The sequence below is a fragment of the Nycticebus coucang genome, chromosome 4 (assembly GCF_027406575.1).
Source record: "Nycticebus coucang isolate mNycCou1 chromosome 4, mNycCou1.pri, whole genome shotgun sequence".
In the NCBI taxonomy this organism is placed as follows: domain Eukaryota; kingdom Metazoa; phylum Chordata; class Mammalia; order Primates; family Lorisidae; genus Nycticebus; species Nycticebus coucang.
In genome coordinates, this window is record NC_069783.1 from 143,860,351 (window position 1) to 144,957,953 (window position 1,097,603).

General features: G+C 44.3%; 7 protein-coding genes and 1 pseudogene across 27 annotated transcripts; 6 read left to right on the plus strand and 2 right to left on the minus strand.

The window, feature by feature from the left end:
- The first annotated feature begins 20,206 nt into the window (after positions 1-20,206).
- SGSM1 (small G protein signaling modulator 1) lies at positions 20,207-102,466 on the plus strand. Its single transcript, XM_053589265.1, is given in 26 exon segments — positions 20,207-21,276; positions 21,384-21,427; positions 42,423-42,498; positions 45,732-45,894; positions 49,997-50,073; positions 50,076-50,142; positions 52,913-52,980; positions 53,246-53,391; positions 53,508-53,639; positions 56,377-56,501; positions 59,705-59,772; positions 60,917-61,080; positions 61,415-61,547; positions 68,423-68,561; positions 71,164-71,228; positions 73,752-73,897; positions 77,291-77,419; positions 80,587-80,769; positions 82,008-82,076; positions 83,405-83,992; positions 86,692-86,816; positions 88,168-88,250; positions 92,105-92,214; positions 94,898-94,994; positions 96,544-96,711; positions 99,917-102,466. Coding segments are annotated over 26 exon segments (3,591 nt in total). The 5' UTR covers positions 20,207-20,939; the 3' UTR covers positions 100,006-102,466.
- Positions 102,467-108,307: 5,841 nt separating this feature from the next.
- Positions 108,308-113,775, minus strand: LHFPL7 (LHFPL tetraspan subfamily member 7). Of its 2 annotated transcripts, XM_053589297.1 has the most exons (4): positions 111,955-113,775; positions 111,525-111,641; positions 110,516-110,654; positions 108,308-108,573 (listed from the first exon to the last, which is right to left on the minus strand). In XM_053589297.1, the coding sequence occupies exons 1-4, from the start codon at positions 111,979-111,981 to the stop codon at positions 108,308-108,310; spliced, it is 549 nt and encodes a 182-aa protein (XP_053445272.1). In that variant the 5' UTR covers positions 111,982-113,775. The 2 variants fall into 2 exon arrangements, with proteins under 2 accessions (XP_053445272.1, XP_053445271.1); XM_053589296.1 differs by lacking the exon at positions 111,955-113,775 and having other exon boundaries at positions 111,525-111,725.
- Positions 113,776-121,785: 8,010 nt separating this feature from the next.
- Positions 121,786-338,222, plus strand: KIAA1671 (KIAA1671 ortholog). 6 transcript variants are annotated; one of them, XM_053589237.1, is made up of 14 exons: positions 129,649-129,787; positions 130,475-130,586; positions 169,943-170,077; positions 172,301-173,938; positions 175,791-175,878; positions 185,071-187,842; positions 195,214-195,348; positions 309,044-309,162; positions 311,399-311,648; positions 324,444-324,618; positions 326,379-326,503; positions 329,118-329,260; positions 332,356-332,438; positions 333,803-338,222. In XM_053589237.1, exons 4-13 carry the CDS (start codon positions 172,356-172,358, stop codon positions 332,432-332,434), a joined length of 5,469 nt encoding a protein of 1,822 aa, XP_053445212.1. In that variant the 5' UTR covers positions 129,649-129,787; positions 130,475-130,586; positions 169,943-170,077; positions 172,301-172,355; the 3' UTR covers positions 332,435-332,438; positions 333,803-338,222. The 6 variants fall into 6 exon arrangements, with proteins under 6 accessions (XP_053445211.1, XP_053445213.1, XP_053445215.1 ...); XM_053589236.1 differs by lacking the exons at positions 129,649-129,787; positions 130,475-130,586 and adding an exon at positions 121,786-121,879; XM_053589238.1 differs by lacking the exons at positions 129,649-129,787; positions 130,475-130,586 and adding an exon at positions 121,786-121,879 and having other exon boundaries at positions 172,304-173,938.
- Positions 338,223-341,881: 3,659 nt separating this feature from the next.
- CRYBB3 (crystallin beta B3) lies at positions 341,882-347,334 on the plus strand. The gene is made up of 5 exons (XM_053588556.1): positions 341,882-341,956; positions 343,401-343,519; positions 344,665-344,797; positions 345,698-345,840; positions 347,022-347,334. The coding sequence occupies exons 1-5, from the start codon at positions 341,882-341,884 to the stop codon at positions 347,185-347,187; spliced, it is 636 nt and encodes a 211-aa protein (XP_053444531.1). The 3' UTR covers positions 347,188-347,334.
- Positions 347,335-359,210: 11,876 nt separating this feature from the next.
- Positions 359,211-368,374, plus strand: CRYBB2 (crystallin beta B2). The gene is made up of 5 exons (XM_053588950.1): positions 359,211-359,290; positions 362,175-362,293; positions 365,103-365,235; positions 366,384-366,526; positions 368,115-368,374. Exons 1-5 carry the CDS (start codon positions 359,237-359,239, stop codon positions 368,281-368,283), a joined length of 618 nt encoding a protein of 205 aa, XP_053444925.1. The 5' UTR covers positions 359,211-359,236; the 3' UTR covers positions 368,284-368,374.
- An 87,951-nt stretch (positions 368,375-456,325) lies between these two features.
- LOC128584676 (PHD finger-like domain-containing protein 5A) lies at positions 456,326-456,851 on the minus strand (annotated as a pseudogene).
- A 16,421-nt stretch (positions 456,852-473,272) lies between these two features.
- On the plus strand, positions 473,273-653,853 carry GRK3 (G protein-coupled receptor kinase 3). 12 transcript variants are annotated; one of them, XR_008379552.1, is made up of 22 exons: positions 473,299-473,569; positions 507,378-507,454; positions 569,593-569,666; positions 590,970-591,071; positions 592,811-592,885; positions 596,424-596,485; positions 600,875-600,926; positions 602,616-602,707; positions 605,622-605,721; positions 612,876-612,954; positions 614,612-614,742; positions 616,982-617,076; positions 621,491-621,598; positions 629,944-630,010; positions 630,546-630,646; positions 635,504-635,570; positions 636,861-636,956; positions 640,283-640,445; positions 643,607-643,743; positions 644,902-645,018; positions 646,097-646,210; positions 647,519-647,537. XR_008379552.1 is itself a non-coding variant. In XM_053588388.1 (21 exons), the coding sequence occupies exons 1-21, from the start codon at positions 473,457-473,459 to the stop codon at positions 647,678-647,680; spliced, it is 2,067 nt and encodes a 688-aa protein (XP_053444363.1). In that variant the 5' UTR covers positions 473,273-473,456; the 3' UTR covers positions 647,681-653,853. The 12 variants fall into 12 exon arrangements, 9 of the variants coding, with proteins under 9 accessions (XP_053444363.1, XP_053444365.1, XP_053444364.1 ...); XR_008379553.1 differs by having other exon boundaries at positions 644,906-645,018; XR_008379551.1 differs by lacking the exon at positions 644,902-645,018 and adding an exon at positions 652,795-653,853 and having other exon boundaries at positions 473,302-473,569; positions 647,519-649,233.
- Positions 653,854-656,989: 3,136 nt separating this feature from the next.
- On the plus strand, positions 656,990-958,185 carry MYO18B (myosin XVIIIB). 4 transcript variants are annotated; one of them, XM_053588976.1, is made up of 44 exons: positions 656,990-657,141; positions 669,880-669,985; positions 671,706-671,866; positions 678,305-679,591; positions 680,164-680,230; positions 680,973-681,085; positions 682,418-682,594; positions 686,941-687,139; positions 689,041-689,183; positions 690,031-690,131; positions 693,378-693,441; positions 703,334-703,478; positions 725,243-725,416; positions 727,854-727,944; positions 730,127-730,319; positions 733,462-733,542; positions 735,574-735,721; positions 739,762-739,921; positions 741,813-741,996; positions 742,788-743,010; positions 756,424-756,533; positions 773,421-773,486; positions 779,384-779,512; positions 780,632-780,775; positions 781,558-781,647; positions 816,615-816,734; positions 816,955-817,063; positions 821,636-821,760; positions 825,074-825,228; positions 829,476-829,599; positions 830,352-830,552; positions 835,222-835,332; positions 837,979-838,083; positions 844,210-844,362; positions 864,751-864,864; positions 867,356-867,472; positions 869,755-869,838; positions 870,795-870,932; positions 873,654-873,839; positions 907,653-907,780; positions 917,931-917,975; positions 919,692-919,829; positions 954,738-955,989; positions 957,978-958,185. In XM_053588976.1, exons 2-43 carry the CDS (start codon positions 669,949-669,951, stop codon positions 955,975-955,977), a joined length of 7,680 nt encoding a protein of 2,559 aa, XP_053444951.1. In that variant the 5' UTR covers positions 656,990-657,141; positions 669,880-669,948; the 3' UTR covers positions 955,978-955,989; positions 957,978-958,185. The 4 variants fall into 4 exon arrangements, with proteins under 4 accessions (XP_053444951.1, XP_053444952.1, XP_053444953.1 ...); XM_053588977.1 differs by having other exon boundaries at positions 821,639-821,760; XM_053588978.1 differs by lacking the exon at positions 816,615-816,734.
- Positions 958,186-1,097,603: the final 139,418 nt, after the last annotated feature.

Sequence of the window (1,097,603 nt, forward strand, 5' to 3'; positions counted from 1 at the left end):
CCTCCCTGTACCTCCCACCAAGCCTTGCACAAAGGTCCCCCCAGTGACATTACGGGGCCCTCTTAAACAGACGTGGAGAGTTTCTGGAAGTCTCTCCATGAAATGATTTTCAGGATTCCAGGTCCATAATGATGTTGCCCACTGTGATTATGGACCATACCACAGATTTAGTCCCAATAAAACGAGAGGTGTACATCGTGGGAGACCTGGGAAATGGCAGGAATCACTAATTGTCTCATGTGTGTGTTTTTTCCCAAGGGGCTTTTTTGACTTTCTGCATAGGAGATGCTCATCGCAGAGTGAAAGCCAGGTAAATTTGAGGAAGATTCAGTGCTGTGGCCAGAGAAAACAGGAGAAATGCAGAATTAATACCTGCCTTTCTCTTTTCTAGGAGGGCTTTTTCTGGTTAAGGAGTCCACTTTGGCTGAGGGATATGTACAGACCTCTCAATGCCACACGCAAGAAAAACATGGCCCAGAAGCTTCACGACAAGGAGTCTTCTGATGAGGAAGAGATTTACAAGAAGGATGCAGGGTAAATGACTGGGAACAATTTAAAATCTCATCTACAGTGGCTGGGCATGGTGGCTCACGCCTGTAATCCTAGCCCTCTGGGAAGTTGAGGCAGGACGATTGCTTGAGCTCAGAGTTCAAAGCCATCCGGAGCTCTACTAAAAATAGAAAAATTAACCGAGTGTTGTGGCACGTGCCTGTAGTCCAAGCTACTTGGGAGGCTGAGGCAGAAGAATCATTTGGACCCCTTAGTTTGAGGTTACTATGAGCTGCTCACAACATCTAGCCAGGCCAGACTCCATCTCAACAAAAAATCTTATCTAAAATGAGGGGATAATGAGAAGTTTAATTGCTCCTTTTTTTAATTTATTTTTATTAAACCATAGCTGTGTACATTAGTATGATCGTGGGGCACCATACACTTGGTTCATAGATCGTTTGACACATTTTCATCACATTAGTTAACATAGCTTTTGTAGCATTTTCTTAGTTATTTTGCTAAGACCTTTACATTCCACATTTACTAGGATTCACATATACCCTTGTAAGATGCACCACAGCTGTAATCCCATTAATCCCCCTCCTTCCCCGTCCCTCCCCCCCTCCCCTTTCACATGAAAGCTATAACCCAGTTAATTGCTCCTTTTAAGAGTAAAAGCCTTGCCATTGTCTTCCTATTCCAGGGAGCCCATATCAACAGCAACACCTGTGGATTCGGCTGCTGAAGGTGGTGAGGAAAGTGAGACCGCGCCAGAGGGGGAGGACTAAGAGTGATCCAGCGTGCCTAAGGCTGCCTGCAAACTGTATTTTCTAATGTTGGCATCTCCGCATTGCTTGTAAGATACTTATTTTTCACACACAAAAAATGTATACAATCTATTGTCAATTCCAGCCAGCTGGTAAGAAACTTAAACGTTAATAGTTAAATATTTATACACGCAAAACAAGGGCCAGAGAAAAGAAAAGCGGGACTGAAGCCAGAGACTGTCAAGCTGGCCAACACCTCCACAAGTGGCATTTTGGGCAGAGGACGCACGGGGGCTCCCCCACCTCATTTCCCAGTCTAGTCAGTCTCCGGGAAGCTGAAAATACATCATCCTGGAGAGAGGGAGCCCATTTTTAAATCAAATACAGTTGTTCTGGGGCTCTCTCCCCTGGTCCATTAAGAACCAGTCGTTTACAACATACTTGACCTCTTGCCCTGAGGGGACCTTCCACCTGCTGCCACCTCTCAGAGGGTGGGTGGGGTTGCCAGAAATGTTTGGATCACTAAGCCGACCTGAACTGTTGCGTCAAGTCCTGTCTTTTCTCCCAGGCTCCCAAATTCATGCGTGAATGTGTGTCCTTTACCCTTTAAAGCTGGTGGAAAATTCAAAAAAATTTTTTTGTTGGTTTTTTCTTTTTAGAAATCTCAACCCTTGGATAGCTACTGGGAAGGTGCTGGAAGGGTAAGGTACAGAAGAATGTGTGAGAGCAGTAATTTCCCAAGACTGCCCTCCTTGAGTGTTTATGTGTTGTTGGGGCTGTTACTCCATTCACATGTTCTGTCCTAGCGTCTCCTGACCCCTCTGCACGCCCAGCATCACCCTGCGCCAAATCTACCCACTTTCTGCCTCACCCAAGGCAGATCATGGCTGCATTGTTCCAAGTAATAACAGAGTGCCATTTTGCAGAAGATGCAAGGGTTCTTCTACTCCATCTTTAAAAAGTCATTAATAAATCACTTCATAATAAGTTGGTGAGACTTAAACACATTAGTGAGTAAAAGAAAATCTGAATGAACAAGAATTGGCAGTGTACTTAACTGACCACAAATGAATGTTGGCAGTGCAATCGTAAGAGATGAAGAGCAGTGTGTACCACAGGACAACACACCAACCCCTGGAGAAGTCACACCGCTGAGGAGCAGCCCAGTGTGTGTGCTGGAGAGGGCTTTGGGCAAATTGAACACCCCTCAGCTCCCCACCTGGCCAATCCGTTCACCAACGCTGGACAAGAGAGACATCTGTTCTCTCTCACTCTTTTTCTATTTTTAGTAGAGATGGAGTCTCACTCTTGCTCAGGCTGGTATTGAACTCCTGAGCTCAAGCAGTCAACCAGCCTTGGCCTCCCAGAGTGCTAGAATTATAGGCATGAGCCACCACACCTGGCCGTACTTGTTCTCTTGATGCTTGCCCTAGTGACCTCCAAAAGTTCCTTACCAAGAATGAAAAACAAGTGTCTTTCTCTGTGTGTTGACTTTGGTGAGCCATCAAACACTTACTGAAGGCCAGGCATGGTGGCTCACACCTATAATTCCAATCCTTTGAGAGGTCAAGGTTGGAGGATGGCTTGAGGCCAAGAATTCACAGTGAGACCCTGTCTCTACAAAATATTTTTAAAATTATAGGCTGCGCACCTGCAGTCCTTGTACTCTGGGAGGGTGAGGTAGGAGAGTGTCTTGAGCTCGGGAGTTCAAGACCAGCCTGAGAAAGAGACCCTTTAGTAGAGACCCTGCTAAAACATAGAAAAAACTAGCCAGGCATTGTGTAGGGTGCCTGTAGTCCCAGCCACTTGGGAGGCTGAGGCAAGACGATCCCCTGAGCCCAAGAGTTTGAGGTTGCTGTGAGCTATGATCACACCACTGCACTCCAGCCTGGGTGATAAGAGTGAGACCCTATCTCAACAACAAAAAAAAGTTTACTAAGTTTAAAGCACAAGACTAAATAGTAATAATTACAGGAAGCAGAAGGAGCAGCAACCGTTTATGATTTGCTTACTTGGTGGCAAGCCCTGGGTTAGGCATTTTACAGCCTTAGGTCATTTAGCCCAACAATCCATGGGACCATCAACATTGATAGATAAAAAATGGCTCCAAGAAAGTAGGTAACCTGCCCACGTGCCCAAGGCCACACATCCAAAACTACCCATTAGGATTTTAACCCAAGCCTCTTAACCATTACTCTTCTGTGCTGTAGGGTCTAGGGCAGGCATCCTCAAACTTTTTAAACAGGGGGCCAATTCACTTTCCCTCAGACGGTTGGAGGGACAGACTATAGTTTAAACAAAAAAAAAAAAAAAACTGAACAAATTCCTATGCACACTGCACATATCTTATTTTGAAGTACAAAAAGAAAACGGGGACAAATACAATCACACCGCTTCTTGTGGCCCGCGGGCTGCAGTTTGAGGACGCCTGGTCTAGAGAGATAGAGAAGTAGAACCCGTGCTTGCCAGTGAAGAGTCAACAATGACAATAATACTGGGGGTGATGGCTGCTACGGTTTATTAGGCACCAGCTTGGGCCAGCATAATACGAAGCTCTTTAGTTACACTGTTAAGTCACAAGGACCAAAACGCCACATGCCAGCTCAAACTCTGCAAGGGGGTGTGGTGTTATGAGTGTTGGACATAAACAGGAAGCTAACAGTAAACCAAGACTAGAGATCTTGTACTGCTGGGCCTCCCAGACTCTGGGCCAGGATTCCAGGCAAATCCAGGTTCCTATTTTGTCATAATTACGTTATTTCCAATTTGGTACACAAAGTGAGACTTATGTAAAACACCATCTCAACTTTGTACAATACTTGTTAATCTCAAATGCTACCGTACTGTACTTCTATTTTTTGTTTTAGAGATAGAGTCTCATTTTGTCACCCTTGGTAGAGTACCATGGCATCACAGCTCACAGCATACTCCAGGTCTTGGGCTTACGCGATTCTCTTGCCTCAGCCTCCTGAGTAGCTGGGACTATAGGCACCCGCCACAATGCCCGGCTATTTTTTTGTTGCAGTTTGGCTGGGGCCGGGTTCAAACTCACCACCCTCGGTATATGGGGCTGGCGCACCCCCTACTGTACTTCTAAATTAAAACTCCCCAAAGTGAGATTCTACTTTGCCCAGCTCTTCAGTGAGACCTGAGAGAGAGAGGGGGACACAAGGTCAACAGCTACTAAATGAATGAAAATCCTCACTGATTCCTATGAAAGCTGTCAGAGAAATGAGAAATTTTATAACAGATGAATAAATGAGGCAATATATGATTAGAGCAAAAATAATACTGAAAAGAAATGTAGCGGTTCGGAAGAAAGAAGGTTACATGGCCTAGGGAAAATCCTTGAAGAAAATGGAATTTTGCTGGAGGATCCGTCTTTAGGTAGTTCACTCACTCACACACTGGTGAGTTCTCGGAGGCTTCAGTTCCTCCCCCAACGGGCCTGTGCACACGCTATTTGATTGAAGGTTCTCATGACTTGATGGTGGGCCTCCTCCAGAGTGAGTGGTCTAAGAGACAGAGACAGAGCCAGGCAGAAGTTAACCTTTTCATGACCTAGCCTCAGAAGACCTCTGCCACATAACATGAATAGAGGTCAGTCACTAAATGCAGCCCACATTCAAGGGGAGGGAATTTAGACTTCACCTTTCGGAGAAAGAAGAATCAAAGAACTTGTGGACTATATTAAAACTACTTGCATATACAAAAAAAGCAAAAAAAAAAAAAGAATGGAAGAGAAAGTATCCAATGTACTGAGCCCTACTATGAAACTAATTTATGGCTTTCACATGAAAGCTATAACCCAGTTATAACCTAAGAATGGGGGAAAGGGAGGGGAGGGAGGGGGGAGGTGGGTGGAGGGAGGACGACTGGTGGGATTACACCTGCGGTGCATCTTACAAGGGTATATGTGAAATTTAGTAAAGGTAGAATGAAATTGTCTTAAAACAATAACTAAGAAAATGCCAGGAAGGCTATGTTAACCAGTGTGATGAAAATGTGTCAAACAGTCTATAAAACCAGTATATGGTGCCCCATGATCGCAATAATGTACACAACTATGATTTAATAAAAAAAAAATAGAGTAGATGGATGTGGCTGTTTGACAAGCATGGAGGAAGCTTCTTCTGCCCCACCCTCCTTCATGGACCAAGGAAGGAAGAGAAGAGCAGCGAGAACAAGTCTTTGGCTCTCCAGGTAAAGGTATATGAAAGCAATAAGAAATAATCACTCTCCAAAGATGAAATAGTAAAATACATGCTACATAGGATTAAAGAATGGAGTCCATCTGTCACTGGGCTTTAGCCCATTTTGCAGCCTACCAAGTCCCACCACCCTCCTGACACCCACCCAGCCTCTGTCACCCTCCACACACCCACATGTGCTACTGCTGCATTTATCACGATGGAAGTAGGAGTCATGAGTGTTCTTGAGTTAGGATCAGGGTTGATAGTGTAAATGTTCCACTTATTAGGAGGATGGATTGTAGGATGACGGCCAGGGTTACTTCATATGAGATAGTTTGTGCTACTGCTCGTCGTGCTCCAATTAGTGTGTATTTTTTGAGTTTGATGCTCATCCCGATCACAGGTTTGAGTATACAGCTAGGCTGGATGTGGCTAGGATAAATAGTACCCCCAGGTTAATGTTGATCGGGGGTATGGGATTGGTAGTGGGGTTCATATGATAAGGGCAATGGATAAAGCTAGGGTTGGGGCAATTACATATAGTAGGGTTGAGGATGTTAGGGGTTGTAGGGGTTCTTTGATAAATAGTTTTATTGCGTCGGCAGATGGTTGGAGGAGGCCGTTTGGGGCAACAACGTTGGGTCCTTTACGAAGTTGTATGTAGCCCAAGATATTTCATGCAGGGTGTTGTCTTTTTAATTGTGGATATTATACTGGGATTGATCCATGTCTCTACTGTTTATGCATTCATACCTTCTTGCTATAAATAAAAGTTACTGTTTCCCTGTAACTTAGAAAATTACATAATCTGATATCCTAATGTTAGTTTAATTCATAACTTCCCAAACAAATTAAGTTTATCTTACAGAAATAAATAGAAAACTATTTAAAAATTGATCTGGGGTCAGGCACACTGGCTCACACCTATAATCCTAGCACTTTGGGAGGCTGAGGTGGGTGGACTGTTTGAGCTTGTGAGTTTGAGAACTGACTGAGCAAGAGCAAGAACCCTCTTTACTAAAAATAGAAAAACTAACTAGCTAGCCATGGTGGTAGAAGCCTATAGTCCAAGCTACTCTGGAAGCTGAGGCAAGAGGATCACTTGAGTCCGAAAGTTGAAGTTGCTATAAGCTATGACACCACAGCACTCTACCCAAGGTGATACAATGAGACTCCGTCTCCAAAAAATTATTGTTATTATTATTATAAAATAAAAATCTGGGAGCTTAAAACATATTAACAGTAAAAGAAATATAAGCCTGAGACCAAAAGAGTATGAATATGATTTTAGTTAATATTTATAATATAATTTAATTTCTTATTTATTTATGCTTGTGATTTATAAAGTGCTCCATAATTGTCTGTGGTTACTTTGAAGAAAATGTGTACTAAGTGGAAAAGGTCATAAACATGAATAAAAAGTAATTTCCAATAATAGTTTTTGGTGTTCTTGGTTTAACTGGCCCATTGTGGGCTATGCTAGAGAAATAAGATGCTTGGAGAGATGTTGTTCAATGTGAAGACGTGGGTCCATTACTAAGGTGACAAAAGGTCATATTTGTGATGCCCATATCCAGCAAAATCCCTACTCTGTGTAACCAGGGATTCACCCACAGTGCAGGTGGAGGCACAGTGCTGGCTGAATTCCCTTTATCGACCTCAGTGTCCAGAATCCAAGTTCTAAAGCCAGTTGGATCTGTCCTCACTGGGAAGCAGATTCTTTGCAAACTCCCAGATCCGCATCCTCATAATGGCTGACAGAGTGAACCTAGGGGAGCCCAGGACACAAATTCGGAAGCTGAATTTCTCAGCGTAGCCTTTCAGATCCTCTTTGATAAACCCATAGTGGTCACTCCAAAGGTCATCAGAAATGATGAGGACCTCATTAGCTTTGTCAACATCCAAGGTCCTATCTGCTGTGGAAGAAAAATGAGTGGCTCAGCAAACGGGCAGACTGAAGATGAACTCTTCATTTTGCAAAGGCTCCAGCATCTCATTCATGTCCACTTCATTAATTCTTTCGTCCTAAATCAGAAATCTTCCTAGTGAATCTTTCCTGAACTCCTGACTAGGGCCATTATCCTACCAGAAAGATTTTGTACATTTGTCTCCTTTATAGCAAGGCTTTCTGTTTATAGCAAATGACATTATCTAAAGTTTTTTTTTTTTTTTTTCTGTAACATGTAAGATCCATAGGTCAGGTACTATGGACATTGTTTGCTTTCCAATTTAATATATATGATGGCTCAGATATACATCCTATCAAAATATAAACATTCCATACGTACTTTGAAGAAAACTAAATTTTCTTTATTGCAGAATAATATAGAAATTTAACACTTGTTTCCTTGCATTTCCATCTCATCCTGCTGGCTAGACAATTGCACGCAAAGCTTCCTTTTACTAGTGTGATAACAAAATGAAGAGTTCTGAGATGAGCTGGGCTACCATTGCACAAGTCCAGATAGACGAAGAGATTCCCTTGGGCATGAGTTGAGATATCTTTGGATTTTGGCAGCACTGAGATCCAGAACTTACACGTAGTACTGTTTAGAGTTGAGGGGAACTTGGGAACCAGTGACTTTTTGGGTTGCCAACATTTCCAGTAATTCTTAGTTATTGGGATTACAGCACAGAGCTGCTTGTTCTGATGAGGCCAAGTGGATGGATGCAATGGTAACCACAGAAACAAACCCTTTGGACCAAGTACCAATTATTTCCCCAGGATTCCTTTTCAATTAGCACCTTGGAAGGTTCTGAGTCTGTCCTGGCCCATACAAGCCTTGCAAAGGACCAAAAATGTTTGGGACATGTTTTGGGACCCCAAATGAAAGTGTGCTCACTTAGAAAGTATAGTATTTTGTTTTCCTCATGACTGATTCTTTGTACTACCACATAAGCTAAAGTATATCTCATCATAAGCAAACCCAGCACAGCCACCATTGATTCCATGAGGCATCCTATAGTAGACACTGGGAAAAGACGGAGCAGGAGGACTTGGCACATTCATCGGAGTCTGGATCCAGGACTCTGGCAGGTGGGGCCTGTCTCCCTACATTTAGCACAATGGTGATACAGTTGCATTCAAGCAATTCACTGTGTACCTTTTGAAAATCAGGTCATAAGTATGGGGTAGAGTTCAGTTGTGACATTGAATCAGGCACTTATATACTTTAGAGCCTGGCACACGATAGGGTGTTCAGGGCCAGAATCTACAACCAACCTCAGTCTACAGGATCAACAGTCATGCACTTTTACCAGCCTTTGCTTGATTCTCAGGATGGACTCTGGGTTAAAATCCACCCAGGCGCCTTTACATGTTCAGGGCCCTGCAGCCAGAGAGAACCCCAGATGCAGCTGGTGTAGGTCTTGCTACCCAGCAGGTATTCAGGAAGCAGCTACAGCAGCACCACCTGGGTACCTGGGTCAGAAACCCAGATGCTCAGGCCAGCCCAGTGCTGTGGAATCAGAATCTTCATTTTCAAAAGAGCCAGGGTCATCTAACAAACACCAGGCCTGGAAAGCCATAGGGCAGTGCTCCCATTACAGAGACATGATGCCACCACAAGTGTAATTTTAGTTCCTAGTAGCCATATTATCAAACATAAAGAGAAACCAATGAACTAATTTTAATGTTTTATTTGACCCAATGCATTAAAAATGTTATCATTTTCCTACCTGGCTATAGCCACATTTGAAGTGCTAAATAGCCACAGTGGCTATCATTTTGGACAGCACAGATATAGGGCAGGGCCTAAATATTATAGTTCCTTCCAAATATCCAGGTGGTTCTAATCTATACTCAGGGCAGAGAACTAGTGTTGCTTGGAGAGTGTTAGGTGCCAGGAATCAGCTAACTCCTATATTTAATGGAGAGCCTTTTGTACTTTGCGTTTTCTGGGGACTTCATGGGGAGGGCTGGGTAGGACAGAGCCTCACTTTGAACTTCAGCATCCTTGGCTTCAAGGAAGTGAAGTCCCCCTGAGACTATTCTGCACCTGATCATTGACATGAAGTATCTAGTCCTGCCTACGGCTCTGGAGTAGAGGGCCTGATGGCCCTACGTGCACACACTGTGCCTGGCACTGACTTGGCCTCAGTCAGCACTTGCCACATCAATTACTCCAGTCTTGAAACCTCACTCTTTTACATTTACCTCTCATACGAAGTTGAGATATAAAAAAAGAAATGATTGGCCTCATTTCCATGAGAGTCTTCTCTGTCCTCCAGCTGCTTCTGAAGGTAGCTCAGCTGTGGAGATCCACCTGCCAGGGGCTTTTACACAGACGGTCCCTCCTACCGTATTATCACCTTACCTCTCTAATTCAATCACAGCCTCATTGAAATCTGCCATAAATGAGTTTTTGCTGAAGAGGCATAGAAGTACTATGTGCAAAATAGAGCAAATTATCCCGAAGCTGTTGTATTTTTATTAACATACACAGACACCCCTTCTTCTAGATTAGCTCTTGAATATCATGTCTGTATATGACAGTGGTTCTCAAGCTTCCTGATGCCTCCTTATGCCACAACCCTTTAATACAGTTCCTCATGTTGTGCTGAACCCCCAACCATAAAATTATTTTCATTGCTACTTCATAACTGTAATTTTGCTACTGCTATGAATCATAATGTAAAGATCTGATATGCAGGATGTATTTTCACTGTTACAAAGGGGTTGTTGCGACCCACAGGTTGAATTGCTGGTATATGAGAAGATTTGAAATTTGGAAATTAACTTTTAAAACAAAATGTTTGGTCTCCTTATTACTGTTTATGCAATGAGTGGAGTTGGTTTCAAATACTTTTTGCTCACAAAGTAAAACCACCTCATATTTTGATTTGGGCAACTGAGGAAACCTAATTTGTCCTTTTTAAAAATCACCTTCACTAGACCACAGTGACACCTTCAAATGGGCTTTTTCTCCATGATTGTGAAGATCCACGTTTTAGAAGTTTGGCAATAAACAAAAACAAAAAATGAAAAAAATTTTAAACCCACACTGTTCCAAGATAATCATTTGGTCCTTCAAGGTCCTGGGTTTTGTTTCTGTTTCTCTCTTTGTTATTTGCTGTAACCCTATCAAAAATAAAAAGTATTTTCATAATCTATTTCCTTATATCACAATTTATATAAAACGATTTTTTTAACCTTCAAAAAAGTCTCCTCATGGTTTCATTTTTTTAGAGGCAGAGCATAACTCCACTACCAGGCTGGCGTGCACTGACTAAATCATAGCCAACTGCGGTCCCAAACTCCTAGGCCCAAGTGATTCTCCTGCCTCAGCTTCCTGAGTACCTGGTACTACAGGCACTCACCACTGTGACCAACTAATTTCTTTACACTTTTTATAGAGCTGGGACCTTGCTTGATGTCCAGCCTACTCTCAAATCTTGCCCTCAACCATTCCTGGCCAATTTTTCTTATTTTTGTAGAGACAGGGTCTTGATTTTGCTCCAGCTGTTCTTGAACTCCTGACCTTAAGCAATCCTCCCACCTAGTCTCCCAGAGTGCTAGAACCATCAAGAACTAAAAAGAAGACTTTCCCAAACCACAGCTTAGTGCAGCTCGTCTGCACTAACAGGGATACCTCTTAATCCACGGAGTGCACTGTTTTCACATGTGACCCTGCTCAGCTGTTTCTTCCTCTCTTCTTTTTTCTCTTGTGGCATCCTCACTGCTGTGCTCTGACAGACCTGGTGGCTGTTGAGACAGCATGCCAGTTGCTAGTTAAAAGAAAACAGGACTTGAGGAGGGAAAAGAGATGGCAGTCAAGTAACAGCTTCTGTGCAGCCGGGCACAGTGAGAGTGGCGAGAGAAGACTCCAGGCATCTCTGGCTGGTGAGTTTTGCCCAGAGGCTTCCTTCTGGTGACACAGGAAGCCAGTGAGAGACTTCTGGACCCAATGAGGAGGACAGAAGCAGTGGAAAATCTGGCAAGTGGTAGGTGCGTTTGTTCAATCAGAGGCTGCCTACAGCTGCACCCATAGCAACAGCGAGACTGCACGCAGGAAAAGCCTTACCTGTGGGCTGTTTGGGTTTTGTTGGACTTGGGCACTCAATTAAACTGCCTTGGCAGATCTTGGGCCATGTGTGAAGACGACTTTGGGCCTTGTCTGGGGCCCAGGTCTGAGACACTGAGCCGGAAGGAAGCTAATATTGTTCAGCTTTGGACTGCCTGCACAGCTGCTGTGGGAGAGCTGCCCCTGTGTGTTGCAGCGCGGAGATCAGCCAGGAGAACTTGGGCGAGCAATCTAGTGACTGAGCTGTCCAAAGGAGGGCACTGAGACACTGGGGAAGTGTGGAGTTCCAAGTGTGGCAGATTAATAGCCTTGGCTCTCAGGGCATAGTGGGAGTCTGGACGTGGTGCACTGGATAAGCAGGCAGCCACACTGGGAGAGATCCCAGGGATAAGTGCTTTCCCTGGAAAGCTTCTGCTTGGCCAAGGTTCATAGTTTGGAGTGTCTTTTAAGTGGGCTGAGGACATTTTTGGGCTCCCAAGCCTGCAGGGTCTGAGAGGTCAGCAGAGACCTCCAGTCTCCATCTTGTACAGCTGTATCAACATTGTGATTAACATCTTATAACTCAGAAGATCGCCTGTTGCCCGGACAATATTCAGTAAGATATATATAGTATTTGGTTATTTGGGTTTTTTTTGGGGGGGGGGTTGGGGTTTTTCTTTTTTTGTTTGTTTGTTTGTTTTCTTAATTCCAACATTTTTCCCTGGTGTTTTTCTTGTTTTTTTTTTTTTTTAATATATATTCTTTCTTTTTTTTTCACTATCCTAGTTTAAATACAATCTTCCATTTTTGCCTTCTTTAACAATTAGAATTTCATTTTTGCCAGTGTTTCTGCCCCTATTATTTGTTGTTGGTTTTTTTTCCTCCAATGTTACCCCATTAGGGTTCTTACTTGTTTGTTTTGGTTTTATTTACAGTATTTTTGGCTTTTCACTTTACCAGGTGGAGGTGGGGTACTGTTTTTGATCCGGCTGGCAAAGAGCTGTTGACCTCAAGGGAATCACCCAACCCAGCACCCCCAGAGGTTGGGGTCTTCAAGGTTGTGTCATAGTACACTACTATACAACTATATTACTCCTGTTTCTTTCTTTCAGTGCTTTCTTTTATTTCTTTTTGTCAATATTTCCTTTTACTCACCACTTCTTCTTTCTCTTTTTTCTTTCTTAAATCTTTTTTCCCTTCTTACTCTTCAATTTTCTCATGCTTCTAGTCCCCTACCAAAAGAACCTATTAAAACTTTAACGAGTGGAGTTTATCTAACAAAGGACGAGAAAGATCTCTATAAATAGAACTATGAAACTCTAAGAAAAGAAATAGCTGAAAATGTTAACAAATGGAAAAACCATGCTCACGGCTGGGAAGAATCGGCATTGTAAAAATGTTCATACTACCCAAAGCAATATACAATTTTAATGCAATCCCTATTAAAGCTCCACTGTCGTACTTTAAAGATCTTGAAAAAATAATACTTCGTTTTATATGGAATCAGGAAAAACCTCGAATAGCCAAGATATTACTCAGAAATAAAAACAAAGCAGGCAGAGTCACGCTACCAGACTTCAGACTATACTATAAATCAATACTGATCAAAACAGTATGGTACTGGCACAAAAACGGACAGATAGATGTATGGAACAGAACAGAGAACCAAGAGATGAACCCAGCTACTTACCATTATTTGATCTTTGGCAAGCCAATTAAAACATTCAGTGGGGAAAAGACTCCCTATTTAACAAATGGTGCTGGGTGTACTGGCTAGTGACCTGTAGAAGACTGAAATTGGACCCACACCTTTCACCATTAACTAAAATAGACTCTCACTGGATTAAAGATTTAAACTTAAGACATGAAGCTATAAAAATACTAGAAGAAATTTTAGGGAAAACTCTTGAAGAAATCGGTCTGGGCAAGTATTTTATGAGGAGGACCCCCTGGGCAATTGAAGCAGCTTCAAAAATACAGTACTGGGACCTGATCAAACTAAAAAGCTTCTGCACAGCCAAGAACACAGTAACTAGAGCAAGCAGACAGCCCTGAGAATGAGAGAAGATATTTGCAGGTTATGTCTCTGACAAAGGTTTAATAACCAGAATCCACAGAGAACTCAAATGTATTAACAAGAAAAGAACAAGTGATTCCATTTCAGGCTGGGCAAGGGACTTTAAGAGAAACTTCTCTAAAGAAGACAGGCGCACAGCCTACAGACATATGAAAAAATGCTCATCATCCTTAATCAGAGAAATGCAAATCAAAACTACTTTGAGTTATCATCGAACTCCAGTAAGATTAGCCCGTATCACAAAATCCCAAGACCAGAGATGTTGGTGTGGATGTGGAGAAAAGGGAATACTTCTACACTGCTGATGGGAATGCAAATTAATACATTCCTTTTGGAAAGATCTTTGGAAAACACTTAGGGATCTAAAAATAGACCTGCCATTCAATCCTACAATTCCTCTACTAGGGATATACCCAGAAGACCAAAAGTCACAATACAACAAAGACATCTGTACCAGAATGTTTATTGCAGCCCAATTCATAATTACTAAGTCATGGAAGAAGCCCAAGTGCCCATCGACCCACGAATGGACTAGCAAATTGTGGTACATGTCTACCATGGAATACTATGCAGCCTTAAAGAAAGATGGAGACTTTACCTCTTTCATGTTTACATGGATGGAGCTGGAACATAATCTTCTTAGCAAAGTATCTCAAGAATGGAAGAAAGTATCCAATGTACTCAGCCCTACTATGAAGCTAAATTATAGCTTTCACATGAAGACTATAACCCAACTATAGCACAAGACTATGGGGAATGGGCCAAGGAAGGGGAAGGGAGGGGGGAGGTTTTGGTGGAGGGAGGGTAATGGCGGGGCACATCTATGGTGCATCTTAGAATGGGTACAGGCGATTGCACTAATGTACACAGCTATGATTTAAGAATAAAAAAAAAGGAAAAAAAAGAATTTTTTTGTTCTTAATTTTTAGATTTGGAGATTTTATTGTCGTGAAAACATTTCATTCACCACCGTGCTGGATAACAGGCATGTCCATCAAAGGGAACTACCAGCCTTCTTCCTGAAATTCTCCTAGAGCCTTCCACCTTCATTCCTCAGCTCCAGGGCTTCCACAACCTCAGAGCCATAACCCAGGTGTTGCCACAGCTCAGTAACCTATGAAATGACATTCACATAATTAACCCCCCACTGCAGTTCTTTTCTTCATGTGTTCACATGGCATCTCCATCCCATCCCATAAAAAGCTCTTTTCTCTGTCTCCACTGCTATTCAACATAGTAATGGAAGTCTTAGCCGTCACAATCAGGCAAAAGATGGTGATCAAGGGCGTCCAAATAGGGTCAGAGGAGATCAAATTCTCACTCTTCGTGGATATGATCCTATACCTCGAAAATCCCAGGGACGCAATTACAAAACTCTTAGAAGTGATTAAGGAATACAGCAGCATCTCAGGATACAAAATCAATACTTACAAATCAGTAGCTTTTATATATGCCAACAATAGTCAAGCTGAAAATATAGTCAAGGACACTATTCCTTTTACAGTAATGCCAAAGAAGATGAAATATCTGGGAATTTACCTAACAAAGGAGGTGAAAGATCTCTACAAAGATCACTACGAAACTCTGAGAAAAGAAATAGCTGACGATGTTAACAAATGGAAAAACATACCAGGCTCATGGCTGGGAAGAATCAACATTGTTAAAATGTCCACACCACCCAAAGCAATCTACAGATTTAATGCAATACCTATTAAAGCACCATTGTCATACTTTAAAGAGCTTGAAAAAATAGTGCTACATTTTATATGGTATCAGAAAAAACCTTGAATAGCAAATACATTACTCAGAAATAAAAACAAATCAGGAGGTATCACATTACCAGACCTCAGGCTGTACTGTAAATCTATAGTGTAGAGGAATGGACACCATGCTTGCAAAGGACAGTTACTTACTCTTATCACATTAAAAGGAAACTCTGAGAACAGGACAGTCTCCTGGCAAGCCTAGAGACATTTTGTGACTCGGGGGCAATCCCCCAAGTAACTCAGTGTTCCAGAATGAGATAAGATGGGTCACTCACTAGTAAGCCTGTGTTAAACATTGATGCTTAGTAGTTCTTCATGAGGGTTGTGGGGAAAGATCACGTGAGGAGAGCATGTGGCAATCCTTAGCACGCAGCCCTCATGTGTAATCACCTTAACTCTCCACGTCTGTTGCATATAACCTTAATAAATAGCATTGCAGAGGGGGCTCTGGGCTACCCTGCATTTAAGGTTAGCCCGCCTCCCACAAACTTGTACTTCTAATCAGTGTCATGCCTGGTTCCTTCCTGCGGTGGCAGAGACCAGGGCCTTAGGGATTGCAACACTATAGTGAAAAAAACAGCATGGTACTGGCACAAAAACAGAGAGGTACATTTATGGAACAGAATAGAGAACCAAGAGATGAACCCAGCTACTTATCATCATTTGATCTTTGACAACCCTAATCAAAATATTCAGTGGGGGAAAAGACTCCCTATTTAACAAATGGTGCTGGATGAACTGGCGGGCAACCTGTAGAAGACTGAAACTGGACCCCCACTTTTCACCATTAACAAAAATTGATTCTTACTGGACATAAGATTTAAACTTAAGACATGAAACTATAAAAATACTAGAAGAGAGTGCAGGGAAAACACTTGAAGAAATCAGCCTAGGAGAATATTTTATGAGGAGGACCCCCTGGGCAATCGAAGCAACACCAAAAATACATTACTGGGATCTAATCAAACTAAAAAGCTTTTGCACAGCCAAGAGCACAGTAAGTAAAGCAAACAGACAACCTTCGTAACGGGAAAAGATTTTTGCAGGTTATGCTTCCGAAAAAGGTCTGATAACTAGAATCCAGAGAACTCAAACTAATCAATAAGCAAAGAACAAATGGGGAAGGATGGGCGGAGGGAGGGTGATTGGTGGGATTACACCTACGGTGCATCTTACAAGGGTACATGTGAAACTTAGAAAATGTAGAATATAAATGTCTTAACACAATAACTAAGAAAATGCCAGGAAGGCTATGTTAACCAGTGTGAGAAAATATGTCAAATGGTATATAAAACCAGTGTATGGTGCCCCATGATCGCATTAATGTACACAGCTATGAATTAATTAAAAAAAAAGAAATGAGGAGTTTATATCCATATTTGTGGTGTCTGAACCCCAAACTTGCCAATAAAATACTTAGCTGCATCACCATTTACTCTAAACTTACCTGTTATGGTTTTAAGCCTGGTACCAACTCACAAAATTATATCCCATGGAAAAATTAAGAGTTTTCTCCAATCACAAAATTGTACAGGATAGCAAAAACTGAATACCCCAAATACACAATAACAGAGGAAGACAGTACAAACTGTGAGGCTTCCATACTGAAGAAATTCTTTTGAAGATATGAAAAGGAATGCTATAGATCTATATTTATTGATAGAAACATTCTTTTTTTAAGGGAAAAATTTTCCATGAATTTTCATATTCATGGAAACAGATGTATATATTACATAGAAAAATTATATCAGTAGGAAGATTTCAACTGCAAGTAAGAGAAAGTTCTAATTCAATGACTTTACAATGAGGAAATGTCTTTTCCAAAATAACACGTAATCCACAGGTGAGATTCTCTGGATCTACTTCTCGTGATTCTCCTAGCTCTACACACCTCCCTGTGTTTGCCCATGATCTCAGGCTGTCTGATGATGGCAGCACATATAGTGCCAAAGCCCAGAAGACACACTGTGTGCTCTGTGTCTCTCTAATAGGAGAGGCATCACTCCATGAAGGCAGCTACATACTTGTGCTGTGTGTCATTGGTTAGAACTGTGTCATATGCTCATGTCTAAAGCAATCACTGACAATAGAAACAGGAACACCAGGACTGGGTTAGACCAATCAGGATCTACCCAGGATGTGCTCCTCCAAGGCACATGGCCAAGGGGAGGAGGGGAGATATCTGGGCAAATTCAGTCTTCTCATGAGGAAGAGAAGGGGAATGGATATTGAAGTGACAACTGTATTAGTTATGGTTCTCCAGGGAAACACAGCCAATAACATGTATATGTGTGCATATATAGACACACCTATGCACGTGTATACATGCATATATATATATATAAAGAGAAGCATTATAAGGAATTTGCTCCTACAATTATGCAGGCTGAGCAGTCCCAAGATTTGCAGAAAGCTGAAGACCCAAGAGGACTAATGCAGACCTGCAATCCAAGAGCCAAGGTTTTTAATTCAAGTCAAAATGTAGGAAAAGATCAATTTCCTAGCACAAGCAATCAAGGAAGAGTAGTTCCCTCTCATTCAGCCTTTTTCGTTCTATTCAAGTCTTCAGTTAATGAGGCCCTTTCAAATCATAGAGGGCAGTTGGCTGTACTCAGTCAATACACTCAAATGTTAATCTCACCCAGAAACACCATCATAGACACACCCAGAGTAATATCTGACCAAGTGTCTGGGCACCCTGTGGTCCAGTCAAGTCGACACATCCAATTAACCACCACAGCAACAAAGAGCATCTATTGCATAGGGCATACAAAACAACGTGTATAGCAAGTTGGTTAAGAGTGCCTTGGCCTAAATCTACCCTCTATTACTTACTGTCTAACTACATGTCTCTGGTTAAGATAATTTTTTGAGCCTCCACTATAAAATTCAGACAAAGGGAGGAACCTGTATCACTGGGTTGACCTGTAAATTAAGTGAGATTGTATGTGAAAAGTTCATATTTATATGTCAGACACATTAAATACGCAACAAACTGTAGATGTTATTAACATGAATCATAATATTACGCATTGTGTCAGTTATCAATGGATTGCCTCTGAGCTCCAAATTCATTCTTCAGCGTTTGCTTCTCCTAACATACAGGAATTTTTTATTTATTTATGCCGAGCTCGATGCTGAGCTTCCTCAGTAGAGGACGCTAAAGGAACACCGCAGGAGGAAGAGGCTTCTCTTACCAGCAGCAGCACCATCGGTCAGCGGCGAGGTATGAGGTGTAGCCTGGGTAGCCTGGGTCAGCTGATAGCCATTTTCAGACTCTGGAAAAAAGCCTTTGAGACCTGAGTAAGTTTACCTGCTCTGGCCCCATGGAGGGTCCAACTCTTCCTACATTGTTCTTAGGTGAGGGTGCCCCTAGTGGTGAATGTTCCAACTGCAGCAGGGGCCGAGCTCCAGATTCAGAAGTTGGGCAATCTCTGGTTTCAGCCAGGCCCATCTTCCTGTGGCTATTGAGCCAAACGCTGTCAAGTCCTTTATTTTGGAGGGAAAGCCCCAGGTTTTCAAGGAAAGACCAGCACAGATCAATTTCCTAGGCTTGGTGCTTGGCAGAGAAACGAAAAGCAAGGATTTTGAAAATCTGTTCCCTTGGGTGAGGCTTAGGCACCCTACCTTTTTATAGAGACAGAGTTTCACTTTATCGAGCTCGGTAGAGTGCCGTGGCGTCACACAGCTTACAGCAACCTCCAACTCCTGGGCTCAGGCGATTCTCCTGCCTCAGCCTCCCGAGTAGCTGGGACTACAGGCGCCCGCCACAACGCCCGGCTATTTTTTTGTTGCAGTTTGGCCGGGGCCGGGTTTGAACCCGCCACCCTCGGTACATGGGGCCGGCGCTCTGCTCACTGAGCCACAGGGGCGGCCTGGCACCCTACCTTTTTAAAGTACTCCTGTTAATTTAAGGATACAGCCAAGGAGGAGAACCACTGGATGAATCGCTTTGGCTCTGCGCTCAGAATTTCTCTGGCCCAGAACTCAGATGCTTTCTTTATCCGGTTGTAGGGATAGGCTGGGAAGGGGATCAATAAGGTCATGGAAGCAAGGCTCAAAGCCTGTACAGTGCTGGACACATAGGAGGTCCTCAATATATGACTTTTTATGCCAAGGAATAATTTCCTATTCTCCAGTCTCCTGGATGGCTCACTACACCCTCACTGGAGATAGTGAGGAGGTGGGATTGTAACTGAGACTCCCCTCCCCTAGCCAAAAGGCAGGTGTGTGTCTCAAGTCAGGCCAATTGAATGCTCCTTCCCTGGAACAGGAACCTTCAACAGATGGAGTTCCTTTCACCTGAATGGTGGCACCATAATTACACTGTCTTTGCCAGGTGAATACTCCCCAAACTTCCCCTGTCTGGCATTCTAAAGCTGCTTCGGTTTCATTTCCCAGTTCTCCATGTTCCCATGGATTCTAGAAACACACATATTTCCAGTCTATTACATTTTGCCAAAGTTGGCTTCCGTGGCTTATGGCCAAAAACTCCTGCCACTGACCAATGTAATAAAGAGGACCCTGGATCCACTGCTGCAGGGAGAGGGCCTGCTCTGAGCTGTCCCAAGGTCCTTCTGAAGGGAAGACTGAATACTGGGGAGGGCGATAAAAGGCATTGCAAATCCCTATAGGAAACTTGGCGGCCTCACAGGATCTTGGTCCACCACCTGTCTGGCCCACCTCCCCCTTACTCCTGCCACTCCATCCACCGACCTCCTTACTATTTGTCACCCTCAGTGGGCACATCCGCACCTCAGGGCCTTTGCACTTGCTGTTCCCTTGGTGTGAACTGCTCTTCCTCCAGAAATCCCCACCATGTCTTCTTTTTCCACTTTGTTCAAATGTCATCTGCTCAGTTGGGCCTCGTTCAACCACTGTATTTCAGAACACACACTCCACCTATCTGGGTCCTTACTGTCTCCTTTGCCTGATTTTCTCCAGAACCTTCCAACATACTACATCATTTAATTATTTATTTTGCTGTCTGCCTCCTAAGCTCCAGGAGGGCAGGGATTTTGGTCTGTCTTGCTCACTTAGAAATTTCCCACACAGTTACCTGGCACATAGTAGATGCTCAATGAGTATTTGTTGACCTGAGTTGCATTCTGGGTAGACACGGTCAGGGACCTGTGGGGTAGGGGTTGCTCTTGGTGAAATAAGTGTATGTCTTACAGAGCCGACTGCCTGCCCAGCCCTGGAGATCTTGACTGACAGGTGCCAATATTAGGGGCTGACTCCTGGGAGGACCCACTCCCCCAGTAACCCTGCACATGGGATAGGGAGGCACTTTAAGTCCTGGCTTCTTCTGAGATAAAGAGCCAGTATATCTTGATACTACACTTGATCTTAGCCAAAAGGCCAAGAAGTGACAGCCAGTACACCTTGAAAGACTTTGAATGACAACAACAACAATAATAACAATAGCAGTGACAGCTACCATTTATGGTTGCTGGTCATTTTCCCTTGGGTCTGTGTTAAGTGCTTTGCAGTGAATATCTCACTTAATTTCAGATCATTCTGAGACCCATGTTATACCATATTGTACCCATTTTAAAAATGGCGAAAACTGAGGCTCAGAGACTGTTAACGACGACAGCCCCACCGTCTCCCATCATTTCCTCCAGTCCAGTGCATAGCAGATGGTCAGTAAACAAGACGCATTTTTTGTAAGAGGGTGGGAAACGGGGCGTCGGATAAGGAGAGTGGGGGGCCCCCTCTGGAAACTCAGGCACTGGATGTGCAGCACCGACCCTACCACCGGCGACCTCGGCTGCTCGGCTGTGCCGCGGCTTTCCGGAGGGGTGGGGCGAGCGCAGCCAGTCCTGACGTCGGGCGCCCTGCGGCCGTCACTCGGCGCTCGGCCCCGCCCCGCGGCCGCCGCCGCAGCAGCAGCCACAGCGCCCAGGCCAGAGCTACGGCCGCCGCCGCCGCCGCCGCCGCCCGGGACTCGGAACACCGCGCGGAGCCATGGCTTCGGTCCCCGCGGGTAGGGGGGCGCGGGGCGTGCGGGCGGCGGGAGGGCGGCCCCGGGCCCCAGCTCCCACCCCTGGGCTGATCCGCCGCTTCTCCGTCTGGTCCCTCAGAGGCGGAGACCCGGCAGAGGCTGCTGCGCACCGTCAAGAAGGAGGTAGGTGACGGGGTGGGGGGCGCTGTGGGGGGCGCTCGGTGCGATCCCCCAGGGAAGGGACAGCCGCAGCCACGCGGGGAGAAGAGTCTCTGTGGAAGGGTGGCGCCTGGCGGCGGGGCCGGCCCCCTCAGGAGTGGGGTTCACCTCTGTAGGCACTTACCTCCCGCAAGGCTGGGGATATGGCGAATGAGTTGGGGGGTCCTAAGTATGGAAGGACTCTGGATGTCTGGAAGCTGTTTGTGGGGGTGCACGCGGCACGAGGGTCCTCCAAACGTAGGGGGCATGCCTGGGTGTGTTTGATAGGACCCCTCTCCTGTGTAGGAGCAGGTGGGTGGTCTCAGGAGATCTGGGTGAGAGGAGCTGGGCGGGGGAGCAGGGCGCGTTGGGGGAGGGGCGCTCACGTAGCTACAGGCCAAAAGGGGACCAGACTTCAGGAAAACAGAGCGTTTCGATTTGGGAAATTAAACCCTCCCTTCCCCTACCCCAGTTCTCAGTCCTTGGAGCCACCTCCAGGAGCCAGGGGACTGTTCCCTTGGCAGTCAGGGTCCCCTCACCTTCCTTTCCCCACCCCGCACATAGGAGGGTGAAAATCAGACAGGCTTCCACTGCCCCTCTGCCCCTCCACTCTGTCTCCCTGGTGCCAGTTGGAAGCCCAGTCTGGTTTCTAGGGCTAGTAAACATTGACACCCCCCACCCCCACCCCACCCCCACCCAGAGAGAGTTTACAGTGGTAGGGCCCCTGCTAGGCATTTGGATGCTTGGATTGCGTGTGTACATGCATGCATAAGCCTGCGTGGTTGAGGACATGTGGCTGTATGTGTATGTGACAATGTTTGTGCATTTGTCTGGAGATACCTGGTGTATCTCTATCCCTCTGTGTGTATATCTGTGTGTATGTCTGGTTTTGTGAGTATGGGTCTCTGTGTGTGTAATTTGTGTGATGTATGAGTCGTGAATGAGTGCGGCTGTGATCGTGTGCATATGTGTCTTGAGGGGGTGTGAAACGTGTGATGCATGAGTCTGTGTGAATGACTAAGGCTGTGACTGTGTGTGTTTTGCCCTCCCTGTGTCAGCTTGGGACCCCTTTGCTGCCGCGTCTATGCCCTGAGTTCAAGGCTGCATGGTTGCAGACCTGGTGGGTAGGCCTGGTCCCTGTGCCTGGCTCTGTGTGTGTGTGTGTGTGTGTGTGTACTGTGAATGTCAGCTGTAGTGACAGTGCCCAGCACAACTGAGGAGCCCCTCCCTGCGCAGTATCAGACAACCACCAAGGGCAGCCTCAGGAGGCCAGGACCTGTTGCTGTCCCTTGCTCCTCCTTGGGAAGTGGGTGTGTGTATGTGTGTGGCCTGTCCTATTTTGCTTAAAGATTAGCTCCATGGCTGACTGCACATTCTAGTGTTTTCAAATAAGGAGATACATAAGGTCCCTCAGAAAGGCCCAGAAATTTTCAGCTCCTTAAAGACCCTTGTAAAGACCCCAAAATAGCTCTGTGTAGGCCCCATTCCCAACAAAACCCACAAATCCACAACATTCTCATGGTGATTTTAAGAGAGGAGTGTACGTGGACCCACAGAAAACCTTAGGCTAAAAACCAGCTGTCTTTTTGTTCAGACCAAGATGTAGTATTTGCTCCCCAGATGTTTTTGCCTAGGGTAAATTGTTTTGAAGGAAATGGTTGGTTTAGTTTCTGAGGGGCCTGCAGTCAAAAGAGAGTTTCAGCCAGTCTTCTAGGGAGGGCTCAGGCTGAGGTCCTGCTTCCAGCTGCCTCAGTGCCCCACACAAGTCCTTTGCTCTGTCTAGGACTCAGTCTCCCCATCTTCAGAAAGATTCATTTGTCCTGATGTCCTTTGAGGTACAGTCCATGTCAGTCTATAGTCCAGTTTGGGTTCTGGGTAGACTCAGAAAAGGGGATTGATTTCACAAGAGCATGCAGCTAAGAATGGGCAGAGTCTGGCCTTACCCCTCAAGTCTGTCTGACAAGCTCTTACCCTCCCATACCACAGGTGTGCCCACCCATAGCTACACAGTGCCTCACCTTAGGATGTGTGGGTGGTATAATTTCCATTGTGTGGATGAGAATACTGTGGCCCAGAGACAATGAGTCATATTCCAGGGACACTGAACCAGTGCTGCAGAAAGAGGTCCAGTCTTCAGTCTTTGAGCCCCCCATTCAACATAATGACTATTCCATGTCCCCAAAGCAGCCCTCCCATGTCCTTTCCTTCCTTTACATACCTCTTCGGTGGACATCTCCCCCAGTATCAGAGGATGAGTCTCCAGTCAAATGGAAGGGAAAGTTCTTTGCTAGAAATCTGAGAGTCAAGTTATGTCTTCTCTCTCCCCACCCTCCCTGGGTTCAGAGGAGCCACATCTCTGCATGTCACAGCCTTGCACAGAGCCACTTCTCATCCTTTCTAGAAGGGGTGCCTTAGCCATCAGCTTCTTTAGATAAGGAGAGCAGCTCTGCGAGTTTGACTGGAGCTACTGCAGCCACCAAGGGTCCAGCAGAGTTTGTATGGCTGGAAACTCTGCCCAGTGCTGATCTGGGAGACCAGGAGGACCCAGCACCCAGAAGGCAGGTGAGGAAGGACCTTTGGACTCACCCAGAGTTGGATGGAAATCCCAGAAGTGTTTATTTACTGAGAGTTGTACATCAGGCACTGGGCTAGGTTCTGTGGATACAGCAGTGAATAAGATAGGCCCTATCCTTGTCCACTTGGGGCTGACATTGCCATGGGGGGGTGGGGGAGATACCAACAGATGTTAAATCCCAGTTACAAGGAGAATGACATGTTGAGCACAGAGATCTGAAGGGAGGTACCAGGTGCCACAAGAACACGAAACAGAGAGTACTGACCATGAGCAGGGGCCCAGGACAGGATGTTTCAGAAGGCATCTGGAAGATGAGTAGGTGAAGGTATGATGGGATGGGGGGCGCCCAGGGAGAGGGATCTGGGTATGCAAAGGCTCTGTGGCCAGACAACACTGAATTTGAAGGAATTCAAGTGACTGGAGCAGAGAGGAAGGAGAAGGGTGAGGTTGCTGAGGAGGCAGAGCACAGGGTCGTGCTTTAAAAGCAAAAGAAAAGTAATGGGGGTGGTGCCTGTAGCTCAGTAGGTGGGGCACCGGCCACATACAGCGAGGCTGGTGGGTTGGAGCCCAGCCCGGACCTGCTGAAACACCAATGACAACTGTAACAAAAAAAATAGCTGGCTGTTGTGGCAGGCGCCTATAGTCCCAGGTACTTGGGAGGCTGAGGCAAGAGAATCACTTAAGCCCAAGAGTTTGAGGTTACTGTGAGCTGGAATGCCATGGCATTCTACCAAGGGCGACATAGTGAGGCTCTGTCTCCAAAAAAAAAAGAAAAAAAAGAAAGAAAGAAAGGGAATGGGGAGGGCACAGGGAACGGAATGGGGGGGGGAGCTGATGTTGACTGCATGTTCATTGCACAAGCATAGACAAGATCCGTCTTCACCTTCCACAGTGTGCGGGTTTTAGTCTATTCATAACAGGGATGAAAATTGTTCAGACGATAGGATAAACCCTGTGACAACACCCACCGTGTTAGCATGAGCTTCTGCAGGGCAGGCATGTTATTTTTCATCTTGTCTCTCCCTCCCCAGTGCCACCAAGGGAGAGCTGGAGACAGGGTGTCCTCAGCATGGTCTCTTCCTGTCAGATCCACCTGGCTCTTTTCTGGCTCCTTCCTGGCTTGTTCTGCCCTCCCACAGCCACCCCTTAATTTTGTTTTGGTTCCTGGAGTGAGAGAAGAGACTGGCTTCCTGTTCCCATGACAACTGCCATTAAAGGAGCTGGTCATGTGATGCCAGTTGATAAGGGAAGCAAAGTGACTAACTGCTTTGTTTTCCTGCCTCCAGGTTGCTGGGCCTAGGAGGCCAGTTAATTGTAGGGGAGGAGGTAGGGGCTTGTGGGCAGCAGAGGGGACCCCGGGAGGGAGGCAGGGAGATGAGGTAGTTGCTGGGGGAAGCTGCTGCATTTAGCTCTGCACACTGGAGTTCATGGAAGGGTGTTGATTCTGAGTCCTTCAGCGCAGCTGCCTGAGAAGAGTTAAGTTCGGGAAACAGAGCTTCTCAGCCTCTGGGTTGGAGACAGTGGGTTTCAAGAGAAAGGCGAGACGTGCCGGGAAGGTTGAAGAAAGATGAGGGAAGCAGTCTATGTTACTATGGAGACCCCCATGGTTTTACTGTAACTCAGTGGTTCTTAATGAGAACGAGGACAGTTTTGTCTCCCAGTCGTAGGTTGGCAAGGTAACATATAGGTTAGCCCATTAAATCAGACTTTCAGATAAACGATGAGTAAGTTTTTAGTTTAAGTGTGTGTTGCTAAATTGGTCAATCCTGCTCCAGAGGACAGAAAACGTCTGGAAAGTTTTTGGTTGTCACAGTTGGGGGGGCGCTGCCGGCACGTAGTGGGAAGAGGCCCATGATGCTCCTTACGTTCTTGGAATGCACAAGACATCGCGCACTGCACCCTGAGAATGCGTCTGTTTCTTCTAAAATGAGCTGAGGCCATAGGACAGAAATTGAACTAGGTAATAGCATTCCTAATTCTGTCTGTTATGAATGATTAACTCTGTGCCAGGCACTGTGCACAGTGCTTCCTAAGCACTGTCTCCTCCACTCCTCACCATCAGCCCAAGAGGGCAGTCATCATCCCCTTTCCTGGACAGATGAGGAACTGGAGGTGCAGAGAGGTCACATGGCTCACTTTAAGGTCACACAGTTAGTCCACCAGAAGCCAGGATTCCACCTTCACCCTGCTGGCATCTGAGGGTAGCCTCATGCCTCTGGCTTACAGAGGGTACGGCAGTAGGGAGAATATGAACTTCAAACAAGCCCCTGGAAACACAGCTTGGGGTAAAGTCTGTGTAGGGGGAGGAGATGAGACAGGAAATGTCCATTTGTCCCAGTTTGTGCAGGGCTCTGTGTGTCAGGCTGCAGCATTTGGACTTGCCTCAGCAGATAGTGGGGGGCTATAGAGGATTTATGAGCAAGGGAGGGTTTGGGTTAGAGCTGTGCCGAAGAAATAGAGACACCAGGTAATGAGGCAAGAGAGGAAGTTTCTGTCTTGTTCTTTGCTGACCTTTCAATTCTTGGATTGGAAATCACAGGACCCTCTACTCCCACACTCCCCTCTGTGCCACCATGTGGAGTAAAGGCTCCAAAAATGCATGTGCCTGTAATCGCTACTATTTGAGGAATTGAAGGAGAAGGGTCACCTGAGCCCAGGAGTTTGAGGCTGCAGTGCACCATGATTGGACCTGTGACCAGTCACTGCATTCTAGCCTGGGCAACATGGCAAGACCATGTCTGGGGGAAAAAAAGAAAGAAAAACGCATGAGGTTGAATGAGTGCACGAGTGCCAGGTGCCTTTTGGGGGGCTCTCTAATGCTTGCAGGATGGACTCAGATCAGCTTGTGTCACATCTGTGAGCTTAAGAGGGCGGAAATTCTGTTAATGAATAATGCAGCCATATTCACATGATGTGCTTTGATGTATTTTCAGGTCTCTGGCAACCTGGCTTCTGGGAGCTTTTGGTAGCGATGGGTGTCTGTAGCAGGCGTGGGCGCCCTGGTTCGATGTGGCGAGGGTAGCTGGAGGGACTCTAGCTCTCTTGCTTGATCTCTTGTACTGTCTGGCTGAGTCTCCCCCAGTGACCTCATGAGGTGTCCCAGGAGCTGGTGGTAGCATTTGTTGCTGGTTGGGGTAGGAAAGTGCATTTTTGTTACCCCAGGTGCCCACAGTTGCTGACTGCAGAACCCAGGGTGGGAAGTGAGGAGACCTGAGTCCTGATTATGATTCTTCCCCTAACAATCTGTGTGGCTTCCGAAGCAGGTTCATCCTCCTAGCCTCATTTTTCTACTTTCTAAGTGGATGAGGTCAGACAGCTCCAGAATTCTAAGAATGTCAACTCATCTAATTTGGCCAGCATCACTTTCTGAGAGCCAAGTCTTCCACATTTTGTCTCCTGTGAATTTGCCAATTCAGTATTTAAACCTTATTAGAACTCTGTAGCTGATAAGGCTTTATGGGAACCTTCAGTCCATTCGGGGAAAGCCAGGGCTTAACTAAAGACTTCCAAATAGGATAAATTTAATAAAAAACAAACAACAACAACAACAAAAAAAACCCCAGCATATACTGAACCTTTCGTATAAGTGACCTTATTTATATTCACACCCTGTGAAGTGAGGAAAGCCCCTTCTCAAGGAAGTCAAGGCACAGAGATGACAAGTAACTTGTCCAATAGTCCAGCCTGGGAGGCTGGCTCCAGATTCCTGTTCTTTATGACTCTGGTGCTAAAGCCAATATCACACACATGGTGATGAGCTCTGCTTAAGGTCATGGAGTGGGGAAGACGTTCCAGGTTTGGAACCAGGTGGCCCTGCATTTGAATTGTGGCCCTGCCACTTAGTAGCTGGGTGAACCTCTATGACGTGAGTCTACTCACGTGTCACACACAGAGGGCATTCATGCAGCAGTGCTGCTGGGCTGGCACTGTCAGGCAGTCAGCAGCATTTATGGAAGGGTCAGGCACAGGGCTTGGCTCACCTGTAGGGGGCAAGATGGACTCAGTCACAGAAGAACACTTTGCTGCCCTTTCCAGTCACATCTGAACTTGGCAGATGCTCTCAGCATGAGATATTCCTCTCCCTGAATGAGCCCTGGGCTGAGGGGTGCTACAGCCCCCAGAGTAGAACTGCGGAATGAATGGGAAGAGGTGTTTCTTGAGGTCCAAAGGGACAAGCTCTTGTGTGGCAGTCAGTGAGCTGAGTCTTGGCTGGCTGTATTGCCATCCTGGGGTGGGCAGCCGAGTTTTCCTTCTGGGTCTGGTTGCTCATAAGCTCAATAGAGATAATCTCTGAGCCTAGGAGATCAGAGTCCCTAGTGAGTCTCCTGTCCCTGCTGCTTAATTGCTATGCTCCCCAGGCGAGGGGGCTAAGAGTGCTAAACTCAGATGTGAGAGGTGGGCATGTATTTTTTTCTTTTTTATAGAGACAGAGTCTCACGGTACCGCCCTCGGGTAGAGTGCCGTGGCGTCACACGGCTCACAGCAACCTCTAACTCTTGGGCTTACGCGATTCTCTTGCCTCAGCCTCCCGAGCAGCTGGGACTACAGGTGCCCACCACAACACCCGGCTATTTTTCTGTTGCAGTTTGGCCGGGGCTGGGTCCGAACCTGCCACCTCCGGCATATGGGGCCAGCGCCCTACTCACTGAGCCACAGGCGCCGCCCTGTATTTTTTTCTTTTAGTGATATATATTACGAGAAGGGATGGGAGATGATTGCACAACTTGGCAGGAACTCAGATGGTAGGTGTTTATCAGGAGCACGACAGTTCCTTTTTCAGGAATGTCCCATTTAAAAATCAGATAACTGGGGCAGTGCCTGTGGCTCAAAGGGGTAGGGCGCCAGCCCCATATGCCGGAGGTGGCGGGTTCAAACCCAGCCCCGGCCAAAAACTGCAAAAAATAAAAATAAATAAAATAAATAAAAATCAGATAGCTGGCCAGTTGTGGTTGCTTATACCTGTAATCCTAGCACTCTGTGAGGCCAGGATGGGAGGACTGTTTGAGGCCAGGAGTTTGAGACCAACATGAACAACATAGAGAGGGTCTCTCTCTCTATTGACAGGGGTCCTCAAACTTTTTAAACAGGAGGTCAGTTCACTGTCCCTCAGACCGTTGGAGGGCCGGTCTATAGTTTAAAAACAAAAACTGAACAAATCCTATGCACACTGCCCATATCTTATTTTGAAGTAAAAAAACGAAATGGGAACAAATACAATCACACTGTCGCATGTGGCCTGCGGGCCATAGTTTGAGGACCCCTGCTAGAAAAATTAAGTCGGGTGTGCTGGTATGTGCCTGTAGTCCCAGCTACTTGAAAGGCTGAGGCAGGAGGATCACTTGAGCCCAGGTGTTGGAGGTTGCAGTGAACTGTGATGACATCACTGCTCCCATGCTTAGGCAATAGAGTGAGATCCTATCTCAAAAAAAAAAAAAAAAAAGTAATAAAATAAAAATCAGATAACTGAAGCCCCAAGAGTTAAGAAACTGGTGATACTTGGGACATTCAATTAATTACTGTATTATTATTGTTTAGTAAATTATGCTTAATTAGTAAATTAAAATTATAACAACTGCCATTTACCAAACATTGCTGTAAGTGCTTTGCTTTATCTCATTTTATCTACAAATCATTCTTTAGGAGAGCCAGCACAAGTAGCAACTTCTCTTTAATACCAAGGAAATTAAAGCTCAGACAGGTTAAGAAACTGAATCAAGGTCACACAGCTGAGAAGCAGTAGAGCAAGGCGTTTTCATCAACTCCATGCCATGTCAAGTTAGATAAACCCTAATTAAACTAGCCAGGGTGATGGGGCAGTGCCTGTGTCACATGCTTCTTTTGCACCAATCACAGTGGGGCAGATGGCCCTGATTGGACAAGCCTGCAGGGATGAGGGTGGACTCAGCCTTCTGAGAGTAAGGAAAGGGCACCAGTGGAGAGTCAAGGTGAAATGACCAGACAGGGAGATTGAAACCAGGCAGACAAACCACAAATGTCCACATCAGAGGAGTAAGGCGCCAGCATTTGGAGCTCAGCCTCTGACAGTGGAGTCGTCCCCTCCTGGGCTCTGCTTGTGTCCCTCATGCTGTGTGCCAGGTGTCTGCTGGATCAAGGACTTCTCTTCTAGGGATAAGCAAACCCTGAAATTGTACAAGTACTTTGTGCTTCCCATGTGGAGAGAAGATTAAGCTTTCATCAGTACCTGAAAAGGGTTCCACAACACAGATACCCAAACAGGGTTCAGGATCACCCTGTGTCTTCCTCAGTACATAACAAAGTACTAAGACTGGGAGGCTTTTGTGTAAACAACAGAAATATATTTCTCATAGTTCTGGTGGCTAAAGTCTGAGATCAGGGTGCCAAAGCATAATCAGATTGTCTTCCAGTTGCCAGGGTGCTGACTTCTCATCATATCCTCACATGGTGGAAAGGGAGTAAGAGAGGTCATTGGGTGCCTTGTATAAGGGCAATCATTCCATTCAAGAGGGCTCGGCCCTCATGACTTAATTACTGCCCAAAGGCCCACCTCCTAATACCATCACTTTGGAGGTTAGAATTTCAACACATGACTCTTGGGAGAGACACAAACATTCACTCTCTAACACCCTGCAAGATGATGTGATACAAAAATGAATACATTGTACTTTCTGTCCTTGATATGCTCAGAAACGAACTAGTGCCTCCTAATTTCTAACCCAGTGAGCTTTTAACAAAAATGGTAACACCTGATAATAATTAGCATTTCTTGGGCACCTACTACATTCCAGACCCACTCTGTCTAATATGTTAGCTACTAGTCACAAGAGATTATTTACATTTCAATTAAATGGGATTCAAAATGCAATTTCTCATTTTAAAATTGGAACTAAATGATCAACACTCAGGCATTAAAATTAAATTCCGTGGAAATTCAGTGGAAATCAAGCAGGTGGGAGGAGGAGTGGAGGTAAATTCACACCTAACAGGTGTAGTGCTTACTAGCTGCAGGATGGACACACTTATAACTTAAACTGTACAGAAGTAATGCATATAACCAAAACTTTATACTCCCATAATATTCTGAAATAAAAACATAATTAAAATAAAATAAAATAAAAATACAATTCAATTCAATTTCTCCATCACATTAGCCACATTTCAATTGTTTTGTAGCTATAAGTGGCTAGTGACACTATGTGGGACAGGACAGGTACAGAAAATTCCAGAAAGTTCTGCCATGTCCTAGACATTATGTTATGTGCTTTATATGCATTAATTTATTTCATGTCAGAAAAAAGTAACACCTTGGTAGAGGAAGTCATACATATTGTCCCGATTTATAGATAATTACCATAAATTAAGCACATCGGGATGTAGTGACTTGCCCAAGGCCACACAGCTGGCAAGAGGTGGAGACAGAATTTGAACAGTATTTGAAGTTACCTTTAGACAATATTGGGCTGCTTTGCCTTCTAAGGTCAGGGGAAAGTGGATTATTCCCTTTTCTTGTTTACCAGTGTGTTTTAAGCAACCTCCTGGGAATTTCGTTTCTTATTTTTCCACAGCTGCCCAGACGCCTCCTTCCATCCCACGTTTGGGCAGTCTTCCAGAGGGTCTGTGTGCATCCTCCTCTCCTGTGAGGCCTGTGGGTCTGTGAAGATGGGGCATGTTGCCATGGGAGTCCAGCTCCACACGGTGGACAGAGCACCCAGGAGAGAGCTGGCTGGTCTCCAGGGTGTGGGCTGGGGATATGCAACATGCTGGTTGATTTCTCTGGGAATAGGAAGAGGCGGGGTGGGGAGGTGCGTTCTTCCCAGCTGCACCCTCTCCAGTGGGCGTTTGCCTGGGCATTTTAGCCTGAAGCACTTTCATGCCCAGATGCCCCCAGGTGAATGCTCCAAAATCACACATTGAGGGGACCTTCTCATCAGGGGATGTCTGAGGAACGTTGGGTAGTGAGGGGAGGCCTGTTTGTAGAACACTGCTCCTTCTGGGTGGTGGCAGGTTGACTGGTCCTCAGACTGTCAGGGAACAATGCATGGCACCTCTTTATAGCATGCCAGTAAACCATTAACAGGAGCCAGGCTAGCAGCAGCTGAGTTAGAGGCATTTGCTTTTCCTAGAAACCCCAGAACCTTTTACGGTAGGTTAAGTGGGGAGGAACTGGAAGAAGGATTTCCTAACACTCTAAAGATCCACTGGCCACCACTTTATAATTTTCCCTCCCTTTCTCCTCCCCACTCATGCCCATCACAGGGGCTGTAGAACACCCTCCTGGGCGCTGCTTTCATTATCTGTGCCATGTGGAAGTGATGAGAAGAATAGAAGGGTATTGGCAAGAGGGTGGGACATGTCTGTCCTGGAGCTACAGGTGAGGAGTCCAAAAAAGGGAGCTTTGATCTTCCCACCAGCATTTGCTGGGCTCCTGGCCTTTGGTGGATGCTGAGAGGGCAGCAGTGAGTACGGGTGAGATCTCCACCTGCTTGGAGCTGACCCTCTAGCAGTCCCTAATCTTTTTGGCACCAGGGACTGGTTTCATGGAAGACAGTTTTTCCATAGACCAGGAGCAGGGGCATTGATTCTCGTAAAGAGTGTGCACAACCTAGATCCCTCCCATGTGCAGTTTACAGTAGGATTCCTGCTCCTGTGAGAATCTAATGCCACTGCTGTTGTGACAGGAGATGGAGCTCAGGTAGTGTGTGGCTATGCAAGTGATGGGGAGCGGCTATCAATACAGATGAAGCTTCACTTGCTTACTCACCTGTTGCTCACCTGCTGTGCAGCCTGGTTCCTAACAGGCAACAGACTGGTACCAGTCTGCAGCCCAGGCTTTAAGGACCACAGATACAGAGCAAAAGGGAGGTGGTGATGGGCGGCTCCTGTGGCTCAAAGGAGGAGGGCTCTGGCCCCATATGCTGGAGGTGGCGGGTTCAAACCCAGCCCCAGCTAAAACTGCAAAAGAAAAACCAAAAGGGAAGTGGTGAACAAGCAAACAGATGAAGAAGTATGATTAATACAGAAATGGATGAGAGCACAGCACTGGCGGCGGCAGGGAGAGGCTAGGGAAGGCAGCAGTTTATCTGGGCAGTCAGGGTGGGCCTCTCTGAGGTGGTGGCACTTGAGATGAAAAGGAGCAGCTGTGCAGAGAGAGCTGGGCATAGTAAGAACAAGGGAACTGAGGAAAAGAGGAGCATGAGACATTGGAGGAAAGGCAGGGAGCTGGGAACGAGGAAGAAAGACATGGAAGACAGATCAGAGACAAATGGGGCCCCTGTGACTTGCTGTTCCCTGATTGTCCCCCCGGTGGAGGTAGGGAGGAAGGTTTCGAGATAACACCACCAGACACCTTGTGAAGACGCCATAGTCCATTGCAGGTCACTGTGGGCCGAGGGTATGGAGAAGGAGGTGTTTAGTCTGTTTGCTGGAAGGTCGGGATCCCTGCCAACATCCTCCTTTATTTCTTGTTTTGGTGGACTTCACTTTTTATGCTAGGTTTAGGTTTACAGCAAAATGGAGCAGAACGTGCAGAGATTTCCCATCTATCCTTTGCCCCTGCACACACACAGCCTTCCCCCACCATCAGCATCCCCCACGAGACTGGTACTTTTGCCACAGTTGACAGTCTACATTGACACATCATTATCACCCCAAGTCCACAGGTTATATTAGGGTCCACGCTTGGTGTTGTGCATTCTGCGGGCTTGGACCTATATATAATGACATGGGTCCACAGTTGCATTGTCTCACCAAGTGTTTTCATGTCCTAAAACTCCTGTGCTCCACCTATTCATCCCTCCTCCCTCCCTCCACCTCCTCTCCTGGCAACCAATGATCTTTTTTCCTTTTCCAGTCTTTTTGCCTTTCCACCATTATAGGTGGAATCATATGGTGATCAGCTTTTTTTAGATTGGCTTTTTTTCACAAGAAGTAGGCATTTAAGGTTGGATATTTCTTTTTGTTAGCACAATTCTCCTTTGGGAACAGACAGGCATAGGTGCCAGGAGATGCCTGGGATGCAGGGGGAGGTGAACTGTGAAAAATGGTGGCTAAGGTCAGAGGTCCGGGAGCAGGTGTGTTGGCCAACCTGCTGCTAGGGTCCCCAGTGCAAACTGGGGCTGTGGAGCAGGAGATCTTGCTTCAAATCCTGGCCACCTTACAAATCTGATGGCTTTTGCCTCTCTCGGGTCTGCTCCCTCAGTGGGAAAAATGGGGATCATAAGAGCAACACCTGTGTGCTTGCGAATCTTTGGGCCTGTGTGTAAAGCACCTGCTGTATGCCAGGCTTAGTGCAGGGCAGATAATCCTGGGTTTTAGTCTCACCCTGCTGTTCCCAAGCCTTGTGCTCTTGGACAAGTCATTTCACCTGACAGAGACTCGGTGTCCTCATCTGTAAAACAGAAGGGCTAACGCTACCCACCTCACTGAATTACTATGACGATTAGGTGAGATCAAGCCCCTAAGCACAGGGCCACACATAGTGCATACTTTTTAAATGAATGTTGGCTGTTATTATTTAAAGCAAATGTCTAAAGCACTCACTGTGGGGTAGCTATTGTGTTAAGTGTTTTAAGTATATTATTTTATACCTGTGAGGCAGATAACTAATATCACCCATTTCACTGACGAGAGGGAAAGCTGAGACTCAGAGAAGGGACATGATTTGCCCAAGGTCATGCATGCAAGAGCTGGCTGGGAATTCTGGAAGTCTGATCCCAGACCCTAATGCTCATGGACCTGCAGCAGGTGTTACTATAGGGATGTGAAAGAGGGGGAATCATGTCAACTAGGGGTGGGAGGCTCAGGAGGGAATCGGAAGAGGGGCATGTCACCTGGTCCTAGGGGACTGGGAGATTTTTCTAGGGCTGGAGATAGACAGGAATGCAGGGAACAGCACAAGCAAGGGCCAGGAGGTGGGAATCACGTGGACATAGAAGGACCGACATGTGGGACCAGAGCTCAGGGTTCTGGGAGGAACCAGGAGTCAGCAGGAAAGGAAGATTGGGTCACACCATGGAAACAGTCACAGCTTGCATGGTGGCACCACCCCTTCCTACCATCCCTCCCCCCACCCCAAGTCTGTTGTGCTTTGGAGCTTCCCAAAATACTGTTCCCCCCTCCCAACTCTTACTTCACCCATAATAAATTAAAGCATTTAAAGCTTTGGGGCACTTTAGAGCTTTTCCCTGTCCCATTGCCCTTATATCTGGCCTGTCCCTTGGGCTCCAGGTGGCTACGCAGGGTAAGAGGTAGGGGGGACTTTCCCCTCTGCTTTAGAGTCAGAGAAACTGAGACTCAGAGTTCATTTCTACTCCTTCTTCAGATTTTGAGCCATCACCTCCTTGAGGAGGCCCTCCCTGACCTTTCTCCTTACCCCATCAGGTCTAGTTTCTTTCTTATTTGTTCTCACAGAACCCAGTTCTATGCTGCAAAGAATGGGTCTCATGTCGGAATTATTTACCCGTTGGTGTGATTCACTTTATGTCTTGCTGTCTCACTGGACTGTAACCTCCATGAAGACAGAGACTGTGTCTGCTTTGCTCCCCTGTGCCTGACACCAGGAGTGCACAGGCACTCCTGTGAATGGACAGCAGTTTTGGTGACAACATTCTGGGAAGGAAGTGTTCACAGAATATTGGAAGGACACTTGTCCAAGCTTGGGGGAGGGGCAGTTCAGGAAAGCTTCCAGGAGGAGGTAACGCTTTGGCTGAAGCTTGAAGCCTGAAGCCTGAGTTGCAGTAAGCCAGCTGGAGCACGCAATGGAGGGGCATCTGGTAGACACCCCACATGAGCAAAGGCACAGAGGTGAGCACACGGGGCCACCTTTGGGGACTTGGGTCTGAAGGTCAGCGGTCCAGGTAAGGCTGGAGACATAGGGTTCCTAAGGTGAGTGCATCTTGTCCTGAGAGTCCCAAGTACCTGCAAGGGAGGCAGAGCGACACAGGCTGCCTTCCACTCACCTCCTTAATCCAGTGGTTGTCAAGGGGCCTTTGAGTCACCCTTCTCTTCTCCCTGCCTTCCCCACATGCTGAGAGTTATTTTTAAAGCTACCCCGCAGAGCCCTCCAGCATTTTGACTTAACCATTCTCTCCACTACCTGTTGCTTACATACGTTAAGAGTCAGGGTCCCTGGGGACTCACTACACCTCTGTCACCCTCCCTGCCAAGAGGCGACCACCTGAGTGGGGCCCCAGGTAGCAACTGGAGCCACTCTGAGTCACAACTGAGGTGGTGGGCCTCGGAGGAGCAGGGGACAGCTTGGGTGATTTTTATTTAGGCCTACTGTTTGCCACCCAGGCACTGCACTGGGTGGTTTAAACCAGGGTTCCCTGTGTGTCTTTATGTCCACCTTGAGCCAAGAATGTGTTTTGGTTTTGTTTTTACATTTTTAAAGAGTTGTAAAAACAAAAGACTTGGAAATAGCTGTGCCAAGTTTCACAAGTAGACATTTAGCAAATAAAAAATACCTTGCCAGATTTAGCGAATAAAAATTCAGGATACTTCATGACATGTGCACTTCAGAGAAATAAGCAGTAACCCACTCAATACTCCATGAGATACTCAGGACGTACTTATACTAAAAAATTATTTCTTGTTTATCTGAAATTTAGATTCAACAAGGGATCCTCGAATATTATCAGGCAGTCCTACCCCACGCCCTGAAATACTTGCTGTTTGATGCTCTTACAGTGGAAGGTGGCGGACCCCAGTCTTAAACAATTATCTGTGTGACCAGGAGACACAGGGTCTCAGAGTACCGGAAGGGATGGGAGGTTCTGAACCCGGGTTCTCAGGGTACCGAGCATGGTAAGCAGTAGCTGATGGTATTTGTGTTATTGATACACAGTGATCACCAACACATGTTGAGCACCTCTTGTGTGCCCAGACGCTGTCCTAGGGGCTCAGGGTCTTCATGGGAGGGATGGATGCTAAGCAGATAAGCCCACAGATGAGTGGAGGTCAAGCTGTGATAAATTCTAAGGAAAGTACAAAGCAAGTGCAGATGGCAGGCAGAGATTCTATTTTAGACAAGGCGATCAGGAAGCCCCTCCGATGGTGAGACTAAGCCACCCCCACTTTCCCAACAAAGGGGTTGGAGACATGGCTACCTGGCAGCTACAACTTCCCCAGCACTCACGTTGTGCCTGCCCGTTCTAGCTCTGTGTATGTTTTGCTCATGGGATCCCCAAGCAGCAGCCTTGTGGGATAATGTGGGTGCTGTCCCCACTCACAGATGAGGAAACTGAGGCAGGAGGTTACCTATTGAATGGCATGGAGTCTGGCCTAGGCGTAGTGGCTCTTCCAGGTTCACATCCTCACTTCACTGTAGTGCCCCCATTAAGGTGGCCCCAGCTGCGTGCTAGAGCCTGTGTGAGTCGCTCTGCCTATATTTTCCATAATCCTTATGACAGCCCCCCCCCCACACACACACACATACACACACAAACACAGGGGCACATAGGTCCTGTCCCAGGCTGGGAGGAGTAAACCCAGCACAGTGTGGGAGGCAGGGAGAGCCAGGGGTTAATTTGGAACTTGGTGGCGTCCAAGATGGGCAACAGGAGGGTACCTGGGTGTGGGGAGGTGGCAGGTTAGAGGAAGAGAAAGTCAGGGCAGGCTTCAGAACCTCCCGTCCCTTCCGGTTTCCCAGATTGGCCTATCTTTCCTTGCCTGGAACTGGCACCCACCAGCCCTGACACCTTCCTGAGATTAATCCTCCTTTTATGCTGTTTAAATATTTGCAAGTGGAGAGAGAGAGAGAGAAGGAAGGGCGGGGCTGGTTTCTGAATGGCTGCAGAGTGAGGCTAGGGGAGGTGAAGCAGGTGCTCTGTGGAAGGGCAGGACTAGGCCACAGCCCCAGGGGCCAGCTAGGCCCTGATTGGTGACTGTCAGTGGGTGGGAAGCTCAGGGAAGGTGGACCCGAGCTCCTCAGCAGTGGCCCTGCACCTGAGTTCAGGAGCACCTGCTGTAGGTCTGGCAGTGAGATGGATAGTCAGTGTCCTCTGAAGAGTCACTGTCATTTGCACAATCTATGCCGTGTGCCAGGTCCTGTCTCCAGGATTTTGAGTAAACCTTACATACACATGGTGTTGGAAACCTGTCCAACATCATGCAGCTAGTGAGTAGCCAGGGATTCGAGCCTGGGTAGATGACTCTGCATTCTGGACTCTTAGCCTCTCTCAATGGCTTCCTGACAGCCTGTCCTTAGTGCAAATACACTGGTTCCAAAAGGAGTGAGCTCCCCATCCTCGGAGGAATGCAAGCAGATGTTGAAGGATGTTGAAGAATAGATTCTGCAAAGGAATAAAAGCTTCTTGACCCTTGAGGGCCCCCTCTTCTAAAAGAGGGTGTGGTTGGCAGAGTCTTGTCCTGGCATCGCAGATCTCCTGACTCTCAGTTCAGTGTTTCTTTTGATCCCAAGGTTGGGAAAGCCAAGGAGTTCCTTCCACTGGCTTCCCAACACCTTGGGTTCTCAGATTACCCAGTGCTGGGCCGGGCTGGGAGCATCACTGTAGGTCAGACTGTCAGACAGGTCTAGTTTCAGATCCCAGCTGTTCCCTTTCATGAGTGTGTGACCCTGGGGAAAGTGCATAAATTCTCTGAGTCTCAGTTTAAACATCTTTTTTTTTTTTCCCCCTGTGAGCCTAAGCCTCACTCTTGTGACCCTGGGTAAAGTGCCATGGTGTCATCATAGCTCACAAAAACCTTTGACTCTTGAGTTTGAACGATTCTCCTGCTTCAACCTCCTGAGTAGCTGGGACTACAGGCACCCGCCATGATGCCAGGCTAATTTTTCTATTTTTAATAGAGATGTGGTCTTGCTCTTGCTTAGGCTGGTCTTGACTTCTGAGCTCAAGCAATCCACCTGCCTCGGCTCCCAGAGTGCTAGGACTACAGGTGTGAGCCACCACACCCGGCCAATTTAAACATCTTTAAGATGTGGATCATAATGCTCTCATGAGGATTAAATAAGGTATTCTTTACAGAGAGCACATGGAAGCAACTTGGTAAACATCCTCTATTACTTCAAGCTGGGGGATGACAAAAGCTTTGGGTTTGAAGTGGCCTCCAGCTTCTGCTATAAGCCAAGGTATTTGTTAGAACCAGGACCCTGGTTGTGACTCCCAGCCACCTCTTCATGACCCTAGACAAGTCATAACTATGTATACACATACATACATACATATATATCTATCTTTGTGCTTCTGTTTACCCATCTGTGAAATAGAATCATCTGGGAACTCACCTCATCAGGGTTGTCATGCTCACACACAGTTCCTGCAACATGGTGCTCAAAAAGTGAGTAGTGCGCTTCTCCTCCGTTCCAGCCCTGCCTCCCTTTCACACCTCACATCACATTTAATCTTTACCACAACCCAAAGGTACATGGTTTCACTTTAGAGAAGCACAGACAGAGATGCCAGCAAGGGCATGGATTGGTTGAGCTGGGATGTGAATGCAGGTCTGTGTGGCTCTGACGTAGCCACAACCACTGCCTCTGTGCTTCCCAAACCAGGTGTGATTCCTGGGCCAAAGCTTAGAAAATCACACAGGGTTTGAATGAGCCAGGATGCCACATGGCTCCACTCCCCCGCCCCCACATCACCACAGAGGCCCTGGGGTCTGTCAGCCTCCAAGTGGAGGGATTTGGGCCCTTCCTTCCAGGCCTGCCTGGCCCTCTTCCCCGGCTTACAGGTCTGGTCTGTCCCTCGGGCTGGCAAGGGTGGGCAGCATCCTCTTCCTTCCTGCTTCCAGACAGTGTCCTCTTTTGCAGAGCTTTCAGAGGGAATCTTCCACCCCCTGTTGCTAATCACCAGGCTTTTTAATTTCCTCTCCTGGTCTCAGGCTGTCAGGCTGTTATTAATTTCTGGGGCGACATCCCAGCTGGTAGCTGGGAGCCAGCAGCGGTGGGAAGGGGTCCTCTCTTGCTAGAGCCCTCCTGCAGGCTGAGGACTATTATACCCACCCTTGGTATTGCATCCCCATCTCCACATCCACCCCCACCCGATCCATTGCCAAGGTAAGAGGTTTGCAGCTCCTGCCTGCAGCCAACCTCTTGGCTGTGTCCTTGGGAGAAGCGCTTAACCTCTCTTAGTTTCAAGATCCACAGCTATAAACAGCCAGCCTTCTCTGCTCTGCGGAATTTGGACTTGTATACAATCAGAGTGCCAATAGGAAACAGATGGTTCCTCCAAACTGACTACATTAAGGCGAATTTAAGAAAAGGGTAGTTGACTAAGGGGAGAGGGAAGAATGCTGGGAGCTCCCAGGGAAGGATGGAGCACCCCAGGGATATCATCAGGGGATCCAGGAACCTTTGCCTCCTCTGGGCCTGAAAGGGGTGGGAGGGAGAGGTTAGGGAAAGGAGGCTGGGTGTGGGAGGCTCCCAGACAAGAGCTGGGGCTGCTAAGTCCCTTATTTCCTCAGGGACCCTTGAGTCACTCTTGTTCCATGTCCTGCCCCCTCCCCCTTCCCATGCACCCTCCACTTCCCTTCAACCTGCCTGTAACCCTTTCCCCCTGCTCACCACCAGGCAAAACTCCTTCTTTCTTGTATCCCCATCAGACTGCCCTTGGTGAGCGTGTTTTCCCTGCAAGGTTAACTTTGTTGCTTCTTCACTTGATTTTACATGAATAAACATGCCTGATGCACAGGGAACTGCAGTGCACAGACCAGATGTGACCGGATCCAGGCCCAGGAAGCAGGAGTGTCTTCGTTATCATTAGGAAAATGCTGATTATTGAGCACACACCAGGCACTGTGGCTGTTTTATCTGTATTGCTTCCTTTTAAATCTTTCCATAAAAAGTGGACATTCACTTAATAGTTATTGAGCACCTGCTTTGTGCTATGCACTCTGCTGGGTCTTCAGAATGGAGTACCAAGTGGCATATACAAAATTCCTGGTCTCATAGCCCACTAAATGGGAGAGTCAGAGAATAAAGTAAGTAAGCAAAACAGAGAAAGTGGTAGAGGCAGGAAGGAATTTGGAGAGAAATAAAGCTGAAAGGGGACATGTTGAGTATTGGGTGGGGGAGGTGTGCACTCTTAAAATGATGAGGGAAGTTGGCATTTGGTAGTGTTAACATTTTAGTAATATTAAGTCTTCTAATCCATGAAGATGGAATGCTTTTCCATTTTTTGTGTGCTTTTAAAAATTTCTTTCAGCAATGTTTTATAGTATTCAGTGTACAAGTCTTCTTTTAGCTTCTTTGCTTAAGTTTATTCCTAGGTATTTTATTCTTTTTGATACTATTATGAAATGGATTTAAAAGAAAATTTCCTTTTGGATTATTTCTTATTAGTGTATAGAAACACAACTTATTTGAGGGTGTTCATTTTGTATCCTGCAACTCTTCTGAGTTTGCTTATCGGTTCTATCAGTTTTTCCATAGAAGGTTTAATTTTCTACATAAAATTCATGTGAATGTTGAACAGAGATCATTTTACTTCTTCCTTTCAGACTTACATGCCTTCTATTCTTTTACTTGGCTAATTGCTATGGCTAGGACTCCAGTATGATGTTAAACAGAAGAGGTGAAAACAGGCCTCTTTGTCTTATTCCAGAACTTAAAGGGAAAAGCTTTCAGTCTTTCACCACTGAGTCTGATTTTAGATGTGGACTTTCCATATATGGCCTTTATCATGTTGAGGTAGTTTCCTTCTAGTCCAGGGACCGGTTTCATGGAAGACAATATTTCTACAGACCAGGGTGGGTGGGGGATGGTTTTGAGATGATTCAAGTGCACTACATTTATTGTGCACTTTATTTCTATTATTATTACATCATAATAAATTATATATATGAAATAATTATACAATTCACCATAATGCAGAATCAGTGGAGCCCTGAACTTGTTTTCCTGCATTTAGACAGTCTCAACACAACCAGCACCACCACCTCACCCCGCCTCAGATCATCAGGCACTAGATTTTCATAAGGATGTGCAGCCCAGATCCCTCGTGTGCAGTTCGCTGTGGTGTTTGCACTCCCAATAGAATCTAATGCTGCTGATGATCCGAGAGGAGGAGGAGCTCAGGGGGGTGATGCCAGTGATGGGGAGCGGCTGTAAACACAGATGAAGCTCCACTCAGTTGCCCACTACCACCTCCTGCTGTGTGGCCCAGTTCCTCACGGACCACAGACTGGTACCTGTACTGGTCCTTTGCCAAGGGGTTGGGGACCACACCTCTAAAGGAAGTGTAATAGGGGTCAGATTGCAGACGGGGCTGCCTTGGATAGTGTATCAGGGAAGGAGATATTTTGTGTGATGCCTGAGAGAGGCAGTAGCCAGCTGTGCAAAGAGCCTGAACAAATAATTAAGTAAAATGGTGGAAAGGCTAACAGGAAGTGATCCAGCCCTTGCAGGGGGTCTGTACCCTGATCACACTGGGTCTTTCCCCATCACCCTCTGCCTCTGCCTTCCAGGTGAAGCAGATCATGGAGGAAGCTGTCACACGCAAATTTGTCCATGAAGACAGCAGCCACATCATCTCCTTCTGTGGTGAGTCTGTGGCCCTCCCGTGGCCTGGAACTGTGGCTTCTTTCTCTGAGGGCTGCCTTGGGGAAGTAGCATCTTTGAGCCATGGTTCTCACGTCATTTTTTGCTTAGTGACTCTGAAGTTATTTTTGAATTCCAAAGAGACTCCATTGGAGAATTTTGAAATACAGAAAAGTCTAGGGGGGGTAGGGGGGCAGCAATTAAAAATGACTTCTGCCTCCCCTGAAAAGGTTGTTGTGGTTAAGGCTAGAGGGATTGATTAACTTCCCTTCCCTGAGGGCCCAGTTCACACTGACTCTTGCCCCAAGAAACAAGTGGCTTTGCATCTGAGGAGGGGACTCCCTGTGCTTTCCTCTCTCTGCTCCTGGCTATTGCTAGGTAAAGGGACAGGGTGGATGGAGACTTTTTGAACAATGGAATTAAGAGCCCTTGGCATACCTGCAGGATCACGCCCAGCTGTCCCAGCAAAGGAGGCAGGCCTGGGGCGCAAAGTGTGTCTCAGACTTGTCTCCTTGGGCCACTGAGCCCACACATTTCCAGAAATAACCCAACTGCCGGGTTCTTACTTGACAATGGCTAGAGACATGTTTTGCATGTCAGTGAAGTCAAGATTTAGCTCATAATCACTGTGTACATGTCAGTGGGAGTGTTTGTCTTTCTCCCTGAAAACTTTTCTATTTAATAATTAGAGTGAAGGACGTGCTCTAATTCCCCTCCTGCGAGCTTGGTTCTATGGAGAGGCCTGAGATAGGACACTTGGCCAGCCTGCCAACTGTCATCCAGATAGCTGGGGCACCACCCCATAGGGTCCCCAACATGCTGAGAACACTCTATGACCTGAGAGGACACTGATCTCAATTCACTACCTTTTCAGCCAGACAGACGTGGGTTTGTATCCCATCTTTGCCATTTCTTTGTTGGCTGACCTTGGGCAAGATGATATTTTTAAGTGTGACATGTTTATATATATGTGTGTGTCTATATGTTTATACACACATACACATATGCATGCATATATATGTCTATGCATTTATATTCTCAGTTTTCTGTTTTCTCTGGGGCATTTTTATTTGCAGATAAAATCATATGCATATCCATGTCAGGACTTGGTAACATACCTACCAATTAAAGACTTAAAGGAGTAGACAATTATTTTTTTAATTATAATAAATCTCCAACTTTGTGCAAAGTTTTTGGGTGGGAGACATTTGATAGCACCAAACGAGGCCTAATGAATCTCCTTCGGTTTCCCTTTATTCATTGTTCATTGTGAGCCGTTATCAGAGACAATGTCTACAGAGCCTGAACCAACAATGAACATATTTCAGTATACACAAATGAAAAGTACTGAGATTACAAATTAAAATTAAGTGATTTAAGAAATCCTCACCTGGAATATTTTAAATCCATGGGCACATTAGGCAATATTTAGACATTTATTCAAAACCAAGTAATTACCGGCTCGTAGCACAGTGGTTACGGCACCAGCCATATACACCAAGGGTGGCGTGTTCGAACCTGGCCCGGGCCAGCTAAACAACTGCAACAAAAAAAATAGCCAGGCATTGTGGCGGGTGCCTGTAGTCCCAGCTGCGTGAGAGGATGAGGCAACAGAATCGCTAAAGCCCAAGAATTTGAGGGTTCTGTGAGCTGTGACACCAGGGCACTCTACGGAGGGTGACATAGTGAGACTCTGTCTCAAAAAAAACCCCAAAAAAACAAGTAATTGCTCACTCAGAAATAAAGACAAATGATGAAACCAAAACTCTCGGTATTGCTCTGACCCTGGAGAGTGCTGGTTTACTCTGTAGAGCTCTTTACTTCATGGGTTTTGTCACAAGAATTAGGGAAGGTAAATTTTAACAGTTATCTGACACCTAGCAGGTGCCCAGCAAGGAGTAGCTGTTATTATATACATGTGCTCTTTCAATAAACATTGATTGTGCACCTGTTGTATCCCAGTGTGAGCTCCTAATCTGCTGTGTAAGACAAGAGGTAAGAGGATGAAGAGAGCTGCTGAAATTACCAGGAGAAAGACAAGCACATCAAATGGCCGTTTTCCCAGAAGAGATGACTGAGGCCCAGAGAGGGCAAGTGATTTGTCCGAGGTCACACAGCACGTTAGTGGTAGGACCCTGGCTACAACCCAGGTATCCTGCTTTGGGTTCACTCTTGAGGTGAACTTGGCAGGGCCTCCAGGGGAAGATAGAAGTGAGAAGATTACTATTAAATCCTCCTTTCAGAGATCCTTGTGGAGGCATCGTTGTTATGCATACCATAGACTGAGACCTGGCTTTGAAGCCTGGCTTACTGACTGGGTGGCCCTGAGCAATTCATTTTACCTCTTTGAGCCTCAGTGTCCACATCTGAAAAATGAGATTAGTTTTCCTTTTCTTCCTCAGCCATGGAAGAGATTGAATGAGATTCATAAATGTTGTTACTGTAATCACAATATAAATGATGATGATGATGATGTGATTCCTTATTACAGATAAAGCTCAAAAGTCATATAGTCCATACTTCCCCTCTCTTTGGTGAGAATAAAGGCTAACATTCTTAAAGCACTCACTCTGGGCCACATACTTTCCATGCAGTGTCCCTCCCACCCCCATCCTAAGAGCAGTCTTGTGAGGTTAATGTTCATACTATCCCCGTGTTACAGATGAGGAAGAGACTCAGAGAAGAGAAGGTCACTGCCTGCAGTCACACAGTTGGGCAGAGGCAGAGATGGGCTGACCTCGGGCCATGACTGTGGGTACACCACAAAGCTCTCCGGCCCACTTTTTTTTTTTTTTTTTTCTGTAGAGACAGAGTTTCACTTTATTGCCCTCGGTAGAGTGCCGTGGTGTATCACACAGCTCACAGCAACCTCCAAGCTTTTGGGCTTATGCGATTCTTCTGCCTCAGCCTCCCGAGCAGCTGGGACTACAGGCGCCCGCCACAACGCCCGGCTATATTTTTGTTGCAGTTTGGCCGGGGCTGGGTTTGAACCCACCACCCTCGGTATATGGGGCCGGCGCCCTGCTCACTGAGCCACAGGCGCCACCCTCTCCGGCCCACTTTTAAGGATACAGAAGGCAGGGTGGAATATACCTTTTTCCTTATGAACACTGTCCTGAATTTTGTGATTCTGGGGATCCTGGCTCTCCAAGTGGTCTCTGTCTGATGCTCCAGGCCCTGCTGGGCATCAGGGAGCATGGGCAGGGTGGGGCCTGCTGACCACCATGTCCTTGCAGCGGCTGTGGAGGCCTGCGTCCTGCATGGGCTTCGGCGGCGGGCGGCTGGCTTCCTGCGCAGCAACAAGATCGCGGCTCTCTTCATGAAAGTGGGCAAGAGCTTCCCACCAGCTGAGGAGCTGAGCCACAAGGTCCAGGACCTGGAGCAGCTTATCGAGAACACGTGAGTGTGGGGTGTGTGCTACAGACTGGGCAGCTCCCCAGAAGATAGTCAAGATCCTCTTCCCCTACCCTCAGTACTTCCTGCCCTCTCCTTGCTGCCCCTCAAACCTGCCAGACTGTTTCCCAACTTTAGGCCTTTGTATGTGCTGCACCCCCCCCCCACCTGCCCGAGGTTTTCCATGGCTGATTCCTGGTCATCATCCAAATATTCCCCTGTCTCAGTAAATTCCAATCCTCATCCTCACTCCATCTTCTCTCCCTATTTTCTTCCCAATTGTCATGCCATCTGTAATTAGCAATTCATTCGTTTGTTTCCTGTTTACTTGATCATCTGCTTACTCACTTAACTTTGAACTCTGTAAGAACAGGGAACTACATCTGTGTTTCTCCATTATGTCCCCAGCGTCTGGAATAGTGTCTGGCACCTGGTAAATGGCCGACAACAATTGTTGAGTGAGTAAGTGCCTACGAGGAGCTGATCCCTGTTCTAAATGCAAGAGGACCAGAGTGTGATGCAATCAGTATGATCCTTGCCTATATGTGCAAGGGCAGGGGCCGGGGCCTCTGGTCAAAACTCATATTGCTAGGTATATTGTCATACATTTGAATACACTGATTTGAAATGTAAAAAACCTTTGAGCCAGGTGCAGTGACTCATGCCTATAAATGCCAGCACTTTAGAAGGCCAAGGCAGGAGGATCTCTTGAGGCCAGGAGCTGGAAATCAGCCTGGACAACATAGTGAGACCCTGTCTCTACAAAAATGAAAATATGAGCTGGGCATGGTGGTGAGCACCTATAGTCCTAGCTACTCAGGAGGCTGAGGCACAAGAATGGCTTGAACCTAGGAGTTCAAGGCTATAGTGAGCTATGATCTGAGCCACTGCACTCTAGCCTAGGCAGCAAAGCGAGACTCTGTCTCAAATCCTACCCTCAGAAACAAAAACCGAAATTTGTATTGAAGCAACCGTCAAAAGGCAGAGGTGGCTTCCCTTACTTCTCAGAGTGACTGGTTGTATGTGTTTGGAGGAGGCTCACAGCCTGAGTGTGTGTATGTGAGCACCTTCCACAGAGCCACCCCCTGGAGTCCTGACTGCACAGCCAAAAGCCCAGCCTGGAGCCCTGTCAGGGCTGACAAAGAGGTTTCAAGTCCTGTTGGTGCTGGTGGCTGCCCAAAGGTCTCTGCTATGAAAGATTCTGAAGCTGTGATTGGGTGTCTTTGGGAAAAGTACAGTGAATGAATCAATTGGTCATGTTTGTCATGGGCTGATTGGCCATATTTGTCACAGGCAAGGGCAGGGCAAAAGACGGGCATGCCGCGCCATCTCTGCTGTGGGCATTCACTCCCCTCCATCGGATTAAACAGGCCTCTCCTTGCCTTTCAGGCCCTGCCTGCCCAGGGCCTCTGGCCAGAACTGGACGATGGGCAGAGCTCAGGGCTTGGCTCTGCCAGCTCCCATTTGGAAGGACTTCTCAGCCACCTGGTCTCCTGGTGCCTTCCAGTCCATCTGCTAAATTCCCAGGCATTTGCAGATAACTTTTTAAAGGGATGGATTTCCATAGGTCTTCCAAGATATTGGGAGTGACTTCCTAATGGAGGAATTAGAGATGACTGTAGCAAGTAGTACAGGAAACCATTAATTCATTTATGCCATCACTCACTTATGATCGTATTTGCTGAACCTATATGCCAGTCACTGTGCTAGACCCTGGAGATAGAGACATGAAAAGGGCCCAGGCTTGCCATATGGTAGACTTGAGGCAAGGTGTAGCTTCTAGATTCTTGGGAACGAGGCAGAGTGAAGACCTGACTACTTGGAAGTACTGCAACCCAGGGATCCTGGGGGCCCACACGCTGTGGGAGTTGGTATTGGGAGGTGGATAGGTTGACTTCTCGGTGGGGCACCTTGCCTCAATCCTGGGATATCCAGGGGAGCAGCTCAGAGACGGACAATCCCTGGGGGTTCTTCAAAAACTGAAGATGAAAAGAACCCAGAGGCACCCGACAGGCTGAACCAGGCCTCTGCCTTTGAGAGTGAACAGATGAGAGGGATTACACTCTTTGAATATGTAGTTAGGTTAGGAAACCTGGCTTACTTCCCCTGCAGGAATAGAACTAGATCCTGCCTTCCCCTTTATTTAAACACACCATGAGCTGTTAACTACCCTATCTTTTGCATATGCACCTTTGTTGGAAATCGGTAAAATCCTTCTGAAGAAGCCAGAGAGAGGCTGCATTATCTCAGTCTCATTACTTGGCCTGAGTTAATGTGTGCCTTCTCCAGGTACTTTCTCACTTTGTTTTAAATTTGTGTATCTTAAGTATAGTTTTCCCTGAGGGCATTCAAACCAGGTGGGAGTTCACTTTGGAAAAAACCCCTGACAGTGCGGCCCTACTCCAGATTCCAACAGTATTTATTGAGACTCAAAGAAGTGTAAGAGAAAAAGTTATAAGGAAAACGTTACAATAAACGTTACCCTGTGCAGCAGGATCCAAGATATGCAGAGGTGACTGTTTTCCTGGGTTGATGTATCTAATATAGGAAATTCGTGCTTTGACACCTACTGCTTGTTAGTCTGACAGGTATCTGCCTTAGCTATTTCTGCCTAGCTAAGTGATTAATTAGTTGTGGATATGCTTGCAACTGTTGCTGCTAACACACATGCCCTATTCTGCTATGCGTGTGATTACTACCTTTGTTGCGGTTCACATGCCCTACTCCATCTGACCCGGACATTCTGTTCCCTTTGCATATCTTGAGATGTCTTCCTTACATATGTCCCACACATATCATTTAGGACTCACGATACCTTTTCAATTACACTCACATAGCAAGCATTAACCATAGTAAATACTGCAATGATTATATTCTGTAATTTCTTTATAGTAAAGAAATTACTGCAAGAAAATTCTGCAATTTTCTTGATAATAGAGAAAGATACAGCATGAATCTAAAGGAGATTCATACAAGGAACAACTGAATTTTGTTCTCCCACAGTAGACTCTTAGTAAGTGTTTTATTTGAAAATAAAGTGAATTGACTACCTTGTACCTTTAGGATCACAATATGGAGGGGAAGATAGAAAAGTGAGCAGGAAGTTAGGCTTCAGAGGCTGAAGGAGCAGCTGAGAGGGCTTCCCGTAGGAGGCGATACCCTTGCTGAGACTCAAAGAGTGAGAAGGAATGAGCCTGGGAGTGAGGTGGGGAGGAAAACCAGGAAGAAGCAGCATCCGTGAAGGGGCTTCCCATGAGAGCCTGGAGCCTCAGGAGTCTGCAGATATCTCTGGCTGGCTGGATCATGGAGTGAAAGGAGGTGGTAGTAAGGAGAGGCCTGGAGAGGTGAACGAGGGCGAGGTCCTGGGGTGCCCTGCAAGTCATGTTAAAGAGCTTGCTTCTCAAGGGCATGGGGAGCCACTGAAGGATCCATAGTGCAAGTCTGTTTTTGGCCCAGCACTCTTTTGCAGGAGAGGGAAGGAGAGAGAGATCAGTATGAGAATCTGCCTTGCCCATTAACAGTGTATGAAAGTGTCTTTTTAACCACATCTGCACACTCTCTAGGTATTATTATTTTTCCAGCTTTTAAAACATTTTCAGAATACTATAAGGCAGTAGTTCTCAACCTGTGGGTCGCGACCCCTTTGTTCCATTTGTAACTACACGGCAATTAGGAAGATTGAGAACCACTGCTACAAGGGTATATATGTTGTATGGATTACTTTTGTATGGCCTGAGTCAGGATTTTGAGTGTGCCCACCACCCAGATAGTGTTCACTGTACCCATTAGGTATGATTTCACCCATTCCCTCCTCAAAAACCACAGTGAGATATCACTTAACCTCAGTGAGAATGGCTTTTATCAAAAAGTCCCAAAACAATAGATGCTGGTGTGGATGCAGAGAGAAAGAAACACTGTTGGTTGGGACTGCAGATTAGTCCAAGTCTCGACCCATCATACTTGAGGAGCAGTATGACCTCTTGTTGTTTAATTGCCATCCCTTCATTTCCTACAGAGACTGAACAGTCATTTTCCCATTTGTATGGGATTTGTCCTGTGGATTTCTTCTTTTGTGAATATCTATTCTCCTCCTCTATTGGTCGTGAAGGAGAAACCAGATCCAGGGCCTCCAGGAGAATGTGCGGAAGCTGCCGAAGCTGCACAACCTGTCCCCACTCGCCATCAAGCAATCCGCACCGCATTGTTTGAGAAGGTCCTGGACAAAATTGTGCATTACCTTGTGGAAAACAGCAGGTGAGGAAGTCTGCAGCCTGCATGTGTTCTGCCTCCACCTGCTGGCTTGTATAGGAATTGCACCCCCCTTGCGCAAAGCTGCTTTCTTTTCTCCCTTGACCACGCCCTTCAGTTTGAAAGTGTCTCCTGGATGTTTGACCATGAATTAGGCTAGCTTAGAACCTTGGGAAGATTCAGGATTTAGGGCGGGGCATAAGGATCTTGGGTTTCTTCCGCTGGATAACTGTGTGCCCAGGGAGAATCACTTATCCTCTCTCTTCCCCTGTTGTCTCTTTTGGTGAATGGGATAGGGATTGTAGCAACTCCAGAGAAGAAATGAGAAGGTAATTTGGCAAATACACAGCATTTTGAAAATGCATAGGGACCCTTTTTACATTTTCTCCCTTAGCTCGAATTAATCTGATGTGAGGGTTTATAGTATGAATCCCCTTAGGCAAACATTCATGCATGCATTCAGTCATCCAATAAATATTTAAAGAGCATCTGCTGCGTTCGAGGCAGCAACCGAAATGTCAGGGATGCAATGGTGTTGCCTGATACATTGCAGAGCTTGTATGTTATCTCAAGAGCAGTGGGGAGCCACTGAAGAATCTATAATCTAAGACTCCCCTTAGCCAGCCTGCCTCTCCAGCCTCCAAGAGAGTGGGCAGCAGAAGAGGGAGAGATCTGAGAACTTCCCCATCTTTCAGCATATAAAAGTGCTAGTTTAACCATGTCTTCATACCCAGTGGGTATTATTCTTATCTTTTCATTCTTTGCCTCTTTGTGAGAGAAATATGTGTGAAAGTACAGAGCAAAGTCCTCGCAAAACTCACATTCCAACATGGAACACCAGCAAATATGAACTAATCGTGGTGATAGGATGTGAGGAGTGTTCCAAACTGGGTGTGCTGGTGTTTCATCTTTTCTGTGTGGTCAGGAAAAGCATTCTGGATTGTGCAACAATTAAGCTATTACATATGCATTAGCCAGGTGAAGGGGGCATGGAAAAGAGTGTTTCTGGTGGAGGGAACAGCAGGTATGAAGGCCTAGAGGCAGAAGCAAAACTGAAAAAAATCTAAGGTCTGGGTCTGCAGTTCAGTTCTCCACTTGTAGGAAATGGTAACATGCCTCTGCTCCCTGTCCTGTGAAGGGTCTGGGGCCTCTTTAGTTACTGCCTTTGCCATGTGACCTCTTGATTTCCTGTTAAGTCAGTCAAAGACGTAATAATTAATTTGAGCAGCAGTGTCAACCTGCTATTTTTTTCATTTTAAACTTTTTAATTTTAGATTTACACAGAAGTTGCAATATTAGTACAGAGAGTACTAATTGCCCAACCCCAGTGATAACATCTCACATAACCATAATACAATGATCAAAACCAGGAAATTGACATTGCCACAATACTATTAATGAATCAGAAACTTTATTTGTATTTTGCCACTTTTTACATGAACTCATTGAAAAAATATATTTCTATGAAGTTTTGATACATACACATATATAGTTTCATGTAACCAACACCACAATCACGTTTCAGAATCTTTCCAAAGAAACTTATTACCCTAAGGAAACTTTGTGGGGCTACTTTTTACAGTGCCGGCTTGGTTCTGACTCCAGCTGCTGTCATTTGAGGCAGCATTTCCAAGGTTTACAATCATAGCACTTGATGATTTTTGTCATGGAAACTGGGTGGTGCTGCAGTGGAAAGTGTCTTGATGTATTATCTTGAAATTTGACCCCCAAATGTATAACCTTGTTATTGAGCAAGTCTAGAGCATCTCCATTCTGGGTCGTCTAGTATCCTAGGTGATAGAAGATTTCTTTGGAGTAAGATTACAATAATGTTGCCACTGTTCAGTGAGAATTTCCTGATGTCAGGTTCTGTACTGTTGCTGTATTGGCAAGTCACCATTTAGTCCTTCCAACAACCCAGGTAAGTTCTGTCATTCTTTGCATTTGAAGATACTGAAGCTCAGAGAGAGGATATGCTTGCTCAGGGACACAACAGCCAGGCAGGGAATGGCAGATCGGAGCTCCTTCCCAGATTCTGTGTCCTTTACTTCTTGTTATATGATGGCAAGAGCTGAGCCAGCTAGCTGTGGCCCAGGCAGCATCTTCCATTCGGCAAGTTACTACGTTCTCTAAGATCCTTTGGGAGTTTGGAATGAAGTCCTCTTCAACCCAGAAATCCTATAAATTCTGTTTGTTTCTAGACTGTATGAGTTTTCAACGAATTCACACCTACTCAAACAAACAAAGGAATTCGCACAATAACTCAAACAAATCAAAAAACATTCATCATGGATGTTGTAGGGATGGCATCACGTATTATTTTGCAGAGCCAGATCCAGGGAGCATTTGGGGGCACCTCAGGCCAGCATTATCAACATTAGTCATCAGGGCAGGAAAGCCTATTAACATAGCCTTTCAGTGCACCCTGCAGCTGAACAACATTTTATTGCCTCAGTAATAGAAGGACCGACATCATCTGCGTCTCAAATGGAAGATATGTGGAAGCAGATAGAATCGGGCAGGCTTCAGCTGCCTTCTAATTATTACTTCTGTTACCCTCATAAAGGCTCTGTTGTAACCATGTATTAAGGAGGTGCATACTGAGCACCATGCTAAATGCCCAATGAGATAAATAATTATTATCCCCATTTTACAGATGGGGCAGGTGAGGCTTTCAGTAGAAATGGGATGACAGGTGGAGATTGAACCCAGCCTTACACTGAGTGTCCTCTGCTGGTCCCCATCCAAACCTGCATGTCCTTTCCTTTCTTGCTAGTAAATACTACGAGAAGGAAGCTCTCTTGATGGACCCTGTGGATGGCCCCATCCTTGCATCTTTACTGGGTAAGTGGTCTGGTGCTTGGAGCTGCATCCAGACTTCTGCTCTTGAGTCTCCAGAGCACTTTCTCAGGACCTTTTTCATCCCCATCCAGCTTCACCCTTTCAAACCTAGCAATTTACTGTCTCTTGCTCCCAGAGCCTTGTTCTTTGCAGGACCCTGGGGCATCCTAGCTGGCTGGAGGACAGGGCAGTGAGATGGGATGATGGGAGACAGGAGGATGGGCTTCCCGGGGTGTGGATGTATTCCCAGCCCCCGTGTGCTTCACAGTGGGGCCCTGTGCCCTCGAGTACACCAAGATGAAGACTTCAGATCACTTCTGGACCGATCCCTCAGCCGATGAGCTAGTCCAGAGGCACCGCATACACAGCTCGCGCCTGCGGCAGGACTCACCCACCAAGAGGCCAGCCCTCTGTGTGAGTGGGGTGGACAGTGGGGTGTTGGGAAGGGTTTGACATGGGGGCAGGGAACAGGGGAGGGATCCTGAAGGTTGCTCCAGGCCTCATCCCTCTACCTTCCCTCATATTACCAGATCCAGAAGAGGCACTCAAGTGACAGCATGGATGACCGGCCATCCCTCTCTGCCCGCGACTATGTGGAGTCTCTACACCAGAACTCCCGTGCCACCCTGCTCTATGGCAAGAACAACGTTCTGGTTCAGCCGGTGAGGGTTCATCTTAGGTTCAGATTTTGTGCTGAGGGTCTGGCTCCAGATTATAGAGGAGAAGTTCCCTCTGGGTCCAGGTTGCTCATCCATTCGTTCAACCACCTGTTCATCTGTCCACCTATTCATCCATCCATCCACCCATTCATCCATCCATCCACCCATTCATTCACCTACCAATCTATCCAATCTCCCATTCATCCACCTACCCACCCACCCATCCATTCATCTACTCACCCACCCACCAATCCATCTATCCATTCATCTACTCACCATCCATTCATCCATCTATATTTATATCCATCCATCCATCCCTTCATTCATCTGTTTGTCCATTTATTTTCCAGTCTGTCTGCCTGCCCCATGCCCACCTAGCCTTCTCTTCATCTATCCACTCTTGTTCTCACTTTCTCATTCAGCAAATGTTCATTTGGACCTGTTAGGTGCTAGATGCATGGGATTTCCAGATCATCATCCTTATAACTAATATTTATTGAGTTGGGCACTGTGTGAAGTGCTTGTAACTATACTAAGTCATTTAAACTTCATAGCAACCCTTTGAGGTAGGCACTATTATTATAACTGGCAATACTGAGGCCCCTACAGGTGAAGTAAGGGGCAGAGTTATGAGTTGAATTCAGGCCAGCTGGTGCCAGAGTGTGCCACTGCTCAGTCACCTTTGATGCCCCTGCACCTGGCTGAGCTGCACAGATGGATGGTGAACTAGGCACACGCAGCCCCTGTCCTCATATAGTGTCTCCTCTGACTATCCCCTCCCCAGGGCCATTTGATCACAGGGTCAGCATAGTATTTGGGCTCCATTGGGAGGAAGCAGAGGGAGTACTATCAGCCACTCCAGGTCTGTGGTCACAGTTTCAGTCATTAGGGGACCCTGAGCAAGCCACTTCCTCCTCTTCAGCCACGATATTTGCATCACAATAGGTACAAGATTCTGTTTTCTTAATCTAAGAAGCCATGTATTTAAGCTTATGGCATTATGGTGTAATGCCATATACACCATTTTTTAACATAACCATTGAGAAATTTAAAAATGCTATTTAGAGCATACTTGGAAATTTTAGCTCATGCTTTTTGAAAGCGATCTTTGAGATTTATTTGATATAGTTTTTTTAGTCATACATCACTTTCATAAGTAGACATAAGGGAAAATATCATTGAAATACATTTGTTAAGATATCCCTAAAACTTCTTCCAGTTCAGAGTTCCACCTTCTGTAACACTTTTTGGCTAAGTTATTGATAGCCTTTTTGACTAAGAGTTATTTTTCCATATAGTGTTTTTCTGTTCCATCAAGAGAAGGGATCAACAAACTATAGCCCATGAGCCAAATGTAGCCCTCCACCTGTTTTTACAAATAAAGTTTTGTTGGAACACAGCTATGACCATTAGTTTATGTATTGTCTATGACTGCTTCCAGGCTGTGACGACAGAGTTGCGTGGCTGCAACTGAGTCTGTATGGCTCACAAAGCTAAAAATATCCCTTCTCTGGTGTAAAGAGCTCCTGATCCAAGAGCACAGGAAGTGCAGCATTTCTTACAAGAGTGTCTGCTCTTATTTTCAGGGTGGTTCTTAAGTCCTGTAAAGCACTGGTTGTTGCTTTGCAAGAAAATGTAGAATCGTGGGCCTCCCTGCAGGGATGAAGAATAATGTGCCTGCTTTGCCAGTATTACATTAGCACTCTGCTGCTCTGTTCCCAGCCTTCCTATTCACGATAGGTTTTCAACTCAAAGCTGAATCACTGTCTAGTGTTTCTGACGACATATAAAATAGCCCCTATACTCTGCTTGCGAAATGGCCGCCACGCGCAAAACTTAACTGAAGTGACGCCAATGCATCAACAGCTATGGTAGAGTTTGTGCAAGATCGGGAGGTGACAACTATGTCACAGTTGTGAGATGCCACTTATCATAAGACTCATCACCATTTCAGGGACATTAAAATGTGAAAAAGCAAGCTGTGCCCCTTTGGACCAATGAAACACTGCCGTAGTACTCCCTCGTGGTGTCATAAACATGTGGGATTAAGTTGATGCATGTGAAGACTGGGCCATGCTTTTTACAGCCCTGGTGCTCAGACAATGTCACTTGTCTGTCTCTGCATGTCGTTAAGGTGACTTTGGTGGAGGGGCTCCCTCCTCTCCATGGGGGAGAGATGGTAACATTGCCTTCCCCTGCACACCCACTTGGGCTAACACAAAGCAGGGCAGAAATCCTCTAGGCAAACTCTGGAAAGGCTGAGGGTTGCATTGGTCAGCTGGGAGTGTAGGGGCACATTGGGAAGAAGGTTTCTGAGTAGGGTCTGCAGGACTGACCATAGAGCTTGGCTGCTGTCTCTTTCTCCCCTTAGACTGACCAAGCTAAATGCCTTCTGTTTTGACAAGGGTGATGTTAAAAGGGACACAACCCCCTTCCTGGTCCTAAAGGAACTTTGAGGAAGGTCCCGTCAACTTCAAGAGGGAAACACAAACATGAAAGTGTTGAGGGGTGGCGGCATTCACAGCTGGATGCTAGAACCTAGCCTGCAAGGTTGGCTGCAGGTGGCTCTGCTCAGCGTGGCCACTGGAAGGAGGCTCAGGGTCCTCCAAGTGGCCATAGCCTGGAGGCAATAACCTGACCTCTTGGTTCTGGTTATGTGTTCTTGAGCTAAATTGGCCTAGGCTGACATCCGCTGTGACTCCATCACTGTGGCCCAGCCTGAGTCCTCCTCTCTCTGCAGAGGGACGATATGGAGTCTGTGCCAGGGTACCTGTCCCTGCACCAGACAGCTGACGTCATGACCTTGAAGTGGACGCCCAACCAGCTGATGAATGGATCCGTGGGGGACCTGGACTATGAGAAGAGGTAGAACTCTGGGCCCACCACGTGTCCCCTGGGTCCCTCCACTCCCTCTTGGCACACAAGAGCTGTCCTATAGGACCAGGGAGGCTTGTGCAACACCTCTGCTGGCTACTTTAGCTGGTTATGGCCACGGGGCTCACCCTCTCTGCAGCTGGGACCCAAAATGTTCAGGAAGCTACAGAAACCAACAGGAAGACTCTTAGGACTTGGGGGTTAGTCAGTGCCCTGGGACAGATACCACTCAGGGAGCGCAATCTTGACAAAGATCTCAGAACCCTGTGAATGACAAAATACTCTCCAGTCTCAGCCACCACTGCTCATCACTCAGTAAAACAGGGAGGCGAGAGATGGTAGTGAGTGGCTGCCTCTCCTGCAGGATCTTGTGATTTTTATGACATTGCAAAGGCTTTGGGGGTCACATTGAAAGAACGCCAGGAAAGGAACTTCCCTGCTCCAGTGCCCATGTTCCAGCACAGTCAGGGAGATCAGAGGAAGCCATAGAACCTGTCTACATAGTACAATGTGTGGGATTTTGGCTACTGCAGGTGCTAATCCCTTTTTTCTTTTATATTTTCTTGCTTGTTACAAACCTTTTAGTGATGAATTTCATTTATTGATTGATTGAGATGGACCTTAGTCTGTCACCCTGGCTAGAGTACAGTGGTGTTATCACAGCCCACTGCAACCTTAAACTCCTGGACTCAAGCGATCTTCCTGCCTCAGCCTCCCTAGAAGCTGGGACTACATGTGATGAATTTTTAATATAAAATCAGACAGAACTCAGGGTCCCATCACCTGGCTCTAATGGCCATTAACCCACACCCTTCTTTCTCCCCATACATTATTCTGAGCAACATGCCAACCTTACATCATTTCATCTATAACTATTTTAATGTCAGATAAGGACTTTTTTCAGGAAATATAACCAGAATGTTATCATTGTGTTCTCTTAAACAGTCAGGTCTCAGAGTGATTAATAGTGTTCTCTAAGCTAACAGGTCACGTCCTGTTCACAGGTCACCATCTGTCCTCAGAGATGGTTGGTAGGTAGTACAGTTGGTCCTAGGCTGAGGCTAATAATAAATTGGCTCCAGCCAGACTCAGGAGTGTACAATCAAGAGGCCGTCTTAGAGGAGCAGGGCAGGGGTCAAGGAGATGCCATTGGCCTGGAAGCTTATCTCAGCCTCTTTATCTTCGCCCTGCTATCAGGCCTTCCCTGATTTTCTTGCAAAGTTTGGATCACACTAGCCTAACCTCCTTTGTAGTGTTTGTTTGAAAATTCTGGTCACATAATGAGTCTGTGCTTACTCTTGTATCTATTGTCTCACTTCAAGCCCTGTATTCTTGAAGGCAGCGTCCTGACATGCTCATATCTCATGCCCAACACCTGTCACAGATTGGAGCACATAGCAGGTGCTCAGATCGTCCTTGTGAAATGAAGCAGAGAAGTCAGGGGGCCTGGGTTCACACCCCAAATATTTACTGAGCGTCTGCTCTGTGCTAGGCACTGTGCTTGGTACAAGGGAGATAGCCATTGAATAAAGGGACAGTCTTTACCTTCCCAGAGATCACATTATGTGGGGAAGTGTGTTATGGGACCAAGTCCCTGCTCCACCCTCACTTTGCTGACCAAAGTCCCCCTCCTCCTGGGGTATGTTGCTTCCCCACTCTGGGCCTCCAGTTTCCCTTTCTGTCAAAGGAGGGAGGAGGACAAAATGGTCTCCCCAGAACTCAAGGGACTTGAGCCCCAGAGGATCTGCAGGGGCTCCTCTCACACTGAAGTATCTTCCTCCCAACATCAAAGCTTTCAACAGCCCGAGGACCCTGTTTGTTGCTTGGACTTAAGCCCAGGGCTGTGTGGGAAACTTTTGATGCTAACCTCTTAAGAAAGGCATTGGATTCATTGATACCCAGGCCCCCTACTCACCAGCTCAGGTCATCCAGACTGTCTGTTTCTGTACCTTTTTCTCTGTCTGTAAACAAGAACATAGTAAGTGTTTCAATATTGAGTTCTAGCTGATTCTGACCTTACAAGGTCACAGCCTTCAGGCTGGGGACATCCCCAGCCCTGAGCCCTGAACCCCCATCTTTCCTTGTTCTTTTTACCCAGGTTTTGCTGGAAGAGAAGCAGCCAGGGGAGTGGTGTGTAGGGAAGGAGTTTGTCCAGGGGCTCCAGCATCCCTTGCGGGATCAAGGAACAATGAAAAAAAAAGGAAGTGTCCCTTATCTGAGATTGTACAACGTCACAGCCCACAACTGCCACCGCTTGTCAGGGCCCAGGACTGGCCAGGTCTGGGGCCTGCTTATCTAGGTTCCTGAAGGGGACCTCTGAGCTACCTTGCTCAGGAACAATTACCCTTAGGTGCCTGAGGGCTATTTACCTTAGCAGAAGGGAGAGACAGAGATCATCTTTGAGGGTGAAGTAGTCTTAGAAGAATAGAACTCAGTCTTTAGCAGAGCTTAGTGATCTTCAGCAGAGAGACACCGAGTTGGTGTTCTGCAGGCAGGAGGAGACACAGTGAGAGTAAGCGGGTCCATGATAGAATGCGCATGCTCTGAACTGCCTTCTCCAGCCTAATACAAGGCTGATCTCGTGCCTCTCAACACCACAGGTGTAGACACCACCAATTCACTAATGTTGTCATCTTGTGGCTCATGTGAATTGAAAAATCCATGGGCAGTGGCTTCAGGCTTGCCTGGATCTAAGGGTTTAGGTGGTGGGGACCTTCTCTTTTCCCATCTTTTGGCTCTTCCTCTCTGTTGGCGTCATTTTCAGACTATGGTACCTTTCACCTGTGAAAAGACTCTGTCCTTGCCACAACTTCCCCTGGGAAGAGGACAGAGGGGAGCATATCTTTCCCAGTCATTCTAAAACAATTCTGAGAGTTGAGACTCCTGGGCAATGCCTGGGTCACAGAGTCATCCTTGCACTGAGCACTGTGGCCAAGCCTGGGTGCAGTGGAGTCCTGGAGTCCTACAGGGGAGAATGGGTGGGGTCGGCCTCACCTTAGCTACCTGGGCTAGGAATAGGGGAGCGTACTTCCCTTGGAAAATTAAGGTGCTGGGACCAGAAAAAGGGGAGATAGGATCTGGGAAGGCTGAAGACACAGATGTTGGGCCTGGGCAGGTTCTGGTGAGAAGGGTGGAGGATCCCATGGGTGAGGTGGGAAGACATCCTGTGAGCCTGACCCTCCCTTCCCTTTTAGCGTCTACTAGGACTATGCCATGACTATCTGCTCAGAGGAGATTGTCTACCTGCACTGCCACCAGCAAGGTAGGGGCTGTAGGGACAGCAGGGAGGGCTGGGCATTCCTCTTGGTTTCCCTTCCTATCTCCACCTGTGGGCATTCCCTATTCCCTGTGCAACCTCAAACAAGTGACTTCACCTCTCTGAGCCTCAGTTTCTCTGTCTGTAAAATGGGGATTATAACAGTACCTTCTCAGGGGTTGTTGTGAAGATCAATTGATGGGTGTTAAAGGGCTGAGCATCACACCTGTGATGTTAGCTGCTGACACTTGAACTGTGCCAAGCACAGTTCTAAGTATTCACATGGCTTTTATTTGTCACAATGACCCAGTGATGGGGTGACATCATTCCCACTTTAGAAGTGAGGAAGCAGCTTGGCACAAAGGCACCCAGCCTATAAGCTTCAGAGCCAGAACTTGAGCCCTGGTCTTTGTGACTCCAAAGTTAGTTCTCTGAAGATCCGGGACCAAAAACTGTAGCACTCCTTTAAAGCTGGAAAAAGATGCAGTCAGAACAAGCAGAGGCCATCCTGCTTTAGAAAGCAAGTGCTCTGTGCCTCACCAAAGCACACAACACAGTGGGTTAAGCCTTTTTAATGAGGCAGACCTGGGGTCTGATCCAGGCTCTGCCACTGATAAGCTGTGTGACCTTTGGGAATTTGCTTAGCCTCTCTGAGATTTGGTTTCCTCATGTGTAAAATAGGCAATAATAGATATGCCTCTTAAGAATATTGGGAGTATTACAATAAGACAATGCCTTTAACAGGATGTGCTGATATAAAGTAAGTGCTAAATATATGCTATCCAGAGTCAATTACTGCTCCAAGGAGTAAGGCTGAAGGCCTGCCTACAAAAAGCTGTCATGTAGATTTCTAGAGGAGTGTAGAGTGTTTGGGGACATCTTATTCTTATGGTGGTTAACTTTAGGGAGGTCAGCCACGTTCTTCTTGACTTTGTCCCATAGTCACACCATCAGGGATGGGTGATAGATGGGATGAGAGGGACCACTCAGAACGGCAGGGTAAAATCTGCCCAAGCCTTCCCTGGAGCCTCAGAGCAGGGCCCTGGGTCCTGCTTGTTTCCCCAAGTGGAATGTGTTTATAGGGAGGGTCCCATCACCATGCCTCATAGTGACCTCCCACTGGGTCTTCTCTGGCTGATTGTGGTGGCAGTCGACAGTGGTGGGACCGTGGTGCTGGTCAGCCAGGATGGGATCCAGAGGCCACCTTTCTGCTTCCCCAAGGGCGGGCACCTCCTGCAGTTCCTCTCATGCCTGGAGAACGGGCTGCTTCCACACGGGCAGCTGGACCCGCTGCTGTGGTCCCAGCGGGGGAAGGTGAGTGATTGTGGGGGCTCAGAGGGCTGGGGTGGGGCTGTCATGAGGATTGGTCACTCTTTCCTGTGGGTCCTCAGTGTGGCTTCGTGGGTTCATGCACTCACCACTGATACCCTGGGGAATGCAGATTGTAGGTCCCTGTTGCCCAGTGGTGCATATTGGAAGTGTCAGAGCCTTGTCAGCACCTCCCAAGAGTGGCCCTCTGAGATCGACGGGAGTATAAATACCCCAACTCCCTCACCCCTTAGGAGGGCAAACTCTGAAATGCACGTGGTCCACAGTCCCCTAGAGGTTGTGTGTCCCAAGGGCCTTGCACTGGTACATGTTCTTTCAGGGCAAAGTGTTCCCTAAGCTGCGCAAGCGAAGCCCTCAAGGTTCTGCTGAGTCCACGTCTTCAGACAAGGAAGATGACGAGGCCACAGATTACGTGTTCCGGATCATCTATCCTGGCATGCAGTCTGAATTCGGTACGCTGCCCTGTCCCTAGGGCCCTGGGATCCACCTGCTGACTGATCCTGAAAACGACTAGATGAGAGGTCTAGATTCTGGGCCCGCAGGGGCACCTGCACTCAGGAAGTCAGTATCTTGGCAGCCTTGGTTCCTCCCCAAATAAGGACAAGTAACCACTGTCTACTTGGCTAATGAACAATGCCACAAGGTGGGAGGTGGCATGGGGGAGTGGCAATGGCAGGGCTCTGGAATCCTGGCTGAGCTTGGGCAAGTCACTTTGCCCCCATGTGCCTCAGTTTCCCCACCTGTAAAATGGGCACATTCACAGCACATATTTCATAAGGTTGTCCTGAGGATTAAATGAGGTAAAGTATTGGGCACACAGTGAATGCTCAAATATCAGCTGCTTAATTACAGAGTTTTTGTGGTTGCAAATACATATTTTACTTCAACATATCATGGTAAGGATTCAGTGAGATAATGGGATCTGCACACAGTGGGCCCTCAATAAGTGCCAGTTAGAACAGCGGAGGGCAAGCGAAGCCCCAGGCACTAGCACACGAGATAATCTATGTCAGTGTGTGTGGTGATCGTCGTGATGTAGGTGTGTAGCTAATGGAAACTTACTATTATATTAAGATCATCATTCTCATGGGGCAGCTGTGAGTATTCAATGAATTAATATTTGAAAAGTACTGGAAAGGAGGCTGGCATTTATCAAGCACCGTATGGATGTGTGTTAAAGAAATCAGGTTTTCTGTTAACCTCATTTTATTTAACCCTCAGCAGCCTGTTATTCTCCTTCCATGGATAATAGCTCTGAGCCTCCCTTTGCTTAAGTGGCCAGGTGCTGGGCAGTGAGAGGCTCTCTTGAGAGCAGATTGTCCCCCCAGCAAGGTTGGTATCCCTTAAGTACCAAAAAGACTGTCCTGAAATTTTCCTTACCGTGTCCGTTCCTGCCTGAAGCACTCCTACCCTCGTCACAGAACCAAAGCTGTTCTGGCCCCAACGCTGAAATGGCTCCATTTGGTTCTAGGTTAGTTTAATGTACATGTGATTAGGTTACACTCTTTGCATTTGTCAGGTAAAGTCCAAGTTATGTTTGCAACTTTCACCCAGGAAGTGTGCCATTTACCCCTACATTGTACAAAGTAAAGTATCACAAGAATGGAAAATCAAGCATCCCATGTACTCAGTCTAAGCTCCATTTGTGATGGTGACGTCTCCCTGGGTGCAGAGCTGGCTTTAGTTCTGTTTCCCAACAACCTGGGCTTCCCACTCCCATGAAGACTGACATTAATTCCTACGTCCCACTTGAGAACTGCTTAATCAGAGAGTGCCACATCCCTTTGTGGCTGCCTTCCCAGGAACCTTCTTTGCACAGGTTCTCATCCACCGAGTAATTTGTAGGCTCCTGCTGGGAGCCAGGCTGGGTGCTGGATGTTTTATTTATTTGAGGAAATATCCACATTTTCCTCTTGTAGCTTGATGGAGGGCAATGGAACAGATGCTGGCTGTGCCCACCCACACCTTGGCACTTCCCATTCTGTGTGTGCTGTTCAGTTGCCAGCTCCCTGCCTCAGTGTCTCTTTGTCTGAGGGTTCTGTTTGGCTACCAGGGTCCCTTCTGCTCTGGAGTGGGGCATACTGTAAGTGTCAGGGATTCAGTGCCACCCAGGAGTGGCCCTCTGAGACTGATGGAAGTAAAATACCTCAGCTCCCTCGCCCCTAGGGAGAGCAAACTCTGAAATGCATGTCGCCCACAGTCCTCTAGAGGTTCCTCCAGGAGATTAAGCACAGTTGTCCCTAGGGTAACTTACTCTCTGCCTTTCCTTCTCTGTCTCACTTCTCCTGTCCTCACCAATGCTTCCTGGGAACACCTCCCAAATTGACTATTTGCACTTGAGTCTTTGTCTGTCTTGGAGGAAATGACAACTAAATCAGTGTATTTATTTATTTATTTAGAGACAGGGTCTTGCTCTGTTGCCCAGGCTGGAGTGCAGTGTTGCGATCATAGCTCTCTGCAGCCTTGAACTCCTGATCTCAAGCAGTCCTCCCACCTTGGCCTCCCAAAGTGCTGGGATCACAGACATGAGCCACCTGGCCCAGCCTGATCAGTTTGTTTAAAACATGGCTTCTCAGTCTTAGCGCTGCTGACATGTTAGTTGGAATAATTTTTTGTTTTAGGGTCCTTTGTATTGTAGGATGTTGAGCAGCATCTCTGGCCTGAGCCACTAGATTCCAAATAGCAAATCCACCTCCCTCAAAATTGTGACAGCCAGAAACGACTCTAGACATTGCCTAGGGTCTGCTGTGAGCAGGTGACAGAATTACACCTGTTTGACAACCAGTGGTTTAGAGAAAAGAACACATCACTGTTCAGCTCTGACACTGCAGTTTGGTCAAGTGACTCTTCCTTTTCAGGTCTCCTTTCCTTGTCTATACAATGGGAATAACAACACTCCCCACTAGGATTGTATTCTGGGGAGTCAGGGTGATCATTCACAAAATACCAGTCACCTGGTCTTGGGCCTGATACTTGGTAGATGCTCAGTGAGCGATGGTAAGTGTCATGTCTTGAGCACTGCTGTGTGTGTGGCAGGCCCACATCTGTACTCTGTTCATGCCTCAATCCACTTCATCCCTGCCAGAATCCTCCCAGGCAGTTACCACTGTCTTCACCATCTCCTTTTCAGCAGAGGAGGAAATTGAGGCACAGAAAAGTTAAGCAACTGGTCCAGGGTCACACAGCTAATTCTTAGAACAGCTGGGACTTGAACACAGGTGATTTGGCTCCAGAACCTGTCTCTAATCACCATTCCATGCATGCTGCTTTCATTGGCAGGGGAGAAGGCATTGTGGTTTTACCATGTTCATCCTCAAGAGCAGATTCGGTGCAACCCCGTTGTTGGTTGATTTCTCAGGGCCTGAGCCACACAGGGTTATCAATAACAACTATTTTAGCCAGGTACAGTGGCTCAAGCCTATAATCTTAGCATTCTGGGAGGGTAAGGAGCATGAATCACTTGATCTCAGGAGTTTGAAACCAACCTGAGCAAGAGGGAGACCCTGTCTTTACTGAAAATAGAAAATGAGCAGGGTGTTGTGGTGGGCACCAGTAGTCCGAGCTACGTGGGAGGCTGAGGCAAGAGGATGACTTGAGCCCAAGAATCTGAGGTTGCTGTGAGTTACAATGATGCCATGGCCCTCTACTCAGGGAAACAGAGTGGGACTTTGTCTCAAACCAAACAAACAAAAAATATCTCGTGACTTTCCTCTGCGAGAATTAGGATGTCCTTTCTGGAGTAGTACCTAAATCAGAAGTCAAAAAAGCCTTTCCCGTGGGAACAAATTTGGCCCATTTGCCTGTTTTTGTAAATAAAGTTGTATTGGAACACAGCCGCATCCATTTGTTTACATATGATCTGTGGCTATTTTCCTGCCACAGCAGCAGAGGTGAATAATTGTGATGGAGATGATATGGCCCACAAAACCAAAAGGCCAGGCAGTTAGTTATAGAATGACTTTCACGGGAAAACATTTGCAGATGCCTGCTGTAAGCAAAGAAAGAGTTCTACCTTGTAAGAGGGAAGATTTGGCTATGGATGGTCTAACCGCCTTTCAGTGTCTTATCACCCCTGTCTCCACTCGATTCTTTGCCTCCGTGTGCACTGAAGACAGTTCTAAAACAGATAAGGGCATTTTCAGATTACTCTGTTGTTCAGAATGTGTCTGTGTTGTTCGGTATGGCAACCACAAGCTACATGTGGCCACCAAGCAAGTGAAATGCAACTGCTGGTACAAATCAGATGTCCTGGAAGTGCAAAGTACATCCCAGATTTTAAGGACTCTATCTGAAAGGAAAAAAGAATATAAAATATCTCATTACTAATTTTATATTGATGATATGTGAAAAAGACAACATTTTGGATATATTGAACAGAATGTATTGTTGGAGTTGATTTCACCTGTTTCTTTTTACCTTTTTTAATGTGGATACTAGAAAGATTTTTAACTTGGTTGCTATTGCAGAGTGCTGGTCTAGTGCAGGGTTTCTGAGCCTCAGCACTGTGGGTATTTGGTGCTGAATAATTCTGTGGGGGGGTTGGGAGGGAGGTTAGTCTTGTGCATTGAAGAGCCCAGATTCAGCCACTAGATGCCAGTAGCATCTAGTTAATCCCCAAGTTGTGACAACCAAAAATATCTCCAGATGTTGCCAAAATTGCCCCGATTGTGAACGGATGGTGTAGGGAGAAGGGCCTATGGGAAAACATTTGAGGTTTTCCTCACATAATGAGATGAGCAGGATGTCAGAGCCAAGTCCTGTGGGGTGGAATCTTGGCTCCACCACTTGTTAGCCGGGTGGTCTTGGGTGTGTTGCTTAAATTCTTTGTGCCTCTGATTCCTAATCTCTACTGTTGGATGATGATAGTACCCACACTCAGTAAGTAACATCTGTTTTCAGTGGAAAATGAAGAGGGACTTTAGTCAAAATGACCAGATATGCTGGTTACTACCTGGTGGGGCTTGGGTGGTTAAGTTACGTCATCATTCTGAGCCTCAGTTTCTTCTTCTATAGAATGGGGGAATGCATTCTGTAAAGGCATCCCTTGCAGGGTCACTAATGATAAGGCCAGCTGCCTAGCCCAGCACCCAGCACCCAGTAGGCATTTTATTCAGCATTCTTTCTTCTGCAGATCACAGATAATATATGTGGGAGCTGTGTAGACCAGGGTAGGGGAAGGGTTGGAGCCTCTGGGAATTGGATTTTCCAGCTGTCACGGTTTCCTGCCCACCTCAGACCTCCCATCTCACTAGTTCTTTTTGTTTTGTATCTCAAGTTGCCCCCAACCTCTTGGGCAGCACCTCCCCTGTCTCCGTGGGCCCTGCCTGGACGATGGTTCCTGTAGGCCGGTCAATGCTGGTGATGGCCAGGGGGAGTCGGTGGGCACGAGCCAGATGGGATGCCACCTTCCCTACACTGGGCCTGAAGGAGCAGCCCCCCAGTAATGTTCAGGCTCGCCTCTTTTCTGGGCTGGGTGCCAGCCACCTTTGCCATGTTGTCATTTGAGTGTTGGTCCTGCAGGATTCAAAGTGATGCCCTCTCACTGTTCAGCCTCCACCCTGCAGAAGGCAGCTTGGTGTATTGTGGGCTCAGTAGCAAAGGGATATTTTAGTGATGTCTGCATGTGTGTGAGGGCTGGGGTGCAGATACGGTTGCCACATCTGAGCTGAACTGATAAATACTTCCCCAAGATTGGCTAAGAACTAGGGATATTTTTCTCAAACATTTGACAGGGGCTCACTGGTCTTTCTTGGTTAGCTCGTGGGTGAATATGCATGGAGAAGAATAGTGTAAGGAGCTATGTTTGGTGGCCACAAGAATGACATTCTGTAGGCAGCTTCGTATTCTGTCTGTCCAGGGGAGCTGACCCCGGTCAGCTGCTGAGCTCTCTGATGATGACCAGAGAGGCCAGATCCACAAGTCCCCCACCCCTGGGAGTCCAAAGGAAGAGGAAGGGCATTACCAATTGTCCTTGCAATGCATGATATATGGGAAAATGTGCACCTCTCTTAATTTCTTAGAACAAGGATTAGAAAATTAAGACTCTGGGCCCAATCTAGCCTTATTTTCTGTATAGCCCATGAGCTAAGAATGACTTTTAAATTTGTAAATGATCAAATAAAATCAAAAGAAGATTATTTTTTGACATGTGAAAATGACATGAAATTCACATTTCCGTATTTATGTATAAAGTTTTATTGGCACATACCCATGCTTATTTATTTATATTTGTTCATGGCTACTTTGGCACTATAAGAGTAGCATTGAGTAGCACTGATCTCTATCAGTGGCTTACAAACCCTAAAATGTTTACTACCTGGCCTTTTACAGAAAAAGTTTACTGAGCCCTGCCCTGAGAAAATAAAACTTTTGCACCTGTCTAGAAGTGCCAAAAGGCCAGGCAATTGACTATAGAATTTGTAATGCATGTGTCCCCAGTTACATGTATAATGCACGTTTGTCATGTAGTTTTGCAGATACTGAAGTTTTCATGAATCAGAGAAAGAAAAATAAAATAAGAGAAAGTATAAGTGCTGTATCTTTGGAGCAGGTGGTCAGAAATCACCGGCATCCAAGAGTTAGGCAATCAGGGTCTCTCCAACATGACTGCTGTATCAAAATTGTTTTAAAAATAACAATTTGAGGGCTCTGTCTCCAGTAGGTCTTAGTTTGGGAGACCAGGTATAGGATGGGCTTATGACTCTTTAACAAGCACCCAATGTGATTCCAGGGGGTTGCCAATCTATTTGAGACCTGCTTGGTGCAGCAGCTCTGTGGCTCAGGACCACGGACAGTGTGGGTGCCCTCTTCCTTGTTCAGAGGGGACGCTATTGTTCTCTTGCCCTTGGGTCCCCTGCCTTGTCTTTTGAGTCCAGCCCCCTTCAATCCCACTACTAGAAGCTCCCATGAAGTCTGTATCTGGGGCTTCCAGAACATTAGCCTCCCCCAGCAGCACCCAGTAGGCTCCCCTTCCTTCCTGCACCGTCCTATGAGCATGACTAAATGACAACGTGGCAAGGCTTGGCCGCCATTCTCGGATTGGGCCTATTTTCTTGGTTCATCTCTGTCTTTCTTTCTTTGCCTGTCGTCCTCTCTGCCACATCTGCTGGGCCGTCAGGTTTTGGTGATGGCTTTCATTGGATCAGGCAGGCTGAAGGGTCAGGGTTAAATGATGATTGGGGTTGTTGTTTCCTGTTGTCACGTTCGGGGATCTTTCTCTCTGCCTGTGCTAGCCTGGGGATAAACTGCTTGCTTTGGAGAGAGCTTTCTGTGATCTACACGGGCTTAACCGGGGCTTTTCTTCTGCCTTTTCTTCTGTCCACCACAGTGCCCCAGGATCTGATGGAAGTCTCAGTAAGCAACCTCCCATCCCTGTGGCAACCCAGTCCCCGGAAATCCTCTTGTTCATCCTGTTCACAGAGTGGCTCAGCTGATGGCAGCTTAACCAATGGTTGCAACCATGAAAGGTATGAGGGCCTCAAGCCGTAAATGGAGGGGGCTGAAGGATTTCCAACACTAGAGGATGCCTTTTCTTCTCCTGCACTAAATTCGGAGGAGACATAGGCTATGGAATCTTCCAGATCTGGGTTCAATGCTAAGTTTGTGAAGTCCTAGCTATTGGAGTTGACTTATGTGTATCAGGATAAACAAGGTTACGCTGCAGTAACAAACAATCCCAAAATCCTGGTGTATTTTTACAACAAAGCTTTATATATCAGGCCTGCTCTGTGTCTATAATGGGTCAGCTAGGGGTTCTGCTTTCTCCACACTAAAAGGCAAACTACCACCCTGAATACTGCCAATCACAGTAACAGAAGGAGCCATAGCTCTGGTGGACCTGAACCAACAATAAATGATCCACTCAAAAGCAGCACATGCTATTTCTGCTCACAACCCATTTGTCCCATGCACGAGGGGCCAGGAAGCACAGCCCTACCATGTGCCTAGAAGCCAGAAGAATACCAGAAATATTACTTGGTGCCAACCACATTCATCTCAGATTTCATCTCCACAAAATGGATATTCTTTTTTTTTTTTTTTTGTAGAGACAGAGTCTCACTGTACCGCTCTCGGGTAGAGTGTTGTAGCATCACAGCTCACAGCAACCTCCAACTCTTGGGCTTACGCGATTCTCCTGACTCAGCCTCCCGAGCAGCTGGGACTACAGGCGCCCGCCACAACGCCCGGCTATTTTTTTTTTTGTTAGTTTGGCCGGGGCCGGGTTTGAACCCGCCACCCTCGGCATATGGGGCCGGCGCCCTGCTCACTGAGCCACAGGCGCCGCCCAAAATGGATATTCTAATGCTCACTTTACATGGCTACTGTAAGGACCAAATCACATAATGGTTTAAAGCAGCCAGCATGTGGTGCCTGGCACAGAGTAATAGTCAATAAGTGGCACTTACTGCTTTATTGTATACAGTTAAATCTCAAACTCAACTCTATTTGTTTGCCCATAGAGTTTTTGTCTCTTTGGAGCTATTCAGCCAATTCCTGGCTGGCCTGGCCTGGGAGAATGGAATCCTTTTGTCCTTGCTGGTTTCTGTCCCCATGGTGATCCAGTCTTCATGTAAGGGGTGGGAGCTGGCATCACATTTTTGAAGTTATGTAACCCCTGGCTCCACAGTGTGTGTTCAGTGAACCAGCATTATCACCTGGGAAGATTCTCATTCTCCCTTCCCAAACTTGTTAGATCGGAATCTGTATTTAACATGATCCCAAGAGCATGTACATGCTTTGTTTGAGAAGTGATGATAGAACCACAGATTCCTAAACTTTACCAGAGGAGATCAAAACATACCAGTTCCTGGGCAACATGATTGAGTAGGTCTGTGTGGAGCCCAGGAATCTACATTTTGATGAAACCCCAAGTAAATCTTGGGATCGTGATCCATGGACCAGTGAGAAATGCTGCTGTAACCCTTTGCCCCTGTTATGGCATCTGCTTACACACTTGGAGTGACGGGGAGCTCACTGTCTTGTGGAGAGCCAAGTTCCCTGTGGGACAGTTGCCAGTGTGATCCCGTCTTATGTAACCTGAGCAAGTCTGAGCCTCAGACCTGAGGCTGAGGACACAAAGTGAGACACTTTAATGTTTAATGCCTCCATGTGTATAATGACTTCAGCTACTCTTCCCCCACAGGTCTCCCTAGGTTTTTCTGGGTGTCCTCAGATATTATTCCATTCTGTCCTCTGTAAGAATACACAGTGTCCTTCCAAAAATCTTTGTTTTCTTCAACAATGGTGGAGTCTTGCTCCTCTCTCCTCTTTCAGCCAAAAAAAAGCCTCCCCCCGCCAAGATTCTCATGCAAGGAGAAGGTTGGAGGCATCACCTACTTTGCAAACAGCCAGACTCTGAATCCCAGTTTGGCTCACTTTGGTTCACCTGGGTCACTCTAGAAGTCAGAACTCTTTCTGCAAGTGACAGCAATCCACTTCAAACTGGTTGAAGTAAAGAAGAAAATTGCTTGATGTAACTGAGAAGTTGAGAGGCACAGTGTCTTCAGGCATGGCTGGATCCAGGTGCTCCCATAGGACTCTCTCTCTCTGTTTTTCTCTTAGCTTTGCTTGCCTCTGTGATGGTTCCATTGTCAGGTAGGCCCTTCCCAGGCAGTGGCAAAGATGGCTCCCAGCAGACACTGCCCTATATCCCACTTGCTTGGAGACTCAGACAAAAAAAAAAAAAAAAAGAGGGAGAGAGAAAGTGTGTCTGTTTGCTATAGTAGTTCCAATAAAAGTCCCAGGGCTGATTCCCATTGCCCTGGATTGGATCACATAATCATCTCTGATCCAATCACTATGATCCCAACCTGGGTTCTGTACCAGGTAGAGTCATCTCCATCTGAAGCATAAGGACAGAGTTATGGCGGGGTTGATTCCTAAAAGGAAAATTGGGGCACTGATAGAAGAAGGGGCATTGATGCTATATGGGTAGAAATAATATTATGGCAGGTCTTCCTCCACTCCCTCTGTCTGGATTTAACCTACGCTCTTGAGTTCTGCTTCTCGCCAGAAAACTGGGCTATGTTTGGATCTATTCAAAGCATCTTTCTCTCTCTCCATCTGCAGGGCTCCCCTGAAACTTCTCTGTGACAACATGAAGTACCAGATCCTTTCCAGAGCCTTCTATGGATGTACATATAGGCCTTCATTGCCAGTGTGGTCTATGAGGAGCAGTTATGGAGTGCCTATTGTATGCCAGCAATATCAGAGGAAATCAGCTCTGGAGTTTGAACCTCTGCTCCTTTATTCCATAGATGTCTGATTTCCATGAAGTTGTGTTAACCTCTCTCTGAGCCTCAGTGTTCTCATCTACAGATTGGAGATAAATTGTGTCCCTGGATCCCAAGAGAGAGCAGCGAACAGAGGAGTACCTGGGGAACAGAAACTTGGTTTAATAACCTTTCCATCCCCAGGGCCCACGTTGGAGGGTTTGTTTTCAGGATTGAATGAGAAGCATGTGTCATATAAAGTTCCAAACACCTAATATTGCATGTCGTGGGTGCTCAATAAATTTCAGCTCCCTTCTCCTGTGGGGAGAGGCAGAAGAGTAAGGTAGTCTGATCTCTTCCTAAAACTTTAAAAATTAATTTCATAATACTGCTATTCTGATGATTCTCATTTAACAAGATGAGGAAACTAAGGCACAGAGCAGCATAGTGAAACAGCAGAGCTGAGGATTCAAACCCTGGCCTGCTTGACTCCAAAGGCTTTGTTGTTTTTTTCTCTGCTATATTGATTCTTATCAGGTTTTATTTACCCCAGCTTCACAGCCTCCATGGGGGAGATAAAATGTGTATATTTTCAGGAATTCTAGAAAAGTCTTAATACAATTTGCATGGGCCTATGAAATAGCAGTGCAGGTCACATGCCCAGGTGCCTAAAAAGGCAGGTAGATCGTGAGCTCCTCTAGGATGGGGTTTTGCCTATTATTTTGCTACTCATCCCGGTGCATGGCTGGGCATGGAACAGGTACTGGGCAGGTATTTCTGTACCCAATTTGAAGATCTTCCTGGAGGAAGGGGTAGAGGTTGAGATCACTCTGGAATGGATGTCATTGGACAATCTGGCTCATCCCTGACAGTGGTTGAGAGTCCAGGTTATGGAGCCCAGTGTCCTGGTTTCAAATCCCAACTCCACACTTTGCAGCAAAGTGACTTGTGCAAGGGACATAACCAGTCTGTGCCTCAGCTGGAGATAATAATGGTCCCTGCTTCATAGGTTTGAGGCAAAGACTGGGGACAGCTCCCTGGCATGTCATGCATGCTCTGTAAATATTATCAAGAAGTTTTTCAAGATGAGTCCTCAGTTTCCAGAAGGTTCAGAATTCTCTCTGGAAATTGGAGAAGAAAGGGACAGAAAGAGGCAGAAGGAAGGGGCATGATCAGAGCTAACAGCATTGGCTGGCATTGGCTCAGTCCTTCCTCTGTACTAGGCACTTTGCCCAGCACCCTCCAGGTGATCAGAGTGGGACAGATAAGCCGTGTCACATTGTCAGGTACCTCCTTAAGGGGGCAGGGCCATCTCTGAAAGCAAACTAAGTGCCCTCAGCATCTCCCCAGTTACTTTCTTGCTGGGCCCTTTCTTATCCACCTGCAATTTGAGTGGGAATCTTTTTGAATTGTTTTATAGCTTGTAATTGTATGCATTTTGGGGGTACTTGTGTTATTTTTATAGGTATGCAATGTGTATTGATCAAGTCTAGGTAATTGTTATATCCCTTAGCTCAAACATTTATCTTTTCTTTGTGTTGGGACATTACAATTCTTCTCTTCTGAGCTCTTTTGAAAAATACAGTACATTTTTGTTAACTATAATTTCTCTACTGTACTATCGAATTTGAGAACTTATTTCTTCTATCTAACTGTATTTTTATACCCATGAACAAACTTGTCTTCCCAGCCTCTGGCAACCACCACTGTACTCTCTCCTTCTACAACGAGCAGCTCCCACATATGAGTGAAAACATGAAATATTTGTCTTTTTGTGCCTGGCTTCTTGCCAGTTCCATCCATGTTGCTGCAAATGATGGATTCCACTCCTTTTTAATGGCTGGATAGTATTCCATTGTACCATATGTACCACATTCTCTTTATCCATTCATCGGTTGGTGGACACTTTGCTTGATTCTCTGTGTTGGTTGTTGTGAATAGTACTGTGATGTACATGGGAGTGCAGATATTTCTTTGAGCCATTGATTTCCTTTCTTTGAGATGTATACCCATCCAAATGCAATTTGGATGGGATTCAACCATATCTCACATTCTCTTTCTTTGTGTGGACTGAAAGCAGACAGAGCCATAGCGAACCTGCGGAGTCACAGACCCCCTTCCTTCCTGCCCTTCTCTGACTCCAGCCTATTAATTAAAGTTTTTGGCTTCCAGCAGGGGAGAGTGGAACCACCTGGACAGAGACTAAGAAAGGAGATCAGACTTCCCAAGGGTAACAGAGCTAATGAACAGTCAAGTCAGCAAGTGACAGTCCCCCTGTGGGCCTCACCTTCCTTGTCTGGAAAAGGGGAGAGGAGATGATGAGAATTCACTGAATTATGGGAGTTCAGTAAGAAGGGGACTAAGACAGACCCTGGAGACTTCATGAGACAAGGTGAGGTGGTATCAGATGGTGGATGATGACACTTTCCTTCCCTCCCCTGACAGGGCTTGCCTACTGCAGACACTTGTCCACCATGAGGACCCACTTGTCAGCCCTGGTCAATCACATGATCGTGTCTCCAGACTTGCCCTGTGATGCTGGACAGGGACTGACGGCCGGGATCTGGGAGCAGTACCTTCAGGACAGCACAGTAAGGCTTAACTGAGGTTGACCTGTAATGGTGCCGAGGCTGCAGGGAAGGTCATCTTGTCACCTTGTTACCTAAGAAAAAATCCCACCTGCTTGTGGGGGCTCAAGTTGCCTTGCTTGGATTCTGCATAGACAAACTCAACCTCCCTTCCTCTTGCTGAGAGTTCTAAGACCCACAGCTCACTTCTGCCCTCTAGGATGGAGATAGAGGGAATAGAAAACATATTAATGGGATTACACCTGCGGTGCATCTTACAAGGGTATATGTGAATCCTAGTAAACATGGAATGTAAAGGTCTCAGCAAAATAACTAAGAAAATGCTATGAAAGCTATGTGAACTAGCGTGATGAAAATGTGTCAAACGATCTATGAACCAAGTGTATGGTGCCCCATGATCATATTGATGTACACAGCTATGATTTAATAAAAATTAAAAAAAAGGAAAAAAAAAAAAGAAAACATATGCTCACCTGGGAGTAGAGAATGAATTGGCCACTAAACATTTATTATTAAGCATCAGCTGTATGCTCAGTCCTGTACAAAATGCTGAGACATGACCCCAGCTCGGAGGAATTTACAGCCTAGTCCAAACTACCTAAGAGTAGCTAAGTTAGAGGGAGGCAGCTAGACCAAGAAAACCCTTCCACCACTCTTCTAAAGTCTTTGTTCCATCTCTGTCTTGGGCCCAGATAGTTCACCTGGAATTCTTTCTAAGTTTTTTTTATTAGAATACAAATATTTCTGGAAGAGAAATGTTTATGTTTAAAAAAAGTTTCATAGGCAAATAGGCAAATGAAGTTAAACAGTTCTCTGTATTTTGCAGGACTTCTCAGAGCCTTGGCTGTGCAATATACTTGCCCCTCTTAAGAAATTGGGGCATGGGAGAGAGGATATGGAATATTCCCTTGAATGTATTTAGCCACTGAAACCTTTATTAGAAAAGTGCCTTCTATGCCTAGCAGGAAGGTAGAACCCACTTTGAGAAGCACTAGTTTATCTCTGCCAAGAACAAAATTTAGAAGGACGTCCCTGTTTCCTCCACACTGAATCAATCTAGTGGCCCAATTTCTGTGCACCTTCCCACCCAGGGACTGAGGAGGGCTGAGCTGGTGAGCACCTGGGCCAGGCTGGCTTCCACACCTTGAAGGAAGGTGCTATTCTGTACATTACTTCTAAGATGCCACTGGATTCGGTGGTAAAGACAAATCAGATTCCAAATCTGGGCAAACAGAAAGATTATTTTTCTTTTTGCCAGAAAGAGTTGGGTTTTTTAAAAATTATAGGAGTAATACCTACTTATTGTAACAATTCCAAGCATGAAGAATGCAGGTGTACAAAATTAAAATGAAATTTTAAATGCTGTCTTTCTCCTTCATCCCTCTAGTTTGGATCATTCAAATGAATGATGCTTTGATCCTCAGTTTGGTGTAGACACTTCTGAATATTTCCTATGTTTATCCATAGGAATATCTCTATATATCTTTATTTCTATACATCTATATCTATAGATGCAAATCTACATAAAATACCTATATCTGTATATGTTTTATCTATATTTATATCTATAGTACATATCTTCGTCTTTGTCTTTATCTTTGTATCTTTATAGATTTATGTGTAGATACAATACATATAGAAATATAATATCTACATATAATATGTAATAGATACAAAGCCATATCTTCATTATGTCTATATTGCCTATTTTTTTAAGTGAGGGACATTTATACTTTAAGTGACAAATTTACATTTATATCGAGGACATCCCTCAGATCTCTAGGTGAAATATTGAATGTTAGAACCTTAGCATTTCACATGTGGATGCCCCATAATTTATTCAAATTCTCCCTAAATTATTTCAAACTATGTTGCAGTTGACATCTTTATAAGCACATACCTTTCTGTACTAGTGCTTTTATTACAAGAGAGGATTCCTAGAAGTAAAAGTGCTTGATGTACATTTAAAATTTAAATAATTTAAATAGATACACCCAGTCATATTCTCCAAAGGTCATAATGTTCCTATCCCACAGCAGTCTCTGAGTGTGCATATTTCCCAAGGAATTTAAAAGATTTATAGATTTCTGGGCTTAGCTCCAGTTTTGTTGATTTAGCATCTCTGGGAGTAGAGCCCAAGAATATATATATATATATTTGATGATCTTTCCCATTGGGGAAGCACCAGTCTAAGGACGAATTGGTTGAAACAATAGTCAAAAATGAATATTTGTTCATTTAAAAATAAATATTTGTTCATCTAACACCTTTCCCAGCCTTTGGCCGTGTTTTCACCCTTGTTAGTTGCATTGCTGTATGAGTGTAGCCTGAGCCCCAGTAACAAACAGTCCCCACTGTTTCATTTGCCTGACACCATAAAGTTTTATTTCTTGCTCACTCAGCAGTTCTGGAGATGGGCGTTCCTGGCAAGTAGGCATCCCCCTTCCTCTGAGAGGTTCAGGGTCCTAGGGTCTTGTGGTCCCATGGTCTTCCAGGGCTTCATGATCGTCTGCCTCCAGCTGGCAGAAAGGGAGAATAGAGGAGCATACCCCATTGGCCATGTACCTGTCACATGGCCAAACCTAACTGCAAAGGAGGCTGGGAAATGGAGTCCAGATGTGGGCTTCAGAGTACACCTAAGATTAATGTTAAGATGTGAAATAGGTGGAATGTGAAACAAAGAGGTCAGAGGAAAGCAGGGTCTCTGGAGCCTTTCAGAGCAGCCTTCTAGCACCGTCAGGACTAGAACCTGCCAGTCCCTCAGCTTCACTAACTGTAGCTGCAAAGCCTTTGCCTGAAAATGAATTAAAAAAAAAAAAAAAGGCAAGCAGGTAAGCTATTAAAGTCATCTTACTTTTGCACAAAATGTATTAGCATATGAGGCAGCAGCTGGAAATGTTCATTTTGGATTAATTTGCTTTGGAGATGTTTTCTTAAAGCTGAGCCAAAATTAATAACTCCAAGGTATTTCCACATTAACACAGTATGGAAAATTGACGGGAGATTGGAAAGATTACTTCATTATATACAGCCCTTTCTTTTTCTTTTTATAAAAATGGGTTCATAGTAGACATGTTCTGCCCCTTGTTTTTTTTCCCCCCTCAGTGATACACATTGAGCATCTTTTTATGTAGGTCCTGATAGATGTGCCCCCCTCTTTAAATCCCTGTGTGGCGTACCCATGTGGTGTGCATGTTTGTGTTTATGGGCAGTTGAAGAATTGCTGGGGCGTGGCTTTTTCATATGACGCTGTGATGAATATCTAGTTACGCATGGCTTTGTGTGCTCACATCAGGATATTTGGAGGATGGGTCCGAGGAGCAGGGCTGCTAGGCCACGGAGTCCATTTCCTGATCTTTAGACGACCACAGTCTGCTTCCGCCCTGCCCTCCGCAGAGTTACGAACCGCAGGAGCTGCTGCCTCTCATTTACTACGGAGGCATCCAGCCGGAGATCCGCAAGGCCGTGTGGCCCTTCCTCCTGGGCCACTACCAGTTCGGGATGACAGAAACAGAAAGAAAGGAGGTTGGTGACCCGTGGGTGCTAGGATCTTTAGCAACAAAAGGAACCAGATACTCTGAGGCTAGGGGAACTCTCTCCTCATGTTGGACCAAGATGGATCTGGGAGATGTTGGGGAGACAGGAACCCCAACGGCAGTGCTAATAGGTAGACAACACAGGCTACATATGTAAAACAGAATTTTTTTGAGCTAGGTCTCACTCAGTCACTTGGGCTAGCATGCTGTGGTATCATCATAGCTCACTGCAATTTCAAACTTCCTGGCTCAAATGATCCTTCACCCTCACCCTCCCAAAGTGTTAGGATTACAGGAGTGAGCCACCACACCCAGCCTGCCTGTAATTTTTCAAATAAACATTTTATTTTGCTATAACTATCAATCCACATACAGTTGTAAGAAATAATGTCAAGAAATAACATGCATCCTTTACCCAACTTCTTCCAATGGTAACATCCTGCAAAATTGTCATGTAATACAATATCACAACCAGGGTATTGACACTGCTACAATATACTAATCTTATTTAGATTTCCCCAGTTTTACCGATACTTGTGTGTGTGTGTGTTTTGTTCTCTGCCATCTTCTCACATGTGGACATTTGTGTCCATCACCAGAGGCAACATACAGACTATCTGTAATACCAAAGGGACCCTGAGATGTTGTACTTTTATAGTTACACCCACCTCCTTCCAGCGCCTGTCCCTAATTCCTGGAAACCACTAACAATATGTTCTCCATTTCTATAACTTTGTCATTTTAAGAGTGTTGTATAAATAGAATCATTTGGTATGTAACTTATTGGGACTGATTCCTCTTTGTGGCTGCACAGTATTCTATGAGGTGGATGTTCTACAGTTTAACTACACACCTTTTGGTGCATATAGCTAGATTGTTTCTAGTTTTTTGGCTATTACAAATAAAGCTGCAAAGAACATTCACGTACCATTCATGCCAATACCATGTGTGTATGTTGGATGAGTACAAGTTACCATAGCTCTGGTAACAAATGAGCAAGAATCCAATTGCTGAGTCATATGGTAGTTGCATGTTTGGTTTTATAAGAAACTGGGAAACTTGCAGCTGCTGTACCATTTCATGTTACAATATATGAATGATATATATGAATGATTATATATATGAATGAATGATTCCCACTTGTATCTTCACCCGGGATTGATGTTGCCCCTCTTTTGTATTTTAGCCACTCTGACGGTATATAAATGATATTTCATTATGGTTCTCAATTTGCATTTCTCAAATGGCTAATGAGGTTGGACATCTTTGCATGCGCTTATTTACCATTGTATATCTTCTCTGGTGAAATGGCTGCTCATGCCTTTTGCCAGTTTTCTAATTGGATTGCTGAGAGTTCTTTCTATATTCAGGTAATAGTCCTTTGTCAAATACATGGTTTGCAAATATTTCCTCCCAGTCTTAGTTTGTCATCTTTTTAATAGAGTCATTTTTAGTTTAGTTTTTTTTTTGAGACAGTCTCACTCTGTTGCCCAAGCTAGAGTGCCCTGGTATCAGCCTAGCTCACAGCAACCTCAAACTCCTGGGTTCAGTTGATCCTCCTGCCTCAGCCTCCCTAGTAGCTGGGACTACAGGCATCTGCCATGATGTCTGGCTAATTTTTCTACTTTTTGTAGAGACAGGGGGTCTCACTCTTGCTCAGGCTGGTCTCGAACTCCTGAGGTCAAATGATCTTCCTGCCTTGGCGTCCTAGAGTGCTGGCATTATAGGTGTGAGCCACTGTGCCAGGCCCTAGAGTTTTTTATAAAACAAATTTTTAAATCTTTGATGAACTTCAGTTTAGCAAGTTTTTCTTTTATGGATTGTGCTTTTTTGTGCTTTTGATACAGATCTAGATTCTGAAGATCTCCTACAGTTTCTCCTAGAAGTTTTGTATTTACATTAAATATAGAACATTTTGAGTTCATTTTTCGCTTGTGAATATCTGGTTGCTCTATCACCATCTGTCGAAAAAATATCTTTTCTCCACTGAATTGCTTCTGCATCTTTGTCCAAAATTGTTTGGGCGGATTTGTGTGTCTATTCCTGGGTTTTCTATTCTGTTCCATTAATCCATGTGTCTGTCCTGTAAATACCATGCTATCTTGATTATTGTAGCACATTTATAATTTTAAATGTTTTAGTGGTTATATTTAAGAAGTAAAAAAGAAACAGATGCAATTAATATTTTCAAAAAGTTTATTTTGAAATATAGATGATCCCTTACTCATGATGGTTCAACATAATGAATTTTTGACTTTACAATGAGCTTATTGGGCTCTGGCACACCAAAAATGCATTTTTGACTTCCAGTGTTTTTGGTTTGTGATAGTTTTATCTGGTCTTAACACCACTGTAAGTTAATGAGCATCTGTAATTACAGGTTCACAAGAAGTTGCAAAATAATACAGAAGTCCTATGTACTCATCATCTGGCTTATCAAATCAGATGAATCAGTGAATGAATGTTTGAGTGAGAAATGAAGGAAGGAAAGTAGTACAAAAGGAAAGAAGTAGTCTTTTCCTTTTGGTGTTCCCAGGGCCTGTACACTGTGTGGCACATAGTAGGGGCTCAACAATGGTTGTGTGCATGAAGAGAGAGGCCAGGCATAGTGGCTCACACCTGTAATCCCAGCACTTTGGGAGGCTGAGGCAGGAAGATCACTGGAGGCTAAGAGAAGACCACCCTGAGCGAGAGTGTGACCCTATCTCTTAAAAAATAGAAAAATTAGCTGGGAAGAATGGCACAGCTTTATAGTCCCAGCTGCTAGGGAGGCTGAGGCAGACAGATTGTTTGAGCCCGTGACTTTGAAGTTGCAGTAAGTTGTAATCACTATGATGACATCACTGCATTTTAGCCCAGGCAACAGAGAGAGACCTTATTTCAAAAAACAAACAAGAAAAAAAAAAAATGGAGAGAGAAAAGGAAGAAAGAAGAGTGGGAGGGAGGAAGGGGAAAAAATGAAAGAAAGATGTAGCTTGTTCCCTTTCCTGTGCCTTCAGGGCCTTGCCAGTGCTAGATGTGACATCGTAGGTACTCGGCGAATATCTAATTGCTAATTGCATGAATGTTGGATGGTTCAGAGCCACTCTCTTCAGGTGAGGCTGACTCTCTCCAGGGGCCTCAGCATTTCAAGTGACCTTGCATCTGCCCTGGCAGGTGGATGAGCAGATTCGTGCCTGCTATGCACAGACCATGGCCGAGTGGCTGGGCTGCGAAGCAATCGTGCGACAGAGGGAGCGGGAGTCACATGCTGCAGCTCTGGCCAAATGCTCCTCGGGAGCCAGCCTAGACAGCCACCTGCACCGAATGATGCACAGAGACTCCACCATCAGCAATGAGGTGACAGCAGTGGCTTCAGGGAACAAGAGGGGTGGTGAAGGCCAAGACTTGCTTTATTAGGCTGAGTGTCTGGGGTTTTGGGACAGTACCAGTCATGGCTTTATTTTTGAGGTTGGGGGGGGTGAATGACTCTGCAATTAGACCTGGGTTCTAACTCCACCCTTACCTAGTTCTGGGGTCTCCTGCAAGCACCTTTTCTTCTGGGCCTCAGTTTCTGCATCTGTAAAGTGGGAATAATCAGGTGTACAGAGGAGGTTTGTGTATAGCTCAAACAAGACAAGGTATATAAAGTCCCTAGCACAATGTCTGGCTTTAATTGATTTAACAAATGCTTATTGAGTACCTACTACGTGCTAGTTACTGTCAGAAATGTCCTAGAATGTCAAGAATGTTCCAGTAACCTCCCAGAACCTCCAGTTAAACAGCCTCAAGCAGGAGCTCAGAAAAAAAAGGTTAATTCTGTTCACCAGTTATCTCTATCAGTTATCAATTGCCATGATACTGCTGTATAACAAACAACCACCAAAAGTCAGTGACTTCCAAAAATCAACATTTATTTTTGCTCACCAGTCTGTGAGACCAGGTGAGAGGTTCTGCTCTGAGCTGGGCTGGGTGGGGCTCACTCTGGCATCAGCTGTCTGTGTCTGGTTAACTAAAAGGTTTGTTGATCTCAGTTGGGCATTCTCGTTTGTCTGTGATGACACAGCCGTGTGCACCAGGGGCCTCATCGTCCCTCCAGCAAGGAGCAGATGCTGAAGAGATAAGCCAGAAATGCACAAGCACATTTTAAGCCTCTACTGAGTTAAGTTTGCTAATCCCGATGACTGAAGCAAGCCACATGGCCAGGCATAGCATCAGAATAGGCAAGAACTGCCAAATTCAAGGGCAGAAGGCACGTATGCAGGCAGCAGGTAAATAAAAATGAGCCATAAATACAACCAGTTACTCTGAACTAAAATATCTGGCAGACGTCTCAAGTAGAGAGCGGTTGATGGTGGGTGCTCCAGTTGTGGAAGTGGGAGGTGGAGGCCTAGAGGCCAAAGCAGTCTCTGAGGAAGCTCTGGGAAGCAGGGAGTGGTTCCCTCTTTGCATTTTATAGCTAAGAAGCTGAGCCCCTGAGGGGGTGAGCCAGTCAGGATAGAGAGGAAATCAGGCTTCTTGGCTCACAGACCAGCAGACACTCCTGCTGCGGGCCAGGATGCAGCCTCACCCTCTCTCCCTCCTATTCCTTCTCTCAGTCCTCCCAGAGCTGCAGCTCGGGCCACCAGAACATCCGCCTGCACAGTGACTCCAGCAGCAGCACACAGGTGACCGCTCAGAGGCCCCAACCCTTCCACCGGCCTCACCCTGCCAGCCCATGCCCCTCCCTTCCACCCCAGGTGATGGGGATTGGATGTCCATCATTTGCAGTTCATTTTCTGGGTTATTTAAGCTTTTTATACTAGCTTTAAAAGTCAAGTTTTTTCCAAGTAACATATGAATCTAGTCCCCCTGTAAAAAACTAAAACATTGCAGAGAAAGTCAAAGTTTACTTTGATCATCTTTAATCCCTGGTTGCCCACCATTGAAATAACATCACCATCATCATTTTGCTGAATATCCTTTCAAGACCTTCTGTATGCCTTTACATAACAGAAAGCTGTAAATAATATAGCAATGTTATAGCAAATATAGCAGTGTTTGGTAGTCTTTAAAAAAAATTCTACATAAATGCCATCAATGTGTTCAAGAACTTTCCATTTCATTTGATGAAAAGAGATAGCTCGATCTCCCTCGATATCAAAGAAGAAAAGAAACGTGTAGTATGTCACCTTTCTTGTAAAAAGAGGAAATATTAATATAGGTATATTTTTGCATCTGCTTTCAAAAACAGCAGAAAGATAAACCAGAATTAAATCAAAATGGTTACCAAGAGGGGGAGGGGACAGGGAAAGAAGCTACATTTCCCTGAATATGCTTTTTCTTTTTTCTAATTTTGACTTTGAATTTAAATGGAGTTAGGCAAATTTTTTTACTTATCTTAAACCAATTAAATCCAAAATAAGTTTTTAAAAGCACAGAAATATACAAAACTAACCATAAATCAAGTTGGTGAGATAAGAGAAAAGAAATATTTCAGGTGACTTTGGAATACAGTTTTTGGCTGTCTAACCTTGATGGGATATGACCTGAGGACATAAAGAAACACAAATAAATCTTTAAAATGTATCCTGGATATTTCTTCATATTGTCTCATATATATCCAACTATATTTTAAAATTGATCCATAATTATCAACCATATGGCTATAAAAGACTCTTTTTTTTAAAAATTGATCCTTTTTCTTTTTCCTTTTAAAGAATGATGTGCACGTGGTAGAGGTCTGTCTGATGAAAAAACATGTTCCTCCCCCATTTCAATGCCCTAGGTCCCCTTCTGGCTTATTCTATGCACACACAAGCATGGAGGTCACGTTTTTATTTATCACAAGCAGGAATCTGTATTCTGCCTTGTTCTACCTCTCTTTTTACTTGGTTGTCTGGTATTCCACTGTGTGCGTGTGGCATGTTTGGACCGATCCCTGTTGTTGGGTACTCAGGTTGCTGCTGTGAGCAGGGCATCCTAGTCCATCTGTCTCTGTGCACCTTGTCCTCAGGTGTTTGAGTCTGTTGATGAGGTGGAGCAGGTGGAAACTGAAGGCAGGTTGGAAGGGAAACAGCCCAAGATCCCGAATGGGAACCTGGTGAATGGCACTTGTTCCCCAGACTCTGGGCATCCCTCCTCCCATAACTTCTCCTCGGGCCTCTCGGAGCACTTGGAGCCCAGTCTGAGCATAGAAGACAGTGTCCTGGATGCCCAGCGGAATATCCCCCCAGTGCTGCAACCCAGGGACAGCAGCATGGATGACAGGCAGAGCAGTGAGGCCACCACTTCCCAAGGCGAGGCTCGTGAGGAGCTGGCTGTGCAGGACAGCCTGGAGAGTGACCTCCTTGCCAACGAGAGCATGGATGAGTTCATGTCCATCACTGGCAGCATGGACGTGGCCCTGCCTGAAAAGGATGATACTGGGATGGAGAGCTGGCGGGGCAGCGAGGCAGAGAAACATAGCCAGATGGACAGTGAGGACAACCTCTCAGAGGAGCCTGAGATGGAAAGCCTCTTCCCTGCGCTGGCTTCTCTGGTTGTGACCACTTCTGCCAACAATGAGGTGTCCCCTGTGTCGTCCAGTGGTGTCACCTACTCTGTAAGTCACCAGGACTCTCCACTCAATTATCTTAGCTCCAGCTGTAGGATGGAGGGGATGTACCACAAACCCTTTATCCAGAACAACCCAGTAGTGAGCCCTCTGGGTTGTTGCATTTTGCCCATCACAGAGGATTCACTACAGAAACACATTTGGGAGGGAGGATAATATTTAAAGAACACAGGTTTTGCAGTAAATAATCCTGGGTTCAAATCTCAGCTTTGGCAAGTCACTTGATTCCTTCTGAGCCTCCGTTTCCCTATTCCTTCCTAAGTTGCTTTCAAAATTAACAAGTTAAAGTCCCATGTACGTGGGACATCGTAAGCACTTGATCACCGGCAACCTTGATGATGAGCTTTGTGATTTAGACTCAGGTCCAGTTTCTTTTGAATATTCAAATTTGCTTCCTTGCCAGAAAGTCCAAGCCAAGGGACGTCAGCTGAAAGGAGGTTTTTTACTGACTTTGCTATGTATTTATCATCAATTCACTCCCCCAATCTTCCAGTTTTCTAAAAATCTCTTCTCAAGTATTTGGATATGTCAGGTTTATTTATTTGGTACATCCAAAGAATTCCCGAGGCTTTCAGGCCTTGCCCTGTCCCCATGCCTGAGCTGTAGTTGTCATCCACCCTCATCTCACGTCCCCTTTGCTTTGCTTCTCTTCTATTTTCCGTCTCATATTTACCTCTTTCTTGGTTCTCTCCCTTGTTGAGGGGCACATGCCCCAGTGGCATCCACATCCTTAGCGTTTCATTCCTTCTTACATCATAGGCCTCTCGTTCTGGGATACCCGTCTTTTTGTACGAAGTGCATGCACTCTTTAGCATGTCCTGTTGCAGAGTATCTCTCCATTTTGAACAGTATTCATCTCACCTTATTCTTGCAAGGTGTTTTCACGGAATATGCAGCTCTAGATTGTAGTTGTTTTCTCTCAGTATTTTGAAGGTATTGTTCCACTGTCTTGTAGATTCCGTTGTTGCTGTGGATAAATCAGTTGTTTACTTGTCATTCCTTTAAAAAATCTTGAAAGATCTAATTTTCATTTTTTTTAAAGATAATCTCCTCTCTTTCTGGCTGCCTTTAGGGTTTTTTTTTTTTTTTGGCCGGGGCTGGGTTTGAACCCACCACCTCCGGCCTGTGGGGCTGGTGCCTTACTCCTTTGAGCCACAGGCGCTGCCCACCTTTAGGGTTCTTTTTTTGGGTGTGTGACATTGTGTGCCTAGGTATGGATTTCTTTTTTGTAGTGGTTTGTTGGGTTTTATGTATCTGCAAATTGGTGTCTTTAGACAGTTCTGGAAAATTCTCATCTATTATTTACTCAGCTGTTGCTACTTCCCCATTTTCTCCCTCCAGCTGTAGCTCTGGTTAAACGTTTGTTACATCTTCTCACACTGTCCTCTATGGATACCACTTCTCTTTCATTTTATCATTTCCTTGACGTTCTGTGCTGAATTCTGGATATTTTCTTCAGATCTCTTTTCAATTCACTAATTCTCTCTTCAGAGTGTCTAATTTTCTGTCACCTTTCTCTAATTAGCATTTAATAAGCCTTTTTAAAGTTTTATTTGGCTTTTCTGCAGTTGTGCTTTAAAACAATCTACTTATTTTTATAATCTATTCCTCTTGTTTTTAACCTCTTTTATTTCTTTAAATACAGCAAACATATTTATGTATTTTGCTTTAAATACAGCAAAAACTAAGCAGGAGTCTCATTCTGCTGTCTGGTATTTATGCTGTTATTTATGATGCCTTTCTTTCTCTGGGGGTGTTTTCTGATTTTTGAGTACAAGTTCGTATTTCTTGGAGTTCTGTCTGTTGCCCTATTTAAAGCCTAGGTGTGAAGCAGATGCCTCAATAGAGGGTTTTCTTCCTGGTACCAGAAGAATACAAGTGTGAGATGACTTTGAACTAAATTCTCTGATCTTTCATACCATCCAGGTTGTGGAAATGTGGGTTATAAACCTGCATGAGTTGTAAACCTGACTTGTGGCTCTTAATCATCTAGGGAGATTATTTATACTTAATTTATACATATGTTCAGGGCATCAAGGCATTGTTTTGAGACCCCGAGACATTAGTATTAATAGTTTTTCTAGTCATCCCTTACTGAAGGTGTGATTCTTTGGGGTTCTACCTTTCTTCAGGAAGGTCTTTTATTAGACTCCGCACTTCAGAAGGTTTGGGGAACACAAAGTAATTAAATCTAAGCTTAAATTTTCCAATTTGGCATCTTCCCTCAGGGAGTAAGCCAATTTTGGTGTTATCTCACCTTTCTGGATTAGGTTTTGGTCCTTAAATGTTGCCATTTCCTTGTCATACCATTGAACAATTTCAAAATTAAGCCCAGAGTGCATTCGTCCATTCTCCTTATCCAGTTTCTAGCAGAGAGCAATGCATTCCCTGTAGTTGCGACTCTTTGAGAAAGAATTTTATCCTATAGAATAAAAGACACTTGCCCTCAAAACAAACTATTCATGTGATGGATACACTGAAAGCCCAGACTTCTCACCATACAATTCATCCATGTAACAAAAGCCATTTGTACCCCCTAAATTTATTGGAATAAAAAAAAATAAAAACAAATGAAATCAAACACCCAAGCGGTCCAGGAGAGGATTAGGAGGAGGGGAGATGCTCTTTGTCTCCTAGTGAGGAGTTGGGTGTAATTTTTCATTTCTTCCCCTCTTAGGGCCTTATAGCCAGAGCTGCTGGACCTATATACAGTGAATCTGCATCGCATCGAGAAGGATGTGCAGAGGTGTGACCGCAACTACTGGTACTTCACCCCTGCCAACTTGGAGAAGCTGTGCAACATCATGTGCAGGTGGTGGGGGTGAGGGGAAGGACCCGGGAAGGGAGAGGGTTTGGACAAGATCAGGGCTTTTGCAGGCCCAGGGAGAATTTATTTCGGTCTCTGAAGCTGACTTCATTCCCACCTGGAATCTAATTTCAACCCACACTGACAAATAATAATAATAACAACAACACCGAGCATTTATTAAGCACCTACTGTATACCACTGTTCTGAGCCTTTTTTGATCATTGCTTAATCAGTCCTCAACTAACCCTCAACCTATCCCTTTTTATAAGTGGGGATGTGGAGGCTCAGAGAGGAACTACATTACTCAGAGCACTCTGGGCTGTGGGTAGCTCACAGCCACATCGCTCTATCTCTACAATCTGCCTTCTTTTTCTTTTTTTCTTTAAGTCAAGATCTAGGGCTTAAGTACTATTCATTAAAAAATAACTACTGGCATTTATTAAAATACGGACGTTGGCCTCTTTGCATATTTGCCCTGTCAATGGAGGCTCATTGGCTTTCTATGGCAAACATATCCTGCTTTGTCAACTTTCTTACTCTGTAAACTTATCTTTCTCTTCCTCAATAAACTTTGTATCACTCTTGCCTAAAAAAAAAAAATACAAAAGTAACTCCTGCTTATTAAAAAATTCAAGTAAGTTAAGGAGATTAGAGCCTTATAAGATATAAAGAGAAACTTCTCCTCATCTTCACTAGTCAATGCCACTCGCCCAGAATTAATGACTACAGACAATTTAGTAGTAACTAATTGATTGTATGGCTACAAAATGGGATGATGATGGTAACTGTTTCGTGTGATTATTTTCAAAAGTAAATGGTGCAATGCGTGCATAGTGGGCTGAGTATACAGAAAATGCTCAGTAAATATAAATTATTGTTATATTAATAAAGGGTAGACCAAGATTCCAGATAGAGGAAACTGCTAGGGCAAAGGCACCGAGGTATAAATGTGGTTTATTTGTGCAAGGGGAAGTGTGGCTGGAGGGGAAGAGAAACTAAGAAGTAATATGTAAGCTGTAAACATGAATTGAGAACAGGTTATAAATGCTTTATACCCCCAGTAAAGGAGTTTGTACATCATCCCATCAGACAGTGGGGACCTTGTGAAGGTTTTTGAACATACAGAAGCCTCCTGGAGCTGGACTTCAGGAAGGTCATTCTGATGGCTGCTCATAGGATGCTTGAAGAGAGTAGGACGGGTAGTCAGGATGCTGAGGGAGTGGTCCAAGTGAAGGGTGGGAGACCAAACACGGGAGGAGGGGCCTGCAGAGGCAGGTCGTGCAGGGGTGAGGGGCAGAGGGGCCTGCAGAGGCGGGTTGTGCATGCCATCACTGGCCCCTCACATCTCTCATAGCTACGTCTGGCAGCACATTGAGATAGACTATGTCCAGGGCATGTGTGACCTTCTGGCTCCCCTGCTGGTCATTCTGGATGATGGTGAGTGTGTCTTCCCTGCCCCAGGACTGGGGGGTACAGTTTCCTTCCCACCACAGGGCAGGGAGGTTAAACTCACTTTGTGACTCCATGGAATGGGTCAGGACAGGTGCTCAGAAGACCTGTCTGGAGAACACATCAAGATTCAATTCTAGTGAAGTAAAATTCCTTGTGTCCCTTGATGCCCAATACTTAACACACATCCAGGCCTTTGCTAGCCACTGATTGTATGTACGTGAATATGAATTTAAAAAAAAAAAAGCCAGTAAGGCCCAGATGGCTTTACTGGGTAGTTCTACCAAACATTCAAAGAATTACCACCAATTATGTAGAAGCTCATTTTAAAAAATACAGAAGGAAGGAACACTTCCCAACTCATGTTGAGGCCAGTCCTCATATGAGTACTGGGTACCACTGGTACCCTGACACCCAGTACCAGACAAAGACATTATAAGATAACTACATACCAATATTATTTAAGAATATAAATGCAAAAATCCTCATCAAAGTATCAACGGACTTATTCCAACAAGATACAAAATGGACTGTAAACAAAAACAAAGTGTGGTTTATTCCAGGAATGCAAGAGAGATTCGACATACAAAACTAAATCATTGTAATTCACACATTAACAGATTAAAAGGCAAAGAACACACAAGTATCTCAATTGACATAGAAAAACATAACAACATCCAGTACCTTTTTATGATTAAAAAAAAAACTCAACAGGGCCGGGCACAATGACTCACGCCTGTAATCCAGCTCGCTGGGAGGCCAAGAGGAGTGGATTTCCTGAGTTCACAGGTTCAAGACCAGCCTGAGCCAGTGCGAGACCTCGTCTCTAAAAAAAAAAAAAAAGAAAAGAAAAATAGCTGGGCATGTGGTGAGCACCTGTAGTCCCAGCTCCTAGGGAGGCTAAGGCATGAGAATTGCTTGAGCCCAAGAGTTTGAGGTTGCTGTGAGCTGTGACACTAAGGCACTCGACCCAGGGCAACAAAGTGGCGACCCTCCCCCACCACCACCAAAAAAAAACAAAAAACAAACACTCAACAAATTAGGAATGGAAGGGAACTTACTCACCTTACTCAACATGATAAAGAGCACCTCAGAAAACCCACAAATAGCATCATATTAAATAAGGAAAGATTTGAGCACGTTCCCCTTGAGGTCAGGAACAAGACGGGATATCTAATTTGCCACTACAAGTTTTACAGGGCAATTAAGGAAGAAAAAGAAATCTAAGCCATCCAGATTGGAAAAGAAGTTAAATCTCTATTCATGTATGACACGATTTTGAATATAGAAAATGCTAAGGAATAAAAGAAAAGATAGAACTCATAAGTTTAGCAAGGTTGCAGGATACAATACACGGTCAATAAATAAAAGCCTATTGTACTTCTATATGCCTGAACAATCCCAGAATGAAATTAGGGAAACAATTCCATTTGCAGTAGCAGCTAAAAGAAAAAATATTTATGAATAAATTTAACAGAACTGTAGTGTTTGTACATCGAAAACTACAAGACATTGATAAAAGAAAATTTTAGAAACCTAAATAAATGGAAAGACACCTCATATTCATGGACTTGAAGACTTAGTATTGTTAAGGTAGCAATGCTTTCCAAATTGATCTGTAGATTCAGTACAATCTCTATCAAAAATTTGCTGCCTTTTTTGCAAAAATTGACAAGCTACCCCTAAAATTGATACAGAAATACAACTCAATGAGGAAAAAATAGTCTTTTCAACATACGGTACTGAAACAACTGGATATCTTTATGCAAAAGATTGAAGTTGAACCCTTACCTCACACCATGGACAAAAAACTAATTCAAAATGGATCATAGATCTAAATACAAGAACTAAAATTGTAAAACTCTTAGAAGAAAACACAGAGAAATTCTTTGTGACATTGGTTTCTTAGATGTGACATCAAAAGCATAAATGACGAAAGAATAGGCAAATTGGACTTCATCAAAATTGAAAAATTTTGTATTCCATAGGAAACCATCAAGAAAACAAAGAGAATCTAAAGAATGGAAAAAAACATTGCAGGTCAAATATGTGATGATAAGGGACTTCTATCCAAAATATACGAAGAACTCTTATAATTCAATAATAAAAAAGATAATTTAAAATGGATAAAGGATTTTAATATACATTTCTCAATAGAATCAAAGATATAGAAAAAGTCCAACAAGCACATTAAAGCTAGTCAACATCATTAATCAGTAGGAATATGCAAATCAAGTTGAACTGTGTCTTGGCATCATTGTCAAAATCAATTCACCATCAGCGAAAGGGCTTATTTCTGGACTGTGATTTCTGTTCCACTGATAGATAGTCATTTGTATGACTCCATTTATATGGAATGTCCAGAAAAGGCAAAGCCAGAGACAGAAGGTAGACTAGTGCTACAAGCCTCTCCAGGGACTGGGTGGAAAGGGAAATGGGGAGTGGCTGCTTCGTGGGTACAGGGTTTCCTTGTGGAGTGAAGAAATGTTCTGGAACTAGATAGTGGTGAATTCACACAACATTGTGAATGTATTAAAACTACTAAGACTATTCAAAAATGGGAGTACAACCCCACTCTTCAGCCACAGGCTGCACATGGTGATTTCCTTCAAAAAGTCCAGTATGGTGGGAATGGTGGGACGTATGGGTGAGGGAGAAACATTAAAGCTCTAAAACCTGACAAACACTATCTCAGCCAGGTGAACAAGGTCAACATCAATCTTAAATTGCATTGATAGTATATGCCTTTGATGTGATATAATTAAAATGGCACTTTACCTCCATGGTCTGCTGTCCAATAACCCATAACCTTTCTTATTGTGAGAGAAACATTAGGCAAATTCCATTACTCATGGTGGAAGATCCTACAGAAATACCTGATTGGTACTCCCACAAGCTGTCAAGGTCATCAAAAACAAGAAAAGCCTAAAAAACTGCCACAGCCAAGAGGAGGCATATGTGCCATCTTGGGTGGGATCTTGGAACAGAAAAAGCACATTCAGTAAAAACTAAGGAAATCTGAATATATACTTTAGTTAATAAGGGCATCAACATTGGTTTATTAAGTGTAACAAAGGTGTAGTGCTAATATTAAGATGTTAATAATAGAGGAAACTGATTTGAAGTATGTGAGAACTCTACTATCGTCTCAATTATTTATAGATTTAAACTATTCTAAAAAATGACTTTGAAAAAATAAATGACATCCTACTTTGAGAACCCTTCAGACTAGTGTAGCTTTCTCCAAAGTTATCAATTGCTAAGAGAAAATAAAATACCATTTTCAAAAAGTTTTTGAAGCACTGAGTTAAACAAAACAAATTGCAGGACTTGTCAGCACCTTTACTTACTAGATACATGTAGTGATTCCTGACGCAGCAGATATTCTAAGCATTTCACAAAGTTATCTGGCCTTTTCTTTGCTTATCATCTATAAAAGTTCTTCCAGTATTGACAATTGCTGTGCAAGTACAATGGTTCCCATACTTGAGAATTTCAGGAACCAATAGAATGGCAAAAGAGGGGGGGGGAAAGTTTGGGACCAACAAAACATTATCAGTTTTTCATTGTAGCAAATAAGGATCTTCTTAACAAGAGCATCTGCTGTTAGCCATCATTTCCTAAAAGAAGATGTTTCAAAACCTGCAAGGTGAGAAATATGTAATGAATTTAAGATTAGAAAGCATCCCTTGAAATGGAATACTCTTGGTTCTGCATTGTCCATAAGTTATGTATTTGGCTGTGGACTTTGAACCAGCTCTGGGCCTTAGACCATCACTTTGGGAACCCCTGTCCCCTGGGCAATGATACAGCTGATTGTTTGTCCTGTGCTGCTTCCTCAGAAGCCCTCGCCTTCAGCTGCTTCACAGAGCTCATGAAGAGGATGAACCAGAACTTCCCCCATGGAGGCGCCATGGACACGCACTTTGAAAACATGAGGTCACTGATCCAGGTATGAGCCAGTCTCTAGCCCTGTTTGGACTTTTTGGAGAAACAGTAAGTGTATCTTAGTGGCTTAAGAGTGAGCAATTTGGAGCCAACTCAATAGGTTTGAGTCCTATTTCGGCTACTCACTAGCTGTCCAGCCTCATAGGCTTTTATCTCCCTGAGCCTCAGCGTTCTCATCTGTAAAAGTGGCTTATTTTCTTATTTATGTGATTCCCAGTAAATTTTTACACTTACAAGGGAAATGAAACAAACTAATGCATTTATAGATCTTAGCCCAATGTCTGGCAATGCCTCTCAGAGTCTAGTCCATGAGCAGCATTATCAGCCTCACCTCAGAACTTTTAGAAATGCAAATTACTAGGCAAGGTCTCCCACTGAATTAGAATTTCTGAGAGTTGGGCCAAGGAATCCATGCCATTTGAGGCTCCATAGGTGATTTTGATGCAAGCTCAAGTTTGAGAAGTGCTATAATAAATGCTAGCTCTTTAGCATCTATAGTGTATCTGCTCCCAGATGAATTGAGACATTCACCCCTGTGAGCGGAAGGAATGGAAATGTATTAACCCAAGTAAATAATAGGGACCCGTAATGATCTACGAACAAGCAGTGGAGCTACATCCTTAATCACATTAGCTCTGAAAGATTCCTTGGTAGAGTTAAAAAAAAAGTTACTAAATCCTTTTGACCTGAGAAAAGTAGAAAGAGTAATATAATGAATACCCACGTTTCCACCTGCACCTGCCCAAGAAATAGAACGTTAACTACAGATTTATTTCTCAGCCTTCATGTAGGCATTCCCCTACTTTTGTCATCCTATGGGTAAGCACTTTCTAGAATGTGACATTTATCACTAAAATGCATTATTTAAAATTCTTTAAAGCATACACATATAATCCTAAATAACATCTAATACTACATATTGTTTCTCAAGTTCCTCTACTTACATGAATAGTTGTAAATGGTATAAATTCTTCTGCAGCTTGTTTTTATACTCAGTAACAGGTTTGCGATGCTCACTCCCAACAGTGCAATTAATTCCTGGAAGTACAGTCATGCACTTCAAGAGTGTAACACTTTATATCACATTTTATTTGAATCCACTATCCTGTTGGTGATCATTTAGGTTGTTTTCATTTTGTTTTGTTTTGTTTTTGCTTTGGGGAATTTTGGGGTTTTGTTTTTGGTCAGTGCTATACTGAAATACTTGTGTGCATTTCTCTGTGAATACATGCAAGAGTGTTGCAAGAGGGCAGGTCCCTGGAGTGGAACTGCTGGTCAGAGAGAGCGTGCGCATCTTCAGCAGACACAGCTTGCTAGCCTCCAAAGTGACTGCACCAGTTTCTGTGCTCAAGAGCAGTGTTGGAAGGGTTTTTTGACACAATCCATCATCACTTGATATTGTCACACATCTTAATTTTCACCAGTATCTTGGGTGTGATTAGAACATCCTGTTGGGATTTTATTTTCGTTTTTCTTGATTAACAGTAGAACTGAATATCTTTTCTTTTTTCTTTTTTTTTGTTTATTTGGACTACTATTCTGATGAATTACCTGTTCTATTATATATTTTGCCATTTTATACAGCTATTTTTTCCATAATTAGAATCTTAACTCCACATATTTCCCCCTTATTTTTGTGCATACTATTTTGAACCTGCTGTTTTTATCTTTTCACTTAACAGCATATCTGTTAGCTGGAGACATTCTTCCACCACCTTTTTTAAAATAATAATTCTTTTGCAATATAAGTCAGATATCATACGATTCATCCTTGTAAAGTGTACAATTTGGTGGTATTTAGTATATTCATAGAGTTATGCACACATCACCAATTTCAGAACATCTTCATTACCCACCAAGGAAGCTCTTTACCCATGAGCAGTCACTCCCCGCTTCCTCTGTCTCCTCAAACCCTGGAAGCCACTGTCTACTTTCTGTCTTTATACAGATTTAGCTTTTCTAAACATTTCATGTAAATGGAACCATACAATATATGGCCTTTTGTGACTGGCTTCTTTCACTTAGTGTAATGTTTTCAAGGTTCATCCACATTGTTCCATATATTAGAATTTTTTTCCTTTTTATTACCAGGTCATATTGAATTAAATCATACGAATATACCACTTCTTGTGTATCCATTCATCTGTCGATGGACATTCAAATTGCTTCCGTTTTTGGCTGTTACAAATGATGCTGCTACCCACATTTATTCATGTACAAATTTTATGTGAATCTATGTTTTTATTTCTCTTGGGGTTATACCTAGGAGTTGAGTGACATGGAAATTTCATGTTCAACTTTCTGAGGAGCTGCCAGACTGCTTTCCACAGCAGGTGCACCATTTTGCATTCCCAGGAGCAGGGCATGAGGTTCCAGTTTCTCTGAATCCTTGCCAACACCTGTTACTGTCTATCATTTTGATTTTAACCATGCTTATGAGTATGAAGTGGGTATGTTGTTGTGGTTTTGATTTGTATTTCCTTAATGACTGATGATGTTAAGCATCTTTGGTGTGCTTGTTAGCCATTTATAAATCTTTTTTGGAGAAATGTCTGCTCAGATCTTTTGCCCATGTTTTTAACACCACTGGTATATGTTGTGCAGATGTGCCACTATTATTCAACCGTCCCCTCTGCTCCAACTTTTTTTCTCAGGAGGCTGATGCTGACCTTTCCTTCTTCCAACAGATCCTGGACTCAGAGCTATTTGAGCTGATGCATCAGAATGGGGACTACACTCACTTTTACTTCTGCTATCGCTGGTTCCTGCTGGATTTTAAGCGAGGTACACTGGAGATTTTATTTCTAGACTATTTATAGCAGAACTGAACGGGAAAAGACATAGTAGAGGTGTGCCTGAAGGGTGCTGGGGCAAAGGCAGCAGAGGAAAGTGGCACACGTGTGTGGAGCTCTGACAATCTATTCACTCTGCCGTAGGTGCTGTTAAGATCCCAATTTGACCGTGAATGGGTTAACAAACTGTGGTATATGTATACCATGGAATACTATTTAGCCATAAAAGAAGATGGGGACTTTACAGCTTTTGTATTAACCTGGATGGAATGGAAATACATTCTTCTTAGTAAAGTATAACAAGAATGGAGGAGCAAGAATCCAGTGTAATCAAATACTGATATGAAGACAGTGGATGAACTAATACATGCCCACACATGAGAAAACCTCAATTCAAGCTGGGGGAGAAAGGAAGGGAAGGGGAAGAAGGGAGGGGGAGGGAGACCAGTGAGCTCCCACCCAGTGGGCACAATGTAAGGCGTATGACACAACTCCTGGGGGCAGGACACAACTATAACAGGGACCTTACCTAACAACGCAAACACTGTAACCTAATCGTTTATACCTTCATATTAATCTGAAATTAAAAAAAAAAATCCAAATTTGACCAATGAGGAAAGTGCTGTTGAGAAGAATGACATTCAGAGCTAGGACTGGGAGAGCCAGGATCTGAATACACCTTTGTCTACTCCCAAAGCCTCTTCCCTTCCTTTCTGTAATGATGCTTATCAGGGACCGGGACTTGTAAAGCCCACCGGGCAGGGGTTATTCTGTACACATTTCAAACATGACTTGGAAGTGATGCATATAACATAGCACGCTGTTGCCATTGTGCAAACGTAGGGGAAGGTAATAATAATAACATCTAATATATATGAAGGGGTTTATTAGTTGATGGACACTGTGCTTAGCCATTTATATGTATTACCTCTTTGGTTCTCTTCTACTATCAGCTTCACTCACCTTCCAGGTGAGGAAAGAAAGAGGGAAATAGAGAAGTAACTAGCCCGAGGTCCCCTGGCTAGCGAGTACTGGAGGAAGGATTCACAGGAGTTTACTGGACATGGGAAGCCTTGCTTTTAACCCCTGCTGTGTTCTGTCTCTTTACTAGAATCAGAGGCAGCACCAGCTCTGCCTATGTGCTTGGGAGACAAGCTTTAGAGACACTTCCATAGGTGCTAATGGAGATGGAGATGTGGGTTAGGGGTGAACTCTGGTCAAAGGGCAGGGCAGGGACAGGTCTGTGTAAATCAAACCTGGACGTGCCAAGTTCCTCTGCTCACAGAGTATCAGAGCTGGAAGGAACTTAGAACCCACCTGCTTTACATAACCCACTCTACAGATGGGTAAATCTGAGGCTTCTGTCAAATGACAGAGTCCAGGTCTCTTGGACCTGGCCTGGGCTCTATCCATTGCACCAGCACAGAAGCACAAATCAGAGCTGGCCTGGGATTTTCCCAGAATGATTTTCACAAGGGAGGGCAGCACCATGGGCCCTGTTGCTGACTCTCTCCCCATGCATGTGTGTTGTGTTTCCATAGAACTCGTTTATGATGATTTCTTCTCTGTCTGGGAGACTGTCTGGGCAGCCAAACATGTCTCATCCACCCACTATGTCCTTTTCATCGCACTGGCTCTGGTGGAAGTCTACTGAGACATCATTTTGGAAAACAACATGGATTTCACAGATATCATCAAATTCTTCAATGGTACCTGCATGACTAGGTTGTCTTGTGGTGGGTGCAGGCTTCTGTATGGCCCCATTCATGAGGGTTGGACAGTTGCTGAAATTGATTCATGGTGAAGGGGATGATAAGGGTTCTTCTCACTTCTTATTGACTATTTGACTATTCTCAAGAGGATAAGTTGATATTTTGTAATGCTGAAAATGTTTTTCTCAGGCATCTGGTAGAGGGATCAATAAGCTCAGGGACAAAGCCTGGCCCTGCCACTAACCATCTGTGCCAATGGACAATACATTTTCATTCTCTCTAAACACACACTTCCTCATCTGTGAAATGGGGTAGCAGCGTCTGCTTCAGAGGGTTGATACGTATAGGAAAAGCATGAGAAAGGGACAGCCTTTGAAACCAGACAAATGTGGATTCTGATCCCAGCTCTGCCATTCAGGAGCTGTGTGACCCTGTCCAAATGACTTTACATCTCTGGGCCCCTTCAGAGATAAAATGTTGCTAACACCGCTTCCCTCCCAGGGATGCCCAAAGGATTAAATGAGACAACATGGGTAAGTTGCACCACGTGGCTCACAGGAGGGGCCCCATAAGTGAAAGCTATTGCTACTGTTGTCTCTATTTTAAATATATTTTTAAGGGTGGTGCCTGTGGCTCAGTGGGGAGGGCGCCGGCCCCACATGCTGAGGGTGGCGGGTTCAAGCCCAGCCCCGGCCAAACTGCAACCAAAAAATAGCCAGGTGTTGTGGCGGGCGCCTGTAGTCCCAGCTGCTTGGGAGGCTGAGGCAAGAGAATCGCATAAGCCCAAGAGTTAGAGGTTGCTGTGAGCCGTGCAACGCCACGGCAATCTACCCGAGGGCGGTACAGTGAGACTCTGTCTCTACAAAAAAAAAAAAAAAAAAAAAAAAAACCTTCCATTAAATACATTTTTAAAAAATGAAAAAGGTTATAGAAAAACCAAAAGAAGAAAAAGGCCACCTGTGATGTCACTTTTTTTTTTTGACACAGAGTCTCTGTGTTGCCCTGGATAGAGTGCTGTGGCATCATAGCTCACAGCAACCTCATACTCCTGGGCTTGAGCAATCCTCTTACCTTAGCCTCCCAGTAGCCACAATGCCTGGCTAGTTTTTCTATTTTAGGAGGATCTCACTCTTGCTACGGCTGATCTGAAACTCCTCTGAGTTCAAGCAATCCACCTGCCTAAGCCTCCCACAATGCTAAGATTGTAGGCGTGAGCCACCACGCTTTTGATGGCACTTTTGATGCGTTATGAGGGTTCTTACTTTAAGTAAACTTTTTGTTCTGAAATAATTTTGGATTTTCCTAATCTACTAAAATTTTAGATTTAGAACTGTTTTAGATTTAAAATAGTACAGAGAGTTAATGATACCCTTTGCCTAGCCTTGCCGACTGTTAGCATTTTACACAATCCTGGAATATTTGTCAATATTAAGAAATTACTATTGGCACATTACTATTCACTAAACTACAGGTTTTATTTCGACTTCACCTGATTTTTTACTAAGGACCTTTTTCTACTCTAGGATCCATTCCCAGAAACCACAGTCATGTATATTTTTATGTTTTTACCATCACAGAATCCAAATGTATGTAGCTTATTTTTTTACTATTATTACAATTTTTTTACTATTTCAAAAATTGTCTTCCATATAATAATTTTCTTTTGAGACAGAGTCCATACGATAACTTTTTAAGACTATAGAATATACTTCTCGTAACTGTCCCATAGCTTACTGAACCATCTCTTATCATTAGCATCTGGGTTGTTTTCAGTTTGAAGGTGTAATTGAGCACCCAAGGCCATTCATATATTAGTGTAGAGCAGTGTTTTTCAACCCTTTTTTATCTCACAGCACACTTGAACCTATACTTAAACTTCCACAGCATACTTAAATTATGTTGATCCAAACAAAGAATTAGAAAAGGACATGCTTACTATGCTTTGAACTTCTTTCAAAAGTAATTTAATTAGGGCAGCACCTGTGGCTCAAAGGAGTAGGGCGCCGGCCCCAAATACGGAAGGTGGTGGGTTGAAACAGCCCCAGCCAAAAAAAAAAAAAAGAATTTAATTAATGATCTTTAAAAATGTTTGCGGCACACCTAAGATCCTCTCATGGCATGCTAGTGTTCTGCGGCACACCGGTTGAAAATCACTAGTGTAGAGGTTCCCAAACTTGCTCAATTCCTGGCATCCCTAGTGTGTCTATAAAATGTTTACAGCACCTCAGGTCAAAGGTTGCATTTAGTAAACAGTTAGGTCCAAACCTCTTAATAAGTATTTATATGTCCTAACAACTTAATGGCATTTGAAAACAGAAATACATTGAAGGAAAATACCACTTTTATTCTTATATAAGTACGATTACTTACTAATGGGGTGTGCGCACGTTTTAGGTTTGTATAACTTCTCAAGCCTCGGTAGCCGATTGAACACTACCACCTTCGTTTTCTGCTCCATGTTGATTTTCACGTAGTGCTTGCTTTTTATCATAGTGACCACTGAAAATCTAGCTTGCAAAAATGCAAAGGAATTGATAGGAATGTCATGCCCTTTGTGAACTCACTCCAGCTAGCAGTTGATGTGGTGCTCAATAAAGGCGAGTGTTTCTGTGTTCCCCTCAAAACTTACATATTCCACAGTGCCCCTGTGAGTTCACTGTAGCACTCTAAACTATCTCAGCACCCACAATCTTAGTTGTTCTGTTTTGGGCTTTTTCCCCCCTCTACAAAATAGTTTCTTTAAGATTAATGTTTAAATTTAGAATTTCTCTGGTTTACAGGTCTGCATTTTGTGTGACTCTTGATAAAATTATTATTATTATTATTGTTATTTTGCTTTTTCATCCTTCTCTCTCCTCCTTTCTCCTTTACTCTCATTATTACCTCCTCTTTTTTTGTATCTTTATGCATCTGCTGTGTGCCTGGCATTGCTTTCACAAGTTCCGTTTGTAGTAGAGGGGAGGAATGATGTCATGTTTTTTTAAGCACGTTTTGTGAACCAACCTCATTTGATCCCCACAGTGACCTTGAGATGTAGCTGCTCTTCTGACAATCCCCATTTTACAGATGAGGAAAGTGGGATCTGGAGGTACAGGCCTCCTCCAAAGTCTCTGCTTCCAGATACCCTCCCCAGGGGCTAGAAATGTATCCCCAGGCTGCACACAGAAGGAGGCTCATGATATTTCGCCTTCTCCTCTTTCAGAAATGGCCGAGCGACACAACACCAAGCAAGTCCTGAAGCTGGCCCAGGACCTGGTGTACAAAGTGCAGACCCTGATTGAGAACAAGTGAGGGGCACCTCGCCCGGGCAGTGCCAGCGAGCCACCCCCTGCCCGTCCCCTGCCCTCTTTTCTTCCCTGCCAGAGGCTATCCCTGAAGCCAGGGCCTGGCGTCTGTTCAAGTGCACTGAGTTCTGTGCAAGAGAAACTAACCTGACTTTGGCTGCTGGGCGGATGGGGTCGCGGGGTATCCCTTCAGTTCAGCCTTAAACTTTCCGGGGTTTGACCAAAGATTGCCTGGAAACGTCTGGCATTTCTCCCTTGTGGGAGCTGGGGGTTGTTGGTGCCGTTCCTGGTCTCCAAAAGGATGTCCTTTTCTTCTTTCTCCATCTTTCCGAGCTGTCTTGTCAGATGAGACTTTGGGAGGGAATTTTTGCTTTGAAATTGGTGTAGAAGAAGTCTATGGGACTCTCTGCACTCTGAAAGGGCCCTTGGGAGATGTTCCAGAACATGGCCACAGACTGGCTCTGAGCAGGGTCTCTCCCCATCAGTATTACTGACATTTGGGGCAGGTGATTATTTTGAGAGGGATTGTCCTGTGTATTGTAGGATGTTGAGCAACACCTCTGACCTCTACCTATAAGATGCCAGTTGCACCATTCCCTATCCCTACCCTGGTTGTGACAAAAAAAAAAAAAAAATGTCTCCAGACATTGCCAGATGTCCCCTGCAGGGCACAGTTGCCCCTATTTGAGAACCACTGGCTTAGAGGAAGGCTACAAATGTACCTCCCTCCCCACTGTCTTTGGGTCCTGCCCAAAGAGGTCAGGGCAGAATCCACATCCTGCTACCTTTGTCCAAGGGAGGACCTTGCCTCTTCTTCCACATACTGAGTCTCGGAAAGGCATGTGTTTGGTGAAAGCCTCTTGATCAAGGAGGCTGGCTTTTCTCTAAGCTTACTCAGGACCTAGAAGGAAAAGGAAGGCAGAGGTCAGCCAGCGTAGAGTGTGGTATGTGTTTTCCTTAGGAAACACCTGCTGATGAACCGGGGCCAGGGAACAGCTAAATCTGGGAACGGCCACCTCCACATCTTCACACAGAGTCACCAATCCACAGACTGCACATGAACTAGTTTACTCTTTCTGCCTTCCTCTCCCTTTAGTAGAGCAGTCTTGACAATTGCTCTGTTCTGAGAATGGACCCAGAATAGGAGGAAATGGTGGACACCGGGGGAAAGGGTCTTTCCCAATAGACCCTCTAGGGTGCTGAAAGAATGTCAGGTAGGACTTTGGAGCGGGGACGAGATAGGAAATGCAGTCTCCTGAGGTGTTTGCAGAGGGGCAGTCCTCCACCCAGAGCAAACCAGGATGGAAGGCATCCCTGCCCTGTGTGCTTGTCAAGCTATCTCTCTGCTGCAGCAACTGCAGCTTCGTCTGAACCCCCAGCCTCTGCCCTGAGAGGTGCAGGTGGGCAGAGGCCATGTGGGGCCTTGCTCGAAGAGAACTCCCTCCCCGGGAGACTTGAAGCTACAGTAATCTCACCAGTCCCACCTCTCGTTCCACCTCAGCAAAGCGAAAGGGACATAGTCAATGTTCTTGCTACTGTTACAGTTACATCTGCCCCCCCGGCCCCCCAGCTTCCCCAGATAGGAAGAAAGGTGCAAAAGGCCCCTCGGGATGAAAGTCCTATTTTGCCACTCAGCAGTTCTCTACAGAGGATGTTATTTTAGCAAGACCCAAGTCTCAGACCTTCTGATTCTTTATTTTTTTAACAGACTAGTCTTAAAGTACAGCACAAGATGTCTTCTCTGCCTTCTGTGGTGTCTGGAGAGCATCTGTGATTGTGATTTGGAATAATTCATATATATTTTGTTTATCGTGCTTATTCAGATTTTTGTACATGGTGTGTCTGTGTCCTGGAATTGGATGCGTGGGAATTGTTCTGTGTATGGAGTGCCCTCTTTTTTCCCAATGTGCCCCATATATCTTGTAAATGTTTGCTGAAAAGTTGTGTCTATATAGAGAGAAATATATATAAACAGAGAAATAATGTCAATCTGCTTTTTTTGTTGTGGTTGTTGTTTCATTATTAGGGGTTTTTCTTAATTTTTTTTTTAATTGGGAAGAAAGAAATGTTTGCTTCTGAAGACTGTGTTCCTTCTCTTCCACCTTAGTGACCCCAGATGGGGGTCAGCTTCTCATGACGGTTGTCTGGCCTTTCCCCAGAAAGGTGAATCACTCCACATCCCTTGTATCAGTCAGTTGTTACCACAGTGATGCTGCATAACAAACCACCCAAAACACAGTGGTTTAAAATAGCCATTTATTTACCTCATGATTCTATGGGTCAAAAGTCTGGGCTAGGTTCAGTTAGGAGGTTCTTCTGGTCTCAGACAGACTCCTTCATGCATCTGTGGTCAGCTGATGGACAGATAGGCATCTCCATTTCTGATGGCTGTTGGCTGGGCCAGTGGAAGAAACGAGATCATGTGACTGTCATCCTCCTGCAGGGTAGCTTTGGCCTGTTTGCATGGCTTTGATGACAAATGGCATGAAAGGAAGCAGAAGCAGGCACTGCCTCTTACCAGCCCAGCCTCACTGGCATAAAGTCATGACTGCCACATTCTGTTGGTCAGAGCAAGTCACATAACTGAGCCTACAATTAGAGGTGGAAAAAAAGATTCCACTTCCTAATAGGGGGCTTTGAAACATTACATTGAAAAGGAGCATGGATACAAGCAGGGAAATAATTGAGGCCACTTTTGTAAACTGTCTTCCACATCCCCCAAGGTCTAGTGCACCACGGGGGTCCCCAGTCAGTCAGTCATGTGACATGGGAGCATACCCGTAAGTAGCCTCTCTGCATCCTGACTGCTGAGCTAGCTGACCTTTCACCTCTTTCACCCCACAGACCACACACCCGTCTGCTAGGCATCTCTGGTTCTGACTCATGGCTGCCATTCAGAACCACAATCATCAGGCAATAGGGACCTGTGTATGGATCTTCACCTCCAGAAGTTTCTAAATATGGCCTGCCTGATGGAAATGTCTGGTTTTCAACTACAAAATTAAAGCTTGATTTAATCTAATGAGCACCCATCAAAACTTCAGGTTGTATATAGAGAAAGTTAGATTTCCAAATTATGCCTACAAAGTAGCAGAGATGTACAGATGACATCAGGTACCTGGATGTGCCCCATCACTGCTTTCTTGGAAGATTCCCAGCAGAGCTGAGTGTGAAGCCACTCACAGAAGCAGCCCAGTGGGATTTGCCTTTGTCCTTTATCCAGCCCATTTGGGGGCTCTCTTAGTTGGAAGGTTTGCTTCTTCCTGAGGGAAGTTTCTCAGAAGAAAGACGGGTCCTGGTGTTCCGACTGTGCTTTGAGGTCCCCAGTCTCATTTCTCTGACTTCATCCTTAACTCGGTCCATGTGGCCCTCCTTCTGGAGGATTCCACTATGGCTTACAGCCACCTGGTACTGCCAGACCCGGGGAACGTCAGAGCACCTGTTGTGTGTGCACAAATGGCTGGTTACATGCACTGTTGGCCTCTGGTTATTGACAATGTATTTTATAGGGAAAAATCCCAGGAGAACATTTTTGCTTTTTGTCCAGACTTTCCTAAGCACGTGCATCTGAAGTAGACGTGAGAAGATACATCTTGACTCACGAGGCATACTGTCCTGACCTAGTGGGGATCGAGCGGTCTCGGTCCTGTGCCCGGGTGCCGTCTGCGTCGTGGCCGCCACTGCCTCCCTCTTCCTGCTCTTCCTTCTCCCCCTGCTTCTGCTTCTCCTTGTAGCAAAGAGCACTTGAATAGAGTCTTGTGCCCACATTTTCTACCTGAATTGTGCTGATTTTCTTTTCTTTTTTGTTTTTTTGAGATAGTCTCATTATGTTACCCTCGGTAGAGTGCCGTGGCATCACAGCTCACAGCAACCTCCAACTCCTGGGCTTAAGCGATTCTCTTGCCTCAGCCTCCCAAGTAGCTGGGACTACAGGCGCCCGCCACAATGCCCAGCTAATTTTTGTTGCAGTTGTCATTGTTGATTAGCTGGCCCAGGGCCGGGTTTGAACCCACCAGCCTTGTTGTATGTGGCTGGCGCCGTAACCACTGTACTACAGGCACCAAGCCAATTGTGCTGATTTTCATTTGGAAAAGACAGCAGGGGGAAGGCCCTTCTAAGCCATCTACTTTCTTTTCGCCTAGACTAGAGCTTTCCCTTTGGCTTACAGGGGGGTCATGGGGCAGTTGAGAAGCACTTTCCTACAAAGAGTTTGGGGGGCCCTCACCTTCCATTGCAGAATGGGTGGAAACCATGGTAAGCCATATTCTTTCATCGCCTTTCTTCCCTTCTCTCCTTCTCTCCCAGGAGTCCAGGGGGAGGGGAGGTGAGGGTGTAGTCAGGAACAGTGGTGGGAAGCAATTTAGTTTGGGTTGGTTTTTATGTTTTTGGTTGTTAAGAGACAAGAGTCTTACTTTGTCACTCAGGCTGGAGTGCAGTGATACTCACTGTAACCTCAAACTCCTGGGCTTAAGCCATCCTCCTGCCTCTGCCTCCCACATTGCTGGGACTACAGGTGCAACTGCCCCTGGCTAGTTTTTATTATTTTTTTATAGAGATGGAATCTCACTATCTTGCCCAGGCTGGACTCAAATTCTTGGCCTCAAGCGATCCTCCCCTGTCAGCTTGGAAAAGTGCTGGGACTATAGGTGTCTAGAAGGAGATTTTCTTCTCTTCTTATCAGATACTCTTTTGAGTTTGACAGACATTAGACCCATTAATCAAGGAGGCTTTCTTCTTGGAGGACTTAAAGGAGAATTAAAATAAAAATGACTTTCTCACTGCACTGACTAAAATGTTGTTTATCCTTGTCCACATGTTTGGTGAGCCATGATTTGGGATTCCAGATCTGCTATCGATGGCTGTGTGGCCTTAGTTTTCACGTCCATGAAATGGGGATAACGACGCCTCCCTTGGTTCTGGATTTACTTCTAAGCCCCTCTTCTGGGGAACCCTGGTCCCTCGGCAACACTGGGGACAGAGTTGGAAACCCATTTCCCCACAGTTCCCATCTCAGGTTTTCTGGTGAGTCTTTGTCTTTTTTTTTTTTTTTTTAAGAGACAGAGTCTCACTCTGTGGCCCTCGGTAAAGTGTCCTGGCATCACAGCTCACAGCGACTTCCAACTCTTGGGCTTAGGCAATTGTCTTGCCTCAGCCTCCCTAGCTGGGATGACAGGTGCCCACTACAACACCCGGCTATTTTTTGGTTGCAGTTTGGTCAGGGCTGGGTTTGAACCCGCCACCCTTGGTATATGGGGCCGGCTCCCTACTCACTGAGGCACTGGTGCCACCCATTCTGGTGAATCTGTGAAACTTAAGAGAACATGAGTCTTTGAAACTACAGAGAACTCAGAAGGGGGTGAGCGCTGAGCCCTGTAAGGCTAGTCTTGAAGAAACACTGGAGTTAGGTGTGGTTAGGCCATCAATTCTTGGCAAGAGGAGCATCCATGCTGAGTCTGCAGTTTGCATCTGATTCTGCTGAGTCAGGAAAGGGCCCCCAGGTCTCCTTTTTTCGTTACTTTCAAGCCACTGGGTACATTAACAGCTTGCTCCCAGGACAGATACAGACTGTAGAGCAGTGATTTTCCACTAGTGTGCCACGGCCCGCTGGTGTGCTATGAAAGCTTCTTAGATGTGCCTCAAAAATTTTTAAAGATCATTAAATTATTTTTGAAAGGAGTTCAAAGCACAATAAGTATGTTCTCTTTTTTTACTCTTTTTTTGGATCAACATAATTTAAGTGTGCCATGGAAGTTTAACTAAGGGTTCAAGTGTGCTGTAAGATAAAAAAAAAAAAAGGTTGAAAAACACTGCCCCAGAGGAACACAATTTGAGGTTCTTTAAAGTGCCAACTTGATAATCCATTTCTGACTGTCAGCCTAGCAGAATTCCAGTAACAGGAGCGTACGGTTCTGGACACTTTCCATTACATTAGGATGTGGTATTAGAAGCCTCCACTATCTTCCTGGCATTTTTTTTTTTTTTTCAGATTTGTGAGCACGATGATTTCTAGACTTTGTAGGTACAGGGCTCCTTTCAAACAACAGGTGTCCCTTGTTTTAATGAAAAGAAGATAATAGAGAAATGTCTCTATTGCAGTTTGGTCAGGGCTGGGTTTGAACCCATCTAATACCAAATAAAGATGGAGTCTTTCTGTAAATGATTTTGCTTTATGGGGTAGAGAATCACTCCTTTTGGCATTGCTGAAACAGTTCAAATGGAAAATTAAGGAACACAGGGGCCATTACAGGAGAGGAAGCAGCACATACCAAATGCCAACAGGTGACCATACCCTTAGTTTGGGCTGCTACTTGGTGGCTTCCACTTGCTGTTCTTTGTTCTGGAAACTTCCTAGGGCTCAAGGAACAGTCCCTCATGAGACTGATTTGCACTGAGGTGCTTCTAATGATATTCCAAATAAACTGCTGCATTTGTAATCCATTTGAACGCTGTGTGGTGGCTTCCTGGCTATTCTATTACTTTACCAAAAAAATTTTTTTAAACTCTGTTTTTGCTTATTATTCTTTCTGAAAGATAAATACAAGGTGAATTCTCTGTTATTTGTATGTCTTCAGAGTAATAGAATCACTCCTGGGGCAGCAGGTGTTTATGGATATTCTTGGGTGAGCATTTGAAGCCAAAAAGAATTTGATGAAGGTGAGCTGGTTGTGTGGGGCAGAGCGAGCAAATCCAGGTGTTATTTTGCTGGGTGCACATCCCAGCTCTTCCACTGATCTGCTGTGCAGCCTAGGGCAAGTGACTTTACCTCTGAGCCTCAATTTTCACTTCTGTGAAATAGGGACAATAAAGCCTCCCTTAAAGAGAGAGCTGGCCACTGACTGCTTCTGTCTGCTTAGCATCCTTCCTCAATTCTGGTACCAGCAACCACCTTCCCCCACCCTTTAGGAAACTCTACCTACTCCACTATAATTATGGGCCTTCTAGTGAGACTGCCAGCATGCCTCTCCCAGTCAGTGTCAGTGATGGGCACATGCCCAGTGCTGGCCAATCAGACTCCTCCTTAGATGAGTATGTACCAGAAGAGGAAAAGGAAGTTGACTCTTTCTTCTGGGGCAATTAAGCTAGGGGGAGGTCAGCCTGGAGCTGCCTATGACCCTGTCTCCTGCAAGGAAGAGTTCAGGAATGGCTGGATCCAGGTATTCAAATGCAGTCCTTAGAGGTCCATCTCATGGTTCTGCTCTCCTCCATGCCGGCATGCAGGCTTCTAATCAATCATTCTGACCGGACTGAATGTCCCGGAGGGTTCATTTGTCCACCTTAAAGACCCTGTGGCTAGAGAATAACCCCCAGGGAAGACTGGGACTTCTAAAGGAGGGCAGTGGGTCAGGACAGGCAAAACTAACAGGTGGACGGCAGCATCCTTGGCAGAGGAAGCAGCACGTGCAAAGATACGGAGGTGTCAGAGGCCTCCCAAAGCTCAGTGCATTGTGGCTGAAGGGAGTGGCACAGGGGTTGGGTGGTGACAAGAAAGAGGCTGAAGAGAGTAGCTGGAACTGGGCTGTAAAGAGCTTCATGTGCCCCAACTAAAAGTTTCCACATCATTGTGATTATTTGCCCTTAACTTCCTCAATCCCCCATCCCAACACTGACACAAAGTCTTGTACTTATAGACACTTACTAATTGATGGGGAAATGAATAATTTTCAAATTCTCCAAGAAAAGGGGGGCATTATAAAAAGGAAAGGAAGATAAAGAGAAAGTGTACATCCCCATTAAAAGATTTAATAATTAGCCTGACATGATGACACACGCCTTCAGTCCCAGCTGAATCCTTATTGAGGAGGCTGAGGCAGGAGGATCACTTGAACCCAGGAGTTTGAGGTTGCAGTGAGCTGTGATGATGCCACTGGACTCTAGCCCAGGGCAACAGAGCAAGACTCTGTCTAAAAGAAAGTAAAATAATAAAATAAAATATTTAGTATTTAAGTGACAACCACATACTCAGAATTGGCCTAGACACTTTTTATAAATACATTTAACTCCCACCACAACCCTGTGAGGTAGAGATTATAATAATAGTAGCTAACATTTATTGAGTGTTGTGTGCCAGACATGGTGCGAAGTGCTTTACTTATATAAAGAAACTGGAGTTAATTCTCAGAGCAACCTCATGAGGTAGGCATTATTTCAACTTTCATTTTATAGAAGGGAAAACTAGGGTCCAGAGAGGTGAAGGGTCTTGCCTGAGGTCACACCACAAGGAAGCAGTAGAGCTTGGATTTGAGACTAGCTATGTGACCATTTCATACAACTCTAGATCTAGCACTCTTTTTGCTTCTCCTGGGAGATTTTTATTTGTTCATTTCTGGCATAAGGATGATTCTCTCTGTGTTGCTGGAGAAGATGGTCATCCCCTGGATGCTGGTCATGGTCACACGAGGCCAGCTGATCACAGGCAGGAGGCTGGCCAGGACTGCATTGAAAATGGCAATCACATAGCCCCAGCCTGGTTGGCACCTTCCACCATGGTACACAGAGGAGCCTTCACAGACTGCTTTGGCGAATGGGGAAGCCAGGCTGATTGGGAAAACCAGCAGGCCCGCAATGGTGGCAGTGGCTGAAAATGACAGGAAGGAAAGCTACTGTGTTGTCTATCAAAGGGCACCGGGCTAACCTTCCATCCCAGGATTCACTCATCCACCCACTAGCAACCCCTCTACCACCTCCCCATCCATTCATTCACTTATTTAGGGGCTCATCGCTCCTTCAATCCACTCACTCACTCAGCTACCCTTCTACCCTCCTGCCTATCCACTCATCTATTCATTCAACCATAATCTTACCCACTTCTCCCCATTCCTCCATCCCACCTATCCGGTCATTAATCCATCTGCCTACTTAGCCACTTGACCCACACTTAATCTTCCATGTATCCAGTGATTTTCTAATCTACCCATCTTCCCTATCTACCCACCATCCATGTGCTAAAATATCCATCTATCCATCCATCAGTTCATCCATTCATTCTTCAAAATTGTAGCAGTGCTGTAGTGGGCATTAATGATACTAATGAAGTGAACCAGACACCTCCGTGCCTCAAGGCACTCCTGGTGGTACAGAAGAGTCGGATGCCCCACAGCCTCCCCGGGTGTCTCCAGCCACACTGGCCCACTTTCAGTTCCCTGTGTATGTCTTGCCCTCTTGTCTCCCTGCCTTTGCCCCTGATCTTCCCATTACCTGAAATGCCCTTGTCCTCTGGTTAACTTCTACCCATCCTTCCACACTCAGGTCAAGAGATACCTCCTTGAGGAAGCGTGCCTCAACATGCTGCATGCACTGAGTCAGATGCCTCCTGGAGTTTTTCTTACCACCCTGCGCTCATCCACGTTGTTCCAAATATCCAGTGAGTTGTAACCACCTAATCCTCCCAAGCCCTGCCAACTAGACACTAGAGCCTAGAGCAAGGACCGTATCTCTACCCATTGACTCAGCAAATTCCAGTGACCTGGAATTACTGGATATCTAAGATGTGTGGAGCACTGTGCTAGGCCCTGGTGATAAGAAGGCACATAGACATGTCCTTACTCTCACGGAGCTGACATTTAGTGGAAAAGAGTGGACAAAATTCAAGTAGGTAGATAAGATATTTCAGGTAAGTAAGATGTGCTGCAAAAATAGATAAAGCAAGGTAAGAGGATGGAGATTATAAGGAGAGGGAAGCTCCCTTCACTAGAGGTCACGGAAGCCCCCCGTGGAGGCAGTGATATCTGACCAGTGCCCTTAATGAAGTGGGGTGTGAGATATGAGAAGATCTGGAGAAAGAGAACTCCAGGCAGAGGAAGCAAAAATGGGGCGTGTGAACAACAGAGCAAACCAGGACGGCTGGAACACACTGAGCCTGGCAGAGTAGGGGAGATGCGGATGGAGAGGGAATGGGGGCAGGATCATGTGAGCCATCTAGGCCAGGTAAAAGAGTTTAGATTTTATTCTCAGGGTGATGGGAAGCCACTGGAGGGTGGATAAGTTGAGCTGACTAGCATGATCTGATTTCAGTTTCCAGCGTGTGGCAGACTCCAGGGGGAAAGGGTGGCAGCAGGGAGCCCCGTGTGGAGTATTGCTATAATCCAGGTGAGAGAATTAATTGAATGAGGGTTGCAATCAAGACTTAGGCCACCGCATCCGAAAGCTATGTGTGAGTTAGAGAAAAGCACCTGAGGCTCACAGTTTAGTAAGTACAGCATGGCCAAGACTTGAGCATCTCCTGAGCTCTTGGATGTGCATCTTTGTGTAGTGCACAACATGCCTGCCCAACCATGGTGGCCCAAGGGGGACAGATTATTAGGACTGAGTTGGGTAAGGGCATGAATGGGTGGCATTAGGGATGCCATCTCTTCTTTCCCTCAATTTCTGGCTTGTTACAGGACCAAGATAGTTGACAATCCTCGGATTTATCTCTGAGGTCTGACCCAGAAGTCCAGACTCTGTTCATAGGCTCATTCATTCATTCACTCATTCATTCCATATGTCTACAGCACTTAAATATGTGCCAGTGTATTTACCTGCCACTGCCTGCACCCCTGGCATGGGGCCACTGACCCTGCTTGGGCACAGCCCTTTGGGGGCCAGGGCCCAGGACAGGAGGAGAATTGCATTGAAGACCAATAGCAGCCAGCCTCTGAGAAGCATCACAGCTGAGACCTGCCAGAGAGAAATAAGAGGAAGGGTTTTGGCTGGGACCAGTGGATGCTGCTGCTGCTTCTTAAATGACCAGCATCTGAGTCCTCACAATGTCCCCATGAGGTCTATTCTATTATTATAACCATTTTACATATAAACAGAAGTCCATGAAATTGTCATCATTTGCCTAAGGACACACAGCAAGTTAAATGGTAGAGCCAGAATTAAGATCCAGACTGATTGGCTACCACACTATAACTTTAGTAAGTACCTGCTACATGTCAGGATCACCAGGAAAGGCACCTGGTGGGTGTTGTTATACCACCTTTGCAATGATCAGTTTTGAAGGCTATACATTCTTCCTTAGAGGTACCAAACTAGGAGTCCTTACCCATTTTCCCCATTGTTGCTCTTGGTAACATGCATCACAACAGGGACTTAGCTTTCATTTCTAAACCTAACAGTGCTTAGAGCGGTGGCGAGGTAGGTGTGCACAGGTTGTACACTGCGCAACTCTAGGAGATACCTTTGGGGTTATCATAGATTTGCATACTGATTATAGCTATTTCCCAGCAGATGGCAGTATAGTGTCCTGAAGAAGGGGTGATATTTCCTATGCACAGAGGTGCTGTATGGGCAGGTGACTGCCTTGGGAATGCAGGTGGAGCCCAGAACTTGGCATTTTTGCAAAGATCTACAGGTGTTTCTTAAAGGCTGTCAGGTTTGAGAACCTGTCTCAGTTCAAAGGAGAGACTAAGGGTGAGTTCACAGACACTGGGACACCCAGGTAGCAAGGAAAGGCCCTTCACATCCCATTCACTGAGCTTCCCTCCTATGATGGGTTGGACTGTGCCCCCAGAGGACTCAGGAATCAGTGAACCCAGGTCTCACCTTCCAAGCAAAGTCAGAAATATCCTTGAGGGACCTGAAGGTCACACAGCTCTGGTTCCAGCTGTCACCTTGAGGCGAAGAGCAGTAGGTGAGGACACCAAAGGAGAAGGTGTGTGTCTGGAACCACGCAGGGGAGATGAGGCTGAGGGCTGAGATGCAGGTAAGGGACAGCCCCAGAGCTGCCCACACGCTGCTCACCATTAGGGAGTATTGTTGACCTAGGTTTCAACCAGCAAGATTAGTAATAGAGACCACCAGGGCAAGAGGTGAAACAGGGACTGGCAGATCCCCATGACCCCAGCCAGGAATCTGCTGCTAGGGACAGACCCTAGGACATTAGCCCCCCCTTGAGCCTGTAGTTGGGTGGGGGAGACACTTTGCCCTAACAATTTCTGGAAGTAGAATAGAATAAATGTTAGCACTTACAGACCTTTGAACAGATCTCCACCTTCTGCATGGTAAATCATCATCACTGGTCCAACAAGGCACCTCTCATGTTTCATTCATTCATTCATTCATTCATTCATTCTGCCCATCAAGCCTTCTCTACCCAAAAGGGCTGCTTCTACTGGGGTTGGGGGGAGCATGCCTTTTTAAAATTCACACATAATGCTGTTTCTAGCAGCCACCCTGTCCAACAGCTAATGCCTCTTAATCAATAAGACTTTTTTTTATTTTTGAGATGGAGTCTAACTCTGTTGTCCTGGGTAGAGTGCTGTGGCATCACAGCTCACAGCAACCTGAAACTCTTGGGCTTGACCAACCCTCTTGCCTCAGCCTCCCTAGGAACTGGGACCACAGGCATGTGCCACTACACCTAGCTAGTTTTGTTTTTTTTTCCTATTTTTAGTAGAGATGAGGTTTTGATCTTACTCAGGTTGGTCTCCAACTCCTAAACTCAAGCCATCCATCTGCTTTGGCCTCCCAGAGTGCTAGGATTACAGGTGTGAGCTACCACACACGGCCCAGTACCACTGTTAATTCTTTTATGTGCGTTTGGGGGTATTTTTGCAAAATTGGTGTTGTATAATACATGTGCACTTCTCACGTATGTAAATGGTATGACTTCATGTTTTACCTTTGGTTTCTACTTCTGGCATTAAGCATAATGTTTTTAGGGTTTGTGTTGTCATGAGTATACCTATTCCACCCGTCCTGGTCCGGGTTCCTACAGGCAGAGCCCAAGGGCAACCTTAGGGGTTAGGATTTCATCACATAAATTTTGGGGAGGATATAAATATTCAGTCCACCAATGACATGTCTGAGCTTAGAAGGCAGTTTGATAACAGCAAGCCTGTCATTGATGGCTGGAAGGGAGGCCTGGAGGGGTAAGCCTGCCCAAAGACTCCCGGAGTCAAAAGCAGCTACCTGCCAACTATGCCAAGAGCATCTACTCAGACTTCCCAGACCACTGGGTTATATACCTTGGGTTTCACTTTATCAATCTAAGCCTGGCAGCACTTTAAATGTGGCAAGAATTCTTGGTTTGGAGGCCAACCAGCCCTGTACTATTTATTTACCAGCTGTGGGACCTGGTACAAGTTCCCCATTGCCCTGGGCCTCAGTTTCTCCATATGTACAAGAAGATTATAAATCTCTGGGGGCAGAGAGTATTGGGTTGAATCACCAAGCAGAGAGATGTGGTGGAAAGAGGCAGAGAGGCCCAAATAGTCCCCTTCCCAGCTGTGTGAACTAAGAAAATGGGAATACTCACCATTTACCACTCTCTGGAAAATGGGAGTGGGAGTTGTTGTGAAAGTTCTGGGGAATAAAATGCAAGTGTGTTGCAGGGAGAGGGGCAGAGATAAGCCTGAGAAGGTAGGTCAGGGTCAAGTTGCATGGGCTTTTTACTCCGGGATTAGAAAAACATCCTGGCTGCTTGCCAGCAAGTGAGATGTGCTCCCTTGAGTGAGAGAGGATGGTTTTCGTTGTTGTTTTTTCCCCTTCTATACTCAAATCAGCCTCTCCTTTGGGCTGGTAGCATCCCGAGGGGTGTAATTCCAGCCAGGAAGCTGGGGATAGCTGAATACACGTAGGCTGGTGGTTTTGCCTCTCTCAGGCTACACCAGTGGCCCTCTAGGTTTTTCTGACCTTGAAAGGAGTTTTGTTCTTTAGATAATGCTCAATGTCACCTGGGAAAATCATGCCAACAGTCCAGGTGCCCAGAAACCTAAATGAGGCATAATAACCTGAAACCACATCCGGCCAAGCTCCAATTAGCTGGAATCCACCTAAGGGAAGCTTGAAAGGAACTAAATCTTTTCTCCTCCTGCTCAGTACTTAACTTTTAGTAGCAGTCAGCAATTCCTGAGCATTCACAGGCCCCATTCTAAGCACTTTCAGTGCCTCTTGCATGTAATCCTCATGGCCACCTGATGAGTGCAGATTCTGTTATTCTCATTCCCATTTTACAGATGATAAAACTGAGGCTCAGGAAGTAAGTGGTGGAGCTGGCACTCAGGGAATCAGGCTCCAACTCTGGGCCCTAAGCCCAAAGTGGTATTAAAGTTTAATTTAAAAGCCAAATACCAATAAAAAAATAATAAAATAAAAGCCAAATACCCCAGTGGGTTCCCAGGGCTTTCCAAGGTTACGACATGGTCAGCTCTCCCACCCGCTGTGTCCAGGGGGCCTGGATGATTCCAGAAGAGTCATATTCAGCTACAGGCAGAATCTTAGGAGGAGAACTGTGACTCAGTTTAGAAGTGGCTGCTATACGGACTTGGGCTTCCATGTTCTCAGTTTTTAAAAGACCAGATTGATCATTCATTTCTTCTACTTTGACGTGCCCAGCCCGGTGTGACTCCTTAACCCTTCACCCCTGGGAATACAGTGATGACCAGAACGTAGTCCCTGACTTCAAGGAGTTTAGAGTTTTGTGGGCAAGACAGACAAACAGGATATAACAATATGTCCATCCATCCATCTATCCAACAAATGCTTACTGAGTATCTACTGTGTTCCAGGCACTGGTTTAGGTGCTAGGGATTTGGCAGTGAGGAAAACAAAGTACCTCCTCCTGGAACTTCCCTTCTAGCAAAGGACAGAGTCGGCAAGGAGATAAACAAGTCAGAATATTATATGCTGCATGTTAATGGTGCTCTAGAGAAAAATGAAGCACGGAGGCGGAGAGTGAGTGATTGGGAAGTGGTCATGGAAAACCACAGAAAAGGTGAACTTTGAGCAGGGACCTGAGGGCGGGGTGTCAGGGAGGGAGGAATATTTCAGGCCGAAGATGGAGCAGGTACAAAGGCCCTGGTGCTTGGCATGGCAGAGGCTGGAAAAGGTGAGGACTGAGAGAGCGGGGGGCCTTGCAGGCTTTGGCTTTTCATTTCTGAGTGAGATGGAGAGTCTGTAGACAGTCGTGGGCAGGGGTATGACGAGACCTGCCCTAAGTTTTAGAGAGAGCACTCTGCATCAAGCACAGTGGCTCATGCCTACAACTCCAGCACTTTGAGACGCCATGGTGAGAGGATCACTTGAGACCAGGAGTTGAGAGAGCCTGGACAGCATACACAAAATAAAATCCCCCATCGCTAATCAAAATACCATTTTAAAAGTTAGCCAGGCATGGTGGTGCACACCTGTAGTCGCACCTACTCAGGAGACTAGAGGATCGCTTGAGCCCAGGAGTTTGAGGCTGCAGTGAGCTATGATAACACCACTCCAGCCTGGGTGACAGAACAAGACGGGCTCCTGGGTGGGGAACAGGTCGAAGGGAAGGCTGGAGAGAAGCATTCAGAAAGCTCCTTGTCAAGTCAGGTGAGCCACAAGGGTGGATCAGAGTAGGGTGCAGGAAAGGCAGGCAAGGGAAAGGGGGTCCGATTCTGAATCTATTGTGAAGGACAAAGGTCAAGTGACGTACTGACGGGGTGGCTCCGGGCAGGAGGGAAAGCAGGGAGGCAAGCGCGCCTCTAGGGTCTGACCTGGGCACAGGGGACCGCGGAGCCACCATTACGCCAGCTGGGGCACCTGCAGGAGGAACGGGTTCACCAGGGGAGGGGGCGACTCTGAGTGTGACATTGTATGAGTCTAGCTTGAGTTGTGTACTTTTGCTGCCTTTTGATCAGCAGGTACATCCAGGTATATGCCTGTCGTATGCAGGTATGTGTGTGTCTGTATGTATGGACAGATGTAGACAGGCACAGCTCCAGACCACAGGAAAGCCCGGGTGATGCTGGGGCAGGCATGGAGAAAGGGCACTTGATCCAATCTGGGGGGTCCAGGTGTTGTCCAGGCTGAGACCCACAGACGGCCAAGCTGGGCCTGGGGAGGACATTGACTTGCACCTCTCGTGTAAGCCTCCCTTACACAGCCAGTCCAATTCTGGTTCTCTTCCAGCCTTTGTCACAAGTTGGCTGTGTCTCCTTGGAACAAATTCTATGATGGCTCCGAGCCTCAGTTTCCCCATGTACAAAACTAAATCTATGTCCTAGACCCGTGGGACTTAACCTTTTGGAGGTGGTGCTTTCCTTTGAAAATACGATTTAAAACTATGTTTGCTTTCCCTATGCAGATTAGAACGCACAGTGCACACATACACACACACTATTGTAATTTCAGAGCTCATGGACCGCCCCCCCAGCCCATTATGGACCTTGAACTATCCCCTGGAGCTGTTCCAGTTTCCTCTCCTCCCCCATCCTGATCGCAGATCACTCTCCCCTCCAGACTCCCCGCACTTCAGGTCAGGACCCTCCAATGTGGACACTCCTGCTCAGGGTCCGGCCTTAGACCCAAGTCTGTGACCTCATAAAAGGTTATTTTCCCTTTGGAGGAAACATTCAGGTTGCAGAACAAAGCCGGGCGTGTGTGATAAGCTGTTCTGAGGGTGTGTGCCTGTGTCCTTTCCAGTTCCTTAAATCCAGCCTTTCACTCTGGGTGGGCAAAGAAGGAAAAGCCAGCCCCAAATGGGGACGGGGTGAGGATACTGTGTTTTCCGGCAGGAGAAGTCACACAAAGGGATTAACTGAGCTACAATTAAGCACCAGCTGGAGAAAACTTTGCCACCGTCTCCGCTACCTTTCGCCCTGGTAATTCTAGTCCAGGGAACTGCGTGCATGTATCTTTGCATTTCTTTTGTTTGTTTCTTTTTTTGAGACAGAGTCTCACTATGTTGCCCTAGGTAGAGTGCTGTAGCGTCACAGCTCACAGCAACCTCCAACTCTTGGGCTTAAGCGACTCTCCCAAGTAGCTGGGATATAGGCGCCCAGCACAACACCCGGCTATTTTTTGGTTGTAGTTGTTATTGTTGTTTGGCAGGCCCAGGCTGGGTTCGAACCCGCCAGCTCTGGTGTATGTGGCTGGCGCCCTAGCCACTGAGCCTCAGGCGCTGAGTCTACCTTTGCGTTTCTTGAAGCTTCTCCTGCTATGGAACTCCCAGAGTCAGACACTGTATCTTAAACGTCTTTATTCCCAGCATCCATCCAGCATAATACTTGGCACAGACCAGGTGCTTGTCTTGTCTTTTACTGCAAGAGATGAAGTGCAGCTCAAACTGGCTCAAGGAGAAATGAAAAAATTATTGGCTCACATAACTGAACATTCTCTGATATGACTGGATTCAGGCACAGCAGGATCCAGGTAAATAAGCAATATCTTCAGGATCTCTCTCTCTGCTCTGTGTTTTGCTTGGTTGGCTTTATTCTTAGGCAGATCCTTTCTAACTGTGTTGGCCATCAGTGGCTCCAGGCTGACATTCCCAGACTCAGCAACCCTAGAGAAAAGAAAACTCTTCTTTGCAGTTACAGCAAGTGCTGTGATTAACTCTGTCAGATGTGGATCACATGCTCAGCCATGGACCAATCATGCGTCCAAGAAAATGGGATGTTCTGATTGGCCTGACCTACGTCCTGGGTCATAGCATTGGGGCTTGAGGTTTGGGAATTCCGGTAGCATAGGAATGCCATGAGGCTCACCTCCCTAAACCACATGGACTGAGTTTGGGGGATGGGGTCATTCCCAGGAAGAAAACTGAGGTGCTGTTAGCAGAGGAGGGGGAATGGATGCGGGGCTGGTGAGAACAATGTTCAGGAAATGGTGATATGACTTGAGCTGGTGCTGTCAGAAGCAGGAGGCTCCAGCAAGTTACATGCAGAAAACTTGAGTGAAGCCTCAGACACAGGCTCAAGTCCCAGCTCTTCCACCTACATTCGGTGTGCCCTGGTTGGGGGCATCTCTGCCTCTCTGGGCCTCTGTTTCTCCACCTGTAAAATGAGGGCATCTGGAGTGATGACTCTCAGGGTTTCCTCCCACTCATTCCATCATTCATTTATTAATTTTTCCTCCCACTCATTCCATCATTCATTTATTTTTTTCTCTTTTCAATTGCTATTTGTTGTTGAAGGGATTTGGATTCAGCCTAAACCACACCTCAGTTTTGAGGTTTACTAGCTGTGTCAGGCTTTACTGGTGCACCACTCAGCTGTGCCCAGCTGTGGCCTTCCTGGCCTCCCAGCAGCACTGGACACAATCCAGCCTCCCCTCCCTTCCCCTTGCAGGCATTCTGGGTCAGTTGCTGCAGCCACATGGCCAGGTAGGCCTGAAGTGAGGTGGCCTGCATCATGGCTCAGGCTCCCAACACCCCCGGGTGTCAACCAAGCTGACCTGCCTGGACTCTTTGAAGGAGAGAACTTTGGAACCTCCTCTTCCAGGCTCAGGTGAAGCTGTGCATGGAACTGGCTATCCCTGTGGCTTCCTGGAGGTGAAGGCAACACAACCCAGCTGTGAGAAGCAGCTGGGCCCAACCATGACTAATGGTGAACAAGTGGTGAGAGGTATCAGCCCATGACACTTTTCATCTCTGCAATAGTCTGTTTTCCCTTCATTTCTGCAGTGGTCTGTTTCACATGGCTTATCCAGAGACACCATGAATGGAGGAACTCCAGCAGTGTTTTGTGGAGACACTGTGGCCAGCCCACTAAGGCATGTCTTGTATTTCTCTTTCTTTCTCTCCCTTTACCCTTGCTGGGCTGGGATTACATCTCCAATAAAGCATTAGCACATATTGCCTTAGGCTCTGTTTTCCAGGGATCAGCCTGAGATACTAGCTGTGTGACCTTGAGCAACTTTCTTAACCTCTCTGAGTTTCTGATCCTTCATCTATAAAAGGGAGATAATAGTGCCGCATCTTTCACAGGTGTGGTATTTAACAAGACAGCACAGGCTAAGTACTTTCATTAGTATCATTACTGAATCAGGCACTAGGTCCTATCATGTGAAAACACTTTTTCAACATTGACTGCCGTGAATATTGTCAACTGGGTTTCAGGTACTATGCTAGTCTCTTCTCTCAAGGACCTAGAAAGTGAGAGAGAAGTAATTGTGAAATTATACTCAGTCTAATCAGAGTTTAATGGAGGAGGGGGTGCACAAGACTAAGAGGCTGTGACACCTAATCAGTCTTGGTAGTTAGGGATGGTTTTTCAGAGGAAGAATCTAAGGTCTGAGGGACATGTAGTTGTTAACCAGATGGTGGACAGTCAGAGGGCAAAGTATTCTTAGCAGAGGGCATGGCATGGGCAAAGGATTTGTGTTGAGGGACAACATTTCAAATATACTGGCTCTCCCTCTCATGAACCAGGTAAATTACAGGAAAAACAAAATGGATAAATATGCACCAACAAAAATGCATAAACGGGCAGCACCTGTGGCTCAAAGGAGTAGGGCGCCAGCCCCACATGCCGGAGGTGGTGGGTTCAAACCCATCCCTGGCCAAAAACTGCAAAAAAAAAGAAAAGAAAAAAGAAAAGAAATGCATGAACGTGGTCTCTGCCAAGGAGTGTGTGGGTTGTGGAGCTGTACAATTCAATACAGTAGCTATGGCAGCATGTGACTATTTAAATTAATTAAAATTAAACAAAATTTAAGATTTAGTCCCTCAGTTCTACTGACCTCATTTCCAGTGCTCCATTGTCATTTGTGGGCAATGTTGGACTGTGCAGACATAGAACACCTCTATCACTGCAGAAAATTCTATTGAGCAGAGCTGCCAAAGATTCTGAGAACAGGCAGTCTAATCAGGACAGATTTCCTGGAGAAGGGGACAGAAGGGCATAGAAAAGAGGTTTGGGAAGGTCTCTGGGTGGTGGCATTGCCTTCTGTCCTCAGGAAGAGAAAATCCAGAGCTGACAGGAGGGGCGGGGGTAGTGGCTGTAGAAACAGTGTACAACCTGACACCTCTTTGATCAGGGTACAATCACTGAGAGGGAGCACACAGGAATGCAGGGGGAACCCGCTAAGGCCAAGCTGAACTAGGAAGAACCACCCTTTCTGGGGCCAGGAGGACGCTGGGAGTTGCAGTTTGGCACTTCTGGACACACACACCCACCCAAAGCTGGAGAGGGATGGAAAAGCTGAAACACTGGACTGGGCTGGAGGACATCTTTTTGGGCAGGTGGTCAAGGCTGGGGACACATCTGGGTTTGGGGGCCTTGCAAGGGTGAGGAATGGGCCTAAGGGAGAGGTAGCAGGATGACTAATTCCCTTCAGTGTTTATGTTCTGAGATAGAAAGTGCCATGACAGAAAACTCAGTTGTCTGAGAAACATGGAATATTTAGTTAAGCAGAACCTTCAGCCCACTTATTCTTGTTCATGGGAATTTTCCCACCAGAGATAAGACGTTCTCTAGCAGGTGTGTCCAACCTTGTCTTTTCTCTATTACACATTGGAACTTCTTCTCTGGCCATACAGTATATACACAAGCACTAGGGAGAGCTGATTAGCAAAAGAAAAAGGTCCGGCATACTTTGCAATACCACAGACAAGCAAAAAAAGTCCTCACGAGATCAGTGTGCAGCTCAGGGGCCACAGGTTGGACACCCCTGCTCTAAGGTTAGGGAGGAGAAGGAGCAGCAGGTTATTCATGCACCCAGCATCTATTCATCCATCACCTACTGTGTGTGGAGCTCTGCTCTAGGCACTGGAAACCAGGGGAGTGAATAAGAGACAAAAGTCTCTCCTTGAGAAGTTCTAGAGAGAAGAGCAGACAATAAATGATTTATCTTTGCTCATGTAACTAACATACATGTACCATATAAAAGCACCACTTAAGGTGGATTTGAGGGATTTTAATTTTCAATTCGTTCCTGACCTCACAGACTTCTCTTGGAAGTGGGAGTCACAGGTAAAACCACTGGGTTTGGTCCTATCAATTATTATGCTCGAGATATCCAGATGATAAAGGAGACCGTCCTAAAACATAAAAGACTTGATGGAGCCTCTGCCTCACCATCCCCACCATTTCTGGATTTCATCACTATGGGAGAGTCTGCTAGGGAGCCTCAGGCTGTTGATAAAATGGGGGTGGAGATCCCAACTTCAAAAAGGTTGTGGTGGAAAAGGATGTGCAACGGGAGCCGCCCTTGTGCCACACACACACACACACACAACATACCTCAACAACTTAAGAGAAAGATGAGGCAAAAGGGCTCCTGTCAATTCTGAAGCCACACAATGTGAAGTTTTTTTCTCTCTCTTTAGTGAAATCTAGCCAACTTACAATAAAGGCACATATGATTTTAGGGCCTCTGGTTATTCATGCTTTGCACATCTTCCTTAGGAGGACATGTCACAAATGCAATTCCATTTACTCATGCAATTGTTTTTTTCAATATTTGTAAGCTTCACAAAGCCTGGATCTTGCCAGCAGCTTCACCGCTATGTCTCCAGCACCCGATGTACAGTAAGTGCTTAATAAAGATCTGTTGAATGAAATTTGTAAAGGATATCAGAACAGGCATTTTCTGTTCCAGGGGTGACCTATGATTCTGTCAACTCGTCCGCAAGTCTCTATAGCCATGACCCCACAACCCTTACCCTAGCACAACAGCAGGAGGCTTCGCACACAGTAGGCGCCTGTGCTTGCCGCGAGGGGGCGCCAACGCCTCGCGCAGACCTTGCCGCTCCCGGGCAGGCGCCCGCAGCCCCGGCGATTCGCTGGATCAGACTTTACCAAGCGCTGGGCTGCATTAGGCTTTGGGGGCGCAGACCTAGATGGTGCCTGCGGATACTCCGGGGACCGTAAGTGACGTTCCTAGTCGGACACACCAGGGTCGGGATTCGAGGGGCGAGAGAGCTTCCGGCTGGTGTGTCCCGGGAAGACTGCCGACCTCTGACCCGCCGGACAGTCCCCAGGCCCAGGCGCCAGGCAGTGGCTCGGGTCCTATGGGCAGTGCTCCACCCCGAACCCCTCCGCGCAGGCGCCGCCGCCGCAGTTCCCATGGCGACGGGGGCGCGTCCCTGCCCCAGGCCCCGCCCCCAGCAAGCTAGGCTGCGCGGGGCCGCGGGCGGCGCGGGCAGGTGCCGCGGGCTGCGGGCAGGTGGCGGCGCGGCGCGGGCCGGAGAAGGCTGCAGGGTAGGTTGCGCAGCGGTCGCGGGGGGTGGGGGCTGGCCAGTTGCCCCCAGTCCTGACCCACCAGGAGTCAGGGGAGGCAGCCGAGGGCGAAGGCTGCCAAGTTTCTGCTCGGCCGCGGCCCCGAGAGAAAAGTTGGCAAAGTTGGCCAGGGAAGAGGCGGGGACCCGGCGGATCTCTCTGGGCTCTGGATCTGCTGGGAGGGAGGTTGGAAGTCGGAGAATCTGTTTCTCGAGACTTGGGAATGGATCCCGCGGGAAGATCCCGCACAGGGCATCCAATGGATCCCGCGCCATCTGGCTGGCGACTAGAGAGTCGATCCAAGAAGGGGATCAGGCGGCGGCGGCCTGGGGTCCCCCTGGATCCCCAGCCAGGAGTGAGGGCGTAGAGTGATTCCGGGCGGGGAGCGAGAGGATCCCCGTCTCTCCTACGCCGGTCTGATCCTTGAGAGTGGATTCCAAAAGCAGATCTGGTGGCCGGGAGCTGAGGGATCGCTGGGGATCTGGAATACCCAGCTTGGCGCTGCTAGGATCTAGACATCCGTGCGGGTTGAAGGCCCCGGAGGTGGACAGTGGGGCGTTAGTGCGACGAGCGAGACTGAGCCCCGGGAGAAGGGAGCACAGGGACAACCGGGGGCATGAGAAGGGCAGCGATTGGAGCCCACGACGCCTGGGCTGTGGCCGCGTCCTCGGGATCAGGCCTGCGCTCCGCTGCGCTGGTCTTCTGTGGGCAGAGGCGCCCGGCTGGGATTCAGGCAGTGGCCTGCGTGCAGGCAGGCCGGCGTGGTCCCCGCCTGGGTGGCAGCGCCGCCCGGGGACACGGGTGGGCCCCTGGGAAGGGAAGCTGCCCATTGACCCCCACCCCAGCCTGACCTTTTCACACCCTACTGGCACACAGTCGTCTGGGAGCAGGGGCACCGCGCCCTGAAACCCTGCTCTCTGTCCTGGAGCCGGCTTGCCTGTGACCTCCGCAGGCCGACTAGGTGGCCAGGGCTTCCTGCCGGTCAGGCCTGAACTTTCTCTAGCCCGGAGCAGCCATTACCTTTTGCAAGGAAAAGGCTGTACCTGTTGCATGAAGAAAAAGCTTTTTCTTTGCAGCTTCTTCGTGACCTTGGGAAAGCACTTAACCTATCTGAGACCAGATTTCCTCCCTGGGCAAAATGGGCTTAGGGAAGGGGGAGGTTCACAATTCCTCTTCTAGGGGGCTGGTGGATGGATCCCTATGATTCTATAGTAAGGGTTCTATAAATATTAGTGCCTCTCTTGTTCTAGCCCTTCCTTTTCATGTCCCATCCTCTGGGGTTGCTCTCCAGTAAGCCAGTGAAGGCTCCAGAAACCCAGCTTGCTATCTTTTTAAACTGCAGGATTAGAGAAGTATTTAACTTGACCTTTCTTTCAAATGGGTTAATTGCCCCTCTGATTCCCCCCTTGCAGAGAGAATCTCTGAGATTTGGCTAATCAGTAACCAGGACATTTGGACAAGCCTTCTCCCCTGGCCTGGCTTTCTTGCTACTAATCCATCAAGGCTCTTGGACAAACATGCCTTCATCCCTAGACATTGGCGCCTCCTTCCTTCCCCTTGCCAGGGAAGATTCCCCAGGGAGTCATGCAGACATAAGCTGGGATCTTGGTTTTGGGGAGGGGGGAATCCTTTTTAAAGGATTTGCATGCTTGACAGGGGTGCCATTACCTGAGTGAACTGCAGAGTTGCAGTACAGTGTCTCGGTATATGTTTCATCTGCAAGCATGTCAGTCAGAGTTATATTGAGTATCTACTATGTGAGAAACACTGTAGAAATGCTGTGGGCCAGGGCAGTCCAGGATCTGTCCTCCTGAGTTACCTTTTGGCCGAGGAGCAATCGATTAGATTGCCCCTGCAATCTAGTATTGATTCTTGATGTTGGGGATGTAGCCCTCATCCCAGATTCTGAGACTGAAACCCTCCCATTCCCACCCATGGGAGTCCTAGGGCCTGGCTTTTGTTCAAGATTGACCTTGGCAGGAGAATGGTGGAGCCAGCTGTCGGGCTTGAACATTTCTCCTCTCTCAGTAATGCTAGAATACATCTTGATCGACACAGAAAAAGAGCCTCAGAGGGATATTTTGTATGTGCATTCATTCATTCATCCATTTATAAAATATGTCAACATGCTATCAAAGAGGCTAGCAGTTGCACCTTTAAGGGGCAGAGACTTTGTGAAAATAGGCAATTGTCTAGAAGGAGAGAACCAGGAAAATGAGAGTTGATATGAACCATGAAATGATATAGTGAACAGAGAGTTTAGTTTCTTGGACAGTGGGGAGAAGTTTGGAACAGCTTGTACAGTGCCAGGAGGCAGGAGGGTGAGGAGGGTGCGTGCAGGGTTGGCACATGTTGGCCGGGGCCTAGCCGACCAGGCTTAGTGGTTTGTACTTTATTCTAGTGTAGGAGGGCACGGTGGAAGGTTCTCTGCAGGTGAGGGGTGGGGTTGGATTTTTTTTTTTTTTGGCAAGCTTGCCCTGGCTGGTGCAAGGGGGATGTTTTGGGAAGGCCCGTGCTGGGAGACTGGGGCCCAGTAAAGAGGTTACTAGAAAAATCCAGGGAAGAGACTATGGTGGACTGGACTTAGAGGCAGGACAATGGCTGACAACTTTGATATTGCTCAGTGAGGTATTTAGAGAGCCATGCAGTCTGAAGACCCTTTCTTCAAGGTGTAATAGTCTATCTTGAGAAGCAGACCCCTTAGGGGTGGTGGCCTAAATTTTGCAAGTATCAATACTTAATTCAATTAGCAAACCTGCCTGAGCACCAATTATCTGGGAAGGCAGTGGGGTTCATTATACTCATTTCAGAGATGGAGGGCTCAGTGGTGTAGTGAGGTCTTTTTTTTTTTTTTTTTTTTTTTGTAGAGACAGAGTCTCACTGTACGGCCCTCGGGTAGAGTGCCGTGGTGTCACACAGCTCACAGCAACCTCTAACTCTTGGGCTTACGCGATTCTCTTGCCTCAGCCTTCTGAGCAGCTGGGACTACAGGTGCCCGCCACAACACCCGGCTATTTTTTTGTTGCAGTTTGGCTGGGGCTGGGTTTGAACCCGCCACCCTTGGCATATGGGGCCGGCGCCCTACTCACTGAGCCACAGGCGCCGCCGAGTAGTGAGGTCTTTAGTAATCTCCAGTGGCAAAGCAGGGATTTGAACTCACATCTCATTTGCAACTTGCAGATGTTTGGAGTCAGTGTGATTGAGTAGTGGAGAAGAAACAGAGGATGGTGGGTTCAATTGGGGTGCAGAATGGGTAAACCCAAGGACACTTCCAGGAGGACGAGGCAAGGCTAGAAAGGAGGGAGCCAGCCATGGAGATGAGGGGACAGACCCTGGCCCTGCCCCTTCTTGGCTGTAGCCTTGGGCATGGTACTTGTATTGAGACTCTACTTCCTTATAGGAAGCCTTGTATAAAGGGCTCATGATAGGATATTCCCCTCTGTCAAACTGTGGTTATGAGTTTAATGAAGCAGTGAATGGAGAATGCCAGGCAGTGTCCCCATGGGTCTATACACGCACAGTAAATGGTGGGTATGATTATGATCATTATAGCTTGTTGGCAGGATGTGTTCTAGGCAGATGGTGCCTCACTCAACCTGGTGTGTGTGTGTGTGATAACCAAAGGTTGAGCTGAGTCTTAAAGGATGAGTAGGAGTCCAGGGGATGGAGGTGGGTGGGATTCTAGGCAAAAGGATCATGCAGGCAAAGGCATCGATCTATGCCATAATGTAGAGTGTGTTGAATGAATAAAAGTTAGACCATCATCAGTAACAAAAATTCTCTTTACAACCCTGCTGCTCCCTGAAGTCCCAAACCCAACAGCTTTGGCAGGTTTGGGAGAGAGGAGGGCAGGAGCATCCTTGCCTAGGAGTTCAAACCCCTTCCTCCACTCACTCATCCAGATTATAGGACGGTGAAACAGATAAACCACTTCCTTCTTGGAACCTCAGTTTCTTCCTCTGTAAACTGGGAGGATTAGGGAAAATGCAAGTAAAATAAAATGCACAGCACATCAGAGCAGCTGGTGTGATACGTGGATCTGAATTAAGCTCTTTTTCTTTTTTATTCTTCACAACAAATGCAGGCAGTACCTATTTTTGAGACCCTTAATTTTACAGTTTATAAAACTGGGGCTTCAAGTGGTTATGTGATTTGTTGCCTGGTCATGCATCTGGGAAAAGGAAGAGCTAGGATTCGATCCTAAAGCTGTCTACCTCAAAGCCATGCCCTTCCCACCTCCAAGGCCCCCAACACAAGGAGTGGTACTTTGCCCACTCCCACTACTCCAGGCTGTCATTTAAAAGAAAGCTTCCAGGCTCGGTGCCTATAGCACAGTGGTTACTGTGCCAGCCACATACACTGAGGGTGGCAGGTTCGAACTCGGCCCCGGCCAACTAATAACTGCAACAAAAAAAATAGCCGGGTGTTGTGGCGGGCGCCTGTAGTCCCAGCTGCTTGGAGGCTGAGGCAAGAGAATTGCTTAAGCCCAAGAGTTGGAGGTTGCTGTGAGCTGTGACACTCTGGCACTCTACCCAGGGTGATATTAGTGAGACTCTATCTCAAAAAAAAAAGTAAAGTAAAAGAAAGCTCCCAAACTGAATCAAGGGACACACACATACACACATAATTCTTTCTTCCCCTTCAGTGTCATGTATAAAAACTGGTGAAAAATTCAAAAGATCCCTTACGAATTCTCTGGTCAGTTGTACAGGGTGATGGGAAGAGGTAAGACAAAGTGAGACAGGTATGCAAATAGTTATGAACTTGATTTCTGAGTAGTTAGCACTGGTACATTTAATTGCTCAGTTAAGCAACCTTCGAAATGCAGCCTTGTCTCTGTTAGGAATAGAAAAAATACTTCCAAAGCATGATCTTTGGGTGTTTACCTCACTGAGTCAGAAATGATAAACACACATCGAAATGTATTTTATATTATGAAAACAATGGGTAACACACCAAACGCTTCCAAGATGGCAAAATGATGTTCTATGAAGTGAAAAGTGAGTCAGATGGCCAAGTACTGCCTCCCAGTCCTATTTCTCAGAGAGTCAGCACGTCCTTTGGACTGTACGGAAACTTTGCACACACATGTGCTCTGTTGACTTCTAAGACCCTGTCATACGCTGCTAATTATCAAAGTTGTTTTTATACATGTATTCATTTTGTTTTTATTGTTGTTTGGGATTCATTGAGGGTACAAAGAATTAGGTTACACTGATTGCATTTGTTAGATAAAGTCCCTCTTATAAATGTGTCCCACCCACAATGTGTATTTACTTTGGATCCAGAGGGAAGGAGGTGAATCCTGGCTCTGCTGCTTATTGACTGTGTGACCTTGGAGAAGTAACTTAACTTCTGTGAGCCCATTTCCGTGTCAGTAAATGGGAATAATAACAGAAGCTTCCTCTAAGGGTGGCTGTGAGGAGTAAGTGAGGAAGGTTTGGCAGATGATAGCTACTCAATATGTGTTGGTTGTGGTTATTGTCATCCTTATTATTACTAGTGGAGGTCATCGTGGGGTTGTTAGTATTATTGCCTCCTTTCCTCTCGACTTTTAGCGCCAAGCAGGAAGAAACTCTATTTGAGTTTACTGCTGTTCCTACTGATCCTACATGATACCGCCAGGCCCAAAGTTGGTGTTCCTTAAATAGTTGTGGCATCACCGAATGGATCCATACTGTGGCCAGTAGAGTGGAGAGCAGAGCAAGGCCAAGGGGCGGCTGCCGGAGGGACAGTTATGGGTACGAATCCCAGCTCTGCACCTTATGGGCCACGTGACCTTTGACTGTTCTCATCCTGTCTCTTAGCCTCAGTTTGCCCATTCATAAAATGGACATAGGGTGCTTGTGCCCTTTAGCAAAAAAGACTATGACGTTTGATAATAACCAAGTGGTGGCTGTGAGGATCGGAACAAAGAGGGTCCAGACTGGGACGGAGTGAGGAACTCTACAACTCTTTCCCTTAGGAATATTGCAGGGACTCTGGAGCCAGTAAACTCAGATTCTAATCCCAGTTCTACCACTTACCAGCTGTGTAGCCTTGGGCAAGGCAGTTAACCTCTCTGGGCCTCAGTGTCCTCATCTGTAAAATGGGAGTAATGCCTGCCTCATGAAGTTGACGTGCATTAAGTGTGTTAACTCCTAATCCCTACTAATGAATTAACATAAGCGTTACCTATACACACATGAGGCCTGACAATTAATTTCATGAACTCATTCTAGAAAAGGTGCTACATACCTCATTGCTAAGTATCACTATAGTCACCTTTGAACAGGCCACCCTACAAAATTTGGAACTCTTTTTCTGGAATGGCCATAAAAGCTGTTATCATACGAGGTCTGAAAATTAAGTTCGTGAACCTGCCACCATTTGCTTATGTTGACAGCAGTGTACAAACAGCTCAATAGGATTTCATAACCTTGGTATATTAGTGTTTCACACCTGTGTTCTTGTCAATTTGTTGGGCGTATGTTGCTGAGTGGCGTTCGTTATTGTTGTTGTATATTTTTATGTCCCATCCAGCAACATGTCTTGATGGTCATTCCAGAAAAAGAGTTCCAAAATTGCTCTGAAGGGTGGGCTAGGTGCTGGCATTAGTGCATAGCTTCCCAAGAGGAGTTCTGTGAAAGTGATCACAGTGATACTCAGCTATGAGGTATGCAGCACTTTTTCTAGGATGAATTTGCAATGTAGATGTCAGACCTTCTATGATTACTAATATTCTTATTAGTCTGAGAGAGGTTGCTTTCCTTCCTGGGAGCCATGAGGGCCTTGGGGAAGGAGATAACATGGAAATGCTTTTAGGGCCCATCCTTTTGAGCCACTATGCTTTCTCTCTTCTGCTGTAACTGGAGGGGCTGCCTGTTCGTGGGTCACCACTTATGTGACTGTCTCTCTCCAGAGCTGGCCTGTCAGGACGGATCATGTGGCTTTACCAACCACTCAGCCCTCTGAATCCCAAAGTAGCCCTTTGGGAGCATCATGGGAAGGTCTGCATTTGAGGACTCTTCCCACTGCCCCATTGTGGAAACACTCAGTAGACTGCTGAGAGTTCATGGTCACCCTAAGCGAGGTGCAGTGTCAGAGGTCACTCACTCACTCCATTTTATAAAAATGTGTCGCAGATCCGTCATGTCCAAGTGCATGGAAAACGAGATCCTGCTGGTACCAGGGGTGGAGCTTCTGAAGGAAGCTGGGTAGAGAGTTGGGGTCTGGGGTGGCTCAGGTATGGGCTTCCTGTGTGATACTGGGTGGCTTGCTTCATCCCTCTGAGCATTTCCTGACTGTGCAATGAATCTCAGACAGACCAACGAGTCCTTGGAGGGGAGCAGCAACAGCCCCTGACCTGAGCGTGCTAGGTAGAGTCTGCCCTGGCCTCTTTAAAAGTTTAGGGAAGATGACTGAGTCTGCCTCTTCTTTTATGCGGGAACCCAGCTTTTGGGAACAATAATGTTATTTGTAGTAAAACAGAAACAATATGAAGTGAGTATTCATGCTGTTCAGGCACTGTGCTTGCTACTTTGCCATAGTGTTGTTTTTGATTCCTATGTCTCCATTTTATAGATGAGGAAACTGAGACTCAGAAAGGAAGACACTTGCCCAGGGCCATCCTGCCGGAAGTGGGCAGTGTATGTACACAACCCAACTCCAGCCCCCATGCCTCGAGTCTCTTTCCTGAGCCCCTCTGATGGGGCAGCAGGTTGAGCAGAGCTGGGAAGTGCTAGTGTTACATCCTGTATCACCACCTCACTGCTGTGTGGCTTTGCGTGGGTGACTTCACTTCCCTGAGCCTTCATTCATTTATAGAAAGAAGATGCTACGATTTTCCCTGTGGCGTCATGCGGGATTGAAAGGCTCTCTGAGCCTTTTTAACTAAGCCTCTTGCATATAGTAGGTGCTTTAAAAAATGGGAGCTCTCCCCCATAAAAAGATCAGTGTAGGTTTTTTTTTAATTTTTTTACTTTATTTTATACTTATATTTATAAATATTTATATTTATTTTATTTTCTCAATACACTGCCCAGCCTGGTCCCAAACTCCTGACCTCAAGTGATCCTCCCATCTCGGCTTCCCAAACTGCTGAGATTACAGGTGTGAGCCACCTTGGCTGGCCCAGGGCTTTTTAAAAAATGTTTGTAAATTATCCCAAGGAATTCTTTTATAAAAGATAATATAAATCTCCCTTTTTTGTGGTAGTAGCAGAAATCGTAAAAGTAACAGTAATAAAAAAAGATGATTAACATTTATCAACTGCTGCTTATGTTCCAGTTTCCCTCATGTAGATTTTGGGCATTATTTTATCGAATCCTTGTAACAATCTACAAACAAAGGTGCTAGTGTTTTTCCCATTTTACAGATGAGGAAAGTGAGGCTCTGGGAGGCAAAGCACCTTGCTCAGAGTTACGAGCCAGTGGCAGGCAGAGAGGACTAGGGCCTTTGTATGTGAGAATCTCATCAGCAGTGCCCTTCCTGTTAAAGAAACAGCTGTATTTTCAAAGCCTCCAGGTCAGGGCTGTGGTTTCCAGCTGACTCCATGTTGATATTTCTTTTTCTTTTTTGTTTGTTTTGCTTTTTCAGTGATGAAAAGTCCTTTCTGGGGAGTCCTGTTTGTATGCAGTTATAGCAAGGCACACCAAGGGAAGGAAGCTTGGGGTGTGGAGGGCCTCCCCGCAGAAGCGGTGGCCAGTGGGTGCGTTGGGTACACTGCGGTCACTTTTAGCTCATGCTGCCTGACCTGTCCTGACATGAAGCCTGGGCCTTGGCAAGCACTGCCCACTTAGCTCAGCCTTGCCCAGTTGGCTACAGCTGAGCAGGGCTAGGGAATGACTCAGTTGGGGAACTCCCAGGGCCCTTTGACCTGGGAAGCTGCCCAAGTTTATTTCTGTCTTTCATTGTAGGCCCCAGCGCTGGAAGACTCCTGTCTTTGTTTCTAGAATCTATATGCTAGGGACTGTGCTTGGCAAGTGAAGGGGTTCTAGACCATGGAAGAGAATACCAAGTGTATTAAAATGAATTCTAGGCCAGAAGCCAGGCCTCTTGAGTTCTGTGCTGGCTTCTCTGCTGTGTGTCCTTGGGTAAGCACCTTACTCTCTGAGCCTTTTTTACAAAGGGAGAGGGAGCTGGATAAGCACACTCCAGAGCCTCTTATCTCTGATACACCTTCAGGGAAGGTTGAAAACCAGCCTTTTGAAAGGCAGGACCCAGAAAAAATGCAATTTGCTGCAGCCCTACTGGGTAGGGAGGTATCATGTTGTGGGTCTTCTTGTCAAATCCTTGGAATGATTCAGGCTGTTGATATTGTTAACCCCTTTACCGTTGAGGAAACTAAGGCTCAGAGAGGTAAAGCCCTCCCCAGTGTCACCAGTGTGGGATAAGAGTGGCAGAGTCTGGATTTGAACTCAGGTCTGTCCCTGCGAAGCCCTGGCCCAGTCAGCAATACTTTCTCTGCTTTTGGAAGTTCCAGCGCAGTGTGTCCTTTCCTCTCTTTGACAGTTGATTATTTTCATTTTTATTATTTATTAAGCACCTACTGTAGGTCCTGGGCTATGCCCTGGGCCTCAGAGTTGGGCCACAGAGGAGAGCTGAGGAGGCACAGAGCTGTGGGCCCTGGGCTATGACAGTCTCTGTGATCTGGGCCCTGGTCCCACCTTTGCTCAGTCTTGACACAAAACCATTTCCCTCGACGTGCTTAGGACTTGGCAGAGATAGGGAGTTTTGGTGGCAGGCAGAGCACCTTCTTCTTGGAGAGGTGAGATGTGCCTGGTTACTGTCAGATTTGACTCCAGAAAGGCGGTGATAATGCTTCCAAGGCCCTTCTTCTCTAGATGTCTTAATCACAGCCCCTCTGTCTTCCTTTAATTCACTTTAAGGGATGGGGGGAGAGGGAGGCAGCAAATTCATGGAGGCATTTTTGGAATGCCCAGAATGCTGGCTAGCAGAGCAGGTGTGAGCCATCTTCCCTGGCTCTGGTTGGGGTCAACTGGGCATCCACAGGGACTCTCTGCGTGCTCCCAGTTCCTGTCCCAAGCCCTGGATTGCTCCCGGGATGGTGGCTCTTCTGCGGACTGCACCCACAGCCTGCGGTGGTAGATGCCACATTGGTTCAGAGCCATGTAGCCCTGGGTCACATCCTGGCTTCGTTTTCTTCTCAGCCCTGGGCGTAGCTTCCTCTGTCTGCCTCTGTGTCCACACCTTTGGAATGGGGGTGCTGTCTTTCAGCCTGGCCAGGAGTTCTCAGCAGGGTCATCCTGTGAATGTTGAGACAAACGGAGAATCGAGTCATCGTCCCTGCGGTTCTGTTTGGGTGGTGGGTAGTGAAGTTAGGTAAAGCCCCCACTGTGTTCCTGATCTCTCTGGAGTACTGAGGAGTTCCCAGACCTTTACCCTTTACATTATCTTATTCCCTGGTGACCCTTCTACCTTACTTGGCGTCACCTCCACACCTAGTTAAATGAACCTATGACTCTCGTTTCATTTTTTAAATTGATCATTTTTATACTTGTTTTGTTCTTATAATGCAGCAATACATTTTTATTGTTGGATATTTAGAAAGACAGTCATCCCCTTGGTGTCTTTGGAAAATTGGTTCCATGACCCCCCAACAGGTACCAAAATACCTGGATGTTTAATTCACTTATATAAAATGATGCAGAATTTGCATAAAGCCTACCCACATCCTCCTGAATACTTTAAATCGTCTCTCTGTGTTACTTGTATCACCTAATGCAATGGAAATGCTCTGTAAATAGTTGTTATACTGTATCATTTAGGGAATAATAAGAAGAAAAAAGTCTGTATATGTTTTTTACAGATGGAAACATCCATTAAAAAAAAATTTTCCATCCATAGTTGAATCCACGAATGAGAACCCTCAGATATGAAGGACTGCCTGTATAGATAAAGAAAAAAAAAAGACATAACTCTCTCATAATCTCTAAGTCTAAAGATAAGTGGTGCTAATATTTTAGGCAGTAAGTTTTAAACTTGTTAACCACACTCTGCATAAATAAAATTTGATTGAAATGTCAGCTTTGTATCTTGAGGCATAAAATGTGGGCTTTATTCGCAGGTGGTTTGGATTCAAGTTCTGTCTCTGCAACCTCTTGGGCTGTGTGACCCTGGGCAGGTTGCTTGCCCTCTCTGAGCTTCTCTTCTGTAAAATGAGGCTGCTGTGAGGATTAAATGAGTTAATACCTATACAGTGCTTAGAAGGGTGCCTGACACATGGCACATGTATGCTGTCATTTTATGTGTATGCATAGTTTTGTTTCTTATTTTGAGAAGATGCACCCCTTCTCCAAATGCTATAGCTACTGCTGGTGGTTGCAGAAATTAGGATAGGGGAGACCCCCCTGGACTACTTCCTCTAGGCTGCTCAGAACGGAGGTTGGGCCAGGTGGTTTGGCTTCTACAAAGTGCTTTGAGCACACTCACAAGCTAGTCCCAATTGTTATCACTGGGATGCTTCCTGTCCCTGCGAGGCCTGGGTGTTGTCCGAGGCAAAGCTGCTGGATGGTTCCGGTGGAATGGAGGTGGCCCCTGTAAGATGAGCTCACTGAGAACCCTTCCGCCTCATCCCAGCTGCAACACTGGCTTCCGGAGAACGAGGTCACCAACACCGGGGGTGAGGGGTGGAGGGTGGTAGAAAGACAGGGTCAGCTGACCAGCTCCAAGAAAGTCTGAAAATTAGGAAGTCACTTAGGCACCCATGGAGACCCAGAAGGGCAGAGAGAGAGGAAAGGGTTTGGGGGGCCATAGAGCAGGGCAGATGGTGGAGCCTGGGTTTTAGAAGTGTGTTTGGGATTGGGGACATCCAGAGGGATGTGACCTTGGGCAAGTAAATTACACAACCTGGCCCCTCCTCAGTTTCCTTCTCTGTAAAATGGGGCTAATAGTAGTTACTCCCTAATTGGGTGGTTGTGCCCCTTCATATAAAGGCTCTTGACGTAACCAGACGCACACAGTTGGTGCTTTCTCTTCCTCTTCCTCATCCTGCGCAGTGACACTGATTGAGCCAGATCCTGCCCTGAGCACTTGCTGGGCACTGCTTCTTGAATCTCCGTAATAAATTGTAGTTGCTGGTATTAATACTGCTGTCTAGCTGTCTAACTCCACATTGCTTGGGAGTGTTTTTAACCATGGCCACACAGCTTTGAGTGTGTGATAAAGTACTCAGCACTTGGGAAGTGGCAGTCAGAGTGGGTAAGGCTGTTTAGAAGCAGCCCCCTTGCCGACCCCGCCTCTGTAGACCGGAATATCTGTCACACTGGGTCTTCTGCTGGGGTTGATCTCGAGATGTTTCCTTGTCTGTGACACCTCAGTGTCTGCCAGGTTGTCCCCCATTAGTGGGTTTTGGAAGGTCCCTCAGGCCTTCTTCTCCTCTTTTGGCTATTCTGAGGGATAGCTACTGAATCTGGGGTCCTCCAGTGTGAAGGTTGTACTCATAACATGGTACATCGCCAATGCCTCTCTCAAACTTAGGAGTGATCCATCTGTCTATTGTAGAATGTGGTACTGAATTTGGACCAGAAACTATTTTGGGGGGAAATGCATTATGGAGGAAGGAGTTTGGCTTGGAGGGAGAGAGTTGGTACCTGAGTTTCCTCTGTGCTACTGGCTTGGGCTGTGGCTTCAGTGTCTCCGTGAATAGGCTGACATCTTCATGTGCCACCACTGCCAGAGGGGAGTCTTAACAAGCATAAACCTTGGGGATTTCATGTTCTAGGATGTGTCTATTGTGAAGAGGTGGGCGTGGTGTGGATGGCTGGAAAAGGCCAGGGTCCCAGTTGGCAAATTGGTGTCCCTTCTACCTGGGCAGGGCTTTGAAGTTCAAGGTCATGCTATATACTTTGTGGTGTTTATTACAAAAATGATACAGGATTGGGGCAGCGCCTGTGGCTCAAAGGAGTAGGGCACTGGCCCCATATGCCAGAGGTGGCAGGTTCAAGCCCAGCCCTGGCCAAAAACTGCAAAAAAAAAAAAAAGATACAGGATCATTGTAGGACATGAGCAAAGATAGATAGGCAGGTAGGTAGACAGATGTACAAACATCATCATAATGTTATCTCCCAGACAGGCATTACAGTGGTTAGCAAATAATGATTGTAAACATTGTTACTGTTTATCAGACATTTGCTAAATGTTTTATGTTTTATCTTGTTTTGCCTGCTCAGAAAACAGTGCTCATGGGAGATGAATTCAAGACCCTTTACTCATTAAACACACGGCCAGAATCACCCCTTCGTATATCTACTATCTACTTTCTATCTATTCTTCTATCCATCCTCTACCTACTCACCACTTTCCCGCTCACCCATCCATCTACCCACACATCCACTTATCCATCCAGCTATCCATCCACCCATCCATCCATCCATCCATCCATCCACCCATCCATCCATCCATCCATCCATCCATCCATCCATCCATCCACCCATCCATCCATCCATCCCATCCATCCATCCATCCACCCATCCATCCATCCATCCATCCACCCATCCATCCATCCATCCCATCCATCCATCCACCCATCCATCCATCCATCCCATCCAACAATATCTGTTTCTGTGCCAGGCACCAAGGATGCAGCAAGGTTCAGTGCCTTCACAGACCTGACATTCTAATGGGGAGAAGCAGGCCCATTAATAAAACATGGAACTTTGGAAAATGATTAAGAGCAATGACAGTGAAAATAAAAGAAGGTGGTGTGAGAAAGGTGTCTGTTTTAGATTGGGTGCTTAGGGAAGGGTTCTGGGAGGAAGCGACCTTGCTTCTGAGCCCCAAAGGAGACAGAGGAGCCATCTGAAGAACCTGGAAGAAAGTGTTCTAGGTAGCAGGGCAGCTGGCAAGTGCAAAGGCCCTGAGGTAGGAGCAAGCTAGGGTGAGGCAAAGTGTGCTGGAGGTTCAAGGAGACTGTATTGGGCCTCACGGACCAGTGTAGGACCATTTGGGATTTATTTTCTTGAAGCGGTGCATCAGGATAGGACCTGTTGTGGGTTTTAAAAAGATCTTCCTGGCTGCTAGGTAGGGAATAGACTTGCGGTCAGGGGTAGGAGTCGAAGCCTGGAGGGCACCAAGGAGGCTATGCTTATGGAGGTGGAGAGGGTGGTGGCTCTGTGTGAGTATAGCCCTCCATATTCCCCAAACCTTTTCTCTCAGTGCAGACACAAAGTGTACTCTTGTGAGCATTTATTTTTCTAATGTCTGTCCCCTCTATGGGACTATGAAGCTTCAGATGGGGAGGGACTTTGTTCTGTTCAGTGCTGTGTCCTAGTACAGTGCCTGGCACATAGTAGGGGCATTGAATAAATATTTGTCTAATGAATGACTAATGAATTCCTAAGAAATCTGTATGAAAATCATCATGAGGTTGAATATTAGTGATGGCCAAATAATAATAGTAGCTCACCTTTTTGCTGTGGTCCTTCCAGCATACCCAGCCTGACTTGCCCCAGGGCCTTTGCACTTGCTGGCCCTGCTACCTAGAATACTTTCTCCCAGCCCTTTGGTTCCTTTGCCTCCTTCAGGGCTCAGCACCAAGGTCACTTCCTCCCAGAGCCCTTTCCTAAGCTCCCAATCTCAAACAGTCATGTCTTTCACATCACCTTTTGTTTTCACCTCCATGGCTCTGTGCTGTGCTAGACCCCAGGCTGCCCCCGCCTCCCTTTCTCCACCTGTGCCTTCTTTGCCGGGAGTTTTCCCAGCTTTGGGAGGCCCTGTCACCGGGCAGGCCCTCAGCAATCCCTGGCCGATTTTCAGGTTGTGTTCCCTTTCAGGAAAAGATTTATCAGCTGGACTTGGGTCTGGGTGGGGCAGGTTTGGGTGAGGCCTCTGGGCTGCGTGGGAGGTAGGGCTTCTGTGTAGCTGAGGACTGAAGTTTTTTGAACTGGCCTCGTGATCTAATATGGGCCTGAGGAGCTCAGGTGACAGGTAGCAGTGCTGCCGTTTATTAGCCCCCTTGTATGTGCCAGGCACCCACATAGTTCTCATAGTTACTCCATGGCGTCGGAACCATTCTTGTTCACAGTTTTTGGAAGAGGAAACTGAGGTGGAGAGAGTTAAGTCACTGGCTCCTAGCCGTTCAGCTAGGGGATGGTGGAACTGAGGTTTGACCCCATAGAAAACTAAAGTGTGACTTCAGTGTTTCCCAAACTCCAGTCATTCTTGTATCACTTTGGAATGTTGTTGTATTTGGGTACTACCTGGACTGTTTTTCAGTGAAGGTTTTTCTTAAACTTGTCTCTTTTTCAGTATCATCTTTATTGAGATACAATTCTCATATCATTCAGTTCACCTGTGCAAAGTGCACACTTCAGTGGTTTTAGTGCATTCATAGATATGTGCAACTATCACCACGATCAATTTTAGCACACTTTCGTTACCTCCGAAAAGAAACCCCTTGCCCTTTGGCAGTGCCCTCCCCCCCGTTCTCCAGTTTCCCCAGCCCTCGGCAAGTACTAATCTGCTTTCTCTATGGATTTGCTTGTTTTGAGCATTTCATATAAATGGAATCATACAATGTGCAACTGTTCACTTAGCAGAATGTTTTCCAGGTCAGGTTCAGCCATGTTGTTGTAATTATCAGTGTTTCATTCCTTCCTTTCTATGACTGAATAATATTCCATTATATAGATATGCCATATTTTATTTCCTTTTCTTTTGTTTATTTATTTGTTTATGTGTATATATGTATTTATTTATTTTTGAGACAGGGTCTCATTCTGTCGCTAGAGTACTGTGGCAACTCACAGCAACCTCAAACTCCTGGGGTTGGGTGCAAGTGATCCTCCTGCCTCAGCCTTCCAAGAAGCTGGGACTACAGCTGTTCACCAAAACGCTTAGTTATTTTTTTCTATTTTTAGTAGAGATGGGGGTCTTGCTTTTGCTCAGGCTGGTCTTGAACTCCTGAGCTCAAGCAATCCTTCAGCCTTGGTTTTCCAGAGTGCTAGGATTACAGATGTGAGCCACCGCATCCTGCCTTTTTGTTGATTTTTTTGAGACAGAGTCTTGCTCTGTTTCTTGGCTTAGAGTGCAGCGACATCATCACAGCACATTGCAGCTTCCAATTCCTGGGCTCAAGCAATCCTTCCACCTCAGCCTCCTGAGTAGCTGGGACAACAGGTGCATGCTACCACGCCTGGCTAATTTTTCTATTTTTTGTAGAGAGGGGGCCTCACTATGTTGCCCAGGCTGGCCTCGAACTTCTGGCCTCAAATGATCCTCCCACCTCAGCCTCCCAAAGTGCTAGAATTACATGTGTGAGCCACTATGCCCAGCTCTGGTTCCTTTTTTAAGCCTTAAAAACATTTAAAAAGATGGAGTTCAGTGGGGTAGTTATGTTTGATCAAATACACATGGAAAATACTTTGCCTAAAATCGAGGATATTTGTGAGCATGTCACAGTGGTGCATGCCCCACTTTGGTGTCTTTGGGACCTTGTCTTACTTACACATTGTCATGGGCCACCCACAGGTGAGCTGTTCTGGCATGTGGTTGTTATATTTGGGAGTATGTGCTGTAAGACATTGTACATCTTTGTCCATGAATGAGGAAAACAGGTGCTTCTGCTGGAAGACAGGAGGGGTTTAAATTCCTCCTTGACTCCCCTTGCTGCTTCTTCAAAGCAGTGGTTCTGCTGCTGTTGGGTTCAGTTTTGACCCCTGTTGATTGCATTCACATGTGTGTTGCACCAAGGCACGTATTGGATCGAAACATATGAAACTGTGATTTTTATAGATCAAGAATGGTAGAATATTGTAATTTCATACAGTATCAACCTCAGTATGACTTAAGTAGCGCAGTCTTGATTGCTTTTTCCGAATGAGAAAACTGAGCTGCAGAGAAGGAATTGACCAAGGAAACCCAGCCAGGCAGGTGCAGAGTTGGTATCTACATTCTCTGCTTATGTCATTTTGATTCCCTGGCCCCCCTGTTGAACTTGTCAGTGTTGCTGCTGACTCACCAGCAGGGGATGGGAGCTTTGGTTGATTTGTCCAGCAGCAGGAATGGGCTTCCCTGGACCTTCCGCACTCTGTTGCACTAGCGTGGGCCTTCCTTATGCCGTGCTGTGCCTATGGGAAGCAGAGGGCATTGGTGAGGCAGCTGGTTGGTGGCTGAACAAGTTCATGGGTCTCTGGTCTCTAGGGCCTTGGACAACCTGGACCTCCTCCTCCCCACCCTGAGCCAGGGACTCCAGACTTTTGGTCGTGCTGCAGCTGGGAACACCAAAAGGGCACATCCCCCAGAGAGGACTGTGCCACACTCGGCAATTCCCTGTTTGTGGAGCAAGACAGCAGCGTCCCCAGGGACGGGCATTGGATCCCAGCCCTAACGAGGCTGTCTAGATTTTTGTGCCTTTCTTTTGGAAGCTTTCCCTTTTTGGAGAGGGAACAAAAGGCTTGGGGAGGATAAGTATTTTGCTCAAGGTCATTAGCCAGGTGGAAGCTGTGTGGGGATAAGATGTCAGGATTCCTGCTGCCTAATTCCTCTTTCTTTCCACCTGACCCCTCCTCTCTACCTTCTCTGGACCCTGCCTGCACTTCTCACACCCCTCAGCTCCTATTGCTGAGAGATCTTCCACGTTGTCCTCTCTCTAGCAGGTGTGAGTTGCTCGGGGGTGCTGAGGCCCAAGAACTGTCTGTGTGGAGCTTGGACCCCCACTGGCCACCTGCTAGACTCCAGCACTCCCAACTGTGACATGAAAGTGCTCTCAGTGCCCAGCGCCCCAGCAGGTGGAAGACCGGGTTGGGCCCTTTCCCTGCTTGCTCCCCACTTGCTGGGGCCTATCCTGTGCTCAGCCCATGGGGCAGCCACCTCTGGCTGGGCCTGAGACTGCTGCTCTTTGTAGGAAGCGTGTTGCCAGGCCCAGGTGCCTGTGGTATGAGATGCAAAAGTAGAGACTCTGGCTTCCTGGGGACCTGCCAGTTGTGGGTGGGGGAAGGCAGGTTGGGACCAGAGCCTGTTGTGTCCCAGCCCAGTGACAATGACCTTAGCTCCAAAATAAGACAGACCCGAGTTCCAGTTTTGCCCTGGACAAGTCAGGTCACCTCATACTTCACTTTTCTCATCTGCAAATTGAATGTGACAGTGATGCCTGCTTCAGAGGACTTTCTGAGGATCAGACATGTCGTGGCTGCTCGATAAATGCAATGTTATCAGAGGCGAGGGTGGAACAGAGAAGATAGGGGCCTGCCTTCACCACTTGCTGCTTGTGCTACTCTGCTAAACTTGGGCAAGTTTCGTTCTCAGCTTCCGTCTCCCTGTCTGTGCAGTGGGAATGATGGTAGAACCGCCTCATTGGGCTGTTGCAAGAATTGACTGAGCTGCTTCCTGTCTTGTGCTTCGCCCAAGAGGGCATGTCATTGGCAGCTGTTGTGACTGTTAATGTAATAATGCTGCTACTAATGTTTTCATAGTACATAGGTCACTACACACGTTTTGAGACAGACTGTGTTCTGCCTGTGTTGGTCTGTAAGGAAAAAAAGAGAGAGAAAAAAAAAGAGACATGATGAAAATGTGTCAAACGGTCTATGAAACTAGTGTATGGTTTATGAGCATATTAATGTACACAGCTATGATTCAATAAAAAAAAAAGAGACGGACTGTGACATAGTCCATTATTTCACTTCTAAGAAACAGTCTACTCTACAGCTTCCTTCCTGATTGATCCGTGCAAGTTTCAACTTGATCAGCCTCTCGGTGTTGTAGGGAGGGCATCCTTTGTTTCCGTTCATACAGATTTTACATTTCTTGATTTTTATGTGTCTCAAAACTTTCATAATGACCCACGTATCAGTATCAGACAACTCCATCTGTGTTTGTTGGTTGACCTGGCAATGTGGGAGTTGTGTTTCTTTGAAAAAGGGACACCTGATAGCAATGGAAGCAGGAGATGGATGATGTGACCCTTAAGGGTCCTTCTTGTCTTTGGAATCTGGATAAAATGTTGGGTCCAAGGCCAGGACCATGTCCTGTTGTCTGTCCTCAAGCTCCTAGAAACACAGGGCTTGTAGCCTTTGTGAGCTTTATGGGTGATAGAAGGGGGGTTCTCTACCCAGCTTCCTCCTGGGGAGGAGAAGAAAAGCCTGAATATGCCTGAGACCCCCTAGCTCTGGTCACCTAGGGTGTCTGCCTCCCCAGCCCATCCCTGGGGTTCCATAGGGGCCCAGGGATCTGGTATGCTGACTGGTTGGGGCCATGGACTGGCTCCCCTACTTAGATTCACAGAGTGGTGGGCTGAGGGGCAGGATTTGTTGAAGCCCAGAGAGGGCAAGGCTGGGCCTGCATCACCCTGCAAGTTGAGGACGGAGGACTCTTACCTTGGGTTCTGGGCAGGACATTTTATTTATTGCTGAATCGGTCTCTGTCCTCATGGAATTTAATTTCTCAATTCATCCACATGCAACACCATCATTTTTATTCCTTACTCATGAGTGGATCCTGGTCCTAAGCAAACCGAACCACAGGGCCAAAAGTCCCCAGGGACTCACATGATGTACTTGATGGGTATCTTCCAAAACCTCAGAACTTTATCTAGCAGGGTCGGTATAGAGCAGAGACTGATAATGGCCACCACCGCCTTAATCACAGCAGCTAATATACTCAGCCATCTCCTCCTCCCAGTAGCCCATGAAGCAGCTCTTTTCATTTTATACCCATTCTGCAGATGAGGAAACTAGGGTGCAGAGAAGCACAGAAGCATAGCTGCTGAGCTAGTATGTTGTAGAACTGCAGTTTGAACCCAGTCAGCCTGTACTCTGTTGTCTATTTAAAACAATTTAGTTTTTAATTGTGGTGAAATGCACATATGATTTACCATCCTAACCATTTTTAAATGTACTGAAACTCTTAAAACTACTGACACTATGATTTAATAATAAATAAACACAAAAAACAAAAACTACTGACAACTCGCTCTTTTCCCCTTCCCCCAGCCCCCATCGCTCACTCTACTTTCTGTCTCTGTGAATTCAACTACTCATGTAAGTGGGATCATACAGTATCTGTCCTTTCGTGATAGCCTCCCTTTACTTAGCTTAATGTCCTCAGGGTTCATCTATGTTGTAGCATGTGTCAGAATTTCCTTCCTTTTTAATGCTGAATAATATTTCATTGTATGTGTATATCTCAATTTATTCCTTCATCCTTCTGTGGACACTTGGACTGTTTCCACGTTTTAGGTATTAATGAATAAGGGTCTGTTCAAGTCCTTGCTTTCAGGGTTTTTTTTTTTTCTTTCTGGTTTTATAAGCAGAGGTGGAATTGCTGGATCATATGGTAATTCTGTTTTTAAGTTTTTGAGAAACGACCATACTGTTTTCCACAGTGACTATACCATTTTGCATTTTTAGCAACAGTGCACAAGGGTTCTGATTTCTTCTTTTTTTTAATTTTTTTTTTTAAACAGTCTCACTCTGTTGCCTGGGCTAGAGTGCCATGGCATCAGCCTGGCTCACAGCAACCTCAAACTTCTGGGTCTAAGCAGTCTTCCTGCCTCAGCCAACCAAGTAGTTGGGACTATAGGCGCCCTACTATTGTTTTTTATTAGAGATGTCTTGCTTTGCACGGTCTAGTCTTAAACCCCTGAGCTCAGGCAATTCACCCGCCTTGGCCTACCAGAGTGCTAATATTACAGGAGCTACTATACCTGGCTTAAGGGTTCCAATTTCTCTTTCTCTATATCCTTGCCAACACTTGTTATTTTCTGCCTTTTTTTTTTTTTTGAGGCGAGTCTCACTCCGTCACCCTGGGTAGAGTGTTGTGGCCTCATCATCATAGCTCACAGCAACCTCAAACTCTTTGGGCTCGAGGGATCCTCATGTCTCAGCCTCCCAAGTAGCTGGACACCCACCACAATGCCCGCTAATTTTTCTGTCTTTTGTAGAGATGGAGTCTTAGTCTTGCTCACTCTGGTCTCAAATACCTGACCTCAAGTAATTCACCTATTTCAGCCTCCCAAGAGTGCTAGGATCACAGGCATAAGCCACCGCGCCATCTGTTTTCTGGTTTTGTGACAGTAACCATCCTTCTGGGCTTGGCTGGCACCTGATTTTTGTAGGAGAATCTTCAGGATCTCTATTCCTTGGGACTCTGCATCTACATGAAGTGAGTTGCCAGGCAATGGGCTGTTTGTTCCTGACAGAATGTCTGTCACATTACGATGTGTTTTCCCGAACCACTTTGGCTTCCCCCACTGGACTGTGAAATTTCTGCAGATGTACCCTGGTGCCTCAGAGAGCCTGGGTTAGAAGTTGAGGAAATCCTAAAGCACCCATCTTTCACTGCTGGAGGCATGCTTGGGTGTGTGTCTTTCGGGGGAGAAATGCTTAAGGCCTGGATTTCATTTTTCAAGGATGCCCTGTGGGCACCGTGGACCCCGTTCCCCACTTATTAAGGAAAAGAAGCCCCTGAATACCTGTCGCTGATTCTTAGCACTGGCTATGCAAAAGAAACTACCCTGTGGGCTTTATAAAAACTCCTCTGCTGGGGGCAGTGCCTGTGGCTCAAGGAGTAGGGCACTGGCCCCATATACCAGGGGTGGCGGGTTCAAACCCGGCCCCAGCCACCCCCCCTAAAAAAGAATAACTCCTCACTGGGTGCTGAGACTACCATCTGGGAACTCAGACTCAGTTGGTCTGGGGTGGGACCTGAGCATCTGTATTGAAAAAGAAAACTCCCCAGGTGATTTGTAGGGGTATGTGGCCTGGGAGGCTCAGTTATATAATGTATTCCTGGACTCTGGCTAAGTCAGTTGAGGAGGTTCACATGGGTGTGTATACGTCGTCATTAGTGTAAGTGAGTGAACAACAGAATGAACTGGCGGAGAGTTCCTCAAGCTCTGTCATTCACATCTTTGTGGTTTTTGCCACATCTGTGTCCTTGCTGTGTTATTATTCACTCCATTATTAAGTCACCCCATCTAGATGTACTCAGTTCTACATATCATTACTACAGATTGAAAAAAACCACCAATGCTAGCTATAAATACTTTAAAAATGCAAACAGAGGAAATAAAACTGTCTTAAAATTCCCACTAAATAAATGCTACTTTCCCTGCGGGGTTTTCGCCACTAGCAGTGGTTCTCAACCTTCCTAATGCCTCAACCCTTTAATACAGTTCCTCATGTTGTGGTGACCCCCAACCATAAAATTATTTTTGTTGCTACTTCATATATGCAAAAATACGTGTTTTTCAAAAATATATGTTTTCCAAAGGTCTTAGGTGACCCCCGTGAAAGGGTCATGCGGCCCCCAAAGGTGTGGTGACCCACAGGTTGAGAACCGCTGCACTAGAGGTTTCTTTTTTCTTAGTTAGGAAATGTGATTAGGGCCCGGGGCGCTCACGCCTGTAGTCCCAGCACTCTGGGAGGCAGGAGGATCAGCTCAGGACTTTGAGACCAGCTTGAGAAAGAATGAAACTCCACCCTATCTCTACTAAAAATAAAAAAACTAGCCAGACATTATAGCAGGTATCTATAGTCTCAGTTACTTGGGAGGCTGAGGCAAGAGGATTGCTTGAGCCCAGGAGTCTGAGGTTGTCGTGAGCTAGGCTGACACCACGGCACTCTAGCCTGGGCAACAAAGTGAGACTCTGTCTCAAAAATAGAAAGTGTGATTGGTTTACAGTGATCACTAGCCTGGTAATGGGTATACCAAAAGCCCTGACTTAAGCATTATACAGGGATCCATGAACAGAAACATTTGTACCCTCTTAATTAATATTTTGAAATTAAAAAAAAAGTGTGATTAGCAAGTATTGCAGAAGTGCTAAAGACAAGCTGGCACCTAATGGAGACAGTTCCAGACAGTTCTGCTGTCTGGAACTGCTTTGCTTCCATGGGTCAGGGCTATTTAATGTCCAGCCCTTGGACTATGCCTCCCACACTCATAAACGCAGAGTTAGGGAATGAGGGTGCACCTGGCAGGAGCTGGTGGGTAGGGGAGAGTGAGCCTGAGTAGGTGAGGCCCAGTTTTTTAGGTGGCCATTGCTGGTCACTGGCATCTGCCCTACGCATGTTGAGGTGGCCTGAATCCAGGCCATTTCTTACCCTCTAGCAGCCCAAGAACTCCAGGAGGACTAAAGTTCAGTGATCTGCAGGGTCACTGAACTGGGATGGGCCCTGCCAGGGTCAGGTTCTTGGCTGAGCAGAGAGCCCCGAGGGCAGGGGCCTGGGAGTCAGGGGTCAGAAGGGAGAGTGTCTCCTGTAGTGCCCAAGTTGTTGCAGGGTGGGCATCAGTGACCTGGATCCTGGGTCATTCATGGGAAGGGTTCTCGTGTAACCCAGCCTGCTCCCACCTGGTGTGTGACCTTGGATGAGTCCTTTGGCCTCTCTGAGCTTCCTTTGGTGCATCTGTAGAATAAAATCTTTTGGAAAGTACTTGCCGGACACCTGCAGTGGGCCGGATTCCCAGCAGCTAGATCCTTCTCTGTTGGAGGTTATGGGCTGGAGGGAGAGACAGACATTGCAAGGGGGGAGCAAAAGATTTGGAAGCTTTGAAGAAAGTCTGAGGGGTGTCCTCCTGCTGAGGGGTCGGCTCAGGCTTTTCTGAGTGTACCTTAACCAATTACCGCAGTCTGAGTGGTTTCTAACAACAGAAGTTTGTTCTCCTGCAGTCTGGAGGCTGGAGTGTCCACAGACTTGCACCCCCACAAAGATGCCAAGGAGATGCCTTCTTCTTGCTCCCAGTGGCTTCGGACAGCCTGCGGTGTTTCTTGGCTTCTGGCTGCATCTTTTCCTTTTCTGCTTTTGCAGTTTTTGCAGTTTTTGGCCAGGGCTGGTTTTGAACCTGCCACCTCTGGTATATGGGGCAGGCGCCCTACTCCTGTGAGCCACAGGCGCCACCTGTCTTTTCCTTTTCTTATAAGGACAACAGTCATTGGATTGGGGGCCACTCTGATGCAGTGTGAAGTCATTAAGACCTAACTAATTATATGTGAAAAGCCTCTATTTCTAAATAAAGTCACATTTGAGATTCTGGGTGGACATGAGTTTTGGGGAGACACTCCTCAACCCACTATGCTGAGATCTAAAGGACGAGTGTGCAGTGGGGGTTGGGGCTGGAGTTGGTCTAGGCAGGCAGGGGACAGCACCTGGGAAGGCTTTCTGGCAGGAGTGTGACACAGAGGTCTGTGTGGCTGGGGCAGATTGAGCCAAAGGGCTGGTGGGGGCTGGGAGGTCTTGAGGTCCTGGCCTGTAGAGCCTTGGAGAGGGATTTGAATTTAATTCTAAATACCTGGAAGTGCGGGGAGGAGGCTTAAGCAGGGGCATGATGTGATTAGACTTCTTTTTGGGAAAAGGTCATTCTAATTGGGAAAAATGACCATCACTAAGGGAGCATGCCTTCATTCCCTCCAGTGTTTTAGTCCTCAGACCCCTTGTAGGTAGGTAGGGCAGTCCTGTTATCTATTGAGGAAATGGAGGCCCAGAGAGGGTAAGCAGTTTTCCCAGGATCACACTGTATATGGCTCAATGAGGATGAAGGGAGCTCAAGGTCCGAGGCAACTTTTCTACCCCATGATTCAAAGATTCCTGCTCAAAGGCAGCTGGGATTCCAGGGTCCATGGGAAATGCCCCAGGGCAGGGTGCATTGATTTTATCCTGTTCCTGACTGCTGTGTTATCTGCCCAATCAAGAGATGGTTAAGCTCCTGCAAAAGGGATAAAATAGCTTCAGCAACTTTGTGAGTGTGGAATTAATTCCCTTACATCTGTGAGTATCTGTGACTCTCCCCATTTCGAACAAAGTTCAGAGGAGAAAAAGCAGGTAAATAGAAGTAAGCGCTGACCTGTGTCATTTTGAAGGGTTGTGATAAAATCTTTAGCACTGGGCCCAGAGGAAATGGCAGAATAATTGCAAACTGTTCCAGACATTTGAGCTGCTGTCTCTCTGACTTTCTGAATGTATATGCATGTGGGAACAATCTTTCTTCTTATTGGGAAGTAAAAATACATCTCTGTTCAGAAAAACACATTCCAAAGGATGACTATATCATCTTCCCTCGCGCTGGGATTTAGATGCCCTCTGGGAGGCACTGAGGATGCTAACGCCTCCCGCTAAGGGATGGGTTCCTTCTCCGGACCTGAAATTTCCTGCAGAGTGAAAGGTCTTCATTTCCTGCTCACTTTTGTATTTCTTCGGTCCCCTCTTTTTCTCAGTACCTTTTGACAGGGGGAGGGGAAGCGGGAGAGGGAGAGTGAGAGAGAATTGCCCAGTAGAAGCCTCTCCTTCTGGAATATTCCCTTTCCACTGAGGGTTTTCCTCCAGCTGTATTTTGGTTGTGGGGTGGTCCTTCAGGAGAATGCTGAGGCAGTAACTGCCAGTGACCTCCCCTGGCTCCAGCTGCTGGGAGGGACTCTTCACCCAGCAGTGTAAGGAGATGCTCTGTGTGTGCGTGTTATAGGGTAGGTGGGAGCAGGAGGCAGAACGTGTGGAGGACGAGAGTTAAAACTGCTCCTGGATCTGAGCCCTGGTTTCCTTCCTCTCCTGGTAAAAGGTCCTGTCTCACATGAATCATATCCGCTTTAGAGTACTGGGCCCATGGAATGTCAAGGCTGGGCTGGTGCTGCTGGAAAGATGCCCACAGCCTCGGGGTATGAGACTCTTGTTTGCAACTCTGTGGAAGGACTTTGGGCCACCCTAGGGTGACCCTGGTGTCATCTTCCCTTTAAAGCCTATACAGTTATCCCTCAGGACGCCCCTATGGATACCAAAAATTTGAGGACACTCAGGTCCCTGATGTAAAATGTGCATGTGACTTACACACATCATCCTGTATACTTTCAATCACTTCTGGATTACTTACAGTACCTAACATGGTATAAGTATTATGTAAACAGTTGTTCTGCTGTACTGTTTAGGGGAGAATGACAAGGAAGGAAGTCTGTACATGTTTAGTACAGATGCATCCAACCATTTTTTTTCTGAATATTTTCAGTCTGCAATTGGTTGACTCCATGGACACAGATTCCACAGATACAGAGAGCTCAACCTACCTTCCTTCCTTCCTTCCTCCCTCCCTCCCTCCCTCCCTCCTTCCCTCCTTCCCTCCTTGGCCTGGGTAAGGCACAATCCCATTGGGAGTGGGGCCTAGTGTTCATCATCCACCAATTGTCACCTGTTGTGGATCTAGCCCTATTCAGGCACCAGGGACCATTCATAGAAATGAAGGACAAGGCTCTTCACCCTCTGGAACTCACAGCCTAAAGCAGGGGTCAGCCAGTTTCTCACATAAAGGACCAGATAGTAAATGCTTTTGGCTTTGTGGACTGTAAGAGCTCTGTTATATCTGCTCACCTCTGCCATGTACTGCCGAGCAGCCATGGACAGTACATAACTGAGCAGGTGTAGCTGCAGTTTGACCCCAATCACATCTTATTTATGGACACCTAAATTTGATTTTTATGTGATTTTTCATGTCATGAAATATTTTTTTTATTTTTTTTGATGATTTAGGAACATAAAAACTATCCCCAGCTGTTGAAAACAGGAGGAGGGCCAGATTTGGCCTATACTTTGCCAAACCTTGTTCTGGACAGATAGTAATGTCAGTGAAGCTATAAAGATCATTTTAATGAGTGAAAAGGGTTGTGCAGAGAATCTGGTGGGGCAGTGAGACAGGGCTGTTCCAGCTGGGTGGTCAGAGAAGGCCTCCTTGAAGAAATGACCTTGAAACTGAGAACTGCCGGTGGAGGAGGAGGCGGCCCCACTTTCTGGGCAGTGAGAACAGCAGAGGCACAGCCCTGAGGTAGGGATGAGCTGCAGGGGTGGGGAGGCGGTGACAGTGCACCCAGGAATGGGGAGAGTGTGGCTGTAGTGTCGTGACTGAGGAGGAAAGAGATGACTGCACTCATCACTGTGGATCTTAATGAAGGCTTCATCTCTCTAACGGGAGGAAGAGGGGATACATGAGAAGTGGGGGTGACGAACGGTGTTGGCCAGCCCATCCATGTCCTTTTCTCAGCCTCAGGCCTATGGCCATTGGACTTCTCTGTGGACATCCTCACCGGCTGGGTTCGGGCTGCCCCAGAGCGGCCCCTGAGGCAGTGACTCCAGTGCAGGTAGTTTGCTCTTGAGGGGGTCTCATGAAAGATCACTTGGGGAGTGGGGCAGGGGAAGCCGTAGCTGAGTGTGGTCATGAGCAGGTTACCTCAGTGGGCAGCTGGGGCACAGCCGCACTGGGATGTCTAGGGACTGTGTAGGACATACCCTTCAGAGCTGTCTCCTCAAGGCTGAGGAAGATGGGGTATTTGTACATCATCAGCCATCGGTCCCTGGTGGGGTCCTGGTCCTGAGGTGCTAGCTCCAGGCCTCTGTGGCCTTTACTCCCAGAGCAGGGGGAAGCCCTCAGGAAGAGACTGTGGGGCACTTGAAAACCGCTGGAGTGTGCAGGATTATGGATGGGGCACAGCACAGTGCCTGCACTGGGGCTTTGTGTGTGCTTGAAGACAGAGCTCAAATGTGCCTCCTGTAGGACACCTTCCCCACTTCCCTCCAGATTTTACATGGAAACCTCCATCGTGGCACTTTAGGGATTAATTTTGTGACTCCTCCGTGGTCTGAGCTGGCATCTGCGAGGCCAGGATCAAGTCTTGTTCACTTTTTTGAATCTACAGGGCTTGGCATGGAGCAGGTATTTGGGGTAAGTGCTTAGTGACAGTAAGTTAAAGGCAATAAGATGGGACCCCTGCCCTTGAGTGCTCACAGTGCTGGGAGAAGATGGACAAGTGACAGGTGGCTCTGGCTCAAGGATGAGTGCAGGGGAGGCTGTGGCAAGGTGGCTGTGCATGGGACCCCTCCACCTGTGCCAGATACCCGACAGCTGATCTTACAGACTTCTGCAAGGTTGGGTGCATCATTTCTGCTTTGCCAGTGGGGAAACTGAGGCACAGGAAGGGGAGTGACTATCTGAAGCGGAACCTGCATCTGAGCCTGGCCCTTACCCTCCACAGTTTATTCCCCAATGGGTGCCCAAAATGTGCTTGCAGGCGGGTACCTGCTGATAGCCTTCATGGCCTTCTGTCCTACGTAGAGGCAGGTCCACGCTCCGTTTTCAGAGCCTTGACTTGACACTGCTCTGCTGCCCAGTCATCTGGCCTCCTCCCTTATCACGGTTCCTTTCCTCACCCTGCCTCCCCAGCCTTCCTTCTGGAATGTTCTCTCCCTGGCTGTTTGCATAGTAGGTGCCTTCTTTTCCTTTGGATCTCAGCTCATGTGTTACCCCCTCAGAGAGGCCTCCCATCCCCTAACCTAGAGTTGCTGCCCTCACCCCTGCCTTTTATCCTGTAACCCTGGCTCTATTGCTCTCTATCCCTGGCTGACTCTGAAACTTTTCCATTCTGTTGTTTACCTGTAAGCTCTACCTTCCGATGCAGACGCCTCATCACTTTGCTTCATCACTGTGTTCCCGGTGCTCATAGGAGCACCCAGCACATAGTAGGTGATTCATTAACACATATTTGTTGAGGGAATGATCCTGGTGAGGATGATCAGGTTCAAGTACGGCCCTTGCTGTGCCTCCCAGGCTTAGAACTCAGTCACGTTTCTGGTGTGACAAGGGGACTTGGCTGCATGATCTTTAAGATGGAAGATTCTGGACTTCTAAGCCTCAGGAATTCAGGGCTCTGGGGGGATGTGCTGGCCTAAGACAGGAGTGTGGGAGGAAGGCTGACCCTGAGCCTTCAGGAAAGGGAGGGTCCCTGGGTGGGGAAGAAACTATTTGGGATGAGTTCCCAAAGCTTAGCAAGCATTCAAAAGGCCCCCTCCCCATCACTCCCTGAGAAAACCTGGGCTATTGTCTTAGCAGCAGGGTTGGTGCCGGGAGGGTGCTTGGGGTGAATGTCCACTTGGCGAGGACTTCTGCCAAAGGGGCTCTTGTTTATTTGAGATTCAAACAAATAAAAGGCTGTCCTCTTTAACGGTAACTCTGGAAACCTTGATGGGGTTTTGGGATCACGGTGGAAGATGGCAGGGAACTTTTCTGGCTCTTTATTAAACACTGAAAACATTTTTTTTTTTGATAGAACATTACGAACACCAAAGAGCAGGAAGAAGAAAAGTCACTGAGAAACCCATCGTCATTGGGCAGGCAGGCGCTGTGAGATTTTGGCAGAGGGATTTTTGTATTTCGGAGGGAGGATCCTTTTTTCATGCAGAGTAATTACACTAACTACTTTCTGTTGTTTCTTGTTTTTGTAAAACCTCACTTGTCTCCAGCTGTGCAGCTTCCTTTATTTCACTTAACCTCGTGCCATTAGCTGGTTTGTGCATGTCATTTCATTGGTGTTTGTAAATTGCGTTTGGGACAACTGCATAAAATTGCTGGAAAATAGAATATCACGCTCTGTTTGACTAATCTCCAATCCTGGGAGATCAGATATTTTTTCACAGTTCTCAGTCTCTCTCTCCAGCCTCATGCGCCTGTTCTCCAGCCCAGCTTTTGCTCCAGGGGTGCTGTGTGGATTACACACACACACACACACACACACACACACACACACACACACACAGAGGAGCCCCAGTGTGCATACAATCAGCCGCTCAGGCCTGCAGCCATACACCTGCCTCCCACCCCCACCCATGCTCTGTCCCTCACCATCCCACGGCCATCATACTCCCTCGGTCCCTTCATAGCCCCCAGGACACAGCTTCAGGCCCACAGGCAGAACTGGCTGGAGAATGTGTGCTGTCACCATTCCCTGTCAGATATGTACTTAACCCTGGGCATCTCCCACATATGCCTTGGTACCCCCGAATATATACACATACCTCACACCCACCTGACCACCAGTGAACATGCTGTTTGGGCACACATACACTGTGTGTACACTTGTGTGTCTCCCCACAGCCCACATCAGCAGCAGCCCTGGGTTGTGGTGTCAAGTTAGGGCTGCAGAACCACTACCTCCAGCTTGGCCTGGCCCTGGTGGCAACAGGCAGCCTCTGGAGCGTCAACACAAGTGACACAGCAGGTGCTGGCTCACGCCCTGGCCTTGCTTTTCCTTGAAGGGTAGAGTGATGGTGGCTCTGTGGTTCTCCAGCATGGTGGCTGGGCAACATTAAGAGTGCCCTGCTCTCCTCGTGTATTTGATGGGGCCCTGAGCTTGGTGGCTGAGCCAAATACTGAGCTAGCCCTTCTCACCCAGCCTTCTCACCCAGGGGACACTGAGGCTTAGGCCACACAGCCACAGTCACAAGCCAGGACCAAAGGCCTCCCCTTGACCACACCACGACACCAGTGGCCCCAGGCTGGCTAAGGCAGTTCTTGTCACTCAGGCCTCCTCTGGGGACCTATCCTTTATTTTTAGGGCTGTCCCCTCTGTTCCTTCCTGCTAGTCCAGTAGAGTGGTTCAGAGTGGTTCAGACAAAATTCCATTTTGTCTGGAATTTGACAAAATGAGTGACCTTGGGCAAGGCAGTTCAGTTAATCTCTTTAAGCCTCAGTTTCCTCCTTTCTGAAGTGGGAAAAATAATAAACCTGTAGTCACCGGGTAAGGTGTCAAGGAGGCACTCTCTGTCCAGAGTTTATTTTAGAACTGAGGACGTGCATAGTCATCCTGGAGTGAGGGCTTCTTACTTCCTCTGGTGTGGGGAGTCGGGGACTAGGGTTTGCCCTCTCCCCTCTTGTTTTTCTCCTCCTGTCCTCTCCTTGGGGTGGTCACATCAGTAATTTTGGGATTAGGCCTGCCCTTCCCTGCCCCCCACAGAATAGGTAGGTCATGATTCATGCCTGCACCGGCGGACACTGCCCTTGGCATAACTGGCCCCACCTGAAGTCTGAGAGATTGTCTCTGGGGCTTAGAGATGGTGCCTTAGGAGTGTGGGGGCAAAGGTTAGAGTTTGGACCCTGCAGGAGCTGCGTGGCTTCTAAAGGGCTGGATTCTTTAAGGATGCCCAGGCAGCCTCAAAGGTCTCTGCCAGGAGACAGGAGTCTTCACTTGGAGTGTTCATGTTTGGCTAGTAGGTGCTGGGCTTTTATTGGGGGACAAGGTCTAGATTGAGGAAATAGACCTACTGTGTGCCTGTAGAATTCTGTTTGTTCTTACTGACTTCTGAAAGCCCTGGATATCTTCCTCTGCTAGGACCGCTGCCAGCCCTGTCTTGTTTACAACTATACCTCCATTTCCTAGTACAGCGCCTGGCACACAGTAGGAAATGGGTAATTGTTTTATCAATCAATAAACAACACCAAGCTCTTTTTCATGTACTTTCTTAGTCAATCTCTCAGCTACTGTTGTATGTAGATAGAATTATTAACCCATTTGACCAGCAGAGAAACTGAGGTTTGGGAAGTTAAGAAACTCTCCCAAGCTTTCAGAGGTAGGATTTGAATTTGAGCCTATGCACTATGAACTGCTACCCAAAACTCTCTCTCCAACTGAGATGCTCACTTGCCAGGTGCTGGTCTTCAGGCAGCCATCTCCGCCTTTCCTTCTACCTGCCTTGAAGCCAGCATTTCTTATGTGGATGCGCAGGACAGAGGATGCTGACATGTGAGATGCCCTCCCCCAGGAGTGGGAGACTCAGCAAGGCTCCTGGCAGGCAGGCGGTAACTCCACCCTCTCCCACTCAGGAAAGCAGATCAGAGTGCTGGGGAGTCAGGGTGAGGGAGGTGATTCTTGGAGAGCCCCAAACGCACTCTCATGGTGACTTTAGTCCTACATATCTCCCATTGCCCCCTCTCCAGACTCAAGATGGTGCTTTTCTCCACAACAGCTGCAGGAACAAAAATTTCTATTTTCCATGCCCCAAACTCTTTTCTGACTCTAGACTTCATAGTTTTCCCTTGGCCAGCTCCTTCCAGCTGAAATGTCACCTCCTCCAGGAAGCCTTCCTTGATTACTTTGGGGCCCAACTATGATTCACATCACAGACTCTGTTTCCTTTACTTCCCTTGTCACATGCTGTCATCTTTGTTTTGGCATTTTGACTTATTCATTGCTTTCTTTTCTACTCCTGTACCCCTGACTCTAAACTCCACGTAAACAAAGACACTGCCACATGAGTTCATCAGTATCTTCCCTATCACCAAACAGGAGGTGTGACCCACAACAGGTCCATAAATCTCTTGTATAAGTCACTAACAAAGCAACTGTTGATAATTAGCAAGTGCAAGTGTTAGAACCTCACATCGTGTTGATAGTCGGTGGTTTGCTGACACATTCCAAAAGAGAGTGTATCTCACTGTTGTGTCACACCTTAGAGAAGAACTAGTATTCTGAGCCGGTCCATCCCTTGTGAGTCAGTGATTCTAGGAACTAGGGGTATCATAGGTTGGGCTCCCCTAGAAGCAGAGCCTGAGTCAAGGGTGCCAGGGTTGGGTTTAGCTGGGTGGCAATGCACCACTAGGGTGCGCTAATGAGCGGGTTGCCTTTACTTACCTGTGCTGGGCCCTTGGGAGACTGCAGAACACACCTCTAAATTGTCCTGTCTGTGTGCTAGGTAGCCCCAGGACATTTATCTCCCAATGGCAGAAGTTGTCCACCATTGCCAAGAGGATTTGGGTGGACTCCAACAGCATTTGTTAGGGCACAGCCTGCTCTGCCCAGGTACCACCTCCTGGTGTTTGGGTGGCTCCACAGGGTGCTGTGGCTTGGGTGAACCAGAGCATGAACTCAGAGGCTGTGACAAGTGGTTTTTCTGTTCCTACTTCCGCCTGAGAGTTCCGAGGCTGTTTGCAGAAAGGTGGCTCTTTGGGTACAAGAGGATCTGTGTGCTCAGAGAGGTCATTTTTGGGGGTTCACCACTTTTTGAGGATGAGTTTTGTCATAATCAGGGCTCTTGTATACCAACAGTACACACTCTCCAGGCCTCCTTGTTTCCTGGTGTGCTTTGGGACTGGGGGAGGGTGACGACAAAGCCCTCCTCCTGCTTCCGCGCTACTTTCCTGCACATGCGCAGAAGCCGAACAGCGCAGGGGAACGGGCTCCTGCCCCATTCCAGTCTCTCTAAATAAGAAACAATAATACGATTAATGGGGACAATAATTGATGCACGTGGTGATCACTGGCATTATGCTATGCACTTCACATATATGATCTCATTTAACCCCCCCAGAAGTGTGTGACGTACCTGCTGTTGGTTCCATTTTATAGATGAAGAAGCCGGGGCTCAGAGAGGTGGAGTGAGCTGCCCAAGGTCGCCTGTGTGGAGGTGGAGATGGCTGACTCCGAAAGTCCCCTCTGTGAACGGTCATATGGAGGGACACAGACAAGGCCAAGAGACCAGGGGCTCCTGGCTGCCAGTCCTGTGTGTCATCCCCTGACCACAGCATTTTCTGGGCTCTTAACTAATGATTATGCTGGGCAAAAGTAGGGTCTGGGGGAACTGAGGGCGGGTGGAGTTAATCTGAAGTTAGGAGATTGTATAGTGTTTCTCCAGTAAGGTCAGGGGAGGGGCTCGAAATGACTCCTCAGGGGACTGACCCCTGTCTGTGCAGGTGGCTCTTCTTAGCGCTAATGATTGGGCAGCATGTCTCAGTGGATGGCTCTCTCTGGACTCAGGGGACATCACAGAGCTTAATTGCTGGCTGCTGAAAAACACAGTTTGGATCCTTCTGTTTATTTTACAGAGATAAAAGTAAAGGGTGTCGGGAGCCAGAGAATAGACCCTCCCAGCACTCCTACACACTCCTGATGGGTTCTGTCTTCCCCTGCGGTGGGTTCCTGGAATGTTCTGAGTGGGTCATTGGAATTATAATTCATTTTAGGTTTATGTGAGGTCAGACAATTAAGTTTACAAACTCATACTAGAAAAAAAGTGCTGTATACCTCATTGCTAATACATCTACTGTCACCCTCAAAGTACTCCCCTTGGCTATCTGGTGATTATAGTGATACTCAGCAATAAGGGCTGAGGATGAGTTTGTAAACTTAATTATCAGACTTTGTACTATAGCAGCTCTGACGGCCATTCCAGAAAAAGAGCCCCCAAATTGCTTTGAAGGATGGCCCAGGAGGTGGTATCAGTGCATAGCTTCCCACAGGGAGTACCTCAAACGTGACTTTAGTGACATCCAGCAGTGAGATATATAGCACTTCTTGTAGGTTGAGTTCATAACTTAATTATCTGACCTCATATTTGGGAGGTAGTGTATTAGAGTTCAGGAGCCTGGTTGAGAGCCTTGAGTTCTGTCTAAGTTTGGGCTCCCCAGAAGAGGACCTTGAGATAGGGTTTCTGTGGAAATGATTGATTAGGAGTATGACCCATGGGTCCCAGAGAGAGGGGCCCGGGGTGTGGTAGGGGAGGGGAAAAGCCGGGCTTAGCCTCAACCTGGATCCCATGGAGAACCCTGGAATCACAGAGTAAGTCCTGCTTTGAGGCAAGGGTAAGTAGCCCTTTGGGTCCCAGGTAAGCTATGAGATGCCTTGGTTTGGGCGTGGCGGGGGGGTTATCCAGGAGAGCCCATCCTGTTGGAGGATAACTGTCTTGGAAAAGGATGTCACCTAGAACTCTTAGACAACTCTCATAGCAGCAGGAGGTGGGTACCATAGTCTGCAAGGGGACCTGGGGAGGGGCAGATCCAACAATGGCTCCTGTCGGTTTTAATGTTGATTCATCCCTAATTGGCTGTGTGACCTTAGGAAAGCCACTTACCCTCTCTGAGCCCAGAATTTCACCTTCTGTACAATAAAGGTCTTCATAGAGCCACTGTTGGCCCCATCCCATTCTTATCCTCCATCCAGTGACTTTTTTCTCATTCAAACATTCATTTGCTTCAGCAAATGTTTATTGTGTACCTTCCTAGGCTCAGAGGATAAAACAGGTAACACAACTGAAAGGATCTCTGCTCTCAGGGATCAAGGCCAGGTCAGCAGGCATGAAACAGGAGGCAGTGTCACAAAGAAGCAGAGAGCCCTGGAAACCAAAGCCTACCTGGGATGTGTGCAGGGGCCTGGGAGGCTTCCTGGAGGAAGAGGCATTTGATTAGGGACTCTGTGCACATGGGGGTTGTGGGGGGGGGGCTGATGTCACTCTAGGGAAAAGAGAAGGTGACTGGCCATTTTCTGCAGGTCTCTTTCCCAACTCTAAAATTCTTCCAAATCTGGACTCCCTCCACATTCATATGTATTCTTCTGATACTTTCCCTAAGTATCCATATATTCAAACTTATACACTTATCCAGGTGAATAAAAGAAAATAGGATGTAAAACAAGAAATAGGATCTTTTTTTTTTTTTAATTTTGAGATGGAGTCTCACTCTGTCACCCTAGACAGAGGCTGTGGCATCGTAGCTAACAGCAACCTCAAACTCTTGGGCTCAAGTGATCTTGCCTCAGCCTCTCAAATAGTTGAGACTACAGGCACCTGCTACAATGCCTGGTTAATTTTTCTATTTTTAATAGAGACAGAGGTTTACTCTTGCTCAGGCTGATCTGGAAATCCTGAGCTCAAGTGATCCTTCCACCTTGGCCTCCCAGAGTCCTCGATTATAAGCGTGACCCATTGGGCCAGGCCAAGAGATGGCACCTTATGTCCATATCGTACCTAAACATTTAAAAATGTTACTTTTACCTATTTATTGGACTAGATTATACATTCACAAGATGTAAGATGGAAAGTTACCAAAGTGTAGACAGTAAAAAGTCTCCCTCCCTTTCCTGTTCCTCCATCTATCAGTTTCCCCTGTCCTTGAGGGAATGAATTTAAAACTTATTTTTAATTATATACTTTTTTCCTCCCTCAAACTCTTTGTAACTGCTTTTAGCTAATGTGTAAAAGATTTGATTGTACTCGATTATAATTCATCTATCAATCAGTGAATCCCAGGACAATTCCTTGTAGGTGGCAAAGGTTACCTTCGAAATTGAACTGTCTCTCCAGCAAGTTATATTCCAGCCCTATAGATAGAGATTTTTTGGTGCCTGTGTACCAATTAAAAGGATGATGGATTTGGGGGTTGAGGGGGCAGAGGTGATTGTGTGAACCTGTGGCACTCCTCAGTCTAAACCGCAAGTGTAATGAGTCACTTCATTCCTTGGAGCTACCACCAAGCGGAACCTGTCATTAAACCAAGGCCCTTACTTTATAAGCCTCATGGGGGTGCCCCCTGCATTTAAAGCACAGGGACAAAGAGGTCAGAATAAACTGTTTTCAGTGCTGCCAGAGGTTACACATAGCTTCTTAGGATGAGTAATTAGTGGTTAAATGAAATCGAGTTGGGCCTGGGTTCGGAATACTCTGTCCTGTGGCTCACGTTCTTCCTGTGTTGAGAAGTCGAGAATGATGTTAGAGGATGGAGGCTTTGAGTGCCAGCTCTTCATTTTCCCACCCACAGCACTTCTTCTCTCTGAGCTTCAGTTTCCACATCCGCATAATGGGACTATACAGTGCTTCCCAGTAGAACTTTGTGAGCTGTCCAGTAAGCTTTCTAGCCTCGTGTATCTAGTGAGCACCGACAATGAAGCTTGGGCAACTAAGACACTGCACTCAAAAATTTATATAATTTTAATTAGCTGGCATTTTAATATTAGTAGCTCTGTGGAAAGTATAGTACCAGGACCCACCTCACAGAATTTGATTCTGTTAAATGACTAAATGGAGAATTAGGCCTCTGGTGGGCCCTCAAGGGTGGGGCAACACAGGCTAAGAACCTTACAGGGGTCTGCGCTTTGGGGTATTCAGGAAGCCATGTGGCTCAATGCTGCTGCCTCCTTTAGGAAGCCTTCCTCTTCTCTCCAAAACTTTATGGTTCTGGAGGTCAGAACATCCTCCACATTCTTTTTGAGGCTCTAGGGCAGGGATTTTCAACTGGTGTGCCATGAAAAAAAAAAATTTTTTTTTAATCAAATTAATTTAAGTGTATCATGGAAGTTTAACTATAGATTCAAGTGTGCCATGAGATAAAAAACGTTCTACCCATTTCCTTTCCTTTTCCAGTGTGTGGGGGCTGCCACATTCTTCTGCTTGAGATCAGATTCATCTGATCTCTTGTTTCTGTCATACATTTTCTCTTTGTGACCCTGAGCCTCCTGCCTTTCTCTTATAACAGCCCTTGAAGTGACATCGGGGCTGGGTAATCTAGGATAATCTTCCCGTTTCATGAGACTTAATTTAATCACCTCTGCAAAGCCCCTTTTGCTATATAAGGTAATATATTCACAGGTTTTGGGATTAGGACCTGGACCTCTGGGGGCATTTTTCTGTCGACTACTAGTTCTTTTTCCCCTGAGTCTCAGTCATGAGGATATTTTGACCCCAAATTTGCCAGAATACCTGCCCTGAGCTCAGTGGGTCTCATGCCACTCTGATGTTAGAAAGTCTGCAACTTACCCCGTGGTTGACCACTGTTAACCATGGTGCCTTTCTAAACCTTGGTTTATCTACCCATAAAATGGGCTGAAGAGTACTGTCAACCCCAGGAGGGGCATTGAAGTTATGAACACACTTCATGCACGTAGTGCCCTTGGCACATTGCCCAGTACTTGGGTAGCTTATACAGCAACTGGTGACGCTTTGAGGATGAACATTGTGGGATCCAGAGCGGTGCCACCTGAATTCAAATCCTGGCTCCAGCCCTACATGGGCCAGTTACTAAACCTCCCTGGTTGTCTTCATCCATCAAAGGGACCTAATTATGAGACTCACCTCAGAGGGTGGGTTAGATGGGGAAGTTCACTTCATGTGCTGTCATGACAAACATTGGTGCTCAGTTAGTGTTGGTGATGTGAGGATGGTACTTACTCACACCAGGCATTCCGAGGGCCCAGCACTTACAGATAGAAGGACAAAGCAATCCAATAAACTGGGAACAGTTCACTGAGTTCCTTCTCTGGCAAGGCAGGTTGTTTCTTTAGCTGCGTGAAGGCCCAAGTTCTGTGCCAAGAGTGGGCCTATTGTCATGCCCCGAGGCTGGCAGTGCCAGGCCCTGACAGGTTTATAGGGGGCTGGGGAGCCCTGCATGTCACAGGGGGAGGAGGAGCCATCTGGTCGCCTGAAGGGTGTGGGAAGCACAGTTCTCCTCCTTGAAAAACCAGGAGAAGACTTGTAAGCCATTTACTCTGGGGTTATTGGCATGGAGAGCAAAGAAATGGGAAGGATGGGTGGGGTGGGGTGGATGCCGTGCGGAGACGGACCTGGGGCTGTTCACATCGCTGGTTCGTGGGTTCCGTCTCAGCCACCCTCGGAGCCTTTTCTTACACCCTGGCGAAGGAGGATACTCTTGGTGTTGACATTTCTTGGTATTCCCTTCCCTTCTTTTTAATTAAGACCTGTGAGGTGACAGGGTGGCATGGATCAAAAGCCAGACTTGTAAACAATATCCACTTAACCCTGTTGCCGTTCCTTCCCCTCTCTCTAGCTGTGAAACTGGGGTGCATAAAGGTAGACTCCTCTGAGTAACCATTTCTCCTGATTTTTTTTCATTAGAGGGCTAGTCCTTTTCTTCTTAAAAATTCAGACAATCCTCTTGCCTGCTGTAAAATCCCACCAATGCACAAATACCACTTGGAGTCTTTATATTCCGTTACTCACACATTCATTTATCATGTGTTCACAGAAACCTACTATGTGCCAAGTCTGCTGGCAGATGTTTTCCACGTACTTTCTCCTTTAATCCTCACACACCTCTGAGTAGGTGTAGCTTTGAGAGATGACTTGGCTCCTCAGAGGCACCACACGGCCGCCATGTTCACTCAGAAGACATGGTATCCACTTAATCAATTTGTGAAAAACTCCGTGTCTTTTAGGAAGTATGGCTTAAACAAGTATGTTTTTATTATTTTTATTTTTTTATTTGAGACAGAGTCTCACTGTGTCGCCCTAGGTAAAGTGCCATGGCATCACAGCTCACAGCAACCTCAAACTCTTGGGCTTAAATGATTCTCTTGTCTCAGTCTCCCAAGTAGCTGGAACTACAGGTGCCTGCCACAGCGCCCGGCTATTTTTCTGTTGCAGCTGTCATTGTTGCTTAGCTGGCCGGGGCCAGGATCAAACCCGCCAGCCTTGGTGTATGTGGCTGGCGCTGTGCTATGGGCACTGAGCTGATTATTTTTTCTATTAAAAAACACAGAGGGTAGCAGTTCATAGTTCATGTTGTCAAGGCCTTTTTCATGTCACAATCCCCAAAGTGTTGGTTTGTGGTCTCTTGGTCCCAAGGTGGTTGCCATGGCCCCAGACATCACATCCTCATTTCAGGAAGAAGGGGAGGCAGCACAATAAACCACATTTGCTCCTATTTGTAAAGCAAAAGCCTCCCTAGATATCTTCCCCATTTCCTCTGATGTTCTTATAGACAGTATTTATGCTCAGAACTGGGTCACATGGCTACTTCTAGCTGCAAAGGAAGCTGAGAAAAGTAAGTCTCTGACTTGTTAGAAAGGAAGGAAGCTGCCTGCATCTTTATTGTTGATTCTGATACCATGTTCTTCCCTCTTCACTGGTAATTTCCCTGTTCAAATTACACAACAAAAAAAGCATGAACTTTTAACATGTCCTCTTAAGCCCTGTGCCATTATTTTATCTTTAAATGTTTCCCTTTCTCAAAAGTTAAATCAATTTATTTAAAAAGGAACCTTTAAAAATATCTCTATTGTAAACAGAAAACCATATCCCTTGCGTTAAATAGAAAATAACAATAGACTCAACGCCATGGCTAGGTGGTTAGGACGCCGGCCGCATACACCAGGGCTGGTGGGTCTGAACATGGCCTGGGCCAGCTAAACAACAATGACAACTGCAACAAAAAATAGCTGGGCTTGTGTGAGGCCACGGCACTCTACCGAGGGCCATAAAGTGAGACTCTGTCTCTACAAAAAAATAAATAAATAAATAAATAAATAAATAAAAATAGCTGGGCGTTGTGGCGGGCACCTGTAGTCCCAGCTACTTGGGAGGCTGAGGCAAGAGAATTCCTTAAGCCCAAGAGTTTAAGGTTGCTGTGAGCTGTTGACACCACGGCACTCTACCAAGGGCAACATAGTGAGACTCTGTCTCAAAAAGAATAAAATGAAAAGAAAATAAGAATAAGAAACTAAATACAATGAAAATAAAGTGATATTTTAAATCTACTGTTACTGCAGTCTCAGATTGATGCTGTTTTCTCTGTGCTAAATTGGGAGATTAGCAGATAGTGGAGAGCTAAGTATTTTATAGTGTCACCAAGCGGTAACTGTCTCAGGGACTTCCGAAGGCTCCCATGAGAAAAGAAAGGAAACAGCTTTCACACAGTGTCATTCAAGGCATTTTACTGCAGTGCCTGGATATCAGAGCGTCCTGTTACCTAAAACCATCTTGTGTCCCAGGTGGGTGGCATCCTCTCTCTCAGGAGCTCAGCATATTCTGTTCTGCCTTACCTGTGCCAGACATCTGGTAGGTTATGGGAGGGGGATCTCAGACTGAAGGTGTCTGTGCCATGGGTGGGGTATGGTGGTGGATGTAAATCTTGCAAGGGAGAGAGCATCCGGCTTATCTCTGCTCTGACACAAGGCATTTTGATCAGGTTAATTGCCCAGGAAGGTTGGAAGTCACTTTGGCATGTGAAATCAGCCTGGGACTTTTAGAAGAGGTCTCATTTAAACTTCTCTAAAAAGATGGGTAAGATTCAGGCAAATAGAAATTGTGCTGTGGGTAAAGGGGTCTCCATGGAGGAGGAGAAGGGTGAAAAGAACATTCAATTCGAGCATCTGAGAGTATAGGTCAAGGCCTGAAGTATAGACTTGTTTAGTTTTTTTTTTGGGTGGGGGGGCTTTGAATACCTTGCCCAAGGCAAGGGGCAATGGGAGCTATTGATGATTTTATAGTTAAAGAGTGACATGATCAGAGAGTGACATGATCAGACATAGTCCTTGGGGTAGCATAAGCTAATTCCTTCAGAAATCTACTTGTACTAGGAACTATTATTATTATTTTTCTGAAATGTAATACGTACTTCTCAGGCTCCCTAAGGAGAGAGCATGTTGTGCTCACATTTTTCTGAGTCCAGCATTGTGCTGCTGCATTTTATGCTGAACTGAGCCTTGGGGGCTGAGTTTCCTCTGCTCTCTTGGAACATTAGTTCCAGGGCTGGTCTTCCTTCCTGTTCTCTCTTCCAACGCCAGGCCGGACACAGCCTCTAGGCTGGTCCCAGACTCGCTTCTTTCCCTGAGTTGTTCTAATTGTCCTTGGAAACCTTCTGGTTATGTTTGTAATGATCATTCTATAAAGTGGAGCCAGTAAAACTCTTAAGTGAGGGCAGGGCCTGGTTTATTGTTCATTGGACATTTTTATTGGGTATGCCCCAGGGGAAAGGTTGAAAACCCTGAGCTCTGAAGCTTTGAATTGAGTCAGCATGGGAAGTCTTTCCCTAAGATGTGATTCTGCTTCTGTTCAAAATTCTAGAATAGGTTCATATCCTTTGAACCAGATAGCCTACTTCTAGGCAAAATTTATGTTGGGAAAATAAATTGCATGTGGGTATTCATTGCAGTATTGGTTTTAATGTTCAACATTTGGAAAGTTGGACCATTAAAGATTTGGTAGTGAGGGATGGGTTTTCTAATAATGAGATATTCATATAATGGACTACCATAAAAGTGTTAGAAACTGGGCGGCGCCTGTGGCTCAGTCGGTAAGGCGCCGGCCCCATATACCGAGGGTGGCGGGTTCAAACTCGGCCCCGGCTGAACTGCAACCAAAAAAAAATAGCCGGGCGTTGTGCCTCAGCTACTCGGAAGGCTGAGGCAAGAGAATCGCTTAAGCCCAGGAGTTGGAGGTTGCTGTGAGCTGTGTGATGCCATGGCACTCTACCAAGGGCCATAAAGTGAAACTCTGTCTCTACAAAAAAAAAAAAAGTGTTAGAAACCGCTGTACAGTGTGTATGGCTATTGATGTGAAAGATGTTCATGGCATGGTTGGAAATTAAACAGTGACAAAAATAAGTTTATACATAGCATACATGATCTGATTTCATTTAAATTCTGATCCTTAGTTTCTATTTTAATTGGAAATGCCTAGGTTGCTAGACATCAGAATGCTAATAGTGGTTGTTGGCTGTAGGTGGTAGGATTTAGGATTATTAAAACTACTCTTCTCTGTATTTTTGAACTTTCTGTATTTATCATGTAGGACATATAAAAGAGGTCAAATCATAGGGTAGATCTTAGCCAGAATATTGTAAGAGCTTTGAGTATTTGAAAGAGGAGGATGTCCCAATCTTGGGGGAGTCCAGTCTCCCAGAAGACAAACTTGGGCAGTCGAGAGCAGGGATCAGCAAACTTACTCTTTAAAGAAATGTGGTAAATATTTTAGGCTTTCTGGGCCTTATGGCCTTACTATTCAACTCTTGTCACTAAGAGAAAGTGCTAGATAAAGGCTCTTGAAAAAGTCATAGATAATACATAAATAAATGGGCATGGCTGTTTCCAATAAAACTTTATTTATAAAACCAGGCAATGGGCCTGGGTGTGGCTCACACCTGTAATCCTAGCACTCTGTGAGGCTGATGCAGGTGGATTGCCTGAGCTCAGGAGTTGGAGACTAACCTGAGCAAGAGCGAGACCCTGTCTCTAAAAGTAGCCGGGTGTTGTAGCGGGCACCTGTAGTTGCAGCTACTCAGAAGGCTGAGCCCATGAGTTTGAGATTGCTGTGAACTATGATGCCATGGCTCTCTATCCAGGGTGACAGAGTAAGACACTGTCTCCAAAAACAAATAAATGAATGAATGAATGAATAAATAAATAAATAAATAAATAAATAAATAAAACAACGACAACAACAACAAAACAAGCAATGGTTTAGGGTTGCTTGTGGACTTCACTTTGCCAATTTCTGATCTAGAGAAAAATAAGAAAACGGAGCTTGTTAATGGTTTGAGTGAGTGGTCAGCTAGTCCCAAAATAGCACAAATTGTAGGAAGGAACAGGCCAATGAAATTGAAAAGGCAGATGTTTAAACAGAGGGCTAAAGATAAGTTGTATCATTCTTTCTCCACATCAGCAATCTCACCTGGGCAAGGGGTGTTGGATGAGACAGTTTGGATTATGCTTTGGAGGGTATAAAAGGCAAACCAGCATATTAGAGGTTCTGAAAAGTCATGCTAGAAACACCCTTGCTTGCCATTGTTGATCTCAGCATTTATCAAACTCTTTGAATACACCACAAAATGTTTTCGTGGTTGTGGGTGTGTCCTACTCACATCTGATAGTGCAGGGAAAGTTTCAGGAACGCTGTCACCCTGGGCTCCAAAGTTGGCAGTGTCAGATGTAGTGAACTCTAAGGATGAAATTGATACACCGAAGTCAAGATGATGCTAATTAAGGCAATTCTTACAAATATAGTACACACTCCATAGGAAACTTTGCTCTCACTGATACCCCTGTCATCAGGGGAGTAAGAATTTTATTCAGCCCTTTAAAAGTCCTTTATTGAGCACCGATTGTTTTTAAGAAATCATGGGACCAGGTGATTTACAATGTGCCTCTTAGAATCCAGAAATTCGGTCTCCATGAGGGAAGCGTCAGCTGCACAGAAGTGGAAAATGCAGAACCAATGAGCCTTGGGGTTGAGCTAAGTCAGAATCACACTCTTTAAAATGATGGGGGATTTAGCAACCTCTTGTTTCTGGAGCCCAGAGTAAGGGAGGGACTCGCCCAAGCTGTCACTGCCCATTAGTAGAGATGCTGAGACACAAACTAGGGTGATGGACATAGATTCCATTTTTATGAAATATCCAGAAATGGCAAATCCATAGAGAATGAAAGAAGATTAGTGGATGCCAGAGGCCAGGGGAGAGGGGAATGGGAGTGACTGCTTAATGGGTATGGGATTTCCTTGGGGGTGACGAAATGTTTTGGAATTAGATAGCGGTGGAGGTTGCACAATCTTGTGAATTTACTAGATGTCACTGAGCAACATTGAAATGGTTGAAATAGTGAATAGTATGTTATGTGATTTCCACCATAATTATGAAAAAGGTAGGTGATAGAATAATTTATTGTGTGAACCTGGACACCTTAGAGAATGAAGAGACGGTCTCAGGTAAACGAGAATGTGTAATCACCCTGACTAAAAACCACCCTGCTCTGACTTGCAGGCAAATGATTTTTCCTCGTGGGTGCTGACAGGCTGCAACTTTTGTACAGGTTGCAACTTTTGTGGCATTTCAAATGCTTATGAGTCCTGGGTTATTTCAAGCAGGGGTTCTGACCAGGGGTGTATTCTTGCTGCAATTGGGTACGTAACACTGTGAGGGACATCTTTGTTCAAATAGCTTTTCTTTTGTACTATTTCCATAGGATAAATTTTTTTTTGTTTTTGTTTTTGTTTTTGTTTTTTTGCAGTTTCTGGCCGGGGCTGGGTTTGAACCGCCACCTCCGGCCCCATCCGGCGCCCTACCCCTTTGAGCCACAGGCGCCGCCCTCCATAGGATAAGTTTTCAGAAGTGAGATTACTGAGTTAAAAGTAAATGTGGGGTTTTTTTGGTGGGGGGAGTGAGGATATAGGGAGGAAACACTTGATTTGGAATCAGAAGACCTCTCCCCCTTACTGGCTTTGGGACTGGGATCTGGCTGTTTCTGGGCTGTGGGGCAGTGGTAATAATTCCAGCAGCACAGATGTATTGCAAGGATTAGTGAGAGAAGGCAGAAGAGACACGACATCACTTAGTATGGTGCCTGGCTCTCCTTGCGGGTCTCCAAAGATGTTAGTGGAAAGTGAATATTGCAGTTGTTTTTATAACTCAACATTGTCCCTGGGAGCAGATGAGCAAACCCATTTTCCATACCTGCCCCTGCACTGGGTATTATCATTTTCTTTTCCCAGGGATGTTTTCCCTTCAGGTGCTTTTTTTGCATATTCATAATGCCCGTTATGGTGTCAGACTCTGGGGATACAGCTGTGGGGCCTTCTTGTGTCAGGAGGACACAGAGATAATCACCACCCTTACCCTGGTGCTGGGCAAGGAGGAAGCGCAGGGAGCACAGAGGAGGCACCTGAACCAGCCCTGGGGCAGGGAAGGCTTCCTGGAGGAGGTGGCCTTGTGGTGGTGAGAATTGAGACATGAATAAAGATTAGCCAGGCCCTGAGGAAATGGCAGGGCGGAGGTGTGAAGCTGAGGAAGAGCATGATGGGTGTGAGGTTTATGGTGCTGAAGTGTGTGAGTGTGTGTGAGAGACAGACAGATGGGTGGTTCAATCATCTGGAGAGATAAAGAGGCTCTGGGACCCACCAGTTCTTAGAGAAGGAGTTTGATCTTTACCCCTCAGGGTAAAGGAGGGCAGTGGGGAAGAGCCATCCTGGTGCTTGCAAGTTCCAAAATCACTCTGGCTCCTGCTCATCTTCCCGCCTCAGCCTCCCGAGTAGCTGGGACTAGCGGCAGCTGCCACAACACCCTGCTGGTTTTTCTATCTTTACTAGAGATGGGGTCTCACTCTTGCTCTGGCTGGTCTTGACTCCTGAGCTCAGGCGATCCACCTGACTCTGACTTTAACTGCTCCTTCTCAGTGAGTCCTTCCCTGGTCACCCAATCAGTCTCCATTCTGTTCTTTATTGTCACTTATCTAACCTTCTAAATGTTTCACTTATTCACTTGTTTATTTCCTTTTCTCAGTCTTCTTGAATCTCTCTACGGAGAACAGAGATTTCTGTATGTTTTGTTCACTTCTGTGTCTTCAGTACCTGGCACACAGTAGGTACTCAGTATTTGTGTACTGGAGGAAGAAAGGGGAGAAGGGACTACGGCTACAGCCACAGGGACAGGGATGAGAGGGTGCTTGTGCACCAAATGACACTTGGCATTTTGATTGGGTCCTTTCCATCGGGGCCTGTGGGTGGGTAGGTTGCATTTGTCCCGCAGCCCTGCTCCTTGGGGAGGACGTGAGCATGCACTTTGCCAATCTGTCCATTCTTGGCACTTCGCACAGTGCACCGCACAAGATGGGTTTGCACTGTTGTGGGGCCAAGGTTATGTTCCGGAAGATGCTGGAAGGTGTCAGGACCAGCCCACGCCCCTCACCAGATGGTGGCATTCCAAGGAGGCTGCAGCCAGAGACAGCTGAGTGAATGGCTGAGTGAATGGCTGGTGAGCTCTCAGATTGGATTGAAGGGTGTCATTATGGAAGAGCCTCAGCAGCTGTTAAAATGAATCAACGCCTCGGAAACTGGGAGAAAAGCTGCCAAACGGTCTGGTTTTGAATGGAAGTGCCTTCTGTCTTGTGGATCTCTCAGATTCCCCAGGAGACCGCAAGCTTCATGGCTGCACCCCCAGCACCAAGCGTAGAGCCTGGTGTTTTGGATGGAGGCAGGAAGTGTTTGCAGAAGGAGGGTCAGAAGGATGGAAGAATGAAAGCTTGCGATGACTCCTCTGTAATCCCAGCACCTGTTGCTCTGAGTGACTCCCTTTTCAGGCAAATGATGTATGTATTTTTTTTTTTTTTTGTCTTCATGAAAATGGCAGGAAATGGGAATTTTGAACTTTGCAAATCATTCCTGGGAGATCAAGCTTGTGTTGGCAGGCTCAGCAGATGAAAATAAATATTCATTGCTATACCCATTGCTTGTGATTGTACTGATGTCCTCTCTTTCCTGGTCCAACACAGCCTCCACCTCCCAGATAAATGCCTTGTTCGCTGTCTGTCCCACATGCTGATGTCCATAATGAGACACACGTATGTGTGTGTGTGTGTGTGTACACGTATCCATAGGTAGATATCCACACACGCACACATATGTATACACGCGTACATATCAGAGATCGCTTGGACTCTGTTTCCCTTCTTTCCTGGCAGCGCTCATCAGATACACTATTTAGAAAATTGAGCCAGTCCACCTAAGGAATAAATAGCAGCTGCCCTCTGCTGAGTGGGCTTCCAATATGTTTTGGAAGAGACTATCATCTATTAAGTCAAGCATGACATATGGAATACACGTAAAGTTTTAAAGCCTGTAGTTACATTTATTTCCTTGTATCGTAGCACAGGTTATGAAAACCTGAGAATCATGGGTTTCTAGGGTTGGGAGGACTTTAAATTATTATTCAACCATCAGCTGTGGTGGTTAAAAAACTTCTTTTGCGTTCCTTTGTTCATCGACCTATTAATTGATTCATATTTATAAATCAGGCATTTGCTAGTCATGCAAAATGGCAACTCTAGAGGTAGACAAGATATACAGCAGGTTGCAAGGCAGTGCTCTATTTAAGAGGGATATGCACCAGGATTTCCTTTCCTTATTTTCTCTTGTCCTTCCCCCGTTCCTTCCATGCAGAATAGCCACTCAAGTGGGTTCAAGGATCCTAAAAGGGAAGTGACATTTGTGGGCCATTGATCCTGATTCAGCAATGGTTGCCCTTGGTGACTCTTCCCAGGAGAAGCCACACAGAAAAGCTTTCCTTCCCCTTGTGGGCAGGCAGCTCCCAAGACCGTGAGGTCAGTGTGGTCACAGCAGGTGTCTGAGTGTGGCCTATCCTAGGGTGGTGCTCCGCCGTGTGGTCCACTGGGCCTGGTGGGGGTCCCTTGGTGGGCCTCGGTGGGTTGAGCTTCCACCTGAGCAGTTTCCCACTCTTTGGTTCTGTCATTCGTTAACCATAGCCAGAGTAACTCATCTTATATTCCAGATTGCACAGAGTCATTTGCTGTGAGACTCTGGGCACTGAGACTTACTCAGCGTCTAAGAAGAGTGAGAAGTGGGGTCAGAATATTTCACCATTTGTTTGTTTATTCACTCAACATTTATTTATCCACTTGATGCTTTTGTATTTGGTGCTATTATAAACCATGATATGTATTCCCCAGTGTTTCGTAATTGCTTGTGTGTGTGTTGCTTGTAGAAGACTGTGAGTTCCCTGGGTGTGGGGGCTATATCTCACTGTTTCTCGCCCATCTTTGTGTATGTGGTAGGTGCTCCATAAACGTTTCCCAGAGAAAGGGGGAAGTTTTTAGTGAGCATCTACTGTGGACTCAGCACTATTTATGCACATAGATATATATAAGGCTACATAATTAAAAAGCTGCAAGGAACGTAAGTTTTATTAGCTGTTGGAGATGCTAGCGGATGCAGGTGGAGCTTGAGTGCTTTTGTGCCGTCTGTTCGTATATGACTGGAATTCTGGAGCCAAGGCTGTCCTCCTGTGTCTCCCTAGACCTGCTGGAACCAGCCTGCCTCTCCCTGCCGGCTCTGCCATGGGAGCGTGCTGACAGCCCCATCCACGATGAGATGTGAGACTGCTGGCTTTACCCAGCAATCACGCCCCCCTACCCGGGGCCTACTGGCTCAGGTAAGTGGCTGCTTGAGCTGAGCTCAGGAGCTGGAGTGTCCAGGGGTTGGGAGGGTACCTGTGGGTGCTCCCAGGAAATTTTGTCTCTGTCCTTTGAATCCTGTCATTGTCCTGTGTCTCATGGATGGGCTACATATGTGTCCCAGAGCAGGATTTCAAGAGGTCACAGGGGCCAGCTCTAGAGGTGAATAGCTCTGATTCCGGATGGGATTTTGGAGGCTTAGAACTCTGCCTGGGGTCTTTGCTGATGGAAATTCTCCAGTTCTCGGATGCCCATATCTGTTCCTTTATTCTGCCTCTAACTGAGTCTAGACAGTGTTCTGCGGCTTGGGAAGATGGAATCTGTTAGCACTATTGAGCATGTAAGGGAGGGAGAATATCAAAATCTGTCTGCTCTCTTTCCTGGAGGCTGCTGAGTGAGTCAGAGCCGGGGGAGCATTGTGGGGCCTCTAGGAGGGGAAGCGGGAGGCTTGCACTTAACTAAAATACCTTCCCCTCTTGTAGTTCCTCCAGATCAGTGGTGCTCAACCTTCCTAATGACATGGCCCTTTAATACAGTTCCCGTGGGTTGCGACCCACAGGTTGAGAACCACTGCTCTACATGGTGGCTAGTTGGCAGCAGTTTTACAGGGAGGGAAAACAGTGAAGTGAAGAGGACCTGGGGGTCAAGAATAGGGACTTGTCCAGCACCTTGCAAGACAGGAATGAAAAATAACCTTTAAACAGGTAGAGCTGTGTGGGTCATGGAGCTGAGGTCAGGTTTCAGCTGTGTGACAGTAAGCAGGCCTGGTGACCTCTCTGGGCCTTTTCCCACACCTCCCTAAGGGAGACGACACTGCTACCTTTTGGGTTGTATGAAGATTAATGGAGAGGAAGGGGTCTTGTTTTGAGAGAACAGATCTCATGGCTAGATGAAAAGCGGCTAAAGCCCTGAGTCGCTGCAAAATAGGTGTGATCATTGTACCCATCTGATAAAGTTGTAAGGAGAAGATTTATAAAATACCCAAAGCACCTGGCTCAGCTCGAGGTCTCACTCATGCTAAGCCATGTTGGTTGTCACTTTTCTTATTAAAAATATGAAGGCTGGATGTGGTGTCTGTAATTATATCTCAGTGCTTTTGAGAGGCTGAGGTAGGAGGATCGCTTCAGCCCGGGAGTTCAAGACCTCCTGTCTGTGAGTGACATAGTGAGAACTTGTCTCTACAAAAAATGAAAAAAAAAAAAAAAAGCTTGGTGTGGTGGTATGAACCTGTAATTCCAGCTTCTTGGGAGGCTAAGGCAGGAGGATCTCTTGAGCCCAGGAGTTTGAGGCTGCAGTGAGCCATGATGATTCCACTGCACTCCAACCTGGGTGATAGAGCAAGACTCTGTCTCTAAAAGTAAATAAAGAAGTAAAGTTTAAAACAACAATATGAAGGCAGCCAGCATAAAATAAGTGTTCCACAGAAAGGAACCTAGAGGCAAACAAGTAACAACAGCAAATTTAGTGAGAAAAATGAGATGACTTTTTTTATTTTTTCATGGCATCTGCAAGGGTCGGGGAAAAAAGACACTAAGAGACTGTCTGGTGGGGCTTAGGCATGCGCTCTACAGCCACTCTCCCTCCTTGTGACTCCAGGGCTGGCTGCTTTGGGTAGCTGTGGGAGCTGCCATGGTCACTTCTGTGCTCTGTGCTTTTTGCTTGGCATAGGGATGCCTGATGTGGGTAGACTCTGCTGCAGGGCCGTCACTAGGGTGGCAGCAGTGAGGGACTGTGAGGATGCTCCCACTGGACCTTATGCCAGGAGCATGTGTGGTCTGGGTTCGAACCCTGATTCCCCCTCTTGCTTCCCGAGCAACTGCAGGCCAGTTACTTCACGTGTGTGAGCTGGTTTCCTTATCTGTATGGCAGAGACAATCACTTGTTATCATAAGAACTGGCCTCAAGATTGGCTAAGTTGGGAAAGTCCTCTAGCCAGTGTTGGTGCCTCTTCCACACCCTTTGAGCTAGAACAAACTTCAGAGACAGCCGTTTACTCCACTCCCCTCGCCCCAAGCTCAGAGAGGTGGATAGACAGGCCCAAGCCTGCCCGGTGAAGTCAGTGGAGGGCTGTGGTCCAAATCTAGGGCTCAGGTCTCTCTGCCCTATTTGCCTAAAACAGTCTGCTCCCACCCAGAGCTGTTTTTTGACGTTTTTCTCCCTCCTCCTCGTCCTTCCTTCCTCTCTCTCTCTTTCTTTTTTAGCAGTTGCTTTTCTACTCCTGATGTCCTTAATCCCCATGGATCCTCAACCATAACCATGGTCGCGCGGGTCGAGGTCGGCTCCATAGCGTCCCTGACTGCAGTGCCAGGCCTCGGTGACATTGGCAAAGAGGAAACCCTGAAGCGGACTTACTTCTGCCAGCCTGGTGATACCTCTGGGGCTCCCTCAGCCCGGATCTTGGAAGGAAAGAGCCTGCTGAGGAGCCCAGCTCGCTTACTCCCCTTGCCGAGGCTCTCCCCTAAGCCCTTCTGCAAGGAGCAGGCTCCTGCAGATGGGAAACCCCCTGTGTCGTCTTTGCTGCACAGTCTGCCCAACCTGTGTCCTTCTGGTGGGCTCTCTGAGGAGGTGGCAGCAGAGGACCTGGATAAGAGGATGCCCGGTTTGGTGGGGCAGGAGGCTGATGATGGGGAGAGACCAAGGAGAAGCTCATCTCTGTTCACCAAGGCTGTGTTCCTGCGGCCCAGCCCCAATGCTATGATTCTCTTTGAAACCACCAAAACTGGCCCCACTCTGGGGAAGATGGTCAGTGAGGAGATGCAGGAGGCCAAGGCAGGCATGTCTCAGGAGCCCCCTTCAGGCACCACGCTTGAGGTGGCTGCCAAGCCCCCTGTGCCCACCCGAAAGCCCCCGGGGACCCTTCCCCGACCAGCCTCCCTGCCGCAGGACATGAGGCCAGCTGCAGCCCAAGAGGCGGTAGGCCAAGACCAGGCTGTCTCAAAGGCCAGTGGTGTGGAGGACACGGCGGGCCCTGCTCCGGAGCCCAGACCTCGCCTAAAGAGAAGGCCCGTGTCAGACATTTTTATAGAAGCCCTTCAGCCTCAGAAGCCAGGCCCTGGCGGTGCAGCCACTGTGGGGAAAACACCACCCATCCCTCCTGAGAAGACGTGGGTGAGGAAGCCCCGGCCTTTGTCCATGGACCTCACAGCCCCGTTTGAGAGCAAAGAGGCCTTGCTGAGGAAGACGGCCGATGAAGCGAGTGGAGCCACAGTGGGCTCAAGCGCTGACCGCTGGGGCCCAGAGAGGTCCAAACCAGAGCCCAAGGTGGACAAGGAGTGTTTGGCCAAGGCAGAGCCCCCTCTTCATGGCATGAATTCAGAATTCCTGGAGGTGGCCAGAAAAATGCATGAACAGCAGGAGAAAGTGCCTTTGAAGCATGACACGGGTAGCCTCAGGGCCCCAGGGGCCTCAGCCAGGGTTGTCCTGAGAGATGACCTGAGTCCTTCGGAAGAGCAAGTCAAGCTGGCCCGCGAGCATGAGAAAGCACCTGAGTCCCCTTCGCCCAGGCCAGGAAGAGACTCAGAACTTGCTGAGGTCAAGGTCAGACCAGTTGACAGAGGAGTCCCAGCCCCTGCAGGGGGCAAGTGGGCCTCCAGGGGGAGCATGAAGAAGTGTATCAGCCTGCTTGGGGAGGACAGCGCTGTGCCCATGTCCTTGGCAGCGGGGCCTGGACCCCCGTTGGCCACCCCTGATTCCCCATTGGCAATGGCAGAGCCCAAGAAAGTGGGTGTGAGTGTCCAGGAGCGGGTCAGAGGCTGGGCTGCTGAGAGCTCCGAGGTGAAGCCCGAGATGAGGAGGAGGACATTCCAGGCTCGGCCGCTGTCCGCAGATTTGACCAAAGTGTAAGTGAGCACTCCCATGCATCTCCCTCAGCCCAGGTTGCTGTAAGCCGGCCGCCAGAGACCCCAATGGGAGAGTGAACTGGGCTCTGAGCCCCCTCTAGGTGTGGCCAGCATTGGGGGGGCTACAGCTTGGGGTTTTCTTGGCCTTTCTCAGCTCTGCACGCAGCCTGTGAGTGAAGCCAGATATGTGTCCATTTCACAGATGTAGGTCAGGAAGCTAAAGTACTGCAAGGAAGTTGAAGCCAGATGTCATTCTAGCTTTCCCTGTCTCCATAGCTAAGCCTTCCTTCCCTGAAGTCTGAGACCACCTACCACAAGGCCTAGGCCTTTGTGAGTGGCCCAAAGTATAAAATCAGAGGGGTCGAGATAATTTGGGCAGGTCACTTCCCCTCACTGAGCCTCAGTGTCTTCATCTCACAAATGGAAATAATACTAAGACCTTCCTTAAAGGACGGAGGTACAAACTTAGAGATAATTCTGGAAATCACTCCACCCACAGGAAGTCCCTAGCATATTGCGGCTCCAAACAATGTCGATCCAGTTGGTTAACAATGGTTTTCTAAGCTTGGCCCACCTCTGTTTTTCCACAAGTGGCCACAACAAGGAGATGCCACCAGGCATGATCAACTGGCTCGTTAATCACATGCAGCCACCAACATGCTTTGTCTGGGGAGGAGTTTGCAGGGCCAGGATCTCTGGGCAGATTACCCTCCTGGCTCTGGGAACTAGGGCAGCCATTCTGGCCATAGTTAGACCGGTGGCTCTCAGCACATTAGAATCACCTGGAAAAAATATCTGTGGCTGGGTCCTACCCCTAAAGAATCTAATTTAGTTAGTCTGGGGAGGGGCTGGTATTTAGAAGTGTTTAAAAGCTTACAAGCAGGTCTCTTGTGCAGCCAGGCATGAGAACCCCTGAGTTAAGGTAGCAGATAAGGGGACACAGGTGCCAAGGACCTCACTCACGTGCTTTCTCTCGCTGTGTCATCATAGTGCCTGGGAGGGGCTGTGTGATTATCCCCCTCTGACAGATGGCGGAAAACTGAGTCTCTGAGTTTAGCAACAACACATGACAGCCTCACAGCTCCCGAGAGGCAGACCCTGGGTTTTCTGAGCATGGGTCAAGTTTTAAGTGGCTCGGTTTTTCTCCCCTCCTTTTTCTTCAAAGCCCCCCAGCCCTCAATTGAATATGTGCTATGTACTCATGCATTTATATCAGAGAACTCATCAGGCTAGAAAGAGTCTAGCCCTCCTCTCCCTTCCCCTTTATAGGTGGGAAAACTGAGGCCCTGAGAAGGATAATCACTCAGCCCCTGGTGACCCAGACAGGCAGGCAGACATGGGCCCCACATGTTTCCTGATGGTCCACTGCAGATGGGTTGCTAACAACAACTATTAATTATCCATTCTGGGGCATCTTCACTCTTCCCCGAACGCCCTCATGTTGCTATTAGGGCCGTGGGTAGCCTCTTATCTGCCCTATAAAAGAGATGGGGAGGTGTTAATTATCCCCATTTTATAGATGAAGAAACAGAGGCTCAGGTGAGGTCACAAGCCTGACCAAGTGCCATAGAGAAGAGGCAAGGTAGAGCTGGGACCAGCACCCTGTGTCTTCACCCCAGCCTGGGGCTCCATCCACTCCCATGATGCTGTGTTTAAGGTAGGCTCTGGCCACTGGGTTCTTCCCCTTTTGGCAGCTGGAAGGAAAGAAAATGTCCTTTTCAAAGAAAATCATCCCGTGTGTCTGTGACACTGTCAAGGCTAACGTCACCCTTGAGCTCCTGTGCTGGTGTGTGTGGGCTGTGGGGAATCACAGCTTCTGGCTCCATACAAATAACTCGGATCTCTGTACCAGGTTTTCAAGTTCAGATTCAAGCAAGGAAGTCAGATATGAGAAGTGTGCTGAGCTGAGTGGCGAGCTTTCTAAGAAGCTGAGAGAAAAGGTAAGGCGTGTCTGTGTTGGGCACATCTTGTTTTCCAGCAGGCAGTTGAACTTACTGGAAAAAAGAGCTTCCGTGATTAGCTAGACCTGGGAAGGAATCAGACGCCTGTCATGCACAATAAAAAAAATTTTTTTTTCTAAGTTGGGACTTTTCAAGTCTTTTCTGGCGTGATGGGTTCTGATTTTCTACTCCCAGGTATTAAATACCATATATAAATGTAATTGTCAGATATTTTAGTTTTTCTTTTCAAAGAGGCAGAAGGGCATGGCTTTCTTTTATATAAAAGTGCCTGCTTTCCTGTCTTAATTAAGACACCTAAATTTAGGTTTAAAATGTTAATAGGAACTCTCTCAAAATCCCCTTATTATGGTTTTTACTCCTGAAAAGACTTGCCACCTAACCATAGAAGAAAGAGGTACATTTCCAGCAATTAAATTGCTAAAAAAGTATTTTTTATGTCATCTGTTTAAGAAGAGGAAGCTTGTAAAATAACTGCTAGGTATAACTGGTTTGTGGTTGATGCTTTGTGCAGTCTTAAGCTTTTTAACAAAGACTTCTTGAGATGCAGTTGACATATAGTAAAAGCACATAATATAAAGCATGCAAATTGATGAGTTCACAAGTGTGTAGACCTGGGAAACCACCGTCCCAGCTGAGATAATGAACATTCCCATCACGTCCCCTCAGGCCACGTTGAAGTTGTCCGTCCTGTACCCTCCTCTGCAGGCCACCACAGATCTGCTTTCTCCGCCACTATAGATTAGTTTGCATTTCTGGACTTGAATATAGATGCAACCAGGCCTCTTTTGTTTCTTCACTCAGAGTAATTGATTTGACATTGGTGGTTTAATCTTTTTAGTTGCTGACTAGTTCTCCACTGTGTGGGCAGACTGCAGTTTGTTCCTCCCTTCACCCTTTAATGATCGGTGGGATTGTTTCCAATTTGGGGTCATTACAAATAAACCTACCGTGAACATTTGTGGACAGTCTTCGTAGGGACTTGTCTTTTCATTTCTCTAGGAGTAGTATTGTTTTATGTTTTAAGGGACTTCTACAGAATTTTAAAAATAGCTCCAATGCTTGGTTCTAAGCCCTGCAGGCCTATTTCAGTGAATCCCCAGCAAGATGGGCTGGCTTTGTGTGGTGATCCCATCACTGGTGGAAAAGGCTTTGTCCTGCAAATTTTATCCTTGCACCTCTTGAATCACTTCTTTGAAATGGTTAGGAGAGGATTCAATTTAAGTAAAACTCCTCATATTTCCATTAAACTACTGTGGTGACAACAACAGCAAGAGCAAAAAGGGTTACAGGAAGCAAGAGTTTTGGCAGATGGGTTGAGACTAGTTTATTATTTTCTCTGTAATTTTGTGTGTTTGAAAACTTTCAAGAAAGGAAAAGTTAATAAATAAACTCTTAGTTTACATATAATGAGATTTCATCCCTGTAAGGTGACTTTGTATATGTGTGTGTTCATTGTGGTAAAATATACATAAAATATACCATTTTAAATATTTTTAAGGAGTAAACTAAAAAAATGTAAAACAGCCTAGGTTTTTCTAATATAAAATATATATGTGTACACTTATTATACAGGGTGGACATAAAATTCATGTGCAATTTATGTTAAACTATTTTAAATTTTACATGAACTTTATGTCCACCCTGTATATAAAACTAATATAAACCAAAGAGTAAGGAAGACTTTTTTTAAGGATTATAACTAATTGATAATAGTTATTATCCAAAAAGTGGACTGGTATGTGAATGAGGGAACAAAAATAATTTGAGCTTTATCTGTATTGTTTAGATTCCTTTATGATGAGAGATTCATATATTACTTATGTAAAATTTACATAATAAAATTTAAGCAAAATTCTTCAATAGCATTTCAACATCTAGAGTAAGGGTTACCAAACCATGGCCCTGCCTGCATGATCACCATGTTAAAGGGTACAATTACGTGGCATTGGTACATTCTCAATGTTTTGCAACCATCACTACTAACTAGTTCCAGAATTTATTTATTTATTAGAGACAGAATCTCACTTTGTCATCCTCAGTAGAGTGCTGTGGCATCACAGCTCACAGCAACCTCCAGCTCTTGGGCTTAGGCAATTCTCTTGCCTCAGCCTCCCAAGTAGCTGGGACTACAGGTGCCCACCATAATTCCTGGCTATTTTTTTGTTGCAGTTGGCCAGGGCCGGGTTTGAACCCACCCCCTCGGTATACGGGGCTTACGCCCTACTCACTGAGCCACAGGTGCTGCCCTAATTCCAGAATTTTTTATCACCCCAAACAGAAACCCTGTATCTAGTCCCCTATTTTTGGCTCTTGGAAAATCACTAATTTACTTTCTTTCTTTCCTTTTTTTTTAATTGTTGGGGATTCATTGAGGGTACAAGAAACCAGGTTATACTGATTACATTTGTTAGGTAAAGTCCCTCTTACAATTGTGTCTTGCTCCCAAAAGTTTCCTTACACACCAAGACCACACCTCCCTCCCTCCTTCCCTCTCTCTGCTCTCTCCTTCCCCCACTCTCACTGTGTCATTAATTGTCCTCGTATCAAAATTGAGTACATAGGATTCATGCTTCTCCATTCTTGTGATGCTTTACTAAGAATAATGTGTTCCAATTCCATCCATGTTAATACAAGGGCTGTAAAGTCTCCATTTCTTTTATTTATTTATTTATTTGTAGTCTTTTGGTCTGGGCCAGGTTTGAACCCACCACCTCCAGTATATGGGGCTGGTGCCCTACTCCTTGAGCTACAGGCGCCCTCCCCACCCCCACCCCCCAAGTCTTCATTTTTTTTTAATGGCTGAATAGTATTCCATGATGTACATATACCATAGCTTATTGATCCATTCTTGGGTTGGTGGGCATTTAGGCTGTTTCCACATTTTGGCGATTGTAAATTGAGCTGCAATAAACCATCTAGTGCAAGTGTCCTTATGATAAAAGGATGTTTTTCCTTCTGGGTAGATGCCCAGTAATGGGATTGCAGGATCAAATGGGAGGTCTAGCTTGAGTTCTTTGAGGGTTCTCTATACTTTTTTTCCAAAAAGGTTGTATTAGTTTGTAGTCCCACCAGCAGTGTAAAAGTGTTCTCTTCTCTCCACATCCATGCCAGCATCTGTGATTTTGAGATTTTGTGATGTGGGCCATTCTCGCTGGGGTTAGATGGTATCTCAGGGTGATTTTGATTTGTGTTTCTCTAATAATTAGCGATGATGAGCATGCATTTTTTCGTACGTGTGTTAGCTATTCGTCTGTCTTCTTTAGAGAAGTTTCTATTCATGTCTCTTGCCCATTGGTATATGGGATTGTTGGCTTTTTTCATGTGGATTAATTTGAGTTCTCTGTACATCCTAGTTATCAAGCTTTTGTCTGATTCAAAATATGCAAATATCCTTTCCCATTGTGGAGGTTGTCTGTTTGCTTTGGTTGTTGTCTCTTTAGCTGTACAGAAGCTTTTCACTTTAATCAAGTCCCATTTGTTTTGTTGTTGTTGTTGTATTTGCCATGGAAGTCTTCTTCATAAAGTCTTTCCCCAGGATGATATCTTCAAATGTTTTTCCTATGCTTTCTTTCAGGATGTTTATTGTTTCATGCCTTAAATTTAAATCCTTTATCCATCTTGAATCAATTTTTGTGAGGGGAGAAAGGTGCGGATCCAGTTTCACTCTTTTACATGTGGATATCCAGTTCTCCCAGCACTATTTATTGAATAGGGATTCTTTCCCCCAGTATATGTTCTTGTTTGGTTTATGGAAGATTAGGTGGTTGTAAGATGTTAGTTTCATTTCCTGGTTTTCTGTTCGATTCCAAATGTCTGTGTCTCTATTTTTGTGCCAGTACCATGCTGTCTTGACCATCATGTCTTTGTAGTACATCCTAAAATCCAGTATGCTGATGCCCCTGGCTTTGTTTATATCACTAAGAACTGCCTTAGCTATATGGGTTTTTTTTCGGGTTTCATACAAAATTCAGAATCATTTTTTCTAAGTCTTGAAAGTAGCATGTTGGTATTTTAATAGGGATGGCATTGAATTGGTAGATTGCTTTGGGAAGTACAGACATTTTAACAATGCTGATTCTTCCTAGCCATGAGCATGGTATGTTCTTCCATTTGTTAATATCCTCTGCTATTTCCTTTCTTAGGGTTTCACAATTGTCTTTATAGAGGTTCTTCACCTCTTTTCTTAGGTACATTCATAGGTATTTCATTTTATTTGAAGCTATGGTGAAGAGAGTTGTGTCCTCAATTAGCCTCTGTCCTTAATTAGACTGTTATTGGTGTATACAAAGACTACTGACTTGTGGACATTGATTTTATATCCTGAAACATTACTGTATTTTTTGATGACTTCTAGGAGTCTTGTGGTTGAGTCTTTGGGGTTCTCTAAGTATAAGATCATGTTGTCAGCAAAGAGGGAGAGTTTAACCTCCTCTGCTCCCATTTGGATTCCCTTTATTTCCTTGTCTTTCCTAATTGTATTGGCTAGAACTTCCAGCACTATGTTGAATAGTAAAGGTGACAGAGGACAACCTTGTCTGGTTCCAGTTCTAAGAGGAAAAGCTTTCAGTTTTACTCCATTCAGTAAAATATTAGCTGTGGGTTTGTCATAGATAGCTTTGATCAGTTTAAGAAATGTGCCACCTATGCCTATACTCTTCAGTGTGCCAATTAGAAAAGGATGCTGGATTTTTATCGAATGCTTTTTCTGCATCTATTGAGAGGATCCTATGGTCTTTGTTTTTGCTTCTGTTAATATGGTGAATAACGTTTATGGACTTGCGTATGTTAAACCAGCCTTGCATCCCTGGGATGAAACCTACTTGATCATGATATATGACTTTTTTGATGATAATCAAAATAGACGATAATCTATTGGCTAGGATTTTGTTGAGAATTTTTGCATCTATATTCATTAGTGAAATTGGTCTGAAGTTCTCCTTTTTAGTTGGTTCTTTTCCTGGATTTGGTATCAGGGTGATGTTTGCTTCATAGAACGTGTTGGGGAAGATTCCTTTCTCCTCAGTTTTTTTGAATAATTTCTGCAGTGCAGGAGTAAGCTCTTCTTTGAAGGTTTGATAGAATTGTGGTGTGAAGCCATCTGGACCAGGGCATTTTTTTGTTGGAAGATTTTTTTTATTGTTTCTTTGATCTCAGTGCTTGAAATTGGTCTATTCAGGAGCTCTATTTCTTCCTGGCTAAGTTTAGGGAGAGGGTGTGATTCCAAATATTGATCCATTTCCTTCACATTGTCAAATTTCTGGGTATAGCGTTTCTGGTAGTAGTCAGAGATGATCTCTTGTATCTCTGTGGTATCAGTTGTTATTTCCTGTTTATCACTTCTGATTGAGGTTACTAGAGATTTTACTTTTCTATTTCTACTTAGTCTGGACAAAGTTTTATCTATTTTATTTATTTTTTCAAAAAACCAACTCCTTGTTTCATTAATTTTCTGAATGATTCTTTTGTTTTCAATTTCATTGATCTCTAATTATTTTTGGATATTTCTTTTCTTATGCTGGGTTTAGGCTTAGATTGTTCTTCTTTTTCCAATTCCAAAGGATGGCTTGTGAGTTTGTTCATGCGTTCTCTTAATGTTTTTCTAATGTAGGCATCTAAAGCGATGAATTTTCCTCTCAAAACTGCTTTTGCAGTATCCCACAGGTTTTGGTAGCTTGTGTCTTCATTGTTGTTATGCTCAAGGAAGTTAATGATTTCCTCTTTTATTTCTTCCTGCACCCATCTGTTATTCAACAGAAGGTTGTTTAATTTCCATGCCTTTGTGTGGGGTTGAAGGTTTTTGTTGGAGTTGAGTTCCACCGTTAGTGCCTTGTGGTCTGAGAAGATAGAAGGTAAAGTTTTCATTCTTTTGATTCTGTTGAAGTTTTTTTTGTGTGTGTGTCCTAGGATATGATCAATTTTGGAGACTGTTCCATGGGGTAATAGGAAGAATGTATATTCTTTATCTTTGGGATGGAGTGTTCTTTATACGTCTATCAAGCACATTTGTTTTAGGGTCTCATTTAAGTCCCTTCTATCTTTGTTTAATTTCTGTTTGGAGCATTTGTCCAGCTCTCTAATAAGAGGAGTGTTAAAGTCTCTATTATTATAGTGTTATAGGATATCATATTGCTCAGACTCAGTAAGGTCTGTTTTAAGAATCTGGAAGCATTTAAGTTGGGTGCATAAATATTTAGAATTGAAACATCTTCTTGTTGTATTTTTCCCTTGACCAATATAAAGTGACCTTCTTTGTATTTTTTTGACTTTAGTTGCTTTAAATCCACATGTATCTGAAAAGAAGATTGCAACCCCTCTTTTCTGCTGAGTTCGATTTGCCTGAAAAATTGTCTTCCAACCCTTGACTCAGAGTTTTAATTTGTCTTTTGAAGCCAGGTGTGTTTCCTGCAGACAGCAAATGGATGGCTTGTATTTTTTAATCCAGTCAGACAGTCTGTGCCTCATCAGTGGGGAATTCAAGCCATTAACATTTACTGAGATAATTGATACGTGTGGTAGTGTTCTATTCATCTTATTTTGTGAGAGTCCATTGCTTAGTTTTATCTTTGCATCATTGTGGAAGTTAAGTTCTGTCCTTTAATTTCTTAGTCCTTACTTTGTTGCTGATCCATTGTGATGGTCCCTGTGTAGAACAGGTTGAAGTATTTCCTGTAGAGCTGGTCTTGTTGTGGTAAATTTCCTCTATGTTTGTATATCAGTAAATGATTTGATTTATCTGTCAATTTTAAAGCTTAACTTAGCAGGATATAGAATTCTGGGCTGGAAAGTGTTCTGTTTAAGTAGATTAAAGGTAGATGACCATTGTTTTCTTTCTAGAAAAGTTTTATTAGAGAAGTCTGCAGTCACTCTGATGGATTTGCCCGTGTAGGTCAACTGGCGCTTACTCCTGGCAGCTTGCAGAATCTTTTCTTTTGTCTTGACTTTGGACAGGTTCATCACAATGTGTCTTGGAGAAGCTCGGTTAGAGTTGAGGCGACCTGGGGTCCGATATCCCTCTGAAAGGAGTGTGTCAGAATCTTTGGTGATATTTGAGAAATTTTCATTTATAATCTTTAGAATGGCTTCCATTCCCCTGGGGCATTCTTCTTCCCCTTCTGGGATACCTATAACTCATATGTTTGAATGCTTCATAAAGTCCCATAATTCTGTCAGTGAACGTTCTGCTTTCTCTCTCTTCTTTTTTTGCCTCTTTAACTATCTGAGTCATCTCAAGAACTTTGTCCTCTACCTCTGAAATTCTTTCTTCTGTGTGATCGAATCTGTTGCTGATACTTTCCATTGCATCTTTAAGTTCCCTAATTGACTGCTTCAGTTCCTTCAGCTCTGCTATATCCTTTTTATATTCTTCATATTGTTCATCTCTTATTTGATTCTATTTTTGATTTCCTTTTGGTTATTTTCCACTTTATCAGCAGTTTCCTTCATTGTTTTAATCATGTGTATTCTAAATTCCCTTTCTGTCATTTCTAACATTTCTTTATAGGTGGAATCCTCTGCAGTAGCTACCTCTGGTCTGTTGGGGGGGTTGGTCTGGACTGGTTTTTCATGTTACCAGGATTTTTCTCCTGATTCTTCCTCATGAATGTTTCCTTTTATCTGTTTCCTTGCTCTACTTTTCCTTTCACTTCCTCTTGCTCTTTAAATTACCATGTCTGTGGCCTAGGGTTTCAATGAGTCAGCTGCCGGCAGGATTAGACCGAAAGAACACACGCAACCACTTGCCAATTCTCCACTGCTTTTGTCCTCTTCATGGGGTCCAGAAGTCCCTCACTGACTTCCTGTGTCCCCAAAGGGATGTTTCTGGGCAGAACCCACCAGCGAGATATGCCTGGAGTCTTCTCTCCCCGGTCTCACTGTGCCCAGTTGCAAGGAAGCTGTTACTCGCCACCATCTTGTTCCCCCTCGCCCTGGCCCCCACTAATTTACTGTCCATTACTTTGGGTTCACCCATCCTAGATCTTCCATACAGATAGAGCTGTGCAACATGTAGCCTTTCATGACTGGGTTCTTTAACTTAGCTCAAGGTTCTCAAATTTCATCCATGTTACAGCACGAATCAATACATCATTCCTTTTGATGGCTGAATTGTATTCCATGGCATGGCTGTGTATCATATTATTTATCTGTGCATCCATCATTGGACATTTGGGTTATCTATACCCATTGATGATTGTGAATAATACTGTTATGTACAAGTTGTTGTTTGAACCTTGTTTTTAGTCCTTTTAAGTGTATACCTTGCAGTTGAATTGGTGCGTGTTATGTTTAACTTGTTGAAGCAGATTTATTACCAAGAGGAAAAAAATATTTTTTAAGTTACTAAGTAATATCTTCATATCATAAAAATCAAATAGAATTGAAGTATGTGAGATTCAAGGAAAACAGTCCTATCTTTATTCCATCCTTCCAGCCTCACATCCCAATTCCCCTTGCTTGCAGTTTGATTTGTGCCTTTTCTTTAGACTGTGTATGCATGTACATACTTACATATACAGTTTTTAAAAATGGTGTTATATTATCATATACTGTTTGTAGTCTGCTTTCTTCTGCCCAAGAGGAAACTATTTTGTAAGTGTCCTTAGATGTTCTGACATTAGGATTCACCTCCTCCTATGGATACAAATGCCTGTGCAATAGTCCATTGTTTGGATATATCAAAATTTATTCAGTCAGTGCCTTTTTGATGGGCCGTCAGGTTGTTGCTGTGTTCTTTTGCTTTCACAAACAATACTGCCAGAACTTTCTTTTGTTTACATAGACCCGTGCACATAGGCAAATAAAGAGTTCTGAGAGGAACTTGGCTGGATAAAAGGAAATGAGTATTTTAAAATCATGATAGGTATTCCATACTGCCCCAAAGTCTTGCCAATTTGTGTTCTTTCCAACAGTATCTGAGTGTCCATAGCCCCATGTCCTCACCCACACTGGATGTGTTCACTCTAAAATTTTATGGTATGTCATTGTTTTAATTATATAAGCACCCATGTCTATCTTCATTTTTCTTTTTTTTTTGGCCGGGGCTGAGTTTGAACCCGCCACCTCCAGCATATGGGGCCGGCATCCTACCCCTTTGAGCCACAGGTGCCACCCACTATCTTCATTTTTCAATCTTTTACTGTTGAGTTGTTTCTTTTTCTTTTTTCTGTTTTCTAGCCAAAGGACAGGCCTGGTCTGGTTGAAACATCTGCTCCAAGAAGCCCCTGGAAGCCGGTGACACTCCAGGAAAAGTCTAGGCAGATGGAGCAGAAAGACAGTTCTAACCAAGTCCCTGACAACGGCTGGGGTGAGAGCACAGCAGGAACTCCTGACGTCACTCCAGAAGATGAGGGAAGCTTCCAGACCGTGTGGGCCACAGTGTTTGAGCATCATGTGGAGAAACATACTGTGTCTAACCCCACGAGAAGCTTTCTCTTAGCCATGCCCCCCAATAATGTGCCCGATACACGTGTCCAAGAACCCAGGCCCAGGCCAGAGAAAGGCTCTTGGCTAGGGAAGGACCCACTGGAAACAACAAACCTCAAGAAAGACAACCCCAGGAGCCTTGACAATCCTAAGACAGAGAAATCGGGACATAATGCTCTTTTGAATGGAGAGGGTGAGTCAAGAAGGTATCACACATCTCTCCAGGAAAAATACCCTTTGGGTGAAAAACACAACAAGAGCCCTTTCATAAAACACTCAGAAAATTCTTCCGCATCCCAGAGGATTGAGCCCAAGTATGACATTATGCACACAGTGGGGGGCCGCGCTCACAGCGAGGCCATCTCAACAGCACCAGAGAAGAAAGCGGTGACCCTCCGGAGCAGCAAGTCTCAGTCCTCACTGAAGGGGAGGCACCTGTCCCAGGAAGTCACCCTGGCTGATCTGGAGTCTGGTCCAGAGAGTCAGGTGGGGTCTGTCCAAAGGGTCAGTTTGATTTGGGAAACTCGAGGGATGCATGAGTCTAGTGGGCCAAAGCTTGATTTTCGAGAGTCAAAGGATGTGATTGGGGGCAATTGCCTGTCGCCCAGATGGACAGGTAGGGTGGTAGGGAGCTGGCATGAAGTGGTCAGTGAAGAGCCCCATTCTCCTGGGACCACCTCCATGAGCACTGTCAAGGCTCCTGTCTGGGAGACCCAGCATGAAGGGCCCGAAGGGACTGGACACATGCCAGGAGTAGAAGCAAGGGGTCCTCCCCAGGAGTGCTCCCTGGGTCCTCCTTCCAAGGCTAAGGTTGAGCCCTTTGAATTCCAAGCACAAGCACATCCATATGTGTCTCCTGTGCAGAAAGGGACCCTTACTGCACCTGCCAGTGAGGGTGACCAAAGGCTGGTCCAGATACCAGAGCCTGAAGTCAAAATGAGGAAAGCTGGTTTGATTGACCAGAGAATGGACAGATGGAGACGACGGACTCTACCCCATGATGTGAAATTTGATGCATTTGGTTTCCTCACCCCAAAGAACTTGTCGAAGGTGGAGGAGAGACAGACTGATTATTTGACTCACACACCTGGTGCCTTAAAAAAACCTCAGCTATCCCCCAATAGGGTGGAGACCCAGGAGGTGAACCCAGGTGCTTTACAGGACCAGACTGTCTCAGTGGTAAAGCAAGAGTCACCTGTGGAACCCAAGGCAACATTTTTTGCAGTAACCTATCAGATTCCTGATATTCAAAAGGCAAAGGGTGTTGTTATATCAGGGCTTGACAACTTGCTGGAACATTCTAGAAAAATCACTCCACCTTCCTCTCCTCATTCTTTCACATCAACTTTGGTTTCTCTTAACCATGAAGAGCCACTGGAGGCAGTGGGCAGTAAAAACTGGACTAAGGGAAGAGTGCATGAAAATGTAAGTGTTTTAAAAATTCTGAAGCCGACAGAGCGCCCATCATCTGTTGGGGACAAGATTCTGGAAACTTCTAGGGAAAAAGTCATCAACGTGGATGCTTTATGGCGTCATCCAGGATCTGAAGATGGCTCTGGTTTTCAGAACAATTGGAAGGATACCGGAAGCAGGATGTCCCCTAGCAACACTGCTCCGAAAACTACCCCGACTTTGAAGAATCGTCCAAAGGATCTCGTTAGAAGGAGGACAGAGGTGATCAGTGAGACATTCCCAGGCAAGATCAAAGATGGCTACAGATTGAGTGTGCTGGACATTGACGCGCTGATGGCTGAGTACCAGGAGCTGTCTAACAAAGTCCCTGGCGAGGCTCAGGAGTGGAAGGAGAGCCGGACTTTGGTGCCCAGCAGCTCCCCTTGGGAAAGGCCAGGTGGGGTGGGACAGAGGAGGAGGAGCGTGAAGGACACCTCCGAAGCAGAGGGTCTCCGGAAACAAGCTGCTCCAGAAACAAAGCACAGCTCTCCCAGTTCAGGCAGGCAGCCGGCAGAGACCCTAGGGGCAGCCACGAACACCAAAGCCAGCTCTCCTTTGTGGGCTCTGCCACAGGGGACTCCTTCTGAGAGGTATCCAGGGGTCTCTTCTGTCTCTGAAGGCTCCAGGAAAAAAGGCTTAGGAATTACAGAGGAAGACAACAATGCCTTTGCCAGTAAACATCACAATGCAAAGTGTCCAAACGACCCAGCTGAGTTGAAGAAGCCCTTTGGTCGGGAGGATCTGGGAGGGAGGGTCAGAGTGTCACCCAAATCACCCCCTGCTGACTGGAAGAAAGGGAGCCTGAGGAAATCCGCTGAGTGGGGAGAGGAAGACATTGTGGCCCAGTGGGGAGACCACCCACGTGACTGTGGCAGGTCGCCCATGGATGTCAAGAGGGCCTATTCAGAGAAGGGGCCCCCTGCCATGATTCGAGATGGTCTGTCCATCATGCATGAAGCCAGAGAGAGGAGGAGAGAGCAGCCCAAAGAGAGACACAGCCTCCCGGGGGAGAGTTCAAAAGCCAAACTGGGGCCCTCCTGTTGGGAGTCAGGGATTCCAGATGGTCACAAGGTGAGTGAGAAGGCTCTTTGAATTTTGTCAAACATTGAGTAAACATCTAGGCCAGGGGTCTCAAGCTCAGATCTTATATGGGCCACATGGGTACATGTGTGAGTGGGGTCAGTGGGTCGGAGACTCCAGGGAGTTGTGGGGTTGTAGCCAATGGAGAGCTCATGCCCTTGGTGAAGGGGGCAACTGTCTGTTGGTTCCCCCTGGCTCTTGACACCTGAGAACAATGGCCCTGAGTTGGGAGCCTCGTTTATTATAAAATCTTAAAATCTAGACTTTTATGTGTAATATGCAGGCCGAAGAAGATGTCTGCTGCTGCATACACCCCTGGGGGGCACCAGTTTCACACCTCTGGCCTAGAGTGATGCTAATGATAGGTGTCAGTGACAGCTTTATTGAGCTCCTTCTGTATACCATTCTGCTGTGTAGTGTTCATTATTGTGTCCCCAGCATCCAGCTTCATCGTTGACATCTTGGGAACATTCAAGAAATATTTGTTGAGTGAGTGAATAGGTGGTCTTAGATGAGCCTCAGAAGAGGGCTCATAATAGTTTAGTTCCCACAGAAGCAGATCCTTGTAGGTAGTTTTTTTAAAGGGTGATTCCAGGAAGAACTAGCAGGGCAGTCGAGCAGGGAGGCAGGTGATATAGGACCCCTGGGAGGCAGCATTGAATGTCTGTGGAGTTGTCCTATCCAAGGAGCAAGGGATCTGGAGTATGCATTTCCCGGTTCCTTCTGTCCTTGCTTGATGCTGGTTCTGGGGTTATTCACATTCAAACTCTTCCATCCTGGCTGGCACCATGTTAAATGGTTGAAAGAAAATCCTCGTACAGTAGGATACCTTTGGCACTGGTGTGTATTTGAGACTGACAATGTCTGTGGCAGATACAGTCATCTTCCTGAGCAGATCGATAAAAGTGGAGGCTCAAAGAAGTTAGGTGACTTGTCACAGGACACACAGCAACAAGTGGCAAAGCTAATATTTGAACCCCGATCTGGTCTAACTCCCAAGAGGTAGTGGACCATTTTATAGTAGTCCACTCTAGTAGAAACCACAAAGGAAGGAATCTTTTGATCTCTTGGGAGATGGGACACTGTGAGCCAGGTCAGGGAATGACAGGATTCAGAGTGAGGCACTAGAGAAGGGGCCCAGGAAGGTGTCTTGGGGGAGAAGCTGGCTTGGGCGCAGCCTCGAGGGATGCATGTGAATTTGGATGGGATAAGGGGAGTCGAAGGCTTTCAGAGCAGGGGCACAGGATGCACAAAGCCTTGGAGATGGGAAGAAACATGGCATGTTCTGGAGGTCAAGTGCAAACTATCTTAGTGCACCCCACCCCACCCCATGTGGTGTGGCATCCGCAAATCAGGGCCCAAATGCCGCCTCTGCCCCTTGCAGACTGAATGACTAAACGCAAGCCCTTCTACCTCCCTTGGCCCGAGTTTCCCCACCTGTCAAAGAGAGCAGAGGTCCAGTCTGGAAAACGGATGCTTTGGAAATAAACAATAGGATGTTGTTGGTCAAGATCATGAAATGAGGGTTCACCTAGAGTTAAAAGCAGGTAAGTGGTAGAGTTGGGCTTTGAAACTGTGTCTGTAGCGAGCACAGTTCAGACTGAGAAACCAGGCTCTGTAACAAGCACGTTCAGATCCCTGCAGACTTGGTATCTGAATCTCTACTCTACCACTTGCCCACAGTGTGTGAAGCAGTCCCTGGGCTTCTGTGAGCCTCGAAGCAGTGAAGAAATACCAAGCACAGGCCTCCTGGGTGACCAGGGGAGTTTTCACCTGTCCCCACCTCCAGCCTGTTATTGTGTGAACTGGGCTGAGGGAGGAGGCTGCATCTTTTTGCCAGCACCTTGGTTAGGGCCGGCTGGCAGTGGGGGAGTCAGGGTGCTGTGGAGAGGGCTGCCAGGGCTTGGCTCTGTCCTCCTGCTTGTCCTTGGATGCCTGCCTGAAGCACACAGGCCCCAGGAGTGCTGGTTGCCAGGGGATCTGTTTTCTCACCAAGGGATTGGAAAGACTTGGACCAGCTTCCCATTTCTCTCTTCTCTCCTGCCCAAAGATCTTTGGGTTTTGAGCCTAAAAAAGAAAATCGGAACTCTATCAAAACCACCAATACAGAAGTACAAAATGTTGATTATTAAAAATTCAAATCTTATAGGGGTATAGAAAATAAAGGGTGAGTGTTCTCCCACTTCCAGCCTCTCTTACTCTTTTTGATGTCCTTTGAGCCTTTCTTATTTTCAGTAGTTGCTTATCAAGCATATGTATTTATAATGGCCATATTTTTCTATGGCAAAAATAGTGAATGCTTATCTAATATTTAAAGTATGATAGAAGCTTATAGTTTAGGAAGCAGATCTCCTCCAAAGGATGATTATGGTGCACAGCTTGGGGAATACTCTGGTGGGCCCATTAATGGTACTTAACTATAGGTGATTTTGCCCCTGGGGCACATTTGGCAGTGTCTGGAGACATTTTTTTCGTCACACCATGGGTACAGGTTGCTGCCAGCATCTTGGGGGAGAAGCCAAGGATGCTTCTCCATATCCTATAATACCCTAACCACTACAAATGATTCAGTACCAAATGTCCAAAGTTGAGCAGTTGTCCGAGGTAGGGGCCTGGCTTTGTTAGTTTGGAAAGCTTCCTAGGAGAAGCTTCCTGTTTTCAGAGGATCTCTGCTGAAACCAAAGATTTTCTACCTGTTTTCATAAGATGGATCTTAGAAAGTTTTTAGATTTTTGCCTGCTTTATGGATGTAGCATAAGTTAACCCTCCCCTGTGGGTGCTGTTTTTGAACTTTTGCTATTATAAACCAGGTACATGCATCCACTTGCTCACCTGCACGTGCATCTGTGCGTTCAGAATGGTGATTGCCTATCTAAGGGTGAACGTGGCTGTGATTTTTGTGGGATCATAGTGTTGTGCCCTGCAGTGGGGCTGTACCATTCACATCCTCACCAGCAGTGTGCTCCAGGGCGCTTTGCCCTCAACCTTCCCCCTTGCATCAGATGTCTGGATGTTACGTGTCCCTCCCCCACTGCCCCATCACCTCTCAGTGTGGGCAGGTTTACTCACTCCTGTTCTGAGTGAGGAAGCATCTTGTTAGTTGTATGAGGCTATTTGCATTTTTCCTGTAACTCACATGCTTATGTTCCGCCTGTTTCCTTTTAGAACCTTGGTCCTTTTCTCATTGATTTTTTAGAATTCATTATTAGGACATGAACCCTTTGCAGATGTATGATTTGATTTCTCCCTGGAAACAGCCCTGGACTGTGGATCAGGCAGACCTGGAATTAAACCCTTCCAGTGTGATTCTGGGCGTCTCAACAGATCTCTCTTGAGTCTCAGCTTCTGCATCTGTGGGAGGGGCTCCTGCCTGCTTCACAGACTTGTTGGAGACTTATCACAAGACAATTGTGTGCTCAAGCCCCTGACCCATGGGCTTGTGCGATAAAGAAATCAGAGGGAAGCACTTTGGGGTTAACCTCCACCCCTCTGTTTATTTAATGCATTTAATATGTATACTGAACCTGTGCCAGGCCTTGTTCTGGGTGCTGGGGCTGCCAGGAAATGACCTAGCCATGGTCCAGCCCACCAATATCTCAGGCTTTGTGGCAGCTACTAGTCACCTGTGCTTATTTAAATTTAAATTAGTTAAAATTAAAGATGATTAAAAATTCAGTTCTTCAGTCACCCTGGCCATATTCAAGCACTCTGAAAACACATGTGACTCATGTGGACTGTGGAATATGCAGACACAGAATAGCTCCACTGATTGCAGAACTTTCTAGTGGATGTCACTGGTCTGGTAGGTGGACAGGGAGGCCTCCAGCCAGTTAGTAGGTGAGATTGTTCATGAAGAGAGCGGTGGGTCCTGGGCAAAGAAGGGGTCTCATGGGGAGGGACTAGAAAGGTGTCTTTTGAATGACAGATAGGAACCAGCCAGGCTGAGATCTGCAGGGAGGTGTCAGGAGCAAGTGAAGATGTCCCAGTATAGGGATTAGCTTGTTCCCCTGGATGCTCAAGGGCCCCCGGGATACAGGTTGCAGCCCCTGCTGAGACTGAGAGATGGGGAGGGACCGAGCATGAGGACAGGCTGAGGGCACTAGGGACTCCCCATAGGGCTCTGACCACCACAGCCATTACCTGTGTCCCAGAGAATGACCCCCTGTTGGCTGTCTTCTGAGTGTGAACTGAGGGGTGAGAGTGGAGGCAGGGAGGCCAGCACAGAGGTTGCCATCATCTTCAACAAGGTGACAGGGTTTGCACCAAGATGGTGACCTAACAGGTGGAGAGAAATGGAGGACTGGTAGCATTTTATTTTTCGTATCAGCTTTATTAAGTTATAATTCATTTCCCATGTAAATCACCCATTTAAAGTATACATTTCAGTGGCTTTTAGTATATTCAGGGATTTGTGCAACCATCTGCTCTCTCAGTATTAGACCACCTTTATCACCCCTTGGAAACCCCTACCCATTCATTAGGCTGTCACTCCGCATCCACCCTTATCCTCCTCTCCTGGGTACCCATTCATTTTTCTTTTTCTATCTCTGTGGATTTACCTATTTTGCACATTTCACATAAATGGAATCATATACTACGTGGGCCTTTGTGGCTGGCCCCTTTCCTATAATGCTATATCATGTTTTCAAGGTTCATCCATGCAGAAGCAAGGATCAGAACGTCATTCCTTTTCATGGCTGAATTCTACCCCATCATCTGGGTGGAACACATTTCACCTGTCCATTCTTCTGTTGGTGGACATTTGGGTTGTTCCCGCTTTTGACTATTGTGAATAATGCTGCTGTGAACATCGATGTACAAATTTGGGGGTGATGTATGTTTTCGTTTCTTTGTATGTACACCTAGAAGTGGAATTGCTGGGTCATATGGTACCTCTAGGTTTCACTTCTGAGGGACTGCCAGGTGGTCTTCCAAAGCAGCCACACTATTGTACATCCCTGCCAGTAGTGCCTGGGTTTCCAGCTGCTCTGCACCCTGACCAGCAGGTGTCCTCGTCCTGTGTTTTTTATTATAGCCATCCTGGTGGCCTCGGTGTGAAGTCGTATCTTATCCTGGTTTTGATTTACATGTCCCTGATGGTTACTGATGTTGAATGAATGTCTTTTCACATGCCTATTGACTATTTGCATGTCTTTATTTGAATAATTTCTATTCAGATCTTTTGTTCATTTTTAACTGGGTCCTTTGTCTTTATTATTGCAGTTATCATCATTCTTTATATATTCTGGATGCAAGTGCCACATCAGACATAATTTGCAGAAATTTTCTCCTGTTGAGGATTGTCCTTTCTTTTTTTTTTTGAGACAGAGTCTCACTTTGTTGCCTTTGGTAGAGTGCTGTGGTGTCATGGTTCACAACAACCTCAAACTCTTAGACTCAAGTGATCCTCTTGCCTCAGCCTCCCAAGTAGCTGGAACTACTGTCGACAGCCACAGTGCCTGGCTATTTTTAGAAACGGGGTTTTGCTCTTGCTCAGGCTGGTCTTGAATTCCTGAGCTCAGGCCTCTCAGAGTGCTGGGATGTGAGCCACTGCACCCGGCCTCTGAGAGTTGTCTTTTCACTTTCTTGTATAGGTACCCTTCAAGGTGTAAGATTTTAGTTTTGAAGTTAATTTTATCTATTTTTCTTTTATTGCTTATGTCTTTGGTGTCATACCTAAGAAACCATTGCATAATCTGAGATCATTAAGATTTATGCCTATATTTTCTTATACGAATTTTCTAGTTTTAACTATTATATTTAGATCTTTGATCCATTTGGAGTTTATTTTGGTGTTGGGTGCGAGGTTTTCAGCCTTTTTCTTTTTTAAGACAGAGTCTTGTTCTGTTGCCTGGGCTAGAGTATAATGGTGCCATCATAGCTCACAGCAACCTTGAATTCCTGGGCTCACGTGATCCTTCCGCCTCAGCCTCCTTAGTAGCTGGGACTACAGGTGCATGCCACGATGCCTGGCTAATATTTTTGTATTTTTTGTAGACATAGGGTCTCATTCTTCCTCGGGGTGGTCTTGAACTCCTGAGGACTGCTTGAACTCAAGCCGTCCTCCTGCCTTGTCCTCCCAAAGTGCTAGGATTACAGGCCTGAGCCACTACACCCTGCCTTGTAGCATGTTTTGAAGGGAGAATCTCAGCTTTGCTGATGGGTGGAGAGACTGGGGAGAATGGAAGGTGACCCTGGGGGCTTGGCCTACCCAGCTGGGGGATGGACAAGTCATGAGAGGAGCAATTTTGGAGAAGGAGAACCAAAAAGCCTGCTTTGTGCACTTGGATCTAAAATGAGTGTGAGCCACTGAGTGGAGATGTAGAGTGAGCAGTGGGCCCTGGAGTCTCACTCCCCTTGGAGTCTTAACACTGAGAGTCTGAAAGGGGGGGTCAAAGTGATGTAGGTAGAATTTATTAAAAGCCTGTGAAGAGAGATCCCAGCAGGACTGACGTAGCTGCAGAAGAAAAGGCTTTCTGGCTGGCCTGGGACATTTGGGAGGCTGATAAGGAACAGCCAGGAGCGTAGGAGAACTTTAAGTCCCCAGAGGGTCTTAATAGGTTAAGTATCCAGACAGAGGCCGTGAGGGAAGGGATCAAGAATGCAGCCTCGATCTTCCTCATGCTGTGTGTTTTTAACCAGAGGCTCCCCCACTCTGGGCCTCCCTTTCCTTGTCTGTGCAGGGAGAGCGTGAGGCCATATGTACTTGCCTGTGAATATTTCCCCAATATGTAGCTGAGTTAAAAAAAAAAAAATCAAGATTCCGACTAGATGTATGAGGGGTACCATCCTGTTCCTCAATGCTTTCTCTGTATATCTGTATATGTGCACTTGTGTGTTTGGATGAATGGAAAGACGATTAAAGTAAGGTTAAAGGAGCATTACCACCGCAGAGTGAGGCTGACTCGCGTTTACGAAGGGCACCCCACATTCCAGAGGTGGAGGGGTCTGGGTGAGCCGAGCCAGAGCCCCAGGACTCGCTCACGTCTGTCCCCTGGTGGCTGTACTGTGTCACTCACTGTCTGTGACTCTTCTTACCTGGTCTCCCACCAACCCTAGAAGCTGGGTACTTATTATTGTTCCTTTCTCAGATGATTGAAGCTCAGAGAAGTTAAAGCTGTCACCTGAGGTCACACAGTTATTAGTAGCAGAGGCTGGGCCACTTGAACCCAGAGCTGCTGCCCCTACATGTCTCCTCCAATCATTAAGGTTGGGGGTTCTCTGGCAGTTTAATTTTCTTCTTTGCCCTTTTGGTACACAAGGGGTTTTCTCAGTGTGATGTAATTTTTCTTTCAGTGAGAAAGCCCTGGTGTGAGTGAGAAAGCCCCTGGTGAAGTTCTTTTCTTGTGTCCTATGTCCCAGTTGCTGCCTCGGGACCTGGAGAAGGAGAATGTGATCCAGGACAGTGAGCACCCGCCCTGGCACATGAGCCCTGCGGCCTTGGGTCCCCGAAGAAGCCACAGCTTCTCTAAGGACAAGAGGAGTGGGCCCTTTGTGGTGAGTGATGCCAAATGGCTGGAGAAGAACTGGAACACGCTGCTGGTTGTTGGGCACCGCTATGAATGTAGCCGCGGGGAGAGTTGGGCCAAGGGGATGAGGGGCTCGAGGGCCGGCAGGTAATTCTCCAAGAGTCTGGCGTTGCCTGATTAGCTGTGCTGTGGTTCTTCAATGTGGAGGGTGTTTGATGGCTCTGCTGAAGAAGCCTCTGTCCTCCTGTTTCTAGCCCAACAGGGAGAGGTATCCCCAGCTGCCCAGCATGGAGTGGTTACCAGGACATACGCTGGCATCTGAACCCCTGGTTTGGAATTCTCGCACTGCGTGTCCTGTCATCCTCTTTCAGGCATTTACTTCATTTCTCCATACTTTAGTTTCTTCATCTAGAAAACAAGATTTTTTTTTTTCCTTTTAAAGAGTAAGAGTCTTGCTCTCTTGTCTAGACTGGAGTGCAGTGGTGTCATCATAGTTCACTGCAACCTCTAGCTCCTGGGCTCAAGTGATGCTCCTACCTCAGTCTCCTAAAACACTGGGATTACAGGCATGAACCACTGTGTGCGGCTAACTAAAAATAATATTTTTAAAAAAGATAAATGCTATACAGCTCAGGCTGTCTTAAACTTCTGGCCTCAAGAGATCCTTCTGCCTCAGCCTCCCAAAAGGAGCCACCCCACCCAAACAGCACCTTGATTGCTATTTCTCTAGCTCTGTCATGAGGACAGAGTGAGATTGTGTATAGGGTCCACCACATAGTAGTGTGCTCAGTAACCGACAGTTGTAGAGGTAAATAGGAGGCAGTAGAAAGATAATTCTAGAGCCAGACTGCCTGGGTTCAAGTCCTAGATCTTCACACATTCATGTGTGACCTTGGCCGGCCTCTGATCTCAGCTTCCTCATCTGTAAAATGGAGATGATGACAGGATCTACTTCACAGGGCTGATGTGGAGCTCAGATGAGAGAATGCGTGATCCGGGGCACCATTACCGTAATTATTGTTTGTGTTATTGGTGTTATACTGTTTTTGTTTTTGAGTCTCTATCTGGCCGTCGCTTAGCTCTATCTCCCTGGAGTGCACTTCCTCCCTTGTAGCCTGTTTCCTTGCTTGTAAAGGAGGTGGGTACAAGCAGGGTCCTCTGGGAACCTCAGTGCACCCGGGTGAGTTCTGGGGCCTCACTACCTCCGATGATGTTCTTTTTTTCCTGGACTTTAATCTCATGCTACTTGGAGATCTGGTGAGTTTGTACTTGCTCATGAAGTCCTTTCTGGCCCCAGGTCACAAGTGGGGACATCTAAGACAGGTGGCTGGCTTCTAAGGAGGTGATGTCCCTTCTGTTCATGAGGGCCTCTTTGATTACTCAGTAGCGTGCATCTCAGGGAGACCTGGGCCTAAAGAGACCCTATGTGTTGGAGCCGTGGGATCCATGGCCGTGGATGAGAAACTTTGCTTTCCTTATCCTCACTTTCCTTCTCTTTAAAGTGGGGGTTGAGAAGATGGCCTTGGCGGGGTTTGTGCTAGGATTGATGTAGAATGGCCACAACAGAGCTTGACCATGGAGGTAGGGTGACAGGGCAGGGAGGAACTCAGACCTTAGACCTAAGTGAGATGTCTGCTGTGCAGTCCGAGAAGTTTTCTCAAGGGTCTGTTTCCAGCCACAGACTCACACGCAGATTTGAAACCTGTCTGGTCTTTTTGCTAAAGTTTCCCTTCCACTGATTTCTTTCTTTTTTTCCATTCCCTCTCAGGTGGCACCAACTCAGCTTATCTGATTGTCCTTGAACTTTTGTGTGTGTATGTGTGTGTGTAGACAAAGGTGATGGGGAAGAAAGCATTTAAAACCTGTCTTTTTAGAGTGTCTGCTTGCTGGCATCCTCCCTGGCTGCCCAGCTCCTCCTCTTTCTCTTGTCATTAAGGAGCCTTTGTCCTTGCAGTCCTGGGTGGCTTGTCATGGCTTTCTCCTGGCCTCTGAGGCCCCAGCCCTACTGCTGCCTGCTTGGTTTCCTCTCCCTGACCCCAAGACCCTGAGGTGGGTGGGTGCAGGGACACGGCAGGAACCTGATAAGCCTGGTGCCTCAGACCTCATCTCCCTGCTGTTAGGACTCATGCCTGCATTTCTGGGGGTGACCACAAGGAGGACGTGGTATGCAGATGTCTTCCTAGGGCAGTGGTTCTCAACCTTCCTAATGCTGCGACCCTTTAATACAGTTCCTCATTTTGTGGTGACCCCCAACCATAAAATTATTTTTGTACACCTGTATTTGTATGGGGTGTATGTGATGGTTTTAGGCGACGCCTGTGAAAGGGTTGTTCCATCCCCAAAGTGGTTGCGACCCACAGGTTGAGAACCGCTGTAGTGGCTGCAAGAGCCCAACAGGGAGAGACCTTAGCTCTGCATTCTGGAGGCCGAAAGAAGTGAGTTCAATTTCCAGCTGTGCCACCATGTGACCTTGGGCACATGACTTGATGGATCTCACTGAGCCAAGATGGATCTCAGTTTTTTCCTCTGTGAGATGATGATGGTCCTATCTGACTTAAAGAGTATTTTCATGGGCAGCAAATGAGATCAACCAGCATCTAGTAAATTCTTGATTAATGCTCAAGCCGTGGTGGTAGCTTTTTCTTCTTTTTCCCCTTCCCATTTCTCCTTTCCTTCCTCTTCCTCCTCCCTTCTTTCCCTCCTTCTCTCCCCTCACTTTTTTCTCACTTATTCAATTCCGTCTTTATCAATGGTGAAACTGAGGCCCAGGGAGAGAAGCTGGCATAGCCAGGGTGACCCACCAGTTGAAGGCTGGCTGTCCCTGCTTTTTTGGAAGGCCATCAGGCTTGGTTCCTGCACCTCATGAAGGGATTGAGGGAATTCACTGAGAAATGTCTGCCCGGCTCACACCTGTAGACTCACACCTGTAATCTTAGTACTCTGGGAGGTTGAGGTGGGAAGATCACTTGAGCCTAGGAGTGCAAGGCTGCCATGAGCTATGGTTGTGCCACTGCACTCTTTCCTAAGTGAAAGTTAGACCCTATCTCAAAAAAAAAAAAAAAAAGTTATCTCCTATTATTCCCATCATTGCTTTGATTAGAGGCTTTATGCTGTTGGTTTCCAATTTAGGTTCAGGTTTATCTTTATTTTTTGAGTATCTTAGGTCTTCTCAGTCCCCACTTCAGCCCCATATCAGAAAGCATAATTCCATTTTGCAGAAGAGGAAAGTGAGAAACAAGGGAGCCACTTCAGCCACTTGCCCAAGGCCACACAGCTGACAACTGGGGGAGTTGGAATGGAACTCCGGCCAATCTCGCTCTCAGCCTTGGGCCTGGGCCCTTCTGCCTTGGGATTGCATTTTTTTTGCCTTGCTTCCATCCCCCACCAGTCCCTCTCTCCCCCTGGGCTTGCAGCACTCAGCACATTAGCTGCAAAAAGAAACAGGACACCCTGAGCCCTGGGACTCCTTCAGGCCTTGGGGGGTTAGGAATGTGATATTTGTTCAGCCTGGAGTTGGCACCAGATGGTCTACTGCTGCTACCCTCCAAAAAGTGCCTGGGATCAACAGGGCAGATGCGTAGCTGATTTGCATAGCCTCATCCATACCTGCCACTCCTCAGAGGTCTTAAGCAAGTGACTGTGCCACTCAGGGCCTTGCTTTTCCTCCTCTGTAAAGTGGAGAATAATAGGAATGGCAATGCCTAACGCAATGCTTACATATGGTACAGGTACTGTTATTATTCCCACTTTACAGGTGGGGAAACTGAGACTCAGACCCAGTAAGTACCTCTACCAAGATCTGGAGTCCATACTCTTAACATCTGCTTAACTTGCCACTGCCCTCCACGTAGCCTGGTGGGAGGTGGAGCTGAAATGATATAATGACGATGCTTATAAACAATTTAGAACACAGTGCCTGGCACAGGATAATGGTTTAATAAATACTAGCTGTTAGTATTGTACTATTAATTATTATTTGCTGTCAAGTTTTTTCTTCCCTACATTCTCCTGCAGAGTTGATGGGAAAGTGTACCCACTCTTAAAAGTCTGTCTGTAGTTGAGGGAACTGAGGCCCAGAGAGGGGAAGTGTCTTGTCCAAGGTCCTGTGACAGCCGGGGTCGGGATTGGAGTTCAGTGTTTCTAATTCCTTGGACAGTGCTCACTCCTCTTTCCCCTCCCTTGTTCCTTTCTGGGTTCCCTCAGGACCTCAAGTCCACATGGCAAACCCAAGCCCCGTGCCTGACCTCCTCCTCCTGTCTGTCTAGTCAAGTGAGCCTTGGTTTGAACTCTCACAGGGATCTTGAAAGGCCTTGACTGACTCATGGACTGTGATCCTGGGTTGTAGTTCATACCAGAGGCCCCTCTTATGACTGCAAAGATATAGATTTACCAGCTGTGAGGGTTCCCTGTGATGGGGCAGGTAGGCAGGAAACCTCCTCTAGGTTGAGAATTTCTCTCAACCTTCCACACCTGCCAACTGGCATTTGCCAGCTTATGTAGCCATGAGTCCTTTGCAGGCCTGCTGTACACCTGGTCCTGCATGAGGCATTCAGGACAGAGGTACCAGTATGGAGGAGGTCATGCTCAGGGACAGCAAGTAGGCCAGTTCGGCTTTCGACAAATATTCATATATGTATGACTAAGGCAGATAATTAAGAAGGCAGATCAATAATTGGAATGGTCTCTAACAACTGTTGTATATTGAGCACTCACTATGTACCAGGCACCATGTCACATGCTTTTCCTGCTTTTTCTCATTTAATTTGTTCAAAATCTTCCCTTTTGGGGGAGAGCTAAGCAGAGAGGGACACTTGTGAGTCTTGAAGGCTGAGCAGGCTGAGCTGTGGTCTGGGGAGAAATGTGGTCTGCTCTGGTAGAGGGAACAGCATGGGCAAAGGTTTAGAGGCATGAAACTGTGCTCTATACAATGGACAGAATCTACAGTCTTTATTTATTTATTTATTTATGTTCGAGACAGAGTCTCAAGCTGTCGCCCTGGGTAGAGTGCTGTGGCGTCACAGCTTACAGTAACCTCAAACTCTTGGGCTTAGTGATTCTCTTGCCTCAGCCTCCCAAGTAGCTAGGACTACAGGCACCTGCCTACAACAGGCTAGTTTTTGGTTGTAGTTGTCACTGTTGTTTGGCAGGCCTGGGCTGGATTTGAACTTGCCAGCTCTGGTGTGTGGCTGGTGCCCTAGCTGCTGAGCTACAGGCGCCGAGGCAGAATCTGTAGTCTTTTAAACTTTGATGTGAAGTTCCTAGATACCTCCAGTGTGTGGTTGAATGTTGACCTTAGATTTTTCCTCACCCCTTGCTTTCAAGGCTGGTTCCATGTTGTCATCATACCACCATCTTTGTACTCAGGATCTGCCAGGGAAATCTTGTTCAAAGATTTGAAAACATTTAGACCTGATGACTTTATTACAATGACTGGAAAATGGCAAAAAGGGAACATTTGGATTCTGATGACAATAGTAATTCTTGTGAGTGTAATCAACTCAAGAGAGAAGGGTTGTGAAGTGGCCCCTGCGGGACATGACCCTGATGCTAGTTGGAGATACCTCTTGAATTTTGGGGGTTGACTAGGGGTTCAAATGGAAAGGAAAAGATCAAAATGAAACACCATATAAGAACTGCTAAAAATAACTCGTCAAAGATTGTGATTAAAAAACAAACTGTGGGCTCGGCACCTGTGGCTCAAGCAGCTAAGGCGCCAGCCACATACACCTGCACTGGCGGGTTTGAATCCAGCCTGGGTCCGCCAAACAACAATGACAGCTGCAATCAAAAAATAGCCAGGCGTTGTGGCAGGCACCTGTAGTCCCAGCTACTTGGGAAGCGGAGTCAGGAGAATCGCTTCAGCCCAGGAGTTGGAGGTTGCTGTGAGCTGTGATGCCATGGCACTCTACCCAGGGCGACAGCTTGAGGTTCTGTCTCAAAACAAAACAAAACAAAACTGTGAATAAAGATGTTATTGTTTTCTGTCTGCCCAGGATGTGCACTCTCCACCCACATTTGATGTTGGGCCTGTGTTTCTGTTGTGTTGAGTTGACTGTGTGTCAGGAATGTGGCTTGCTGGCTTAACTGAAGGGCTGGTTTGCTTTACAAGACAAGATGTGCAGAGGTGGGCAGCTGCTGGCTTGATGTGCATCTTTGAGGTTCTTGGGGCATTCTTTCATGTTTCCAGCCTCATAGCCCCAAGATGGCTGCTACTTCCCCACATCAGGTCCACTTTTAGGCAGGAAGAAGTGGGACACCAGAAGGCCCATTTCAGCCGAGCCTGCCCTTTAACTTAAGAATGCAAGAACTTTCGAGCACCCTTCAGGATTCTTGCAGGTACATTTGGTGGGCAAGAACTGGGTCACATGGCTTCTCCTGGCAGCAAGAGAGTCTGGGAAAGTTAATATTCAGGGCTTCCAGTTTCTGTCATGGAAATTGGCCAAGTGGGAAATGGCCACTGGTCAGTCATCAAATAGCATTTTTTATTACACAGTATGAAAGAAAATGGGGATTGTCAGGTCCTTGACAAGGGAGGCCCAAACCTGGATATTGGGCCAAGAGAGAAAATTTGCCAAGCACGAGTATGCTGGGACTTGAGGTATATTCTGGGCACTGAGCTCATGGAATGGAAGACATAGTTTCTGCTCTTCAAGGTCCTCCAGTCTGTTGGGAAGCAGGGGTCAGAGAAGTAAGCGAGGCTGAAGTAGAAGGGATAGGCAGGGTGGGCACAGGCCCCAGGCTCCAGAGTGACCCTCTCTGCCTGGGTGAGTCAGGACAACATACCGGGTATAGCAGCCTGAGTGTGGAGCTCAGAGGTGAGAGGCAGGCAAGGGCCCTGGCTGTTAGAAGGCCCAGGAGACCCTTGAGATAGGGCTAATTCCATTTGTTAATTGCTTTTTGTCTTTCATTACTCCATAGGAAGGGCTGGAGAATTGAGTAATTAATATCCCAACTGATTAAAGTTTATTTTCTAGATTAAAACCAGTCAGACCAGAAATATATTTTGTCACCCAGGTCTTAAACACAAATGACCAGCTGTGCCTGATATTTTTGTATAAGGGGTATTTTGTATTCATCAATTTATACAGTTATCCCTCCACTCACCCACCCATCTATCCATGCACTCATCCATCCATCCACCCCCCCCATCATCCATCCATCATCCACCTGTCTATCCATCATCCACCTGTCTATCCATCCATCAAACCAACTACCTATCCATCCATCCACCCACCTATACATCCATCTTCCACCCAGTTATTAATTCATACAAAGCTCTAAGATAAAGGTGAATAAGTTACATTTCTGTCCTCAAATTGCTCACATTCATAGACTTTAAATAATTAATATATAACCCAGGATCATAAATACTGTGCTAGTCATTCACTAGTCATGCCCTAGTCAAGCATCCCGCAGACATTCATTGAGCACCTACTATGTGCCGTGTGCTGCTCTTGGCCCTTCAGGTATAGCTCCTTGCCCTGCTGGAGTTCATATTCTCATGTAGGAAGAAGACAGAAGGCAAGGAGATAGACTCAAAAAAGAAATTTTAGATGTTACCACATGCTGTAAAGAAAGTAAAATGGGGTCTTGAGAATCAAGGGTGACTGGGGAGAGGGTAATTTGGGCTGCTTGATATTAAGTGGTCATGGAGGGCTTCTCAGAGGAGGTGACATTCAAGTTAAGTCCTGAGAAGGACTCAGCCTTGTAGAAGAATCTGAGGGAGAGCATCAGGCAGAAGGGACAGCAAGTGCAAAGGTCCTAGGACTTGTTTTGTTTAGTGATAATAATGGTGGTGATGATGATGATGGAGGTAATGATGTCATTGGGGCTGAAGTGGAGAGGGTGACTCTTTGGTCAGAATAAGGGGCTTTGTGTTATGTCCACAGGAGGTGCTGACGAGCCAGGAGAAGTATCCCAGGTGAGGTTTGGGGTGCCCCCTGGTGGGCATTGTGGAGAGGCCGTTGTAGAGGGTGAGCCAGCTGGAAGAGTGGAGACCAGTTAGGATGTGTTGCAGCAATCTGGGCAAGACCATTGGAAAAAAAAAAATTATTTTGGGGGTTATGTTAAAGATAAATAAGATAAATAACATAAGATTTAACACTATAACAACTTTAAGCATACAAGTCAATGTCATTAAGTACAAGTCTCAGTATTGCTCAGCCGTAACCACTACCCACTTCCAGAACATTTTCATCATCTCAAACAGAATCTGTACCCAGTGAACCCTAAGTCCGCTTTCCCCATCCCCTCCCACAAGCCCCTGATAACTTCTGTTTCTACTTCTGTTTCTCTTCAATTTGCCTGTTGTAGATATTTCCTATAAATGGAATCGTACAATATTTGTCCTTTGGGTCTGGCTTATTTGACTTAGCATAATGTTTTCAAGGTTCATCCATGTTGTACCTGTATCAGGGTTTCCTTCCTTTTTGAGACTGAATAATATTCCATCGTATATGTTTACCATGCGTGCCACATTTTATTCATCCATTCATTTGTTAATAGACACTTGAGTTATTTCTACCTTTTACATACTATGAACAATGGTGCTGTGAATAATGGTGTATAAATACTTGTCAGAGTCCCTGTTTTCAGTTCTTTTGGGTCTATTCCTAGGATTGAAATTGCTGCATGATACAGTAGTTCTATGTTTAATTGTTTGAGGAACCACCAACCTGTTTTCCACAATGGCTGTACCATTTTACTTTCTCACCTGTAATGCATTTGGGTTTAATTTCTCCCCATTCTTGCCAATATTTGTTACTTTCTGGGTTTTTTTTTGTTTGTTTTTCATAATAGCCATTCTAATGAGTGTGATGTAAATGACTCATTGTGGTTTTTATTTTCATGTCCCTAATTACTAATGATATTAAGAATCTTTTCGTGTGCTTCATGATCAGTTGTATGTCTTCTTTGGAGAAATATCTGTTCAAGTCCTTTGCCCATTTTTGAATCAGGATTTTTCTTTGTTGTTGAGTTGAAGGAATATTTTGTATATACACACAATACAGTATAGTCTCTGGATAGTAATCCGTATCAGATATATTATTTGCAAATGTTTTCTCTCATTCTGTCAGTTATCTTTTCACTTGCTTGATAATGTTCTTTGATGCGTGAAAGTTTTTAATTTTGATAAAGTCCAGTTTATCTACCTATTTTTTCTTTTGCTGCCTAGAAAGTGATTTTTTTTTTTTTTTTTTGAGACAGACTCACTCTGTTGCCTAGGTTAGAGTGTCGTGGCATCAGCTTAGCTCACAGCAACCTCAAACTCCTGAGGTCAAGTAATCCTGCTGTCTGAGCCTCCTAAGTAGTTCATACTATAGGCCTACGTTACCATGCCCAGCTAGTTTTTCTATTTTTTAGTAGAGACAGGGTGTCACTTTTGCTCAGGCTGGTCTCAAACTCCTGAGCTCAAGTGATCCTCCTGACTCAGCCTCATAGAGTGCTAAGATTACAGGCATGAGCCACCACCCTCAGCCTTAGTGATTTTTTAAAATTGAAGTGTAATATGCATGTAGAAAGAGCTTGTGTGCTAAGCCAAATGGTCCTGGGTTGAATCCCAGCTGTGCTACTCACCAGCTTTGTGATTGTGATAGGATGACATCTCTGTGCCTCAGTTTCCATATCTGTAAAACAGACATGATAATAGTTGAGCCTAATTGTTAGAAAACCAGTGAGCTTAGATGAGTTAATGCACATAAGACACTTTGATCTGTGCCTGACACCTCACAGGTGCTTTCTAAGCGTTTGCTGTTATTGTGTGGCTTTGTATAGATACGAGTTTCTATGCGGCAGACACTGTGCTGAGTACTGTATGAACACTGTCCCATTATTCCCTTCATGGTTCCGGCGTTGCAGATGAAGAAATGAATGTGCAGAACTCTTTTGAGACCCAGCCAGCCCCATTTCCTGACACTTTTTCGTAAGTGACCTTGCTATGTCCTGAGGTGGCAAGAAGATGCTCAGTTGTGAGATTCTGAGTCTAAGGCTCACAGAGGGGAGGTGACTGGCTCTAGGACACACAGTGAAGAAACGGGGAGGCCTGGACTGAATCCTGGCCTGTGGTCTTGCCACTGGGGAGGGGAAAGGATGTCTCTTGGGGGCGGGATCTTCAGGTGGAAGAAGGATGCTAGATTTGCTTCCAACAACCTCTTGGGCTCTGTGGGCTCCCAGTGACCAAGGCTACTAGGGGGTTCCCCCAGTCGGGATCCTGACCTGCCAGCAGGACTCTCATGGAATGAATGAATGACCGGGACACTTGCTCAACTCGCAGAGCGTCCCTGGTGGGGCTGGGCGGGCATCCTGGCGCGTGACTGCAGGCACTGGAGGCTCCTCTTCCCTGTCCACCGCCGCCCTTTCATCCCACAAGGGAGTGCAGCCATTTCACAGGTAAGGACAAGAAGGGTGACCGCACATGCCCAGCATGGGCTGCAGCACAACCTTTCCATAAATCTGATCAGACACTGCAGATGGCTCATCCAGGGAAGGGATGCCATGAGGTCATTACATATCAGTTCCCTATAAGTCTGCCTGGAAACTTCCTGGATGGATTGTAGACAAGAGGTGGAGAAAAGGCGGTGGGGGTGGTGTGTTCTGCTAAAAAATAATTCAGGAAACTCCACTTACTCCATGTCATTCTTGACATTCACAGAGCTCTTTTAAAAGACTTTGAGCAGGCTTGACACCTGTGGCTCAAGCAGCTAAGGCACCAGCCACATAGACCTGAGCTGGAAGGTTCTCATCCAGCCTGGGCTGCCAAAACAACAATGATGGCTGCAACAAAAAAAAAAAAAAAGCAATAACCAGGCATTGTGGCAGGCGCCTGTAGTCCCAGCTACTTGGGAGGCGGAGACAGGAGAATTACTTGAGCCCAGGAGTTGGAGGTTGCTGTGAGCTGTGATGCCACAGCACTCTACCCAGGGCTACAGCTTGAGGCTCTGTCTCAAAAAGACTTTGAGCAGTTCCAGGAAAAAAAACGCTTAGTTCAGTTTAACTCTGAGCTTCCCAGATTAGGAAACTTTACATATTTCCTTCTTTCCGATGTATAATTTACAAACAGTAAAGTGCATAGATCCAATCCTAACTGTATGGCTGGGTGTATTTTTGCATATGTACATACCTACATAACCACTCCAGTTTACAGAGCATTTCCAGGCCTCCGACAAAGTTCCTTCAAGTCCCCTCTTAGTTACCTGCAGGCCCCACGGGTGACCCGTATTCAAACTCCTCTTGCCATGTTTTTGATTTGCCTGTTCTAATTATCGTAAAATGGGATCCTCTTGTGTCTGGCAGCCTGACATTTGTGAGATCCATCCATGTTGGTGCATATAGCAATAATTTGTACTTTTTTGTTGCTGCTTATGTTCTGCTCTATGAAGATGCTGCAACCCACAGTTGTTTATTTGTTTTGCTGTTGCTGGACATTTGAGTTTGGGCCTATTCCAGACAGTGATGCTCTTCCCTTCCCTTCCCTTCCCTTTTAATGACCATTAGTACTTAGACCTGTCGTGTGTGTAATCAAGGGTGGGATTGCTGGGTAGCAGGGCTTGGATATGTTTCTTGTTAGTAGATTTTGCCAGATACAGCTCCACAGTGGTTGTACCTATGCGCACTCCATTACCAGTGTACGAGGGTTCCCGTTGCTCCCTACCCTTGCTAACACTTGGGTCAGATGAAACTTAGTTGGGGTGCATGGTCTTCCATCCTTTTTCCCTTATCAACTGATGGCAGCATTTTGTGTTAAACGTGAGTTTAGCACTTCAGGATGTGGTGGAAGATCCAGGTTCCAGACCCAGCTCCATCAGTTGGAGCCTAGGTTTCTTCTTCTGGAAATGAGAAGAATCCTCACCATCTTTATGGTTGTGGCCAGCTCACATGGTCAGAATAGGAGGGGAGGGAAGATAGTTGGTCAGCTATAAAGTACTTTCTGAGTGAGTGGTTCTGGGGGAGTAGACTGAGAGAGGTGTTGGGTTGGCATGGGGTGACTCACTGGGGTGGTGGGCATGTTCCCTGGCCTGGGTCAGCTGGGCCTGGAGGATTAACACATTGGAGGCCAGAAGAAGAGGAGATGGTGAGGGGCTGGGCCAGTGAGGAAAAGGTGGGTCACTGTAGGCACAAAGAAAGGAAACTGGGAATGACCATGGCTTGGTAGGGAAAATGGAGAGGGCTCATTTGTGGGCTTGGACCTCCCATGGCTGGGAATCCAACAGCTGCACTGCCATTGGCTGCTTCCTCCAGACCACAGGAAACCTAGGGGCTAAACAAACAAACAGACTGAACTGATGGCTCCACCCAACACCTACTTAGTGAGGGCAGGACATAGGTTGTATCTCAAGTGCCAACTCCACTTGAATCATAATGCCTAAGTGGTTTTTTTTTTTTTTTTTAGAGACAGTCTCACTTTACCACCTTCGGTAGAGTGCCGTGATGTCACAGGACTCACAGCAACCTCTAACTCTTGGGCTTCCACGATTCTCCTGCCTCAGCCTCCCGAGTGGTACAGTGTGTTGAGAAGGACTCTGAGACAACATTCAGGTCCAGAGAAAGATGCTGCTATAATTGACGAATGTCTTTTAAGAGCATGGGCCAGGGAGGGTGGAGATATGAGTGTCAAATATTTGCTAACCCTGGCGTAGAAGCCATGAGCTGCCAAACATCCCCTACACACACACACACACACACACACACACACACACACACACACACACACACACACACACACAAGAAGATGGTTTGGAAGACCTTCCATATTACTCTTCAAATCTCAGAAATAGTCTAAGAGCCCAGAATTTATTATCTATATGTTTCAACCAACCAAAGCCTTTTTATCTATTTCTAAATCTCTTCCTGGCTATTTATAACTCTCTTCCTGGCTTCTTGAGGCAGGTTTTTTTTTTTTTCCCCCCTCTACAGTAGTGGTTTGCAGACTTGGCCACATATTAGGATCACTAGGAGAGCTTTTCAAAACCTTAATGCCTAGATCACATTCTATAAATTGGTATGTTTAGAGGCAGGGCTTGGGTATTGATATTTTTTAAATAGACATTAATTTTAGGTACAGTTTTGGATTTACAGAAAAATCGAGACGATAACACAGAGGGCTCTCGTATGCCCACACCCAGTTTCCCATCATCTTGCCTGACTGTGACATGTTTGTTACCACCAATGAACCAGTAGCAATACATTCTTATCAGTTAAAGTTTATAGTTCATTCACATTTCTGTAGTTTAACATAATGTCCATTTTCTATGGTAAGATACCATCTAGCCTATAGTCTCAGACTTTCCTTGTTTTGTTTTTTAATTTAATTTAATTTAATTAATTAATTTATTTATTTTGTAGAGACAGAGTCTCACTTTATCACCCTGGGTAGAGTGCCGTGGCGTCACACAGCTCACAGCAACCTCCAACTCCTGGGCTTAGGCAATTCTCTTGCCTCAGCCTCCCCAGTAGCTGGGACTACAGGCGCTGGCCACAGCACCTGGCTATTTTTTTGTTGTTACAGTTTGGCCGGGGCCGGGTTTGAACCCGCCACCCTCTGTGTATGGGGCCAGCGCCCAACCCACTGAGCCATAGGCACCGACTTTGCTTGTTTTTGATGAACGTGCCAGTCATGCAGACCCTGGCCAGGTGTTCTGCAGGGTCCCCATCCAGTGGGATTTTTCCTGGCTCCACTATTTTTTAGAGATCCCTGGGTGATGCGACACAGTTTGGACCAGTGCTCTGGGGCTTTCATTAGTGTGGGGTGGCGGTGTTTATATAAAACAAGTTATTGGCCCAAAGGGAGGAAGAGAAGTAAAGAAGTAATTCCTAGGGTCCAGTTATCCGTTGTAGTGTAGCGGAGTGCCTCAGTCATGGTGGATTCTGCAGGTCAAGACAGCATGCAGGCCCCCCTGGGGACAGCTCATCTCTGCTGGGAGCTCTGAACAGCTGGGGCTCAAATCATCTGGTGCTTGGGCTGGGCTCCTCTGGGACTGTCAGCTTAAATGTCACCCCACGTGGGGCTTTTCCCTCAACAGCATGTCAGTAGAAGAGCCTGGCCTCTTTCATTGCCTCCCAGCACACCATGGCTTTGGGCGTTATCTTCCCCTATCAGAGCTGAGGCTCTGTTTGCATATTTCTTGTCTGGTACCCCCCCATCCCACCCCCTGCCAAATGAGAACTGCTGGATTGTAGGGCTCTTGACTCTTGCTTACTCAGTGTTGTCAGTACAGAGTTGATGCTCAAAAAATATTTGTTGAATGAGGATGGGTGAGTCAGCAGCTGAGTAGGGGAGGCAGACACGTGCACAACTAGCTAACCTGAGGGAGGAGGGAGTGGTGAGCTCTTCTTTGGCTTGGTTCAGAAAGGCTGGAGGTGCAGTGTAGGCTGGGTCTTGATGTGTGAGTAGTGGCTAGACAGGTGGAGAAGCTGGAAGGGTAGCCCAGGAAGAGGGGATGTTGCAGCAGGGACAGCCTGTCCTTGCCACAGAGTTCCTGGGAGGGGACCCCATGGTCTCACTGAGCAGAGAGAAAATAGAGAATTTAGGACAGAATTCCCAGGACAAGGTCCAACTCTAAACTGTTTCAGAAATCCTCTGATCTGGTGGTTCCTAAGCACTAGGCCTCCCTCAGAGGCACCCTGGTCACTTCAGGGTCTCTGAGTCCAGATTTGTAGGCACTTAGCCTTAAGATTCTGCATCTGGAGCTACACCCCGAAGCCAGGACAGGAAGGGATGAATGTAGTGATGAATGTAGTGGAAAGAGAGAGGTGCCGCTGCCTCCCAGCCCATCCTTGCCCAAAGTGGTTGGCTGGATCATCCAACTTCTCAGGCAAAACTGATGATCTTGACTTTTATGTGAAATCTCACCATATGACCAGGGCACACCCAGCTGCCTTCTGTTAACATACATCAGAACCTTGTTTCACAAGCATTATCTCATGGAATCTTGGTCTATGGAATGCTGAGGCTTGGAGAAGTGAAGGCATGTGGCCTGGGCCCAGGATAGTGGGCTGGTGCCCCATGTGGGGCTCAATCCAGAGCTGTTTCTCCATTCCCTCCCCCACCCAACCTGCCTTCCAGAGTAGACAAGGCACCAGTTACTGTGCGCAGTGTTTGAAATGACCACAAGAGGGCAGGATGGAGGCCACTTTTAGACCCTTCTACATTAGGACCTTCACTCTAAACCTCAAAAAATATCCAAGTTTCGCGTGACCATTTAGATTTCCTTTTTCCTTTTTCCTTTTTCTGCAACTCACTAATTTTGGTACGTGTGTCTCTCTGTTCTGTTCCCCATCTGGTCAATTTCTATTTTATGAGCCTGACATCAGCTGCCCTGCTGAGCTTGGGGTAGTCCTCTCCAGCCTCCACAGTCCTGGCCGCCCCATTTATCTTTACTGATGATGTTTCTCTTCTGCAAAAATCCTTTTTTTAGAACAAAAATTTGCTTTTGTTTCATTTCTAAAAGGAATGTGGGATACATATGTAATGGGGGTATGGTACCCATGAGAGGCTTATGTATATAAAAACAGCATTTCTGACTTTAGCAGATGTATTTCTAGAGATGCTGAATCTTGTACTTGAACTCAGGGTCTCTTAGGAAGAGGAGTGCTTTGTCACATTTCAAGCCTCAGCACCATGTCACCTCCTCCAGGAAGCTCTCCTGGGTTGCAAGGTCCCATGCCCTGCAGGCTCCAATGCTTTAACTTATCACCAAGTACTTGGTAGATGATGAGCTCCCTGAGGGCAAGATTCCTGCCCCACTCACTCATGTCCCTAACTCTCCACACCTTCAGGCTTTCGTTGATTGAGCACTTGCCATCTGTTAGGTGATTTTCTGGATATCCTCTCACCTCTCCCCTCCCTACAGCCCTTTAGGGGGGAAATTAATCTTCACTATTGTTATTATCAGCCTCATTTTACGTCTGAAGAAACCAAGGCACAGACAGGAGAAGGAGGTCATCCAGGATGGCCTCATTTGGCAGGGACAGAGTTGGGATTTGATCCTAGTCCTATCTGAGTGTGAATCCATGCTTCTGACAGCTTCTCCCCCTAGCTCCTTGGAAGGGCTCGATCAAGGGCAGCCAACTGAGTGGGGAGGGGACTCTCCAGCCAGGTTGTACCCATGCCCTGTGGGGCCTTCTCTGTCCTCAGTCTTTTCCACAACTGGCCTCTCCTCCTCCTCCATTTTTTCCTCTTCTTCCTTCTTTGTCTTCCTCCTTCAGTAGCTTACGGAGATATGATTTACATACTATGAAATTCACTTGCTTTAAGTGTACAATTTAATAACATTTATACATTTACAAGTTGTCCAACTCTCAGTGTTTTATTCCAGAACATTGTCATCACCCCAGACAGAAACTCTGTGCCTGTTAACAGTCCCTCCCCATCCTCCCTGCCCCAGCCCCTGGCAGTGCTAATCTGGTTTCTGTCTCTCCAGACGTGCCTTTCCTGGACATTTCTGTCACTGTGTTTGTGGCTTCTGGCTTCTTCCACCGAGTGTGGCATTACTTGGCATGTCCGCGTGGTGGCGTGCATCAGCACTTCCGTGTTGAGCCCTGGGCTGGCTCCTTCTTGTTGCTGGGTCCCCTCTAGAACCTGACCCCACCCGACCCATCTGCCCCCCCACATTGGGGAGACAGCGGTTGGGGCTTGGAGGGTAGTTACCAGGTCAGGCTAGGGACTGAGAGGAGGAAAAGTGTGCCTTTTTTTTTTTTTTTTTTGTTCTTATTGTATGTATTAATTGATTTCAAAGGTTCTGCAGTTGTAATACCCCTGCGGGCCCCTGTGGGTGGGCTCTGCCCTGGGATAGGCTGGGAGATGTCTTGTCTGAGGCAGATAACCCTGCTTAGTGATGGGCTGGCCCACAGCTTGGGCTCCTTTTGTTGCCCTGCCAGCCAGGGTTGCTGAATTTGATATGCCACAAGGTGTTATACCACAGCTAAGGTCTTCTGAGCCCTTCCTGTGTCCTGGGCTCTGAGCACTGTACATGTACTACCTTATTCATGCCTCCTAGTGACCTATGGGGCAGGCGCTGTCATTGTCCTTATTTTATGCAGAGAATCTAGGGCACAGAGAGGTTAAATAACCAGCCCAATATCACACAATCTGACTGCATCCAGATCCTTCCCTGTACCCAGGACTGGCTTTATGAGACATGTCATCCCCTCCCTGGGTCTCAGTTTCCTACCTGGATAGCCTTTTATTCTGTCATGCTCTGACCGTTCAGGGGATCATCACCTGCTTAAAGACAGGGGCACGTGTTTGCCATCTGTGGGCCTCCTTTGGTGGCAACACAGGGCAGTGCATACAGTAGGTCTGCCCTGGGTGTGTTATTGATGCCAAGATCCAAGGATGATTTCCCTGTGAGCCAGACTGCTGCTGAGAGAACTGGGAATTCTCTGCTTTTCAGGGAACAATTACAGAGCACCTACTTAGTACTAGGCTGGGGCTAGGCCCTGCAACCCTGGCCCTGCCCGTGGGGAGCCCTCAAGCCTGTGAAGAAGCCAGGCTCCCAGTGCCCAAAGGTGGGAGGGGCTCAGTGACTCCTTCCTGCTGTTCGTAATTGGGCTTAAAGGGTGGTTGTTTCCACAGGGAGAAAGGGCACTCCTGGCAGGTGGCTGCATCTTCATGTGTGGTTGAGGAATGGTTAGGCCAGAGCAGAAGGTGGCCCTGTGACAAAGGGCATTGAAGGCCAAGCCAAGAAGCAAAGCTGCTGGCTGCTGATGCACCTAGATGGTTGGTCGGGGAGCTGCATGGGCCCTGCCAGCTTTCTCAGCGTCAGCTTCTCCCACAGGGCCTGGCACACAGTAGGTCCATAGGGAGGATGTGAGGAATGGGTGCCGGTTACCAGGGCTCCTGCACATTCATAATTTCAGATGCTTGTGCTGAGGGCAGCGTGAAGAATGTGGCGGGGCCAGTCCCCAGGCAGCCCAGGCAGCCCCTGCCCTTTTCCCCACACAGGAATGCAGGACTGTGTGCTGCAAGTCTCCTGGTGCTTAAGTACTGGTAACTCAGTCAAATAAAACAAAACATTGCCTCTACCTTCTCCTTCTCTCTACGTCCTAGAAACAACACTGCAACAGAACTGTGCCCAGGGGCTGCAGTTTTTTTTTTTTTTTTTTAGCCTCTGTTTTCCTTTGTGAATTGCTTTCCTTCTTGACTGTGGTTTTAACAACCTCACCATCCTGGATTGTTTTTTCTTTTGTTTTTTTGTTTTCATTGAGGGAGTTCTTTGCTAAAAGCTAAGCACTCTCAATAAATAAATTTACATGAGTCTTTATACATATTGTTTTTGGAATGAAGAAACAAGTGACATCATTAAGAATTGTCTGAGTTGAAAGGCCGAAATATGAGGGCCTACCATGACCAGACTGAGCCAGGCTGGCAGTAAGGTGCTCAGGGAGCTGGCTGGCGAGGAGGGGTTAAAGAGGAACAGCAGGGTGAGGGATTATCCCAGAAGGTCTGGCTGGGAATTGCTGGCAGGCAGGAGAGTTAGATCCCAAGCTGGAGACCCCCACTTGGGCAAGAGCCAGCCAGGTGAAGGGAGGCTGTGTTTGTTTTTTAGGGATGCCACAGCAGATTACCACACGCCATCTGGCTTAAAACTGACTCTCTTCTACTTCTGGAGGCCAGCAGTCTGAAACGCAGGTGGCAGCAGGGCTATGCTCCCTTAGACGGCTGGAGGGGGGTGGGGTAGTGGTGGCTCTGATACTGGAGTTTCAGGTTCTTCGTCTCAGTGATTTGAAAAATAAATCCGCGGACCACAGAACAGTGGTTAAGTCAGAATTTATTTACAGAAAAGAATACAAAAACACTAAAGCTCCTGGCAGGGAGAGAAAACCCAAGTCCAGGGAGAAAAGCTCTCTCTGTCTGTCTTTCCTGTCCCTCTCTGTCTTGAGTATATATAGGTGCATGGATGAGGCCAGGAAAGGAATGGACACAGTCCTTTCCGCTGGGGCAAGGTGAATGAATGTATTAATGAATGGACACAGTCCCTTCACGGAATTGAGGCCTAGGAAACTTACATGAAATTGACTTAGGCATAGGAAATGGGGGTTCCCTATTCAGTCATAAGTGCAAGGGGAAGGAGACACCGGTGCCCGTGTCTCCCCAGCATTTGTTGGGCCCCTGTGGCTATTGGAGCCTCCGGTGGAGGTGGGAGGCCCCCACTTGCCTACCCTCCAGCACGCTGGTTCCTCCGCCGGCTGCCACGGCACCAAGACGGCCAAGGCGGAGGCGGCAGGTCCTCCAGCTCAGCTGGGCTGAGCTGGCTGGGGCACCACGGAGCCACCTGTCCTGTATCAGCTCTGGGCAGGGAGGCTCTCAAGGAGGACGGCCTCGGGAGGTGCCTCTCTGCCTCTTGCAGCCTCTGCCTCTGTCTGCACGTGGTCTTCTCTGTGTTTTCATCTTCTCTATCTCACAAGGACTCTTGTCACTGGGTTTAAGGTGTGTCTGAGTGTCTTAGTACAGCTGTACTGCTGTAACAAAATAGCCAAGACTAAGTAATTTATTTCTCACAGTTCTGGTGACTGAAAGGTCCTAGGTCAAGGTTTCTGATGAAGGCCTGCTCACTTATACATGGTGTTGTTAAGGTGTCCCCATGTGACAGAGGCAAGGGGACAGGGTGGGGTTAGGGAGCAGGGAATTTACTCCTTCCAGCACTTTCGTGAGAGTGCTAATCCCATCAATGAAGGTGGAGCCTTCATAGCCTAATCCTAAAGGTCCCACCTCTTAATACCATCACCGTGCGGCGTGGGGGGGAAGGGAGGGTGCATTTTAACCTTTGTGTTTTGGAGGGACATGTCCATTCAAACCATACCACTGGGCAATCCAGAATGATCTCATCTCAAGATGCTTAACTTAGTTATATCTTAGTTATATCTGCAAAGACTTTTCTAGATATAGGTACATTTACAGGTTCCGGGTGGACTTATGTTTTGGGGGTTATCACTTAACCCATCCTGACTGCTTCCGACTGAGGAACAACTTGGGCAAAGGCCCCAGGGGTTCCTGCTCGCAGGGTGGGGGAAGTATGCGAGGTGGTGAGGCTGGGAGGAGGATGGAGTATGGATTTCCTCCACAGAGCAGTGGGGGACCAGGAAAAGTGTCTGTGATTTGTGTGTGTGGGTGGCCTTGGTCACATTTGTGCTTGCAGTGGCCCTGGCCATGGAGAAGGTTCTCCCAGGGAGGGAAGTGAGGACACTGCTCTGTGCAGCCTGGCCCCCCTCCAACGCTCCGGCCCAGGCATGCTCCCCCAGCTGCTCTGTGAGCCTGACCATCTCTGGCTGGGAGCCTGGGGTCTGGGAGTGGGCATCTTTGGTTCCTATCTACCCTCACTGCCTCTGTGGGCGTGGCTCTGTTTCCACTTTGCGGGTCTGACTTCAGTATGTTTCTTTTTATCCTTAGCCACTCTGCCCTGTCACGGCCATCTCCCTTTGCTTTCTCCAAGTTCCTCAGGGTCTGTCCCTTTTCTGCCTGTGCTCCTTCCCACCTGACCTCGTCTCCCCCGCACTCATCATCCTCGCCTCCCTCTCCACCTGGCTGGTTTCTCTTTTTCTGGATTCTCCCATGTTTCCTCCATCCTCCTTCCCTTAGCGCAGCCTCCTCCTTCTCCCCATCCCACTCTGGGTTTCTCTGGCACCTTCTCCACCCCTCCCAGCCCCCTTCTCTCTGGGCCCTTCTCCTCCTGAGGCCCGTGGGAGACTATATAATCTGACCCCAGCAGTCTCCACAGGACCTTGGGAAGGCTCCAGTCAGCACCTGGGTGTTTGTCTCAGGCTCTTCTGCTGTGGACAGTCATTCAGGTGGCAGTCACAGGACAGCATTTCCTGCTGTTGTGTTAGCCCCCTAGTTAGCAGGGCCCACCTCTCAGACCACACCATCATCTGCCTTATGGTATAGCCGGGCAGCAGGACTCACCCCTCCAGCCGTGCTGTTTGCCAGCTAGAGGACCCAGGCATTTAGCTTTCTGACTGTACTGCCATTCAAGGGGCAGGGCCGGTCTTCTGACTGAATTGCCTGTCCTTGGCTTTCCATTGCTAGAACCAGCCCTCAGCTGACTGTCTGGCTGTGAGTGTCTGAGATCCAGAGCCTGCTGAGCATTGGGTGCTGAAAATTGGGGAAACCACAGGCCAGCTTCAGGAGAAGCTTTGCACTTGACCTCTGGTTTCCTTGGCGGCTGCACCCAGCTGACCCCCTGCCCTTGTTCAAGTGGTTTTCCTGTTAGCTGCTGTGTCTGATGTTGGGTTGTGGGGCCCATGTACAAGCACGCAGCCCAGATGGGCCTTGGGTGTCTTGTGGGGAGAGGGCAGAGCTTCTGGCTGGGGCCTGTGTGTGCTCTCCCTCCCTGCCTCACTTCGCCCCTCTCAGCTCCTTGCAGAAGCCCAGTGGACCTGCCTCAGCAGCCACCACTGAGTGCCCTAATTCCAGTCTGAGTTACAATCTAGCTCGTGAGAGCTGGTGTTGAGTAGGGGCCCCCAGGATTAGAGTTACCACTTCCCTGTTCAGTAGCTGGTCCCCTCAGGCAATTCTTTGTGTCCCTCTGAGCTTCAGTTTTCTCCTCGGACATTTCAACCATGAGAACTTAACTAGATGTTTTGGTATTCTACCACGTCAAATCCCCCAAATTCTGAAACATAGGGACAGTCTATCCCATTTTATAGAAGGGGTGACTGAGGTGCAGGAAGGTGGGGCAGGTTGCCAAAGTCATGCTCTTTTGAAGGAAACATCCAAGAGACGTTCCCTCAGGCTGGTCCTATGTGTGCTACAATTTGCATTTTTAATCTCTTAAAACCCTTTATCTCTTATAACCAAAGCTCTCCTAACCCCAATGGGAGCAGCAACTGGTGACTCTGGGAGCTGGTCCCTCGCTGAGCAGGTCGTCCACGAATATGGGGGGGGTCTTTTCCCAGCCTTGGCGTGGTTATTGACTTGGCACATGACCTGGGCTAAATTGCTTACTTTCTCTGGGTCTCAGTTTCCCTTGTGTAAAATAGAGATAACCAAGCCCACTTTCCATGGGGCTGCAGAAGCCAGCCGAGGTCCAAAGGGACTATACTCAGGTCAGAGGGGCCTGTGTGAACTGATGCTGTCCTGAGTTGATTTATTTCCTTCCTGATGGGGAGTGGGGGATCCCCCCCCCTCGGCATGTGGTTTGGGGGAGGAGGAACCACACAACATTCACTCACACGTGTGACACACTTGTATCCACTCATAGTCACACACATGCATAAGACACAGACAAAACACTTATACACACCAATTCACACACACTTGCACACACGTACAAACACCTAGAAGCACACGCATTCACCTTTCTCACACACACACTCACGTACTCAGTTCTTGAACTTCATATTGGTTTCGATCTTCTTGCCCAGGGCTCTCAGGGGAAGTGGGGGTCTAGGCAACTGGCTTCAGGAGGATATTCCCCTGGACCAGCCAGACAAGCCACTATGGGATGGTCTAGGTGAGTTCATGGGACCTGAGCCGCACTTCTCCTCCCCAAAGGCAGCTGTGGCCATTAGCAGGCTGTCTGCCTGGTCCCCTGGCCAAGAGCCAGCCTCTGAATGATTCATGCTGCCTTGAACTTGACTCCGGCATGACAAGCTGAGTGGGAAGAGCCTCCCCCTCCAGAGGAAAACTGGAAGTGTCTACAGTGCTCACAGCATAACCCGTGGGCACCAGAAATGGAGTATTACTACTGCCCCAGCTTGTGGAAGCTCTTGCAGTACCTCTGGGTGAGCGCAGACTCTTCTCCTGCTTCTTGCCAACTTTGCATTTTTGCTCTGTCTGGTTAGCAGTGTCTCTTGTTTCTTTGAGAAATGGTGGTGGTTACAAGGGGAGGGAGTGTTGGGGAAAGGAGGAAAGCATGTTGTTTGGGAGCTAGGAAGAGCTCAGAGTCCTGAATAGGACTGCGTGTCAGTGGTCCCAGAGAGCACTCAGAAGTCCCGAGGAAAACAACTATGTTAGTAAGTTTTTTGGAAAGTGACATTTCGGAAAGTGATTTAAAGGACTATTCTTTATTCTGTAATTATATCCCTCTTGCCTTTGTGTGTGTGACCTTGTAAAAATGCCTCTCATTACTTTTATGAAAGTAATAGATTTTGTTTTCCTTTTTACTGAACTTACTCAGCAAAAGTAAAACTCAGAACTCCCACATCGCGTTCATTTTCATTCCTCTATATAGAAGAGAAAAAAGTCAAAACTTTTTTCTGGTGAAATGCCATGGTCAGGAGCCTGTGTGTTGGAAGTGCTTTGCAGGACATGAAGTGCTTTTCAAATCTTGTTTTGACTCTTGAGACTGATGTGCTGTGTGTCCCTGAGCAAGTTGCTTCCCCTCTCTGAGGTCCCATTTCCTCAATTGTGAAACTAAGGGGTGGGCATAGGTGATTGTGGGTTATGTGATAGTCCTCAGGGCTCTGTGAAACAAAAGGGGCTTATCAAGGAATTGTCATGGTCTGGCTGGTCTCAGAATTATCCAGAATGTTTGCCACTGGGTTGAGAATGCCCATCAGGGGAAAGTCTTGGGAGATAGAATTTTTCCCCTTGCTGAATGTTTGCAAATACTTCAGATGCCTTCTCACCCAAGGAATTTTCCAGAGCTCCTAAAAATACAACTTTAGGAAACAATGTCTTTCAGCGCCTCTCCCGTGGTGTCTTCCCTCCCTTCTGAGATCCCCCCACCACACCCAAGGGCAATTGAAAGAAAAGAGACTTTCTTAGTTCATATCCTTTGATTATTGGCATTTGTTCATTCTCATATAGTAAATTTAAGGCTACATTCATTGATTTGGGGGAGGGTATTGCAGAAATAATATATATATAGGGTAGAAAACTTTGAAATTCAGGAGAGCAGAAAGATGACAAGTCTCCCATAATCATTTGTATCTCTGAATTCTGGGTCCACAGGGTCCCGATGATCCTGATGTACTTGGCTGTATGTCAGAGTCTGGGCTCAGGGCTGGGGTTGCAGAGATTACTCAGACACAGTCCACCTCCCTATGAACTTAAAGGTGGGTATGGGCGCAAACTGACACCCATGGTCTTCTGTTTCATACAAAACACACCAGCAGTAGTTTGGAGGTAGGGTCAGGTACTCAGAATACAGGGTGAGCAAGATAAATATGGTTCCCTGACCAGTGGAACTTACAGTCTAAAGGAGACAAGGACTTTATCCAAGGGCCTGGAACAGAGACTACATGTGTTTTATGCCAGGGATGGTGCATAGTGCTCCAGGGGAAATGGTGTTGAGGGGGTGCGGGGTCCAGGAGAGCCTCCCTAAGGAAGCTGGGCACTGGAGGATACATAGAGGGAAGGTTATGCTAGGCAGAGGGAACAGCATGTGCAAAGGGCTGGGTGGGTGTGGAAAAGAAGGAGAGTACCTGGCAGGGTCTAGGAATGGGGATAAGCCCCTCCTGGCTGGTGGGAGGGGGAAGGGGTGAGGATGTTCTCAGCCTTGAGCTGCAGGAACTTTGTAGAGGAGACAGAACCACAGCTAATTGCCTGCCTTTGCTGGAGAACTGAGGAGCCAAGTGGGCTTGCTGCTGGCTTTGCAAATTACCCACAATTGCTCTGTCCTTCCAAGTCACAGAAGACAGCCTGGTACACGTGTAACAAGACTGGGGTCTTGGGTTAGGCTTTGTGCCTATGATGTTCAGCTGGAAAGCTTCCTTAACTCAATTGTGATGAAGCTGTGTGGCCTTGGGCTGATCACTTCAGCTTCCTTAACTCAGCTTCTTGCAGATGAGGACACAGCACCTTCCTCATTTACTTGTTGGGACGATTCCTATGAAATCTCTAGCTTGTTTGTGAAACCTGAAGGCTGCTCAGAGAATGTTAGCTTCTCCTGTTTCCCAGGAAGCCACTGTCAGATTCAGAGTGACCGACTAACTACTAGCTGTTGCACAGAGAGAGTCAAGGTGAGGGTGTCTGGCTCTCCTCATGGCCTCTGTGCTGGGTACTGCCATCTCTTCACTACGTTCTTCCTTGACCAGTCTGTCTAGAACATTGCCCCCCAACCTGCAACATTCCTCATCCCGTTACACTAATAAACTTTAAAAATGGCAGGTTCAAACCCAGCCCCAGCTGAACTGCAACCAAAAAATAGCCGGGCGTTGCGGCGGGCGCCTGTAGTCCCAGCTGCTCGGGAGGCTGAGGCAAGAGAATCGCGTAAGCCCAAGAGTTAGAGGTTGCTGTGAGCCGTGTGACGCCACGGCACTCTACCCAAGGGCAGTACAGTGAGACTCTGTCTCTACAAAAAAAAAATGCTGTACATATATAAAGTATACGACTTGATGTGTTGATATGCACATATGTAGTGAAATTGTGCTACAGTTGAGCAAAGTAATGTAGCTATGTCCTCACATAGTTAGATGGTAGGGAGCACCTGGAATCCACTCTGTTGGCAAGTTTCTAGTTTATGGTACTATAAACTATACTCGACGTATCGTATCTCTGAACATATTCATTCTTATTTTTTATTTATTTATTTATTTATTTTTTTTGTAGAGACAGAGTCTCACTTTATGGCCCTCGGTAGAGTGCCGTGGCCTCACACAGCTCACAGCAACCTCCAACTCCTGGGCTTAAGCGATTCTCTTGCCTCAGCCTCCCGAGTAGCTGGGACTACAGGCACCCGCCACAACGCCCGGCTATTTTTTTTGTTGTTGCAGTTTGGCTGGGGCTGGGTTTGAACCCACCACCCTTGGTATATGGGGCCCGTGCCCTGCTCACTGAGCCACAGGTGCGGCCCATATTCATTCTTTATAACTGCAACTTTGTACCACTTGAGCAGCATCTTTCACCCCCCACCCCACCACTCCCCTGCCACCTGCTTGTCTCTGGTAGCTGCTGTTCTACTCTCTATTTCTATGTATTTGACTTTTTTAGATTCCAGATACTAAGTGAAATCATACAGTATTTGTCTTTCTGTGCCTGTCTGGCTTATGTCACTTAGCATAATGTCCCTCAAGGTTGACTCACATTGTTGCAAATGACAGGACCTTCTGCTTTTCCAAGGCTGACTATTGCTCCACTGTGTGTAGACAGGCCACAATTTCCTTATGCATTCATCTGTTGCTGGACACTTAGATTGTTCCCATAACCCGGCTGTTGTGAACAATATAGCTGCGAACACGAGTGTAGATGAGTCTATGGAGTGCTGATTTCATGTCCTCTGCTTATGTGCCCAGAAAGAAATGGCCAGGTCTACTTTCAATTTTTTGAGAAACTTTTGTACTGTTTTCCATAATGACTTATTTTTAGAATACTTTTAGGTTTAGAGAAAAATTGCAGAGATAGTAGAAGGAATTTCTGTATATCTTTCACCCAGTTCCCCTAATGTCAGCATCTTCCCACTGAATAATGATGGTTCATTCAACCAAAGTAAGAAATTAAGTGGGGGGTCAGGGATGCTTCGCAGTGTGCTCTGGTGCACACAGTACAACCCTGCCTCAACACCACCAAGAATGATCTCAGCCAAAACGTCCCTCTCGCCAAGGCTGAGAAACCCTGTTTTATTCAGCTTCCACCAGTTTTGTTCACTAAGGTCCTCTTTCTGTTCCAGGATCCCACACTGCATTTCACCCCTTGAAGTTTCATGCACTATCAGGCTTCTACCTGCCCCCGAGCAAGTGAAAGAGTGTTGACTGTGCATGTTTTTTATGCTCACTGATGGCACAAACATCTGCCAGGCCATTTAGAAATGTCTTGTAAATGTGATGCTTCATATTCCCACATGTCCTCAGCTTTGGTTTTCTAGCTGACTCCCTGTGGTCAGACATTTCGGTGTCTTCCCAGGTGTTTACCACATGCACAGGCATTCGCAGCCTTCCATCTTTAGTCATTCAGGTCCTGTCCTACATACGTCAGCTTCTCAGAAGTGAGGCCAACTGTGGGCTGCAGCAGGTTGGCTGTGAAGTTGTCATTTGTTGATCGGATGTTGGTAGCTTCCTCTTGGTGGCCTGAGACCTTTTGGTAGCTGTGTTTCTGTTCTGTGGAGGGAGAAACCACCCTCACTGTTGAGCCCTGTGGTGGCCCAGCATCAGCTGGGAAATGGGGGAGGGAGATTAAGTTTCTACTTCAAATCATTAGTAACTATAGCTGGTGGCCGCCTCTGCCATGGCTGTTCTAAGTTACTTAATCGTCTTTGTTGCTGAGATAACCTGGCCAGATGGGCCCAAGGCCTGTGGCCTTGCTGGGGCATTGCATCAAGCTGGTTGCTTGGTGACGTCAATTCCAGCAGTAATAATAATAGTTCATAATAAGGGTAGTCACCATCACCACCTCTGTTCCTACTGAGCATTCTCAAAGTCCTAGGCCTATAGGAAGTGCTTTTCATGGTGTCTCATAATATCCTAACCAGAACCCCTGTGGGTAGATCTCATTATTATCCCCATTTTGCTGTTAGGGAAATCGAGGCCTGGAGAGTTTAGGCAACTCATCCAAGGTCCCCAACTAGGAAGTACTTCAGCCTGTATTTCGACCCAGATCTGCCTCTATATCATTTTAACTACTTCATAGAGTCTGATCTTTTGGTTTCAACAGGGAAACTAAGGCCCAGGAATTGAGATGATTTGCCAGCCTGTAGGGAAGTTTCTTATGCATGTCAGTCTTTGCAAGGGAATGGGTTACAGAACGATGTTGCACTGGGCCAAGCAGAGCTCTGCAGAGAGACAGCCCTGACCTGGGACCCTGCTCTGCTTCTCACTGGCTATGTGGCTTTAGCAAGTCATATCTTGCTCTGGGCCTCAGTTTCTCTATCAGTAAGTGGAGGAAGTCAGCCTCACCTTGCAGGACTGTGCTGAAAATTAGCTAAGACAAAGGGCATTTGTATCTTTGGCAAAGGACTGCACTTAGGGTGGGCGCGCAGCATTGTGTTTCTTTTGGGGGCATCGGGGAAGGCTGTGATATAAAGCCCTACTTCCTGCCCTTTGCTTTCCCCAGCTGCCTTTCTAGCCCTCCTTAAGGCCAGTGAGGCTGGCTCTGGACAGGCTTCTGCTATTTTGTGTCACCCATAGCAAAGGGGATGGTTTAAGTGTAATGGGAACTGCTGGGGTGTCACAGATCATCTGGTGGCTTTGAAGCAACAGTGGCCTGTGGGGTGTGAGACCTGGCAGGGGTTTCTGACAGCCTGTTCAGGGAGGTGCCAGGCAGCATGGAGGCCCACACGAAGAACCGTCTTCCTGTGCTGTTGGTGCAGGCGCCCCACCTTACAGACCCCCCCACGTAGTTTCTGTGGTGCTGGCTCAGTTTCCCCAGAATGACGGCCCAAACCACTTTGTTTTTCATTGTGGCTGCTGAGCTTCATGTCCCCACATTTGACTCCAGGATCAGCTGTTTTGATGGAAAAAATGTCTAAATGAGGTTAGTTTGGCTGTTTTCTCCCCAGGCTTTTTTGCTATTTGTTTACTTAGCTATATCCCTTGCTCAGCCTATAATCACCTCTAGTAATAATAATTGTCATGAAACAATCTGTATTCTCTTTCACTCTAAGTACTTCCTCATGTGGCATCTCAATTAGTTTTCACAACAGCCCGGAGAGGTAGATGTGATTTTTACTTTAACAGATTAAAAAAAGGAAGAAACTGGGACTCTGGAAAGCCAACTACCCAAAACAGCCAGTCAGGGCCAGAGCTGGGATTTGAACTTGGGAAGTCTGACTCCAAAGCTAATTTGATGGCACCCCATAGCTTGCATTAGTCAGGAAAGTTGCTTATGACTGAACCCCCAGCCTCTGGCCCAGTTCCTGGCACACAGTAGGAACTCAGTAGATGTGAGCTGATAGCCCACCCAGCTGACCCGTTTATCAGAAGGGGATAAATGGCCTATCGAGGGTGTTCTGTCCGTGCCCCTAAATAGTAGCCATTGCCCTTGTTGTTATTTGTAAGAATAGCTCCCAAGTCTCAGATCTTGGCAGCTCCAGTTTGTGCTAAGGGTCTTGTTTGGCTTTGGCTTAGCAACGTCTGTGGCTGAAATAGAAGAACTGGCTATTTTTGTGCTGTTTCAGTTGGGCCTGAGGTTTGGGCCATGGGACGGTTTGCGTCATGAGAGGTTTTTGTCTGACTTGAGCTGTGGGTGCCTTTTTAGGGCCCAGTTCGGGAGAAGAAAGCAGCGTTTTGGAGTCAGGCCCTCCTGGCTTCCCAAATCCCCACTGGGCCAGTCAATGTGGGGCTCAAGCAAACCTCTTAACCTCTCATAAACTCAGTTTTGCCATCTGTAGAGTAGAAATAAGGATAGCAGCTTCGTTGTGGGTTGTCCCAAGGATTCAAGGAAGCCATGCCAACAAAGCCAGGTACACAGTAGGTGCAGGTAAGTGGCTATAGCTGGTGCCAGTCTAGATTCCTGACGAATCCTCAATTCAATTCTGTCTCGAGGGCTGGGCCTATTATAAGTGTTTGGGATACGATGGTGAACAAAACAGCCAAGATCCCTGCCTCAGGGACTTTCATTCTTGCAGAGTGTTCAAGTAATAAACAATGTACATAAGAATGGTGTATAGTATGTCAGGAGGTGGGGTGTTCCAAGAAAAGAAGGAAGGAAGCAGATAAAAAGTGTCCAGAGGCCTCCCCAAGAAGGTGACTTATGAACAGAGACTTTGGAAAAGGGAGAGGAATAGGCCAGGGAACTTGGATGGAAGAGGAAACAGCCAGTGCAAAGGCCCCAAGGTCAGAGTGTGCATGGCACACTTGCTGAAGAGGAAGGAGGCCAGTGTGCCTGGAGCACATTGGGTGAGGGGAGCGAGTCGGCACTGAGGTCAGGAGGTGACGGGGCCTTCAGTCACGCTAGGGACTTTGCCTCATGCTCTGAGGGTGCTAGAGCCATAGAGGAGTGTCCCTTTGAATTGGAGTGACATGGTCCAACTTGGGCTTTGGAGGGATCCCTCTGGCTGGTGTGTAGGAAACAGACTCAAGCAGGGAGGTTAGTGAGGAGCCACTTCGGTTGTCTATGTGGGGAGGCAGTGGTGGCTCAGACCAGGGCAAGAGAGGAGGTGGTGAGAAGTGGATAGGGTCTGGGTCTACTAGGAAGTCCCAGCCCCAGGATTTGCTGATGGGTTGGATATGGGGTGGGATAATAGGAGAAGAGAAACATGATGCTAAAGATTTGGGGCTGACAGCCGGAAGGATGGAGCTGTCATCAGCTTTCATTGGGAAAACTTCAGAGGCCGGGCAGATCCGGATTCAGGTTTGGACTTGGGGTTGAGTTTGAAATGTCTTCTGGACACCCACTGTCAGCATACATCCCCCGTCCACTACCCACCATCCCATATCTTGCTTTCTCCTTCTGTACAAGGGAAGGGAAATTCTTGCCTTGCTCATGTCTTAGGGCTCTTGGGGTGGTCAGGTGGCAATTTAAAAAGGCCTGCCACAAGGACTAATGCACCAAGTCTATGTTGTTCAGCCCCTTGGGCATTCCCCACTGGTTCTGAGTCACAGGCAGGAGCAGCCCTGGCAATTTCCACAAGAGGCTGTGAGTTCAGCTGGAGCCAGGTCAGCTCCTCTCAGCACTTCCCGCCTTTCCACAAAAAGTCTGCCCTACCTATTTGTCCACGGGATCCTTGACATGTATAAAATATATTTCTTTTCTTACAACAATGAAAAGAAGCTTGACACCTGTAGCTCAGTGTCGGGGCTGGTGGGTTTGAACCTGGCCTGGGCCTGCCAAACAACAATAACAACTACAACAAAAAAATAGCCGGGTATTATGTGGACACCTCTTTTCCCAGCTACTTGGGAGGCTGAGGCAAGAGAATCGCTTAAGCCCAGGAGTTTGAGGTCACCGTGAGCTGTAACGCCATGGCACTCTACCGAGGGGGACATAGAAAGACTCTGTTTCAAAAAAAAGAAAAGAGGGGCGGCGCCTGTGGCTCAGTCAGTAGGGCGCCGGCCCCAGGCCCCATATACCAAGGGTGGCGGGTTCGAGCCCGGCCCCGGCCAAACTGCAACCAAAAAATAGCTGGGCGCTGTGGCGGGTGCCTGTAGTCCCAGCTACTCGGGAGGCTGAGGCAAGAGAATCGCTTAAGCCCAGGAGTTGGAGGTTGCTGTGAGCTGTGTGAGGCCACGGCACTCTACCGAGGGCCAGAAAGTGAGACTCTGTCTCTACAAAAAAAAAAAAAAAAGAAAAGAGAACCAGGTGTTGCCGATGGCTCCCTAGGCCTGGAACTCCACTTCCATGCAGTTGGGAGCTCTGAGCTGGTGGGCTGAAGCAAACCGTGCTCTCAGATGGAGGTCCTTCAGGCAATAGTCCTTGCTGGGTTTCAGACATTCTAGGGCTCAAAGCAGTGAAAAGAGATATAACGGTCCTGCAACTTAAAGCGATAATAAATGCAAAGTAGAAAAATACATCTGGGGACCAGGAGTCAGGGTGCAGAGGGCAAGTGCTGTGTGACCCTGAGCAATTAATTGCCTTCTCTGGGCCTCACTTTCTCCATTGGTATTAATGGAGGACCAGACTGGATTTTCCTTAGATTTCGCTCTTGTGCACAGTCTTCCCAATTGAAAGTTTTGGGGTCTGACAGAGCCAGATTCGAATCCAGCCTTCTCTGCTTTGTGACCTTGAGCAGGTGGCTTTATATGTTTGAACATGTTTTCTCATTTGAAGATGAGAAATCCCCCTTTTTAAAATGTGAGTCATGTGAAAATCTCATTGTGGAGACCCTCAGGGACAGCATCTGGCATACAGTAGGCACTTAATGAAGGGGAACTGCTGTTTTCTTACATTCCTTCCCAGGAGTATTACAGTCAGACTCACGCTTTTAAGTTACTGCCTATCTTGTTGGCAGGATGATTTCCAGATTTAGGCGCTAGAGGGCGCGCCGTCCCAGTAGATTGCCTTATGGACAGCCCCCACCCACCCCGCCCCTTATTATGTTCATGGAAGTTTATTTGATGAGTGATTTTATCAGAGAACTTGAAAGACAATGCAAGTTGTTCTTACTGAGCAATCACTTTTCTAGTAATTTTTTTTTCTCTTAAATTTAAGTTGAGTTGGGGGTACAAAGGGTTTTTGTTATATAGAGAATTACGTGGTGTAAGATGTCTAGGCTGTTAGTAGTAGACCTGTCACCTGACTAGTACATGCTGCACCCTATTGGCAAATTTTCATCCCATACACTCTTCCCACCCTCCAATTGCTGAGCGTCCAGTGTCTGTGAAGTTGCTCTTTGTGACAATGCAAAACCAACGCTTGGCTCTCACTTATTTTTTTTTTTTTTTTTTTTTTTTTTGGTGGCTTAAGACTTTTTTTTTCAAGTTTCAAATATTTTGTTTTCCTATTCATACAGTATGAACTTTTCTAAAGATCCCACAACATGATGTACCATGCAGAAGAAAAACTAAACATTCAACATAAACCACCCCTCTCCTACCCAACCCACACACAAACTAAAACAAGAAAGAAAGAAAAGGAAACAAACCCATTCCCCAGTAACGAAATAATGTCTGCACTATTTTTCTGTAACGCCAGCCAAGATACGCACAAGCAAGAGAAATAGAAAGCATTTGCTAAAATATTTGTAACAAATACTAACGTACAAAAAATTCACAAAAGACTAGGTTCCCCCTTGAAGCAGAGCACATGGCAGTTGACACTGGAACAGATTAAACCACTGGCTGGGATTATAAAGCAGAGGAAGATGTTACATGAAGTGGAGATTTTCAGTTTGAATATTAACATTTCCAAAGTTTGGCAACATTGTCTTTTAAAATTATGCAAATTATGTAAACAAGAGGTACATTTTAAATTGATCTACATGCAAAATTCCATGTCATGCAGGGACACCAAGCACCTGGATTTTTCTCTCACAGGCAGAGCCCATGATGTGCAGCACTCAGTTGAAGGAACAGCCATGGCAGGAGGTGCACTCAGCTTAAGATTCAGTCACCTCTGGGCGGCGCCTGTGCCTCAGCTGGCAGGGCGCCGGCCCCATATGGCGAGGGTGGCGGGTTCAAACCTGGCCCCAGCCAAACTGGGCCAAACTGCAATAACAAAAAAAATAGCCAGGCATTGTGTTGGGTGCCTATAGTCCCAGCTACTTGGGAGGCTGAGGCAAAAGAATCGCTTAAGCCCAGGAGTTGGAGGTTGCTGTGAGCTATGTGACGCCACGGCACTCTACCAGGGTGATAAAGTGAGACTCTATCTCTACCGAAAAAAAAAAAAAAGATTCAGTCAACTCGATTCAACCTGCCCTTTTCCACTCATGATTATAAAACCAATTTTTATAGAATAACTATATCAGGAAATACTGTCATACAAAGCTAACCAAAATGTTTTTCTTCCAGCCAATAGTACCTTTGCAGAAAAGGGAAGGGATAACATCAAGTGGTAGAACAGGATATACTACTTTTATATCACACACATCTATTAAGTTATTACCCATTACCAATTGTATGGGCAAATCAAGGAAAACCGTTATGCATTCTCTATGCCTTACAGTAAAGAGAGGTACAAATTTGAATAGCATTTTGCTCTTCTGTGACATATAATTAGCAAGATTTCTCCCATTTTAATCACAAATATATATGGGTGTTTAGTACATATATGCACATTAAATGTTCCCAGTTTTTATTTGCTGCAAGTCTTTTGAAACATAAAGGGAAATTCATGGTTCAAACACAAGTTTAATGACAAATTATCCATTTACTGAAACAGATGGATATCCAAAGCAGTTACACGATTATTTCAGGTATTCTTCAGTAAGTAATGCATATAATAAATCATGACTGCCTAAGCTAGCTTCTGGCCTTTATGTATAAAATCACAACTGGTAACTTACACTTACTCAGGGACATTCAATAAATGCAATGGCTCCTAGTTGTAAAGTAACAGAATGAAGCAGCCATAAGCACTGTGCAGTTATCACATGCACACAAGAACTAGCTCTTGGCAGTAGCGCTGAACTATACTTTCTCCTCAAGGAGAGGCATATTAAAAGCTGCTCAGCAGTGAGACGTAGTCCCTGGAAATACATTCTTAAGTATAAATAAAGTTACAGACTCCTTTGTTACCAAAATGTAATTAAGGTAAATAATAAGACATTAACAAATGCTTTGTCAATCTCTCAAAGGAGAAAGCACAGGAAAAGGAAAACAGCTGGCCTAACACCGGGCTCAAATTGTACAATCTCCTATCTATATATAAAACTGTGTGAAATAAAAACACAAACAAACAAACAAAAAAAAAAACTGTGTGAAATAAAAGTAAGGATGTTTTATGTTCTGTTTGACACTTTTACTCTATTTTGTTTCTGAATCAAAGTATATTAAAGCCAACCTACTACATACATAGAAAGCTACATATATCACATATAAATATTTACATATGTATATATACTTTCTTCTTATAAAACATGAAGAAAAATAAATTAAAAAGCCAACCCCTTCCCTTTCTCCACCACATTGATATGCTCTTTTCATGTTGCTGTTCTTCAGACTTTAAAGTGCTACACTGAGTTATTCAGAGAGTAAGAGTTCAATAACACTTGGTTGGCTTCATGAGGCTCATGTTGGAAAACGTGGCTTCACAGAGAAAAATACTTCCATTTGAATACACAGAGAGCATTGCTGGGCATCTTGAGCAGATCTTCAGAGATGGATGAGAAAGCAAAAGTGTTGGGTGGTACTCTTTAAAAAGAGCCACACATCTACCACCATCTCTTTGTGGATGTCTAGGCCACCTCATTTCCCATTTTGCTCGGCGGGTCGGAGGCTCCCTGGCCTGGAGAAGTGTCGGCGCTGAGACGGGCTCCAGGCCAAGGAGGCCCAGCTGCGGCCCCATGTCGCCTGCGGGGAGGGGGTGGCGGTTGGGGGAGGGGAGGAGGCGTTGCAGGGCCCACGCGGCCTGGTGACTGGGCACGGGAGGGACCGGGCAGGGCGGGGTGGAAGAAATTAAGGTCGAGATTCACAGACGAGAGCGCGGGAGGAAGAGACGGCCACAGGGAGGAGAGGCAGACAGGCAGAAAAGAGGGGCAGAGGGCTGGGTGGTCCGGGGCTGCAGCCGCACGCTCACGCTGGAGGCTCTTGCTCTTGGCTCTCACTTATAAGTGAGAACATGATGTATTGGGGTTTTTTGTTCCTGGGTTACTTCTAGAATAATTGGCCTCTAATTCCATCCAAGTTGCAGCAGAACACATTGTTTTGTTCTTTTTGCAGAGTAGTATTCCGTGGTGTGTGTGTATTATATATATATATCACATTTCTTTTATCCCAGCAGTTCTCAACCTGTGGGTCACAACCCCTTTGGAGCTCGAATAACCCTTTCACAGGGGTCCCTAAATACATCCTGCATATCAGATATTTACATTACGATTTGGAACAGTAGCAAAATTTCAGTTATGAAGTAGCAACGAAAATCATTTTATGTTTGGGGGTCACCACAACATGAGGAACTATATTAAAGGGTCGTGGCATTCGGAAGGTTGAGAAGGACTGCTTTATCCATTCCTCAGTTGACAGGCACTTAGTCTGGCCCTATACCGTTGCAATTGTGAATTGTGCTGCGATAAACATGTTTTTTGAGATTTTTGAGAAATCTCCGTACTGTTTTCCACAGAGGTTGTACTAATTTGCATTTCCACCAGCAGTGTGTAAGTATCCTCTTTCACCACATCCACGCCAGCATTGATTGTTTTTTTGACTTTTCATTAATGGCCATTCTGATAGGGCTAAGGTGGTATCTCATTGTGGTGTTAATTTGCACTTCTCTAATGATTAGTGAGGTTGAACAATTTTTTCCATATATTTGGCCATTTCTTTCCTTTTTTAACAGTTTAGTGTCACTATCACTGTGGATAGAGTGCTGTGATGCCAGAGCTCACAGCAACCTCAAACTCTTGGGCTCAAAAGATCCCCTTGCTTCAACCTCCTGAGTAGCTGGGACTATAGGCATCTGCCTCCCTCCCGGCTAGTTTTTCTACTTTTAGTAGAGATAAGGTCTTGCTCAGTCTGATCTGGAACTCCTGAGCTCAGGTGATCCACCTGCCTCGGCCTCCCGGGGTGCCAGGATTACAGGTGTGAGCCACCAGGCCTGGCCTACTTTCTCTTCTTTTGAAACATGTCTGTTGGTGTCTTTGCCCACTTTTTCATGGCAGGCACGGGGCTACAGCCTTCAGCCCTGAATGCATGTGACCTTCTCAGCAGCCCAGCGAAGCAGGCACTCTGATAGTCCTCATGCTACAAATGAGGACACTGGGTAAAACCTGTCTCTGTCCAAAAATTACACAGAGCCTCTGAGAAGTACAGCATCAGGAGAGAGAACGGTGTGGTGTGTAAGACATGGAGGGAGTTTTACAAAATCCTAGGGTTATGGTGCTTGCAGAGAGGCTGCACCTACGGTGTCGGTAGCAAAGCTGGCCTCAGACCACTAGAAATAGAGGAACGAAAGGCTCCATGTGGTTATGCTCACTCTGCCACCCACCTTTATCACTGGTGGGCAAAGGGAATTTCCAGAACTGAAAAGGGACTCAGATTGGGGGGGTTTCAAACCAAGTGGACACATGGTTTCCATGTTTGAGGCACAGTTGATGAGAGGGGAACCAGTATACTAGGCTATGTTCTGTCTGTGTGACCTCCTATCAGTTGTCGCCCCTCTCTGAGCCCAGCATCTTCTTTGTTGAAATGCAGTCATTGGCTAGGCACAGTGGCTCATGCCTGCGACCTCAGCACTCTGGGAGGCTGCGGCAGGAGGATCGCTTGAGCTCAGAAGTTTGAGACCAGCCTGAGCAGCAGTGAGACCCTATCTCTATTAAAAAAAAAAAATAGATAAATTAATCAGGTATTCTGGTGGGCACTTGTCGTCCCAGCTACTTGGAAGGCTGAGGCTGGAGGATCGCTTGAGCTCAGGAGTTTGAGACCAGCCTGAGCAACTGTGAGACTCCATCTCTACTAAAAAAAAAAAAAAAAAAAAGTCAGGTATGCTGGTGGGCAGTTCCAGCTGCTTGGGAGGCTGAGGCAGGAGGATCACTTCAACCCAGGAGTTTAAGGTTGCAGTGAGCTAGGCTGATGTCATGGAGCTCTAGTCTGGACAACAGAGTGAGATTCTCTCTCTAAAAAAAAATAAGAAAGAAAAAAATGCAGTCATTATCTTGTCTCACAGTTGGCTTGCTGTGCACCCTACTCTGAGTGTTAATACTAGGAGGAGGTGGGAAGGACATCTGGGTGGCTACCCAGCTTTTGAAGAGGCCTGACAGTCTGGAAGTTTGAGGTATCCTTGGTTTCTCACTGTGATTGGAGCCCCAAGGACATAATGAAATATTTCAAGGGCACTGTTATGCGTGGATGAGGAGGATGTCAAGGAATTTGGTCTGAATTATTCCTGTTTAAGAAAATCCTTCAGATTTAAGAACACTTGATGTCTTATGGAAAAATTCTGAAGTAGGGAGGGAAAAATGCAGGTGTTTAAAGCTATATCAATATTTTGTATCAAACATATTTATGTTAATAAACTGTGAGCCCATTCATGTTGACCTAATATTATTTTATAGCTATAATAGAAATGTAATATAGTAATAGGAGATTTTTATTAGTCTGCTAGGGATACTCTGTCAAATACCACAGATTTCTGAATGATTTCGATACAGTACTGGAGGCCAGATGCCCAGATGAAGGTGTTAGCAGGTTTGGTTTCTTCTGCGCCTCTCCCTTTCGCCTGCAGATAGCTGCTTCTTGCATGTCTTTGTATGGTCTTTCTGCCGTATGTACACTCCTGATGTCTGTCCTTGTGTCCAGATTTCCTCTTCTTAGAAGGACACCAATCAGATTGGACTAAGGCTCAACCTAAGGCCTCATTTTAATTTAACCACCTCTGTAAAGGTCCTATGGCCCTATCTCCAAACATAGTCACATTCTAAAGTGCTGGGGGTTCAGACTTCAACGTGTGAATTTTAGAGGAACGGAGTTCTACCTACACCAGCCAGGTACTAGCCAAAGCACTTTGTATTGCTTTATTTTTATCTTCAGAACAGCCCTAAAGGGAGTCGCTGTTATCATTTGCATTTTACAGATAAGGAAAATGAGGCTCAGAGAGGTTAAGTCACGTGCAGAAGATCACACAGCCCATCAACAGTGGAGCTGAGATTCAATCCCAGGCTGTTGTGCCTTGGAACCTGCACTGTGTCATTTGGCTTAGTCCTGGGAGTGACTTTTTTTAACCTTTCATGTTCTGTTAAATTTACCAAACATGCCCTTAGTGCCTTTCTGTACCCTGCCCTGTTACTGTTGAAGGCCTCAATTGGAAAACAGCCAGATGCAGGGAGGAAAGGAACTTGTGGGGGCCCAGTGCTGCCCCAGCTTGCCTGGGCCCCACCTGGCCTGTTTGGCCCCCTGCCGATGGGGGCGTGTCAGGGGCCGCCTGCTCCCAGCTCTGCCCCTGACGCCCCTGTTTGTCCTGAGCAGCCTGGGAACAGTGAAAGCAGCCTTTGTCCTCCAGTTCATTCCTCCCAGAGGGATGACCTAAGTTTTCTCTTGGGAACAAAGCAGTGACTTGCCATGTGAGTTCAGGTCAGCGTCAGTAGCCTACAGTGTCTTCCAGGCTAAATGAGGAGGGTGGTGGCCTGAGTCATGGTTTGCCAAGTGAGGATGGGTTGGGATAGCAGCAGAGCCCTGCTGTGTGATGACACCAGTGGGTCCTGTGTGCACAGAACCATACAGTTCATAAACTTGTTCTGGTTTATCAGATCCTCCCACATTCTTCAGAGTCTGCAGGGCCTGGAGAGATAACACCTCTGGTAACACCAGTTATCAGTTGTTAAGAGCCACTCCCAAACACAGCAGTGCAAACTAATCACCATCGATTATGCTTATAGATTCTTGGAAGCTGACATTAGGCAGGGCTCAGTGGGGATGGCTCTTCCATGTCTGGGGTGTCAGCTGGGAGACCCAGAACAAATTGAGCACTAAAATCATTTAAAGGTTTTGTCACCCACACTTATGGCACTCATGGTGATGACTCAAAGGCCAAGCTTCTCTAGACTGTTGACCAGGATACCTACATACAGCCACTTCTGGTGGCCTGGGCTTCCTCATAGCACGGTGGCTCAGGGATCCAGAACAAGTGTTGTGGTGAAAAAAGCTAGATGCTGCAACTCCCTTTATGCTGGACACAGCTTCAGAATTCACATGGCATCACTTCTGCTGTTCTCTGCTGGCCTAAGCAGTCCTGGTAGAGGGATGGACATGGACCCCACCTCTCAATGGGAGGAGTAGCAAGGAATTTTCAGCCATGTTCAAAACCACCACACCTAGAGGTAAATAAAATAGAATGTCACCTAGTAGCATTCATTTCCTGATCGTTTACTATGCGCTGGGCACTGTGCCAAGGGCTTCCCATGAACGCAGCAGCAATCCTCCCAACAGCCCCAGGAGGTGGTAGATTAAACGCTCGCTGTTTCCCTGGCAAGCATCTGGCCTGAGAGGGTGGCGGAACCAAGGGAAATCAACAGTGCCGCTGGCGGCTTGGTGTTGAACATGCCACAGTCAGAAGATGTGGGTAGCCTCTTCTTCTAAATTTAGAATATTCCTTGAGTTCTTGAGAATTCTCGCTTAGAATTCTGAATCATCACCTCACTCACCAAATTCTCCCTTTGGTGTTTATTTTGAGCAGTTTCTGTCTCCCTGTGTGCTGGGTGCCCCCCAACCCAGCCTGCCCCTGTCACTCCTCCACCCTGCAGCTCCATGGGAAGGCTGTGTGGCCAACTTCCTGATAGCCTGCCTGTCTCAGAGCTTTTGAGGAACCGTTGGGTGGGGCCTCACAGTCCTAACAGAGGCCATGTGTGAGCCAATCTGGGGCTCATTCACCCTCCTTCCCAGGGCCTGATACATACTCCGTGCTCAAGTGAATGAATAAGTGGTGAAGGAAGGAAGACTGGATGGCTATTTCAGAGGGAGAGAGTCTCTGTCCTGACGCGTGGTAGGCACTCAATAAATGCACATTGTGCTGAATGCATGAGAGAGAATGAATAGAGGAGTGGGACTGTTTGAGACCAACAACTGTACTCCTGTCTCTGTGTCCCAGTCACAGAACACAGTGCCTGGCACCCAAGGGTTTCCATCAATAAATGTTAAGCTGAATGAATGAATGACCCACTAGCATGAACTCTTTACCAGTAGTGGCTGTGTCTTATTTCACATCTATAGCCACTGTGCTTAGCAGAGGACGGTACACAGCAATTGCTCAATAATCACTTATCAAAATGAAAGAAAGGGAATGAAAAGATTGAATAAATGAAACTTATTATGATGAGGGACCGTGTCTTGTTCATCTTTGTCTTCTCATCCTTACATAGTAGGTGCTCATTAAATGTCAAAGTGAATGAATGCGTAAGTGAAATTTTTTGGGTTTTTTTTTTTTGGAGAAAGAGTATCACTTTCTTGCCTCCGGTGGAGTGCCATGGTGTCATAGCTCACAGCAACTTCAAAAACTCTTGAGCTTAAGTGGATCCTCTTGCCTTAGCCTCCCAAGTAGGTGGGACTACCGGCGCCTACTATTACACCCGGCTATTTTTTAGACATGGGGTCTCACTCTTGCTCAGGCTGCTCTTGAACTTGTGAACTCAAGCAACTCACCTGCCTCGGCCTCCCAGAGTGCTGGGATTACAGGTGTGAGCCACCACACCCACCCAAAACTGAAATTTCTTAAGGGTAGGAATGTGTCTTATTATTTGTTTCCTCTGTTCCTAGAACGGGGCTTGACATACAGTAGGTGCTCAATAAGAATATGTTAAACTGAATGCATGAATAAGTGAATGAATAATAAACTTTTTTTGAGGGTAGAGTCTGTGTCTTGTTCATCTTTTTCCTTAACTCTTAATACAGGTCCAGGCATACAGCAGGTGGTTAGCAAATGTTTCTTGCATTGCCCTGACTATTGCAGGAGTGTCTGTCTCTGATGGATTGAGAAGGGAAGCAGGGCTAGGTGGACTACACCCATCTTGAGCTGCCCCTGCCTACCCACCCGACCCCATTGCAGACTTTTCCTGTTGTTCCCGTCTGCACAGGTGGACAGGAAATCCCCAAAGACCTGCCTGAGAACTGCTTCCCATATTTTCTCCATGCTGGGCTGGCCTTGAGTGAGACCTAGATGACGCTACTCAAACCTCAGTGCAGTCTAGCCATGCAATAGTACCCCCCAGGGAACCTGCTTCCTGACCACAGTAGCAATTCTAAATTTAGCACCAGCTGAGTAGTCTGCACCAGGCAAGAGAAGCCTGTAGAAGGCTTCCCACTGAGCCAGCCCCTAAAATCACCATGTTCTGTGCTGGCCAGCTTTGTGATCTGACAGCAGAGTTCAACTCTATCTCTTTGACTTTAAGTTTATAAATGATGACAACAAAATCACTCACTTAAGCTTCAATTTTTCTCATCTGTTCAATGAGCTTGAGTTAGCCTGCTTGGCAAGAGTTTTGAAGGATGAACACAAAAGAAGTCCTACCTTTGAGTAGCGGGGCAGCTGCTTCACTGCTCAGGTCTGGAGAAGAGGTGGCTGGGAGTGGTAGCTGCCAGAGCCCCAACACCTGGGAGAAAGATGCCCCAGCCAGCACCTGGCAGGGGACCAACAGCAGGCTTGAGGATATTGACTCCATTAAACAGATACTGAGTATAAATTGGCTGGTAGGCAAACTTCATGCTCCATGAACAGTGACTTGGTATGATGAAAAGCTCTTAAGAATATGGAAGCAGATGTGCTGGTGTTAGTGGTGTCATTCATTCATCCCTTAAGCATTTACTGAGTGCCCTGGAGGGGCCAGGCTCTGAGGGTGGCTGCAGAGGTGTGGCCACCATGTTTCCTGCCCCTAAGGAAGGGTGGTGACAGACACATAAATGGAAACCTGTGCAGTGATGCAATACCTGGAATGTCTTCACACACTGGAGGAAAGATTAGGTCACCTTTTCGGGGGGTAGGGGAATGGGGGGACAGAAAATTCCTCACAGGCAATATCCAAACATTCGGAATAAGTAGCCAAATTTTTTTCATTAGAAAAGTACTACTCAGACATGGTCAACATTTCCAATAGCGCAAGACAGTATTCTACAGAAAAGTCAATCTCCCTGCCACCTCCAACCTGCAGTCCCTTCCCCAGAAACTGGCGACAGTTTCATGTGTCTCTTTTTGGAAATACTCTTGGCATACATTAGGCAGTATCTGTGTATATATCTGTATTTGTATCCACACACACACACACAGCCCTCTGTATCCATGGATTCTGCATCTGTGGATTTAACCAACTACGGATCAAAAACTATTCAGAAAAAATGGATGGTTCCATCTATACACAACATGTACAGACTTTTTTTTAACATAGCGTTTACATTGGTTTAGGTATTATAAGTAATCTAGAGAAGATTTAAAGTATAAGGGAGGGTGTGCAAATACTGAGCCGTTTTATGTAAGGAACTTGAGCATCCCTATATTTTGCCATCCTCAGGGGCTGCTGGAACCGAGCCCCTATGGATACTGAGGGATGACTATATAAATATGTAATTTTTTAACATAATCAGATCTTGCTGTGAATAATGTTCATTGCCCTGGCTTTTCTTTTTCTTGTAATACTAATGAGATTTTTCCATATCAGCACAATAGGTCTCTGTCCTCTTTTCTCATAACTTTATAATATTTTTCCTTGTGCTGCAAGGTTTTGAACTAGTTCTCTCTAGATAGGCAGTTTGGTGCACTGTAACCAGTGCTGCAGTGAGCATCCTTGCACAGAAATCTTCACACCCTTATGAGTTTGTCTGTAGGAAAAATGCTTGGCCATGGCCTTCCTGGGTGGTCTGAATGTTGAATAGGGGTTTTCCTGGTGGGCTGGGGCTGGCGGGGAGATGGGGCAATGTTCAGACATAAAGCACAGCATGTGTAGACACAGAAGCTGGAGGCAAGAACAGAGTGGCCTGTTCTCAAACCCAAGCCAAGTCTCATTCCTCACTCAAATGCTACTTCTCTGCCAGGGCTTCACTCCAGCAGTGAGGATCCAGGAGGTGCAGGTGGTTCCTTGTGAGGGTTCTGGCCCAGCGGCCTGTTCAAGCCCCCTCAGCTCTAGCACTCTGCCAACAGAGAAACCTTGATCTTTCCCTTTGGTCTCTAAGAATGGATCTTACCAACCCTGGCCGGTTTGGTTGAGAAGCCCACAGTGACATCCCCCATCCTCAGGTTTTGGGCAGTTCAGGCTGGCTCCCACCCTGAAATGTGTCCAGGACCCCAGCCCTGTTAGCTCTAGGCTAAGTTGGCTAATAGCTCAGCTAATCTGTTTCCTCTTCAGACTTTCTGCCACATTTGTTTTGACAGTTGAATTCCCAGATGTCTCCCCGACTTCCTCAGTCCTTTAGAATGTTGGCCATTTGTTCAGGAAAACCTCACACCCAGAGAACTTTTTTTTTTTGGAGACAGAGTCTCACTCGGTCACCCTGGCTAGAGTGCTGTGGCATCACAGTTCATAGCAATCTCAGACCCCTGGGCTCAGGCAATCCTTTGGCCTCAGCCTCCCAAGTAGCTGGGACTATAGGCGCCCACCATAGCACCTGAGCTCATTTTTCTATTTTTAGTCGATACAGAGCCTTGTTCTTGCTCAGGCTGGTCTCAAACTCCTGAGCTCACTCAAGCAGTCTGCCCTCCTAAGCCTCCAATATGAGGAGCCTCCCAGGCATGAGCCACTGTGCCCAGCCCTAGAGAACTTTTCTGAGGTTAGAAGAGACAGCTAGGGGCTGGCTGTCTCCACATCTATAAGCCAAAAGACATTATTCGTTACTGAGCACTTGCTGTGTACTAGACACCACACAAAGCATTTTTTCTGCCATCTCACTGGGTTCATATAGCACCTTCATCAAGCAGTTGTTATTATCATCATTATATTATGTCACGGCTTGGAGAGGTACAGTGACTTGGTCTGGGTCATACAGGTCTTCCTCCTCTTGTTCCCTGCTGTTCTTTGCTAGAAATTACCTGCTGGGAATGCTCTTCCATCGATGTCTGTCCCATTGGACTGTGGCCTCCACGGGGCAGCGATCTTCATCTGTTCCATTCATGGAGTCTAGGCCAAGACCTGGTGCACAGTAGGTGTTTAATGAATGCTTCTTGAAGGATTAAGTGAATGGCAAAGGTTAGCAAAGTATTGATCCATTCCTGTACAAAGGTGTTGTTGATGATAGTGACAATGGTTGCGATGACAATGACGACGATAATGATTTTTTTTCCCTGCTGTCTGCATTGAATATACTCTTTTGCAAACAAAACTCTTTCTTTGTAAACCAGTTTACCTCATAGGAATATGACATTTTGCATTTTTCTTCTCGGAGCCAAATGAGGATATCTATTCTATGAGAATGTCACCAGAGAAAGGGATCTGAGCATTTCCTTTAGACATTTCTTGTAAAAAGTTAAAAGTGAGACTGAATTGCACTTGAAGATTTCAGTTGCCATGGCTACTGGGTAACACAGTGAATCGCGTTCTCATATACGGGCTCTGTTAGACCTTCAACTGTGTGTCTCAGTTACAGGATTTCTGCTTTCAAATGAATTTATGCAGTAAGAAGATGTGAGGAGATGCTGCTGCTGAGTCCCTGCTGGCTGAGATGCCTTGTGGAGTGTCTCCTGGCTCCCGTCCACTGGGGTTAATCTTCATCACCATCTGATGGGTGTTGGGATTGCCAGTTCCACTTTAGAGATGAACAAACAGAATCCCATGGAGTTTGATTTGTGTGTTTGTGTGTTCATTCACTGATTCTTTAACTTATTTGTTCATCCATGTATTCATTTGTTTATCCACTCAACAGATAGTTGTTGAGCTCTTTCTCTCTGCCAGACACAGTTCTAGGCATCACGCATCATGAGGGAGTAAGAAGAAAACAGTCCCTGCCCTAACTGAATGTCTCTAGTGGGAGAGACGGGTAATATTAATATACTATGTGGTTCTCAGCCTGCCTAATGCCGCGAACTTTTAATACAGTTCCTCATGTTGTGGTGACCCCCAACCACAAAATTATTTTTGTTGCTACTTCATAACTGTAATTTTGCTACTGTTATGAATCAGAATGTAAATATCTGATATGCAAGAGTTATTTTCATTGTTACAACAGGTAACAAACAGGTTGAGAACTGCTGTTAACTATATGAAAGAAAAGTAATTCCAAGTGCTGCCAAGTGCACGAAGGCGAAACAGAATGATGTGATAGTAAAACACATGATGAGACTAGGGGAAAATGTGGCTGGAATGATGTTTGAGTGGAACTCTGGAAGGAGGAGCCATGGGCAAAGGCCCAGGTGAGACTGAACTTAGGGAGGGAAGCTGAGGCATGACAAGGCCAAGTTGGCCAGCCTCGTAGTGAGCAAGGAGCAAACAGGTGGGGGCCTTGCAGGCTGGGGCAGAGCGTGGGGCACTTATTCTGGATATAGTGGGAGATGAAGAAGCACTTTTGGTGGAGTCAACATCATGGGACAGAAGAGTTGTGCGGAAAGTGGGCTGGAGGGGCAGGGCATGAAGTCGGGAGGCCAGAGGCTATGGGGCCTTGAATCCAGTGCTGCCATGGGCTGAATAGTGGAGAGAAATGATGAGGCTCAGGCTGGAGTTTCAAGTTCAGGCCAGTGGGGATGGATGTGGTGGGGGATGGGGGGAGGAGCTAAGGAAGACCCCAGGCTTATGATCTGGGTAACAGGTTGGGGGTGGCACCTTTCCCTGCCACAGAGAAGAGTATAGAGGAGTTTGTCTGGAGTTGTGGGCATGAGCTCCCTGTGATGTGCTGCATATGAGACACAAGCAGATGTCCAAGCAGGGATCAAGGTGGGCTTGGAGGAGTTTTTTTTTTTTTGGCTGGGGCTGGGTTTGAACCCGCCACCTCCGGCATATGGGACCGGTGCCCTACTCACTGAGCCACAGGCGCCTCGGAGGAGTTTTTTAACGGGTAACGTTGAAGAGAGATACATAAGACCGTCCCTAGGACCTGTTGCTTTGCTGATAGAGTTGGCCCACTGTGGGGACAGACATGGGTGTTACAGGGGGCAGGGATGGTAAGATGCAGGCCATATCACTGAGGTGGGAAGAAGAGGTGCCATCAGAGCACAGGAGGAAGGAAGGGCTGTCCCAGGCTGTGAGTGAGGCCCCTTTGCCCCTGGTAGCTGGAGGGAGGCAGGATGGGCTCCAGATATAGGGAGCAGGGGACAGAGGGTTCAAGGTCACCAGTTGAGTGGACATGGGGAGATGCAGATTCATGGAAAGAGAGAATTTACTAAGCTTTGAAAGCAGACAGGTTCCTGGATTTAATCCAGCAAGTTGCTGTGTTTATTGAACAATTACTAGCTACAGGCTAAGTGATCTCTAAGCAGTGTCTCAGGAAATCACAAAAGCCTGAGTTTGACAGAGGAGGGCAGGTACAGAGAGGTGCTCAGAGGGATGCAGCAGCTTGTTCAAAGTCACAGAGCTCATTGGTGGAGGGTTCAGATTTTGAGCCTCAGACAGCCTAGCTATGCTTCACAGACTGGGAACCAAATCTGAGGCTCAGATGTCCCATCTTTCAAGAGGGGACAAAACCATATAGGAGAGTTGGTGGAACAACAGTGAAATGAAAAAGGCATTCCCTGTAGTGTGCCTAATACTGGGCTTGGGGCTCAGTGGGGGGTCAATGCTGGCTACCCTCTCCCCTGGCCTGCTTCTGTTCCCTTGGTTTCCATTAAGTGACATTGGCTGCTGGCAGCTCATTACTGCACACTGTGTTCAATTGCTTGGAGAAGTCCTTGCTCTGAGGAATCTCATTAAGTCCATTTTGAAATGAGAACACTTGGTGGGGAGGGCGGAGGTGGTTATTATCATACTCTGGAAATAACTCGTTTGAGTAAGAAGGGAGAGACTCGGGGAGCTTCCCTGCCCCCCTACACACACCCTCCCCATCTCTGCTCCCTTCTGCTTCTGATAGCAATGCTGGTTTCCCGGCACCTTGCCAACTCCTGCCCCTTTGTCCCCCAACCCAGGACTTCTCACTTTGTGTGAAAGAGGAAGGGAGGGAGGTCAGAGAGATACCTCTGACCACCCCTAGGACCTGTTGCAGGTTTTTGCATTTGGATGTGAAGAAGGCAGCTCTCACCTTATAACCTCACTCCTATTATTGAGGGAAGCAAACCATCAACTCAGACCTTGAGAAAAGAGCTGTTGTGTTAAAGCTCCAAATAGGACATTTTTTGGTGCCTCAGCAAAACTAGGGATGGATATTTGTTAAAACAGAACAGAAATGCCCAGTTTAAACATAGGCATGAGTCATTTTTGCCAGAGCTCCAAGCTCTCCAGAGGGACCTGTTGCATCATGGTGCAGCTATGATATGCAGACACCCTCAGGACGGCTTTGTGGAGGGAACAGGTGCTGGACCCTTGAAGGGCCTTTGCAGATCAGGTGGCAACCACTCCTTGCAGGCAGGGAGGACAAAGGCCCAGGCAGCACCTGGCCCCGCGGCAGAGCTGGCCCAGGAGTGGCAAATGAAAAGTGAGAAGGAGAACACTCCTTGAAGGGACTTTCAGAAGGAGCAAAACAGGACCTTCCATTGGGTTGTTCATTTCAGTGAAAGCTGATGTAACATCACCCCAGGACCAGCCCCAGTGCCCTCTCCAGCCCTCCTTCCCTTTCTGGAGGGACTTAAAGCTCCAAGCAGTATTGTTAGAAAGTATGTCACATGTCTTGAGAAAGGTGACTGTGAAAAGGAACACTTGAGAAGATGCGTCACTATTTGAGCCTTTTCAGGGGGGTGCACGCCCTGTGTTCCCTTAATGACTGTGTGTCTTAAGGACCACAGTCTGTGTCCTGGATAGGACTGGATGTGGGACCACCGGGCATCCAGACCTTCCTTCCTTCTCTCCTCTCCCTTTCTCACTGAACAACTTGGCTCGATCCACTTATTTATTTAACAGCTATTTATCAAGGGTTGTAAGGAATGGGGTACCGTGGTCACCAAGACAGACAGACGGGAGCATGTCAAGTCTCTTGTGGGGTTTCTTGAGACTTTGATAAAGGCTCTCCCTGAAATGTGTGCCCAAAAGGCCAGCAGCCTGCACACCAAACAAACCTAGGGTCGAGGCCTAGCTCAGCCTCTTTCTAGAGGCACAACACTGTACGTCTCTGAACCTCAGTTTTCTCCTCTGTAAAATAGAGGAGAAACCACATCTCACCATGTGGTTTTGGAGATTCTTAGAGAAAAGGTGTGCATGGTTACTTTGAAAGATGGGGCACCAAGTGATCCAGTTTCTGCATAAACTTACATCCCAGCATGCAAAGAAAAATATAAAAAAATAGAATTTTTTTTTAAGTTTAATGTTAATTTGTGTCTCTAAAAGAATATCAAAGAACTCCTCAAGTGGTGAGCCATAGGAATTTGCAGATGACTGGTGAGCCCCCCCACCCCCGGTTCATTCTTGAACCCTTTTTTTTTTTGGTTTTTGGCCGGGGCTGGGTTTGAACCCACCACCTCTGGCACATGGGACCGGCGCCCTACCCCTTGAGCCACAGGTGCCGCCCGAACCCTTGAACCCTTTTTCTTTTCTTTCATAGTTGGGTTTCCTTTTTTCTCTGGCCCCATAAGATTTAGCTTGACCTAAACTCTCCAGTTGGCCTCAGCTTTTTCCTCCCTTGTCTCTGGTCCTGTTGTTCCTGGCCAGAACAGAGATCTTCTTTGAATTGACAGCACCTGCAGGAGGGAGGCCAGTCTTCTGCTGGGTGCACCAGCAGTTGGGCTGTCACTGGGATCAGGCCGAGAAGGGGTCTGGACCTACAGATCGGGACTTGTTCCCTGCCTGCTGCAGATGGTTGTTGGAGAGCTGAGGTGGGAGTTCTTCCCATCCCTCTGTGATGAGTGGGAGACATGAGTCTAGAGCTTCTGTGGAATTCCGTTGTGGTCCCTGGGCCTGGTCAGATGAGAAGAGACCATCTGCAGGGTACGTAGTGAGCCTGACGCCGCACACACTAGCTCTGGCAGTTGGGAACTCCAAAAAAGGCTCATGGGTGGGTGCTCAGCACAGCCTACGTGGGGCCTTATGGTTTCTTGGTTGTAGTGGGGCCGGAGTGGTAGCTGAGTCCACTTATCCACAAGCAGTCCCCAAAGGCTGCCTCTCTGTCCCCTGGTTACCAAAGTGAGAATGTTCAAGGGCTTGGTTTCACTTGTCTTCGGCTATATCATAGAGGAAACAGAAATGATCTTAGCTGACTGGGCAAGATGGCTTCTGCCTGTAATCCTAGTGCTCTGGGAGGCTGAGGTCGGAGAATTCGAGACCAGCCTGAGCAATAGTGAGACCCTGTCTCTACAAAAAACTAAAAATTATCCAGCCAGTGTGGTGGGTGCCTATAGTCCTAGCTATTGAGGAGACTGAGGCAGGAGGATTACTTGAGTCCAGGAGTTTTGAGGTGGCTGTGAGCTATAATGACACCACCCCACTCTAGCCTGGACAGCACAGCAAGACCTCATCTCAAAAATAAACAAGACAAAACAAAAAAACAAACACAAAGAGATGGGACCTATCACTTAAGACATAAGGCCTTGTGGGGCTCCCGGCTTCTCAGGCTTCCAGCCTCCCTCCCCACTGCTCTGTTGGGCTTGGCCAGGGCTTCCCCATGAGTTCTTTCTGCCTATTAGAAGAACCACCACTGTTATTTATTTATTTTTTGACAGTTTGGGGGAAGTATAATTAACACATAATAAACTATGTATTTCAAGTGTACAATCTAGTGAGTTTTGACATATGAATACTCCCATGGATTCATTGCCACAGTGAAAATAATGAATATTGTCCATCATTCCCCAAAGCTTCTTCCTACCCCTTGGTAATCCCTCCTTCCCCACATCCCTGTCCTTAAGCAACCACTGATGTGTTTTCTATCAGCATAGATGAGTTTTTATTTTACAGACATTTATATAAATGGAATCGTATACTATTCTGTTCTGTATCTGGTTTCTCTCACTTAGCATAATTACTCAGAGATTCATCCATGGTGTGGTGTGTATCAATAGTTCACTTTTTTTTGAGACAGAGTCTCACTATGTCACCCTTGGTAGAGTGCATGGCATCACCACTCACAGCAGCCTCCAACTCCTGGGCTCAAGTGATTCTTTTGCCTCAGCCTCCCAAGTGGCTGGGACTATAGGCATCCGCCACAACGCCCAGCTATTTTTTTGTTGTAGTTGTCATTGTTGTTTAGCAGGCCGAGGCCGGGTTCGAACCCGCCAGCTCTGGTGTATGTGGCCAGCGCCCTATTTGCTGAGCTACCGAGCCACTTCACTCCTTTTTATTGCTAAGTGCTATTCCACTGCCTATGTGTACCGTTTTGTTCATCCATTTGCTTGTTGGTAGGCATTTGAGTTGATCCCATTTGGGGGTTGTTATGAACATTTGTGTATAAGTTGTCGTATGGACATATGCTTTTGTCTCTTGGGTAAATACCTGAGGTTGAAATGGCTGAATCATATGGTAGGTATATATTAAACTTCTTAATTTTTTTTTAGAAACTGCCAAACTGTTTATGCAAAGTGTTCGTAGCATTTTGCATCCCCAGCTGCAGTATATGAGGGGGCTAGTTGTTGCACATCCTAACCGACACCTAATCCAGCCTTGTCATTTTATCAGCAAAGATACTTTTGAAGATGCTGAAGGTAACAAAAGAACCTATAAGGATGGGTCAGACAATAAGAATGTGTACCCCTCACATAATTTATCTGGTGGTTGATGGGTATAGTGCAGGGTTCGGCAAACTATGGCTTATGAGCTAAGAGTGAGTTTTGTATTTTTAAAAGGTTGTTTAAAAAAAATAAAAATGGCTAGGCGAGGTGGTGGCTTATACTTGTAATCCTAGCACTCTGGGAGACTGAGGCAGGAGGATTGCTTGAGCTCAGGAATTGGAGACCAGCTTGAACAAGAATGAGACCCCATCTCTACTAAAAGTAGAAAAACTAGCAGGACATTGTGGTAGATACATGTGGTTTCAGCTACTCAGGAGGCCGAGGCAGGACGATCACTTGAGCCCAGGGGTTTGCAGTTGCTGTGAGCTGAACTAGTGCCACAGCACTCTAGCCTGGACAACAGAATGAGAATCTGTCTCATAAACAAAACAAAACCCCCCAAATCCCCATAAAGACAAAGAGCATATGACAGAGACTGCATGTGACTTGCAAAGCTTGTAATATTTACTATCTTTATGGAAAGTTTTCCAAAGCTATGATTAGTCGATCAACCCAGGCTCTTTACACCTTCCCATTCTTCCCTCAGCATCTTGTTCCCCATTGTCCCAGAATGGCTGCCAATATTCCAGCCATCCTAGGGAGACTTGACAACATCCAGCTGAGGAAGAGGGGTGCATTGGGAGGAAGTCTTCTCCCCTTAGTACACCCAGCAAACTTTTCCCCAGACTCCTTAGCCAGGATTTGATAGGCAGTGGCTGTGCAGCCCAGAGGGGGCATGTAAGTGAGTGGGGAAGGTGGCAGGAAGCCTTCCTGGAGGTGGGAACATCAGTGGGAAGTCTTACGAGATGGGTGGGAATTGGTAGGGAAAGGGTCAGGGAAATGGTAGAGTTATAAAGAAAATAGTATTCCATCCTCTCCTTCTCCTCTTCTCTTCTATTCTCTCCTCTCTTTCCTTCCCTTCCTCAGTTCATTCGTTTATCCATCTGTTCAGCAAACACTTCACTGAGTGTCTCCCATGTGCGAGGCACGGAGGAGCAAGAGCAGAGGATGAGACACCCAAGGTTTCTGCTACTGTGAGTCTTCCTTAGAGCGACAGTAATAATACATAATTAGGAAAATGCCAATTACTTTGAAATATGATGAAGGGTACTGTGATAGGAAGGCTGAGGAGAGGTATTCTAGGGAGGTAACTTGAGCCCAGACTCAAAAACAAGAAACTTCGGGGTTCAGGAAACCAGCAGGTGGCTTGGGGTTGCTGGAGGCTAATCTCAGAAGGAAGTAACTGGGTGGAGGGAGCTGGGGGTCCTTCCTTGGTGGCCCTGGTGATGGGGGGTTCTGGTGGGGTTTAGATCCAGGCTAGTCCAGGACTCTGAGGCCACTGGGCTATGCCTTGTACCTAAAAGGTGAGCAGCCAAGGGGACCCATGGGGTGATACCCCTTTGTCAAGATGCCAGGACTGCCTGGATGCCCCCTTCCTCCCCTCCCCGCCCTGCCCAGCACATCGTGGCTCCCAGCACTGTGTAGGCAGCACAGAAGAGGCGCTGTGTGCATGCAGACGAGCAAGCACAAGACAGCGGACTTCAAACCGGGTCAGGAGAAAGCCGCTCTTGTGTGGAGGCGTCGGCAATCGGCAAGTGGGGACCACTTGCTTAGCTCACAGTGGCACTGGGATGAGGCACAGGCCAGAGGGTGGCAGCTGAGTGATAGAAATGATAAGGGTGTGGGAGACCAGAAGCACCACTGTCACCTTGGCCTTTGAGCCATAGATGCTGAGTGGGCAGTGCAGAGCACTGGCCTCCAAGTTAGAATTAACTGCTGAGTTGCTGCGCAACTTCCGGCCTTCACACTGTCAACCTCAGTTTTCTCCTCTCTACAATGGGGATAGTTGTTTTGCTGTCATGAGGTGGCCAGAACACATCATCTAAGTGCCCCTTGTTAAGAAGGGCCTGCACCTCTTTTAAAAGCAAGAAAGGTGAAGATGAAAGAAGGCAAGGCCCTAGCCCGGGGTCACAAAGCAGGGAGCTGGGCACCCAGGCAGTCGGACGTGAGGAACCTGCCCTCAACTGCGCTTGTGAGGATAACGGGAAATATTAATCATCTAAGCAGCATTTGAGCAGATGTTGATTTGGACTGGGGAGCAGAACATTTGTCTTTGTAAGTGTGTTTTGCAAAATGTGAGTACTCCAGCCGTGATATCTCCTACTGGAGTCCGATGCTGTCCTGCTGACTGCTGTGGGGGACCTCCTGTGTGCTCTCAGCTCGCACAGTTACCTGGGAGCTAGGTGTCTTGATTTCCCTTTGGAAAATGCAACTCAAGCAAAAGAAGCCCACCTGAGGACCCACAGTATTTGAACCTGGGTCTGGTGCCCTTGAGAGGGCACAGTGGGGGTTTTGAGTTGGTCTCTGCTATAACTTCCTGTTTGGTTACCTGCAGAGGTCCTCAAACTTTTTTTTTTTTTTTTTAGAGACAGAGTCTCACTGTACCGCCCTCGGGTAGAGTGCCGTGGCGTCACACGGCTCACAGCAACCTCTAACTCTTGGGCTTACGCGATTCTCTTGCCTCAGCCTCCCGAGCAGCTGGGACTACAGGCACCCGCCACAACGCCCGGCTATTTTTTTGTTGCAGTTTGGCCCAGGCCAGGTTTGAACCCACCACCCTCGGCATATAGGGCCGGCGCCCTACTCATGGAGCCACAGGCGCCGCCCCAGAGGTCCTCAAACTTTTTAAACAGGGGACCAGTTCACTGTCCCTCAGACCGTTAGAGGGCTGGACTATAGTTAAAAAAAAGAAAAACTATGAACAAATTCCTATGCACACTGCACATACCTTATTTTGAAGTAAAAAAACAAAACAGGAACAAATATAATCACACCGCCGCATGTGGCCCTTGGGCCGTAGTTTGAGGACCCCTGCCTTAAAGAGTCAAGGCCCAGAGAGGATGGGGTGGGCACCACTGTGGCCCTACAGTGGTGAGGGGCAGAACCTGGCAGTGCTCAAACCCAGGTCTGTAGTCCTAGGGCCACAGCCTCCTCTCTTCCATTCAGCCTGGGTCAGAAGAGTGCAGGATGCAAGGCCACCTAGACCGCCTGTCACTGGAGCTATCTGTGTATGTAGTTGAGATTTTATTGGCCCTGATGATGGGAGTGGGGTCCCTAAAGCCATCTTGGGAAACTTTGTGTTTTCACCATCAGGCTTTATTTGGGCTCGTGACCAACCTGAGTCTGAGTAGGAGGAAGTGAAGAGGAGAGGAGAGAATGAAGAACATACGATAAGGCCTTTCCTTCCATGATGACATCTCTGTACCCCATAATCTAGCTGACACAAACGAGGGTGCTCATAGGGGCAGGTTAGCCTGGTGGTTAAGGGCATGGACTTTGAGTTCAACCAGACGAAGGTTCAAGTCACAGCTCTGCATGTAGTGGCCATGTGACTTGGACAAGTGACTTCATTATTCAGAGTCTCCTTCTTCTCGTGTGTATGTATAATGGGGATCACAACCTTCCTGGGTTACACACATCAAGGGGGTGTTAGGGCACACAGTACGTCCTTCTTGAATGAGGACTGCTGCAATAATGTTGTTATGCTGACTACAGTATAATATAACTCTATAGTAAAATAGCTCCCGAGGCCATCGATGGGTCTTTTATTTCATTGCTATGCCTGGTGCACAGTGGGGACTCAGTAAGAGGTTCGTTCTGGTCAGAAGGATGAGAGGGAGGGTGCAAAGAAAGAAAAGTCTTCTGTTAATTCTTCCAATCTTCTATTATCTTCATGGAGATCTTTTAAATCTTGGGTGCTGCTTAGTGGGCACTTCAGCCCAGGGTAGCAAATTCACTGGTCGGACATACATTTCTGGGAGGATGTCATATATTCCTTATCCCAGCTCTAATTTGTTCTTCCCTGAGAGCATTTGCCTTCTTTTGCTAACTGACCCCAAAATGTGGAACTTCAGCCACTGTGGTTGAAAGAAACGTGCTGCCCAACCACAGGCAGCGCAGCCAAAAACCCCAAAGGGCTCCCCTTCCTTTTCTGGAATACCCAAGGAGAGGGTGGCAGCTCCCAGGGGCCAATTACTCGCAGAACCACCAGGTGTCCCAGCAAGATGAATTATTCGGGGCCCTCGCCTGCCTGTGTCCAGTTTAGAGGAAGCTGGGGCTCAAAGCTTTGTCAGGTGCCGGCTCTAGGAAGAGGGGCTGTAATTACTGACCAGCTTCACAGCCAAAGAGGGCCACAGCAGACTCTCCCCAGTATGGAAAATACTCCATTCCATTTGAGCTAAGGGTGAGGCCTGATTAAAAAAAAAAGAGTGAGAGGTTTCTGGCTGTTTCTAGAAAGAATTTCCTTTCCAGATGATTTTTTTTTTTTAAACCTCCTCTCAAGGTTAATTAAAGACATCTTATAAGGGTCACTAACAGGGCTGTTTGAAGAAGACTGTGACAAATGAACACAAGGAAATAGTCTTGGACCTGGTTTATAAATAATCCGGGATTGACTTGTAACTTTAAGTCATTTCTATTTTTTGGCCCTTATCAGAATTCTTTTCCTTGTTGCCTTGGAAACAAGTCTAAGACTCTAAGACGGGAGAGGGATGTTGGGAGTTCTCTGCCTCAGGTTCAAGCCTCAGTAATTCCTTTATCTCACGTGGTAGGGTGGTAGGCGTGGTGAGTGCCTGCTAAAGACACAAAGTAGCCAGGGTGAGCTCAGCATCTGGTGGGGAAGACGAATGGGCAAACTGAGTTACAGCCCCGCGTGCTAAGTGATTTAGTGGGGGTAACATAGGCAGGGTGGAAGCCCAGAGGTGGGCATAAGGAATCAGAGGAGGCTTCTAAGAGGGGAGAGTATCTAAGCTGAGCTGTGGAGGATCTCATGAGGAAGGGGTGGAATGGTGTCTTAGGTAGGAGGAACAGCACGTGCAAAGGGCTGGATAAAAGATGGCAAGCCACATCCCAGGGTGATAGTCTGTCCCAGTTTGGAGGAAAGGTAAGACAAGAAGGTAAGACATGGACACTGTCAAAGTCAGATCATGCACAACTCCTTTGAGAAATCAGAGGGCAGCTGCCACAGATTGACTGTGTGGCCTTGGAACTGCCCTGCACCTGGGCCTGTTTCTTTAGTTAAATGAGGAGGTTGGCCTAGGTCCATCGTCCTGGTTGTCCTGATTCTGACTGTCTGGGATCCTTTGAGTTGTTTGAACAATGAGAGATTCTCATCCTTTGTGCCATTCTGTATCAAGTGTGCTGAGAAGGAGTTATCCCAGTCATTTCCTTGTCTTAACCTTTTGAAGTGGGTGGACTTTCTATATCCTCTTTAGGATGAGGAAATCATGACTCGGGACATGAAGGATGCCGGCCTTGGAGAGAGACTGAGCCATTGGCTGGCCCTCTGACCATATTGCTCCATCTAAAGGGGAGAAAAAAATAGGTTTAAGCTGGGTTCATGAGTCAGCTCTTCCTACACCAGGTCTGGGAATTAATCTCTAGGCAAGAAACTGATGGATTAACAACCAGTAAAGTCCTTCTGAAGGCATTTTTTACCCTCTCAGGAGGCCTTGGGGTAAACAATAGTCACCACCCTCGTGCACAGGACTTGGGGGCAGAGTTGGCCATTTTAAGGAGTCCTGGAGGTGTGGATAGAGTGTGGCTTTTGCCCTGGAAGGGGGAAAGGATGAGGTGGTTAAAGGCTTTGAAATCAGGTTAGAGTTTGGGTCCCAGAGTCCTACTTTCCAGCTCCCACTGGTCACTTTTCCAGTGACCTTGCACAAGTCCCCTTCCACAAGTCCCCTCAGCTCTTTAAACCTCAGTGTCCTCCATAAAATGGGGGTGATTACTAACAGGACTACCCTGTGGTGTTGTTCTGAGAGTTAGATGTGTGAGTTGTCATTTCCTGGCACATTAAATCCTCAATTAATGGTGGTTATTATTTCCACTGTATCCCCTTCTTTATCCGTATCATTTAGCACACTTCTTAGCCTAGAATGCAGTCCCGGAATGTCCAGTCTTTTAGGAAGTAGGCTGCGAAGAAGTTCATATAAGTGAGACCTCCTGGGGGAGATTTGTAAATGGCTGTAGGTTGTCCTGGGGGTGGGACAGGTCTAGTAGTGACAGGAGAGGAGGAGAAGGAAGCCTGAGGCAGGGACACAGCATGTGCAAAATCCCAGAGCCAAGATGAATGTGGCCACACCTCCTGACCTTTGCACCTGCTGGTCTCTCTTTTAGTCCTCCTGTATATAGTACTCCTATTTATCCTTCAAAGCCCTACCCAGATATCCCTCTCCTAATGGCAAGGACTCAGTAAGTCACCATTTTCTCTTTGGTCTTCTTTCCTCAACCATTTACTTTATTGGTTAGGTTTTGCCTCCTTCTCTTAGGTTCCCATAGTATGTTATCCATATGTCTATCATGGCCTTCGGCACTTGCATGGCAATTTTTCATGCTTTCCCTGGCTTTTTCTCCCACCAGACCAGAGATTCTTGAGAGTACACACATTTGTATCAGATTTGGGGGAAGAAAATGGTATATATAGCCCCAGGTTTGAGGGTATCTGTTGGGACACCCTCCCCCCTTAACATCTGCAAATTAGGTAGATGTACCGAGGTCTTTAGGAGCTGTAGGTCTCCTCAGGCTCAGCACAAGGCTAGCAGAAAGCTAGCTAATTTGCCAGGCTGTTTGTTGAATGAATGAATGACCAACGCATTCAGATTTCTGTTAACAACGCACACTTATCTGGAAATGGTGATTTCTGTACCTCACCTCACATTGTGGGTGTAATTCCCATTTGTTTCCTGGATCTCAGCATTTTTGTTTTGGATTAATTATGTAGGAAATAGAGTTTTCTTTCTTTTTTAATGCCCAGCAGCATCCCAAGAGTTTCCTGGAGAGAACAGAAGAGTTTGCATAAAAAGTCCTCTGGGAGGAAAAAAATGCTTGTGCTGCCCCAGTTTTGGGGAAGCGACGCTTTTTATAGTCACACTTTCAGACCACACTGTACCTAAAGGAAGGCGAGAGGGAACAGCAGGCATCCAGCTTTTCAGCTCACTTGTGCACCCTTTTCCCCCCTTGTGGAAGAAGGCAGAACTGTGCGATCCTGTCTGCCATTTGGTCTGCTTTTCTGGGCACTCGTCTGTCATCCAAACTGATTTGGATGGGCACCCTCTAAATTTGTCATAGATATGAGGCTGTGGTAGTAAACTCTATCACTTAATGGTTGTATGACAGTGAGCTGGTCACTGAACTTCTCTCTTCCCCAATTTTCCTGTCTGTAAAATGGGAATAATAATTATAATACGAATCTCATTTCATTGTTGGGAGGAGCAGATGGTGTAATCCATGATGTGATACAATATCTGGCATAGTCAATGCCCAGTAGATGGTGATGATGGTGGTGGTGATGGTGGTCCCTGGTCAGGTTCCCTGGAAGCAGAGACTGAGATGGGAATCCTTGTGTAGTGGTTGATGGAAGGAAAGCTCTTAGGTGAAACTTGTAAGAACCTATGGCAGCAAGCTAGGATGGGAAGAATCTAAGTCCAGACATGGTTTCCTTCAACAGAGGTCTGGCCTCAGTCTAATCTCATGAGGACCTCTACAATGTGAATTGCACCAATGAGTTTATTTTAAGGCAAGGGGACCTAGGTTTTGTGTTCTGTAGTAGTCAGTCATCGGCTTGGCCATCTGAGCATAACCTTGAGCGAGGACAGTTCTCTAGAGAAGGGTAGAGCTTCCTGTGGTTAACACAGTCGCTGAAGGATGGGTGCCCCTTCTAGAAAAGGAGATCTTGGTCAGGAAGAGACACCAGCTACATCAATGACAGTGAAAACCAGAGAGCTTAAGCAACTTGCTTAGGGTTACACAGCTAATGAGGGCTAGAGGTGGGTCTCCAAACCCATTGTCTATAAAGATACTACATTGATTTAGCAAGGTTGGAAAAGGTAAATGAGGCACTTAGGTAGGGCACAAAATTAAGAGCCATTAAAGTCCACAATCAAGGGAAATGATATTTTAATTCAGCATTTTTTTTGAAGAATTAAATGAATGAATATACCTGAGCAAAGAATCAACACTATCAATAAAGACAGGATCAGAAAAACTGAGCTTTTTCCTTTTGCCTCTGGCTCCAATATGGCTTAGTACAGCACTGAGCAAGTTACTTTTTGTCGAACAATTAGGTTCTTACTAGTTTCCATAATTATGTATGTGACCGTGTTGAATATACTTGTAGCTGTTTACACATATATCCATTCTTTTGTCCTTTGTGTGGAATTGGATCATTAATTATAGGGATGAGTCAGGCATATTCATCCACCAGCCTTTTATTATGAAAATGTTCAAACATACAGAAAGATTATATAGGGAACACACGTGCACCTATCAGATAGATTCTACAATTGATAACATTTATCCATATTTGCTTTGTAAAAATCTGGCCATTTATCCATCTTAGATTTTTTTATGCATTTCACAGTAAATTATAGATATCAACACACTTCAGCCCTGCACTTGAGCATGTGTGCCTTTAACTGGAAAACCATTATCTTTTAGGATGTTTGATCTAAGGTGTTAAATTTCCTCTAGGAAATACAGTAGAACCTCCATAGTTGACCACCTCCCTACATTGATCACCTCCTTAAGTTGACCTCATTTAAGGAGACATGTACCGTATGTACAGTAAGCCTAATTCCTTATGTTGACCACCTCAGTATGTTGACCAGTTTGTTACAGTCCCTTAGATTGTCAGAAGTTATACTATATATTCCAATTTTTACTTTTGTCTGCTGTGGATATATTTGTCTGTTTCACCATAGCTTTGCCAGCACTGGGTCTGGTCATTTTGAAGGTGTTTTACTTACTGCTTTGATTTTAACATTTTTGATTCCCAGTAGATTTCTCACTACTCTGTCCAGATGGTCTGTTAAAAAGCTGCATTCCCTTTTAGCTCTCTAGGTATTTCTGGCATGGCTTTTCTGGGGCCTGATGGGGGAGAACTCAGCTCATTCTCAGCTGTTCCTGTTCCTGCCCTGGAAGTCCCTGGCCTGCCTGGTGTAGGGGCTTTCTGGGGATGCTCTGTGAAAGGAAAATGGGCAAACATTAGAAGCTAGAAGCTCTGGGACCTGGGAGGCTGCATGTGGAAGAGGGTAGAGCCAGACAGGTATGGAGGTAGGGGTATGGACCCCAGCATTTCTTTATCTGCATGATGGGATAGTGCTTCCTAACATGTAGGGCATGTAGCCTGCTGTGAAAGCCCCTTGTGTAAACTGCCCCCCACTCTCTCTTCAACCTTGCATTTTCTCATGGACCAGGTATTTGTGTCTTTTGGGATTTTGAGAGCAATTTGGTTGAGTAGCTCTGGCTCAGGGTTTCTTACAAGGTTGTAATCAAAATGTTTGCTATGGCTATGGTCCTGTAAGGGTTTGACTGGTGTAGGGAATTTGCTTCCAAAGTGGCTCAGTCATGTAGCTGGCAAGTGATCCTGGCTGTTGGCTGGGGGCCTCAGATTCTCTCCATCTGGGTTTTCCATAGGGCTGCTCAAGCATCTTCATAGCATGGCAACTGAATTCCCTAGCCTCATCTCAGAGAACAAGGTCAGAGCTGTGATACCTTTTATCACCAAGCTTTGGGAGTCACAAACCATCATTTCTGTCTTGCTCTGCTGAGCACAGAGACCAACCTTGATTCCTTGCTGGAGGGGACCATACTAGGGTATGGATAAGAGAGGGCAAGGATCATTGGGAGCCATCTTGGAGACCATTTGTCAGGTTGGATGACCTTGGTATATGACTTCACCTCTGTGGATGTCAATCTTGTCCTCTGTCAAATGGGTTCGTGTAGAATTCATGAGTTAATTCCTGTGAATGCTTAGAATTACCTTAGGCACTTAGTATACTCTCAGTAAATAGGAGCGCCACCATCATAGACAACTGCTGAGCTGTGAAACCTTCATTCTTAATTTCTTTCTAGTGCCTGACCCAGACTATGTACTTTTCGAATGTTTATTAAATGAATGAGCAAAAGAATGAATGGGCAAATGAGCAGCCATAGGCCTAGGAATCCAGAGAAGAAAGAGTTGCATTGTTAGAGAGGCCTTTGTGACAAACCTTCTCAAGTGATGCCCCTTTACCAGTGTCTAGATAGCAAATATTTGCTCAAAACTGAAGGGAGGTGGTGGTGGAAAGAACGCATGATGCAGTTGGATTGACCTGGGCTTCAATCTTGGACTTGGTTTTCCAAAATAAATATTTGCCAGGCTCTAACTCGGGGCTGGTGCTGTGTCAGACCTATGAAAATGGTGGGGAGGGACCAGCTCCCATGCACACCCTGATGACGTGCTTGCTGTGTGACCTTGGGCTTATGAATCTATGTCTCTGAGTCTGCATTTCCTCATGTGTAGAGGGTGTGCAGGGCATGAATCCCAGCTGGAAGGGTAAAGCTCCTTCAGTAGGTGTGTGTTAGGTCCAGAAGCCAGCTGCTCATGTCCCCTGGGTAACAATCCCGGAAATGCACCTCTTGCAGTCTTCAGGTACTACAATCTTGTCCTCCCCATCCCCTGCTCTGTATACCAGCTTCTTAAGAGTTAATAAAGTCCAGCAAGCTCATGTGACCCAGTATAAACCATGAATCATTCCCATGGCTCCCTGTGAGAGCCTGCTGCCCAGCATGGGGCAGATGCTGTGCCCCCAGGTTGCCATGGCAACCCCACCTGGACTGAAAGCAGCCTTCTCCAGTCCTTCCTTGGGGGACCTGGGGGCTATCTCACCTGTCCAGGTGTTTCTTTCCAGGAAGGGAGGGCGAGAAAGCTGGAAAGTCTACAGAGAGGGAGGGAGGGGGGAAGAAAGAGAGAGAGAGAGAGAAAGCAGAGGGCTAGAGAGAGACACAAGCTTAAAGCAAGTGGAAACTGAGACACAAGGAGAGGGAGGAAAGAGAGGCTGAGAAACCACTGTGAAACAGACCACGAGAGGGAGACAGACTGACAGCCAGCCAGAGCCGTCCCAAGACACAGCCTTGTAACCTAGAGCAGAAGCAGTTAGCTGTGCTAACCTTCCAGGGGCTCCCAGATCTCCGACATACTTGCACACACATGCACACACAGGCTGCCACATTTCCTCCTGTGCCTGCGGGGAGGGCATAGGGTGGGTATGCTGTCAGGCACGTGAAGTTACCATCAGCCCTGAGGGACAGTGAGCGAGCTGGGACTTGGGGAGGAAAAAAATGGGGGCGGACGTCAGCTCCCCTGGCAGCAGCAGCCTCCGCCTCCCTGGGGCCCCTCCCGCATTCCTGGGCAGCGTAGCCCCTCTCTAAGACAAGATGGGGGGCTGATGTCATCCAAGGCTGCTCAGCCAGAGGACCCAGGGGCCCTGGGGGCTACCTCCGGAAATGAGCTAACTGATTGCTGGCGGACAGGTTTGGAATCTCCAGCCAGAGGACAGAAAACCTGCACGGGTCAGGTGAGCAGCTGGGCCTGGGGCTGCAAGCAGCAGGCGGCAGCCTGTCCCCCAGCACCTTGCAGTGTGAGCTCCAGAGGGGCTACCTGCTGGAAGGGAAGTGAGAACAGGGGACCTGCAGCCAGCCCCTCTCCCTCCCCCTGCTCAGGGATCGTCACGCCCTAGAGTGAGCACAGCTGCCCCATTCCTCCCAAAGCTCCTGTGGCCACCAATCCAGCCCGGTGAGCACTCAGAACTGGAGACCGGACCGCCCAGCGTGTTGACTCTACAACTCCAAGGGGTGGACTCCCAGCCTGGCACTTAGCTGCCTCTTAATCCTGAGCGAGACCGCGGATGCAGCCGGCTGCTGGCTCAGCAGTGTTTATCTACCCTTGGTTTGGTTGAAGAGAGCTGCAGGGTTTTTTTTTTTTTTTTTTTTTCTCCTCCAGTCAAGCCCAGAACTTCCATGAAGGAAGCGGACACTGGCTTTGTAACTGCTTTCTCCTCGTGTCACCTCCACCTCCCCTCTCCTCCCAGCCAGCCCCATGGATTACCTGGGAGACAAACTCAGCGTGGCCCAAAACCACATGACCCAGTGGGTAGGCACCGTGCGGAGGTCCTTCCAGGAAGCTCTAAATTTAGTGACCACCACAGTGGGCCACGAACGGACGAGCGGAGAGCCCGGTGGCCGGACCCCCTTCAAGCGTACCTCCTCCTTCCGACACCTCGCTTCCCGGAGTCGGGAGTCTTTCCGCCGCTTCTCTGCCCGCAGCCAACAGAGATTTTCTTCACTGAGGAAAAGGCAGACAGATTCGGAGCCGCCAGATATTGTAAGCTTATTATGTTTTAAAAAATATTAAAATCAACAGTTAAAAACTCCTCCCCTCTACTACTCCTGGGGAGGGGACCCCCTTTATCAACCCAGGAAAGTTACTTCTTCTAGAATAATTGTCAATCAAAGCCCAGGCATTTCCTGTTCCCCAAGCTCCAGAGGGAGGCAAGTCGTGGTAATTCCCCTGAGTGTGGGATTCCTCTCTGCCCCAAAGTTGGTCAGGAAATTTTCACTGGATTCAAAGTCTTTGTGGACAGGACCAGCACGTGAGTTGAGCTTGTTTTGCCGGTTGATTTATCTTTAAGCGTGGATGCTCCAGGCGCCGACACAAATGTTCATCCTCCCCTATTTTTAGGGAGGATTAGTGGGCACCTGCTTCATCTCCTGTCACCCTCGCAGGACAAAACCAAGTGTCTCTATCATATGCATGTTGACTTGTGTCTTTTTTCCGTCCATTGTTGAGCAAAAGGAGGCTCTCATCTGATTACCAAGGGAGAGGGCTTTGGGGGACCTGAGGTGGTGGGCAGCTTTGCCCACTAACCTGTAGGCTTGGTGTGAGTGACCTAGGGTGACAGGCCTCAGGCCAGTTTCTCACTCCAGCAGGCTACATAGGGCTTGGGAGAGCAGGGCAGAGAGACAGCTAATGGGCAAAAACTTGACCTAGGGTACAGTGCCGATCAATCTCGGAGACATTCATGATGATTTGCAGGGGTAGAACTGGGCCCAGAGAAGGAAAGGTAGCTGTCTGGGGAAGCACAGCAATTCCCCACGCTCAGGGGAATTACCACTACTTGCCTCCCTCCATCTCGATAACTTCAGGGACGACCATGTCATTAACCAGGAATGACTTGAAGAGAAGCCTGGCATTTTCGCAGCCGGAGACTTCTGCTGCCACCTGACTGTGTAGGCCCAGTTCCAGGGAGCATCTGAGGATGGACAAAGGGCTAAGCCAACTCCTTCTCTGGGCTCTTCCTTAGCATGAGTGCCAATAGTCATGAAGGGACCCAGCATTTAGGGATGGAACCCCAAGCTAGACCTGTATACTCAAGGTCACTGAGAACTCACAGCTGCCCTGATAGGCACAGGGACTCAGCATCCCCTCTGCTGGTCCAGAGAGGTGTACTGACTTACCTCAGGTCACACAGCAACCAGAGCAGGCAGGTACAAATCCAAGCCAGAAGCTGAGTACTTGATCATGACACGTCTTATTAATAGGACTTCCCCTTGCTGTGTGGGTTTGTGCTCTTTTGTGGCCCTGCACAAATTAGTGTAGCTTGAATTTATGGGACAGAGCCTCCAACCCAAACTATGCCCAGGGACCTGGCTCAGGGAAGAGTCATCTCCTTAATTCTTTCCATGTCTCTGTCTGTCCCTCTGTGTCTGTGTTTATGTCTGCTCCTGTCTCTGGGTATGTCTTTCTGCTTTACACCCCCACCCTGCCTTCTTTCTTTCTCTCTCCATCACTTGCTCTCTTTCAGGGTGTGGGATTTGGTGACAGTCAGGCTATATTTATGCCCCCTGCCCTCTGCCCTGCAGACTATGTGACCCCAGGCATTGGCCTGAATCCCCTGGGCCTCCTTGTCCCATGTAACAGGTTGGTGCCACCAACAGGACCAGCCTCCTTAGCTGGTTGAGTGAATGAAGGTGGCCAGTGCACCACAGCATAAATATGTGCTAAGAAAATTTGGGCTTCAGGCTCGTTCCCGTTTAGCATTTGGCATCTGCTAAGTGGTGGGTACCAGCTGGCATTGACAGCCTGAATCAGACCTGTCAGATCCTAATGGAGGGGCCTTGACTGGTTCTTAAGCCCAGTTTCCTCTTCTGTGAAATAAGAAGCATGCACTTGCTATGAGAGTGAAGTGAGCTCCCAACACAGCACTAGGCTCATAGTAGGTGCGCGCTTAAAAATGCCTTCTTTCTGTGAAGCTGGAGTTGAGATGGGAATAGTCCTGGAGAGAAGTCAACACAGACCTGGGGTCCAGCTGCCAGGGGTCAAATCCCACCTCTGCCATTTCCCAGCTGTGTCACCTTGGCTGGGCTCCTCCCCTCCCTGCTCTCCATTTTCCTCCTCTGTGAAATGGGGGTGATCGTTCATTGATGTGCTGGTTAACGTGTGGTGGGGGTAGCTGTGCTTAACGTGTGGTGTGTGTGCCTTAAATATGACAACCAATCCTTTTTTCTCAGATCATCCCATCAAAGATCACTGAACTGGAAAGTCTACACTTTCCCCTTTTATTTCCCTTAAATACTTGGTTTATGAGAGGAAACTTTGGAAAGCCATAGACAATTACTTAAGAGTTCAGAGCACCAGCAGTATCCCTGTGGCTGGGGTTGGGAGAGGGCAGGGTTTTGGTCCTGTACTTGTAAGTGATTTATCTAAATAATCCATTCAGTGCATCCTGATTCCTGTCTCTGGCTTATATTTACTTAGAGCCACATAGAAGAATCCATCACAGGCATAAAATAACCCTCAAAGGCGTGCCCTGAAATGTTTTCTAAAGCCAGCCTTTAGAAAAAGTAATTTGCTAATGGCCTGCCTCTGTGTCCAAGGAATAAAAGGAGGAAAGAGGAAAAAACAAATGCTTTGTCTGTGAGCTACAAAGGCAGGAAGAGGCAAGTCTGTGCTGTAGACCAGTGTGTTGCCTGAGACAGGAGCTGGCTGTGCTGAGTTTAGCTCAGGAGACTTGGAAGACTCCAGTTAGAGGCCAGACAGAAAATTCCAGAACCCAGGAACAACGACAATGCCACTGGGGCCAAGCTTGGAAGAAAAGCAGGAAATGGATCTCTGGGGACACAGGATGCTGTGCCGAGAGGGCTTAGAAGCCAGACAGGCCTGCGCCAAGTGCCAGCACTGCGTATGCCAGCTGAGTGGCTGGGCAAGCAGAATCACCTTTTGCAGCATTGATGTCCTTATCTGTGAAATGGGATTTGACTGGGACTGGTCTAGAGGGTGATTCAAAGGGATGGGGCCAACTAAGAGCCAGCACAGCCCTGGCATGCAGCAGGTGCTCAAAGAGTGTTCATTGCAAGTCCCTTTCCAGAGCTCAGCCTCTGGGAACATGAGTCCCGCCTTCCGAGAATGGCGTCCTATCAAAGCACAGTTAGAACGGGGTGGTCTTTTTGTGAGCATCTGCTGTGTGCCTGGCCCTGCGCAAAGCGTGAGTAGGTATCATTTGTGTTTCATCATCCATTCACTCGCCTTTTTATTCAGCCAGTATTTATCAGTTACCTATAAGCGATGCTGGCGCAGGAAATCTGGCCGTGAACCAAACAGACAAAACTCCTGTCTTCATAGAGCTTAAAGCATACCAACATGTAAATAAGTCCTATATGTGCTGAAAATGAGGGACCTGTCTTAAAATAGAGGCTGTGTAACCTCAAACTACTGCAGACTTTCTCAACTACAGCCCTGTTGCTATCTTGGGCTGGATAATTCTTTGTGTCAGTGAGGGTTGGGAGTGGGTGTCTGTGCGCTGTGGGATCAATTCTGGTCTTACCCACTAGGTGCTGGTAGCATCCCCTGGTTGTGACAACCAGGAATATCTCCAGACATTGCCACGTGTCCCCTGGGGAACAAATCACTAGCGCCCTCCCCACCCCCGATCCAGATATGAGAACCACTGCCGTGTATAATTTGGTATAGAGCACAATAATTGTAATCAGAGTTTTCTCCTGCTGACCTAAGTGTGGGAAGAGGGTCAGGTATCCCACATACACTGAGCCCCTTCTACTTCCCAGGAGCTGGTTGTCAAATCCCTGTGGGAAAGAGGGCACAGCCTCACGTTTTGTGGGTGAGGAATCTGAAGCACAGAGAGGTGAAGTTACAGGTTTGGGGCACATAGCCGAAGTCAGTGAAGCTGGGACTCTAGAATGTGTTGGCCTTGCTGGGACCACAGCCATTCTTATGGCAAGGGATGCAGGGGGGTTCACTGTTTAAATATCAGCCCCTATGCTGAGAGTTCAATCCTCCAGCCCATGGCCACATAGGAGTATTTGGTACTGTGTCAGTCACAGATTGGTAATCGATGTTTAGAATTTTTTTTTTTTTTGAAACAGAGTCTCTGTCTCCCTGGTAGAGTGTCCTGCCATCACAGCTCACAGCAACCTCACATTCTTGGGCTCAAGTGATCCTCTTGCCTTAGTCTCTCGAGTAGCTGAGACTATAGGTGCTTACCATGATACCTGGCTAATTTTTCTATTTTTAGGAGAGATGGGGGTCTCGCTCTTGCTCATGCTAGTCTCGAACTCTTGAGCTCAAGCAAATCCACCCACCTCGGCCTCCCACAGTGCTAGGATTACAGGTGTGAGCCACCGTACCCAACAAGATTCTTTTTTTTTTTTTTGGCCGGGGCTAGGTTTGAACCTGCCACCTCTGTCATATGGGACCGGCGCCCTACTCCTTGAGCCACAGGTGCCCCCAACAAGATTCTTAATCTTCAGCAGGGCCCAACATTTCTCCCTAACACCAACATCTCTCCCTAACACACACACACGCACACACACACACACACACACACACACACACTCTCTCCTAGCTCGTGGGAGAGAATTTGAAATAAAGGCATGTTTCTGACTGTTGTCTTTGAAAACTCCATTTCAACCCCATCTCAGTCAATATACCTCTGTACTAGTGTCCTAGGGCTGCTGTGACAAATTACTGCAAGCTTACGGGCTTTAAACAACAGAACTTTATCTCCCACAGTTCTGGAAGTCTGGGTCAGCTGTCCCTCCCAAGGTTCTAGGGGAGGCTCCTTCCTTGCCTCTTGCAGATCCGGGTGGCTCCAGGTGTTCTTGGCTTGTGGCAGCATCACTGCAATCTCTGCCTCTGACCTCACATAGCCTTCTCTCCTCTGTCATTTCCTCTGCTGTCTATTGTAAGGATACTTGTCACTGGCTTTAGGGCCTCCCTGGATAATCAAGAAGATCTCACCTTGAGATTCTTAACTCAATTACATCTACAAAGACCCTTTTTCCAAGTGAGGTCATAATTCACAGGTTTTAGGGATTAGGAGGTAGACGTGTATTTGTTCAGCCCACTGAACTACCCCATGGTTTCCATTCTGACCCATTCAGCCCAGTCCATTCTCCACCCAGTAACTCAAGGGGTCAGGTCATTCCCCTGCCTTACCCCAGACTTAATAGAGTCTAGGCTTCTCACCATGAGACCTGGCCCCGACCCCCTCCTGACCTCAGCTCCTACCTCTGTCCTCTGTGCTCACTCCTTCCTTGCCACTCTGACCTCCTGCTCTTTGTCAGTCATCCTGTGCTCCTTCCAGGCCCAGGGCCTTTGCCTCACAGTATCTGGCTGAAATGCCCTTTCCCCCTCTTCCCCTCTGAGACAAATCCCTGTCTCTCCAGTCCATCTCTGTTTGTTTCTTCCTGGTATTTACCTCAGTCTGTACTTACTTCTTGTCTCTTGTCACTGGTTTATTCTCTCACTCCTCCATCAGAATGGAAGGTCCCTGAAGGCTGGGGTTTTGGTCACTCTGGTTCACCTTGGTACTGCCAGCTCCTGGAACAGTGGCTGGAAGCTCACAGGCAGAGGCAGTATCTACCTTCCCCAAATTCACTCTTGTTAATTCTTGTGTCTACCCTGTGGCACCATCTCCAAATTACAGATGGTAAACTGAGGCCTGGGGAGCCTGGGATACATCTGCTAAGAGTAGACACCATGTCTACATCCACACCACCTTGGACACACCTGATCTCATCTGATCTGAGTTGACTTCAGGATTCCAGCCCTGGGAATGGATGTAGGGTGCAGGATAGAAAATCTGAGATGTAATGGGAATAAAACCCATTTATTCATTCATTAAGAAATTTTTCTTGAGTATCTCTTTTGTGCCAGGTACTATGCTCAGTGGAGGATGTGACAGGGTCTCAGCCCTCATAGGGGACTTATCAAAGAAATATATAAACTAGTGAATGAACAACATACTCACTGGTAATTAGGGCTCTGAAGAAAAACATAACAGGGGCAGGGACCAGCAGGAGTGTGTTTTAGGAAGAGAGGCCAGGGAAGTCTTCTCTGGAGGTGCTGGTAGAACAGAGAACTGGATGAAAGAGAGAAGAGCCTCAGCTGGTGTGGCATGGACCATTCAGGTGGCAGGAAAGCCAGTGCAGAGGCCCCGTGGCGGGGCCACACCTGGTGTGCAAGGGGAACAGGAGGAAGGCCAGGTGGCTGGGGCAGAGGGAGCCGGGGAAGAGAAGGTGGAAGGTGAGCCTGGGAAGGTGGGCAGGGGCTGGGCACTTTGGTAAGCATGTTGGAATTTAGTATTGGAGGGTTTGGGGCAAGGAAGTGCTTTTATCAGATTTGTGCCCGATGTAAGATATAATTATAAAAGAGGGCAGAATAACAACTCCAGCTACCACGTTGCGTGCCTACTGTATGCCAGGCATAGGTTGGTACATTTCTCCTGGACATGGTGGCTTCAAAAGAGTTGGGTCCAACTGCTGTGCCTCCTCCTCTATTTCCCACCCTGCCAGGTGCCCTGGCCTCAGGCTGCACCTTGGGGTGTGGAGTTGGAGGTTTTGGACTTCAACCTGGCCCCAAAGGCCAGCATGATGTCACTTTGTCCCCTGCTACCGTGTCTCTGGGCGGACAGGCCAGGCTGCTTTCCTTTGGGCTGGCCTTACCCAATTTCAGGTCTGCTTTTCACTCCTTCTGGCAGCAGAATGATGTCACCAGGAGAACAATGGTCCCTTTATCGGCCCTTCCAGAGCCAAGGCTGGCCCCAGAGTAGATGCCTATGGGAGAGACCTGGAGTGAAGACAGGGGTACAGGGGTAGGACAGAGGGCTGGGCTGCCCCACAGGGGTCTGCTTTTGTTAAATAATGTTAATCTTTATATGTAATCTTCCTCCTTTTCTCTTCTCCCCAACTAAGAAAGTAGGATGTGCTCATTTTCTATTTGGAAAATACAGGAAAACATAAAGGAAATAAAACCCACCCATTCTTCTCACATGGATGAAAACCACTGTTGGCATTCAGATGCCTTTTCCTTCCTTGTCTTTTTGCTCCTCCCTCTCCCAGACAGGATCACAAACCTTCTATCTCTTTATATCCTTTTAAAAAGTGGGATAGTTTTATATGTCTTTATCAAGCACTTTTAATGCCCTTGCAATATGTAGCTATTTGTGTGCTCCATAATTTATTAACACATCTGGCTGGACACCTGTGTCATTTCCCGTTCTGGGCTATCGCAGATGACCTCTCAGGGGCAAGGCCGGCGTGTGTACTTCTCTGCCTGGATTTCTGAGATATCCATGAGGTTAGAATACGCCCGTTTCCTCCTTTGTGATCCCAGGGCCCCTTGTTACTCTCACTTTCTCCCCCTCTACCAGCGTTTCAAATCTCAGGTGTTGTGTTCAGACAAAAGCCTCCTGCTTCCTCTTCAGGAAGTCAGAAATTTCAGGAAGGAAATCTGGACTGATATACAACATGGGGAATATTACGTTTTTAGATTTTATGAAGAAAGAAGTCATCATGAGACTTCTCTTTAAGAAGAATGACATACTGTATTAATTATGGTGGTATGCTGGCAAATGTTTAACAACCCAGTCTTTGGGGGAAAAGCCCTGATTTATAGCATTTGCGCATTTTGGTGGCATAAAAACTCCCACTTGGGCAATTGCAAACTAACAACCAGCTATCACTGAACATAGTGCTGGACAAAGACAGGCAGCCGATCACTTTTCTCTGGTATTTTCACCACATGGATACAGTAGACACAAGTGACCTGAAGACCATAGATAACAGTGACCATGTAATAAAGTAATTAGGAAGTCATGGGATTTGAATATTTATTAACTTTGCTATTAATATGATTTATTTAATTGTCAGTTTACATAATTTAATTTTTTATTATGGCTGTGTTTAACAACTGGATCCTGAAAATCTCAGGTAGGCCAGCTCTACCATTCCACTCACTTTCTGTTAAGAGAATGAGGAGTTGTGGCCTGGTGTGGTGGCTCGTGCCTGTGATCCTAGCACTCTGGGAGGCCGAGGCAGGGGGATCGCTTGAGCTCAGGAGCAAGACCAACCTGAGCAAGAGCAAGACCCTATCTCTACTAAAAAAAATTAGAAAAACTAGCCAGATGTTGTGGCAGGTGCCTGTAGTCTCAGCTACTTGGGAGGCTGAGGCAAGAGGATTGCTCAAACCCAAGAGTTTGAGGTTACTGTGAGCTAAGCTGAGGCCATGGCACTCTACCCAGGGTGACAGAGCAAGACTGTGTCTCAAAGAGAAAGGTGGGATCTGAGAGCTGTGAATTTGAATCTTACTTGCCATGTGACTTTGGGTAGATTACCTAGTTTCTCTATGCCTTCTGTAAAATGGGGCCAAGAATATTACTTCCTTCCACAGTTATGGAAGAGATTATATTGAAGTAATGCGTATGGAACACTTAGCACGGTGTTTGGCATATAGTAGGATCTCAGTAAACGGTTGTTCTCATCAACATCATCCTTGCTATTTGTTAAGTGCTTAACAGTTCAGAAGACACAGTCAAACTCTGATAGGCAGCCTCTGCGATGACCCCGCAATGATCCTGCCTTTAAGTATTCACACCATTGTGAAGTTCCCTTCTGCACTGTAAGGAGGTTGGTCTGTGTGACCAGCAGAGTACATGGTGTCGCTTTTGAGATTAGGTTTCAAGAAATACTACAGCTTCGCTTGTGGTCTCTCTCTGTTTGGAGTATTCACTCTGGGGCACGCCAGCTGCCCCTCTTGAGGACCCTTGAGCAGCCCTATAGAGAGGCCCATGTGGCAAGGAACTAAAGCCTCCAGTCTATTGCCAAAGAGGAACCGAAATCTACCAACAGCCCTGGGAGTGAGCGTGGAAGCACATCTTCCAGCCTGCAGATGAAATGCACGTCTGGCCTACAGCTTGATTCCAAATTCATGAGAGACCATAACTATTGACCATTCATCTAAGCCCCTCCTAGATCTCTGGCTTCCAGAAACTTTGTGAGATAGTAAACGTTGTTTCGGGCCACTAAGTTGTAGGGCTGTTTGTTATGCAGCAAGAGATGACTAATACAAGCATTTTCTCATTAACACCTACAATAATAATCTGAGGATGGCCAGGGAATAGTTTTTAATCCTGCATTCGTAGGTAAGTAAATTGACCTAGGAAGAACTCAGTGACTTTCCCAGGGTCTGTAATGTGGTACGTGTTGGCATTTCCAGTGGATGCTTTTCTTGTCTTTGGTGTTCTTGCTCGTAAAGGAGGCTGCTGGGCCAGTAGAGTCCCAGGAGCTTTTGAGTAACTCACCATCTTAGGAGTTGGCATGAATCTCCCAGCATGGGAGGAAATCTGTTTCTTGGCTCTTAATTGTTCATCACCCCGTTTAACTTATCAAACATTCATTGTAAGGGCTTGGCCATAAACAGCAGTGAACTCTCCACATGGATATGAGAGCATGGTGTATAAGGGTGGCTTTTCTCTGGCATCAATTTCTAGGCTACCAGGAGTCCCATCAGATTGCCCTGCTCCCTTGAAAGGAAGATACAGAAACACAGATTATTACTGAGAATTAAACATTGCAAAGTCTGTGAACAATTTTTACTTTTGTTTTTTTAAACATAGATTTCGTATCTTCTGTATTCTTTCTTGACTGAAAAAAAAAAAAAAAAGGGTACAGGTAGAGTTAGCTGAATATAGTTCAGAGCTTCTGCCTTCAGACAGTTCTGAGTTTCCATCCTGGCTTTCCCATCAACTAGCTATGGGACTTTGGACAGGTGACTTTAATTTTATGAGTCTCACTTGTTCCTAGATTCTAGGAGATACATAAGAAATGTTAGCTGCTGCTGTTACCCTTATAACTGTGGACACATCAGTCAGATTAGGGTATGCTACGCTGCAGTAGCTCAACACAAAATGTTTGTCTCTTGTCCACACAAAGTTCGATGGTAGTCTGGTGGCTGTCTATAGCAGCCACCTCTGTTCGTATCTGGTAGTTAGGCCATCTGGGGAAACATGACTTCTGTGTAACAGTGTCAGAGGACAAAAGCTGGAGATCAAGGCAGAGGCTATTGGCCCATTTCATAGGTGGGGAAATTAAGGCCTGGAGAGCTAGCACATTTTGAGCAAGGACCCAAGTGCCAGCTTACTGAGCTAAGCAGGTTATCTCATATCCTTGCAGCAACCTCATAAGGTAGGTATTTATTTTTGTCATCAGTGTTTTACAAATGATAAAATCAAGACCCAGGGGCATGAGGTAGTTTTCCCAAAGCCACCTTTTTCACAGTTGTCCAAGCATGGACTCCAGCCCAGGTCTGCTGATTTCTCATTTCTTCTACCTCCCAGTTGAGGAAGTAGTTCGAGGAATATGGCATGCTTTTCCGAGAGGCACTGTGATGCAGACCCGGGGTTCGTACCATGGCAATATTGACATTCCAGGCTGGGTGACTCTCTGTTGTTAGGACTGTCCTGTGCATTGCAGGATGCTGGGCAGCTTTCATCTCTTTCCAGGTATTGCAAAAGTTGGGGGGCAATTTTGAGAGCCACTGAAGTGGACCACAAGAGACCAACATGGGAGCCAATAGATGTGAGTTCAGGTCTTCCCTGGGCCCTGGGTAACCATGTGGCCTTAGCCAACAGACTGAGCAAAGTCACAGCATTAGTAGTAGCGCTTTGGAACATCTCTGCTTCTAGGTAGAATGACCTTTGATTCCTGGTCTAAATTGGGGCAAGTCTTCCAGCTCTGATAAGGCAGGCACAAAATAGAACAAATAATGTCAGTTCATAGAGTTGTTGTGACAATGACACAGGATGCTTGCCCCCAGCGGGGCACTTGGCACACAGTCAGTGCTTTATAAATGGTGGCTTTTATTGACATTCTGGTTATCACCTGTCAGATTGGAGGGTTGGAGGAGGGGTGTATTTTCTAGCATTCAGAGATATTCTTCATAGTCTGTTGAATTCCCAGTTCCATGTCACTGGGCTCCACATCCAAATATTTGCTTTCTGCCAAAGCCAGAAGTTATCCCACATTCCTGTCACTCAGCAACTTGATTTCTAGAAACAACTCTTCCCTGGGCACTCCTATAATTTAACACCGGTAATTCCTCAATTCATAGCCAGGGGCCTGTTCCTTTCTTCTTGGTAATTGCCTTCTGCTTTGGCACAATGGAGGGGCCAACGTGGGGGCCAGGTCGAGGCAGCTGCCTCCCTTACACTCTGCAGATGTCATAGCAGGAAGCGCCTAGAAGGTTCTGGAATCTGTGGTGCTGGGTTTGAAGAGCACTCAAAGGTAGCCACCATGGTGGAGAATGGGTAAGCAGTATTCACAAAAGTCTTTAAATGAGTCTGTGAGTCAAGTGAACAGGTCACTGAGGTCACTGAGGTCACTGAGGGACAGAGCTCCAGAGCTTTACTTGTCAGAGCATCTATCATGGGTGTCCAACCTATGGCCTATAGGCTGCATACAGATTACATGAGAACTGTTTTGTTTATCTGTGGTGTCAGATATCTTAAAAATTATGCATGAGCCTGTTTTTTTTGCTTATCAGTGTTTATTAGTATTTGAGTATTTGATGTGAAGCTCAAGACAACTCTTCTTCTTTCAGTGTGCAGCAGAAAAGAAAAAAAGGTTGGACACCCCTTGGTAGATCATTCTAGTCCACCTCTTTATTTTTATAACCAGGGAAGCCAAGGCCCAGAGAGGGGAAAAGACCTACACAAAGTCACACAGCAGGTTGATGACAGACCCAGGACTGGAACTTGGGTTTCTAAATTCAAAGTTAAGGCATTTAGAGGCCAAGCAGTTTTCAGCCTTGACATCTTTCAGAGTTGAGCCAGAGATATTTGAGCTCCTACTGTTTGCAAAACCCTGCTGTCAGCGCTATGAGGCGTAAAAGATAATCAGTTCCTGCCTTTGGGTAGTTTTCAGAAAAGTGAATATATGTATACCCAGCTGTGCAGCCCTGGACCAGCCTCTTCTCCATTGTGCTGACTGTTGGCCTCAGTTTTCCCATCTATAGATGGAGTTTCTGGTGTAACCAGTTAGGACCTTCCCAAAGAAATCTGTTTGGCTTCAAATCCCAGCTCCCCTGTCTTTGAGCAAGACTAAGTTTCCCCATCTGTAAAAAAGGGAATCATAATACTGTCTCAAGGTGGTGCAAATTCCCTGTGGTACTGAGAACGGAACGCTCAGCACAGTGCCTGGCCTGTGCTGAGCACTCTGTAGCTAGAACTTAGGGATAGCTCACAGCACTGGCTTACCTTCCCTCCTCCTAGCCTGGGCACAAGCTGTTGCCTCAGCCTGGAAAGATTGATAGAACAGTGGAACAGGCTCTGATGGTGTTTTTTAAGAAGTTTAAGCCTCTTCTTAAAGCAGCGCCAGCCATCTTCTCTCCAGAATGACACTCAATGCTCAGGTGTTTCCGTCATAAGAAGTGGGCAAGGCTGATGCATGGTCCAGCCAACAGTGACCCAGGGCCGGCAGCCTCCCCATGCCTTCCTGACATCCTGGGCTTCCACTGGGTTTCTTGCAAGAAGCACCACCCTAAGCCCTCCTCCTCTCCTGATTAGCCTCTAAATTGCTGTTGGATGATCAAAGCATGTTTGAGGGTCATTAACAAACAGCCACAGGCTAATCAGGAAAGAGGGGACAGAGCAGGGTTGAATAATATATGCCTGGGGGCCGAGTGGTGGGGGATTTTTCATGTCCTATGGTGGATATTTTTTTCCTTCTCTCATTTAAATACAAGTCATTTTGTGGGAGAAGCTTGGTGAGAAAAGAGTAGAGGTCACTGGAGTCTCTTTGCTTAGTAAGTTTCCTAATCCTTTCACGAACATGGAGCTCCCTGGATTTTCAGCAACTCGCTACCCTTGGTGAACGATGTCATCCTTCCAGATTTCTGAGGTGAGTTGTGAGAAGACTGTACTGGTTCAGGGATGTCTGAGATTGGGGTGGGGGAAGAGAGAATGGGGTGATGCCCTTGGGCCTGGGTTCCAGTCCTGGAACTGCTCCTTCCTGTATCTGGGACCTTGGCTGAGAGCCTTGACCTCTTTGAATGGTGGTGCCCTTTGTATGCACAGAGGGGCTGAAAGTTAACTTTGAATTTAGAAACTTGAACTTGGGTGGGTCTTAGGTCCTGGTGCCCATGGGAAAAATCCCAGCTGGGTACTTTGGGGGTCTGAGGTGGGTCCCAGAATAAGCCTGTGAGTTCCAGGTGGAGACGGTCATGTGGGCACCACCCTCTAAGGAACAATTCTTTATGTGTCTTAATGTTCATTCATTTGGCAAATATTAATTGCAAACTTTTACTGTGTGCCAGGCACAGATGGAGGCCCTGAGGAAGCCATCAGGGAGCGAGACAGAGATGGTCCCAGCCCCCTCAGACACTGTGTCATTACAGAAGCACACTCTGGGCATTTGCTATAATGAATATCCTGTGTTTGAATGAGAAGGATATATAATATTGTCAAACTGAACAAATTGTTAATTCTTCTCTCACGGGTTTGTGATGGCCATACTCCTGATCATAGACGTGTCTCTGTTTTAGCTTCCAAATTCTCTTTGGCAATTCTGGTGACACCACAAAGCAATACTGAGAAGTGTTTGCTGTTCCAAGCCCAGCATGGTGTCTGGCAGGTCCGTGACACTCAGTAAATACCTGACTGATGAATGGATGCGTGGACAACTGCATGAATGATCCTGAGCTCCTGGGTGGCTGCAAGCCAGACATGTTGGGTGGGTGACTCGGTCTCTGTGCTGTCTTGCTAGGAATGTGGTTTGGAGAGGCTCAAGATTACAAATCTGAGTTGTTCAATAGCAAACTGTCTCCCTCCAAGGACCGCAGAAGACTGAGGCTCTATTGGGGTCAAGAGTCTCAAGAAATTGATGGTCGGTCCTTGTCATGACCAACCAGCGGAAGTTCAGTTTGTTCTCATTCTCCTAATTGATACCCTGCAGGACACTTGGGTCTTTTGTGAGTACCACTGTCCCATGTCTGTGCCCCCATACACCATCATTGTGGACCCCAAGATTCTCAAAGCTCTGCCAGGCTCACAGATCTTTGTTTATGTGGCTGTGTGGGATTGCAGCCAGGCAGACTTCTCTGGAGCTCCCCTGGAACCCTTTCTGAACTAACAGGAGACATTGCCAAAGGGAGGTTCCTGAAGGCTTCTCGGTAGTGGATTTGGACTCTGTCCTTTGTTCATTAGTGCAACTAAGCTACCCCCGTTCAGGACTTCTCACATGCTAGCCACAGTTCTGGTTGCATTTATGTACCTGGCCTTGGACATCACTCTCATAAGCACCTTGAGGGTTGAGAAGAAGGGAGGCAGCTGCACTTAGCAGCAAGGCCCGTGGGTGCCAAGGCTGGGGTTTCTCCCTGTTGATTCTGTGTTCCACTGCTTCTTCCAGCCAAGTTGCTGACATGCTTTGCTCTCTTTCTGCCCACCAAGCATATAGAGCCACGAGGACAGGGCCCTCCCACCTCTCTGTTTTGTGGAAAGTCACAGAAAACACACACCCCACAACCAGGTGGCCTCTGTTCGAATCCCAGCTTCACAATCTACCAGCTGTGTGATTAAGGCAAGTCACGTCATGACAGCTTTGGGCTTCAGTGTCTTTATGTATCAGATGGAGACAATAATAGTACTTCATACAGTTGTGAAAAATGTATCTGTTGATGACATAAAGTTCTTAGAACAGTGGCTGGCACGTCGTAAGATCTAAAAGTGCTAATATTATCAGAATGACATGATTATATTCACTGCTGTTTTCTAAGAATATTATGAATAAATACATAAAATGTTATGCATAAATGTTTTGGAGATATGATTTACATACAGCAAAATGCATGTATCTTAAATTTATAGCTTGAGTTTCAACAAATGCCCATACCTATGAAGATCTTGGGGTCTCATCACCTCAGAAAGTTCTTTAAGCCCCTTTCCTGTTAATCCCTCCTACTCAGCACTCAATAAACATCTGTTTCTTGAACGAATGAGTGAATGAATACATACTGAGAATTTGTTGGATTTGATCTCAAGCTTCTTTATGCCAATTACACTACTATTAATTATCATCAGATAACTCGATTGGCTGTTACATAAATGTATGAGGTACGTGTGCAAAGATAAAGAGTTGCCATACTATGAAAACTTAATTAAACATGATGACAAGATTCCATAAAGGCAAATTGCAAAAAAAAAAAAAAAAAAAAGAGGGAGCAAACAAAGTAATGGCTGGGAGCAGTGGCTCATGCCTGAAATCCTAGCACGCTAGGTGGCTGAGGTGGGTGGATACCTTGAGTTCAGGAGTTTGAGACCAGCCTGAGCAAGAGTGAGACCCCCGTCTCTACTAAAAATAGAAAAACTAGCTGGGCATCGCAGCAAGTGCCAGTAGTCCCAGCTACTTGGGAGGCTAAGGCAAGAAGATCACTTAAGCCCAAGAGTTTGAGGTTGTTGTGAGCCACGACACTCTACCCGCAGTAACAGAGTGAGACTCTATCTCAAAAAAAAAATATTAATAAAAATCTAAAAAATTTAAAAAGAGCTATTTTCCTATGCAGGGTGGAGGATACTGTCAAAGACTGGGGTGAGACACGGTAAACATTGGGATGGGTTCTACACTCCCATATTCCCAGGTGTGCCCTCCCTGGCATCTGTGCCACTGGCAACCCTGGGCAGAGAGCCTCTCTCCCCACCACCCTCCAACCCTGCCCCTTCTGGGGAAACAAAGAAGCTTAGAAGTTTAGAGTCCTAGGCCCGGGAAATGTCTGGGGGGAAGGGGCCAGGAACCAGGAAGACAGAGGTGGGATTCCAAAGCTCCTGCCTCTTCAGTTTTATCTTCTGCACCCCAAACCCAGTTGCTCCTTGATCTTTTTGACTTCTGTGATTTTGCTTAGAGATTTGTTTAAGGCTCAAAAGGAAAAGTGGGAAACTAGTGATGTGGTGCCACTCCCACCCCCCACCCCCTGTCCGAGACAGGAGGCTCTCTAATAGGGTGGCATGGCGACACAGCAGCAGGGGCTCTTCTCAAAGAGTCTGGGCTCCCTCCTAGGAGTTCTGAGTCTTTCCCATGGGGATTTCTGCCCAGCAGGGAAGAGGGTCTCCATCTGGGTGTCTCCTAGCCCCGAGCTGAATCTGTGATTTGGGAGGACACACCTGCAGCCTGGGAAGATCCTTTTCCCACATGACACCCTCTGGGTTTGGGATTTTAAATGCATAAGGCCCCTGGCATGTGCCTCTTCAGCCCGTGGGTAGTGCTCATTCCTCTGGGTCTAGCAGGTCCCTGCTGCTTCTAAAGGGATCAGAGTCTTTGGTTTGGGTTTTCTCAGGTAGCACAGGGCTGCTCATTCCCCAGGGAGAGGTAAGGATGAAGTCACCCTCCAGGCCCAGGCTAGCCCTGTGGCAGGTCAGGTGAAGGGGCCACTTGCATTAGGCTGATGTCACCCGGGAAGCCATTTAACCCTGGGGGCTGCCTTCAGCCCCGGCCTCCTGCCTGCCTGTGTCCTGCGTCCTATTTGTCTATCATGTGGGGCAGGCTTAAGGAGGAGCTGCAGGTGCATTCTTCTCTCTGCTGCCCAAGAGCAGGGCGACACCACCCTCTTCTCAAAGCATCTCAGGCGGGGGAACCAAACAGCTCCCATTCAAATGCCAACTCTGCCACCCCGGCCTGGTGCCTGTGTACAAGCTACTTCACCCTTCTGTGCCTCAGTTTCTTCCTTCAACCTCTCAGAGTTGTAAGGATGACATCAAGTGACACATGTAAAACTGTTTTAGCACAGTGATTGACCACAGGAACACTCATTTGCCATAGTTATGATTATGGTGGTGTTGGGTGGTGTTGACAGCTGTTATTAGAATATGGGAGATGGTGTGACTGTTGTTTGTATTAATCCCAGAACTGATTGAACTCAAAATTTTCGAAGAAAACAAACATGCTTGTACCTTGTTAGATCCCCACATGTTTTTTTTTCTTTGAGACAGTCTCACTACTATGTCGCCTTCGGTAGAGTGCTGTGGCATCACAGCTCACAGCAACCTCAAACTCTTGGCCTTAAGCCATTCTCTTACTTCAGCCTCCCTAATAGCTGGGACTACAGGCGCCCTCCACAATGCCTGGCTATTTTTTTGTTGTAGTTGTCACTGTTGTTTGGCAGGCCCCGGGCCAGGTTCAAATGTGGCCTGCAGCCTAGCCGCTGAGCTGCAGGCGCTGAGCCATCCCCACTTGGTTTTAAATCAATGCAACTTAACAAGACACATACGATCTGTAAGCAGGGGCTTGAGTAGTTTCCAAAACCTTCACTCTGATAAAGCTCTCACCCTCCCAGTTTGCAAACCCTTGTTACAGAACCAGGGTTCTCAAATAAAGCAGGTACCTGGGTCCCACCTCTCAAGCATTTGACATAATTGGTCTGGAATATGTCCAGGCAATTTTAACAGCTCCCTGATGCGTCTAAGATGCAGCCAGGGCTGAGACCCAGTGAGTCAGGTGGTGTAGCAGAAAGAACGCAGGCTTTGGAGCAAGACAGAGCCATGATCACATCTCTGATCTACCATTACCTCCTTAGGTGACCATGGACAAGTTCCTGCACCTCTTAGAACCTGAGTTCCTTTATCTGTTAGGGTGTTTTAGGAGTCTGTTAGACACAAAAGATAGATGTGAATGGTCCCTCTTAGTGGGTTAAGGTGGACGTTTCACAGATTCATTCTCTGGTTATTAGGACTGGGAAGGCACCTTAAACCCTCAGCCAGCTGCCCCATCAGGTCTCTACTGAACATCCCAGTTCTAGGTCTTCCCCTCACTTTCCCAGTCTTGACATTGTAATTCATTGTCGAAACACTTGGCATGTTGATGAGTTTATTCCATGAATAAAGAATAACAGAGACAATACATTTAAGAGTCACTTGGTTAAACAATGTTTTTAATGCAAAACTTTTCAGAGCCTTTTATTACTCACATATACATTAGGAACCTCCAGAGATGGTCCTTGGCATCACCTTATGTTTCTGGGACCTTAGCTGAGAGAAGTGCTGTAGATTTCCTCACTGACTTGAGTGGGAAAGTCTCACTACAGTGAATATACACGCCGATTGTGAAACGTCTACTTTCAGAAATGCTAAATCTGGGTCAGGGGGTGTGGGCCGGGGGAAACGTGCCTTTGAACAGAAGGATTCTGTAGCATGCACCGACCACGGAATTCACAAAGCATTTCACTGCTTTGGTATCTGGAGGAAATATACCCAGTCATTTTTGTTTTCCCTTTAGAATTAGATAGGCCGGCTTCCACCAAGAGACTGTTCTCCAGACAGTCTTTACGCAATCAACATTAATTCCCCCTCTTCTGTTTTTACTGGGCAGGGAGGAAGGCAGGTGCACAGGCGTCTGCATCACTCTGGTCTGGGCCTTGACATCCTCTCCAGAGGCAAAGGGGCAGGCCGGGGAGTGGCCCCAGATTCCAGAAGAGTGACTCCTTGTGATCCAGGGATGTTTAGATAAGGGAGCTGAGGCCCAGAGGAAGAAGTGACTTGGCCCTGGTCACACAGCTTTTTAAGAACAGATCCAGAATCCAGAGCTTCACCCCAGACCTGGTTTTCCTTATGCTGTCTTCATTGTGGCTGAGTTCCTTGCATGCTGTTTTTTCAGGCTGAGCCTGGTTGGCCTCCAGTTATTATTGAAATGAGTGGAGGTTTCCGGGAACAGAGCAAATCCATAGAGTTTAATTAATAAATGTGCCAGAGGGCTTGGCAGCTGGGTTCTTGTGTTTACCACGGGCTTGGCTGGCAGGCGATTCAGGAAGAACTTGGAGTGGGGTGGGGCCCATCTCCCCACCCCTGCCCTCCTGGTGTATGTGTCCTAGGTGACAGAGAGAGAAGCTACCTTAAATCCAAGTCCCCCTTTATAACCATCTGACTACATAATGGTTCTTTCTTTATTGTTTGAAAAGATGCTAGTGGTTTGTTTTTAGCATTCTTTACCAATTTGTTGGGGAAAAAAAACATCCCCTAGAGAGCCTAAAAATAGCAGTTGAGTGTCGTCTCTGCTACAGGCAGACCTCCGTGGGAGCTCTGTTGTCTGTTCTGTCACCCAGCACATAAAGCCGGAGTGGGGGTGTGTGATGAACCAGAGATAAACCTGGTATCCTAAACTCGGAGAGAGGAGGCTGCTCGGGAAAGCAGCCTAGCCTAGTCATGCCCAGTACTGTGCAGTTTTGCAAAGGAGGGTAGTGTAGAGATTATAAGGCTAAGATTGGGACGAGGCTGAATTTAAATCCCACATCCACCACTTGCTAGCTGTGCCACCTGAGGTAAGCTCCTTAACTTCTCTGAATCTGTTTCTTGTTAGATGAGACAGGGATAATATTATATATGTATTACCGGCTTAACACATTCGGGTTAGATGTGAAGATAAAAGGAGATGCCGTAGGCACAGCACTTAGCACAGCGTCTCACAGCCAACACTATATGCACATGGCGGCCGGTGTCCTGATCACTCTCATATACCTTCCATTTTCTAGGTGTGACTGCTGAGTCCTGGGAGATTCATCAACTTGTCAAAGGGTTGGTGTAACACCATGTTTAGATGTTTGTTTGTGATAAACCCACCCTCCAACCCCCATTTCCTTTATATTCACAAAGATCTGGGGGAATGGTTGGCACTCTGGGCTGTTAAGAACGGCCTCCATCGCCTGATCTAGTGCACATCTCCCCGTGCAGCGGCTGCTTGTTTTTCCCTCTGCATTCACACTTTTGAAATTTCCTTCCCACTCTCAAAGTCTAAAGCATCAGAAGCCAGACGTGTGACTAATTAACACCTCTTAATTGGGGAAATATGACCTTTTAGATGTTATTAAAATGGCAGCTACAAAAAGAAGGTGATTCTGCCCCTCACGCAGCTGTCTGGTGGGTGTCAGCTCCGGAAAAGGACCAGGAGAGTGTTTCCTTCTGGGCCGTCCTCTTCCAACCTGCATTTCCGGTTCACAGAGCGAGTCAGACAGTAGCCACACAGTGACAGTGTCACCACAGTCGTGGGACCTGGTGTGGATTGAGGGCTTACTATGTCCCTGGCACTGTGCTAAAGTCCTTCGATGATTTTAATCTTTACCACCTCCCTGCAAGGTAGGGATGATTGTCCCACTTTACAGTTGTGGGAACAGAGGTGAAATGACCTGCCCAAGGTCACACAGCATTTGATGTGGGGCTTCAGATGTGAGCCCCTGAGCATAACACACAGCTGTCCCTGAACTGTAGAGTCCACAACTAACATGAGCTCTGAGTGGGAAACTGCTCTGGCCCTTTTTAAAAGAGGGAGATGGGGAGGGAGCTCATATTCCTAATATGTATTGTCTGCTCTGTGTATGTGCTGGGTGGTATGAGCCTTTTAACATGTCTTTCATTTCCTTCTCTGTTTTTATATGCTTCTCTCTTTCTGTCTCTCTCTCTTACACACACACACACACACACACAAAAGAACACACAATTGGTGTTATGTTCCCTGCTTTTTAGATGAAGATATCAAGGCTCAGAGACATTAAGAGGCTTACCCAGATTGCATAGCCAGTAAGCATCAGAATTTGAACCCAGGTCTGATTAATTCTGAGCATGCCTTCAAACAGGAGACGGGATAACGTGATTCTGGAGCCCAGCATCATGGAAATAGCCCTAGGCCAGGAGTCAGGGAGCCTGGGATTTCTGGGCAAGAATCTGCTATAGGGACAGATAATCTTGCCTCTGCTTTTGCCTGCATCATTTCGTTTATATCACTTTATATCACCCTGGTTTCCAAGCCTCCTGTGCATACCTACCTTTTTTTTTTTTTTTTTTTTATCAATTCTGATTATAGCAAAAAGTGCCTGTCTGTGTATCCTTAAGCAGATGAAACTCAGGGCAGCCCTGGAGACCTGCGATAGGGCCCCTAGGGTGGGCGAATGAGACACATCTGTGTTGTGTGTCTATTGATACAGACTTTAGACCAATAAAATTTTTATTTTATTTATTTTATTTTTTGCAGTTTTTGGTCAGGGCCGGGTTTGAACCGTCACCTCCAGTATATGGGGCCAGCACCCTACTCCTTTGAGCCACAGGCTCTATCCAACCAGTTACATTTTTTTATTCAACAACAAAAGAGAGACCTTTTCTTAGTCAGAGAATATATAGATGGTGAGTGACCACTGCATCACTGGGATACATTTTTGAAGCTACAGACATTAGGGAACGTGAAATAGTGAGTCTCCTATCTCTGGGGGCAAGAAAGCAGATGTTAGGTATCTAGATGCAAATGTTTTCATCTCTGTAGTCCCATGGTTCCTATAAAAGATAACCATCTGGCGAACCTGTAGCAGGTACCAAATGGGATTGATTAACTTTAAATGACTTGGGTGGCTGTCCTAGGTGCTGTGTTAAGGATTCTTGGGGCTTATCAGGGCTCAGTTCTGTAACTGATTATTGATGTCTGCCATGGGCAAGGGAGTATTGTTATTGACTTCTGTTTTCATCTTTGCTGTTTTCTAAAGAGTACCCTTTGTGCTTTCAGTGTGAAATTATTACTATATTTTTTAAAAGTAGGGCGTGGATATGCAGGGATCACAGTGAAACTTGCCCTTTTCCCTTGAGTTGGTTCGCTGAAAGATCAACTCACAATTATGGTTGATTAATAAGAAAAAGGTTTATTTCTAAATACCAAGCACATGGGGATAATCACAAGAATGATTTCCCAAAGTCTCAGTGATGGTCAAAGACTTAAAAAAAAATTTATTTTTAGAGGTGGCTCCTGTGGCTCAGGGAGTAGGGTGCTGGCCTCATATGCTGAGGGTGGTGGATTCAAGCCCTGGCCCCGGCCAAACTACCAAAAAAAAATTTTTTTTTAAAATTTTTTTTTTTTTTATTGTTGAGGGTCATTGAGGGTACAAGAAACCAGCTTAAACCAATTGCATTTGTTAGGTAAAGTCCCTCTTATAATTGTGTCTTACTCCCAAAAGGTGTGTCACACAACAAGGCCCCCCACCTCCCTCCCTCCTTCCCTCTCTCTGCTCTTCCTTTCCCTCACCTCCCCCCCCGCCCTTCCCCCACTCCCCACCATGTACTAGGTCATTGTCCTCATATCAAAATTGAGTACATAGAATTCATGCTTATCCATTCTTGTGATGCTTTACTAAGAAGAATGTGTTCCACTTCCATTCAGGTTTTTTTTATTGTTGGGGATTCATTGAGGGTACAATAAGCCAGGTTACACTGATTGCAATTGTTAGGTAAAGTCCCTCTTGCAATCATGTCTTGCCCCCATAAAGTGTAACACACACCAAGGCTCCACCCACCTCCCTCCTTCCCTCTTTCTGCTTCCCCCCCCATAACCATAATTGTCATTAATTGTCCTCATATCAAAATTGAGTACATAGGATTCATGCTTCTCCATTCTTGTGATGCTTTGCTAAGAATAATGTCTTCCACGTCCATCCAGGTTAATACGAAGGATGTAAACTCTCCATTTTTTTTTAATGGCTGAATAGTATTCCATGGTGTACATATACCACAGCTTGTTAATCCATTCCTGGATTGGTGGGCATTTAGGCTGTTTCCACGTTTTGGCAATTGTAAATTGAGCTGCAATAAACAGTCTAGTGCAAGTATCCTTACGGTAGAAGAAATTTTTTTCCTTTTGGGTACATCCCCAGTAATGGGATTGCAGGATCAAATGAGAGGTCTAGCTTGAGTGCTTTGAGGGTTTTCCATACTTCCTTCCAAAAAGGTTGCATTAGTTTGTAGTCCCACCAGCAGTGTAAAAGTGTTCCTTTCTCGGCTCAGCACCTCTAGGTCAAGTCCCTAAGGCGCCAGCCACATACACCAGAGCTGGCAGGTTCAAATCTTGCCGGGCCTGCCAAACAATGACAACTACAACCAAAAAATATCCAGGCCTTGTGCCGGGCACCTGTAGTCCCAGCTACTCAGGAGGATGAGGCAAGAGAATTGCTTAAGCCCAGGAGTTGGAGTTTGCTGTGAGCTGTGATGTCTAGGCACTCTAGCCAGGGCAATAGCTTGAGGCTTTGTCTCAAAAAAAGAAAAAAAAAAGAAGAAGAGTGTTTCTTTCTCTCACATCCAAGCTAGCATCTGTGGTTTTTGAGATTTTGTGATGTGAACCATTCTTGCTGGGATTAGATGATATCTTAGGGTGGTTTTGATTTGCATTTCTCTAATAATTAGGGACAATGAGCACTTTTTCATATGTTTGTTAGCCATTCCTCTGTCTTCTTTAGAGAAGGTTCTGTTCATCTCTCTTGCCCATTGATATATGGAATTGTTGGCTTTTTTCATGTGGATTAATCTGAGTTCTCTATAGACCCTAGTTATCAAGCTTTTGTCTGACTCAAAATATGCAAATATCCTTTCCCATTGTGTAGATTGTCTACTTGCTTGTGGTTATTGTCTCCTTAGCTGTACAGAAGCTTTTCAGTTTCATTAAGTCCCATTTGTTTATTTTTGTTGTTGCAATGGCTATAGAAGTCTTCATAAAGTCTTTCTCCAGGCCGATATCTTCAAGTGTTTTTCCTATGCTTTCTTTGAGGATTTTTATCATTTCATGCCTTAAATTTAGGCCTTTTATCCATCTTGAATCAATTTTTGTGAGTGAAGAAAGGTGCAAGATGCCTTTTAGAAGGGAGGAGGGAGAGTGTGGAAAGTATCTATGCAGCTAGTGGTTGCTAGTTGGGGGGGATGTGTGTAGAAGGCTGGAAATGGATTGATTTGTAGATTAACCTGAGAGACAGGTCTCCTGCTTCAAATTACCTTAGGGCCTGGTCTATTAGTATGCAATAAGGAAGTCAGCAGCCCCCTTCTGATTCTAAATCAGGTTACTCTGGTTTTATGTAGATAGAGGAAAGGCTTTTCCAGTGCTTTCTGATCATGAATGGGCTTTAATTCAAAATAATCTTTATACCAAGGAATCAACAACCATAGTAACAGTCATAAACTCCCACACCCAGAGTTCTCTGTCCTGCATTACCAGACTTGTAGGATCTCTCTGTAAAGGTCAGAGGCTTTAGGAAAGTGTCACGAAATCATAGATTGGTTCTTATTCATGATGCCTGTCCTTGGTTTCCCTCAGTTTGATAGGATTTAATAATAGCCAGTAATTGAGGCTAACAAAACAGGTACTAAAGAAGAAAATTTGAGATTAATCTCTTCTCAAATTTTCTCAAAAGGGGTCACTTTTGTATACCTGCCTAATTTTCAAAGCTGCTATTAATAGGTGAACTGGACATGTGCTGAGAAATCAAGTTAGGCATAGTTTACCAACTTATGCTCAATTGCTGTTATTAACCATTGTGTCCTCATCAAGTGATTTCCTTTCAGAGCAAAATAAAGAGTTGCTTAATACTTCCTGGGAGAGTTTTTCCCCCTGGCCAGGACCTGCCTGTAGCTAGGAAAGTTTCCAGTAAGCAGTTTACAGTGGGGGAAACTGAGGCCCAGAGAGGTTAAACAACTTAGATCTTAACATTACACAGCCACAAGGGCGGCGCCTGTGGCTCAGTCGGTAGGGCGCCGGCCCCATATACCGAGGGTGGACAGGTTCAAACCCGGCCCCGGCTAAACTGCAACCAAAAAATAGCCGGGCGTTGTGGCGGGCACCTGTAGTCCCAGCTACTCGGGAGGCTGAGGCAAGAGAATCGCTTAAGCCCAGGAGTTGGAGGTTGCTGTGAGCTGTGTGAGGCCACGGCACTCTACCGAGGGCCATAAAGTGAGACCCTGTCTCTACCAAAAAAAACAAAAAAACAAAAAACATTACACATCCACAAAGCCTCAGGGCTGGGGCTAGAACTGAGGTGTGTTAGCCTCCAAAGCTCCTGCTTTTGTAGGTGTTCAATATATGATGGTTCAGTTTCCTTGTCCTTATCTTAAAAATTGTTTGCCTCTGTTATCTGTTGGGATAAGGCTAGGTTATGCGGCAGTAACAAACAAACTTCAATATTTCGGTGGCTTAAAACAGAAAAAACGTGTTTCTATTTCAGTACTCTGTATGTCCGCTGACATTGGCTGTGTCTGTGTTCCATGTCATCTTTCCTCTGGGGTCTAGCGTGATGGAATAGATTGCTTGGGGAAATGGCGTGCTACACAGCTTAAGGAAAAAATCACAGCCCAAAGGCCCCTGGCTCTTAAAGTGTCCGCCTAGAAATAAATGATACCACTTCTTCTCACATTTCAGTGGCTAGAGCAAGTCATGTGACAGCCCCAGAGTTCCAGAGGAGTGTATAAATAATCCTTCTTCAAGGTTGGATTGTGTGTGCCCCGTCATATGGTCAGCCTGCCACAGTCTTAGCATGATCTTTATGGACTCATTTGTAGAAATAAGGCTGAGTAGGTCCATTTTTAGCATGAATTCCCCTTTTAGATTAACTCTGCCCTTGTGTCTTGCATTTATTAAGGAGCTCTGATTTGAACATATACCCTTTCTCAAGTACAGCCGATCTCTGATTTCAACATTTTCATTCATTTGGTTCATCCTAGATGTGCACTGGCAATGAGCAATGGAAAAAAAAAAAAAAAGAAGCTAGGAATACCAGAGTTTTCCAGAGAAATTCGGAGTTCTTTAAAGACATTCAGGGTGGTGCCTGTGGCTCAAGGAGTAGGGCACCTGCCCCATATGCCGGAGGTGGGAGGTGGTGGGTTCAAACCCGGCCTGGTCAAAAACTGCAAAAATTAAAAAACAAATAAATAAATAAAGACATTCACACCTATTATCTCTGCAACCCACTGAAGTGTTGCTGGGAAGCCCTAGGGCTTGCATTACTCCAGATGGGCAGTGTTTATTGAGTGCCTGCTGTGTGCCAGGTGCTTCTGTGACCCAGGAGGGTTCCAGAGATCTCCAGGAGATGCTGTCTTTGGGGCTTGGGAATCCCACCCCCTGCCTGGTCTTCCCTCTAAGGAAAAGCGAAAACCACTTCAATGCTTATGGGAGAGAAGCCCCAGCCGCTGAGCAGAAGTGGAGGAACAATTAATTTGGGTTTCAGGCATAGTCTTAAGGGGTCCCCTAAGCATTAGTACTTATCTCTTCTCAGTTGAAAATTCTGGTGATGGTGCTTAGAAGATATTTATAGAAGGAATGCTCATTTCCTGGGGTTCTCAGCCAGGTAATTACTAGTAAGAAGGAGGAGCTGATGGGTTTACCCGAGGAGGGTTGCAGGAAGATGGAGACTTGGCGAGCTACTGCTATGAGAAGCTCCTGGATCAGAAGCCTCTCTAGTTATGTGGAGGTGCTGGGGGGTGGAGGAAAGCTGTATGGTGTGAAAGTGGTGGTCTAGCCCACTTGGCTTTGAATCCTACTTGGCTTTGTGGCACCTACTTGCTGTGTAAATAATGTGGCCTCTCTGAGCCTTAGTTTCCCCTTCTATTCAGTTGTCAAGGTTATGGTGGGGATTAATGAGACCATCTATTCAGCAAATGCTTGTTGTAGACCTACTGCATGCTAGGGATACCTTAGAGAGAATACATTTTACTTGCTAGTTGAGGTTGGGAAGTGAAACAATAAACCATAAAAGTTACCGGGGCGGCGCCTGTGGCTCAGTCGGTAAGGCGCCAGCCCCATATGCCGAGGGTGGCGGGTTCAAACCCGGCCCCGGCCAAACTGCAACCAAAAAATAGCCGGGCGTTGTGGCGGGCGCCCGTAGTCCCAGCTACTCGGGAGGGTGAGGCAAGAGAATCGCTTAAGCCCAGGAGTTGGAGGTTGCTGTGAGCTGTGTGAGGCCACGGCACTCTACCGAGGGCCATAAAGTGAGACTCTGTCTCTACAAAAAAAAAAAAAAAACCATAAAAATTACCTAATATCAGGGAGCGATAAGTGCAGTGAAGAAAAATAAAGCCAGGTTGGGGGCGATGGAGAGGCACAGGGAGGACACACAGGCTGTCAGGGAATCTCTGAGTGTGAGATGCATGAGCAGAGGAGTGAAGTGAAGGATGGAGCCATACAGATACCAGGTAGAAGGAAGAACATTCCAGAACCAGGAGAAGCAAGTGTGAAGGTCCTAAGGTTGGAGTGTGCTGTGCTTGGCTTGCTTCAGAAACCACCTAAGGGGGCCAGTGAATAGACTGAGAAGTGGCATGGAGGCAGTGTATTAGTTAGCACTGCTGCGTAACAAATTACCACAAACTCAGTGGCTTAAAATAACACAAGTATCTCCATTTTTATAGGCCAGGAAGGCAGGCTGAGGTGGGTCTTCGGTAGGATCTCCCAAGGCTGCAGTCTGGGAGTCAGCTGCGCTGCTTTCTCATCTGGAGGGTTACCAGGGGAAGAATTTACTTCCAAGCTCACTCAGGTTGTTGGCAGAATTCAGTGTTGGGAAGGAGAAGAAAGAAAGAGTTGGAAAAACAGTTATCTTTCAGGCTTTTCCTGGGACTCTTGGGACTTTCTGCAAGGCCCTCTTGTCTCTGAGCCCCAGTCCATCATGAGTCTGTAAAACAGATAAGAGACACAGCAACTCCTCAGTTTACTGGGAGAACCAGACACTGAACAAATAATCACACTGGCAACTTGCCCTTACAATTTGATCCTAGATTTATATGACATTAAATCTACTCACATCCTTAGCCGGGCGTTGTGGCGCGCGCCTGTAGTCCCAGCTGCTCGGGAGGCTGAGGCAAGAGAATCGCATAAGCCCAAGAGTTAGAGGTTGCTGTGAGCCGTGTGACGCCACGGCACTCTACCCGAGGGCGGTACAGTGAGACTCTGTCTCTACAAAAAAAAAAAAAAAAAAAAATCTACTCACATCTTAATAGTGATTCTCTGTGATGGTGAGATCCAAACTATTTTTGTTTTCTTCTAACTTTAGTTAATATACTCACATATCTTTGTATCTAGATATTTATATTTATATTTTTACAATGAAAATGTGTAACTTGAGGGTGGCACCTGTGGCTCAAAGGAGTAGGGCGCCGGCCCTGTATGCCAGAGGTGGTGGGTTCGAACCCAGCCCTGGCCAAAAACTGCAAAAAAAAAAAAAAAGAAAGAAAAGAAAAAGAAAATCTGTAATTTGAATAACCAGGGGGAAAGACTGCCAGAGCTTTTTGGGTGACATACCCTTTTTCTGACTGTCCTCCCCCATGCTCTGGGAACAGCTAATTGGCAGGGGAGGGGAAAATTGCCCATCTCCCCATCTTTATTTTAAGAGTTGGTCTATCAAACTGGATTTTCTTGTTCCAACCTCCTGAATCTTCAGGGTTTAGATTTAGACCACAAGTTCATGGGTCTGTATGGCATCATCCAAAGCATGGGGTTGAGTAGACATGAATTAGAACTCTGTTCTCACGCTGAAGTGGGTCTGTGACCTTGGTCAAACTCCTCTTTTTCTCTCCAAGCCCACAGTTTCCCCAGCTTTAAGAATAATGCTATAGTCAGCCTCATAAAGACAAGGGGAAAAATGAAATGGAGCGAATCACTCAGAAGCACCTCCCAAGCTGTGAAACACCACAAAAATGGTTAATTTGTTCAAGATTAAGAATTAGCGAGTTGCAGATTTCCCTATCAAGCATTTCTGTAGGGCAGACCTCTTAACACCTGCAGCACCCTGTAATTCCTGGGGGTGGGGGCGTGTGTACTTTAGCAGCAGTCTCTGGTTGCCTGGCAACAGGAAAACCTTAGTGGTTGATAGTCTAATTTATTGGAATGTTTTACCCACTGAGATGGCGCCGGTATTCAGTTACAGGAGAAGGGAAAAAAATCAGCAGCATGCACATACCGGTCCACAAGTTGCAGAATCTGATCCCTTCTCAGAGTCTTCTTAGCCATAAATGAGATTTGGGAGGCCACAGCAGAGCCAGGAGACTGGGTCTTTCCCAGCAGAGATCGCGTGATCACCAGGAATTCTCAACACTGTCCATCTGAACTGCTACAAGCTGCTGTCTTGGCCTGTGGGTTTGTCTTTCAAATGGTCTTTGGGGCTCAGGTGGGGCAGAGGCGAGGCTGGGGCGAGCGAGTTCCCCTGCACTTCGTTTAAACAGATGGATGAAACCCCAGGTGCTCTGGTGTCTTACAGACCCCAGCTATCTCCACCACTTTGCCTGCTGAAGGCTGCTGCGAACTTTACATTGGGCTTTCCGCACCCTCTACCCACATCCATTTACTAAGGTATTTTTTAGGCACTGGCCAAGATGCCAGGAAGGTAGTGGTGAGTGACATTTATCCCCCATCTGGAAGTTTCCAGGTGGCCAGAGGAAGACAGCCTTGAAACAAGAAAACCATCAGACACACAAACACTTCCAAAGAGTAGGAGAGGAAACAGATGGGGAGCCCTGCCAGGTGGGTCCCAGCTCTGCGTCGGGGGAGTTGGGGGAGGTCTAAGTGGGCAGAAATACAGGGCAGGGTTGCTGGGAAGCTGCAATTGCCTTTTGTTCCGAAATGATGTTTGTTGTTTTTTAAGGATGTTAAAGTATCAAAATGTCCATTTTTGAAATGAATCAATATAAGTGAAAGCATTTCTCACAGCTCAGCATTCGTCTTTCCTTCCTTCCCTCCATTCCTTCCTTACTTTCCATAACTTACCCTGGGTTTTGAAATGTGAAACACTGGTCTCCACTCATGCGGTTCCAACTTGTCATCTGACAGATGTGATTCCTGAACTCAGGGTCAGACCAGACCTTAGCCACTGTCACCTGTGGACTATTCTCTGCGTATTTTCCCTGTACTTCAGCCAAGGCAGATGTGCCCTGCCCTGAGTCCCCACCATGAGCCATGAGGGCACAGGACAGCCTGGTGGTCTAGAATCCTGGGCTTGGGATTAGACTAGATCAAGTTTATCCTGGTTCTGCCACTCACGTGCTGTGTGATCTTGAGTAAATGAGTCACCCTCTCTGAATCTTAGTTTCCTCATGTATAAAATGAGAATAATGATAATACTATCTGTGTTACAGGGTTTTGAGAGGATTCATTGTGAAAAAGTTTGCCAGGAGTATAGGACACACACGTGTGTGCACACACTCCTCTCCCACATCCCTACTTCTGTATTTTTGGTATTTAGCATTAACTACTTTTTTAAATGCTTCAGTTTTTCTGCCTTCACCATTTGCCAAAGGATCTTTGCTCTCTCGTTTTTATATCTTGGCACTGTCCCCATCCTCTGAGGCCCAGTACATGTGGCTCTTCCTCTAAGTGGACTTCCCAGTTTTGTCTCTGAGCTGCCAAATTCGTCCCCACTTACGACGTGCAACAGACTCTAGTAGTCTGCAGATACATCTGGCCCCTAATGCTCTCTGCCCTACCACAGGGCCCAGTTCAACAAATGACACTTCTCTGAGGCAACTGGACAAATTCATAAAGCAGTTCTAAGGTTGAGCAAAACGGAGTGTGGACTTTGAGCTGGGACACTCTTCAGTGTCACGTGGCCTCCTATGTGAGGAGAATCGAGCTCACCAAACCTGATATAAGTATTTGTACAGTCTTCACAACAGCCGAGGAAAGTGAGTCCAATTATTGTTCCCATTTTGCAGGTATGGAAACTGAGGCCCACTGAGATAAAGCTTGTCCAGGGGCCCACTGCTAGGCAGGGGCAGAGAGGGGCTTGGGATTCAGGCCTGTCTCTACCGGGGTCCCCATATAAACCTGATTCACTGTGAGTTAGCACCAACTTTGCCAGTGTCTTGGTGTAATGGATATGATCTGATGGTTCCATAAAGAACAGAGAAGGAGTAAGGAGTGTGCAGCCTCCAGATTCAGAGGGGAAATGCCCTTCGACTCCATAGTGCTTGAGTAACCTGCTTTTAATCCCCCTGGGTCGTGTACATCTTGGTTCTGGTGCTGTTGGAGGCCCTTCCCTTTAGAGAAGGTAGATTCCCCGCTTCCCAGAGCCACTGAGGCCTGGGGCCCAGTGTGAGTTCCCTGATTATTGCTGGAAACCATCCTTTGTCTAGCAATATTCTGTACATAGGGAGCTGCAGGGAGAATTAAAAAACGCCACCAGCTCTTTGACCCAGTGAAGGTGGGTAGAGTTAGAAAACTTTCAGAATAACGCATTTTGGTGTTAAAAAGCCTGAGGGGATGGGGACAGCTGAGAGGTGGTCTTCAGGAATGGCCAAGGTCACTTCTGACTTTTTCCATTCTCCTGAGGACCTGCCCTGTGGCCATGACAATGACTATAATTTTCCTAAGGCCACAGAGGGGCCCCTGTATGACTTTTGTGCCTCTGTGGTCCTGGATTCCTAACCTGTGCTTTCTTCAGGAGGGAGGTGACACAAAGCAACCTCCAGGGCTTTGAATGTGGCTACCTACCACTGGCTATGCCACCTGCATGGGCCACTTGGCCACCTCAGGCCTCAGATACCCTTGTTCCTTAAACGAGGTCCCAGCCACCTTTGAGGCACTCAGTGGAAAAACCCAAGCCAGCAAGCAGAGCCATCTTTTGCCAGTGGTAGTGTACATGAGTGTCACGTGTGCTGGTGTGATGTATTAAACCATGTGTTAAAACCTGGTGACACAAGACATTACCTGCGCAGAGAGTCAACTTACCACTGGTTGGAAGTTCCTTCGTGGGCAGAGTTTGGTAGAATCTAATAATATATAAATAATAATGATAAAAGTCCTAGCAGCCACCACCTCAAATGGGCTCAAAGAGATGAAGCAAGTTACCCTAGGTCACATAGCTGGTGGGCTGCAGAGCCCAGGAGTGTCTGGCCTCAGATCTGTCATGATATTTAGACTCCTGAGCAAGGAGAATTTGTATGACGAGTTGTCCCAACAAATCCCGTGCCTGCACTTGAGAGACTGTGTGTGTGTGTGTGCGCGCGCGTGTGTGTGTGTGTGCGTGCATGTGTGTGTGTGTGTGTGTGTGTGTTGTGTGTATGTTTAAAGCATCACCTTGCCTTTCCCAGCCTTGCTCCCCAGGCCTCATCAGCAAAGCACTGACATGTTAGTTACCATGAAAACATCTGAACAATAGTAGTTCCCAGGGTCAAGTTTGCTGCTACTGTCACCATGGGATCTGTGTAGAAGTGGAGGCCAGGGAAGGTAACCCAGGGAATATCATTGAATCTGGGCTACTGGGTTTGACTCCCAGCTCTTCTGGCCTTCAGTCCCTAGACAGGTCACTTCCCTTTGAACTTCAGTTTACCCATCTGGAAAATGGGATACTGACAGTGGATAACGTGTCTCCTCCCCCACAACAGGAGCAGAATATTTAAAGCCCCCAAATTTGGTTTTCACATTTTGAGATCACATTTATGAAACTACTCACTAGGCGGTTTCATGTGTAGACAGTTGGTGCCCAATAAGTGTTTAAAAATAAAATAAAGCAAAGTACTGTGGGGAACTATTTAAGAACCTGGAACTGGGCTCTCTGGGCCAACCTCAGCCTGGCTTCCTTCCCACTGTGGCTCTGTGGATTATCTTCTGCCCTGTGGGGACAGAATGAGCAGGTAACACTTTGTGTGCTTGTCCTTGAGATAATTTAGGAAGTTCAAGGTTTAAGAGCAGGTGAAAGGATGTGATCTGGAGAGTAAGGGAGAGAGGGTGGGGCTGCTTCTGCCCCTTCCTTGCTGCTTGATGGGCTCACCAGATGTCACAGACACTGCGACAGGCCTGAGAGGAGTCCTGGGCAGAGGGACTAGGACTTTGCCACACTGGGAGGGATTCCAGCTCACAGGTTTCCACATCACCTGGGATTTTTGCAAAGGGCTGGGATGGTGGTTGGGCTCAGCTTACATCTCAGTTCCGTAACTGCTCCCGTCTACCCTTCAGAGAATGAATGGTGTTTCCTGCCAAGGCCTTATTTTCCGGAAGCTCAGGGCAGTTGTTGCTGCAATGATTCTTACAATTCCTATAAATTCTGCCAACTCCTCTACGAGAGCATTAACTGGAGTGATGTATACCATGAATTCCAAAGACAGCTAATTTCTAAAAGCTCCTTGTATCATCTTGCCTCTTGGGCTTCGTGTCTCCTGCTGGTTTCAAAGCCAGAGAGAGATGATTCTGACTTCACAGTCACTTCCTGAGCACCTACCATTGCCTGGCAAACGTGCTCAGCAGTTCACGTACACCATTATTAGCTCATGAAGTGCTGGCCTGAAGGATGGACATTGGAATGGTTCTCTACTATCACTGAAGCTCAGGAGGCGAATTAACTTGCCCAAGCCTGCACAGCCTTGAAATGCCAGGCAGCTGGGACTGGAGCCTGGCTCTGGTCCCAAGGCACCTGCTAACCTGGCATCTCTCAGGATTCTTTGAATCCCGGTGACCTTTGTGGTCTGCAGCTGAAGTCCTGGCCCCTCAGAGGCAAGACCTCATCCTTTCCCTTCCTGAATTCACTAGTGGTACAGAGAAGCATCCGGAGGAGGAAAGTGAGCCAGTTGATATTCTGGGGTGCTGGTCACCAGCCTTGCCTTGAGTCCTATCCCTTTCTCCCCCTAGAGTTTCCTTCTTGCCCTGCCGCTGGCACCCCCAGCATCTTGCCTCCTCCCTTTTCTATGCCCTTCCTCCTGCCCTTCCCGAGATCGGACCCCAGATGCCCTTCCCATTCTCTCCAGCCAAGTTGGGTGCAGTTTCCACCCTGCTGCTGAAACTGGAAGTCTGGGCTCACCCTGATTGCCTGCTGAGACCTGCCAGTGTTAGCGCCTTACATTTCCTTAATTGCATCTGCTTCTCCCCATCCCTGTGCTCTGCCCTGGGCCAGGCCTCCATGGCCTCCACTCTGGCCCTCAAGGTTCCTCTCTTGCCCCCTTTAGTCCATCCTACAGCAGCAGGTGAGGTGTTCTCTCTCCCCTTGGAATGGTGTTTCTGCCATGTAAATTGCACACCGTCCCTGAACCTTTGCCTTAGTTGCCCTCTCCTTCCCCTGGCTAACCCCTACTCTTCATTAAAGACTCAAGAGTTACTGCATCCGGGAAGCCTTCCCTGATCTCCTCCTGTGTCCTAGCTCTGTGCTGCTCCCTGCCCGTTTTAGCCCCTACAGACTCTGCTCTTGCCCTTCCCATGCCCTGTTGAAATGGTCTGCTTATACATCTGTCTCCCCGACTTCAACTTGATTTTAAGCTTCCCCAGGGCGGGTAGGTGCTGAATAAGCATTCATTGTCCTGAGCAAGTTCAGGGCTGCTTCTGAGCTCCCTTCCTTGTGAAAGTCCCTGATCCCATGGTTTGTGTGACAAACAAGCATTGTTTTTCTCTGTTGCTGCCATCACTGTGTGGTGGTGGTACAGAGGGGACCCTATGGGTAGTAGCAACAATTGGCCCAAGAGGGTGGCTGCTCTCTGCCTGTCAGCAAAACCCCTGTATCCCAGTGGTAGGCCCCATTTTATAGAGGGGGAAACTGAGGCCCCAAGAATCTGGTTTACCCCAATCACACAGCCAAGGAATGCTCTCTCTGACCTCTGAACCCTTTCTCTGAGCCATGGGGGCAGGTTGGTGTCCAGGCAGTGGACACTGTCAGGAAGGCACCACCTACATTCTGTCCCTCCTCCTCCCGTCACCCTGCTCTAAGGCCTGCTCCTTGCCTGGACTTCACCTCTCACTCTTCCTTGGAGTGTCTTATAAAATACCTGAACACCAGGTGGAGCAAGTGTGAGTCTGCAAGGGGCTCAGCACTCTGCTGTCCCAGCCTCTGGGCCAGAAAATCACAGCACTTAGCTAACTGGGTTTAGAGGTATGTTCTGGATCCTTTCTTATTTTATTTATTTATTTTTTTGAGACAGAGTCTTACTATGTTGCCCTCAGTAGAGTGCTATGGCATCACAGCTCACAGCAACCTCAAACTCTTGGGCTTAAGTGATTCTCTTGCCTCTGCCTCCCAAGTAGCTGGGACTACAGGCACCCGCCACAATGCCCAGCTATTTTTTGTTGCAGTTGTCATTGTCATTTAGCTGGCTGGGCCAGGTTTGAACCCGCCACCCTTGGTGTATGTGGCTGGTGCCATGGGTGCCGAGCCCCTTTTCTTATTTTAGAAGAATTACTCAGAGGAAACACACTCACCATAGATAAATAAGATTATAGAAAATTATAGATAAGAAAGAAGAACGAAATTATTTAGCACCCTATCCCCTATAAATAATCCTTATAACATCTCTGAATCTTTTAAGATGTTTTTGCATTTATATATGGACTATATATGTGCATATATAATAAATATATACATATGTATGTGTATATTTTTGCACATATATCCATAACATAGGCAGATAAATGAAATCAAATTACACTACCTGAGCTCTTTGGTACCTGGTGTGTTTTCATCTTCTCTGCTATGACTGACGTCCTGTGTCAGTGAGTAGAGATAAACCTGTGGCCTCATTTTCAGTGGCTGTGCAGAATTCCACATTTTGGGTTATGCCTACTTCATTTGGTCAGGTTTTGATCAATTTTTGGATACTTCAGTTGTTTTTAGTTTTTCTGTCTTATAAATTGTTGGGGTTCTGTGGGGACCCCGACCTGGGTTGGGGGTCAACAAGGGAGATGACACTGGGGAAATAACAAGACTTTATATTAACTGAATGTATAAAGTCTGGGTAGACTGGAGGGGTGTACATTGACTCACATGCCAAGTGGCAGATGGCCGTGACATTGCAGTAGCCCTCTGACTCCTCAGAAACCTTTGATTGATCTAGAAGACAAAGCATTCGTGAAAAGATGCAAAAGTGTCAAAATTCAAAAATAGGAAAAAAGGAATCCCAAGTTCCTCCTCCCTCCCAAGGATGGGTAGAAGAATAAGGCTGGGTATGCCCGATAACATTCAGAAAGGAGGAGGGGGAAAACAAGTTTTATCTCTGCAGGGCAAACAACCCAGTTTCCCTAATCTAACTGTGGATCAGGAGTTCAAAGTCTCGGCACTGCCCACCTCCTGACTATCTGTGTAAGGATGGTCTTTATGACTTTACCCTGTCTAATCTGCATTTCATCTTTGGTGGTCTTGATAAAGAGCCCCCAGGGATATCCTGTCTGCTTGCTTGACCCTGGATTGAGACACCCTGCAGAGAGATGAGCCTGTCTGCCTCCCACAATAAAGGTGTAGTCAATATCACTGGGCATTTGTTCTCCCACACCTGCCTATTCAGAATAACTTTTTTTTTTGTAGAGACAGAGTCTCACTTTACTGCCCTCGGTAGAGTGCCATGGTGTCACACGGCTCACAGCAACCTCCAGCTCTTGGGCTTATGTGATTCTCTTGCCTCAGCCTCCCAAACAGCTGGGACTACAGGCGCCCGCCACAACGCCCGGCTATTTTGTTGTTGTTGTTGCAGTTTGGCCGGGGCTGGGTTTGAACCCACCACCCTCGGCATATGGGGCCAGCGCCCTACTCACTGAGCCACAGGCGCCGCCCGCCTATTCAGAATAACTTTTAGAGTGACTCTTAGTGGTAGAGTGAGTAGGACAAAGACAAAGAGCATATGTAGTTTTAAGGCTGAGTGGGTTTAAGTCCATAGTCATGGTTGTTACATGTGTCAGGTGTGGGGATGATTAAATCCCCCTGGTGTACAGTTAGACCTGGGTGTGAGCCTGCGCGCATACCCGTAAATGCATATCCACACATGCATGCCCACAGGCGCACACACAGGCAAGTTGCTTAATTTCTCTGCGTCTCAGTATTTTCCTGTACATATGTAAAAATGTCATACCAGCTTTGCAATTCCTGATCCACCATTGTGAAATCCAAAAAGCTCTCATTTGAGACAAAACTACCCCTACACCTGTGCATTGATGTGAGGTTATTCATGGTATATGTTATTCCAGAAGGTTCGGCTCCTCCTACCTGCTGCTGCAGAAATGTTAACACGTTTGCTTGTGGAGTGTTGCCATGCTCCTACATTCATCAACCTTGTTCTCTGCATTTATCATCCCCCAAGGGGCCTTTCTAAAGCTTTTTCTCCTAGTTATTGCCTTGCTATGAAATTTCAACACTGCAGATGTATTGTACATCTAGGTAGGTACCGTAAACGTACCTGTGCTTTATACATTGAAAGATAAGATTTTTTTCATATGCACCCCCCCCAACCAATTTTTTGTCCCCTTTACTGAGAATGCATGAACTAGACTAGTAGTTCTCGACTAGGGGTGACTTTGCTCCCCAGTTGACATTTGGCTATGTCTGCAGACATTTTCAGTTATCATGATTGTGAGGTTGGGTTGCTGCTGATGTTGGTGACTTTAAAATAGTAGCCAGTGCACCGGACAGCCCCCACCCTGTGTCCATGGTGCCACTGCTGGGAAACCCTGCCTTAGACCCCACCGGGCTGGGGAGAGGTGTGTTTTACAATATACACTGTTTCCGCACATTGACTTTCTAAACACTGAACAGTACTGAATTAGAAATAGACCTGACCGCTGGCTTTGGAGTTGGGCCCAGCTGAGTTGTGGCAGTATAAGCCACTTCACAGGTGGGCCTCTTTAGGGGCTGGCACAGTAAAGTGCATTGCTGAACACCTGCTCCAGGGTACCTGCTCACCCACAGTGAGCTGAGATGCCCACAGTCTCAGCCCCTGGATATTGCCCCATATTGGGAAACAGCCCTTCTACCACTGGACATGCTTGCTGTGGTACTCCTGTGCCTTTGTGAGCCTTTCAGAGTCACTAAGTCGGATTGCTGAGTCTGACCAGTGAGCTTGGGCTCCAAGGATGTGCAGGGCTTCACCAGCATGCCTGAGAACCTCGTGTGCCCCAGCTCCTCCCCCATGGGGCCGTTGTTTTGTTTGTGGGTCTTGACACAGGCCCTGTCTCTGCCTGAATGGGCCTCTAGGCTCTCCTAATGTTCCAAGCTTTTCAGCCAGCTCACAGTCCAGCTTCAAGGTACCCACTCCCTGCATCCTAGAGCTCACTGTTGTGGCTTCCCAAGGGCCCACCAGGTTGCTCTGCCCAATGCACGACTCAATAGCCATGGATGCAATTCTGCCCCTCCTTGGGCACTGGGAAGGGTTGGCCAAAGAGATAACATCCACTTGGGTGTTTTCCAGAGTTCTCTGGCTTACCCAGGTGTGGACTGGGAAAGAGGGTGGGTGGAGCTAGCTATGAGTTAGAACAGGCGGCGCTCTGGGCCCTGGGCAGGGTCTTGAACAAAGCCACAAGCTGGGCTGGGCACCAGAAGGAAACAGAGCCCTTGGCTCCGCATCAGGCAGTGGAATGTCAGCCCAACTGGTTTTCCCCCTTCATATGCGGCTGGGTGTGGGACTGGGTGTTCTTCACAAAGGAGTCACCATGCCAGCTGACAGCTTTCAGCTCTCAGGCATGACAACCCCCCCTCCCTCCCAGGACCCCTGATTCCAGGAGAAGGGCAGCTTCATTCATGCCTCATGCTCCAAAGTCTCCTCTCCTTGGGCCCCCACTGGGGGTTCCTTGAGGTCCCAGCTTGGTGAGGTGGGTCATACGCCTACCGAGCAGGGTGGGTGGGGGGCTTGCAGTACCTGTCATGGTACCCACAACATAGTAGTTTATTAAGTAGCTCTTAATAAACATGGCATTTGCCTGCCCCAGGCTGTCCCCTCTGCCTGCTGTGCTTTCTCTGATGTCCCCACCTGTCCAATTCTGATCTACTTTTCAAAGCTGAGACCATGTTCCTTGCCTCCTTGTCACACGCAGCAGTGGACCCTCTGAGGCTCAGAGGGTCCTTCCAAGGAGGACCTTGGAAGCTTGGGATAGAAAACCTTTACTAATCCATGGAACTCAAGATGCCAAGAATGGCGATTTAAGCCCCAGTTCCCTGCCCCTTGCTCTTCCTAAACTTAGGTATAATGATACTGCATCTTCCCATAGAGGCCGTGGAATTTTTACGTCATTGTTTCTAATGGCTGCACTTCATTATTCTCTTGCACCAACAAGCTGTAGTTCATGAATCAGGTGCCCTCAGGGAAGAACAGTTGAGTTGTGTGTGCTGTTACCAGAATCAGCACTGCTGTGACCATGGCTTTGTATGTGAGTTTGTGTGTGTGCGTCTATGTGTATGGTATGTTTTGGGTATTTGTGTATGTATGTGTTTCTTTGTGTGTCTATTTGTGTATATGGAGCTGTCTTTGGTTGTGCATGTACTTATGTGTTTTTGTGTTGACTGCTTTTTTTGTATGTGTGTGCATCGGTGTATATATTTGTATGTGTGTATATTTGTGTGAACCATGTGTAAATGTGTTTGTGATTTTGTGTGTAAATGCACTCGTGTGTATATATAAAGGTACATGCCTGCGTGTGTGTGCATGTGTGTATATGTGTATTTTGGTGTGTGTGCAACCGCGTGCACATACATGTACATGTGCGTTTGTGTCTGTGTGCATCTCTGCCGGATGAACTGCCCACAGCGGGGTGGAGAAGCCATGGCGGGACACCGTACTGTGATCGGACCCACAGATCATGGCTGAGCTGGCAGCTCTGTTCTACCAGGGAGAGCACTCCGGGGCCTCAGTGTGGAGGATCTGGGGTCCTGTGTTAGTCAGGGGGCAGACGCAGGTCCCTACTTCTCAGCAGTTGACACACTTCCAGGCTGCAATTCTGTCACCTGACAAGTTGAGCCCTTGCCTAAAATAAACTGTGAGATGTTTTGACATGTGATGTTTCAAAAAAAGAAGTCAAATTTGGCTTAGGCTGTTTTAAGAATCCCTCCAAGAGAAGCCAAGTTGGGGTGGGAGCAAAGAGGAGATGCTGGGAAACATAAAAAAAATTATATATTTATGTGTCATTATACATTTTTTAAATATACTTTTTATTTTACCAACTGCAAATGTTACAAAATATAAAAGGAGTTAGAATAAAAAACCTGACTCCTCTTCCCTTCCCCGGTCACTCAAGCCCCCCTCCTAAAGACGTGTATTAATGGACTTTTCCCGCATTTTCAAATATTTACAATTTTTCCCTCCATAGGCAAATGGCAGCTGCTGCACCTGTTACTTTGCACCTTGCTGTCCCCCTGGACAGCACATCTTGGAGGTTGTTCATACCAGTACATTTCCATCCCCCTTGTTCTTGTTAGCAATTCTTTCTAACAATTAAGTAGTATTCCATGTTATAATTATTCTGGAATTTAGGTTAAGTACATTTTTTTAAAACTCCAAATTTCCCTTTCCCTTGGCTCATCTTAACGTTAGAACTGTAGAACTTTTATTAATAGAACTTTAGACTGAAAAGGAAAATCAAATTATTTGGTCCCCATGCAAGAGTATCACAATACTTCTAGAAGGTTCTGTGCTCCTCTCGTCCCTCTGCACCAAAGTTCCTGATTATTTGGGGGATTTCTCCCTCCCTTGGTATCAGTCTCTCCTATTAGCACCTTAAATGTATCCCACTGGCCACCCTACTTTCAATGTCAGCACACTGCACATGGTGTTTTATAAAAAGCACTTCATTATTTTAAAAAGCAGCAAGAATTATACTGTAAGGCTGTATATAAAAACAGACATGCTCCTGTGCAGTATCATGATGATTTAGGTAAGCAGCGGTGTCGTTTATAGCCATTAGAGAAGGGCCATTTATGGGTTTATTTTTTCATGCATTCATTCATCTCTGCACTATCCATCACTTTCTGTCCCCTGTGGCTGTCTCTAAACTGGCACTGGGGTTTGAAGGGGAACAGCCCCCATTGCTGCCCTTAGGGAGCTCACAGTTTGGAAGACAAACAGTAACCCTAGCTCAGCATAATAATTTCTGTGTTGGGGTGAAAGTTGGTTGGGGATGTCAAGGGCTCACCTGGGCATAGGGACTGGGCAGCCCGAGGAGACTTCTTGTGGGGGTTGTTGTCTGAGCTTCATTTTAAGGACACATTCCTAGCAGCTCCCAGCCTGACATTGCCTAGGAGGATCTCCTGGGTGAAATTACAACAGGTGTTGGCAGAGTGGGGGGTGGGGGGCAAGAGGTTTGAATCAGGCTGTGCCTCAGTCTTCCCATCTGGAAAGCGGGGGCGATAGCAATACCTGGTTCTTAGGACTGAATGTGGTAGCTTGGCATACAGTAAACACCATATAAATGTCTGCTGTAGTTTCTTTCTTTCTTTTTTGTTTTTTTTCTTTTAGAGACACAGTCTTACTTTGTCACCTTTGGTAGAGTGCTGTGGCTTCACAGCTCACAGCAACCTCCAGCTCCTGGGCTTAGGTGATTCTCTTGGTTCAGCCTCCCAAGTAGCTGGGACTACAGATGCCTGCCACAAAGCCCAGCTATTTTTTGTTGCAGTTTGGCCGGGGCCAGGTTCAAACCCACCAGCCTTGGTATATGGGGCCAGCGCCCTACTCACTGAGCCATAGGCGCTGCCCTGTTGTTTCTATTTAACTTCTCAGAGCCTCTGCTCCCTTACCTGTGAAATGGGGATATTCCATAGTGTCTATTATGGGAATTAAACTGGATGGTCTGCACAAGAAATTTCACATGGTGTCAGGCACACAGTTGGTGCCTCTTAAGTGTTTGTGGCTTTTACTATTTTTATCACCTCCTTGCCCACCTCTGACACCTAGAAAGCAGGCTCCAGAGTGCCGGTAGGCTACTTGGGTTGGGGGTAACCCTATCTCTGAGGCTACCCTGAGCCTGGGCCTCCCAGCCCAGCTGCTGTTTCTGTTTATAGCCTCTGAGGAAGCTCCTGCTCAGAGCCTTGTTGGGAAACCAAATATACCTCTTGGGGACCAACTGCAAACTTGTGTTCCTGTCAGTTTGGGTAACACTTGTCCATTGGAGACAGCATGTCTCTGCCGGAGCCATCATTTTGCAGCCTGTGCATCATGGTAGAAGACTCATTTGCCCTGCAGAGCTGGGGCACAGGGTCACTTTGTGATGTGGGACCTTCCCCACGGTGACCTTGGACTAAAGTCCAGGTCGAGGGAGATACTCAGGGAACTGGTTTAGACAGCTCTGCTGGGTCGTAGCTGAATGGCAGGACTACCTCACCAGAGCCTCTTTAGCACGTTGTTACAGTGTTTGCCAAAATGATGTGTTTGGGGAACTCAACAGCAGACATTCTCACTATCACGTGAACTTGCATCTGTCTAGCACTGACCATGTGCAACCTCTTGCCAAACATTTTACAGAATCCTCCCAGCACTTCTAAGCATCTTCTCCATCTCCATTTTACAGATGGGGAAATTGAGGTTTAGAAAGGTTGAGTTACAGCTAGCAAATGGCAGAGCTAGACATGTCCTCATCTGTTGTATCATAGAGCCCTCGTTCAGAGCCACTAACCTGTCCCAAATCCAGTGTCTTGGAACACTGGGGTAGGTTGATGTTGCATCTGCAGCCTAAAAGTTTGTGATTTAGTTTGCTGAGCATCAGAGGCCTTCAGCTTACCTACAGAGTGTTTATAAAAACTGGTTTTATTCAAGCACCAAGGAATGGACAACATTTTATCATTATTTAGGTGGACACACTGCCAATATGGTGGGAACCATCTGAGTATACGTTCATTTAAAGGGTCATGAACCAAACCCTTTTCTCTGGGAAATAACAGATTGCGCAGATGGGTTTTGTCATCACTGGATGTGAGCCCTTGGTCAGAGGTTGGCCATCCAGCTGCAAAAGGCCATTGAGGCCTTCACTCACTAGGGCTCAGGTCACCCTGGGAGTGGACCCAGAGCTGAGGCTGGCACCCATGCTCACCATTATGGGTCATGGGGTGGAACCCAGCCACATAAACACAGGTGTGTCCCTGTGGACAGAGCCACAGCTCGGGTGGGCCTGTTGAGCCCCCTCGTTCAGAGGCCTGGACACAACGCCTTGCATGCCTCTCTGTTACCCTTGCCTTGTGTCCTTGTCTGTGTGTTTCTCAGTGACTGTCTTACTCTGCCTCTGTTTGCCTGTCTGTCTCCCCCTCCCAATCCTCTCTCTACTCTAAGCTCACCACCAACCTCAGAGATGACCCCGAGGCCTCCCTGCCCCACTGAGGGAGTGCACACATGTCCTGAATGGACTATAGCCAGGCAAGCAGCCCAGACCTCTAGCCATGCCCCTACTCAAGCCACCGCAGTGTGGCCACACCCGGCCACATCTAGCCACACCTGTCCTTACTTGTCCATACCTGGCTGCACCTGGCCACACCTGCACTGTTGTTCTTGGAGCCCATTGAGAAGGGCCCGTGACTGGTGTCCCACCAACTTTCCCTGGGAAGCATCACCCCTTCTCCTGCCATTGAATGGGGCAGAGGCAGGGCCTGGTTTCTGCTGTCATCGGAGGTGCTGCTGTGGTCTGCCCAGAAGCCCATCACTGGGACCCAAGTCCATGGGCAGGGATGCTATGGTACTATGAGACCTTTTTATTTTTTTATTTTTAAGACAGTCTTACTGTTACCCTCAGTAGAGTGCTGTGGTGTCACACCTCACAGCAACCTCAAACTCTTGGGCTTAAGCAATTCTCTTGCCTCAGCCTCCCAAGTAGCTGGGACTACAGGCGCCCACCATAACACCTGGCTATTTTTTGGTTGTAGTTGTCATTGTTGCTTGGCTGGTCCAGGCTGGGTTCAAACCTGCCAGCTCCGGTGTATGTGGCTGAGCTCCCTAGCTGCTGAGCTACAGGTGCCAGCCGAACCTACTATGAGAGTTTTTGCTGGCAGCTTAGAGAGAGGGTCCCAAGGGCTCTGCTTAGCCCCAGCCGCATTCACTTCCTTCAGTCTGCCTGCCTTCCTTGCCACCCCTCCCTCCTCTAGTCCTCCCTTCCAAACTTACTTTTTCCTTCTTTCTTATCTCTCTTACCCTTTCTTCCCCCTTCTCCTTCCCTCCATCTCCAGCATTTAGTATGTGCTGGGTACTGTAACTAAGCACTGAGAATCCTGCGGGGACAAGTTTCCTCTTGGAAACTTTGTGCTGAGAGGGACATGCAGTCAACCTATCATAGGAATGGTTTTAGAACCACACATTGAGGTCAGGGCTCTGGAGAAGAGGACTCCCACCTAGCCTGGGGGGTCAGGGAAGGCTCTGGGAGGAGCTGATGTCACTGTACAGTCTGAAGGAGGAGAACCCCTTGGCCAGGTAAAGGGGGCATCGTGGGCAGAGCCAATGGCTCAGCTAGGCCTGTGGCAATGCCCTGTGCATGCAGAGCTCAGCATGGCTGGAACAGAAGGCCGAGGGAGCGAAGGGAGTGCTGGGCAAGCAGGCCTCAGAGGCTACAGGGAGAATCCAGGCTTTGTTTTCAGGATGACAGAGAGGGCTTGTTCAGGCGATGTGTGTGAAGGTCATGCTGGACCTTTTAAAAGACCATCCTGGAGTGCAGAGTGGGTGTAAGACAAACTGGGGGACTTGGCCCATCCTGACCCCTACCCCCTTCCCTTTCTCCTCCTCCTGGCCTGAGACCCCACCTATGGGCACACTTAGGGGTGGACTGAGCTGACCAAGCGTCAAGATACTGGGTTCTAGGCCTGGCTGGGCTTCTCTCCTCTGGCCCTTAGTTTTCTCCTCTGAAAAATGGTCATTGTGGGAGAGCACATGGCAGCTTTGGAGAGCACGATTGTGGGTGTCAGGCAGACCCAGATTCAAATCCCATCTCTACTACTTTCAAACTGTGTAACCTCGGGCATGTTGAATTGCTTGTCTGGGTCTTGGTCTCCTCCTCTGTAAAATGGGTCCATGAGGGCTCCTACTTCACAGTTGCTGGTAGCTTTCCACGGCATAGTGATGGGCATGTTGTAGGTCAGCCCTCATTGTTATTGCTGGTGTGATTGTTGTAGGTCTGACCTAGACACAGGCTGGTGAGGTGCTACAGGCCCTCAGTGGCACTGACAGAGCAGGTATCCCCCATGACAGCCTGGGCCCTGTAACCACAGAGCTCCCTGCACGGCTGGGAGTATATAGTTGCAGAGGTTATGAGACAGAGTTCTGGAATTTCTCAGAATTGCTCTGTCAGCTGTGTGCCGCTCACACGGGCCTTACTAAGGGTTCTTAGGTGGATGTGTCAAACACCCCAAAAGACATGCAGGCATAATGTCTTCTCTTTTCCCCAACCTTCCATAACTATATTGCCTTTTCTGGTTAAGAAGCTCATACTGACTTGCTATAAAAAAATTCAAGAAACATATTCCTCCAACAGATCTTTTCAACAACTGCCAAATGTCAAGCATTAGTTCTAAGTGCTAGCTGGGTACAGTCATGAATCAAAAAGCTCCCCAGAGATCAAGGATCAGCAAAATACTGCCTGACGGCCAAATCTAGCCAGCTACCTGCTTGTAAATAAAGTTTTATTGGAACACAGTGTGCATTCGCTTACCTATTAATCTGAACTGCTTTCAAGTTAACAATGGCAAAGTTGAGTAATTCAGACAGAGACTTTATGGCCCTCGAAGCCTAAAATGTTCACTATCTGGCCCTTTGTAAAAAAAAGTTTGCTAAGCTCTGGTGTAGATTAACAAATAACGAGCCCCCTTCTGAATTGTTCTTCATTCATGATGTGTACAATATGATAGTACTAGGAAGGATGATTTAACCAATTTTATTTTATGATCTAATTATATTGGGATATAAAATTACAAGTGTGTTACTAAATACACTAAGTATCAATAAAGAGACAAACTATTATCTCTCCACCAGACAGCATCATTGTTAACAGTTTGGTATGGAAATCTGCCAGATGTTTTTCTTTGCTTATACTCAAATTTATGTGTTTATTTTTATGGCACTGGTATCACAACACACATTGCTTTGTTACCATCATAATTATTTTTAATATTTGCTAATACTTGGCAAACATCTTTTTGGGACAGTAAATATCCTTTCTGAATGTTGTTCACCTTACCTGTGTTTATCCATTGTGTGGACACTGAATTTCACCAATCCTATCTGCTGAACGTTTAGGTCGTTTGCAGTATTTTGCAATGATAACTGATCCTGCAGGGAGGTGTCCGTGTTCGTGGATCTTGGCAAGTGTATCTCATGATTTCCTTGAGATAAATTTTTTGAATTAGAGTTACCGAGTTCGGGGTGTGCACGTTTTAAATTTCAGAATATGTGTTATGGCTTGTTTTAACACAGCCCTTATAGGAGTGTGTTAGCCTGGTCTCCCCAGCATGGACTTTGGAGAGCTGTCATCTTTGCCTGCAATCAAGGTCCCAGAGTTTTCATCCACTAGTAGGTTTGGGGCTTGGTAAGCTAGTGTAAGCAAGTAGTATTTAAACATGCCAAGTTCTTAAGGTTTTTTCCTTTTTGGAGAATTTTTATGTACATTTCCTCCTCAGAGCCTCCTGATGTATGGTGAAGAAGGTGGGACAGGTAGAATGTTGGTAGCTGCCAGGAGCACTGGACAAGGAGCCCAGAGCCTGGGTGCCCATCTCCCCAGCACTGCTTTCCACGCCCATGAAAACGAAGAGCCCTGTCTGGGCCATTTCCTCATCTGAAAAAGAAGGGCTGACTGAATGGACTCAGGGGTCCTCCCAGGTCTACATTATAGAACTTGATTAACATCCTTTGACAAATGACAAAACTGAGATATGGATTGGGGACATTGATAAAGGAAGAGTAATTTGGACACAGCTCTTCTGTTTGCCTTTTAACTTCCATGCGTATTTTCAGACTGCCTGGTAGACATCTACTTGCCTGCAGTCAATAAGAGGTTTCATAGCAGCCTGTGAGGCAAAACTGAGTTGAAACGGCTTCCCACTTTAAAGCCAGTAAAACAGTCTAACCTTTAGAAAGTTCTAGAAGAGTCTCAGGCCTTTATTGTGGTTGATCTTGAGGCCTCATGGCCCTGAGAGCTAAGCTCAGGCACTGCTGGTCTGGTAGAAGCATAAATATCTCGTAATGCTCACGCGTTTACCAGGATACTAAATGAAGAAAGTGTTGGTAAGCAGCTTGCTTTCTTAAACCAAATTAAAGATGAATTCTGTTACTCCAAATTTGATGGTCCGCATTAAAGCAGGGGTCCTCAAACTATAGCCTGTGGGCCACATGAGATGGTGTGATTGTATTTGTTCCCGTTTTGTTTTATTACTTCAAAATAAGATATGAGCAGTGTGCATAGGAATTTGTTCATAGTTTTGTTTTTATTTTAACTATAGTCCGGCCCTCCAACAGTCTGAGGGACAGTGAACTGGCCCCCTGTTTAAAATGTTTGAGGACCCCTGCTAGAGGCATTCACTGTAATAGTTAACGTTTACTTTGTTAAGTAGAGGCCCAGAGAGGTTAAGTAAGTTACCAAAGCTCACACAGCTACTATGTGGTAGAGCCTGGATTCAAACCCAGGTATTCTGGTCCTGGAAACAGTGCTTGTCCAGTGAATACTGAAAAGAAACTGGTCGCTAATAATTATTATATTATGAGACGTTCTCTAGCAGTGCTGTCCACTAGAACTTTCTGCAGTGATTGAACTTAGCTTTGCTGTTCAGTATAGTAGCCATAGGAAGGGAGCTGCAGAGACCTTGAAACACAGTGCCACTGAGGAACTGATTTCTTAATATTACTTAATTTTAATTATTTAAAGAACTCAAATTATCAAGGAAAAAAAAGTATACAAAAAACATGACCAGAAGCTATTCAAAAGAAGACAAATAGCCAGCAAACATGAAAAAATGTTCAACATCATTAATCCTCAGGGAATTACAAATTAAAACTGCAGTGAGATACCATCTTGCCCTTATCAGAATGGCCATTATTAAAAAGTCAAAAAAACGATAAATGCTGCTGTGAATGCAGAGAGACAAGAGTGCTTTTATACTGTTGGTGGGACTGCAAATTCGTACAATCTGTACAGAAAACTGTGGTGATTCTTCAAAGAAATACACATAGACTACCATTCAATTCAGCAATCCCACTGCTGGGTATCTACCCAAAGGAAAAGAAGTCCTTTTATACAAAAGCACCTGCACTGAAATGTGTATTGCAGTAAAGTTCATGATTGCAAAGAACGTGGCCATTTACCAGAGTGCCCATCACTTTGCAAGTAGATAAAGAAAAATGTGGTATGTATATGCCATGGAGTACTACTCAGCCATAAAAAGGAATGGGATGATGTCTTTCGTAGCAATCATCAGATACACTTGCCAAGATCCAGAAACATGGGATGGAACTGAAGACCATTATCCTGAGTGAAGTATCTTAGGAATGGAAAGACATGTTCTCACTAATAAGTGGGAGCTACACGATGGGCACACACAGGCACGAAGCGATGTAAAGGACCAAGAAGGGGAAAGGTGTGTATGGGAGGAATAAAAACTTACTACTGGGTATAGTGATACCATTCTGGTAACAGGAACACCAAAAGCCCTGAATTAAACATCATACAGGGTATCTATGTAATAAAAACATTTGTACCCCCTAAATAATTTGAAATAAAAAATCATAAAAGACCAGTCTGAACAACATAGCAAGACCTGATCTCTACTATGAAAAAAAAAAAAAAGAAAGAAAGAAAACCAGTAAGCAGCTCAGAGTGTGCTTAGATGATCACTTCTATTCCTGGGTCTCAGAACTTGTTAAGAGTACTCTGCCTCTGAGCATGTTAGGTGACCTTTCAAGGCAAAAACATAAGAGCCGCCCTAAGCAGGGACTGACTCCATCCCTACCATGTGCTGCCTGTGGGCTTGGAGCTTGGGCAGCCTGTTCCAAGACTGGCTTGATCATCATGTGGCAGAGCCTTAAAGACGTGCTATATTTGACCTGGTGATTCGATACGTAGGAATTTCTCTTGTAGGGAGTCACAAAGATGTTGATCATGTTGTTGATTGTAGCAGTGAAAAAATAATCTGCAATGTAATAGTCCCAACACTTGGGGATTGGCTAATTGAATGATGTTGCATTCATAGAGTGAAATATTCTTCAGCCATTAGAGATGATGATGCAGAAAAGTGACTCAGAAAATTCTGGACAGAGCTATGCAAGGATGTTGTCTTTGGGTGATGACTTATTTTAAAATGTATTCTTTGGGACTTTCTGTTATTCCCAAATGTTGTATGTTGAGCATGCATTATTTTGGTACCTAGAGAAAGAAAAAGTCTGACAGGTAATACAATAGGGCCAGCAGATGTTATTAGGGTCTATGAGTGTGGCTACTTACCAGAGGTGACTGGGGGACTGATTGTGAATTCTAGTTTTTGCATATACCTCACTTGCAGCATTCCCATGATGGGGTAGATGAGTATCCCCAAAATATGAGAGAAAGAGAATGGGAAAGGAAGTGAGCATTTCTTGGGCTTTCCCTGAGTACCAGGAGCTGTCATGTGGGAAATCTCACTTGGCATCTTGTGCCCTGGGGGTTGCCACCATTTCCTCACTCTTTATAACTTCTCTGCAACTCAGAGAGGGAAATGATGGCCCTGAGGTCACACAGCATGGCTTCCCCAGGAACTCGATCATTCTATTGGGCCACATACACTTGCCTGGCTAAGGATGGTTCCAAAGAAGATGAAAAGAGGCCAGCTCGCCATGCCTGGGAAGAGCATTACTGCTGGGAACCAGTCAGCTCACCTCCAATAACTACTACGTGCCAGCCAGACCCCAAGATGCTGGAGCACCCCAATCTTAAAGGGTGCAGCTGCTGAGCACAGAACCCCAGATTCTGCGACCCCCACTTCCTGGTTCCCTGGTGTTTGGCACATACTAGGTACTCAGTAAATATTTGTTGAGTAAATAACTTATGTGTCCCACTTTGCCTAGTACAATTGATAAATTCTCCTGCATGTACAGCAACAAGTCTAGGGAAGGAATGGTCACGGTGCGCTGCATGAGCTTTGGGTAAGCTGTCTGGATGGGAAGTTGGAGGAGCATGTGCATAGCAGATCAGGGAGAGGAGGACAGGGAGTATGTTTGGAGCAGGGGCAGGGGATGAGACTGGACAGGAAATTTGGAGTTCAATTTTAAGTGGCCATGGAGATTGTGTCGGAGGACAGTAGGGAGCCCTTGAATGTTTCTGAGCAGGAGATGAATGATCTGAAGCACAGTCCAGCAGAATATGCCTCCTGACTCCAAATGGGACTGAAGACATGCCTTGTTGGTCTCTCTGGATTTGGGGGCAGGGTCACTCTCACCCCCTTATCTTTACCTCCATATTCCTCAGCAAAAGGTGGTGATTGGGAATGTCGATCAAAGCTCAAGCAGCCAAGGCCATTTGAACTGTTACTGTTACTGTTACTGTGCCAGTGGCCCAGACAAGGAATTAGACTTTTAAAGCACAGGTTCAGTGGCTCCGTCACAGGGAATGGGCTTTAATTTGCCAAATGGATAAATAAAATAAGCCACAGTTCATTCAATGGAGATTGATGGGCTGCCCACCATGTGCCAGGCAGTGGGCTTGGCCCTGTGGCCAGCTCTGTAGTAGCCAGTGCCTTTGCTCCCTGCCCGCCTCTGAGGGCCCAGGCCAAGGGCAGAGAGCCCACGTAGTAGCAGACCAGGGGTTGATGTTGCCTGGGGCACAGTGGTTTGGACTTGGGGGGTGCAAGACCCTCACCTGGGTTTGAATTCCATGCTGCCCTTTACTGGCTATTTGATTTGGGGTGTGTCACTTCACCTTTCTAAGCCTCAGTTTTCTGGTCTGTAAAATGGGGATAGGCTCGTCAAGGGACTGCAGTTCAGCAAAGTGATCTCATGTCAAAGATTAGCCTGGTGCCCGGCCTAAGTTCAGTGCTCCATGGATGCTGCTTTGCGTGATGCTGGTGGAGGAAGCCTGGTGGCGATAGGCACCCTGAGTGGGATTCCCTAACCAGCCTGATGAGTTTTGGCAGTATTGAAGGCAGAGGGAGGTTTGGCTGGGCTGTGCAGTGACCCCAAGAGAGGGGCTACCAAGGAGGGGTGACACCCAGCAGGACTTTGTATGGGGCCAGATAGAGTGACCGCCTTGTCTCAGACTGCCCAGCTGTTGTACCACAAGTCCTGTGTCCTGGGATGTCTTGGTTTGTCTTGGGCAAGAAAACTGCCCTAGACAACCAAGACATCCCTAGTGCTCAGCCACAACGTCTGTCCCAACTCTGTGGGCAGCAGGGAACTGGGACAGGTTTGAGCTTGGGGGGCAGGCAATGTGATTTGTGTCAGTTGGGACTGCAGCGCTGAACGTTTCCTTGGATAGAAATCTCCCACCTGGCTTGTCCTTGCAGGACCAGCTGAAGCAGTGTTTCTCCAGACGAACCCCGCAGGCCAAGGACACAGACACCCTCGTGCATGAAGCCGACAGCCAGTATGGGACATGGACAGACCAGCGCCAGAGCAGGGAGAGGTAGGATGGTTGTGTGGGGATCCTGGCTTCAGGGATGGGCATCTGGGTTGGAGTTGATTTCTAGAGCGCTAGAAACTCTTTTGTCTTATTGTAAGAGGAAGTCATATTCCCTGTAAAAAAGTAAAAGAAAGAAAGAAATTTAGGGAGTACAACATATGAAATATCCAAGGCAGGCAAATTCAGAGACTCGAAGGAGGTTGGGGGCTGGGGGAGGAGGGGATGAGGAGTGGCTACTTCATGCCCACGGAGTTTTCTTTGGGGTGGTGGAAATGTTTCAGCACTTTACAATGGTGATTGCACAACTCTGTGACTACACTGAATGGTAGATTTTATGTTATGTGCGTTTTACCGTAGTAAAAAAAGATAAGTTCATTAATAATAAAATTGGATTGAGATTGATGGAATTAAAAATGGTGTAAGAAAAAAATAAAAGGGAAACAAGTTTCTTAAAGTTATCTGTGAAAGCCTTTTCCTCCCCCTGTGAAAGGTGTTTCGCAAACGAGCTTACTTAAGTTTGACTAGAATGCCCCTGCAAGGTTCTCGACTTTGAGTTTGGAAGCCTGGGTCTCCGTTTGCGCATGTCACACTGTGCGACCCTGGGAGCCCCCCATTTGGCTCCCCCATCTGGACCCCCACAAATCCCACTTGGGCACTCGCCGTGGGTGGGCGCCCCCTGCCGTCTGGCATTGGCACTGCAGCCTCCCTTCCTCGGGCCTGCCTTTTGTCTGTAATTGCAGGAGGAAGGCATACTCACTGTAAAAAAATAAAAGAAAGAAATTCTCGTGCCCTGGGCAGGAGCGCCATCTGCTGCTTTCTCAGTGGTATTTATCTCGCCCTTTGTGGATTTGCCTCCACCGCGCTCCACAGCCCCCAACATCCTCCATATTCCAAGCGATAAAATCATCCCAGGACTGACAAAAGCGTGGAAAAATGCCAGTACCTGGATCCAAAGTTATACTCACGGGTGTATTTTTGGGGTTATTGAGGTTGGGCCCACCTATCAGGTGTGTCCACCTGCCCCTTTTCAAGGTTAGGGTTCCCTGTGCCCGAAGGCCCTGGATTCCTTGTTATGCTCTTGACTACATATCTTTTTTATGTGTGTTGGAGGGAGTCCAGGGGAAAGAGAGTTAATGGCTTGAATTATTTATAAACTTTCTATCTTATGTTTAATTATTGGAGTAGTCCCTGAATATATTATCATGGAAAGAGATTTTAGAAGTAGGAGAAATTTGAGGACCTGCATTCTGGAGTCAGACTAAGCTCAGTCCTAGTTCTGCCTCTTTGTACAAGCAAATTCATCTCTGTGCCTCAGTTTCCTCATCTTTAACAAGGCTAATATTTAATTTCATGAACTTGATTCTAAAAGAATTGTGAAGGTTTGAGGAGTATAAAATAATCCTCATAAGATTGTGAAGAGGATTAAAGGACACTGTTTTTAGCATAGTGCCTGGATTGTAGTAAGTGCTTGGTAAATCTTTATTGAATGAGAAAATGAAAAAATGCAAGACATTACCTAGCCCTGCTGGCCCATGGGTAACTGCTAGTAATCATTTGATCTTTGTATGTCAGGCTGTCCTGTCCAACAGGAATACAAAGTCATGATTTGATCATTATATACTGTATATATGTGTTGAAACATCCCCCTGTACCCATAGCACATATAATTCTAATGTGTCAATAATAAGCAAAAAAGAAAATACAATGTGAGCTGCAAATATAAGCTATATACATAATTTAAAATGTCCTAGGAGCCACACCAAAGATTAAAAAGAAACAGGTGAAACTGATTTTAATGATATAGTTTATCAAAACCAACAGATCCAAAACACTATAATTTCAACATGTAATTAACATGAAAAGTTATTAATGAGATATTTCACATTCTTTTTTTCATTCAAAGTGTTGCAAATCCAGTGTGTACTTGTCACTCAGACCACATCTCCACTCTCGCTTGCCACATCCCAATAGCCCAACAGCCACCTATGGCAAGTGGCTCCCATATGGGACAGCACAGGGCTGACTCCTCCCATTATGCACCTGGCCAGGTGTACCAGCACCTGGCTGGCATATTTTCTGCTGTTTCCAAAGAGTTTCTCCTCCTGGGATGTGTTTGTCTCTTGTATCCTGGCATATAAAACACACCCTGAGCTGCACTTTCTGCCACCTTCTTAACTTGAAATTCTGTTCTCTGAAACACCCTACATAACCATGTCTCCCTTCCTTACCTTTCTTGTAGCTCAGCCCCGGAGTCCCCAGACAGCAGTGTCACATCGACACAGAAACAGCCCCCCAGTAGCCGCTTATCTTCTCTGTCCTCCCAAACGGAGCCCACCTCAGCTGGAGACCAGTACGAATACTCCAGGGACCAGCAGAGCACTAGTGTGGACCGTTCCAGCACTGACCTGGAATCTACCGATGGAACAGAGGGGCCACTCCCACTGGACTCCTGCCCTGTAAAGAGAGTGGACGACTTCTCCTTCATTGATGTAAGTCAATAACCAGGAGCATTGGCCACTTTGGAAATAGTAATTTTTTTCTTAAATGAAGTTCCAGCATCTCCCATCGAATTTCCCTTTCAGGGGATAGAATCTGTTCTTATTCCAAGTACCCCTGTAGGAGGTACAGAAGGCACAGTCCTTGAGATGGGACTCACCTGTGCATATAGTTGGATCTGCCATATATCCACTGTGCATCTTGGAGCAAAAATCTTCACATCTTCAAGCCTCAGATTTCTTTCTTTCTTTCTTTTTTATTGTTGGGGAATCATTTAGGGTATAAGAAACCAGGTTACACTGATTGCATTTGTTAGGTACTTGTGTCTTGCCCCCAAAGGGTATGTCACACACCGAGACCCCCCATCCCCTTCCTCCCTTTCCTCTCTCTCTGCTCTTCCATCTCCCACTCCCTTCCTCCTTCCCACTCTCTGTTCTTCCTTGCTCTCCCCTTCCCCCACCCTCCACCATGTACTAGGTCATTAATTGTCCTCATATCAAAATTGAGTACATAGAATTCATGCTTCTCCATTCTTGTGATGCTTTACTAAGAATAAAGTGTTCTGGGCTTTTGGAGCAAGATGGCGGCCGAGTGGCAGCTTCCTTGCATCTGGGCATCGTGAGTCTGGGGAGATAGGACTCCGGGCATCTCTGGCTGGTGGGATCTCCCTATAACCATCCTTGTGAGGATACAGGGAGTCAGCGACAGACTTCTGAACCCCAAGAGGAGGACTAAAACAGTGGAAAACCGGCAAGTGGTCACGTGTGTTCAATCGGTCTAAACCCGCCAGCAACTGTAAGTACAGTGAGACTGCAAACCGGAAAGGCCTTACCTGCGAACTGTTTTGGTGTCTTTGGACTTGGCACTCGGTTGAACTGCCTTGGGGAGAGCCTGAGCAGGAGTGGAGAACTTTGGCCGTTGTCTAGAGCCCCAGTCTGAGCCACTGAGCCAGATGGAGCTAATGGTGTTTGGCTGTGGGCCACAGGGAGCCATTGTGAGTGATCTGCCCCGGCAAGCTCCGCCCTCAGGGTCGCAGAGCAAGAATCTGGCAGGAGCTGGTAACCCAGCAACTGAGTAGCCTAAGGGCGGGGTCTGAGCCACCTTATAGCCCTAACCCTCAGGGGCAGAGTGACACCAGTTTTCGCACATTGGGTAAGTGGATAGCCACTTCAGCAGTGATTCCAGCGACAAGCACTTTCCTGGGAAAGCTTCTACTCAGCGAGTTTACAAGTTCAAAGTGTCTTTTAAGAGCGCTGAAGAGAGATTTAGGGTGTCTACTTGCTGGGGTTGGAGAAATCTGTAGCCTCCAGTCGTATCAGCACTGTGATTAACGCTCATACCCCAGGAGGCCACGTGTTGCCCAGACAATATTCAACAACATATACATACTGCTTTGTTTTTGGTTGTGTTTTTTGTTTTTTTTTTTTCTGTTATTTTGGTTTGGTTGTTTTTATGTTTATTTTGATTTTTTTTTTGTTTTTTAATTTCAAATTTTTTTTGCTTTCTCAATTTTTCTAGTGTAATTATACTTTCCCATTGCTGCCTTTTTCAATAACTAGAACTTCATTTTTGCTAGTGTTTCTACCACTATTATTTGGTTTTTCACCCAATTTTATCCCGTAAAGTTTTCTGTTTGCATGTTTTGGTTTGATTTATAGCATTTTTGTCTTTCCTCTCTACTTGGTGGAGGTGGAGTACTGTGTCAGACCAGGTTAGCAAAGAGATGCTGACCTCAAGGGAACCACCCTCCAGAAGGTTAGGTTTTTTTTTAAGGTTGTGTCAAAGTACTCTACTGTACACCTATATTGCTCTGTCTCCCTCTTTCTGTGCCTCTCTTCTTTTTGTCAATATTCCTTTTACCCACCCCCTCTCCTTTCTCTATCTATTTTTCCTTTTCGCTCATTCCTCCTTTCTTTCATCCCTTTCTTGCTCTTCAACCTTCTCATCCTTCTGGTCCTGTACCAAAAGGACTCATCAAAACCTTAGTCCACAGGCACGAGAACTTAAAGAGCAAGAGGAAGTGAAAGGAAAATTAGGGCAAGGAAACAGATAAAAGAAATCACTCATGAGGAAGAATCAGCAGAAAACTCCAGGCAACATGAAGAACCAGTCCAGAACAACCCCGCCAAGGGACCATGAGGTAGCTACTGCAGAGGATTCCACCAATAAAGAAATGTTAGGAATGACATAAAGGAAATTTAGAATACACATGATGAAAACACTGAAAGAAATGATGGAAATGATAAAGGAAACTGCTAATAAAGTGGAAAATAACCAAAAGGAAATACAAAAACAGAATCAAATAAGAGATGAACGATATGAAGAATATAGAAAGGATATAGCAGAGCTGAAGGAACTGAAACAGTCAATTAGGGAACTTAAAGATGCAATGGAAAGTATCAGCAACAGGTTATACCATGCAGAGGAAAGAATTTTAGAGGTAGAAGACAAAGTTCTTGAGATAACTTAGATAGTAAAAGAGGCAGAAAAGAAGAGAGAGAAAGCAGAACGTTCACTGTCAGAATTACGGGACTTTATGAAGCATTCCAACATACGAGTTATAGGAATCCCAGAAGGGGAAGAAGAATGCCCCAGAGGAATGGAAGCCATACTAGAGAATATTATAAAAGAAAATTTCCCAAATATCACCAAAGATACTGACATACTGCTTTCAGAGGGATATCGGACCCCAGGTCGCCTCAACTCTAACCAAGCTTCTCCAAGACACATTGTGATGAACCTGTCCAAAGTCAAGACAAAAGAAAAGATTCTGCAAGCTGCCAGGAGTAAGCGCCAGTTGACTTACAGGGGCAAATCCATCAGTGACCGCAGACTTCTCTAATGAAACTTCCAAGCAAGAAGACAATGGTCATCTACCTTTAATCTACTTAAACAGAACAATTTCCAGCCCAGAATTCTGTATCCTGCTTAATCTAAGCTTTAAAATTGACGGAGAAATCAAATCATTTACGGATATACAAACATTGAGGAAATTTGCCACAACAAGACCAGATCTACAGGAAATACTTCAACCTGTTCTACACACTGACCATCACAATGGATCAGCAGCAAAGTAAGAACTCAGATATTAAAGGACAGAACCTAACCTCCACACTGATGCAAAAGATAAAACTAATCAATGGACTCTCACAAAATAAGACAAATAGAATAATACCACACTTATCAGTTATTTCAATAAATGTTAATGGCTTGAATTCCCCACTGAAGAGACATAGATTGGCTGACTGGATTAAAAAACACAAGCCATCCATCTAGTGTCTGCAAGAAACACACCTGGCTTCAAAAGACAAATTAAAACTCCGAGTCAAGGGTTGGAAGACAATTTTTCAGGCAAATGGAATTCAGAAGAAAAAAGGACTTGCAATCTTATTTTCAGATACATGTGGATTTAAAGCAACTAAAGTCAAAAAAGACAAAGATGGTCACTTTATATTGGTCAAGGGAAAAATACAACAAGAAGACATTTCAATTCTAAATATTTATACGCCCAATTTAAATGCTCCCAGATTCTTGAAACAGACCTTACTCAGTCTGAACAATATGATATCTGATAATACCATAATTACAGGGGACTTTAACACTCCTCTTACAGAGCTGGACAAATCCTCTAAACAGAAATTAAACAAAGATATAAGAGATTTAAATGAGACCTTAGAACAACTGTGCTTGATAGACGCATATAGAACACTCCATCCCAAAGATAAAGAATATACATTCTTCTCATCACCCCATGGAACATTCTCCAAAATTGATCATATCCTGGGACACAAAACAAATATCAACAGAATCAAAAGAATTGAAATTTTACTTTGTATCTTCTCAGACCATAAGGCACTAAAGGTGGAACTCAACTCTAACAAAAACGCTCCACCCCACACAAAGGCATGGAAATTAAACAATCTTCTGTTGAATAACAAAAGGGTGCAGGAAGAAATAAAACAGGAAATCATCAACTTCTTTGAGCATAACAACAATGAAGACATAAGCTACCAAAACCTGTGGGATACTGCAAAAGCAGTTTGAGAGGAAAATTCATGGCTTTAGACTCCTACATTCGAAAAACAGAAAGAGAGCACATCAACAATCTCACAAGCCATCTTATGGAATTGGAAAAAGAAGAACACTCTAAGCCTAAACTCAGTAGAAGAAAAGAAATATCCAAAATCAAATCAGAGATCAATGAAATTGAAAACAAAAGAATCATTCAGAAAATTAATGAAACAAGGAGTTGGTTTTTTGAAAAAATAAATAAAATAGATAAACCATTGGTCAGACTAACAAGAAATAGAAAAGTAAAATCTCTAGTAACCTCAATCAGAAATGATAAAGGGGAAATAACAACTGATCCCACAGAGATACAAGAGATCATCTCTGAATACTACCAGAAACTCTATGCCCAGAAATTTGACAATGTGAAGGAAATGGATCAATATTTGGAATCACACCCTTTCCCTAGACTTAGCCAGGAAGAAATAGAGCTCCTGAACAGACCAATTTCAAGCACTGAGATTAAAGAAACAATAAAAAATCTTCCAACCAAAAAATGCCCTGGTCCAGATGGCTTCACACCAGAATTCTATCAAACCTTCAAGGAAGAGCTTATTCCTGTACTGCAGAAATTATTCCAAAAAATTGAGGAAGAAGGAATCTTCCCCAACACATTCTATGAAGCAAACATCACCCTGATACCAAAACCAGGAAAAGACCCAACCAAAAAGGAGAATTTCAGACCAATCTCACTCATGAATATAGATGCAAAAATTCTCAACAAAATCCTAGCCAATAGATTACACCTTATCATCAAAAAAGTCATTCATCTTCTCAGACAATAAGGCACTACAGGTGGAACTCAACTCTAACAAAAATGCTCGACCCCACCCAAAGGCATGGAAATTAAACAATCTTCTGTTGAATAACAGATGGGTGCAGGAAGAAATAAAACAGGAAATCATTAACTTCCTTGAGCATAACAACAATGAAGACACAAGATACCAAAACCTGTGGGATACTGCAAAAGCAGTTTTGAGAGGAAAATTCATCGCTTTAGATGCCTACATTCGAAAAACAGAAAGAGAACACATCAACAATCTCACAAGAGATCTTATGGAATTGGAAAAAGAAGAACAATCTAAGCCTAAACTCAGTAGAAGAAAAGAAATATACAAAATCAAATCAGAGATCAATGAAATTGAAAACAAAAGAATCATTCAGAAAATTAATGAAACAAGGAGTTGGTTTTTTGAAAAAATAAATAAAATAGATAAACCATTGGCCAGACTAATGAGGAATAGAAAAGTAAAATCTCTAGTAACCTCAATCAGAAAGGATAAAGGGGAAATAACAACTGATCCCACAGAGATACAAGAGATCATCTCTGAATACTACCAGAAACTCTATGCCCAGAAATTTAACAATGTGAAAGAAATGGATCAATATTTGGAATCACACCCTCTCCCTAGACTCAGCCAGGAAGAAATAGAGCTCCTGAACAGACCAATTTCAAGCACTGAGATCAAAGAAACAATAAAAAATCTTCCAACCAAAAAATGCCCTGGTCCAGATGGCTTCACTCCAGAATTCTATCAAACCTTCAAGGAAGAGCTTATTCCTGTACTGCAGAAATTATTCCAAAAAATTGAGGAAGAAGGAATCTTCCCCAACACATTCTATGAAGCAAACATCACCCTGATACCAAAACCAGGAAAAGACCCAAACAAAAAGGAGAATTTCAGACCAATCTCACTCATGAACATAGACGCAAAAATTCTCAACAAAATCCTAGCCAATAGATTACAGCTTATCATCAAAAAAGTCATTCATCATGATCAAGTAGGCTTCATCCCAGGGATGCAAGGCTGGTTTAACATACGCAAGTCTATAAACGTTATCCACCATATTAACAGAGGCAAAAATAAAGATCACATGATCCTCTCAATAGATGCAGAAAAAGCATTTGATAAAATCCAGCATCCTTTTCTAATTAGAACACTGAAGAGTATAGGCATAGGTGGCACATTTCTAAAACTGATTGAAGCTATCTATGACAAACCCACAGCCAATATTTTACTGAATGGAGTAAAACTGAAAGCTTTTCCTCTTAGAACTGGAACCAGACAAGGTTGTCCTCTGTCACCTTTACTATTCAACGTAGTGCTGGAAGTTCTAGCCAATACAATTAGGCAAGATAAGGAAATAAAGGGAATCCAAATGGGAGCAGAGGAGGTCAAACTCTCCCTCTTTGCTGACGACATGATCTTATACTTAGAGAACCCCAAAGACTCAACCACAAGACTCCTAGAAGTCATCAAAAAATACAGTAATGTTTCAGGATATAAAATCAATGTCCACAAGTCAGTAGCCTTTGTGTACACCAATAACAGTCAAGATGAGAAGCTAATTAAGGACACAACTCCCTTCACCATAGTTTCAAAGAAAATGAAATACCTAGGAGTATACCTAATGAAGGAGGTGAAGGACCTCTATAAAGAAAACTATGAAATCCTCAGAAAGGAAATAGCAGAGGATATTAACAAATGGAAGAACATACCATGCTCATGGATGGGAAGAATCAACATTGTTAAAATGTCTATACTTCCCAAAGCAATCTACCTATTCAATGCCATTGAATCAAAATACCAATATTGTACTTTCAAGATTTGGAAAAAATGATTCTGCATTTTGTATGGAACCGGAAAAAAACCCGTATAGCTAAGGCAGTTCTCTGTAACAAAAATAAAGCTGGGGGCATCAGCATACCAGATTTTAGTCTGTACTACAAAGCCATAGTGGTCAAGACAGCATGGTACTGGCACAAAAACAGAGACATAGACACTTGGAATCGAATTGAAAACCAAGAAATGAAACTAACATTTTACAACCACCTAATCTTTGATAAACCAAACAAGAACATTCCTCGGGGGAAAGACTCCCTATTCAATAAATGGTGTTGGGAGAACTGGACGTCTACATGTAAAAGACTGAAACTGGACCCACACCTTTCCCCACTCACAAAAATCGATTCAAGATGGATAAAGGACTTAAATTTAAGGCATGAAACAATAAAAATCCTCCAAGAAAGCATAGGAAAAACACTGGAAGATATTGGCCTGGGGAAAAACTTCATGAAGAAGACTGCCATGGCAATTGCAACAACAACAAAAATAAACAAATGGGACTTCATTAAACTGAAAAGCTTCTGTACAGCTAAGGAGACAATAACCAAAGCAAAGAGACAACCTACACAATGGGAAAGGATATTTGCATATTTTGAATCAGACAAAAGCTTGATAACTAGGATCTATGGAGAACTCAAATTAATCCACATGGAAAAAGCCAACAATCCCATATATCAATGGGCAAGAGACATGAATAGAACTTTCTCTAAAGATGACAGACGAATGGCTAACAAACACATGAAAAAATGTTCGTCATCTCTATATATTAGAGAAATGCAAATCAAAACAACCCTGAGATATCATCTAACCCCAGTGAGAATGGCCCACATCACAAAATCTCAAAACCACAGATGCTGGCATGGATGTGGAGAGAAGGGAACACTTTTACACTGCTGGTGGGACTGCAAACTAGTACAACCTTTCTGGAAGGAAGTATGGAGAAACCTCAAAGCACTCAAGCTAGACCTCCCATTTGATCCTGCAATCCCATTACTGGGCATCTACCCAGAAGGAAAGAAATCCTTTTATCATAAGGACACTTGTACTAGACTGTTTATTGCAGCTCAATTTACAATCGCCAAAATGTGGAAACAGCCTAAATGCCCACCAACCCAGGACTGGATTAACAAGCCGTGGTATATGTATACCATGGAATACTATTCAGCCATTAAAAAAAATGGAGACTTTACATCCTTCGTATTAACCTGGATGGACGTGGAAGACATTATTCTTAGTAAAGCATCACAAGAATGGAGAAGCATGAATCCTATGTACTCAATTTTGATATGAGGACAATTAATGACAATTATGGTTATGGGGGGGGAAACAAAGAGGGAAGGAGGGAGGTGGGTGGGGCCTTGGTGTGTGTTACACTTTATGGGGGCAAGACATGATTGCAAGAGGGATTTTTCCTAATAATTGCAATCAGTGTAACCTAGCTTATTGTACCCTCAATGAATCCCCAACAATAAAAAAAGAAAAAAAAAAAGTCATTCATCATGATCAAGTAGGCTTCATCCCAGGGATGCAAGGCTGGTTTAACATACGCAGGTCCATAAATGTTATCCACCATATTAACAGAGGCACAAATAAAGATCATATGATCCTCTCAATAGATGCAGAAAAAGCATTTGATAAAATCCAGCATCCTTTTCTAATTAGAACACTGAAGAGTATAGGCATAGGTGGCACATTTCTAAAACTGATTGAAGCTATCTATGACAAACCCACAGCTAATATTTTACTGAATGTAGTAAAACTGAAAGCTTTTCCTCTTAGAATTGAAACCAGACAAGGTTGTCCTCTGTCACCTTTACTGTTCAACATAGTGCTGGAAGTTCTTGCCAATACAATTAGGCAAGATAAGGAAATAAAGGGAATCCAAATGGGAGCAGAGGAGGTCAAACTCTCCCTCTTTGCTGACGACATGATCTTATACTTAGAGCACCCCAAAGACTCAACCACAAGACTCCTAGAAGTCATCAAAAAATACAGTAATGTTTCAGGATATAAAATCAATGTCCACAAGTCAGTAGCCTTTGTGTACACCAATAACAGTCAAGATGAAAAGCTAATTAAGGACACAACTCCCTTCACCATAGTTTCAAAGAAAATGAAATACCTAGGAGTATACCTAACGAAGGAGGTGAAGGACCTCTATAAAGAAAACTATGAAATCCTCAGAAAGGAAATAGCAGAGGATATTAACAAATGGAAGAACATACCATGCTCATGGATGGGAAGAATCAACATTGTTAAAATGTCTATACTTCCTAAAGCAATCTGCCTATTCAATGCCATTCCTATCAAAATACCAACATCGTACTTTCACGATTTGGAAAAAATGGTTCTGCGTTTTGTATGGAACCAGAAAAAACCCCGTATAGCTAAAGCAGTTCTTAGTAATAAAAATAAAGCTGGGGGCATCAGCATACCAGATTTTAGTCTGTACTACAAAGCCATAGTGGTCAAGACAGCATGTTACTGGCACAAAAATAGAGACATAGACACTTGGAATCGAATTGAAAACCAAGAAATGAAACTAACATCTTACAACCACCTAATCTTTGATAAACCAAACAAGAACTTACCTTGGGGGAAAGACTCCCTATTCAACAAATGGTGTTGGGAGAACTGGATGTCCACATGTAAAAGGCTGAAACTGGATCCGCACCTTTCCCCACTCACAAAAATTGATTCAAGATGGATAAAGGACTTAAATTTAAGGCATAAAACAGTAAAAATCCTCCAAGAAAGCATAGGAAAAACACTGGAAGATATTGGCCTGGGGGAAGACTTCATGAAGAAGACTGCCATGGCAATTGCAGCAACAACAAAAATAAACAAATGGGACTTCATTAAACTGAAAAGCTTCTGTACAGCTAAGGACACAATAACCAAAGCAAAGAGACAACCTACACAATGGGAAAGGATATTTGCATATTTTGAATCAGACAAAAGCTTGATAACTAGGATCTATGGAGAACTCAAATTAATCCACATGAAAAAAGCCAACAATCCCATATATCAATGGGCAAGAGACATGAATAGAACTTTCTCTAAAGATGACAGACGAATGGCTAACAAACACATGAAAAAATGTTCATCATCTCTATATATTAGAGAAATGCAAATCAAAACAACCCTGAGATATCATCTAACCCCAGTGAGAATGGCCCACATCACAAAATCTCAAAACTGCAGATGCTGGCGTGGATGTGGAGAGAAGGGAACACTTTTACACTGCTGGTGGGACTGCAAACTAGTACAACCTTTCTGGAAGGAAGAATGGAGAAACCTCAAAGCACTCAAGCTAGACCTCCCATTTGATCCTGCAATCCCATTACTGGGCATCTACCCAGAAGGAAAGAAATCCTTTTATCATAAGGACACTTGTACTAGACTGTTTATTGCAGCTCAATTTACAATCGCCAAAATGTGGAAACAGCCTAAATGCCCACCAACCCAGGAATGGATTAACAAGCTGTGGTATATGTATACCATGGAATACTATTCAGCTATTAAAAAAAATGGAGAGTTTACATCCTTTGTATTAACCTGTATGGAAGTGGAAGACATTATTCTTAGTAAAGCATCACAAGAATGGAGAAGCATGAATCCTATGTACTCAATTCTGATATGAGGACAATTAAGGTTATGGGGGGGAGGAAAAGCAGAAAGAGGGAGGGGGGTGGGCCCTTGGTGTGTGTCACACTTTATGGGGGCAAGACATGATTGCAGGAGGGACTTTGCCTAACAATTGCAATCAGTGTAACCTGGCTTATTGTACTCTCAATGAATCCCCAACAATAAAAAAGAAAAAAAAAAAGAATACAGTATTCCACTTCCGTCTTTCCACTTCCGTTCCATCTTTTTTAGCGGCTGAATAGTATTCCATGGTATACATATACCACAGCTTGTTAATCCAGTCCTGGGTTGGTGGGCATTTAGGCTGTTTCCACATTTTGGCGATTGTAAATTGAGCTGCAATAAACAGTCTAGTACAAGTGTCCTTGTGCTAAAAGAATTTTTTTCCTTCTGAGTAGATTCCCAGTAATAGGGTTGCAGGATCAAATGGGAGGTCTAGCTGGAGTTCTTTAAGGATTCTCTGTATTTCCTTCCAAAAAGGTTGTATTAGTTTGCAGTCCCACCAGCAGTGTAAACTGTTCCTTTCTCTCCACATCTATACGAGCATCTGCAGTTTTGAGATTTTGTCATGTGGGCCATTCTCACTGGGGTTACATGGTATCTCAGGGTGATTTTGATTTACATTTCTCTAATATATAGGCATGATGAACATTTTTTCATATGTTTGTTAGCCATTCGTCTGTCTTCTTTAGAGAAGGTTCTATTCATGTCTCTTGCCCATTGATATATGGGATTGTTGGCTTTTTTCATGTGGATTAATTTGAGTTCTCTATAGATCTTAGTTATCAAGCTTTTGTCTGATTCAAAATATGCAAATATCCTTTCCCATTGTATAGCTTGTCTATTTGCTTTGGTTGTTGTCTCTTTAGGTATACAAAAGCTTTTCAGTTTTTTAAGTCCCATTTGTTTATTTTTGTTGTTGTTGCAATTGCCATGGCAGTCTTCTTCATAAAATCTTTCCCCAGCCCGATATCTTCCAGTGTTCTTCCTCTGCTTTCTTTGAGGATTTTTATTGTTTCATGCCTTAAATTTAGGTTTTTTATCCATCTTGAATCAATTTTTGTGAGTGGAGAAAGGTGTGGGTCCAGCTTCAGTCTTCTACATTTAGATATCCAGTTTTCCCAAGCACCATTTATTGAATAGGGAGTCTTTCCCCCAAGGTATGTTCTTGTTTGGTTTATCGAAGATTAGGTGGTTGTAAGATGTTAGTTTCATTTCCTGGTTTTGTATTCGATTCCAAGTGTCTATGTCTCTATTTTTGTGCCAGTACCATGCTGTCTTGACCACTATGGCTTTGTAGTACAGTCTAAAATCTGGTATGGTGATGCCCCCAGCTTTGTTTTTATTACTAAGAACTGCCTTAGCTATATGGGTTTTTTTCTGATTCCATACAGAACGCAGAATCATTTTTTCCAAGTCTTGAAAGCACGATGCTGGTATGTTAATAGGGATGGCATTGAATAGGTAGATTGCTTTGGGAAGTTATAGCCATTTTAACAAAGTTGATTCTTCTCAGCCGTGAGCATGGTATGTTCTTCCATTTTTTAATATCCTCTGCTATTTCCTTTTATAGGGTTTCATAATTTTCTTCATAGAGGCCCTTCACGTCTTTTGTTAGGTATAGTCCTAGGTATTTCATTTTGTTTGAAGCTATGGTGAAGGGAGTTGTGTCCTTAATTAGCCTCTCATCTCTGCTGTTATTGGAGTATGCAAAGGCTACTGACTTGTGGACATTGATTTTATATCCTGAGACATTACTGTATTTTTTGAGGACTTCCAGGAGTCTTGTGGGTGAGTCTTTGGGGTTCTCTAAGATCATATCATCAGCAAAGAGGCAGAGTTTGACCTCCTCTGCTCCCATTTGGATGCCCTTTCGACTTCAATTTCCTTCTCTTGCCTTGGCTCAGAGTGTTAGTCTTCAGGGATGCTTGAAAGTGAAAGCCTGGTGTTTAGCAGGTTGCTCCATCCTTCCCACCCACGCCCTATGTGAGTTCAGGAGGGATCTGAACCTGTCAGCTCAGGGACTCTGAATACAGTTTATATACTTCGTTAGATGGCAAATCCCATTATTGATTCAAAAAACAAATAAACATTTATTGAGCACCTACTGTGTACCAAGTATTGCCCTAGGTTACATGCTGATATGATGTCACCAGGCAGGGGGGAAAGGCATTTCCATGCTGTAACTATTATGTGCCAAGCACTGTGCTAGGAGACTCGGGTTCATTGTCTACCTGATTCTTTTCATCAGCCTGTATGGTATGTTTTATGGACAAATGTAGGCTTAGGTGTTTAGATTACTATGAAAATGCAAAAACACTGGCCCATGTGCCACCTGAACAGCCTCTCATATATCAACTGAACTATACACAGCCCCCTGGGGTGGTGCCCTCGATTGATGGTTCCCTTCCTTTTTACCCCTCTTTTTCCCTTCCACCCCTAAAGCAAACCTCAGTCCTCGACTCAAGTGCCCTCAAGACCCGGGTGCAACTCAGCAAGAGAAGCCGCCGCCGGGCTCCCATCTCCCACTCCCTCCGGCGCAGCCGCGTCAGTGAGTCGGAGAGCAGGTTTCCCTTAGAGGAAGAGACTGACAACAAGTGGATGTTCAAGGACTCAACCGGTATGCTCAGTCCTTCTCTTCTCCCAGACACCACACTGAACAGCAGGAAGGATTTAGGTTAAGCCCTGGGAAGAACTTCCCAATTTAGAAGGCTTTAGAACATAAGAACACAATTACACAGGAAATTGATTTCTTGGTCTGCAGAACTTACCAGAAACTAGGTAAAAAAAATGTTTTGAGGGATGATATATTAGTTGAGGCTGTTTGAGTTACAAACGACAGAGACATAATTTAATTGGGTTTCATTATTCTGTTTTTATCCTTGTTGAATTCACCTTAATACTTTCTTTAGGTTTGCTTGCTGGTATTTTTGTAGATTCTTGAGTTGAGACATCATTTATTATCATTCTTTTTTGTTTTATAGTAAATTATTGATGGCTATGTATTTTCCTCTAAGGGTTGCCTTGGCTGCATTTCAGGTCAAAACTTGAGCTGAATCTTGAAGAACACATAAGAATTAGCTAGGGAAGAATATTCCAGGCAGAAGTATTAACAGGGTCAAAAGGACAAGAGGTATGGGAAGAACATTGTGTGTATGTGGCAGGAGCATCTTTAAACAGTTTAGTGTCACTCGAGCTGGGATTAGCAAGAATTATACTGAAAAGGTAGGCAAGGGACCAGGTCATGGAAGTCCTTGAAGCTTTGCTACATGGAGAGCCTTGAAAGATTTTTGTTTTGTTTTTTTTCTAACAAGTTTATTCTTAATATTTAAGAAACAAAATTTCTTCTTATGGTGGAACCTGTGGCAGCTTACTTCCCCACTAAGTTCCCCCAAAACCATTATGGGTGATTTTATTCCTTGGTGGTTTAGTGGTGGCTCCAGTAGAATGTCAAACCAGACTGAGCTGAGTGAGAGGCACTGCTTCTGACCAGGCACCTCTAACAAATACTTGGAGAGTTCTCTGTCGCTCTCCCATTCCATTTTTGTTATTAAAGGAAATGTTTAAGCACCTTGAGTGAGACTTTTCCTTGCATACATTCTTAGTTTTCTGAGCCACGCTGCCTGGAGCAAATGAATACCAAATGACGGACAAAAGCACACTGTGCCCTCAGCTGGGACATGGCATCCAGGGGCTGGGGAAGGCTGAGGCCTGTGCTTTCCAAGTGTGCCTCAGTTCCCTGCTTAGCTTGGGCTCTCCAGACCACCAGGCCCTGCTTTGGCCCCCCCACCCCCTGACCTACCCCTTACCATTGTCCAGGTATCAGGAGGTTGAAATTCCTCATCCTTCACACCTGAAAGTCTCTTGCATGGGTGATGTATTCAGCCTCAAGCATGGGAATTATCCTGGGTGTTATCCTGGAAGGACAAGCTTGAGGGGGAAAGAAAGTGGTTTCTGGGTCCACCTTTGGGCCACTCTTCACAAGACACCCAGTGCTCTCCACCCTCTTCCTAAGAGCATAACCCAGCATGTTGTGGGCTGAACACATTCCTGGCCCCTTCCCTGCCTCTGCCAGAGATTTCCTTCCATCTCTCTGACTTGGACCGAGCCAGGGGCCCGGTAGGCGGGGCTGACTGTGCCTTCCCTCAAGAGAAAACTTTCCTACTCTGCCTGTGATCAGTATCACCTGGCAAGAGGCAGGGTTATGACAAAGGGAGGGCATAAAAGCAGAGCACCTGGGTTTGTCCTTGTCTGTAAGATGGGTTGGTGGTATCTTCTGTGCAGGGCTGTCGAGTTTTGCGTGGGATGCTGTGTGCAAAGTTGTCTGTCGTGTGGGCTTCATTACAGCCAGTGACTTCAGTGCCCTTTTCTTTACAACAGAAGAGAAATCACCCAGGAAGGAGGAGTCAGATGAGGAGGAGAAGCCATCTAGGGCTGAGAGGACACCAGTCAGCCATCCTCACAGGACACCGGTGTTACCAGGAGTGGATCCGGCAGTGCTAAAGGTACCAAACCTCTCACCAAGAGTCACCTGGCGGCCACGGTCCTTGACCACAGCAGCAAAAAGAGCAGAGTTCTCCCTCCCTCCCTCCCCTCCTTCCTTCTCTCCTCTCCTCCTGTCTTCCTTTCTTCCTTCTTTCTTATTTTTGGAATAGTTTGCAACTCAAAGGAGATTGCAAGAATAGTACAAGAATTTCCATGTACCCTTCACTCAACTTTGCCCAGTGATGGTTCCTCACGTGAACATAGCACATTGTCAAAATTAGGAAATTGGTCTTGGTGCAATACTATTAACTTACTTGGATTTCACCAGTGGCCTTGTGTTGCTTAATCTCTACTCTCTGTCTTTCCTCAGCCTCTAAACATCCTGCTCTGTTTGGTCTCACTGCTAAGCCTCAGTTTACTTATCCATAAAGTGGGCTAATAATCCATTTTAGCAATCTGGCCCAGTGCTGGGTGTCTGGAAAACAGAGTGAACAAACCTAGCCTTCTGAGGCTTTTAAGGAATCCAGTCTGCTAGGGGAGGTAGGCACAGAAAATGATTGTTTCGATACCAAAGGACCAGGGAAGACATCACTGGGACCACGGTGCACTCTCTTGAATTAGGCCGGAATGCCCACTAGGTCATGGACTGCCTTCCTCCTCCCACCTCCGGGTCCAACAAGCATCTCTCATAGTTCTCGGATCAAATGGTACTTACTTTATGCACTTTCGCCCCTCCTGTTCTGTCCCAGGCACTCACAAGTTTACTTTATGGCCTCAGGAACCCTGCAAAAAGTAGTTCTCTCCCATTTTATTGAAGAATAAATTAAGGCCAAAAAAGCTGGGTTTGTTTTGTAGAATCCCTCAACTCTGCCTATTCTCTGCAGGCCACAACAACCTCACAGAGGAGGATCATGAATTTGTTACTCCCTTAGTATTCTTACCATGATAAAAAGTCAATAAATAGTGGGTATATGCTGGTCTCTATAATTGATTTTACAGGCCCTGCAAATGTGAACAGCTTCCAGCCACTACACTACGCCAGAGATCTTCTAACTTTTTTTTGTTTTAAGCATCAAAAGAAATGATACTTCACCTGTAATCGTAGCATTTTGGAAGGCTGAGGTGGATGGATTGAGCTCAGGAGTACAAGACCAGCCTAATCAAGAGTGAGACTCCCCTAAAAATGGAAAAATAGCCAGATGTTGTGGCAGGTGCCTGTAGTACTTGGGAGGCTGAAGCAGGAAAATCGCTTGAGCCGAAGAGTTTGAAGTTGTTGTGAGCTATGACGCCTTGGCACTATACCCAGGGTGACAGAGTGAGTCTCCATCTCCAAAAAAAGAAAAAGAAAAAAGAAAAGAAATCTTAATAACACAGTATAACTTAGGAGGCAGAGAAGAGGCCCCAGGGCTCCTGTGTGGACATTGTATCTCCTAGAGCAAATCCTTGGATCCCTGTGTACAGCAGGAATCCACTACACTCTGCAGAAAATAAGGCTCCTGCTGCTCATCCTAACCCAGCCCTCTTGAGCCTGGTAACAGCCAGCCATGTTCACTTGTTCACTCGGGTTAAGTCTTGGCCATGGGCAGCCATAGGCAATCGTCAAGGAGGCTGCAGGGCTTGTTCTGGAAAGAGCTGCAGAGCTGTGCATGGGGCAGACACAATACGAAACCCAGTTCTTGAAAACTGCTATGACTTTGGGCAGACTGCTCGAAGCTTCAAGCTTCAGACTCCCCCTTTGTAAAATGGAGAAAACCAGGATCTACCCTGAAAAGAATTTTTTACATGTGAAATGAGCCAACATTTATCATAGACTTTATGCCCCAGGGCGTCCAAATGAAGACTTTAAGGCTCAGGAGCTGTCAGCAGACAGTAGTGGTGGTTGCCGTTGCTGGGGGCCCGAGAGACAGATGCTACCACCACACTCTCCCCCTAGGTCCCCTCGGGGACTTTGTGCACACCATCTTAAGTGAATCCATTCTCAGCATACCTTCCCAAGATGGGTGAAAACCCATGCTGCCACTTTCCTGTGGGACTCTAATGAGCTATCAAATACTTCATTTTTTCCTTTTATTTATGTGGCTACAGGAGTAGGAAATTAATGGAACTGAACCTTTGACTGTCTTTGTTTACAGGGTATTCCAAACATCAGCCATAAATTTGCCATACATAGGGGAAATGGGAAATTGAAGCTAAATGTACCTTTATTTACAAAATATTCATTATGAAATTTTACAAAGAGATGGCAGACACCTAGAGAGTATTTTGTAAAATTTTGTACTATTTTCCATTTGCCCTACGTATGGCAACTTTTATGGGCAATGTTTGGGATGCCTTGTAGATTGTCAGGAGGATAACATTGTGTGTGCTAAGGCCACTACAAAAAGTGGCTTTTTAGTGACAGAGAACATGACTGTGAATTTGGGGTGATTATTTGATCTTGATGGTCCAGGGTAGCTGCCTGGAATACCAGCCTGACCTCTCATTTTTCTCAGCCTTTGAGTTTCCTGCCTGAGTTCATTCAGACTCAGGGGGCCCTATGCTTGCAGAGGACTCACCAAGCCTGACAGTGTCACTGGATGGGGCCCTTCCCCAGACAAAAGGCAGTTTATAGACTCAGCTCTCTTCTCTCCACAGGCTCAGCTGCATAAGAGGCCAGAGGTGGACAGTCCTGGCGAGGCCACCAGCTGGGCCCCTCAGCCCAAGGCCCCCAAGTCCCCCTTCCAGCCTGGGGTGCTGAGCAGTCGCGTGCTGCCCTCCAGTGCGGAGAAGGGCAAGAGGTGAGGGGGGGCTTGGGGAGAGAGGGCCCCTCCCCTCCCAAACTGAGGATGGACTTGTAAGAAATGTTTGTAACTTTTGGAGATGAATAAAGGAGAGTTTCAACTATTTTTTTCCTCTAGCAACAGGGATTTGTTTACATGAACTCTCGGCTCTCTGGTATCTACTATAAAAAATACAACAGAGGTGGGGAAATGAGGCTGGCATTGAGGTCAGCCGGCCTCCCTTCTTCCCTCCACCCTGCTACCTCCTACGCAGAAAACCAGGGCTCTGCTGTTAGAAGACTACTGATCTAGTTTTTCCCTCTCCAGACAGATGGGGAAATTGAGGCTTCCTCCAACCTTTTTCCCTCCAGGGAAGTGTATTTGTCTTGGGGTCTCAGGGAGAATTGAGAAAGTGGATGGAAGGACACAGCCAGGTTGAATGAGATAGATTTCACTCAGCTCAGCTGCTCTTTGTGGAGCAGCCACCCTGTCCTGGTTAGGCCCACCTGGTACAGAGATGGGCACAGCCCAGCTCCTGCCCCACCGGCCTCTCAGACTGGGGTGTCTCAGCAGTGGGGTTCAGGTTAAGAACATGGAGCCTAAGGTCACACAGCTGGGGTGTAATTCCAGCTGTGCCACCTAAGAGCCACATGACCTGGGAAGAGTCACTCTAAGCCTCAGTTTCTTCCTCTGTAAAACGGATTTACTAACCATCCTAACCTTCTGAGGTGGTTGTGACGACAGAAAAGGGATGTGTGTAATTCCCTTGCCATGGACCCTGGCGTGCGGAAGCACCACTGAAGGAGAGTGGAGCTCTTACTATGAGCTCTTACTTACACTGCTAATGTGTAAACGTTAGGGGCTGTTTATGATACTAGGGCTTTAATAAGTGCTGTGACAGAGCAGGGGCTGGCACACTGTGGCCCACAGGCCAAATCCAGCTCACTGTCAGTTTTTGTAAATAAAGCTTTATTGGAACACAGCCACACCGTGTATCCGGGCATTGTCTATGGCTGCTTTCATATTGGAACTGCAGAATGTTCACATGAACCGTGTGGCAGGAGTAACATGCCCACAGTAGTAGCAGACACCCTGTAGCCCATGAACTCCAAAATAATTACTACCTGGTTCTTCCTTTGATCCCTGCAATCAAGGAAGACGTCAGGATGGACATAGGAGGAAAGGTGCCAAAAAAGGCTTTCAAGAGTATCTCCACTTGATCTGAGTCATGCTGAGCAGTTAGGTCTTAGCCAGTCAGAGGGGCAGTGAGAGGGAATCCAGGGCAGGAGCCATAGTGTGTGCAAAGGCCCAGAGAGGCCTGGTCTGTCGTGGGAGCCCCAGACAGTGTGTGTTGCCAGAGCACAGAGTGGGCTGTGGAAAGCAAAAGTAGAGAGGGACAGGCCATAGCTGAGATGTCAGATTTGCAGGACTGGCTCCAGAGTCCGCCAAGGGCAGTCAGGTTTCTCTGTGGCTGGAGGAGCCCCCAGACTAGGGCCTCAGAGGCATCCCTGGAGGCCTGGGCTTGTGCTGCTATTATTAGGCAAGGTTTGGCTAACCCCTGGGGTACCCTAGAGTCTGTGCAGGACACCCCCTTCCTCTTCTTTCCTAGGGTTGTAAGCATAGCAGTTCAAGGCCCATCTCTACAGCTCTAGAGTCACCTCATCCTTCTTCCCCTGAGTCACAGACCCCCCCACCCCAACATACCCCCAACCAGGTCAGCAATTTCCCTGAGCTCTACAGGGCCATGAGGTCAGGCACTTTCTCTGAGATCAAAATAAGTCAAGTCCTGTTTGATTATCAAAGCAGTACTTGTTCTCTGTAGAAACTTTAGAAAGTATAAAATTATAAAGCAGAAAAGAAATTCATCCATAATCCTGCCCTGCCAAGACCTGTACTGTCAATACTCAGGGATCTGCCCTGCCTTTTTTTTTTTTTTCCATGTAGTTGCGATTACAGCCAGTGTGAGCAGCTTCTATTCCTTCTTCGTGGTTTATGTAAACATTCCCTCACGCTTAGGAAGTAAACAGTCTTCCGAAGCATGATGTTTTCTCGAATAAAAGTTTTAAAGAGTGATGACTCTTGTTTTGTCAAAATGATATGTTCTCATTTATAAGAAATTCTGAGAGCACAGAAAACTACCAAGTAGAAAGTAAAAAAACACATCTCAAAAATATTACCAATTTGATAGTAGTTACTCAAATGTGTTCACTTTGAGAAAATTCACTGAGCTGTGCACATACGATTTGAGTACTTTGTGTTCTTCAGTTTTAAAAAGACAAATCTCATCTCCACAAAACAATCACTGTTAACATTCAGTAAACCAAAGATATCTTTCTGTGTATTGTGGGGATTTGTATTATTCAGAGTTCTTTAGAGAAACAGAAGATGCGTACACACACACAGAGATACACATCCCCATACATTTATATATACAGAGAGAGACCGACGTTAAGGAATCGGCTTACCCTGCTGTGGAGGCTGGCTAGTCCCAAATCTGCAGATTAAGCCAGAAGACTGGAGATCAGCCTGGAGTTGCAATTTGGATCTGAAAGGCTATCTCCTGGGAGAATTCTCCGTTCTTCCTGGGAGGTCAGTCTTTTTCTAGTAAGTCCTTCAACTGATTGGATGAGGCCCTCCTCAAAACCTGCTTTACTCAGCACCTACTGATTTAAATATTAATTTTATCTAAGAAAAAAGTGCCTTCAGCGAAACATTCTAGAACAATGTCCAAATATGTGAGTACTGTGGCCTAGCCAAGTTGACACATAAAACTTAACCACTGCAGGCATTTACTCTGCTAGATAGAAGGATGGCTAGCTATGTAGGTGACAAATGGATGGATGGCAGTAATTTTATATAAGATGAATTTTTATAGCTGCAGATTATTTCATAGAAGGGATATGTCATGATTTATGTGACAGTCCCCATGGTTGGACACGACGGCTTATTTCTCCTGCTTACTAGTCATGTCTATATGGGCATCTTTGCATCTCTAAGTGCTCGGTCCCGCCCAGGCCTTGTCACAGGGATGGAGAGCCTGGCACCACACAGCCCTGCCTGCAGGAGCCCCCAGTCTGACGCACACTTGCCTCTCACTGGCTTTGTGGTTTCAGGTCAGAAGAGCCCTCTCCCCAGTGGCTAAAGGAGTTGAAATCCAAGAAGAGGCAAAGCCTTTATGAGAATCAAGTTTGACCAGGTAGGTACAAAGGTGCTCTGCAGGAAGACCTGGGAACTTAGGCGGGGGCAGGGGGAGAGGTGTGGGGTGGGGTGGGATTCCGAGTTCCTATAAAGAGGGTGTTGAGCATCTGTTTCCATTCAGGGACAAAGCTGGGCATTCTAGAATGGGTGGGTGAAAAGGCACCAGGCCAAGAGTCTTTGGCTTTGTTTGCATTTGGCCTGTGTTTCTTGCTGCATCTCATTCCCTCTTTATAAAGTGGAAAAGCAAGACAACAGAGGTTAGCTTCATCTGAAATGTTTCCAGTTTTCACATGGGGAATGTATTCATGTACCACCGGTGTAATCAAAAATTAAAGTGAAAAATCTATATTAAAAACATCAAGTGATTAGATAGGCCCTGGTATAAATCCCAAATGACTTAACATTTTGTGAACTTTAGCTTCCTCTTCTGTAAAATGGGTCAGCAGTGCCCACATTGCAGAAGGGTCCCCAGAGCCCACTGAGAAGGTGCCTAAAGTCTTAACTGAGCTCTGCCTGTTTATGTCCACATAGGAGCGGACAGTGTGTGCATCCTCAGAGCCAGCGCTGATGAGATCAGCATGAGTGTCTCACCATCCCTTATCCACAAACCCCCATTCCAAAAAGCTCTGAAAACAAAGCTCTTTGTATAACTCACCTGGTGATAAAACCTGACCTGAGTGGATGTAATGTATTTAGACTCTATTTTCCCCACTTTATATGCATATTTATAGTACATTGTAGGTGTATATTGTATCCTTGATTATGGGGGTGTTATACAATTTGTATATAATATATGTTACATGAAAAACATATGCATATGAACCCATGCATATATAAAAACATCATGTAACATGTATATACATTTTAAGAAAGGAAAAAACTGTATTAAAATCGTAATACTCAGTATGTACTGATAGCAAAAGATGAATACGAGTCACGTTGAACACCTCTTGCAATTCCAGAAGTCATACGTGACTTGAATATAAAAATGTAAATTTGTGAATAAATCTATGCTCAAGGGATTTGGTTAGGGGATCGGGGCTTGTATTTATTTTGTGTTTAAGACAGTACATGTGATATTTCATTTGAGCCTCCAGCGACCCATTTAAGGAAACTGAGGCTCAGAGTTGAGTCTGGAACCCTGGCCTGACCTTAAATTTCACGTTCATCCCACTGTGTCAGGCTGCCTTCACCTTCCTTGCCTTCTCCTACCTCCTGCCCCCAAAAGTTTCTTTCCTGGCCTCGGGCTTCTGGGGATGCCTTTCTTAATGCGTATCAGAAAGGGTTTTAAGGTATGATAGCAGAGAGATATGAGGACAAATGTTCCTGCCGCTGACACCAGGACTCTCCTTTCCTCTCCAGACAGGGGACTCTGCCACGCGTCTAATTAACAGAAGCCTTAACCGTCAGAACCCACAGAGGAGGCCGAGCTGCTGCCGCTGCTTCCTGCACCACGCTTCCTTCCATGCCTGGGCCCTTCCTGTTCGGTGGAGGACACCGTCCAGTGGCCCCCTACCCTTGGCAAGCCCTCCCCAGATCCAGACGGGAAGACCCATGCTCTGCAAGCACTTCTGACTGCAAAAGAAGCCAGGCTGCCCCAAAACATCTATGCGGGTTGTTTTGCTTTTTATGTGAAAATTTCTACCCACTTTAGACAACTTCAGCACCTTCAGGAAACATCAGTGAGAGGCTGGACTATCTTGTTCTGTTCTGAAAAACACCTGAATTGTGAAAGCACCTCTTTGCCTCACCACAGGGCAGGTGTTTTTTTGGAAGAACATTTCCAAGGAAGGTCAAATGGTTCCTTTCCTGCTGTAGTCTTGGTCCAAGGTATTACCACCGGGATGGGGGGTTTGACTGCTTTTGGGGGCAAGTTTCTTCTCCTCAACGAATCAGCAGTTCTGTTTTTTAAACCTTCCCCGATGCTTTCGAGACTGTTTACCCTTCTAGTAGGGCTGTGTGCATAGTCGATCTGCGTCATTTAATGTCACCTTTGTCTGCTTTAGAAGGCGAAAAAGCAATAATTCAGCCAATTTTCTTTGAAACTTGACATATATATATGTTTTCGTGTTAAAGGACAGGAGGAAAGATGTGTGAATAGTTTGTTTTGAAGTATCCAATCACCTCAGGTTATCTAGTCCCTATCCAAGCATTTTAGGAATTTTAATTGTCACTCTTGCATATATTTTCCTGGTTTCTCTTCATTGGAGCTCTGATTTCTGTGGAGCGACCTTTGTCCCTCGGCCTCAAGGGTTCCTAAACTGCAGCCCCAATGGCAATGCCTTTGCCACTTAACGTCAGACCCGCCCTAGGGATCTTCTTCTCTCTGTAGAGTCTTTTTTGAACACAACCTGGCCTGCTGGTGGTTCCAAATTGGCCTCAGAACAAATGCGTGAATGAGGGGTACTTTTTTGTTTCTTCTCACCTCATTTTTTCTGTGCTTAACTTCACCCACTTTCCTTGGTTCAGATGCAAGTCTTAATGGAAGCTCTTCTTTGCAGGGGAGCCCCCCAGGTGAGGGATTCTGGACAGAAGTGCGGGGTGCTAGATGATGTTAGGTTGGCCATGCCTCTTTTTTCTTGTTAGCTATAAGCTCATTCCTGGGAATCTCCAAGACCTCTGGGGGCTTCCAGAGACTCTCTGCTCTGGCCTTTTTGGAAATCCTTAGTACCAGCCTTCTCACTTCTAAAGCACAAGGCTGCAGCAAACATCCCAGATATGCTTGGCTGGCCACATGCCATGCCTAGAGTTGCCATAATCTTTGTGCCAACCTTGCCTGAGAGACGCCCATTGTGAGTTGCTTGGGCAGTTCATAGGTGTGAACTCTCCTCTGTTCATAGGTGTGAACAGTCCTCTGTTTGTCTCTAGGTTAAGAGGAACACCCAGGTCCTGGTGTGGGTTGTTTCAGCACCAGGGACAGCACCTGCAGGGCCATGGCCCCCACCTCCACCCCCACCTGCCCATGGGTGGTGTGCTGGCCCTGTCGGCACCCGGCCTTGTGTCTAGAAGCCTCATGCATCTGGATTTGGGTGCTTGGCCCTGCTTGGCCTCCTCTTCATTTGCTGAGCTAGGGGTTGGTCAGTTGTCTTGGCCATTTGGGGATTTAATTCTTCCAAGAACTGCTTCCATTAATTTTTTTTAAAGATTCAAGTCATGTTTTATAACAATTGGATGTGATGGCTTTTCATGTCAGTGGGACGCCCTCCCCTTTAAAATGAACTCCTCATGTTTCAGCCCTGACTCCTTTTCCTGGCTACAGTCTTCCCTTCAGGTAGAAAGGGCCCTTTGGTACCACCTCAGGCAGTAGGAAGGAAGGCACCTGCTTAATATGTTGATACTCACCAGGCAAAATTCTCTCTTCTCAACTAGTCGTGTTTTAGTCCAAGAATACCTGACAGGAAAGAAAAAAGATCTTTTGCCTAGCCTCTCACACCTTGATTGGAAATAACCCATTTAATTCCGTGCTGATGAGGACATACAAAGTCCATCCCTGCTTTGTATGACTAGGGCAAGCCCAGAAGGGGCTTCAGCTCCTTTCACTTTCTGCAGCCTTGTCCCTCCAGCACCACCAAGCAGACATGACCTCTGGGCCCTATTCCTGATCGACACAATGAGGCCAGAAGGGACTAGTGCTCTGGAGCCTTTGCAGAGAGCTGGGCCCATGGGTTATTTATTTCTCCTCTTTCTGAACTGTGGGAGCTCTTTGCCTGGAGCCCTCTTTGTAAATCTGTCTTCTTTTAAACTCACTTAAATATGCCTTAATACCTGTGTGCAATCAAGTCACCTTCCCCCCTGGGGCTTTGGCTGCCCACACATGAGTCTTATGCAGAATGCAAATCCCTGTGTGTGTACAATCAGTATCCCTCCCCCCACTCTCTGCCCCTTTGCACATCAGCATTTTGACAGCTGGTCTTTTAGTAAGTCTGTATCTTTTTCCCCTCCAGTAGATAAGCTTCTTCCTGGCCCTTCGCCTCGTGAAACAGGCTTTTGGCCTGTGAAATTCCATGGTGAGGTCTCAAAAATCAGCGTTGGGGAGAATCAGTCCCACCAGCGAAATTCCCATGAAAGGGAAACCTTGTGGTATTTGGGACATTTGGGGTTGTGAATGAAGCTGACATGGCAGCTGCAGGTTTTCCAGGATTCAGGGAAAGGACAATCGGATAAGGATATTTTCTGGGGTGGGGTCAAGCCAAGTCACATGCTTTCAGACAAACGTGTTGTCCTTCCTGCTTCCCCCAAAGTGTGGCCAACTTCCAGGTATCCCTAAGGAGTGAGAACAAACATAGGCATAAGCCCGAGGTCGTAACCCTTAGCGGCTGAGTACGGGATTTAGAAAAGCTGTCAGCATGATTTCCCTACAGGAGAACACAGCTACTCTCACCCAATGCTCATGGCTGCCTGGTTGAGCTGTTCTTTAAAACAATTTTTTTTTTTTTAATCATGATATGCCCCCTAGATGGCTCTGAGAACTATGTGCAAAGGCAAAGTTAATGTACCCCTGTCTCTACCATTTAGATGTTAAGTTGTAGCAAGTCACTGTAGTGAAGGGGAGACTTTCTGTGGCCTCTCAGTGTGCCTTCCTCCCCTCCACCATGTGTTAAACATGACAGCCAGGGCCCCCGGTATCATGGTTCTGTGGGGTAGGAGGGTGGTACTCCCGACGTGCAGGGAGCCCCTGGAAGCAGGCGGGATGCACTCCACACCCAGAAGGGGTGCCGAGGTGCTGCAAGCAGTCATTCTGTTGAAATTCCTGGCAGGCCAAGGCTCTGGAAGCCTAGAGCCACAAAGTGGCAGGAAGCACGAGTGTGCCAGGCCAGGCTGCGTCTCCTTTGGTATCTTCCCCTTTCTAGAGATTTCTCCCCCTACCCCTATTTTGGTCTGGTTTGGCTTCTACAGGAAGAGGGGTAGAAAGCCAGGCCCTCTTCTCTGGAAAGTCACCTTGAGGTCTCTGGCAAGTTAACCCTTAACAGCAATACCTCTCAGCCTGTCCCCTTTGCCATCCCAGAATTTCCTTAAATAGTTGCCCTTGTGCCTGTCCTGTAACATCTTCCAGGCCTCAGACTGGCAGCTCCTTGACAATCTCTGATGGCATCATGCTGGCTAAAAATTATGCTGTGTCTAAAGAAGAATTTGAGCTTTTCAATGATCTCATCCCACATAGCCTTATAGATCTTGTAAATAGGGGGCTCACAAAAGTAATATATTGTATTATGGAAGATATTTTATACTGTGCTGTTTCCTAAATCCTACAAGTCCTGCACTTCTCTGACAATTATGACCCTCCACATGCTTTGTAAGATGGGGTGGGGAATGGAAATATATATATAAATATAGTATATATTTTCCTAACCTGCCTTCTGGTTCTTCCTCAGATATCTGAGTCATGATAGAGGAAGGACTTGAGTTCAATGTGTAGCAAAGTTAAGCTTCTGGACTGCAGTGTTCTTGCAATTGCCTTATGAATTCACAAGCTCTAGGAGTTCTGAATGGAAGGCAGACGAGAGGCACTTTATCCAATCCCAGAAAAAAATCTCTAACCGTGTTCATCTTGAAAAACTTATATTTTTAATGTAAAAAAAGGGAGGGGGGGCCTTCTGGGACCTCACGAATATTGGATGTCTACAAGTGCTTTTATATTTTGTAACTGTAAAAAAGGTTTCCTATGCACAGAAGAGCAGTCAAAAATCTGGTTGACTGCAATACCACATGATGACTTTTGCATGTACAAAGACATTGTATTCAGACTATGAAAATAGCAAATAAAGCTTTGAAGCAAGTTGCACAGGAGAAGTTGATGTGTCCACACGTGAATGAATGAAAGGAGTGTCCCGTGCATGAGGCCCTGCCTGCTGCTGGCTGAGTCAGTCTCTTTGCTGAGCTGTGGTGGGGCAGCTGGAGGGCATAGCTGGGGTCCCGAGAGAAGGTGTCTATCCAGAGTCAGGCCATGGAAACAAGACAGGATTTCCAGTCAGACTGACAAGTGCTTAAATCCTTATTCTGCTGCCAGCACCTCATGGCTGTGAGATCTCTCTCTCTCTTTTTCTTCCTTCCTTCCTTTCTTTTCTTTCTTTCTTTCTTTTTTTTTTTTAAGAGACAGGATACTTCTCAGTCACCATCCGCTAAAATGCAGTGGCCTGATCAGAGCTCACAGCAATCCCAAATTCCTGGGCTCAAGCCATCCTCCTGCCTCAGCCTCCCTACTAGTTGGGAGATAGGCATGTGCCACCAAGCCTGGCTAAATTTTAAATTTTTTGTAGAGATGAGGTCTTGCTGTGTCAACTCCTGGCCTCAAGTGATCCTCCTGCCTCAGTCTCCTAAAGTGCTGACTACAGGTGTCAGTCACCGTGGCCAGCCTGGGATATCTTTAAGCACTGGTTCTCAGTGGGGTAGTGGCAGCAACATTAGTGGGTATGAGTTTAAAGCAGTGGTTCTCAACTGGCTGGATTATACCTTTTAGGGGACATCTGGCAATGACAGGAGACATTTTTGCTTATCACAAGGAGGGGAGAAGATGCTACGGGCATCAGTAAGTGCAGATAAGGGGTGCTGCTTGTCCTATAATGCCCAGGGCAGCCCTCTCCCCTCTCCCCTGCCCCACCCCAAGTGGCAGTAGTATGGAGGCTGGGAAGTCTGGAGATAGGAGATGGGGCACGTGCAAATGCTGAGCACGTAGTAGGTCCTCAGGATCCTCAAGGACATGATGGAGGAACCACGCCATCCCCACCTCTGTCTTCCGCTCCATCTCCCCAGTTGAGGGCCATTGCACCCTGAGTTAAGGGGTCAAAACCAGCTCTACTTTTCATGAGCTTCGGCAGGAAGTAGCGCCCTGATTTGAAGTGTCAGTGTAGGCAGGATCCTTGGAATAAAAGGCATAAAGTCACAGGCACTGCACTGAGTGCTTTGCTTACGTGATCTCCTTGTCGCTCGGATGGAGAGAAGGTTCTCCACTGACGAGTGATGGGCCTGCAGTTCTGACGTAACAGTAACACCTAAAGTCTTGACTCTGGAATGTGGATGTCACCCCATCTCCCACTACCCTCACCCTCTAGGCAGGATAACTGAGTTCTATACTGACTTGAGAACTTCAGCCAAAAATGAATAACAACAAAGGAGAAACTTGTTGCTTAACAATTCCTTCCTTTTCTCCGTCATCACTTTATTCATTCAATGATCATTTATTAAATACCTACCAGAGGCAAAATTATACTTTGTTAGGTGCTTTAGAGATGCCTGGACCCACTATTTGGGGGGGGGGCATAAATAGATGACCATCATGATCACCTTTATTTCTATTAAGACTAAGCCTAGGCCAGCACCCCATTACCACCACCCTGTGTGTTCACCTGTCTCTACTTAGTTTCTCCACCTATAAAATGAAGATCACAATTCTTCCCCTAAAGATGGCTTGTGAGGATTAAACATAATGTTCAGGAAGTTAGCACAGTGCCTTGCACATAGTAGGTCTTCAATAAATGGTAGCTATTGTTTGTAGAAGCTTTTTATATGCACAAAATAAATCTTCTTTGGGTCTGTTAACAACTTGGAGAGCACATTTAAGGGTGATCTGACTTGAAATTTAAGCCACATAGCACAAGGAAAATGGACGGCTTCTGGGGTCCCTCAAAGGTGTCACGTCCCCCAATAGGAAAATGGTGGCACCGAGAAAGAAAGGGAATTGGTGGTAGAGGGGACACCCTGATGACCCTGCCCAGTACTGTCCAGCTTTCCACAAAGCCAATGAGGTCCATCTGCCCCCAGGAAGTCATCAGAAGCCATGGCTGAGGAAACAAGCACTGGGGCCTCCCTGGACCCGCTATTGGAGTGAAATGGCCTGAACAGAATTGGGTGGACAGGACGCTGCCTCAGCAGGCTGGGATGTGCTGGGCTGTCAGAAAGCGCCCATAAATAGGATGCTCCTTGCGAGGCAGGCCTAGTCTGCAGAAGGCCGTGGCTCCTCTGTGCTTCCCCAGGCTACAGCGACAGGTTCATTCTGGGACAGGCGGGCAGCGGGAAGGGGAGCACTGCTGTGGAAAGCCCAGACTGTGGGTGGTCTCCATGGCACGTGCAAAAAATATAGTGGTATTGAGGGTCGAGGCCAAGCAAGAGGATCCAGACAGCCATTGAGCCCAGTTGGGGGTGGAGCTAGGGACCCACGCAGCCTGCATGTCAGAGGGTGGTGGCCAGGGTCTGAGCCCTGAATATGTGCTTGGGGCAGGGGAGTCCAAAGACAGAGCAGTCCAAAGACTGTGGGAGGGAAGTGGGCACACTTGGAACCTGCCAGGGCTCCTGAGGGTACCCCATAAGCTGGTGCAAGCCCTGTTTCCTGCTGAGGCTGGACACAGACAATAGACTATGCATCCCAGTGGCTGGGTGGGGAGCCATGGGGGTAACAGTTGGGTGGGGGGTGTAGATGTGGGTTCATTATGGACCACGATGGAGATCTGAAATGGGCAAGTGTGTGTGTGTGAGACACAGAGAAAGAGCTGTCCTGTGTACCCGTGGGTGGGGTATGACTCAGTCATCATGGAAGCTTGTGTGAGTGTACGCATGTGTGTGCATGCATATGTATGTGCTAATAAATACAATAAATAGAACAGTCCTGTGTGTATCCATGTGTGCCACAATCATTGAAAATCCTCTGAGTTACTACTGCAGGGGCCTGTGTTATGTGTCACTGTCCCCATAGTGGTGATAAGGAACTGTCTATGTCTGTGTCTCTGAAAGTAGCTGAAACACAGTAAGTGCTTGATAAATGTTTATGGAATGATAACTGAAATGCACAGTAACTAGGCTGGAGCAGGTGCCTGAGGACCTGGTCTCTAGATGTTTGTCTGTCCACCTCCCACCATGTCTATCTCCTACCATCTCTGATCTCCTGTCCATTCTGGTCACCCAGCTTCAGGCCTGGCACTGAGAAGGTGCTCACAGAATCTTTGCCAAACAAATAATGAGTGAATAAAAGTCCATACTGCCTGGAGTATGGAGCAGGGGAGAGCCCTGCAGAGGAAGCCCCTGCAAGCCCACCACTCTGGCCAGGGTCCAGAGGTGCTACATCTTCAGAGAGCCCCAAGAACCCTAGCTTGGGGGAAGGAGTGGAGTGTGGGGAGAAGGGCATGGGCTTTGGAGTCAGGCCCAATCTTGGCCACTTACTGTGTGCCTCAGGGAAGTGGCCTCACTTTGCTGAACCTTGGGATTCTCTAGAATCTCTACACTGGGGATCCTGATCCCACTGACTCTCCCAGTCTGCATGCCTAGGATAGGTACTCAGAAGCTGTTTGTCAAATGACTGAATGACTGAATGTGGATCATGAGCAATGGCCATACCTTATAGGCAGCAAGGTTCTGTAGCTCATCCTCACCTCCAATCATATCAATGTTTCCTCCACGTGGACTTGGTGACTTGTTTCCCTTTGGTTTGAAGCCAGAGGTGTCCCTGGGAAGATGGCAGAACAGCATGGAGGGCCGGAACAGGCAGCAGCTGGCAAGAGTCATGGAGGCCTCGGGGGCACATACAAGGTACTGGGAGGGGCTCCACGGGGTCCAGGCCCAGGGCCATTCCTGGGCTTCAGGGTCAGCTCTCTGGCTAGGCGTCCTTTCTCCAGAAAACAGCAGCAGCTTGTCCAGCCGGCTGGGCCAGGAGAAAACCGCTCTGAGTGGGTCCTTTCACTGCCACCCCTCTGCTCCAAGCCTGCTGCAAGAGTTGACAGCATCTTTCCTCTTCCGGGTCCTTGTCTGCAAAATGGAACTGGTCACTGACATCCTTCCTGTCTCCAGGGAGCACAGAGGCCTGGGAGTTCCAGGAGACATGGCTTCGAGCTCTGACCATCCTGCCTGGCCTCAGTCCAGTTTTTAGTCCTCCCTGAACCTCAGCATCTCCATCTTTACAATGAGGATGATGCTCATACTCCTTGGTGCCAAGATCTGGCTGGCATGAGAGCTAAGAGACAGTTCACTTAATAAGGACAGCTGATGGAGGGAGGCACATGAGAAATCTGAGGGAGTGTCTGAACGTGAGGGCTCTGCCCTTTCCAAACCCTCTCAGGGGCTTTTGAAAAACCATTTGGGATGAGGTCTGAGGATGGGTTGACTAAGGCAAGAGTCAACAGGGACATTTGCCAACAGGGACATTTCTGAGGATGTTTTGGGGGCTGTAAGTGGAGTCTGGGAAGGGAGGGCTGCAGCAGCCTGGCTCTTGGGTGACATTGGGCAAGCCTTGCTCTAGGCCCTCAGCTTTCTCTTGGGGACTCACTGTCATCCTTTCCTGCCCTCTTTGTCACCTGTGTGCCTTTCCCTGTCCAAGCCAGTGTGGGGAGTAAAAGAACCAAGACACTTATCAAATCTTGGTGCCTGCCTTTAACTCCCTGTGCAACCTTAGGCAAGTGTCTTACCCTTTCTGAGCTTCTTGCATTCCTTTCATAAAATGACTAGAACAGATACTTCCCAGGACCTTCTACAAAAACATTTTGTGCTCTCAGGTGGGTGAAACAAGCAAAACCTTGGTCTGCCTTTGCAGCCCCTTCCTTCCTGGGACTGGGGCAGGTGAAGGTCAACACAGAGTTTGCAAACAGGCGTTTCATATGTCCTGAACAGGGTTTTTGTTTAGCAGAGAAATTTCAGATTAAGGAGACTATGGACTTCTGGCCTCTCTTGAAAAGTGTGGAAATGTGCCTCACTCTCTACAGAAAGAGCAGCTTCATTTCCCTTTCAGCTCTTAGGTTCCTCACCTGGCTCTTGTCAAAATTATTTGAGTTGCAATCACCCTGTTGGTTAATTGGTCTAATTGAGGCTCCTGGAAGCGTTTCCCTCCGTGGCCACCGGAGGGCAGTGCAGGACCGCTTAGGTGCAGGGGTCGGGCTGGCACCTTGCAGAGTGGACGGAGCAGGCGGACTCTGGCGCCGGGGGCAGCGATGGGAGCTGGGAGGCCTGCAGGGGTGGGATGGTTAGGATGCTGTTCTTCCAGGTGGTCGTGTATGAACTAGAGAACTTCCAAGGCAAGCGATGCGAGCTCTCAGCCGAGTGCCCCAACCTAACTGACAGCCTGTTGGAGAAGGTGGGCTCCATCCAAGTGGAGTCCGGGCCGTGAGTACCTAGACCACCCCTGTCCTCTCCTCATAGCCCTAAGCCTTCCGGGAGTATGAAGGTCTGAGTTCGGGCTCTGGATCCGTTGTAGTGCCTGCAACAACTCCCTTCCCCTGTATGGGCACAGTGTCCCCGTCTGCAAAGTGATTTCTCATGCAGTCCTTCTAGCTCTGGATTATTGTGATTAATAACAGGGAACCGTGGAAAGAGAACAAAGACAGCCCAGCACCTAGCTCTGTGGCTAGAAAATGGGACTTAATATACCAGGGTGCTGGGGAAAAAAGGTATATACATTTTAAGAAAGGAAAAAAATCTGTATTAAAATTGTAATACCCCAGTCACATTTGACTTCTGCAATTGTAAGAGGTGCTCAAATGTGGACTTGTATTCGTCTTTGGTATTACAATTTTAATACAGTTTTTTCCTTTCTGAAATTGTGTATCCCCCCATTTTTGGCACCCTCCATGTATAACTTTAACGATAATTAGAACACCCACAATCAGCATGCATCATATTATTGAGTACTCAGAAGCACCCTATGAGAGAGGTGCCATTCTTATTCCCATTTTATAAATGAAGAAACTGAGACCAAAGTCATTAAGTGTCCCCTCCATATCCAGAAGGAACACAGGCATCCCAGCTGGGCTCTTGAATTTCCATCTTGGGACTGAGAATCCTGACTCTGGCACTAAATCATCTGGGTGATCTTGGGCAAGTTTCTTTACCCTTGTCAAATGGGGATAACAATGATACAAGCTTCAGAGAGAGTGGAAAATAAGAAAATAGATGGAATGATGGCATAAATAAATAATAATAACAATATAATATGAAGAGGAAGGAGAAGGGAGGTGGGTGTAAGAGGCAAAAAAGGAAGGAAGAGGAGGAGGAGGAGGAGGAAAGGAAGAATATTACAGAACACTCACTACAACATGCCTGCATTATCTAAGGACTTTTCTGAGCACCATGCACAGATTTAGTTTCAATAACATGACTTAGGGGGTCTCAGACAGTTCCTGACCATCCTAGTAGCTCCTTCAATAACAGGTTCTGGAATCAGTAGTAGGGTTAGAGAGAAGTTTAAGGTCAAAGGTCCTCACTAAACTTGGGTCCTCCCCTCCCTCAACCTCAGCCTCTTCCTCTCACAGGTGGCTGGCATTTGAGCGCAGGGCCTTCCGTGGAGAGCAGTTTGTCCTGGAGAAGGGGGATTACCCTCGCTGGGATGCCTGGTCCAACAGCCACAACAGTGACAGCCTCCTGTCCCTCCGGCCTCTGCCCGTTGTGAGTTTGGCTCCTGCCCATTCCTGGGAGTTTTCATAGCAGGGTCTGCTGAGAGCCAGTCGAACAAGCTCATTTTACATGCCGCCGGGCCAGGAGCTTGGCCAATATGGACCTGGCCTGGGAAGGGCCCTTGTGCTTCTGATCTAAATGATCATGTGGAACAAGTGGGCTACTGAATGGGCATTGGGTTGGGGGTTGGGACAGCAGGGCTCACATCTTGAATTAGCCAGCCATGTAGCTGGGCTTCCCTTTAAAGGCCCTGGGCCACACAGTCCAGTCTCAGATCAGTAACGTGTGGTCAAAGAAGCGCAGCCCAGAGGTTAACTTCAGAAAGTAACTTTAAAATAGTCCAGTCCTTGGTTTGCATTTTCCCCTACGCCTGAAAGGGGCACAATGACACTTGAAATGCTGCCTTTCTCTCTCACCCCTTTCACTCACTCAGTGGCCACGTGAGCGCTTTCTCCTGGTCACGTAACAGAGTCCTCCTCAGACAGCAATGGAAGAAGGAAGACGGGGATGATTCTGAGTCTGACTAGGGAAAGGGAGTGTTCATGCAGGAGGACTTCTCATCTCCTCCCACCCTCTCTCGGCCTCAGCTGCCTGTCTGTTCAATGATGGGACTGATGGGACTGAGCAAGATCTGAAAGGTTTCCTTTCACTTTCAATCTTGGCTTCAAAGTTCCTAAGTAACTGTCTGGGGAGGAATCTCCCAAGTGCCCCATCCCTCCAGCAATGGGCTTGGAGGTGGAGTCATCTCCTGAGCCCCTTTGCTCCTGCAGTGGGTATAGGGGGTGGGCATGGTTTTGTGCTGACTTATTGATTCCTTCTGGCATCTGGAGCCTCCCTGACCTATCTTCTGGGTGTGGGAGCAGCCGTGTCACCCCACAATCTTGCCCTCAGGACGGTCCAGATCACAAGCTGCATCTTTTTGAGAACCCAGCTTTCAGCGGCCGCAAGATGGAGATAGTGGACGATGATGTGCCCAGCCTGTGGGCTCATGGCTTCCAGGACCGTGTGGCGAGTGTCCGTGCCATCAACGGGACGTAAGGGACCCGACCCACACGCTTGTCCCTGCCCCATTCTCCACTTGGCCACACCTCTGGCTCCCAACTGAATCTACTATGTTCATTATTTCTTACCTGGTTGATGTTTCTTGTCCCTTCGGGTCCGGAGGGCCTTTGAACTCACTGTCCCTGTGCCATCCTTGTCCCTATGGTGCAAATGTCCAGTCGTCTGCACACCTGTACTGTAGAGACTTCTAGGAAACCTTGGCTCATAAGGAGTTTTACCTTTTTTTTTTTTTAATCAAATGAAATCTGTTCTCCCCACCTGTCCCCATCTCAGTCTCTACTCCTTTTCAGAACATCTCCAAGCCCTTGAGCTAATCCTCAGACTGTTTTTTCACCCTGACAATCTTTGTCCTTCTTACCAAGGGATCCAGGGTGTAGCTGTCTAGGTGTGACCTGACTAGTGCAGAGGGCAGGCTTATCACCTCCCCTACTCTGGGCTACATATCACTGTTAATGCAATCTTAGGTTTGCCTGCCTTTTGTTGGTGATTACATGTAACTCTGTGTGTGTGATCTGGGATTGAACCTTGAGAAGTGCCCCCTCTCCTTGATCATAATTAATTCAACAACTTTCTACTGAGCATCTGCTATGTGCCAGGTGTGGGGATACAGAGGACATCCTTTGCCCTCAAGGATTGCATAGCCTGATAGGGAGACAGACAGGGAAACAGGTATTACAATTCATTGTGATCAGAATTGTGAAGGGGACACACAATGGGCCCTGGGAGTTCCAACAAAGTACTTGATTCAGCCTGACCGGGAGTCAGGAAGGACTTTTTGGAGGAGACTTCTAAAAGGGGATGTAAAAGATGCGAGTGAAAGGGAGGGAGGGAGAATGAGGATGAAGTAAGGAAGAGTGTTCCAGGTAGAAGGAGCAGCATGCACACGGGCTCAGAGACACGGCAAGTGTGAGGAAAGTGGACTAACAGAGACGCTGGGGTATCAAGTGGAGGCTGAAGCTGGAGATACTCTGTGAAGGGTCATGTGGGCAGGGTAAGGAGGTTGGATTTATCTTGAGGGCACTGGGGAGCCAGTGAGGAATTTAGGCAGCTGGGGGTGCACGATCAGATGCTAGCTTTACTAAAAGGCTTGGTCTGGCTTGGGGTGCGTGGCTGGAAGCAGATGGTGTGCACCCAACCTTGGTCTCCCTGGCAGGTGGGTCGGCTATGAGTTCCCCGGCTACCGCGGGCGCCAGTACGTGTTTGAGCAGGGCGAGTACCGCCACTGGAACGAGTGGGACGCCAACCAGCCGCAGCTGCAGTCTGTGCGCCGCATCCGCGACCAGAAGTGGCACAAGCGGGGCTGCTTCCTCAGCAGCTGAAGGGCACCTCGACCTCTGTGGCCTCGGCCTGCCCTGGGGGGCAGCAAGGGCAAGAAGAGGAGGCTCCAGGGCTGGGGCAAGGGGCTGCCTGTCTACCCTTCCTCGGAATCTGCTCAATAAAGCCTGGGGTCGGTCCCCCACCTGCCATGTTCCTCTGCATCACTTCCTGAAGGGGGAGGCTGGGGATGGAGGGCTCGGAGACCCCCAGGAAGGAGCTGTGAGCTGTACCCCTATCCTAGGCTCTCCTTTCAGGCAGAGCCACGTGCACCCCTTGACCTGATCTTGTGTTTGTCTACCAATGTGTCTCCCTCTGACTGTCTGTCAGTCCTTCTGTCTAACCTTCCATCCTACCACCCATTCATTGCTCTACCTTTCTCTATTTTCTTCTTTACATTAATTCATCTATATTTCCTTCCACCTACCCACCCACACATCCATCTGTCCATCCATCTATCCACTCATCCAGCCATCTGGATTATATTCTTCCTTCTTTCTGTATTTCCTTTCCACTGATTCACCCTACCCATCTTTCAACCCATCCTTCCATCCATTCATTTCATCAGCCACTTGCGCAGCGACCCATCCATCCTATCTCCCTCCCATCTAGCCTTCCTTCTGTTCGTCCTTCCTTTCTCTCCTCCTTTCATCTATCCATCATTTCCCCCTTCATCTCTCTATAGGTCAGTCTCTCTTGTTATTAATTTATTGAGCAAATGCCATGCCCTGCTCACAGCACAAAGTTTTCTTGCCTTCTACGAGAAAGAACGAGAACAGATTTTGCATATTAATTTTGAGAGATGGTAAGTGCTAGGAAGAAAAGTAAAGTGGTGTGAAGAGATAGAGGTGATGTGGGTGGAGGTCACGTCGCTCTGAGGAGGCGACATTTGAGCTGAGACCCGAATGAACTGTGAGAACATTCCCAGACAGGGGTGAAGGTCCTTGGCCAATGAAGAAATAGCCATGAGGCTCATGGGTCTGAAATTGAGTGGGGACAGAGGGTCAGAAGGAGTGGGTCAGCTCATTTGGGGCTTTGCACACCCTTGATGGATTCTGGTCTTCTCCATAGGAGGTGGGAGCCATGGAGTGTTTGAGTCAGGCAGGCAGTGGTCTGCCTTGGGGTCTAATAGGATCTCTCCACCTGGGGTGCGGAGAATTCATTGTGAAGCTGGGGGTGGGGGACAGTGGGAGACCCATCAGGAAGCCAGTGCAGAGACCTGGGTGAGCCATGCCAATGTGGTCCACCAGAACTCTCTCTTCCATGCCTCATTACCTCTGTTCTCCCACCTAGAGGTCTTCCATAGCCTTGGCTGGGGGTGAATGAGTCCCCATTCCATTTCCCACCACTGACCACTGCTCTGAACCTTTGTGATTTCACCTGGGCAGTAGAGGTTGCTGGGGAGCTAAGCAGGGACACTGGGGTGGTGCCAGGCACAGATGAGTCTCTTCTGTCCCATATGGGAAGAGAAGGGGTGTCCCACTTGACAGTCAGCAGAGAGTGGACTTGGTGTAGGCAGGCAGGCCTGGGACCGCCTTCACCCCTCCCACTCCAAGCCAGCATCCTTTCCCAGACACTGTTCCCAGAGCCTGTCTCAGCCACCTGCAGCCTCCCAGCGGCTGCTGCAGCTGGTGCAGGGGAGGCCTACAGGGGCCTCAGGAAGGTGCTGAGCAGGATATGGCAATTTTCAGTTACTTCAACCTGCATGTTTTAAAAACATACACAAAATCATCTTGACTTTTTACTTTGGAGTGTATGAGACAGCTCAGTGGGTTCCAAGAAAGAGAGCAGGGGAGTCCAGGAAAGAGACAGAGGTGGGGGTTGAGTTCCCTCCATGTGGGGATGGCAGCACCCCCCATCCCTTCCTCCTCCTAGGACTCACTTCTTCCTTTCACACAGAGAGACTTTGTCATGCTTCTTAAATCAGTGCTTACTGTGTGCCAGCTCGAGAGCTAAGGGCTTTTTAGGACCCACGATCTCATTGAATCCTCTGAATGTGATTGGGACATGGGCATGGTTATTCATCCTATTGCATAGATGAGGAAACTGAGGCCCAGAGAAGCAGCATCACCTGCCTAGGACCACACAGGTTAGAAGTGGTGGAGATGAGACTTGAGCCCTAAGTATTGACTCTAGAATATGTGTTCCTGAGACCAGGCACACTCATGTATCCAGCAGGGACAAGGAGTTACCAGAGATACATAGTAGAAAAGAAAATACAACAGTGGCATCAGTTGCAGCAGTGATGATGATGATGATGATGATGATGATAGACACGCTGGGGAGCCACTGTGAGCCAAGAGTCATTTCAGGGTGTTTCATCTCTAATCTACAGACAGGTAATAAGGATCCTCATTTGCAGAGAAAGAGACACTGAAGCCCAGAAAGTTCAAGTAAATTGCCCCAACTGACGTAGATTTTAAGCAGTGGAACCAGGACTCAGTTCAGGACTGTCCCCAAAGCCCATTTCTCTGCTCTCGTTGGCTGTTGGTGCTGTGGTCGGTGACCTGTCACTGCTGCTGGTGCAGGCAGTGACTACCTTTGTCGGTCATCTGCTGTGTCCCCGGCTCTGGACCAGGAGCTGTCTGCGCCCGATCTCAGCTAAGGCTGGAATGTTCTCTGGGCTAGCTCTGGGGGCTAACAGCTCAGCATGCTCCCCTCCCCAAGGCCAAGTGCAGGCCCAGGGTCTAGAGCTGGGTTGATTCTGGAGGCAGCCCCAGCCAGTCACTGATGTGCAGGTGACTCTGTCCAAAGTCTCAAACCCACACACTGTCTGTGTCAGGCAGTGCTTGCTTTCTGCAAGTAGTCCCATACAATCCTCTGAGATCAGAGAAGGCAAGCCAGTGTCTGAGGTCACGCAGCCAAGAAGGAGCAGAGCTGGGACCCCAAGCCTATCTAACTCCACAAGCTAGCACCAACCTAGACTTAAGATGTTTCTTCTACCGGGGCAGAGGCTGAGAGTGACAATAAAGCAAGAGTATCCTTCAGGTACAAGAGGTTGAGGTTTAGTGCCAGGTTATCACTTTACCAGTTTCCATGAGAGGCAGTGTTGCTAACTGGTTAGGGGAGGCTGAGCTGGGCCCTTGATCTGCACTGCCTGTGGTCCATTCCCGACTCAGCCACTTACCCTGTGCCTCCAGGCAAATCCCTTAACCTCTTGGTGCTTCAGTTTCCTCATCTACAACATGCACCTAACAAAACTACCTATTTCATAAGGTTGCTGTGAGTATTAACCTGGGTTTACATTGCAGAAGGGGCTTCGGATGATGGGTAAAATAAAGTACCTTCTCTATAAGCGTCCGTAATCCTCTTCCTCATGGTTGTTTTTTGATGATGAGGATGGTGCGGCTTGCAGACACAAGACCCTGGAAACAGGCTGCATGGTTGTATGGAGCAGAAAGGTTTTCCAGTTAATAGTGAGGCATGAAAGTCACCCATGGAAATAAGGAAAGAAGGATACTAAGCTACACAGTCATGTTCAGAGAATCTGCACTAAAGTCTTACAACAAGACTGTAGGGACAGGGGCGGTGCAGAACCCAGGGTATGAGCAGGGCTCATGGGAAGAGGAGCTACAGCCTGAGAACTCTCAGCAGTTGGCTCTGGCACCCCTGCCCTGGGAATCCACCATTGCAGAGCCTTAACAAAAGCATCCCCAACTCTTCGTTCTTTTTTGGGGGGGTGTCTTCTCACCACTTCCTGATGCCAGCTCCCCTTTCTCCAGCCTCCTGGACATCTTTGATCTGCCACCTGGATCATAGCAGATGCTGGCTGTGCTTTCCCTGTTCCTTAGACTGCGGCCCCCAACCCCTTTGCTGTGGACTGATATTGGTCCCTGGCCTGTTAGGAACTGGGTCACACAGCAGGAGGTGAACAGCAGCTGAGCAAGCAAAGCTTCATCTGTCTTTACAGCCGCTCCCCATCACGGTCATCACTGCCTGAACTCCACCTCCTAGCAGATCAGTGGCAGCATTAGAGTCTCCTAGGAGTGCAAACCCTACTGTAAACTGTATAGTCGAGAAATCTAGGTTGTGAGCTCCTTATGAGAATCTAATGCCTGATGGTCTGAGGTGGAACTGAGATGGTGATGCCAGCTCTGAGGAGAGCTCTCTCTGCAAATATAGAATATCATTAGCAGAGAAGTTTGACTGCACAGAGACTCAAATCAAAGCCTGGTGGCAGGCTCTATAATGACAACACACTTCAGGGGTCTTCCATCACCCTCAGATGGGACCACCTAGTTGCAGGAAAACAAGCACAGGGCTCCCAATGATTCTGCATTACAGTGAGTTGTATAATTATGTAGTAATAACAGAATAACAGAAATAAAGTTCACAATAAATGTAATGCACATGTATCATCTTAAAACTACCCCCCACCCCTGGGTTATAGAAAATTTGTGTTCCATGAAACTGGTCCTTGGTACAAAAATGATTGGAGACCATGTTGGTGTGTGAGGACAACTTCCAGTGGCCGGCATCTGTATACCTGTGTGCCTGGGGGTTTCTTCTGGGTAAGATTCTGGGGAATTAATACCTAGGGGGAGAAGCCCCCAGCCTAGGACTATTTATACTCCAGCTGCCCACCCCTTAGGTGAGAGTGTTACCAAGTATTCCTTACCATTGTGGAAAGTAATGTCATCTATGGTGAATGAAAATGTCAAATACACATTCAGTTTTATAGTAACTTCCTATCCAAACTTATCCATTAAAAGTATGAACAAATGCCTGACTCCTAACATCAGCTGGTACAGCTGTGTTGAAGCCTTTATGTATTGAAACTCATATCATTACTGAGTTAAACATTTTATCCTATTATTCTTTTATACTAGTTAGAGTTAGGAGATTTTATCACTAATTTATTCTGAAAGCATGTGTGTAGGTGGGTTATATTATCAATTTTATTTCAGGAGAATAAAAAAGACTGTCATAAATTCTTGTCAACAGAAGAGAGTGCTGTTTCTGATAGAAATGGGAACTTCTCTTCATCTGATGATCTCAGAGGCTCCTTACAGCACTGAGTATTTGTATCAAAACATGAAACTGTACTTGTGCAAGGGGAATACAGAGGCCCACCCTCTTCATTGGAATGGGAGGATGAGGTGGTAGGAAGCCCAAATTCTTTCTGTGTATCAGTCAAGTTGTGCTGCAGTAACAAAGAGCCCCCCATATTTGGTGGTTTAAAACAAGAAATATTTGTTTCTCACTCCTTCTAAATGTTTAATGCTGGTAATCAGAGGTTCTCCATAAGGTCACTCAGGGATCCAAGCTGATGGAGGCTTTTCCACCCTGTCATGCTGTCGTCTCAGGATAATGGCAGGGAAGCATTCACTGGACAGTCTTGCTCCTGCTATAAAATGATTTCACCTGGAAATTATACCAGTTATATCTTCTCTGAATCCACTGGTCAGAATGAGTCATATGATCCCCTTCCCCTAATTTCAAGAAGATCCAGGAGTAACCTACTCACTAATACACCTTGAATTGACTGCCTTCCCTGCCTCACTTTCTCTCTCCTTGCTTCCTGATGCTCCCTGGGATCACCCCCTAAATAAATTACCTGCACATAAACTCTTGTCTTAAAGTATACTTCTGGTAGAGCCCAAACCCTCACTCTCCATCTCTTTTTCACTAATTAATTCAACAAGTCAACAAATATTTTCTGAGCACCTCCCAGGTTTTAGACCCTATGCAGGCACTAGTAGCACAGATGACTCAGCCTTGACTCAGTTCTGATGAGCTCACCAGCTAGACAAGTGAATCCCCCAGGTCATAGTACAAGCAATGAATAAGCCAGGTGCAGTGGCTCATGCACATAATCTACTTGGAGGCGGAGCTGGGAGGATCACTTGAGGGCAGGAGTTTAAGACCAGCCAGGATGAAATAGAAAGACCTCTTCTCTACAAAAAAATTTAAAAATTAAGATGTGGTGGCACATTCTCGTAGTCCCATTTACTTGGGAGGCTGAGGCAGGAGGATAGCTTTAGCCTAGGAGTTTGAGGTTGCAGTGAGCTATGATTAATGCCACTGTGCTCCAATATGAGTGATAGAGTGAGAACCTACAAAAAAAAAAAAAGTTCAGGCATTACATTACTCACACCTGTAATCCTAGTACTCTGGGAGGCTGAGATGGGTGGATCCCTTGAGTTCAGGAGTTCAAGATCAGCCTGAACAAAAGCAAGACCCCATCGCTACTAAAAGTCAAATAAACTAGCTGAATGTCATGGCAGGCACCTGTAGTCCTAACTACTTGGGAGGTTTAGACAAGAGGATCTCTTGAGCCCAAGAGTTTGATGTTACATGAGCCATGACGATGCCACAGCACTCTACCCAGGGTGACACAGTGAGACTCTGCCTCTAAAAAGAGAAAAGAAAAAAGAAGAGAGGAAAGAAAAGAAAAGAAGAGTGAAGCACTTTGCAGTGAGTGTCTTCTGTAAAGCTGTACTTCTGACACTGTTTGTGTCACTCCCCACATGTCCACAGCTGATGAATTTGCTGGACGTACGATGAATGAATGAATGAGTAGCAAGAAACACCCAGGTTGTTGACACTCTCTGTCCTAGAACCCACCTTGAGTGAGGGGATGAAAAGGAAATAAATGTAAAAGTTTTTTTCTTTAATGTAAAAAGTTTGGAACATTTTGCAGTCCACACAAATGTAATAATAGTGAATAACATCAAGAATTACAGGGACCAAGGGCTTCATACAACCGGCTCATTTTATGAATAGCGTAATTATTGATATGATTATATCCATGAACCCAAATATTTAGTTCTTCACAAGTGTCAAGGAGAAGGAAACTTCCATTTGCAGGTGAGAAAACAGAGCTAAGGAAAATAATCCAGGCTTAAAGCTTTGAAGTCTATGAATCCTGAGCTCTGAGTTCAAATCGCAACTCCACCGCTTTTAGGCTATGTGACTTTAAGTAGAAATGTCCTCTCTCACTGAGCCTCTGTTTACTTATCTGTGAAGAAAGGAATATTAATCAAACTTTTCTCTTGCCATTTCTATCAGGCAATAGGAACCCTGACTGCTTTCAAGATAAGAATAATGGCCTGGGCGCGGTGGCTCATGCCTGTAATCCTAGCCCTCTGGGAGGCCAAGGTGGGGGGATTGCCTGAGATGAGGAGTTGGAGACCAGTCTGATGTGCCTGTAGTCCCAGCTACTTGGGAGGCTGAGGCAAGAGAATCGCTTGAACCCAGGAGTTTGAGGTTGCTGTGAGCTGTGACACCACAGCACTCTACCGAGGCTTACCAAGTGAGATGCTATCTAAAAAAAAAAAAAAGATAAGAATAATGCAAGGTGCAGGGGCCAAGAACTTCATTTCCAGGGAGAAAAATTCACTGTAATCCCCAGAGCTTAGTGGGAAGTATTATAGTTTAAGAGTATTTACCTTGAAATAAGACTGATCTAAGTTCAAATTCTGGTTCTACCACTTGCTGGCTGTGTAACCTTGGACGAGTTATTTAACTTCTATACTCCTCTACTTATCTGTAATAGAGGATATTAGTAATGCCTGCGGGTTGTGGGGACTGAGCTTAATGAGACAGCAGGTAAAAAAAAGTCCTTCAGGGAGCTTAGCAGTGGCTAAATCAACAAAGTTCAGCCCTCCTACCCACTGGCTATGCTGCCCCGGGCAGATTGCTTAACCTCTCTGAGCCTCAGTGTTCTCTTCTCTAACACGATTGATTAATAAATGCAACACTTACCTCTTGTGTATGTTGGGAGGATTAAAAGAGATAAATACAAACAGTGCCTCCTGACTCATGTCAAGCTCTCCTATTATCTGAATGTTAGAAATTCTTCCTTATTTATTGGGATACAGCCAGGTCTTGAGTCCATCCATTTGTCTAACAAGTATTAATTGAGGCCTATTATGAGTTGAATTGTGTCCAAAAATTATGCTGAGGTCCTAATCCCCAGTTCTTCAGAATTTCTTTATGTGACATAGGGTCTTTGCAGAAATGATCAAGTTGAAATGAGATAATTAAGGGGGGCTCTAATCCCAATATGACTAGTGTCTTTATGAAAAGGGGGCATCTAGACACAGAGCAAAGATGATGTGAGGACCCAGGGAAAGGACAGCCGTGTGATTGGAATGATGTGTCTACCATCTGAGGACGCTGAGGATTGCCAGCAAACACCAGAAGCTGCAAGAGGCAAGGAGAAATCATCAGAGCAAGCATCCAGAATGGGAGACAAGACACTTCTGGGAATTTATCATTTTAACCTTTGTTTCTGAGAGATGGGGCCCCACTGTGTTACCCAGGCTGGGATGCAGAGGCACAATCATAGATCACCCCAGCCTAGAACTCCCAGTCTCAATTCATCTTCCTGCCTCAGCCTCCCAAGTAACTGGGACTGCAGGTGCATACTACCTTGCCTTGCTCATTCTAATCATTTTTAAGTGTATTTTTAATCGTTCAGAGGTATTATTGTCCAACCATAATCATTATCTGTCTCCAGAACTTTTTCTTCATCCCAAAGAGAAACTCTGTCCCAATTAAACAATAACTCCCCATTGCCCGCGTGGCCCAACCCCTGTTGACCTCTATTCTACCTTTGGTTTCTATGAATTTGCCTATTCTAGGTGCCTCATCTAAGTGGAATCATACTATATCTGTCCTTTTGTGTCTGGCTTATCTCACTTAGCATGACATGTGTAGCATGTGTTAGAATTCTCTTCCTTTTTAAGGCCGAGTAACATTCGGCCATACTTGGCTTACTCATTCCTCTGTTGATGGACTGTGGGCTGTTTCCCCTTCAGCAATCATGAGCAATGCTGCTGTGAACATGAACTTGTGAGCATGTCTTCAGGTCTCTGCTTCGATTCTTTTGAGCATATGCCCAGAAGTGGAGTTGCTGGATCACATGATAATTCCAGGAATGTTTGATTTGTTGAGACTGCCAAGCCGTTTACCATAGTGGCCACACCATATCACCCTCCAAATTTCTGTTGTTATAAGAGCTACCTGATGGGTAGCTCTTTGTAATAGCAGCCCTGGAAGTCTAGCACAAGCACCTGCCATGGGTCAGGCCCTGGGCTCTGGAGATACCCTGGCAAACCAGGCAGGCAACTTCTTGGCTCTCACAATGTTTACTCTCTAATTGGAAAGACAGAAAATAAGTGAGCAACAGAATGTCGGGTGTTGACAAGTGCTACAGAGAGGAACAGCCGGGCTAGGGGCTGGAGACCGCGTGCGTACTTGTGCGTGTGTATGTATGTGTACATGCCTGTGTGTGTCCCTGTGTCTGAGGATGCATGTGCGTGCATGGGCCTGTGTGTTGGGGAAATGGGAATTGGAGGGGAGCAGATATATTGAATCCAGTTTCCAAGCCTCTTCTTGGGTCAAGACACAGCCTGGGCCACAAGGCAGACGCATGCCCTGGAGGACCGTGAGTCAATGCCGGTGCCCACGGGGCAGTGATGGGGCTGGCAGCAGGGATATAAGAGGTTTCTCCAACTGTCAGGGGCCTAGGAGTCTGGGAACCCTCCACTTTAAGACAGCTGGTGAGGAATAGCCAGGGGCCTTGAGGATGAAGTTCACTCTCCTCAGCCAGCCGCCTTGGCCCTGTGACTTCAGGCCTCCACCCTCCGCCACTTGGCATGGGCCCTGCTGGTCACATGCTGTGCTTTAGCCACACTAACCTTCTTCAGGTCTTCTTGAAATATACTCCTTGCCATCGGGCCCTTTCTGCCTGGAGCTTTCTTCCCAACTCTGTTTCTTAGACTAATTCTTACCCATCTCCGAGGGCTTTGCTTCCTTCTCTGGGCTTTCCTGCATGGCCTGGGCTTGGGAATATCCCCTCCCTGACCCCCTCCCTTAAAACAGAGCTTGGCACCCAGTGGATGACTGACAAATATTTGTTGAATGAAAAAATGGATAGTTGAATGAATTCCAAGATCTGCCAAACCACTCTCTTTTACTTGTTTTTTCCCACAACCGCTGAGATTTGCCTCTGTCTGCCATGCCCCAGGGCCTGACTGACCGCGGCAGTGAACCCAGAGTGCCCCTGGTCCTGGCAGCTGGACGGCTGATGCATGCAAAGCGGGCATCTCCTTGCCCAACCGCCTGACCACCCTGGCGCGGCTGAATCTGAAAGCTAATGACATTATTGTGTAGAGACACAATGTCTATGAGCATTTGCTGACCTGGGCTTTGGTGCGAGCTTAATCCAGCATTCTCACCCTGCTTTTCGTGGGGATGCAGCAGTCACCCATCTTGGCACCGGCACTCCTGGGGAAGGTATAAATGCCACCTCCCGCAGACCAAACTTCACGGGCACTCGCGGGGGCTGGTGTCACTGGTAAGAATTGCCTCTCTTGCTTGCCTTGCCTTTTTTCTCTCATTCTCACTCCTGTTGGAAAACGTGGGAGATCTGGGGTCAAGACCAGGTGCCACCACTTTCTGACAAGGTGACCTTTGACAGACGCTTCAGGGCTCTCAGCCTCAGTCTTCTTTTCTGTATAATGGGAAGAAAGATCACGAAACCAACTTTGCTGTGGGGATTAGAGATAAGATGGCTGAAAGGTCTAACACAGTGCCTGGCACACAGTTGGCATGTGGGTGACGCTCTTTACTCACATTAAATGGACCGTCAGCATCCCTATTTTACCAGGGACTGGGAGGAGAACGTGGCTGAGGGTTTTGCAAGAATCAAACCAGGGGCAGGCAGTTCGCCATCATTTCTAGATTGACAAGTCAGCTCACTCCGTAACTGCAATTACGGAGTCCCTACTGTGTGCCCTGCCTCTGGGAGCTCTAGTGGATGGGACGTAGCCTCAGATCTCTAGAGGCTCCCAGCAACAGGTGATTTCCAAGCCACCAATGCTTGGTGGAAACAACTCCAGTAATGCCACAATGGCTGCCACTTACTGGGCGCTGAAGGTGTTCTGGGACTGCTGCCAAGTGTTTGCAGTTTGACGCATTCTACCATTGAATCTTCACAACCTGTTTACAGGTATTATTAGACACCGCTACTGGCCCTGCTTTACAGAATAGGAAGGTGAGGCACAGGGAGAGGATGTGACCCTCCCAGGGCCACAATTCTGCCAGGTGGCAGAGCGGTCACCTGAGCTGGACCTGTTGAGCCTCATCTTCTGTAGTCTGACAACACTGGGGACAGGGGAACGTCATGGCAGGACGTCCAGTTCTGTCATGAGCCTGGAGGGCTGGTTTCTTGGGAGAGGTTAGCAGGTGTGGTTCCCAAACTGCTTAACTGAATTTCTTCCTACTGGGGGATATCTAGTCCTGGTCTCTTGTGTGAAAGGGGCTACTGAAGCTGGACGTTATCTTTGAGGAAGGAGGCCAGGTTTCCTTTCTTACTCCAGGGGAAACACGGCCTGCGTTGATGCCCTTCCCGGAGGATAGGAGAGGCTGACAATTCTTCAGAGTCTTCCAGTGTTCTCACCAGCGCAGCCTGCTGCCTAGCGCAGTGCCTGGCTGCCACTGGTGCTCTCATTTCTTTGCTTTCCTGCAGCATGAGCTCCAAAACAGAGGAGCTCACTGATGGGAGAGGAAGACCAGGGGAACAGAGGAGAATTCTGGGTACTGGGAGGGGGAGAGGCATCTGGAGTGTGGGGGAGGTCAGGGGCAAGGGCCAAGGGCTACGGGGAACTTTCTGAGTTCTCAAACTGGGAGACACCACACCAGCGAACCCAGGCAGTGTGTAGTTTTTGTTTGTTCCATACCAGTTTCTTTCAATTAAAAAATTTTTTTCCACAGAAGCAGAAGTTCTGGAGTTGACAGGTCTGCATTCTGTACAGAATCAGTTATGGGAACCCGCTGAGGGCTTCACTTAAAGCTCTAGTTTATATCCCTGTTTAGTAGACCTCGTTTTCCCCTCCCACTGCAGCTGTTCTCAAGTTGAGGCTGGAAGTTCAGGCAGCTGCTTACTGACCTCACAGCTCTGGGATGATCTGAGGCTTTGAAGCTGGAGGAGAGTGATCCCAAGACTCCACTCTCACTCTGCAGAGTGAGAAAGCTGAGGGCCGGCAAGGTTCTCACTGATGATTCCCACGTCTTTCAGGTCGCTCCCGTACAGGACAGTCCACCATGGCCTCAGACCACCAGACCCAGGCGGGCAAGCCTCAGACCCTCAACCCCAAGGTGGGTACCTCTCGGAGGGAGGGAATGAGCCGGAGATGCTGCTCTCCAGACTTGTCTTCCCTGTACACAGTGGGCCTGGCATCTTCCTTCCTGGGTTCCTCTCTCTGCTCCTGCGTCTCCCTGCGACTCTGTCTTCCCAACCCACACCCGGGGCCGGGGGGCGGGGGGAGGCTGATTCTGAAGGTCCCTCCCCAGCCTGTGGCCCTCAGGCCAGGATTCCTAGCACCAGCTTCGGGCTTTGGGGACTTAAGTTTATCTTCCCTCCTTGCTGTCCCATTCCCATTACCTGGCAGGCTCCCCGAGGCTGGGAAGACCCTTTGTCACAGTCAGAGATGGGGCTTGTGAAGGGGGTTGGGGTGTGTGATTCCTGGCTCCACATCTGCTGTGCAGCCCTGGGCCAACCCTTGATCTCTCTGAGCCTCAGTTTCCACCTCTATAAAATGAGGAGAGGCAGGTATCCTGCATGTGGTGGTCGTGACAAGGCCAAGAAACCAGGTGCAGCCTAATACCTGGTGTGTGTCCACCTAAGGCCAGCTGACAGTGACTTCTGTGCTTTCTCATCCTCCTGCCCTCCTAAGGGTGGGTGGGGTCTTACCCCAGTGTCAGAGGCTTGTACCCCACCCTGCCCCCAAGCCTCTGTTGACAAGCACCCACCCAGCTGCCCTCTTGTGCCTTCTGCATTGGGAGCCCTGAGCTCGGGTTCCATCTGCAACTACGATTTTGTCTGACTTGGTGCCTCCCTGGATAGGGAAGCCTGAACTGATGCAGCCCCTCACCTGCTCACTCCAATATGTTCCTTACAGGGCTTACTTTTTAGAAGAAGCAAAGATAATATAACAAATATATGATTTCGAGTAATGAGAAATTATGCAAAAAAATATAAAGTAGGGTCAGGGGTTTCAGAGAGCTGGAGGTGGAGGAGCACTGGTTGTTTTAGCTCAGGTGGTCCAGGAGGGCCTTTTGGAGGAGGTGATGTTTAAGCAGAGAGTTGAGTCAACGGAGGGAGCAGCCATGTGAAAGTTGGGGACAGGGAATGGTGAGTATATCCAGGCAGAGGGAACAGCAGGTGCAAAGGCCCTGGGATGGAAATTAACAGTGTGAGTTTGAAGAACATCAAGAAGCACTAACCAATAGACATATGATGTGAACCACATATGCAGTCTAAAATTTTTTAGTAGCTGTGTTCTTAAAAAAAGGAAAAATAAACAGGCAAAGTGAATTTTCATATTACATTTTATTAAACAAAATACATCCAAAGGGTGAACATTTTAATGTGCAATCGATATAACAATTATTGGGGACATATTTAACATTCCTTGTTCCGTACTAAATCTTCACAATGAGACATGTATTTCATACTGTAGCATGTCTTAATTTGAATGAATTACACCTGCTCAATAGCCCTTTGTAGCTAATGGCTGCTTATCGACCAGTACAGATTTAATAGATTAGACAACATGTGAAATTTTAGCCTCCATTATATTGTTTAATAACAACAACAATAATAAAAATACTGAGCTCCTGAACTCTCAGTGGCCTTTTAAGTGCATGAAGAATCTGACCTTCCTCACCAACCACCACCCCTACCCGGCAAGCCCTTGTGTCCCCGGTCAAGGTACTAATAAACTAGCCACTAACTTCCATCTTCTTGATTCTTTATGGTAACTCTGCAAAATAGGCATGATCCCACACTTGTCAGATGAGGAGCTGAGGCTCAGAGTAATCAAATTGCTTTGTAGGGTTGCAGAGCTCTACACAACAGAGGACACATCAGAACCCTTGTCTGCTGACCCCATGTCTGGCTGGGTCAGTGATCGTAAAAGCTGGATTGAGCCTATAGAATTTATCTCTGAGCTCTGTTGGGCACCCCTTTCTCTTCCTTTATGTGGCTAATCCCTGGCCTAGGAGAGAGGGCCATGTTTATCCAGCCAGTGCTGACCATGTGCATTCTGCAGCTGTGCCTCCTGGGAGCCTGCTGTCCTCGGCCCATCTCTCATCCAGAGGCAGCTCCCTGGGGAAGTGTGGCTGGAAAAGCTTTGCCCCCAAATTCTCGCTGGAATCATAAAAGGTGGCAGCCAGCTTCCCCAGGTAGAACTTGGATGGGTGGGTCCCTTCACTTTGCAGAAATTCTGTTTTCCCATTAGGAATCCTGCAAGCCCTCTGCCCTGGGTTGATGAGGGGACTAGGTGAGGCAAAGGGAGTGAAGTCCCCCGAAGAAGTATCTCAAGGGAGAGGTCATAGGGAGACCCAGGAAAAGGCACAGGTATGGGTAGTTATAAGTGAAGTGGAGATGAGGAGTGTATTTGGAGGTATTGGTCCAGCTTTAATGTGAACAGAAGTCCAAATAGCGCGATCTAGCACCTTGCTACTCCTAATGTGGTCCATGGACCAATGGCACCAACATCACCAGGGAGCTGGTTGGAAATGCAGAAACTCCCTCAGAAACTGCATTTTCCATGTTAGAGTTTGCAAAGTGCTGCTTCAGTTTCAGCCATATAGGCAAGCATGGGCTCAGATTTTAGCTCCACTACTTGCCTGGTAATTAACTTAGTTATGTCTCCCACAAGCAGAGCAAATGCTACAAGCTAACCATTACACTCCCCCGAATCTTTGTGAAAACACCATGGAGTATTATTTTATCTTTATTTCATATTTTACGGATGGGGAGATTGAGGATCAGAGAGGAGAAACATAAGCTCAAGGTCTCACAGCTGGCAGCCCGCAGAGCAAGGACTGTCTGATTAAGACGTGTGGTTTGTGCCTCTCAAAGCTGGAGCCCGTTAGCATCCTCCACGACTCTCAGAGCTCCCTCCCTCTCCACCCCACTGTCCGGCTCTCATTCTTCTCTGTCGTGATGGGGTCTGACTCTCCATTCCTATTGCAGATCATCATTTTTGAGCAGGAGAACTTCCAGGGCCACTCGCATGAGCTCAATGGGCCCTGCCCCAACCTGAAGGAGACTGGCGTGGAGAAGGCTGGCTCTGTGCTGGTGCAATCCGGACCGTAAGTTCTTGGTTGGCCTCACCTGGTCAGGGGCTGTTGGGATGAGGCAATCAGGCTGTGGAGTTGGGTAGATCTGTGTTCTCTGTGCTCCTGACTGTATGATCTGGGGGTGAGGATTTGGGGGTCTGGAAGCCTATGGAGAGAATTCGTGCTCTGGAGTCAGACAGAGCTGAGTTCAAACCCTGGCTCTGCCACTTGTGGGCTGTGTGGCTTTAGACTGACCGCTTCCCTCTCTGAGCCTCAATTTCCTCTTCTGTAGGAAAAGGATAACTCTGTCTCTGAGGACAAAAGGAGACAGCTCATGCAAAAAGCCTGACACAAAGGTCAGCCAGTTCTTTGAGGAAGGGACATGGACATGGTGACTGTCCTGCATCTTTTACCACTGCCAATATATGGCTTCAGGAGTGTCCTCACTCTCCCGAGGAGTTTAAGACTAGATGTCCCAGCTCTGCATCTCTCCTCCCTTCCAAAATCCTGCTGATACGGATCCTTACAGATCTGCTGACAGGCTTTTCTCTACCCAAGAGAGAAGGGAGACGATTCGTTGGCTCACCCCATGTCATGTATCTGGCCACAGTCCTATGTGAGCCTGCAGGGAGCATGAGACACTTGTGGTTCTGTGGCCACTCCTCTCTGAGAGACTCAGGGAGCAGGGGTGTCCACTGGTGGCCTCACCCAACAGGTCAGAAGTGTGGTGTGGCTGGGGATCCTACCTAGGGTGACCCACCCTAACCTGCAAGGTTCTCAGGGAATTCTGCACAGTGCAATGGGTCAGATTCTGAAGACGTGCAGAACACAGCTAAAGAAGTAGTCCTGCAGAGCCTCAGTTATCTGACATGCTCAGAAAAATCACCGCATCTAAGAACATGCTTTTCCAGATAATTGAAAAGCTGATCATTAAAGCACGCTGTCTGATTTTCAGCTATCTTTTATTAAAATATTTTGATGTAAGAATTTCCCAGATGACTTTTACACTCCTCTGCTTTTTGAAAAATAGATATGACATTTGATATTTTTATTAATTGTTATTGTTTAAAATTAAGAAGATATGGTTTAGGGCAAAACCCCCCATATTTCTGTAATCTTACTACTCAAAAGTAACTATTGTTAGGATTTTACTATAAATCTGGATTTTTCTCTGGGTATATAAACATATTTATATGCTTTTTAAAAAATCAAAGTTGGATCATGCTATACAAAATGTAAAAACCTTAATTCATTTCAAAAATTTATGAAGAGCATGAATTCTCTCCTTGTTATTAAGTGATATTTTCTGTTGGTGATTTTCAGAGTGGTTTGAGGTTGATCTGCATCAGAATCACAGAAAGAAGGTAGTTTAAATTCAGGTTTTTGGGTCCCACCCCAGCCCCATTAAACTAAACTCTCAGTTCTAGAACCCAGGAACCCACATTTAAGAAGCTCACTTAGTAATAGTTACACCCAGTTAAGTTTGAGAATTGTGTTCTATGTAATTATTCATCATAGCTTTGTAACATTTTGTGATGGCATATGCCATAATTTTTTTTAACCAGGCCCTGATTGCTAGATGTTTAAGTTGCTTTGATTATTTGATACAAACAATACGATAATGAATACACGTAATCTATGAGGTGCTATTTTCTTTTTTCTCTCTTTCTTTCTTTCTCTCCTTTTTTTTTTTTCACAGAGTCTCACTCTGTCACCCTGGGTAGAGTGCTGTAGGTATCCTAGCTCACAGCAACTTCAAATTCAGGGCTCAATAGATCCTCTTGCCTCAGCCTCCCAAGTAGCTGAGACTACATGTGCCTGCCATGATGCCCAGCTAATTTTTCTATTTTTAGTAGAGATGGGGTCTTGCTCTTGCTCAGGTCTTGAACACCTGAGCTCAAGCAGTCCTCCTGCCTCAGCCTCCCAGAGTGCTAGGATTATAGGCATGAGCCACCATGCCTGGCATGACAACTATTTTCTAAGGACACATTGCATAAAGCAGAATTATTGTATCAAAACTAAATAGTCTCCTAGGATATGACATTAAACACCATCTCCTTTTTCATTAGTGGCTTAAATTATTGTTCTGAGCAGCTGTTATTACTCCATGCTGAAATGTTTGCCTCTGCATCAAATGGCCCCAGAGAGCCAGGCATTTTGAGGTTTGTGCCTTCTTTTTCCTGTTAGCCAGGCTCTACCTAAAGGTAATCCTTCCCCTGTCGAATGCACTGTTTCTTTTCTGTTGTGACTCTAAAAGACAGTATGAGTTTTGTGTGAAGTTTGAATCAAGAAACTTAACAACAGAAATAAGAGAGAGGCTGGTGTGAATAAAGTGCATGAGTTTTAGACCCAGTGGTGGTCTTCGGCCAGTTCTCAGGGTGGAAGCCGACTGTGCTCACCTCTTTCCAAATACACTCTCACTTGCATTGCATGGATGGCTTGAAATCTGTCATGGTGGGAGCATTGCACCATGGAAACTGGCAAATTCTGCAAATCAGGATTGCTTGTTTTTCATCTGTTTTTAGCAGTTGGCTATTAATTTATCAGCACACTATCAGCATTTATGCATGGGGGTCTGTATATTGGCATTTGTTGCTGGGCGGTCTTTTGGACTCCCTTCTTATTTCTTAACTGAGTTCCGGATGGTCGAAGGCAGCATAGCACTGAGTTCTGGACAGCGGAGGTGACCATACACTTGAATTTGTTGTGTTTGGCTTTAGATGGGGCTGCTCATGCTTGCTAGGCTAGGTGAGAGTAAATCCTCAGTGGCCAGAGTGAGTAGCCAGAGTTCTGCCACAGGAAATGTGCTGACCTGCTCCCTCTCTCTGTGTCTCCATCACAGCTGGGTGGGCTATGAACAAGCCAACTGCAAGGGTGAGCAGTTTGTGTTTGAGAAGGGTGAGTACCCCCGTTGGGACTCATGGACCAGCAGCCGGAGGACGGATTCCCTCAGCTCCCTGAGGCCCATCAAAGTGGTGAGCCCCTGCCCATCGGCCTACTTCCTCTGTTTGGCCCCTCGGAGTCAGAGGTCCTGGGACCAGGATGGAATCTTCACCTCTGGCATTGTGCCCCTTCTGACTTGCAAAAGATCTCTTCACTGTGTGACCTTTCAAAGTCATTTTACTTCCATAAGCCTCAGTTTCTTCATATGTAAAATGGGGATATTTTACAGTATCTACTGTCCTTAGATTCCAATATGCTAAGCCTGAGGGCCGTTACCTTGCACAGCTCTGGGGGGATCCATTCACAAGGTGACGAAATACTCCAGGGGGCTGCTGTTCATGTGCTAGTCTATGTGAGTGGTGCTCCCAGGGGTGTGCAGTTCCCACAGAGTAATTGGTCCAGAAACAAAAGCCATCATAAATATTAAAAGAAATTCTGCGTTTGGGAGCGGAGGAAACAGTGGTTTTGTTCTTATTCAGGATTCATGCCAGTGTGAGCTTTCGTGCTTCTCTAATCTTGATTGCTGACAGTGTGTGAATCCTCAGGAAGGGGAAAAGGCCCAGCCATGTCCAATTACACCCCAAATCTCCTGAGTTCAGTCTAGTTCCTTCCAGAACTTGATAGAAGATTGAGCAAAGTTGGACTTAGCAACCCGTAGATTTGGATTCATATGCTGGATCTGCGAGTCTCAGCTGTGTGACCCTGGGCATGCCACTTTATCCCTCTGAGCTTCAGTCTTCTTATCAGCCAAATGGCATAGGAGTTGTTTAAAAGGTGAAATGAGATACCTAAGAAGAATGTCTTAGGAACAGGAGAACGAGAAGAGATGCGGAGATAAAGAAAAACTCAAGTATCTTGAGTGCCTACTAGAGGCGCAATAAATGTGTGTGTGTGTGTGTGTGTGTTAGAGTAGATTGTGGCTGCCATTTATTAAAGAGGAAGTAGAGGCTGTGGGTGACTAACTGACACTTCATAATCAAATATTCCCCAAAGCGTAGAATCTTAAGAGTGTCTGTTACATGAAAAAGGCCCAGTAGAAGAAACTCAACAAATGGCCGCTGTCCGATGGCAGCCATCATAACACATGGTGGGTGTATCGTAACACAGAGGGTCATGGGTGAAGCATGTTGATCCTACCTCCGGGGCCCCTCACCCATACTGCCCCCCCCCCCATCAACAGGACAGCCAAGAGCACAAGATCATCCTCTATGAAAACCCCAACTTCACGGGAAAGAAGATGGAAATCATTGACGATGATGTGCCCAGTTTCCACGCCCACGGCTACCAGGAGAAGGTGTCATCTGTGCGGGTGCAGAGTGGCACGTGAGTGCATGTGCTGCCCTGGCCATCCCTTCCTGAGAAAGTGGACTCTGGGGTCCCAGGTCCTCCTCTGTTCTCGACTCCTGGGTGATCTCACACACATCACTGTGCTCTCCCAACCTCAGTCTTCCCTTAGGAAAGTGGGTGGAAATCACCAGCCCATATATGGCTTGCAGGCCCCAAAGTTCCATCCAGGGCTGCATTTAGGGCAGTGGCCTGTTCCTGGAGTAGGGAAACCTCGGCCTTAACCTCAGACCCAGTGAGTGAGCAGGACACATATGTCCTATGTCACGGGGGCAGAAAGGTGGGAATAGTCTTTAACAGAAGTGTGAGAAGCAGGAGCACAAGGTCCATTCCATGCTGCCTTTGACTCCATGAGCTCCTGAGTTTGGAAATAAGAGTTGTCATTTTTCACTGAATCCAACTCCGTAGGCTCATAGACTTTGGCCATCAGAATTGAGGGATTTCTCAATGTGAAATTTGGATTCCATGGAGATCCATTGATGAGCTCTGGCCCACTTTTGAATCCTCTGAACTTTTTGTGGTTTGATTAATCATTGGAAGTTTTCAAGCAGCCACAGTGGGGGTATTTACACCACAGAAATTGGCAAACACTATAATAGTGTTTCCCCAAGAAAGCCACGTTAGCAACACATACTCCTTTCTTAGGGTTTCTCAGGCTCCTAAAATTGTGTGCCAAGTTCTGTGTTCAGATTCCTCTTTATTCACTCATCAATCCTTTTATTGATTTAATTTGTCAAGTACTGCCATGAGCCAGGCACTGTTAGGTGCTCAGTATGTAAAGGAAGTTTAAAGGGATCTGCCTTGTGTAGTCCACAGTCTAGAGGGAACTACCGTTAATAATTTAAAAATCCACACAAATCTAAGTTACTTCCTTGAGGAAGAGACCCTTGAGCTGAAATCTCAAGGAAGAGTAGAAATTGCAGGAGCAAAGGGGACAAGGAAGAGCATCCGAGGCAGAGAGAGCAGCCTGTGCAAAGGCTCTGTGGTGGGAGGAGCATGGTGAGCCTGAGGCTGCAGTGCAGAGATGCAGGTCACAGGAGCTGGGTGTGTCCCCAGAGACTGACTAGGCAGGTCCTTGCAGGCCAGGGCTACATGATATTTCCCGGGGAAAAGATTATAATTTTCTTCTGATGCTCAAGGGGGTTAGTGATTAGTAAATACTTCAAACAGTGAGGGGGATCACAGAAGGCTTTTGGAACTTCCCCAGCACTCCTTTGACTGTGCAGCTGGGCTGGGTGGTGGGATGGGTGTGGACAGAGGTGGTTAAGAGATTTGTCTTACTTGAAGATTCAGTGAGCTTAAGACCACTCCTTGCTCTGATCCTCCCGCCAGGCCTTAGTCAAAATCTGCCTCAGGAGACAGTGAGGTCCCCATCAAGAGAAGGAAGAAAGTAGAGGCTCAATTATTAGAAGGGTGGGGTGGAAGGAGGTGTCCAGCTCAGCCCCCCAGGAAGCATGCAAAGGTTGAGGGGCTTCACCCCTTTCCCCAGTGGCTTAGGGGTGCTCCCTCTGTCTATTCCCCCTTCTCTCTGTCTCCCTGTTTCCCCTCTCCCACCTCTGGCCTGCAGATGGGTTGGCTACCAGTACCCCGGCTACCGCGGGCTGCAGTACCTGCTGGAGAAGGGAGATTACAAGGACAGCAGCGACTTTGGAGCCCCCCACCCCCAGGTGCAGTCTGTGCGCCGCATCCGTGACATGCAGTGGCACCAACGAGGCGCCTTCCACCCCTCCAACTAGTGTCCCCCTGCTGCCCCTCCTCCCCAGGAGCCAGGTCTGCTGCCTAGGACCCCTCCAGACCTCACGCGAGTGAATAAAGTGTGACTTGCAATGTGTCTGCTGCAGGTCTTTTATTCCCAGTTAGTGAGCTGGGGTGTGTGCATGCATGTGTGTTAGTGAAAGAGAGAGAGAGAATCTGCAAGTGTGTGATGGCCCAGGGACAGGGCAACAAGGCGCTCATTGAATCTTATTAGTCTGCAGCTACTTGCTGTGTGACCTTGGACACGTTGTCCAACCTCTCTAGCCTGTTTCTTCACCTAACTTACAACTCCTGAGCTCCTCAAGTGGCTGACTTGACTGAGCTCCCGGGTTCCATCTCACATGTTTGCCGAGCACAGTCACTCTCAGGGGTGCCCCAGTCCTTACAAACCTAACTTGTGCTTGTCACTCCCATAGTACTGCATTACCCCTTTGAGTCTGGGAGGTTTTTTTTTTTTAATATATCACATGAGCCAGGAACCCTGAAGCCCCCAGCCCATGCCAGGAAGAGGTCATAATTACATGTCTGTGCATTTCTGTGTTCCTTGATCCCTTCATCATTAAATTAACTATTAATAATTTAAGAATCCACACCCATCTAAGATACTTCCTTGAGGATGAACATCTTGAACTGAGAATCTTGAGTGTAGCCAGGCTCAGGAGGACGTGGTCATTTGGGATGGAGGTTGGGTTCTTGAATCTGGCAGGCCTGCTTTCAGATGGGTGTCCCGGGGCACTGGTCAGGAAGAGGGCCTCCGGCAAGTCATTTTACTTCTCAGAGCCTGGCCATTTCTACTTGGAGAAATGGGAGCAAGATAGTGCCCCCCCCATAGGGCTACGGTGAGGGGGAAATAGGATAAACCAGACGTTCTCTTTTTTAGACTTATCTTTAGTTGGTTATATGTAGTGTAAACGTCTGCTTCCAGGGAGTAGCTTCTTTTCACTCTGTTTTTGGTGTCTTTAATTGCAGTTTTAAATTTTAATGTAGTCAAGCAACAACCTTTTCCTTTATGGGTAGTGCCTTCCATGTCTTTAAGAAATTTCTTCTAAGACTAGGTAAAAAAAGTATTCCCCAGTGTTTTTTTTTCCCTAAACATATATATATATATTTTTTTGAGACGGATTCTCACTATGTCACCCTCGGTAGAGTACTGTGCCATCACAGCTCACAGCAACCTCGAACTCTTAAGCAATTCTCTTGCCTCAGTCTCCCAAATAGCTGGGACTACAGGCGCCCGCCACAATGCCCAGCTATTTTTTTTGTTGCTGCAGTTGCAGACCCAGGCCAAGTTCGGACACACCTGCCTCAGTGTATGTGGCTGGTGCCCTAACTACTGTGCTATGGGTGCGGAGCCTTCCCTAAACATTTTAAACTTTTGCTCTTCACATTGAAGTTCCTAACCTTTTGGGAGCTGATTTTTGTGTATAGTGTGCAGTAGGGATCCAATTTCTATTTTTCTTTTTTCCATTTTGGACAGTTGTTGTCCTAGAAAAAAATTCCTGAGAAGTCCATTTCCCCCATGGTGGTGGAATGTCATCTTTCATTTATTACATTTCCACACAGACACAGAGTCTATTTTGGGAATTTGCGGGATCTCTTCTGTTGCTGTGGTCTTTTTGTGTATACCCTTACCACGCCATGTTTGTGTCTATTGCTCTGTAATAAGTCTTGCAGTCCCTTAAATCATTCTTCTTCTTCAGGAATGTTTCATCTATTCTTGCCCCTTTTATCCCTCAATTTAGAGAAATCCCTTCAAATTTGGAAAAATGGAAAACCTTGTTGAAAGAGCTAAAGGGGTTGAAACGATTTTCATGAAGGTGAGCACTAATAGGCACTCAACAAATGTCATTATCTTACACTTCTTCATTCATTCTTCATCCAACACTTAAGTGCCTGTGTGACTCCTGCAATCCAAAGAGAGAGACTCCCTATTCCCAGGGATCTCCACCTCTGGGGGTAACAGCTTGAGAATAGAGCCATGGTAATTATTATGGGTTAGATTCAAATTCATATGTTGAAGTTCTAACCCCCAGTACCTTGGAAGGTGACCTTATTTAGAAATTGGGTCATTGCAGAGGGAATGGGTTAAATTAAGATGAGATCATGCTGGAATAGGATGTGCCCCTCATCCAATATGATCTGTGCCCTTATGGAAAGGGGCAATTGGACACACAGACACATGGAGGACGCCATAAGAAGAAGAAGATCACAGTGATGCTTCTGCAAGCTAAGGAATGCCAAAGATGGCTAGCAACCCACCAAAAGCTAAGAGAGAAGGCATGGAACAGATTCTCCCTCCAAGCCCTCAGAGGGCGCTAATGCTACCCACACCTTGACTTTGAACTTCTAGCCCAGAATTGTGAGACAATAAATTTCTATTGCATAAGCCACTTGCTTTGTGGTCCTTTATATCAGCTGCCCTAGCAAACTAATATGCTGATAGTGAGAGGAAGGTGCCAGGGACACGAAGGAAAGGAAGGGCTTAGCCAAGGTAGGCTTCCCAAAGAAGTAGGTTTTTTCAAGTAGAGTTGGCATTTCCCCAGCGAAACCTGGGGAACACAACAATCTTGCCAAATGGAACAGAGTACGTAAGCAAGAAAGCATGGAATCTTCTAGTGTTCAAGGTGTGGTGGGGAATTTAGGACACAGAAACTTTGGATGGTTGGCAAGGTCCTGAGAGACTGGGGAAGAATAATGATGTATATGTGTGACAGGTGGCGCCAAGAGGGGAGTCTGGTTATCTACTACTATTAACAACCTACCCAAACGAGCAGTAAATCATAAACAATCTTTTATTTTGCTCACAAATCTGTAATCTGGGCAGAACCAGTGGAGACAGTTCAGTTTTGCTCCAGGCAGCCATTGAGGGTGGCTCAGAGGCTGGGGGTGAGTTATACAGCTGGACGTTGATGCTGGCTGTTGACTGCGGCCTCAGCTGAGGTTGTTAAGTTGGTTACTTGCACATGGATGCTCCATGTGGCTGTTAGGTTTCCTCAGAGCCTGGTGACAGGATTCTAACAGTGTCCCAGAAGAAAGATGGGAGCTTTGTATAGGCATTTTTATGGCCCCACCTTGGAAATCACACAGCACCACTTCCTTGCTCTGTTCAAAGAGATAGTGGTCACATAGCCGTGCCCAGATTCAAACAGAGGAGACAGAGGCTTCCACCAGTTAATGGTGGAGGGGGGGGAGGTAAACATATAGGGTGAGATGTTATGGTGGCTATTTTCATAGAACACCATCTGCCATGGAGGGAGGGGAGACACCAGGGATGGGTGTCCATGAGGCAGGATTTGATGGCTTCTACAAGTCACTGTCACTTACCCTGAGTCTCTGATTCATTCTCTCTCTCTCTCCCCGTCTCTTCCAACTTGTCTTTATTTCTGTTGATATGTTTCTCTCTCCACCTTCCTGTCTCTCTCTGCCGCCCTCTTTCCTCTCTGTCTCTCTCATCTCACCCTTGGTGTCTTTTGCCATCTCTCCGTCTCTCCTTGTCTGTCTCTTTGTCTTGTTTTCTGTTTCTTTCTCCCCTCTCCCTCCCTTTCTTGCTCTGCCCAATTCACCCACCTTCCCTCCCCCTTTCCTCTTCCTCACCTCCCTCGTCCTCCCTTCCCCTGGTCATCTCCTGCTCTGTCCACATCACTCTCCACCCTCCCTTGCCTGCCGTCTCCCTAAGACCCAGCCAACCCCTCCTTCCCACCCTCAAAGAGTCACTTCCCTTTTTAACCACCAGGTGTCAGCAAAGCGCCATCCTCAGAGCTGCCGGCACGCCGGCCAGCGCTGCTTGCCATCTTGATTGGAGGCGAGTGCCATCAGTCACAGCGGGCAGCCCAGCTGGGCGGGGCCTCAGGGCCTCGCCTCCCGCTGCCAGGACGTCGGGGATCAAGGGAGATTCCCCGTTGCGCTGCTGACAGGGTAGGGCCGGCCTCTAGGGTCCCATTTCTTTCAGCAGCTTTCCTTTCCAAAGCCTGTTGGGAGGGGAAGGAAAAAACAGAAAGTCAGACAAATCTAGCAATGATACTTTGACTTAGGAAGGTGCTTCCAAGATTCCAAAGCACTTTGCCACCCACTATATCACTGGAAACCAAGTAGCAAAGCCCCAGCTCTGCCGCTCAACCACTGAGACTTAGAATAATTGCTCTGTGCTTCCGTTTTTCCCCAAAATGGGGTCAATAGGGTTACAGTAAAGAGTCAATGAGGTGATGTCCGTGAAGTCTTTCGGGCAGAGCCAGGTGCTCAGTGGGACCCTCAGTAAAAGAGCACAGAAGTGAAGGGAGGTGGGGCAGTCAGGGAAGGCTTCCTGGAGGAGGCGTCTTGGATTTCACCGGAGGAGTTGGATGTTGCCAGCTGCAGCAGAGTGGGAGCATTTGTGGGGAGGTATTCATTCATTCATGCCCGTCAAAAGACAAAATGACAACAAATCTAGTTTTAAAGATCTGAATCAGCTTTTCTTTGTGATTCTAGAATAGGGCAACACCTCTTTCTATTCCCATGAGCTGAGCAGAGGACGTTGGCTTTACAGTGAAGGAAACTTTGACAGGGAACACAAATGGCTTGGTGGTTTCCAAGTTACTTTGTTTGGAAAGGTTAAAGTAGAGGGAATTTTCTCCTCATGGTGGCTGAAACTGGCCTGTTTAGGAATTTGGCTATTCTCTCGCTCTTCTGATTTCTTGGAGGCTCAGTAAACAACTTGGTTGTGGCTCACTGATGTGGCCCATCAGCATGGGTGACTCCAATGGCCATGCATGAACTTCATCAGACACTTTTATCTTCTTCCTCCTGCCTGCTGTCTTCCCACTCCCCGGCTTCCCATTTCCTTTTGTTTGTAGTCCTCTGACTTCTCCCTCTCTGCCCAGCTTCTCTTCATCTTCCACTTTGTTTTCTGGTTCCCCCTCCTTCTCTCCCTCCTCTCCATCCCTTCCAGGGTGGGCACAATCTTAGATGACAACTCACCCTGGCCCCAGTTCTACTTTAGCAGCCTGACTTGGGGGGAGGAGGAAGATGAGAGGAGAGGCAGGTGAGCTCATTAACCTGAACAGACTACTGCTTTCAAGCAGGCCTGAAGAGGGCCCAGCAGACTGTGTGTGTCTTGGGTTTCAGGGAGACTGGTTCTCTTGGGGGAGCCAGACTCAGCCTAGCCCAGGGACTGGAAGGAAGCCACAGGGCAGTCCCAAGAGAGGCAGTGAGCACAAGGAGAACGCTTAGCCCCCGGAGTCAGACACTGCTAGCTTCCAACCCCAGATAGCCCCTCGCTTACCACGTGGATGATGAGCAAATGACCTTGCTTTTCTGAGACTCAGTTTCCTTATCTGAGCAAGGGACATACAGGTGTTTTTATCTCACAAGGGTACTGATAATTCACACGCACAGCTAGACACCAACTTGACACTGGGTAGGTGCTCAATAAATGTTAGTCTCTTTGTCCTTTTGCTCTTTATACATTCACGGTATAGTGCCTGGGGACTGTCTCACTTGCTGCCAACTGCTCAAAGTACCTGAGATATAAATCGAACGTTGCCACAACACTTGTTCTCCCGGGTAGTGGAGCTGAGCAAAGCTGAGATGCTGAATTCTCAGAACTAGCGAGTGGGGTTGCATGAAAAGTGGGAGAAAGGCTTTATAGGAATCAGAATCCTGGAGCAACTCCAAGCCAGGACAGCTTAGGGGGACAGGTAGGGAAACTGGGTGGAATATGGGATATAGTGGGAGGGAGGGGACAGAAGTGGACATTTTTGCCTCCTTCCCAACTTCTAACAAGCTGCTGAGCTTATGTCGTGAAAGCTCTGAAGCTCCCCCAGACCTAAGGATTTTAAACCCAAACTGAAACATCAGCCAATACCAACTGTTTGCTAGGGTTGGGGCACAGAACTCTAAAGCACTTCTGCAGTGGTATACATTGGTACAATCACTTTGCAAAAACTATTTGACCAAATTTAGTAGTGTTGAAGATGTAAAGATCTGGAGACTGCAATTTCCTCACTGAGTATCTACCCTGGAAAAACTGTCCCACATGTGCACCAGGAGGTAGGTTCAGGGTGCCCAGGGGAACATCATCTGTACTAGCAAAAAACTGGAAATGACCTACATGTCTGTCAGAGGGGGAATGAGTCTGTGACCTGCATGTAATGATGTTGTCATGAAAACACTCAAAGTGTTAAGTTACAGAACAATATTTGTTATTTATAAGAATATTTAAAAATACATACTGTCTGTAGCAATCAGGGTTTTTTGTTTTTTTGTTTCACATTTACACTCCCTCATGAACTGAAAAGTTAGTAGAGCACAATAAAAATGAATTTGCCGAACTATCAAGTGAAAAATATACCAATGGCCCACCCCCAATGTTTTAATTTATATTCAACAGACATTGTGAAATTGTAACAAGTTTCTAAAGTCTTATTCTTATGTATATTTCCTTGCAGACTGATAATGAAAAATGACCTTGAGGAGGTGTTGGCAAACTTCTGTGACAGCCATCTCTGCCAGTGTAGCATGAAAGCAGCCTTAGATAGTAAGAGGTCTGACAAATAAGTTTGAGGACTTTGTCCCAGAAAAAGTGCTACACACCTCATTGCTGAATATCACTACAATTACCTTTGAATCTGGTGACTGTAGTGATATTCAGCAATGAGGTATGTAGCACTTTTTCTAGGATAAGTTTGTGAACTGAATTGTTAGACCTTGTATATAAATGAATGAGGGTAGCTGTGTTTCAATAAAACTGTATTTGTAAACATTAGAATTTGAATTTGGCTGTCATTCAAAAATGAAAAAAAATTATTGATTGATTGATTTGTATTTTTAATTGAAATGTCATAGCTGTACATACTTCCGGGATACATGTAATATTTTAATACATTCATTCAATGTGTAATGATCATTAGGGTAACTGGGATACCCATCACCTCAAACATCTATATATGTATTGTGAACATTACACTTTTTCTAAGCTATCTTGAAATATACAATTAATTTTTATTAACTGTAATTTCCCTACTGTACTATCACATACTATGATGTATTCCTTCTTTTTCTTTTTAAAAAATTAAGTCAAATGCACATAGATCATGAATACTTTTATGCATGTGTGGGGTACAATGTGTTGTTGGTTTTTTTTATACAATCTGATGTAGTTACATCAAACTGTATTCCTTCTTCTAATATTTGTGTACCCATTTAACTAACTTCTTTTCATCCCCTCTTCCCTTGTTCCCAAGGTCTAGTGACCACCCTTCTACTCTCTACCTCCAGGAGATCCAGTTTTTTAGCTCCCCCTTAGAAGGAAGAAAACATGATACTCTTCCTTTAATTTTTTCCCAGTCATTTAAAAATGTGAAAAACTCTGTAGAGTGCTATGGTTTCATAGCTCATAGCAACCTCAAACTTCTGGGCTCAAGCAATCCTCCCCAGCCTCCCAAGTAGCTGGGACTACAGGTGCCTGCCACAAGGCCTGGCTATTTTTAGAAATTTGGGGTGTTGTTCTAGCTCAGACTGGTCTCCAAGTCCTGAGCCCAAGCAATCCACTGGCCTAGCACTTCCAGAGTGCTGGGATTATAGGCATGAGCCACTGCACCTGGCCATAAAAGCCATTTTAACTTGTGGTCTAAATATATAAAAAAGGACTGGGCTGGATTTGTCCTGAAAGCCATATATTGCTGAGCCTGTAGATAATTTGGTGATACCCATATAAGAATGTAATTTTTTTCTTTTTTCAGAAAGGTTTAACATAACTGCTACCCTCTTTTTAAAAAAGGGCTAATCATGTTGAAATAGGAGCTGGATACTTTTTTAAAGTATCAGCAGTATTAGGCTTTTCTGTATTGTTCAAATTTCCAGAATTTCTTTTTCATAATCACGAATCCTGGAAGGGCCCTGTGTGCTGTCGCTTGCCCCTCAGGCTGGTGATGACTGTGAAGAACTCCCCGTCCTCAAGGCACCCTTTGAAAGGTGGAAGTGGAGATGGAACCACTGGCCACAGGGAGAAGCTGAAAACTCAGTCTCGGCCCTGGTGACAGGGCATTTCCCTGCCTCCTCAGCCATCTCTGGCCTCTGGAGTGTATTTCAAGTTTTTCAAGCAAACAAGCCCATTTATAGAGGGCCTGGAAAATAATACAGTACTTTTCTTGCTTTTTCGGTCCATCTTGGTAGAAATAATAAAAAATCTGCAACAAGTAGTTCTTGAAATCAGGGATGATTCAGGTGGGCTTTGGGGGCAGGAAATAGAGTTGGTTTCTATCAAGGTGGACTTAGGTGCTCTTTGGATTGAGAACTGACTCCCCGGTGACCAAGATGGAGCCTGAGAGTAATGGCTAGGGATAGGGGAGTGCAAGCTCCCAGGCCACCCAAGCTGCTCCCTCACCAAGTTGAAATCCAGAGGTTTCTAACCCTTGGGAATACTCTTGAGTGTTCCCTGGTTCCTCTTTTGAGAAAAGGGAGACTCAGTTAAGCAGACCTATCCCTAAGATAGTCCTGGTTGACCTGGGGCAGCGGTTCTCTGCATGTGGTCCCCAAACCAGCATTGTCAGCCTCACCTGGCAACTTGATAGAAAGGCAAGTTCTCAGCCTACCCTAGGCCCACTGAATCAGAATGGGGCATCCAGGGTCTGTGTTTAAGAAGCCTCCCAGGGGCCCTGGTGGAAATCCAAGTTTGAGAACCACTACCCTTGGGTTTTGTATTTTAAGCTGTTCACCTTTCTGCATCTTTCTTTCATTAAAGTAGGCAGATGGTGCTCATTCTTAGAGCCCAGTTTATTTATGATAAATGTTATTTCTTTTTTTTAAACAAAAAGTGTGATGTAAGATTAATGCTAATTTTTTCTTCTTCCATTAAAGAAGGCAAAATTGAATAGATGGGTATAATCTACCTCTCTCTCCATTAACCCAGGAAAGAGGCAGGACAAGCCAGGTGGCCTCATACTGCCATTTTCCAAAGGAGCAGCTCATGTCAAAAAGATTGGTCCAAATATTGTTCAAATTCTCTTTTTCTTCCAGGTGCACTTTACATGAATTATTGTTACAGATTCACGATGGACTTTATATTTATCATTATTGGCCCTCACTCACTCCACCCTCAGATCGCCCCTCCCTGGCCACGCCCCTCACCTTCTTTGCAACTGAAATTGTAGTTATTCACACTGTGTCCGGCCCTGCTTCCCCACTGGGCTGTGAGCTCCATGAGGATAGGGATAGAGTCCACTCACCATCCCAACCCCGTACATCTCAATCCCAGGCCAAGAGCAGCCGCATGAGTCACTAGCTGATTGTGTGTGAGCCACCGTCTTGAACCCTTCCTCCTGCAAGAAGTCCTCACATGTGGTATAGTCAGTGGTTCCCAACATTTCTGGCACCAGGGACCAGTTTCAGGGAAGATAATTTTTCCACAGATGGATGGTGGGAGTGGGAGGTGGGAGGTGGGAGGGGGGATCTGACAGGAAGTGAAGCTCAGGCTGTGATGCCAGCCATGGGGCAATGGCTGTAAAAACAGGTGAAGCTTTGCTAGCTCCCCCGCTGCTCACCTCTCGCTGTACCGCTGGGTTCCTAACAGGCCACAGCTGGGACTGTTCTGCAGCCCAGGCATTGGGGAGCATAGCTGACAGGCACCAGCGCAGGACTCTCAGCCTTGGTATTTGTTCCTCTTCTTTCTTAGCTCCTCCCCTACCCCGGGAAACACCTGCAGACACTTTCATAGCTCTCACTGTGACGATAGTTCCATGGTTCCTTGCATGACTTTTTTTCTTTAATGTTGGTTTCCTGTTAGAATGAAAGCTCTGTGAAGCACGTCCTGCTCACCACCTGGGACCATGACAGGCTCACAGGAGGCATTGATGAAGTGACAGCTATATGATTCACTTGCTTTCTCACCTATAACAATTTACGGATTATTCCCATTTTACAGGTGAGCAACTGAGGCTCAGAGAGGGAGAAGCGACTTGCCTGAGGCTGGTAGAAAGTGGAAAACTTGCGTCTGAACCCAGGGCACTAATGACAATCCATAGTCATCAGTCTTTCTGGTTGTCCTGGCACCCCTATACCCTAAAATCTCCATCAATGACTCTGGAGCCCTCTTTTCCAGCTGCCCTGGTCACCACAGAGCCCTGTGCACAGAGCCTCCCTCTGGTGATAGGCTGATCGGAAGTCAGGGGATGCTTTTTGAAGCTTCTAGTACTGGGAATGTTGGTAGATGGGGCACCCTGACCCCAGCTTTAAAAATAGGGAGCCCAGAATAGATCTTTCTGTGTTCCTCCTTGCCAGGGCCTCCTTTGATGCTGGCTGGGTGTCCTGGGCTGCAAGGCCCCAGTGTCCTGTGGCGGCTCTGGAAATGTGGAGAATGTGGGCTCAAAGCCAGGCCCGGGTCAGAGCCATAGTCCTTTACAACAGCATCCTCCTAAAACAAACGTTTGCTCCCTATTTTGAGGTGGGAGTTGACAGTCCATGGACTAGACCATCTGGAAGCTTTGGCAGGAGATGCCCAGAGGAAGGGTACGTGATTTCCTTGTGTGGATCTCCTGAATTTCCATCAGCCTCTCGAGCAGCTGAGTGTCTGTTAAAGTCACCCACTTCTCACCAATCCCCCGATCTGGCCTGCATTGTCTCTGTTCACACAGTCCCAGCAGCCTTCTCACACATCGCTTTGCCCTCCTACAGATCCTACAGGAGTCTCAAAATGCAAATCTGATCATGAGACCCTTCTGCTTAAACTTGCCATGGCTCCCCATTGCCCTCTAGATAAAGACCCTAGCCATTAACTTACACGACCTAATCCTGGTCTTCACTTCAGTCTCCTACCACATAAATAAACTTTTTTTTTTTTTTTTCTGTCCCTTGTACCCATCATGAGCCCTCTGGCCATAAGATTCTTGCACATGCTGTTTCTTCTGCCTGGAACTTAATTCTTTCCCCAGTTTGCCTAGTTAGCCTCTTATGTAGCCTTCAAACCTTGGCCCGGTGTCCCTCCCCAGCCAGGCCAATTCTCCAATGATCTAGTTTCCTTCTCTGCTCACCTCTTTTTGTAAGCTCTAATCTCACATATTTCATGTATTTGTCTGGTTTCTTTTTCTTTTCCTTTTTTTTTTTTTGAGATAGAGTCTCGTTATGTTACCCTTGGTAGAGTGCCATGGCGTCACAGCTCACAGCAACCTCCAACCCTTGGGCTTAAGCGATTCTCTTGCCTCAGCCTCCCAGGTAGTTGGGACCACAGGTGCCCACCACAATGTCTGGCTATTTTGTTGTTGTTGGTTAGCTGACCTGGCGTGGGTTTGAACCCGCCACCCTCGGTATATGTGGCCAGCATCCTACTCACTGAGCTACAGGCGCCACCTCATCTGTCTGGTTTTGTAAGCTATTTCTATTTCCTTCCTAGACTCTATGAAGATAGGGATTAGACCTGATTTTGCATTCAGCATGTCCCCAGAGCTTGGTACAGAGTTGAAGCTTGATAGATATTTACTGAATGAATGAATAAATGAATGGTCCAACCCAGAGACTAAGGCTTGAGCAACAGGATAGCATCTTTGGAATTTGTCATGCCCACGGAAAACGCCATGGAGAAATCAGACTGTCAGTGTGATGAAAATCAGGCAGCTGGATGAAAAGGTTTCTCGTTTTCTGAGCCTGTGCTCATCTCTTCATTTTCTGAAAGCAACTTATTGTTCAGGCTTGAGTGCAAAAGTCTCCTCCTCCTGTACTTGGTGACTACCCACATAAGTGCCTTCCAGCATGCAGACTCCAGAACCCATCATGGCGACTCCTCACAGCCTTAACCAGGTGAGCCACAACATCCTCATCAGAAAAACAGAGTGCAGGAGGCTCACTGGTGCCCAGCTGCTACAAAACAAACATCATTTTTTTCTTTTTAAACTTGCATGCTCCCCCATCTCAGGTGCCATGAGCATGCTCCAGCCATCCCAGTCTAGAGAGCATTAAGTAAACACTTCCATGCTGAGGTAGGGCTTCTCAACCTCACCACTCTTGACCTGTGGTATTGTGGGGTTGCCTTGCTCATTGAGGGGTGTTCAGCAGCACTCCTGGCCAGCAGCAGCAACCCACCAGATGGTCAGGTCAACCCCAAGTCAGGATAACCAAAAATGTCTCCAGGCTCACTGGTGCCAAATATGTCCTCAGGACAAAAATCACTCCAGCTTAAGAACTGTAGGGAATTGGGATATTTATGCCAGGTGTGTGTGTGTTTGTGTATATGTTATTTATTTTTTGAGACAGTCTTGTTCTGTCGCTCTTGGTAGAGTGCTGTGGAGTCACAGCTCACAGCAACCTTCAACTCTTGGGCTTAAGTGATTCTCTTGTCTCAGCCTCCCAAGTAGCTGGGACTACAGGCGCCCGCCACAACGCCCAGCTATTTTTTGATGTAGTTTTCTCTGTTTAGCAGGCCTGGGCTGGGTTCAAACCTGCCAGCCTAGGTGTATGTGGCTGGCGCCCTAGCCACTGAGCAACAGGCGCTGTGTGGATGTGTATATTTTTAAAGAGGATAGACGATGGGGTCACAGATGGTGAGATTTTCAGTAGAGTTGCAGATAGGCAGGTGAAAATTGAGGACAAATTGTATTAAGACAAGGCAGGTGTTTGTTTCCACCTACATGAGATAGACTCAGATAAACTGTCAGGATGGAGGCGTTAAGTCCCTTATCTGACAGATGGGGAAACTGATGTCCAAGGGTAGAGCTTTGTTATTGGGCAGCAGTAAGATTTGAGTGCCTAGAAGCACACCCAGATAAATGCATGTGTTTAGCATGTACATACATTAGCAATATATTTGAAATATATTACATACAGCAACTCTATTAAAAAGGAATATAGGATCACAAATAGACAAACAATTTTAATGTTTTTCCCCCTCTGCACCCATGTGTGAGCACCCACACACACGTGCATACACATGCACACGTGACCACACGAGCATTCTTGTTTGCTTTAGTTAGTTCTGGGAGGAGGAAGGGGAAGGAATTTGGTGCTGCCTGTGGTCTTTTGGCCTTGAGATCTTGGGAGGGGAATGAGGCAGAGAAAGGAAGGGCAGAAGGAACAGGTGCCCCTCGGCCAGCCAGAGGGGACAGTGTGGACTGAGTGAGAAGAAATGTGTCATTTTGTCCTCTGGGTTTACTAATTAATGGTGGCATTAATTTATTCTCAAGTGAAAAGAGCTGAGTTTTGCCATTGATTGTACGTGTGAAGTTTTTAACCAAAAAAAGCAAACAAAAGGGGCCATGGGAAATCGCCAGTCCTATCTACATGCAGAGGTAATGCTGTTGACCTTTTAGCCTTTCAGGCTGCTCCTGGCCTGCCATGTGCACTGTGGTGAGGGGCTGCCTTTGAGCATCAGAATCACAAGGCTGGCAGGGGATGGAGGGCCTTCCAGAACAAGAGGGTCACATGCATGTAATTATCTAGGTGAGAAAAACTATACTGGGTTAGGGAGAACGAAACGAACGTGGTTCTAAACTGTGGCTTCTGCTGGTGTGGGAACAAAGATGGTGGGAGGTGAGGCTGGCAAGGCAGCAGTGTGCAGGCTGTGGAGGTAAATGTTGACCACACAAAGGAGTTTGGGTTCGATCCTGCAAGCACTAGGGAGCCATGGAAGAATTCTGAGGGAGGGAGTCATCTGTTGCAATTGGCACTGGCGAATGTTCCCTCTGGTTATAGTGTGTGGAGTTGTGGAAAGAGGAGAAAGCTGGAAGCTACTGCCTTTGACCGAATGAGGCCACCAACCTGTACTATTGGGGTGGGGTATGCTTAGGATGAGATGGGACTTCTCTGATGTACCCATTTCCTTGTACGAGGGATTTGGGAACATCACTGTCTATGGACATTGTGTCATGTGGTCTGGGCCTTTATACTTTTCAAAGCACATTCTTCCTTCAGACATTTCTTTGATGATAAACAGAATGTTACAGCTACGGTGGAAGCCTGTTGTGGATCCCCTCTTTTCTCTACCTGCCTTAAGTGACCACTTGTTTCTTTAGTTTTTACTTTTACTACATGTGTGCCTGTCCACAAACAGCACATAGTATTGTTTCCACGCTTCCCCTAAATATGATACTCTACGCATCACTTAGCAAATTGTTTCCAAGATTTATTTGCAGTTGACTCTGAACAACACAGAGGATAAGAGTACTGACTCCCTGCTCCATCCGGGGCAGTTGAAAAACCCTGTGTTAACTTTTGACTTTCCCCAGACTTAAATACTAAATGGCTTACCATTGACTGGAAGCCTTGCCAATAACCAGCAGTCCATCAACACGTATCATGCATGGTGTGTGTATTATATACTGTATTCTTACAATAAAGTAAGCTAGAGAGAAGAAAACGTTATTAAGAAAATCCTAAGGAAGAGGAAATACATTTACTGTTCAGGAAGTGGGACGTGGACCATCCTGGAGGGCTCCATCCTCATCATCACCTTGAGTAGGCCGAGGAGGAGGAAGAGGAGAGGCGGGTCTTACTGTCTCAGGGGTGGCAGAGGCTGAAGAAAACCCACATGTAAGTGGACATGCCCAGTTGAAATTCATGTTGTTCAAGAGCCCCAAACATCCCCCCTAAAGTCGCCATACCTGGGGAAAATGGGAAATTGTAGCTAAATGTAGTTTATTTCCAAAATTATCATTACAAATTTTACATTCTAGATGTTGGCCACCTCTTCATAAAAGTTTGTAATGACTATTTCATAAATAAGGGTACATTTAGCTACAATTTTCCCCTTTCCTCTGTGGAGGGTGACTTCAGGGGTAACGTTTAGATCACTATGTTTTGTTGCAGCGTGCAGTAGATTAAGATCATTCTCCTTGTGTAGATACAATGCAAGTTACTAATCTAGTCCCCGTGCTGCTGCGCATACCCCAGGCATCCAAAGCCTACTTTATCTAATGTCTTCTTGAGTGGCCTTATAGCTATGCTGAGAGCAAGAACTCTCTGCAAGTGGGCTGACCGGGTTCGAATCCCCAATCTGTCATTTCCATGCTGGGCAACTGAGCAAGTTACTCAAGGAACTCTGATTTTCTCATCCAGAAAGATGAGGACAAGAGGTGCTGTTGGGAGGATTAGTCTGTTCAGATACACGAAGCACATAGAATGGTGTGCTGTGAAGCATTCGGTAGACTTATTTTGCTGTTGTAAATTGAGTGTAGAAGACAGTGTGAATGTCAGATGTCGCGGCCTCCCCTGCACCCAGCCTGTGTGGCTTTGACAGGTCACGGCACTGCTTTGGTTCTTGCCTTCCTCAATTGGATTATATGAGATGATATGTGGCTAATAATAGAACTCTTCTCCCCCGCACTTCTCTTTCCTCACCCTGGTGAAGTTGATTAGGCACATGTTATCTGTCTATCGCCTTCTTGGATAAATAAGGCGACTGAGGATCACAGAAGTGGAGAGACAATTTGCAGGACCCTCAGCATGTCAGAAGGGAATGGACTCTCTGCAGACGACGTCCCTGTGTTGGGGCCCAGGGGCCGTTGGCTTCCTCTCCGGGACCAGCTCCCCTCCTCCTGCAGACCCCACTGCACAACCTTCCCCATCCCTGTCCCTCCCTCCTGGCCTAGACTCCACGCTTGACCACCCCTTGTGTTCTTGTGCTGCTGTGGAACTGACACAAACAGGCATCCACGTTTGTTTCTGAGGCCTCTCAGAAACAGCCACAAAGGCTTCTGTATCACAGCAACCACAGAATCAAAACAAGCTCATAATAAAAGATCAAAAAAGAGAGGGAGGTAGGAACCAACTGCCCCTCCACGAAACCAGCCACCGCTCTGATGATTCCTCCCGCTGGGATTTCAGTTGATGGTGGCGATCTGGTTTGCATTGTGCCTTCAAACTTAAAGGAGTCCCCTCGCTCCCTAGGTCGTTTTCCCTTAAGCAGACTGTGGCTGAGGGGGCAAGAAATGGATTTTAAAATATACAAAGGAAACAGCGTGGTGAGTCTTGGGGAGCGGACCCATCAGAGAGGGGAGTGTTCCGGGATGGCAGAGCACAGGATCACCGTGTCATGCTGGAGCCTGCAGTGGTTTGGGCCTGCTTTTTAAGCCAGTGAGTAGATGAACATCAGCATCACAACCTCTTATACTCATTGCTCAGCTCTTAGCACCTTGTGATGAAATCCCAACAGGTAAGAAGCGCATATGATCCAAAGGTTTCTGAACTTGTTTTTTTAAAGCAAAGAAATGGTTTTCTGGATAACTTTGCACAAAGCATCTCAATACATAAAGCAGGTAACAGAACATTGGGAGGGAAGTGGGGAACCTGGAATACTGTCCAGGGGAGCTCTCTACCTCACCTTCCCTCCCACAGAAGCCCTCCAGAAGCCTCTAATGTCAGTGCCCAAAGGATCTTCAGACAAATCCAGGCCCTTCATTCACAGATGGAGACCTTGTTAGTAGTAATACTAGCTAACCGCTATTATTTACTCTTGAACATGCCAGGCAGAGGGGGCATGCCTCTCTACATATGATAGGATCAAACCCCCACAACCACCTGGTAAGGGATCATAGTGATCCTCACTTTTCAGGCAAGGAAACAAAAGTCTAGAAGGGAACAGCCCCTACCCAAAGTCACCCAGCTGGTAAGTGGTGAAGCCATAATTCAGAGCATAATGTGGCTAATTCCAGAGTTGTGTTCTTAACCACTTTATAGCCCAAGGTGGTTAAAGACTGTCCCATAGTCACATAGGAGCTGAGCCAGGACAAAGAGGTGGCCTGATGCAGAAGGACGCACACAGGGTTCATGGGGCTGGAGAGCCAGGTCCATCAAGACATGCATTAGGCACTTGTCCTGGGCATTTGGTAGGAGAATGAGTGGTCGGTGAGCATGAGAGGAGGAGGAGACAGCCTTGAGATTACACTGGGGAACTTGGAACCAGGGAGCTACAGCAGGCACTTGAGCTAGAGAATCAAATCCTACGCTAGGCTGTACATCAGCATTGAGACAATAGGTGCAGAGTGTTTAATTCCTAATCATCACAGTGGTGCTGGACACTGCACTAAACACTTTATAAGCATGATCTTAAAAATCACAAAACCTCCACAAGACAGATGATATTATTATCCCCATTTTACAGATGAGATCAGTGAGGCTCAGAGAAGTGAAGTGAGTTGTCTAGGTTACCATAGCTGGTAAGTCAGGGAACTTGCATTTAAACCTAGGACTGGCTGACTCCCAAGAGTGCCTCTTATCTATTAAGTGTGGTGAGGTGATGCTTCATAACAAACAAGCACAAAATCTCAGTGCCAGAGAAAAACAAATGTCTCTTAGCCTACATGTCTAAGTGGGTTAGCTGAGCCAGGCTGGGCTTGGCTGGGCAGCTCTGTTCTGATCCAGGTGTCTGTCTCTTATCCTGCCCTGGGATCCATGGTCTAGCCTTGCCATTGTTCTCTCCTGCTGGTGGCAGGAGTGCAAGAATGTGAGTGGGAACATGCCAAGTCACCGAAGGCCTAGCCTCAGGGCCACACACACTCACCACTGCCTCACTCTGTTGACCCAAGAAAGTCACAGGACCAGTGTCAAACGGTAAAGATCTTTACTCTGTATTTTTAACAGGAGGAAATGCACAGTTACTTGGTAAGCGTGGGAATACAGGGAAAGGTAAAGAACTCGAACCACGGTGCATTCCGCTATCATGCTGACATTCATTTGAAACATGGTTGCACATTTTTTTGATGCTCCATTAAAATGATGGAGAGAGCTAGATTTGAGCTAGAGCTAGATTTATTGACTCCCTTTGAATGACTAGAACGAAATAGAAGGAAAGACGTGTACCTTGCAAGGCTTGGTTATAAAAGACATGTGGCTTTCTCCTTGCTCACTTGAGGATCACCTATCTGGGGAGGCCAGCTGCCATATTGTGAGGATACTAGAGGAGCTCCAGGGAGAGGTTTATGTGGTGAGGACCTGAGGCCTCCTGAGAGCAGCTGTGTGAGTGACTCATCTTGAAAGCAGATCCTCCAGCCCTAGTTGAGCCTTCAGATGAGACGATGTCCCTGGCTGACACTGTGACTAAAACTTTATGAGAGACCTGTAGTTAGCATTGCCCAGACCTATCTAATTCACTCCTGAATTCTTGACCCAGAGAAACTGTGAGAAAATAAGTGTTTGTTTTTTCAAGTTGCTGGTGTTCTGAGGGTAATTTGATATGCAGTAGTAAGTAATGCAGTTGCCTAAACATTCTACCAACTTACTGCTGACACTGCAAGGCCCATTATAACAAGCGAGGCTTTGATGGAAGCTGCTTTGTCTTCTTCCCCAGAGAACCAGCATGATCCCAACAATTTACCAAGATTAGGGGCCCAAAAATACTTGTGGCAAATTGTAGTTGTTAAGAAACATCTGTTCCTGTGCTGCCCAAATCGGGCAGTTCTCAAAGGGATTAAAAATGTATCAGAGAGTAGGGATGGCTGAGTTGGGACTGATGCCAACTTCCTGGCAGACTCAGCTGGTTATTTGGGCCCCTCTTCAGAGCTCAGGCAGGGAGAAGAATCAAAACAAAGATCTAAGAACTTCCTTAGCAAGGCACTACAGGCTGCCTCCGGTTGTAGGGATGGTACTTAGACTTATTGCAACTCTATCGTATGTCAGGTGCGGGATGAGGGCCACTTAAAACCCTGTATGTGAGGGCCAACAGTTGGAATGTTGGAAGACTTTGGCTTTAGGCAAGGATCAAGGGGTGAGAGGCAGTGTGGAGAAGTGATTAAGGGACCGTGGACAGACCTGGGTTTGAATACTGGCATTGATGCTTACTCTGTCTGAGGCTTGTAAGTAGACAGTCACTTAAACATGTTGGGCCAATTTCTGTGCCTGCAAAATGGGCATAGTAACTTGACTTATCATTGTGGTCAAGTGCATTAGGTCAGGGAGCATGAATTCTTCCCCTTCCCCTTATGTTTTGTTAATCTTAGAATCCTTCCATTGTAATGTATTCCCTGACCACAGTGACTGGTTCAGGAATAGACACATGACCCAAGTGAGGCCAATCAGATGAATATAGGGAGATATTATTTCTTTCTTAAAATGCTATATTAGGAAGGACGTGAACCGGGGTTGCCATGTCAGCCATCATATGTACCAGGTGAAGAAATCTTGTCTAAGGCCTGGCAAGAGCTGATGAAGCCTCATGACTATGATATTGGTTAGCGATATCCTGGATCCAGCCATTCCTGAAGCATATTCAAAATTTGTCCTGGGTGTCTGTATTAGTCAGGGTTCTCCAGAGAATTTTTCTAGGTATACCTTAGAGATATTGCAGGTGCAGCTCCCAACCACCACAATAAAGCAAATACTGCAATAAAGTGAGTCACACAAATTTTTCGTTTTCTTAGTGAATATAGAAGTTATGTTTAACACTATACTGTAGTCTATGGGTATAATTGTATTATGTATAAATGATGCACACGTATTAATTAAAAACACTTTATTGTTTAAAAATGCTAATGATCATTTGAGCCTTCATTTAGTCATAATCTTTTTGCTGGTGAAGGATCCTGCCTTGGTGTTGATGTCTGCTGACTAATTAGGGTGCTGATTGCTGAAGGTTGGGTGACTGTGGCTATTTCTTAAAACAAGATGGCAATGAAGTTTGTGCATCAATTCACCCTCCCTTTCATGAATGATTTCTCTGTAGCTTGTGATGCTGTTTGATAGCATTTTATCCAGAGTAGTGTTTCTTTCAAAATTAGAGTCAGTCCTCTCAACTCCTGACACTGCTTTATCAACTAAGTTTCTGTAATACTCAAAATCCTTTGTTGCCATTTCAATGTTGTTCCTGGAAACTTCAACAGGAATAGTTTCCCTCTCTAGAAACTATTTTCTCTGCTCATTCATTAGAAGCAACTCATCATCTGCTCAAGTTTAATCACAAGATGGTAGTAGTCCAAAAGCCAGAAGCCTTGATACTCAGGAAGAGTTAATGCTTCCATTCAAGTTGGAAAGCAGGAGAAGACCAATGTTCCAGTTCAGAGCCAGCAGGCAAGGGTTCCCTATTGGAACCTGTAACTGATTGGATGAGGCCCACCCACATTAGGGAAGGCAGTTTGCTGTGCCCAGTCCACCAATTCAAATGCTAATTTCATCCAAAATCGTCCTCATCAATACATTCAGCATAATATTTGACCAAATATCTGGGCACCCTCTGGCTCAGTCAAGTTGGCACATATAATTAATCACCACAGTGTCTGAGTTCTGAGCTCTAATACCTCTTTCTATTTGTTTCAATTTGTAAAAACTTGCTTGCACTCAATTCCTGGTTGATAGAAATGCTTATTTCATAGGGATTCAAAAATGAAGAGGGAACTCTTTCATAGCACAATGCCTGAGGGATAGCAAATGCTTAAATAATAATAATAATAATCTTTGAGGCATATTGTAAAAATGATCATTGGGGGTAATATTTCCTCATTTTGTTCCCATTTCTACTTACAATTCTGGAATCAGAAGATGTGCTAACATTTTTCCTGCTTCCTCTATGCATGCCTTCTCTTTATCAGAGAGTGGGTGAGTGGTCCTAGACAGATGGAACAGGTGCTCTAGCTCATGTCTTCTCTTTATCAGAGAGTGGGGTGAGTGGTCCTAGACAGATGGAACAGGTGCTCTAGCTCATGGGAAAACTCCATATTCTAAGATGTTTGGCACAATTATTGATAAGCTAAAAGACGGAACCTGGACAATTCCCCCTCAAGGCTATGGTCTGGAATACAATCTAATTTTGAATGTCAAAAGCTGAACATTACCTCTGTCTTTTCTCTTTGCATTTTCTGTAATAAATTCCAAATGTCCCCAGACTAATGGATGCCTGGGGCAGTATAGCTTGAAAGCTGTACTAACAGAAGCAAAGCGAAAAGCACATTAAAAAGTTTTAAACGAATTATCACTGCAGCATGTTTTCCTAAGCAGGGTGAATGTATTGGTTTTGAACACCAGCATCTGTTCCTTGGTGGAACCATGCCTTCCCCACTCTCCAGAGGCTGTTAATCATTGTCCTTGACCTTCCACTCCACGTCCTAGAGCCTACGTTCAGGCTGAGCCAATCCTAACACCCATTCTCATGTTGTCTTGGACCCAGTGAGTGGTCCTGAAGTGCACATGTGATCAAAGCAGAGGCCTGGATTCCTATATAGATGCTGAGAAGGAGGAGGAGGGGGAGAGAGAAAAAAGAGGGAGAGAAAGGGAAAGACTGTTTTGGATTACAAACCATAGGGATGAGGCTTAGAACTGCCTGTAACCATCCCTCCTGGCTTGTAGAGACAGCAACACCCAGGAAGAAGAGAGATGGAGAGAGAATTAAGTGCCATCCACATGAGAGCAAATCACGGATGCCTGCATCTAGCAGTGCCAGAAGGAAGCTAGAATGTCCCTCTCTTGCTTTCTTAATTAAGTTCATTTGAGTCAAGACAATGATCTGTGGATGTTTCTCTCACTCCTTAAACTCACTTAAAAAGTGGTAAAGGAAAACACAGACCCGTTGGTGCCAAGGAGTTCCAGTTTGGGCCAGGTTAGGCTGGGCTTCTAGATGCCAGGTGGTTGAGATTCCAGCTACCCTTTTATAGTCTGCCCTGGTGCCCCAAAGGACGGATTTCAGATTGAGAGAATTGGGATGTGAACCCCAAATCATGACTCTCTGAACCTCAGTTTCCTTTTCTGCTGTAGATAATAGTTTCCACTTCCTTGGACATTAAGAGAATTAAATAAGATTCTGGCTGTTGAATGTGAAGCCCAGGGTCTGGCACAGGGGAAGTCCCCATGAGCAGGAACAGCCTCGCCTCAGTCTCCTAGGATCTCAGCCTGCTACTCCCTCTCCTGCATGACCCAGTTTTTAAAGTCTAAATTTGGCCACAGGCCCTGGCCCTGGCCTATTTTAGGTACACCTCTTTTTGTTGCAGGAAAAAGAGACCCAGATGAGTTACCTTAAAACAAGGGGTTTATTGTGGGGATGAATGAGGACAGGCACAGGAGGGGGTGGAGGCAGGGAAACCCTTAGGACTGGAGCTGTTTTGATGGAAACAAAAACAGGAAACTGTTGGAAACTCCTCCCCCCCCCCCCCCACCTTTCTCCTTTATAAGGAAATTGTTCCACTTGTCCCTGCAGAAAGGGCCCCTTCCCAGGTCTGGGTATAAACAAACCCTGGGAGGTACGAAGCATGTAGTTGTTGAAGACAGTCTCCCCTGCATTTGTAGGGGGAAATTGATTTCTTTCTTTCTCTCTCTCTCTTTTTTTTTTTTGGTGGTTAATAATTTGGGATCAAGTTTTAACAACTCTTGGGACCATTAGGGCTAAGAAATGAATATTGGAATGGAGGGATGTGTGGAGTAACTCGATTTACCACATAAAGCAGGACACATTGAGAATGAAAGGGTCACTGTGAAGAATTACATAGGGTATAATTATCCCTACAATAGACATAAACCAAGACTGTGCAGGAGAACCAGGACATGTGGTTTCCTATGAGTATGGAGGCCTGGGAGAGAAGGGATGAGGGAACTGAAGTCCCCGAGTAGTAAGAGGTCTAAGAGTATTGCTTCTGGCCAGGAATTGCCAAGTTCATGAGTCAAGGATTGGATGACTGGAAATGCAGCACACAGGTATCCAGGGACCATGTTACATTGCCTACTGTGTAGGTGGCAGACCTTCAAGTATGGCTTGATCTAGCAGGTCAAAGGATGTCACCAGAATCTTGTTACTCTGTCTCTGTGCTCACAGAACTTTGCTCCATTTGCCACAAAGGTCCTTGGCAGCCCACAGGCCACCCAGAGGGAGAACCAGGCCTTTCTCTGATCTTTTCAGAACCCCACCCTTGGATACTTGAAATCCATAGGAGACCCCTACTATATACCAGAAGATAGTGGAGAGATACCCCCCCACTCTGATACTTGGAGGGGGCATGTGGTTTGAGCATGAGCACTCCATCCCCAACCTGGTCAGTGTGGGCCCTTTCCTGGGAAAATGTGAAGCTCCTGGCATCATGTCTGTGTGCTCAGAGCTCAGTACACACTAGGAGCTTTCCTTGGCTCTCCCCACTTCCCCTAGCTCTCAGCTTCTTGACTCTTCCCTTTGTGCTCCTGGCTGATTCCTAGCGCTGACCCTTGCCAAAGCTTAGCAATCTTGAAATAGCCTTTTTCATTCCCGAATGTTCTTGCCTGTCAGAAATTGTTGTCCCTTTCATGGGATGTTCATCTCATTCAGCTTACCACCTGTCTCTTTTATGTGGCAACAGTGCCCCAGTTTTGCTAGAGTGGGGACCTCCACACTCACACGCATTCTCTGTGCTTTCAAAGAAGCTGACTCCACCCCTGGATGTGAGTAGTGAAACAAATTGCCTATGCTAAGCCAATTGGTACATCTTGTCTTCCCAGCTTTTGGTTGGTGAAGGTGTGGATCAATCAGAATCTGTGCATGGGTCTGAGGCTCTTGGACAGATGAAGATGGAATGTGGGCTGCCAATGCCATTTTGGATGCGGTATCCAAACTCCAAGGAAGTCAAACTGAGAAGTGGAGATAGAGAGAAATGGAATTTCAGTGATATCATTTGAGCTTCTGGATCAAGCCATACCTGAAGGTTTGCCCCTGGGCTTTTTAAACACAAGAACCAATAGATTCCTTTTTTTGTTACCTGCAATTGACAGTGTTACAACTGAAGATTAGGGCCGGTGACCAAGAAGATGCTCAACCAATTGTGAAGAGATAAACAAATTACACAGCTGCTCATGTTAAGTTCTGGGCCTTGCCCTTTGATAGTATAAATTTCCATGTTCCAAGTTAAAGCCCCCAACCCATGTCCTCCTATCTACCAACTCAGTCTCTCTTGCAGAATCCATACTTGGCTACATTATGATCTAGTTCAAGGTTGTTTTTGAAGCTCCCATGGCTCACCTGACCTCTCTCTGTGCAGTCCTTAGCACAACAAGTAGGTCTCCAGAGCCCATTTCATGAATATGTGAGCCGCCTGCAACTCAAGGAGTTCCTATCTCCCTTTGATCAAAATCTCAAATCCTGTTGTTGTCTGAAAAGGCCTGTGTAATCCAGCCCCCAGCCTCTCTGCTCTTGTCCTATACTATATGCCCCTCACTCCAAGTGCCAGCCACAGTGGTGGCTTCCCACACCTTCGGCTCCAACAGATGTGGTCCCGCATCAGGGCCTTTGCAGATGTTTGTTTCTCTGCCTGGGATTCCCTTCCTGTATCTTTACCTGGTTATCTTCTCATTGTCCTCTAAATCTCAGTGAAGTGTCACTTCCCTAGGAATACTTGCAGCCTTTAATCGAAGTTACTATGACCTATTTCACATCCACAGATCACAAAACCTGGCACATAGTAGGTTCTCAGAAACATCTGGACAAGTGAGCTCAGCAGGCACCAACCCCATGGGCAGGCAATGCAGATGGAAATGAAGATCAAGAGAGAGGTGGCGGCTTGCCCAGTTTCACATGCATCTGTGGCAGTGTGGATGCCTGAAACTGGGTTCTGGTTAGACTCTATTGAAGTGCCCTCCTTATACCAGCAGGTACTATCCCTGTTTATATATCAAAAGTCTTTTCAGAGACTCTGTCACTGCCCTGGTGATGGCACGGAGAGCCTGAGCTGGAGGCAGGGACATGTGCCCAACAAAAGGTGTGGCTGTCTTGGGGACTGGCGGAGACAAGCTGAGTTAATGTTTATCCCATTCCCGGATACTTGAGTCATCAGACTAAGAGCAGGTGCAAGGAGAGTGACTGTGTGGGTGAGATGTCATGTGCCAATGGCCCTGACCTTACAATACAACCCAGAACAAAGGAGGCAGAGGGCTGCAAATGCAGTGAATTCTCCTCCTGTTGCTCTTCCTTGACTGGCAAATATACTTGGGCTCTGCCACTTGAAGAGCTGTGTGGCCTTAGGCAAGTCTCACTACCCTGAGCCTCCGCTTGTTTCTCTGTGAATAACAGGAATATTAATAGCAACAACGTCATAAGGTAGTAATGAGAATTAGATTAGAAGATAACTGGTGCTCACAACACTGCTTGACCCAGAAAAGATGCTCACCTGTCATCTCCTGGGCAGTGGCTTAAGATGCCTACCCCAAACGCAATTCTTACATTTATTTCTTTTTCTACTTTCTTATTGACTAAATCCCCCTCCAGACTATAAACTCCATGAGGGAAGCTCCCTAATGACTTTTGTTCACCAGTGAACTCTTAGTATAGTGCCAGGCACATAGAAGGAACTCAATAAATGGTGATTAGATGGATGGATGGACAGATGGGCTGGTGGATAGATGGGGGGATAGATGGATAGATCAATGAGTGGTTGGGTGGGTGGCGGATGGAAGGATACTTAGATGAAAGGATATTTGAATAAATAGACACATGGATGAGTGGGTAGATGGATGGTAGTTTGATGGGTGGGCGGATGAAAGGATGCATGAATAAAAGTATGCATGGATAGATGGGTGGATGGGCAGATGATGGATGATGGGGGAATGGGTGGGTGGATACATGGTTGGATGAGGGAGTGGACGTATGGATGGCTGAATGATGAACGGGCGCAGGGATGGAGGAGTGAATTGGTGGGTGGGATGGGACAAATGGATGAATGGATGGAGCTGTAGAAGAAATGTGAGCTTTGGTTGCTGAAGGCCTAAATCTCAAGCCCTGCCCTCATGCTCACGTCTCGAGTTCTCTTCCCATCTCAGTGCCGTGGCCCAGGTGGCTGTGAGTGTACAGAACAATAGTACAGATGTACAGCACTCTCCCCACGGGTATTATTTTTAGTTTCCATGCTGCAGAGGTCAGAATGTCAAACAACAAAGAGAAATCTTTTCTTTTATCTCTCAAGAAAGGAAAGAAGCGGAGGGCAGCCGTGGAGGTGGGTGCTAGTTTGTTTGGCTTCACAGCTATTTGACTCAGACCTCCCGCCAGCAGGAGCGGGTGACCTTTCCTCTGAGCTCCAGGCACCAAGCCAAGCCTAGGAGGGCAGCTCCCTTTGCTCAAGAGCTTGGTTAATGTTGCTGTGTCCTGCTGAAATTCAATTCCCATTGACTTCCCTGTTGCCACCCAAATGTGCACATATGAGGGCTTTGCAGAAACAAGAGTCACATGGGGACAAGAGCAAGAGGAGGGGTGAAAAGAAATGCCAGTCATACATCCCCTGCTACATTAAGCCCTTGTGGTAGGCCGAGATAATAATAACCCCCCCCCCCCAAAGAGTTCATCTCCGAGTCTACACTGCTTTGCAATGTGTGTTTGCTCATTTTCCCTTCTTGAATCTGTGGCTTGCTTTGACCACTCACTTGTGGTACAAGTGATGCTGGGTGCTTTCCAAGGCTTAGGGATGCTGCAGTTTCTCTTGCCCTTTTGGAACTTTGGACTCACCGGGCCGTGTAGAAGCCCAGTTTCACCTACATGGATAAGAAACCATGTGGAGGAAATTGAAGATGGCCCTGTCCCATAGACAGCCAGCACCAAATGCCAGACACTGGCAGGTGGACTCCCTGGCTCAGACAGCCCTCCAATTGAATGTAGCCCATGTGAATGACCCTGGATGAGACAGCAGAGAAAGTAAAGCGAAAGCAACCAAAGCCATCATGCGACACAAGATGATGATGTCTTAAGGCACATTTTTTTGGTGGTTTGCAATCCAGTAAAAGCTGATGAAATGCTTCTGTAACAAATAACCCCTAAACTCAATGGCCCAAACTGTGAAGGTTTATTTCTTACCCACGTTACAGTCTTGTGGGGACTTCTGCTCCTCATAGTCACTGAGGAGGTCAGATTGCCTCTGTATTCTAACTTCCCCCCTAGTCTAAGGTGCCTCTGAATCTTTGGCCAATGAGGAAACAGAGAGCCTGGAGGATGTGGCCCTGGAGGGTTAGGGGCCAGGCCTGAAAGTGGATCATACCACTTCTAGCTCCATTCCATTAACAGATCTCAATGGAGTTCTGGCCTTGCCGATAGCAGGAAAAGGGAAACAGAATAGCAAACAACGAGCCAGTTCTAGCCCCTCTACACCAGACTCGGGACTCAGTCCTTCATCCTCAGCATCTCATGAAAGGCTTCCAGTCACCTTTTGGGATCAGGACTATTCAATACTCAGCCACAGATCTGCTGGGCTGTCCAACTTAGTGATGAATAAAACAGATATAATTTCTGTTTTCTCACAGATCTTATATTCTAGGGGATGAAGGCAATCAATAAATAAGGAAACAAATGCATAAGTAATTTTAGAGAGATATATTTGATGAAACATGTCTCAGAGTGGAGGTTGAGAGTGAAGGATATTGTTTTGGAAACGTGGGCAGGGGAGTCCTTTCCAAAGACATGGCTAAGTAAGATCTTGCTGTGAAGATGTTTAGTTGCCTGTTAAATAACCTTCCCCTTGTTTCTCGGTAACAGCCACACTCTACTGATGGGGTCAGCAATATTCTAAGCTATATAAACATGTTTCCTAGCTTCCTTGCAGCTAGGGTATCTGATGGGATATAAGTAAAAGCTGTTATATGATCATTTCTTTTAAGGTCCTAAAAGGAACAAACTCAACTCAGAGGTGAGGGTAATTTTTTCACGTCTTTCTTTTTCTTGTCTAGAGTGCAAATATAATGGCTGGTGCTACAGCAGTTATTATGGGCTATGAGGTAAAATGCTAAGAATCATAAAAGAGAAAGATATAAGAAACCCAAGCCAGGTGCAGTGGCTCATGCCAGTAATCCCAGCAATTTGTCAGGCCTTTGGTGGAAGGATCACTTAAGGCCAGCCTATACAATATAGTGAACCCTCTCTCTAAAAAAGGAAGAAAGAAAAAAGGAAAGAGAGAGAGAGAAAAGAAAAGAAAAGAAAAGAAAAGAAAAATGGGCCAGGCATAGTGGCATACACCCGTAGTACTACTTAGGTGACTGAGGCTGGAGGATTGCTTGAGTCCAGGAGTTCCAGGTTGCAGTGAGCTGTGATTGCATCCTGGCCCTCCAGCCTGGGTGACAGAGTGAGACCTCTATCTCTAAGGGAAAAGCAAGACAAAAGAAAGATATAAAGAGCCTGGATCTTGTGCAGAGAAGCTGTATCAGCCCTGGACACCTCTCCGTACTTCTTCTGTGTGACAGAAAGAACCCTCCGTCTTGCTTATACAATTACTGTTTCAGATTGCTGCAGCTGAATGCATCTCCCAACTGATGCACCACTCACAGTGGGATTTTACGATGAGGAAATCGAGGCTTAGAATGGTTCGCACCTCTTTCAAGGTCACACAACAAGAAATGAAGGAGTTAGACTTTGAACTCAGATCTGTGAGACCCTAAGTCCAGAGTCTGTGATGTACCTCACTTCCCTTGGCTGGAGGCTGGGAGGAGTTAACTGATGGTATGGACAGTGAAAAGCAATGCACTGGCTGGACCAAGGGATTGCTATAAAGAGCCCAGGAATTCACTTCTAAGAGCCAGATTTTTCCCTTTTTGACTTTATGATACTGACTGCTCTCAGCCTCATCTTTTTTTTTTAGAGACGGAGTCTCATTTTGTCACTTTCGGTAGAATGCCCTGTGGCATCATAGCTCACAGCAACCTCTAGCTCTTAGAATTGCCTAAACCTCCCTAGCAGCTGGGACTATAGGGCTCTGCCACAACGCCCTGCTATTTTTTGCTACAGTTTGGCTGGGGTCGGATTTGAACCTGCCACCCTTGGTATATGGGGCTGGTGCCCTGATCACTGAGCCACGGGCGCCGCCCTCAGCCTCATCTTCTTTCACTGCCAGGTGACTGGATCTACCCTGCTGTTACTTTCTTACTACACTCCTGCAGGACCTTTGCTGTAGCAGCACTGGGTGAGCTGTCCCTCCTCCCCTCTCCCTCCCCCACCCTGGCACCTGCCCCCTGCCCTGGGGCCCTCAGGCAGGATGTTTAAGGCAGCTTGAGCTCAGCCCTTTGCTACTAGTGCCGGGTTGAAGCCAAGTTAAAAAACAAATAAGGACACTTTGAGGGGGAAAAGATCTCACTGCTGGCCAAGGTGATGAAGAAGCTGAGAATGAAGAAGGCATTTGCTGCCAGGCAACCAGGCTGAGTTTTGTGGGGGTTGGGGGTAGTTCTAGTGTCTGCATGCATTCCAGTGTCAAGTTCTGTCATTCAAATCCCACTAGTTCCAAAGCGTGCTGCCACTTGGAATCACTCCATGCAACATACTCAACCTCCTGCCACCATCCCTTATGTGTCTTCCTATTGTGGGGCCAGCAGGAATCACCCCAATTTGCCCAATCCAGAGAATTTTTCTCTCAGCTGACAATGTTCCCTGTGCCTGAATAGACACAGATGACATAGCTCAGGAAGAGACCAGACACACAGCTCAGCAGAGTTAGATCTGTGCAGCTCAAAAAAGATGCTCTTTCAATTCCTCTAAAGCCTGTGAGATGCCAAAAGGACTGTGGACACATCTCCAGACCTTTGCTCGTGCTCTTAATCTCTCAGCCAAGAATAATTTTGCCCCAGATTTTTGCATGACTGACTCTTTTTTACCCTTTAGATTTCAAGTTAAAAGTCACCTCCTCAAGAAATACATAAAAACGTGCCCCCCCAAAAGTGTACAGAAATGTTCATAGCAGCATAATTCATAACAGCCCAAAGTGGAAAAACCCAAATGTCCATCCAGTGATGAATGGATAAATAAAACATGCTATATCCTTACATGGACTATTATTCAGCCATAAAATGGAGCGCTATTCTGAGCCCTGCTGCAATGTGGATAAGCCCTGAAGGCATTATGCTAAGTGGAAGAATTAAGTTACAAAAGTTACATAGTGTGTGATTTCATTCACAATAAATGTCCAGAATAGGCAAATCCATAGTAATTCCGAGGGGGTGGGCAGAAGGAGAAAAATGGCAAGAGACTGCTATTGGGTACAAGGCTTTTTTGTGGGGTGATGGAACGTTCTAAAATTCGATTGTGATAATGACTGCACAATGTCATTGTATTTATGAAAATTCAGGGTCCGGCACAGATAACGCTCCCTTTCCTACCAACCTACAGGAAGAAAATTCTGCACGAGGTACTGACAATGCTGAGGGATCATATACTTACCAAGATGGTAGGGTTTTTCATCTTTTCGTTTTTCTTCACTAATTTCTATGTTTTATATTTATTTATGCAATAATCCCCCTTCAAAAGGGGTGTTGCTTTGGCTTGGCGCCTGTAGCTCAGGGGCTAAGGTGCCAGCCACGTACACCAGAGCTGGAGGGTGCAAACCCAGCCTGGGCCTGCCAAACCATAAGGACAACTACAATCAAAAAATAGCTGGGTGTTGTGGTGGGCGCCTGTAGTCCCAGCTACTTGGGAGGCTGAAGCAAGAGACTCACTTAAGCCCAAGAGTTTGAGGTTGCTGTGAGCTGTGACACCACAGCACTCTACTGAGGGTGACATAGTGAGACTCTGTCTAAAGAAAAAAAAAGGGTGTTACTTCTGCCAGACACTGTATATTGCAAATATCTTAAGACCCCCTGAATCATATACTTTAAAAGGGTAAATGTTAAGATGTTTGAATTATATCTCAATAAATCTGTTTACTAGAAAATGACCTCAGAGAAGCCTTCTGAATCACCTCTCTGAAGGTGATTCCTTAATGTTCTTTAATTCAACCCCTGATAGACTGGGTCCCTCATCACACTGGCCACTACCTATGATAATCTGGCACACTTGTTTACATATTGGGTGCATGGCCCTCCTCTCTAAGAGCAGGGTCCATGAGAGCAGGGGCTGTGTCTGCCTTGTCAGAGCTGAATCCCTAGCACTTAGTTCAGAGATGGTTGTTGATTGAATATTTGTTGGTTGATCAAAGGACTCCTAGCAATGTTGTAGCTGGAAGAGAACAGAGTGCTCATTCAGTCCTTGTGTAACAAATGCTGACGCTAAATGCTCAAAGAGGCAGGAACCCACTGGGTCTCAGCTATCAATGGCTGTTTAGCTACTTTTTTTTATTAAGTCATATATACATAGATCATGAATACATTTATGCCTTTGTGGGATTTAATGTGTTGATTATTTACACAAATTGGAGTCTTTAGCTACTTTAATTGTATTCTCCCTTAGCTGTTTTTCAAAGATTTAGGAACCACTGCCCAAGTGAAATAGATTGTTCTGGACCTTAGTGGTTAAGTGACAAAGGTAAATGAGGGTGGGGGTCCCTGCTGAGTTAACTGATGCACACTCCCTTCTATGGCAATAGACGGTGTGTGGCCTGTCTATAAATGCCACTCATGTAACCATGAGGACCCCATCTCGGCCAAGCTGGTGGCAGATGCTGCAGCAGGGAATTGGGGGCTTCGGCCAACTGGGTCCCCGCTGTGTGAGCCGCTCGCCTGGGCTCGGTAACCAGACGGTGCCCCTTCGTGGCAAATTGCTCCTCGGTGAGTCAGCTGGCTCTCAGCCTGCAGAGCAGTGGGGTCCTTTGTGCCTTGAAGTAATTAATTATGCCATATGGCAAGGAAACACAACAAGATTTATAGCAGAGTCAGCGACAGATGGCCCTGAGAGAAAAACACAGATCCTCGCTGAGATAGGGAGAGCCGGCGTCCCAGGCTGTGGGACGCAGCGCGCGTGTGGGGAGAGGGGTGGGAAAGGACTCCTGGCTGAGAGCCCAGGATAGGTCTTTTCTTTGAAACTGTCAGAAAAGCATATACTTTCATTCCCCCCTATGCACTTTTAAAATTTACCCCACTCCCGGTGTAAGGAAGAGTTGGGCTCCGGTTTGCAGAGCGTCTGTGTGGGAGGAGAGAGAAATGCCAATCGAGCGATACAGAAAAGAGTGAGAAAATCCTGGAGAGGGCAGAGCTGGCGTTCCAGGAGCCCGCAGCTCCCTGCGCCCCGAGCGAGCTTCCTTCCGCGTTGGGATCTGCGGAGGGATCCACCCCCGCCACCACCCCGATGCCCTTCAACTGCCGCAGGTCCAGAGCAGAAGTCATCCTCCGCTCTCCTCCTCAGTCAGCTCCTACCTGGTTCTCCTCCACCCCACTTTCTAGAATGTAAATTCGACCATGTCACCCTGCATCCTCTTGCTGAATGCCCGCCCCCAGGCTACTCCCAGGCCCTCCGTATCCCCAGCCCCTGGGTCCATCTCCCAACATCTTGCCCTGGTGCCCACCTTCACAGCGCCTGCAGTTTTCTGGACTCTGCATCATATTTCATGCCTCTGTGCCTTTGCAGATGTTGTTCCCACTACCTGAAACGCCTTTCCTCACTCTGCTTACCCAAAGAATCCTCTTTCATCTCAGCTCACAGCTTGTTCTGTGTCCTCTTTTCTTACACATGGAGTTAATCCTTCCTTCCTTTGTGCAACCACCAAAATCGCTCATTCGTGGTGTTTAATGCTTGTTTCTTTCTTTCTTTTTTTTTTTTTGTAGAGACAGTGTCTCACTGTACCGCCCTCAGGTAGAGTGCCGTGGCGTCACACGGCTCACAGCAACCTCTAACTCTTGGGTTTAAGCGATTCTCTTGCCTCAGCCTCCCAAGCAGCTGGGACTACAGGAGCCCGCCACAACGCCCGGCTATTTTTTTGTTGCAGTTTGGCCGGGGCTGGGTTTGAACCCGCCACCCTCGGCATATGGGGCCCGTGCCCTACTCACTGAGCCACAGGCGCCGCCCTAATGCTTGTTTCTAAACACCTGATACCTCACTAGCTTTGCGATCAGGGGCTTCTCTTACTATTTCCTTATCTGTGAGCATAACCCAAAGCACAACGCATAGTAGGGGCCATTGGCCATGAATCAATCACAATCCATGACCTCCCTTTGTCCACACTCTTTGCAACAAGACTTTGAAGCACCTCCCATTGTGAAATGGAGTCTATTTCCCGGCTCTGAACCTGAATCTTATGATTCACTCTGAACAATAGAAGGTGGTTAAGAAGACATGATGGCACACGGAGTCTCCAACCTTACAATCTCTTTCTCACTCTCTTGGAGTCCTGCCCAGCTGCTATGTGAACAAGCCAAAGCTTATCTGCTGCAGGAGGAGATACATGTGGCTCAGCAATGCACCTCTCAGCTGAAGTCATTCTAGACCAGCCCAATCCAGCCAGTCTGCAACCCACGTTTAGCCAGTGACATCCCAGATAACACAGTCTTCATGCAAACCCACAGATTCATGAGCTGAGCAAATGGTCATTGTTCTGAGTCATTACTTTTTAGGGGGTGGTTTGTTATGCAGCAATAACTAACCAATGAGCAGAGAGACACATTCTGCTGTTACTTATTAACAAACTATGAACTTTGCTTGGAAGGAAATTCAGAATTGAGCAGTAGATTCTAGGGCTTTAAGTTTTCTTCCTGACACAATGGGAAGAAGAAAGGGAGAACCAGAGAACACAAAGCCCTTATTACAAAGCCCTTATTGGTCTTGCCCATTCACTAAGTTGTGCTTCTCATAGTTGAGCTAGAACTCCAAGCATCAAGTTGTCTGGTGTTTCTCAAACTGGATTTCACAAGGCATTAGTTCTAAAGAATGTTAGTTGATAATGCTAGGAGAAAAAAAAGAAGACCTTTTGTTCTATTAAGTTTGGAAAATATTGGCTTAATACGAAAGCACACAAGCGCTTTGTTTGAATGACGTGCCTTTAAAACGCTCATTGTGGGACTTTAGGGTCCTAAGCATATTCAACCTCTTTTTAACCGGAATTCTATGGGACACACTTTGGGAAAAGCTGAATTGGCATAAGCATTCTTCTGCTATGCTATGACATTCTTGAAAAGTGGCCATCCAGCATTGACATAGAGCTGAGATATTAGACAACTGGTATTTAGACAACTGGTAGGACCTTCATTCTTGTATTAATAGCTGAACCCCCACCCCAAGCTTACATCCTTTGGTCCTATCAGAACTTACAAGCATTTAATTTTTTCTTTAAGCATTCAGGCTTTCTGAGATCTAAAGATAATTATCATATCTTCCCGTTTTCCAGGATTTAACCTTCTTTTCTTTAAGCAGAGTTCCGAGTTTCTTCAACCATATATCACAAGGCTAGTCACAAGCTCCTGTCACCTACCCAGATGCTCTCCTTCATCTCCTTTATAATTGAGGAGAACTGGAACAAAATTTAGTATTATAAGTATGGCATCATCACCTCCTTCATTTGTACCTTAGACCTCTGTTAATATGGCCTACAAACTCTTTAGCTTTTGTGTCCACGTCATTGAACTCTTGACTTGCATTGAATGTGCTTTGAATGAAAACTCATTTATTTTACTCATAGGAGCATTTGCAAAATCCATCTTGTACTTGTGCCATTTTTAAGACCTAAGTATAAAGCTTTATATTTATCCCATGTAAATGTCACCTTCTAAGATTTGCCTCCTAAGTTCTGTTTGGATCTTGATTCTGAAATTCTTCATATTTTCAGTCTCTTCCAGAACTCTGTCTACATCACACAGTTTAGCATATGACCTTGGTAGTGGATATGTGAGATTCTCACTATCCAGAAACTCTTCTAGCAACAGCACCAAGATTTTACTCTTGTAAATTCCCTCCCTGACTCCTCACAGAAGACCTTCAGCTGGTTGACACCACCTCCTTTCCAGGATGGGCATGTGACCACGTTCTGGCCATCCTCCATCACTGATTGGTTTATACATGAACATGTGATAAACCTCAATGAGAACTAATCCCTCAATTTAGTCTGGAAAGATTGGAAAGGGGGAGATAAATGCCTCATTTTCCACCAGGTTTGCTACAGTATGGTTGAAAACTTGGGGCTGCTGACAGCTGTCTGGCCATCACACATGGGAACTCTACCTGAGGGCAGAGACAGTACAGAGGTAGGACTGGGAAGGGGCAGAAAGTAGAGAGAGAGGAAGGACGTTACAGCATCTTGTGACCTGTGAAGGCTCATCGAAAGCAGTCCAACTCTCTAGGAGGAGTTCGCAAAGTTGTTAAGTGTTTCTGGTTGTGTCAAAGATGTGGTCCAACTGGAACTCTTCAGAAAACAGTTTGGTGTCTTCCACATACACCTACCATTTGATCCAGCAATTCCACTCCTGGGTGTAGTCGCAACGGAAACGCTTGTTAGTGTTCCCCAAAGATCTGCACAAGAATGTTCACAGCAGCTCTTCCTAATAGCCACAGAAAGGGAAGGGGAACAAAGCACATGTCCTCCAGTGGTGGAATGGGTCTTAAAATTGTGGTGTTTTCATACAATTGAATATCATACAAAAAATAAAAATGAGTGAACACCTGCTTCACGTTACAACATAGGTGAATCTCACAAACATAACGTTGAGTAAATGAAGCCAACCACAAAAGAGTGTATCTGAAAAATTCCCCATATGGAAAGGTCAAGAACAAGCAAATAACCTGTGGTGTTAGAATTCAGGATAGAGGTTCCTTTCAGTGGGAGAGGGTAGTGACTATGTAGGACAGAGAGGGGTATCTGAGAGGTGGAGATGAAGGGATGAAAAAAATGCTGTCCCTAGATTTTGGCTCCAGTTACAGGGATGCCTTTGCTTTCTGGAAATTCACGGAAACGTACACTTATGATTTGTGTACTTTTCTGTATATACATTCAACTTTAATAAGCCTTTATTAAAGGTTAATCACCTTTGCTAAAGGTGACTGGGAAGCATTCAGACTTTTCTGAGTGGGGCCAGGGATACCAGGCATACCACATAATGAAGAATTGTCCTGCAGCTCAGGCTACTTTCGAATATCCCAGCAGACATTGAGTTTGGTTAAAAAAAAAAAAAGGTTGTAATTATCTCAGCCAGGAGCTGAACTCCGTTTCTCTGCCCCAAAATTCTAAATCTACACTGAATTTTCTGGAAAGGAAACGGGTTCAAATCAAAGGAGAGTTGTTATCTTATTTTATCCTGAATGGCTACTATTTGGAAAACCATATCACCAACACACACACCACTGGTGGTATGTCACAGGCACAGCATAGCTGGGTTAGCTGGCATTTACAATTTTCACATTCTTGGAGGATGAAGGCATCTTCCGTTTACTGCTAGTAATCTATTTTTTTTTTTTTTTTACAAAGGCATTACTTATATTCAACAAGACACACAAATCTTAAGTGTGCAGCTTAACAATTTATATCCATATCTCTGTGTGTGTGTGTGTGTGTGTCTGCATAACCACTTCCTAGATTATGATACAGAAAATTCCCATATCTCCCCAAGTTCCTTCATGCCCCTTCATTTTGGGGGGAGTCAGTATACCCACCTAAGCAACTTCCATTCTAAATTTATCACCATAGATTAGTTTTGCTTGTTCTAGAATTTTGAATAAATGGAATCCTACAGTAGGTACTTTTTTTTGTCACTGGTTTCCTTCACTCAACATTATACCTATGAGATTGCTCCATATTTTTGTGCATAGTAGTAGGGTTTTTTTGCAATGTTGTATAGTCTTCTAGCGCATGAGTATGTCAGAACTCAGTAATTCTTTTTATCTTTCTTTTTTTTTTAGACAGAGTCTCACTTTGTCACCCTCATTAGAGTACTGTGGCATTACAGCTCACAGCAACCTCAAACTCTTGGGCTCAAATGATTCTCTTGTCTTGGCCTACTGAGTAGCTGGGACTACAGGCACACACCACAACACCCGGCTATTTTTAGAGATAGGGTCTTGTCATTTTTGCTCAGGCTGGTCTTGAACTCCTGAGCTCAAGCAATCCACCCGTCTTGGTCTCCCAGAGTGCTAGGATTACAGGCGTGAGGCACTGCACCTGGCCCTAGTAATTCTTCTTAAAAATAAAATATTCTGTATTAAAATTCTATCCATGATTGAAGGATAGAAACTTTACATCCTTTTATGTTCTTTTGATTCCCCTCATTTATAATCATCTTGATTATTTTTCCTACATTTATAAATATTTTAATTTTTGCTTCAATAACCAAACATAGTTTAGAAAACTTAAGAGGTAAAGGAAAAACTCTTGTATTGACTTTCAGCTTTGTTTATTAAGCTCTTCTTCTTTCAATGTCCCAAAGTTCCTTCTTTTATTGCCTTTTTTTTTTTTTTTGTTAGAAAACTTTCTACAGTAATTCTTTAGGGTAAGTCTTATGGAAACAAATTTCCTAGTTTCCCTTTATCTGAGAATGTCTTTATTTCCTATTCCTCCTGAAGGTTATTTTTGCTAAGTATAAGATCTGGGTTAACAGTTTTGTTTCTTTCAGTACTTGAAAAATATCATTCCATTTTCTTCTGCCATCCATGGTTTCGGATAAGAAATCTGCTGTCATTTAGATTATCTTTCCCTGACAGTTAAGGTGCCATTTTTCTCTGGCTGCTTTCAAAATGTCTTCTTCATCTTTAGCTTTCAAGTGAATAATTATGATGTATTTCTGGTTTGCTCAGCTTCTTGAATTGATGTCTTTATGCCTCTTGACAAATTTGGGTGTTTTTAAGCCGCTATTTCTTTCCAGCCTCTTGTTTTTTTCCTCCTCCCCTGCAGGACTCTGATGACGCAAATGTTAATTGTTTTTTGTAGTCTCAGAAGTGCATGAGTCTTCATTTTTCTCACCTTGTTTTCTCTCTGTTGTTCAGATTTAGTCATTTCTACGCATATTGTGCTGTATTCCCGTTCACTGATTCTTTTCTGTGTCTCTTCCATTCTGTATTATCATCTGATCTACTGAGCTTTGTATTTCAGTTATTATATTTTTCAGTTCAAAAATTTCCATCCATCCTTTCTGTATATCTTCTATTTCTTTTCTGAGCTATCTTATTTCATTGCTGACGATTTCTATTTTTTTCACTTGTTTCGAACATGTTTGTAATTGCTCATTGAAGCATTTTTATGATGGTTTCTTTAAAATCATCATAAGATAATTCTCACATTTCTGTCATCTTGGTATTGGTGTCTACAATTCCCTGTCTTTCCCATTCAGTTTGAGATCATTCTCAATTGTGGTATGCTAAGTGGTTTTCTATTTAAACTTGGACATTGTTATAACACTCTGGATCTGTTTAAACCTTCTGTTTTGCCTGTCTCTGACATTGCTCTGGCACGACAGGTAGAAAGGGAGCTACCTAGTCACCACCAGAAGCAGGTAGAAGTCCACATTTCCCACAGTTGACACCCAAGGAGGGGTGAGTTTCTTTTTATTCCTGGGTGAGATTGAGGTTGTCTCCACTGACACCGAGGTGGGGGTGGCCTCATTACCACTGGACAGTGACGATAGTCCTGCCTTTTGCCTTTTCACTAGGCTCCTCTGACACCATCCCAGCAGGGGTGTTGGAGTACCTCATTCAACCAACTTCACGAGGTTGGAATTCTATGGTCCCCACTTGGTCTTTGCTGGTCTGGGTATTGTTGAGGCTACAGGCATTTCTGTATTTAGATGCAACAGAATAGTTTTTGTCTAAAAGTCTCCTCCCTTGCAAAATGGCCTCTTTTCTGGTCCTTTTCCTAGGAATCCTATGCTTTTGTCAGATTTATTTATTTAGTTTTTTGGTCTTCACTCATTGGTGTTTCTGGACCACCAGCTACTTCTGCTTCAACTCTGGGCTATCTGAAGTTAATGCAGCCTCCGAAAACTCACTTAGTACTGTGTTGTTTTTCAAGTCCTGAGGTGTCTAGCTGGTCTTCCTTCTTCTCTCCACCTTTCAACTTCTTCTTGGGAGGGCTTTTAGTTGTACTTAGTGAGAGGAATAGGGAAAAGTACATCTACTGCATCTTCCCCAAAGCTTAGTTTCCATTATGTTAAAACAGGAAAACAATAGTGCATTACATTAACTTCAAATCCCCAACCAATTTCCTAAAATGTTACTAAATCACAGTAAAATTGTTAAATGCAAGCGATAAACTATTATTTAGGATATAAAATGCCTAAAGCATTACCAAAATATCCATATCGTTGTTAGTAAACAGTTGCTTTGGTTCGGTGGCTGCCGGAGCTGGAAGGGTGGATTGCAAAATGGCACAAAGGCATTTGGACGGTGATGGGTGTATTCTTCTGGCAATGATTTCCCAGATTTATACAACTGTCAGAACTCATTCAGTTACATACTTTAATTGGATTAAATTATATTTCAATAAAGGGGATGGAAAAGAAAATAAACAGTGGTTTTGTTCATAGCAACATGGTTTGTCTTAGCAGCAGTGACATAGGAAATTCACGTGCCTTTTGTTGACATTGGGTATGCCTTTCAAACCGTAATCCCATTGTTCCGCCAATTGTATTTGGAGTGTAGCATCCAAGTTATTCTGCACAGCATTTTGTTTATAATGTTGTGTTGAATTTAAAGACACAAATACAGTTTTTTCCCACATAAACATTACCATACATAGAGACATATGTTCCATAATGTTTGGGTATGAAAATCCAAGAGGCAGTCTCCTGGGAAATTTTAATTAGGAAGATTTTATGAGGGATATGTTCATGTGTATGAATATACTTATATAGCTATTATTATAATTTGTTAAATATAAAGTAAAACTGTTGACAATATTCAGCTAAATATTGCATTACATCTCTTAAAAATGCAAACTTTTAATTACTTCCTTACATCTTCTAGTGGAGTTGTGTGTGCACATTTATATATTAAAATATATATTTTTATTATAAATCTACTCTGTTTTGCTCCTTTCATGACAAACCTCACACTATATTAATTTTCTATTAAATTATGTTGTAGGTAAATTATATTACCTGTGAATTTCATTTCCAAATTCTAAATGTGGCATGATGAACCATTTGGTATAGGAAGATGTTAGGCCTAACAAACAATGTTGACACTCCCTGATCAAACCAGATCTGATGTACCTATCCTTACCTCTTAACTTTGACACTGACCTGGACCTTGTAGACTGACAGTTTCAAATTAAAATCAAATAGAATCTTCCATTTTATGGGTCAATAATTTTTTTTTGAGACAGAGTCTCACTCTCTTGCTCAAATAATTGTTTTTGAGGCAAAGTCTCACTCCTGAGGTGTCTAGCTGGTCTCCCTTCTTCTCTCCACCTTTCAACTTCTTCTTGGGAGGGCTTTTAGTTGTACTTAGTGAAAGGAATAGGGAAAAGTACATCTTTCCCATTGTTTGTAGGGTAGAGTGTAGTGGCATCACCATAGCTCACTTCAGCTTCAGATTCCTGGTCTGAAGTGATCCTCCTACCCCAGCCTCCTGAGTATCTGAGACCATAGGCACCTGCCACTACACCCCGCTAATTTTTCTTTGTTTTTTTTTTTCTTTACAGAGCTGGGGTCTCGCTCTTGCTCAGGCTGGAATAAGTGAATTTTTTTTTTTTTTTGTAGAGACAGAGTCTCACTTTATGGCCCTCGGTTGAGTGCCATGGCATCACACAGCTCACAGCAACCTCCAACTCCTGGGCTTAAGCAATTCTCTTGCCTCAGCCTCCTGAGTAGCTGGGACTACAGGCGCCCGCCACAGTGCCCAGCTATTTTTTTGTTGCAGTTCAGCCGGGGCTGGGCTTGAACCCGCCACCCTCGGTATATGGGGCCAGCGCCTTACCGACTGAGCCACAGGCGCCGCCCGGAATAAGTGAATTTTTAAAAGCTAATTTGAGTTGATACTTCTTTCTTAACGGGGCACATCCTGACTCATACAATTATAGATTATTGTATTATTATAGGTTATTATATTACAATTATACATTGACTGGTTGCTAGTCTGTTTCCATGGGTTTTCTTCTTACACAGTCAAGGCTGTGAGCACTTTGAAGCAAAAATTGCATTTCCTCCTGTTCATGTCTCTCCCTTATTGGAGCCAGGAGAGTGGGTGTGGTAAGGATTTAAGTTCACTGATCGTATGTCTCTTATGGGTTCAAGGTCTGGGCCACATTCACTGTTAATAACATCTATTGTGCACCTACTGTGTCAGGATTAGTGCAGGGTACTTGGCAGATCTCCTTGAATACTTAAAGCAATCTTGCTCTATCCTGGTCTCACAGACATGGGAAAGGAGTTCTGGGAAACACTGGTCCAAGGTTGTTCTAGGCAAGGAAACAAAGAAAGTCAAGTTTCAATCTGGGTCTGTCCAACTCTACAGCCCACATTAGGTAGCTAGTGTTTCTCCCTGTTTGGCAAACAACACTGTGTAAAGCATAGAAGTCAGGAATGTGGCAAGTCACGTCACCTTTCTGAGCCTCGGTTTCTCCATCATTCTGCAAATGGGGCCATAGTAGCAGCTGTGCTGCGGAGTGGCTGTGAGGATGCATTGGGATGCGTGTCCATGCCTTAGCACAGTGCTTGTGTTTAATAGGCCATAAATAAATGTTTATTTCTTCCCTCTTCCTTCCCTGTGGGAAATGTTACTCAATTGTGGTTCAGTAAATGGCCTTGGTGATGTCATTTCTCATTTAGACTGAGGTATATCTAATGATCCTGGAGTCAAAATCATATTTGAAAAGATAAATGAGTGCTCAAACTGTGCACAGTAACCCCTCCTGGGCGATACATTGCGGCCTAATTTCTGAACTCTGAGTAGATGTTGTTTCCTGATGTGTGTGTGTGTGTGTGTTTTCCCCCAAAATTCCTTGTTACAATCAAACACCAAAGTGCAATTCTAAAATAGTTGATGGAAGACTGACCATCGGGGAGAAAAGATTTTGGTCCCTGAGGAGGAAAAGAGCATACAGCCATTTGGCTCTGTCCTGGTCTGGCTCTGGTGGTCAAAAGGCACAGTGGTCACAATACACCTCCTTCTCCACCCCCTCACCTGTGATAAAACATGCCAGAACAATTTCAACAATTTTGTGGGACATTCAGGCACAGGGGCACACACTTATACTCCCAGCAGCTTGTGAAGCTGAGGCAGGAGGATTGCTTGAGCCCAGGAGTTTGAGATTAGCCTGGATAGCATAATGAGGCCCAATCTCAAAAAAAAAAAAAAAAAAACAAAAACGAAAACAAACAAACAAACAAAAAAAGACAACTTTTTATAAAAACCAATGTCATGGGCAAATAGCCATCATGCAATTATAGTTGTCCATATTGGTGTATTTTTCTGGAAAGAGTTGGAATGAGGTAGGTTTTTATTTAATGAGGTTGTTTGCCCCCGCCCCCCAAAAGAACCCTGAAGACCTATCATGCAGCCAGATCATAAAGGGCTCTCAACTACCTATTTTGTGATCTTCATGCTGTAAATTGGGTATCTATAAAGGTTAGTAAGTAGCATCAGATCCTCAGCTTTTCTAAAAGTGGGATTGAGTGATGGGATGAACAGAGGAGAGGCAGAGCTCACGTTTATCTGGCCCAGTGGGTTTCAGACCTGGCTGCCTGTTAGGCTCTCCTGGGGAGCTCAGACCAATCACAGGGCCAAGGATGCACCAGCCTCACTAGGTCGGATACTTGGGGTTGAGCCTTGGAAGCAGGGCTGCTAGTCTCTTTAGGAGATTCCAATGTGGAATAAAGGTCAAGAACCATTGTCTTTAGATAAGTAGGTGGCTGGGACACTCATTGAGAATCTTCCTGGATTTGTGAGACAGGAGGATATATTTTTGGAAAAATCATTTGGAAAAATATCAAAACCCACCTGGGATCCCAACTATCTTCTCTCCCCTCTAGGCCATGCTGGTTTGGGTATTTATTCAAATATTTGCTAAGTACATATTGAGCACCTGCTGGATTGCAGGAGCTGTGCCAGGCACCAGGGATGCAGCAGGGAGGTTTGCAGACAGGGCCCCTGAGCTCATGGAACTGGCCTTGGGACAAGGGGTGATATGGAAAGCAGTTGGTGTCCAAATGCATTTTTTACTCAGGTGAAAAGACAGTGGCACAGGTGTAAGAGGGGAGAAGGGACTGGCGCACCTCAGCTGCCTTGGGTTGAGGGGGGCAGTGATCAGGGAAATCTTCTTAGAGACAGAGATTCTAAACTAGCTCTGAAGTGTGGAATGTGGAGCTGCAGAAGTGGGATGAAGCATTCTGGGCAGAGAGTCAGGTTTTAGTGGCACCATCCTCTCCTTCCACCATCATCTTAGAGCTTGAAACTGGCAACTGAGCTATCCTCCCAACACATCCCAATTCCCATGTCCTAGCCCATATATGTGCACCTTGGACCATATACTCTTCAGCCATCATCAAGGTCATATCCTAAATCCTCATGTGTGGTGCTGGGATCAAATCAGCTCTTTGGATTCTTTGAGTTGCTGGGCATGGATGCTGTAAACCATCCTTTTTGTGTGTCTTCGGTTCCTGTCTTTCTGACTTTTGTTCTTGAGGCCTGACATCTCCCTATATCTAACTCTTATTTCTGGCTTCCCAATATTATATATACATCCGTCTCACCAGTTCATTTCACTTTTGAGGCATACTGTTCCCCATTTTGCAGCAATGTTATAGAAGCACAGAGAGGTCAGGTAACTTTCTCAATATTGCACAGCAAATAAGTGATGGAGTATCCAAACCAAGACTTTCTGACTGCTTTTCCAAACAAGAGATACACCAAAAACCCAAAAGACCAAGAATACAGCCATTGTCAGGCACTATGGCGGGGGGTGGTCCCAAGCCCTCCTGATTCCTCCCACATTACCCAAGAAATTCCTCTTCCATTCCCAGTGTAGCCCTGGGTTACCGCCTGCAGTTGCATCTGCTCTTTTGCGCTCTCCTCCCTATCACTTCATTAATCACCCTTTGAATTCTGCTCTCCTTGAAAGCAGCAGGTCATCTTGGCAATTAAAATTCTTGCCAGCTGGACAAGGTTCAAGTTCAGTTGCGTCTCTTTGGGCAGAACCATTGCTGTTGAAATACTTGGCCTTTAACAGCCAAGAGGATGAGGCCAGCATAGGAAAATGGATTGCTAACAGATTGATTTGCTGGGCCTCCAGCTCAGGATAATATATGAGCAGTAACGTAAAACAAACAGAGCCTTGGCTAGTCTAGTTCACATCCTCCTCCTCCTTGAGGGCCTTGCTGCTTCTGCAGTGGGTCCTTGGAGCTGTTACTTCACAATCTACATGCCAAAAAAAAAGTAAATTGTAGATTCACAAATTCCCAGAAATATGACCCAATGGTCTTGAAAAAAATTAATGTCCTGTAACATGTCAGCATAATTTTTATAATTGAGGTGTTGAATGTAGATTCTGTATATATTTGTTTATGTAGAAACCCACCCAGACTGGGGCACAATATTTTTAATTTTTCATTTCTCTGGCAAAACATGGACTGAGTTGCTTTTATTTATTTCTCAGAGGTAGAAAGACAATTGCTTTCCATTGGAGAGATAAATGGGTAAGTTATAAAGAACAAGAGGAGGAAAATCTTATAAAAATGGCTTCCATGTTTTAATATTTTCTCTTTCCATTTACTTTCTTTTTGCATCTTATGATAATTTTGAGTGTGAGGGTCTATGAATAGGTCCTAAGATATCACCTAGCCCCCTTTGCAGAAGCCAGTTAGCATATTCTGTCTGGACCCCTTAAAGTTTAAGGATTAAGTAAACTTTTGCATTGTAAGAGGCAGGGAGGGGCGGCGAAAACTCCTTTGGCTCAAGGCCTGGATCCTGAGGTTCCCTGAGAGAGAAGAGGATTCTAAAGTGGATCTGCTGCTATTTAGATTTTGGGGGGAGTTCCTGGTCTCTTGAGAATTTGCTAGAAGGTATATGTTCCCTCTTTCCAGAAAAGTAGACCCATAATATAAAAGTGGACACACAATATAGGGTATAAAATTTTAGGTGTATTAACTATTGCTGCAATTATGCCACATAACAAATCATCCCTTAATTCAATCGCTGATGACAATAGGAATTTATTTTTCTTGTTCATGCATATATGGCTTGGCTCAGGTGTTGCTGTTTTGAATTGTGTGTTGTCTGTGTTTGGCCCCTGACTTTGGGGCAGTTCAACTCTGTTCCATGTGTCTGCTCCAGGAGCCCAGGATGAAGGGGCAGCTGGTAAGGGAGGCACTGGCAGAGGTTTGACAAACAAGCCACACTATACTAACATGGTCAAGGTTCTATTACATCCCTTGTGCTCACATTCCACTGAACAAACTATGGTCTAGCTCATAGTCTTTGGGGCAGGAAAGAATACACTGTCCCAAGGAAGGTGGAAAAGAGAGAACCAGTGTTAAATGATGCCCCAATTTATTATCAGCAGGTCCTGGGCTCTTGAATGCCTGCCCATGGAGCACTGTTTAAGAGCTGGATTGGAGACTGAGTCTTGTAGAGTGACTGATTCTCAGACCTCAGCAAACATAGAAATCATCTGGGGAATCTAGTTTAAAATGTAGACCTGAGACTTTTCTCCTGCAGGGATTCTAATTCAGTGGATTTCGGTGGGGCCCAGAAATCTGCATTTTATTTTACTTAAAATGCTTTTTATTTTAATTTTATTTTTTGAGACAGGATCTCACTGTGTTGCTTGGGTTGGAGTGCAAAGCTCACTGCAGCCTCCAAGTCCTGGACTCAAGGGATCTTCCTGCCTTGACCTCCCAAAGTGCTGGGATTATAATTGTGAGCCACCATGGATTCTGCACTTTAAACAGACACTCCCTGTGGTGATTCTGATGCTATTGGTGCAGGGCACATACTTAGGAGAATCACAAGGTTTAGTGGCCCTGCGCTTGTGCTGAGGGCTCCGAGAGATGAGTTCAAATTTCACTCCATCAAGCTTTGACCGTAGTAAGTGGCTTTGCTTCAGTCATACCTCTCCTAGGTTCAGTACAGTTCAGAGACGATGCTGGTAAAACAACTGACATAGTGCCTGGAACATATTCACCTAATAGTGGTATTTTGCTGCTGCGTCATCCCACAGCATCATCCTGGTCATTTGGTTTCTTCTTCTGGCTCTGGTAGTCTGTGATTCCACATCACCTTTCACTGTTGTTTGACCATAAATCTTACTTCCTCAGACCATTAGGCTTCTTTTCTTGAATATTTGTGGTAGGAAATGTTCTGCTTATGACGAGGGTCTATGTCCAAGTTTAAGTTCACCCACCTTGTCAGGCAATGGTGTTCTGGCTTCCTAATGGCAAGTCATAGATGAATTTCCCCCATTTAGAACCAAGTAGACCATAATTTAAGGATCAGAGTGGTTTAAGAGCTGTGAACAACGGGTTCCCTTCCCATTGCAAAGGGGAACAAGTAACGCTAATTATTCCCTTGGAAGCTCACAGCTCCAACTTCAGTTCTCTCTCTGTATCCTCCTCCTTTACTGACCTTCCTTCCTTCTCTACTGCTGTATCTCTGTGAATAGACTATGCTGCTTGCTTTTTATTTCCCTCTTCTTGTGTTTTTCTTTCTCTCATTTCCTTTTCTCCCTTCTTTACACCTTTCTGATTTTCCTGTATGCCTTATCCCCCCTCCCTTCCTCATCCCGTGGTGTCCGATGCCTGATGTCAAGTGAATGATTGGCAAATTTGTCAGGAAAGGAATGAGTGAATGAAGGAAAAGCCCTTCCACACCTGAAATACAGTTTCCTTTCCTTTAACTTCAGCATATTTCATTTCTGGGCTCCCTCTTCCAGTGAATCAAGTATTGATTAGCTCCATGAACAGCTACAACGTGCCCTTTCAAAATCAGCCCAGGATCTGAGCCAATCTCTTGCCTTTTAGAAATGCCACCTACTACCCAAAATAACTGCTCTGTGGCTTACTTTTTCTTCACATCTGAAGTTTTCTTGTCTGAGCTGAGTCTTGGTGGAGATTTTGAAATCCTCTTCCTTTCATTTGCCCATCTCTTAGGAATGTCATTGCTGACTTCCCGGGGCCCTGCTAAAGCCTACACATTCCTCACCATCTCTATTGCTTTCCATTGGTTCTTTGCTGCTGCATGGATCCTTTGCAAACTTCCTTTGAAGGGCCAGCAGAAAATAGCTCAGGCTTGGTGTGTCACTTTGTCTATGTTGTAACTACTCAATTTGGCCATGTAGCACAAAGGCAGAACATACATAAATGAGTATGGTTATGTTTTATAAATAAAACTTTATTTACAAAACAGGAAGTGGCTCAGTTTGGCCCAGAATGCCATAAGTTACCAATTCCTGTTCTAGTTTTTAGCCATAGTTTAGGCTTGGAGTTAAACCCTAGTTCCACCCCTCCTTGCTCTGTGACTTTGACCCAGTTAATCATATATAGAACCTCAGTTTCGTCACCTGCAAGGTTGGGCAGATTAATGAATGAATGGCTGTAGGTCCTTAACATGGAGTTCAGCACAGAATTGCTCAGTAAATGCTACTTAGGACCTAAAATTTGACTCCTATTTCTTTGACAAAACTTTACTGAGCACCTGCTATCTGCAGACTCTGCATTCCATAGCTAGGCCTGGAAAGATTTTAGAGATCACCTAGTCCAGAGGTTCTAAACTGACAATGCATTCCCAATCTTACTCACACAGCAGTTCTTTTTCATGTATTAGCTGTGCATCACTGGACCTATTACTGAACTTATCTGTGCTTCAGTGTTCTCCTTTGTAAAATGGGGTAAGACCTTACATCATAGGGGCATTATGAGAAACACATGAGTTAATGCATATAAACAGTACCTGGATCATCAATATGCCATCGTATTAACTGTTTTTGCTATTATTTGTATTAACCTCACCAATATTGCTAACAGTTTTCTCTTAGGTGGGTCATGTACTTTCTGGTTTCCAAAAATTCTTAGTTCAGCTCTCTGACTTATTTACATTACCTGCCTGGCCTCTGTAGGAATTTTTCTTCTCCTGTTCAAGTCCAACTCCCATATTTTCTAAACAGGAAATCTGAGACTGAGATTAGAATGAGCGTGACAAAGAAAAAACCCATTTAGATGCCTGTATGTACTTCCTAACCGTATGTTTCACACACCTCTTCTCAGCCACAAGCCACATACCTTTCAAACTGAAATCTGTCTCCTTGAATATTTATTTTCACTGTGGTTACCAAGGAGTCAGAGATTGCTTCATCTTAAGACACTCTACCACAATGGCTGAATGCTACAAATGGGTCTCCAGACACATTGGCTGGAAGATGATAGAGGTGATATGGGTCGCCACTTATGTGTACTTAACAGACTATAATTTAAGGAGTGAGGAATAAGGCTACAAAGAAAATCTGTATTGCTTAATTGCATTCCTAGGAAGGGTCCAGAGAGACATATTCAGAGAGAGCATTACTTAATACCAAACCATTTCTGCCACAAAGTCATTGGATGTCTGCCATAGATTAAAAGTCAGTCATGCATAGAGTGAGAAGGGCATCCTTGTAGTTGCAGGAAACCAGTAAATTCACCTTGATTTAATCTTGAATAACTGGAAGATGTGTGAACGGTCTTAAAATTAGAGACCATTAAATAAAAATCACTGTTCTGGGCATTTAATTTATCTCAATAAGAGTATGTTACTTTTATTTAAGACATCTTTGATAATGGACCCCATCATTTGTCACTGCAAGGCTTACTATCAAAGACTCTCCTCTTGGTGAAGGAGAAAGAGGAAGGTTTTTAGGAGGCAAATCATTAATAAGCACTAAGGTGGCAGTGGGCTTGCATGAGATTACTTATATAGCCCATGAATTAGCTAGTATAAAACCTCTAATCAATAACAATATCCATGATGGGAACCACAGAGTTTACCTATGGTCAAACCGTGTGGACATGCCTTCTGACTGGCTCATGACACATCCATTCAATAGCTTTGCACAGTAGTGAATATATAATGTTACTGATCTTCAACTAAGCTCCAAACTAAGCTCTTGAAATTGATGCTTGACACAGGTTCCAGATAATTGGGCTGCAAGTTCATACAATGAAAACTACCATGAGTGTAGAATGGAAAAAGCAGAGGCCAATTCTGCCTGGACAGGATGAACTGGAAAGGCTGAAGGGCAATTAAGAATATCACAGGATTTTTGTTGTGTTGAAAAACATTATATTACTCAATATCTCTCTACTTCCAGGGCACATTTCAGGGGTGTGATTCAGCTATATTTGTGACTTCTAACCATATTTGGATTTCCAAATTCAGAAAGGCAAGTGTGGTGATAGGAAAAGATCATGCACTTTGGATTTTGTCAATCCTGGATTTGAACATCAGCCTCATGGAATTACTAGGTGGCATTGGGTGCATTACTGAATCTCTCTGAGTCAAACAAAATTTGTCATGTGATTGAGAGGTCTTTGATAAATGTTGACTCCTTCTAGTGGTGTGCTGGTAAATGTTTAACAATTGTCTCTCAAAAAAAATTGTCTCTCTCTCTCTCATTTACCAATTTCTGTGGTGTAAATACTTCCATCATGGCTGATATCAAGCTATTAATGTGATGTCACAGACTTTGGAGTTGGGAAATGATGAGCACAGCTTTCACAAGCTGGCACAAGTTCAACACTGCTCCTTTCTTCTTACTCTAGTCTCTCTCTTTCCCCCTCTCAAATCCAAATCCCAAAGAGAATCATAGATTTAAAGTCCATAAGGAGCTCATTTATGCTCAACTCAACTATAGGTAGATGGGAGAAATAGTCTCTGGGTTCAAGGTCACGTAACCAATTAATGGTAGATCTGAGACTAAGATCCTAACTCCCAGGTCACTTTCCACATTATACTGATCTTGAAACTTGCTACAAGGCTGCCTTCAAGGCATAATGAGATTTGGGAATGATTGCAGACATTAAGTCTTTCTAACTAGGATCTAATGGGTCAGCCTTGGTTTGATTATACAGTTGATCCTTGAACAGATTCAAGGCCTAGAAGCACCAACCTCCCACCCCATGCAGTTGAAAATCTGAATATAATACTTGACTACTCAAAAACTGAACTACTAATAGTCTACTCTTGGCCAGAAGCCTTACCGATAATACAAATGAACAGTCAAATAACATATATTTTTGTATGTTACACGTGTTACATACTGTATGATTATAATAAAGTAAGCTAAAGAAAGGAAAATGTTATTAAGAAAGTCATCAGGAAGAGAAAACATATTCATTATTCATTAAGTGTAGGTGGATCATCATCATAAAGGTCTTTATTGTCATCATCTTTACATGGAGTAGGCTGAGAGTGGGGAGGTGCAAACAGAGGAGTTGATCTTGCTGTCTCAGGGTGGTAGGCACAGAAATCTCTAAATAAAGGACCTGCACAGTTACAACTCATGTCATTCAAGGGTCAACTATGTAAAGAACAGGGTCATATAGAAGAGCTCCTATGTACTTGGGCAATGTCGATGATGAAATATCCCATTTTCTAGACTTGTACATACCCCTCTCCTTGCGTGGATTACTTGTCATTATGGAATGAAGCTTCTGAATTCTGATATCCTCCTTTTTCTAATCCCTGAAGATGGATACGCTTCACTTGTTCTGTAATACAAACTGGGCAGGGGAAGGTAGAGCAAGCCACATCCAGTATGGTCTGCAAGCAAGCCCTGGGGGCTTCACCTTCATGCTGATCTAGAATAGCCTTTCTGTTCCTAGGACATTAAAATGATGTTATTAGAGATGCTTTGAAGGTAAGATGCAGTTTTAGGAGAAAGACCACCAGTAAAGAATCCTTTGAGTTCACACCTAACACATCTGTTAACTCCAATCCAGTAAACGTGTGTAGAGCATTTACTGTATGCTTAGTTCTGAGCCTCAGAAAGATGTTGTTTCTACCTTGGCATAACTTTCACTAAGAATATCTGTCTCTGTCTAAGTCTCTCTCTCTCTCTGTCTCTCTCTGGCTCACTTACTAGCTAGCTAACATCTTTTTCTATGTCTTCATTTAATCAATCAAACATTCATTTAGCATATTTTGTATGCTGAGAGAAACTGTGTCCCAGGATGTGGATTTGAAGATAGATGGTACTTGCCTTTAGGAAACATGTTTGCCTGTGAAAGGAAAGTGTATTTAATAGTCAATGAGACCTAGATTCAAGTCTCAGCTCTACTTCCTACTTGCTGAGTAACTTTGGACAAATTGCTGGTCTCTTCAGGCTTCTGTTTGCTTATGTAGGAAGAGGATTAGCCCTTATCTGTGAGACTTCTGCAAAGATTCAAAGACATAGTGGATGCAAAGTACTTCATGCAAAGCCTGATGCATAGTATGTGCACAAGAGATTTCTGCATTGATTGATTGATTGATTTAGTCTACTCTGTACTAAGCTTGGTCTGGAAACCAAAAATACAAATACAAATTCTTTGTTCCTAGGAAGACGTTATCTTCTGGTAAAAGCAGGTGTGTAAAACAGAAATACTCAAGGGATATTTATAAGCAATCTGGGGAACTAGTGCACTGGGCCTAAATCAACATGAAAAATAAGTGGTCTCATTTTGTGCATTTTCAAGGGCTTTTTTTCCTTTGCTCCCCTAGTGCTGCAGTGCCTAACCTGCAGGCTTTGGACTTGTATTGGGCCATGGCCTCTTAGAAACCAGGTCACTCAGAAGGAGGTGAATGGCAGTCAAGTAAGTGAAACCTCCTGGGTATTTCCAGCCACTCCCCATTGCCTGCCTCACTGCTTGAACTCCACCTCCTGTCAGACCAGCCACAGCATTAGATTCTCATAGGGGTGTGAACCCTACTGTAAATTGTGCATGTGGGGGATCTAGGTTGTGTGTTCCTTGTGAGACTCTAATGACACTCCCCTCCCCCGGTCCATGGAAAAATTGTGTGTGTGAATTTCATGAAACCAGTCCCTGGTGCCAGAAAGGTTGGGGACCACTGCTCTAGAGAATAGTAAGAGGTTGGAAATATTGCTCCATTGCACAGATATGCAACAGAAGGTCCAGAGAAGTCAAGGCACAATGGCCAGCCTCCTCTGCTTCACCTGGAACAGCTGGCCATTGTTTACAGCCATGTGAGGTGGATTTTCTACCACTTGAAATTGAGAGCATCTTATAATGCAGCAGAAAGAGAGTGGGGGACTCAGGCCCAAAACAGTTATAAAATGCCTTGGGTACTAACTTAAAGAATTACAATTTTTTTTCCTCCAAATTATGGGGGGAATTCTTAAAGCAGATGATAGAATAAATGAACAGACTTTTATATTTGAAATATCTGTCTGGCCTCAAAGTTGGAGGTGGACTGAAGTAGAACGATAGAGAAAGAAGTGGACAACAAAGGATCGACACTGTGAAAGTCTTAACAATTGTCCAGGTGACAACAGGTGACAGCGAAGTCAGGAGCAGAGGGGATGGAAAGGAGACACCTTTAGGAGCTGTCTCCTCAAATACAACAATCTTTACATTTCTCCTTTCCTAGTGAGTCTAAATTCGTTGAGATGCAGTTCCTTCCAGTACAACAGTGGCTTATACAGATAGCACAAGAGAGAAGGAAACCCCATGAATAAACACTGATTGCTTGAATCAGCCATTTGACTCCTGGGGTCCACTGAAAAACTGGGTGGGTGTGAAGATGGAGGGAAGTGAGCTCATCTAGTTTCTGCCCTGGATTTAGGGGAATGTAGTCTGTGCATGGAGGCAGAATTTTCTGATTGTACAGGGAAGACAGAATTCCTCTGGGTGTTTAAAAGCACAATGTACACAGGAGAAATGATCTTGGAAATGCATATTCTTTAATCAATTTTGGGATGGAAAGAAAGAAAACCATAACACACAAGAATCTGAGGGGATCCTAAAGAATTAAGCAAAATGTTTCTCATTGCCTGATAAAATGCATATTCCCAAAAGGCCTGAGCTTTGGTTTCAGTGAGTTTAAGAGGGGGGGCCAGGAATTTGCATTTTTATCATTCCTCTCCCCCACAAGTTATTCTGATGTCAGTGGTCCAGGGATGCACTTGAAGCTTGGAGAAGGGAAGTGAATTATCCAGGCACACACACAAAGTAAATGGCAAAACCTGAATAAGAATGCAGGTATCTTGATTTCCAGATGAGGGCTATTATGGCTGTGTTGCCAATATTTCTTTGAAGTTAGAAAATCAATGGCAGCATCATTTTTCACATGTTTAGATGGCTACCTTTGGCCAAATTATATGAGAAAGCAGACAAACTAGAAAACTCTGAGGAACACCCATAGCCAAGAAAGCTTAAGGAACATGAAAATTAAAAAGTAATGTATCTTGGATGGGACCTTGGAACAGAAAAAAATAACATTAAGTAAAAATTAAGGAAATCTGGACCAAGTGTAGACTTTATAATTGTCTTAATCTGTTTTGTGTTGCTATATTAAAATACCACAGGCTGAGTCCTTAACAAACAAAAGAAATTTATTTGGCTCATGGTTCTGGAGGCTGGGAAATCCAAGAACACAGTGCTACCAGGCTTAGTGGCTCACTCCTGTAATCCTAGCACTGTGGGAGGCTGAGGCTGGAGGATTGCTTGAGCTCAGGAGTTGAGACTTGTCTGAGAAAGCGTGAGACCCTGACTCAACGAAAAGTTAAAACCCCAGCCAGGCACCATGGCAAGTGCCTGTAATCCCAGTGACATGCCCACAGCCCAAGTCTGAGGTTGCAGTGAGCCATGATGATGATGCCACTGCACATTGTTGAAACTCTGTCTCAACAACAACAACAAAACACAACAGAAAAGAAAAAGAAAAAAAAAAAAGAGCATGGCACTGGCATCTGGCAAGGTCCTTTGTGTGGTGTCATCCCATGGCAGAGGTTGGAAGAGCAGGTGAGCATGTAAGACAGAGAAAGAAAGTTGGGCTAAAACTCATTCTTTCATCAGGAGCCCACTCCCATGATAGCTAACCTACTACCATAATAACGGCGTAAATCCATTCATAAGGGCAAATATTTGCGACCTTCCCACCTCTTAAAAGTCCCACTTCTTAAAACTATCACAATGGCCATTAAATGTCAACAAGAGTTCTGAAGGAGACATCCAAACCATAGTAATAAGGATGTATCAATATTGGTTCACTAATTGCGATGAATGTTTGGTAGGAAAGGAAGATATTAATAAGAAGGCTGGGTGTAGTGGCTCATGCCTGTAATCCTAGCCCTCAGGAGTTCAAGAACAGCCTGAGTAAGAGCAAGATCCCTTCTCTACTAAAAATAGACAAACTAGCTGGGCCTTGTTATGGGTGCCTATGTCCCAGCTACTCAAGAGTCTGAGGCAAGGGGATCACTTGAACCCAAGAGTCTGAGGTTGCTTTGAGCTATGATTTGATGGCACTCTACCCAGGGCACAGAGTGAGACTCTGTCTCAAAAAAAAAGGGGAGGGCGGGGAAGGAAAGGGAAGGGAAGGGAAGGGAAGGAAAGGAAAAGATGAGTTTTCTGGAATTCTCTCTACTACCTTTGCAATTTCTCTGTAAATCTAAAACTATTCTAAAATAAGATGATTATTTTTTTAGAATTAATTTTTAAAAGAAGATGAAAATTCTGTGGTTTCTCTGCTCTTGTTTATTCATTTTCCTTTTCTTAAGGATCCACAGCTATATATTGAGCACCTTCTGTATGCCAGGCCCTGGGAATGAGCTTGTATCTTGCTTAAGCTCAGGAGAATGTTAATGTTTTGTTTTCCATCTCATTCAGTGCGTGACTATGAGTTCCGTAAATAATGGCCGAGAGCCCTGGCTAGAGTCTTGGGCCCCGTCTCAGCCTTGCAATGACTGTTAACTACAACTGAATCTCTCTGGGCCTCCATTTACTCCCCTGTCATTTAGAAAGACTCATGCCTACTCTGACTACATCAAATCTAAGTCATGAGGCTCAATGAGCCCCAGGACATAAAATCAGGGTATGGATTGAATGGCCTTCAGCGCCTATTCAGGCTAAACACTATCTGATACATAGAAAACCTGAGGCCCACAGAGGGTAAGTGACTGGCAGAACATTACACAGCTATGACCAGAAGCCACACCTCTCATGCTTTTCACTATAGAAAGCTGGAAGTGTTCTATAAAGTTTAAAGATGTATATCAGCAAATTCAAGGTCAAATTTCTGTTTTTCTGGGTGCCACAATTGTTGGATTCAGAGGCCTTGGGCTCATACCTGTAGCAAATTCAGGTAGATTTAATTAATTAAAGTTTGTGTCTAAAAGGTAATAAAGCAGAGGTAGGGGTTCTTGGTTTGCTTATTTCTCCTGCTGTATATACATTAAATCAATTATTTCACTGATTTAACTTTTTAGAGCCTAGTTTCACCATACTCAGTATGATTTGGCTAAATGAAGAATTACTTGTCCCCAAATCTCATCAGGAGTAGGAAGAGAAGAGTGATGCCAATAGAACCTCTGCCACCCTCATACACCCCTATTTCTGGGAATCCTAATGGTTTTCAGTGGTAGGGTTGGGGGAACAGGGGTGATAAGATATAGCCCCAGAGACTGGTAATGCCTGTTCCAGGGATCTCCAAGGCAGGCCTGTGACCAGCCAGTTGGCAGCACAGGGTGGTGTTATGTCCATAGGGATTAGCTTTAGACTCCATAGTACAAATTCTAGCATTTCCTAGGGTAAGAATATCGGGCAAGTTATTTATCCACCTTATGTTCCCTCATCTGTAAAATGGTACCACCATGTGCTTCCCTTATGGAAGTGATGAGAGAATTAATGAGAAAATACATGGAAGTCGTGTAGCATATGCTACAGTATCTCTTAGGATTTTAAAATTATTGGTTCAGGTCCAATAATTCACTTGCTTTACACTCATGGAAGTGTAACACAGAGAAGTGTTAAGACCTCCCAGGAGTTGGTGCTCAGGTGCCAGCAGAGTCCTTAATGCTGACAGACATAATGGGGCCTATCAGGGCAGGAAGACTCTGTTCTCCAATCCTCATGCCCCAATGCCTCGTCTGCGGGTCCCCACGTCCAGTCCCTTAGCATTTAACCATCACTCCTGGGTCTGCGGCTCCCTGCAGCTCCCTGCCATTTCTCTCATTTCTTTCCCACCAAGACACAGAGAACAATTAAAGTCTCTTGACTGTGAGTGGCAGAGCCTGAGGAAAGAGGAGGATGGGGAATCAGGGGCACAGGGCTCTTTGGGGATCACACAGTGAGTGGCATTTTAAAAAAGTGGAATTCTGGGTATAAACCCAAAAGAGCTGAAAGCAGGGTCTCGAAGAGATGCACATACCCCCATGTTCACAGCAGCATATTCACAATAGCCAAAATGTGGAAACAACCCATGTGTCCAGCAGTCAACGATGAACAGCGTGTGATACAAGAGGATACTATTCAGCCTTGCAAAGGAAGGAAACTCCAAAACGTGCTACAGCGTGCACAAGCCTTGAGGACACTATGCTGAGTGAAATAAGCCAATCACAAAAATGCCAATACTGTAGGATTCCATGTACATGAGGTACCTGGAATATGTGAGTGGGGAACAGGAGTTATTATTTAGTGGGTGCCGAGATTTACATTTGCAAGATGAAGAATTCTAGAACTGGATCATAGTGATGATTGTACAATAACACGAAGATACTGATATCACTAAACTGTACACTGAAGAATTGTTAAGATGGCAAATTATATGTTATGTTTTATAAAAGAAAAAAGAAGATGGGAGAGCTCTAAAAGGAGACGGTAGCAGGTGGGTTAAAAGCACTTATGCAGCACTGGGGTTTTGAGCATAGTCAGACACCGGGTTCTATTCCAGCTCCATCACTCTCCTGCTGAGTGACCTTGGGCAAGTTGATTGACCCTCTGAGCCTCCTCGTCTGTAAAGCCCTGATAATAACAGTATCTGCATCACAGGTTGTTATGAGAATGAAATGGCATCATCCAGGAAAAGTGCTTAGCACAGACCCTGACATCTTTATTTGTTGACATTCAACAAATATTTATTGAGCTTCTGCTATGCGCCAGTGATATTCTAGAGGCTGGAGATGCAGCAGTGAACAAAACAGACCCAAGTCCCAGCCTTTATAGAGTTTATACATCCTTGCACATCGATCTGGAGTTCCTAGACAGCAGAATATGAAGCAAAAGTTTTTGTGCTGTTTCTCTGCAAGGGGATGAGGTGTGTATGCAATCGCAGGGATGTGTGAATGAAAGAAAAGAAGAACGAGGCGGGGAAGAATGGAGAGTCAGTACAAGGGCTTGATACCAGCGGGACACCTGCTGGTATTGAGAAGTGCTGGCTGCCTCTCTCATGGAACCATCTTCTATGAGACGATATGAATTACTGTGTTTTAAGACCAACCAACTGGAAGGAAGAAGGGGAAGGAATTGACACAGTGACTCCAGACTGAGATGGGTCAAAGATTCACTGCAAAGAGCAATGATGGAAAATGCAAGTGGCTTATGAACAGCTGCTGAGTTAGCTCCGCTGCTCCGGAAGCTCTGTGCCCATGGGGAGTGGGTGAACAAGGACAGCAGGGCTTTCCCTGTGTGAAGGTGGTCACAGCTCATGCACAGTTGATCACCCCATGGTGGCTGGCATGGAACCAGCAGTCAAGGGTCCCAAAGATGTCAGAGGCCAGAGGTCCACAGTGGTGCCCAAGAGGTGTCAGATGCAATTTATGTAAGGCTTGTGTCTACCCCTGCATCTGTTCAGGAACACATTATAATGAAAACTCAGATGCTTCCTGCATTGACAGCTGAGAATACTTTAAGACAAGTAGGGTAGGACCATCAGATAAGAAATTAAGACCTTTGTTATCTGAGCCAGAGCCAGAAATATTGATTGAATGAAGCTTTCCTTTATAAAATGCGAAGTATGTAAACAATTCCAATACAGGAACATATTCATGAGGTTTTTAATCTTTGAGCTTTAGAGAAGAGAAAAATATTTTGCTTAAAACTGGCAAATGATAATTTCTGAAGACATTCTGTGTCCTGGAACTTACATTTTGGTTGATGGATGCTCTGAGCCTGTGGCAGATTTTAGCTGGCTTCGGTTCCTTTTGTATCACACACCCACACTCACATGCTCACACGCTCACACACTGTCTTAGTCAGCCCAGGCTGCCATAACAAAATACCATAGACTGGGTGGTTTAAATAACAAGAATTTATTTCTCATAGATCTGGAGGCTGAGAAGTCCAAGGTCAAGGTACTGGCAGATTCAGTTCCCTGGTGAGGGCTCTTTCTGGCTTGTAGATGGTCGCATTCCTGCTGTGTTCTATGGGGTGGAGGAGAGAGAGAGGGGGAGAGAGAGTGGGAGAGAGAGTAAGTGAGCAGGATAGAGAGAGAGGGAGAGAGGAAGCGAGAGGGGAAAGAGGGGGAGAGAAAGGGAGAGGGGAGGAGAGAGATGAGGAGAAAAGGAGGGATGGGGAGGGAGTAGAGGGCGAGAAGGGGAAGAGGGGAAAGAGAGAGCAAACCACACTTTGGTCTCTTCATATCTCAGGAGGACACTCATCCCACCGCAGGGCCTGCTCTTCATGGCCTCATCTAAACCTAATTCCCTCCCAAAGATTCCCACCTCCAAATACCATCATGTTGGGAGTTAGAGCTTCAACACGTGACTTTTGGGGAGTAACAAACCTTCAGTCCTTAACACATGCCCTGTAGTATATGCCCATAAAATAAATATATGGAGTGGCTCTGGTGCATGTCTTCAGGTGAAAGGGTATGATCCCCTGAGCTCCGAGAGCAGATTCTTGAATAATCCACACTAGACCAGCTTCAGCCTTGTCCAAGAAGCCAGTGGCAAATGCAAACATACTCTCAAGCCCCACCCTAGACATTTCAAGTTGAGGTCTCCAACTTGGAATTCTTTTGGCTGGGCCCAGGAATCTGCACATTTGACTAGTCCTTCTCAACCCTCCCTGCCCACCCAGAGGGTTCTAGCAGCTTGAGAAGCTAAGCTTCTGCATCCTCTGAAAATTTCTGGAACCTAATATATCTCCTTAAATAAAATGTTTCCACGATGACCATGAAAAATAAAGCCAGGTAACAATATGGCAAAGGCTGAGTGGGGCGTAAAAAGACCTCTGACAGCAGCAGGATCTGGAATGGGCTACTGTTAGTTAGTAGAGAAGGGAAGAATAACAGAAACCATAGTCCCAGTGGGCTGGGATTTTTAGAATTGGATTTCTGTTTGAAAGGATAGAGAGAGGGAAGCATTACTTCCCTGACAGTTACCTACAGGGCTTAAATCAAATTAATAAATGCTCTCAGTGTCTTCCTGCTTGGTGACCAGTCACCATCCCCAGCTGCGTGTGATACTGCCTGTTTGTGAAATAAGGTTGGTATAATTCATCTGAAATTAATATTGATATTAATATTTTAATATCAATACTATTCATTATTTGTTAGTAATTCATTATTCATATTTTAAGATCTCCAGTGCTACAATTCCTTGTTCAACACTTGGTCCCCCATTTTCCTTTTAAAAATTTATTTTGCTAATGCCAGTGTTATGCAAACGTCAACTTCAGATTTTAGTCTCCCCCAGGCTTAGGTATTTGTGATTCTACAAATTCTTGCCAAAGAGAAAACGTATAGAATTTGAAACACTTAGATTTTGTTATTTGGACTATGGAAAAAAATGTCACATCTTGTGGTGTCAGACTCCATTTAGCTGGAAATGACAGAGCAGGAGCGAAGTCTGATTACTTACAGCCATTGTCATCATCATCGTCATCATCATTGTCATCATCATCGTCATCGTCATCGTCCCCCCATGTATGGGATAAGGAAAGGTGTTTATACTATGCTAAAGATCTTGGATTCTTTTTTATTGAGAAGAACAGCACATCTTTTTATAACTATCGAAAACTACCTTGAGATTTTTATTCTTTTAAGTTAGACAACCTCCTCCATTTTAAACATGTCTTTAGGGCGGTCAGGAATAAGGAAGCATCTATCGCTTCTTGCTGTGTGTCAGGCATTGTGCTAGACACGGAGAGCCCAAAGGTGAATGAGACATAGGCACTCCCGTCCTAGTATAAGAAGTGGGCATATAATATTTATTTATTTATTTGTTTGTTTATTTGAGACAGAGTCTCAGAGTGACACCTTTGGTAGAGTGCTGTGGCATCACAGCTCACAGCATCCTCAGGGCTTAAGCGATTCTCTTAGCCTTCTAGTAGCTAGGACTATAGGTGCCCGCCACAATGCCCAGCTTTTTGTTGTTGCTGTTATTGTTGTTTAGCAGACCCTGGCTGGGTTTGAACCCACCAGCACCGGTGCATGTGGCCGGTGCCCTAGCCATTAAGCTACAAGCGCCAAGCCTATTTATCCATTTTTGTAGACAGAGTCTCCCTCTGTGGCCCAAGCCAAGCTAAAGTGCTACAGTGCCAGCCTAGCTCATGGCAACCTAAAACTCTTGGGTTCACTGCTATCTTCCTGCCTCAGCCTCCCAGGTAGCTGGGACTACAGGTAGCCACCAATGACGCCAGCTAATTTTTCTGGTTTGGGGTGGTCTCAAGCTTCTGACCTCAAACAACCCACCTGCCTCAGCCTCCCAGAGTGCTAGGATTACAGGTGTGAGCCACAGTGCCCAGCCTCTTTTTTCTCTCTTTTTGTAAATAAATAATAGACAACTTTATTCAAATTTTCCAAATTTATATTCAGTATTTAATTGTTTCTAAAATGCGTATCACCCCATATATAATTATAATTTTATTATTTCATCTTTCTTTTATATAGTTTTTTCATCTTTTCTTTACAGTTCTTCAGTAAAAGCCAGAGTCTTGAGTTGCCCTGTTTTTAATTACTGATTCAATTTTTTACTTTGTTATAGGTCTTTTCAAATTTTTTTCTGTTTCTTCTTGAGTAAATTTTAGTAGTTTGCATGTTTTTAGGAATGTGTCCGTTTTGCATAGGTTATACAAATGTTTAACATTCAATTGTTTGTAATAAGAGATGGGTATACAAACCCTTCCCTGCTATGGAAGGCAGATACTTCCATAGAAGAGTGAAACACCAAGAAGCATGGAGAGAGGAGCCTTATTCTGGGTTTGGATGTGGGGAGATGAGAAAGATTCATAGCACAGGTATTGTAACATGAATTAGGTAAGATGTGGAGGTTGTGCATTTCAGGTCGGGAAATAATATGAGCAAAGGTAGCGAGCAGTAGAAATTCTAGGCATGTTCTGAGACCATGATAGGGGAAGCACATAAAAGGGGTCTTGAGGACCAGCTAAAAATGAGACTGTGCCAAGATAATGAAAGGTGTTTATGCTATACTAAAGATCTTGGATTTTTTTTTATTGAGCAATAATAATAATGACAATGCAAAAAAAGTAACATTCACATTGTCAAATAAAAGTATGTCTATTGTAGAATGCTTTGACTCTGAGGTTCAGTATGGAGTCATCGGTTAACTTCTTCTTATTTTTTTTCCCAAAGTCTCAAAAAATAGGCAACTAATATTTATAAATAAAAATAGAAGATAATTTCAAAAAAAAGATCATGCCAAATCTTATAGACAATAGAAAAAGAAGAAATACTTCAAAATCATTCTCCTTAACCTGGATATACCTGATACTAAAATTGGAGAAAATATATTTTTATAAAGGGGAAATTACAAACATATTTCACTTATAAATGAGGATGCAATATCCTAAACAACATATTAACATGTTGAATTAAAAATTAATGTTTAATTAATGTACTTTGGTCAAAATTAAATCCAATTTATGTGAGAATTAGTCACTATTTTCTTTTCTTTTTTTTCTTCTTTCTTATTTTCCTTTCCCTCACCCCTTCCCTCCTTCTCAGTCTGGTCCCTCCTTCCCCCATGTCCCACCGTGTCATTAATTGTCATTAATTGTCCTCATACCAAAGTCGAATACATAGGATTCATACTTTTCCATTCCTGTGATGCTTCACTAAGAATAATGTGTTCCACCTCCATCCTTAGTACAAGTGCTGCAAAATCTCCATTTTTTAAAATGGCTGAATAGTATTCCATGGTATACATATACCACAGCTTGCCAATCTTGGATTTTGTTCCTTGATTAATGAGAAGTCATCAACAACTTTTAAACAGGAATTTAAGATCATGGTACCTGTGATCTCCTTTTCTTTTCTTTTCTTTCTTTCTTTTATTTTTTATTTTTTTTTTTGAGACAGAGTCTCACTATGTCCCCTCAGTAGAGTGCTGTTGCATCGTAGCTCACAGCATCCTCAAACTCTTGGGCTTAAGCAACTCTCTTGCCTCAGCCTCCCAAGTAGCTGGAATTACAGGTGCCCGCCACAATGCCTGGCTACTTTTTTGTTGTAGCCATCATTGTTGATTTTAGCTGGCCAGGGCTGGATTCGAACCCGCCAGCACCTGTGTACATGGCTGGCGCCCTAGCCACTGAGCTGCAGGCGCTGAGCCGAACGTGTGGATTTCAAAGAAGATGGCTGGGCAGCTGTACTGAGGGAGCATTCACCTCCCCTCTATGCACACTCAGTGTCCATCATGAAAAATACCAGTGGAGGAATGAGGCTGGGCAGAAAGCAGAGGGAGGCTGTTTCCCTGAGACTCTGAGTGGTGGAGTCAGTAGGGCATATATACAACTAGCAGTGATGGAAGGGAGAGGGAGAGAACTCCACGGTGAGGTCGAGGCTTCCAGCTGGGCTTGTGCCAGTTCTGCAAAATGATGAGAGGTTCAACCTTTGATGCTCAGTACATTCTATTTGTGTGTCTATGGGAGGAGGTTATAGACATGGCTGCGCTCCTGTTGTCACATTAACTATAAAAACTTTAAGCAGAAAAAAATCCCAAAGGGAATAAAGATTTTTCTGAAACGCATTCTTATCTAAAGGAGGCCGCATGCAAATGGAAAAACCTTGACATTTAGTTAATTTCAGTAATCATAATGACATTGTGTGTTCATCCAGTCTGCACAGTGGGGCTTTGAAACTGTGGAAAATTGACAGGCCCTTGTTGGGGCCGGGGGAGGCGGGGAAATGGTTCCTAGTTTCAGGGATGAACACTTTTCTTTTTTCTTTTCATAGGAAAAAAAATATACCCCATCATTTCTAACAATCTGAATGACACTTAGTCTTATTTCTTTTTGTTAAGTAGACATAACCTAAGATTTTACAGCAGTCTAAGAAGTGTGGATGACACATTTAAAAATACTAATATCTGAAAGCATTTTGTTTTGTAGATTTGACTTGTGAACCATGTGAAATTTTTTTGCAATTATAAAAAGTCAAAATGAAAATGAAAAGCAATTCTTTAAAATCAAAAGCAAAATGAAACATATGAACCTAACTGCTTTGGCTTAAAGATGTAACCACACACAATTGACTTTGAACACAGAAATACATCACTGTATATCTTAACGGGAAATACCCAAAGGACAGAAAAGAACAAGAAGGGAAGGGAAGGGAAGGGAAGGGAAAGAGAAGGGAAAGAATAGAGAGAGAGAGAGAGAAAAAGAGAGAACGAGAGAGAGAAAGAGAAGGAAGGGAGGGAGGGAGAAAGGAAGGAAGGAAGGAGAGAGAGAGTAAGAGAGAACGAGAGAGAAAGAAAGAAAGATTGATTATCATTAATCATATTGTCAGCAATATATTGGTATTGCCATTTCAATACACAAGGGAATGAAGTAAATAGATTGTTAAATTAATGTTGTTAGTAATGAACCACAATTTTTCACCAGAAGAGAAAAGATATAAACATATAAAATCAACTAAGTGAATAAATTGGAAATAGTATCAACTTGTGATGCATTTTTCTCTTTAAAAATTTTGTGCTACCTAGCTTTTGTTACTGTGAATACCAGTGAAGCAATGACCAGCCCAGTGATAACCCACATAAGGTCTCTAAGAGAAATTTCAAAGTAAAAGGAACCAGAGGTCCTTGGAGAGATGTAGGAGAAATGGCTCCGATGCCAGGATTGGGACAGGAAATACACAAGGTGCTCCCTGAGACGTCTTGTTAAATCAGAAGCAAGGAGGCCGTCAAAGACCTTTGGCTGTGTCCAAAGGACCCGAAACCAACCCTCTGGCTCCCACTGGCTAAAGATGGGGACTCTATGAGCAGGTGAAAGGATGAGAACTGCAATGCACTGAAACACATCAGCTATTTTAAAGTCCATGAGTTTATGATGATCTCAAATACAAGACAAAACTCAGTGGCTTCCTTCTGGAGGATATTAAAGAAACAATTCATTATTCTAAAAATTGGCAAGTGAAAGAATCACACATTTATCTTTCCTTCCCTGTAGGTACTAATGAGGAGATGCTTTCTCTATAATAGTATTCCAACTAATAATTGAGGAGCGATGGGATTAGAATAGCACCACTTGGGAAATGCCCACAGAAATGATGGCTCTACTCCAAGCAAAGGTCACCAGGGGCTGGCTCACACGCCCCAGAGAGAGACTGCCAAACATTACGTCCTTCTGATGGAATAACAAAACTACCTATGAAATATTCTTGCCAAAATCTCAAACCTGAATCAGATGGAACCTCTAAATCTAATGATGAATTTATATGAGCAAAAGATGCCATGAGGATGTAATGAACAGATCCCAGAAAATGATCCAGTTTTTCTCAATACATAGATTGGCAGGAGAATGTGCCAAGAGAGAAGGAGAACCTATGGATAAAGGAGACTAAGGGGCATATTAACCAAAGGCACATGTATGGAAGGATAAATTCCTCCCCTAGCTAAAAGAATGGCAATTTGAATATCATCTTCAGGGAAATGTCTATTCAAGTCCTCTGCTCATTTTTGAATTGGGTTGTTTATTTTTCATTGTTGTGTTGAATAGTAGAAGTTCACTATAGACTCTGGATATAAATCCCTTTATCAGATATATGAATTGCAGATAGTTTCCCCTATTCTATGGGGTTCCTCTTTTACTCTGTTGAGAGCGTTCTTTGATACACCAAAGTTTTTAATTTTCATGAAGTCCAATTTGTCTGTTTTGTTCTGATGTTGCCTATGCCGAGTAACTTTTGAATCTTTCTCTTCTTTCTGCCCCCATCACACCTTCATCATGTTATTCCTGGACTCCTGAAAGGGCCTTTTAACTGAAGCCCTTGCTTAAAACTTTTCTGCATATCTCCATTACCCTCAGTTTGACAAAACTCAATCTCTCTGTCTTGTGAATTTTGTGTACTTCTGCCTCTGTATTGCATAATGCACCTGGTATGCAGTTGGTGCTCAATACAGTCCCTGTAACATTAGGTGGTGGCTCGAGGATCTGCGAAAAGTCTTCTTATCTAAAGGTATCTCCCTCACCAAGATGCCAATGTATCTAAACCCAAAATTAAACATGCACTTCAGACCCCAGCCCGTAGGTCCAGATGTCCAATTTTAACACAGTTGTAATAAAGGAACAAAGATAGTGGAAACACAAGACATGGGTTCGAGTCTGTGGGCTGCTACTTACCAGCTGTGTGACTCAACCTTCATTTCCTTTGTAAATTGAGAAAAATGAAGCTAATTTTGCAAGGATATTGTATGATCTAGGGATTGTTTTTGTGAAGTGTCTAATAGAGACTCTAGAATAATGGCTGCTCATTGGATAATGAATAATTATTAAAATAATAAATGATATACACCATAAATGGGGGCACCCAAAGAAAAGACTTTGATGGAAACTCTTGAGTAGTGTAAGATGAAAATACCGTGTGTAAGATCAACTCTTCTTCTACCCTGGCGGCCTCTTTGGAAGAGGTGCTGCTTGCTTTTCCTAACAGGATAGCTTCATCCTCCACTGAATCCACATATAACAGAAGAAGAAACAAAGACAGTGCCCAAATATTTCTGTAAAAATTGACTTGTAGTCAGCTATTGCTGTGATAACTCTGCATAGCATCCCCCAACCTGAGTGGCTTACAACAATCATTTCTTACAACAATCATTTCCGTCATTTCTCTCCCATGGGTCTGGGTATCAGCTACAGTTCTCTGGAGTCAGACTCAGGGAAGCTCCCTGTGTTTTCCATGTAGGGAGCAGGATGGAGTGGCAGTGGCCACATGGAACATGTTTATCTCATGGTTAGGGCAAGGATGCAAGAAGCCAAGCTTCAGCACATGAGCAGATTTAAAGCCTCTGTCTCACTTCTGCTTGTAGGCCATTGCCAAGCAAATCAGAGGGTTGCATCTCAAGGAACGGGGGTAGCATTTTACAGTTTCTAGACCGAGATTTTGGTAAGGATGGGGAGGGAGAAAAATTATGAATAAATGAAACTATCTGAACTCTCACATCCTTTAATTTATTTCAACAGTTATTGCAACTATATTGTATTTTCAGTATATACAACCTATCAGTAGTAATTATTACCTTACTATGGTCATGAAAGTAGAATTTCCCTGATTTATTTTTCTCGTTGAAAAGAATAACAACAGTGATGACAGGGACTATTTCTCATCTGTCACATTGTTAAGTATGTGATCTCCTTTGAACCTCTCCTCCATCCCATGAGGATGATGCCATAATGATCACATCTGAGAGATGAGGGAGATGAAATTTGGAAACCTAAGGGAGATGAAATTTGGCCCGAGGAAAGCCACTTTCCTCGGGCCATACAACTGATACATGGGAGACAAAGTTGGAATTCATATCTGGCTCTACCTGACTTCAAAGTCTGTGCTTAGACTGCTTTTTTCATCCTAATGGGATGACCTTAGTTCTAGTATTTTTTTTTTTGAATACAATTTAGACTGCAGAGAAGCTGTGAAAGTAGTTACAGAGCATCTGAACATACCACCCAGTGTCCCCTGTTATTGCACTAGGAGGGCAAGTTTGCGGGAAGTGATGCACCAATGCTGACACACCGTTATTAATGGGAGTCCAAACTATTAAGATTTCCTTAATTTTTACCTAGTGTCCTTCTTCCTTTCCAGGATACCATGTTCCACTTACTCTTTGTGCTTCCTTTGGGTTCTCTTGACAATTTCTTTGTTTTTGATGACCTTGACAGCTTTGAGGAGCACTGTTTGGGTATTTTACAGAACTGTACCTTAATTGGGATTGGTCCCATGTGTTTTCTTACAATTAACCTGGCAAGGTGGGTTTTGAGGATGGAGAACACAAAAATAAAAGGCCATATTCATCACATCAAGGTTATGCACTATTATACAACATGACTTAACCTTGATCGCCTGGCAGAGGTAGTGTTTGCCAGGTGAAATTCCTCTTTCCCCCTTCGTCCCACCCTCCCTGCACCCTCTTTGTAAGGAATTCACTCTGCAGGGCCCATACTTAGGGAGAAGGGAATTATGTCCCACCTCCTTAAGGGCAGAATAATACAATTTTTTTTGAATTGTATTCAAAAAAACAACTCCTGGTCTTATAGCATGGGAGACTTGTCTATTCTGTGTTTATTTCACTTATTTATATCATTATAGACTCATGAATATTTGCTTTATACTTTGGGTTATAATACAATGCAACTACATTTTCATGCTCAAATTGTTCCAGCTTTGGCCTTTGGGAGCTCAAATAAAACAGCATCATTGTGTGTGTTAGTTTTTTTGTTTGTTTGTTTGTTTTTCCGAGCACTTCCTCACTTTGTGACACAGTGGCTTATGCCTATAATCCTAGCACTCTAGGAGGCAGAGGCAGGTGGATTAGCTGAGCTCAGGAGTTCAAAGTCAGCATGACCAGAAGCAAGACCCTGTCTCTATTGAAAAATAATAGAAAAATTAGCCAGGCATTGTGGTGGGTGCCTATAGTCCTAGCCTTTAGGAGGCTGAGGCAAGAGGATCACTTGTGCCCAAGAGTTTGAGGTTGCTGTGAGCTATGATGACACCACGGCACTCTACCCAGGGAGACAGACAGAGTGACAGACAGAGTAAGACTCTGTCTCAAAAAAAAAAAAAAATTGAAAAAATAAAAGATCCTTTAGGGTCATCTTGCTGATTTCCTATCTGAGTCCCAGAATCAACTGTTTCTCCAGGGATTCCTGGTTCCTTTTATGGAAGAATGGCATTCAAAACCAAAATCTGGGTTCTAGGCGTTGGCTTTAGTATTTTTGTTGGTCCCCTTTATACCTAGAAGTCAAATATTTTCCCTGATTATCTCAATTTTTTCAGAAGGGAAAACTTTGGTCTGTAGTTTCTCCCTGTTCTTGGTGTCTGAACCTCTTCCAGCTCCATTTGCACCTGTCTTGGCCCCTCTGTAAGTAAAACAACTCCTGGTCTTATAGCACTGGTGGTTCTGAGCAGGGGGGAGGCTGCTTTCTGTCTTGATCCTAGCACCTTCAGGCAGATGCTTGGTGCTTTGTCAACTCCCCTGTCCTTGGCAGCCCTGGATTCAGGCCATGAGCAGTGAAGTTAACCATGGCTCTTGAATTCCATCTCTGGGTCCTGTGCCATCACTCAGAGTATATTATTTTCAGTGGGGTCTGGAGTATTTCTCCACAAACAAGCACCTGACACTTTGGTGCCTACTCATTCTGTAATAGCTTCCTATCCCACATAGTCTTCAGTGGAAAATAACCCCTGAAAACATAGTATCCGTTGCAAGCTTGAGAATACCTGCCCTGTTGGCTTACTGATTGCTCCAGGATGAACAACTGCAGTATTTCAGTGGCAGACAGCAAGATGAGCTTGTTCAGCTCATGGTTTCGGGGTAGGGTTGTGGATCTAGCGGGGTTTGGCTGGTGGGCTCTTCTGACCTCAGTTGAGCTTGCCCACATGTTCAAGGGTTGGTCATGAAGGCTGAGAAATCTAGGGAGGACTAGCTGGGGTGTATGTATATATGCTTTTCTGTATGTAAGTGGTATCATGTGACCAGTTCCAGCCAATGAATGAGCCAATGAATGGTGGCTCCACCCTTCTGCTGGTGCCAACACACTAGCCTAGCATGTCCTTCTAGTTGCAATAGCACAACTAGTACACAAGGGCAACTCAAAATGGCAAGGCCTCTTGGGGGCTGGGCTCAGAAGTGGCAATAGTGACCTCGGCCTCATTCTTTTGGCCAAAGCAAGTCATCTGGCTAGTTTAGTGGCAAGCAGTGGGGTAACAGACTCTATCCTTTTAGTGAGGAGGGAACAGCCAATCAATATTTCTGAACAATCGTCTACTACATCTCAGGCTGCACTTGCTCTTGTGGATTACTTATAAAAATTCCAAATGAAGATGTTTCTGGGATCTCTGAATTGTCTGTGATAAACATGCAAAAGCACTGCAGAGATTTCAGAATCCCTAATCAATGACATACTGTTGGGAGGGTGCTGGTGCTCACCTATCATCCATGTTCCTGTCTCTGCTGGATACCCGCTAGACTACATTTCCCAGCTTTCCTGTATGTAAGTGGTATCATGTAACCAGTTTCAGCCAATGAATGAGGCCAGAAGTGTCATGTGTTACCTCTGGGCAAAGACAGTGAGGGGTAGTGTGATGCCTTTTGTGTATGGGCTCTTTTTCTTCTCCTGTTCTTTGCATGTAGAAAATTTAATGAAGATCTCTGAGGCCCTCTAAAATGGGTTAGCTATCAGATGGGAAGAGCCTGGGTCCCTGAATGATGGTGTGGAGCAGTGTCTGCCAACTCACGCTCCTTTTGACTTCTTGGACAAACTGTTGTATTACCCTACTGAGATTTAGGGATAGTTTGGTGACTACTTGTAGCACTTCTTGATTCCTTTGAGTTAGTTTAGTAAACTGTGACTCTTTCAAGATTTATGTATCTGAATGTTCATTTTGGATAAGTAACTGGAGGGTCTATTTCAGACATCCATCAACCATTCCCAATTTTGGTAATGTAACTGTTTTGATAATGGGACTCATCCTTATTACAACTCATATGTTTCTGAAAAAGATGACTACACCTCTGGGCTCCATGGATAGGGTATGTAATATAGGCTGAGCCAGTGACGGCCTGTGTTCCCCCAGCCACAGTGATTGGCTAAGAGGTGGTATTGTGGCCTAAGGAGGGTGGGTCCAAATTTAATCTTAGGATGTTGGCTAGGCAAATCAAAATAAAGATTGTGGTTCTCTTTCACCTGACATTGCTAAGGAAAGGAGGATAATAATCATGGGAGGTGTGGGCAGCCATCTTATGATTATAAAGAGAGTCGGCCTTGAAAGGAAGCTTACACTATGGATGGTGGAATAGTGCAATGGAAACAGCAGATCCTTAGTATCAAGAAGCTGGATCAGGCCTTGCCTGAGGTTGACAGACTTTAATTTTCAGTTAAACAAAGGTCAATAAATAGCAATTATGGTTTAAGCCAATTGGTTGAGTCTTCATTATTCCTACTCAAACTATTCTCAGTGGATTCAGCCTTTATCACTTTCATAATTAAACATTTTAATCAGAAAACGTTAAATATTAAAATATACTAAAATAGGACATCTTCAGAGACTAGTTCTAGTTCTAAAATTTAGAGTATATGGGGCCCAGTATGAATTTCCAGTACTTAAAGTGCTTATAGTAGTCTATCTATAGAAATGTTCTGTTTATCTTGATATATGAAAAGAGTCTAAGTATTTGGAGACTTCAGGCAAACAGATGAGGAATATTCCATAAAATGAAGACATGCTCACATGTAGGGAAAAGCTATTCTAGTTGCTCTGAAAAGGTTCTGTAAGACCCTATGTGAGCCGGTTCCTATCCACCTCTCTAACATTATTAGTTACACTCCCACTCATCCCCTCAGCTCAGTGAATGCTGCATCCTCAGAGCTTACTCCTGCCCCAAGGCCTTTGTACTTGTGGTTTTCTTTGCCCAGACTGCTCTTGTGCCAATTTCTCCTCCTTTTGGCATCTACCCTGATCTCAAGTTCTCAGAGAGACCTTCTCTTACACCTAGCAGAGGTAAGTCTATCCTTCTCTGACACTCTTTAAAAATCCCTGTTTGGTTCCTTCACGGCACTTTTACAAAGTTAACAGTATCTGGTTTGTTTTGTCCCTTGTTATCTCTGCTTCTTGTTGGAATAAGAGTTCTTGCCCATTCTGGTGTCCCCAGTGTGTGTGGCACCTGGCACACTGAATACAAAATAGAACCCATGGAGAAAAATGGAGGCAAGAGTGTTTTTTGAAGAAGGGTGGGGAAGGGATTCGCAATGTCATAGCGGTCGGGAGGGCACTGGGCATTTATGGGAGGGAAGGCAACATGATGAAGTATAGGGGGTAGGCTGCTGCTTGGGAATTGTTATCCAGGTTTATTCTAAAGTATTTCTAAAAGGAATGAGGTGTGTGTGTGTGTGTGTGTGTGTGTGTGTGTGTGTGTGTGTGTGAGAGAGAGAGAGAGAGAGAGAGAGAGAGACAAGGAAAGGCCAAACAAGACAAGATTCCTCATCCACAAATACAGTACAATCAACATTAGAAGCTTCATCACGTTTCACTTCATTTCTGCCTAACCTCTGGTATTTCGGGGTCTGTGCTCTTTCAGAACCTTTACTACTCACATGAACTTCTCAAAGTTGCAGTCTGAGAGCATCCACTTGGGGGAACAAAAGGACACTCCTGGCCACTACAGTTCAGTGTGACCATTACATTTCACTTCCTTTTTATGAGATGGGAATAAAGATAGTTCCCCTAATTTCAGAAGAAATGAAAATGATTTTTCTCTGGGCTGCTGGGTAACTCCTCCCTTCCTTCAATGCAATGCTGCTAGCTGAGAACCATATGCCCCTACAGGTTTTGGGAGGACCCTTCTCAATCAAATGTTGTTATTGAGTACAAATCTCCAAGCAGGCATTCAAAAGAATGAAGCTCAAGGCAGCTGTATTTATTTATTTATTTATTTAAAAGCAGAATATGCAATCAAAACCCAGCTTTCTCTTCCCCAGCCCTCAATTTTGTCACTTCCTAGCAGATAAGCAAAAATGGAGGTGCTCCTTTTAGGACTTAATTTTCAGAGGGATACTGTCATATTGAGTTAGAGCCTCAGAAATCTGCTCTGGATGTCGGTGTGCACGCAGCCCTGTTCCTGCTGAACTGAAGGAAGCGAGAATGCTGGAACAGACCTGAGATGGCCGTAGTCAGATGGAAATAGAAACTGCACTTTCTTCTTCCATTTTCCCACCTCTGAACATTTTCCTGTCATAGATGAAAAAGTCTCTACGAACCTGGACACTGGGACTGCCACACTGCTTTTGTTGATCGCAGCTGTTCTCGTCTGTCTTTTCAGGTTCACTTGGTTGAACTGATCGATGCCATCCCTATTTGAGGAGTTCTTTATTTCTGCTTTTTATGCTGGATCCTGGATGGCAAAAGAGGTAACCGCCACATTTCATTGAAGAGCTGTGATCCAGAAACAGTAAATATTTGTGAAACAAGTGATTTATTACCTTTCATATGATGATTAAAGTTTAACTTTCATTGAACAATTGCTCCATCTATATAGATGAAAATAAATACTTGGGGACATGTGTGACAGTCCTTGTAGTGATCTCTTTGCCCCTCCCCCACACTAACCCGTTCTGTTCACAGCCATGTTTTTGAAAAATATAGTCGTGCCCCAGTGCTTGCTCAACACCTTCAGTGGCTCCCTAGCACCCTCGGGATTTGGGATGCACTCCTTTTCCGAGTTGTTAGTACTTGCAGGGTCTAGTTAGTACTCGTTGGCATTTCCATTCTGCTGTCTTTTGAGGCTAAGGTGGCAGAAACTGGGTAACTGGGTGTGTCCGTGAGGGGCCAGCCTTTGAAGCAGGGGACTCATCCTAGAAACCAGGCCACATACCTCATTGCTGAATATGACTACAATCGTGTTCGAAGCACTCCCCTTGGGAAGCTATGCCCCAATGTCAGAGCCTAGTCCACCCTTTAAAGCAATTTTGGAACTCTTTTTCTGGAATAGTCATCAGAGCCATGGTCAGATGAGGGCTGACAATTGAGTTCATGAACTCATCCTAGAAACATAGCTTTGAAGAATGGACTAGGCACTGGTGTTGGTGCACAGCTTCCTAAGGGGAGTACTTAGAAGGTGACTGCAGTGATATTCACCAATAAGGTATGTAGCACTTTTTCTAGGATGAGTTTGTGAACTTAATTGTCCTGCCTTGTACTTTATAGGAATCAAAAGATAGACATTTGTGGGAGAAGCAGGAGAGATAAAAGTCCATTTTGGGACAGTGAGGGTCAAGAGAATTCACTAACAATCAGTTGTTCGGGTGAATGAAGGAGGGATATCTGACAGCTCAGGGTACCCCCACAAAAGGGCTGATCTAGAAGTCTATGGGCTACATTGGCCCTCCGTGGCTACTGCATGTGTGAATTCACAGCTATGTGACTGGAGCTGGGTCTAGCAGCACTGCCGGTCATTAGAAGTGGGAGAGAGCTTGAAACAGTGCCAGCAAGATGAAGGGCAGATGGGAAGCTGATGGTCACTCTAGGTCTGACAGCCGTTTACAGCTTCTAACAATGGCGACCTTCAGAGTGAAGAGGCCTGCTGGCCTTGGGTCACTTCACTTGTGTGCAGCTCTAACCCAGAAGCCTATAAGGGAAGAGGGTCTGAGGAATGTGGCTCCCAACATACCAATTTGCCAACAGAATGATGCAGCATGGAGAACGACAGTGATGTCGCCTCTGTACTGAAGGAATGGGGAGAAAGAGCAGAGAGGTCCAAGGAGGGTGTGACATCATCCTGCTTTCCATATGCCCACCACATCTTCAGTAAGATCCACAGCTCTTGGCCACACTGTTCCAGGTGGCTTTGCTTCTTCCCTCTTCTTTCCTCTTTCCCTTCCTTCCCTTTTTCCTTATAGATGACATCCTGAGTCTGGTCTGCAGTTGGCACAGAGAATAACAAAGCTTAGAAAGGTGGCCCAAGCACATAGGATTTGATTTCCATTTTATGAAAAGGGGACATGAGCTTCTAACGTTGAAAAATCATGATCTTGGGGAGAGACAAGATGGCAGACTGAAGGCAGCTTTCCACAGAGGCTCCCGTCCAGAAGGAGAGTTAAGGGACAAAAATTTAGTAAGTATCCTGGTAGATTTGAGCTGCACCAAGAGAGAAGGTTGAAGAACGCACACCAACACCGCTGAGGCAAGCTGTGATCACAAGGATGCAAACAAAAGCAAAACGGCTCACTTCTGGATATTCTGAAGCCACACCCCCTGTCTCCCTGGGCAACCAGAGGAGGCCACCAGTGAGCAAAGTATTTGTCTGACACTGCTCACAAACCAGGGAAGCTTCCAGGGCAGGGCCAACTCAGAGAGGTAATCGGACACAAACCTCCAGCAGCAAAGTCGTTTGAACTCAGAACAGCCCGTCTTCTGCAGGCAATTTTATCAGAAACAGAGACAGAATCCCACAAAGTTGTCTGGTCTGTTCTGTTCTGTTAGCAACATCAATCAGGGGTGGGGCTAAGCCTGAGTGAAGACCTGCCCCCCACCACCTGCATCAAGCACTCAAAGATGTCAGGCCCCACCTCCTCCTGCTAGATAGCAGCAGACTGCAGGGGCCTGGCAGACTTCCTTGCAATTCAGGCAGGTGCAAACCCCTGGAGTATCTGTTCATTACAGGCAACTGGGTTAGCCACCTGCAGAGATACCAGTGACTGGGTCTGACGGAGGGGCAAAGTGGGGAAGGAGACATCAACCTTCCCAGACTGATCTATTTGCTAGGTGGCTCCTCCTGACTCCACACAGCACTGGAGTAAGCCATATCAGAGGAGTCACCAGAACCCTGTGATCCAGTTCCCAGAGACCTCTTGAACTCTCCCACCCGAGACAGGTGCCGATTGAGACAATCGATTTGGACCTTTTGAACTGAACTAATAGACTGAGGACTTTTCAGGTGGTGCCCTGGGTATGCAGTTGTAGGAAGGTTTGATTCTCCTTTCCCAATTGGTGCCAGAGGTGGGCGGGCAGGGTGACTTAATTGCCGGTTTTTCCACACAGCTGAGACTTCAAGCCAGAGTAAATGTTACAATAGGATTGAACAGAAACCAGCTGAAAACAAGACAGAATCACTTTGCTCCACCACACAAGACAGGGCCCCAGTTTCTCAGGCCATAACACTGTACTACAGGCCCTTGATGAAGCCCGAGGGGAAAAACCAAAGGGAGTAAAATAACCATGGGGCGGAATCAGCGGAAAAACTCTGGTAACATGAATAACCAGAATAGATCAACCCCCCCAAGAAAAGATACGGCAGATGTAATTGAAGATCCCATTCATAAACAACTGGTTGAGATGTCAGAAATCGAATTCAGAATTTGGATCGCAGACAAGATTAATAAAATGGAATTAGGAATTCGAGGAGAAATTAAAAAGTTGTCCCAAGAATTTAACGAATTTAAAGACAAAACAACCAAAGACTTAGACACACTGAAGCAAGAATTTACAACCCTCAAAGATATGAAAAATACAGTAGAATCCCTCAGCAACAGAATGGAGCAAGCAGAAGAGAGGATTTCTGACATTGAAGATAAAGTCTTCGAACGCTCCCAATCTCTCAAAGAGGAAGAGAAATGGAGAGCAAAAATGGATTATTCACTCAGAGAACTCTGGGATAATTTGAAGAAAAGCAATATACGAATAATTGGGATTTCTGAGAATGATGAAGTGGTCTCGATGGGCACAGAGGCCCTTCTGCATGAAATTATGAAAGAAAATTTTCCAGACATGCCTAGAGAATCTGAAATTCAGATAGCAGACAGCTTCAGAACCCCAGCACGATTCAACCCCAATAAGTCATCCCCCAGGCATATCATAATTAGCTTCACTAAAGTTAATATGAAAGAGAAGATTCTCAAAGCAGCCCGGTGAAAGAAAACTATAACGTACAAAGGTAAGAATATTAGAATAACTGCAGATCTCTCTGCTGAAACTTTTCAAGCCAGAAGAGGGTGATCATCGACTTTTAAGCTCCTAAAGCAAAATAACTTTCAACCCAGGATCTTGTATCCAGCTAAACTGAGTTTCATTTATGATGGAGAAATTAAATACTTCAATGACATTCATATGTTGAAAAAATTTGCCATAAGTAAACCAGCTCTTCAGGATATTCTCAGACCTATCCTCCACAATGACCAACCCAATCCTATACCACAAAAGTAAACTCACTCAGAAACTTCGGATCAAACTCCAACTTCCACACTGGCGAAAGGATTAAAAATGTCCACTGGACTTTTGAAAAACTCGATACCCAAAATTCCACCAGACTTATCAATACTCTCCATCAATGTGAATGGCTTAAACTGTCCTCTAAAGAGGCATAGGTTAGCTGACTGGATACAAAAACTCAAGCCAGATATTTGTTGCATACAAGAGTCACATCTTAACTTAAAAGACAAATACAGACTCAGGGTAAAAGGATGGTCATCCATATTTCAGGCAAATGGTAATCAGAAAAAAGCAGGTGTTGCAATTTTATTTGCAGATACAGTAGGCTTAAAACCAACAAAAGTAAGGAAGGACAAGAATGGTCACTTCATATTTGTTAAGGGTAATACTCAATATGATGAGATCTCAATTATTAATATCTCTGCACCCAACCAGAATGCACCTCAATTTATAAGAGAAACTCTAACAGACATGAGTAACTTGATTTCCTCCAGCTCCATAATCATCGGAGATTTCAACAGTCCTTTGGCAGTGTTGGATCGATCCTCCAGCAAGAAGCTGAGCAAAGAAATCTTAGATTTAAACCTAACCATCCAATATTTAGATTTAACAGACATCTACAGAACATTCCATCCCAACAAAATTGAATACACATACTTCTCATCAGCCCATGGAACTTACTCCAAAATTGATCACATTTTAGGTCACAAGTCTAACCTCAGTAAATTTAAAGGAATAGAAATTATTCCTTGCATCTTCTCGGACCATCATGGAATAAAACTTGAATTGAGTAACAACAGGAATCTGCATACTCATACAAAAACATGGAAGTTAAATAACCTTATGCTGAATGATAGCTGGGTCAGAGATGAGATTAAGAAAGAAATCGCCAATTTTTTGGAACAAAATGACAATGAAGACACAAACTATCAGAACCTCTGGGACACTGCAAAGGCAGTTCTAAGAGGGAAATTTATAGCACTGCAAGCCTTCCTCAAGAGAACGGAAAAAGAGGAAGTTAACAACTCAATGGGACATCTCAAGCAACTGGAAAAGGAAGAACATTCCAACCCCAAACCCAGTAGAAGAAAAGAAATAACCAAAATTATTAAATGAAATTGAAAACAAAAGAATAATACAACAGATCAATAAATCAAAAAGCTGGTTTTTTGAAAAGGTCAATAAAATAGATAAACCTCTGGCCAACCTAATCAGAAAAAAAGGAGTAAAATCTCTTGTATCATCAATCAGAAACAACAAAGACGAAATAACAACAGACTCGTCAGAAATCCAAAAAATCCTTAATGAATATTACAAGAAACTTTGTTCTCAGAAATATGAAAATCTGAAGGAAATTGACTGATACTTGCACGTCACCTTCCAAGACTTAGCCAGAATCAAGTGGAAATACTGAACAGGCCCATATCAAGTTCAGAAATAGCATCAACTGTACAAAACCTCCCTAAAAAGAAAAGCCCAGGACCAGATGGTTTCATGTCAGAATTCTACCAAACCTTTAAAGAGGAATTAGTACCTGTATTACTCAACCTGTTCCAAAAGGTAGAAAAAGAAGGAAGACTACCCAACACGTTCTATGAAGCAAACATCACCCTGATCCCCAAACCAGGAAAAGACCCAACAAGAAAAGAAAATTATAGACCAATATCACTAATGAATAGAGATGCAAAAATATTCAACAAGATCCTAACAAACAGAATCCAGCAACACATCAAACAAATTATACACCATGACCAAGTTGGTTTTATCCCAGGGTCTCAAGGCTGGTTCAATATCCATAAATCTATAAATGCAATCCAGCACATAAACAAATTAAAAGCAAAAACCATATGATTCTCTCAATCGATGCAGAAAAAGCTTTTGATAATATCCAGCATCCTTCATGATCAGAACACTCAAGAAAATTGGTCTAGAAGGGACTTTTCTTAAACTGATAGAGGCCATCTACAGCAAACCCACAGCAAATATCATAGTGAATAGAGTTAAATTGGAATCATTTCCACTCAGATCAGGAACCAGACCAGGCTGCCCATTGTCTCCATTGCTTTTTAACATTGTAATGGAAGTTTTAGCCACTGCAATTAGGGAAGAAAAGGCGATCAAGGGTATCCATATAGGGTCAGAAAAGATCAAACTTCTGCTCTTCGCAGATGATATGATTGTGTATCTGGAAAACATTAGAGACTCTACTACAAAACTCCTAGAAGTGATCAAGGAATACAGCAGCATCTCAGGGTTACAAAATCAACATTCATAAATTGGTAGCCTTTATATACACCAACAATAGTCAAGTTGAAAAAGCATTTAAGGACTGTATCCCATTCACAGTAGTGCCAAAGAGATGAAATATTTGGGAATTTACCTAACAAAAGACGTGAAAGATCTCTACAAAGAGAACTATGAAACTCTAAGAAAAGAAATAGCTGAAAATGTTAACAAATGGAAAAACATACCATGCTCATGGCTGGGAAGAATCAACATTGTCAAAATGTCCATACTACCCAAAGCAATATATAATTTCAATGTACTCCCTATTAAAGTTCCACTGTCATATTTTAAAGATCTTGAAAAAACAATACTTCATTTTATATGGAATCAGAAAAAACCTCGAATAGCCAAGACATTACTCAGAAATAAAAACAAAACAGGAGGAATCACACTACCAGACCTCAGACTTTACTACAAATCAATAGTGATCAAAACAGCATGGTATTGGCACAAAAACAGAGAAGTAGATATCTGGAACAGAATAGAGAACCAAGAGATGAATCCAGCTACTTACCGCTATTTGATTTTTGACAAGCCAATTAAAAACATTCAGTGGGGAAAAGATTCCCTATTTAACAAATGGTGCTGGGTGAACTGGCTGGCAACCTGCAGAAGACTGAAATTGGACCCACACCTTTCACCATTAACTAAGATAGACTCTCATTGGATTAAAGATTTAAACTTAAGACATGAAACTATAAAAATACTAGAGGAGAATGCAGGGAAAACCCTTGAAGAAATTGGTCTGGGTGAGTATTTCATGAGGAGAACCCCCCGGGCAATTGAAGCAGCTTCAAAAATACACTACTGGGACGTGATCAAACTAAAAAGCTTCTGCACAGCTAAGAACACTGTAAGTAAAGCAAGCAAACAGCCCTCAGAATGGGAGAAGATATTTGCAGGGTATATCTCTGACAAAGGTTTAGTAACCAGAATCCACAGAGAACTCAAACGCATCAGCAAGAAAAAAACAAGGGATCCCATTGCAGGCTGGGCAAGGGATTTGAAGAGAAACTTCTCTGAAGAAGACAGGTGCACGGCCTTCAGACATATGAAAAAATGCTCATCATCTTTAATCATCAGAGAAATGCAAATCAAAACTACTTTGAGATATCATCTAACTCCACTGAGACTAGCCTATATCACAAAATCTCAAGACCAGAGATGTTGGCGTGGATGCGGAGAAAAGGGAACACTTCTGCACTGCTGGTGGGAATGCAAATTAATACATTCCTTTTGGAAAGATATATGGAGAACACTCAGAGATCTAAAAATAGATCTGCCATTCAATCCTGTAATTCCTCTGCTGGGCATATACCCAGAAGACCAAAAATCACGTCATAACAAAGATATTTGTACCAGAATGTTTATTGCAGCCCAATTCATAATTTCTAAGTCATGGAAAAAGCCCAAGTGCCCATCGATCCACGAATGGATTAATAAATTGTGGTATATGTACACCATGGAATACTATGCAGCCTTAAAGAAAGATGGAGACTTTACCTCTTTCATGTTTACATGGATGGAGCTGGAACATATTCTTCTTAGTAAAGTATCTCAAGAATGGAAGAAAAAGTACCCAACGTACACAGCCCTACTATGAAACTAATTTGGGACTCTCACATGAAAGCTATAACCCAGCTACAATTTAACAATAGGGGGAAGTGGGAAAGGGAGGGGGGTGGGTAGAAGGAGGGGGATCGGTGGGATCACACCTGTGGTGCATCTTACAGGGGTATTTGCGAAACTTGGTAAAGGTAGAATGTAAATGTTTTGGCACAGTAACTGAGATAACGCCGGAAAGGCTATGTTAACCACTGTGATAAAAATGTGTCAAATGGTTTATGAAGCAAGTGTATGATACCCCATGATCATATCAATGTATACAGTTATGATTTAATAAAAAAAAAAAAGAAAGAAAAATCACGATCTAGCCCCAACCTTATTTTTTGTTTTTAGGATAAAAAGAAAAATTTTATTTTTTTATCATTTTATTATTTTTATTTCAGAATACTACAGGGGTATACACAATTTCATTATATCATTTGCTTTTTTTCATTTTAAGTCAAGTCATGTGTGTGCCCTTCATCCAGAATATATGCTTGTATCACTTAGGTGTGAATTTACTCAGTCCTCGCCTCCCACTCCTGCCTACTTGATTTCTAGTGAGTTTGATTTCCATATGAGCACAAAAGTGTTTATTAACTAGTTCCAATTTAGTATTGAGGGCCTGTGGGGTTTGTTTTCCGTCCTTGTGATTCTTTACTTAGAAGCGTGACCTCCAGTTCCATCTAGGTTGTTCTAAAAGAAACTAGATCACTAAGTGCTCCATGGAATACAGATGCTGTCATGTATGTGAAGAGAGAGAACAATCAATCATTCACAGTGGTGGGACTGCAAAGCAGTACAACCTCTGTGGAAAGTCATGTGGAGGTACCTCAAAGAACAAGAAGTAGACCCCCCATTTGACCCTGTAATCCCAATACTAGGTATTTATACTAATGAGAAAAGACATTGTATAGAAATGTCTATACATTGTATAGAAAAGATACTTGTGGTCCAATGCTATTTTCTTTTTTCTTTTTTTTTTTTTTTTTTTGAGACAGAGTCTCAGTATGTCACCCTTGGTAGAGTGCTCTGGCGTCACAGTTCACAGCAACCTCAAACTCTTGGGCCTAACTTGATCACCTAACTGATCATCTTGCCTCAGCCTCCTAAACAGCTGGGACTACAGGCGCCACCATAAAGCCTGGCTATTTTGTTGTTGTTATTGTTGTCCTTGTTTTAGCAGGCCTGGGCTGGGTTCGAACCCGCCAGCATCAATGTATGTGTCCGGTGCCCTAACCACTGAGCCAGGGCGCCAAGTCCCAACCCTATTTTTTTAATGTTAACTTTGCCTCCTTAAGGTAAATTAAGCAATACAAAAAGAAAACAAATGCAAACAATGTAACCTAATCATATGTACCCTTATATTAATCTGAAATTAAAAAAAATTAAAGGAAAAAAGAATGTTTATATCTAGGTGGCAGGATGATTGACTTTAAAAAATTTATATTTTCTAATTTTTTCTGTGATCATATATTATATGTATAATGAGTTATGTTCATAAGAAACTTTAAAATATGTCATGTTGAGTGACATGACAAGCATTTCTTATATGTTTCAATCCCAAATGCCAACCCAAATGCTTAGGAAAAAAAAACAACAACAACAGAATTTAACTAAAATGTTAATGATAGGAAAAAAAAAAAAAGAAAGCAAAGCTTGCCTCTTGCCTCTCCCCTGTCCTCTCCTAGCCTTACTTACTCTTTGTTTTATAGTTGAAAAAGTGGAAGTCCAAAGAGGTTAAATGCTTTGCCCCACATCACACAGCGCTCATTTTTTGGCTTTTAAAGTAGCCTATTATGAGTGACCCGTCTCTTAAAAGGCCATGCTCTCAAAGCCTGTTTTCTAACGTGCTTTAGTTAACATCTACTGAAGAGGTCCAGGAATGTCTTCGCCTTAAACAATTTGCATTCATCATTGCAGTTGCAATTTCCATTTCTACATGAAAATGTTCAGAGGGAGGCTAATTCTTAAGCTGTTGTAGGCAGGGCTTCTCATGGAGTGGGCGTATCTTGTTCAGAGCCACTATGGATCAGGGGCTGACCTTTGTTTTAGAGACTCAGTTCTACAGTTCACTTGGATGAAATCAACTTATTAATTTACCTCTGCGGTGGCCAGAAAGGTTGTGGATACATTATCTGGTGTAGGGATTCTCAAAATCTTTGATCATTGCCACAGTAAGGACATTTTTACAAAGCAGACCCCTGAAACAAATGTTTCCTTTAACAATACTTAAACCTTACTAATGTGTAGACTCACTCTGATGATTTTTATGACCCTCTGTTTTACTTAATTATTTAAAAATGCTGCTTGCATCCTGCAAATGTATGTCATGACCTATTAATTGGTATTGAGTCTCAGTGGGGAAAAAAACCCAAAATTAATCTAATGCTTCTCTCTTGCAGTCCAGAGGTCTCAGAAGGGAGCTAAATTGATTTTAATCATCATAAAGTTGCTTGTTATACCTTGTGTCTGAGTAGAGGGTATCAGAGTGGATTGAGGGCAAGCTGAGCCAGGTGCGGTAGGTCTGCTTGGATTATTTCTGTTGTACTGTGGGGATCCCATTTCCAGTGCCTGCCATGCTCAGTTTGCTAAGGAGTGGTAATTGCTCACATTTACGGAGTGTTACAGTGTGTTTACAGTGTGCTGAGCAACCGAGAGTAAAAGAGAAAGTGGAAGAGGTCTAATAATATAGCAGAAATGAGTAGATGGATCTAAGTGAAGGGAAGAAGCCCCCTGCCAAGTCCCTCCCAGAGAAAGTCTCATGGAAGCTGGGTCATTTTAACACCAGCTGGCAGAGAAGTAGCATGGAAGCAGGTGGAAGGGAACACCTGCCATTCACACTGTTGTGGTCGCAGAACATGACATAGTTTGTACAGGACTGGAAAATGACCAGTAATAAATAGAGTTTGCACTAGAAGGACTGCTCAGGTTCTAAACATGGGGACCCAGGCCTCCAAATCTACCCAGTGTGGTCATCACAAAAGAATGAGAAGAACCAGATGTGTAGACTTCATAGGGTCCCAGGTGGAATGCTATGGGTAAGATCCTACATGAAGGGAAGGGAAGGGAAGGGAAGGGAAGGGGAGGGGAGGGGAGGGGAGGGGAGGGAAGGGAAGGGAGAAACGAGAGGCTTTTTGTTTTGCATTTGAGAATGCCAGGCAGGACACTGGGTGTGCATGTCCATCTGCCTCTGATCACATTTGTGCAGATAATAAATCTTATAGTTGCATATCCGAGTTGCCTCAGTGGTTAATATCACCGCAGAGAAGAGACCTTCGGCTGGGGAAAAGATGGCTGCCCTCTATCCTAATGCCATCAAGGTAGCCTGCTGCCTGATAGCCAAGAAGGGTTGGGGGTTGGAACTGAGTCTTAAAACAAAGTAATTTGTTTTTATTTTATTATTTAAAAATATATATTTCAGTATTACCCAATAAGTGCATAGTTCGATGATATGTATGTGCCTACGGAATTGCAGCTAGCTCAAGATATAAAACATTTCCAGCCCCCAGGACACTCACTCCTCTCCCCTCCCAGTCAATACCCACCCAAGTAACCACTATTCTGATCGCTCTCAGCATCCATTAGTTTTGCCTGTTTTCCACTTTTATAGGAGTGGTCTCTTACAGCACAGACCCTGTCCTGTCTGGCTCCCTTAACACATCACTACATCTATGTGATTTATCCACATTGCCGCAAGCTGTGGTGGCTTGTGCTTTTTCATTGCTGTGTAGTACTGAGCTGTGCGAACATGTCAGAGTTTCACCATTTGTTTGTTGATGGGTATTTGGGTTGTTCCTGTTTTGGCTGAGAATGAAGCTGCTGAGGATTTCATGTACAGTTTTTTTGTTTTGTTTTGTCTACTTAAGTACTCATATCTGCTATATCTAGAGTTAAAGTTCCTTGGCCATATTGTAAACATGTATTTGGCTTCAGTGCTATGGTCTACAACCCCTGGGCCACAGACTGATCCTGGTCCATGGCCTGTTAGAACTGGCCAGCACAGTAGGCGGTGAGCAGCAGGTGCGGAAGCTTCATCTGTGTTTACAGCCACTCCCTGTTACATCCCTGCTTGAGCTCCACCCCCTGTCACATCAGGGGCAGCATTAGATTGTCACAGGTGCTTGAACCCTACCGTAAACTGTGCATGTGAGGCATCCAGGTCACAGGCTATTTATGAGAATCTTATTGCCTTCCCATCCTCTAGTCCATGGAAAAATAGTCTTCCATGAAACTGGTCCCTGGTGCCACTAGATATTGCCAGACAATTTTCCAAAATGCTCAAACCAATTTACACCCACAGCATGGCAGGAGAGCTCCGTTCACTCTGCCTCCTTGCCAAGGTTGATTTTGTTCATATTTTTTATTTTAGCATAAACCACAGTTCTCTGCATTATATCAGTAAATTCTTTGACAAATCTATTATTGTTCTTGCTCCCTGAACAAAGTACCAGGGAGTATGAAAAGTCAAGCCACAGTCTAAGCTCCCTGAGCCACTATATAGTAGATATATGCACATGACACTTGGGTTGATTAATCTGCTAGAGCAACTCACAGAACTCAGGGAAACACTTTAATTACATTTGCTGGTCTGTCATAAAATACATTACAAAGGATATAGAAAAATAGCCAGAGTCAAGAGATGCTAGGAGAAGGTTTGTGGGAAGGGGTGCAGAGCTTCCATGCTCTCTTGGGCTTGCCAACCTCCTGGACCTTCCATGTGTTCAGCTATCTGCAAAGTCTCTGACCATAGGGTTTTGGATTTTTTTTTTTTTTTGAGATAGGGTCTTGCTTTGTCACCCTGGCTAGAGTACTGTGGCATCACAGCTCACTGCAACCTCAAATTCTAGGACTCAAGCAATCCTCCTGCCTCAGCCTCCCAAGTAGGACTACAAGTGCACACCACCATGCTTGGCTAATTTTTCTAATTTTGGTAGACATGGAGTCTCACTGTTGCCCAGGCTGGTCTTGAACTCCTGGTCTGAAGTGATCTCCTCTCTGTTGGCCTTCCAAAGTGCCAGGATTACAGGTGTGAGTGAGCCATTGTATCTAGCCTTTCTGTTTGAATTTTTATGGAGGCTTCATTACGTGGGCATGACTGATTAAATCATTGGCCATGGGTGGTCAACTCACCCTTCAGTAACTGTTTCTTCCCCAGAAGTTGTGGGGTCGAGTAAAATGTCCCAACTCATGTATTAGCCTTGAGGGTAACCAACTCTCAGCATCAGTCATCATCTCATTAACATACAAAAGACACTTTAGGAGTTCTGTGCCAAGAAATGGGATGGAGATCCAATGTAAGTGTGTGTGTGTATCTTATAAACCATGATATCACATCAGACAACAGATCTCACCCACTTTAAGTGCTGGTGATAGACCACCACACCATTTGTAGACGGGAGAAAACTCTGGGATGCTGCCTAAGTTCTTTTTTTCCTTATTTTTTTATTAAGTCAGTAGCTTTTACCTTACTCACTTAATATTATTGTGTTAAGACATTTATACTCTACATTTAATACATTCGACATGTACCCTTGCAATATGCACCATAGGTGTGGTCCCACCATTTGCCCTCCCTGCATCCAACCTCCTCCCTCCTCTCCCAGCCCCCTCCTCTTCCCTCCTTCATCATGGGCTACAGTTGTGTTTCATCTTTCACGTGGAAGTGCGGGTGATTATAAATTGGTTTCATAATAGTACTGAGTACATTGGATACTTTTTCTTCTATTCTTGAGATACTTTACTAAGAGGAATGTGTTCCAGCTCCATCCATGTAAACATGAAAGAGGTAAAGTATCCATCTTTTTTAAGACTTTATAATATTCCATGGTATAAATATACCACAATTTATTAATCCATTCATGGGTTGATGGGCACTTGGGCTTCTTCCATGACTTGGCAATTATGAATTGAGCTACAATAAACAATCTGGTGCAAATATTGTGGTTGTAAAGTGATTTTGTTTTTTTAAATATACACCTAGAATTTACCTAACAAAGGACATGAATAATCTCTATAAAGAGAACTATGAAATGCCGCTTAAGTTCTGTAACTTTGTGACCAGCAGATGGAGGCTTTGTGAGCCAAACATCCTGGGATGTTTGGATTGTAATTCCACAGTCTTGGGAAATCACTTTCTTTCTTCTGAGCATGATCAGAAGAATCACAAAGACTCCCAAGAGGGTTGTTAATTGCAGCAACCTTTCTTGAGCAAGGGTTCATTTGGGGAAGCTTCCCAATCATGACTCGGTGTCCACGTGGACAGTGGCTGGACTGATGGAATAACAGACCAACTAGTAGAGAGAGGGGAGAGGTCAGATGCTGTCAAATACAGGCAGCCCCAAGGGGACCCGAGAACCTTTGTCCTTGACCAATCAGCCCAGCAAGTTACCTTTTGCATGTGGCGTGGCATCTATTTGCATAGCACACACTGGTCCCTGCACCTCCCAGGAGGAAAAACAGACATTTCTTTTCAAAGCCTCAAGGGTAGAAAAGCTTTTGCCTAATGTTGCTCACCATCCTTGTTTGTTTAGAAAAATTAAGGCCTGCCTGGACAGAGCTATCATTTGTTTGCTTCCTCTTATTCCTATTTAAAACAGTTTATAAGGGAAGTCCTCCAGAAAAAAATCCAGCCTCCTCCAACCCCCATGCCTCTTTTTTTTGTTGGAGCATGTTAAAGGGAGGGAAAAGTCATTATCCAGAGCAGACAGAGTTCTCTTTCTCAAGGTTGGTTGGGTCATGTCAGGTCCCTGCTGCTAAAAACCCACACATGGCTTCTCACTGCTTCCAGGACAAGGACCCAGCTCTTTGGTGTGTCTTCTGAGGCCACGCAGGGTCTGGTCACTGGCTTGGCTCAGGTGTCATCTCACAGGCCACCATCTTTCTGTCCAGGCATGCTCCTTCACCGCCACTCGGGCATTTGCTTGGTCGTATCATCCACCCAGGAGCCGTTTACCATTCCTTACTGTTCAGTTCTCAGCTTAAATGTCACTTCTCACAGAAGCCCTCCTGGGTCCACCCCTGATTGCAAAGTCTCCTATTGTAAGACATCTATATCTTTTCATCCATGACACAATTTTAACTAAGTAATCGATTAGCTTCCAATTAAATCCCCCTGCTAGAATGTTATTCAGTGAAGGTAGAGGGAGGAGACCTGTCTCTTATTTGCATCCCTGTGCCTTAAATACACTAATCCCCCAATAAATATTTGCTAAATAGATGATTGATGGAGTAATCTATGAATCAATGAATTAATGGAGATCAATGTAATTATTTAACCTGAGACCTTACTTCTCTCTTGAAGGGACTGGGAGGGACAGTTCCTCATCTTTAGATAAAAGCCACTTTTGTTTTGTGTTTATGGTCATGGGATTATGATTTCCTCCAGGGGACAGGTGTCTAGTCAGGCTGGGTGACACTGACAGACTCCACAGAACGTTGTAAGATGAGCAATATGGAGGGTGACATTTGCTGGTTACAGGGACAAGAAGGGGAGGTTTTGAACAGTTCCAATCCCTCAATTAAATCCCAAGAATACAATTCTCTGGGGGAGAACATTTTAGACTTCAGAGTGGCCAGGATTCCCGGATGTTTTGTGGTCTCCTGCAAAATTCCATGCTCAGTTTTTTCTGGAAACAATTATGTGCAGTGGGAACCCCGGGGATTGTATGCGGGTGTCTCTGAGCCCAGGCACCCTGTCCGTCAGGCCTGAATGCCTTGATGGAGACTTCACTCACTGCAGTCCCACTGATCCCTTACAGTGTGTTAATACTCATCATCGAATCCTTCTGATAGTCTTTACGACAGTCAATTATCCTCACATTACAGAGAAGACAACAGAGATCTTGAGGTTCAGAGAGAAGTCACTTAGTCTAAGATCATATGAGTAATGTTACAAGTGAGATTCTGACTGAAGCCTTCCTGACTTCAATGTCCACAGTCATCCAGCTACACCCCAGCCCCTGAAATCACTTGAGCTTAATGAGGTTGGCCTGTGGTTATGTTTTACCATTCCTATGAATGTGTAGGTAACTATATGCTGATTTCATAGTAGTATTGAATACATTGGATACTTTTTTTCCATTTTTTTTTAAATCAGAAAATAAGCCCCAACTTTATTAACATAATAGCAACAGACAGGGTTTCAAATTTCTTAGAAGGAAAGTAACATGAAAGGAGCTCCCCTGGTAAGCAGCACAAGCCTAAACGCTCACAGTTGACATTCTGGTAGCTCCTCACCACACACTGAAGGCCCCTCAAGTACAGTTGCCATCAGAGCTGCTGCCAGAACGTGTTTTCCACTGTGTGTGCTTTATAGTCAAGTCCTTTAAAGAGAAGGCTGAAATATCATTCCTCTCTAGAAGGTCTTGGTGTAGAGAGAACACATCCATGTGGAGAACAGAGCCTTGCTTCCCAAATTCAAGAAAAAACAATCTATTTTTCCCTTACATAGTCTGCCAGGTTGGTCTGTGAAGAATCCTTTTCCATTCGTAACATGTCTGGATGAGGGGGAAAGAAGGGGTGTTGAGGTGTGGGGACACTAGCAGGCAGTTCTGGCAATGCTCGGGGCTCCGTTCCTTCTCTGCTGGTGGTAGTGGGCGTCTTTCCTGGCAGCTGCAGCAGCTCGATGAGGGGAGGAAGGGGGCACCCACCAGTCACCTTTTCTTGAAGCCATACTTTTTGCATTCGTAGAAGAGGTCTGTCTTAAAGCTCCCAAGTTCGCAATTTTGGGGCAGCCATTTCTCTCCTTCTGGATGGTGCATTCCTTACAATAATAGGCATCCGAGACTCCAGGGCCCCCACAGATCACACAGCACCCCTGGTAAGAGCCATAGTTACACTCATCACATATGCGCACACGGGTGAGGGACGCACACAGGACTTACACTCATCATATATGCACACGAGGGTGCAGGGACGCACACAGGACTTACACTCATCACATATGCACATGAGGGTGCAGGGACGCACACAGCACTTACACTCATCATATATGCACACAAGGGTGCAGGGACACACATAGGAATCACTGATTACACACTTGCTGTCACATTTTTCACATAGTCTTCCAATGGCAACACCAGCCTGCTTGCAGCAAAAGATCAAATCTGGATGATGTTTAGCCATAGCTCCTTTTTTTTTTTTTTTTCCATTCTTGAGATACTTTACTAAGAAGAATATGTTCCAGCTCCATCCAGGTAAACATAAAAGATGTGAAGACTCCATCTATTTATGGCTGCATAGTATTCCATAGTGTACAAATACAACAATTTGTTAATCCATTAATGGGTCAATGGGCACTTGGGTTGCTTCCATTACTTGTCAATTATGAATTTGGCTGCAGTAAACATTCTGGTGCAAATATTTTTGTTGTAAAATGATTTTCGATCATCTGGGTAAATACCTAGTAGGGGGATTGCAGGATCAAATGGTAGATACACTTTTAGTTCCTTGAGTATTCTCTAAACTTCTTTCCAAAAAGGCCATATTAGCTTGCATTCCCACCAGCAGTGTAGATGTGTTCCTGGAAAGAGAGGGAAGGAGAGGGGGGAGGCCAGGTGGATGGAGGGTTATCCAACCTAATGTGCATAATGCAACAATACATTTCTATACAATTAAGAATAAAGTATGAATGTTTTCGTCACAACAAATAAGTAAGCAAGGAGGTAGTTATGTTAATCAGTTAAATGTAAGCATTCCACATTGTATCAAATCAGCACATTGTACTCCATAAATGCATTAATATACATAGTTATAATTTAATCAAGAAATAATAAACAGATAACAATATTACCACCTTTTCCCTTAAACATTATGGGTTCATGCTTATATTACAATTGAATTAACCATTTTTTGTACCTTTCTCTAATTAATTAATAAATCTATTAATTAAAAAATGATTAAAAAAATGAGGTTGGCCTGAATGATTTCTGGGGTTAAAGGGAAAACCTGCTGACCCTGATACATTATGCACAAACACACACACAAAACTAACAATCCTGTTGGTATGAAATTCTTTTAAGAAAGGAAAAGGCTACTATTTTATAATAAAGCCTAGGGTTTAAAATTTAGACATTTCTGGGAAAGTTGACCTAGCCAATCAATTCACACTAAGGTGTAAAGGACTGATAGAGCAACTTTTGCATGAGAGCAGATTTTTATTAAGAAGGATAGTGTGGAGGAGAAGAGATGGGTACTTGTGCATGACTAAAAAGGTAAGAGGAGGTGGGAGGAAGGGAGAGGAAGAGAGAAAAGGGAGGAGACAGGAGGAAAAGACTTAGGACATGGCAGGAGACCCTGAAGAGAAGCAGATGTGCATTACTTCTTAGAAGTGGCTGAGTGGCATAATACTAGAAGAGAGTGCAGGGAAAACCCTTGAAGAAATCGGTCTGGGCAAGTATTTTATGAGGAGGACCCCCTGGGGCAATTGAAGCAGCTTCAAAAATACACTACTGGGACCTTATCAAACTAAAAAGCTTCTGCGCAGCCAAGAACATAGTAAGTAAAGCAAGCAAACAGCCCCCAGAATGGGAGAAGATATTTGCAGGTTATGTCTCTGACAAAGGTTTAATAACCAGAATCCACAGAGAACTCAAATGTATTAGCAAGAAAAGAACAAGTGATCCCATCGCAGGCTGGGCAAGGGTCTTGAAGAGAAACTTCTCTGTAGAAGACAGTCACGCGGCCTACAGACATATGAAAAAATGCTCATCATCTTTAATCATCAGAGAAATGCAAATCAAAACTACTTTGAGATATCATCTAACTCCAGTAAGATTAGCCTATATCACAAAATCTCAAGACCAGAGACGTTGGCGTGGATGTGGAGAAAAGGGAACACTTGTACGCTGCTGGTGGGAATGCAAATTAATACATTCCTTTTGGAAAAATGTTTGGAGAACACTTAGAGATCTAAAAATAGATCTGCCATTCAATCCTATAATTCCTCTACTAGGCATATACCCGGAAGACCAAAAATCACATTATAACAAAGATATTTGTACCAGAATGTTTATTGCAGCCCTATTCTTAATTGCTAAGTCATGGAAAAAGCCCAAGTGCCCATCGATCCATGAATGGATTAATAAATTGTGGTATGTGTACACATGGAATATTATGCAGCCTTAAAGAAAGATGGAGACTTTACCTCTTTCATGTTTACATGGATGGAGCTGGAACATATTCTTCTTAGTAAAGTATCTCAAGAATGGAAGAAAAAGTACCCAATGTACTCAGCCCTACTATGAAACTAATTTATGGCTTTCACATGAAAGCTATAACCAGTTACAACCTAAGAATAGGGGGAAGGGGGAAAGGGAGGGGAGGGAGGGGGGAGGTGGGCAGAGGGAGGTTGATTGGTGGGATTACACCTGCAGTGCATCTTACAAGGGTATATGTGAAACTTAGTAAATGTGGAATGTAAATGTTTTAGCACAATAACTAAGAAAATGCCAGGAAGGCTATGTTGACCAGTGTGATGAAAATGTGTTAAACGGTCTATGAAACCAGGGTATGGTGCCCCATGATCACATTAATGTACAGAGCTATGATTTAATAAAAAAAAAAGAAGAAGTGGCTGAGTGGCTTCTCTCCTAGAAATGCCAGGAATGATATTTTGGGCAGACATATGGATAGTGAGAAGCCATGATATGCTGAAGGAGAGTGTTCTAGGTAAATTGAACAGGAAAACAAACCGCCCAAGGCTAGAATCAGCTTGGACAGTGTGACCTGGGTTTAGTGAGTGGACTTGGGAATAGAAGGAGGTGAGTCGGAAAGAGAATTTCAATGGGTTTTATTGCACACTTTAGTATATCCTGTGTTATCTTGTTTGACTCAACAGCCTCATGACTTAGAGTGCAAGGACGTTTAGAGGACAAGGGTTAGGGGAGCAAGTCCTGGACTCAGACTACCTGCGTTCAATCCTATGAGTTGCCGCTCTTGTTACACAAACGACTTGTCATTTTTCTTATGTCCCAAAGGAGACCAGCCATCTCCATTATAGGCATCCGAAGATGATCTAATGAGATAGTTGCAGAGTATTTAACACAATAGTTGGCTCACAGTAAGTACTTAATAAGTGGTGCCTATTTGTATTTTATACAGCTAAGCTGCTTATTTGGAAGAACATTGTAGAATGGCTATAAACCTCCTAGGATTAATTCTGTGTCTTGGCAGAGGAGTGATTTATTTTTAGTGCCTGCCACACTGATGGTACTCAATAAATATTTGTTGAATGAATGAAAATGTGAACTAACATGCCATGAGTCGGACAGAAATAGAAGCAGAGGATAAAAGTGTGGTTGGAGAATTTTGAAGATTGTTTGGTGGCAATAGGGAGCTATTGAAGATTTATGAGCAGGGCATAGGGGAGTGTCAGAAAGATTGAAGGAAGTAGGGTTTAAAAGCAGAATGAGGAATTGGCAAGGTGTGGGCACCTTCCAGGTGAGAACTAAGAGAGATCTATTCTGGAAGTTCCAGGGAGAAGGGAAGGGAGGTTTTCCCTTCGGATTCACAGACTCACATGTGTCTCAGAGGCCTGTGGATCACTCTGGACCATGTGTGATGTACTGGTTTGCCTACTGCAGCCACCCTTATCTGGATCTCCTGGCCCGCTACTCTGAGTCCCTCTAAAGTCTTCTTTATTCACTTATCCCTGCCTCCAACTCATCCTGTATCCTTAGCCGGAAAAGTCCCATAAAAAGGTCCATCAGGGAAGAGGGATACAAGATGGCTGACTAAAGCCAGCTTTCCACAGAGGCTCCCGTCCAGAAGGAGAGTTAAAGGACAGAAATTTAGCAAGTAACCTGGTGGATTAGAGCTCCACCAAGAGAGAAAGTTGAAGAATGCACATCAACCCTGCTGAGGCGAGCTGTGACCCCAAGGATACAAACAAAAGGTACCAATCCATCACCAAGTGGACAGGAGTTCACTGCCCCATGACAACAGCTCGGAGTACCCCACAAACAAACAAGCAGAGTTCAAAAGTCCTCCCACTATATTCCATGGGAGAGACCCAATAAAAACTGGAACTACCTCCCCTACCAGGGTACCATGGCGCTCTCCTGCCAGGCATAAAACTGTAAAACTGTATATATTCTCTACCTGCAATTCTGAGCTCCCAGAACTCCCCTCCACTCTCACTGTGAGGTCTGGAGGCCTGTCCCCCAGGAGTCCTGACTCTTGGGTGATTTCTCGAGGGGTGTGGACAGGGCCTGGACTGCAGCTGGTCAGTGCTGATTCTGTGGCACAGGAGTGAGGAGAGGATGGGGTCAGCTGAGAGGGAATCATGCTGGAGCCTGAGGCACAGAGCAGCAGCCATTTTTTGCAACAATAGGGCTCACCCCTGGATATTCCAAAGTCACAGCCCCTGTCTCTCTGGGCAACCAGAGCAGGCAGGGCATCTTCTCAGGTGGCAACCACTGCGGAACAGATCTGGGATGGAAATGCAGGCCCCATGAGTAAAGGGTTTGCCTGAGGTGGTACCGGCCTGGGTGGAGCATGGGGACTAGAAAATGCGCAGAGCTGGGAGATTCCCTGGGCGGGGCTGACACAGAGGACCACTTTACTGAGCCTAAGATGTACGCAGCCCCCAGGGGACCATCAGCTTAAACAAAGGAGGGCAGTCAGAGGCTGATCTGACAGGTAACCGTGCTGCGAATACAAATAGCTGAGATCATACAGCAGCACAGACAGGGCCTGAGGCACAGATTCTGGGAACTCAAAACAGCTTCCCTTCTGCAGGGGAATTTAGCAGGGATAGAAACAAATTCCCACAAAGTTGTTCTGTTCTGCCAGTAACATCAATCGGGGCGGGGCTGGAACTGAGTGAACAGCCCCAGCCTCCTGAGGATGTCAGGCCTCACCTCCTCCTGCCGGATAGAGGCAGAGAACAGTGGCCTGGCTGAGCAGACATAGATCTCCTTGTGATTCAGTCAGGCGCAACCCACTGGAGTATCTGCTTATTGGAGGCAACTGGGTCACAGCCCTGCGGGGTTATCAGTGACTGGGTGTGACAGAGGTGCAAGGTGGGGAAGGAGGCATCAACCTTCCCAGACTAATCTATTTGCTGGGTGGATCCTCCTGACTTCATGGAGCACCAGAGCAAGTCATATTTGAGTTGTCAGCAGAACCCTGTGATTTAGTTGCCAGAGACCTTTTAAAATCTCCCACCTGAGACAGGTGCTGACTGAGACAATTGATTTGGACCTTTTGAACTGACCCAATTGCCCAAGGACTATCCAAGTGGTGCCCTGAGTGTGTGGTTGTAGGAAGGTTTGATTTTCCTTTTCCAGTTGTTACCGGTGGGGGGTGGGTGACTTAATTGCTGGTATTTCTCCACAGCTGATACTTCAAACCAGAGTATCTGTTTCACTAGGGTTGGACAGAGACCAGCTGAAAACAAGACAGAGACATTTAGCCCCACCACACCAAACAGATCCCCAATTTCTCAGGCCGTAGCACTGTATGGATCCTTGACAAAGCTCCATGGGAAAAGCCAAATGGTGTAAAATAAACATGGGGCGGAATCAGCGGAAAAACTCTGGTAACGTGAATAACCAGAATAGATCAACACTCCCCCCCCCCAAGGAAAGATATGACAGATGTAACTGAAAAACCCATTCATAAACAGCTGGCTGAGATGTCAGAAATCGATGTCAGAATTTGCATTGCAAACAAGATAAATAGAATGGAGGAAAATTTGGAATTAGAAATTTGAGCAGCAATTCAAAAGTCGGAATTAGAAATTCAAGGAGAAATTCAAAAGTTGTCTCAAGAATTTAATGAATTTAAAGACAAAACCACCAAAGATTTTGAGGCACTGAAGCAAAAATTTGCAGCCCTCAAAGATCTGAAAAATACAGTAGAATCCCTCAGTAACGGAGTGGAGCAAACAGAAGAAAGGATTTCTGACATTGAAGACAAAGCTTTTGAACACTCTCAAACTCTCAAAGAGGAAGAGAAATGGAGAGCAAAAACAGATCATTCTCTCAGAGAGCTCTGGGATAATTTGTAGAAGGTTAATATCCATCTCATTGGAATCCCTGAAAGTGATGAAGTGGCCTCGCAAGGCACAGAGGCCCTTCGCCATGAAATTATGAAAGAGAATTTTCCAGACATGCCTAGAGATTCTGAAATTCAAATAGCAGATAGTTTTAGAACCCTAGCAAGACTCAATCTAAATAAGACATCCCCCAGGCATATCAAATTAACTTCACTAAAGTTAATATGAAGGAGAAAATTCTGAAAGCAGCCAGACGTAAGAAATCCATTACCTACAAATATTAGAATATTATAATGACTGCAGATCTCTCTGCTGAAACATTTCAAACCAGAAGAGGGTGGTCATCAACTTTTAATCTCCTAAAGCAAAATAACTTTCAACCCTGGATCCTGTATCCAGCTAAACTGAGTTTCATTTATGATGGAGAAATTAAATACTTTAATGACATTCATATGTTGAAGAAATTTGCCATAACCAAACCAGCTCTTCAGGATATTCTCAGACCTACCCAATCCATTGTGGTAGAGGACCAGCCCAATCCTATACCACAAAAGTAAACTCACTCAGAAACTTTTAATCAAACTCCAACTTCCACAGTGGCAAAAGGATAAAAAACGTCCACTGGACTTTTGAAAAACTCGATACACAAAATTTTACCAGACTTATCAATATTCTCCATTAATGTGAACGGCTTAACCTTTCCTCTAAAGAGGCACAGGTTAGCTGACTGGATACAAAAACTCAGGTCAGATATTTGCTGTGCACAGAGTCACATCTTACCTTAAAAGATAAATATAGATTCAGGATATTTCAGGATGGTCATCCATATTTCAGGCCAATGGAAATCAGAAAAAAGCAGGTGTTGCAATTCTATTTGCAGACACAATAGGCTTTAAACCAACAAAAGTAAGGAAGAATAAGAATGGTCACTTCATATTTGTTAATGGTAATACTCAATATGATGAGATTTCAATTATTAATATCTATGCACCCAACCAGAATGTGCCTTAATTTATAAGAGAAACTCTAATAGACATGAGCAACCTGATTTCTTCCAGCTCTATAATAGTCCAAGATTTCAACACTCCTTTGGCAGTGTTGGATAGATCCTCCAATAGGAAGCTGAGCAAAGAAATTTTAGATTTAAACCTAACCATCCAACATTTGGATTTAGCAGACATCGACAGACCATTTAATCCCAAAAAAATTGAATACACATACTTCTCATCAGCCTATGGAACATACTCCAAAATCTATCACATCTTAGGTCACAAGTCTAACCTCAGTAAATTTAAAGGAATAGAAATTATTCCTTGCATCTTCTCAGACCACCATGGAATAAAAGTTGAATTCAGTAACAACAGGAATCTGCAAACTCATACAAAAACATGGAAGTTAAATAACCTTATGCTGAATGATAGCTGGGTCAGAGATGAGATTAAGAAGAAAACTGCCAAATTTTTGGAACAAAATGACAATGAAGACACGAATTATCAGAACTTCTGGGATACCACAAAGGCAATCCTAAGAGGGCAATTTATAGCACTGCAAGCCTTCCTCAAGAGAATGGAAAGAGAAGAAGTTAACAACTTAATGGGACATCTCAAGTAACTGGAAAAGGAGGAACATTCCAACCCCAAACCCAGCAGAAGAAAAGAAATAACCAAAATTAGAGTAGAATTAAATGAAATTGAAAACAGAATTATACATCAGATCGATAAAAATCAAAAAGTTGGTTTTTTAAAAAGGTCAATAAAATAGATAAACCTTTAGCCAATCTAATCAGGAAAAAAAGAGTAAAATCTCTAATTTCATCAATCAGAAATGACAAAGATGAAATAACAACAGACTCCCCCAGAAATTCAAAAAATCCTTAATGAATATAACAAGAAACTTTATTCTCAGAAATATGAAAATCTGAAGGAAATTGACCAATACTTGGAAGCACGTCACCTTCCAACACTTAGCCAGAACAAAGTGGAAATGTTGAACAGGCCAATATCAAGTTCTGAAATAGCATCAACCATACAAAATCTCTCTAAAAAGAAAAGCCTGGGACCAGATGGCTTCACATCAGAATTCTACCAAACCTTTAAAGAGGAAATAGTACCTATATTACTCAACCTGTTTCAAAAGGTAGAAAAAGAAGGAAGACTACCCAACACGTTCTATGAAGCAAACATGACCCTGATCCCCAAACCAGGAAAAGACCCAACAAGAAAAGAAAATTATAGACCAATATCACTAATGAATAGAGATGCAAAAATATTCAACAAGATCCTAACAAACAGAATCCAGCAACACATCAAACAAATTATACACCATGACCAAGTTGGTTTTATCCCAGGGTCTCAAGGCTGGTTCAATATCCGTAAATCTATAAATGTAATCCAGCACATAAACAAATTAAAAAACAAAGACCATATGATTCTCTCAATTGATGCAGTAAAAGCTTTTGATAATATCCAGCATCCTTCATGATCAGAACACTCAAGAAAATTGGTATAGAAGGGACTTTTCTTAAACTGATAGAGGCCATCTACAGCAAACCCACAGCCAATATCGTATTGAATGGAGTTAAATTGAAATCATTTCCATTCAGATCAGGAACTAGACAAGGCTGCCCATTGTCTCCACTGCTCTTTAACATTGTAATGGAAGTTTTAGCCATTGCAATTAGGGAATAAAAGGCAATCAAGGGTATCCATATAGGGTCAGAAGAAATCAAACTTTCGCTCTTCGCAGATGATATGATTGTATATCTGGAAAACACCAGGGATTCTACTACAAAACTCTTAGAAGTGGTCAAGGAATACAGCAGCGTCTCAGGTTACAAAATCAACATTCATATATTGTTTGCCTTTATATATACCAACAATAGTCAAGCTGAAAAAACAGTTAATGACTCTATCCATTCATAGTAGTGCCAAAGAAGATGAAATATCTGGGAGTTTATCTAACAAAGGACGTGAAAGATCTCTATAAAGAGAAGTATGAAACTCTAAGAAAAGAAATAGCTGAAAATGTTAACAAATGGAAAAACATACCATGCTCATGGCTGGGAAGAATCAACATTGTTAAAATGTCCATATTACCCAAAGCAATATACAATTTTAATGCAATCCCTATTAAAGCTCCACTGTTATACTTTAAAGATCTTAAAAAAATAATACCTCATTTTATATAGAATCAGAAAAAACCTCTAATAGCCAAGACATTACTCAGAAAAAAAAAAAGTATACCACTGGACCTCAGACAATACTATAAATCAATAGTGATCAAAACAGCATGGTACTGGCACAAAAACAGAGAGGTAGATGTATGGAACAGAATAGAGAACCAAGAGATGAGACAAGCCAGTTAAAAACATTCAGTGGGGAAAAGATTCCCTATTTAACAAATGGTGCTGGGTGGCAACCTGTAGAAGACTGAAACTGGACCCACACCTTTCACCATTAACTAAGATAGATCTCACTGGATTAAAGATTTAAACTTAAGACATGAAACTATAAAAATACTAGAAGGGAGTGCAGGGAAAACCCTTGAAGAAATCAGTTTGGGTGAGTATTTTATGAGGAGGACCCCCCGGGCAATTAAAGCAGCTTCAAAAATACACTACTGGGACCTGATCAAACTAAAAAGCTTCTGCACAGCCAAGAACACAGTAAGTAAAGCAAGCAAACAGCCCTCAGAATGGGAGAAGATATTTGCAGGTTATGTCTCTGATAAGGGTTTAATAACCAGAATCCACAGAGAACTCAAACGTAGAAGCAAGAAAAGAACAAGTGATCCCATCGCAGGCTGGGCAAGGGACTTGAAGAGAAACTTCTCTGAAGAAGACAGGCGCATGGCCTACAGACATATGAAAAAATGCTCATCATCTTTAATCATCAGAGAAATGCAAATCAAAACTACTCTGAGATATCATCTAACTCCAGTAAGATTAGCCCATGTGACAAAATCCCAAGACCAGAAATGTTGGCGTGGTTGTGGAGAAAAGGGAACACTTCTACACTGCTGACGGGAATGCAAATTAATACATTCCTTTTGGAAAGATGTTTGGAGAACACTTAGAGATCTAAAAATAGATCTGCCATTCAATCCTATAATTCCTCTACTAGGCATATACCCAGAAGACCAAAAATCACATTATAACAAAGATATTTGTACCAGAATGTTTATTGCAGCCCTATTCTTAATTGCTAAGTCATGGAAAAAGCCCAAGTGCCCATCGATCCACGAATGGATTAATAAATTGTGGTATATGTACACCATGGAATATTGTGCAGCCTTAAAGAAAGATGGAGACTTTACCTCTTTCATGTTTACATGGATGGAGCTGGAACATATTCTTCTTAGTAAAGTATCTCAAGAATGGAAGAAAAAGTATCCAATGTACTCAGCCCTACTATGAAACTAATTTATGGCTTTCATATGAAAGCTATAACCCAGTTATGACCTAAGAATATGGGGAAGGGGGTGAGGGAGGGGAGGATGGGTGGAGGGAGGGTGATTGGTGGGATTACACCTGCGGTGCATCTTACAAGGGTACGTGTGAAAGTTAGTAAATGTAGAATATAAATGTCTTAACACAGTAACTAAGAAAATGCCAGGAAGGCTATGTTAACCAGTGTGATGAAAATGTGTGAAATGGTCTATGAAACCAGGGTATGGTGCCCCATGATTGCATTAATGTACACAGCTATGATTTAATAATAATAATAAACAAAAAAAAAGGTCCATCGGATTTTGCCACTCCCCTCTTAGAAACCTTCCACTGGCTTCCCACTGCCCCCAGGATAGCTCTGATTCCCCACTGTGGCCTCAGACCGTGGCAGGCTCTAGCCCTGTTGACCTCTCTAATCTGTCTCTCCCTCTTTTCCTCTTTTCTCTCCTGCTTGTCCATTTGGGCTCAGCTGATTTTACCCTTCTGCAGTCTGGAACCCTCTTCAATGAGATCCGCCTGAACAACTTCCAGGCCTGGGTTCCCCTGGGCATCTTGTCACAGTGCAGGGTTTGGGATGGGACCTACAGCGCCTGTGTTTCCTCAGCTTGGGCATCAGCTGAGGGCTTGTGAGAAAAGCGTAATGTCAGGCCCCACCCTGGACCTCTGAATTTGAACCTGCATGTTGGCAGTGTCAGCACATAAGCATCTAGGAGTGCTGATCAAGCAACATGATACAACTTTGCTGGTGGCTCCTGAGGCTCCTCTTGGATCAGGGCTAATGCTAGGTTCAGCCCAGGCACCATGATCTTACAACTGAGCCTGACAAGTTTGAATCTGAACCCATGAGTTCTTTCGGGAGGACACCAGTTTGGGAGCTTTTATTGCTGACCAGGAGAGGGATGGCTCTGAGCTGGGGTGGGGGCAGATTCACTCGGTGGCTGCTCCCTTGGCCCAGATGGCGTGCCCCCAGAATCACTCGTGCTTGTAGAGAATGACCTGGGAGATCCACAAGACTTTTCTTAGCAGGCTGGGGTCTATAGCGACTTTTCTTGTGTTGGTCTTGATATAATTTTCCGGCTGAATGACCTGGGCCCTTTTAGAATGTTGGAGGGAAGGTCACCAGGCTGAGGGCACGAGGTGACTTTGCAATGCAGGAAAATTCTAGGTATTTGTGGTGAACATATCCAGAAGTCATCTTCTCGCTCCTTGAGAGGGAGGCCAGATGATCTTTCTTAGGAAGGCCAAGGTCTGCTTGGGGTGTCTGAGGATTCTGGTTGGCCCTGATGTGCTGCCTTTGCTGAGCTCTTACTCTCTCTGTCTTACAGCTGTTCCTTTATCTCAGTCCTGGTATTGATCTCAGGCCTGACTTCCCACCTCTCCTGCCACTTGCCATTAAAGAACCCACAAGTGCAAGCTGGGAAGTTGTAAGGGTCCCCAGAAAGGTATGACCTTGCTGTACAGAACAGAAGACTTAAAATGGCTCGGAAGACAGAGGAGCAGTTCTCCCTTTCCTGAATGCTCTCTGAACCACCCCACCTCTGGGGTTACCACACCTCAGACCAACTGGTTGCCCTCTGTGTAACGACATCCTTCAAATCCCTCCACCTCCCAAGTCCTTCTGTGAGGCAAAGGGACTGAGCTGTCTCCATTCCCAGCCTAAACCTTCCAGGCTCACCTTTGCACAGCTGAGTACAGCAGGGTTCTTAGCTAATGGGAAGGCCAGAGTTTTAGGTCACATAAGCACCATAGGGAACCAGTGAGGACCTGGTGGTTGGGATTCATCCTTTAATAGAATGCACCCCTTAAGTTGTACCTATGGTTTCAAGTCACATTTTTTTTCTCCTTTTAGATTATTTCCCAAAAGAAGTCTTATTTTTTTCTGTGGCAATCTATAATCTTCATGTCCTCCATTCATTCACTTATCCATTTGATACATATCTACTGAGCAAGGTCAGCATGCTACAAGTAGCTGCTGGGGGAAGAAATAAAGATAAGCTTGTTTCTAGAAATCAGCAAATGGATTACTCCCCTCACCTGTGGACTGTGGAGACAGTGACAGTGAGATCTATTAATGCCTTAGGTAATGCCTAATGCAGCAAAGCCTATGCGTGTAACATGTTATCAAGGAATGTGAGTACTCTTCACCTTGCAAAAGGATTCATGGTAGGATTAAATAAAGCCAGGGAATTTTAGAATTTGAAGGGACCTTGGGGGACTGTCTCATTCAATCCCTTCATTAGTTATCAGTAGTAAGTGAGATTTTAAAAGCTTATGTGACTTGTTTATAGTTATTCAGCAGTGCCAGACCCAGCAGGTTACAGCCAGCATTGTGCTTTTTTTTTTTTTTTCATTTCTAGCACTGATCTCTTTCCATCAAACTTTGCATGATGTAGAGATATGATAATGAGGCCAATATTTATTATGTGTTTCTATGTGACAACACTGCTCTGATGCTTCTTATATGTTTATAGCACTGTTCCCATAGCAATCCCATTAACACCACTCAGAGAGTGCTGCGGCACAGTGAGGTTAGACAATTTGTCTAAGGACACACAGCTCAGAAGTACTGGTGTTGAGGTTCTCAGCATTTGACTCCCAATCCCATGCTCTGAACCACAACACCCCATGGTTTCTCTTTAGAGTGACTCCCTGACTAGGAGACCCCATGTAAAAATGTGTTTCCACCCACGTACTTAAAGGAAGGTGTTTCTATATTGAACATAATTCTCATGCTATTTAAACCAAAGCTTGGTTTCATACCTTTTGACACATTTTAAAAGTATTGAGTTGCTCTACGTAGAGCTGCTATTAAAGTTCGTAAGGTTTTGCTGATAAAATTGGCATGAAAAGCAGTTCATCAAATGCATGGGACACCAAATAGAACTGTGATCTATTATGACAGGTGAAATGGGACAGTGGCCCTGGTGTGTCAGAAATACCTGCAGAGATGTTATAGGATGAGATGATTTGAAATAAGCCTATTTAATTGCCAACTACGTGTGCTTTTTCTTGAGAAGCAACTGTATTTAAGGGACTGCTTTACACAAAATCAAGTCCTTCTTAGCAGGGACTGATTTAAATATTGTGATTTTAATGAATGAAGGCCAGGCACATTCTGCTATTCTCAAAACTCTTCCAATTGGACTCTTAGAGTTTTTTTTTTTTTTATATACGACTTGTGATTGATTTCTGGGAAATCAATCTATCCCACCAGCCCATCCTCCCTAACCTTTATAGTTCAGGGATTCTGTGTGTAGGAAGTCCAATAAAGCCCAGAATCTAAAGCAAATAAAACCAGTCAGTTCTCTAATTAGCTCCCCCCCATTTGAAGCTGTTATTAAACTATGGAAGGACTAAACTTTAATACATTCATCTCAGCAACATCTCCTTTAATTATGGAAAGTCATAGAAAAAGAAAAAAAAAAAGAGAGAAAGTGAGAGAACATTATGAACCTTGTGGAAACTTTGGAGTTTTATCTATTATCCGAAGCAGCATGAGCTCAAAGTCATTTAAATCCTTTGGGGGTAGGGGAGAGTAGGGAAACATAATTATTTGCCAGGGAGCATTATTGGCTTAGTACAAATGGGTTGCTATTTGTTTTCTCCATTCATTGTAATGATTACAAGCTGGGGATGTGTTTAACAACAGGATTTAGCAGGTCAGTTATGACAACTTCATCACTGTCATTAACGCCTCTTGTTTGCAGTGAACACAAAAAAGCTGTTCAGTATTAAGAGAGTCAAGGAAAAGAAAAAGAGGAGGGGAGTGGAGAAAATGTGACAGCAGGGAAGAGAAGTCCACACAGGATTAATAGCAGAAAAATACCCCTGGGTAATTGAATCAGCTGACTGTAATGGTGTAGGGACCTCAGAGAACCAAATTTTGGACTCCTTGTTCTTTCTGCTAGAAGAGTAATTACTTGTGTTTATAAATGCCAGTCATTTTTGCCATTTTGGTTCTTAGAAATGCCCTAGGGAGATGTTATTTTTGGTAAGGGGTCTTCTTCCTGCTTCAAGTGTAATGACTGTGAATAATAAGTTTCAGTATCTTCTCTGCATGCCAGGGTAAGATGAAGCAAAGTACACAGAGGAAGTGCCCTGACCTTTGCAAGGTGCCTTTTTATGTGCATTTTCTCCTCTGTCTTCTCAATAACTCTTGGGTAAACGGCCTCATTACCACTTTACCTACCAGAACAAGAGAGGCAAAATGTGGCCTCTAAGATCTCCCAGCTCTTCAGCATAGAGCAAGGGTTTGAATTCAGGTGTGTCTTGTCCCAAATTTATTACACCGTGCTGGGAGGAAAAGACAATAAAAAACAAAACAAAACACACAAAAAATTTTCTTCATTGAAATCAAAAAGGGCCAACAAAATGTAGGCAGGAGTCAGATGTGATCACGTGGAAGCTCAAGTGAGAAAAAGACATTGAGCAAAACTGTATAATTAAATCATAAAAATGTATCCTTTTTAAAGGAACTTACTCCTCCTCCTGGGGTGACCCTTGACAAGACATTCTGTGTTCCTGTTTTCAGGCAAAGAAACAGTGGGTGGTGGAGGATGAAAATTTGATGTCTGGTTTATGCCTATCTTTGTCGTCTTAATATATTTTGTGCTTTGACCTTTCAGCTTTCTGCTGCCAGATCACAATCTTTCCACTCACATTCCTACTTCTCACACCCCTCTTGTCTTCTTCTGGACAACTTAACACATATTGTGCCATGAATCCTGAGAAATGTCTGGTAAAATCCATAGGGATGGTAGGCATAGCAGGGAAACAGGACTGAGGCAGAGTGGTCAGGAGGGAGAGAAAACAAAAGAGGAAGGGCTCTTGTGATGATGGAATCGGGGTGCTTCTGCTATGACATCACACAAAATACCCCAAATCCCACCTTAGCCATTTCTGGTGGGCCCGGTTAACCCTGTAAACTAATGACAGACCCTGTATTCAAATTTTAGCAAGGTCTAGGCTCAGGGTGCAATGCTACTAACTCAGATGCATTAAAGAGATTTTTTTTTGATTAATTAGTTTCAAGCTCAGGTCTTCTTAAGACTGTCCGGGTGTTCCTTAACACCATGCCAGCCTGAATGCCACATGGGTTCTGAAAGTGGACTTGTGTCTGGGCTGTCGAAATTAAGCAACTGAAAACTCCAGGCAGGGGTGGGGAGGGGTGAGGAGGAACACCAGCGGAGGCTGAGGATCAGGAAGCTGGAAATTCCCTCCCGCCTAGGCATTTGGGTTCTGGCTTCCCCACTTCCCTAAATCCCCCCTCTGGTGGGTGTGTGCGCTCAGTAGCTGCTCCCCCCGCTCCCCCGCCCCACATCCCGTCTTTAGATTCCAAGGTAAAACCACAAGAGCCAGAACTCTCCATGCAGTTCTTCCTCCCAACGATCCTTTAAACACCCAAACTAAAACCTCTCTCCTGGGTGCAAAGGAGTGTTGATCTTCTTAATCAGAGAGCTCTTCCAACACCCTAACGGTAGCTCTGGTCTGGGTGGGGGTGAGGGAGCGCTCACCTCACTTTGCCCAGCTTAGCTCGAGACAAGCAACCAACTTTCTCCGCCGGTTACTCTTTGCTGAGTTCAAAGTGGGGCATTCAAGGGCAGAAGAGAAGCTGGGAGTCCAGCCTCTGGGCGCTGTTCTCGGGTGGCTCGGACCACCCGGCTTCATTATCACCTGCGGGCCAGGCAGGACACTTTCATTTCGGGGGCCATCCTACACCCGGCCGAAGGATGCTCATGGCCACCGTCCTGTTTGAGAACTATCATGTGCGGGACACAGGTACCTCCCGGATGCTGCCTGGAGCTCAGGGGCTCCCCTGGGGAAGATGACAGGCGTGAGAACGCCTGGATCTGGCAGCGGGAGATCGGGGCAGCAGGCGAGGAGGCGGAGGCGGCGGAGGAGAGGAAGTCCCTCGAGGCCACCCCGAGGGGAGGGCGGGATCGGAGGGCGCCCGCAGGGACTGAGTCGCGAGGCGCGCGGCGGGCCGGGTCTGGCAGCTCCGCGCGGGCGCCGAGGGGCACCGAGCGTTGGGCGCGCGCGGTCCGCGGACCCTCGCGGAAGGGGCGGGGCCGCGGGCGGCGCGCGCGGGGGCGGGGCGGGCGCGAGGCTGCGGCGCGCGCGGGCGCTGGTGGGGCGCGCGGCGCGCGCGCGGGCAGAGGCGCGCAGGGGGGGCTGCCCCGGGGCGGCCCCCCCACGTCGGGGCGCTGCGGGCGGCGGCGGCAGGAGCGCGTCCCGTCCAGGTCCCGAGGAGCCGCCGCCGCTGCCGCCGCCGCCGCTTGTCAACATGGCGGACCTGGAGGCCGTGTTGGCCGATGTCAGCTACCTGATGGCCATGGAGAAGAGTAAGGCGACCCCGGCCGCCCGCGCCAGCAAGAAGATCGTCCTGCCCGAGCCCAGGTACCGGCTCCCGGGGCCCGCGCCGCCTCCTCCACACTCCCGCCCCCCCTACCGGGGCCGCCAGCGACCCCCTGCGTCCGGGAGGGTCGGACGCTCAGCTGCGGCTGCTGCCCCCCGGCCGGTTACCTAGGGGAGAAGGCGGGCCGGCTTCATCTCTCTGGTCCCTGAAATAGAGGCATTGAGTCGGGGGTACTCGAGGAGAGTGCTCTCCCAAGTGCCCAGCCCGGCGCCCCGCGCACGGCAAGCGCTCCAGCATAAGGCTGGCTATGACTTGACCAGCTCCATCCCTGTCCCCCTCTCCTCCCTTCCAGCCCCATCCCCGTGCTTCTCTCTGTTCCATTGCTGTGGTCCCCTCTAACCCCATCCCTGTCCTGCCCTCCAGGCCCATCCTTAAGGTCCTCTTCTGCCCCATGCCTGTGATTCCTATGAGCTTCATCCTGTTTGCTCCTTCCCTGGTTCTGTTGTCTCCTTTTCCAACTCCATCCTCTCCTCAGCTCCCCTTGGGCTTCCTAGCTGGGGAGTGCAGGCTCCTTGCCTCTGGTTCCAGGTACTTAAACTCCTGTTTTCGCTGCTTGCCCTTCTGGAGCGCATCAGTCCCAATCAACTTCTTAGGGTCTTTTCTCCTCTTTGCTCCACGTAGGGCTTTTGACCCGCTCTGTTTTGTTTTTAGTGCCAAAGCGTGTCACCTGAGCTGCTTTCCTCAACTTGCAGATCTACTGGTGGCACTTAATTAAAAGATTGAAATAGGATTCACTTTAAAAGATGTGTTGAATGGGTGCTCCTAGACAGGAGTTAATTTTTATCAAGGAAGGACTCCTATTGAATTGGCCCGGGGCTTGGTGATGTCCACACCAAGTTACAGTTTTATCGTAAATGATTTATTATGGATGAACTAGTCAAAAATTTTACTTATTGGTATCATTAGCACCACCCCAGAAAAGATTGTTCATTAGATTAATAGTAAGTTTCAAATTATGTATCAAAGCATCAGTGTTGGATTTTTACCCTCCCCCAGCTTCTTTAGCAACACCATCAAGAGTTGTATAGCTAATGTGGCTCCTTGAAATGAAATACCTCTTGGTGGAATTGATGATAAAAGAAGCATCTTCTTTATAGTGAATTTGAAGTCATGCAGTTCTGTAAAATCTGGGAATCTGAACCAAAGCCATTCTCTGTGTGAAATCATCAGTCCTTCAAGCGTTATTCACCAAAATTGCTTGAATGTTACCTTGACTTAAGGAAACAAAAAAAGTCTTTCTTTTGATACTCAGGCATCATGACATTATTTTTTGTAAGTTCATATATGAGTTCTATGATACATAGACAATATCAGTCCCTTTGAGTTATTTGTTGTGAAAAAGTTAAATTGTGTAAATGAAGACATGCTTACTGGACAGTCCTGGTTTGCCTTTCCACTTTTGCCCATGCCTCTTGTTGGTTTTGCAGAGTGTGCTGCTTTTTGATAGGCAATTCAAATCAGGGAAATCAGGGAAAAGTGCAGACCTGTCTGAAGTGCTGTGAATTTAACACTTTTTTCCCAGAATTTAACATATCGGAAGCTAATTGAATATCACTGCTGAATAAAATCTCTGGCAACTTGGAAGGTTTTATTTAGAGAACAAGAACCCAGAAGTCCAATCTAAATGCCATTAAAAAAGCCTGTACCTTTCTATAAATACAGTATAAAAATGCTTAATTTCTTTTTCTTTTGCCTTTCTTACTCCTCCCCCTCCCCCCCCAAAGGGACAGGGAGTTCTGAAGAAGTAGGGGTTCTATATAAAAAAATCAATAAATCTCAGCTCATGGACAGGGGTGGTTTTTTGGGGGGGTATATTTTTTAGTAATATACTATTTCTAAAATTAGGAACTTCTGTTCATTATTTTTTTCTTGGTGCTGAACTTAATGTGACTTCTGCTTTTTTAGTATCCTTCTTAAGAGCATACTCATGTGCTCAGGGTATTCAGTTCCTTGTATGAATGCCTGTATTTTTCAGTGGTATTCTTTGGTAATGCTTTCTTACAAGGCAGAATTAGTGACAGTGAGCTTATTTCTCACAATATTTTAGAATTGAGAAATGTCAATAGGACAGTAGTTTTAGGAAATAGCTCTTTAGTAACTGTTATTCTGTTGCTGTTTTTTAAATAGACTCTTAAATTAGGCCATTGGAACCTCTTCCAGAAATTCTTGTTTGTTTTGTATTTATCTCTATGGCTTTGGGTTTAGTTTTGTAATGTGACCATTTACATAGTAACAGTCACTCCTTGTACTGTGGTAGGATTCTTTTACATTGAGATTATCAGGGAAAACATCTTGCTGAATTTCCTCTATCACTTAATGGCAGTAGTCGACCTGCTTGGCTTGGAAATGGGAGTTCTAGGGGGTTTCTAAATCCTGTAAGAAAGTTAAGTTCATGTTAAAATGCCTCAGCATAATGACTCAAAAGGTAGGTATGACTTTACACTGTTGGTAAGGGGATAGTGGTTGAATGTTTTCTGATGTTTTCTGAATGAGTTTCTATTCATCATCATTATTGGGTGAACCATGTGATCACCAGTTTTCAGTAGTCTTGATAAAGGTGTTTAGATCTTTATTTTTAGCATCTGAATGAGAATGATAAAATTTAACTCGCCAGTGGTCTATCACTAGTGATTTTTTTATTTCCAGCTAATTATTTTAAGTTGCTGTAATATTCTGGGTGCTTCTTTATTTTAGTTACTTTGCCTTATTGGCAGTTGTAAATAGAAAAGCATCAGAACTAAACAAGATCTAGCTAATTTAAATGAAACACTAGGTCTGTGGTCTCCTGCCCATTATGGGAGAATCTGAGAAAATGGAATATTCTGCCCAGGGGAGATTTTGCTTCTCTGAGATGGCGAGAGGCATTTCGTTATGTTGACACATTATACAATTAATGAACCAATGAGTGCAAATCCTGTAAAAGCTGACTATTTGTTCAAATTATATGGCTGCTTGTGTTTGATAACATGTTTGTTGAGCCAATGCAGCTGATAATGGGCCTATTGGGAATAGTAACCTGTGACCCATGGACTCACTTTGCAGACCCAGTTAAAACAAGAGCATTTAGATGTGTGTGCCAGTTGTTTCATGCCATGTTTGAAAAGAAATACTTTTATTTAAGTAGGGTCTATTTCATAAGCCAATGCGTACAAACGGTCAACATGGTATGCCCTGGAGTGATTAAGACAACTTCTACCATAGGCTCTATTACCATGTTAACCTTTTTCAAACAGAATGAAATTCAATTGACATGAAATGACACAGAGTTGAAAGAGGTTGAGTAACATGAATTTTACCTTTCCCCTGGAGTCTCATTCTGTTTGTCTGGACACTGAAAATTTGGACCATCTATTGCAAAGCTTGTCCTTTCAGAATAGTCATATAATATGGTAGATTTGTTGAAAACAACATTTCAAAGATCCTTTATAACTTTCTAGGAGCACCTAATAGTCCTTCAGGACATTTTTATGGTACCTTTTATTACATTAGTTCAGTACATAGCTGTAGGATCATTTTTGGGAGTTAGGCATGCAGATATTATAAAGACCTCTACCACAGCCGATCTCCTTGTAACTCAAGGAACTTACAGTATTGTGTGAAAAACACAGGATTGGCCATTTTAAATGAGCCTGATGGAAGATTCTATTTAACTGTGGGCAAATAGCATTTGGATGACTTTTATTATTTTTCTATATTCATAGACTATGGAATTCACATAGTGTAATAATTCATAGAACATGTTTCTAAGTGTTTTACATAGTAATGATTTGCTTTGAAAAACTATCCAGATGTAGTGTACATAGTAATATGGTAGTTTGTGTCTTTTTATTTGTAAAACTGCTGTATGTAATTATTGATCTTGAAAAGCAGCGCAGTTTTCTTCTTTTGTGGGCATAGAGTTTGTGTAGTAATTTCCTAACTCCAGTCAGTGAGTGAGTGTGGGGCATCATAGAACTCTCTGCTGGGTTGCTGGTTGTTTCTGTCTCTTCACTCTCCTGAGCCCAGAGCCTAACTTTGAACCCAAAAGTCAATGTGGAGAGAAGGAATAGCCTTTAGGAGGAAGGTGTTCTATGTGCAGAACAGTGGTAGTGCACTTGCTTCTTTTTCACTACGGTACAAACTCAAGATGTAATTGGTTTCAACCTCTCAGTTATTATTTCATTCTTGGTCAAAGTTAATATGTGCCAGGGACTTGAAGATGCAAGAGCTGTGTGTAGCAGTCAATTTTTAGAAACAAATGTTCCAGTGCAGTCAATTTTGGACCTAGGATTTGCCCAACTTGAGCATTGTGAAGTGCTTTGAATTGAGAGCCTCTTAGATCTCTTTAGGATACTGGCAGTCCCGTCTTTTATAGGCAATGGGTTTTTAGAGCTGCCTCTTAAAGTGCTGCCCCAGCGCTCTGAACTTGGCTTTGCCAAACATCTGTTCAGATAAGGATGGAAACTATCAGAATTACAGGTCTTTTTTCAGCCTGTGGGTGGCTAGCAGAGTATTAAAATGCAAAATAGCCAGTAGGAGCTAGCAGAACTCAGTCCCATGGCCCTGACCAGGGAATGAGAAGTCTAACCTCTGTGAAGTAATGATGTAACAACTATGATTAGTTGAGGGCTCATCCTCCATCAGACAGTTGGCACAGTTCGTTCTTTTCTTTTCTACAGCAGTTCTAACTGGTGAGGAGCATGAGCTCCAGTTCCCAGAAGGAGCAGACACTCAGGCAAGGGAAGGAACTCTGCCCAGGTCACACTTGGCAGTGGGCCAGGAAGAAATCAAGCCCAGCCTGGGGTCTTGTTGGACAAGACCCTTGTTGGACAGTCCATCAAAATGAATAGCAAACTCTCTCACCTCTTGCCTTCCAAGGGATGGTTGACATTATGATACTTTTTTATTGGGGGGAAATGATTTTGAGGACTGTCCCCATGGGCTGCTAGTCCTCAGAGACTGATAGAGAGTAGCAGTTCCTCTGGGACCTGTGAAAACGGTAACTATAAGCATCTTGCTCCTTATTTCCCAGGAGGAGTTTGAGGGTTAAACGACTGTTCTGTTTAACACAAGACATGCAGTCTTGCTGGTGTTAATGAGAAAACATAGTAGACTGTCTCATCAATCCTCAACCCCAGCTTTCAAACAGAATTTCCATTATGTTTTCATTTAGAAAAAGGGGCAACCTGAGCTGTCATCTCCCCTGAAATGTTCATTTCTGGGTAAAGAGTAAAAGGGGAGAACATTATTTTTGGCTGTATTTATAATAAAAACCACTTTCTCATTAATATAATATTTAACAAATTTAACTTAATCATATGATTAAATATATGATTTTAATAAAATTATACTTAATATACGATTTTAATAAAGTCATGATTGCAAGAGGGACTTTACCTAACAATTGCCATCAGTGTAACCTGGCTTATTGTACCCTCAATGAATCCCCAACAATAAAAAAAAAAAAAATGCAATAGCTATGATCCTTTCAATCACACCTGTGGTGCATCTTACAAGGGTACATGTGAGCCTTGGCAAATGTGGAATGTAAATGTCTTGGCAAAGTAACTAAGAAAATGCCAGGAGGGCTATGTCAACTAATGAGATGAAAATGTGTCAAATATTCTATGAAACAAGTGTATGGTGCCCCATGATCATATTGATGTACATAGCTATGATTTAATAAAAAAATAAAATAAATAAATAAATAAAGTCATATATTTGCAGGCCACTGTGGGTGAACACGTATTCTGTGGCACGATTGTCCTCATCTTGTTCTCTGGACATTGGCAATGGGGAAATAGAAATGATTAATTTGGCAATTTTTACTCTATTTTTGTGAAATCATTTGTATGGTTAGTGATTTGCATGCTAATGGGGCTGGATACCCCCTAATTGGCCCCCCAACTGTCTCTGCTTCTTGTTTTTTTTACTTCTCTCTTTTTTTTTTTTTTTGTTGAGACAGGGTCCCACCCTATGCCCCTGAGCAGAGTGCAGTGGGCGTGGTATCTCACCGCAACCTCAGACTCGGGCTGCGGGCACCCCGCTGCCTCAGCCTCCGGAAGCTGCTGGGATTACAGGCGCTGGCCGCGGCGCCCAGCTGGGTTTCTCCATTTTTTTCACGAGTCGGGGTCGCACTGTCGCTCAGTTTTTTTAATAAGCGACAGAGTCTCACTTTGCTGCCCTCAGTAGAGTGCCATGGCATCACAGCTCACAGCAACCTCCAGCTCTTGGGCTTAGGTGATTCTCTTGCCTCAGCCTCCCGTGTAGCTGGGACTACAGGTGCCCGCCACAACGCCCGGCTACATTTTTTGTTGTTGTTGCAGTTTTGGCCGGGGCTGGGTTTGAACCCACCACCCTTGGTATATGGGGCCGGTGCCCTACTCACTGAGCCATAGGCGCCGCCCCTTTTTCTCACTTCTTTATTCTTGTCTTTCTGTTTTTATCATTGATTAGAAGTTAGGCCCTCCTGGGCATTATTTTGATTGTTACATGGGTCTAAAATGCAGAAGAAGTAATAACTTGGCTCTCCCTATCCTGTAAATGTCTCTTCTGATTTTGGAAGCCTTCTTTTGGGTCATCTGTGTATCTGCTGGAGCATGAGCGCACTTTAATACCTTATATGTAGGGCATTATAGAAGGAGCTCACAGAGTATACAGTGGAAATATTTTTGCAGTGCAGATGTTTTGTGATTCATGGTTGGCGAAGGTTGGACTTGACTCAGCCTTAGACCTTTACTCTTTCTGCTACCACTTCCTTCTCCCAGGGTCTCAGGAGCAGAAAAAGGTGATTATATGAAAGTAGCCAGCCCAGACCTCCAACCCTACTGTGCTGGAAGGCTAGCTGTCATGGCTGGCCCCCTCAATTTTCTGTGTCACCCCCACTACCTGCCACATTGTAGTAAAGGAAGGTTATGGATTAGGAACCAGGACATAAGGCTCTGATTCCACTGGCAACTTTCCATAGGACTTCGGTTAGTTACTTAAATTCAGTTTTCCTATCTGTAAGATGTAATACACATACCTGTTCATTTCTGATTATAAAATGTCCCAATAAAAATCTCTATCTCCTAAACATTTTCTATCCATATGTTTTTAAACCAGTGGAAAACAGTAAAAACTACTCATTGAATTTCAGACACAGATAACTCCAGAAAAAATGTTTGGAAGTGATATTAAAAGACTTGATTTCTCCAGACACCATAGCGTGGTTGTTGTGGGATTATATATGGTGTGATATGTAAGTAAACCTTACAAATGCTCACAGTTGTAGCCAATATAAGGCAGCTTTACAAAGAGACCCTGTGCCTTGTGCCCTGAGGCAAAAGGGAGTAGGTGTGGGAGGCAGAATTTCTACTGAAAAGTCGGATTGTAGGCTGGGGTCAGAGGAGAACTAACGTTGGCCCTTAGATCCGTAAGTAGGTAAATTTCCCAGACTTCTGGGTTCCCTTCCTGTAGTTGCTCATTCCTGTAGCTGACTGTGTCTAGAATCTTTTACACAAGATGCTTCACTCAGTTCCTTTTTCCCCTCCCTCCTTCCTTTGTTTCCTTCCCTTGTTTTGTCCATCTATCTATCCAATCCAGCAGGCTCTGGTGTCATGCATCAGGGTTCATGAGCATGCTGCTTAAACTGTATCACCAGGCAATTAAGAGAGTTGACTCATTCTTTACGGGCCTTTGCTTTGTAACTTGAACCAGAAATCATAATCTGAAATCAGCTGGCTTTGGTTTATTGAGCATAAGGTGATTCATTCTGGTCTTCCTTAGCCATTAACAGGTTGCATATTGACAATGTAGAATTATAGTATCTCATGTTTGAAAAGCTCTAGTCATGCATTTGATGGGTGATTTCTCTCTCTCATCAAGCCTGGGCATCTGTGATGAGCATCTTTGGAAAGTCTACAGCAGGTGTCCTCAAACTTTTTAAACAGGAGGCCAATTCACTGTCCCTCAGACCATTGGAGGGCCGGACTATAGTTTAAAAAAAAAAAAAAAACTATGAACAAGTTCCTATGCACACTGCACATATCTTATTTTGAAGTAAAAAAACAAAACAGGAACAAATACAATCACACCGCCTCATGTGGCCTGTGGGCTGCAGTTTGAGGACCCCTGGTCTACAGGGTTATAAACCTTTCTTGCCAAAAATTCCATGCACTGATCTTTTACTATCAGTTTGTGGTCATGCAAAACAAGTTCAGTTCCTCCCAAATGTGACAGATCTTGAAATGCTTGAAGGCAGCTCCTCTAGCCCACAGTGGCTTTTTTAGAAGGCTGTCCCCAGGTCCTTTAGTCAGTTCTCATATTCTGCTGAACCGTGTGCCCAGCTCTGTGTAATCTCTGTCCTCAGTCTGAACATCACCACACTAAGAAAGAGATCTGTGAAGACCCAAAAGAGATCTGTAAAATTATCATAATTAGTTTAATAATGGTGAAACTAGTAATGAATTCTATTTCAAATGTGTGGTTGAGTCCCTCTGAAATTCCATTTTAGGGAGAAATGTTTTGGTTCCCTGATGACATAAAATTCATTGTATCTGTTTGATTAGGGAATGACTGTTTGCCTGAGAACTGGTCAGCTAGGTGTGGATTACATGTATTACTGCAATAGCTGCCATGGTGAGTGCTGAAGAAGTACTAAGCACTGTAAGTCTTAGATAATTAGGGGCTAAAATATTTTAGAAAAAAAGTGAGGATTGATTATGATGAAAAAGTCAGAAGATATTAAGGGGGAAGTTTCATATATTTAGAATTATAAAACCCCATTAGTTAGGGAAGAAAGCAGGTTAGTTTCATGTCAGCAATAAAACTTTTCTTAAATAATATTCTCATAGTATTTGTGTTCTTGGGATTAAGTCAGTCCTTGATCTTTGTTAACTAATTATAAGTTTGGTTATATTTTCAGGTTATTCCTAATAAATTTTCTGTATCTGTGCTGCCTTTGTTAAGAGTTTGTTAAAAATGAACTAAAAGGGGTGTGGTGCCTGTGGCTCAAAGGATTAGGGCACTGGCCCCATATACCGGAGGTAGTGGTGAGTTCAAACCCAGCCCTGGCCAAAAACTGCAAAAAAACCCAAAAACAAAACAAAACAAAACAACAAAGAAAACCCCAAAAAACCCTAAAAGCTACATGGACTGGCATTTATGCAGCTGTTAAATAGTGCAGACTTTTAATTTGCTTTGTGAATGTTCAAAGCTGTGATGGTATTTCGGATATAAGGGTTTTTTTGGTTATTTTTTTTTTTAATATGAGGTGTACAGTGGCCTTTACCCCACTTAAAATGAAACTAATGCTAGGGAGTAAGGTCCAAGGACTTTAATATACATCTTTAACCTGGTCCTACTTTTTCCAACTAAATTTTATTTCTTTTCTTATGATTTCCTAACTGAGAAATGGATTATGTGATGAATCTTGACATGACAACAGTATGTAGAGAATGAAGTGTTAAAGTTTTGTGCTGTTTTGTGTCCCATTTTGGAGCTGCTGCTTTCTCTTGTTTCCAGTGGCGTTGGAGAAAAGTTTATTATCTACGCCAAAAATCCCAATTAGAATTGGTGTAGAAGGGAAAATTATTTCTGCACAGTAGCCATTTCTGAGTAATGAATGAAAGGACACTTAGGCTGATCACTTTGCTGCCTATTGTCTACCCCCCACCAGATAAAACTGTGAGGGTTTTTGTGGACAAGGATTTCTTAGGTTTAATCATTCAGTTGATTGGCCTATCTTTTTTGTTCCACGTGGAAAACGAGCTAGTAGCTCTGCATCTCTGTCCTTTAAATGCAAGTAATCTGCTTGATGCTGGATCAATATTTTAAATTATTTTAAAAATTTGGGTTACTCTGCAGGGTGCAATGACTCACATCTGTAATCTTAGCACTTTGGGAAGCTGAGAAGGCAGCATTGCTTGAGGCCTGGAGTTTGAGACCAGCTTGAGCAACAGAGTCAGACTCTGTCTGTATTAGAAACAAATAAAAAGAAAAATTAGCCAGGCATGGTGGTGTACACTTATAGTCCCATCTACTTGGGAGGTGTGAGCTGAGGAGTTTGAGGTTACAGTGAGGTATGCTGATGCCACTGCATTCTAGCTCAGGCTGCAGAGCGAGATCTTGTTTTTTTTTTTTTTTTTTTTTAAATTAGACTATGCTATAAGAAAAGCTTATTTTGGTAGAAACTCCTTGCTGTGAGACTAGGGTTTAGGTGGGGTGTTTCTGGGGCAGCATGGTGATGGCAGAACAGATAGGAAGAGCAAGACCAGCCTGCAGTGCCCCAGTGGTTCTGGAGTGCGGTGGAGAAAAGCCTAGTATCTAAAACCTCTATTCTCCCTATTTTATCTATAGCAAACGCTCCTTCCCTTATTCTTAGGAAACAGGCTCTAGAACTGGGGCGTACATTGGGTTAGTATTAAAATGATCTTGATGAGAGGCAGATTTGCCAGACTTATCATTTAGATCGAAAACTTGTTAAACTTGGTGTGAATTGATGATTTATTTGTACCATAGACTTGAATTTAGAGTTTAAAAAAATCCCACTAATACTTGTATATAATGTTTAATAGTTTTATACACATTATTCTTTTTAAGTTTTTACAATTATCCTTTGTAGTAGGTAGAAATTCTAAAAAGAGAAACAAAATGACTCTAGATCTGTCCACATGGTGATGTGGAGAGGTATCTTTTACCTGTTTGGGAAAAGCTGGCTGTGTCCTTCGGTGCTGGCACCTTTACAGTGGTCCAGGGAGTGGGTCTGGACACTTCCAAATCTTACAGATTTGGAAACTAGATTTTATCACCACAGTGAGCATCTGTTTAGAGTGCAACTCATGTGGTTAGCTAAGTCTTCTCGATTAATTCATTCTCTTAAATTTAGAGTTAAAGATCCCTTTGAGGTGTGCACTAACTCACACAGTAGATTTGAAAGCCAAAGTACTACAGAATGTCGAATTTGCCTCCTTACATTAAACGCTGCCTCTCACGGGAACCTAAGTGCCCAGAGTATGTGAGATGATGCTTTCTCTCTTACTGGACATGAAGTGACTATCAGAAGATGGTGTAGTGGTTGGATGCTTATAATAGCATTTGACTGAGCAGCTCCAGCCAGTGGGACTGGGACTGCACCCTTTTTTTTTTTTTTTTTATTAGCAGGCTCTGGCCGGGTTTGAACCCCCCACCCCTGGTGCATGGAGCTGGCGCTCTAACCATTGAGCTATGGGCACCCAGCCTACTGAATGTGAGCATGTGAAATCCTTGCGAGTGGGTGGCTTCTGTGACAAGTTATCTTTCCGTATTTCCATGTTTCCTGCTCTAATTGGTTCTCTCTAATTCCAGGCCTCCACTGGATTTGATAATACAATCAGTGAAACACCACTGACAAGGTTACCCAGTCAGGAACCTTTGACATTTCTCTGCCCATTGTGTTATGTATTGATTTAAGACTTTGTTCTCACAGGGCAAGCATTTTTTTTTTTAATTTAGAGATTCTTGGAAATGGCTTCGTAATACTCATCATCCTGTTTTAGAAGGAGGAAATTCAGGTTCAGGGAGAAGTTAATTGCTCAAGGTCATATTGATAAAAAAATGACACAGCTGGGCTTCAAACTCAGGTCTTCTGATTCCAAATTTGGTGTGTTTTAATAAAAGCCTTCAGGCTGTATTTTGCTAGGCAAATCTTAACAGGAGCCAATTCTTGGATTTGGGTAGAGAAACACTGTCAGTTTCAGACACGGGTAACACAGTTTAATAATGTATTGTGTTCATTCAGTAAAGGGTGTTAATGACAGGGATCTGAGGAAGGTGCTCCAGTGGTACGATTTCACTGGATGCTTTGGCTTAATAATAAATATATCAATAATTCCCCAGAAGGCATCATAGATTTCAGTTATATAACAGAATAGTTATTAATAATGATGGTCATGTTACAAGTTAAGAAAAGCTACACGTCAAGAGTTTTTAATGTCTTACTCCAAAAATCTTTTCTCTTTTGTCCTTTCAAGTGCATCCTAATTTAGGAAAACAAAGTTAAAATTCATTGCTATCCCTGTCAATAGGTAAACGAATATCCTGGACTTGAGCATCTGTTGTTGTAGATACATAAAGGAGTGTTTTTGTGTTAAACTTGATTACCTAGTGACTATGTAGTGACATTCTAACTTGTGATAGAAGTAATGAAACAGGCTGAATGTTTAACCTTTACACAGATGGGTTGTTGAGGTCACGCTGGGATGGAGTTTTATCAGACTTGCCTTCTTCCTGGGAATGTGTTGAGCTTTTCCTTGTCAGGTACGGCTCCAGCTCAGTCTTTTTAATCCCTGTATGGTGTGTCAGCACTGTGGTCTTTTTAACCCTCTTCATAATCACAGATGCTACTGCAGTGAATATTCTTACTTATGTATCTTTGACCGTGTGTGTGAGCCATTCTGTAGGGGAGAGACCTAGAAATAAGTAAGAATTGGGCATTAGAAGTTTTGCTGGATGATCCCACTTGTCTTCTATATTTTCAGAATAAATAGAATGGCGCAGGGTGGTGGCTCATGACTGTAATCCTAGCGCTCCTGAGGAGGCAGGAGGATTGCTTGAGGTCAGGAGTTCGAGACCAGCCTGTGCAAGAGCGAGACCCTGTCTCTACTAAAGATAGAACAATTAGCAGGGCACAGTGGTGAGTGCCTGTAATGCCAGCTACTTCCGAGACTGAGGCAGGAGTATTGCTTGGGCTTAGGAGTTTGAGGTTGTGGTGAGCTAGACTGATGCCATGGTACTCTAGCAAGGACGACAAAATAAAACTTTCTCAAAAGAAAAAGAAAAAATAGAGCTTCAAAAACATTTTAAATTTTATTGAGAAGTCATACAGTTAGAAGTAATGTTATTGTATTGAAATTATATAAATAATTATTTTATATAGACTATATAGATACAGTTGGATAAAACAAAAAAGAATGGTGCTATTGCTGATAAGGACCAAGATTTTAATTATAAATGAAGAGCTACATCAGTATAAGGTAAGAGTTAGTTAGGTTAAGAACCCTGTAAGGTTAAATTTGAATTAGAAGTCATTTGAAATCCATGATTTTTTTTTTCTTTTCAAATATATGTAATTATCAGCCCCAGCCATTGATAAGTCCAAGAAACAATTGCATTCCCATCACTCTGCACAACCGTACCTGATTCCAGGTAGGGGCACGGCCTGGGCAAGACGCACCTGGAACCTCTATAATCCATTAGATCAGAAAACAAAGGAGCTGTCTGAGAGCTGGTCTAACAAACATCAGAGGCCAGAGGAGGGGTTCCCAATGGCCAAAGGTGGAATACTCTGAGCATCAAAAGAATATGATTACAACTGAGTATAGTTCTCTGAATATATATAAACCTGTTTTGGTGGGCAGCATAATTATCCCCTGAAATGTTCATGTCTTAATCCCCAGAGCCTGTGAATATGTTATTTTCTATGGCAAGGGGGTATTAAATTGCAGATGAAATTAAGGCAGCTAATGTGCCGAGTTGACGATAAAGAGATTATCTCAGATTACCAGGGCAGGCTCACTATTATTGCAAGGGAGACAGGGGAGTCAGTGTCAGGGTGACCGAGTGTGAGAATGAGTGAAGATCAGCCATTGCTGGCTTTGCAGATGGAAAGATGGAGGAAGGGGCTATGGACCAAGGGATGCAGGCAGCCTGTAGAATCTGGAAAAGTCATGAAAATGGACTCTCCCTTACAACCACCATAAAGGGATGCAGCCCACCTGACACTTTGGTTTTAGCCAGTGAGATCTGTTCAGACTTCTGACCTACAGATAAATAAGATAATAAATTTCCATTGTTTTAAGCCACCAAGTTTGTATTAATTTATCACAGCAGCAAGACCAAAATTAAGATATTCATGGTATCCAAAAAGAGAGATTCCCAAAGCAAAACAGAACAGAACACACCTGACTGATCTCCACAGGCAGCCTGTAGAATCTGGAAAAGTCATGAAAATGGACTCTGCCTTACAACCACCGTAAAGGGATGCAGCCTACCTGACACTTTGGTTTTTAGCCAGTGAGTTTTTTAGCTTGTTCTTCTGTCTTCGAAAAGCAGCAGTTAAAAATGTAAATAATTAAGCATTTATATTGCATCTTGCTTGCCTTTCCTGTATAAACTACATATGAGGGTAATCAAAAACCCTAGTCGATGGGAGAAATTGTTTCCAGAATTGCTAAATGAATGTGGAAGGAAGGGTGGAATTTTAAAAACATCACCCTTTTGCACTTTTGAGTCAAAGTATTGATTTAGGCAAAGATCATCAATGTATGAAAATCACTAAATAAAAGATTGATGGGGAATTTCAAATGGAGAGATCAAACTGTCACCAACTAAATTTCCTAAGTGATTTTTAGTATCACTAGGATGAAATAACTCTGTGCCTCCTTGTGTGAGGCAATTTGAAGTAGCCAGGACTGTTCAGAAAGTGTTCCTGCCCCAAGATGGTGGGCCTGAATATGATCGAGTCCTTTGAGCTTTCACTTTGTAGGGAATGTGGTGATAGAGCAACAAGTCAAATGACCGCATGGGGAAACAAACAGACAAACCCAGGATGGGGCATATCCTCCACAGCTATTGCCTTGATTTTTCTTTAAGTCACTGAAGATAAAAGGTGGGGCGTGAGGAGAGTAGGGGCCCTAGATTAGGATAGACCTAAGAGCTATAACGATCAAGTGAGTATGTGGATCTTGGTTAGATCTTGATTCACACCTACCAGATGTACAGAAGACACCGCTGAGAGAATCATGGAAATGTCACTGGGTATTGAATCTTCAGGGGTTATTGTTATTTCCATGGTGGCATTAGGAATGATAATGGGCTGCATTTTCTATAAGGAAAATATCCTTAATTTTTAGAAATGTCAACTAAAGCAATAAGGGTAAAATGACACGTGGCCTGAGATCTGTTGTAAAAAGCTTTACAAATGAAGGAGGGTGTGGGTAAAAGTAGCTGGTACAACCCTCATAACTGCTAATACGGGGTGAATGAGGGCTCACCGTACTGTTCTCTACTCTTCTTAATGTTTGAAAAAATTTACAGTAATATTTAAAAAGAATAGATGGCCAGGTGTGAAGATCATAACTATATTCCTGCAGGGCTACTGGAAACCTGTTGTCCCAATGTCATGTGTAAGAGCACTGGTGACTTAGGACATGAAATTCACAGATATGGAATGCACTGTGTTCCTGGCAGGTTAGACCAAAGGGAGGTTTATGTATTTTTTCAAAATCGCATTAAATGACTCCAAAAGAGGCTCTGTGAAGGTGATTAAAGAGATGTGGGTAGAGTTTTAATAAGCTCATTTGCAACCCAAGTGTCCTGACTAATCCAACTAGAGTGGATGGATTTGCATCCTCTTGACCTGAAGACTTGCCCTGAAAGGAGGAGGAAAAAACACAAGAAGGCTATTAAAGGGAAAAAGCATAGTAAGAATATTTTAGAAAACTATACCTAGTTTCTTGTTGAGTACAAATGATTTCGCTGAACTCTATTCAGATCATGAATATCTATTAAATCATAGCTCTGGTGTTTAAACTTAACAGCAAAAAAGTAATAAGCCAAGCTATTTAAGATGATCTATCGTCTAAGCTTACTATCCCTACAAGCCTAATGAAATTTTGCAATGTAGGTCTCTCTTATTAAAATTACTTTAACAGCTTTCTATTTTTTAAATTACATGAAGAGTAATTTGTCAAAACATTTCAAAATAATTATTTTAGAATAAGTGTTCCCTAATGTGTTGCTCTAAGACAGGCCTCTCTTAGTCATACCCAACTAGATCAGTATGAAGAAAAGCAAAATTTTATTAAGAGAACAAGAAAATGTGAATAAACAAAGAACTCTACCATATTTCTAGGTAGGAAGACTCAATATTACAAAGATGTCTGTTCTCTTCAAACTAATCTATAAACTCAAGATCAAAATCCAAATGAAAATTAATCCAAATAAGAATTTTAAAGAACCCCACAAGCTAGTAGGACGATCTCTTGAGCCCAGGAGGTCGAGGCTCCAGTGAGCTGGGTTGGTGCCGCTGCACCTCAGCCTTAGTGACAGAGCAAGATCCTGTCTCTAAGAAAACAAAACAAAAACAAGTGTATCCTCATTCATTTATTTTTTGTAACTTAATTTTTATTAAATCATAGCATATACGTTTATGGGTTACAATGTGACGATTTGATATACAATAAGGAAGGTTGAAATCAAACTAATAAACATAACCATCACCTCACTTATTTTTGTGGTAAGACATTTATAATGCACTCTTAGTTGTTTCGAAATGTACCCTTGCTTTGTGTACAAGGGTGGATGGAGGATATTTGGCGGGATCTCACATAATGTACCCTCATTCATTTAGAAGGGAAAATGGGCAAAAGTCACCAATAGACTTTTGAAAAAGTAAAACAAAGGGGATCTGCTGTACCAGATATAAAACATTGCTGTAGCATTTAAAATAGTATAAATATTCATATGTTCACATATATCCATTTGAATTTGGTTTACTTATGAATAAAGGTGGCATTCTGAGTTGAGGAAGAAGAGTGCTGTGTCATAGGCTATAAGTGTTAGAATCCATTTACATTGGGCACAAAAGTACATTCCAGGTGTTTAGCGAGATAAAAATATCAAAAATACAATAAGGTAAGAGGGTACATTTTTATTGTTTTGGAGTGCAGAGGGCTAATCCCCAAACCTAAAGGAGGAGAATAAAGGGTGTGAGAGGTGATTAAAGGGTGTGATGGCACAAATGAGAAGTCTTCATGTGACAAAGGTATCACACCCCAGATCAGAAGGTAAGCAGCAGAAAAATTATACTGAATGGAGCTCGTGGAGCAGATTTCATTTTTTAAAGCTGTTTGCTTAGATAGTGCTTGTTTGTTCAAATTCCAGACTGGCTCATGCTATGCTAGGGAGGAGAGGGGTTAGGAGGCCTGGATTGTGTTTGGGTATCCGGAAAGTATGGCAATTTGCATCAAATGAGTTGGCATTTTTGCTAGCCGTAATTTCATCTGTCAGTCATTGGGAAGGAGGTGTTTGCTTTAAAAAAGCCATGAAAAGCCGGATGTTAATTTCATGGTTGGTAATTTAGGAATTTTTCTCACACAGTTATAAAAATAAATGAGTCAAAAGTGGGAGACTATTTGTGGCCTGGCATCCTCCCCCCCCCCGCCCTTTTTTATTTGCTGTTGTCCTTTGTGCGTTTCATTTGGTTATTTGGTGCAGCTAACAGGGCTCACAAGAACCTTTCCGAGAAGACCAGTGGCCTCCCATCCCTCCCTGCTTCTTGCCACTTGCCCCTCAGATGTTCAGATCAGCTGTGTCCTCCTGGGCTCTGGACCCTGCCACTGGCCCTGTGGAAGCAGACCTGTTGCATTGCACTGGGGCTGCCTGTGCCCTCCACTGTCACCCCTTCTGGACATGGGCAGGGAATGGCTAGTTTTCACTTTATTCCTAAAGAAAAGCACAGTGCCTTGCTCATAGAGTGTAGTTTGTGTATTTTGAATGAATGAAATGGCTAAATGAACAGATAAATGAATTGGTTTTTCCCTCCCTTCTCAAAGAATATATGTATTTAATATCCTATATTAGATATAGCTGATGTCTAAAATATTTGACTTTTTTTTTCTTTACTTGAGACAGAGTGTCGCTTTGTTGCCAGGGCTAGAGTACCCTGGCATTCATTATCCTAGCACACTAAAACCTTAAACTCATGGGCTCAAATGATCCTCCCACCTCCACATCCCAAGTAGCTGCGACTACAGGCATGTACCATCCAGCCCTTAAAAATTCTTTTTGAGGACACGAGTCTTGCTTTGCTGCTCAGGCTGGCAAAGTATTTAACTCTTTAGAGTGTGGCTAAGATTTGATTCTTCAAGTGGTATGAGATCAGAAATTCTTGAATTCATTTGAATGTGCAAAAAATATTGTGTAGATTATAATATTTTTAATTCCAAATTTGGACTGATTTAGCAATATACCTTTCCTTAAAACTATGAAAAATAGTAAACAATGTTAGGGAAGCTTACCTGAGAAAAATACCAGCTGAGAAAAACTAATGATTTATTATTGAGTAATGTAATATGTAAATATGAAACTAGAATCAACTGAGGTCAGAGGTAAGAAGGTGGTAAAATATTTGGGAGAACTGTTTCTGAAGACTTATATTTGTTTTGAGAAATAACTTTGAAAAACATTGTGACTATCTGATGTCCCGCCTTCCCTGTGGCTTTGCTTTTCCTGGTTTGTTACCTATGGTCAACCTAGGTCTGAAAATATTGAATGGAAAATTTCAGAAGTAAGCATTTCATAAGCCTTAAATGGGTTTTAAATGCTATTCTGAATAACGTAGTGAAAAGCCAGCTCTGCTAGTTAGAGTATAACCCGAAGACTATTATAACAAAGAGACCCAAAACACAAGACCCAAAGTTTAGGCCACAGCACAGACCAGTCCCATTAGGATCTCTGAGGAGAGGGCTAAGCAACAATATTTTCAAAAAGCTTCCCAGGTGACCCTAAAGTATAGCCAAGCTTGAGAATCACTGGTCTAGAGTGATAATGAACTGACTAGGGAAGGGACTTAGCTGTGCATCCCAAGACCACTGTTGGGCTTAGATTTTGGTTCTGCCATCCTCACCTTGGGACGTCTGCCTTGTAGCCAAGGCAGGTGTTTGGGTCATGGCTGTCTCTCAGTCAGGAGAAGGAAGTGAAGTGCAAGCAATTTGCTTTGAAGAAGTGATGTGGATGTAGTGTGTATTGCTCCTCTTCGAATTTCATTGGTGGGAGCTAGATCATGTGACCATTGAGCTGAAAGAGAGGGTGAGAGATGTGATATTCATCATTCTCGAGAAATGAGCATTACTGATAAGTGGAAGGATATAATAATGGTCACCATGCCATCCATTAATTAAAACTAAATGTATTATCACATATCAATTGCCAACTCAAAAACTGAACAGTTCAATTGATCTCATCTGTATATAATTATGTACAGATGAGCTCGTTATACCTATTCAAACTATAAGCTAGATGTAAAGACTGGATAGAGGCCTGTAGTAAAGTCTCCAAATGTTTACTTTCATTGTCATTCATAACAGTGTTTGCAGTGAAAACACTGCTATTGGTTGTTTTTTCATTTATTTGGGATCCCTTGGTACAAGCTGTTTAGAGGCGCTGAAGGTTGAAATCCTGGGTCATCACACAAAGATTGTTACCATTCTAAAAAAAGTTAAGGTTAAATTGAAATATCATCTTGGTAGCGTATTGCATTTTCTCAAGCCCCCTTTTCATTATCTTCCTAGATAGATCCTTAATTATAGAACTAGTTCTGGGGTACACATTAAGTATTGATGAATTAGTCTGATTCATCTTTTTATATTCTTGTAACCAGAATTCTTCCAGACCCATAACAGATCCTTAGCAAATATTAACCAACTTGAATGTGCTTCCATAGTATCATTTTGTGGAATTTATTTAGGTAAGTGAAGCTTTTTCATTTGTGAGCATTTTGTAGTGACAAAATGCCAACTCAAAACTGAACAGTTTTTGGTGTGCAGTGGTGTTGAAAGTGTGGGACTGAGTACTAGGATGATTGCCCATGTCCGTCAGGGGTTCACAAGTTTAGAGGGAGATGTAGAGATGTTAATAATTACAGTTGATTGTGGGGGAACTGTACGACAGTGACATACACCCACAGTGGAAGCAGAAGCTGGAGGGCTCATCTCTGAAAAGTCGAGGGCGAGTCCGTAGTGTTGGTGATCCACCAACTGGATCATGGAGCATTGAATAGAAGGTTTTCATGTGGAAAAAAAAAAGGCATTAGAGGTAATGGTGTTTACAAAATGATTGTGCTATGAAAGAGCCTATATATATTTTTTTTTTATGGAAGGTGAAAAAATCGTGTGGCTGCAACGTGAGAAAGACAACTGCAGGCCATGGTGTATGCAGCCCCTTTGAAAATGCTCCCTGCAGTGTGCTAAGGAGTCTGGGCATTAGGCAAACAGAGGCCCTGGGAATCTTCTAAATGAGATAATTACACGATCAGATTTATATTTTAGGAAAATGACTCTCAGAGATAAGGAGCAGGCCGCAGCTCCTCCTACACCAGTGTCCCTGCCTCTAGTCTTTCTCTGCTAATGTTTATTTCACATAAGCAACAACACAACTGTAGGATACAGCTTTTTGATGAAAAGGTGAGTGGATTCTGAAATGATTATTCTAACTAATTTGAAGAGATGGTTTAGATTATGAAATTTTATTATGTGAACTGACAATCCCATTAATCTGTTCATCCTTCGCATGGTATCTGTTTAAGGATGACTTTTGTGTATGACTGTTTTTGTGGGCCAGTGAAATTCAAGTATATTTAATGTCACTTTAACGCCCAGTTATAAATTGCGAAGAAAAAGGCATTGAAAGCAGAATGTGTATTATCAAAATATTGTAGGAAGAACACAGAGGAAGTTAAATTTACATTTAGCTCAGTTGGGTTGTGGTCTTCTGAATGTAGTTTGTCCTGTGCTGAATTGTTTAATAATATGCAAATTATATGTGAGGGATTTTCTGCCAGAGGTCTGGAGAACTGAAGAAACTTGGGAAAGTTGACATTAAACTGTTAAACTTCATTAAACTGCATTTAACTGCTTTGGAATCTATCTGGTGAAGTTTGGTGGTTTTAAATCTAGTAGTAAACTTTTTATTGTGCATTTGGATAAGGTAGCTCAGTTCGGGAGCTTGATGAGTAGTCTGTAGAAAATAGTAACTATATATGAAAAAAAATAGTTTCACTTGAAAGGAGTTCAGTCTTGTTGTGACTGCTTGGTCATCTTTATCTTTTTTTTTTTTGAGACAGAGCCTCAAGCTGTGGCCCTGGGTAGAGTACTGTGGCATCACAGCTCACAGCAACCTCCAACTCCTGGGCTTAAGTGATTCTCTTGCCTCAACCTCCCAAGTAGCTGGGGCTGCAGGTGCCTGCTACAACGCCTGGCTATTTTTAGTTGTCATTGTTGTTTGGCAGGCCTGGGCTGGATTTGAACTCACCAGCTCTGGTGTATGTGGCTGGCGCCTTAGCCGCTTGAGCTACAGGCACTGAGCTGGTCATCTTTATCTTTTAAAAAATCTTTTTGGGTTCTTGATGGCCAGTGATGGTAAAAATGCTCATTTGTACACTGGTTATAGTTTAAGGAGCACTCTCTTATCATCTTGCATTATCTTCACAAGTACCTTATTATGTGCTACTAGTTTTTTTAGGCAAGATATCACATATTAAAATATTTGTTTAGGCCAGGCTTGGTGGCTCATGCCTGTAATCCTAGTATGCTGGGAGGCCAAGGTGGGTGAATCACCTGAGCTCAGGAGTTGGAGATCAGGCTGAGCAAGAGCGAGACTCTATCTCTAAAATTAGCTGGGCATTATGGTGGGCACCTGTAGTCCCAGCTACTTGGGAGGCTGAGGCAAGAGGATCGCTTGAGCCCAAGAGTTGGAGGTTGCTGGGAGCTCTGACGCCATGGCACTCTACCGAGGATGACAAAGTAAGGCTCTGTCTTGGAAACAAAAAAAAAAAAAAGGAAAAAATATCTAAAATATTTGTTTAAAATAATTTTGGACATTAGAATAAAACAGTATTAAATCTCATGTATAATATGGAGGCTTTTAATAATGAGAGGTATCTTGTTCTGTCGCACGAATTGTGGTTTCTCTACTAGTTGAAGTCCAGCCGAGGCTGCCTATTCCTGGGCTAGTAGGCAGCAGGTTATTTGGTGGGCTGGTCATCCAACTACTTTAGTAGTAGAAAAAAGGTTTAAAATTATGAAGCAGTATTTATTATACTTGTCATGCATCTATATAGCAGGATTCTATTTGGGCATGACAGACTGGTTGGTTTATCTCCATCCAGTTGGTATTAAATTAAAAAAAAAAAATCTATTAGGCCTCCTGTCAGTATATAGGCCCTACTTTTGTAAGAAGGAATGTAAAAGTAGTAGAATCTGATTCTTCAAAACTTTCTGTGATGAAAATTTCAAACATGTACAGGAGAGAATAACAGTGTGAAATTGGCATAGCTGTCCCTTGGCCTCCTCAGTTACTAATACACAGCCAGTCTTGCTTCACCTATACCTCCTGCTCCCCTTAGATTATTTTGAAATATAACTGGACATGATATATTGTTTCATCTATAAATATTTCTGTATATATTCATAGGAGATAAAACTCTTTAAAAAAACAAAAGTGTAAGCACAATATATTGCCACTGCTAAAAAAGGGCCTTCCTTAGCATCAGCAAATATTTAATCCATCTTAACATTTCTCCAATTTTCTAAAAGAACTTTTTTTTAACTTAAATTGAGTTTCAGATAAGGTTCATATATGATGCCTTACTGTTAATTCTTTTAAAGTTTTTTTTTTTTTTTTAACCTCTATGTTCCTCTGCCATCATTATTCTCTCTTGAAATTTTTTTTTGTTAAAGAAGTTGGGTCATTTGTTGTGTGGTTTCCCATACCCAGGATTTTGCTGATTGCATCCCCATGGAGTAATTTTTTTAAAAAAGCAAACAAATAACTTCATTAAAGTATAATTAAAATATACATATTTCAATATACAATTTGGTAAGTTTTGTTTACATGTGTGAAATGGTTATTAAAATTAAGATTGTGAACATACATATTATGTTGTCTTCCATCAACAATTCTCAATTCTTTGGCACCAACTGGCAGACCATGTAGGTTGCAGCTGAGGTTCCCAGTCTCCCACACTTCTGTCTGACTACAAATTCAAGGGTTCCCATGACTATTTCCCTAGATTTGATGTTTTGCCTGGACGACTCACAGAACTCAGGAAAAAGCTATACATGGGTCATTATGAAAGTTTTGAGATATAGAAAAATCAAGAAAGGTAAAATCTGAGTAGATGGAAATAATGGAAGTCCTCCCAGCAACACTGGTAAGCTGAGCAAGTTGAAAATTGCACTGGTAAATCAGAAAGGACGCTTTCAAAATTTCAAAACTTTTGTAGTGACCCATGTACTTATGATTACTTTTATTATGAAAGATATAGCTCAGGAATAGCCAAGTGGAAGAGGCACACAGGGCAAGGTCTGGCAGGAACGGGTAGAGTGCAGAACATCTATGCCCTGTCTGGGCACACCAGCTTCCCAGCACGTAGGTGTGTTCACTAACCCACAAGCTCTCCAAACTCGGTGTTCTTAGCAAAGTACGCATAATTGCTTAAGGCCTTGGCCACTGGTGATTGAACTCAGTCTCCAGCCTCCCAGCAGTCTGGGGGTGAAGCTGAGAGTTCTAACCCCCTAGTCATGTGGTTATGACTACTGGGTTAGAACAAGCCCCCGTCTCGAAGCTATATCCACCAAGAATTAGCATCAATTCAAGTATGGCAAAAGGGCTTCTTATGAATAAAAGATGTTCCTATCATTCAGGAAATTCCAAGGGGCTCTGTGGCAGGAAAACGAGACAGAGACCAAAGGTGTATATCATACCACATATATCATTCTTAAAAGTTTGCTCTTGCCTCTTTGTAATCAACATGTACTGTTTTAGGGTCTTCTTTAACACAAGAATTATTCTGAGATCCACCTATGTTTTTCATGTGTCAATTATTCATTCCTTTTTACTGCTGAGTAATGTTCCATTATATGGATACTTACCCATTTACCTGTTGTGGACTTTTGGGTTGTTTTCAATTATTGACGATCACAGATGAAGCTGCTAAGAATATTCACGCACAAGGCTTTATATGAATAAATGCTTTCATTTCTCTGTGGTAAACACCTAGGAATGATCACGTGGTAGGTGTAGTTTAACTTTCTAAGAAACTGCCAAAGTGTTTTCTGAAGAGTTTGCTCCATTTACATTCTCACTAGCAGTGTCTGAGAATGGCAGTTATTCCACATTTTCACTAACATTTGTGTGGTCTTTTCTGATTTTAGCTACTCTAATAGGTGTGTAGTGGAATCTCATAGTGATTTTAACTTGCCTTTTCTAAATGACTAATGATGTTCAACATCTTCATATGCTTTTAGGCCATCCCTTATCTTCTTAGGTGAAGTTTCTATTCAAATCATTAGCCCACTTTTTAAAATTGGGTTGTATTTTTTCCTTATTCTTGAGTTTGAATGGGTCTTTATTTATATGAGATACAGGTCTTTGATCATATATATAATTTGCCAATATTTTCTCTCAGTATGTGGGCTTTTCATTCTACTAAGTGTCTTTTCAGGAACAGCAGCTTTTAATTTTAATAAAATTAAATTTATCAATTTTTCTTTAATGCTTTTGCTGTCATGTCCAGTCACAAAGATATTTAAATATGTGTTCTTTGAGAAGTTTTATACTTTTAGTCTTTATATTTGGCTTTGTGTTCCATCTTGAATTACTTTTTATATGTAGTGTTAGAAGACCAGCCATATTCTTTGAGCTAATAATTAAAACATGCAAGTTATTTAAAATGCAAATACTCCGTTTCCCCGAAAATAAGACAGTGTCTTATTTTAAGGTGTGCTTCCAAAGATGTGCTAGGTCTTATTTTCAGGGGATGTCTTATCTTTCCTGTAAGTAGGTCTTATTTTCGGAGGATGTCTTATTTTCGGGGAAACAGGGTAGCAGTTTAATGGTACAATGAAGAAAATTAAAAGTAGAACATAAGGTAATAGTCAAAAATTCTAGGAAAAAGCTTGGCTTGGTGGCTCATACCAGTAATCCTAGCAACTTGAGAGGTTTGAGGCTAGGAGATTTCATGAGCCTGGGCAACATAGCAAGACCCCCCACCTCTACAAAAAATAGGAAAAATTAGCCAGGCATGGTGGTGTTCACTTGGCGTCTCAGCTACTTGGGATGCTGAGGTAGGAGGAGCCTTTGAGCCCAGGAGTTTGAGATTTCTGTGATGCCACTGCACTCTAGCCTGGGCAATAGAGCAAGACCCTAGCTCTTAAAAAAAAAAAAAAAGAAAGAAAGAAATTGTAGGGAAAAAATACAGATAGAAGCACAGACTAGCTTTCTGATGGTTAGGGAAGAAAATAGTCATTTCTTACACCAAGGAAGATTCTTTTATGAAAGTATGTAAGAATTTAGCCACCCTTTCTTTATAGGTGGGAAATCACAAAAATCATATCATAGTAGGAGTTAGAGTTGTATCTAAGGTAAATAAGGAAAACATTGAAACTCAGAATGGAATAGGTAGTAAATTTCTAAATTTGGTGACTGTTTCTGGGATGTTTCTGGAATACTTCTCCAATATATTTTATAGGGAAAAATGAGAGTCATGATAGGTGAAAAAGTAATTATAATATATGAAAATTTAGAAAATAAATGAAATACTTAATTCTCTCTTGAAGAAGGAAAGACTGTCCATCTTCAAAAGCCATTAATATCATCTACAAATAGAGTCTAGGCTCAACTGAGCTTAGATTGCCTCAGTCAAGGAAATATTTGACATTATAAAAATTGAGAGATGAGGAAAATTTTGGTACATGGATTTATTTTTATACAACTTGTATCTCAAACATCTCTCCTACTTGAAAATTTTATCAATAATTTTCAATTTCAAAATATTTGTTATTTGTAATTAACAATTTCAAAACATTTCATTTATTCTCTAACAACTCGAGATAGGAGAATATTATAAATGACTTACACGCAGATACAATTAAATATAGGGGTAAATAACCATACTATTTTTATTAATGATAGGGCTGTACCTAGCATAGTGCAACTTTTCTTTTTTAACTTGTTTTGTAACTTGTTTGAAAAACAAACCCTTCGTCTTCATACATATCTTTATGGAGGCTCATAATTCACTTAGTGCCTACCATGGCTCAAGTGCTTGTCTTTATATACACAGAATTTGATAAACTCATGCTGCTCTCATTATTTATGCATGGATCTCTTTCTTTTATAGTCATCGAAGCATTCGTTCATTCATTGTCAATAATGTAAGAAACACTTATAGCACCAACACCCAGCAGGAGAGCAGGATATTGAGAACAGTCTCCCTCTACTACAGTTTCTTCCCCCTCCTGTCTCCCGGCCTTCTGTTCCTTTTCCTTGCCCTCCCCCATAGATAACCACGCGTTATGAATTTTATGTTACTCGTTCCCTTGCCTTTCAAAATGTTATGGTTTTATCACATATATGAATTTCTATAGATTATATTTTTTATTTCTGGGTTTATAACTAGGGTATCATGGTCTATGTCTAGGACCTATGGGCCAATATCCAAAGGGGTAAAATATGAGCAAGTGCAGTGCTGAAGAGCAGACCGAAGAGGTGTGTAAAGATGGAATGGCTAAGACTTTTACTAAACCTGTGAATGATAGAAACTACGAGTCAAAATGTTCAGAGAAGGCTGGGGAGGATAGGGAGAGGTTTTTTTTTTCTTTTGAGACAGGGTCTTATTCTGCCACCCTGGGTAGAATGCCGTGGCATCATAGCTCATAGAGACCTCAAACTCTTGGGCTCAAGCGATTCTCTTGCCTCAGCCTCTGGAGTATTGGGGACTACAGGCACCCACCACAACTCCTGGCTAGTTTTTATTTTTTTTGGTAGAGACGGGTCTCACTCTTGCTCAGGCTGGTCTCAAACTCCCGAGTTCAAGCAATCCACCACCTCGGCCTCCCAGAATGCTAGGATAACAGGCATGAGCCACTGCGCCTAGCCAGAGAGAGTTTTTAAGGGATATAAAATTCCATCTGGAAAGGAGGAATAAGTTCTAGTGTTTATAGCACCTTAGGATGACTTTAATTTACAATAACATGTCATTTTCAATAGCTAAAGGAGGATGTCGAATGTTCACAACACAAGTGTTTGCGATGATGGATATGCTGATTGCCTTGATCACTGCATTATATGTATACATACATTATATGTATAGGCATCACCATGCACCCCATGAGTAAATATAATTATTATGTGTCCATGAAGAAGTTCAGAGACTCCCAAGCAGGATCAATATAGGAGGGAAAGCACACCTCTAGATGCATTCTAGTTACATTGCTGAAGACCAAGGATAAAGAGAAATTCTTAAAGCAGCTAGGTATAGAAAGACAGCCAGATGAAAAAGAAATGTATGTACAAAGGAACAAAGATAAAAATTCTAGAATGATTTTTACATAAACTGTGTGAGCAGGAGAGAGTAGAGTGACATCAGTGCTGAGAGAAAACAAAACAAAATTGAACCTCCAGCCTAGGAAGGATTGTACACCCAATAAAAATATCTTTTAAAAAATGAGGCAAAATAAATATTTTTTTAGACAACGAAGGGCTGAAAGAATTCGTTGTTGGTTACTCTGCGTACAGAAGATGTTCCAGGAATTCTGTTAGGCAAGAGGTAGGTATGTGGTCTCAGATGACATTTGGATCTCTACAAAAAAATGGAAAGCACCATAAATAATAAAAAGGCAGTTGAGGGCGGCGCCTGTGGCTCAAGGAGTAGGGCACCGGTCCCATATGCCGGAGGTGGTGGGTTCAAATCCAGCCCCGGCCAAAAAAAAAAAAAAAAAAAAAAAAAGGCAGTTGATTCTAAATACATTTTTTCTTAATTACTTTAAAAAATAATTGCATGTCTAAAGCAAAATAAATAAAAATACATTGTGAGATCTATAACATACATAGAAATAAAGTGTATGACTATAATGTCACAAAGGATGGGGGCAGAGTATGGAAATGTAAAATCGTTATTTCAAGGCAGATTATAATAAATGAAAGATGTATATTGTAAATTCTAGAGCGCCCCCAAATAAAAAGAAAGAAAAGGGTTAAACTAGTAGAGAAGATAAATGGAATCATAAAAAAAAAAATCTTTAAAGAAGGCTAAAGAAGAAGAAAACAGGAACAAAGTGCAGGTGAAAGGACTGCACTTCTCCCACATTGATCCACGGCTTCACTGTAATCCCCATCAAAATCCAAGTCGTCTTTTTTCTAGAAACTGATAAGTTGATCCTAAGATTTGTATGGAGATGTAAGGGACCCAGAACAGGAAAGACAATTTTGCGAAAAAGAACAAAGAGGACTTAATGCTAATTTCAAAATTTACTATATCGCTACAGTCATCAATACAGTGCCACAGTGGCATATGGGGAACACGCAGAGACCATGGAATGGGATAGAGAGTGCAGAAGTAAATCCTCACTTTTCAAGTCAATTGACTTTTGAAAAAAATGCATTTCAGTGGGGAAATGGCAGACATAAATAGTGCTGGAACAATTGATATCCATATGCAAAAATGGAAAGGAACTAATAAAAACCTTAGCTTTTTGTCTCCCACCATACTCCCAAGGAACTCAAAATGGATTATAGTTCATATTTAGACCTAAAATGATACCACTTCTAGAAGAAAACCTAGGAGAAAATCATTGTGACCTTTGAGTTAGGCAAAATTTTCTCAGACATAACACCAAAAACAGAATCTATGAAAGGAAAATATTTATATATTGGGTTTAATTAAAATTTAAAAGCCTTTGTCCTTTATAGGCAGCCCTAAGCAAGTGTAAAGATAAATTATACACTCTGAGAAAGATTTGAAAATCACAAATATTTGACAATATGTGATAAATAGCTTGTGTCCAGTATTCAGAATATGTAAAGAACTCCTACAATTAAATATTAAGACACCATTCCTTAGAACAGGCAAAAAACATTCTTTTATTTATTTATTTTTTTGAGATAGAGTCTTGCTCTGTTGCCCTGTGTAGAGTACAGTGGCATTGTAGCTCACAGCAACCTCAAATCCCTGGGCTGAAATGATCTTCCTGCCTCAGCCTCTTAAATAGCTGAAACTACATATGTGTGCCACCATGCCTGGCTTATTTTTCTATTTTTTGTAGAGACCGGGTCTTGCTCAGACTGGCCTCAAACTTCTGAGCTCAAGCAATCCTCCTGCCTTGGCCTCCTAAAGTACTAGAATTAAAGATGTGAGCCTCTGTGCCCAGCCAAGGCAAAACATTTGAATAGACGTATTAACGTGAAGGGCTACTTATCACATGAAAAAATGCTTAGTATCATTACTTTATTAGAGAAATGGAAATTAAAAACACAGTAAGATGATATTTCATATCCTAAAATAGTCTGAAAATGAGGGTATTCAAGAACATGGACAAATGAAAATTCTCCTGTATTGCTGATAAGAATGTGAAATGGTATAGCCAAAATGGAAGGCAGTTTGGTAGCTTCTTTGAAAAATGTTTTAAAACATATTACCATATGATCTAGCTAATTCACTTACATGTATCTACCTAAGAGAACTATCCCACATGATCTTATTGGTAGATGTTCATAAAAGCGTTATTTGTAATAGCTACATGAAGGAAATAATCCAGGTGTTCACTGAATAGTGAATAGATAATGGAATTACACTCAGCTATGCATTCTACTCAGCAATAGAAAAGAATGGCTCAGCAGCAGGCTGGACACACCTCTCAAAGAGGCGCCTGTGGTTCAAAAAGGAGTAGATTGCAGGCCCTATATACCAGAGACGGTGGGTTCAAACCCGGTGCTGGCCAAAATCTGTAAAAAAAAAAAGAAAGAAAAAGCCCTATACAAAAGACTACATTGTATGTAATTCCACTTCATATGTAATTTCTAGGAAAGGAAGAAGTTTAAAAATAACACGTAAGGTAAGTAGTTGTCTGAGGTGGAGGTGAACCCAGAGATTGATTGTCCGTGGGCATAAGGGAACTTTTTGGCATTATGAAAGTATTTTAAAACTGGTTTGAGTCGAGAGTTGTCCTCAGTTTGTTAGAAGTCATCTAACTGTACATTTATAATGTGATGTGCTATAGCTAATAAATTATAGTTAAAGAAAGCTGTAAGAGAAAGGATAGATGGGAAAATACAAAACAAATAGCAAGTTAATAGATAGATTTAAACCCAACCATATCTATAATTTCATTAGATTCAAATTGTTTAAATATTTCAATTAAAAGGCAGAAACCATCAAATAAGATAAAAAGCAAGATTCAGTTATATTATTGGCCCTTGGTATCTGCTGATTCTGCATCTTTAGATTAATCCAACCATGGATCAAAACTACAATAGAACCTCTGTAAGCTTACCACTCAAGGGACTGTAATAAATGGGTCCACATAAAGAGGGGCCCAACATAAGGAACTTCCATTGAGTACATGTGGTGCATGTCCAGTCTATGAACATTAGGGGGTGGTCGCTGTAGGGAGGTGGTCACCTATAGAGGTTCCACATTATTTGAAAAATATAAAAGAAAAACAATAAAAATTAACAATACAACAGAAATACAAATAAAAATCCAATATAGTATAATATACAACAACAATTTACACAGCATTTATATTTTATTAGGTATTGTAAATAATCTAGAGATGACTTAAAGCATATGGGAGGATGTGCCTAAATTGTATGCAAATACTACACTATTTTATAAAAGGGAAGCAAGCATGTGTGGATTCTGGTATCTGAATGGGTCCTGGAACCAATCCCCCATGGATATTTGGGAATGACTATATGCTGTGAACTAGAAACTTATTTTAAATATAAAAGCATAGATACTTAAAAAAGATAGACCAAGGTAATGCCATAGAAACACGAACCAAAAGAAAGCTCGAATGACTTCATTAATACCTGATGAAATAGACTTAAAGATTATAAACAGACATTAAATACATTTTATAATGATAATGGAGTTATTTCATCCAAGAAGTATAATAATCTTAAATGTTCATGCCCTTCACAGAGCTGTTAAATATAGTTTAAGATTTTAATACTTCCCTCTCAGTAGTTTGTAGAAAAAGTAGACGATCAGTAAGTATATAGGAAATGTAAACAACACTGTTAACCAACTTGACCCTGTTGACATTTATAGATCAGCTCATCCAACAAGCAGCCTATATATTCTGTTTAAGTGCGCATAAAATACTCAGCAAGATAGATGATTTTCTAGGCAGTAAAACAATTATCAACAAATCTTGACTGAATCATTCAAAGTATGTTATCTGACCACTAAAGAATTAAACTAAAATTTACTAACAGAAAGAGAACAGAAAATCTCCAAATATTTAGAAATGAAGCAGCACTGTCCTAAGTAACTCAGAGCTCAGGGAAGAAATCTCAAGGGAAACTAGAAAATAATTAGAATTGAATGAAAATGAAAATGGAAAGTTTTAATATCTGTGAGATGCAGTTAAATGAATCCCTAGCAGGAATTTTATGACTTTAAATGGTTATTTTTAAAGTTTAATTTTTTTTGGATTTAATTTCTGGATCTAAATTCTTAAGTTAGAAAAGAGCAACCAAGACAATATGGTATTTGTATACGGATAGTCATATACATCAGTGCAGTAGGATGGTCCAAAGATAGAATCAATAGAAGGCCCCGGATAACAGTGTTTCAACAGGTGATAGGTGTTACAATGAAAAAAAAATACTTTGATTCCTACCTTGTGCTATACGAACTCAAAAATTTACTTGAAATGGATATTACACCTAAGCACAAAAGAGAAAACTTTAACACTTCTAAAGGAAAATATAGATTAAGACCTTCATGACCTCAGTGTGAAAGATTTTTGTTCATTAAAGAAGTACTAACAAATTGGAATTCGTCAATTAAATACTTCTATTCTTAGAAGGACTCTGAAGAAAATGAAGAAGAGTCACGGTGCCAACTGGGAGAAAATAATAGCCTCACATAAATTTGACATAGGAGTTATTTCCAGGCTAAGTAAAGGAGTTTTACAATTGAGAAATAAGACAAACAACCCGAATGAAAGATGGGCAAAAGATCTGTCTATATACATCACAAAAGAAGATATGCAAATTCCAATAATCATGTCCAAACATGCTCAACATGTTCATTAGGGAAAAGCAAACCACATTACAAATTAAAATAAGATACCACCATGTACCCAACAGAGTGGCTAAAAATTAAGAAGTTTTACAACACAAGTATTGAAAACAATGTGGAGTGACTGGAACTATCATTCCTTGTGGCAATGTAAAATGGTGTTAGCCTCTTTGGAGTATAGTTCTGAAGGTTTTTATATGTGCTATAATTGACCACGTGACTAATGACTTTATTTCTTGGTATTTATTTATCAAAAATGAAAAAATATGCCCCAAAAAGACAATACAAAGGTACTTAAAGTATCTTTATTCATAAAGCTCCAAACTGGATGCAAACTAAATGTTTTATCAACCAATGGATGGGTAAACAAATTGTGAAATATTCATACAATGGCATCGTATTCGATAACAGAAAGGAATGAAATACTTAACACACAGAGCAATATGGATGAAGCTTTCTTATGTCAATTGAAAGAATCCACGCACATTAGACAATATATTGTGTAATTTTATGTAACATTCTGGAACTGAAGCATGTAATCTATGCTAACAGAAAGCAGATCAACAGTTGCTTAGATTCCAGAACGTGAACATCCTGATTGTAAAGGGATACTTTCTGGGGTGACAGAAATATTCTGTATTTCGATTAGGATAAAAGTTAACGTGGGAATATACATTGGTCAAAAACTCATCTAATGGTACACTTATATATGCATTTAATGATGTACAAGTTATACTTCATTTAGTTTGCTTTAAAGAGTAAAAATAACAATGATGCCAAATTATTCACTTTCACCATCAGTGGACAATGATTCAATTTTATGCTTTTTACATTAGGACAATCACTTTTTGAATAATTCATCCTTTCCCCATTTTTCTGACTTGCAACTGCTTTTACATCTCAAAGTTCCATGTATGTATGGCTGTTTCTGTGTTCTCTATTCCATTTCCTTGATCAGTTTGTTTATCCTGTCTTAATTATTTTGGCATCATAATAAACCCCTGTATCTTTATTCTCTTTCTTTAGAAGTGTTTTGGCTGTTCTTGATCTGGGCTTTTGTTTTTGCATAAATACATTTTTATTTTATTATGTATGTATTAATTACTTAATTAATTTTAGAGATAAGATCTTGCTTTGTCAACCCGACTGGAATATAGTGGAGTGAACATAGTTCACTGCAGCCTTGAACTCCTGAGCTCAAGCAGTCCTCCTGCCTCAGCCTCCCCTGTTGCTGGGATGTAGGAGCCAGCCACTATGCCTGACTATTCTGTTTTCAATGTTCTGTGAAAAACCCTGTTGGGATATTGATGGGAATTATATTGGTTTTATAGGTAAGTTTAGGTAAACTTTCAATTTTTACAATATTAAATCTTTCTGTTCATAACTGTGGCATACTTTTCCATTTATTTAGATCTTCTTAATGTCTCTCTCTTTATAATTTGTAATTTTCCAAACAAAGATCTTATGCATAATTTGGAGAAATATTTCAATATTTGGTGTTTTTGTATGTTGTTGCAAATTAAGTCTCCCTTTTAATTTTGTTTTCTTATTGTTTATTATTGGTGTATAGAAATATGATTTTTTTGAATATCAGTCATGTTAAGGGAACTTTGACCTTTGTTATAGGACGAAACTTATTAATTGATTAGCGGACTCTTTTGTGAGTGTGGGGTATGTGTGTGTATGGTGTGTTGTGTGTGTGTGAGTGTGAGGTATGTGCCTATTTTGGAAAGTGATTGTATTGACTGTGGGTTTTCAAAGTCCTTGAGTTACTCTGTAGTCGAGTATCTACAGGTCAGTTTGCCCTTGGTTAGCAGGAGAGGGCAGTGGCTGATGCTGTGAAGTTTCCAGCTTCACATGAGGCATGAGGACGTCTCTCATAATGTTAATGTCCTTGAGTCAAGGCATCTGTATGTTCGTCATACTGGGGACACTTATGATGCAGGCTGTATTGTTAAACATGTGTCACTCTTCCCTTTCAGTATCCGGAGCGTGATGCAGAAGTATCTTGAGGAGAGAAATGAAATAACCTTTGACAAGATTTTTCATCAGAAGATCGGTAAGTACGGCTTGCTCAGTTTCTATACTGCCATTTCAGTAGTGAAATGGGGTCATACTACAGCACTGTGTGAATGCTTTATATCCTTTATAGCCACAGCTGGGAATGAAGGACGTTTTGTGTAATTAATGAAGTTCATAGTGATGATTCATATTCCTAGTAATATAATCTTAGGAGTAAGCTATTGTGAAACAGACTAGTGTGACTCTGGGTTTTACAGTGGTTTGGTGGGTTGCCCAAATCAAAACATTGGGTACTGGGTAATTAAAATATGCCCGGTTGGAGCCCCCCCTTAATAGCTAATGTGTCTTCACTGCCCTCCTTCAGGACTTAAGCTTGTCTGAGGGCCTCAGCTTCTCACACTGCCGTGTGCCTCCCGTGGCCACAGGGAGCTGGCGTGTATCTTCATAAACATTATTCCACTCTTACTGTCAGCTGTTTCCTCCCAGGGCCTGGGGCTGCATGATTTGATGTCGTTGGTTTTCATGGGTTTATGGGTTTGTGTGCCTTTCTTTATGATCAGGACCATGTTGATTATTTTTATTGTGTAGCTCTGGGAATAAGAGTGTCTACTCAACAGGTAACAAGGACTACCTGGCCCCATTATACATGTGGGTCATTACAACAGTTTTGAGATACACAAATAATGAAGAAACAAAATCCACACAGATGGAAACAAATGAAGCCCTCGCAGCAACACAATAAGCCGAGCAAATTAAAACTTGCATGAATGAATCACAAAGGTTGCTATTGACTGTGTTTTTTGGAAGTGAAATAATGGACCATAACACTTTCTGTCTCAAAACTTTCTTAGTGACCCACGGATATGTACCTATGGGCTAGGGACCCATCTCTCACTGCTGGAGGCCCAGGTCTGGCCAGAGCTGGTCTTGGCAGGAGTAGACGTGCTTGTGCTTTGCAGTTACCTAGCAGTTAGTGCCTGAGAAAATTGGAATTGCATAGGAATTGCCTTAGTTTCCAGGTGTAAGAAGACATATAAGGTATTATATTCTCATCTGCCTTCTAAAAAGCTGGTAGTTTTTACAGAGGTGATTGTCAGCAGGGTTAGATGAAAGCTATAGTCCACGTTCTTTCTTTCCTTTTTTTTTTTTTTCCTTTGTTCTTTTTCACTCTCAAAAAACTAGTTCCTGCTGTCCAGAAATTTTCTAAATAATATTTAATTCTCATCCAGGGTAAAAGTCATCATTTGGTCTGGCAGCTAGCCATAGTGTCAGTATGCCCATTTTGATGAGATAAATGGGTAAATCTAGGGTTTTTACATGAAATCAGTGTCGTCTAATGTAAGAAAACAGGACGTGCTTTGCCTTCCTTTGCACCTTGCTTCCCTCCCATAATTGCTGAGATTGTTTTGTAGTTTTTAAATTATTTTATTGCTAAGAAAATTACTTCATTAAAATTCCAAGAAATTGAAGTTCCCTAGAACTCTATTTGCATATGTAGCTGTCTCCACAATCTTACATGACTGATAGAGCCCTTGGAGGTGGAGTATCCTGTGAGATGCTGCAGTTCCGGGCAGCCCTTCATTTGCAGATGAGGAGATGTGGACACCGGGAGATGAAGTGACTTGCTCTGATTCCCAATTCTCGTACTCTGATAATTCTTCAAAGACTGTCAGAAAGGAAAGAGTGCGTGTAAAATGGAGAGGGTCAGCCAGTAGGAACCAGATAGGTTTTTCAGGGAAGAGTTGTGATGTTCTCTTTTATTGAAGTTAAGGAGAAACTGATGCAAAGTCTTTGGCTTTTTGTAAAGCACTTTTATTATCTATTTTACAAAAATTAGCCAGTTAAGGGCGGTGCCTGTGGCTCAACGGGGTAGGGCGCTGGCCCCATATGCTGGAGGTAGTGGGTTCAAACCCAGCCCCAGCCAAAAAAACAAGAAAAAAAATTAGCCAGTTAAGGTGGTCTTCCGTAAGTATACCTTTGTGGATGCCCCATGAAGGACAGTGGTGGAAGGGTGACTGAAGAGAACTGGAGAGGCAGGGCAGTGTGGCCCATCTGGGCTACTGGAAATGTGTGGAAAGCTAATGGCCTTTGCCACGCAGAGATGTTCTGGGCTGCTCCTCAGGATTTGACTGGCAAACAGATAACTTAAAAGCATGTGGCTTTTGTTTCATTAGTTATCACTGCTTGTCGTTATTTATGTTGTGTTTAACTTTCATCTACATAAATAATTTTTTGCTTTTTATTTTGTACTAAAAACCAGAAAACAAAACTCAGAAGAACAAGAGAGAAAAACTCCCTATCTATGGAAGGGATGGGGAACAGGAACTATTTATCTATTTATTATTAGTTAAAACATTTTAAATTTATTTTTTCACAGCTTCGTTGAGATATATTTCACATAGTATACAATCGACCCATTGAAAGTAAACATTTAGGCTGGGTGCGGTGGCTCACGCCTATAATCCTAGTACTCTCAGAGGTTGCGGCGGGTAGATTGCCTGAGCTCACGAGTTCAAGACCAGCCTGAATAAGAGTGAGACCCCCATCTCTAAAAATAGCCGGGCATTGTGATGGTCGCCTGTAGTCCCAGCTACTCGGGAGGCTGAGGTAAGACAATTGCTTGAGTCCAAGAGTCTGAGGTTGCTGTGAGATGTGATGCCACAGCACTCTACTGAGGGCAACAAAGTGAGACTGTCTAAAAAAAAAAGAAAGAAAACAGTTTTACTTTTTTACAGTGACTTTCAGGGTATTCACAAGAGTTGTGCAACCATCTGCATGGGGTTTTAGAATATGTTTATAAAGTGTTTTAGAAAGAAATTCGGTATCTACTAGCTGTCACTCACTCCCTATTTCCTCCTCCCCCCGCCCCTGACAACCAGTACTGTAGTTTTTCCTCCATGGATTTACCTGTGTTGGACATTCCACATGGAGGGAATTAAGTACCAGTGGCCTTGTGTTCTCAGTCTGCCTTCAAGGTCCATGCCAGACCCTCACTTCTTTTTATAGCTGAATAACTCCACTGCATGGATGCACCGCATTTTGTTTATCCCTTTGCCAGGTGGTGGGCATTGGGCTGTTTCTGCCTTGTGGCTATTATGAATAATGTGCTATCAAAGGAAGGGATTTTTTTTAACACGATGTGAGTGCTTCCCTACTGTTAGGACCTAACTGGAAGATTGGGATCAACCTGCTTTCCCCTGTGGCTCTCGTTCCAGTTCCTGAGCTGCATCAGTGATTTTTTCTTCCTTTGTGTTTTCTGTTTCTCTCTCTCCTGTAACTCCTGTGCCATCCCCGCCAAACATACACAGCTCCCACAAATGTGAAGTTTCCATTGTTTGGATTAAAACCTTAGCTAACCCTGGCTCTGGGCGCCTTTGACTGAGTGGCCACTGGTGCTAGTGCAGGCCTGGCACTTGGCTATAGCTAAACAGATTTCGCTCCAACATCAGCCTCTCTGGACGCTGATGGGCTGTGAGTTTTATCTCAGTTAAGCTGATAAAATTAAAAATGTTTTAAATAAATAATTCCTTTATTTTCCTTCTCTCTAATTTGTGAGCTTGGAGCCAGTCCGGAGAAGCTGAGAAAGAATAGTGACTGATTGGAGGCTTAGGGAGAGAGTACCAGGCACACACATCTAACCGCCTCTGACAGCAATCTTACCACGTGTCTGTGTTTGCTCCCCCTTTTTACTTTTCCTCTGTAGCCTTCTCCCTTTTGCCTGGCATTAGGGATTGGGGAAGAGGTTGGCTGTGGCCAGAGAAACTTCACCTGGCGCTCTAGTTGCCTTGCCCAGGTCCTATTCCCATACGAGCCGTCCTGTTTGTCTTTCTTGTCTGTTCCCTCTGCCCCTCCCTTGACTCTTCCCATTTACTGTCCCTTCCACCCTCTCCTGTTGTTGCTTCCCTGGTTCTCTTGGTTCTCTCCCACCCTCTGTCCTCTGCCTGTCAACTCCTTCCCTGTCTTCTCATACCTTACCAAGGCCTCCCGCCCGCTCCTGCATAGTCAGCACAGGTTTTGGGCACTGCCCTCCAATGGGTGCTGCCACTGATTGATAAAAATGTTTTGTGAAATGAAAAATGTGGAAATCTTTCATTTACTCGGCCTCTGAGACTTTGATGAGATAACAGGCGATTGGCAGACCTGTTTGCCACACCTCAGAATGGTGGGTATTTCGTTAGTTTTCTTATCTAAAAGGTAGACACCAATAGTACCTGCCCCATAGGCCATTGTGACAATTTAGTAGGCAATAGCGTACTCAAAGCCCTTGACACAACCATTGGTTCTTAGCAGCTGTCTGATGAAGGAAAGCTCTTATGCAAAATTGTTTATTTAAAACATTTTTCAACATATACAAAAGTAGACTAGAATAATGAACCTCTATATGTTTTAGCAAACCACTCATAGCATTTCATATGCATCTTTGAAAAATATGAATGCTTTTCTCACACAATCTTAATGTCTGTATCCCAAACAATGAAATTTATGACAATTCCTAGAAGATTCTAATACTAACTCTTCGGTCACATTTTTCCCATTCACTTAAAAAGGCCCTTTTACTTTTTAGGTTAGGATCCAAATATTGTTCTTGTAATTAGTAATGATACTTCTTTTAATTGAAAACAGCTCCTGTTCCACCCTCTACACACATGCACACACAGAGGTAATTATTGGAGAAACTGCGTCTCTTATGTTATAGAATGTTCCATAGTCTGGATTTTCTGTTTGCTTCTTAATGGTACCATTTAAATTGTACTTCTGTTTCCTGTATTTCCTATAAACTGAAAGCTAGTTCTCATGGCTTGGTTAGATTTAGTTTTAATTCTTTGTGGTGAGAGTGCTTCGTAGTTGGTGTTGTGCACTTTTCTTTTCTTTTTTTTGAGACAGAGTCTCACTATGTCGCCCTCTGTAGACATAGTAGCTGTAGCGTCACAGCTCACAGCAACCTTCAACTCTTTGGCTTAAGCGATTTTCTTGCCTCAGCCTCCCAGGTAGCTGGATTACAGGTGCCAGCCACAACATCCGGCTATTTTTTGGTTGTAGTTGTCATTGTCGTTTGCCAGGCCCAGGCTGGGTTTGAACCCACCAGCTCTGGTGTATGTGGCTGGCGCCCTACCCACTGAGCTACAGGCGCCCAGACGGTGCTGCGCACTTGTTAGAGGAGACACATGCGGCAGGGGCTCTCTCTGTGGGCAGGTATCTGAAGTAGTCTCAGATATGCTCAGCTGTCAGTTCCTCATTCAGCTGTCATCTGCTCTTTGTTTCTTTTTCATCAACAATCTTTGCTTGAATCAATTATTTTATTAGGGAGCTTACAAAATGGTGAGTTTTCTAATTATGCTATTACTTCTGCATTTAGTACTTTTACTCATCAATGTGAGGGACATTTACTTGCTTTAAATATGGTTTAGTAAGACAGGCAGACATGGTAGCCAGGTGTCACGTGAACGGCGATGTGGGAGGCAGGTGTCACGTGAACGGCGATGTGGGAGGCAGGTGTCACGTGAAAGGCGATGTGGGAGGCAGGTGTCACGTGAACGGCGATGTGGGAGGCAGGTGTCACGTGAAAGGCGATGTGGGAGGCAGGTGTCACGTGAAAGGCGATGTGGGAGGCAGGTGTCACGTGAAAGGCGATGTGGGAGGCAGGTGTCACGTGAAAGGCGATGTGGGAGGCAGGTGTCACGTGAAAGGCAGATGTGGTGGGCAGGTGTCATGTGAAAGGTGGATGTGGTAGGGATAGTCTTGTGTGTTGCTCCTGTCCATAATGTGGCCAAAAGAGAGTTTGCAAATAGAATGCAGGTTATTGTCTTTATGGGCTTAATCTCTCCACACGAGCTCTTTAAAACCAGAGTTTCTTCAGGCTGGCAGGAAAGGAGAAAGTCAGAGACTTGAAGTTCAGGAAAGAGTGGACATACTGTTGCTGGCTTTGCAGATGGAGGAGTGAACACATTTGAGGAGTGTGGGTCCTCCCAGGAGCTGAGCAAACAGCCATCCTCAGTCCTACAGCAGAAAGGAACTGAATTTTGCCCACAACTTGAGTGAGTTTGGGGGCAGACTGCTGTCCAGAGCCTCTAGATAAGAACTCATGCTGGCTGACACCTTGAATGTGGCCTTGGAAGACAACCAACAGAGCCTGCCTGGACTTCTGACCTACAGCACTGTGAGGTAACACGGGTGTTGTTTTTAAGTCACTAAATTTTTGGTGACATGTAGCACAGCAACAGAAAGTGCATATAGCAGGATAAATGCTTCCTTCTTTGTAACTCCCAATATTCAGGATGAAGAGATTAAGGGACAGCTACTTTTATCTTGCTTTTCATCCTTATGTGGAAATTATATATCTTAGCAGGTATCAATTAAGTTCACTCCTAGTTTGCTGTTAGTAAAACTTACATGTTTCGTTTTAAGGGGATACCAATTATTACATAAACAGTAAAATCAATTTATCAGTTATAGTTAAGATTATTTTGTTGCTATTTTTCTTCTGTAAGATATGTTGAAATTGTAATTTCATTGTATGCAGTTGAGGCACATGGGATTTGATAAATTCCATCCGTCTGTGGACAATCTACTTAGCTTCTGTGTCTGCTATTCACTTGTATTAGAGGAGCATGTTTCAAATTATAAGGAGCACTAAAATAGATACTCAATGCATGAAATATGCAAATGTTATTCTTGTAGAGAGAACACGATGGCTAATGTAATATTACATCGCATATTGCCACGGAAGGCATTTCATTTTATAGCAGTGACTTCAGAGCTTAATCCAGAGTTTGAATATTAATCTTTTTGAAGTTTGTGTCTCTTATAACCTTGCAATTTTTACTATTTAATAAACAACTTTATTGAGATATAGTGTACATGTACATGCCATAAAATTCATTCCTTGTGTTTTATTTGATGATTTTTAGTGTATTTCTAGAGTTGTGTTATCATTACCATAATTCAATTTTAAGACATTTCCATACTTGGAAAAGACTCTCCTGCGCATTTGTAGTGACTCCATCCTCAGCCCCAGGCAGTCACTGGTCTGCCCTCTGTCTCTGTAGTTGCATCTGGACAGTTCGTGAAAATGGAAGGGTATACTGTGAACTCTGTGGGACAGTTCGTGAAAATAGAAGGGTATACTGTGAAGTCCGTGGGACAGTTCGTGAAAATGGAAGGGTATACTGTGAAGTCCGTGGTCTTTTGTCTCTGGCTTCTTTTCCTTAATATAAGTTGTTGATGTCTTCCTGCACTGTTGTGTGTATCAGTAACTTCATTACCTTTTGTTGCTGAATAGTATTCTGTTATGTGGATGTAGCAAACTTTGCTCATCCATTCACCAATTGATGGACGTTTGGATTATTTCCACTTTGTCTATTAAGAACAATGCTGCTATGAACATTTGTGTGCAAGTTTTTTGTTGGGTCTATGTCTTCATTTCTCGTGGGTATATACCCAGGAGCAGAATTGCTGGGTTGCATGTTAATTTATGTTTGGCTTTTTGAGAAATTTCCAGATTGCTTTCTAAAGTGAGTATACTATTTTATGTTCCCACCAGCAGTTTATAAAGGTTCCAGGTTTACCATATTTTGATCAATACTTGCTGTTGTTATCTGTCTTTTGGATTGTAGCTATTCTAATGAGTATGAGGCAGTATCTAATTGTGGTTTTGGTTTGTATTTCTCTAAGAGTTAATGATAACAAACATGTTTGTGCTAATTAACTCTTGTATATCTTCTTTGGTAAAATATCCATTTAAATCTTCCGCCCATTTGAAAACTTAGATTTTCTTTATCTACATTATTTGCCATATGTATGACTTATAACTACAGGTATTTTTTTTTCTTTCAGGTGGTGACTAGAATCTAACTTTTCAGAGGTTTTAATTTTTATGAAGTTAAATTTACACATTTTTTATTTTATGATTCATATTAATACTTCAGTGTCATATCTATGAACGTTTCACACGACAAATTCACAGTTTTTTTTCTATTTTTCTTCTAGAAGTTTAATTGTTGTCGCTGTTACATTTAGGTCTCTGGTTGATTTTTAGTAAATTTTTGTCTATGATGTGAGTTCTAAACTTATGTATCTCTGTTTTCATGTGGGTATCCAGTTATCTGAAAATCATTTGTTGAAGGGACTTCCCTTGCCCCACTGGATCACCTAGGTACTTTGTTAAAAATTAATTGATGGTGAGTCTAAGGACGTGTTTCTGGCCTTCCCATTCTGTCCCGTGTATCTTTGGGTCTGTCCTTATGGCAGTGCAGTGTTATCTTAATTACTGTAGCTTTATAGTAAGTTTGGAATTGGCAAATAAAAATGTGTCTCCCCTCACCAAAGTTGTTTTGGCTGTTCTGGATCCTTTGTATTTCTTTTTTTTTTTTTTTTTTTTGTAGGGTCTCACTTTATGGCCCTCAGTAGAGTGCGGTGGCGTCACACAGCTCACAGCAACCTCCCAACTCCTGGGCTTATGCGATTCTCTTGCCTCAACCTCCCGAGTAGCTGGGACTACAGGCGCCCGCCACAACGCCTTCTGTATGATTTTTTAGCATCTGTTTTTCGCTTTCCACCAAACAAATCTTGCTGGGATTTTGACAGGGTTGTTTTGTATCTATACATCAATTTGAGGAAAATTGCCATTTTCAAAATATTAACTCTCCCAACCCATGAAAATGAAATACTTCCAAATCTTTTCCTTTTGTCTTCCTATATTTCTCTCAGAAGTGCTTTGTAGTTTTCAGCCTCAAATTTACCAAATTTATTCCTGAGTCTTTAATCTTTTTGATGTTACTGTGAGTGGAGTTTTCTTAATTTCAGTTCTGTCTGAATAAAAACAGTTTTACTTCTTTTATTCCATTCTGGTAACTTTTACTTCTTTTTCATTTTACTTTTCACTTTAATTTCTTCAATATTTTTTAATTTTGGTCTCAAACATACTAAAGATGATTTTAAGGAACATTTAGTAGAAGAATACATAAATTATACTTGACATTTGGGGCCAAAGTATATGTTTCATTATAAAATGAATATGTTGTGTAGTGGAAGTCACTCCCTTACCTCCCTTACAGAGTCCTTTTTTTTTTTTTTGCAGTTTTTGGCCGGGACTGGGTTTGAAAATTCCACCTCTGGCATTTGGGGCCAGCGCCCTACCTCTTTAAGCCACAGGCGCCACCCACAGAGTCTTTTTTTTTTTTTTGTAGAGACAGAGTCTCACCATATTGCCCTTGGTAGAGTGCCGTGGCCTCACACAACTCACAGCAACCTCCGACTCCTTGGGCTTAGGCGATTCTCCTGCCTCAGCTTCCCAAGTAGCTGGGACTACAGGCGCCCGCCACAACGCCCAGCTATTTTTTTTTTTTTTGCAGTTTGGCCGGGGCTGGGTTTGAACCCACCACCCTCGGCATATGGGGCCTGCGCCCTACCCGCTGAGCCATAGGCGCCTCCCCAGAGTCCTTTTTTATAAAGAAAAAATTTATGGGCCGTGCCTGTGGCAGGGAACCAGCTTCAGTCTTTGTTTCCCCCTTTGTTTCTACCTTTGGAGCTGTTTGTTTCTCTCTCCCCTGACAGAGGACCTTGATGGACAGTGACAGAGCCAGCACACTCCCCCAGTCATATTTCTTCTTTTTTTTTTTTAGAGATACAGTCTCACTTTGTCGCCATGGAGTCACAGCTCACAGCAACCTCCAGCTCTTGGGCTTAAGCGATTCTCTTGCCTCAGCCTCCCGAGTAGCTGGCACTACAGGCACCTGCCACAACGCCCAGCTATTTTTGTTGCAGTTTGGTCAGGGCCGGGTTTGAACCTGCCACCCTCGGTATGTGGGGTTGGCGCCCTACTCATTGAGCCACAGGCGCTGCCCCATATTTCTACAACTTTTTATAGCTCAGAGCAACCATAGCAAGAGAGATGAAAAACTTGGATACCATTCATTCAGTATCAACTATCCATGCCTTGGTGGAGACTTTTGGTGAGGGAAAGAGTTAAAGAGCCAACTTTCAGACAGCTGAGATATACACTTGACTAAGCACAGCTAATTGGATTTTCAGTCGGAAAGGCAACACCAGGCTGCCAGTGGTAAGGGGACTGTAGGTAAATTAAGGTCATAGATTCTGCACAGTTTCCACTTGGGTTTCTTAATAGAAATGCTGCCTAGAAAGGAAAGACAGGAGGGGAGAGAGGAAAGCTATTACTCACGAGCCTACCTGCCAGGCAGTCTTTCAGCTAACTGCATCATCTATGTTGGATCAACTGAGGCTGGGCATCCGGCCCTGGTATTGGCGTGTGCCCAACACAGCCTCTGCGGCTCCAAATATCTGGGCCAGCTGAGAGATCTGGGGGTAAAAAGGATAAAAAGAGGATACAAAGGCTAAACCAGTTCTGTGAGAAAATTTGGTTGTCTTTTTTTTCTTTTGTGAACCATTTTATTAGGGCTGGTTTTCTTTTGATAATAGCCCTTCAAATTCTGAGAACAGTCATGTTTATCAGTTCCCAAAAGAATTTTAAAACTACATTTTGCTGGAATAACGCAATCTTTTAATGTCTGTTATTCACTAGAACTATAGGAATGTTGATATATGATCCATGGACTCCTGATAACTGCAGATCTCTCTGCTGAAACCTTTCAAGCTAGAAGAGGATGGTCATTGCCTTTTAATCTCCTAAAACAAAATAACTTTCAACCCAGGATCCTGTAGCCAGCTAAACTGAGCTTCATTTATGATGGAGAAATTTAAATACTTCAGTGACATTCACATGTTGAAGAAATTTGCTATAACTAAACCAGCTCTCCAGGATAGTCTCAGACCTATCTTCCATAAAGACCAGCGTAATCCTCCACCACAAAAGTAAACCCACCCAGAAAATTTTGATCAAATTCCAAATTCCACAGTCGCAAAAGGATTAAAGATGTCCAACGGACTCTCGAAAGGCTTATAAATATTCTCAATTAATGCGAATGGTTTAAATTGTCCTCTAAAGAGGTACAGGTTGGCTGACTGGATACAAAACTCAAGCCAAATATCTGCTGCATACAAGAATTTCATCTTACATTAAAAGACAAATTTAGACTCAAGGTGAAAGGATGGTCATCTATACTCTAGGCAAATGGAAAGCAGAAAAAAGCAGGCGTTGCAATCCTATTCGCAGACGCAATAGGCTTTAAACCAACCGAAATAAGGAAGGATAAGGATGAACACTTCGTATTTGTTAAAGGTAATACTCAATATGATGAGATTTCAATTATTAATATTTATGCACCCAACCAGAACGCACCTCAATTTATAAGAGAAACTCTAACAGACATGAGCAACTTGATTTCCTCCAGTTCCATAGTAGTTGGAAATTTTAACACCCTATTAGTAGTGCTGGATAGATCCTACAAAAAGAAGCTAAGCAAAGAAATTTTAGATTTAAACTTAACCATTCAACAACTGGACTTAACAGATATCTACAGAACATTTCATACCAACAAAACTGAATACACATTCTTCTCATCAGCCCACGGAACATACTCCAAAATTGACCACATCCTAGGCCACAAATCTAACCTCAGCAAATTAAAAAAAATAGAAATTATTCTTTGCATCTTCTCAGACCATCATGGAATAAAAGTTGAACTCAATAACAACAGGAACCTGCATACCCATACAAAAACATGGAAGCTAAACAACCTTATGCTGAAGGATAGATGGGTTATAGACCAGATTAAGAAGGAAATCACCAAATTTTTGGAACAAAACAACAATCAAGACACGAATTACCAGAACCTATGGGATATTGTAAAGGCAGTCCTAAGAGGGAAATTTATAGAACTGCAAGCCTTCCTCAAGAAAACGGAAAGAGAGGAAGTTAATAACTTAATGGGACACCTCAAGGAACTGGAGAAGGAAGAAAACTCCAACCCCAAACCTAGCAGAAGAAAAGAAATAATCAAAATCAGAGCAGAATTAAATGAAATTGAAAACAAAAGAATTGGTTTTTTGAAAAGATCAATAAAATAGATAAACCTTTGGCCAACCTAATCAGGAAAAAAGAGTAAAATCTCTAATTTCATCAATCAGAAATGGTAATGATGAAATAACAACAGACCCCTCAGAAATTCAAAAAATCCTTAATGAATACTACAGGAAACTCTATTCTCAGAAATATGAAAATCTGAAAGAAATCGACTAATACCTGGAAGTATGCCACCTACCAAGATATAGCCAGAATGAAGTGGAAATGTTGAACAGGCCTATATCAAGTTCTGAAATAGCATCAACTATACAAAATCTCCCTAAAAAGAAAAGCCCAGGACCAGATGGCTTTACGTGAGAATTCTACCAAACCTTTAAAGAAGAACTAGTACCTATATTACTAAACCTCTTCCAAAATACAGAAAAAGAAAGAATATTACCCAACACATTCTACGAAGCAAACATCAGCTTGATCCCCAAACCAGGGAAAGACCCAACAAGAAAAGAAAATTATAGACCAATATCACTAGTGAATATTGATGCAAAAATACTCAATAAGATCCTAACAAACAGAATCCAACAACACATCAAAAAAATTATACACCACGACCAAGTGGGATATATCCCAGGGTCTCAAGGCTGGTTCAATATATGTAAATCTAAAAATGTAATTCAGCACATAAACAAACTAAAAAATAAGGACCATATGATTCTTTCAATTGATGCAGAAAAAGCTTTTGATAATATCCAGCATCCCTTCATGATCAGAACACTTAAGAAAATCGGTATAGAAGGGACATTTCTTAAACTAATAGAGGCCATCTACAGCAAACCCACAGCCAATATCGTATTGAATGGAGTTAAATTGCAATCATTTCCACTTAGATCAGGAACCAGGCAAGGTTGCCCATTGTCTCCAGTGCTCTTTAACATTGTAATGGAAGTTTTAGCCGTCGCAATTAGGGAAGAAAAGGCGATCAAGGGTATCCACGTAGGGTCAGAAGAGATCAAACTTTCACTCATCACAGATGGTATGACCGTATATCTGGAAAACACTAGGGATTCTACTACAAAACTTTAAGAAGTGATCAACGAATACAGCAGTGTCTCAGGCTACAAAATCAACACCCATAAATCTGTAGCCTTTATATATACCAACAATAACCAAGCCAAAAAAACAGTCTCAAGGACTCTGTTCCTTTCACAGTAGTGCCAAAGAAGATGAAATATTTGGGAGTATACCTAACAAAGAATGTGAAAGATCTCTACAAAGAGAATTATGAAACTTTAAGAAAATAAATAGCTGAAGATGTTAACAAATGGAAAAACATACCATGCTCATGGCTGGGAAGAATCAACATTGTTAAAATGTCTGTACTACCCAAAGCAATATATAATTTTAATGCAATTCCTATTAAAGCTCCATTGTCATATTTTAAAGATCTTGAAAAAAATAATACTTCATTTTATATGGAATCAGAAAAAACCTTGAATAGCCAAAACATAGTACTCAGCAATAGAAACACAGCAGGAGGAATCACACTACCAGACCTGAGATTGTACTATAAATCGATAGTGATCAAAACAGCATGGTACTGGCACAAAAACAGAGAAGTAGTTGTCTGGAACAGAATAGAGAATCAAGAGATGAATGCAGCTACTTAGCGTTATTTGATCTTTGACGAGCCAATTAAAAACATCCAGTGGGAAAAGATTCCCTATTTAACGAATGGTGCTGGGTGAACTGGCTGGCAACTGTAGAAGATTGAAACTGGACCCACACTTTTTACCATTAACTAAGATAGACTCTCATTGGATTAAAGATTTAAAATTAAGACATGAAACTATAAAAATACTTGAAGAAAGTTCAGGGAAAACTCTTGAAGGAATCGGCCTGGGTGAATATTTTATGAGGAGGACTCCCTAGGCAATTGAAGCAGTATCAAAAATACACTACTGGGACCTGATCAAACTAAAAAGCTTCTGCACAGCCAAGAACATAGTAAGTAAAGCAAGCAGAGAGTACTCAGAATGGGAGAAAATATTTGCAGGTTATACCTCTGATAAAGGTCTAATAACCAGAATCCACAGAGAACTCAAATGTATTAAATGCAAGAAAAGAAATCGTGATCCCATCTCAGGGTGGGCAAGGGACTTGAAGAGAAACTTCTCTAAAGAAGACAGACATATGATCTACAAACACATGAAAAAAAGCTCATCATCCTTAATCATCAGAGAAATGCAAATCAAAACTACTTTGAGATATCACCTACCCTAGTAAGAGTAGCCCACATAACAAAATCCCAAAACCAGAGATGTTGGCGTGGATGTGGAGAAAAGGGCACACTTCTACATTGCTGGTGGGAATGCAGACTAATACCTTCCTTCTGGAAGGACGTTTGGAGAATACTTAGAGACCTGAAAATAGACCTGCCATTTGATCCTGTAATTCCTTTACTAGGTTTATACCCATAAGACCAAAAATCACAATATAACAAAGACATCTGTACCCTAATGTTTGTTGCAGCCCAATTCATAATTGCTAAGTCATGGAAGAAGCCCAAGTGCCCATTGACCCAGGAATGGACTAGCAAATTGTGGTACATGTATACCATGGAATATTATGCAGCCTTAAAGAAAGATGGAGATTTTACCTCTTTCTTGTTTACGTGGATGGAGCTGGAACATATTCTTCTTAGCAAAGTATCTCAGGAATGGAAGAAAAAGTATCCAAGGTACTCAGCCCTACTATGAAGCTAAATTATAGCTTTCACATGAAGGCTATAACCCAACTATAGCACAAGAATATGAGGAAAGTGTCAAGGAAGGGGAAGGGAGGGGGGAGGTTAGGGTGGAGGGAGGGTAATGAGTGGGGCCACACCTACGGTGCATCTTAGAATTGGTACAGGTGAAACTTACTAAAGGCAGAATACAAATGTCTACATACAATAACTAAGAAAATGCCATGAAGGCTACGTTGAACAGTTTGATGAGAATATTTCAGATTGTATATGAAACCAGCACATTGTCCCCCTTGATTGCACTAATGTACACAGCTATGATTTAACAATAAAAATTAAAATAAAATAAAAAAAAGAAATCCAAATATACCAAGTATTATGATGTAAAAAAAAATTTGTTACTATTTAATTTTCCCAGAGCTCTTCCAGTCCTGTGATTGGAATACTATTAGTCCATAATAGGAATTACTATCAATTTAAGACAGTGATAGCCACCTGTGTACTCAACACCCCACCACGTTTCTGTATGCTAGTAAAATAACATGACCAAGTTTCACAACTCTCAGAAGACAGAGACTGGATTGAAAGTCATGTACTTTTTCTGCCTATAACCAGGAGAAGTTAGCATGGAAATTAGCATGCACATGAAGTTCCTTTTTCTTATTTTTAAATAAGAACTTATTTTTGTCAACTGTATAATTCCTATTCAATATGTAATGATACTAAAATCCAGAATTTGGGGGCAGTGCACAAAGATCTCTCTGTAGTTGGTCTACTTTATCTGCTTTGTTGAATGGGATATTCCCAATCAAATGTGTTCTGAGTGTTTTGCTGGGAATGCCTCATTAAATAGAAAGACTAAGATAGAATCGGCCTCAGAAGGCTCCCTTCCCTGACCAGCTCACCCTGTAAAAGATGAGTAGCAAAGAATGTGGGTAAAGTACACAGATCTTTGACATTCTAATATTGACCAGCTTGTTAAGTGTGTTTACCACTGCCAAGGAGCCCTGAGATTCATGGAAAAGGTTTCTGGTCATTTTTCTGAGGCATGAATTTAAGTCCCCAGGCAAATGTGGGGAAGCCACTCATTTACCCAGGAGGGAAGCCTTGCTTATCAGCCAGCATCTGCAGCTGAACTCAACCTTCTGGCTATCAGAGTCCACATATTTTAGGAAAAAAAATTATGCTATAGCAATTAGCAGTGTGGGGTCTTAATCTGTATTGCTAGAGAACATTGAGGACCTGTGAAGCATCACATAGATGAGAAAAGTTATCTCTAAGCTTTTAGAACTGACAGTGGGGGGTGATTGGACCATTTTAGGATTTTAAGAACCCCAAGATGGTTATGAGATTCAAGGTGGTAGTGCATTGTCATAATATCCCCTGGTTTTAGCTTTTTTGGAAATTCATTTTCTGATGGTTTTACCTTATTTTTGACTTATTTTATTTTTTCTATTTCCAGTCAAAGTCAAAACCAAGATATCCCATTAGCTGTTTGTGAGGCTTTGTTTGCACTAACTGCTAAAAATGTAGTCATTCATCCATAAATTTAATTATGTGCTACATATTCTTGTGTTAACCGGAAGTGCCTCAGTGAACAGAAGCTGAAATCCACACCCTTATGGAGCTAACACATTCTCTCTCCCTCTTGTTTTTTGAGGACAGTCTTACTCTGTCTGTCTGCCCAGGCTGGAGTTTCCCCCTCAAACTCCTTGGCCTCAAGCAATCGTCCTGGCCCAGCCTTCCAAGTAGATGAGAATTAGGCACCCACCATAACAGTGAGCTAATTTTTTGTTTTTTGTAGAGGGGGGTCTCACTCTTGCTTAGGCTGGTCTCAAACTCTTGCCTTCAAAGGATATTCCTGCTTTGGACTCCCAGAGTGCTAGGATTACAGGCATTGTTGTGGTTTTAAATAGGGCATTTTGAGAAGGTGCTACTTATAAATGGCAGTTGCGCAAAGTCATGGGGGAGATGGGGACCGGGCCTCCTTGGATTTATTGGGGAGTTAGTGTCCAGGTGGGGTGTTCAGCAGGGCTGAGGCCTAGAGGCTGGAGCTGCATAGTCCAGGAAAACGTGGGGGTGGGGGCTGTACAGAAAGGGAGTGGGAGTGAAGGGGGACACAGGGCCCTGGAGACCAGGGCCAGGGCTTCCGATCTTAGCCAGGAGACACAGGACAGAGGAATGTGTGAGCACTGAGGTACTGTGATCTGACTCAGTGCTGGAGGATTGGTCTGGTTGCTGGGGAGGCAAGGTATGGGCGAGGAGGCCTTTCGAAGCCAGAGGCTGTGAGAGGTGGTAATGGCCTTCTGACCAGCAGGATAGCAGTGGAGACAGAAGTGCTGAGAAGGTATGGAATTCCAGAGTTGGAAAATAGAACCAGTAGGATTTTTAGGAATTTTAATGAATTGTATTGTTCAAAAGCAGGTGGTTTAGGGAGGGGTGGGGTGAGTGGCTTGTAGGGACACTGTATCCTCCAGTCAAGTTTGGACCAAAGGTTAAAGGAAGAGTTCAGATAAGAGGTTGAGGCTGCAAGGTGATGATCTTGTTTATGTCTTGTGGAATCAAAGTAACTTGATGTGCACAGTGGCCATTGGCTGGAGTATCATCACACCTCCTTTGCACCGTTCCTGATGCTTTCAGGTCAGCTGAGAGCTCTGCTTTGACTCTGCTAGCTCTCTGCAGGCTGATGCGCGGGGCAGGCTCTTACAGGTATGAGTCAGAAGGGAAATCCCAGCACATGCGAGGACAGGGAGTACAAGGAGTACAAGGAACTGTTTATAACACTGGAACACAAAGAGGGAAACTGGGGCAGCGTTTTAGAGAAGAAATATTCTTACCTTGTATAATATACACTTACTCTCCAAAGAAATTTTTTTTAATTGAAATCATTATTAGTCTTTTGAGTTTTTGCTCTTCAGGAATCTATTCCTTATCAGATAACCTGTGACTATTTAAGGAGACTGAAATTTGTTTCGCTTTGTGCTTCTACTTTTAAACCAACAAGTGAATTCAAAATTGGAAATAGAAAAGAACTTGACATGGAATAAATTAATGGGAACATTGATTTTTGACCCTTTTCTTTCATTTTTAGTTTATTGTTTGCACATGTACCTAGTTCTTATTTATGAGGTACCAACTGCTGTTTATAAGAATCCAGTTGTTACTTTTTGCCTTGTTTACTGATAAATTGTGCCCTGTGCTTGTATTCTTAACTTTGCAGAGCAATTTTACCGATGTATAATATGCATACAATAACATGCATACAAATGAAGTTCATTTTAAGAGTAGGGTTTGAGTTTTGGCCAATGTGTGCACTTGTGTCCATTCATAGACCATTTGAAAAGTCTACTCTTGCCCCTTTTTATTCAGCTCACCCCAGCCCTAGAAAAGCACTGATTTGCTTTCAGACGCAATACATTATATTTACCTTTTTTAGATCTTCCTATATAAATAGAATCAAACAATATCCTTTTGTGTCCGACTTATTTGGCTCAGCATAATATTTTTGAGATTCATCCACATTGTTGCTTGTATTGGAATTTTGTTTCTATTATTGCTGAATGGAATTTCTTTTTTTTTTTTTTTATTGTTGGGGATTCATTGAGGGTACAATAAGCCAGTTACACTGATTGCAATTGTTAGGTAAAGTCCCTCTTGCAATCATGTCTTGCCCCCATAAGGTGTGACACACACTAAGGCCCCACCCCCTCCCTCCATCCCTCTTTCTGCTTCCCCCCCCCATAACCTTAATTGTCATTAATTGTCCTCATATCAAGATTGAGTACATAGGATTCATGTTTCTCCATTCTTGTGATGCTTTACTAAGAATAATGTCTTCCACTTCCATCCAGGTTAATACAAAGGATGTAAAGTCTCCATTTTTTTTAATGGCTGAATAGTATTCCATGGTATACATATATACCACAGCTTGTTAATCCATTCCTGGGTTGGTGGGCATTTAGGCTGTTTCCACATTTTGGCGATTGTAAATTGAGCTGCAATAAACAGTCTAGTACAAGTGTCCTTATGATAAAAGGATTTTTTTCCTTCTGGGTAGATGCCCAGTAATGGGATTGCAGGATCAAATGGGAGGTCTAGCTTGAGTGCTTTGAGGTTTCTCCATACTTCCTTTCAAAATGGTTGTACTAGTTTGCAGTCCCACCAGCAGTGTAAAAGTGTTCCCTTCTCTCCACATCCACGCCAGCATCTGCAGTTTTGAGATTTTGTGATGTGGGCCATTCTCGCTGGGGTTAGATGATATCTCAGGGATGTTTTGATTTGCATTTCTCTAATATATAGAGATGATGAACATTTTTTCATGTGTTTGTTAGCTATTCGTCTGTCGTCTTTAGAGAAAGTTCTATTCATGTCTCTTGCCCATTGATATACAGGATTGTTGGCTTCTTTCATGTGGATTAATTTGAGTTCTCTATAGATCCTGGTTATCAAGCTTTTGTCTGATTGAAAATATGCAAATATCCTTTCCCATTGTGTGGGTTGTGTCTTTGCTTTGGTTATTGTCTCCTTAGCTGTACAGAAGCTTTTCAGTTTAATGAAGTCCCATTTGTTTACTTTTGTTGTTGTTGCAATTGCCATGGCAGTCTTCTTCATGAAGTCTTCCCCCAGGCCAATATCTTCCAGTGTTTTTCCTATGCTTTCTTTGAGGATTTTTATTGTTTCATGCCTTAAATTTAAGTCCTTTATCCATCTTGAGTCAATTTTTGTGAGTGGAGAAAGGTGTGGGTCCAGTTTCAGTCTTTTACATGTAGACATCCAGTTCTCCCAGCACCATTTATTGAATAGGGAGTCTTTCCCCCAAGGTAAGTTCTTGTTTGGTTTATCGAAGATTAGGTGGTTGTAAGATGTTAGTTTCATTTCTTGGTGTTCAATTCGATTCCAAGTGTCTATGTCTCTGTTTTTGTGCCAGTACCATGCTGTCTTGAGCACTATGGCTTTGTAGTACAGACTAAAATCTGGTATGCTGATGCCCCCAGCTTTATTTTTGTTACTAAGAACTGCCTTAGCTATACGGGGTTTTTTCCGGTTCCATACAAAACGCAGAATCATTTTTTCCAAATCTTGAAAGTACGATGTAGGTACTTTGATAGGAATGGCATTGAATAGGTAGATTGCTTTGGGAAGTATAGACATTTTAACAATGTTGATTCTTCCAATCCATGAGCATGGTATGTTCTTCCATTTGTTAATATCCTCTGCTATTTCCTTTCTGAGGAGTTCATAGTTTTCTTTATAGAGGTCCTTCACCTCCTTCGTTAGGTATATTCCTAGGTATTTCATTTTCTTTGAGACTATGGTGAAGGGAGTTGTGTCCTTAATTAGCTTCTCATCTTGACTGTTAATTGGTGTATACAAAGGCTACTGACTTGTGGACATTGATTTTATATCCTGAAACATTACTGTATTTTTTGATGACTTCTAGGAGTCTTGTGGTTGAGTCTTTGGGGTTCTCTTAAGTATAAGATCATGTCGTCAGCAAAGAGGGAGAGTTTGACCTCCTCTGCTCCCATTTGGATTCCCTTAATTTCCTTGTCTTGCCTAATTGTATTGGCTAGAACTTCCAGCACTATGTTGAATAGTAAAGGTGACAGAGGACAACCTTGTCTGGTTCCAGTTCTAAGAGGAAAAGCTTTCAGTTTTACTCCATTCAGTAAAATATTGGCTGTGGGTTTGTCATAGATAGCTTCAATCAGTTTTAGAAATGTGCCACCTATGCCTATACTCTTCAGTGTTCTAATTAGAAAAGGATGCTGGATTTTATCAAATGCTTTTTCTGCATCTATTGAGAGGATCATGTGATCTTTATTTTTGCCTCTGTTAATATGGTGGATAACGTTTATGGACTTGCAAATGTTAAACCAGCCTTGCATCCTTGGGATGAAGCCTACTTGATCATGATGAATGACTTTTTTGATGATAAGCTGTAATCTATTGGCTAGGATTTTGTTGAGAATTTTTCCATCTATATTCATGAGTGAGATTGGTCTGAAATTCTCCTTTTTGTTTGGGTCTTTTCCTGGTTTTGGTATCAGGGTGATGTTTGCTTCATAGAATGTGTTGGGGAAGATTCCTTCTTCCTCAAATTTTTGGAATAATTTCTGCAGTACAGGAATAAGCTCTTCCTTGAAGGTTTGATAGAATTCTGGAGTGAAGCCATCTGGACCAGGGCATTTTTTAGTTGGAAGCTTTTTTATTGTTTCTTTGATCTCAGTGCTTGAAATTGGTCTGTTCAGGAGGTCTGTTTCTTCCTGGCTAAGTCTAGGGAGAGGGTGTGATTCCAAATATTGATCCATTTCCTTCACATTGTCAAATTTCTGGGCATAGAGTTTCTGGTAGTATTCAGAGATGATCTCTTGTATCTCTGTGGGATCAGTTGTTATTTCCCCTTTATCGTTTCTGATTGAGGTTACTAGAGATTTTACTTTTCTATTTCTAGTTAGTCTGGCCAATGGTTTATCTATTTTATTTATTTTTTCAAAAAACCAACTCCTTGTTTCATTAATTTTCTGAATGATTCTTTTGTTTTCAATTTCATTGATCTCTGATTTGATTTTGGATATTTCTTTTCTTCTACTGAGTTTAGGCTTAGATTGTTCTTCTTTTACCAATTCCATAAGATCTCTTGTGAGATTGTTGATGCTCTCTCTTTCTGTTTTTTGAATGTAGGCATCTAAAGCGATGAATTTTCCTCTCAAAACTGCTTTTGCAGTATCCCAGAGGTTTTGGTAGCTTGTGTCTTCATTGTTGTTATGCTCAAGGAAGTTAATGATTTCCTGTTTTATTTCTTCCTGCACCCATCTGTTATTCAACAGAAGATTGTTTAATTTCCATGCCTTTGGGTGGGGTCGAGCATTTTTGTTTGAGTTGAGTTCCACCTTTAGTGCCTTATGGTCTGAGAAGATGCAAGGTAAAATTTCAGTTCTTTTGATTCTGTTGATATTTGTTTTGTGTCCCAGGATATGATCAATTTTGGAGAATGTTCCATGGGGTGATGAGAAGAATGTATATTCTTTGTCTTTGGGGTGGAGTGTTCTATATGCGTCTATCAAGCATAGTTGGTCTAAGGTCTCATTTAAATCTCTTATATCTTTGTTTAATTTCTGTTTAGAGGATCTGTCCAGCTCTGTAAGAGGTGTGTTAAAGTCCCCTGTTATGATGGTATTATCAGATATCATATTGCTCAGACTGAGTAAGGTCTGCTTCAAGAATCTGGGAGCATTTAAATTGGGTGCATAAATATTTAGAATTGAAATGTCTTCTTGTTGTAGTTTTCCCTTGACCAATATAAAGTGACCATCTTTGTCTTTTTTGACTTTAGTTGCTTTAAATCCACATGTATCTGAAAATAAGATTGCAACTCCTCTTTTCTTCTGAATTCCATTTGCCTGAAAAATTGTCTTCCAACCCTTGACTCGGAGCTTTAATTTGTCTTTTGAAGCCAGGTGTGTTTCTTGCAGACAGCAAAGGATGGCTTGTGTTTTTTAATCCAGTCAGCCAATCTATGTCTTTTCAGTGGGGAATTCAAGCCATTAACATTTATGGAGATAATTGATAAGTGTGGTAGTATTCTATTCGTCTTATTTGGTGAGAATCCATTGGTTAGTTTTATCTTTTGCATCAGTGTGGAGGTTAGGTTCTGTCCTTTGATTTCTGAGTTCTTACTTTGCTGCTGATCCATTGTGGTGGTCAGTGTTCAGAACAGGTTGAAGTATTTCCTGTAGAGCTGGTCTTGTTGTGGCGAATTTCCTCAATGTTTGTATATCCGTAAATGATTTGATTTCTCCGTCAATTTTTAAGCTTATCTTAGCAGGGTACAGAATTCTGGGCTGAAAATTGTTCTGTTTAAGTAGATTAAAGGTAGATGACCATTGTCTTCTTGCTTGGAAAGTTTCATTAGAGAAGTCTGCGGTCACTCTGATGGATTTGCCCCTGTAGGTCAACTGGCGCTTACTCCTGGCAGCTTGCAGAATCTTTTCTTTTGTCTTGACTTTGGACAGGTTCATCACAATGTGTCTTGGAGAAGCTCGGTTAGAGTTGAGGCGACCTGGGGTCCGATATCCCTCTGAAAGCAGTGTGTCAGAATCTTTGGTGATGTTTGGGAAATTTTCTTTTATAATATTCTCTAGTATGGCTTCCATTCCTCTGGGGCATTCTTCTTCCCCTTGTGGAATTCCTATAACTCGTATGTTGGAACGCTTCATAAAGTCCCATAATTCTGACAGTGAACGTTCTGCTTTCTCTCTCTTCTTTTCTGCCTCTTTTACTATCTGAGTTATCTCAAAAACTTTGTCTTCTACCTCTGAAATTCTTTCTTCTGCATGGTCTAACCTGTTGCTGATACTTTCCATTGCATCTTTAAGTTCCCTGATTGACTGTTTCATTTCCTTCAGCTCTGCTACATCCTTTTTATATTCTTCATATCGTTCATCTCTGATTTGATTTTGTTTTTGGATTTCCTTTTGGTTATTTTCCACTTTATTAGCAGTTTCCTTCATTGTTTCCATCATTTCTTTCATTGTTTTCAACATGTGTATTCTAAATTCCCTTTCTGTCATTCCTAACATTTCTGTATAGGTGGAATCCTCTGCAGTAGCTACCTCATGGTCCCTTGGCGGGGTTTTTCTGGTCTGGTTCTTCATGTTGCCTGGAGTTTTCTGCTGATTCTTCCTCATGAGTGATTTCTTTTATCTGTTTCCTTGCCCTAATTTTCCTTTCACTTCCTCTTGCTCTTTAAGTTCTTGTGCCTGTGGACTAAGGGTTACAGGACCAGAAGGGTGAGAAGGTTGAGGAGCAAAAAAGGGATGAAAGAAAGGAGGACCGAGTGATAAGAAAAAAAAGAAAGATAGAGAAAGGGGAGGGGGTGGGGATAAGGAATATTGACAAAAAGAAGAGAGGTATAGAAAGAGGGGGACAGGGCAATATAGGTGTACAGTAGGGTACTTTGACACAACCTTAAAAAACCCCACCTTCTGGGAGTGCCCAGTTGGGTGGTTCCCTTGAGGTCAGCAGCTCTTTGCTAACCTGATCAGACACAGTACCCCACCTCCACCAAGTAGAGGGGAAAGACAAAAATGCTATAAATCAAACCAAAACAAGCAAACAGAAAACTTTACGGGGATACAATTGGGTGAAAAACCAAATGATAGTGGTAGAAACACTAGCAAAAATGAAGTTGTAGTTATTAAAAAAGGCAGCAATGGGAAATTATAATTAAACTAGAAAAGTTGAGAAAGAAAAAGGGATCTGTATGGAAAAGATTGAAATTAAAAAACAAGAGAACATCAACAATGTCAAAATAAACAAACAAACAAAAAAAAACAACCAAACAAAAAAAAAGAAAAAAATACACAACCCAAAACAAAGCAGTTTGTATATGTTATTGAATATTGTCTGGGCAACACGTGGTCTTCTGGGGTATGAGATGTTAGTCACAGTTCTGATACGACTGGAGGCTGCTGATTTCTCAAACCCCAGCAGGTAGACACCCTAAATCTCTCTTCAGCTCACTTAAAAGGCACTTTGAACTTGTAAACTTGCTGAGCAGAAGCTTTCCCAACTTTCTCGCTGGAATCACTGCTGAAGTGGCTATCCGCTTACCCAGTGTCCCAAAACGGGTCTCATTCTGCCCCTGAGGGTTAGGGCTGCAAGGCGGCTCAGACCCCACCCTTAGGCTACTTGGTTGCTGGGTTACAAGCTCCCACCCGTTTCTAGCTCTGCGACCCTGAGGGCGGAGCTTGCCAGGGCAGATCACTGACAATGGTTCTGTGTGACCCACCGCCAAACACTATTAGCTCCGTCTGGCTCAGCGGCTCAGACTGGGGCCCTAGACAACGGCCAAAGTTCTCCGCACTCCCGCTCCGGTCTTCCCCAGGGCAGTTCAACTCAGTGCCAAGCCCAAGGACATCAAAACAGTTCACAGGTAAGGCCTTTCTGGTTTGCAGTCTCGCTGCTACTGAACTTACAGTTGTGGGCGGGTTTAGACAGATTGAACACACGCGACAACTTGCCGGTTTTCCACTGTTTTAGTCCTCCTCTTGGGGTCCAGAAGTCTCTCGCTGACTCCCTGTATCCTCATAGGAGTGATGATAGGCAGTTCCCACCAGCCAGAGATGCCTGGAATCCTATCTCCCCAGACTCACGGTGCCCAGATGCAAGGAAGCTGTTACTCGGCTGCCATCTTCTTAACAAACCACTTCTAAGGTGACAGGACAGAGAGCCAAAAGGAGGATGGTGTAACCAATTAAAACGTCAGAGGACATTTAGATAAATGGATGAAACAAGGCTAAGACTCTTAAGTCACAGCCCTCAGCTGTACAACAGTGCCAGCAACTTAGGACCAGAAAGGATGTAGAGTTCACATCAACAATACACAGCTAAGACCTCTGCTTGACTCAGAGAAAAAGCACCAATCCCAAGCTGATCCACACTGCAGCTGGAAGCATCTTCTGAGAGGCAGGCAAAGTCCAGAGAGCTGATGTCACATCTGCTGGCTGGCGCCTGTGGCTCAGTGAGTAGGGCACCGGCCCCATATACTGAGGGTGGTGGGTTCAAACCCAGCCCCGGCCAAACTGCAACAAAAAAATAGCGAGGCGTTGTGGTGGGCGCCTGTAACAGCCAGCTACTCGGGAGGCTGAGGCAACAGAATCACCCAAAGCCAGGAGTTGGAGGTTGCTGTGAGCTGTGATGCCACCACACTCTACCAAGGGTGATAAAGTGAAACTCTGTGTCTAAAACTTTGCTGATTTTCCTGGTATAGGCTGTTAGGAATCCACATAGAATCTGAATGGAATTTCTTAAATCAGCAGTTCCAAACCTTTTTGGTACCAGCGACAGGTTTCATGGAAGACAATGTTTCCATGGACTGGAGTGATGGTGGTGATTTTGGGATGATTCAGGGGCATTACAATTACTGTGCACTGTATTATCATTGTCACATTGTTACATTATACGACATCATTACAGTATCTACATTGTTATCATAAGGAGCATGCAACCTAGCTCCCTCTCACACACAGTTAACAGTGCAGTTTGCACTCCCGTGAGAATCCAGTGTCACTATTGCTGTGACAGGAGGCAGCGCTCGGGCAGTGATGCGAGTGATGGAGGGCAGCCATGAATGCTGACAAAGCTTCTCTCGATTTCCTGCTGCTTATCTCCTGCTGTGCACTCCAGTTCCCAACAGTCCACAGTCTATGCAGTCTGGAACTGGTTAACACAGTTTGTTTGTGGACACTGCAATTCCAGTTTGGATCAATTATGAATAAAGCTGCTATGGACATTTACACACAAGTCTTGTGAACATTCACTGTCGTTTCTCTTTTTTAAATATCTAGAGAAGAATTACTGGGTCCTCTATCATAGGTGCACATACAGTACAATTGTTATGTCTTTTTTAGGAATTGCCTCCATCATTGTGAAATATTTTTCTTTATTCTGATAATATATGACTGACATCTACTTTGTCTCTGTATTTATGTGTTGAAAGTGTGTTTGTTCACACCTTTCCTCACAAAAATCGATTCAAGATGGATAAAGAACTTAAATTTAAGGCATGAAACAATAAAAATCGTCAAAGAAAACATAGGAAAAACACTGGAAGATATTGGCCTAGGGAAAGACTTCATGAAGAAGACTGCCATGGTAATTGCAACAACAAAAATAAACAAATGGGACTTCCTTAAACTGAAAAGCTTCTGTACAGCCAAGGAGACAACAACCAAAGCAAAGAGACAGCCTACACAATGGGAAAGGATATTTGTATATTTTCAATCAGACAAAAGCTTGATAACTAGGATCTATAGAGAACTCAAATTAATCCACATGAAAAAAGCCAACAATCCCATACATCAACGGGCAAGAGACATGAATAGAACCTTCTCTAAAGAAGACAGATGAATGGCTAACAAACATATGAAAAAATGTTCATCATCCCTATATATTAGAGAAATGCAGATCAAAACCACCCTGAGATACCATCTAACCCCAGTGAGAATGGCCCACATCACAAAATCTCAAAACTGCAGATGCTGGCGTAGATGTGGAGAGAAGGGAACACTTTTACACTGCTGGTGGGACTGCAAACTAGTACAACCTTTCTGGAAGGAAGTATGGAGAAACCTCAAAGCACTCAAGCTAGACCTCCCATTTGATCCTGCAATCCCATTACTGGGCATCTACCCAGAAGGAAAGAAATCCTTTTATCATAAGGACACTTGTACTAGACTGTTTATTGCAGCTCAATTTACAATCGCCAAAATGTGGAAACAGCCTAAATGCCCACCAACCCAGGAATGGATTAACAAGCTGTGGTATATGTATACCATGGAATACTATTCAGCTATTAAAAAAAAATGGAGACTTTACATCCTTCATATTAACCTGGATGGAAGTGGAAGACCTTATTCTTAGTAAAGCATCACAAGAATGGAGAAGCATGAATCCTATGTACTCAATTTTGCCATGAGGACAATTAATGACAATTAAGGTCATGTGGGGGGGAGGAAAAGCAGAAAGAGGGAAGGAGGGAGGGGGTGGGGCCTTGGTGTGTAACACACCTTTTGGGGGCAAGACACAACTGTAAGAAGGACTTTACCTAACAAATGCAATCCGTGTAACCTGGCTTATTGTACCCTCAGTGAATCCCCAACAATAAAAAAAAGAAAAAAAAAAAAGAATCCCCTCCAATGAACAGCAAAAAGAAAAAAAAAACAAACAAAAAGAAAGTGTGTTTGTTACAGGCAGAATCTGGTTCAGACTAACAATCCCTGCCAGCTAAGTAGAATTCATATCATTTACAATTAGTTAAGAAAATAGTTGAATTTAAGTTTCACATTCTCCTAGTTGTTTCCTATTTATTGTTCTTTATTTTTGTTTGCTTTTTTCCTGTCTTCTTTTGAATTGAATATATTTCGGTACATTATATTGTTGCCACCACTGGCATATTCCCTCCCCTCCCCTCCCTTACCCTCCTCTTTCTTCCCTTCTCCTCTACTCTTCTGTTCTTTCTTTTCTTTCTTTCATTTCCAGGAATCTTGGCCTCCCTGAATTCCTGGCACTGATCCCTTAGTAAGACCACACTGGCCTACTTGGGTCCCCCACTCAGCACTTCAGAAAGTATCTCCAGGCCAAGAGTTGGCTCAACCCAGAGACCTCCTAGTTTATTTACCTTCTCTTAGGGATCATAGCTCTCTCCATATATGAAAACATTTATTTTGTGTACCTCCTCTGTCCAGTTTTCTAGTTGTTTGTGGTGATAAATCTGATATGGTAAGATGTGCAGCCCTTATTACATACGTATTATGTCACAAAGTGTAGTATTACTTTTGAGATAAAATATTTGGTCCTTGGTGGGAAAATGGGTTAAATATTTGAAACTAAGGCTCCCTATAAAAGCCTAGACATATAGGGCCATTGTTATAACTTCACAGAGCAAAACAATGATGATGACTGATTTCCAGATTATCCACAGCAGCACAGGTAAATCTAAGCAGCTTTGAAAAAGGCATTTTTTGTATAGTTTGGGTGATGATAGCAGCTGTTGCATATGTGTGATCTCACATAGTCTTCAGAGTAGCTGTGTGTGTGTCTGTGTGCACGAGGAACCTGGCCGGGCCTCACAGTGAAGGGATGTAGCTGTGTCTTGCACGTGGTCAGGAGCTGCTTCACTCCAAAGCTCACATCTTAATACTATACTAAGCTGACTAAGACAGTTTTGAAGTTTTTCCTCTGACGGTGCAGGCGAAATGTCTTCAGGGGAGGCTGTAGAGTTCAGGTTAACTAGTGCCAGGACTCCCAGGAGGGGCTGGGCTTCCCTTTGAAGTGGCTACTTGTTGACAGGACAAAGCCACATGATTAATTTCCCGCAAGAAGTGGTCCCTCTCCCTCTTTTTCCATCTTCTTTTCTCCTTTCCACATTGTTCCCCTTTAATCTTCTTTTTCTCTCCTTTGGCTCTTTCTTTTCCTCCTTCCCCTGCCAAAATAGCAATAAGAGCAACAGCAGAAGAGGATAAAATCGAAACTAGCCCCAGTTTAATTCATGCAACCCTAGGATGTTAGGCCTGAATGGAACTTCAGGTTTGGTCAGTCCCCTTCCCTTTCTCGTGTTGGTGAGGACACTGAGAAACAGTGGCAGGAAGTGAGTTGACCAAAGCCATACCATTTGTTGGACAGCAGCAGCTAGAATTTAGCTAGTGCACAGGGGTGGGTACAGGGACCTGCCGACTCTGAAGTGTTGGGAAGGGAAGCCAGCTTGAAGCAGAAGGAGACTGAGGAGGTGATTACTTAGATTTGTTGTTCAGGGGACGTTTCTTTAAGGATATAATTTGAGCCAAGATCAGAAGAGCAGAGGCTGTAGTCCTGAAGATCAGGAGGAAGAGCACCTTCGGTGGGAGGGGCAGCACTGCTGTTGGCCGGAGGCAGGAGAGAGCACGGTGTGTTCAGAAACAGTCAGAATGCCGAGGCTGGCAGCATCCAGGGAGAAGGATGGGGGAGGGGAGGCTGGGAGCACCGAAGGCTCCGTTAGGCAGGATCTTACCGACAGTGTGATGGGAAGCTCTGGAAGTTTTTGACCAGATCTGACTTGTTTTAAGATTATTCCAGCCTCTTTATGGAGAATGAATTGTCCGGGGTCAAAGTGGAAGAGTGGAGGCAGTGAATTCAGAGGTTCCTGCCCCACCTAGAAAGTTGCCAGCACTGGCTAATGTCAGAGTAAGAGCAGTGGAGGTGCAGGGATGGGGTGGGTTTGGGCCTGTTCTGGAGCTAGCACCTGACATGCTGCTGTTGGATGCCCCAGGGCAGGGAAGAGACGACTCAGGGAGAACTTCAGTGCCATATTTTGGAAGGCAGGTATTTACAAAGTTTCTAAAATTTAGGAGAATAAATATAATCCATAAAGTATATTTCTTTAAATTATTCATAACTGTAGAAGGGAAGGACCCAGCTGATGTACTGACAGACGGGATGATGAGACAGAGATGCAGGGGCTGCGTGAAGCCTCCCGCCCTCGTGGTGCTCCGCCCAGCCCTCAGCCTCCCTCACCGTCTCCTCTGGCTCCCGCACCAGTATCCTCTGCACCTGCCCGATGCCACAGCTTCACCCCCGCCTTAGTGAGCCAGTGCCTGTGTGTGGTTCGTTTCCTAGTGAGTGATCTTTAACAGTGTAATGTGGTGCCCTTGCCTCCTCTAGAACAGGTCCAGACTCACTGGTCATCTCCCCTTACCAGAAAAACCCAAAGGAAGACACCACTGTACATGTACACACACACACATGCGCACACCTGTCTCCTGTTCCTCCCTTCCTTGTGACTTTAATGACACTACTGTCCTGCATGCCACTGAGGATCCCGAACTCTGACTCTTTGTCCACTCCTCTCCCCTTCTCACTCCTGCCCTGTCATTTTCTAGCTCCACCTTCCCCCTTAGCTTGTGCCATCATTACCCTGATCTAGAGATTTTAAGGCCTTCCTAACTAACTGTCCTATGTTTATTTATTTTTTCTTTTTCTAGCACATTTTCTGGCATGCAGCAGTCTCATCCTGCCCTGCTCCGTCCTAAGCCCCTGCTGAGTCCACCTGTTGCTGTCATTCAGGGTGTCAGAGCTGGCCTCACCTCTGCAGGTGCATCTCATACCCCGTCTCCCTCCGTGGAATGCCACATTCTCTGCCAGGCTTTTTGCAAAGACCCACCATTCAAGGATTAGCTCAAAACCCCTTTTTTCTGGCTATAAATAATCTGTCTTTCTCTCTCTCTCTCTTTTTTGAGACAGAGCCTGAAGCTGTCGCCCTCTGTAAAGTGCTGTGTCATCATAGCTCACAGCAACCTCCAACTCCTAGGCTTAAGCGATTCTTTTACCTCAGCCTGCCAAGTAGCTGGGATTACAGGCACCCACCACAATGCCCGGCCATTTTTTGGCTGTAGTTGTCATTGTTGTTTGGCGGGCCCAGGCTGGATTCAAACCCGCCAGCTCTGGTGTACGTGGTTGGCGCCCTAGCCGCTGAGCTACAAGCGCTGAGCCATAAATGATCTCTTGTTTTGATATTCCTGCTGCACTTACTATCTTCAGCATTTGCCTGGGCACTTACTGTAGAAAGGGTTGTATTGTGAACTGCCCTTTTCACATTGTTTCCCTAACTGGACTATATATTCTTTGGAGATTAGAGCTAGTCTCTTACGCTTTTTTTATAATTCTGAAGTTTCTATTTCAGTATTTTGCACATCAGAAGAATTGACTTTTCATCTTTTTGGTTGACTTTCTGTTTCAGTATGAAACCATTTCAACTGCTGTTAGTATAAAACTCTTATTTGCAGCATTTAGTGTAAAGAGTGTACTTGTGTGCTGTGTGATTATGTTTTAGTGTGGCGGCAGCTTGTGATATACTAGCCCTCCCTCCTATCTCCTCTGTCATCTGTGCTCTGCTGGGATGGGTGATAGCATCATCTCTAGTGTAATGTGTCACCCTTGCCCAAATTCATTTTAATTTATAACCAGCTGAATATAGTGATTTGTCAATTAAATGAAAAATTTAGGCTTGGCACCTGTAGCTCAGTGGTTAAGGCACCAACCACAGGCAAGGGGCTGGTAGGTTTGAACGTGGCAGCCCGAGCCTGCTAAACAAACAAACAAAAAAATAACTGGGCGTTGCGGAGGGCGTCTGTAGTCCTATAAGTCCTAGCTTAGCTACAAGGGAGGCGGAGGCAAGAGAATCGCTTGAGCCCAAGACTTTGAAGTTGCTGTGTGCTGTGATGCCATGGCACTCTACGGAGGGTAACATAGTGAGACTCTTTCTCAAAAAAAAAAAAAAAAATTGACAAATTTGAAATAGAAATAGAGGGATCCATTGGATAGCTGTTTTGAGTAGACCGGCCAAGGAGTATCAGCTGGGTCACCTGTCCTTCCCTGGGACAGAAGTGGAAGGAGCATTTACCAGTTAAGCCAACCTTGCTACCCCTGGCCCCTGCCACACTTCTGTGATGGTGTGTGTATAAGGCACTGGGTGTGACTGCCTTTAAAAAGTGTGTTTACAACTTACCAGATGGCTTTTAAAATACCTCTATCATTTACCTTTGTTAAAATATCTTTTTCTTTCTTTTTTTTGTAGAGACAGAGTCTCACTGTACCGCCCTCGGGTAGAGTGCCGTGACTTCACATGGCTCACGGCAACCTCTAACTCTTGGGCTTACGCGATTCTCTTGCCTCAGCCTCCCAAGCAACTGGGACTACAGAGGCGCCTGCCACAACACTCGGCTATTTTTTTGTTGCAATTTGGCCGGGGCTGGGTTTGAACCCACCACCCTCGGCATATGGGGCCGGTGCCCTACTCACTGAGCCACAGGCACCACCCTAAAATATCTTTTTCAATTGATGAATTACTGTATTTAGTTGAGTTGTATGAATTTGTGTACAATAATTACAGAAGACATCTCATAGCTCTAGTAAGTAGTCCTTTCATGTTTATTAAGTTTCGAATTAAATGTGAAAAGCAGCTCCAACCACACGTTGCCTGAGGGGGCACAGCACTAGGCTGTGGGTTGTGAGGATGGGTCCACAGGCAGGGTTGACAGCGGCAAGCACACCACGTGGCATCCCACCATTATGGTTTTAGTCTTTTGAGTCTTGAAGGCTTTTGATAATATCTTCACATTCTAATGGAAGTATTCAGGGGGTGGAGATAGGAAGGCATTATTAGTACATAGGTATTTAGTGTTGATCTAGTACCTGTTTGGGGATTAGGTTAGGGAATGGGACGCAGATACAGGGGCCATGTGGGGACAGGTGTCATGACAGATGGGGTGCCTTGAGGGAGATGAAGGGGTGCCAATTCTTGATACAGCCTTTCAGTTTAGCTTGGAGCCTGCTATGTTTAGGACAAAGTATTCTGCTTTAAAATCCTCACACCTGGAGTCAAGAGCTGAGTTTTTTTTAGGAGAACAATTACACACTTATATTAAAAACTATTCCCTAGCAGGCTTTCTGGCAGAAAAGCTTTTAGTAAACTCTGGGTATTGTATAACTGCTGGATACCAGGTATGGGTGTTGTTGAGACTGTGGCCCTTGGCCTCCGGCTGAAGGCCAACCCCTGCCAGCACATCTGGGCCTCTGCTGCACCCTGAGATGTATCTTACACCCCTTCCCCACTGGGATTTGCTTTGCCCAAATTGAATTGCCAGACTGAGGCCTCCCTCTTTTCTCATCTCAAGTTAAATTTCCTGCCCCTGAGCACTTGTTCCTTTTTTCTTTTCTCTGGCCCATTATTCTTCAATTCCAGTTTGCTCTTTACTTCTTCCTGAAACCACACGAGGCTGTGCCCCAAGCCACACTGATCTTCCCCTTAGTAAGTTTATCAAATGTTTATTGGGCCAGAGAAGCACTAGCTATTGTGCCAGGGACAAGAGAAAAATAAACAAAAACAGACCACTCATATTGTCCACAGACTACTCAGGGAGACAAATGAGGGAACAGCTGCTACTTACCGGGTCAGAAGACACATGGCCTTCCTTAACATGGTACATGCTGTCTATTCCCAAGGCAGAGTCATGCTTAATGGAAATGCTAACGGTATTTCCATCAGTGCCAGGAACATGACAAGCAACCAGAAATGGACACACGCATCAGCTAAACAGGGCGAGAGGGTCTACCCAACCAAGTGGCGGAGCGCTGCCGAGCTAGAAGGAGCCCTTGAGTAGCACAGTACAGAACCCAGGACAGGAAGGCCCTAGAAACTGAGCAAAAGACCCATCATCCAGAGTAAGAACAGGCAAAGGCTATTGAAAGGCAGGTCATTAAAAAGGAAACCAAATATAAGTAGGTTTTATAGAAGTACTGAGTACGTTGGATACTTTTTCCTCCATTCTTGAGATACTTTACTCAGGAGAATATGTTCCAGGTCCCTCCATGTAAACATAAAAGAGGTAAAGGTTCCATCTTTTTTTAAGACTGCATAATATTCCATGGTATACATATACCACAATTTATTAATCCATTCATGGGTCGATGGGCACTTGGGCTTCTTCCATGAATTGGCTATTACGTATTGATCTACAATGAATAATTTGGTGCAAATATCTTTTTTGTCAAGTGATTTTTGGTCTTGCAGGATCCGGTGGCAGGTCAATTTTTACATCCCTGAGTGTTCTCCAAACTTCTTTCCAAAAGGAACGTAGTGGTTTGAATTCCCACCAGCAGTGGAGAAGTGCTCCCTTTTCTCCACACCCACGCCAACATCTATAGTTTTGGGATTTTGTTATGTGGGCTACTCTTACTGGAGTTAGATGGTATCACAAAGTGGTTTTGATTTGTATTTCTCTGATGATTAAAGATGACAAGCACTTTTTCACGTTGTCTGTAGACCATGCGCCTGTCTTCTTCAGAGAAGCTTCTGTTTAGGTCTCTTGCCCATAGTGAAATGGGATCACTTGTTCTTTTCTTTTCTTTCTTTTTTTTAAATCTTTAATGTTCTTTTATTTTGAAATGAACAGACATTGGGTTTTTTTGAGGAGTTTTAGGTTTACAGAAAAATTGAGTGCAAAGTACAGGGAGTTGCTGTATAGCCCCCCCAGTCCACGTTTCCCCTGTTATTGACATCTTGTTTTAGTGGGTGCATTTGTTATAGCTGATGAGCCAAAGTGGGTATGTTATAGTAAGTTAAAGTCCATAAGTTATCTTCTTGCTATTGTACAGACTATAGGTTTTGACAAATGCCTAATGATATATGTCTACTGTTGCAACTCACACAGAGTAGCTTCATGCCATGAAAACCCTTCTGTGCTTCATCTGTTTGTCCACCCTCCCCTCCTGAGCATCCCTTGCAGCCACTGAACATTTTTATCATTTTTACAGTTCTGCCTTTTCCAGAATGTCATATTTTTGGAATTATACGGTATCCAGGAGTTCAGCCTGTGGCCCCATACAGATTATTTGAGGACTGTTTTGCTTTTCTTCGGCACTGGATATCATGAAAAAACACGCATGGACCTTTGCTTTTGCTCATCAGCTTTCGTTAGTCTGTGTATTTAATGTGTGTCCAAGACAACTTTTGTTCTTCTAATGGTAGCAGAGAAGAAAAAAGGGTTGGACACCCCTATAGCCTTTCAGACTGGTGGCTTCTTTCCCTTAGCAATATGATTTAAGTGTCTTCTACATATTTCCCTGGCTGGGTAGCTGAGTAATACTTGTTATTTCTTTTTGTGGATAGGCTACTGTTTGTTTATCCATTCACCTATCGAATGGATATGTGGATCACTTATAGGTAGGTCTATAATTCCATGTTATTCCTTTGGCAATTATGAATAAGGCTTCTGTTAGTATTTTTGTGCACGTTTTGTGTGGACATGAGTTTTTAACCCATTTGGGTAAATGCCAAAGAGTGTGATTTTGGGGTCATATGTTATGAGGATGTTTAGTTTTATAAGAACCTACCAAACTGTCTTTTAAAGTAGCTGAACCATTTTGTATTCCCACCAGCAATAAAGGAGATGCCTGTTCCTCCACATCCTTACCAGCACTTGGTGTTAATCAGTGCTTTGGATTTTAGCTATTCCATAGAGGTAGCTGATTATTTTAATTGATGAATTGCTGGCATTACAAGCACTTTTTGGTGGGAATCTTCTTTCCTGACCTGATTCTCTTACCATTGTTTGCTTTGCTGTGTTTCCGAATGTTCGCATGACGGAACGAGATGGGACTTAAGTGATCTATGCAGGATCTAGCGGGTGTGATGACTTTAATTTGTAGTTGCGTGTTCACATTTTGTTTTCTGTAAGGAAGTTTTAAAGTGTTTAGCTTCGACAAGTTTTTTTACTTTTTTTTTTTTCATTAAATCACAGCTGTGTACATTAATGTGATCATGGGGCACCATACACTGGTTTCATACACCATTTGACACCTTTTCATCACACTAGTTAACATAGCCTTCCTGGCATTTTCTTAGTTATTGTGCTAAGACATTTACATTCCACATTTACTAAGTTTCACATATACCCTTGTAAGATGCACCACAGGTGTAATCCCACCAATCACCCTCCCTCTGCCCACCTTCCCTCTCCTTCCCCTCCTTTTCCCTCTTCCCCCTATTGTTAGGTTATAACTGGGTTACAGCTTTCATGTGAAAACCATAAATTAGTTTCATAGTAGGGCTGAGTACATTGGATACTTTTCCTTCCATTCTTGAGATACTTTACTAAGAAGAATATGTTCCAGCTCCATCCATGTAAACATGAAAGAGGTAAAGTCTCCATCTTCCTTTAAGGCTGCATAGTATTCCATGGTGTACATGTACCACAATTTATTAATCTATTCGTGAATCGATGGGCACTTGGGGCTTCTTCCATGACTTAGCAATTATGAATTGGGCTGCAATAAACATTCTGGTACAAATACCTTTGCTATGATGTGATTTTTGGTCTTCTGGGTATCTGCTTAGTAGAGGAATTATAGGATTGAATGGCAGATCTGTTTTTAGATCTCTAAGTGTTCTCCAAACATCTTTCCAAAAGGAATGTATTAATTTGCATTCCCACCAGCAGTGTAGAAGTGTTCCCTTTTCTCCACATCTGCGCCAACATCTCTGGTCTTGGGATTTTGTGATATAGATGATATCTCAAAGTAGTTTTGATTTTCATTTCTCTGATGATTAAAGATGATGAGCATTTTTTCATATGTCTGTAGGCCACGCACCTGTCTTCTTTAGAGAAGTTTTTCTTCAAGTCACTTGCCCAGCCTGCGATGGGATCACTTGTTCTTTTCAGCTTCTACGTTTGAGTTCTGTGTGGATTCTGGTTATTAAACCTTTGTCGGAGACATAACCTGCAAATATCTTCTCACATTCTCAGGGCTGTTTGCTGTGAACACTTACTGTGTTCCTGGCTGTGCAGAAGCTTTTTCGTTTGATCAGGTCCCAGTAGTGTATTTTTGAAGCTGCTTCAATTGCCTGGGGGTCCTCCTCATAAAATACACGCCCAGACCGATTTCTTCAAGGGTTTTCCCTGCACTCTCCTCTAGTATTTTTATAGTTTCATGTCTTAAGTTTAAATCTTTAATCCAGTGAGAGTCTATCTTAGTGAATGGTGAAAGGTGTGGGTCCAGTTTCAGTCTTCTACAGGTTGCCAGCCAGTTCACCCAGCACCATTTGTTAAATAGAGAATCTTTTCCCCACTGAATGTTTTTAATTGGCTTGTCAAAGATTAAATAATAGTAAGTAGCTGGATTCATCTCTTGGTTCTCTATTCTGTTCCAGACATCTACTTCTCTGTTTTTGTGCCAGTATCATGCTGTTTTGATCACTATTGATTTGTAGCATAGTCTGAGGTCTGGTAGTGTGATTCCTCCTGCTTTGTTTCTATTTCTGAGTAATGTCTTGGCTATTCGAGGTTTTTTCTGATTCCATATAAAACGAAGTATTGTTTTCTCAACATCTTTAAAGTATGAGCGGAACTTTAATAGGGATTGCGTTAAAATTATATATTGCTTTGGGTAGTATGGACATTTTAACAATGTTGATTCTTCCCAGCCATGAGCATGGTATGTTTTTCCATTTGTTAACATTTTCAGCTATTTCTTTTCTTAGAGTTTCATAGTTTTCTTTGTAGATAAACTCCCAAATATTTCATCTTCTTGGGCCCTACCGTGAATGGGATAGTCCTTAACTGTTTTTTCAACTTGATTATTGTTGGTATATATAAAGGCTACCAGTTTATGAATGTTGATTTTGTAACCTGAGACGCTGCTGTATTCCTTGATCACTTCTAAGAGTTTTGTAGTAGAATCCCTTTTGTTTTCCAGATATACAATCATATTATCTGCGAAGAGTGAAAGCTGGATTTCTTCTGACCCTATATGGATACCCTTAATCGCCTTTTCTTCCCTAATTGCAGTGGCTAAAACTTTCATTACAATGTTAAAGAGCAGTAGAGACAATGGGCAGCCTTGTCTGGTTCCTGATCTGAGTGGAAATGATTTCAATTTAACTCCATTCAATATGATATTGGCTGTTGGTTTGCTGTAGATGGCCTCTATCAGTTTGAGAAATGTCCCTTCTGTACCAATTTTCTTAAGTGTTCTGATCATGAAGGGATGCTGTATATTATCAAAAGCTTTTTCTGCATCAATTGAGAGAATCATATGGTCTTTGTTTTTTAATTTGTTTATGTGCTGAATTATACTTATAGATTTACAGATATTGAACCAGCCTTGAGACCCTGGAATAAAACTGACTTGGTCATGATGTATAATTTGTTTGATGTGTTGCTGGATTCTGTTTGTTAGGAGCTTGTTGTATATTTTTGCATGTAAATTCATTAGTGATATCGGTCTATAATTTTCTTTTCTTGTTGTTTTTTTTTCCTGGTTTGGCGATCAGGGTGATGTTTGCTTCATAGAACTTGTTGGGTAGTTTTCCTTCTTTTTCTATCTTTTGGAACAGGTTGAGCAATATAGGTACTGATTCCTCTTTAAAGGTTTGGTAGAATTCTGATGTGAAACCATCTGGTCCCGGGCTTTTCTTTTTAGGGAGGTTTTATATGGTTGATGCTATTTCGGAACTTGATATGGGCCTGTTCAAAGTTTCCACTTGATTCTGGCTAAGTCTTGGAAGGTAATGTGCTTCTAAGTATTGGTCAATTTCCTTCAGATTTTCATATTTCTGAGAATAAAGTTTCTTGTAATATTCATTAAGGATTTTTTGAATTTCTGAGGAGTCTGTTGTTATTTCATCCTTGTCGTTTCCGATTGATGTGATTAGAGATTTTACTCTTTTTTTTCCTGATTAGGTTGGCAAAAGGTTTATCTATTTTATTGACCTTTTCAAAAAAACAACTTTTTGATTTATCAATCTGTTGTATTATTCTTTTGTTTTCAATTTCATTTAATTCTACTCTAATTTTGGTTATTTGTTTTCTTTTGCTGGGTTTGGGGTTGGAATGTTCTTCCTTTTCCAGTTGCTTGAGAAGTCCCATTAACTTGTTAACTTCCTCTCTTTTTGTTCTCTTGAGGAAGGCTTGCAGTGCTATAAATTTCCCTCTTAGACCTGTCTTTGCGGTATCCCAGAGGTTCTGATAATTCATGTCTTCATTGTCGTTTTGTTCCAAGAATTTGGCAATTTTCTTCTTAATCTCATCTCTGACCCAGCTATCATTCAGCATAAGGTTATTTAACTTCCATGTTTTTGTATGAGTATGCAGATTCCTGTTGTTACTGAACTCAACTTTTATTCCATGGTAGTCCGAGAAGATGCAAGGCATAATTTCTATTTTACTGAGGTTAGGCTTGTAACCTAAGATGTGATCGATTTTGGAGTATGTTCTGTGGGCTGATGAGAAGTATGTGCATTTAGTTTTGTTGGGATGAAATGTTCTGTAGATGTCTGCTAAATCCAAATGTTGAATGGTTAGGTTTAAATCTAAAATTTCTTTGCTCAGCTTCTTATTGGGGGATCGATCCAACACTGCCAAAGGAGTGTTGAAATCTCCAACTATTATGGAGTTGGAGGAAATCAAGTAGCTCATGTCAGAGTTTCTCTTATAAATTTAGGTGCATTCTGGTTGGGTGCATAGATATTGATAATTGAAATCTCATCATATTGAGTATTACCCTTAACAAACATGAAATGACCATTCTTATCCTTCCTTACTTTTGTTGGTTTAAAGCCTATTGTATCTGCAAATAAAATTGCAACACCTGCTTTTTTCTGATTACCATTTGCCTGAAATATGGATGACCATCCTTTCACCCTGAGTCTATATTTGTCTTTTAAGGTAAGATGTGACTCTTACATGCAACAAATATCTAGCCTTTTTTTTTTTTTTTTTTGTATCCAGTCAGTTAACCTATGCCTCTTTAGAGGACAGTTTAAGTCATTCACATTAATGGAGAATATTGACAATTCTGGTAAAATTTTGGGTATCAAGCTTTTTGAAAGTCCAGTGGACATTTTTAATCCTTTCGGCAGTGTGGAAGTTGGAGTTTGATCAAAAGTTTCTGAGTGAGTTTACTTTTGTGGTAGAGGATTGGGGTGGTCGTTATGGAGGATAGGTCTGAGAATATCCTGAAGAGCTGGTTTGGTTATGGCAAATTTCTTCAACATATGAATGTCATTAAAGTATTTAATTTCTCCATCATAAATGTAACTCAGTTTAGCTGGATACGGGATCCGGGGTTGAAAGTTATTTTGCTTCAAGAGATTAAAAGTTGATGACCACCCTCTTCTGGCTTGAAAAGTTTCATCAGAGAGATCTGCAGTCATTCTAATATTCTTCCCTTTGTAGGTAATGGCTTTCTTCCATCTGGCTGCTTTGAGAATTTTCTCCTTCATATTAACTTTAGTGAAGTTAATTATGATATGCCTGGGGGATGTCTTATTGGGATTGAATCGTGCTGGGGTTCTGAAATTGTCTGCTATCTGAATTTCAGAATCTCTAGGCATGTCTGGAAAATTCTCTTTCATAGTTTCATGGAGAAGAGCCTCTTTGCGAGGCGAGGCCTCTTCATGGGTTTCAGGGATTCCAATGAGGCGTATATTCGCCTTCTTCAAATTATCCCAGAGCTCTCTGAGAGAATGATCTGTTTTTTGCTCTCCATTTCTCTTCCTCTTTAAGAGTTTGGGAGCATTCAAAGGCTTTGTCTTCAATGTCAGAAATCCTTTCTTCTGCTTGCTCCACTCTGTTACTGAGGGATTCTACTGTATTTTTCATATCTTTGAGGGCTACAAATTCTTGCTTCAGTGTGTCTAAATCTTTGGTGGTTTTGTCTTTAAATTCATTAAATTCTTGAGACAACTTTTGAATTTCTCCTCAAATTCCTAATTCCGACTTTTGAATTGCTGCTTGAATTTCTAATTCCAAATTTTCCTCCACTTTATTAATCTTGTTTGCAATCCAAATTCTGAATTCGATTTCTGACATCTCAGGCAGCTGTTTATGAATGGGATCTTCAGTTACATCTGCCACATCTTTCTGTGGGGGCGTTGTTTTATTCTGGTTATTCATGTTACCAGAGTTTTTCCGCTGATTCCGCCCCATGATTGTTTTACACACTTTAATTTTTCCCCTGGAGCTTTGTTGAGGACCCGTACAGTGCTATGGACTGAGAAATTGGGGCCCTGTTTGGTGTGGTGGGGCTAAGTGGTTCTGTCTTGTTTTCAGCTGGTCTCTGTTCGACCCTACTGAAACAGTTACTCTGGGTTGAAGTCTCAGCTGTGGAGAATACCAGCAATTAAGTCACCCCACCCACCACAGGCAACAATTGGAAAAGGAAAATCAAACCTTCCTACAACCACACACCCAGGGCACCACCTGAATAGTCCTCAGGTGATTGGCTCAGTTCAAAAGGTCCAAATCAGTTGTCTCAGTCAGCATCTGTCTCTGGTGGGAGAGCTTAAGAGGTCTCTGGGAACTGGATCACAGGGGTTTGGTGACTACTCTGATATGGCTTGCTCCAGTTCTGCGTGAAGTCAGGAGGAGCCACCCACCAAAATAGATCAGTCTGGGAAGGTTGATGCCTCCTTCCCCACCTTGCACCTCTGTCACACCCAGTCTCTGATAGCCCTGTAGTTGGCTGACCAAGTTGCCTGTAGTGAACATACACTCCAGGGGTTTGCACCTGCCTGAATCACAAGGAAATGTATTTCTGGTGAGCCAGGCCGCTGTGCTCTGCCTCTATCTAGCATGAGGAGATGAGGCTTGACAACTTTGGGTGCTTGATGAAGGCTGCGGGGTGTTCACTCATTTCCAGCCCCACCCCGATTGATGTTACTGACAGAACAGAACAGAACAACTTCGTGGGATTTTGTTTCTGTTCCTGCTAAATTCCCCTGCAGAAGAGAAGCTGTTTTGAGTTCCCAGAGCCTGTGCCTTAGGCCCTGTCTTTGCTCCTGCAGGTTTGTATTCGGTTACCTGTCAGTTCTATCCTGCTGCCTTCCTTTGTCTATAGGCTGATGATTCCCTGAGGGTCAGGTGCGTCTTAGGCTCAGTAAAGTGGTCCTCCAGGTCAGCCCCGTCCTGGGAACTTCTGGGGTCTGAGAGTGCGTTTTTAGTCCCTGCGCTCCACCCAGGTCGGTACCGCCTCAGGCAAATCCTTTACTCACGGGGCCTGCGTTTCCGTCCCAGATCTGTTCGTGCTGGTTGCTGGCCTCCTCTGGTTGCCCAGGGAGACAGGGGTGTGGCTTCAGAATATCCAGGAGTGAGCCGTATTTTTGCTAAAAGATGGCTGCTGCTCTGTGCCTCAGGGAACTGCTGCTCTGGTGTGGTTCCCTCTCAGCCGACTGTCCTCTCCTCGCTCCCGTACCCCAGAGTCAGCACTGACCAGCTGCAGTTTAGGCTCTGTCCACACCCTTCGAGAAATCACCCAAGAGTCTGGACTCCTGGGGGACAGGCCTCCAGACCTCAGAGTGAGAATGGAGGGGAGTGCTTAGAGCTCAGAGTTGCAGGTAGAGAATATATACAGTTTTATGCCTGGCAGGAGAACACCATTGCACCCGAGTAGGGGAGGTAGGTCCAGTTTTTAGAGGGTCTCTCCCATGGAGTGCAGTGGTGGGAGGACCTTTGAACTCTGCTCGTTTGTTTGTGGGGCACTCCGAGCCGTTCTCATGGGGGAGGGGACTCCTGTCCGCTTGGCGATGGATTTTGTACCTTTTGTTTGTATCCTTGGGGTCGCAGCTCACCTCAGCAGGGTTGATGTGTGTTCCTCAACCTTCTCTCTTGGTGCAGCTCAAATCCACCAGATTACTTGCTAAATTTCTGTCCTTTAACTCTCCTTCTGGATGGGAGCCTCTGTGGAAAGCTGGCTTTAGTCAGCCATCTTGTCTCCACCCCCTGTTCTTTTCTTATTAATAAGTTTGAGTTCTCTGTGGATTCTGGTTATCAGACCTTTGTCAGAAATGTAACCTGTAAATATCCTCTCCCATTCTGAGGGCAGTCTACTTGCTTTACTTACTGTGTTCTTGGCTGTGAAGAAGCTTTTTGGTTTGATCAGATCCCAGTAGTGTATTTTTGGTATTGCTTCAGTTGCCCAGGGGGTCCTCCTCATAAAGTTTTCTCCCAGACCAATTTCTTCAAGTGTTTCCCCTGCACTCTTTGCAAGAATCTTTATGGTTTCATGTCTTAGGTTTAAGTCTTTTATCCAGTGAGTCAATATTTGTTAGAGGTGAAAGGTGTGAGTCCAGTTTCAGTCTTCTACAAGTATTTAGTCATACTTTCTTATGAAAGATAGAACACAACTATAGCTCAGGATGAAGGAGAGAAATTGAGTGGGAAGGGAGGGGAGGGGGGAGCTTTGATAGAGGGAGGGTAAAAGGCGGGACCACATCTATGGAGCATATTGCAAGGATACAAGTCAAATCTATCAAATGTAGAATGTAAATGTCTTAACACAATAATCAAGTAAATGCATCGAAAGCTATGTTGATTGGTTTGATGTAACCACGTCAGATTTTATAAAAACAAAATCAACACATTGTACCCCATATATGCATAAATGTATTCATTATCTGTGTGTATTTGATTTAAAAAAAAGGAAACCAAGTAGAAGTTAAATGTAAGAAAATATTTCAACATTTTTCAGAAATAAAGAGAAATGCAAATTAAATTTACTCTGTGTGTGTGTATATATATATATATAAAATATATATATTTATGTATCAATCTTTCAAATTGACAAAGTCCAGAAGTTAAATAACACATTTTTGGTATGGCTGTGGGTTTCCAAACAGGTGCTCTTATCCACTGCTGGTGGAAATATAAATAAGTACTGCTCCGGTGGAGGCTGAGTTGGCCATGTCTATGTAAATTTTGACGTACATTTTCACTCTGTGGAAGGTGGCCTACACATATACTTGAGTACGTGAGAAATGGTGCCTGCAGTGGGTTATTTATTGCAGGAGTTTTATGAAAGCAAAATATTTGGAACAACCCAAATGTTCATCACTAGGGAACAAATTATGTAATTATGATGTTCCATACAATGGAATGTTTTGCAGTTGTAAAAAGGAATTGAGTAGTTCTTCGTGCCTGGTTAGAGAGATCTCTTAAGATAATAGTGTTATGGAAGAGACTCTGTGGACAGTATGTATAATATGGTGGAAAACAAGAGTCCTTACTTGTGCTTGCCTTTATGTTATATTAGCAAGTAACACAAGCACTTGTAACAATGAAACCCCCAAACACCAGAGGCTTTACACAGAGCCTAGGAGTGTATTCTTTCCCATTTGCTGACAGCGCAAGGCAGGTGCTTTAGGCCAGCATGAGGCTTCCCTCCACAAACTAAGTCTTTTCCATCTTGTGGTGCTGGTGTCCCTTAGGACTTGGTGTCCTCTGCATGTAGCTGGGAGAAAAGACGGTGACGTTGTCAGTTGTCATGCTGATTTCTTAACACCCCTGGTTCAGAGGTGACATAGTCCCTGAAAGTAAGCAAGGAACTAGTTAGAGCAGTTTCCTTGGGGTAATGGTGGTGGTCCAGTGCTGCGAAGATGGAGACAGAAGCAAGAGAGAAACCTTTTAAAACATTTTGGACTATGTCATCCATTCATAAAATAAATAGTTGCAATAGGTCACTCTGTCTAACCTGGGGGTGAGTGGGCATTCAGAGTTTACTGCTTTCTCTCCGGCCTGGCTGGAGTCATCAGGGTAAAGTGGCTGCTAACCAGGTCAAGTCTGCAGGGTCTAGGGTCATGAGAAAGGGAGTAGACAGGTGGGCGGCAGAGAATTGCCAGAGGCTTGGCGAGCAGAGGGTGGGTGCTGAGTGAGGGGGAGCCAGAGTGAAAATCCAACTATCTCTGCTGAGCTGTGAGTGCTGGAACCTGGGTGGTGGGCAGATCAGGTGCAGGGCAGAGCTCAGCACAAGTTGCTGTGTGCAGGAAGGGAGCGGGGCCTCCTCCAACATTCTGTGCAGCAGCAGTGGAAAGATCAAAGCAGGGTAATGGCATGACCAGATCTGGGGCAGCAGCACAGAGGATGAATTGGAAGGGAGAATGAGAGTGTCCCGGGAACAGTGAGGATGCCGTTGGCATCATCTAAGGAAGTTTAACAGTTTGAGCTTGAGCATGTCTCCCTACAGAGTAAATTTGGCACTTAATTCAAGGAGGCCAGGTATTAACACTTCATGCGTTATCTATCAATATCTCCAATCAGGTTGTAATTGCTTTGAGAACCCCTTCATTTTATACCTATATTGTCATGCCATAAATATGTATCAGCTGATTCTCTCTTGTTTTCAATAAACTTTTATTGAAATAAAACATGCGTATAGGGAAGTGCTCACCTGAGGGTGACAAAGTGAGACTGTCTCAAAAAAAAGTGCTGAGATCATGACTTCATGGCCTCGTGAATTATTACAAAGCACACACACACGTCTGAATTGGTTGGCTCTTACTCTATTTCTTCCTTGTTAAAACTGTGGATAGACTTAGCATGTTCACTGCCCGTCCCAGGCCCTATGCTTCTTTTGTCCTGGCCATGTTTGATCCGTGTATACTGATGCACTAATTTCCATAGTGCCAGTTTTAATAATTGTTCTTAGAGAAGTCGTTAGGAAATATATGTCAGAAGACATATTTAGATAAATTTTTAACTCATTTTAAATCATTTTAAATCTCTTTTTTTAACAGTCATTTTGTTTGTTGACTATCAGTTGCTCACAGAACTGTGGTAAATAAAAAAATCAACTGCAGTCTGGGAAGCTTCTTAGTGTAGTGTCGTCAGAAATTTTTACTTTTTGTCATCACATAATAGAATGGTTTTAAAAAGCTGAAAGTAAATTCAAGTATTGGAAGGGTTTTGGATAGAATTTTCTTGCCACTGTATTCTCACATTTCACTTCCCACTCTCTTTTTCCCCTTTTGACTTAAGAGCCAATTGCTCCGAACACTCCATGGATTTTTCTTTGGCCACTTTCATTACCATTTGTGCTTTTGTCTACTGGATTCTTCATATTCAGGGCCCAGATCTCTCCATTATGCAAATGAATGGTCCCATTAATTAATCTAAGAATGTTTTATTGATATTTGGAAGAATATGTATGTACTGAATTTAAACTAAGGGTAGGATGGATAATTTGCGTTTTAGAGGATCTATTTGCAATATTCCTAAATCGTATTTCATTTATAATTTTTTTCCTTCTATAAAGTTTTAAGTCAAGAAGTAAAAGCTCTACTTTGATAAGTAGAGTTAAGTAAAAATAAAAATGTTGAGGGTTTACATTAAATAGATGAATATAATGAACTAAATACTCATTTTGATTTATATAGAGTGGCCATTTAAAATTGCACACTATTTTAAATCGCACATGAACTTTAAGGCCACCCTGCATTTATTTACTCCTGTTGAAACTTGGAAGAAACGAAAAGGAGAAATATTGCTTGGGAATATAGGTTAGTAACACTCATCCAGTAGGGACATTACAATCTTATGGGAGTTTTCAGGTTTTATATCTGTATGCTTTTTCTATTTTCATGTGTAAAGAATACCGTGTATTCTGGACACATCAGCATATTAATGACTTGTGCATTACCAAGAAACTTTATAATGACTTAGTTTAGTCCCTTCCCTACGTGTGTGAGTAAATTTTATCTTCCATACAAACCTGTGGTTTATGCAAACATCCTGTCCAGGCTAAGAACTCTGCAGGTGATCGGCACTGGCTCCTAGACATTTTCAGATTCCAATTCATGGCTTACAATAGCCGCTCTTTGGGCACATCTCTGAGCCTTATTCCTGGCTCAGCTGTGTTTACCCAATCTTATTTTTCTTTTTTCTTTCATGGTAACAGTTTTTTGGGGGGTGTGGGGGCAGGGGCATGTTTATTGAGTTATAATTTAAATGAAGTAAAATCCACCATTTAGATGTATAATTCTGTGAGTTTTGACAGACACACAGAGTGTGTAATCACGACCAAAATCAAGATACAGTTCATGACCTCTCAAAATTTTCTGTGTTCCCAATTTCATAGGCAGCCCACATCTCACACCCCAGCCCCTGGCAACCACTGGTCTGTTTTCTGTTCTGTGGTTTTGTGAGTTCTTGTGAGTTCTTTTCCAGAGTGACTCACAAGTGGAATCAGGCAGCGTGCAGCCTTTCATCCCTTTCATTCAGCACGATCCATGGGCACACTCGGGCTGCGTGCCATCCGTGGTCATTCCTTTGTCCTGAGGAGTTTTCTGTAGCATGAGTGCAGGCAGTCTGCTTATCCATTCACCAGCTGAAAAACATTTGGGTTCTTTCCAGTTTTTGAATATTGCGTACAAAGCTGCAATTAATATAAACATTTGTGTTCAGATTTTTGTGTGACTATCAGAATTTACATTTGCATTTCTCTTGGTAAATAAGAGTAGGATTTTTTTGGTCAAATAACAAAGTATTATTAACTCTAAAGAACATGTTCTCCAAAGAGCTGTACAAATTGCATTCCTACTAGCTGTCTGTGAGAGTTCCCATTACTCCACATCCTTACCAGCTTTGGTATTATCTTCCTTTCCTCCCCTCCCGCTTGTCTCCTCTCTCCTCTTCTTTAGTTCTTCGTCTTCTTTTTTATTCTATTCTAATAAGTATATACTGATATCTCATTGTGATTTTAATTTATATTTTCCTAATGAGTAATGACATTGGACATCTTTTCATGTGTTTATTTGACATCTACACATCTTCTTTGGTGAAAGAGTATTCAAGTCTTTTGCTCAAAAAATTTTTTTATTGCATTTTTTGGTGTTCTTATTACTGAGTTTTGAGAGCTCTTCATGTGTTTTGGATACAAGTCCTTCACCAGATCCATATTTTGCAAATATTTTCTCTGAATGTGTGGTTTGTCTACATTTAGTTAAGCATGCCTTCAGAAGAACAGACGTTTTGAAGTGTAAAAAAGTTCAGTTTGTCAGTTTTCACTTTTAGAGATCATGTTGGATCTTAGTGATCTTTGTTTAACACAAGGTTGCCAAGATTTTCTTGTATCTTTTCCTGTAAGTTTTATAGTTTGAAAAATTGTGTGTAAGTCTATGATTATTTTCAGTTAATTTTTGCAGGGATTGCATACTTTTATACATACGTATTCAGTTGTTTCCACACTGTTGAAAAGACTTTCCTCATTGAAATATCTTTGTACCTTGGTCAAAACTTAATTGATCAGATATCTGTACATTTCTTTCTGGTCTCTTTTCTGTTCCACTGATTTGCTGCTCGTCCTTTTCTCTTAACTGCATACTGCCTGGATTATTATAGGAGCTTTATAATATGTCTTACCACCCGATAGGATGAGCTCCGTAACGTTGTTGTTTTTCAAAAATGTTAATTAAAAAAAAGCTAGCTTTTCTACCTTTCTTTGCTTTTTTTTCTTATAAATTTTGGAATCAGTTTATCGATTTTTACAGAATTTCCTACTGGATCACGTTAAACCCACAGATTAATTTGGGGAGAATGGACTTCTTAACCATGTCAAGTCTTCCAATCCATGAATGTAGTATTTCTCTTCATTTATTTGGCTCATCTCTGATTTTATTTATAAACATTTTATAATTTCTAGCATACATCTGGTTAATTTGGAGAGAATGGACTTTTTTACCACGTCAAGTCTTCCAATCCATTCATATAGTATTTCTTTTCTTTTATTTGGATCATCTCTAATTGTATTCAAAAATATTTTATAATTTTTAGCATATGTCTGGTTAGATTTATTCCTAGTATTGCCATTTTTGTGTTGTTATTACTTGTACTGTTGTTTAATTTAAATTTCCCAGAGTTCATTGCTGGTCTATAGAAGCACTTTACCAGTAGTGGGCATGTACCAAATATATGCACAAATCTGTTTAATAAGTTAATTTCCCAAGTGAATTATAATTTAAGGTTCTTTTGATTCCATTATCTGTCAGTTAAAAAAATTGATTCTGATATTTCATGATAATATTTTATTTTATTTTTTTAATTTTTAATTTTTTAAATTCTATTTATTTTTATTATTTTTTTTATTAAATCATAGCTGTGTACATTAATGCAATCATGGGGCACCATACACTGGTTTTAAAGTTTAGTTTTCATGTTGCATTTTAATACTTTGAATTAACTTTTGAAACTTTATAAGTAAATGCATTAAAAAATAATTTGATTATTAGGGGGTTTTGATACTCCACCCGGCATAATTGTGGTGAGTGTTTGCTATATGCTTTTTGGATAATTTGATTTTTATCCTTGGGCTGTCGTGTTACTGACGTCTCTTCCTGCCTGAGTGTCTGTCCTCCGCTTTCAGGGCCTCCCTCTAGCCAGTTTGCTTTATTTGCTTCTGCACTTTGACCTCGTGCTTGTTGGTTTTGTTCATGCGCTCTTTACTCTTCAATCCATGACTTTATAATTAATTAATTTTATTTAGAGAAATAAAATCTTGAGATTGAAAAAATTCTTCAAATTACTTCAAGATCTTTTTCTTTTAGACTTGAAAATCATGTTTGGAGAAGGCCAATACTTGCTTTGTTAATGTGTTCACATCGGAAGTTAAGATACAAGGTCCAGCATGTGGTGCTCCGGACCCTGGTTTAGAGACATTCTGTTGTGGTCTCCTGATGCATGTTGTGATAAAGGGTGGTGAGGTGGAAGGAAATTGTTTTGAGATGCTTGAAGGAGTTGGAGGGAATTCCCAATTATATGGAAGTTGTGACTTGGTAGCGTAGGGTAGTTTATCCTAAAGACATTAGAGAAATGTAATACATGAAAATGATAATCCTCAAATTAGAAGAAAAATGTTTTAGAGAACCCTTGAAACATGTAACTTTAATTTGCTACGTTAAAGCAGCTTTTTTTCCCCTCCCTTTCAGAATTAAGTTTAATTATAGTGGAGCTGATAAGCACTGCTGTAGTTAAATTAGCATTTCTGTTGTATTGTTATTGTTCAAGGATTTAAAGTGCTCTAAGATTTTTCTTTCTAGTGCAAAATTTTGCTCATTTTAGGTGAATAGGAAATTACTAATTACAAAAGGCATATATTTTTGAAAGCCGAGTTAACAGCAATCATTCTATTATTAGTTACATAAAATTTTAAATTATTAAAAGCCAAATTTCAGTTATTTTTCTCTAGCATAATAAAATAAACTTCTTTCCCCCAAATCATATCCAATTTTAGCCATAATTTCTTTTTTTTTATTTTACCTCTTTTCTTATAAATATCCCTCAGTATACCCATTGGATCCGGGATACCTACCCAGTGCACTGAAATCCATGTGCACTCAAGTCTGGCGGTCAGCCCTGTGGACCCTATGCACATGACAAGCAGGCACTCCACGTACCCAGACTTCACAGCCTGAGGAGACTGTATTTCCCTTTTGGGTTTGTTGCACATTTGGACCCTCTAACACTGAGGGCTGGCTATATTCATTGAAAAAAGTCACATGTAAGTGGACCCACACAGTTCAAACCCATGTTGTTTAAGGGTCAACTGTACATTTAATTATTATATGTTGATAAAATTTCAGACTTATAGGAAAATTTTGAGAGCAGTGTAAGGAATCGTATGTACTCTTCAAGCAGTTTCATCATTTGTGTGCACTTTGCCTCATTTGTTTTTATCATTCTTTCTCCTTCATTATGATTTTTACTTTGGACCACTTTGGGGCATGATTTGGAGACATTAGAACCTCTTGACCACGGTAGAGTTCAGACCGTATTTCTTAGGAACAAGGTCATTTCTCTTAGATAGCCACGATGCAATGTTTGGAATCGGGAAACTTAACACTGATGCTGCAGTGAATATTCACATTCCACTGGTTGTTCCCTCAAATGTCCTTTTTTGCTGTAATTTTTCCTGGTCCAAAATTCAATGTAGGACTCAGTTGTGACATCTTCAGTATCTTTTAATCTGAATAAGTCCTTCAGCCTTCTTTCAGTTTATTGACTTTAACATTTTTAAGGAGTGCAGGCCAATTAGTTTGTAAAATATCCTTCTATTTTGGTTTGCTTCATGCTCCGTAATAGTTAAGATTCAGATTAGGTATTTTGTCAGGAGGACTGTGGATGAGATGTATTGTTCTCCATGAAACATGATATTGCTTTCTCCTGACATTGTTGTTAATTTTGATCATTTGCTTAAAGTAGGTATTTACTAGAGTTCTCCACTGTGACATTAGGTAGTATAAGTTTTCCTTTTCTAAGAGTGTAACTTGCAGGAGTTGCTTTGGACACTGTGTAGATGTTCTGTTTTTCATCAACCCTTTACCCTCTAGTTTCAGCACCCATTGATTTCCTAACTCCACCATTCTTTGTATAGTTTTCAGTTGGTGTTTGAATATAAGAAATAACTTTCCCTTCTCCCTCTTCATTTGTTTACTTGTATCACTGTGGATTTGGGGGTCCTTAATTTAGCTAATAGGTTATAATCTGTTCCTATCATTATTAATTTTATTGTTTAGATCATCCCAGTTTAGGCTGCTAGGAGCACTTTCAAGGTGGTCCGTGTTTATCTGTTTATCTGTTTATCTGTTCCCATCATCCCCTGTGCACTTTCTTTCTTTCTTTTTTTTTGTAGAGACAGAGTCTCACTGTACCACCCTTACTGTGCCATGATGTCACACGGCTCACAGCAACCTCCAGCTCTTGGGCTCAGGCGATTCTCTTGCCTCAGCCTCCTGAGTAGCTGGGACTACAGGCGCCCACCACAAGGCCCGGCTATTTTTTTGTTGCAGTTTGGCCTGGGCTGGGTTTGAACCTGCCACCCTTGGCATATGGGGCCGTCGCCCTGCTCACTGAGCCACAGGCACCGCCCATCCCTGCGCACTTTCTTACTCTCCAGCTTACGATGTTTGAAGTTTCTGTTGTTACTTAATCACTGTTCCTGCCCTGGAATCAATCAGCTTCTTTTCCAGGGAGCCTCAGTTCCTTTTAATGGAGAATGGTGTTTAGAAACCTAAATTTGGGCTCTAGAACTGCTCAGTGCAGTTGGCATGTCGTTGCTTCTAGGTCTTCTTACTAAACAGAGTGAGAAAATGTGCGTGTGTTTATGTGTGTACACCTGTCTGTCCACCTACCAAAGGTAATGAGTTCACGTAGATACTCCCGTTCCAATCCAGTGCTGCGGTGCATGTTCGCTTCTTTTTCCAGACTTTAGCTCTCTTCTCCAAGAAAGCTCTGCTTTTCTCACTTATTTGTGTAAGCCTAGAGCATACTGCAAATAGTTTTAGAACTACTAACTCATCCTGTATGAAAACAAACCTATTTACTAGAGTTAATATTTGCTTCCAGATCTTTTTTTTTTTTTTTGAGGGAGATTTACTTACAGTACTGTATACATAGTTTAATTGTGATAAATGCATTCACTCACATGACCCCTGCCTTTATTGAAAGACTGACTATTTCCATCCCCAGAAAGTTCCCTCATGCTTCTTCCCATTTTCCTGTCCCAGAAGCAAGCTTTAAATTTTTTTTTCTGACTTTTAAAACAAAATTTATAGATCAATTAATTTTCTCTGTTTTAGAATTTCCTATGTATAGAATTATATACTCTTTTATATCCAGCATCTTTTGACCAGCAGGTTGTATAGTATTTTATCCCAGTCTATGGCTGGTCTGTATTTTTAACAGTGTCTTTGGATGTTCAGAAGTCCTAAGTTTTGATAATTTATAATTTTTTTCTTAACCGTGACTAAGACATCTTCTGCATGAAAGTTTTCTGTGAAGACAGTCTTTATATATTGTAGAAGCATTATAATTTTAGTCTTTACATTTAGTTTTATGATAATTCCTAATTTAATTCTTTATAAGGTGTGAGGTAACAGTTTCTATAGACCCCCTATCCCCTTACCCTACCCCCTGCACAATTTGGATATTAGTTTTTCCAGTATCATCTGCTGAAAAGACTTAAATTGACCAAGATTGATGTGGGCATGTTTCTGGACTGTTTTTTCTGTTCCATTGATTTAGTCTTATGCCAATGCCACACCATATTGATTAATATAGCTATATAATGAGTCTTGAAATTGGATAGTGTTAAGTCTTCAAATTTTATTCTTCTTTCTCAAGATGTTTTGGATATTCAAAGATTTTTATATTTCCATATATATTTTAGAATCAGCTTGTCATTTTCTTTAAAAACTCCTGCTGGGGTTACGATTCTAATTGCATTGAGTCTACAAATCAGTCTACTTAGTCTTCCAGTCCATGAGCTGAGTATATATTTCCATGTGCTTAGATCTTCTTTGATATCTCTCAGTAATAGTTCATAGTTTTTAGCACAGTGGTCTTGTACCTCTGCAGTCCCCATCCCCTAGGCTGTGGACTGGTACCAGTCCATGGCCTGTTAAGAACTGAGCTGCACTGCAGGAGATGAGTGGTGGGTGAGTGAGCAAAGCTTCATCTGTATTTACAGTTGTTCCTCATCACTGTCATCACCACCTGAGCTCCACCTCCTCTCAGTTCAGAGGCAGCATTAGATTCCTGTAAGAGCTTGAACCCTACTGTAAGCTGCTTCTGTGAGGGACCTAGGTTGTGCGCTGCTTGTACGAATCCAGTGCTTGATGATCTGGGGTGGAGTTGAGAAGATGGCGCCAGTGCTGGGACTATTGTGGGAAAACAAGCTCAGAGCTCCCACTGATTATGCATTATGATGAGTTTTATCATTATTTCATTATTTTGTTACAATGTAATAAAAATAGAAGTAAAGTGCACAATAAATTTAATGCACTTGAGTCATCCTGAAACCATCCCCATTCCTTTACTCCTGGTCTCTGAGAAAAATTGTCCTCCATAAAACTGGTCCCTGGAGCCAGAAAGATTGGGGACCACTACTATATGTTACTTATTCATTTATTTCTAAGTATTGATCTTTGAAGTTGTTGCAAATAGACTGGTTTTTAAAATTCTATTTTAGTATTGTGTGCTATGAGTATATAAGAATTTTATTGATTCTTATTTAATGACCTTCTGTTCTGTGGTCTTACTAAATTTACTTGTATGTTCTAGTGGTAACTTTGTAGAATTAGTCAATATTGGTAGGAAGTTTTGGCAGTTATATAATCTATTTTCCATTCACAGTAACTCCTTGGCAAAAAGTAGGATAAGTATTATTTCTTGCATGAAATTTTTGTATTTCTCTTCCCCCTTTGTAAGGTTTTAGAAAGTTAAATTTCAAAAATTTTCATAGAATTAACTTAGATTTGATACTTTGAAAAGCTCTTCGCTCATTGGTTTTTATAAAAAGCAATACAATTCTTTCTTTCTACTACTTTTTACAATATATTATGGTGGCAAATTAGGACACTTTGCCTTTCCTGGGTATTACATACCCCCAAAAGTTAATCAGTGTTCAGGCAATTTGCAGTCATTTAGATAAGGAAACAAGGTAAATGCAATCCACAATGATCTAGAAAGCAGGTATTAGGTCACTATTTTTTATTCTTTAAAATCAGGAGAAATCTCAATGATGGTGTAAACTTATTAGGCAAAATATTTCCTTATTTTTGCTCTTTAGTTTTTGTTCCGAATAGTGCCTCATTTGGTTTTTATGTAATTGAAGGGTGATGCACATAAATTGCTTTCATCCTGGAACACAATGATCTAGGATTTATTCAAAAGGCAAAATATCTTTCTTCTTGCTGTTCCATTTTAGCAGCTCCATTTGAACAGCTGGCAGAAAGTAGAGCTTCAGTTTATGTGCAGACACGAGAGACATACTGTCCCTCCCCCTCCATGTAGCATGTTTAACTAATTGCTTGGCCTGTTCTACACACTGACAATGGAAAGTGCATTAAAGACGTAGGTAAAAACCTTCTACAATGGGTGTTGATTCGCCCCCTCCTTCCATCGTGCCGCCTCCTTTCCTTTGCTACCCTCTGTTCCCTCTCTCCCCTCACAGTATTTCCTTCCCTTTCACCTTTCTTCCTTTCTTCTTGCTCCTGAGCTCCGTCTATGTCACAGTTAATGTTCTTGTTGCTGTGTATGTAGTAGAGAGGAAACCACCTGTGCCCTGTCCATTTTCAGTGCACATTGTAGTGGGGGAGATAGACAATAAAGAAATGAATGTGTGTGTGTGGTTGAGAGGTCAGAGCGAATGATAGTCACGGAAGTCCTCCTTCCTTCAGTATTTGAACTGAGCTGTCAAAGGCCAAAGGATCCAGGGAATGGGTATTGGAGGAAATAGGGATACAGTGGGGAAGAAGCTCGAGAAGGGAGTGAGGTTAGTGTTTGAGAAACCAAAATACCGAAATGTGGCCTACATGATGGGAGCTCGGGGAACACATTGTAGGGTGAGGCAGAAGAAATTGTGACTCGAGTGCAGGGGACATGGTGGGCTATGGTGACGAGCTCCAGTGTGAGTCCAAGCAATCAAAAGCTGGTGGTCCCATGTGGTATTTCATTTTGTCATTCCAAAAAACACCTCTAGTTTGATCAAAATGCCTGTTCAAATTCTCATTTTAATTTTCTCTTCCAAAAATAGAAAAAGAAATACATGAAGCAAAAGCTCACAAAATTGAAAAAAAAAAAAAAAGGAGCAAATCTGCAATTACAAATGGAAATTCCAACATTTTCTGTTGGTGATGGATGAGATAAATAGACACTGAGATGGATTCAGAGGATGCTCTTGAGGAACCGTATCAAACCAAGTTGGCACCAGATAGACCAAATTTTGGGAGTCAAAATCTAATTTCAGTACATTTAAAAGCATTGAAGTCACACGGAGGATGTCCTCTGACAAGATGAGTGTGTTTTCTGACCCCAACAAAGTTAAATAGAAATTAATATCTGAAAAATACTGGGGAAAAACTCCCAAAGTTTTGGGAATCAAACTACGCATTTCCAATGACTCTTGGGTCAAAGAAGAAATGAAAAGGGGAATTAGGAATCATTTTGAAGGGAATGACAGTGGAGACACAACTGTTATTCTCATTTGAACTGTGAATACTAATATGCCAATAGCTAGAGACTGGTGTCCTTCTTGTTCGTCTGTCCCTGGGTAGAGACTATACCCGCCTTGTTCGTCTGCCCCTGGGTAGAGACTGGTACCCGCCTTGTTCGTCTGCCCATGGGTAGAGACTGGTACCCGCCTTGTTCGTCTGCCCATGGGTAGAGAATGGTACCCGCCTTGTTCGTCCGCCCCCGGGTAGAGACTGGTACCCGCTTTGTTCGTCTGCCCCCGGGTAGAGACTGGTACCCGCCTTGTTCGTCTGCCCGTGGGTAGAGACTGGTACCTGCCTTGTTCGTCTGCCCCCGGGTAGAGACTGGTACCTGCCTTGTTCGTCTGTCCCTCGGTAGAGACTGGTAACCACCTTGATCGTCTGCCCCTGGGTAGAGACTGGTACCCGCCTTGATCGTCTGCCCCTGGGTAGAGACTGGTATCCTTCTTGTTCGTCTGCCGCTGGGTAGAGACTGGTGTCCTTCTTGTTCGTCTGTCCCTGGGTAGAGACTGGTGTCCTTCTTGTTCGTCTGCCGCTGTGTAGAGACTGGTGTCCTTCTTGTTCGTCTGCCGCTGTGTAGAGACTGGTGTCCTTCTTGTTCGTCTGCCCCTGGGTAGAGACTGGTGTCCTTCTTGTTCGTCTGCCCCTGGGTAGAGACTGGTATCCTTCTTGTTCGTCTGCCCCTGGGTAGAGACTGGTACCCGCCTTGTTCATCTGCCCCTGGGTAGAGACTGATATCCTTCTTTTCGTCTGGCCCTGGGTAGAGACTGTTGTCCTTCTTGTTCGTCTGTCCCTGCGTAGAGACTGGTATCCTTCTTGTTCGTCTGACCATGGGTAGAGACTGGTACCCTTGTTGTTCGTCTGCCCCTGGGTAGAGACTGGTGTCCTTCTTGTTCGTCTGCCCCTGGGTAGAGACTGGTATCCTTCTTGTTCGTCTGCCCCTGGGTAGAGACTGGTATCCTTCTTGTTCGTCTGCCCCTGGGTAGAGACTGGTATCCTTCTTGTTCGTCTGCCCCTGGGTAGAGACTGGTACCCGCCTTGTTCATCTGCCCCTGGGTAGAGACTGATATCCTTCTTGTTCGTCTGACCATGGGTAGAGACTGGTATCCTTCTTGTTCGTCTGCCCCTGGGTAGAGACTGGTACCCTTCTTGTTCGTCTGCCCCTGGGTAGAGACTGGTGTCCTTCTTGTTCGTCTGCCCCTGGGTAGAGACTGGTGTCCTTCTTGTTCGTCTGCCCCTGGGTAGAGACTGGTGTCCTTCTTGTTCGTCTGCCCCTGGGTAGAGACTGGTGTCCTTCTTGTTCGTCTGCCCCTGGGTAGAGACTGGTGTCCTTCTTGTTCGTCTCCCCCTGGGAAGAGACTGGTATCCTTCTTGTTCGTCTGTCCCCGGGTAGAGACTGGTATCCTTCTTGTTCGTCTGCCCCTGGGTAGAGACTGGTACCCGCCTTGTTCATCTGCCCCTGGGTAGAGACTGATATCCTTCTTTTCGTCTGGCCCTGGGTAGAGACTGTTGTCCTTCTTGTTCGTCTGTCCCTGCGTAGAGACTGGTATCCTTCTTGTTCGTCTGACCATGGGTAGAGACTGGTACCCTTCTTGTTCGTCTGCCCCTGGGTAGAGACTGTTGTCCTTCTTGTTCGTCTGCCCCTGGGTAGAGACTGGTGTCCTTCTTGTTCGTCTGCCCCTGGGTAGAGACTGGTGTCCTTCTTGTTCGTCTCCCCCTGGGTAGAGACTGGTATCCTTCTTGTTCGTCTGTCCCCGGGTAGAGACTGGTATCCTTCTTGTTCGTCTGCCCCTGGGTAGAGACTGGTACCCTTCTTGTTCGTCTGCCCCTGGGTAGAGACTGGTGTCCTTCTTGTTCGTCTGCCCCTGGGTAGAGACTGGTGTCTTTCTTGTTCGTCTCCCCCTGGGAAGAGACTGGTATCCTTCTTGTTCGTCTGTCCCCGGGTAGAGACTGGTATCCTTCTTGTTCGTCTGTCCCCGGGTAGAGACTGGTAACCTTCTTGTTCGTCTGCCCCTGGGTAGAGACTGGTGTCCTTCTTGTTCGTCTGCCCCTGGGTAGAGACTGGTATCCTTCTTGTTCGTCTGCCCCTGGGTAGAGACTGGTATCCTTCTTGTTCGTCTGCCCCTGGGTAGAGACTGGTATCCTTCTTGTTCGTCTGCCTCTGGGTAGAGACGGTACCCGCCTTGTTCATCTGCCCCTGGGTAGAGACTGATTGATATCCTTCTTTTCGTCTGGCCCTGGGTAGAGACTGTTGTCCTTCTTGTTCGTCTGTCCCTGCGTAGAGACTGGTATCCTTCTTGTTCGTCTGACCATGGGTAGAGACTGGTACCCTTCTTGTTCGTCTGCCCCTGGGTAGAGACTGGTGTCCTTCTTGTTCGTCTGCCCCTGGGTAGAGACTGGTGTCCTTCTTGTTCGTCTGCCCCTGGGTAGAGACTGGTGTCCTTCTTGTTCGTCTCCCCCTGGGAAGAGACTGGTATCCTTCTTGTTCGTCTGTCCCCGGGTAGAGACTGGTACCCTTCTTGTTCATCTGCCCCCGGGTAGAGACTGGTGTCCTTCTTGTTCGTCTGCCCCCTGGGTAGAGACTGGTGTCCTTCTTGTTCGTCTGCCCCTGGGTAGAGACTGGTACCCTTCTTGTTCGTCTGCCCCTGGGTAGAGACTGGTATCCTTCTTGTTCGTCTGCCCCTGGGTAGAGACTGGTATCCTTCTTGTTCGTCTGCCCCTGGGTAGAGACTGGTATCCTTCTTGTTCGTCTGCCCCTGGGTAGAGACTGGTATCCTTCTTGTTCGTCTGCCCCTGGGTAGAGACTGGTATCCTTCTTGTTCGTCTGCCCCTGGGTAGAGACTGGTATCCTTCTTGTTCGTCTGCCCCTGGGTAGAGACTGGTACCCGCCTTGTTCATCTGCCCCTGGGTAGAGACTGATATCCTTCTTTTCGTCTGGCCCTGGGTAGAGACTGTTGTCCTTCTTGTTCGTCTGTCCCTGCGTAGAGACTGGTATCCTTCTTGTTCGTCTGACCATGGGTAGAGACTGGTACCCTTCTTGTTCGTCTGCCCCTGGGTAGAGACTGGTGTCCTTCTTGTTCGTCTGCCCCTGGGTAGAGACTGGTGTCCTTCTTGTTCGTCTGCCCCTGGGTAGAGACTGGTGTCCTTCTTGTTCGTCTCCCCCTGGGAAGAGACTGGTATCCTTCTTGTTCGTCTGTCCCCGGGTAGAGACTGGTAACCTTCTTGTTCGTCTGCCCCTGGGTAGAGACTGGTATCCTTCTTGTTCGTCTGACCCTGGGTAGAGACTGGTATCCTTCTTGTTCGTCTGCCCCTGGGTAGAGACTGGTATCCTTCTCGTTCGTCTGCCCCTGGGTAGAGACTGGTATCTTTCTTGTTCGTCTGTCCCCGGGTAGAGACTGGTACCCTTCTTGTTCATCTGCCCCCGGGTAGAGACTGGTGTCCTTCTTGTTCGTCTGCCCCCTGGGTAGAGACTGGTGTCCTTCTTGTTCGTCTGCCCCTGGGTAGAGACTGGTATCTTTCTTGTTCGTCTGTCCCCGGGTAGAGACTGGTACCCTTCTTGTTCATCTGCCCCCGGGTAGAGACTGGTGTCCTTCTTGTTCGTCTGCCCCCTGGGTAGAGACTGGTGTCCTTCTTGTTCGTCTGCCCCTGGGTAGAGACTGGTATCCTTCTTGTTCGTCTGCCCCTGGGTAGAGACTGGTATCCTTCTTGTTCGTCTGCCCCTGGGTAGAGACTGGTATCCTTCTTGTTCGTCTGCCTCTGGGTAGAGACGGTACCCGCCTTGTTCATCTGCCCCTGGGTAGAGACTGATTGATATCCTTCTTTTCGTCTGGCCCTGGGTAGAGACTGTTGTCCTTCTTGTTCGTCTGTCCCTGCGTAGAGACTGGTATCCTTCTTGTTCGTCTGACCATGGGTAGAGACTGGTACCCTTCTTGTTCGTCTGCCCCTGGGTAGAGACTGGTGTCCTTCTTGTTCGTCTGCCCCTGGGTAGAGACTGGTGTCCTTCTTGTTCGTCTGCCCCTGGGTAGAGACTGGTGTCCTTCTTGTTCGTCTCCCCCTGGGAAGAGACTGGTATCCTTCTTGTTCGTCTGTCCCCGGGTAGAGACTGGTACCCTTCTTGTTCATCTGCCCCCGGGTAGAGACTGGTGTCCTTCTTGTTCGTCTGCCCCCTGGGTAGAGACTGGTGTCCTTCTTGTTCGTCTGCCCCTGGGTAGAGACTGGTACCCTTCTTGTTCGTCTGCCCCTGGGTAGAGACTGGTATCCTTCTTGTTCGTCTGCCCCTGGGTAGAGACTGGTATCCTTCTTGTTCGTCTGCCCCTGGGTAGAGACTGGTATCCTTCTTGTTCGTCTGCCCCTGGGTAGAGACTGGTATCCTTCTTGTTCGTCTGCCCCTGGGTAGAGACTGGTATCCTTCTTGTTCGTCTGCCCCTGGGTAGAGACTGGTATCCTTCTTGTTCGTCTGCCCCTGGGTAGAGACTGGTACCCGCCTTGTTCATCTGCCCCTGGGTAGAGACTGATATCCTTCTTTTCGTCTGGCCCTGGGTAGAGACTGTTGTCCTTCTTGTTCGTCTGTCCCTGCGTAGAGACTGGTATCCTTCTTGTTCGTCTGACCATGGGTAGAGACTGGTACCCTTCTTGTTCGTCTGCCCCTGGGTAGAGACTGGTGTCCTTCTTGTTCGTCTGCCCCTGGGTAGAGACTGGTGTCCTTCTTGTTCGTCTGCCCCTGGGTAGAGACTGGTGTCCTTCTTGTTCGTCTCCCCCTGGGAAGAGACTGGTATCCTTCTTGTTCGTCTGTCCCCGGGTAGAGACTGGTAACCTTCTTGTTCGTCTGCCCCTGGGTAGAGACTGGTATCCTTCTTGTTCGTCTGACCCTGGGTAGAGACTGGTATCCTTCTTGTTCGTCTGCCCCTGGGTAGAGACTGGTATCCTTCTCGTTCGTCTGCCCCTGGGTAGAGACTGGTATCTTTCTTGTTCGTCTGTCCCCGGGTAGAGACTGGTACCCTTCTTGTTCATCTGCCCCCGGGTAGAGACTGGTGTCCTTCTTGTTCGTCTGCCCCCTGGGTAGAGACTGGTGTCCTTCTTGTTCGTCTGCCCCTGGGTAGAGACTGGTATCTTTCTTGTTCGTCTGTCCCCGGGTAGAGACTGGTACCCTTCTTGTTCATCTGCCCCCGGGTAGAGACTGGTGTCCTTCTTGTTCGTCTGCCCCCTGGGTAGAGACTGGTGTCCTTCTTGTTCGTCTGCCCCTGGGTAGAGACTGGTATCCTTCTTGTTCGTCTGCCCCGGGTAGAGACTGGTATCCTTCTTGTTCGTCTGCCTCTGGGTAGAGACTGGTATCCTTCTTGTTCATCTGCCCCTGGGTAGATACTTGTATCTTTCTTGTTCGTCTGCCCCTGGGTAGAGACTGGTATCCTTCTTGTTCATCTGCCCCGACCCTGGTGAAGTCTGGCCTAGGCTACTTAGCTTACTAGCCTTAACCATTTTCTTCTAGTTTAAACCAACAAGCATTTACCATTTTTAAAGGTCAGGTTCCTCCCTGAATTCCTGGGGAACTTATGAAGGAGTAACTTAGTAGTTCAAGATTGTTAAGCTAATGTTAGTTATAATCTTGTCGAAGCTGCTCCTTTTTCTCAGTCCCACCAGGGGAATTCTGGTCCACCACCTCCCCACATTTTCGACTTTTTGTGAGTTTCTTCAATTCCCTTCTAGCACTTTTTAATTGTTTTGACTTTTTGGAGTTTTATAATCTGCAAGTATCTCCTGTCTGTCTGGTATCTACTTGTTCTGCTGAAGTTCATTTGCTCATGTATGTTTGCCTGGTATTAAACTGGGAACTGGCTTTTCAAGTGGGGTGGGAGTCTTGTTAATCATTAATTTGAGGGGGGTAAATGTTTTGAGAGAGACTTGTTGGAAAGAAACTGTATAGATAAACATTTGTCCAACATTTATTGACCTCCTGCTGTGTCCTGGGCACTGTGAAATAGAAGCCGTCTTACTAGAGTGGACTTCAGAGCAAAGGTGGCTCGTATATCCAATTCTGAAGGCCAGGTTAGGTAGGAGTTTTCGAGATGTAGAGAGAGGATGGTGGTTTAGGCATAAGGTACTGATTGCTTATAGGTGAGCATGGATTTGTAAAGACACAAAGAATGAGGTGGGAAAGGGCAATCTGCTCTGGCACTACGTATTTGGTGGAGAGTTGAAAGTAGTGAATGGTGAGAAAAGGCCTAGAAACGTTGTGAAAGTTCTGTCTTTTCTGTCTTTTAGGCCTGTATCTAAAGGCATAATGTTTATCAGCTTCCTGGCAACTCTTACCAACATTTCCATGCTACCTGTATCTCTAATTTCTTCGGTTATTATTTTGCCCATGTAGTGATTTCTGGCTCCCAGCGGTGGTGACCACTAGCCCAGGAATTCTTAGGAAGTGGGAGGGGTGTATGAATGGAACCCTGAAGCAAGGGGCCAGGTATGTGGCACTCTTTTACCTGAAGTATTTTCTTCTAGGTTGTAATTAGTGTCTTGAAATCCCTCTCTATATTTTTTAAAGATAGGGAAGGAAAAGATAATATGTAAACACATTAATTTGAAAACATTCTGTAGGATATAATTTTAATTTATTGCCACCCTGAATCTTTTTTTATTCTTTTCCTTTAGGTTTCTTGCTATTTAAAGATTTTTGTTTGAATGAAATTAATGAAGCTGTACCTCAGCTGAAGTTTTATGAAGAGGTAAGAAGTAACCATTTTACTGATGCTTTTATTTCAAAAGCATATTTAAACTGTAAAAAAATATTAAGACTAGTAAATGTCTTACAAATGTTTAGACATTCATTGAAAGTAATTAGTAGTGCAAAATATAGCATTACATTTATTAGGGATGCTAACAACATTTATCAAAAGCTGGCCATGTTGTAAAAATCATGTCCTTAAAGGCTTCAGCATGCCATTGAAGCAGCAAGGAGCAGTTGGACTAAAATTTCAGGGAAGGAAGAATCATTTGGTGGTACCCTGAGGATTTCCAGCTGTTCTGTTTTCTGTGGCAGCATGCTGAATCTGGAGATGGGAGTTGAGGCAGGGGACTGCTACTGGGGTTGGAAGGGAAACTACCCAGGGTCTTCTGGTCATACTTGAGTGACAAATTAGAGAGACTTAGTGGGGGATGTGGAGACACTCAAATACACGATGAATTTTCCCCACAAGGCATTTGGAGGTTGGAGCAGGGCTGAAGAGAGCCAGAAGCTTCTGGAAGGCACATTGGCATCTCCCACAGCCTCACAGTGCTTAGGAAACATGGACTTGTGAGGGCAGGAGACAAAACTCCAGAGGGACTGGCCTGGAGCACTAAAGATCTACAGCTGCTTTTTACCTGGGGCAGCTATTGATTCCAGGAGCAGTAGACGAGTGAGAACCTAAGCTTGACTGCTTCTGGAAGGCGGAAAAGACAGAAGAGGTTTCTGAGGCTACAAATGGGACTGGAGGGACCCCAGATATGCTAAAGAGGCATGTCCTCTCTAGATATATGCCAACCTTCGAAGCTGGGCAGGGCCGGAGGCCAAATTAAGCTAAAAATGTCTTAAGAGCAGAACTGAGTCTGGTGCTAAGGAGACAACAATCTCTCCTTGAACTCTGTGAAGGGCCATGACTTAGAAAGAGGGTCAAGGCACAGGCAGACGGGGCCTATAAAAATGGCCTCGTACTTGGCTCTATCTCTTAACTGGGTGGAGAGTCTTCTTGCCTGAGCCTCCTACTTAACTTGCTTAACCGAGGAGAAGGGGAGCCTTTTCTGTCTTTTTTGCACAGAAGATAACATTATATAAAGACTCAGTAGTGTTTAGCATAAAGAGTTATTAAATATGCTAAGAGGCAAGATCATGGGACCCTAAATAAGGCAATAGAAGCAGACCAACAGTTGGATCAGAGATTAGAATTAGCTGCCAGTTATTTTAAAATGACTATGAATAGTATGTTCAAGAAAATAGAGGAAAGTATGGACATAATATATGGAGGCATAGATAATTAATGATAATTTAGATTTATTATAAGGACTTAAACAGATATTCTAAAACAGAACATGCAAAATTTGAAGTTAGAACTTAATCGTTAGTTTCAATAGCAGATCGTTTATAATACAAGACAAAAGAGGAAAGCAGATCAGTAAATAATCTCAAACTGAAGATAGAAAAGAAAAATAGAAAAAATAAACAGATAAGGAACATTATAGACATGTAGGACTTGCTTAGAAGGTATGATACATGTAGAACTGGAGTCTCAGAGAAGAGAGAGAATAGGTTAAAGGCAAAATTTGCAGAGATAATAAGAATTTTACTAATGATGAAAGCAGTTGAGAAATTCAAAAGTTATAAAACCTCGAGCAAAATGAATACAAAGGAAACATATCTCTGCTCATTGGTATACAACTATGGAAACTTAGGACAAAGAAAAAATTTAAAAAACAGGATGAGGGGTAGGGAAGACACATTTACTTTTATTTAAATTTGACGGACTGGAGGAGAGAGCAAGATGGCGGCTGAGTAACAGCTACCTTGCATCTGGGCACTGTGAGTCTGGGGAGATAGGACCCCAGGCATCTCTGGCTGGTGAGATCTGCCTATAATCATCCCTGTGAGGATACAGGGAGTCAGTGAGAGACCTCTGGACCCCAAGAGGAGGACTAAAACAGTGGAAAACCGGCAAGTGGTCGTGTGTGTTCAATCGGTCTAAACCCGCCGGCAACTGTAAGTACAGTAGCAGTGAGACTGCAAACCGGAAAGGCCTTACCTGTGAACAGTTTTGGTGTCTTTGGACTTGGCACTCAGTTGAACTGCCTTGGGGAGAGCCTGAGCAGCAGTGCGGAGAACTTTGGCTGTTGTCTAGGGCCCCAGTCTGAGCCACTAAGCCATACTGAACTAATAGTGTTTGGCTGTGGGCCACAGGGAGCCACTGTGAGTGATCTGCCCCGGCAAGCTCCGCCCTCAGGCTCGCAGAGCTAGAATCCTGAGGCAGCTGGTAACCTAGTGACTGAGTAGCCTAAGGGCAGGGTCTGAGCTGCCTTACAGCCCTAACCCTCAGGTGCAGAGTGAGACCGGTTTTGGCACACTGGATAAGTGGATAGACACTTCAGCAGTGATTCCAGCAGCAAGCACTTCCTGGGAAAGCTTCTGCTCAGCAAGTTTAAAACTTCAAAGTGCCTTTTAAAAGGGCTGAAGAGAGATTTAGGGTGTCTACCTGCAGGGATTTGAGAAATCAGCAGCCTGAAGTCGTATCAGTACTGTGATTAACATCTCATACCCCAGAAGACCACGTGTTGCCCAGACAATATTTAACAACATACACATACTGCTTTGTTTTTGGTTGTGTTTTTTTTCTTTTTTCTTGGTTTGGTTGTATTTTTTTTTTGTTTGTTTATTTTGATATTGTTGATGTTGTTTTCTTTTTTAATTTCAACCTTTTCCCTACGGATATTTTTTCTTTCTCAATTTTTCTAGTTTAATTATAAATTCCCATTGCTGCCTTTTTCTATTTTTTTTTTATTGCTGGGGATTCAATGAGGGTACAATAAGCCAGGTTACCCTGATTGCAATTGTTAGGCAAAGTCCCTCTTGCAATCATGTCTTGCCCCCATAAAGTGTGACATACACCAAGGCCTCATCCCCCTCCCTCCGTCCCTCTTTCTACTTTATCTCACCCCCCATAACCTTAATTGTCATTAATTGTCCTCATATCAAAATTGAGTACATAGGATTCATGCTTCTCCATTCTTGTGATGCTTTACTAAGAATAAGGTCTTCCACTTCCATCCAGGTTAATACGAAGGATGTAAAGTCTCCATTTTTTTTAATAGCTGAATAGTATTCCATGGTATACATATACCACAGCTTGTTACTCCATTCCTGGGTTGGTGGGCATTTAGGCTGTTTCCACATTTTGGCGATTGTAAATTGAGGTGCAATAAACAGTCTAGTACAAGTGTCCTTATGATAAAAGGGTTTTTTTCCTTCTAGGTAGATGCCCAGTAATGGGATTGCAGGATCAAATGGGCGGTCTAGCTTGAGTGCTTTGAGGTTTCTCCATACTTCCTTCCAGAAAGGTTGTACTAGTTTGCAGTCCCACCAGCAGTGTAAAAGTGTTCCCTTCTCTCCACATCTACGCCAGCATCTGCAGTTTTGAGATTTTGTGATGTGGGCCATTCTCACTGGGGTTAGATGATATCTCAGGGTTGTTTTGATTTGCATTTCTCTAATATATAGAGATGATGAACATTTTTTCATGTGTTTGTTAGCCATTCGTCTGTCATCTTTAGAGAAGGTTCTATTCATGTCTCTTGCCCATTGATATATGGGATTGTTGGCTTTTTTCATGTGGATTAATTTGAGTTCTCCATAGATCCTAGTTATCAAGCTTTTGTCTGATTGAAAATATGCAAATATCCTTTCCACTGTGTAGGCTGTCTCTTTGCTTTGGTTATTGTCTCCTTAGCTGTACAGAAACTTTTCAGTTTAATGAAGTCCCATTTGTTTATTTTTGTTGTTGTTGCAATTGCCATGGCAGTCTTCTTCATGAAGTCTTCCCCCAGGCCAATATCTTCCAGTGTTTTTCCTATGCTTTCTTTAAGGATTTTTATTGTTTCATGCCTTAAATGTAAGTCCTTTATCCATCTTGAATCAACTTTTGTGAGTGGGGAAAGGTGTGGGTCCAGTTTCAGTCTTTTACATGTAGACATCCAGTTCTCCCAACACCATTTATTGAATAGGGAGTCTTTCCCCCAAGGTATGTTCTTGTTTGGTTTATCGAAGATTAGGTGGTTGTAAGATGTTAGTTTCATTTCTTGGTGTTCAGTTCGATTCCAAGTTTCTATGTCTCTGTTTTTTGTGCCAGTACCATGCTGTCTTGAGCACTATGGCTTTGTAGTACAGACTAAAATCTGGTATGCTGATGACCCCAGCTTTATTTTTATTACTAAGAACTGCCTTAGCTATACGGGGTTTTTTCCAGTTCCATACAAAATGCAGAATCATTTTCTACAAATCTTGAAAGTACGATGTTGGTATTTTGATAGGAATGGCATTGAATAGGTAGATTGCTTTGGGAAGTATAGACATTTTAACAATGTTGATTCTTCCCATCCATGAGCATGGTATGTTCTTCCATTTGTTAATATCCTCTGCTATTTCCTTTCTGAGGATTTCATAATTTTCTTTATAGAGCTCCTTCCCCTCTTTCGTTAGGTATATTCCTAGGTATTTCATTTTCTTTGAAACTATGGTGAAGGGAATTGTGTCCTTAATTAGCTTCTCATCTTGACTGTTATTAGTGTATACAAAGGCTACTGACTTGTGGACATTGATTTTTATATCCTGAAACATTACTGTATTTTTTGATGACTTCTAGGAGTCTTGTGGTTGAGTCTTTGGGGTTCTCTAAGTATAAGATCATGTCGTCAGCAAAGAGGGAGAGTTTGACCTCCTCTGCTCCCATTTGGATTCCCTTTATTACCTTGTCTTGCCTAATTGTATTGGCTAGAACTTCCAGCACTATGTTGAATAGTAAAGGTGACAGAGGACAACCTTGTCTGGTTCCAGTTCTAAGAGGAAAAGCTTTCAGTTTTACTTCATTCAGTAAAATATTGGCTGTGGGTTTGTCATAGATAACTTCAATCAGTTTTAGAAATGTGCCACCTATGCCTATACTCTTCAGTGTTCTAATTAGAAAAGGATGCTGGATTTTATCAAATGCTTTTTCTGCATCTATTGAGAGGATCATGTGATCTTTATTTTTGCCTCTGTTAATATGGTGGATAGCGTTTATGGACTGCGTATGTTTAACCAGCCTTGCATCCCTGGGATAAAGCCTACTTGATCGTGATGAATGACTTTTGTGATGATAAGCTGTAATCGATTGGCTAGGACTTTGTTGAGAATTTTTGCATCTATATTCATGAGTGACATTGGTCTGAAATTCTCCTTTTTGTTTGGGTCTTTTCCTGGTTTTGGTATCAGGGTGATGTTTGCTTCGTAGAATGTGTTGGGGAGGATTCCTTCTTCCTCAATTTTTTTGGAATAATTTCTGCAGTACAGGAATAAGCTCTTTCTTGAAGGTTTGATAGAATTCTGGTGTGAAGCTATCTGGACCAGGGCATTTTTTGGTTGGAAGATTTTTTATTGTTTTTTTGATCTCAGTGCTTGAAATTGGTCTGTTCAGGAGCTCTATTTCTTCCTGGCTAAGACTAGGGAGAGGGTGTGATTCCAAATATTGATCCATTTCCTTCACATTGTCAAATTTCTGGGCATAGAGTTGCTGGTAGTATTCAGAGATGATCTCTTGTATCTCTGTGGGATCAGTTGTTATTTCCCCTTTATCATTTCTGATTGAGGTTACTAGAGATTTTACTTTTCTATTCCTCGTTAGTCTGGCCAATGGTTTATCTATTTTATTTATTTTTTCAAAAAACCAACTCCTTGTTTCATTCTTTTGTTTTCAATTTCATTGATCTCTGATTTGATTTTGGATATTTCTTTTCTTCTACTGAGTTTAGGCTTGGATTGTTCTCCTTTTTCCAATTCTATAAGATCTCTTGTGAGATTGTTGATGTGCTCTCTTTCTGTTTTTCAAATGTAGGCATCTAAAGCGATGAATTTTCCTCTCAAAACTGCTTTTGCAGTATCCCACAGGTTTTGGTAGCTTGTGTCTTCATTGTTGTTATGCTCAAGGAAGTTAATGATTTCCTGTTTTATTTCTTCCTTCACCCATCTGTTATTCAATAGAAGATTGTTTAATTTCCATGCCTTTGGGTGGGGTCGAGCATTTTTGTTAGAGTTGAGTTCTACCTTTAGTGCCTTATGGTCTGAGAAGATACAAGGTAAAATTTCAATTCTTTTGATTCTGTTGATATTTGTTTTGTGTCCCAGGATATGATCAATTTTGGAGAATGTTCCATGGGGTGATGTGAAGAATGTATATTCTTTATCTTTGGGATGGAGTGTTCTATATGCGTCTACCAAGCACAGTTGTTCCAGGGTGTCATTTAAATCTCTTATGTCTTTGTTTAATTTCTGTTTAGAGGATCTGTCCAGCTCTGTAAGAGTAGTGTTAAAGTCCCCTGTCATTATGGTATTATCAGATATCATATTGCTCTGACTGAGTAAGGTCTGTTTCAAGAATCTGGGAGCATTTAAATTGGGTGCATACATATTTAGAATTGAAATGTCTTCTTGTATTTTTCCCTTGACCAATATAAAGTGACCATCTTTGTCTTTTTTGACTTTAGTTGCTTTAAATCCACATGAATCTGAAAATAAGATTGCAACTCCTCTTTTCTTCTGAATGCCATTTGCCTGAAAAATTGTCTTCCAACTCTTGACTCGGAGCTTTAATTTGTCTTTTGAAGCCAGGTGTGTTTCTTGCAGACAGCAAATGGATGGCTTGTGTTTTTTAATCCAGTCAGCCAATCTATGTCTCTTCAGTGGGGAATTCAAGCCATTAACATTTGTTGAGATAATTGATAAGTGTGGTAGTATTCTATTCATCTAATTTTGTGAGAGTCCATTGCTTAGTTTTATCTTTTGCATCAGTGGGGAGGTTAGTTTCTGTCCTTTAATTTCTGAGTTCTTACTTTGCTGCTGATCCATTGTGGTGGTCAGTGTGCAGAACAGGTTGAAGAATTTCCTGTAGAGCTGGTCTTGTTGTGGCAAATTTTCTCAGTGTTTGTATATTCAGAAATGATTTGATTTCTCCGTCAATTTTTAAGCTTAGCTTAGCAGGGTACAGAATTTTGGGCTGGAAATTGTTCTGTTTAAGTAGATTAAAGGTAGTGAGTATTGTCTTCTTGCTTGGAAAGTTTCATTAGAGAAGTCTGCGGTCACTCTGATGGATTTGCCCCTGTAGGTCAACTGGCGCTTACTCCTGGCAGCTTGCAGAATCTTTTCTTTTGTCTTGACTTTGGATAGGTTCATCACAATGTGTCTTGGAGGAGCTCAGTTAGAGTTGAGGCGACCTGGGGTCTGATATCCCTCTGAAAGCAGTGTGTCAGAATCTTTAGTGATATGTGGGAAATTTTCTTTTATAATATTCTCTAGTATGGCTTCCATTCCTCTGGGGCATTCTTCTTCCCCTTGTGGAATTCCTATAACTCGTATGTTGGAACGCTTCATAAAGTCCCATAATTCTGACAGTGAACATTCTGCTTTCTCTCTCTTCTTTTCTGCCTCTTTTACTATCTGTGTTATCCCAAGAACTTTGTCTTCTACCTCTGAAATTCTTTCTTCTGCATGGTCTAACTTGTTGCTGATACTTTCCATTGCATCTTTAAGTTCCCTAATTGACTGTTTCAGTTCCTTCAGCTCTGCTATATCCTTTCTATGTTCTTCAAGTCGTTCATCTCTTATTTGATTCTGTTATTGGACTTCCTTTTGGTTATTTTCCACTTTATTAGCAGTTTCCTTCATTGTTTCCATCATTTCTTTCATTGTTGTCATCATGTGTATTCTGAATTCCCTTTCTGTCATTCCTAACGTTTCTTTATAGGTGGAATCCTCTGCAGTAGCTAGCTTATGGTCCCTTGGCGGGGTTATTCTGGACTGGTTCTTCATGTTGCCTGGAGTTTTCTGCTGATTCTTCCTCATGAGTGATTTCTTTTATCTGTTTCCTTGCCCTAATTTTCCTTTCACTTCCTCTTGCTCTTTAAGTTCTCATGCCTGTGGACTAAAGTTTAGATAAGTCCTTTTGGTACAGGAGAAGAAGGGTGAGAAGGTTGAACAGCAAGAAAGGGATGAAAGAAAGGAGGACCGAGTGATAAGAAAAAAAAAAAAAACTAGAGAAAGGAGAGGGGCTGGGTAAAAGGAATATTGACAAAAAGAAGAGAGGCACAGAAAGAGGGAGACAGAGCAATATAGGTGTACAGTAGGGTATTTTGACACAACCTTAAAAAAATCCCCACCTTCTGGGGGTGCCCAGTTGGGTGGTTCCCTTGAGGTCAGCAGCTCTTTGCTAACCTGATCAGTCATAGTACCCCACCTCCCCCAAGTAGAGAGGAAAGACAAAAATGCTATAAATCAAACCAAAACAAGCAAACAGAAAACTTTATGGGATAATATTGGGTGAAAAACCAAATAATGGTGGTAGAAACACTAGCAAAAATGAAGTTCTAGTTATTGGAAAAGGCAGCAATGGGAAATTATAATTAAACTAGAAAAATTGAGAAAGGAAAAGGATCTGTACGGAAAAGGTTGAAATTCAAAAACAAAACAATATCAACAACATAAAATAAACAAAAAAACAACCAAACAAAAAAAAACACAACCAAAAACAAAGCAGTATGTATATGTTGTTGAATGTTGTCTGGGCAACATGTAGTCTTCTGGGTTATGAGATGTTAATCACAGTTCTGATACGACTTGAGGCTGCTGATTTCTCAAACCCCAGCAGGTAGACACCCTAAATCTCTCTTCAGCCCATTTAAAAGGCACTTTGAAGTTGTAAACTTGCTGAGCAGAAGCTTTCCCAGGAAAGTGCTTGTTGCTAGAATCACTGCTGAAGTGTCTATCCACTTATCCAGTGTGCCAAAACCGGTCTCACTCTGCCCCTGAGGGTTCAGGCTGCAAGGCAGCTCAGACCCCACCCTTAGGCTACTCTGTCGCTTGGTTACACGCTCCCACCCAATTCTAGCTCTGCGAGCCTGAGGGCGGAGCTTGCCGGGGCAGATCGCTCACAATGGCTCCCTGTTGCCCACAGCCAAACACTATTAGCTCCGTGTGGCTCAGCGGCTCAGACTTGGGGCCCTAGACAACGGCCAAAGTTCTGTGCATTCCCACTCAGGCTCTCCCCAAGACAGTTCAACTGAGTGCCAAGTCCAGAGACACCAAAACAGTTCACAGGTAAGGCCTTTTCAGTTTGCAGTCTCACTGCTACTGAACTTACAGCTGCGGGCAGGTTTAGACCAATTGAACACACGCGACCACTTGACGGTTTTCCACTGTTTTAGTCCTCCTCTTGGGGTCCAGAAGTCTCTTGTTGACTCCCTGTATCCTCACAGGGTGATGATAGGCAGATCCCACCAGCCAGAGATGCCTGAAGACCTATCTCCCCAGACTCACGGTGCCCAGATGCAAGAAAGCTGTTACTCGGTCGCCATCTTGCTCTCCTCGCTGTTGCTGCCTTTTTTAATAACTAGAACTTCATTTTTGCTAGTGTTTCTACCACTATTATTTGGTTTTTCACCCAATTTTATCCCGTAAAGTTTTCTGTTTGCTTCCTTTGGTTTGATTTATAGCATTTTTGTCTTTCTCTCTACTTGGTGGAGGTGGGATGCTGTGTCTGATCAGGTTAGCAAAGAGCTGCTGACCTCAAGGGAACCACCCAACTGGGCACCCCCAGAAGGTGGGGTTTTTTTTAAGGTTGTGTCAAAGTACCCTACTGTACACCTATATTGCTCTGTCTCCCTCTTTCTGTGCCTCTCTTCTTTTTTTCAATATTCCCTTTACCCAGCCCCTCTCCTTTCTCTATTTTTTATTTCTTTTTGCTCATTCCTCCTTTCTTTCATCCCTTTCTTGCTCTTCAACCTTCTCATCCTTCTGGTCCTCATCGAAGGACTCATCGAAACCTTAGTCCACAGGCACGAGAACTTAAAGAGCAAGAGGAAGTGAAAGGAAAATTAGGGCAAGGAAACAGATAAAAGAAATCACTCATGAGGAAGAATCAGCAGAAAACTCCAGGCAACATGAAGAACCAGTCCAGAACAACCCCGCCAAGGGACCATGAGGTAGCTACTGCAGGAAATTCCACCTATAAAGTAATGTTAGGAATGATGGAAAGGGAATTTAGAATACACATGATGACAACAATGAAAGAAATGATGGAAACAGTGAGGGAAACTGCTAATAAAGTGGAAAATAACCAAAAGGAAATCCAAAAACAGAATCAAATAAGAAATGAACTATTTGAAGAATATAGAAAGGATATAGCAGAGCTGAAGGAACTGAAACAGTCAATTAGGGAACTTAAAGATGCAATGGAAAGTATCAGCAACACGTTAGACCATGAAGAAGAAAGAATTTCAGAGGTAGAAGACAAAGTTCTTGGGATAATGCAGATAGTAAAAGAGGCAGAAAAGAAGAGAGAGAAAGCAGAACGTTCACTGTCAGAGTTATGGGACTTTATGAAGCGTTCCAACATACGAGTTATAGGAATCCCAGAAGGTGAAGAAGAATGCCCCAGAGGAATGGAAGCCATACTAGAGAATATTATAAAAGAAAATTTCCCAAATATCACCAAAGATTCTGACACACTGCTTTCCGACGGATATTGGACCCCAGGTCGCCTCAACTGCGTTTTGTATGGAACCAGAAAAAAACCCCTATAGCTAAGGCAGTACTTAGTAACAAAATAAAGCTGGGGGCGTCACCATACCAGATTTTAGTCTGTACTACAATGCCATAGTGGTCAAGACAGCATGGTACTGGCACAAAAATAGAGACATAGACAGTTGGAATCGAATTGAAAACCAAGAAATGAAACTAACATCTTACAACCACCTAATCTTCGATAAACCAAACAAGAATATACCTTGGGGTAAAAACTTCCTATTCAATAAATGGTGTTGGGAGAACTGGATGTCTATGTGTAAAAGACTGAAACTGGACCCACACCTTTCCCCACTCACAAAAGTTGATTCAAGATGGATAAAAGACTTACATTTAAGGCATGAAACAATAAAAATCCTCAAAGCGCATGAAAAACACTGGAAGATAATTGGCCTGGGGAAAGACTTCATGAAGAAGACTGCCATGGCAATTGCAACAACAACAAAAATAAACAAATGGGACTTCATTAAACTGAAAAGCTTCTGTACGGTAAGGAGACAATAACCAAAGCAAAGAGACAACCTACACAATGGGAAAGGATATTTGCATATTTTCATCAGACAAAAGCTTGATAAGTAGGATCTATAGAGAACTCAAATTAATCCACATGAAAAAAGCCAACAATCTCATACATCAATGGGCAAGAGACATGAATAGAACCTCTAAAGAAGACAGACAAATGGCTAACAAACACATGAAAAAATGTTCATCATCCCTATATATTAGAGAAATGCAAATCAAAACTACCCTGAGATACCATCTAACCCCAGAGAATGGCCCACATCATAAAATCTCAAAACTGCAAATGCTGGCGTGGATGTGGAGAGAAGGGAACACTTTTACACTGCTGGTGGGACTGCAAAGTAGTACAACCTTTCTGGAAGGAAGTATGGAGAAACCTCAAAGCACTCAAGCTAGACCTCCCATTTGATCCTGCAATCCCATTACTGGGCATCTACCTAGAAGGAAAAAAACCCTTTTATCATAAGGACACTTGTACTAGACTGTTTATTGCAGCTCAATTTACAATCGCCAAAATGTGGAAACAGCCTAAATGCCCACCAACCTAGGAATGGATTAACAAGCTGAGGTATATGTATACCATGGAATACTATTCAGCTATTAAAAAAAATGGAGACTTTACATCCTTTGTATTAACCTGGATGGAAGTGGAAGACGTTATTCTTAGTAAAGCATCACAAGAATGGAGAAGCATAAATCCTATGTACTCAATTTTGATATGAGGACAATTAATGACAATTAAGGTTATGGGGGGAGGAAAAGCAGAAAGAGGGATGGAGGGAGGGGGGTGGGACCTTGGTGTGTGTCACACTTTATGGGGGCAAGAGGGAGTTTGCTTAAAAATTGCAATCAGTGTAACCTGGCTTATTGTACCCTCAATGAATCTCCAACAATAAAAAATAAAATAAAATAAATTTGATGGACTGTGACATCTTAAAAGATGTGATTGAAAACAATAGTGAAATGTCTATCGTTAAAGGAGAGAAAGATAAAAACTGACAACCTAGAATTGCATTTCTGGCAAAAATTTCCTTCAAAAGTGAAAGTGAAATTCAGATATACTCAGATACGGTGACCCCTGTGGCTGATCTGAGTAGGGCACCGGCCCCATATCCCGGAGGTGGTGGGTTCAAACCCAGCCCCGGCCAAAAAGTGCAAATGAAAAAATATATACTCAGACAAACAAAAATGAGGGAATTTGTCAGTCGTAGATCTATATGACAAGAAATTGTAAAGGGAGACACTTTTAGGCAGAAGGAAAACGATTCCAGATGACATACAGAAAGGAATGAAGAACAGCATGAAGGGTAAATGTTCATGTGAAAGATCAGTGAATGTTGACCCCGTAAAACAGCAAGGTAACGGTTCTTGAGCTTAAAATGTGTGTGGGATGGGGCGAGGGTAAGGGCTGGGTGTGCTCCCCCCTAGTGGGCACCCTGTAAGGGTGTGTGGCACACCTTAGGGTTTGGGACACAACTACAGGAGGGACTCTACCTAACATCTGCAAATATTACACACTAGTTGTTTTGTACCCTCACATTAACCTGAAATAAAAAACAAATTTAAAAAGTAAAAATTAAAATGAAATACCTGACAGTAGCACAAAAGTCAGGAGAGGGAATGAACGAACTTAAAAGTATCTCAAGTCTTTGTGATTATTGGGAAAAGAATGTATGTGTTTAGTTATGCACTGAATAGTGATGTGTTTTGATTAACAACAGACCACTGTAGGACAGGGCTTTGTACTGTGTCTTTTCTGTGTAACCCTTGTGTTCTAACTGCCCAGTGTTTGTTTTGGTGTTCACTGACATGCTGCACAGGTTTGCAGCCTGGGAGCACCAGGCCGCTCCGTACAGGGTAGGATGCATGTAGGGTGTGTGAGGACACTCTATGATGGTCACACAGGAAGAGATACGCATTTCTCAGAATGTGTCTCCTGTGGCTGTGACCTGTAACCGTGTATCCAATAAGTCAAAATGGGAAAAATTGAATAAAACAATAGTTGATTAATCAACAGCAAGGCAAAAATGGAATGAAAGGAAGACATGAAATGGGTATGTCAAATTGAAAACAGTAAAATAGTAGCTATAAATCTAAATAATTGCATATAATATAAGTAGACTAACTACTCCAAGTAAAAGCGTAAGGTTTTTCAGGCTGGGTAAAGAACCAGAACTCTACTGGATACTGCTTTCAAGTGACCTAGTGTAAATGGCAGGATGGGGCAGAATATACAATAGAAACATTAACCAAAGCAAAGCTGGTAAAACTGTACTAATATCAGATAAACTGCACAGTAATTATGGCTACTTTGAAATAGAGAGGATATGGCTCCATGATAAAGGGTCAGTCCAACAGAAAGTTATCAATAACGTAACTTCAAAGAATACAAAACAAAAATTGACAAAAATGAATGAAACAAATCTATAATTCAAATGGAAGATATTAACACACAGTCCCCAAGAGCTTATATGCACATAGAACAGGCAGAAGAGCAGTCAGAACATAAAAGCTAGTAATAAAATGATGCAGGAATGTGGCCTAATTGACATGCGTAGAATGCTGCACCCTGAGAAACGAGAATGCATGTTCTTGAAAGTCCACGTTGATCATGTGTTGAGTCCCAAAGGAAGCTCCTACAAACTTTAAGATTGAGATTGACCATAACAGAGTTAAATTCCAATTTAGTAACAGGGTTAACTAAGAAATTTTTAACTGCCTGGTAGTGAATATACTCAAATAATTTATAGGTCAAAGAAGAATTTCAAATAGAATTTCTGAAATATTTTAAAATATTGTATATTTAAGAAATGAGACATGCTATTGTTATTAGCATGATGTATCTTTACCCTAAAACATTTTAAATAGTCCAAAAAAAGCATAGCATCATTAGGCCTGAAACTACAATGGTAATCTGTAGGCATATTTGAAATTAGAGGGATACCCCTTTCTGACTGCCTCACCGATGTATGTGAAAACTTGATATTTTTCACACTTTCCTTCAAAAACACAGCTGCTGCTGTGTTTCTACTTGAACTTTAAACATTGCTGACTTGTTGCTGGCTTCCTGCCCCGCTCTTCTCACCTTTCTTCTTGGCACAGGACGGATCTGCCTCGTCAGAGCATCCCCTCAGAGGGTGCTGCAAAGCTCCTCAGCAACCTGCTCTCTTTACGGAATTTACCATCTCTCCTTGGGACTCAAGTCCAAGTCTTTGAATCAGTACAGGCTTTAAATTCTTCTGTAACTCCTTGGTTTTACCATTCCAGCACATTCTTCCTTAATTTCTGGTTGCTTTTATGACCCCAATCTGTACAAAACCATGTGGGCAGGTATCTTGAAGCATACACTTGGTACATTGTATTTCCACTTTCCTGCGTTCCCCAACTTTTAACAGTTCCCCACTTTCTGTGTGTTAAAGCCCTGATTGCTTATCCTGGTATTCAGGTATCTCTACCCACCTTTCCGGGTTTTATCTTTCACTACCTTCTTATGCAGAATGTCAGCGTGAGCAGACCTGCCTAACTAGCATTCCCTGACCCCAAACCCATCCTTTTTTTTTTTTTTGTAGAGACAGAGTCTCACTTTATGGCCCTTGGTAGAGTGTCGTGGCCTCACACAGCTCACAGCAACCTCCAACTCCTGGGCTTAGGCGATTCTCTTGCCTCAGCCTCCCAAGTAGCTGGGATTACAGGCGCCCGCCACAACGCCCGGCTATTTTTTTTTTTGTTGCAGTTTGGCCGGGGCCGGGTTTGAACCCACCACCCTCGGCATATGGGGCCGGCGCCCTACCCTCTGAGCCACAGGCGCCACCACACCCATCCCTTTTTATGGTGTCTTTTCGCTAGTCTAGAATGCCGCTTCTGGGCCTGCTGAAAACCTAATGTCAATTTTTTCCAAATGAAACAACTCTATGTTTTCTAACAAGTCTGCTTGTCAATTATTCCCATCTTCCATGATGTTTATTCTTCCAATTCTTGGACGGTTTGTGTCTGTTTCACTCAGGTCCAGCTCACCTTGCATGCGCTCGCTGCTGGTGTGTGTGTCATTGGAATTTTTATCTGGACCATAATTTGGTTCATCAGCAGGAGGCCTGGCCAGGTGCAGCTGTGCCTCTCCCATGCAGTGGGATATGGGGCAAGTCATTTGACAAACCCTGGAGCATGGACCTTATGTCTTAATCTGAGTTTGTAGATGCAGAGACACTCCCTGTATTGAGAAGCTACCTGAACTGCGTCAGCTCACCTCTGAAGGGAGCTTGGTGGTCATCCCCTGCTTGCTTGACAGCCTAATAGTGAAGTCCAAACAGGATACTAAATGATCAGTTGCTTACTTAACAAAATATAACATCTTTAATGTTCAGCTCAATATGTGGGAAGCTGTGCAACATTGAAGTAAGAGTTCTAGCTCTAAACTCCACTGCCCAGGTTTAGATTTGGACTGTACTGCTTGTTAGCTATGTAAATGTAGGCAGGCAATTTATCCTCTCTCTACCTGGGTTTCCTCAGCTGAGAGTTAGGGTAATAACAGGACCTGCCTTGTTCTGTAGCTGTGTACATACCTAACAGGTAGTCGCTCTCCGTGTGTTGATTTGTACACTTTCTGTTCTAGTTATATAGCGGGACAGCTTGTAAATGTATGCACATTTTACCAGACTTTAAAAGCAAATTGTACAAAGTAGAAAATAAACATAAGACCAGAGGTAAATTTGCTATATAGAGGTTTTTTTTTTTTTTCACGCATTCAACCAATATGCATTGAACACCAACATTGTGCCAGGTATGGTTTGGATGAACAAAGTCTACATTCTCTTAGAGCTTACATTCTGTTACAGAGAAACAGACAGTCAACAAGTAATAAATAAAAAAAGCAGGAATGTACCCAGAAGTGATAACTATTATACAGTGACTCAAAACAGGCTCAAAACTCAATGTGTTTATTGGTGGCCATTTGAGACTGAGGGGTCAAAGCTATCTGAGGAGGTGGCATTTAAACAGAGACTTGAATGTCAAGGAAACTAGTCCTTTGAAGGTAAGAGTAAAATAAGGAGAAAAGATTTAGGGCTGAAGTCATGGCCAAGATGGAGCCCCTAACATGGTGGGAAAGAATTGGCCCATTTGAGGAACTGAAAGACTATTTAAATAGAGCAGTATAGTTGTCTTGGGGTGCAAAGAGGGGTTGCGAGATAAAATCGGGTTGAAGAGAGAGACAGAGTTTGTGGAGTCAGAGTAACAAATTTAGATTTTTGTCTAAAGCCCGTGAAAATTTAAAACAGAGGCAGTAGGTGCAGTGTTTTGTAAATGGCAGTCAGGTCAAAGTGGTTGATGTGATTAATCTTCTGCGTCTCTGTTGATTTCATATCTGGTTGTTCAAGCAATTGCTGAGGGGAGAGTCTTTAAATCTTCAAATCTGACTGCAGAATGCCTGTATCTTTTTTTATTCTGTCAGTTTTTTCCCACATATTTTGAAGCTTGTTACTAGGTGCGTATACACAAAGATTTATGATCGTTTTGTCTTCCGAGTGAAATGTCCCTCTTTGTCTCTGGTAATAATTCTTTGTCTTGACATCAGTTTCACTGAATGTTAATACTAATATAGCCACATCTGTTTTCTTAGGCTATTTGCATGATGTATTTTTTCCATCTTTCTACCGTCCACCTGTGTTTTTATGTTTGAGGTTTTTCAGACAGATACTAAAATGTCCTGGTTATTTTTTTCCTCATTCTGACACTTTTTGCTTTTAGTAGAATAATTTTAGATATTTATTTAGTCTTTATGAAGTTTGCTGAGTTTCTTGAGTCTATAAATATATGTCTTTCACCAACTCTTGGAAAATTGTGGTCAGTATTTCTTTAAGCATTTTTTTCTACCTTGATCTTTCTTTCCTCTCTGATTATGTGAATGTTTGATCTTTAAATGTATCTTTATGTACGTATATGTCTCGCATGTGTTATTCGATATTTTCTGGCAATATTTTTTTCTTTCTCGGGCAGCGCCTGTGGCTCAGTGAGCAGGGTGCCGGCCCCATATGCCGAGGGTGACGGGTTCAAACCCAGCCCCGGCCAAACTGCAACAACAACAACAAAAAAAATAGCTGGGCGTTGTGGCGGGCACCTGTAGTCCCAGCTACTCGGGAGGCTGAGGCAAGAGAATCGCCTAAGCCCAGGAGTTGGGAGGTTGCTGTGAGCTGTGTGAGGCCATGGCACTCTACCGAGGGCCATAAAGTGAGACTCTGTCTCTACAAAAAAAAAAAATATATTTTTTTTTCTTTCTCTTCTTCAGATTGGATAATTTCTGTGGATATATCTTCAAATTCATTGACTTTTTCTTTTGGCATCTCTGCCGTTGATCCATTGAATGTTTTATTTTAGATATCAGATGTTTTACTTCTAAAGTTTCCATTTTGATTTTTTCATAGTTATTATTTTTCTGTACTATTTCCTATCTTTTTATTCATTAATATGAATATTTTCTCTTAACATTATTTTTGTTATGTCCAATTACGTTAGCTGCTTAAAAATCCTTGTCTGATAATTCCAATATCTGGATCAATTTGGATTGATTTTCATTGATGGTTTGTTCTCTTATGTATGGGTCAACATTTTCCTATTTTCTTCATATGTAGAATAATTTTTGATTATATACTGAACATTATGATTAACTTATCATAGACACTCTAAACTCTGTCATGCTCCCACAAATGATACTCATTTTTTAAAATTTCAGTAGACAGTTAACTTGGTTCACTCAAACTTTAAGCTCTTTAAGAAGTTTAACTTCTCCTCGGCGTGGGTGGCAGTTGAATCTTATTCAGTGCTTTACGACTTAGCCGGGCTGCTGGAGTCTGCTGTGCTCATATGTCATTATTTAGGTCCACCAGGGGTTTTGACAGAATTTACACATAGAATTTTGGAGTTCCTATTCTATATCTCTTATTTTCAGAAATATCTTCTCTTATAGCTCCTATTTGATGCCTCTTCTCCATTGTTTGTGTACTTGTGGTCATTTCTCCAATGCCCATACATAGTTGTGCTTTATATATGTCCAGAATTTACAGTTGTTATTTCTGGAGGATTGTTCTGTTATGAGGTAGTTGGATCTTACCAAAAGCATATCCTGGATTTGTGACATACTTTTAATATAAAGCAAACATGATTTGCTGGTGAATTTTATGTAGGGGGTGGTGTGGGTAAAAGAGTGAAATCAATGATGAGTATTCATTTTTTGGATGAACAAACTAGGAGGACAGTTTTACTTATTTTCACGATAGAGAAGATGGGGCGGGAGGAGCCTGTTTGGCTGGAGGACAGAGGATGTAGAGATCAGAAGCTGTAGTTAGACATGATGAATTTGAAGTGAGATGCTTTCTGGATATTCAACTGAAAATACCAAACAGATAGTTGGAGATTTAGAATCTGGAGCTCAGGGATAGAAAGTAAGTCTTAGAGCTCTAGATTCAGTCATCAGAACAGAGTTTTTGAAAATGCAGGGCTGAATAGCTTCATCTAAGGATAACATAGTTTAGCAAAAAGGGGGCCTCAGCACCGTGCCCGAGCAGGTCAATACTTAGAAGTCAAACAGAGTAGGAGGTGCTCCCCAGGAGTTGAAGAAAGAGGAGCTTGTGTGGTCCCCAGAGAGAGTAGATCATAGAGGTCAGAGAACCTATTAATTTATCCTATTAATTTAAAGTTTTAAAGAAGGCAGGAGTGGACGACTGAGTAGGGTGCTGCTGAGAAGACAGTGAAGCCAGGGACAGAAGAGAGTGCCTCGGATCGGGCAAGGCAGAGACTTTATTGGCCCCTCTCCTTGGAATGGTGGTGGAACAAGCAAGGGCTTGGGAGGAGTGGAGACATGACAGCTGTGGACCAAAAGATTCTTGCTCCTGAGGCTCAAGTTGTTTAGGTTACACGTTCTGCTATGAACTATGTAACTACCACATGCTTGGTGAGCGTTTGTTACTGATGACAGTAATTTCCTGTCCTGCAGTAGGTGAGACTTTTTACTTTGAACATAGACCTTCCCTGTTCAGGTTATCTAGCCAACCACGTGCCAGAGTCAGAGGCAGCATTTGCTCTGTCTATGCTGCAGTAAGGCCACCCTGTTTGGAGCTAATTGATGGATGGTTAACTGTTCATTCTTTCATCAGTGGACTTACTGATAATAGGAAGTGAATTCTGAGTATAACCACATATATATTAGGCTATTATTTTGCTTACTACGGGTTAAGATTTAGTCTATGAGGCTCAAGGCTCTGAGTAAAGGTAGTATTGTTGTTTAGAGTGTCATTTGTTCTGAGAATTCTCTGAAAAGTCAGAATTTGACAGTTCATGGACAGTTCCATAGAATGAATGTTTATTTAACCAAGTGTCAATTTGCTTTACATGCTTCCTAGAGCTTAGACTTACATCCCGTTATGCTTGCTTTCATGGAATCCATGAAAGCTTTTTATTCTTTGAGGTTATTTCCCATGGAATAGCCTGTTGAAGCAGAAAATTTTGTCTTCAGTTTGCTAACGGCCTACCTTTCCATCCTAGCAACCTGACACTAACCGTTGGATCTGTCAAAAACAAAACACAACAAAAGTCCCAAATCTTTTGTTTATTTTCTGATTCTTCTTTGGATTTTGGTGTGTGGCTTCTGTTACTTTACTCAAGTGTAATCACAGATGCCAACACCGTGTGTGCACCTCCTGTGGTATTTGAACTCTTTGGACTTGTTTTCCTAATTTGACACAGGATGGGTAAGCTCTGGTCCTTGGGCCCTGCCCATGTTACTGACTTGATTTCTTCCTTAAGACAGTCTTTTCCTCTTGGGTGGGGTGTCAGCCTACCCCAGTCTACCTGCTTTTATGTCGGGTTTTATTATCTGTTTCTAGAAGGCTTTATTCTAAGTCTTGGCAGGAACAGAACTGTGAATTTTAGCCATCTCAGCATAACATTGATGATCTTTCAGGATAATGAAGATGTTCCCAGTGATTTCTGTCTGTGAACCAGCTGTACTCCTGTGGCTCACATATGGGACCTCAGCGTCTCATGCGCTCTTCTCAACCCCCTGCCAGTGCCCTTATCCTTATCAGCCACTCTTCCTTACAGGATTGACTGGTTTAGATTTCAAAACGTCAAGCCTAGAGTATGAAGTAAAAGGGTAACATTTATTTCTATTCCATTTATATTCTCTCCCACTGGAATAGTTAGCTTTACCTTTGGTGACTCCAGGACAGAGTGCTCAGGTCTGATGAAAGCTGACAGAGTTAAGAGGCTAACTGTTGAAAATATTTTTTTTCTGGAAATCATTTATAGTGATCAGTCATCATGGGTATTGGAGCTCTTTGTGACAGCCTTCCTCCCAGTTTCCTGTTTCATTTATTTTTTCAGTCTTTTCATTAAAAGTATTTATGTAAATAAATTGGAACACGTCTCTGATTTAGGGCCTTCTATTACCAGGGTAGAGAAATTGGGACCATATCCACAAAAGGCAAATATTTGTAAAGCACATTTCATTATTTAATTTTTCTTAACATGGGGCAGGTTACCTTAGTATACCTAAGTATAGCAAAATATACCATTAAGTCACCTTTCTGTTAAAACCTTCACAGTGCAGGTAAGATTCCAACCTGAAAAGCTAGTGTTTTCATCTGTGGATTAATTCTTTTCTAAAATACTTAGTTGCTTTAGTGGATTTAAAAAAAAATCTCTTTGCAGGAATCCTGGCAGTTTATTTATTTTTTTTCTCCTATTAGTTTTGGAGCACTGTGCTTGAGTGAGGACAATCCCTGTCATAACTCTCAGAACTGAATTACAGCCAAATTGAAATTATTTGTGCTTTGGAGAGAATTGGCAAGGACGCGTGGTCCATGGCATGTGTATTGTGAGATAATCGTAACCATGGCAGGATTTGTTTCCTAATGTTATGTTTCTACATTTATGGGATGAGATTCATCATAGGGAAAAAAATCCATTTGTTATGTTTCTAGTTGAATCTAAATCATTCCAACTTCATCATTACAACATTAGAAGGAATTGTTCCCTGTGGAATAGCCAGTCAGTAATTTACTTTATCTCATGTGGAAGTGATTTCTGCCTGGGCTAATCATATCTTTTAATAAGGTAAATTTCTAGGAAGACATTACCTAACAATGATAACTTTTAAAAAATCTAGATAAAAGAATATGAAAAGCTTGATAATGAGGAAGATCGCCTCAGTAGAAGTCGACAAATTTATGATACCTATATCATGAAGGAGCTCCTTTCCTGTTCTCATGTAAGAATTTCTTCTTATTCTAGTGCTTGAGTACTGACAAATATGAGACAATGTTCAGTGTTTTCAGAATGCAAGTAAAATCACAGAAAGATGTTTAAAACTTAAAAAATGCATATCCAGGATGGAACCAATTTCTTCTATTTTGTCATTTGTTTTCTGGTGATACTGACACAGTATCTGTTGCTTCATGAATACTTAGTGTATTTCCAAAAGCTAATACTTTTATTGCAAAAATTAATAAAGTAGCTAATTTGGATAAGTTGAAGAAAAAGGTTAGTAGTCTCAATTTTAGAGGGTCTAGTAGAAATTTAGCTTATTATTTTTAACTTAGCTATGCTTTAACAATTAGGCTGATCAAACATTGATACATATAAATCTTAAAAAGATTCTTTGAATTAATAATGAGGATTGTAATTATGTGAATTTTGTTCATTAATAGTTAAATAATGGTTGAAGTATATTTTTTTTCTTCTAAATCAAATAAACATTCTAATTTGGGTCAAGAGGATAAACTGGATTCCTAGAAAATTATTTCACCAGGAGTGAGTGGAATAATTAGTAATAGCACTACATTAGGACTGTTTTCCAAAGGAGTAGCCTAACTGTGCTGGCCTATTCTACTATGACAGTAGCTAATAATCACATGTGGTTATTTAAATTTAAATTAATTAGAATCAAATGAAATTAAAAATGTAATTCCTCAGTTTTCTCGTGAGCCACGTGTGGCTAGTGGCTTCTGTGTCAGATGGCGCAGGTATAAACATCGCCAGCCTCGCAGAAGGTCCGTTTGGACCCCACGGATTGTGGCAATGATACATTTTGCCTCTGTATTTATTGTGTTGTTTACAGTTCTTTCTGACATTTGAGTAACTGTGGCTAAAGATGACATCTTTGTGGCGTGTAGTGCTTTATTGTTCTTCAGGCCCTCCTTGCTTGGGGTAGAAAGCATTTCTGAGCTGGAACTAGTCATGGATGCTCAGGCCTTGCTGCCTCCCTGGGGAGCCATGAGCCCTTGGAGAAGGCCAGACGCGCAGTGGGAGAGCCTCTGTAAACTCAGTGTGTGTGCAGTTCAGCAACTTAGAGGGTTTTTTAGCCATATTATGTGATTTTGAAGTCTTTCTTCTTACCATGTGTTATTAAAGAAGACAATTTGACCTTCCAGTGGGGGTGGGGAGGATACAATTGGTAATTTTTGTCAGTGGAAGGCTCATTCTTTTCCCCCTTTTCCTCTCTGCTGTGGTTATAGCAAGACTTTCCTTAACCTGGAACCTTTTATAACTCTGGGTTGGCTTTGTAAGCCTGACATTTAATTCTTAGGTATATTTTCATGTATTCATTTTCTCTTACAGAGTAGAAATTTTACATTTTTAGAATCCCATTGTCAGCTAATTAGAGGATATATGCACTTAATCTGGTGATAATGGGATTCTTTACACTTTTTCTCACAGTGACCTTGAACTTTTGGGCAACTGGATATGCAAATCAGATACCCCCCTAAGTATGGTGTCTAAGAACTATGGATGCCCAGAGCAATAATGTATTCTATTCTACAATACAAACAATGCATTGTATTGCCTATAAATAATCAAGAGGTTTTTTTGAAGAATGTTTGCTAATATGTTTACCATTGGTTGCTGTTTAGTAATTATCGTGTTAAATCATCTGTTGTGATATTATATATATAATATACAGAAGTCTGTTCTATTTTGTTATTCAAAAGTATTTTTGATTTTTGAAAGCCATTCTCAAAGCAAGCTGTAGAACATGTACAAAGTCATCTATCTAAGAAACAAGTGACATCAACTCTTTTTCAGGTAAGATAAAATTCTTTCAAAATAAATGTCATTTTGTTTAACAGTTGACCTTGGTGACATTCTTTCTGCACGTGTGAATGTACTAGAGGAATTGATTTATAAGACTATGTTCTTATCTGAAGAGGTATCTGAACAACTGAAGTTTAATATTGCTTGTCTTCTCAATGAAATGCGATTTTCTACCAACATGCTTGATTAAGGCTTTCCTGAGAACAGCCACTCGAGCTTTCCAGTAACATTATGTTCTAGAAATCAATCAAGACATTGAAGAAGAAAGTTTTTTTCCCGTTTGACATTCTGGTGGCTTGTAAGGACTTTACAAGATTTATTTTGTATTACCAGGTTGTTGATACTTGCGGTGATTATTCTTTGGATAAAATAAGATTTATTTTCAAGAATCAAGAGTGAATGTTTGAATGACCTTTGAGTTGCAACTGAGGAATTAGATTTTATCTTGGCAGTTTATATCTTTATTTATTTTTAAAATTTTGTATTTTTAATTATTATGGGTACATCACAGCAGTATACAATACAGTCATGTAGATTTCAGTGATAAGACATGGAAAACAAAATTCACAACTAATAGGCCTTTGTATTTACTATTCTTTAAATTTAATGGTTTTACTTTCTCCCAAATGTCTTTTTCATCCTTTCTTTTCTATAGACGTAACAGTGATTTGCAAGGACAGTCTGATTCTCAGATGGATAATATATATTTTACATATCTATGAATTTAAGAAATATGAAAGAATGCAATTGAACAATGTAGTGATTTTCATAAATGAAAATAATTAAATTCTCTTTTTCTTGGATTATTCAGTCATTTGCAGTAAGGTAACTGACTTTTGATTTGATAGTATTTATTTCTTAAAAATTGAATTTGATTATTCTCTAGAGCAAATAGTAATTTGGCTTCTAGAGCATTTGGGTAGTAACCGGTAGGGTGTTACCTTTCTGCCAAAATAATTAGATGGCCTTTTCATGAAATGTGGGAACTGTCTGTATAGTCAGCTGGGTTACAAGCCTGAATTCTGAAGTTCATAGACGTGACCTGGGTTTAAATCTCAGGGCCATAGCTGGGGGACCCTGAAGAAACTTCTGTACCTTCCTAACTTCATCTATGAAGTGGAAATGTCAGTGGGCTTCCCCTTGAAGGAGGGAGGGGTTCCTTGAAGATTCAGTGAGACAGGGACACTTCTGTCGCTTTGTATCAGGTATGCCCATCACAAATGTTAGCCATTAATACAAATTCTGTTTGCACATTCAAAAAATGCAGTGTCAATATATGTTTTTTGCCATCTCAATGATATTTTAGTGTCAGATTTTCAGTTTTCAACTGAGTGCCATGGCACATGACCTATCAATTAGATTTAACATTGCTAACCTGTCCCTCATAATACATGGGTTTTACAACTTGGGTTTTAACTCTTTCTGTAGCATAAATAACACTGACAACAAACTGCTCTAAGTGAAATACAAAAACCACCAAAATTCTTTTCATTCCTTAAAGAAAATGTTAGAAGCTATTTAGAAGCTATTTAGAAGCTTAGAAGGTTAGAAGCATACTTAGAAGCTATTTCTTCAGTAAATTCTTTAAAAACATTTTACTGAAAGAATATATTCTGGGAAAGTTGACATAGGATGGCTGGTATTTTTATTTCAATAATGAAGAAAATAAAGTTCATTAAAACAAGTAGCATACTAGTGCAAATCAGTGTAACATTTACCATTAAAAGATAGTGATAACAGTGTAAGTAAAAGTTGTATGTTTTTTTTAATAGAGGCACATTATTGAGTAAAGTTGGTTAAAGTTCATAGTGAAACAGAAATGCTCTGAAAATAAGTAAATAAAAGTTTTTTACATTAACTTCATTTTGTTTGCAAATAGACTTTAGAAGCCAATAATTACACAGGTCTATGGGGGGTTGGGGGTTGGAAAGGGCTCCAGCTGCTATTTGGGTCCCTAGAATGTGCCAGGTCCTGTGCTCAGCTCCCAACATTCCTAATCTCATTTAATTCTCATAGTGGCTTTGCAAATTAGATATGGCTGAACCCTTTTACAGATTTTGGGGAACTACGGATCAGAGCAGGAAAGTAGTCTGCTCCTGATCCCGCTGTTGCACTCTGGCTTACCAAGGGTGTTCTGTGGTTCTTCCCATGGCAGAGCAGCAACTGGGTACATTATGTGTAGTCCGAAGAGTCCCCAGCGATGTTCGTCTTATTTTGTTAGCAGAAAGCATGGGACGTTAGATAAAATACGAAAGAAAAATATTCGTTAACATTATACATTTTATAAATAAAAAATATGCGATATATAAATGTAGCCTTTCCTTGGTACAGATCTTTGAACACATAAGCCATTTGTCTTTTGAAGTCTTTTGAACCTCTTGAGAATTGTAGATTGATATTATTATTCATGTATCATTGAGGTGTCATAGATTTAGAGCTGGAAAGGACTTTAGAGAGATAGTTAACAAAGTCCACACACTTTCGCACCCATCCCCAGGGCCCTCCCCAGTACAGGGGTCGCCTTGCAAGGTGGCAGAGGTGGGCTCAGCCCCGGTGATGCCTGGGTGATGCCTGTCAGGCCGCTGTCATACCTGCAACAGGAAGTGGGGCTCCTCGAAGAGCTGTGGCCGCCTCCCTGCCCACGTTTGGTTCCTGTGGCTTCTGCAGACTTCCTGCTCTCATCATATTTTTATAGGTCTTGATATAAGTTCATCACATAGAAAAACTTATATTGTTTATTTGGTATTGTGCAAAGTGGCTTGAAAATTGAAGTAGATTTTAGTTGTTCTCATGAGGGGAAGAGCACTGTGCATGAGAGCCAGCAGTCCTCCTTAATCCCAGTGTGGCTAGCAATTTGCTCAGAGACCTTGGGGATGCACCTGCCACCATCCTGTAGCCTCCTTATGTGCAAGATGAAGCGTGAGATTAACTCTTCTTCCATGGTTACCTTTAGCTCTACAACTCTAAGATGTAGAAAATTGATAAATAAACTTGCTAGTTAAAAAGAAAAAAATAGCTCCATAGATCTTTTAACTTTGAATCTTTAAAAATCAATATACTAACACAGATTGTAAACACTTTTAGCAGTTTACAAGATGTGCTACATAATTTACAGGGCCTAGCGTGACATGCAAATGCAAGGTCTCAAGTTCAAAAATTATTAAAAATTTCAAGATGGGGACAGCAGAGCATGAGAACCCGCCCTGGGCTCTTCCCTCCTGCACCCTAGCCCTGGTCATTAACAAAATGACTTGCCAGGGGCTGTGCCAGGCAGGAGAGATACTGATAGCAAATAGGACAGACCTGTCCCTTCCTGCATGGAATCTTGTGTAACTATGAAATGAATAATTGTGCTGATGTTTCTATTAGTGACAATTAGACAAACACTGAGGAAAGCAAGTGCAAGGCTAAGATGCTATGGGAGTGTATTACTGGGAACCTCACCTAGTCTGAGTCTCTTTGGTTTGTGTTTTTTACTTTTATAAGTTCCCATTTATATCGGGTGGAATTTCTTTTTTATCCTTTCCAGCCATACATAGAAGAAATTTGTGAAAGTCTTCGAGGTGACATTTTTAAAAAATTTATGGAAAGGTATGCAACTTTATTCATAAATATAAAATTTTGTATTGTGTATGTTAATTTATTAATTCAATAAGTATTAATTGTATATACTGTGTGACAATTTTTGTGTTAGATTGTTTTCTAAGTACATTATAATTTAGGGTTTGTATATCTTAACATCTCTTTTAGTTATAAACATTACTGTAATTTGTCTGACTGATTTGTTTGGATTTTGGAATCTTATGTCCCCAAACGGAATTAGCCTCAACTTGATTTTGTTTATGTAGTAAAAGAGCTTAAGGGCATAGGCCGATGCCTGCTTGTGATCCTATGCATTATTAATATGCCTAATAAATATGTCTCTTTGGGTTATAGAGCATGTTTATCATATAATATCCCAAAGCTTTTCAGAGACACCTATAAAAATGTTCAGCTCATATGCTTTTCAGGCACCTACTGGTCAATTCTTCTTTGATGATATACCATTAGAATTGGACTTTTCCAAAATGGTATCTGCATTGACACTGATTGTACTTTTCTCCATAAACTCAGCTAATTTCTAAACAATTGACGTGATGATTATGTCTCATTGCCCAAGCAGTGCACAGCTGCTCAGTAATTGCCCTTGAACAAATGCTACTTTACCACGCTTTTCTTCTCCACATATTCACAGAACTAAAGCAATTAAAAAAAAAAAAGTTGTGTTGTGATTTTACTGGAGTTCAAGAGATAATTTTATCCTGGAGTAGAGTCAGTGCTTTGGGAAACTAACATTCATATAAATGATTACACTCTTGTCGCAGAAACCGTGCCAAAAAGCAGCAGCAGCATCCTGAGGGAGCAGGTTGGTGCCTCAGGACTGAGTTGTAACAGCTGAGTCCTGGGTCATATCCATTGACCTGGGTTCTAAAATCCAGCCTTTATAGACTCTCAGCTCAGACGAGGGTTTATGTGATCGTTGGGGGAGAGAGGAGAGTCCGGTGGTAATGACGAGTGGGGCAGAGGTTCTTCCTGCTCGTTTTGTAACTCTGCGTACTCTCACTCGCCACCAGGTGGACGGACACAGCATTGTCACAGGAGGGACCAGTGAGGCTGTTTGCAGTTTAAGCAGGCAACCCCCTCTGGATTTTCCTCAAGCCAGTACGATTTTATATAAATAAATTATTTTTACTTTTTTTTTTTTTGGAGACAGAATCTCACTCTGTTACCCCAGGCTAGAGTGCCATGGCCTCTAGCTCACATAGCTCACAGCAACCTCAAATTCCTGGGCTCAGCTACTCCTTACACCTCAGACTCTCGAGTGGCTGAGACTACAGGTACCCACCGCAATACCTGGCTAATTTTTCCATTTTTAGTAGAGACTGGGGTCTCATTCTTGCTCAGGCTGGTCTCAAACTCCTGAGCTCAAGCAATCCTCTCACTTGGGCCTCTCAGAGTGCTGGGATTATAGGTGTGAGCCACTGTACCTGGCCAGTAAATTATTTTTAAAGTTGATTTGTTAATTTTCATACCATTTTATTATTTTTTTTATGTTTGTACATCCTCAAATTAGAAAACAAAATTCATGTCAGATTATGAGTTTGGAATTTTGATTTTGTTTTTTTTTGTTTGTTTTATTTATTTATTTATTAAATCATAGCTGTGTACATTAGTATGATCATGGGGCACCATATACTTGGTTCATAGACCGTTTGACACATTTTCATCACACTAGTTAACATAGCTTTCCTGGCATTTTCTTAGTTATTTTGCTAAGACCTTTACATTCCACATTTACTAGGATTCACATATACCCTTGTAAGATGCACCGCAGGTGTAATCCCATTAATCCCCCTCCCTCCCCTCCCTTTCCCCCTTCTCCCTATTCTTAGGTTATAACTGGGTTGTAGCTTTCATGTGAAGGTCCTACATTAGTTTCATAATAGGGGTGAGTACATTGGGTACTTTTTCTTCCATTCTTGAGACACTTTACTAAGAAGAATATGTTCCAGCTCCACCCATGTAAACATGAAAGAGGTAAAGTCTCCATCTTTCTTTAAGGCTGCATAATTGGAATTTTGATTTTGAAAGGCATGGGTCCTCTATAAATTTGGTCATGTAGCCTTTGGCATCAAGGATGGTGCACACTGAGGGCCATGGTATTAAAACAACTTCTCAGGGGCCACCTTGCTGTAGAGTAGCAAAGAGGACGTTGTCAGCAGCGTCAGTGGCACGTCTCTGTGGCTTCTCCTGAGAGCCAGCCAGGGACAGAGCTAAGTTCCAGATGAGGCCGAATTGGGGAGAGGGAGGATTTCCCTCTACGAGGTGAGAGCTATGGGCCTAGTTGAAAACCAGGGTTAAAAACGTTTATTCTACCTCACCTTACTGTGTCCCAACTTCTCCTCTTCTCTGTGAGATCCTTTTAAGTTGTCTGCAGGAGCTCTGATCGTCTGAGGCCATGTAATTGCCGGGGCGTCTCCCTCTGCCTCAGTTCCTCTTCTGTCAAGAAGGGCCCCCTTCAGTTACCAGCTGTTGATGAGGAATAGAGCTCCAGTGATGCCCATGGAGACAGAACTGAGCCTGGACACTCAGTCCTGGCCATCTGTGCTTCCTCGAGAGGAACTTGTTACAGCAAATCCATGCTTAGTGGGCAGAATGCCTGGGCACTTCTCTCTTCCTGGTCTGCTAACCCTCCTCAGCTGGTTGTAAAATGTGTCAGACCCCCATCACCAGCTATTAACTCCAGAATCCACTAAAAAAGACTGTGTGAGCCAGCCCAGCAGAGCCAGTGAATTTTAAAGACCAATCGAGGATTCATGAGTGCAGAGCACACCTGTGTGGTTTTGCCTTTTGTATGCACCATGCTTTTAAAAACAGGTTGAAATAATTCTCAGAAACTCTCAAAATGTAATTTTACTTTGCCCAGTGTCATAAATGTCAGGAGGATTGGTGAAGTGCTCTTTAAAAGCCATTTTAGACTTATGGAAAAAAAGATGCTGTATAATTACAAAGAATCCTTCTGCTTTTGAGGTTCAGTTTGATGGTTGGCCCCAGAAATATTTGTAAAACATCTTTAATTCTAAAAGGCCTCTTAAATGAAGTCCCCAGAGAATTTTGATGTTTGGCTGTCTTAGGGCATTCTATAATAATAAAAGCTGATAAATATCTGTAACTTTCACTCAGAACAATCAACTCCCTCTCCCTCCTTCCCTTTTCCTCTCCCTCACTCTCTGTGTTTCTTTTATACTTAAGAACCACTTCGATGTAAGCATTCCAAACTGTATATAAAATCAGCACATCGTGCCCCATAAATGCATTAATGTATACAGGTGTGGTTTAGTTAAGAAAAGAACCCCAAATTCTTTGTCCCTGTAAGGAGTCATGCCAGGGGCTAGTTGAGATCCAAACATCGCTAAGCATGTTCTCTGCCTTTAAGAAGTGTTCAGTCTAGAATGCATTTCCTTTGAAAATCCTTTTTAAAACAAACAACTTACAGATATGTTTATTGTTAATAAAAAACATTGAAACAATGTCTTTATTAAATAGAAATGGAATAGATATTTGTCTTCATGAACAAAGAACACTCTTATCAGACTGTTGAGTGAATTGTGGGTGTGTATCAGTGCAAGGTACCTTATTCCATCCTGGGATTCTGGCCAGAGGGTGTCTCTTCTGCACTATTGCACCTTTGAGAGGCAATACTAAATTTTGATTAAGACGATGCTCTGGAGCCTGTTGGTCTGGGTTCAAATTCAGCTCCTCCCACTCTCTCACTGCATGACCTTGGCCAAGCCACTTAATATTTTGATGCCTTATTTTTTTCTGACTATATAGTGGGAATCAAAATAGTGTCTGGTCATAGAGTTTTTAGGAAGACTAAAATAATAGGTCCTGGCATATGGTTAGCACTATTTAAGCGTTTGCTACTCTTATCACCTTTTATAACATTAATTTTTGATAACTTAGAGTTGTGCTATCTAATATGGTCACCACTAGCCACATACATCCTTCAAGTGACCTTGAAATGTGACTAGTCTAAATTAAAATGTGCTTTAAGTGCAAAGTACATACGGTACAAGATTTCAGAGACTTGATTACACGTTGAAATAATAATTTTTTTTTTTTTTTTGATGTGATGGGTTACAAAAATGTGTTACTTAAATTTCGTCGGGTATGTGATGTATGTGGCTCGTTTTATCTCCCTATTGGACTATGCTGATTCAAATAAATGTGTCACCATAGCGTGTGGCATGAACGCTTTCATTTGAATTGTAAAGTAAAGCCAAGGACAGTGGTAAATGCTTTGTGAAAAAAATTTGTTAGAAAACTTACTCTATTTGAGAAGCAATTCAAGTATTCTATTTTCTATGATAATGCTATTCCGTAAATCTAGTTAATTTGATATTTAACCTTTCAGTAATTATTTATATTCTTTTTTAGTGACAAGTTCACTAGATTTTGTCAGTGGAAAAATGTAGAATTAAATATCCATGTGAGTATCATCTTGTTCTTTTTTTTTAAACTTCCTCTAGGTTAGCCTCATGAGAAAATACTTTCTTCTCCCAAAGGGCACACTGGCTGAACAGATGTCTTTCCTTCAGCTTTGTGTACTAAGCATTCACCCTCCTATTCTCAATTATGAACAATTGGAGTTTTGCTTCATTTTAATATTCACAAAGAGCGTGCTTGCTTATATTATAAAGGCTAGCTTAAGCAGCAATTGACCTTTTAACAAAAATATTCAATAGTAGTAAAAACTAAAATCTTTTACTTAGTGCAGCTTCCCTATATCCTTCTCTTTTGCTATCTTTGTACCATTCCTTTTCTCTTTCTTACTATCACACGTAATAATAAAAATTGAGTATACTAATAAGAGTGATGACATCTTTTACCAGACCAAGGTTTCATCTTCTTTTATAACGTTGAATATGATAAAAGCAATCCTCACGTACAGGCCGCTTTGTAGCGTCTGTCTCCTTAGGGCTGCACCTGCGTTAGCTTTCAGTGGCCGTAACTCTTGCTAATTCCCTGTTAGAATGCACCTTTTCATCTAGGCTTGCAATTGGGCAAAAGAAACAACTGGACCTTTTTTTTTTTTTTAAGATTTTATTTGAATGGTATTGTTGGAAGAAGAGTTTTTTTTGATTTGTATTTTTTTTTACTTGATCTTAGCCAAAAAGTTGAGAAGCTTTTATGTTGTTGTTTTTAACCTCCCCCCCTCTTCCATCATATTTCCTAGCAGGATTAAGAAGCAAGAGGCCATAACATACATTCAAAGAGAATCTTTTATATCTGTTCTGGATCTTTCTCATGCTTCTCCTTCGCAGACTTTGTGTTGTTGGGGACACTGAGCATCAAACATGAAGTCTCGGGCCCAAGTGGAAGCCTACAGAGTGTGGAGATAATGTTTTAAGGGTCGCTTGGGGGAACCTTCCAGAGTCTCATCCTGAATTTGCCAGGATATGAAAAGTAGTAGGCGTGTGCTGTAGTCTAATGGCCTCTTATCATGAACACAGGATTGACTATTTGTCTTTGTAACATTTAACACATTAAGTCTACTTATGAAATGGGACATTACTGAAAGATTATTGACAGAGGGAGGGTGCTTATGAATAAAGCCTCTTTATATACTTCCCTCACATTTGGTCTTGTTTCATGCTCACATGGCCAGCGTGACTCCTCTCTGCTTGCTGATGTCATCAGTAAAAAGTTCACATGGCCTGCATCTGTTGTGTTTTCTGATCAGATGGCCCACTATTAGGAAAACATAGATGCCCTTGATGTGGACTCTTTTTTTTTTTTTTTTTTTTCCCTGACAGTTCTTGGAATTTTTGGATTGTTTCCAAACTTGAGGCTTCAGAGTAGCTGAGGTGGATTTTCATCTTGACTGGAAATTTCCCACTCCTCTGGAAGCATACATCTTGTGATTTGCCACCTGGGCACTTGTCGGAACTGTTTAGCTTGCTTGGTTCCCACTCTGTCAGCTTCTCGAGTGCCTCTGTTTTGTGCTTCGTGTACCATAGAGGTGGAGTTTAGGGCTTATGTCAAGTCTCAACCTGCAGGTCATGGAAGGGGTAGATGCCGACATCAGCATTGCTATTTCAATTACTGTATGTTTTGCATGAAAATACCTTTATAACGGCATGGTTTTAAGTTTTCATTTTGTATTTTGACTTCACAGTTAACCATGAATGATTTCAGTGTCCATAGGATTATTGGACGAGGAGGATTTGGTGAAGTTTATGGTTGCAGGAAAGCAGACACTGGAAAAATGTAAGCTTTTGATACTCATGTAGTTTGCGGGAATTATTAAGAAGACTTTATGTTTGTATCAAAAGACAATCCCCATGTAAGCAATGTGGAAGCCTATGATCTTGCTTCTGAAATCATTGACCTCAGAAAGAAATAGGCTGTATTTGATTAGGCATGGTGAATGGAAGCAATAAACTAGAACCTCCATCTCGTAGGGCTGAGGGGAAGTTAAATGATAACCCCGTGTTGCATGTCCAGCAGGGACCAAGTCATAGGCGAGTAGCCCCAGGGGTCTAGAGAAGAACAGGAAGTGAGTCTTGGCAACTGGAGGCATGTTATGTTCAGCTCCCTGTCAGATAGTACCAAAGAGAATTCTGTGCTTCGCAAAAGAAAGAATCTTCTTTTCTCTAAAGATTCACCTATGATTTAGTACAAGCAGTTTTGGGTGACAGCTTCTCAGGAGATGTTGATTCCCTAGACGGGTAGCTGGGGTGCTGCAGAGAAGGACGTTCTGCTGACCCCGGCAAGCATGGGCTCCATCACTTTCCTCAGTAGCTCTTCTTGTGAGAGGCCCATGGGAAGAAACTCAGTGCATGTGAGCCTGGTAGAAGGCTCTGCTGGAAAGTGAGCACTGGAATTCTTAAGTGAGGGGAATTTTTTTTTTTTTTAATAGAAGCAGTTAAAATAAGCATATTTCTGAAAGGAAAAATGTGATTTGATAGACCTAGAACTACACGTTTGATTAAGTCATAGGCATGTTAGAACAAATTGCTCCATCCTAGCCTACTCATCACTCAGCCTCTGTCTGGCACTTCCTGGCATTGGGTGCTGATGGCTCTGCCAAGCAGTTCTTTCATTCTCAAGAAAGTCTGATAGTTGGCATGTTTCTTGTTACCTTCACTCATCTCTGCCCACTGTTCATCTTCCTGCCTTGGGGCCTTTATGGGGTGAACCTAATGCCCGGCACCCAGGAGTTTGAATTCTGGGGTCATGCTGAGAGAGTAGAGCTTCGTGATTTGGAGTGAAGGTGCTGGAGCTGTACCAGCTATGTGAGGTTCAGCTTCTACACCTGGTGCCTTGGACAAAGTTTGTGACCTCTCTATACTTCTATATCATAACCTATAACATAGGTATAATAAAAGTAACTTGTGAGGACAAAATGAGATTCTAATTGTACGGCATCTGGAAGGCTGCCTATCCTGCAGTAAGTACTAGTCAATAGGAGTATGCTCAAACACACAGGCCTCTGCAACGATGGTCTCTTTCTCATGAAAAAGTCCTTTCCCTTCTGTACTTGCACGGTGAACTTGTTTATACAAAATGGTAGACTTGTTGCTTGGTACATTTCAGGAAATTCTGTTAGTTTTGCTTCAGCATTGCTGATTGTTGACATATTTAGAGTATTTAGTCTGTCATACATTCTACACATTATAGAAGTAAATAATATCAATTAATCTCTTTGCACACGTTTACTGTTTCACTTTATGCTCAGAAACAAGGAGTTGGTGGTAAATAGTCTTCTATTTTATAAATTACAGGTGGCCACTTCTTGGGGGGGTGGTTCACACAGCTGGAAGGTAGTCAAGCCTCAGCCCCTACAAAGCCTCATTTGTGTTCTTTCCTGTCTCAGGGCTGCCGGCTGCACAGCCCCGGCCCCAAGATCCCCTCAGGGAGCTGCCTGCTACTTACACCCTAAGTAGCTTAGGGGGCTGTCAGGGTCACTCTTGGGTACCTTCCACACAGAAGCCAAGAATGCACTTGCTTACCAGTGGCCTCAGGCCTGTGTGTGTCATCTGCCCTGGTCTGCCGTTTAAAGTTTTTATTAAAACCCATCTTGGTTGGAGAGTTGTTATAGGAGTAGAGTGAGGCATTTTCAAAACTTCAAAGAATTTTTAAAATTCTTCCTTATATAAATGAGATATTTAAAGAACAGATAACTTCATATGTTCCCAATATTTGATCTTCTAATCGAGAAAATTGTCCACTGACTCAGTGTAAGAACTCCCAGAAAAGAGGATAAAAATATCAAATTTGAATACTTCTCTCTGTTTGTATATAACTGTACATGATAAGGTGTGATCAGTAAGAAATAGGTAGATTTTCTGTGTCATACTATGTTAAGACAGTGATCCATCTTGTATACCTGGGCTATGGGTAGTCGGTCAACTGGGAAGTTACAGTCACACACGTGGAATTTTCAGCCCCTTAGACAAGAATTCCCTTTTATATTTCTTTTACTCCACTGAAAAAGCTTCCTATTTAATCTGTGATTATAGACTATGCTGAACAAATTGTCAATATTAATGAGTTCCAAGTTTTCAGAAATCTTAAGTTGTCAAAAAAAAAAAAGAAATCTTAAGTTGTTAATTGGTTCTTCTCAAGTAAATTTTACCAGTAGTAATAGAAAAATCCTATTGATTATATTTATTACCTGAATACCAAAATTAACAACACATCAATCAAATAGCATTTTAGAACATGCTGTTTTGAATGCATACCTTTTCTTCCTATTTTGTTAATTGTCACTGTTTTAGAGTTTTAAACTGTATATATTCTTACAAAAACTTGACAACTGATGAATTCACAATTCCTACCTGCTAAAGCTGATGTGTATGTACCCACATCACCAGTAGTAATAGGCTGCAGCATTGTGCAAAAAAAAATTATCTCATTGAATTTATTTCTATCCATCTACTTTCATTGTTACTTAACTGGAACTTCTATCCATATAGTGATAGAAATATCAATATTGCTTGATTTTTTTTAAATAATACATGTAAAATAAAAGTATTTCTTGCATGGTACTTGGGTGCCATTTTTCTTGTTTTAAACATTGCCTGAATATTTAGAAATTTTCCCCAGAATGGTCTGTATTGTTTAAATTAGCCTAGATACATTTGCAGCATAGATTTTTCAATAGTATTTATTTTTCTAGGTATGCAATGAAATGCTTGGATAAGAAGAGAATCAAGATGAAACAAGGAGAAACATTAGCCTTAAATGAAAGGATTATGTTGTCTCTTGTCAGTACAGGAGTAAGTAGTCAATTTCTAGCATTGCTTTTTAAAATTTGCTGTTTGTTTGTTTGATAGCAGGATGATTTATTACTTTTTTCCTAGCTGAATATAGGGCTGGACAGTTCTCAGTTGGGCATAAAATGAGATATTATTTCTTGTTTGATTGCAAGTCAGGACACTGGCTATCTTCACACGCACACCGGTGACTCCTCCAAGTCAGGACACTGGCCATCTTCACACGCACACCCGTGACTCCTCCAAGTCAGGACACTGGCCATCTTCACACGCACACCCGTGACTCCTCCAAGTCAGGACACTGGCCATCTTCACACGCACACCCGTGACTCTTCCAAGTCAGGACACTGGCCGTCTTCACACGCACACCGGTGACTCCTCCAAGTCAGGACACTGGCCATCTTCACATGCACACCCGTGACTCCTCCAAGTCAGGACACTGGCTGTCTTCACATGCACACCCGTGACTCCTCCTTTGCTTTTGATTTTTTGTTTTTGACTTCCTTCTTTGTAGAATGTGGTAGCAGAGATGGCAGATAATAGTTATAACATAAAAAAATCACCTGAATAAGAATTGACTATATGAGAAGAAAGACTAATCTAGAGAGGAGAAATAGCACCTGCCCATTAGAAGCGTGCAGCTCACGCGTGGATTTAATGTTAAATGCTCAAGCCAGGAAGGTTTACATGCAGTGAGAAATATCTGGGACATCTCAACATTATAGTTGAATTATGAGGTATCTTCACCAAAAGGATTTGAAAGAATCAAATGTTAGTGTTAATCAAAGAATCCCTTTCAAATCATGAGTAAGGAACCTGAGACCCTGAGAAGCGACTTTCCTTGCCCGTGTTCTCTGGATTCCTTGCCTGGTCTCTGGCCAGTGCTTCTCACTTATTGTCACTTTATAGGCTACGTGATTTTTATCACCTGTGTTAATTGTACTTTGGCGTATATTATTCTACCATTAGTTTTCAGTGCTTTTAGAAGGTTTTTTTTTGCCATTGAAGCAAAGGAATATCGTAATTTAACTGAGCTATAGCAATTGAAAAGTCTGTCGCCGTAAGTAATTTCTAATTACATACCTCTGCCTCTCAGTGTATGGACATTAAACATTTTAAATAAGAGTCATTCTGTGTGTGTGACTAGTTTTTTAATGATAGGAATGGAAACTAAGCATTTTGCACATTGTATTGGATTCAGTATGAATGGGATTGGCTTCTAATTTTCATTGGAAATGTCTGTGTCTTAAATTTCAAATGAATGTGGATGTACTTACTGAAGTAAGATTTCAGGTGGCTATTAAAATATTAATTTTTAATAAGTTATTGCAAAGACTTGGATATTCTCAAAGCCTATGGAAACAATGTTTTGATGTTAGAAAAATATAAGTACAGTTTTTGTGTAGATTTTTTCTATTTATTTGCTTCAGGGGAGTGGGAATGTGGTTAAATAGTTGTACAATTTCACACTGGTGTAGCCCTAAGAGTAAATTAAAACATAATTTTAACTGAAGTATCAAAGCTATAATGGCATTAAAAAAAATTACAATTTGGCTAAGGTACAGTTTAACCAAAAGAATCATAGTAGGGTTATTTGGAATTGGTTTTTCTAATCCAAGGTCAGTTTTAAAATAGAGTTGCAGTAATCTTTGGTTTACAACTACCTTATTAGGTAATACTTACATTAGCCCATGTCAGCAGGATTTCCTGCACTGTGGACCTGAACATGAAACAGAACTGCATGCATTCACCAAAGTTTCTTTTTATTGAAAGTTTTTTTTTTTTACCCCAGTCACAAATGAAGTGTTCCTACCCCTACTGCCCCAAAGAGACAGTAGGAAGTACTGTTCCCACTTTTCTCCTATAATTCTCAGATGGTGAAAAGGGAAATATGCATGTTTGAGAACCAGCATGAGTGTTTCCACAGCTGGGAAGGATGACCACAGATTTATTCAAGGCATCGGGTTCATCAGAAGTGCTACTCATTCCATGAATCACACTTTGCTGCCAGCTAAGCTTGTGTGTGTGTGGCGGGGGGTTGACTTGGGCCTTTGCTGTTACAGAGCTGTGTAGAACAGGTGATTTTATTTACATAACTTCAAAAATGCACAGACAACTGGAGCATGTGGCAAGAGCTATGAAAGGTAGGTAGACGACGCTCTCACTGAGAGGCAGAGATGTGTCAGCGAGTGCTCCTCTGCAGCCAGGAGACCTGGGAGCAGCCAGCCTGTGTCTGGGCCCTGGGCAGAGGAGGTTTGAGGGATAAGTTGAGGGCGGTGGGACCCGGGGCAGTGGGGGGAGTAGAGCAAGGAGAAGCTACAGAGACATACATAGGACAGGACAGACCAGGAAGAGCTTCCTGGGTCAGTATGGAGCAGCTTAAACAGTCTTACAGCAGCTGGAACATACCACCATCACTCTCTGCCTACAGTAGGGTATTTCCTTCAGAAACTACATTGTGTCTTATTTCATCAGTCTTTTATAGAGTTCCTGCAAAATGCAAAGAAGACAATTCTTTGTTCGGAAGCTTTTACTGAAGGTTCTGCCTCTGAAAATCTACGAGCTCTTACTTACCACAGATTTGTAATCAAGGAAGAGCCTTTTATGGTCCTTGTCTTTGGAAGCATACCACACCATTCACTGAATTGCCGCCTATCTTTCATATTGGCCAATGGTCAGCTCCATGTGAAAATCATTATAGTGTCTGCCCAGCACCTTGAGTTATGTGGGATTGCAATCAGTGATTTCTGTAGAAGGAACCAAATCTGATTCCTTTACCTGCCCATTTATTTTACAGTGTGCCAAAGGTAAATAAAGCCAAATAATAGTTAAAGCAGCGAGGACAGGTTTTATTTGCCAACTGTTGACAGGGAAACAGTGGGCTCTATTCTGACTGTGCAGAGGTGAGTAGGTGTTTTAAAGGACGAAGGGAAGCTAGGGGCGAGGGATGCATGGCATCAGGCTTCAGCAGAGTCAGGGAAGTGGAAAACAAGAAAATGTGTGCAGGGGACTCTGTCCATGTGTGACTCCTCTGGGTTTGCTAGCCACTGCCTCTCAGGGTAGGCTCCTGCCCTCCCATGGAGTCTGGAAGGCAGGGCCCCTATCTTTTGAGTGTTGACTGGAACGAATGGTAAAGACTTCTGGCGACCTTGATTTTTGTCAGGCACCTGAAAGGTGTGAGGTCCATCGTGGGAACGCAGTCCTAAGCTGTTGGAAACTATGTTAGCATTTGTTCAAGTCTATAGGTCAAGGTTGAGGCCTAGTTGAAAAGAGAGCTCCAAGAAGCCTGGCTGGAGTTAGGTCAAGAAGGAATCTTTGTTGATTGCTGGAGAACCCAGCCCTTATAAGCAATATAACACAGCAAGAACTAGCAAGAACTCTGGAGAGTGGCAGGAGACTTGGGGTTTGAAACTATCTCAAGCAAATCATTTCCCTTTTTGGAGGCTGTGGGTTCCTTGTCTTTAAAATACAGAACTTAACACAATAACTAAGAAAATGCCATGAAGGCCATGTTAACCTGTTCAATGAAAATATTTCAAATTGTATATAAAACCAGCATATTGTACCCCACGATTGCATTAATGTACACAGCTATGATTTAATAAAAGAAAAAAAAAACCTCAAAAAGAAAAATATAGAACTTAGACCAGGCGTTTTTTTTTTTTTTTTTTTTTTGAAAGAACCCTTCCTACTTGGATAGCCTAAAATTGTAACTAAAATTCATATCCTATCCTAATAATTTAATATTTTAAGGAAACTTTAACATTCTATGGTTTTTCTCAGAGCTTTCATTAGCAAGATCATATTACCATTATGTTCAGAAATCCCCGTGGAAAGGGTCCACTTGTACCACTGGGGAAGCAGGTGTGGTTGCTAGCTAAAGCTGGGAAAGATCTTGGCATTATCAGGTTCTGGATTCACCCACTTCTGTGCTCTACAGATAAATTGATCATCAGATCAAGAACAAGAGTATATGGGGAATCCCATTAGAGAATGAGATAGCTCTCTTGAAAAGGCTGATGGAAAGGTCTGGTGAAGCAGAGGTGAGCTCTAGGTATGCCACCAGAAAGGCCACAGTTAAAACAAAAAAAAGATAGCACTAATATTTTACCTGTTTCATGGCAAAATAAATCTTGAAGCCAGTAAATACTAACACCATCTGAGCAGAACTCTAAGGAAAACTAAACCATCACAAATGTGGCCTGCAAGACCTAAAATATTTACTGCTTACCCTTTTGCAGAAAAGGATTGCCAACCCCTGCTCAGTAGTACTCTGTTGTGTAAATACACTGCACTTTATTCCTTCTGCTTTTGGTAGACATTTGGGTGATTCTTGGTTTGGGCTGTTCTGAACACTCCTGTGCAGATCTGGTGCACATCAGTACCAATTGCTGGAAGGCATCTCAGCCTTGGTAGGCATCACAAACCAGTTGCTGAAGTAGAAGTTGTTCCATTCATTCCTTTTCTTTCCAACATTTCGCATTGCCAGTCTTTTTAATTTTAGCCATTCTCATGGGTTTTGATGTAGCATGTTGCAGTTTTAATTTGCTTAGCGACACCTGAGGTTGAGTATCTGTTCACAGGCTTGTGGGCCATTTGATATAGTCTCATCTGAAGTACAGATCAGAATTTTTTTGACCATTTTTGTATATTGTGTTGGTTGCCTTTTTCTTTATTAGTTAAGGGTTCTTTATAGAGTCCACATGAGTTCTTTGTATGTTTATGGATTGTAATTATCTTCTCCCATTCTGTGCCTTACCCTTTTATTCTCTTTCTCTTTTTTAAAAAAAATTTCTGTTTATTATAAGGGTATAGACAATTAGGTTACATCGTTTGCGTTTGTAGTTGTGCCCTCACCCAGGTGGTGTGCCTGGGTACGTTGTGCCTGTTAAGTGCGAGCACACCAGTCCCCCTCTTTCCTCCCCTCTGCCCCTTCCCTCCTTCTTGCGCCCCCAACTTCTGTTTAATTGTGTTTTTCTCCTGTGTGGAGTATATTTGTTTGTCTACTTGCTTCATATTAGTATTGACTACATTGGATTCTCGCTTTTCCATTCTTGTGATACTTTACTAAGTAGAACGTTTGCCAACTCCATCTAGATTAATACAAAAGATAAAAAAAGTCTTCGTTCTTTTTTATGGCTAATTAGCATTCCATGGTCTACACATACCATAGTTTATTAATCCATTCCTGAGATGATGGGCACTTGGCGCTGATTCCACATCTTGGAGATTGTAAATTGAGTTGCCATAAACGTTCTAGTGCATATGTTCTTATGGTAAAATGATTTTTGTTCTTCTGGGTAGATGCCTAATAATGGGATTGCAGGATCAAATGAATAGTCTATTTTGAGTTCTCTTAGGGTTCTCATGCTTCTTTCCAAAGAGGCTGTATTAGTTTGCAGTCCCACCAAGAGCATAAAAGTGTTCCCTTTTCTCTACATCCACACCAGCATTTGCTGCCTTGGGTCTTGGTGATGTGGGCGATTCTCACTGGAGTTAGGTGATATCTCAGGGTGGTTTTGATTTGCATTTCTCTGATAATTAGGGACGATGAGTATTTTTTCATGTGTTTGTTGGCCATTTGTGTTTCTTCTTCACGGAAGGTTCTGTTCATGTCTTTTGCCCACTTATAAATGGGATTGTTTGGTCTTTTCTTGTTGATTAATTTGAGTTCCCTGTAGATGCTGGTTATCAGCCCTTCATCAGATTCATAGTGTGCAAATATCTTCTTCCATTCTGAAGGCTGGCTGTATGCTTTAGTTGTTTTACCCTCAGCTGTACAGAAGCTTTTTAGCTTGATCATGTCCCCTTTATTTAGTTTTGGTGTTGCTGCAATTGCCAAAGGGATCTTTTTCATAAATTTTTTCCCCAAGCTGATAACTGTTACTATGAACAGAAGTTTAAAATTTTATTTTACTCAAATTTATAAATATTTTTATTGTTACTGCTTTTAGTGGCCGAGAAATCTTTACTTACCCTAAGGTTATGAATGTACTCTCTTTTGTTGTCTCCTAGAAGCTTTATTTGTTTTATCTTCCAGATTTAGATCTACATTGACTGGAGGGGACTTTAGTGTATGGTAGGAGATCGGGATCAAGTTTTATATTTCATTGTGTAGATATCAGCTCCAACACCACTGATTGAACAGGGCCATGCTTTTCCCATGCCCTGTTTGTGTCACCTTTGTCACAAATCCAGTGACCATTTATGTGTGGGTCTATTTCAGGATTCTCTGTTCTGTTTCACCAGGCTAATACCATGCTGTCTCAATAATTGTTGCTTTCTAGTAAGTCTTGATAATGGGCACTATAAGTTTTCCAGCTTTGTTTATCTTCAAGAATATCTGAACTTTTCTTGGCTGTTTATATTTCCATAAACTTTAGAATCAGCTTGTCAATTTTTATTTGAATTATGATTGTATGTAATCTATAGATTAATTAGGGGGAAATTGAAATCTTTACAACAGAGTTATTCAATCCCCGACCATGGTATAGTTTTCCACTTTCAAAAGCTAATTTAATCCCATTTATATTCTCAATGTTTCAAAACAATGTCACTAATAACGTTCCTCCCCCATGGTATGATTCTTTCAACTTCAGAAGCAGAGATTGAAATAGATATTTGACTAGCCAGAGCTGTAATGTTGACCAACAAAGAGATTCACAAGCTAGCATTATTGTCCTTTAGAACCTAGTCTTTTAAAGAGATGTCCTCTGAGTAGATTCATGATTGTATCTGAATGAAGGATGACCTTCAAGTTCATCTGCTCCAATTAATGTTGTGTCTCTATGCATTTTGCTATGGTAACCACATTCATTTTACTGTGACTTTTAAACTTACCACATAGGTGTCTTCGTTCAATGCATGGGCAGTGGCATGGATAAAAATCCATGGCACGTATGGTATGTTATAAAATAGCTAAGAGAGAGGCTTTTGAGGGTTATCATCACAAAGCAATGGTAAATACACGAGGGGATGGATACACTACCCTGATTGGATTATACAACCTAAGTATGTATTGAAACATCATTTCGTACTCCATAAATATGTACAATTACAGTGTGTCAATTAAAAATTAATTAATTAATTAAAAATCCTAGCTATACTTTCCAGGACAGCTTTTGCTTTCCTTATGAACTTTTGTGTTTTCACTCTAGGATTGTCCTTTCATTGTTTGTATGACCTATGCCTTCCATACACCAGATAAACTCTGCTTCATCCTGGACCTGATGAACGGTGAGCACAACTTGGGAAGTCTGAACACCCTGACAAGCTTTGCCATAACATTAAATCTCAGCAAGTATTAATCTAGGCAGTCTGGCAATTTGAGCCTTTCAAACAATTGGAGTTCCCCGGAAATTTGAGGAAACCTTTTGCCCTTCAATTATCAGCTCAAATTCATTTTGAAATGTTGACTACAGTTCCACTCTGGGCCTCCCAGTCTCTCCCCAGGAAGTTAGATTTTCTAGAAAAGATTCTCATAAAATACTTACAGTGAGACTTGATTTTCTGGAATGCAGCTGGCCTAGATCTTTAATTAGCTTATTTCCTGGCCTTTAACTTTTAGGAATGAAATACCTCATAAGAATATAGGCCAAAGATAGAAATGTATTTAAAAATCAAATTAGAAGGCCTGACTTTGGGCCAAGTACAGATTTTAGCCTGATCTTCTATTCCTTCTAAATCTGCAGTACTGTAGACTGATCTTTTAAACTGTGAATGATGACCTTGAGAATGCTAAAAAAGTCAGCTAGAAAAGAAGCTTTGTAATACTAGAAAGTAACGTGTGTGTATATATATATGTATATATATATAAAGTATTTTTAGTAATAAGAGCTGAAATAAAAAGGCATACAATTCACCAACCCAAATACCTAGTTTGTTTCAAGTTCACTTGAATTTTGTTATGTTTTGAGTGTTTGATTTAAAACCATGTCTACCCCAATATGTGAAAGAATTTCACAGACATGAACACAAGCAAAAGAAGCCAGACACAGCTAGATGTGTCCTATTTATGTGACTTACAGCAAAGACTGATCAATGGGGAAGGAGGGCACAAGAGTCCCCTTTGCCTGGCTGGGGTTGGGGACTGAAGTCCTCACGGAAGGCTGGGGAGCCTTTTGGGATGCTGGAAATCCTCTATATCTTTCTCTGATGGGAGTTATACAGGAGTCTGTGTGGGTGGAAAGGCAGAGTTTACTAAAAACACGGCAATAAAGTTGGACATAGATTAATTTTGTAAACCAATAGAGACTTTTTACTTTTTGTTTATAAAAACATTACCCTGTTGCTAGCATTCTCTGTCTCTGTAACTCGAAGCCACATGATTATTTCTTTCTTCCCAACATTTTATTATGAAAAATTTCAAACATATAATAATACTGAAAGAATTTCACTGGGGTCACCCAAATACCCATCCACCTGGATTTTATCAGTTAAAAGTTTACAGAATTTGCTTTATCAAAGATGCATTTACGCCAGCAGTTTTGCTTTTTGGATTTTTTTTTTTTTTGGTTTGTCCTCAGAGCCAGGTACTGAACTATCAGATCATGACATAGGTTGATCCAGTTATTGGATGGGATTTAGGTCATCAGGGGAGGTTAGTGAGTCCCACTGTGTGATGGCGAGACTGGGAGCTGGGCTGCCAACCTGAACACGGTGGCTTGGCTTTGCTGTATTCTCTCTCATCATTGCAGTTAAGTCTTATCCATGACTATATTCTCTCTGTACCATTTAAAGTGTTTTCCAAACTGCAAAAATCAAAGATCAGTATATAGGCAAAGCAAAAGCAGAGTTTATCATTTTTTTCTACTGTGTCCTATTTAGGATGACAACAATTTTTATTTCCTTTCAGTGAACATGCTTTGAATTCATTGTAAATCTCTCCTGCCAGGAGGTGACTTGCACTATCACCTTTCCCAGCACGGGGTATTCACTGAGAAGGAGATGCGGTTCTATGCCACGGAGATCATTCTGGGGCTGGAGCACATGCACAGTCGGTTCGTGGTTTACAGAGACTTGAAGGTGAGGTCAGTCCACACTCACTCTGTGTGGTGGGTGTTGTGTGAGCAGTCCTCTAGGAGTACGGTCCTCTGTCACTCCCATCCTCGACCCCCTCGCCCCCAGGTCAGCCCCAGTGAAGCCATTGTGTGTGTGTTGTCGGTCTCCTCCAGGCCACGCTCTGCAGGGAGTGGGGCAGGCCCGTCCTCATCCTTGTCAAACCCTCGGTGCCGGCTACAGTGCCCAGAACAGCCCACGCACTGAGGAATACATGTTAGTGGATTAATTATTGACTAACCTTGTCATGTCTCCGTGTACAGAGATAAACACGTAAAGAGCAGGTGAGCCAAGGCATGGAATGGTTGCGTGCAAAGCTAATTGGTGAGGGGTACATTGCTTGTGGGTCGACCGGCAGGCTTAGAGGTTTATGTTGTTTTGAGATTGCCTTAAAAATCATTAATGAGTTTGTAGATCCCTGAGCTATATAACTTCTGACTACTGTATTTGGGTTGTTGTTCTTGTCCTGTGTAAAAGCGCATTGTCTGCAAAAGTAATGAAATAATAGTATTCTGAGTTTTTCTATTCCATACCTTGGTTCTGAGTCCTACATGAGGAGAGAGTTGGGACTTGCTTAATACATCCCTGGTGTCACTCATCTGGCTGTGATGGCCAATAGCCTGAGACAGGGATGGAGTTAAAAGGGACCTTGACAAATTATACAAATGATTATAGAAATGATTGTGTAAATGTACAAATAATAATGTGAAGAAAATGGTAAGAGTGACAATTTCCCAAAAGGATGAGAGGACTCCAAGAGAATGTGTTTTCAAACTTTTATTTAAAATTGGGATCCTCGCTGGGGCGTTGTGGCGGGCACCTGTAGTCCCAGCTACTCAGGAGGCTGAGGCAAGAGAATCGCCTAAGCCCAAGAGCTGGAGGTTGCTGTGTGTTGTGTGATACCACAGCACTCTACCAAGGATGATAAAGTGAGACTCTGTCTCTACAAAAAATAAATAAATAAGTAAATAAAATTGGGATCCACAGTGGCCAACTAAAATATACAGATTATGTTCATTTCTTTAAGGAGCTAACACGTCATGATTGCCTTTTTAAGGTTACTTTCAAAAATACTATAAAAATTACATTGTATTTTTGATTACATTATTTTGTCACAAAATACTTTGTAAATTTTAAAGTTTTCTGCAAGGTTAAAGAATTAGTCCCTTAGTTTTCCTGTAGCACTTTTTATGCTCATGAGAAAATGTATATTTTTATTGGATTAGAAATTAGACATTGGTTGGCATACTTCATGCGAGTATTGCAGAAGAATAAAATATACACTGAAGGCCTGCGAAGTGCTATTATAATACACTCTAATTTAAATCTATAACCGGTTTCTAATCATCTTTATGCTTCATTTTTATTTTCTAAGCTATCTAGTAGGCAGTGGTATTATTTAATTTCTATTCAAACTTAATTCTAGTCACTCATTATTATTCATGCTTCAATTTTATAATAGCTTGCCATTATCTTTATTTCAAGCAAAACAATAGTTGATCTCCAGCAGAAAAATATTATTAGGATGACTATAATTCAATGTATATTAGAGAGAGGAGCTTTGTTTTCCATGATTATGATGACTAAATCTAATCTTAATGGATACATTTCATCAGAGTTGTGGTCAAAATCATATTTGGTCATTGATGCAGTACCCTGATGATGCACTAATGAACAGAAAATGACATTTATTAGGATTAGTGTGGCATTGTGGAATATTTTGATTTATTAGGTCGGTATTTATGCATTCTTGAAAGATTCCTTTCTGTTCTGTGCTTCACAGCTTCATTCTTAGAAGTCCATGTGGTTCACATAAGCTGAAATTGGTAGACCCCTTCCCGGGGTCGAGAGGCACACTCACTCTGGCTGTGCTGCGGGTCTCGTCCAGGGAAAAGGAAATGCTCTTCACTCTGGTGAACTGTGCTCTTACCCCTCCCATGTTTCTGCCTGGGTTTCATTTTCTGATGAGCAGAGTCCCTCACCTTTGTCATTGCCACTTTTCCTGCTGAAGTTCACATGAACAATATTCTGAGTATCATGAGAAAGATCACACCCTACTTTGGTGCGATCGTCTAAAGCTGTAATCCATGTTTAGGAACAAAGCTATGATAAACCATTACTGTTTTAAGTATCTGTACTTGTATTTTTCAAAGTCCCTGTGGCATTTGGGGAGCTCTCGAAGACCATACATTCTTTTTCTGTTTAGCCAGCAAATATCCTCTTGGATGAACACGGACACGTGAGAATATCAGATCTTGGTCTGGCCTGCGATTTTTCCAAAAAGAAGCCCCACGCGAGCGTGTAAGTAGTGCATTGGTTCTGTCCACTGTTGTTTCTCTGCTGCCACTCGTTTATGCAGGCAGACGCTGGTTGGCCATTTGTTCCCTCTTTTTTCTCACGCTCGCAGTGACTTTTCATATGACCCCAGGTCAGGGGAAGACCCACCATTGCAGGTTGTGCGGGAGGAGATACGAGCAGTGTGCTTTCTGTTGGTGTCTACAGGGAGCACAAATTGACCACAGTGTAACAGAACCTGCTCAGGTTGAAAAGAGTCAGGCCTCAGCCAGAAACTCAAATTTCATGCTGCCTGTGTGACCCTAAGTCAGTCATTTAACCTGTTTGAACTTCAGTCTTTTCATCTATAAATAGAGGTAGTAATAAATTTGCCTGCAAGTTGTCATAGGATAACCGGAAGACCTTGTGGCTAGGAAGGTGCAGAGGAAGCTACATAGATCTCTCCAAGGGCCGTCCTCGGGGCCAAGGGTGTCTCTCCCCGTCTAACGTCCCTTCTTTTTCAAAAAGCCTTTTCTTTTTTCCTTCTTTCCTTCACCCCCTTCTTTCCGTTCCTTCATTCCCTTCCTTCCTTCCCTGTCCTCTCTTCTTTTCCTCCCTTTCCTTCTGGTCTCTTCCTCCCTCCCTTCCTTCCCTTTCTCTTTCTCCTTCTCCCTCTTTCTCGCTCTTTTCCTTTTCTTTCCTTTCCCGTCCCTTCCTTTCCTTTTCCCATCAGGATCTCTCCACCCATACTCCTGCCCCTCACTGTTTTTGTTTTTTTTTTAAATTAAGCCAACCATCTATTTGCAGTTCAGACGTTTAGCCCGGGCCGTGTTGTTAGCTGTGGGTATTGCACCAGTCCTCTGAGTGACCGCCAGACATCACTCCTGAGGTCACAGTCCTCAGCCAGCACTTGACAGTTTGGTGGACCCTGAACTGATTCTGGGCCAAAATGCTGGCCCAAAGACTTCCCTTGAACCTGGTGTTGTTAAAAAGACACCGGGACTGTAAGCTCTCCCAGGACCCTGCAGGAGCAGAACAGAATACACACAGGTTTTCATTTCTGTCTCCTTGGTATCAGATGCTCTGGATGGAAAATGTGAACATACATGCAGATTGTAGAAACACAGGCAACTTTTGCTTTATTTTGTTTTTTTAAATGTCTCCTCCTTAGCACCGAGTCTTTTAAAATTACATTTTATTGTACATCTTGAGCTAACATTCATTTCTGTGTTGAATGGTCTTGAGGAAACTCCCAGGAGTCTCATTTCATGCAGCCATGCAGAAAATAAACTGTAGATCCTTCTCTTTGTGTAACTAGGAGTAAAGTGGTTTTGAATTACAATACTTTCCAAGGGACTGCACCAAATCAAAATAGCCTTTTAAAGCTCTGACCAAATGTTAATAAAAATAGCACCATTTCTGTAAACATATTTCTCTTTCTCTGCAGGATCTGGGCTATTGTGATAAAAGCATTAACATTTTGCTAGCACTTTACAGTTATTAGGCCAGAACCTGTGGTTGTATAAGCTTCTCTCAGGGAGTTCTTCAGACATTTTTAAGAGAGTCATTTGAATTTCTAATGCCCTAGCTATTTTGTATGCTAATTCCTTCAATTTAGTATAGTCATAACTAAGTATGGATCCAGGAGTTCATAAGAGTTAATCTTCCAAAGGAATTAATTTCCAGATATGGACTTATATGTTTCCTAATAGGGCCTAGCTCACTTTTTACTGTAATTCCCATGTTAGCTTTGAATGGTGGGCTATTCCTTTGCCTACCCCTGAAGGTGTTTGAATACCATCTATAAGAGGGTAGAAATGATAAGGTTGGTTTCTGTTTTCAAGTGAAGTCAAGGAGGCCACTACTTAAAAAAGATAAATGCACAGTGAAATACAATAGAACCTCTGTATGCTGACTACCCAGGGGACTGTAACAAACTGGTCAACATACAGTGGTGGTCAACAGAAGGAAATGGGCCTACTGTACTGATGCATGTATGTGGTGCATGTCCAGTCTAAGAAATTTAGGTCAACTTAAGGGGGGTGGTCAGTACAGGGAGACAACTATGGAGGTTCTACTGTGCTATAGTTTTAAAAGAAGGAGGCATTTTGTGGTTAAGAACAAGGACTTTGGAGTCAATAGACCTGGATTTGAATTCCTCTTCCAAGTTGCATGAGCCTCTTTTGTTCCCTTCTATGAAGAGGAGGGGACAATGCCCTTTATCTCGTATGACAGCCCTGAGGGCTAAGCCAGGTAATTTACTCAGCAAGACAGTGTCACATCTGTGTGTGCCAGGTGCTGCTAATGCCACAGTAAGAACTGATCCCGACCTCCTGGAACTAGAAGCCCTGAGAACTGTGTCCGTTAAATGACCAGCGTCTGGGTGGTGGCAGTGCTGGCAGCGTCCACAGTGTCATTGGCTGAATGTCGGTTGTCCCAGGGATGCATAGCTAACTGCTTTGAATGTGTTCTCTTCACAGAAATCCTATAAATCACAGGTATTATTATTCACTTTTTATGGCATGGAAATTGAGGTTCAGAGAAATTAAATAACTTGAACCACATCACCTAGCTGGTGTACTGTGCGGCTAGAATTACAATCCAGGTCTGTCTGATTCCAAAGCCTGTGCTCTTTATGTCTTACAGATGAATTCCCTGAGGCTTTGAAATGATCTGCTTAGTATTAGATTAAAGACTTTTGGCCAGAATTTCACCCTGAACTTGGTTTCTCAGCTCTTTGCAAAGCTACAGACGTGATTCTTGGACTTTATCTAGAAAGTAGGCTATAACAAAGTACTGTTATAGTTGAGGCTTCTGATTTGGATTATCCTTAATCCATTTAATGTTAGAACCACAAATTATTGTAAACTAGAACTTAACTGTGGAGTAGCTATGACAAATCAAAGGAAAACTTGGGGAGTTGAGCAGATTGTCAGTGACTAATTTGAGTTACTAACTTATTTTGTCTAAGAACACAAAGCTGTGTCTTGTGTCCTAGTGTCGTAAAATGTTCAGGTGTTCATTCAGTATTAATAGTAGTATAAATCTTTAGCAGAATGTTTCAGGAAGCATTAGTAACTGTCGTGTAGGCAGAATCAGGAAACTGCAGCAGCAGGCGGCCCAGTGTTTGGGGTTAGTTGTGTCCAGTGTTAAGCATGGACACTGATTCGTGTTCACTTACTTTGTCCTTGTACATGTGAATATCTTTCCATTCCAGAATTGGGATTTGATCCTAAGAATTACAGGTTAAAAGGTGACCACAAAGGGCCTGAGTAAGCAACATTGAACTTAAACCTTCATGGAAAAATGGTCTGATGCCCCTCATAGGAATCCTCATGCTTGTGCTGAAGGGCTTAATGCCCTTACACCATCAGTCTTTAAATTCCAGATGACAGAGCCTTGCAGAGTGCTAGACCTGCCTTAATGGACCAGCTCCCCCTTTCACCATTTGATACAACTCTCAAAATACACCTTTTCGAGTGAGACAGAGTACTGATCCTGCTGGTGATCCAGGATCATTTATTCTGAGTAGATGTATACTGTCTCTGAGCATAAGTGAGTTAAAATTGATTACACTGAGAATAGAGATTAAAATCTCCAGCGTGGAGTTCTTCTTTTGCACTAGCCCGTGACATATGTGCAGTCCTCGCGTTAGCCCTGAGAGTAGAGATGTTACCTTATCACCCATGTTATTGATGAAGGATGAGGAGCTGTGGGGCGCACCGATAATGGCGTTGGCAGGGCCGGTGGGGGAGCTGTGTGCTGCCTCTGGCTCCTCACACTGGGGCAGGCCTGCTCAGCCCTCTGAGGAAGGCTGGAGAGTGGCAGACAGGGAGGATTATACATAAAATGCCTCTCCACTCACATGATTGTCTCAACTTCCCAAAAATCATCTTGACTGTAAGCTTAGTGCTGGGTCCTTTGAATTTTAGCAGCTTTTCAGACCTGACACGTGATGGCTCCACTGCATGCACTGTGGGCTCACACACCACTGCTTCTCCACCCCAGGGGGCCTGTCCCTGACTGTGATCCCCGACCTGTAGCCTGTGTAAGCTCAGGCCCTCAGCATGGGGGGTGGTGCTGTGCAGGCTTGGGTGTCCTTGGCACTGCAGTGCGGTCTCCTGCCATTGTCCTTACCCCTCTACCCAGGAGCCCTTTAAAGGGCAGGAGAACGTTTTCTTCACAACTGCAGTAGAGAAGTAGAGATTCAGATGTTATCTCCTAGACACTGGAACTTGCATTTTTCATATTTATTTCTTATGGTAATTTACTTATGTCCATTCACATATACTAGTGAAGGCAAAAAAGATTTTTATTTCCCCTTCTGGATGTTCAAGGACTCATGTCTGCATGGCAGCAAAACTGTCCCCTATGAATGACACACTGTGTTGTACGAGGCAGGCCTGCTCTGATAACTGCGTGTACGCTCTTTTTTCCCTAGTGGCACCCATGGGTACATGGCTCCCGAGGTGCTGCAGAAGGGGACAGCCTACGACAGCAGTGCTGACTGGTTCTCCCTGGGTTGCATGCTTTTCAAACTTCTGCGGGGGTGAGTGAACTGCATCCTTTAGTGCTGTCATCATGGCATGGACTGGGATGAAAATTGAGACTGTTTAGAAATAATCAGACCCTGTTGTTTTAAATCACATGATGATCTTTAAGCCACATGCTAATCTGAAAGAGTCTTTCTGTTCCTACGGGAGAGAGTTACTTTCCCACAAGCTGCCGGATAAACGCTTATGACTTAATACTGTTATTCCATATCATGTAGGAATCAGAATACCTTTAAATCTAAAATAAGATTGCTTCGAAATACTTTCATTGCTAAGCCATGTTCTGGGAATAAGTATTACTTCGAAATGTGGATAACTGAAGAAAATAGGTTAGTTTTTTTTTTCTCCCTTAGAAATTAATTATTCATGATTCTCTTGTGAGCTTAAAGCATTTTGAAAGTTACCAAAAAAAAAAAAAAAGATAAAGACCACAAGTGAACCCCTTTTAAAAGTTTTCATTTCTTGATAAGCATGCTAAAATCAATTTGCGTTTTTAAAGCAAATATGTTTGACCCTTGTTCTTTTTTTTTTTTTTTTTTTTTTGGTTTTTGGCTGGGGCTGGGTTTGAACCTGCCACCTCCGGCATATGGGACTGGCACCCTACTCCTTGAGCCACAGACGCCGCCCTGACCCTTGTTCTAAACTACTGAAGATGATGAAATAGAATGGAAGAGATTCTGAGAAGAGAGCCCTCTCAAAATGTGTCCTGCTGTTGAGCACTTGATAGTTACGTTAATGTTTCCATTAATTTTAAGACTTTTAGTTAATTTTAATGAAGAGTTTAATTTTTTATGTTTTAATTAATATTTATATATTTTTAATGTTTTAATTAATATGAGGGTACAATATTTAGGTTACATTGTTCTCGCTTCCAGGGTAAAGTTCCATTTGTCAAAAAGTCCCTCATGAGAGTTTAATTTTTTTAAAAGTTTGTTTTAATTCTTTACTCATAAAGATACATAAAGCACTTTATATTAAGATTCCCTAGCCAAGATTTTCCTTTTAATATTTTCTTTTTTTTTTTATTGTAGAATCATATCTGTATACATTAATGCGATCATGGGGCACCATACACTGGTTTTATAGACCGTTTGACATATTTTCATCACACTGGTTAACATAGCCTTACTGGCATTTTCTTAGTTATTGTGTTAAGACATTTATATTCTACATTTACTAAGTTTCACATGTACCCTTGTAAGATGCACCACAGGTGTAATCCACCAATCACCCTTCCTCTGCCCATCCTCCCTCCTCTCCCTCTCCCCCTTACCCCCATTCTTAGGTTATAACTGGGTTATAGCTTTCATGTGAAAGCCATAAATTAATTTCATAGTAAGGCTGAGTACATTGGATACTTTTTCTTCCATTCTTGAGATACTTTACTAAGAAGAATATGTTCCAGCTCCATCCATGTAAACATGAAAGAGGTAAAGTCTCCCACACACACAGGCCCAACAGTTTGTGGAACGTCTCAGTTTCCATCAGAGAGTCTAATTGAGCACCCTGCACCCTGGTCTTGCGTCTTGCACATCCTGAAGAGAGGCTAAGTTCCTTATTCCACCCCCCCAAACGAGGGTCTGAGCACCCTCTCTGTTTCCTCGGGGCTCTGATAATCCAGTTGTTCTCTGCTCACCATATGCACTTGGGATCTAAAATTGTATTATTGCTTAGAAAGTCAGGTTCTGTTATTCCTTAATTGAATTATTGTATTTGTGGAGCCTGGATGGCCTTAATTCATGTCGTCAGTCAGACTAGCTGACCTAATTAGAGAGTTTATGGCAGACAAACCAGAGAAAGTAATTTCCCCTGTGAGACACTGTTCTCTCCCATGGAGTCACTTGTAGGCAGTTCAGGAAGATACCCCAGAGTCTTTGTTTCAGATCTCTGCAGGAGATATGGTTGGAGATGCAGAATCCATGCTTACAGGATTTGGAGATGATTAAAGGAAACTGTAGCAGCTTGCCTTTCAGTGTAAAACTCCACAGTAAAGTTTAGCAGGGGACTCTGCAGGGCTTTACATTCAGGGCTTGGCTTACTTCTTTGTTACTCTAATTGTTAGGAAGTCCTTGCATAAAGGCTGGGGAGGTTTTAGCATAACACTTTTATTTTTTAAAAAGATTTTGAGGGTTTTGTTGAATTATTAACTTTGTGTGATCCAACGGTGTGGTTTGTGGCTAATAAAACAAATTCAGTCGGCTATAATTCACAGTTAGAGAACTGAATTGGAAGATGTTAATTCCTTTGTGAGGCCTTGATTGGAGATTCTGTTCCCTGTGACTTGAGAAGAGCCTTGGAGGACAGAAGGACAAGCAGGGAATTGTTGTGAGGATGAGACAGGATTGGGGGAGGGTGAGAAGAGAATGGTGGGAGAGCTACATAAAGTATAGTTTATGTGGAAAGCGGAGCACAGAACTTAGGGGAGCCGGAGTGGTTGGCTTCAGCAATGGGCAGGGCATCTTGTTAAAGGGATCATATTCATGCTGTAAGGCACCAGGAGGCAGGCATTTAAAGGGGATAAACGGTTGCAGTCTGATACAAGGATGTTTGTTCAAGCCATTTGGGCTACCCAGTAAAGGAGCACCCTGCCTCCCAAATAGCAAGCTCCTCGAGCTCCTCGTCACTGTCTGGTGGCCAGTTAGTTATTGAGCCTGAAATAGAAGGACTCCTTCTAGTGCATGACTGACGGGGTTGGATGCATCTTCCCCAATAAGATTCTTATGTCATTCTTTCAATTATTTGTTCAACAGTCATTCTCAGACAGGATATAGCACTAAAAGAGAAAGAAATTTTTTGACCTAAGTGATTTAAATTATATTTGATAAGCATTTATTGAGTACTTGCAATATATAAGGGATGGTGCTTGATGCTGTGAGGGAAGGAAGGAGAAAAGGAGAGAGAAGGATGGATGGAAGGAGGAGGGTGGGAGGGAGTTAGGGAGATAGGAAGAAGCTGCAGTTAGTCTTTCAGGAAGGGGCAGTCTGAGAGAGTAGATGATGCACACAGGGACCATGAGCTGTGCAGCGATGCTCTGGAGAAGCACGTGTGGGAGAACCTGGGAGCAGGGCTGATGGAGGTGGTATGCCATTTGGGAGTAGACTCTGAAAGACAGATGGGATAACAGAGCAAAGGCAAGGGCAGGGAGTACACATGTCTTCCCTGTTTCTTAAGAGGGGCATAGTGCTGAGAGAGAAGGCTGAGAAGCCTATCTTGGGGCTGGGTAGACCCAGGATGCCATACTGTGGGGTTGGGCTTTTATCCTCGAGGTCCTAAGGACCGGACACCGTTAAGCAGACTAGCAGTGTGTTAAGATGGCTCTGGTGGCAGCTTGGAGCACTGGAGGGATGGTGGCAGTAGGCAGGCCTGAGCGCCTGGGCACAGGCAGTGACTGGGTTGGATGTGACATAACAGTGCTGTAGAATTTGAGGCACTGGGAAATGTTCCAAGGGATTTGTGGGGTGGCTGGTTTTGGAGATTTGTTGTTGTCATTTTCTGTTTTTTTATAGGTCCTTGGATGGGGAAGGATAGGAGTTAAAAATGGTGTCAGTTCAGATTTACGACAATTCAAGATAATTTGCAGTATCATCACCAAAGTCAATAATTGTGAAATTTCAATGGTTCTGATTAAACCCATGTTTATAGAAGGCCCTTGAGAAGCAAAGCCCTGTGATGGGGTCAGCAGGAGATGGGACTGCCCACAGGAGGCTTCACTCTCTCAGCTTCACGGAGGGAATAGGACCTGATCTGCTTCCTTGCAGAGCTGTGTGTGGGAAAAGCTCAATGATACGTCCGTTAGCATCCTGTGTAGAATGCCACGGCCCTGGCCGGTGTCTTTTCTCAGGCACAAGGGGCCTAAGAAACTGACGTGGATGGGGGAGGAGGTTGAGTGGGCAGTGGCTGGGTAGAGCCTCCGGGTGCAGGCTCTGGGGGTTGCCTGTCCCCTCTGCATCCTGGTGCTCTTCTGGGGTGCCCGTCCTTAACCCCAGTGGGCACTGGGAAATGCTTGGAGATAATTTTGGTCATCATAACTTTGGGAGGGGCTGTTTCTGGCATTTAGTAAGTAGAGAGCAAGGATGCTGCACAGGACAGCCCCCAGGTGTTCTGACAAAGAATTACCCAGCCCCAAATGCCAACAGTGCAGAGGAGGTTGAGGAGCCCTGCTGTACAGCCAGTACCCCTCCTCCTCCCACACTGGAGTAGTGAGGTGGAGCCAGCAGTCACCAGTGGTCTTTTTGCTTTTATATTCTGTGATTTAATAAGTTAATACTCCTTGCACTGACCAGTGTGTCCCACTGCTCTGCCTAAGCACTCTAAGCACTTTTCTGCATACCTCATTTTGTCTTGACACCCCAGAACAGTGTTTTTCAGCCTTTTTTTTTTTAAATATTTCTCACGGCGCACTTGAACCTATAGTTAAACTTCCACGGCACACTTAAATTATGTTGATTAAAAAAAGAATTAAAAAAAAAAGAATATACTTACTTTGCTTTGAAATTCTTTTCAAAATAATTTAATTAATCTTTAAAAATTTTTGTGGCACACCTAAGATGGTGCCCTGGCACGCCATTTGAAAATCACTGCCCTAGAACACCACAAGGCACTCATCTGGACAGGATAGAGTAGTTAAGCTTGAGAAGGTGTTTTGATTTTCAAGATTCATACACCATATTTTTGGGTGCTGGTCACTACTTCCATTTCAGATGACCTTGAGCATCTGTGTATGAAGATACGTCCATGTTGCAAATCTGTGAAGTTGCCATCATGGACCTTCAGCCTATATTTAAGATGTTGGTTAAGGAAAAGAATTGATATGACAACAGCTTTGATCTCAAGCTAGTCACCATTCATTGTCCATCTATAGAAGTGTCAGACCTAGGGAGAGATCCTGGGTGGTAGCCTGGGGAGAGCTGAGTGCTGCCTGAGGTTATTAAGTGTGTTCTGTGTAGGGAAAAAAGGAAAGTTTATAAATATTTGGCAGCTATTAGCTTAGGTTCAAAACACATATTTAATATAACACGCAATCACTTTGGTATTCTAAAATTAACTTTTGATGGGAGAGTTTTTAATCTCTCATAATTACAGGTGTATTGGGTTGTTTGGTTTTTTTTTTGCAGTTTCTGGCCTGGGCTGGGTTTGAACCTACCACCTCCAGCATTTGGAGCTGGCGCCCTACCCCTTTGAGCCACAGGCGCCACCCTGGATGTATTGTCTTTTTACACTCATTGTTTCCCTGTGAATATGGTACACTCACGTGGGCTGGGCATGCATGCTTCCCCATCGTTTATACTCCCTTGAATAGTTTCCCAGCTCACTGGGGAGAAATGTGCAGCTGTCTCACTCTATCCGTAGTTCAGAAAGCCACACTTGACCACTGCACATGTGAATTCTTTTCCCACAACATTCCCCGATGTAGCCAGAATGTTGCATGTGGTGTTGGAGAACTTGGCTTTGCCTTGTGAGCTGTTGCCAGGCCTGTTGCTGTTGCCTATTTAAAGCAGACTGCATCAGGGAGCAGCTGCGATCACACAGGATCTGCGGGCACCACGTGCCTCCCTCAGAATGGAGATTATTACTACCGTAGGTTTTCTTTAACATTTTCCAAAATAGAAACCAAGTCTTTGGCTTTGTTCACAAAGAATAATCAAGAACACATTGGAAACAGATGCATGTCAGGATTTTAACTGGGAGACCAGACTGTCTTTGCGCTGCAGCACAGAATGAAGGGGCTGGAGAGCATTTTCCCATCATCTCTTACTGGGCCGGACATGGAATCGCTATATTTGTAATGGAATTTGTAGCAGTAGGGCCCATGTGCTGGAAGTGTTTTTGGCACCAGTGACTCTAACTCCAGTACTGTCACAAGCCTCTCTGTAGTCTCAAGAAAGACTTTTTAAATTTAGCAAAGAGTGTTTGTGTCAGAGCACAGCAGGCCTCCTGCAAGGTCAAGGCACAGCCCTTTCCTTCCTGCATCAGATGCAAGGACACGGGGTTGCGTGCAGGAGTGGGGTCCTCCAGCTTTGCACACAGGCGACAAGTCCAGAGGATTTGCCAGAACACAAGGAGATCGTCGTCACTTAATCTTTTTTTAGATATTAAGGACCATCCTGGGGTAGAAACAGCTGTTAGATAGAGACTAAGATTTTAATAAGATTTAATAAACTCTTATTTCTTTTCTCTGGAACTATAAGCATGTTAATATTTCTATGGATTCTGTGTAAAAAAGAATGATATGAGTGTTTTTTTAATTATATTATTTTTATATGTTTTTATAGCCTATATGCTTTTTGTTTCTTTTTCTGAGAAGAATCTTTCTTTCTTTCTTTTTTTTTTTTTGGTTACAGTTTTTGGCCGGGACTGAGTTTGAACCCACCACCTCTGGTATATGGGGCCAGTGCCCTACTCTTTGAGCCACAGGCACCATCCAATCTTTCTTTGTCATCCTGGGTAGAATGCAATGGCATCATCATAGCTCATGACAACCTCAGACTCTTGGGCTCAAGTGATCCTCTTACCTCAGCCTCCTGAATAGGAAGGACCACTTTAAATGTAGTAATTATACATTTTATTCCTTGGAAACAAGATGAAAAGAATATTTTCAATCAAAACCTATTTTAAAGATTAGCCCATGCTTGCTTGGTGCTAGTTTACCTTTCAATTTTTTTTTTTCAAATTAATGTTTTTAAAAGGTGGAAATTACTTTTTTCATCACATGGAAAGGAAGAAAATAAAGCATTAGAGTGCCCTCTTTTGTGCAAAAAAGAAAATTAAAGTGTTTAAGGCTGTGAAATGCCATAATCTCTTCAAAAGGTGGTTAATGCATAACTTAATTAATTCAGCAGGATGACCAGTTCAATAGCAGTCAGTAGCAGTGCCGGGAGGGATAAGTGGAATTTTAATTTTTTTTAGAATTCTCTTGATTCATATGTTCCACAGTCTAATCCATTTTATGGAGTTAATATTAAAATATTTTACATAATATCTTGCCTCAGATTATGTCATGTATTTCCTGTAGATAAATGTGCAGGATTAGTCACTTTATTGGCATGTCTTATTGTAAGAAAATGCTGTCATCTGTATCTCTTCATTAATCGTCAGATAAGTAAATAAATATGGCCACGGTTTTCTAATTTGCATATTTAATAGTATCTTTCAATGATAAGAGTTCCTTTAAACGCCAACTTCTCTAGAAAGCTCCAGAGTTTTAAAAACATGCTAATAAACAGTAAGAGTAACGGGATGTCCCAAAGGCCACCATACATACATAGGGAAAATGGGAAATTGTAGCTAAAGATTCCTTCATTTACAAAATATTGATTACAAAATTTTACAAAATATTTCTCTATGTATTGACATAGAAATATACAAAATAAAATAGAACACAAGTCTGTTGATTTTCCCTTTGTATGGTGACCTTTGGGATACTCTGCAGTTTCCCAAGTAGACAGTTTATAAACTAAGAGTCAGCTGTACTGATTTCACAGATGGTTATCAGGTAGCTCTTACATACTGCCAGTTTTGCCCTTCACTTCTGTGAAGAGGATGTGGCAGGATCCCCATTTTACAGTTAAAGAAATTGATGCTGAAGGTTTATATCTGGCTCACAGCCAGTAAACATCCAAGCTACCACTTGACCCCAGCTTTTCTGACCAAAGTCTGGGGCCCGGCACAGGTAAAACATGAGTGAGCGATGGTAAGAGGGACTTTACCTAACGAATGTGATCAGTGTAACGTGGTTTCTTGTACCCTCAATGAATCCCCAACAATAAAAATAAATAAATAAATAAATAAATAAATAAATAAATAAAACATGAGTGAGCTCTTGAACTTTGGAGGAGCTGCTGGTGCATGATTAGTTTATCTCGGTTTTCGTCCCAGGAAAGTATTGCTTAAAATTGCTGGTTTCTAAGTGTGAACTGTGTTTACCTTGATCATGTTGGGTTGTTTGAGAGACCAATATTTACACGTATTGTTCTGAAAAAAAAAAGAAATATAAAAGTTACTGTTAGTTCTCGCCCTCATATGACAAATGTTATATAAATGACTTTCATTTTTATGAGTACCTGTTGGCTAATTTTTTTTTCTAATGATATTTCAATTGGTAAAGCTTATTTTAGTGCAACAGTGTCATTGTCATAAGAATGAGGCAGTTCAAGTAAGATGTATTGCTCTTCTAGGACCTAATATATTTTTTCACTAGTTTTGCTCTGGATATGATAAATGTTTATGGCTTTTATATTTCTGTGGTTTTGAATGAACAGTGACAGGACATAATACTCAACTCAGTGATATGTGCTGAGTTATCAGATGCTGTATTTTAATAGAATGTTCTTAATTTCTGCAGTCACAGCCCTTTCAGACAACATAAAACCAAAGATAAGCATGAGATAGACCGAATGACCCTCACCGTGGTAAGGGAATTAAAACTTTATTCCTATCTGCAACATGATTTTTATGTTTCCTTCCATCAATAGTAAAATTGATATCACATAAATATGTATGAAACAAAGTAATATAAAAATATAATATGTAAATATAAAAATTTGCTTTCTTGAAACAAATAAATGAAGATACAATTCCTAAAAAAATTTCTAAAAGAAAAACTAATTTAAATAAATGCCAAGGCAAAAATCAAGATCTTGCTAATAAACACAATGAGAAAGATAGAAAATCGTGAATAGAACTACAGAAATCAAATAAAAGGAGAAATTACTGAGATGCAGAAGAATGAGGAGGCCTCCTCCTGGTTCTCCTGACCCGGCCCTCGCCTGCTGATTGATTTTACAACTGGTTAGTTTTATGTTTCTTAGAGTAAATATAATTCATAATGAAACTGCAGTTTTTTAATACTACTTTTATCCAAGAAGCAACCTTCAAATGTAGCTGGTTGTCAGGGCACTGTTTCTCTGAGTGGATTTTTGACATTATAATTCTTATTTTCCCCAGAATGTGGAACTCCCAGACTCCTTCTCTCCTGAACTGAAGTGGCTTTTAGAGGGCTTGCTTCAGCGAGACGTCAGTGAGCGGTTGGGCTGTCACGGAGGCGGGTAGGCCCCTGCTTCTGCCTTTCGGTATCTTTATCCCAAAAGTGAAATTAACTAATCATTAATACTGTATCTCAAAAATCATTCCTAGTCCTTAAAATCTTTCACTTTGACTTGAGGGGGGAAAATCACATGGGATGTATATGTTAAGTTGTCGTATGTGTTCTGTGATTAAGATGTCGAAGTCACTAACTTTTCAACTTCAAAAACTGACTTTGTAGATGATAGAACTGAATTCAAATATTTCATAGTCCATTTGGTTAAGTTGTAGTAATGATTTTTTTTTTTTTTTTAGTAATTATGGCAGATTGACATTCTGATCAGGTTGTCACATGGTTTCTTTCATGCATAACTGAGTAATTGTCATCTTACTCCCCTCCCCCCACAAAGAAACCTCAAACATGATGTCAGGAAAGCAAACAGTGTTCCGTACGAAACAACTGTTATCTGGCACATGTATGTATGGCTGATAAACAGTAGAACCTCCATAGTTGACCACGTCTCTTCAGGTACCACCTCCTCCAGTTGACCTAATGTGAGCAGATGTGCACCACGTGTCCATATCACACACTAGGCCCAGCCCTTATGCTGACCACTTCTGTCTGTTGACCAGTTTGTTCTGTTCCCTCTAGTCCCTCAAGTAGTCAACGTACAGAAGTTCTGCTGGATGTGTGTTCATGCGTTCTTAGAGTAGCATGTATGTGTGCGCACAGATTGTACGTGTATATATAGGTATAATATAGATCGTTAAATAATGTATTCATATGCATATTTCCTTATTTATCAATTTAGAAATCACCTACTCCTACTGTAATAGATAAAGATTTAGTTCACCCATTATTCTCTCTTCAGTCCTCCCTTTCCCCACCTCTGCTTTTGCTTCTTTTCTGCTTACCTTTGAATCTTTAAATTATAGACCTAACCAGTTGTGCCCTTTCCATTCTCTTCAGTCCCCACTTGACACGAGGATTTGGACATTCTTGTCTTTCATTGTCTTCTTCTCTCTCACCAATTTCTGTCATGTTAAATTTTATTTTTACATTATAATCTTGATAATGTTTATTCTATGATCATAATCAGTTATAATTAATCATTGTACTTTGCATATAGATGGATTTCAAAGGTTGCAAATGAAATGTCCATTACGGAGCTTCTATTTGGCCTGATAATATTTTTATACACATAACATATACATATATGTGTACACAAATATATGTAATAGATGCCATGTGATATGTATCTTAAAAGACAGTATCACAATTGTAGATTTTCATTTTTCCCCAGTTTCTTGTGGGGGATTCAGCCTACAGCTCCAGTGAGAACTGGGTGCTGTCTCTCTGTCTGCTGAACGTTGTCCCACTCAACACTCCGCCTTTTACTCTCTAGGTCTGACTCCACCATATACTTCATCCTCTGCCTTTTGGGCTTTCCTGGGTGCCCCTGCCCTTTTAACTAGAGAGCTTGTTCTCAACTCGGTAGGGAGAAGCCGTGTGAGTTAAAATGTCTTTCTGCTGTCTTCAAATTTGACTGATAGTCAGGCTAGATATAGAATTCTAAATTGGTAATAATTTCCCCCCAGAACTTTGAAGATACTGCTTCATTGTGTACAGGCAAACAGTCAGTGCTGGTCATGGAGCTCAGTTATTACTCCTGATGGCAGGAACTTAGAGTCCCTTTTGCTCAAAGACTCATGTTCTTCAGCTTGGAGAATACACTCATATTTCATTTATTTGACATTTCTTCTCCTCCATTTCTCTAAGGACTCCTGTTAGATTTATATTGGGATTTCTAGATTGGTCCTCTAGGTTCTTGGCCTGGTATATTTTCTGTATCTTGTTTTAATTCTCCTCCTCTCCCCTCCCCTGTCTTCTTTCTTTGTCTCATTCTGTCACCCAGGCTGGAGTGCAGTGATACTAGCGTAACTCACTGCAGCCTCCAACTCTGGGCTCAAATGATCCTCCCACCTCGGCTTCCCGAGTAACTAGGAATACAGGTGCACACCACTGCACCTAGATGAATTTTTATTTTTTTATTTTTTGTAGAAACAGGGTCTTTCTGTATCATGCAAGCTGGTCTAGAACTCTTGGGCTTCCTGCCCATCCTCCTGCCATAGCCTCCAAAGGGCTGGGATATAGGTGTGAGCCACCATGATTGCAGGTTTTACTTTCTGGTAGTTTAAATTTCCAACCCTTTCATTGATATTTTAAAAATAAGTCTTTAGAAGGTTTAATTTCTTAACAGTAGAATATTTCAGAGGTTTCCCTCCTGTTAGAATAAATAGTCAGCCACAGATATTTGGGGGGTTGGATGTGGGAGAAGGAAGTAATGGTATGTGTGGGTGTGCACGTGTGTACACGTATGTGTGCATGCAGGTCCAGGCCTGTGTTTCACCTGCAGCTACCCACAGTGATAAGGCTAAAACTCAGCACACTGGCTCTGTCCCTGGGGCAACACCTCTGCTTCCTTCTGCCATCAGGCGCCAGCCTTCCGTGCGCCCCTGTCTTATCTGCTGATGACCCTCTCTCGCTCTCTGTGGAGGACTGATGTCTCCACGTTCCTGTCAAAGCACTGCAGTGATTACTGGGAAGGGGCAAAGTTGTATGCTTGTGCTCTTTCGCGGGCGTGGACCCGAGACTTTTCTCTGGGGTATTTGCAATGGCTCAGACGTGTGTAAGCAAAACTTCTTGTTTAGATTTCCACGTTTAATGTGTAGATGATGATCAATCCTCACAAAATAGAGCAGAACAGGAAAATCATCTTAGTGTCTCTTCGGGAAATGCAAAGGGCCATCCTTTGCCTTGGATTCTTCCTTCATCTCGTGGATATCTGCGGGACACACACCAAGTGCCAGACACTGTCCTAAGTGTTGGGCTGAGGCTGTGTACAAGGCAGGCGTGGCCATCCAGTGGGATGGGTCCATGCGGGAGGGCTTCCAGGCAGGATCAGGCCTCCAAGGCACTGGGCCTGGTTGTGAGCTTTAAGAGAAGCCTTGGGAGAGTGTGAGCAGGGAGCGGTGAGCTCATTTAAGAAGATTATTTGTGCATCATATGAAGTGAGATGGGGCCACAGACTACAGGTAGGTAGACGTGGAGACCAGGATGAAGTAGGAAGGAGTCAGGTCTGACAGCTTCCAGGATGATTCCGGCCTGGCATGAGCAGGTGCAGCTCTGAAGGGGAAGCTTTTGGAGCACAGGACTTAGGGTGGTGCTTAAGACATAGATTTGGGAGTCATATCAAGGCAAATAAAGTCATTTAAACCCCAGGCTGGGCAAAATGCTCCGGGGAGTGACTGCAGGGGAAGAGTCCCCCGAGAGCCAGCTCTGGGCCCTATGAGCAGAGAATGCCCGGGGTGGCTGGGAGCTCACATTCCCCTGTGCTGGCTTGGCTTCAGAGTGTGCAGTTTCTGTTCTGTGTACACTGAGTCTTAATCATGACCTTCAAGAAAACGTGTTCCTTACATTTACAAAGGAGTTTATATGCACTGTATTATTCGATTCCCAGTTTGTTTCTAAGTAAATTATGTATATGTGGTGCTTCACATTCCTGACATTTTCCTATTACACCATTGAGCATGACTTGCAGACGTTTGCTGTAAATTTCTTTAAGGTGTAAACCTCCAAGTTAATTCTTATTTCAATTATGTTCTTATGACTGTGGAATTATTGCATGTGTGTGTACCTATATCTGTGCAAACTTATACGCTGTCTTAAACCAAAATAAACACCCCAAATAAACGGTCATATGGGATAATATTCCTAGGTGTAACAGACAGCAGTTCTAAACATCACAGGGTTTCCTCTGCTGCTATGAAGGAAATATTTTCCTTGCTTTCTTAAAGAACTAGAAATAATTGTCCCTCTGTGTTCTTAATAGGAGACAATTTTCACAAAATACTTGGGGAGTCAAAAAAATCTATACACGTTTTAAGAGATGTTATCTATGTGTTACTTTTTTAAGTTGAATTATGGTAGCTATGTGTAGCATATCGTTCACTGCAAAGATGGCATTAATCAAATGAATGCTGGTGTCACCGTGTGATAGGCAGTTCAGTCAAAGAAAATGGCAGAAGCATGTCTATTGCACTTTGAACTGGTATTTGAAACTCGAAATCGTTGCATTAGTACAATGATGAAGGTGGCATGAGTGTCCAACGGAACCTCCAACCACCTAACAATTGCACTGATTTGCAGCGAGTGTGAGACACACGGTGCTGGGTGTGTAATGGGCACAGGGAAGATCCAGGAGGCCTCTCACAGCAACAGGTCCTTCTGGTGGTGTTGGAACAGTTCACACGCTGACCCCAGAAGTCTACCAAACAGTGTGAATGTCAGACAGGAGTTCACAGAACAAGTACAGGAACAGGAACAGCAAAGTGGGAAGTTTTCACCCCAAGATTATTATACGTACTGAGATGGGAGAGCTGACCTGTTCTGCCAGGACAACGAGTAGAACAAAGAAGTGTGGTTGAGTCCCGCCCACCCCCGTTTCTGTTCTCCTGACTTCTACCTATGGGGGACCTTGAAGGATGTGGTGTCCGGCTACACTGGTGGTACTTCAGGAAGAAATTGAAACAAGCACATGCAGCCATGCAAATGGACGCTCTGGTCAGTGCCGCTGAAGCAGCGGTTTGTTGTAATCAGAAGTGTCCGGAGGCTGATGGTGACCGCTTGAGCACTTCTCGTAATTGCAGAAGTCAAGTGCGCCTTGTACTCGTCTGTTATTGATACACTTTGAGTATTACCATGTTAATACGCTTTTTTCATTTCTTGAGATGCGTATACATTTCCTTGGCGCCCTCTGTAGTTCTTACCTTTCCGGATGCATGCTCACCATTGTTACGACTCTTTCCTTCTCCTCCAGGGCACAGGAAGTAAAGCAGCACACCTTTTTCAAAGGCATTGATTGGCAGCACGTCTACTTACAGAAGGTAGGCCCTCGCTCTGGGTGCGCCGCCCCGTGCCCGTGTCTCTAGTCTCTCCCTTTCTCCTTCCCCCTCTCTCTCCCTGTCTTGGTCTCTCTACATACTGCTGGCTTCCTGGCTCTCTCCCCGGAGACCCCCCAGCTCCTGTGTCCACAGGGTTTTGCTACCCTAAGTGTGACCCCTTTGGGGCAACTTCTCCCTCTTCATTTCCCTAGTATAAAATTGTTGAAGATATCTTCCGTATAAATTAATAAAAGATAAAGTAGAGCTGTAATCTAGCTAATTCAAATGTACATATATTTGAGACTTTTTTAGTTTTAGCTCATCTTCTTGAATTCTTCTCTCAATATGTGACCATATTTTTACACAGACCTATATAAAAATGTACAAGAAACTTCTGTCCTAAGTTTATATATATTTTCTAACCCAGTACTACGTACTTTAAGAATTAGCATGGTTTTGTATCAGCATAATTCCCTTTCTTTATTTTAAGCTGTGTTGTGTCCACACTGACACAGGAAACAAAGCAAATTACTATTTTTTTAATCTTGGCTATCAGCTTTGGGCTTCTTATTGCCTCAACTCAAGCTGCAGAGGAAGGATGATGTTCTGTAGTAAAGAAAAACTAGTCTCTCAGTCCTGCCTGGTTAGAGTTCCAGGCTGACGCCTGGTTCAGTTAGCCTTGACCTCAGCGTGCCAGGCCTCTTCCCAGCCCCCCACACCTGTTACGGCTCTAGTAGCCTAAAAGTGGTGCTGTCTCCTCTGAGAGAACGTGCCTTCTCAGGTTGAGCTTGGGGGGGGGCATGCCATCTTGAGACTTTGTTATTTAAGAATTATTTAAGACTTTTCCAGGGGTTCTCAAACTACAGCCTGTGGGCCACACGAGGTGGTGTGGTTGTATTCGTTCCCGTTTTGTTTTTTTACTTCAAAATAAGATATGTGCAGTGTGCATAGGAATTTGTTCATAGTTCGTTTGTTTTTTTAACTATAGTCTGGCCCTCCAATGGTCTGAGGGACAGTGAATTGGCCCCCTGTTTAAAAAGTTTGAGGACCCCTGCTAGGCATTGGTCCTTTTCTCCTTAACTTCGGGCCGTTCAAAGCAAAGGCTATTGGGTGTTCAAGACAAAGGCTCTTAGGTGAAATGTGTAATGTGACCTGTGTAAAGCTCGAGCCACGTGCTGTACCCAGGGGGATAGCATGCTGACCTCCTGCACTGTGTCCTTCGTATGGGGTGGTAAGTTGGGACAGGGCCTAACGGCCATGTGGTAACGATGCCATGCTCCTTGGATCTCCCAGTACCCACCACCCTTGATTCCCCCCCGAGGAGAGGTCAATGCTGCTGACGCCTTCGATATTGGCTCATTTGATGAAGAGGATACCAAAGGCATTAAGGTAGCCTCTCTTTTTTTTGTTGGAAATTGGTTAATCTTAGCGATTGTTTTAGTATTGGGTTATTTATGGAATGTAACTTACAAATGAATATCTATCTACATGTTTGAAGAATGTATTTAGAACCTAAAGCCATGAAAACTTTCTTTTGACTAATTTTATTTTTGATGAGTTGCAGAATAGTACAATTTCATTGATTTGGAATTTCTGGGATTGAAATAGAACTTAAGTATATGAAGGAGGAAAAAAATTGTGATATCAAACATACTTAGCCTAGTGCAAAAGAGCCAGTTATCTCAATTCTTCAGAGTCTTTAGATCTCCCTGTGTTAGGATGAAAAGAGCAAACAGCGTGAATCATTTTGCATTTGTCAATCAAAGGGGAAATAATCACTGTTTTTTATATAATGCTCTGCATTTTTCAAACTTTCGTTCATATCATTATTTCTCCAAGTAATGACAAGACATAATTAGAGTTGGTGAGTTGAGAGAGAAAATCATTTTCTTTAAGATGCTAAATCAAAGCGTATCAAAACTCCATGTCAAGCTGTCATCTACCCCCACGCTGACAGCTCGCCCCAGGCTCTCCCAACTCCACCCCCCACCCCCTGCCTGCATTTATACCTTTCTGATGCCTCTCATTTCCCCCACCCACTGCCACAGAACTTCCCCCCTCCAGAAGGCAGGAGCACTATCGAAGCCCTTGCCGGTCAGGTGTAGATTAAAGAGTGGCAAGTAAAAAGCAAGGGTCTAGCAGGGTCTATAACTGGAGACATACAGGACATGAACCAACTAGACTCTGGAAACAGAAGTGGCTGGAGGAAGACAGGAGGATTGAAGGGAACAGGAGCAGCTGTTGAGCACAGCATGTGGAAGCCAATGCATCAGGCAGCTCGGAACTGAGCGCAGCTGATCAGAGCAGGTGGCACCAGGAGAGAGGAGGTGCCGAGTGATAAAGGTGATTGGGGAATTCACAGACTGTCTTCTCAGGAGACATAAGTTAGGTAGGGGCAGAGTGCGGAGGGTCCAGGCCATGGGCTATAGGGATTGCTGGCCAACGCAGAGATACCGTCTGTGGTCTGGACCAGTGCTGTCCTGGGAATAGCAGCCAGACTATTGCCCAGGCCTGTGCCTGCACCATCAAGAGCTGGCAGGTGTCTGAGTACTACTGTGCACTAGTGCTTTAGGGAACAATGAATTTACAATGCTGTTTAAAAGGATTACTGCTATCACAATAGAATCTTGTCATTAGATGTACTACTATCCATCAAAGGGTGCTAAAAATAAAACTACTTTTATGTGGGAGCCCCTGAAAATTTTTGATGCTAAAAAAGGATTCTCATACTTTAAACTTCTGTGAACCAAAATCTAGGCTTTGGAATGAGACAGACTGGGCTCAGATCTGACACTTAGCAGCTGAGTGAATTTGAGCCATCCCATCACCTCCTGAGTCTTGGTTTTCTCATATATGGGTGGGTGGTTTTGTTGCTGTGCTTTCTCTGAGCATAAATGACACCACCTGCTCACACCTGCTGGCTTATCTTCAGTGTCCAACAAACTGGTAGTTCCTACTCCTATGGTTTGGGTTCATCCTGAGAAGAGCTGAGAAGGCAAACACTTAGATCCAGAAGTCATGAGCAGCTGGGACTCGGCTGCAAACCTGCAAATGAGTGCCAAGGTCCTGGCCCCGGGATGGCCAAGTCCAGTGGGGGAATCGATTTTGAGAAACTTTCTGTGGTTTAACTTTAGCAAGCAGCCCAAATAATAAGTTCTTCTTTTTAACCAATGGGTGGGGTGGGGTAAGGGGGGAAGCTTACCTCTTATAAACATAAAAATTTTTAGGGGCAGTGCCTGTGGCTCAAGGAGTAGGGCGCCAGCCCCATAAGCCGGAGGTGGCGGGTTCAAACCCAGCCCCAGTCAAAAACTGCAAAAAAAAAAATTTTTTTTTAATTATTTTTTTATTATTTATTTTCAGCACCATAGGCTGAGTCATAAAGAGCAAGGCTTTCTGAGGTTGTAGGAGATAGAATAGTCTGTTATAAAGCAGAGTTGACCATTTCAGAACAGATACCTGGGAAGGGAGTATGTTTTGACTGTCGCCTGACTTCTCAGGCTCTGTCTCAGTGTGCCTGATCACGGGAGCTCACAGGGCCTAGGGGTCTGTAACACCCATGGTTCACATGCACACACCCATGCCTCTGGTCACATTCAGAACAACCAAGGATTTTATAATAGCCTGGGCTGAGATTGGACATCTGAACAAAACAGAAAGAGGAAAAGTGTCTACAAATCAAAGAGATCTCAAAATCGACACATGTTTGCACGTTACCAGTAAGACTAGCTGCATCAGTCTTCAGGTTGGGATGTGGGATGTGGGATGCACGTTCTTCCAGAGGTCCATTGATTTACTAGAGGGTTGTGGGTGGGGGCCTTAGACTCTTTACTCTTTCTTGTCCTTCTGAATATCTTGTCTGTCATGATATTTATCCTCACTTATCTCAGACAGAGGAATGAGCAAATTAGGTCTCTAAAGGGGTTTTGTGCTTCAAGTAAGACAAATGTGTTTCTATCAGAAACTCTGCTAGCATTTGCCATAAAACTATAGCTAATACATAAACCCATTTTCTTTACTCATATTCAAAGTGCACCTTTACCTAGAGGGCAGAACGAAGGATTTTGAGTAATTATTTTATAGAAAAATGCCATCATTACGTGTGATTTTTATTATAACAACTCTTAAAGGCTGTGTTGCCTAAATTGTCTATGTATTTTGTGCTTTATACTATTAAACTTTAAATAGTTGTAAGGTACATGGAATTAATAATCGTAAGTTCAGCTTAGTTTACCTTTTGTTTTTCTAACATTTCAGATTTCATCGAGAGTAGGTTAGAAAGCCATCTTGGCTTGTTCCTTATAATTATTTCTAAAACTATAAGGATCTATTTTTCTACTTTTATAAATAAATAACCTTTACCATAAATTCAAATTTTACTTTGTTGTCAGAATCTTTTGGTCAATCTGTCAATCTTCAGGTAAAACTCTGCACCTGTAATATTTCATCAGCAAAAGTGTCATGAAGACAGTATAGCAGATTGGGCCGAGCCCAACTGTTCTGGGACTGAGCATGACGTGCTGCTGAGTTCTGTCTGTGGGTCCTGGTTGCTTGAGTTGTCATTAGCAAAGATTCATGACAACTACTGAGCTGTCTCTAAAAGATGCTCGCCCAGTCATCTTCCTATGTACAGTTCTGACCCAGTCACCACACTCTTGACTCTGTTGCCATTGTAAGTCTGTTAAATCATGAATGTCTTGATTTCTTAAAATAATCAGCTGCTTGATTGTGACCAAGAACTCTACAAGAACTTCCCCTTGGTAATCTCTGAACGCTGGCAGCAGGAAGTAGCCGAAACAGTTTATGAAGCAGTAAATGCAGACACAGATAAAATGGAGGCCAGGAAGAGAGCTAAAAATAAGCAACTTGGCCATGAAGAAGGTAAAATAATGAATGTGTCTCAGTGCGTTTCTAATGCAATGAATTTTCAAACTGTCATATAAAGCTGAAAGAGTATTTGGGTCAGAAAGTATTTTGCAGCAGAAAAGGTGGCAAGACCATAAATTGTTTTTAGTTTTCCCTGTTTTGGAAGAGCGCTGTCTCCTACTCTATGTGTTTTAGTCAACACATAGAGTAGGAGACAGCAATGTTTCTTTAGTCTGTCTTCTTGCAGTGTTTGGGGGCTAGTTTGGAAATGTTTTTCAGTGAAGAATGAGTATTTCTGTGCCAGGAACAGGGCCGGTGCCACTGATGGGAGGCTTCTGTGGTCATATAGGGCATCAGGCCTAATTTAATGCTCCATTGTTATCATCTCAGATTCTTAATGATTTTTGCGCAAAGGGCCTACATTTTCATTTTCTGCTGGGCCCCAAGATGTATGTAGCCAGTCCTGGTAAGGAAAGTGGTATAACATGTCACTCAAGAAGAAAGATAAATGTCTAAATACATTTTTATTACAAATAGCATCAAGGAATTGCCTAACCATATTTTAATATTAAATAATTGGGTACCCTATTAGAATTTCCAAAGTAAGAAACATAACATTGAGAATGAAATAAATTAATCATTCTTGATTCACTAAATATTGTTTGTTGCTCTGTATTTTTCTAAGATTTTTATGAGTTTGGGTTTTTTCTAAGATTTTATGGATTTTGGATTTTTTTTAAATGTAATTGATGATTATGGTAAGATATTTCACGTTTCCTCTGAGCAAAGATTCTTTTTTTTTTTTTTTTTTGAGACAGAGTCTCACTATGTCACCCTGTATAGAGTGCCGTGGCATCACAGCCCAGAACAACCTCAAACTCTTGGGCTTAAGGATTCTCTTGCCTCAGCCTCCCAAGTAGCTGGGACTACAGGTGCCCACACAATGCCCGACTTTTTTTTTTTTTTTTTTTTTTTGCAGTTGTCATTGTTGATTGGCAGGCCTGGGCTGGATTCAAACCTGCCAGCTTAAGTGTATGTGGCTGGCACCCTAGCTGCTGAGCTACAGGCACCGAGTCCTGAGCAAAGATTCTTACAAGGTTAACCTTATATAAGAAGAAGGACCAGAAATATTTTCACTCTATTAGTAGGTTACTTTGGTGGAGGCAAAGGATTCATTCAGAGGAGGCACAGGGGCCATTGGTCTTATCTGTAAATTTTCCTACAGTATTTGAAGTGTCCTCGATCCTGGATGACATATCCCAGATATAAAAGTTGCCAGAATACACCAAAGGAATACTGTATATCTTTAAACCGCTTGCCTCCGTTATGTAGGGACATGACTGTCATCTGTCAGCTCTTCTTTAGAGGACTAGTCTGTTGCCATCACCTGTGCTGTTTGCCATAGCAGATTTTACACAAAAATTGTACTCATGCTGATTTTCTCAAGGCAGGGCCATAATGTCACTAGAATCCTGACAGTACACACCTTAATGACCTTGTTGAAATGGATCTTTTTAATTAGACAGAATACCTAGCAAATTAATAAATTTATCTTTACATGTTCATAACCAGCCGTGCGTAGCTAGGTCTAGGGTGATGATCTCAGAAGTCACCTCACAGCAACATATAGTCTAGGCGTAGATCTCTGAAAAAGGTCCAACACAGTTGGTCCTCTGTATCTCTGGTCTGCATCTGTACATTTACTCAACCACGAATTGAAAATATTTGGAAAAAATAATACAACAATAAAAAATAATATAAACAGGCCAGGTATGGTGGCTCACAGCTGTGATCTTAGCACTCTGGGAGGCCAAAGTGGTGGTTAGCCTGAGCTCGGGAGTTCCAGACCAGCCTGAGCAAGAGCAAGACCCTGTCTCTACTTAAAAATGTATATATAGCTGGGTGCTGGTGGGCACCTGTAGTCTCACCTACTTGGGAGGCTGAGGCAAGAGGAACACTCCAGCCCAAGAATTTGACAACTCAGCACTCTACCCAGGGTGACAGAGTGAGACTCTGTCTCAAAAAAAAAAAAAAATAATAATAATGATAGCACAAGGAAAAAAGAATATAGTGTAAGCACCTATTTATAGCACTTACATTGCATTAAGTTTTACAGGTAATCGAGAGGTGATTTAAAATATATGGGAGGAGGTACATAGGTTATATGCAAATACTGAGTCATCTTATGTTGGCATTTGAACATCTGAGGATTCCGGTATCTGCAGAGGCCCAAGAATCAATCCTCAGTGGATACTGGAGGGGTGACTACACTCTTAGTTTAAATAGACTTTGGAAATGCAGGCACTATTTTGATTAAAATAGCAACTCCATAAATGCCCCCCCCATCACCACTGGGTTTTGCTTATTTATTTATTATCCAAATCTCTCACTAGAGTTGTAAGCTCCCTGAGGCAGGATTTCATTCTCTTTTGTTCACTGCTGAATCCAGACTACCCAGAACGTGCCAGGCACCTAGGCATTCACATAATATTTGTTGAATGAAGAAGTGACTAAATGAATGATTTTGGCACAATCACCAAACTCTTTAATGAAGGCTTTAAGATTAACTTTATTTTTAAGAGACAGTATATCCCCTAAAGCAGATAAACAGAACTCAACACGAGTGTGAATTGTCTCTGTACATGATCATGTATTTGAGGAATGAACCTAACCTCTAGCTGCAGAATGAACTGTTTTCAATGCTTGTGTTACTTTTGCTTACCTAGACAAGAAAATCCCCACTCTATTATTATTTGTAAGATAAAAGAAAGATTAAAGGGAGAATCCCTTTCTCATATAAAAGTAGAGGTACTCTGGAGATAGTCTAAATTTAAATACTTTCTATTCTTTAATTCTCATTTTATATATATAATGAAAAAATAGTTTGGCAACTAGCATTTGCCCTTTCAAAGCAGTAAAGGAACATTATGATTTATCAGAATTTTGAGAAGCAACCATTTGATATGTTAGTAGAGAGCAAGTGGAAGAAACCTCTAATCTCTAGATTCCTGGTGCACATGTGTTAAAAACTAAAATAATGATTTCCGTAGTGTGCTACAATTATAGCAACTTGGTTTTTCCAAAAAGTATGTCATTCTTTCTTTTCTTGAGAATAATACTGCTAAGACATTTTGTCCCTGAGCCTATTTAATTTACAGTTATTTTGTATTCCACAGATTATGCTCTGGGAAAAGACTGCATTATGCACGGGTACATGTTGAAACTGGGAAACCCATTTCTGACTCAGTGGCAGCGTCGCTATTTTTACCTCTTTCCAAATAGACTTGAGTGGAGAGGAGAGGGGGAGTCTCGGGTAAGTCCAAGGCAGTCTAACGGGGCACAGAGTTTCAGGATGTTCAAGGTCAAAAGGTTATTTCATATTGCTGACATGTTTCATAAAATATCCTCTTGAACTCTGAGTGTCTATTTTAACTTGTACACCTGAGATTGTTATGTTCAAACTTTTGAAGTTTTAAACTTCCAAGTCAAGGAAGAACATTGTAGTATCTGAAAATAGAATGTGGTCTTTTGTGAAGTCAAAAGCCCTGCATCATCAGATGAGTCCGAAGAAGGCTGAGAGATCAAAAAAGGTAAAAATCTAGCATGCCAGAGTCACACGCAGGTGCTCAGATTGGCCTCCCAAAAAGCTAGCATGCCAGAGTCACACACAGGCACCCAGATCGGCCGCCAGTGTCTCTGGGACTTTGAGCACATCATAGTGACCATAAGCCTCGGTTTCCTTATTTGTGAAATGAAAGTAATAGAAATTACAACAACTATAGTCAGCCCTCTGTGTCTGCAGGTTCCACATCCTCAGATTCAATCAACCACAGATCAAAAGTATTTGAGGGAAAAATGGTAAAAAAATAACCGTACAACAATAAAAACAAGTACAGATAGAAAGCAATACAGTAGAACAATTATTTACATAGCCTTTACATGTATGACAAGTAACACAGAGGTGATTTAGAGTATGTAGGAGGATATTCATAGGGTATTCAGACCCTGTGTTATTTCATATCAGGACTTGAGTGTGGATTTCAGGATCCTGGGGAGGCCTAGTACCAATCCCCACATATACCAAGGGATGACTGTGCTATAAGCAAATTCAGTCTGGTTAGTAGCCATGGAGGGTCCAACTTCCATTTTATAAAGAGGACACCAGGACTTACAGAGGGAAGGTCTGGCACCAAGGACACAGCTGGACAGTGAGGAACTGAGGTGAGTCAGACTCAGGTCTCTCTGTGCTCTCAGTTTCTCCATTAATCAGCTTCTTTTAGTTAGGTCAAATAAAATGTCACCAGCTGCGATACTTGATGTAGAGGCAGGGCCACCAAATGCTATTTCTTTATGTCTCTACCTTGTTGGAAATGTGTAAGTGAATCATATGACAGATAGGGAGATGTAGCTGCCCTTTAAGATTATTTCAAGAGCTAAGACAGAATGACTGAACCCTGTACCTTTCCACAAGTCAGGCGCCTTTGTGAAGACCTTGCTGTGCGAGGAACCGAGGGCTGATCACCGTGGAAGGGACTGACTGTGGTGGGAGGCATGCTTTCTGCTCTTGGAGAAGGCCTGTTTCTGTTTTGTATGTATTAGAATACCACCCATCAGTTATCCAGTAGTCAGAAGAGTAGAAAATAGTGGGTCTAAATCTTATATATTTAACTTTGGACTGTATTTCTTAATCCCTGCTGGTGAAGTTGCCATTTAATTATGAATTATCATAATTGCATATTACTGCATTCTTTAAAAATAAACAAGATCTTCTCACTATCACTTGTGCCAGAAAAGTCATTTTTTAAAAATTAGGATGTAGGATCTGAGTTCCAAGTAATAAAGCTCTTTTGGGGGTCTCTGAATTATAACTTAGTGGCTAGTAAGGAGTAAAGTACCTCCCAAAGTTCAGTCTGCTTTCAGATAATGAGTAGACGTGGGCATCTTACACCGATTACGCTGTCTACTGGCAAGTCACTGCTATGCACGTTCAAAGGAAATTGTCCCACTTTTCAACATATTTGTGCATGAGTGGATTTGTAAGTATAAATTAGGAAAAAGAAAACATGAGAGTTTATGACTATTTTCCATTTGGGATTCCTGGAGGGTTTATCCAGAAAAACATAAAATGGTAAGGAATTCCCTGCACTATAGTCTTCACCTTAAGCAATAATGCTGTAGACCCAGTATGAAAATCTTTTAAGGAAATCACCTGTATTTAAAACATCATTTTGATATTATCAAAATATTGTTGGCTTACAAGCTGATCTGTGGATTGCCAAACATTTATTGAGTTGCTGAGTTAAAACTGAACTACACACCTTTTGCTCATGTAAATCATGAGCTTCATTTTTCTCTCGCAACTTTATTGATAGAATTTAGATGCGTGTGTGATACAAAAAATATATTGTGACTCATTCACAATCAGTTCTGTGTTGAGGGAACAGTTTCTCTAGTTTTCCTTGTTGAAATCTGTCTTTGTAGTTTTCTTTGAAATATTATAAATTGAACTTTTGTATGTGTTCTTTAGAATATCAGCAAAGAAAGAAAAAAACCCTTTTTTATTTACTTGTTCTTATTTGATAGTTTTTGGTATTAGTGTTTATTAATTTAACCTAAAAATCATGCAACAATGTAAAATAATGTTGAATTTTTATTTTTCTGGTTAGCAAAATTTACTGACAATGGATCAGATTCTCTCTGTGGAAGAAACTCAGATTAAAGACAAAAAATGTATTTTGTTCAGAATAAAAGGAGGGAAGCAATTTGTCTTGCAATGTGAGGTGAGTTTTATTTTTTCTTAGGTGAAATAACAATTTATAAATACTAAGCAAGGACAGCTGCATGCTTATAAAACAGTTTTCTTACTCCAGGTGTTATCACTTACATACTTAGTAAGAAAGCCGCAAGATGCAAGGTTTTCAGCAAATTAATAATAATTATTATTTTTTTGAGACAGAGTCTCACTTTGTCACCTTTGGTAGAGTGCCTGGCATCACAGCTCACAGCAACCTCCAACTTCTGGGCTTAGGCGATTTTCTTGCCTCAGCCTCCCAAGTAGCTGGGCTACAGGCGCCTGCATCAATGCCCGGCTATTTTTTGTTGCAGTTTGTCCGGGGCCCAGTTTGAACCTGCCACCCTTGGTATATGGGGCTGGGGCCCTACTCACTGAGCCACAGGCACTGCCCAAATTAATAATTATTTTTTAAAAAGCAAATGTTAAAAGTGTCAGGAAGAAGTACATGAAGGAATTTCATTACTCTATTTAGAAACGCTGTCCTATATTTAATGGGGCCTAGACTTTTATTTGTTCTGTGACTTTCCAGATCTTCTCTTTAAGCCCGCTTATGATTAAGGTTTATATATTTAAATAAACATAAGATACTGAAGTGATCGTCTGAGAGGAAATGCCATCTTTCTTTACCTTAAGTTGAATTGTGGCACAAACTTAATTCTCCAATAGTTTTCTACTTGTGTCGTGCTGAAAGAATCCTGTGTGTGTCTGTGTGTGTGCATTTAAAGGAGTGCATTTTGAGGGATAAAGTAGTAAATATAGGAATATAGGGTGGTGCCTGGGGCTCAAAGGAGTAGGGCCCTGGCCCCATATACTGGGGGTGGTGGGTTCAAACCCAGCCCTGGCCAAAAAAAAAAAAAAAAGACCTGAAAAAAAAAGTAGTAAATATAAACACATTTTTAATAACTTTATTACTATATTACACAAGCAAAGGCCTTTTTTTATTTATTAGAACTACTCCCTATGTATTATTTTGTAGACTTAAGTTGTTTTAGAAATCAGAGGTAATCTCTAGACAAATTAAAGGCAGCGGTTCTCACAGCAGGTCATATAGGAGACATCTAAAGGGCTTTAATGTGGCCTTTTCCTTCTCCCTGCAAGAGATTCTGGAGAAGGTGTCAGCCTGGCCCACCGGGTGGTAACACTGCTGGCACGCGCGCGCGCGCGCGCGCGCACACACACACACGGTATGCCCCCCGAGGGGGTTCCAAGGTTATTGGCAATTACTAGCAACATCCACAGCTGCTGGTCAAGTGGGAGGACCTGTCTCAACTTCTATACTTTTGTTTCTATTCAGAGTGACCCGGAGTTTGTGCAGTGGAAGAAAGAGTTGACTGAAACCTTCATGGAGGCCCAGCGGTTATTGCGTCGTGCTCCAAAGTTCCTCAACAAGCCTCGATCCAACATAGTGGAGTTCTCAAAGCCACCCCTCTGTCACAGAAACAGCAATGGCCTCTAGCACCCAGGGGCAGGGAAGTTTCCCTGAGGGATCCACATCAGGGATCTTCAGCCCTTTGAACAGAGCCTTTTAGAAAAGTGTGGGGATTCAAACATCTGACTTACTGACTGCTGGGGCCCTTCCATGGCAGAGAAGACCCAGGACTCTGAGATGCTCCTAATAGGAGCCCGGACCATTCTCTGACTTTGGGTCAGCCTTGCTCCTCTGTCTGATTATTGCTCAGATCTGAAACTACTGAAGAAATGAAAGTTTTTTTCTTTGTTACATACTTATTTTGGTATCTATGAACCTAGAACTTGAAATGATTCCTATTTACCACTTACATTTTTATGACTGATATCAAACACATCTTAAACTTTCCAGGACGGAATGTAACAATCTTCAGAGTCGGGTACTAGATTGCCCTGAGCATTGCCATATTTTATCTATAAACAGCCACTTCTGGTTTGCTGTCTTTGCACCGTACTGCTGGGGGATGGGAGAGCAACAGTGTGTTTCTTCTGTGCACTTTACGACTGACTTCTGGTTGTCCTGGGTTAAGAGTTGAAAATGTTTTCTGAGGAGGTTGCACTCAGGCCCTGCCCCACCACCATACACAGTGCGCAGCCTCTGACCTCTCTGCCCCGGGGCGCTCAGAGCTGGTGGGTGATGGGGGGATATTCTCAAAAGTGGGCGCATGACCAGGCATTGAAGGCATCCATGTGCTGATCCTTGGAAATGTTTACCATGATGCTGAAGAGACACAGTGGAGTTGTAGATTTGGAGGAGAGTAGCAGTTTTCAAAAATCTTCAAGTTCAGTGTGCTCAAATAGACAAACAACGCCTCCCTGTGCCTGGTGCACAGGGACGTTCGCGGGTGAGTCTGTCTCGGTCTCAATAGCATGCAATTGGGTGACAGCCATGCTGGTTCCTTCTGCCTGACCACAGGAAACACATCAGTAATGGATGTGCAAAAGAAGGTCTGTTTAACATTGTTAAACTACAAAGAGTTTAAAATGAATTTTGTTGTAAAAGAATGCTGAAGAATGAATGTATCAAAACGGGCGAAGGGTGTAGATTGGCTTTCTGACTTGTCATTAATGAACGGGACACTTTGCACTGGGTTGCTGTGGGACAGACACTTGAGATCCTTGCGTGTCAAGGCGTTTTTGCCTGATCCTAGCGGCCTCCTCCCCAACGTTTGTTTTGCACATATCTTCATGCCCTGTCGACGCCCCAGATACGTGCCAGCTTATGAGACCCAGTGAAGTCCCCCATGTCATCAGACTACAAAAATCATCATTTTAAAAGTCCACATATTTGTCCTATGTCTGGTATGCTTTTGTTGTATGTCCGTAAATTAACTACTAACGATATAAATAACTTGACCTCATAATTATCTGTATCCTGTCCTTGATATTTTTTACTGGTTCCAAATCTTTGTTTTTAATATATGTGTGCTATGTTCATTGGGAAAGTACTTTTTAATGAAATTATATTTTGAGAGTTTGGAAGATCATTTACTGAAAATGTCTACCATTTCACAGGAGTGACTTTGGAAAAGAAATTTTGAGGTTTGTTATCCTTATTAACTACTAATTGGAATTTAAATTAACATACATGTTCTATCTGTAATTTCCAGTGCAGGAGGTGGGATATACTATTTATATGCATTCCCTTATTTAAAAGAGAAGAAGAGTATTCAAATTCTGTTTTTAAAAGAGGGAAAAAGGCCAGGAGCAGTGGCTCTTGCCTGAAATCCTAGCACTTTGAGGGGCCCAGGCACGAGGATAGCAAGACCCCATCTCTACAACAAATAGAAAACTTAGATGGGCATGGTAGTATGGGCCTGTAGTCCCAACTCCTGAGTAGGCTGAGGCAGGAAGGTGGCTTGAGCCCAGGAGTTTGAGCTGTGATGATGCCACTACACTCTAGCCTGGGTGACAGAGTGAGACCTTTTCTCAAAAAAAAAAAAAGAGAGAGAGAGAGAACCACGACTGGAAACATAAACGCCATTGTCTTTAAAGAGTATCTTCCCAGCCCTGGTTAATTATGGCTGGGCTGGTGGTTGTAGTTCCCTGTGGGCAGGTGCTCAGTGTTCGCAGGTGAGGAAGCTCTTTGCCTCATCTCCTACTAAGATGGCTCGGTGACTCCTTTAGGTTCTGAGCTCAACATCTCACATCTGGCACCTGGGGCATTAGCTAGCAAAAGCATTCTTAGAGATTTTCATCTCTTTCCAACATAGTTACGTTTTCTCTTGAGATGAACATAAGGGTCATCTCTCTTTTAGAAAAGAAATATGAATCAGAAAATGTCTCAAAAGCCCTTTTGCCTCACACTTACTCCAAGTGAACTTTTATACCTTTTTAACTCACCTTTGATTTATAATGACGAGGCTCAGAAGTGTATCTAGAGAACATTAACTTCAAAGTACTTTGGGAGGTTAGGAGGAGCTGCTTCTAAGGGCAGTGACCCCCTCACATTGGGGTCTGGTTTGATGGTCCTCAAGAGGCCAGTCTGCTGGGACACCAGGATGGAGACAGAAACCTGCTCTGGTTGTACCTGCGGGCTGTGTGTTCAAAGGAGAAGTCAGCTGGGTTAGAAATTTCAGTGTACTTGGCTGTTATAAAAAATTTTCAGAGGTTACATAATTCCTAGATGCTTTCCTAGGTTACATTTGGACCACTAACAACAACATAGTTCAGACCACATTTTCTCATTATTTTAGATTTATATGGTTGGGGTATTTTAACACCGTCAAGGAAAATAACTGAGGCTGATACTTTTTGCAAAATTATGTTATAAGAAGTCTCAATTTTATGATTCAAAGGAATTGGCAAAGCAAAGCCTAAAAATAACAGTATTTTAAGCTGCTATATAACGTATTATGGAATAGATTACAAACTTTGTGAATCTACATTTATTCATTTTAACCTATTCTCTTTGGTGCATTTTTCCCTTCATGTCAACAGGGCTCACTGATTTTCCTTTTTTGCTGTGTTTAAGTGGGATTTGTTAGCAAAATTCCTAGAAATCAATTTATTGTTTCACCATTAATGCAAAGTACTCATGCATGGCTCTGATTGGTCAATTCACTGACATTGCAATTTCAAATTATAGATATATTTTTAAAAGGGCCTAATGTCCAGCAAGGAACACTTGAGCAAAGGAAGCATTTTGCTCAATAAAAGCAAATAATGAATGCCCATTTGTTAACAAGATTCAGCTTGATTTACAGTTTGAAATATGTCATGCAGATATTAGAGATAATTGTTTTAAGGCCTCAATGGTCATTAAAAAAGTGCTTTTTACCAAATGACAGTGGGATTTACCTAGATTGAAAAGATCACATTTATTTTCTGATGAATTTTTAAAATTTCACTCAGATTTTGTAGTTGGGATAATTAAATACATTTAACTTTTCAACAGAATTAATTTTTCAAAATAAATGTTTCAGAATTTTGACATTTCAAGAAGAAAACAAAATTCTCAAAGTTTGACCTTTTTTACATGATGTAAGTCTATAAAAATGCCTGTAAAAATGCGTTGGTGCAAGATAAAACTTACTTTGTGTGATTCAATCACATGTGATTTTTTTTTTTCTCAGTTATGTTCAGAGAAACTTGTCTGTGTCTTGCAGAGATTGATGTAGCCCTGTGCATGAGGGGGTGTTGGTACCAGGTGGGGAGCTAGAGTCTGTGACAGGTGATGAGTATGACAGAAACGTCAAAGTCATGGAAAACATGGGGTGAAGGAAGGAGTGAATTTGGTCAAAACCATTCCCTTTATACCGTCATAAAGCACTGAGGAAATCACTGAGTTAAAGTTGGTGGGATTTTTTTTCTCTAGAATAGAGAATTTTTTGTTGTTTTGTCTTCTTCCTTGTAATTACAGTAATAATTACTATAAAAGCTCATCATTTTATTTTTGAATATGGAGCTACTGAACATATTAAGAGTCTACTTGCTGTCTATCAGGACTTGCTGACAAAGTGAGATTTCTGCTGCCTGTCCTCTGCCACCTGCCAGTGAAGGCACAGGGGCCCAGAGCTCAGTCAGCACCAGCCAGCTCTGAAACACCTTGTCAGTCTGCGTTGCAGCCCCAGCAGGTGGAGTGGTCCCTAGGTCACTAGGAATGCATTGTCCAGTTGGGGACATTGTTATGAAACCACTGCAGTTCTAGTAAGTCCCCCGCCAGGATAACAATCGGACCCTTGCTGTTCGTGTCGTGTCCATGTCTATACGGTGAGCTTTAACAGCTTAAGTTTTTCAAAAAAAGGAAAAGAAAATCTTTCCCTTAAGATCCAATTTTCCCTTCCCCTCTCATTGGAGAGGCTTTAATGAAGTACTTAAATTCATGTTAATATGAATTTTTTTTTAAATGAGGACCACATGTTACAATTTTTTACCATGGAATGAATGAAAGTTGAACTCTAAAATGATACGCCTTGATCCTCAAAGAGAAAGAAAGCTGTTGTTTCACGGTGGAATGACAGGGGTGATCAGCCTTGGCTGATAAGTGCCGGGCCCCACATTGTAAATTGCCTGTATTAGAAACAAACAAAAACTATAGAAAATGGGTAATATTTTATGCATTTCAATTAAAACATGGCAGGGAGTATCCTTCATTGTAGAGTTAAATAATTCATATTGGAATTAGCGCTGTAATATCTAACAATCTCAACATCTTTTCTGAAAATAGGCAACTATGCTTCTATTTTTAATTTTGTCCTAAAATATGTCTATATAAGGGTAGGGAATGGAGAAATATTTGCAATTGTGTATTCGTATTACACAGAAGTTGACATTTGTTTCTTAGTAGATAATATTCTATGATGTATGTATTATATGTAGCTTATAAGTGAAACAATGGCTTTTTTTTAGTTTTGTTAAATTGTATTTTTCTATGTTTCAACTAATTATAATAGATTTGGCTTTTTCTGGGCAACCTAAAGATTGCTGAACGACGTATATATAGAAAACAAAAGAATTCTATTTTAGCCCAAAGGCATTTTATATTATTTATTGAATCTGTAAGTTTGTTGTCATCAAAAACATTCCATATCATTTCTGCTCCTTTTTATTTGTATAGTTTGTTATTTAAAGAAATGACCGTCCTTTGTGTTCTTCATACAGTAAAATCTAAATGATGCATATAGCAGCGTGGGGCCAGGTCACCTCCTCACTGCCGGGCCCTGTCCTCAGCAATGCTTGTCTTCTGCTCTGTGCTGAGAGGCGCATGCGGGCGCTTGTGACATCTGACAGCAAACTTGCTCTGAAATACTGCTTTCATCTACCTCTTCAAAGGCCTCTTGCATGTTGACAAGTACCCCAGATGCTTTACTGTGGACTGGCTATACCACGAAAGAATTCCTTTAAGACACCGCAGTGTAATTCTCTCATGATGTAGATTTGTTTAGAAGACCTCGGTGTTGTCAAGGGCCCCTGATGAGCTGAGCAGGTGGCCATCTCTTCTAGACAGCAATCCCTTAGGATCTGAGGTACAACCCAGAACAATGTTTCTTACTTTCATTCTGCCAGATCCCCGCAGATGGTCTTCCCGTTGCCTCCAGATTTGATGATGCACCTGATTTGTCCATTTACTAAGCAGAAGGGCCGTCCTCACTCTTCTTTATCAACGGCAAGTTGTGCTTAAAGGCACTGCTTTCAGGAGCTGCATATTTGAATGCGGCTTTCCCCCCTTCTCTATTTCAAAACAGTTTGGAAAATGGGGTCGTAAAGGCACATGCCCTCCCGAAATGACCATGATGTAAAGAGGTGAGACAGGATGGAGGCCAGTCTCTGTGACAGGGTCCCTCCCCACCTGCTGCCACTGTCCTCTGCCTGTTTTCATCAGTGTGGTAACACATTTACTATATTTTTGGCAAAGTATAAAGAAATAAATAAGACCCCCAATGCTAAAGAAATAAATCCATTTTCTATTGTGCATTGCTATACAAAGTGAAGCTAGTAAACTACATGTTGTAAATCTAGATATTGTACCAAGAAAAAAATGTCAATTCGTTTTTATCTCTTTTTGTATTTATTGTGCCAGGAAGGCTTACTAGCACACATTTGAATAGTATCCCACGTGAGGTACCGCTCCACGTCTAAGGTCACTCCCTCGGCAGTCAGTGTCACCATCTTTACAGTTGGTAAAATTGCTTATATAAATCTCAATAAAAAGCATCTGTACAAAGATGATCTGCTTCAGTGTGGTGTTCGCTCTTCCCCCACCCCATTAGACGCTGCATTTACTCATCAGCTGTTAAGATACCAGGAGGTGCCTCACCAGAGAGAACCCTGACTCCGGGGGAAATCTGCACAGAGGCTGGTTTCATAAAGAAGAAGGGGACTTCCAAGAGCCTTTCTGCTGATTTCTTGGATTGTTGGAGCACAACCAGTTTACAGTTCCAGGGGTTTAGAGACTAGCTGCTTGTGCCTACCTGTGTGGCACGTACCAGGGGAAGAGTCTGGAAAACTCAGACATTGAGGGAAGCTCTGCCACGCTGTCCAGCCCACCCCTGGGAAAAAGACGCCTCACTGGCTGTCCCTGCTTCCACCAGGATGTGCTGAGAGACACCCTCCCCTCCCCCGTGCATGTCACTTTAAACCAGAAATCCACGGAGGTGGTGGTCCCCAAGCCGCAGCTGCCTGGGGACAGCTGTCTTTGTGTGGATCCACACATCAGGGGCAAGCTGAGCGCCATATTTTGCCTGTGGGTAATGCACACCCTCATTCGGGGCCCAGACTTTCAGAGAAAAAAACTTGTGTTGTAATTTTTTAATTTAAATTTTTTTTATGTATTTAGGTACTTTTTTATTGTAAAGGAATTTTAGCATTTATTTTTAACATGGTACAAGAAATTTCATGTAATGATAATTACAAAACGCATGAATAGATACAAGGGACAAGAAATTTTATGGGACCAGTAACAAATAGTACTACCCATAATGGGCATTTTCCCCCTCAAAACTTTGGACAAAACGTGCACATCACAAATGGCAAAATACGGTATTTCTTATCCTTGAGCTCACACACACACACACACGTACTGCAGGACCCTCTTCTCCAAAACCCCCAGTGGATGCCTAAAGTGGCAGCACTAAATCGTATGTATACATAACTATGATAAAGTTTTATTTATAAATTAGGCATAGCACAAGATTAATAATAATAACTAATAATAGAGTAAAACAATTATGACAATATGCCTATATTGTAATAAAAGTTCATGAATATTGTCTCTCAAAACATCCTAGGTACTGGGCTCACCTATCCTTGGACAGTGGTTGACCTCAGGTAACTGAAACCTCAGATAGTGAAACCAAAGATAAAGGGGGGACTGTACACCCACAGGGCCCTCTGATAGCAATGGGGATGAGAAGACCCCCAATGCTAAGAGACAGTACGCCACCATGGGAAGCCAGATGGATTTAATCATCCTGGTGTGTGGCCAGGGGGAAGGGACTTGCAGGAAAGGGGGAGAATATAATGGGGTGCTCTTCCAAGGGGCACCCCAACAAAGGTCCACTTGGTTTGTACCGTCAAAAAAATTAAAGATAATCAGGAGACTGAAGTTGAGTGTTCCTATAAAATGTCACGATCCCTTGGCCATTGCACAGAGCCAGAACTCATTGACTGAAGGAGAGGCCAGATGGGGGGACAGGTAATCCCATGGCAAGTGTGTCGAATAAGGATTCCCCTAGTCTTTGCCCCAAAGGACCTACAGCCACTGGACTGTTTGGATACCCAATAATGGTGTCATGATCTACTCCCTGTGTGACACCATGCTAATTGGATCAGATGAGCCCAAAGTGGTCACTTCTCTGGATGCCTGGGTAAAAACGGCTTTTGTTCCTTGGGCTTTCATCCTGCCTAGGGAATGCAGCAAGGAGGCTTGGAGATAAATGCCCATATGGGTGACAAAATCTTGCCTATTAGGGCTGCCCTAAATCAAACTCAGTGATCAGAGTGACAGTTGATTGTCTAGGGTAGCAAAAATCCACCCACAACAGATAACCAGGCAAATAAAACAGAGACATGCCTTGTTGACTCCTTTGGGATGGATGGACACTTCAAGTCAACAAAGTCATCACTGTAGCCCGCAGCTTATAGATGTCATCAGCCCTGGGCCCAGAGTTATTTCTTTACTTCAACACCACCATTTAGGTCCAACGGCCATGGAAAGATGCAGGGACAGATCAGCCCCAAGAAACGAAGTGGGCTTATGTTTCAGTGTCCAATAGTCTAGCACAATATGGAAAAAACAGCTCACTGGGACCTCTTGGCTCCAACTTCTCTGCCTGGTGCAAACGTCCCACGCCACTTTCTGCTGGGGCCCCCGGGGCTCCCTCCTCAATCTCACCTTTATTGCACAGACTGCCACTTTCAAAGTAGGCTTCTTCCCTCAGTATGGACGAAGGGAACTTCCTACTGAATGCTAATTCTCCAGGCCCAGAAGGAAATGTATATTTTAGGGAAATAGTGCCCTGTTAGTCCTGGGAAAGAAGGACCACATGTAGTCACAGTTGAGATTCTTAAAGAAGCAACCTGTCACACTCCCATGATGTAGTCTTTGGAATCAGAAAGACCTGGATTTGTGCCCTGACTTTACCCCTGACTAGTTGTGCAGAACTGCGCTATTTACCTAATCTACTGAAGTCCCTGCTTTTCTCCTTTCAGGGAGTAAAGCACTTTTTATAGCTATCTGTTCTCTCTGGGGCCAGCATGGCCTGGGTTTGAATCCTATCTCTCCACTCTGCCTTGGGAAAGTGGGTGAACTCTTGTGAGTCTCAGTTTTCTCATCTGTAAAATGGAGGTGGGAAAAAAACATAGTTCCTAGGGTTGCAGGAATATTAAATGAGTTCATGAAAGCCATCAGCTTGGTCCCTGGCCCATGACTGCTGCTACCTACCTGGCAGCCCCACTCACACGGGGTGATTGTTCACCAGGAGGCCAGGCTGTTGTTCCAGTAACTTTATTCTGGAGTCCTGCTGAAATACAAGCCAGCCAGCTCTCTTCCTTGACCAATTCCTGCAACCTCTGGCTTTCTGCATGGGCAGAAGTGGCAAGATGGGTGTGTGGCCCGCCCTGGGACAGGGATGACAAGTGAGAATGTGCTTGCGTCCAGAACTGTCCCCTCCCTGCTCAGCGCCACCAAATATGTCCATGCTCTCCGCTGCATGGTCAATGGCCACCCCAGGCTGTCTCCTGGCCAGACCTGGAGCTCACAGGCTAATTTTAGAAATGACTTGTCGACTCAGCTGCTGTTATCACATTGGCTCAGGAGGAGGGTGGGGGGAGACGGGCAGGGAGGAGCAGGCAGGGAAGGGATGTGTGTGTGTGTGTGTGTGTGGACGGGGCTCCTGACATTTCTCCTTCACCCCTGCTTCCCCGGCTTGGTGGGGTCCTTTCACTGCCGCCTGGGGATACCACTTCTGCAGTAGTAGCTCCTGTGACCTGTGGCCTATTGTGGAGAAGGTACTATCGGGCTGGGGTTTGCAATGGGCACCTTGCAGGCTGGTAGGCAAGTTTTAATTTTGTGGAATGTGTTTTTGGGGGCCGCAGTGGCAGCAGGCCTGTGGTCTTTGGTCTATTTTAGGGCTTTCTGGTATTGAGAATTTCTGAGGCCTCATCCCTTTGTGGGTTGCCTGGGCTTCCTCACTTCTAAAACAAGGGTATTTCAGAGGAAGGATTTTAAACAGAATGCTGGGGCATGCGGACACTTTTAAGGATTCCCCTTGTTTGGACCCAACCACTCATTTTTTTAAAAAGTGTGTTTAAAGTCGTGAGTGAACCTCCACTCAGGAATGTTAGCTGGTGGACCTAAGGGTTCACGTTTTTCCTCAATTACCAGTGATTTTTGCTGAACTGGTTTCCAGTTTAAGGCCAGGGAGCCTGACTCTTCCCTTCGCATGCCTCCAATCCTGTTGAAGATAAGCCTTAATTTTAATATATATATAATATATATTTCTTTACTTTCAAATGAAGCGCGTGTGAGTGTTGGGGGAAGGGCAATGGTGGTTCGTGGCTGAAGGTTTCCATTTCAGGCAGTGCTTACTCAAACTCAGTCTGAGAAGAGGTGCTTTATGCAGCACACCCGTTAGCAGGCATTTCTCTGAATGAAGAAAATCTGCAGGCCTCAGTGGCCTGGGTGGCAGGTAGGGAGAGGGCTACCCTTTAACACAGACCTCCTTTCCAGGAGTTGTGAAGACCTTGCCAGCTGCAGGGCTACAGCTGCCACCTCTCTGCCACTTTCCCACAGAGCAGTCTGGGAGGGAAAAGCCCATTAGCCTCCAGTTGGCTTCCAGTTGGCTTCAAGCTGCCCTGTCTGGCCTTGGCCTGCCTGTGGACACAAGGGCCTGGAAAACTAGGCTGTTTGTTTCGGTTTGTGGCTGTCCAAGGAGATCTCTCCCTGTTCAGTGCACCAGTTCATGGAGGCTGAGTGTCTCACTAGGGCTTCTAGTGTCCAGCTGGATGGTGGTGAACTTGGGCACAGTCTTTGCTACCGACCTAAACTGTATTCTGCTGTGTCTGGTGACATGTCCAGTATGTACTGGAGTAGCTGACAAGAGAGGGGCCCATGTGGTCTTAGGCTATGAATGAGTTCTAGAAAATAATAGCAGAAAGAGAGGAGGTGGGGGTGGGTGCAGAGAGAAAGAGAAAGGAGAAGGAGAGAAAATCTCCTCATCTCCTGGCTTTTGAGGGGCTGCATGTCACCAACCAACAAATATTTGATGCCACCTTGAATAGCCTGGGTTGGGCTATGCCACCTCTGTGACCTTGGACAAGTCCCTTCCCCATTGGGAGCTTGGTTTTCCCTTCTAAAACATAAAGCACTTGGGTGAGACCATCTCAGATCTTTTGCAGGATTCAGCATCCAGGGAGATGTTTTTCCAAGTGTGGTTTGCTGACTTCCTACCTGTCAGACTTACTTGGGGTGGGGGCGGGGGGGAGCATTATAAACTGCAGATTCCTGGGTTCATCCCAGCCCTATTGGACAGTCTTAGGGGAAGGGGCCTGGAGAGCTGCAGATTTAAAACATCACAGGTGGTTCTGGTGTCCACCCAAATTAGAGAACAGCGTTTCCACTGATTGGAGCTAACAAAACCGCAGAAGATTACTTACTTGCTCAGCACTAGCCTTGCCAAAACTCGGCGAATCATCTCGCAAACATGGAGAACACGCACAGCTTTAGTGGAGTCTGACTACTGCAAAGGTTTCATTTGGCTGGTGTTCCCCATGGGGAAGATAAGGCCCATCTGTGGCATTTGGAGATGAGAACAGAGGGCCCCACAGCAGAAGAGAACCACCTCAAGCTTCCAAAAAAAGGAACTCTGCTGTGGGTCTACAAGGCCACAATGAGAGAGCCCTTTGCTGGGTCTTAGTTTGCCTCCTTCCTGGCAGATAAAAACAACTATCTGAAAGGCCCATTTTAAGCAGATGTTTATTGAATGCTGTGGTATATGACATATACCTAATCTTTATACTAAATGAGATCAAATTATTTGAAAAATGGAGAAGGTGTGTTTAAAACCAGTAGAAGGCCCCAGAGTGCTGCCAAATCCAACTGCCTTTGTTTACAGATGGTGCAGCTGAGGCACAGAGAGGGAAAGCAACTTGCTCAATGACACACAGCTCTGAAGTGACAGGGCTGGGCTTCGTCAGCTCCTGCCATCAAGGCTGGCATTTGGGGAACCCTCGGGAACTCCCCACGTTAGAAATAACAACCCTAATCTCCTTATTGCCCCTGCCTCCAAAACTTTTTCCACTGTCATCTTCAAAGCCTCAAATCTCGGCTCTAGTTTACATGGGGGCAACAAAAAAGAGTTTTATTAAACAAACCAGGTCTTTGCACATTAAGGCAATTAAGGCAGACTCTCTCTCTTTCTCTCACTCTCTCTGTCTCTCTCTCTCTCTCACACACACACCCTCATTCAGTCTGAAGGACCCAGCTTCGTAATTTTCCCTTTCTGTTTTATTTTTCACTGAGTATCTCCCTAAAGTTTATTTACTTTAAAAAATGGCAATGGAGGCAAGATCCTCAAGAACTGGCAAAGTGTGTTTACCAGACACATGACCAGTACTCCTGCTCGGGTAGTAGGAATTTCAAGGTTCAAGGTCCCAGGGGAACTTGTCTCTGAGTGCATTTTCAGCTGTTTCTTGAGAACCAGCTGGGGTTTGAGTTTCAGTTTCATGGAGGGCAGCTGGACTGGCTGTTGAGTTGAGAGAGAGATGGTTGCTCAGTGGGATTAAATGTCTGATTCACACTAAATAAATATTCCTGTGAGCTTGGGGGTGAGTAGTAGCCCCATTTTACAGATGAAGAAGTGAGATTTGGAGGCTTACGTGACCCAAGGTCATGCCAGGTGAAGTGAAACTAGAACTCAGGGCCTTTCTGCTAGAGACTAGGCTATTTCACCTAATAAACAACACTGGTTAAGGTAACAGATTGAGCAACGCTCTTTCACGGGGACAGATAACAAGCCTGTTCACATGCATTACCTCTTTTAATTCACTGACTATCGAGGGAGGATGATGTTGTCCCAGTTGTATAGAGGAGGAAATTGAGAATCAGAGAGGTTTAGCAACTTGCTTCTCTTTTTATTTTTCTGACAGCAGTGAGTGGCCCATCTTCTCAGTTCTTTCTATGTTACATCTATTTATTGTTGAAAGCAAAGACTATGTTGTCCTGTCCTTCCCTTAATATTACTCCCCACCTGCCAGAATTCTTCTGCAGCAGGGTTCTAGACCAGCATCAACCTTGGCACTAGTGACGTTTGGGGCTGGATAACTCTTTGTAATGGAGCTATCACATGGTTTGAAGGATGTTTAGCAGCATCTTTGGTCCACTTGATACCAGTAGCAACTCATTTCCAGTTGTGACAATCAAAAATGTCTTCAGGATGTTACCAAAAATGTCCATTGGTGGGCACAATCGCACTTGGTGAGAACCACTGGTCCAGTCAAGTTTTGTCCAACAGAACTGTCTGGGATGATAGAAATAGGTGGCAGCCATCAGACATGTGCAGATGTTGAGTGCTTAAAATGTGGCTCATGCAATTGAGAAGCTAAATGTTGAATTTAGTTGTAATTAATTGAAATGTAACTTGCCACATGTTCTAGGGGCTGCCATATTTGACAGCACAGCTCTAGGTAGCAACATGGCAGGGGATAGAAAATTGGCCCTTTGATGGAGCACTTGAACCCTAAAGTCACTCAAGGAAGCCTCCCAGAACAGGTCTGATTGCCTTCTGGCTTCACTGTGGCAGGGGAAACGCTAGACTGGAAATGCCAAATATTTGGCATAGACACCATCCCTAACCATTCCTATGCCAGTGGCAGACATTGTTAGTCAATCACAGAACACATTCCTATTGAGTACAGGCATAGCTCAGCATCTTTCTCAATACAACACTCCAGGCAGCCCCCAACTACAGATCAGGCTTGCATCTCTCCTAAGAGAAATGTTAGCCGTCCCTGCTCCAGTCCATGAGCATGAGGTCCATCTGTGAGGTCCAGTATCTTATCAGGCTACATGGGTGGCTGGCCAGGAAAGTATGGCCAGTTATAGAGTAGGGAGAACCAATGGGCTGGAGGAGGTTTTCCTCCCCAATTTCTCTAAGAAATATCCACTGCATGATTTAGGGATGGAGGTGGGGGTTATGGGGTACTGGCTTATTGGCTGATGATATGCAAAGCATTTAGAGATTTTAATCCACCTAAGACTCCATGTGAATCAACTAGAAACACAGCTACGGCAAAGGACATTATGATAATATCGGTCATGGCTCACAGGCCTAGGGAGGGAGTGTCTAGTATTCAAACCACCCCAAGAAGTGGACAAGACAGACCACAACTTCATTTGACAGACAGGGGAGTTGCAGTCCCAAGAGGTTCAGCAACAGGTATAGCAAGGCCCAAACTTAGATCTGAGACTTCCAGGATGGATGTCAGCCCTCTGAAGGGCAGGAATCCCACTGTCTTTGCCCTGGCCAACAGAAGGCTCCAGAGAAATGATTAAAGGCTCCAGATAAGAAAATTGGAGGCAGATTCCATAGGTGTCACATGGAAAAGGGGTGAACCTGGTTGTCTATTGTTCCAGAGAGCAGTACTGAAGCTCAATAGGAGAAAAAAGTATCAGACTCTGGGGACTAAGAGATAAGGACTCTGGTCCCACCTCTGTTGGGAGCTGTATGACCACGAAAGAGTCAGTTCCCTTGCCTGGTCCATGGATACCAGGATAGAAGTGGGTTTTATGGCCCTCTTTTGCAATTGTGGTTCCAGAGAAGAAAAGCAATTAGAGCCAATCCCATATGTTTTATTTATTTATTATTTATTATTTTTTAATTAAATCATAGCTGTGTACATTAGTATGATCATGGGGCACCCTACACTTGGTTCATAGACCGTTTGACACATTTTCATCACACTAGTTAACATAGCTTTCGTGGTTAGGAGTGAGCTCCCCATCAATGGGCATGACCAAGAGGAAGCTCACTGACTCTCTACCCGGGAAATCCCTTGTGGGGAGGGTCGGGCCTCGTCCAACAGCTCTGACCATGGAGGCGTTCCAGGCTGCCGCCCTACCCTACTGTTCTCTTTCCTCCATCCTCCATCTCATCACCACCTCTGCTCTGCTCTTCCTTCCTCACTCTCTCTTCCACGTCTCTTGTTTTCTCCAGCAACCTCCCTGCCCTTTTTCTCACTTATCCCTTTCTTTTCTTCTAGGATCATGCATACTGTTATGAGTGTGGCCTGAATCCTTAGTTAACAGGGGGCTTTGAGATGCCTTTGCCCTGATCAAGGGAGAGGATTTACATGCTAGGCAAAGTCCCTCTCTTTAAAAAAAAAAATTATTCTGTTTTACTTTTTTTAGAGATGAGGTCTTGTTATGTTTTCTGGGCTGACCTCAAACTCCTAGGCTCAGTGATCCTCCCGCCTCCACATCCCAAGTAGCTGGGATTACAGGTACACTCCCCAACACCTAGCTAAAGTCTGTTTCTATATCTGCCTGGCTCTTGGGCCACAAAACTCAAGGCCTGAGTGAGCTAGGCTGGATGATATACGAATCCCAGGAGTCTCTTTTGTCCATCCAGCCTATGGATGGCAAATAGATGGCACTTATGCACCATTGCTTATTCCCTGGCAGGGGCAGACATTAATAATCAATCAAAGCACTCTTTTTTCACCGAGCCCAGATAAAGGCTCCCATCTATCAAAATTGGTATGTGAATTGAACCCTACCCCCCCACTGGCTGTATTAGTCAAGATCCAACTAGAAAATGGCAGACTCAACTGGTATTCAGGGGAGCCTTTTTAATGAAGGAATTCTTCCAAGAGATGTGTGTAGGGTTCAAGGGAACCAACAAAGCATGCTAAAGCCCTCAGAGACCAGCAGGGGTAGGAATTCCTTAGTAGCCTTGGGCTTGATAGGGAAAGGGCATGGAGGGGTAAGAACTCAGGAACCAAGTGGTAGCTGGACTTGATGGAGAGGGACCACTGCAATGGGGGCTTTGTTTATAGGTAGAGAAACACACCCATTGCTGAAAGCAGTGCCCAAGATGAGGGATCAGCGTAGAGTGGGGACCTCCTGCATGAAGGTCATGTGGCTTTCCATTGGCCAAGCTCAAGGGGAGTGCAGAGAGCAAGATAGCTAGGGGAAGGATGAGGCAATCCGCAGTGGTCAGTCCCCAGGACACATAGCATGCCAGCCTAAAGCAGCCCTTGGAGAGATTATGCCACGTGGAGGCTGGAGCTATAACCTCGATCCCTTCATCCAGTCCTCACCCAGGCAGCTCTTCTCCTTCTCCAGGATGGGGTGGCTGTACAGTCGGGGCTCTGGCAGGACACAGACACCTCACTCTAGAGGAGCCATTTGAGAAGAATTTAGGAAAGGGATTAGTTACCAAAGTAGGGGTGGATGTGGTGAAACCATTAAGGTAAAAGCCAAATCCCACACTCAGCCTGATTTTAAAAATAAAGTTGTATTGAAATAGCCACACCCATTCATTGACACACTGCCTATAGCTGCTTTTCGGCCGTGCCGGCGGAGGTGAGTAGTTGCAACAGACAGCCTACTGCCTTCAATGCCCACAAGGTTGACTATCTGGCCCTTTACAGGAAGAATTTTCTAACTGTTTGCCTAAGGGATGGTGCAGCCCTCTGGGACTTAGCAACCCTAGGAGTCATTACTTCCCCTGCCTCTGAAGTGTCAGAAGAGGGAGCTGAGGCCAGAGTGGGAGAGGGTGGAGAGGGCACCTGCAGGTGCTCAGGTGCCCTGGGTAGAGGGAGGCAGCCAGCCCATGGCCACTCAGCAGGGAGACAGCCAAGACATAGATGCCCTCTGATCTCCTACCAGTGGGTGATTCCTATGTGCTGAACCCAACTGGAGGTTGTAAAACCAAGGATCCCGTTGGAAGAGCCTGCACAGCTCAGCATCTGCAGGCATGGGGCAGCACAGAAGAGGTGGAGCATGAACCTGAAGGGGATGTCTTCGATTCTCCGAGCATCCTCTTTTCTCTGTGTGCCTGGCCACTGATGTGACCAGCAGCTCCATGCTGGTGCTGCCTGCCTCCAGTGACCTTGTGGGCTAGCTGGGGAGAACACATGGACACTCACAAACCAAACTGGGGCAAAGATGAAGTTCTAAAGGAAGATCGAAATGATAAAGGACCAAACAGTGACCTAAGCCATGTGGCCAGTAGAGCAGAGGACAAGTAACAGGGAGTGTCGGGGTGGAGGAGGCAGGAGGCGTGGGCGGACACCCAGGCATGGCATCATGGAAGAGGTGTCCCAGCAGGCACAGGGTATGTGACGGATGTGAGTAAGAGCCAGGAAGAGGAAAGGAATATGACTTCTATTGGGAGGCTGCCATATGCCAGGCAAATTGGCCATTGATGCTGAGAGACCAGTGTGCCTCAGTAGCCATAAACACAGCCTGTGAAGTCAGATCATCCAGGTCCGAGAACCAGCCCTGACAGCTCCTGGTTGAGTATCCTGAGATGGAGTTACTCAGGGAATCCCCTTCTGAGTGTTGCTGGTAAGAGTAAATGAACGGATCAGTTTGAGTAATGCAGACATCCTAGTGGTACTGTTATCAATATCCCTGATTTTGTTGCATCCTATCCTTTAAGGGAGGGAGGGCAGAGATATCAGGGAGTGGGTCACTCTCTCCTGTGTGATCTCTTTTCTTTGTTTTAGAGACAGAATCTCACTTTGTCACCCTCAGTAGAGTGCTGTGGCATCACACTGCTCACAGCCACCTCCAATTCCTGGGCTTCGGTGATTCTCTTGCCTCAGCCTCCCTAGTAGCTGGGACCACAGGCGCCCGCCACAACGCCCGGCTATTTTTTTGTTGCAGTTTGGCCAGGGCCAGGTTTGAACCTGCCACCCTCAGTATATGGGGCTGGTGCCCTACCGACTGAACCACAGGCGCCGCCCTCTCCTGTGTGATCTTGATCCAGTTTGACTTCCCTGATCCTGACTACCCCACACCCAGCACCGTGACTGACACAAGATGTAAACATCAGACCCCCTGAGCTCCCAGCCCTCCCTCTGAATGTACCCACTTGAGCCAGCTTCCTAGGGTCCCCCAGCTTGCCACCAGTACACAGGGCACTGCTAAGCTTTGCCCTGGCACCACTGGCTTGGTCTTTTCTTATCATCACTGCTGCAGAACTGAGCATGCCTGGCCTGGGAGGAGTCAGACACAGCTGGTGGCACTCTCACCTTGGCCTTCCTGCTGGGTGACCTCAGGCAAATGCCTTAACCTCTATGAGTTTCTGTCTGCTCCACCACATGATGCCAACCACCTAGTGCTGTTTGGGGCTGAAATGTGACAATGGACTTCAATATAATTACATTTTAGGTCCAGCAGGAATAACAGGGTGCCAAGGGCAGGTTTTAGTGTAAAGATGTATCTCAAAGCTTGGCATGTAGTTGGTTCCCCTAAATGTTGGTGAGTCATCTGGTGCCAGCTGCTGGGCTGGGGTCTACAGGCCAGTTTGAACCATGGAGTCAAGTGACAATGAAAATCAGATTGATAGCAGTTGCCAGTGAGTACGTCACCTGCTGAGTATATCTCTGTACTCCTGTTGTACAGCTAAAAAAGCTGAGAGTCTCCCAGGTTCCCTGTAGACTTAGGCCATGATGATGTGATGCTCCACTGTGTGTGGATGCAGGCAGCACACAGGGACGTCAGAAATCTCTGCCACAGGCCTGCTGCTCTGTCCCTTCTCAGCCACACCCCTGGTCACCCACTCACTCACTCATTTTACAAATATATATTGAGAGCTAAGTATGTGCTAGGCTCTGGGACTACAGAAGCAAATGGAACGGATGAAAATTTTGGTCCTCACAGGGACCATCCTCTGAATAAGGAGTGGGGTAGGATTGAGGACTATGCAGTGATTTATTTTATTTTATTTAATTTTTACTATTTTTAATTATCATTTTTGCTTTTTGTATTTTATCTGTTTCTTACTAACTTTTTTCCTGTTGGTTTTAGTCTTGCCCCTTTGTATATATAAAAAAAAAAATTACTACTTTTCTGGAAATAACGTCAGACGAATAAATAAAACTAAGAAGTGTTGGTTTTACCCCTTGATAGGTCATTGAGAGTACAGTTATGCTCTGATTTAAATGCAGCCTGATTGAGAAGCAAAGACTTGAGGGAGATGAAGATGTGAGCCAGAAGGAAAAGCATTTGAGGTAGTGGGAACAGCATGTGCAAAGGCCCTGAGGTTAGGATGTCTCCTGAAGGTTGTATTCAGGAAGACGATGTAACTGCTATGGAGAATTGAAGGAGAACAGTGTTAGGACAGTGGGCTGTGAGGGGTTCTATAGGCGGATATAAAGACTTGGGCTTTATTTGGAGACAGGTGAAGTTACCAGAGGGCTGGCTGCTACGTTTGGATTGGACATTGCAGGGCAAGGAGGAACATCTGGAGGGCCCCACGGGGCTGCTCAGACCTGGTATGGATATGTGGAAAACTGGACAAGCTGTCCCTGCCCTTGGGGGTTGCCTTCCATTTGATCAGCCTCTCTCACCCCTAAGGGGACATTTGAGACTTTATACCTCGAATGTGAAATGTCTGAGGCCTCTTCAAGGGCTTCAAACAGCAGGAGATGAGGCAGGTGTGTGTTTCTTGGAGGGTAATGTGGTGATAAGAACACTTGCTTAAATTAAGGTTTGACAAAACCTCCCCAGCTGAGCTGGCTTCTGGCCTGGGTCAGTGGGCTGGCCCAGGGCCTCTGAGGTGCAGGACGTGGAGAGTGAGTTCCGTCTCTCTCTTTGCCCCCTTGTGCTAAGGTCCTCTGTGCAGGCTGGCAGCCCAGGGCTGGGGACATCCCAGACCAAAGGCCAGGAGTCTCCCTGGAAGCTTAAAGCTGAGGGTGATTCTTGGGAAGCAGCCACTGACATCATCAGGCATGGCTGGAGGGGAGGCAGGGCAGCAGCTGAGTACCCACCTCACGTCAGGGCTATTCATAACCTGGGCTTTGCTCCTTAGGTCTGGAGCCTGTGAGTCACTTAGAGGCCTCTCCTGTGACTTCCAAAGGCTGTCCCCTCTCATCCCCCAGCCTTTCTCCCCAGACATGGGGCTTCATGCCCAGCCCCAGCTTCCTGTGCCTTTGCAAGCTGAAGAAACCACAGTGTGGAAGGTTATTATTTTCTTAAGGCAAAGACTTGACTGTTTGTACTTAGACATATTTCCAGAGTCTCTCCTGGGCACGTGATCTCATTGGAGCTGAAATGGCCCTTCTTGGATCTGTGGATCTTGAGGTTTCCTCCTTGCAAGGTCATGGAAGGGTGCTGGGGGCTCAGCCAGGGATATGGTGCTAAATGTTTACTGGCAAGCTCCCTGAAAGACAGCCCTGATTCGTAGCTTTTGCCAATTTCTGCGGTGTAAATGCTCCCACAGCTGCTGTTAAGTTACTAATGGGGCATCATTGAACTCGGAGTTGGAAAGAGATGTTCCAGTAGGTGCTCAGGAGATAGTGGGTGCTGGTGCTGGGTATGCAGGGTGGCAGGGCCCAAGTAGCTCTGAACTTCACTGGCTTCCAGGATGGGCATCTGCTGCAGCTGTCTTCTCATGGTCAGGTCCTGGAAGGTGGCAGGCGTCACCCGGAAGGGGTACCAGTGAAGGACGTTGTTCAGCCTGGAGCTGGAAGAGAGAAAAGTCAAAGGAAGAGGAGAGATCCTTGTTCCCCTACTCAAGACCACTTCCACCGAGACCTAGGTGTATTTCTACGGGAAGCATTTTGTTTGTTCATTTGGGGGCAGTTCTCCTGTGTGCAATGCTGTCCTCAACCCTCTTCACCTTACGAGCTAAGACAAGCACCTTCCCAGGGATAACTGCATGATGCTTCCCCAAAACCCTCATGCAGCACTGAGGGAGGATGGAAAATGATGTAGCCACTTTGGAAAGCAGTTCTGCAGTTTCTTTAAAAATCAAACTGCAGTTACCACACAACCTTAGCAATTTCACTGGTAAGAATCTACCCAAGAGAAATAGAAACATACAGGCGCACAAAGGGTTAAGGTGGCTGTAACAATGTTATTCACAATGACCCCAAAGTGGAAACAGTACAAATGTCTACCAACTGGTGTGCATGGGTTTTTTTGTAAAAGGCCGATTCATGCAATGGAATGTTATTCAGTCACAAAAAGGGGACCAGGTACTGATACACACGGGAACATGAGGAACATCAAAAACATTCTGCAAAGTGAAGGAGCCAGATGCCAAAGACGAAATACTATGTTTCCACTTACACCAAACGTCCAGAAAAGACAAATCCGTAGAGATAGAAAGTAGATTAGACGCTGCCTGGGACTGAGGGTGGGAATGGCTGGTGACTACAAATAGGCGTGAAGAATATTTGGGGGCTGATGAGGATGTTCTAAAGTTAGATCGTGGTGACAGTTACACAGTTCTGCAAACTTATTAGAAAATCATCAAATTGGGTACTTATGATGGGTGAACCTAACAGCCTACAAATGATAACGCCCTTTCAAAAGCATGTTTCCTAAACGCCCTTTTCAGTGGACGCGTCGTGTGTGACTTCACATTGGATGTACCTTCTCTTTTTCCCTGACATTCTCTAGTTATTGGACACTGTGTCTGTTTTTCTGATGCTACAAGCAGCGCAGTGATGGACATTTTCTGGTATAGGATTACTTCCTCAAATTTATTTCCCAGCAAAGGGCTTTCTGGGTCAAAATTAGGAAAGTTTGTTAAAGCTCTCAACATGATGACAAATCATTTCCCCTCCGTGTGGGACCAGCTGAGAGCTGTGGCTTCCCACCCTCCCCTCATTTGCATGGGCCAACTGTGAGGCAAACCACTCCCTCAAAAAAGAAAACCCCTCTGTTCCGTGGTCTTAGAACAGTGGTTAATCTTGAAATAAGAGTGACTAGAAGGCACAGGAGGGAGGCCCTACGGTTCTGTTTACTTTTTAAACTGAGATCTGATTTACATACAGAAAAATGTTCAATCTTTCTTATACATCTGGGTGAAATTTTGCATGTGACACACTTGTGTAATCACCCCTCAGATCAAGATATAGAACATTTCTAGTGCCCCAGAAAGTCCCTCATGCCTCTTCCCAGACAAAAGCCAATTGCTCCTTGGACCATAGATTAGATTTGTCTGTTTTTAAACTTCTTATAAATAAAATTATAATTTTTAAAATCTTGGTCAGGTTGCTAGTTATATACAGAAAGTGCCAAAAATATATACACACAGTTTGAGAAAGAAATAGACTGTATTAAAATTATTGTAATACTCAAGTCATGTTTGACTACTGCAATTATAAGAGATACAAGATACAGTATACAAGATAACAAATGCTACTGGTACATATGATTACAACTTTAATACAGATTATCCCTTTCTTAAAATGTGTATACATTTTTTGGCATCCTCTGTATGTATAGGGGTGCTCTTTTTGTAAGAGCCACTGAGATATACTCATATTATTATGTGTGTTTCTGGTTATATGTTACACCCTCATAAAATTTTAAAGCATGGGGCCAAGAAGGAAAAGATTTTCAGCCACTGTCACTCGTTGCAGGAGTCAAGGACGGTAGTTACAGCTGGCCACTCCCCCACATGGTCTTGGTTTATGGCACTGGTGGAGGCTGGAGGGCTGTGACCATGAGCTAACCTGTCTCTCTCTTCTCTCCCATTCACCCCTGTGCTGTGTGTGTCCATAAAGCCTCATCCCGTGCTACCTGGTGGGGATCTCCATCTCATCTCATCATCACGACCCTGGCACAGCCTCAGCATGGCCATCTCATCACGCCTCGCCCTGTGGGAGCAGAAGGAAAGTGCTGCTCAGGGCTGGGGCTGCAGCTACAGGGGCCAACTTCACCCTCAGAAGACAAGTCAGAGCCTGGGTGCTCCAGCTTGCCAGTTCCCACCTTGGGCAGAGAGTCTGACATCCAGCCATTTTTACCATGTCCAAGCCCATCCTCCAACTTCTCTCAGCCAGCTAGCTCAGTTAGTCATGGCCTCTCTGACCCAGCTGGGCACAAGTGACCTTGCCCTTGACTCGTCCCATAGTTGCCTGGCCTTTTCCTGTTTGTCTCTTGACAGTGGGGAAGTGAGGGAGGATCAGCTGTCCCATGTGGATCCTCATAGCAGCTCTGATAAACACTGTGGCTCACATGGGAGAAGGAACATGGGGGCAAAGGTGGGGCTGTTAGCTGCCAGTTTTGTGCCACGGAGGTAGATTTCTGTGGTCCCTGCTTTAAGTTACCGTGGAGGACTAGAAACAGGGTCTTCCCCACGTTACTACTTTCTTCCCCTTCATCTTTCTTATGAGATACCATGAAGGCTGCCGCATCCTTGGATGCCTCTGACTCCTCTGCCCCTGACACCACTTTGTGCATGTGACTTGATGAGTTGGAGGTGTTAGGTGTGGGGTTGGTCGGAAGCTCCTTTCTGGACACATCCTTGCTGCCCTTGCCCCTCCCAGCCTGATGGGGGCGGCATTGAGTTTAGTGTTGGGTGTGGCAGAGGTTGACTTGAAGAGTGTTCACCTTATGACTCTCTCCCACTGACGGAGAGTGGTGTGACCGTGAGCCCAGCCGTGCACATCCCTGCTTCTCTGCTCCTGGGCAGGGGTCTGGTCTCCCTCCCGGGCATGGACCAGTGTCATCCCAGCCCTCTGCCTTTCCTGCCTCCTTTCAATTACCCCTTTGTTAGCAGGGCTGCAGAGAGCAAGTCCTCACCAGACATGTAAAGACTATGTTGATAAGGAGGTTATTTTAAACCAGGACCGAGCTCGTCCATATAAAGTACTGGTGACTTATTTCTCATGAGCAGTCACAGTGATGCAGGTTAAAGACACAGTCCAGTAGACCCAGGCCACAGTCAGGCCTCAGTCTCAGACTCCAAGGTTTTTGTAGTCAATGAAAGGGTCTCAGCTACAACCCAAGTTGAGCCAGCTCCAGCATTGGCTACATTTCTGGGGGTAAAATGCCAGGATCTGGCCCACCTGTATTAGAACCCAGTGTTAGGGAGCGGCTGGCCGTCCAGGTCCTAGTTTAAGGCCCATCAGGAAGCCACAGTGCTATGAGTGGGCTGGAGTCTTGAGGTTGGATCCTCACATGCATCATGGCTCAAGTCCTTCCCCATTTAACACTAATTAAGTGATTAATCTATTACATGACTACAAGCAGAGTTGGGGCTGGAGAACGGGGATAGTTCCCTGTAATCGCCCCCTGTGGAAACTGGAGAAGCTCCTTTCAGAGAAGGTCCCTCAGACACGAGTCTGTTCCATGGCTAGGAAATGAACCAGTGGCCTTCGTGGTCCATGTTCACAACACGAGGAGACTCCATCGGGCAGAACCGCCCTGCTGTGCGTGGAGCCCATCTTCATGTGCTGCCCGGCACCTGCTTGGCTGTGGCCTCGCATGCACGGGCTTGGTCCTGTGTGGCCTTGTTGCCCCCCCACCAGGCTCCGTCACAAACTTTTTGAAGGGTGACTTGCCCCCTGCTGGTTCACTCACTGAACTCTCCCCTTTGCTTCTGCAAAACAGATTCGGGAAGAGGACAAGAGCCCTCCACCATCCTCGCCCCCTCCCCTTTTCTCTATTATCCCAGGGGGCTTTATTAAGCAACTGGTTCGGGAGACTGAGAAAGAGGCCAAAGAAGCAAGACAGAGGAAAGAGGCAGCCCTTGCCTCTCCCGAACGAGAGGTAAGTGTCTCTCAGGAAAGGGACCTGATGCCTTTTCTTTCTTTTTTTTTTTGAATTCACTTTTTTTTTATTGTTGGGGATTCATTGAGGGTATAATAAGCCAGGTTACACTGATTGCGTTTGTTAGGTAAAGTCCCTCTTGCAATCATGTCTTGCCCCCAGAAGGTGTGGCATGCACCAAGGCCCCGCCCCCCTCCCTCCTTCCCTCTCTCTGCTCCCCCCCATTCCCCTAATTGTCATTAATTGTCCTCATATCAAAATTGAGTACATAGGATTCATGCTTCTCCATTCCTAAATGCCCACCAACCCAGGAATAGATTAACAAGCTGTGGTATATGTATACCATGGAATACTGTTCAGCTATTAAAAAAAATGGAGACTTTAATCCTTCGTATTAACCTGGATGGAAGTGGAAGACCGATGCCTTTTTTTTTTTTTATGAAATCATAGCCGTGTACATTGATATGATCATGGGGCATCATTCACTAGCTTCACAGACCGTTATTTACCAAGTTTCACATATACCCTTGTAAGATGCGCCGCTGGTGTAATCCCACCAATCCCCTTCCCTAAACCCACTTCCTCCCTCCCTTCCCTCCCTTTCCCCCTTCCCCCTATTCTTAGGTTGTAACTGGGTTATAGTTTTCATGTGAAAACCCTAAATTAGTTTCATAGTAGAGCTGAGTACATTGGGTACTTTTTCTTCCATTCTTGAGTTTTAAACTTAAGACATGAAACTATAAAAATACTAGAGGAGAGTGCAGGGAAACCCTTGAAGAAATAGGTCTGGGCGAGTAGTTTATGAGGAGGACCCCCTGGGCAATTGAAGCAGCTTCAAAAATACACTACTGGGACTTGATCAAACTAAAAAGCTTCTGCACAGCCAAGAACACAGTAAGTAAAGCAAGCAAACAGCCCTCAGAATGGGAGAAGGTATTTGCAGGTTATGTCTCTGACAAAGGTTTAATAACCAGAATCCACAGAGAACTCAAACACATTAGCAAGAATAGAACAAGGGATCCCATCGCAGGCTGGGCAAGGGATTTGAAGAGAAACTTCTCTGAAGAAGACAGGCACGCGGCCTTCAGACATATGAAAAAATGCTCATCATCTTTAATCATCAGAGAAATGCAAATCAAAACTACTTTGAGATACCATCTAACTCCAGTGAGACTAGCCTATATCACAAAATCCCAAGACCAGAGATGTTGGCGTGGATGTGGAGAAAAGGGAACACTTTTGCACTGCTGGTGGGAATGCAAATTAATACATTCCTTTTGGAAAGAGATATGGAGAACACTCAGAGATCTAAAAATAGATCTGCCATTCAATCCTGTAATCCCTCTACTGGGCATATACCCAGAAGACCAAAAATCACACCATAACAAAGATATTTGTACCAGAATGTTTATTGCAGCCCAATTCATAATTGCTAAGTCATGGAGAAAGCCCAAGTGCCCATCGATCCATGAATGGATTAATAAATTGTGGTATATGTACACCATGGAATATTATGCAGCCTTAAAGAAAGATGGAGACTTTACCTCTTTCATGTTTACATGGATGGAGCTGGAACATATTCTGATTCCATATAATACGAAGTATTGTTTTTTCAAGATCTTTAAAGTATGACAGTGGAGCTTTAATAGGGATTGCATTGAAATTATATATTGCTTTGGGTAGTATAGACATTTTAACAATGTTGATTCTTCCCAGCTGTGAGCATGGTATGTTTTTCCATTTGTTAATATTTTCAGCTATTTCTTTTCTAAGAGTTTCATAGTTCTCTTTATAGAGATCTTTCACATCCTTTGTTAGATAAATTCCCAAATATTTCATCTTCTTTGGCACTACTGTGAATGGGATAGAGTCCTTATCTGTTTTTTCAACTTGACTATTGTTGGTATAAATAAAGGCTACCGATTTATGAATGTTGATTTTGTAACCTGAGACGCTGCTGTATTCCTTGATCACTTCTAAGAGTTTTGTAGTAGAGTCCCTAGTGTTTTCCAGATATACAATCATATCATCTGCAAAGAGCGAAAGTTTGATCTCTTCTGACCCTATATGGATACCCTTGATCGCCTTTTCTTCCTTAATTGCGGTGGCTAAAACTTCCATTACAATGTTAAAAAGCAGTGGAGACAATGGGCAGCCTTGTCTGGTTCCAGATCTAAGTAGAAATGATTCCAATTTAACTCCATTCAATATGATATTGGCTGTACTTGATTTCCTCCAGCTCCATAATCGTCAGAGATTTCAACACTCCTTTGGCAGTGTTGGATTGATCCTCCAACAAGAAGCTGAGCAAAGACCTTAACTATCCAACATTTGGATTTAGCAGACATCTACGGAACATTTCATCCCAAGAAAACTGAATACACATACTTCTCATCAGCCCACGGAACTTATTCCAAAATCGATCACATCTTAGGTCACAAGTCTAACCTCAGTAAATTTAAAGGAATAGAAATTATTCCATGCATCTTCTCGGACCACCATGGAATAAAACTTGAGCTGAGTAACAACAGGAATCTGCATACTCATACAAAAAACATGGAAGTTAAATAACCTTATGCTGAATGATAGCTGGGTCAGAGATGAGATTAAGAAAGAAATCGCCAATTTTTTGGAACAAAACAACAATGAAGACACGAACTATCAGAACCTCTGGGACACCGCAAAGGCAGTTCTAAGAGGAAAATTTATAGCACTGCAAGCCTTCCTCAAGAGAACGGAAAGATAGGAAGTTAACAACTCAATGGGACGTCTCAAGCAACTGGAAAAGGAAGAACATTCCAACCCCAAACTCTGTAGAAGAAAAGAAATAACCAAAATTAGAGCAGAATTAAATGAAATTGAAAACAAAAGAATAATACAACAGATCAATAAATCAAAAAGCTGGTTTTTCGAAAAGGTCAATAAAATAGATAAACCTTTGGCCAACCTAATCAGGAAAAAAAAAGAGTAAAATCTCTAATCTCATCAATCAGAAACAACAAAGACGAAATAACAACCGATGCCTCAGAAATCCAAAAAATCCTTAATGAATATTATAAGAAACTTTATTCTCAGAAATATGAAACCTTCCATACCAGGTGATACCTAGGTGGTCACCATCCCAAACCCTCAAGTGCCCCCCAGGTACCATGCTCACCCTGGCTCTTTCCTGAGTCCCTTAGAATAGTCACAGTCCAATAACTAAAGGGTTAATGCTTGGCACAGACAAGAACCTCAGTACCTTCCTCCAGCTGGTGTCCCTTCTGATTGGTGGCTGTCCCCCCAAACCCTTACCTATTCTGACAGCATTCTGGACTGAGGCAGGAGGTGAGCACAATGCAGCCCCTGTGTTTTAAGGCTGTGCAAACTTGTCCCTGCTGGTGGCAATGCTCTCGCTCTCCTGTCTGCCACCTCCTTAGCCAGGGAGCCCAGGCAGAATGCTGAGGCTTGCCAGGGAGGAGTCAGGCCTAGAGCCAGTACCCCTGGAGAGTATCACTGTGTTAGGAGAGACAGAGTCTCCTCCTGGCTTTCCAGTGCCCCGCCCCCCACCCCGGGCAAGGTGAATGCTGCACTGTTTGCACTGACAGGAGCAGGTGCAAGTGGCCTCGGGACCTGGCGTGGCATGAGCCATCCTAGCTCCTCTCCCAACTTCAGCTTTGGTTTGCCCAGCCAGTCCCACTCAGGCCTGCACCTGTCTAATTAATGACCCTGCTGCATCAGAGAAATTCTCCAGCCATTGATCAGTAGCTGCTGAAGTATCCCAGCCAATTATTTTTTTTTGGGGGGGGAGGTTGGCAGGGAGGACAGGCCCTGTCCTTACCCTTGCATATGACCTAAGGTGTAAGTGTTGATCCCAGTTAGTTTTAGCTGGTCATGATGAAATGCTGCTGTTTGCTTTTTATCACTAGAAGATGCTTATTTTGCAGCTCATGGGCTCATTTGATTCCCTGTACAGCAATGGGTGTTGATGGTATTCTACCCATTTATCAGAGGTGGAGACTGAGGCCCAGAGAGGTCAAGTGACTTGCCCAAGGCCAGGAGGCCAGATAGAGGCAGAGCTGGGGCAAGAGCTTGTGTGTTTTCTGACCTTGAAAGCTGCCTGAGAAACACTGGTGAGTGAGGTGGCAGGGATGATGCCACAGAGGCCCAGGGAGCCGAGGACAGAGGGTACCATGAAGCTGTGGGCTGTGCTGGCATCATTGTGAACAAATTAAGAGGCAGAGCTGAGTCGGTGGGAACAAACTGTCACTGCTGGGCTTAGATGGAGACCTAAAGGCAGACACAGGATGGAGACGCTTCAGCCCACAACAGGTGGCTGGAACATGCGCCAAGATGTTTCTGTGGCTGGAGCAAGGGAGCCTCAGAACATGTTCTCTTGGGGCAGCAAGCCCCGGCTGGTTCCTGCCAATTTAATTTTTCTGTCTTGATTAGTAAGTAACTCCTCACTCACGCTCCTTGTTCCAGCACAGCTGTTTCATTTGATCATCATATAATCTTTGCAATGAACCATTAGAATCCATCCCATTTTGCAGGAATGGAAAATAAGGCCTGGGGAGGTACTTGATTTTCCCGAGGCAGGGAGAGGGTTGCATGACATGGAAGTAGGACGCCGTGCATGTGGAGAGCCACGGGGACCTGGGTCCTGGCTCCAGAGCTGCCATTCTGTGTGGTCCTGGGAAAACCCCTTCCCCTTAAGAAGGGTGCAGGGGCAGACAGAGGGAGAAAACTCATGGGGTGGGGGGAGGCTGGGGTTGGTTTTCCTGTTTGGCACATCCTCATGCTGCTGTCTTCTCTGGGGTGGTTGGTTAAAAATAAGGTACTGACTCACTTTTCAAAGTGGTGTAGACAGTGGTGAGATTTGCCAAGTGCAGTCAATCCCCCTTCCAAGGCTATGTCCAGCCTGGCCCCAGAAGGTCAGTCTGAACCACTTGGCCATGGGCACCAAAGCCACAGTGCTTAGCTCTTGTTGCATATGTGACTCACCAGGAAGCCACAACCAGGACCAACTAAGTTAGACTGTCTGGGAGTAGGGCCAAGTCATCCATGTTATCTTAAAGCTCCCCGGGAGATTCCACTGAGCCCTAAAGAGACATGTAAAAGTGTGTAATATGTACCAGTTAAGGGCAGTGGCTTTGGAGTCAGAGAGGCCTAGCTTTGTCTTGTGGGCCAGCTAATACTCTTGCATCTGCCTCCTTACTTGTAGAAGGGGAAGGAAGTTCAGAAATTGCCTCACTGGCTCCTTATGAGGGATACTGCATGATGGTGATGTGGGGCCCATTGCAAGGGACCTATAAAAGGCAGCTGTCATTCTTATCGTCATTATGACAAAGATGAAGATGGACACTGTGTTGTGGCATGGACCACCTCAGAAGAGAGATCCCAATGACAACGGGAATGGAATGAGGATATAGTCATGCCGTGACTGGTGTCCCAGTGCAGGGCTCTGGGGCTTCTTGGATGTGTGGACCAATTTCTGATTGAGAATTCAGGGAAAGATTTGCAGAGAGGTGACATTTGAGTTGGGAGCCCAGACTAGGTCCGGTGGTGAAGCCAGGCATCCCAGTAGAATTGCCCCCCAGGTCTCCTTCTGCAGGAGCGAAGACAAAGCTGAGCCTGGAGCTCTTCAGGCCACAGCAAAGCTGGTTTGAGGATGAGGTCTGAGCAGGGCTGAAATCACAAGGCTGGGAGAGGAACAGGCAGTGGCAACCTCCTGGGTACACTGCAATGTCCAGGTGAGGCAAGAATGTGGGACCCCAGGGACAAAAGCCAGAGTGCCCAGCTGGTGTGGACAGCATGGTAGGGGGACCAGGACAGCCATAGAGAAGCAGCTCAGTTTGTTTTATCTTCTGTGATTTGCAAAGTGATTTGCACATTTCCTCCTGTAAAAAGTGGTATCTGCTTGTACTGAGGGAAAACCAAAGCTCACAGCACAGAGATGACGGTGTCCATGCTGGCCCAGCTGAAAAGTGTTTGAGCCTGGATGGTAACAGAGCCTCCAATGGCAGCAGCAGGAAAAACCAAGCAGAAATGATCATGGTAACAACAGCAGCGGCAGCTCCTGTTACGGAGCTTGTACTGTGTGCGGGGCCCTGTGTCTGTATGTTGTTACAGATCCTCACAATCACCCTGCAAGGGAGGCCTTCACGATCCTCATTGTTTTGATAGGGAAACTAACTCGGAGAGGGGGAGTCATTTGGCTAAAGTCACAAAGCCAGGGATCTCCAAAATCCACCCTCCTTCTACTTGATCTTGAGGTGCTGGGCCAAGCTCAGGGTGTTGGGCTTGGCTCAGTGCCTGGCAGATCTCGGAGGTGCTTGGGGATCTTTGGAAGGATGGACAGAGGGGCGAACAGCTAACTGAATGGATGAATGTGTAGTGAATGACAAAGCCATCCGGTCAGCAGGCAGCTGAGTGTGGTTGTGGTTTTCTCTTTCCTAGACCCTAGAAATTTCCATCAGCCAACCCAGCAGTAAGTCCAGCAGTGGCACCAGATCTGGAAGCCAGCAGATTTCCCAGGACATCCAGCCAAGCTCTCCGGGGAGCTCAAACATTCCGGGCAAGGAGAGCGAGGGAATGGGCAGCACCAGTCCTGTGACAATGACCACCTTGGATGGGGAGAAGGCCCAGGAGCTGGGGTCTGGGGGAGCACCAGGCAAAAAGACCCTACCCTTCAAGAGGGGTGTCAGGAGGGGTGACGTGTTGCTGATGGTGGCCAAGCTGGACCTGGACACAGCCAAGCCGGAGCAGAGGACCCCACCCCGTGATGAGCTCCCTTGCAAGACCTCACCCCCAGCCACAGACCCTGGGGGGGAAAGGAAAGGGGATACCCCAGGGATTCCTAGTGGCCCGCAGGCCAGCACTGAGCATTTGGGCCCCAAAGCTGAGAAGACCCAGAATGGGGATGTTGGGGACCCAGACCAAGGATCTGTGCTGCTGACCAAAGGCAGGAAGGAGCAAGGCACAGTGGGAAAGGGGGCTGGGGTCCCCCAGACCAAAGGGCCCACTGGGAGTGAGCCCCAGGGCAAAGACGGGGAAGGGCCTGGGCCCCTAGCCCAAGGGTCCACTGAAGGGGAGCCATCAGGGGCAGCAGAGAAGGTGGGAGGGGACTACTCAGACAAGGTGGAAAGGGGGAACATCTCCAAGGGTGCAGGGAGTGAAAGGAAGCGTGTTGTCCCCCAAGTCCAGGTGAGAAAGTGGGGCAGTTTCCTGGGCAGAAGGAGCAAGTTGAAAGGTCCCGAGAGCAAGACAGATGAGGAAGGCAAGCTCCCGAGTAAGGCCGAGAAGACGGGCGCACCGCAGGGCAAGGTGAGGGGGCCTGGCAAAGAGCGGGGGCAGGAAGGCAGGGAGAACGCAGGCGGCTGTCACAGTGAGGCTGAGAAGGCAGGGGAGCCTGGTGGTGAGAACGGCAAAGTGGGGCAACCTCAGAGCAAGTCTGGGGAGGCAGGTGAAGCTTGGAGTCCGACAGGCGAAGGCCCCAGGGAGGTGGATCTAAGGAAAGCATTGCCTTCTGGGAAGGAGGGTCAGCCTGAAAGCCCAGGCCAGAGAGCTGAGGAGCCGTGCACAAGGACAGGGGTGGGTGATGGGGCCAGTGCCAGGGAGCCGGCAGGACCCAGGCAGCCTGTGCTGGAGACGTATGCAGAAAGGCCTGTGACACGGGTGGAGAACCAAGCTGGGCCTGCTCCGCAGGAGGAGGGCGCGGGGAGCCAGAGTGCAGATTCAGACCAGGTGAGGCGGCTGCAGCTGGGCCCTCTGGAGACAGGGGATGGGAAGGAGCTGCCTCTGGAGGTGGACAAGGGGTGGACCTGGGATGGAGAGGGAATGGGAGATGGGTGATTGGAGCTGGGAGGCGCCTGGAGGAGGGGACCAGCACTTCTCCCTTGATAAAGCAATGGTATGATTTTCCCACTGCACTGGCCCCTGGGCGGGAGTGTCCACAAGGTTAGGGAGGGTCCCCAAAATGTGAGGTGGCACCTCAAGGCCAACATGATTGAGCTTCCTTATAATGTCATACAATAGTTTTCAAATATGGGGTGGTATAAAGAGCAGTTTGCTAAAAATACAAATTCCCAGAGCCCACCTTTGAGATTCTCGTTCAAAAAAGCCAGGAGTAGGGAGGGGCCCCAGGAATCTGCATTTAAGTAAGCACCGCCCCGCCCCCCCACACACACACATCGCCCAGGAGATTCTGATTTAGGTGGGTCAAGCCCACACTGTGGGAAAATCCCACGTAAGTGGGGGTGGGGGTGGGGGAGGAGGGTGTCATTTGCTGGTTTAACTGATGTGATCTTTGCTCTCAGGCTACTGAAGACAGATGGTATGAGGCAGAGAAAGTCTGGCTGGTTCAGAAGGATGGATTTACTCTTGGTAATTAGGGGTGTTAGCACTGTCCGAGGGGCTAAGCGTCTTCTGTTCTTACACCTCCCTACTGATGTGAGCCAGATTTGCCAGGTCATACTTCCCGGGTAAAGGAGCAGTGGAGGAGAGCAAAGGGTTGGGATAGTTGATAATCATTTCACCCTTGACAGCTGGCCTATTGGGTGCTGTTTTCAAAGGCATTTGAGCCTTGATAATTAATTAATTAACTAAATCACTGATGCAACAAACATCCTTGGTTTCTAAGTATTCTTCATGGAACTCAGTGTAGTACAAGTGGGCACATAATTTTTTTTTCCTCATGAGCACACTTTTGTTGATTAGTTATGGCTGTTGACTACACTCTACTTAGAAGCCATTCTGAGTCCTCGTCAGAACACTGCTGAGAAGATGAGTGATTAGTGATGTCTGTCATGGACACTGCAAGGGGAAATGGTAGTCTGTATGTCATTATCTGCCATCCCAGGTCTGGTTATGAGATAGGTCAGTGCATCCAACCTCCTAGGTGCCTATTCTGTGCTGGCTGGTAAAAAAGCCCAAGGTGAAGATAAGTCAGACTCAGCCCATCCTTAAAAGGTTTAGGGTCACAATTTAGAAACCTCCATGTGAATAGACCCCAAGGGGAGAAGATGTAGCTCTTTTCTGACCTGACACAAGCCAGCTCTCTGGCCTGGCTCAGAACTTCTCATCTCCGACCCTTACCTCTCTTCCGCTCTCTGCACTGTCCAAACAGCCACGGTGCTAAAGCCAGATGAGGGGACAGCCGACTTGCCAGTGGGAAGGGTGCGACTTTGCATTGATGCTGACAAAACAATCACTGAGGTGGATGAGGAGTATGTTCATCGGGTGAGTCCCCTCTTCTCCTCTCTGCCTTCTCTTTACCCTCCTTCCCCACCCCTGCAAGAGATTTCCTTGTGGCTGACTGAAGATATCACTTTAGCATGATGCAAAGAATCTTATTGAACTCATTACTCTGCAGAAGGGATGTTGTTAGGAGTCATGCACTCTGTCCTGTGGTGTCTCCTTTATGAGGACACATCAAGACACATGTTTGTCAGGTCTTGGCACTGGGAGTTCTTCGGATTGACCCAAGAAAGTGATTGCTTTTCATTTTATGGATATTGTAAACCATGTTACAGGGCATGTTTCCTTTTTCACTCTGGCTGCCAGGGAACTCAGAACCAAATTTATTGCTTGGCATTAATCATAGTGTAGGTTCTAATGGCCTACATTTTGGACATCACTCTTTCTTATAGTCTTATAGTTTTGCTTTTTCAATTGTTTTGTATACATTTTTGTTGTGTACCATAAATCCTTTTGAGGATAAGTCATAGTATAATGATAGAAAAAAGGTCTTGCTTGCCCCTTTTTCATCCCCCATATTCTACAAATCGAGATATTTTCTTCCTTGCTCATCTGCATTCCTTTTTGCTCCTCCTCTGTACCCTCAGACCATCCTGTGCCACTGATGTTAGGAGTTTACAGATGCTCAGTGCCCTTGGAAGAAAGGTTGACTCATGAGATAGCTCAAGGTTGACCTAACCCCCAGAGCATTGGGCCTAGAAAACTCCCTGAAGCTGGAAAGAACAATAGGAAGCCTTTTAGAATGAATGTCTCAAGGAGCAGATGCAAACATCCCTTGCTTCTCAAAGCATTTAGGCAGATTTCCAAGGATGGAAAGCATGATGGGCTATTAGATAAATGAGGGGGTCTGGCTGGTGGCCTCCTTCCCTCGGTATCGTAGAACAAATTGAGAGCTCCCCCTAAGACCCAGGAAAGGAGGAAACAGCAGCGGACACTTGCCTCCTCTGGAACCTCCCCTGTCTTTTGAGGTGTTTGAGATTCAGAAGGTGCTTTGAATTTTGCCTCATCCGCCTTGGGAGCATCTCTCTTCCTTCATGGTGCAGTGAGCGCAGGAAGGAAGGGCCAGAGTGAAGGGGAGAGGGTGCCTCGCAGGGAGCACAGAGGGCGAGGAGAAGGAATAGGCCTATTTTATTTGTAGGGTTTCAGCACTCCTTCTCCACAGTCACTGTGTTCTGTTCTGGTCTTTGGTGCAGTGCTCAAGGGATTGGCTCCGTGTGTGTGTGTGTGTGTGTGCACACGCATGCGCACACGTGTGGTGGGGGTAGTGTGGCTGAGGCCAGAAGGCCAAAGAAGACTCTATATGATGGTTCACAGGCCAACCCCCCGGAGCTGGACCTGGTTGAGGACCTGACTTCTCTCATCAGTGTCAACGAATCCAGTGTCCTGAACACACTTCTGCGGCGCTACCAGGCTCAGCTGCCGCACACCTGCACGGGGCCGGATCTGATCATCCTCCAGCCCCAGGGGGCCTCAGCTCCCTCCGCAGGGAAGGTGAGGTGGGACTGTGGGAGCACAGGGGTTAGGGGAATCTTTCTGCATCTGAGGGAACAGCAGAACTGCCACAGCCCCTAACAAGCCTATCTGTGAGCAGAATCCTGCCAAAGATGATATTCTAAGGCATCAAGAGCATTGTGTGGCACTGAGTTCCATGTGGTACCCACTCCCTAGAGGAGAAAGAGAAGTCCCTGTTAGGATAGCAATAGCAGTGTTAAAGATAATAATAACAAAAGAAAATCGTGAATGAATATTGATACCAGACACTACTTCAAGCTCCTTCACATATCGTCTAAACTGCTTCTCACATCCACTTGAAAAAAAGAGGTATTATTACTAGCCCATTTTACAGATGAGAAGAGTGAGCTGACAGCAGCAGCTAAACTCCTGTTTAGCAAGCAGAGGAGCTGGGACAAAGCCCAGCCCGTTGGGCCTCACTGTGCTCCTCACCCCAAGCTGAGGATCTTCAAGAGTCCTGACACCCACATCAGTGAGGGAAAACAAACTCTTGGGTTCTGCTTTGAGTTTTTTTCTAGGGAAATGTAGGAATGGCCATTTTTTGTAACAATGGGCGAGAGAAAAGGCAGTCTTGACGCGCCACCTTGTGGAAAAATGGGGAACCACAGCTGAGTTATTTGCTACTCCCCAGGGGGTGGTGTCCCGTCACCTCTTTTGTGTGGTGATAATGAGGCCGGCTGTTACACTGAGTGTTGATGGCAGCTACTGGGGACTTCCAGAAGAGCAGTGGTATGATCTGACTTAGGTTGTACAAGGATCCCTGGCTGCTGCGTGGAAGTGGAAAGGGGCACAGTAGCAGCAGGAGACCCTCTGGAGATAGACAGATGTACAGTTCTTACTACTCCTTGGGAAGGCACAGGCCCCTAGGACACCTGGTGCCTTGGAATGATCATGAAGCTTCTCTAGCCTTGGGTGATTCATCTGTCAATTGGGGATGAAAAGCCCATCTTGCCCCCTGAAGAGATTAGTAAAGAACAAACCCATTCCTAGTCCCCAAACAATGCTAAATTCGTTAAAGAGGAGACAGTGGTCCTGTGACACCCTCCCACCCTCCAGCTACAGATCATAACTTTTCTTCTCTGAGATAATCCACTTGACCTCTCCAGTCATTTCTCAGGCCTCTCCCAGGGTGGCTGCTCATGGTAGGGGCCGGGAAGACCTCAGATGCTCTGGACGGGCCAGTGCTGGACACACACCCTCTCCCCTCCCTGCTATGAATGCTTCTGCTCCTGTTAACACAGCCCAGGCCTCTGAGCCATCCACAGAGCTGTGTGATTCCTCTGGCTCCCTGGAAGTTCCAGGAAAGGTTGTTTTCTTCTGGCCCCAACAGCCAAAAGGTCTGCATCAGCCACCCTACACTGAGGCATCAGAATACGGGCAGAAGTGCCTGAAAGTGCGGGAACTGGGCCCCAGCCTGCCGCCCAGTTTCCCCACACTCCAACCCACTGCCACCTGCAGCCTTTGGCCCATTCAACCTTTTATTCCCCAAATGGCCACCAGGTGGAAGCACAGGCCTGCACTGAGGTCAGGACTGGGGCTGCCTTGAGATTGGCCTGAGTGGAGTCTGGGCAGCACCAGAGCAGGGGAGCTCTCTCCAGGGCACACCACGCCACCCAGCAGCTGGCAGCAAGGTGTGTGCCTATGGGCTTGCAGGTCTTGGTGCATGCGCCCATGAGCACACTGTGTGTACTGAAGAGTACATATGCACAAAAGCTGCACACACGCACCTATGGGTGCCCACGGGGCTCTGGATGTCCCCTTTAGGTAGTAGGCCTGGGAAGGCTATGGAGGACGGGGTAGCCCATCTCTTGAATTTTAGTTTTTCCAGTGTGGGCGTGGCTCTAGGGTTCAGGCCCCCAAGAGCCTCTCTCTGTCTGCCTCATGCCTGAAGGCTGTGTCTAGCCAGTGTGGGGGCTTGTCCCACTTTGTCTGCTTATAGATCCCTGTGTTCGGCATCAGGATAGGGACTCTTTACTATCCCTGAGGGTGTTGGAGCAGGAAAAGCCAGCAGTGGATCAGGGGTGTCCCCAGCCCCAGCTGGAGGTCCAGGCTAGGGGAAGGTATTTGTGCCCCGGGTTCTGCCAAGGCACTAGAGAGGCTGATGGAGGCTTGCTGGAACTGGGGGTCACCCACTCAGCATCCAGGGCTTTGGACATCTTCCTCCAGTCAGGTCCATTCTTTGGGGTGCTCTTTTTTTTTTTTGGAAACAGAGTCTCACTATGTCACTCTCGGTAGAGTGCTGGGGTGTTACAGCTCACAGCAACCTCAAACTCTTGGACTTAAGCGATTCTCTTGCTTCAGCCTCCCAAGTAGCTGGGACTACAGGCACCTGCCACAAAGCCTGGCTATTTTTTTTGTTCCAGTTGTCATTGTTGGTTTTAGCAGGTCCGGGCTGGGTTCGAACCTGCCAGCCTCTATGTATGTGGCCAGTGCCCTAGCCACTGAGCTGCAGGCACCGCCCTTTGGGGTGCTCTTCCTCTGACCTCACAGTCATCTCTTGCCCTCATCCCTTCTCCCTAAAGGCCATCAAGGTCACCACTGACTGCCGTGATGCCAAATCCAGTGTCGCATCTCTAGTCTCTGGGCCTTCAGCAGCATTCCCCCGCTCCTTTTGGAAACATTCGCTTGCTGGGCTCCAGGATTCAGCTCTCCCGGTTTCCCTCCTGCCCTGCTGGCCCTCCCAGTCAGTCTTTTGTGGATCTCCCAGGCCTGTCCCTGTTGGGGTGCCCCAGGCCCCACACTCTTCTTCTCTAAACACCCACTTCCTTGGTGACCTCACCCAGGCACGTGGCTTTCAAATGACTACCATTAGAGAGAATTGAAGGATGTTTCTTGTTGATTGCCCCCTCTCTTCCTGTAGAAAGCAAATCCTTATAGAGGCAGTGACTTTCTTTCCTTTTTTTTTCTTAAGTCAGGTTTATTATAGTATAATTTACATAAAGTTCAGTTCGCCTTTTTAGTGGACAGTTCTGTGAGTTTTTGACAAAGGTGTACAATTGCATAACCGCCTCCACAAGTCGTTACAAGACAGTTCCTATCGCCCTCCCAGCCCCGCGTGGAAGTTCTCTGGGCCTTTCCATGGTCCACCAGTCTCTCACATTCCACCCTTGGCAGCTACTCTGTTTTTTTCCCTGTAGTTTGGCCTTTTCCAAAAAATTATAAATGGAATCTTATAGCATGTAACCTTTTCAACTGGCTTCTTTGACTCACACCAGTGCAGTATGAGATTTGCCCATGTTATTGTATTTATCTGTTTCTTTATTTTATTAGGATGCACTAGTTGGCTCACGTGTCCACACGGTGAACAATTGTCCTGGTTTGTCTGGAACTGAAGTGTTTTCTGGGCCATGAGATGTTCGGTGCTTTCACTAGGATGGTTGATCACCCCAGTTCACTCTTTGAAGTATATTTGGGTTGTTTCTATTTTCAGTAATTTTGAAGATACAGTACACCCTCTGTAAATTGACTACCCAAGGGACCGTAACAGACTGGTCAACATACAGAGGTGGCCAGCGTAAGGGACCAGGCCTGCTGCACTGATACAGGCACGTGGTGCACGTCCAGCCTATGCAAATTAGGTCAACTTGAGGTGGTCGATGTCGGGAGGTGTCAGCTATGAAGGTTCTACTGAATATTCAACATAACCAATGACATAGGAGGTTTTTTGTGAATATACATTTAAATTTTGGGGTGGGGGTAAATACCTGGAGTGAGGTTGTGGGGTTCTATATGATGAATATACAGTTATTCACTTGTGGTTAACAGGGATTTCCTTTGCCTATTTGTGTAGTGATGGACCCAAGGCGCCTGCTACATAGTAAACACACAAAGAATTATTTTCACTGAGTGAAGAATTATGACATCACCTATGTCTGTTATAGGTGGAACAGACACAGCACACGTACCACCAACACCCCCACATGCCACGCAGTGTTTCCACGGCAGACATCCCTAATCTATCGCTCAATTTTAGGAAGCTGCCTTGTTCCAGGCAGATACTATCCATTGCTTTGAGTGGCTGAGATGAAGCTCATGGGATGATGCAACTCTTATTTAAGCCTCCAACTAGCTAAAGTGAAGACCCAGATTCAGAAAAGAATCCTAGTTTGCTCACAGAGAGCCAGCAGCAGGACTAGACACACAGGCTGGGATCTTCCCAGTAAAATGCAAAGACTTTGACACAGTTGAGTAGGATGGGAGGCGGGGACACAGATCTGGAGGTAGGGACGTACATCTGGCCCTCACCTAGGCCTGGGGTGAGGCTCTGTCTTGGACTATTCCCTGGTCAATGGCTGGGAAAGCTGATGCCCTGGATGTTCCTGCAGGTGCACAGTGGCCTCCAGGATGGCCTGCCAGCCCACATTTGCTCCTTGGCCCATCGGGCATACTGGGCACTGCTGAGCCAGCGAAGAGACCAGAGCATCGTGGCCCTTGGCCGGAGTGGTGCAGGGAAGACCACCTGCTGTGAACAGGTCCTGGAGCACCTGGTGGGGATGGCAGGCAGTGTGGAAGGCAGGGTCTCAGGTATGGTGGTCTCCAGGTGAGAGGCATGGGGAGCGGGAAGGGGAGCACTGGAAGGGAGTCCTGAGCAGCCCCTTCTCATATTCATTCACTTAGCATTCACCGAGCACCGCATACGTGCACACCCGGTGCTTGCTACTACGAGAGGCTGCCCTAGGTCATTGGACACATTTATTTAAATTAGAATAAGCTACTCCTTCCTCAAGACATTGACGCCATCCTCTGAACAATCATCTTACACCAACACAGTAAGAACCAGACACTTTAGTGCCATCTGCTGGCAAATCAACCTAATAAATGCATAAATCTTTGATAACGTGGTGGGAGTGATGGGGCCCTTGGATGTGGTCTCTTTGTGCAGGGCACAACCTGCTGAGCTGTACAGAGAGCTCACCCGGTAAAGACAGGACAGAGCCTATGAAAGCCAGAGGAATAATTGAAATTGTGCACGGGTTCTGGACGTAAATGTTCTGCAGAGTGTGCGGGCAGAGCAGGTTTGGGAAGAGGCCGAGGTGCATGGGACTTCCTTGAGGAAGTGACATTTGAGCTGGGCCTTCAAGAAAGAGTGCCAATTAATAATAATAAGTACAGTATTGGTAATGTACTTATTTATTATTTAAAATGGCCCATAAGGTAGATATTATTATTGGAATGTTATAGGTCGAGGGCACTGAAGTTCAGAGAGGTTAGCTAGCTTGCCCAGTGCCACATAGCAAATATATTCCAGAGCTGGGATTCAAACCCAGGCCATCTGGTTCAAGAAATAAAACAACTGGGCAGGTGTTCTCAAACTTTTTGTTTATTATTTCTCCCCTCCAAGGAGCCTTTTAAGACATCTTTCTCCTAATCACCCCCACCATGGCATTTTAATTCCATAAGTAAACCATATATTTATTTACGTAGTACATAAATATACACTATACATAAGTAGTATAGAAGTATACTCTATATATACTTAGCTCTATACATAAGAAAAGTACATTTTTTTCTCCACCACATCTAACAATCAGTCTTTGCCCAACTTGGGGGCGATATCTTCCCCATTGAGAATACATGACGTAATATTGTGTTTCTAATAGTAATAAGTATAATAATAACAGCACCACCTCTGGAGCTCTTTCTAAGCACTTCGTGTTATTACATGCTTTAGTAATGAAGATCATAAGTGTTAGGTTCTACAACTACCCCCATGTTGCAGATGGCTATCCGAGGCATTGGGATATGAATTCTTTTGCCCCAAATTGGTAACCAGTCAAGGGCAGAGCTGTCATATTCAATGTCTCTTAATCACTGGGATATACTGCTTCTCCATCAAGAGTATTCTGGTGTTTTATTGAACACCTACTTTATTCCTGGCCCACATTAGGCACTGGGGATATGGTGGGGAGGGGCATCAGTCTCTGTCCTCTCAGAGTGGAGTTGTGCTGTGAGTGCGTGTGCTTGAGGGTGACAGTCAGGGAAGGCTGGATTCAGGTGCCTGGCATAGTGCTTGTTGCGTAGAAGGGACCCAATTAATGGCTGCGGAGGGGCCATGGGGCTTTGCAAGACTGCTTCTAAGCTGTGAACTCCCTGAGTACAGGGGGCCCCAGACTGTTATCACCCTGACTTTCTCCTAGGCAGCCCCCACTATTGACATGGTGCTTATCTTGGACCCTGCTAGATTGAGACTTGCATCCCCTTGGCCTCAGTTTGTGGCACAGGGTCAGCCAGAGGGTGGTGCTCCGTGAAACATGTGTGCTGTAATGGCTGAACTGGGAGGCTCGTGGCATGTTGCCCACAGGGAGCCCATAGGGGCTGGAAAGAGGCCTGGCCTGGATCTGGAGCCCATAGGGAGGGTGGAGCTGTGTGAGGTAGGGGTGGCAGCCCTTCTGGCACGTGTGATTCCTGGCCCCTTGTTTCCACAGTGGAGAAGATGCAAGCCACCTTCACCATCCTCCGGGCCTTTGGCTCGGTATCAACAGGCCACAGCTGCCATGCCACCCGGTTTGCCATGGTGATGTCACTGGACTTCAGTGCCACAGGCCGAATCACAGCTGCTCAGCTGCAGGTGAGACCTCCAGTGGATGGGCAAGGGGGTCCTTGGGACTGCCATGTCCCCAGCCCCACTCAGCAGAGCCCACGCCTCCACCTGGGCCCCTGGGATGTGTTTGGAGTGGTCACCGATCCCTTAGCCATCACCAGTTCCACCCCACCTGGCTCAGTGCCCTGGAACATCTTCTCCTGGAGCAAGGCAGCCCGTCTGTGCTTCAGACCATCTCAGGGATGAAATATTCATGAGTAAATATATAATTCAGCCGCTCATTAGCCAGGTCTTAAAAGCGTAAGTTGAAATCAAACAGACACCCACCAGCCTTTGTGGCAGTCCAGCACATGGCCTGTTTGTTTCCATCTCCAAAATCTTCCAAACCCCTCCTTAGCCTCCCCTGAAACATTCTGTTTGAACAGAAAATAGGATTAGGTTATTAGAAGGGCTATTTGTATGTGGAACTGGGGTAATGCCTGGGCACAAGGAAAACTCCTCGGTGCCAAGTAAGTCCCTTTGCTGTCCTGGCTCCTAAAATCCTACCATTAATCAACATTTGCATCAAAGCATTGAAAGTTTAGGTGAAAAAAGGGTTGTGGGGGCCGGGGGCCCCATTTGATTTTCACTACCTTTTGATACCTTAATTGGAAGGAGCCTATTGCATGGTTGATTTCTTAGCTGGACCCTGAATTAGAGAGACAGTAGGCTGGGGAGTTTTCCTATGAACGATGCCAGCAATTTTTGGACTTGAGATGTTGCCTCAAGGAGAGGGTCAGAGTGGGCACCCTCACAGGCCTCTGGGCATCTGGGCACCAGCTGTGGACAGATGTACCCACAGCACCGACCTGGTGCCCCTCCTCTTTCCCTGCAGACAATGCTTTTGGAGAAGAGCCGTGTGGCACGGCAGCCAGAAGGGGAAGGCAACTTCCAGGTTTTCTCCCAGATGCTAGCGGGTTTGGACCTGGATCTCAGGTGAGTGCCTGGGGTCGGCTGGGGGCAGTGCCAACAAAGGGCACCTGCTCTTCAGGGATGCAGCCCAGTCTTAGCTTCTGCCCAGAGCTGAGAAGCCATGGGGGTAGGAAGGTGGTCCCCAATTCCAGCTGCCTGGGTACACGCTGCTTGTGGGCTAGATGGCCTTGTTCCCACGCCATCCCCTCTGATCCTCAGTCTCTTCCTTTGTAAAGTGGAAACGATACTTTGAATAAACCTTTCGGGATTTAAGTGAGATGATCCACATTCAGCTCTTTATAAATGTGTGTATGTGGGTGGCTGGAGGCTGTCTGCTGTGATAGTAGCATGTCAGCATTGGGCCCCACAGCAGAGGTGTGAGGAGCGGGCAAGGAACAGTAGACCCCAAGTCTTCCAGACATTTTAAAACTTTGTAGAGCCTTGGATTTCTACAAGGGTATATCCACATGGTGTAGACTGGGAGCTGGGTGGAGCCTCATCCTGGAGGGCTGCCTGGTGGAGGGGGCCCAGGGATTCATCTCTGCCCTTCCCAGGCTCTATAGGGCAGCAGTCCTGGGCATGTGGCTTCCTTTCCCTGAGACTCAGTTTCCTCATTTCTGGATGAACAGGCAAAGTTCTAGTGAACCTCTAGGGAGAGGAAACAGCTGGGGTTTCCCAGGCAAGGGGGGATAAATAGGCCTAGGTCCTCCGTTGTTTATTTTCTTCTGCCTCCCCGCCTCTATCTGAAGGGAAGAGTTAACCTGTCCTGACCAGCCTGGCTAAGGTTAGGAGCACAACTGTACCTTGAGAAGAGAAGGAAGATTAGGGGGATCTCCCAGTTTTCGGCGTGAAGTAACTCAGAGCAGGAAGCTTCTAGAAAGTCTTCAGAACCTGTAGGAGGACATGGAGTAGGGCAGGTGGCATAGCAGGGAGGCCAGGCCCACAAACTCTAGGGCCAGGCTGTGTGGATGTGTATCCCGGCCTCTCTACTTGCTGGCTTGTGACCTTGAGCTAGTGACTTCACCTCTCTGAGCCTCCCTTTCCTCATCTATAAGGTGCATGTGATTATGTCTACCCCTGAGCATTGTAGTGAGAATTAAAAGTGAATAGTAAACAGTGCTCAGAATGCAGTGAGTGCTTTGTGTATGTTTGGGGAGGATGTTTGCTGGTTTGGGAGGATGTGACTCTGCCCCCCTCAGGCCTTGACTGTGTGTGTGCTGGAAAGGAACAACTTTGAAGGCAGAGGGATGTGAGTTTGATCCTGGCTTTGCTCCATGTGGGCCTCGGTTTCTCCTTCTGTAGAATGGGTATCTACTATTGCCAATGCTGTGGAGATTTAAATGACAACAGGTAACAGGTGCCCTGTACACTGTGTGGTGGGGCTATGACATGGGAGGTGTAGACTCCGATCACAGGAGCTTGAATCTTACTTTCCAGTCCTATGGTCTCGCTTCTTGGGGCCTCCATTTCCTCACCTCTCAGAACCCTGAAGGCCATGCACCTCTCCCTGTTCTAGTCCTGGACCCCTACACTGAGCCCATTTCTTCTATACCTTGGGTAGGACTTGGGTCTGAGCCTGGAGCCATAGCCTGCTGGAGAAGGGGGTCAGCCTGGGTGGGCCCAGGAAGGATGGGCTGGGTTGCTGCCTGCAGAGGATGCCTGGCCCAGTTCTGGGGGACTCTCAGTGATGATGGGCCTAGCCTAGGTGAGTTTGGCATCCTTAAGACCCTGGCCAAAGCCACCTCTGAGAGGAAGGGGCTGCCCCAGATGATTTTCAGGGACCTCAGGAAAATAAAGTGCTTGGAGTAATTCAGACCCCTCAGGAGCCATGATCATTCTGGGGGTGGCCTCCTGGTCAACCTCAAGTTACCTCTTTTTCTCTACCTCCGTAGAGGTATTCTACCTCTCTATTTCAAAACCCTATTTTAAATCTCTTGTAATTAGAGGAGTGCTGCCCAATTCTTGCATCTTAATTTCTCCTTTATACTATTTTGGTGCCTGATCTGTGCTTCTGGGTTCAGCACCTGCCATTCAAAGGTGTATGGGTCTGTCTTCCTTGCCAGATTGTCTGCAAGATCTTTGAATCAGGGGCCCAGCCTTCCTCTTCTCTGCCTTCCGAGTACCTAGCTTAGGACTTGGCACTAGGGAGATGCTTTGTGTTTATTTGTTGGTTTGATTTTCCAAGTAATAGAAGAGAGTGTGGGGGAAATATAGACTACTTACACTGTGCCAGGCTGGTAGCACGAATTTATACACAATGTCTTACTTAATTCTGTGAGGCATATAGTAGAATGCCCATTTTACAGGCAAGGAAAAGTAAGCCTCAGAGAAGAGGAATACCTTGGATGCTAAGGGGCAGAGCTGGGCTTGGACTCAAAGCTTATCCAATAAGGGTCCTTCTAGGATATGAGGTGGAGGAGAGAGGTGGGGTCTATAGAGAACTAGGGGAGAGGACACAGAAGGACCTAGAACTGGAGGAATCGGCTGGGGCCTGCTGAGTAAGCTCCACTTTCTAGGAATCGATTTAAGTCTTCACGAGGCTGGGAGAATCCTAGGCTGAGCTCCATGATTTTGTGAGTGGCATGTGCCTCCAAAGAGGTGGGGGACATAGCTCTACCCCCACCCCTGGCTTGCATTCTTCAGGCCTGCAATAGTGGCAGTCCATCTGCAGACCCCACTCTCAAGGGACCTGCAGTTTGGACACTGAAAGGGGTCTTAAACATCTGTTGCAGGGTGCAGACAGGCTGGGAGTGGGTGAAAGGCAGGACAGCACAGAGGTTAGGGCTGTTGGGGCCAAAAGACCTCACCCCAACTCCTGGCTATGCATTTGCTGGCTTGGACCAGGCACTAAATCTCAGTGTTTCTGTTTTGCCACCTTCAAAATGAGAATAGTATTTGCACTTATTGAATGGGGCTGTCATGAGTAATCTTAGAACTTAGCATACAGCAAGGGCTCATTCATGTTAACTGTTCTAATACTATCCTTGAGTAAAGTCCCTTAGCTGATTAGAAGAAGACCTGGGATTAGAACAGGCTCCACTGGTTTTGCTCCATAACTCTTTCTTTGGGGGTGTCCTAGCTCTTAGGAATGGTCAAGTAAAGGCAGCAAATGAAAAATATTTGGGAGATAAGAGATACCCCTGGGAAGACCTGGCAGGACCAAGGCATTAGACAGTCACTAGGGCTGCCTGGATCATCACATGAAGCCCCACCCTGTGGTGACCACCTGCCCTGCCAGGCCACTGATATGGGTCCCCTTTCCGCTTCTAGGATGGAGCTGTACCTGCATCAGATGGCGGACAGCAGCTCCTTTGGCATGGGTGTGTGGTCCAAGGTAAGGGGAAATCCTTTTGGGCTGGATATGAGTCGGTGTCCTTTGCACCAGGATGGGAGGGTGATGGAGGGATCTCCTGTGTAACTTGTCTGTTTTGGCACTAGTGTACATGGTTGGCAGGGGCTGCCTTTCATAGGGTCTGTGCTTGTTGGGGAAAAGAGAGTTGTGCAAATAAAAGGAACCAAGAGATGACTTGTATGCATAAGTAAGAACATAGTCCCTGGAATCAGACTATCTGGGTTCGAAGTTTGGCTTTGACACTTTTTAGATACGTAACCTCAGGCATGGAACTTAACCTCTCTGAGAATGAATTGAATGAAATGAATGAAATGAAATGATGTGTGTGAAGTGCTTAGCACAGGGCTTGGCCTGAATCAGTCAATGGCATTCTCTCAGTGAATGCTATTGATAACTAATGTGGGTAAGTACAGTTAGAGATGGTTTCCTGATGAATGTGATCTGTGAGTGGGGCCTTGAGAGGTGGGTATTCAGTTGCTTAAAAAAGCAAACGGTTTGCTTGTTGGATATTTTATTCATTTGTTTATGTTTTAACAATTGTTTTCTGAGTCCCCTTTTTCCTCAACCACTTCCACCACTATCTGTACCAGACAACCCTGATTACGGTCTTTGTCTGTAAAATTTTACTCTAGCAGGAGAAACAAACATGGAAATAAACACAATCATGTAAGAGAAGAACATGATGCAAAAGGTATTTGAGATATTGAAAGTATTAGTTGGCCTCAGTTGGGAAAGACTTCTTAGCCTAAGAGACATTTGACCTGGGTTTAAAAGGATGAATAGGAGTTCACTAGGTAGAGGATTTCTACTCTGAAGCTTCTTTCCGAAGTTACATGTGTGGGCAACAAATGGTGCTGGAAATTGGAAATCTGCATTTAATAAACAAACAAATAAATTTAAACCTGTACCGCATGTACAAAAATTAACAACAAAAAAGGTATCATAGACCTAAATGTAAAACTTAAAGCTATAATATTTCTAGAAGAAAACAGAAGAGTCAATGTTTCTTTAATGGGACATGTGACATCAAAAGTACAGTGCATAAAAGAAAAAATTGACTTCATCAAAATTGAGAACTTCTGCTCTTTGAAAGACTCTGTTTATGTGAAAAGGCAAGCCGGTCTGTGAAAATATTTGTAAATCACATAGCTGATAAAGAATTTGTATCTAGAAAATAAGAATAACTCCCAAAATTCATAAATAAGACAACCTGAAAAACAGATGGGCAAAAGATTGAGCACACACTTCACCAAAGGAGATAAATGCACAACAAATAAGGATGTGAAAATATGCTCAACATAGTCATTAAAGAAATGACAGTAAAACCACAATGACTTATTGTGACCCAATCACTAGAATGGCTAAATTTGAAAGGCATTGATCAGACCAAGTGCTGGTGAGAATTTGGTGTACCTGAAACTCTCAGACATTGCTGCTGGGATTATAAAATAGTACCACCATTTTGAAAAACAAAATGGTTTCCTAACCTGTGATCAAGTTTGACAGTTACTTTAAGAAGCTAGATATATACCTTTTATATGACATACCATTCTACTCCAGATATTTGAACAGAAGAATGAAAGTGTGTGCTCCTATAAACATTTTAAAGGAAAATTCATAGCAGTGTGATTATAGCCAAAAGCTGGGAACCACCCAAATGTCTCTCCACAGGTGAATGAGTAATAGGCTGTGGTATATCCATACAGTGGAATACTACTCAGTAATAAAAAGGAATGAGCTACTTACATATCCAAGAACATGGATGGTTCTTAAAATAATTATGCTGAGTGACAAGCCCCAGATGAAAGTAGAACTATGTGATTCCATGAATGGGATCATGATAATGTACCCTACTCCATAGTAACAGAAGGCAGGTTAATGGTCACTTGGCGAGGGAGAGGGGGCAAGAGGATGGCAAGAAATGATCACAAATGGGAACTCACGGGGGTGATGGTTATGTTCATCATCTTTATTGTAATGATGGTTTCATGGATGTATGTCAAAACTTAGATCTAATTTTACCTTTTAAGGGTGAACAATTTATCCTTTGCCAATTATGTCTTAAGAAAGCTTGTAGACACACACACACATACATACACACGCTACACATACACTCTTACACATTGTGGGATATTATCCACAGAGTGTCCAGCTTAGTTTCTGAGAGGTGGGGCCCAAGAACTTGCATTTCTCCCACATTCCCAGGTAATGCTGATGCTACTGGTCCGAGGACCTCATTTTGAGAACCACGATAGTGGACTCTATTTCTACCATGGGTAGAAGGATGAGGCTCCCTTATCTTTAAATCCTGCGGGGAGCTGATCTACTTTTTTCTTGTCTGATACCCCTCTTTATTGAGGGGAGACCTTGTGGTATGTTTGTCTTTTGTATTTTTTTCCTATGGCTTGTGGGCATTAGGTGCCCCAGACCTTGATCTTGAAGGCCAAAGATGAGAAATTATTTCAGCACTTAGGTTTTCAATTCATTTAATGACTTTTGGCCAAGTACATACATTTGAATCAGCAAGGCAGTTGTTTGTTTTCCTGTTGTTTATGAGGAGGAAAAAGGGCCCAAGCTGGGGCCCTGTGAGCTCTCCCCAGCCTGATCTGTTTGTTAACAGTCTGCATAAAGGAATCGCTCACAGTGTGAATTCTCGTCAAGAAAGCATTTGAAGTGGTTTTCCTTTTTGTCCCTGTATTTCTGTGAGGCAGTTCTTTTAGACCAATTGATTTGCAGGTAGGGTGTTCCTTTGTTCTCTCTTTGCTACCTGGCAGGTATCAAGGGAATGTTTTCTCTGTTCTTAAAGAAGAAAAATAAAGTCTGAAAACTCCTTGGTCTCTGATACAAATTTGGGCTTGTTTTTAAGGTTGGGTAGTTCAGCTATAGTCTCATTTTAAGGGACTGGGTTGGTCAGGAAATGACCCCCAAGAATGGGAGTTGCTAAGTATGAGTTCCAAGGTTTTCAGATTTAGCAAAAAATAATATAGGATGCCCAAGTTAAATTTGAATTTCCAACAAACATCAAATAATGTTTTAGTATAAGTATGTCCCAAATGTTGCATGTGGTTAAGCCTGAAGTGTTGGGGGCATATCAGGGAAGGCTGCCTGGAGGAGGTGACCAGTGGCTGGTCCTGGAAGGAGAATTAAATTAGATGCAGTGAGGCTGGTATTATTGCTCTACCAGATACTGCAGGAGGGGATACTAATGTAATAAAAAAAATTATCCATTGTTTATCTGAAATTGAAATTTTACTGCATGGTCCTGCATGGACCATTTTTTATCTGGCAATTCTGCAGCACAAATTCATCCTTCGCTGAACCCTCCTCCTCATCTTTTTCCTCCTCCTCCTTGGTCTAGCCAGTACCCCTAACTATGATGAGTTGTGTTTCTATTTCATCTACAGCAGTCAGTTCCATCATCTGCTGAAAATTCACGGTAGAGTCTGGCATAGCCAGATTCAATTCCCAGTAACCAGCACTGAAGTTGTGCAAGTAGTCTTAAGCAAGTGACTTCATCTCCATGGGCCCCAATTTCCTCATTTGTAAAACTGGGGTAATAGGAGCCACCTCATCCCCCAATTAAATAAGATAAAGCCAGTAAAATACTTGGACAGTTCCTGACACTCAACCAATGCCAGCTTTTGTTATTATTATTACCCTTATTAGTGTTCAGTATTATCATGGATGGCAGCATTGGACAAGCTGGGTAGGGCAAGCCTTAAGTGTCTCCTGTGGAGGCGTTGGCTTGTTCCCAACAGTAAAGCACCCTGTGCACGCAGGCCCCAATCCATGCTCCTTGGCAATACATGCCATGTTTTTTCTCTGATTGGCTTTATCTCTATTCTCCCCTAATTTATATTTTTAATGAAACATCTGTTTTAAAAAAATTAAATGAATACATACTTGTGGAAAAATCAGAGATAAAGAACATACAGACAAAATAAAAACCCAACACACCCACATGCTCATACAAAGCAGAAAACAAGTGCTAATAACTTCCCCACCCAGAGAAATCCATTGGTTACACTTCCACCCATGTTCTTTCAGCATTTTTCCTATGAACATTTCACATAGTTCATCACTAACTGTATATCATTAAAACTTTCATAAATGATACTTTTAATGACCATTCATGGAGGAACCGTGATTCCCTGAACTGTTTCTCTAATGTCCTTTATGTAGTTTTTAACCTTTTCATGGCTCTTAATAACGAGGTGATAAATATCTTTGTGCACCTATCTTTAGGCCACAGTTCCTGTGTCACTGTCTCGGGCTCCCAGCCCTCCATCGAAGGAGATGACTCCTGTTCTTGTTTCTATTGTCTCCTTGGTAACAGTCTCTAACAGCAATCACACTATCTGCTTACCTACAGTCTAAGTCTCATGAGGGTGGGGGTCTTTCATATCCTGTTCACTGACAAGACAAAGCCAAGGACTCTGCCAGCACATAGCAAGGGCTCCGTAAATGTTTGTTGAGTGAATAAATGAATGAGCATGCCCAATTCACCACAACTCTCCTGAAATCACATCTTTTCAATTTTCGGAGCCTTTGCTACTGTAGTTGACAGAGCTATGGGTGGATCCCCACTGGATCATTTCACTCAGGTCTTTGGGGATCTTGTATCTTTCTTTAGACCCACATCCTGGGTCCCGGGAGCTTGAGCGGTTGCTGGAACTCTCAGATGACCCAGAGAAAGGGATTGGGAAGCTCTAGGCTTCCACCTGTCAGCTAGCCTGGACCACTGGAGTCCTCAAATCTGGGATGAGTTGCACCATGGACCCACCTCAGTGGGTGGACACACTCTTTCCCACCATCTATGGCTCTTATTTGGGGACACTCACTGGCACTCAGCAACAGATTGATTGCTTTTACTAGATGCCAGGTACTAGCATGCAGAGATAACTCAGTTGGGTCTCTGTCATCAGAGAGCTCATGTGTGGGGGATAGTTGGTAGCTGTCTGGTCCACACCAGTGCATCATTACAAGCAGAAGGGCTACGTGCCTCAATAGAGGTCTGTGCAGGCTGAGGCCAGCTGGGAGGGGTAGAGCCATATCAGGGGAGCCTGCCTAGAGGAGGTGACTGTGAGCTAGAACTGAACTGAGAGTGAATGATATGGATGCAGTGAGGCCAGTGTTCCTGCTGCACTGAGCATTGGGTGTGAAGGTGAAGGTTGGAGGTTAACTAGAGCAGGGCTCCAGGGTGAAGGGCAGAGACCCCCAGTGTGATCCTGGCTGGACCCTGGATGGCCACCCCCACCCATGGGCTGCCAGTGCCACCTCAGTCCTTGGATGGTGCCCTACCCACCTGCCACATTTTAGCTTTTAAGTGAAGCTTATTGGAGATCTGCTGAGCACCAGGACACATTTAAAATCACAAAGCTTTCATATTATTTTCTTCTTTTCTATAATTTGTTTTTCTGCAACTTAGCCTGGTATTTTTTTAAGGTGCCTGGCAGCAGTGGTAATAATAATAATAATAATCCTTGCCTCGCAGAAGTTTGCTTCTGGCTGTTACATTCCAGGCTTGAACCTGAGGTGCATTTATTTCTTATGACCCAGTTGTCATCTGCAGACGAACATCTCCAAAAGGCAGGATAGGGGACCACTCACATGTGCCGGGGGCCCTGTCAGAAGCTTCCCCTCACTTAATCCTCCGGAGGGCCCTTTGAGGTAAGGGACTATGATCACATCTGTTTTTCAACAGTAGCCAGCCTCAGAGAGGTGAAGTTGCGTGGCCAAGGGCCTAGAACTTTTAAGTAGCAGAGGCAGAACTGGTTCTAAGTTAGTCTGACTTCAAATCCGGGATTTTGTCCTTCCGACTCTGTCATCTTAGTCCTTCATCGTGGCTGAAAACCTGGTGCTCTGGGGTCTGACCCCCTGTACACCCCTGGCTCACTTAACCTCTCTCAGCCTTAGTTTTTCCACCTGGGGAATGGATAGAGCACCCAACTCCTCAGGTGACTCCAAGGATTAGGAGCTCAGGAGAATGACATTTATTAATGCTGTCCCTCCTCAACTGGGTGGCTTTGAGCAAGTAACTTCATCCCTCTGAGACTCAGTTTCTCCCTCTGTCAGTCAGAGGGACTCATGCCTGCCTCGGAAGGAAAAATCACAAGTACAACCTAGTGTGTGGTCAATTAATGCTTTCTTGCCTCCTGCACTTTCCTCAGTGCCCTGAAAGGAAGGGAATTGGTGAGATGTTGAATGAGGGGCAGAGACACTTGGGAAAGAGCAGCACCCAGCTCTGGACAGACACTTTCCTGCCCTCCCCATGGGGTCCATGAGATTTGACTGTCAATGAAGTGATAATTGTTTTGCAAATGAATTAAGTCTGTGTTCAGCATTTTTCTCCCAGAGTGGGCTCCAGGTCCAGGAGGTGGAGGGATGGGAATCCCTGGGGCAGATTGAAGGACAGGAGGTAATTCACATCCCCAACAATCAGAGTCAGACCCAGGCCTTTCTGAGGGCCCTAGTGTGCTCATAACCAGGGCAGAGATGGCCAAGGTGCCAGTTCCCTTTTCCAGGGAGGCCTCCAGTAGCTTCTGTCAGATAGCAGCTCCCAGTGGCAATCTGTGGCTCCCCGTGGCCCCTCCCTCTGCAAGAGAGGCCAGCACACCGGCCTGTGCTCAGGGTTCTTAACACCCAAGTACACCATGTTCCCCTAGCCTCCTGCCCTTCTACTTGAGGACCTTTCCTGCTTCCCAGCACCCACTTTCAGGCTCACTCTGTTTGCATGTCATGAATTGCTTCATACACTGCTTCTTCCAAGAAGCCTCCCATCCTTCCAGTTGGTTCCTTTGCCCTTGCTCAGAGGCTCCCAAGCCCTGGCATGCACTCTGTGTGCCATCATCTGTCCCCCTCAGTGGACTGGGAGCCCAGCAAGGGCAGTGCCATGCCTGACTCACTTGCCATGGAGTGCTGTGCACAAACTTGGGCTGTAATGGGAAGGATATCCCTGGGAGGTGGAACGGCCTAGGCAAAGGCTCTGAGAGACAGAGGCACTAGTGAATAGAAACCATCTCGACTGAGCACCACTGTGTGCCAACCACTGTGCTGTGTGCATTATACACATCAACTCATATAGTCCCCACAACAGTCCCAGGAGGGGGACGGAGGGAGGGGGGTGGGGCCTTGGTGTGTGTCACACTTTATGGGGGCAAGACATGATTGCAAGAGGGACTTTACCTAACAATTGCAATCAGTGTAACTGGCTTATTGTACCCTCAATGAATCCCCAACAATAAAAAAAAAAAAAAAAGTTAAAAAAAGTCATTAAATGGTTAACAAGTATTAAAAAAAAAAAGGAAAAGTGAAAATGGAGCTTCTATGCAAGGGCAGGAGATGTGTGCAGAGTCATACCTCTGGGATTGCAGAGTCGAGAGTTCTGTCTGATTCCAAATACAAACCTGGCCTCTCTCTGCATTGCAAGAATCTCTTGGGTACTCTAAACTCAACCATTTTAATATGGAGTGAACATTTTGGATTTTTTTTTTTTTCACTCAATTACCTGTAGACTTTGGTTGACCTTGAGACTGATTGCCTTGCAAAAACTCCAGGCATCTTGTAATTTGGCTTTCCCCCCCCTTTTTTCCACTAACTTTTTTTTTAATTAAGGGAAAACATAAAGTGTATAAAGTACACGAATTTTAAGGGCACACTTCAATAATTTGGGCCGTAAGCTGACTTATCGCATCCATTTGACTTATTTCAGTTTTCACAGTTTTGATACAAAGAGTGACTTTTTTCAGGGCCTTACACAGAGGTGTCTGAAGAACAATTGGCTCTTTGGAAGTTTATGGAATTGTAAACTCCTTCACCATCCCGATCATTTTGAATCAGAAACATATATATTCGTTGATTCATGTCTTCTGTTCCAGCAGTGACAACGTAAGGGAGGGAGGTGAGGGAGAGAAGGAAGCAGAGGAGTTTTAGCTCGAGTTTTCTCATTCTCTTTACGTAAGCTAAGTGGCGGATGATGCAGTCACCTGTAATTTAAAGTCAAATGCTCATAGCTGTGACAGAGCGTGGGCACTGTCCTTTCAGCATCCTTTTCCTGCTACTTTGAAATCTCACAAATAACCCAGAGTATGTTGGTAAGACGCCTTCTTTCCCTGTGTTTGCTCCAGCTGCGGTTGCTAGGTTAAGCTTCTGGTTGCTAGGGATTTTGTGGTCCTGTGGCGGCCTAGAAATCTGATGGATCAGTGGGAGATGCTTTTGCTATGGACTGCAATGTTTCCACAGCAAATCTCTCAGTGTCATTGCCTGCTTTGACCTTGTCCCAATTGGTTGATGGTCCTTGTAAATTTCCCAGTTAGAAGTGGCACAAATGGAGGGGACAAGAGGCTCGAACTGGGAGGCGGAAAGGCCTGCTTCTAGTCTTGTACTTGGTATAAATTTGCCTGAGCAAGTGTCTCCCCATCTCTGGGCACTGGATGATACAAAATTCAAAGACCTGCTCTGACAGCCTAGAGTTCATCACCCAGGTTCTCTAAGCAGACCAAGTGCAAATCAATTTCTTGTTATCTGCTGGTGGATTATTGGCAAAAGAATTCCCGTGCTCGGTTTACTTCCACTGTACCTAGAAGGCTTCTGAGCTGAGCTTCCTTGGCCAGATGGTGTGTGCAAAGCACTTTCAGACTAATTTTAATATTCAGTCAAACATAATTGGGATCATAAATCTTAAAAAAAAAAAAACCCAACAACAACCCTACAACCTATAAACATCTGATCATGTCATTTTTTTCTTTCCTCCTGTTAAAATCTTTGGCAATTTCCCATTGCTCACTGGGGCTGGAAAACTAGTGTCATTTCAGTTATGAGGAAGATCAGTTGGTGGTATCCGCAAGAGGGCATGTCCTGAAAAGAATCTGGACTCACTTGGTTTGTGGTGGGATCTTGATTGATTAGTGATGTCCGCGTGAGTGTGGGAATATTGGTGGGATACATATCAGTACTGGCCAGTCATGGCTAGGATGAAGAGGTCATGACCTTTGATATAATGCTGGAGGCCTTTAAGATTAGCCCCTGCCACCTTCTCGAGCTTTCTCTTCTCCCTTCTCTGACTCCAAAAATAACTGCTTCAATGGATCACCTGCTGTGTCCCCAAATCCCCTTTGCTCCTGTAGTTCCTTCTGCTTCTAAGGACCTTTGTTATGTTCAGTTGGTTAACTCTACCTATTTATCTTTCACACATCAATCACAATTTTGTCTCGTCTGTGCTATTTTCTCAGGCTCTCTTGAGTGGGGTGAATTCCCCTTCCCCTCTCTGATGCCCCAGAGTTCCCTGTGTGGATCTGTAGCCTGCCTTCCACGTAGCCTGATCCACCCTTAGTTGCTTTCATGTCTGAGAGGGCCTCAAAGTCACTGCTTTTTTCTTGCTCATCTTTGCATCCCCAGATCAGAGCCCAGCGCAGAGCAGAGGCCCCGTGCCCTGTACTGAATGAACACTAGAAGAATAAAAACCACACTGCATGCAAAGTCAGACAGAAATGATTTTGATAACTTTCCCAGCAAACTGAATTTGTTGGTCAACACTGTTCAGCTTAATTGGGGGTAATTTACTGTGGTAATAGCGTAGTGTTTTTCAACCTCTTTTTTTATTATCATACAGCACACTTGAACCTATAGTTAAATTTCTGTGGCACATTTAAGCTATCTTGATTTTTAAAAAGACTGAAAAAAAAAGAATATACTTATTGTGCTTTGAATGTCTTCAAAAATAACTTAATCAGTGACGTTTAGAAATTGTCGTGTCACACCTAGTGCCCTCCCACAGCACACCAGTGTACCCGGTCGAGTGACTCCCACGTTCCCTAGGACGGAGCTGCAGGTTGTGAGCTTGCATGTTCTCCTTTTTCTCTCCCTCTGCTTCCAGCCCGAAGACAAGCAGAAGGCAGCAGCTGCCTTTGCCCAGCTCCAGGGTGCCATGGAGATACTGGACATCTCAGAGAGCGAGCAGAGGGCCATTTGGCGGGTGCTGGCAGCCATCTACCACCTTGGCGCAGCAGGGGCCTGCAAAGGTACGTTTTCCCCGCTGGCTCACGGGGGCTGCCAGCTGTCCCCTTTGGCAGGTGTCTGACAAGGCTCCTTTCCTGGCGTGATGGGAGCAGGGTCAATCTGTCATCTTCTATGTCTTGGGATTGCTCTTTGGGAGGCTGCTAAAACCAGGCATCATGAGGAGGCTGAAAGTTTCAAACAAACTTTCTAGTCCAGGTCAGTCCAAAAGAACGTCCTATGATAACAGGGATGTTCCCTATCCATGCTGTCCAGTGTAGTAGCCACTAGCTGCCAGCAGCTATTAAACACTGGAAAATATCGCTAGCATCACTGAGGAACTGAAATTTTAATTGTGTTTAATTCTGATCAATTTAAGCTTACGTAGTCAGACATAGCCAGTGGCTCCTGCACCAGGCAGAGCAACTCTAGTATATGCCAAAGACAGATTGCCACCTTGGTCAGCCTCTGCAAACTCCAAAGGAGAGTCTTTCTGTAGGTATCACTGGGTGAAGCAAAGTTCTTATTTTGAGCTTGAGTTTCTGAGTGTGGAGACTAAGTCTATACCTCTTGACCATATCAGCGTTAAAGAGTCACCCCATGGGGTGGTTGTTTGGCTCAAAGGAGTAGGGTGCTGGCCCCATATACTGGAGGTGGCAGGTTCAAACCTGGCCCTGGCCAAAAACTGCAAAAAAAAAAAAAGTCACCCCATAGAAGCAAAAGTTTGAGAAAAGTGCAGACAGGGGCCAGGAAACCATTCATTTCTTACTTTACACTGTCTAAGTTTAGCCAAGGACTTCAGAAACATTGTCTGTATTCAACCTTTTTACAAGCGGCCCCTCAATCTCTGAGATGAGTCAACATCAACATTGTCCCTGTGCTGGGCAGGTGCATGGGGGGATAGGAGAGGCTGTATGGGTACTGTCCCTTTGTGTTGATTTTGCCATTTTGTTTGGAGAGATGAGTCTTCTAAACTTGAGACCATCTAGCCGGGCATTGTGGCAGATGCCTATAGTCCCAGCTACTTGGGAGGCTGAGGCAAGAGAATCACTTAAGCCCAAGAGTTTGAGGCTGCTGTGAACTGTGAAGCCACAGCACTCTACTGAGGGTGACATAGTGAACTCTGTCTCAAAAAAAAAAAAAGATAACCTTGAGACCAACATTCAGCTTTGTTAATTGACCAAGACAGGAAGGTAGACAGGGTAGTTCAGACCAGAAAAGGCGTGGAGGCTCAGGGTTGGCACGCAGATATCAGTGGGCTCGGGACATGAGGAAGGAAGCAAATGTATTTTACAGAGTAGGAAACCAAGACTGGGAAGGGCTACGTGTTGTAAAATGCAGGGTGTGGACTCTCGAGTGAGACAGATTTGGGTTAAAAATGGAACTTCTCTCAGATGTAGTGGCCTCGTCTTTCGATGGGCTAAGAGTAGGTTCCAAGTAAGGATTAAACGTAATAAGGATGAGGAAGCTGAGGTAGGCTGTGCTCCTCCAGAAGCAGACCCGAGACAAAGATTTGGGGACTTGTGTGTTATTTGGGAGAAGATCCCCGGAGGCACCAGTAGGGGGCTGGCGGGTGGGACAGTGGAGGGCAGGCACGTGAGTTTAGGAGCAGCTTACTCCGCAGCGGAGGTTCGGTCCCACTGGGGACCTCTGGGAGACTCCGAGAAACGTGCGTGTTGCTTGTCTTCCCTGAGAGGCGAAGGCAAGAAAGTTGGAATAGTTATCCAGAGACAGGAAACCCCCTGGACTGCTGACCTGTCAGCAGAGACGTGAAGGAGCTCAGTGAGATTGTGAGTTTCTCCTCCCCGGGGCAGAGAGTCAGGGTTCCCTCTACTGTGGACTCAGAGACCTAACCCATGCCTATGGTGACAAAGGAGAAAATCACTTGTATAAATATTTTATTAATACATGATTATGGCAATAATTTCTACCACCCCAACACCCCACCTTATAAATTATTTTAAGAAGAGCTGCCGTCAGTCTGCCTAGGAGGCCTGCCTGGTGATTTACTTACTATATATTCAGCTTTGGAAGATTTCATAATAGGATGCTCTAAAATCAGCTATTAAGAATTTCAAAGTCGTATATAAATGTCTTTGCTTTGTGTCATGACAGATCATTTTGAAATATATTAAGAATCATTTTCATTTATCAAGGTTTTTTTTTTTTTTTATTAAAATGACACTCTCTTCCTGGTGTGCCTGGCTTTCTAACTTATTTTGAGAGCTCTGATCCTATTTTTGAAAACCAGTAACAGTCCCTGTGGAGAGATTTTGGGGCCTTATAAATGGACTCAGGGTTTTTGAACTGTCATCACAATGATAGTCACAATATTGGTTTGGTGTTTGATAATTGCAAAAGCACTAAGTTTCTATTATGCCTTTTGATCTCATTAGGCTCATGACCTAATCTAGTGAGGAAAAATGTGCCGGTGGCAAAAGTCAGGAGTCAGCCTGCTGGATATGACCTCTCTGAGTCTGTTTCCTCCTCTGTGAAATGGGGCTGGTGATGAGAACAATTTTGCAGGTGTGTTATGAGGATTAAATGTGTCAGTGCCCCAAACTGTGGAGCCCAGGACTTGGCTCCCGATGGAGGGCTTCCTAAGTGTTCACTTTCATTCATTCCCATGTTATAGACAAGCAAATGCAGGCACAGAGAAGGTGTGTCACTTACCTGGTATCACACAGCCGGCACAACCCCAGAGTGAGCTTCCAGCCGTTCTCGTTTTCCCCGTGATGAGTGCTTGCAGCTCTGACAGTGCCCCTGCATCCTCCCAGCTTGGGAGGAGTGAGAATGACACTGATTTTACAAAAGAATAACCTGATGCCCACCAGAGAGTCTCATCCTTGTTCCTCAGGACACATAGATAAAGCCAGAGATGATATTTGAGACTTTGGTCTACCTGAGTGCTACCACCTCCCCCAGCAGGTCTACAACTCAACTCAGTTCTGACACTGACTGTCTGGAGCTGTTAATGGCTTAGACCATGCAGGTCAAGGGCTTGGTCCCATATGACTGACCCTGTGTCAGACACCTGCTGTAAGCACTGGGCCTCTTGCACTTCTAAGAGACTGGCTGTAAAGCTGAGGCTTCCCATGCCCCTGACCTCCAATTTGATAATTCACTAGAATGACTCCTGGGACTCAGGGAAGCACTTTGCCTACTTCTGCTAGTTTATGGTAAGGGATAAAACTCAGAAAGAGCTGGATGGGAAAGATGACAGGGAGTGATACAGGGAGGGGACACAGAGCTTCCTGCCCTTTCCGTGAGTGACACCCCCCCCAGCCCTCTGATGTGTTGGAAGCTTGCGTAACCCCATCATTTAGGGGTGTTTTGGAGGTTCCCTGATGCAGGCATGACTGATCAAATCATCAGCCAGTGGTGACTGACTCAGTCTCCAGCTCCTCTCTCCTCCCCAGAGGTTGGGGAGTGAGGTTGATAGCCCCCTGTGGTCCTTCTGGTGATCAGCCCCAGCCTGATGCTTCCATAGCCACCAGTCATCTCATTAGCATACCCAAGACATTCTCTATGTACCAGGAACTGGGGATAAAGACTGAATATACATTTATCACAGGGCTATGGTCTCCACCCAGTGGCCTCAGGGGACGTGAAGCATTGATCCTCAGTGTCTTGAGTCAACCAGACTGGGGACAGGGCAGCCAGTGGATAAGGCCTGAACCCAGGGCACTGACCAGGTGGAGAGTTTTCCTTTAGAGAGCTGAACTCTTGCCCCACTCTGGGCACTATCACTTCCTCTTTCTCATCTGGAAACTTCCATCTCCTTTTTAATTTTTTTCTATCAGCCCTTGTTTGGTCCTTAAAGGGCCACTGGGTACAAGAAGGGTGGTCCCCGGTTGATGAGGGCCAAGGCTCAAGTCATATGTGGTCCCTGCCCAAGTTTGGCTTCTAAGACCCTTGCAGCAACTTTGTGGAGCCCTCCTAAGCCTTTTCCTTTGGGGGTAATGTTGCATCACCCCTCCCCCCCGAAGTTCCCATGAGGTACCTGCTGTTCTGCGAGGTTCTACCACCACCTCTCTCCCGGTCCCTTCGGTTCTTCCGATGCAATGCGGTGTCCTGTATCGCAGGAGGCCCTTTTCTGCCTTCCCTGGGGCAGCTGGCAGGCTGCCTGCAGGGGCTCTGGGTCACCGCGTCACCAGCCAGGTGCCCTGGGCAGCCTCAGAGTCAGAGAAGACACCTCCACTTGAGATGAGGCAGATAAAAGGACAGGGCGCTTTGGAGTCAGCTGGTTCTAAGTTCAAATCTCAGCTTGGCCTTTTATTAGCCGTGTGTGATCTGCATCAAGCTACGTAACCCGGGAGAGGTGGCAGCATAGAGCCACCCAAGGTTGCAATGCTAATAAGCAAGGAAGGCCTGGACTTTTTGTAAAGCAGGTCTTCTGAGATGTAATTCACATACTACACAATTCCCCCATTTAGAGCGAAAAGTTCAGTGGTTTTAGTATGTTTTCAAATATATGCAGCCATCTCCATAGTCAGTTTTAGTCAAACTTAGCACATTTTCATCATCTTAAAAAGGGGCCCTATAGCTTTTAGCTGTCACCCCCTAAATCCCTCATCCTTAAGCCATGCCCTCCTCCCGGTCTTAAATGGCCCCTAATCTACTTTCTGTCCCTGTAGATGTCCCTGTCCCACCCAGGGTGCTGGGCGAGGCTGTTCCCAAGCTGGGACCTGAGCTCATGTCTGTTCACCTCGGCCTGCAAAGAGACATCCTTCATCGTCAGATGATAAGAGGCCCCTATTGGGGCGCTGTTGGATTGGGTCAGGGGTCAGGAAAAGGTCGCCTACACGTGTATTCATGGAGCCACACCTGGGAGCCGTAGAGCTGTGTCCAGGGTCCTTGCTCCTGACTGCCTCATCCAACTGGGCTTGGTCTCTGTTCTGGAAGCTTGCTGCCCAGGTGGACTCGCGGCTTCCTCTCTTCTTTCCTCCCTGCCCTGGTCTGTTCAGTCAGAGGAAACTTTTCAACTTCCATGTCTGATTGGATCACTTCAGTAGAGCTGTCCGTGGTTCCCTATGTGGGCAATCCCAGCCTGGTCTGGTCCCTGCCCACCTTGGCATCCTCAGTTTGAGTCCCTGCCACTGTGGCCCAGTCATAGGGGACATTTCCACTTCTGCTGTCTTGCTATTCTCCGCGAGGGCACTGCAGAGCTGGGCTTGTCCCTCTGCCCCGCTTCTCTCTTCCCCTTGCTGACACCTCTGCTCTTCATTTGAAAACCACTCCCCGCAGCGCAAGAGCCTTCCCTGCCCCCTGGATGAGGTCTCTCAGCATCACCTGGCCACCTGTGCTCACTTTTCATGTGCGTGAGTGATTATTGGATTACTGTCTGTCTTCCTGGCTGGGCTGCATCTCCCTGAGTGCAGAGGCTCTGGTGTGATTCTGCTCATGGTTGCCTTCCCAGGGCCTGTCGCCGGGCCTGGTGCATAGGATGTGCTCAATAAATATTTGCTGACCATTACATCTTCTCAGAAACTCTCAAACAATGGGGGAGATTGCACCGGAATAGAATCTGGGGCAGGGATGTGAGGGATTTGTGTGTGCAATTGCACTGGCAGGTGAAGGAGTGGGGCCAGGCAGAAGGACAGATGGGCAAAGGGCCCTGAGAGCGAGGCATTCTGTTCCCTGGGGTGTCCCTTCCTGCCCCAACTCTAGGCTATCTGTCATTGACTGCCCAGCATGGCTCCTGGGCTTAGTTCATGACACAGACTTGTTTGAAGAGGCTGGGCACAGCTGGCCTTTTATTTTTATTTTTTTATTTTTTTTGGAGACAGGGTCTCACTCTGTGCCTTGGGCAGAGTGCCGTGGAGTCATAGCTCATAACAACTACAAACTCTTGGGCTCAAGTGATCCTCCTGCCTCAGCCTCCCAAGTAGGTGGAACTACAGGTGCCCACTACAATGCCTGGCTAGTTTTTTTGCCTAGCTGGCCTTTTTTTTTGCAGTTTTTTGGCTGGGGCTGGGTTTGAGCCCACCACCTCTGGTATATGGGGCCAGCACCCTACTCCTTGAGCCACAGGTGCCACCCCACGCTGGCCTTTTGATCTTAGAGACCAGCTCTTGTGGTGGCACAGGGGCTCAGCCCCTCCCTCCCTCTACATAATGTCCACCACCCTTGATTTCTGTTTCTTTGGTTTATTGTCACGGACAGGTCCTGTGGGAAGGCAGTGGGCGGGGGCTCTGAGGACTAACATCATAGCACAGGCAGAAAATGCCAGGTGATTTGATGTTACAGTTGGTTTGCTATCCACCAAGACTCAGGACTTGGGCCATTTCTCTGGATTCATTAGCCCACTGGTTCTCAACCTTCCTAATGCTGCAGCCCTTTAATACAGTTCCTGTGGGTCACGACCCACAGGCTGAGAACTGCTGCATCCAAGTTCATGTTTCTGCCCTTTGGCAAAAAAGCGACCTGTGCAACTATTAGCTGGCGTGCATGTGTTTCCAGTGGCACAAATGGGATACTCTCCAGAGCTTACGCCATAAGGATAGTCACCACATTCTTTTGGTGATAAACAAAATGTTTATCAGTTTCACAGTTTCAAGGACAAAGGGAACCAGACTCTACCCCTGGATGGGCTAGCAGCAAAGTTCTAGGGCATAAGGGATGAGAGATAGAGATGTGGCCCTATTTTGCCACAGTGGCCTTGAGTCTTAAGTCTTCTGTGACCCAGTTTTCTTGCCTCTAGAATGGGTTTGTAAAAGGCGGTGATGGCACAGGTCTGCTATGCAGATGAGCTGAGATGCTGCGTGCCAAAGGCTTTTTAGTGCAGGGCGAGGCATGTTGGTGAGAGTTGGCTGTTGTAAATTATGAGGCTGCAAGGCTTGCAGAGCTCCATAGCTGGGCTTCTGGATCCCCACTGAGGTAGAGAGAGGAGGCTCCTTGGGACGTCTGCTTTCTATTTTCATTCTCAGTGGCCCCTACTATCCTCTGGTATCTCCCCAAGGAGGAGGAACTTCTTCTTGCAGAGGGTAAATCAAGGATGAACTCCGCGGCCTCTTTGTATCAGGAGATAGTTTCTCTGTGCTGAGAACTCTTATTTTGGTATGAGATTAAAATAAGACGACACTGTTTTCCCAGGAATTATCTCTATTAGTAAAATATTCTCAGAGTTCTTTAACTTCTGCCCAGGGTTAGGAGGTTGCTTCACATGGATTCACTCTTTTAACACAGCATCCTGACAAGTAAGGACAGAGTCCCCACTTTGTGATGCAGGACTCTGAAGTTCAGAGAAGTTATGTAACATTGCCAAGTCAGACAGCACCATGTAGTGGGACCAAGTTTAGAACTTGGCACCTGTCTGCCTCCGAAGTTCCTGCCCTTCTCCACGGTGGGGCCACCCAGCTGGCTGAGCTGGCAGGTGCATTCGGGGTGCCTGGACCTCCACCCCATCTCCTAAGAGCACCTTCTTAGCTCCATCCAATCTCCATCCAGTTCTCCACTGGGAAGGTCATCCCACTAAGCAGAATTGAGGAGAGCTCAGAATCAAGGCCAAGGGAGTGGAACCAGGCTGACCTGTGCTCAGTCGCTGGTCTCCTACGTGATCTTGGTGACTGCTGCAGTTCAGTGCTCTCACCCGTAAGATTGGGATATTAATAGTGCCAACCTCCTAAGGTTCTGGTGAGGCTTACGTTATTTAATTTGAATATTTAAAGCTCTGGCATTGTTATTGTTGTCCTTGTTCTTGTTAATTAAAAATACGTCCACTGTCCAGGGGAGTTTTTGCCCGTGAAGGTTAGGAGAGGAGCCCCACTTGGGCTGGTCGTCAACGCTCCCCAACCCCTGTGGTCCTCTCACTGTCAGAGAGAATGTGCATTCTGCACCCGTCGCTCACTCATTGTCCCTCATTACTTCACAAAAATGGCAGTAACGTTCAGAATCTAAAATGACAACGAGGATGAGCAAATGGGGACCTTGCTTTGTTTTGTCTCTCTGAAGGCTGACGGGATATTTATTTGTTGCTCACTAAATTTGCCAGTCAGCTTACTGCTGACCCACTGCTTAAAATATGACACAGTCAGCCCCATATATAACCCAAGGAGGGGCCTCGTGATTGGGTGACGGAGGGAGGCCGCTGCTTAGCTGGCAACTCACCGCCCCTCCCCCCGTCTGCCACAATAAAGATGTCAATCTGTGAATAGATGGGGCTGTAACTTGGGGAGCCCAGAGATGCCCATGGGAAAGAGAGACACCATCAATAATGAACAGGGCCTGGGCCCCTGCCATCTGCAGGAACACACCGACACTGTCAGCAAGGGCAGCCCATTCAGGGATGGCAAAAGGTGACCAGAAACTTGTAAGCTGGGGCAAGACCTTGAGAACAGAAGGCCAGTGACAACAGAAACAGTGAAGCTCTTCGCGTAACACCATGACCAGACAGTCGAACACTCTGTGCAGTGTTTTACCATTCTTGCCATTTTAAAGCAATTGTATGGGTAATGCTATAATGTCTTTCTATAAAAAAATGGGAACAGTACAGAAGAACAGAGGGTTAACATAAAAAAGAGACGTTCCCGCTGTCACAGTGTCAAATGTGACCACTGTGAACAGTTTGGGGTGTGTCCTTTTCTCAGGCACTTAAAAAAATAAACTTTAATTTTTAGAGCAGTTTTAGGATTATAAAAAATTTGAGCAGAATGTACAGTGTTCCCACATCCCCCTTCACCACACATCTCCCTACTGGGGACATGGTGCAATGGACCAGTATTGACACACCGTGTTAATTAGTATCCACAGTTTACATCAGGTTTCACTCCTTCTGTTGTGCAATTCCGTGGACTTGGACAATTAGACAATGGCCTGTGTCCACCACTGCAATACTATGCGGGATGGTTCCACTGCCCTAACAGGCCAGATTTATTTTTTTCTTAAGCTTTTGATTTGAAATAATTTTAGAATCACAAGAAGTGGCAAAAATCATACACAGAGTCCCATGAACCCTTCCCCGAGCATCCCCCAGTTATGGCATTGCACATAGCTGCCGGGACCCAGGTTGCTGACTTGGAGGCATTACTGCAACCCACATCTTCATGGCCTTTCCAACTGTGCAGTTAGCCACATCCATGCACATGACATCTGTACAGGTTGGGGGCTCGGTGCTTTTTATGCAGTAAAGAGTGGGTTCACACCAGCTCTGTTTCTGTGCCCTTTGCTTTATCACATCACATCACCACTTGTCCCAGAGTCTTTTCTTTCCACCTTGGTGCATAGCAACATCCCTAATTCTCTCTCTGGGCAGAGGACTGCCCAGCATGCGTGGACCTCCATTTCCATAGCAGTTCTCCTGTCAATGAACACTCAGGCTGTTTCTTCCTTTCTTTGGGATTATACATAGTGCCACACTGAATGTCCTCATACAGAGATGGTTGTGCACATGAGTGAGCATTTTGGAGGCAGGGTTTACTGGAAGTGGACCTGCCAGGTCCAAGGGTACATCCTGTGTTCAACATTTTCCCGAACAGGGACCATTTCCCTTTCCCTGGATGTTTGCCTCGGTTGTTTGGCTCATCTAGCCGATGATGTTATCATTTGTGTTTGTACGTGGGGAAAGTGAGGCTCAGAGAGGCAAAGTTACTAACTTGCAGTCACACAAAACTGGACCTTCTGCCTGCCCTGCACTGTGTCCCTGGGGTCAGAGGAAGGCCTGTCATTTCCAAACGGACCTGCCCTGAATGAGACAAGCTTCACCCTGCCCCTGTAACAAGGTGTCCTGAGCCCAGAGCACACTTGCCTCCCCCTGCAATTTTTTGTTCGGGGTTAGTGTCTGGGGCCCAGCTGGCTGGGACAGCTTTGTGAATTTTTTCAAACTCTATGAATTAGAGGATGTTTAGAATCGTGGTATCAGGAGGAGTCGGGCAGCTGTGGGCTGGGCCTGGGTGGCTTCCTCAAGCAGAGGGCCTCCTCAACCACACATGGCCTCGACTTACCCAGGTGCTATCAGCTCCCCCAGGGTATCCTGCAAGCTGCTGGGCCTAAAGAGCATCCCTGATGGGGTGGAAGAGGGACTTGGGTTTCAGTCAGCCAGAGCCCCTCTCTGCACAGGGCAGGGACCACGGCCCAGAGAGGGGAACAGACTTGTTTAGGGAGGTTGTGAAGGAGGCGGGCTAGAACTCTGACTCCATGACCAGTGCTCTGCTCGTCTCCCTCGGGCTGTCCCTTCCTCATTCCCTTCTTCCCTCCTTCCTCCTCCCCTCTTTCTTTCCTTCCCTCCCTTCTTCATCTTTTGCTTCTTCTCCCCTCATTCTTCCCTTTCGCCTTCTCTCTTTTTGTTCCCTCTACTTCTCTCTCATCTCTCTCCTGTGTTTCTTCTCCTTGGTACCTATAGAAGAGGACAGGTCTTATAGGAGATGACAGGTCCTACAAGAGAGGACAGGTCCAGGCCCAAGACCACCCAGAGACACCACCCTCACCTTACAAGACAAAATTTTGACCCAGTCTAGAGAGATAGACCCAGACAAGTGCATGGATGATGCTGGGAGGAGACATCCAAAGTTGAGACTGGTCAGCCCTGGAGCTGAATCTTGAAATCCAAAGAAACTAGGCAGGGCTCTCTAGGCAGAGGAACCCGAGAGAGCAGGTCACCAGGCTTAGTCACCACATGGAGCAGGTTCAGGCTCTTCATTCTTGATGAAAGGCCTTGGGCCTCTTCCTATCCACAAGGTACTATCCCAAGGGTCACTGCACTGGTGCTGTGAATACTAGGGCTCTGATTTTTTTGAGACAATGTCTCATTATGCTGCCCTCGGTGGAGCACTGTGGCATCACAGCTCATAGCAACCTCAAACTCTTGGGTTTAAGCAATTCTCTTGCTTCAGCCTCCCGAGTAGCTGGGACTACAGGAGCCTGCCAAAAGGCACGATTATTATTATTTTTGTTGTTGTAGTTGTCAGTGTTGTTTTAGCAGGCCCAAGCTGGGTTTGAAACTACCTGCTCCAGTGTATGTGGCCCGTGCCCTAACCACTGAGCGAGCTACAGGCGCTGAGTCCCTAGGGCTCTGATTAAGAGAGAGCCCCACACAGCCCAGCGTCTTGTCCTTGGATTGAGTACCCAGAGGCCTGTTGCCTCCCGGGCCCCCTTGTGCCCAAGTACCTTCCTGTGATTACAACCCTGGGTCTTCCCCCATCTCCCAGCCCTGACAGCTGGTACAGGTGCCAGGCGTACTCTGAGACACAGGCAAGGATTTTTTCTGCATTTTATCAGCATATTGAATTTATTAATTAAGCTGGATGTCTGTGCTTGGATGTTAAACAATTACATGTTTCTTAAAATATCCATGGTCAGGCCAGGCATAGTGGCTCACGCCTGTAATCCTAGTATTCTGGGAGGCCAAAGTGGGTGGATTGCTTGAGCTCAGGAGTTCAAGACCAGCCTGAGCAAGAGCAGACCCCATCTCTACTAAAAAAAGAAAAACTATCCAGGCATTGTAGTGCATGCTTAGTCTCAGCTACTCTGGAGGCTGAAGCAAGCAGATCACTTGAGCCCAGGAGTTTGAAGTTACTGTGAGCTATGACACCAAGGCACTCTAGCCTGGGGCAACAGAGTGAGACTTTGTCTAAATAAATAAATAGTAAAATAAAAAATCTATGCTTAGAACTGGTGACGCTGGAAGGCGGAGCTAGCCAGCAGCCAACACTTTGAGAGGTTAAGGTGGGAAGACTGGATGCTAGGGCGCCCCAGGTTCACACTGGCTGAGCCACTCACAAAAGTTTCTCCCCTTCTTTTGGTCTCTGTTTCTCATGAATATGACAGCGGCTAACATTTTATCAGTGCCTGCCATGTGCAACACTATTCTAAGAGCTTTGGCTATTTCAGCAATCTCATGGAGTAGGTGCTATTATCCCATTTTATAGAGGAGGAAACTGAGGCTCAGAAGGGAACTTGCTAATGAGAGAACTTGCTAATGCAGGTGGACAAGGTACTCTCTGGGGTCCCTTTTAGCCTTGGTCACTGGAGACTCTAGGTGTATTAAAGTATTTTTGATAGGGATGGTTCAGTAAAAACTTGAATGAGCATGAATGAGTCCCAGACTTGCCACTCAGAGACCAAGCGTTAACAATGCTAGCAGTAACAATTATCATGATAACAATGGAATTAACTGTTAATATTTACTAAGAATTCACTCTTGACCAGGCATGATTTAAGTGCTTTGCATGGGTCATTCCATTTAATTCTCATAGGTCTATATGGTAGGTTACACCCATTATATAGATTAGTAAGTAGAGGCTTATAGAAGTAAAGTAAGTTACCTAAGATCATGGACATAGGGCAGGAAGGAGCCCAATTTTGGAACAAGTGGTCCTGTTTTTAAAGCCTTTATCCTCATTCATTTTTTTTTGTAGAGACAGAGTCTCACTTTATCGCCCTTAGTAGAGTTCTGTGGCATCACACAGCTCACAGCAACCTCCAACTCCTGGGCTTAGGTGATTCTCTTGCCTAAGCCTCCTGAGTAGCTTATCCACTACAGGCGCCCACCACAACACCTGGCTATTTTTTTTGTTGCAGTTTGGCCAGGGCCGGGTTTGGGTATATGGGGCCGGTGCCCTACTCACTGAGCCTCAGGTGCTGCCCATCTTTACCCTCATTCTTTACACCACACTGCATCTTGGTCCTTGGCATCACCTGTAAAATGGTACTGGTGAGCATATCTTTTTGTATGGTGGTTGCATTGATGAGATCAGGTGCTTAGCACTGAGTCAGATGCATGGTGAGTGCTCAGGAAATGCTCGCCCTTACTAGGCTTTTGTTGAGCCACAGAAAACAGCTTCAAAAGGAATGGTTTGATGGGCTGAGTGGTGCCTGGTGTAGCCTGCCTCAGCGAGGGGCACTTGAATGTGGACAAAGTCAGAGGAGGGTGTCAGGGCTGTGTGGCCTCAGGTAAGTCACTCACAGACCTGCTGCTGGTCTTGCCCCCAGGCCTTTGCCCTGACAGTTGCCCTGAGTGACACCTTCCAGCTGAGGTCCTCCTGAAGTATCTGCTCCTCAGCTTGGTTCATCTGCTCTGGCAACACTCCCATGAAGTTTCATGTCCAATGTCTCATTTAATTTTTTATAAAAAACCCAGTGGGAGAGGAGCCACCCCATTTTATAGATGAGGAAACTGAGGCTCAGAAAGATGCCGTCTCCTGCTTGAGACCTCATAGGCATGTTGAAGATTATCTTTGAATGTCCAGCCTTCAGATCTTTGCACAATCCCCTTTGCTCCAACAATGCTACATCAGTTTGTTCCCTCCAGCCTTTCAGTCACTTAGTTTGGGAGACCCCTACACGTGCTTTCTTCCTCTTTTAATTTCCAAAGCACATTGGCGTATTTGAAGTTCTGACAAGTCCTGCAAGAAAGCAACCTATTTTCCTGAGTCAGTCTGAGGTTGCCCCAGCTGATTTGCCCAGAGAGCCTTCTATTCTCAGAATACCCGCTTGTATTCTCTAGAAGACCATGAGTGGTCTATGTGGTATATTCTCAGTTGTAAGTGTATGGGGTGTATAGGCAATGATTCATGTTGCATTATGAATAACTCATGAGCAATTTACAAATGATGCCTTGGCCAGGCCTTGCTGGGAACACTATTGGGTATATGGGCAAAGCCTTGGGGCAGATGGGCAACTTTCTTCAAAGCCAGTGAGGTAGAATAATATGTCCGTGTCTGTGGGGCCCTCATCTAACCAGGGGAGCCTGGTCAAACTGCCTGGCACCTGGGAGCCCCAGGACTAAGCATAGAAACAAAAATGGATTTGAAGCTCTGGCCTCCAACAATAGAACTTCTCTGGAGGCCACAAGGCAGAAAGTTACAGCTACCTGAATTGGATTTGCAATAGACTTTCTCTTTCTGATTCATTTGTCGTTTTAAAAGTGGCAAAGTCTCACGGTGGGATCATAATGCAGTTGGTATTTATTGAGAAGATTCCTGTGCTGAGTGTTCTGGGTCTTTAACTCATTGACTCTTCACGAGCACTCCATGGGGAGCTTCTGCTTATAGTCCCCATTTAACAGAAGAAGAGACAAAGGCTCATAGTGCTGCCACAACTTCCCCAAGGTTACAGGGCTTTAAGCAGTGGAGGTGGGATTTGAACCCAGGCAGTCTGTCTCCTGAACATTGCTTTTTCTTGCAGTAGCTACAGTCTTTTAGATTTATCTCTTCTCTGCAGGCTGCTTCCTTCTTCACGGGCCTCTGAACTGTAAACCTCTGTGTGAGGAAATGTGAACCAGATGCACCAGCATTATAAATAAGTCACATAATGTTGAGTAATTCAGCAACAGCATGGCTATTGTTGGAAGGAGAAATAACGTGGTTATTAATAAATGCAGGAGGCCACGGTAATTGATAGCAATTGAACTCACGGTGCGTGGGGGAGAAAGAGCTATGTTATTTTCCCTCCCTCTCTTTTTTGTTGTTGTGTTGAGCATAAAAGGAAAAAAACCCTGCCTTTGCAGGTGGATTTGGCATCTCAGAATCTGCAGTTCCATTGCTTTCCCTTGGTCCTTCTTTTTCTCATTTCTCCTTTGTTTGTTCTCTCTATTCAAATCTCAGTCTGCCTCTTACAGCAGGAGTGACCTTGGACAAGTGATTCAAGTGAGGGAATTTGCCCAGAGTCGCCTGGTAAGGTGAGGGCTCTTTCAGCTAAACCAGTGTTTTCCTAAACTTGTGTCTCATAGTACATTAGACCTGCAGAAATCTCTATAGAAGCATTTAGAGAACTAGGAAGTCTGAGCAGAACTTCCCCTTATTAGAGACCCGTAAGATGTACTTTAAAGGCTCTGAAGAGTCCTGCAATTAAGAAACTTATATAGATAAGCACTGACCAAATTGATATGATACACAATTCATTTTTTTTCTCAATGATACTGGTGACCATTCCATGAAGTAACTGCTATGATGTGCCCCATTGGGAGCTCTGACCCCCCAGCTGTGTGGCTGTTCTGCCCTGCTCCAAACCTCTTCTGCCACCCAGAGGGTTACTAACTCAGCCCTGCTCTTGGTAGCACTTTAGCTGGAACCTGAGTCACCCCAGACATGCAAATGGCTTCTGAGGAATACACAAAGAGGCAGAGAAAAAGCAGTCTTGGTCCTTTTTCCAGAGCCTTCCGTTGGCCTCCAAATGTGAAGGGAAGGCCAAACCAAACCTTGCTGAGTATAGCCATGGTCTCTTAACTTTAGCATCTTGCATTGAGATAAGTGTTCAAAGCCAAGGCCTTTATGAGGGAGGTAATCCCAGGAAGTGCCAGGTGAGGAGCCGGGGAGAGAACGGGAAGGCAAGGTAGGGACCATGGGCCCAGCTGCCATGGGGACCTATTTCCCACAAGCAGCTGGGGAAAAAATGGCTGGAAACCAGAGTTACACACCAGAGGTGATCTCTGCACTTAGTTTTGGGACCACTTTTGGCATGGTCGCCTTTCCTCCTGGTGAGTGGAGAAAAAAGCACCTGGATAGATTATGTGATTCGCTATAGAGTGGGCCAGAGGCAAGAAAGAATTCACTCTGAGGGGCTGCTCTGGCTGTTCCCCCATTTTTATCTCTCTCTTTATCTCTCTCTCTCCATGTCTCTGGTTTCATTTATTCCATCTTTCCCTGTCATGCTCCCTCTGATGTCAAGGGTCACAGTCTGGATGGCTGGTTCCTTGGAGGGCAGGGGCACTCACAGATCCTCTGTTCTAAATCTTGGAAAAGAGGAGAAGGAAGGTGGGCAGGGGTGGCCATCAGTGAGATATGTTCATTCCTTCGTTTAATCTCTCCTTTTATTCACCAGCCTTCTTGGTGGTAGCCCATGTTACGAACTGAGGGTAGAATGGTGACCATGCAGACCTCTGCTCTTACAAGGAAGGAGGACAGAGTTACAGGGTGGCTACTGCACAGAGCCTGAGATCAGCCACATCAGGGTGGATAGGAAACTTGACCTTACTGAGTCTGTATCTGTATCTTTATCTCGGAGGGTTTTCGTAAGTGTACGTGAGATGAGGCCTGTGGAATATTTAGCGTACATTGTGCCTGGCACATAGGCCCTGCTCAGTGCCTGATAGCTGTCCTGATTAGTTCAATGATAGCTGGTGGGGAAGAGGGAGCCACCCATGTGTAAGACTATCCCCGTGCCCTGGGATGTTGTCATCCTCACTCTCCAGGGACTGCTCTGATGTCTCTGGATTTGGCAGGTTGGTGGCAGGTGCTGAGTCAACATGTGTTCACCTTCCAGTGGAGAAGTGACCTCAGTTGACTTAGAAGCCTTGGGGACATGAGGGTGCGACCCTCATCCAAAGTGGAAGTGTATCTGTCTATTATCCATTGTACAAACAGAGGATAAATAGACTAGCTGGGAAAAGTCAGGACAGGGTGATCCCTTGGGGTGAAGGGGTTCTCCTTGGTTTCACAAGTAGGGAAGGGAATTGAAATTTGTCGAGCACCTCTCAGAGCTAGGCATTCTGTTGGCTACCTTACATGTAACCACCTTACCACATCCTTGCAACCCTAGTGGGAGGCTTTGGGACTTTTGTGATTCCATTTCAAAGATGGAACTGATCTCAAAAATGCTGTGCAATTGGCTGAAAGCCTGACAGCCAGGAATGGGAGAACCGAGAATTAGACCCAGATGCTCTTTGCTCCATCACCATGTTATTGCTCAGTTTCCTTTCTCCCTGCCTCTGGTGTCTCACAGTCCTTGATCTCCTTTGGGAAGATGTGGGCCACTGCTCATGTTTGAGAAAAGATCAAGGAATTTGTGAGGTTGGATTTTGTGTGCCGGCCAGCATTCAGTTAGCTGAGAGCAGAAGATACACTTTCCTGCGAAAGCCCTCCATGTACCCACCTGCATTATACCAGCAGGGTGCATCTCGGCTGCACCTGGGTAAATCCTCCTCCAGTCAGGCAGGATTAGAGAGTCCTGCCAGAGTCCATTTACTGCTCTTCTCTTCAGAAATTGCAATGGCTGATTTCCTTCATGACTTCTTCCAGCCCATTGAGGCTGGGGAGGTCACTGCTATTGGGAGCTCTACTTTAGAGAGCAGCTAAGAAGAATGGTGGGGTAGGGGGAGGACAGGACATTACCCACCGAGAAGTCATCTCCTGTTTAGTTCACTTTCAGTCCCCATCACAGGAGGAATAAAGTCTCATTTAGTGCTAATAGCCTTTAATGCTGTGCTCTAATACTTGCTAATCTTCCGTCCTATCAGACAGCAAGCAGACTTCAGTTCATAGGTAACTATATTTAATTAGAATCTAGTAACATTTTTGTGCTTATGTTGTATTTATGTCTTCTTTCTGTTTGTGACAGGTGATAATGAATTTTCATTTAAGATAGTGCAATACCATGTATTTTATTGAAGTGAAAAAGGTAAGTGAGTCTCTTGAAAATAAAGGTCACAAAAATATGACAAATTTCCTAAGGATAGTATTTGGAGGACTGATTTTGGTGAAAGAGTAGTTCTTCCACTTACCAGAAGTCTGTTTTCTGGTGATTTCTTGGAATCAGTTTTCTTATTTATAAAATGGAAATGATAATAGTGCTTTCTAGGAGTGCTTTCACTCCTGTGAAGTTATTATTATTAATATGTATTGAGTTTTTTCCATGTTTCACACCTGGAACTCTAACACAAGCTCTCTAACTCCAAAAAGCCATTGGCTGAACAATGATGCCATGTTAAATAAAATGAGGTCAATAAATTCTTCTATTATCACCACCACTATCATCATTACTACCATCATCACCATTACCACCATCACTATCATCACTGCCACCATCATCACTGTCACCATCATCACCATCACCACCATCACCAAAATCACCATCACTATCACCATCATTCCCATCCCCATCACCACCATCACCATTGTCACTACCACCATCATCACCATCACCACCATCACCATCATCACCATCATCACTGTTACCATCATCACCATCACCATTGTCACTATCATCACCACTGTCACCATCATCACCATCACTATCATCACTACCACCATCATCACTGTCACCATCACCACTGTCACCATCATCACCATCACTATCACCACCATCACCAAAATCACCATCACTATCACCATCATTCCCATCCCCATCACCACTACCACCATCATCACTGTCACCATCATCACCACCATCACCATCATCACCATCACCACTTTTACCAAAATCACCATCACTATCACCATCATCCCCATCAATATCACCACTACCACCATCATCACTGTCACCATCATCACCATCATCACTATCGTTACTGTCACCATCATCACCATCTCCACTACCACCATCACCACTGTCACCATCATCATCATCACGATCATCACTGTCACCATCATCACCATCTCCATCATTACCATCACCATCAACACCATCACCATCATCACCACTGTCACCATCATCACCATCTCCACCATCACCATCACCAAAATCACCATCACTATCATCACTATCACCATCATCCCCATCCCCAACACCATCACCGCTACCATCATCACTGTCACCATCATCACCATCTCCACTACCACCATCATCACTGTCACCATCATCACCATCATCAGTATCATCACTGTCACCATCATCACCATCTCTACTACCACCATCATCACTGTCACCATCATCACCATCATCACTATCATCACTGTCACCATCATCACCATCTCCATCATTACCATCACCATCAACACCATCACCATCATCACCACCGTCACCATCATCACCATCACTACCATCACCATCACCATCATCCCCATCCCCATCACCATCACCACTACCATCATCACTGTCACCATCATCACCATCTCCACTACCACCATCATCACTGTCACCATCATCAGTATCATCACTGTCACCATCATCACCATCTCCACTACCACCATCATCACTGTCACCATCATCAGTATCATCACTGTCACCATCATCACCATCTCCACTACCACCATCATCACTGTCACCATCACCACCATCATCACTGTCACCATCATCACCATCATCACTGTCACCATCATCACCAGCTCCACTACGGCCATCATCACTGTCACTATCATCACCATCATCACTATCATCACTGTCACCATCATCACCATCTCCATCATTACCATCACCATCAACACCATCACCATCATCACCACTGTCACCATCATCACCATCACCACCATCACCATCACCAAAATCACCATCACTATCATCACTATCACCATCATCCCCATCCCCATCACCATCACCACTACCATTATCACTGTCACCGTCATCACCGTCACCCTCATCATTCCTACCCTCAATGCCATCACCACAATCACAATCGTCATCTTTATCAGTTTTGAAAGTGGCAGGACACTTTTTTATTAGGCATGTTACCTCTTGACTCTTAGTTTAGTCATCTGTAAATGGGGCTAGTTTATAAAATAAGGTTAATAACACGACACTCTTGTGATGACCAGGTGAACACTGGTAGGCAGTGGCTGAGTCATACTCTCAGTGATGGGGGCCATAGTTCCTCCTCCCTGGGTGGTGTCATAGTCCCAGATAAAGTCCTTTTCCAATTCCTAATTTTGCCATAAGACAGACTAATCTTTTAAGATGTCTGCTTAAAGAATTGGACCCACACAATCTCTTTCTGAAGGATTGATAAGTCCTGTTGGTAGCTCTGATTCTTACTTCAAGGAAGGAAACATATATGGGAAGATGAGAGATGGGAGAAAGTTCTTTATTTTTTAATTTCATTTTTTAAAATTGGCATATATGTATTATACATGTATATGGGCTACATATATATTTCATATATATGATGTATAGTGATCAGATCAAGGTAAAGCAAGTCCATTGTCTCAAACATTTACTGAACCTTTGTATTGAGAGCATTTAATAGCCTCCTTCTAGCGATTTGAGACTCTGTAATATGTTATTGTTAACTATAGTCGTCTCATAGAGTTATAGAATGCTAGAATTTATCCCTCCTATCTAGCTGTAATTTTGTATCCTTTAACAAATTGCTCCCTATCCTCTCTTTTCCCTGACCTTCCCAGCCTCTAGTATGCTCTACTTTTTGTTCCACATATGAGTAAGAATAGGCAGTGTTTAACTTTCTGTTTCTGGCTTATTTCACTTGACATAATGTCCTCCAATTCCACCCATGTTTCTGTGCATAACAGGACTTCATCCTTTTATATGGCTGAATACTGTTCCACTGTGCACAGATATCACGTTTTCTTTATCCATTCATCCTCTGTTGGACACCTTTGTTGATTCTGTATCTTGGCTATTGTGAATAGTGCAGCAATAAACATGGGGGGAAAGATGTCTTTTCAATATACTATTTTCTTTTCCCTTGGATAAATGTCCAGTGGTGACTAGGCACTACAGGTAGCTCTGTTTGTAGTGTTTTGAGGAGACCTCCACACTGTTCTTCATCGTGGCTGAATCAGTTCACATTTCCACCAATGGTTCTCTTTGCTATATGTCCTTACCAGTATTTGTTATTTATTTATTTATTTATTTATTAATAATAGCTATCCTAACTGGGGTGAGCTGATAGCTCACTGTGGTTTGGATTTGCATTTTCCTGATAATTAGTGAGTGACATTAAGCATTTTTTTTCATGTTGGCAAAAAATGTTTTAAGGATGGCACTGTTGTCTCCATAAATCCTTTATTTTTGTTTGGATTACAAAAATTAGTACTCAACCACTGTAGAAAATTTGGAAAATACAGTATCCCTTTACCTGGCTGTGATCATTAATATTTGCCTTTTTATTCTATTTTGCAGCAGTTTAGAATGATTCACACGGTTCACATCATAGTGTGCCGTGATTTTCTAGTCTGATTTTCACTTAGCATTCAATGGTGAGCATTGTCCGTGGTGTACATTGTCCTTTGTTGCTAATTTTAAATGGCCTTAGAATAGTCCACCGAGAGGCTCCCTCTTGTTTCTGCTTCCCTATCTAGTTCCTTCCTCCACCCCATTTCATTCTAGCTACACAGGCGTTTCTTTATAAACATAGCACCCTCATTTCTGCTGCAGGGCCTTTGCACTGCCTCTCTCCTCAACCTCAAAAGCACTTTTCTGCCACTTTCTGTGGCCAGCTCCCTGTCATCTTTGCTAATCCAGTTAGAATACCATGTCTTCAGATAGAGCCCTCCCTGACCATGCTAGAACATAACTACTCCTTCCGTCTCTCTTCATCTCATCACTTTGCTTTAATTTCTCTTTGGTCAGGGGGAAGGGGAGGCTTCATTATTTCATCTCCTGAAATTATCTTACTGATCTGTTTGTCTACTTGTTAGTGGTCTCCCCCCCTCAGTAGACCATGAGGTCCACGAAGACAGGTGCCTTGTTTGTGTTGCCCATTGATTTCCCAGTGGCTGACGCTGTGGCTGTCACATAGTGGGAACTCAGTAAACAGTGAATATGTGGATGGCTGGTTAAATGGTTGCATATATGACTGGGGGACACGTTGAAGGGACAGTGAGGCGGATGGTGGAGAGAGTGAATGGGTGGTGGGACAGATAAATGGACACGTGGGTAGATCAATCATGCTTTCCCTAACCATGCCTCCAAGCTTCCCTAGGACATTTTAAATGGTGTTGAAAAAGTGAACAATGCAAATGACAAGGAAGCAGGATAAATAAGCCTCTTGGGAAACCTGACCTCTGCCCAGGGACATTTCCTTAGGTTCCCAGGCCTGGGTAGTTGTCCAGGCTCCTTGCTTGTGGTTTGGGAATGTCCTGGAGATTGGCAGGACAGTGAGATTCTCCAAGATCCTCTTGGGCATCCATGTACCCTGTTCCCAGGGCCTCACAGCCACATCCATGCTTTGTCCCTTGCACAGTGGGCCGGAAGCAGTTCATGAGGTTTGAGTGGGCAAACCACGCGGCCGAGGCACTGGGTTGTGAGTACGAGGAGCTGAACACTTCCACCTTCAAGCACCACCTGCGGCAGATCATCCAGCAAGTGACATTTGGCTCAGGCAGACGGGGTCTCGAGGAGGAGGAGACCAGCTCAGGTACTGCACAACAGCCTCTCTGACTGGGCTGGGTCCCCTCTGGGTCTGTCAGCATCCCTTTCACTCACTTAGCAGGATTTATTGAGGGTCTACTCTAGGCAGGCCTGTCCCAGATGCAAGGGAAGGCACTGTGGGTGGAAACGAGCATGGTTCCTACCTGCAGAGCACTAATGCTCTGTGGTCACGATGGCTGCAGAAATCTGGGAGGGAGCCCTGTACTCTGGAGAGGGGACATTGCAGGCAGGATGGGCCAAGAAATTGATGCATTTTGGTTTTAGTTCATGTTTGTAGGGAGAAGACTGACCTTTCTGGTGGAGGAGCAGAAATAAGGCCAGGGCGGCTGGCGTGGGGTGGGATGAGGATGGAGTGTGCGGTGGGTGGTCAGCTCATGAGACTTGTAAATGGGAGGCCACGTGGTGGCTTCAGCAGGGCATGATATGCTTGACTTTCAGAAGCTCAGCCTGTAGAAAGTTGGGGAGTCAGTGGGAGATAGGGCAGTTGTTGGGAACCTAGAAAAGTCACCAGCTGACAGTGGTAGTGGTGACTAGGGAAGAGTGGTGGAGATGCAGGAAGGTGAACAGATTTAGACTCTGCTTTAAAATGGAGGTGAGAGCATGGGCTCTAAGGGAAGGTGCGGGATCAGGGTGGCTGCCAGGATTTCAGCCTGAGCAGCTGGAGGGATGAGAGTGATTTGAACTGAGATGAAGAAAAGCAGGAAGACTCAGCACAGAGGGCATGGGGTTTGCTGAGCCTTAAGTCAGCAGACTCTGCTTGGCCTTGAGAACTTTCCAAGAACAGCCCTCCAGGGAGCAGAGTTTGGGGTTAGTGAGTAGGACTGTTCGAGCTGTGGCGTCTGGGGACATCTCTCGGAGCTCCTTTGGATCCTTGGAGCTGCCTCCACCTTCCAGGGACATGGGCGTGATGGCTGGTGTCATGTGGACACCACGGGCCTCGGTGTCTCCTTCTAGGTCTGTGCTCCCGTGTGAGCCTGGTCTGCTGGAAGGTCACTTCTCCTCTCTGCACAGACACACACCAGGCACAATCACACACACAAGCACAGATAGATGCCTGGACGCAAGCACACATACGGGCACACCACACGCAGGCACACACACACTCACCGCTTTGTGAGTCTGAGTTAACCTTTGTGAGTCTGAGTTAACCTCTGAGGTTGACGCCTCCAGGGCAGACATTCAGCAGGCAGGGGACCTTCTGGGCTTAGGAGAGATGCTGGGAGGGTAAGCGTTGCCTAGCAACAGGCCAGATTGGGGGTGGAGTTAGAGGTGAGGAGGGAAAGGCTTTCGGGGCCGCAGCGGGCTGCTGCCTGGAATGTGCCAACAGAACTGCATCTCCAGGCCCCGGTGTGTCTCCAATTCTGTGGATGGAACCAGAACTTAAGGGCCAGGATTTGTAGTCTGACCTTGTCCCCGCTCTTCTCTGTGTTTTGTTTAATGCAGCCTCATCAAGCTGGCTATTTTAATAGGACGCATATGCATCCATGTGTGCGTTTAAATAAAATTGAGACCATCACTGTAATTATAGTTTTGTAAGCTGTTATAGTCCTCCTAAAATTATAGGTAGGCATGTTTCCAATCCTGTTCAATATTCTTCATACCTGACTTTGAGCATTCCTTTGCAAGGATGGGGCCTACAAATTATCTAACCCATTTGCTGTAAAAATTCAAGTCATTTTTAAGAAGAGATTTTCACCAAAGTACTCAACAATTGGGAGAACCTGTGTCTCCAGAAATCTTTGTTTCCCCAAATGTTTTGTTAGAACAAATGCCTAGGAGTGAAATTATTAAGTCCCAGTATATGAACAATTTATGGCTTCTAATATAAAATTTCCAAATTTCCCACCAGAAAAAAAGAGAGCAAAAGACATTTATTGAGTGCCTACTATGTGCACAAAAAATCCCAGAGTCAGTCTCCATCTTCAGGGCACTCTCAGGCTCATGGGGGGACACCAGTTAGTAAAATAGCCACACTACTAAAGATCATGCTATGGTGAAGAGCTATAAAGCAAGGGACAGCTAACAAATGGCCTCACATGTCAGTAATCATAGAGGGCTTCTCTGAGGAGGTGGCATTTGAGCTGAGCCCTGAGAGAGGGACAAGGGAGCACTTTGGATAGGAGGGAGGGCCACGGTACACTGGCTCCTACAGGCCTCATAAGACATTTGGATTTTTACCCTGTGAACCTAGGTGTGTAATTTCAGGAGTGTAGGGATCTGGCAGGAAAGGGGAGATTTTCTAAGCTGTGTGACCCCTGAGGCTCTGTAGTGAAGTCCTTAAATCAGTGGTTCTCAACCTTCCTAATGCTGCAGCCCTTTAATACAGTTCCTGTGGGTCACGACCCCCAGGTTGAGAACTGCTGCCTTAAATCCTTGCTAGGTCTTAACCAGGGATCACGATCCTTTCCTCTTTATGACTCCAGGGCTCAAGATGACAGGAGTGGAGTGTGTGGAGGGGATGGCCTCAGGCCTGTACCAAGAGCTCTTTGCTGCTGTGGTCTCACTCATCAACAGGTAACCAGTGTTTTTCTTCTAGCCATAGAGTGGGCCTCACAGAAGTATGACTAAGTCCAAATGCTGGGCAGTTCAGCAGAGGAGCCCACAGGCTGTGTGACTCGGGCAAATCAGCTCATCGCTTGGAACTCCGTTTCCACATCTGTAAATAGGTCCCTCCCTCAGTGTTGTTGTGATGATTAAAAGAAATAATGAATTTAAATAAATTTTCGCAATAGTGAGCGCAAAAATACCAAGAATAAAAGCTAATGACTTTCAGGTGCCTACCAAGGGCTGGGGACTGAACTAATTATTCAAAGTTCCTTGTATCATTTAATACTCACAGCAGCCTACTGTACAGTTGCTAGGATGCAAACTTGGGCCTTCACTCCCATCGCATACCTTTGAGTGTCCCTGAATAACTCAGCACATTGCTCTTATCTGTATCGTTTTTCAAAGTTTCTCGCTGGGAATGGGGCACAACATGGTAGAGGTTTTGAATGGGCCAGAAGGTGCCTCTGAAGTTCATTTGCGAGGCTGCAGGCACCAAAGCATTTGTTTTTTGTCTCTAAGAAGTTTCCCCATCCTTGGAAACCCTCTATGTAGTTTCAGCAGTGCTAATCCAGAGTGCTGGCAAAGGCTCCTCTCCCTCCCCAGTGAAAGTGGAAAGCACAATTAGGCTTCTGAAATCCTGTTAAAAGGAAGAGGCTGGGCAGTGCCTGTGGCTCAGTGGGTAGGGCGCTGGCTCCATATACCAAGGGTGGTGGATTCGAACCTGGCCCCAGCCAAACTGCAACAACAACAAAAATAGCCAGGCATTGTGGTAGGCACCTGTAGTCCCAGCTACTTGGGAGGCTGAGGCAAGAGAATCTCCTAAGCCCAGGAATTGGAGGTTGCTGTGAGCTGTGATGCCACTGCACTCTACCGAGAGCAATATAGTGAAACTCTGTCTCTAAAAAAAAAAAAAAAAGAAAGAAAGAAAGAAAAGGAAGAGGCTGGTGCATAGCAATAGAGCGGTTGAGTTCCTCCACGTTGTGGCAGACACAGAATCAACTCCCTCTATTGCTGCTACAGTAGCTACCGTCTGAGACCATAGATACATTATCTCCAAACTGAGGGGTACCAGGAAGGGGTACTGGGAGTGGAAAGTGAACTGCTGGCAGAGAAAGCTGCCCAAGCCAGTGAATGGACCACTGCTTCATAGTTTGTGTTCTTGGAATCCACATCTGTAAAATGGGTGTATTCATGATAACAACACCCCCTATAGCGTTTGTGAACACCTAGTAAGCATGCGGCTTTCCCCCAAATGAACTGGCTTCATCTTTGTGAGTGTCCATGTGGTAGCTGCTGTTACTGACCCTATTTTATAGGTGGAAAATTTCTGCAAGCAGCAGGGAAGAGCCCAAGTTCGGGCTAAGGGCCCTCCCAAGCTGACAGCTGATGATGATAATGGTGGTAACGGCAGATGACATTTACTGAGTGCTGACCACATAGCGAGCTTCACAGTCACAGCAGTGGATGCCTTATGGCATCCAACTTAATCACGACCTTACCAAACACCCTTCTGAGCTCCATGCCATCATTAACTCTTTCACAGCCGAGATGGCAGAGGCTCAGAGAGGTTGGGTGACTCTCCCAAGACACACAGCCCCTCTGTTACAGAGTGAGGGTGAAAGCCCACATGTGACTGGCTCCAAAGTCTCTTAATTCCTGAATTTTAATGTGAATATTCCCTGCTCTGTTCACCCCAACAGATTCATCAGCAGCACCCAAGGAGGGGATAGCTTGAAAGAACTTCATAAACTGATGCACTAAATACAATTGTTTTTCTATTTTAATGTCACCTTGGAAAGAAAAGGAGGCTCAAGTTTTTGTAGTCAATTTGCTGGGTGATCTTAAGCACATGATTTTCCCACTTTAATTTCTCCCATTCTTATTGCAAACCTTGGGATCAGTGTACTTACTCTCATCATCATTGTGAGTTGAGAAAATGCATGTTCAGAGAGGTTAAGTAACTTGCCCAAGGTCACACAGCCTGTAGGTGGTGACTTTGAATTTGAAATCAGATCTACGAGATCTCCAAACACACCCAGTGTGCATGGCGCTTCAGTTTGTCCGTCTCTGTGATGGGGAGTGAGAGACTTGGGCTAGCAGCAGGCTCTCAGATTCCACACCATCTTGGGTTGTTCTCCTCTCTTCCTAGATCTTTCTTCTCCCACCATCTCTCCATGGCTTCCATCATGGTGGTGGACTCTCCAGGCTTCCAGAATCCCCGGCACCAGGGCAAGGACCGGGCGGCCACCTTTGAGGAACTGTGCCACAATTATGTCCACGAACGCTTACAGCTATTGTTCTATCAGAGGACCTTTGTCTCCACGCTGGAGCGATACCAAGCGGTATGGACAGGCCAGAGTGGGGTTGTCCCCAGCGCTCAGAGGAGCACCTGAGGTCAGACAGCAAAGGGTGGGGTGCCCGACCCCAGGAGGCTCCAGCTTCACTGTTTCTGCTTCACAGGGAATAACCCCCTTGCTCAGGGCCCAGCCCCCCTCTGCAGCTTCCTCTGCAGCCCAGCCTCCCTGCTGCCTCCTGAACCCCATAGTCCAGAAGCACCAGGGACTGTGGGTTCTTTTTTTAGGCAGACTGGTTCTTCCATTATGCATCTTCCACAACAAGGAAAGCCTGTCATGTGCCGTAGGCGGGTGGAAACAGTGGGCTGCACACTGCTGTGCACACTGCGTAGTGATTCCCACAAATTTAAAAAGGCACTGACCCTATAAACCAGCAATTCCACTTCTAGGAAGCACTCGGGAAAAACGGTGTGAAGGAGCCAGGTGACATGTACCAGCATGGTCCTGCCAGCCCTTTCTCATTAGCAACAATATTAAAATTGAAATATAGCATTTACAAAGAAAAGTGTGTAAACCAGAAGTGCACGGCTCAATGAATTCATCCAAAGGAACATATGTGTGTCTGTCTCCCAGGGGAAATGAGGATGTTGCTGGTACCCTATATGCACCCCCCACATCTGCTCCTGTGACCCTGAAGGTCCATTTTGTAACCAGCAAGTACTAAGGGAAGAACATTAGAAATGTGCATATTAGTCATTGATACAATAATAGGTATTGAAATTATGGCCATTTCTTGGGCTGGATCTGAGAGCAGTGAAAATGCACCAACATGAACAAACATCAAACAAATGACGTTGATGTGACCTAACTCTGTCACTGACTGGCTGTGTGGCCTTAGGAGAGTCACTCACCCTCTCTGATCTTCAATTTCTTTACATGAAAAATAGAGAACATAGCACTCTTGCAGCAGTTACTATTTGCTACAATAACGCTGCATAATGAACCACCCCAAATATAGTGGATTATTTAAAAACAATAGGAACAAAAACATTGCTTCTTGCTCATAAGCCTCTGGGTAACCGAGGCAGCTCTCGGGGCCTTGGCTGGTACAGCTCTTGAGTCTATGGTCAGCAGTAAGTCTGGCAATTGGCAGTGATGATCATGGCTGGGCTCTTGCATGTGTGTGGGGTCAGCTGGCTGTGAGCTGGGATGACCTCATCCCTGCTCCATAAATATCACGTCCTCCAGGAGGCTGGCCCAGGCTGCCCTCACGGTGCCAAACAGGCTCCACAGGAGTGAGCTGAAGTGTTCAGGGCACCATGGGGCCCAGGCTTGGAACTGGCACAATCATTTTTGCTGTCTCATCAGTCACAGAAAGTCCAATTCTGGGCACTAATTCAAAGGGTTGGGAAAAGAAGCTGCAATGTCAGTCTGCAAAGAGTGGGGATATGGAAAAGACAGAGAACCAAGGTTGTTTTTATGATCATTTTTGTTATATTCCCTAAAGGGGCTGTTTTGGGTATTTCATGAAGTAGGATAGAAAGTGTCTAGCTGTATTAAGTATTCTGTAATGTGCTAGCAGCTATTATATTTTTCCCCATAATATTTCAGTTATTTCTGATTATCACAGTAATTCATGTTCTTTATTAAAACACTGGAAGGTGCATATAAATAGAAGCCTCAAATACAATCTTTAGCCACACCACCCAGAAGTAACCACTGTTACTGTTCTCTGGATTTTACCAGTCATTTTTAAACATGTTATTTTTCTCGTGGTATTACACTATTCACATTTCTTCCTTCCATTTGCAAATCTTCATGAACATGCACTTCGATGGTTATATTGGATCTATCTTAACTCTCCTGTGCACATCTGGGTGGCTTCCAAGTTCAAGGCCTAATAAACAACACTGTGATGAACAAGGCATTATGAACAACACAGCATTGTATGGACATTTCTAGAAACTTTTACATGATCACTATTATCCCTAGTTTATGCTTGTTCCCTCCAGTTCCAGGCACCCATCTTAATACTTTGTTAGCTTGTCAGTGAATATTTAAAAAGTTTATGCTGAATTATCAGTACCTGACAAAACTCTCACCATGATTTATAACAACACTGAACAAGATTAGGGCATGATTGGGATGTTGATCTGCTACCTTTATTCTCCTACAAAAGCCAAGGAGTGATGTAGCAAAACAGCCAGGCCACCCCAATGGAAACTGGAAACTTCTTCCTAAGAAGAGTTACAAATGTATGTGAAGAGATGCTCAGCATCGCCAAGAGTAAGGGAAAGGCGAACCCAAACCACACCCAGACATCACCTCACACCCACTGGGATGGCTACTATCAAAATAAACAGACCAACCAACACCCAGAAAATAACAAGTGTTGGCGAGGATATGGAGGAACCGAAACATTTGTGTGGGAGTGGTGGGAATGTGAAATGGTGCCACCACTCTAGAAAACAGAATGAGGTGCCTGAAAACATTAAAAATAGAATTACCGTGTGATTCAGAGTTCCACTTCTGAGGACACGTGCAAGATAGCTAAAATCAGGAACTAAAGGACGTGCTTGTACACCTGTGTGCAGAGCGGTGTAATTTACAGCAGCCAAACTGTGGAAGTGACTCTAAGTGTAGATGGCCACCAACACAAAAAGGAAAGCGCAAAATGAGCATGCACACGGGGAGCTTTAAAAGGAAGGGAATTCTGACAAAATGGTCCAGCGTGGATGAACCTTGAAGGTATGATGTTGAGTGAAATAAGTTAGACGCCAACGGACAAGTCACCAATGATTTACTTACATAAGGCACTTAGAATAGTTCAAAATTACAGAGACAGAAAGTACTATAGTGGTGGCCAGGGGGAAGGGTTGGTGGGGAAAGAGGGGGTTTTTGTTTCAGAGGCTCTGAGGTTCAGTTTTGAAGGATTGGTAAAGTTCTGGAGATAGATGGTAGTGATGGTTGTTTAACAATGGGAGGGCACTCAACACCACGGAACTATATACACTTGACAAAGCTTAAAAATGGTATATTTCATGCTGTGTTTATTTTGCCATAACATACACCATAATTTGAAAAGGCCAAGGAGAAATGAACATTTTTGCTGCTTTGTCCTGCTCCAGAAGTTCCCTTGTCCATTCTGTCCTCCGAAGGACCTAACTTTTAAATGCTATGATTTTTTCAGGAAGGTGTTCCTGTGCAGTTTGACCTCCCAGAGGCCTCCCCAGGGCCCACCGTGGCTGTCGTGGATCAGAATCCCTCCCAGGTAATGCAGGGCCCGCCAACGGAGGGGTCTCAGATGTTATGTGGCCTTTTGGCTGAAACACCAGTTGAGTCATGTCTTTAAACTGATGGTCCTCAATGCTGTCTGCACCTAGAAGCCCACCCTCACCCCGGGCTAGTTAGAAAGGCTGGTGCCGGGGACCCAGTCTAGGGGTGGGTTGGTTTGGAGTGTTGCCAGGACTCAGGAGATTCAAATGTCCTCAGGTTGAGAACCATTGCTGTACACTGACTCCATGTGCTAGGAGATAGATTCGTGCCTGGGAACCCACGATCTGAGCTGAAGGGAGTCCCGAGGCCCTGGCTAGGACCCTCCAGCCACTGTGGTCTGGAAAGATCAGAGGTCCCGACCTACGAGGTTGCTATGTCTAGGCAAAGACTTGGGAGCCTTGAGGAATAAAGGGTGGGAGTGTTGTTTGGTCCCAGGCCCCTGAACTCCTTTGGGGATAGGTAGACATTAGTTTGGGTGTTGCCCTGAGTGTTTAGCTGCCTCTCTTCCCTAGAACCCACCTTGCTGACCCCAGAGCTGCACCTCTGCTCACCCCAAACTGTATTATTCCACTTGGCCTTTTGTTTCCCTCCTTCACACTTTGGCATGAAAGAGCTGGGGCTGTGGAACCTGCCATGCTTTGGTCCAATCTTGGTGACCTTGGGCACATCACTTCACCTCTCTAAGCCTCAGTTTTCTTCTTCCACAATGGGTGTGATACTTTTCCTGGGGTTGTTGTGACCATCAGTGAGGTGCTGCATAGCGGGTGTGGACTGGCACAGGAGGTGGCCTGCAGGCGGCCTTTCTCTTACGTTTGGCCTGTAGGCTGTCCTTTGCTTCATGCCTTGTCTCCTGTTGACCAGCGTGAGGAGGGTGGTTTGCAGGCTTTCTCTCACTCTACAGTGGGTTGCACCTGCCACTGCAAAGCTGCATTGTGTGTGAGTCCTGCCAGCTGTTAGCCACGTGTGTGCCTCCAGTCAGCATCTCCACGATTTGGGTCGGCATTCCTCCCCACCAGGCTTCCTCAGCTGTGTCTCCCCTTGGAAGGGGAAGGAAGTTTCAGGAGTGTTCCTTGGGAAAGGTGGGGTAGGGCCCAGGGCCACTGGCCTGTGGCTGTGAGTAGCTACCTTCTAAAGACAACTTGGTATCAGTGTCAAACCCAGTGAGGACGGCTGAGGTGAAGGGCCAGGATACCAGTTCCAACTCTGCCTTTGTGACTCTCCTGGAGATCCTGGTTGTGCCCTTCCACTCCCTGGGTTTCCCAGTATAAATGACAAAATGTCCAGGTTTGCACAAGACTTCTGGCTTTAGCCCTGGAAGTCTTATTTCCTGGGTACCTCTAGACAGTTGATCACTGTGTATATTACGGTGCCACTGGGTGCTGTTTAGGGTTGTACCAACTCCTCGTGGGCTTTTGGATAAATACTTTACTGTCCCCAGGCCTCTTTCACTTTCCCATATGCAAAATGACAGGGCTGATTAGGTGGTCTCTGAAGCCTGCAGCTAAATTTAAAATTCCGTTCTGTGCTATTGGATCAAGTTCACCTTCCTTCCCTGAAATGTTCTTTGAGTGCTTGTTGTTTTTTTTTTTCCCCCCTAAGATTTTGGTTTTAAAAATACAAAGACTTCTACGAGGAAGTGATACAAATAGAATCAATCCTTTCATGTTTGGCTGTGCACGAATAGATCAGCTACCCATGTGTATCTAGAATTGGGCAATTTGCAGAAATCCTCACCACACCTCTCTGAGGAGGGTATTTTATACAGGTGGAAATGGGGCTCAGAGAGGTATAGTAAGTTGCCCAAGGTCACACAGGAGATGAGGATTCAGACCCTTTGCAACTGACAGGTTGTTACAGTTTCGTGGCTTCAGGACTGAGAGTCTGGGGGTGAATGGGCATCTGGGTTGGGACAGGAACATTCTGAGTCCTGGTGCTTGAGACCTGGATCCCCCTACTCCGTGTCAGTGGGAAGAGAAGCCCCTGAAGAGGATCAGGGCCCCTCAGCATATCCTGGGTCCCCTGCCAGGTCCACTTGCCAGCTGGAGGAGGTACTGAGGATGCAAAGGGCCTTTTCTCTGTCTTGGATGAAGAGGTCCGAATGGAGGGTTCCAGTGACAGCACGATCCTGGAGCGCCTGTGCACGGCCTTTGAGAAGAAAGGAGCTGGGGCTGAAGGTAAGGGAGCAAGGAGGTGGGGGCGGCACTGAATCCATTCTGGCCATTTGATCCGTCCTCATCAGCTGCAGGAAAAGTCCTGACAAGGCCTGCACAGAGGCTCTGAGTGCAGAAACATGGTGCTTTCACCGTTCATGTGCTCATCGGTCATATATTCTACAAAAGCTCTGAGCAGCTACAGGGTAGCTGTGCTGGGGACTGTGCAACACACTGGTGAGCCAGCCCATCTAGGCTGTGTAAGTGCAATCTGTGATGTCTGCACAATGACCAAGTCACCTAAGGACACACTTGTCTGATGTGTCCCCATCCTTAAACAATGCATAACTCTGTGTGTGTGTGTGTGTGTGTGTGTGTGTACTGTATGGAGGAAGGGCCTCATGATAGCAAAAGTGCTTAGGGCTCAGGAAAGTCACAATGTGGCCATGGACTGTCTGAACTCTGGAAAGGTCCCAGCATTTGACTTGACCCCAGCAACGATTGACTCCCCTCCACTTAGGTGCCAGGGTTCGAGGTGCATCGCCCCTTTGCCAGCCAGGGAAGGAGGATGAAGAGGAGGCAGAAGAGTCAGAAATACCATTTCTAGAGACCTAGTCCCAGCCAGACCTGTGAGCTTCACTGCACCCCACGTACAGTGAGGTGACCCAGCCCTTACCAAGGCCACGGGCTTCCCAGGGCCCTCCAGGTACCAAGCACAGAGCTCGCACTAAACAAAGACACTCTCATTCCCAAAGCAGGGCAGGCTCACAAACCCTGTTTAGGCTAAAGTGGCGCCTGTGTCCATGTTTGATGAACTCAGGAGAGGAGGCTTCGGGGAGTGGAAGAGGCCCCTCACTCAAATCCAAAAGTGGCCAGCGGGTAGAGCTGTGGACGGCTCAGGATTTGGACCACAGAGGCAGAAACTGGCTCCCTGCTGGCTGCTGAATTAGAGTGTGTGTGGCTTCTAGGAAGTCACCACCCTGTCTCTGAGGCTGTTGTGGCATTCGTGTCGCCTCCTCCTCCAGAGACCGTCTCTGCGCCCTGTCTGAAGCTGGGGAGCCCTGCCCTATCACAACTCCTTGTTTACTCCCTTTGGGGCCCTCACCAGGCTCTGTAAGGCTGTGGATATTTCTAGTCTTTGCTTCGTCTTGCCATTCTCCCAAGCCCCCATGGTATGAGTGCCTTTAGGGAAGCGGCACCTCTGTCTGTTCAGGGTCCCCAGGCCCTGAGCATGGCAAGGGGACATCCACATCTTTCCTCTGGTTCCCATCACACTGATCTCTGTGCTGCTCTTTGAACACCCCAAGCACGTTTTCCCCCTGGGGCTCTGGAATGGGCAGTTCCTTCCACCTGGGCTGTTCTTCCTCCACGTTCCTGCACAAAGAGCGTCTTGGATCTCTCTGACCACCTCACGTAGGATCACCACCCGCTCCCGTCCCGGCCGCCTACGCTCCCATCTCCGCCCCCTGCTTTCCTCTTCTCCACTGCAGTGGTCACCAGGGCACACCCACACTTGAACACTGGCCATCTCAACGCCAGCTCTGTGAGGACAGGCCTGAGCTGTTGACCTCTGCAGGGGCAGCTCCTGGCACCACTAGGGCAATCAAGCATGCTGTGAATACTAGTTATGAAATTGATGAATATGTGGAAACTCCGTGCCCCAGATTTAAATGAAATGAAATTTTCAAATGGAATGTTTTCTGGGTCCAGCCGTTTAGGTGAAAGAGACAAAGTGCACCGTCAGAAGTAGCAGGGGGTCTTGGAGGGCAAGGCCGGGCAGAGGGGGATCTGGCCAGCTTTGTGGCCCCCTCCCCTTCTCCCTGAGGCCTGCTGGTGCCAATCTCAGACACCTCTCCCAGGATGCTATATGGATCTCAGTTCCCAAGAGAAAGACTCTATTACATCCTGTTCCCTGAACCAGCAGAGACAGACACATTAATTTAGGCAGTTTGGTTGAAAAAAGAAAAGAAGTTCTTTTCCTCTAGGGCATTCTGATTAACTCTGAGTTAATGAGAACATTCAATCAACCAGAACACTTGGGCCTTCTGGCTCAACCGGCTCTCCCTACTGTGACCTCTTACCTTTGCTTAAGGTACATTTGCTGAGTGTCCCCACAAGGGCCAGTGGGGCTGTGGCGAGCCCTCATGGGGCCCAGCTCCAGTGGACCTTCAGGAGACAGGCATTCTTCAACATTGGAGAAACTGAATGGGATCCTGTGTGGGGTTCAGACTCCTGGGGTGGGTGATTAAGGCTGAAGCCAGAAAAGAGATATCTTGGTAAAGCTTTAACTTCAGGAGTTTCCATAGGGCTTCTGAAAGTGAGAGGCTTTATTCAGGATGCTTTGATGAACAAAGTGTGGTGTGAAAAACAGCCCTGGGAGAAAGGAGTGAATGAGACTAACAAGCAGGCCTGGAACTGGATTCCTGGGAAACGTGACATCTCCACGTGCTTGCGGACCCTCAGCCTAGACAAAGGCAGGTTATGAGACCAGCAGATGATGCAAACTGCCTCATCTTCTAGAAACCAGCTCAGAGATGCTCAGGTCACTGGGCAGAGTGAGGTCAGAGTGATACCACTCGTGATAGTATGCCCAGCAGAGAGTGCTAGGAGCTGGGGCTTAATAAACATCATCATCCTCTCTTCCCTCATCCCTCTCCCCCAGCTCTGCTGGGGTCCCCATGCACAGCCTGGATCTGTGATCTTTGCTGCCTGTAATGATGCACCAACACAACCCATGTCTTCAGGTTGCATCCAGTTCCGTGGAGGAGGGCCACAGACACCTGCAGCATTGTAGGGACACCAGGGACATTTGTAGCAGAGCCCGGTGTGCACTTTGTCATCTGGCTCCAGGAGGGATGCTTTTCTCTCCCATTTGAAGGTGCTTCCCTTTGAGGGCAGGGACTACCCACCTTTGAAAGACTCATGGGAGGCTCTCGAGGCAGAAAAACCTCACTTAACTAGAAATGTTCTTTGCTGGTAACTTCAATTATCCGGGACACAGAGGCAATCAGTGAGTGAGCACAAAAGACCTCTGAAAAGCCAAACAGGTGGCAGGAGGCAGGCCCTTTCCTCACAGACTCTCCGGCTGTCTTTATTTTGCTCGGAGTTCTAAGAAATGCAGGTCCTTTGTTTTTTAGTTTACTGCAGATTAGAGGTAGCAAGTTGGATTTGGGAAAAGATTCCAAGACTCTAATGCATCTGAGTTTGTTGACAATAGCAGGAAAGCATAGCAAGATCACTGAGAATAGATAGAAGAATCCAAACAATATTACCACTCCAAATACTAATCAGCCCGGGGCCATTCAGTGTAGGGACAACCATCCCAAACATCTGAACTCAACATCAGAGTAACACAACAGTCAGAATGACATAATAAGTGACCCTTCATTCCTTCATTCATTCCACAAGCACTTCAGGACTCTGTTGATGTGTCTTGCAGGGCAGTAAGCCCCAGGGATATGGAGACCAACACTTTGAGACTCAGGAACATCAGCAAAAGGTTAAAGGCAGTAGAGGGTTAGATGCAGTCTCCCCAGAGTATGCTATACATTTATTTGCGTGGTGATATTCAAAATGATTTTAGGTGGCACACCAGCTAAACATTTAAAAAATATTTAATCATTATGTATTTATTTCCATGCCTATTAGAAAATAAACATAGCTTGCTCATCAAACCTGCAACATAATGCTTCTTTTTAAATGAACGTACTGTACTTGTGAAAATGTGAATCAGTTTAAAGAAAACATTAAGTAAATCACAGCCCAGGTGGTACAGGGAGATAGATATAGATATAGGTATAGTAAAACTCAAGAAATTGTGTGTATTGATGATGTTTGGGGGAAAAACAGGTATTCTGGCTTTAACAAAGCAAGGAGGAAGGGAATCTACTTGAGAAACAATGTGTACAAATTCACTAAAGCAGGAGAAATGTGGGTGCCTTCCACCACCAGCTTTAGCTATTTGGAAACATATTAAAATGGGAAAAGTGTGTTTTGGAGCATGTCAACTGATTGCAGAGTTTCTCCACCAGTCCCAACACTCTTGTTGCTGTGACTGTTTTCAGGGACCTCTGCCCTGCGCACCTGTGAGCAGCCCCTGCAGTGGGAGATTTCCCACCAGCTGGGACAGGACCCCGTGCGCTATGACCTCACAGGCTGGCTCCACAGAGCCAAGCCCAATCTTTCAGCCCTCGAGGCCTCCCAGATCCTGCAGCAGTCGAAAAGGTGAGCCAGGGCTTGGGGTTGGGATGGATGCTGCCAGGGCATACGAGGCACCGTGGTTCCCTCCCCACCTGGGCGGTACAAACACAGCAAGCCAGGGAGGGTGGGCTGGTCCAGGAGGCCCTTCCCTCTGTCAGTCATGGAACAAAGAGCTGTAACTTGAATTGGAGCAGCGCAATGTCTCCCCAGGGCCTGAGCGAATCCAGCCGAGGACAAAAGCTGGCCTTCTGGGGAGGTGGAACAGAAGCTAAAAAGCTGTGACTTCTTATTTTGGCTTTTTGCCTTGCAATAAGTGTCTGAGAGATGATGCGACTGGAACAACTTTTATGGACATCCTAGAACTAGGAGGTTATAAAACCGAAATGACACATTTTATCGCATTAAAAAAGGCTCACTGTGTTCCCTGGTGGCTCATCCCGCAAGTGCTGGCGCAGGGCCCGCGGTAATTTGCTTTCAGTTCCTAAGGTTGTTGGAAAAGGCTTGTTTTGTGTGTGTGTGTGTGTGTGTGTGTGGGGGGGGGGTGTTCCCAAGTTCCCATGCTGGGATCCTGCAGGGCAGAGCTCAGACACAAGAATAGAAACTGAGACCCCCCCATGGAGGTGCTGGTGTCTCAGGTGGGCAGGAGGGTGAGGAGGGAACACTGACTGACTACCCACTCAGTGCCTCACACTGGGAAGAAAACTGCAGAAGGAGCAGTTTAAGTCTCCTTAAAACAACACCGGATCCTTAGCCACATTTTACATACAAGAAAATTGTGGCCCCAGATGATGAAGTGGCTTACCTTTGATCACATGGCAAAAAAGTGTCAGGGCCAGGATACAGCTTGAGTCTAAGTGCACCTTGGAGAATTCTTAGGGCACGGTGGTCAGAGTTGATTGGAAATCCCAAATCCAGGAGGGCTGGTGGGTATACAGCTCCTGAACAGAGATCAAGGCAGGGGATAGGGCTAGAGAAAGATTAGTGATGAGCCAGAGGATTGAACAAGGGAGCCTCACCCAAGTCCCCATCCTTCCCCTGTCACCTGAGTGACTGCGAGCTGTCACTTTCCTTCCTCTGGGTTACTTTTATTTATTTCCTCCACATTTGAATAAGGGCGGGGGAGGCTGCAAACTTCAGTGGCTGTAGGACAGCTTTGAAGTCAGGCAGATGTTCAAATTCAAGCTGCATGTCCTGGGCCTCAGTTTCCTATTTGAGAGATGGGAATGACACTGCCCGCTGAGATGTCAGATCTAAGAAGTCTTTGGTGATGTAAAGTAGCAGATGCCTTATTAAGGAGCGTGGTTCATAGTGGACCCAAAGAAGAGGGCAGCCCAGGTTGGGTTTTTTCAGAGCAGACACAACAATACAGCGCCCTTGCCACCAATCTCGGGCCCTGTCTACGGCAGGGATGCTAAGAGAAGGTGCTCTCTGCTTGGGTTAGTTGGGCCGGGTATTTAGTTGACATTATTTTGCAGCTTCAGAAACTGGCAGTTTGGCCTGGGAGTCATTCATTCTTGCACAAAACACGTGGCGTACACCTATGATGGTCTGGCCCGTTCTAGGGATAACAAAGATGATTTTTGTGCTCTCAGAAAGCACAGGCTTAGTAGAGTTGCCGCGAGTGTGTAAATGACTGGAATATCCAAAGCACATAGGAACTAAAGACACGGGAGGGTCAGAGCATTTGCAGGTGGCAGAGAGGCTTTGATGAGGAAGCTGGCATTTGTCATGAAGCAAAGCCTTGGCTGGCAGAGGGAATGTGAATAAAGGGGAGCAGCTGGGACGTATGACTTAACCGGAGGCTGTGAGGAGCAGAGTGTCAGGAAGCAAGGTGGGTTCGTTCCACTGGTCCTCATCCAGGGCAAGGCTTCCCCCAGTAGCCCCCTAAAGCCCCTGCCTTCCATTCCACCTGCAGGGAGGAGCTGCGGAGCCTGTTCCAGGCCCGGGCCAAGCTGCCCCCCGTGTGCTGGGCTGTGGCAGGGCTGGAGGGCACCTCCCCACAGGCCCTGCAGAGGAGCCGTGTGGTAAGAAGGACCTTCGCCGGCAGCCTTGCGACAGTGAGGAGGAGAGCCCTGTGCTCGCAGATCAAGCTGCAGGTGGTGAGCAGGTGGCCTTTCCTGTGGGGTGGAGGCCCTGGCTGCCACACGTCCTCTCCTCCCCCAGGACGAATCCTCTCCCTGTGTCATCTCCACCCTTCCCAGGAAGCCCCAGTCTTAGCCCCACACCTCACAAAGGAGGAAACCAAGGCTCCAAGTAGCAAAGAAGTGTGGCCATAGTCAGAGCCCTGGGAAGTGACTGATTCAAGTCTGAGGCCAAAGTCTCGGCTATCTGGGACTGAGTTGGGTGGCTCAGGGGACTTCCCACAAGCCAGCAGAGAGATACTGGAGACAGACTAGCCCCGTATGCCTTTCCCACCACTAGGCTCTCCCTGGGGGGAGGGTGCAAACAAGACCCAGCTCTGGATATAACTATGTCACTGGACCAGCTGCCTGAATCCATTAACAGCTAAGTACGTGTGATTGGTCAGTTGTCAGGCTGAGCCCCACTGAGAATGGGCTGAGATGCGGGAAGGATGAATTTTGAAATACATTCAGCGTATCATTCTGGGAGCCCTTAGACTAAGTCCTGGGGTCTAGTCCCAGAATATTGTCCCTGTGACCTGGAGCCACTTGCTTGCCCTCTGTAGGCCTTAGTTTCTGCATCTGTTTCAACAAAGGCCCTTATTTCTAATGAACACAAATCAAGCAACAGGTGGGAGGTCCTTGGTGTAGGACACAAGGGCCCCGGAAGATGCCTAGGCCAGTCTGAATGGATGTTTGGGGAGTGTCCAGACCCATGTCCATCTCTCCTTGAGACAGCTGGTCCCGACCTCCTCTCTACTTGGTCCTAGGATGCCTTGACCAGCATGATCAGACGGTCACGTCTACACTTTATCCACTGCCTGGTGCCGAACCCTGTGGTGGAGAGCAGAGGCGGGCAGGGATCTTCAGTGTCGCTGGAGCCTGGTGGAGACAAGCCAGGGACAGGTGGGCTTCTGGCCCCTGACATCCCAGCACTGCGGGTGCAGCTTGCAGGGTCACAAATTCTGGAAGCTCTACGTCTGCACAGGACAGGTAAGAGGCCACCAGGAGTAGACAACACCTTGTCTGTGACCCCTGGGGACACACCTGCCTACGGTGACAGCCAAGGGCCAGAGCTCTTACTGTATGCCAGCAGCTTTTCACTCAGCACCTCATTCACTCTTCCTAGCATCCCCCCGAGGGAGCATCTATGATCACTCCCCTTTTACACACAAAGAAACTGAAGCTCAGAGAGGTGAAAGGATTTTCTCGAGGTTACACTGCTGGGACATGGCAGAGTTTGTATATTCCCCATGTCTAGAACCTACATAATTTTTGTAATGACTTGTACACCCCTGGAAGGCTATGGTTGTGTCTTCCTTTCAGCAGAAAATGCCATAGGATCATCACATTCTAGATGGTCAGTTTAGACTGGGGGATCACAGTGATTCCAGGAGGTGATAATACGATGTGATGAGAGCTTAGGTCACCCAGGGATGCTGGTGGTAACCTGGATGCCTAGAGAATGGATCTTGCTACCCTCACTGAGGAGATGGGGAAACCTCCCGGATAACATAACAATTTAATCTGGTCTTAAAGCATCAAAAATGGCTCACCCTGGGAGGTGGAGGGAAAGGGAACCTTGGAGAGAAGGATCCGCATGTACCAGGGCTGAGAAGTATAAAAGGGCTTGGGTTTTCAGTGAATGGGGTTTGGAATGAATGGGGAATCGAGAGAGGCGAGGCTGCTGCACCCACTAGGGCAGGCTGTGAGTGCCTTTGTTGGAAATTTCGCTTTCAGCAGGGCCAGCTGGGGAGACGATTAGCTGGCAGCAGGTTTAATCGAAAGAATAGTTTTCAGGGCTGTGTTTGAATAAGCAAGTGTGCACCCAGGGTGCCCACCATTAGCTAATCCAGGAGTTCAATTTGATCTTGATCTTTCCCGTTCTCTTCTGCCTCTCAGCACCCAAAGGCCATCACACTGTCTCCCTCCCTGGCTGTTAGAAGTGCGTAGGTGCAGCTGTGTTTCTGCAGAGAATGAGGTGCTGGTGAGGACCAGGAGGCTCAGGTGGACACCCATTTAGTTAATGTCTCTGTGGTCATCAATGCCCCAGGATGTGGCCGCTGCTTTCATCTCTCCCTACTGTGCTAATAATGGGACACTGGGCACGGAGTATTTGACTAGGAGAGGCTGGGAGCAAAGATGAGACCCTCCATCCCCTGAGCACATCATTGATTTTCCCTCCCACCTGCACAGCCACACACAGAAACAGACAGATAATGTCACAGGAGAAGAGTGAGATACTCACCGCCAGCAGCTGGGCCCCCCCCAGCCAATCAATTCTGTCCTATCCCAGCTGGCTTTGCAGGAGCCCTAGGCCTCTGAGGGACTATTTGAGGCCCTATGTGTTTGCAGGGCCAGGGGGTCTTCTTCCTTGGATTTCGTGACCTCACTGCAGTGTCTGCCCAACATAGCCAGGATGAGCTTTTCAACTAAGTAAAAGGTGGATGTTTCACGGTAGAACTTTCCAGTTTCTGTCTTCCAGACCTGGTTCCTTTCTTCCTTTTTTTTTTTTTTTTGTTAGCCAAGTCACTTCTGTCTCTTTCACACTCATGTGAGATACATGCATCAAATAGTTATGATTTTGAACTAATGCGTGTATAATATGTGTGCACAACATACACCTGTGTGTGCTGTTTACTGAGGACCTGTTTTGTGCTAGCCACCGTGTCACCATATATACTAAAAGGGATTGTTCTCATTATGCTAAGGCAGGTAGTAATCTCTCATTAAACATTACCTATTGGAGAGCCTGGTGGGCTCAGCTCAGACTCTAGAGAGAGATGACCTGGGCTTCACTCTGGTGCCTCCTCTCACCAGCTGTGTGACCCCAGGACAGTCCCCAGAGCATACTTCCTTTCATCTCCTGTACTAGGTCATGTCTCAGAAATTTATTGCAAGGCTTAGATGAGTTAATAAGGAGATAAAGCTGAGAGGAATGGCAGAGCATAGGAAAGCACGCCACACAGAGTTTTACTATAACTGCCATTGGATTTAATCCTTATAGTGACCACATAAGAATGGATCTTGTTATGCTCATCTGACAAGTGAAGAAATTAAATCTCAAAGAGGTGTCGTTTGTCCCAGTCATGGGGCTAATAAGGGCAGATATGGGATGTGCACCCAGATAAGGCTGACCTTAAAATAAGGTGCAGGCTGGTAAATCCCATTAGATTGGCCCACATCACAAAATCATGCCACTGCAGATGCTGGTGTAGAGGTGGAGAGAAGGGAACACATTTGCACTACTGGTGGGATTGCAAACTAACACAACCTCTATGGAAATAAGGATGGCGAGTTCTCAAAGAACTAAAAGTGGACCTTCCATTTGATCCTGCAATCTCGTTACTAGGTACCTACCCAGAAGGAAAAAAAAAATAATTTTACCGCAGGACATTTGCACTAGAGTGGTGATTGCAGCTCAGTTCACAATTGCCAAGACGTGAAAGCAACTCAAGTGCTCATCAACGTATACAGTCATCTGTAAGAAAATATGGAGACTTTACATTTGTTGTGTTTACCTGAAGTTGAAACGTATTTTTCTTAGTAAAGTGTCACAAGGGTGGAAAAACAAGTATCCAATGCACTCAATACTAATATAAACAAACATATAGATAACTACATGCCCACAGGAAAGAAAAACACCAGAATATTCTAATGTTGGGAAGGGGAGAGGACGGTGAGGTGAAAAGGAGAGGAGGAAGTGTGATTGGCAGGTTCTCACCTAATGTGCATAAAGTGAGGGTGTTCAACATGCCCCATGGGTGAAGGACTCACCTACAACTTGAACTTTACCTTAGAAATGAAAACAATGGTTTATATATGGAATACTATTCAGCCACTAAAAAGATGGAGACTTTACATCCTTTGTATTAACCTGGATGGAAGTAGAACAGATAGTTCTTAGGAAAGCATCACAAGAACGGAGAAGCAAGAATCCTATGTACTCAATTCTGATATGAGGACAATTAATGACCTGGTACATGGTGGGGGGTGGGGGATGGGGAGAGCAGAGAGAAGGATGGATGAGGTGGGTGGTCATGGTGTATGGTACACCTTTTGTGGGTGGGACACAATTATAAGAGGGTCTTTATCTAACAAATGCAATCAGTGTAAGCTGGTTCATCATACCCTCAATGAATCCCCAACAATAAAAAAAAGAAGTGAAGGGCGGCGCCTGTGGCTCAGTGAGCAGGGTGCTGGCCCCGTATGCCGAGGGTGGTGGGTTCAAACCCAGCCCCGGCCAAACTGCAACAAAAAAATAGCCGGGCGTTGTGGCGGGCGCCTGTAGTCCCAGCTACTCGGGAGGCTGAGGCAGGAGAATCACCTAAGCCCAGGAGTTGGAGGTTGCTGTGAGCTGTGTGATGCCACGGCACTCTACCGAGGGCCATAAAGTGAAACTCTGTCTCTACGAAAAAAAAAAAAAAAGAAGTGAAAACAATGTAACTTAAACATTCGTACCCTTACATTAATCTGAAAAAAAAAATACATTATGTATTATATTTGCCTAATACTGGAAGAAAAGTTATAAGGCAATGAGAAACAATGATTAAGTTACTCAAAGTAAAAAAAAAAAATACAAAAGGGTATATATATGTGTATATATATGTATGTGTGTGTGTGTATATATATATATATATATATTCTTCCCATGATATTAAAAATGTAAGTAGTAAAATAATACAGTGTAAACAAGAAAAAAGCAAAGTACAGGCTGGTAACCTCCCCTGGCTCCTCTGGCTCTGTGCTCTTCAAAGCTGGCCTGATACCTTCCTCTTCCCCCCAGGATTAGCTAAACACACCTCTGATAGCTCTTCCTCTTGGTTTATGATTGTGGCTCACCGTATAGTCATCTCAAAAGCAGAATGAGATTTTGCCAGACCTTCTCTGATACAGGGACTTGCGGGGTCTTTCTGAAGCAGCTGAGGCTGTACCATACTCCTTGCACCTGGGAAGAAGTCCAGACCTCCAGGCCTGGAATCTGAGTTCCTTTGGAGCCTAGTCTCTGCTCATCTTGGTTGCTCTGCACTGCCTGCGTTTGAATCCCAGCTCAGGACAGTTACCACTGAGGTGACTTTACATGACTCGGTGAACTCATCTCTAGGTCTCAGTATTCACATTTATAAAATGGAGATAATAACACAGGCCCACTGGTGTCTGGAACACAAGGTGAGTTGTTATCCCAGTGTCCTGCTCAGTAAATGCTGGGTGTCACTATGACTGTGGAACAAATCTACGTAGGTCTCATATGCACAACTACCTTGGCCTAGATTCCCTTCTGTACCAAGCCCTTTTGGAAAACCCTGTGGCTTTCTCAAGGGCTGGCTCTTGAAACACCACTTTCAATAGCTCTTCAGGTGCCCCTTCTCCTAGTTTCCCATATAAGAAGATGCAGCTGGGTGTACACTGCATAGTGGACTTACAGAAGCCCCGCTGGTGCAGTGTCCCCCCATGTGCAAGCTACTGTTGTGCCCAGGTTGCGGGGTACCCCTCATAAATCACCCGAAGACCAAGTCTGATGCAAAAACAAGAGGTAGTTTATTCACAAGCTCGGGCTTGGGCTTTTCCATTCCTGACACAGCAGGAGAGCAGAGAAGCCCCGACTGCAGAGGGAAGAGCAGTTTTAAGGATACAGAAAGGAAAAAGGGAGGGGCAGTTGGGCGAACTGCTGGGGAGAGCTGATAGGGGCTTAGGGAACTGGACAATGTTTGTTGACAATGTTTGATCTGGGCTAATTAGCCTGCGGAGGATTTACTACTACTGGGGCCGAGGGTGGGTGCCCTTATCTCCCTTATTGCTTGGGGCAGACATACTGGAGCTGGGGGTGGAGGAGGAAGCAGGTTGCCTATCACCTTTGGTATGTAGCTGCAAATTGAAGGCTGTGGGGCAAAGTGGGGTCAGTGAAGGCTGTGAGATAAAATGGCGTTAGTTTTAACAAAATGGAGTTAGCTTGGTTCTTTCATTCCCCCCTTTTCTAGTGCATAGAAGATCCAATCATGGGTCTTCAGCAGGTCTTACGGGCCCTAGCTCTACGTCATAGCCAGTGAATACAGAGCTGAGGGGAGAATACTGTGCCCGTAAAACCATTATTTGAACCACATTGATCCTGGATCAGATGAGGGCTAGTAACTTGTTAATTATGCAGGGACCGAAAGTCGATAGTAGTAATAGGATTACAAGTGGGCCTGCTATAGTCGAAATTAAGGTTGTGAGCTAGGGGGTTTTGCTGAACACAGATTCATACCAGCTCTGGGACTATTCCCATTCAAGTTTCCTTTTACACAGACTTTCCCTTACTAATTCCATTGACTGCTTAACTACTCCCGAGTGATCAGCGTAAAAACAGCCTTCTTCTTTTAAGGCTGCGCACAATCCACCTTGTTGACAGAACAGCAAGTCCAGCCCCCGCCTGTTTTGGAGCACTACTTCAGAGAGGGAAGTTAGAGATTCTTGAAGGTGGGAGATGGAATTTTCAATTCTTTCTATGTCTAAGTCTATTGCAGCATGCAAGGCACCGTAGTTTTTCTCCTGGAGAACTAAGGATGAGATTCCTTTACCTGCTCCTGCTATGCTAAGTCCCATGAGCATGGCTAGAGTTATTGCAGTGACGGGTTCTTTTTTAATTCCATTAATTGTACTCATAACTGGCTCATACGCTCTGTACAGATCTTTTTCCGAGTGATAGAGCAGCTTGGGGATAAGCTGTACTAATACACAAAAATCTTGGGTTAGGTTAAGAACTGCCCGTGTAAGCAAGGGGTGACTCCTGTAGAGCAAGCCCAACAGGAATTGTTGGCAGGGATCACATACCCTCTTCCATCCCAGAAGAAAGTTTGATTGCATAAATGCTGGTATGGGGGGTGGTGTTTGATCTAGACAGGTTCCTTGTCCTAGAATGGACTGTAAGGTGACTTGCGGCCCAGACTGCTGCCAGCAGCAGTCACTAGTTTGGGAGCTAACTTTAGGTTTACTTATTAGGGCAATTCCCTCATAATAGGGGGGGTTTAGCTTCTACACACAACCAACAAGACTTAGTAAGATCTGGTCTGGAACTGTTTAAAACCTGGTACGTAGCAGCAACCAATTTCCAAAGTGGATCAGGATCTGAGGTAGGCGCAAATGTGTGGTTTAGAATCAAACCTTGGGTGCTGAGTGCTTGGCCTGGGGAGCTAGGGGAGTCGGGGAACTTAGGTGTGGCTACAGGGGGAGGTCTAAGCACCATGTTGGGGCCTACTGCAATGGGCCTGTCATTAACTGGGGTGTATATGACTCTGAGTTGGAAAACAGCACCTGGATCTGTCTGAGCAGAGTCATACAATTGTATACCCCACAATTTGCCACGTTCCCATTCCACTGACTGTTTTCCTCTTTCAGTGAAGTTGATGCTAAGCTTTTCACACCTGGGGTTTTCTTCTGGGTTATAGGTCTCTGACTTCATGGGAGGACATTTATGTTTTCGCTTTGCTTCAATCAAGTCTCCTTTTCTACGGGGGTCCCACCATATTTGCCTAGTAGAGACACAGTCCCAGGACTTACAGAAATAGTAATATGCTCCTCCACACTTATCAGGAAGGTGCCCGGGGCAGATATAAATCCACTTGGTCATTCTAGGATGACACCAAAGTTTGGTGATGCCTAGTAAATCATGGAGGTCTACCATGAGCTCCGGGAACCAAGTACCTTTAGGGTGAATTCCAGAGGTTTGGCTGAGCACGGTTCCTGTGCCAGCATGAGTAACTAGCCATGTTACTTGAATGGGATGATGGGGGGTGGTAGTGAAGGAAATAGGCAATAAGGCAGAGCAAGTCAGTAAGTAATACACATATGGTAACCTTAGGGGTCCTGGCATTTCTGCAGCTTGAGTTTCAGTGGATTGTCAGTGTCCCGGCAGAGTTTCCACTTGGGGGTGGAGTCCTCTTTGGTGGCGAACAGGTCGGCTAGGCGAGCATGCGTGTAATGTATCCAGGAGGTGATGCCGTCAACCTTGAGTGCGGTGCGGGTGACAAGGACCACAGTGTTCGGGCCCTTCCACCGGGGCTCCAGAGCTTCTTGCTGGTGACGTTTCACATACACCCAGTCTTCAGGTCGGAAAGCGTGCGGTTCAGGGACAGGTCCTGAGTGGTAGAGGGCTATGAGTCTCTCCCAATCAGCTCTTTGTGCCTTTTGGTAAAAATGCGAAGTTACTGCATAATCTTTCCAAGTTTTAAGGTCAGGATCCTCTGAGGTAAGGGCCTTGCAGTATACCTTAGGGATTATAAGGGGTTGCCTCCCAAAGAGAATTTCATAGGGTGTTTTCCCTATCAAGTAGGGTGAGTTTTGCACCCAGTACAGGGCAAAGGGGAGGAGTGACACCCAGTCACCACCAGTCTCCATGATTAATTTAGTCAGGGTCTCTTTTAGAGTGCGGTTCATCCGCTCTACCTGCCCTGAACTTTGGGGCCGATAAGCACAATGCAATTTCCAATTAGTCCCCAAGGCTTCTGCCAAACTCTGCACTATCTGAGAAGCAAAGGCTGGGCCATTATTTGACCCTATCTGATTAGGGATTCCAAACCTAGGCATTATATCTTCTAATATCTTCTTTACTACTACCTGTGCAGTCTCGTTTTTGGTAGGAAATGCTTCTACCCATCCTGAGAAAATGTCTACGAAAACAAGGAGATATTTATATCCATGTTTACCTGGCCTAACTTCAGTAAAGTCCACTTCCCGGTATGCACCTGGCTCTGTACCACGCTCCCTGGACCCTGGATTGTGGGGGCTAAATACACTGTTAGTCATAATACATACTTTGCATGAGGCTATAACTTTATCAATTTTGGCGTTCTGGTTTTTCTTGATTTTGGCTTGGCGCAGCAAGTCTTTCATTTTGTGCGACCCCAGGTAGGTGGAGGAGTGGATTCTATTGAGGATTTTCTGTCCCAGTTTTGCCGGCATGAGCACTTTGTCATCACAGTTGACGTACCATCCATTGTACTTTTCAGGGGAGTGGGCCTGTGGGATCTGCTTTATCCATTGTAAGTCCTCTGGGGTATACTCTGGAGATAGTGGGAGTGTTGGGGGCCCAGGGTCTGGCAACATGGTAGTAGGAAGCTCTTGGGTAATTGAAGTGGCCATAGTTTTGGCGACCTGGTTGGCCCGCCAGTTGCCTCTGGCCACAGGGGAATTGCCCCGCTGATGGCCAGGGCAGTGGATGATAGCTATCTTCTGGGGAAGCCATAAGGCTTTTAGGAGGTTAAATATTTCTTTTTTATTTTTAATAGTCTTTCCTTCTGCCGTGAGGAGCCCTTTCTCTTGATAGATTGCCCCATGTATGTGGGCAGTGGCAAAAGCATATGGGCTATCAGTAAAGATGTTACGTCTCAGGCCTTTTCCCAAGGTCATAGCTTGTGTTAAGGCTATAAGTTCAGCCCTTTGAGCTGATGTTCCAGCTGGGAGGGGCTCTGCCCAAACAGTCTCAGTCTCAGACTCCACTGCTGCCCCTGCATACCTGCATCCATCCTGTATGAAGCTGCTCCCATCTGTGTACCAAGTGGCTTCTGCATCAGGGAGAGGCTGGTCCATGAGGTCCTGGTGTATGCTGTGGACCCGGGCCAGGATGTCAACACAGTCATGCAGGGGGGCATCTAGGTCCGGGTCTGGCAGTAAGGTCGCTGGATTGAGAGGACTTTGGCAGAAATTGGACTCGTGGAGCATTTAGTAAAAGGCCCTGGTAGTGGGCGAACTGGGCATTGCTAAGCCATCGATCCAGTGGCTGTTTGAGGACTCCCTCAATGGCATGAGGGGTCGTGATCAACAGCTCCTGCCCTAAGGTCAATTTATCTTCATCCTTAACCATCAACACAGTGGCTACAATGATGCGTAGGCCTGGGGGCCAGCCTGCTGCTACAGGGTCTAGCTTCTTTGACAGGTAGGTGACCGGCCGGGTCCAGGGACCAAGCGATTGAGCAAGCACTTCTTTTGCTATGCCTTTGTGCTCATCTACATACAGATGAAAGGGCTTGGTAATATCTGGGAGTCCTAGGGCTGGGGCCGAGAGCAAGGCTTGTTTCAGGGCCTGGAAGGCTCTTTCTTGTTCTGCGCTCCACTGGAAAGGCAGGCTGTCCTGGGTGGCTTCATAGAGGGGCTTTGCTATCTCCATGAACTCCACAGCCGCCAGAACCCGGCTGACCCAAGGAACTCCCACACTCCTTGCTGTGTTGAGGGGGGGATGGATTTTCAGAACTGTTTCTTTTCTTGCCTGGGACAGCCACCGCTGCCCATCCTTAAGGATGTACTCACAGTTTGTTGAGCCTTCTTGGCAGAGGCCCAGTACCCCAGAGCTCCTAGTGCAGTCAGCAAGTCCTGGGTGCCTTGGTGGCATTCTGCTTCTGTCTCGGCTGCGATCAGAATGTCATCTACATACTGTAAAAGAGTCAGGTGAGGGTGCTGCTGCCGGTACTCACTCAGGTCCTTGTGTAGGGCTTCATCGAAGATGGTGGGGGAGGTCTTAAACCCTTGCAGCAGCTGGGTCCAGGTAAGTTGACCATGGATCCCTTGCTCTTCATCATTCCACTCAAAGGCGAACATTGCCTGGCTCTGGGGGGCTAGTGGGAGGCTGAAGAATGCATCTTTTAAGTCGAGAACAGTGTACCATACTCGATCAGGGGTGAGAGCACTTAATAGTGAGTGTATAAGGGTTTGGGATGGTGGGGTGGATGTCTAGTTCCCGCTTGTTGACCGCTCTTAGGTCCTGGACTGGTCTATAGTCATTAGTCAGTGGCTTTTTTACAGGCAACAGGGGAGTGTTCCGTGCAGATTGATAGGGCACTGATATCCCGCTCTTAAAAAGTCTCCAGGTGTGAGGCGTGATGCCCCGCCGGGCTTCTTGAGATATGGGATACTGCTGTACTGATACGGGTTCAGCCATTGGCTTGAGCTCTATGATGACCGCTAGCCCCACTCCTCCAGTCTCAGCCCAGGCAAGCGGGTAGTTTTCAGCCATACAGTGATATCTGTTGGCTGATTGCTCTTAGGCTGTCTGTACTCATCTTCAAGTTGTAAGGTGAGTATTTGTATGAGACTCCCATACTGATCTGTGACAACCAGGAGACCCCCAAGGGGGTCTTTGAAGATGATATGAGTCCCTACTTTAGTTAGGAGGTCTTACCCAAGGAGGGGGTAGGGGCAGTCTGGGATAACCATGAACGTGTGGGATACCCAGCCCACGCCTAAGTCCACAGTTCTTCGGGTAGTCCATGAACATTGTTTGATGCCTGTGGCCCCCTGGACCCATGATTTCCGGGTATCCATAGGGCTGTGGTCCTGGGTCAGGACCGAGTGCTGGGCCCTGATATCCACTAGGTAATTTATTGGGGTCCTCTCCACTCTGAGAGTTACTTGGGGCTCGGGGAGGGGTGATGAGCCCTGACCTCCCTATCCTTCGAGCCCGCTTAGCTCTAAGACTGGCACTGAGGAGGGGCATGAAGGTCTGGGGGTCTGTTTCTTGGGGCACTCACAGGCTCAGTGTCCACATTCCTTACAATAGGTGCACTGGTCCTTCTGGAGGCGGAGTCTTTCCCCACCTGGAGAGCCCTCCTTACCTCCTGCCGCCAGTTGGCGCAGTCGCCTTTCTTTTTTGTCCGGAGTCTCGGCTGTGGAGGCCAGGAGGATCCTGGCCAATTCCTGGGTCTGTCTTCTAGCTGCCTTTGTTTGCTTTTCCTCAGGGGTCTCCCGGTTGTTATAGACTTTTTCAGCAACTTCTAAGAGGTCTTGTAAGGACTTCTCACCCAGTCTATCTATTCTCTGCAATTTACGTTTAATGTCTGGAGCTGACTGGTTAATGAAGAACATGACAACTGCTGCTCTATTCTCTACAGCTTCAGGATCTAGGGGAGTGTGCATGCGGAATACCTCCATGATTCTTTCTAAGAAAGCTGTGAGGGGTTCTGTCTTTTCCTGCTGCACATTACCTACCTTGGCCAAATTAGTTGGCTTTCTAGCTGCTTTATGGAGACCCCTTGTTAGAGTCTGGCGGTAGGCTTAGAGTCTCACCTGACCTGTTCCCATATTAAAATTTCACTTGGGGTGGCGCCTGTGGCTCAAGGGGTAGGGCGCCGGTCCCATATGCCGGAGGTGGCGGGTTCAAACCCAACCCCAGCCAAAAATAAACAAACAAACAAAAAAAAAAATTTCACTTGGGATGCATGAGGGGGAAAGTTGCATCTATGAGAGCCTGATCGGTGGCAGGATTCCCATCTGGACCCTCAATGGCGTTCCTGGCCTCAGCCACAATGTGGTTTCACCTCCGTGGGTGAAAAGGACCTGTAAGAGCTGCTGACAATCATCCCAAGTGGGCTGATGAGTAAAAAGAATTGAGTCTAAGAGGTCAATTAAAGCAGTAGGTTTTTCAGAGAATTTAGGATTCTGCATCTTCCAGTTATAAAGATCACTTGTGACAAAGGGCCAATAGTGATATTCTTTGTTCGGGGGATTTGCTCTATGGGGGGGGGCATTGCACGGAGGGGCAGCATGGTGGAGTCTGCTGCCGGATTGCACAGGGCTCTACGGCAGGTGTGGGGTGGGCTCTGGAGATTACTCCCTGGACCTGGGGCTGGAGTGGCCTCGTTGCCTGGTGGACTCGGAGAGACAGGTGCTCCCCGAGGTGAGGGTTGATAAGGAGGGGGAAAAGCACTTCTGGATCGGTTCCTCCTTGGAGGACTGGGGAAGGGGCAGTGGGTTCAGGAGACTTCTCCATTTTCTCCTTCAAGGCTAGGAGCTTGGCCACTTCTTTGTCTGGCAGGGAAAGAAAAGGTTTTAACCATGATGGTGGGTCCTCCATGAGGTCCTGCCAAGCAGTTATGTACAGGATTTGATTTGGGTGCCCGGTCCCAGATTGGTAGACTATATCTTTGACCTGAAAGATAATGGGGAGATGAAAAGTGCCAGTGGGTGGCCATCAGGCGTGTAATGCTGGCCATTCATTTCTGCAAAGAGTCACAAGTTTATTTCTAGACACATTGAAACTCTTGGGCTTTGTCTTTGAAATCCTTGAAATGAGCCAGTTAGGGAAAGGGGCGTTGTCTGCGTCTGTCCCATGTCACCCTCTAAATATAACAAGACCCACACAAAACAAATAGCACACAAGATACTTCCAGAAAGCAAGAGCCTGTCCTTGCGGGTTTCCAGGCAAAACTGAAAATGAGACGACTATGTAACTTCACCCGGCAGTCGCGACCCCCCATTGTCTCTCAACCAGAGGAATTGCCTGGTCTTCTTGACCAGGGACTGGGGTTTCCACGTCCCAGTCTCCCTTCCACAGGGCGTTTCCTCTCCTACTCTGTTGGGGGTTCCACGTCCCAACTGTCGGGGCTTCCACGTCCTGACTGTAGACTTAACAAATGAAACCAACACAGAATAGGACAGGACAAATAGACAATGCTGGCACACACACACTCACCTCCGGAGTAGGTTCTCGGTGATTTTGGGTGCAAATCCCGGACGAGCCCCCAAATGTTGTACCCAGGTCATGGGGTATCCCTCATAAATCACCTGAATACCAAGTCCGATGCAAAAGCAAGAGGTAGTTTATTCGCAAGCTTGGGCTTGGGCTTCTCCGTTCCTGATGCAGCAGGAGAGCAGAGAAGCCCCGATCACAGAGGGAAGAGCAGTGTTAAGGATACAGAAAGGAAAAAGGGAGGGGCGGTTGGGCGAACTGCTGGGGAGAGCTGATAGGGGCTTAGGGAACTGGACAATGTTTGTTGACAATGTTTGATCTGGGCTAATTAGCCTGGGGAAGGATTTACTACTACTGGGGTCGAGGGTGGGTGCCATTATCGCTCAGGGCAGACATACTGGTGCTGGGGGTGGGGGAGGAAGCAGGTTGCCTATCACCTTTGGTATGTAGCTGCAAATTGAAGGCTGTGGGGCAAAGGGGGGTCAGTGAAGGCTGGGAGACAAAATGGAGTTAGTTTTAACAAAATTGGTTCTTTCATTACCAGGTGGAAATAGGTATTAGACAAAAAGTGTCCCACGATCAAACACGTTTGGAAAACTCCAGGTTATTTTGGGAAACTCAAATCTAATCAGGCATCTTCCCTGCAGGAATTCTCAGATCCTTTAACTAGGATCTTGACAGGCACCGTGACCTTCCAAGAGGCAGATGAATGTCCAGCTTTTTCAAACTTTCAATGGAGCATTTTGTAGTATTTTGTTCTAAGGAAAATGTGTGGGGAATGTTGATCAAATCCTGTGTCTTAAATTAGCAAATGGAGAAACTGAGGCCCCAAGAGATGAGTCTGCATAGTATGTTAGCAGTCAGGCTGGGAGCAGGACCCTGAATGAACTCCTGCCTGGGGGTTTAGGGCACTGGGCTGAGTCTTCTCATGAGGACTCCAAGTTCTTCTCCTGTCTGCTCCCCCTCTCCAGGCTACACTGACCACATGGGGATCACTCAGTTCCGCCGGCAGTTCCAGGCACTGGACCCTCCACTCCTGAAGAAGCTCATGTCAACCTCCGAGGGAGTAGACGAGAGGAAGGTATGTGATGCTGGATGCAAGAGGGGTGAGGCCCTGGTTGCTCCAACTGAGGTCTGATGAGCTCCTGTTCCATAGGGGATGGTCCCAGGGGGGCATCTGCACCAGCTGGGATCTGAGAGCTGAGCTTTGGAGTCAAAGCTGAGGGCAGCATGAGGTTTTGCTTAGACCCCTACTCCAGTCTCAGGACCCTACCCATCCCAGACTGACCCTTCTGAACCCTGTATATTACAGCGGTTCTCAACTTGTGGGTTGCAACCCCTTTGTAATAATGAAAATATGTCCTGCATATCAGATATTTACATTATGATTCATAACAGTAGCAAAATTACAGTTATGAAGTAGCAATGAAAATAATTTTATGGTTGGGGGTCACTACAACATGGGGAATTGTATTAAAGGGTCACAGCATTAGGAAGGTTGAGAACCACTGGGAGGAAGAGGAAGAAAAGAATAAGAATAGACTGATGAGAAGCGTATATCCCAGCTAAAAGGGATCCTAGCAAGATGAAAAGCTGTCACTTGCAAAGGGTCTTCCACTTGGCACCAGCACCCTGAGGTGGTCTATGAAAAGAGAGCTTCGGGGTCCAGCATGTTTGGGAAGTATGTAAACTAGGGCTGCATTTTTGAGAATTATAATGCAAATCCCCCCTCATGGCCTCTGCTCTGGCTATTCCTTCTGCCTGGAGCACTCTTTCTTCTAGTCTTTGCATGGCTGGTGTCAGATCCCGGCTCAGATATCACTCACTGTCCAGCACATCTTCTCGTTATAATGTTTGTGTAGCACATACTCTTATCTGAAATTATGCATATACCCTATATGTTTTCTGGCTCCTAGCACAGAAAACATTATGCATATACCCTATATGTTTTCTGCTCCTAGCACAGCATACATTTTTTGTTGAATGAATGAATGAATAAATGAATGCACACACCTAACTTTGTATTTCCCCCCTGTGTGTCTTCTTTCTCCAACTCTCCTGTAAATTCATGCAATCTCATCTTTACTCCAGGCACTAAACTCTCAATAAAGAGTTTCTATTGAGAATGGCCATGGGCTTATCAATGATGATAGAGCTTTCTAGAGTTTGCAAAGTACTTTTGCATCTTCACAACAGCCCTGCAAAACAAGAGCTATTAAGCCCCCTTTGCAAATGATAACACACAGGCTCTTAGAGATGAAGTAACTCTCCTGAGGGCACACAGCCAGGAATTCATGGGTTTGCACCTGAATTTCAAGTGTTTCCATTCCAGAGTGGGGTAGTTGAAAGTACATGGGCCTCAAAGTCAAATGGACGTGAGTTTGACTCACGTAATATCAAGTAACCTAAGCAAGTTACTTGATATTTCTGCTTTGGTTTCCTCATCTGTAAAGTGGAAACAACCATAATGCCTAGCTCAATGCATTGTTCTGAGGATAATTATGCTGTAATGGTATAGTTGATGTGCCCGACACAGAGCTTGGCACATAATGCAGGTTCAATATATATTAACTACATCATCATCAGCATCATTGTCATCATTATCTGTCAAGTCCAAGGTGGTGACAACCCAGCTGCAGAGACTCTGTATTCACAACCAGGTTGAAAATTCATGTGTTTGTGTGTACCTTAAATCCCCAACCAATGCGTCAGAAGGATAGAAGTAAACAGAGTCACAGTCTGTAGGTCCCTTTGCCATTCTCTGCAGTGGGATTGGAGTATAGGCCTCCTTTAGAAGACAACTCCTTTAGAGTGAGGAGCTTCCTAACTCCCTGAGGTTGGGGACATCAGATCCAAATGTCTGTGGCACAGAGCTGTCTCTTCTCTGGGTGGTGGTCCATTTTGGAAGCCATGAATTCCTGCCTGGCTTGGTGCCATAAACCACTCTCTTCCAATATTCATGTGTGATCCCCATTCAGAGTCCAATATTCATGTGTGATCTCCATTCAGAGTCTGTCATGGAGCCATGGAGAGGGTCTCAGGCTCCCCTGCAGTTGATAATGGTGTGGGAGTAGGGTGTGGGGGAATTTTCTGCGGGGGCAATGGCATATGGAAAGCGTTTCTATTCTGGACGACTCAGCAGTTCTCTGTTACAGCCAAACTGAAACCACCTCCATATACACCAGAGGCCTCAGAAAATGGAAAATTACTAGTGCAATGGACTTGGTTGGGAATTTTTGCTTCTTCTTATTCTTTTTGTTTATTTGCTCACAAATTTCATTTGCTGCAGCATAGCATTTTGGTAGCAATGAAAGGAACTCCATCCTGCCTCTTATGAAAAAGCTGATAAATATTCATTTGCCAGGCAACGTGATATGCCATGAATTATACATGAACACGTGCTCGGGTGGGCAAACTATCAACCTCTGTGTGCAAAGCAGTTAAGACCTCAGGATGTAGTTAAGACAAGTTCGACAGTTACAAAAGGTCAATACTGTAATTAGACACTAGATGGCAGTAGAGGGAATTCATTGTCAGGGTATAAAATGGGACTTGGTGAAGACCCCGGAATGCCTAACGTGTGGGTGTAAATGCTGGTTCTTCATGCCAAGATGACTTCTCAGTGAACCACTTTCATTTTGTGGGTACCAGCTTTATACAGAAACAAACAGTAAAACAGGGTATGCTTTTTATGCTTTTTATCATAGACGTACAAATTCTCATCACAAAATAATCATGCACACATTGTGAAAAGGTTACAGAACCAGGACCCGAGACAGTACTCAAAAGTTAAAACCTTCCTCTCTGGGAGTTATCCTATTTCACAGAAGATGCAGCTGAGACTGTGACGACCCAGCCAGGTAGTAGTTGAGTTGAGATTTGAACTCAGATTCCTTACATAGGGCATTTTAAAAAACTGTAGTAAAATACACATAGCATAAACTTACCCACTTTACCCATTTTTAAGTATTTGGATTGGTGTTATTAAGTATATTTACATTGTTGTGTGAGCATTATCACCATCCATCTCTGTGACTTTTTTTTTGTTGTTGTTGTTGCAGTTTGGCCGGGGCCTTATTCAAACCCACCACCCTTGGTATATGGGGCCTGCACCCTACCCACTGAGCCACAGGCACCGGCCATCTCTGTGACTTTTTTCATCTTGTGAAACTGAAACTCTATATCCATTAAACCGTAACTCTCCAATGGCTTCTCCTTTTCCTAACCCCAAAACCACTATTCTACTTTGTAAAATTTCCTCCTCTGGATAAATCACACAAGTGAACACATACCATATGTATATTTTTGTGACTGGATTATTTCCTAGCGTAATCATGTTCTCAAGATTCATCCATGCTGTAGCATATGTCAGAATCTCCTTCGCTTTTAAGGCTAAATAATATTTCATTGTGTGTATGTACCTCATTTTATTTGTTCATCTGTCCATGGATATTTAGGTTGCTTCGATGTAGGTATCATGAATAATGCTGCTGGGAACATGGGTATACACATATGTCTTCAAGACCTTGCTTTCAATTCTTTTGGGCATATCCCCAGAAGGAGAATAACTGGATCATGTGGTAATTCTATTTTTATTTTTTTGAGCAACTGTCATCCTGTTTTCTATAGTGGCTGAACCATTTTGAATTCCTACCAATACCACATTTGAATGCCAATTTCTACACATCCTTGCCAACACTTGCTATTTTTCTGTTTTGTTCTGCTTTTTCTTATGTCGATAGTTGCCATCCTAATAGGTGTGAGGTGGTGTCTTGCTGTGGTTTAGATTTTTGTGTCCCTGATAATTCTGGATATAGAGCATCTTCTCGTGTTCACATGAAGTTCTGAATGGAAGCCCCTTGAAGACAGGCAGAGTGCCCAGGCCAGTTCCATGTAAGATGTGCCACCCATGGATGTTAATTTCAAATACTCATTATTGATTTCATGCAACTTTAACCAGTGGTCTGCCATCCACCAGACCCCCATGCTAGGCAACATTTACACAGAGATGAGCAGAGCACAGTGTTGAGGAGAAAGACACCAAAAGAAGCAATTTCCATACAGAGTTGGCTTTGGGATACCCCAAGAAATCCCCCTAGAACTTTTGATGTCTTCAGTGGAGGTGAACGTGAGGGCCTCAGAGAAGACACCTTACAGCAGGTACTGCTTGAATTGAGCCTTCTGGGACAATTTGGAGGAATTAGGTAAGAGACAGAATCAGGACATTTCCACATTGGGTAGAGCATCCACAAAGCTCTGGAGTCATAAAGGTGCATGGATAATTTAATGTTTCTGGAGCCTAAAAGATGCCAAGTGACAAGAAAGAGGATGAAGAATTTGGCAGGAGGGAGCAAATTCTGGGTTCTTGTTAGCTGGAGAATCTGGGTTTTATCAGGTGGTCAGTGAAGGTCCACTTGATAAAGCCAAGCAGGAGCGTGGTGTAGAAGAGCTTGTCTTTATTACTTGGACTAACTTAAAGCAATATTTTAAAGGAAATGAAATCCACTCTGCCCATTCCACGATACTCTATCTTGGCTATTCAGGATGTTTCTGTCTACTCTAGACACCAGGGCGTATGTACTCAGGCTTCCAAAATAGCCCTTCTTCTCCTTCTGATCATCTTAAGCCCTATTCCTCTTTCCTAGGCTACCCCAGCTGATTAAGCTTATGCCTTAGCTTATACTGATGCCCATGCAGAGTGACTATAATCGTAGAATTTTAGGAAGGTCAGCAGAGAAGCTCTTTCAGCTCAGTTTGGCTGTATCCCAGGCTCTGGTTCTTCTCTCTTCCCTTCCATCTTTCTGCTGCGGAGGCAGGAGTTGCCAAGTCTCTCTGACTGATGTGAGGAAACCCTTGGGCCCGCCCTCTTCCCTCAGAGTGTCTACAGTGTTGATTGATTTTAGCCAACAGAATCTCTGTCCCTGGGGACTTGATCTGAAGAACATAATTAAGGGCTGTCAATCCATCTTCTTGAAGGCAGCCACTCTTGTTCTGTCACACACCCTAGTGGACACTCCCCATTTCCTCTAAATTAATCTCAAGAGTCTTTCTGCTGGGAGGAGGCCCCTGGAAGCCATGGGCCAGGGAGGGAGCTGTCCACTGTCAGGGTGCTGAAAGATTATTTAGGCGCTCCCACAAACTTGCCCCCCTGGAATTTATCCATCATCATTTTCTTGCCCACTTGGCTATTCTCATCTACTTTGGGTCTGCTGTTTTGACCATTTTACTGGTTTTTCATTCAACTTTAGCTATCACAATTATATGTGTGTATATTTATTTATTTGTTTTTCAAGTAGTTTTTGCCTTGTTCCAGGAACTCTGTTTATAGTCCTGGGCATACAGAGTTAAATAACAAGCACAGTTTCCAACCTTATGGAATGATTTGGTCACTGTATACATGAGAAATCCAGTGATTAAAGCATGTGGTTTAGAGTCAAACAGATTTGACTCCAAATTGTGGCTTCTTCCAAATCTCTATGAATCCATGCCCGTACACATGGCAGATGTGTGACCACAGACAATATGTAACAGGGCATAGCGAAGTGTCAGGCACATAGTAGGTGTGCAAGAGATGGAAGCCCTTGGACTATAGTCTGTGTTTCATGGAGCAGGTGCTATGATACAGCAGCCAAATGGGTCACAGGGTGAGTATACCATTCCATAGACACAGATTCTCCTTATCACACTGCACCCTGAGAGTGAATTGGGGAAGCACTTCCTAGCTATGGCTGCTCATTATTCCTTGGGCCTGTCACTGCCTGTCCGGCACATACAGCCTGATGTGAGATGTCAGACCCTATGCTTTTCTGGGTTCTCCCTTCTAGAATATTGAAGAGAAAGCTCTTTGCAAAGTTCCAGGAAACAAAGGGACTTTACAGGTAGGGAGCCTGGGTTGGGTTTCTGCCAGGCACATTCTAGGATTCATAATTTGAACCTCAAAGGATACAAGTTAAGGGCATATTATCAGTCTATATTTCCCAAGAGAGGTTTATAACCTCAGAATCCCCACCAGCTAGTTACTAGTTTTTTTTCTGTTTGTTTGTTTTTTGCAGTTTTTGGCCAGGGCTGGATTTGAACCTACCACCTCCGGCACTAGTTTTGTTAAAACGTAGGCAGTCTTAGCAGCAAGCTTTCTACATGCATTCGTTTGCTAAGTTCTCCATGTACTTGGCTAGGATGCAATTGAGATCTGTTAGATTCCCAAATTTGGCTGAATTTGTGATTGGGTGTCTGAGTTTTTATATTTCAGGCAAAGAGATCTCGGATATGTTGAAAGTCATGCTTGCTGAGGCATAATGTTGACTTTCAGTGAAGACAGTGACCCACCTGTGCTCAATGCCTGGGCTTCTTCCTTGAAGCAATTTTACTGGTTGTGAGTTAGAGAAGTGGATTGCTTGACAGGTCAAGGACACGACTGTGGAGTCAAGCTCCCTGAGCATATACGAGGTCTGCAGTTACGTCTCTAAACTTGCCAGCATGTGCTTATGTTGGCAGAACTTCACAAACAGCTCAGAAAGGTTCCATACTCTTGGTCTATCCGTGTCTCCCAGCTGTGTTCATGGATGTCTGAGTGGCATTCATTATTGTTTTGTGTTTTTATGTGCTGTACAATACCTCTGATGGTCATTCCAGAAAAGGAGTTCCAAAATTGCTTTGAAGGGTGGACTAGGCTCTGGCATCATTGTGTAGCTTCCCAAGGGGAGTCCTTCGAAGGTGACCATAGTGATGTCAGTAATAAGGCAGGCACCACTTTTTCTAGCATGAGTTTGTGAACTTAATTGTCATGTACAGTGTACAGTCACTGTTAAAAACCATGTGGCAGTTTCTTTAGACGTTAAACATAAATTTGCCACACAACTTAGTCATTCCACTCCTATATATGTAGCTAAGAGAAACAGAAGCATATTTCCACGCAAAGACGGATATGCAAATGTTCACAACGTCTTGTGAACAATGTCTTGTCTGCTCACTGGTTGTGTGATCTTCGACAAATTACTTAGCCCCTACTTTACTCAGTTACATTATCATATAATGGTGATAGGAGGATCAAATAATCTAATTAATTAAACAGGTATTTCTCTCTCACACACACACACCAATTATTATTTTGTTGTCAAAATAGTAATTGTACTGTTTCTATGGATATTAATGCCCCTTCTGTAAAATGAAGACTTTTATGAGTGCCTTTAAAACCGCGAATGATTGTTAAGATGAATTAATTTTTGATTAATAGTAGAAGATAGTTAAATAATCTTCCCTAAACTGTGTTTGCATTTGTGTGCGTATTTTTTGCCTATTATGAAAAAGGACGTTGTGAACATTTGCATATCCGTCTTTGCATGGAAATATGCTTCTGTTTCTCTTAGCTACATATATAGGAGTGGAATGACTAAGTTGTGTGGCAAATTTATGTTTAGCTTCTAAAGAAACTGCCAAATTGCTTTTAAAAGTGACTGTACCATGTTACCTTCCCACTGGCAACATATGAAGATTCTATTTTCTTTCTTTTTTTTGAGGCTTCTACTTCCTCTACACCCTCACCAGGACTTGGGATGGTTTGTTTCTTTGATTCTAGCCATTGGTGGGTATTAATGATATCTCACTGTAGTTCGTACCTGACTTTTTCCTGATGATGTTGAGGGTTATTTTGGTGTATACCTATTATCCATTTCTATGCCTTTTGTGGTGAAATCTCTGTTCAAATTTTTCTGCCCATTTTAATTAGATTATTGATGTTACTGAGTTGTAGTAGTTCTTTCCATATTGTGGGCATAAATTATTTATCAGATACATGCTTTGCAACTATTTTTCTTCCAGCCTGTGGCTTGTCTTTGCATTTTCTTTTTTTTTTTTTTTGGTTTTTGGCCAGGGCTAGGTTTGAACCTGCCACCTCCGGCATATGGGACTGGCGCCCTACTCCTTGAGCCACAGGCGCCACCCGTCTTTGCATTTTCATAATGGTGTCTTCAAAGCACAGAAATTTTAATTTTCATGGCTTTCAGTGTACTAATTTTTAAATGAATTTTGATTTTGTCATATCCAAATACTTTTTGTCTAACCCTAGATTTTCTTCCCTTTCCCTCTAGAAGATTTATAGTTTTAGCTCTTCCATTATGGTATTTAATCCATTATGAGTTAATTTTTATGTATGGTATGACGTATATGCCTAAATTTATCTTTTTGCATATTTCTGTCCAGTTGTTCCTGCACCACTTACTGGAAAGACTGTCCTTGTCCCCAATGAGTCACCTTAGAACCTTTGTCTCTTTCTCTTTCTTCCTTGATCAGTGGAATAAACTGTCGATTTTGTTGTTCTTTTCAAAGGACAAGCTTTTGATTTCACTGATTTTTCTCTATTTTTCAAACTCGTCAATTTCCACTTTGTTATTTTCTTCCTTCTGCTTGTTTTACATTTAGTTTTCTCTACTTTTCCTGGTTTCTTAAGATGAAAGCGTAAGTCATTGATGATTGATCTTTCTTCTTTTCTAATATACATGGTTCAAAGTATATATTTCTCTTAAAGTACTATGTTAGCTACATCCCATAAATATGTTTTAATTTTAATTTAGTTCAAAATATTTTCTACTTTGTGATTTCTTCTTTGGCCCATTAGTTATTCAGAAGAGTGTTATTTAATTTCCACATAGTTGGAAAATTCTCTTTTTTTTCTGTTATTGGTTTCCAATTTAATTCCATTGTGGTTTGAGAACATATTTCATCTAATTTCAGTACTTTTAAATTTATTGAGATCTATTATGTATAATATAATATTATATATGCAGTAAAGTGTTCAAGATGTACCTGTATAGAACGTATATTCTGCTACTGTCGAGTAACTTGTAGATGTTGATTAGGTTGGTCTGGATGGTAATATTATTCAAGTCTTCTAGATCATCGATACTTTGCTTTGTGTTTGGTCTATCAATTATCAAGATTCAGGTACTAACTCCTCTAACTATTAATGTCAAATTGTCTGTTTTTCCTTTCATTCTGTCAATTTTTGCTTCATGTGTTTCGAGCCTCTGTAGTTAGGTGCAAACATATTTGTAATTGCTACATACACATCTTCCTGATGAATTAAATCTTTATCACTACAAAATGTCTCCCTTTCTAATAATGAATTTTTGTTTCAAACTCTATTTTGTTTGATATTACCATGGCCATGCCAGCTATCTCATGTTTAGAGTTTAAATGACTCATCTTGTTTCATATCCCCTCCTTTTGCCTATCTTTGAATCTAAACTGTGTCTCTTGTAGCCAGTATGTAGCTGAATCTTTTGTTCTTTAAATCCAGGCTGACAATCGCTGCCTTTTCATTTGAGCGCCTGATTCGTTGATGTGCAATGTGATTTACAGCACCATTTTGCTACTTGTTTCTGTGTATGCTTTACGCCTCCTTTATTCCTTTGCTTCACTTCCTTCTTTTGTGTAAACTACGTACTTTCCAGTGGACCATTGGCAAGCCCTCTTCTTGTGGTGGTTCTGGGGGTTACAGTATGCTTTGTAATTCATATTGCTTTAGTTCAGGTTAATACTAACTTAATTCCAGTAAAGTATGAAATCTTGTCTCCAATACAGCTCCATTTCCTCCTTCCAACTTTAGTGATATGATTATAATACATGGCTGACTCTCCGTACGCATCTGCAAACTCCACATCACTGATTCAACCATCCACGGATTGAAAACATTAGAAAAAAGAAGAATGGCATGGCTGATTGAAAGTATTTGAAAAAAAAGAATGGTTGTGTTTGTATAGAACATGTACAGACTTTTTTGCTGTCACTGTTCCTTAAACAATACAACTATATGTATAATAATTACATTATACTAGGCATTATAACAACTATATACATACTAATTACATTATACTAGGTATTATGAGTAATCTAGAGATGATTTCAAATATATAGGAGAATATTCATAGGTTGTATGCAAATACTATGCCATTTTATACACAGAGTTTAAGAATCCATAGATTTCAGTATTCTGTCGGGGTTTGGGGACCAGTTCCCTATAGATGCCAAAGAATGATTGTTTATCATGTCTGTGTGTGTTGTAAGTTCAATAACACAGCTTTAAAATTTTCCTTTATTTGATGTTGTGTCTTTTAATTTAGTTGAGGGAAGAGAAGAAAAAAATAGATTTTTTTCTATTTTGGCTGTAAATACAGCCATTTGTATTTACCTATGTACTTGTATTTTGCTGTGCTCTTTAGTTCTTTAAGGATTTGAATTACCTCTAGTATCACTTCTTTCATCCTTTCTTAAATAAAAGCAAGGAAGTAAGGCAGGCCTGATCCCTGTAAGTTCTCTCAGTCTTAGTTTGCCTTGGAAAGTCTTTATTTCACCTCATTTTTCAGGAATAGTTTTACTAAGATATAGAGTTTTTGACTGACAAGTTTGGTTTTCCCTTTCAGCACTTTTGTTTGTTTGTTTGTTTTTGAAAGCAAGAGTCTCACTCTGTTGCCCAGGCTAGAGTCTAAAGTGCAGTGGTGTCATCCTAGCTCACAGCAACCTCAATCTCCTGGGCTCAAGAGATCCTCCTGCCTCAGCCTCCCATGTAGCTGGAACTACAAGGGCCCATGACCACACACTGCTAATTTTTATATTTTTAGTAGAGTCAGGAGGTCTCACTGTTACTCAGGCTGGTCTCGAACTCCTGACTTCAAGCGATCCTCCTGCCTTGGCCTCCGAGAGTGCTAGGATTATAGGTATGAGCACTGTGCTTGGCCCCTTTCAACACTTTTAATATGTGATCCCACTGAGTTCTGGACTTCACTGATTCTCACAGTAAATCAGCCATTAATGATTTTGGTGCTTTCTTTGAAGTTATTCTCCTCTTTCTGCTTTTTCACCTTTGACCATGATGAATTTTAGAGTGTTTTTTTTTTGTGTTCTATTTGCAATTCATTGTCCTCCTTGGATACATAAAATAATTTGAGGGAGATTAGGTTTGGGAAGTTTCTGGCCACTATTTCTCATATGTTTTTTTGTCCCTTTCTCCTCTCCTGAGACTCATTATTCATGTGAGGGTTGGACAATTTAACTTTACAAAATCATCCTAGAAAAAGTTCTACATACCTCATTATGGTCAACTCTGAGGTACTCCCCCTGGGAAGCTATGCACCGACACCAGCTCCCAGTCTACCCTTCAAAGCAATTTTGGAACTCTTTTCCTGGAATACCCATCAGAGCTGTTGTCATACGAGGTCTGAGAATAAAATTTGCAAACTCACCCTAGAAAAAGTGCTATATACTTCATCACCAAAGATCACTATGGTCACTAGATGGCCAAGGGGAGTGCTTTGAAGGAGACCATAGTGATATTCGGCAATGAGGTATGCAGCACCTTTTCTAGGATGAGTTTGCAAACTTAATTGACCGTGTATGTTGGCATGCTTAATGTTGCCATAGGTGTCTCTGAGGCTCTATTTACTTTTCTGTATGCCTCTGCTCTTCAAATTGGATAACTTCCGTTGATCTATTTTCAAGTTTGCCGAGTCTTTCATCTGTTATCTCGGATCTGCTGTTGAACCCCTCTACAGAATTTATCATTTCGGTTAATTTATTTTTCAAATGAAAAATTTTCATTTGGATCTTTTAAATAATTTTATTTCTTTATTGCTGTTTTGTATTTGATGAGTCATTGTTATCATAATGGCCTTCAATTCATTAATCATTGTTTCCTTTTGTTCTTTGAACATATTTCTAACAGCTGCTTTGAAGTCTTTGCGAATTCCAAATTCTGAACCCATAAAGATATTTCCTATGGACTGCTTTTCACTACCCTGATTTTAAATCATAATTTTAAGTTGTTTTGAATGTCCTGTAATTTTTTTTAAACCGGGCACTGTGGACAATATATTATGGCAATTCTAGATTTCTGTCTTTTCTTAGCCATTTAGTAACTTGTCTTGACTAAAATTAAGGAACCTGTCTCTCCCTTGGTGTAGGACACTGATGTCACTGCTCAGTTTTTAAAAACTTCGGTTTTTATTTTAAAGTCTAGCTTCCCAGAGGTTGCCCCTGTGTCAGCAAAGCATAGTGATGAGCAGAGGGTCTTACCAAACATCTTGAATCAGTGAGGCTTTTATATTTTTCTGATGCATCCGTGTGTGTGTTGGGAAATATAAGCAACATCCAGGCAGTTTGCAATTGTGCCTTAGCTTTTATAGTTGGCCCTTTCCCTTATTTTCTGCCTATACACATGGCCTCATGTTCAAATAGGGGTATGTAGATGGCTAGGGGCCCTCCCTGCTAGTTACTCTTGTTATTGTGTTTAGTCTTGAGGAAAATATGGGAGCTTTTCAAGCCACATCTGCCTCTTACATGAATGGCTTATCGGCAGTCCAGAGCATGCCTCAGTCAGGGCGACAACCTTGGGCTTAGTTGCGCCTTTGGCCTTCCCCATTCTTTTTCTGAGATCGCTATTGTTTCTGACAATTCTCCCGAGGGGGGGCTTTTTTGGTGATTTTCTCCATTTAGATGAACCCCTTCTGGCTGCTTTTCATAGCTCGCCCCACTCTGGAAGGACCACTGCAGGGGCAGAGCTGGGGAAGGGTGGGCAGTAGTGAGGAGGGGGAGAGCTTTATTAAAGATTGCCACACAGTCCACCAGTCCTACCTGGGGTTCAGTATGTTTTCAAGAATAAATAAATACTTCTCCATTTTTCTGTATCCCCTTATTTCATTTTCAGAGCTTGGAATTTGATGTTTATGGAAATTAGTTCCCTGTTTATTACTTTTGGGGGGAAGGAAGAGGACTCAATAAGCTCCTTGCTCCACCATTCTGGAGGTGCGGCCTTTATGCCTCATTACACGAGGCATGCGGCCTTTATGCCTTATTAAATCCCCTCACATCCGTGTAGGACAGACGCGCTTAACCTGTAGTCTAGAAAAGGAAACTGAAGACTGAGAGGAGGGGAGACTTGCTCAGGGTCACACAGGTGGTTAATGGTGGATCTGAACTGGACGCCAGTGTTGGGTGGCGGAGAAAAGCCCCGGAGCTGATGCCTTGATTTTGGATTCTCTGCCATCCGTTTCTAGAAACGAAGAGTTTTGCCCAGTCATTTCCTTGCACCTGGGCCTCACTTTCTCACTCTTGTAAAATGGGAATGAAATAGTATCTGCTGCTGAGGATTGGAAACAAAACGAGTTACTATGTGCAAAGCAGTTAAAGCACAGCTCAGACTGAAAATTAGGCTGAAAACTGGTTTTACTCACAAAAAAAGCTGCACAGCATTTTCGTGCTGAGACGGACAAGTTTCAATTGTCTGGACAATTCTGATGCACGGAAGAGCTGCTTCCATGAAGATACGGGGTGAGGAGACATGTCCCACAGTTGCTTGGCTTCTCGCCACGTCTTTTCCCATCAACTGGCTGTTGGGCAATGATTACATTATGTTGAACTAAATGAGATGATTGATTTTTGCTCTAAACAAATGGCAATTTCATATGATTCAATCTAATAGTAACATTAATAAGGGTAACAGTGATAGCAATTAAGTGCAAAGTCATTTGCAAAGTTCTTTTCATCTGTTCTCAATTAATGCTCCCAATTGCCGTATGGGGCAGGCTGGACATATTCCGACCACTTCACAGGTGAGCAAGAAGATCACAAGCATAATTTAACACCTGAACTCCACCCTCCAACACTCACCCCACCCTTTCAACTTCAGATTTCTGTAAAATAAGGTCAACAGAACAGAGTATGTTGGAGCCAGTAGTCTTGGCCACATAGACATCTAAGGGTTCTAAGACAATGTGGAGGTGGACAAGGGTCCTCAGTTACTGAGGTGGTTGACTGTGCGTGTGACTTGGGCGTGCTCAGGGTGTTGTAGCTAAGAAATGGAAGCTTTCTTCATGTTCTGCAACCTCTTTACCAGGTTTTAACCAAGACAGAGGTGACTGTGGGGGTGGAACATCTCCTGTTGTTTATTGAATGCTCATTATGTGTCAGATACTATAAAAGCGCTCCCCAAGTGTTATTCTTTCCCCATCTTTCTGAGAGGAGTCTGAGGTTCTGAGTAAAGTACTTGCCCAAGGTCATACAGTTTATGAGTGACAAAATGAAGATCTGAACCCAGGTGGCTCTAACTCCAGATCCTGATATTTCCCCCCAAGAAGTATACCCTAGCTTTTACCTCTGAAATAGATTTAGAAGGGCAGCGCCTGTGGCTCAGCAGGTGGGGCACCAGCCCCATATACCGAGGGTGGTGGATTTGAACCCAGCCCCGGCCAAACTGCAACAAAAAGATAGCCAAGTGTTGTGGCAGGCACCTGTAGTTCCAGCTACTCGGAAGGCTGAGGCAAGAGAATTGCCTAAGCCCAAGAGCTGGAGGTTGCTGTGAGCCGTGATGCCGCGGCACTCTACCGAGGGAGACAAAGTGAGACTTGTCTCTAAAAATAAAAAAAGAAAGAAATAGATTTAGAAAAATATCCTTGGCTATTTATTTTATTTTTAAAAAATACATCTATCTCATTTTCAGCCAATTTTTTAAGATGTTAAATTTTGGATATACTGTTTTTATGCCCTTCCTTCACCAATAGCTTCCTTGGAACATTTTTGGTTAAAATGTAATAAGTGAAACCATGGAAATTTTGGAAGGGCATCCTGGAATGTTCTTCCAGTCTACGAGGTTGGAAGATAAAGCTTCTTTCCTGATTGCAGTTTGGGACTAGATTTTTAATAAGCATTTTTTTTTTTTTTTTGTATCTTAGGAAGTTTTCTGTGATGCCAATGACCTATGGAATTGAAACTTGTCTACCAAGTTATTCCACTCTCACCTTTTGCTTCTTGAGCAATTACTTTTCTGACAGGTTATTCTGAAAATAGACTGTCTTATTTTCTTTTGTTTCTTTTTTATTTTTTTTTATTAAATCATAGCTGTGTACATCAATATGATGGGGCACCATACACTTGTTTCATAGAATATTTGACACATTTTCATCTCATTAGTTGACATAGCCCTCCTGGCATTTTCCTAGTTACTTTGTCAAGACATTTACATTCCACATTTGCCAAGGCTCACATGTACCTTTGTAAGATGCACCACAGGTGTGATCCTTTCAATCCCCCTCTTATTTTCAGTGAATGGAAGACCAATGAGGGGTGGCGTGAGGGTGGAAGGGAGGGAAATTGGTAGTCACAAAGAAAGCGGACATGACCTATGTTTGTCTGAGGGCGCGGATCTCTGGAAGGGTTGTTTCAAAGCCTGCAGGATTATTTGACAACAAGAAGATTCCATTAAGTTTCTGCTGGCTGTTTAGTCTATGCTGCGTGCAGGAATTTCTTTGAGTGACATTATTTCTCCTGCATGGGGTTGCTTTTCCCTCCTGTTGGATCTCCCTTGTTTTGGGTGTTCCTCCATTCATACTTATTGAGCTCCTGTTGTATGCACAGAACAGCAATATAGCACAGTGGAGGAAATAAGAGGGGAATTAAATAGACTCTCTGCCATAATCTAGAGGTCAGGCAGGCAAGGTTAATGTCCATTATATTTATTTAGCAAATATGTATGAGAGTGAGACAGTCTCTGGCAAGTTTGGTGAGTGAATCGCAGAGTGCTAAGAAGGCTGTCACAGGGGGACCTAGTGACATAGCACATGAATTTCTCAGTGCCCTGGAGTCCCCTGGAGCCATTCTAGGCATGTGAAGCAGGTCAGGACATAGATGTTGCAACATCAACAGACCTTGGTTGGAAACTGCCTCTTGCCCTCTGTGTAACCTTGTAATCTTGGAAAACCCTCCACTTAGTGTTTGTTTTGCTGTTTTTGTTGTATGCACATATGTGCATTAAAATACACATAGCATAAGATTTATCATCCTAATCATTTTAAGTGTATAGTTTAGTTGCATTAAGTACTTTCAAAATGTGGTGCAACTGGCTCGGCGCCTGTAGCTCAGCGGCTAGGGTGCCAGCCACATACACCGGAACTGGCGGGTTTGAATCCAGCCTCGGCCTGCCAAACAACAATGACAACTACAACCGAAAAATAGCTGAGTGTTGTGGCGGGTGCCTGTAGTCCTAGCTGTTTGGGAGGCAAAGGCAAGAGAATCACTTAAACCCAAGAGTTTGAGAGTGCTGTGAGCTGTAACGCCATGGCACTCTACCCAGGGCTACAGCTTGAGACTCTGTCTCAAAAAAAAATATATGTGGTGCAACTACGGCCCACCATCCATCTCCAGAACTCTTTTTCATCTTGCAAAATTGAATCTCCCTGCCCACTAAACAATCTCTCTTCATTTCCCTTGTCTCCACAGCCCTCAGCCGCCATCATTCTACTTCCTGTCTATGAATTGGCTGCTATGGGTACCCCTCAGAAGTGGAAGAATAGAGTATTTGTGCTTGTGTGGTTGGCTTATTTCACTTAGCATGATGCTTGAAGTTTCATACCTGTCAGAGAGTGTCAGAATTTCCTTCCTTTCTAAATCTGAACCATATATTATCTTGTGTGGGTACGCCACATGTGTTTACCCATCTGTCTTTGGGTGGTCTTCACCTTTCGGCTAATGTGATGAATGCCACCATGACCATAGAGGTACAGGCTTCCCGTCAAGACCCTGCTTGCAATTCGTCTGGGTCTATACACGGAAGTGGAATTGCTGGATCATAAAGTACTTGTCTGTTTAATTTGTTGAGGAACTGCCATACTGTTTTGCATAGAAGTTGATTCATTTTACATGGTATCTTTAGTTTTCTGCCGTGTAAAATGGGCATAGTAGCAGGATGACCACTTAAGGTTGCTAGGAGGATGGAGCAAATTGGTGTGATGGCCCCAGTGGAGTGGATGGCACACAGTCAGCGCTCAGTACATGCTCGTTTTCTGTACCTGCCAAAGCTCCCAGACAAGTGAGGCCATCCTTGCTTCTGGTGCATCAGCTGTTCAGCCGGCCTGACCTTGTCCCTTAGGAGTCTTCTGCCGTCTGTGTACTGTCTCCTCCTGACTCCTCTCCTCCCACCCCCCAGGCTGTGGAAGAGCTCCTACAGACCCTGGACCTAGAGAAGAAGGCGGTCACCGTGGGGCACAGCCAAGTGAGTAGAGTTTTCCTTCCTTAAGACATTCTGCCGATCAAATCAGGCCCCCAGATGTGACCTAATTCTTGTCCTACCTCAATTTTCCATTATCTCTGTGGTCTCCTTTTTTTTTTTTTTTCTTCAAACCAAAAACAAAGCAAATATTTTCTGCCCTGCCTATCTTATAAGGTCGTGAAGACAAACTGTCAGCCTAAGAATGGAAATAACATTGAAAAATATCATTGATTAGAGGTTACACTCCCAGGGACCTCAGGGTTTGGGGGAATGAACATTCTGGTCCTCAGTATGAACTTCTGAGCTCAAAAAGAGCTGCCATGAAACCTGGGAAGAAACACTCACTCCACTCAGAGACTTTAAACTTCTACTTTGCAGCCAGCTGTAACTCAGCTCTAGTCCTAGCTGAGCAGCAGCCGTAAGTGAAAAGAAAGAAGGGCCTTGAGAAGAAGGCCCGTGATTATTCAAGTTGAGAAAAGTAGCTTTTCTCAAACTGCTGTTGAGCCCAAAGCTCTTCCAAATCATGCTTACATGTTTAGAGAAGAGTTTCACATTTCCCCAGGATGCTCGTATATGCTGTAAATTTTCAAACAGGGAAGCATGGTATTTAGGGATTTTCAAACTATTTGACCATGGAAACCCCACCCCCCAGCCTTTAGTCTCTGGGGAATGCTCATTATCACTGCCTGGAGCTAGTGTTCTGTGGGTGATCGTTTGAGAAGTGAGGTACAGAGATTTTAAGAATCAAGTAAGTTATGGACAGGGGAAAAGGGATGCAGTTTAGAAATCCAAATGGGAGAGGGAACAGACAAAAGAAAAAATGGTTCTGTCTGTGTCCCCATCTGGTTATCTACTGATCGATTAATGGCATCAGGAAGCCTTTGTCAATTGCCTTACATCCCCAGGTGTTATGTGATGTGTCGGGAGGGATCCAACTTCCCAGAAGCCCACCATGGGGGCACTTGGGTAATTTGTACTTCATGGAGCCTTCCCCAGCAGGGATCCCTCAAAGCAGCCCTTTTCTCTGAGAGCTCACAGCCATTTACACGGGCCCCAGCCGTCAGCGCACCTGACCTAGCACCTCCCACTGGCCTCACGGTCCTCCTGAGTATTGCTGGTCTACCACGTTCTCAACCTGAATTCTCCCTCTAGGAGGTGCAGCACCTGGACCTCTGCTGACTGTTTCAATAGAGAGAATAGAACTCTCAGTTACTGGGCTCACCATGAGCAACTGCACATTTTCTTCTTCTTTGTTACTGATGGTCTTCTGTGAGATAATGAGTATGGTCCCACTTTACTGATAAGGAAGCTGCACCTCTGGGACATAACCCACTTCTCAAGGTTTTACAGATAACTAAGGGGACAGACTCCATGCAAACCGGTGTATGCTCAAATCATAGGGTCTTATCTATACAGTGTGGATACTGGATGGCAACACAGTCAAGCACCCTGTAACCATGAGGATACCTCCTAACGAATGCATCATTAGGCAATTTTGTTGCATAAACATCACAGAGGAAGTGTACTTACACAAACCTAGGTGGCATAGCCAACTGTACAGCTATGCTATATGGTACAGCCCAGTGCAGGGGTCCCCAGTCTCCTTGGCACAAGGGACTGATTTCATGGAAGATAATTTTTCCACAGATGTGGGAAAGGGGGGTTTCATGATGATTCGAGCACATTACATTTATGGTGCACTTGATTTCCATTATTATTACATTGTATTATATAATGACATAATTACACAACTCACAATAATGCAGAATCGGTGGGAGCTCTGAGCTGCTTCTGCTGCAACTAGATGGTCCTGTGCTGTATTTGCAGCTGCTCCCCAGCCCTAGCATCACCACCTTCATCCCCACCTCAGATCATCAGGCGTTAGAGTCTCATGTGGAGCACATGACCTAGAGCCCACATATGCTCAATTTATAGTAGATTTCCTACTCGTATGAGAATCTAATGCCACTGCTGACTGGCAGGAGGCAGAGCTCAGGTGGTGATGGGAGTGATGGGGAGCACTGGCTTGCTCACCTCCTCCTGTGAGACCTGGCTCCTAACTGGTACTGGTGCACGGCCTGGGCTTGGGGACTGCAGGTAGAGCCTATTGCTCTAAGGCTACAAATGGGTACACTGAGTTACTGTACTGAAAACTGAAGGCAACTGTAACACAATGGCTACTATTTGTGTATCTAAATATGTCTAAACATAGAAAAGGACTAGTAATATGATATTATAGTCTTACAGGACTACTGTCATATACGTGGCTCCTTGTTGACTGAAATGTGCTTTTGCAGCACACGACTGTATACAACACATTCTTTACACACACGTCTTGATGGTCCTAAATCAGGGACATTTTTCTTCATGCTTCTAGACCAGCAGTTCTCAAAGTATGGTCTCTGGATACAGCAGCAGCATTGCCTGAGAGCTTGCTGGAAACACAAATTCTCAGGGTCCATCCCAGAGCTAGTGAACTGGAAACTCTGGAGGTGGAGCCCAGTGGTCTGTGTGCTAACATGCCTTCTAGGTGATTCCAATGCACGCTCAAGTCTGAGAACCATTGGTCTAGATGATTGCTCAGTCATTTCATGAATACAAAAGTCTGTCCTTATTATCCTAGCAGCTATCACAGAGCAAGGGACGAAGCAGAAAAAGCTTCCTGTTAAGCACAGTTTTATGGTGGTGGGAATCTGGAAGCCTAAACATGTCTGTAATGAAACAGGATTGAATAATGCTTGGTGTTCACTAAGAAAGGGTTAACAGCAAATCGAGATCAATGTATCCTTTTGGAAGCCAGGCAGGGGAATAGATTGAGATAATTTAGGGGTAGATGCGACTCTTCTGCATTGCCGGGTTTGGTACTTAATGGTTGGTAAGGCCATGAAGCCCAGTGGAAAAGGGACCTGGCTGCCCTGGTCCACACCCAGACCCCACCCCTTCCTGTTTGAATCTTGTATAAGTTGATTGAACTTCTCTGAGCCTCAGTTGCCTCATCTGTAAAATGGAGTCATCACTTTCTCCCTCCCAGGATGGCTTTAAGGAATCAGTAAACTGTCATCTAACAGGGGTTGGCTGTCACTACTTGCTGAATACATTTGTCACCGGGACAAGACACTTATCGAGTAGGATAACATTTAATATTTAAAGAATTAAACTCCTCTAATCCGTTAAATCACTAAGAGGAGAGGAATTAATTCCTTAGCTGTACCAAATATGGGAACTTGCCATATCAGATTTTTGAAAACCTCAGCCTTCAGCATTTTTAGAGGAAAAATGGCCTGAATAGTAGTGGCCCCTACGGGTTCCTTAAAAGTGGGGGATTTGGGGATATTACACTCTGTTTGCACCAATAGGCAGCTGATCTGTGGAAAGTGAATAATTTAGATTTTTCTTTGTGATTTTTCAGCCCCTGGCACCTTATCAAGGCTTGTGCTAAGGACTATGGCATTTATGAAAAAGATGTATTATATACGCACTGGGCCTTCTGGTCAGCAATATGCTCTTAAAAGGCAAAAAGGAAAAATCAAGATAAGATTCTGCAGAGGCAATGACTTATTCCCATTCCGTATATGGTTGTTTCCAATTATCTTTTTAATGAAAGCTTCATACTTAATCAATAGCGGTTTTGGCAGCACCCAGCACCTATTGTAATATATGAACTGGTGCTGTCATCACTTTGGTCATTGATTTCTTTTTTTTTAATAACAGCTTTTGAGACTCACTAGCTTGTGAAATTAATATAGTCATTATTGAGGCAATCTGACAGGTAATGAGTCAATGGTGTCTTTATTTCAATGAGACTAATTGTCCTGCTGGCCAGCCCTGGCTGAGGGAAAGTGTTCTGCAAAGCCATAGAGTGTTGCGAAACAGAGTTAGTGCTGATTGGTTGTGCTAATTTTTATTTTCCCATGGAGGAAAGGGTTAGTGGAGGATAGGCAGAGTAGTCTCCATTACTGAAAAGAGGTTTAGGGTAATGGAGAATGGACTGAGATTCTTTGTTCCACCTGGAATCAAATTGCTATTGAACCTAAAACTTCAGGAGTTTGTATCCTAATGGACAAGAAAAAGAAGCTTCATGTCGGGCGGTGCCTGTGGCTCAAAGGAATAGGGCACTCACCCCATATGCCGGAGGTGGTGGGTTCAAACCTAGCCCCAGCCAAAAAAACTGCAAAAAGAAAAAAAAAAAGCTTAATGTCAACATTGAGAATGGGTGCAGGAGATGAACCCACGTTCTGGGTTCAAATCTTAGCATTGTTGATAACCGGCTATGTGAACTTGAATCAATTATGAAACCCACCTGAGCTGATAGGTTTCTTCTAGAGCTTTGAATATTAAAATAGGATGTGGGAGAAAGGGCTTTGAAAACTGTAGCTATCGGGCAGCGCCTGTGGCTCAAAGGAGTAGGGCGCCAGCACCATATGCCGGAGGTGGCAGGTTCAAACCCAGCCCCAGCCAAAAACTGAAAAAAAAAAAAAAAGGAAAAGAAAAGAAAACTGTACATATCATGCAAATGTTAATTACATTCAGTGATAATTATGGTCTTGTCTGGAATCTGATAGAGGTTAGAAATAAATCCTGGTATTGCTACTTGCTAGTATAGGATCATGGGCAAATGCCTTTTTTAGACTTACTTTATGCCTCCGTAAAGAAGAAAATGAAAACTACCATATAGGATTATGCATGTATAGTACCCTCCCTGCATATCAAGTGGTTGTTTAGTCCATTTGCAGAACACAGCAAGTGCTCTGTGAATGTTAGCCATCAATCAATATTGCCATTGATGAAGATAGATCTCTTAGGTGTCTCCAGAGAAACTGACACTTTGGGGGTAATAAGCCACAGGTGACAAAGAAACTCACAGGACTGTCTTTACAAACAAGTAGCCCAAGGGCGTCAGAGAAGTGACTCCTTTCCTGGCCCTAAGTCAAATCCGGCCACCATAACAGCATTTTTCCTTTGCCTCTGTGAAGGTGAGAAAATACACCCCAAACTGTGGCTACCCTACCAGCTGGGCTGGAGCATGCCTGACCCAAAGGCTCTTCAGGTTCCTTCAGAAAACCCTTTAAGTCAGACCTCCAGGACTCTCTTAATCTTTTTCTGACAGTCAGTCCTGGGGTCCTCACTTCCTCATTCTGATCCCCTGCAGTCCATGAGAAGGCAGCCCTGCAGGGTGCTGAGGAGACATTGATCAGAGTGCTGCAGAGGGTCCCATCCATTATTGATGAACTTGGCCTGAATCATGTATGGAGAGCTGTTTTCTACTAGCTGCCTGAGCACCTCCATGGGTGGCACAACCCAGCTCCATCCTCTCTGGACCCAGGAGGGCTGCCCTCACTTTCCCCACAGTCTCTGCCCTTTCTTATAAGGTCAGACTGAAGTATTTCTAGGGTATCACCTTCCTCAGATCACTGGAGGTGCCCATGAAAAAATACAGATTCCCAAGTGTCATCACAAACTCATGAGCCAAACTTTCCTAGGGTGAGGCCTGGGAACCTGCATTTACTATACTCCTTGGGTGATTCCGGTGCACAGCAATGGTTAGGCATGTCTGTCCTAGCAATGGTTTTCAAACTGTTGGGCACATGAATCCCTTGGGTATTGTGTTAAAATGCCGCTTTTGCCTCAGCAAGTCTGGAGTAAGGTCTGAGATTCTGCATTTTAACCAAGCTCCCAGGCAGCATTGATACTGCTGGGCCATGGACCACATATTGAGCACCCAGGAACTAGAGGAGGGGAAAGAGTGGCCCCCAGGAGACAAAATGCATTGATAATTTAGACCCTCATTGAAAGGCAGTTGCTGGCAAATATTGTGGGTGGATGCTGGGGAACTGGGGTCTGTTCCGTTCCAGACACGCTGATTCAGCAGAGGAGTCACTTACTGCCTTCCTTCCTACCAGGTTTTCCTCAAGGCGGGCGTGGTCTCCAGGCTTGAGAAGCAGCGACAGAAGCTGGCATCTCACAGCATCATTCTCTTCCAGGCAGCTTGCAAGGGCTTTCTGTCTCGCCAGGAATTCAAGAAGCTGAAGGTACTACACACTGTTAACATGCAGATCAGACCCAATGGGGCTGGAGTGAGCAGAGGGTCTGCATGTCCAAGGACCGTACCCAGTTGTGAGACTTTAAGTGATGCTTTGCAAAATGTTAAGATTGTTTGTGGGACATTGACATCAAATGATGAAGGATGTTTTCCTTGCACTATGTATCCATGAAGTTGTCCAAGCCCCCCTGGGCTGCTTCATGATTTCAACCTGTCCCATCTCTAGAGGAATTCACTTTCATGGGTCACCAGATAGGGCATGCACCAGGTCCTGGCCACTGAGGTCTCTGGGGACCAAAGTCCAATTTGATCCCATGGTCCTGAGCCATTCTGGGTCATCACCTTCAGAGATCTCTGGAGACTGAATTTTTTCTCTGTAGCCTGCACAAGAGACCACATGGCCCTGGGGACAAATACTGTAAATGTTTGAATTCCACGTCTACCTCTTAATAGCTAAGGGGAGGTGAAACAAGATAATATATACTGAATACAGTGTGTGGTATGTAGTAATTGCTCAGTAAATACGACCTGTTATTACCATAGTATTATTCTTCTTAGTTACTGCTACTATTAGGATGAAGTCTCATTACATGTGCCTCTAGTTTATATGAATTTGTGAACTCAAGTATATGCCCTTGGTCAAAACAGAAAAAGGTGAGAACATGAATAACTAAACCATTGTGGGCAACCCAACTAGACTTCTGCACTCAACTAGATTAGGGGTTGGGATGATTTGGATAGAGGTTAAGAACCTGGTCTCTCCAGCTTGTCCGCCAGGGCTTCAAATCTGCTCTGCCACTGAGAAGCCAGATGGCGTGGGGCACGTGACTTTACCCCTCTACACTTCAGCTTCCCCATCTGTAAATGGAGAAATAATGATAACATTTACCTTCCTAGGACTATAATGAGGACTGAGTGAAAGTTTGCAAGATGCTCAGGGCTGTGCCTAGCATGCAGGAAGCACCAAACCCGCTGCACAAGCTTAGCTATAGGGACAATGATGAGAGAAGAGCCTTTTTCTCTTTGCTACCCTTTCCCTTCTGTACGTCGTTCCCCTTCACTTGAGTTGGGAAGGACTCCTCCCAGTTCAGTTTCTCTTCCCCTGCAGATTCACCGACTGGCTGCTCGATGTATCCAGAAGAATGTGGCTGTGTTCCTGGCTGTCAAGGACTGGCCATGGTGGCAGCTCCTTGGTTCCCTCCGGCCCCTACTCAGTGCCGCCCTCGGGAATGAGCAGCTCCGAGCCAAAGAGGTCAGTCCACACAGCAGGAAGGGTTCCAAGTGGGTACTCCCTCCTCTCACCCCATCTTGGTGCTTGGGTCTGGCAGCCAGTGCCTTTACCCCTGAACATTTTGGATCTAGGAATGTTCAACCCAACATCCTCTGTTAGCTCCTCCAGATAATCCTCTGAGATATTACAGTTATATTAAACCACTGGCAGAAAAGTAATCCTTGGGAAGATGAAGTGCTGAGTCCACTGTCCATGTTCAGGGGTGCCTAGGCTCAGATGGTCCCCTCTGGGTGATTTGCATTCAGTCTCTTCTAGGCTGGGCTCAGTTGAACCTGAATTGTGCGAGCAACGACGTTGATATTCAAAATGATGAAAGATAAAATTTTATGGGATCTTAGCATCTAGACCCCCAACATAAATATCCTGGCTGAGTCACCGATTCCATTTTCCAACCACTTTGTTTTAAATTTTATTTTTAATGGAAAAATGATAATTGCATATATTTATGTGGTACAATGTGATGCTCTGATATACGTGGAATGATTAAAGCAGACTACTTGGAGAATCCATCACTTCACAGACTTAACTTTGGCATGTGGTGAGAACATTCAAAATCCACTTTTTAGCAATTTTGAAATATACAATGCATTGTTACTTATTGAAGTCATCATTCTGTGCAGTAGATCCCTAAAACGTGTTTATTTTCTCTAACCAAAACTCTGTATCCTTTGTTCACTGTTAACACAGGTGGAATGTACATCTCTGGCTCAGAATGGCTTCTGTTAAAGTGTTTGTTTTTGTAGGAGGAGCTAAGGGTGCTGAGACAGAAGCTCGAAAAAGCAGAGAAGTCACGGAGTGAACTCTGGCAGAATGCAGACCTGCTGGAGAGCAAGGTATCACCAGGTGGTCCTCTTTGGTCCCTGGTGGGGTCTCTGTGTATGTGAGGTCTGTTGAGGGGAGGGAAGGATGATGCCCTTGGCACCATGCTAATTGTTTTACAAACACCCTCAAAATTACCTGTGAGGTACGTGCTGCTGTTGTATCTATTTTGCAGAGGAGGAAACTGAGGCCTTAGGATATTAGGTATCTTTGTAAGGCCGTGGAACTAGCAAATGTAGGATTGGGATTCAAACCCATGCCATCTGATTCCAAAGGGAAGAATTTCTTAAATAAATTGCAAAGTACAGATTATAGCGGAAATGATAATTTTGACTATATTAACATAATAAACTATCAAAGCATAAAATGAAGACACACTACATACTTGGAGTTGAAATTTGCAAACTGGCAGAGAATATGTAAAGAGCTTCCACAAATCAATTAGACAAACACTCCAAAAAAGAAAAATAATGTATAAGCCAAAAATATGAATGCAGGGCAGCACCTGTGGCTCAAAGGAGTAGGGTGGGTTCAAACCCAGCCCTGGCCAAAAACTGCAATAAAAAAAAAAAAAAAAAGCCAGGCATTGTGGCAGGTGCCTGTAATCCCAGCTATTTGGGAGGCTGAGGCAATAGAATCACTTCAGCCCAAGTGTTTGAGGTTGCTGTGAGCTATGATGCCACAGCACTATACTGAGGGCAATATAGTGAGACTCTACCACAAAAAAAAAAAAAAAAAGAGTTCAAATGTTCAGAAATTCTTTCAAAATGCCGTGGAAACAATTTCAGAGCTTGAAGACAAGGATTTTGCATTAACACAGTCAATCAAAAATAAATTAAAAAAACATAGAAATGAACAGTTTTTGAAAAATATGGGATTATATAAAATGCCTGATTATAAGAATCATAGTTATCCCTGAGAGAGAAAAATAAAAAATCGATAAAGGGACTGATTCAACAAGAAGATATAACTATCATATTTATATATATATTTAAGATTAGAGCTCCCAGCTTCCTAATACAAATACTACTAAAACTAAGAAAAGAAATAAATAGTAACACATTAGTTGTGGGAGATTTCAGTAGTCCACTGACAGAAATAGACAAATAACCAAGGGTAAAACTTAACAAAGGAACACTGGACTTAAAGAGAACTCCAGAACAAATAAATCCACAAAACCTTTACAGAACATTCTAGCCCCAAACTGGAGAATATACATTTTTCTCATTATCACATGGAACATTTTCTAACATAGATAGTATGTTAAGCCACAAAACAAATCTCAACAAATTAGAAAAAAAATCATATCAAGTGTTTTCTCAAGCCATAGTAAAGTAACACTGGAAATCAGTTTTAAGAGGAGCTCTCAAAACTATCCAAATACACAGAAATTAAATAGCACATTGCCAAGTGAGCCTGGAGTCAACAACAAAGTTAAGTTGAAAATTAAAAACATTTTCATGGGCGGCGCCTGTGGCTCAGTGAGTAGGGTGCCGACCCCATATGCCGAGGGTGGCCGGTTCAAACCCAGCCCCAGCCAAACTGTAACAAAAAATAGCCGGGTGTTGTGGCGGGCGCCTGTATACAGTCCCAGCTACTGGGGAGGCTGAGGCAAGAGAATTGCCTAAGCCCAGGAGCCACAACACTCTACCAAGGGTGATAAAGTGAGACTCTGTCTCTATAAAAAAAAAAAAAAAATTTTCAAAATGAATGATAATAATGACACAAGCAACCAAAATCTCTAGGATACAGTGAAAGTAGTCTGAACAGGGGAAGTTCAAAGCAGCTCTAAATACCACTGCCAAAAAGACAGAAAGAACACAGATTAACAACCTAACATCAGACCTCGAGGAATGGGAAAAACAAGAACAAACTAAACCCAAAGCTAGTGGAAGACAAAGTTCAGAGCAGAACTGAATGAAATTGAACTAGGAAAGCAACACAAAGGATCAGTGGAATGAAGAGTTAGTTCTTTGAGAAGATAAATACAATTGATGGACCACTGGCTAGATTAATGGGAGAAAGAAGAAGAAGGATTTGAATAAGTTCATTAAGAAATGAAAAAGGAGACATGACAAATGACAGCAGAGAAGTACAAAAGATCATTTGAGACTATTGCACACAAAGTTGAAAATCTGAGAAAATAGATACACTCTGGATATATGGGGGTGCCAAAAAATGTATACACATTATAAGAGATGTTAATCTATATATTTTATATTATATCCTGTATATACTTTGAGCAAGGTGTCAAAGTAGATTCAGAAATCAGATATGACTTGTATTTATCTTTTGTTATCAGTATATATTGAGTATTACAATTTTAGCACCTTTTTTCCTTTCTTAAAATGTGTATACATTTTTGGCACCTTCCATATATACAACTTACAAAGTTTGAATCAGAAAGAAATAGAAGTGCTGAACAGATTATTAATGAGAAGCAAGATTGAATCAGTGGTAAAAGATCTCTCAATTCAACAGATGGCTTTACAGCTGAATTTTAACAAAGGTACAAAGAAAACTGGTAACTGGCCACAATCCTACTGAAACTATTTCAAAATGTGTAAAAGAAGGGAATTTTCCCTAACTTATGCTATGAAGCCAGTACTGAAGCCAGGAAAGGATACAATAAAAAAAGGAAACTGTAGAGAACATGTTATTGATGAACATAAATTCAAAAATCCTTAACAAAATACTAGCAAACTGAATCCAAAAGCACGTCAAAAAGCAAATTCACCATCATCAGGTGGGCAGAGATGCAAAGGTGGTTCAACATTTGCGAATCAATAACTGTGATCACCATGTGCACAGAATTAAAAACAGAAACCTTATGATCATTTCAATGGATGCAGAAAAGACATTTGGCAAAATCCAACATCTCTTCATGATAAAAACCATCAACAAGGTAGACATAGAAGGAATAGATCTCAAAATAATAAAACCCATGTGTAGTAACAAACCCACAGCCACCAAACTGAATGGTGGAGAGTTGAAAGCATTCCCCTTAGGAACTGAAACAAGAGAAGGTCACCCACTCTTAGCACGTCTTTCAACATGGTACCAGAAGTCTAGCCAAAGCATCAGGCAAAAGAATGAAATAAGGGACATCCAAATTGGAAAAGAGGAAGTGACACTATTACCATTTGACTACGATGTGGTCTGAATACCTGGAAAACCTTAAAGGCTCCACCAAAAGACTCCTGTAATAAAGTTTCCGCTTACACACTCAATATATGCAAATCAGTAGCATTTTTATTCACTAATGGCAGCCATGCTGGAAATAAAATCAAGAACTCAAGATCTGTACAAGGAGGAATTCAAAACATATGCAGAGAAATCACAGGTGACACAAACAAATGGAAAAGCATCCCATGCTCGTCAATGGTGTTAAAATGTTCTTACTGCCCAACATAATCTACAGATGCGATGCAATTCCTATCAAATACTAATGTCCTTTTTCGCAGATTTAGAAAAAAGCCATCTTAAATTCATATGGAACCAAGACAGAGCATGAATAGTCAAACCAATCCTGAGCAGAAAGAACAAGTCTGGAGGCATCACATCTCCCAACTTCAAATTATGTGACAAGGCGATGGTGACCAAAACAGCATGGCACTGGTATGAAAGTAGTCCTATAGACTACTGTTTTAGTAGAACAGAATAGAGAATCCAGAAGTAAAGCAAACATGTGGAATCAACTGGCCTTTGACAAAGCAGACAAAAACATACACTGGGGAAAGGAGACACCCTATTTAATAAATGTTGGGAAAATTGGATTGCCTCATGCAAGAGAATGACACTGGATCCCTATCTCCCATCACACACAAAAATTAACTCAAGGTGGATTAAGAAATTAAATATTAGATCTGAAAACATTAAAATATTAGCAGAAAACCTAGGAAAACTGTCCTCGACATTGGCCTTGGTAAAGAATTTGTGATTAGGACTCCCCAAACAAACAAAAATAACAAAAATAAATGGGAATTAATTAAACTAAAAAGCTTCTGCACAGCAGAAGAAATAATCAACCAAGTCAGTAGACAACCTACAGAACAGGAAAAAATATTCACATAGGTGTACATTTGACAAAGGACCAATATCCAGAATTACAAGGAACTCAAATAAATTAGCAAAACAAACAAACAAATGAACCTATTAAAAGCTGAGCAAAAGACAAAAAGAAGAAAAACAAATGACCAGAAAACATGAAAAAATGCTCAACATCACTAATTCTCAGGTCAATGCAAATTAAAACTACAATTAGATACCACCTGATCCCTGTCAGGATGTCAGGTCTTTATTTAAAAAGTCAAAAACAATAGATGCTGGTGCAGGTGCAGTTAAAAAAGGGGAACACTTAGACACTGCTGGTAAATTAGTGAACACTCCATGGAAAACAGTATGGAGATTTCTCAAAGAACTAAAGTAAATCTACCTTTTGATCCAGCAATCCCAGTACTAGGGATCTCCCCAAAGGGAAACGCATTATTTATAAAAGGACACCTGTACTCATATGTTTACTGCAGCACAGTTCACAATTGCGTACATATGAAATCAACCTAAGTGCCTGTCAGCTGATCAATGGATAAAGTGTGATATACATGCCATGGAATATTGCTGACCCACAAAAAGGAACGAAACAATGCACTTTGCAGCAACTTGGATGGGACTGGAGCCCATCATCCTATGTTTGAAGTATCTCAGTTACAGAAAAATAAATGTCCCATGTTCTCATTTAGAAGGGGGGCTAAGTAATATATACGCACGGTCACATAGAGTGTGATAGTGGACATTGGACACTGAGAGGAGGGGAGGTTGGGAGGGAGGTGAGGGACGAAAAATGACCTGTTGGGTACAATGTATGCTGTATGGATGGCCGGTGCAGTAAAAGTCCTGACTTCACCACTATATAATTTATCCACGTAACATGAAATTATTTGGACCTCCTAAATCCATTGAAATAAATAAAACACCACAAATATTCAGGAATTCAGATGGGCTATAAACTCATGAAAATAAGCTCAACCTACCTAGAAATCAGGAAATGTAACTGAACACCTCAGTAGGTACTATTTCACACATCAGATTGGAAAAATTGAAAAGTCTGATGTAGCCAGCGGTTGGTAGGGCTGTGTAGCAGTGGGAATTCTTATTCACTGCTGGTAGGAGTATAAATTGATCTAATCACCCTGGAGCAATTTGGCATTACTTGCCCTGTGGCCAGCAATTCCACTTGTACGTATATAGGAATTAGATACAGATTATAGATAATCTCATCCATGTTGATGTGCTATTAACAAGAAGTTAATAGCAACAGAGCTCGTCGTGTTGAATGTCAACACTCAGATGAAAACGGACTAGGAGCAAAACGGTTCCACTCATTTTGTTATATTAAAAAATGAGTTCTCAACGCCACGGCACTCTACTGAGGGCAATAAAGTGAAACTCTGTCTCTACAAGAAAAAAAAAATGAGTTCTCAAAAGTGAGAATGAATGAAGAGGCAGGCAATTATGGTTTGCAGGATAAATCCTGTTCACTGCCTGCTTTTCATAAAGTTTTATCAGAACACAGGCATGCTCATCCGTGTATGCGGGGTCCATCACTGCTTTCATGGTATAATTACAGGGCTGAGCTGCAACCTGAAATGAGTCAGCCCTGTCATATGGCCTGCAAAGATTCAAACATTTAGCATCTGGATCAATGCAGAAAAGGTTTCCTAATCGTTAAACTAGAAATATGTCTATCAATATGTATTGCCCTTGCAAACATAAAGCCAAAGGAAAATGATTAAGTGACAGGAGAATAGTTATTATAGGACATCATACATGTTAAGTTTTCAAATTTTCAAAACATTACTGTATATTGATTAGGGCCACATACATAAATAGTTATGGCATAAACAGATTTGTAAGAATGGTAACACAAAATTCAGAGTAGTTGTTACCTGGGGTGTGGAAATGATCACAGGACTATAGAAGGTTATGTTATGTAGGACTGCATTGCTGAGATTTTCTGTCTTTAGTGAGATGTTGAGTTTATGGACTGGGGAGGGGGCAAGAGTTTCTGCCCCAAGAAGGCCACTGCACATCACAGATAGACTCCTGGACAACTCATATGCTATAATGTGATATGTGGCCAGTGAGATGTGGATAGGTGAAGAAGTTGTCATTTAAGGAAACTTTCAGAGAGGAACTAGGAAGAGCTGAGGGAGGCACTTATCTAGGGCACAAAATTTAAGGGTCATTAAAAAAAAAAACCAAACCTCAGATAAATAATTTTTTTGTTTTTTGGAGACAGAGTCTCACTCTGTTGCCCCAGGCTAGAGTGCTGTGGCATCATAGCTCACAGAAACTTCGAACTCCTAGGCTTAAGCAGTCCTCTTGCATGGCCTCCCCAGTAGCTGGGGCCGTAGGCATGTGCCACCATGCTCAGCTGGTTTTTCTATTTTAGTAGTGACGGGGTCTCATTCTACTAGCTCAGCCTGGTCTCAAACTCCTGAGCTCAAGCAATCCACCTGCCTTGGCTTCCCAGAGTGCTAGGATTACAGGTGTGAGCCACTGTGCCTGAGCAAGATAAATAATATTTTAATGCAATATCTATAATTGTAAATTAATGCAAAAAAATCCCTGATGAACTAAATATCAAAATTTTAAATCAATGTAGGATTCATGGGCCAGGATTAGGGAGAGGCAAAGGAGGCATTATTCTGCGCAGTGGGATCCTGTCTTTATTTAACATTTTGATATTTTAATCACCATAGCTTTTTTGTATTGAGATTTTAAAATATTCCATTAAAATATTATTTATCTTGGTTTCTGAGTATTTTGACACTTCATTAAATTGTGCACCCTTGGTGAGTGTTTTACTTGCTTTATCCCGGTCCCAGATCAGCGTTTTACCCTGAAACGCTAGGGACCTATCAGGGTTCTGTTGGAGACCAAATGGAATAAATATGTATGAACATCTCCCGTGTGGTAGGCCTTTGATTGGATGCTTTGGAAACAAGGTAAACTCCTAATCCTCAGGTTTAGAGGGAGGCAGATCTCAAACAAACTAGTTACAGATCGTGTTATGCTGTGGGCATAAAGCAGAGGGAGCTGATGGTGATGGAGGTCGAGTAGGGCCTATCTTTGCCTAAGTGGTTCAGAAAGGCTTCCCTGGGAGGGGGATGTTTGATTCTAGATCCAAATGCTTTGACATAGTCATTGATGGACAGATGTAAAGAGTAGAAATGGCACGTGCAAAGGTCCTGGGGCAACATGGGATAATATTTGTCAGTCCAAAGCAAAATTAAGCTCTCTACATGTGCAAAGATCTGGAGTTGTTATTACTGATAATATGACAAAGCCATCAGAATACACTCTTTCCATGTTGACAGCCCAAGTTGAGCCTGGCTGGCTCATGGGAGGATGTGAAATAAATGTTTGAGAAGGAGCTACCTTTTTCCCACCCCTTCTCATCCTCCCCATGAAATTGTGTCTGATTAACCCATGCCCAATACTGCAGCCAAAGTGTCACTTGTGGAGTTGGCCACAGAGAGGGAAGAAGCTGTGGCTCCTCAGGAAGGGTCACATCCACACACAGTGTTAGGACAGGCCAAGCTGAGACACTTTTGCCCCTCATAGGCAAAACACTGTAAGTGGAAGTGATGCATAGTGCCTGACAGTCCCACGCGTGTCCCTAGAGGGCAAGCTGCCTGCAAAGAGTGGAACAGCAGAAGTGAAAAATTGAAGAGCTGTGGGGTGGTTGGGAATATCAAAGACTTTCCTGTAGAAATTCCTTCCCACTGAGCTGACATTTGAGGCAGTAATTAACTCACGAGTTGTCAGGTCGGATGAGGTGGTGGTGGGGATTTGCAATGCATTGGCTGCTAGGACAGACTTGGAGGGATGACATGAATGTCCCCAGCATGCAGAACAAGAGCTTATGGGACAATTGGAGAAGGAAGGGAGGGAGCTCAGGCTTCTGTGACCTTAGCCAAGTAAACGAGAGTCAGCACTTCCAGCTTATTCTTTTAAGGCTCTTTGCTTCTTTCTGTCACATATAATTATAAAAGGATGTGTGGGGTCTTGAAAAATTTAAAATAAAATTTAAGAGCAGAGAAAATCAGAGCAAAGGGAAATAAAAGTTGAAAGAGTACATGACCAGGGAAAGGGTTAGAAAATGGGAATCTACCACTGACTTCAGACTCCCTCTCGCTTCATAGCCTTTGCATATGCTGTTCCCTCTGCCTGGAATACCTCCCGTCACCCTCTGCACCTGGTTAATGCCTCTTCATTCCTTTTCACTCAGCTTAGGTGGCACCTCCTCCAAGAAGCCTTCTTTGACACTTGAAGGGTGGGTTAGGGTCCTACTATGTGCTACCCTAACAACATTGATGGGTTTCTAACAACTTCATGCATGTCTGTGTCCCAGGTAACTGTGAGATCCCCAGGGCAGAAATGTCTTGTTCATCTATGAGCCCTTCCCCTGGCCTGGAGTAGACACAGAATGGGTGAATGAACCATTAAAACTGAGCTGAAAAAAATCTAATACTACACTTGCTACTAGCCAAAGCTAATAGGGAAACAAGATATTTCATAAACATGTTGTGCCTAGATTGAAAAAAAAAAAAACACACCTGTTCTTGAGATGAACTTTTTGGGGGTACTGAGATGTTAGGGAAATTCATTCTGTAGATCTTCACAAAAGGGAAACTAAGGGAAATAGGAAAATATTCCTTAGCAGTATCCACACAGCAAAGAAGACAGGGCCTCTGAAGGCCCGTTTTGGGTAGCATCATCCTGCACTGAAAGCCCAGGGCATGATGTCAATTCCATAAAACATAATTCAACTGGAAGTCCAAGCGATAGTCATTTAGGTAACTGAGTGTTACAATATCTTTCTCTTCTCTCCCCTCTTCCTCTTGTTTTCGTTGCCCCCCTTCTTCTTAAATTTTATGAGAACAACATACAAATAAGTGCACACATCACAAGGCATACGTCTCTAAATTTTCACAAAGCAAACACACCAATGCTCTATTACACCACGGCACTCAGAAGGAGACACAAACCATTCCCAGCTCCCACAAGCCCCCTCTCGCCTCCTTAGTCACCAGCTTCTAAGGCATAATCGCCAAACTGACTACTACTATTATAGTTTTTTTTACCTTGCTTTTGGAACTTTACCTAAAGGCACACGAATGTGCCGATGCCCTTGGCTCTGGTGTTGTTAACTGGGCATTACATTTGTAACACTCGTCTGCATTATTGTGGATCGTTCATTTTCATTGGTGTCTAGTATTCCACTATGTGAATAGACTGATATTTATTTATTCTACTCTAAATGGACATTTGGCTGTGTTCAGGTTTATTTATTTAAAAAAATTGAACTATTACAAAGAGACTTGCCATAAACATTCTTGTACATGTCCTTTGGTCCACATGTTATACATTTCTGACATTTTTTTTTTTTTTTTTTTGGTTTTTGGCCAGGGTAGGTTTGAACCTGTCACCTCCAGCATATGGGACTGGTGCCCTACTCCTTGAGCCACAGGCACTGCCCACATGTTATACATTTCTGTTAGGAACGAAATTGCTGGATTTTGTATTATGTCTCTGTTTAGTTTCCATAGATACTGCAAAGAGTTTGCTGCAGTGTTTGTGTTAATTTGCACTCTCTTGGCAAATTGGGGTAAGAGTTTCAGTTGCTTTATAGGCCTACCAGCCCTTGGTATCATCTGTCTTTCCCATTTAGCAATTTTGGTGGGTCTGTGGTGGTACCAAATTGTCTTGTACTGTGTGCCTTTTACATGCTTTTGGCTATTTGGTTATCCTCTTTCACAAAGTGGTCTTTCAAGTCTTGCCCACTCTTCTATTATTTTTCTTATTGATATATAGCAGTTCTTTATATACCCCCAGATGTAAATTCCATACATGTACCGTAGACATCTCCTACTCTGGGGCCGGCCATTTCGGATGCAATAGTTTTAGGTTGTGTTCCTTTTTGTTGTTGTTGTTGTTTTGAGACAGAGTCTTACTATGTCGCCCTCGGTAGAGGGCCATGGCGTCGCTCACAGCAACCTCCAACTCTTGGGCTTAAGAGATTCTCTTGCCTCAGCCTCCCAAGTAGCTGGGACTATAGGCGCCCTCCACAACGCCCGGCTATTTTTGTTGCAGTTGTCCTGTTGTTTAGCTGGCCTGGACTCAGTTCAAACCCACCACCCTTGGTGTATGTAGCTGGTGCCAAAACCACTCTGCTGTGGGAGCCTTGAGTTTCTTCAGGTCTGCTAAAGGGTAAGAAAGAGGTCAAAGGGCTCCAGAACTCTCAAACCAACATTGGTCGCAGTATCTACAGTTTTTCATTTCATTCTATATTTCATCAATTCTCAAATGCCTATTTTTTTAATCTTTTCAGAGCTTCGAAATTGGGTCATATTTTAACCATCAGCAGCATCTTACACAATAATTGTTAGTTCTTTCTTTTCTTACGTCCTATAACAGTGCATCTTATAAACAATGGCAGCTTGGATTTGGTGAAATGTGGTATATTGGGGTCCATGTAGGATTCTATTTGAAGAAAGGACTCTAATTCCCCTCCCCCCTAAAAAAAAGTTACTACTGTTTTTGTTTGTTGCTTTTACACTTCAAAAAACATATAGTCATTCACATTAATTGAGAATATCGATAGGCCTGGTAGAATTTTGGGTATTGAGTTTTTTGAAAGACCAGTGGACATTTTTAGAACTTTGGCCACTGTGGAAGTTGGAATTTGATCAAAAGTTTCAGAGTGAGTTTACTTTTGTGGTGGAGGATTGTGCTGGTCATTATGGAGGATAGGTCTGAAACTTACTAAATACAGAATATAAATGTCTGAACACAATAACTAAGAAAATGCCATGAAGGCTATGTTAACCAGTTTGATGAAAATATTTCAAATTGTATATAAAACTGGCACATTGTAGCCAATGATTGCATTAATGTACACAGCTATGATTTAATAAAACAAAACAAAACAAAAACATCATAGTCACCAGAGGAGTAGTTAACCTTATAGCTTCCCCCATCCATTCTCTGAGGGTTTGACCTAGAAGGGAGGTCTTGGTAAGGGTGGAGGGTTCGCCATCGTTTCTTTACCAAGCCCCTAGGGCAAGGGTCCTCAAACTTTTTTTTTTTTTTTATTGTTGGGGATTCATTGAGGGTACAATAAGCCAGGTTACACTGATTGCAATTGTTAGGCAAAGTCCCTCGGGTCCTCATTTTAAACAGGGGCCAGTTCACTGTCCCTCACACAGTTGGAGGGCCGGACTATAGTTTAAAAAAAAAACAAAACCTATGAACAAATTCCTATGCACACTGCACATGTCTTATTTTGAAGTAAAGAAATAAAACAGGAACAAATCACACCACCTCATGTGGCCCACGGGCCATAGTTTGAGGACCCCTACCCTAGGGGATCTGGCTGCAGGGAGTCAGGCTGCTTTCCAAGCAGTGATTCTTATACTTGGAAGTGTGCCAGAATCCCCCACAGGGCTGATTAGACTGCAAATTGCTAGACCCCAGCCTTGAAGATTCTGAGTCAATGTGGGGTGGCCCTGGACAGTCTGCATTTCTAACTAGTTCTCTGGGGATGCTGAAACTGGTCATCCCTGGGACCACACTTTGAGAAACATGAGACTAGAGAACAGCTGAAAGGTATGTCCTACCCCACAGGTATGTCTACTTTCTCAGAAGGGAGTTTCAGGCACCCCTACAAGGCCACACATTGTGAAGAAGCTCTTGTCCCCATCCACAGCCTCTGCATCCCTGCCCCTTTGTCTCAACAGAGGTGAAACAATGAATGGAAATGTTGTTGACACATATTGTGTCTCATCAGTGGAAACTATTTAACTAGGCTTATTAAAAAGACAACATTATCACAAAATGACCCAAGTACTTCATTTGGGAAGGAGCAGAAGAAAAGATGAGAAGAAGATGGCTGTAAATGTTCTTTTTTTTCCCCCCATTTTATTTATTTATTTATTTTTATTTATTATTTATTTTTTATTGTTCAGGATTCATTGAGGGTACAATAAGCCAGGTTACCCTGATTGCAATTGTTAGGTAAAGTCCCTCTTGCAATCATGTCTTGCCCCCATAAAGTGTGACACACACCAAGGCCTCACCCCCTCCCTCCTTCCCTCTTTCTGCTTCCCCCCCCATAACCTTAATTGTCATTAATTGTCCTCATATCAAAATTGAGTACATAGGATTCATGCTTCTCCATTCTTGTGATGCTTTACTAAGAATAATGTCTTCCACTTCCATCCAGGTTAATACGAAGGATGTAAAGTCTCCATTTTTTTTAATGGCTGAATAGTATTCCATGGTATACATATACCACAGCCTGCCTGTTAATCCATTCCTGGGTTGGTGGGCATTTAGGCTGTTTCCACATTTTGGCGATTGTAAATTGAGCTGCAATAAACAGTCTAGTGCAAGTGTCCTTATGATAAAAGGATTTTTTTCCTTCTGGGTAGATGCCCAGTAATGGGATTGCAGGATCAAATGGGAGGTCTAGCTTGAGTGCTTTGAGGTTTCTCCATACTTCCTTTCAAAATGGTTGTACTAGTTTGCAGTCCCACCAGCAGTGTAAAAGTGTTCCCTTCTCTCCACATCCATGCCAGCATCTGCAGTTTTGAGATTTTGTGATGTGGGCCATTCTCACTGGGGTTAGATGATATCTCAGGGTTGTTTTGATTTGCATTTCTCTAATATATAGAGACGATGAACATTTTTTCATGTGTTTGTTAGCCATTCGTCTGTCATCTTTAGAGAAAGTTCTATTCATGTCTTTTGCCCATTGATATATGGGATTGTTGGCTTTTTTCATGTGGATTAATTTGAGTTCTCTATAGATCCTAGTTATCAAGCTTTTGTCTGATTGAAAATATGCAAATATCCTTTCCCATTGTGTAGGTTGTCTCTTTGCTTTGGATATTGTCTCCTTAGCTGTACAGAAGCTTTTCAGTTTAATGAAGTCCCATTTGTTTATTTTTGTTGTTGTTGCAATTGCCATGGCAGTCTTCTTCATGAAGTCTTTCCCCAGGCCAATATCTTCCAGTGTTTCTCCTATGCTTTCTTTGAGGGTTTTTATTGTTTCATGCCTTAAATGTAAGTCCTTTATCCATCTTGAATCAATTTTTGTGAGTGGGGAAAGGTGTGGGTCCAGTTTCAGTCTTTTACATGTAGACATCCAGTTCTCCCAACACCATTTATTGAATAGGGAGTCTTTCCCCCAAGGTAAGTTCTTGTTTGGTTTATCGAAGATTAGGTGGTTGTAAGATGTTAGTTTCATTTCTTGGTTTTCAGTTCAATTACAAGTGTCTATGTCTCTGTTTTTGTGCCAGTACCATGCTGTCTTGACCACTATAGCTTTGTAGTACAGCCTAAAATCTGGTATGCTGATGCCCCCAGCTTTATTTTTATTATTAAGAACTGCCTTAGCTATATGGGGTTTTTTTCCGGTTCCATACAAAACGCAGGATCATTTTTTCCAAATCTTGAAAGTACGATGTTGGTATTTTGATAGGAATGGCATTGAATAGGTAGATTGCTTTGGGAAGTATAGACATTTTAATAATGTTGATTCTTCACATCCATGAGCATGGTATGTTCTTCCATTTGTTAATATCCTCTGCTATTTCCTTTCTGAGGATTTCATAGTTTTCTTTATAGAGGTCCTTCACCCCTTCGTTAGGTATATTCCTAGGTATTTCATTTTCTTTGAAACTATGGTGAAGGGAGTTGTGTCCTTAATTAGCTTCTCATCTTGACTGTTATTGTATACAAAGGCGGTACACAAAGGCTACTGACTTGTGGACATTGATTTTATATCCTGAAACATGACTGTATTTTTTGATGACTTCTAGGAGTCTTGTGGTTGAGTCTTTGGGGTTCTCTAAGTATAAGATCATGTCGTCAGCAAAGAGGGAGAGTTTGACCTCCTCTGCTTCCATTTGGATTCCCTTAATTTCCTTGTCTTGCCTAATTGTATTGGCTAGAAATTCCAGCACTACGTTGAATAGTGAAGGTGACAGAGGACAACCTTGTCTGGTTCCAGTTCTAAGAGGAAAAGCTTTCATTTTACTCCATTCAGTAAAATATTGGCTGTGGGTTTGTCATAGATAGCTTCAATCAGTTTTAGAAATGTGCCACCTATGCCTATACTCTTCAGTGTTCTAATTAGAAAAGGATGCTGGATTTTATCAAATGCTTTTTCTGCATCTATTGAGAGGATCATGTGATCTTTACTTTTGCCCCTGTTAATATGGTGGATAACGTTTATGGACTTGCGTATGTTAAACCAGCCTTGCATCCCTGGGATGAAGCCTACTTGATCATGATGAATGACTTTTTTGATGATAAGCTGTAATCTATTGGGTAGGATTTTGTTGAGAATTTTTGCATCTATATTCATGAGTGAGATTGGTCTGAAATTCTCCTTTTTGTTTGGGTCTTTTCCTGGTTTTGATATCAGGGTGATGTTTGCTTCATAGAATGTGTTGGGGAAGATTCCTTCATCCTCAATGTTTTGCAATAATTTCTGCGGTAGAGGAATAAGCTCTTCCTTGAAGGTTTGATAGAATTCTGGTGTGAAGCCATCTGGACCAGGGCATTTTTTGGTTGGAAGCTTTTTTATTGTTTCTTTAATCTCAGTGCTTGAAATTGGTCTGTTCAGGAGCTCTATTTCTTCCTGGCTGAGTCTAGGGAGAGGGTGTGATTCCAAATAGTGATCCATTTCCTTCACATTGTCAAATTTCTGGGCATAGAGTTTCTGGTAGTATTCAGAGATGATCTCTTGTATCTCTGTGGGATCAGTTGTTATTTCCCCTTTATCATTTCTGATTGAGGTTACTAGAGATTTTACTTTTCTATTCCTCGTTAGTCTGGCCAATGGTTTATCTATTTTATTTATTTTAAAAAAAAAAAACTCCTTGTTTCATTAATTTTCTGAATGATTCTTTTGTTTTCAATTTCATTGATCTCTGATTTGATTTTGGATATTTCTTTTCTTCTACTGAGTTTAGGCTTAGATTGTTCTTCTTTTTCCAATTCCATAAGATCTCTTGTGAGATTGTTGATGCTCTCTCTTTCTGTTTTTTGAATGTAGGCATCTAAAGCGATGAATTTTCCTCTCAAAACTGCTTTTGCAGTATCCCACAGGTTTTGGTAGCTTGTGTCTTCATTGTTGTTATGCTCAAGGAAGTTAATGATTTCCTGTTTTATTTCTTCCTGCACCCATCTGTTATTCAACAGAAGATTGTTTAATTTCCATGACTTTGTGTGGGGTCGAGCGTTTTTGTTAGAGTTGAGTTCCACCTTTAGTGCCTTATGGTCTGAGAAGATACAAGGTAAAATTTCAATTCTTTTGATTCTGTTGATATTTGTTTTGTGTCCCAGGATATGATCAATTTTGGAGAATGTTCCATGGGGTGATGAGAAGACTGTATATTCTTTATCTTTTGGATGGAGTGTTCTATATGCGTCTATCAAGCACAGTTGTTCTAGGGTCTCATTTAAATCTCTTATATCTTTGTTTAATTTCTGTTTAGAGGATCTGTCCGGCTCTGTAAGAGGAGTGTTAAAGTCCCCTATTATTGTGGTATTATCAGATATCATATTGCTCAGACTGAGTAAGGTCTGTTTCAAGAATCTGGGAGCATTTAAATTGGGTGCCTAAAAATTTAGAATTGAAATGTCTTCTTGTTGTATTTTTCCCTTGAGCAATATAAAGTGACCATCTTTGTCTTTTTTGACTTTAGTTGCTTTAAATGCACATGTATCTGAAAATAAGATTGCAATTCCTCTTTTCTTCTGAAATCCATTTGCCTGAAAAATTGTCTTCCAACCCTTGACTCGGAGCTTTAATTTGTCTTTTGAAGCCAGGTGTGTTTCTTGCAGACAGCAAATGGATGGCTTGTGTTTTTTAATCCAGTCAGCCAATCTATGTCTTTTCAGTGGGGAATTCAAGCCATTAACATTTATTGAGATAATTGATAAGTGTGATAGTATTCTATTCGTCTTATTTGGTAATAGTCCATTACTTAGTTTTATCTTTTGCATCAGTGTGGAGGTTAGGTTCTGTCCTTTAATTTCTGAGTTCTTACTTTGCTCCTGATCCATTGTGGTGGCCAGTGTGCAGAACAGGTTGAAGTATTTCCTGTAGAGCTGGTCTTGTTGTGGCAAATTTCCTCAATGTTTGTATATCCGTAAATGATTTGATTTCTCTGTCAATTTTTAAGCTTAGCTTAGCAGGGTGCAGAATTCTGGGCTGGAAATTGTTCTGTTTAAGTAGATTAAAGGTAGATGACCATTGTCTTCTTGCTTGGAAAGTTTCATTAGAGAAGTCTGTGGTCACTCTGATGGATTTGCCCGTGTAGGTCAACTGCCGCTTACTCCTGGCAGCTTGCAGAATCTTTTCTTTTGTCTTGACTTTGGACAGGTTCATCACAATGTGTCTTGGAGAAGCTCGGTTAGAGTTGAGGCGACCTGGGGTCCGATATCCCTCTGAAAGTAGTGTGTCAGAATCTTTGGTGATATTTGGGAAATTTTCTTTTATAATATTCTCTAGTATGGCTTCCATTCCTCTGGGGCATTCTTCTTCCCCTTCTGGAATTCCTATAACTCGTATGTTGGAACGCTTCATAAAGTCCCATAATTCTGACAGTGAACGTTCTGCTTTCTCTCTCTTCTTTTCTGCCTCTTTTACTATCTGAGTTACCTCAAGAACTTTGTCTTCTACCTCTGAAATTCTTTCTTCTGGATGGTCTAACCTGTTGTTGATACTTTCCATTGCATCTTTAAGTTCCCTAATTGACTGTTTCAGTTCCTTCAGCTCTGCTATATCCTTTTTATATTCTTCATATCGTTCATCTCTTATTTGATTCTGTTTTTGTATTTCCTTTTGGTTATTTTCCACTTTATTAGCAGTTTCCTTCATTGTTTCCATCATTTCTTTCATTGTTTTCAACATGTGTATTCTAAATTCCCTTTATGTCATTCCTAACATTTCTTTATAGGTGGAATCATCTGCAGTAGCTACCTCATGATCCCTTGGCGTGGTTGTTCTGGACTGGTTCTTCCTGTTGCCTGGAGTTTTCTGCTGATTCTTCCTCATGAGTGATTTCTTTTATCTGTTTCCTTGCCCTAATTTTCCTTTCATTTCCTCTTGCTCTTTAAGTTCTCGTGCCTGTGGACTAAGGGTTACAGGACCAGAAGGGTGAGAAGGTTGAAGAGCAAAAAAGGGATGACAGAAAGGAGGACCGAGTGATAAGAAAAAAAAAAAGCAAAATAGAGAAAGGAGAGGGGGTGGGTAAAAGGAATATTGACAAAAAGAAGAGAGGCACAGAAAGAGGGAGACAGAGCAATATAGGTGTACAGTAGGGTACTTTGATACAACCTTAAAAAAACCCCACCTTCTGGGGGTGCCCAGTTGGGTGGTTCCCTTGAAGTCAGTAGCTCTTTGCTAACCTGATCAGACACAGTACCCCACCTCCACCAAGTAGAGAGGAAAGACAAAAATGCTATAAATAAAACCAAAACAAGCAAACAGAAAACTTTACGGGATAAAATTGAGTGAAAAACCAAATAATAGCGGTAGAAACACTAGCAAAAATGAAGTTCTAGTTATTGAAAAAGCAGCAATGAAAATTATAATTAAACTAGAAAAATTGAGAAAGAAAAAGGATGTGTATGGAAAAGGTTGAAATTGAAAAACAAAACAACGTCAACAGCATCCAAATAAACAAAAAAAAAAAAACAAACCAATAAAAAAAAAAAAAAACACAACCAAAACCAAAGCAGTATGTATATGTTGTTGAATATTGTCTGGGCAACACGTGGTCTTCTGGGGTATGAGATGTTAATCACAGTTCTGATACGACTGGAGGCTGCTAGTTTCTCAAACCCCAGCAGGTAGATACCCTAAATCTCTCTTCAGCCCACTTAAAAGGCACTTTGAACTTGTAAACTTGCTGAGCAGAAGCTTTCCCAGGAAAGTGCTTGTCGCTGGAATCACTGCTGAAGTAGCTATCCACTTACCCAGTGTGCCAAAACCGGTCTCACTCTGCCCCTGAGGGTTAGGGCTGCAAGGCAGCTCAGACCCCAGCCTTAGGCTACTTGGTCGCTGGGTTACCAGCTCCCACCCGATTCTAGCTCTGCGACTCTGAGGGCGGAGCTTGCCGGGGCAGATCGCTCACAATGGCTCCCTGTGACCCACAGCCAAACACTATTAGCTCCGTCTGGCTCAGCGGCTCAGACTGGGGCCCTAGACAACGGTCAAAGTTCTCCGCACTCCCGCTCAGGCTCTCCCCAAGGCAGTTCAACTGAGTGCCAAGTCCAAAGACACCAAAACAGTTCACAGGTAAGGCCTTTCTGGTTTGCAGTCTCGTTGCTACTGAACTTACCGTTGCGGGCGGTTTTAGACGGATTGAACACAAGTGACCACTTGCCGTTTTTCCACTGTTTTAGTCCTCCTCTTGGGGTCCAGAAGTCTCTTGCTGACTCCCTGTATCCTCACAGGGGTGATGATAGGCAGGTCCTGTCTCCCCAGACTCACGGTGCCCAGATGCAAGTGGCTGTAAATGTTCTTCAAGCATGCAAAATCTGCCTTGATGCGAAGTGGTTGCCTTTTTATTTTATTTTTATTTATTTATTTTTAGTTAAATCATAAACACATAGATCATGTATATATTAATGCATTTATGGGGTACAATGTGCTGATTTCATATAGAATTAGGAATGCTTATATCGCAATGGTTAATATATACCTCATCTCATTTACTTAATTATTGTGTTAAGACATTTATACTCTATACGTAATAGATCCGACATGTACCCTTACATTATGCACCATAGGTGTGATCCCACCATTCACTCTTCCTTGATCATACCTCCTTCCACCCTCCCACCCCCCTCCTTCCTCCTCCATCCTGGGCCACAGTTGTGATCAATTCTTCCATATGAAAGTGTGAATGATTGTAAATTGGTTTCATAATAGTACTGAGTACATTAGATATTTTGTCTTCTGTTCTTGAGACACTTTACTAAGTAGGATATGTTCCAGCTCCATCCATAAAAGAGGTGATGTCTCCATCTTTTTTAATGGATGCATAATATTCCATGGTATACATATACCACAATTTATTAATCCATTCATGGGTTGATGGGCACTTGGTCTTCCATGACTTGGCTATTATGAATTGAGTCTGCAATGAACCATATGGTGCAAATATCTTTGTTATAAAGTGATTTTTGGTCTTTTGGATATACACCTAGTAGAGAAATTGCAGGATTGAATGGCAGGTCTACTTTTAGATCCCTGAGTATTCTCCATACTTCTTTCCAAAAGGGACATATTAGCTTGCACTCCAACCAGTAGTGCAGAAGTGTTCCCTTTTCTGCACATCCATGCCAACATCTGTAGTTTTGGGATTTTATTATGTGAACCACTCTTACTGGAGTTGGATGATACCTCAAAGTGGTTTTGATTTGCATTTCTCTGATGATTAAAGATGATGAGCATTTTTTTCATGTGTCTGTAGGCCGTGCACCTATCTTCTTCAGAGAAGCTTCTGTTCAGGTCCCTTACCCACAGTGAAATGGGATTACTTGTTCTTTTCTTATTAATAAGTTTGAGTTCTCTGTGGATTCTGGTTATCAAATCTTCGTCAGAAGCATAACCTGCAAATATCTTCTCCCATTCTGAGGGCTGTCTGCTTGCTTTACTTACTGTGTCCTTGAAGGTGCAAAAGCTTTTTAGTTTGATCAGATCCCAGTAATGTATTTTTGGTGTGGCTTCAATTGCCCAGGGGGTCCTCCTCATAAAGTATTCTCCCAAGCCAATTTCTTCAAGTGTTTCTCCTGTACTCTCTCCAAGAATCTTTATAGTTTTATGTCTTAAGTTTAAATCTTTTATCCAGTGAGAGTCAATTTTTGTTAATGGTAAAAGGTGTGGGTCCAGTTTCAGTCTTCTACAAGTTGCCAGCCAATTCTCCCTGCACCATTTGTTATATAGGAAATCTTTCTCCCAATTTATGTTTTTGATAGGCTTATCAAAAATCAAGTGATTATGAGTGTCTGGGTTCATCTCTTGGTTCTAAATTCTGTTCCATACATCTACCTCTCTATTTTTGTGCCAGTACCATGATGTTTTGATTACTATAGATTTATACTATAGTTTGAAGTCTGGTAGCATGATGCCTCTTGATTTGTTTTTATTTCTGAGTAACGTCTTGGCTATTCGAGGTTTCGAGGTTTTTTTCTGGTTCCATATAAAATGAAGTACTATTTTTTCCCCAAATCTTTAAAGTATGATGCTGGTGCTTTGATAGGGATTGCATTAAATTTGTAAATTGCTTTGGGTAATATGGACATTTTAACAATGTTGATTCTTTCCAGCTATGAGCATGGTATGTTTTTCCATTTATTAACATCTTCAGTTATTTCTTTTCTCAGAGTTTCATAATTCTCTTTATAGAGATCTTTCACATTCTTTGTTAGGTAAATTCCCAGATATTTCATCTTCTTTGGCACAACTGTAAAGGGAATAGAGTCCTTGACTGTTTTTTCATCTTGACTATTATAGGTATACATAAAGCTACTGATTTATGAGTATTGATTTTGTATCCTGAGATGCTACTGTATTCCCTGATCACTTCTAAGTTTTGTAGTTGAGTTCCTGTGGTTTTCCAGGTATAAAATCATATCATCTGTGAAGAGTGAAAGTTTGATCTCCTCTGACCCTATTTGTATACTCTTGATCACCTTCTCTTGCCTGATTGCAGTAGTTAGGACTTCCATTACAATGTTAAAAAGCAGTGGAGACAATGGGTAACCTTGCCTGGTTCCTGATCTGAGTGGAAATGATTTCAATTTTACTCCATTCAATATGATATTGACTGTGGGTTTGTTGTATATGGCCTCTATCAGTTTAAGAAAAGTCCCTTCTATTCCTATTTTCTTAAGTGTTCTGATCGTGAAAAGATGCTGGATACTGTCAAAAGCTTTTTCAGCATCTATTGAGAAAATCATGTGGTCTTTGTTTTTAGTTTGTTTATGTGATGTATTATATTTATAGATTTATGTATATTGAACCAACCTTGAGACCCTGGGATAAAACCCACTTGGTCAAGATGTATAATTCATTTGATATGTTGCTGTATTCTGTTTGCTAGGATCTTACTGAGTATTTTTATATCTATATTCATTGAAGATATTGGTCTATAATTTTCTTTTCTTGTTGGGTCTTTTCCTGGTTTGGGGATCAGGGTAATATTTGTTTCATAGAATGTGTTAGGAAGTATTCCTTCTTTTTTTGATGTTTTGGAAAAGGTTAAATAATATAGGTACTGGTTCCTCTTTAAAGGTTTGGTAGAATTCCGATGTGAATCCATCTGGTTCTGGACTCTTATTTTGGGGGCGATTTTGTATAGTTGATCCTATTTCAGGACTTGATATAAGTCTGTTCAGCATTTCCAATTCTTTCTGATTAAGTCTAGGAAGTTGGCATGCTTCCAAGTATTGGTTAATTTCTTTCAGATTTTCATATTTCTGAGAATAAAGTTTTTTGTAGTATAGATTAAGGATTCTTTGAATTTCTGAGGTGTCTATTGTTATTTCACTTTTGTCATTTCTGAATGATGATATTCGGAACTTTAATTTCCTGTTTTTGGTTAGGGTGGCCAAAGTTTTACCAATTTTGTTGAATTTTTCAAAAAAACATCTTTTTGATTCATTGATCTTTTGAGTAATTCTTTTGTTTTCAATTTTATTTAATTCTGCTCTAATTTTAGTTATTTATTTTCTTCTGCTGGGCTTGGGGTTGAGATGTTCTTCCTTTTCCAGTTGCTTAAGATGTCCCATTAAGTTATTGACTTCCTCTCTTTCTGTTCTCTTGATGAAGGCTTGCAATACTATAAATTTCCCTCTTAGGACTGCCTTTGCAGTATCCCACGGGTTCTAATAATTCGTGTCTTCATTATTGTTTTGTTCCAAAAATTTGGTAATTTCCTTCTTAATCTCATCTATGACCTAGCTATCATTCAGCATAAGGTTATTTATTTTCCATGTCTTTGTATGAGTATGCAGATACCTGTTATTGGTGAGTTCAACTTTTATTGCATGATGATCCGAGAAAATATAAGGAATAATTTCTATACTTTTAAATTTGCTGATGTTAGACTTGTGACCTAAGATGTGATCAGTTTTGGAGGATGTTCCATGGGCTGCTGAGAGGAATATGCATTCAGTTTTGTTAGGATGACATGTTCTGTAGATGTATGTTAAATTCAATTGTTGTATGGTGAAGTTTAAGTCCAAAATTTCTTTGCTTAATTTATTCTTGGAGGATCTATCCAACACTGCTAAAGGGGAGTTAAAATCTCCAACTATTGTGGTGCTGGAAGATATTAAATTGTTCATGTGTGTTAGGGTCTCCCTTTTAAATTGGGGATCATTCTGGTTGGGTGCATAAATGTTAATAATTGACATCTCATCATGTTGAGTGTTTCCCTTAACAGATATGAAGTGACTATCCTTGTCTTTCCTTACTTTTGTTGGTTTAAAGCCTAATGTATCTGCAAATAAAATTGCCACCCCTGCTGTTTTCTGATTTCTGTTTGCCTGGATTACAGATATGCATCCCTTCACCCTGAGTCTATATTTATCCTTTAAGGTAAGATGAGATTATTGTATGCAGCAGATATCAGGCCTGAGTGTTTGTATCCAGTCAGCCAATCTGTGCCTCTTAAGAGGACCATTTAAGACATTCACATTAATTAAGAGTATTAATAAGCATGGTAATATTTTGGATGTCGAGTTTTTCCAAAGTCCAGTGGACATTTTAAATCTTTTCACCACTTTTGAAACTGGGTTTTGGTAAAGAATTTCAGAGTGAGTTTACTTTGGTGGTGGAACATTGTTCTGGTCATTATGGAGCATGAGTCTGAGAATGTCCAGAAGAGCTGGTTTGGTTATGGCAAATTTCTTCAACATGTGTATGTCATTAAACTTTTCCATCATAAATGAAGCTCAATTTAGCTGAATACAGGATCCTGGGTTGAAAGTTGTTTTGTTTCAGGAGATTGAAGGTTGTTGACCATCCTCTCTGGCTTGAAATGTTTCAGGAGAGATTTGCAGTCATTCTAATATTCTTCCCCTTGTAGGTTATGATTTTCCTACATCTGGCTGCTTATAGGATTTTCTCCTTCATAATAACTTTGGTGAAGTTAATTACAATGTGTCTAGAAGATGCTTTATTTGGGTTGAATCGTGCTGGGGTTCTGAAACTGTCTGCTATCTGAATTTCAGTATCTCTTGCCATGCTTGGGAAGTTCTCCTCAGTTATCTCTTGGAGTAGATTATCTGTGCCTTTTGACCATCCTCTTCTTCAGGGATTCCTATAAGATGAATGTTTGCTCTTTTGGAGTAGTCTCACAATTCTCTCAGGGAATGATCCATTTTTCTCTCCACTTCTCTTCCACTTTAAGCATTTGGGAGCATTCAAAAGCTTTGTCTTCAATGTCAGAGATCCTTTCTTCTGCCTGCTCCATCAACTGTATTTCTCTGATCTTTTAGGGCTGCAAATTCTCGCCTCAATGTGTCAAAATCTTTGGTGATTTTGTCTTTGAATTCACTGAATTCTTGAAACAACTTTTGAATTGTTCCTTGAATTTCTAATTCCAACTTTACCTCCATTCTGTTAATCTTATTTGCAATCCAAATTCTGAATTTGAATTCTGACATCTCAGCCATTTTTTTTATGAATGGGATCTTCTGTTGTGTCTCCTTTGTCATTCCTTGGGGAAGTTGATCTCGTCTGATTATTCATGTTGTCAGATTTTTTCCGCTGTGTCAGCCCCATGATTATTTTTCACCGTTTGGCGAGAGAAGCTGGTAAGGTGAAATTGAATTGAGGGCTCCTGGAGTTGTAATTAATCAGCTCTTTACCAAAGAACTGGGACTAGTGATCGTGGCTTTTCCCCTAGAGCTTTACAAAGGTCCCATTCAGTACTACAGCCTGAAACTCTGGGGACCTGCTTGGTGTGGTGGGCCTAGATGGCTCTGACCTGTATTCAGCTAGTCTCTGTCCAATCCTAGTGAATCAGTGGCTTTGGGCTGAAATCTCAACTGTGGAGATATATAAGCAACTAAGACACCCCGTCCCCCAAAAGGTGACAACAAGAAGAGGAGAATCCCACACTCCCACAACAACACAACCAGGGTACAACCTTGGTGGGTCCTTGGGTGACCAACCCAGGTTAAGAGTTCCAAACCAATTGTCCTGGTCAACACAAACACTTATCAGGTGGGAAAATTCAAAAGGTCTTCAGCATGTAGGTAGCAGGGGCAGCTCAAGTGTAACTCACTCTGGTGCTTTGTGGAGTCAGAAAGGCCTGCCCAGAAAAATAGTCCAGGGGGGCTAGTGCCTCCTTCCCCACATTGCACCTCTGTCACACTGAGGCACTGGTAGCCCCACAAGGCTGTGTCACAGTTTCATCCAATGAGCAAATACACAGGGATTTGGGGATCCCAGAGTCAGGGAAGACAATGTCTCATTGGCCAGATGACCACACTCTGCCACCTGCCAGCTGGGGGAGTTGAAATCTGACTACCTTGGGTGCTCAGTGGAAACTGGGGCTCTATGGATTGCTCTATTAATGCTGCCACTAGGTGGGAGGTGTCTCCTCTTGGGTTCCCATGCCTCAGCAGTTCCCGAGCCTCCACCTGTCATGCGGAGACCCAAGTCTCCACCTGCTGCTGAGTTGCACTTTCTCAGAGCCAAGCCAGACACCTTTCCCCCGTGCCTTTCTGCATTGTTACCGGATTCACAGTTACAGCACGACTGCACTATCTCAGACCACGCAATGCCCAGTCTTAATAAAAAACTCTGAACGTTCTGGTCTCTGCAGGGGTTGGGCTTCTAGATTGCCAGGCCAGGGGACAGGGTGGACTGGGAGTTCAAAGTGGCAGGGAAAATATTTGTTCAACCTTCATGCCAGACAAGAGAATGCTCAGGCTCACAGCAGGAACTCTCTGGAGAAGGAGTCCAAGCTTCCAGCAACTCGCTCCTGTGGGGTGAGAGAAGAGGACCTCAGTTCACTGCTCACTAGTACAGATCTCACAGCAAGTAAGCAAGCAACTCTCTTGGGGGGACAGACACACGTCCTCTTTGGGGAAATTTGTTTCCCTGGAGTTGCACCTGCCTTAGCAGAGAAGACGTGCAATTATCAATCTCTTCTTGCAGCTCAGCTCCCACCCTTCAGCTTCGTCGGGTTCTTTCTGGCTGTTATCTCTCCCTCTGGACGGGAGCTTCTGTTGAAAGCTGGCTTTCATACCCTACTCTCCTTTGCTCTTATTGAATGTAAAAATTAGAGTTAGAGAAAATAGCCAACCCAAGGATTTAGCAGAACACAAGGCACATTGAAACAAAATGAACAAACAAACAAACAAAAAAACCCAAACAGACACACAAACACACAGACACACAATCAAAACAAAAAACAAAAAACAAAAAACAACAAACAAACAAAACCTGGAATAGCCTGATGTAAGCACTCTCAGCAACCATAAGAGGAAGGGGAGGGTGTGACCCTCATAGCCCAGCGGCCAGGGCACCAGCCACACTCACCAGAGCTGGTGGGCGTGAACCCAGTCCAGGGCCTGCCAAACAACAATGACAACCACAATCAAAAAACAGCCGGGTACTGTGGTGGGCGCCTGTAGCCCCAGCCACCTGGGAGACTGAGGCAAGAGAACCCCTCAGCCCAAGAGAGTTGGAGGTTGCTGTGAACTGTGACACCACAACACTCCACTGAGGGTGACATAGTGAGGTTCTGCACTATGAATATATTATATTATATATAGATATATTATATATCTATATAGAATATAGATATATATATAAACATACAACTATATATATGCTGTAGGGATCGAGTTTAGTAGGAATATATTTATGTTGCAAAATACTTTCTGGTGGCACCGTGAGTGGTTCCCAGGTTTATATCTTTTTCCCAGCTTAGGTTGTTCTTGGCGGTTGCCTGATTACCTGCTTGGTGCCTAGATCCTGCCGAACTACTGATCCCAACAATCTCAAAAAATCTTCACAGGCAGGTTTCACAAATTCTTCCCGCAACAGTTCCTGTGAAGTGTGGGACACCTTGGGCCAGTTCCAAGTGTAGGATGACTGTCTGTGGGTGAGACTCAAATCACTGAGCCTGGCCCGCACAGAAAAGTGCGTGTGGTGATTGCCATCTCCAAAATCCTAAAACAATGGCCTCTTCCTATCTGGGATCTTTCCTGTCTGAGTGTGTCTCCCACTACCTAACTGCGGTGGTGCCACACCAGATGGCACCCCACTCTCGCTGCCTAATTCTGCTCAGGAGTCCACACTTCACCAATCTTTCCACACAATACCTAGTTTCCCCACAAACTGGGAACTGCAATCCTCTGTGGTGGGGCTGGTTGCCGCTGCAGCGGGTGCAGAACCTTTCCTGGCAGTCTCTGCAGCTCTGGATTACACTCCACATCCATCAATCTGCCACCTCGCTGCACACCCCAAACTGCTACTCCACACCAATACTCCTCCCTGGGAATGATCTAGCCCACTCACTCTCACCTGTTGTTCCAGGAGAGCTGAGCTAAATGTCCTTCTATTTTTATTTTTATGAGAAAGCAGCTCATGCCTTCTTCTTAAAAGTATCTATACGGCTCTTGGATGACTAGAATACGTGACAGGGTGGGGTGTTTTCTTCCCTTTCTGGAATATGTTTTGGGTTTTCCACAAGACCTTATTATTTATGGCAAAAAACTGAGGCTGATGCAGTCTGGATGTCTGGCTCATTAGCTTGAGAGGTTGTGCTCTTGGGTTAGGAATTATGGAGAGAATCCACCAGGCTACAGCGGGGACTGGAGATTTAGATCAGAAGGTTGATTTGCAAAGCACTGAGAAAGTTTGGTTGTGAAGACCATAAATGTGGCTCACAGCTCATCCCTAGGAAGGGAAGGGAAGGGAAGTGACTTGCCCTCAGTAGCCAGCTGATCACATGACCACTCTCCAGGTCTCCTGACTTATAGCTTCCTGGTCCTACCACAGCATCCTGGTGCTTCTGCGGAGAACTGGACTATTAGCTTCCTGCTTCCCCCGGGAGTGGGGGCAGCCTGGTTTCCTGTCTGACATCAGGATCGCACTGCTGGGACATGCTTGGGAGGGTCTTCTTCCAGTGGACAGCTGCAGAGGTGGTGTGGCCACCGTGTGGGCTTATTCATAGGTGACAAGAGTGCGGCTAGTTAGCTATGGCCCCCAGAGGAGGGCACAGCTAGAATATTCTTTATGACTGTGAGCTTCACTTTCCCCAAACAAAAATAAGCTCTTAATCATTTTTTTTTTCTTTTTTTAGAAGTAAATGTTTTAAAAAGAAAATAATATAAACCTATTCTGAAACCCCAGGAAGTCCTGGAATGCAGAAATACCTTCCTCCTCCTCTGTTTCAAAGCCAGATATTAGAGGTGAAAGTTCACCTTCGAGCTGTTCAGTGGACCTGGTTCAGTTCACCCAGAAGAACCAGCAAGTTTAGCTGAGTCAAAGGGAGAGCAAGAAACCAGGGCAGTGGAAAATGAGGCAGCTGTTCTGGGCTCCAATATAGTGAAATAGTAACTAAGATTTTATTTAAGTGAAGAAAAAATAGTGAAGGAAAGCAGAGATAAGCCCAGACTTTTCCAAAGAGTGGCAAAGTGTCCCCCTCGTGAGTGAGAGGGACCCCAGACAAAAGCACTACTTCAGTATAAGCACTTCCATCCCAATCCGCCTGCATTCATCTATACGAATTTCCAGAGGTTCCCCTTAGGCCTCCAGGCATGTTGTCCCGGCTTCACTGGTGGTAGATAAGCTCAGTTGTCACATAAATCTAATTTGCTTTATTTTGTCTATTAAACTGTTTGACTAGTGATGGTATGGCATCTGTTAGTCTCGTGATGTTTATGGCAACCATGGTGTGCATCATTCTGTGACAGGAATCTTTATTTTGTTTTATGGAGGGATCTTCATCTTTGTTTTATGGGGGGATCATTCATGGGCTGGTGGTCATGGGTCACAGGCCAAAAGTTACGTTTCACAGGAACAGCAACCAGGTCACACTCACCCCAAATCCTCCATTTCACTTTAGGGCCCTTTCTGCCTTTCAGGGCCAGAAGGCCACCCCACCTCCCTATAGCCCTTTCAACCTTCTTCCATCCCTGATCAGAAGCACTGTAGGCTATTTGGGGTTACCACTCTAAAATTATTAGTAAACTGGCTACAGCTTGGTTGTAACACACAGTTAAAATCACACTAACATCATCTAAAGTATAACTCACCAGTGTTATCTGCACAATCAGTGTTCTAGGGCACATTCTAGAATACAGCTTTAATCCTTTTCAAACTTATCAATGTAAGAAGCCAGGTTGTAATGATTCAGCACAGTGAGGCTGCTGGTAATAATATAGGTACCAAACCTCCACATCCAGATGGTATTAACACCAGGGAAATTTCCGAAGCCAGTGGCTGCTGCCTAAGAGCAGTCGCCATGATGAAAGCTGAAAGTATTCACAGGTGGGTAGTGGCTTTGTCACATGTCATAATTGGAACCTGTTGGAACAACTCCACACCTAACAAGGCAGCCCACAATTGCTGACTGCGTGATTCATGAGAAATAATTAGCAGGCGGGTCTTCTCACTGTCACATTATTTGATCCTGCATAAACTTCACAAATGCAGCATATTGTTCTGCAAGTTTTATGGTCGATATTTCTTCCTATTCTTCTTGAACTAGTGCAGTGACCTGACCTTAGGTCTGGTGTAGAAGGGGCAGAGACCCCAGCCAGCTTAAGAGCAAGTTGGCTGACTTTGGACTCTTACTGCTATGGGATTGTGAGCCAATTCTTCAAGTCTCTTTGCCTTTGTTTCATCATCAGTAAAATGTTGATGGTAATAGTTGCTTCATCTTTAAAAGGCTGTGATGAGCAGGTGCATATAAAATGGTTATCACTGTCCCTGTTACATAGAAAGCCACATCACCACTATTACATATATATTCATCCATAGTACATATATGTATATGTACGTACATAGTATACACATGTATGTATAAATATATTTAAAAAATGTTCACTCTCCCTCTTTCCCAGTAGATTGAATTTCTCAAAGATAATGACGCATCTTAGACATTTTTAAACTCTTCAATATCAAATACCAAGCACTGATTGCAGAAGTATCAGTTTAATGAATGTGCAGAGTCATACTGAATTTAATTACAAAAGTAACATTTAATGAGTGGTGCATCTGCCCCAGTTGCTGTGATAAATCCTTTAAATGTATTATCTAATTTTACTTTTAAATCAAAATATGAGGAGGGTATTATGATGCTCATGTTATAGAGGAAAGTGAAGCTCAGAGAGGTGAAGTGATTTGTCCAACATCACACAGCTGGTAAATAGCAGAGCCGGGATTTGAAGCCAGGTCTGGCTTACTCCAAACAGTCTGTGTGAGAGGAGGGACATCTCCTAAGTTGGGGATAGGGCCAAGGATGAGTTCTTAGGGGAGGGGTCTTGGCAGAGAAGCAGAAGCTAGCCAGGTGACAAGGTGGTGGGTGGATATTCCAGGGACAGGGCACTGCAAGAGGAGGGACAGAGTGCACCCTGGTCTGGCAGGTGCAGTCCTGTTTTTTGGAGTGTCAAGTGTGTGTGGAGTGGTTATGGGTAAGGGGAAGGCCACCAAGCTGGGCCAGATTGCAGGGGGCCTTGAGAATCACATTAGAGGGCGGCGCCTGTGGCTCAGCGGGTAGGGCGCTGGTCCCATATGCCGGAGGTGGCGGGTTCAAACCCAGCCCTGGCCAAAAAAAAAAAAAAGAGAATCACATTAGATGTTTGGCCCTCATACTGAATGGAAGTAAGGACCAAGGGACATTTTCAGGATGGGATGTGTGGGTCCCAGGGCTCGAGGAGTTGTTTCCTCTTTTGGGTGAAGCATTTAGGAAACCATAGTGGCCCTTGAAGTTCTCTCTAAAGCTCCTGAAAGATTAACACTGCCCCTTCTCCCTGGAGTGCCAGGGGCCTGTTGGTGGTGTGTCATCCCCATGTGGCCTGCTCAGAGGTGGGACTCATCTCCTGGCATTCCTACAAGAGGGGCCCTATTACTGCTGGGGTGGCAGAGGACGTCAAGCCTTCACATGTGTAACATCCTCTCATATATTCGGTCATTCAACACTCATTCTTCGAGTCCCTGGGAGGCAGCCTGATGAATCATTAAGAGTGAGGGCTCTGCAGCCACCAGCTGGTGGTGTCCTTGGGTGAGTGCACACTGGTGACTCAGTTTCCTCATCTGCTGCAGGAGACAGTGTCAGTTGCCAGCTCTGCGAGGTGCTGCAGGTGTGCCTGTGCTGATGATTTTTACTGTGGTTACGATCTAGTACTATTACTTGGTCACAGGTGGGGTGCGCAGCTGACATTCCTCCCTAGAAGGGCAGAGGGCATGGGATGATACATGAACTGATGCCCAGCGTGTGTCTCTTGGGGAGCCCCAGAGCCTGACACTAAGCTGGAGATTTGTTCTCAATGTCCCCTTTGACTGAGGCAGCTCTGAAGGCTGTACCATGAGACGGAAGCCATCCATGGCTTAATCTCCTTGACAAACAGCACACAAGCCAGCTGGCGCTGCAGTTGGGCTGGCCCTTTATTTACTGACTCATTTCCCCTTTTCACAGCTCAGCTCAATGGGGACAAGAGTGGGGGCTTCCCTTCCCCTGGGTGTGTCCACATAGCCATCCTTTGGCCAAAGCCCAGCAAGGGGGCTGAGGTGCAGATCTCATCTGGCCTTCTCTGTACCTTGTTGGGTATGTAAGCTCGCCTCTCTGAGCTAACTCCTGGTCTGTCTCAGGTGGATGTGGACATTGAGTCAGATGGTGGATGTGAGACAGAAGAAATCAGTTGGTTAAGAGCCGGGGCCAGGGAGTCAGGCTGCCTGGGCTGGACTGCCTCTGCTACTTCTTAGCCATGAGTCTTAGCAAATCATTACTCCTCTACATGCCTCAGTTTTATGTTCTGTAAAAAGGGAATAAACAAAATATCCTCCTCAAGAGGTATGAGGTGGGCTTAGAGAAGATGACGCATGCAAAGTGCTTGGTGATTATCTATCCCCAGCCTTCCGAGAGTGTGAGCTATTTGTCACACAAGGGATTATAATGAACAGATCCTTCTTGTGCTAATTGAAAAATACTGGAAAAGAGAGAACGGTCACTGCTTACTGCTGTCTGCAGGTCAGAGGGTTTGGGGATTCAAGAGCCTTTGCATATAAGAGCTGAGAGTAGGGTCAAGCCAAGACCCATGTGTGCCCCTGTGGTTTACTTATCTCTCCAGCTGGACAGCGGGAGCCTTCAGAGCAGGGCCTGGCACACAGTAGGTGCTCATATAGTGATTGTCAGATCCATAAATAACAAGCAACAGTGACAGCCCCAGCATTTAATGTCCATCAAATTCCAGCTACTCAGGGCACTCTCAAACTGCAAATACCAGCACACAGGACGTATTATTTGTGTTAGACTCATTACAAAATACACAGCAAATTCATTCATTCATTCCTGTCCCCTTATCTCTAGCAAGCCCTTGGGGTCATTGTCCTTAAGTAGAAAGAATATTTCTGTTGATTTGGCCAAGTGGTAGATCTAGGGAGGTTTTCAAGATAGTTTCTAGTTAATTGGTCCTTGAGTAATCTGCAAAGACCCTTCTGCGTTTTCAAAGAGTCTCTCCCCCTCATTAAAATGGTTTTCATTTTGCATTCCTCTAACAGCTCTTTGGCATGGTGCCCACTCCTCACCTCTATCAACAAAGCCCCTGAGCCCCACAGTGTGGGAAGAGACAGGGATTTGTGGGGACAGGGGAAGATCAGGGGCTACTTGACTGTGTGAAAAGCATCTGTCATTTCCCCCAATTTCAAAGGACTGATTGTCCTTTGGGCTCCAGACTTTGAGTTCTGTGAAACTCTAAATTAATGCATTAAATTAATTTTGTGCTCCCTTTGCTCAGGCCGATTAGCACAAATTAAGTTTCACACTAATTGGCTAAGGTGGAGAGAACACAGTCCTGGTGTTTGGGATTAGTGCTGATTTCAGGGATGGGGGTGTTGGTGGTTAGAGGTGTGATCTGGGCATTCCTGAATCGCACCAGTGTATGTTGTGTGACCACTACAAATCAGCACCCTTCTAGGAGGAATGATTCTGCGTGGCCACAACACATCTAAGCTATATAAAGCCCAAGATGAGGTCAAAATTAGGTAGATACTCTGACAATTTCCATGATAGGAATTCTTCAATTTCACTGTGCAAAAGCTTCATCCTGAAATGTGCTGAAATGCAGATTTTTGGATTCTGCCTCAGAGATTATGATTAGGGGGATCTGGGAGTTCTGGAATCTGCAGTTTAACAACCAGTCCAGGTTGCTCCATCACTTCCCTAGTTCACTGTAAAGACAACAGTGCAAGAAAAGAAAGCTCCACTCCCAAAAAACCTGGAAAACCCCCAGAGAGCACCCCCATTCATTAATAGATGGCCACTATGTGGATCTGACAGGTCTGTGTTCAAATCCCAGCTCTGCCACTTACTTGCTGTGTGACTTCCCCAAGCCTCTCCCCCCCCCTCCCCATTTCTGTTGAAATCTTCATTTTGGTCGGAGCAATCATTGATGCAGTCAACACGGTGGGAAGAAGATGAACGGGAAGAGGGAAGCAGATGGGAGCATAGATTATACCGAGCAGCCCCAGTTTTTGTTGCATAACTTTTTTTTTTTTTTACTCTTTTGGAAAGATATTTATTTTGTTCATTTTTTTATATTCTTATTTGTTTTCTGATTAGAAAGCAGTAAAAAAAAAATAAAGAGTACAGAAATGCATCACAAGGAAATTGGAGTTCCCTGTGAGTCCATTCTTCCAGGAGGGGGAAATAAAAATGCTGTTAACCGTTTGGGAGCTTTGTTCTGTGCAAGTACAAACAAGAATGAGATCATGCCAAATATTCTATTCTGCAACTTTACTTCCCCCCTCCTTTGGCAATATATCTTGAGGATATTTCTTTTAATGTCAGAACATACAAATCCGGGTCTTCCTTCTTCATAGGGCAACTTAATAAATTGTGAGATAACCTGTGAGCTGCTGGTATTGATGGAGACTAGCTTGGAAGGACAGTGAGGTTCCACAGAACACCACGGTAGCTCCTAACTACCAGTGGTGACACAGAGGGTCTGATGGCAGAGCCAGGTATTTTGACATCTTCACATGCAATGTTTATGGCATAGAAAGGGTACGCCAGGAGGACGTGAGACTTCACCTGACCCAATGCTTAGGTGACCAACGTCCAGGAGGGGAAGGAGCTGTCCAGGGTCACAAAGCAAGTTAGTTGTTGACTCCAGTCTTAAACCCTGTATCCTGGCTCTTTAGCCACTGCCTCTTAGAAGAGGTAACCTCAGTTTTCCAAGCTCCCTCACTTCTATGCAAGGTTGCTCCTGAGACTCTTGGGTATAAACACTTTACTAATCTCTTTCCATCCCTACCTTCTTTGGCATATCCTCAAACACTGAAGTCTGCATTTTGGACCAATCATATCACAGAAGTCCTGACCCATTTGGCATCTGTGGTTGGTCAGTTAATTAGAAGGGAAAAAAAAAGTCAGTGCAAGTGGGAATTCATAAAAAAATCTATTTTTAATTTAAAATGTATATGCCTTAAATTGCTGCATTTCTGATGTAGGAACGTATCCTTCTGAGCATCAGCATCTAACTAAAGTTCCACTTTTTTCTTTCTTAAACTACACTCCTAACGCACAACCATATGATTTCCGGTTTTGACTTCTTTAAAATAGAGCAAATGGCAAAGCATTCTGAATGCAGAAAACTATTTTTTACCTCCTTTTTTAGGCGTTGCATGTATATTTATTTGGCAGCATTTTTTTTTAAAGTTAACTTACCTTTACTAATTCCTTCCAATGTGTTCAACCTCGTTTCATGGAAACTCTTTGTCTAGTCTTATTTTTTAGGTTTATAGAAGGGCTAGCTCAACAGATAATTACAGTAAAAATGCAACAAGAAAAAATAGGTTGGGAGGATCCAAAAAAATGATCCTGGGTGTGCAAGGCTGTCATCTGATAGGGGCAGATGAGCCACCAGGACCTGTAGAGAAGTGACGTGGCTGAGAGCATTTTGGTGTGGTGAGCAGTCATGGGTGTGGTTTACTGAAGGACAGTGCTGGTCGTTCCAGTGAGATGGCTCAGTAAAGGTTGGTTAAGAAGATATTCCCCCCCTCACAAAGAAAAAAAGAACATGTTCCCCTAAAATAACCTGTTTTTTATTTATTTTTTTATATTTATTTATTTTTATTAAACCATAGCTGTGTACATTAGTATGATCGTGGGGCAACATACACTTGGTTCATAGATCGTTTGACACATTTTCATCACATTAGTTAACATAGCTTTTGTAGCATTTTCTTAGTTATTTTTCTAAGACCTTTACATTCCACATTTACTAGGATTCACATATACCCTTGTAAGATGCACTTACTGTGTAGTCATTATTGTGGAAAGAAAAATTTTTTAAATAGAATATAATAAAATCAAGCACTTACCATGTGCCGGGTACATCCTGTGTATTCTCACCCTTAACAATTCTGTAAGTTATGCACCCCTCTCCCCACCCCCTTTGACACTGAGAAAACCGAGAATCAGAATCCCTACGTGGTTTAAAGTCACACAGTTACAGAGTGTGGAACCAAGAATTCTACCACACCATGACCAAGGACATTCTGTGTATAGTATAACCACTTGGTTATTACACTCAAGGCTGCTTTTCCATGATAGCTGGGGATTTGCCCAAGGGACTGTACATATGGGGAGAAGGGCCCCCAGGAATGCCCCTTCCTTGACCATGCCACCTCCACTCCCAGATTGCAGACTTGACCACAGAGCTTGCCGATGAGCGCTTTAAGGGGGATATGGCCTGCCAGGTCCTGGAGAGTGAGCGGGCAAAGCGGCTGCAGGCCTTCCGGGAGGTCCAGGAGCTCAAGGTCAGTGGTCAGCGGTGGCTGGAAGTAGTTGGGCCTCCCCCTGTGCTCACATCTGGGACCAGTGAGCCTAAGCAAGATACAGAGGTTGACTGACTCCTGTGCTGAAGGGCCCCGGGGGCATTTGGGTCTTCCTAAGGCGTAGCCTTGGAGGTGCCATGGTTCCAAAACCAGCCCAGGCTTCCACCAAGCTCTCGTTTGGACTTTGAGCATTTTCTTCCAGAGCAAGTATGAGCAAGTGCAGAAAAGTTTGGAAGACGTGCAGAAACGGCTAGAAGCAGCACAACAGAAAATTCAGTTGGATGCTTTGGAAAGGAATGGCACTGCAGGAGGTGAGCAGCCTGGGATCCCAAGGGCTGGTGCTGGTGGGAAAAGCTGCCTTTTCATTTCACTCATTCATTTGTAGACACACATGGAGTACTCACTAGGTGCTACACACTGCATGAGGGGCTGGGAATTGACAAGTGCAGCCTCTGCTTTCTTGGAGCTTATAGTCCAATGGGACAGGCAGGCATCAAACAGGTAATCCAACAATCCAAGCCAAATAACAAATCCTCAGTGTTGCAGGTGCTGTGTAGTAATCATTCAAAGAAGGATTTAAAAAACAGAGTCTCCATGGATGAGGTGCTTTTTCGTTTACATGTATTTATTTTAAAAATAAAATTTATTTTAAAAATAAATTTTGAGGAAGGTAGTTTAGTAGTTAAAAGTAGAATCTGTGAAGTTATCTTTACAGATTTGAATTTCAACACTATCTCTTATGGGATTGGTGGCTTCAGGCAAGGAAATTGCTTTGCTTCCATTTCTTTTTTTTTTTTTCTTTTTTTTTTATTGTTGGGGATTCATTGAGGGTACAATAAGCCAGGTTACACTGTTTGCAATTGTTAGGTAAAGTCCCTCTTGCAATCATGTCTTGCCCCCATAAAGTGTGACACACACCAAGGCCCCATCCCCCTCCCTCCGTCCCTCTTTCTGTTTTTCCTCCCCCCCATAACCTTAATTGTCATTAATTGTCCTCATATCAAAATTGAGTACATAGGATTCATGCTTCCGTTTCTTAATCATCGAGAGTGTCTTCAATGGTCAACAGAAAGTGTTCAGCCACGTGTGTGTGGCACAGCGTGCTGAATAGCTTTATCCTTGTTATTACAAGGAATAATGAAATCACTGTCCATCCTCACAACAACCCGTGGAACAGAAATTACCATTTTATAGACGGTAAAGGCGCATTAGGCGCTCAACAGTCGCTGAGCAGTGAGAAGGTGTGAGGACTTGAGCTCTACCAATAATAGATGTGCTCAGTAGTGCTGAGAGGTCCCCTTCTTATACAGCAGCCCAGAGACGTATCTGTTATGGTTGGATGACATGGTGACACCTGTGTAAACTTCCCACTGGGTGTTTTTCCCTCCATAGCCCAGCAGGGTTGGGTGAGAAAACGCCCAGCAGATCAGCTTTTATAAAATGTCACCATCATTCCTTCCATTTGTGCCCTTGAAATATGAGGGGCACTCCGAGGAACAGGGATGTGTAGAGGACAGACAAGGTGCATTTGCCTTCTGCTCCACTCTTTCCACTTTAGATACCCTCAGGGAAGGTTTAACAGAGGAATTTGAGAGAGCCAACAGGTAGCTACGCTTAGGAAGAGGGAACCGTGTTGGCACAGAAGCAGAAGCATGGGACAAAGCAATTTCCCCCAGAAGAGCACCAGCACTGGTTTTGTCTGACTGAGATTCACGTCTAAATGATGTCCCCAGTGTGTGTCCTGTTGAAAGAGTGAGGAGTTAATGAGCGGGGGAGATGTGCTTAGCTCATGCGCACGTTAGTCACAATGCTATATAGTCTCTCATCTCCGGATGCTCATTCCAAGAAGCCAACCCACAAATGTTTTGTTTTTCATTATGAAAGCCATACCTACTCATTATAGAAAATTTCTGAAATATAGGAAAGTTGAAAGAAGCAATAATACATTTTAATTATACCACTGCAGTGGTACCACAACCCCCTCTATGGTTCAAGATGGAGTATCAATTATTAAAATATTTTTCCTTTATGCATGGATAAATATTTAAAGAGAACCCTTTATGATATGTACTCAGCACCACGCTGGACACTGTAAGGGTTACAGAAAAATCGTAGTTTTTACTGAACTCAAGATACTTGCAGTATGGAGAAAACAGACAAACTCAGGGTAAAGGGGACTGGGCAGTGAAAATTTGAATTACATATGCTGAGTGACAGCGGCGCCCATAGTCAGGGAAGTCAGAGGTGAAAATGGACCTCGAAGGATGGAGAACAGTTTCCTCACTTGCTTATGGCACTTACTCTGTAACACATTATAGCATGGAGTCCATGGCAGCTACAGAAATTCTTTTTGCAGCCTCCTTCCTTTTGCAGGCCGTGCAGGCTTGCTACCCTGAGGCTTTTTCCTGGCAAAGAGACAGGATTCTTTTCCCATCATGGTACTAGTTATCTTGGTGGAAATTTGAGCAAACTTTAATAGTTTACTATTATATCATCCTTCTTTGGGGTTAGTTGTGTGGAAATCTTTATTGGGGTTACCTCTTCCAAGAACTTAATCCTATCATCCATCCATCCTTCCATCCATCCATCCATCCATCCATCCATCCATCCATTCTTCCATCCATCCATCCATCCATCCATTCTTCCATCCATCCATCCATTCATCCCTCCATCCTTCCATCCATCCATCCATCCATCCATCCATCCATCCATCCATTCTTCCATCCATCCATCCATTCATCCCTCCATCCATCCTTCCATCCATCCATCCATCCATCCTTCCTTCTGTCCATCCATCCATCTATCCTTCCATCCTTCCATCCATCCATCCATCCATCCATCCTTCCATCCTTCCATCCATCCTTCCATCCATTGATCCATCCTTCCATCCATCCATCCATCCATCCATCCATCCATTCATCCCTCCATCCATCCTTCCATCCATCCATCCATCCATCCATCCATCCATCCATCCATTCTTCCATCCATCCATCCATTCATCCCTCCATCCATCCTTCCATCCATCCATCCATCCATCCATCCATCCTTCCTTCTGTCCATCCATCCATCTATCCTTCCATCCTTCCATCCATCCATCCATCCATCCATCCATCCATCCATCCTTCCATCCTTCCATCCTTCCATCCTTCCATCCATCCTTCCATCCATCCATCCATCCATCCATCCATCCATCCATCCATCCATCCTTCCATCCTTCCATCCTTCCATCCATCCTTCCATCCATCCATCCATCCATCCATCCATCCATCCATCCATCCTTCCATCCTTCCATCCATCCATCCACCCATCCATCCTTCCTTCCTTCTGTCCATCCATCCATCCATCCTTCCATCCATCCATCCATCCATCCATCCATCCATCCATCCATCCATCCTTTCTTCCATCCATTCATCCTTCCATCCATCCATCCATCCATCCATCCATCCATCCATCCATCCTTCCTTCCATCCATCCAGCCAGCCATCTATCCATCCTTCCATCAATCCATCTCGCCATGTTTCCATTCCTCACTCCTACCATTCATTACTCCGTCCATCCCTTCATCCGTCCATGCATCAATGCATCCACTCATCCATCTATTCATCCATCCACCCATCTCTCCATCATTTATCTATCCAATTATAAGTCCATTTATTCATGCACATATGCATTCATTTATTACTTATCCATCCATTCATCCATGCACCCAACCTATCTTATTCACCCTAACATCTGACCAATCATCTACCCCTTCATCCATCCACCAGCCAATGAAACTTTTTAAGCACTTACTGTATGCTAAGCACTATAGTATGTTCTGAGAATGCAGTGATGAACAAAACAAGTTTTTGCTCTTATGAATTTGAGTCCTCTTCTGAACTTCCTTAAGCTTCTTTGTAAGACCCTGGGTCATACTAGCTTACAGCTACATTTTTTATATGTTGTCTCTTCCACTTATCCTGGAAGGTGAGTGGAAATGGCTTTTCATTCATTTCTTTATCCCTTGTGTCTGGTACAAAGTAGTGTGCTCAGTGAGTGTTTGGATGAATGAATAAAAGGATTGACTGAGGAATGGATGATGGATGATAGATGAATAAGAGGATAGTCTCTATCACAGGCTGTCCACTTGTGGAATGTTTTCCATAGCTCTACTAACTGGAGACATTACTCTATTCACATGGTCAAAAGATAAGACATCATAAGCTACACTAGCCCATTCTATTCTGTCGAACAGTTTTAGTCAAAACAGAAAATAATTTTTTTTGAGATTTTTATCTAACAAAAAGATTTTTTATCCATGTTATCTTACAGAGATATCTTGTGACCAATATCCCTACAGGTATACATTTAGTAGACTCTTCAATTATTGCTAATTTATTTGTTAATTCAAGCAACAGTTAATAATTACATACTCTGAGGTTGGCCAGAGGATGTAATGGGATGATTCCTTTTGTCTAACGATTTTTATTAGGTTCATTAAGCAATTGCTGATCTTGCATCAACATGCTTGGCAATCTTCTGTGTGGAGGGAATTCTTCTAGAGTGTTTGAAGGACTCAAAGATGACTTAAACAGCTCCCTTATCCATTCAGTTGGGTAAAGAAAGGTATGAGTGCCCTTGTAGAAGCAATTGAATAGCATTAGGCACTAATCTTAGGAGAGTGAATAATCAAGAGCTTTAGGCAGTGGGAGCTTAGGCAGGAGAGGCTGCCTGGAGGAAGAGTTCTTTAAATCTTGGACTTAAAGGATAGTTTTGTAGACCAAGGTTGAGGTGCAGGAGCTCCATGAATATTGCAAAATTGTATGTGAAAAGCCAAGAAAGTGAAGGGAACTGTTCTCACTCCTGCCTTACATCCACTCCGTCTCCCTCACTCTGTTAAACAGCAGAAGAGTGGCAGATGCGCTTCGACTGTGCCCAGATGGAGAACGAGTTCCTCAGAAAGCATCTACAGCAATGTGAGGGGAGACTGGACTCAGAGCTGACCTGCAGGAAGGAGCTGGAGCAGAAGGTAAGATTCAGTGGTGGGTCACATGGGCCACAGAGGTGTCAGGGTGGGGGCAGGTTCTCACCTCCACTGTGGGTGACCCTGGCATTGGCCAGTCCTTAGAGGGAGAAAGAGAGCATCAACCACATCGTGTTTTTCCACCTCCACTGTTAGTACAAATGCTGTTCATGGTGGGATATAGAAAATACTTTTGGGGGGCGGCGCCTGTGGCTCAGTGAGTAGGGTGCCGGTCCCATATGCCGGAGGTGGCGGGTTCAAACCCAGTCCCGGCCAAAAAAAAACCACAAAAAAAAAAGAAAAAAGAAAATACTTTTGTTACCTTTTGGGGAAAGATTTCTATCCAGGAAAAGACTGTTCAGTGGCATAAAGAACGTGAACATCAACTCAGGATATCTGAGTCCCATTTCCATTTCTGCTTGGACCCCTACAGAAATCACTTTATCTCAGATTTCTCATCTATCATATGATTATCTTATGCTCTTAAAATAGTCACATTTTATCCATTCCCATTGTCTCTCTTCTAATGTGCTACCTTCACCTCTCAACTGGATAAGAGCAATAGTCTCTTTCCTGGTCTCCTGGCCTCTGGCTTCTCCCCTCAACCACTGCCACACTGCAGCCAAGGATTCATTCAGTTCTCTTTCAGATTGTTCTGTGATCAAAAAATATGCTGAATCTTGTAATATACATTTTTCTTTGTGTGTTTTGTAAATTTTGATTGTGAGCTCATCTTCAATGGACCCCTCTGCTCCTACCCTAGTAGTCCCAGGGATTCTGCATTGTGGAATTCTTGTTATATGCTTCTTTCATAACAAATTATTTTGTGTATGTGTGTTCAGTTATTTTTTTTAGTATGAGTTAGTCTTCAGCAGATTTTAATTTTGTGTGTTTTTACTTTTTATTGATTGTGAGTCCCTTGATAAGAGAGTTGTTGGTGTGTTCTTTTAGAACTGCGATCCCAACCCCTGGCCACAGACCAGTACTGGTCCATGGCCTGTTAGGAACTGGGCTGTACAGCAGGAGGTGAGCAGTGGGTGAGCAAGCAAAACTCCATCTGTATTTACAACCACTTCCCATCACTGGCATCACCACTTGAGCTCTGCCTCCTGTCACATCAGCAGTGGCATTAGATTCTCACAGGAGTGCTAACCCTGCTAAAAACTGTGTTTGTGAGGGATATGAAAGCTATCTTACCACCTTCCAGGCCAGTAACTGGAGCATTTTTGCCCCATCTCACTCTGAAGGCCCTAAAAATTCAGGTATCTTCATCCCAAAGCCTCACCTTCCATGGGCCCAAAACTTTGTCTCCTATCTCCAATACCCAGCCTGGACATTCACACATAACTTCTACCTTTAGGGTTATTTCTGGATCTATCAACTGCTCTTTCCCCCACCCCCATCCTGGCTGCCGTAATATTAGCATGTACCACTGTTGTTATGGCTTTGTGTCCTTTACATTTTTGTTATCTTGTGATTACCTTCCTTCTTAAAAGAGAAACTAGACACTACCAATTAATGCAATCTTATCTCTACCTGCTATCATCTTATCTAGTCTTTCTGATGAATGCAGTGTTAGTTTGGCCTCTTTGCCTGTCTTCCCTTATCTCCAGCTATCCCTAGGATACATCGTAGCCAGTCTAAACTCTAGCCAATAGTGTGCTAGTAAATGGATTTCTGGGAGAAAAATAAAAAGCCCAAATTTGTAGCACTTGCCAATCTCTATGGTGTAAATATTCCCATCATGGCCAATTTCTTTTTTCTTTCTTTTTTTTTTTTTTTTTGTAGTTTTTGGCCGGGGCTGGGTTTGAACCCACCACCTCCAGGATATGGGGCCAGTGCCCTACTCATTTGAGCCACAGGTGCCACCCCCAAACTACTATTGTGATGTCACGGAACATGGAATTTGGAAGAGATGTGTAGAATTGGCTCCCATAAATTGGTACCAGCCACCCTCAGCACACGACTGACTCCAAACACCCTCTTCTTTTCTCTCCCTCCTAAAATGCCTGATGCTTTCTCACCTCTGGGCCTTTGCATATGCTGTTTCTTCTTCCCAAAACAGTCTTTCTCTCTCTTGCCTTGATATCTCCAACTATTATTAAGATCTCGGCTTAAATGTAACTTCATAATATCTTTGCTGATGCAGATTGTGTTGAGAAATCTGGGGGGTTCCCCAGTTATAAACCTCAGTGTGCTGTATTATATTTACCTACTTATTTCTTAGTCTCTGTTTTCAAAGTAAAAGCCATAGGGTGGAAGTCATATTTGCTTATCTTACATCCTCAGTGTAAGAGAAGAGTGTCATGTGATCACCTTCCAGAGGTAGGTCAGGGCGATATCACAGGGGATTTTATAAACAAGGGAAGTGAGATTTAGTATCCTCTGTGGTGGTGGTGATGGTTTGAATGGTCCCTTTCAAGATGGACACTATATTGTCATTCTCAAGAGACATCCTGAAGCATAGATAAACACAGAAAGAAAGCTGCAGGGAAGTATCCCAGTTCTTTAATAACAAATCACAAAGTTTGGTCAGTTACCCCGAGGAAGGTGGATATTCATGCTACATTAAAAAGTAATAACACTGCAACCTTTTCTGAGCAGCAGAATATAAGAAAACATCCCATTTGCCTTCAAATACTGAATTTAGAATTACAGGCTTCATTAACTCAGAGTTTTGCTTATTTAAAGCAATTCTTTAATGAGGCCATTTCTTCAAAGCGAGTGTGCTGAGTTGTGCTCTTTCCCAGATCTAAAGTAGGGCATTTGGGAAGGTGTTTCCTGGAGGAAGATGCGAGAAGCGTTGCTTTTCTGTTTGTTGAAGGCTGTTCACATTTCCGTATAATTCAGCTTATCCAAAGTGCCATTTGTGAATTTAACCTTGAAGGCCTATTTCTTGGGTTTCTTGGTCAGATTTTCTGGGGGTGTCATTTTGGCAGCTTCGTGGCTAATCTCACATCTCCCCTCCTCACCCCATGATACAAACTGATAAGGAAATGGGTCATCAAGTAAAGGCAAGGCAGGTAAAGAATCTGTGAGTGTGTTGGCAGGTGATTTATTGAGAAAAAGTGAGAATAACCCTAAGAGATTGATGGAATTATAGACATTTCATTTCTCAGCAAACTAAGGCTCAGAGAAATAGCTTCTTGTAGACAACACTGGTGGAAAGTTGTTAAGACTGGGTCTTTCCAGCTCCAGGGTCTGCCGTCTTCCCATTATACACCTTGAAGATGGCTGGAAATAGCAACTCTTTGAAATACAAAGTTAAAAGCCAAGTCAGCACCAACAGAGCCTGGTCGTTCATTCTGTTACCCCATAGCTCACGGAGCTGCAAAGCGCTTACGAGGGGGCCAAGAAGACAGCTCACCAACTGAAGAGGAAGAGCCACCATCTGACCTGTGACCTGGAGGACACCCGTGTCCTGCTGGAAAACCAACAAAGTCGTAACCATGAGCTAGAGAAGAAGCAAAAGAAGTGAGTTGTGTCCGGTACCATCACCCAGGCTGCCAGGGTGGGTCTGCTGGGGTCTCTGGGTTCTTCTCCCAAGCCTTCTCCGTGGGACTTAACTCCCTTGCTCTGCTCTATTTTTCTTTCCCCTCCCCTCACATCTTATTCCTGTTGGTTTCCCCCGAGAATTTAATAAGAAAGGATAGTTTTTCTTTTGCCTAGTCTCAGCTATGTTACCCATTGACCAGGGACCTTGGACAACTTTCTTGGTCTTTCTGCGTCTCAACATCTCTGTTTTTCAAATGAAGAGTTTGCTGTGGAGGGTGAAGACAGACGGGCAAGCATGGTGGTTAGGACCCCAGGCACAGCTCAAGCCCTAGCTGTGCCTCTCTCTCCTTGAGACCTTGGACTGGTCTTTCAGCCCTTCTTGGCCTTCAGGTTTCTTATCCTTGGGTTGGGGGTGAGCTCGCCCTCTTGTGGTGAGGACTAAATTATAAGGTTGGTACACGCTTGGTCATGGATGTGTTGCTGGAATCACTTTGCTAAAAATTTGTTACAGATTTTTGTGTCTGTATTCATAAAATGTATTATTCTCTAAAAAAAAATTAGGCAAGAGGCTGGGCACAGTGACTCATGCCTATAATCCTAGAACTCTGGAGGCCAAGGTGGGTAGATTGCTTGAGCTCAGGAGTTCGAGACCAGCCTGAACGAGAGTGTGACTAAAAATAGAAAAAAATGAGCTGGGCGTGGTGGCACACGCCTGTAGTCTCAGCTACTCTAGAGGCTGAGGTCAGAGGGTTCCTTTGAGCCAGGAATTTGAGGTTGCTGTGAGCTATGACACCACCGAACTCCAGTTTGGGGCAACAAAGTGAAAGTCTTATCTCAAAAAAAAAAAAAAAAAAGGGCAAGAGAATGAGGACGAGGCCAAAAGATGGGGAGTCCCTGCCTTTCTCATTTATGATTTAGACTCTTATATCATGAGGGAGCAATTCTGGCAGAGAATGGGCCTTGTGTACCAACAAGGTGCCCATCTTCATTCTATCCCCTGGTTTCCCATCAGGATGCTGTCAGCACCAGGTGAAGATGGAGCCAGGATTGTATGGACTCAGGTCCATACAATCAGGGGTTTCCTTGTGCAAAACCTCAGTACCTGAGATGCTTTTATCCCTGGACAACTTGGCTGTGTCTAGCATACTTCAGCTCAGTTGGTGAGGGTTAAAGTGTACAGGCAAACCCTAATAGAAACTTCTTTTGAGATAGGCAAACCCTAATAGAAACTTCTTAGAAGGAAAACAGGTGGAATGCAGCCCCTTTTAGAAGACCCAAGATAAAACACAGGAAAAAAGTTACTATGCAAGCCAGAATGTGATTTTACTGACGGTGCCTCTTCCCTAAGAGATAGCAAAGAGAATTATATTTCCACGGGGGTAGCATAGATTTCGGACTTGATCTGCATTAAATATATATTTGTATCATTTCTCTGTCAACTTTCCTGAGCTGGTTTCTTCATCTCAAAAAGAAAGTCTTCTGGGGGTTGTTAGCATGCCCCTCCCCTAAATAAGAAAGTTTTGTTCTCTTTTTATTGCTATCTTACTGTTTCCTTTTCTATGTCCTCTTGAGTGCTCTGGTTAAACCTTACCTTTGCAGTCAAGAAAAGGGGTCAGCTGTTCCTTGGCCACTTGCTGTGTTACCTTGTCAAATGATACTACTTCCCTGGGCCAGAGAGTGACTGATATGTCAGATGAGTCTTTGGACTTAACAGGTCACCTGATCCTGAAGAGTATCTCTAGCAAACCCCATCTGTGAAATCAGAGGTGTGGACATTGTTATCTTCCAGGTCTCTCCTAGCTATGACCCTTTGGACTTCCAACTGTGGGTTCCAGCGTTGTTCTGAGAGCCTTTGTCTTAGTGGGTAGAGGCCAGTCTCAGAAATTTGTGCAGCCAACAAAATGCCATCTCTCTGCCCTTTCTGCGGCCCCCATTGGGCAGGACCTGTAAGTAATGTCTCCTGGGAACACGCCCATTTCTTCATATTTGCATTTCCTCCTCTTAAAACTTATCTCCCCTGTGATGCCCTCTGCTCTGCTACTATCTCGCGGGAGCAACTTTTTTATGTTAATTGCAGTTAACAGGCATTACCTTTCCAAGTGGATTTTTTTTTTTTATTGAGACAGTGTCTCACTTTGTGCTCTCTGTAGAGTGCTATGGCATCATAGCTCACAGCAACCTCAAACTCCTGGGCTCAAGCAATTCTCTTGCCTCAGCCTCCTTAGAAGCTGGGACTATTGGCACCTGCCACAATGCCTGGCTATTTTTCTTTTTGTTTGGTTAGCAGGTCTGGGCCAGGTTAGACCCCACCAGCCCCAGTGCACATGGCTGGTGCCCTAACCCCTGAGCTACGGGCACCAAGTCCCAACTGGATTTGAATTTTAGTAGGGAAACTAAGGGCACAGCAGAAGTCTCAGTCTAACAGTGGAAATTCAGACAGAATGACTACAGTGAGGGAGAAGTCTAGAAATCAGTGACACTTCTTGCATCTCTCCAAATTTAAATTGTGGCTGCAGCTGTCTCCTTAGTTTGATGGGCCCAGGATGGAGTCATGTCTCTGTGCTGGTTGAGGTCCCTTGTCCCCACTTTGGCTTCAAAGTTCAGAGTGGCCCAGAATGCTTCCATCTGGGGTTGGCTTCTTGTTGCTATGGTGACCCTATGGGTCACAAAGCTCAGTTGCTAGCTCTGACAGAACTTTTGGGGTAAGCCTTGAACTTGCCCTGCTGACTCTCACATTCACAGGAGGCTGGACTGCCGACCTGCTCCTGGTGGGGTGAAGGGGGTGTGCAAGTCCGTCTGGCCTCAGGCAGTTGGTCCACTCATGTGTGCTAGGAATCAGGGTCTGTAGGAGTCATTCTTTGGCATCAAGTGGCCTGTTCAGTCAAGGACCCCTTTACAGGATTAGTTACAGTCTGGGTCTGACTATCTCACCTCACCTGTTTCATGCGGGAAGAGCTGAGACACTAGGGAAGCTGGGCTCAAGCCTGTTCCTACCACTTCGGAAGGTGGGGCTGAATTGTTCCTCCTCTCTGAACTTCATTTCCTCCTCTGTAAATGGATAGAATAACATAGATTTCTTGCTGTATTGTTGTAAGGACCACAGCCCAGGGGCTGGAACATTGGGACAGCTTGAGCGTCACTGTCATCACAATGCTCCCACTCAGAGGCAGGGTACAGCACCGTGAGTGATGTCACTGGCAGCCAATGAGACAGCTCCAGCAGGAGGCCTCCCTCGTGTGCTCTATGATTGGCTTTTGCAGGAGTCTGAGACTTTGAATGACCATTTAGTACTAAGGGGCACTGGGTAGTCTTCTAACAAGGAGGACTTTCTTGTCACCAAAGCTCAAACTCCACGCTCAGTTCTGCCTTATCAAGTTCTCAGGAACAATGGGACGAGAGCAGGTGACTCCACATCTTACTGAGGCTTGGCAAAGGCTCTCTATTGGTTTCCTCACCTGTTCTAGGGTCTGGGAGGCTGAGACAACTGACCGGAGGTGGGGAAGCTGAGAATGTGCCTCTCACCTGGTGGTCACCATCACAGAGGGGCAGAAGGGCATTTCTTAATTCCCTGGATTACTAGGAGTAGGACTGTCTAGTTTTTGTGTTTTATGCTTGGAAAACAAATGAGGATAAGACCGAAGGTATAAATGTCCAGTGTGTTATCAATAATTAGCATGGGTGCTTTATACTGGCTTGGGAGAGGATAAGCCAGACAAAATGATGTAAAATATGAAACATAGACTACCCATGATGTAAAATATGAAACATAGACTACCCTTGTTTGTGTATATAAGTATGTATTCATTCCCGTGTTCATTGGTCTGTCAATCCTGGGCTTGGTAGAATTAAAGGATCTTGACATATGTTGGTTGACAAACAAGATAGGTAAGCTTTTTGGAGTTATCTCTTCTTCTGTATCTGCGTATTGCTTTATTCTATTTTTTGTCTATGTATTTCATCAGATTTCTACTAAGTATCGCTTTGTTCCTGTGGAAACTTTACCTAGGCCCTAAAATTGCTGTAGTAGTCCAGATTCCCATACCACATCCACTACTTTACCTAAAAGCACTGAGCAAACCCGCCATCTTTTCATTTTCCTTCTTACAGCCCTTTTTTCTCACTCCCAGGCTTTCTTGCGTGGTTCTTGGCAAATGAGCCCCCCTCTCCCTGTCCCTGCCTCAGTTTCCCCCACTGTGGCGCCCTGACACGTGTTCTGCTCCTGACAGGTTTGACCTGCAGTTGGCGCAGGCCTTGGGGGAGTGTGTGTTTGAGAAGGGCCTCCGTGAGAAGGTGACCCAGGAGAACACCAGCGTCCGCTGGGAGCTAGGCCAGCTTCAGCAGCAGTTGAAGGTAAGGTGAGAGGGATACAGAGCCATCTTTGCTCTTCGCTACTGAATTTCGAGAAACCCCATCACACATCTGCTACAAATTGGCCACCAAGACAGAACCCTGCACAGGTGGTCTGTCAGGCAGCTGGAGTCATGAGTCTCATCCTTAAAAAACCAACAGTGACTGGAAAATTGATTATCAGACCTTCTAAGCTTGATGTCGTGATCTTGTTTCAGTTACCAGTGCAGATTCCAAGGTGTCTACCTGGAAGGTGCAGGGGGGCTCAGCAGAGAGTGAATTAGCTATAGCCTTGTCCAAGAGCGTCATCCTAACCCACACGGGATCTGACACAGAGGGATTTTATTAAAATACAACCCGAGTGCCTTGCTTGGCTGCTCCTCATCCTTCTGTGGCTCCCTGTTAGTCCCAGAAGAACCCTCTAAACCCAGAAGAACCTCTAAGCCTGGCATTCAGCTCCTTCATGTTCTAGCCCAGCAGTTTTCAACCTGTGGGTTGCAACCCCTTTGTAGCAAAGAAAATACACCACGGCATTAGGAAGGTTGAGACCACTGTTCTAGCCCATCCTTGTCTGACTCTGGAGTTGACTTTCTAACCTGGAAGAGTTAGAGCAGGTGCTGTGAGGGGCCATGAGGTCAAGGTGGAGATGGAAATACCTTTGAAAGTAGAAAGCACACTCCAGCAGGTTGCAGACATATTCCCCAGGGAGAAAGAGGGTATGCTCATGCAACTCTGGGTTTCTGCCCACTTTGTAGCAGACAGAGCAGGAAACCTTACAGCTGAAGCAGGAGGTGGAGATGCTGCAGGAGCAGAAGCACGAGCTGCTGAAGTCACCCACTCTGGGGGAAAACAGTGTCGCTGGCTTGAAGGAGAGGCTCTGGAAGCTGGAGGCTGGTGCTCTTGAGCAACAGAAAATCCAGAACCAGCAGAAAAACACCATCAAACAGCTGGAGCAGGTAGGAAAGCCCTGTCTGGGGTGATGCCCTGTGCCATGCTGGCTCCAATGCAGAGTGATGTTATATATAAAAAGAGACAACAAGAGCATATAATGTGGCTGCTCCTCATCCCTCTGTGGCTCCCTATTACCCTAGAGAGTCTTTAACCTCCTACATCTTACATTAAGATCCTTCATGATCTGGCCCTCTCCTACCAACCTCAGAGGCATGTGGCTTGATCATCTTGCAAATAGCCCCACTGCCATTCCATAGTCACCTTCCATCTCTTAGCTGGTTTGCTTTCTTTCACAATACCTGCCATCATATTCGATAGTATTTTTTAAAAATTTGCTCAATGTTTTCTCTTCCATTGGAGTATGAGTTTCATGAAGTCAGGGTGTTGTTGTTGTGGTTGATCTTGCTTTGGGGTATTTCTAGAGCCTAGAATGAGGCCAGGTACATGGTTGATGCTGAAAATAACTGTTGACCAAACAATCTAACATTTCTTGAGAACTGTCTGTGCTCTGAACTCAGCCCTCTGCTTCCTCACACCTCTTCTCATGAATCTCCACAAAAACCTTTTGTGAAGAAATATTAGTTTTATCTCCATTGTACAGATCTGAAAGTTGAGGCTCAGAGACTTGGAAAGAGTGGCAGGGATGGGATTTTGCACCTGTTTCATGTGAATGCACACTGCCTTGAATGCCTACTATATGCACAGCGTTGTGCGTAGCCTCAGGCAAGAGCGTGTGCTGGTCTTTGGCAAATATAAAACAACTAAGGGAAATAAGACAGGGATATCAAATACTCTTGCTCTAGTATTCTCAGTAAAGCACCAAGTGAACATTTTATTTGCCTGATGGTTTATACGTATACCCACCTCATTCTATTAAGACTTTGAGGCAGCTTCCTGGGATATATGCATAGTATTTAAAAATTATAAATAAAGCAATCTGAGTCATAAAAATCCAAATTAAAATAGATGCTAATAAGGGAATGTGGGAATAATGAATTAATATGCAGGTACACAAAACATAGGGTCTTACACCTGTAATAGTGTTAGCTTTCATATTCCTGGAAGCCAAAGAGAAAAGGAAATGTGAATTACGTGCTTTTAATGATCCCCCAGGTAAAAAAACCAAACCAATATTTTAAGGAGAAATAAGGCCTTTTCTGATGCTTAGCACTAAAGAAATTTCTCATATGGGATTTTGTAAAAAGACAGCTATTTTTTTTTTTTTTTTTATTGTTGGGGATTCATTGAGGGTACAATAAGCCAGTTACACTGATTGCAATTGTTAGGTAAAGTCCCTCTTGCAATCATGTCTTGCCCCCATAAAGTGTGACACACACTAAGGCCCCACCCTCCTCCCCCTATCCCTCTTTCTGCTTCCCCCCCCCATGGATTTTAAAGGCTGGGACCCCTTTATGCAAGAAAATCTGACCAGGTGGCGTGGGTGTGCTCTGAGCAGCCCTGTTGAAGAGGGAGTGGACAAGCCAGGGTACCAGCCTTTGCTTTTTGGTTACTCCATGCTATCAGGACAGAACCTCCTGAGTATCACGGTGTAGGTGTGGTGGGTGTGGACAGACAGGCTCTGGAGAGTCTTGGATGTGCTTTAAGGAGCAGTAAAGAAGACAGGACGTGAGTGGATCCCTTGAGCCCAGGAGTTCAAGGATGCAGTGAGCTATGATGGAGCTACTACACTCCAGCCTGGGCAACAGAGAGTTTGTCTCTGACAAACAAAAGCAACAAAACACAGGAACTATCCTTCACTTACTCAGTTAACGGTATTTATTAAGCACCTCTCCTGTGTCAGGCTCCCTGTGATGCTGAGGACGCAATAATAAACGAGATGGACACTGCCTCTGCCTTTCCAAAGCTATAGTCATGTTAGAGGGGCATTTAACTTGCAGATCTGGTCATGGGACCAGGGTTGGGAGAGAGGTCAGGGAAGGCTTCTTGGAGTAAGTGACATTTACTGAAACTGAACGCTAGAGTTGGCTAAATGAGAGTTTCAGGCAGGGGGAAAGCCGGTGCAAGGGCCTTGAGGCAGGACAACTGTATGACATTTAAGAAGCTGTCATGGGAGGTCGTTGAGGCAGCTTGTTGACTACATGACCTTAGGCAAACTCTCATTTTCTCTAGACTTCAGTCTCCTCCTCTGCACAATGAAATACAGAGTCTCACCAATCCCCTAGTCCTGCCAGTCCCAGCTAGGAACTCGCAAAGGTTTGTGAAGAAGATGGAGACCCATCAGTGTAGGTCTGTGAAGGATGTCATGGTGCAACATCACGCAGCAACCCTTGTGTTGTTTGTTGAGCTGAGCAGGATCCTCACAGAGCCAAGGACAAAGCAAGCACTTTTGAAAACTTCCTTAACTCTTTAGGATGCCAGCATGGGAGCACTCATGCTCGGAAGCAGAAATGTACTATGGGGACCCCCAAAGTTAATTCAGCTTCCTAATTGTCCCCTTCAGCTTATCCAGGAGGTGAGGCTGACCCAACACTTTTATCCATCTTCAGCTTCACCCTAACCTCATACTGTATTGTGGCCTTGTAGACATCTGGTAGATATTTATTGATTATAATATAGCACTTTTTTCCTGAGAATTTAATGTTAACTCATATAAGTTTGACATAAATGATATTGCAGGTGTCAAGAATGTCCAAGAGGCTAGAAAAAAATGAAAAGGAAATATTATATTTACTTGCTCAGGCTTCTTGGTTTGGATTATCTTCTTACAAGCTCCATCATTTTAAAGAAGGAAAGGAAGGAGGTTGACATTTAGAGTGAGCCCAGCTTCCTGCCAGGGGCTCTCACATTCACTAACCTTTTTGCTCTTAACTACTGCCCTACGCAGCAGGAAAATCAACATTTTACATGATTTTTCTCAAGGTAATTTCCATGTTAGAGACAGAATTTGTGAACTTTTGGGAGCTAGATGAGAGATATTGGGGCAGTACAGTAAATGGTCCGAAAGTTATTGTTTCTGAAGTGTAACCCATCTGTATTATTGGGTTCCAAATATTTCTCTGTGGCCCAACAGCATTAAAAGGTAGAGATGAATGAAAGCTTTCAAATATCTTAGGCCCTGTTCCCCGAAGATTCTGATCCAATATGTGTAGCATAAAGCCCTGCAATTTGAAATGTTTTTAAAATGCATTGGTAATTCTTTTTTTTTTGTAGAGACAGAGTCTCACTTGATTGCCCTCGGTAGAGTGCTGGGGCGTCACACAGCTCACAGCAACCTCCAAATCCTTGGGCTTAGGCGATTCTCTTGACTCAGCCTCCCGAGTAGCTGGGACTACAGGTGCCAGCCACAACTTTGTTGCAGTTTGGCCGGGGCTGGGTTTGAACCCGCCACCCTCGGCATATGGGGCCGGCGCCCTACCCGCTGAGCCACAGGTGCCGCCCCATGCATTGGTAATTCTAATGTGCCAAAAAACTTGAAAAACCAGGGCCAGGGCTAATCTGTCCATTATGCAGATCAGGAAAGTGAAGTCTCATACTAGAACTGGAACCCACGACTTTTGCCTTCGATTTTAGAACCTTTTATATGACTTCACAGAATTTAAATTATTATGCATAGCCCTTTACCTGCTGCGCGTGTGTTTTGGAGACGCTTGTTCAAAAGACTCAACTCCTTTGTGAGAGCACAGCTTTTAATAATGTCAGGCTGCCAGGGAGGGCGAGGATAGACTATTCTCTCTGTTTTCAAAATAATGGGTAAAGAGAAAGTAATATTTATGTCTCAGGCACGGTGCCAGGTGCTTTATATGGGTCATATCATTTATTCTGGGTAGATACCTACTAATAGGATTGCAGGATCAAATGGAAGGTTTACTTTTTAGCTCTTTGAAGATTCTTCATGTTGCTTTGCATAAAGGCTGAGTTTGCAATCCCACCAGCAGTGTAGAAGCACAATCCCCCTTCTCTGCAGCTTTGGAACTTTGTGATGTGGGCTGTTCTCACTGGAGTTAGGTGAGATCTCAGAGTGGTTTTGATAATTAGGGATGATGAACACTTTTTTTTTTTCATGTTTGTGGGACATTCATCTATCATCTTCAGAGAAGGTTCTGTTCACTTCTCTTGCCCACTTATAAACCGGATTGTTCACTTTTTTCTTGTTGATTATGCCAGGCTCTCTGTATATTCTAGCTATCAGCCCTTTGTCTTTTAATTCTCATAGGAGCATTCTAAGATAGTTGCTTTCTACAGAGAAAGGGGACTGATCCAGAAGCAACGTGAATATTCCCAACGTCTTGGCCAGTTATCTCCCTCTCTAGGCTTCTGTATCTTTATAAACTTTTGTTTTGTTTTGTTTGAAACTTTTCCCCACCCATACAAATAAAACAAAACAGAGAAAAACAAAACAAAAACATAGCTGATGCCTGCTCCAGGGATGAGAAATTTGTTTCCTCTTAAGAGTGTTGAGAAGAATTCTGAGGCTACACTCAGTGGGAGAGCATGATTGATTCGTGAGGCTTGTTATAACCTCCAGAAGGAACTGAAGTGGCCTTGGGCTATTTATCTACCATTTCTGACCTTCCGGGGTGCCTAGGGAGATGACTTTGACCCTCATTTTATGAATTGCAAAAATGAAAAATGCAATTGGAGCGTCAAGGAGGACATGGAGGGCCAGGAGAGTTGGAGTGGGTCCCCCTCACACGCCGTCCTTGCCGCCCCCAGCTCCGGCAGCGGTTCGAGCTGGAGATTGAGCGGATGAAGCAAATGCATCAGAAGGACCGTGAGGACAAGGAAGAAGAACTGGAGGATGTCCGTCAGTCCTGTCAGAAGCGGGTATGTGAGCAGCAAGCACAGCTGTGCCCTCAGGTCCTGGTGGCCCAGTCTAGATGACCTTGTCCTAGAGTGGGGAGGAGGCCAGCGTCTGGGGCCCGGGGACAGGCTCTTTCTGTCAGCACCTGAGACCTTAGCTCCCAAGGTACCTCCAAGGGTTCAGGGGCAGAAGTACTTATCTTAAATATGACCTTGGAACTTCCAGAAGCCCTGAAACTTTATAGCATAATCACACAAAGATTTCTAGTAAGAGCCCATAGATGCCACGTGTGACTGATGCCGTGGGTAAGGATTTCTAAGTTTCAATACTGGGACCAATCTCTTCTGGCTATTTCCATTGCAACTCAAATCATTTCTTACACTTTATCTGAGATCTTGGCAGCCATTCCAAACAGTGTATAAAAAAGCAATAAACCCTTGAAATCTCTCCACCTACAAACCATCATTATTACTGTTTTCAATGTTCTTTCATATCGCTCTTTCACTGTGTCTGCACACATACGCGTTTGCAGAGAGATCATTCTCGCGAAATGAGGTCATGGTGTTTTGAAGCCTGCTCTTTCGACTCAGCAGTTTGTCATGGCCTCTTCTCACGTCTGTAAATACCTATCTAACTTAACATTATCACCATAAGAATGTACTTTTGTTTATTCAACAAATCCCCTCTCATTGGACATCAGTTTGTTTCTGGTTTTCTGCTGTTTGCCCTGATGCTGTGACAAACATTCGTATAGACGTTTAAACTGATGTGAATGTAAGATGAATCCTTAAAGTGGAATTACTAGAAAGCTCTGAGTTAAGCCTCACGTAACAGGTCCCCACACTTATCCTAGTGTGACCTTCCCTCCCACCCCCTCCTCCTGTCATACATGTGAACACCACATGGGAATATTCTACAGGACATTTTGCCTTGCATGTTATGTAGTGAGGTTTTTCTTCATAATTCTATATGTTTTCCAAAATGAGTTTTATTCTAAAACCAGATATGACAAGAGTGCCCTATAGTTCTCACTCTTAAAAGAAAGTTGTAGAATGAACTTGCTTTTTTGCTCTCCGTGGGTCAACATATGAATGCCCACAGTTCCTGCCCATGTTCCTTCAGATGAAGGTTGCACAAATTTCTGGTCCATTCCACCTCAATGTATAGTGTATGCCCTGGACCAGGGCTCCAAAGAGTTGGAGATGTGACCCAGACCTCCCTGAGGCTTTTCTGTGAACAGATTTATAATGGGACAGAGTGAAGTCAGAGAAAGGTGTTTTTCTCCTGTGACACACGCTGACATTGACTTCACATTCTAGTGACTGTTCTGTCCAGTCTATCTGTCACTGTGACAGGAAATCAATTGTCAGTGACCTGGGTTTGAAGGCTGGGGCTGTCTCTGCCTGGCAGAGCGAGCTGGGGGCAGAGGATAGAACACTAACTCCTCCAAACAACCAGTAAGAGTAAGTACTTCAGGTCTCTCCAGGACTTAGATTGCCCGTCTGTGAAGTAGGATCCCCAGTGGTACCAAGGGGAGATGAGGGAAAAAGAAGAGGTAATATTCCTGAGCGAGGATAGTGCAAGGCATCTGCAAAGCACAGCTGCAGCAGGGTATTCACTCGAGTGGGGGATGCCTGTGTTTGCCAGGTAATCTCGGCGAAATCAGAGCCAACTATAAATTAAATGAATTTCTCAGAGTCAAATGCCTTAGTCCATTCAAGCTGCCACGGCAGAATACTGTGGACTTCGTGGCTTAAACAACAAACATTTAGCTGGGCGTTGTGGCGGGCGCCTGTAGTCCCAGCTACTCGGGAGGCTGAGGCAAGAGAATCGCTTAAGCCCAGGAGTTGGAGGTTGCTGTGAGCCGTGTGACGCCACAGCCCTCTACTGAGGGCGGTACAGTGAGACTCTGTCTCTACAAAAAAAAAAAAAAAAAAACATTTATTTCTCACAGTTTTGGAGGCTGGGAAGTCTGAAATCAAGGTGCTCGAAGACTTACTGTCTGATGAGGGTTCTCTTTCTGGTTTGTAGACAGCCTCTTCCTCATTGTAGCCTCACGTTATGAGAAAGAAAAAGAGGAAGTAAGCTTTCTTTGGTGTGTCTTTCTATAAGGGCATGAATCTCCTCATGGAAGCACCAGCCTCATGGCCTCATCTAAACCTAATAACTTCCCCATGGCCTCACCTCCAAATACCGTTGCATTGGGAGTTAGGGTTTCAACACATGAGTGTTAGAAGGGCACACGTAGTTTATAATACAATAATTTCAAATGCAACTTTTCTTGACTGCTCCATAGTATATTTAATAAGGGAGATGGATGCCTTTTAATATGTCAGCTATAATGTCATTCAGAGCCTTAAGAAATCAGAGTGCCAAGACTTTCACATATTCAATTAGTGGCCATAGCCATAAAAGGAAGGTGTCTGTTCTGTTTGGGAGTGATGGAAGGGGCTTCCTAGTCAAGGGGCTCCCCGTCATTGCCCAGCTCCCATGCTTCTAGGCTCTTGAGTTCTCCAACAGAGACATGCCCTCCCAATCACTTAGGCAGCCTTTGTGGAATAAAGCCACGTGTTCCACATCCCTCCCTCCTCTTGAAGGTCCCTGACTTGTGGGATTTGTCTGAATTGAGCTCTTTCACCCTACGTGTGCCTCTGCCCATGCACCCACAGCTTCGTCAGCTGGAAATGCAGCTGGAGCAAGAATACGAAGAGAAGCAGATGGTCCTCCATGAGAAGCAGGATTTGGAAGGCTTGATTGGAACCCTTTGTGATCAGGTGAGCTGGAGACATCAGCAGACATTTAGGAGGACATCCTCCTTGCTCTGGGCCCTGTTAGAGAGATGGACTCATGGGGACACCAGTTGAAGGGGTGCCAGCCACTGGTCCTCAGGAAAGGTCAAGGAATGGGCATTTTAGCTGGCCTGTCCCACTTTTCCCCGAGTGCCCCCTTCACCACCAATTCTCTTCCAGCCATACTCACTGGCTCTTCCAAGGAGACCTCTAGGTGCCTGCAAACAGCAGGGCTTTTGGAAGAACCCATGGGAATAAACAGAAAAGGCTCAGCCAGGAGCAGTAGGCGAGCTAATCTTGCCTTCAGCAACTGTTGAGGTAAGCATGTAGACTAATGCCACGACCCTTTAATACAGTTCCTCATGTTGTGGTGACCCCCAACCATAACATTATTAATAATTAATACACAATTAATAATAAATTTATTATTGATTTTATGGTCGGGGGTCACCACAACATGAGGAACTGTATTAAAGGGTTGTGGCATTAGGAAGGTTGAGAACCACTGGTGGAGACAGTCCTTGCTTTAATGGGGTGAATGCGAATGGCCATTGCTCTCACTGCTGTTCTAGAGAGAGCCTGACTTTTTCTAGACACCACCAGGCTCAGAGTCAGGTAAACACAGCTATAAACCCCAGCTTGAGCTACATCTGTGCAAATGGGTTTGAGTGAGACTGCTGACCACTTGGAGCTTCTGGGAGCAGAGCCTTGTGAAGCCACTGCGATCACTACCATCAGTGTCAAGCCAGCCCCAAGGACATTTGGAACTAGATCGTTGTCTATGGTGGAGACTGTCCTATGCATTGTAGGACATAAAGTAGCATGCCTCTGCCCACTGGATGCCAGAGGCTCACCTCCCCCTTGTGACAACCAGAAATGTCCACGGACATTGCCAAATGTCCTCTGGGGATGAAAATCAAACATCCTTCCCTACTGAGAACAGCTCCTGTTCTCAAGTAGCCGGCAGAGCTCAGAGCCAGCTTCTGATTCCAGAGTTGCAAGGAATCGTTCTTTCATCCCCCGAATATTCCATTCCCTGACTGTTCTGCTGTGACATGAAAGCCCAACATTGGAGAAAAATGGCTGTGACTTCTACAGTTTCTTTTAGAGAGGCACAGCAATGTATTTTTGCTTCATGAGGGCTCAGTATTTGCTAATCAGTAACCGTCTTGCTCTCAATATCCTTTTCCTAAATTCATTCACAAAAGAACATGGGTCCATTTCAGCTGGTCACCTAGGGCAGCCAGGCTTTGGACAAAATAGGTGCTCATTGTGTATTTTAAAACGGATTAAGTAAGTGAATTCCAGGGCAGGACCATCATAGCAGCAGGAGGGAGCTTTGGAGGCCAGGGAACAACAGGGAAGATGAACATAATCTTCCTTTTTCTCTGGGTTTTTAGTTTTCTAACCAAGAAATTGGGACCATTGAATTCAGAGCCATTGAGGTGTCTTTCCTTTAACATCAGTGCAAGAGAGCACAGCCCAGCACCAAATTCCAGAATGATAGTCAGGAAACAATGAGAGAAGGTTGCATTCTATTCAAAACAGTTCATGTGACAGTGCACAGTAGATAATCCAATAAAGAAAGATTTTTAAAATAAATATTGCCATTAATAAATTTTACATGTCAAGGGAAGATAAGTTTAGATGGCTAAAATGCCACTTTTGTGTCAGTCATCAAAATTATCCCATTTGATGATTTCAAATGTTTTTGTTATAGCCCTTGCCAAATCTGTAGAAAAAGTAGAACCGGTAACATAATTGGTGTTTATGTACCAAGCACCCAGGGTTCACATAAATGAACATTTTGCCATATTTGATTCAGAAGTCATTAAGGAAACAAAACATTTCAAAAGCAGTTAATGCCCGCTTGGTGTCCCTTCCAAATCTCACTCGGTTCCTTCTGTTCCTCTCTCTTCCCTCCTTCCCCAGAGGAAACCGTTATCCTGCGGCTGAAGGGTGAAATTCCCTTGTATGTATATTTCAATTCTAAACAGAGAGCATACATACAGATTCTGAACTTTCCTTTGCCTCCTTCCATATGGTGTTTCTCTGATTAGTCCATTAATACATGTAGCTTTAATTAGTTCATTTAACTGCTACACAGCCTTCATTTTTTTTTAAACCCCATTTTTTGATTGGATATTTAGTTGTTTCCGCCCTAAGACACACGTCAAGGTATATATTCTTACATATCTCTCACTCTGCGCCTGGGCAAGAGTCTCTCCAGGGTCTGTAGCTAGAAGGCGAATTGCTGGCTCCTAGGAATGTGCAATTTTGGAATTGTGAAATATAGCCCAAATGGTTCAGTTTCCACACCGAGCAGCAGTGTCTGAGGCACTAGCAAGACATTTTTAATTTTTTTCCTTGACATTAGGTATTAAATGGCACTGAATGTCCTGCATTACTGGTGAAGTTTTTACAAGTTTACGTGTGTTTTTTCCTTATATGAATTGCCTGTTCATAGTCTTAGGTGCTAGGATTATAGGCCTGAGCCACTGTGCTCGGCCTGTAGCTGGGAATTTTTAATCCAATATTTTAGACTCTAACATTTCATTAAAAATTTAATTTATTTACATTTATTACAATGCCTAATGTATTTGAAACTATTTGTATTATCTTATTTTGTGATTGGCATTTGTTGTTTTCCTTTTCTTTGCCCTTTCTTGATTGCTTTCTTATTTTTAGATAATGTTGTTAATGTTTCTTTTTGTTCTATTGCTGGCTCAGAAGCCACGAACAATATTTCTATTCTTTTAGTGAATAGAAATTAAGTATTTATCTAATACCTTTTTAAATTAAGTACTTAATCATAATTTTTTCTAACATACTTGAATTTTCACAGCAGTGCTGTGGGATGGGTATTATTATTTTCTTCATCTAACTGAAAGAAATGATAATCAGAGAGATAAGGCAACTTGGCCAGGATCATCTAGCCAGTTAGTGCTTTAAATGGATTTTAGATGAATTCTATATTATTTGAAAGTCTGTAACTTTTCACATCTAACTCCCTTGTGCTTAAAAGTGATAAGGTCCAGTTGACCAGAAACATACTTTAAGTGAACCATCTTTTTAAAAATTTTTAATAGTATTTTCAGGCAGCTTGGGTCTGCCGTTATTTTGTCACGAAACCTTCAGCAACATACATTCTCTCTCCAAGCCTCAATTTCCCTCCTTTAACATGGCTTGACTGTCCCTAACAGAACTTCTAGATCATATTTTAATGACGCTTGAAGAGTACTTTGACAATGGACATTTAGCAACCGCCCCAAATAATTTGCCTGTATGATAAATGGTGAACCAATTGAGGGTTGAATATAGTTTCCCAAAGCAACACTAAACATCATTTAGATTTATTGGTTAATTATTCACCATCTTTATCCAAGTTTGAATCTTTGTGCTGCAAAATGAGAACTCACAGAATGACATTTATTTCTCATTAACCTAATGAGGGTTTCTTTTTGCCCTCCTCTCTTGTAGCAATTCATTATAAAGGGGAGGATGACTAGTCTGAGATTTTGTTGAGAATTTTGTTTGTAATGCTGTCTGGAAAGGAGATGGTGCCAGCATTTTTGGAGGCTTTCTGGCAGTGAGGATGGTAGAATATGAGCCATCTCTACTGCATGGTCAGTGCCAACATCAGGAGATGTCTCCGATGCTAACTCACCCCATAGGAGAATTAAAAGCACTTTAGGATGTGTGCAGAGTACAAGGAGACACGAATGGAAAAACCATGCAATGCCCACTGCTTGCATGTGATCATGGTACAAATCTGTGTTCTAAGTAAATTTGGGTTCAGCTAGAAGTTGCACTGGGCACTGTGGTGCAGTGCTTAGAGGCTTATGTTAGATTGCTGAGCTGCTTGGGCTCCACTCTCCTGCATAGCCCCTGAGTACCTCAAGACAGTACATACCCACTTTGTGACCTGCATCCACTCCTGCCTCATGCCAACCACCTAGAAGTGCACGTACCAGACTATTTCTCTCCTGTCTGTCTTTGCTCCCACAGTGACTTCTCCCTGCAACGCCTTGCCTGAACCTCCCCTAACTAGGAGTAGCTGCCTTCTATTTCCCTATTCCACTCCAACCTGAGCTAGGTGATGCTCCTCTGTCTCAAGGTATATTTTACTAAAATCACCTCTTTCCAGCTGGAAAAACTGGATTTTTATCCCAACTCTGCCACTTACTAACTGCATGATCTTGGGCAGATTACTTCACCTCAGTAAGCTTCAGTTTCATCATCTGTTAAATGGGACTCATAATACTACACACCTCATTGATTCACCACACTGACTAAATGTGTTAATCACTGAAAAGGGTTTAGAATAATAATATGACACTTAGAAAAGTGTCTATAAATGTATGCTATTACTGCATTTATAAAGGCAATAATCATAATGTCTATTTTTAAGAGATTTCCACAGGAGTTTAATGCAATAACATGTGACAAAGGAGCCTGGCATAATACCCCGCCCTCAGCACAGGTCAGCAGGTGATATATATATGTATAGATAGATAGATAGACAGATATCAGAGAGAAAGAGAGGAGAAGAGAGAGAGACACTTGCATTTTAAATTTACCAAAGCAATACATCTGAGAAAAAGGGCTGTATTCTAAGAACCCACCTCGTTTTTCAGATAATTCAAAATCTGCTGTAGAGAAATAGTAATTCAAAGTCTAGAGGAATGCATTCTAGGTCATCAGACGAGTCTCATGATCCTTTATATTTGTAAAACACTAGACAGCGTACAAAGTGCTTTGTGATCTGTTATCACATCTGATCCTTGTCTTATCTCTACACGAAGGGCAGGGATTTTTTTTTTTAACCTCTCTTTTTATAGACAAGAAAACTCAGGTTCAGAGAGGTGTTGTGATTCAGTCAAGGTTCCCACTATCGGCAAATGATGAGCGTGGGTCATCTCGTTCTTAACCCCTTGGTCTTTCTAGAATATTCTGGGGCATTCTGAGCATCCCAGGAAATAGTTAGCACTTGCTGTGGAGGTGCCGATTTCTAGGTGTGTGGAAACCAGGTCCCACGTTAAGGCATCTAAACCCCACTGTAAGACTCATCATCTGATGCAAGTCGTCTTGTTCTTTCCCCTGGTTTCTTAAAGAGTCCAAGAAGGGGGTCGCTTGTTTCTTTCCGGAAAGCTGACACATTGTGTTTTAGGCCAGTGTTGTTTCCAGAAGAGATCACAGGCTGTGGGAATTTCATGTGGGGCCCCCGAGTAGTCCTGCCCCTCCTCCACTTTGTCCCAGTGTGTACTTTTAGCCATTGCAAGATTGCAAGTCATCAAGAAGTCTAAGGTCACACTCCTGGTGACCAGTCCAGGATGTGGCTTCTTCAGGACCCACTTGACAACTGCCCTCTGCCAATTTAGAATTCTGAGGGAAAGGAATGTGTTCGTCTCTGGGGTAAAGTCCCACTGCAGAAACTGATCTCATCTGCCTGTCCTTCAACTGGCAAAGTGGTACCAGCTCAAAGGACAGAAAAAATTAATTAGATCTTCAAAAGGAGCACAGTTAGAATTTACTGAGGTGTAACACAGGTGCAGAGAAGCACACGAGATCCTACGGGTACAGCCCAATAAATTTGCATAAACTCATAAGAAAGCACAAAAATACAGATCAATAATATCAATAACTCCAGAAGTTCCCTCATGCCCTGTCTAGCCAAGGGCTGTCCTGTTTTCTAGCAACAGAACCTGCTAGCCCTGGAGGGACTGACCTGGCATGTGAGTAGGCTCTTAAGAGATCTGAGGTAAGGTCATATTGATGACTTTGGTGCAAGAGATGAGACAGAATGGCTTTGGATCCATACAGGCTAGGAGAACAGTAGTGATAGCACACTGTTTCTTACACATTCTCTCTGTTTTGGACACTGCACTGAGCATGCGTGTAATTTTCAGCAGTCCTGTGTAACCACAGGTGACAGGTCCCATTTTGCAGATGAAGAAATTGAAGCTCATAGAGGGGAACGGTCTTGTCCAAGGTCACAGTGTGGGTGGCAAATGTAGGATTTGAACCCAGGGAGCGTGGTTCTAGAAAGGTTGAACCCTATCCACTGCTCTGCTATCTTATCTCACAGCCAGCCCTTCTTTTGGCTTCTAGATCGGCCATCGGGACTTTGACGTGGAGAAGCGTCTTCGGAGGGACCTAAAGAGGACACATGCTCTCCTGTCAGATGTGCAGCTCCTTCTGGGCACCATGGAGGACAGCAAGACCTCGGTCAGCAAGGAGGATCTGGAGAAGGTGCACAGCCAGGTGGGTGCTGTGAGCTTCCCTTGAGAATCAGACTGGGGAGCATGCTGCAGCCAGGGCAGAATGGCTCTCGCTCCCAGGTAGGGTCAGGGCATGGCCTCAACCTCCGACATTCACAGACCTGCAGAGAGATGGGGGAAGTTGCTTCCGCTTTATGTACCTGTGGCAGGTAAGAAGAGAAGGGGTCTAAGGAGGCCTCCTGTCCCCTTCTTCAGAGCTAAGGCAGAATATGTCCATCTGGAAGGCTTGGGCAGAGCAGTGCCTAGGCCAGAAGGGCTGAGTAGCGTGTGTGTGTGTCCACGAGGGCTGGATACAAACCACATAGCAATAGTGCCAATAATGCAAAGCCAACTCTCAGTCATAGCAACCGTGATGACAAACGATGGAGGTTTGACTGCTTGTTAGACTGATACTGATCAAGACAGGCTGTTGAGCCCTGCCTGGTGCGGTCTGGAGCCCTTGCCAGGGGCAGAGAGCCCTGTGTGTCCTCCGTACATGTTTTCTCACGGTGTTCTCAGAGCAGCAGAGCAGGGTAAGAATCACAGACTTCATCTCACAGAGAAGTATGATTACCCACCCAGAATCGCACAGCTTGAAAGTGTCTGTGTCGGGATTTGAACCTACATCTTGAAAGTGTCTGTGTCGGGATTTGAACCTCCAGCAGAGGGCAGGAGCGAGCAGCAGGCCTGAGAGTGGATGGGAGGTGCAACCAGGGCAGGAAGTGAGAACCTTGGGAGGCGAGATAAGCATGGTGTCTCTGGCTGCCAGCCATGTGGCTGAGGGCAGCTGGTGTTAAGACATGTGAATAGGTTCTGCAGGGGGGCTCCAGCCTGGAGGAGAGAGGTCCTGGAGCTGAATGATGTAGCAGGGACTCGGGATTTGCTGCCAGTACCTATAGGGAGGTGAAAATACCCGGAGAGGCTCCAAACCCTGTGGGGAGTGTTGTACCCGTGCACCTGGTGTTATCCTCTAAGTCCCACGTGTACCTTGCATGAGCTCTCTTGCTGAGCCCAAGTGCCTCTACCACCTCCTCTTCCTGGAGGGTTGACACCCCTTCCTCCTCCTTCTCTGGCCTTACATCATCTGGCCCCATCCATGCCGCGTGGTGGGCGTTTCTTTCTCTTCACAGTATATCACCAGAAACTCAGACAGGTAGAAACTCTGACTCCCCAAGCTCTCTGAAGGCAGGAACCATGCTTCATTCATCTCTGATGACGTCCATTGAGTCCCTTGCACGTAATAGGTATTTTTCTGTTGAAATCCATTGGCTTATAGATGAGGAGACTGAGGGTCCGAGAGACCCAAGGTCACACACAGGCAGCCAGAGGCCGAGCCAGGCTTGGAATCCACATCTCCTGACTCCAAACCTAGTGCTCCTCTGTCTTCCCTCTGAAGAAATAGCTCCTATGGTCAGCAGGTCCCCAGGAAGGCAGCGGGAGGCAGCAGAGTATAGCGCCAGTGTTAGAGACAGGGATTCAGAGCTTCTATTTGTTTCCAGTCTCCGGTGTCAGTTTCTATCTGTAAAACAGCATTTCAGGCAGAGCTTATTAGCTTAAATGGAAGATTTTTTTTGTTTTGTTAGGAATTCATTAAGGGTACAAACAACCAGGTTACATTGATTGCTTGTGTTAGATAAAGACCCTCTTATAATAGTGTTCTTCCCCCAAAAGGTAAACTACCCCCCATGACCCCTCCATCCCCTCCCTCTCCTCCACCCCCTACCGTGTGCTAGGTCATTCACTGTTCAGAAAAAAAAAAAACAACAAAAACCAGAGGAACCTAATTTCAGTTTTTATTTGGGTCTCACCAACCCCGGACACCACACTGCATTCAGTTGTCACGACTGCCCTGTCTCCTCTGGGCACCTTGGTTTCTCAGACTCTCCTTGTGTTTCATGACCTTGACAGTCATGAGGAGAACTGGCCAGGTATCCTACAGAATGTCCCCCAATCTGGGTTTGTGTGATGGCTTTCTCATGATTAGATCAAGTTTATGGGTTTGGGGAAAGAATATCACAGAAGTGAAGTTCTCTCTTTTTTTTTTTTTTTTTTTGTAGAGACAGAGTCTCACTGTACCACCTTCAGGTAGAGTGCCGTGACTAGAAGTGAAGTTCTGTTAATGTCTTCTGGTAGAAGTGCAGTTCTCTTAAACCAGAAGACATTTAGGGGCCCTTCCATCTTGTACATTCTGCAATTCTTAATCCTCTCCTTCTTCATGCCACCCTCTCCCAGGGCTGCCGACCACCCTGCCTTGTCCAGGACTTTTCTGGTTTTGGCATTTTGAATGTCCTGTGTCTTGGGCAAGCTGGGATGGCTGGTTGCTCTCTCCTCTTTATGGCCATGTCAGAAATCCAGCAGGCTGGGTGCAGTGGCTGCAACCTGTAATCCCAGCACTTGGGGAGGTCAAGGTGATAGGAGGAGTTGGAGGCTAGGAGTTGGAGATCGGCCTGGGCAACATACCAAGACTCCATCTCCACAAAATAATTTAAAAATTACCTGGGCTTGGTGTCATGTGCCTATAGTCTCAGTGAGTTGGGAGGTGAGGCAGGAGGAACACTTGAGCTCTGGGCTTCAATGCTGGAGCATGCTGCGATCATGCCTGGTGACAGAGCAAGGTCCTGTCAAAGAAGAAAAGAAAACAAAAAGAAAAAAGAAAAGAAAAGAAAGCCAGAATCACCTGTGCTTAAATGCATCCCCTCACTTAACTTCGGAAAGGGAGGTGGTATTGTGCCCATTTTACAGATGGAAATACTTTGTCCAGAGGCAGTGGGTAGTGTCCCCTAGGTAACACAGCAAGTAAGTGGCAGAGCTAGGATCCAAATCCAGGGCTCGTGATTCTAAGTACAGCATTAGAACTGGGGGTTCTTTTGCCTTCCACTGAATCTTCCTGTCCATTTGGCCTACCAGGTGGGTAGAGAAGCTTGAGACTGTTGGCTTGCCTTAGGTAGGCAGAGGAGCTGTCCCAGTGCTCAGCCAGAGGCCAGGCACCTTGAGTTCATGCAGCACTTCGGTGAAAGGCCACATGCCTGCCCATCTTTTATCAAAATGTTCCTGATGCCACAGCACCGAAGCCTCCCTCCTGCCACAGGTGGGGGTTCTTGAAAAGGAACCAGGGTGGTTTTGTGTCTTTTTCCTTTTTCTTTAGTATTCATGAGCATTCTCCCTCTGCAGGGTTAAAATGTGTGTTCTTGGGAAATAGTGGTATTTAATGAAGGCGCTTTGAGCCGAATCAAAGAGCATCATTCTTCTGAAAGTCCTTCTTCCTGGTCTCTGCATCCGGCTCCTATCAAAGGGAATCCACAGCCTTGGCTTTCTGTTGCTGTTGTCATGGAAATCGTTATAAGGATGGGATCGCGTGGACCAGAGGTCAGGGTACAGTTGCTTTAGCTCTCAGTACACGTGTCCCGGATGCCAGAGTCAGAGCTAATCAAATGAAGCAGTGATGACATTGGGCATTGCTGCCTCTCCTTTCAGATGTACGGTGTTTGTCCTTTGCCTGAAGGCTGCAGGGATACAGACAGGGGGAAGCAGACAGGAGGGGAAGGGAGAAGGAGCCAACTTTGCCCGTGGCTGCTGCTTAAAGTGCTGGGTATTGTGTTAAACAATTCCATTCACTCATTCATTCACTGGGGATTTATGCAGCACCTACTGCGTGTCAGGCAATGTGCAGGATACACGTACCATGGTTAGAAAGACAGGTGCGGTACCCACATCCGATGCAAAAGACAAACAATGTTACAAATAAGTAGAATCATCCCACCTATTAATTAGAGTGAGAAGGGGGGGTGGAGAGGGTCCCAAGATAGGAAAATGTGGGGGCTGTTGTTTAGCTTGGTGATCAGCTAAACTAGCCTGGGTGAAAAGCAAGAAGCAAGAAGGGATCAGAACATGCAAAGTTTGGAAGGTTTGGGTTTTATGCCGAAGTGAGTGAGAAGCCTTTGGGAGATTTTGAGCAAAGTGGGACAGAATTTGATTGTGTTTTAGAGCAGTGGTCCCTAACCTTTTTGGCACCAGGGACCAGCTTCATGGAAGACAATTTTTCCACAAATCAGGGAATGATTCAAGTGCATTACCCTTATTGTGCACTTCTATTATTATTACAGTGTAATATATAATGAAGTGATTACACAACTCGCCATAATGCAGAATCTGTGGGAGCCCTGACCTTGTTTCCCAGCAGATCAGCAGGTGTTAGAATCTCATAAGGAATGTGCAACCTCGATCCCTCACATGTGCAGTTTGCAGAGAGTGCATGCTCCTGGGAGGATCTATTGCTGCTGCTGATCCTGACAGGAGGCAGAGCTCACATGTGATTTCAGCAGCAGGGAGTGGCTGTAAATACAGATGAAGCTTCACTTGTTCACCTGCCACTCACCTGCTTCTGGGAGGCCCTGCTTTTAGCAGGCCACAGATTGGTACAACAGTTTTAGATGATTTTCTTCATGTGGAGGATGAATTAAGGAGGGGAGGAGTGGGTGTCCTTCTTGAGGGCTAATGTACTCTTCTAGGCCAGAGGAAATGATAACCTGGGTATCGATAGAGATGGCAGGAAGAGACGAACTTGGAGCCGATTTGGAATTGATGGGACTTGCAGATAGGGTTTGCTTAGCACCAAGTATGTTATTTCAGATATTCATGCCATAACCTTAAAAGGTGGATGTTCCTATTTCTGACCCATTTTACTAATGAGGCGCTGAACTCTGAGAGGGTGAGTAATTTGCCCAAGGGCACACAGTAACACAAGTCCAGAAGCTATAAATACCAATGTCCTGTGTGCTTGCAACTTGGTTTGCCCAATATGGGTCCTATTAACATTTACTAAGTGCTTACTGCCTACAAGCCTTTTTCTTGGTGTCTTTGGGGTCCTGAAACTTGGCTGCACATCAGAGAACTTGAGCACCATTTATAAAACACAGATTTATTCATCCTACCCCATAGACACCCTTTTGCAAAAGTAAGTTTTTGCTGAAATCCAGAATTGACATTTGTAAATAACCACATCAGGAAATTTGGATGCTGAACTGAGAACCAGCATTTGAGAAACATAGGTCTTATTTATGCCATTTTGCAGATGAAAAACTAACAGCAAGGTTATGTTAGAGTGACCCATCTTAGTTCTCCTTACTTTAAAATTAATTAAATTTTGAGTCCAGATAACTGGATCCTGCACTTACTAATTTTGGGGCCTTCGCCAAGTGATGTGACCGCCCTGAGGCCTCTTCCTAAAGTAGAGTGGTGTGATCACTTGATGTCCCAGGAGCTTATGGGCGCTGATGAGGGAAAAGCCAGTGTGAGCTTCAGAAACTTGCCTGGACTCTGTGGCCTTGGCAGCTTGCTGACCATGCTGATGGCTAACCTAGAGAAAGATTTATGATATAAAGTGCACGGGTAAGGGCCTGTGTTCAAATGCACCTTTCAGAGAGCTGTGCTCATTCTGCGAATATTGATATGGTCTGTACTCGGGGATGAATTCCGGGCCAAGAATCAGGGATAAAGGGGAAATGACAAGTTCTCTGTCCTCGAAGGGCTCCCAGTTCTAGAAGCAGTTTCTAAAATAGAGTGATAAACTCTATATTGGAGGAGTATTTGGGTTTCACTAAAAAGGAAGCCTTTAATTTTGCTTTGAGTGAGGAGCTGGTAGCTTTTGCTGTCTCCGTAAAGACAGAAGTGAATTGCGGGTTACATAAGATGCACGTGGGCATTCTAAGGAGGGAGCACCAGAGCATAAAAGAGCAGAAGGACATGGAGACAGAAATCGTATTCCATTTGGTATGGTGTTGGTGGAGTGTAAGGGCAGAGGGGAGGGTGCCTGTAACGGAGGCCAGAGCCACCAGCTCATGAACCATTTAGTGAACCTGGCTAAGGAGTTTGTACTTCATCTCAAAGTGATAGGGAGTCCTAGAAAGGTACTGAGCAGAAGGGCTCGTTAAAAAAGACAGGATTCCGAGGCCTGGTAGTAGCTCACACCTGTAATCCCAGCACTCTGGGAGGCCGAGGTAGGTGGACCACTTGAGGTCATGAGTCTGAGACCAGCCTGAGCAAGAGCGAGACGCTGTCTCTACTAAAAAGAGGAAAAATTAGTTTGGTGTGGAGGTTCATGTCTGTAGCCCCCACCTACTCAGAGAGGCTGAGGCAGGAGGAGTTTGAGGTTGCAGAGAGCTGTGATGATGCCACTGCACTCCAGCTGGGCTGACAGAGTGAGACTGTTTAAATAAAAAAAAAAAGCCAGGATTATAGTCCCCAGTTAAAGCACTGGTGCCTAGACTGACAGAATTATAGGACCAGCACCAGGAGAGTGTCCTTTAGCCAGAGCATCGTCTCTCTGTTTAGGTGGGCAACCCACTGCCGTTTGCCCCCACCCTCCTGTCTAGAAAGTCATTTTCCATCCAATTTCCCTCCATTGGGAGCCTTGGATATATCTCAGTCAACCCCTGAGGGTTAAGATTCTCCTGATAAACACAGAAGGTCGGTAGAGGGTTCAAATCTTGCCTCTGACTTGTAACTTCCTTGTACTGTAGATCTTGGGCAAGTCACCTGCGTTGCCTTGACTCCATTTTCTCACCTAATAAGGGGGAGCATGATGATCCCAGCTAATTGGGCTGGTATCTAAAAAACATCGGACAATGGATTTGAAAGGAGTATCTAAATCAAAAACTCTTTAAGACAAAGATTTCAAAATACAGTCCTCTGCACCGGCTCCCGCTTTCCACTTTCTGGTGTCAGCTGTTGGAAGATGTTGGTTTCTGGATACACAAATTTATAAGATCTCATGGAACAGGTAGGCAAGACGAGGTGCGGGGTTGATCTAATGACACCTGTTCTTTCGGAGCCAATGTCTAATTAATTCCCATGGAATGTTTCCACTGGAAACAAACTAATCTGGAGACAGAAGCAGTTCCAACAACCAGGATATATAATTGAGATAATCACTATGCATAAGTAACATCTGTGAGTAACAGATGCCGGCACCTGCCTCCACGGAGAAAGTGGAAGGTGATTTCTGCTCTAGGACAGTAAGTAGTTCGTTCTCCTTTTCCCCCAGTTTGATTCATGCCTTTGACCTTTGTTTGCTTAATTCATGCTAGGGGCTGTATTTCCCTCTGCTTGCTGAGAACAAAGCTGCCGCCAAGCCCCAGTCATGGTACCCCCTAAGTACTCTGAAATTCATTCCCCCCACTCTCATTTCACACCACCTCTGTAATTCACCAGCTGCTTGCTCTCTCTCTCTCTCTCTCTCTTCCTCCCCAGCACTCACCTCCCTCTCTCTCTTCCCCTCCCTTTCTGGGATTTCTCTCAAGTTTGCTGGCCTCTATCTAGTCCACCCTAGCTTTCTGCCACCTGATCTTTGGAGAAAGAATTTTAAAATTTAAATACGATCTTGACCCCATGTGTTTAGAATACAATAATAGCTTCCCATTGCCCTCAGGGTAAAGGCAGTGCTTTTTACCTTAACCTAGGAGGATGAGCACTTCCCTCCAACCCTCTTGTCACCCCTCCAACCCTCTTGTCACTCCTCGCCAGCAACTTAGAAGGGCTTGGCCACACTTGTTCTAACCAGTTTGCCTTTGCCTAAGCTGTACCCTCTGCTGGCTGAGCTCTTGCTGCTTCCCTCCCAGTCCTCTGTGGTGTACACCTGTGTGTCACTGAACTTGAGTTTGGACCTCCACAGGCTGGGTGAGGGTTTCACCTCTCTCCTCTCCCAATCTGTTGGGTTTACCCTGAAATTAGTATGCATAGCTCTCTTTTAATTGCCCCTTAGTTTCCTTCATTTTCTGTCTAAGAACTGGCCTTACCCAAAGTCACAAAGGTAATAAGAGGTCCAGCCGGTCGGGGATTGAAGCCAGGGAGTCTGGCTGTAGCACTCATTGGACAGTTTAACTACTACCCTACTCTGTCAACGTGCCTCCTGTTGCCCTCTTGGTGTGTAAGGGCCGTCACATCCTTTCTGCTCACCCCGACTGCTGCTGCAGTCCCTTCCAGCTGGGGATTCTGGCTCAGCCTCAGGGTTGACTGAAGTGGGACCATTAGGCCTGGTGCATCTTCTGTACCATGAGCTCCTCTGGTGGTTAGCGAACAGCATGCGGCCTCCCATTAGGGCCAGAAGACTGATGACCCTGGCGTCATCCCCACTGCTCTTAATTGGGACATTTGTCACCGCGCGTCACCCATGACTCCACAATGCATTGGAAAGAATTAATAAGCTCTGGGAAGATGACCCTGATGGGAGTCTTTTGTGTGAGTAGGCACCTTGGGAACACTTCTTCCCGGCCAGGGACTACAGAACAGGTGGCATCACTGGATGTTTTATTTGAAACACTTTTTTATTTTTATTTTTTTAAAGATTATGTTGGAGTGAATTGATTCAATATTAACACAACCACCTGTCAGAGGAGATAAAGACTGGATTGTAATTGGTGAAAAACATGGTTATCACAAGCCTGTTAGCCCCACGAACACTGACACTTTCAATGCTGTGATGAATGATGTAGGACAGAGCTGCTGTCAACACAGGCAGAAAAGGCTGTCTTCTCCCCAAAAGGACCTGTGACTGTTCAGCCATGGGGGGCCAGGTCCTAAAGGAGCCCAGTGGCCCACCAGGATCATAATAACCATCATAATAATGACGATACTTTTGGTGAACCTGGACAGTTTGCACTTTGCCAGGCATGGTGCCACGGACTTCTACATCATGACCTAATTCCCACCCACGCACCCACCCCCTAGACCCACTGAAATGTAGTGAATTCTTTAAGAGCAGAGGCCTCTTCCATTTTTGGCCAGTGTGTAGGAGTGCGGCTACATACAGCAAGTGCCCAGTGAGTGAGTGTGGACTGACCAGACGGGCAGTGAGTCTCTGTTTCATGTAGGAGGAGGGTCTGTGTGGGAAAATTGCCAAAGAGTTAGGTAGAACTGGATTTTTAAAAAATATTTTATTTTAAAATACTTTAAAACTTACAGAAAAGTTAAAAATAGCTCAAAGGGCTCCTGTGAATTCTTCATTCATATTCACCAGCTCTTAACATTTTGCCACATGGACTTTACCATTCACTCTCTAAATGACATTTTCTGAATTATTTGAAAACAAGCTGCAGACGTAGGGTTCCTTTATCTTAATCGTAATCAGAACATTTAATATTGATAAAAAAATGCTTTATTTTCTGCTCCGGGACTTGGCAAACGAGGGTCTACAGGTCAAATTCGGCCCTCTGCCTATTTTTTTTTTGTTGTTGTTGTTCATTTTATTACAGCCTGTGAGGAAAGAATGTTTCAATGTTTTCAAATGGTTGTATTTAAGGTGGTTATATCAATGCCTGTCTGTATACTTAATTTTGTCTCTTGGCCTACCAAGCCTAAAATACTTAGTATCAGGCCCTTTGAAAAAAAAATTTGCAGATCCCTGATCTTCTCTGCCAACTCTCCAAATTTCACCAATTGCCCTCCCTGCTAATGTGCTTTATAGCAATTTCTCCCCCAGCTTAGGTTCCAATGTGGCATGCAAAACTGCTTGCATTCTGTTTTTATGAAGTAATAATTCCTTAGTCTTTCTTCGTCCTTTATGATGCTGACATTTTTGGAGAGTTCAGGCCAGTCATGTTACAGAACGTTCCTCAACTTTGGCGAACTAGAATTTGAATCTCCATCTTTCTGATTTCAGAGCCATTTGAGTTTGTGCAGGTCTGAGATTCCTAGATCACGTTCAACGTTCAATGCACAAAGTCTAGGCTAATTGAGATGAGCTAGCTGATAATCATAACACCAGTGTCTCAACCACTAAGTAATCCTGGGGAATATAATGCCTCTGCCCCAATTTGCCTACCTGGCCTTTCAGTAAGGCAGATTATCAAAATGCATGGAGAGATTCAGGAGAGGTAAGTGACAAACCAGGTGCCAGTTTAAGAGCCTGTCCCCTACCAAGAAAGCCTTTGGTCTATTGAATTCCCAAGTTGCTTGTTAGATGGAGTCTACCATCCACCTGTGCTGGCCTGTATCTTGATTTTTTTTTTTTGTTCCACTTATGCATATGAGATTTATTGATATTCCTGAGTGTGGTAGTTGGTTCATTTTTCTTGTTGTTTTATGTGACTACCACAATTTATCCATGTTGTTGTTGATGGACATGTAGGCCTGTAGGTGGTGTCTAGGTTTTGGTTATTATGAAGATAGTCACTGTGAACATTTTTGACATGTTATTTAATGAGGAGGGCAGATAGGGGTGCAAGTGTGTGCATTTCTATAGGATATATACCTACAAATTTGATATCTCTGGATCACAGTACACCTGTTTGGCTTGAGCAGATAGTACCAAAAGGTTTTCCAAAGTCCATGTAGACATCTACAATACAGCAACAGAGTAGGACACTTCCCCTGGCTTCCCATCTGGGACATTGTGACTCATTTAAATTTTAGCCATTCTCAGGGGAGTGTTATTTGTGGTTATGTTTTGTCTTTCCCTGATGAGTGATGAGGTGGATCATCTTTACAAAGGATGTTGGCCATAGAATATCTAATTTCACCTGTTCAAGGTGTGTGCTTATTTCTCTATTGAGTTGTCTGTATTTTTCTTAGTGAATTGCAGGACACTCTGGATTTAAACTCTTTGCTAGATACATCTATTGCAAATATTTTCTTCTATTTCATGGCTGATATGACTTTGTCTTAGTCATCTTTTTATGAAGAGAAAGTCTTCTTCTCTTCTCCTCTCTTCTCCTCTCTTCTTTTCTTTTCTTTCTTGACAGAGTCTCACTGTGTTGCCCCAGGCTAGACTGCTGTGGTGTCAGCCTAGCTCACAGCAATGAAAAACTCTTGGGCTCAAGCAATCCTCCTTTCTCGGCCTTCCAAGTAGCAGGGATTACAGGGGCATGTCACCAGGACTGGCTAACTTTTCTATTTTTAGTAGAGATCAGCTGACAGGCAGCTTTCCCTTTGTTTACTCACATGGTGGAGAGAGAAGAAACAAGCTTACTGAGCTCAAGCACTCTTCCTGCCTCAGCCTTCTAGAGGGCAGGGATTACAGGTGTGAGTGACTGTACCTGACCTGAGAATTTTTTTTTTTTTTTTTTTGAGATAGAGTCTCACTATGTCGCCCTTGGTAGAGTGTTGTGGCTTCACAGCTATAGCAGCTTCAAACTCTTGAGCTTAAGTGATTCTCTTGCCTCAGCCTCCTAAGTAGCTGGGACTACAGGAGCCCACCACAATGCCCGACGATTTTATTATTTTTTTGTATTTGTCATTGTTGTTTAGCAGGCCTGGGCCGGGTTTGAACCCACCATAGCTCAGTGGCTAGGGCGCCAGCCACAGTGGTGTATGTGGCAGCTACGGACACTGAGCCAAGGTCTGAGAAATTTTTGATCTCATCTAACAGATCAATCTTAGGGATCTTAGAGTCCACTTTTGAAATCAGTAGGTCAGGCAGAAGGTGTCCTGGTTAGCTGTGTATTCTGGTTAAATGAGAGTGGTACAGGATGATGGAAAGCCCCATGCCCAGTCCAAGTCCACAATTCAGTCCCTCAGTGCCCAATCAGTTTCTGCTGGAATTTGAACTACACTGGTGGTTTTCAAGCTTGTGTGTATAGGGGTGGCTGTATACATGCATGAAGTGTGTATTTTCTTTTAAGCAAAAAAAAAAAAAAAAAAAAAAAATTTCCTTATTAAAGGAAAATCTCATTAGAATGCTCTCTGCCCTAACTGCTCCCTGGCTGGGGCTTTCCTTGTTTCTCTTGAAGTGCCCTCATTCTGACTATGAAGAAAGGGACTGGCTCAGGAGTCTGGGGGTTGGAGGACAAGGTTATAGTGACCCTTCCTATCCAGGTCATTTCCTCCTACAGGGGAGGGTCCTGTCCATATGTCCCAGACCTCATCCTTCCTGCCAACACTGGCTGGTGTCTGGGTCAGAGGAGCTTGGGGCACCCCATGCAAAGTCAGGCAGCCCTGGCTGACCCGGGTGAGTTCACTGATGCCTCTGAGTTGACATCTCTGCTTTGGTTCCTCAGTACATGTGTGTCAAGTCCCTTCTATATGGGGAACCAGAGCTGAGCAAGAACCAGCTGGCCTTCTAGGAGCCCAAAGCCCAGCAGAAGACAGATATGAGGGCACACAGATGCTGTGCTGTTCAGGGCATCACAGGGGAATATAATAAAAGAAGGGGGTATGAAAAAGATAGGGAGCAGGGAAGGCCTTTTGGGGATGTTTTATCCTGCTTTTCTATTTTCTTCCCTCTCTTTGGAGCATCAGTGTGCTCTAAACCCATCAGCACCAGAGAGGAAGTCAGGGAGTTTTTGAAGTCTGTTCAATCGTGGAGGACCTGACCAGTCCTTAGATCCCAAAATACAAAAAATTAAGAGGACTCTTGAACCCTCAAAGAAATAGATGTAAGACCTGTTTCTACTCAGCAGGTGGTGAGCACACTCCACAGGGCTTATAAGAGAAAGCCTCAAATTTAAGAAAGACCTCAGTTTAGGTCCTGATTCCTTCACCATTTGTTAACTGAGTGACTTTGCAAGTTAACTAACCTCTCTGAGCCCCAGTTTGTTTCCACAGCTATCAAAAGGGAATGAAAAGATATATTTCATAGAGATATTCCATGTTGATAATATTAATATGAATTAACATATACATGTGTCCTAATAGCTCAGGTTGCCTTAGCAAAATGCAATGAACAATTTATTTCTCAGGCTGAAAGTCTGAGATCAGAGTGCTAGCATGTGCCTGGGCTCTGGTGAGGGCTTTCTTTCTGGCTGGCAGCAGACAGGTTCTCACATGGTGGAGAGGGAGGAAATTAGCTTTCTGGTGTCTCTTCTCGTAAGGGCACTAATCCCATCATGGGGGTCCCACCTCTATCACCTCATCTAAACATCATTACTTCTCAAATGGCTCCTCTCCAATACTATCATACTAGTGGACAGGGCTTTAACATTTGAATTTTGGGCAGGGGAGGGAAAATTCAGTTCTACAGCAACATGGTAAACTATTAATAGGGAGTTAGTTATGATTATTCTAATAATAATGTTTATTATTTCTCTGAAGAAGATGGAAAAGTACATGTACAGGAAAGGTTTTGATGCTTCAATAATTGATGGTTCCCTAGACAAATGTCAGGAAAATTATGGAACGTGTAATGTATATGCCCAAATAGCTTGAGATCAAGGGCACTGAGGTGGCTACCATACGGTCTTAGGAAGGTTTCTTTAGGGGCCTCTGTCATCAGCCTTCTGAACCACACAGACTACTGGGGGACCTGGCCTGACGTTTTTAATATGTTGGCATTTAACAGTTTTGCTGTATGTCAAGGCTGTCTCTACCGTGAGCTGTGGGTGATTCCCTTTAGGGAAAACCTTAATGCTGAAGGGTGGTTCTTCCAAGTGCCCTGATGGGATGTCAAGGCCTGGAATGTGCTAATATTATCCTGCCAAAGACACATTTCTTAACCAGAATACTCTCCCCGTGGCGTTTGCAATGCAGTATTTTTAAATCCCCCAAGTTGTTCAAGACGACCCAGAAATCCCGGTCCTAATCACTGTGCTAAAATATTAAAAATTTTCCTCTCCCTACCTCATTCCATATGTCTAGCCAACTCATCTACTAGCTTAATAAATCCAAAACAAACATTTTACCCAGGTATTTAAAGCCGGCAGATGGCTTTGCATAGAAAAGTAATGCTATTCATCGGTTTGTAGTTGACTTATATGTGATGGGAATCTCAATTGCGCTCATGCTGAACGAGAAGAGTGTGTGGGGAGGAAATGCCTGGTCTGAACTCAGCCATCATAGAGACTTGTGAGCTAAGGGGGCAGTGTGGCAGGCCAGCAAAGGCCTAGGTTTGGAGTCTCACAGTTTTGGACACGAGTTTGACCCTGCAAGTCACTTCTTTGCCCTGGGCTGCAATTTGTAAAATGGTGAGGTCTGATTACTTCCTTGCAGGGCTGTTTTGGGCTTCAGAGATAATGAATATTGAGTGGCCCGGGCAGTGCCTAATATATATTTGAGTGCTGAAGAAATCTCCTTCCCTCCTTTCTCCTTCCATGAGCAATTGGGGAGCAAGACAGAGCAGGAGGGCATGCTCTGATTTGCTGTACAGGATCACACGCCCTCTTGGGATAGGCATGGTGGCTCATGCCTGTAATCCTGGCACTGTAGGAGGCCAAGGCAGGTAGATTGTTTGAACTCAGGAGTTCGAGACCAGCCTGAGCAAGAGCAAGACCCCATCTCTAAAAATAGCTGGGCTTTGTGGCGGGGGCCTGTAGTCTCAGCTTTTTGGGAGGCTGAGGCAAGAGAATCACTTGAGCCCAAGAGTTGGAGGTTGCCATGAAATATGACACCATGGCAGGCACTCTACCCAGAGCATTAGAGTGGGACTCTGTCTCAAACGAAAAAAAGAAAACAACAACAAAAAATTTACCCCTCTGTGTGTGAGAATCCATACACGGAATAGGGAAAGAACAATAAATGATCATTATTCTATCCCAGGGATTTGGATGGAACCACTTTGATCCAACTTTTGGAAGATTAGCATCAATAAACACTAGCACAATGGTTTTGAGTGTTTCCTCTGTGGCTGACACCGTACATTTATTACCTTGGCAAACTCATTCTGTAACTGGGTTCTCGTAGTAGTAACCCAGTTCTATTGACTTGAGTAGGAAAAGGGAGGTTATTAGCCAAAATACCTGAAAAGTTTTGAGTCTGGGACTTTAAGCTTGTTGAGACCTCAGGGCTCCAACCACATCATGCAGAATGTGTCTCTTGCCATCTCTTAGTTCTCTCAATATCAGCTGGTAGTTACAGGTGGGCTCTTTCTTTTTCGGGGGAGGAAGGTCCCCAGATACTTGAAGCTTTTATCCTGCTTCAGAACATGTGAACTTCATTTTCACAGTCTCAGCAAACATCTCGGTGTTGACCACATTATATGCACAGAACCTATGGAGGCCAACAGGAGGGTATGCTCTGATTTGCTACACTGGATCACACACCCTTCTCTGGGCTTGGAAGGTGGGGTCAGCACCCTCAGAAATACATGGATGTTTGGGGGCGAACATTTCTTGCGAGGAAGGCAAGGCCCTGTTATCAAGAGAAGAGGAAGTAGATGCAGGCCATGTACCATGCCAGATGTCCCCAACAGAGAATGTGTGGTGGGCCCTGCTATTCCAGAGGGAGTACCGTGTTATGCCTCAGAGTAAGATCTTGGTGGCCTGTGTTTGTACCCCAACTTTGTCATTTAATATTTGTAGGAGCTTCAGAAAGTCACTCAACTTCTCCATTCCTCATTTTCCTCAACTGTAACAGGAATGGTTATTGACTGTACCGCAGAGTGCTGTCGTAAAGGTTAAATGAGTTAATACATGGAAGGTATTTAGAGCAGTGCCTAACACAAAGAGCTCATTCTCTTAATACTTCCTGTGTGCCTAGCATCCCCTATGTTTATGCAGGGCACAACCCATACAACTGTACCCAGCAGTCCTGCTTGATGAATATGAACCACTGTCATCCCTGTTTCGGGGCTGGTGAAAACTGAAGCTCAGAGAGGCTGAGTAACCTACTCAAGGTCACAGGCTCATAGATGGAGGCGTGGGGACTGGAACCCAATTCTGCCTGACCTTTGGTTCTACTTCTAACCACCATGCAATGTTAGGTGATATGAAATGTAGCCCCTTGGGGAAGAGAATATTGAGATCATGCAACTTCCTCCTCCCTACCATTCTTTGATCACAGATGGTGCTTTTGTCATCTTGTCCCTGCATACTCCAGGCTTCAAGGTCCTTCAGCATCCTCTCACAATCCTGGGAGAGTCGGGGTCTCACCAAACATCTCCAAGCCAAAGCTTAGCAACATAATTTATGCACAAAGGGAAGCATGTTCCCACCTGTAACTACAGTGTGGGGAGGACTGGGGCTGGGCATATACTCACCTCTCTCAAAGGACTAGTGAGGCACTGAAGCTCTGCCCAGAGGCCTGCCTCACAGAATTTGAGCATGTCTGGGGAAGGCTGGCTGATTTAATTAGGGAATGATAGACCGAACATATGTGAGAGGAAAATACTTTGTCTAGCTACTGAAGGTGTTTTGGTGCTTTGTATCCATGGACTTGTGGCATTATTATGGCACAAATTTCACAAAAAGTAAAAATTGGAAGAGAAAGAAAAACACAGTGGACCTAAACTAAAATCACATCAGTTGTGTTGTCCAGTGTGTAGGATGGACATGCCAGGTCAGGAGAGAGATGGAAATTACATGGCCTCTGTCGCACTCTAAACCTCTCCCCGTATATCACAGAGATCCAGGATGAACCCAAGAGGCCTCCCTGGGGGCATGTGATGGTGGCTCAGAGGTGAAAGGTTGGAAGAGTCAGCTGTCATCTCCAGCCCTCATTGCCACCCTGGCCACTAGGACTGGAGGAGTGGGTGTCAGTTACTCTTCCCAAAAAATCACTTGTCCACTGGTCACTTCTGTCCCCTTCTGCTCTCTGACCACTCTGCTGCCTGCAGCTTTTCTGGGGAAAAGCATTTTCAAAATAGTGCTGGGCCAGTGTTGCACCACTGACGGATCTGATCTCAGTACTAACATGACTTGCCACCGACTTCATAAAAACATCAGTCAGACAGCCTCACTATGGAAATAATGTGCAGTGAGTTATTCTTACGCCAGGTCGTTCATAATGGAAAATCAGCCCGAGATGGCTCCGTATTTCTTCCTGCTCCCTAAAGTGTAATAAATTGAAACTTGCAAACTTGGCATGAAGATGGCCCACCTCGTGGAGGGCTCGGGCTGGGAAATGTCTGGTCTTGCCAATGTAGATCCTATTAAAATCTGCACCTGCTTGACTTGTATGCCTCTGGGGCGAACTCCCTCCACCCATTCCAGCCAAGCTAAAAAGCCTAATATTCTTCCTTAAGCTTGTGGAGGTGCAACTCATCCTGGCTATGGCACTGGGCCCGTTCTTTTGGCCCCTGTTTCATTTTCTTCCTCTATAAAATAGGGGTTAAAATCACCACTTCACGGGCTGTTCTAGGGTGAAAGAGACTCACAATGGCATTGGTGACAACCGCTGTCATCCTTTTGTACTGTTTTCTGAATGCCAGGTGCTGTGTTAAGCACTTTGCTTGTTTTCACTCATTTTTCCTACAGTGATCCTATGATGGAATCATCCCCCTTTTACAGAGCAGGAAACTGAAGCATAGCAAGGTTAAGTGACTTGCTGGAAAAGGCCGATCCATCAGGCTGGCTCCAGTACCCAGGCTCTGAGCCACACACAGGATGAAATTGGCAGTTTAGTGAGCATTGTGCATGTGGGTCTTTTTCCTCTCTCCTTTGGAATGAACTTGTTCATCTCCAGAAGGCTCCGGGAATGATGTATGTTTCCTCGGATAATGCCATGCTACCACATTTATTGAAACATTCTGTCATTCTGTAGACCCCTACCTGGTCCGTGCCCTCCTGACACTGCCTGAACAGCTTCTGTTCTGGCGACCAAACCACTGAGCTAACCATTGTTTCTGTAACACAGCTCTCCCTTTATGTTAATCCACTGTACCCATGAGCCCAGACTTCCCGCTGGGTAGCTTTCCACTGGGCTCACTGGGTAAGAGCTTGGCCTCTGGAGTTGGACCATGCAGGCTATCCACTGACCAGCTATGCCACCGTGGATCTGTTGCTTCTCTTCTGGGCATCCCTTTTTGTTTATCGCAGGTCCTGATGCCGGTGCCTTTCTCCTAGAGGTGTGGTGGGGTTTTATGAAGCAAAACAGAGAAAGCACAGTGCCTAAAGATGGTCCCCAAGCAACAGTAGCAGCTGGGGTTGTTAATGCCAAAGCCACGGGGCCAAGATAATCCTATCTTCAGCTCAGTAGGAGCTCAGAAGACCAGCAGCTGTCTCCGTTGACTGTGTTCATCTCTGCCTGGGGATAAGTCATCCCTCTCCCTGCCTTTGCTAAGGAGAAAAGGGAAATAAAGGAGCATTTCTGGATCCTGCACCGTAGGCCATCCGTAAAATGGGGATAAACATAGAGCATCCTTTCCCTGGTGGGTCTGAGGCCCATGGGACCATGCTAATGAGCTAAAGGAGGAGCTCAGGAGATGGGAACTGTGTCATCCTGCTCCGCGCTGCCTTGTTGCCGTACTTACAAGGGCCTTCTCTTACTTCCTGGCTCCAGGCCGAGCTCCTTAGCTTGGCAGCAGGGCCCTGCATGAGGCCTTCCATCTCCACCATTAGCCAGGTGACATCATCTCCCTTGATGGCCCATCTGCCCCTCCCTGACCAGACCTGTTGTTCTTTGCATGCCCCACTGTTCCTATCCTTCCATCTCTCTTTACTTCCACCCTTTGTACCCTGGTTGGAGCCTTTCCACCACTGCCTTCCTGGAGGATCAGAGCTTCCACTGGTCACCCTATTTCTAACCCTGTCCCACTAAAGCTCGCTTCCCCACAATAACCAGAAGGAGATCACACCACTCACTATCTTAGAAACCATTAATGGCTTCCAGATAGACTGAAATAAAGTCTAAGCCTTATAGCCCAGATCACAAGCCTCACTAAAATGACCCCTGTCCACCTCTTCAGCCTTCGGACTCTTCCTCTCCTCTCTCTGTGCAGCTGTCTGGCCACACTAGGGAATGTGTGAACATATTTACACTGTTCTCAGCAAGTTCTCCATCACTTTTCCTGCCCCTGCCTCAGGGCCTTTGCTCCTGCTCCTGCTATCCCCAGTGCACGCTTCCTCCTAAATCTGCACATGGCATCTCCTATGCATCTTTTAGGTCTTAGTTTCTCCTTAGTTACCTCTGACTTCTGCTCAAATTTGCCTTGCTTTCCTGTAGGGGAACCCTTCCACCCGCCTTTCAGCTATGCCACAGGTGCTGGAGTCTCCTACTGGGACATAAGTGTGCGCCTGACATCTCATCCCTCTGTTGATGATGCTCTAACAATGCCATTTCCCTCCCATGCTCCACATCATTTTTCCTAGTGTGTCTCTATCCCTCCCAGCTGCTGAGGGAAATAGGCCACCAAGTCCTGTATCACTGACTCCTGTGCTGAGCTCAACAACAGGAATACATTGTTCTCAGGGACTTGAAAAGGGGGTCTAACAGGTCATGGGCTGTTCCTCTCTGAGCCCTGAGTATTTTCCTTAGGTGATTTCTAAAAGTTTTTTTTTTCTATTCAGAGGTTCTAGAGTGCAGAAATCAAGGAGAAGTCGCCAATCACAGAACTCAGATTTGTGCAGGGAGATGGCTTTCTCTAACGGCACATGTCTGTCTTCTGGGGCTACCATATATAGGCGATTCCACCTATCTTGGTGGCCCTACCTTGCTATGATGGAAGGCCTACTGTGTGCAGGAGGATAGAACAATGAGAGAGAAAAGGGTGAGAAAGAGAAGCTTTATTTAAGTCAGTGGATCTTAGCCTTCGAGAATCTAGGGAAAGCTGTGACCCCAGGAAAATGCTCACATGCTGGGTATTTTGCTCACATACTTCTTAAAAGGGGCTTCAGGCTGGGCATGGTGGCTCACACCCATGGTCCCAGCACTTTGGAAGGCTGAGGTGGGAGGATAGTTTAAGGCTAGGAGTTTAAGACCAGACTGGACAAACATAGCCAGACTCCCTCTTTACAATTAAAAACCTAGCTGGGCATGGTGGTGGCTACAGTCCCAGATACTTAGGGGGCTGAGGCAGGAGGATTGTTTGAACCTAGGAATTTGAGGTTACAGCAAGCTATGACTCTCCCACTGTACTCTAGCCTGGGCAACAAAGCAAGAGCCTGTCTCTAAAATAATAATAATAATAATATAATTATAATAATAATGAGTGGCTTACAAGGGACTTACCCGTTTACCCCTGAACCCAATTAAAAAAACTTCTCCTTGGTAGGTTCCTACTGACCTTTGAGACCTCTCTTCCTGGAAGCCTTCCTTTATTCCCATGCTGTGTTCCCACCGTCCCAGTGCCCCTCTCTTCCCTATACTCTTCAGAGAGTTGTACCTGTCCCCTTATGTCACCTCTGGGAGAGCAGGGGTCAACTTGATTGTTCCCTGTACTCCCCATGCTTGGCACCGAGTGGCCAGCAGGAAGGATTTGCCAAATGGGACTGGGAAATAGCTTCTGGCGCTGCAGTGGGGGTGGCCTAGCCTTATTTCATGGGGCAGTGCCAGTTACATTTTGAGTGGGCTTAGAACCTGGCTGCCTCAAGTGCAAATGCATTCACTTCCCCCCTAGGTGTGGGTTGATGAATATCTGTGAAGACGAGAGGGTTGCCTATAAATTATTCTGCTGCTGGAGAGGAGCTAGGGTGGGCTGGAGGGGAAGGACATTTAAGGAGGTTGCCTCACCAGGCCCCTTTTCTCTTCTCCCCTCCCCTCCCCCTCTCTTCATTATCTTCTCTTCTGTGCCTCGCCTCCCGGCTGGGTTCAGCTGGAGCAGAGTGAAACCAAGTGTGAGGAGGCCTTGAAGACCCAGAAGGTGCTCACGGCGGACCTGGAGAGCATGCACAGTGAGCTGGAGGGCATGACCCGGAGCAAAAGCCTGGTACCTGTCCCTTCCTGCCTCTGTGGGGACCCAGGCCAGCACAGGCCTCTGGGAGCTGGTGTGGGCCTACTGTGTGCTCAGCATTATGAGAGGGATGAGGCACTTGTTATAAACATGTCACCTTGGAGGTACAAACATCCAGTGTAGGCCTACTGGGTTAATGAGGGACAGGGCACTTATAGACCTACTGGGTGCTTATCCCTCTGAGTATACAGGCATTTTACTGTGTAATGGACATTCTAAAGATATAAAGGCATATATGAGGCTCAACAGTGTGCTACTGTCTACAACAGTAAGTACGAAAACCTGTTGTGGACCTAATGTGAGCTCAGTATTGTGAGGGTGCATCCCATGATGAGCCTATTATTCGCTCAACCTCAGACGCAGGAATACAGCTGTTAAGGTGTGGCCACAGCATGCTCAGCACTCTGTGGTTCTCAGCTGTCTATAGTGGTGACCCTGTGCGCTCCTCACCATAAGACAGAACTGGGTCCTTATTGTTGGGCGACTGCAAGTTTATTCCTGTAAGTGCAGACAGGGCATCTCTCATGGGTTTACTGAGGCTCACTCCTGTAAGAAGATAAATCCATTTATTCTAGAACTACTGTATGCTCATCACCGAAAGTGGGAACAAATGGACATACATTATGGATTTATTGTTCGGGTGGGAATTGGCTGTGAGTTTCTAAGTCCCGTGTCTGGGTATGAAGGGTTGGCTGATAGTTATCCTCAATGTGTAAAATCCTGAAGTTTAGGTAAAGTTTTATGGGAAAATACTGCCTTAAGATCCCTATTTGCCCTTCTGTCCCTTATTTATTTGCACCAATTAAGAGGAGGTTTCTAGAAGTGTTCACGTAGACACACATACATGTGCATATGCACTTTCATGTGGATGAGCAGACACACTCACGGTGTCCATGCTCACGTGCACTTAGATGTGGCCGAGCAGACACACTCACACACGGCGTACATGCGCACGTGCATTTAGATGTGGATGAGCAGACACACTCACTCACGGTGTACATGCTCACGTGCACTTAGATGTGGATGAGCAGACACATTCACTCACAGCGTACATGCTCACGTGCACTTGATGTGGCCGAGCAGACACACTCACACACGGTGTACATGCGCACGTGCATTTAGATGTGGATGAGCAGACACACTCACTCACGGTGTACATGCTCACGTGCACTTAGATGTGGATGAGCAGACACATTCATACACGGTGTACATGCGCATGTGCACTTAGATGTGGCTGAGCAGACACACTCACTCACGGTGTACATGCGCACATGCACTTAGATGTGGATGAGCAGACACACATACGGTGTACATGCTCACGTGCACTTAGATGTGGCCGAGCAGACACACTCACACACGGTGTACATGCGCACGTGCACTTAGATGTGGCCGAGCAGACACACTCACTCACGGTGTACATGCTCACATGAACTTAGATGTGGATGAGCAGACACACTCACACATGGTGTACATGCACACGTGCACTTAGATGTGGCCGAGCAGACACACTCATTCACGGTGTACCTGCGCACGTGCACTTAGATGTGGCCGAGCAGACACACTCACACACGGTGTACATGCGCACGTGCACTTAGATGTGGCCGAGCAGACACACTCACACACGGTGTACATGCGCACGTGCACTTGATGTGGCCGAGCAGACACACTCACTCATGGTGTACATGTGCACGGGCACTTAGATGTGGCCGAGCAGACACACTCACTCACAGTGTACATGCGCACGTGCACTTAGATGTGGCCGAGCAGACACACTCACTCACCGTGTACATGTGCACGTGCACTTAGATGTGGATGAGCAGACACACTCACACACGGTGTACATGCTCACGTGCACTTAGCTGTGGATGAGCAGACACACTCACACATGGTGTACATGCTCACGTGCACTTACATGTGGATGAGCAGACACACTCACACACGGTGTACATGCGCACGTGCACTTAGATGTGGCTGAGCAGACACACATACGGGCAGTGACCTCATAGGGGAGAGACATCCAAACTTACACATCCATCCAATGAGCATGTGCTATTATTATATGCCAGACCTGATACTTAATGCTGGAGGAAAGTGGTACCTGGGAACAGAATATATGTATACACACATATATACATATATACGTATATACATACACACACATGTTCCCTTGAACATTTAAAATGTGCATACATCGATTCCCAGGTGGCCTACATAGACATAAATCTATTCACACTTGATTGTAGCCAAAAGGTCAAAATCCATTTATGCACACACCCAGCATTCACAGTCATATGCACTCCCGGTACACACACACTCACAACCAAGGTGTTATACTCACCCATGCTTTGCACCCATGGCCAGCCTTAAACACCCACAGGAAAGCTTCCCTTTGCCCCTTGCCAGGCACTTGGCTGCCCACCCCCCCACTCTCCTATCTTATCCTGACCATGGGCCTGCCTTCTGCTAGGTGGATGAGCAGCTGTACCGGCTGCAGTTGGAGAAATCAGACCTCCTGAAGCGCATTGATGAGGACCAGGATGACCTGAATGAGCTGATGCAGAAGCACAAGGACCTCATTGCACAAGTAATGAACCAGCCTTGGTGGATGAAGTTCAAGCACAGGGAACAGAGATTGAGTGGGGGATGTTGCAAAGGAGATGTCATTGGACTACTCATTGGTCTTAGGATCTTGGAGAGGAATAGCACAGAAATAGATTGGAATTGTGAATTTCATGTGGCCCTAAGGGAGGAGAATGTCACCTTGAGATGGTGCGTGCATCTCTGGGAGACATCTCCACCAAGAAAGATTTTGATTTATTCATAGGTCTATCTCTCCATCTGCCTACCCATCCATCACCCATGTGCTCCTCAATCTACCCATTCCCTTATCCATTCTTTTATCCACCCACCGACCCACTCATCTGTCCACCTGCCCAGTCATCCTTCCATTTACCCATCCTATTCATTCATTCATCTATCCATTCATGTATTCATCATCCATCCATACATCCATCCATCCATCCATCCATCCATACATACATACATCTTTCCACCCACTTCACCATATATTTATCCATGCACCTATCCGTTCATGCATCCTGCCATCTATCTATCTATCTCTACCTATATCTATCTATCTAGTTATGAATCACCTAGCACTAGCTGTGTGTTAGGCATTGCTGAGAAACGCCACCTGAGAAAAGGACGTCCCATTTCTGCTGTCCTATAATTCATGGTTTAGTGGGCTGGCCAGCCTTTATCACATAGTCAGCCAGAACAGAGGGGTGACTTGCAAACTGATCCAAGAGTCCAGAAGAAAAATGAACACAGTTCATTTTGGAAAAGCCTGGAAGTTCTGGAAAGCCTGACTGAGGTTGAGAGTCAGGGAAGGCTTCCCTGAGGAGCTTCCACTTGGATGGAGATCTGAACAAGGAGCAAAGGTCAATTAGAATGGAGTGGAACAGTTGGGTTGGGGAGTGTGTTCCAGAAAGAGGGAACAGCACATGCAAAGGGCCTGTGGTGGTGCATTGAGCGACTGAAAGGAGACCAGTGAGGGGAACATGGCACGTGATGAGCTCGGCAAGGCTGGGAAAAGAGGATCACTCAGATCAAGGTCTTAGAGGTTAAAGGGAATCACTGGCAAGTTTTTTTAGGGGAAAGAGCAGTTGTAAAGGACCAGGGAGCACACTGCCTCAGACTCAGCTCCACAATGGAAGGGCTCACTTCTGCCAGAGCCAACAAGAGCAACTGGCCTGAAGTAAGTGCCCAGTAAATAGCTGTTGAATAAATAACACTGCAGCTGTCCAGGAGGATGACAACTCCAACATGACAGTGGAGAGGATTTAAGGGCAGGCTAAATGACTCAGGAGACATTGGAGGCATAATGGCATCATGTGCAAAACAGAGCCCTGGGGCAGAGCTGAGGTGTGTGATGAATAATTCCCAGAATCTACATAACTGGGGAAAACATCCCCCTCCAGAAATAATGAATATCTTCCTTGCATTGTTTCCCCAGGGGAAATCCAGGGTGAAATGCCTTGCAGGCCCCAAATGCATCAGACAGAGATTTGATCTGATGGAATTTTTGCTAAACAAAGAATAATAACAACAAAAACAATCAACTATATCATCAGCATTAGAACCACCACCACAAAAATAGCCTACGCCATCTTCTGCATTTTGTAAATCACACTTATTTTTGTCCAAAATGGAGTATCTGTTGTTCAATTACAAAATCATTATATGCACATAAGCCCATTTTCAATCATTTTAACAATAAAGACATTGAAAATAGAAAGTGAGGAGGCCCTTCTACCCAGAATCCCTCTCAAGATTATCTCCACAGTTGGTTGAGTCTACTTATTCACAAAGCTTTTACCGTCCACTGCTGCATTTAATTTCTGAACAAACTCTATGTAGAGGGGCTAAGCAGAGACTATTGTCTCATTTTAAAGGTGAAGTGATTGAGGTGCAGAGAGGTCCTTGGCTTACCACAGCCAGTATCTAGGTCTAGAATCTCAGGTACTTGACAACAGCATAGTTCTCCTCTCTGGGAACCTGGTCCTAGTAGGTTCTACCATGGCTAACCTGTGTCTGTCTGGGCTCTCAAGGGTGTGTAAGAAAGTGCTGGACAGTTGACCAAAGCCATAGGCTTATATAATGGAGTGACTCAGCGAAAACACTGAGATGAAAGGTGCTGGGGAGGCAGTGAGAGGTAACTTTGGGGAAACAGCTATTATCATAGAAGCTCTGAGAGACACAGACATCTGTAGGTTGGGGAAGAAGGGATTTTCAGGGGTGGTTTCCCAGAAAAGCTTGCAGTCTCAGAGTGAATGTTTTTTTTTTTTTTTTTTTTTATCTCTCCAGTCTTCTGCTGACATTGGGCAGATCCAGGAACTGCAGCTGCAGCTGGAGGAAGCCAAGAAGGAGAAGCACAAGCTTCAGGAACAAGTATGTGCTCAAAGCCGTCATGTTCTGGGGGAGGAAGAGAAAGGTTCCCTCCGGACTTTTATATATCAGCTCCTGGATACTGTCATTCATTCGTACACTATTCATTTATTCACATACTTACTAAGCTCCAGTTGTGTGCCAGGAATTGAAAACAATCTCTGTAGACAGATGAACGGACACACAGACTCACTCATTGCCCAATCTTGCCTCTTATCTGTTCTGCATCCAATCATGTTCATGCAATGCAGCTACCGAGTGTAGAGTTTCCTCCCACCCCTACCCCAGCGATGGCTTCAAGGATCCTGTGTAAGACAGGATCATGGTCCCTCCAAAAATCCCTGGCTTTCCATCGATATCCAGTGGTTTATGATGATCTGTGGAATTCTCAAAGCTCTTCTAAATCTGTTATACATGCCTGCCTGAAGTGACCGTTAGAGAGACAGGATCTCAAGCAAATGTCCATGGGCCCTGAGTGACAACAGCACAACAAAAATAATAGCAGTGGCCATTTGCTGGGTGCTCACTCCATGCCAGGCACTCATCTCCTTTAATCCTCACAAGGAAAAGGTAGAAAGTGAGGCTCAAGGAAGACAACTGGCTTGCCTAGGCTCATTCAGCTGGAAACAAACCCACCCCCTTGCCTACATTTTTTGATGCTGCAGGTGGTTGCTCATGAACTAGCTTTGCTGCCTTTTTGTAGCATGGAAGGAGGGAAGGAAAGCACCGATTATCAGCTTGGAGTACTAGAGATGCAGAAGCAAGGTCGGGTGTGAGGGTCCAATGAGGGTCCTCAGGTTGAGACCTGGAAGTTCTTGCTTGTGCAGCCATTTGATGTGTGGCACCTGAGCAGAGCAGGAGGCTGTGTGAATGAGCACCCTCACCCCCACCCTGCATGCATCTCTGTCCTGGGATTCAGGGCCAACAGGTGGCCAATGGAGCTCTCTGTGTGCCTCCAGCTACAGGTGGCTCAGATGCGCATTGAATATCTGGAGCAGTCCACTGTGGATCGAGCCATCGTCAGCAGGCAGGAGGCGATCATCTGTGACCTGGAGAACAGGACGGAGTTCCAGAAAGTGCAGATTAAGAGATTCGAGGTACTTAGTGACACGGAAGCACCGCTCAGGCCTAGAGCAGTGAGAGCTGTTGTGTGAACTCTGTCCTCCCAGCACCCGTTTGTCTGCTCACATGTTTTTACCTGGATGTATGAAACTCACCACCTCCCTCACCCTCTATACCATCACAGCTTCCCACAAACCACCTATCCGTCTCCATTTATCTCTGTCTGCATCCATCCATCCCCCTTCCATGTGTCATTTTTCCTTCTCCCTTCACTTTTTTCTCTTCCTCTATTTCTTTTTCCTTCAGACCTCCACCATTCTGCCTTCTTGGCCCTCTTTTATGCATTGATCTGATTCCTCTAATCTTCAACTATTTATGTGCCCAACACTCATTTTGTTTTTTCTTTTCTTTTCTTTTCTTTTTTTTTTTTTTTGAGACAGAGTCTAACTCTTGTTACCTTGGGTAGAGTGTTGTGGTGTCAGACCTCACAGCAACTTCAAACTCTTGGGCTCAAGTGATCCTCTTGCCTCAGCCTCCTGAGTAGCTGGGACATGCAGGCACCCATCACAACACCTGGCTAGTTTTTTCTATTTTTAGTAGAGACAGGGTGTCGCTCGTGTTCAGGCTGTTTTTGAACTCCTGAGCTCAAGCAATTCACCGGCCTTCCCTGAGTGCTAGGATTACAGGCGTGAGACTCTGTGCCTTCCCCCAACACTCATTTTGAACAGAAGTTTATTTTTCACCTAGTGTGTGCTAAGCCTTGCTTTAGGTGCATGGAGACAGCTATGTCACACAGATCTGCTTTTCAGAAGCATAGACCCTTGTAAGAGATGGGGGTTAAGATTTGTATGTGAATGTCCATGATTTGGAGAGAAGCCTGTGAGGTTTGGAGGACAGACATCCTGTCAAGGCTGGGAGGCTTTCAGGAGGATGGAGCATTAATGCTGGACCTTGGATGGCCTGGGCTGGGGTTCAGTGATTGTATTTGTATCACCCTAGAGCCAGGAGCACAGGTGTTTACTTCTTCAGCTCTATAGGTTAATGAAATGGAACTTCTACAGAAGACATCACTATTGCCCAAATCCATTTAGATCAGATGCTCCACTTGGTGTTTAATACATCCCAGTGAAACAGGTGGGATAGAACTCATCTAATGAATGAGAAGATGACCTCAGAGAGGTCTGGTGACTTGCTCAAGATAAAGGCAAGTAGTGTCAAGACTAAGGCGTATTGACACCACACCTGACCTTCCCTCCATCCTGGTTACAAGTTCCAATTTCTCTGTAGGCAGCATGCTTCACCACAGTTGAGTGACAAACAGTACATCTGGACAATGGGAAGCTGCTTCCACATTCTGAGACGTTTTCTCCTAATCCCCCAAGGGCATTTGGTCTCCAATAAGGCTGCTCTGGATGAAGAACAGAGAGAAATTCTTTGCCTTGACCTTCAGTGGTTTTCAGGATTGCCCAAGGGACCCCTCAAGGCATGATTGCCTCTGCAGAGTTCCAGGAAACTCGAGATCTACAATGTTTCAAATCATTGTTAGGCTATATCACCTGCCAATTTCTACTTGATTCTAACATAGTCAAATGATAGCAGAGAAGAAAAGAAAATTATGGCAGAAAAACTTTAAAATGAAAAATTCTATCCAAGTTTGTTCTCTTCTGCCACTATTATCCAAATTTAGTAGAATCCTGAGTCCTTGCAGTTGAGAGAAGGGGTACCTCGAGGACATGGTTTGAGGACGACTCTTCCTCTTTGTACACCTCCCACCACCCCGGCTGCTCCTTGAAATTGTTGCTGAACTTCATTTGAAAGGCAAAGAAGAAGTGAATAATCAAGTTTTCCTTTTAAGCTATTATTCAATGTCTAATCTGGAGTCTATTTTTCCTCCTGTCTGTGGCTGCAGAAAAGGGGCTCAGCAAGGACCTGAAATATTCATGTGGGCTCCGTCTTGTGTCAACACTAGAGTATTTGCCCATCAGGATCGATTGGTTCCAGGCTTGTTGGGCAACTGATGAATTCTGCAGATGGGCCCTTGGGTTTGTTTTCTGTAGCACTCCTGATGCCCAAAGCTCTTTTCTGTCTATTGTTTCATTGTGTCCTCCTGGACCCTCCCACTTTTAACTCCCCAGAAAAGGAAAAAATGTCATAAAGTATTAGGGCTGAGGCTCATGAGAGATTATGGGATCAAAAACTCTCATTTTATAAATTGGGAAACTGAAGCCCATGTTGGGGAAGGAGTTTTGCTCCCAGCATATTTATCTGTGCACTGCAACACTCCCTCCCCACTGCAAACCTTGAGATGAATAGGGGATAGAGGCTGCTATAAATATTAATAATTCCCAACCCTTATCCAGCACATTCTATGTGCCAGGCACTGAGCTAAGCCTCCAGCATAGCAATGCAGTAGATCCTGATAGCATTTTGCGCATGCAGGTATTAACATCATCTCTGTCTCTCAGAGAGGTTCCATAACCTGCCCAAGGTCACACAGCCAGGGAGAGGCAGAGGTGTAATCTGAACCTAGAGCATCATCAATATGCTACACTGTCTCTCAGAACAGCAGTTATCATTTAACACATTTCAAAACTAAATTCCTCCTTCTCCTTTTGTAGCAGACATCAGGATTCTTATCCCAGTGACTTTATGAAACCGGCAAGAGGCTCAGCAAAGGATGTATCTCCCTGAGGCCTCCTGCTTCATGCCCTTGGCCTCTAATTACAAAGGGGTCGTTTGTTTTCTGCCCCTCCCAGGTCCTGGTAATCCGGCTTAGGGACAGCCTGATCAAGATGGGTGAGGAGCTGTCGCAGGCAGCGGCATCTGAGTCCCAGCAAAGGGAGAACAGCCAGTATTACCAGCGGCGCGTGGAGGAGCTGAAGGCGGATATGGAAGAGCTGGCGCAAAGGGAGGAGGAGGCCAGCAGGCGGTGCATGGAGATGGTGAGTCCTGCCCCCATGGGGGCTCTGGTGCAATTGAGGGTTTGGGATGGCCCTCCTTTCTAGTATTTAGGAAGGCTTTGTAATGAGAGCCTTATGGGCTTGTCTCCTGGGCCTTTGGGGTGTGTAAAAAGCAAGTGGAAACCAGAAAACCAGAAATAGGATGGGCTGAGAGACTGCACCATCATTGGCTGCAAGCCCTGGGGGCGGAGCCAAACTGGGCCAATGGCATTCGCGGCTTACTGCCGATGTAACCGCTGAGCCTGCTTAGATCTCAGACACCAGACTTTTCGTTTCCTGCTTCCCACGTTCAGTTCCAACGCAGAGCAGCCTCATGCAAAGAGCTGGGAACAAACATGTATTAGCTGTCTTTCATTGAGTTTTAGCATTCATAATATCATGTAACCCTCACTACCCCGAAAAGTCAGACTTCTCACCATTTTGCAGATGAGGAAACTGAGCCTTTAAAGACGGGGGATAATAAAACCAGTGTACGGTGCCCCGTGATTGCATTAATGTACACAGCTATGATTAAGGGGGTGGGGGGGGGATAACTAGTGTAAAGTCACATCTAGTAAATATAGAGCTATTTATGGGCTATTAATAACAACAACAGAAAGGTAAAAACAGTAATACCAGCCACAGGGTTTGAAGCACTTGCTGTGTGCCAGGTTCTGAATGAAACATTTCTCATTTAAATATCTTCGTATTAGAACTGGGAGATAGGTGCTATTCTGATTGTCCATTATACTGATGGGGAAACTGAGGCACAAGGACGTCAACCTGCCATACTGAGGCTCAGAGGGGTATGGACACTTGCCCAACGTCACATATGAGTAAAAATTCGAACCCAGGGCTTCCCAACAGTGGAGTATCTGCTTTGAATCACTAATCTATACCTTGCCTCTAGTGTGGTCCAAGAAACAGTTTTAAATTTGTTTTCTGTCTAATGGAAAGGTTTTGTCATCATTCAATGTCTTGTTCTATGAGCAGTTTCCTGCAGGAGTCACAGAGCATCTGAGCGTGCCTGCTCTGTCTTTTTACCATGGGGCCAGACATCCCCAAGGCTCCAGACTTCTGATTCTGTGACCTGGGGGGCACTTGGTCCTTTGCCTACCACCACGCAGCCTTTCCAGAGAAAGCCCACAACATGCCAAGGCTTGGCTCTAAATTATAATCATTTTCTCCTTTCCGCCCTGTCCATTCTGGTGTTGTGACAGGTCTCACCAACTTGTCCTCCCACAGCAAATATATTTCTCAGGCCACTGTCTCCCACAGCCAGTGTCATCCCCGTCAGCTTTGCCCTTGACAAGCCAGCTGCCTGACTCCTCTGTGCAGGGGGAGGTGAGGCACCACAGAGACACAGAGGTTCCCAGACAGAGTCCAGGTACCCTGACTGGCAGTCCCCCCACCCCTCATGGCACTGCAAGAGAGAAATGCACTGTTCTCAGTTGACAGGAGAACTTCCTCGCTAACCAGCCCTGCTTCTCATGTAGCCAGGTCCCCTCCTCCACCCCTGCAAGATCTGGTTGGGAGGAGAAAACATTCCCAGCCTTTCTCTTCTGATGTCTTCTTTAATTGGCCAGACACTCAGGCATTCTAATCAGATCAAATAGTGATTTTCTTCTTTTCTCCTTTGCTTTCTTTTTCTCTAGCTTTGTTCTCCCCTCTCTCTGCTCCTTCCTCTTCCTCTTCCCTCTTTTTATACTACCTATTCAGGTCCTTAAAGGCCCCCTAAATACTGAAAAGATTGTAGTGTATCCCCCATCTATGAACAAAAATTAAAAATAACACAAAACCATAAAACACAAAGCTTGCCTGTATGCTGACATTAGATGTGCATCTTTCTCTGATTTCTGATTGCAAGATTCTGGATAAGTTTATCAAGGCTAAACTTTCTCTTTATTGCCGAGTACGTAGAAGTGTTAGTTTTGAACAATTGCTGTAACATATTACCTCGAACAATGTGGCTTAAAACAAAAGACATGTATCCTCTCATAATTCTGGAAGTCAGAAGTCTGAAACCAAGGTGTCGGTAAGGCCATGCTTCCTCTGAAAGCTCTAGGGGAGAAGAATCTGTTGCCTCCTCCAGCTTCCAATGGCTCTGGGCAGTCCCTGGCTCATAGCTGCATCACTCCAATCACTGCCTCCATTTCCACAGGGCCTTATGCTCTGTGAAGGCATGTCTCAAATGTTCCACTATCTACTTCTTATAAGGGCAACTAAAATGACATTTGTGACTCACCCTAAATTCAAGTTGATCCCATCTCGAGATCCTTACATTAATCATATCTACAAAGACCCTTTTTCCAAATAAGACCACATTCACAGATTCAAGGTAGACAAATCTTTTAGGAGGCCACCCTTCAACCTACTATAAAAGAGGATGGCGTTGCTCTTCCTTGGCTGGTGTTCTGAAGTCGTCCAACATGCCCTATTGTTTCCTCAGTGATTCTGTGGGAGAGCAAAGCTCCACAAGGATGTCAGGCTAGTAGCCTCTTCCTAGTAGTAGATGTCCCCAAAACTTACCAACCTGTTTGTCCTCAAGTATGTCCCTTGCCTTTGGGCCCTGGGAAATTTCCACTAAAAGAAGAGAGGATGTCATACACTTTCTTGTACCACTCATTTATTCATTTGACACATATCTACTTAAACCAACCAGGGACATGGCACAGGCACAGGAACTGGTAAGAAGGGACGAGGAATCCTTGGGCCCCTATTGTGTTGACACTGACAATGTGGACAGATATTTAGTGGAAGAGTTAAGCGTTCACTGTCATTTCAAGTTGGGGCTTGTTTCTGAGGCCCCTCCTATTGAGGTGGCATCCTGGTACATTCCCAGGCTTCTCGCCACAGATCATCATCCTACCTGTCCCCATCCAAGTCACCAATTTGCATTCCCCCATCTCATTTCTATAGGACAGGGGCAGATTCTCTGTCATTTTTTCCCCTAAACTGCACCACACCCTGCAAAGAAGCCATACAGCTCATGCAGTTTGTAGCTGTAATTTTTACTATAGACCAAGCCCTAGGCTGGTGCTTGGGACTTGGTTTGGAATAAGACATGCCCTTGACCTTACAGAGCTCATGTGTGGAAATATATAGCTGCCTGAGAAAATATAGCTAAGGCCAGGGCTAGTGCATTTCATACAGGTATAGCATTTCCTCCTTAATAAGAGCTCAGAGCTTTCTTAGGCAAAACAAGAGATCATGCCCTGTGATGTGAGCTTTTCTTAGAAAACCACCAAATCTCTCTCCCATGCCCACTGTTCACCACTATACATTCATTTCTTAGGGTGGGACGTTTCCTTCTTTATCTTACATTTTAAAAATTAAAAACTCTCTGGGAAAGAGATAGAATGAATTTCTAACTCCACATTCCAAACATTCATTCATACATTCATTCATTCCTTCAACAAATGTTTATTCCATTGTTTTATGTTCAGGCTCTTTGTCTACAAAGATGCTGTCTTCTTTAACACTTAACAGCAACCCCAGCAGGTGGAGAATGTGGAGGGCAGGGGTGTGAGATTGCCTAGGGCTGCAGGTTCAGGGATGGCAGAGCTGAGATCAGCATTCTGGCACATTCCATACTGAAGCTATCACCTGAACCCCCCACTGCTCTTTCAACCCCAAACAAAAGACAAAAAACTCCTTTTTGCTGTGGGAGACCAAAAAAAGGATCCAGGGCCCAAGTGAGAAGCAAGAAGGATGCTGATGGATCTCCTGTCTGAATTCCTTTCTGCCTGTCCCCAGTCTGTACCATTTGTCACTGTTGGTGCTGGTTTAAAGGGTTGTGAGTTGTTGCATGTGAATGATTTATACCCCCAGCTGACTCACCGGCACATCCAGATCAGAATCAATTACCCTGCCGATGGAACTTTTCTCCAGAGAAAAAGAAAAATGAGGTTTTGCCATTAATTTTAGTAAATGTACTATTCCTGAAGACTCCAGGAGCCATTATGGAGAAAAGAATATTCTGGCTCTAAATCATTCAAGTCCCTTTGTCATTGGAGCGATGAGACAGCTCATTCACAGATTTATATTCTGTTGTTTTTCAGTAGCTACAGCGCCCGGGGAAACCACCTTGGCCCCAGGACAGGGTGTCTAGGAAGGTTGGATGTGCTGATGGTGAGAGGGAGGCCTGCTGTCTGCTTGCTTTCAGCCAGACATGCCTGATTAGGAGGCTGCACCTAATCGGTTTCACCCTTCCTCATCTTGGCCTGACTTTCTGCTTTCAACTTTTTTCTGAGCAAGTGTCCTTTTCCCAAGTTTCCCAGGTCTTGGAAAACTTGCTTCTGCTTCCTCTTGGTGTATCTACCAGTGACCCAAGCTAGAAGTAGCAATGACCTAACTCCCTCTTGGTGTGTGTTAGTCTCCCAGGGATGCAAATTATCCAAAACCAGATGTCTTTTTTTCCTTAAATATTTTTTTTTCAAATTAATATGAAGAAACAAATTTTTAGGTTATATTACTATCACTCCCAAGGTAAAGTGCAAGCTAGAGGAGAGACCCCGCCTGGGGTCGGGGGGGAGAAGGTTGCTGAATACCCTCACATTGTGCACATTAAGTGCCCTCTCTCCTCCCACCAATTTCCCTCCTCCATCCTCTCCCTTCTCACCACTCCTCCTTGCTAGACTGTATGTTTTATCATTCATATGGGTGGTGTTTATATATTGATTTCGTAATAGTATTGAGTACATTGGATACTCCCCCCTGGCCACATTCTTGAGATACTTTACTAAGAAGAAAAGTGTGTTCCAATTCCATCCAGGTAAACATAAAAGATGCGACGTCTCTATCTTTTTTATGGCTGAATAATATTCCATGGTATACATACAGCACAGTTTGTTAATCCATTCATCGGTTGATGGGCATTTTGAGTTGCTTCCATGACTTGGCAATTATGAATTGAGCTGCAGTCAGCATTCTGGTGCACATGTCTTTGTGGTAAAATGATTTTTTTTTTCCTTGTGGGTAGATACCTAGTAATGAGATTGTGGGATCAAATAAAAGGTCTACTTTTAGTTCTTTGAGGATTCTCCATACTTCTTTCCATAAAGGCTGTATTAGTATCATCCATGCCAACATCTCCAGTTTGGGGACTTTGTGATGTGGACCAATCTTACTGGAGTTAGGCAATGTCTCAAAGTGGCAAAACCAGATGTCTTTAAACAACAGTGTTAGAGGCCAGAAGCCTGACATCAAGGTGTTGGCAGGGCCACACTCCTTCTGAAGGCTGTAGAGCTAGAGGATGACCCTTCCTTCCTCTCTCAGCTTCTGGGAGTCCAGGCATTCCTTGGCTGTGGCTACATTACTCTAATCTCTTCCTCAGTCTTCATATGGCCTTATCCTCTTCTCTTTTTGTTCTTGTCTCTCTCTCTCTCCTCTTTTGTAAGGGCACCAGTCATTGGATGTAGGGCCCACCCTAATCTAGGATGACCTCATGTTAACTAATTATTCCTACAAAGACCTTATATCTGAATAAGGTCACATTCTAAGTTTCTACATGGATAGAGTTTGGATGGTCAAAAGAGCACTGGACTTGAATCTGCTCACTGGACTTGAGCACCTTAGACAGGTAAGTTAACATTGTAGAACCTTGGTTTATTCATCTGTAAACAAGAGAATGTAAAGCAGCCTGTTTTATAAGGTGACTAGGAGGATTCAATGAGGATTACATGTACAAGTGCCAAATAGTGGCACAACAGGCACTTAACAGATGGCATATGGGTTTTTTTGTCTTTCTTTTTCGTACTCCTTCTTTAATTCCGTCCTTCTCCCTCAACTTAAACTTTGTCAGAAGTCTGCCACCTCCACTTCTGGGTCCCACACAACGCCCATGATGGTGGATGATGGTGATGTTGTAAGAGCTAGAATTTGCTTACTACATATTGCATACTGGGCCCTGGCCTAAGTACTTTACATGAGTCCTCTCATTTCAGCCTCACCCTTTGAGATAATTATCCATATCCATATCTTACTGATCAAGATACTAAACTAAGCACCAGAGAGATGGTTACCCCAAAGTCACATTCCATAAAACTGACTAAGTCAGAATGTGAACCTGAGTCTGACCTACTCAAAGCCCATTTCTTACTTTAGATGGGCTTTAGATACACAGTATTTACTCATGCAAGTACTTTTTTTTTTAATTTATCATACAAACCAGGCTCGGTGGTGCACACCTGTAATCCTAGGACTCTGGAAGGCCAAGGTGGGTGGATTACCTGAGCTCAGGAGTTGAAGACCAGCCTGAGCAAGAGCAGGACCCTGGCTCTAAAAAATATCCAGGCATTGTATCAGGTGCCTATAGTCGCAGTCACTTGGGAGGCTGATGCAAGAAGATTGCTTGAGCTCAGGAGTTTGAGGTTGCTATGAGTTATGATGCCACAGCACTCTACCTAGGGTGACAAAGTGAGACTCTGTTTCAAAAAAAAAAAAAATTAATCATACAAATTAATATTGCTTTTGAGTTAGTAAAGTAGAGTTTCTCACCCGTGGCATTGCTGGCACCTTGGATGAATAATTCCCAGATGTGTCCTGTGTCTGGTGGGGTAGTTAGCATCATCTCTGGCCCCCACTTATTAGATGCAAATAGCATCCAATTATCACTATCAAAAATGTCTCCAGACATTAACAAATGTCACCAATGGGGCAAAATCACCCTGTTAACAACTGTTGGTCTAATCTAACCTTCGCAATCACTCTTAAGGTAACATCTATGATAATGCTCCATTTTACAGATGATTAAACTAAGATTCAGAGAGAGGTGAAGTGATGTGCCCAAGGTCACAGGGCAACTGGAGACAGAAGCCCACCAGGAAGGGATAAAATCAGACTGTGAGGAGGGAACGCAATTCCCTACACTCCCAGGAAAAACACAGTAGCCGTTCCAGCAAAATCCAATCGTAACCTTTTCAAGACCCCAAGGCGACTGCCAGGTGGAATCTAATTCTGAGTGGAATTGAAAGCCTTGCTACAGACTGTGTACTTTTAATAATGTTTAAATAAAACATAGGAGCATGGGTGTGATCTCCTCACCGAGACTGGCTTGTCAGCTGCCTGGGCAAGGTCATAAATAGTTAATAGACAACCACTTATGGTTCTACTTCTGTTAAATCTAGCATCAATTATATATGGCCCATGAATTATTTATTTGGTGTTACTTTGGGATATATTTTTCACCTTCGGGGGGAAAAATGAAAAGAATGTGAGGCCCAAAGCAGATGAGGGGATAACTGAGGGGAATTCTTGGCCCCCTCTGTATCAGTCAGTATTCTCATTGAAGTGATTAAGAGGTGAATTTGGATCTGAGAGTCTCCACTACACCAGGAGAAAAGATTGGGATGGTGGTGTGCTGGTTAGCCTTTACTAACCACTTTCCAGTATAGGTGAATTCCTAGTTTGCAGTGTTGCCAATTTCTGTGGTGTAAATCTTCCCACCAGGGCTGATTTCAAACTAAACTACACACCGTCTGGAAGGCAGAGTTGGGAAGCAGTGCACAGTAGCACACCATTATATATCATTTCCACCACACAGATAATGATAGACACAAATAATGTCGTAAAGCGTCAATATGTGAAATGTTAGCAAAATAATTAGGAATTATTATAAATATGCATTACCTTTTTTAAAAAATAATTATTTAATTATAATCTTATATCATTTATTCTTTAATAGTAGCTGTGTTTGACAACCAGCTTTCAAAATTCTGGAAAAATTAACAATCGGCTCTTGCCAGCTGGGATGAGCTGCTTCCAATACACCACTTGCCCTGGAGTCTCCTTGGGATGGGTTCCCATGTCCTGGATGGTGGAATGGAAGGAGAGAAAGTTTGGAGTCAGAAGGCTCTTAATCATATCTCATCATGCATTGACTGTCTTTTTTTAACCAAAATTACGTAGATTCTCCATAGTTGACCCTCTCCCTACATTGACCACCTCCTTAAGTTGACATCATTTTTATAGACTGGACGTGTACCACGTGGCCTAGTTCCTTACGTTGACCACAAATCTGGGTGGACCAGATTGCTATAGTCCCTTGGGTTGTCAGCCCTTCTGATGGTACTTCACCCTCAGAACTCTGTTCTCTTGAGCAAGTTCTTTTACCTCATGTGTGAAATGGGTATAGTCGCATCTACCCTAAAAGATTAGAGCAAGTAATCCATGCCATGCTTCTAGACCCGCCTGCCACATAACTGTCCCTGAGGGCACATTGGCTCTATCATGCCGCTTTCTCACTTGTTTTCTGGCTACAGCAGGTAAGAGCCTTGGGAAGCCCAAAGCCAGGTTCTGTTTGTTTGTTTTGTATTTAATTTTCATTTCTTTTTGTCACCCATAGACTCATGTTTCCTAAGGTCAGACTACAGCCCCCTCTCATTGCTTGTCATACGGTATTCACTAACTCACGGTTAAGGGGTTCATTTTTCAAAAGCCCTTGGTGTTTTCCTCCCATAAGTGACTGTGAACTTGAGAGCATAAAGATGAATTATTTTGGCTGGGAACTGAAGTATTTAAAAAGGCATTCCATATGGAGGGCATTTGTGGCCATGAGCTGGGTGTAAATAACACGTTTTATGGCTCTCCTGACAGGGAGATAGCTCTCCTAATTACTGCCCCGTTATCTCAGCATGATCCAAAATGGCCCAACACGTTTATAAACTCTGCATTCACAGACTGCCTTTAATGCCCACTCTTAGAGGTCTCCCAACATGTTCAGAGAGCTGCCAGAAGAAACTGTAGACATTTCTATCCCTGCCCTCCTCCCAGGCACCAGGGTTTGCTGTTTGCTCCCCACAAAGGTTTTTGTACAAAGGAACCTCGGTCTTAAAAGGAACTTAAGTGGCATCATGACTCTGAACGTGAATTCTACCAAGCTGTCTTTATCTCACATGGTGAATGTGCTTGTCTCAATTCAAGCAGTGTTACCATCTAATAAAATGAGGGTTTTTTTTTCTTGCATCTGCCTCTGAGATGAGATATCTTGATAATAAAATCTATTACCTAAAATCTACCTAGGAATAATTGAGTCTATTACTCCCCAACTTACGGATTTGTTTTCACATTGAAAACAGGCTTACTAGCAATTAATCTGAATTTAAACTTGCTAATACCAATTACAAATAATGTGCCAAGTCTCCAGACGGCAAACAGAGGAGCAAATACTGATCTTGTCCCCTGAGACTTCATCAATTGAACTTTCGTCACTTCAGACTTGCTAGAAATTAGAGTAACTTAACTACTCAGAGTTAATTACTTTAACAAGAAATAGGGGAGCTATTGATTGAATACAGCAGGTGTACATTAAGTTATTCAAATAAATCCAATTCACATTGTTTAGATGAGATTATGTTTCATTTAATTGCACGTCAAGGGAAGCTTAGGAAGGTTCATCTTCACAGCTAAAAGTACGATCATTATTACAGGTCAACATCTTTAGCAGATAGTGGTCCCAGGGAACTCCAGGGAGCCCCCAAATTGGATAATATTTTGAATTCCCTTCCAGGCCATAATTTGGTTTTAAGAATAATTCCTTCTTTTTGAGGGAGTGTTATGGGGTGATGAGCTTAAACCATGGAGGAGATCTCAAAACTTAAGGATAGACCAAGCAGTGGGAAAGCAAAATGATTTTATTGGGAGAATTGACAGGGTTAGAGCTTGATGTGTATTTAGTGGGAAGAGATGAGTAAACTTCTCTAAGTACAGGTCTGTTGGTTGTTAGGCGTAGAAACAAAACTCAGGTTGGCTTCCAGGGGTTCTCAACCTGTGGGTCGCAACCCCTTTGTAACAATGAAAATACATTGCGGCATTAGGAAGATTGAGAACCACTGGCTTAAGCAGAAGGGAATTTATTGGTTCACATAATGCAAAGCCATATGTCCTCTGGTTTCAGCCCCAGTAGAATCTGGGGGCTCAAATAATGGCAAAGATGCCAACTGGCTGAACCCAGTGTGCTGCGGTCAACCTGTATCAGTTTCCCAGTATTGACTGGGCCTGTGTCTTCCCAATTCTATGCTCAGTCACCTTGGGAGCTTGACGTTAACCACTGAGGACATTGATACGGTGGAAACCGACCAATGCTACAGATGAGGGCTTCCCTCCACCACCCCCAGAGCCAGCACACCACTAGATGGAATTCTCTGTTCCCATCTCCTAGGAGTTGGTTGCTACTCTCAAGGAGGCTTTCCCTTCCTAGTGGCAATGGAGTAGGCTGACAACCAACCAGTGTATCAACTTCAGTAAGAGGAAGGCCTCTTGTACCCAATGACTCAGACATCCAGAAGTGGAGTCTTCCTAACCTTAAACCAAACACTGATGCCTGAAGGGTGCCATCTCTGGACAGTTCTGGGACAAATGCCCAGGTCTGGATCCAGGTGTAGAGTAAGCTCCATCCTAACCACGTGGATGGTGAGTGGAGGAAGCATAGTTCTCCAAAAGAAAAGCAAAATGTTGGTGCCAGAGAAGGGGGAATGGCTTCTAGGAGGAAAAAAACCCTTAGAAGTCCACTGCAGAGGCCACTCCTGTGTGCCTCGACTCTTGCTGAGATCTGTCTGCATTGCCCCAAGACCCCTCTAGGTTTTCAATTCTCTAATTTTTTTTTTCTTGCCTCCTATTTGACTTTTTCCTCCTCTGTTTTCTACCTTTTCTGTTATTCTCAAGGCTGTGATGTCCTAAAAAGTAGGGTGGATCAAAGAAAGGAAAGGGAGACCAGAAGTGGACAGCCTGACTTTCCTTTCTGTCTTCCCAAGGGAGTGGCTCATGTAGTAGCAGGATTCTGCCTTGGAGCCAGGAGGCCTGGATTTGACCCCTCTGCATCTACCTACCCAGGTGATCTTGGGCATGTCTCTTCTCTTTCTAGACTCACTTTCTTTCTCTGTAACATGGACCAGATGATCTTTGGAACTGTGCTAAGACTCTAGATAAGTCCAGAGTTGGTTAATTATGGAGCTACAAGCTTCAAATGTGTCTCAAAGGGCTGATAGTCCAGCCTCCTTTGAAAACTCATTTCTACACTCCAAGATCTATGAATAGTCACAGAATCTCCCACCTAGAGGTATTTAGGCCTCTTCGCCCCTGCTGTCACATTCTCTAACCTCAGCCTGGTGGAAAGTCCCCTTCTGGTGATGCAACTGGGGGGTTGGGGAAATCACTACTTCCATGGGAAACAACATCTCTATAGGAACCTCTCTCTCTCCAGCCCTTTCTAGATTAATTCTGTACCTACCCCCCAGCTTGATTCCAGAGGTGTCACCTTATTTCTGGGGAGATGGTTTCAAAGGACAGAGAGATAGCTCTTGCTTTTATCACCTGGGTACACAGAGATTGCCAAGTTTTTCTTTTTTTAATAAAATAAATTCAGTTTTAATAAAAAAAAAATCTTCCAGCATAAAAAAATGATAGGAGACATAACTTGCAAATATCTTGTCCCATTCTGAGGACTGTCTGCTTGCTTTACTTACTATGTTCTTGGCTGTGCAGAAGCTTTTTAGTTTGATCGGGTCCCAGTAGTGTATTTTTGATGCTGCTTCAATTGTTGGGGGCTCCTCCTCATAAAATATTCGCCCAGGCCAATTCCTTCGAGTGTTTTCCCTGTGTTTTCTTCTAGTATTTTTATAGTTTCATGTCTTAAGTTTAAATCTTTAATCCAGTGAGAGTCTATCTTAGTTAAAGTGAAAGGTGTGGGTCCAGTTTCAATCTTCTGCAGGTTGCCAGCCAGTTTACCCAGCACCATTTGTTAAATAGGGAATCTTTTCCCCACTGAATGTTTTTAATTGGCTTGTCAAAGATCAAATAATGGTAAGTAGCTGGATTCATCTCTTGGTTCTCTATTCTGTTCCAGACATCCACCTTTCTGTTTTTGTGCCAGTACTATGCTGTTTTGATCACTATTGATTTATAGTATAGTCTGAGGTCTGGTAGTGTGATTCCTCCTGCTTTGTTTTTATTTCTGAGTAATGTCTTGGCTGTTTGAGTTATTTTCTGATTCCATATAAAACAACGTATTATTTTTTCAAGATCTTTAAAGTATGACAATGGAGTTTTAATAGGGATTGCATTAAAATTGTATATTGCTTTGGGTAGTATAGACATTTTGACAATGTTGATTCTTCCCAGCCATTTAATAATCAGAATACACAGAGAACTCAAATGTATTAGCAAGAAAAGAACAAGCGATCCCACCTCAGGGTGGGCAAGGGACTTGAAGAGAAACTTCTCTGAAGAAGACAGGCACATGGCCTACAGACACATGAAAAAAAGCTCATCATCCTTAATCATCAGAGAAATGCAAATCAAAACTACTTTGAGATATCATCTAACTCCAGTAAGATTAGCGCCATCACAAAATCCCCAAACCAGAGATATTGGCGTGGATGTGGAGAAAAGGGAACACTTCTACATTGCCGGTGGGAATACAAACTGATACGGTCCTTTTGGAAAGATGTTTGGAGAATACTTAGAGATCTAAAAATAGATCTGCCATTAGATACTATAATTCCTCCACTAGGTATATATCCAGAAGACCAAAAATCACATTATAACAAAGATATTTGTACCAGAATGTTTATTGCAGCCCAATTCATAATTGCTAAGTCATGGAAGAAGCCCAAGTGCCCATTGATCCACTAATGGATTAATAAATTGTGGTATATGTACAACATGAATATTGTGCAGCCTTAAAGAAAGATGGAGACTTTACCTCTTTCATGTTTACATGGATGGAGCTGGAAAATATTCTTCTTAGCAAAGTATCTTAGGAATAGAAGAAAAAGTATCCAATGTACTCAGCCCTACGATGAAACTAATTTATAGCTTTCATATGAAAGCTATAACTCTATTACAGCACAACAATATGGGGAAAGGGGCAAGGGAAGGGAGGGGGGAGGATGGGTGGAGGGAGAGTAATTGGTGGGACCACACCTACGTTGCATCTTAGAAGGGTACAGGTGAAACTTACTAAATGCCGACTATAAATGTCTGAACACAATAACTAAGAAAATGCCATGAAGGCTATGTTAACCAGTTTGATGAAAAGATTTCAAATTGTATTGTACCCCATGATTGCATTAATGTACACAGCTATGATTTAATAATAAAAAAACTAAAAAAAATGATAGGTTCACTTTATTGGTCTAATTAGGAAAAGAAAGTGAGCACCCTAAAAAAAGCCAACATAATCTTCCTCACGATAATAGATGAAAAATACTTTAAAATATTAAGAAATAAAATACAAGCCTTTATAAAAAGGATACTACATGCCTTCCTAGGTTTTTTTTTTTTTGTTTAAAAATCCCTGAACACTCTTTTGAATTCACAGCTGATGCAGATCTGTGGTAAATAGAATCTGAGCTCCCCATGCATCAGGCTCATCTCCACTCCCACCTGGGCCCCTGAGGATTGATAAATAGTCACAAATATTTACATATTGTCAGTGGCTGCTTTTCTGCTACAATGGCAGGGAGGCATATTTGTGCCAGAGACTATTTGGGCCACAATGTCTAAAATATTAACTATCTAGCCCTTTACAGAAGAAATTTCCTTGCCTTTGCCTAGAGCATTTCTCAGCACATAATTGGCATAAAAATACAAGTAAAGAGAAGAAAGAACTTGACAGAAAGTAAAAAAAAAACCAAAAAACTGGGAGTAGGGAGACCTAGATGCAAATCTCAATTCCAACACATCCTTATTGTGTGACTTTGTCAAAGCACTCATCTTCACTGTCTCATAAAGTGGGGATAATCATTGCAACTCCTTATGGGATAATGAGGAATATTTGAGATAACTTGTTTTAAATGCCATTAACAGTGTCTGGCACTGTTAAACCAGTTGTCATCATCATCTTTATCACCATCATTGTTGTTACCACCATCCTCATGATCATGACTGCCATTATCAACAGGACCGTCATTACCAATTGTATGTATGATCATCAGTGCAACCATCAGCCTCACCACCACCATCGTCATGAAAATATCACTTTCTCATCACTGTCAGCGTCACCATCACCACCATCATCACTGTCATCACATCACGTCACCATCACGTCATTGTCACATCACCATCACTGTCACCATCACCATCAGCATCACCATCACCATCATCACTGTCACCATCAGTATCACCACCACTATCATCACCACCATCATCATCACTGTCACCATGACCATCATAATCACCGTCACTATCATCATCACTGTCACCATCACCATCTGCATCACTACCACTATCAGCATCACCATCACCATCAGTATCACCATCACTGTCACCATCAGTATCACCACCACTATCAGCATCACCATCACCATCAGTATCACCATCACCACCACTGTCACCATCACCATCACTATCACCATCAGTATCACCACCACTATCAGCATCACCATCACCATCACTGTCACCATGACCATCATAATCACCGTCACTATCATCATCACTGTCACCATCACCATCTGCATCACTACCACTATCAGCATCACCATCAGTATCACCATCACTGTCACCATCAGTATCACCACCACTATCAGCATCACCATCACCATCAGTATCACCATCACCACCACTGTCACCATCACCACCACTGTCATCATCACCATCACTGTCACCATCAGTATCACCACCACTATCAGCATTACCATCACCATCACCACTTTCATCATCACTGTCACCATCAGTATCACCACCACTATCAGCATCACCATCACCATCAGTATCACCATCACCATCAGTATCACCATCACTGTCACCATCACTACCACTGTCACCATCACCATCACCATCACTGTCACCATCACCACCACTGTCACCATCACCATCAGTATCACCATCACCATCATTGTCACCATCACCATCACCATCAGTATCACCATCACCATCATTGTCACCATCACCATCACTGTCAGCATCAGCATCAGCATCACTATCAGTATCACCATCACCATCACTGTCACCATCACCATCATCATCACATCACCATCTGCATTCCCATCATCTTCACTAGAGTGAAACCAAAGTTACAGAGCGCCTCAGAGCCCCTTTCAAGAGTAGGCAAGCCTTGAGCTTCCAAGGTATAAGTCTATGCCAGTAGTTAGATTATTTCCAGTTTAAAAATTCTGGGAATTATGTCTCCAAATGCAATTCCCCTCCCCTGTGATCCTTGGGTTCACAGATGCCTCCTTCTTCACACTCAGAGTCCTGAGCATCAGCTTCGTTGGAATTCTGCCCTCTCCCCAGCCGTGCCTTGGCTGCCTTCCAGGTAAATGACTCGGAGCCCTTCCTGCTGCATGTCACCTCTGCCGCCTGCTTAGATAATTAGAATCAACACATTCATTTCCCTAACGGCATTCTCATCTCCCCCTCACAAAGTTTTCAAATGGAAAAAGGCAGAAACAAGCTACATCTGTCCTTGTTCAGGCAATTTGCAGCTGTCTGCAGCCGACATCCACCCAGCTGGGTGCAGAGCTAGTTTTCTTGGATGCTTTTGGTGGGAGATGATGTGGTCAATGCTGTTATTAAAGTTTGGCAGCAGTTTAGAGACAAAGTGTCCTGCTGGAGAAACACTTATAAACAAATACTCTGGGGGGAATCCACCCGGCTCCTGCCTTTGTGAGCTAACTGCTTGGTGGGTGGGGAGAAAAAAATACCTATGTCACTTTCTCAGCAAACAAAAGGAAAAGAACTCAAGGAAAAAAAACATTGTTTTTACTTCTTCCTGAGAGTTTGCTGGGGTTGTGCCCAGGTAATGACTAGGTACTCCACTGCAGGGATCAGTGAGTACTTTCTGGAAAGGATCAGGCCCTAACTATTTTAGTACGCCATACTGTCTACATCACTGTTACTCAACTTGCCCTTGTAACACCAAGAGGTCACAGACCATAGGAGAATAAAGGAGCATGGCTGGTAGACCAGATCTGGCCCACAGGGTGTAGTTTGCCAAATCTTCCTCTATTGGAAGGAAAAGTGGAATGAAGGACATATAGCAGAGCTAGGTTTAAATCCTGGCTCTGGTTCTTTTAGACAATGAACTGGGAAAATCACCTGTCCTCTCTGAGTCTTAATTTCTTCATCTGCAAAATGGGTTTAAGGTAGTGAAGAGAGTAAAGGTATGTCTTGCACACATTAAGTGGTTAAGAAATTATAACTCTCCTTAGTACCCACCCTCTTATTCCCGCTAAAAAATACAAGAGAGTAAAATCTAATCAAAAAGACTTTCTGTTCTGGCGTTGTGGCGGGTGCCTGTAGTCCCAGCTATTCAGGAGGCTGAAGCAAGAGAATCACCTAAGCCCAAGAGCTGCTGGAGGTTGCTGTGAGCTGTGACACCACAGCACTCTACCAAGGGTGACAAAGTGAGACTCTGTCTCTAAAAAAAAAGAAAAAAAGAGACTAAACGCCAGTCAAAAAGGCTTTCTGTTTTCTGTTGGCCCCAGCTGTAGTTACAGTTTGATGATATGTTTTTGTAGTTCATTTGAAAGCAGCTGAGTTTCCCAAGGATGGTCCTTCTCTTGTATTTCTGCCACTCAGCTTTCCCTGCCAGGATTCTCCCTGACTGGGCAGGAAGAGCTCCAGGCACCTCCTTGCAGTCTTAACTTCCTTTCCCACACAAAGATGCCTATTCTGTTTCCATGACAAAGGCAACAGCCTCAGGTGGAAAACCTAAAGTAGGAAAATTAAGACTCTGTTCATGCACTTCTATAGTTAGAGTGTGTAGTTAAGGTTTGTGTCTGCAAGTCAAGGACATTGCTACTTATCAAATCTAAGAATTGTATTTGCTCTTTAGCTGGTGTGATTTTCAGACAGGGTCCTAGGGACAATTCAGACATTTTTCTCATGGTGCTGATACATCAGAGGTACATCACACACAATTGTTGAGCGGATGAATGAGAGAATGAATGACGCTGGAAGGTGGTCAGATAAGTGCAAGAACTGCCAACCATCAATTCATTAACTGGCGAGGGCAAAGAAGAACATTACTCTTCACAGGAAAAGTATAAGCAGAGCCCTGATTTGTGATTCTATGGTTTATTGGTTTGTTTGTTTCTATTACAGATGTCAGCTGGAGACTGATTTTAAGTTGGGTTACATATAGCTTACATTTACTTGTTATTGTTATTGTTGTTGCTGTTATTACTGTTTCTGGAATAGCCTATCATTTATGCCAGGCCTAACCATGTTTTAGACCTCATATTATTTAATTCTCCCCACTTCCCCTGGAACATATGGCTTTGCTTTTCAAATTGTATTTGTATGCTGGCAACCTTGGCTGTGGAAATGCAGGGTCTCAGGCCCTGCCACTCACAACTTTGAGTCACAACCGATATTTTAACAAGGCCATCGGGTGACGTGTGCGCAACAGGAGGAGCCCTGAGATAGGCATTTCATTCTGATCGTGTAAGAGGTGAGGAGACTAAGGCTGAGAGAGGTTAAGACTGGATTTCCACCCGCCCAGATCTTACCCACATAGTCTGCTACATAGTTTAGCTTACCGTTCCTACCTCTGTGTTACCGATTTGGTTGTTTTGCTTCTAGATCTTTTGTCTCAACTACTCTATCCACTTCCTGTTACCAGGCATTACTTTCTTCCTGACTTTTCCAGTGTGGGGTCCAGAAGTTAACCACATACCCAGTAAGCAAGTATTCAAATGTTTACTGCTTGTTGAGTGATTCCATGAAACATTTGCAAACACAAAACTGAGTTTGAAAAAGAGGGTGGTCGTGGCTATCAGTATAAATCAGTAGGGTTTCATGAGCTTGTCAGGGCGTCGAGTAACTCAAGTCTAGAACAATAACACCTCAGAGAACTTCAAGGCCGTGGGAACACTGGATGTAGAAAGACGGAACTCAGTGGAGCTTAGCTCAGAGTTCTTCCATTTTTCCCGCCTTGGAGTGATGATTTCAGCAGGTAGCTCAAATGAAATGGAGCGATTTCCCAGATATTTGGATGATTTTGTGTCTCACTACATCGTACCCTAGGATGGTTGTGCCCATTGTGGTAGCCACCAGCCTCATAGGGCTATATACATTTGAGTTAATTAAAATGAAATAACATTTAAAATTCAGTGCTCTGTTGTACTGGCAGCATAGCAAAGGCCCAATAGCTACATGTGGCCAGTGGCTACTGCACTGGACAGCAGATATAATCTGAAGCAGGCATAATCCTTTAGTATACAACCCAAATGCTTCTGCCTTTTTCCCCTCTTATTTGCAATTCCTTCCCAGACTACTCCCTAGGGTGGAGCTAGCTAGGCCACATGCCACTTTATTTCCAATTTCCTTTTCACTTGCATATGGCTTTTCTCATTGTCCTATCATTGCCATAAAGAGGGGGACCTGTTTCTGGAGCAACCAAGAGTCAGGCATGCTCAGTTGAGCCTTAGCTCCTTTGAGTCAAATCCCAAGTGTGTCTTAGGCCACCCTAGACTTAGAATGGCAAGAATGCACATTTTGTCATTTTCCTTTTGTATTTCATCCATCTTTTTTTTTAAACAAAGTACAACGAACCTGCATTTTTTAAAAAATTAACTTGTGAAACTTGTTTATGTCTGCTAATTAATGCTTATACCTTTGCTGCTTCTGCCACAATAGCATCTCCTATAAATGGGGCTACTCAACCATTAGACCCAAGAATCGTAGTGTTTGAGATAATAGCATCCTAGAACTATGGTGTATGACACCTTCAAACCACAAAAATCTTAGGATTCATAGAATCTTGAATAATTAGACACACGTAATGTTAAGATTGTATCAAGTTCAACCATGTAAATTTTCTATTCGTATAGGTCAAAAATGCTTCAATATAGTTGATTTCAGGTGCCTCAAGGTAGTAGAAATATGGAATATTGAAATCCATACATTCTTTGAATTGTTAGCTCCTAATACTACACCAAAAGGTTTTAGACCTTTAAGATTTTAGAACAGGAACCAGTAAACTTTTTCTGCAAAGAAATACATAGCAACGATTTCAGTTTTGTAGACCACAAAGTCTCTGTCTCAACCTCTGAACCCCATCGTTACGGCATGAGAGCCACCATAGGCAATTCATAAATGAGTAGTTGTGTTCCAATAAAAGTTTATTTATAAAAACAGGAAACTTGAAATATTTGACCCATGGCCATAATTTGCCACCCCTTTTGGGGAAACACAAAACTGAAAAGATCTCACAATGGATTTGCATAGGAAACCCCCAGACCTTCCCCATCTGTTTCAAACGGTCCCATTGAAATGTAGGACCATTTTAAGGATGGTTTTGCCTGGTTCAGACCACTGGTCCATCCTGAGACGGTGTCCAGTTCCCTAAACAGGAATGAGGGGAACAAAAAGCTTTGGAGAGTGCGGCCAAAGTGATGATTCCTGACATTGGGGGAGAGTCAAAGAGCTGTCCTACAGGTACAGAAAAATGGGCCAGACCCTTAGGATCAGCTGCTTGACTTCTGAAGTGCTGGACAGCTCCCATGGGCCAACACCTTGATCAGAAGCAGAAGGTGCTCCTGAGTGCCTGGGAGGGTGTAATTGATGGACCTGGCAAGAGCCAATGGGCCCCAGCTGCGAGGAGAATTTGATGAGGCCGTTCATCCCAGAGACAGCACAACGGGGCCATCGCCTTGAGACGTGGAGGGGAAAGGGAGCACGCACACTGCTTAGCAGTTGTTTTTCTTTCCTGCTGAGTCAATAAATGAATAAATGGACCACGAGTGGCCAAGTGGCTAATTTAATTTTAGACTCTATCAAAAGGAAGATCACTAAAGCGTATGGAAGTAAGCTTCAACATCTTTATGTTCCACCTCTGTGAGCCCGAGTTTCTTAATATCTGAGAGGCACCCAAAAGGGGATAGGAACGGTCTGGCAACTAACGTCTGTTGAATGTCTACTAGGTGACACTGTGCAGAGTGCTGTGGATGCACCAACTAATTAAATCTGCACTTTCAACCTTATGAGGGAGGCAATATTTTTTATCTCTATTTTACACATTTAATGAAAGAGGCTTGCGAGAAGTATTTTGCCCAAGGCCACAGAGGTAGGAAAAGATCGGCACCAAGGTATGATGTTGATTGGTCTCTTGGATGTCAAAACCTTGCTCTTAATCACAATGTCTATGTTTCTTTTTATTATTAAATCATAAACACATAGATCATGTATACATTAATGCATTTATGAGGTACAATGTGTTGATTTCATATAGAATTAGGAACGTTTACATCACCCTGGTTAATATAGCTGTGTTTCTCACCTGTGTACGGATCACCTGGGGGATGTTGTGTAGATTCTGACTCAGTAGGTCTGGGGCAGACCTTGAGATTCTGCATTTCTAACCAGCAAATGAGTGATACTGATGTCGCTAGCCCAGTAGGGAACTCATTTAGAGCACTTGGTACCATATCATATTTTCTGTTTATGCCAGACTCTCCCTACCACCCCAGGAAATCATGGAAGGGGGAGGTTTATGTTTTTAAAATGAGGTCATGCAGCAAGAAGTGATGGGTTCAAGATTCAAGTTCACATCTGTCTGAGTCCAGAGTCTGTGTCTTTTCTAAAATAAAGCCTTCCATCCAGCCTATGCCTGGCTGTCAGCTGGGGATGATTTTCCCCACCACCCCCTCCACACCCTCCACCATGAAACATTTGGCAATATCTGGAGACATTTTTGGTTGGCACAACTTGAGTGGGAGGTGCTGCTGCTATCTAGTGCGTAGAGGCCAGGAAAGCTACTGAACATTTTGAAATGCACAGGACAGCTCGCCTAACCTCCCACAACAAAGAATTATCTGTTCATAATGCCGAGAAACCCTGCTTTCTAGCTCAATGTCTTTTGGTCTAGAAAATAAATATCCACCTAGAACTTCCTCTCTCTTGAGGCCATTGAGTGCCCTTGAGTTAGAAGAGTTAGTGGGCATTTGCATCAATCCCACTAGAAAGTGACCAGGGATAAATAAGAGCCGTAACTACCAAAAATGTCCATTGTGCAATCAATAGGTGGAAATTTCCACTACTTGAAGATGAGGCCATGGTGCTTGCAGCTCTGTAATATCCTCTTGCCTCGGCAGAGGGAAGCCAAATCGGGTCCAGAAATGATCGTCTTCACCTTGGTCATTACCATTCCTGGCCGCACACTGTCCGTGGGAGTCTTTTGCTGTTTTCTCTAACAATAGCTCCTGCCTCTACTCTATTCCTCAGCAAGACGGAATTGACTCTGATCCCAGCCTGGGGAAGGCTAAGATCTGGCATCGATCACCAACACCAATAGCTCTGTTTCACATTCTCCCTCATCAGTTCTTGGGGGAATGTAGCTAATAATACAAGACTTATTGATGGAGGCTGATTTGCCTGGGGAGAATTGTTTCTTCCTGCTTCCTTGAGCTCATTTACTTTGTTTCTTTGACTGGTAGGGGATGCTGGTTGGGGTTTCAATTGTTACGAGGTGATCAGATGGGCCTCTGAAGAGGGAAGAAGCAGTTGGATAAATGTTGATCTCAAACGCATTCGGCTCTTCAGTTTACAAAGCACTGAGTGTAGCGTGGGCAGGATAGACAATACTCTATACTGAAGGTAAGGAAGGAATCCGTGCCTACTGTAGAGTTGAGGGGATCACTCTACAATGAGGTGCCCATTGGTGCTTGGGGAGTCCAGGCAGGTCCAGAATCCAATTCCCGGTATTGAGGGGGATGGAGCTCTCCTTCTCACCTCTGTGCTGTCTCTCCCTGCCTGCAGAGCTGTTAGGATGTGATCATTTTAGTCACTGGTTGCCTGGATGGCTTTATTCAAGCAGTGATCTTCCAAATTCTGCATTTGTAAGCTATGTCTGCAATCCCCAGGATTGCTCTTAACATACAGAAAAGCTAAAAGGATTAAGGCCTAATGTGATCCAGGGGTTGGCACATTAGCAATAGCGATTGTGTCTAATTCTTGGGCATGTGGGTGTGACTTGTGACCCTACCGTGAGATAGATGATGTTTTGGTGGAGAGGGGACAGGAAGACTTTAGGGCCAATGCTGGGGCATTAATATAGTATGTAGTATGGCTAACAGAGTGCAGGAACCCTCAAAAGGAGCACAATATAGCTGGAAATTAGAAATTGGAAAATAATTATGATCTCATGGGATAAGTACTTATCCTATGGGCTTGTAAAAATGTTGGAAGCACAAGATGAAAGAAGCTAATTCTACCCAAGAAAGCCAGAGAGGCCATACAGAGAAGGTGACTATGGAATGGGTGTTGAAGGATGAAAGGAGTTCATTTATCAGGGAACAGATAAGACAGAGAAGAGCATTCCAGATGGAAAGATGGTAGGTACAAAGGCCCAGAAACATAAAAGAATAGGATGGGCTTGGGAGCTAGTAAAGACTAGAAATTACTGACGTGGGGTACAGGATGTGGGCGTTGGAAAGAAAAGAACCTTAGGAGAGATCATGGCAGACTTGATATGCTAAACCACAAGTTGTGGACTCTGGGAAATGAGGATCCACTAAAGGCTCTTGAATAGGAGAGTGACAAGATCAGATTAGAGACATTCCCCCCTTGGATGCTTTGTGGAATACAGATTGGAGGGCAGGCTGGATCGAAGAGAGGAACGCCAGTTTAAGACTATAAGAATGCTTAGGAGATGACAACGAAGGCTAAATTTATGACAAGAGGATAGAGAGCAGGAGAAAGATGCAGGAGATTGTATTGATGAGATGCTTGAAGCCTGGAGAAGTGACCTGGGGTAAGTTATAATTTATTCCCAGTTTAAGCTTATTTGGATGCAAAACCCGGTAGCCACTTGAGAAGTTTCAGAGTCCAGTTTTCCTATTTCTGCAATCACATGGGCTAGTGGACTGGGAAGAAACATGAGCTGCATTTCCATTTAAATTGAAATAAGATGTCAAAGGTGGCTTGATAATTACTGGCTGGAGCAATGGCCTTCTGATGTGGGAAGTGTAGAGTGGGTACACATGGTGCAGATAATTTTTTCATTTGAGACTTAATTATGTTGATATAATTACTCCTCTGTCAGGAAAACTGGGTGGCAGAGATATGTCACATTGGTGTTTGGGCAGAAAAAAATGAAATGCCTATTCTCCTCTCTTTTTTTTTTTTTTTTTCAAAAAGTGACTGGGCGGGTGTCTCTGAGAAGGCAGGAGCAGGGTGTTTGGAGTTCACCCCAGGTCAGGGTGTCTGTTTGTAGCTGGGGGTTTTGGGAAGCCCTGGCTCAGTATTGACTTTGAGAAGGGTGGAGTCCCCTGATAGCCCTTTTTCACTCTTTTCTGAAGATACTGATCTCACGGGCTTGAGGGGATTTTTAAGGCTGGGGAAAGTACAGCCCCTAAATAGTTAGACTTGTAAGGAACCTGAAGGCGGTTTCTTTTAAAAAACATTTTATTTGCAAACGTTGAGACTCAAAGGCTCAAGGCAGAATTGCTCAGCCCCTCCCACCTCATCTCCATCCCAGTGGCCTGAAAGACCCTTAGCCACATTGGAGGAGTCTGTGCCCTCTGCTCCTCCTCATCCATCAAGAGAGATTAGGACCCCAAGAGTCAGGTACAAAACCCCTCCCTCACCACAGAAGCTAGTCTTTGCCACCACTACTGCTCAGGTTGTTGCTCGTCCAGCCAATGTGAGTGAAATGGAGAGAGGGGCGTGCTTTCTGTTAGAAAGTGGACCGGGGGAGGACACACCTGGGTTCCAGCTATTTTTTTGCCACCCATGACCAAGCAACTAGTTCTGCTCTAAGCATCAGTTTTGTCCCCTGGTACCCAATAAGTGTCTGCGAGTGCTCAGGAGATAAGGGGATGCCTGCACCAGCAACACAGGCCTCTTACGCTTCCTGCAGGCCAGCTCTTTATCATCAACAGATTTTAACTCTCCAGAAAGCTACAATAGCCTTCAGGCAACAATGGAGGGGATTTTAAAACAATTCAAAGAGAAAGGCCCGACTGCAAGGAGGTGCCTGGAGCTGAAAGCCCTTTTGCCCCAGGACTGGGGAGAACCCTGGCAGGGAAAGCTGGGTGAGTTTTCTGTTCGCTGCATAGCTAACTCCATTCTGCTTTTATATTTTATTTTATTTTACTTTTGAGACACACTCTCACTCTGCTGCCCTGGGTAGAGTGCCGTGGCTTCATTGTAGCTGAAGGGATCCTCCTGCCTCAGCCTCCTGAATAGCTAGGACTGCAGGCATGCACCACCATGCCCAGGTAGTTTTTCTATTTTTAGTCAAGATGGGGTTCTTGCTCTGACTAGTCTTGAACTCCTGAGCTCAAGGGATCCTCCCAGAGTGCTAGGATAGCAGGCATGAGCCACTATGTCCAGATTATTCTGACTTTAATATAACACCCATTTTAGAGTGTATGTCAAACAGGTGCATCTGCCCACATTTGCAGAAATAAACACAGGGTAGAAATACACCAACATAGTCATTGAGAGTGGTTGTCCCCAAGTAATAGACTTAAGGGCGATTTTTAATGTGCTTTTTTTTTTTTTGATATCCTCTTGTTTTCCAAATTCTCTATAGAGAACCCCATTAGAATCAGCAAAGCAAAGCAAGGGTGTTTAAAGGAGGAAGAAGAGAGCACCCAGGGCTGTGTTAGTTTGCCAGGGCCATAGGAGCCAAGTGCCACACACTGGGTGGCTTAAAACAACACAAAGGTCTTGTCTCATGAGTGTAGAGGCTGGAAGTCAAAAAAATCCAGGTGTTGTGGGAGTCTCGCTTCCTTTGATGGCTCCAGGGGAGCACCAGCTGTGTGCCCATCTCCTAGTTTTTGCTGGTCTGCCAGCAATCATCGCTGTCCCTTGGTTTAGATACATCACTCTAGTCCTCAAAGTCCATGTGACATTCTCCTTGTGTTCTTCTCATGCTCTTCCCTATTTGTGTATCTCTGTGTCCAACTTTCCCCTCTTCAGAAGGACCCCAGTCGTATCGGACAGGGCCCATCCTAATGATGTCATTTTGACTTGATGATCTCTATAAGGACCCTTATGGTCAAACACAGTGACATTCTGAGGAACTGGGGATTAGGATTTTGGCCTGTCTTTCCCAGGTACACCAGTCAACCCATAAACAGATGTGTTCCTAAAAATGAACAGAAGTACAGAGTGGCTGCAGGGTCTTCCTTTGTGGCGTGGGAGTCATGGAGCTGGGGTCTGACTGTGAGGAACTGGTGATGTGACTGTGGTAGCCAGATGATCTTTGACTCAGCCCTTCCTTCACAGCCTGTGTTTTCCTCTCCCTTACTGGAGCAGAGTTGATCTGCGTGACCTATAGAGTATGTCAGTAGTGATGGGGTGTCCCTTCTGAAGCTAGGTTATAAAAGATACTTGGCTGCTGCCTTGTTCTTTCAAGGAGTACTTGCTGTGGGGAAACCAGCCACTGTGTCATGAGGACATTTAAACCACATAGTGGCAGAGAACTGAGTGAGCCTGGTCCGTAAAGGGGACCCTCCTGGCCTAGTCTGGTCTCCAGACAACCACAGCCCCGGATGATGTCTTGATTCTGACAAAGACCCTGCATTAGCTTCCCACTGCTGCTGCAGCAAGTGAGCACAAGTGTAGCAGATAAAACGATAGGTTATTTTATAATCCTAGAGGTCGGAAGTCCAAAATGAATTACTAGGGCTTAAAAAAACAAAGGTGTAGTCAGGGTTGTTTTTTTCTGAAGGCCCCATGTGACAATCTGTTCCAGCTTCTTCCAGCTTCTAGGGGCAGCCAGCATTTCTGAGCTCCCGTCTGCACTGCTCCAATCTTGTCTTCCATCTCCATGTTGCTGGGTTTTCCTTCATTAAGACTCTCCCTACCTTCTTATAAAGAACCTTGTGACTGTACGTAGGGCCCACCTGGATAATCCAGGATAATCTTCCCACCTCAAGATCCTGACTCAATCTCATCTGTAAGATGCCTTTTGCATAGAAGGTAACAAATTTGCATGTTTCAGGATTAGGGCATGAACATCTTTGGGAGGCCTTTATTCAGCTTACCAAGGTCTTTGGGCCAGAACTACCCAGATAAGCCCCTCCAGAATTCTCAACCTGCAAAAAACATGAGTGATAATAAATATTTGGCGTTTCAAAACACTAGATGTTGAAGTAATTTATTCTGCAGCAATAAGTAACTAATACAGAATAGCGATTTGTAATTCAGTATTTGGTTCTATGGCCCTTGAAAGTCATCATTCTGGATGTCTTATAACTCTTTTGCCCTAAATTACGTATATAGAAAGTGTGCAAATCTTCTAAGTGAACAGTTAAATGAGTTTTTACAAACTGAAAGCACCGTAATGTGCCTTAAATGATAAAGCCTGGGTAGACCCTGGTGGTTTTTACACTGTGTCATTTTGCCTGCTCACTCTCACCTCTATTCTCCTCCCTTTTTTGTTCTGCTGCATAATTGCAGAGAACAACTTTGTTTCCTGTTTCTTGCCTTCTGATCCAAAGAAAAGCAATGATGGACAATTAAAGGGAGAAGGAGAAGGGAAGCCTGGATATTTCTCCTTTGCTGGGACTGCCTTTGCCGTAGGGTTCCCCTGGAAACAGCTGTGCTTTCCTCTAATTCTGGATCCCATTAAGAACTCTCCTCCTCCACGAAGCTAGCTTGTGCTGGGCAGCACCGCCAATGTCCCATTTGATGCCTCAACCTCTCAGCTTTTCCTTCTAGCCCTAGGCTGGCTGTGCCTTCCTGCTGTTATTAATCTTTCTCATCACCTGTGGAATAAATCCCCTGTATTAAATTCTCTTGGCCTAGAGCGGTTTCTATTTTCCTGTGGCATTGTGTAAAATCCTTCTAGTTTCAACAAAAAAGGAAGCAATTCTTAGATTTTATTTTCTACAAACATAAAAGTCACCCTCACTGTATAATACCTGTAGCCTTCATATTTCTGCTTCTTTACTTAGAAAGAAGGAAATAGAAACAGTTGCTGAATCAAGTACATGCCACTGTGAGGTTTGCTGTGTGTTCTCAGTTGTTCATTGCTTCATTTGTTCCTTGTAAGAATCTTGTGCCAAGGAATAATGCTGTCATTTTAACAGATTAAGAAGTTGTAGGAGCTCTTCAAACTTCACACAGTTGCTTGGGTGCCGCTTGCTTGCAATGCTGTTAGCAGTTTGCATCTTTTCCTCTCCCCACCCACCAGGGTCTCCCTTTAAGTGCAGTTAGTTTCAGGTTCACTCCAGTTTCATGGCGCACTCATCAATTTTCAAGCAGAAATAAACCTCTAGAATCAACCAACTACTGTAACTATCTTCTTTGAGGATTTCGAAGCCATTTGTGGGAGAATTGAGATCGTTTAAAGTGTGACAGAGTTGGGGATTCTGGTTGATGCTGGCAGGTGAAGTACAGGTCAGCACTGGGATGACGCAGCCAGCTTGGTGGTTCAGAGGATGGACTCTAGCCCCTGATTACTTGGGCCGGTGCAATGATTTATTCGGCATGCCTGCCATGGGTGAAGACAAGGGAAGGGAGCATCACAGGTATTTTCTCACTCTTCAGAAATGTGAAAGCCTGGCTTCAATCTGTCTGTCACTTTTTAGCTATGTCACTTTGGGATTTTTGATAAGTCTCTCTTTGCCTATTAATCACATCATAAAAAGAGAATAAAACAACACATTTCAAAGATAATTATTACAAAAGGGCCTTGTCCAGTGATGACCACATTCTCCCCAGTCCTTCCTACTACAGATTAGGCTTTCTTTCAACCTTAAATAAAAGCATTTGATGCGTACTTCTTAGGTTTTCTAAACTCTTTCCAACTCTTCCCTTTCATAAAATGAGACTGAACACTATCTGCAGATGCTCACACTATTGCCAATGTGGCCTTGGTACTCCTTCGAGGAAACAATTCACAGGCATTTTATTCTCCACCCATTCTTCCCCCAGCCTCGTTTCTCCCAGGCAAATGACCCTCAGACAATTTGAATGAAGTGATGGCAATTCCTCCTAACCTTTTTGTCTGTAAAGACTCCCCTCACCGCCAGAGATACAGGCATCCTTGGGTGAAGCAGGAACAATTAGATGTAAAGGGGGAAAGAGCTGTGGGCTGGAATCAAGAGACCTGAGCTCAGCTCTAACCACTCTTTGGTTACACATCCTGAGGCAAATGGGTTAACCTTGCTGAGCCTCAGCTTGCTCATCTGTACAATGGGCTAATCAGGCTGCCAGGATTGCTTCTTAGCATGGAGCCGGTGGATGGGGGGTTGCTCATTGTAGTGTCAGAGAGGAATAAAATCAGGTATTTTCAATTTTCCATTAGTGAAGGTAATTCTTACTTATTACAGAAAATCTGGAGAAGTGTAAAAAGGAAAATAAAAATCACCCAATATTTTAGTGCACAGAGGTAGTAACTATTGCTACTGTTTTGTTGTAATAATCTCAATTTACTTTTTATGTGTTTCTATAATACTTAATTCTGAAGGTTTTTATAAAGATTAAGTGAAATAAGATGTCTCATACTTTTAGCCAAGGGCCTGTGCATGTGAGAAATGTAAGTAAATGTATTTGTTTATTCAACGAATATTTATTAAGTATGTTTAATATTTATTAGACATTTACTAAGCATACGAAAGTACTTGATGTAGGTGCATCAAGTTTCAGAAATGTTTTGGGAGAGTCTGAGCTATAGTATAAACCATGTGCAAAGGTATAAATTCAACCCCGTTTAGGTTTCAAGTTGAAGCAGTAAAGGTTTGCTGATCGCCAATTACACAGTCTCTAATAAATATGTACTTAGTATTAAGTAAGCTATGTGTCAGACACTGAGGACATTTGGATGTGTAACTGTACATACACGTGTGCATATGTATATGTATTTATAAAAGCATATATGCGTGTAATTTTTTTTCAGCACCAGGCTCCATGATGCTGTTTCTGCTTGTCTTTAGTGAATCAGAAGAAAATAACAAGACCAATTTTTATCAGATTTTAAAAGTATTTTGAGATAGCCTGATGTACAGTATAAATTACGTGGCACATGTGAAATTAACTTTTGAGGGGCCTTGGGAGATACCTCAAAATGTTTGAAAGGCCACCTCTGGGGCCACAGAAGTTGACAAATGAGAGTCTTGTCCATTTGGAGACAGGACAGGGTCCTCTGATGATTGAGATGTGCTGGGCAGAGAAAACAAACAACAGTTTTAAATATTGGCCTCTAATTGAACATCACAAGAGGAGATGATTTTAATTACAGCCATTAATTACCATATGAACCACTTCCCCCATGGGCAACTCTCCATGGTATGCTCCAGGGGGAGCAACCTGGGAGTTCAACCAGGGGAGTTCAGCAAGTGTGCCTTTCATCTACGCACTGTGCATTACCGTATTTCTCTCTGTATGTGCGACACAGATAATACATGTATGTATTATGTATCACACATGTTCTGTATGCATTAATGAGCATGTGTAATACCCTGTCCTTCCTTCATTCACCCCTAACAGTCATAGAATAACACCATTCATTCCATCCCCAAACATATGTAGAGTGCCAACTGTGTTCCAGAACGGGCAATTATGGCTAAATTAGTGCCTACTGTGTTCCAGACACTGGCAATTAGGATAGATTAGGTTTCTGCAACCATGCCTAGATCAATGTTGGCATATGGTAGGTGCTCAATAAGAGTTTATTGAATAAAGGTACGTGTGTACCAATAGTATACGAACATATAATATATACCAGGATGGGTGCAGGTTGTATGTCTGTCACAGTGTGTATATCACTGTTTTATAGTTTTAGATTAGTCTGACCATGTTTTCTATTTCCTAGTGGGTTTCTGCTCGATATACATCTAACTATCTGAATGGTTTTTATATCCCAAATGCCCCTCACCTCCCCAATTCCTCTCCATACTCCAAATCTCTAAGGTATGCTAACAACAGGGAAGACCAAGTTCACATCTGGCCTCAAAACACAATCCCATGTGCATGGGGCAGCTGTGAACCAATCCCCAGCATTGTTAGTCTAATGTAGTCATCGTCTGTAGCCCACGTCCTCTTGCACAGAGGGTGCAAGAAGGCTGCATGCCCAGGTCTGAGGGGGACCCTCCTCTGTGCCCCCTTCTGCGTACACATCCCCTTATGTGACTCCTGGGGCAGTCTCTGGCTGGAGCCTTGTTTTATCTGCCCTGAAGAAGAGACAGTTTGGGGCTCTGCATGCATTTAGCCTAATGACGTGGTCTCTGCAATCAGCAGACTCCATTTGGTTTTCGAGTTGAAGCAGGAAAGATTTGCTGATTGCTGATTACACAGACACTCCATTTCTCAAATCCCTCTCCTCAGGGTGCCCCCACTGTGATGCACATCCCCAGCAGATGGAGGATGGGATGCAGGGAGTGGGGCGGGGCACGGTGGGGCCCGGGGGCTGGTGGCAGGTCCCAGACTTCGTCCTTGCTCCAGGTACTGTCCTCTGTTGATGGCTTTCTTGTTCTCACCTCTTCTTACTCTGTCCAGCTAACTCATCTGCTATGCTGCCTTTGTTTTTGCTTTGTGTCTTTTCTCTGCAGGATTGTGAAAAAGCTTTGGAGCCAGAGTCCTGCATTCTAATGTTAGGGGTGTGGCTGAATCTGCCCTTTCTCATTTTCCCCCAAGAATTAAATGATTTCAGTGCCACTGTTGGTGTTTGATCTGCCAAACTCATTTACTCCTCACAAGGGCCCTGGGAAGGAGAGTCTAAGAAGAGTGCTCCCATTTACCAGTGAGACAACTAAGGGTCAGCGAGTTTAAGTAACTTGCTGAAGTTCACACAGCCAGTGAGCAGTAGAGTTGGGACTTGAGCTCAGGCAGTCCGGACTCCAGAGACTACTTTTGCTTTCCTGATATTAGGGACTTGACTGTTTTCAGGGCCCCATTTCCTCTACCCGCATGCTTGGTCCCAGATAAGCCCTCCCTCCCGCAAGACACAGGGTCTATCCCTCTCCTCTTTCCACTAGGAGGTTCCCCAAGGGTATGAATTTAGACCTTTCCTCCTCCCCCATGAACTGAGATGAGCGACGTTCACCCAACAAAACAGGGAGGGGACATCTGTGCTCCTTTCTCATGTGTTGGAACCCAAGACCTGGATGATCATCTCAGCTTTGTGACCTCCAGCTAGGTGACATTGGAGAGGACATTTTGCTGCTCTGGCCCTCAGCTTCCTCACATCTCAAATGGGCAGGACATTCATTCAACCAATGTTTATGGGATTCAGTGTCCTTAACACATGCGTAAGACTTGTGGACTCTGATAGGATCTATGGCAGAAATCCAGATTTCTCAGCCCCCATGTCTTCCAAAGACACTGGTGCTACGTCTCCTGGGAGAAAGTGGCTGATTCCCAGGGACACCATTATCCTGGCCCACAGGAGAGAGCTGAGTGTGGGGAAATGCTGTTGTAAACTGCAGGGATTTTGTACCCAGACACTTTTTAAGGTGTATTTATGAGGTGACATGGTGGTGTCCTGGGGTGAGCATCCTCTCTCTAGGTGTCCTTTATTGCCTCTGACAGCCACTGGCCTCCAGGCTGGGGGCCCAAGATGGGATTTCATGGTTGGCAGCTTCAATCAACCACAATGTACTGCCAGCCCCTTCTCACACTGACTTGGCTTCCCTCCACACCTCCCCTTCCCTCTCTCAACAGCTTGGCAGGGCCCTTGGGCTGTCTCGGTTGTTGCCTGCTTTCTCTCTCTTTAAAATTAGAAAATTATAAAAATTAAAACTATTTGAGAAGCACAGATGTACAATAGCGTGAGTAGACAAGCTGATCTGCAGAGGAGAGCTGTGTGTCCCTATGATGGGGAGCTGCCCTGGTCCTCTCTGCCTTCCTGTGGGGTGGGGAACTCATTGCCCCAGCAAGATTCCTGGACTGAGAGGAGGGAAGACCAAGGCTCTACTCCTTTCTTGCTCCAAATAACCTCACCAGCCTTGGTTTCCTCATCTACTAAATAAAATAGAATGACTGCAGCTTCAGAGAGGGGCCATGAGCCATTCATGGTCACACAGCTAGTGAGTTCTGTGGGGAGCTGGAAATTGAACTTACATCTGATCCTAAATCTTCATATTGTGTGTCCCCAATTCCCACCTACACTCTTTTTTTTTATTATTATTAAATCATAGCTCTGTACATTAATGCAATCATGGGGCACCATACACTGGTTTTATATACAATTTGACATATTTTCGTCACACTAGTTAACATAGCTTTCTTAGGGGCAGTGCCTGTGGCTTAAGGAGTAGGGCGCCGGTCCCATATGCCAGAGGTGGCGGGTTCAAACCTAGCCCTAACCAAAAACCAAAAAAAAAAAAAAAAAAATAGCTTTCTTAGTTATTGCGTTAAGACATTTATATTCTACATTTAGTAAGTTTCACGTGTGAAACCCACCTACACTCTTATCAGTTGATACATGTGTGTTCCTTTAAGCAACAGTCCAAAAATAAACATAATTAAAACCACTTAAAAGAAACATCCCATCCGATAGCCACACTTCACCCCATCCCTAAATACTCTCAACTCTCTGAGTGTGTGTGCGCGTGTTATTTGCAAAATTCAGCCATGATTTTCCTCTGCTCTGTTCTGTTCGCCTCCCATTATTTCACAGAAGCGTTCTACACTGCCACAATTCTTATTTCCAATGTTAATGTCTGCCTAACAGCATCAAAGTGACACACTGTGATTTCCCTAACTGTTCCCAATTGCTTGGTGATGAGGCAGCTTTCAGCGTCTCCCTGTCGTCAACAGCACTGCTCCAAGCATCCTCAGATACAGAGCTGTGCTCTGCCTTTTGATTTTTCCCTCCTGGGATTCATTCCCCAGAAGGCAGGATTCTGGGTTTAACCCAGAATTTCAGCTCAGCACTATTGACACTTGGGCCGGATAATTCTTTGCAGTAGGTTCTGTCCTGTGTGTGGTAGGATGTCAAGCAACATCCTTGGCCTGTCTCCACTAGATGCCAGTAGTATCCCCCCAATTTGTGACAGCCAAAAATGTCTCCAGACATCACCAAATGTCCCCTGAGCTGGGGGAAGTGGTCATGAAATCACCCTCAGTTGATACTCAGTACCTTAAAGGGTCGGGGTGTGTGGAAATGGAAGGCAGAGAATGTGCTGAGTCTAGACCAAGTGTAGGGCAGTACCAGGAAGTACTGAGCACAGGGAATGAGCACTGAGGGGGAGTCAGATGTACTGAGCTCGAGGTCTGCACTGCCATGAAGGCTTCCCTTCTCAATGCCTCAGTTGTTCATCTGTAAAATGGGAGCGGAATAGTCAACTCATCTGCCAGGCTTGTGAAGCACAAGAGAAGGCATGAGCGTAAAACACTTGACGCAGCACCGGCCACAGAAAGCAGCCTGTGTTCTTTGCCTGCTCTGGTGGGAGCCCTGCCATGGGATTCCAGCTTTGCCTTTGCAGCTCTTGGGAAGAGCAAGGTGGGGCATCCAGGACACAGGGTTGGATGGAAACTATTCTTGTTTCTGCCCTCCCTCCAACCTTCCCCACCAGATCCATTAATCCATCCTGTGGGTTCTTCCTCTGAAAGCTTCTGTGACCCTTGGGTATGTTTACTTATCCATCCGAGATGGGCTGAGCACCACTGTGTGCTGGGCAGCATGGCGGTGCAGGTCCAGAGCACGGTCAGACAGGCTAGGTGCAGCACCCGCTGCACAGGTGAGTGAGCTCTGTGTCCCTGGGCCATGCCCTGCAACATCCATTCCTCCTCTATAAAATGCAGAGCTCCTGGCTAAAGGTCTGATCAACCCATCCACAGAGAGAGCCTCACGTGGAGCACCCACGATCTCATAGGTGCTCACTGGGCATGTGGCATGGCTGAGGGTGTCTCCTCCTGAGAGAACGTGTGGGTAGGTGGGCAGGTATCTAGTCTAAGGCCAATGTGGTCTCTCTCCAGGAGAAGTACGTGGAGGAGCTTGCAGCCGTGAGGCAGACCCTCCAGACAGACTTGGAGACGTCCATCCGGCGGATTGCCGACCTGCAGGCAGCCTTGGAAGAGGTGGCCAGTGACAGTGATACAGAGAGGTAAGCTGTAAGAATGCAGGTGGGGGTGGGCAGAGCAGATGGGCTGCACTGGGGGAAGGGGAGCTCTGTAGTTTTCAGCTGGTCTGGGGGACCACAGATGCTGGGGAACCCATGGCCACTGTGTGGCTGGAGGGATCCATGGCTTGCTTGGGAAAGACAGGTATCTCTTGCTAGGACTGCTGAAACCATCTGGTCCTACTTGCCAAGCCTTTAACAAAGCAAAGTGTCTGGAACAAAGACTGTGGTAAATGATCTTGGGCAGTTTTGGTGTCTAATCTTAGCCTAATTCCCTCATCTGTAAAGTGGACATGATGATGTTAGGATGAACCACATGAAATTGCCAAGATTTGACCACTTTTGCCCTATGGACATGAGGTTTCCTGTTTCCATCCTATTGTCTACCTCACAGCGCTGTTAGGGAGAGTTAACGGAGTTCATAGAACAGTGCTAGGGTAAGTACATGTATGTAAGTGGAAGTTGTGTTTATGCAGAATAATGGGCATTATGTTATAAAGGGAAGGGCTGATTCAAGGATGCAAGGTTGGGCTGGAGTGGGCAAGACCACTCAAGTTTAATGTCAGGGCTTCGCGCCTCTCCCAGAAGACAGGCTGTTCCCCACCATCATCTCCACTCAGGTCTCAGTGTGCCACAGATCACAGGTGGGCTGCTCAGCTGGAGGGATTGTCAGTGTCTTAGCTGGGCACGTGGCCCTCACTGTTCGGCCTCCACAGGCCAAGGCATACCATTCCCAGGAGCTGCCTTTGCAGACTTGGCTTGTTGCTTCTCTGGGAAGCACAACCTTGCCGTGGCCTCTCTGCCTTCACCCCAGCTTCTGTGTGTAAAGGAAGACATTTCTTTTACATCGTCTTGTAACGAAGAACCTGCAGGTGCAGTTTCCACCCAGTGCCCACAAGCTGCTCCTGCACACACCTGAGCAAGCCTGATTGGAAACCTGTTTTTCCTGGTCTTCCTCCCTGTGAAAAGCTGGTTTGTGCTGGAGCCAGAACAGTCAAATGTCAGATCTTGTAGTACAACCCTCTCGGTTTCCCCACAAGGACCCTGATCTCAGAGAAGTTCAAGGTTACACAGCAAATTCACATCATACACTGAGGTAGAATCCAGTTCTGCTGAGTTTCCTACCCAGGCTATTGCCACACACAGCCCTTATGAATGGGTGGGGGCGGAGGGCAGGTGCTGGTCTTTGAGAGCTGTGCATGTGGGGCTGGTGAGAGATGCAGAGAGGGTAACAAGCAGCCAGCTGGTGCCCAGGTTTATTGAACTGGTGAGGAATAGAGCAGGAAAAGAGCCCCAGAATGGTCCTACCTTTATGGGACCTACATCTTGATGGGAGTGTGTGTGTTTGTCCATGAATAAACTGGACAGCTATGGTTTAGCCAGTAGGAAGAGCCAGATGTCTATGTTGACTATACTGGAGTTTATCTTGCCTAGTCAAGGAAAAAAAAAAAAAAAAAACACCTGCAAGGCAACACACCAACATTCTAACATTAAGGGAAGGTGTTACAGGTGACAATTTTTTTCTTCACGTTTATTTATATTTTCTAAAATCTGTGCAATGAATATGCACACACATCCCTAGCTATACTAGTGCCCTCTTTAGAATATTTTACTCATATTAGTTACATACTTTATATACATCTAATTTTAGAATGTGCACAGCCTTCCTCCCTTGATGTAGTCCTGGGCTGCTCGTAGCTGCTCAGAGATTTGTAACCTCAAACTCTCCAGCAAAAGATGTTCATGCTCAGGAACAGCAAAATGAAGACCCAGTGGACTCTAAACACCATGTTCTTTCCTCTACATAAAGAGCTTTATCTAAAAAGTCTTCAGCAGATTGTGCCAAGGTGGCTTCCATGCACATTCCAAGTATTCCCACCTTTGCCTGCTAATTTGCACAGCTGTCAAACTGTTGGTGAAAGGGCAAATCCTGATGCTGCCGCTGCTTGCTAACTCCTCCTTGTATTTAAGACCCCTACCACCACCTCCTCCTCCTGTTGTGTAAGTGTCACGGCAGGATTTACTGTAATTACAAACCCCTTTTGTTAACATTACTTGTTTGATCCTTATAGTGGTTTTCCCATTCATACAAATGGTAGATCTTTTTTTTTTTTTCAATTATAGTGGGGATCAATGGCTATAGATACTAGTATCTTTGGCCAATGAGCAACATTTTTTTAATGAGCAACATTTTTGAACAATTTTTAATTGCATAGCAAGAGATTGCTTTTCTAATAAACAATGAAAGTTAAAAAAAAATGACAAAATTGGAAAGAGGCAGAGAGTCAGGCTTAGAGGTGTGAATGACAGGCTTGGAAGAAGATGTAAGCCGTGACATGGAAACAAAAACCAGACCCCTCACCTAGGGATCAAGATCTTGAAGGTTGGGCGGCGCCTGTGGCTCAGTGGGTAAGGCGCCGGCCCCATATACCGAGGGTGGTGGGTTCAAACCCGGCCCCGGCCAAACTGCAACCAAAAAAATATAGCCGGGCGTTGTGGCGGGCGCCTGTCGTCCCAGCTACTCGGGAGGCTGAGGCAAGAGAATTGCCTAAGCCCAGGAGTTGGAGGTTGCTGTGAGCTGTGTGATGCCATGGCACTCTACCAAGGGCCATAAAGTGAGACCCTGTCTCTACCAAAAAAAAAAAAAAAAAATTATTAGGGCGGTGCCTGTGGCTCAAAGGGGTAGGGTGTAGAGCGCCAACCCCATATGCTGGAGGTGGTGGGTTCAAAACCCAGCCCCAGCCAAAAAAAAAAAAAGAAAGAAAAAAATCTTGAAGGTCACAGATACAGCTCCAGTTGCTGCTTCCGGAGTGAGACTGGCTTTAAAGGGACCCTGCCTCACGCACCCTAATAGCAGACTCCTTTATTTGTTTCTGCTCCTGGTAACAAGACTCATGTTCATCCTTTGTCATGATCCACATTTTCTAAGCTCCAGGGTCTGACAACTCAGGAATCCACTCTGAATGCCTAAAGTCTTCCTCCCTGCTGGGCTTGTTGCCTTTCCCTTGACTGGATCTCCAGTTTTCACACATCACCTGAATCATAGGTCAGAAGGGACCTCACCTGCATTTCAGGGTTGCTTTGAGATGTGAAATGACTACAGACCCCCAAGTCTAAAGAAATGCAAGAAATGTGCAGACTCATTGCTTTGGAAGTAGGGGGAGAATCAGAGCACAGGCTCTGCATTTCGACAAGCCTGATTGCCAATTAAGGATATAGTGGTTGATTTTTACATAACTGTGAACAAGTTACTCAACTTCTCTGAGCCTCAGTCTCTTCTTCTGTATGATGGGTTAGTAATAATAAGTAGGTGAGAAAATATGACTTCCTAGTACAGTGCATTGCACATAGTAAGGGGCTCAACAATCTCCAGTTGTATTCGTTCATTCCTTTGATAAATTCTGAGTGAGCGCCTATTGCATGCCAGACACAGGGTGAGGTGCTCGTGTTATCCCACTTTCTTCTTGTTATCCTTCTTCTCCATCTTATAGATAAAGAGAGGTTGAAGAACTTGCCTGAAGTTAGGCAAAAAGTAACATTTGGAGCTGTGGCTGGAACACAGGCTTGCTGAATTGTTGAGGAATAGAGAGGAAGAAGGGTCCAGGGATGGTCCTGCCTTTATGGAACCTGCATTCTGATGGGGTGGTGTGTGTGTGTGTGTTAATGACATGGACACACTGACAAAACACAAGGATAAGATCAGAGTTATGAAGGCAGAGAACATGGTGCTGTGATGAAGCAGCCCACGTGGACATGCCTCTCTGAGGGGAAGGCATTGGAACTGGGACCTGAATGAAAAGGGGAAGCCACCCAGGGAGGATCTGGAGGAAGTGAGTAAGATCAGAGGGAGGGTGAACCCTCTAGAAAGTGAACCCAGGTAAATGAGAGAAGCGAGGCTCTCTACTTTTCTCTTTTTCATTGCACCTTCCTCCCCTCTCTCCTAACCTTTTTTTTCCTCTGGAAACGACCAGCAGAAAATGAGCTGAAACCCTCCCAGTTCCTTAAAGTGTCCCAGAGCCCCAGGCAGGATCAGCTATATCATTTGTGGGGTCCAATGTGAAGTGAAAATGTGAGGCTCCTTGTTGAAAAGTTATTGAAAATGTCAAGATGATGACAAGAGCTTTAAACTAAGCACAGCCCTTTCTGGGTCTGGGACTCAAGCCTCTGAAGCCGGCCCTGAGCCCAGGTTGGTTCTAAGGAAGCATTTCCTAATTTTCAGCAGGTCTTGGTTCTCATATGCTGCCTTGTAACTTCAAGATGGAAACACGGCACAGACTTCAATAACATCGCAGGAACGGAAAAACTGGGAAGAAATTGCCCATGGAGAAGTCTCAACATTTTTCAAAGAATTAACATGTACCAAGCATGGTCTCTGGTTACAGTGCTATGTAATTGGTTGTCATCCATAAAAAGGAGGTGTGTGTGTTGCTAGGTTGTAGAGCCACTGTCCAGAGAAGGAGGCCCGCTCCTGCCCTGGTTCCAGCCTACATTCTCCCGCTTGCTGGCAGCTCCATGTGGTACAATGCTCCCCATTACCTCATCACCTGGGACAAGAGGTCTGGACTGGAGCCTGAGGGGTTGGTGCCCGGTCCCTCCAAACTGAGTTCTCAATTAGGATTCAAAGCTTCCTGAGGAGAAGGAGGGAGAGACAGAGAGACAGAGAGAAAGAGAGAGAGAGAGAGAGAGGGAAAGGATAGAGAGAGAGAAGGGTAGAGAGAAGCTTCAGCTGCAGGGAGGTTCTTTCAGAGACGTGTTAAAATTAAAAGTCACATTTCCCCATGTTGGGAATTAGATCTGAGTGTAACGGGCCTTCCAGGCTAGAAACATGCCTACATGCTCAGAAAGCCAGGTGGCCTCTGCAGCAGCATTTAAATACGTGCTCTCCTGCACTAGGGCCCTGCGTTGTAACTTGGACTGTGGCGTCAACCTCCTTAGATTAATGGAGAGATGCTTTAAGCTGCTCCCCCAGGCCTGGAGCACATTACTCACAGAGGGAGGGATGTGTGGCTGACAAGCAGCATCATCTATTCCTAACCCAGGGGCTGCAGCTGTTCTGTCTGTCGCCTAGCCTGTGGGGAGTAAGGAGGGTTGGGTGGGATGTGGAGAGGTCAAAAGATGACCTTTGAGTCCTGGGTCAGCTGAAAATGCATCCATTCCATCTGGCCCAACCTGAGATGAATGCTCTGGAAAAGAGTCCCCAGTTGCCGTGTTGTATAAGTTGGATGTTTTCCAACTGTTTTATAACATGGCTAAAATTAGGCTGCAGGAGGGCAAGTAGAAAGATCTGGGTGTAACCAAAGATTGTGGTTGCCATGGAGGGCATACTTCTGAGTTAATTTATTCAGTGGAGGGCCCAGGCTCTGGCCAGAGTGGAATGTTCTCTGCTGCATGGTAGGACAGTTTTTGTGACTGCCAAGGGCATCTTCCATAATTCTCTTGCCTTCTGGTTTGCCCCTTGTTGGGCCGGTGACACTGTGTCTCTGGTCCCAACCTAGGGCCTCGTCAGAGCCGGGACGCTAGGTCTCCAGCCCCGGTCCACTCAACTGTCTGGACATGGGCCACACTGTGCCAGCTTACTCGGGTAGGTCTTGTTCAGGTCTCAGGTACCCGAAGCACCTTAGAAGTCACAGTCAGTATGAGTAGGAGCGAGTATCTCAGCAGCAATCTCTCAGCAGCAGACTTAGTAGGGGAGTGCGGATCAGGCACACAGAGCAAGAAGCACAGCCAGAGGAGGAGCCTTGCTAACTTCTCCCAAAGCTATTGCAGTAATCCCGTGACCGCCTGGGCCACAGGTGTGGAGCCTGCTGACCAATGATGAACATACTTTCATGCTCTTGGGTGTCTCACTAATGAGAGCCAATGATGTTAAATCCCTTCTCCAATTCCTTATTGCCAAAGTATTTCTCACAGGTGCCTCCTACAGCCCCTCCTGGGTAATAAGTGTGCCCCAGGCCTGGAAGGACACCATAAAGCACTTCTCCATTAACCTGAGAAAGTAGACGCCATGTCCAATGCAAGGGCCCGAGTGCAGTGCAGCTGTTTAAATGATGCTGCCTAGGCTTTCTGAGCATGTTTCCAGCCCAAATATTCAGAGAATGGGGTTCACAGGCAGTCAGGGCTCCAAATGACTTTGTTTACCCTGGCATTATAGGAAATGATGTTGATGCTGTCACCTATGATAATAATAGGGACCCTTTTCTGAGGACTACCTTTTGGCATGCATTGATCTTGCAGCAGCTCTCTGAGGGTACCCTTCCCAGTTTACAGATGAGGAAACTTGGACGTAGAAAAGTCAAAAACTTGCCCCGACCCACAAAGTAAGTGATGGTTCCATGATCTGATTTCCGGCTGACCCTGTCACCCACACTTCTGATGATCAAGCTCTGCTGGCCTGTCAAATAAGCCCTACTTCCTCCTTCCCTCGTCAAGGTCTCTGCTCTTTGCCCAGCAACAGACCTATCAGGGCGAACCTGTGTCTAGCACACAGAGATGGGGCCAAAAAATGTATGTGTTACTTCCCAGGCAGTCTTTGAACTTGGACTGGAGTTGTATGGCAAAAATTCACCCTAAAGAAATGTGTCTGAAGACATTTAATTAATTATCTTGCTCATCAATCCCTTGTTTATGAACTCCTGGCACAAGTTCTTTTTCTAAAAGCTACTTACACCAAGGCGAAAGAACCACATGTCAAGAGAGGAGGGTTCCAGCCCCGCTGTGCCATCCAATGGGCGAGGACCATGGACAGCTCAGCTGCCCTTCCTGGGCCTCTGCCTGCTCAACAACTAAGGATCAACGGCACCTTCTGTGTTAGGACAGGAGCTGTATTGGAGAACAGGTAGACACACACCTGTCTCATGGAGCTTGTGGCACAGAGATTCTTTCTTCACATGGTGAAAGGGTCAATGAGTTCTAAACTCCCTCCTTATAATAGTACTCTCCCCCTCTTTTTTTACACCAAAGAGAACGCTTGTAAAATATTCTAGTTTAGGATGAAGTGCAGCCATCCTCTGAATGGAAGGTGGAAGGTTTAGATTAGAGCTAAGCCCTCCTTCTGTGGCTCTCCTCCTGACCCCTTGGCACCGCCGGTGGGGTCTCCCAGAGCTTGATGGCTCCATGTACAGGAGTACAGACCCCCTACCTGCTAGGATCAATAACCCATAACTTGCATAAAGTCGCCATGGTGTTGATTTTCTACCCATCTGGTCTAAATGCTTCTCAAGAGCAGACAGAAAACACCTCCTTCTGCTTCTGTCTGAAAGCCTATCCCCCAAGATTTCATTCCAGACTTGCTCACGGGAAAGTATTAGATGCTTCTAGCATTTGCTCATACAATAAATGTGAGATATAGTAGTAGTTTGCAGAAACTCTTCTCAATGCAACCCCTTTTGTTTTGAAAATACTCTGTTTTGCAGCACAGGTGGCTCAAAGGAGTAGGGCACTGGCCCCACATACCGGAGGTGGTGGGTTCAAATACGGCCCTGGCCAAAAAAAAAGAAAAAAAAAAAAGAAAATACTCTATTTTTCTGAGCCATCCCAAATGGTGGGTAGTGTGTCTTCCAGGCTAGATACCACCATATTCTGGGCAATATTTCATCATGAGTGAACAAGTAGACAGACCACATGGCAGGTCTTCACTTCAGCCTTAGGGGTTCTGTGCAAATGCAGTGAAACAGATTAATGGACAGAAGCGACTAGAACACAGACACTGTGAAAATGTCAGATTAATAAGCATGCATATCTGTGTCTCTTTATTTATCCTCATGGCTGGCTCTTTTCCAGAGCCACAAGCTTAGGAGGGAGTGATAATGATCGCTGATAATCTTATATTCTTCTAAGATTACCTCTTTAGATTCTTCACCATTTCTTATTACACAGTGATAAAGGGTGTAACAGTTAACAGAGCATTGTGGGGTCATGCCTGCTGCCTACTTGTTCGACATGCAAAATATTGGCTGAAAAACACAGATCTTCCTGATAAGATTAGCTGTTACAATGGAGGAGGAAGACAAACTCCAGAATGAGGCTTAGCCAAGGGGCTATTTACAAATAGTGGGCTCAGCATCAGGAAGCCCCAAGGCATGGATGGTGCAGCACCCAGGATAGCAACAACTGGAGGGGGGGGCTGAAGGGGGTGCAGTTGTGCAGTGGGGAGGAGGGAGAAGGAGAGAGAGGCAGAGAGAGAGAGAGCGCACTGTCTGTCAGGAAGAGTTGGGGCCTTTGTTTGAGGGATGGAGCCAGCATAGGAAGAGGCAATAGACAGAAATCCAGAAATCTAGGGCACTAAATACTCCAGCTTCCACATCTTCCCTCCTTCCCATCAACTGCTGGCTGGGTTTTCTGTTGGCTGAGCTCCAGGAGAAGCCCACTGATGTGGTCTGTGCAGAGCAGTCCCTGGGGCACGGAGCAGGATGGAGAGCTGGAGCAAACGTGGAGGAGTGAGGAGATGTCCAGCACAGTCAGACATGGCCAAATGAGTAGGTCTCTAAGGCCGGGGGAAGGAGCCTTTCAGAAGGGGGCAAATCCAACTCTGAGTCCACCCACGGGGCTTTGTGCTTTTGTTTTTTTTTTGAAGGCAAGCATGAAACAAACTTTATTGATGAAGATAAAGGTGGGCTTACAGCGTAAGAAAGAGTACAAAGCAGGATCCACTCTGCACGGACAGCGAACAGGCCTCCACGGCCAGGGCAAGTAGGCGACGAGGCCATGTGCTTTGATGAGTTATTAGGCTATATAGAAAGACTTTCTTGTGTCCTGGGTTCAAGTAAAGTTTGATGTTTAGTCAAAGTATGTGAGGAAGTATTCAAAACGTAAGTGAGCAAGTGTGACTATCTTCCAATAAAACGTGTTTATTCTTTGTTTTTAATTTAATACTAGGTATCTACCCAATGAAATTTTTTCCATATAAGGAAAGAGAGTCCTGCATTCTTGGGCTTAGAGATTAGGACGTGGGCATTTTTGGGAGCCACTGTTCTGCCTCTCACAGGGCCAGTCACAGAAGGTACTTTTGTTCTATTACAGAGTCTTTCTCTTTAAAGGGCCTGATTGCAAATATTTAGCCTTTTGAGGCCATGTGGGTTTTGTTGCGACTCTCGACTCTGCTGTTGTAGTGCAAAAGCAGCCAATCTTTATTTATAAAAATGGGTGGTAGGCTGGATCTGGCCCCTGACTGTAGTATACTGACTCCTCTTCTGTTAGATTTGCCAAGCATTGTCTGAAAACTTCTCATCTGGCCTGAGTTTAGCCAGTCTGGTGCTGAAGGATGAACTAAGAGGTGTTCTTGGCCCCGGGGGTGTGTGTTGCACTCTGGGGGGACAAATGCATATAAACAGAAACCCCTGAGGGTGACAGGTCATTGAACGTGGGGGTCAAGGAACAGCAGATGTATCTCTCAGAGAAAGCAACCAGGTCTTCCAAGGAAGAAAATGCCCACATGCCAGCAGGAAATAAAGTTGTGAGGTCCCTGCTTGAGGACCCAGGACTAAAATGATGTCTTAGGGATCTGAGATTTGTGGTTTGACTGTCTGCACCCACACACTGTGTATGAGTCTGGGATTCAAAGCTGCATGACTTTAGACAAGGGTTTCAAGTTTCTTATCTCTAAAATGAATACACATGAAATGGGCAGGTGAAATAGTGTACACAGCTCATTTGTTGAATGAAGGGATGATCTCTAAAGAATAGCTACTATTGTAATTAGTCTCAGAGTTTCCCACAATGCCCTGGGGAGCTACCCTGCCCCATGTCTGATTTGCTAGCACTCACAAGAAGCATAAAGCAAATGGCTTGCTTGTCAGCAATAACGATGCTATTAATAATAGCAGCAGCAGTTGTACTGAAACAAGAGCAGTGGTAATGATGGCTACCATTTAATTAGCACTATCTATTTGCCAGGAACCATGCTGAGATCTTTACAAGGGTTATGTCACTCACCCTGCTCCACAACTCTGGAGGCAGGGCCCTGTTATGAACCACATTTTGTAAAAGGGGACAGGTGGCTCAGAGACAGCAAGCGACTTCCCTAAGAACACACAGTGGCAGAGGTCAGAAGTGGGGCTCAAAGCTGAGTCTGTCTAATGTGACACCATGTTCTCCAGCCCGCAGCAGATAACAGATCCTTTCTTGCGCCTCTTTCTAGTGTCCAGACAACAGTGGATTGTGGCAGTGGTGGCAGAAAAGAGATGTAAGTTAACCCCAAGAAGAATTGAGCGGCTTGTGCAGATGAACCCTGGCTCTCTGTGTCCAGTTCAAAAGGGAGCTTCCTGCTCCCTTTGGAGAATTATCAGTAATTCCCACAGGAATTCTGTCTCTGTGTTCATAGCGTATAAAGCAGGGGCATATTATTGAACTGCCCAGCTCCTTTTAGGAAGAAGCTCATGCCTCATCAGGACCCTGTCCTCAGACCCTTGCATGACTCCGCCTGGCTTCAGAACAGACTTTTCCCTCTGACATTGGTGTCCTGCCATTGTGACCCTCACTTCTCTCTCCAACTGTGATTATTCCTGCTTTCAGGAATCAATCCTGTTGATTGTGGACTGGCCTTTATGACTTCCAAACTTAGGTGTGCGCTGGTCCTGTTCTTTCCACCTACAATTCCTTTCTTCAGTCCCCATGTGGCCAAGCCCTGACCTTCAAAGAAGATGCAGCTCAGCCTCCCCTGCCTGATACCTTCCCTTGTGCCTCCCAGAAGTGAACTAAAGCTCTTTCCTATTACTCCCTGTCCTTCCCTGTGGTAGTAATAGTTTCTCCTTTATTCTATAGCTATTTATATAGGGGAATCTTGCGGACATGATCAATGTTAAGTTCATGTGTACAGTTCACCTCTCCTGATGGCTGGCATACATACAGTGTCCCATAAACAAACAAACCAAACTATATATACACATATATACACACACACCCCTACTGATAGATATATATACACACACAAACATCCACGCCCATATCATGCTGAGTGGGTATATCCATCAGAAAATAATTATTTTTTTTATTTTTATTTTTTTGGCCGGGGCTGGGCTTGAACCCGCCACCTCCGGCATATGGGACCGGCACCCTACCCATTGAGCCACAGGCGCCGCCCAGAAAATAATTATTGAGTACCCATCTGGGCTTCCCCTTCTCTCCCTGTGCTGCTTTCAGGGAGTAAAGTCCCCATTTACAAAGACATTGCAGCTAAGGTAAGAAAGGAGTTAAGACCTTCACACTTGACATAATTCATGAACGTGTCTTTTGCTTTAAAATTCAATGCCCAGTTTTACTCCCAAACTAGAGAGATATATTGGAGTCCATATCTCCCCAGTGAAGGGGGCAGTGGCTGATGGAAGGCAGGGGCATTGGAATAAAAAAGAACAAGAGTTTGCATCTCAACTTCCCCACTGACAAGCTGGAGACCTTGTCCATGACCCCAGTTGGCCTCTCTACCATCTGTATAATGGAGGCAGCACGGGCTGCCACCTCTTGGGAATGATAAGTGGAGTTAAGCATGCTAGCACTTGGTGGCACAATGCCTGCCTTACGCTATGGGTGTTTTTTTTTTTTTTTTTTATTGTTTGAGAGAGAGAGTCTCACTTTCTTGCCCCCAGTAGATTGCTGTGGTATCATAGGTCACAGCAACCTCAAACTCTTGGGCTCAAGCAATCCTCTTGTCTCAGCCTCCGAGTAGCTCAGACTACAGTCATATGCCAATATGCCTGGCTAGTTTTTCTATTTGTAGTAGAGATGGGGTCTCACTCTTGCTCAGGCTGGTCTCAAACTCCTGAACCCAAGCAATCCACCCACCTCATCCTCCCGGAGTGCTAGGATTACAGGTGCGAGCCACCGCTCCTGGCATGGGGTAAATATTGAAGGGCTGTTACTGTCACTGTCACTGTGTTGACACTGTCCTGCCTTCTGGTTCTAGGGATAATGTCTCCATCCTCAGCTCCCGGCCAGAGGGCAGTCTGCAGTCCTGGATGAGCTGTACTCTGTCACTGGCCACAGATCCCATGAGGAGCCCCTCTCGACAGTCAGTCACCAGCAGTCACATCCTCAGCCCCAGGTAAGACTTTCTTCCTGCTTCCTGTGGGGGGCCAATAGTTTGGAGAATCTCAGAATTTGCAGGTTGTTACATAAATCTTTTCATTTTCTGTGGACTAGGCAACAGACAAGTGTGGTCCTGACAGTGTGAGGTATAATCCTGCTTCTTCCTAGCCCTGTGACTTTAGGCCAGTCACTAATCCTCTCTGGGTCTCCACTTCTTCATCTTCAAAACATGGGATATCATTGTATTTACTCACCCAAAGGACGAAAGTGATGAGGATCTAATATAGTCCTCCCAAAGCATAATTCTTGAGATGATTTTAAGTAGCACAGGGTGAACATTAAAAAAAATAGTAATAGTTATTTTCTCTGCTTTCTATTTAAGGCAAGTCAAAATTATTTCCCTTTTATGGATACTTAGAAATTTAAAATTTTCTTTATACAGCCACTTAATTTTTTTAAATTTCAGATTAATATGAAGGTTATGTATTCAATCTTTTTTTGTGTGTGTGTGTGTGTTTGGCTTTTTTCATTGAGCATAGCATTTTCTTTTCTTTTTTTTTTTTTTTTTATTGTTGGGGATTCATTGAGGGTACAATAAGCCAGTTACACTGATTGCAATTGTTAGGTAAAGTCCCTCTTGCAATCATGTCTTGCCCCCATAAAGTGTGACACACACTAAGGCCCCACCCCCCTCCCTCCATCCCTCTTTCTGCTTCCCCCCCCAACCTTAATTGTCATTAATTGTCCTCATATCAAGAGTGAGTACATAGGATTCATACTTCTCCATTCTTGTGATGCTTTACTAAGAATAATGTCTTCCACTTCCATCCAGGTTAATACGAAGGATGTAAAGTCTCCATTTTTTTTAATGGCTGAATAGTATTCCATGGTATACGTATACCACAGCTTGTTAATCCATTCCTGGGTTGGTGGGCATTTAGGCTGTTTCCACATTTTGGCGATTGTAAATTGAGCTGCAGTAAACAGTCTAGTACAAGTGTCCTTATGATAAAAGGATTTCTTTCCTTCTGGGTAGATGCCCAGTAATGGGATTGCAGGATCAAATGGGAGGTCTAGCTTGAGTGCTTTGAGGTTTCTCCATACTTCCTTCCAGAAAGGTTGTACTAGTTTGCAGTCCCACCAGCAGTGTAAAAGTGTTCCCTTCTCTCCACATCCACGCCAGCATCTGCAGTTTTGAGATTTTGTGATGTGGGCCATTCTCACTGGGGTTAGATGATATCTCAGGGTTGTTTTGATTTGCATTTCTCTAATATATAGAGATGATGAACATTTTTTCATGTGTTTGTTAGCCATTCGTCTGTCATCTTTAGAGAAAGTTCTATTCATGTATCTTGCCCATTGATATATGGGATTGTTGGCTTTTTTCATGTGGATTAATTTGAGTTCTCTATAGATCCTAGTTATCAAGCTTTTGTCTGATTGAAAATATGCAAATATCCTTTCCCATTGTGTGGGTTGTCTCTTTGCTTTGGTTATTGTCTCCTTAGCTGTACAGAAGCTTTTCAGTTTAATGAAGTCCCATTTGTTTATTTTTGTTGTTGTTGCAATTGCCATGGCAGTCTTCTTCATGAAGTCTTCCCCCAGGCCAATATCTTCCAGTGTTTTTCCTATGCTTTCTTTGAGGATTTTTATTGTTTCATGCCTTAAATGTAAGTCCTTTATCCATCTTGAATCAATTTTTGTGAGTGGGGAAAGGTGTGGGTCCAGTTTCAGTCTTTTACATGCAGACATCCAGTTCTCCCAACACCATTTATTGAATAGGGAGTCTTTCCCCCAAGGTAAGTTCTTGTTTGGTTTATTGAAGATTAGGTGGTTGTAAGATGTTAGTTTCATTTCTTGGTTTTCAATTCGATTCCAAGTGTCTATGTCTCTGTTTTTGTGCCAGTACCATGCTGTCTTGACCACTATGGTTTTTTGTAGTACAGACTAAAATCTGGTATGCTGATGCCCCCAGCTTTATTTTTATTACTAAGAACTGCCTTAGCTATACGGGGTTTTTTCCGGTTCCATACAAAACGCAGAATCATTTTTTCCAAATCTTGAAAGTACGATGTAGGTACTTTGATAGGAATGGCATTGAATAGGTAGATTGCTTTGGGAAGTATAGACATTTTAACAATGTTGATTCTTCCCATCCATGAGCATGGTATGTTCTTCCATTTGTTAATATCCTCTGCTATTTCCTTTCTGAGGATTTCATAGTTTTCTTCATAGAGGTCCTTCATCTCCTTCGTTAGGTATATTCCTAGGTATTTCATTTTCTTTGAAACTATGGTGAAGGGAGTTGTGTCCTTAATTAGCTTCTCATCTTGACTGTTATTGGTGTATACAAAGGCTACTGACTTGTGGACATTGATTTTATATCCTGAAACATGACTGTATTTTTTGATGACTTCTAGGAGTCTTGTGGTTGAGTCTTTGGGGTTCTCTAAGTATAAGATCATGTCGTCAGCAAAGAGGGAGAGTTTGACCTCCTCTGCTCCCATTTGGATTCCCTTAATTTCCTTGTCTTGCCTAATTGTATTGGCTAGAACTTCCAGCACTACGTTGAATAGTAAAGGTGACAGAGGACAACCTTGTCTGGTTCCAGTTCTAAGAGGAAAAGCTTTCAGTTTTACTCCATTCAGTAAAATCTTGGCTGTGGGTTTGTCATAGATAGCTTCAATCAGTTTTAGAAATGTGCCACCTGGGCGGCGCCTGTGGCTCAGTCGGTAGGGCGCCGGCCCCATATACCGAGGGTGGCGGGTTCAAACCCGGCCCCGGCCAAACTGCAACCAAAAAATAGCCGGGCATTGTGGTGGGTGCCTGTAGTCCCAGCTACTCGGGAGGCTGAGGCAAGAGAATCGCTTAAGCCCAGGAGTTGGAGGTTGCTGTGAGCCGTGTGAGGCCACGGCACTCTACCAAGGGCCACAAAGTGAGACTCTGCCTCTACAAAAAAAAAAAAAAAAAAAAGAAATGTGCCACCTATGCCTATACTCTTCAGTGTTCTAATTAGAAAAGGATGCTGGATTTTATCAAATGCTTTTTCTGCATCTATTGAGAGGATCATGTGATCTTTATTTTTGCCTCTGTTAATATGGTGGATAACGTTTATAGACTTGCGTATGTTAAACCAGCCTTGCATCCCTGGGATGAAGCCTACTTGATCATGATGAATGACTTTTTTGATGATAAGCTGTAATCTATTGGCTAGGATTTTGTTGAGAATTTTTGCGTCTATATTCATGAGTGAGATTGGTCTGAAATTCTCCTTTTTGTTTGGGTCTTTTCCTGGTTTTGGTATCAGGGTGATGTTTGCTTCATAGAATGTGTTGGGGGAAGATTCCTTCTTCCTCAGTTTTTTGGAATAATTTCTGCAGTAGAGGAATAAGCTCTTCCTTGAAGGTTTGATAGAATTCTGGAGTGAAGCCATCTGGACCAGGGCATTTTTTAGTTGGAAGCTTTTTTATTGTTTCTTTGATCTCAGTGCTTGAAATTGGTCTGTTCAGGAGGTCTATTTCTTCCTGGCTAAGTCTAGGGAGAGGGTGTGATTCCAAATATTGATCCATTTCCTTCACATTGTCAAATTTCTGGGCATAGAGTTTCTGGTAGTATTCAGAGATGATCTCTTGTATCTCTGTGGGATCAGTTGTTATTTCCCCTTTATCGTTTCTGATTGAGGTTACTAGAGATTTTACTTTTCTATTTCTAGTTAGTCTGGCCAATGGTTTATCTATTTTATTTATTTTTTCAAAAAACCAACTCCTTGTTTCATTAATTTTCTGAATGATTCTTTTGTTTTCAATTTCATTGATCTCTGATTTGATTTTGGATATTTCTTTTCTTCTACTGAGTTTAGGCTTAGATTGTTCTTCTTTTTCCAATTCCATAAGATCTCTTGTGAGATTGTTGATGTGCTCTCTTTCTGCTTTTCGAATGTAGGCATCTAAAGGGATGAATTTTCCTCTCAAAACTGCTTTTGCAGTATCCCACAGGTTTTGGTAGCTTGTGTCTTCATTGTTGTTATGTTCAAGGAAGTTAATAATTTCCTGTTTTATTTCTTCCTGCACCCATCTGTTATTCAACAGAAGATTGTTTAATTTCCATGCCTTTGGGTGGGGTCGAGCATTTTTGTTAGAGTTGAGTTCCACCTTTAGTGCCTTATGGTCTGAAAAGATACAAGGTAAAATCTCAATTCTTTTGATTCTGTTGATATTTGTTTTGTGTCCCAGGATACGATCAATTTTGGAGAATGTTCCATGGGGTGATGAGAAGAATGTATATTCTTTATTTTTGGGGTGGAGTGTTCTATATGCGTCTATCAAGAATAGTTGTTCTAGGGTCTCATTTAAATCTCTTATATCTTTGTTTAATTTCTGTTTAGAGGATCTGTCCAGCTCTGTAAGAGGAGTGTTAAAGTCCCCTGTTATGATGGTATTATCAGATATCATATTGCTCAGACTGAGTAAGGTCTGCTTCAAGAATCTGGGAGCATTTAAATTGGGTGCATAAATATTTAGAATTGACATGTCTTCTTGTTGTAGTTTTCCCTTGACCAATAAAAAGTGACCATCTTGTCTTTTTTGACTTTAGTTGCTTTAAGTCCACATGTATCTGAAAATAAGATTGCAACTCCTCTTTTCTTCTGAATTCCATTTGCCTGAAAAATTGTCTTCCAACCCTTGACTCGGAGCTTTAATTTGTCTTTTGAAGCCAGGTGTGTTTCTTGCAGACAGCAAATGGATGGCTTGTGTTTTTTAATCCAGTCAGCCAATCTATGTCTCTTCAGTGGGGAAATCAAGCCATTAACATTTATTGAGATAATTGATAAGTGTGGTAATATTCTATTCGTCTTATTTGGTGAGAGTCCATTGCTTAGTTTTATCTTTTGCTTCAGTGTGGAGGTTAGGTTCTGTCCTTTGATTTCTGAGTTCTTACTTTGCTGCTGATCCATTGTAGTGGTCTGTGTGCAGAACAGGTTGAAGTATTTCCTGTAGAGCTGGTCTTGTTGTGGCGAATTTCCTCAATGTTTGTATATCCGTAAATGATTTGATTTCTCCATCAATTTTTAAGCTTAGCTTAGCAGGGTATAGAATTCTGGGCTGAAAATTGTTCTGTTTAAGTAGATTAAAGGTAGATGACCATTGTCTTCTTGCTTGGAAAGTTTCATTAGAGAAGTCTGCGGTCAATCTGATGGATTTGCCCCTGTAGGTCAACTGGCGCTTACTCCTGGCAGCTTGCAGAATCTTTTCTTTTGTCTTGACTTTGGACAGGTTCATCATAATGTGTCTTGGAGAAGCTCGGTTAGAGTTGAGGCGACCTGGGGTCCGATATCCTTCTGAAAGCAGTGTGTCAGAATCTTTGGTGATGTTTGGGAAATTTTCTTTTATAATATTCTCTAGTATGGCTTCCATTCCTCTGGGGCATTCTTCTTCCCCTTCTGGAATTCCTATAACTCGTATGTTGGAACGCTTCATAAAGTCCCATAATTCTGACAGTGAACGTTCTGCTTTCTCTCTCTTCTTTTCTGCCTCTTTTACTATCTGAGTTACCTCAAGAACTTTGTCTTCTACCTCTGAAATTCTTTCTTCTGCATGGTCTAACCTGTTGCTGATATTTCCCATTGCATCTTTAAGTTCCCTAATTGACTGTTTCAGTTCCTTCAGGTCTGCTATGTCCTTTTTATATTCTTCATATCATTCATCTCTTATTTGATTCTGTTTTTGGATTTCCTTTTGGTTATTTTCCACTTTATTAGCAATTTCCTTCATTGTTTCCATCATTTCTTTCATTGTTTTCAACATGTGTATTCTAAATTCCCTTTCTGTCATTCCTAACATTTCTTTACAGGTGGAATCATCTGCAGTAGCTACCTCATGGTCCCTTGGTGGGGTTGTTCTAGACTGGTTCTTCCTGTTGCCTGGAGTTTTCTGCTGATTCTTCCTCATGAGTGATTTCTTTTATCTGTTTCCTTGCCCTAATTTTCCTTTCACTTCCTCTTGCTCTTTAAGTTCTTGTGCCTGTGGAAGTTGTGGGCGGGTTTAGACGGATTGAACACACGCGACCACTTACCGATTTTCCACTGTTTTAGTCCTCCTCTTGGGGTCCAGAAGTCTCTCGCTGACTCCCTGTATCCTCATAGGAGTGATGATAGGCAGATACCACCAGCCAGAGATGCCTGGAGTCCTATCTCCCCAGACTCACGGTGCCCAGATGCAAGGAAGTTGTTACTTGGCTGCCATCTTGCTCCGCCTCTATGTATTCAGTCTTGACTTGAGGACAATTAATGACACGGTGGGGGTTGGGGAAAGTGGAGAGCAGAGAGAGAGAGAAGGAGGGAGGGGGGTGGGGTCTCAGTGTGTGACACATCTTGTACCCTTAATGAATCTCCAACAATAAAAAATATATATATGAGGGTTAATCATTTGTAGTATGAGATATTAAGTTTTTTGTTTTTTTTAAGTGGGGAATCATTATAAAGAAAGCTAGACTGGATGGTTTCTCATTTGGAGATTTTAGCTTTATTTGATTTTTAATCATTATGTGATTTTGTAGTTTCCCTGCTAAAGTGGGGGATGAATTCCATCACGGCTGAGACGGGCCCCTCTCAAGTCTACAAGATGGCCAGCAATAGGTTGCCCTAACAAACGGACCTTGGGATTGATCTTGGTTGTATGACTTAAATCCATCGTCCCTCTTGCGTTTCAGCTCCATGTCTCTGAGCCCACTTGGTTTTCTTGAGGGTTAATGGCCATAAATCAGAAATTATGGATTAAGCAGATGCATAATTAATATGAAATGTACACTGCCTGTGTGATAACAGAAGGTGCCCTGTGTTAAGGCAGAAATGGAAAACCAGAGCCTAATGGAGCAAATCCAGACAACCCTTTCCTGACTTGAAACGTGTTTGCTCTGAAGCAGAGGTTGCCTCTGCAGAAAGAAGGGGGCAGGAGTTCGTGCTAACCTTTTGGGCACATTCGGTAAATGGCAAATGTCTGGCCCATGTCTGCAGATAATCTTAGCCTGGGAGATTTGATGTTGAAAATATCAAATGGAGGCTTCAGGAATGGGGTGCATCTGGGGAGTTAATTAAAGCAAGATTATCTGATTGCTGCTCTTAATTAAAAACAAAGGTCTGCATGAAGAAAGAATCATGTCCTCAGTGAACCCCAAATGATGAGGACTTTTTCTCTTCTTGATAACTAAATATCTTTGTTTTTGCTTGCCTGCCAGTGGCAGCAGCAGAGCTGGAGGCGGCCAGAGCAGAATGGGAATGCTCCGTAACATAACATCCAAGTTTCAGAGTTAGAATTATAGCAGGATGCACGACAAGGATCCATAACTGAACAAATTGTACCCCGTGTTGTGTGGCGTCTGTCTGAATGGGAGATGAGAGGTGGTTTCAGCACGTAATCTGAAGTCAGAGCGTCTGGGTTCCAAACCATTATTCACATTTCTTGGAGCTGGAGATTTGGGGCAAGTTGCTTAACTTTCCTGTTGGTGTTTCCTCATGAGCAAATCAGAGTTGCCGTCAGGGGTGATGTGTTGACGTACACGTCGTTCTTCACTCGGAGTCTGGCACCTAGACAATAAACTGCTTTATGAGTATTAGTATCTATTTGATGCCTAGAGGAACCCTAGGAACAGATATCAACAAGGGGAGCAGTTTATCCGTGATAGATGGTCTCACCCCAGTTCCTGCAGCTGGTTTCAGGCAGGGCTGGGCCCCTCCAAGTTCTCGTCCCGCTTTCTCGGCCCTCTCCCCTTCCACATCCTTGGGCACATCCAGCTTCAGTTCAGACTTGAAGTCCCTGCACCAAGGACAGTGAAGGAGGAGGAAGCGAGCCAGAACTTGGACACATTTGTAAGAAGGGACTCCTTGTCAGTCCTCAGAGCTGGTTCACAGTTGGTGCTCAATAAATGTTTGTTGAGTGAATAACTGACCATAGCATCAAAGTTAGAACAGAAATATTAACTGTATTTAGTTGCAGCTCCACACTGACTGTGCCTCAGAGAAGGTGGGTAATTCATTCAATGTCACACAGCAGGTAAGTGGAAGAACAAGGGATTTGAACCCCTTCAGAGCCTCTCTTGGTTTTGACCATATTGCCCTGGCTCTCTGATGTTTATTCAGAGGGTAGATCACTCACTTGGCAAAGTTTACTGGCAAAAATCTGACCTGTTTATTAACATTAACACTGCCTAAAGATTATTATTCAACATTCAGCCAAAAGATATTTAGTAAATGCCTACTGAATACCAAATCCCAAGGCATTATGACCTGAAAATCTTGAAGCCCTTCTTTTGAAGATGTCTATATTTTGAAGACTGTAGACATTCTAAGTTGGAAAAAACTACTGGGATTATCTAGTGTTACTTGCTTATTATGCAGATGGGGGGAATTGAGGTCTGCAGAGGCAAATATTTCACCAAAATTTGCAGCATAAAGCTCAAGGCCTTTTTTTTCATGGCCCAAGCAATCTGTGATCATTTCTCCTCTTTAAGAACTTAAAATATTACAGAAGGCTAAACTCCTTTGGTCACTACTGCAATCTTAGCTTCCTTCCCAAACAGATCCACCATCCTCACTTTGGTTTATATCCTTCCATGTCTTTCTCTCTAAATATCATAAATATATATACATACTCATAGCAAATATATTGCATATTTGTGGGCTTTTAAAATCATAAATGTACAAAACTATATTATGTACATTTTACCACTCATAAATTCTTACAACATGCCTCTTTCCCCTAACAAGATCTTTCCCTACCAGACCCATAAGTCTGTCTCATTTTTTATAATCCCTGTGAAAGGCGCCATGCTTTATTTACCTAAAGTGTTCTTATTTCCCTTTCAAGTACTTTATGGATATTCACCGTTGGCATACCAGGCTTCAAAAAACATACATCTGTATCTGCATGGGTAAATAATTCTCTGAGTCAAAGGACATTTGTGTTTTAAATTGGCACAGATATCACCAAATCCTCCCAGTGTCCTTTCTGCGAGGAGGCTCTGTCTGATGGCAGAGGACAGGACTCCTGTCTACCTGTCCCCATATTGCCTGGCACATGGTAAGGCTCAATAAGTGAGCCTCTTCAGTATTTCCAATTTTAACTGCAAAAGGTCACGTTTAAACCGGAAGAGAGGGAGAGCGGTCGTCTGCCAACAAAATAAAAGCAGTCCCTGTATTATTTATAAGGGGACGTCAACTCAAGAGAAATATACCTAAAGCATTATGATTTACAGCCCAGGAATCATGCTGCTGCTGCTGCTGCTGATAAATGCAAGCACTGCTGGAGACAGAGGAACTAAATTGCCTCTGTTGCCCCCAGAGAGGGAGTTCATGGGCTTGGTGGTGGCACTCACACTCGGTTCAGGAGTCTCTCTTAACATCAGGTCGCACGGGTGCCACAGCTAACTAGGGGGGCTGGTGTGCTCACCCAGCCTTGTGCCTGGCCTCTTCTTCCCACCCTCCAGGGCCACTGCCCTGTGGAATAGCATGTGCAGATCACAGAGCTCTCCTGGCTTCCTTCCCAACAGGCTTCCCCAGCAGAGTCCGAGCTCATTTCATTGGAGGCCCAACAGAGCTCCAGTCGTGGCCGTCCAGGAAGCCTTGCAGGGTCCCATGCGTCAGGCATTGCTGGCCTCAGTTGTACAGATTGCTGCCTCATTGTACTGGGCGACTAGTCCAAACCATGCTGACCTTCCTTCAGCCCCTCCTCCTCATCCTCAGACAGCGTCTCACCTCCTGCTTTGTTCAGTGAAAATTAAGCAAGGCTTCACCTTCTGTTGTGATGTTTCTAAATTTATTTCTGTCTGGCTCCATGTTCCCTCTGGTCTAAGAAGATAAGGTCTGGTCCTGTTCTACTATCTGAGGCTGATCCATATTCACACCCTCTTCCTCTGAAAACACCCTGATCCATCCAGAGTCCCCTCTCTCTCCTGTTCCTCAGCTCCCTCATCCCAGTTCTCCCTGCACAGCTTACAAACATTTTGCAGTCTCCCCATGCTGACTATATTCTCACCCAACACCTTGCTGCTCTCTTGAGTTATCACTTTAGATAGATCCAAGTTTTTAAAACGGTCATCTGCACGTAATGGAAGTTATCACTTCCATTTAGATCCAGGTTTTTATAACTGTCGTCTGCGTGGACCATCTTCATTTACAGCATGCGTACCTCTATTTACTATAGCCCAGGGCCGGCCCCCACCACGCTACCGAAACATTTTTCACCACATCAGCAGCTTCCAAAGAGACAAATCAGGGAACAGTCTCTGGTCTTTTATCTTTTTCTGGGGTTCCTCTGGCTGCTGTTAAACACTTTTTAGAGCTCTCTGCTTAGTTAACCCTGACAATATTTCTGCTTCTTAGTGCTACCGAAACTTCTCTTTCCTGGTCTCTACCTGCGTGCCCTGTGCCCCAAATGCTGGGACTCATAGGGTGCTGCTCTTACCTCGCTGTTTTTCTCTCCACCTGGCGGCAGCCAACTTTCCTCTCATGAGTTTGACTCCCAGCTATAAGCAGGTGACACTCAAATCTGTATTACTAGCTCTTAAATTCTCCCCAGTTTTGAACTTATATATTTTGTCTAATTACCTACATTGACCACCAGCCGATGTCCCCCTGATGTTTCAGCTTAGCATATCCGAGAGGAAATTCGTGCCTCCCCATCTACCCTATGTTCCCAGGATCACTGGGTGCTTCTGTCGCTCATAAAGCCACCCAAGCTGGAGCCCAGGACTCATCTTGGGCTATCATCCCTCTTTCTTATCTCATCCATAAATCTTGATTATTCCACCCCAACTTTACCCCAGACAAATACTTGTGACTTGACTCTTTCTACTTTTCTCTATCTCCACCACAAGCCCATTTAAGTCAAGTTATCATCCCATCATGTCTTTCCTAGATTCAGGCAAAGGCCTTCCAACAGCATTCACCCTTGGTCCTTCCTCTGCACTTCAGCCAGTATGATCCCTCTAAAATAAAAATCTGGTGTTAATGGCTTCCCATTGCCTATAGCAGGGTCAGCAAACTATTGCCCACAGGGCAAATCTGGCCCCTCATCTAGTGTTTATAAATAAAGTTTTATTGAATCACAGCAATGCATATTTTTTTAACATGTTGTCCATAATTACTTTTACACTGTGATAGCAGAATTGATTAGTTGCAATAGAGACCATAAAGTCCACAGAACCAAAGGTATTTTTCTCTCTGGCCCTTTACAGAAAAACTTTGTTGTCCTTGGCCCTACAGGATACAATACAAATGCCTTAGCCTGGCTTACAATGTCCTCCGCAATGTGGCCCGTTCCTCCATCCCTGGTCTCATTTTTCGCCCTTTCTCCTTTGTAATTTGTGCCCCAAGTGGTGTATAGCTCTTCCTCATTCACTAAGCTCCCTCCCATCTCTGGTCCTTTTGGATGATCCTTCCCATGTTTCTTAGTTTGTCTCCTCTCACTCAGGACACAGCTTATGAATTGCCTTCCTCAGCAACCTCCCCTAACTCCCTGGAGGGTCAGGTGCCCCCCTGCAGTTGTCTCACAGACCCCAAATTCCCTCTTCCATAGCATAGGCTGTGTTACATAGATTTTATCTACTCAGGTATTTACCTCTTTCATTAGGCTGTGAGCTCCGTAAGCATATAAGCCTTTGTTATTCTTGAACCTCACCACCTAGTATAGTGCCTGGCACATACTAGGTCCTCAATAATTACTGAACAGACAAATGACTAGAGAAATAGCAGTCAGATGGCTTCTCTCCCAGGCTATTAAAAGGATGATATTAGTAATGAGACCCTAAAGTGGATTTCCCAAGCTGATTAACTGTCTCCTATCCCAGAGCAAGTGCTTAGCAACATGAACAGGGATTGATGGAATATAACAGGGAGAACGGAAGGTCTGGGGCTTTGCCCCACCAGAGTGCAGACCGGAGAGAGGCAGGTTGTGTACTCAAGAGAGTTCAACCTGGGCCAATGAGGAAGTCTTGAAGAGAAAGGGAAAGACAATAGACTTGGCAGCCTGGTGGACCTGGTTTCAAATACAACCCCTGTCACTCCCTAGCTTCCTGACCATGAGCAAGTTATAGTCTCTGAGTCTCAATTCCTCTCCTTAAAATAGGCTTCATAATACATTCTCTTTGCTAAGCTGGAGAATTAACATCTGTAGAGTATCCAGGGGAAAGCCTGGTACCAAGTGGGTACTTATTAAGCAGAAACTCTCCTCCACCCTCTGCCCCTCATCCCAGCCAGGCCAGGTGATGCTGCTGTGGGAGGCCTGGCAGGCACAGGCAGAACTAGGGAAGATCATGCCAGAGTGTGTGGACATGGGCTAGATTCATAGCAGAAAACCATGAGTACAGCATGAAATCTCTTGGCAATGAAAGTGACATTTTGGTGAGCTCAGTTTGAAATATGTTGAACTTTGTGTCTTTGGGGATACCCAAATAGAACTGTCCAGAATGTTTTAAACACTGGCCTCAGCCCCCAAGGAGATATCAGGACTTCTTTGCATGATGTTAGGATCCTTGTGAGTGTAAGTGACATCCAACCCAGTTCAACCTGGCTTGAGCAAGAAGGAAAATGTATTGTCTCCTACAGCTGGGAAACCCACGGGTTAGATCTAGCTTCCGGAACTGGTAGATCCGAGAATGCAAAAATGGTCTTGGAGATTTGGTTCCCTACCAACCTCTCGGCTCTGATTTCCTCACTGTTGGTTTCTATCTGGGGCAACAAGTTGGCAGCCAGCAGCTCTAAGCTCATGCCTGCCGCATTCTCAGCCCAACAGTAAATAGGGCTTCTCTCTTTTCAATAGTTCCACAAAAATCTCAAGCCTAAGTGAGTCACGTGTCTGAACCAGTCAGAATGGACAGTGGGACTAACGGACCCTCGTCTGTTAAGCCTGAGTCAGTGTTTCCACCTGTCTTTGGGAGATGGAGTAATTCCCACCAAACCATGGGAACCCGACAGGGATTCCCCAAAGGACAAAGTGAGGGAGGTGTTGCCTGAAGCAGGAGAATGACTCTGGGCAGGTAACAACAATAAGCACAGCAAATGTTCTCCATCAAGGGGAAGGTTGAACTATGAGAGCACACAGGATTATGAAGACAGGGAATGGGGTGCTGGTGGTGAGAAATAACCTTAGAGTGTTTGGGGTCTCCATTCGGTAACTTTGGAAAATCCAAATAATATTGTCTACCCTTGTCAAGAGACTTTATTCATCCCTCAATGTTTAGTGACCAAGCTATCACAACATAATTAGGTGATGCTGTGATTTGAATTTATTACCAATCCCAGATTTCTACTGGTGCTGTTGGACTTGTACCATATTGCAATGTGAGCATGGAGATTATTGTATAAATTGTTCTCACTCACATAATCATCGTGATTTTAATTACTGTGTAATCTCTGCTAATTACTGTTGTATGTATCATTTGCTTTGGTGCCGATTTAACACAACTGCTTTTCGTTTGGGTAAAAGATGGCATCACAACTTTTCATTTTTCTGAGGAAAATTTGCTTTCTGTAAATATTTGCAGCCCCAAACTCTTGGCTTGTGGTTCTTAGTTTCCAATAAAGAGATTTAGATGCCACTGCCACCCCCGTTTGTTTTCATTTGGGATAAGACTAGATTTGCATTAGTAAAAAAAAGGTCTAAATTATAAGGTATTGTTTTAAAAATAAAGTTGTATCACTTTCAAGGAAATGCAATTACTCTACTACAGAAATGTAGCCAAGGCTGGGTCATGTGAGGGCTGCTTAAATGATTAGATAAGACTCGTTTGTAATTAGTTCATTAATTACGTATATGTGAATGGATGGTACTTAGCGTTAGAAACAGCTTGTTCTCAAAGTAGGTTAAGCATCTGATGCTAATCTTATTTCAATAGTACATTTATTTACTGGTCTCTGCATTCTTAGACTTAGAGCTCAGAATAATTTTAATACATCCTGAATATACCTAATGAATGGGCCTCTCATGAATATGGTTTTATGTCTTCCCAGGACGTAATGGTTCTTTTAAGTTTTATCAGTGTTAGGAATATTATTGGAAAAGACATTGAAACTGAACTTGTAGAAATGTTCAATGCAAATACATTTACCATGGACCTAAGGCCTGAGTAAGTGGGAAAACAGGTGAAGTCCGGATGTGGACATAGGATTCATACTTAGGACCCGCATCCCTCTCAGACAGGCTTCCATGGAAAGGAAGGTTGTTTCTGTGCAGGACTCCAAGTCTTGGAAGGTGGAGCTGCAGGACCTTTCACAAAATTTGAGGCTTACCTAACTAAGTTAGGTCCAAGTTTGTATAAAACCATTTGGATTAATCATTGATGCTTAGAACCCGTGGTTCTCTGATTGAAATTAAAGTTTTTTTCTTTTTTCTTTCTTTTTAAATTTCAGATTGATACGAGGGTACAAATGTTTAGGTTACTTTGTTTTCATTTCCAAGGTAAAGTTCAAGTTATAATTGAGCCCTTCACCCAGAGGGTGTACACCCCTTGTGCACCTTAGGTGAGATCCTGCAAATCACCTTCCCTCCTCACCCCTCCCCTTTGCCTCCTCTCCCTTCCCTTTCTCTCGACTATACTTCTATTTTTTTTCCTGTGGGCATGTGGTTGTTTATATATTGGTTTCCTATTACTATTTACTACGTTGCATACTTCCCACCACCCCCCATTCTTTTGGTACTTTACTAAGAAGAATGTGTTTCAACTCCATCCAGGGAAACACAAAAACTATACAGTCTCCATCTTTTTATGGCTGAATAGTATTCCCTGGTATACATATATCACAGTTTGTTAATCCATTCATGGGTTGATGGGCACTTGGGTTGATTCCACATCTTGGGAATTGTGAATTGAGCTGCAATAAACATTATAGTGCAAATGTCCTTGTGGTAAAATGATTTTTTTTTCTTCTGGGTAGATATCTAGTAATGGGACTTCTAGATCAAATGGAAGGTCCACTTTTAGTGTTTTGAGAATTCTCCATACTTATTTCCATAGAGGTTGTATTAGTTTGCAGTCCCACCAGCAGTGCAAAAGTGTTCCCTTTTGCAGATTTGGGATTTTGTGATGTGGGCTAATAAACTTAATGAAATATGCATACAGAAAAGTACAAATGTGATAACATTTTCTTTTTTTTTTTTTTTTTTTTATTGTTGGGGATTCATTGAGGGTACAATAAGCCAGTTACACTGATTGCAATTGTTAGGTAAAGTCCCTCTTGCAATCATGTCTTGCCCCCATAAAGTGTGACACACACCAAGGCCCCACCCTCCTCCTTCCATCCCTCTTTCTGCTTCCCCCCCCATAACCTTGTCATTAATTGTCCTCATATCAAGATTGAGTACATAGGATTCATGCTTCTCCATTTTTGTGATGCTTTACTAAGAATAATGTCTTCCACGTCCATCCAGGTTAATACGAAAGATGTAAAGTCTCCATTTTTTTTAATGGCTGAATAGTATTCCATGGTATACATATACCACAGCTTGTTAATCCATTCCTGGGTTGGTGGGCATTTAGGCTGTTTCCACATTTTGGCAACGGTAAATTGAGCTGCAATAAACAGTCTAGTACAAGTGTCCTTATGATAAAAGGATTTTTTTCCTTCTGGGTAGATGCCCAGTAATGGGATTGCAGGATCGAATGGGAGGTCTAGGTTGAGTGCTTTGAGGTTTCTCCATACTTCCTTCCAGAAAGGTTGTACTAGTTTGCAGTCCCACCAGCAGTGTAAAAGTGTTCCCTTCTCTCCACATCCACGTCAGCATCTGCAGTTTTGAGATTTTGTGATGTGGACCATTCTCACTGGGGTTAGATGGTATCTCAGGGTTGTTTTGATTTGCATTTCTCTAATATATAGAGATGATGAACATTTTTTCATGTTGTTAGCCATTCGTCTGTCGTCTTTAGAGAAAGTTCTATTCATGTCTCTTGCCCATTGATATAAGGGATTGTTGGTTTTTTTCACGTGGATTAATTTGAGTTCTCTATAGATCCTAGTTATCAAGCTTTTGTCTGATTGAAAATATGCAAATATCCTTTCCCATTGTGTAGGTTGTCTCTTTGCTTTGGTTATTGTCTCCTTAGCTGTACAGAAGCTATTCAGTTTAATGAAGTCCCATTTGTTTATTTTTGTTGTTGTTGCAATTGCCATGGCAGTCTTCTTCATGAAGTCTTCCCCCAGGCCAATATCTTCCAGTGTTTTTCCTATGCTTTCTTTGAGGATTTTTATTGTTTCATGCCTTAAGTTTAAGTCCTTTATCCATCTTGAATCAATTTTTGTGAGTGGGAAAAGGTGTGGGTCCAGTTTCAGTCTTTTACATGTAGACATCCAATTCTCCCAACACCATTTATTGAATAGGGAGTCTTTCCCCCAAGGTAAGTTCTTGTTTGGTTTATCAAAGATTAGGTGGTTGTAAGATGTTAGTTTCATTTCTTGGTGTTCAATTCGATTCCAAGTGTCTATGTCTCTGTTTTTGTGCCAGTACCATGCTGTCTTGAGCACTATGGCTTTGTAGTACAGACTAAAATCTGGTATGCTGATTCCCCCAGCTTTATTTTTGTTACAGAGAACTGCCTTAGCTATACGGGTTTTTTTCCGGTTCCATACAAAACGCAGAATCATTTTTTCCAAATCTTGAAAGTACGATGTAGGTACTTTGATACGAATGGCATTGAATAGGTAGATTGCTTTGGGAAGTATAGACATTTTAACAATGTTAATTCTTCCCATCCATGAGCATGGCGTGTTCTTCCATTTGTTAATATCCTCTGCTATTTCCTTTCTGAGGATTTCATAGTTTTCTTTATAGAGGTCCTTCACCTCCTTCGTTAGGTATATTCCTAGGTATTTCATTTTCTTTGAAACTATGGTGAAGGGAGTTGTGTCCTTAATTAGCTTCTCATCTTGACAGTTATTGGTGTATACAAAGGCTACTGACTTGTGGACATTGATTTTATATCCTGAAACATGACTGTATTTTTTGATGACTTCTAGGAGTCTTGTGGTTGAGTCTTTGGGGTTCTCTAAGTATAAGATCATGTCGTCAGCAAAGAGGGAGAGTTTGACCTCCTCTGCTCCCATTTGGATTCCCTTAATTTCCTTGTCTTGCCTAATTGTATTGGCTAGAACTTCCAGCACTACGTTGAATAGTAAAGGTGACAGAGGACAACCTTGTCTGGTTCCAGTTCTAAGAGGAAGAGCTTTCAGTTTTACTCCATTCAGTAAAATATTGGCTGTGGGTTTGTCATAGATAGCTTCAATCAGTTTTAGAAATGTGCCACCTATGCCTATACTCTTCAGTGTTCTAATTAGAAAAGGATGCTGGATTTTATCAAATGCTTTTTCTGCATCTATTGAGAGGATCATATGATCTTTATTTTTGCCTCTGTTAATATGGTGGATAACGTTTATGGACTTGCGTATGTTAAACCAGCCTTGCATCCCTGGGATGAAGCCTACTTGATCATGATGAATGACTTTTTTGATGATAAGCTGTAATCTATTGGCTAGGATTTTGTTGAGAATTTTTCCATCTATATTCATGAGTGAGATTGGTCTGAAATTCTCCTTTTTGCTTGGGTCTTTTCCTGGTTTTGGTATCAGGGTGATGTTTGCTTCATAGAATGTGTTGGGGAAGATTCCTTCTTCCTCAGTTTTTTGGAATAATTTCTGCAGTAGAGGAATAAGCTCTTCCTTGAAGGTTTGATAGAATTCTGGAGTGAAGCCATCTGGACCAGGGCATTTTTTAGTTGGAAGCTTTTTTATTGTTTCTTTGATCTCAGTGCTTGAAATTGGTCTGTTCAGGAGGTCTATTTCTTCCTGGCTAAGTCTAGGGAGAGGGTGTGATTCCAAATATTGATCCATTTCCTTCACATTGTCAAATTTCTGGGCATAGAGTTTCTGGTAGTATTCAGAGATGATCTCTTGTATCTCTGTGGGATCAGTTGTTATTTCCCCTTTATCGTTTCTGATTGAGGTTATTAGAGATTTTACTTTTCTATTTCTAGTTAGTCTGGCCAATGGTTCATCTATTTTATTTAATTTTTCAAAAAACCAACTCCTTGTTTCATTAATTTTCTGAATGATTCTTTTGTTTTCAATTTCATTGATCTCTGATTTGATTTTGGAGATTTCTTTTCTTCTACTGAGTTTAGGCTTAGATTGTTCTTCTTTTTCCAATTCCATAAGATCTCTTGTGAGATTATTGATGTGCTCTCTTTCTGTTTTTCGAATGTAGGCATCTAAAGCGATGAATTTTCCTCTCAAAACTGCTTTTGCAGTATCCCACAGGTTTTGGTAGCTTGTGTCTTCATTGTTGTTATGCTCAAGGAAGTTAATGATTTCCTGTTTTATTTCTTCCTTCACCCATCTGTTATTCAACAGAAGATTGTTTAATTTCCATGCCTTTGGGTGGGGTTGAGCATTTTTGTTAGAGTTGAGTTCCACCTTTAGTGCCTTATGGTCTGAAAAGATACAAGGTAAAATTTCAGTTCTTTTGATTCTGTTGATATTTGTTTTGTGTCCCAGGATATGATCAATTTTGGAGAATGTTCCATGGGGTGATGAGAAGAATGTATATTCTTTATCTTTGGGGTGGAGTGTTCTATATACGTCTATCAAGCATAGTTGTTCTAGGGTCTCATTTAAATCTCTTACATCTTTGTTTAATTTCTGTTTAGAGGATCTGTCCAGCTCTGTAAGAGGTGTGTTAAAGTCCCCTGTTATGATGGTATTATCAGATATCATATTGCTCAGACTGAGTAAGGTCTGCTTCAAGAATCTGGGAGCATTTAAATTGGGTGCATAAATATTTAGAATTGAAATGTCTTCTTGTTGTAGTTTTCCCTTGACTAATATAAAGTGACCATCTTTGTCTTTTTTGACTTTAGTTGCTTTAAATCCACATGTATCTGAAAATAAGATTTCAACTCCTCTTTTCTTCTGAATTCCATTTGCCTGAAAAATTGTCTTCCAACCCTTGACTCGGAGCTTTAATTTGTCTTTTGAAGCCAGGTGTGTTTCTTGCAGACAGCAAATGGATGGCTTGCGATTTTAAATCCAGTCAGCCAATCTATGTCTCTTCAGTGGGGAATTCAAGCCATTAACATTTATTGAGATAATTGATAAGTGTGGTAGTATTCTATTCGTGTTATTTTGTGAGAGTCCATTGCTTAGTTTTATCTTTTGCATCAGTGTGGAGGTTAGGTTCTGTCCTTTGATTTCTGAGTTCTTACTTTGCTGCTGATCCATTGTGGTGGTCAGTGTGCAGAACAGGTTGAAGTATTTCCTGTAGAGCTGGTCTTGTTGTGGCAAATTTTCTCACTGTTTGTATATCCGTAAATGATTTGATTTCTCCGTCAATTTTGAAGCTTAGCTTAGCAGGGTACAGAATTCTGGGCTGAAAATTGTTCTGTTTAAGTAGATTAAAGGTAGATGACCATTGTCTTCTTGCTTGGAAAGTTTCATTAGAGAATTCTGCGGTAACTCTGATGGATTTGCCCCTGTAGGTCAACTGGCGCTTACTCCTGGCAGCTTGCAGAATCTTTTCTTTTGTCTTGACTTTGGACAGGTTCATCACAATGTGTCTTGGAGAAGCTCGGTTAGAGTTGAGGCGACCCGGGGTCCGATATCCCTCTGAAAGCAGTGTGTTAGAATCTTTGGTGATGTTTGGGAAATTTTCTTTTATAATATTCTCTAGTATGGCTTCCATTCCTCTGGGGCATTCTTCTTCCCCTTCTGGAATTCCTATAACTCGTATGTTGGAATGCTTCATAAAGTCCCATAATTCTGACAGGGAACGTTCTGCTTTCTCTCTCTTCTTTTCTGCCTCTTTTACTGTCTGAGTTATCTCAAGAACTTTGTCTTCTACCTCTGAAATTCTTTCTTCTGCATGGTCTAACCTGTTGTTGATACTTTCCATTGCATCTTTAAGTTCCCTAATTGACTGTTTCAGTTCCTTCAGGTCTGCTATATCCTTTTTATATTCTTCATATCATTCATCTCTTATTTGATTCTGTTTTTGGATTTCCTTTTGGTTATTTTCCACTTTATTAGCAATTTCCTTCATTGTTTCCATCATTTCTTTCATTGTTTTCAACATGTGTATTCTAAATTCCCTTTCTGTCATTCCTAACATTTCTATACTGGTGGAATCATCTGCAGTAGCTACCTCATGGTCCCTTGGTGGGGTTGTTCTAGACTGGTTCTTCATGTTGCCTGGAGTTTTCTGCTGATTCTTCCTCATGAGTGATTTCTTTTATCTGTTTCCTTGCCCTAATTTTCCTTTCACTTCTTCTTGCTCTTTAAGTTCTTGTGCCTGTGGACTAAGGGTTACAGGACCAGAAGGGTGAGAAGGTTGAAGAGCAGAAAAAAGGGGATGAAAGAAAGGAGGACCGAGTGATAAGAAAAAAAGAAAGATAGAGAAAGGAGAGGGGGTGGGTATAAGGAATATTGACAAAAAGAAGAGAGGCTCAGAAAGAGGGAGACAGGGCAATATAGGTGTACAGTTGGGTACTTTGACACAACCTTAAAAAACCCCACCTTCTGGGGGTGCCCAGTTGCGTGGTTCCCTTGAGGTCAGCAGCTCTTTGCTAACCCGGTCAGACACAGTACCCCACCTCCACCAAGTAGAGAGGAAAGACAAAAATGCTATAAATCAAACCAAAAGAAGCAAACAGAAAACTTTACAGGGATAAAATTGGGTGAAAAACCAAATTATATCAGTAGAAACACTAGCAAAAATGAAGTTGAAGTTATTAAAAAAGGCAGCAATGGGAAATTATAATTAAACTAGGACAATTGAGAAAGAAAAAGGGATCTGTGTGGAAAAGATTGAAATTAAAAAAACAAAAGAACATCAGCAACGTCAAAATAAACAAACAAAAAAAAACAACCAAACCAAAAAAAAAAAGAAAAAAATACACAACCAAAAACAAAGCAGTTTGTATATGTTATTGAATATTGTCTGGGCAACACGTGGTCTTCTGGGGTATGAGATATTAGTCACAGTTCTGATACGACTGGAGGCTGCTGATTTCTCAAACCCCAGCAGGTAGACACCCTAAATCTCTCTTCAGCCTACTTAAAAGGCACTTTGAACTTGTAAACTTGCTGAGCAGAAGCTTTCCCAGCTTTCTCGCTGGAATTGCTGCTGAAGTGGCTATCCACTTACCCAGTGTGCCAAAACTGGTCTCACTCTGCCCCTGAGGGTTAGGGCTGCAAGGCGGCCCAGACCCCACCCTTAGGCTACTTGGTTGCTGGGTTACCAGCTCCCACCAGTTTCTAGCTCTGCGACCCTGAGGGCGGAGCTTGCCGGGGCAGATCACTGACAATGGATCCGTGTGACCCACCGCCAAACACTATTAGCTCTGTCTGGCTCAGCGGCTCAGACTGGGGCCCTAGACAACGGCCAAAGTTCTCCGCACTCCCGCTCAGGCCTTCCCCAAGGCAGTTCAACTCAGTGCCAAGTCCAAGGACATCAAAACAGTTCACAGGTAAGGCCTTTCTGGTTTGCAGTCTCGCTGCTACTGAACTTACAGTTGTGGGCAGGTTTAGACGGATTGAACACACGCGACCACTTGCCGGTTTTCCACGGTTTTAGTCCTCCTCTTGGGGTCCAGAAGTCTCTCGCTGACTCCCTGTATCCTCATAGGAGTGATGATAGGCAGTTCCCACCAGCCAGAGATGCCTGGAGTCCTATCTCCCCAGACTCACGGTGCCCAGATGCAAGCTGTGATAACATTTTCAAAAATATGGATTCTAGCTATGTAATTATTCCCAAATCAAAACTAGACCATTTGGATTAATCATTGATGCTTAGAATCTGTGGTTCTCTGATTGAAATTAAAGTTTTATGGAAATGGTTTTATACAAACTTGAAGCTAACTTAGTTAGGGATTTTAGGTGCTCCTGAAACCTCCTGTTATTCATCTGAGTCATGCTGTTTTCATTCTTCAGAGATATCCACCATCCTGACTTCTACCATAAATATGGCTGTTTTTGAACTCTAAGTAGAATGGAAGTATCTGGGATATATATTCTCTTGTGTCTGGCTTCTCTTTCCCTAGATATTTTGAGACCCATCCATGTCATTGTCTGTAACAGTAATTCATTTGTTTTTGTTCTGTAGTCCATAAGCGTCATTCCAAACTGGGGACAATTTTCTGTGCATTCACATGAACAGACAGAAAGGACAGTTCACCATGTCCAAAGACCTTTTTTGGCTGTCACAATTGGGGGATAAAACTGATATCTAATTGGTACAGATCAAAGATGCTGCCAGTTATCCTACAACACAGGGGATAGGCCTCATAGAATATCTGGTCCAAAATGGCAATTATGTTACCTAAGAAGCCCTACTAAGTAAAACAGGTCAAGTCTGGATGTGGATGCAGACTTCATTATGTAAATGTAAAATAATTAATTCATTCTATTATTTATAGATATTTAGGTAGTTTCCAATTTCATATTATAATGAATAGTAGTACTAGGAACCATCTTGTACACATCTTTTGTTGCACGAGTATGCAGATTTCTGTTGGGTTTGGACTCAGTAGATTGCCAGGTCATGGATGTATTTTCGTCTTTGGGAAATACTACCAAAATACCTGTTGCAATTTAGTTATTTATTTATTTTTATTAAACCATAGCTGTGTACATTAGTATGATCGTGGGGCACCATACACTTGGTTCATAGATGGTTTGACACATTTTCATCACGTTAGTTAACATAGCTTTTGTAGCATTTTCTTAGTTATTTTGCTAAGACTTTTACATTCCACATTTACTAGGATTCACATATACCCTTGTAAGATGCACTGCAGGTGTAATCCCATTAATCCCCCTCCTTCCCCCTCCCTCCCTCCTCCCTCCCCTCCCTTTCCCCCTTCTCCCTATTCTTAGGTTGTAACTGGGTTGTAGCTTTCATGTGAAGGTCCTACATTAGTTTCATAATAAGGGTGAGTACATTGGGTACTTTTTCTTCCATTCTTGAGACACTTTACTAAGAAGAATATGTTCCAGCTCCATCCATGTAAACATGAAAGAGGTAAAGTCTCCATCTTTCTTTAAGGCTGCATAATATTCCATGGTGTACATATACCACAATTTATTCATCCATTCGTGGATCGATGGGCACTTGGGCTATCACAAAATCCCAAGACCAGAAATGTTGGCGTGGATGTGGAGAAAAGGGAACACTTTTGCACTGCTGGTGGGAATGCAAATTAATACATTCCTTTTAGGAAAGAGATACGGAGAACACTTAGAGATCTAAAAATAGATCTGCCATTCAATCCTGTAATCCCCCTACTGGGCATATACCCAGAAGACCAAAAATCACACCATAACAAAGATATTTGTATCAGAATATTTATTGCAGCCCTATTCATAATTGTTGCAATTTAGATTCCCACCAGCAGCGAATGAATGCTACACTTTCTCCACATCCTTGTCAACACTTGGTTCTTTTCCTTTAAAAAAATCCAGCTACTCTAGTGGATATGAGTAGTGTCAGTTTTTGATCTTAACTTGCATTTCCCTGATAAATAAATATTTCTGGGTGCTTATATCTTAGTTTGAATATCCTTTTTTGGAAATGTCTGAGAAGTTTTTGACCATTATTTTTTTTCTTTATCCAACTTGCTTGTAGGAGTTCTTTATACATCCAGGTGCAAGTCCTTTATAGGGTGTATGGATATATTCCCATTCAGTGGCTTGCCTTTTTCACTTCCTTAAGTGCTCTATTTTGATAAACAGACTTCTTAATTTTAAAGTATCCTAATTGATATTTTTTCCTTTATAGTTGATGCTTTTTATATACTGTCGAAGAATCACTTGCCTATTTTCGAATTATGAAAATATTCCCTTATTTTTGTCAATGCTGTATTAATTTACTTTTTATATCTAGATATACGATAAGTAGGAATTGATATTTCTTTATGGCATAAGGGAGGAATTAAGATGCACTGTGTACCATATGTCCAATTGGCCCAACACGTATATTTTACAGACATAATATGTTCCACAATGTACAACAGTATTGTTTTATAGTCTATCAAATGATCTTATATGTTCTTTTCCATTTTTTTAAATACATCCACCTATGAGCTGATATAGCACAGCTTGGGTTAATGTAACTTTATATAGCAAGTCTTGGGAATAAAAAATTTCCATATTAATTTTTCTTCAAGATCCAACAAGTGACTTTCAGGTTAAAAATATCACACAACACTGTTCACCTTCAATGTATGTTCCTCTTTCCAGAATTTGGCCCCTACTTTGATGGCTCTCCAATGTCCTTACGTTTGAATTCTCCTTTTCTGGTTTTTCTAAGCAGGGATTTGCTCTGGTGAAAGCTAATCTGTCATATCTGGAAGAGGATTGCTGAGCTAGACTTTTCTTCCCTTTGCTACATAAACTTTTTTTTCTTCATTTCCATTCCTAAGAAGAATGCAGTTTCACTCATATTTTCCCATAGTCATAGCTTAACAAATCTACCTCCCCCTCAGAATATAAGTTCCTTAAAGGCAAGAGATACTTTCTTTATCCATGGCATCTGGCATAAATGGTCCAGATGGACAGAAGGAGAGATGAATGGATGAAGAATTTCCTTTCAGTTAACTCTGCCTTTTCCTGGGGAGCTTTTGTGAGTAAGTCTGAGTGTGTATGTGACTACTGTGATTTCACCATAGTCAGTTGGGGCAGTGTCCTGGATGGACAAGGAAGGGACGCCTTCAGTTTACTTAAACTATGTTGAACCCAAGTTGGATCTGTAATCTAACTAGAGACTTTAGTTATTCTACATATATAGAATTATGTTCTTTCAAAGCATTGTGGAAATGATATCAGAAGGTAAAAACTTAGATTTTACAGATGGTACTTTCACTGTTCATCAGCCTGTGGGACTCAGAAACCTCTTTTCTTTCCCCATTTTTCCAGGTGTACAATGAGAGGCTCAAACCAGATGAGGTCCCAGCTCCCTCTCAATCCTGATATTTCAGAAGTTGATAACATCCTGTAGGAATGAAACCAGGCTCTTACCTTGGGCTTAGAAATACAGAGAACTCACTCTAGATTGGGTACTGGAAGTCAGTTTGGAATGTTGTTTTTAAGACCAGAGAAGTTGCTTTGACTGACTGATGAGAGCGTTGGTGGGGTCTGGACTCAGCAGCCCCGACAGGGCAGGTGGGGCCTTTGGTACCTCCTCTCTACACTCTCCCAGGCCCTCCTCTTTCTATTCCTACATTCCTTCATTCTTTCCAGTCCGGGAACTTTCCTGGAGTATTCTTTTGGTGCTAAGGATTGAGGATCCGTAGAAGGATACGGTCTAGTCCAGAAACTAGCATTTCTGTTGGGAGAAAAAAATATGTAAATAAACAATTATTGCACAGGTGGGGGACAGAGCACAGCAGACTCTGGAAGTCAGGAGAGGTCCCAACCCTACCTAAGATGGGTAAAGGCTTTCTCGGGGATGCTATACCTGGGCTGAGCATTGTAGAGTGAGTAAAAATGTCTGATTTTGTTCTTTATTATAGAGCAATGATTAGAATCACCTGTGAAGGGTCACTTCCTTCCCCTTTTACTTCCTCCCTCTGTCTTTCTTTATTCTTTGTTATTTTATTTTTTGACAATAGAAGTGTGTGAGTTTCATCAACTATTACCTTCTGCCTTAATTTGATAATTGCTAGCATTTTCCACCTTGACATCATTTCTATCCTTAGCTCCATCTCTACTTGTATTATACATCTAAACAGATTGTCCCCCTCCCCTCCCCTGCCTTTCCCTTCCCTTCTTCCCTTCCCTTTCCTTTTTTCTGTACCTCAAATATGAAAATAAGTTGAAAACATCATGACGGTTCCCCTTAAATAGTTTCACGTCTTTCTCCTAAAAACGTCATTTCCTAACTATCGCATCATCATCACATCTAAGAAAATTAATACATCCATAAAATTGTCTCCGATCTCAACATTCCTATCACCCAACCATCCTAAAATTGCCTTGTATTAACTGTCTTTTTAAAAAAGAAGGATCCTATTAAGGATACTCATTACATTTGATAATGTTTCTTCAGTCTCTTTAAAAAAAATAATAGACTATTATAAGTTTACAGAAAGATCGAGCAAAAAGTACAGACAGTTCCCATAAACTCCCTCTTCCCTTGCAGTTTTCCCAATTAATAACATCTTGCACTAATCTTTAGTCTCTTTTGGAGGTGGAACGATGCCCTTATTCACCCGACCTCCACCAAAATTGATTTTTTGTTGTTGTTGTTAGGGTTCCAGATGTGGTTGTAATGAGCAACTCTATGCAAAAGCCACTGGTCTTAGTACCTAGTAGCCAGTAAGGGGCAAGGCCAAGGCTGACCCACAGAAAGTGTGTAGGCAGGTGTCCACTGAGAGCAGCTCTCTGGGTGGCGCCTGTGGCTCAGTGAGCAGGGCGCCAGCCCCATATGCCGAGGGTGGCGGGTTCAAACCCAGCCCCGGCCAAACGTAACAAAAAAATAGCTGGGCGTTGTGGCGGGCGCCTGTAGTCCCAGCTGCTCGGGAGGCTGAGGCAAGAGAATCGCGTAAGCCCAAGAGTTAGAGGTTGCTGTGAGCCGTGTGACGCCACGGCTCTCTACCTGAGGGCGGTACAGTGAGACTCTGTCTCTACAAAAAAAAATAAATAAATGTCAAGGACTCAGCACTTCCTTAAGCATCAGAGAGAACAGAAGCAAGCTTTGAGATTTATCATGTCTGATAAAAACTGTCGTAAGGAATGTGGGATATTTACAGCATTGGCTTCCTGACTCTTCTCCACACCTTCAAGCCAGGAGAGGCCAGGCTTGGCATGATTGCTGCTAATTTCCCTGGTTGTTACTCACCATTGAGCCTGCTTCCTTGGCCATCCCACCACCTGGCATTCTCCTTGCTTTGGTCTTCCCTCTCTGTGAGGGGCCTTCCGAAGGCTACATTTCTTGGTGTGTGAAACATGTCAGTCCTTGCTTGTCAAGGGTTTTTCGGGTTGAATAAGCTAATGGTTGGAGAAGGAATCCTATGCTCCTTCTTGGAGTGTCTCTGCTGACCCACCACCCGCATACAAATCCTGTTTCTCATCCAAAGCCCCCCTCCTCTAGAAAGGTGCACGCCGGATGCAGGTACATTCTGCTCTGTCTCTTACCAGCTTCCTGTTGCACTGAGAGCCTGTGGTTCACAGTTTATCTGGAATTTCTTGCACTGCTGACCTTTCTTTGTGTGTTTGCTGGGATTCCACACATACGGTGGAATGCTCTTCAGGAGGGGAGACATCTTCCACTGCTGTGAGACCAGCACTGCTGGGAGTCAGAGAGACCCGTGTGAGAGTCCTGGTGCGGCTTCCTCCTCAGCAAGCCCATCTGCCTCTCTTTGCCTCAGCTGCTTCTTCTGTAAAATGGAACAATAAGGGCATAGAACCCAGCTGCCAGGAGGCAAGGTGCTAGAGTTGGACTCCTGAGTTTAAATCCACTTATTACATGATAAATTACCTCTCCTTTCTGAGCCTTATTTCTGACCTGGGGAGATTACAACAATAGTATCTACTTTAGAGAATTATTGTGAAGATAAAATTGATTCATGCCCACAAAGTCTAAAGGCACAATACACAGTAGCTAGGTGTTATTATGTGGACTTCACCTGCATGCCAGGGTTGCTAAATAAATGCCTCATGTTCCCGACGTCAGGCACAGTTCTTGGCACCATGTCAACCTTTATTATAGACTAGCAATTGTTGTAATAATTTGAACTAAGTTACCAAATCTTCAGAGCATCTTAAAAAGACATCTAGTTTCCCATCCCAGGCCTCACCAGTATTAAAGAACATCAATATATTTTTAATTTCCTCTTTAATTTCAGGGTGTGGATGACAAATGGGGGTGACAACAAGCCTCTGGGGATGATTCATGGTGTCATTAAATCTGCATCAAGTTTCCTGCAGCTACAATTGGTTCTGACCAGTCTTGGACCTGGGGATTATATTTTTTTGCTGTGTGATTACATCTAATGCCAGTGAATACAGCTTCTCCTTAGACACTGACTTGGACCTCACATTTTTCGTTCATTATGTGTCAGTGAATTTTGAAAAATACATGAATGTGCAGATGTAAGATCAAGGCGTTGTGGTTTCCTCTCAGCCTTCTGCCCAGTGGGTTCGTGATGTAGCAGAAGGAGAAAGAATTAGCTTCAGATCTTGCCAACGTGGGTTCAAATCAGGCCCTGCCTCTTCCCAGTATGACCTTGAGCAAATGGATTCTCACCAGTCAGCCTCAGTTTCCTTATCTGTGAGATGGGGTGATGATACTGATTAGATGTAAACAAAACATGTGTACAGGAAGGTGCCTTCGTATTCTTCAACCGCTCGTCAAGAAGCATCTGCTACTGTGGTTGGCAGCAGAGATAAGATGATGGAGGCCCATTACAAGATAACCTGGCAGGCAGGATGACCGTCACAGCAGCTGCCTTGTTCTGAGGCTGAACCAGCCACTTCAATCTCCACCTCCCTTTTGGTGCTTCTCAGAACAGGCTCATACATGGGAATTGTTTATTCTTGAACATCTTCCCTCAATGTTGAGGTTATTAAAAAAAAGAAGGATTCCAACTAGTGTTCAGATTTTTAAATATACAAGGTCAGACAATTAAGTTCACAAAGTCATCCTAGAAAAAGTGCTTTGAAGGGTGGACTGGGATCTGGCGTTGGTGCACCGCTTCCCAAGGGCAGACTTTGAAGGTGACCAGAGTGATATTCAGCAGGGAGGTATGCAGCATTTTTTTATAGGATGAGTTCATGAATGTAAGTTGTCTGACCTCATGTATTATTAGTAGTGCTTTGAAATGAAACTTGCATTGGTAACAGATATAAGTTTAACTGTGGTGTCCTCTGCCTTGCTGGAATACAGGGAGTAGATGGAGATAGGACTGGCCAGCACCCGGGAGTACTGAGGATGGACACCACATGTATCATCTCTAATTCCCAACAAGATCCTACAACCCAGGACTCTGTCATTCCCATTTTCACATCTGAGCAAGTTCAGGCTCTAAAAAATAGCTGGCTCGGAAGAGACAGAGCTAGAATTTGAACCCAGGCCTAACTGCTTCTGGAGCTCTTTTTCAATTGATTTTTTAGCTATGCTAGTTAGAAAGAGTAGAAATATCAGTATACCTGAATTTTCATATCCCAGTTTACTTAATAATCCTACACACCTTGAAGCAATTAATACTTAGAGCATTTTCATGTAAATGTTCCTGTTATTCATCAATTTATTGAATTGACATTTATTGGAACCTACTATGTGGCAGACACTGAAGCATCACTCATAAATTGAGCATGTATTTATTGAGTGCCTACTATGTGCCAGAGGACTGAGAGTCACTCATTCATCCAACACATACTTATGAAGAACCTGCTATGTACCATGGCCCTGGTGCTTCCCTCATTCACTCAGTACAGATTTACTAAGCACTTTCTATGTGCTAGGACACCATCTGAGGCATTGGTAGCAGTGAATACGGTGAATAAAAATCTCCGCTCCCATGGAGCTCTTATTTTCACAACAGTGCAAGTTGGCCTGCAATAGGTTCCCCCATTTTACAGCTGAGAAAACTGAGGCCTAAAGAGGTTAGGTGAGGATCCCAAGGCCCCATGGCTAGCAAGTGGCAGAACCATACAAGATCCCAAGCCATAAAGACGTTCTCTGGATGAGGTGACGTGGGAATTGCTATTAATATTAACACTGTGTGTCATATCCCAAGCTCTGGAAAAGATTGCAAAGAAGGCTGCTCCTGGTTGTGGGGTCAGCTAATTTGGGGTTGCAACCCCATACCTGCCACTCCCAACTGTGTGTGCTTGCGGAGGTCGCCGTGCAACCTCTCTGTGACTGGAAGTCATGGGGTCCGAGGAGAGCAAGAACTGAGAGCAAGTTCTCCCCTGTATCCCTGGTTTCCAGCATGGTGCCTGACACGCAGTAGGTGCTCAGCCATGGGGGTTAATTGACTATCTCCTTTACTCAGTGATGGGACCAGCCCCAGCAGGTATGCCAATTGGCTGCTCCTTTCCGGACTGACTATGGGGCAGACAGTGGAAGTCCCCAAGATCTTTCTGGAACCTTGCCCCCTCCCATCCTGTCCACACCTATCTCCCAGCAACTCAGAGAGCCTTGTTCTCATCATCCCGCCCCCTGGCTCAGGCTCTGGGAGGCAAGCAGGGCAGCATTCTTACTAGCCACTGTCTCCCACCATGCAGTGCCAGTCAGCTCCATCTGAGCCCCGCCACCCTGTAAGGAAGGCTGGGACCAAAACATAAAAGTCTTCCCCAGCCCCATCTGAGCCACGCCACCCTGTAAGGAAGGCTGGGACCAAAACATAAGTCTTCCCCAAGCCCTTGGATGAAATTAGAAAAGATGTATTTAGAGTGTCCAAAGCTGGGACAGGAAGGGACAGGGTCATTCAGCTTCCTACAGCAGAGCTTGGGATCCTGACTCCAAAGCCTACGAGAAGATGCCTTGACTCAGACTGAAACAGGCCATCTCAACACAGAAAGGAGGGGATGGGAGGACGCTCTTACCCTGATGGACAGGATGATAGGGACAGGAGCCCAAGCGGGCAGTCCCAGGGCTGCTGGTGGACTTCCGCAAGGCGAAGCCGGGAGGAAGCATTCAGCCCCGCGTGGCAGGCGGCTTCTTTCTCTCTTCCCTGCTTCCCTTCCCCACCTTCCTCCCTCCCTCAGGCTCCCCCCTCCACCTCTTCTCTCCAGCCCCCCAGGAGTCTAACTGCAAGGCTTGTGCTCCTGCTTCAAACAAGCCATTCTGGAAAGGTGGGACTCAGTCCACTCTGACCCCAAGACGTGGGGCCCTCACCCCCTTCCCCTGCCCCCAGCCTGGATCTGAGTGGCTGCCACACCTTGTGGAAGGCATTTCATCCCTCACGGGCCTGATGAGCCTATGCCCTCTCCATCTGGACAGCGGAATCCCCAGCCTGCAACCTGCAGGGTCCCAGGGCTCTGGCTGCTTCTCCATGGGCCCCAGCCTGTCTCACTTACATGCAAAGTTGAAGAAAGCAGAGCCTCAGCAGTGGGCTGGCAAAGCCCCTGCAGCACATCCCTCTCTCTCTCCCTCCTGCGTTTGCGTTCAGTCCCCTTCCTTCCCCTCCTCTAGGCCCCTCCTGCCTCTTCCTCAGCCACCTCCCCAGCCCAGTCCTCCTTTAGCTCCTCTAGCTTGTCCTGCTTCCTCTAATCCGCCCTCTCTCCTGCTTGCCTTGTCCCTTTGCTCTCTCCACTTTCCTCGTCCTGCCTCTTCCTTGTCTATGTAGATTGGATCCTACAAGATTTTCTGAGCGCCTGCTGGGTGCTGGGCTCAGTATTAACTCAGGAGTTGCAGAAATGACAGTCAGGGCTGGGCGTGGTGGCTCACACCTGTAATCCCAGCCACTCTGGGAGACAGAGGCAGTAGGATCAGCCTGCCTGGGCCAGAATGAGACCCCTATCTCTACCAAAAAATAGAGAAATTACTTAGGTTTTGTGGTGGGCACTAGTCCCAGCTACTCAGGGGGCTGAGGCAGGATGATTGCTTGAACCCAGGAGTTTGAGGTTGCTGTGAGCTAGGCTGCTGTCGTGGCACTTTAGCCTGGGTGACAGAATGAGACTGTCTCAAAACAAAAAAAAGAACAAGGAAGGAAGGAAGGAAGGAGGGAGGGAGGGAGGAGAAAAAAAAGAAAGGAAGGAAAGAGAGATAGAAAGGAAGGATGGAAGGGAGGGAAAGAGAGAGAGAGAGAAAGAACGAAGAGAAAGAACAGTCAGGAGGGACCTGCCAGGCCAGGCTTGTGTTCTGTGAGTTTCTTACCTCCCCCTTTCATGCTTTCTTTTCTATGTCCTTAGCTCAACTTCCCTCCTCCTCCTCTCACATCTTATCTTCCCTTTCTCCCCTCTTGCTCTGCCCTGGTAACTAACCACTGGTGGTTGTGGGAGCCTGGGGGAACAGGACAAGACAGCAGAATTCTAAGCTTTGGTGACAGGAGCCTCCGACGCTGCCATCCTCACGTGTCTAGGACACATTCATCACACCCACCTCCTTCTGGGGCCAGGACAGGATGGAGATGACTTTTGGCAGCTCTGCAGCAGCCCACTGCCCCTGGCAGCTCCAAGCTGTTTATTAAAAAGGAAAAAAAAAAAATTAAAGAAAAGAAAGTACAGACCTATGTGAATGCCTGTTCTGAAGCAATAATGTTGACAAATACACCTTCAGGTCATCATAAAGCAGTTTCCATCTCCTCTCCCAGCCTGTGTCCAGGGCTGGGAGCCAACTCTTTGTCTTACAAATGACAAGATTCAAGGTCACCCACCCATTCATTCTTCTAAGCATCCCTCTTTGAACTTCAGCTAAGGCTTCCATTGAGTCCCAATGAAGGAAATGGTTAGGCTCTGAAGATCCAGAGATTAGGAGTAGTGATAATAATCATACTTCATTGTTTTTTTTTTTGTGTGTGTGTGTGTGTGGGTGGGTGTGTGTTTGAGACAGAATCTCACTCTGTCACTCAAGCTTGAGTGCCATGGCATCATAGCTCAGAGCGAACTCAGACTCTTGGGCTTAAGTGATCTTCCTGCCTCAGCCTCCTAGCAGCTGGAATGACAAGCTCTCACCACAACACCTGGCTGGTTTTTCTATTTTTAGTAGAGATGGAGTCTCACTCTTGCTCAGGCTTGCCTCAAGCTCATGAGCTGAAGCAACCCACCTTCCTTGGCCTTCCAGAGTGCTAGGATTACAGGCGTGAGCCACGACCCCTGGCCACCCTTCATTGTTAATAGCTAATCATGGACATTCATTATCAGTCATTAATTGTTCAGCATAAGCAGCACCTGCCCCTGGAGGGTTAGGTGCTAGACACTGTACCGAAGGCTTTTCTTTCAGGCTCCTAACTGCCCCATAAGGTAGGCACTGTGACCAGGGTGGGGCATTGGAAGGGGTACTTTAGGAAATGAGAACAGCAAGTGCAAAGAAGGAAGCAGGGGGGGTCTTGTCCTGTCCCAGGAAACCAGTATAGCTGAACACAGTGGGATGAGGGTGGGGGGATCCCAGGAAGAGCACAGGCGATGGTGAAGAGAGGAAGAGAGGTGGCCGCTCACCTCTACTAGCAGCTTGACCCCGTCCTCCCCACTATCCCTAGATCATAGTGTCAATTCTCTCCCACCCATCTGACATGGCAAATAAGGAGAGGCAGACGATCCCAGCCCCTGAGAGTATCATCCTGCCAGCCCCAGAGGAGGCAGGCTTGTGGGATGCTTGAAGCTGTGTCCTCAGGAGTTCCAGGAGGCAGTGTTTAGGTGCCTGCCTTAGTCTGTTCTGGCTGCTATAGCAAAAATACCATAGTTTGGGCAGCTTAGAAACAGCAGAAATTTGTTTCTCATAGTTCTAGAGGCTGGGAAGTCTGAGGTCCAGGTCCCGGTGTATTTGGTGTCAGTTCAGAGAAGGCCATCTTCTCACTGCGTACTCGCAGGGTGGGAGGGGGAAGGGGAGCCCTCTGGGATCTTCCATAAGGGCCTTGCTCTCATGACCTAGTCACTTCCCCAAAGGCCTCACCTCCTAATGCCATCACACTGGGGATTAGGTTTCAACATACGAAATTTGGGAGGACACCATGTTCAGTCCACTGCAGTCCCTACCCATCTCCCTGGAAAAGGCCCTGACTCCCTCCCATTCCTTCGGAGGCACGTCCTCCAGGGACCTTTGGTTCGGCTTCCTCTCCAGACTCAAAAGCCACTGGGGGCATTGTGGTCAGTTCTTTTTCTCCTAAACTGTCCTTTGTGTTTGTGGGTAAAGGTGGCAGTTTCCAACTAGGTAAGCGGGAAGTCTTGTAGCCGAATCCCGACCACCCTGGCATATAGAAATCTGAACGCTGCAATTGTCCAGATTTATAGTTGGAGCAACACAAGCACTCAGAGGCGTGGATCGGTCTCGCGGTTAGAAACCTGCATTTGTATTGCCCTCTGCCTCTGTTCAGGCTGAGCCTGGGCCTTTGTCTGCAACGCCAGCATTCTGACATTTGGTTCCTCTTTTGCTTTTGTATAAATTATAACTTTGCTAGTGGGCAGGAAGGCGGTCATTTCTCCTAGAGGGAGGACAAATAGATTGTATTTATGAAAGGAAGGATGAATAAACTCCTATCTCCCTCCTTTTAAATGAGGCCCTTTATTTTATAGTCTGTAATTTTGCACCACTGTGAGGCTACTGCATTCTCCAGGCTGAGTGTTTTTGGAGCTGCTGCAGCCAACTCCCTTCTGCATTAAAGCCTTGTCTGGTGTAATCCCAGAATAGCAACCGTCTGTCCGCTGGTGTATAGTCTTGGCGTCAAGTTGGTTTCATGTGAATCTTTTCTCCTGGGAGGAGAAGATCGATGTACCTACCCCCTAGAAACTCCACCACATGAAACAATTGGGGCTATTGTACAGCGTCCCACAGATATACACGTTCGGGTATTTGATTCCAGGAAACCCCACTCGGTGGGACTATCCTCCAGGCCGAGCCCTAAATAAATAAATAATCCCTGTGTGCCCCCTTTTAGTCTTGAAGGAAGCAAATTACTTATTTCACAGTAGGCTTTGGGATGATGGGTCCTATCCTGTCAGATATGATGCCTCATAAATCTAATTCATCCTTCCTTGCTACAGTTTTAATCTCCTCAACTGTACTTAGCTGGGTTTAATTATAGACAGAAATTGCATTTCAGAAAGCAACAAGAAATCATTTACATGGCTTGAATTTGCACATTAAATCATATGGTTCATTTGAGAGTGTGGTAGGAATGGCATTTCCAAAGAAAAATAATATTAGTGCCTATGCTTAGTGGCTCTCACACCAATTGCACAAATTGTATGAATTGCACAATTTCCACTGACTGCATTTTTCTTCTGGCACAGGATGAACGAAGAGGCCGGGGATGCTGAGACCACCCAGTCGGTATCTGCCCTGCGCAGAGCCCAGGGTGTCCATAGCACGAACTCAGGAGACAAGTCTGTCTCTCCCCACTCGGTCCGCCGGAAAAAGTACTGTCATTTTGGGGATGGCGAAGGGTTCGGTGTTGAGAGAAAGCCCATGGAGAGATTAGAAGCTCCATCTTCCTCGCAGGATTCTCAGAGTACAGATACATCCCTGCCGTCGAGGGGAGGCAAGCTGCCCAGTCCTTCAGCAGCCCTCTCAGAGTTTGTGATAGGCCTCCGGAGAAAAAGAGCCCAAAGAGGCCAGGGGTCCATGCTGGGGCTGGAGGACTGGCCCACTCTTCCCATTTACCAGACCACGGGGGCTTCCACGCTAATGAGAGGCAGGGCCAGCAGTGATGAGGGAGACCTCTCGCTGAGGTATGGGGCAAAATCACCCCTGGAAATGGAAGGGGCCTCGGGGACATCAGCTGGGCTCCCCAGGTCCACCAGTCTGAAATGCATCTCTTCAGATGGTGTTGGGGGCACGGCCCTGCTACCTGAGAAGCCAAAGACCCGGTTCAGTTCCTGCGAGTCCCTCTTAGAATCCACACCAAACTTGGGGAGAAAACTAAGCTCCTCGAGTACACCCAGGGACTCACTCTTGTCTCCCACACTGCATCCTCGGAGGCGGTGTCTGGAGTCCTCAGTGGATGACGCAGGCTGTCCAGACCTGGGAAAGGAGCCACTTGTCTTCCAGAACCGCCAATTTGCCCACCTGATGGAGGAGCCTCTAGGCAGTGACCCGTTCAGTTGGAAGCTCCCCAGCCTCAACTACGAACACAAGACCAAAGTGGACTTCGACGACTTCCTTCCAGCCATCCGGAAGCCTGAGACACCTACGTCCTTGGCCAGAGCGGCCACAGATGGGCAGGACAGTTTGAGGCATTCAGGTGCTCACTTTGAGATGGAAGATACTGATCGTTCCTTCCTCTCCGGGATCAAGACTGTTTTGAAAAAGAGCCCAGAGCCCAAGGAGGACCCTGCTCACCTGTCTGACTCATCTTCATCCTCCAGCTCCATCGTGTCCTTCAAAAGTGCCGACAGCATTAAGAGTCGACCGAGAGTCCCACGACTCGCAGGTGACGGTGGTGAGCAAACGTCCTCTGAGCACAGAGAGCCCGAGGCGGGAAGGAAAGATAATGATGTGGAGAGCATAATGAAGAAGTATCTCCAGAAGTAGCAACCAGCTCAGGTAAGAGCAACAGGGTGAGACCATTATTCCCAGGGAATGAAACAAGAGGGCTCACCCAGGTCTGGCAGCCTTGTGAGAACAGGTGCTGCCTTTAACGCCGGGACTGAATTCTGTAGAGACAAGAGTTGGAGAGGTTCTAGCTAAAGTAATGTGTGGCTGGTTGAAAAGCTTATCAGAAGCCCTTGCTATATTTTTGTTCTTTAAAATGCAGCCTCATCAGAAGGCAAGAGGGTCTAGCACAGTGGTTTTCAACCTTCCTAAGGCCGCGACCCTTTAATACAGTTCCTCATGTTGTGGTGACCCCCAACCACAAAATTATTTTCGTTGCTACTTCATAACTGTTCATAATTTTGCTACTGTTATGAATTGTAATGTAAATATCTGATATGCAGGAGACCCCCAAAGGGGTCATGACCCACAGGTTGAGAACTGCTGGTCTAGCAGGATGATGTCAAAGAAGGTACCAGACTTTCAGAGTTTCCCCTCCTAGCGTTACTTTCTCAATCCCATTCTACCTGGGGTCAGGAGAGCTACAGTGGTATTCTGTCCACATAATGAGGGGGGGCTTATGGTGGGATCACAGATGCACGAAAGGCCAGCTGCAAGAGGCCTTTAGAACAGTGGAGTCCAATTCTTGCATTTTACAAAGAGCGAAACTGAGGCCCCAGGTCAGTGGGGGTGGGGGTGTGTGAAAGTGCAAAGATTTTGGAGAAGTAACTTCTCTCTTCCCTCCCTCCTCCTAGCTCTAATCCCGGCATGTCTCAGAATACAGGTAGGAAAGGGAATTCATTGCTAATAATGGTTTACATGTATTGAGCAAACATGCCAGGCAGCCCTTTAGTACTCTTTATAACCCAACCCGTGCTTAGCATTATTTATTCCTATTTTACAGGCTGAGAAACCAAGATTCAAACATGTTAAATTGCTTGTACAAAATTATCAAGGCAGATCTGGGATTCAAAACTCTAGAATCCGTACATTTAGCTGTAATATTTTCCTTAGGACCATTAACTCCAGCCATTTTCGTGAATGCAGTCATAATGGGCCACAGCCCTGCTAAATCTCCCAGTCACTGAATCTTAGGACTCTCTACAGCTCCAGGCTAAGGTGGTCCCGCAATCACAAGTGGTTGCTCCAGTGTGTGACTTGTCACAACCCCCAGGCCACCTTGACTCAAATGAGCCACACATCCTCCACTTCTGAAGACCTGCTTCTTTGAGAGCCTCCCTCAGCCCATCAAAAAGCGATTGCCCCTTCCGTGGAGATGGGCTTGGGCTATATTAGAGCAAACTAATTTGACTTAACATGGCCTTCTCTCTGCTCTCAATTACTGAGTAAAGATCCGATATTCATTTAGATTATTATACACCTGGGGAAATGGAAAGCAGTTTCAAAGGCCAAGTAAAGGGCACACGTCCGTAAGGGGAAGAGTCCTTAGCATCATGGAACATCTTGTCTCTGCTGTTCTTTTTTTTTTTTAACTCACCTTTTCTCCCCAAGCAAGCTTCTTTTCTGAGGATGCTAGTTTCGATCTATTTGCTATGTATCCAGCCCCAGCCCCCTGATGCAAATGTATGGGGGGCCTTCAAACCAAATAAGCCCCTCAAAGCTCAGTTCTTCCTGCTATAAGACCTGGGACAAGTCATGCAGTATTGCTGAATCTCTCTGTCCTCAGCGGAAAATGGGCATAATGATACTGCCGACTACTTTAAGTGACACTGCAGGTTACCTGAGCATCCGAGAGATTTCTAGCAGAATGTGGCACCCAGAGGATGCTATGAATGCCAGGTTACCTGAGCTTGGACATTTGGGAAAGCCTGTCCCAACTTTTCCTCCACTTGCTTCCCTCGCCACCGACACCATTCCTCTCAGCAAAGTTGCGGCAGTAATGCCACCTGGGGATACAGAATGCCACCTCACTCATACTCTCCATCAAAACATACTCTTGTTCTTCCCCTTCATCAACCCTGATCTCTGTTTGCTTTCAGCTTCCTGAAATGCAGCTGCCCTTGAAGACGTCTGACTCCACAACTGTTTGGAGAGAGACTGACCAGGTCTCCCTTGGGCCCTCAGTCTGGAGCCAGCCAGCAAGGCCACCCTCAAGAGGAAAGATGGGCCCACAGAGGCAGATCCCGTGGGGACACTGGGCTTCCAGCGTGCTTGGTCTGAACAAAATAAAGTGTTGGCTCCCTGGCATCTGTGCCTCCTCTCTATTCTATGACCAGGCTATCTGCTTCTTCGAGAGGCTCGCTCAGTCCATTCATCAAAAAGCCATTGCCCCTTCCATGGAAATGAGATTAGGCTCTATCAGAGAAAACTGGGGCTCTGGGAGGTTGATAGGGCATAGCTAGGGGTGGAACTGTTTCAAAGAACAGAACTGACCCAAACCATTTTTAGTTTGAGGTGTACATGGCCATTTCTCTCCCTCTGTGTCTACAAACCACAACCTTCCTCTTCCCCTTCATCTGCCAGTTTCAGCTCAAGTGTTACCTCCTCCAGGAAGTCTTCCCTGATATATCAAACTGAAATCAAGTCTCCTTGTCCATGCTCCCTTAATCTCCATACTTGAGCCATCATATTTCCCTTGTTTATTTATTCATCCATATATATTGTGTTTATATGTAAGTGTACGCAAGCATGCAAGAACTTTTGATGAATGAATGAATGATACCATGAACAAATAAATGAGTCCAGGCACCCTGTATGCATCTGACACCCAGACATACATCCATCCCTACAAATAAATGTGCACCTGTAGAAAGTTTAAGCACCTTGAACTTAACCCCTTTTTACAAAGGTGCAAGTAGTGTATATATGCCCATATTTGGGTAGCCAACTGCCTCTGGGTAGACTCCTGTGAGTCCATCCCTAGCGCCCCTCTGGTGTAGCCAATCATAGCTTTCACCAGAGGGAGGGAATTCTTGTTTGGGTCCCTGGTGTATTAGTTTGCTAAGGCTGTTGTGGCGAATTACTACAGATGTGGTGGTTTAAATAAAAGAAATTTATTGTTTCATAGTTCTAGAGGATCGAAGTCCAAAAATCAAGGTGTCAGTGGGGTTATTTTCTTCTGAGAGCTGTAAGGTCCTCTGTCCTTAATCAGAAGATTGCCCCTCTCCCCTGGTCTCTTCAAACTGTCCTTTGGTCTATGTCTGTATTTCTCCTTTTCCTATTAGATAAAGGCCCATACTAATGAACTTATGTTTGCTTGATTACCTTTGTAAGGACTCTATCTGCAAATAAGGTTACTTTCTGAGGTACTGGGTATTAGAATTTCAACATTTCTCTCTCTCCTCTTTTTTTTTTTTCTGCAGTTTTTGGCCGGGGCCGGGTTTGAACCCACCACCTCCTGTATATGGGGCCGGCACCCTACTCCTTTGAGCCCCAGGTGCCTCCCTTTTATAAATTTTGTTTGTTTGTTTGTTTTTTGGTGGAAGGAGTGGGCATACAATTCAACTCATTACAACTAATGAGAGCTCACTCCAAAAAGAGGCGATCTCGGCTCTGAACATCATCATGTCAAAATGTGGAGGAATAGGGGATGAGGTGCAAGGGAAATCCACTGGAGCCCCTCTCTGGAAGAACTCACTGTCTTCCTGCCTCTCTGATGCAGTGAGGTGGTGGGACAGTGGGCTCTCTGTCATCTCCAATGCAGGGACACTCTCCCGCTTGGTGAGTCTGTAGGCTGATGCTGTTTGAATAGCATCCACCCACAGCCTGCCACGCACAGGAGGGGCCCTGCACCCTGCAAAGAGCTGGGGCACATGAGGGAAGCAGGTGGGACCTCTGCAAAGAGTCAGAGGCCCTGGCAAGGAGAATGCACCCCCCAGAAGCTTGGGTATGGGGTTGGTCTGGGAGAAGACCCAGGCTTATGTGCCTGGCTCTCCCAAAGTTTCTCACAGAGGAACCCATGGAGTCTTAGCCTCAGACAAGCCACTGTTCTCACTGGACCTCAGTTTCCCATCTCAGCAATGGGAATAACAATTACTAGAATATAATGAGATTTGGGAAAGGAAGATTCTAGCAAACTCTATATTAGTTTGCTGGAGATGCCATAATAAAATTCTCCAGCCTGGATGGCCTAAACAATGGAAGTGCATTTCCTCATGGTCTGGACACAGGAAACCTGAAACCAAGTGTTGGTGGGGGTGACTTCTGAGGCCTCAGTCCTTGGCCGGTGCCAGGGTCCCACTCCAGAGGCAGGGTCCGTTAAGACTTGTGCAACGGAAACCATTGACTAAAGAAAGGTAAAGTTAAAAGCAGCAAGAGATAATGAGACAGGACACGCAGAATAGTGTTTTCAGAGGTGGGAAACACAGGGGACCACCACTAAGAGGTGGAAACACAGGGGGCCACCACTAGCTTGTGGAGTTCCAGCGAATGGTCCTGAGTGTTTGTTCCACTCAGCTTTTATTGAAGGCTAGTATCTCATTTAGTAGCCCAGAAGGTAAGCTGAGGAAGGGAACAAAACCATCAGCAGTTTCTCTGAGTAAGCTTGTTAGTTCTTATTCTATCTATAGTCATTTAAGAGTGTGAGCAGCTTTGAGAAATTCAAAACCTGGGCCTTGTGTGGGGCAGCCTCCTGTCTGTGGTCACACATGCACAGATTCCTTAAGGAAGGTTAAACCCCTGTAGTTTATCTGTGGAGTAGACACCACAGCACATCAACCCTCTGAAGAATTGGTGGATGAGAGGAATTTTCCTCTATCGGTGGAGTAGACACCACAGCACATCAACCCTCTGAAGAATTGGTGAATGAGAGGAATTTTCCTCTTATCTCCAACCCAGAGGCATCTTCCTCTGTGATAAGGGGACAAACCCTCTGCCCATATTTCGGGGCTTGAGCTGTTCCCTTGATCCTGGCCATAATATAATCCCTGCAGTGGGTATTTGCTTTGACTGTTGACTGGGCATGGGATAGCCTGGCTGATGTTCCTCCCCAGGTCTTGCACGTAGCTTCCTTCTAGGCTATGACTTCTTCAGAATGTTTACAGACCCAGCAAGGGTCTTTGCAAGCTGTATCCCTTACAGGCCAGGCTTCTAATACAAGGAGGAACTGCTCAGATAAGCAATTTAGCTGCTGGTTTCAAAGTAAAACTAGCTAAACCATTTTTATTCTGCCTTGATCTGCTTATTTCTCAGTTTTCCCCTTTTTCTAGGGGTGTTTCCCCTTGCCAAGAGTGGGATCTTTGGTCCCCATTCTCCCTGCAGGCTGGTAGATGGCCACCTTCTTGCCATGTCCTTGTGTGGTTTTGCTTCATTCACACAGGCACCTCTGGTGTCTCTGTGTGTGTCCAAAATTCCTCTTATAAGGATACCAATCATATTGGATCAGGGCCCACCCTAGTGACCTCATTTTAATCACCTCCTTAAAGGTTCTATCTCCAAATACAGTCATATTCTAAGTACAAGGGCTTAGGGCTTCAACATATGAATTTTAAAGGGTCATAATTCAGCCCATGCGAAAATAGGTGGTAAACTAATTTATTAATAATGACGTTATTCTTGTGATGATCAGATAAATACATCCCACGCTTTACACTTGGTCCCCCCCAAAAGGCAATTGAGAAAGTCAGGGACAGACCTGTATTTTCTTCCTGTCACTGGCCTTTCATGGACATTTTAGGGCCTGGAACCTCTGAGTTTCTCTTCATATGCCAGTAATATCACTCACTCAGCCAATAATTGTTGCGTGCCTCCTAAGTGCTGGCGGCATTCCCCAAATCAGGGTTCCAGAGGGGGGCAGGCAGAATCAGCCTGCCTTTCTGCTAGGGAGACAGACAATAAGCAAGAAAATTAATATACTGTCAGAGAGTGAGAAGCTCTATGAAGAAAAACAAAGACAAAATTACCCTGTGAGTTCCCTGTTAAAAATTTATGGGAGGTTTATTTTACGAAGTACGTTTTTGTAAAGGAAGAAACCCGCCATTATTCTTCAGCAACGTGCAAACCATACATCCGAAAAGGTTACATCCAAGTACCAAGAGCAAAGCTTTCCTCATTGTTCAGCAGTAAGCAGGAACCTTAAAGATGCTCATTAAAAGTCAATTTTATACCCTAGAAGATGATAAGCATTCCCCTGCCTGTAAAATCTCCCTTGTAACCCACACAGCCTGGAATAGAAGGTACTTATTTAACGTGATACTCTTCCCTGCAAGATGACTCTAGAAATGCCACAGTGGGTCCCAGTATCACAAAGGCAGTGCCATCACCCCGGTACCCAGGGTGGTAAGCATCATCCAAGCCTTCGCTTCTACTCCTCTGCTACCTGGAATATCAAAGTGGCCTGGCCCCTGGATCCCTGCCACTCATGCACCCCAGATTCAACATTCCCTCTCTGTGTGACCTCAGGGAGTTTACTTCTTTCTGGGCTCTCATTTATTCATCTGTCAAATGGGTCTAAACTAGCACCAGCATCCCGTGAGCAATCAGATGCGTACGAAGCACTTAGCACAGCACTTGGTGTAAGCTCACAGTGAACAGTGGCGGCATTGCTCTTTGGGCTCAGAAGCGCTGCTGCCTGATGCTCAGGTCTGGGGCTCCATCTGCATGGCTGTGCCATGCTCAGGCTTCCCTGCTAACATAACCAAAGTGATTTCAAAGGGAGGTGTTAGTGGTCGTGAGATGCAGGTGGATTAAGTAACTACCCCTAAATGTCTCCTTTTGCATCCGGAGGCCATTTTTTAACAGCATGCCCAAGTGTTATACTAACTCTAGGTGGTTAAGACTAGAAGAAAGCCTCAAGAAATTTTCTAGGTGAGAAAAATGAGTCTCTGGGAGGGAAAAGTTTTCCAAAGGCACTGGATGGCAGAGCTGAGTATAGAACTCGGTTAACACTCATGAAATATTTGTTCACCCTCTTACTACCCCATTCCCCAGTTACACGCACTATAGATAACGCAGAGGATGGGAGGGGTGAAGGCTCTGGCTTTGTGAAGCTTATGGAGGAGGCAGGTGGTGGACTTGGAAACATGTTCATTGGTGCATGCCTCCCACCTGGGGCCCCACCAGCAGTCCAGTCCTCCTGGACTGCTTGGTGTCAGCCCTGCCCAGAGGACCTCTCCAGGCCAACACAGACCCGAGTGCTGTCCCGAGGGCCCTGGCTGTCTATAGAATTCAAGGATGGAGGATGGAGGCTCTGCTCTTCCCCAGTCCCAAAGATTCTAAGTAGAAAGAACAGAGGAGGGGAGACTGTCATTGCAGCAGGAAGAGGCAATGCCAAACAGTGTCAGATGAAGTCATAGAAGGCTCTGGGTATGATTAATGGCCTGGCTCCCGCCTCTGTCTTTAGGAGGTGATGGGCAGTTTAGGCTTGATTCCCTGTCTCACCCTTGGTTAGGAACCATCACAGCTCCCAGTCCTTGTATGTGTGGGAGGAGCTAAGGACTGTGCTCAGTGACATTCAAACATCACTTCTAAGAGTCAGGGGTTGGGGGCCACTGCCCCATTTGTCACATGTTGCATTCTATACGTGTGAGGAGAAAGGGAGAATGACTCAGAGCTCCTTTATGAACAGCAGCGTGAAGGCCCATTCTGGGCTCACTGGTAACAGTGTGCTCATAGGGTGTGTCTGCCTGCAGTCTGTAGAACTTGGTGGAATGGATGGAACCTTCCTCCCATCTCCCATCTTCCAGAATCTGAAGTTCCTTCTCAAGTTTTCTCCAAAAGGGAGGGAGAGATGTGGCTGCTCTTGCCAGAAGCCTTTGGCCTTCTCTTTCCTCCCTCCCCCAGCTCGTGATGGTCGGGAGGGGATGCGGGAGAAAGGATAACGACACAGGGATACAATCCTTTCAAACACAGTGGCCTCAGCGAGTTCAGTGACTGTGGCTGACCCTGACGCATTAAATAGCAAGTCTTCATCATTGAGTGAGTGAAGAGAGAGGCACTAACAAGGGCTGATGCAGAAAGTTAATGTCTTTCCCCATAGCAGGCATGGAGGCTCATAGAGGACAGACAGACAAGTGGAACCGGGATTTGAAGCCAGGGCTCTGATTTCAAATGCAGGCATTTTTGGTAATAATGCCTCAAGCCACCCTTGGCAGCGTAGACAATGCTTTCCTATAAGGTCATCTGGTAGAATGGGCCCATGGATCACATAACTTCACATTAGCAGTCTCCCTCTGGCTAAACAAGCCTAAACCTGCCTGCTCCATCTGGCAGGTAACAGGGCCCAGTCTCTAGGAGCGTGTTAGGTAGGTACCACGGAACTAAGCAGGATAAGGAAAAACAAGGTCCTGTCTTTGAGGCACTTAGAGTCCAGTGACTTGAAGACCAGACTATGGTGCCTGCTGCACAATCCCATACAAATAATGAAAATCTTAACAGTGGCTTGTCTTTCTTTTTTTCTAGTGGAAGTCTACTTTACATACAATGAAATGCTCAGATCGAAAGTGTGTGGTTCAATCTATTTTGACAAATGCATATCAGAACAAAACTTACTATTTTTTGGGAGGAGAGAGAGTCTCATTCAGACATCCTGGGTAGAGTGCCATGGAGCTTACAGCAACCTCAAACTCCTGGGCTCAAGTGATCCTCTTGCCTCAGCCTTCCAAGTAGCTGTGCACCACAACACTCAGCTAGGTTTTCTATTTTTTAGTAGAGACGGGGTCTCACTCTTGCTCAGGCTGGTCTCAAACTCCAGCGTTAAAACGATCTACCTGCCTCAGCTTCCTGGAGTGGTAGGATTATAGGCATGAGCCACCATGCCTGGCCCAGAGCAGAACATTTTTCATCCCCCTGCCTAAAGTGCTCACTCATCTTCCTTTCCAAGTCAAACCTTTCCTCCTCTCCCAACCAGTGTGTGCTCTGATTTCTATCATCATAGTTTAATTTTCCTATTCTGGAATTTCATATAAATGGGATCATGCAAACTGTACATTTTTGGTGTGGACTTGTTTCACTCAGCATAACATTTTTGAGATTCATCTATGTTAATGGATGAATCAGTAGTTTTGCTGGTTTTTTAAATTGCTGAGTAATATTTCATTGTCCAAATATATACCAGTATTTTTATCTGTTTTCCTATAGATGTATATTTAGACTGTTTCTAGTTTGGGGTTGTTGTGAAGAAAGCTGCTATGAACACTTGTGTTCAAGGCTTTTTATAGACATTTGTTTTCATTGTTCTTGGATAAATACCTAGTTGTGGATTGCTGGGTCTTAGGTAGATGTTCAGCTTCGTGAGAAATTGTCAAACTGTTTTCCAACATAACTGAGACGTTTTCTATTCCTACCAGCTGTGTAGGGGGTGTCCCAGCTCCTCCACATCCTAACCCACGTTTGCTGGTATTGTTCTTGTAGTTTTAGTCTTTTTGGTGCGTACGTAGGAGTATCTTGCTATACTTTTAGTTGATATTTTTCTAATGACTAATCATGTTCATCACATTTTCATGTGCCAATTACGGACCATGTACATATCCATATTCTCGCATGATATATCTATTCGTGTCTTCTTGTTATTGGATTGCTTGTGTTTTTATTACCCAGGTGTAAGAATTCTTTATGTGTTGTGGATGCAAGTTCTTTGTCCGATGCATGTTTTGCAATATTTTATATTCTTAAAGATGTATTTGGATGACCGGGCATTTTTATTTTTGGTGAAGCCCAGCTTTTTTTTTTTTTTTTCTTTTATGATTCATGCCTCTGAACTCTTCCTCTTTTTTCTTTTCTTTTCTTTCTTTCTTTTTTTTTGTTTTTTACTTTTCTTAGAGATGGGGTCTCGCTCTGTCATCCAGGCTAGAGGGCAGTGGCATCATTATAGCTCACTTCAGCCTCAAGTACCTGGGATGAAAGGATCATCCTGCCCCGGCCTCTTAAGTATCTGGGACGACAGGCATACACCACCACACTGACTTCTGAATCCTTTCTAAGAAATCTTTGCCTACCCAAAAGGTCATTGAGTTAATCTTTTATCTTTTTCTCATACTGAATTTTTGTTTTAGCTTTTATGGTGAGGTCTATGATCATTTATAATATGCCAGGGATGTATCAAGTGCCTGACGTGGAGAGCCTTATTTAATTCTCCTTAACAAGCCTGGGAAGGAGATATAAACGTTATCTTCATTTTCACAGAGGAGTACTCTCGTTTAGGTCTCTTACTGAGTTTCACTCACATATCCTCTTCTCTGTGACACAAGTATTTGTCTAACATTCATTTTGGGGCCATGCAGAGCTGCATTTGGTTTTTTATTTATTTATTTATTTTTTTATTAAACCATAGCTGTGTACATTAGTATGATCATGGGGCACCATACACTTGGTTCATATATCGTTTGACACATTTTCATCACATTAGTTAACATAGCTTTTGTAGCATTTTCTTAGTTATTTTGCCAAGACCTTTACATTCCACATTTACTAGGATTCACATATACCCTTGTAAGATGCACCTCAGGTGTAATCCCATTAGTCCCCCTTCTTCCGCCTCCCTCCCCCCTCCCTCCCCTCCCTTTCCCCTTTCTCCCTATTCTTAGGTTATAACTGGGATATAGCTTTCATGTGAAGGTCCTACATTAGTTTCATAATAAGGGTGAGTACATTGGGTACTTTTTCTTCCATTCTTGAGACACTTTACTAAGAAGAATATGTTCCAGCTCCATCCATGTAAACATGAAAGAGGTAAAGTCTCCATCTTTCTTTAAGGCTGCATAATATTCCATGGTGTACATATACCACAATTTATTGATCCATTCGTGGATCGATGGGCACTTGGGCTTTTTCCATGACTTAGCAATTATGAATTGGGCTGCAATAAATATTCTGATACAAATATCTTTGTTATGGTGTGATTTTTGGTCTTCTGGGTATATGCCCAGTAGGGGGATTACAGGATTGAATGGCAGATCTATTTTTAGATCTTTAAGAGATCTCCATATCTCTTTCCAAAAGGAATGTATTAATTTGCATAATGTGTATTTGACCAGCACATTGAAAACTCAGTTCTGACTCAAAGAGAATTCAAGGGGGTGGAGGATAGACAGCAACTATGATCATAAAGGACTTCCCAGAGAAAGAGGGCTTGGGATAGCTATTGGAGGCCAGGTAAGATGCGACTATTCAAGTATAAGGGAAAAGGACTTGCAGGGTGAGGGAAATGCATAGGCATAGCCTCAGAGGCTGTCATTCCTGTCAGGGGATGGCTTGTCCAGTGGCAATGAGTGTGGCAAATTATAAAGATGGCTCCAGTAATTCATCTCTCTCTATACCCTCCCTTTGTCGTGTGACCTTGGAGTTCCTACCGTCAAAGCAGGGTACTTCCTTCCCCATGTCACATGTGAGCATGCCAGTCTCAAACTGGATCTCAAGACAGCTTGCATGTTTCTGCTTGCTCTCCTGTGCTTCTGTCATTGCCATGAGAACACTCCTGGGCTGACCTGCTAGTTTGTGAGAGTCTTGGGAAGCACAGCTAACTCGCCCCCGCCATTCCAGTCAAGGCCATGCAAGACTGGCTGACAGCCAGCCAGCCAGCCCCCAGTGTGTCAGTAGGGTCACCTGGGAAACACAAGAAGATGGCCACAATGCAGATCTGACACCTGCTACAAGAAAGGCGGGAGGAAGCAGGATAGAACAGAAAGCCTCAGGATGTGATCCGTATCTGACCAAGTCTCAGCCAACCCCAAAACAAGATCTGGAGCAAAGACCTCCCTTTACAGGGGTCTAGCAGTGGGCAGAAACAGCCAGGCCCTGGCACCCTGCTCTGTTTAGCCATTATTGGAGGGCAACACTCAACCATGTGGCTTTGGCTTGAAAGCTGAAGGGGATCCTGAAGACACCAAGAGCCTTGAGGCTGACAAGTAACTGCATCCTTACAGCTGAACATAACATTCATTTTGAAGCAAACTGTAAGCAGTGCCACCCACAGATAGGTGAAAGGGACCAGAAAAGAACAGAAAAACAGAGCAGACCTGCCTTGCCTAAGACCCCAGGCTCATGAGCAAATTCTGGGAATATTTGTTATGCAGCATTATTATGGCAATTGGTGACTGATACAATATGTTTGCTCTCAATTGACCGGTGTTTCACTTCTCACTAAGGAGAGATGGAGGCTCTGCTTCTATATAATAGACAAACAGTGATTATCCATTGCAGATGTTCCTGACTCAGCTGGGAAACACATTCCACTAAATAATGCCTATGCTTACAACTTCAGTAATTATAAATTTATAATGATTGGCACAATTGTGGCACTCAGTAGCAGCTGTTGGGTGCTGGGAGATACGGGACATTTAATGCAGACATAAAAGACAGCAACTGTTAGAAGACCTTAGGATACTTGTTAATTATTCATTCTCATCCACTTGCACGCTTGTGACTTTGGGACAAGGGGTTAGCATTGTTGGCCTGTCAAACCTGGGGAAATACTGTAAATAATGGCCACTAGGGAGAGGAGCTTTCAACTTCTAACTTGCCCTAACTCTCAGAATCATTGTGTCATGGGGCACCACAACAGGTGTGAAAGACTCACAGTTGTCCTCAAAGACTTCTCCCACACATTTCTCACACAAGTCTTCAATTCATCTTTCTATAATACTTCCTTTATCCAGTCCATAAAAGAGACTCTTGATTCTACTATGAAAGTATCTTAAAATGGGTCCTTTCTATCCCCATCACTGCCTCTCCCTTGTTAGAGCCATCAGCCTCTCGCTCCTGGATACTGCCATCATCTCCCACCTAGGTTCTACATGTCCATTATCATCCCCAACAGTCTGTTCTTAGCCTAACAGTCAGAGTGGTCTCATTAAAGTCAAGTCAGATCAAGACATCCTTCTCCTCAAAATTTCCCCACATCTCCCTGCCTCATGCCAAGGGAAAACAACATCTTTACCATGATTTTTGCTTATGTTTGGCTATGAAATAAACCACTCCAAAACTTAGCGGATTAAAATAAGAAAATAGTATTTTCCGTAATTCTCTGGGATGAGCATTTACGTCTCTTCACATGGAAGAGGCACTGGGACCGCTGGAAAGTCCAAAATGACCTCAGGGATAGGGCTGGTAGTTAAAGGTGGCTGCTGTCTGGAAATTTGACCAGGGCCTTTTACCCGTTTTCTCAGTTCTCCTCCACATGGTCCTCTTCACATGGCTGCTTGGGCTTCCTCCAAAGCATGGTGGCTGAGTATAACTGCAAGCATTGAAAAGGCAAAAGTGGAGGTTTCACACATCCAAAAGCCAAGCCTTGAAAAATATATAGCATCACTTCTGCTGCATTTTATTAGTTATGCGTGATACTATTAAAAGACATGACTATGGAGAGGCATGGTTCATTGGGAAATGTGAAAAGAATGTCACCAGTGTAACTGACTCCCACCATGATCTAGCCTGTGCTGTCCAATACCATAGCCGCTTGTCTTTTGTGGCTATAGTGATCTTAAAATACAGCTAGACCTAACTGAGATATGTTGTAAGCATAAAATGCATACCAGGTTACAAAGACATATAGGGCAGCGCCTATGGCTCAGTGAGTACAACACTAGCCCCATATAGTGAGGGTGGAGGATTCAAACCCGGCCCCGGCCAAACTGCAACAAAAAATAGCCAGGCGTTGTAGCAGGTACCTGTAGTCCCAGCTACTCAGGAGGCTGAGGCAAGAGAATCATCTAAACCCAGGAGTTGGAGATTGCTGTGGGCTGTGATGACACAGCACTATACCAAGGGCAATAAAGTGAGGCTCTATCTCTTAAAAAAAAAAAAAAAAAGACATAGTATGAAATAATGTAAAATAGATTATTAACAATAATATATCTATATTACAAGAACAAGAAAATATTTTGTTATTTGTTAATTAAGTTAAATATATTAATGAAATTAATTTACCCTAATTATTTCTACTCTTTTGCATATCTAAACATTTAAAACATATTCTAACTTGCATTCTATTTATATTACACAACTCTCTGCCAGCCTCTTTCTATCCCTCTGAAATCTAACACCACGCTTCTGTCATTCTTCAATGCCTACTCCATGGGCACCCTTTCAGCTTCTTTCCTACATCTGATCATTTTCCCCATGCTGTTCCTTGTAGCTGCAATGCTCTTTCTATTGAAGTCTACATGGCCAGCTCCTTCTCACCCCTCAGACCTCAGCTTAAAGGTCTTCTTTTAGCCTCCCCATAGTTAGACCTCATTCCCTATTTATTTTCTTTCTGGCCTGCAACACAAGTTGTACTGTAGTTATTGATCTGCTTGTTTTTTGTCTGTTTCACCTGCTAGTCAGTAAAACCCACAAGGTTTCCCGGCTCCTACTCTCCCGGCTTGAAGCAGGAGCTGAAATTATAATTGTTAAGAGCACACTTATAACTCTGACTCAAACTGTACAAAAGCAATTCATGTAACCGAAACATTTGTACTCCCAAAATATTCTGAAAAATGAAGTAAGGAAAAAAAAGCAAAACAAAAAAAAAAAAATGCCCTGAAAAGACTTAGGACATATGTACGTATACTGAAGAATTCCCAAAACTTACACCACTGAGATAAACGTATGGGAGCCCCAGACCATAACATCAAGCCTTAGATTTATAAGTAGTATGATCATCATTATATCACTATCACTATTGCATGGAGGGTTAAAGACTTATGGGGAATTATCAGGGATAGAGTTGGGGTGCTGACCATGGATCTTGTCACTTGCCTACATGGTCTTTCTCCATCAACAGAAATGAAAGTCGTGTGGAAACTGCCAGACTCCCTCACAGCTAAGATATACAATTCCATCGCTCCCTACTACCGTGGGGACAAAAAAATTGTTTTAAATCTCAATTCTCTATCATGACCTACAGGACAATTGATGCTCAATGGTTAATGTTTGCTTGTTATTATTTTAAAAAAATACCTGAAAAGGAACCTAATAGGGGAATGGCAGACTTCCAGGAGAGGGATTGACTACTAGAGGCGACCCCCCCCAAAGTCAAACTGCACCCTGTGGGTCTCCAAGGTGATATCTGTGCCCAGCACAGGTTCATCTGAGATGCAATGGAAAACAAAAGTGACCTATCTGAAGATGCAAGGAACATTTTAAGAATAGCAGAACGCAGAGAGTGCAGTGAATGAAAGAAGGATGGTAATTTAATTTAAACGCAATTGCTTCGAGTATAGTAAACACAAGCCTCTGGTTTTGGAAAGATTGAGTGGAAGAGGATGTACTTTCTATAACAGACTACCCCCAAGTCACAGGTCTGCTTTGCCATTTATTTAAACATAGAGGAATATAGTAAATGTATTCGAAATGAGATAATAAGTATGAATGCATTTTGTAAACTTTAAGGTGCTGGGCAAATAAGAAGCAATGGTTGTTTTGCAAGCATAATGTACTCTTGATAAAATAGTACTGAAGGTTTCATAAATGCAGAAGTGTGACCATCTCATTTACCACGGAATCTTCAGCGCCAGTCACTGGGAGAAGCTTATGCATATTTTTTGGATAAATGAACGACTGAATGAAGAAATAAATAATCATTGGGCTGAGATTCCAAAGGCCTGAGTTTGTGTCCTAACCACCATCTATCCCAATTCTTGCCCTAGACACTTGCTATGTCAAAAGGAGAATTCTGTGTGGACAGAACCAGAGGTGGATGTGGAGAGATTTATTTTACAGATGAGCAGGCAGCTTGGTGCTGAATTTCTAATTAAGAGTTGAGAAGGGGGGTGCAGGAAGAGAAACACTTTTGTGTACCAAATAAAATTTTAAATACCCCAGATGACTGAATGGACTCTACTTGGCCAGGGGGGTCCCAGAAATATCCTAAAGCTGAGTTTCTGGTGTGAGGAGGGAAGTCAGACGTGCCTCTTCATACCCACTTCCCGCCATGGAGGTGTCCTTTGTAACTCGTTACCAGGCCTAAGCTTGTGCAAGGCAAAGCTTATGTCATACCTTCAGGTCATCGGTTTACTTAACAGATCACTTGAGTCTGGGTATACATCCAGTATACATCTGGTGGCTTGTCTCTGATTATCAGACTTGTTTGTAATTAAAAAAATTCCACACCAGGTGGCACCTGTGGCTTAAAGGAGTAGGGTGTGGGCCCCAGAGGTGGCGGGTTCAAATCCGACCCTGGCCAAAAACTGCCAAAAAAAAAAAGAAAAAATTCCACACCTTTAGACAAAGTTTCATTTCTTTAACCAATCACAAACCAAGCATCTTTAAATCCTCCTATAACCTATTTTGATATGTCCTGCCTTCAGGCCAAAACAATGAATGCCTTCCATGTATTAATTTAACTCCTGTCTCCTTGAAATGTATAAAGCCAAACTGTAATTCAACCATGAAGAAATCACTCGTTCAAGACATTTTGGGCACGGCTCTCTGGGCCATGGTCACACATATGCAGCTCAGAATAAATCTCTTTAAATTATTCTACAGAGTTTGAGTTCTTTTCCATTGACACTTTGAAGCAGCTACTACAAGAAACAGTAAAAGGATTTGGCAAAGGGGGGTTTAGACATGGTGCTTTGAGTTATGAATTGGATAAGTAAATATTGGGATTGCTTTTTAGGGCTGCTAGACCGTGCTTCTTTGAACGTCACGCTGCTAAAACTGGACCGTGTGTTGTTCCAGGATTTACTTGGGTCATGGTATTCCCACCACCACCATTCTCATTCATTACTACTGCTTGTTAATCACAGTTACATAAAAGATACAACACCAGATGTTTTACTTAATTTAAAAAATAAGGTACTTAATCTTATCCCTATTTTGCAGATGAAGAAACCTGGGAAAGTGATGCAGCATTTTGCCTCTGGCCTCCTGGCTGGTTCCAAGGCTGGAATTGACACTCATGTGTCTGTCTATTTCCAAAGCCCATGCTTGAATCTCTTTTCATCCCGGTTAGCATTTTACTGGGATACTCTATGTTAATGCAAATGGGTTCTTAATTTGTTCCCATATATATTTTTGAGCCTCTTGGGAGTAAACTCAAAATTCATGGGTACCTAAAATTTTCCTGGAGAGTACGTCCCTTAACACAGAATAAAGCGGTAGCTTCCTAGCATTAACTCCTAGGAATTACGTCACAGATGCCAGGGCTGGAGTGCATCTGTGTGTAATGAAAGCCACCGTGATGTGGAGGTGAGGAAGTCTATTGATGCTCCAGAAGGGTCAATCCAGGTACAGAGAGATGAGACCACAGAATTAGGCAGAGGCAAGCTATGAAGGAACTTAAATGCCAGGCTTTGAATTCAGTTTTATGCTAAAGACATAAGTCTTTGAATGGGTTTTGAGTAAATTCCTCTTTTAAGGAAATCATGCCAGCTGCAAAAGAGAAAATGCATTAGAAGGGCTCACCCAAAGGGATTAGAAGATGCCGGGGACACTATCTAAAAAATCCAGGGAAGTGATGACAGTAGGTAAACTCCAGCACAGAGAAGATGATATGAACAGACCTAGAAACTGATGGGATGTGGAGGTTGAGTAGAAGAGAGGATCCCTGGATGCCTCTGTGGTTTCTAGTCTGGGTAAATGCTATTTTCCCCAAGTCACTGCTTAGTACTTAGCTGAGAGCAGAAAGTCTCCAGACCATATATAAATTCTGCAGCCCCCAGAGCTTTTTGGGACTCCCACTGCAGAACCTGTGCCATGGACAATATGCTTCACTCAGATGTTCCTACCTGCACTGTTGCCTCCTTTTAATTCCATAATCTTTGCCCTAAAGGCTGGCAGCTTCGTACCAGGACTCAATTAAATTAGCTCTGCACCCATCCCATTCTCAAGTCTTGTGTGTGCTCCCAGGTTCCAGAGCCCCATGCCAGGAAAGCATGATCCCCTTTTAACTGTGATTAATTTGGATAACCATATGTTGGAGAAGCAGCAGAGAGTATGTTTTCCTCTGTGAACTAGAAGTTGAGCTGCATTGAAATTGGATCCTTCAAGCTTTGTACTTGGAGGCAACTTCCAGGAGGAGTGGGGTAGGGCAGAGTTACAAAATTTCAGAGCAACAAGGATGCTGTAAGTTTCTTGTAGGGAATCTCCACTTCACACTTACTTCTTCCAAGCAAGCTGAGAGCACTGGATAGGAATGGAGCCTTGGTTTTTTTCCTTCACAGAGCCCAGGGAAAGAGTAACTGTTTTGTCACGACAGCTTGAGAGAGTGGTCTAGACTCTAGCCAGGGGTCCTCAAACTGCGGCCCGCAGGCCACATGAGGTGGTGTGATTGTATTTGTTGCCATTTTGTTTTTTTACTTCAAAATAAGCTATGTGCAGTGAGCATAGGAATTTGTTCATAGTTTTTTTTTTAAACTATAGTCCGGCCCTCCAACGGTCTGAGGGACAGTGAACTGGCCCCCTGTTGAAAAAGTTTGAGGGAGCCTGCTCTAGACTTTGGCACCAATGTCAAGTGGACTTGGAGGCAGAGCCTGGCTCTGCCATTGACTATGGAGACTTAGTCCAGATCCTTTTTTATCACCTGTAAAAGCTAGGGTGATGGTGTTATTTAACCCCTAGGACCTTTTGGAGCTAATGATGGAATAACACAGATAACGCACATCCAAGCAGCACAAACTTTTGTGCTCTGTGCCAGGAATCACGCTCAACATTGATGCTGAGTAAAGCAGACTGGCCTCCTGTCTTCTGAGAGAGCACAGTCTAGTAGTTCTTCACACCGTCCAGCTTCATGACCGACTGCCTCCTGGGTGACAGACTCCACGCCAGGAGCACTCATTTGCTATCATCCGTGAGGCTTCCTTGAAAGCTGAGAGGTAAGCATTCTATAAAGCCCCATGTCCTTTCCCTTTAAAACACTAAGTTCATTTAAGCATGGGACTGATAGGACCCTTCGTCTACTTTGTGCCAGGCCCGTGGTTGCAGAGGACCACTGTGCACTGTAACAACTGTTCCCAGGAAGAAACTAGCTTGTATCAGGGGCTTTCAAAAATATAACCTCATTATGTTCTGTTTACCAGTGTTGGGGAGAGCTGTGTTCTGGCCTAAGCTGGGATTTCTGTAACCTGGTGCTTTGAAGAGGGACTTGTCTACTCTAATCCTGTGAGAATGAGGTTGCTAAGGAGACCATTGTCATAGTAAATCAGGGAACACTGAGATGCTGATGGCTCCAGTGAAAGGGGTTGCTTTCTGAGACAGGGAAGCCACTACCTTTGGATTGGACAGGATCAAAAACCACTTTGTAACTCTTTATCCTTCTGGTTTGTCCTAAGGCAAAAAATGAGGCAGAAGGGATATGAGAATTATCCTTTACCTAATCATGAAATTCAGGCTTCCAAGGTTTGTACCATATGCTTAAGACAAGGTTTGTACCCTATGCTTAAGAGCAAGTGAATTTTTTTTTCTTTAAACAAGGAGAAAATAAAGAAAAACAAAATTAGGAGATCCAACCTAGGAGAGAGTAAACAGCTGGGTTAGTAAACAGCTGGGTTGGTAAACAGCAGGCAGCTGATGAGGCCAGGACTTTTGAAGTCAAATTGGCTTGAAGATACAGAGGACTCCACACTAGCATAGGAACTAATCCTATGCCTGGGATGAGCTCATTCTGCTTGCTTGGGAAAAGCAAAGCAGAAGCATTAATCTGTTTCTGATTAATAGCAGACTTGGATTAATTTTTTGCAAAAGGGCCTATGTATGTATTTCTTCCAATAAAATATTTATGAGATAATTTTAAAGAAGAAATTGATTGGCCAGATGAGTAAATAGTATTCCGAGTTATTGGAGTTTTGAGTTCTATACTTAATGAATACAGATTTACCCGATGTATGTCCAAATCTGTGAAACCCTCGGTTGTACTGGGTGAAGCTATTCTAAGTGCTGAGACTGGGTCTGTAAAAGCCAAAATAAGAACCCACCAAAGAATTCATTTTCTCAACCAGCTGTGGCTCATGGAAATCATAAATCTATGTATTATAGGCACTAAATAGAAACACAATGAAGTTCTTACCCAGTAATTTCAATTTGCAGTAGAAAAGGGCAGTCACTAGAAAGGTTTTATTACCTGCCCAAGGTCAAATGACCCCTAAATAACCCCTCACTGGAACCCAGTTATCCTCCTTCCAAGTCCTGTTTGCTTTTCACAGTAGTGGACATGGTGATTTATTTCAGGGCGTCAAGTTCTTCATTGATGAACGGAGTGGCATCATACGATCTCATGTGCAATTTGGGCCACAAGAATCTGACCTAATCCATAAATCCCTGCCTCTCTTCTATTCCCTGTCATTGAATTCAAAAGCATCTCTGCCAGCAACTGCTCCAGCTCCTGTTCAGCTCTCTTTCCCCTCCAAAGCCTGTCCTAGCTGGTCCCTGCAAAGTGAGAGAGGGTGATGGATGTGCATGGAGAAGGGAGATGGACAGCCACCAGGGAAAAACCTGTGGTTTGGAAGGCCTCTTAGTGACATACATGCACAAAAGACTAGAAAAGAATGGCTTTTTTCAAACCGCATAAATAGAAAACCACTGGGCCTGAGTGCTTGCCGCCACATAATGAACACGCTTGCCTTTTCCTAACAACATTTTAAGTCAGTAATTGGCCCAACAGGGGATGTGAACTATACACTGAGTCACAGAATAGTAAATAAAATCTCAGAATGTCTTTACCGCCCATCAGGAGAGCCTGCCTGTGCTCTGAGCCTTGTAGAGACACATTCCTGGCATTGGGAGGAGGGCAGACATTCAAAATAAGGCAGAGTTTCAGAGGGCATCCATCCCTGGGGGTCTCAGGCCTTTTCTACATCAGAAATCTCTTTGATATGCTCCCTCCTTCCCTTGGGCCCCATGTTCTAAAGGATGCGGCCAGCAAACTAAACTGCTCTGATCATCTAAAAAAGGATGTGTTTCATACAGAATAACCACAGATCTAACAGAACTAATGATCACTCAGTTAATATGCTGCCTTGAAAAGATAAGTGGTCTGTCTCATCTAAAATAATAATGATGTCAATAATAATATGATTTATTGGATGCCTGCTGGAGCCCAGCTGAGGGAACTTACAAAGCTTGTCTCAATCCTTATTAGAATGTCACAAAAGTGTCTTCCTTTCACAGTTTAGTAATCTGAAGCACAGAGGAGTTCTGTAACTTGACCACTAGGTTCCAAATTCAGGTTTATCTGACCACAAAGTCATTTTTTTCTTAAAGATTTAGCTTCAAAAGTATATAGCTTTTACAAAATCACTTGTAACCACTATCTGCTACAGCCTTTTCATTGGTCTTTTGGATATACTGACATGCAATTTGAATACTGCTCCTCAATTTCTTCACAGGCATTTTCAAGGGTAGAGGCTTCAGGTAAAGTATTTTGGTCTCAACTTTTCCCTTAACAGTTAAAACTATGCAGACCCATGGAAGGTTAGAAACTTGCTCAGTATTGGCCCAACTAATTATCAGCAATGCTAATTTTAAATCTTAGTTTTGTTTTTAATTCCAGATTCTGAGCTCTTTATATTTACTATATTTCCTACTCAGCTTCAGCAAGTAATCATTGAACAGCTACCACTGGAAAAATTGAGAAGTAGCAAGCACTGCATCACTCTCCTAACCTACATCTGTGGCAGACATTACTAATCAATCATTGAACTCTTTCCTACTGAGCCTGGATATGATTCCAGGAAGGCACCCCCAAATATATGGAATTGGCAAATGTGACAAATCCTATTTACTATTGGCACCATACACAACACTGATCAAGGTCCTCAAAATGACATAAAACAAATACAAGATGAGTATCTGTTTTCAAAATTTTATCCCATTCAGAAAATTATTTTAGTCCAAAGCCTTAGCCTTTAAGGAGGTGAAAGACCAATCAGGATTTTTTTTCCAAAGTATCAAGGCAGACCAACTTTTAATGCTAATAACTTTTGGAGACAGATGAGCAATAGTATGAGTTGATATCCATGCCCTGCTCACAAGGTCAAGATATGACAGGTTGTGAGTAGGGCTGGGGCCTACCTTAAGGGGAATGAGTGTGGTTGCCAATGAATGTGGGGGTACAGTCCACCTGAGAAGACACTGATCCAAGAGAAATGTGTGAGTGCATGAAACTAAGGGGGAAGGAAATACAATATGATTGGGGACAGCCAAGATCAACAGCTAAGAGACAAGGTGATGCCCACTGGGCTTCCAAAACTGCCATAATTTGTGTTTGTCCCCTACCCCAAACCTCAATTTGTAAATTTAATATCCAATATTGGGGGTCAGCCCTAACAGGAGATCTTTGGGTCATGGCAGAAGATCCCTCATAAATAGCCTGGTGCTGTCCTGGTGGTAAAGAGTTCTTGTATTAGTTCCTGAAAGAGTTTGTTTGTTTTTTAACCTTCCCTTTTTTCGCTCTTGTTTCCTCTCTCACCATGTGATCACTGCATATGTGGTCTCTGCTTCACCTTCTGCCAGGAGTGGAAGCAGCCTGGAGTCCTCACCTCACCAGGAGCTGAGCAGATGCTGCCACCATGCTTCTCATACAGCCAGCAGAACCATAAGCCAAACAAGCCTCTTTTCTTTGTAAATTACCCAGCCTCAGATCTTCTTTTATAGCAACAATGAATGGACCAAGACAGGGACTGAGCTGAGCTTCTAAGGCTGATGCAGCAGGTAGAACATACTAATTGCTGCATATGTGTGCGGCACCATTAGACAGGCTAGCTCTTCTGTAATAATACAGGGTGTCCATTGGGTTCATGTACAATTTAAAATAGTCGACAGTTTTATGAGTGGCCTGTATATGAGTGGCCATGAGAGGATAAGAGAGGGTTATAGACTTGAGAGGGAAGGATAATATTGGCCCTCACCAAACCTTTGAGACTCTTTCCCTCTCTGAAGTATACACTTGGACAAGGACATTTCCTGACTCCTGGGAGTGGTGAATGCCATATGGTCAGTAAATTCTGGAAATATCCTTCCAGTCAAATAAGCTTGTGCCATCTTGGCTGTTTCTTTTCCTCCTTGAAGGCCATGGCTATGGGATGATGCATCTTGAAAGCATTAGGAAAAGCAGTCAAAGAACAAGGGTAAGAATACCCAAATGTGGAGTGAAGGAGATGGAGAAGGGAAAAGTTATTAAGTCTGGAACAACCCAATCCTAGGCTGGGAAGAGAAGGCCTTTACAAATGCCAAAATGAGCAGCTCTGTTTCCATGTGGAATTCCAAATAATGAGATTTTCTAGAGAAGCTTGACTTCAGGGGAGAAATTCTGTTTCAAAGACCTGTCAAGGCTTAGAACCACTAACTTTCCATAGGCTAGGGGAGCTCAGGTAGGTAATAGTTGTGCCCTGATATTTGAGAAGAACCCAGTTTCTCCCTGGGCTAAGCTGGTGTCTGCACCACTTTGGGCCAATTCCAACTTGAATACATTGCCACTGCCTTCCTAACTCTATCCTCAGCCCCCAAGAGGGCATCTTAGAGAATTATCCTCAAAATTCTACAGACAGAATTAGCCTCTTCAAACCAATGAGAGATCAGCCCTTGACTCATGGTTTATTATGGACAATTCAAAATCAACCTCCTGTTGTTCAAACTTCCCTTGTGCCTGGAGCTCTTGGAAGAAGAAATTACTCGCTGTTCTGGAGGAGGGTGGAGAAGGTGTGTGGGTCCAGGTTGCTATGGTTAGCTCATCTTAAGGACACACGTGGTAACAATGCAGTAGATTGTTGTGACTGCTAGGATAGACTTTGCAAGTCAGAATCCTGGGAGAAACAATTTTATGCATGAAAATATTTTTAAGTGGTTCTTTTTATAGCCTTGTGATCTGTGCAGTCCAGGATTCTGTTCCGGTTGGAAGAAGCCAGGCTTTCACCTCCTAGGTTTCAGGTGCAAAAGTGATAATAATCTTTCATTCGTCCCCAGGACCCTTAACAAGGTCTCTAGGGCAAGGCTCAGGGAACTACCACCCTGTGGGCCACATCCTGCTCATTGCTTGTTTTTATCCACTTTCATCAGAACATAGCAATTTGTTTATGGTCTAGCTGCTTCATGCGCAACAGCAGAGTTGAGTAGTTACAACAGAGACTGAACACCCAGAGCCTAATATTTGTACCACCCTGACCCTTTTGAGGAAAATGTTTGCCAGTTCCTGATCTGGGGCATCAACCTGGGAAGCCGCTTAACCTTGTATTTTGAATCTGGGTTCTGTGCTCATCCATGTTCTGTCTGCAAAGCATGAAACTGCAAAGGGACCGACTCCCACAGGTGGATTTGAGGCTTCCAGGTCAAGTGGCTTCTGTCTGGGTCCAGCAATGGTTGGCACTCACAGAAGACTGAAGAGAAAAAAAGGGGACTGCACACACACACACACAGATATACACATACACACATAAACAAGTGCACACGTAGATATACACATGTGCATACATGCACACATCCATACAAACACACATACATGCATGCACACACATACACATATGCATATATTGCACACACACCTATGCACACATAACACACATATGCACACATACATTGGTCAGCATCTCCAGTAGCAGCTGTGCCCCTCTCTGGCCCCAGCTCCTATGGGATCAGCCTTCTGCGATGTAGCTTCTGCAGAGGTACCCCAGACCTTGTGGTCTGGTAACACTGCACACCCCACCCTCTGCCACTCTTTGAACCTGCAGTCACGTGGTAGTAGGAACTGCCTGCTGTATTACTTTCTGCAATATCCCACCCTTGCTATTCAACTGCTCAGCCCTCTTCGCTTGTGAAACCAGTTCCCTATACAGAATTCCCTATTTTTATTTTCTTTCCTATTTTAAATCCACAGATTTATTTTTATTTTCCTGGCTGGATCTTAATAGGTCAGGTCCTGATGCCGAATCCCAGATCAGAGCCTGAAAGTCCTGCTAGCGTCACCTTATTCGGTTTTCCACCATGATGGGGGTATTAGAATTTTGCTTTGAGTACGGGATGGGGATGGCTCTGTTCTGCCAAGTGCTGGAAGCAGCCAGCTCCATTAGCTAGGGAATCCTTGCTCTGGCCATGGGCTTGTCTACATCATCAAATGAATATTCATCTGCACACACCGATAGCGATGTCCTGCCCACAAGGAAATGAGCCTACAGGAAGTGGTGCTACTGGTTCTCAGCTCCTGGCTCTTTGGGCCGCTCTGCCACTCCTGTGCCCTGTGCCTCTACTAGCCAAAAAACATTGTCCCTCTAACGGTTTTGGCTTGTTCTTCAACTGTTCCCACTGCCAATGCAACTCTGCCCATACCAGCCTCTGGGTATAGAAACTCTAACCTCACTCCCACCTCCACTGTTTGGCTTTGGTGTCCTCAACATTAGAATCTTGCCCCCCCCCCAGCCAATCAGTTTTCTAAGATTCTAAAATTGTTCCTGAAAAACAAAATAAAAAAACAAAATAATCAGTGGTCAAAACATTTTAGAAATTTCTGGGCTAAATAACTTGCAAGAAGTCTCTTCAGTGCAGGACTTCTCAGAGCCTTTACAATATAAGACAATTACGATAATGGTGTTGTCAAAGCTAATCTGAGCGTGGCATGCCACTACTTGGTGTGGATCATCTCCTGGGACTTTGGATCCATGAAGCATTATTTGTGATACAATGAATCTTTGTTGTCTGTGTCCATCCAGGTGCTATCTTTTCCTTACTCCTTTCTTTTGGTGACAGTATATCTCTCTTAAATCGGAGACCTTTGACCTTCTGTCACCATCTCCAGCAAAAGGGTTGAGATGTCACCAAATCCTGTGAGGTTGGCTAAGGATGGAAACGCATCTAAACTGGGCCAAGCAGAGTCCTTATGAAGAATTTCCTGAAACCTGAGTTTTTTCTTCTACTGGGGATGTGGAATTGCTCAGATAATGGTGGGCCAGAGGGGGCTGATGACTATCAGGTAGAGAAATGCAATTGGAATAGAAATCCAAGCCAAGACAGACAGTGGAATTGAGAGATGGGGAGAGAGCAGAACCATGAGACAATTTATTTCCCAAATCTATGGACCCAGGCACATCTGAAGCTAGGTTCATCTCTTTGACTTCTTAATTATATGAGCCAGTAAGTCACACAACCCCATTTTTAAATTTTATTTTTGCTAAAGCTAGTTTACTTTTTGTCTCTCTCAAATGAAATCTGCCTGGCTAATAGATGGGAGAAATCACAGCCTCGTTTGGCTCAAAGCATGTGGCATGCCACTGTGAGTCAGAAACCCCTTGCTGGCCTCAAATCCTCAGAATGCAATTCTCATCATCAGGCCCTGTGCCTGGCATTCTGCTCTTCTCATTTCAAGGTCTGCAAAGAGAGAAGCCCTTACAGAATCGAGAGCTTATAAAAAAGCAGGCAGGTAGAGATCATTCATCTTGCTAAGGCCAAGTCATGGTTTTAGCATCCTGGAGCTTAGTCTCATGCAAACTCCCTAGATGGAATCTAAGTGGTCAACTGGCCGTGTGCCTCCCATTGGACTGTGCCATGATTCCGCACTGGCCCTAAATTTTCATCCTCTCTGCTGTTACACTGTTCCAGCACCAACGATCCTGGTTCCAGCTCTGGAATGGCTTACTCAGTGCAACTAGAAAACAACATATGTTGACTTGAATGATGTTCAGATTAATAAATGAGAGACTCCATGGCCTTCCAGCCGAGTGGCTGTTTTAATTTGGAAGTTACTCATGTGGAATGACAGAAGTGCCAAGAATACAGGTGTAAACAAGTGGCAGAAATGAGAAGAACCCCATGCGTGAAGAGAACAATGAAAACATCACTTCGCATGCTCAATGCCACTCAGCATTAGAAAAGAGCTTCCATAAGCAATCTTGTTGATACTCAAACTGCCCTCTGAGCAGGTACAGATGGTTATTCCTATTTTCCAGAGGAGATCACTGAGGTGGCCAAGAATATGAAGTGACCCAAAGTGCCCAAGGTTGTGTAGCTAGAGGGAGACAGTCAGAGCTAGTGAGATGCCAGGCTCAGGGCCAGTTCCCTTTGCAAACATCAGATGGGGCTGGTTGGCTGGTTCCCATCTCTGATGAACATGGGGCTCTATTTCCTACCTTTCCAACTATCCTAAAGTCTATACCCCAAAGTCCAAAATTTGTCTCCTATCAGCAAACATCATTTTGCTGGAATGTCTGTGTTTTCTTTCCACTACTAACCTTCTAGTTGCCACCTTTGGAAACTGTGACTGTAGATTTCAGCTCAAACCATAAAAGGTCAAAGGCTAAGAAGAATACAATAACAACTAAAATAACAACTAAAGCACATTTATTTCCCAGTCATTGATTTCATGATTTGGTACCTTAAAGCCTATTACAGCATCTTAAGATATCAAAAAAGTTTTCTTGCTGGGGAGGAGGAGGGTAAAGTGTACTAAAGAGACCTTTAAAAGTATATCTGATGGACACAGGTAAATTTTCTCTCTCTTTATAAATCCAACCATTTCCCTTACGATGGTTAATAATCCCTAACGAAGACAGCTTTTGGAAAGAGATATGGAGAACACTTAGAGATCTAAAAATAGATCTGCCATTCAATCCTGTAATCCCCCTACTGGGCATATACCCAGAAGACCAAAAATCACACCATAACAAAGATATTTGTATCAGAATATTTATTGCAGCCCAATTCATAATTGCTAAGTCATGGAAAAAGCCCAAGTGCCCATCGATCCACGAATGGATCAATAAATTGTGGTATATGTACACCATGGAATATTATGCAGCCTTAAAGAAAGATGGAGACTTTACCTCTTTCATGTTTACATGGATGGAGCTGGAACATATTCTTCTTAGTAAAGTGTCTCAAGAATGGAAGAAAAAGTACCCAATGTACTCACCCTTATTATGAAACTAATGTAGGACCTTCACATGAAAGCTATATCCCAGTTATAACCTAAGAATAGGGAGAAAGGGGAACGGGAGGGGAGGGAGGTGGGAGGGAGGGGGAAGGAGGGGGATTAATGGGATTACACCTGCGGTGCATCTTACAAGGGTATATGTGAATCCTAGTAAATGTGGAATGTAAAGGTCTTAGCAAAATAACTAAGAAAATGCTACAAAAGCTATGCTAACTAATGTGATGAAAATGTGTCAAACGATATATGAACCAAGTGTATGGTGCCCCACGATCATACTAATGTACACAGCTATGGTTTAATAAAAATAATAAAAAAAAAAAGACAGCAGATGTCAGTTGAACAATTTTTATTTCTTTGGTGTCTTTCTCCCCAACTCAACCATAAGCTCTGGGAGAAATTGTGCCTGTCTTGCTCAACATTCTTTATCTCCAGAAGTAGCACCATTTGAAAACAATACAATGATTGAATCCATCCACAGAGATTGGCTTAGGCGTGAGCAATGACTTAAGCTGATCCAATGACAGTCGGCCCTGAGACTTTTGCTGAACACTGGGACAAGAAAATGCTTTTTGTCTACCTGTGATTTTAGCTGGAAAGGAGCAACCTAGAGCTGTTCGTGGCCAATTTCATCATCTTACGCTCTCTAGGAACGGAGTTAACACCTTGACTCCAGCAAAGTAGAAGTGAGAAAAAGGGAACATGGATAGCAAAACATACTGGTAATTGTGTGAATTTCTGGACACAGCCACACCTAATGTTCATGCACCTTTGATTACAATAGCCAATACATTATTTGCAGTTTTTCCTTTATTTTTTTCTTCCTTTCTCTCTTTCTTTTCTTCTTTCTTTCTTTTTTTAAAGATAGGGAGTCATTCTGCTACGCAGGCTTGAGTGCAATGGCATCATCACAGCTCACTGCAACCTGAAATTTTGGGGCTTAAACGATCTTCTGCCTCAGCGTCCTGAGTAACTCGGATTACATGTACGTACCACCATGCCCGATAGCTGTTTTAAAATATTTTTTAGAGATAGGGTCATCCTTATTGCGTAAGCTGGTTTCAAACTCCTGGCCTCAGCAATCCTCCTGCCTTAGCCTTCCGTAGCTCTAGGATTACAGGTGTGAGCCACTACACCTGTCCCATTCGTTTGTTCAAACTATTTTAAATTGGGCTTCTGTCCTTTACAACAAGAAGACTATTGATGAATATATCTCGGATATTTAACCCCTAACATAATTTTAAAACATAATGGGTGCTCAATAGAAAGCGAACGTCAGGTGGTGCCTGTGGCTCAAGGAGTAGGGCACCGGTCCCATATGCCGGAGGTGGCGGGTTCAAACACAGACCCGGCCAAAAAAAAAAACACACACACACACACACACAAAAAAAAAAGGGAACGTGAACGTCGTTAGTAATTATTTCACAGATGACTGAGCACCTGCCCTGTGCCATCCACAGCGCTGACTGTTAGGGCTGAGAATAGCCACAGGGTACTTGAAGGCTTGGATTCCAGTCCTGCACTTACCTGTGATATTGGCCAGGTTATTTACCACGCCCATGTGTGCCTCAGTTTCCCTTATCTTTAAGAAGACGGAACAGATCAGACATTGCAAATTGGTGGTGGAGGCTGGATCCAGTCCTTCCGTCAGTGCTTCATTAGTCCTGCATGACATTTTAAAATTTAGAAAAGTCTCATATGAAAATTCAGATGTCCAGTTTTCCTCCAGAAAATTGGAAGATCAGCCATGTTGGGCCCCCACTCCCACATGGCAGTGACAAGCAGGTTTTAGGAGGGGCAACTGCTCACTCAGTTTCCCCAGGCCCCACCTGTGCCTCTTACCTGATGTTTGCCTGCCTCACTCAGCTCATGATTTGGCCACAAAAGCATTTGAGTTTCTGCTTTCCAGACCTTTCTCTCTCAGCTGCAATATCTTCTGAGATGGAACAGAGGGTCAAGGGAAAGAGATTGAACCCTGGAGGAGAAACACCCACCCAGGAAAGCAATCTGTTATTGTAACCTCTCCAGGGCCACTGGTGGGTCCCTAGACCCAGAGAAACGGCTGCAATCAGGGGCAGACAAGCCAGATTGTCTTTCTTTGCTTTTCAATCAGACAAAGAAAATCCCTCTCTGTGTAAAGCCTCCTCAGCTGGCTTTGATGTTCCTCTTCCCAGCAGCCCTGCTACTTCAGACAAGAGAGGCGGGCAGGGGCAGAGAGCTGAGAACAAAGCAGCGTTTCCTGGGCTGCTAATTATTCTCCTTCTGTGTAAATAATTATCTGGAAGGATAAAAAAAGAAAAATAGTCCACAGCTAAAGAGCTGGAAAAGCAAAAAGAAGATGAAAGGAAGTAGGGGATTTGATGCATCCCCGGGAGCAGTCCTTGAAGGGACAGCGACTCACAGCAAAGCCCTTCTTACTTCCTGTGTTTTCAACACCTTGTCTGGGACTTTCAAAGCCCCTGGCACTGGTGCTGTAATTAAATCATGGTTCTGGGAGCTGGCGTGTGGGTGATCCCATTGCTTCTGTCTCTGGCTTCTGCTGGACTCAGCTGGAGTAGAGGCAGGAAGTCTTAGAAATTAAGCCAGAGTTTGAACCTGAACCCACTGCTTATTACAAATGAAAGTGAAGTCAAGTCGCTTATTACTAATATAAATGGGATCAGGCACAAGTTGTGTCTTCCTACCTAAGGCCTGTGCACAGCTGTTCCCTCCAGCTCTGTGGTGCTGACACATGTGTGTCCTTACCGGACACTGCTGCCCCACCATAGCCCCCTGCACTTACTGTTTCTGTGCATGCCGTCCAGCAGCCGACCACCTGCATCCTGTCCCTTGGTTGGAGTGTTTTCCCTGGCCTCTCTTGCACATGGCCCATCAGAATTAATGTCTTCCGGGAGCATCCTCTTAGCCAGTGACGGATGAGAGTCAGGAGACAAAAATCACAGCTCTTGTCCAGGCGTGGTGGTTCACGCCTATAATCCCAGTACTCTGGGAGGCTGAGGCAGGCCGATTGCATGAGCTTAGGCGTTCAAGACAAGCCTGAGAAAGCTTCAGACCCTATCTCTACTAGACATTGAAAAAAACAGAAAAAGAAAATTAGCTGATGGCTGTGGCAGGTGCTTATAGTTCCATCTACTTGGGAAGCTGAGGCAGGATGATTGCTTGAACCCAGGAGTCTGAGGTTGCTGTGAGCTAGGCTTATACCAGGGCATTCTAGTCTGGATGACAGAGAGACAGAGAGAAAGAAAGAGAGAGAGAGAGAGCAGGAAGAAAGGAAAGGAAAGGAAGAAAAGAATCAAGGAAGGAAGGAAGGAAGGAAGGAAGGAAGGAAGGATCCCAGAAGAAAGAAATAAAGAGAGAGAAAGAAAAGAAAAAAAAAGAATCGAATCCCAGGTGAAAGAAAGAAAGAATCCCAGGTCTCTGGTCCCCTAAGTGGCAAAATTCTGAGGTACCTGTTCTACAGCATCCCCCAGAGTTTCCAGGCAAGAGTAAACTCAGCCGCCTGGAGCAGTTCCTGGCTTGATAATGCTACTTGAAGTGGTTCTTTCCTTTCCCAGTGTCACCTCTTCACTCCTAAGCGCCCCCCATTTCCTCCTGGATCAACTACTTTCCCTCAGATCCTCATCTTAGGGTCTGCTTCTGGGGAACTCAAACTGAGACAGCAGCCTTCGATTCTCAGCTGACTTGTCACTTCCAGGGAAGAGCACTGTGACATCCTGGGACTGATCAGGACTTGGAGCCAAAGGTGAACCATGTTCCCTCTACATTTTGCTTTTAGCACTCATGCCATTGGCAATTCTATTTTCATATGTTCCTTTATTTTTATTAGCAGCTATCTCCCCTAGAATATAAACTCTGGGAGGGGAAGGAACGCATCTGTTTCATTTAGTCCCTCAGTTCCTGTGTAGAGCCTAACGCATCATAAGTGCTCATTAAAAACTTCGGGGAGCCTACATCTCCTTTTGTATAAAATAGGGGCTGAAGGCCATGCAGATTAAATAGCATGGTCAATACAAAGTGATTAACATAGAAACTGACAGGCTTGGAGCACAGGGAACAGCATTCTTCGCAACCTCAGCCGTTTCCCTTCTTCCACCCACCCATGATATCACATACAAAATTTAATTGCTCCTACGACTTTGTGAGCTTGGGATGACTATCCCTGGGTCACAAATGAAAAGAATGAGACTCTCAGACAAATGAAGTTAACTTGGAAGGAATGGCCAAGATTCTAAACTGGCTCTGTTTGACCCCAATCACTCCTGACTCAGGGGTGGAGGGTGGTGTGGGGGTGGTGAATGTGGACTGAAGGCAGAGGAGGCTGGTGTCTGGGAGGCCCATTAGGAGCAGGTAAAATAAAACAGTTTGGGGCAGACACAAAGGCCTGAACCTTAGCAGACTCTCACAGTGGGAGAAGCAGGATCAGGGTAAGAGGAAACCAACAGATGCCCAGTTGCAGAGAACTTTGATAAGTCCTGATCTTTTTGTGCTGGGTGCAAAGGGACATTTGAGTTTCTCCCTCAAGGCATGGGAAGGACAGAGGAATGAGTGTTGGAGCCTCCAGGCCTGGCAGAGGGAGTGAGTCCAATCACAGGAATGGCTCTCCCCTCATCTTCTGCCTGACAGCCAGGCCATTCATCAGCACAGCATTCAGAAACCTCCAGGGAGGACATTCAGAAGAAAGAATGAGAAACAGGATACCCCCAATCACCTAGCCATCCACAAAAGATTCTTTGCAACTGGGTGTGTATACACCTGGTGGGCAGAGGAAGTAAACTTTGCATTTGGCTGTTTGGGACACTCCCAAGTAACCGGGATATGTTTTCATCACATCTGCAAACTGGGCAGATGTGCAAAGAGCCTGCTCCTGAGTCTCTGACCAGCACCAGGTAACTAGAGCTCCCGGTCTTGTAAGGGACAGGGGACTTCCTCCTCTCCTATAAATATCTAAGGAAAATTGATACTTACTGTTCAACCCAAGCCTGCTTTGGTGTCCATTTGAGATACACTGACATTGTGCTGTGGGGGCTGGGAGGCTTAATTACATGGTGGGGCTTTCGAGGCCGTCTCTGATGCTCCGTCAAGGGCAATAGGAGGAGGTGACAAGATGGGTCTCAGGAGGAATTGTGGGCTGAGCTGCAAAGGTTATTGATGAGGGTACAGAATTAATTAGCATACACCCCACATGAGCCTGGAGGTGAAAATAAAGGCAATTCATTGCCTTTGTGTCAGAGGGGACACGCGGATCTGCTATGGATAGGAACAATAACCCTAACCCTAACCCTCAGAATACAAACGTCTACACACAATAACTAAGAAAATGCCATGAAGGCTACGTTGAACAGTTTGATGAGAATATTTCAGAGTGTATATGAAACCAGCACATTGTACCCCTTGATTGCACTAATGTACACAGCTATGATTTAACAATTAAAAAAAAAAAAGAAAACAAATGTAAGGAGAAGGTAAAAAAAATAAAAAACAAAAAACACGGAACAAGCAATTTTTAGCATATGTCACATACAATATTTTGGACATACTTATACTAAAAAATTACTCATTTTTCTGAAGTGCAAATTTACTCAAACATCTTAATATTTTATTTGCTAAATCTGGCAACTCTATCTGATGGCTTGGTGGAAATTTGAGTGGCGGCTGAAGATGTGGGGGCCCGTAGGCCGAGATATTTTGGTTTGTCCATCTTGGTGGACATCAGGAAATTTCATATCTTGGTTTTTCATCTTCACTTGAGAGCTGGTCACACTGCCCCCCTTTGCTATCACTTCACCCCCATTCCCATCCCTACCGAACCACTTCGACTCAATTTGCTCAGTTAGTGCTGCTTGCCCTGGCCCCTGGATGGTTTGAGTTTGAGGCCTGTGGTCCTGGCTCAGGGTCCACAGGGAGAGAACCTGGCTGATTCATTTGGATCATGAGCCTGAGGTCACTGGGTAGAGACCAGCTTCATCAAGCTGCTGCCCCCTTCTCTCTTTAGGTAAATCTTCACTTTCTCATGTAAAATAGAGTGAGTCCCACCCTATCTCACTCTGGAACTTAGTGAAGATGGAACAGAAGCATGAGTATGAAAATGATGGAGAACGTGATCTTGATTACCACTTTTGCCATCCCTTCGTTCAGGAACGTGCCCTGCACGCTGCAGCCAGAACGATCTTGCCAAAACATGTATCCTGACATGCTTGCTTGCAAGAGAAAATCGAAGGACCCTTACATGACGTGCAAGGCTCAGTGGCCTGGAAGCCCCACCGCACCCCCAAATCCATCTAGCCCAACTGTTTCCACTCAGTGCTTTGGACATTAAACTTCTCAGTTCCTCAGACTCACCCTGCATTGTTATAACACTGGGTCTTTGAGGACAGTCCTCCCTGAGCTTCTCACTGGTTGCAGTGCCAATGCCACACCCACCCATCCCATATTTTATTGGGATATATTGTATTTTTGTCATGTACAATGTGCACTTTCTTGCCCAAACTTTTTTTTTTTTTAAGACAGAGCCTCACTCTGTTGCCCTTGGTACAGTGCCATGGCATCATAGCTCACAGCAACCTCAAACTCTTGGGCTTGAACAATCCTCAATCCTCTTGCCTCAGCCTCCTGAGTAGCTGGGACTATAGGCACCCACCACAAGGCTGGGCTAGTTCTTCTATTTTTAGTAGAGATGGAATTTCACTCTTACTCAGGCTGGTCTTGAACTCCTGAGCTCAGGCAATCTGCCCACCTCAGCCTACCACAGTGCTAAGATTACAGGTGTGAGCCACTGCACTTGGCTTTGCCCAAACTCTTAAGAGAAAAATAAGAGAGAAAAATAAGATATGTTGCAAGGGTGTAGAACACGCACCTTGGGTGAGGGGTTCTTCCACAACCAGAACGTTACCCTGGAAGTGGGAACAATGCAATCTAAAAATTTGTACCCGAGTATTAATTTGAAATAAAAAAATAAGAAAAAGCAAATTTCATTATACGTGGGTAGTATTATTTGTTATCAGTCTGTAAAATTTCTTGTCCCTTATATCTCTTCTTGGGTTTTTGTCATTATTTGTTACATAAATTTCTTGGGCCATCATATGTCAAAAAAATTAATGCTAAAATTCCTTTATAATACAAAAAAAAAAAAAAACTCCAAGTACCTAAGTAGTAACAAATAACAATTTTGAATTAAAAAATTGAAATAGAAATTTTTCTTTTTCCTGAAAGTTTGGGCCAAAAACATGGGTGTGCATTACACACTGGGGCTCATTATACACAGCAAAATGCAGTAATTGTCTTTGCTGTGTGTTCTTCATCACCCTCCTTCCTTAGGTGAGACATGTCTCTTGAATGTTCCAGCTTGGGTCTACTCGTCAGAAACCAATCCCACTTAAGCTTCTTTGAATCACAGTAAGGAGCTATGACAGGAAAGCACCAGGCTTCTGGAAGGACAGGGACCCAGCAGTAACAGGTATCTTAAAAGCAGGAGGTAGTGGATGGTTTCTCCAAGATACTGCCACAGATGGCACAATCTCATGATTAGCATTTAAGGACAGTTTTTCTTCCCTGTCTGTACCTCTGGTCAAAATTAAAATTCTTGGTCAGTCCCCAGGGATCAGAGCTTTCCCTTCTCTAGCACACACATAGCCTCATGGTCCCAGAAACTGAATAAAAAGCTTTATAGAGATTGGTAGGATGAGGGTCAGTGCTCTGAGAACAAATGTTTGCATAATTAACATAACAGGCTAAAGACTTGATCTTTAGAAAGTCCTGCTTGCAAGGTCACTGTTTAGTCACTGGCCTGGTAACTTGGCTTTCAAAATGTTCTTTCCATTCCCTGATTGATAAGGTAGATTCTCGGTGCCTAGACTGTTTTTATGAATTATGTGATTTATGGTGAATACCTGCTTTCCTTCCGGGAGTTTGTAATTTTGGCAGTTGCTAGACAGACACATCTATCTGAGCAGTCCCCTCCACCAAACACCCTAAACTCTGAATCTCAAACGAGATACCTTGAGCATCGCAAACACCACAGATGTGTTGCTGCATTTTTGCTACTGGAGGGAGAGCATCCCCTGTGCAATTCCCCACTGAGGGGGAGAGACCAGAGGAAACCTGCACATGGATTTCTCTGGATCCCACCTATGCTTTGTCCCACACGGAGCTGACTGTGCATCCTCACAGCGTCACTTTAGCCATGAGCACAACTCTATACGGAGTCCTGTTAGTGCTTCAGGAGCATCAGTGACTGTGTGAGTGGTTATGAGAGCCACCACCGAGCAGGTCCAAACGTTTTATTTTTGATTTCAGATTGATACAAGGGTAAAATGTTTAGGTTACATCGTTTTCATTTCTAATGTAAAGTTCAAGTTGTAGTTGAGCCCTTCACCCATGTGGCCTGCTGAACGACCTCACACTGTGCACATTAGGTGAGATCCCACCAATCACCCTCTCTCCTCCTCCTCTCTACCCTCTCTCTCCTCTCCCTATCCCCCTTGTTAGACTATGCTTGTGTTTTTCTTTCTTTTGGGCCTATTGTTGTGTTATGACCAAATTCTGCAACTGAGAGACCACCAGACACACATGTAAAAACAAAGGAGTGACTTTATTCAAGCATACGCTGGAGCCATGCAGAGGACGACCACAAGTTGGAAATGAAAGGAGGTTTTATACTCTTTGGCATGATGCATTTTGGGTTGAAATAAAATGCAGGGGTAACTTCCCAAGGTAAAGTGGGCTGAGTTGCGGGGTTGGTCGATGCAGGGACTGAGGTAACTTAGGAGGTTCCTGATTGGTTGGTTTTACCCGGAACTGACCCTGCTTGGAGGCTGTGAGAACACAGGAGTGTATGTTGGATTGGCTGGCTCTACCCGGAACTGACCTAGCCCAGGGGCTGTAACACTGGGGAGGGCCCCACGAAGGGCGAGGGCCCCCTCCAAGAGCCGCGCCGGGGAGTGGGTCTTCCACATGCCACATTTCCACTGCCCCACCGTGGGGCAGGGATTTGGTGCTGGGCTCTTCATTCCACCCTTGAGTTTGAGGCTGGCTGGGCCTAATCATGGGCCCAGCAGGGTTTCTTGTTCTAAGGGCTGGTACTGGGATTTTAGAACTAAGAGTTGTACTGTGTTGACTCGTTCTTTGATGAAGGACACTAATTTGTTTAGGATACAGGGGCCAAAAGTTAGGAAGAGAAGAAGAAGCACTATAGGGCCAATGAGGGTGGAAATTAAGGTAGTTAACCATGGGGACCAATTAAACATGGACTCGTACCAGGAAGCCTGCTGTTGTTTTTCTAGTTCTCTCTCTCTCTCAATCTTCTGCGTAGTTGGGACGTGGAGTCTTTTATTACTCCTGAATGGTTGGTATAGAAACAACCTTGTTCTCCTAATGCTGCACACAGGCCGCCTTGTTGCATAAGGAGCAGGTCGAGCCCTCTTCTATTTTGTAACACTACTTCTGCTAGGGAGGATAAAGATTCTTCTAATCGGGTGATAGAGTCTTCTATCCCTTTTAGGTCTAAGTCAATAGTTTTCTTGAGTAGCTGGTCATTTTTATCCTGTAGGATGAGGACTGAGGTCCCCATGTCAGTCACCCTGGCTATTCCTAGCCCCACTAGGGAGGAGAGAAGTGCTGCCGCGGCCCCTATGGCTCGCATCACTCTGGTGTCTTCAGGGGGTGAAGAGAAGGCAATTTCCATCTGATCCTCTGAATAATAAGTTATGGTGGGGGATAGTTGAACCATGACACAATATCCTGGGTTCTGGTTCAGGACCGTGCCATGTATGCAGGGTGTTAACCCTGTTGTGCAGGCCCACCAGATGCCGGGTGCTGGGGTATAAAAGGTATTGTTCTTAGCTAATTGAGTATTGTTGCACATGGAAAGAGAGGAGGCTGTTGATTTGGAGGAAACTTAAACAAGTCTCTTGCCCTGAAACTTCCTGGAGGGTTATCCTAGCTCTCTGTCCCTCCTTTCTGACAAGAACTCGCATGGGTAGTTTCACTGGGAATCTCACTGAGAGCTACAGCTTGGTAAAATGGTAGTCGGGAGCTGAAGCACAGCCAACACTCCTGGGTCAGGTCGGGGCGGGAAACGTTCAGGACTTGGTATGTCCCTTGAAGCAATCTTCAGATGTGATCTGCTACTTTAGGGTGAATAAGTGGACCTGCTCCGCTTTGGTGGCCTCGATTAGAGTGGTTTCTCGATTTAGAGGATATAATTTCTGGGTCAGGGGTGTCCCTCTGTAGTCCTAGATTTAGGGATGAACTAGGCCATACAGGAGTAGTTATGGGAGCTGTAAAGGGATTTTCTAATCTTTGGACAGTGAAGAGGAGTCCATTGTCATATCCGGACTAGTACAATCTCAATCCCCATGTTTTTCGGGTCTCCCACCGTCGGGTCTTTTTTACCTTGATCTGTGAAAGTTAGAGTTAGGGGGTTACATAGGGAGCTACTGCATGGTCCTCCAAGGCCCCCTCCACTGGTGATTCCCCACCTGGAAGTAGTTGACCCAGCACTTTTCTGGACTCGAATGAGATCAGTTCTGACAGGGGTGGCCCAGCTGTACCAGCCACTGGACTCACAGCCCCATGAGGAACAATAAAAGTCCTGGGAAACTCCACACTTTCTTACCTGATCCCGCCCCCATCTGTTCCGGGGCAGACATAAAAGTAAGTGTTTTGTAGGGCAGCTCTCTGGGACAGATGGGTGCAGCCAGGGACCCAAGCTCCCCTGATTGCCTGATCATGGACGTCCCAGGTGCCGGCTGCGAGTTCACACAAGTCAAATTGGAGAGCCAGCCACCAGGTATGGTGCGGGTGGAGGCCTGAGATCTGGTTTACAATGTGGGCTGTGATCGATTCTCCAGGTGACATTGACGGGGGTGTGTGGATTCTCCACGGTGGAAGGGAGTACAGAAAGCAGTAAAAATAAAATCATTAGCATGAAGCGGCGTTCTCAAGCTTGCATCTCTGCAGTTTAAGCTTCAGTGGGTTTTCTGATGGCTGGATCTTCCAAGTAGGCTGATAGTCTTCTTTTTCTGGATGAGGGTCCACAGGTCAAACATAGGTGTGGTTGATCCACCCTGCGATCGCGTCTACTTTGATGGCAGTGGGGGTAACCAGGTTGATGACATATGGCCCTTTCCACCTTGGTTCGAGAGTTTCTCTGTGGTGGCGCTTGACATACACCCAGTCTCCTGGTTGGTATCTGTGTGGCTCAGGTGGAGGGTCTTTTTCATACACAGCCCATAGCTGAGGCCACATCTGTTGCATGGTGGCAGTTTCAGTCTTAGTGGGGTAGTCCTCCACCCATCCTGAGAAAGTATCTGTTGCCATTTTTGATGAAACTGCCGCCATCCATGTACTAGGTAGCGTCTGCTTGAGGTAGGGGGGCAGTCCTGGAGGTCGTCTCGGATGCAGTGGACCTGGCTCAGGATCTCGGTACAGTCAGGGAGCTGCTGTGCCAGGTCCGGGTTGAGGGTGGCACTGGAGGTAAACTGGATCTTTGGTGGGTTTAATAGCAAGGCCTGGTCGTGGGTCAGCCTGGCGTTGGTCAGCCATCGGTCAGGTGGATGTTTGAGCACCTCCTCAATGGCATAGGAGGTGGTTATAGTCAAGTCCTGGCCCAGAGTTAGTCTGTGCGCATCCTTGACTAATAAGGCTGTGGCGGCTGTACTGCGCAGGCAAGGCAGCCATCCTGCGGCTACAGGATCCAAATTTTTTGATAAGTAAGTCACCGGTCACTTCCAGGGCCCTCGGACTTGGGTTAGGACCCCTTTTGCTGCTCCCGCCCTCTTGTCCACATTCAGATGGAAGGGTTTGGTGATGTCAGGGAGGGCCAGAACTGGGGCTTGCAGGAGGTCAGCTTTAATAGTCCCAAAAGCTCGAGTCATTGGCTCAGTCCAAACCAGCGGCTCCTGTCCTCGGGTGGCCTCGTACAATGGTTTTTCCTTTTCAGCAAACCCTGGGATCCACAGCTGGCAAAACCCTGCTGACACTAGGAATTCTCTGATTTCCCTCCGGTTTTTGGGTTGAGGTCCTTGTGCAAGGCCTTGTCAAAAATGGTGGGTGAGTTCTTGAAGCCCTGTGGTAACCGGGTCCAAGTGAGTTGTCCATTAAACCCATCCGCGGAGTCACACCACTCGAATGCAAACATGGGCTGACTCGCAGGTGCCAGTGGCAGGCAGAAAAAGGCATCTTTTAGGTCTAGAACTGTGTACCATTTTCTAGTAGGAGGTAGAGTGCTGAGCAGGGTATGGGTGTTAGGCACTGTTGGGTGGATGTTGGCCACCCGCTTATTGACCTCCCTGAGGTCCTGGACTGGCCGATAATTGCTGGAGCTCGTTTTTTTGACAGGCAACAAGGGTGTATTCCAGAGCGACTGACAGGGAACCAGTACTTCCAACTGCCTTAGTCTCTTTATGTGGGGTGTAATACCTTCCCTGGCCTCTCAGGGCATAGGATACTGTTTTACCCACATTGGCAGGACCCCTGCCTTGAGTTCCACCAGCACTGGAGGGAGGCATGAAGCGTAACCCATTCCTCCAGTCTCTGCCCAAGCATTTGGGAACTTGGTTAGCCAGTCTTCCAAATCAGGGGATGATCAGGGGTGATCTGCCTGACTTTCCATGGAGCCGATACTCATCTGATAGTGAAACTGTTAGCACACAGACGGGCTCCCCGTCGGCCTGAGTGACCTCGACTCCCCGAGGTTGGAAGTGGATATGAGCTCCCATTTTGGTTAACAAGTCTCTTCCCAACAGCGGGTAGGGGCACTCAGGAATGACCATGAAGGTGTGTGACAATCGGTTGGTCCCTAAATCCACTGTCCTTCGAGTAGTCCATCAATATTGATTAGTCCCTGTAGCCCCTTGGACCCATGACTTAGGGTTAGATAGGCTTCTGAGAGGCCGTTTCAGGATGGAATGCTGAGTGCCAGTGTCCACCAGGAATTCTACGTGTTTCCCCTCCACTTGTAGAGTTACCCCGGGTTTGGGGAGGGCTTCCAAACCCCGTCTCCCCTAATCGCTCAGTTCCCCTAGTTCCAGGATTCGGGCCTGGCCCTGTTGTGGCCTTCCTGACCGCTTGGGGCACTCATTTTTCCAGTGCTCCTTTTTCTTTTTCTTTTTTTTTTTTTGTAGAGACAGAGTCTCACTTTATGGCCCTCGGTAGAGTGCCGTGGCCTCACACAGCTCACAGCAACCTCCAACTCCTGGGCTTAAGCGATTCTCTTGCCTCAGCCTCCTGAGTAGCTGGGACTACAGGCGCCCGCCACAACGCCCGGCTATTTTTTGGTTGCAGTTCAGCCGGGGCCGGGCTTGAACCCGCCACCCTCGGTATATGGGGCCAGCGCCATACCGACTGAGCCACAGGCGCCACCCCCCTTTTTCTTGTAATAGGCACACTGGTCCCTTCTAAGGGGGGCTCTCCCTTCCTCCCAGTCCTCCAGCTTACCTTCAGCTCATTAAGCCCACCTCTGTATCCTGCTATCTACTCCAGCCGTGGTGACTAGACGAACTTTAGCCAGTTCCTTGGTGTGTCTCTTGTTAGCAGCAATCAACGTCCTGGTCTGTCTGTCCTCTGGTGCCTCCGGGTTGTTGTACACTTTTTCTGCTACCACTAGGAGTTCAGAGACAGTTTTATCCCCCAGGCGCTCTAGTCCTTGTAGCTTCCGACAAATGTTGGGTACTGCTTGATTAACAAAGGCCATGATTACAGCAGAGCAGTTAATGGGGTCATCTGTGTTCATGAGGGTATAAGTCCGGTACACCTCTAAGAGGCGTTCCAGGAATGCCCCAGGTGCCTCTTCCTTACCTTGCTTAATCTGACTAACGTTAGCCAAATTTGTGGGCTTCCGGGCCACAAAACCACTAAACCACTAGGCTTCTCTGAGAATGGTAGTGTATGCATTTTCCAATTATAAAGGTCACTCGTTGAGAATGGCCAATAGACACCATTTTGGCCTCCATGTGCATCAGGGGACCCTATAGCTCGAAGAGGAAGGACTGTAGAGTCTGGCTCAGAGCCGGCCTGTTGGACCCTTTCTCTATGAGTTCTTCCCCTTGTGTTAGGGCCCTCTCCTCCCCCTCTGGCACCTACTGCCTCTCCACCCCCCATGGTTTGGTATGGTGGAGGGTTCAACAGAAGCGTTTCCTCTGAGGCTCAGAGGCTGGTGGGAGAACTGGATAAAGTGGGGCTGAAGGCTTGATTGGGTGTTTCCCTGGTTTCTCCTTCAGAGTGAGGACCGTGGGGTTTGGAGGGAGGAAGGGCTTCAGCCAAGGGGGCGAGGGGGTGGGGGTGGGGCTGTTCCACCACATCCTGCCAGGTGGTGATATAAGCCACCTGGTCAGGGTGGCCTGGCTTCCCGTAAACGATGTCCTATACCAATATAGTGGGGAAATCAAAAGTTCCTTCCTCTGGCCACCCGACGCCGAAGGTGGGCCACTCATTGTGGCAGCAAATGACAAGTTTGCCTCTTTTTATTACTAGGCCTAAATCACTGGCCTGGGCCTGGATGTCTTGGAAATGAGCGAGGAAGAAGGTTAAGGGGGTGGTCTGTGTTTGGCCCATATCTAGTCAAGAGAACAGAGCAGAGAGGTATTAAAGGAGATTTTGAGGAAGAGCAGACGAATTAGACCTAGCCTAAAAAATTCTTTAAATGGGGTTAAAAACGCAAACAAAACTGCCAAAAGGTAATACAAATAGGCTAAAGCCATGCATCCCCTGATTGACCAATCTGAAGGGGCAGCGCTACCAAGCCCAACATCAATGACAAGGACTAAAAGCACAATGAGCGCCAAGCCAAGAATGACCCAAGCCGATGAGAGTCCAAGATACATAGTAGGAAGAAAGTTAGTAACCCAGTTTCTTCAGGGGAGCAGTCTCCCAAGGTCCCCTGAAGATAGAGGTCTGCTACCCACTCACACACTACCCAGGTCAAGTGCCGGGGTGGGGGTGGGATGCGGCCAGTCCTCCAGCAGAGCACCAACCAAGAGCTGAAAATAATCACTAAAGTGACACATGAACACTTAATTCCATCCAGGACAAACACAAACACTAATTAATCACATAAACACAAACACTAATTAATTAATCACTCAGACGCCTTTAACCAACCAGATGGAGCTGGCCTTCCTGACTCCATGAAACCAGGCTCGGTGGATACGAAATCCACCTGAGCAGTCCTGAAACCAGGTGAACCGGAGATGTCTCTCACCACACACAGTCTGAACCCTTCTGCAGCACATCTGCCCAGGCACCGACAAAACAGTTACCAGACACTAAAAATCCATTCACCCAAGACTCACAATTCACCAGCTGGTTCCTGGAACACTCCTTGTGCGGTGACGTCTCAGGGGCGGGGATCTTGGTGGAACCTCCAAATGTTACAACCAAATTCCGCCACTGAGAGACCACCAGACACTCATGTAAAAACAAAGGAGTGACTTTATTCAAGCATATGCTCGGGCTGCTCAGTACTCTGCGCAGAGGACGACCACGAGTTGGAAATGAAAGTAGGTTTTATACTCTTTGGCGTGATGCATTTTGGGTTGAAATAAAATGCGAGGGTAACTTTCCCAAGGTAAATTGGCCAAGTTGGGGGGTTGGTCGATGCAGGGACTGAGGTTTCTGATTGGCTGGCTCTACCCGGAACTGACCTGGCCCAGGGGCTGTAACCCTCGGGATGGCTGGGCCCCTGTCCAGGAGCGGCACCAGGGAGTGGGTCTTCAGTATGCCACATTTCCCCTGCCCCACCTCTGGCAGGGGGGATTTGGCGCTGGGTTCTTCAGTTGTTTATATATTGATTTCATATTACTATTGAGTGCCTTGGATACTTTTTATCCCCGTTCTGTGATACTTTATTGAGAAGAATGTGTTTCAACTCCATCCAGATAAATACAAAAGATGTAAGGTCTCCATGTTTTCTTAGGCTGAATAGTGCTCCGTGATATACATATACCACAGTCTGTTAATCCATTCAAGGGGTCATGGATACTCGGGTTGATTCCAGGTCTTGGCAATTGTGAATTGAGCTGCAATAAACATTCTAGTGCATATGTCCCTGTGGCAAATTGATGTGGAGATAAGGGAAGACGTTTGCACTGCTGGTGGGAAAGCAAACAAATACAGTCTCTTTGGAAAGAAGTATGGAGAATGCTCAAAGAACTCAAAGTGGGCCTTCCATTCGATCCCACAATCCCATTACTAGGCATTTACCCAGAAGAAAATGACCAAACCTATAGGCAGGGTCTACTGTCTTCAAGATGCTTTTCAATGTTGTTGTATTAGTCTTCTTAACTGCTCATTTTAAAGATTGGGACTCTGACGCTCAGAAGAGGGAAATGGTTTAGGCAAGGATGTAAGGCTGGTAAGTGGAAGAATGGCTTATGAACCAAGATCGTCTGGTTCCAACGTCACACTATAGTAGCATCCCTTGTGGGGAGAAAAAATAGTCCCTGCCATGCCCACCCTCTACTGACCAGGGCCAGCTAGCTCTGTGAGCCTGAAAGTCCAGGCTGTTCCTTTGGGAGGAGTCAGTAGGATAACTCACTGAATCCTCCTTTTGTCAGCAACAGAGCTGATATTCACATCTATGTCCCTCTGACACTGGGACCCCCATGTTCAGAACCATTAATATTTTGGCTATATGGCCTTTGGCTTCTCACTCCATTGTTCCAAGCATGTATCCCTTCATTTATAAAAGGGAATTAACAATCACCTAATTGCTTGTGAAAAGAGCACAACTATCCCCTATTAAACGCCTAGCAGGGAGCCACCAGATGCCAGTTCCTTTGTCTTCCCCACTCCACTCCTTGTTCACTGTGTGAGCCTGGGCACGTCCTGCCATTATCTCTGCTATTTCCCCATCTCTAAAATGAGGGGGATGATTCTGGTGCTCCCAGGGTCTGTCTTAGGTCTTCCATCCTATATCAAAGAATGAGCTTTTCTCTCAAGCAGTCTTTTAAAATCCTGCCAGCTCTGATCCTGGCAGGCAACTCAAAACCACCCTCTGCCCACGTAAGAACAAGGCCGCGTGTCAGTTGCACAAAGACAGTGAGGTGAGAAGCATGCTCTAGCGTCTCCCAGACACTGGGCTGGAGAAGGCAGGTCAGAGTGTTGAAGTGTTCCTTGTTTAACTAAGGCACAAGTGGAGGAAAAAAAGGATGGGATTTACAGGTGGAATTGTACTGTCTATATTCATGGTTGTCGATCTAAATTCTTGCAGAGCACAGAGGGTAGTTTTATAGAGCTTTGTAAACAAGAGTAAAAAGGTCAGGAGCGATAGGGAGTGGGGAGACCATAGCAAACTGCAGACCCTATGCTAACCTGGGAGGGAGCTTCCCAGCTCCAAATGCGTGCTCTTTCTCCCTCTCTCTGTTTCTGAGAAGCCAGAATTTTGAAGTAAAGTATCTCAATTTTTAAGTGTTGCCTTGATTTTTCTTCTGATAGATCTTTGTGGGTCCAGTGGAACTCTTTGGGGGTCTGTTCTAATCCAGGAGCTATTCATTCAAAATCTTTAAGCAGCCAGTGCTCAATTGCAACATCTTTGTTACTGAACCTTGAAGAATCTATGACAACATCCTCCAAGCTGGTCAGTTTCAGACACAGGAGAGGATGATTTCAAAGAAGAGCCAGAACCCTTTACCTTTTAGCCATTCTCCCAAATCCTGTGTCTCTAAATACCCCTATACCTTTGTTCAGGTGCATCATTAATCACTCTAGTCTAACACCTTCCCAGAAAACTCCTAGTCAGCCTTCAAAACCCAGCTCAAATATCTACTCTTCCGTGAAGCTCTTACTAATCCTCCTCCTCCTCTCCCAAGCATCAATTCCCTGCCCCAGCTCTGTGAACCCAATACTCCACTGTCTAAGTTCACATTGTTAAGAACAAATGGCATACTCAGACTGGATGATATGAGGGGACTTAATTAGGGGACTGTTTGTGATGGAGTGTGCATTTCAATGGGCAGTGTTTAAGGAAACCAACAAGGCATAGTGCACCTGAGACTTAGCAAAAATGGGGAGCTGTGACTACCTCTAATCCTGAACCTGGAAGAAGCAGCCACAAAAGTCACAGAGTCTAGAACCTTGGAGAAGATACCCTGTAGGGTCTATAGGTCTTGAGAGAGGGACACATCCACCTCCTAGTGACCTGTCAGGAGGGGGCACCAGGAGAACAAACCCTCAACCTCACTTCCCTCCGACTGTCCAATATCTCATTGGTGCCTGCCTTGGTAGGACACAAGTGGTAGCAAAAAGACAAGCGAGCCCCAGATATGGTCCAGATAGCTCAGGCCCTGGAAGCCAGAACAGAGTAAAGAGGGGTAGATGGACAAACAAAACATGCCTGGCCTCCACCATTCTCTATGTGGGCCTCTATTATAGCACTTGCTGTTTGCTTCCAGATCCCCCAGAGGTTGGAAACTGCTGGGGGATGAAGGGTGCTTTCACATGTATCTTCACCCTCAAAATCTGATGCATAATAAATGGCTATAGGAATTATCAAGTACATCACATGGCATCTGATAAAATATAACAATTAGGGATTACCTTTAGTTTACGCTTAGGCATGTAATGGATCAAGAACTTCTCATTCAATGTTTTATCAGCACCACTGTGTGAAGTATTATTCTTGACTTCCAGGAGCTCTGAATCTCAAACCAGAAATTCCTATTCGTAGATAAGCATCATCTATTTCAAACTTTACCAACGTGGATTCCATAGAATATTTATTTGATGTGATATTCAGAGATGTATGTCAGAGGGGAAAGAGCATTGTCCAGTGTAAGGCCTTACAGCATAAGCAAATGGCCTGCCTGCAGAACTTGTCAGAGCCTTTAATGTGTCAAGGTATGATATGAATCTCAAAAAAGGGGGCCATAGTAAGCAGGCTTGTCTAAAATTATTTGTCCTTGGAAACCTTTTCCCATACAGCAACTCATAAATCCAGTTAGTTTGAATATGCTGTCAAAAATATGGTTCTTCTTTAACCAAGTTATTTTGTACATGAGAAAACTAAGGCTCAAAGTAGTTATCACCAATCATTCTAGCAGGGAGCACAATTTGCATAAGGAAACACATGTCAAACTTGCTTCCATTGCCTTCTGGTCTTTCTCCATGTTATCATTAATTCCTTCTCAATGGGGGTCTCTCCAAAACCACACCTGGGAATGGACAGATAGTGGCTGGTGGCTCTTCCCACTAAACATGCACAGGCTTCTGGTTGTGGCTGTCACGAAGCATCAACCTCCTAATGGACAGGCCCGATCTGTTGTGAGATGCTGTCACAATGATGACACAGAAGCTCTTTAGGTCGTGCATAGAGAGAAGATGACAGTGAGTGAAGGGAGGGAGAGGTAATTGAGCACTTCTGCTCTCCCCTGGGCTGGCAAATCATTGTCTCTCCTGGCTGAGTCTCATGGCCACCAGCACCAGGCAGGGAAATTCCATTCACAAAAGGGCAGCCAAAGTGCTTGTTCAAAATAATAAGCATGATGACAGCTCTCCAATACTAAAAACTCTTTAGTGGCTCCCCTTTGCCTCAGGACAAAGTCTTGATTTATGATTTTCTATTGTAAGCTTTACCTTTCTCTTTGCTCAATCAACTGCCCCCATTCCATTCACCCTACAAACAGCATTCCAGGCAGTGTACACAGCATCCAGTTCCTCGGACTCACCACCCTGTAGCTCATCTGCAGATCTATGCACGAACATCTCTCTCCACCTACTGTTACCTTTCACCATCCTATCTACTCGACCAGCTTCCATTATGCAAGGCAATGCAGTGGCTGGTTAACGCATGTGCTCTGAAGCGCAAGGGTCTGGGTTCAACCCCCAGGTCTACCACGTCCTATCTGTGTAGTGTTGGGCAAACAGGCCTCAGTTTCTTTGTCCCTGAGATGAGAATGATGATAAAAACTACCTATCTCGAGGGGAGGGGGGATATGGGAGGAAGGAGGGTTTTGGGGGGACCTCACCTAATGTGCAGGATGCAATGGTACATTTCAAAACTATTAAGAAATCAGTATAATTGTGCTGGATGTGTTACTTAGTTCGATGTAAGCATTTCACATTGTATATCAAAGCAGTAAACTGAACCCCATAAATGCATCAATGTACAAAGTTATGATTTAATAAAAAACAATTAAAAAAAAACCCTATCTCAAAAAGTGGTTAAATGATACTATTTTTTATCTGACACATAGTAAGTGCTCGAAAAAGGTAGTTATGATTCTTCTTCCTTATGGCTCAGTTTAGGTATTGATTCTCTAGGAAAGCTTCTTTGACTCCTTTTAACAAATAATACACACATGGTGTGCTTGCACACACAAACACGGGCACCTATGCATGTGCGTACGTACACTTGGAGACAAGCACGCACGCCTGCACACACATACACATAGCCCTTCCGTGTCTTCCTCAGGCTCCTGTACCTCCTCCAACCCTGACCCCAACATTTCTACACCTCTGTGTCCTCACGTGTCAGATCTAGGCAGACAGGAACTACATTGCATCTCTAGCACCCAGGGCAGGGCTGGAGGCAGAGTAGGTGCATTTGACCCATCCTGGATAATTTTCATTACTTACTTTTGTGTTATGGCAGAAAAATCCAGTGTCAGAGCAGGCAACTGAATACCAGACTCAGGGAAAGTATGTGCCAAAAGTCACACCCTTTGTCCATGGCAAAAGCACAACCAAGCCAAGCCTCCCAAGTTGATCTGGGACACCCTCAGTTCCTACTGAGGCCATATAAAGGGATCCCAGTTTTCACTATTCCCAAGGCCTCAAGATTCACATGGTCTCTGTAATTTTCAAAGGGGGTAAGGGAAAACCTGCTTTGCTTTTATTCCCTCAATTCCCTAAGTAGGCATTCTATTTCCTGAAAGAAAATGGATTCCAAATCCTTTTCAGTGTAGCAGCCATGAATGGTCATCTTATTGAATCACAGCTACCAATGGCTTCTCTTAAACAGAGTGAAATCAGCTCCGGGAAATACGTGACCCAAGTAAAATGACTCCTTTGGGGAAACAAGGTGAGATCCAGGAGAGCCCTCCTGCTTAGATGTCCCCAGATGAAATGTGGAGCACATGTCTCTGGTTTCAGTTTTGAAACGTGTCTTTCAGGCATTCCAGCTTTGGGCTGGGTCACCACCAACACAGATGCCCACCTGATCATCTTTGTTATGTCCAAAGCAAGGGTTCCTAGTTCCATGATGTTCATTCTACTCCTTTCTGGGAGCAGCTGTGAGAGGTTTCTGAAAGGACAACCTGCTTTTAGCACAGAAATTATTCACAGTGCTTCTATACAATAGGATGGGCTTAGAAATCAGTTCCTGCCACCTTTTTCCCTATAGGGAATATAGGGCTTAGAAATGGAAAGAAATCAGTGTGAGATTGCTCGGCAGGTAAACAGCAGAGCCAGCTGAGATCTGTCCAGCTTTCTACAGCACCTGGAGACTGACTGGCTATTTCTGGGTATCTACTGGTGGATGAAGCAGTCATATTGCGATAGATCTGGAATAGCTACACGGAAAACACAGAGCTCCCACGTTGCAGTTGCAGGCTCCCTCATGACATCCTTTCACAGCCTGAAACACAGGAACGCGAATACAGAAGATAAATATGTGAGCTAAAGTTAGTCCAGTGCTGACTAGATACCGAGACCTCTCCTAAATGTTTTATTTTCATGGTTCCATTTGCTACTTCCAATGGCCCAATGAGGTGTCAAGACTTGACCTTGGTTTTCTGAAGGCAGAGCTTATGCTGTTAACTATTTGACAATCACTCCTTTTCCATAACCATTGAGTGAGGACCACTTTGCACAAGACCAGATGTTGGATGCTGAAAGGTTCAGGATGAGTGAGATATATACCCTGTCTCCAAGCGGCTCACCTCCGTTTGGAAAAGAAGGACTCATACACAGATAATTATTTGTGATCAGAGGTAAAACATGGGAACTATGCTCCCTCTTTTTACTTTTTCTTTTTTTCACATGGAGTTTTTTAATTGTTGGGGACTCATCGAGGGTACGAAGAATTAGGTTGCACTGATTGCATTTGTTAGGAGTGTTTACTTTTTCAAACCTATCACATCTGTCTGTGCTTGCCTTTGGTCTTGACACAGTTCATCAAAGGAAGCCAAGGTATCCACACCTGAAGATCAGAGAGGAGAAAAGTCTGGCTTAGGTAATGGACCAAGTCAGTGTCATGCCCCATTCTCCAGCTTCCAGATCAGCCTTCTCCACTAGACCTCCAGGACCATCCAGACAGGCTCCTCCTTGGGGTCAGAATCAGTCCAAAGGCTGAGCAATACTGGAATGAAAGTGTGGGTGATTATATACAAATGCATTAATGTACCCAGTTATGATTTAATAAAAAAAGGCTGAGCATTAGTAAACACTGCGGCAGAAGTTGCTCTATGTTACCATTCATCTGTAAATCCTCCTTAGTTCCAATGAGGACATCTAAGGATAAAACTCTGAATTCAGTATGGGTGTAGTTAAGTTACTAGATTTTATTGTGGTCCTTGGAACAAGGGCTTATTTGAGTTTATTGTAAGGGACTCACTCTTCTTGGTACTCATGTTTTGGCTCAGAAATCCCAACAAATGGAATTTTTGGAGCTGTAATCCTAATGAACCCAACCCAGGAGTTTGCCAACATGTTTGTAATTTTCAACTTTCCCTTTCTTATCTTTCTCCCGGCCTCAGCATCTATCAAATGTACGCCTGTTTTCTGAATAATGAAGGAAACCTTATACTCTGCAGCCTTAATCTCACTGCTGTTTCTTGTGGAAATGAGTTTTGACCTTAATTAACTGCTCGGAAACTGGACACATGCTTCCCACTGTGATCAGAGCAAAGAATTAGCCCTGAAGATAAATACGAAGAGTGTAGGATAGGGGAATGTCTCACGGAATTATAAAGCGAGTAAAGAGGCCTTCAGACTCCCCCTGAAGAAGCTATTTAATTTGTTGCAAGGCTGATAGCAAGTCATGCCAGAATGAACACTGGGGGAATGTTGCTCTGTGACTTATGTGCTTAATTCTTTAAGCATACCTATCACTGTCCAAGGTTCTGACCAAGCTACTGCAGTGTCCGAATGGTTGACAATTTCTAAGGAATTCCACACTCTGGGTAGGGTGCAGGGCAATGTGCTGGCCTGAGAGTGGGTGAAAACATGTGAGGAGATGTGGATTGAAATTGCAAGCCTATTATTGATTGTGGTTACATTGGGCAACTCTCTCAAACCTCTTGGGTCTCTAATACATCTACAGAGGAAAATTCTTGTGCTACCCACTCCATGGATATAGCCAAAAGATTCAATATCATTAAATGTATTTCAAAGCCTGGTTTTGTGCCCTGAAAATGTGACAGTGATGATGATGACAATGATGACATAGAAGTTTCAACAATATTGAGGGTTATGTGCCTGGCGCTGTTCTAACTGCTTTACAAGGATGAATTCACGTAATTGTCATAAAATTCCCTTCTATTGCCAGGAAATATTATTATGCTCATTTTTATAGATAAGGAACCTACAGTGCAGGGAGATTAAATCATTTTGTCTGACTCACACAGTTAATGGAGTATGTGCCAAACACATACTGCATCGTTACTACTGCGAGGAAAAGAATAGGTATGAGCACAGATTTTGAATTCCCTTCTGGATCCTCAGCACTGCCCAGAATGGGACCCCAGGCTTCCATTCTCTCAAAAGGGAAGCTCCCTGACTATCCCTTAAGGAATGTCTGTCTCCTCTCCCTACACTCAGAGCAATTTCAAGGCCAGACGTGCCTTGTTCACCACTCTATCCATAAAATTTTACTCAGAGTTTGCCATTTACATTGTGTGTAGGAAATAATGAATGTGACTTCAGAAAGAAAAGGGAGCCTTTAGAGCTATTTCTCTAACTAAAAGGTCAGAAACAGCACCACAGATTCCCATTTAAAGGGCTATGCTCAGCAGCCACGGCCTCATGCACAAGCTGTAATCTGGGAAAGCCTCTTCCCATTTTGGAGCCTCAGTTTCCTCATCAGTAAACCATGAGGATCATATTCTACTTAGTGGGATCTCCATAGAAACAAATGAGAAACTGTAACCAACCCATGTCTCTGACAAAAGAAGAATGGAGGTGCTGCAAAAACGAACAACTACAGCTCCGTGCATTAATATAGGTAAATCTCAGGATCTCGGGGTTGATCCTAAGAGATAAATCCCGTGAAAACCCATAGCAAATGTGCCCATGTATATAAAGGTCAAGAACAAGCAAAATTAAATATTGTTTTGAGAGACAGGATAGCAGAGTCTTTATGGACCCTGGAGCCAGTAGAGGGTTCACGAGTGGACATCCTCTCCTAGCTGAGTGGCCCTCATGATTGACCCAACCAACCTCTCTGTGCCTCCATTTCCTCACCTATAGATTGTTGAAGACAGCGATGGTTCCCACCTGAAAGGGTTGTTGTGAAGATGCAAAAAATTACTACAACATATATAAAATGCACAGAGTAACACTACATAACATTGGCTCCTATTATTACTTTCGTCCAATTTTATTACAACTACCATCCTTATTAAGGAACATGTACACGGTGGTAAACCTGAAGAAAAATCAAGGACATGATTAACAAAAAAATTAAGGGTAGTGGTATCATCTAGGAGCTTCCAAATTATTAATAATGTCCTATTTCATAAGCCAAATGGGGATTACACAGATATTCATGCTATTATTATTCTTTAACTGTGTAACTAGGTGTTCCCTATTTTGTAGGTATGCTATATTTCATGATAAAATTCTTTAAAGATTAAATGGAATCAATTATTCCTTTCTCCTTCTCCTGGCTGAAACCTGCCTTTTTCTGCCGGGCTGTGGATGATGTATTTGCCTTCACAAAAGGAGCTCAACCTTCTGGAGAGGAACTGATCTGTTCACCAGCACACTCCATTCATCATCCCCCAAGCAGCGTGTTTTACATTTATCTGCAGATGAAGATAAAAAGGTGGTGTGTTGCCCTCTTGAAGATTGCTAGCAGGATATGCTTGGAGAGGAAGGCTTTCATAGTTTACCTTAGCCCTTCCAGCAGTGGTCTTCTTCAGAATTGAAGAAGTTTAGCTTGCTTCTCAAGTGATAGTTGAGAAACAAAATGTCCAAAGAAGAACCAAAGATTCTAAGCTCCAGAAATGCAACATCTCTCGGTTAGATGTTATCACCAGTGATGTCACATTTCAGCAGAGCACCCTGATGTTTCAGGAATTTTCCCAGAAGTCTTGGTGGCTGTTATTCCACCATGGATTTTGAACTCAAAACTTTACAAAAAATAATAATGAAATGGATTTATCAAGCATTTGCTGTGCTCCCAGTGCTGGCATTTTATATGCCTGGTTTCCTATAATCTTCAAAGAGCTTTGTAAACTACTCACACTTGCCTCCATTTTATCCCTCTACAAACAGAGGCATAGGAAGTTGAAGCCATTTGCCCACAGTCACACGATGAGTGACAAACAGAGCCTGGATTTGAATAGATATCTATCTCCTTTATACACATAACCTCATTTGAATCTTCTGTAATTCTGGGTGAGGGGAACTGTTCCAATCCCTATTTGGCAAATAGATAAACTGAGACCCAAAGAAATGAAATTACTGGCTAAGCTAGACCACTCTTCCCCCTGCCTTCCTTTTCCATTAGCAAGAAGAATAACTGTTGATGAACATTCACTCAGCTCGCACTACACTGAAGGGAGTGAATGGGGAAAGATTACTACCTTGCACGTAGAGTTAGGGCAGAATTGCCTTTAAGGTCCTAAACCAGAAGGATGGTATCAGAACCACAGCAGGAAGGGAAGACATCTGAGAGTGTGAAATTGAGTGAGAAAGGGCAGTGAGTGGGCACAGCATGTAGGTTCAGAAGTGAGAAAAGATACAGGAATTTCTGGGAAAAAATTATTTGGCAAGAACATGACTAAGAGGTGCAAGTAATAAAGTAGAACAGTCAGGAGTGGTCATGACAGGCTGTTTACAAAAATTCCTGGGAGAGATATGACCCCTTAGCATCCAAGCACTGGGTATGATAAGGTTAGAGTGGGTCCTGTTTGCCCCCTCCCAACCCCCTTCATCCATCCATCCTTCCATCCACCCATACATTCATTCATTCATTTATCCACCTATCCATCCATCCATCTATCCAGAATGTGAGCTCTTTATCAGTAAAAACCTTCCTTCCCATTTTGGTCACCACTGTATCCTCAGCAACTAAAGAGTGCCCAACAAAGGATAGGTAACACGTATTTCATAAGTACTAGTACAATGAGTGAATAAACCTCTTCACTGAGCAAATATTTGCTAAGTGCCCATCAGCTATCGTTAGAAGAGAGCATGGTGCCCTCTTTCCCAGAGCTTATCTTCTAGTGGGAAGAGATAGAAAATAAAGAAAATATGTTGATGAATATACAACATGTCATATAGGAGCAATTGCTAAAACACTAGAACTTAGCATAAAGTAGTAGACCCTGAGGAGAAGGTCCAAGGGGAGGCTATTTATCAGGTAATCCAAGAAGTCACCATGAGGGGGTGGGAAACTGAAGCAAGAGAAAAGGAATAAAGTCAACAGAGGACATGATAATGACTGGGGTTTGCTGTAGAACTGAGCATTCCTTTCTGCTGGGGACCCTTTCAGAGACTTGGAAAAATGCGTTTTATATTTTCCCACCAAGGGATCAAGGGAACTTTGAAATATTTATTTTCCACTGAATTTTGTCTTTCAAGGCAGAGAGTGCTTGTGTGTATATTAGAGGAGAGTAAGATATTTTATGTGATACAGTCAGAAAACTCCCTCTGAGGAGATCAGATTTGAGAACAGGCCACAGGAAGTAAGAGTGATTTCATGCAAACATCCAGGGGATGAACAACATTCTAGGAAGTAGGAGTGCAAGTACCAAGTCCCTGAGGTGGGACTGTGGCTGGTATACCCAAGAATTATAAGGAGGCCATGTTATGGGTGGAATGAGCAAGGAAGAGAGAAGTAACAGAAACCAGATCATATAGGGTCTTTGTACCTCATGGTAAGAATTTTGACTTGCCTCCAAGGGAGATGGGAGACCACTAGAGAATTCCAAGAGGAGAAGTGACACAAAATACCTCCTTTTAAAAGGATCCTGGACAGGGGGAAAGCCCTAAAGAGTGGCTTCAAGATGGCTGACTTAGAAGCATTTCCTGTCTGCTTCCTCCACCTAGAAGAACCAAAATAGTATATGTGCAGTCACACTTCAAATACAATATCCAAGGGAAAACTCTGGAATTCAACAGAGAAAGGACAGAAAATACCAAAAGCAGGGAAGGAGGATGTGAGACAGCCTGTTTGATATCAGCTGGGAGTCAAGAGAGACTTTTCAATGGGGGGAAGGGGTCAGTGAGAGACTTCCAGAGACCTACATCCCCATTGTGGAATCACACAATCCTGACCACAGAAAACTACTGGACCTTCCCAATTGCTAAAACTAACATAAGGAACTGTCTGCATAGACCAGAACTGCTCCAGGGAGGGAGCTCATGCTGGGGTCCCACACCCTTTCAGAGATGCAAGCAGCTACAATTTCGAACCTAAGTGGTGCCATTTGCAAACCCAGCTTTTGGCAGACTACAATCTATCCTATAGATCAGTGCTACCAGGCCTGAGGTTTTAGAGAAACTTAGGCTGTGACTATTGGGATGGGGACACGAGCTGAGAGTGCTCCTATAGCTGGGGCTAAGAAGCAGCAGCTATAAGATGCAGCTCTTGGTGCCAGGAAGCAAGCTCCACTGGGACTGAGACTGAGATACAAGCAGGGTGCAAGTTGCCCCTGGGATTTGATCATGAGCTAAGTAGGGACCCCCTCAGCCAGGTAAGGGTGTGAGCTAGGTGTGGGTTATGGCCTCCAGGGCTGTGGGTGAGACACAAAAGAACTGGGACAAGAGAAGGACATGGGTTTCCTACCGCAGCCCACTGAGACCAGATCTACCCTCTCCAGTGTCAGGCCTCAGCATAGCTGCTACTGCCCCTCACCTATACATTGTGTCTGGGGCATGAGGATCTCCCTACACCTCCCCTCATGGCTGGTGCCTGCTTTTCCCATTGGGAGGCCTGAGCTCAAGCCTGCCTGGCCTGGCTTTACCACTAACCCCTTCAATCCAGAGTTAGCCCAGGGTCCTGGAGATTTCCTAATGCAACCCACCACCTTGGGTACATGAGCAGCCCTTCTAAGGACTAATGTTGGCCTCAAACTCCCAGCTGCTACCATCTCACTGGCACCTATCTACAAGCACCACCTGTAGGCCTGGAGACTGGCTATCAAGCCCATCATAGTTACTGCTGACATCAGAACACACTGCCCAGGACACAGAGAATCAGAGAATCATCCCACTATTGCAAGTGAAATTGCTCATGCCATGCCAACTTCTAAGAAGCCAAGAACCAGCTCACCTGCTCAGTCCATTGCTTCCACTACCAAAATCTAAGCAAGCCACCTAGAGGCCCAAGAATCAGCAAAAGTGCCAGTATGTACTACCCTGGGGCACAAAGACAGGCATGCTTAGCCCACTGCTGGCTGCCAGCACTGTGGCCTGGAGTCTGGTCCACCTGGCATCTGAGTCCCCAGCATGACTTCACCACAGCCTCCACTAATAACCTCACCTTAACCCATCAGGGAAATCATAGATACCACTAATGCTATTTACAGCCAAAGAAATCCTAAAGAGATTAAACTACTGAGTGCACTCAAAATGAAAGCAAAATTGCCCTACTCAACCAACACCATGGATACACCTCTTATAAGTCCTCTCCTACAAAAACAAATACAAAAATAGGACAAAGCAACTAACTATTCTAACAGATATGTGATAACAATGTAAAGACACAGGAAACATGAAAAAACAAGGAAATATGACACTTCCAAAGGAACACAACAATTCTCCATCAACAGATCTAATTTAATATAAATTCCTGAAATCCTAGATAAAGAATCCAAAATATTGATTTTTAAAGAAGCTCAATAAGACATAAGAGAATTCTTTAAAAATACAAAAAATACAAAAAAAATCAGGATATAAATGAGAAATTTATCATCATAGAGAATTTTAAATAACCAAATAGATATTTTAATCATTAATTTAAGCAATTGTCTATTTTTTATTTGACAAATAAAAGATATATAGTTATCATGTACAACATGATATTTTGAAATGCGTATGCACTGTGGAATGGCTAAATTGAGCTGATTAAAACATTATTACCTCATATACTTGTCATTCTCTGCAGTGAGAACACTTAAAATCTACTCTCTTATTCTTGAATTAAATAATTCATTAAAGAAAATACAAAATACATTTAAATGCTTTAACAGTAGACTAAACCAGGCAGAAAAAGAACATCAGAACTTGAAGACAGGTCTTTTGAAATAGCTCAGTCAAACAAAAATGAGGAAAAAAATAATAAAAACAGATGATAAAAGTTTTTGTGACATTTGGGGCAACTTAAAGTAATAGAATATTCAAATTATAAGTATCCCTGAAGGGACAAAGAAAGGATTGGAAAATCTATTTAATAAAATAATAGATGAAAAATTTCAACCAGCAAGAGATTTAGATACAACAGGAGTCTCAATTCCAGGCAACTACAAATGCACAAATGTCTTCTCTATAGCGTATTATAATCAGACTGTCTAAAGTCAAAGAAGAGCAAATCCTAAAAACATCAAGAGAAAAGCCTCTAGTCACCTACGAAGGAAACCTCAAAACGTGTCACTTTCTCAGCAGAAACCTCGCAGGTCAGAAAAGAACAAGATGGCTAGCAGGGTGGCTCACGCCTGTAATCCCAGCACTTTGGAAGCCAAGCCAGGTGGATCGCCTGAGCTCAGGAGTTCAAGACCAGCCTGACCCAGAGTGAGACCCATCTCTAAAAGTAGCCAGGTGTTGTGCCTGCACCTGTAGTCCCAGTTGCTTGGGAGGCTGAAGCAAGAGGATCTCTTGAGCTCAAGAGTTCGAGGTAGCTGTGAGCTATGATGTATGATGCCATGGTACTTTACAGGGAGTGACAAAGTGAGACTCTATCTCAAAAAAAAAAAAAAGAAAGAAAGAAAGATATATGCAAAACTTAGTAAATGTGGAATGTAAATGTCTTAGCACAATAACTAAGAAAATGCCAGGAAGGCTAACCAGAGTGATGAAAATGTGTCAAACGGTCTATGAAACTAGTGTATGGTGCCCCATGATCGCATTAATGTACACAGCTATGCTTTAATAAAAACAAAAAAAAAGAAAGAATAGGATTATATATTTAAAATGATGACAAAAAAACCTGATGTGCAAGAATATTACATGTATCTAGCAAAATTGTCCTTCATAAATGAAGGAGAAATAGTCTTTCCCAAACAAATGCAGAGGGAATTTGTTGCCACTAGATCCTAAGAGAAATGCTCAAGAGAATTCTAAACCAGAAGCAAAAGGATGACATTTTCCATTACGAAAACACATGAACATAAAAAAGCTTAGCAATAAAGCAATCACACAAAGGAAGAAGAGAAAGGACTCAAACGGTACCACTAGAAAACCAACACACCACAACAATAAGAAAAAAAAAAAAAGGCAACAAAGTTTATATAAAAAACAGGAAAACAAATTAATAATATGGTTGGAACAAAGCCTCATATATCAATAATAACCTTGATTATAAATGGATTAAATGCTCCACTGAATGGACTAAAAAAACACGATTTGACTATATGCTGTTTACAAGAAATTCACCTTGTTAGTAAAGACACATATAGATTCAAAGTAGAGGGAAGGAAAAATATGTTCCACACAAATTGAAACCAAAATCAATGATATCAGAGAAAACAGACTTTAAGTCAATAACAGCAAGAAGAGGAAAAAAGACAAAGAAGGACATTATATTATAATGATAAAGAGGTCAATCCAACAAGAAGATATAACAATTCTAAATAGACATGCACCCAACAGTGAAGCAACCAGAATCATAAAGCAGGTATCACTAGATCTCAAGAGAGAGAGACTGCAATGTAATAACTATGGGAAATTTCAGTACCCCAGTCTCAGACAGAAAATCAGCAAAGAAATATTGGATTTAAACTGGACTTCATACCAAATGAATTTAACAATCACAGAACATTTTAACCAACAAATTAATTTTCATTAATTCATGCAACATTGCCTAGGATAGACCATGCTACACCACAAAATCAAATCATATGAAATGTCACCTCAGATGACAATGAAATAAAACTAGACATCAATACCAAGAGGAATACTGGAAACTAAACAAATGCTTGGAAATTAAACAACAGGGTCCACAGTGACTACTGGGTCAATGAAAAAATTAAGATAGACATCAAAAATTTTCTTAAAACAAATGAAAATGGAAACACAACATACAAAAACGTTCTGGATACAGTAAAAAGCAATGCTGATAGAGAAGTTTATAATGACAAATGCCTACCTAAAAAAAATAGAAAGATTCCAAAGTAACAATCTGACAATGCACCCCAAGGAACCAGAAAAGCAAAAACAAACTAAATACAGGATTATCGGAAGAAAATAAATAATAAAAATCAAATCAGAACTAAAAGAAATAGAGTTTTAGTTTAAAAAAAAATTACAAAGGATCAATGAGATGAAAAGTTGGTTCTTGGAGAAGATAAAATTGATGAACTGTTAGACTAACCAAGAAAAGAAGAGAGAGGAGTCAAATAAACAAACTCAGAAATGAAGAAGGTATTACAGCTGTTACCACAGGAATAACAAGGTTATCAGAGACTATTATAAACAAATATATGCTCGTAAATGGGAAAACCTGGAGGACATGGATAAATTCCTGGAAACATACAACCTTCTAAGATTTAATTAGGAAGAAATATAAAATCCAAATAGTGAGTATCAAAATTGAATCAGTAATAGAAAGTCTCCCCAAACAGAAAAGCCCACAACCAGATGTATTTGCGGCCAAATTCTATAAGCACACAATTCTCCCTAACTCATTCTATAACACCAGTATCACTTTAATTCCAAAACCAGACAAAGAAACAACAAAAAAAAGGAAACCCCAGGCCCATGTGCCTGATGAACACAGATGCAAAATCCTTAACAAAACACAAGCAAACAAAATCCAACAGAATATAAAAAAGATAACACAGTATGATCCAGTGGGGTTTATACCAGTGATGCAAGGATGATTCAACATACACAAATCTCATCCCATCAAATCAACAGAATAAGAAAAGAAAATCATATGATGATCTCAATAGACACAGAAACAGCATTTGCTAAAAGTCAACATCACTTCAAAATACAAATTCTCAACAAACTAGGCATAGAAGGAACACACCTCAAAATAATAAAGGCCATACATGACAAACTCAAACTTCATGCTAACATCACCCTGAATAGAAAAAAGTTGAAAAACATTTCTCAGAAAACTGTATCAAGACAAGGATGCCCACTTTCACCACCCTTGTTCAACAAAGTACTAGAAATCCTAGCCAGAGAAATTAGGCAAGAGAAAGAAAGAAATGCATCTGTATTAGAAAAAAGGAAATCAAATTCTTTCTCTTGGCTGATGATACTGTTTTCTATTTAGAAAAATCTGAAGAATTCATTTAAAAGCTCTTAAATTCTATGAATTCAGTAAAGTTTCAGAATACAAAATAAATGTACAAAAACTCACTAGCATTTCTTCTTCTTCTTCTTTTTTTTTTTTTTTTGCAGTTTTTGGCTGGGGCTGGGTTTGAACTCTCCACCCCTGGCATATGGGCCGGCGCCCTACTCCTTTGAGCCACAGGCGCCACCCAACTCACTGGCATTTCTATACACCAATAATGATCTAGCTGAGAAAGAAATCAAGAAGATAGTCCCTTTTATAATAGCTACAAAAAATAAAATACATAGGAATAAATTTAAACAATAAAGTGTGAAAGATATCTATAGGGAAAACTTCAAAATACTGATAAAAGCATTTAAAAACACAAACAATTGGAAAAATATCCCAGGCTCATGGATCAGAAGAATGGATATCAGTAAAATGATCATATTGCCCAAGTAATTTGCCAAAGCAATTTATCAAAATACCAATATCATTCTTCGCAAAATTATTGAAAACAGTTCTAAAATTCACTTGGAACCAAAAAAGAGCCCAAATAGCCAAAGCAATTCTGAGTAAAAAGAACAAAGATAAGGGTATCTTTTGAAGTCAGACATTACCTGACTTCAAAATATAACAACAAAAAAAACCCACCATGCTGTTAATGTAAAAATAGACCAATGGCAGAGAAAAGAGATCTCAGAAATAAAGCCACATATTTAAGGCCAATTGATCTTCAACAAGGCTAACAAGAACTTTCACTGGGAAAAGATATCCCTTTCAATAAATGGTTCTGGAAAAATTATGATAGCCACGTGCATAAGAATGAAACTGGACCCACATCTCTCACTGTACACAAAAATCAAGTCAAGAAGGAATAAAGCCACTTGAGAGGCTGAGACTGGTGAATTGTCTGAGCTCATGAGTTCAAGACCAGCCTGAGCCAGAGAAGACTTCATCTCTAAAAAAAAAAAATAGCCAGGGCGTTGTGACAGGCTCCTGTAGTCCCGCCTACTCAGGAGGCTGAGGCAAGAGAATCACTTGAGCCCAAGAGTTTGAGGTTGCTGTGAGCTATGACACTATGGCACTCTACCAAGGGCCACAAAACAAGACTCTGTCTCCAAACAACAACAACAACAAAGGAATAAAGCCTTAAATGTAAGACCTGAAACTACATGAATACTAGAAGAAAACTTAGGGAAAACTTTCCTGGCCATTGATCTAGACCAAAAATTTATGACTAAGACCATAGAAACATAGGCCATAAAGACAAAAATAACTAAATGGGACTTAATTAAACATAAAAGTTTCAAAAAAAAAAAGTTTCTACAAAGAAAAAGAAATAATAAATTGACAACTTGTTAAATGGGGAAAATATTTGCAAACTACTTACCCAACAGGAGACTAATAAGCAGAATTTACAAAGAACTCAAAAAAACTTAACTCAAAAAATATAATCACGCCGGACGCGGTGGCTCACGCCTGTAATCCCAGCACTGTGGGAGGCTGAGGAGGGAGAATCGCTTGAGCTCAGGAGTTCGTGACTCGCCTGAGTGACAGTGAGACCCTGACTCATGAAAAAAAATGGAAAAACCCAGCCGGGAGCCATGGCAAGTGCCTGTAATCCCAGCGGCTTCCAGAGGCTGAGGCAGTGGGGGTGCCCGCAGCCCGAGTCTGCGCTCTGCTCAGGGGTATAGGGTGGGACCCTGTCTCAACAAAAAAATATATAATCACATTAAAAAGTGGACAAAGGATAAGAATACATGCTTCTCAAAAGAAGACATACAAATGCCCAACAAGTATATGAAAACATGCTCAATATCACAAATTATTAGAGAAATACAAACCAAAACCACAGTGAGATATTTTTCCTCGTCAGAATGGCTATTATTGAACCAATAAAAAATAGCAGATGTTGGTAAAGATTTGGAGCATAGGAAACTGTTATATTTTATTGGCAGGAATGTAAAATAGTACAGCAATTACCAAAAACATGATGGAGATCTCTAAAAAAAAAAAAAAAAGTAAAATTACCATTCAATCCAGCAATCCTATTACTGGATATGCACCCAAAGAAAAATAAATCAATGTATCAATGTGATACCCACGTTTGTATGTTTATTGCAGCACTGTTTACAGTAGGAAAGATGTGGAATCAACCTGTGTGTCCATCAACAGATGAAAGTGGATAAAGAAACTGTGGGTCACCATGAAATACAATTTGGCCATAATAAGAATAAAACCATGTCATTTTCAGCAACATGGATGCAACTGAAGGTCATTATCTCAAGTTTAAGTAAGCCAAATACAGGGTGGCACTTGTGGATCAACGGAGTAAGGCGCCAGCCCCATATACCAGAGGTGGAGGGTTCAAACCCAGCCCTGGCCAAAAACTGCAAAAAAAAAAAAAAAGCCAGATACAAAGAGACAAATATTGCAAGCTCTTGCTTATATGTGGGAGCTAAAAAGCATTTGATCACAGGGAGGTAGGGAGTGAAAAGACAGATAACAAAGACTGTGCAGATGAGTGGGAGGGGAGAAAGGAGGATGAAAAGAAGTAGGTTATTAGGGTGGGATTGCAAACTACTACAGCCTTTATAGAAGGAAGTGAAATTTTGTTACATGTGTATAATGTATAGTGATCAAGTTTAGGTCAAAAGAAAAAGGGGACCTTCCATTTGATTCCCCAATCCCATTACGAGATATCTACACAGAAGGAAAAAAAAATGATTTACCACAAGGACAGTTGCACTAGAATGTTTATTGCAGCTCAATTCACAACTGCCAAGGTGTGGAATCAACCCAAATGCCCATTGACTCATGAATGGATTAACAAATTGTCATAGTGTAAGTATACTATGGTGTTTTATTCAGCCACAAGAAAAGATGGAGACTACACCTTTCATATTTACCTGGATGAAGTTGAAACAAATTTTTCATAGCAAAGTATCACAAGAATGTGGGAAAGGTATCGATGTTCTCAATACTAATATGAAAGCAATATAGAAATAACTATATGCCCACAGGAAAGGAAAACATAAGCATATAGTCTAGAGAGGAGAGAGAGAGGAGGGAGTGTGACCGGTAGGATCTCATCTAATGTTACAATTATCCAGCTTGGACCAGAATAACAGCAAGGGAGGTCTTAAGGCATCATTGGTCTTGCTTATTTGAGAGGGAGGAATTTCCCAACAGATTATATGTAGTGACTGAGAAAAAGGAAGCAGTTAAATAGCTGGAAGGGTAGAGTTGCCATTTATGAGATGCTAGAGGTGCAGGTTCAAGGAGGCTGTGGATATCTTAGATGAGATGCCTGTTAAACATCCAGGCAAAAGATGTCAAGCAGGACTGTATGGGTTTGTAATGCCAGGAAAAGACTGAAGCTCCAGATACACATTTTAGGTGGGACTTCTCAGAGCAGAGCTTATAGTTAGTTAATGCTAGGAGACTGAGTGAGACCCCACCTGACCTAGTGCAATGCAGCAAGAGTCCCAAGTCCTGAGATGTGCCAGCGTCTAGAGGTTGGCCAACAAGGAGGAGCCAGGGAAGAAGCAGACAGGTAGGGAGAACAGAGACCCACAGCATGCTTGCCTTGGGAGCCAAGTGAAGAAAGCATTTCTAGAAAACGGGAACAATCCCTCGTAACAAAAGCCACTGATGATTCAAGTAAGAGGAACCTAATGGTGGCCCACTGGCCCACTGGCAAAACCAAGATGATTGGAGATCTTTCCAGCAGTGGGCCTCTGTGCAGTCTGATGAGTAGACTTGAGGGAGAATGGAAGGGGAAGAATTGGAGAAATCTGGAAAACTCTTGAGTAATTTTTTCTTTTTTTTTAAATTAAATCATCAACACATAGATCATGTATACATTAATGCATTTGTGGGGTACAATCTGCTGATTTCATATACAATTAGGAATGCTTATGTCACCCTAGTTAATATATACCTCATGTCATTTACTTAATTATTGTGTTGAGACATTTATACTCTATACTTAATAGATCCGACATGTACCCTTGCAATATGCACCATAGGTGTGATCCCACCATTCACCCTCCCTTGATCTGACCTCCCTCCTCACCTCCCATCCCCCCTCTCTCCTTTATTCTGGGCCATAGTTGTGATCTATTCTTCATATGAAAGTGTGAGTGATTGTAAATTGGTTTCATAATAGTACTGAGTACATTGGATATTTTTTCTTCCATTCTTGATATAGTCTACTAAGTAGGATATGTTCCAGCTCCATCCATATAAACGTAAAAGAGGTACACCTCCATCTTTTTTAAGGCTGCATAATATTCTATGGTATACATATACCACAATTTATTAATCCATTCATGGGTCGATGGGCACTTAGGCTTCTTCCATGACTTGGCTATTATGAATTGATTGAGTAATTTTTTCTGAAGGGAAAAACAGATGGTGGCTAGAGTGTGATGTGGGGTCAAGAGAAGTTCCTCATTATTTTTCTTTGGTTTTGTTAAAAAGGGAGTTGTTGTGGCAAGTTTGCTTGCTGGTGGGAATGATCCAGTAGCAAGAGAAACATTGATGATTCAGAGGAGAAAGGGAACAATTACCAGAGTGATGTGGCTTGATTAGGGACCAGCAAAGGACCCCAACACTTCAGTGAAGGAGCTGGGAGCAGGGATGAGCATTTGTGGAGCAGGGAGGGGGCAGGTGCATGGGCTCATCCAGGGAAGGCTCGCCAGATGAGGGCGGCACACATATAGCACAGGGTAAGTCTCTTCCTATTTTCCTAGGGGAAAGGAGGAAAGAAAGGTAAGGTTGAGGAGGAAGAGTCGAAGGGTTGGGGGGAGGGTTATGAAAGTCATCTTACAACGGGGATCATGGACTTGCACTAGGATCTTGAGGGTGATGAGCACAAATCAGCGGTGATATCAGTTGACTTGGGTAGAATTTTTTCTCCAGCTTCTGGATTTGTGTGGACACAGGTATAGATAAGGTAATACAGCACATAAACAAATTAAAAAACAAAGACCATATGAATCTCTCAATCGATGCAGAAAAAGCTTTTGATAACATCCAACATCCATTCATGATCAGAACACTTAAGAAAATTGGTATAGAAGGGACATTTCTTAAACTGATAGAGGCCATCTACAGCAAACCCACAGCCAATATCATATTGAATGGAGTTAAATTGGAATCATTTCCACTTAGATCAGGACAGACAAGGCTGCCCATTGTCTCCATTGCTCTTTAACATTGTAATGGAAGTTTTAGCCACCGCAATTAGGAAAGAAAAGGCGATCAAGGGTATCCACATAGGGTCAGAAGAGATCAAACTTTCGCTCTTCGCAGATGATATGATTGTATATCTGGAAAATACTAGGGACTACTACAAAACTCTTAGAAGTGATTAAGGAATACAGCAGTGTCTCAGGTTACAAAATCAACATTCATAAATCGGTGGCCTTTATATATACCAACAATAGTCAAGTTGAAAAAACAATTAAGGACTCTATCCCATTCACAGTAGTGCCAGTACTTGGATTTAGTCTGAATTGGGGCTTCTCTGTGTGAATGTGAAGGAGGAAGAAGAATGGGGATATTAAGGTTGACTGCAAAGGAGTGATTATGACTACCTGGCCTTTCTCTCTCACACTCTCTCTCACACACACACACTTAGACACCTTGAGGGGATATGGTGGTAGGTGTTTGTAACTTTTAGAGATGTGATAGAGCTGTCAGCTGTGTGACAGCTCCATATTTGTGAAGTGAGCTTCATACATTTTGATCCGAACATGACTGCTGCATTTGTTCTGCACCAGTGTTCTATATATATTTTTTTCCATTAAACCAGAGAACAAAAACAAAGAAAAACCCTGATTGTCAGAGAAGGAAGAAATAGGTTGCAACAATCAGAAAACTAGAAGTGTGTGGCTGAGACAGTTCTCTTCCTTTGCCCAACCATGTGTGTCTTTAAAACAAGGTGTTAAATACTCAAGGAATCATGAATGATTCTTTTTTTTTCCCCTCTTGCCCAAATGCCCTTGAGTTCCTCCCCATGCCCTGCAGAGGCATAAATCTCAATAGGGGCCAATCTGAGACAAGCAGACTCTCATCAGCTTTTAATTCAAGTACAAGAAAATTGCTGGACACAGGCAGAGGGCAGAAAGCTAAATTCAGCTGGGACATGGGAAGGGTGTGGAGACTGGCCACCAATACAGGTGGAAGTGTTAAATCTTATTGGGAAGGACTCCTAATTGTGTGATTCAGCTTTTAGATAAAGGACTATTTTTAAGCTCAAATAGCTTTTTCTGTAATAGCTGTTCCTTTTCTCAGGCAAAGAGCCAGAGGACAGGGGAAGATGTCCCAGTGACCCAATAGAGTTGGATCCCTGTGTGCTCAGAAAAACACAGCAGCCCCCAGATTCTTGGGCTCATGACTACCAAGAGCACAGAGCAGGAGACTGGGGGGTAGAGGTAAGGGTGGGATGTGGGCAAGAAATTGCTGCTCCTGAGCCTAGCACGCAACATGTTGTAAATAGCTGCTCAGATCCCTAAGTAAGAAAGGGTCTTAAGGCTGTTGGGAAACACTGGAGGCGTTGATTAGTAATGTCTGCCATGAGCACAGAAATGGAGAGCAGTGTACATATGCCACGGATCAGCCATTGTGATCCAAGACGTTTTTTGTAGAAAGCCAGATGGAAGTGTTGCTCTATAGGGCAGAGGTTCAGTAAACCCTTGCCAACAGATAAATCCAAATCCTGCCCCCACTATGTGACCTTGAACAAATTACTATATCTCTTCAAACTTCTTTTTTCCCCCTATCCGTACAATGGGAAAAACAGTCACTGCCTCATTGGTGGTTGTGAAAATAAAAGAACTACTAAAGCCCTTGATGCAATGTGAATTTCTACATGGGCTCAAGGCATTGTTATTATGGTTAAAGTTATTTCTAGTCTTAATTTTTGTCAGCTATGTGCCAAGAATCCTGTTTGGGGATTCTATGTATATTAATTTACTTATACATAGATAATGGCTCTGAGCGTTAGGTACAGATTACGGTCTTCATTTTGCAGAAGGGGAGGCTGAATTTCACACAGCATAGGCAACTCACTTGGAAGTGGACCCAGGTTATCAACCAGGCTGGAGAGATCCCAATGCCATTAGAATCTCCACTCTGTCACCCTCTTAGTACCACCAGCCTATAGGCCCAGTGTCTGAGTCTCTGTTCCTTTGAAAATCCGCTGTGTCTTGAGGCAAGTCATATCCCTACCTGCAATTCAGTCTTCAATTCTTGGAATGAGATAGTTGGGATAGACTTGGGGCTTCCAGACTGTGATCGTTAGAATTGCAGGGCTTTGAAGAATTTCCTCCAAACCCAGAACGAGGGCACATTTGGATCCTCACCTCCACTCAAATCTGAGCATCTCTTATTTGCTCTATTTCCCATACATAGTATCAGAGTTCCAGATATGATTGAATTTGGAAAAGAGTCCTTCTGTTAAAAAGAAGTTTGGAAACCATCTTTTTTAGGTGATGGCAGTTGTTGTTTATTCAATATCTATTATATGCCAAACCTTTCCCATATGCTATTTACAACCCCCTGTAAAAAAAAAAAAAAAAAAAAAAGAAGAAAGAAAAGAAAAAGTAGGCACTATTATCCTCATTTTTCAGAAAAGGAAACTGAGGTGCACAAAGGTTCAATTCCTGACTCAAGGTGACCTTGGCAGTTGTGCCAAAGCAGAGATGCTAATTCAAATCTCTCTGATTTTGAAATCCATGGTTAAACCTTCAGGCTGCTACCCCCCATCTGTCATTAAAGGCAGTATCTAATTAGTATTATTTCATTGTTGTTATGAGAAAAGACATTCCCAGAAAGAAACAGGCCAAATGAGAGCGGTGAGGTCGGCCGAGAGGTACTTGGATTCCTCCACAGTAGCTCTCCATAGCCCACAAGGGCAGTAGCCTATTTTAACAAGCCGTGTTCTTATTCTTGGAGAACTGTCTAAACATAGTGAGCATTAGTCGCAATGCAGAGCTGAGAAGGGGATTTCGCCAGCCGAGACTGCGTGCCCAGAAAACTTTTTTAGTCTTTTGGGAGCATTGCTGGCAAACATAATTTGAAAATCTTTCTCTTTAACGTGTTGCCTCCTGTCAAAGAATAGAATTCACATGCGTATTTCATCCTGTTCCTTTTTAATTAAAAGCCATCACATATTTATTTTTCAGCTGCTGTAGAGGAAATGAATGTACACATTCGCCCAGTAAATGTTTGTGGTGCCCCTTTTAATGTGCCAACCCTGTATCAGCACTGCAAAGATGAATGTACCAAAGTTCTTCCCCTCAAGGGGATTACAGTCCAGCTGTGGGGGAGAGAACGGATATGCAAATAAGTAAATAAAATAAGGGGTGTCAAATGCTGGGATGGAATTGTATTGACTGGAGGGACTTCTAACTGGTGGCCTCTGAGTCAAACTCAGCCAATTTGCATATGTTGAGGATCTCATAAAAATTCAACTTGTGGCCAAAATTTATCTGGAAGCATCCCATAAAAATCTGTATTTAAAGTTTCTCACACACGCACACAAAATCAGAAGATCTGGCAATACCAGGTCTGGATTCCCACAGGGCAGCCACCATCTGGGCTTGAATAGTGGCCACCCCTCTAGCAGGGCTCAATTCTTTACTTGGCCACAGTCTCCACCACTCCCTATTGCCCTGCACCTGATCTACTGCTGGACTCATTCTTACTGCTTCCCTGACCTCTAGAGGATTTTATTTTATGATCCTCTGTAGGAACAGGAGATGACAATCCAAAGGAGTTGGTGGTTAATTCTACATAGGAGAGAGTCAGGAATGGCTTCATAGAGGACTCTGCCATAAGAAACATAGCTGCTGCAGAGCCACTGGTCTTGACCTTGTGTTTCTCAGATTTTTCCCCTGAGCTACACAGCATAGGCTCTAACTCCAGGGCTCATTGTCCTTAGATTGCTTCTTATCTTTAGAGCTCAATTTCTACATGGGTTTTAATTGTTGAATTCTTTTTAGGTAGACATTCAAAAAAAATTGTTCAGGGGAGGAAGGGAGGGAGGGAGGAGATGCTATATTGCTCTCTTAGACTTTTTGTGAGAATCAAACAGGGCATTAGAAATATGCTTGTAAAATTTAAAGTAGTATATACATGTAAGTTGTTTTAATAATTATTGTTCAGGACCAGGGTGGTGGCTCATGCCTGTAATCCTAGCACTCTGGGAAGCCAAGGCAGGAGGATTATTTGAGGTCAAGAGTTAGATACAAGCCTGAGCAAGAGCAAGACCATATCTCTACTTAAAAAAAAAAAAAAAAAAAACAAAAAAACAGAAAAATGAGCCGCATGTTGCGGCAGGTGCCTGTAGTCCCAGCTACTCAGGAGGCTAAGGCAGGAAGATCACTTGAGTCCAGAAGTTTGAAGTTTCTGTGAGCTACAATGACGCCATGGCACTCTACCCCAGGTGACAGAGTGAGACACAAGACTTATCTCAAAAGAAAAAGAAAAAACATTCCACATTTTTTTCTAAAAGGGTCCTGTGGAATCCTAGAACAGTGAGATTCTCCCTGGAAAAGTGACGTGCTTATTACCACATTAAGAGAGACTGACAAGTGTAGATGTTGATGGCGAATTTGAATTCACCGTTGTACAGCAATAGTTTTCACCAGTGATCTTTCCTGAGCCACTACCATTCCCTACAACCCTTTAGGCTAATTTGAGGCCTCTCCTTGATGCCACAACTTCCTCACCCCCATGCTTCCTCAACCCAGCCTTTATCAGACAGGCTGCAATTCCCTAGGTGACAGGTTCTGTGAGGCCAGATCGCCTCTGTCTTATGTCTGTCTTTTATACCACCAAATACTTAGAGCCTAGCACAGTGATACCTAGTAGAATCTCTCTCTCTGATACACATTACATTAATTTATATCACTTTATATATACCTATTAGATGTTCTAGATAGAGAATAGATAATAGGTGATGCTAGAGAGAATCTAACATATATCTCATGTAGAGGATTGCTACAAAGTTCGTAGGCCATTTAAAATTGCACACTATTTTAAATTGCACATGAACTTTTTGGGCACCCTGTATATACTCAGGTAGATAAATAGACAGATGATAGGTAAGTATACAGACACTCAGACACAGATGATAGGTAGAATCTAATAAAAAAAATCAGATATATAAATGAATAGATGTTAGATGGATAAAATTTAATATATATCTAACATAGGTAGATACACTCTAATATATATCTAATACATACTCAGATATGATAGAATATAATATACGTCTAACACACACTCAGATGACAGAGATTATAGATAGACTCTAATCTATCTAATATGTACTCAGAGAGTCTGTAATATATCTGATATATTTAGATAGGTAGATAAGGGTACAAGGAAATAATAAAGAATAAATCTCTCTTTATAGCCACATAAAATTTGAGGATAGAGGATCTTTCCTGAAGCACCCAAATAATTCAAGAGGTGAAGGGAAAAACAACCTTTTTGTGTCAATTATCTGGCAGGTTGTCAGGTATTTGTCCAACTTCCCTTCTGGGTCTGCTTTTTCAGCGCAGAGACATGAGCAGACACAGCCTCTCTCTGTTCCAAGTAAATTGCCTTCTATCGAGTCGATCGTGCTGTTGCAAACATGATGGAATTTTCTTTTGCTTCACAAAGTGTTTCCTCCAAGTTTGCCTTTGATTTGCCTTCTCAGCCTCCCAGCTTCCCCCAGAGTTGTTCCTTTGATAAAAAGTGTTCAGTTTTTCTAGTTTCCGTTTTGCTCTGAGCATGGAAAGCCTATGGGGAGGCAGGCTTTGCTAGAAAATGAGCAGTGCTTTTCAGCCAGTGGGACCTCAATTTCATGGTAGCTCCAGGCTCCTGGATCTGCAGCCAGCAGCTGAGGAGCGCCTTACACAGAAACCCACAACTCCCAGCAGGAAAGAGCAGCAGGGGACATCGCCCCATATTTCAGACCAGGAAACCAAAGACCAGACGCGGGAGGAGGCTTCCCCAAATCTGAGATTACTTTTAAGATTATGTTTCCTTGAGACAAGATGGATTTGTGTTTTTTCAATGTTTCTTTTTAGAATTTTTTTTTTTTTAGGGGGCTGTATGTGGGTAATACCTTTTTTTTTTTTTAAAAACTGGGTTTTTCTTTGTTTCTTTTTGTTTGTTAATAGCCACAATTTTCTTAACCCTGTCTTGAAAGAGACAGTATAGCACAGCAGTAAAACTCATGGCCTTTGAAGTCTGATTGCTGGAGTCCAAATCTTGGTTCCACTAACATTTCTGCTGTGTGAGTTTGGGCAAGTTACTCACTCTCTGTGAAGGAGTTGCATCCTCTGTAAAACGTAGGTAATCACAGATTGTTGTGAGGATTCAATGGGTCAGTTGGTATAAAGTACCTAGAGCTTTGTAAGCACTATAAACGTCCTTGCTATTTTTATTACTCATGAAGACCATCATCTTTCCTAACACATCCTCTTTTAAGACTCAAGTTGTATATTCAACATGTTTGTATGTAAACCCTCCATGTATTTTTTTAAAACAGAGCTTATATATATCCCTTTATCAGCACCATGGTTACATTTATTCATTCTACCTAACACATATTCGTGGGCCTACTAAGTACAAGAATTGCCCGGCACAGCAGACTCAACAGTAAACCAAACACAAACCAGACAAAGCCCCCATTCTCTTGGCTCTTCCATTCTAAGTGCTATACATAAACAAACTATTATTACTCTCATTAGAAAACTTATCGTAGTCATTTAAAAATAATTTTAGGGAGCTTGTTGTATTCCAGGGAACTTTCAGGGAATTTCACAAATAGTAACTCATTTAATCTTCATGACAACACTATCAATATTATCCCTACGCAACAGAGAAGGAAACTGGGTCACAGAGAGGATAAAAACCTTGCCGAAGATCACACAGTTCTTAAATGGCGAAGATACACTGTGTAACCTTATTCCTGGTTTGCTTAGTCCTGGCCGCAGGCCTCAGCCTTTCCTTTGATATAATGAGAGCTGTTGAATTGCTGAGTGATTGTTAATCCATCCTCAGCATCAGCATGTTTAACATGTGAGCTTGGTCCTGATTTTAAGCCATGAAATATAATGTTTACCTCTCACATATAACACTAACTCAGTGAATTACAGAGAAACACTCCAGAAAAATACCTTTGATTCCTCAGACAGGCCCCAATCAGAGAACAAAAGAAGAGGGGCTCAAAACTCTTTGGTCGTCCTTCAGAAAACCTCCTGGGGATATTCAAGGAGGAAGCAAGGAACTAATTCTTGTAACCCTCTGCCAAGGGGACCTCAGCAAGTTGGAGGTTGACTCTTACTTGGGTTCATCAGTGAAGAAATCCTGAGGCCAAGAGAGGGAGGACACAGTGCAAGGTTTCACAAGCTTTGGAGGCTGGACAGACAGCTGAAACCATCTCCTGACTCTGTTTCCAATGCTCCTTCCATGGAGGACGAAAAGGGAGGAATATAGAAGAAGCTGCAAGGATGGGAAGCAACGAGAGAACGTTCCTTAGTTCATGGATGCTGTTTGCTTCCCACAGGCCCCTCCGTCCAGCCCCGGCTCCCGGAGCACCATGCTTTCATGCACCCAGGCATTTATTTATTCAACAAACATCAGTTGAGCTCCTGTCCTCACAGGGGAGGCAGATCATGATAACACACAATGCGAGGAACAGCAGGGGCTTCAGCAGCCTGGGGGAGGGACGCAAGCCAGACTGGGGATCAGGAAGGCCTCCCCAGGCAGCTGTCAAAGGCGGGGAGCCAAGTGGGGACAGGACCTTCTCAAGGATCCAAAACCAATCCAATCTGCCTGGAGCAGAGGGCTGAGGAGGGCTGGTGAGAGACACAGCCTTCAGTTGAACAGGCCCCGATGGGTGGCAGCCCACAGTCAAGGCACTGACAGGAGAGCCAAGTTGGTGGTCAGGGAGCAATTCCTGCTCTGCCTCTAGCTCTTCTTTACCCTTTGAAACCTCAGTCTCCATATCTGTCTGTGGGAGGACTGGACCCATGTGTGATCTGCAAGCTCCCTTCCCACTCCGAAATTCTAGTTCTGGCTTCAAACCCTTCAGCAGCCTTCTTTGTCCTTCCAGGATATCAGAGGCCTTTCAAAGAGTGTTGCCTCTGAGATAGAGAGGCCCAGATTGGAATCCCCACTTTGCCACTGTTTAGCTTAACCTCTCCAAAGCTCAATGTCCTTATCTGAAGAATAGGAATGATAATATACCTATTGCACAGAACAGTAGTGAGAGCTCATGTAGGGTATAGGAGAGGGATGGCTTCTGGCCCCACTCTGCAAATGGCAGGTCTTGTCCTGTCATTTAGGCCAGCAGTCCCCAACCTTCCTGGCACCAAGGATTGGTTTCATGTAAGATGGGGCGGGGGGAAGGGAGAGGCAGGGTGGGATAGGGCAGGAGGTAGAGCTCAGGAGGTGATGCTGTGCTGCCCAGTTCCTAACAGGCCACTGACCAGTACCTGTCGGTGGCCTGGGCATTGGGGACTGGTTTTCATCTATCCCACTGCAGAGCCCTGGAGTGAAATCAAGACCTCAAAGGCCAAGAGATTGCAGATGTGGGGGAGAAAGGGAACTAACACTTAAGTTCCTACCATGTAGCAGGCTGTTTCATTTACCCAACACAATATCCCTGTAAGAAAGGTCAATTATTATCCCCAACTTAAAGATGGGAAAACGGAGACCCAGAGAAACAAAGCTACCTGCCCCATAACCAGGACATACACCCAGCTCCTCCTAATTCTACTGGGTCAAATCCAGGGTCATTAATCCCCAAAACCTGGGTTACTAATCTTTACCCAGATAGTAAATTTTTTCAGCCTTGTGACCCATACTGGTTCTGTGCCAATTACTCAGCTCTGCCATTGCAACACAAAAGCAGCCACAGAGAACCACATAAATGCATAGACATGACCAGGTCCCAGTGAAACTTCAATGACGTCACTTGGCCCACAGGCTGTCGTTCACCACCATGCTCGCCATGCTACTTCCCTCGAGGCTGATTCATAATAAAATCCTTCCTTATCGGGCATTCATCACGTGCCAGGCACTGTGCTGTGCCCTGGAGCTACCTTTTCTGGTTTCATTTTTGCATCAGTTCTTGCACCATCTTTAAATTCTTACATTATTATCCTTCACATTTTTGAGATAGGAAAATGGAGGCTCCACAAAACCTGCGCAAACCAGCACCTCCGATCAAGCACTCTGTCTGCAAACACAGGACGGTCCTCCTCAACACATACTCACCGAGCCAGAGCAGAGGGAGACTCCTGGGGTCCCACGTTTTTCACTCCTGTCACATGGGCTTTCACATTTTCTTCCTTGACAGAACAAAATAAGAAGCAGACGTGTGTTTGCAAAGGTCGTAGAATTCAAATAAAGTATGGGATGCTTCCTTCGCTCTTGCAGAAAGCACAAGAAAATATAGCCAGATGGCATTCACTTTGCGTTTATTGCCGGGTCAGTTGCTATGCTGGAGAAAAGCCTGCGACCTGGGGAGGGAACGGATAGGCTGTTCCCCCAGAATGAGCTGTGTGGGCCCAGGAAACCTGAAAACATACAGGAAGTGATGGGCATTGACATTTCCTGTGAGCAACGGGGACACTTCTTCCTTCTTGGGAAACAAACGTACACATCAGAGATGAGCACATACGTGGCTTGGGCCAAGTGCAGCCTTTACCCTCCAGAGTCACCCAAGGTGCAGGGATGATGTAGATTTCTACTGTTCCTGTCACATTCCTAAGAGGAACATAAAGGCCTAGTCAGTTATTAACCCAATTTTGTTGTTGTTGCTTTTGTTTCTGATTCATATGAGGGTACAAAGGACTAGGTTACGGTTGTTTGCATTTGTTAGGCAAAGTTCAAGTTGTAGTTGAGCCCTTCACCCAGGGGGCTGTGCTGCCTCACCGTGCCCATTAGGTATGAGCACACCAATTCCCCTTCCTCCTCTGCCTCCCTTCTCCCTCCTCTCCTCTCCCCCCAGAACTTGAATTTAATTGTGTTTTTGTCCACACTGGTGGTGGGATTGCAGCCCCTATGGAACGAAGTATAGTGAATTCTCAAAAAGCTACAAGTAGCCCTCCATTTGATCCCTCAATCCCATTACTAGGTATCTACCCAGAAGGAAAAAAAAATTATTTTACCACAGGACATTGAATTAACGCTATTTTAAGAATTGGACCTGAGAGCAGAAAAAAACCTTGAAGTGGAGGTAGAAATGTGGCTTTCAAACCCTTGTGTCTTCAGCTATTCTCCAAACACTGTGGCTAAGGGCACATCGCATTTTCTTCTGCAGAAGTTGAAATAGATCAAAGGTTACAAGTGGTGTGTGAACCACTTGGAGCCCAGAGATACATTTTGCCTCTGATAACTACAAAAAAAATTGTTTTCAGCCAGGGTCTTGCTTTGTTCTCAGGTTAGAGTGCAATATGGGACCATAGTTCACTTTAGCCTGGAAATTTTGGGCTCAAGTGATCCTCCTACCTCAGCCTCTCTGGTAGCTGGGACTATAGGCACATACCACACCTGGCTAATTTTTTGTAATTTTTTATAGAGATTGAATCGCTCTACATTTTCTAGGCTGGTTTTGAACTCCAGATTTAAGCAGTCTCCCCGCCTAGGCCTCCTAAAGTGCTGAGATTACAGGTGTGAGCCACCTCACCTGACCTAAACTTTTCTTTTTTTTGAGTAATAGCTCCTGCGACTATGACCTAAAAAATTTTAATTGAGACAATTTTAGGCTGGCTTTGCCCCAGACCCTATGTTCCTTGATGTGTTGTGTTGGACAGCCTCTCTCATGCATTACAGCTGCCTGGCCCCAGTTATTTGACTCTCATACTCCATCAGCTTTGGTTTCTGTTGCAATGATAAGCTAAAAGCTGATAAGCTGGGACTCTGGTCAGGTCGTTTTAGATGAAAGAGACAGCAAAATATGCCATCTTCACAAAGTGTTTTCAGTGAAAGGAAGGAATTTAGTAAGAAACTACCTAAGACCAGGCACGATGGTTCATGCCCGTAATCTCAATACTTTAGAAGGTCAAGGAGGGAGGATTGCTTGACTCCAGGAGTTTGAGACCAGCGTGGGCAATACAAAAAAGTCCCATGTCTAGGAAAAATAATGAAAATAAATAACCAGCCTTGGTGGCACGTGCCTGTAGTCCCAGCTACTCAGGAGGCTAAGGTGGGAGAATCACTTGAGTTCAAGGAATTGAGGCTGCAGGGATCTGTGACGATGCTACTATACTCCAGCAGAGTGAGACCCTGTCTCTAAAAAAATTTAATGAAGGATAAAAAAGGAAAACCAAGAGGTACCAAAGAGATAGGCAGAGTGCCATTTATCTTACAAAATTTTAATGTCTCGTCTTTGGTGTGCGCTTGGTGGAAAGAACCCTAGAGCCTAATCTAAACATCGAGGTTCAAATGCAATTCCAAACCCACAAGGGATGTTTCCTGCCCACCCTGGTCAGAGGAGAGAGCTGTGCCTAGCGCATTATCTAGAACTTCAGACACTCTCAGAACCCGGCTGATTGCAACTTGGCTATTCCATCTAGAAGATTCCTGCTCATGAAGAATTCCATTTCCTGTTTCTAGTGAATTTCAGGCAACAAGAAAGGAGGTACCCAGAGGATTCCATTTCTTGGCAACTCCCTTGATTTAGTAAGCAATTATCAAGCTGCTACCCACAGGCTGCCCACAGACCTGAGAGGGAGGAGGTGCCTGGCTCTTGGCCGGAATTATTGTTGGGGTTGTTATTTCCTTCCAATTGGTAAATTCTCCAAGCTTGTTTCTGAACAGCATGGAGGGGGATACTCACACTGAAAGCAAGATGAAAGCCCCAATAAGCCTTTCAGAATTTCAAGACAAAGAGGAGGCTGCTAGGGAAGGAGGGGGCAGGGTATGCTGGAAACAAAGGTCACTTCCACAGACTGTTCCCCAAAGCGATTACCTGGCTCATTCAGAAGAAGGTGATGGAGATTAGGCCAAGAAGACTGTGCAGAAGAAAAAATATCACAGGGCACTTCCCTCAGCCATCCATTATCCTAGTTGATCCAAGTGTCTTTGTTTTTCCTTTTTATGATCATTATTATTATATTGTCATTATCATTTTTCTCCCCATTGAGTTTCATGGCTTATTGTAAAGGGTTTTCCTCGGGAATGGAACAAGACATAAATACTCTGAACATTTCCTCCCTTTGCCTGAAAATACAATGATCCCTATTCTGGGCAGATTAACTCCTCATGGTTAACAGGAAAACTGGACAGTGCTCCTGGAAATGCAAACAAGGCGAGCCTCAAAACCCACAAATAATAATAGGAATTTCTTACTTCTATACACATTTTTAAAAAAACTTTTCAAAACCTGCTTAGAACCATGATGTCATTGAAGTCTCATGCCAGCCCTGGACGGTAGAAAGAACAGACACGCTCTTTCACTTTTTATAAGTGGGACACCTGAGGTCCAGAGTGGTTGGGTGATTTGCTCAATGTCACACAGCAAGTCCCAGGAGAGCCAGATGTGGATAGGCCTTCTGGACCATCATCCAGAGCCTTTCCGGAAGGAGGCAGCTGGAAGTCTGCTCATTTCCCAGGGTGGAGTCCAGCCTATAGGTACAGACTGGATGCCCAAATGGGGCTCTCCAACCAAGAGATGGGGTTATGGACCTCCATACTGATGGGGGCACCTGGACTCCCTTACCTGGAGGGCCTGGATTGGCAAGGAAAGAGGGCTTTGGGACAGTTGGGAGAGCTGGGACATCTGCTGACACCTGGGCTGGGACTGAACTGGGGCAGTCACTGACTATTACACAAGTCTCTTCTGCTTTCTCTGTATTTCTGCTTCTCTCTCCACATGGCACCCCCCCAAACACACACACACAAACACACACACACACACACACACACACACACACACACCTCTACTTACATAACAGTTTTTCTCTTCTTCCCCAGGTGATATCAAAGAGATAAAGGCAGGTCTTTCTTTCCCATGGGTAGTATCTTTGATCTGGAAGGTGTTAAATTTTCTACTACCTTGTTTATTTTCAAGCTAAGTTTCCCGTCTCTTTGTTCCCTCTGTTTGATAACATACTTAGGGCATTTTCCTGATTCCTTAATTTAGTAGCTCCATGTTGGAGATGCTCACTCCATTGTCCTGCTCAGGTCTCATTTCCCACACTTTCTCCCCTCCCCGCCCCCTTCATTCATTCTAGCCCTGTCTCAGAATGCCCTTACAACTGATAACCTTCAGGGAAAATCATTAACGATGTGAAATACCTTTGGATCATTTTAAAAGCTGTTTACAAGGGGACTACTGCTCTAGTCATAAAGACTGTCTGCAAATCCCCTTCCTGCCTTTCAGGGACAGAGAAAGAAGGTGAGGAATAGAGACAAAATGACTGTACAAATCCTGTGTTTCTTGCCTTTGTTACTTGGGTTCCCTAGCAAATATTCGCAACTTGCCTCTGAGGTGGAAATAGGAGGAGTCACCTCAGCTTAGGACTCTCTGCTTAGGACTCTGGCAGAACCAGTTTCCAATCCCAGCTCTGCCACTTAATGGCTGCGTGATCTTGGATACTAACTCTATCTCTCTAATCTTTGAGTTCCTCTTCTGTGTCCTGTGGGTTTATTAAAATAGTAATGATGGTCTATGGTCAGGCACTGTTAGTGATACTGAGTACAAGATTGGGCAATTAAGTTTGAGAACTCATCCTAGAAAAAGTGCTACATACCTCATTGCTGAATACCATTACAGTCATCAGACGGCCAGGGGGAGTACTTCAGAGGTAACATTAGTGACATTAGCAGTGAGGTATGTAGCACATTTTCTAGGATGAGTTTTTGACCTCATATGCAACATCCAGCAGGCATGAAGCATCCTTAGATGGGACCATCACTCCATCCTCACTACAGTTCTACATGCCTCTACAAGGCATGACAATTATGCCCATTTCACAGGTGTAGACACTGAGGACTAGAGTGGTTGAGTACACATAGTTAGTGTACAGCCCACAGGAACGGACTCTGATACCTGTGTTCTTAACCACATGTGGCATCTGGACTCTATCTCTTCCCCTAGTACATAATTAAATTTTTTGTTCCTTTTCTCTTCCCAAAAAGGAAACCATTAGAAAGAGGGATCAGTCTCTGTCCTTGGCATAAAAACCCCCTGTGTGCCTTCCCTCCAGAAGTCTCTGGAATAAAGGCCACTTTAATTAGCAGAATGGTGCTCTTTGGGGCCAAAGTAAAGAGACAATAAAGCAACTCCCAGAGTGGACAAGCATGTGGACCCAAGCCAAGCACTCAGTCCTGACACGGGGAAGATTAATGGCCAGTAAAGTGGTGCAGTGGCCATTAGGTCCAGCTTGCTGCTTCTAGAGGGCAGTCAGTATGCAGAGATTTTGGCCTTGCTGATTAAGCGGGTGTTAGACCTCCCTTCTCTCATGTCCAGGCCAGTTAGCCATGGTCATGGCAGCTCCATTTGGCCTGGATCAGCAGTTCCCATTGAGGAGTGAGGTACAGAGACCCCATCTCAGTCTTAGCCATAGGGCTGATCCTAGCTACCCAAGGAGAATTCCAAGTACTTATGTACCTGTTCCATTGTCCCTGACAGGTCTCTATCTTGATGTCAAACTTGCTCATCTCAGGACTATTTATACTCTTGAATGGTTAAAGACCACAAAGAGCTTTTATTCCTATGGTCATACACATGTATGAACCAAGTTTACCAGATTAGAAATTAAAACAAAAACACTTTTAAACACATGAATTTATTAATTTATAAATAGCAGTAATAAACAAATAACGATGTAAGTAACACATTCTAGGAAAAAAATAACTAGATTTTTGCACAACCAAAAAACATACTGGGAAGAGTGGCTTTGCTTTACAGTTGTGTGATTCTCTTTAATGCCTGACCGAATAAAATGCCTAGACTCTCCTAGTTCCTTCTACATTCAATCTTTTGTGATGTTGTTTTGGTTAAAATCTATGAAGAAAATCTGGCCTCATGCAGATCTGTAGTTAGAGAAGAAAGAACATCCAGGAACCTCGGAAATGTTCTTAGGGACTGCCAGGAATCCATGGAGTACACTTCACAAACTATTGAATTTAGGGTCAAAATGATTTATTCAGTCATTTATTCAGCAAACAGTAATGCTGCATGTATTTAGGTACTTAAAAAACTGAAGATATAGAAGTGAATAAAGTGTGGTTTTTATTCATAATATTTTTCTTCCCAATTGGTGGTACAGCCACATAAAACCAAGTGACATCACTTCTCTGAGCCTCAGCCTTCCCAGCTATAATTGCTCTGTTTCTTAAGCATTTTAGCCTTAAGATGATTTATGTGAGGGAGGATGCTTTGATATCTGTATAATTTAATGATGATAATGGTGCTTATGGTGATGATAGTGATGGTGTGATGATGGGGATGATGATGGTTATAATGGTGATGATAGTGATAACGATGTTGATGGTGGTGGCAAAGGTAATGATGATGAGGATGGTGTGATGATGATGATGATGGTGAAAGTTATAATGATGGTGGTGTTGGTAATGAGGGTCTGATGATGATGAGAGTGATGATGATGGTGATGTTGACTATGATGATGGTGATGGTGACAGTTATGATGATGGTGGTGTTGGTAATGAGGGTGTGATGGTGATGGTGATGATGGTGGTGATGTTGACTTTGATGACGGTGATAGTGACAGTTATAATGATGGTGGTGTTGGTAATGAGGGTGTGATGGTGATGGTAATGATGGTGGTGATGTTGACTTTGATGACGGTGATGGTGACAGTTATAATGATGGTGGTGTTGGTAATGAGGGTGTGATGGTGATGATGGTGGTAGTAATGGTGATGATAGTGCTAATGATGCTGATGGTGGTGGTGAAGGTAATGATGACAATGATGGTGTAATGATGATGATAGTGACGATGATGATGGTGGTGTTGGTAATGAGGGTGTGGTGGTAGTGATGACAGTGATGTGATGATGATGATATGGTGACTATGATGATGGCGATGGTGACAGTCATAATGATGGTGGTGTTGGTAATGAGGGTGTGGTGGTGGTGATGACAGTGGTGATGATGATAGTGATGGTAACAGTCATAATGATGGTGGTGTTGGTAATGAGGGTGTGATGGTGAAGATGATAGTGATGATGATGGTGATTATGGTGATGACGGTGATGGTGTGATGATGGGGATGATGATGGTAGTAATGGTGATAATAGTGATAATGATGGTGGTGATGAAGGTAATGATGATGATGGTGTAATGATGATGATAGTGAGGATGATGATGGTGATGGTAACAGTTATAATGATGGTGTTGGTAATGAGAGTGTGATGGTGATGGTGATGATGGTAGTAATGGTGATGATAGTGATGATGATGATGACAGTGATGATGTTGGTGATGGTGATTATGATGACAGTGATGGTGACAGTTATAATGATGGTGGTGTTGGTAATGAGGGTCTGATGATGATGATAGATGTGCTCACATGCCTGTCCTACAATTACACTGAATATTTACAAAAGCTCCATGAAGTAACTCAGCTATTGTGTTTATTTTATAAACAACGACACGGAGAGGCTGAGTAGTTTTCACTCAAGCACATAGTAAACATCAGAGCTGGGATCCTAACCCAGGCAGTTGAGCCTCAGGTACTGTGTTCTTGGCCATGACAATGTGTATAGAGTCCCTGTTCCATATACGCAGCCCTAGGCAGAGAATCATGTCTGCCACGGTGGTAAACCTCTGGAGTGTCACTCAGCAACTGAAAATACCAAGTGCATTCTAAATAGGCAAGGCTGGGGTTTATTCAGCATTGTGTTTGTTAAATATTTGATCTGGGAGAATTAAATGGCATCTTCTCTCTAGAGAACTGAGGCTGACAGGCCCCCAAGAAATAAAGCTGATGAAAATAGCCCTAATTGTAATCATACTTGAGTAAGTACAGCTTACAGAACCCTTCTATATATGTTAGCTTAGTTAATCCTCTTTGTAAATGATACTCACCAGCCCTCTCTCACCTACTCTCCATGTTTTGTCCCCATGGCTTCTTTCAGTCTTGAACCAGGATACATCACTGTTGATCTGGACTTTGCTACAGTCTTCCCAACCCCCATGCTCTGTCTATCCATTTGTCCACACCACCTGAATGCTGCCTCCAGGGGCTTCCTTCAACAATAATGACAATTAATATCTAGCATTTACCATGTGCCAGATACCCTGCTGAATACTCAATACAGATTATATAATTTCCTCCTCATAATTCTGAGTTACATATTTTATTACCATTCTATTTTCTAGACAAGAAAACAAAGCTTAGAGAAGTCTAAATAATTTATTCAAGAATACATAACCAGGAGACACAGAGCTGAGATTTGAAAGCAACAATCTGACTCCCCAGCTTGATTTTAACCATTAAGTAACCCTGCTGCCCATCAGCAAACCAGTTTAATCTCAGGCTTCCCTCTGTGTACTCTTTTGAATACTTGATAGTTATAAGATAAAATTGCACTTAATATGGCCCAAGTTCTTCAAAATCAGCATCCTGCCTTACCTCCTGGAGTCACTTTTCTGTCCCACCTTGTCACCATGTGTCCCACTCTCAAGCCACATAAAACTTCTCCATTCACCTGTACTTGTCATAGTGACACAGGCACATGTACCATTTCCTCCCCTGACCACAATACCTCCTTTGCTCGTCAAATTCCTACATAGCCTTGAAGACCCAGCCCAATGGTCTACCATGAAAAAATTATGAGTAGTTGTTTGTCCTCCCTCAGGGCAGTGTGAGAGTACCCCTTCCTGACCTGGACTTACTCTTATCACACTGTGTTGTCTAGGCCCTTGGAGAAGCAACTGGGCTGTGGTTTCAGCATCCCTGGTCCATACTTGACCCCTACCATCTACTGTGCATTACTATTTGTCTATGCTCAGGCAATTTCACCTTTATGAGCCTTGGTTTCCCCATCTGTAAAATGGGTTTGATAATAGCTTTCACAAGGCTATTCTGATGATGCAGGAAGATTGACTTTCCGAATATCGTAGAGAAGGATAGCAAAGTCATCCGGGCTCACCTGGCCACTGACCCAGATGTGGCTATAGAACTGAGAACACTGCTGTAAGATTTTTTTGCCAGATGCCTGAGAACCCCGAGAGGCCCAGGTGTCTGTAATAATGGCCTAGGAAGGCATGGACTACATAGGTTCTATCTGAAAGGCTAGCCCCAATAAATGAGGTTCTCTTGGGCCAGGCAGGCCCCTTGATTTCAGAATGTAGGTCTATTCTCACAGAGCATGCGCTGAGGTTTAGATGGGACAAGGTCTTTTCCAGCCAATCCATGGCCTACCTGGGCATCTGCAGAGGGGTCAATAGGGTAATCTGTAGGAATCACTTACCCAGAGCCAGGGAAAAAGTAAGCATTCTATGAATGTTCCTTGTTTTTAGCCACAAGAACAGTTGAGTACTGTTCTTTATTTTCTGCTTGAGGCATCTCCCCATGGTCTCTTTGGGTTGAGAACAGGGGGTCATCTCCCTTAGCTACAAAAACAACAGTTCACCAAGGCAAAGGGCTCTGCTGGGGATTTGAAACAACTGATGTGAAACCTGTGCGTGTGTATGTGTGTGTGTGTGTCTCCATGCCTCCACAAGCACCTGCATTCCACTTAGTGAGCTCCCACAACACAGATTTATGCCCACAGCGTTCATGTGCATGTCCACACATGCGTATACACACAATGCTTTCATGTGCATGTGCACACACACACGCACACAATGCATTTATGAGGACTGCACGCCCGCAATGCATTCATGTGCACATGCACCTTCACCCACCCACACAGTCTCCCCCTCCCACTAACATCAGTCAGTCACCCACTGGGTACTTGTTCCTTCTCTGCCCTGATCAGCTTCTGTACAGGGAGTCCTGCCCATCCTCCTCACAGCTGTGTCTCCTCCAACCTCTCTTCTTTCCATTTACCATTCCAGCTCTTACCAGTTGCCTCATGCAAATCTCACATCTTTCCTAAACTCCCTGCCACGTTTCTCTCCAGCATTTTCCTTCTCATTCCATGTGTGAGTCTCCCACTGTCTCCAGCCCCACATGGGGACTTTCAGAGCCCTGTCTTCTGAGCACACAAGGAGAGATGAGTCCTCTGAGTTGAGGCGAGATGTTGCTGCCCCCAGTGAGGTAGAGAAAAGCCACCAGCAGACAGTACCCCCATCTCTGATAGGCAGGAAGCGCTCAGCAGTGATGAGGTCAGGACCTTCCCTCTGTCCACTGCTGGGGGCTCTCCCTACACCTGGGCCTCTGAACCTTGAATATATAACATTGTCAGCCTAACATTCCCATTACCACTCCCACCTCCTCTTTTTTTGTCTAATTCCAACTCTTCCAGAAAGCTTTCTCCAATCCCTAGACTTCAAGTTACCTCCTCTGGACCTCAAGATGCCTCATCTTCCCCCACTACTACACTCAATATATGGAATTCTAATTGTTTGCTGAGATTCCATACACCACCCTCAGTTACCACAATATTTCCAGTACCTGGCATGTAACAGGCCCTTAGTCAATGTTTTTAAATGAATGATGAAAAGGATGCTGTTCTCCCCAAGTGAAACATGATTTTGAGTGATACTGGATAATTTTCTAGAATGCTTCCTCAATCTGCCACCTGCTCCAAGGCATCAATGCCAGGCTGCTGTCCAGCTCAGTTTTCTGCCTCATGATGTATAAGCCTAAAATGATGAGGACATGGCTGAGAATTCAGCCATGCTCTCCTTTATCCAGCCTGGTCCTGGGTGAAACCACTATTGGTTTGGGCAGTGTTTGAGGGAGGCGATATGACCTATTGTCTTCCCTTCTTTCCAACAGGGAAAGTGTTCTCTTCCAAACATGATGTGATTTCTGGATCCTTCACTCTCCTGAGTGGAGTGTAACCAGGAACAATGGGGTCCATAGTACTCTCTCTATTGGAGACCTCAAAAAGCTTTTGTATGATGGGTTTATCTCTTATAAACTCCATTTGGACTCCTCTAATCACATAACATGGATAGTTCGGTCTTAGGAAGATAATATTCTGTTGTAGAAACATGTGCGGTTTCTACCTATTGCTATCTAAACACTGCTTTTTCTAGAGACTTTTGATGACATATTTTTATGTTTTAAGAGCCATGAAAGAACTTGGCAGGTTGTATTTTTCAAGAATGTGTGTGTGTGTATAAAAATGGTGAAAGCAATGCCGTGGAACTTCCAAGAGAGCAGGTCCTAAAAGGATACAGTTCCCTCCTGCATCTACCTTCCTTTGCCCTCTCCCCTCTTCTTCCTGTCCTCCATCTCTCTCTCTCTCTCTCTCTCTCTCTGTCTCTCTCTCTCTCTCTCTCCCTCCATTCACTTTTGGAAACAATCCATCATGTTACGAAGGAGGTCCAAACCACCCCATGACGAGGGACCCCTTAAAGAAGGTCATGCAGAGAAGAACAGAGGCTGCAACCAAGAGTCAGCATCAACTACTAGACCTAAGAACAAATGGGGCTTGAGATGGTTCCAGCCTCAGCCTTCAAGTCTCTCAGGTGAAGAGTCGAGGGATTGGAGAGCACAGACAAGCCATCCCTTTGTGTCCTGGTCTAAATTCATGGCTCCTGTAAACATCAAAATTGTTGTTTTATGCCACTGAGTTCTGGGGTAACTTGTTATGCAGTCACAGTACTGAAACAAGCCTGGGCCACAAGAATGTCAGCAGACTTGAAGAAATTGTGAATGCACAAAAATTCATCACAGAGGACATCAGCCTCCTACTTCTGTACAAGCAAGAGCTTTGAAGTGAGAACTCATCAATGAAACAGCAATATCAAAAGTGACTCCCTCAAAGGATTGTAATGATTAACACACATCTTATGAATGAGAAAACTGAGGCCCAGAAAGATGACCCATGAAAACATCCAGCAGAAATTCACCCACATCCAGGTCTGTGAAGCATCCGGAATACAATAGACACAATTCAGTGTTCTTTCCTGGTGGGAATGGTAATAATGATGAGTATTTATTGAGAACCCATTGAATATCAGGAGCTTCATCTTCCTTGCTAAATGTTATCCTCTCCATGCTCTTTCATGGTAGGTCTTATTGTTCCCATTTTACAGGGGATAAAATTAAGGTTCAAGGAGAGGGGAACTGGTGTGTCCATGGTCAAACAGCCAGGAAGTGATGGTGCTGAGTCCGGAACCCAGATTGGTCCAGCTGCCATGGTTTTTCTCACTATTTGCACTGTTGGTTTCTTCATTGTCACTCCTGCTGTCTCCATCCTAAGATCATGAACAATATTTTCAGGGTCATTGCACCCGGAGACACTAAACTAGAAGAAGGTGTGACTGTTGCCTTCCAAGCCAGAAGACCACACGCCAAACCTTTCCTTTGATACAAGCTGTGTGACATTCAGTAAAATGTCACTTCGTGTCTTTGAACCTCAACTTTCTTGTCAGCAAAATGAGATTAAAATACCTTCTTGATATGAGTCTCAAAATATGGTGTGTAAGGTGGCTAACACAGCTGCCATGAGATATAGGCATCCTATCCAAGTAGTTTTCCTCCTTTAATCCCTATTTGAAGACACACATCCCCACCACCACCAATGCACTTTCAGTAATAAAGCTAACAGCTTGTTGAGTCCTAGGCACTGTTTAAACTGTTTTACATAAGTTGCATTTAAGCCTCTCAACAACACTATGAGGTCTAGGTACCATTGTTACCTTTACAGATGAGAAAACAGAAGCACAGAGATGGAAAGTTCTTGGTTAGTGTCTGACAATTGCCATAAGCAAGTACCACAAACTGGGTGGCTCAAAACAAGACAAATGTATTCTCTTATAGTTGTGGAGGCCAGAAGTCTGAAATCACGGAGTAAGCAGCATCTTGCTCCTTCTGAGGGTGTGAGGGAAGGATCTGTCCCAGGCCCCACTTACCTTGTGGTGTCTGACTGGCAATCTTTGGCTTGTAGAAGCAACACCCTGATCTCTGACTTCATCTCCACATGGCATCCTCCCTGTGTGCATGTCTGTGTCTAAATTTCCCCTTTTTATAGGGACACTAATCTTACTGGATGAGGGGAACTCCCTGTTCCAGTATGACTTCATATTAACAAATTACAATTGCAACCACCCTTTTTCTAAATACAGTCACTTTCTGAGAGACCAGAGGTTAGGATTACAATGTATAAATTTTGGGAGGACACCACTCAACCTGTACCTGTAAACTTATTCAAGATCACAGAGCTAATAAATGGCTCAGCCAGGCTTCAAATCCAATTAGGGTGTCTCTGGCATCTGTGTTCTTGAACATGTCGCCGATAATAATCTGACCGATCATAGATGGACAGAGCAAAGGGTTCCCTGGGAAGAAGATATAGCTTTCAGGCCCAGTTGTACCACCTCAGAAGCTCTCTGGCTCCCCCACAGCTAGCCTTCATCACAGCGGTGACTCAGATGCAGCTTGGGAACACCGGGGGTGGCTTCTCCAACTCCACTCAAGCACAAGAACAGTTCGTTTGCTAAAGTAATTAAAAACATAATCTGCGCTATTAAATTCCTCCTCCATTTGTCTGCCGTGCATGTTCCCCAGTGTGCCAAGTTATATGCCTTCCCTAATCATTGCTGACATGTCGTCTCTGCCCACAGCTCCCTCCTAAACTGCCATCCACTGGAGATGATGGGGGTTTGAAACAGTTTGTTTTAATGTCAGGATCTACATCTCTGATAATTATATACACACACCCCATTTGCTGGAAATTCACTGCTTGAATAAGAGGCTTGGTTGACAGCTCTGACGCCTCAGCTGTCTCATCAGCAGCAGATAGAGGTGCATGCCCAGGGCACGGGTGGTAGTCTCGACACCATGGGAATTCACTCTGAGCTGGCTTTCAGAGGCATCAGATGACAGTCGCCGTGGGGTTTGAACTGAGGAGTCAGTCCTTGACAGCCCAGACCATGAGAAGAAAGATCATCCAGTCCACCCACACTGTCTCTCCCACAATAGGTACCCTTTTCATGCAAGAATTTTTTAAAAATGAGACGTGCACTTAATAAAGGATATATTGGGTCTTGTTTTTTAATTGAAAGTGTTTATTGATGTGGCCTATCATGGAAGTGAGAAAGGAAAACTGTCACTTTTTTAAACAACTGCTATGTGCATCAGGCTCTACCAGATCATCCACACTGTCTGGGTATTCATAATGGCCCTGAGATGGCATTTTTATCACCATTTTTGGATGGTGAAACAAAAGCACACAAAAGGGAAAGGACCTAACCAAGGTAGTACAGCTGAATTGAGATTTCAAAACTCCTGCTATGATTTGACCTCATTTTGCCACTTTATATTCTTGATAGTGCCTTTCTAAGGAACTCTTCTTCCATTAGGCTATGAAGTAACTCTTTTTCTGGGTTCCATCTATATCTCCCCAGTGCTTTCTTCATGTCTCTTTTTCTACCTGAATTCTTCTCTGTTGTTTTACCATTAAATATTAATGCTTTCTGGGGGAGTTTCTGCATTTTGTCCCATTCTCTTCTCACTACCCAAAACTCTTCCTGGAGGATGCCATCCAAACCAACAGCTTCAACCTTCAGCCAGATGCTGAGGGCTTGCAAGTTCATAGATCCAGTTGGTGTTTTTTTCCTTTTTTGAAACAGAGTTTCACTCTGTTGCTCATGTTAGACTGTGATGGTGTTAGACTAGCTCACAGAAACCTTAAATTCATGGGCTCAAGCAATTCTCCTGCCTCAGCCTCCCAGGTAGCTGGACTACATGCACCCACCACAATACCCAGCTAATTTTTTCAATTTTTAGTAGAGACTGGGTCTCATTCCTGCTCAGGCTGGTCTTGAAGTCTCAAGCAATCTTCCCATTTTATCCTCCCAGTGTGCTAGGATTACAGGTATGATCCACTATGTCCATCCCAGTTGGTGTTCCTTATTTGAGCTGTAAACGCATAAATCAAATCACCTTCTGTACATCTCCACATAGGTGACATATAGATTGTCTCTAACATATACATATACCACCTCCAATTAGCTTCTCCTCTGCTATCCCCAGTTTGGGGATTAGTGCCTCCATGCAATCCATTGCCAAAACCAGAAATCTGAGAGTTAATCTGAATACTTCCTTCTAACTCCCCATCCTAGACACACAGGTGATCAGCCCTCAGGTTCTGTCTCTGCTCCCTCTTCTCCATAACACCTTCTCCCTGAAGAGTTGTAACTCCCTACCAGTTGCCTCCATTTTGTCTCCCACTGTGGTGATTTTAAAATAGATTCACAAATTCTTTAACCATCCTCCCAACCAAAAGTGGAGCCAAATTTCTCTCTCTGTAGGTGAAGACAGGCTCACTTGTTAGAATAAGTAGAATGTGGTGGGAGTGACAGTGTGTGACTTCTAAGCATCAGATTTAGAAGGCATTATTCTTACTCTTCCTTTTTCCTCTACTCTCTCCTCCTCTCTCCTCTATTCCCTCCTGTCTTCTCTTTTATTTTTTTATATTTATTTATTTTTATTAAACCATAGCTGTGTACATTAGTATGATCGTGGGGCACCATACACTTGGTTCATAGATCGTTTGACACGTTTTCATCACATTAGTTAGCATAGCTTTTGTAGCATTTTCTTGCGGTGCATCTTACAAGGGTATATGTGAATCCTAGTAAATGTGGAATGTAAATGTCTTCTCTTTTAGTTCTTCATCTTCTTCTCAATCTTTTCCTTGGTTCTATATCTTCCCCCTTTTCCTCCTCCTCCTCCTCCTCTTCTCTTCCTTTCTCTCTCTCTCTCTCTCCATTTCTTGCACTTTGGAATTCCATCTTGTGAGAACACTCAAGCACCCCTTTGGTGAGGTTCATGTGACAAGAAACTAAATCCTCCTGCCAACAACCAGCAAGAAACTGAATATTTCTACCAACAACAGTGTAAGTATGCCATCATGGAAGAGGATTCTTCAGCCTCAGTCAAGCTTTCAGATGACAGCAGCCCCAGCTGACTTCTTTATTTTTATTTATTTATTTATTTTTTTTTTTGAGACAGAGTTTCACTTTGTCGCCCTCAGTAGAGCGCCATGGCACCACAGCTCACAGTAACCTCAAACTCTTGGGCTGAAGCGATTCTCTTGCCTCAGCCTCCCAAGTAGCTGGGACTACGGGTGCCCACCACAATGACTGGCTACTTTCTTTTATTGTTGTAGTTGTCATTGTTGTTTGGCAGGCCTGGGCCATGTTCAAACACGCCAGCTCTGGTGTATGTGGCCGGTGCCCCTAGCCACTGAGCTACAGGTGCCAAGCCCCCACTTGAGTTGGGGCAACCGCATGAGAGACCTTGAGCCAGAATCACCTGGCTCTTAAGGCTTTCAACTAATTAGATGAGGCCCACCAACATTATGGAAAGTAATCTACTTTACTCAGTTTACTGACTTAAATATTAATCCCATCTAAAATAAAATGCATTCACAGCAACATTTAGACTGGCTTACCCAAATATCTGGGTACAATGACCTTGCCAAATTGACATGTAAAATTTATCATCACATAGATAAAAAGCTAATAAATCATTTATAAATTTATTCAGAAAGTGAATGAGTAAATTAATAAATTTATGAACAAAAAAATGAGTACATTGGTGGATGGATAGATAAATGGATGGATATATCCAGTTGAATGAGTGGATGGATGATAACTATGTGAGTTGGCGTGTGGGTTGATAAATAGATATAGAGATGGGTATTTGAATGGATGAGTGAGTGGGAAGGTGGAAGGATGGGTGGGTGGGTGGGTGGATGGATAGATAAAAGGGCTAATGGAGAAATGGGGTGGTGTCCCTAGAGAACACTTTTAAGAAACTAGTGACCTAGTATAGGAGACATGTCCAGAATGGTGTCATGGCTCAGTATCAAGGTGATAGGGTTACGTGTTATAACTAACACAGAAAACACATAAGGTGTGCAGAGGAGAGGAGGAATTAGGAGAGAAACCTAGAATGGATCTAGAAGATGGGAAGGAACTGGAAGGAAAGAGTACTCCAGGAAGAGACCAGTGAAATACACATACGTCTAATCACTCTATTTTACAGCTGAGGACACTGAGACTCAGGTGCAGTGAAGCGAGTGGTGGAATTTGCTTGCCCAAGGTCACACAGTAAATAAACACCATCAAGTGGGGTTTAAACCCAGGTGTCACAATCCTGACAGTGAATTTCTTTGATTTACAGATGACTGGGAGAGTAGCAAAATAGTCAAATATCAATCCTTTCCTGAGTTTGGATAAAGGAGGCACTGATGTCCAATTGGAGGTCATGGTTTGTGGTTCTGAGTGCCCAGCATAGCCAGCCTCAAATGAGAAGCAACTGAGAGTAAAATTAATAAATTTATGAACAAAGCAACTTTTCCTTGTCCAGGGAAAGATGGGAGCAGAAACGGAGGCAGAAGCTCATGAGATGGAGTGGCCCATTCTCGATGGCACACCATCCCATAGGGACAGGCAAATCTGGTCCCTACTGGACAAGCCAAGCAGGTAAGTCAGACCCAGGATCAGGGGCTGGTATAGGATGCAAGGATGGGCCTTACTGTTGTTATTGCCTCCTGTGGACCACGCACTGCAAAATGATGAGCGCTGACATCAAGTTCAGTTCTGTTTGCCTCCAGGTCTTGAAAATTGCCTTCCTACATCAGAATAGTTAAGCCCCACAACCATTTGATAGTGTAAGTCTCATACCCTCCTCAATTTATGGAGGAGGAAATGAAGGTTCAGAGAGGTGCTGTAAGTCATAAAAGATCACACAACAAAGATAGATGGGGATTTAAACACAGGTCTAGGTGAACTTTAAAACTTTTATGTTTACATGAATGCAGCTTCAGTTTATATGCAATAAACCCAACAGGATAGGAGCAAAGTGGAAAGCATATAGGACTTGTACATCTCTTCCCATCCTGGAAGGAAGCAGCTGATGTATCTACACCAGTCACTTACTCCCAACGAGGGACAATTTTCCTCCCCAAGGGGCATTTGGCAATGTTTGGAGACGTTTTTGGTTGTTATGACCAGAACAGGAAAGGAGGAGCTACTGCTACCTAGTGGGTAGAGGTCAAGGAAGCTGCCAAACTTCCTTCAGTTCACAAGACAGGCCGCCACAACAAAGAATTACCCAGCCCAAAATAGAGGTTGATAAATTTTGAATGACCCTGTCTAAGTGGACTGGGTAAATGCAGCTATGTTCTTGGGGTTCCAAGTATGGTGAATAGGAAGCTGTGGGTTGGGGTCCAAGGCAGAGGCTATGCTTTGGGTCAGAGAAACGTTCTTCTCTCCTACCAGCTGTGTGACCTTAGACATGTGTCTGTACCTCTCTGAGCCTCAGCATCCTTGGCTATAAAATAGAGAAGAGAATACCTCCTCCATGGATGGTTGTTCAGCTTTAATGAATTAACACAGTGGTTTTCAAAGTACAGCCTGCATCAGCATCCCTTGGAGGGCTTGTTACAACATAGATTCCTGGGCCCCACTCTCTTGAGTTTTTGATTTAGTAGATCTGGTGCCATGTGGGGCCTAAAAATTTGCATTTCTAATAAATTCCCAGGTGATGGTGCTGCTGGTCTAGGGATCATATTCTGAGCACAACTACATTAATTCATGCAAAGCATCATGTACTTAGCACTTAGTAAGTGCTAAGTAAATAACTGACTGTTACTGTCAGCCTGGTTGTCATCATCATCAGCATGGTCATTGTCACCGTTGCATGATCCTTTGGGCTGAGGACTTTCTGGCAAGAGACTCTGGATGTTGCTGCCAACAATGATGGCAAGGGCCAAGAAGCATGTGAGCTTTTATTCTACGGCTCCTGCTCTGTGGGAGGGAGAAAATATCAAAAGTCCTGCCTGCAATGAGACTTGTGAGCCAGTGAGGGTGAGCAGAGGAGCCCAGAAATGTGGGGGAGTATTGATCAGAACATTGGAATGTAGGAAAGTAGGGTCAGAGACTTCTTCAACATTGGGGTTCCCCACAAGTGTTCTCACATCCAGCAGAGCTAATTTGAATCCAGGCTGTGCCTCTTGCTGGCTGTATGATCCTGGGCAAATGCCCTCTCTGTGCCTCAGTATCCTTTATAAATGGAAGTGATAATAATAGAATCTACCTCCCAGAGTTGCTGTTTCAGATTAAATGAGATATTTTCAGAAAGTACTTAGCATAGTCAGCACTCCTGCCCTCCTGGTGCAGTGAGAACAGAAAAAATAAGACTCTCTACTTCCCGGCCTCAGAATCCAAGACTCAGTTTAGAGGCCAAAGCTCTGTGTCCGTCTGGATTTGTTTTAATTTCTTTGGTTCTTTCCCAAGCAAATTTTCCTGCCTGTACATCCTCCTCAGGGCACCTGCCTGTTTAGATGAAGATTTGAATTGTTACATCCCAGAGCCAATAATACACCTCACCTCTCTGCCGACAAAGGTAAATATAATTAAAAAGTGATTATAATCTGGGACTACATTCATAAGCTTTACTAGACCTAATTATACAGTGAGTGCAAGTCTCTGGGCATCAAATCATTTCTAGATGGAATTTACTGACGCACCATCCGTTGCATGCTGTGGGCAGAGGTGAGTTTTGTGCCACTGGCCGCACAGTGTGAGAGGGGCTTGTCAATAAAGCCGGCGTGATAAATTTGTAAAAGAGCATGGTTTCACCAAAGAGGATACGCAGGTGGCAAATACGTGCAGACAAGGATGCTCAACGTCATTGGGGAGATGCAAATTAAAACCATGATGAGACACCACTTTACACCTCTCAGAACGGCTGATGTGAAAAATAGCAACAACACCAAATGCTGGTAAAGATGCCGAGAAATTAGATCCCTCATATCTTGGGGATGATCATGTAAAATGGGACAGCCATGTTGGAAAATAGTTTTGCAATTCCTTATCAAACTAAGTAAGCCAATACCCTAAGACCTAACAATTGCACTCTTAGGCATTTGTTTCCGAGAAATTGAAATTTTATGCTGACACAAAAATCTGGACATGAAAGTTTATAATGGCTTTATTTGTAATAGCCCCAAACTGGAACCAGCCTGGTTACTCTACCATGGGTGGACCATTGAACAAACTGTTCTATATCCATAAAAGACTATGCACCTGCAAAAAAAAAAGGAACAAAATATGACAGCCACATGGATGAATCTACAGGAAATTATGCCCAGTGAAGGAAAGTCAATTTCAAAAGTCACAGACTGAATAATTCCATTTATGTAATAGTGTTGAAATGGCAAAATTATAGAAATGAAAATTTGAGTGGTTGCCAGAGGCTGGGAAAGAGAGGTAGGGTGAGAGTCAAGAGGATGTGGTTATAACAGGGCAACAGGGGGACATCCTTGTGGTGACAGGTATTTTCTGTATCTAGACCACATCAGAGTTAATTTCCACATTGCAATAGTGCAGCATAGCTTTGCAAATTGTTAACCACTGGAGACAGCTAGGTAAGGAGTACATCAGATCTCTGTATTATTTTCTTACAACTGCATGAGAATCTACAACTACTCAAAATAAAAAAGTTTAATTAAAAATAAAACAATATCGGTTTCCTGCTTCAAACCTTCCTAAGAAACTCATTAAATGAGCTTCCTAGCTCCAATGTCATAAAAACCAAACCCTCATCTTGGCCTCCAGGCCCTGCTGACCTCCCAAATGGTCCATTTTCCAGACTCTAGTCACCCTGGGCAGCTTTCATTTCCTTTCTCACCTGATGTCCAGCCTTCTCCCGTGATGTTCTCTGCCCAAGAAATGTTTTCTCCTGGCTTTTCTCCCAGCCAATTCTTTCTCATCATCTGGATTTCAACCTAAACATCACCTCCTCGTGGAATTTCTCCCAAGCAGCCGCCCTGCAGTTCTCTCCAACTGTCCCCCTTGATTTTTTTTCGTAACACTTAAAGCCATTTGTATTTATTTATTAATGCGTTTTCTGGTTTACTGAAATGTTTTTGTCTTCTCTACTAAACTATAAGCTCCTTCTGGGCAGGGGTCATGCCAACGGGGGCTCACTAGTGATTCCCCGGAGTCAGTCGAGAGGCCAGAACATAGAAGAGACTTAATAAATGATACTTGCAGCCCAGAGGGAAGGAAGGGAAAAACAGAAGCAAAGAAAGGAGGAAGGGATAAAAGGAGCGAGGGTAAGAAGAAGTAGAAGGAGGGGATCAGCTGAGAGGGTAGAGGGTTTCCAAAGACTCTGGCTGTGGGTGAAGGGAGAGAAGGTGTGTATAGTGGCACCTGGTTTGGGCTTATGCATTCTGGAAGGTTCTGGTGCTATTTGTCCTTCCTGAGGAAAGAAAGTGTTTGCGATGGGAGGAAAGAGACAAGTGTGAGTTCATTTCCAACATGTCAAATTCCTCCATTTCCCACCCTACCCCAAGTCCTTCCGCAACTAGTTATCTTGGGCAGACAAAGGAGGCCTTTTACCAAATACACATAGGACCAGGAAATGGTCAGTTAATCAAAAGGAAAATGGGTAAAGCTGAAACTGAGGCTGGGCGAGCCGGCTCACGCCTGTAATCCTAGCACTCTGGGAGGCCAAGGTGGGTGGATTCCTTGAGCTCACAGGTTCATGAACAGCCTGAGCAAAAAGTGAGACCCCAATCTATACTAGAAATAGAAAAACTGATAATAATAATAATAATAATAAATTAAAAAAAAAAGATAGAATCACTTGAGCCCAAGAGTTTGAGACTGCTATGAGCTCTGATGCCACAGCACTCTACCCAGGGCAACAGCTTGAGACTCTGCCTAAAAAAAAACAAAAAAAAAAAACTGAAACTGCCAATGTCCTGGATACTTTTTTTTTAACGTAAAGACGTGCATTGATCCACTAATCTTTTTTAATTCAATTTTTACTAAATCATAATGGGGTACAATGTGATGATTTGATATACAATGTGGAATGCTCAAATCAAACTGAATAACATAACCATCCCCTCACCTGGTTATTTTTTGTGGGAAGACATTCATAATATACTCTTAGTTGTTTTGAAATGCACCCTTTCATTGTGCACATTAGGTAAGATGCCACCAACAACCTTCCCTCCACTCCCCCTCCCCCAGCCTGCCTCCCCCCTCCTTGTTTCTGGACTAGATTTGTGTTTTATCATTTGTATGAAGGTGTTAGTGATTATATATGGGTTTCATAATAGTACTGAGTACATTGGATATTTTTTTTCCATTCTTGAGATACTTTACTAGGAAGAATATCTTCCAGATCCATCCAGGTAAACATAAAAGATGCAAAATCTCCATCTTTTTTATGACTGCATGGTATTCCACGGTGTACTTATACCACAATTTGTTAATCCATTCGTGGATTGATGGGCATTTGGGCAACTGCCACGACTTGGAAATTAAGACAAAAGGTGAGGCTTTTTCTCTGTTTCTTGCTGCTACAATTTCATGTACTTTTTCTCAAAAAGTCCTCCCTGGTTGGTGTGCATTGACTCTGATCCTAAACAGTCCTCTCCCACATCTAATTTTGGTAGCAGTTCTTTAATTGTCCACTTAATTAAACTGTGCATCATTACAATAAGTACAAATAGCACGAACAGGTATGGGAACAAAAATAACTGACTTGGAGAAAGCCCGTGACTTGGCCGAGAGAAGCTGAGTGCTCAGATGAAAGAGAGTGATGTCCGTGAGCCCTCAGTGGGCAGTGGGCCTCAGTCATGGTGTTTGGTAGCAAGAATGAGAGTCTGGGGCCAGGTCCACTGGCTCCTACCTTTCATGGCAGCACTTGATGACACTGAGACTCACTTGAGCCCAGGAGTTAAAGGCCTGCCTGGGCGGCATTGGGAGACCCTGTCTCTATACAAAAAAATAAATAAGACAAAATTGGCTGGCATGGAGGTACACATTTGTAGTCCCAGTTACTCAGGAAGCTGAGGTGGAAGGATCAGTTGATTGAGCCCATGAGTTTGAGGTTGCAGTAAGTTGTGATCACGCCACTGCACTCCAGTCTGGGTGACAGAGCAAGACCATGCTGAGAGAGAGAGAGGAAGGGAGGAAGGGAGGGAAGGAAGGGGAAAGGGAGGGAAGGAAGGAAGGAAGGCAGGCAGGCTTTAAACATGGCATGTTGGTTAGGAGGAGTTGGCTATGATTTAGTTAAGTAGTTAACTAAATATTTAGTTAAGTATTTGTTGAATAAATGAATGGAAGTTGGAATCTAGTCTCAATTATCCCTCCAGCCTCAATGTCCTTGTCTATAAAGTGGGCTCAAGACTAGTTAAGGTGACAAAGTCTTAGTCCATATAAAATGAGATCAAAAGTGTATAGACCTGGCACCTGGCACCTGGCTCCTGCCCAAAGCTAGAGCAGGAGCAGACGTCTTCAGAGCCCTCAGCTCACAAGGTCTTCCTGCCTACAACTTTTTACAAAAGTAGCTGGGAACCCCTTGCTAATTTCCCTGACGCCCGAAAGTCACAAAATAGAAATCAGATTTGTAATACCTACAAAATGTAATGTAATACCTACAAATGACAAGGGACAATCAAGTTCTTCCCTTACTGAGAAATCCTAGGCAGGCTGTTCAGCAGAAATGGCTAAGAAATTGAAGGCAAGTTGATGGGGTTTGAATGTTGATTCAACTTCATATTGTCTTGTCCTTCTGGAAAGTGACCTAAGCTTCCAGAGCCTTGGTTTTCTCATCTGTGAAATAGGAGTTACAATGAACACACACAAGGTGCCGTCTTTATGCGCAGTACACAGTTATTACCTCCTAAGTAATAGCTATTACTATTAGTTAATTTGTATTAATATTATTACTGAAAGCTGGGAGAGACAGGCAGGCTGCCAGATAGTCTCTGGTCATGCAACAAATGAACGGTGCTTTCATGTCCTAGAGAGAAAAAAGAAATTTGCCATTTCCTCTCCCACTTGAGTTGATTGCTGTTTCCTTCTGATTAATATTTATGAGGCTGGCTTTATGCCTTTGCAGGGAAAGGGCCTTGTTTGTTGAGCAGAGGTCTATAAATTTATATGGTAATTACCCTTCCCATACATCCCGGTACCCCCCAAAAGCAAAGATAACTGAAATGGGGTGCCTATGTGTTTTAACGGGCAGGAGTTTTTGGTTGTGCAAAAATCACATATGCCAAACTTCTACAGGAAAGAAGCTGGGAACCCAGAGTTTCCTGGACTTCTGGAATGTTAGGGCTAGAGGATCCTCAGAGGTTATATGAGCTGATCTGCCTGCCTACCTTAGATTCTGTGTCAGAGCCATACAAAGGAAGCAGGACACGGATGGAAAGTACAAGCTCACAAAAGGCGAGGCTCACCAGAGGTGCAGGAGAGCCTCAAGCAACCTCTGCAGTGGCTATTTATTGAGACAATAACAACAGGTTTGGGGACTGCCCAGTAATGACGTACAAAGGCTACGTCCTTAATGATCGCCAAGTGTTCTTTCCTCATGTGCTCTTTCCCCACAACCTTCACAACGAAGCACCATAAAATGTTCAAGGTTTATCATCTGCTTACTAACCCAGAACATTGAGTTACGTGGGGGCTTGCCCTCTAGGCTTGCCAGCAGAATGTCTCGCTCTCAGCGTTTCCTTAGATGTGTTAAGAACCCGTGACTGTCCTTGCAAGCACCGTGTCCATTCCCCTACAGGGACGGGGGAAGCCACGGAAATCATGTTGGTATTTAACATGCAAACAGATGGCATTACACACAGGAACCCTGGAGGAATGAATCCTGCCGCAAAAATAGGTATGTCTTTTCACCCAGGAATACCCCTTGAAGAATTTGCCCTAAGGAAATAGTCCAAAAGGCCTACACAGATTTAGGAACCATGATGTTTGTCACAGTACTGTTTATAATAATGAAATTTGGGGGCGGGGGAAGGCTTACAGGGAAAATGACTAAATAAGAATAAATACAAATAATGAAATACCGTGAAATGATTAAAATCATGTTATGGAAGAATATTTTATTACACAGGAAAATATCCACAATGTATGACGTGAAAAAAGCAGGTTACAGTCTGATTTATATCGTATGATAGCACATGGCCCAAATTCAGGAAGGAAGCACCAGTGTTTCTGTACAGGTGCCTGCGTGACCAGAGCGTAGAATAGAGACAGCAAGAACATAAGCCAGAGCATCAGCAGTGCTTATCTTCGGGTGATATTTATTTGCTTCCTTGTGCTTTTCTGTGGTTTCCAACTATACTACAATGAACATGTGTTACTTATGTAATCAGAAAAAAAGCAAAATGAAGTTTAATATTTTTTTTAACGAAGCAGGTTGGTAAGAAATAGCTGGGCCAGTCAGCAATGGGTACATGGTTCAGCCTGCATCAGCCACTTTATGGATTCCACAGAGGCTCCAAACTAATTGTTCTGGACATGGAACTGCATTGTAATCTGAATTATTACAGTTGCAAACTTGGGCTCCCAGGTAGGCACTGTAACTAAATGCGTTACAGACAATATCTTAATTCTCTGAATGACCTCCAAGTGTAGGCATTGGTAGCCCCGTTTTACAGGTGAAATAGTTGAGGCTCAGAGAGGGTGAGCATCTTGCTCACAGTCACCCAAATGGCAAGAGGCAAGGTTGGAATTCAGACACTTCCTGTCTGATTCAAGATTAAGCTTTAATCCTGATTGGACTAAGACTTTACTGGCTTCCATGTAGGAGGGAGCCCAAGCTACAAGTAAAGTCTCACTGGAAGGAAACTGTCAACATCCTTCATGCACCTGAGATGGCTACTGCTCCTGCCTGTTCTGGTGGAGGCCTGGAGTGGCCCCATTTTACAGGAAAGATCACTGAGGCTGCATGGAATGAAGTCCTTTGCCTGAGATCGTTCAGCTGGGAAATGGCCCCGCAGGTCATCCCCAACAGCCAGATGTGTTCTGCAGCCCTGCTTGGCTCTGGACCAGCTCAGCTCAGCTCACACTACAATGGGGGAGAACTCGTCTCTCTCGGATTTGGTCTTTGGAAAACTGCCGTGTTAATTGCCAAAATCAATTTGTGCAAATCCCCCACAAGTAAAAGCCTGCTGAGACCTGTTTCTATGGCCTGCAAACCTCAAATTGACCACAGGTAGTAGAAGTTTTCTAAAGAGGCCTTTACTGTTATCAACCTCTGCTGTGTTCTGAGCCAGCGTCTATTCTTCAAACAAGCAGTATTGAAATGGCCATTGAGTGGGAAAGCAGAGGAGAAATGCACCAATTCCACTCCATCATTCTGGAAACCCTGTCCCACTTTTGACAAAACAGCTGCTGAGAGAGCTCTTTCAATTTAAGGTCGGAGAGTGGACACAGGTTTGTGCTGACTCACCCAGGCTCTCTTGTATAAATCAGTGCTCAAGTGCCCATCGAGCCCCCAGCACTTATTGAGCACCTGCTGTATACCTGAAATCATGTTAGATGCTGAGGTTAAGAGAGAGGAAAAAGACAGTGGCTGCCCCATGGAGAGCTCATAGCCTGGAGGGAGAGTCAGGCAGACCCACCACTCATTCGGAGCGGGATTCCCTCCTGCATTTATTCACTCAGGAAATGTTAAGTGAGTCACTCTTTGGTGGAGTTTAGTCCCCAAACTCTGCTGGGATTAAAGATGCTGCAGGTTGGGTTGTCAAGGAAGCAAACTATGAGTTAAGGGCAGAAAGGTGAGGCACCCACCCAAGAGTAGAAAAGGACGCTGTACTAGATAAAGAGAAACCAGGACCCATGAAGCAGACCAGAGCCAGTCTTGGCCATCCCCATCAGAGGCCTGGAGCTAGGAAGGTCCCTTCAGAATTGTCCCAAATTTGTCCAAGGTGACCAGGCTTTGCACCCTACGTCCACTAGTCGTTGGATGTGGGCCACTTTCAGAAGGGCATGCCATTGGGCAAGGTGGCTTTCTGTAGCTGAGGACTATCTCCCAACAGTCCTTGAAGAGGGATCTGGGCTGTGCTGCCCCATGTCCACATCTCAGGAGAGAGAGAAATGACAAGAAAAACACCAGCCCAGCTCTGGCAGAGCTTCCTTCTGACTGGGAAGAGCTATTCTGCAGAATAGGTAACATGGAGCAACCAGGAAGTGGAAAAACATTCATTCATTCATTGATCTATTCAGTACTGATTGCAGGACTACTGTGTGCCAGGGTCTGCTAGCTGCTGAGGGTGACAGCTGTGACAAGAGAGACGTAACTCTGGCCTTCCTGGACACATTAGACAGTCCCATAAAGAACGATTTGGGTGTAGTGGTGACAAGAGCCACAAAGGAGAGAGAAGGCTTGAGTTACGATAGAGATACATGTACTTCTAATAGTACAAGAACGAAGACATCATATGTTAGAGGGATTAATTAGGGGAGGGACATTTGTCAGGAAAGGCTTCCCAGAGGAGGTAACATGTAAGCTAAGTTTTGAAGGCTGAGTAGGAGTTCGTAAGTAGGTGAAAGAAGAAGAAAACATTCAAAGCGGAGGAAGCAGCTTGGGCAGAGCTGTAAAAATGCAAAGTTATGCCTCCAGTGGGATTTAAAGAAGACTCTAGACCTTTGAACTGAACTTAAGGAACCCACTTTCTCCCAGGTGTTAAAGGATATTAAATGTGGCCTGGGAAGTCCCTACTTTGAGGAATTTCTGGCAAAGATCGTGGCCTGGTACTTTGATAGCTTGGGAGAAATGTCCTTCCCATAGCTGTTGCTTCGTCAGCCAGGAGAGCAGTGAAGAGGCCTCCGTTAGGCATTTCTCCACGGCAGGACGGCAACTGTGTGTAACTGTGCAAACACACATTCTCTCGTAGATGCTCTTGGCAGCTTCTGGGTGAAGGTGAGTCACCCTTAGCCTGAGTTGCTGTCTCAGCCACACACCACTAACTCCCTTTACAAAGCTCAATAGAGACTCAAGGGCAACATCACTCTCCTTACGGAGCAAAATGCCTACACACCCTGCTTCTTTTGGATTCATAAAGTTGGGATTTTTGAGTTACAACAATTTCCACAAATGTCTTTTTAAGTAGTCTGTTGGCAATAATAGTATTAATAATAGTTACTGTTTATAGAAGACAGTCTACCTGCCAGGCACCTTGTTAACTGGTTACCTACATCACTTAAATAATCCTTGCAAGCCCTGAGCAGGAGCACTATTATTAACTCTATGTGGCAGATGAGGAAGAGAGACCTCTCATTTACACAAGGTCACATAGTCCAGAATTGCTCCGCCAAGACCCCAAATCTGGCTAAGCCCAAGGCCAAGTCCATAAGCACCACATAATATGCCTCCTTGCACCACCCCCTATCTGCCTTTGAACCCTGTATCAATATTTGAAGACCTGGGCTCCGGGTATTAATTTCCCCAGTATTAAGCCAACTGGCAATGGTTTTCTTACTAAAATGAATTTCTTCCATTATCAAATACATAGCCAGGCACGGTGGCTCATGCCTGTAATCCTGACACTTTGGGAGGCCAAAATGGTGGATCGCTTGAGCTCAGGAATTCAAAACTAGCCTGAGCATGAGCGAGACCACTCTTTTCTGAAAATAGGAAAACTAGCTGGACATCATTATGGGCACCTGTATATAGTCCCCCAGCTTCTTGGGTGGCTGAGGCAAGAGGATTGCTTGAGCCCAAGAGTTTGAAGTTGCTGAGAGCTAGGATGCCACAGCACTCTACCCAGGGTGACAGCGTAAGATTCTACCTCAAAAAAAAAAAAAATCAAATATATAAACATTATCGAAATATTGTTGCACAAATTAAAGAAAAGTATTAATAGTTCCAGCACCACAATATAAAAGTAGTTACTGTTTTAATACATTTCCTTCCCACTTTGTTCTGAATAATATTTGCTGTTGTGGAATTGTCTTTGTGTAGTTAAGATTAATTACACATCCACGCCAAACACCTGTCTTCTTCAGAGAAGCTTCTGCTCACGTCTCTTGCCCACAATGAAATGGGATCACTTGTTTTTTTCTTAGTAATAAGCGTGGATGTGGAGAAAAGGGAACACTTCTGCACTGCTGGGGGGGAATGCAAGCTAGTACGTTCCTTTTGGAAGGAAGTTTGGAGAACACTCAGGGATCTAAACGTAGACCTGCCGTGTGATCCTGCAATTCTTCTTCTAGAAGTATGTCTAGAAGGACCAAAAATCATTTGGCAATAAAGATATTTGCACCAGATTGTTTATTGCAGCTCAATTCATAATTGCCAACTCATGGAAGAAGCCCAAGTGCCCATCGGCCCATGAATGGATTAATAAATTATGGTATATGTACGCCATGCAGCATTAAAAAAATGGAGACTTTTATGTTTACATGGATGGAGCTGGAAAATATTCTTCTTAGTAAAGTATCTCAGGAATGGAAAAAAAAATCCAATGTACTCAGTACTACTGTGAAACCAATTTATAATCACTCACACTTGCATATGAAAAGTGAAACACAACTATAGCCTAGGATGAAAGAGGGAAGGGGAGGGAGAAGGGAGGGGAGAAGGATGGGTCAATAAAGGGAGGATTAGTAGGGGGGCCACACCTATGGAGCACATTGCAAGTATAAGTTGGATCTATCAGGTGTAGAACACAAATGTCTTCACGCTGTAATTGGGTAAATGAGGTGAAGGCTGTGTTGATTAGTAGGGTGTAAGCACTTCAATTTGTACAAACACGTTGTTGTTTTTTAATTTTTTTATTATTAAATCATAGCTGTGTACATTAATGCAATCATGGGGTACCATACACTGGTTTTATACACCATTTGACATATTTTCATCATACTGGTTAACATAGCCTTTCTGGCATTTTCTTAGTTATTGTGTTGAGACATTTACACTCTACATCCAGTAAGTTTCACATGGACCCTTGTAAGATGCACCGTAGGTGTGATCCCTCCAATCACCCTCCCTCCAGCCATCCTGCCCCCTTCCCTCCCCTCCCTCTCTACCTTCCCCATATTCTTAGGTTATAATTGGGTTATAGCTTTCATATGAAAGCCAAACACATTGAATCCCCCCCCCAAAAAAGATTAATTGCACACCCACACATACATGCACACACATAACTGTATTATTAGCATTGCCCAGCTTGGCATACACATTTCTCAATCATCATTTTTAATAGCTACATAATATTCCATTGAGTGGAATGCTGCAGAATTTATTGGTTATAGTTTTGTACAATTAGGTTGTTTTCAGATTTTTACCTTTTAAAAATAACACTACAGCTAACTTGACTCTATTCATAAAGGTTTTATTTCACACTTAGGATTACTTCATGAAGATGGGATCTCAAAAGTGCAGTTATTGCAACAAAAGTCATAAACAATTTAAAGAATCTTAGTATCTCACAGCCCCCATTGATTTCTGCAGGTGTTTGCATGGATACACATGGCCTCTGGCAATAAATGAATCCAACAGTGTGCTTTTCTATTTATTTTAGATTTTTACACAAGTAAAACATGTTCATCATAGAACAGCAGGGCAAGTTTTTAATAAACCTAAATAGACATTTCTTCCTCAAGGTCATACAATCCATCTTTCTTTTGAGATACTGACAACTTAGTCTGCTCTGCTCTTATAGGGTCTTAACTTTCATCATGAAAGGTTACTATAGCAGCACAGAAAACTTCAGGTTGTCATTAGCTCTCATGAGCTCAGCATTGTAAAACAAGAATAAGACACTCAGGGCAAACCCCCGCCCCCAAAGCCAGCTTTATAATTTTTCAATAATGGCCTCCTGTCACTTAGTCCTACTGGAATATTCCGCTAGCTTGCAGAATTGACTGCTGCAAACATATGGAGACATTCTAGTCCTCTTGAGCATCAGGTCTGCCTTGGTGCCATGATATTCATGCAAGCAGACCTCCGGACACTCATTCCTGAGCCTCTTGCCCCACCCCTGTCCCCTTCCTTGTTTGCTTCTAGTTCCAATCTCATGCCTTGTTTCCAGTCTGTCACCTTACCTATCTCAGACCACAACCTGGAAGAGGTGCCCCATTGGAAACTGGCTTCCAGTCCTTCACTCATGAAGGCCATTTGTCACCAGCTGCTGGATTCTCTCTCCAGGCCCACTGCTGCCCCTGTGTTCCAGCCCACCATCACATCTCTACTGGACTGGGGCAGTAACCTCCTAATTACTCTCTCTGCCTTTGATTTTTTCCCCTACATTCCATTCTGCCTGACAGTGATCTTTTTAATGAAAGTGGAGTCAGCTCTTTAAAATATAAATCTGGCCTCTGGTTATAACCTTCTAATGATTTCACATTGAACTTCGGGTACAGGCATCTTCTCTGGTCTTCAACCTCACCTTCCCCATTATAATATCTCAGTTGTTTTCTTTTCATTTATTTATTTATTCATTTATTATTTCAGATTAATATATGGGTACAATTAGTTTACATTGTTTGCCTTTGCTAGGTGAAGTTCAAGTAGTAGTTGAGTCTTTCACCCAGGAGATTGCCACATACCCTTACATTGTACCCACTGGATGAAAGCACACCACACCCCCTTCCTCCTACCCTCTACCCTCTTCTTCTTCTCCCTTCCCCCCTATTTGAATTTAATTGTGTTGTTCTCACTTGTGGGCATGTAGTTTTTCATCTTTTGGTTTTATATTAGTATTGAGTACATTGGATGCTTGCTTTTCCATTCCCGTGATACTTTCCTTAGGAGGATTTTTCTCACAAAAGATGTCAAGTCTCCATCTGTTTCATTCCGCCCTTCTTACAGACATCTGGCCTCTCATCCAGGGCCTTTCTCACCCTGTTTCCTCTGTCTATAATGCCCTTTCCTCTCTCTTTGTCTTCTTGACTCCTCTAACTCCTTCAGGTCTCACCTTAACTGTCGCCTCCTCAGGAAAAACTTCCCTGTCCATGTAGCAGATAGAATTTAGACACCCCTGTCATACCTGCTCAGAACCCTTTTTGCTTTTCCCACATGGTAGTTGTTAAAGTTTTAAACCATGAATTTGGGTAATATTTTAAAATTCAGATAAAAGACACATTACATAAAATTCACTCTTAGCCACCTTTAAATTTATAGGTTAGTGGTGTTAAGTACATCCACATTATTATGCAACCATTACCATTATTCATCTCATTCCATCTTGCAGAATTAAAACTCTCCGTCCATTAAGCAATAACTTTGTATCCTCCACTGCCTTTAGGCTTAGCAATCACCATTCTACTTTGTCTCCAAATTTGACCTCATAGATTCTTCTCCATAGAAGTGGAATCAGACAATTGCTTAACGTTTCACTTCTTTTAGATTCTCACAACAGTAAACAGGCTTCCAGTTTCTCACATTCTCGTCAATGCTTGTTATTTTTGTGTTTTCTTTAAAAGTATCCATCCTAATGCATGGTATCTCACTGTGCGGTGGTATCTCAATGTGAGGTGGTATCTCACTGTGAGGTGGTATCTCCCTGTGAAGTGGTATCTCACTGTGAGGTGGTATCCTGTTGTGAGGTGGTATCTCACTGTAAGGTGGTATCTCACTGTGAGGTGGTATCTCAATGTGAGGTGGTATCTCACTGTGAGGTGGTATCTCAATGTGAGGTGGTATCTCACTGTGAGGTGGTATCTCCCTGTGAGGTGGTATCTCCCTGTGAAGTGGTATCTCACTGTGAGGTGGTATCTTGTTGTGAGGTGGTATCTCACTATGAGGTGGTATCTCCCTGTGAAGTGGTATCTCACTGTGAGGTGGTATCTCCCTGTGAAGTGGTATCTCACTGTGAGGTGGTATCTTGTTGTGAGGTGGTATCTCACTATGAGTGGTATGTCATTGTGAGGTGGTATCGCACTGTGAGGTGGTATCTCACTGTGAGGTGGTATCTCAATGTGAGGTGGTATTTCACTGTGAGGTGGTATCTCCCTGTGAAGTGGTATCTCACTGTGAGGTGGTATCTTGTTGTGAGGTGGTATCTCACTGTGCGGTGGTATCTCAATGTGAGGTGGTATCGCACTGTGAGGTGGTATCTCACTGTGAGGTGGTATCTCAATGTGAGGTGGTATTTCACTGTGAGGTGGTATCTCCCTGTGAAGTGGTATCTCACTGTGAGGTGGTATCTCACTGTGAGGTGGTATCTCACTGTGCGGTGGTACCTCAACGTGAGGTGGTATCTCACTGTGAGGTGGTATCTCCCTGTGAAGTGGTATCGCACTGTGAGGTGGTATCTTGTTTGAGGTGGTATCTCACTGTGAGGTGGTATCTCCCTGTGAAGTGGTATCTCACTGTGAGGTGGTATGTCATTGTGAGGTGGTATCCCACTGTGAGGTGGTATCTCACTGTGAGGTGGTATCTCAATGTAAGGGGGTATCTCACTGTGAGGTGGTATCTCCCTGTGAAGTGGTATCTCCCTGTTAAGTGGTATCTCACTGTGAGGTGGTATCTTTTTGTGAGGTGGTATCTCACTGTGAGATGGTATCTCCCTGTGAAGTGGTATCTCACTGTGAGGTGGTATCTTGTTTGAGGTGGTATCTCACTGTGAGGTGGTATCTCCCTGTGAAGTGGTATCTCACTGTGATGTGGTATCTTGTTGTGAGGTGGTATCTCACTGTGAGGTGGTATCTCCCTGTGAAGTGGTGTCTCACTGTGAGGTGGTATCTTGTTGTGAGGTGGTATCTCACTGTGAAGTGGTATCTCACTGTGAGATGGTATCTTGTTGTGAGGTGGTATCTCACTGTGAGGTGGTATCTCCCTGTGAAGTGGTATCTCACTGTGAGGTGGTATCTTGTTGTGAGGTCGTATCTCACTATGAGGTGGTATGTCATTGTGAGGTGGTATCTCACGGTGGTTTTTCCTTGGCATTTCCCTAATAATTAGTAAGGTGGAGTGTCTTTTAATGAACCTGTTGGCCACTGGATTATCTTTACTTGAGAAGTATCTACTGGATTCCTTTGCCTTTTCTTTAATTGTTGCCTGATTTTTATTATTTTTGAGTTGTAGGAATTCGTTATTTATTCTGGGTATTAGCCCTTTATCGATATGTATTTTCAGGTATTTTCTCCCCTTCCACAGGTTGCTGGATAACTCTTTATAAGATGTTGTTACTCCTGACTATGAGATTCGTGAGGGTGGACAGCTTGTCTGTACCTGCTTACCCAGGTAAGCACCTGCAACAGTGCCTGGCACACACAATGGCTCTCAATTTCCATCAAATGAAAAGAGAATTTCATTTAAAAGGCAGCTAGAAACAAATATTTATTGACTGAATAAATGAATGAATGAATGAAACAACTATTGTTTGGGGACCCTGCTAGATGAGCTGCCTGTCTGTCCCATGCCATTTTTGGCTTCTGTTCCTAACAAGCCTACTAGTGACTGAAACCCAAGTAAATTCCTTTAAGTAAATAGCAATAATGTTGCCAGAAGAGTTAAGCATTTATTTCCACTCATTACCTCAGATTTTCCCTGATGGCTAAAATCTTATTTTATGGGAAGCTGCAGTCTTTACTGTTGGTTTATTTTTTTTTTCTCCCCTGCAACAAATAACATTTCGGTTCACTGCAAAGCCAGAACATCTCCAGCAACTGTGCTAGGAACAAAACCTTGAGAGAATAAAAGAGAGAGGGAAAAATCAGCTTGGTCAGGCAAAAATAAGCTGTGGAATCCCTGAGAAGTTGCCTGGAGCCAGAGTTCTTGCAGGAGGGCCAGGGACGGGAAGCTGCTGGCAAGGAAGGCAGGGTGACGTTTGATGTGTGTGCTGGGAATGGAAGCTGGGGCGGGTGTTGGCTGCAATAACAAGCATTATTATTAGATGAACAGTCCCCCCACCCCAGTGAGCACAGACCGTCGGATGGTGAGGAGAGGGGGATGAGGTGGATGTCAGACCTGCTGATGCTTTCCAAGAAGAAACATGTGCACATTAGGCTGAAGGCAGGACCACTCAGAGGGAGAAAAGTGCTACACCTGGTCCAAGAAAGGGCCACCATGGAGTGGTGTCCTGCAGTCCTGTCCTTGGTGAGCAGAGGTTCCAGTGGGTGCTCACGTGTAGCACCCAAAGATGCCTATAAGGAATGCACTTGGGAACAGGCTCTGGGCACCTGGAGGATGCAGCCCCATCCTCAGTCTCACCTTCATATCCTCAGGTGACCCCTTGGCCTATCACCTGGAATGGTTTCTCTCCTTTGGGCCTCCTAATTCCCGAAAGCCACCAACACAGGGGTAATTCTGCAAGATGCCTCAAAAGCAGGGACCGTGTCTGTCTTGTTCACCACTGCATCCTCAGCACCTAGGACTGACCTGAACTGAAATAAGACTTCTAATAAATATACGATAAACGAAGATGAGTGAGTCACTCTCTGACACTTAGTAGATACTCAGTGAGAATCTGTTGAATGAAAGGACATATTGCTGTCTAATTGCTTATGGTAGCCTTCGATGTCTACTACAGAACCAAGCCAGACGTGTAATGAACAAATGAATGAATGGCTGAATCTCCCTTTCACATTCACCACTGTTTCTCCGGTACCTAATCCAGGACCTGGGAAGAATAGACACTCATAAATGTTTGTCAGTGAATTAATTCTATTAAGGCACAGCGCCACATGCAAGCTACCAGCAGAGATGCAGAGCCTGACATAGAAATAAATATACTGTCATTTTCTTAACTGCCTAACTTGGGTATCAGAAGCTGATAAAATAGTTAGTGATTAATGTTAAATACTGAGGTTAAAGGTAAAAAAAAAAAAAAAATTAACTAAGTTTTTGCTCTACCACTGGTGCCGGTATCCTTGAGGTCAATAGCCTCCACCGTGGAAAGAGTTGGCCAGAGCTCTGAGCATCTCCCCCTCTTTCCCATGTTTCTCCTGGACGTAAAAATTCAACAACGTGGACCTCAGCCTTGTTCCCAGGAGTGACAGGAATCTTGCTCAGGGAAATCAAGAAGCCCCTCTCCCTTCTTCTCCCATACACCCTGGCTCTCACCATCTAGGAGCTCAGAGCCAGCTCTGGAGTTCTTGATCTGGAAGAGTCTGAGGAAGCCCTTGCTCTCCTCTCCAAACTCACTCTCACACACACACCCAGATGAGTCCCCATGTGCACACACCCCCCACCCTGACATTCCTTCATTCATGCGCACCCACACACTCACGCTTACTCACAGACTCCCACACACTCACCCCCATGCTTCCTCGCAAGCTGGTGCTCACCCAGGGCACACTCATCTGCTCTCTCATACGCCCTCAGCACTCACACCCCTTCTCACACAGGCACACTAATTCTCACACACACATATACTCTCATGTCCTCACCCTCACTGCCTCACATTTACACACTAACACACACACTGACAACTAGTCTCACTCACCCAGATCCATTTATGCTAATACATGCTTTACCACAAACAAGGCCAGACTCACTTGCACACACACATGTGCACACACATGTGCACACTCGCTCTCACATTACACTCAGACACACACTTACGTGTACTCTCTTGCACAGATATACACTTACTGCCCTTCACACACTCACTCACCCACATGCTCCCACACTTGCTCTCAGGCACAGGCCTGCTATTACACATGTTCCCAGGCGCCTAGTCATATGCTGTCATACAATCTCACACTCATAACCTCACACTCCTACATACTGTCTCATACACTCCTACTCACTTGTAACATATGAACATCAACGCACATTCACACATATTCATAAAGACCCATGCATGCACACTCACACACTCTTCACACTCACTCCCACACACATCTGTGCACACACTCACACACTTGCCTGCACACTCAAATGCACATGCACCGAGTCATGCATGAAAACACTGCTGTTTCTGATGTCCTCACCTGCTGTATGGACAGGCAGGCATTGTGTTAGACAAGGGTCAGACACCCTAGTTTTGGGGCCTGCCTTCATTCACAGAAGCCTTTATTGAGTTCCTACCTGTGCAGTGACACTGGCTGCACCTGTGACCTTGGGCAAATTGTTAACCTCACTGGATCCATGTTTTTCTCCCATGAAATAGTGGATGATTACAGGTACGAGACATATTTATAGAAGACCAACTCTAGGAGTGACTGCCCTATGCTAGTTTTGGGGGACACCAAAGGGTAACACATGGCCTATCAAATATGAGAACTTCATGCCCACAGGAAGACAATTGTGTACCTTCAAAATTCATATGCTGGAGTCTTCACTCCCAGTATCTCAGAATGTGAGCTTATTTAGACACAGAGTCATTCCAAGCCTAATTAGTTAGGCCAAGATAAGGTTATTAAGGCGACCCCTAATCTAACATGTCTAGTGCCCCTATAAAAGGAACAAATTTGCACACGGGTACATACGTGGGGAGATGCCACATGGAGATGAAGGTGGAGATCAGGCCATGCTTCTACAAGCCAAGGATCCACAAAGGTGGCCAGCAGACCAAACCACCAGAAGTTGGGGGAGAGGCATGGCGCAGATTCTCCCTCACAGCCCTGAGAAGGAGTCACCCTACCAACACCTTGATCTTGACTTCCAGCCTCTAGAACTTTGGGACAATGAATTTCTGTTGTTTAAGCCGCTTGGTCTATGGTGGTACTTCATTATGCCAGCCCTAGCAAATTAACACATTATCCAAGAGAATGTCAATAAGAATTTGCTGATTCCCTCACCAGGCATCTCCTTGACCACAACTCTCACCAGGGCACAGGCTATCTCTGGTTCATTCATTGCTGAGTCCCTACCTCAGAGTGCAGGTGGTGAGAATTACCATGGGTGAATAGACAAACAGAGAGAATGAATAAAGAATTGGCACCAAGACTCCATATGTAATTCCAGTGCAGTCTGCTCACCGCATGGTTGAGATGGAAATGTGATGATGGATGGACAGAAATACCCTCAAGAAAGTGGGATCCTAGCCACAGATACATCAGCACGCCTGGAAATAAGCCAGACTACATGCACAGCTTGTGTTTACATGATTCTTTCTTGTATCAGGGATAAAATCAAGTTGGTTTGTGGATTTTATAACTTGCTCCAAATTTATCCATAGCAGCATAATATATTGATATTAAAAAAACTTATTTATATTCAAGTCCTTGTACTCCTTCTTTGTGCCTGTCTTTCCAGCAAAAGGGAGGGATGCTGTCAGATCGCCCTCTGGGAAAGGAGGCACATAGATGCACACAACGAATCAAGAATCAAAGTGTTGGCTCTGAGTTCCAAGTGGACCTTCATGAATCTGTAACAGCAACCATGGTACTGGAGCCCATGAATTTCAACTGGAAATATTAAATATTTGAGAAGAAAATATCTCTACCTCCCCCTTGTTTTAAAGCCTGAAAGTTGGCTTCCAATATCAACAACTGAGAGAATAAACCAGAACGTGGAAATATATATCAACATATAACATCCATTTTTTCATGTCAGAGGACTGAGTGAGAGAACCAGGGTCCCTGGGAAGAACCATAAGGTCCTTACCTCTTCAGAGGAGAATGGACAGTGGCTATCATGACCCCCTGTAAATTGAGGTGCATCCCAATTCTCCCAGCTTCCCAGACCACGGGGTTTATTGATAACACAGACGTCCAACTTGGCTCCCAGGCCGTACAGTAGCCTTTATCCAGATGTGATGAAGCCAGGCAAAGCTCTCTGGGGTGTAGTAAAGCAATTTCCTGATGAGTCTTCAGAGCTATAACAAGACCAATGGCATGTGAGCCTGACAACCACATCCACTGGTGTGCTTTAGGCCACAGCTAGGTGATGGTTGTCTCCTGAGGCCTAGCAGGAGGTCCGCAGAAGCTCCAGCAAGGATAGAAGCCTTCCTTTAACTCTGATGCCACCCAGGGATAAGGAAGGGGGTGAAGGAAGAAAATGTGGAATTGACCGAGTGATTGCCCAAAAAAGACTGAGTTTAACCTAGAGGCAACTCAGCTGTCTTGACTTTATAAGATTAATAGCTCCATGTTCAGGCATAAAATTGGCTTATGATCTGAGTTTATTATAAACAATAAGAAAGTTCACAGATATCTTGGCTGACTGTGACTATAGTATCTCCCTCCCTCTTTCCCATGGTTCCTATTTTTTTGGTCAGAGGTCAACAGCTACCTGAAAATAGTAAGATATTTTGAGATAGAGAGAGAGCTCACATATTCACATAAATTTAATTGCAGTGTATTTTTATAGTTGTTCTATTTTATTATTAGTTATTGTTATTCTATTAATCTTTTCCTATGCCTAATTTATAAGTTAAAATTTATCATAGGTATGCACATGTGTGTAAGAAATAACAGTGTATGTAGGGCCCAGTACTAGCCATGGTTTCAGGCATCCCCTTGGGGTTTCAGGATCATGGGTGATAACGAGGGACCACATATGTTGAATCAACCTTGAGACCCTGGTATAAAACCAACTTAGTCACGGTGTATAATTTGTTTGATGTGTTGCTGCTGGATTCTGTTTGCTAGGATCTTATTGAATATTTTTGCATCTATATTCATTAAAGATATTGGTCTATAATTTTCTTTCCTTGTTGGGTCTTTTCCTGGTTTGGGGATCAGGGTGATATTTGCTTCCTAGAATGAAATGGAGACTTTGTCTCTTTTATGTTTACATGGATGGAGCTGGATCATATTCTTCTTAGTAAAGTATCTCAAGAATGGGGAAAAGAATACCCAATGTACTCAATAATATTATGAAATCATTATATAATCACCCACACGTTCGTACGAAAGATAAAACACAATTATAGCCCAGAAAGAAAAAGAGAAGGGGAGGGCGAGGGGAAGGGAGGGTGAGGACGGGTGGAGGAAGGGATATCGGTGGGAGCTCACCTACTGCGCATATTGCAAGTGTACATGTCAAATATATTCATAGTAGAATATAAATGTCTAAACACAACAATTAAGTGAGGTGAAGGCTATGTTAACCAATTTGATTTAAACATTCCACATTGTATATAAAATCAGCACATTGTACCCCATAAATGCAGTAATGTATACAGTTGTGATCTAATAAAATAAATGGACTACAGACCTATCAGCTGTGGCTAAAGTGGAGATTAAATCCAACTGCTTGAGAAATGCTATTGGGTCTCTTGAATTTGTAGCTCTTATAGGGTAGACAAATTTAGCAAAGAAAAATACAGGATCCTCCCATCCAAGTACATTATTCTTAGTAAAGCATCACAAGAATGGAGAAGCATGAATCCTATGTACTCAATTTTGATATGAGGACAATTAATGACAATTAAGGTTATGGGGGGGGAAGCAGAAAGAGGGACGGAGGGAGGGGGTGGGGCCTTGGTGTGTGTCACACTTTATGGGGGCAAGACATGATTGCAAGAGGGACTTTACCTAACAATTGCAATCAGTGTAACCTGGCTTATTGTACCCTCAATGAATCCCCAACAATAAAAAAAAAATACAGGATCCTGTCTTTTATCTGGTCACCTGGCCTAGTGCTCAAGTGGAAGCAATCTGCACTTTGAGATAGGGTTGGGGTTCTTTTTCAGGATCGTAGAGATCCCCTGATTTGAAATTTGCAAATACATAGCATGCATGTTGCCTTTGAACCTACCCCCTGCCCCGCCCCTTAGTGACAGACATCACTAACAGAGTGCTGAGGCTTACTGTTCTCTTCAATACAGCACTCTAGACAGCAACAACCAAGTCACTGAACAGAGTTGACATCCAAGTGGGAATTAATTGCCCTCCTTGACTGAATTTGAATTCAGTCTTAAAGAGGAAAATATCAGAAGGTCAGGGACAGTGCCAAGAATTGTGTCGCCACTCTGCAGATGGCACTTTGCATTGGAGCTTCAGGGCTCTGAGTTGTGGTACCTTCAGCTTTCATTGGGCCCAGCACCATGTCCTGTGTACACAGGAAAGAGGCAACCGAAGATTCACCTCACCATGTACAGCATATCACCTGAGCCAGCCGCAGGGGACAGGGTGCCAACACAAAGGCTGATGTTCATCAACAACACGAAGACAATTGTGAGTTCAAATCCTAGACCTCACATTTCCTGGCTGTGTGACCCAAGGTTTCTTCTGTGAGCCTCAGTTTCTACATCTGTACAATGGGTGGGGGGGCGGTTCTAGTATTGACCTTGCTGGGTTCATGTAAGGATTCAATGAGGTATGAAAAGCCCAGCTCCTGACATACCTAAAATGCTCACAAAATGGTAGTCAATAGCAATCTAGACTGCAAGGCAATTCTTGCACCATTAAAAATCCTTCCCTCTGTCACCTGCTCTTTAAACATCTTTGTTTGCATGCTGTTCTCGAAAGAAGGCATCACATTTTGAGTTTTGTTAATGAGTCATTTGTACCTAAAAGCAAGAAAGAAAATCAAATGGCGGAACAGAAAGGACAATTGACATCAGAAGAGACCCGGAATCAAACCGCAGCCATTTCTTTTTTTGCTCCAAGATCATTTGCAAACAACCCTGCCTATCCAAGCCTCAGTTTTCTCATTTGGACGATAGGCTAAGGACAGATGTCTCTGGGCACTCCGTAATGACAAGGGAGAGGATGGACGTGTGTGAGCCGTGTGGCTTTCACACAGCACGGGCTCCTTTGCCAACAGCGCTCTGGCCTGGCACCTGGCCCATGGCAGGCAAGGCTCCCTCAGCAAAGGAAATGAAGTTTGACTCAGGCTTTCGTTACTGCTCCACTGCAGCTAGCCAGATCTCCTTCCTCTGGAGTTAGCACCCCCATTGCAGCTGAGCTTGGCTGGGTGCACAGGATTGCAGGGAAGCTGGCTTTGCCAGCTGAGGGGTGGGGGGAGACTCTAAGTCACACATCACTGCAGTCAGCAATGGATCCAGTCCAGGAGGAGAAGAACAGAGAATCCAGACACAGCTTCCTAGTCTTTTATTTCTGGTCTTCTCACCAGTCAGGGGATGAATATTACATAAAGTGAAAAATGACCTCAACTGGCCTCACCCTTCAACAGTTGAGGACACTGAGGCACAGACAGGGTGAATAGCCTACCCAGGTCTTCATAGCCAACAAACAGAGGAGTTGAATTTCCAGGTCTCTTGATTCCCAAACCCAAGTTGTTAACCAGCTAATTTGTCTTCTATGAGAAGTCTGGGTTTTCCCCAAGGAAAATATGGGACGAAAAGCTAATGCTAATTAAGCACATACTGTGGGTTGAGCAATAGATTGGCCCCTTTTCACATTAATTTTTCTACTGCAGCCCTGTAGTTTTTAAATTCCATTTTCCTGCTGAAGAAAGTGAGGCTCAGAAGAGTAAAGCAATGTATACAATATAGCATAATTGTTGCTCTGAAGTTAGAGCCGTTATTCTGACTCCCCCCAAGGCCCAGTGGCAAATGACTTCCCCTCTCTAATTCAGAGCCCTCCTCTGAAAAATGGGGATGTCATAAAGACCAAATGAGTTTGTGAATATAAAGTGTTGAGAACAGTTTTTGACATCTAGAAAGAGTTTTGTTATGTGTTTATTTCTGTCTTTGTAGTTGTCCGTATTTATTATTATCTAATACCACATTACAACAAAGTGGCAGAGTTACATTTAAAACCAGGTCTGTAGCATATAAAAACAGGTTTAGTTATTTCTCCCCTATCCCCAAGACTTGCTACTGGGTGCAGTAGTCCCCAAACACTTGGACAGCACTTATCAGTCAAATAAATTAAATGATAGATAGATAAATAGACATTGCATATTCCATTTTCTGTTTTGCCACATAAGATATTGTATAAAAATGACTACTATCTTTTACCACCATCATTTCATAAAGCAAAGGCATTTTGACACTTTAAAGGCAGGGAACAAACATCATCACAGGATAGAGAAGAGCCCTTTAAATTAAATAAATGGTTTTCTGAACAGTCTCTCAACTTATTCTTCCCCAAAGACCAGTGGAAACCTCATCAGAGGCCAGCCCAGGGTCTCAGGCCAGCTTTTTGAAAGCTCTGCTTGTCTTACTCCCAACCAAGGCTTGTGGGGAGTTGCACAGAGGTTCAGAGTGTCAGAACACATTTCTGAAATAATGTGTTTCCAGAAAAGCATCAGTTGATAAATAGCTGGAGGGAAAAATCTTTCCCAGGTAACAGCATAAACTTGGCAAACCTAAAAGAGGATTTCTTATAACAATAACGTAGCAATAAACTCTAATGGACTTATCTTGCAATTTATAGGGTGTCCTTAGTCCATTTTATGCTACTGTAACAGAATAACACAGACTAGATAATTTATAATGAATAGAAATGTATTTGGTTCACAATTCTGGGGGCTAGTAAATCCAAATCTAGGGGCCACCTCTCATGATGTGTTGCTATATCATCTGATGGCAGAGGTCACCACAGGGCTGAGAGAGAAAAGCCAGGGGACCAAACTCACTCTTTATGAGGACCCCACCCCCAAGATAACAGCACTAATTCCTTCATCACCCACCTTGCAACACTGTTACATTGGGGATTCTTTCCAACAATTGAACTTTAGGGGATGCTTTGAAATCATAGCATAAAGGATGCATTAAGAAGAAGCTCAGAATATCCTGGTCTGAATACCAATATAGGAATAAAGCCCAAAAGGCTCAGGTAGACCTATAGATAAGCACTATTTTCTTTCAGCATCAGTTGTACAGAGCAGCAAGGGGTGGGTGGGTGGGTGGGGCATACTCTGTGGTTAATCCCAGGCAGCAAACTTGTAGGCATGACCATCCTCCAGAGTGACTGAGAAGTAGATGAAAGGGGGTCTGAGATTGGAGCATCCCTCTCTGGTGACGGGAAAGACAAGCCAGGACTGAGCTTGCTATAAGAAAGGGAAAAAAGGAATCTGACATGGAGCTCATGCCAGAAACCTTCCTATAAGAAGGGGGCTTTCCTATGACAAAGCCTGGGTGTGCCTGACAAACCAATGTGTCGAATCCAGGCTTTGCCACCCTTTGCATCAATGTCTGAGTTTCGCATCTGTGAAGTGGGAATAGTAATATTAAGGTGAACCATATGAAATGCCATTTTTTGTAGGCTAAGAGACAGTCGATGACCAAAGAGTTGGTGGGAATTTAAAGAACATGGACCTCTCTTGCTCTGCTGGTAGGGATGTAAAATGGAACAGCCACCTTGGAAAACAGTCTTGAAGACTCTTACAAAGTTAAACATAAACTGGTTATATGACCCAATAGTTTTATCTTCAGAAATCTAAGAGAAGTGAAAGTCTATGTACACATGAAGATTTGTACACAAATATTCATAGCAAAAGCATTCATAATTGCCAAAAAGTGGAAACATCCTAAATTTTCATCAACTGGTGAGCGAATAAATAAAATGTGGTACATCCACACACAGTAGAATACTACTCAGCAATAAAAATAAATGATCTGCTGATACATGAGCCTCAAAATCCTTATGCTACAGTGAAAAACCCAGAGGCAAAAGACCATATTTCATAAGATCCCATTTATATGAAATCTCTGGAAAAGGCAAATTTATAGAGTCAGAGACAGATTAGTGGTCACCTAGGGGACCACTAATGGAGGTGGGAATGGAGGAGCAACCACAAAAAGGCAAGAAGGAGCTTTGGGGAGTGATAGAAATGTTCTAAAACTCGTGGTGGTGGTTGCCCGTTTATAAATGTACTAAAAATCACTGAATTGTACACTTAAATGGGTGAATTTGTAGTATGTAAATTATACCTCAACAAAGCTGCTTTAAAAAGTCAAATATAGGCAATTTTTATGATTTAACCAAATACTTTGCTTATGGGAGACTTGAGGTTAAAATCTACATAAATACAATTAAATTTCTGTTTGTAACCACAACAGCATATAGGTGTGTTAGAGTGCTAAAATGGCTCTGATCCTCTGCCCCTCTCTTCACCCACACTCTTGGCAATGTGACTTTGCAGCTCTTCCCACTGGGAAATAGAGAATCAGGGCTCAGCCACGTGGCTTTATTTGACCAATAGGATGCAGCAGAAGTAATGTTATGTCAATTCTGGGTGGTGCCTGTGGCTCAAGGAGTAGGGCGCTGGTCCCACATGCTGGAGGTGGCGGGTTCAAACCCAGCCCCGGCCAAAAAAAAAATGTTATGTCAATTCATCCATGTGACTTGATTTGACCAATAAAATGCAGTGAAAGTGATGGTGTGCCAGTTCTAAGTGTAGGCCTCAAGAGACCTTGCACTTTTTCTTTCCTTCTCTTGGAACACTGCCACCACCATAAGACCAGCCCCGCTGGCCCACTGGAACATGAAAAATACACAGTCCCCCTTGTAGCCAGATATGCGGATGAGGTCATCTTAGACCAGCCAGCCCCCAGCAGACTCATCAGCTGATTACAGATGCCAGAGCAGCTCAGTCAAATCAACAAGACTACCCACTTAGCCTATAGATTAATGAGGAATAATAAATGGTAGTCATTTTAAGCTACTAAGCTTTAAGGAATATTTTGTTCTGAGGCATTGAATAGCTGATGTAATTAGTTTTCACCACATTGGAAGATTTGCTTAGAATGACCAGACTTAAAACATAGGTAGTATAATTGAAATATTCCCTGGAAGCATTACAGCTCTCTACAGTCAGGAGGGATGTCATATGCCCTAAGATGATACAGATGGGAGGAAATGGACAAGTGGCCTCAAATACAAACCCCAAATGAAAGGTCATAAACTGAGTTACAGGTCCTAATTTGTGATCCATTTACTTCTCACAAAAAAAACTCTTAGGGAACCTCATGGGTAAGTTTCAGTAAGAACTGGTTTATTTAACAGTAAGTTAATGGTTCTTCCAAGTAACGCCAGGGAGATCAGTTGGAAAATCAGATAAATGAAGAGCATAAAAGAGGCAGTTAGTGCCTTTATGCAATTTTCAGAGAATGGAGAATATATTCCAGATGCACCAGATGCATTAAAGGCCTTTATGAGGGAGAGTGGAGGTTTAAAGTCCAAACCTTCTCAGGTTAACAAGGAGGTTATTACAAATTTCTTCTATAGCTTCCATGGTTGTGTGATGGTTCAGTATATCTAGTATCACTCAAGAAATGTATTCATATGGGTTTTTCTAAGACCTGCAATCTTCACTTTTGGGGATTCCTGAAGTTCTGCCACTTCAGGGGATTAAAAGAAGTTCCTTGTCTAACATCCAGTTTGCTAAGGGAGGGAGACAGTGCTTTGATTCGACTGGTCTTAGACTGGGCTGCCAGTGGGAGGGGGCCAATAATGAGCCTTATAATTCCAGGTTGGTGCTCTGTTCCTTCCCTATTGTGGATTGAAAGTTTGTGCCTCCCCCTCAAATTCACATGTTGAAGCCCTAACCCCCAGTGTGATGGTATTTGGAGGTGGAGCGTTTGGGAGGTATAGGTCATGAAGGCAGATCCTTTATGACGAGATGAATGCCCTCGTGAAAGAGACATGAAAGTATGAGCTTGCTTGTTCTCTCTCTCTCTCTTTCTCTCTCTCTCTGTGAGGAGACAGCCATCTGCAAGCCAAGAAGAAGAATGTCACCAAGAATTGAATCAGCTGGCACCTTGACTTTGGACATCCAGCCTCCAAGACTGTAAGAAATAAATTTCTTTTGTTTAAGTCACCCAGTCTACGATATTTTGTTATAGCTGCCACAGCAGACTAAGACTAAGGTACTCTCCCTGTCCCGTGCTGGGGGAACAAAGAGAAGCAATGAAGTATTGGCTGTTCTAAGCCCTTGGGAGAAAGCTATCTATCCTCCAGGTGCAAGAGGAGCATCCCCCGTAATTTCCCCGTGGGCAAGCCAACTAAAGACAAAGCTAAGGGGTCATCAGGAGACAAGGACATGGAGATTTTAGAAACTCCTGTCTCCCCACGGAAATTTCTGTATCTCTAGTCAGTGTTGTTTATTTTCCTTAGAATCTTAGAGGAGGAGTGAATCACTGAATTACAGAGCAGGAAAAGGAATCTTATGTGGTATTCATACCCATATACCCATTGACCAACCCAGGCTCAGAGGAGACAAGGCTTTGTGAAATTCTTTGAAAATGGAGCTGGATGAACTTCAAAACACATAGTTCTGGATTGTTCTTTTCTGAGAACTGGTTGTGTGGCTTTGGGTGAGCCTGAGTTTCCTCACCTGTAACATGGGGGCCATAAACCTGCCTTCCTCCTAGTCTTGTGGAAAGAACAAATTAGAGTAAGGCTAGGAAAGCCCTTTTTATACATTGTAAAGAATGGGCTGTGGGAGATGGCAGTCACTACAGCTTCCAAGCTTCTCCCCAAGAGAAACTATCCTTTTTCAAGCCTTTGGAAAACTGCCCTGTCCTCCACCACTTACATGGTTACCACTTCCAATTACCTATTACTCTAAGGGTTAGCTCCCCCTTTTGGGCCCTTGAAGCATTGCAGCCTCATCCTGGTCTCTGCCTAGAGCACATCAATCTTCACCTACTGAACACTTACTACAGGTAAGAACCCAGAGAGATGCAATAAATAGCAAGATGCATTTTTTATCCTCAGGGAGTTCACAGTCTAACTGAGATGGCAAAACAGGTATAGATGAAGAGTTACTGGCTCTCACCTCTTTGTCCTTAGTATTTGTCACATTGAATTATTGTGATGTGGTCTTCTCTAGAGTAGGAGTTCTCAAATTTTTCTATGCAACCAAAGAGCACAGATTACACAGATTATGAGGCTCCATGCATAGAGTGTCTGTTGAATAGGTAAAAATCTAATAATTCTCATTTCTTTTTTTAATTGAGCAATAAGAATAATTATTATTATAATGCATAAAAAGTAACATTCACGTTGTCAGATAAGAGTATGTCTATCATAGAATGCTTTGACTCTGAGGTTCAGTATGGAGTCATTGGTTAAATTCTTCTTTTTTTTTCCAAAGTCTCAAACAATAGACAACTAATATTTATAAATAAAAATAGAAGATAATTTCAAAAAACAGATCATGCCAAATCTTATAGACAATAGAAAAAGAAGAAATACTTCAAAATCATCCTACTTCATCTGGATATACCTGATATTAAAATTGTAAAGAATATATTATTATAAAGGGAAATTACAAACATATTTCACTTATAAATGAGGATGCAATATCCTAAACAACATATTAACAAGTTGAATTAAAAATTAATGTTCAAATAATGTACTTCGGTCAAAATTAAATCCAATTTATGTGAGAATTAGTCACTATTTTCTTTTCTTTTTTTTCTTTTCTTTTCCCTCACCCCCTCCCTCCTTCTCTCTCTGTCTGTTCTCGCCTTCCCCCATGCCCCACCGTGTCATTAATTGTCCTCATATCAAAGTTGAATACATAGGATTCATGCTTCTCCATTCCTGTGATGCTTCACTAAGAATAATGTGTTCTACCTCCATCCAGGTTAATACAAATGCTGCAAAATCTCCATTTTTTAAAATGGCTGAATAGTATTCCATGGTACACATATACCACAGCTTGCCAATCCATTCCTTGGTTGAGGGGCATTTAGGCTGTTTCCACACTTTAGCAATTATAAATTGAGCTGCAATAAATAGTCTACTACAAGTGTCTTCATTGTAAAAGGGTAGTTTTTCCTTCTGGATAGATGCCCAGTAATGGGATTGCAGGATCAAATGGGAGATCTAGGTTGAGTTCTTTGAGCTTTCTCCATACTTCCTTCAAAAAAGGTAATATTATTTTGCGTTCCCACCAGCAGTGTAAAAGTGTTCCTTTCTCTCCACATCTGTGCCAGCATCTGCAGTTTTGAGATTTTGTGATATGGGCCATTCTCGCTGGGGTTAGATGATTTCTCAGGGTGGTTTTAATTTGTATTTCTCTAATAATTAGGGACAATGAACATTTCATATGTTTGCTAGCCATTCATCTGTCTTCTTTAGAGAAGGTTCCGTTTATCTCTCTTCCCCATTGATGTATGGGATTGTTTTTTTTCTTGTGGATTAATTTAAGTTCTGTATAGATCCTAGTTATTAGGCTTTTGTCTGATTCAAAATATGCAAATATCCTTTTCCATTGGGTAGGTTGTCTATTTGCTTTGGTTGTTGTCTCCTTAGCTATACAGAAGCTAATAATTCTCATTTCTAACATGTCCCCAGGTAATGCTCATCCTACTGGTCTACAGATCACACTTTGAGAACCCACTTGTCTGTACTCTGAGATTTTGAAGACAGGTGTTATGTCTTATTTGTGTCAGGGGTCCTCTTTTTCTAACATTTGTTTAAATTCTTACATTTCCTCAAGACTATCCTCAAATATCTTCTCATCCTAGATGGGCCCAGAATGACTCCTAGATGGGCCCAGAATGACTCCCTGCACAGGGAGGGCAGAGCTCTCTCTTGGAGTCTCAGAATACCAAACACAGTTCTTTTCTTTTCTTTTTTCTTTCTTTCTTTCTTTTCTTTTCTTTTTTTTTTTTTTTTTTTTTTTTTTTGAGACAGAGTTTCACTTTGTCACCCTTGGTAGAGTGCTGTGGCATCACAGATCACACCGACATCAAACTCTTGGGCTTAAGTGATTCTCCTACCTTCGCCTGGGACTATAGGTGCCCGCCACAATGCTCACCTATTTTTTGTTGCAGCTGTCATTGTTGTTTAGCTGGCCCCGGCTGGTTTTGTATCTGCCACCCTTGATGTATGTGGCTGGAATGGTAACCACTGTGCTATAGGTGCTGAGCCACAGTTCTGTCTTTTAATGCATTTGTGAAGCAGCCATGTATCTATTAATGTGTTTTTCCTGTCAGACTGTGAGCTCCTTGAGAACAGAAATTGTGCCTCATGATTTTCTAGAATAAGAATTCTGGGCATATGCCCAGTGCTGGCTAATTGTTTGAATGGATGGATGGATAGATGGACAGATGAATATATAAATGACTAAATGGGTGTGTAAGCAAATGAATGGGAAGATAGATAAATGGTTATCAGACAAAGCAATACATGGGAAGAATTACATGTTAATAGAAAAAGCTTTGACCCTTAGACTTCAATTACTGCCTACTGGAGAGGGATAACAAAAGGTAAACCAATCTCTTCTGAGGGATGAATCCCCCTGCACTTCTATGCTGTGGCTTACATTTGGGGCCTTAGCTTCTCCTTTGGGAGAAAGAGATGAATTTGCCCTTGAGCAAAAGAGATGAATTGGATGACATGACCCTTAAGAACTTTGAACTATAATGATTTTTTTTTTCAAAAAATGGAGAATAATAACAAAACCCACTACATAATGTGACTGTTCATTTGGCACCACAAATGCCAATTTGTTGTATGCAGCCACAACAGTACTAAGAGGACAATTTATAGCATTAAAATGCTTATAATATGAAATGAGCATGAAAGTTACTTGGCATAGTTTCTGGAAGAGAGCAAACAACCAACAAATGCCAGGTATTTTCTTTTTCAATGTGTTCATCATCATTTCATAAGGCACCTAGGTCTTGGCCAATCTGAATCCTTTCAATAACTTCACCAGTGGGTTTTAGGAAAAACTCTAGTGTATTAACAAAGTATATTTTCAGAGTAAAAGAAATTACCCAGGGATAAAGAGAATCATTCCATAATGATAAAGAGATCAGCTTATCAGGAGGCGATAGCAGTGATAAATATGTGTACGCATATGACAGAGCTTTAAAACACAGGAACAAGAAATTGTTACAAAAGCAAAAATACAAGTCCACAATTAAGCCAGAGATTTCATCACCCCAGCTCAATAACTGATAGCCAAGTAGACATAAAATCAATGAGGGTATAGAGATCTGAAAAACATGACCAACCAACTAGACCTAATTGACATTTATGGAGCACTCCATCTAACTACAGCAGAATACACATTCTTCATGTGCATGTGGAATATTTTTCTGATGAAGATCACATTATGGGCCATAAAACAAGCCTCAATAAATAGAAAATTATTCAAATTATACAAAGCACATTCTCTAACCACAAACTACAGACATCAAGATATCTAGAAAAATCCTAAAATTCGGAAGCTAAAAGCAAATTTCTGAATAACCAATGGGGCAAAGACAAAATTGAAATAAAAAGTAAAATTCATTTGAAATAAATTTTTCAAAGTGCAGCATAACAAACTTTGTTGCATGCAGCCAAACCAGTACTAAGAGGACAATTTATAGCATTAAAATGCTCATATTAGAAAAGTAGACCTCAAATCAGAGACCTTGGTTTCTACCTTACAAACCTAAAACAACAACAAAAGAATGTCAAATTAAACCCAAAATAAGCACAAAAAAGAGAACAGTAAAAATCAGAGCATAAATCAATAAGATAGAAAATAAACCTAACATATCCCAATGGACAACAAAAGCAAAGCTGATTCTTTGTGAAAAATCAATAAAAGTAATTAAATTCTAGTCAGAATAATCAGGAAAGAGAGAGAAGATACAAACTACTAATACCAGGAATGAAAGAGGTAGCATCACTGTAGACACTATAGATTTTAAAAGGCTAATCAGGGAATATCTTGTCAACATACATCAATAAATTCAACAACTTAGGTAAAATTACCCTTGCAAAAACGTCAACTTCAAAAGCTCATTCAAGAAGAAAGGAGTTGCCTGAATATCTTTGTACCTATTTAAAAACTTGAACTTGTAGGTAAAAATCTTCAAAACATAAAAAACTTCAGGTCCACTGGTAAATTCTACAAAACATGTAGAGAATAAATAATACAATTAAACACAAGCATTTTTGAAAATATGAGAAAAGGGAACTTAATTCATTCTATGAAGCCAGCATTACCACCATCCCAAGATCAGACAAAGGGATTACAAGAAAATGTCAGATCAAGAATCCTCATAGACATAGATACATAAACTTCTAACAAAGTTTCAGCAAATCAAATCAAGCAATATATGAATAGTGTGTGTCTCAGAATTGTGCTATATGTACACCATGGAATATTATGCAGTCTTAAAGAAAGATGGAGACTTTACCTCTTTCATGTTTACATGGATGGAGCTGGAACATATTCTTCTTAGTAAAGTATCTCAAGAATGGAAGAAAAAGTACCCAATGTACTCAGCCCTACTATGAAACTAATTTAGGGTTTTCACATGAAAGCTATAACCCAGTTACAACCTAAGAATAGGGGGAAGGGGGAAAGGGAGGTGGGGGAGGTGGGTAGAGGGAAGGGGATTGGTGGGATTACAGCAGCGGTGCATCTTACAAGGGTATATGTGAAACTTGGTAAATGTGGAATGTAAATGTCTTGGCACAGTAACTGAGAGATTGCCAGGAAGGCTATGTTAACCAGTGTGATGAAAGTGTGTCAAAAGGTCTGTGAAGCTAGTGAATGATGCCCCATGATCATATCAATGTACACAGCTATGATTTAATAAAAAAAAAAAAAAGGAAGAAGAAGAAGAAAAAATAAACAAACCTGCTGAAAGGAAAAAAAAAAGAAATGCAGACTTCGTTTAAAACTTGAAAATCAATAAATAGAATTCATCATATTTGTAAACTAAAAAAGGAAAAACAAATCACCTTCTCAGTAGCTACAAAAAAAAGTATTTGACAAAATTTTGCCTTTATTCCTCATTAAAAATATATGCTTCATCAATCCAGATATAGAAAAAAATTTCCTCAGTCTGATAAAAAGGCATACACAAAAACAGATAAATAAATAAATAACAAAACCAAAGCCTATAGCTAACATCATCCTTACAGATGACAGACTGAGTGCTTTCTCTTTTAGATAGGAAATAAAGCAAGGTTTTCCATTCTCATTACACCCATTCAATATTGTATAGGGCAATGAAGCCAAAAAAAAGAAAAAAGAAAAGAAAAGGCAGATATATGCCTTGAAAAAGGAGGACATTATTTGCAAAGGGCATAATAGTTGGTGTAGAAAATCCTAAGGAATCTACAAAGAAGCTACTAGAAGTCATAAATGTGTTTGGCAAGGTGAATGCATACAAAAAAAGAATTGTATTTCTATAAACTAATAACAAACCTTGGGAAGTTGAAATAATCTACCACAACAGCATGAAAAATATGAAATACTTAGTGATAAACTTGACAGGAGATATTCAAGATCTGTACTTTGAGAACTATAAAATGTTGCTGAGAAAAAGTAAAAAGGCATAAATAAATGAGGTGATAAAATGGCATTTATGGGTCAGAATTCTTAATACCGTTAAGAGGCTAATACAAGCACTGATCCTCAGATGCAAAGCAATCTCAATCAAAACCTCAGCGGGGGTTTTTTTGCAGAAATTTATAAGGAGATTATATAATTTATACAGAAAGACAAGGAACCTAGAAGAACAAAAATGATTTGGAAAATAACAATGTTGAAGGAACTATACTGCTTGATTTTAAATTGTATTATAAGGCTATAGTAATCAAGACAGTATCAGTGTGGTGTTGGCATAAAGATAAATATACGGATCAATGGAATAAAACAGGGTTGAGAAATAGACCCATATATATCTTAGATGTATCATATATATAATCATATATATGCATATATATGATTAATTGATTTTCAATAAAATTGCCAAAGCAACTTAATGGAGAAAAGATGAATTTTTTATTAAATGATTCTGAAACAATTTGATAGCCACATACAAAGGGAAAAACAACACACTATATATAAAAGGTATTCTAAATAGGTCATAAACCCAAATATAAGACTTAAAATTATAAAATTTCTGGGAGGAAATCATTAGAGAAAACCTTAGACTTAAAACGTAGGCTTTTAAATATGAAACAAGTACAACTTTAAAAGAGAATGTCAATTTGATGAACGAAACCAAAATTTCAATATTTTGTCCTTTAATATACACTTAGAAGAATGAAAAGGCAAACCACAAACTTGGAGAAAATATTTATGGAACACGTATTCAACAAAGATACATGAATCTTACAGTGCAAAACTATTGGAAGTATAAAAAATAAAATGAGCAAAAGAATGAAACATACACATTACCAAAGAAAATACACGAATGGCAAACATGCACATGTCAAGATGTTCAACATCACTAGCAATCAAGGAAATAAAAATGAAAACCACACTGGGATACCCGCTGATTCCAGTGTTGGCAAGGTTGTTAATACACTACTCAGGGAAATGTAAAATGATACAACCACTTTGGATAACTTTTCCAGAGTTTCTCACGTAAACACATACCTGCCATACGATAGAACCATTTCACTCCTAGTATTTAAGGGAAATAAAAGCTTATGCCCTCACAATCTTTGCAGCAGCATTATTGGTAATAACCAAAAAGTCAATGCCCATCGACGAGTGAGTGGGAAGACAAATTGTGATATATCCATACAATGAACACCACCAGGGTCTTGAGGTCCCCTGTTCCTCCCTCTATGGGGTTTTAAGAGGTGTTTCCTTTACAGCAGCAGACTGTAGGGTAATCTGTCTAATAACAGAGAATTTAAAATAAAGCACTCGGACTCCCACCTAATGGGCACAATGTAAGGATATATAGCACACCTCCTAGGTACAGGACACAACTGTAACAGGGGCTTTACCTAACAGATGCAAACATTGTAAGGTAATCTTTTGTATTCTCACATTAATCTGAAATAAAATAAAATAAGGACTCTGAGAGTAACCTACCTAGCACTTTGGCACTCCCCATATCTACAGTCCCTATCTCCAAGCTGATTGAGGAATCCAGTCCCGTTTCCATAGGTAGTGTTAAGAATGGAGCTCAGCGGTTAGGATGCTGGCCACATGCACCAGGGCTGGTGTGTTCGAACCCGCCTGAGCTTGCTAAACAAACAACAACAAAATAGCCGGGCGTTGTGGCAGGCACCTGTAGTCCAAGCTACTAGGGAGGCTGAGGCAAGAGAATCACTTGAGCCCGAGGGTTGACGGGTAGTATGACGCCATCGCACTCTACCCATGTGACATAAGGAGACTCTGTCTCAAAAAAAAAAAAAAAAAAAAGGAATGTCAGTAAAGGCCAGTAGTGGGGGCTCACGCCTGTAATCCATAGCACTCCAGGAGGCTAAAGGCAGGTGGATCACTTGAGCTCAGGAGTTCCAGACCAGCCTGAGCAAGAGCAAGACCCTGTCTCTGTTAAAAATAGAAAAATTAGCCAGGCCTTGTGGTGGGCACTGTAGTCTTAGCTACTTGGGAAGCTGAGGCAGGAGGATAGCTTGAGCCCAGAAGCTTGAGGTTGCTGTGGGCTAGGCTGACACCATGACACTTTAGACTCTAGCCTGGGCAACAGAGTGGGACTCTTATCTTAAAAAGAAAAAAAAATGAAAAAATATAAGTAAGCATGGATACATCTTCATACCTTTGCAAAATGGAGGAGAATGTGGTATGCATTCTTTGTTTAACCACACACAGGAATTTTGGCTTGGGCAATACGGCCACTGGGCTTGGTGGCTTTTGTTTTATTCTCTACCTTCTCTGGATGTGACTTTTCATGCATTTTTGATTCCCTGGATCACAACACTATCTTATCTTGACTCTGTTCAGGGAGCAATGGTATAGTCCTTTAAGATAAAGTGAATTACAAACTTAGCTGTTCACTCACTAGCTGCGTGACTTTGGGCTGATTACTTAACCTCTCTGTACCTCAGTTTTTACATTTGACAAATGAGAATGACCAGAGTCCTACCCCCTGGTACTGTTGAGCAAGTGAAGCTCTTAGCATTGGGCCAGCACTAAGTGGTCAGCAAATATCTTCTACTCGTACTACACTAACCTCGTTCTTAAAGGGGCCTAACAATTGTATCACCTTAGCACACTGAGTCGTAAGGATCACTCTCATTGGATGATCCTCCAGATAAGAGACTAGTCAGCAAGGTCTTGTTATGGGAAATTCTAACCGGGCTTTCAGCCATGATCAAACTGGGCTGGGAAGGGGACCAAATCATGTCTCCATCACAATATATATCAGAACATGAGAAGCTCATTTAAATCAGCATCTCTAAGGGATAGCCTCAGAATCTGCATTTTCACAAATCTTACAGACAATTCTCATTTCCAAGAAAATCTGACAATCCTTGTGGATGGCACATGTATCAGAATATAATTTTTCCTCATTTTCTCTTTCTATTACATCCTCATAGTCCTGTCTCTTCAAGAAAAAAAAAGTATGCGAAAAGAAAAAAACCTCTTAGTTACCTGGAAATGTTTTCTTCTTATTTTTGTTCTTTTCAGGACTTATATAGCCACATTTTTAAAAATGTATAGACCTCTGCAGTAATGTGTATGTAGAATTGTATATACCGCATCCGATTAACATCATATTACGTGTATTGTTTCATCGTGTGCTTTTCTCCTATCTTGCTTCCTGAGTCAGGACACCAATGTGGATAAACAGGAGCATGCCTGTGTCCACATTTACCTTGTCCTACGTGTGTGTATGCATGTGTGTGTGTACACTTATCTATTTAGGGGACTTAACATTTTAATATACTTTTGATTTCACTTATGGTATATATAATATAAACACTCTGAAATAGTTTTTTCTTAAAGCTAAATGAAAAAAATGTGGTTGGTCTATACCTGTGCTTAAAGCACCTCATAAGATCTCTACAGTGAAGAAGGTCACTTTACATTAATGAGGATCATATTTACTCTTTTGGTCTCACCTGTCATTGTCGGGTGAACTTAGGTCCCCTTAGTTCATTACCACCACTAGCGCCTGTCAATAACAGAGAGTGTGCCTGGAATGCTCAAGCATCTGCATCTCTAGAAGTTTCCACTCTTTTTAGGAAATGGCAGCCGTGGCTTATAAGGTGAAAGGCTTGGGTCCTGGTCCTATGGGTCATTAACTCCAGTCTCTCCTTAGGCCTCAGTTATCCATCTGTAAAAGATGGCTATTGAGCCAAAACAGGGTTTCCCTCAGTGTGCCCCGGGGACCATCTGTTTCAGAATCCTACATGCTAGTTAAAGTACAGATACCCAGGCCTCATCCTATAGTCAGTGGTGAGACCCAGGAGTCTGAATGCCTAATAAGTCTCACAGGTGATTCTGATAGAATATTAAAGGGTGACCATCACAGATTTGTGGGTAAACCTCCCAAGTGGGGTTGAATTCCAAACTCTTCTTTGTTCTTTCTCAGGCAGAAAGGAGTTAACCTGAGTTAGCCAGTCTGGTCCTTGTCTGCATTTGCAAGAGCTACACTGGGCTTCAGGGAGGAGATTTTACTGACACCTGGCTACCTGCCCAGCTGCTTTGTGGCCTCCCACAGGTCATGGACATGAGCCAAAGCAACCACAGCTGGCCTGATCTGTAATATCTCAGACCTCAGGAGCCCAGCCGTGGATGGGCCTCCAGTCTGCAGAGAGTATCCTGGGATATGTCCAGCCTCCTTTTACAGTCCCTATGGAGACTTATCTTTCTTCCTAGAACCTGAGATTAAGGCTGAAATACTAAGTGTCCAACTCATATCAGGAGCCCAGTGCAAGTTTGATGAATGAATGCAGAATAGTGAGTGAGTAGAGTTTTTGGGCTAATAAGTATCACCAAATGAAATACAAATGTTTGGTGCACAGTAGGTATTTTAAATGCTCCTGTAGCATGGCATCCCAGAAGACTAGGAGAATTAGCTCATGACCTCCAAAAGTCCGGAAACCAGGGATTGACTGAAGTTGGTGTATAAGTACTCCAGCTCCCTCACCTCTCAGGAAGGTAACTCTGAGACAGGTCAATCAGGGTTCCTCAGAGGGATGGAGCCCCAGATGCTCATGTGGCCATTTGCTTGATAACACACTCCTCTTCCTTTGGCTCTCTTCCCCTTCCTTCTCTCATTTCTCCACTCCACTACGGATGGTTCCCAGGATCACCTTCCAAACCAACTCCTTGCCCTCAAATCCTTGCCTCGGGGTTAGTTGTTGAAGGACTCCCTGCTAGAATAACTTTTGAGTGGATGAATGACTAAATATTTAATAAACAGGGCTGGAGGGCTAAAATACCGTATGCTTAAAACATAGGAAGCCTTTGGGGAAGGTTGCCAAATAAATAGTATTCGGTAAATGGATGGAGGTCAAAGTAAATCCTTATAAATCTGGTACTTGAATTTCTGGTAGCAAAAAAGCACTTTCTGAAAAATTGAATAAGTAAATGAATGAACTGAATGACCATTGAGTGCAGTTAAAGGTTAGAAATCTGTTTGTGTACATGGTGTTCAATAAATGCTTTTCATGTGGATAGGAGAGAAAGAAAGAAGAGAGGGAAGAAAAAGGGAGGGAAGGAAGGAAGGAAAGAAGGAAGGGAGGAAGAAGGAAGGGAGGGAGGGAGGGCAGCTTGGGGCCTTAAGTGGCCTGGCACTGAGCATTCATGCAGGGTCCTATAGGACCCCATTGATCTGGTCTGGTCCATGCTCAGGTCCCAGGTTCCCCCCGCCCTGCTCAATCCCTTTTTCATAACACTCCAACTAGCCCCCTTTCAAGTCTTTACAGATGCTGCTTCCTTGGCCAGGTGCACCTCCTTATTCTTAACTAAGTCTCAGCTAAGACTTTCCTTCCCCAGAAGACCCCCCCCCCAGAGCTCCCCATTATGCTATGTATAGATACAATAGTAATCATGCTCATATCAGCTGGTATTTCTCACTTACTAGTTAGTTATTTAATGGCTCACTCCTGCCACTGGAATGAAAACTCTCATCTGCATTTCTGGTGCTCATTATAGCACCTGGCACATAGTAAGTGCTCAATAAATATTTGGAGAAGGCTCAGGTGAATGACATGACCACAGCTCTTGGTCTAGCTTTAACTTGACATCCAAGGCTTTCCTTGAGAAGAGCTAGGGTCCCAGAAACCTCCACCCACACACATGCTGTATCCCACCACTACAGCACCCTAACCCAGCCAAATGGCAAAATGCACCCAAAATCTGGGAAAAGCCTTCGACAAGTCATCTTAGAATAGTAACAGCTTCTGTCCCAGCCAGCGCTGTCACAGGCAGCTTAATTATGGTAATTAGGGCCCACATTAAAACATGATTATAACATAAAATTGGAATTAGCCATAAAACACATCCAAATTTTTCGGTATGCTTATTGATTTTCTTCCCCTGTTAATCAGAGGGCTACAGTAAATTCAGATAGATCTGGTATAATTAAAACTGAGCCTGTAAATGCTAGTGAAAACTCTAATTAACATCTGTCTTTTGTTAAGGACAGTGAGGTTGGGGTGTATATTTTTACAGAGAACATAACCAGGGCATTTGTGTTTCTTTTCTGGATCCCCGGTGGGGCAGAGCACACTGTTCTCATTTCTTTTTTTTAATACCATAGACATCTATTTGTTCTCATTTCTTTTTAAGAGGAATTGAAAATTGTTTTGAAAAAAGATGCAAGTCATGAAGACATCTAAGAAATACCTAAACAAGAAGTAGATGATGTAAAGAAACCAAATTAGTCGAACCTGATGATTGGAGGCATGTAGACAAAACCACCAGCTGAATTGTTCTCATTTTGGTGGAGTGGTTTGAAATCAGGTGACTTTGAATTCAAATCTTAACTGTGCAATTTACTAGCTGTGTGATCTTGAAAAAGTGTTTTTTTTTTTTTGTTTTGCTTCACTGAGCCTCAGTTTCCTCATCTGTGAGATGACTATAATGATAGAACCCATCTCACAAGACAACTGGATTTTTCAGCATGTAGTAATTCATTAATAATTAGGAGTTGCTTTCAACTTCATGAGCAGCAACCATCATCTTCAATATCAATTACATCATCATTTTTATTTTCATCCAGTAAAGGGAAAACTTTTGCAATGGTTGCCATGGCTCTGGTGAGCTTCACGGTGTGGTGGAAACACTGTGACTTCAGCTTCTGGGAGCTCCCCAACCTGTGCCACTCAGGACCTCTGCGAACCTCAGGCAAGTCATTATATTTCTCTAATTCTGTTTTCTCATTTGTAAAATGAGCACAATATTCCAAAAGATACTGGGGCTGTAATGAGTGATGTGGATTATGCCTGTCATAGTTCTAGTCATTTAACTAATAACTGACCCCCTACCTCTGATATCCAGTCATTTCTCTTTGATAGATTGCTTAGGTGGTGGGATATCTCAGGCAAGCACAGACTAGAAAATTGTCTACAGGATTCTAATCACCAGGCTTCATTAAGAGGCATCCTGTGGGCTTTTTGGTGCTGCCGCCTGCCAGCCTCCACTGTCATGGCCTTAATTACTGGGGAGTGTTTCTGTCATCTGTGCTTGTGGAAGGGAAATATTTCACATGTTCTGTGCACTTCTCAGCTTTCCCTGTGGTTAGAGTAAGGCTGTGTGGCTACTTCTAACCAACAGACTCTGCACAGAAACATGGCAATTTCATTTGGAGAAGAGTTCAATGCCAGTGGCCAGAAAGCAACCTGCAGAGATGACAAAACTGTAGGATTTGTGACACACATCACCAAGTCAGTGACGGGAAGATGGCTGTCACGGAAAGCAGCTGAAACCCCACAGGACTTTTGTGAGTGATAAATTGACCATTGTTGTATTAAGCCACTGAAATCTGGAAGTTTATTTGTTATTACAGCATAACCTGACCTATACTGATTAAAACAATTGATCTCTGAAATCAGCTCCACTTTGTTTGTGGCTCTTACTCTGAATGTACTAATGGCTTGGTGGCTATTGCAATCCCAAACTGATGGACCTTCTTCCAGAAAGGATTTGGGGTACACTGGAGGGGACCTGGAACTTCTGAGTCGAGAGATTTTCCATGACAGTCAGGTCCTTTAATGCAACCTGAAGCTTGTTCCTCACAGTTCGGAGGCCTCAGATAACTGAGAAGAAGGAGCATAGACATCCCAAAGCATCAAGGCCCTGATCAGCTCCTTCGCAGCCATGTAGCCCACACACACCTATTGGGGTGCCCAATGGAGTTGGTATATCAAATACCATGAACATCTATTGTCTTCCCCTACCAGAATCTATACCCAACTTTATGTTGACAGTAGTACTTTAGTTTTATTTTGAGATGCACCCATTGAATATTGATGTGCTTGTCAACAAAAGTCTCCACCCTATTCTGGCCAGGAGGTGGACACATGACTTAAGCCTGGTAGTGATTCTTTTTTTGCAAAAGAGCTTTAAGTAATGCACAGTAATGAATTTTATCCAGTGTCACATTGGGTGTCTTGTTGGACCCTGTTGCCCTATTATTCTAAGTTTAGAATGCATTTTACGTTTGATGTAAATGTAATCATAAACTAAGTAAACATAACCCAGAAGATAAGGAAAATGTAATGTCATTTATTCACTCAGCAAACATCATCAGTGCCAACTATGGCCAAACACACTTCTAGGTGTTGAAAATAAAGCAGTGAACAAACCAGAGCAAAATCTCTGCTCTCATGTAACTGACACTCTAGTTGGAACAGGCAAACATGAACAACACAAATAGATAAAAATACAGTATTCAGGTTGGGTGTGGTTATAGGCTTACACCTATAACCCTAGCACTCTGGGAGGCCAAGGCTGGTAGATTGCCTGAGGTCCAATGGGTCCAAGAACAGCCTGAGAAAGAGCAAGACCCCATCTCTATCTACTAAAAATCGAAAAACTAGCCAAGTGTAGTGACAGGTGCCTGTAGTCCCAGCTATTCAAGTGGTTGAGGCAAGATGATTACTCAAGCCCAAGAGTTTGAGGTTGCTATGAGCTATGATGATGCCATGGCACTCTACCCAAGGTGACAGAGTGAGACTTTATCTCAAAAAAATAAAAATAAAAAACATATATACATTTATAATTATAATATATATACTATTCAGATGCTGAGCCCTGCTATGGAGAATAAAAGACAGGGCCAGGGGCCCATGGGGCAGGGAGCAACGTAGGGAGGAGTTGCAATTTTAAACCCATTAGTCATGGAAAGCCTAGCTGAGATTTAAGCAAAACCTGGATTATAGAACCATGTGTTCTCTTGTTCTTTCCATTTTGCAGGTGATTTGGTTTATAGGGTTGTTGTGGGAATGGGACCTGACACTTAATAAGTAAGTGATAAAGATTTGCTGGAAAACAAGAGCGCAGACAATTCCTTGTATTCAGATGCCGAGGAGTGCTGGAGTATGTTGGGGGCACCAGCACTTGCCCTCCAGTCCTGAGAATCCTGGAGCTGCTGCATCCTGGGGGTGCTGGCAGAGTCCCTGCCCCTTCAGGCTAGGGGAACCACTAAGACCATGGTAATCACCAGACCCACCCATTAGACTGCTCTGATTAGGGGCCTCCAGGGCAGGAGGAAGGGGAGAGAGAAAGAACCAAGAGGGAGAGAAATGCACTGTCCTAGCTAGAGAAAGGCAGGTGGGACTCCAGGTCCTCTGCAGTGGGGTAGTAGAGTTTAGTGGAGTATGTCTCAGATAAACAGGGGACAGTTTTCCTAATATCTCCAGTTCTGCCATATTTGAGAAATGGTCAAGAGCATGAGTTTGGAATATGGATGGACCTGGATTCAAATCCGGCCTCTGCCATTGCCTACCTATGTGAACTAGGGCAATCTCTTCATTCTCTGAGTCTCAAATCTATTATAATTGTAGATCAAAGTGAGGCTTGTGATGTGATCACAGAAGGCACTTAGTCACATGCGGAGCACAGAGTGGGTGCTCAGTCACCATCAGATGCTGCTTGTCACTCTAACCAGGTTCGAGGATCTTGGCTCAGTCCTGGCTCTAAGTCCTTGGACTTTGAGGTGGACTCAGCCCCTGAGGAGACCCTGGTCCCTGCACCTTCACACAGAGCCAAGGTTAGAGCTCTGAGTAGGAACCTTGAGTGCTGTGGGTGTTGGTCCTGGCTGCATATTGGAACTAGCTGGGGGACCTTAGAAAATACAGATGCCTGGGCCCACTCTCAAAGAGTCTGATGTCATTAACTTAGGGTGTGTCCTGGGCTTCAGCATATCTAAAACCTCCCTGGGTGATTCTAAAGTGCAGCCAAAATTGACAAGCACTACCCAGAGCTTTGATTTTAATCCTTCGTGTGGAGGCACACCCAGATACCGTGCCTTCCGGCAGACTCATAGACATCTGATTTATTTTTTTCTGAGTTGGTTTGATAAGTATTTGTTGAGCATCTACTGTGTTCCTGGCACATTGTTAGACACTGAATATGGCACTGCCCCTATCCCCAAGTACCTTGGAGTCTGGTGGCCATACAGTGAATAAAGCTATATTTGAGGGAACCACAGGAGCAGGAAGGAAAGGAATCCCACCCAAATGAAGGGACAGGTGAGAAAGAAGGGGGTTTGAGGATTACCCTAAGTTAAAACTTGGATAAATGATTAGCAGTTGGCCTGGCAGAGGAGTGAGAGGAAGAACCGTGGCGCAGGTAGCCTGAGCAGCATGAGCTAATACAGACTAGTGTAAAACAGCAAGGGAGGACAGCCAGCCACATACCCAGCACGCACATTACAAAATGAGAGGATGCCTACAGGCAGGTCTGTGTGGCAGGGCATCGGAGAGACAAAGGGCAGGAGAGGAAGGCAGATAGTAGAGGCCTTACAGCTGTGCTAAGACCAATGACCTTCATGTTCTGGGCACTGGGGAGCCATGGCAGGCTATAGGTTAAGGGGTAGCCTTTCTCCTGACTTCAGGGTGCAGCTGCTGTTGACTGCAGGCCTGGGAACATGTAGAGAAAAAAAAAAAAAAAGTCTATGTCTGGCAATTTTCTCCCAACCAATTTTCTCCCATCCCCTTCTATCATGTAGAAACCTGAAGTTATCCTGAGAACATCACTGCCATGGAAACGGTAAGAAAAACAAACAATGAATGCACTGTATAAAATTGTACATATAGGCTGTTTATTTTTCATACCATTATTTTAATAGGTGGGATGACAGTGATGGGCCAGAAAACAGCAGGCTTCAGTGGTGCTGCTAACGTCGCCTCTTCTTGAAATGACTTGAAATCCTCGCAGACCTTCAGACATTGGCACTTACATCATGTCTCTGGCTGGGCACTCCCACTGGTTTAGAATCTCACTGCGGGGGAAGCATTGCCAGAGAAGGAGCAGAAAGATAGTGTTGCCAAGTGGTTATAGACTCAAATCGGAGGTCAGACAGCCCTGGGTTCAAGTCCTACATCTGTCACGGTTCTGGATTGGAGACTGTTGGCAAATTTCATCACCCCTCTGAGCCTCTGTTGGCTCATCTGCAAAGTGGATATTCATTCATTCATCCAAAAGTTAACAAGACTGTATTGAAAACCTCCTTTGTGCTTTGTGTTGAATGGTCCTTACGTTCATAGAGCTTTAGAATCTAGTGGAAGGACACCGATAATAAACCTGTAAACACACAAATGAATAAGGAAGGTCATTGTAGATAGGGACACATGCTACAAACTCAGCTTTTTTTTTTGTAGAGACAGAGTCTCACTTTATCGCCCTTGGGAGAGTGCCCTGGCATCACACAGCTCACAGCAACCTCCAACTCCTGGTCTTAGGCGATTCTCTTGCCTCAGCCTCCCGAGTAGCTGGGACTACAGGCGCCCGCCACAACGCCCCGCTATTTTTTTGTTGCAGTTTGGCCGGGGCTGGGTTTGAATCCTGCACCTTCGGTATATGGGGCCAGTGCCCTACCCACTGAGCTACAGGCACCGCCCTAAACACAACCTTTAAAACCAAGCTTATACTCTCTGAGGAAGTGTCATTGTAGCTGACTACAGAAGGATGAGAAAGATTCAGCCGTTTATTCATCAGGAGGAAGGGTCTTCCAGGTGGGGGAGCAGCAAGAGGAAAGGCCCAGGCAGACCTGAGATTGGAAAAGTTTGCAGCTGGAGCTTCCTAAAGAGGGGAACAGATAAGGCCAAACAGGGAGGAGGCACCAGATCAGAAGTGTCCTATCGGCTAGAGTAGGAGTTTGGGTTATAATAATATTAACCTCCTAGGGTGGTTGTGAGGATTCAAAGAAACATCAAATGATAAACTCTAAGCAGCTGCTTAAAAGTGTTATCTTCATTACTCTCCTCAGGGTAGTCAGAATAGAATCCATCATCTCTTCAGCATGGAAGCTGACACTATAGAGTCATCAGGTTTCAGAACTGGAGATCGTTTTTCCCAATTCTACTTTTCCGTGCGGTGAATTAAGGATCACCGCATGGAAGGAGACTTAGAGTGGTCACGCAGTGGGAAGTAGTGGGGAGGAGAGTCCTGGGCCGTCTGACTTGAACCCACTGTCCTGTGGGCTCCAGAACTTCAGCCTATACCATCATCTGCCCTCCTCAAAGGAGAAACTGCTCAGCCTCTGTTCCTGCTGATGTTGGCGGCACATCCTTCTGGGGATAGTGTGGAGTCACGAAAACCCACAGAACCAGTGTTCTTCAGCATGTGACTTCTCCCCTTGAGCCTGCAAGGATCCACAGACTTTGCTCCTCTTCCCCACTCCTCCTGGCACAGAGGCTGTGTCCTCCTGTGTCCTCCTGTGTTCTCCTGGGCTTTAGCTGGGGAGCTGGGAGAAAGGACAGGGCCTTGATTAGCAGAGACTGACCCAGCCTGGCATTTTCAATATTCCATACTGAAGAGAGTGGAGAGGTTTGAGAAGAAGGCGAAGGGCTGATGAATGTTTCTGGAATGGAATAGAACAGCATTGCCTTGGTTAATTTTGAGCAAGAAGAATCATATGAAAGATGAGCTAGATTGGCCAAGTCTCCAGTGGGCTTGGAAGTTTTACTTATCTGCACCCTTAACCCCACTTGGACTTTCTTCTGGATCTAGACATTTAAAAGTACACTTAATAACCCTTACAAGAGAAGAGCTTTTTCTAGCATGCGTGCTGTTTTTCACTTACAATTTATATGTTGTGTAACAATTCCTCCCATTTAATGAGTATCTACTATAGGCTGGGCATTCCGTACAGCCCTGAATATATATCCCTCTGTTTTATGCCCACAATAATGCTACAAATATTCTTCACCTAGGACAGACAAGGAAACTGAGCCTCACTCCTGTAAACCTGCTGACTCCAAAGGACACAGGAGCTCACTGGGTCCCCAAACATGAAAGACTTGGAATAACCCTTATAGTCACACTCCTCTGCTGAGGTAGGCTGTTGTTTTACGGTCTGGAAAATGTACGTGTCACAGTTTATAATGCCAACATAGTATATAAGTATATGCAGTATCTTTAATTGATTTTTCCCCTCACCTTTGAGGCCTAAGAGCATAACCCTTTGTCAGGAAAATCTTCCGTCCAGGTTTGCCAGAACTTGATCCAATCAGATACGTTTGTCCCTCTCTTCCAGCTTCTTTCATGCTCCTGACAGTCCACTGGTTTTCCTTCCTGTCTGGCCAGACAAGCCTCTGGAGAATGCCCATCTATCTTGCAGGCTCACCTTGTATTCTGTAAACTTTCAGTTTGAAAATAAAGGTATTGTCTCCCTGCTGAATCTCTCCTGTACACAGGCATTTCTCAAGAGCCAGGGCAGGTTGTACAGACAGACCAAGCATTTCCAAGGAAACCAGAGGGGTATAATTGCTTCTTTCCAGGTAATGTAGGTGCGTTGGATGGGGCTGGCTGTATCACTGCTGATCACCCCTTGTTAGCACTCGGCCAGAGTGACATGAGTACCACAGGCTTCTCGCATGAAGCTACAGGGCTCATCAGCAAGTTACAAAAAACAGATAATATAAAAAACAGATAAGGAAGACACTAGATACTCTACTTCCCCCCACCCCAAAGACTCAGGGTGGGTCTGTCATCCGTGCTGTATTATCACTAGGACTTTTTGTTTCCTTCTTTTCATTCTCTCCTTCTCTTTTAAGATGTCTTCTTTTATATTTAATTTTTACTCGAAGACAAAACATTTTTATTGCTCCCCCCTCCCCATGATTAAAATCTTCCCAGCCACCAGATGTGCCAAAAGGAAAAACCCTGCTGGGTTTGGGTGGGACGGGGATGTGAATAAATGTACAGTTGGTGGAGAGAATAGTCAGTCACTGAGCATAAACTGTCTGATGAACTCAAAATCAAGCCCTTGATTAATTATGATCTGTGTAGATAAAGAGATAGGATCACAGAAACATGATGACAATGGCTGCCATTAATTGCTACAATCCTGCTTCAGCCTCAGGGCCTTGCACTTGCTGTGTCCTCCACTGGGAATGTGCGTTCCTATCATCTGCACTTGGTATCTCCTCCCATGAACTTTTCTGCTTAAATGTCTCCTATTCTAGGAGTTCACCCATCCCAAACACTCAGGAAGAGCTCGCCTTTTTACTCTCAAATTATCTTATTTTATCTTCCTCATACAACTTAGAGCTCTCTTAAATTCTTATTTATTGAACATTTTACTGTCTATGTCTCACCCATACAAGGCAAGCTCCAGAGAGCAGGAATTTGTCTGTCTCTTATTTGCCACTGTATTATCAGTGCCAGGAACAGGGCCTGACACATTTTTCAAAATGTATGTTGAAAAAATGGATAGATGGATGGGTAGACAGATGAACAGAGTTGAATGTATGCTGT

Coding starts and splice junctions, on each gene's coding strand:
- CRYBB3 (XM_053588556.1), top strand. CDS start 341,882: ATGGCAGAACAGCATGGAGGGCCGGAACAGGCAGCAGCTGGCAAGAGT. Junction 341,957..343,400: donor GCCTCGGGGGCACATACAAG/GTACTGGGAGGG, acceptor CTGTTCTTCCAG/GTGGTCGTGTATGAACTAGA. Junction 343,520..344,664: donor ATCCAAGTGGAGTCCGGGCC/GTGAGTACCTAG, acceptor TTCCTCTCACAG/GTGGCTGGCATTTGAGCGCA.
- MYO18B (XM_053588976.1), top strand. CDS start 669,949: ATGGCCATCTCATCACGCCTCGCCCTGTGGGAGCAGA. Junction 741,997..742,787: donor CGCAGATCAAGCTGCAGGTG/GTGAGCAGGTGG, acceptor ACTTGGTCCTAG/GATGCCTTGACCAGCATGAT. Junction 829,600..830,351: donor AGCTTCAGCAGCAGTTGAAG/GTAAGGTGAGAG, acceptor CCCACTTTGTAG/CAGACAGAGCAGGAAACCTT.
- KIAA1671 (XM_053589236.1), top strand. CDS start 172,356: ATGGTCGCGCGGGTCGAGGTCGGCTCCATAGCGTCCCTGACTGCAGTG. Junction 326,504..329,117: donor TGGATCCGGCAGTGCTAAAG/GTACCAAACCTC, acceptor TTCTCTCCACAG/GCTCAGCTGCATAAGAGGCC. Junction 329,261..332,355: donor AGTGCGGAGAAGGGCAAGAG/GTGAGGGGGGGC, acceptor TTGTGGTTTCAG/GTCAGAAGAGCCCTCTCCCC.
- CRYBB2 (XM_053588950.1), top strand. CDS start 359,237: ATGGCCTCAGACCACCAGACCCAGGCGGGCAAGCCTCAGACCCTCAAC. Junction 359,291..362,174: donor CTCAGACCCTCAACCCCAAG/GTGGGTACCTCT, acceptor TTCCTATTGCAG/ATCATCATTTTTGAGCAGGA. Junction 365,236..366,383: donor CCCTGAGGCCCATCAAAGTG/GTGAGCCCCTGC, acceptor CCCCATCAACAG/GACAGCCAAGAGCACAAGAT.
- GRK3 (XM_053588388.1), top strand. CDS start 473,457: ATGGCGGACCTGGAGGCCGTGTTGGCCGATGTCAGCTACCTGATGGCC. Junction 600,927..602,615: donor ATGTAGAATTAAATATCCAT/GTGAGTATCATC, acceptor TTGACTTCACAG/TTAACCATGAATGATTTCAG. Junction 621,599..629,943: donor CTTTTCAAACTTCTGCGGGG/GTGAGTGAACTG, acceptor TAATTTCTGCAG/TCACAGCCCTTTCAGACAAC.
- LHFPL7 (XM_053589296.1), bottom strand. CDS start 111,725: ATGGTGAGCAGCGTGTGGGCAGCTCTGGGGCTGTCCCTTACCTGCATC. Junction 110,655..111,524: donor TTTCTGACTTTGCTTGGAAG/GTGAGACCTGGG, acceptor TCTCTCTGGCAG/GTCTCAGCTGTGATGCTTCT. Junction 108,574..110,515: donor AGGGGTGCAGGCAGTGGCAG/GTAAATACACTG, acceptor TGTCATTTTCAG/CCACTGCCACCATTGCGGGC.